The 1,113,292-nt window shown below is 46.7% G+C and overlaps 1 protein-coding gene and 2 pseudogenes across 2 annotated transcripts; all 3 read left to right on the top strand.

Annotated features, from left to right (window-relative positions):
* Positions 1-167,346: 167,346 nt before the first annotated feature.
* Positions 167,347-719,633, top strand: LOC146870162 (putative ATP-dependent RNA helicase DDX20; annotated as a pseudogene). The gene is made up of 12 exons (XR_014978117.1): positions 167,347-167,371; positions 167,614-167,708; positions 174,583-174,751; positions 239,314-239,428; positions 239,510-239,652; positions 394,799-394,937; positions 488,069-488,127; positions 573,515-573,596; positions 597,168-597,273; positions 626,273-626,374; positions 717,280-717,614; positions 718,187-719,633. The product of XR_014978117.1 is annotated as a putative ATP-dependent RNA helicase DDX20 (transcript).
* Positions 351,850-353,919, top strand: LOC146870163 (E3 SUMO-protein ligase KIAA1586-like; annotated as a pseudogene).
* Positions 719,634-787,788: 68,155 nt separating the features above from the next.
* LOC146870164 (5-hydroxytryptamine receptor 1A-like) lies at positions 787,789-935,425 on the top strand. The gene is made up of 2 exons (XM_085629305.1): positions 787,789-788,862; positions 935,258-935,425. Exons 1-2 carry the CDS (start codon positions 787,789-787,791, stop codon positions 935,423-935,425), a joined length of 1,242 nt encoding a protein of 413 aa, XP_085485431.1.
* The last annotated feature ends 177,867 nt before the right edge of the window (positions 935,426-1,113,292 follow it).

Genomic DNA, 1,113,292 nt, shown 5'->3' on the forward strand with positions numbered 1-1,113,292 from the left:
ACCTGGTTCTCTGGCTTCAGTGCGGCTCTGCTGACCTTGTTCTCTGGCTCTAAAGCAGCTCCTCTGGCCCTCAAGCAGCTTTGCTGACCTGGTTCTCTGGCTCTAAAGTGGCTCTGCTGACCTGGTTCTCTGACTCTAAAGCGGCTCTGCTGACCTGGTTCTCTCCCTCTAAAGCAGCTGTGCTGACCTGGTTCTATGGCTCTTAAGCAGCTCTGCTGACCTGGTTCTCTGGCTTTGAAGCAGCTCTGCTGACCTGGTTCTCTGGCTCTAGAGCATCTCTGCTGACCTTGTTCTCTCCCTCTAAAGCAGCTCTACTGACCTGGCTCTAAAGCAGCTCTTCTGACCTGGTTGTCTGGCTCTAAAGCTGCTCTGCTGACCTGGTGGCTCTAAAGCAGCTCTACTGACCTGGTGGCTCTAAAAAAGCTCTGCTGACCTGGTTTCTCTGGCTCTACAGCAGCTCTTCTGACCTGGTTCTCTGGCTCCAGAGCAGCTCTGCTGATCTGGTTCTCTGGCTCTAAACAGCTCTGCTGAACTGGTTCTCTCCCTCTAAAGCAGCACTGCTGACCTGGTTTCTCCGGCTCTACAGCAGCTCTGCTGACCTGATTCTCTGGCTCTAGAGCAGCTCTGCTGATCTGGTTCTCTGGCTCTAGAGCAGCTCTGCTGACCTGGTTCTTAGGCTCTAGAGCAGCTCTTCTGAACTGGTTCTATGGCTCTAAAGCGGCTCTGCTGACCTGGTTCTCTGGCTTTAGTGCGGCTCTGCTGACCTTGTTCTCTGGCTCTAAAGCAGCTCCTCTGGCCCTCAAGCAGCTTTGCTGACCTGGTTCTCTGGCTCTAAAGTGGCTCTGCTGACCTGGTTCTCTTCCTCTAAAGCAGCTCTGCTGACCTAGTTCTCTTGCTCTACAGTAGCTCTGCTGACCTTGTTCTCAGGCTCTACAACAGCTCTGCTGACCTGGTTCTATGGCTCTAAAGCAGCTCTGCTGACCTGGTTCTCTGGCTTTGAAGCATCTCTGCTGACTGGGTTCTCTCCCTCTAAAGCAGCTCCTCTGTCTCTGGCTCTACAGCAGCTCTGCTGATCTGATTCTCTGGCTCTAAAGCAGCTCTGCTGACCTAGTTCTCTGCCTCTAAAGCAGCTATGCTGACCTGGTTTCTCTGGCTCTACAGCAGCTCTGCTGACCTGGTTCTCTGGCTCTAGTGCGGCTCTGCTGACCTGGTTCTCTGGCCCTAAAGCGGCTCTGCTGACCTGGTTCTCTGGCTCTACAGTGGCTCTGCTGACCTGGTTCTCTTCCTCTAAAGCAGCTCTGCTGACATGGTTCTCTGGCTCTACAGTAGCTCTGCTAACCTTGTTCTCAGGCTCTACAACAGCTCTGCTGACCTGGTTCTATGGCTCCAAAGCAGCTCTGCTGACCTGGTTCTCTGGCTCTGAAGCAGCTCTGCTGACCTGTTTCTCTGGCTCTAGAGCATCTCTGCTGACCGGATTCCCTCCCTCTAAAGCAGCTCTGCTGTCCTGATTCTCTGGCTCTAAAGCAGCTCTGCTGACCTAGTTCTCTGCCTCTAAAGCAGCTCTGCTGACCTGGTTTCTCTTGCTCTACAGCAGCTCTGCAGACCTGGTACTTAGGCTCTAGAACAGCTCTTCTGACCTGGTTCTCTGGCTCTACAACGGCTCTGCTGACCTGGTTCTCTGGCTCTAAAGCAGCTCTGCTGACTTGGTTCTCTCGCTCTACAGCAACTCTGCTGACCTGGTTCTCTGCCTCTAGAAAAGCTCTGCTGACCTGGTTCTCTGCCTCTAAAGCAGCTCTGCTGACCTGGTTCTTAGGCTCTAGAGCAGCTCTGCTGACCTGGTTCTCTGGCTCTAAAGCGGCTCTGCTGACTTGGTGTTTCGTGCTCTACAGCAGCTCTGCGGACCTGGTTCCTAGGCTCTAGAGCAGCTCTTCTGACCTGGTTCTCTGGCTCTACAACAGCTCTGCTGACCTGGTTCTCTGGCAATACAACGGCTCTGCTGACCTGGTTCTCTGGCTCTAAGGCAGCTCTGCTGACCTGGTTCTCTGGCTCTACAGCAGCTCTGCTGACCTGGTTCTCTGGTTCCAAAGCAGCTCTGCTGACCTGGTTATATGACTCTAAAGCAGCTCTGCTGAGCTGGTTCTCTGGCTTTGAAGCAGCTCTGCTGACCTGGTTCTCTGGCTCTAGAGCATCTCTGCTGACCTGGTTCTCTTCCTCTAAAGCAGCTCTGCTGAACTGATTCTCTGGCTCTAAAGCAGCTCTGCTGACCTAATTCTCTGCTTCCTAAGCAGCTCTGCTGACCTGGTTTCTTTTGCTCTACAGCAGCTCTGCTGACCTGGTTCTTAGGCTCTAGAGCAGCTCTTCTGACCTGGCTCTCTGGCTCTACAACGGCTCTGCTGACCTGGTTCTTAGGCTCTAGAGCAGCTCTGCTGACCTGGTTCTCTGGCTCTAAAGCGGCTCTGCTGATCTGGTTCTCTCCCACTAAAGCCGCACTGCTGACCTAGTTTCTCCGGCTCTACAGCATCTCTTCTGACCTGGTTCTCTGGCTCTAGAGCATCTCTGCTGACCTTGTTCTCTCCCTCTAAAGCAGCTCTGCTGACCTGGTTCTCTGGCTCTAAAGGAGCTCTGCTTTACTGGTGGCTCTAAAGCAGCTCTGCTGACCTGGTCCTCTGGCTCTAAAGCAGCTCTGCTGACCTGGTTCTCTGGCTCTAAAGCAGCTCTGCTGACCTGGTTCTCTGGCTCTAAAGCAGCTCTGCTGACCTGGTTCTCTCCCTCTAAAGCAGCTCTGCTGACCTGGTTTCTCTGGCTCTACAGGAGCTCTTCTGACCTGGTTCTCTGCCTCTAGAGCAGTACTGCTGACCTGGTTCTTAGGTTCAAGAGCAGCTCTGCTGATCTGGTTCTCTGGCCCTAAAGCAGCTCTGCTGACCTGGTTCTCTGGCTTTGAAGCAGCTCTGCTGACCTGGTTCTCTGGCTCTAGAGCATCTCTGCTGACCGGGTTATCTCCCTCTAAAGCAGCTCTGCTGTCCTGGTTTCTCTTGCTCTACTGCAGCTCTGCGGACCTGCTTCTTAGGCTCTAGAACAGCTCTTCTGATCTGGTTCTCTGGCTCTAGAGCAACTCTGCTGACCTGGTTCTCCGGCACTAGAGCTGCTCTGCTGACCTGGTTCTCTGGCTCTAGAGCAACTCTGCTGACCTGGTTCTATGGCTTTAAAGCAGCTCTGCTGACCTGGTTCTCTGGCTTTGAAGCAGCTCTGCTGACCTGTTTCTATGGCTCTAGAGCATATCTGCTGACCGGGTTCTCTCCCTCTAAAGCAGCTCTGTTGACCTGGTTTCTCTTGCTCTACTGCAGCTCTGCGGATCCGGTTCTTATGCTCTAGAACAGCTCTTCTGATCTGGTTCTCTGGCTCTAGAGCAGCTCTGCTGACCTGGTTCTCCGGCACTAGAGCAGCTCTGCTGACCTGGTTCCATGGCTCTAAAGCAGCTCTGCTGAACTGGTTCTCTGGCTTTGAAGCAGCTCTGCTGACCTGATTCTCTGGCTCTAGAGCACCTCTGCTGACCGGGTTCTCTCCCTCTAAAGCAGTTCTGCTGGCCTGGTTCTCTGGCTCTAAAGTGGCTCTTCTGACCTGGTTCTCTTCCTCTAAAGCAGCTCTGCTGACCTGGTTCTCCGGCTCTACAGTAGCTCTTCTGACCTTGTTCTCAGGCTCTAGAACAGCTCTGCTGACCTGGTTCTATGGCTCTAAAGCAGCTCTGCTGACCTGGTTCTCTGGCTTTGAAGCAGCTCTGCTGACCTGTTTCTCTGGCTCTAGGGCATCTCTGTTGACCGGGTTCTCTCCCTCTAAAGCAGCTCTGCTGTCCTGATTCTCTGGCTCTAAAGCAGTTCCGCTGACCTACTTCTCTGCCTCTAAAGCAGCTCTGCTGACCTGGTTTCTCTTGCTCTACAGCAGCTCTGCGGACCTGGTTCTTAGGCTCTAGAGCAGCTCTTCTGACCTGGTTCTCTGGCTCTACAATGGCTCTGCTGACCTGGTTCTCTGGCTCTAAAGCAGCTCTGCTGACCTGGTTCTCTGGCTCTAGAGCATCTCTGCTGACCTTGTTCTCTCCCTCTAAAGCAGCTCTGCTGACCTGGCTCTAAAGCAGCTCTGCTGACCTGGTTCTCTGGCTCTAAAGCTGCTCTGCTGACCTGGTGGCTCTAAAGCAGCTCTGCTGACCTGGTGGCTCTAAAAAAGCTCTGCTGACTTGGTTCCTCTGGCTCTACAGCAGCTCTTCTGACCTGGTTCTCTGGCTCCAGAGCAGCTCTGCTGATCTGGTTCTCTGGCTCTAAAGCATTTCTGCTGAACTGGTTCTCTCCCTCTAAAGCAGCACTGCTGACCTGGTTTCTCCGGCTCTACAGCAGCTCTGCTGACCTGGTTCTCTGGCTCTAGAGCAGCTCTGCTGATCAGGTTCTCTGGCTCTAGAGCAGCTCTGCTGACCTGGTTCTTAGGCTCTAGAGCAGCTCTTCTGACCTGGTTCTATGGCTCTAAAGCGGCTCTGCTGAACTGGTTCTCTGGCTCTAGTGCGGCTCTGCTGACCTTGTTCTCTGGCTCTAAAGCAGCTCCTCTGGCCCTCAAGCAGCTTTGCTGACCTGGTTCTCTGGCTCTAAAGTGGCTCTGCTGACCTGGTTCTCTTCCTCTAAAGCAGCTCTGCTGACCTGGTTCTCTGGCTCTACAGCAGCTCTGCTGACCTTGTTCTCAGGCTCTACAACAGCTCTGCTGACCTGGTTCTATGGCTCTAAAGCAGCTCTGCTGACCTGGTTCTCTAGCTTTGAAGCAGCTCTGCTGACCTGGTTCTTTGGCTCTAGAGCATCTCTGCTGACTGGGTTCTCTCCCTCTAAAGCAGCTCCTCTGTCTCTGGCTCCACAGCAGCTCTGCTGATCTGATTCTCTGGCTCTAAAGCAGCTCTGCTGACCTAGTTCTCTGCCTCTAAAGCAGCTCTGCTGACCTGGTTTCTCTGGCTCTTCAGCAGCTCTGCTGATCTGGTTCTCTGCCTCTAGAGCAGCTCTGCTGACCAGGTTCTTAGGCTCTAGAGCAGCTCTTCAGACCTGGTTCTATGGCTCTAAAGCGGCTCTGCTGACCTGGTTCTCTGGCTCTTGTGCGGCTCTGCTGACCTTGTTCTCTGGCTCTAAAGCAGCTCTGGTGACCTGGTTCTCTGGCCCTAAAGCGGCTCTGCTGACTTGGTTCTCTGGCTCTACAGTGGCTCTGCTGACCTGGTTCTCTGGCTCTAGAGCATCTCTGCTGACCGGGTTATCTCCCTCTAAAGCAGCTCTGCTGTCCTGGTTTCTCTTGCTCTACTGCAACTCTGCGGACCTGGTTCTTAGGCTCTAGAACAGCTCTTCTGATCTGGTTCTCTGGCTCTAGAGCAGCTCTGCTGACCTGGTTCTCCAGCACTAGAGCAGCTCTGCTGACCTGGTTCTCTGGCTCTAGAGCAACTCTGCTGACCTGGTTCTATGGCTTTAAAGCAGCTCTGCTGACCTGGTTCTCTGGCTTTGAAGCGGCTCTGCTGACCTGTTTCTATGGCTCTAGAGCATCTCTGCTGACCGGGTTCTCTCCCTCTAAAGCAGCTCTGTTGACCTGGTTTCTCTTGCTCTGCTGCAGCTCTGCGGACTTGGTTCTTATGCTCTAGAACAGCTCTTCTGATCTGGTTCTCTGGCTCTAGATCAGCTCTGCTGACCTGGTTCTCCGGCACTAGAGCAGCTCTGCTGACCTGGTTCTATGGCTCTAAAGCAGCTCTGCTGAACTGGTTCTCTGGCTTTGAAGCAGCTCTGCTGTCCTGATTCTCTGGCTCTAGAGCATCTCTGCTGACCAGGTTCTCTCCCTCTAAAGCGGCTCTGCTGACCTGGTTCTCTGGCTCTACAGTAGCTCTGCTGACCTTGTTCTCAGGCTCTACAACAGCTCTGCTGACCTGGTTCTATGCCTCTAAAGCAGCTCTGCTGACCTGGTTCTCTAGCTTTGAAGCAGCTCTGCTGACCTGGTTCTCTGGCTCTAAAGCATCTCTGCTGACTGGGTTCTCTCCCTCTAAAGCAGCTCCTCTGTCTCTGGCTCTACAGCAGCTCTGCTGATCTGATTCTCTGGCTCTAAAGCAGCTCTGCTGACCTAGTTCTCTGCCTCTAAAGCAGCTCTGCTGACCTGGTTTCTCTGGCTCTACAGCAGCTCTGCTGATCTGGTTCTCTGGCTCTAGAGCAGCTCTGCTGACCTGGTTCTTAGGCTCTAGAGCAGCTCTTCAGACCTGGTTCTATGGCTCTAAAGCGGCTCTGCTGACCTGGTTCTCTGGCTCTAGTGCGGCTCTGCTGACCTTGTTCTCTGGCTCTAAAGCAGCTCTGCTGACCTGGTTCTCTGGCCCTAAAGCGGCTCTGCTGACCTGGTTCTCTGGCTCTACAGTGGCTCTGCTGTCCTGGTTCTCTGGCTCTAGAGCATCTCTGCTGACCGGGTTATCTCCCTCTAAAGCAGCTCTGCTGTCCTTGTTTCTCTTGCTCTACTGCAGCTCTGCGGACCTGGTTCTTAGGCTCTAGAACAGCTCTTCTAATCTGGTTCTCTGGCTCTAGAGCAGCTCTGCTGACCTGGTTCTCCGGCACTAGAGCAGCTCTGCTGACCTGGTTCTCTGGCTCTAGAGCAACTCTGCTGACCTGGTTCTAGTGCTTTAAAGCAGCTCTGCTGACCTGGTTCTGTGGCTTTGAAGCAGCTCTGCTGACCTGTTTCTATGGCTCTAGAGCATCTCTGCTGACCGGGTTCTCTCCATTGAAAGCAGCTCTATTGACCTGGTTTCTCTTGCTCTACTGCAGCTCTGCGGACCTAGTTCTTATGCTCTAGAACAGCTCTTCTGATCTGGTTCTCTGGCTCTAGAGCAGCTCTGCTGACCTGGTTCTCTGGCACTAGAGCAGCTCTGCTGAACTGGTTAACTGGCTTTGAAGCAGCTCTGCTGACCTGATTCTCTGGCTCTAGAGCATCTCTGCTGACCGGGTTCTCTCCCTCTAAAGCGGCTCTCCTGGCCTGGTTCTCTGGCTCTAAAGTGGCTCTTCTGACCTGGTTCTCTTCCTCTAAAGCAGCTCTGCTGACCTGGTTCTCCGGCTCCACAGTAGCTCTTCTGACCTTGTTCTCAGGCTCTAGAACAGCTCTGCTGACCTGGTTCTATGGCTCTAAAGCAGCTCTGCTGACCTGTTTCTCTGGCTCTAGAGCATCTCTGCTGAACTGGTTCTCTGGCTTTGAAGCAGCTCTGCTGACCTGATTCTCTGGCTCTAGAGCATCTCTGCTGACCGGGTTCTCTCCCTCTAAAGCGGCTCTGCTGGCCTGGTTCTCTGGCTCTAAAGTGGCTCTTCTGACCTTGTTCTCTTCCTCTAAAGCAGCTCTGCTGACCTGGTTCTCCGGCTCTACAGTAGCTCTTCTGACCTTGTTCTCAGGCTCTAGAACAGCTCTGCTGACCTGGTTCTATGGCTCTAAAGCAGCTCTGCTGACCTGGTTCTCTGGCTTTGAAGCAGCTCTGCTGACCTGTTTCTCTGGCTCTAGAGCATCTCTGCTGACCGGGTTCTCTCCCTCTAAAGCAGCTCTGCTGTCCTGATTCTCTGGCTCTAAAGCAGCTCCGCTGACCTACTTCTCTGCCTCTAAAGCAGCTCTGCTGACCTGGTTTCTCTTGCTCTACAGCAGCTCTGCAGACCTGGTTCTTAGGCTCTAGAGCAGCTCTTCTGACCTGGTTCTCTGGCTCTACAACGGCTCTGCTGACCTGGTTCTCTGGCTCTAAAGCAGCTCTGCTGACCTGGTTCTCTGGCTCTAGAGCATCTCTGCTGACCTTGTTCTCTCCCTCTAAAGCAGCTCTGCTGACCTGGCTCTAAAGTAGCTCTGCTGACCTGGTTCTCTGGCTCTAAAGCTGCTCTGCTGACCTGGTGGCTCTAAAGCAGCTCTGCTGACCTGGTGGCTCTAAAAAAGCTCTGCTGACTTGGTTTCTCTGGCTCTACAGCAGCTCTTCTGACCTGGTTCTCTGGCTCCAGAGCAGCTCTGCTGATCTGGTTCTCTGGCTCTAAAGCAGTTCTGCTGAACTGGTTCTCTCCCTCTAAAGCAGCACTGCTGACCTGGTTTCTCCGGCTCTACAGCAGCTCTGCTGACCTGGTTCTCTGGCTCTAGAGCAGCTCTGCTGATCAGGTTCTCTGGCTCTAGAGCAGCTCTGCTGACCTGGTTCTTAGGCTCTAGAGCAGCTCTTCTGACCTGGTTCTATGGCTCTAAAGCGGCTCTGCTGACCTGGTTCTCTGGCTCTAGTGCGGCTCTGCTGACCTTGTTCTCTGGCTCTAAAGCAGCTCCTCTGGCCCTCACACAGCTTTGCTGACCTGGTTCTCTGGCTGTAAAGTGGCTCTGCTGACCTGGTTCTCTTCCTCTAAAGCAGCTCTTCTGACCTGGTTCTCTGGCTCTACAGTAGCTCTGCTGACCTTGTTCTCAGGCTCTACAACAGCTCTGCTGACCTAGTTCTATGGCTGTAAAGCAGCTCTGGTGACCTGGTTCTCTAGCTTTGAAGCAGCTCTGCTGACCTGGTTCTTTGGCTCTAGAGCATCTCTGCTGACTGGGTTCCCTCCCTCTAAAGCAACTCCTCTGTCTCTGGCTCTACAGCAGCTCTGCTGACCTAGTTCTCTGCCTCTAAAGCAGCTCTGCTGACCTGGTTTCTCTGGCTCTACAGCAGCTCTGCTGATCTGGTTCTCTGGCTCTAGAGCAGCTCTGCTGACCTGGTTCTTAGGCTCTAGAGCAGCTCTTCAGACCTGGTTCTATGGCTCTAAAGCGGCTCTGCTGACCTGGTTCTCTGGCTCTAGTGCGGCTCTGCTGACCTTGTTCTCTGGCTCTAAAGCAGCTCTGCTGACCTGGTTCTCTGGCCCTAAAGCGGCTCTGCTGACCTGGTTCTCTGGCTCTACAGTGGCTCTGCTGTCCTGGTTCTCTGGCTCTAGAGCATCTCTGCTGACCGGGTTATCTCCCTCTAAAGCAGCTCTGCTGTCCTGGTTTCTCTTGCTCTACTGCAGCTCTGCGGACCTGGTTCTTATGCTCTAGAACAGCTCTTCTGATCTGGTTCTCTGGCTCTAGAGCAGCTCTGCTGACCTGGTTCTCCGGCACTAGAGCAGCTCTGCTGAACTGGTTCTCTGGCTTTGAAGCAGCTCTGCTGACCTGATTCTCTGGCTCTAGAGCATCTCTGCTGACCGGGTTCTCTCCCTCTAAAGCGGCTCTGCTGGCCTGGTTCTCTGGCTCTAAAGTGGCTCTTCTGACCTGGTTCTCTTCCTCTAAAGCAGCTCTGCTGACCTGGTTCTCCGGCTCCACAGTAGCTCTTCTGACCTTGTTCTCAGGCTCTAGAACAGCTCTGCTGACCTGGTTCTATGGCTCTAAAGCAGCTCTGCTGACCTGGTTCTCTGGCTTTGAAGCAGCTCTGCTGACCTGTTTCTCTGGCTCTAGAGCATCTCTGCTGACCGGGTTCTCTCCCTCTAAAGCAGCTCTGCTGTCCTGATTCTCTGCCTCTAAAGCAGCTCTTGTGACTTGGTTTCTCTTGCTCTACAGCAGCTCTGCGGACCTGGTTCTTAGGCTCTAGAGCAGCTCTTCTGACCTGGTTCTCTGGCTCTACAACGGCTCTGCTGACCTGGTTCTCTGGCTCTAAAGCAGCTCTGCTGACCTGGTTCTCAGGCTCTAGAGCATCTCTGCTGACCTTGTTCTCTCCCTCTAAAGCAGCTCTGCTGACCTGGCTCTAAAGCAGCTCTGCTGACCTGGTTCTCTGGCTCTAAAGCTGCTCTGCTGACCTGGTGGCTCTAAAGCAGCTCTGCTGACCTGGTGGCTCTAAAAAAGCTCTGCTGACTTGGTTTCTCTGGCTCTACAGCAGCTCTTCTGACCTGGTTCTCTGGCTCCAGAGCAGCTCTGCTGATCTGGTTCTCTGGCTCTACAGCAGTTCTGCTGAACTGCTTCTCTCCCTCTAAAGCAGCACTGCTGACCTGGTTTCTCCGGCTCTACATCAGCTCTGCTGACCTGGTTCTCTGGCTCTAGAGCAGCTCTGCTGATCAGGTTCTCTGGCTCTAGAGCAGCTCTGCTGACCTGGTTCTTAGGCTCTAGAGCAGCTCTTCTGACCTGGTTCTATGGCTCTAAAGCGGCTCTGCTGACCTGGTTCTCTGGCTCTAGTGCGGCTCCGCTGACCTTGTTCTCTGGCTCTAAAGCAGCTCCTCTGGCCCTCAAGCAGCTTTGCTGACCTGGTTCTCTGGCTGTAAAGTGGCTCTGCTGACCTGGTTCTCTTCCTCTAAAGCAGCTCTTCTGACCTGGTTCTCTGGCTCTACAGTAGCTCTGCTGACCTTGTTCTCAGGCTCTACAACAGCTCTGCTGACCTGGTTCTATGGCTCTAAAGCAGCTCTGGTGACCTGGTTCCCTAGCTTTGAAGCAGCTCTGCTGACCTGGTTCTTTGGCTCTAGAGCATCTCTGCTGACTGGGTTCTCTCCCTCTAAAGCAGCTCCTCTGTCTCTGGCTCTACAGCAGCTCTGGTGATCTGATTCTCTGGCTCTAATGCAGCTCTGCTGACCTAGTTCTCTGCCTCTAAAGCAGCTCTGCTGACCTGGTTTCTCTGGCTCTTCAGCAGCTCTGCTGATCTGGTTCTCTGGCTCTAGAGCAGCTCTGCTGACCAGGTTCTTAGGCTCTAGAGCAGCTCTTCAGACCTGGTTCTATGGCTCTAAAGCGGCTCTGCTGACCTGGTTCTCTGGCTCTAGTGCGGCTCTGCTGACCTTGTTCTCTGGCTCTAAAGCAGCTCTGCTGACCTGGTTCTCTGGCCCTAAAGCGGCTCTGCTGACTTGGTTCTCTGGCTCTACAGTGGCTCTGCTGACCTGGTTCTCTGGCTCTAGAGCATCTCTGCTGACCGCGTTATCTCCCTCTAAAGCAGCTCTGCTGTCCTGGTTTCTCTTGCTCTACTGCAGCTCTGGGGACCTGGTTCTTAGGCTCTAGAACAGCTCTTCTGATCTGGTTCTCTGGCTCTAGAGCAGCTCTGCTGACCTGGTTCTCCGGCACTAGAGCAGCTCTGCTGACCTGGTTCTCTGGCTCTAGAGCAACTCTGCTGACCTGGTTCTATGGCTTTAAAGCAGCTCTGCTGACCTGGTTCTCTGGCTTTGAAGCAGCTCTGCTGACCTGTTTCTATGGCTCTAGAGCATCTCTGCTGACCGGGTTCTCTCCCTCTAAAGCAGCTCTGTTGACCTGGTTTCTCTTGCTCTACTGCAGCTCTGCGGACCTGGTTCTTATGCTCTAGAACAGCTCTTCTGATCTGGTTCTCTGGCTCTAGAGCAGCTCTGCTGACCTGGTTCTCCGGCACTAGAGCAGCTCTGCTAACCTGGTTCTCTGGCTTTGAAGTAGCTCTGCTGACCTCGTTCTCTGGCTCTAAAGCAGCTCTGCTGACCTGGTTCTATGGCTCTAAATCAGCTCTGCTGACCTGGTTCTCTGGCTTTGAAGCAGCTCTGCTGACCTGGTTCTCTGGCTCTAGAGCATCTCTGCTGACCTTGTTCTCTCCCTCTAAAGCAGCTCTGCTGACCTGGTTCTCAGGCTCTACAACCGCTCTGCTGACCTGGTTCTCTGGTTCTAAAGCAGGTCTGCTGACCTGGTTCTTTGGCTCTTAAGCAGCTCTGCTAACCTGGTTCTCTGGCTTTGAAGTAGCTCTGCTGACCTCGTTCTCTGGCTCTAAAGCAGCTCTGCTGACCTGGTTCTATGGCTCTAAATTCTCTGGCTCTAGAGCATCTCTGCTGACCGGGTTCTCTCCCTCTAAAGCGGCTCTGCTGACCTGGTTCTCTGGCTCTAAAGTGGCTCTTCTGACCTGGTTCTCTTCCTCTAAAGCAGCTCTGCTGACCTGGTTCTCCGGCTCCACAGTTGCTCTTCTGACCTTGTTCTCAGGCTCTAGAACAGCTCTGCTGACCTGGTTCTATGGCTCTAAAGCAGCTCTGCTGACCTGGTTCTCTGGCTTTGAAGCAGCTCTGCTGACCTGTTTCTCTGGCTGTAGAGCATCTCTGCTGACCGGGTTCTCTCCCTCTAAAGCAGCTCTGCTGTCCTGATTCTCTGGCTCTAAAGCAGCTCCGCTGACCTACTTCTCTGCCTCTGAAGCAGCTCTGCCTACCTGGTTTCTCTTGCTCTACAGCAGCTCTGCGGACCTGGTTCTTAGGCTCTAGAGCAGCTCTTCTGACCTGGTTCTCTGGCTCTACAACGGTTCTGCTGACCTGGTTCTCTGGCTCTAAAGCAGCTCTGCTGACCTGGTTCTCTGGCTCTGGAGCATCTCTGCTGACCTTGTTCTCTCCCTCTAAAGCCGCTCTGCTGACCTGGCTGTAAAGCAGCTCTGCTGACCTGGTTCTCTGGCTCTAAAGCTGCTCTGCTGACCTGGTGGATCTAAAGCAGCTCTGCTGACCTGGTGGATCTAAAAAAGCTCTGCTGACCTGGTTTCTCTGGCTCTACAGCAGCTCTTCTGACCTGGTTCTCTGGCTCCAGAGCAGCTCTGCTGATCTGGTTCTCTGGCTCTAAAGCAGCTCTGCTGAACTGGTTCTCTCCCTGTAAAGCAGCACTGCCGACATGGTTTCTCCGGCTCTACAGCAGCTCTGCTGACCTGGTTCTCTGGCTCTAGAGCAGCTCTGCTGATCTGGTTCTCTGGCTCTAGAGCAGCTCTGCTGACCTGGTTCTTAGGCTCTAGAGCAGCTCTTCTGACCTGGTTCTATGGCTCTAAAGCGGCTCTGCTGACCTGGTTCTCTGGCTCTAGTGCGGCTCTGCTGACCTTGTTCTCTGGCTCTAAAGCAGCTCCTCTGGCCCTCAAGCAGCTTTGCTGACCTGGATCTCTGGCTCTAAAGTGGATCTGCTGACCTGGTTCACTTCCTCTAAAGCAGCTCTGCTGACCTGGTTCTCTGGCTCTACAGTAGCTCTGCTGACCTTGTTCTCAGGCTCTAGAGCATCTCTGCTGACTGGGTTCTCTCCCTCTAAAGCAGCTCCTCTGTCTCTGGCTCTACAGCAGCTCTGCTGATCTGATTCTCTGGCTCTAAAGCAGCTCTGCTGACCTAGTTCTCTGCCTCTAAAGCAGCTCTGCTGACCTGGTTTCTCTGGCTCTACAGCAGCTCTGCTGATCTGGTTCTCTGGCTCTAGAGCAGCTCTGCTGACCTGGTTCTTAGGCTCTAGAGAAGCTCTTCAGACCTGGTTCTATGGCTCTAAAGCGGCTCTGCTGACCTGGTTCTCTAGCTTTGAAGCAGCTCTGCTGACCTGGTTCTCTGGCTCTAGAGCATCTCTGCTGACTGGGTTCTCTCCCTCTAAAGCAGCTCCTCTGTCTCTGGCTCTACAGCAGCTCTGCTGATCTGATTCTCTGGCTATAAAGCAGCTCTGCTGACCTAGTTCTCTGCCTCTAAAGCAGCTCTGCTGACCTGGTTTCTCTGGCTCTACAGCAGCTCTGCTGATCTGGTTCTCTGGCTCTAGAGCAGCTCTGCTGACCTGGTTCTTAGGCTCTAGAGCAGCTCTTCAGACCTGGTTCTATGGCTCTAAAGCGGCTCTGCTGACCTGGTTCTCTGGCTCTAGTGAGGCTCTGCTGACCTTGTTCTCTGGCTCTAAAGCAGCTCTGCTGACCTGGTTCTCTGGCCCTAAAGTGGCTCTGCTGACCGGGTTCTCTGGCTCTACAGTGGCTCTGCTGACCTGGTTCTCTTCCTCTAAAGCAGCTCTGCTGACATGGTTCTCTGGCTCTACAGTAGCTCTGCTAACCTTGTTCTCAGGCTCTACAACAGCTCTGCTGACCTGGTTCTATGGCTCTAAAGCAGCTCTGCTGACCTGGTTCTCTGGCTCTGAAGCAGCTCTGCTGACCTGTTTCTCTGGCTCTAAAGGGGCTTGTCTGACCTTGTTCTCTGGCTCTAAAGCTGCTCTGCTAACCTGGTTCTCTGACTTTAAAGCGGCTCTGCTGACTTGGTTCTCTCTTTCTAAAGCGGCTCTGCTGACCTGGTTCTCTCCCTCTAAAGCAGCTGTGCTGACTTGGTTCTTTAGCTCTACAGCAGCTCTGCTGTCCTGGTTCTCAGGCTATACAACCGCTCTGCTGACCTGGTTCTCTGGTTCTAAAGCAGGTCTGCTGACCTGGTTCTATGGCTCTTAAGCAGCTCTGCTAACCTGGATCTCTGGCTTTGAATTAGCTCTGCTGACCTCGTTCTCTGGCTCTAAAGCAGCTCTGCTGACCTGGTTCTATGGCTCTAAAGCAGCTCTGCTAACCTGGCTCTCTGGATTTCAAGCAGCTCTGCTGACCTGGTTCTCTGGCTCTAGAGCAACTCTGCTGACCTTGTTCTCTCCCTATAAAGCAGCTCTGCTGATCTGGCTCTAAAGCAGCTCTGCTGACCTGGTTCTCTGGCTCTAAAGCTGCTCTGCTGACCTGGTGGCTCTAAAGCAGCTCTGCTGACCTGGTGGCTCTAAAAAAGCTCTGCTGACTTGGTTTCTCTGGCTCTACAGCAGCTCTTCTGACCTGGTTCTCTGGCTCCAGAGCAGCTCTGCTGATCTGGTTCTCTGGCTCTAAAGCATTTCTGCTGAACTGGTTCTCTCGCTCTAAAGCAGCACTGCTGACCTGGTTTCTCCGGCTCTACAGCAGCTCTGCTGACCTGGTTCTCTGGCTCTAGAGCAGCTCTGCTGATCAGGTTCTCTGGCTCTAGAGCAGCTCTGCTGACCTGGTTCTTAGGCTCTAGAGCAGCTCTTCTGACCTGGTTCTATGGCTCTAAAGCGGCTCTGCTGACCTGGTTCTCTGGCTCTAGTGCGGCTCTGCTGACCTTGTTCTCTGGCTCTAAAGCAGCTCCTCTGGCCCTCAAGCAGCTTTGCTGACCTGGTTCTCTGGCTCTAAAGTGGCTCTGCTGACCTGGTTCTCTTCCTCTAAAGCAGCTCTGCTGACCTGGTTCTCTGGCTCTACAGTAGCTCTGCTGACCTTGTTCTCAGGCTCTACAACAGCTCTGCTGACCTGGTTCTATGGCTCTAAAGCAGCTCTGCTGACCTGGTTCTCTAGCTTTGAAGCAGCTCTGCTGACCTGGTTCTTTGGCTCTAGAGCATCTCTGCTGACTGGGTTCTCTCCCTCTAAAGCAGCTCCTCTGTCTCTGGCTCTACAGCAGCTCTGCTGATCTGATTCTCTGGCTCTAAAGCAGCTCTGCTGACCTAGTTCTCTGCCTCTAAAGCAGCTCTACTGACCTGGTTTCTCTGGCTCTTCAGCAGCTCTGCTGATCTGGTTCTCTGGCTCTAGAGTAGCTCTGCTGACCAGGTTCTTAGGCTCTAGAGCAGCTCTTCAGACCTGGTTCTATGGCTCTAAAGCGGCTCTGCTGACCTGGTTCTCTGGCTCTAGTGCGGCTCTGCTGACCTTGTTCTCTGGCTCTAAAGCAGCTCTGCTGACCTGGTTCTCTGGCCCTAAAGCGGCTCTGCTGACTTGGTTCTCTGGCTCTACAGTGGCTCTGCTGACCTGGTTCTCTGGCTCTAGAGCATCTCTGCTGACCGGGTTATCTCCCTCTAAAGCAGCTCTGCTGTCCTGGTTTCTCTTGCTCTACTGCAGCTCTGCGGACCTGGTTCTTAGGCTCTGGAACAGCTCTTCTGATCTGGTTCTCTGGCTCTAGAGCAGCTCTGCTGACCTGGTTCTCCGGCACTAGAGCAGCTCTGCTGACCTGGTTCTCTGGCTCTAGAGCAACTCTGCTGACCTGGTTCTATGGCTTTAAACCAGCTCTGCTGACCTGGTTCTCTGGCTTTGAAGCAGCTCTGCTGACCTGTTTCTATGGCTCTAGAGCATCTCTGCTGACCGGGTTCTCTCCCTCTAAAGCAGCTCTGTTGACCTGGTTTCTCTTGCTCTACAGTAGCTCTGCTGACCTTGTTCTCATGCTCTACAACAGCTCTGCTGACCTGGTTCTATGCCTCTAAAGCAGCTCTGCTGACCTGGTTCTCCGGCACTAGAGCAGCTCTGCTGACCTGGTTCTATGGCTCTAAAGCAGCTCTGCTGAACTGGTTCTCTGGCTTTGAAGCAGCTCTGCTGTCCTGATTCTCTGGCTCTAGAGCATCTCTGCTGACCGGGTTCTCTCCCTCTAAAGCGGCTCTGCTGACCTGGTTCTCTGGCTCTACAGTAGCTCTGCTGACCTTGTTCTCATGCTCTACAACAGCTCTGCTGACCTGGTTCTATGCCTCTAAAGCAGCTCTGCTGACCTGGTTCTCTAGCTTTGAAGCAGCTCTGCTGACCTGGTTCTCTGGCTCTAGAGCATCTCTGCTGACTGGGTTCTCTCCCTCTAAAGCAGCTCCTCTGTCTCTGGCTCTACAGCAGCTCTGCTGATCTGATTCTCTGGCTCTAAAGCAGCTCTGCTGACCTAGTTCTCTGCCTCTAAAGCAGCTCTGCTGACCTGGTTTCTCTGGCTCTACAGCAGCTCTGCTGATCTGGTTCTCTGGCTCTAGAGCAGCTCTGCTGACCTGGTTCTTAGGCTCTAGAGCAGCTCTTCAGACCTGGTTCTATGGCTCTAAAGCGGCTCTGCTGACCTGGTTCTCTGGCTCTGGTGCGGCTCTGCTGACCTTGTTCTCTGGCTCTAAAGCAGCTCTGCTGACCTGGCTCTCTGGCCCTAAAGCGGCTCTGCTGACCTGGTTCTCTGGCTCTACAGTGGCTCTGCTGTCCTGGTTCTCTGGCTCTAGAGCATCTCTGCTGACCGGGTTATCTCCCTCTAAAGCAGCTCTGCTGTCCTTGTTTCTCTTGCTCTACTGCAGCTCTGCGGACCTGGTTCTTAGGCTCTAGAACAGCTGTTCTGATCTGGTTCTCTGGCTCTAGAGCAGCTCTGCTGACCTGGTTCTCTGGCTCTAGAGCAACTCTGCTGACCTGGTTCTATTGCTTTAAAGCAGCTCTGCTGACCTGGTTCTCTGGCTTTGAAGCAGCTCTGCTGACCTGTTTCTATGGCTCTAGAGCATCTCTGCTGACCGGGTTCTCTCCATTTAAAGCAGCTCTATTGACCTGGTTTCTCTTGCTCTACTGCAGCTCTGCGGACCTGGTTCTTATGCTCTAGAACAGCTCTTCTGATCTGGTTCTCTGGCTCTAGAGCAGCTCTGCTGACCTGGTTCTCCGGCACTAGAGCAGCTCTGCTGAACTGGTTCTCTGGCTTTGAAGCATCTCTGCTGACCTGATTCTCTGGCTCTAGAGCATCTCTGCTGACCGGGTTCTATCCCTCTAAAGCGGCTCTGCTGGCCTGGTTCTCTGGCTCTAAAGTGGCTCTTCTGACCTGGTTCTAAGGCTCTAAAGCGGCTCTGCTGACCTGGTTCTCTGGCTCTAGTGCGGCTCTGCTGACCTTGTTCTCTGGCTCTAAAGCAGCTCCTCTGGCCCTCAAGCAGCTTTGCTGACCTGGTTCTCTGGCTCTAAAGTGGCTCTGCTGACCTGGTTCTCTTCCTCTAAAGCAGCTCTGCTGACCTGGTTCTCTGGCTCTACAGTAGCTCTGCTGACCTTGTTCTCAGGCTCTACAACAGCTCTGCTGACCTGGTTCTATGGCTCTAAAGCAGCTCTGCTGACCTGGTTCTCTAGCTTTGAAGCAGCTCTGCTGACCTGGTTCTTTGGCTCTAGAGCATCTCTGCTGACTGGGTTCTCTCCCTCTAAAGCAGCTCCTCTGTCTCTGGCTCTACAGCAGCTCTGCTGATCTGATTCTCTGGCTCTAAAGCAGCTCTGCTGACCTAGTTCTCTGCCTCTAAAGCAGCTCTGCTGACCTGGTTTCTCTGGCTCTTCAGCAGCTCTGCTGATCTGGTTCTCTGGCTCTAGAGTAGCTCTGCTGACCAGGTTCTTAGGCTCTAGAGCAGCTCTTCAGACCTGGTTCTATGGCTCTAAAGCGGCTCTGCTGACCTGGTTCTCTGGCTCTAGTGCGGCTCTGCTGACCTTGTTCTCTGGCTCTAAAGCAGCTCTGCTGACCTGGTTCTCTGGCCCTAAAGCGGCTCTGCTGACTTGGTTCTCTGGCTCTACAGTGGCTCTGCTGACCTGGTTCTCTGGCTCTAGAGCATCTCTGCTGACCGGGTTATCTCCCTCTAAAGCAGCTCTGCTGTCCTGGTTTCTCTTGCTCTACTGCAGCTCTGCGGACCTGGTTCTTAGGCTCTGGAACAGCTCTTCTGATCTGGTTCTCTGGCTCTAGAGCAGCTCTGCTGACCTGGTTCTCCGGCACTAGAGCAGCTCTGCTGACCTGGTTCTCTGGCTCTAGAGCAACTCTGCTGACCTGGTTCTATGGCTTTAAAGCAGCTCTGCTGACCTGGTTCTCTGGCTTTGAAGCAGCTCTGCTGACCTGTTTCTATGGCTCTAGAGCATCTCTGCTGACCGGGTTCTCTCCCTCTAAAGCAGCTCTGTTGACCTGGTTTCTCTTGCTCTACAGTAGCTCTGCTGACCTTGTTCTCATGCTCTACAACAGCTCTGCTGACCTGGTTCTATGCCTCTAAAGCAGCTCTGCTGACCTGGTTCTCCGGCACTAGAGCAGCTCTGCTGACCTGGTTCTATGGCTCTAAAGCAGCTCTGCTGAACTGGTTCTCTGGCTTTGAAGCAGCTCTGCTGTCCTGATTCTCTGGCTCTAGAGCATCTCTGCTGACCGGGTTCTCTCCCTCTAAAGCGGCTCTGCTGACCTGGTTCTCTGGCTCTACAGTAGCTCTGCTGACCTTGTTCTCATGCTCTACAACAGCTCTGCTGACCTGGTTCTATGCCTCTAAAGCAGCTCTGCTGACCTGGTTCTCTAGCTTTGAAGCAGCTCTGCTGACCTGGTTCTCTGGCTCTAGAGCATCTCTGCTGACTGGGTTCTCTCCCTCTAAAGCAGCTCCTCTGTCTCTGGCTCTACAGCAGCTCTGCTGATCTGATTCTCTGGCTCTAAAGCAGCTCTGCTGACCTAGTTCTCTGCCTCTAAAGCAGCTCTGCTGACCTGGTTTCTCTGGCTCTACAGCAGCTCTGCTGATCTGGTTCTCTGGCTCTAGAGCAGCTCTGCTGACCTGGTTCTTAGGCTCTAGAGCAGCTCTTCAGACCTGGTTCTATGGCTCTAAAGCGGCTCTGCTGACCTGGTTCTCTGGCTCTGGTGCGGCTCTGCTGACCTTGTTCTCTGGCTCTAAAGCAGCTCTGCTGACCTGGCTCTCTGGCCCTAAAGCGGCTCTGCTGACCTGGTTCTCTGGCTCTACAGTGGCTCTGCTGTCCTGGTTCTCTGGCTCTAGAGCATCTCTGCTGACCGGGTTATCTCCCTCTAAAGCAGCTCTGCTGTCCTTGTTTCTCTTGCTCTACTGCAGCTCTGCGGACCTGGTTCTTAGGCTCTAGAACAGCTGTTCTGATCTGGTTCTCTGGCTCTAGAGCAGCTCTGCTGACCTGGTTCTCCGGCACTAGAGCAGCTCTGCTGACCTGGTTCTCTGGCTCTAGAGCAACTCTGCTGACCTGGTTCTATTGCTTTAAAGCAGCTCTGCTGACCTGGTTCTCTGGCTTTGAAGCAGCTCTGCTGACCTGTTTCTATGGCTCTAGAGCATCTCTGCTGACCGGGTTCTCTCCATTTAAAGCAGCTCTATTGACCTGGTTTCTCTTGCTCTACTGCAGCTCTGCGGACCTGGTTCTTATGCTCTAGAACAGCTCTTCTGATCTGGTTCTCTGGCTCTAGAGCAGCTCTGCTGACCTGGTTCTCCGGCACTAGAGCAGCTCTGCTGAACTGGTTCTCTGGCTTTGAAGCATCTCTGCTGACCTGATTCTCTGGCTCTAGAGCATCTCTGCTGACCGGGTTCTCTCCCTCTAAAGCGGCTCTGCTGGCCTGGTTCTCTGGCTCTAAAGTGGCTCTTCTGACCTGGTTCTCTTCCTCTAAAGCAGCTCTGCTGACCTGGTTCTCCGGCTCCACAGTAGCTCTTCTGACCTTGTTCTCAGGCTCTAGAACAGCTCTGCTGACCTGGTTCTATGGCTCTAAAGCAGCTCTGCTGACCTGGTTCTCTGGCTTTGAAGCAGCTCTGCTGACCTGTTTCTCTGGCTCTAGAGCATCTCTGCTGAACTGGTTCTCTGGCTTTGAAGCAGCTCTGCTGACCTGATTCTCTGGCTCTAGAGCATCTCTGCTGACCTGGTTCTCTCCCTCTAAAGCGGCTCTGCTGGCCTGGTTCTCTGGCTCTAAAGTGGCTCTTCTGACCTTGTTCTCTTCCTCTAAGCAGCTCTGCTGACCTGGTTCTCCGGCTCTACAGTAGCTCTTCTGACCTTGTTCTCAGGCTCTAGAACAGCTTTGCTGACCTGGTTCTATGGCTCTAAAGCAGCTCTGCTGACCTGGTTCTCTGGCTTTGAAGCAGCTCTGCTGACCTGTTTCTCTGGCTCTAGAGCATCTCTGCTGACCGGGTTCTCTCCCTCTAAAGCAGCTCTGCTGTCCTGATTCTCTGGCTCTAAAGCAGCTCCGCTGACCTACTTCTCTGCCTCTAAAGCAGCTCTTGTGACTTGGTTTCTCTTGCTCTACAGCAGCTCTGCGGACCTGGTTCTTAGGCTCTAGAGCAGCTCTTCTGACCTGGTTCTCTGGCTCTACAACGGCTCTGCTGACCTGGTTCTCTGGCTCTAAAGCAGCTCTGCTGACCTGGTTCTCTGGCTCTAGAGCATCTCTGCTGACCTTGTTCTCTCCCTCTAAAGCAGCTCTGCTGACCTGGCTCTAAAGCAGCTCTGCTGACCTGGTTCTCTGGCTCTAAAGCTGCTCTGCTGACCTGGTGGCTCTAAAGCAGCTCTGCTGACCTGGTGGCTCTAAAAAAGCTCTGCTGACTTGGTTTCTCTGGCTCTACAGCAGCTCTTCTGACCTGGTTCTCTGGCTCCAGAGCAGCTCTGCTGATCTGGTTCTCTGGCTCTACAGCAGTTCTGCTGAACTGCTTCTCTCCCTCTAAAGCAGCACTGCTGACCTGGTTTCTCCGGCTCTACAGCAGCTCTGCTGACCTGGTTCTCTGGCTCTAGAGCAGCTCTGCTGATCAGGTTCTCTGGCTCTAGAGCAGCTCTGCTGACCTGGTTCTTAGGCTCTAGAGCAGCTCTTCTGACCTGGTTCTATGGCTCTAAAGCGGCTCTGCTGACCTGGTTCTCTGGCTCTAGTGCGGCTCTGCTGACCTTGTTCTCTGGCTCTAAAGCAGCTCCTCTGGCCCTCAAGCAGCTTTGCTGACCTGGTTCTCTGGCTGTAAAGTGGCTCTGCTGACCTGGTTCTCTTCCTCTAAAGCAGCTCTTCTGACCTGGTTCTCTGGCTCTACAGTAGCTCTGCTGACCTTGTTCTCAGGCTCTACAACAGCTCTGCTGACCTGGTTCTATGGCTCTAAAGCAGCTCTGGTGACCTGGTTCCCTAGCTTTGAAGCAGCTCTGCTGACCTGGTTCTTTGGCTCTAGAGCATCTCTGCTGACTGGGTTCTCTCCCTCTAAAGCAGCTCCTCTGTCTCTGGCTCTACAGCAGCTCTGGTGATCTGATTCTCTGGCTCTAATGCAGCTCTGCTGACCTAGTTCTATGCCTCTAAAGCAGCTCTGCTGACCTGGTTTCTCTGGCTCTTCAGCATCTCTGCTGATCTGGTTCTCTGGCTCTAGAGCAGCTCTGCTGACCAGGTTCTTAGGCTCTAGAGCAGCTCTTCAGACCTGGTTCTATGGCTCTAAAGCGGCTCTGCTGACCTGGTTCTCTGGCTCTAGTGCGGCTCTGCTGACCTTGTTCTCTGGCTCTAAAGCAGCTCTGCTGACCTGGTTCTCTGGCCCTAAAGCGGCTCTGCTGACTTGGTTCTCTGGCTCTACAGTGGCTCTGCTGACCTGGTTCTCTGGCTCTAGAGCATCTCTGCTGACCGCGTTATCTCCCTCTAAAGCAGCTCTGCTGTCCTGGTTTCTCTTGCTCTACTGCAGCTCTGGGGACCTGCTTCTTAGGCTCTAGAACAGCTCTTCTGATCTGGTTCTCTGGCTCTAGAGCAGCTCTGCTGACCTGGTTTTCCGGCACTAGAGCAGCTCTGCTGACCTGGTTCTCTGGCTCTAGAGCAACTCTGCTGACCTGGTTTTATGGCTTTAAAGCAGCTCTGCTGACCTGGTTCTCTGGCTTTGAAGCAGCTCTGCTGACCTGTTTCTATGGCTCTAGAGCATCTCTGCTGACCGGGTTCTCTCCCTCTAAAGCAGCTCTGTTGACCTGGTTTCTCTTGCTCTACTGCAGCTCTGCGGACCTGGTTCTTATGCTCTAGAACAGCTCTTCTGATCTGGTTCTCTGGCTCTAGAGCAGCTCTGCTGACCTGGTTCTCCGGCACTAGAGCAGCTCTGCTGACCTGGTTCTATGGCTCTAAAGCAGCTCTGCTGAACTGGTTCTCTGTCTTTGAAGCAGCTCTGCTGTCCTGATTCTCTGGCTCTAGAGCATCTCTGCTGACCGGGTTCTCTCCCTCTAAAGTGGCTCTGCTGACCTGGTTCTCTCGCTTTACAGTAGCTCTGCTGACCTTGTTCTCAGGCTCTACAACAGCTCTGCTGACCTGGTTCTATGCCTCTAAAGCAGCTCTGCTGACCTGGTTCTCTAGCTTTGAAGCAGCTCTGCTGACCTGGTTCTTTGGCTCTAGAGCATCTCTGCTGACTGGGTTCTCTCCCTCTAAAGCAGCTCCTCTGTCTCTGGCTCTACAGCAGCTTTGCTGATCTGATTCTCTGGCTCTAAAGCAGCTCTGCTGACCTAGTTCTCTGCCTCTAAAGCAGCTCTGCTGACCTGGTTTCTCTGGCTCTACAGCAGCTCTGCTGATCTGGTTCTCTGGCTCTAGAGCAGCTCTGCTGACCTGGTTCTTAGGCTCTAGAGCAGCTCTTCAGACCTGGTTCTATGGCTCTAAAGCGGCTCTGCTGACCTGGTTCTCTGGCTCTAGTGCGGCTCTGCTGACCTTGTTCTCTGGCTCTAAAGCAGTTCTGCTGACCTGGTTCTCTGGCCCTAAAGCGGCTCTGCTGACCTGGTTCTCTGGCTCTACAGTGGCTCTGCTGTCCTGGTTCTCTGGCTCTAGAGCATCTCTGCTGACCGGGTTATCTCCCTCTAAAGCAGCTCTGCTGTCCTTGTTTCTCTTGCTCTACTGCAGCTCTGCGGACCTGGTTCTTAGGCTCTAGAACAGCTCTTCTGATCTGGTTCTCTGGCTCTAGAGCAGCTCTGCTGACCTGGTTCTCCGGCACTAGAGCAGCTCTGCTGACCTGGTTCTCTGGCTCTAGAGCAACTCTGCTGACCTGGTTCTATTGCTTTAAAGCAGCTCTGGTGACCTGGTTCTCTGGCTTTGAAGCAGCTCTGCTGACCTTTTTCTATGGCTCTAGAGCATCTCTGCTGACCGGGTTCTCTCCATTTAAAGCAGCTCTATTGACCTGGTTTCTCTTGCTCTACTGCAGCTCTGCGGACCTGGTTCTTATGCTCTAGAACAGCTCTTCTGATCTGGTTCTCTGGCTCTAGAGCAGCTCCGCTGACCTGGTTCTCCGGCACTAGAGCAGCTCTGCTGACCTGGTTCTCTGGCTCTAGAGCAACTCTGCTGACCTGGTTCTATGGCTTTAAAGCAGCTCGGCTGACCTGGTTCTCTGACTTTGAAGTAGCTCTGCTGACCTGTTTCTATGGCTCTAGAGCATCTCTGCTGACCGGGTTCTCTCCCTCTAAAGCAGCTCTGTTGACCTGGTTTCTCTTGCTCTACTGCAGCTCTGCGGACCTGGTTCTTATGCTCTAGAACAGCTCTTCTGATCTGGTTCTCTGGCTCTAAAGCAGCTCTGCTGACCTTGTTCTCAGGCTCTACAACAGCTCTGATGACCTGGTTCTATGGCTCTAAAGCATCTCTGCTGACCTGGTTCTCTGGCTTTGAAGCAGCTCTGCTGACCTGGTTCTCTGGCTCTAGATCATCTCTGCTGAGTGGGTTCTCTCCCTCTAAAGCAGCTCCTCTGTCTCTGGCTCTACAGCAGCTCTGCTGATCTGATTCTCTGGCTCTAAAGCAGCTCTGCTGACCTAGTTCTCTGCCTCTAAAGCAGCTCTGCTGACCTGGTTTCTCTGGCTCTACAGCAGCTCTGCTGATCTGGTTCTCTGGCTCTAGAGCAGCTCTGCTGACCTGGTTCTTAGGCTCTAGAGCAGCTCTTCAGACCTGGTTCTATGGCTCTAAAGCGGCTCTGCTGACCTGATTCTCTGGCTCTAGTGCGGCTCTGCTGACCTTGTTCTCTGGCTCTAAAGCAGCTCTGCTGACCTGGTTCTCTGGCCCTAAAGTGGCTCTGCTGACCTGGTTCTCTGGCTCTACAGTGGCTCTGCTGACCTGGTTCTCTTCCTCTAAGGCAGCTCTGCTGACATGGTTCTCTGGCTCTACAGTAGCTCTGCTAACCTTGTTCTCAGGCTCTACAACAGCTCTGCTGACCTGGTTCTATGGCTCTAAAGCAGCTCTGCTGACCTGGTTCTCTGGCTCTGAAGCAGCTCTGCTGAACTGTTTCTCTGGCTCTAAAGGGGCTTGTCTGACCTTGTTCTCTGGCTCTAAAGCTACTCTGCTGACCTGGTTCTCTGACTCTAAAGCAGCTCTGCTGACTTGGTTCTCTCTTTCTAAAGCGGCTCTGCTGACCCGGTTCTCTCCCTCTAAAGCAGCTGTGCTGACTTGGTTCTTTAGCTCTACAGCAGCTCTGCTGTCCTGGTTCTCAGGCTCTACAACCGCTCTGCTGACCTGGTTCTCTGGTTCTAAAGCAGGTCTGCTGACCTGGTTCTATGGCTCTTAAGCAGCTCTGCTAACCTGGTTCTCTGGCTTTGAAGTAGCTCTGCTGACCTCGTTCTCTGGCTCTAAAGCAGCTCTGCTGACCTGGTTCTATGGCTCTAAAGCAGCTCTGCTAATCTGGCTCTCTGGATTTCAAGCAGCTCTGCTGACCTGGTTCTCTGGCTCTAGAGCAACTCTGCTGACCTTGTTCTCTCCCTATAAAGCAGCTCTGCTGATCTGGCTCTAAAGCAGCTCTGCTGACCTGGTTCTCTGGCTCTAAAGCTGCTCTGCTGACCTGGTGGCTCTAAAGCAGCTCTGCTGACCTGGTGGCTCTAAAACAGCTCTGCTGACCTAGTTTCTCTGGCTCTACAGCAGCTCTTCTGACCTGGTTCTCTGGCTCATGAGCAGCACTGCTGACCTGGTTCTCTGGCTCTAGAGCAGCTCTGCTGATCTGGTTTTCTGGTTCTAAAGCAGCTCTGCTGACCTGGATCTCTCCCTCTAAAGCAGCACTGCTGACCTGGTTTCTCCGGCTCTACAGCAGCTCTGCTGACCTGGTTCTCTGGCTCTAGAGCAGCTCTGCTGATCTGGTTCTCTGTCTCTAGAGCAGCTCTGCTGACCTGGTTCTTAGGCACTAGAGCAGCTCTTCTGACCTGGTTCTATGGCTCTAAAGCGGCTCGGCTGACCTGGTTCTCTGCCTCTAAAGCTGCTCTGCTGACCTGGTTCTCTGACTCTAAAGCGGCTCTGCTGACTTGGTTCTCTCCCTCTAAAGCGGCTCTGCTGACCTGCTTCTCTCCCTCTAAAGCAACTGTGCTGACCAGGTTCTTTGGCTCTATAGCAGCTTTGCTGTCCTTCTTCTCATGCTCTACAATGGCTCTGGTGACCTGGTTCTCTGGTTCTAAATCAGCTCTGCTGACCTGGTTCTATGGCTCTTAAGCAGCTCTGCTAACCTGGTTCTCTGGCTTTGAAGTAGCTCTGCTGACCTCGTTCTCTGGCTCTAAAGCAGCTCTGCTGACCTGGTTCTATGGCTCTAAATCAGCTCTGCTGACCTGGTTCTCTGGCTTTGAAGCAGCTCTGGTGACCTGGTTCTCTGGCTCTAGAGCATCTCTGCTGACCTTGTTCATCTCCCTCTAAAGCAGCTCTGCTGACCTGGCTCTAAAGCAGCTCTGCTGACCTGGTTCTCTGGCTCTAAAGCTGCTCTGCTGACCTGGTGGCTCTAAAGCAGCTCTACTGACCTGGTGGTTCTAAAAAAGCTCTGCTGACCTGGTTTCTCTGGCTCTACAGCAGCTCTTCTGACCTGGTTCTCTGGCTCCAGAGCAGCTCTGCTGATCTGGTTCTCTGGCTCTAAAGCAGCTCTGCTGAACTGGTTCTCTCCCTCTAAAGCAGCACTGCTGACCTGGTTTCTCCGGCTCTACAGCAGCTCTGCTGACCTGGTTCTCTGGCTCTAGAGCAGCTCTGCTGACCTGGTTCTTAGGCTCTAGAGCAGCTCTTCTGACCTGGTTCTATGGTTCTAAAGCGGCTCTGCTGACCTGGTTCTCTGGCTCTAGTGCGGCTCTGCTGACCTTGTTCTCTGGCTCTAAAGCAGCTCCTCTGGCCCTCAAGAAGCTTTGCTGACCTGGTTCTCTGGCTCTAAAGTGGCTCTGCTGACCTGGTTCTCTTCCTCTAAAGCAGATCTGCTGACCTGGTTCTCTTGCTCTACAGTAGCTCTGCTGACCTTGTTCTCAGGCTCTACAACAGCTCTGCTGACCTGGTTCTATGGCTCTAAAGCAGCTCTGCTGACCTGGTTCTCTGGCTTTGAAGCAGCTCTGCTGACCTGGTTCTCTGGCTCTAGAGCATCTCTGCTGACTGGGTTCTCTCCCTCTAAAGCAGCTCCTCTGTCTCTGGCTCTACAGCAGCTCTGCTGATCTGATTCTCTCCCTCTAAAGCAGCTCCTCTGTCTCTGGCTCTACAGCAGCTCTGCTGACCTAGTTCTCTGCCTCTAAAGCAGCTCTGCTGACCTGGTTTCTCTGGCTCTACAGCAGCTCTGCTGATCTGGTTCTCTGGCTCTAGAGCAGCTCTGCTGACCTGGTTCTTAGGCTCTAGAGCAGTTCTTCAGACCTGGTTCTATGGCTCTAAAGCGGCTCTGCTGACCTGGTTCTCTGGCTCTAGTGCGGCTCTACTGACTTTGTTCTCTGGCTCTAAAGCAGCTCTGCTGACCTGGTTCTCTGGCCCTAAAGCGGCTCTGCTGACCTCGTTCTCTGGCTCTACAGTGGCTCTGCTGACCTGGTTCTCTTCCTCTAAAGCAGCTCTGCTGACATGGTTCTCTGGCTCTACAGTAGCTCTGCTAACCTTGTTCTCAGGCTCTACAACAGCTCTGCTGACCTGGTTCTATGGCTCTAAAGCAGCTCTGCTGACCTGGTTCTCTGGCTCTGAAGCAGCTCTGCTGACCTGTTTCTCTGGCTCTAGAGCATCTCTGCTGACCGGATTCCCTCCCTCTAAAGCAGCTCTGCTGTCCTGATTCTCTGGCTCTAAAGCAGCTCTGCTGACCTAGTTCTCTGCCTCTAAAGCAGCTCTGATGACCTGGTTTCTCTTGCTCTAAAGCAGCTCTGTGGACCTGGTTCTTAGGCTCTAGAAGAGCTCTTCTGACCTGGTTCTCTGGCTCTACAACAGCTCTGCTGACCTGGTTCTCTGGCTCTAAAGCAGCTCTGCTGACTTGGTTCTCTTGCTCTACAGCAACTCTGCTGACCTGGTTCTCTGCCTCTAGAGAAGCTCTGCTGACCTGGTTCTCTACCTCTAGAGCAGCTCTGCTGACCTGGTTCTATGGCTCTAAATCAGCTCTGCTGACCTGGTTCTCTGGCTTTGAAGCAGCTCTGCTGACCTGGTTCTCTGGCTCTAGAGCATCTCTGCTGACCTTGTTCTCTCCCTCTAAAGCAGCTCTGCTGACCTGGCTCTAAAGCAGCTCTGCTGACCTGGTTCTCTCCCTCTAAAGCAGCACTGCTGACCTGGTTTCTCCGGCTCTACAGCAGCTCTGCTGACCTGGTTCTCTGGCTCTAGAGCAGCTCTGCTGATCTGGTTCTCTGGCTCTAGAGCAGCTCTGCTGACCTGGTTCTTAGGCTCTAGAGCAGCTCTTCTGACCTGGTTCTATGGCTCTAAAGCGGCTCTGCTGACCTGGTTCTCTGGCTCTAGTGCGGCTCTGCTGACCTTGTGCTCTGGCTCTAAAGCAGCTCCTCTGGCCCTCAAGCAGCTTTGCTGACCTAGTTCTCTGGCTCTAAAGTGGCTCTGCTGACCTGGTTCTATGGCTCTAAAGCAGCTCTGCTGAACTGCTTCTCTAGCTTTAAAGCAGCTCTGCTGACCTGATTCTCTGGCTCTAGAGCATCTCTGCTGACCGGGTTCTCTCCCTCTAAAGCGGCTCTGCTGACCTGGTTCTCTGGCTCTACAGTAGCTCTGCTGACCTTGTTCTCAGGCTCTACAACAGCTCTGCTGACCTGGTTCTATGGCTCTAAAGCAGCTCTGCTGACCTGGTTCTCTAGCTTTGAAGCAGCTCTGCTGACCTGGTTCTCTGGCTCTAGAGCATCTCTGCTGACTGGGTTCTCTCCCTCTAAAGCAGCTCCTCTGTCTCTGGCTCTACAGCAGCTCTGCTGATCTGATTCTCTGGCTCTAAAGCAGCTCTGCTGACCTAGTTCTCTGCCTCTCAAGCAGCTCTTCTGACCTGGTTTCTCTGGCTCTACAGCAGCTCTGCTGATCTGGTTCTCTGGCTCTAGAGCAGCTCTGATGACCTGGTTCTTAGGCTCTAGAGCAGCTCTTCAGACCTGGTTCTATGGCTCTAAAGCGGCTCTGCTGACCTGGTTCTCTGGCTCTAGTGCGGCTCTGCTGACCTTGTTCTCTGGCTCTAAAGCAGTTCTGCTGACCTGGTTCTCTGGCCCTAAAGCGGCTCTGCTGACCTGGTTCTCTGGCTCTACAGTGGCTCTGCTGTCCTGGTTCTCTGGCTCTAGAGCATCTCTGCTGACCGGGTTATCTCCCTCTAAAGCAGCTCTGCTGTCCTTGTTTCTCTTGCTCTACTGCAGCTCTGCGGACCTGGTTCTTAGGCTCTAGAACAGCTCTTCTGATCTGGTTCTCTGGCTCTAGAGCAGCTCTGCTGACCTGGTTCTCCGGCACTAGAGCAGCTCTGCTGACCTGGTTCTCTGGCTCTAGAGCAACTCTGCTGACCTGGTTCTATTGCTTTAAAGCAGCTCTGGTGACCTGGTTCTCTGGCTTTGAAGCAGCTCTGCTGACCTTTTTCTATGGCTCTAGAGCATCTCTGCTGACCGGGTTCTCTCCATTTAAAGCAGCTCTATTGACCTGGTTTCTCTTGCTCTACTGCAGCTCTGCGGACCTGGTTCTTATGCTCTAGAACAGCTCTTCTGATCTGGTTCTCTGGCTCTAGAGCAGCTCCGCTGACCTGGTTCTCCGGCACTAGAGCAGCTCTGCTGACCTGGTTCTCTGGCTCTAGAGCAACTCTGCTGACCTGGTTCTATGGCTTTAAAGCAGCTCGGCTGACCTGGTTCTCTGACTTTGAAGTAGCTCTGCTGACCTGTTTCTATGGCTCTAGAGCATCTCTGCTGACCGGGTTCTCTCCCTCTAAAGCAGCTCTGTTGACCTGGTTTCTCTTGCTCTACTGCAGCTCTGCGGACCTGGTTCTTATGCTCTAGAACAGCTCTTCTGATCTGGTTCTCTGGCTCTAAAGCAGCTCTGCTGACCTTGTTCTCAGGCTCTACAACAGCTCTGATGACCTGGTTCTATGGCTCTAAAGCATCTCTGCTGACCTGGTTCTCTGGCTTTGAAGCAGCTCTGCTGACCTGGTTCTCTGGCTCTAGATCATCTCTGCTGAGTGGGTTCTCTCCCTCTAAAGCAGCTCCTCTGTCTCTGGCTCTACAGCAGCTCTGCTGATCTGATTCTCTGGCTCTAAAGCAGCTCTGCTGACCTAGTTCTCTGCCTCTAAAGCAGCTCTGCTGACCTGGTTTCTCTGGCTCTACAGCAGCTCTGCTGATCTGGTTCTCTGGCTCTAGAGCAGCTCTGCTGACCTGGTTCTTAGGCTCTAGAGCAGCTCTTCAGACCTGGTTCTATGGCTCTAAAGCGGCTCTGCTGACCTGATTCTCTGGCTCTAGTGCGGCTCTGCTGACCTTGTTCTCTGGCTCTAAAGCAGCTCTGCTGACCTGGTTCTCTGGCCCTAAAGTGGCTCTGCTGACCTGGTTCTCTGGCTCTACAGTGGCTCTGCTGACCTGGTTCTCTTCCTCTAAGGCAGCTCTGCTGACATGGTTCTCTGGCTCTACAGTAGCTCTGCTAACCTTGTTCTCAGGCTCTACAACAGCTCTGCTGACCTGGTTCTATGGCTCTAAAGCAGCTCTGCTGACCTGGTTCTCTGGCTCTGAAGCAGCTCTGCTGAACTGTTTCTCTGGCTCTAAAGGGGCTTGTCTGACCTTGTTCTCTGGCTCTAAAGCTACTCTGCTGACCTGGTTCTCTGACTCTAAAGCAGCTCTGCTGACTTGGTTCTCTCTTTCTAAAGCGGCTCTGCTGACCTGGTTCTCTCCCTCTAAAGCAGCTGTGCTGACTTGGTTCTTTAGCTCTACAGCAGCTCTGCTGTCCTGGTTCTCAGGCTCTACAACCGCTCTGCTGACCTGGTTCTCTGGTTCTAAAGCAGGTCTGCTGACCTGGTTCTATGGCTCTTAAGCAGCTCTGCTAACCTGGTTCTCTGGCTTTGAAGTAGCTCTGCTGACCTCGTTCTCTGGCTCTAAAGCAGCTCTGCTGACCTGGTTCTATGGCTCTAAAGCAGCTCTGCTAATCTGGCTCTCTGGATTTCAAGCAGCTCTGCTGACCTGGTTCTCTGGCTCTAGAGCAACTCTGCTGACCTTGTTCTCTCCCTATAAAGCAGCTCTGCTGATCTGGCTCTAAAGCAGCTCTGCTGACCTGGTTCTCTGGCTCTAAAGCTGCTCTGCTGACCTGGTGGCTCTAAAGCAGCTCTGCTGACCTGGTGGCTCTAAAACAGCTCTGCTGACCTAGTTTCTCTGGCTCTACAGCAGCTCTTCTGACCTGGTTCTCTGGCTCATGAGCAGCACTGCTGACCTGGTTCTCTGGCTCTAGAGCAGCTCTGCTGATCTGGTTTTCTGGTTCTAAAGCAGCTCTGCTGACCTGGATCTCTCCCTCTAAAGCAGCACTGCTGACCTGGTTTCTCCGGCTCTACAGCAGCTCTGCTGACCTGGTTCTCTGGCTCTAGAGCAGCTCTGCTGATCTGGTTCTCTGGCTCTAGAGCAGCTCTGCTGACCTGGTTCTTAGGCACTAGAGCAGCTCTTCTGACCTGGTTCTATGGCTCTAAAGCGGCTCGGCTGACCTGGTTCTCTGCCTCTAAAGCTGCTCTGCTGACCTGGTTCTCTGACTCTAAAGCGGCTCTGCTGACTTGGTTCTCTCCCTCTAAAGCGGCTCTGCTGACCTGCTTCTCTCCCTCTAAAGCAACTGTGCTGACCAGGTTCTTTGGCTCTATAGCAGCTTTGCTGTCCTTCTTCTCATGCTCTACAATGGCTCTGGTGACCTGGTTCTCTGGTTCTAAATCAGCTCTGCTGACCTGGTTCTATGGCTCTTAAGCAGCTCTGCTAACCTGGTTCTCTGGCTTTGAAGTAGCTCTGCTGACCTCGTTCTCTGGCTCTAAAGCAGCTCTGCTGACCTGGTTCTATGGCTCTAAATCAGCTCTGCTGACCTGGTTCTCTGGCTTTGAAGCAGCTCTGGTGACCTGGTTCTCTGGCTCTAGAGCATCTCTGCTGACCTTGTTCATCTCCCTCTAAAGCAGCTCTGCTGACCTGGCTCTAAAGCAGCTCTGCTGACCTGGTTCTCTGGCTCTAAAGCTGCTCTGCTGACCTGGTGGCTCTAAAGCAGCTCTACTGACCTGGTGGTTCTAAAAAAGCTCTGCTGACCTGGTTTCTCTGGCTCTACAGCAGCTCTTCTGACCTGGTTCTCTGGCTCCAGAGCAGCTCTGCTGATCTGGTTCTCTGGCTCTAAAGCAGCTCTGCTGAACTGGTTCTCTCCCTCTAAAGCAGCACTGCTGACCTGGTTTCTCCGGCTCTACAGCAGCTCTGCTGACCTGGTTCTCTGGCTCTAGAGCAGCTCTGCTGACCTGGTTCTTAGGCTCTAGAGCAGCTCTTCTGACCTGGTTCTATGGTTCTAAAGCGGCTCTGCTGACCTGGTTCTCTGGCTCTAGTGCGGCTCTGCTGACCTTGTTCTCTGGCTCTAAAGCAGCTCCTCTGGCCCTCAAGAAGCTTTGCTGACCTGGTTCTCTGGCTCTAAAGTGGCTCTGCTGACCTGGTTCTCTTCCTCTAAAGCAGATCTGCTGACCTGGTTCTCTTGCTCTACAGTAGCTCTGCTGACCTTGTTCTCAGGCTCTACAACAGCTCTGCTGACCTGGTTCTATGGCTCTAAAGCAGCTCTGCTGACCTGGTTCTCTGGCTTTGAAGCAGCTCTGCTGACCTGGTTCTCTGGCTCTAGAGCATCTCTGCTGACTGGGTTCTCTCCCTCTAAAGCAGCTCCTCTGTCTCTGGCTCTACAGCAGCTCTGCTGATCTGATTCTCTCCCTCTAAAGCAGCTCCTCTGTCTCTGGCTCTACAGCAGCTCTGCTGACCTAGTTCTCTGCCTCTAAAGCAGCTCTGCTGACCTGGTTTCTCTGGCTCTACAGCAGCTCTGCTGATCTGGTTCTCTGGCTCTAGAGCAGCTCTGCTGACCTGGTTCTTAGGCTCTAGAGCAGTTCTTCAGACCTGGTTCTATGGCTCTAAAGCGGCTCTGCTGACCTGGTTCTCTGGCTCTAGTGCGGCTCTACTGACTTTGTTCTCTGGCTCTAAAGCAGCTCTGCTGACCTGGTTCTCTGGCCCTAAAGCGGCTCTGCTGACCTCGTTCTCTGGCTCTACAGTGGCTCTGCTGACCTGGTTCTCTTCCTCTAAAGCAGCTCTGCTGACATGGTTCTCTGGCTCTACAGTAGCTCTGCTAACCTTGTTCTCAGGCTCTACAACAGCTCTGCTGACCTGGTTCTATGGCTCTAAAGCAGCTCTGCTGACCTGGTTCTCTGGCTCTGAAGCAGCTCTGCTGACCTGTTTCTCTGGCTCTAGAGCATCTCTGCTGACCGGATTCCCTCCCTCTAAAGCAGCTCTGCTGTCCTGATTCTCTGGCTCTAAAGCAGCTCTGCTGACCTAGTTCTCTGCCTCTAAAGCAGCTCTGATGACCTGGTTTCTCTTGCTCTAAAGCAGCTCTGTGGACCTGGTTCTTAGGCTCTAGAAGAGCTCTTCTGACCTGGTTCTCTGGCTCTACAACAGCTCTGCTGACCTGGTTCTCTGGCTCTAAAGCAGCTCTGCTGACTTGGTTCTCTTGCTCTACAGCAACTCTGCTGACCTGGTTCTCTGCCTCTAGAGAAGCTCTGCTGACCTGGTTCTCTACCTCTAGAGCAGCTCTGCTGACCTGGTTCTATGGCTCTAAATCAGCTCTGCTGACCTGGTTCTCTGGCTTTGAAGCAGCTCTGCTGACCTGGTTCTCTGGCTCTAGAGCATCTCTGCTGACCTTGTTCTCTCCCTCTAAAGCAGCTCTGCTGACCTGGCTCTAAAGCAGCTCTGCTGACCTGGTTCTCTCCCTCTAAAGCAGCACTGCTGACCTGGTTTCTCCGGCTCTACAGCAGCTCTGCTGACCTGGTTCTCTGGCTCTAGAGCAGCTCTGCTGATCTGGTTCTCTGGCTCTAGAGCAGCTCTGCTGACCTGGTTCTTAGGCTCTAGAGCAGCTCTTCTGACCTGGTTCTATGGCTCTAAAGCGGCTCTGCTGACCTGGTTCTCTGGCTCTAGTGCGGTTCTGCTGACCTTGTGCTCTGGCTCTAAAGCAGCTCCTCTGGCCCTCAAGCAGCTTTGCTGACCTAGTTCTCTGGCTCTAAAGTGGCTCTGCTGACCTGGTTCTATGGCTCTAAAGCAGCTCTGCTGAACTGGTTCTCTAGCTTTAAAGCAGCTCTGCTGACCTGATTCTCTGGCTCTAGAGCATCTCTGCTGACCGGGTTCTCTCCCTCTAAAGCGGCTCTGCTGACCTGGTTCTCTGGCTCTACAGTAGCTCTGCTGACCTTGTTCTCAGGCTCTACAACAGCTCTGCTGACCTGGTTCTATGGCTCTAAAGCAGCTCTGCTGACCTGGTTCTCTAGCTTTGAAGCAGCTCTGCTGACCTGGTTCTCTGGCTCTAGAGCATCTCTGCTGACTGGGTTCTCTCCCTCTAAAGCAGCTCCTCTGTCTCTGGCTCTACAGCAGCTCTGCTGATCTGATTCTCTGGCTCTAAAGCAGCTCTGCTGACCTAGTTCTCTGCCTCTCAAGCAGCTCTTCTGACCTGGTTTCTCTGGCTCTACAGCAGCTCTGCTGATCTGGTTCTCTGGCTCTAGAGCAGCTCTGATGACCTGGTTCTTAGGCTCTAGAGCAGCTCTTCAGACCTGGTTCTATGGCTCTAAAGCGGCTCTGCTGACCTGGTTCTCTGGCTCTAGTGCGGCTCTGCTGACCTTGTTCTCTGGCTCTAAAGCAGCTCTGCTGACCTGGTTCTCTGGCCCTAAAGCGGCTCTGCTGACCTGGTTCTCTGGCTCTACAGTGGCTCTGCTGACCTGGTTCTATGGCTCGAGAGCATCTCTGCTGACCGGGTTATCTCCCTCTAAAGCAGCTCTGCTGTCCTGGTTTCTCTTGTTCTACTGCAGCTCTGCGGACCTGGTTCTTAGGCTCTAGAACAGCTCTTCTGATCTGGTTCTCTGGCTCTAGAGCAGCTCTGCTGACCTGGTTCTCCGGCACTAGAGCAGCTCTGCTGACCTGGTTCTCTGGCTCTAGAGCAACTCTGCTGACCTGGTTCTATGGCTTTAAAGCAGCTCGGCTGACCTGGTTCTCTGACTTTGAAGTAGCTCTGCTGACCTGTTTCTATGGCTCTAGAGCATCTCTGCAGACCGGGTTCTCTCCCTCTAAAGCAGCTCTGTTGACCTGGTTTCTCTTGCTCTACTGCAGCTCTGCGGACCTGGTTCTTATGCTCTAGAACAGCTCTTCTAATCTGGTTCTCTGGCTCTAAAGCAGCTCTGCTGACCTAGTTCTCTGCCTCTAAAGCAGCTCTGCTGACCTGGTTTCTCTGGCTCTACAGCAGCTCTGCTGATCTGGTTCTCTGGCTCTAGAGCAGCTCTGCTGACCTGGTTCTTAGGCTCTAGAGCAGCTCTTCAGACCTGGTTCTATGGCTCTAAAGTGGCTCTGCTGACTTGGTTCTCTGGCTCTAGTGCGGCTCTGCTGACCTTGTTCTCTGGCTCTAAAGCAGCTCTGCTGACCTGGTTCTCTGGCCCTAAAGCGGCTCTGCTGACCTGGTTCTCTGGCTCTACAGTGGCTCTGCTGACCTGGTTCTCTTCCTCTAAAGCAGCTCTGCTGACATGGTTCTCTGGCTCTACAGTAGCTCTGCTAACCTTATTCTCAGGCTCTACAACAGCTCTGCTGACCTGGTTCTATGGCTCTAAAGCAGCTCTGCTGACCTGGTTCTCTGGCTCTGAAGCAGCTCTGCTGACCTGTTTCTCTGGCTCTAAAGGGGCTCGTCTGACCTGGTTCTCTGGCTCTAAAGCTGCTCTGCTGACCTGGTTCGCTGACTCTAAAGCGGCTCTGCTGACTTGGTTCTCTCTTTCAAAAGCGGCTCTGCTGACCTGGTTCTCTCCCTCTAAAGCAGCTGTGCTGACTTGGTTCTTTAGCTCTACAGCAGCTCTGCTGTCCTGGTTCTCAGGCTCTACAACCGCTCTGCTGACCTGGTTCTCTGGTTCTAAAGCAGCTCTGCTGACCTGGTTCTATGGCTCTTAAGCAGCTCTGCTAACCTGGTTCTCTGGCTTTGAAGTAGCTCTGCTGACCTCGTTCTCTGGCTCTAAAGCAGCTCTGCTGACCTGGTTCTATGGCTCTAAAGCAGCTCTGCTAACCTGGCTCTCTGGATTTCAAGCAGCTCTGCTGACCTAGTTCTCTGGCTCTAGAGCAACTCTGCTGACCTTGTTCTCTCCCTCTAAAGCAGCTCTGCTGACCTGGTGGCTCCAAAGCAGCTCTGCTGACCTTGTGGCTCTAAAACAGCTCTGCTGACCTGGTTTCTCTGGCTCTACAGCAGCTCTTCTGACCTGGTTCTCTGGCTCTAGAGCAGCACTGCTGACCTGGTTCTCTGGCTCTAGAGCAGCTCTGCTGATCTGGTTCTCTGGTTCTAAAGCAGCTCTGCTGACCTGGATCTCTCGCTCTAAAGCAGCACTGCTGACCTGGTTTCTCCGGCTCTACAGCAGCTCTGCTGACCTGGTTCTCTGGCTCTAGAGCAGCTCTGCTGATCTGGTTCTCTGGCTCTAGAGCAGCTCTGACTTGGTTCTTAGGCACTAGAGCAGCTCTTCTGACCTGGTTCTATGGCTCTAAAGCGGCTCGGCTGACCTGTTCTCTGGCTCTAAATCTGTTCTGCTGACCTGGTTCTCTGACTCTAAAGCGGCTCTGCTGACTTGGTTCTCTCCCTCTAAAGTGGCTCTGCTGACCTGGTTCTCTACCTCTACAGCAACTGTGCTGACCTGGTTCTTTGGCTCTACAGCAGCTTTGCTGTCCTTCTTCTCATTCTCTACAACGGCTCTGCTGACCTGGTTCTCTGGTTCTAAATCAGCTCTGCTGACCTGGTTCTATGGCTCTTAAGCAGCTCTGCTAACCTGGTTCTCTGGCTTTGAAGTAGCTCTGCTGACCTCGTTCTCTGGCTCTAAAGCAGCTCTGCTCACCTGGTTCTATGGCTCTAAATCAGCTCTGCTGACCTGGTTCTCTGGCTTTGAAGCGGCTCTGTTGACCTGGTTCTCTGGCTCTAGAGCATCTCTGCTGACCTTGTTCTCTCCCTCTAAGGCAGATCTGCTGACCTGGCTCTAAAGCAGCTCTGCTGACCTGGTTCTCTGGCTCTAAAGCTGCTCTGCTGACCTGGTGGCTCTAAAGCAGCTCTGCTGACCTGGTGGTTCTAAAAAAGATCTGATGACCTGGTTTCTCTGGCTCTACAGCAGCTCTTCTGACCTGGTTCTCTGGCTCCAGAGCAGCTCTGCTGATCTGGTTCTCTGGCTCTAAAGCAGCTCTGCTGAACTGGTTCTCTCCCTCTAAAGCAGCACTGCTGACCTGGTTTCTCCGGCTCTACAGCAGCTCTGCTGACCTGGTTTTCTGGCTCTAGAGCAGCTCTGCTGATCTGGTTCTCTGGCTCTAGAGCAGCTCTGCTGACCTGGTTCTCTGGCTCTAGAGCAGCTCTGCTGATCTGGTTCTCTGGCTCTAGAGCAGCTCTGCTGACCTGGTTCTTAGGCTCTAGAGCAGCTCTTCTGACCTGGTTCTATGGCTCTAAAGCGGCTCTGCTGACCTGGTTCTCTGGCTCTAGTGCGGCTCTGCTGACCTTGTGCTCTGGCTCTAAAGCAGCTCCTCTGGCCCTCAAGCAGCTTTGCTGACCTGGTTCTCTGGCTCTAAAGTGGCTCTGCTGACCTGGTTCTATGGCTCTACAGTAGCTCTGCTGACCTTGTTCTCAGGCTCTACAACAGCTCTGCTGACCTGGTTCTATGGCTCTAAAGCAGCTCTGCTGACCTGGTTCTCTGGCTCTAGAGCATCTCTGCTGACCTTGTTCTCTCCCTCTAAAGCAGCTCTGCTGACCTGGCTCTAAAGTAGCTCTGCTGACCTGGTTCTCTGGCTCTAAAGCTGCTCTGCTGACCTGGTGGCTCTAAAGCAGCTCTGCTGACCTGGTGGCTCTAAAAAAGCTCTGCTGACTTGGTTTCTCTGGCTCTACAGCAGCTCTTCTGACCTGGTTCTCTGGCTCCAGAGCAGCTCTGCTGATCTGGTTCTCTGGCTCTAAAGCAGTTCTGCTGAACTGGTTCTCTCCCTCTAAAGCAGCACTGCTGACCTGGTTTCTCCGGCTCTACAGCAGCTCTGCTGACCTGGTTCTCTGGCTCTAGAGCAGCTCTGCTGATCAGGTTCTCTGGCTCTAGAGCAGCTCTGCTGACCTGGTTCTTAGGCTCTAGAGCAGCTCTTCTGACCTGGTTCTATGGCTCTAAAGCGGCTCTGCTGACCTGGTTCTCTGGCTCTAGTGCGGCTCTGCTGACCTTGTTCTCTGGCTCTAAAGCAGCTCCTCTGGCCCTCACACAGCTTTGCTGACCTGGTTCTCTGGCTGTAAAGTGGCTCTGCTGACCTGGTTCTCTTCCTCTAAAGCAGCTCTTCTGACCTGGTTCTCTGGCTCTACAGTAGCTCTGCTGACCTTGTTCTCAGGCTCTACAACAGCTCTGCTGACCTAGTTCTATGGCTGTAAAGCAGCTCTGGTGACCTGGTTCTCTAGCTTTGAAGCAGCTCTGCTGACCTGGTTCTTTGGCTCTAGAGCATCTCTGCTGACTGGGTTCTCTCCCTCTAAAGCAACTCCTCTGTCTCTGGCTCTACAGCAGCTCTGCTGACCTAGTTCTCTGCCTCTAAAGCAGCTCTGCTGACCTGGTTTCTCTGGCTCTACAGCAGCTCTGCTGATCTGGTTCTCTGGCTCTAGAGCAGCTCTGCTGACCTGGTTCTTAGGCTCTAGAGCAGCTCTTCAGACCTGGTTCTATGGCTCTAAAGCGGCTCTGCTGACCTGGTTCTCTGGCTCTAGTGCGGCTCTGCTGACCTTGTTCTCTGGCTCTAAAGCAGCTCTGCTGACCTGGTTCTCTGGCCCTAAAGCGGCTCTGCTGACCTGGTTCTCTGGCTCTACAGTGGCTCTGCTGTCCTGGTTCTCTGGCTCTAGAGCATCTCTGCTGACCGGGTTATCTCCCTCTAAAGCAGCTCTGCTCTCCTTGTTTCTCTTGCTCTACTGCAGCTCTGCGGACCTGGTTCTTAGGCTCTAGAACAGCTCTTCTGATCTGGTTCTCTGGCTCTAAAGCAGCTCTGCTGACCTGGTTCTCCGGCACTAGAGCAGCTCTGCTGACCTGGTTCTCTGGCTCTAGAGCAACTCTGCTGACCTGGTTCTATTGCTTTAAAGCAGCTCTGGTGACCTGGTTCTCTGGCTTTGAAGCAGCTCTGCTGACCTTTTTCTATGGCTCTAGAGCATCTCTGCTGACCGGGTTCTCTCCATTTAAAGCAGCTCTATTGACCTGGTTTCTCTTGCTCTACTGCAGCTCTGCGGACCTGGTTCTTATGCTCTAGAACAGCTCTTCTGATCTGGTTCTCTGGCTCTAGAGCAGCTCTGCTGACCTGGTTCTCCGGCACTAGAGCAGCTCTGCTGAACTGGTTCTCTGGCTTTGAAGCAGCTCTGCTGACCTGATTCTCTGGCTCTAGAGCATCTCTGCTGACCGGGTTCTCTCCCTCTAAAGCGGCTCTGCTGGCCTGGTTCTCTGGCTCTAAAGTGGCTCTTCTGACCTGGTTCTCTTCCTCTAAAGCAGCTCTGCTGACCTGGTTCTCCGGCTCCACAGTAGCTCTTCTGACCTTGTTCTCAGGCTCTAGAACAGCTCTGCTGACCTGGTTCTATGGCTCTAAAGCAGCTTTGCTGACCTGGTTCTCTGGCTTTGAAGCAGCTCTGCTGACCTGTTTCTCTGGCTCTAGAGCATCTCTGCTGACCGGGTTCTCTCCCTCTAAAGCAGCTCTGCTGTCCTGATTCTCTGCCTCTAAAGCAGCTCTTGTGACTTGGTTTCTCTTGCTCTACAGCAGCTCTGCGGACCTGGTTCTTAGGCTCTAGAGCAGCTCTTCTGACCTGGTTCTCTGGCTCTACAACGGCTCTGCTGACCTGGTTCTCTGGCTCTAAAGCAGCTCTGCTGACCTGGTTCTCAGGCTCTAGAGCATCTCTGCTGACCTTGTTCTCTCCCTCTAAAGCAGCTCTGCTGACCTGGCTCTAAAGCAGCTCTGCTGACCTGGTTCTCTGGCTCTAAAGCTGCTCTGCTGACCTGGTGGCTCTAAAGCAGCTCTGCTGACCTGGTGGCTCTAAAAAAGCTCTGCTGACTTGGTTTCTCTGGCTCTACAGCAGCTCTTCTGACCTGGTTCTCTGGCTCCAGAGCAGCTCTGCTGATCTGGTTCTCTGGCTCTACAGCAGTTCTGCTGAACTGCTTCTCTCCCTCTAAAGCAGCACTGCTGACCTGGTTTCTCCGGCTCTACATCAGCTCTGCTGACCTGGTTCTCTGGCTCTAGAGCAGCTCTGCTGATCAGGTTCTCTGGCTCTAGAGCAGCTCTGCTGACCTGGTTCTTAGGCTCTAGAGCAGCTCTTCTGACCTGGTTCTATGGCTCTAAAGCGGCTCTGCTGACCTGGTTCTCTGGCTCTAGTGCGGCTCCGCTGACCTTGTTCTCTGGCTCTAAAGCAGCTCCTCTGGCCCTCAAGCAGCTTTGCTGACCTGGTTCTCTGGCTGTAAAGTGGCTCTGCTGACCTGGTTCTCTTCCTCTAAAGCAGCTCTTCTGACCTGGTTCTCTGGCTCTACAGTAGCTCTGCTGACCTTGTTCTCAGGCTCTACAACAGCTCTGCTGACCTGGTTCTATGGCTCTAAAGCAGCTCTGGTGACCTGGTTCCCTAGCTTTGAAGCAGCTCTGCTGACCTGGTTCTTTGGCTCTAGAGCATCTCTGCTGACTGGGTTCTCTCCCTCTAAAGCAGCTCCTCTGTCTCTGGCTCTACAGCAGCTCTGGTGATCTGATTCTCTGGCTCTAATGCAGCTCTGCTGACCTAGTTCTCTGCCTCTAAAGCAGCTCTGCTGACCTGGTTTCTCTGGCTCTTCAGCAGCTCTGCTGATCTGGTTCTCTGGCTCTAGAGCAGCTCTGCTGACCAGGTTCTTAGGCTCTAGAGCAGCTCTTCAGACCTGGTTCTATGGCTCTAAAGCGGCTCTGCTGACCTGGTTCTCTGGCTCTAGTGCGGCTCTGCTGACCTTGTTCTCTGGCTCTAAAGCAGCTCTGCTGACCTGGTTCTCTGGCCCTAAAGCGGCTCTGCTGACTTGGTTCTCTGGCTCTACAGTGGCTCTGCTGACCTGGTTCTCTGGCTCTAGAGCATCTCTGCTGACCGCGTTATCTCCCTCTAAAGCAGCTCTGCTGTCCTGGTTTCTCTTGCTCTACTGCAGCTCTGGGGACCTGGTTCTTAGGCTCTAGAACAGCTCTTCTGATCTGGTTCTCTGGATCTAGAGCAGCTCTGCTGACCTGGTTCTCCGGCACTAGAGCAGCTCTGCTGACCTGGTTCTCTGGCTCTAGAGCAACTCTGCTGACCTGGTTCTATGGCTTTAAAGCAGCTCTGCTGACCTGGTTCTCTGGCTTTGAAGCAGCTCTGCTGACCTGTTTCTATGGCTCTAGAGCATCTCTGCTGACCGGGTTCTCTCCCTCTAAAGCAGCTCTGTTGACCTGGTTTCTCTTGCTCTACTGCAGCTCTGCGGACCTGGTTCTTATGCTCTAGAACAGCTCTTCTGATCTGGTTCTCTGGCTCTAGAGCAGCTCTGCTGACCTGGTTCTCCGGCACTAGAGCAGCTCTGCTAACCTGGTTCTCTGGCTTTGAAGTAGCTCTGCTGACCTCGTTCTCTGGCTCTAAAGCAGCTCTGCTGACCTGGTTCTATGGCTCTAAATCAGCTCTGCTGACCTGGTTCTCTGGCTTTGAAGCAGCTCTGCTGACCTGGTTCTCTGGCTCTAGAGCATCTCTGCTGACCTTGTTCTCTCCCTCTAAAGCAGCTCTGCTGACCTGGTTCTCAGGCTCTACAACCGCTCTGCTGACCTGGTTCTCTGGTTCTAAAGCAGGTCTGCTGACCTGGTTCTTTGGCTCTTAAGCAGCTCTGCTAACCTGGTTCTCTGGCTTTGAAGTAGCTCTGCTGACCTCGTTCTCTGGCTCTAAAGCAGCTCTGCTGACCTGGTTCTATGGCTCTAAATTCTCTGGCTCTAGAGCATCTCTGCTGACCGGGTTCTCTCCCTCTAAAGCGGCTCTGCTGACCTGGTTCTCTGGCTCTAAAGTGGCTCTTCTGACCTGGTTCTCTTCCTCTAAAGCAGCTCTGCTGACCTGGTTCTCCGGCTCTACAGTTGCTCTTCTGACCTTGTTCTCAGGCTCTAGAACAGCTCTGCTGACCTGGTTCTATGGCTCTAAAGCAGCTCTGCTGACCTGGTTCTCTGGCTTTGAAGCAGCTCTGCTGACCTGTTTCTCTGGCTGTAGAGCATCTCTGCTGACCGGGTTCTCTCCCTCTAAAGCAGCTCTGCTGTCCTGATTCTCTGGCTCTAAAGCAGCTCCGCTGACCTACTTCTCTGCCTCTGAAGCAGCTCTGCCTACCTGGTTTCTCTTGCTCTACAGCAGCTCTGCGGACCTGGTTCTTAGGCTCTAGAGCAGCTCTTCTGACCTGGTTCTCTGGCTCTACAACGGTTCTGCTGACCTGGTTCTCTGGCTCTAAAGCAGCTCTGCTGACCTGGTTCTCTGGCTCTGGAGCATCTCTGCTGACCTTGTTCTCTCCCTCTAAAGCCGCTCTGCTGACCTGGCTGTAAAGCAGCTCTGCTGACCTGGTTCTCTGGCTCTAAAGCTGCTCTGCTGACCTGGTGGATCTAAAGCAGCTCTGCTGACCTGGTGGATCTAAAAAAGCTCTGCTGACCTGGTTTCTCTGGCTCTACAGCAGCTCTTCTGACCTGGTTCTCTGGCTCCAGAGCAGCTCTGCTGATCTGGTTCTCTGGCTCTAAAGCAGCTCTGCTGAACTGGTTCTCTCCCTGTAAAGCAGCACTGCCGACATGGTTTCTCCGGCTCTACAGCAGCTCTGCTGACCTGGTTCTCTGGCTCTAGAGCAGCTCTGCTGATCTGGTTCTCTGGCTCTAGAGCAGCTCTGCTGACCTGGTTCTTAGGCTCTAGAGCAGCTCTTCTGACCTGGTTCTATGGCTCTAAAGCGGCTCTGCTGACCTGGTTCTCTGGCTCTAGTGCGGCTCTGCTGACCTTGTTCTCTGGCTCTAAAGCAGCTCCTCTGGCCCTCAAGCAGCTTTGCTGACCTGGATCTCTGGCTCTAAAGTGGATCTGCTGACCTGGTTCACTTCCTCTAAAGCAGCTCTGCTGACCTGGTTCTCTGGCTCTACAGTAGCTCTGCTGACCTTGTTCTCAGGCTCTAGAGCATCTCTGCTGACTGGGTTCTCTCCCTCTAAAGCAGCTCCTCTGTCTCTGGCTCTACAGCAGCTCTGCTGATCTGATTCTCTGGCTCTAAAGCAGCTCTGCTGACCTAGTTCTCTGCCTCTAAAGCAGCTCTGCTGACCTGGTTTCTCTGGCTCTACAGCAGCTCTGCTGATCTGGTTCTCTGGCTCTAGAGCAGCTCTGCTGACCTGGTTCTTAGGCTCTAGAGAAGCTCTTCAGACCTGGTTCTATGGCTCTAAAGCGGCTCTGCTGACCTGGTTCTCTAGCTTTGAAGCAGCTCTGCTGACCTGGTTCTCTGGCTCTAGAGCATCTCTGCTGACTGGGTTCTCTCCCTCTAAAGCAGCTCCTCTGTCTCTGGCTCTACAGCAGCTCTGCTGATCTGATTCTCTGGCTATAAAGCAGCTCTGCTGACCTAGTTCTCTGCCTCTAAAGCAGCTCTGCTGACCTGGTTTCTCTGGCTCTACAGCAGCTCTGCTGATCTGGTTCTCTGGCTCTAGAGCAGCTCTGCTGACCTGGTTCTTAGGCTCTAGAGCAGCTCTTCAGACCTGGTTCTATGGCTCTAAAGCGGCTCTGCTGACCTGGTTCTCTGGCTCTAGTGAGGCTCTGCTGACCTTGTTCTCTGGCTCTAAAGCAGCTCTGCTGACCTGGTTCTCTGGCCCTAAAGTGGCTCTGCTGACTGGGTTCTCTGGCTCTACAGTGGCTCTGCTGACCTGGTTCTCTTCCTCTAAAGCAGCTCTGCTGACATGGTTCTCTGGCTCTACAGTAGCTCTGCTAACCTTGTTCTCAGGCTCTACAACAGCTCTGCTGACCTGGTTCTATGGCTCTAAAGCAGCTCTGCTGACCTGGTTCTCTGGCTCTGAAGCAGCTCTGCTGACCTGTTTCTCTGGCTCTAAAGGGGCTTGTCTGACCTTGTTCTCTGGCTCTAAAGCTGCTCTGCTAACCTGGTTCTCTGACTTTAAAGCGGCTCTGCTGACTTGGTTCTCTCTTTCTAAAGCGGCTCTGCTGACCTGGTTCTCTCCCTCTAAAGCAGCTGTGCTGACTTGGTTCTTTAGCTCTACAGCAGCTCTGCTGTCCTGGTTCTCAGGCTATACAACCGCTCTGCTGACCTGGTTCTCTGGTTCTAAAGCAGGTCTGCTGACCTGGTTCTATGGCTCTTAAGCAGCTCTGCTAACCTGGATCTCTGGCTTTGAATTAGCTCTGCTGACCTCGTTCTCTGGCTCTAAAGCAGCTCTGCTGACCTGGTTCTATGGCTCTAAAGCAGCTCTGCTAACCTGGCTCTCTGGATTTCAAGCAGCTCTGCTGACCTGGTTCTCTGGCTCTAGAGCAACTCTGCTGACCTTGTTCTCTCCCTATAAAGCAGCTCTGCTGATCTGGCTCTAAAGCAGCTCTGCTGACCTGGTTCTCTGGCTCTAAAGCTGCTCTGCTGACCTGGTGGCTCTAAAGCAGCTCTGCTGACCTGGTGGCTCTAAAAAAGCTCTGCTGACTTGGTTTCTCTGGCTCTACAGCAGCTCTTCTGACCTGGTTCTCTGGCTCCAGAGCAGCTCTGCTGATCTGGTTCTCTGGCTCTAAAGCATTTCTGCTGAACTGGTTCTCTCGCTCTAAAGCAGCACTGCTGACCTGGTTTCTCCGGCTCTACAGCAGCTCTGCTGACCTGGTTCTCTGGCTCTAGAGCAGCTCTGCTGATCAGGTTCTCTGGCTCTAGAGCAGCTCTGCTGACCTGGTTCTTAGGCTCTAGAGCAGCTCTTCTGACCTGGTTCTATGGCTCTAAAGCGGCTCTGCTGACCTGGTTCTCTGGCTCTAGTGCGGCTCTGCTGACCTTGTTCTCTGGCTCTAAAGCAGCTCCTCTGGCCCTCAAGCAGCTTTGCTGACCTGGTTCTCTGGCTCTAAAGTGGCTCTGCTGACCTGGTTCTCTTCCTCTAAAGCAGCTCTGCTGACCTGGTTCTCTGGCTCTACAGTAGCTCTGCTGACCTTGTTCTCAGGCTCTACAACAGCTCTGCTGACCTGGTTCTATGGCTCTAAAGCAGCTCTGCTGACCTGGTTCTCTAGCTTTGAAGCAGCTCTGCTGACCTGGTTCTTTGGCTCTAGAGCATCTCTGCTGACTGGGTTCTCTCCCTCTAAAGCAGCTCCTCTGTCTCTGGCTCTACAGCAGCTCTGCTGATCTGATTCTCTGGCTCTAAAGCAGCTCTGCTGACCTAGTTCTCTGCCTCTAAAGCAGCTCTACTGACCTGGTTTCTCTGGCTCTTCAGCAGCTCTGCTGATCTGGTTCTCTGGCTCTAGAGTAGCTCTGCTGACCAGGTTCTTAGGCTCTAGAGCAGCTCTTCAGACCTGGTTCTATGGCTCTAAAGCGGCTCTGCTGACCTGGTTCTCTGGCTCTAGTGCGGCTCTGCTGACCTTGTTCTCTGGCTCTAAAGCAGCTCTGCTGACCTGGTTCTCTGGCCCTAAAGCGGCTCTGCTGACTTGGTTCTCTGGCTCTACAGTGGCTCTGCTGACCTGGTTCTCTGGCTCTAGAGCATCTCTGCTGACCGGGTTATCTCCCTCTAAAGCAGCTCTGCTGTCCTGGTTTCTCTTGCTCTACTGCAGCTCTGCGGACCTGGTTCTTAGGCTCTGGAACAGCTCTTCTGATCTGGTTCTCTGGCTCTAGAGCAGCTCTGCTGACCTGGTTCTCCGGCACTAGAGCAGCTCTGCTGACCTGGTTCTCTGGCTCTAGAGCAACTCTGCTGACCTGGTTCTATGGCTTTAAACCAGCTCTGCTGACCTGGTTCTCTGGCTTTGAAGCAGCTCTGCTGACCTGTTTCTATGGCTCTAGAGCATCTCTGCTGACCGGGTTCTCTCCCTCTAAAGCAGCTCTGTTGACCTGGTTTCTCTTGCTCTACAGTAGCTCTGCTGACCTTGTTCTCATGCTCTACAACAGCTCTGCTGACCTGGTTCTATGCCTCTAAAGCAGCTCTGCTGACCTGGTTCTCCGGCACTAGAGCAGCTCTGCTGACCTGGTTCTATGGCTCTAAAGCAGCTCTGCTGAACTGGTTCTCTGGCTTTGAAGCAGCTCTGCTGTCCTGATTCTCTGGCTCTAGAGCATCTCTGCTGACCGGGTTCTCTCCCTCTAAAGCGGCTCTGCTGACCTGGTTCTCTGGCTCTACAGTAGCTCTGCTGACCTTGTTCTCATGCTCTACAACAGCTCTGCTGACCTGGTTCTATGCCTCTAAAGCAGCTCTGCTGACCTGGTTCTCTAGCTTTGAAGCAGCTCTGCTGACCTGGTTCTCTGGCTCTAGAGCATCTCTGCTGACTGGGTTCTCTCCCTCTAAAGCAGCTCCTCTGTCTCTGGCTCTACAGCAGCTCTGCTGATCTGATTCTCTGGCTCTAAAGCAGCTCTGCTGACCTAGTTCTCTGCCTCTAAAGCAGCTCTGCTGACCTGGTTTCTCTGGCTCTACAGCAGCTCTGCTGATCTGGTTCTCTGGCTCTAGAGCAGCTCTGCTGACCTGGTTCTTAGGCTCTAGAGCAGCTCTTCAGACCTGGTTCTATGGCTCTAAAGCGGCTCTGCTGACCTGGTTCTCTGGCTCTGGTGCGGCTCTGCTGACCTTGTTCTCTGGCTCTAAAGCAGCTCTGCTGACCTGGCTCTCTGGCCCTAAAGCGGCTCTGCTGACCTGGTTCTCTGGCTCTACAGTGGCTCTGCTGTCCTGGTTCTCTGGCTCTAGAGCATCTCTGCTGACCGGGTTATCTCCCTCTAAAGCAGCTCTGCTGTCCTTGTTTCTCTTGCTCTACTGCAGCTCTGCGGACCTGGTTCTTAGGCTCTAGAACAGCTGTTCTGATCTGGTTCTCTGGCTCTAGAGCAGCTCTGCTGACCTGGTTCTCCGGCACTAGAGCAGCTCTGCTGACCTGGTTCTCTGGCTCTAGAGCAACTCTGCTGACCTGGTTCTATTGCTTTAAAGCAGCTCTGCTGACCTGGTTCTCTGGCTTTGAAGCAGCTCTGCTGACCTGTTTCTATGGCTCTAGAGCATCTCTGCTGACCGGGTTCTCTCCATTTAAAGCAGCTCTATTGACCTGGTTTCTCTTGCTCTACTGCAGCTCTGCGGACCTGGTTCTTATGCTCTAGAACAGCTCTTCTGATCTGGTTCTCTGGCTCTAGAGCAGCTCTGCTGACCTGGTTCTCCGGCACTAGAGCAGCTCTGCTGAACTGGTTCTCTGGCTTTGAAGCATCTCTGCTGACCTGATTCTCTGGCTCTAGAGCATCTCTGCTGACCGGGTTCTATCCCTCTAAAGCGGCTCTGCTGGCCTGGTTCTCTGGCTCTAAAGTGGCTCTTCTGACCTGGTTCTAAGGCTCTAAAGCGGCTCTGCTGACCTGGTTCTCTGGCTCTAGTGCGGCTCTGCTGACCTTGTTCTCTGGCTCTAAAGCAGCTCCTCTGGCCCTCAAGCAGCTTTGCTGACCTGGTTCTCTGGCTCTAAAGTGGCTCTGCTGACCTGGTTCTCTTCCTCTAAAGCAGCTCTGCTGACCTGGTTCTCTGGCTCTACAGTAGCTCTGCTGACCTTGTTCTCAGGCTCTACAACAGCTCTGCTGACCTGGTTCTATGGCTCTAAAGCAGCTCTGCTGACCTGGTTCTCTAGCTTTGAAGCAGCTCTGCTGACCTGGTTCTTTGGCTCTAGAGCATCTCTGCTGACTGGGTTCTCTCCCTCTAAAGCAGCTCCTCTGTCTCTGGCTCTACAGCAGCTCTGCTGATCTGATTCTCTGGCTCTAAAGCAGCTCTGCTGACCTAGTTCTCTGCCTCTAAAGCAGCTCTGCTGACCTGGTTTCTCTGGCTCTTCAGCAGCTCTGCTGATCTGGTTCTCTGGCTCTAGAGTAGCTCTGCTGGATTGTATGACATAATTTCGAAAGACAAAAATTCGACCTACAAAAATATCGCAACAAAAATATCGTGGTCAAGAATATCGACATCCTATCTACAACATGGTAAGTACAAAAATATCGATAATTTAATATCGATGTCAAAAATATCGTAATTCAAAAATATCGTTTTTTTTTTAGTTTAAAAATATATGTAAAATAAACCAAATAATACTTATAAATCAAAGAAACATAATTAAATATATTGTATAATATGTAAAATTTATAACAAATATATATAATTAAATGAAACTTTAATTAAACATATATATAATATATAATATATACACTTACTTAATAATTACTTTTAATAATAATTTCTGTAACATATAAATTATTAAATATTTATTTAAATTACCAATACATCTATACACATAAAACAATAACATTAATAAATATTAAATAATTACATATAGCAAATAATAATCATTAATTTTAATTTGAATTTTTTTTATTATTAATTATATATTACAATAGCTAAAATATTACAAAACATATTTAATATCAGACACAATAAAACTACTAGTCCAACTTCAACAAAAACAACAGTAAGGAAAATGTTGGATAGCGTAGGGGTAAAAATATCTATTCCAACTCCCGAGAGTGCAACAGTAGGGAAAACATTGGATAGCGTAAGAGTAAAAATTACTATTCCAACTCCAAAGAGTGCAACAGTAGGGAAAGCGTTGGATAGCGTAGGGGTAAAAATTACTATTCCAACTCCAGAGAGTGCAATAGTAGGGAAAGTGTTGGATAGCGTAATGGTAAAAATTACTATTCCCACTCCAGAGAGTGCAATAGTAGGGAAAGTGTTGGATAGCGTAAGGGTAAAAATTACTATTCCCACTCCAGACAGTGCAACAGTAGGGAAAACGTTGGATAGCGTAGGGGTACAAATAACTATTCCAACTCCAAAGAGTGCAACAGTAGGGAAAACGTTGGATAGCGTAGGGGTAAAAATTACTATTCCAACTCCAGAGAGTGCAATAGTAGGGAAACTGTTGGATAGCGTAAGCATAAAATTTACTATTCCCACTCCAGAGAGTGCAATAGTAGGGAAAGTGTTGGATAGCGTAAGGGTAAAATTTACTATTCCCACTCCAGAGAGTGCAACAGTATAGAAAACGTTGGATAGCGTAGGGGTAAAAATAACTATTCCAACTCCAAAGAGTGCAACAGTAGGGAAAACATTGGATAGCGTAGGGGTAAAAATTACTATTCCAACTCCAGAGAGTGCAATAGTAGGGAAAGTGTTGGATAGCGTAAGGGTAAAAATTACTATTCCAACTCCAGAGAGTGCAATAGTAGGGAAAGTGTTGGATAGCGTAAGGGTAAAAATTACTATTCCAACTCCAGACAGTGCAACAGTAGGGAAAACGTTGGATAGCGTAGGGGTACAAATAACTATTCCAACTCCAAAGAGTGCAACAGTAGGGAAAACGTTGGATAGCGTAGGGGTAAAAATTACTATTCCAACTCCAGAGAGTGCAATAGTAGGGAAAGTGTTGGATAGCGTAAGCATAAAATTTACTATTCCCACTCCAGAGAGTGCAATAGTAGGGAAAGTGTTGGATAGCGTAAGGGTAAAATTTACTATTCCCACTCCAGAGAGTGCAACAGTATAGAAAACGTTGGATAGCGTAGGGGTAAAAATAACTATTCCAACTCCAAAGAGTGCAACAGTAGGGAAAACATTGGATAGCGTAGGGGTAAAAATTACTATTCCAACTCCAGAGAGTGCAATAGTAGGGAAAGTGTTGGATAGCGTAAGGGTAAAATTTACTATTCCCACTCCAGAGAATGCAATAGTAGGGAAAGTGTTGGATAGCGTAAGGGTAAAAATTACTATTCCAACTCCAGAGAGTGCAATAGTAGGGAAAGTGTTGGATAGCGTAAGGGTAAAATGCACTATTCCCACTCCAGACAGTGCAACAGTAGAGAAAAGGTTGGATAGCGTAGGGGTAAAAATTACTATTCCCACTCCAGATAGTAAAACAGTTGGGAAACCACTAGATAGCATAGTGATTCTATTAACATGATAACCAATTCAATAATTTCTTATAAAAAAATTGCATGTTAACAATGTTTTTAAAAAAAAAATATTATTAAATACCAATTATGTAAAATAAATATTTAAATAAATAAATTTAAATTACATCCCACACTATTCCCCCTTTAACACACAACACACTACACATAAAAATTCACATAATTAATTTAATTATCAATTAATCACTTAATAAAATTAAATCACCAATTAATTACTAATTAACAATTAATTAACTATAACAATAAAGAAATATTATTAATAAACTAATTATAATTTATATAATTAACCAAATAATAAAGTAATTTTACAATTAATAATTAATTAAAAATTAATTATTCTATTAATCAAATTAATTACCAATTATTAATTGATTACCAATTAATTAATCATAAATACCAATGAAACAATACATATTAATTCATTAATTATAATTACATTACTTCCCACCCTATTCCCCTATAAACCCACAACCCACTACACATAAAAATTCACATAATTAATTTAATTATCAATTAATCACTTAATAAAATTAAATCACCAATTAATTACTAATTAACAATTAAGTAATTAACAATAACAATAAATAAATATTAATAATAAACTAATTATTATGTATATAATTAACCAATTAATAAAATAATTGTACAATTAATAATTAATTAACAATTAATTAATCAATTAATTACCAATTATTAATTAATTACCAATTAATTATTCATAAATACCAATTAAACAATACATATTAATTCATTAATTATAATTAAATTACTTCCCACCCTATTCCCCTATAAACCCACAACCCGCTCTGATACTAAAACGCTAAATTAAATGTAAAATAATTATAAATCTCTAAACATTTATTTTTAAATGTATTAAAATACATTACAATAATCTTTAACATACAAATAAAATACATATTAAATGACATTACACTAAATAAATATCGATATTATTGACATCGAAATTTTTACTTACGATATTACTTACATCGATATTAATTACTTCGATATTATTAACTTCGATATTACTTACCTTGGGATCGATATTCTGTCCATCGATATTCTTGACTTCGATATTCTGTACCTACGATATTAAAAACACGATATTATTGTAGGTCGAAATTTAAAACTCGATATTTTGGCTAAACACCGCTCTGCTGACCAGGTTCTTAGGCTCTAGAGCAGCTCTTCAGACCTGGTTCTATGGCTCTAAAGCGGCTCTGCTGACCTGGTTCTCTGGCTCTAGTGCGGCTCTGCTGACCTTGTTCTCTGGCTCTAAAGCAGCTCTGCTGACCTGGTTCTCTGGCCCTAAAGCGGCTCTGCTGACTTGGTTCTCTGGCTCTACAGTGGCTCTGCTGACCTGGTTCTCTGGCTCTAGAGCATCTCTGCTGACCGGGTTATCTCCCTCTAAAGCAGCTCTGCTGTCCTGGTTTCTCTTGCTCTACTGCAGCTCTGCGGACCTGGTTCTTAGGCTCTGGAACAGCTCTTCTGATCTGGTTCTCTGGCTCTAGAGCAGCTCTGCTGACCTGGTTCTCCGGCACTAGAGCAGCTCTGCTGACCTGGTTCTCTGGCTCTAGAGCAACTCTGCTGACCTGGTTCTATGGCTTTAAAGCAGCTCTGCTGACCTGGTTCTCTGGCTTTGAAGCAGCTCTGCTGACCTGTTTCTATGGCTCTAGAGCATCTCTGCTGACCGGGTTCTCTCCCTCTAAAGCAGCTCTGTTGACCTGGTTTCTCTTGCTCTACAGTAGCTCTGCTGACCTTGTTCTCATGCTCTACAACAGCTCTGCTGACCTGGTTCTATGCCTCTAAAGCAGCTCTGCTGACCTGGTTCTCCGGCACTAGAGCAGCTCTGCTGACCTGGTTCTATGGCTCTAAAGCAGCTCTGCTGAACTGGTTCTCTGGCTTTGAAGCAGCTCTGCTGTCCTGATTCTCTGGCTCTAGAGCATCTCTGCTGACCGGGTTCTCTCCCTCTAAAGCGGCTCTGCTGACCTGGTTCTCTGGCTCTACAGTAGCTCTGCTGACCTTGTTCTCATGCTCTACAACAGCTCTGCTGACCTGGTTCTATGCCTCTAAAGCAGCTCTGCTGACCTGGTTCTCTAGCTTTGAAGCAGCTCTGCTGACCTGGTTCTCTGGCTCTAGAGCATCTCTGCTGACTGGGTTCTCTCCCTCTAAAGCAGCTCCTCTGTCTCTGGCTCTACAGCAGCTCTGCTGATCTGATTCTCTGGCTCTAAAGCAGCTCTGCTGACCTAGTTCTCTGCCTCTAAAGCAGCTCTGCTGACCTGGTTTCTCTGGCTCTACAGCAGCTCTGCTGATCTGGTTCTCTGGCTCTAGAGCAGCTCTGCTGACCTGGTTCTTAGGCTCTAGAGCAGCTCTTCAGACCTGGTTCTATGGCTCTAAAGCGGCTCTGCTGACCTGGTTCTCTGGCTCTGGTGCGGCTCTGCTGACCTTGTTCTCTGGCTCTAAAGCAGCTCTGCTGACCTGGCTCTCTGGCCCTAAAGCGGCTCTGCTGACCTGGTTCTCTGGCTCTACAGTGGCTCTGCTGTCCTGGTTCTCTGGCTCTAGAGCATCTCTGCTGACCGGGTTATCTCCCTCTAAAGCAGCTCTGCTGTCCTTGTTTCTCTTGCTCTACTGCAGCTCTGCGGACCTGGTTCTTAGGCTCTAGAACAGCTGTTCTGATCTGGTTCTCTGGCTCTAGAGCAGCTCTGCTGACCTGGTTCTCCGGCACTAGAGCAGCTCTGCTGACCTGGTTCTCTGGCTCTAGAGCAACTCTGCTGACCTGGTTCTATTGCTTTAAAGCAGCTCTGCTGACCTGGTTCTCTGGCTTTGAAGCAGCTCTGCTGACCTGTTTCTATGGCTCTAGAGCATCTCTGCTGACCGGGTTCTCTCCATTTAAAGCAGCTCTATTGACCTGGTTTCTCTTGCTCTACTGCAGCTCTGCGGACCTGGTTCTTATGCTCTAGAACAGCTCTTCTGATCTGGTTCTCTGGCTCTAGAGCAGCTCTGCTGACCTGGTTCTCCGGCACTAGAGCAGCTCTGCTGAACTGGTTCTCTGGCTTTGAAGCATCTCTGCTGACCTGATTCTCTGGCTCTAGAGCATCTCTGCTGACCGGGTTCTCTCCCTCTAAAGCGGCTCTGCTGGCCTGGTTCTCTGGCTCTAAAGTGGCTCTTCTGACCTGGTTCTCTTCCTCTAAAGCAGCTCTGCTGACCTGGTTCTCCGGCTCCACAGTAGCTCTTCTGACCTTGTTCTCAGGCTCTAGAACAGCTCTGCTGACCTGGTTCTATGGCTCTAAAGCAGCTCTGCTGACCTGGTTCTCTGGCTTTGAAGCAGCTCTGCTGACCTGTTTCTCTGGCTCTAGAGCATCTCTGCTGAACTGGTTCTCTGGCTTTGAAGCAGCTCTGCTGACCTGATTCTCTGGCTCTAGAGCATCTCTGCTGACCTGGTTCTCTCCCTCTAAAGCGGCTCTGCTGGCCTGGTTCTCTGGCTCTAAAGTGGCTCTTCTGACCTTGTTCTCTTCCTCTAAGCAGCTCTGCTGACCTGGTTCTCCGGCTCTACAGTAGCTCTTCTGACCTTGTTCTCAGGCTCTAGAACAGCTTTGCTGACCTGGTTCTATGGCTCTAAAGCAGCTCTGCTGACCTGGTTCTCTGGCTTTGAAGCAGCTCTGCTGACCTGTTTCTCTGGCTCTAGAGCATCTCTGCTGACCGGGTTCTCTCCCTCTAAAGCAGCTCTGCTGTCCTGATTCTCTGGCTCTAAAGCAGCTCCGCTGACCTACTTCTCTGCCTCTAAAGCAGCTCTTGTGACTTGGTTTCTCTTGCTCTACAGCAGCTCTGCGGACCTGGTTCTTAGGCTCTAGAGCAGCTCTTCTGACCTGGTTCTCTGGCTCTACAACGGCTCTGCTGACCTGGTTCTCTGGCTCTAAAGCAGCTCTGCTGACCTGGTTCTCTGGCTCTAGAGCATCTCTGCTGACCTTGTTCTCTCCCTCTAAAGCAGCTCTGCTGACCTGGCTCTAAAGCAGCTCTGCTGACCTGGTTCTCTGGCTCTAAAGCTGCTCTGCTGACCTGGTGGCTCTAAAGCAGCTCTGCTGACCTGGTGGCTCTAAAAAAGCTCTGCTGACTTGGTTTCTCTGGCTCTACAGCAGCTCTTCTGACCTGGTTCTCTGGCTCCAGAGCAGCTCTGCTGATCTGGTTCTCTGGCTCTACAGCAGTTCTGCTGAACTGCTTCTCTCCCTCTAAAGCAGCACTGCTGACCTGGTTTCTCCGGCTCTACAGCAGCTCTGCTGACCTGGTTCTCTGGCTCTAGAGCAGCTCTGCTGATCAGGTTCTCTGGCTCTAGAGCAGCTCTGCTGACCTGGTTCTTAGGCTCTAGAGCAGCTCTTCTGACCTGGTTCTATGGCTCTAAAGCGGCTCTGCTGACCTGGTTCTCTGGCTCTAGTGCGGCTCTGCTGACCTTGTTCTCTGGCTCTAAAGCAGCTCCTCTGGCCCTCAAGCAGCTTTGCTGACCTGGTTCTCTGGCTGTAAAGTGGCTCTGCTGACCTGGTTCTCTTCCTCTAAAGCAGCTCTTCTGACCTGGTTCTCTGGCTCTACAGTAGCTCTGCTGACCTTGTTCTCAGGCTCTACAACAGCTCTGCTGACCTGGTTCTATGGCTCTAAAGCAGCTCTGGTGACCTGGTTCCCTAGCTTTGAAGCAGCTCTGCTGACCTGGTTCTTTGGCTCTAGAGCATCTCTGCTGACTGGGTTCTCTCCCTCTAAAGCAGCTCCTCTGTCTCTGGCTCTACAGCAGCTCTGGTGATCTGATTCTCTGGCTCTAATGCAGCTCTGCTGACCTAGTTCTATGCCTCTAAAGCAGCTCTGCTGACCTGGTTTCTCTGGCTCTTCAGCATCTCTGCTGATCTGGTTCTCTGGCTCTAGAGCAGCTCTGCTGACCAGGTTCTTAGGCTCTAGAGCAGCTCTTCAGACCTGGTTCTATGGCTCTAAAGCGGCTCTGCTGACCTGGTTCTCTGGCTCTAGTGCGGCTCTGCTGACCTTGTTCTCTGGCTCTAAAGCAGCTCTGCTGACCTGGTTCTCTGGCCCTAAAGCGGCTCTGCTGACTTGGTTCTCTGGCTCTACAGTGGCTCTGCTGACCTGGTTCTCTGGCTCTAGAGCATCTCTGCTGACCGCGTTATCTCCCTCTAAAGCAGCTCTGCTGTCCTGGTTTCTCTTGCTCTACTGCAGCTCTGGGGACCTGCTTCTTAGGCTCTAGAACAGCTCTTCTGATCTGGTTCTCTGGCTCTAGAGCAGCTCTGCTGACCTGGTTCTCCGGCACTAGAGCAGCTCTGCTGACCTGGTTCTCTGGCTCTAGAGCAACTCTGCTGACCTGGTTTTATGGCTTTAAAGCAGCTCTGCTGACCTGGTTCTCTGGCTTTGAAGCAGCTCTGCTGACCTGTTTCTATGGCTCTAGAGCATCTCTGCTGACCGGGTTCTCTCCCTCTAAAGCAGCTCTGTTGACCTGGTTTCTCTTGCTCTACTGCAGCTCTGCGGACCTGGTTCTTATGCTCTAGAACAGCTCTTCTGATCTGGTTCTCTGGCTCTAGAGCAGCTCTGCTGACCTGGTTCTCCGGCACTAGAGCAGCTCTGCTGACCTGGTTCTATGGCTCTAAAGCAGCTCTGCTGAACTGGTTCTCTGTCTTTGAAGCAGCTCTGCTGTCCTGATTCTCTGGCTCTAGAGCATCTCTGCTGACCGGGTTCTCTCCCTCTAAAGTGGCTCTGCTGACCTGGTTCTCTCGCTCTACAGTAGCTCTGCTGACCTTGTTCTCAGGCTCTACAACAGCTCTGCTGACCTGGTTCTATGCCTCTAAAGCAGCTCTGCTGACCTGGTTCTCTAGCTTTGAAGCAGCTCTGCTGACCTGGTTCTTTGGCTCTAGAGCATCTCTGCTGACTGGGTTCTCTCCCTCTAAAGCAGCTCCTCTGTCTCTGGCTCTACAGCAGCTTTGCTGATCTGATTCTCTGGCTCTAAAGCAGCTCTGCTGACCTAGTTCTCTGCCTCTAAAGCAGCTCTGCTGACCTGGTTTCTCTGGCTCTACAGCAGCTCTGCTGATCTGGTTCTCTGGCTCTAGAGCAGCTCTGCTGACCTGGTTCTTAGGCTCTAGAGCAGCTCTTCAGACCTGGTTCTATGGCTCTAAAGCGGCTCTGCTGACCTGGTTCTCTGGCTCTAGTGCGGCTCTGCTGACCTTGTTCTCTGGCTCTAAAGCAGTTCTGCTGACCTGGTTCTCTGGCCCTAAAGCGGCTCTGCTGACCTGGTTCTCTGGCTCTACAGTGGCTCTGCTGTCCTGGTTCTCTGGCTCTAGAGCATCTCTGCTGACCGGGTTATCTCCCTCTAAAGCAGCTCTGCTGTCCTTGTTTCTCTTGCTCTACTGCAGCTCTGCGGACCTGGTTCTTAGGCTCTAGAACAGCTCTTCTGATCTGGTTCTCTGGCTCTAGAGCAGCTCTGCTGACCTGGTTCTCCGGCACTAGAGCAGCTCTGCTGACCTGGTTCTCTGGCTCTAGAGCAACTCTGCTGACCTGGTTCTATTGCTTTAAAGCAGCTCTGGTGACCTGGTTCTCTGGCTTTGAAGCAGCTCTGCTGACCTTTTTCTATGGCTCTAGAGCATCTCTGCTGACCGGGTTCTCTCCATTTAAAGCAGCTCTATTGACCTGGTTTCTCTTGCTCTACTGCAGCTCTGCGGACCTGGTTCTTATGCTCTAGAACAGCTCTTCTGATCTGGTTCTCTGGCTCTAGAGCAGCTCCGCTGACCTGGTTCTCCGGCACTAGAGCAGCTCTGCTGACCTGGTTCTCTGGCTCTAGAGCAACTCTGCTGACCTGGTTCTATGGCTTTAAAGCAGCTCGGCTGACCTGGTTCTCTGACTTTGAAGTAGCTCTGCTGACCTGTTTCTATGGCTCTAGAGCATCTCTGCTGACCGGGTTCTCTCCCTCTAAAGCAGCTCTGTTGACCTGGTTTCTCTTGCTCTACTGCAGCTCTGCGGACCTGGTTCTTATGCTCTAGAACAGCTCTTCTGATCTGGTTCTCTGGCTCTAAAGCAGCTCTGCTGACCTTGTTCTCAGGCTCTACAACAGCTCTGATGACCTGGTTCTATGGCTCTAAAGCATCTCTGCTGACCTGGTTCTCTGGCTTTGAAGCAGCTCTGCTGACCTGGTTCTCTGGCTCTAGATCATCTCTGCTGAGTGGGTTCTCTCCCTCTAAAGCAGCTCCTCTGTCTCTGGCTCTACAGCAGCTCTGCTGATCTGATTCTCTGGCTCTAAAGCAGCTCTGCTGACCTAGTTCTCTGCCTCTAAAGCAGCTCTGCTGACCTGGTTTCTCTGGCTCTACAGCAGCTCTGCTGATCTGGTTCTCTGGCTCTAGAGCAGCTCTGCTGACCTGGTTCTTAGGCTCTAGAGCAGCTCTTCAGACCTGGTTCTATGGCTCTAAAGCGGCTCTGCTGACCTGATTCTCTGGCTCTAGTGCGGCTCTGCTGACCTTGTTCTCTGGCTCTAAAGCAGCTCTGCTGACCTGGTTCTCTGGCCCTAAAGTGGCTCTGCTGACCTGGTTCTCTGGCTCTACAGTGGCTCTGCTGACCTGGTTCTCTTCCTCTAAGGCAGCTCTGCTGACATGGTTCTCTGGCTCTACAGTAGCTCTGCTAACCTTGTTCTCAGGCTCTACAACAGCTCTGCTGACCTGGTTCTATGGCTCTAAAGCAGCTCTGCTGACCTGGTTCTCTGGCTCTGAAGCAGCTCTGCTGAACTGTTTCTCTGGCTCTAAAGGGGCTTGTCTGACCTTGTTCTCTGGCTCTAAAGCTACTCTGCTGACCTGGTTCTCTGACTCTAAAGCAGCTCTGCTGACTTGGTTCTCTCTTTCTAAAGCGGCTCTGCTGACCTGGTTCTCTCCCTCTAAAGCAGCTGTGCTGACTTGGTTCTTTAGCTCTACAGCAGCTCTGCTGTCCTGGTTCTCAGGCTCTACAACCGCTCTGCTGACCTGGTTCTCTGGTTCTAAAGCAGGTCTGCTGACCTGGTTCTATGGCTCTTAAGCAGCTCTGCTAACCTGGTTCTCTGGCTTTGAAGTAGCTCTGCTGACCTCGTTCTCTGGCTCTAAAGCAGCTCTGCTGACCTGGTTCTATGGCTCTAAAGCAGCTCTGCTAATCTGGCTCTCTGGATTTCAAGCAGCTCTGCTGACCTGGTTCTCTGGCTCTAGAGCAACTCTGCTGACCTTGTTCTCTCCCTATAAAGCAGCTCTGCTGATCTGGCTCTAAAGCAGCTCTGCTGACCTGGTTCTCTGGCTCTAAAGCTGCTCTGCTGACCTGGTGGCTCTAAAGCAGCTCTGCTGACCTGGTGGCTCTAAAACAGCTCTGCTGACCTAGTTTCTCTGGCTCTACAGCAGCTCTTCTGACCTGGTTCTCTGGCTCATGAGCAGCACTGCTGACCTGGTTCTCTGGCTCTAGAGCAGCTCTGCTGATCTGGTTTTCTGGTTCTAAAGCAGCTCTGCTGACCTGGATCTCTCCCTCTAAAGCAGCACTGCTGACCTGGTTTCTCCGGCTCTACAGCAGCTCTGCTGACCTGGTTCTCTGGCTCTAGAGCAGCTCTGCTGATCTGGTTCTCTGGCTCTAGAGCAGCTCTGCTGACCTGGTTCTTAGGCACTAGAGCAGCTCTTCTGACCTGGTTCTATGGCTCTAAAGCGGCTCGGCTGACCTGGTTCTCTGCCTCTAAAGCTGCTCTGCTGACCTGGTTCTCTGACTCTAAAGCGGCTCTGCTGACTTGGTTCTCTCCCTCTAAAGCGGCTCTGCTGACCTGCTTCTCTCCCTCTAAAGCAACTGTGCTGACCAGGTTCTTTGGCTCTATAGCAGCTTTGCTGTCCTTCTTCTCATGCTCTACAATGGCTCTGGTGACCTGGTTCTCTGGTTCTAAATCAGCTCTGCTGACCTGGTTCTATGGCTCTTAAGCAGCTCTGCTAACCTGGTTCTCTGGCTTTGAAGTAGCTCTGCTGACCTCGTTCTCTGGCTCTAAAGCAGCTCTGCTGACCTGGTTCTATGGCTCTAAATCAGCTCTGCTGACCTGGTTCTCTGGCTTTGAAGCAGCTCTGGTGACCTGGTTCTCTGGCTCTAGAGCATCTCTGCTGACCTTGTTCATCTCCCTCTAAAGCAGCTCTGCTGACCTGGCTCTAAAGCAGCTCTGCTGACCTGGTTCTCTGGCTCTAAAGCTGCTCTGCTGACCTGGTGGCTCTAAAGCAGCTCTACTGACCTGGTGGTTCTAAAAAAGCTCTGCTGACCTGGTTTCTCTGGCTCTACAGCAGCTCTTCTGACCTGGTTCTCTGGCTCCAGAGCAGCTCTGCTGATCTGGTTCTCTGGCTCTAAAGCAGCTCTGCTGAACTGGTTCTCTCCCTCTAAAGCAGCACTGCTGACCTGGTTTCTCCGGCTCTACAGCAGCTCTGCTGACCTGGTTCTCTGGCTCTAGAGCAGCTCTGCTGACCTGGTTCTTAGGCTCTAGAGCAGCTCTTCTGACCTGGTTCTATGGTTCTAAAGCGGCTCTGCTGACCTGGTTCTCTGGCTCTAGTGCGGCTCTGCTGACCTTGTTCTCTGGCTCTAAAGCAGCTCCTCTGGCCCTCAAGAAGCTTTGCTGACCTGGTTCTCTGGCTCTAAAGTGGCTCTGCTGACCTGGTTCTCTTCCTCTAAAGCAGATCTGCTGACCTGGTTCTCTTGCTCTACAGTAGCTCTGCTGACCTTGTTCTCAGGCTCTACAACAGCTCTGCTGACCTGGTTCTATGGCTCTAAAGCAGCTCTGCTGACCTGGTTCTCTGGCTTTGAAGCAGCTCTGCTGACCTGGTTCTCTGGCTCTAGAGCATCTCTGCTGACTGGGTTCTCTCCCTCTAAAGCAGCTCCTCTGTCTCTGGCTCTACAGCAGCTCTGCTGATCTGATTCTCTCCCTCTAAAGCAGCTCCTCTGTCTCTGGCTCTACAGCAGCTCTGCTGACCTAGTTCTCTGCCTCTAAAGCAGCTCTGCTGACCTGGTTTCTCTGGCTCTACAGCAGCTCTGCTGATCTGGTTCTCTGGCTCTAGAGCAGCTCTGCTGACCTGGTTCTTAGGCTCTAGAGCAGTTCTTCAGACCTGGTTCTATAGCTCTAAAGCGGCTCTGCTGACCTGGTTCTCTGGCTCTAGTGCGGCTCTACTGACTTTGTTCTCTGGCTCTAAAGCAGCTCTGCTGACCTGGTTCTCTGGCCCTAAAGCGGCTCTGCTGACCTCGTTCTCTGGCTCTACAGTGGCTCTGCTGACCTGGTTCTCTTCCTCTAAAGCAGCTCTGCTGACATGGTTCTCTGGCTCTACAGTAGCTCTGCTAACCTTGTTCTCAGGCTCTACAACAGCTCTGCTGACCTGGTTCTATGGCTCTAAAGCAGCTCTGCTGACCTGGTTCTCTGGCTCTGAAGCAGCTCTGCTGACCTGTTTCTCTGGCTCTAGAGCATCTCTGCTGACCGGATTCCCTCCCTCTAAAGCAGCTCTGCTGTCCTGATTCTCTGGCTCTAAAGCAGCTCTGCTGACCTAGTTCTCTGCCTCTAAAGCAGCTCTGATGACCTGGTTTCTCTTGCTCTAAAGCAGCTCTGTGGACCTGGTTCTTAGGCTCTAGAAGAGCTCTTCTGACCTGGTTCTCTGGCTCTACAACAGCTCTGCTGACCTGGTTCTCTGGCTCTAAAGCAGCTCTGCTGACTTGGTTCTCTTGCTCTACAGCAACTCTGCTGACCTGGTTCTCTGCCTCTAGAGAAGCTCTGCTGACCTGGTTCTCTACCTCTAGAGCAGCTCTGCTGACCTGGTTCTATGGCTCTAAATCAGCTCTGCTGACCTGGTTCTCTGGCTTTGAAGCAGCTCTGCTGACCTGGTTCTCTGGCTCTAGAGCATCTCTGCTGACCTTGTTCTCTCCCTCTAAAGCAGCTCTGCTGACCTGGCTCTAAAGCAGCTCTGCTGACCTGGTTCTCTCCCTCTAAAGCAGCACTGCTGACCTGGTTTCTCCGGCTCTACAGCAGCTCTGCTGACCTGGTTCTCTGGCTCTAGAGCAGCTCTGCTGATCTGGTTCTCTGGCTCTAGAGCAGCTCTGCTGACCTGGTTCTTAGGCTCTAGAGCAGCTCTTCTGACCTGGTTCTATGGCTCTAAAGCGGCTCTGCTGACCTGGTTCTCTGGCTCTAGTGCGGCTCTGCTGACCTTGTGCTCTGGCTCTAAAGCAGCTCCTCTGGCCCTCAAGCAGCTTTGCTGACCTAGTTCTCTGGCTCTAAAGTGGCTCTGCTGACCTGGTTCTATGGCTCTAAAGCAGCTCTGCTGAACTGGTTCTCTAGCTTTAAAGCAGCTCTGCTGACCTGATTCTCTGGCTCTAGAGCATCTCTGCTGACCGGGTTCTCTCCCTCTAAAGCGGCTCTGCTGACCTGGTTCTCTGGCTCTACAGTAGCTCTGCTGACCTTGTTCTCAGGCTCTACAACAGCTCTGCTGACCTGGTTCTATGGCTCTAAAGCAGCTCTGCTGACCTGGTTCTCTAGCTTTGAAGCAGCTCTGCTGACCTGGTTCTCTGGCTCTAGAGCATCTCTGCTGACTGGGTTCTCTCCCTCTAAAGCAGCTCCTCTGTCTCTGGCTCTACAGCAGCTCTGCTGATCTGATTCTCTGGCTCTAAAGCAGCTCTGCTGACCTAGTTCTCTGCCTCTCAAGCAGCTCTGCTGACCTGGTTTCTCTGGCTCTACAGCAGCTCTGCTGATCTGGTTCTCTGGCTCTAGAGCAGCTCTGATGACCTGGTTCTTAGGCTCTAGAGCAGCTCTTCAGACCTGGTTCTATGGCTCTAAAGCGGCTCTGCTGACCTGGTTCTCTGGCTCTAGTGCGGCTCTGCTGACCTTGTTCTCTGGCTCTAAAGCAGCTCTGCTGACCTGGTTCTCTGGCCCTAAAGCGGCTCTGCTGACCTGGTTCTCTGGCTCTACAGTGGCTCTGCTGACCTGGTTCTATGGCTCGAGAGCATCTCTGCTGACCGGGTTATCTCCCTCTAAAGCAGCTCTGCTGTCCTGGTTTCTCTTGTTCTACTGCAGCTCTGCGGACCTGGTTCTTAGGCTCTAGAACAGCTCTTCTGATCTGGTTCTCTGGCTCTAGAGCAGCTCTGCTGACCTGGTTCTCCGGCACTAGAGCAGCTCTGCTGACCTGGTTCTCTGGCTCTAGAGCAACTCTGCTGACCTGGTTCTATGGCTTTAAAGCAGCTCGGCTGACCTGGTTCTCTGACTTTGAAGTAGCTCTGCTGACCTGTTTCTATGGCTCTAGAGCATCTCTGCAGACCGGGTTCTCTCCCTCTAAAGCAGCTCTGTTGACCTGGTTTCTCTTGCTCTACTGCAGCTCTGCGGACCTGGTTCTTATGCTCTAGAACAGCTCTTCTAATCTGGTTCTCTGGCTCTAAAGCAGCTCTGCTGACCTAGTTCTCTGCCTCTAAAGCAGCTCTGCTGACCTGGTTTCTCTGGCTCTACAGCAGCTCTGCTGATCTGGTTCTCTGGCTCTAGAGCAGCTCTGCTGACCTGGTTCTTAGGCTCTAGAGCAGCTCTTCAGACCTGGTTCTATGGCTCTAAAGTGGCTCTGCTGACTTGGTTCTCTGGCTCTAGTGCGGCTCTGCTGACCTTGTTCTCTGGCTCTAAAGCAGCTCTGCTGACCTGGTTCTCTGGCCCTAAAGCGGCTCTGCTGACCTGGTTCTCTGGCTCTACAGTGGCTCTGCTGACCTGGTTCTCTTCCTCTAAAGCAGCTCTGCTGACATGGTTCTCTGGCTCTACAGTAGCTCTGCTAACCTTATTCTCAGGCTCTACAACAGCTCTGCTGACCTGGTTCTATGGCTCTAAAGCAGCTCTGCTGACCTGGTTCTCTGGCTCTGAAGCAGCTCTGCTGACCTGTTTCTCTGGCTCTAAAGGGGCTCGTCTGACCTGGTTCTCTGGCTCTAAAGCTGCTCTGCTGACCTGGTTCGCTGACTCTAAAGCGGCTCTGCTGACTTGGTTCTCTCTTTCAAAAGCGGCTCTGCTGACCTGGTTCTCTCCCTCTAAAGCAGCTGTGCTGACTTGGTTCTTTAGCTCTACAGCAGCTCTGCTGTCCTGGTTCTCAGGCTCTACAACCGCTCTGCTGACCTGGTTCTCTGGTTCTAAAGCAGCTCTGCTGACCTGGTTCTATGGCTCTTAAGCAGCTCTGCTAACCTGGTTCTCTGGCTTTGAAGTAGCTCTGCTGACCTCGTTCTCTGGCTCTAAAGCAGCTCTGCTGACCTGGTTCTATGGCTCTAAAGCAGCTCTGCTAACCTGGCTCTCTGGATTTCAAGCAGCTCTGCTGACCTAGTTCTCTGGCTCTAGAGCAACTCTGCTGACCTTGTTCTCTCCCTCTAAAGCAGCTCTGCTGACCTGGTGGCTCCAAAGCAGCTCTGCTGACCTTGTGGCTCTAAAACAGCTCTGCTGACCTGGTTTCTCTGGCTCTACAGCAGCTCTTCTGACCTGGTTCTCTGGCTCTAGAGCAGCACTGCTGACCTGGTTCTCTGGCTCTAGAGCAGCTCTGCTGATCTGGTTCTCTGGTTCTAAAGCAGCTCTGCTGACCTGGATCTCTCCCTCTAAAGCAGCACTGCTGACCTGGTTTCTCCGGCTCTACAGCAGCTCTGCTGACCTGGTTCTCTGGCTCTAGAGCAGCTCTGCTGATCTGGTTCTCTGGCTCTAGAGCAGCTCTGACTTGGTTCTTAGGCACTAGAGCAGCTCTTCTGACCTGGTTCTATGGCTCTAAAGCGGCTCGGCTGACCTGTTCTCTGGCTCTAAATCTGTTCTGCTGACCTGGTTCTCTGACTCTAAAGCGGCTCTGCTGACTTGGTTCTCTCCCTCTAAAGTGGCTCTGCTGACCTGGTTCTCTACCTCTACAGCAACTGTGCTGACCTGGTTCTTTGGCTCTACAGCAGCTTTGCTGTCCTTCTTCTCATTCTCTACAACGGCTCTGCTGACCTGGTTCTCTGGTTCTAAATCAGCTCTGCTGACCTGGTTCTATGGCTCTTAAGCAGCTCTGCTAACCTGGTTCTCTGGCTTTGAAGTAGCTCTGCTGACCTCGTTCTCTGGCTCTAAAGCAGCTCTGCTCACCTGGTTCTATGGCTCTAAATCAGCTCTGCTGACCTGGTTCTCTGGCTTTGAAGCGGCTCTGTTGACCTGGTTCTCTGGCTCTAGAGCATCTCTGCTGACCTTGTTCTCTCCCTCTAAGGCAGATCTGCTGACCTGGCTCTAAAGCAGCTCTGCTGACCTGGTTCTCTGGCTCTAAAGCTGCTCTGCTGACCTGGTGGCTCTAAAGCAGCTCTGCTGACCTGGTGGTTCTAAAAAAGATCTGATGACCTGGTTTCTCTGGCTCTACAGCAGCTCTTCTGACCTGGTTCTCTGGCTCCAGAGCAGCTCTGCTGATCTGGTTCTCTGGCTCTAAAGCAGCTCTGCTGAACTGGTTCTCTCCCTCTAAAGCAGCACTGCTGACCTGGTTTCTCCGGCTCTACAGCAGCTCTGCTGACCTGGTTTTCTGGCTCTAGAGCAGCTCTGCTGATCTGGTTCTCTGGCTCTAGAGCAGCTCTGCTGACCTGGTTCTCTGGCTCTAGAGCAGCTCTGCTGATCTGGTTCTCTGGCTCTAGAGCAGCTCTGCTGACCTGGTTCTTAGGCTCTAGAGCAGCTCTTCTGACCTGGTTCTATGGCTCTAAAGCGGCTCTGCTGACCTGGTTCTCTGGCTCTAGTGCGGCTCTGCTGACCTTGTGCTCTGGCTCTAAAGCAGCTCCTCTGGCCCTCAAGCAGCTTTGCTGACCTGGTTCTCTGGCTCTAAAGTGGCTCTGCTGACCTGGTTCTATGGCTCTACAGTAGCTCTGCTGACCTTGTTCTCAGGCTCTACAACAGCTCTGCTGACCTGGTTCTATGGCTCTAAAGCAGCTCTGCTGACCTGGTTCTCTAGCTTTGAAGCAGCTCTGCTGACCTGGTTCTCTGGCTCTAGAGCATCTCTGCTGACTGGGTTCTCTCCCTCTAAAGCAGCTCCTCTGTCTCCGGCTCTACAGCAGCTCTGCTGATCTGATTCTCTGGCTCTAAAGCAGCTCTGCTGACCTAGTTCTCTGCCTCTCAACCAGCTCTGCTGACCTGGTTTCTCTGGCTCTACAGCAGCTCTGCTGATATGGTTCTCTGGCTCTAGAGCAGCTCTGATGACCTGGTTCTTAGGCTCTAGAGCAGCTCTTCAGACCTGGTTCTATGGCTCTAAAGCGGCTCTGCTGACCTGGTTCTCTGGCTCTAGTGCGGCTCTGCTGACCTTGTTCTCTGGCTCTAAAGCAGCTCTGCTGACCTGGTTCTCTGGCCCTAAAGCGGCTCCGCTGACCTGGTTCTCTGGCTCTACAGTGGCTCTGCTGACCTGGTTCTCTGGCTCTAGAGCATCTCTGCTGACCGGGTTATCTCCCTCTAAAGCAGCTCTGCTGTCCTGGTTTCTCTTGTTCTAATGCAGCTCTGCGGACCTGGTTCTTAGGCTCTAGAACAGCTCTTCTGATCTGGTTCTCTGGCTCTAGAGCAGCTCTGCTGACCTGGTTCTCCGGCACTAGAGCAGCTCTGCTGACCTGGTTCTCTGGCTTTGAAGCAGCTCTGCTGACCTGTTTCTATGGCTCTAGAGCATCTCTGCTGACCGGGTTCTCTCCCTCTAAAGCAGCTCTGCTGACCTGGTTCTCTAGCTTTGAAGCAGCTCTGCTGACCTGGATCTCTGGCTCTAGAGCATCTCTGCTGACTGGGTTCTCTCCCTCTAAAGCAGCTCCTCTGTCTCTGGCTCTACAGCAGCTCTGCTGATCTGATTCTCTGGCTCTAAAGCAGCTCTGCTGACCTAGTTCTCTGCCTCTTAAGCAGCTCTGCTGACCTGGTTTCTCTGGCTCTACAGCAGCTCTGCTGATCTGGTTCGCTGGCTCTAGAGCAGATCTGATGACCTGGTTCTTAGGCTCTAGAGCAGCTCTTCAGACCTGGTTCTATGGCTCTAAAGCGGCTCTGCTGACCTGGTTCTCTGGCTCCAGTGCGGCTCTGCTGACCTTGTTCTCTGGCTCTAAAGCAGCTCTGCTGACCTGGTTCTCTGGCCCCAAAGCGGCTCTGCTGACCTGGTTCTCTGGCTCTACAGTGGCTCTGCTGACCTGGTTCTCTGGCTCTAGAGCATCTCTGCTGACCGGGTTATCTCCCTCTAAAGCAGCTCTGCTGTCCTGGTTTCTCTTGCTCTACTGCAGCTCTGTGGACCTGGTTCTTAGGCTCTAGAACAGCTCTTCTGATCTGGTTCTCTGGCTCTAGAGCAGCTCTGCTGACCTGGTTCTCCGGCACTAGAGCAGCTCTGCTGACCTGGTTCTCTGGCTCTAGAGCAACTCTGCTGACCTGGTTCTATGGCTTTAAAGCAGCTCTGCTGACCTGGTTCTCTGGCTTTGAAGCAGCTCTGCTGACCTGTTTCTATGGCTCTAGAGCATCTCTGCTGACCGGGTTCTCTCCCTCTAAAGCAGCTCTGTTGACCTGGTTTCTCTTGCTCTATTGCAGCTCTGCGGACCTGGTTCTTATGCTCTAGAACAGCTCTTCTGATCTGGTTCTCTGGCTCTAGAGCAGCTCTGCTGACCTGGTTCTCCGGCACTAGAGCAGCTCTGCTGAACTGGTTCTCTGGCTTTGAAGCAGCTCTGCTGACCTGATTCTCTGGCTCTAGAGTATCTCTGCTGACCGGGTTCTCTCCCTCTAAAGCATCTCTGCTGTCCTGATTCTCTGGCTCTAAAGTGTCTCTTTTGACCTGGTTCTCTTCCTCTAAAGCAGCTCTGCTGACCTGGTTCTCCGGCTCTACAGTAGCTCTTCTGACCTTGTTCTCAGGCTCTAGAACAGCTCTGCTGACCTGGTTCTATGGCTCTAAAGCAGCTCTGCTGACCTGGTTCTCTGGCTTTGAAGCAGCTCTGCTGACCTGTTTCTCTGGCTCTAGAGCATCTCTGCTGACCGGGTTCTCTCCCTCTAAAGCAGCTCTGCTGTCCTGATTCTCTGGCTCTAAAGCAGCTCCGCTGACCTACTTCTCTGCCTCTAAAGCAGCTCTGCTGACCTGGTTTCTCTTGCTCTACAGCAGCTCTGCGGACCTGGTTCTTAGGCTCTAGAGCAGCTCTTCTGACCTGGTTCTCTGGCTCTACAACGGGTCTGCTGACCTGGTTCTCTGGCTCTAAAGCAGCTCTGCTGACCTGGCTCTAAAGCAGCTCTGCTGACCTGGTTCTCTGGCTCTAAAGCTGCTCTGCTGACCTGGTGGCTCTAAAGCAGCTCTGCTGACCTGGTGGCTCTAAAAGAGCTCTGCTGACCTGGTTTCTCTGGCTCTACAGCAGCTCTTCTGACCTGGTTCTCTGGCTCCGGAGCAGCTCTGCTGATCTGGTTCTCTGGCTCTAAAGCAGCTCTGCTGAACTGGTTCTCTCCCTCTAAAGCAGCACTGCTGACCTGGTTTCTCCGGCTCTACAGCAGATCTGCTGACCTGGTTCTCTGGCTCTAGAGCAGCTCTGCTGATCTGGTTCTCTGGCTCTAGAGAAGCTCTGCTGACCTGGTTCTTAGGCTCTAGAGCAGCTCTTCTGACCTGGTTCTATGGCTCTAAAGCGGGTCTGCTGACCTGGTTCTCTGGCTCTAGTGCGGCTCTGCTGACCTTGTTCTCTGGCTCTAAAGCAGCTCCTCTGGCCCTCAAGCAGCTTTGCTGACCTGGTTCTCTGGCTCTAAAGTGGCTCTGCTGACCTGGTTCTCTTCCTCTAAAGCAGCTCTGCTGACCTGGTTCTCCGGCTCTACAGTAGCTCTTCTGACCTTGTTCTCAGGCTCTACAACAGCTCTGATGACCTGGTTCTATGGCTCTAAAGCAGCTCTGCTGACCTGGTTCTCTAGCTTTGAAGCAGCTCTGCTGACCTGGTTCTCTGGCTCTAGAGCATCTCTGCTGACTGGGTTCTCTCCCTCTAAAGCAGCTCCTCTGTCTCTGGCTCTACAGCAGCTCTGCTGATCTGATTCTCTGGCTCTAAAGCAGCTCTGCTGACCTAGTTCTCTGCCTCTAAAGCAGCTTTGCTGACCTGGTTTCTCTGGCTCTACAGCAGCTCTGCTGATCTAGTTCTCTGGCTCTAGAGCAGCTCTGCTGACCTGGTTCTTAGGCTCTAGAGCAGCTCTTCAGACCTGGTTCTTTGGCTCTAAAGCGGCTCTGCTGACTTGGTTCTCTGGCTCTAGTGCGGCTCTGCTGACCTTGTTCTCTGGCTCTAAAGCAGCTCTGCTGACCTGGTTCTCTGGACCTAAAGCGGCTCTGCTGACCTGGTTCTCTGGCTCTACAGTGGCTCTGCTGACCTGGTTCTCTTCCTCTAAAGCAGCTCTGCTGACATGGTTCTCTGGCTCTACAGTAGCTCTGCTAACCTTATTCTCAGGCTCTACAACAGCTCTGCTGACCTGGTTCTATGGCTCTAAAGCAGCTCTGCTGACCTGGTTCTCTGGCTCTGAAGCAGCTCTGCTGACCTGTTTCTCTGGCTCTAAAGGGGCTCGTCTGACCTGGTTCTCTGGCTCTAAAGCTGCTCTGCTGACCTGGTTCTCTGACTCTAAAGCGGCTCTGCTGACTTGGTTCTCTCTTTCAAAAGCGGCTCTGCTGACCTGGTTCTCTCCCTCTAAAGCAGCTGTGTTGACTTGGTTCTTTAGCTCTACAGCAGCTCTGCTGTCCTGGTTCTCAGGCTCTACAACCGCTCTGCTGACCTGGTTCTCTGGTTCTAAAGCAGCTCTGCTGACCTGGTTCTATGGCTCTTAAGCAGCTCTGCTAACCTGGTTCTCTGGCTTTGAAGTAGCTCTGCTGACCTCGTTCTCTGGCTCTAAAGCCGCTCTGCTGACCTGGCTCTAAAGCAGCTCTGCTGACCTGGTTCTCTGGCTTTGAAGTAGCTCTGCTGACCTGGTTCTATGGCTCTAAAGCAGCTCTGCTGACCTGGCTCTAAAGCAGCTCTGCTGACCTGGTTCTCTGGCTCTGAAGCTGCTCTACTGACCTGGTGGCTCTAAAGCAGCTCTGCTGACCTGGTGGCTCTAAAAGAGCTCTGCTGACCTGGTTTCTCTGGCTCTACAGCAGCTCTTCTGACCTGGTTCTCTGGCTCCAGAGCAGCTCTGCTGATCTGGTTCTCTGGCTCTAAAGCAGCTCTGCTGAACTGGTTCTCTCCCTCTAAAGCAGCACTGCTGACCTGGTTTCTCCGGCTCTACAGCAGCTCTGCTGACCTGGTTCTCTGGCTCTAGAGCAGCTCTGCTGATCTGGTTCTCTGGCTCTAGAGCAGCTCTGCTGACCTGGTTCTTAGGCTCTAGAGCAGCTCTTCTGACCTGGTTCTATGGCTCTAAAGCGGGTCTGCTGACCTGGTTCTCTGGCTCTAGTGCGGCTCTGCTGACCTTGTTCTCTGGCTCTAAAGCAGCTCCTCTGGCCCTCAAGCAGCTTTGCTGACCTGGTTCTCTGGCTCTAAAGTGGCTCTGCTGACCTGGTTCTCTTCCTCTAAAGCAGCTCTGCTGACCTGGTTCTCCGGCTCTACAGTAGCTCTTCTGACCTTGTTCTCAGGCTCTACAACAGCTCTGATGACCTGGTTCTATGGCTCTAAAGCAGCTCTGCTGACCTGGTTCTCTAGCTTTGAAGCAGCTCTGCTGACCTGGTTCTCTGGCTCTAGAGCATCTCTGCTGACTGGGTTCTCTCCCTCTAAAGCAGCTCCTCTGTCTCTGGCTCTACAGCAGCTCTGCTGATCTGATTCTCTGGCTCTAAAGCAGCTCTGCTGACCTAGTTCTCTGCCTATAAAGCAGCTCTGCTGACCTGGTTTCTCTGGCTCTACAGCAGCTCTGCTGATCTGGTTCTCTGGCTCTAGAGCAGCTCTGCTGACCTGGTTCTTAGGCTCTAGAGCAGCTCTTCAGACCTGGTTCTATGGCTCTAAAGCGGCTCTGCTGACTTGGTACTCTGGCTCTAGTGCGACTCTGCTGACCTTGTTCTCTGGCTCTAAAGCAGCTCTGCTGACCTGGTTCTCTGGCCCTAAAGCGGCTCTGCTGACCTGGTTCTCTGGCTCTACAGTGGCTCTGCTGACCTGGTTCTCTTCCTCTAAAGCAGCTCTGCTGACATGGTTCTCTGGCTCTACAGTAGCTCTGCTAACCTTATTCTCAGGCTCTACAACAGCTCTGCTGACCTGGTTCTATGGCTCTAAAGCAGCTCTGCTGACCTGGTTCACTGGCTCTGAAGCAGCTCTGCTGACCTGTTTCTCTGGCTCTAAAGGGGCTCGTCTGACCTGGTTCTCTGGCTCTAAAGCTGCTCTGCTGACCTGGTTCTCTGACTCTAAAGCGGCTCTGCCGACTTGGTTCTCTCTTTCAAAAGCGGCTCTGCTGACCTGGTTCTCTCCCTCTAAAGCAACTGTGTTGACTTGGTTCTTTAGCTCTACAGCAGCTCTGCTGTCCTGGTTCTCAGGCTCTACAACCGCTCTGCTGACCTGGTTCTCTGGTTCTAAAGCAGCTCTGCTGACCTTGTTCTATGGCTCTTAAGCAGCTCTGCTAACCTGGTTCTCTGGCATTGAAGTAGCTCTGCTGACCTCGTTCTCTGGCTCTAAAGCAGCTCTGCTGACCTGGTTCTATGGCTCTAAAGCAGCTCTGCTAACCTGGCTCTCTGGATTTCAAGCAGCTCTGCTGACCTGGTTCTCTGGCTCTAGAGCAACTCTGCTGACCTTGTTCTCTCCCTCTAAAGCAGCTCTGCTGACCTGGTGGCTCTAAAGCAGCTCTGCTGACCTGGTGGCTCTAAAACAGCTCTGCTGACCTGGTTTCTCTGGCTCTACAGCAGCTCTTCTGACCTGGTTCTCTGGCTCTAGAGCAGCACTGCTGACCTGGTTCTCTGGCTCTAGAGCAGCTCTGCTGATCTGGTTCTCTGGTTCTAAAGCAGCTCTGCTGACCTGGATCTCTCCCTCTAAAGCAGCACTGCTGACCTGGTTTCTCCGGCTCTACAGCAGCTCTGCTGACCTGGTTCTCTGGCTCTAGAGCAGCTCTGCTGATCTGGTTCTCTGGCTCTAGAGCAGCTCTGCTGACTTGGTTCTTAGGCACTAGAGCAGCTCTTCTGACCTGGTTCTATGGCTCTAAAGCGGCTCGGCTGACCTGTTCTCTGACTCTAAAGCTGCTCTGCTGACCTGGTTCTCTGACTCTAAAGCGGCTCTGCTGACTTGGTTCTCTCCCTCTAAAGCGGCTCTGCTGACCTGGTTCTCTCCCTCTACAGCAACTGTGCTGACCTGGTTCTTTGGCTCTACAGCAGCTTTGCTGTCCTTCTTCTCATGCTCTACAACGGCTCTGCTGACCTGGTTCTATGGTTCTAAATCAGCTCTGCTGACCTGGTTCTATGGCTCTTAAGCAGCTCTGCTAACCTGGTTCTCTGGCTTTGAAGTAGCTCTGCTGACCTCGTTCTCTGGCTCTAAAGCAGCTCTGCTCACCTGGTTCTATGGCTCTAAATCAGCTCTGCTGACCTGGTTCTCTGGCTTTGAAGCGGCTCTGTTGACCTGGTTCTCTGGCTCTAGAGCATCTCTGCTGACCTTGTTCTCTCCCTCTAAAGCAGCTCTGCTGACCTGGCTCTAAAGCAGCTCTGCTGACCTGGTTCTCTGGCTCTAAAGCTGCTCTGCTGACCTGGTGGCTCTAAAGCAGCTCTGCTGACCTGGTGGCTCTAAAAAAGCTCTGCTGACCTGGTTTCTCTGGCTCTACAGCAGCTCTTCTGACCTGGTTCTCTGGCTCCAGAGCAGCTCTGCTGATCTGGTTCTCTGGCTCTAAAGCAGCTCTGCTGAACTGGTTCTCTCCCTCTAAAGCAGCACTGCTGACCTGGTTTCTCCGGCTCTACAGCAGCTCTGCTGACCTGGTTCTCTGGCTCTAGAGCAGCTCTGCTGATCCGGTTCTCTGGCTCTAGAGCAGCTCTGCTGACCTGGTTCTTAGGCTCTAGAGCAGCTCTTCTGACCTGGTTCTAAGGCTCTAAAGCGACTCTGCTGACCTGGTTCTCTGGCTCTAGTGCGGCTCTGCTGACCTTGTTCTCTGGCTCTAATGCAGCTCCTCTGGCCCTCAAGCGTCTTTGCTGACCTGGTTCTCTGGCTCTAAAGTGGCTCTGCTGACCTGGTTCTCTTCCTCTAAAGCAGCTCTGCTGACCTGGTTCTCTTGCTCTACAGTAGCTCTGCTGAACTTGTTCTCAGGCTCTACAACAGCTCTGCTGACCTGGTTCTATGGCTCTAAAGCAGCTCTGCTGACCTGGTTCTCTGGCTTTGAAGCAGCTCTGCTGACCTGGTTCTCTGGCTCTAGAGCATCTCTGCTGACTGGGTTCTCTCCCTCTAAAGCAGCTCCTCAGTCCCTGGCTCTACAGCAGCTCTGCTGATCTGATTCTCTGGCTCTAAAGCAGCTCTGCTGACCTAGTTCTCTGCCTCTAAAGCAGCTCTGCTGACCTGGTTTCTCTGACTCTACAGCAGCTCTGCTGATCTGGTTCTCTGGCTCTAGAGCAGCTCTGCTGACCTGGTTCTTAGGCTCTAGAGCAGCTCTTCAGAACTGGTTCTATGGCTCTAAATCGGCTCTGCTGACCTGGTTCTCTGGCTCTATTGCGGCTCTACTGACCTTGTTCTCTGGCTCTAAAGAAGCTCTGCTGACCTGGTTCTCTGGCCCTAAAGCGGCTCTGCTGACCTGGTTCTCTGGCTCTACAGTGGCTCTGCTGACCTGGTTCTCTTCCTCTAAAGCAGATCTGCTGACCTGGTTCTCTTGCTCTACAGTAGCTCTGCTGACCTTGTTCTCAGGCTCTACAACAGCTCTGCTGACCTGGTTCTATGGCTCTAAAGCAGCTCTGCTGACCTGGTTCTCTGGCTCTGAAGCAGCTCTGCTGACCTGTTTCTCTGGCTCTAGAGCATCTCTGCTGACCGGATTCCCTCCCTCTAAAGCAGCTCTGCTGTCCTGATTCTCTGGCTCTAAAGCAGCTCTGCTGACCTAGTTCTCTGCCTCTAAAGCAGCTCTGCTGACCTGGTTTCTCTTCCTCTAAAGCAGCTCTGCGGACCTGGTTCTTTGGCTCTAGAACAGCTCTTCTGACCTGGTTCTCTGGCTCTACAACAGCACTGCTGACCTGGTTCTCTGGCTCTAAAGCAGCTCTGCTGACTTGGTTCTCTTGCTCTACAGCAACTCTGCTTACCTGGTTCTCTGCCTCTAGAGAAGCTCTGCTGACCTGGTTCTCTGCCTCTAGAGCAGCTCTGCTGACCTGGTTCTATGTCTCTAAATCAGCTCTGCTGACCTGGTTCTCTGGCTTTGAAGCAGCTCTGCTGACCTGGTTCTCTGGCTCTAGAGCATCTCTGCTGACCTTTTTCTCTCCCTCTAAAGCAGCTCTGCTGACCTGGCTCTAAAGCAGCTCTACTGACCTGGTTCTCTCCCTCTAAAGCAGCACTGCTGACCTGGTTTCTCCGGCTCTACAGCAGCTCTGCTGACCTGGTTCTCTGGCTCTAGAGCAGCTCTGCTGATCTGGTTCTCTGGCTCTAGAGCAGCTCTGCTGACCTGGTTTTTAGGCTCTAGAGCAGCTCTTCTGACCTGATTCTATGGCTCTAAAGCGGCTCTGCTGACCTGGTTCTCTGGCTCTAGTGCGGCTCTGCTGACCTTGTTCTCTAGCTCTAAAGCAGCTCCTCTGGCCCTCAAGCAGCTTTGCTGACCTGGTTCTCTGGCTCTAAAGTGGCTCTGCTGACCTGGTTCTCTTCCTCTAAAACAGCTCTGCTGACCTGGTTCTCTTGCTTTACAGTAGCTCTGCTGACCTGGTTCTCTGGCTTTGAAGCAGCTCTGCTGACCTGGTTCTCTGGCTCTAGAGCATCTCTGCTGACTGGGTTCTCTCCCTCTAAAGCAGCTCCTCTGTCTCTGGCTCTACAGCAGCTCTGCTGATCTGATTCTCTGGCTCGAAAGCAGCTCTGCTGACCTAGTTCTCTGCCTCTAAAGCAGCTCTGCTGACCTGGTTTTTCTGGCTCTACAGCAGCTTTGCTGATCTGGTTCTCTGGCTCTAGAGCAGCTCTGCTGACCTGGTTCTTAGGCTCTAGAGCAGCTCTTCAGACCTGGTTCTATGGCTCTAAAGTGGCTCTGCTGACCTGGTTCTCTGGCTCTAGAGCATCTCTGCTGACCGGGTTCTCTCCCTCTAAAGCGGATCTGCTGACCTGGTTCTCTGGCTCTACAGTAGCTCTGCTGACCTTGTTCTCAGGCTCTACAACAGCTCTGCTGACCTGGTTCTATGGCTCTAAAGCAGCTCTGCTGACCTGGTTCTCTAGCTTTGAAGCAGCTCTGCTGACCTGGTTCTCTGGCTCTAGAGCATCTCTGCTGACTGGGTTCTCTCCCTCTAAAGCAGCTCCTCTGTCTCTGGCTCTACAGCAGCTCTGCTGATCTGATTCTCTGGCTCTAAAGCAGCTCTGCTGACCTAGTTCTCTGCCTCTCAAGCAGCTCTGCTGACCTGGTTTCTCTGGCTCTACAGCAGCTCTGCTGATCTGGTTCTCTGGCTCTAGAGCAGCTCTGATGACCTGGTTCTTAGGCTCTAGAGCAGCTCTTCAGACCTGGTTCTATGGCTCTAAAGCGGCTCTGCTGACCTGGTTCTCTGGCTCTAGTGCGGCTCTGCTGACCTTGTTCTCTGGCTCTAAAGCAGCTCTGCTGACCTGGTTCTCTGGCCCTAAAGCGGCTCTGCTGACCTGGTTCTCTGGCTCTACAGTGGCTCTGCTGACCTGGTTCTCTGGCTCTAGAGCATCTCTGCTGACCGGGTTATCTCCCTCTAAAGCAGCTCTGCTGTCCTGGTTTCTCTTGCTCTACTGCAGCTCTGCGGACCTGGTTCTTAGGCCCTAGAACAGCTCTTCTGATCTGGTTCTCTGGCTCTAGAGCAGCTCTGCTGACCTGGTTCTCCGGCACTAGAGCAGCTCTGCTGACCTGGTTCTCTGGCTCTAGAGCAACTCTGCTGACCTGGTTCTATGGCTTTAAAGCAGATCTGCTGACCTGGTTCTCTGGCTTTGAAGCAGCTCTGCTGACCTGTTTCTATGGCTCTAGAGCATCTCTGCTGACCGGGTTCTCTCCCTCTAAAGCAGCTCTGCTGACCTGGTTCTCTAGCTTTGAAGCAGCTCTGCTGACCTGGTTCTCTGGCTCTAGAGCATCTCTGCTGACTGGGTTCTCTCCCTCTAAAGCAGCTCCTCTGTCTCTGGCTCTACAGCAGCTCTGCTGATCTGATTCTCTGGCTCTAAAGCAGCTCTGCTGACCTAGTTCTCTGCCTCTCAAGCAGCTCTGCTGACCTGGTTTCTCTGGCTCTACAGCAGCTCTGCTGATCTGGTTCTCTGGCTCTAGAGCAGCTCTGATGACCTGGTTCTTAGGCTCTAGAGCAGCTCTTCAGACCTGGTTCTATGGCTCTAAAGCGGCTCTGCTGACCTGGTTCTCTGGCTCTAGTGCGGCTCTGCTGACCTTGTTCTCTGGCTCTAAAGCAGCTCTGCTGACCTGGTTCTCTGGCCCTAAAGCGGCTCTGATGACCTGGTTCTCTGGCTCTACAGTGGCTCTGCTGACCTGGTTCTCTGGCTCTAGAGCATCTCTGCTGACCGGGTTATCTCCCTCTAAAGCAGCTCTGCTGTCCTGGTTTCTCTTGTTCTACTGCAGCTCTGCAGACCTGGTTCTTAGGCTCTAGAACAGCTCTTCTGATCTGGTTCTCTGGCTCTAGAGCAGCTCTGCTGACCTGGTTCTCCGGCACTAGAGCAGCTCTGCTGACCTGCTTCTCTGGCTCTAGAGCAGCTCTGCTGACCTGGTTCTCTGGCTTTGAAGCAGCTCTGCTGACCTGTTTCTATGGCTCTAGAGCATCTCTGCTGACCGGGTTCTCTCCCTCTACAGCAGCTCTGTTGACCTGGTTTCTCTTGCTCTACTGCAGCTCTGCGGACCTGGTTCTTATGCTCTAGAACAGCTCTTCTGATCTGGTTCTCTGGCTCTAGAGCAGCTCTGCTGACCTGGTTCTCCGGCACTAGAGCAGCTCTGCTGAACTGGTTCTCTGGCTTTGAAGCAGCTCTGCTGACCTGATTCTCTGGCTCTAGAGCATCTCTGCTGACCGGGTTCTCTCCCTCTAAAGCAGCTCTGCTGTCCTGATTCTCTGGCTCTAAAGTGGCTCTTCTGACCTGGTTCTCTTCCTCTAAAGCAGCTCTGCTGACCGGGTTTTCCGGCTCTACAGTAGCTCTTCTGACCTTGTTCTCAGGCTCTAGAACAGCTCTGCTGACCTGGTTCTATGGCTCTAAAGCAGCTCTGCTGACCTGGTTCTCTGGCTTTGAAGCAGCTCTGCTAACCTTTTTCTCTGGCTCTAGAGCATCTCTGCTGACCGGGTTCTCTCCCTCTAAAGCAGCTCTGCTGTCCTGATTCTCTGGCTCTAAAGCAGCTCCGCTGACCTACTTCTCTGCCTCTAAAGCAGCTCTGCTGACCTGGTTTCTCTTGCTCTACAGCAGCTCTGCGGACCTGGTTCTTAGGCTCTAGAGCAGCTCTTCTAACCTGGTTCTCTGGCTCTACAACGGCTCTGCTGACCTGGTTCTCTGGCTCTAAAGCAGCTCTGCTGACCTGGCTCTAAAGCAGCTCTGCTGACCTGGTTCTCTGGCTCTAAAGCTGCTCTGCTGACCTGCTGGCTCTAAAGCAGCTCTGCTGACCTGGTGGCTCTAAAAGAGCTCTGCTGACCTGGTTTCTCTGGCTCTACAGCAGCTCTTATGACCTGGTTCTCTGGCTCCAGAGCAGCTCTGCTGATTTGGTTCTCTGGCTCTAAAGCAGCTCTGCTGAACTGGTTCTCTCCCTCTAAAGCAGCACTGCTGACCTGGTTTCTCCGGCTCTACAGCAGCTCTGCTGACCTGGTTCTCTGGCTCTAGAGCAGCTCTGCTGATCTGGTTCTCTGGCTCTAGAGCAGCTCTGCTGACCTGGTTCTTAGGCTCTAGAGCAGCTCTTCTGACCTGGTTCTATGGCTCTGAAGCGGGTCTGCTGACCTGGTTCTCTGGCTCTAGTGCGGCTCTGCTGACATTGTTCTCTGGCTCTAAAGCAGCTCCTCTGGCCCTCAAGCAGCTTTGCTGACCTGGTTCTCTGGCTCTAAAGTGGCTCTGCTGACCTGGTTCTCTTCCTCTAAAGCAGCTCTGCTGACCTGGTTCTCCGGCTCTACAGTAGCTCTTCTGACCTTGTTCTCAGGCTCTACAACAGCTCTGATGACCTGGTTATATGGCTCTAAAGCAGCTCTGCTGACCTGGTTCTCTAGCTTTGAAGCAGCTCTGCTGACCTGGTTCTCTGGCTCTAGAGCATCTCTGCTGACTGGGTTCTCTCCCTCTAAAGCAGCTCCTCTGTCTCTGGCTCTACAGCAGCTCTGCTGATCTGATTCTCTGGCTCTAAAGCAGCTCTGCTGACCTAGTTCTCTGCCTCTAAAGCAGCTCTGCTGACCTGGTTTCTCTGGCTCTACAGCAGCTCTGCTGATCTGGTTCTCTGGCTCTAGAGCAGCTCTGCTGACCTGGTTCTTAGGCTCTAGAGCAGCTTTTCAGACCTGGTTCTATGGCTCTAAAGCAGCTCTGCTGACTTGGTTCTCTGGCTCTAGTGCGGCTCTGCTGACCTTGTTCTCTGGCTCTAAAGCAGCTCTGCTGACCTGGTTCTCTGGCCCTAAAGCGGCTCTGCTGACCTGGTTCTCTGGCTCTACAGTGGCTCTGCTGACCTGGTTCTCTTCCTCTAAAGCAGCTCTGCTGACATGGTTCTCTGGCTCTACAGTAGCTCTGCTAACCTTATTCTCAGGCTCTACAACAGCTCTGCTGACCTGGTTCTATGGCTCTAAAGCAGCTCTGCTGACCTGATTCTCTGGCTCTGAAGCAGCTCTGCTGACCTGTTTCTCTGGCTCTAGAGCATCTCTGCTGACCGGATTCCCTCCCTCTAAAGCAGCTCTGCTGTCCTGATTCTCTGGATCTAAAGCAGCTCTGCTGACCTAGTTCTCTGCCTCTAAAGCAGCTCTGATGACCTGGTTTCTCTTGCTCTAAAGCAGCTCAGCTGACCTGGTTCTATGGCTCTTAAGCAGCTCTGCTAACCTGGTTCTCTGGCTTTGAAGTAGCTCTGCTGACCTCGTTCTCTGGCTCTAAAGCAGCTCTGCTGACCTGGCTCTATGGCTCTAAAGCAGCTCTGCTGACCTGGCTCTAAACAGCTCTGCTGACCTGGTTCTCTGGCTCTAAAGCTGCTCTGCTGACCTGCTGGCTCTAAAGCAGCTCTGCTGACCTGGTGGCTCTAAAAGAGCTCTGCTGACCTGGTTTCTCTGGCTCTACAGCAGCTCTTCTGACCTGGTTCTCTGGCTCCAGAGCAGCTCTGCTGAACTGGTTCTCTCCCTCTAAAGCAGCACTGCTGACCTGGTTTCTCCAGCTCTAGAGCAGCTCTGCTGATCTGGTTCTCTGGCTCTAGAGCAGCTCTGCTGACCTGGTTCTCTGCCTCTAAAGCAGCTCTGATGACCTGGTTTCTCTGGCTCTAGAGCAGCTCTGCTGATCTGGTTCTCTGGCTCTAGAGCAGCTCTGCTGACCTGGTTCTTAGGCTCTAGAGCAGCTCTTCTGACCTGGTTCTATGGCTCTAAAGCGGGTCTGCTGACCTGGTTCTCTGGCTCTAGTGCGGCTCTGCTGACCTTGTTCTCTGGCTCTAAAGCAGCTCCTCTGGCCCTCAAGCAGCTTTGCTGACCTGGTTCTCTGGCTCTAAAGTGGCTCTGCTGACCTGGTTCTCTTCCTCTAAAGCAGCTCTGCTGACCTGGTTCTCCGGCTCTACAGTAGCTCTTCTGACCTTGTTCTCAGGCTCTACAACAGCTCTGATGACCTGGTTCTATGGCTCTAAAGCAGCTCTGCTGACCTGGTTCTCTAGCTTTGAAGCAGCTCTGCTGACCTGGTTCTCTGGCTCTAGAGCATCTCTGCTGACTGGGTTCTCTCCCTCTAAAGCAGCTCCTCTGTCTCAGGCTCTACAGCAGCTCTGCTGATCTGATTCTCTGGCTCTAAACCAGCTCTGCTGACCTAGCTCTCTGCCTCTAAAGCAGCTCTGCTGACCTGGTTTCTCTGGCTCTACAGCAGCTCTGCTGATCTGGTTCTCTGGCTCTAGAGCAGCTCTGCTGACCTGGTTCTTAGGCTCTAGAGCAGCCCTTCAGACCTGGTTCTATGGCTCTAGTGCGGCTCTGCTGACCTTGTTCTCTGGCTCTAAAGCAGCTCTGCTGACCTGGTTCTCTGGCCCTAAAGCGGCTCTGCTGACCTGGTTCTCTGGCTCTACAGTGGCTCTGCTGACCTGGTTCTCTTCCTCTAAAGCAGCTCTGCTGACATGGTTCTCTGGCTCTACAGTAGCTCTGCTAACCTTATTCTCAGGCTCTACAACAGCTCTGCTGACCTGGTTCTATGGCTCTAAAGCAGCTCTGCTGACCTGGTTCTCTGGCTCTGAAGCAGCTCTGCTGACCTGTTTCTCTGGCTCTAAAGGGGCTCGTCTGACCTGGTTCTCTGGCTCTAAAGCTGCTCTGCTGACCTGGTTCTCTGACTCTAAAGCGGCTCTGCTGACTTGGTTCTCTCTTTCAAAAGCGGCTCTGCTGACCTGGTTCTCTCCCTCTAAAGCAGCTGTGTTGACTTGGTTCTTTAGCTCTACAGCAGCTCTGCTGTCCTGGTTCTCAGGCTCTACAACCGCTCTGCTGACCTGGTTCTCTGGTTCTAAAGCAGCTCTGCTGACCTGGTTCTATGGCTCTTAAGCAGCTTTGCTAACCTGGTTCTCTGGCTTTGAAGTAGCTCTGCTGACCTCGTTCTCTGGCTCTAAAGCAGCTCTGCTGACCTGGTTCTATGGCTCTAAAGCAGCTCTGCTAACCTGGCTCTCTGGATTTCAAGCAGCTCTGCTGACCTGGTTCTCTGGCTCTAGAGCAACTCTGCTGACATTGTTCTCTCCCTCTAAAGCAGCTCTGCTGACCTGGTGGCTCTAAAGCAGCTCTGCTGACCTGGTGGCTCTAAAACAGCTCTGCTGACCTGGTTTCTCTGGCTCTACAGCAGCTCTTCTGACCTGGTTCTCTGGCTCTAGAGCAGCACTGCTGACCTGGTTCTCTGGCTCTAGAGCAGCTCTGCTGATCTGGTTCTCTGGTTCTAAAGCAGCTCTGCTGACCTGGATCTCTCCCTCTAAAGCAGCACTGCTGACCTGGTTTCTCCGGCTCTACAGCAGCTCTGCTGACCTGGTTCTCTGGCTCTAGAGCAGCTCTGCTGATCTGGTTCTCTGGCTCTAGAGCAGCTCTGCTGACTTGGTTCTTAGGCACTAGAGCAGCTCTTCTGACCTGGTTCTATGACTCTAAAGCGGCTCGGCTGACCTGTTCTCTGACTCTAAAGCTGCTCTGCTGACCTGGTTCTCTGACTCTAAAGCGGCTCTGCTGACTTGGTTCTCTCCCTCTAAAGCGGCTCTGCTGACCTGGTTCTCTCCCTCTACAGCAACTGTGCTGACCTGGTTCTTTGGCTCTACAGCTGCTTTGCTGTCCTTCTTCTCATGCTCTACAACGGCTCTGCTGACCTGGTTCTCTGGTTCTAAATCAGCTCTGCTGACCTGGTTCTATGGCTCTTAAGCAGCTCTGCTAACCTGGTTCTCTGGCTTTGAAGTAGCTCTGCTGACCTCGTTCTCTGGCTCTAAAGCAGCTCTGCTCACCTGGTTCTATGGCTCTAAATCAGCTCTGCTGACCTGGTCCTCTGGCTTTGAAGCGGCTCTGTTGACCTGGTTCTCTGGCTCTAGAGCATCTCTGCTGACCTTGTTCTCTCCCTCTAAAGCAGCTCTGCTGACCTGGCTCTAAAGCAGCTCTGCTGACCTGGTTCTCTGGCTCTAAAGCTGCTCTGCTGACCTGGTGGCTCCAAAGCAGCTCTGATGACCTGGTGGCTCTAAAAAAGCTCTGCTGACCTGGTTTCTCTGGCTCTACAGCAGCTCTTATGACCTGGTTCTCTGGCTCCAGAGCAGCTCTGCTGATCTGGTTCTCTGGCTCTAAAGCAGCTCTGCTGAACTGGTTCTCTCCCTCTAAAGCAGCACTGCTGACCTGGTTTCTCCGGCTCTACAGCAGCTCTGCTGACCTGGTTCTCTGGCTCTAGAGCAGCTCTGCTGATCTGGTTCTCTGGCTCTAGAGCAGCTCTGCTGACCTGGTTCTTAGGCTCTAGAGCAGCTCTTCTGACCTGGTTCTAAGGCTCTAAAGCGACTCTGCTGACCTGGTTCTCTGGCTCTAGTGCGGCTCTGCTGACCTTGTTCTCTGGCTCTAAAGCAGCTCCTCTGGCCCTCAAGCATCTTTGCTGACCTGGTTCTCTGGCTCTAAAGTGGCTCTGCTGACCTGGTTCTCTTCCTCTAAAGCAGCTCTGCTGACCTGGTTCTCTTGCTCTACAGTAGCTCTGCTGACCTTGTTCTCAGGCTCTACAACAGCTCTGCTGACCTGGTTCTATGGCTCTAAAGCAGCTCTGCTGACCTGGTTCTCTGGCTTTGAAGCAGCTCTGCTGACCTGGTTCTCTGGCTCTAGAGCATCTCTGCTGACTGGGTTCTCTCCCTCTAAAGCAGCTCCTCTGTCCCTGGCTCTACAGCAGCTCTGCTGATCTGATTCTCTGGCTCTAAAGCAGCTCTGCTGACCTAGTTCTCTGCCTCTAAAGCAGCTCTGCTGACCTGGTTTCTCTGGCTCTACAGCAGCTCTGCTGATCTGGTTCTCTGGCTCTAGAGCAGCTCTGCTGACCTGGTTCTTAGGCTCTAGAGCAGCTCTTCAGAACTGGTTCTATGGCTCTAAAGCGGCTCTGCTGACCTGGTTCTCTGGCTCTATTGCGGCTCTGCTGACCTTGTTCTCTGGCTCTAAAGAAGCTCTGCTGACCTGGCTCTCTGGCCCTAAAGCGGCTCTGCTGACCTGGTTCTCTGGCTCTACAGTGGCTCTGCTGACCTGGTTCTCTTCCTCTAAAGCAGATCTGCTGACCTGGTTCTCTTGCTCTACAGTAGCTCTGCTGACCTTGTTCTCAGGCTCTACAACAGCTCTGCTGACCTAGTTCTATGGCTCTAAAGCAGCTCTTCTGACCTGGTTCTCTGGCTCTGAAGCAGCTCTGCTGACCTGTTTCTCTGGCTCTAAAGTGGCTCTGCTGACTTGGTTCTCTTCCTCTAAAGCAGCTCTGCTGACCTGGTTCTCCGGCTCTACAGTAGCTCTTCTGACCTTGTTCTCAGGCTCTACAACAGCTCTGATGACCTGGTTCTATGGCTCTAAAGCAGCTCTGCTGAACTGGTTCTCTAGCTTTGAAGCAGCTCTGCTGACCTGGTTATCTGGCTCTAGAGCATCTCTGCTGACTGGGTTCTCTCCCTCTAAAGCAGCTCCTCTGTCTCTGGCTCTACAGCAGCTCTGCTGATCTGATTCTCTGGCTCTAAAGCAGCTCTGCTGACCTAGTTCTCTGCCTCTAAAGCAGCTCTGCTGACCTGGTTTCTCTGGCTCTACAGCAGCTCTGCTGATCTGGTTCTCTGGCTCTAGAGCAGCTCTGCTGACCTGGTTTCTCTGGCTCTACAGCAGCTCTTCAGACCTGGTTCTATGGCTCTAAAGCGGCTCTGCTGACTTGGTTCTCTGGCTCTAGTGCGGCTCTGCTGACCTGGTTCTCTGGCTCTACAGTGGCTCTGCTGACCTGGTTCTCTTCCTCTAAAGCAGATCTGCTGACCTGGTTCTCTTGCTCTACAGTAGCTCTGCTGACCTTGTTCTCAGGCTCTACAACAGCTCTGCTGACCTGGTTCTATGGCTCTAAAGCAGCTCTGCTGACCTGGTTCTCTGGCTCTGAAGCAGCTCTGCTGACCTGTTTCTCTGGCTCTAGAGCATCTCTGCTGACCGGATTCCCTCCCTCTAAAGCAGCTCTGCTGTCCTGATTCTCTGGCTCTAAAGCAGCTCTGCTGACCTAGTTCTCTGGCTCTACAGTGGCTCTGCTGACCTGGTTCTCTTCCTCTAAAGCAGCTCTGCTGACATGGTTCTCTGGCTCTACAGTAGCTCTGCTAACCTTATTCTCAGGCTCTACAACAGCTCTGCTGACCTGGTTCTATGGCTCTAAAGCAGCTCTGCTGACCTGGTTCTCTGGCTCTGAAGCAGCTCTGCTGACCTGGTTCTCTGGCCCTAAAGCGGCTCTGCTGACCTGGTTCTCTGGCTCTACAGTGGCTCTGCTGACCTGGTTCTCTTCCTCTAAAGCAGCTCTGCTGACATGGTTCTCTGGCTCTACAGTAGCTCTGCTAACCTTATTCTCAGGCTCTACAACAGCTCTGCTGACCTGGTTCTATGGCTCTAAAGCAGCTCTGCTGACCTGGTTCTCTGGCTCTGAAGCAGCTCTGCTGACCTGTTTCTCTGGCTCTAAATGGGCTCGTCTGACCTGGTTCTCTGGCTCTAAAGCTGCTCTGCTGACCTGGTTCTCTGACTCTAAAGCGGCTCTGCTGACTTGGTTCTCTCTTTCAAAAGCGGCTCTGCTGACCTGGTTCTCTCCCTCTAAAGCAGCTGTGTTGACTCGGTTCTTTAGCTCTACAGCAGCTCTGCTGTCCTGGTTCTCAGGCTCTACAACCGCTCTGCTGACCTGGTTCTCTGGTTCTAAAGCAGCTCTGCTGACCTGGTTCTATGGCTCTTAAGCAGCTCTGCTAACCTGGTTCTCTGGCTTTGAAGTAGCTCTGCTGACCTCGTTCTCTGGCTCTAAAGCACCTCTGCTGACCTGGCTCTATGGCTCTAAAGCAGCTCTGCTGACCTGGCTCTAAAGCAGCTCTGCTGACCTGGTTCTCTGGCTCTAAAGCTGCTCTGCTGACCTGGTTCTCTAGCTTTGAAGCAGCTCTGCTGACCTGGTTCTCTGGCTCTAGAGCATCTCTGCTGACTGGGTTCTCTCCCTCTAAAGCAGCTCCTCTGTCTCTGGCTCTACAGCAGCTCTGCTGATCTGATTCTCTGGCTCTAAAGCAGCTCTGCTGACCTAGTTCTCTGCCTCTCAAGCAGCTCTGCTGACCTGGTTTCTCTGGCTCTACAGCAGCTCTGCTGATCTGGTTCTCTGGCTCTAGAGCAGCTCTGATGACCTGGTTCTTAGGCTCTAGAGAAGCTCTTCAGACCTGGTTCTATGGCTCTAAAGCGGCTCTGCTGACCTGGTTCTCTGGCTCTAGTGCGGCTCTGCTGACCTTGTTCTCTGGCTCTAAAGCAGCTCTGCTGACCTGGTTCTCTGGCCCTAAAGTGGCTCTGCTGACCTGGTTCTCTGGCTCTACAGTGGCTCTGCTGACCTGGTTCTCTGGCTCTAGAGCATCTCTGCTGACCGGGTTATCTCCCTCTAAAGCAGCTCTGCTGTCCTGGTTTCTCTTGCTCTACTGCAGCTCTGCGGACCTGGTTCTTAGGCCCTAGAACAGCTCTTCTGATCTGGTTCTCTGGCTCTAGAGCAGCTCTGCTGACCTGGTTCTCCGGCACTAGAGCAGCTCTGCTGACCTGGTTCTCTGGCTCTAGAGCAACTCTGCTGACCTGGTTCTATGGCTTTAAAGCAGATCTGCTGACCTGGTTCTCTGGCTTTGAAGCAGCTCTGCTGACCTGTTTCTATGGCTCTAGAGCATCTCTGCTGACCGGGTTCTCTCCCTCTAAAGCAGCTCTGCTGACCTGGTTCTCTAGCTTTGAAGCAGCTCTGCTGACCTGGTTCTCTGGCTCTAGAGCATCTCTGCTGACTGGGTTCTCTCCCTCTAAAGCAGCTCCTCTGTCTCTGGCTCTACAGCAGCTCTGCTGATCTGATTCTCTGGCTCTAAAGCAGCTCTGCTGACCTAGTTCTCTGCCTCTCAAGCAGCTCTGCTGACCTGGTTTCTCTGGCTCTACAGCAGCTCTGCTGATCTGGTTCTCTGGCTCTAGAGCAGCTCTGATGACCTGGTTCTTAGGCTCTAGAGCAGCTCTTCAGACCTGGTTCTATGTCTCTAAAGCGGCTCTGCTGACCTGGTTCTCTGGCTCTAGTGCGGCTCTGCTGACCTTGTTCTCTGGCTCTAAAGCAGCTCTGCTGACCTGGTTCTCTGGCCCTAAAGCGGCTCTGATGACCTGGTTCTCTGGCTCTACAGTGGCTCTGCTGACCTGGTTCTCTGGCTCTAGAGCATCTCTGCTGACCGGGTTATCTCCCTCTAAAGCAGCTCTGCTGTCCTGGTTTCTCTTGTTCTACTGCAGCTCTGCAGACCTGGTTCTTAGGCTCTAGAACAGCTCTTCTGATCTGGTTCTCTGGCTCTAGAGCAGCTCTGCTGACCTGGTTCTCCGGCACTAGAGCAGCTCTGCTGACCTGCTTCTCTGGCTCTAGAGCAGCTCTGCTGACCTGGTTCTCTGGCTTTGAAGCAGCTCTGCTGACCTGTTTCTATGGCTCTAGAGCATCTCTGCTGACCGGGTTCTCTCCCTCTAAAGCAGCTCTGTTGACCTGGTTTCTCTTGCTCTACTGCAGCTCTGCGGACCTGGTTCTTATGCTCTAGAACAGCTCTTCTGATCTGGTTCTCTGGCTCTAGAGCAGCTCTGCTGACCTGGTTCTCCGGCACTAGAGCAGCTCTGCTGAACTGGTTCTCTGGCTTTGAAGCAGCTCTGCTGACCTGATTCTCTGGCTCTAGAGCATCTCTGCTGACCGGGTTCTCTCCCTCTAAAGCAGCTCTGCTGTCCTGATTCTCTGGCTCTAAAGTGGCTCTTCTGACCTGGTTCTCTTCCTCTAAAGCAGCTCTGCTGACCGGGTTTTCCGGCTCTACAGTAGCTCTTCTGACCTTGTTCTCAGGCTCTAGAACAGCTCTGCTGACCTGGTTCTATGGCTCTAAAGCAGCTCTGCTGACCTGGTTCTCTGGCTTTGAAGCAGCTCTGCTAACCTTTTTCTCTGGCTCTAGAGCATCTCTGCTGACCGGGTTCTCTCCCTCTAAAGCAGCTCTGCTGTCCTGATTCTCTGGCTCTAAAGCAGCTCCGCTGACCTACTTCTCTGCCTCTAAAGCAGCTCTGCTGACCTGGTTTCTCTTGCTCTACAGCAGCTCTGCGGACCTGGTTCTTAGGCTCTAGAGCAGCTCTTCTAACCTGGTTCTCTGGCTCTACAACGGCTCTGCTGACCTGGTTCTCTGGCTCTAAAGCAGCTCTGCTGACCTGGCTCTAAAGCAGCTCTGCTGACCTGGTTCTCTGGCTCTAAAGCTGCTCTGCTGACCTGCTGGCTCTAAAGCAGCTCTGCTGACCTGGTGGCTCTAAAAGAGCTCTGCTGACCTGGTTTCTCTGGCTCTACAGCAGCTCTTATGACCTGGTTCTCTGGCTCCAGAGCAGCTCTGCTGATTTGGTTCTCTGGCTCTAAAGCAGCTCTGCTGAACTGGTTCTCTCCCTCTAAAGCAGCACTGCTGACCTGGTTTCTCCGGCTCTACAGCAGCTCTGCTGACCTGGTTCTCTGGCTCTAGAGCAGCTCTGCTGATCTGGTTCTCTGGCTCTAGAGCAGCTCTGCTGACCTGGTTCTTAGGCTCTAGAGCAGCTCTTCTGACCTGGTTCTATGGCTCTGAAGCGGGTCTGCTGACCTGGTTCTCTGGCTCTAGTGCGGCTCTGCTGACATTGTTCTCTGGCTCTAAAGCAGCTCCTCTGGCCCTCAAGCAGCTTTGCTGACCTGGTTCTCTGGCTCTAAAGTGGCTCTGCTGACCTGGTTCTCTTCCTCTAAAGCAGCTCTGCTGACCTGGTTCTCCGGCTCTACAGTAGCTCTTCTGACCTTGTTCTCAGGCTCTACAACAGCTCTGATGACCTGGTTATATGGCTCTAAAGCAGCTCTGCTGACCTGGTTCTCTAGCTTTGAAGCAGCTCTGCTGACCTGGTTCTCTGGCTCTAGAGCATCTCTGCTGACTGGGTTCTCTCCCTCTAAAGCAGCTCCTCTGTCTCTGGCTCTACAGCAGCTCTGCTGATCTGATTCTCTGGCTCTAAAGCAGCTCTGCTGACCTAGTTCTCTGCCTCTAAAGCAGCTCTGCTGACCTGGTTTCTCTGGCTCTACAGCAGCTCTGCTGATCTGGTTCTCTGGCTCTAGAGCAGCTCTGCTGACCTGGTTCTTAGGCTCTAGAGCAGCTCTTCAGACCTGGTTCTATGGCTCTAAAGCAGCTCTGCTGACTTGGTTCTCTGGCTCTAGTGCGGCTCTGCTGACCTTGTTCTCTGGCTCTAAAGCAGCTCTGCTGACCTGGTTCTCTGGCCCTAAAGCGGCTCTGCTGACCTGGTTCTCTGGCTCTACAGTGGCTCTGCTGACCTGGTTCTCTTCCTCTAAAGCAGCTCTGCTGACATGGTTCTCTGGCTCTACAGTAGCTCTGCTAACCTTATTCTCAGGCTCTACAACAGCTCTGCTGACCTGGTTCTATGGCTCTAAAGCAGCTCTGCTGACCTGATTCTCTGGCTCTGAAGCAGCTCTGCTGACCTGTTTCTCTGGCTCTAGAGCATCTCTGCTGACCGGATTCCCTCCCTCTAAAGCAGCTCTGCTGTCCTGATTCTCTGGATCTAAAGCAGCTCTGCTGACCTAGTTCTCTGCCTCTAAAGGAGCTCTGATGACCTGGTTTCTCTTGCTCTAAAGCAGCTCAGCTGACCTGGTTCTATGGCTCTTAAGCAGCTCTGCTAACCTGGTTCTCTGGCTTTGAAGTAGCTCTGCTGACCTTGTTCTCTGGCTCTAAAGCAGCTCTGCTGACCTGGCTCTATGGCTCTAAAGCAGCTCTGCTGACCTGGCTCTAAACAGCTCTGCTGACCTGGTTCTCTGGCTCTAAAGCTGCTCTGCTGACCTGCTGGCTCTAAAGCAGCTCTGCTGACCTGGTGGCTCTAAAAGAGCTCTGCTGACCTGGTTTCTCTGGCTCTACAGCAGCTCTTCTGACCTGGTTCTCTGGCTCCAGAGCAGCTCTGCTGAACTGGTTCTCTCCCTCTAAAGCAGCACTGCTGACCTGGTTTCTCCAGCTCTAGAGCAGCTCTGCTGATCTGGTTCTCTGGCTCTAGAGCAGCTCTGCTGACCTGGTTCTCTGCCTCTAAAGCAGCTCTGATGACCTGGTTTCTCTGGCTCTAGAGCAGCTCTGCTGATCTGGTTCTCTGGCTCTAGAGCAGCTCTGCTGACCTGGTTCTTAGGCTCTAGAGCAGCTCTTCTGACCTGGTTCTATGGCTCTAAAGCGGGTCTGCTGACCTGGTTCTCTGGCTCTAGTGCGGCTCTGCTGACCTTGTTCTCTGGCTCTAAAGCAGCTCCTCTGGCCCTCAAGCAGCTTTGCTGACCTGGTTCTCTGGCTCTAAAGTGGCTCTGCTGACCTGGTTCTCTTCCTCTAAAGCAGCTCTGCTGACCTGGTTCTCCGGCTCTACAGTAGCTCTTCTGACCTTGTTCTCAGGCTCTACAACAGCTCTGATGACCTGGTTCTATGGCTCTAAAGCAGCTCTGCTGACCTGGTTCTCTAGCTTTGAAGCAGCTCTGCTGACCTGGTTCTCTGGCTCTAGAGCATCTCTGCTGACTGGGTTCTCTCCCTCTAAAGCAGCTCCTCTGTCTCAGGCTCTACAGCAGCTCTGCTGATCTGATTCTCTGGCTCTAAACCAGCTCTGCTGACCTAGCTCTCTGCCTCTAAAGCAGCTCTGCTGACCTGGTTTCTCTGGCTCTACAGCAGCTCTGCTGATCTGGTTCTCTGGCTCTAGAGCAGCTCTGCTGACCTGGTTCTTAGGCTCTAGAGCAGCCCTTCAGACCTGGTTCTATGGCTCTAGTGCGGCTCTGCTGACCTTGTTCTCTGGCTCTAAAGCAGCTCTGCTGACCTGGTTCTCTGGCCCTAAAGCGGCTCTGCTGACCTGGTTCTCTGGCTCTACAGTGGCTCTGCTGACCTGGTTCTCTTCCTCTAAAGCAGCTCTGCTGACATGGTTCTCTGGCTCTACAGTAGCTCTGCTAACCTTATTCTCAGGCTCTACAACAGCTCTGCTGACCTGGTTCTATGGCTCTAAAGCAGCTCTGCTGACCTGGTTCTATGGCTCTAAAGCAGCTCTGCTGACCTGGTTCTCTTGCTCTGAAGCAGCTCTGCTGACCTGTTTCTCTGTCTCTAAAGGGGCTCGTCTGACCTGGTTCTCTGGCTCTAAAGCTGCTCTGCTGACCTGGTTCTCTGACTCTAAAGCGGCTCTGCTGACTTGGTTCTCTCTTTCAAAAGCGGCTCTGCTGACCTGGTTCTCTCCCTCTAAAGCAGCTGTGTTGACTTGGTTCTTTAGCTCTACAGCAGCTCTGCTGTCCTGGTTCTCAGGCTCTACAACTGCTCTGCTGACCTGGTTCTCTGGTTCTAAAGCAGCTCTGCTGACCTGGTTCTATGGCTCTTAAGCAGCTCTGCAAACCTGGTTCTCTGGCTTTGAAGTAGCTCTGCTGACCTCGTTCTCTGGCTCTAAAGCAGCTCTGCTGACCTGGTTCTATGGCTCTAAAGCAGCTCTGCTAACCTGGCTCTCTGGATTTCAAGCAGCTCTGCTGACCTGGTTCTCTGGCTCTAGAGCAACTCTGCTGACCTTGTTCTCTCCCTCTAAAGCAGCTCTGCTGACCTGGTGGCTCTAAAGCAGCTCTGCTGACCTGGTGGCTCTAAAACAGCTCTGCTGACCTGGTTTCTCTGGCTCTACAGCAGCTCTTCTGACCTGGTTCTCTGGCTCTAGAGCAGCACTGCTGACCTGGTTCTCTGGCTCTAGAGCAGCTCTGCTGATCTGGTTCTCTGGTTCTAAAGCAGCTCTGCTGACCTGGATCTCTCCCTCTAAAGCAGCACTGCTGACCTGGTTTCTCCGGCTCTACAGCAGCTCTGCTGACCTGGTTCTCTGGCTCTAGAGCAGCTCTGCTGATCTGGTTCTCTGGCTCTAGAGCAGCTCTGCTGACTTGGTTCTTAGGCACTAGAGCAGCTCTTCTGACCTGGTTCTATGGCTCTAAAGCGTCTCGGCTGACCTGTTCTCTGACTCTAAAGCTGCTCTGCTGACCTGGTTCTCTGACTCTAAAGCGGCTCTGCTGACTTGGTTCTCTCCCTCTAAAGCGGCTCTGCTGACCTGGTTCTGTCCCTCTACAGCAACTGTGCTGACCTGGTTCTTTGGCTCAACAGCTGCTTTGCTGTCCTTCTTCTCATGCTCTACAACGGCTCTGCTGACCTGGTTCTCTGGTTCTAAATCAGCTCTGCTGACCTGGTTCTATGGCTCTTAAGCAGCTCTGCTAACCTGGTTCTCTGGCTTTGAAGTAGCTCTGCTGACCTCGTTCTCTGGCTCTAAAGCAGCTCTGCTCACCTGGTTCTATGGCTCTAAATCAGCTCTGCTGACCTGGTTCTCTGGCTTTGAAGCGGCTCTGTTGACCTGGTTCTCTGGCTCTAGAGCATCTCTGCTGACCTTCTTCTCTCCCTCTAAAGCAGCTCTGCTGACCTGGCTCTAAAGCAGCTCTGCTGACCTGGTTCTCTGGCTCTAAAGCTGCTCTGCTGACCTGGTGGCTCTAAAGCAGCTCTGCTGACCTGGTGGCTCTAAAAAAGCTCTGCTGACCTGGTTTCTCTGGCTCTACAGCAGCTCTTCTGACCTGGTTCTCTGGCTCCAGAGCAGCTCTGCTGATCTGGTTCTCTGGCTCTAAAGTAGCTCTGCTGAACTGGTTCTCTCCCTCTAAAGCAGCACTGCTGACCTGGTTTCTCCGGCTCTACAGCAGCTCTGCTGACCTGGTTCTCTGGCTCTAGAGCAGCTCTGCTGATCTGGTTCTCTGGCTCTAGAGCAGCTCTGCTGACCTGGTTCTTAGGCTCTAGAGCAGCTCTTCTGACCTGGTTCTAAGGCTCTAAAGCGACTCTGCTGACCTGGTTCTCTGGCTCTAGTGCGGCTCTGCTGACCTTGTTCTCTGGCTCTAAAGCAGCTCCTCTGGCCCTCAAGCATCTTTGCTGACCTGGTTCTCTGGCTCTAACGTGGCTCTGCTGACCTGGTTCTCTTCCTCTAAAGCAGCTCTGCTGACCTGGTTCTCTTGCTCAACAGTAGCTCTGCTGACCTTGTTCTCAGGCTCTACAACAGCTCTGCTGACCTGGTTCTATGGCTCTAAAGCAGCTCTGCTGACCTGGTTCTCTGGCTTTGAAGCAGCTCTGCTGACCTGGTTCTCTGGCTCTAGAGCATCTCTGCTGACTGGGTTCTCTCCCTCTAAAGCAGCTCCTCTGTCCCTGGCTCTACAGCAGCTCTGCTGATCTGATTCTCTGGCTCTAAAGCAGCTCTGCTGACCTAGTTCTCTGCCTCTAAAGCAGCTCTGCTGACCTGGTTTCTATGGCTCTACAGCAGCTCTGCTGATCTGGTTCTCTGGCTCTAGAGCAGCTCTGCTGACCTGGTTCTTAGGCTCTAGAGCAGCTCTTCAGAACTGGTTCTATGGCTCTAAAGCGGCTCTGCTGACCTGGTTCTCTGGCTCTATTGCGGCTCTGCTGACCTTGTTCTCTGGCTCTAAAGAAGCTCTGCTGACCTGGCTCTCTGGCCCTAAAGCGGCTCTGCTGACCTGGTTCTCTGGCTCTACAGTGGCTCTGCTGACCTGGTTCTCTTCCTCTAAAGCAGATCTGCTGACCTGGTTCTCTTGCTCTACAGTAGCTCTGCTGACCTTGTTCTCAGGCTCTACAACAGCTCTGCTGACCTGGTTCCATGGCTCTAAAGCAGCTCTGCTGACCTGGTTCTCTGGCTCTGAAGCAGCTCTGCTGACCTGTTTCTCTGGCTCTAGAGCATCTCTGCTGACCGGATTCCCTCCCTCTAAAGCAGCTCTGCTGTCCTGATTCTCTGGCTCTAAAGCAGCTCTGCTGACCTAGTTCTCTGCCTCTAAAGCAGCTCTGCTGACCTAATTTCTCTTGCTCTAAAGCAGCTCTGCGGACCTGGTTCTTAGGCTCTAGAACAGCTCTTCTGACCTGGTTCTCTGGCTCTACAACAGCTCTGCTGACCTGGTTCTCTCTCTCTAAAGCAGCTCTGCTGACTTGGTTCTCTCGCTCTACAGCAACTCTGCTGACCTGGTTCTCTGCCTCTAGAGAAGCTCTGCTGACCTGGTTCTCTGCCTCTAGAGCAGCTCTGCTGACCTGGTTCTATGGCTCTAAATCAGCTCTGCTGACCTGGTTCTCTGGCTTTGAAGCAGCTCTGCTGACCTGGTTCTCTGGCTCTAGAGCATCTCTGCTGACCTTTTTCTCTCCCTCTAAAGCAGCTCTGCTGACCTGGCTCTAAAGCAGCTCTACTGACCTGGTTCTCTCCCTCTAAAGCAGCACTGCTGACCTGGTTTCTCCGGCTCTACAGCAGCTCTGCTGACCTGGTTCTCTGACTCTAGAGCAGCTCTGCTGATCTGGTTCTCTGGCTCTAGAGCAGCTCTGCTGACCTGGTTTTTAGGCTTTAGAGCAGCTCTTCTGACCTGGTTCTATGGCTCTAAAGCGGCTCTGCTGACCTGGTTCTCTGGCTCTAGTGCGGCTCTGCTGACCTTGTTCTCTGGCTCTAAAGCAGCTCCTCTGGCCCTCAAGCAGCTTTGCTGACCTGGTTCTCTGGCTCTAAAGTGGCTCTGCTGACCTGGTTCTCTTCCTCTAAAACAGCTCTGCTGACCTGGTTCTCTTGCTTTACAGTAGCTCTGCTGACCTTGTTCTCTGGCTCTACCGCAGCGCTGCTGATCTGATTCTCTGGCTCTAAAGCAGCTCTGCTGACCTCGTTCTCTGCCTCTAAAGCAGCTCTGCTGACCTGGTTTCTCTGGCTCTACAGCAGCTTTGCTGATCTGGTTCTCTGGCTCTAGAGCAGCTCTGCTGACCTGGTTCTTAGGCTCTAGAGCAGCTCTTCAGACCTGGTTCTATGGCTCTAAAGCGGCTCTGCTGACCTGGTTCTCTGGCTCTACTGCGGCTCTGCTGACCTTGTTCTCTGGCTCTAAAGCAGCTCTGCTGACCTGGTTCTCTGGCCCTAAAGCGGCTCTGCTGACCTGGTTCTCTGGCTCCACAGTGGCTCTGCTGACCTGGTTCTCTTCCTCTAAAGCAGCTCTGCTGACATGGTTCTCTGGCTCTACAGTAGCTCTGCTAACCTTGTTCTCAGGCTCTACAACAGCTCTGCTGACCTGGTTCTATGGCTCTAAAGCAGCTCTGCTGACCTGGTTCTCTGGCTCTGAAGCAGCTCTGCTGACCTGTTTCTCTGGCTCTAGAGCATCTCTGCTGACCGGATTCCCTCCCTCTAAAGCAGCTCTCCTGTCCTGATTCTCTGGGTCTAAAGCAGCTCTGCTGACCTAGTTCTCTGCCTCTAAAGCAGCTCTGCTGACCTGGTTTCTCTTGCTCTAAAGCAGCTCTGCGGACCTGGTTCTTAGGCTCTAGAACAGCTCTTTTGACCTGGTTCTCTGGCTCTACAACAGCTCTGCTGACCTGGTTCTCTGGCTCTAAAGCAGCTCTGCTGACTTGGTTCTCTCGCTCTACAGCAAATCTGCTGACCTGGTTCTCTGCCTCTAGAGAAGCTCTGCTGACCTGGTTCTCTGCCTCTAGAGCAGCTCTGCTGACCTGGTTCTCTGGCTTTGAAGCAGCTCTGCTGACCTGGTTCTCTGGCTCTAGAGCATCTCTGCTGACCTTGTTCTCTCCCTCTAAAGCAGCTCTGCTGACCTGGCTCTAAAGCAGCTCTGCTGACCTGGTTCTCTGGCTCTAAAGCTGCTCTGCTGACCTGGTGGCTCTAAAGCACCTCTGCTGACCTGGTGGCTCTAAAAAAGCTCTGCTGACCTGGTTTCTCTGGCTCTACAGCAGCACTTCTGACCTGGTTCTCTGGCTCCAGAGCAGCTCTGCTGATCTGGTTCTCTGGCTCTAAAGCAGCTCTGCTGAACTGGTGCTCTCCCTCTAAAGCAGTACTGCTGACCTGGTTTCTCCGGCTCTACAGCAGCTCTGCTGACCTGGTTCTCTGGTTCTAGAGCAGCTCTGCTGATCTGGTTCTCTGGCTCTAAAGCAGCTCTGCTGACCTGGTTCTTAGGCTTTAGAGCAGCTCTTCTGACCTGGTTCTATGGCTCTAAAGCGGCTCTGCTGACCTGGTTCTCTGGCTCTAGTGCGGCTCTGCTGACCTTGTTCTCTGGCTCTAAAGCAGCTCCTCTGGCCCTCAAGCAGCTTTACTGACCTGGTTCTCTGGTTCTAAAGTGGCTCTGCTGACCTGGTTCTCTTCCTCTCAAGCAGCTCTGCTGACCTTGTTCTCAGGCTCTACAACAGCTCTGCTGACCTGGTTCTATGGCTCTAAATCAGCTCTGCTGACCTTTTTCCTTGTTTTTCAAGCAGCTCTGCTGACCTGGTTCTCTGGCTCTAGAGCATCTCTGCTGACTGGGTTCTCTCCCTCTAAAGCAGCTCCTCTGTCTCTGGCTCTACAGCAGCTCTGCTGATCTGATTCTCTGGCTCTAAAGCAGCTCTGCTGACCTAGTTCTCTGTCTCTAAAGCAGCTCTGCTGACCTGGTTTCTCTGGCTCTACAGCAGCTCTGCTGACCTGGTTCTTAGGCTCTAGAGCAGCTCTTCGGACCTGGTTCTATGGCTCTAAAGCGGCTCTGCTGACCTGGTTCTCTGGCTCTACTGCAGCTCTGCTGACCTTGTTCTCTGGCTCTAAAGCAGCTCTGCTGACCTGGTTCTCTGGCACTAAAGTGGCTCTGCTGACCTGGTTCTCTGGCTCTACAGTGGCTCTGCTGACCTGGTTCTCTTTCTCTAAAGCAGCTCTGCTGACCTGGTTCTCTGCCTCGAAAGCAGCTCTGCTGGCTTGGTTCTCTCGCTCTACAGCAACTCTGCTGACCTGGTTCTCTGCCTCTAGAGAAGCTCTGCTGGCCTGGTTCTCTGCCTCTAGAGCAGCTCTGCTGACCTGGTTCTTAGGCTCTAGAGCAGCTCTGCTGACCTGGTTCTCTGACTCTAAAGCGGCTCTGCTGACTTGGATTCTCTTGCTCTACAGCAGCTCTGCGGACCTGGTTCCTAGGCTCTAGAGCAGCTCTTCTGACCTGGTTCTCTGGCTCTACAACAGCTCTGCTGACCTGGTTCTCTGGATCTACAACGGCTCTGCTGACCTGGTTCTCTGGCTCTAAAGCAGCTCTGATGACCTGGTTCTCAGGTTCTACAACAGCTCTGCTGACCTGGTTCTATGGCTCTAAAGCAGCTCTACTGACCTGGTTCTCTGGCTGTAAAGCAGCTCTGCTGACCTGGTTCTCTGGCCCTAAAGCGGCTCTGCTGACCTGGTTCTCAGGCTCTACAGTGGCTCTGCTGACCTGGTTCTCTTCCTCTAAAGCAGCTCTGCTGACATGGTTCTCTGGCTCTACAGTAGCTCTGCTAACCTTGTTCTCAGGCTCTACAACAGCTCTGCTGACCTGGTTCTATGGCTCTAAAGCAGCTCTGCTGACCTGGTTCTCTGGCTCTGAAGCAGCTCTGCTGACCTGTTTCTCTGGCTCTAGAGCATCTCTGCTGACCAGATTCCCACCCTCTAAAGCAGCTCTGCTGTCCTGATTCTCTGGCTCTAAAGCAGCTCTGCTGACCTAGTTCTCTGCCTCTAAAGCAGCTCTGCTGACCTGGTTTCTCTTGCTCTAAAGCAGCTCTGCGGACCTGGTTCTTATGCTCTAAAACAGCTCTTCAGACCTGGTTCTCTGGCTCTACAACAGCTCTGCTGACCTGGTTCTCTGGCTCTAAAGCAGCTCTGCTGACTTGGTTCTCTCGCTCTACAGCAACTCTGCTGACCTGGTTCTCTGCCTCTAGAGAAGCTCTGCTGACCTGGTTCTCTGCCTCTAGAGCAGCTCTGCTGACCTGGTTCTTAGGCTCTAGAGCAGCTCTGCTGACCTGGTTCTCTGGCTCTAAAGCGGCTCTGCTGACTTGGATTCTCTTGCTCTACAGCAGCTCTGCGGACCTGGTTCCTAGGCTCTAGAGCAGCTCTTCTGACCTGGTTCTCTGGCTCTACAACAGCTCTGCTGACCTGGTTCTCTGGATCTACAACGGCTCTGCTGACCTGGTTCTCTGGCTCTAAAGCAGCTCTGATGACCTGGTTCTCTGGCTCTACAGCAGCTCGGCTGACCTGGTTCTCTGCCTCTAGAGCAGCTCTGCTAACCTGGTTCTTAGGCTCTAGAGCAGCTCTGCTGACCTGGTTCTCTGGCTCTAAAGCGGCTCTGCTGATCTGGTTCTCTCCCTCTAAAGCAGCACTGCTGACCTGGTTTCTCCGGCTCTACAGCAGCTCTGCTGACCTGGTTCTCTGCCTCTAGAGCAGCACTGCTGACCTGGTTTCTCCGGCTCTACAGCAGCTCTGCTGACCTGGTTCTCTGGCTCTAGAGCAGCTCTGCTGATCTGGTTCTCTGGCTCTAGAGCAGCTCTGCTGACCTGGTTCTTAGACTCTAGAGCAGCTCTGCTGACCTGGTTCTCTGGCCCTAAAGCGGCTCTGCTGACCTGGTTCTCTGGCTCTACAGTGGCTCTGCTGACCTGGTTCTCTTCCTCTAAAGCAGCTCTGCTGACATGGTTCTCTGGCTCTAAAGTAGCTCTGCTAACCTTGTTCTCAGGCTCTACAACAGCTCTGCTGACCTGGTTCTATGGCTCTAAAGCAGCTCTGCTGACCTGGTTCTCTGGCTCTGAAGCAGCTCTGCTGACCTGTTTCTCTGGCTCTAGAGCATCTCTGCTGACCGGATTCCCTCCCTCTAAAGCAGCTCTGCTGTCCTCATTCTCTGGGTCTAAAGCAGCTCTGCTGACCTAGTTCTCTGCCTCTAAAGCAGCTCCTCTGTCTCTGGCTCCACAGCAGCTCTGCTGATCTGATTCTCTGGCTCTAAAGCAGCTCTGCTGACCTAGTTCTCTGCCTCTAAAGCAGCTCTGCTGACCTGGTTTCTCTTGCTCTAAAGCAGCTCTGCGGACCTGGTTCTTAGGCTCTAGAACAGCTCTTTTGACCTGGTTCTCTGGCTCTACAACAGCTCTGCTGACCTGGTTCTCTGGCTCTAAAGCAGCTCTGCTGACTTGGTTCTCTCGCTCTACAGCAAATCTGCTGACCTGGTTCTCTGCCTCTAGAGAAGCTCTGCTGACCTGGTTCTCTGCCTCTAGAGCAGCTCTGCTGACCTGGTTCTCTGGCTCTAGAGCATCTCTGCTGACCTTGTTCTCTCCCTCTAAAGCAGCTCTGCTGACCTGGCTCTAAAGCAGCTCTGCTGACCTGGATCTCTGGCTCTAAAGCTGCTCTGCTGACCTGGTGGCTCTAAAGCACCTCTGCTGACCTGGTGACTCTAAAAAAGCTCTGCTGACCTGGTTTCTCTGGCTCTACAGCAGCTCTTCTGACCTGGTTCTCTGGCTCCAGAGCAGCTCTGCTGATCTGGTTCTCTGGCTCTAAAGCAGCTCTGCTGAACTGGTTCTCTCCCTCTAAAGCAGCACTGCTGACCTGGTTTCTCCGGCTCTACAGCAGCTCTGCTGACCTGGTTCTCTGTTTCTAGAGCAGCTCTGCTGATCTGGTTCTCTGGCTCTAGAGCAGCTCTGCTGATCTGGTTCTCTGGTTCTAAAGCAGCTCTGCTGACCTGGATCTCTCCCTCTAAAGCAGCACTGCTGACCTGGTTTCTCCGGCTCTACAGCAGCTCTGCTGACCTGGTTCTCTGGCTCTAGAGCAGCTCTGCTGATCTGGTTCTCTGGCTCTAGAGCAGCTCTGCTGACTTGGTTCTTAGGCACTAGAGCAGCTCTTCTGACCTGGTTCTATGGCTCTAAAGCGTCTCGGCTGACCTGTTCTCTGACTCTAAAGCTGCTCTGCTGACCTGGTTCTCTGACTCTAAAGCGGCTCTGCTGACTTGGTTCTCTCCCTCTAAAGCGGCTCTGCTGACCTGGTTCTGTCCCTCTACAGCAACTGTGCTGACCTGGTTCTTTGGCTCAACAGCTGCTTTGCTGTCCTTCTTCTCATGCTCTACAACGGCTCTGCTGACCTGGTTCTCTGGTTCTAAATCAGCTCTGCTGACCTGGTTCTATGGCTCTTAAGCAGCTCTGCTAACCTGGTTCTCTGGCTTTGAAGTAGCTCTGCTGACCTCGTTCTCTGGCTCTAAAGCAGCTCTGCTCACCTGGTTCTATGGCTCTAAATCAGCTCTGCTGACCTGGTTCTCTGGCTTTGAAGCGGCTCTGTTGACCTGGTTCTCTGGCTCTAGAGCATCTCTGCTGACCTTCTTCTCTCCCTCTAAAGCAGCTCTGCTGACCTGGCTCTAAAGCAGCTCTGCTGACCTGGTTCTCTGGCTCTAAAGCTGCTCTGCTGACCTGGTGGCTCTAAAGCAGCTCTGCTGACCTGGTGGCTCTAAAAAAGCTCTGCTGACCTGGTTTCTCTGGCTCTACAGCAGCTCTTCTGACCTGGTTCTCTGGCTCCAGAGCAGCTCTGCTGATCTGGTTCTCTGGCTCTAAAGTAGCTCTGCTGAACTGGTTCTCTCCCTCTAAAGCAGCACTGCTGACCTGGTTTCTCCGGCTCTACAGCAGCTCTGCTGACCTGGTTCTCTGGCTCTAGAGCAGCTCTGCTGATCTGGTTCTCTGGCTCTAGAGCAGCTCTGCTGACCTGGTTCTTAGGCTCTAGAGCAGCTCTTCTGACCTGGTTCTAAGGCTCTAAAGCGACTCTGCTGACCTGGTTCTCTGGCTCTAGTGCGGCTCTGCTGACCTTGTTCTCTGGCTCTAAAGCAGCTCCTCTGGCCCTCAAGCATCTTTGCTGACCTGGTTCTCTGGCTCTAACGTGGCTCTGCTGACCTGGTTCTCTTCCTCTAAAGCAGCTCTGCTGACCTGGTTCTCTTGCTCAACAGTAGCTCTGCTGACCTTGTTCTCAGGCTCTACAACAGCTCTGCTGACCTGGTTCTATGGCTCTAAAGCAGCTCTGCTGACCTGGTTCTCTGGCTTTGAAGCAGCTCTGCTGACCTGGTTCTCTGGCTCTAGAGCATCTCTGCTGACTGGGTTCTCTCCCTCTAAAGCAGCTCCTCTGTCCCTGGCTCTACAGCAGCTCTGCTGATCTGATTCTCTGGCTCTAAAGCAGCTCTGCTGACCTAGTTCTCTGCCTCTAAAGCAGCTCTGCTGACCTGGTTTCTATGGCTCTACAGCAGCTCTGCTGATCTGGTTCTCTGGCTCTAGAGCAGCTCTGCTGACCTGGTTCTTAGGCTCTAGAGCAGCTCTTCAGAACTGGTTCTATGGCTCTAAAGCGGCTCTGCTGACCTGGTTCTCTGGCTCTATTGCGGCTCTGCTGACCTTGTTCTCTGGCTCTAAAGAAGCTCTGCTGACCTGGCTCTCTGGCCCTAAAGCGGCTCTGCTGACCTGGTTCTCTGGCTCTACAGTGGCTCTGCTGACCTGGTTCTCTTCCTCTAAAGCAGATCTGCTGACCTGGTTCTCTTGCTCTACAGTAGCTCTGCTGACCTTGTTCTCAGGCTCTACAACAGCTCTGCTGACCTGGTTCCATGGCTCTAAAGCAGCTCTGCTGACCTGGTTCTCTGGCTCTGAAGCAGCTCTGCTGACCTGTTTCTCTGGCTCTAGAGCATCTCTGCTGACCGGATTCCCTCCCTCTAAAGCAGCTCTGCTGTCCTGATTCTCTGGCTCTAAAGCAGCTCTGCTGACCTAGTTCTCTGCCTCTAAAGCAGCTCTGCTGACCTAATTTCTCTTGCTCTAAAGCAGCTCTGCGGACCTGGTTCTTAGGCTCTAGAACAGCTCTTCTGACCTGGTTCTCTGGCTCTACAACAGCTCTGCTGACCTGGTTCTCTCTCTCTAAAGCAGCTCTGCTGACTTGGTTCTCTCGCTCTACAGCAACTCTGCTGACCTGGTTCTCTGCCTCTAGAGAAGCTCTGCTGACCTGGTTCTCTGCCTCTAGAGCAGCTCTGCTGACCTGGTTCTATGGCTCTAAATCAGCTCTGCTGACCTGGTTCTCTGGCTTTGAAGCAGCTCTGCTGACCTGGTTCTCTGGCTCTAGAGCATCTCTGCTGACCTTTTTCTCTCCCTCTAAAGCAGCTCTGCTGACCTGGCTCTAAAGCAGCTCTACTGACCTGGTTCTCTCCCTCTAAAGCAGCACTGCTGACCTGGTTTCTCCGGCTCTACAGCAGCTCTGCTGACCTGGTTCTCTGACTCTAGAGCAGCTCTGCTGATCTGGTTCTCTGGCTCTAGAGCAGCTCTGCTGACCTGGTTTTTAGGCTTTAGAGCAGCTCTTCTGACCTGGTTCTATGGCTCTAAAGCGGCTCTGCTGACCTGGTTCTCTGGCTCTAGTGCGGCTCTGCTGACCTTGTTCTCTGGCTCTAAAGCAGCTCCTCTGGCCCTCAAGCAGCTTTGCTGACCTGGTTCTCTGGCTCTAAAGTGGCTCTGCTGACCTGGTTCTCTTCCTCTAAAACAGCTCTGCTGACCTGGTTCTCTTGCTTTACAGTAGCTCTGCTGACCTTGTTCTCTGGCTCTACCGCAGCGCTGCTGATCTGATTCTCTGGCTCTAAAGCAGCTCTGCTGACCTCGTTCTCTGCCTCTAAAGCAGCTCTGCTGACCTGGTTTCTCTGGCTCTACAGCAGCTTTGCTGATCTGGTTCTCTGGCTCTAGAGCAGCTCTGCTGACCTGGTTCTTAGGCTCTAGAGCAGCTCTTCAGACCTGGTTCTATGGCTCTAAAGCGGCTCTGCTGACCTGGTTCTCTGGCTCTACTGCGGCTCTGCTGACCTTGTTCTCTGGCTCTAAAGCAGCTCTGCTGACCTGGTTCTCTGGCCCTAAAGCGGCTCTGCTGACCTGGTTCTCTGGCTCCACAGTGGCTCTGCTGACCTGGTTCTCTTCCTCTAAAGCAGCTCTGCTGACATGGTTCTCTGGCTCTACAGTAGCTCTGCTAACCTTGTTCTCAGGCTCTACAACAGCTCTGCTGACCTGGTTCTATGGCTCTAAAGCAGCTCTGCTGACCTGGTTCTCTGGCTCTGAAGCAGCTCTGCTGACCTGTTTCTCTGGCTCTAGAGCATCTCTGCTGACCGGATTCCCTCCCTCTAAAGCAGCTCTCCTGTCCTGATTCTCTGGGTCTAAAGCAGCTCTGCTGACCTAGTTCTCTGCCTCTAAAGCAGCTCTGCTGACCTGGTTTCTCTTGCTCTAAAGCAGCTCTGCGGACCTGGTTCTTAGGCTCTAGAACAGCTCTTTTGACCTGGTTCTCTGGCTCTACAACAGCTCTGCTGACCTGGTTCTCTGGCTCTAAAGCAGCTCTGCTGACTTGGTTCTCTCGCTCTACAGCAAATCTGCTGACCTGGTTCTCTGCCTCTAGAGAAGCTCTGCTGACCTGGTTCTCTGCCTCTAGAGCAGCTCTGCTGACCTGGTTCTCTGGCTTTGAAGCAGCTCTGCTGACCTGGTTCTCTGGCTCTAGAGCATCTCTGCTGACCTTGTTCTCTCCCTCTAAAGCAGCTCTGCTGACCTGGCTCTAAAGCAGCTCTGCTGACCTGGTTCTCTGGCTCTAAAGCTGCTCTGCTGACCTGGTGGCTCTAAAGCACCTCTGCTGACCTGGTGGCTCTAAAAAAGCTCTGCTGACCTGGTTTCTCTGGCTCTACAGCAGCACTTCTGACCTGGTTCTCTGGCTCCAGAGCAGCTCTGCTGATCTGGTTCTCTGGCTCTAAAGCAGCTCTGCTGAACTGGTGCTCTCCCTCTAAAGCAGTACTGCTGACCTGGTTTCTCCGGCTCTACAGCAGCTCTGCTGACCTGGTTCTCTGGTTCTAGAGCAGCTCTGCTGATCTGGTTCTCTGGCTCTAAAGCAGCTCTGCTGACCTGGTTCTTAGGCTTTAGAGCAGCTCTTCTGACCTGGTTCTATGGCTCTAAAGCGGCTCTGCTGACCTGGTTCTCTGGCTCTAGTGCGGCTCTGCTGACCTTGTTCTCTGGCTCTAAAGCAGCTCCTCTGGCCCTCAAGCAGCTTTACTGACCTGGTTCTCTGGTTCTAAAGTGGCTCTGCTGACCTGGTTCTCTTCCTCTCAAGCAGCTCTGCTGACCTTGTTCTCAGGCTCTACAACAGCTCTGCTGACCTGGTTCTATGGCTCTAAATCAGCTCTGCTGACCTTTTTCCTTGTTTTTCAAGCAGCTCTGCTGACCTGGTTCTCTGGCTCTAGAGCATCTCTGCTGACTGGGTTCTCTCCCTCTAAAGCAGCTCCTCTGTCTCTGGCTCTACAGCAGCTCTGCTGATCTGATTCTCTGGCTCTAAAGCAGCTCTGCTGACCTAGTTCTCTGTCTCTAAAGCAGCTCTGCTGACCTGGTTTCTCTGGCTCTACAGCAGCTCTGCTGACCTGGTTCTTAGGCTCTAGAGCAGCTCTTCGGACCTGGTTCTATGGCTCTAAAGCGGCTCTGCTGACCTGGTTCTCTGGCTCTACTGCAGCTCTGCTGACCTTGTTCTCTGGCTCTAAAGCAGCTCTGCTGACCTGGTTCTCTGGCACTAAAGTGGCTCTGCTGACCTGGTTCTCTGGCTCTACAGTGGCTCTGCTGACCTGGTTCTCTTTCTCTAAAGCAGCTCTGCTGACCTGGTTCTCTGCCTCGAAAGCAGCTCTGCTGGCTTGGTTCTCTCGCTCTACAGCAACTCTGCTGACCTGGTTCTCTGCCTCTAGAGAAGCTCTGCTGGCCTGGTTCTCTGCCTCTAGAGCAGCTCTGCTGACCTGGTTCTTAGGCTCTAGAGCAGCTCTGCTGACCTGGTTCTCTGACTCTAAAGCGGCTCTGCTGACTTGGATTCTCTTGCTCTACAGCAGCTCTGCGGACCTGGTTCCTAGGCTCTAGAGCAGCTCTTCTGACCTGGTTCTCTGGCTCTACAACAGCTCTGCTGACCTGGTTCTCTGGATCTACAACGGCTCTGTTGACCTGGTTCTCTGGCTCTAAAGCAGCTCTGATGACCTGGTTCTCAGGTTCTACAACAGCTCTGCTGACCTGGTTCTATGGCTCTAAAGCAGCTCTACTGACCTGGTTCTCTGGCTGTAAAGCAGCTCTGCTGACCTGGTTCTCTGGCCCTAAAGCGGCTCTGCTGACCTGGTTCTCAGGCTCTACAGTGGCTCTGCTGACCTGGTTCTCTTCCTCTAAAGCAGCTCTGCTGACATGGTTCTCTGGCTCTACAGTAGCTCTGCTAACCTTGTTCTCAGGCTCTACAACAGCTCTGCTGACCTGGTTCTATGGCTCTAAAGCAGCTCTGCTGACCTGGTTCTCTGGCTCTGAAGCAGCTCTGCTGACCTGTTTCTCTGGCTCTAGAGCATCTCTGCTGACCAGATTCCCACCCTCTAAAGCAGCTCTGCTGTCCTGATTCTCTGGCTCTAAAGCAGCTCTGCTGACCTAGTTCTCTGCCTCTAAAGCAGCTCTGCTGACCTGGTTTCTCTTGCTCTAAAGCAGCTCTGCGGACCTGGTTCTTATGCTCTAAAACAGCTCTTCAGACCTGGTTCTCTGGCTCTACAACAGCTCTGCTGACCTGGTTCTCTGGCTCTAAAGCAGCTCTGCTGACTTGGTTCTCTCGCTCTACAGCAACTCTGCTGACCTGGTTCTCTGCCTCTAGAGAAGCTCTGCTGACCTGGTTCTCTGCCTCTAGAGCAGCTCTGCTGACCTGGTTCTTAGGCTCTAGAGCAGCTCTGCTGACCTGGTTCTCTGGCTCTAAAGCGGCTCTGCTGACTTGGATTCTCTTGCTCTACAGCAGCTCTGCGGACCTGGTTCCTAGGCTCTAGAGCAGCTCTTCTGACCTGGTTCTCTGGCTCTACAACAGCTCTGCTGACCTGGTTCTCTGGATCTACAACGGCTCTGCTGACCTGGTTCTCTGGCTCTAAAGCAGCTCTGATGACCTGGTTCTCTGGCTCTACAGCAGCTCGGCTGACCTGGTTCTCTGCCTCTAGAGCAGCTCTGCTAACCTGGTTCTTAGGCTCTAGAGCAGCTCTGCTGACCTGGTTCTCTGGCTCTAAAGCGGCTCTGCTGATCTGGTTCTCTCCCTCTAAAGCAGCACTGCTGACCTGGTTTCTCCGGCTCTACAGCAGCTCTGCTGACCTGGTTCTCTGCCTCTAGAGCAGCACTGCTGACCTGGTTTCTCCGGCTCTACAGCAGCTCTGCTGACCTGGTTCTCTGGCTCTAGAGCAGCTCTGCTGATCTGGTTCTCTGGCTCTAGAGCAGCTCTGCTGACCTGGTTCTTAGACTCTAGAGCAGCTCTGCTGACCTGGTTCTCTGGCCCTAAAGCGGCTCTGCTGACCTGGTTCTCTGGCTCTACAGTGGCTCTGCTGACCTGGTTCTCTTCCTCTAAAGCAGCTCTGCTGACATGGTTCTCTGGCTCTAAAGTAGCTCTGCTAACCTTGTTCTCAGGCTCTACAACAGCTCTGCTGACCTGGTTCTATGGCTCTAAAGCAGCTCTGCTGACCTGGTTCTCTGGCTCTGAAGCAGCTCTGCTGACCTGTTTCTCTGGCTCTAGAGCATCTCTGCTGACCGGATTCCCTCCCTCTAAAGCAGCTCTGCTGTCCTCATTCTCTGGGTCTAAAGCAGCTCTGCTGACCTAGTTCTCTGCCTCTAAAGCAGCTCCTCTGTCTCTGGCTCCACAGCAGCTCTGCTGATCTGATTCTCTGGCTCTAAAGCAGCTCTGCTGACCTAGTTCTCTGCCTCTAAAGCAGCTCTGCTGACCTGGTTTCTCTTGCTCTAAAGCAGCTCTGCGGACCTGGTTCTTAGGCTCTAGAACAGCTCTTTTGACCTGGTTCTCTGGCTCTACAACAGCTCTGCTGACCTGGTTCTCTGGCTCTAAAGCAGCTCTGCTGACTTGGTTCTCTCGCTCTACAGCAAATCTGCTGACCTGGTTCTCTGCCTCTAGAGAAGCTCTGCTGACCTGGTTCTCTGCCTCTAGAGCAGCTCTGCTGACCTGGTTCTCTGGCTCTAGAGCATCTCTGCTGACCTTGTTCTCTCCCTCTAAAGCAGCTCTGCTGACCTGGCTCTAAAGCAGCTCTGCTGACCTGGATCTCTGGCTCTAAAGCTGCTCTGCTGACCTGGTGGCTCTAAAGCACCTCTGCTGACCTGGTGACTCTAAAAAAGCTCTGCTGACCTGGTTTCTCTGGCTCTACAGCAGCTCTTCTGACCTGGTTCTCTGGCTCCAGAGCAGCTCTGCTGATCTGGTTCTCTGGCTCTAAAGCAGCTCTGCTGAACTGGTTCTCTCCCTCTAAAGCAGCACTGCTGACCTGGTTTCTCCGGCTCTACAGCAGCTCTGCTGACCTGGTTCTCTGTTTCTAGAGCAGCTCTGCTGATCTGGTTCTCTGGCTCTAAAGCAGCTCTGCTGACCTGGTTCTTAGGCTCTAGAGCAGCTCTTCTGACCTGGTTCTATGGCTCTAAAGCGGCTCTGCTGACCTGGTTCTCTGGCTCTAGTGCGGCTCTGCTGACCTTGTTCTCTGGCTCTAAAGCAGCTCCTCTGGCCCTCAAGCAGCTTTACTGACCTGGTTCTCTGGTTCTAAAGTGGCTCTGCTGACCTGGTTCTCTTCCTCTAAAGCAGCTCTGCTGACCTGGTTCTCTTGCTCTACAGTAGCTCTGCTGACCTTGTTCTCAGGCTCTACAACAGCTCTGCTGACCAGGTTCTATGACTCTAAATCAGCTCTGCTGACATGGTTCTCTGGCTTTGAAGCAGCTCTGCTGACCTGGTTCTCTGGCTCTAGAGCATCTCTGCTGACTGGGTTGTCTCCCTCTAAAGCAGCTCCTCTGTCTCTGGCTCTACAGCAGCTCTGCTGATCTGATTCTCTGGCTCTAAAGCAGCTCTGCTGACCTAGTTCTCTGTCTCTAAAGCAGCTCTGCTGACCTGGTTTCTCTGGCTCTACAGCAGCTCTGCTGATCTGGTTCTCTGGCTCTAGAGCAGCTCTGCTGACCTGGTTCTTAGGCTCTAGAGCAGCTCTTCGGACCTGGTTCTATGGCTCTAAAGCGGCTCTGCTGACCTGGTTCTCTGGCTCTACTGCAGCTCTGCTGACCTTGTTCTCTGGCTCTAAAGCAGCTCTGCTGACCTGGTTCTCTGGCCCTAAAGCGGCTCTGCTGACCTGGTTCTCTGGCTCTACAGTGGCTCTGCTGACCTGGTTCTCTTTCTCTAAAGCAGCTCTGCTGACATGGTTCTCTGGCTCTACAGTAGCTCTGCTAACCTTGTTCTCAGGCTCTACAACAGCTCTGCTGACCTGGTTCTATGGCTCTAAAGCAGCTCTGCTGACCTGGTTCTCTGGCTCTGAAGCAGCTCTACTGACCTGTTTCTCTGGCTCTAGAGCATCTCTGCTCACCGGATTCCCTCCCTCTAAAGCAGCTCTGCTGTCCTGATTCTCTGGCTCTAAAGCAGCTCTGCTGACCTAGTTCTCTGCCTCTAAAGCAGCTCTGCTGACCTGGTTTCTCTTGCTCTAAAGCAGCTCTGCGGACCTGGTTCTTATGCTCTAGAACAGCTCTTCAGACCTGGTTCTGTGGCTCTACAACAGCTCTGCTGACCTGGTTCTCTGGCTCTAAAGCAGCTCTGCTAGCTTGGTTCTCTCGCTCTACAGCAACTCTGCTGACCTGGTTCTCTGCCTCTAGAGAAGCTCTGCTGACCTGGTTCTCTGCCTCTAGAGCAGCTCTGCTGACCTGGTTCTTTGGCTCTAGAGCAGCTCTGCTGACCTGGTTCTCTGGCTCTAAAGCGGCTCTGCTGACTTTGATTCTCTTGCTCTACAGCAGCTCTGCGGACCTGGTTCCTAGGCTCTAGAGCAGCTCTTCTGACCTGGTTCTCTGCCTCTACAACAGCTCTGCTGACCTGGTTCTCTGGATCTACAACGGCTCTGTTGACCTGGTTCTCTGGCTCTAAAGCAGCTCTGATGACCTGGTTCTCAGGCTCTACAACAGCTCTGATGACCTGGTTCTATGGCTCTAAAGCAGCTCTGCTGACCTGGTTCTCTGGCTTTGAAGCAGCTCTGCTGACCTGGTTCTCTGGCTCTAGAGCATCTCTGCTGACTGGGTTCTCTCCCTCTAAAGCAGCTCCTCTGTCTCTGGCTCCACAGCAGCTCTGCTGATCTGATTCTCTGGCTCTAAAGCAGCTCTGCTGACCTAGTTCTCTGCCTCTAAAGCAGCTCTGCTGACCTGGTTTCTCTGGCTCTACAGCAGCTCTGCTGATCTGGTTCTCTGGCTCTGGAGCAGCTCTGCTGACCTGGTTCTTAGGCTCTAGTGCAGCTCTTCAGGCCTGGTTCTATGGCTCTAAAGCGGCTCTGCTGACCTGGTTCTCTGGCTCTACTGCGGCTCTGCTGACCTTGTTCTCTGGCTGTAAAGCAGCTCTGCTGACCTGGTTCTCTGGCCCTAAAGCGGCTCTGCTGACCTGGATCTCTGGCTCTACAGTGGCTCTGCTGACCTGGTTCTCTTCCTCTAAAGCAGCTCTGCTGACATGGTTCTCTGGCTCTACAGTAGCTCTGCTAACCTTGTTCTCAGGCTCTACAACAGCTCTGCTGACCTGGTTCTATGGCTCTAAAGCAGCTCTGCTGACCTGGTTCTCTGGCTCTGAAGCAGCTCTGCTGACCTGTTTCTCTGGCTCTAGAGCATCTCTGCTGACCAGATTCCCTCCCTCTAAAGCAGCTCTGCTGTCCTGATTCTCTGGCTCTAAAGCAGCTCTGCTGACCTAGTTCTCTGCCTCTAAAGCAGCTCTGCTGACCTGGTTTTTCTTGCTCTAAAGCAGCTCTGCGGACCTGGTTCTTATGCTCTAAAACAGCTCTTCAGACCTGGTTCTCTGGCTTACAACAGCTCTGCTGACCTGGTTCTCTGGCTCTAAAGCAGCTCTGCTGGCTTCGCTCTCTCGCTCTACAGCAACTCTGCTGACCTGGTTCTCTGCCTCTAGAGAAGCTCTGCTGACCTGGTTCTCTGCCTCTAGAGCAGCTCTGCTGACCTGGTTCTTAGGCTCTAGAGCAGCTCTGCTGACCTGGTTCTCTGCCTCTAGAGCAGCTCTGCTAACCTGGTTCTTAGGCTCTAGAGCAGCTCTGCTGACCTGGTTCTCTGGCTCTAAAGCAGCTCTGCTGATCTGTTTCTCTGCCTCTAGAGCAGCACTGCTGACCTGGTTTCTCAGGCTCTACAGCAGCTCTACTGACCTGGTTCTCTGGCTCTAGAGCAGCTCTGCTGATCTGGTTCTCTGGCTCTAGAGCAGCTCTGCTGACCTGGTTCTCTGGCTCTAGAGCAGCTCTGCTGACCTGGTTCTCTGGCTCTAAAGCGGCTCTGCTGACTGGGTTCTCTCCCTCTAAAGCAGCTCCTCTGTCTCTTGCTCTACAGCAGCTCTGCTGATCTGATTCTCTGGCTCTAAAGCAGCTCTACTGACCTAGTTCGCTGCCTCTAAAGCAGCTCTACTGACCTGGTTTCTCTGGCTCTACAGCAGCTCTGCTTATCTGGTTCTCTGGCTCTAGAGCAGCTCTGATGACCTGGTTCTTAGGCTCTAGAGCAGCTCTTCAGACCTGGTTCTATGGCTCTAAAGCGGCTCTGCTGACCTGGTTCTCTGGCTCTAGTGCGGCTCTGCTGACCTTGTTCTCTGGTTCTAAAGCAGCTCTGCTGACCTGGTTCTCTGTCCCTAAAGTGGCTCTGCTGACCTGGTTCTCTGGCTCTACAGTGGCTCTGCTGACCTGGTTCTCTGGCTCTAGAGCATCTCTGCTGACCGGATTATCTCCCTCTAAAGCAGCTCTGCTGTCCTGGTTTCTCTTGCTCTACTGCAGCTCTGCGGACCTGGTTCTTAGGCTCTAGAACAGCTCTTCTGATCTGGTTCTCTGGCTCTAGAGCAGCTCTGCTGACCTGGTTCTCCGGCACTAGAGCAGCTCTGCTGACCTGGTTCTCTGGCTCTAGAGCAACTCTGCTGACCTGGTTCTATGGCTTTAAAGCAGCTCTGCTTACCTGGTTCTCTGGCTTTGAAGCAGCTCTGCTGACCTGTTTCTATGGCTCTAGAGCATCTCTGCTGACCGGGTTCTCTCCCTCTAAAGCAGCTCTGTTGACCTGGTTTCTCTTGTTCTACTGCAGCTCTGCGGACCTGGTTCTTATGCTCTAGAACAGCTCTTCTGATCTGATTCTCTGGCTCTAGAGCAGCTCTGCTGACCTGGTTCTCCGGCACTAGAGCAGCTCTGCTGAACTGGTTCTCTGGCTTTGAAGCAGCTCTGCTGACCTGATTCTCTGGCTCTGGAGCATCTCTGCTGACCGGGTTCCCTCCCTCTAAAGCGGCTCTGCTGACCTGTTTCTCTGGCTCTAAAGTGGCTCTTCTGACCTGGTTCTCTTCCTCTAAAGCAGCTCTGCTGACCTGGTTCTCCGGCTCTACAGTAGCTCTTCTGACCATGTTCTCAGGCTCTAGAACAGCTCTGCTGACCTGGTTCTATGGCTCTAAAGCAGCTCTGCTGACCTGGTTCTCTGGCTTTGAAGCAGCTCTGCTGACCTCTTTCTCTAGCTCTAAAGCAGCTCTGCTGTCCTGATTCTCTGGCTCTAAAGAAGCTCCGCTGACCTACTTCTCTGCCTCTAAAGCAGCTCTGCTGACCTGGTTTCTCTTGCTCTACAGCAGCTCTGCGGACCTGGTTCTTAGGCTCTAGAGCAGCTCTTCTGACCTGGTTCTCTGGCTCTACAACGGCTCTGCTGACTTGGTTCTCTGGCTCTAAAGCAGCTCTGCTGACCTGGCTCTAAAGCAGCTCTGCTGACCTGGTTCTCTGGCTCTAAAGCTGCTCTGCTGACCTGGTGGCTCTAAAGCAGCTCTGCTGACCTGGTGGCTCTAAAAGAGCTCTGCTGACCTGGTTTCTCTGGCTCTACAGCAGCTCTTCTGACCTGGTTCTCTGGCTCCAGAGCAGCTCTGCTGATCTGGTTCTCTGGCTCTAGAGCAGCTCTGCTGACCTGGTTCTTAGGCTCTAGAGCAGCTCTTCTGACCTGGTTCTATGGCTCTAAAGCGGCTCTGCTGACCTGGTTCTCTGGCTCTAGTGCGGCTCTGCTGACCTTGTGCTCTGGCTCTAAAGCAGCTCCTCTGGCCCTCAAGCAGCTTTGCTGACCTGGTTCTCTGGCTCTAAAGTGGCTCTGCTGACCTGGTTCTATGGCTCTAAAGCAGCTCTGCTGAACTGGTTCTCTAGCTTTGAAGCAGCTCTGCTGACCTGATTCTCTGGCTCTAGAGCATCTCTGCTGACAGGGTTCTCTCCCTCTAAAGCGGCTCTGCTGACCTGGTTCTCTGGCTCTACAGTAGCTCTGCTGACCTTGTTCTCAGGATCTACAACAGCTCTGCTGACCTGGTTCTATGGCTCTAAAGCAGCTCTGCTGACCTGGTTCTCTAGCTTTGAAGCAGCTCTGCTGACCTGGTTCTCTGGCTCTAGAGCATCTCTGCTGATCTGGTTCTCTGGCTCTACAGCAGCTCTGCTGATCTGATTCTCTGGCTCTAAAGCAGCTCTGCTGACCTAGTTCTCTGCCTCTCAAGCAGCGCTGCTGACCTGGTTTCTCTGGCTCTACAGCAGCTCTGCTGATCTGGTTCTCTGGCTCTAGAGCAGCTCTGATGACCTGGTTCTTAGGCTCTAGAGCAGCTCTTCAGACCTGGTTCTATGGCTCTAAAGCGGCTCTGCTGACCTGGTTCTCTGGCTCTAGTGCGGCTCTGCTGACCTTGTTCTCTGGCTCTAAAGCAGCTCTGCTGTCCTGGTTCTCTGGCCCTAAAGCGGCTCTGCTGACCTGGTTCTCTGGCTCTACAGTGGCTCTGCTGACCTGTTCTCTGGCTCTGGAGCATCTCTGCTGACCGGTTTATGTCCCTCTAAAGCAGCTCTGCTGTCCTGGTTTCTCTTGCTCTACTGCACCTTTGCGGACCTGGTTCTTAGGCTCTAGAACAGCTCTTCTGATCTGGTTCTCTGGCTCTAGAGCAGCTCTGCTGACCTGGTTCTCCGGCACTAGAGCAGCTCTGCTGACCTGGTTCTCTGGCTCTAGAGCAACTCTGCTGACCTGGTTCAATGGCTTTAAAGCAGCTCTGCTGACCTGGTTCTCTGGCTTTGAAGCAGCTCAGCTGACCTATTTCTATGGCTCTAGAGCATCTCTGCTGACCGGGTTCTCTCCCTCTAAAGCAGCTCTGCTGACCTGGTTCTCTAGCTTTGAAGAAGCTCTGCTGACCTGGTTCTCTGGCTCTAGAGCATCTCTGCTGACTGGGTTCTCTCCCTCTAAAGCAGCTCCTCTGTCTCTGGCTCTAGAGCAGCTCTGCTGATCTGATTCTCTGGCACTAAAGCAGCTCTGCTGACCTAGTTCTCTGCCACTCAAGCAGCTCTGCTGACCTGGTTTCTCTGGCTCTACAGCAGCTCTGCTGATCTGGTTCTCTGGCTCTAGAGCAGCTCTGCTGACCTGGTTCTCTGGCCCTAAAGCGGCTCTGCTGACCTGGTTCTCTGGCTCTACAGTGGCTCTGCAGACCTGTTCTCTGGCTCTAGAGCATCTCTGCTGACCGGGTTATCTCCCTCTAAAGCAGCTCTGCTGTCCTGGTTTCTCTTGCTCTACTGCACCTCTGCGGACCTGGTTCTTAGGCTCTAGAACAGCTCTTCTGATCTGGTTCTCTGGCTCTAGAGCAGCTCTGCTGACCTGGTTCTCCGGCACTAGAGCAGCTCTGCTGACCTGGTTCTCTGGCTCTAGAGCAACTCTGCTGACCTGGTTCTATGGCTTTAAAGCAGCTCTGCTGACCTGGTTCTCTGGCTTTGAAGCAGCTCTGCTGACCTGTTTCTATGGCTCTAGAGCATCTCTGCTGACCGGGTTCTCTCCCTCTAAAGCAGCTCTGCTGACCTGGTTCTCTAGCTTTGAAGAAGCTCTGCTGACCTGGTTCTCTGGCTCTAGAGCATCTCTGCTGACTGGGTTCTCTCCCTCTAAAGCAGCTCCTCTGTCTCTGGCTCTACAGCAGCTCTGCTGATCTGATTCTCTGGCACTAAAGCAGCTCTGCTGACCTAGTTCTCTGCCTCTCAAGCAGCTCTGCTGACCTGGTTTCTCTGGCTCTACAGCAGCTCTGCTGATCTGGTTCTCTGGCTCTAGAGCAGCTCTTCAGACATGGTTCTATGGCTCTAAAGTGGCTCTGCTGACCTGGTTCTCTGGCTCTAGTGCGGCTCTGCTGACCTTGTTCTCTGGCTCTAAAGCAGCTCTGCTGACCTGGTTCTCTGGCCCTAAAGCGGCTCTGCTGACCTGGTTCTCTGGCTCTACAGTGGCTCTGCTGACCTGGTTCTCTGGCTCTAGAGCATCTCTGCTGACCGGGTTATCTCCCTCTAAAGCAGCTCTGCTGTCCTGGTTTCTCTTGCTCTACTGCAGCTCTGCGGACCTGGTTCTTAGGCTCTAGAACAGCTCTTCTGATCTGGTTCTCTGGCTCTAGAGCAGCTCTGCTGACCTGGTTCTCCGGCACTAGAGCAGCTCTGCTGACCTGGTTCTCTGGCTCTAGAGCAACTCTGCTGACATGGTTCTATGGCTTTAAAGCAGCTTTGCTGACCTGGTTTTCTGGCTTTGAAGTAGCTCTGCTGACCTGTTTCTATGGCTCTAGAGCATCTCTGCTCACCGGGTTCTCTCCCTCTAAAGCAGCTCTGTTGACCTGGTTTCTCTTGCTCTACTGCAGCTCTGCGGACCTGGTTCTTATGCTCTAGAACAGCTCTTCTGATCTGGTTCTCTGGCTCTAGAGCAGCTCTGCTGACCTGGTTCTCCGGCACTAGAGCAGCTCTGCTGAACTGGTTCTCTGGCTTTGAAGCAGCTCTGCTGACCTGATTCTCTGGCTCTAGAGCAGCTCTGCTGACCGGGTTCTCTCCCTCTAAAGCAGCTCTGCTGTCCTGATTCTCTGGCTCTAAAGTGGCTCTTCTGACCTGGTTCTCTTCCTCTAAAGCAGCTCTGCTGACCTGGTTCTCTGGCTCTACAGTAGCTCTTCTGATCTTGTTCTCAGGCTCTAGAACAGCTCTGCTGACCTGGTTCTATGGCTCTAAAGCAGCTCTGCTGACCTGGTTCTCTGTCTTTGAAGCAGCTCTGATGACCTGTTTCTCTGGCTCTAGAGCATCTCTGCTGACCGGGTTCTCTCCCTCTAAAGCAGCTCTGCTGTCCTGATTCTCTGGCTCTAAAGCAGCTCCGCTGACCTACTTCTCTGCCTCTAAAGCAGCTCTGCTGACCTGGTTTCTCTTGCTCTACAGCAGCTCTGCGGACCTGGTTCTTAGGCTCTAGAGCAGCTCTTCTGACCTGGTTCTCTGGCTCTAAAGCAGCTCTGCTGACCTGGTTCTCTGGCTCTAAAGCAGCTCTGCTGACCTGGTTCTCTGGCTCTAAAGCAGCTCTTCTGACCTGGTTCTATGGCTCTAAAGCGGCTCTGCTGACCTGGTTCTCTGGCTCCAGTGCGGCTCTGCTGACCTTGTTCTCTGGCTCTAAAGCAGCTCCTCTGGCCCTCAAGCAGCTTTGCTGACCTGGTTCTCTGGCTCTAAAGTGGCTCTGCTGACCTGCTTCTCTTCCTCTAAAGCAGCTCTGCTGACCTGGTTCTCTGGCTCTACAGTAGCTCTTCTGACCTTGTTCTCAGGCTCCACAACAGCTCTGATGACCTGGTTCTATGGCTCTAAAGCAGCTCTGCTGACCTGGTTCTCTAGCTTTGAAGTAGCTCTGCTGACCTGGTTCTCTGGCTCTAGAGCATCTCTGCTGACTGGGTTCTCTCCCTCTAAAGCAGCTCCTCTGTCTCTGGCTCTACAGCAGCTCTGCTGATCTGATTCACTGGCTCTAAAGCAGCTCTGCTGACCTAGTTCTCTGCCTCTAAAGCAGCTCTGCTGACCTGGTTTCTCTCGCTCTACAGCAACTCTGCTGACCTGGTTTCTCTGGCTCTACAGCAGCTTTGCTGATCTGGTTCTCTGTCTCTAGAGCAGCTCTGCTGACCTGGTTCTTAGGCTCTAGATCAGCTCTTCAGACCTGGTTCTATGGCTCTAAAGCGGCTCTGCTGACTTGGTTCTCTGGCTCTAGTGCGGCTCTGCTGACCTTGTTCTCTGGCTCTAAAGCAGCTCTGCTGACCTGGTTCTCTGGCCCTAAAGCGGCTCTGCTGACCTGATTCTCTGGCTCTACAGTGGCTCTGCTGACCTGGTTCTCTTCCTCTAAAGCAGCTCTGCTGACATGGTTCTCTGGCTCTACAGTAGCTCTGCTAACCTTATTCTCAGGCTCTACAACAGCTCTGCTGACCTGGTTCTATGGCTCTAAAGCAGCTCTGCTGACCTGGTTCTCTGGCTCTGAAGCAGCTATGCTGACCTGTTTCTCTGGCTCTAAAGGGACTCGTCTGACCTGGTTCTCTGGCTCTAAAGCTGCTCTGCTGACCTGGTTCTCTGTCTCTAAAGCGGCTCTGCTGACTTGGTTCTCTCTTTCAAAAGCGGCTCTGCTGACCTGGTTCTCTCCCTCTAAAGCAGCTGTGCTGACTTGGTTCTTTAGCTCTACAGCAGCTCTGCTGTCCTGGTTCTCAGGCTCTACAACCGCTCTGCTGACCTGGTTCTCTGGTTCTAAAGCAGCTCTGCTGACCTGGTTCTATGGCTCTTAAGCAGATCTGCTAACCTGGTTCTCTGGCTTTGAAGTAGCTCTGCTGACCTCGTTCTCTGGCTCTAAAGCAGCTCTGCTGACCTGGTTCTATGGCTCTAAAGCAGCTCTGCTAACCTGGCTCTCTGGATTTCAAGCAGCTCTGCTGACCTGGTTCTCCCCCTCAAAAGCAGCTCTGCTGACCTGGTGGCTCTAAAGCAGCTCTGCTGACCTGGTGGCTCTAAAACAGCTCTGCTGACCTGGTTTCTCTGGCTCTACAGCAGCTCTTCTGACCTGGTTCTCTGGCTCTAGAGCAGCACTGCTGACCTGGTTCTCTGGCTCTAGAGCAGCTCTTCTGATCTGGTTTTCTGGTTCTAAAGCAGCTCTGCTGACCTGGATCTCTCCCTCTAAAGCAGCACTGCTGACCTGGTTTCTCCGGCTCTACAGCAGCTCTGCTGACCTGGTTCTCTGGCTCTAGAGCAGCTCTGCTGATCTGGTTCTCTGGCTCTAGAGCAGCTCTGCTGACTTGGTTCTTAGGCACTAGAGCAGCTCTTCTGACCTGGTTCTATGGCTCTAAAGCGGCTCGGCTGACCTGTTCTCTGGCTCTAAAGCTGCTCTGCTGACCCGGTTCTCTGACTCTAAAGCAGCTCTGCTGACTTGGTTCTCTCCCTCTAAAGCGGCTCTGCTGACCTGGTTCTCTCCCTCTACAGCAACTGTGCTCACCTGGTTCTTTGGCTCTACAGCAGCTTTGCTGTCCTTCTTCTCATGCTCTACAACGGCTCTGCTGACCTGGTTCTCTGGTTCTAAATCAGCTCTGCTGACCTGGTTCTATGGCTCTTAAGCAGCTCTGCTAACCTGGTTCTCTGGCTTTGAAGTAGCTCTGCTGACCTCGTTCTCTGGCTCTAAAGCAGCTCTGCTCACCTGGTTCTACGGCTCTAAATCAGATCTGCTGACCTGGTTCTCTGGCTTTGAAGCAGCTCTGTTGACCTGGTTCTCTGGCTCTAGAGCATCTCTGCTGACCTTGTTCTCTCCCTCTAAAGCAGCTCTGCTGACCTGGCTCTAAAGCAGCTCTGCTGACCTGGTTCTCTGGCTCTAAAGCTGCTCTGCTGACCTGGTGGCTCTAAAGCAGCTCTGCGGACCTGGTGGCTCTAAAAAAGCTCTACTGACCTGGTTTCTCTGGCTCTACAGCAGCTCTTCTGACCTGGTTCTCTGGCTCCAGAGCAGCTCTGCTGATCTGGTTCTCTGGCTCTAAAGCAGCTCTGCTGAACTGGTTCTCTCCCTCTGAAGCAGCACTGCTGACCTGGTTTCTCCGGCTCTACAGCAGCTCTGCTGACCTGGTTCTCTGGCTCTAGAGCAGCTCTGCTGATCTGGTTCTCTGGCTCTAGAGCAGCTCTGCTAACCTGGTTCTTAGGCTCTAGAGCAGCTCTTCTGACCTGGTTCTAAGGCTCTAAAGCGACTCTGCTGACCTGGTTCTCTGGCTCTAGTGCGGCTCTGCTGACCTTGTTCTCTGGCTCTAAAGCAGCTCCTCTGGCCCTCAAGCAGCTTTGCTGACCTGGTTCTCTGGCTCTAAAGTGGCTCTGCTGACCTGGTTCACTTCCTCTAAAGCAGCTCTGCTGACCTGGTTCTCTTGCTCTACAGTAGCTCTGCTGACCTTGTTCTCAGGCTCTACAACAGCTCTGCTGACCTGGTTCTATGGCTCTAAAGCAGCTCTGCTGACATGGTTCTCTGGCTTTGAAGCAGCTCTGCTGACCTGGTTCTCTGGCTCTAGAGCATCTCTTCTGACTGGGTTCTCTCCCTCTAAAGCAGCTCCTCTGTCTCTGGCTCTACAGCAGCTCTGCTGATCTGATACTCTGGCTCTAAAGCAGCTCTGCTGACCTAGTTCTCTTCCTCTAAAGCAGCTCTGCTGACCTGGTTTCTCTGGCTCTACAGCAGCTCTGCTGATCTGGTTCTCTGGCTCTAGAGCAGCTCTGCTGACCTGGTTCTTAGGCTCTAGAGCAGCTCTTCAGAACTGGTTCTATGGCTCTAAAGCGGCTCTGCTGACCTGGTTCTCTGGCTCTACTGCGGCTCTGCTGACCATGTTCTCTGGCTCTAAAGCAGCTCTGCTGACCTGGTTCTCTGGCCCTAAAACGGCTCTGCTGACCTGGTTCTCTGGCTCTACAGTGGCTCTGCTGACCTGGTTCTCTTCCTCTAAAGCAGCTCTGCTGACATGGTTCTCTGGCTCTACAGTAGCTCTGCTAACCTTGTTCTCAGGCTCTACAACAGCTCTGCTGACCTGGTTCTATGGCTCTAAAGCAGCTCTGCTGACCTGGTTCTCTGGCTCTGAAGCAGCTCTGCTGACCTGTTTCTCTGGCTCTAGGGCATCTCTGCTGACCAGATTCCCTCCCTCTAAAGCAGCTCTGCTGTCCTGATTCTCTGGCTCTAAAGCAGCTCTGCTGACCTAGTTCTCTGCCTCTAAAGCAGCTCTACTGACCTGGTTTCTCTTGCTCTAAAGCAGCTCTGCGGACCTGGTTCTTAGGCTCCAGAACAGATCTTCTGACCTGGTTCTCTGGCTCTACAACAGCTCTGCTGACCTGGTTCTCTGGCTCTAAAGCAGCTCTGCTGACTTGGTTCTCTCGATCTACAGCATCTCTGCTGACCTGGCTCTCCGCCTCTAGAGAAGCTCTGCTGACCTGGTTCTCTGCCTCTAGAGCAGCTCTGCTGACCTGGTTCTTAGGCTCTAGAGCAGCTCTGCTGACCTGGTTCTCTGGCTCTAAAGCGGCTCTGCTGACTTGGATTCTCTTGCTTTACAGCAGCTCTGCGGACCTGGTTCCTAGGCTCTAGATCAGCTCTTCTGACCTGGTTCTCTGGCTCTACAGCAGCTCTTCTGACCTGGTTCTCTGCCTCTAGAGCAGTACTGCTGACCTGGTTCTTAGGCTCTAGAGCATCTCTGCTAACCTTCTTTTCTCCCTCTAAAGCAGCTCTGCTGACCTGGTTCTCTGGCTCTAAAGCAGCTCTGCTGACCTGGTGGCTCTAAAGCAGCTCTGCTGACCTGGTCCCCTGGCACTAAAGCAGCTCTGTTGACCTGGTTTCTCTTTCTCTACTGCAGCTCTGCGGACCTGGTTCTTAGGCTCTAGAACAGCTCTTCTGATCTGGTTCTCTGGCTCTAGAGCAGCTATGCTGACCTGGTTCTCCGGCTCTAGAGCAGCTCTGCTGACCTGGTTCTATGGCTCTAAAGCAGCTCTGCTGACATGGTTCTCTGGCTTTGAAGCAGCTCTGCTGACCTGGTTTCTCTGGCTCTACAGCAGCTCTTCTGACCTGGTTCTCTGCCTCTAGAGCAGTACTGCTGACCTGGTTCTTAGGTTCTAGAGCAGCTCTGTTGATCTGGTTCTCTGGCTCTAGAGCAGCTCTGCTGACCTGGTTCTATGGCTCTACAGTGGCTCTGCTGACCTGGTTCTCTTCCTCTAAAGCAGCTCTGCTGACATGGTTCTCTGGCTCTACAGTAGCTCTGCTAACCTTATTCTCAGGCTCTACAACAGCTCTGCTGACCTGGTTCTATGGCTCTAAAGCAGCTCTGCTGACCTGGTTCTCTGGCTCTGAAGCAGCTATGCTGACCTGTTTCTCTGGCTCTAAAGGGACTCGTCTGACCTGGTTCTCTGGCTCTAAAGCTGCTCTGCTGACCTGGTTCTCTGTCTCTAAAGCGGCTCTGCTGACTTGGTTCTCTCTTTCAAAAGCAGCTCTGCTGTCCTGGTTCTCAGGCTCTACAACCGCTCTGCTGACCTGGTTCTCTGGTTCTAAAGCAGCTCTGCTGACCTGGTTCTATGGCTCTTAAGCAGATCTGCTAACCTGGTTCTCTGGCTTTGAAGTAGCTCTGCTGACCTCGTTCTCTGGCTCTAAAGCAGCTCTGCTGACCTGGTTCTATGGCTCTAAAGCAGCTCTGCTAACCTGGCTCTCTGGATTTCAAGCAGCTCTGCTGACCTGGTTCTCTCCCTCAAAAGCAGCTCTGCTGACCTGGTGGCTCTAAAGCAGCTCTGCTGACCTGGTGGCTCTAAAACAGCTCTGCTGACCTGGTTTCTCTGGCTCTACAGCAGCTCTTCTGACCTGGTTCTCTGGCTCTAGAGCAGCACTGCTGACCTGGTTCTCTGGCTCTAGAGCAGCTCTTCTGATCTGGTTTTCTGGTTCTAAAGCAGCTCTGCTGACCTGGATCTCTCCCTCTAAAGCAGCACTGCTGACCTGGTTTCTCCGGCTCTACAGCAGCTCTGCTGACCTGGTTCTCTGGCTCTAGAGCAGCTCTGCTGATCTGGTTCTCTGGCTCTAGAGCAGCTCTGCTGACTTGGTTCTTAGGCACTAGAGCAGCTCTTCTGACCTGGTTCTATGGCTCTAAAGCGGCTCGGCTGACCTGTTCTCTGGCTCTAAAGCTGCTCTGCTGACCCGGTTCTCTGACTCTAAAGCAGCTCTGCTGACTTGGTTCTCTCCCTCTAAAGCGGCTCTGCTGACCTGGTTCTCTCCCTCTACAGCAACTGTGCTCACCTGGTTCTTTGGCTCTACAGCAGCTTTGCTGTCCTTCTTCTCATGCTCTACAACGGCTCTGCTGACCTGGTTCTCTGGTTCTAAATCAGCTCTGCTGACCTGGTTCTATGGCTCTTAAGCAGCTCTGCTAACCTGGTTCTCTGGCTTTGAAGTAGCTCTGCTGACCTCGTTCTCTGGCTCTAAAGCAGCTCTGCTCACCTGGTTCTACGGCTCTAAATCAGATCTGCTGACCTGGTTCTCTGGCTTTGAAGCAGCTCTGTTGACCTGGTTCTCTGGCTCTAGAGCATCTCTGCTGACCTTGTTCTCTCCCTCTAAAGCAGCTCTGCTGACCTGGCTCTAAAGCAGCTCTGCTGACCTGGTTCTCTGGCTCTAAAGCTGCTCTGCTGACCTGGTGGCTCTAAAGCAGCTCTGCGGACCTGGTGGCTCTAAAAAAGCTCTACTGACCTGGTTTCTCTGGCTCTACAGCAGCTCTTCTGACCTGGTTCTCTGGCTCCAGAGCAGCTCTGCTGATCTGGTTCTCTGGCTCTAAAGCAGCTCTGCTGAACTGGTTCTCTCCCTCTGAAGCAGCACTGCTGACCTGGTTTCTCCGGCTCTACAGCAGCTCTGCTGACCTGGTTCTCTGGCTCTAGAGCAGCTCTGCTGATCTGGTTCTCTGGCTCTAGAGCAGCTCTGCTAACCTGGTTCTTAGGCTCTAGAGCAGCTCTTCTGACCTGGTTCTAAGGCTCTAAAGCGACTCTGCTGACCTGGTTCTCTGGCTCTAGTGCGGCTCTGCTGACCTTGTTCTCTGGCTCTAAAGCAGCTCCTCTGGCCCTCAAGCAGCTTTGCTGACCTGGTTCTCTGGCTCTAAAGTGGCTCTGCTGACCTGGTTCACTTCCTCTAAAGCAGCTCTGCTGACCTGGTTCTCTTGCTCTACAGTAGCTCTGCTGACCTTGTTCTCAGGCTCTACAACAGCTCTGCTGACCTGGTTCTATGGCTCTAAAGCAGCTCTGCTGACATGGTTCTCTGGCTTTGAAGCAGCTCTGCTGACCTGGTTCTCTGGCTCTAGAGCATCTCTTCTGACTGGGTTCTCTCCCTCTAAAGCAGCTCCTCTGTCTCTGGCTCTACAGCAGCTCTGCTGATCTGATACTCTGGCTCTAAAGCAGCTCTGCTGACCTAGTTCTCTTCCTCTAAAGCAGCTCTGCTGACCTGGTTTCTCTGGCTCTACAGCAGCTCTGCTGATCTGGTTCTCTGGCTCTAGAGCAGCTCTGCTGACCTGGTTCTTAGGCTCTAGAGCAGCTCTTCAGAACTGGTTCTATGGCTCTAAAGCGGCTCTGCTGACCTGGTTCTCTGGCTCTACTGCGGCTCTGCTGACCATGTTCTCTGGCTCTAAAGCAGCTCTGCTGACCTGGTTCTCTGGCCCTAAAACGGCTCTGCTGACCTGGTTCTCTGGCTCTACAGTGGCTCTGCTGACCTGGTTCTCTTCCTCTAAAGCAGCTCTGCTGACATGGTTCTCTGGCTCTACAGTAGCTCTGCTAACCTTGTTCTCAGGCTCTACAACAGCTCTGCTGACCTGGTTCTATGGCTCTAAAGCAGCTCTGCTGACCTGGTTCTCTGGCTCTGAAGCAGCTCTGCTGACCTGTTTCTCTGGCTCTAGGGCATCTCTGCTGACCAGATTCCCTCCCTCTAAAGCAGCTCTGCTGTCCTGATTCTCTGGCTCTAAAGCAGCTCTGCTGACCTAGTTCTCTGCCTCTAAAGCAGCTCTACTGACCTGGTTTCTCTTGCTCTAAAGCAGCTCTGCGGACCTGGTTCTTAGGCTCCAGAACAGATCTTCTGACCTGGTTCTCTGGCTCTACAACAGCTCTGCTGACCTGGTTCTCTGGCTCTAAAGCAGCTCTGCTGACTTGGTTCTCTCGATCTACAGCATCTCTGCTGACCTGGCTCTCCGCCTCTAGAGAAGCTCTGCTGACCTGGTTGTCTGCCTCTAGAGCAGCTCTGCTGACCTGGTTCTTAGGCTCTAGAGCAGCTCTGCTGACCTGGTTCTCTGGCTCTAAAGCGGCTCTGCTGACTTGGATTCTCTTGCTTTACAGCAGCTCTGCGGACCTGGTTCCTAGGCTCTAGATCAGCTCTTCTGACCTGGTTCTCTGGCTCTACAGCAGCTCTTCTGACCTGGTTCTCTGCCTCTAGAGCAGTACTGCTGACCTGGTTCTTAGGCTCTAGAGCATCTCTGCTAACCTTCTTTTCTCCCTCTAAAGCAGCTCTGCTGACCTGGTTCTCTGGCTCTAAAGCAGCTCTGCTGACCTGGTGGCTCTAAAGCAGCTCTGCTGACCTGGTCCTCTGGCACTAAAGCAGCTCTGTTGACCTGGTTTCTCTTTCTCTACTGCAGCTCTGCGGACCTGGTTCTTAGGCTCTAGAACAGCTCTTCTGATCTGGTTCTCTGGCTCTAGAGCAGCTATGCTGACCTGGTTCTCCGGCTCTAGAGCAGCTCTGCTGACCTGGTTCTATGGCTCTAAAGCAGCTCTGCTGACATGGTTCTCTGGCTTTGAAGCAGCTCTGCTGACCTGGTTTCTCTGGCTCTACAGCAGCTCTTCTGACCTGGTTCTCTGCCTCTAGAGCAGTACTGCTGACCTGGTTCTTAGGTTCTAGAGCAGCTCTGTTGATCTGGTTCTCTGGCTCTAGAGCAGCTCTGCTGACCTGGTTCTATGGCTCTAAAGCAGCTCTGCTGACCTGGTTCTCTGGCTTTGAAGCAGCTCTGCTGACCTGGTTCTCTGGCTCTAGAGCATCTCTGCTGACGGGGTACTCTCCCTCTAAACAGCTCTGCTGTCCTGGTTTCTCTTGCTCTACTGCAGCTATGTGGACCTGGTTCTTAGGCTCTAGAACAGCTCTTCTGATCTGGTTCTCTGGCTCTAGAGCAGCTCTGCTGACCTGGTTCTCTGGCTCTAGAGCAGCTCTGCTGACCAGGTTCTATGGCTTTAAAGCAGCTATGCTGACCTGGTTCTCTGGCTTTGAACCAGCTCTGCTGACCTGGTTCTATGGCTCTAGAGCATCTCTGCTGACCGGGTTCTCTCCCTATAAAGCAGATCTGTTGACCTGGTTTCTCTTTCTCTACTGCAGCTCTGCGGACCTAGTTCTTAGGCTCTAGAACAGCTCTTCTGATCTGGTTCTCTGGCTCTAGAGCAGCTATGCTGACCTGGTTCTCTGGCTCTAGAGCAGCTCTGCTGACCTGGTTCTATGGCTCTAAAGCAGCTCTGTTGACCTGGTTCTCTGGCTTTGAAGCAGCTCTGCTGACCTGGTTCTCTGGCTCTAGAGCATCTCTGCTGACCGGGTTCTCTACCTCTAAAGCGGATCTGCTGACCTGGTTCTCTGGCTCTAAAGCGGCTCTGCTGACCTGGCTCTAAAGCAGCTCTGCTGACCTGGTTCTCTGGCTCTAAAGCTGCTCTGCTGACTTGGTGGCTCTAAAGCAGCTCTGCTGACCTGGTGGCTCTAAAAAAGCTCTGCTGACCTGGTTTCTCTGGCTCTACAGCAGCTCTTCTGACCTGGTTCTCTGGCTCCTGAGCAGCTCTGCTGATCTGGTTCTCTGGCTCTAAAGCAGCTCTGCTGAACTGGTTCTCTCCCTCTAAAGCAGCACTGCTGACCTGGTTTCTCCGGCTCTACAGCAGCTCTGCTGACCTGGTTCTCTGGCTCTAGAGCAGCTCTGCTGATCTGGTTCTCTGGCTCTAGAGCAGCTCTGCTGACCTGGTTCTTAGGCTCTAGAGCAGCTCTTCTGACCTGGTTCTATGGCTCTAAAGCGGCTCTGCTGATCTGGTTATCTGGCTCTAGTGCGGCTCTGCTGACCTTGTTCTCTGGCTCTAAAGCAGCTCCTCTGGCCCTCAAGCAGCTTTGCTGACCTGGTTCTCTGGCTCTAAAGTGGCTCTGCTGACCTGGTTCTCTTTCTCTAAAGCAGCTCTGCTGACCTGGTTCTCTTGCTCTACAGTAGCTCTGCTAACCTTGTTCTCAGGCTCTACAACAGCTCTGCTGACCTGGTTCTATGGCTCTAAAGCAGCTCTGCTGACCTGGTTCTCTGGCTTTGAAGCAGCTCTGCTGACCTGGTTCTCTGGCTCTAGAGCATCTCTGCTGACCGGGTTCTCTACCTCTAAAGCGGATCTGCTGACCTGGTTCTCTGGCTCTAAAGCGGCTCTGCTGACCTGGCTCTAAAGCAGCTCTGCTGACCTGGTTCTCTGGCTCTAAAGCTGCTCTGCTGACTTGGTGGCTCTAAAGCAGCTCTGCTGACCTGGTGGCCCTAAAAAAGCTCTGCTGACCTGGTTTCTCTGGCTCTACAGCAGCTCTTCTGACCTGGTTCTCTGGCTCCTGAGCAGCTCTGCTGATCTGGTTCTCTGGCTCTAAAGCAGCTCTGCTGAACTGGTTCTCTCCCTCTAAAGCAGCACTGCTGACCTGGTTTCTCCGGCTCTACAGCAGCTCTGCTGACCTGGTTCTCTGGCTCTAGAGCAGCTCTGCTGATCTGGTTCTCTGGCTCTAGAGCAGCTCTGATGACCTGGTTCTTAGGCTCTAGAGCAGCTCTTCAGACCTGGTTCTATGGCTCTAAAGCGGCTCTGCTGACCTGGTTCTCTGGCTCTAGTGCGGCTCTGCTGACCTTGTTCTCTGGTTCTAAAGCAGCTCTGCTGACCTGGTTCTCTGTCCCTAAAGTGGCTCTGCTGACCTGGTTCTCTGGCTCTACAGTGGCTCTGCTGACCTGGTTCTCTGGCTCTAGAGCATCTCTGCTGATCTGGTTCTCTGGCTCTAAAGCAGCTCTGCTGAACTGGTTCTCTCCCTCTAAAGCAGCACTGCTGACCTGGTTTCTCCGGCTCTAAAGCAGCTCTACTGACCTGGTTTCTCTGGCTCTACAGCAGCTCTGCTTATCTGGTTCTCTGGCTCTAGAGCAGCTCTGCTGACCTGGTTCTTAGGCTCTAGAGCAGCTCTTCTGACCTGGTTCTATGGCTCTAAAGCGGCTCTGCTGATCTGGTTCTCTGGCTCTAGTGCGGCTCTGCTGACCTTGTTCTCTGGCTCTAAAGCAGCTCCTCTGGCCCTCAAGCAGCTTTGCTGACCTGGTTCTCTGGCTCTAAAGTGGCTCTGCTGACCTGGTTCTCTTTCTCTAAAGCAGCTCTGCTGACCTGGTTCTCTTGCTCTACAGTAGCTCTGCTTACCTTGTTCTCAGGCTCTACAACAGCTCTGCTGACCTGGTTCTATGGCTCTAAAGCAGCTCTGCTGACCTGGTTCTCTGGCTTTGAAGCAGATCTGCTGACCTGGTTCTCTGGCTCTAGAGCATCTCTGCTGACTGGGTTCTCTCCCTCTAAAGCAGCTCCTCTGTTTCTGTCTCTACAGCAGCTCTGCTGATCTGATTCTCTGGCTCTAAAGCAGCTCAGCTTACCTAGTTCTCTGCCTCTAAAGCAGCTCTACTGACCTGGTTTCTCTGGCTCTACAGCAGCTCTGCTGATCTGGTTCTCTGGCTCTAGAGCAGCTCTGCTGACCTGGTTGTTAGGCTCGAGAGCAGCTCTTCAGACGTGGTTCTATGGCTCTAAAGCGGCTCTGCTGACCTGGTTCTCTGGCTCTAGTGCGGCTCTGCTGATCTTTTTCTCTGGCTCTAAAGCAGCTCTGCTGACCTGGTTCTCTGGCCCTAAAGCGGCTCTGCTGACCTGGTTCTCTGGCTCTACAGTGGCTCTGCTGACCTGGTTCTCTTCCTCTAAAGCAGCTCTGCTGACATGGTTCTCTGGCTCTACAGTAGCTCTGCTAACCTTGTTCTCAGGCTCTACAACAGCTCTGCTGACCTGGTTCTATGGCTCTAAAGCAGCTCTGCTGACCTGGTTCTCTGGCTCTGAAGCAGCTCTGCTGACCTGTTTCTCTGGCTGTAGAGCATCTCTGCTGACCGGATTCCCTCCCTCTAAAGCAGCTCTGCTGTCCTGATTCTCTGGCTCTAAAGCAGCTCTGCTGACCTAGTTCTCTGCCTCTAAAGCAGCTCTGCTGACCTGGTTTCTCTTGCTCTACAGCAACTCCGCTGACCTAGTTCTCTGCCTCTAAAGCAGCTCTGCTGACCTGGTTCTCTGCCTCTAGAGCAGCTCTGCTGACCTGGTTCTTAGGCTCTAGAGCAGCTCTGCTGACCTGGTTCTCTGGCTCTAAAGCGGCTCTGCTGACTTGGTTTCTCTTGCTCTACAGCAGCTCTGCGGACCTGGTTCCTAGGCTCTAGAGCAGCTCTTCTGACCTGGTTCTCTGGCTCTACAACAGCTCTGCTGACCTGGTTCTCTGGCTCTACAACGGCTCTGCTGACCTGGTTCTCTGGCTCTGAAGCAGCTCTGCTGACCTAGTTCTCTGGCTCTACAGCAGCTCTGCTGACCTGGTTCTCCACCTCTAGAGCAGCTCTGCTGACCTGGTTCTTAGGCTCTAGAGCAGCTCTGCTGACCTTGTTCTCTGGCTCTAAAGCGGCTCTGCTGATCTGGTTCTCTCCCTCTAAAGCAGCACTGCTGACCTGGTTTCTCCGGCTCTTCAGCAGCTCTGCTGACCTGGTTCTCTGGCTCTAGAGCATCTCTGCTGACCTTGTTCTCTCCCTCTAAAGCAGCTCTGCTGACCTGGTTCTATGGCTCTAAAGCAGCTCTGCTGAACTGGTGGCTCTAAAGCAGCTCTGCTGACCTGGTCCTCTGGCTCTAAAGCAGCTCTGCTGACCTGGTTCTCTGGCTCTAAAGCAGCTCTGCTGACCTGGTTCTCTGGCTCTAAAGCAGCTCTGCTGACCTGGTTCTCTCCCTCTACAGCAGCTCTTCTGACCTGGCTCTCTGCCTCTAGAGCAGTACTGCTGACCTGGTTCTTAGGTTCTAGAGCAGCTCTGCTGATCTGGTTCTCTGGCTCTAAAGCAGCTCTGCTGACCTGGTTCTCTGGCTTTGAAGCAGCTCTGATGACCTGGTTCTCTGGCTCTAGAGCATCTCTGCTGACCGGGTTATCTCCCTCTAAAACAGCTCTGCTGTCCTGGTTTCTCTTGCTCTACTGCAGCTCTGCGGACCTGGTTCTTAGGCTCTAGAACAGCTCTTCTGATCTGGTTCTCTGGCTCTAGAGCAGCTCAGCTGACCTGGTTCTCCGGCACTAGAGCAGCTCTGCTGACCTGGTTCTCTGGCTCTGGAGCAACTCTGCTGACCTGGTTCTATGGCTTTAAAGCAGCTCTGCTGACCTGGTTCTCTGGCTTTGAAGCAGCTCTGCTGACCTGTTTCTATGGCTCTAGAGCATCTCTGCTGAACGGGTTCTCTCCCTCTAAAGCAGCTCTGTTGACCTGGTTTCTCTTGCTCTACTGCAGCTCTGCGGACCTGGTTCTTATGCTCTAGAACAGCTCTTCTGATCCGGTTCTCTGGCTCTAGAGCAGATCTGCTGACCTGGTTCTCCGGCACTAGAGCAGCTCTGCTGACCTGGTTCTATGGCTCTAAAGCAGGTCTGCTGAACTGGTTCTCTGGCTTTGAAGCAGCTCTGCTGACCTGATTCTCTGGCTCTAGAGCATCTCTGCTGACCGGGTTCTCTCCCTCTAAAGCGGCTCTGCTGACCTGGTTCTCTGGCTCTAAAGTGGCTCTTCTGACCTGGTTCTCTTCCTCTAAAGCAGCTCTGCTGACCGGGTTCTCCGGCTCTACAGTAGCTCTTCTGACCTTGTTCTCAGGCTCTAGAACAGCTCTGCTGACCTGTTCTATGGCTCTAAAGCAGCTCTGCTGACCTGGTTCTCTGGCTTTGAAGCAGCTCTGCTGACCTGGTTCTCTGGCCCTAAAGCGGCTCTGCTGACCTGGTTCTCTGGCTCTACAGTGGCTCTGCTGACCTGGTTCTCTTCCTCTAAAGCAGCTCTGCTGACCTGTTTCTCTGGCTCTACAGCATCTCTGCTGACCGGTTTCTCTCCCTCTAAAGCAGCTCTGCTGTCCTGATTCTCTGGCTCTAAAGCAGCTCCGCTGACCTACTTCTCTGCCTCTAAAGCAGCTCTGCTGACCTGGTTTCTCTTGCTCTACAGCAGCTTTGCTGACCTGGTTCTTAGGCTCTAGAGCAGCTCTTCTGACCTGGTTCTCTGGCTCTACAATGGCTCTGCTGACCTGGTTCTCTGGCTCTAAAGCAGCTCTGCTGACCTGGTTCTCTGGCTCTAAAGCAGCTCTGCTGACCTTGTTCTCTCCCTCTAAAGCAGCTCTGCTGACCTGGCTCTAAAGCAGCTCTGCTGACCTGGTGGCTCTAAAGCAGCTCTGCTGACCTGGTGGCTCTAAAAAAGCTCTGCTGGCCTGGTTCCTCTGGCTCTACAGCAGCTCTTCTGACCTGGTTCTCTGGCTCCAGAGCAGCTCTGCTGATCTGGTTCTCTGGCTCTAAAGCAGCTCTGCTGAACTGGTTCTCTCCCTCTAAATCAGCACTGCTGACCTGGTTTCTCTTGCTCTACAGCAGCTCTGCTGACCTGGTTCTCTGGCTCTAGAGCAGCTCTGCTGATCTGGTTCTCTGGCTCTAGAGCAGCTCTGCTGACCTGGTTCTTAGGCTCTAGAGCAGCTCTTCTGACCTGGTTCTATGGCTTTAAAGCGGCTCTGCTGACCTGGTTCTCTGGCTCTGGTGCGGCTCTGCTGACCTTGTTCTCTGGCTCTAAAGCAGCTCCTCTGGCCCTCAAGCAGCTTTGCTGACCTGGTTCTCTGGCTCTAAAGTGGCTCTGCTGACCTGGTTCTCTTCCTCTAAAGCAGCTCCTCTGGCCCTCAAGCAGCTTTGCTGACCTGGTTCTCTGGCTCTACAGTAGCTCTGCTGACCTTGTTCTCAGGCTCTACAACAGCTCTGCTGACCTGGTTCTATGGCTCTAAAGCAGCTCTGCTGACCTGGTTCTCTAGCTTTGAAGCAGCTCTGCTGACCTGGTTCTCTGGCTCTAGAGCATCTCTGCTGACTGGGTTCTCTCCCTCTAAAGCAGCTCCTCTGTCTCTGGCTCTACAGCAGCTCTGCTGATCTGATTCTCTGGCTCTAAAGCAGCTCTGCTGACCTAGTTCTCTGGCTCTACAGCAGCTCTGCTGATCTGGTTCTCTGGCTCTAGAGCAGCTCTGCTGACCTGGTTCTTAGGCTCTAGAGCAGCTCTTCAGACCTGGTTCTATGGCTCTAAAGCGGCTCTGCTGACCTGGTTCTATGGCTCTAGTGCGGCACTGCTGACCTTGTTCTCTGGCTCTAAAGCAGCTCTGCTGACCTGGTTCTCTGGCCCTAAAGCGGCTCTGCTGACCTGGTTCTCTGGCTCTACAGTGGCTCTGCTGACCTGGTTCTCTTCCTCTAAAGCAGCTCTGCTGACATGGTTCTCTGGCTCTACAGTAGCTCTGCTAACCTTGTTCTCAGGCTCTACAACAGCTCTGCTGACCTGGTTCTACGGCTCTAAAGCAGCTCTGCAGACCTGGTTCTCTGGCTCTGAAGCAGCTCTGCTGACCTGTTTCTCTGGCTCTAAAGGGGCTCGTCTGACCTGGTTCTCTGGCTCTAAAGCTGCTCTGCTGACCTTGTTCTCTGACTCTAAAGCGGCTCTGCTGACTTGGTTCTCTCTTTCTAAAGCGGCTCTGCTGACCTGGTTCTCTCCCTCTAAAGCAGCTGTGCTGACCTGGTTCTTTAGCTCTACAGGAGCTCTGCTGTCCTGGTTCTTAGGCTCTACAACCGCTCTGCTGACCTGGTTCTCTGGTTCTAAAGCAGCTCTGCTGACCTGGTTCTATGGCTCTTTAGCAGCTCTGCTAACCTGGTTCTCTGGCTTTGAAGTAGCTCTGCTGACCTCGTTCTCTGGCTCTAAAGCAGCTCTGCTGACCTGGTTCTATGGCTCTAAACCAGCTCTGCCTACCTGGCTCTCTGGCTTTCAAGCAGCTCTGCTGACCTGGTTCTCTGGCTCTAGAGCAACTCTGCTGACCTTGTTCTCTCCCTCTAAAGCAGCTCTGCTGATCTGGCTCTAAAGCAGCTCTGATGACCTGGTTCTCTGGCTCTAAAGCTGCTCTGCTGACCTGGTGGCTCTAAAGCAGCTCTGCTGACCTGGTGGCTCTAAAACAGCTCTGCTGACCTGGTTTCTCTGGCTCTACAGCAGCTCTTCTGACCTGGTTCTCTGGCTCTAGAGCAGCACTGCTGACCTGGTTCTCTGGCTCTAGAGCAGCTCTGCTGATCTGGTTCTCTGGTTCTAAAGCAGCTCTGCTGACCTGGATCTCTCTCTCTAAAGCAGCACTGCTGACCTGGTTTCTCCGGCTCTACAGCAGCTCTGCTGACCTGGTTCTCTGGCTTTAGAGCAGCTCTGCTGATCTGGTTCTCTGGCTCTAGAGCAGCTCTGCTGACCTGGTTCTTAGGCCCTAGAGCAGCTTTTCTGACCTGGTTCTATGGCTCTAAAGCGGCTCGGCTGACCTGGTTCTCTGCCTCTAAAGCTGCTCTGCTGACCTGGTTCTCTGACTCTAAAGCGGCTCTGCTGACTTGGTTCTCTCCCTCTAAAGCGGCTCTGCTGACCTGGTTCTCTCCCTCTACAGCAACTGTGCTGACCTGGTTCTTTGGCTCTACAGCAGCTCTGCTGTCCTTCTTCTCATGCTCTACAACGGCTCTGTTGACCTGGTTCTCTGGTTCTAAATCAGCTCTGCTGACCTGGTTCTATGGCTCTTAAGCAGCTCTGCTAACCTGGTTCTCTGGCTTTGACGTAGCTCTGCTGACCTCGTTCTCTGGCTCTAAAGCAGCAATGCTAACCTGGTTCTATGGCTCTAAATCAGCTCTGCTGACCTGGTTCTCTGGCTTTGAAGCAGCTCTGCTGACCTGGTTCTCTGGCTCTAGAGCATCTCTGCTGACCTTGTTCTCTCCCTCTAAAGCAGCTCTGCTGACCTTGTTCTCTCCCTCTAAAGCAGCTCTGCTGACCTGGCTCTAAAACAGCTCTGCTGACCCCGGTTCTCTGGCTCTAAAGCTGCTCTGCTGACCTGGTGCCTCTAAAGCAGCTCTGCTGACCTGGTGGCTCTAAAAAAGCTCTGCTGACCTGGTTTCTCTGGCTCGACAGCAGCTCTTCTGACCTGGTTCTCTGGCTCCAGAGCAGCTCTGCTGATCTGGTTCTCTGGCTCTAAAGCAGCTCTGTGAACTGGTTCTCTCCCTCTAAAGCAGCAGTGCTGACCTGGTTCTTTAGCTCTATAGGAGCTCTGCTGTCCTGGTTCTTAGGCTCTACAACCGCTCTGCTGACCTGGTTCTCTGGTTCTAAAGCAGCTCTGCTGACCTGGTTCTATGGCTCTTTAGCAGCTCTGCTAACCTGGTTCTCTGGCTTTGAAGTAGCTCTGCTGACCTCGTTCTCTGGCTCTAAAGCAGCTCTGCTGACCTGGTTCTATGGCTCTAAAGCAGCTCTGCCTACCTGGCTCTCTGGCTTTCAAGCAGCTCTGCTGACCTGGTTCTCTGGCTCTAGAGCAACTCTGCTGACCTTGTTCTCTCCCTCTAAAGCAGCTCTGCTGATCTGGCTCTAAAGAAGCTCTGATGACCTGGTTCTCTGGCTCTAAAGCTGCTCTGCTGACCTGGTGGCTCTAAAGCAGCTCTGCTGACCTGGTGGCTCTAAAACTGCTCTGCTGACCTGGTTTCTCTGGCTCTACAGCAGCTCTTCTGACCTGGTTCTCTGGCTCTAGAGCAGCACTGCTGACCTGGTTCTCTGGCTCTAGAGCAGCTCTGCTGATCTGGTTCTCTGGTTCTAAAGCAGCTCTGCTGACCTGGATCTCTCCCTCTAAAGCAGCACTGCTGACCTGGTTTCTCCGGCTCTACAGCAGCTCTGCTGACCTGGTTCTCTGGCTTTAGAGCAGCTCTGCTGATCTGGTTCTCTGGCTCTAGAGCAGCTCTGCTGACCTGGTTCTTAGGCCCTAGAGCAGCTTTTCTGACCTGGTTCTATGGCTCTAAAGCGGCTCGGCTGACCTGGTTCTCTGCCTCTAAAGCTGCTCTGCTGACCTGGTTCTCTGACTCTAAAGCGGCTCTGCTGACTTGGTTCTCTCCCTCTAAAGCGGCTCTGCTGACCTGGTTCTCTCCCTCTACAGCAACTGTGCTGACCTGGTTCTTTGGCTCTACAGCAGCTCTGCTGTCCTTCTTCTCATGCTCTACAACGGCTCTGTTGACCTGGTTCTCTGGTTGTAAATCAGCTCTGCTGACCTGGTTCTATGGCTCATAAGCAGCTCTGCTAACCTGGTTCTCTGGCTTTGACGTAGCTCTGCTGACCTCGTTCTCTGGCTCTAAAGCAGCAATGCTAACCTGGTTCTATGGCTCTAAATCAGCTCTGCTGACCTGGTTCTCTGGCTTTGAAGCAGCTCTGCTGACCTGGTTCTCTGGCTCTAGAGCATCTCTGCTGACCTTGTTCTCTCCCTCTAAAGCAGCTCTGCTGACCTTGTTCTCTCCCTCTAAAGCAGCTCTGCTGACCTGGCTCTAAAACAGCTCTGCTGACCCGGTTCTCTGGCTCTAAAGCTGCTCTGCTGACCTGGTGCCTCTAAAGCAGCTCTGCTGACCTGGTGGCTCTAAAAAAGCTCTGCTGACCTGGTTTCTCTGGCTCGACAGCAGCTCTTCTGACCTGGTTCTCTGGCTCCAGAGCAGCTCTGCTGATCTGGTTCTCTGGCTCTAAAGCAGCTCTGTGAACTGGTTCTCTCCCTCTAAAGCAGCACTGCTGACCTGGTTTCTCCGGCTCTACAGCAGCTCTGCTAACCTGGTTCTCTGGCTCTAGAGCAGCTCTGCTGATCTGGTTCTCTGGCTCTAGAGCAGCTCTGCTGACCTGGTTCTTAGGCTCTAGAGCAGCTCTTCTGACCTGGTTCTATGGCTTTAAAGCGGCTCTGCTGACCTGGTTCTCTGGCTCTAGTGCGGCTCTGCTGATCTTGTTCTCTGGCTCTAAAGCAGCTCCTCTGGCCCTCAAGCAGCTTTGCTGACCTGGTTCTCTGGCTCTAAAGTGGCTCTGCTGACCTGGTTCTCTTTCTCTAAAGCAGCTCTGCTGACCTGGTTCTCTTGCTCTACAGTAGCTCTGCTGACCTTGTTCTCAGGCTCTACAACAGCTCTGCTGACCTGGTTCTATGGCTCTAAAGCAGCTCTGCTGACCTGGTTCTCTGGCTTTGAAGCAGCTCTGCTGACCTGGTTCTCTGGCTCTAGCGCATCTCTGCTGACTGGGTTCTCTCCCTCTGAAGCAGCTCCTCTGTCTCTGGCTCTACAGCAGCTCTGCTGATCTGATTCTCTGGCTCTAATGCAGCTCTGCTGACCTAGTTCTCTGCCTCTAAAGCAGCTCTGCTGACCTGGTTTCTCTGGCTCTACAGCAGCTCTGCTGATCTGGTTCTCTGGCTCTAGAGCAGCTCTGCTGACCTGGTTCTTAGGCTCTAGAGCAGCTCTTCAGACCTGGTTCTATGGCTCTAAAGCGGCTCTGCTGACCTGGTCCTCTGGCTCTACTGCGGCTCTGCTGACCTGGTTCTCTGGCCCTAAAGCGGCTCTGCTGACCTGGTTCTCTGGCTCTACAGTGGCTCTGCTGACCTGGTTCTCTTCCTCTGAAGCAGCTCTGCTGACATGGTTCTCTGGCTCTACAGTAGCTCTGCTAACCTTGTTCTCAGGCTCTACAACAGCTCTGCTGACCTGGTTCTATGGCTCTAAAGCAGCTCTGCTGACCTGGTTCTCTAGCTCTGAAGCAGCTCTGCTGACCTGTTTCTCTGGCTCTAGAGCATCTCTGCTGACCGGATTCCCTCCCTCTAAAGCAGCTCTGCTGTCCTGATTCTCTGGCTCTAAAGCAGCTCTGCTGACCTAGTTCTCTGTCTCTAAAGCAGCTCTGCTGACCTGGTTTCTCTTACTCTAAAGCAGCTCTGCAGACCTGGTTCTTAGGCTCTAAAACAGCTCTTCTAACCTGGTTCTCTGGCTCTACAACGGCTCTGCTGACCTGGTTCTCTGGCTCTAAAGCAGCTCTGCTGACTTGGTTCTCTCGCTGTACAGCAACTCTGCTGACCTGGTTCTCTGCCTCTAGAGAAGCTCTGCTGACCTGGTTCTCTGCCTCTAGATCAGCTCTGCTGACCTGGTTCTTAGGCTCTAGAGCAGCTCTGCTGACCTGGTTCTCTGGCTCTAAAGCGGCTCTGCTGACTTGGTTTCTCTTGCTCTACAGCAGCTCTGCGGACCTGGTTCCTAGGCTCTAGAGCAGCTCTTCTGACCTGGTTCTCTGGCTCTACAACAGCTCTGCTGACCTGGTTCTCTGGCTCTACAACGGCTCTGCTGACCTGGTTCTCTGGCTCTAAAGCAGCTCTGCTGACCTGGTTCTCTGGCTCTACAGCAGCTCTGCTGACCTGGTTCTCTGCCTCTAGAGCAGCTCTGCTGACCTGGTTCTTAGGCTCTAGAGCAGCTCTGCTGACCTGGTTCTCTGGCTCTAAAGCGGCTCTGCCGATCTGGTTCTCTCCCTCTAAAGCAGCACTGCTGACCTGGTTTCTCCGGCTCTACAGAAGCTCTGCTGACCTGGTTCTCTGGCTCTAGAGCATCTCTGCTGACCTTGTTCTCTCCCTCTAAAGCAGCTCTGCTGACCTGGTTCTCTGGCTCTAAAGCAGCTCTGCTGACCTGGTGGCTCTAAAGCAGCTCTGCTGACCTGGTCCTCTGGCTCTAAAGCAGCTCTGCTGACCTGGTTCTCTGGCTCTAAAGCAGCTCTGCTGACCTGGTTCTCTGGCTCTAAAGCAGCTCTGCTGACCTGGTTTCTCTGGCTCTACAGCAGCTCTTCTGACCTGGTTCTCTGCCTCTAGAGCAGTACTGCTGACCTGGTTCTTAGGTTCTAGAGCAGCTCTGCTGACCTGGTTCTATGGCTTTGAAGCAGCTCTGCTGACCTGGTTCTCTGGCTCTAGAGCATCTCTGCTGACCTTGTTCTCTCCCTCTAAAGCAGCTCTGCTGACCTGGTTCTATGGCTCTAAAGCAGCTCTGCTGAACTGGTGGCTCTAAAGCAGCTCTGCTGACCTGGTCCTCTGGCTCTAAAGCAGCTCTACTGACCTGGTTCTCTGGCTCTAAAGCAGCTCTGCTGACCTATTTCTCTGGCTCTAAAGCAGCTCTGCTGACCTGGTTCTCTCCTTCTACAGCAGCTCTTCTGACCTGGTTCTCTGCCTCTAGAGCAGTACTGCTGACCTGGTTCTTAGGTTCTAGAGCAGCTCTGCTGATCTGGTTCTCTGGCTCTAAAGCAGCTCTGCTGACCTGGTTCTCTGGCTTTGAAGCAGCTCTGCTGACCTGGTTCTCTGGCTCTAGAGCATCTCTGCTGACCGGGTTATCTCCCTCTAAAGCAGCTCTGCTGTCCTGGTTTCTCTTGCTCTACTGCAGCTCTGCGGACCTGGTTCTTAGGCTCTAGAACAGCTCTTCTGATCTGGTTCTCTGGCTCTAGAGCAGCTCAGCTGACCTGGTTCTCCGGCACTAGAGCAGCTCTGCTGACCTGGTTCTCTGGCTCTGGAGCAACTCTGCTGACCTGGTTCTATGGCTTTAAAGCAGCTCTGCTGACCTGGTTCTCTGGCTTTGAAGCAGCTCTGCTGACCTGTTTCTATGGCTCTAGAGCATCTCTGCTGAACGGGTTCTCTCCCTCTAAAGCAGCTCTGTTGACCTGGTTTCTCTTGCTCTACTGCAGCTCTGCGGACCTGGTTCTTATACTCTAGAACAGCTCTTCTGATCCGGTTCTCTGGCTCTAGAGCAGATCTGCTGACCTGGTTCTCCGGCACTAGAGCAGCTCTGCTTACCTGGTTCTATGGCTCTAAAGCAGCTCTGCTGACCTGATTCTCTGGCTCTAGAGCATCTCTGCTGACCGGGTTCTCTCCCTCTAAAGCGGCTCTGCTGACCTGGTTCTCTGGCTCTAAAGTGGCTCTTCTGACCTGGTTCTCTTCCTCTAAAGCAGCTCTGCTGACCGGGTTCTCCGGCTCTACAGTAGCTCTTCTGACCTTGTTCTCAGGCTCTAGAACAGCTCTGCTGACCTGTTCTATGGCTCTAAAGCAGCTCTGCTGACCTGGTTCTCTGGCTTTGAAGCAGCTCTGCTGACCTGGTTCTCTGGCCCTAAAGCGGCTCTGCTGACCTGGTTCTCTGGCTCTACAGTGGCTCTGCTGACCTGGTTCTCTTCCTCTAAAGCAGCTCTGCTGACCTGTTTCTCTGGCTCTAGAGCATCTCTGCTGACCGGTTTCTCTCCCTCTAAACAGCTCTGCTGTCCTGATTCTCTGGCTCTAAAGCAGCTCCGCTGACCTACTTCTCTGCCTCTAAAGCAGCTCTGCTGACCTGGTTTCTCTTGCTCTACAGCAGCTCTGCTGACCTGGTTCTTAGGCTCTAGAGCAGCTCTTCTGACCTGGTTCTCTGGCTCTACAATGGCTCTGCTGACCTGGTTCTCTGGCTCTAAAGCAGCTCTGCTGACCTGGTTCTCTGGCTCCAGAGCATCTCTGCTGACCTTGTTCTCTCCCTCTAAAGCAGCTCTGCTGACCTGGCTCTAAAGCAGCTCTGCTGACCTGGTGGCTCTAACGCAGCTCTGCTGACCTGGTGGCTCTAAAAAAGCTCTGCTGGCCTGGTTCCTCTGGCTCTACAGCAGCTCTTCTGACCTGGTTCTCTGGCTCCAGAGCAGCTCTGCTGATCTGGTTCTCTGGCTCTAAAGCAGCTCTGCTGAACTAGTTCTCTCCCTCTAAATCAGCACTGCTGACCTGGTTTCTCTTGCTCTACAGCAGCTCTGCTGACCTGGTTCTCTGGCTCTAGAGCAGCTCTGCTGATCTAGTTCTCTGGCTCTAGAGCAGCTCTGCTGACCTGGTTCTTAGGCTCTAGAGCAGCTCTTCTGACCTGGTTCTATGGCTTTAAAGCGGCTCTGCTGACCTGGTCTCTGGCTCTGGTGCGGCTCTGCTGACCTTGTTCTCTGGCTCTAAAGCAGCTCCTCTGGCCCTCAAGCAGCTTTGCTGACCTGGTTCTCTGGCTCTAAAGTGGCTCTGCTGACCTGGTTCTCTTCCTCTAAAGCAGCTCCTCTGGCCCTCAAGCAGATTTGCTGACCTGGTTCTCTGGCTCTACAGTAGCTCTGCTGACCTTGTTCTCAGGCTCTACAACAGCTCTGCTGACCTGGTTCTATGGCTCTAGTGCGGCTCTGCTGATCTTGTTCTCTGGCTCTAAAGCAGCTCCTCTGGCCCTCAAGCAGCTTTGCTGACCTGGTTCTCTGGCTCTAAAGTGGCTCTGCTGACCTGGTTCTCTTTCTCTAAAGCAGCTCTGCTGACCTGGTTCTCTTGCTCTACAGTAGCTCTGCTGACCTTGTTCTCAGGCTCTACAACAGCTCTGCTGACCTGGTTCTATGGCTCTAAAGCAGCTCTGCTGACCTGGTTCTCTGGCTTTGAAGCAGCTCTGCTGACCTGGTTCTCTGGCTCTAGCGCATCTCTGCTGACTGGGTTCTCTCCCTCTGAAGCAGCTCCTCTGTCTCTGGCTCTACAGCAGCTCTGCTGATCTGATTCTCTGGCTCTAATGCAGCTCTGCTGACCTAGTTCTCTGCCTCTAAAGCAGCTCTGCTGACCTGGTTTCTCTGGCTCTACAGCAGCTCTGCTGATCTGGTTCTCTGGCTCTAGAGCAGCTCTGCTGACCTGGTTCTTAGGCTCTAGAGCAGCTCTTCAGACCTGGTTCTATGGCTCTAAAGCGGCTCTGCTGACCTGGTCCTCTGGCTCTACTGCGGCTCTGCTGACCTGGTTCTCTGGCCCTAAAGCAGCTCTGCTGACCTGGTTCTCTGGCTCTACAGTGGCTCTGCTGACCTGGTTCTCTTCCTCTGAAGCAGCTCTGCTGACATGGTTCTCTGGCTCTACAGTAGCTCTGCTAACCTTGTTCTCAGGCTCTACAACAGCTCTGCTGACCTGGTTCTATGGCTCTAAAGCAGCTCTGCTGACCTGGTTCTCTAGCTCTGAAGCAGCTCTGCTGACCTCTTTCTCTGGCTCTAGAGCATCTCTGCTGACCGGATTCCCTCCCTCTAAAGCAGCTCTGCTGTCCTGATTCTCTGGCTCTAAAGCAGCTCTGCTGACCTAGTTCTCTGTCTCTAAAGCAGCTCTGCTGACCTGGTTTCTCTTACTCTAAAGCAGCTCTGCAGACCTGGTTCTTAGGCTCTAAAACAGCTCTTCTAACCTGGTTCTCTGGCTCTACAACGGCTCTGCTGACCTGGTTCTCTGGCTCTAAAGCAGCTCTGCTGACTTGGTTCTCTCGCTGTACAGCAACTCTGCTGACCTGGTTCTCTGCCTCTAGAGAAGCTCTGCTGACCTGGTTCTCTGCCTCTAGATCAGCTCTGCTGACCTGGTTCTTAGGCTCTAGAGCAGCTCTGCTGACCTGGTTCTCTGGCTCTAAAGCGGCTCTGCTGACTTGGTTTCTCTTGCTCTACAGCAGCTCTGTGGACCTGGTTCCTAGGCTCTAGAGCAGCTCTTCTGACCTGGTTCTCTGGCTCTACAACAGCTCTGCTGACCTGGTTCTCTGGCTCTACAACAGCTCTGCTGACCTGGTTCTCTGGCTCTAAAGCAGCTCTGCTGACCTGGTTCTCTGGCTCTACAGCAGCTCTGCTGACCTGGTTCTCTGCCTCTAGAGCAGCTCTGCTGACCTGGTTCTTAGGCTCTAGAGCAGCTCTGCTGACCTGGTTCTCTGGCTCTAAAGCGGCTCTGCTGATCTGGTTCTCTCCCTCTAAAGCAGCACTGCTGACCTGGTTTCTCCGGCTCTACAGAAGCTCTGCTGACCTGGTTCTCTGGCTCTAGAGCATCTCTGCTGACCTTGTTCTCTCCCTCTAAAGCAGCTCTGCTGACCTGGTTCTCTGGCTCTAAAGCAGCTCTGCTGACCTGGTGGCTCTAAAGCAGCTCTGCTGACCTGGTCCTCTGGCTCTAAAGCAGCTCTGCTGACCTGGTTCTCTGGCTCTAAAGCAGCTCTGCTGACCTGGTTCTCTGGCTCTAAAGCAGCTCTGCTGACCTGGTTTCTCTGGCTCTACAGCAGCTCTTCTGACCTGGTTCTCTGCCTCTAGAGCAGTACTGCTGACCTGGTTCTTAGGTTCTAGAGCAGCTCTGCTGACCTGGTTCTATGGCTTTGAAGCAGCTCTGCTGACCTGGTTCTCTGGCTCTAGAGCATCTCTGCTGACCTTGTTCTCTCCCTCTAAAGCAGCTCTGCTGACCTGGTTCTATGGCTCTAAAGCAGCTCTGCTGAACTGGTGGCTCTAAAGCAGCTCTGCTGACCTGGTCCTCTGGCTCTAAAGCAGCTCTGCTGACCTGGTTCTCTGGCTCTAAAGCAGCTCTGCTGACCTATTTCTCTGGCTCTAAAGCAGCTCTGCTGACCTGGTTCTCTCCTTCTACAGCAGCTCTTCTGACCTGTTTCTCTGCCTCTAGAGCAGTACTGCTGACCTGGTTCTTAGGTTCTAGAGCAGCTCTGCTGATCTGGTTCTCTGGCTCTAAAGCAGCTCTGCTGACCTGGTTCTCTGGCTTTGAAGCAGCTCTGCTGACCTGGTTCTCTGGCTCTAGAGCATCTCTGCTGACCGGGTTATCTCCCTCTAAAGCAGCTCTGCTGTCCTGGTTTCTCTTGCTCTACTGCAGCTCTGCGGACCTGGTTCTTAGGCTCTAGAACAGCTCTTCTGATCTGGTTCTCTGGCTCTAGAGCAGCTCAGCTGACCTGGTTCTCCGGCACTAGAGCAGCTCTGCTGACCTGGTTCTCTGGCTCTGGAGCAACTCTGCTGACCTGGTTCTATGGCTTTAAAGCAGCTCTGCTGACCTGGTTCTCTGGCTTTGAAGCAGCTCTGCTGACCTGTTTCTATGGCTCTAGAGCATCTCTGCTGAACGGGTTCTCTCCCTCTAAAGCAGCTCTGTTGACCTGGTTTCTCTTGCTCTACTGCAGCTCTGCGGACCTGGTTCTTATACTCTAGAACAGCTCTTCTGATCCGGTTCTCTGGCTCTAGAGCAGATCTGCTGACCTGGTTCTCCGGCACTAGAGCAGCTCTGCTGACCTGGTTCTATGGCTCTAAAGCAGCTCTGCTGACCTGATTCTCTGGCTCTAGAGCATCTCTGCTGACCGGGTTCTCTCCCTCTAAAGCGGCTCTGCTGACCTGGTTCTCTGGCTCTAAAGTGGCTCTTCTGACCTGGTTCTCTTCCTCTAAAGCAGCTCTGCTGACCGGGTTCTCCGGCTCTACAGTAGCTCTTCTGACCTTGTTCTCAGGCTCTAGAACAGCTCTGCTGACCTGTTCTATGGCTCTAAAGCAGCTCTGCTGACCTGGTTCTCTGGCTTTGAAGCAGCTCTGCTGACCTGGTTCTCTGGCCCTAAAGCGGCTCTGCTGACCTGGTTCTCTGGCTCTACAGTGGCTCTGCTGACCTGGTTCTCTTCCTCTAAAGCAGCTCTGCTGACCTGTTTCTCTGGCTCTAGAGCATCTCTGCTGACCGGTTTCTCTCCCTCTAAACAGCTCTGCTGTCCTGATTCTCTGGCTCTAAAGCAGCTCCGCTGACCTACTTCTCTGCCTCTAAAGCAGCTCTGCTGACCTGGTTTCTCTTGCTCTACAGCAGCTCTGCTGACCTGGTTCTTAGGCTCTAGAGCAGCTCTTCTGACCTGGTTCTCTGGCTCTACAATGGCTCTGCTGACCTGGTTCTCTGGCTCTAAAGCAACTCTGCTGACCTGGTTCTCTGGCTCCAGAGCATCTCTGCTGACCTTGTTCTCTCCCTCTAAAGCAGCTCTGCTGACCTGGCTCTAAAGCAGCTCTGCTGACCTGGTGGCTCTAAAAAAGCTCTGCTGGCCTGGTTCCTCTGGCTCTACAGCAGCTCTTCCGACCTGGTTCTCTGGCTCCAGAGCAGGTCTGCTGATCTGGTTCTCTGGCTCTAAAGCAGCTCTGCTGAACTAGTTCTCTCCCTCTAAATCAGCACTGCTGACCTGGTTTCTCTTGCTCTACAGCAGCTCTGCTGACCTGGTTCTCTGGCTCTAGAGCAGCTCTGCTGATCTGGTTCTCTGGCTCTAGAGCAGCTCTGCTGACCTGGTTCTTAGGCTCTAGAGCAGCTCTTCTGACCTGGTTCTATGGCTTTAAAGCGGCTCTGCTGACCTGGTCTCTGGCTCTGGTGCGGCTCTGCTGACCTTGTTCTCTGGCTCTAAAGCAGCTCCTCTGGCCCTCAAGCAGCTTTGCTGACCTGGTTCTCTGGCTCTAAAGTGGCTCTGCTGACCTGGTTCTCTTCCTCTAAAGCAGCTCCTCTGGCCCTCAAGCAGATTTGCTGACCTGGTTCTCTGGCTCTACAGTAGCTCTGCTGACCTTGTTCTCAGGCTCTACAACAGCTCTGCTGACCTGGTTCTGTGGCTCTAAAGCAGCTCTGCTGACCTGGTTCTCTAGCTTTGAAGCAGCTCTGCTGACCTGGTTCTCTGGCTCTAGAGCATCTCTGCTGACTGGGTTCTCTCCCTCTAAAGCAGCTCCTCTGTCTCTGGCTCTACAGCAGCTCTGCTGATCTGATTCTCTGGCTCTAAAGCAGCTCTGCTGACCTAGTTCTCTGGCTCTACAGCAGCTCTGCTGATCTGGTTCTCTGGCTCTAGAGCAGCTCTGCTGACCTGGTTCTTAGGCTCTAGAGCAGCTCTTCAGACCTGGTTCTATGGCTCTAAAGCGGCTCTGCTGACCTGGTTCTCTGGCTCTAGTGCGGCTCTGCTGACCTTGTTCTCTGGCTCTAAAGCAGCTCTGCTGACCTGGTTCTCTGGCCCTAAAGCGGCTCTGCTGACCTGGTTCTCTGGCTCTACAGTGGCTCTGCTGACCTGGTTCTCTTCCTCTAAAGCAGCTCTGCTGACATGGTTCTCTGGCTCTACAGTAGCTCTGCTAACCTTGTTCTCAGGCTCTACAACAGCTCTGCTGACCTGGTTCTACGGCTCTAAAGCAGCTCTGCAGACCTGGTTCTCTGGCTCTGAAGCAGCTCTGCTGACCTGTTTCTCTGGCTCTAAAGGGGCTCGTCTGACCTGGTTCTCTGGCTCTAAAGCTGCTCTGCTGACCTTGTTCTCTGACTCTAAAGCGGCTCTGCTGACTTGGTTCTCTCTTTCTAAAGCGGCTCTGCTGACCTGGTTCTCTCCCTCTAAAGCAGCTGTGCTGACCTGGTTCTTTAGCTCTACAGGAGCTCTGCTGTCCTGGTTCTTAGGCTCTACAACCGCTCTGCTGACCTGGTTCTCTGGTTCTAAAGCAGCTCTGCTGACCTGGTTCTATGGCTCTTTAGCAGCTCTGCTAACCTGGTTCTCTGGCTTTGAAGTAGCTCTGCTGACCTCGTTCTCTGGCTCTAAAGCAGCTCTGCTGACCTGGTTCTATGGCTCTAAACCAGCTCTGCCTACCTGGCTCTCTGGCTTTCAAGCAGCTCTGCTGACCTGGTTCTCTGGCTCTAGAGCAACTCTGCTGACCTTGTTCTCTCCCTCTAAAGCAGCTCTGCTGATCTGGCTCTAAAGCAGCTCTGATGACCTGGTTCTCTGGCTCTAAAGCTGCTCTGCTGACCTGGTGGCTCTAAAGCAGCTCTGCTGACCTGGTGGCTCTAAAACAGCTCTGCTGACCTGGTTTCTCTGGCTCTAGAGCAGCACTGCTGACCTGGTTCTCTGGCTCTAGAGCAGCTCTGCTGATCTGGTTCTCTGGTTCTAAAGCAGCTCTGCTGACCTGGATCTCTCCCTCTAAAGCAGCACTGCTGACCTGGTTTCTCCGGCTCTACAGCAGCTCTGCTGACCTGGTTCTCTGGCTTTAGAGCAGCTCTGCTGATCTGGTTCTCTGGCTCTAGAGCAGCTCTGCTGACCTGGTTCTTAGGCCCTAGAGCAGCTTTTCTGACCTGGTTCTATGGCTCTAAAGCGGCTCGGCTGACCTGGTTCTCTGCCTCTAAAGCTGCTCTGCTGACCTGGTTCTCTGACTCTAAAGCGGCTCTGCTGACTTGATTCTCTCCCTCTAAAGCGGCTCTGCTGACCTGGTTCTCTCCCTCTACAGCAACTGTGCTGACCTGGTTCTTTGGCTCTACAGCAGCTCTGCTGTCCTTCTTCTCATGCTCTACAACGGCTCTGTTGACCTGGTTCTCTGGTTCTAAATCAGCTCTGCTGACCTGGTTCTATGGCTCTTAAGCAGCTCTGCTAACCTGGTTCTCTGGCTTTGACGTAGCTCTGCTGACCTCGTTCTCTGGCTCTAAAGCAGCAATGCTAACCTGGTTCTATGGCTCTAAATCAGCTCTGCTGACCTGGTTCTCTGGCTTTGAAGCAGCTCTGCTGACCTGGTTCTCTGGCTCTAGAGCATCTCTGCTGACCTTGTTCTCTCCCTCTAAAGCAGCTCTGCTGACCTTGTTCTCTCCCTCTAAAGCAGCTCTGCTGACCTGGCTCTAAAACAGCTCTGCTGACCCGGTTCTCTGGCTCTAAAGCTGCTCTGCTGACCTGGTGGCTCTAAAGCAGCTCTGCTGACCTGGTGGCTCTAAAAAAGCTCCGCTGACCTGGTTTCTCTGGCTCTACAGCAGCTCTTCTGACCTGGTTCTCTGGCTCCAGAGCAGCTCTGCTGATCTGGTTCTCTAGCTCTAAAGCAGCTCTGTGAACTGGTTCTCTCCCTCTAAAGCAGCACTGCTGACCTGGTTTCTCCGGCTCTACAGCAGCTCTGCTAACCTGGTTCTCTGGCTCTAGAGCAGCTCTGCTGATCTGGTTCTCTGGCTCTAGAGCAGCTCTGCTGACCTGGTTCTTAGGCTCTAGAGCAGCTCTTCTGACCTGGTTCTATGGCTCTAAAGCGGCTCTGCTGACCTGGTTCTCTGGCTCTAGTGCGGCTCTGCTGATCTTGTTCTCTGGCTCTAAAGCAGCTCCTCTGGCCCTCAAGCAGCTTTGCTGACCTGGTTCTCTGGCTCTAAAGTGGCTCTGCTGACCTGGTTCTCTTTCTCTAAAGCAGCTCTGCTGACCTGGTTCTCTTGCTCTACAGTAGCTCTGCTGACCTTGTTCTCAGGCTCTACAACAGCTCTGCTGACCTGGTTCTATGGCTCTAAAGCAGCTCTGCTGACCTGGTTCTCTGGCTTTGAAGCAGCTCTGCTGACCTGGTTCTCTGGCTCTAGCGCATCTCTGCTGACTGGGTTCTCTCCCTCTGAAGCAGCTCCTCTGTCTCTGGCTCTACAGCAGCTCTGCTGATCTGATTCTCTGGCTCTAATGCAGCTCTGCTGACCTAGTTCTCTGCCTCTAAAGCAGCTCTGCTGACCTGGTTTCTCTGGCTCTACAGCAGCTCTGCTGATCTAGTTCTCTGGCTCTAGAGCAGCTCTGCTGACCTGGTTCTTAGGCTCTAGAGCAGCTCTTCAGACCTGGTTCTATGGCTCTAAAGCGGCTCTGCTGACCTGGTCCTCTGGCTCTACTGCGGCTCTGCTGACCTGGTTCTCTGGCTCTACAGTGGCTCTGCTGACCTGGTTCTCTTCCTCTGAAGCAGCTCTGCTGACATGGTTCTCTGGCTCTACAGTAGCTCTGCTAACCTTGTTCTCAGGCTCTACAACAGCTCTGCTGACCTGGTTCTATGGCTCTAAAGCAGCTCTGCTGACCTGGTTCTCTAGCTCTGAAGCAGCTCTGCTGACCTGTTTCTCTGGCTCTAGAGCATCTCTGCTGACCGGATTCCCTCCCTCTAAAGCAGCTCTGCTGTTCTGATTCTCTGGCTCTAAAGCAGCTCTGCTGACCTAGTTCTCTGTCTCTAAAGCAGCTCTGCTGACCTGGTTTCTCTTACTCTAAAGCAGCTCTGCAGACCTGGTTCTTAGGCTCTAAAACAGCTCTTCTAACCTGGTTCTCTGGCTCTACAACGGCTCTGCTGACCTGGTTCTCTGGCTCTAAAGCAGCTCTGCTGACTTGGTTCTCTCGCTGTACAGCAACTCTGCTGACCTGGTTCTCTGCCTCTAGAGAAGCTCTGCTGACCTGGTTCTCTGCCTCTAGATCAGCTCTGCTGACCTGGTTCTTAGGCTCTAGAGCAGCTCTGCTGACCTGGTTCTCTGGCTCTAAAGTGGCTCTGCTGACTTGGTTTCTCTTGCTCTACAGCAGCTCTGCGGACCTGGTTCCTAGGCTCTAGAGCAGCTCTTCTGACCTGGTTCTCTGGCTCTACAACAGCTCTGCTGACCTGGTTCTCTGGCTCTACAACGGCTCTGCTGACCTGGTTCTCTGGCTCTAAAGCAGCTCTGCTGACCTGGTTCTCTGGCTCTACAGCAGCTCTGCTGACCTGGTTCTCTGCCTCTAGAGCAGCTCTGCTGACCTGGTTCTTAGGCTCTAGAGCAGCTCTGCTGACCTGGTTCTCTGGCTCTAAAGCGGCTCTGCTGATCTGGTTCTCTCCCTCTAAAGCAGCACTGCTGACCTGGTTTCTCCGGCTCTACAGAAGCTCTGCTGACCTGGTTCTCTGGCTCTAGAGCATCTCTGCTGACCTTGTTCTCTCCCTCTAAAGCAGCTCTGCTGACCTGGTTCTCTGGCTCTAAAGCAGCTCTGCTGACCTGGTGGCTCTAAAGCAGCTCTGCTGACCTGGTCCTCTGGCTCTAAAGCAGCTCTGCTGACCTGGTTCTCTGGCTCTAAAGCAGCTCTGCTGACCTGGTTCTCTGGCTCTAAAGCAGCTCTGCTGACCTGGTTTCTCTGGCTCTACAGCAGCTCTTCTGACCTGGTTCTCTGCCTCTAGAGCAGTACTGCTGACCTGGTTCTTAGGTTCTAGAGCAGCTCTGCTGACCTGGTTCTATGGCTTTGAAGCAGCTCTGCTGACCTGGTTCTCTGGCTCTAGAGCATCTCTGCTGACCTTGTTCTCTCCCTCTAAAGCAGCTCTGCTGACCTGGTTCTATGGCTCTAAAGCAGCTCTGCTGAACTGGTGGCTCTAAAGCAGCTCTGCTGACCTGGTCCTCTGGCTCTAAAGCAGCTCTGCTGACCTGGTTCTCTGGCTCTAAAGCAGCTCTGCTGACCTATTTCTCTGGCTCTAAAGCAGCTCTGCTGACCTGGTTCTCTCCCTCTACAGCAGCTCTTCTGACCTGGTTCTCTGCCTCTAGAGCAGTACTGCTGACCTGGTTCTTAGGTTCTAGAGCAGCTCTGCTGATCTGGTTTGCTGGCTCTAAAGCAGCTCTGCTGACCTGGTTCTCTGGCTTTGAAGCAGCTCTGCTGACCTGGTTCTCTGGCTCTAGAGCATCTCTGCTGACCGGGTTATCTCCCTCTAAAGCAGCTCTGCTGTCCTGGTTTCTCTTGCTCTACTGCAGCTCTGCGGACCTGGTTCTTAGGCTCTAGAACAGCTCTTCTGATCTGGTTCTCTGGCTCTAGAGCAGCTCAGCTGACCTGGTTCTCCGGCACTAGAGCAGCTCTGCTGACCTGGTTCTCTGGCTCTGGAGCAACTCTGCTGACCTGGTTCTATGGCTTTAAAGCAGCTCTGCTGACCTGGTTCTCTGGCTTTGAAGCAGCTCTGCTGACCTGTTTCTATGGCTCTAGAGCATCTCTGCTGAACGGGTTCTCTCCCTCTAAAGCAGCTCTGTTGACCTGGTTTCTCTTGCTCTACTGCAGCTCTGCGGACCTGGTTCTTATACTCTAGAACAGCTCTTCTGATCCGGTTCTCTGGCTCTAGAGCAGATCTGCTGACCTGGTTCTCCGGCACTAGAGCAGCTCTGCTGACCTGGTTCTATGGCTCTAAAGCAGCTCTGCTGACCTGATTCTCTGGCTCTAGAGCATCTCTGCTGACCGGGTTCTCTCCCTCTAAAGCGGCTCTGCTGACCTGGTTCTCTGGCTCTAAAGTGGCTCTTCTGACCTGGTTCTCTTCCTCTAAAGCAGCTCTGCTGACCGGGTTCTCCGGCTCTACAGTAGCTCTTCTGACCTTGTTCTCAGGCTCTAGAACAGCTCTGCTGACCTGTTCTATGGCTCTAAAGCAGCTCTGCTGACCTGGTTCTCTGGCTTTGAAGCAGCTCTGCTGACCTGGTTCTCTGGCCCTAAAGCGGCTCTGCTGACCTGGTTCTCTGGCTCTACAGTGGCTCTGCTGACCTGGTTCTCTTCCTCTAAAGCAGCTCTGCTGACCTGTTTCTCTGGCTCTAGAGCATCTCTGCTGACCGGTTTCTCTCCCTCTAAACAGCTCTGCTGTCCTGATTCTCTGGCTCTAAAGCAGCTCCGCTGACCTACTTCTCTGCCTCTAAAGCAGCTCTGCTGACCTGGTTTCTCTTGCTCTACAGCAGCTCTGCTGACCTGGTTCTTAGGCTCTAGAGCAGCTCTTCTGACCTGGTTCTCTGGCTCTACAATGGCTCTGCTGACCTGGTTCTCTGGCTCTAAAGCAGCTCTGCTGACCTGGTTCTCTGGCTCCAGAGCATCTCTGCTGACCTTGTTCTCTCCCTCTAAAGCAGCTCTGCTGACCTGGCTCTAAAGCAGCTCTGCTGACCTGGTGGCTCTAAAGCAGCTCTGCTGACCTGGTGGCTCTAAAAAAGCTCTGCTGGCCTGGTTCCTCTGGCTCTACAGCAGCTCTTCTGACCTGGTTCTCTGGCTCCAGAGCAGCTCTGCTGATCTGGTTCTCTGGCTCTAAAGCAGCTCTGCTGAACTTGTTCTCTCCCTCTAAATCAGCACTGCTGACCTGGTTTCTCTTGCTCTACAGCAGCTCTGCTGACCTGGTTCTCTGGCTCTAGAGCAGCTCTGCTGATCTGGTTCTCTGGCTCTAGAGCAGCTCTGCTGACCTGGTTCTTAGGCTCTAGAGCAGCTCTTCTGACCTGGTTCTATGGCTTTAAAGCGGCTCTGCTGACCTGGTCTCTGGCTCTGGTGCGGCTCTGCTGACCTTGTTCTCTGGCTCTAAAGCAGCTCCTCTGGCCCTCAAGCAGCTTTGCTGACCTGGTTCTCTGGCTCTAAAGTGGCTCTGCTGACCTGGTTCTCTTCCTCTAAAGCAGCTCCTCTGGCCCTCAAGCAGATTTGCTGACCTGGTTCTCTGGCTCTACAGTAGCTCTGCTGACCTTGTTCTCAGGCTCTACAACAGCTCTGCTGACCTGGTTCTATGGCTCTAAAGCAGCTCTGCTGACCTGGTTCTCTAGCTTTGAAGCAGCTCTGCTGACCTGGTTCTCTGGCTCTAGAGCATCTCTGCTGACTGGGTTCTCTCCCTCTAAAGCAGCTCCTCTGTCTCTGGCTCTACAGCAGCTCTGCTGATCTGATTCTCTGGCTCTAAAGCAGCTCTGCTGACCTAGTTCTCTGGCTCTACAGCAGCTCTGCTGATCTGGTTCTCTGGCTCTAGAGCAGCTCTGCTGACCTGGTTCTTAGGCTCTAGAGCAGGTCTTCAGACCTGGTTCTATGGCTCTAAAGCGGCTCTGCTGACCTGGTTCTCTGGCTCTAGTGCGGCTCTGCTGACCTTGTTCTCTGGCTCTAAAGCAGCTCTGCTGACCTGGTTCTCTGGCCCTAAAGCGGCTCTGCTGACCTGGTTCTCTGGCTCTACAGTGGCTCTGCTGACCTGGTTCTCTTCCTCTAAAGCAGCTCTGCTGACATGGTTCTCTGGCTCTACAGTAGCTCTGCTAACCTTGTTCTCAGGCTCTACAACAGCTCTGCTGACCTGGTTCTACGGCTCTAAAGCAGCTCTGCAGACCTGGTTCTTTGGCTCTGTAGCAGCTCTGCTGACCTGTTTCTCTGGCTCTAAAGGGGCTCGTCTGACCTGGTTCTCTGGCTCTAAAGCGGCTCTGCTGACCTGGTCCTCTGGCTCTACTGCGGCTCTGCTGACCTGGTTCTCTGGCTCTACAGTGGCTCTGCTGACCTGGTTCTCTTCCTCTGAAGCAGCTCTGCTGACATGGTTCTCTGGCTCTACAGTAGCTCTGCTAACCTTGTTCTCAGGCTCTACAACAGCTCTGCTGACCTGGTTCTATGGTTCTAAAGCAGCTCTGCTGACCTGGTTCTCTAGCTCTGAAGCAGCTCTGCTGACCTGTTTCTCTGGCTCTAGAGCATCTCTGCTGACCGGATTCCCTCCCTCTAAAGCAGCTCTGCTGTCCTGATTCTCTGGCTCTAAAGCAGCTCTGCTGACCTAGTTCTCTGTCTCTAAAGCAGCTCTGCTGACCTGGTTTCTCTTACTCTAAAGCAGCTCTGCAGACCTGGTTCTTAGGCTCTAAAACAGCTCTTCTAACCTGGTTCTCTGGCTCTACAACGGCTCTGCTGACCTGGTTCTCTGGCTCTAAAGCAGCTCTGCTGACTTGGTTCTCTCGCTGTACAGCAACTCTGCTGACCTGGTTCTCTGCCTCTAGAGAAGCTCTGCTGACCTGGTTCTCTGCCTCTAGATCAGCTCTGCTGACCTGGTTCTTAGGCTCTAGAGCAGCTCTGCTGACCTGGTTCTCTGGCTCTAAAGTGGCTCTGCTGACTTGGTTTCTCTTGCTCTACAGCAGCTCTGCGGACCTGGTTCCTAGGCTCTAGAGCAGCTCTTCTGACCTGGTTCTCTGGCTCTACAACAGCTCTGCTGACCTGGTTCTCTGGCTCTACAACGGCTCTGCTGACCTGGTTCTCTGGCTCTAAAGCAGCTCTGCTGCCCTGGTTCTCTGGCTCTACAGCAGCTCTGCTGACCTGGTTCTCTGCCTCTAGAGCAGCTCTGCTGACCTGGTTCTTAGGCTCTAGAGCAGCTCTGCTGACCTGGTTCTCTGGCTCTAAAGCGGCTCTGCTGATCTGGTTCTCTCCCTCTAAAGCAGCACTGCTGACCTGGTTTCTCCGGCTCTACAGAAGCTCTGCTGACCTGGTTCTCTGGCTCTAGAGCATCTCTGCTGACCTTGTTCTCTCCCTCTAAAGCAGCTCTGCTGACCTGGTTCTCTGGCTCTAAAGCAGCTCTGCTGACCTGGTGGCTCTAAAGCAGCTCTGCTGACCTGGTCCTCTGGCTCTAAAGCAGCTCTGCTGACCTGGTTCTCTGGCTCTAAAGCAGCTCTGCTGACCTGGTTCTCTGGCTCTAAAGCAGCTCTGCTGACCTGGTTTCTCTGGCTCTACAGCAGCTCTTCTGACCTGGTTCTCTGCCTCTAGAGCAGTACTGCTGACCTGGTTCTTAGGTTCTAGAGCAGCTCTGCTGACCTGGTTCTATGGCTTTGAAGCAGCTTTGCTGACCTGGTTCTCTGGCTCTAGAGCATCTCTGCTGACCTTGTTCTCTCCCTCTAAAGCAGCTCTGCTGACCTGGTTCTATGGCTCTAAAGCAGCTCTGCTGAACTGGTGGCTCTAAAGCAGCTCTGCTGACCTGGTCCTCTGGCTCTAAAGCAGCTCTGCTGACCTGGTTCTCTGGCTCTAAAGCAGCTCTGCTGACCTATTTCTCTGGCTCTAAAGCAGCTCTGCTGACCTGGTTCTCTCCCTCTACAGCAGCTCTTCTGACCTGGTTCTCTGCCTCTAGAGCAGTACTGCTGACCTGGTTCTTAGGTTCTAGAGCAGCTCTGCTGATCTGGTTCGCTGGCTCTAAAGCAGCTCTGCTGACCTGGTTCTCTGGCTTTGAAGCAGCTCTGCTGACCTGGTTCTCTGGCTCTAGAGCATCTCTGCTGACCGGGTTATCTCCCTCTAAAGCAGCTCTGCTGTCCTGGTTTCTCTTGCTCTACTGCAGCTCTGCGGACCTGGTTCTTAGGCTCTAGAACAGCTCTTCTGATCTGGTTCTCTGGCTCTAGAGCAGCTCAGCTGACCTGGTTCTCCGGCACTAGAGCAGCTCTGCTGACCTGGTTCTCTGGCTCTGGAGCAACTCTGCTGACCTGGTTCTATGGCTTTAAAGCAGCTCTGCTGACCTGGTTCTCTGACTTTGAAGCAGCTCTGCTGACCTGTTTCTATGGCTCTAGAGCATCTCTGCTGAACGGGTTCTCTCCCTCTAAAGCAGCTCTGTTGACCTGGTTTCTCTTGCTCTACTGCAGCTCTGCGGACCTGGTTCTTATACTCTAGAACAGCTCTTCTGATCCGGTTCTCTGGCTCTAGAGCAGATCTGCTGACCTGGTTCTCCGGCACTAGAGCAGCTCTGCTGACCTGGTTCTATGGCTCTAAAGCAGCTCTGCTGACCTGATTCTCTGGCTCTAGAGCATCTCTGCTGACCGGGTTCTCTCCCTCTAAAGCGGCTCTGCTGACCTGGTTCTCTGGCTCTAAAGTGGCTCTTCTGACCTGGTTCTCTTCCTCTAAAGCAGCTCTGCTGACCGGGTTCTCCGGCTCTACAGTAGCTCTTCTGACCTTGTTCTCAGGCTCTAGAACAGCTCTGCTGACCTGTTCTATGGCTCTAAAGCAGCTCTGCTGACCTGGTTCTCTGGCTTTGAAGCAGCTCTGCTGACCTGGTTCTCTGGCCCTAAAGCGGCTCTGCTGACCTGGTTCTCTGGCTCTACAGTGGCTCTGCTGACCTGGTTCTCTTCCTCTAAAGCAGCTCTGCTGACCTGTTTCTCTGGCTCTAGAGCATCTCTGCTGACCGGTTTCTCTCCCTCTAAACAGCTCTGCTGTCCTGATTCTCTGGCTCTAAAGCAGCTCCGCTGACCTACTTCTCTGCCTCTAAAGCAGCTCTGCTGACCTGGTTTCTCTTGCTCTACAGCAGCTCTGCTGACCTGTTTCTTAGGCTCTAGAGCAGCTCTTCTGACCTGGTTCTCTGGCTCTACAATGGCTCTGCTGACCTGGTTCTCTGGCTCTAAAGCAGCTCTGCTGACCTGGTTCTCTGGCTCCAGAGCATCTCTGCTGACCTTGTTCTCTCCCTCTAAAGCAGCTCTGCTGACCTGGCTCTAAAGCAGCTCTGCTGACCTGGTGGCTCTAAAGCAGCTCTGCTGACCTGGTGGCTCTAAAAAAGCTCTGCTGGCCTGGTTCCTCTGGCTCTACAGCAGCTCTTCTGACCTGGTTCTCTGGCTCCAGAGCAGCTCTGCTGATCTGGTTCTCTGGCTCTAAAGCAGCTCTGCTGAACTAGTTCTCTCCCTCTAAATCAGCACTGCTGACCTGGTTTCTCTTGCTCTACAGCAGCTCTGCTGACCTGGTTCTCTGGCTCTAGAGCAGCTCTGCTGATCTGGTTCTCTGGCTCTAGAGCAGCTCTGCTGACCTGGTTCTTAGGCTCTAGAGCAGCTCTTCTGACCTGGTTCTATGGCTTTAAAGCGGCTCTGCTGACCTGGTCTCTGGCTCTGGTGCGGCTCTGCTGACCTTGTTCTCTGGCTCTAAAGCAGCTCCTCTGGCCCTCAAGCAGCTTTGCTGACCTGGTTCTCTGGCTCTAAAGTGGCTCTGCTGACCTGGTTCTCTTCCTCTAAAGCAGCTCCTCTGGCCCTCAAGCAGATTTGCTGACCTGGTTCTCTGGCTCTACAGTAGCTCTGCTGACCTTGTTCTCAGGCTCTACAACAGCTCTGCTGACCTGGTTCTATGGCTCTAAAGCAGCTCTGCTGACCTGGTTCTCTAGCTTTGAAGCAGCTCTGCTGACCTGGTTCTCTGGCTCTAGAGCATCTCTGCTGACTGGGTTCTCTCCCTCTAAATCAGCTCCTCTGTCTCTGGCTCTACAGCAGCTCTGCTGATCTGATTCTCTGGCTCTAAAGCAGCTCTGCTGACCTAGTTCTCTGGCTCTACAGCAGCTCTGCTGATCTGGTTCTCTGGCTCTAGAGCAGCTCTGCTGACCTGGTTCTTAGGCTCTAGAGCAGCTCTTCAGACCTGGTTCTATGGCTCTAAAGCGGCTCTGCTGACCTGGTTCTCTGGCTCTAGTGCGGCTCTGCTGACCTTGTTCTCTGGCTCTAAAGCAGCTCTGCTGACCTGGTTCTCTGGCCCTAAAGCGGCTCTGCTGACCTGGTTCTCTGGCTCTACAGTGGCTCTGCTGACCTGGTTCTCTTCCTCTAAAGCAGCTCTGCTGACATGGTTCTCTGGCTCTACAGTAGCTCTGCTAACCTTGTTCTCAGGCTCTACAACAGCTCTGCTGACCTGGTTCTACGGCTCTAAAGCAGCTCTGCAGACCTGGTTCTCTGGCTCTGTAGCAGCTCTGCTGACCTGTTTCTCTGGCTCTAAAGGGGCTCATCTGACCTGGTTCTCTGGCTCTAAAGCTGCTCTGCTGACCTTGTTCTCTGACTCTAAAAGCGGCTCTGCTGACTTGGTTCTCTCTTTCTAAAGCGGCTCTGCTGACCTGGTTCTCTCCCTCTAAAGCAGCTGTGCTGACCTGGTTCTTTAGCTCTACAGGAGCTCTGCTGTCCTGGTTCTTAGGCTCTACAACCGCTCTGCTGACCTGGTTCTCTGGTTCTAAAGCAGCTCTGCTGACCTGGTTCTATGGCTCTTTAGCAGCTCTGCTAACCTGGTTCTCTGGCTTTGAAGTAGCTCTGCTGACCTCGTTCTCTGGCTCTAAAGCAGCTCTGCTGACCTGGTTCTATGGCTCTAAAGCAGCTCTGCCTACCTGGCTCTCTGGCTTTCAAGCAGCTCTGCTGACCTGGTTCTCTGGCTCTAGAGCAACTCTGCTGACCTTGTTCTCTCCCTCTAAAGCAGCTCTGCTGATCTGGCTCTAAAGCAGCTCTGATGACCTGGTTCTCTGGCTCTAAAGCTGCTCTGCTGACCTGGTGGCTCTAAAGCAGCTCTGCTGACCTGGTGGCTCTAAAACAGCTCTGCTGACCTGGTTTCTCTGGCTCTACAGCAGCTCTTCTGACCTGGTTCTCTGGCTCTAGAGCAGCACTGCTGACCTGGTTCTCTGGCTCTAGAGCAGCTCTGCTGATCTGGTTCTCTGGTTCTAAAGCAGCTCTGCTGACCTGGATCTCTCCCTCTAAAGCAGCACTGCTGACCTGGTTTCTCCGGCTCTACAGCAGCTCTGCTGACCTGGTTCTCTGGCTTTAGAGCAGCTCTGCTGATCTGGTTCTCTGGCTCTAGAGCAGCTCTGCTGACCTGGTTCTTAGGCCCTAGAGCAGCTTTTCTGACCTGGTTCTATGGCTCTAAAGCGGCTCGGCTGACCTGGTTCTCTGCCTCTAAAGCTGCTCTGCTGACCTGGTTCTCTGACTCTAAAGCGGCTCTGCTGACTTGATTCTCTCCCTCTAAAGCGGCTCTGCTGACCTGGTTCTCTCCCTCTACAGCAACTGTGCTGACCTGGTTCTTTGGCTCTACAGCAGCTCTGCTGTCCTTCTTCTCATGCTCTACAACGGCTCTGTTGACCTGGTTCTCTGGTTCTAAATCAGCTCTGCTGACCTGGTTCTATGGCTCTTAAGCAGCTCTGCTAACCTGGTTCTCTGGCTTTGACGTAGATCTGCTGACCTCGTTCTCTGGCTCTAAAGCAGCAATGCTAACCTGGTTCTATGGCTCTAAATCAGCTCTGCTGACCTGGTTCTCTGGCTTAGAAGCAGCTCTGCTGACCTGGTTCTCTGGCTCTAGAGCATCTCTGCTGACCTTGTTCTCTCCCTCTAAAGCAGCTCTGCTGACCTTGTTCTCTCCCTCTAAAGCAGCTCTGCTGACCTGGCTCTAAAACAGGTCTGCTGACCCGGTTCTCTGGCTCTAAAGCTGCTCTGCTGACCTGGTGGCTCTAAAGCAGCTCTGCTGACCTGGTGGCTCTAAAAAAGCTCCGCTGACCTGGTTTCTCTGGCTCTACAGCAGCTCTTCTGACCTGGTTCTCTGGCTCCAGAGCAGCTCTGCTGATCTGGTTCTCTGGCTCTAAAGCAGCTCTGTGAACTGGTTCTCTCCCTCTAAAGCAGCACTGCTGACCTGGTTTCTCCGGCTCTACAGCAGCTCTGCTAACCTGGTTCTCTGGCTCTAGAGCAGCTCTGCTGATCTGGTTCTCTGGCTCTAGAGCAGCTCTGCTGACCTGGTTCTTAGGCTCTAGAGCAGCTCTTCTGACCTGGTTCTATGGCTCTAAAGCGGCTCTGCTGACCTGGTTCTCTGGCTCTAGTGCGGCTCTGCTGATCTTGTTCTCTGGCTCTAAAGCAGCTCCTCTGGCCCTCAAGCAGCTTTGCTGACCTGGTTCTCTGGCTCTAAAGTGGCTCTGCTGACCTGGTTCTCTTTCTCTAAAGCAGCTCTGCTGACCTGGTTCTCTTGCTCTACAGTAGCTCTGCTGACCTTGTTCTCAGGCTCTACAACAGCTCTGCTGACCTGGTTCTATGGCTCTAAAGCAGCTCTGCTGACCTGGTTCTCTGGCTTTGAAGCAGCTCTGCTGACCTGGTTCTCTGGCTCTAGCGCATCTCTGCTGACTGGGTTCTCTCCCTCTGAAGCAGCTCCTCTGTCTCTGGCTCTACAGCAGCTCTGCTGATCTGATTCTCTGGCTCTAATGCAGCTCTGCTGACCTAGTTCTCTGCCTCTAAAGCAGCTCTGCTGACCTGGTTTCTCTGGCTCTACAGCAGCTCTGCTGATCTAGTTCTCTGGCTCTAGAGCAGCTCTGCTGACCTGGTTCTTAGGCTCTAGAGCAGCTCTTCAGACCTGGTTCTATGGCTCTAAAGCGGCTCTGCTGACCTGGTCCTCTGGCTCTACTGCGGCTCTGCTGACCTGGTTCTCTGGCCCTAAAGTGGCTCTGCTGACCTGGTTCTCTGGCTCTACAGTGGCTCTGCTGACCTGGTTCTCTTCCTCTGAAGCAGCTCTGCTGACATGGTTCTCTGGCTCTACAGTAGCTCTGCTAACCTTGTTCTCAGGCTCTACAACAGCTCTGCTGACCTGGTTCTATGGCTCTAAAGCAGCTCTGCTGACCTGGTTCTCTAGCTCTGAAGCAGCTCTGCTGACCTGTTTCTCTGGCTCTAGAGCATCTCTGCTGACCGGATTCCCTTCCTCTAAAGCAGCTCTGCTGTCCTGATTCTCTGGCTCTAAAGCAGCTCTGCTGACCTAGTTCTCTGTCTCTAAAGCAGCTCTGCTGACCTGGTTTCTCTTACTCTAAAGCAGCTCTGCAGACCTGGTTCTTAGGCTCTAAAACAGCTCTTCTGACCTGGTTCTCTGGCTCTACAACGGCTCTGCTGACCTGGTTCTCTGGCTCTAAAGCAGCTCTGCTGACCTGGTTCTCTGGCTCTACAGCAGCTCTGCTGACCTGGTTCTCTGCCTCTAGAGCAGCTCTGCTGACCTGGTTCTTAGGCTCTAGAGCAGCTCTGCTGACCTGGTTCTCTGGCTCTAAAGTGGCTCTGCTGATCTGGTTCTCTCCCTCTAAAGCAGCACTGCTGACCTGGTTTCTCCGGCTCTACAGAAGCTCTGCTGACCTGGTTCTCTGGCTCTAGAGCATCTCTGCTGACCTTGTTCTCTCACTCTAAAGCAGCTCTGCTGACCTGGTTCTCTGGCTCTAAAGCAGCTCTGCTGACCTGGTGGCTCTAAAGCAGCTCTGCTGACCTGGTCCTCTGGCTCTAAAGCAGCTCTGCTGACCTGGTTCTCTGGCTCTAAAGCAGCTCTGCTGACCTGGTTCTCTGGCTCTAAAGCAGCTCTGCTGACCTGGTTCTCTCCCTCTAAAGCAGCTCTGCTGACCTGGTTTCTCTGGCTCTACAGCAGCTCTTCTGACCTGGTTCTCTGCCTCTAGAGCAGTACTGCTGACCTGGTTCTTAGGTTCTAGAGCAGCTCTGCTGACCTGGTTCTATGGCTTTAAAGCAGCTCTGCTGACCTGGTTCTCTGGCTTTGAAGCAGCTCTGCTGACCTGTTTCTATGGCTCTAGAGCATCTCTGCTGACCGGGTTCTCTCCCTCTAAAGCAGCTCTGTTGACCTGGTTTCTCTTGCTCTACTGCAGCTCTGCGGACCTGGTTCTTATGCTCTAGAGCAGCTCTGCTGACCTGGTTCTCCGGCACTAGAGCAGCTCTGCTGACCTGGTTCAATGGCTCTAAAGCAGCTCTGCTGAACTGGTTCTCTGGCTTTGAAGCAGCTCTGCTGACCTGGTTCTCTGGCTCTAGAGCATCTCTGCTGACCGGGTTCTCTCCGTCTAAAGCGGCTCTGCTGACCTGGTTCTCTGGCTCTAAAGTGGCTCTTCTGACCTGGTTCTCTTCCTCTAAAGCAGCTCTGCTGACCTGGTTCTCTGGCTCTAAAGTGGCTCTTCTGACCTGGTTCTCTTCCTCTAAAGCAGCTCTGCTGACCTGGTTCTCCGGCTCTACAGTAGCTCTTCTGACCTTTTTCTCAGGCTCTAGAACAGCTCTGCTGACCTGGTTCTATGGCTCTAAAGCAGCTCTGCTGACCTGGTTTTCTGGCTTTGAAGAAGCTCTGCTGACCTGTTTCTCTGGCTCCAGAGCATCTCTGCTGACCGGGTTCTCTCCCTCTAAAGCAGCTCTGCTGTCCTGATTCTCTGGCTCTAAAGAAGCTCCGCTGACCTACTTCTCTGCCTCTAAAGCAGCTCTGCTGACCTGGTTTCTCTTGCTCTACAGCAGCTCTGCAGACCTGGTTCTTAGGCTCTAGAGCAGCTCTTCTGACCTGGTTCTCTGGCTCTACAACGGCTCTGCTGACCTGGTTCTCTGGCTCTAAAGCAGCTCTGCTGACCTGGTTCTTTCGCTCTACGGCAACTCTGCTTACCTGGTTCTCTGCCTCTAGAGTAGCTTTGCTGACCTAGTTCTCTGCCGCTAGAGCAGCTCTGCTGACCTGGTTCTTAGGCTCTAGAGCAGGTCTGCTGACCTGGTTCCCTGGCTCTAAAGCGGCTGTGCTGACCTGGTTTCTCTTGCTCTACAGCAGCTCTGCGGACCTGGTTCCTAGCCTCTAGAGCAGCTCTTCTGACCTGGTTCTCTGGCTCTACAACAGCTCTGCTGACCTGGTTCTCTGGCTCTACAACAGATCTGCTGACCTGGTTCTCTGGCTCTAAAGCAGCTCTGCTGACCTGGTTCTCTGCCTCTAGAGCAGCTCTGCTGACCTTGTTCTTAGGCTATAGAGCAGCTCTGCCGACCTGGTTCTCTGACTCTAATGCGACTCTGGTGACATCGTTCTCAGGCTCTACAATGGCTCTGCTGACCTGGTTCTCTGGCTATAAAGCAGCTCTGCTGACCTGGTTCTCTGGCTCTACAGCGGCTCTGCTGACCTGGTTCTCTGCCCCTAGAGCAGCTCTGCTGACCTGGCTCTTAGGCTCTAGAGCAGCTCTGCTGACCTTTTTCTCTGGCTCTAAAGCGGCTCTGCTGACCTGGTTCTCTGGCTCTAAAGCTGCTCTGCTGACCTGGTTCTCTCACTCTAAAGCAGCTCTGCTGACTTGGTTCTCTCACTCTAAAGCGGCTCTGTTGACCTGGTTCTCTCCCTCTAAAGCAGCTGTGCGGACCTGGTTCTTTGGCTCTACAGCAGCTCTGCTGTCCTGGTTCTCAGGCTCTACAACAGCTCTGCTGACCTGGTTTCTGGTTCTAAAGCAGCTCTGCTGACCTGGTTCTCTCCCTCTAAAGCAGCACTGCTGACCTGGTTTCTCCAGCTCTACAGCAGCTCTGCTGACCTGGTTCTCTGGCTCTAGAGCATCTCTTCTGACCTTGTTCTCTCCCTCTAAAGCAGCTCTGCTGACCTGGTTCTCTGGCTCTAAAGCAGCTCTGCTGACCTGGTGGCTCTAAAGCAGCTCTGCTGGCCTGGTTCTCTGGCTCTAAAGCAGCTCTGCTGACCTGGTTCTCTGGCTCTAAAGCAGCTCTGCTGACCTGCTTCTCTCCCTCTAAAGCAGCTCTGCTGACCTGGTTTCTCTGGCTCTACAGCAGCTCTTCTGACCTGGTTCTCTGCCTCTAGAGCAGTACTGCTGACCTGGTTCTTAGGTTCTAGAGCAGCTCTGCTGATCTGGTTCTCTGGCTCATGAGCAGCTCTGCTGACCTGGTTCTATGGCTCTAAAGCAGCTCTGCTGACCTGGTTCTCTGGCTTTGAAGCAGCTCTGCTGACCTGGTTCTCTGGCTCTAGAGCATCTCTGCTGACCGGGTACTCTCCCTCTAAACAGCTTTGCTGTCCTGGTTTCTCTTGCTCTACTGCAGCTCTGCGGACCTGGTTCTTAGGCTCTAGAACAGCTCTTCTGATCTGGTTCTCTGGCTCTAGAGCAGCTCTGCTGACCTGATTCTCTGGCTCTAGAGCAGGTCTGCTGACCAGGTTCTATGGCTTTAAAGCAGCTATGCTGACCTGGTTCTCTGGCTTTGAAGCAGCTCTGCTGACCTGGTTCTATGGCTCTAGAGCATCTCTGCTGACCGGGTTCTCTCCCTCTAAAGCAGCTCTGTTGACCTGGTTTCTCTTGCTCTACTGCAGCTCTGCGGACCTGGTTCTTAGGCTCTAGAACAGCTCTTCTGATCTGGTTCTCTGGCTCTAGAGCAGCTATGCTGACCTGGTTCTCTGGCTCTAGAGCAGCTCTGCTGACCTGGTTCTATGGCTCTAAAGCAGCTCTGCTGACCTGGTTCTCTGGCTTTGAAGCAGCTCTGCTGACCTGGTTCTCTGGCTCTAGAGCATCTCTGCTGACCGGGTTCTCTCCCTCTAAAGCGGCTCTGCTGACCCAGTTCTCTGGCTCGAAAGTGGCTCTGCTGACCTGGTTCTCTTCCTCTAAAGCAGCTCTGCTGACCTGGTTCTCTGGCTCTACTGTAGCTCTGCTGACCTTGTTCTCAGGCTCTAGAACAGCTCTGCTGACCTAGTTCTATGGCTCTAAAGCAGCTCTGCTGACCTGGTTCTCTGGCTTTGAAGCAGCTCTGCTGACCTGTTTCTCTGGCTCTTAAGCATCTCTGCTGACCAGGTTCTCTCCCTCTAAAGCAGCTCTGCTGTCCTGATTCTCTGGCTCTAAAGCAGCTCTGCTGACCTAGATCTCTTCCTCTAAAGCAGCTCTGCTGACCTGGTTTCTCTTGCTCTACAGCAGCTCTGCGTACCTGGTCCTTAGGCTCTAGAGCAGCTCTTCTGACCTGGTTCTCTGGCTCTACAACAGCTCTGCTGACCTGGTTCTCTGGCTCCAAAGCAGCTCTGCTGACCTGGTTCTTTCGCTCTACAGCAACTCTGCTGTCCTGGTTCTCTGCCTCTAGAGTAGCTCTGCTGACCTGGTTCTCTGCCTCTAGAGCAGCTCTGCTGACCTGGATCTTAGGCTCTAGAGCAGCTCTGCTGAACTGGTTCTCTGGCTCTAAATCAGCTCTGCTGACCTGGTTTCTCTTGCTCTACAGCAGCTCTGCGGACCTGGTTCCTAGGCTCTAGAGCAGCTCTTCTGAACTGGTTCTCTGGCTCTACAACGGCTCTGCTGACCTGGTTCACTGGCTCTACAACAGCTCTGCTGACCTGGTTCTCTGGCTCTAAAGCAGCTCTGCTGACCTGGTTCTCTGGCTCTACAGCAGCTCTGCTGACCTGGTTCTCTGCCTCTAGAGCAGCTCTGCTGACCTGGTTCTTAGGCTCTAGAGCAGCTCTGCTGACCTGGTTCTATGGCTCTAAAGCGGCTCTGCTGATCTGGTTCTCTGGCTTTAAAGAAGCTCTGCTGACCTGGTTCTCTGGCTCTAAAGCAGCTCTGCTGACCTGGTTCTCTCCCTCTAAAGCAGCACTGCTGTCCTGGTTTCTCCGGCCCTACAGCAGCTCTGCTGACCTGGTTCTCTGGCTCTAGAGCAGCTCTGCTGATCTGGTTCTCTGGCTCTAAAGCAGCTCTGCTGACCTGGTTCTTAGGCACTAGAGCAGCTCTTGTGACCTGGTTCTATGGCTCTAAAGTGGCTCTGCTGACCTGGTTCTCTCTCTCTAGTGCTGCTCTGCTGACCTTGTTCTCTGGCTCTAAAGCAGCTCCTCTGGCCCTAAAGCAGCTTTGCTGACCTGGTTCTCTGGCTCTAAAGTGGCTCTGCTGACCTGGTTCTCTTACTCTAAAGCAGCTCTGCTGACCTGGTTCTCTGGCTCTACAGTAGCTCTGCTGACCTTGTTCTCAGGCTCTACAACAGCTCTGCTGACCTGGTTCTTTAGCTCTAAAGCAGCTCTGCTGACCTGGTTCTCTGGCTTTGAAGCAGCACTGCTGACCTGGTTCTCTGGCTCTAGAGCATCTCTGCTGACCGGGTTCTCTCCCTCTAAAGCAGCTCTGCTGTCCTGATTCTCTGGCTCTAAAGCAACTCTGCTGACCTAGTTCTCTGCCTCTAAAGCAGATCAGCTGACCTGGTTTCTCTTGCTCTACAGCAGCTCTGCGGACCTGGTTCTTAGGCTCTAGAGCAGCTCTTCTGACCTGGTTCTCTGGCTCTACAACGGCTCTGCTGACCTGGTTCTCTGTCTCTAAAGCAGCCCTGGTGACCTGGTTCTCTCGCTCTACAGCAGCTCTGCTGACCTGGGTCTCTGCCTCTAGAACAGCTCTTCTGATCTCTATGGCTCTAGAGCAGCTATGCTGACCTGGTTCTCTGGCTCTAGAGCAGCTCTGCTGACCTGGTTCTATGGCTCTAAAGCAGCTCTGCTGACCTGGTTCTCTGGCTTTGAAGCAGCTCTGCTGACCTGGTTCTCTGGCTCTAGAGCATCTCTGCTGACCGGGTTCTCTCCCTCTAAAGTGGCTCTGTTGACCTGGTTCTCTGGCTCGAAAGTGGCTCTGCTGACCTGGTTCTCTTCCTCTAAAGCAGCTCTGCTGACCTGGTTCTCTGGCTCTACTGTAGCTCTGCTGACCTTGTTCTCAGGCTCTAGAACAGCTCTGCTGACCTAGTTCTATGGCTCTAAAGCAGCTCTGCTGACCTGGTTCTCTGGCTTTGAAGCAGCTCTGCTGACCTGTTTCTCTGGCTCTAAAGCATCTCTGCTGACCGGGTTCTCTCCCTCTAAAGCAGCTCTGCTGTCCTGATTCTCTGGCTCTAAAGCAGCTCTGCTGACCTAGATCTCTGCCTCTAATGCAGCTCTGCTGACCTGGTTTCTCTTGCTCTACAGCAGCTCTGCGTACCTGGTCCTTAGGCTCTAGAGCAGCTCTTCTGACCTGGTTCTCTGGCTCTACAATGGCTCTGCTGACCCAGTTCTCTGGCTCTAAAGCAGCTCTACTGACCTGGTTCTTTCGCTCTACAGCAACTCTGCTGACCTGGTTCTCTGCCTCTAGAGTAGCTCTGCTGACCTGGTTCTCTGCCTCTAGAGCAGCTCTGCTGACCTGGATCTTAGGCTCTAGAGCAGCTCTGCTGAACTGGTTCTCTGGCTCTAAATCAGCTCTGCTGACCTGGTTTCTCTTGCTCTACAGCAGCTCTGCAGACCTGGTTCCTAGGCTCTAGAGCAGCTCTTCTGACCTGGTTCTCTGGCTCCTGGCAAACAACAGGGTTATACCCAATTGACCCTCTAAATACCTGGGTAAGGAACAATAATAAGCAAGCAAAATGTGGTACGAGAGGGAAAGATAAAGCAATTACTTTTATATAGAGCACACTAATTTACTCTATCTCTAGTTTATTAATCTAGACGGATTATATCAAAATATTTGGACATTCCTGCATCAAAAATAACAACGGATCATGAAGGGAGCAACAAAACAAAATTACAAATATGCACATAAATTGTACATATGCAAAACCTCACATACAAAAAAACTTATACAAACAAATTAACCCTTAGAAAAGCACACTGAATTTCTACTCGTGTCCTCCTAATAATTTCAGGACGGACCCTCTCGTTTCACATTTTCCTTGCTTATTACTGGTTCTCTGGCTCTACAACGGCTCTGCTGACCTGGTTCACTGGCTCTACAACAGCTTTGCTGACCTGGTTCTCTGGCTCTAAAGCAGCTCTGCTGACCTGGTTCTCTGGCTCTACAGCAGCTCTGCTGACCTGGTTCTCTGCCTCTAGAGCAGCTCTGCTGACCTGGTTCTTAGGCTCTAGAGCAGCTCTGCTGACCTGGTTCTATGGCTCTAAAGCGGCTCTGCTGATCTGGTTCTCTGGCTTTAAAGAAGCTCTGTTGACCTGGTTCTCTGGCTCTAAAGCAGCTCTGCTGACCTGGTTCTCTCCCTCTAAGGCAGCACTGCTGACCTGGTTTCTCCGGCTCTACAGCAGCTCTGCTGACCTGGTTATCTGGCTCTACAGCAGCTCTGCTGATCTGATTCTCTGGCTCTAAAGCAGCTCTGCTGACCTGGTTCTTAGGCACTAGAGCAGCTCTTCTGACCTAGTTCTCTGCCTCAAAAGCATCTCCGCTGACCTGGTTTCTTTGGCTCTACAGCAGCTCTGCGGACCTGGTTCTTAGGCTGTAGAGCAGCTCTTCTGACCTGGTTCTCTGGCTCTACAACGGCTCTGCTGACCTGGTTCTCTGTCTCTAAAGCAGCCCTGCTGACCTGGTTCTCTCGCTCTACAGCAGCTCTGCTGACCTGGGTCTCTGCCTCTAGAGCAGCTCTGCTGACCTGGTTCACTGCCTTTAGAGCAGCTCTGCTGACCTGGTTCTTAGGCCCTACAGCAGCTCTGCTGACGTGGTTCTCTGCCTCTAAAGCGGCTCTGCTGATCTGGTTTCTCTTGCTCTACAGCAGCTCTGCGGACCTGGTTTCTAGGCTCTAGAGCAGCTCTTCTAACCTGGTTCTCTGGCTCTACAACGGCTCTGCTGACCTGGTTCTCTGGCTCTACAGCAGCTCTGCTGACCTGGTTCTCTGCCTCTAGAGCGGCTCTGCTGACCTGGTTCTCTCCCTCTAAAGCAGCTGTGTTGACCTGGTTCTTTGGCTCTACAGCAGCTCTGCTGGCCTGGTTCTCAGGCTCTACTACCGCTCTGCTGACCTGGTTCTCTGGCTCTAAAGCAGCTCTGCTGACCTGGTTCTATGGCTCTTTAGCAGCTCTGCTGACCTGGTTCTCTGGCTTTGCAGTAGCTCTGCTGACCTCGTTCTCTGGCTCTAAAGCAGCTCTGCTGACCTGGTTCTATGGCTGTAAAGCAGCTCTGCTGACCGGGTTCTCTGGCTTTGAAGCAGCTCTGCTGATCTGGTTCTCTGGCTCTAGAGCATCTATGCTGACCTTGTTCTCTCCCTCTAAAGCAGCTCTGCTGACCTGGCTCTAATGCAGCTCTGTTGACCTGGTTCTCTGGCTCTATAACAGCTTTGCTGACCTGGTTCTCTGGCTCTAAAGCAGCTCTGCTGACCTGGTTCTCTGGCTCTACAGCAGCTCTGCTGACCTGGTTCTCTGCCTCTAGAGCAGCTCTGCTGACCTGGTTCTTAGGCTCTAGAGCAGCTCTGCTGACCTGGTTCTATGGCTCTAAAGCGGCTCTGCTGATCTGGTTCTCTGGCTTTAAAGAAGCTCTGTTGACCTGGTTCTCTGGCTCTAAAGCAGCTCTGCTGACCTGGTTCTCTCCCTCTAAGGCAGCACTGCTGACCTGGTTTCTCCGGCTCTACAGCAGCTCTGCTGACCTGGTTATCTGGCTCTACAGCAGCTCTGCTGATCTGGTTCTCTGGCTCTAAAGCAGCTCTGCTGACCTGGTTCTTAGGCACTAGAGCAGCTCTTCTTACCTGGTTTTATGGCTCTAAAGTGGCTCTGCTGACCTGGTTCTCTGTCTCTAGTGCTGCTCTGCTGACCTTGTTCTCTGGCTCTAAAGCAGCTCCTCTGGCCCTAAAGCAGCTTTGCTGACCTGGTTCTCTGGCTCTAAAGTGGCTCTGCTGACCTGGTTCTCTTACTCTAAAGCAGCTCTGCTGACCTGGTTCTCTGGCTCTACAGTAGCTCTGCTGACCTTGTTCTCAGGCTCTACAACAGCTCTGCTGACCTGGTTCTTTGTCTCTAAAGCAGCTCTGCTGACCTGGTTCTCTGGCTTTGAAGCAGCTCTGCTGACCTGGTTCTCTGGCTCTAGAGCATCTCTGCTGACCGGGTTCTCTCCCTCTAAAGCAGCTCTGCTGTCCTGATTCTCTGGCTCTAAAGCAGCTCTGCTGACCTAGTTCTCTGCCTCAAAAACATCTCCGCTGACCTGGTTTCTCTTGCTCTACAGCAGCTCTGCGGACCTGGTTCTTAGGCTGTAGAGCAGCTCTTCTGACCTGGTTCTCTGGCTCTACAACGGCTCTGCTGACCTGGTTCTCTGTCTCTAAAGCAGCCCTGCTGACCTGGTTCTCTCGCTCTACAGCAGCTCTGCTGACCTGGGTCTCTGCCTCTAGAGCAGCTCTGCTGACCTGGTTCACTGCCTTTAGAGCAGCTCTGCTGACCTGGTTCTTAGGCCCTACAGCAGCTCTGCTGACGTGGTTCTCTGCCTCTAAAGCGGCTCTGCTGATCTGGTTTCTCTTGCTCTACAGCAGCTTTGCGGACCTGGTTTCTAGGCTCTAGAGCAGCTCTTCTAACCTGGTTCTCTGGCTCTACAACGGCTCTGCTGACCTGGTTCTCTGGCTCTACAGCAGCTCTGCTGACCTGGTTCTCTGCCTCTAGAGCGGCTCTGCTGACCTGGTTCTCTCCCTCTAAAGCAGCTGTGTTGACCTGGTTCTTTGGCTCTACAGCAGCTCTGCTGGCCTGGTTCTCAGGCTCTACTACCGCTCTGCTGACCTGGTTCTCTGGCTCTAAAGCAGCTCTGCTGACCTGGTTCTATGGCTCTTTAGCAGCTCTGCTGACCTGGTTCTCTGGCTTTGCAGTAGCTCTGCTGACCTCGTTCTCTGGCTCTAAAGCAGCTCTGCTGACCTGGTTCTATGGCTGTAAAGCAGCTCTGCTGACCGGGTTCTCTGGCTTTGAAGCAGCTCTGCTGATCTGGTTCTCTGGCTCTAGAGCATCTATGCTGACCTTGTTCTCTCCCTCTAAAGCAGCTCTGCTGACCTGGCTCTAATGCAGCTCTGCTGACCTGGTTCTCTGTCTCTAAAGCAGCTCTGCTGACCTGGTGGCTCTAAAGCAGCTCTGCTGACCTGGTGGCTCTAAAGCTGCTCTGCTGACCTGGTTTCTCTGGCTCTATAGCAGCTCTTCTGACTTGGTTCTCTGGCTCTAGAGCAGCACTGCTGACCTGGTTCTCTGGCTCTAGAGCAGCTCTGCTGATCTGGTTCTCTGGCTCTAAAGCAGCTTTACTGACCTGGTTCTCTCCCTCTAAAACAGCACTGCTGACCTTGTTCTCTCCCTCTAAAGCAGCTCTGCTGATCTGGCTCTAAAGCAGATCTGCCGACCTTGTTCTCTGCCTCTAAAGCAGCACTGCTGACCAGGTTTCTCCGGCTCTACAGCAGCTCTGCTGACCTGGTTCTCTGGCTCTAGAGCAGCTCTGCTGATCTGGTTCTCTGGCTCTAAAGCAGCTCTGCTGACCTGGTTCTTGGGCACTAGATCAGCTCTTCTGACCTGGTTCTATGGCTCTAAAGTGGCTCTGCTGACCTGGTTCTCTATCTCTAGTGCTGCTCTGCTGACCTTGTTCTCTGGCTCTAAAGCAGCTCCTCTGGCCGTAAAGCAGCTTTGCTGACCTGGTTCTCTGGCTCTAAAGTGGCTCTGCTGACCTGGTTCTCTTACTCTAAAGCAGCTCTGCTGACCTGGTTCTCTGGCTCTACAGTAGCTCTGCTGACCTTGTTCTCAGGCTCTACAACAGCTCTGCTGACCTGGTTCTTTGGCTCTAAAGCAGCTCTGCTGACCTGGTTCTCTGGCTTTGAAGCAGCTCTGCTGACCTGGTTCTCTGGCTCTAGAGCATCTCTGCTGACCGGGTTCTCTCCCTCTAAAGCAGCTCTGCTGTCCTGATTCTCTGGCTCTAAAGCAGCTCTGCTGACCTAGTTCTCTGCCTCTAAAGCAGCTCCGCTGACCTGGTTTCTCTTGCTCTACAGCAGCTCTGCGGACCTGGTTTCTAGGCTCTAGAGCAGCTCTTCTAACCTGGTTCTCTGGCTCTACAATGGCTCTGCTGACCTGGTTCTCTGTCTCTAAAGCAGCTCTGCTGACCTGGTTCTCTCACTCTACAGCAGCTCTGCTGACCTGGGTCTCTGCCTCTAGAGCAGCTCTGCTGACCTGGTTCACTGCCTCTAGAGCAGCTCTGCTGACCTGGTTCTTAGGCCCTACAGCAGCTCTGCTGACGTGGTTCTCTGCCTCTAAAGCGGCTCTGCTGAACTGGTTTCTTTTGCTCTACAGCAGCTCTGCGGACCTGGTTTCTAGGCTCTAGAGCAGCTCTTCTGACCTGGTTCTCTGGCTCTACAACGGCTCTGCTGACCTGGTTCTCTGGCTCTACAGCAGCTCTGCTGACCTGGTTCTCTGCCTCTAGAGCAGCTCTGCTGACCTGGTTCTCTGGCTCTAAAGCGGCTCTTCTGACCTGGTTCTCTGGCTGTAAAGCTGCTCTGCTGACCTGGTTCTCTGACTCTAAAGCGGCTCTGCTTACCTGGTTCTCTCCCTCTAAAGCAGCTGTGCTGACCTAGTTCTTTGGCTCTACAGCAGCTCTGCTGGCCTGGTTCTCAGGCTCTACTACCGCTCTGCTGACCTGGTTCTCTGGCTCTAAAGCAGCTCTGCTGACCTGGTTCTATGGCTCTTAAGCAGCTCTGCTGACCTGGTTCTCTGGCTTTGAAGTAGCTCTGCTGACCTCGTTCTCTGGCTCTAAAGCAGCTCTGCTGACCTGGTTCTATGGCTCTAAAGCAGCTCTGCTGACCGGGTTCTCTGGCTTTGAAGCAGCTCTGCTGACCTGGTTCTCTGGCTCTAGAGCATCTCTGCTGACCTTGTTCTCTCCCTCTAAAGCAGCTCTGCTGACCTGGCTCTAAAGCAGCTCTGCTGACCTGGTTCTCTGTCTCTAAAGCATCTCTGCTGACCTGGTGGCTCTAAAGCAGCTCTGCTGACCTGGTGGCTCTAAAGCTGCTCTGCTGACCTGGTTTCTCTGACTCTACAGCAGCTCTTCTGACTTGGTTCTCTGGCTCTAGAGCAGCACTGCTGACCTGGTTCTCTTGCTCTAGAGCAGCTCTGCTGATCTGGTTCTCTGGCTCTAAAGCAGCTTTACTGACCTGTAAAAAGTACTGCTGACCTGGTTTCTCCGGCTCTACAGCAGCTCTGCTGACCTGGTTCTCTGGCTCTAGAGCAGCTCTGCTGATCTGGTTCTCTGGCTCTAGAGCAGCTCTGCTGACCTGGTTCTTAGGCTCTAGAGCAGCTCTTCTGACCTGGTTCTATGGCTCTAAAGTGGCGCTGCTGACCTGGTTCTCTGGCTCTAGTGCGGCTCTGCTGACCTTGTTCTCTGGCTCTAAAGCAGCTCTGCTGACCTGGTTCTCTGGACCTAAAGCGGCTCTGCTGACCTGGTTCTCTTCCTCTAAAGCAGCTCTGCTGACCTGGTTCTCTGGCTGTACAGTAGCTTTGCTGACCTTGTTCTCGGGCTGTACAACAGCTCTGCTGACCTGGTTCTATGGCTCTAAAGCAGCTCTGCTGACCTGGTTCTCTGGCTATGAAGCAGCTCTGCTGACCTGGTTCTCTGGCTCTAGAATATCTCTGCTGACCGGGTTCTCTCCCTCTAAAGCAGCTCTGCTGTCCTGATTCTCTGGCTCTAAAGCAGCTCTGCTGACCTAGTTCTCTGACTCTAAAGCAGCTCTGCTGACCTGGTTTCTCTTGCTCTACAGCAGCACTGCGGTCCTGGTTGTTATGCTCTAGAGCAGCTCTGCTGACCTGGTTTTCTGGCTCTACAACGGCTCTGCTGACCTGGTTCTCTGGCTCTAAAGCAGCTCTGCTGACCTGGTTCTCTGGCTCTACAATGTCTCTGCTGACCTGGTTCTCTGTCTCTAAAGCAGCTCTGCTGACCTGGTTCTATGGCTCTAAAGCAGCTCTGCTGATCTGTTTCTCTGGCTCTACAGCAGCTCTGCTGACCTGGTTCTCTGCCTCTAGAGCAGCTCTGCTGACTTGGTTCGCACAGCGAGTTAAAAACCTAAGGATAAGTGGCAGGATCGAGCACGGCCAGGCAAAAACAATACTGTTGTGCATTGAGGCAACAAAAGTGAAAAAAAGCAAAGTAAATACCATTGGGCACAAAATTCTTGATATATTGAAGCACTGAAATGTATGTGTTTGCCTTGTATAGTTGCATCGCGCAGTGAAGCGCTGAAATTTATGTGTCTGCCTTATATAGTTGCATCATGCAGTGAAACTGAAACCTAAATCAAGGTGGGAGCGTGTGAAAGCTTACATCGCTAGAGAGGAGACGCCGTGGCGTGCACATCACCTGCCCAGGCGCGCACATGTGTTTGTCTCCCTTTGCGCACCAAACCGACAACAATAGTCTTGCCAAGGTGGACAGCGCATGCGCTGCGTTCGCTAGGCGAGACTTAAAAAGGGATCCATTAACCACATTAGTGTAGGAAGACCCAGGTGGTGCCCCATTACTAGCACTGTCTCGCGATCAAGCGATGCATAAATGCTTCATTCAGAGGTTCAAGTCACTCTATCTTATTCATGCCCATTAACAAGCGACTATATGATGTTTTTTTACCTGTCTTCATTGAGAGGCACTTTACTGAAACCTCTGCTTAGAAGAAATGCAGCATAGAAGAAAATTGTGATGCATTAAGAATCTGCTATTTATTTTACCGCCACGCAACAAACAATATTTTGTTTTACACCCCTTAAATACATCCTGAGCTGTAGCTTTAATATAGTCCTCGTTTTACAATTCTGGTTGATTAGAATCTCAGGCGTTGTTAAAATACTGTTACTGTTCCCCCATCGTCAACTTGAAAGGTTTAAAACTTTCTTTGGAATTCATGGCAACTCTTCTGTCCATGCTAAGTAAATTCCCCTCCACTTCCAACCTCCAACCTCCAAAACCGGTCTCCAGATTGACCACTAATAATTGTCACAGTGGTCCACACCCATGTAGTTTCCTGGCGCTGCTGGCTTCAGATCGCTTGTACTGCTCCCTGCGTACTCCAATATTGCAAAAGTCGCACCTTTGCAAGGACAATTCTTCAGAGACCCTATTTGTGACTTTCAACATAATGTTAATTTGATATTTCTTTTTTTTCTTACAGATTTAATAGTGCAGGTCAAGTCTGGCATTGGGAAGACCTGCGTCTTTTCAACTATTGCTTTGGACTCGCTAATATTAAAAAATGTAGAAACGCAGGTAAGTTTTGTACGGAGTTGGTGGCAAGCCGCAGTTTTTAATGGGCCAAGAATTTAAGAAATGGGGATTTCCTTACATTGTTTGTGGTTGCATTGTACTTGTTTCCTGCACCATTTTGTTTAACAGATATTACCCTTGGCGTGGGGTCACTGTTGGTTGTCTCAGAAAAAGCAGATGTTCCCCTTCTGTTATTACGCCCATTGATGTGCTCAGTGAGGAACCTATTTTAACTTTTACACATTTACTCTACTGTTTATCAAAAGTTGCACGCTTTCTTGAGCATGCTTAATTTGATTTCTTAGTAGGTGGTAGTTCTAGGGTCGCGCGTAATACCATTCTAGTAACTTCTGGCTTTCAAATCTGTAGAGCAGCACTGATGCCCAGCGCCCCACTAATTTGTGGAATTTCTTTACGAAGAGGTCTTTGCTCCGTTCTCTCACCTGAAGCCACTGGCTGTTTGGGCGCATCCTTCCATCTCCATTTGAGTGGTGCATTGCAGAACACTAAGGACTACTTACTTTATATTTTGAAAGTAAACTCAGTAAATCACATTGTTTGTCACACTGAATACCTGTTCCCATACCTGCATTCTATTCCGATATCGTTTTTATTATTTTATTTAGTGTAGCTGGCTTTTTTTTATTACTTGTCAGCATGACCCTATCATGGCCGCTGTTTTGGCCTTTGTTTCTTGACATAGGGATACCTGACCCCAGCATGTTGATCTAGATAGTGCCAGACTTGGGTGCAATCCTGAGTTCACGCTGTCCCAATATGTAACAAGCATTTGCAATGCAATAGGTCTCGCATTTATAAGAGTTTGAGCTATTGGCATTGTAAAATTACAATGCCTTTTATTTATGTTTTGGTTTTAAAACAAATAAAAGGCATTGTCATTTACAATGTCAGTAGCATAAACTCGCATAAAAGCAGTGTGTGGAGTGCAGCAGTGTGCGGCGTGCAGCAGTGTGCGGCGTGCAGCAGTGTGAGGCGTGCAGCAGTGTGCGACATGCAGCAGTGTGCGGCGTGCAGCAGTGTGCGGCGTGCAGCAGTGTGCGGCGTGCAGCAGTGTTTCGTGTAGCAGTGTGAGGCCTGCAGCACTGTGACGTGCAGCGGCGTGCAGCAGTGTGCGGCGTGCAGCAGTGTACGGCATGCAGCAGTGTGAGGCGTGCAGCAGTGTGCGACATGCAGCAGTGTGCGGCGTGCAGCAGTGTGCGGCGTGCAGCAGTGTTTCGTGTAGCAGTGTGAGGCCTGCAGCACTGTGACGTGCAGCGGCATGCAGCAGTGTGCTGTGTGCAGCAGTGTGCGGCGTGCAGCAGTGTTTCGTGTAGCAGTGTGAGGCATGCAGCACTGTGGCGTGCAGTGGCGTGCAGCAGTGTGCGGCGTGCAGCAGTGTGCTGTGTGCAGCAGTGTCATGCAGCATGCAGCAGTGAGTAATGCAGCAGTGTGCAGCAGTGTGTGGCATGCAGCAGTGTGCTGGTTGCATCAGTGTGTGCCGTGCAGCAGTGTGTGGCATGCAGCAATGTTTCGTGTAGCAGTGTGTGGCGTGCAGCAGTGTGTGGCAGTGTGTGGCGTGCAGACGTGTGAGGCGTGCAGCAGTGTGTGGCGTGCAGCTGCATGCAGCAGTGTGTGGCGTGCAGCAGTGTGAGGCGTGCAGCAGTGTGAGGCGTGCAGCAGTGTGAGGCATGCAGCTGCATGCAGCAGTGTGTGGCGTGCAGCAGTGTGAGGCGTGCAGCAGTGTGAGGCGTGCAGCAGTGTGAGGCGTGCAGCAGTGTGAGGCGTGCAGACGTGTGAGGCGTGCAGCAGTGTGTGGCGTGCAGCTGCATGCAGCAGTGTGTGGCGTGCAGCAGTGTGAGGCATGCAGCAGTGTGAGGCGTGCAGCAGTGTGAGGCGTGCAGCAGTGTGAGGCGTGCAGCAGTGTGAGGCGTGCAGCAGAGACACGTGGAGGGTGAGGAGAGACACGTGGAGGGTGAGGAGAGACACGTGTAGGGTGAGGAGAGACACGTGTGGAGGGTGAGGAGAGGCACGTGTGGAGGGTGAGGAGAGACACATGTGGAGCGTGAGGAGGAAACACCTGTGGAGGGTGAGGAGGAGACACATGTGGAGGGTGAGGAGGAGACACATGTGGAGGGTGAGGCAGAGGGTGAGGAGACACGTGTGGAGGGTGAGGAGAGACACGTGTGAAGGGTGAGGAGAGACACGTGTGGAGGGTGAGGAGAGACGTGGAGGGTGAGGAGAGACACATGTGGAGGGTGAGGAGAGACACGCGTGGAGGGTGAGGAGAGACGTGTGGAGGGTGAGGAGAGACACGTGGAGGGTGAGGAGAGACACATGGAGGGTGAGGAGAGACATGGAGGGTGAGGAGAGACATGGAGGGTGAGGAGAGACACTTGGAGGGTGGGGAGAGACACGTGGAGGGTGAGGAGAGACACGTGGAGGGTGAGGAGAGACACGTGGAGGGTGAGGAGAGACATGGAGGGTGAGGAGAGACATGGAGGGTGAGGAGAGACGTGTGGAGGGTGAGGAGAGATGTGTGGAGGGTGAGGAGAGACGTGTGGAGGGTGAGGAGAGACACGTGGAGGGTGAGCAGAGACACGTGGAGGGTGAGCAGAGACACGTGTGGAGGGTGAGCAGAGACACGTGTGGAGGGTGAGGAGAGACACGTGTGGAGGGTGAGGAGAGACACGTGTGGAGGGTGAGGAGAGACACGTGTGGAGGGTGAGGAGAGACAAGTGTGGAGGGTGAGGAGAGACAAGTGTGGAGGGTGAGGAGAGACACATGTGGAGGGTGAGGAGAGACACGTGGAGGGTGAGGAGAGACATGAAGGGTGAGAGACACATGGAGGGTGAGGAGGGTGAGGTGGAGGGTGAGGAGAGACACGTGGAGGGTGAGGTGGAGGGTGAGGAGAAACAGAGTTCGAGGGTGAGGAGAGACGGAGGTGGAGGGTGAGGAGAGACCGAGGTGGAGGGTGAGGAGAGACCGAGGTGGAGGGTGAGGAGAGACGGTGGTGGAGGGTGAGGAGAGATGGAGGTGGAGGGTGAGGAGAGACCGAGGTGGAGAGTGAGGAGAGACCGAGGTGGAGGGTGAGGAGAGACCGAGGTGGACGGTAAGGAGAGACCGAGTTGGAGGGTAAGGAGAGACCGAGTTGGAAGGGAATTAGAAGTGGAGGAGAGAGAGAGGTGGAGGGTGAGGAGAGACAGTGGTGGAGTGGGGGGGAAGGGAGGATATCACTTTTACTTCCTCTCCTAGTGTAAGGTAACGCCCCCACCCCACAGGCCCTGCCGGGGCCGAGAGCAGATCACTGTTCGCATCAGCCGTCACCCGAGACCGCTCCGTACTTGTTGGTAAATAGAGGTTCACTATCTGTTGATAATGGGATTCACTTGGGGGGCTGACTTACCTCCTCCACCCCCAGGGCCAACACTGAGAAGGCATCAGAGACCTGGTGCTGCCTATGCTGCAGTACTGCGAGAGAGAGGGATGGGGGGGCGGGCAGAGGAAGAGGAGTGGGGTTAGAGAAGGGACAGGTGGGAAGAGAAAGAGGAGAGAAGGGACAGAGACAGAAAAGGAGCAAAAAAAGAATTAGAGAGAGTAAAGAGGAGAGTTGGGGAAAATGAAAACATTACGAGAGAACAAGTAGCAAAGAGGTGGAGAGAGAAGATGGGAGAGAGTAAGGACGCAGCCAAGAGATAGGGCAGAGACAAAAAGAATCGGAACAATACAAAAGTATTTTCCAAACTCGTAAATAACCACGGGCCAAACAACTGATCTGCAATGAAGCAGCCAAATCCGGTATATCATGACGTTAACCATGCAATAAAAAATAAATTATAAAAAAATAAAAAAACACCCAAAAACACGTATACACCATGTTGACCCTTTTCCATGCAACGTGTTCTAAAACGCCATTCTCATTCATACATTCACAGCAAACCTGTTCACAAGAGTGACAAAAAATGTGGTATTAGTGTTACATTTTTGTTTACATCCATACCCGCTCACTTATTCAATTAAAGGATTCATGACCACACGGTTAAACAAAACGTACTGATTGGCCTTGCCGTGAAGGAGAAACACGTGTTGACACACACTCCCGATCTGTGAAACGTTCACCCCACTTTCTCGAAATTGAAACTAGTGCATGTGTCCGACGAACTTCCTGACGCTTATCTGAATACACCAGTGGCAGAAGATAGTCACCATCTTGCAACAACACAATTAAAGGGAGGCATGTCTGTCTCTCCCCACCGCCACATGTCTCTGAGTCTTACTGTCTCATGCGAAATCTCCCTCTAGGAGACAGCTGACACCGACTCTTCCCCTGAGACAGTACGGGAGATGCGTGTGTGTGCATAGTGTGTGTGTCTATATGTATATATGTGTGTGTATGCATGTGTGTGTGTTTGTATGTGTATATGTTTGTGTATGCATGTGTGTGTTGGTGTGCAAGTATGGGTGTGTCATTGTGTTCATTTGTCTTCATGGAGGTGTACACATTTGTTTGTGTGTATACCTATGTCTGTGTATGCATGTTTGTGTGTATGTATATGTGTTTGAGTATGTTGGTGTGCGTGCTTGTTTATATGTGTATGTGGGGTTGGTGTGTTGGTGTGCATGTATATGCATATGTTTATGCATGTCTGGGTGTGTTTGTATATGTTCATATGTGTGTGTAAATGCATGTGTGTGTTTGTATGTGTGCATAGTTGTGTATGCATGTGATCAGAGGGAAGAGTGCACTTGAGGGCAAAGAGGAAAACATACAGGGAAGAGTATGTGAGGGCAGAGAGAAAAATAGAGAGGGAAAAGCACATGAGGGCAGAGTGAAAAATACAGAGGGAAGAGTCCATGTGAGGGAGGAGAGAAAAATCGAGAGGGAAGAGCTCATGTGAGAGCAAAGCGAAAAATACAGAGGGTAGGGCGCATGTTAGACCGGAGATAAAAACATATAGGGAAGAGAGCATGTGAGAGCAGAGAGAAAAATATAGAGAGAAGAACACATGCGAGGGCAGAGAAAAAAATACAGAGCGAAGAGCACATGTGAGAGCATAGAGAAAAAATGCAGAGGGAAGAGTACATGTGAGGGAAGAGAGACAAATACAGAGGGAATAGCATGTGTGTGGAAAGAGAGAAAAATGGAGAGGGAATAGCACATGTGAGACCAGAGAGAAAAACCTAGAGGGAAGAGCATATGTGAGGACAAAGAGAACAAGTACAGGCTATGCCAAGCGGAAGTGATCGCGTTTGCGATCAAACATCAAAGCGGCGAAAGTAAAAGTAATCGAGCAGAGCATCAAAGGGCTGGGTGAGAAGGGAGGGGGGAATGCAAGGGTCAAAGCGGCTAAAGTGAAAGTAATCGAGCAGAGCATCAAAGGGCTGGGTGAGAAGGGAGGGGGGAATGCAAGGAGCAGAGGAGCAGCTGTGCACGTGCACGCCATCGTGCACTCAAGCCCTAGGCCAGAAAAACCATGTGGGTAGCACTTTTGAAAGCCCACTTACAAAATGTCTCAAAGAGACAGCTTTCGCTGTCTCAGCGAGACCTAAAAAGGAAAAACCAACATTTCCTCTCCTTTCGTCTGTTGCTCCTTATTCCTCTTTTCGTCTGTTGCTACTTATACCCCCTGTTCACACCACCCTGTCTCTGTCAAATAAAGGTCAGATGGTAAAGGAGTCTTCATTATACACCGCCTTTCATTTTGTACATTGTCTGTCTGGTTTTAAATGTGTAATGCTGCTTTTTTGTGTGCGATCACAATAGACCCAGGGCTTTTAGCTTTTCCATTTCTTTGTTCGCCCTAAGTGGGACTGGTATGCCCAGACGTGGGTCCCTTGCTCACTGTGCCACTGGATTCAAGCTAGCCTGGCGGATGAAGGGTAATACCCCGAAACTGGTCCCAGGTTGCTTGTTTCTGGTCCAGGGAGGACCTGGCTTGGCAGTTCGGATGGACTGTTCCCATGAGGCACAGGGTCAAGACTGATTTGCAAATGGCTGGGTCCAAACTGAGGTGGTGTAGTAGGCAAAAGAATGTTGGATTTAACCCATATCTCTTGACTGGGGAGGGTGTTTGAATCATTCAGCATTCCGTCCATCATTTGTTGCAGTTACAGAAGTCCATATTACAGCACACAATATTTGTGTGTTGTCTAAAAGATTTCCTTTCAAGTAAAGGAATAGGGGGGCATATCAACAACAACCGGCGATAATTATCGCTGAGCGCACTTAACGCTCGGATAATTATCGCCGGCTAGCGCCGATTTTTATCGCTGAGATAGCGTGCTATTAGCAACGCTTATATCATCAGCGATAAAAATCCTAGCGCTAACTGGCTAACGTGAGATTATCGCTGGAAACCCAGCGATAATCTCACGTTAGCTAGTTGATAGGGACTCACAAACTTAGCCATGATATCCACCTTCCATAGGATATCATGGCTAAGTCAGTCCTGAAGCAGGCGTAAGGAAAGTAGCGATAACAGGGGTTATCGCTACTTTTCCTGACGCTATGCTTCATAGCGTGGGGCTTGATGATAGGAGAAATGTCGCTTAGCGACATTTCTCCTGTCATGCCAGGTCAGGAACGCCCACTTTGCATCTCATTAGAGATGCAAAGCTGGGTGTTAGGAATCCTGACGCTAAAGCAAGGTTTCACGCGCTAGCTTGAGCTTGCTGATTAGGCGATAAAATTGATATGCCCCGTAGTTAGTAAATACGTAATCTCAACTTCCACCCCAAATACATTTAATTAGTAGGACACTCATTTTAATGGGATTTAGGCCTGTATATGATTGTGCGATGTGAAATTATGGGATGTGATTAATGTTTTACCAAAAACAATTTTACGATCCTTTGCCTAGGTGTTTTTTTTCCTTTTCAGATTCTTGTGTTGGCACCCACACGAGAAATCGCTGTGCAGATTAATTCGGTCATCATAGCGAACGGGATGAAGATGGAGGGGTTGGATTGCCACGTCTTCATCGGAGGAACCCCTTTGCAGCTGGATAAGGCCAGGCTCAAGAAATGCCACATAGCTGTTGGTTCTCCAGGTCAGTGTTTATGCTTCCTCTCGGGCGCTTCGCTGCGTTTTTTTATTTATAAGCTGTAGTTTTGTTATACCACCACAAGGTGGTGCAATGCTTTTGCAGGTTGGAGATTCAATACAGCCAGCGGAACAACTGAAGCAGCATTACAAGACTGCTTACTTTGAATCTCTGACAATCAGGGTTGTCACCGGCAGGGCCGGTTCTAGGATTTGCAGGGCCCTGGGCCCCTCTAATTTAGATAAGTGGCCCCTTGCAAGGAGACCATTGAGAGACACTGTGGGACGCCCATTGTGCAGCATTTTTGCGCCCCACAGTTTTAACTTTTAGCCCACACGCAATTGTCACACCTTCAGTCCCAAAGGTGTGAGAATTGCTTGTGGGATAAAAGTTAAAACGGTGGGGGCGCAAAAATGCTGGACAAATGGCCTCCAGCAGTGTCTGTGAATGGGTCTCCTTGCAATTGGGACAAGAGGAAGCGTCTCCCTCCCCTATGCCCCCTCCCATGGACCTAATTGCAAGGAGACACCTTTCTTTCAAATGGATCGCCAGGGAAACAGGACACACCACCAGTGGGGGGGGGTGGGGGGGCATGATGCTCGTGGGCTGAGTGGCTAAAATAAAGCCATTTTTGGCTTGAAAAATCGGTAATTTCCCGCCCGAATCGGGTCTATTGGCATGTATGCACTCTTCTTAACTATGTATACAGCAGTTTATTTTCCTTTGGGACTTTCAATATTGAAACTGCTGTGGAAGGTGGTAATTACAATCGGCACATATGAGCATCGCTCTGTGTGCTCAGCCCAGAGGATATCCCTGGGACCCGATGAGCATCTGCACACCCTTCTGATCCACAGTCAGGCCTGTGATAATCTTAAACTGACTTCAGACTCGATTCTAGAGATCTCAAATGTGTCCCATCATGAACACCTTGCCACAGCCTGTACTCACCCAGGCACCAGTAGAGGCAGCTCAGTCTACAGTAGGCCCTATACAAGTGTCATATGCTGCATGAAGAAACCTACAGAATCACAACATTTTGAAACAAGCATTGGCATAGCCAATAGATCTTGCCTTTGGGACCTTATAAGTGTTTAGTTAGCCAGCACAATATCTTTGGTGCAACAACATCAACTGTTGCATGGCTAAACACATATAAGGTCCCAAAGGCGAGACCTATTGGCTATACCAATGCTTGTTTTAGGAATTGTGCCCTGCCCACAACATGCACTCCCACTATCCCGGGGCTGAATGGAGTATGGAAAACTGGCAATGGGTTTTCCCAAACCGGAGGGCCTTGCTCTGGATAAAGGTGTCCCGACTCTCAACGTTATCTTTGTGTGTCCTTACCCTCAGTTCATTGTGCTATGACTCACTCCTAGAAGCACCTCTGCAATTCTGATTCTGGTCGGTCGCTTTTTTTTCTCTTGGTGACCCTCAGCAGAGAGCCGAGGGTCAGAAAAAAGGAACAGAGGGCGGCAGGGCCAAGGGGTTCAAAGAAAAACAGTGGAGAGGCGGAGGGTTAGAAGAATGCAGAAGGCCGGGGAGTTAGAGGAAAAAGAAGCAGAGAGTTGAGGTGTGAGAGGAAAGGAAACCGAGAGGAGAAGAGGGGGAAGAATGGAAGCAAATGAGGGAGTGGACGAAAGGAAGCAGGCGAGGGAGTAGAAGAAAGGAAGGAGAGAGTCGAGGAGTGAGAAGAAAAGAAGCAGAGAGGTGAAAGAGTAGAAGAAAGGAAGCAGCGAGGGAGTAGAAGAAAGGAAGCAGGGGGCCAAAGAGTGAGAGGAGAAAGAAGCAGAGAGCCATGGAGTGAGAGCAAAGGAATCAGGCGAGGAGTGAGAGGAAAGGAAGCAGAGAGACGAGTAGTGATAGGAAAGGAAGCAGAGAGGCAAGGAGTGAGAGGAAAAGAAGCAGAGAGATGAGTGTGAGAAGTTGGCCTGGCATATGCTGGTCACTAGTTAAAGTGGCCACCTTGCACCAGTCCAATTCAACTCTTATGGTAGGTCTAAGACAACATTTTAAAGCTATCCTAGTGGTAGCTGTGGAGAGCAGCCTTCAGGCTAAGTCTCAGAGAAATGTAAAGCAGCTTGTTTTACCTTATAATCTCTTGAATTACCAAATTAAAAGACACCACACAGGTATATATATAAAATATGTATGTATTTATTTCTAGACACACTCTACTAATCTCTTTATGAGATTAGAAGTCAGGAACATATGCACAAATCTATGTTTTACAACAAATTAAGCACTTATATGGCTGGGGCCCCAGGGGCGTACCAGACCATATACTAAAAAAGAGGTTTTGGAATGTCAACTTGCAAGGGGACAAGGCCTAGGGCCTTTAGAATCGCTGGGGCCTCACTAATCCACCCAAGGCAGGTAAGTAAAGGACCCACGGGAGACGCGTGCAGTGTGAGAACACAGCCGCGGGTTCCCTATTGATTTCAATGGAGCAAGTCGCAGTTGGATTTTTAAAGTTTTAGGGAACTTCAAAAGAGTCTACAAGCAAGCCACTTACAAGGTAAATACTTCGAGGGCCAACACCCACAGGAGCACCGGAGTGCACGAGTTACCTCACCCAGGGAAGCCGGGTGCATAGGTGTCTTTTGGTGTCGGGTCGCGGCATGGTTTTCAATGGAAGCCGAAGAAGATTTGCTGCTTGTGAAGACTGGAGAAGTGTCCGGTGGAATCCAAGGCTGGATTCAAAAGAAGGAAGACCTGAAAGTAGAAGGGACAGTGTTCACAGTCACTTGCCAGTGACCCGGGGCCAGGAAGATGGATGCCCACGGTAGTCGGGTGATTTTAGGTGATTCACGGGTGTCTTGACTCTTCAGCCATGAGGTCCAGGAGGTGACGACGATGACCAGGAGCTGGATTCGGAGTGACCCATGAAGTCTGCAGCTTACTGAGGTGTTGGCAACCTGATTGGAGCCAAGAAGCCTTGGCAACAGCAAGTCTCATGGACTATGAAGAAAGTCAGCGGTGCAGACTAGCAAGGTCTGAGTGACTCACCCAGCAAGGGTAACTCAGGGCAGGCCTGGAGCAACCATGGGAGCCCTTTGGTTTGATGAGAAAGTCTTTAGGGGACCCACAAGCCAGAAAGCAAGGGATCGCAAAGACACCTCGTGAGGATTCTCTTCACAGGAGCCCACGGTCACTCGGGACGAGGTAGGCCTCTGATTTTCAAGGGGAATTCTGCAGAAAGCTTTGACCATACGTGGTTCAATGCACAAGTTCGTAGAACGTCGTGAAGGGGGTGCACTCGACAATAGTGCACGGTACCTGGGTATTGCTGTTCCTCGTCACTTGTGGGGTCCACTCGCCTCAGGTTTGCTGGGGACTTACAGTGGCTGTCGAGAAGTCAGAAAATCCACTTCCGGTGCAGCAGGGACTTCGGACTCCGGTGGGAGCGGGAAAGTTTGTGACCGTTGAGTCAAAGTTTTGGTGCCTGCCAAGCAGGAGAGTAACTCCTTGACTCCAAGGGAGATTCTTCAGTCTTCCAAAGGTAGTGGAACGTCGAAGGTCCAGGATTCTTCTGGTAGAGCGTCGTCCAGGGATATCTAGTTTGCAATGGCAAGGTTTCCCTATCTTATACTAAAGGAAAGGGAGGGACTAGCTCTATGACCACTACTAGGGTTACACCCACTTCCCTTTGTCCAGTTTCGTGCCAGATCAGGGGCTGGTAGCCCCTGAACCGGTTTGGGCTGGCATATGCACAGAGGAGCCTTCTGCTCCCCCAGTGCAGGACTTCAAAGCACTCTAGGAGTGCACCCACCCAGCCCCAATACACTAAATCTTGTCTGGAACGTGGTGACACCTCCCTGTGACAGGATGCCTATTGTTGGACCTCCTCCACTGCGAGTTTCAGTCAGCAGCAGGAGGGCAGCCCAGTGTCTGTGCTGGTGGCATCCATTTTGTGATGCCAGGCTCTTTCAGATTTCTACCGTGTTTCCACAGTAGGTACATGTCTAATCCTCTAGAAGGGTGGGATCATACTCCCACACCAGTTACTGGTGTGGGGGTATGATTCCAAGGCGTTTGACACCAAACACGACATGTTTTGATGCAGCCATCCCAAAGTTAGCATTTACCGCTAGGTTATAATGCACTTAAGTGTATATGGATTAACCGCATCAACAAACAGCCACAGAGAATAGACTCTGAGGGCTGCAGGTGGGCCCTGCTCAGGCAGAGGCACCCCCTCACATGGAAAACCAAGCAGCCTGCCTTAGGGGTGACTGATAGGTTTATATGTGTGTGTAAGGTGAGATATAGGGAACCTATACCTCAGTGAGGAGTGCTAACACTACCTCACCCAGGCTGCAGTAGCAGGCCTGTGGTGTCAGATTTAGTCTGCTTCCCAGGGGTGACATAATACATGCTTCAGCCCCTGGTATGCCTGTGAAGTACCTATGCCCTTGGTACCTAAGGTACCATATACTAGGGGCTCATAAGGTACCACAGTATCCAATCACTAGTGCATCTAATATGCACTCCAAGTTGTTTAGAGAGAACAGAGAGACTGGGGCCCTGATTAGCAGGGACCCAGCCAGACTATAGCCAGAAACCAGTGTAAACATCAGGAAAAAGTGGGGGCAACATAAGTGCAGATCCTACTCTCCTACACAACCCCCCCCCCAAATGCAGGGACACTAAACTAACCTTGACCAGTTGAGTCTTCGTGTTCTAAGTGGAAATACCTTGAGAGTCTATCTGCATTGGCATGTTGGGTCCCAGGTCTATGTTCCACTGTATAGTCTATCCCCTGTAGGGAAATGGACCACCGTAGCAGTTTTGGGTTTTCACCTTTCATCTGTTTAAGCCATAGGAGGGGCTTGTGGTCAGTCTGAACTATGAAGTGAGTGCCAAATAAGTATGGCCTCAGCTTCTTCAGGGCCCACACCACAGCAAAGGCCTCCCTCTCTATAGGTGACTAACGTTTCTCTCTAGGGGTCAGCCTTCTGCTTATAAAAGCTACTGGCTGGTCTTGACCTTCATCATTCAGTTGAGACAGTACAGCTCCCACACCCAGCTCACAAGCATCTGTTTGGACAGTGAACTTTTTGGTGTAGTCTGGACTCTGTAAGATGGGGGCAGTGCACATGGCCTGCTTTAGGTCTTCAAATGCCTTTTGACAGATAGCTGTCCACTGAACCTTTTTTGGCATTTTCTTGGAGGTAAGATCATTTAAGGGGGTCACTATAGATCCATATCCCTTAACAAACCTCCTATAGTACCCGGTCAGGCCCAAAAAGGCTCTCACCTGTGTCTGGGTGGTTGGAGCTACCCATTCCATTATGGTCTGGATTTTGCTCTGCAATGGTTGAACCTGGCCTCCACCTACAAGGTGGCCCAGGTACACAACCTGACTCTGCCCTATCTGGCACATAGTGGCCTTGATGGTGAGGCCTGCTTTTTGCAGGGCCTCCAAAACATTTCTGAGGTGGACCAGGTGATCCTGCCAGGTGGAACTAAAGACAGCAATATCATCTAGATAAGCTGAGCAATAAGTTTCCATACCTGTCAGAACTTTGTTCACCAACCTCTGAAAAGTGGCAGGTGCATTTTTCAAACCAAAGGGCATCACCACAAAGTGGTAGTGCCCACCAGGGGTTGAGAATGCAGTTTTGGCCTTGGCATCCTCAGCTAACCTGATCTGCCAGTAGCCAGCTGTTAGGTCAAATGTACTCAGATACTTGGCTGAGGCCAAAGTATCAATCAGTTCATCTGCCCTGGGAATTGGATAGGCATCAGTCCTGGTGTCTGCATTGAGGCCTCTGTAGTCTACACAAAACCTAATTTCTTTCTTACCACCCTGGGTATGAGGTTTAGGCACAAGGACTACTGGAATAGCCCAAGGGCTATCTGAAGGCTCAATTACACCTAGTTCCAACATTTTCTGGACTTCAGTCCTGATACAGTACCTGACATGGTCAGGTTGCCTGTAGATTTTACTCTTGACAGGCAGACTGTCTCCAGTGTCCACCTCATGGGTGCACCAGGAAATCTGACTAGGGGTCAGGCTAAACATATGTCTAAACTGTTGCAGAACTTGACTGCATTCAGTTTGCTGATGATCAGTGAGGCTGCTTACCAAAGCAACACCATCTACTGACCCATCATCAGGGTTTTGTGAGACCAGGTCAGGGAGAGGGTCACTCTCCTCCTCCTGTTCCTCATCAGTTGCCACGAGCAAGCCCATGTCAGCCCTGTCCACAGGTGGTTTCAATCTGTTGACATGGAGCACCCTAAGGGAGCTCCAAGATTCACCAAGTTGAGGAAATTTGATTTTTGATCTTGCTTGTATTCAGCCACCATTTATTTGTGTTCCACCGCCATTTTGTGTTGCCCTCACTCAGGCAGCACAATGAACGAAGTTTTTCTGCTGATCTTACTGCGACGTGTCAAATAACCTTCGGCCTCTGTATACGAGACTGATGTCAGGGACTGGCTGAGTCCACTAATCCTCGTCTGGTTTGACTAAACCCTGTCTCAACTGTCTGTCGGTTCACACCATTCTTTCCTGACTTTATCTTATCTTCTGGCCTTCGCTATTCTCTACTTGTATTCTCTCATTTCACAACTGTCCTCCAAAGCATACAAATATGTCCTGCCATCTGCAAGTTGAGTTGTAGACACTACCACTGATTAACTTGTGGAGAGGGGTGACAAAAACAGTTGGAAGAGAGGTTTATTTGGGTTACTTGATATCTTGTTTTCAAACTTTTCTCATTGGTTATATCTTGTTTTCAAACTCTTCTCATTGGATAACCATGGTTGCATTGGGAGTGTTCTTGGTGAATCTATGTGCTATAAAAGATTGTGCGCCACGGAGTAAAGTGGCAGTCTCCTAAGAACATACTGAGTGTACTTCTGGGACAACTGTACTTAGCTGCAGCTAATAAATCTGATCTTCTACGCTCAACAGAATGTCCTGTGTCTCTGTTCAACAAAGCAGGAGAACTCAGGAGATTAAGGCGTGCCCTGCGCCGCCAGGCCCATAAGGCCCTGGTTCTTCAATTGGTGCCCTCTGTGAGGCGGCTTCAGAGGTAGCGATTTTGCCTGAGGGTCGTGAGGAACCCCGCAAGAAAATTCTGGAGGAATCGCAAACCACGTCAAGCGACCCCTGTATGTCGAAGTGGTCCGAAGGTCTTTTTCAGCGTGGTTTCTCCTTCCTGACGGCTGCTGACGACTGCTGCCCTGAATGCCGCCTTGCTTTGTCCCCTTTTGGTGATGTATGGTATCGCGAGACGTTAGACGGGCCTCTGTTGGCGTAAGAAGACACTTAGTTAAGTGTTGGTGGGTAGCTCCCACTATTTTTTTTGTTTTTTTGTTTTGGGCCTTTGATTCGGCTATTGCAAAAGCCGAAGCCGAGGGGTGAGTACAGATTGTGCTGTGATATTTGATTTAACCCCTTGATGTTTGTGAACAGTCCAGTGAAATAACGATGCCTGGTCTGAGTAAGTTTAGAAAGTTTTGTTGTTTTGGTTGTGATAGGGATTCCCGGTCTTGTCCAATTCCTTCGGTTGGAACTCCCACTTATGAGCTTTATTCTAAACATGGTGTTGGCCCCATTGCCTTTAATGAGGCATGGATCCGATACACGAAGAACGATGGTGTTCTACAGTGGCCACAGAATGGTAGCTTTGAGCCTGACATATTAGATAATTTGGAAGCAATTTTGTTTAAAAGAAAAGCCCGGCCGGCAATGTTTGACTCTTTCCGCCTCTGGCGTAAGGAAGCCAAACAGAGAGAAATTAAACAGGCAAAACGAGATAAGAAAACACAAAGTATGACAATTATACAGGCTGCCCAGCAGTTTAAAGATAATGAGATTAATCATGAAATGGAAATTTCAGAGAGACAGCATCGTATGGCGATAGATAAATGCTATCCGGTGTTGCCTATTTTCCCTTCTGATAAAAGTAAGGATCCGGAGGAAGACCCTTTGATGTCTCACTTATTGAGATTGCCTCCTCCCTATGTACAAGGTGCTAATGCACCCCCATTGTTACAACCAGTTCAGCCATTAGTTGCGCCTCCGCCTGCTCGGGCTCTTCCGCATTTTCCCCTTCCGGTAGTGCCACCCCCACCTCTTCCGCCACCGACTTCTTTGTCTCAGTTTCCTGAACATCAATCTCCTTTGCCTTCGGCTCCCCTTATAACTGTTAATTCTTCTGTTAGTTCACCTAATACCTTGTCCCCTGTTCTTATGTCTAATTCTCCTACTGTGCGCAAACAAATCACAGATACTGTCTCTGGGTTTCTGTCTCCTTTCTTTGAGACTTTGAATATGTCTCTGGCTTTTTCTCGAAGACAGTCTCGTAGTCAACTCCCAGGTTCCGACGAACGGGTGGTATTGGACTCTCTCTCTCGCAAATGGATCGAGAAGGGTCCCCAGTATAGTGTGAAAGATATCATGACCACCTTTCATCAGTGGGAGGCGCCCACGCAGAGATATGTATTTAATGTTATGTGTGACACTCTCGCTAAAGAATGGGAGGATATGGATTTGGGTTTACTTCCTCAGGGTTTGTTAGATGTTCAGGCTAATTTCGATAAGGGACTCATTGTGGGTTCTAAGGTTGAGGATGCCGTAAGGACACTTGTCATTTTTAGGTCCTTATTTTCCTCACAGACTTTTTTTGATTCCGATCCTGCTGTTAGGCTGACATCCAAACATGATCCCATGAGAGAGGTTCCTCCAGTGTGGAGAGAAGCGGTTGCACAAGCAGGTGCTAATCCAGCTGTTCCCGCGCACTTCCAGCGTATATGGGTACATGTCCCCTGGAAGAGATCTGAAGTTTTGGCTCTTAACCAGTCTCTACCGGATCCCCGTAAAAACCCTGCTGGCAATTATAAGGAGTTGTCTCAGACTGCTGATGCCTGTATTATGAATTTAGCCGTTATTGATATGTTGATGGGAAATGTAGTCCCACAAGCATTATGGGCTCGGATTCGTAGAGAGGATCACGCCCAAGCATTGGGTGGCGATTGGGCTGCTATAACTGCCGCGGATGCAGCCCAAGTGGGTGGTGCTAAGCCTGATGTTTTGATTTCAGAACTCCCTGGTAGGATTATTACTTTAATGAAAACGATCATGCCCGCCTTGCGAGTTAATTGGGATAAATTAGCTGCGTGTAAGCAGAAGAAAGATGAGAGTGTCTCCAATTTCTTCACTCGTTTTGAGGAGACGTTTATTGATCACAGTGGTCAGGATATGACTACGGAGGGTGGACAGCGATTATTTGTAGATAAATTCGTATTTAATTTGCTTCCCGAACTGTCACATAAGTTGAAAGACTCCGAGAGTTCATGGGCTGTTTCTTCTTCTGCCCAGTTAATGGCTACTGCTCAATATTATGAGAATAGGGATAAAGAGGAGAAAGATAAACAAGAGAAGAAGACAAAAGAATTAAAAACGAAGGTTCTTCTGCAACAAGCTTATCCTCCTTGTTATACTCAGCGCCAGTTTCAACAGCCTCCACAGTTTCAGAGGGTGTATCAAAAGCCTGAGCCTTTTATTCCGCGACCTTTATTAGGTCCTAACCAATGTGCCTATTGTAGAGAGGAAGGTCATTTTAAGAATAGCTGCCCGGTTTTATTGCAACGTAAGGGAGAACGATCTGCTCCACGAGGCCGTGGTGGTTTCCAGATAATATACAGGGGTAGAAGTTGAGGTGTGATGCCTCAAGAACAGCGTTCCTTACCCCCTCCAAATTCTACGAACTACTTCGATCAGCAGAATACTCAGTCTACACAGTATTACAATGATGATTATCATGTTGAAGGTGAAAATGAAAGCCTTCACGCTAACTAGGACAGCCATAGACAAAGTGAGGGAGTTGTATCGATTCCAGTAAATCAGGATGGGCCTTATGTCAATGTCACTACAATGGGTATTTCAGAGCCATTTTATTTTAGATACTGGTGCGATGAGAAGTTCTATCATTCACTCTAAACTCCCTGGGGCACCTTTGTCTGGCTTAAAAAATTTATCGGTAGGATTTTCTGGCGCCCCAGTTCGTAACCCGGTCTCCTGTCCTTTGCCTATTTCAATTGGCCCTTATGATATGGAAGCTCCTCTTCTTTTAACGACTGGTTGCGGCGAGAATCTGTTGGGTTTGGATCTATTGAAAAGAACGCATGCAACGATATATTGTTCTCCTTCTGGTGTGCACCTTACTTTAGGGCAGAAATTGACTTCTTCAATGTATTTGTCTAAAGATCAATTCCCACCTGAATTGCTCTCTCTTCCTGCAACGCTCTGGGCTACGGGTCCAAATGATGTTGGTTGTCTCGAGATCCCGCCTTATGTTGTTACTCTCAAGCCCAAGGCTAAATTGCCACGCATTCCTCAATACAGAATTTCCAATGAAGGTGAGAGAGCGCTTTTGGATATCATTTATGATTTGGTTCAGAAGGGTGTGATTGAGGAAACGAGAGGAAATGTATGTAATAGTCCTATTCTTCCTGTTCTTAACCCCTTCAGTGCCCATGACGAGCTGGACTCGTCATGGGCCGCGGTGGCGCTGTGCCCATGACGAGTCCAGCTCGTCATAGACCCCGCCCGCTAATGCAACGGCCGGCACTGGGCGGGGAAAGGGGCGGGCACTGAAGGGGTTAAACGCACTGATCCTTCTAAGCCTCCTGTTTATCGTTTTGTGATTGATCTTCGGGAGGTCAATAAAATTGTTGTACCACAGTTTCCTGTTGTTCCAGATATCACTGCCCTGTTAACTATGATACCTGCCTCAGCGGCTTGGTTTTCTGTTATTGATCTGAAAAATGCTTTCTTCAGCATTCCCATTGCCAAAGAGAGTAGGGATATTTTTGGTTTCTCTTTAGGAGGCCGAAGTTTCCGGTTCAAGCACGCACCCAAAGAAAAAGCTTTTGTTCCCATACATACATCTACACGTCTCAGAATTCACCGCCGTTAGTGCCATCCCAGGGCACATATTTTGTCTGCCACGATAGAGCTTACACTTGGCTACCAACGGGAACATGCTATATAGCTTTTCTTCTCCCTCCTACATACACTGCTCCTTCAGGCCATCATAGAAACAGATATGGCAGAGGGATTATTGATTCTAAAGACACGGCAGGACAAGAGGGAAGTGATTTCCTCAAAGGATTTCTTCCTTTTTGGGGCCCAATGGCCAACAGCAGAAACATGAGACAGCTGGTTCGTGTTGTTGAGACTACCATAGATGTCACTGTGGGAGCCTTGAGTAATCTCACAGCTGAACTTCAGGCGGATCGTCTCATGACTTTGCAGAACCGGATTGCACTAGATGTTATTCTTACAGATCGTGGTGGAGTCTGTAAATTGATTGGATCTAGCTATTGTATTTATATACCTGACGACGCCCCTACGGTATACCAAGCCATCTCCAAATTACACATGATCTCCGAATCGATTCATCAAGACGAAGGAGATTGGTCTTTATTAGGATGGTTTTGGGGATTACTATCTAAATGGGGATGGAAGGTACTAACCTTCCTTGGAGTGGTTTTGGCCATCATTTTTTCCTGTTGTCTCTGTATGCAGTGTGGCCCCGCCATCTGCGGTCTTTGTGCCGCTCTGTGTGTCCCAAGACCTGAGTCACAGAAAACAGAGAACATTAAAAAGATGTTGCAGCAACAGTTTGACGACCTCATGGCCATTGACATTGATTCAGACTAACGTGAATCTGTGTGTTTTGCCTGAGTTATGGCAAAAGGAGGGTCTGAGGAAATTCGATTTTCGATCTCGCTTGTATTCAGCCTCCATTTTTTTGTGTTCCACCGCCATTTTGTGTTGCAGCACAATGAGCGAAGTTTTTCTGCTGATCTTACTGCGATGTGTCAAATAACCTTCTGCCACTACCACTGATTAACTTGTGGGGAGGGGTGACAAAAAACAGTTGGAAGAGAGGTTTATTTGGGTTACTTGATATCTTGTTTTCAAACTTTTCTCATTGGTTATATCTTGTTATATCTTGTTTTCAAACTCTTCTCATTGGATAACCATGTATGCATTGGGAGTGTTCTTGGTGAATCTATGTGCTATAAAAGATTGTGCGCCATGGAGTAAAGTGGCAGTCTCCTAAGAACATACTGAGTGTACTTCTGGGACAACTGTACTTAGCTGCACCTATTAAATCTGATCTTATATGCTCAACAGAATGTCCTGTGTCTCTGTTCAACAAAGCAGGTGAACTCAGGAGATTAAGGCGTGCACTGCGCCGCCAGGCCCATAAGGCCCTGGTTCTTCAAAGTAGGTGACTTCTCCCTTTTGCTCAACAATTGTATGGGGGCCACTCCACTTGACTTGGAGAGCTGCTGGGGCCACAGGCTCCAACACCCACACTTTCTGTCCTGGCTGGTATACAGTCAGCACAGCCTTTTTGTCATGCCAAGTTTTTTGTAGTTCTTGGCTGGCCTCCAGGTTTTTAGTTGCCTTCTTCATGTATTCAGCCATCCTGGAGCGGAGACCAAGTACATAGTCCATCACATCCTGTTTGAGAGGTTTGAGAGGTAACTCCCAGCCCTCCTTCACCAAACATAATGGACCTCTTACAGGATGCCCAAACAGAAGTTCAAAAGGGCTATAGCCAACCCCCTTCTGTGGAACCTTCCTGTATGCAAACAGAAGGCAGGGAAGTAAAAGGTCCCATTTTCGCCTAAGCTTTTCTGATAGGCCTTTAATCATTCCCTTTAGGGTTTTGTTGAACCTTTCCACTAACCCATTGCATTGTGGGTGATAGGGAGAAGTGAATTTGTAGTTCACACCACACTCCTTCCACATTGCTTTTAGATACCCTGACATGAAGTTGGTACCTCTGTCAGATATGACCTCCTTAGGGAAACCCACTCTCCAGAAAGGGGCTGTGGTGGTCCTGAGGGGAATTGCTTCTGGGTACCTGGTGGCATGATCCACTACCACCAGGATAAACCTGTGCCCAGATGCTGTTGGAGGGTCAAGGGGACCAACAATGTCAATCCCTACCCTTTCAAAGGGTACTTCCACCACAGGTAGTGGTATCAGGGGGGCCTTTGTTGTGCCACCTGACTTGCCACTGGCTTGGCAAGTGACACAGGAGCCAAAAAACTCCTTGGTGTCCTCTGACATATGTGGCCAATGAAAATGTGGAACAAGCCTGTCCCAGGTCTTGTTTTGGCCCAAGTGTCCTGCTAGAGGGATGTCATGTGCTAGGGTCAAGAGGAACCCCCTAACCTTCTGAGGTATTACCAACCTCCTGGTGGCTCCAGGGGTAGGATTTCTAGCCTCAGAATATAGGAGTCCCTCATCCCAATAAACCTTATGGGACCCACTAGCACTCCCAGCAGCCTGCTGTCTGAGGGGTTCCAGAGAGGGGCAGCACTGTTGCTCTTTGCTCAGATCTTCCATGGAAGGCCCCCCTGCCCCCAAGTACTCATCCTGATCAGGCTCAAGTCCCTCTGGGGCAGTTCCTTCTTCAAGATCTGCTTCTTCCCTCTCAGGAGGGGGATCTGTGATCTGGGACAGAGTGGAAGGCACTGCCTTAACCCTACTGCTCCTCCTCTTGGGTAGCATCAGGTCCATAGTTTCAGGATCCAGAGCTGGTTCAGCTTTATGCATTTTGGCCTGTGACCTGGTCACAGCAAATACCTCTGCAGGTATGCCCAACATCTCAGCATGAGTTCATAACTCTACTTCAGACCTCTCTAGATCATTGCCCAATAGACATTTGACAGGGAGGTCTGCACTGACTACTACCTTCTTGAGGCCAGTTACCCCTCCCCAGGAGAAATTCACAACTGCCAGACTATGGTTGGTCCTGACATTGCTTGCATTGGTAACCTGGTACATTTCACCCAGGATGATCTGCCCAGGGTCCACAAGATGCTCTGCCACCATGGTGACACTAGCACCTGTGTCCCTGAATGCCAAAGCCTGTTTGCCATTTATTAAAGGCTGCTGTTTGTATTTGCCCAGATTACTGGGGCTCACTAGGAAGGACATATCAATGTCTCCATCACAAATCAGCAATGCCTTAGTGGGTACTCTGACTAGGCCGGAGTCCACTTCAGAACCCAGGGTCAACCCTACTACGCCCTTATTCTGATTTCCACCTCCACCAGTAGCTGTACTAGGGGGAACAGTTGCCTTAGGGGCAGGAGTGGTGGTGGTTTGGTGTTTGGACTTTTTACAGTCAGAAGTCCAGTGCCCTTTCTGTTTACAGAATTTGCACCAGGGCTTCTTTTGGCCTTTCCCTTTGTTAGACTGTGAATCCCCACCAGATGCAGATTTCTGTGGCCCTTGTGAAGACTTCTGGTCTTTTGACTTATCCCCACCTTTCTCAGAGCCTTTAAGATCCTGCTTCTTAATGTCACTCCCTTGGTTCTGGGTTTTCTGCCTCACCCTGGTTCTGACCCATTTGTCTGCCTTCTTTCCCAATTCTTGGGGAGAGGTCAGATCAGAGTCCACCAAGTATTGATGCAACAACTGGTGTTGGCAATTATTAAGGATCTGTTCTCTCATCATAAGATTATACAATCCCTTAAACCAACCAGCCAACGCTCCAGAGCCTTGGTTGCATAATCAACAAAGTCAGTCCAGTCCTGAGTCTGTGCTGGGTATCCCTGAACTTCAACCTGTACTGTTCAGTGGTTAATCCAAACCCATCTATCAGTGCACTCTTCATGACTTCATAATCATCAGCATCCTCTTTTCTAACAGTGAGGAGCTTGTCTCTACCTTTATCAGAAAAGGAGAGCCACAAGATTGCTGCCCACTGTTTCTGGGGAACCTGTTGTACTTTACAGGCCCCCTCCATAGCAGTTATCCCCTTGTGGATATCATCCCCACTCTGGTAGGGAGGAACAACCTTGGACAGGTTCCTATGGTCTGGAATGTAATCTCTGACTCTAGGGACACTGTTGCTGCCACCAGGGGTTTCTAAATCCTCTCTCTTAGAAGCTCTCTGGAGCTCAAAGGCTTCTTTGTCTAATGCCAACTGCTTGGCCTTAAGGCCAACTCTTGCTTCCTCATACTGTAGCAGTTTGTACATTCTTTCAGAGGAGGTCTCTCTTCTATTAAGGTATGAGTTCCTCTGCTGGACAGATTCCCTGCCAGAGTGATATGAGTGCTCAGATTCCCTAGAAAGGGATCTAAGCATCTCCTCCACTCTGTCAGTTCTCTTAGGGAGAATTCCTCTGTCCTTTTCAGACCCATGTGGGTCTGGCCCTTCAATTACAGAGTCCAGGTCATCTTGCTTTTCATCATCTGACCCAGAGACTATAGCTGACCCACCCCCTGATCCAGATCCATTAGCTCCTAGAGCTAATCTAAGATCATCTGCTGTCAGCAGATCTATCAGGTGTAGTGTGGAGGGACTCTGTCCTAGCTTCAGGTGCCTTGCAACACACATGGCCTTCAAGTCAAAGAAGGTCATGTCCTTATACTGAAGCTGGGTGGACCCATTGGCTCCATCCCTTGAGGACATTCTAGTGTTGTGCAGTGTTGTACTACCTACACAAGTTTGTGGCCTCCTGATCGTAGCATGAGCTGTAGCAAGGGTGTGCTATCCCTTCACCAACAGCTCTAAGTTCAGTAGAACTTGTTGATACTAAGCTTGACTTTTATATGTATCTTGAGTACCTTTAGTGGTTTTCAGTTAGTAATTCAAATAGAGATTTTCTGGTAAAACAATGGCAAGCTGGAATCCCACACGCTGCCCACCAATGTGAGAAGTTGGCCTGGCATATGCTGGTCACTAGTTAAAGTGGCCACCTTGCACCAGTCCAATTGGACTCTTATGGTAGATGGGTTGAAGACAACCTTTTAAAGAAAGCTATCCTAGTGGTAGCTGTGGAGAGCAGCCTTCAGGCTAAGTCTCAGAGGAATGTAAAGCAGCTTGTTTTACCTTATAATCTCTTGAATTACCAAATTAAAAGACACCACACAGGAATATATATAAAATATATATGTATTTATTTCTAGACACACTCTACTAATCTCTTTATGAGATTAGAAGTCAGGAACATATGCACAAATCAATGTTTCACAACAAATTAAGCACTTATATGTCTGGGGCCCTAGGGGCGTACCAGACCATATACTAAAAAAGAGGTTTTGGAACGTCAACTTGCAAGGGGACAAGGCCTAGGGCCTTTAGAATCACTGGGGCCTCACTAATCCACCCAAGGCAGGTAAGTAAAGGACCCACGGGAGACACGTGCAGTGTGAGAACACAGCAGCGGGTTCCCTATTGATTTCAATGGAGCAAGTCGTGGTTGGATTTTTAAAATTTTAGGGTACTTCGGAAGAGTCTACAAGCAAGCCACTTACAAGGTAAGTACTTCGAGGGCCAACACCCACAGGAGCACCGGCGTGCACAAGTTACCTCACCCAGGGAAGCCGGGTGCATAGGTGTCTTTTGGTGTCGGGTCGTGGAGTCGTTTTCAATGGAAGCCGAAGAAGATTTGCTGCTTGTGAAGACTGGAGAAGTGTCCGGTGGAATCCATGGCTGGATTCAGAAGAAGGAAGACCTGAAAGCAGAAGGGACAGTGTTCACAGTCACTTGCCAGTGACCCGGGGCCAGGAAGATGGATGCCCATGGTAGTCGGGTGATTTCAGGTGATTCATGGGTGTATTGACTCTTCAGCCACGAGGTCCAGGAGGTGTCGACGACAACCAGAAGCTGGATTCCGAGAGTCCCACAAAGTTTTCAGCTTACTGAGGTGTCGGCAACCGGATTGGAGCCAACAAGCCTTGGCAACAGCAAGTCTTGTGGAATGAGAAGAAAGTCAGCGGTGTAGACCAGCAAGGTCTGAGGGACTCACCCAGCAAGGGTAAGTCAGGGCAGGCCTGGAGCAACCAGGGGAGCCCTTTGGTTTGATGAGAAAGTCTTCAGGGGACCCACAAGCTAGCCTGCAAGGGATCGCAAAGACGCCTCATAAGGATTCGCTTCACAGGAGCCCACGGTCACTCGGGATGAGGTAGGCCTCTGATTTTCAAGGGAAATCCTGCTGGAGGCTTGGACCACACGTGGTCCAATGTACAAGTTCAAAGAACAGCGTGAAGGGGTTGCACTTGACAATAGTACATGGTACCTGGGTATTGCTGTTTCTCGTCACTCGTGGGCTCCACTCGCCTCAGGTTTGCTGGGGACTCACAATGGCCGTCGAGAAGTTAGGAAATCTACTTCCGGGGCTGCAGGGACTTCGGACTTTGGCGGGAGCGAGAACGTTTGCGACTGTTGATTCAGAGTTTTGGTGCCTGCCATGCAGGGGAGTCACTCCTTGACTCCAAGGGAGATTCTTCAGTCTTCCAAAGGTAGTGGAACGTCGAAGGTCCAGGATTCTTCTGGTAGAGCGTCGTCCAGGGATATCTAGTTTGCAATGGCAAGGTTTCCCTATCTTATACTAAAGGAAAGGGAGGGACTAGCTCTATGACCGCTCCTATGGGAGGGTCAGGGGAGTGGGTGGTTACACCCACTTCCCTTTGTCCAGTTGTGTGCCAGAGCAGGGGCTGGTAGTCCCTGAACTGGTTTGAGCTGGCATATGCACAGAGGATCCTATTGCTCCCCCAGTGCAGGACTTCAAAGCACTCTAGGAGTGCACCCACCCAGCCCCAATACACTAAATCCTGTCTGGAAGGTGGTGACACCTCCCTGTGACAGGATGCCTATTGTTGGGCCTCCTCCACTGCGAGTTTCAGTCAGCAGCAGGAGGGCAGCCCAGTGTCTGAGCTGGTGGCATCCATTTTGTGATGCCAGGCTCTTTCAGATTTCTACCGTGTTTCCACAGTAGGTACATGTCTATCCCTCTAGAAGGGTGGGATCATACTCCCACACCAGTTACTGGTGTGGGGGTATGATTCCAAGGCATTTGACACCAAACACGACATGTTTTGATGCAGCCATCCTAAAGTTAGCATTTACCGCTAGGTTATAATGCACTTAAGTGTATATGGTTTAACTGCATCCACAAGCAGCCACAGAGAATAAACGCTGAGGGCTGCAGGGGGGCCCTGCTCAGGCAGGGGCACCCCCTCACATGGAAAACCAAGCACCCTGCCCTCAGGATTGATAAGGCCTGCTTTAGGGGTGACTGATAGGTTTATATGTGTGTGTAAGGTGAGATATAGGGAACCTATACCTCAGTGAGGAGTGCTAACACTACCTCACCCAGGCTGCAGTAGCAGGCCTGTGGTGTCAGATTTAGTCTGCTTCCCAGGGGTGGCATAATACATGCTTCAGCCTCTGGTAGGCCTGTGAAGTACCTATGCCCTTGGTACCTAAGGTATCATATACTAGGGGGCTCAAAAGGTACCACAGTATCCAATCACTAGTACATCTAATATGCACTCCAAGTTGTTTAGAGAGAACAGAGAGACTGGGGCCCTGATTAGCAGGGACCCAGCCAGACTATAGCCAGAAACCAGTGTAAACATCAGAAAAAAAGTGGGGGCAACATAAGTGCAGATCCTACTCTCCTACAATGAGTGATAGGAAAGGAAGCAGAGAGGCGAGGAGTGAGAGGAAAGGAAGCACCGAGGTGATCAAGTGAAAGAAAGGAAGCAGGAGGCCAAGGAGTCAGAGGAAAAAGAAGCAGAGAGCAAAGGAGTGGGAGGAAAGGACTCAGAAGCAAGGCGTGAGAGGAAAGGATGTAGAGAGGTAAGGTAATAGAAGAAAGGAAGTAGCGAGGGAGTAGAAGAAAGAAGCAGAGAGGCAAGGGTGTTGAAGAAAAGAAGCAAAGAGGCAAGGAGTGAGGAAAGAAAGCAGAGAGGCGAGAGGAAAGAAAGCAGAGAGGCGAGGGTGAAGAATAAAAGAAGCAGAGTGGCGAGGAGTGGGAGGAAACGAAGCAGAGAGGCGAGGGAGTAGAAGAAAGGAAGCAGAGAGGCGAGGGAGTATAAGAAAGGAAGGAGAGAGTAGAGGAGTGAGAAGAAACGAAGCAGGGATGTGAGGTAGTAGAAAAAAGGAAGCAGGTAGTCAAGGGAGTAGAGGAAAGAAAGCAGAGGAGGGAGTAGAAGAAAGTAAGCAGAGAGGCGAGGGAGTAAAAGGATGGAAGCCGAGAGGCGAGGAGTGAAAGGAAAGGAAGCAATGAGTCAAGGGAGTAGAAGAAGAAAGGAAGCAGAGAGGCGAGAGAGTAGAAGAAAGGCAGTTGCGAGGGTTTAGAACAAAGGAAGCAGAGAGGCAGGGAGTGAGAGGAAAGGAAGCAGACACTCAATTTAGTAGAAGAGAGGAAGCAGAGATGGAGAGAGTAGAAGAAAGGAAGCAGGCGAGGGAGTATAAGGAATGAAGCAGAGGCAAAGAGTGAGAGGAAAGGAAGCAGAGCGGCCAGGGAGTAAAAGGATGGAAGCAGAAAGGCGAGATGTGAGAGGAAAGGAAGCAGAGAAGCGAGGAAGTAGAAGAAAGGAAGTAGAGAGGCGAAGAGTGAGGGGAAAGGAAGCAGAGAGTCGAGAAAGTAGAAGAAAGGAAGCAGAGATGGAGTAGAGAAAAGGATCCGAGGGACCACCATCTCATAGGTAGCCCAACATTTTCCATATAAGGAAAGAGTTGTTTTGGCTGCCAGGCAGGTATTTAATCCCTCCATTTGGAAACCCTAAGAGAATAAAGCAAACCTATGGGAGAGGAACAGGGTGGCATCTAGATGACTCGCTGGACAAAGGTTGGAGAAAAGGATGTATAAATGAAGCAACACAGAAGACTCACAGTAATATCACAGAAGTCTACTGCTGACTATTGGAAAACAGTGAAAGGAACTAGTCCAAATACAGCAGCTGGCCATAGGAGACCAGTGAAAGGAACTGGTCCAAATACTGCCACTGAGAGACCAATGAAAGAAACTGGGCAAATACTGCCACTGATCATAGGGTACCAGTGAAAGTAACTGGTCCAAATACTGCATCTGACCATTGGATACCAGCGAAGGGAGCTAGTCAAACAAGCATTGGCAAAACCAGTAGGTGTCGCCTAAAATATGCTTATGTTTGTCTTTTGTTTAACTTATTGATTTGATTATATGTTATTGAGACCATTTGTGGGGCTTTACTTAGTAAATATAAATGTGTTCAAATTGTTACCCTGGATGTCAACAGAATCTGTGATAACAGAGAAGCATGGTTTAAGAATTGAAAAAGTAGGATAGAAGCAGGGTTTGAAATTGAAATATAAAGAATATATGTGTGAATGTTGAAAATAGAGCAGAAATCCACAGCATTTTGCAAACAAATGAAATCTACATGGTAGTGCTGGGGGGAATAATGTCTACTGAAAAGCAGTAACATTGCAAAGGTTTTTTGTCAGAAAAAGTTGCTTTTCCTGTATTTAACGTCATGGCTTTGTAAATGTGAAAGTCTTGGTGCCATCTTTTTGTTATGGATGACATGCCAGACTTCACAGAAATGTAGCAAGTCGCTACAGCATTAAGGTTAAGCTACTATGGCTCCAGGAACTTTTGGAAACAAGGTAAACCACGGTTCAGCTTCACACCTTTGAGGTGCCGCGTAGGTGAAGGCTGTACATCAAATGACAGCTACATAACTGAAAGAGGAAAAAAATGCAAAGCTTAACAGAAATGAATGTAAAGTTTGTTAGCAAAACATTAGGTACAGAATCGGTGGTGGGCAGAACCATAGAAAACTGTAGTGGTGAACGTCAGAACAATGTCGCATTTCACATACAAAGTGTACATTCCTGAATGATATGTAGGTGATGAGAAATAACTAGTGGACACAAATGTAAAACAAAATGTAGACGTATCGTACTAAAAATGCGAAAAAAACACGTTAAAAATGCGGGTGGAAAACATGTGAAAGGCTGTATGGATGAGTAAGCATGGAAAACAATACGTGTAAGTGGATCTTTACAGCTGTAGTGACACTTATCAAAATATTTTTAAAAAACTGTAGGAGGAACATGGCGGCCGCTGTTTGAACGGCCGCGGGCGCTCCTCACCGGGCTCCGTGCTACCGGTTCTAATGGCTGATCCTGAGAAGAAAGCGATGTGCTAATACTACCCTGTTTGTCCGTGAATCATGGTGTGTTTCCAGAATCCCTCTTTGTACTCACTGAAGTCCTTCTCAACGACGACGCTATCGGCGGTTGCGGCGGCAGTCCCAGCGCGGACAGATTCTCTCCGATTTCCTGATTCCTGCGGTCGGATCAGCTGTTGTGGAGGCTGGGTCCTGCACGGAATTCCGGCGGGGAGGGGCGAACTCAGAGCTGCTGAACGCCCAAGCTGGAGGTGGGGGAATGCCGCGGAGGTTCTGAGACGAAACAGGCGGCTTCTTGGTGAATCGTGCTCCTCTTCTGATGCTTCTATCCTGGATTTTCTCCCTCTCTCCCAGGAACTGGCAGTAAGGGCTGGGACTGAGTATCAGAGGGGTTGGCGAGGATCACAGGTAGGAGTGAGAGCGGTGCCCCCTGTGGAAATACCTAGGTTGATTTTCCCGCTGGTGGGAGGAATATCCCTGAGTACGGGGGAGACTGTTTTGGACACAGTCAGGGGTGAACCATTACTCTCTAATACTAACGCCTATAAGAATCATACGTTGAGGAATACAGAGGGGGTAATATTGGTTCAACTTCCCCCCGAATGTATGAAGAATAGGATCCCTGTGCTGGAGGGTGCTTCCCCCCCTAAACTAACCAGATATTCATTAAGGGCCAGGGCGGCACACCTGGATTCCAACAAATTAATTACTCACTCAATTTTTTCGCAGCAGATACCCCCCCCAGTGGCCGAGATAAGTATTTCGGATAGGAAAGGGAAGCAGTTTAAGCAGGAAAGATCCTCAGAGGCCTCAGAGATATCCGCTTATTTTCCAAAACCCCAAAGGGGCAAGTTGAAATTAAAAGAAAAGAAGCCTGCGGGTATCAAGATAAGAACTACCCCCTCATTAAAATCTTACTACCAGGTCATGTCTCAAGCCTCTACAAAAGCGAATCCCCAACCTCAAACACAAACTTGTAGTGGCTCTAAAAAAGTATCCTTATTAGAGTCCACTATGCCACATCCACCTACTAGCGCTCCTTCCCCCCTTCCCACGAAAGAGAAGAAAGGGAAAATATTGGAGGCTATCGACTCTGAGCAGAACAGTATGAATAGAGAAAATACTTTATCGGAGTCAGGAGATTCAGTAAACTCAGATGGACATTTAGAAGTACATCCTGCTATTACCTTGGTCAACAAATACTCCATTCTGAATTCGCAGAAAGAGGAAGAGCAGGTACAGGGAACGCAGCTAGCTAAAGGTCGGGAAGGAGAGCATGGAATGGTTAATCAAGAACTATTAGAGGCATCAACGGAGAGTCAAAATAAGGAAAAGGCAAAATGGCAATCTGAGGATACGGGCTGTTCCACCAGCCAGTCTCCTAAAGGGTCTCCACCCCTCCATATGGATATCAAGACCGGTCCAGTTACAAGCACGCATTCGTTGGCCGACATCCTCTTAGCATTGAAGGATGAAATGGCAAATAGGTTCACAGTCTCTGAGGCTAATCAAGCGGATTTGGCGAATAGATTCTTGATCTCTGAGGCGAATCAGGCTGCTATCCAATCATCTTGTGAGTTGCTGGCTCAGAAATTGGAACTTGCAACCGCAAGGATAGATGTAATTGCGGAGGAGATCCCAAAGATTAAGAACACAATGGAGGCCACGGCAGCAAAACTGGAAAAAATATCTATCCAGAATAAAGATCTCAAAGACGATCTGGAGAGGTTAGAGAACGACTCAAGAAGAAATAATTTGAAAATTTTGAATGTTCCTGAAGCAATGGAAGGGGACGATATCAAGAACTTTTTGATCTCCCTATTGAAGCGCACCGTTTTGAAAGACCATACTGGTATAGATTTAAGTTATGAAATCCAGAGAGTGCACAGGGATCCATTCAAAAGAAATCCCGGTCGGTTGAAACCCCGGGAAATTTTGGTTAACTTCTTATCTTATTCTGTGAAAGAACTGATCCTATCCGCCGCTTTAAAAGAAGGTGCCATCCCCTCGCCATTTTCAGAACAAGCCCCCTTCTCCTTTTTTATAAGATCTGACATTTCCCATATAACAGCGGAAAGACAATGGGAATTGGGGAAAAGACTCCCAGAACTGAATGGATTGGGGGCAAAGGCCCAATTGAGGTTTCCAGCCACACTGAGGGTGATGTGGAACAACCATATGCACATGATACGCTCATCGCAAGAAGTTGACACCTTAATTGCAAAAATTCAGCAGGACAAACAGCGAGGTTTGTGAGGCCCGTGAGGTGCCTCAGTTAAGTCAAGCTGCTAAGTTAATCAAATAGGTAGCCCGGAGAGGAAATTAGCCCGAATAGGCATTCACCTTTTGGAAGGTAGGGTTCCTCAGGGAGTAAGGAAGGTAGGGGGTCACGAAGGGTGGAAGGGGAGGGTCCTGGGAGGTGGTGGGAAGAGGGGAGCACCGGGTGGCAGGAAAAACAGGAAAAAGGAAAAAAAGGAAAAAAATGAAAAATCCTCAATTCACCGATTATATAGAATAAATTGTAAGTGCTGTCTGTTAAGTAATGAATCAACTTCGGAATGATAAAAGAAAAGGGAGGTAGTAAGATTCAAGTCATTTCATGGAATATAAATGGTTTAAGATGTCCGAGGAGGCAAAGATTGATTTTTAAGTATTTAGAGATGCTACCAGTCCAAGTCTGTTTATTGCAGGAAACTCATCTCAATCAAGAAGAGTCTAAGAGTATTTTCTCCAAACTCCCATGGATACAATCTTTCTGCCACTCCCAACAATCAGTGAACTGCCGCGGGGTCGCAATCTTGGTTAAGAGGGGAATGTCCTGTGAAATAAAATCAGTCTTAACAGATCAAACAGGAAGATGGATTATAGCCCAGTTGGACTTCGGAGGGGAAAAATTGACTTGTTCTTCTTTTTATGGTCCCAATGTGGATGATCCCTCTTTTCTGGTTAAACTACAGGATAATCTTATTTCAGTACCCCCCCCCTTGATCGTGGGAGGTGACTTTAATGTGCGGTTGGACCCGGTTAAGGTCAGGTCTAATCAGAGTCATACTATCGGCTCTCCAAGATCTCGAAGGGTCATGAAAAGCCTCCTATTAAATATCAATATGGTGGATGTTTGGAGATCCAAGATGGGTGGTGTTCAGGGTTTCACCTTTTATAGTAAAAAGTATCGTCATTCGGCCAGGATAGATTATGTACTGATAAATAAGGAGGCTCTGGACAGGATCCTCAATATCTCCATCCTTCCGAGTCATCTTTCAGACCACGCACCCTTACTTCTGCAATATTCCATGAGTAACACACACCCGCAATCAAGGTGGACCCTGAATAGAGTATTTCTCTCAGATCCAGGGATCATCCAGGCAGCTAAAGAGGCTACAACTGAATTTTTTGTTTTTAATATCGATTCTGCCCCAATTGACCAGGTTTGGGAGGCATATAAAGCTAATCTGAGAGGGGTGCTGGGTAGTCAAATTGGAATAAAAAATAAAAAAAAGATCCGGGAATTACAGTCATTAGAGCTAAGAATATCTGCCCTTGAAAAAGAAAGGAACTGTATTAACCCTGAGAGGACTAGGGATATGGATAAGTTAGAGAAAGAACTTGGGGATGCTCGACAGAATCTCAGGATTTTTTTAGACGAGAAATATAAGGCCCAGTGGCGTGTACGGAATATGGAGAATTTTGAATATGGGGAAAGAGCCGGAGCACTACTGGCCTGGAAAGCTAGATGAGATCGGGCAAAAAACGATATAAATGAACTCATTATAGACAGTAGTGGTACTAAATCCAGCATACAAGTAGAAATGCAGGAATGCCTTTGGTCTCTTTTCTCAAAGTTGTACAGTGAAGACATTACTCCCTCCGCTGAATCAATTAGCTCATGGTTAAAGGATAGGTCCTTACCTATGTTAACAGAAGCCACCAAAGGTCGGTTAGAAGCACCTATCTCTATTGAGGAGATAAGAGCCCAAATCAAGAGGGCAAAAAATAAGAAAGCGGCAGGTCTTGATTCTCTCCCTAACGAGGTCTATAAATTGTTAGTAGAAGAACTCCTCCCAATTCTTCATACACTCTTTAATGCAGTTTACAGTACCTCCGGGGTGGTCCCTAGATCATGGAAAGATGCCATAATAGTTTTAATATTGAAACCAGGAAAGAATCCTCTGGTGGCAGATTTTTATCGTCCAATCTCTCTGCTGAATGCCGACTATAAAATCTTTGTGGGCATTTTAGCAGAGAGATTGGCAAAACTGGCACCAAATCTAATAAATATAGATCAGAAGGGTTTTATGGTCGGGAGATCTATCCAGGAACAAACCCAAATCCTGATTGGGAATATTGACTTGGCAGAGATCAGAGGTGACCCCTTGGCGGTAGTGGCCTTAGATGCCGCTAAGGCCTTTGATCGAGTATGTTGGAGCTTCCTATGGGGAGCGTTAGAGACAGCAGGTATAGGCCCGATATTTATTCAGACTCTAAAAAATTGTTATGCTGGGGCATCGGCGAAAATTCTACGAAATGGTTCCCTGATCCCCAGCTTTGAAATAAGGAGAGGAACAAGGCAGGGATGTCCTTTGTCCCCTCTCTTGTTCAATATATATATTGAACCTTTGGCGCAAATGATTAGGCTCGATAAAGATATAAGTCCATTTGTATCACAGGATTATGAAAGTAAAATTGCACTTTACGCCGATGATATTATTATCTACACCAGTGACCCCAATATAGCGATTCCCCGGATTGAGATATTGCTGCAAGAGTTCGGTGCATTGTCAGGATACCTAGCAAATCCGGATAAAACTGAAAATATGTGTTGGAACACTACATATAGCTTAGGTTCTGAGAGTGGGGAGTTTAAATATCTCGGAATAAAAATAGTGAAAGACCTGAAGAAAATACCTCTCCTAAATATAGCCAAAATTGAAAAGGACATAGATTATCTCTTTGCTAGGTGGAAGAACCTTCCTATGACGATATATGGAAGAGTAAACCTAGTAAAGATGTCAGTTCTTCCAAAATTGACATATCTCTTCAATACGATCCCCCTCACTTTTCCACCAAAAATTATCAGTAAAATTCAGGGCAAAATAGGAAGTTTCATATGGGCACAGAAGAGTGCAAGACTTTCGTGGAAAAAACTAAGAAGAAAGCTTCTGAAGGGCGGCCTGGCCCTACCAGATATTAGTTGGTATCTAATCGCATTCCAGTTGAAGGGCACTAGGATGCTATTAACAACTCTGGTAGAATCTAGATGGGGCAGGCTGTTGGGTGAAATGATTTCAGCAGAGGGGGATTTTGGACAAAGTGGGTTTCTGTATAAATTCGGGGCCCCCAGATTCTTTAAACGTGTACGCCTTAAAGTTCTAAAAACTGCTTTATTAAACTGGTACAAAATAAGGCGAACTCTGGGTATAGGCTATTACTCCCACTTTGCACCAATTTGGGATTCACCAGGGACCCCAGAGTGTCTGAAGGACGGCCTTGCTATCCCTATAAGAAAGGCGGGTTTGGGGAGATGGTCCGACCTGGTGGACTCAGAGGGGGTACTCCCATGGGAGCTGTTAGAGGCCAAGATTGGCTCCACCCTTTCGAGGTTCAAATACCTTCAGTTAAGATCATGGCATGAGGCAGAAGTGAGTGAAATCAAAGGGAATTGGGACATGGAGCATCTATTTCAGGATCCTCACGTAAGGAAAAAAGAAATATCCCAATGGTATATAAATCTGATCGAGGCGGAGGATAGAGAGATCCCGCCCCAAGCATCGGTGTGGAGCCCTCTCCCTCAAGTCCACCCCATCGAAGCACGTTATGAATCCTCCTTTAAGTTACTCTATAGATATATAAGGCCTGCTAGGCTGAAAAAAAAACATTTCTTTGTGCTGAATAGGCTTTATTATACTCCCGCCAGAATTGCTAGGTTTGCCCCGGTCCCGACTCCACATTGCCCCAGATGTAAATATGACAAAGCGGATGATATACATATGTTTTTTGAATGTATAGAATTGTGTTCATTTTGGAGGAATGTGGGGGATATTTTGACTCTTATTTTTGATATAGAATTGGAAGTTGATGTCAACCTTGTATTCTTTGGTTCAAACGACTCTATAAAGGAAGCACTGTCCCAATTAGAAAAGGGATTACTATTATATCTAATTATTTTGGCTAGGAGAGAGATATGTCTAAGGTGGAAGGATCCGACTCCTCCCAATAGAGAAGACTGGGTAAAAGCCGCGCTGAATATGGCTTGTTTGAATCAGGAAGACAAGACAGAAGTAGACGGAAACATCTGGTCCCCCCTATTAGTGTGGGGAGGTCGCTTGCAACTGATTAATCGCTAGTGCCATGAAGGCTGAATCCTGGTCCAATGATTACACCTATCCTCAACAGCGTGGGGAAGCCCAAGGGGGCAGCGCCTAAGGCAGTGAGTCGAAGGGCGCCCAGTTTCTTAATTCTCAGCTTGTAAAATCTGCCTAGGTTTAAAGGTGAGATGAGGACAATAAAAAAAAGAACAAAAAAAAAAAACTGTATGGAGGGGTAATCCTGTGATACCACAAGGAGAAGGCTCCACTTTCTAATTTAAAATATTTATTGAGCAGGAGTAAAAAAATAAAAAGGGTGTGGAGAACACGAGGAAACATACCGCCAAATTGTGTGTATGGTTTGGAGGAGAAAAAGTGAAACCGGACGGCAAGGGCTGTGATTTATAATGTGTGATGTTTAGGAGTAAACGGGCATATGACATAGCGGGTATGCCCATCTGTAATGAATATATAGGGCACGTATGACGTGATAAACAGAAGAGGTGCACACTGATAGGTGAAGACCCCAGAGGGCAGTGAAAACAATAACAAAAGACGCAGCAAAGGCTTTAAAGTTAAGAAAAGATGCAGACTGTGCTTTGGTATTGTGTGAAGGAGGACAAGTAACCGGAAATCCAATGTTTATAATGTAAAAGTTTAAATCAACAGGAAACATGGCAAATTACATGGATAGTCAGTGAACCAAGAAGTGCAGTGGAAATTAAGGAGAAACACGCTGGCAAAGGTTCTATGTCGGACGACACAAATGAACCAGGACGGGGAAAGCAAATATATATGATGTAAAACTGTATATTAACAACAAACATGCGAAACCACGTGGGGAAGGTGGATATTTAATAAACAGAGAGCTAGGTGAAAGCACTAAAGAAACAGGAAGGCAAATCTTTCAGAATGTATGGAGGTTGAAACGCATGGGGGAAGCTATCATTTGTGATTTAAAAGGTTAATGTAGCAGGACTTTAGAAGTGCAGATAATTTAAAAGATTAAATAAACAGGAGTACACAAGCGCGCGCGCCTCGTGCTGAAAGTAAAAAAGAAAAAAAAAAGCGTGCAGGCTGCAGCGGGAGAGAGAGGCGAAGGGGTGCACCAGCGAGTGGTGCACGCGCGCTGGGGAGAGCAGTCTGCTCTTTTTCAAAGCACATACTCGTGCATGTGGCGCGCCGCTGCGCACTCCCGCAAGGCGTATGCTGCCACAAGCATGAGTATGTGCTTTGAAAAAGAGCTGCACGACGGCTAAAGGTCTGGCGAGACCTAAAAACAAACATTTTCTCTGAGCATCCTGGGCCGTAGTTTCACTTTCCTATCAGTGGTCTAGGGCTGAAATTGACTGCCACAACACAGGATTAGCTGACGACTGTGTATGAGCAATAAATAGGCATGTGGGTTAACATTTCGGGAGGGCTGACCCTGGGGTTCGTTCCTCTAAGATTCATATGAGTAATTCGGGTAAATATTGTGTCCTGATGCGAAGGCACACACATTGGGGCATATTATCAACGACCAGCGATAATTATCGCTGGCCATTCATAGCGATAGAAAAATTATCGGCTGCTATCGCTGAATATTATCGCCATGATAACGCTATATTTACAACGCATAGCGCTATGGCGATAATATTTCAGCGATAGCAGTGTTTTCAATGGAACATCGCTGGTTTTCCAGCGATGTTCCATTGAAAACAGCGATAACATTGCTGATAGGACCATGTGGTCCTATCAGCATAATCCATATCCCATTAAAAGTATGCATTAGTCAGGAATTTAACAGGTGTTAAATTCCTGAGTTAAGGCTGAGGTAGCTCGATTTTTTTTATCGCTGCACCTCCTTGTTAATATCGCGAAGCTGCCTTCACGATATTAACATGTGTTGTTTTCACAGCCACGCCTCTTTTGTATCTCATTAGAGATGCGAGGCGAGGCCGTGAAAAAACGGGCTCTACATCAAGGAAACACGCGCTAGCGTGTCCTTGATGATATTGCGATATAATTATCGCCGCTTTTCGCCCAAAAACGGACGCTAAAGCGGTGATAATTATATCGCCAGCCCTTGCTAATATGCCCCAAAGTTCAGTAGAACTAGGGAAATCAGTTCAATAATACGTTTATTTAGACAGTGCTGTCTTTCAGACTATTCCAACCAAATCCTTTATAAAACCAGCACAGTCCATTGTGCATTAAAAAGCTGTAACTTTTCAGAGAATCTTAAAAGCAATCAAGACCATCCACCACATCTGTAAAACATTATCTATATGATTCATTGTTGATCAAGAATGGGACATGACTTCGGTGATGGCTGCCGATTTCGGGAGCTCCGCTGTGCCGTGACACAGTGCACCCTCTCCAGGACATTTTCGCTCGTTTTCGGAGCGCGGAGATCACATTTATCAGCGTCGGAAGTGTATCCAGATGCAACGCAATATCTTTCCCACCGTTTGGTGAGCTTCAAACAGTTTTTTCTCCTCAAAACGGCCGAAATGCATTCACGGCCGCCATTTTGTTTTCATTTTTCAGGCGTGTTTCACATTCCCTGCAGTTCTACCTAAGAAATTGCGTATTTTTTCCTGAAATGACTGCCTAACCAGAATTTTTCTATTTTTCTATGTTTTCATTGATTTCCTTTGTTATGATGCGCTTGGCTCTTCATATTTGAACATTACAGCTGTGCTATTTAATTTACTTCATGTGTTTTGGCTTGCTGTTTTCACGCTTGGACCTGGATTTGTGGGACATAAAACCGATTTGACAAGGCTCCATATTTCTGCCAGCTTGCTTTGCGTAACAATACTCTCTGGGTCAGAATTTTTTGGAGCCGTCACCAGCATTTCTTTTTCTATAGTGGTATTGTGTCTGTTCCCGCTTTTGGAAGCTTTCTACAGTTATTTTGTTCTCTGGAATTGTGCTGAGAATCTCCTTCTTTCAATTTTGAACTATGGCGACATCTCGTACCATTCGTAAAGAAGTGCCGCAACCCACTGGTGCCTCTTTAGAGGACTTCAACCCTTTTACTATTTTACAAGAAAATACAGATGAAGCTCTCAGTGACTCTATGGCCATAAAAAGCTCCTCTTCTTCTACGACTCGATTAGGCTCCAAACAGGGGTCCAAAATTCCATCTTCAGCTCCCTTTACGCCTAGAAAACGATGGAAAACGAATCCTCCATCTCCCACTAACTCCTCTAAGCCTCTTTCGTTGGAACTTCTTCTTGAGGAGATCCGTGCCCTCAAACCCTATATGGAGGAAACCAACACCCATTTGCTAAGCTTAGAAGATAACTGGTCCCACACTGAGCAGCGGGTTGATGTTCTAGAGAAACGTGTTGACTCTGTTCAGGAGTTCGCTGACAAGGTTCCTCTTATTCATAAAGATGTTGAACGTCTTCAACAACAGGTTGAGCAGTTGGAAAATCGTAATAGGCGTAATAACTTACGCATTTATGGTCTGGCTGAAGGTCTTGAAGGTTCTAACGCCATATCCTATTTTCAGACATTTCTTCCGACTCTTCTTGGTCTTCCGGAATCTCCACCATTGAATATCCAGCGTGCACACCGTTTGGGCCAGAGTCCCCGTTCTCCATCTTCCTCAGCAAAACCCAGATTAGTAATTTTGTACTTTCTAGAATATATGGATTTACTTAAAGTCTTACAAGCAGCCAAACAAAAAGGAAGACTTTCCTGGAATGGTTCCAATCTCTTCTTCGCTCAGGATTATGCCAAAATAACTGCTGACCGTCGGAAGAGGTTTTTAGATATGAGACCAGCTCTGCGCAGTTTGAACGCACGTTATGGCTTATTCCACCCCTGCCTTTTTAAAGTGACTTACAACAACAGAACAACCAACTATGAAGACCCAGCTGTCCTACAACGATTTTTGGACTCTTGTAAAGGAATTTCTATGGATATCTCTAAACCATGATATGTCGTGTAATGTCTGTTGCGTATTTACCCGCAAATGTACACTTCGTTTGTATCGGTCATATTGGTAAGTTTTTGGTGTCATTATCATTTCTCACATTAATTGTTATTTATTTTATTTCCTTTTTACCAGGTTGTGGTTTCCGTGCTCCCCTACTTAATGTTCTTCGTTTCGCCTGGATGGTGTTTCTCTGTGTACTTCGCGTCCTGCGACCTCCCTTCTGACGTGTGGCCTTCCCCATGTGGCTCCACCTACCCCGTTATTCTTGTTCTTTTGTGGTACGTTTTTCTGTTATAGTACTGTTTTATCAATTGATAACTTGGCTTTGTCCTTTTGTTCCCTATTTCTTTCTCTCTTTCCGTCTTTTTTCTCCTCATTCCTCTATTCATCTTTATCTCTGGTTTTTCCTTTATATTTCTCATTTATCTAAACTCCTCTCTTATCCTCATTTTCATTTTTCTCTGCTGTTTCATGATCTTCTATGTTTCTCACTGCTATTTTTTCACAATAAGGAGTCGTTTTCATATTTTGCTGTGTCCTTTGATTGTCTTTGCCTTTATGCACGATATATTCTTTTACGAACAGTTTTGACTATGTTTAAATAAGATCTAAATGTCGTTAAACATTATATCTTGGAATGTTAAAGGTTTGGGTTCTCCTATCAAACGTCAACGAGTTTTGTCTCATATTGCAAACTTAAAAGGAGATATTGCTCTTCTACAAGAAATTCATATACCAGACACTGAAATAACTAAATTGAGACGATGTTGGGTGGGCCATGTCTTCGCATCACCAGGTTCTGGAAAACGCAATGGCGTTGCTATTCTCTGTCACAAACGCTTGGATGTCCAACTCATAGGACAAGATAATGACTCTGAGGGCAGATGGGTTGTGATCTCCTTATTAATTAACAAGATTCCTCTTACTATTTTTAATGTTTATGCCCCCACTTCGCAGGCTAAATTGTTTTGGCCACAAATTCTCTCCCGTTTAATGCAATGTACTGATGACTATTTAATTTTTGGGGGGGATTGCAATATGATTGTGGATCCCTTTATTGACAGGAATTCCAGCTCCAGATTTGTCCCGTCTTTTATGCATTCTCAATTCATATCCACTATTTCTCAAAGAGCTCTTGTAGACTCTTGGAGGCTTTGCCATCCCACACTACAAGAGTATACTTATTATTCACCTGCTCACTCCTCACAATCCCGAATAGATTACCTTTTTATTTCCAAGGCTCTTCTTCAGCACATTTCTCACTCGGACATAGGTTCTATTCTAATCTCTGATCATGCCCCGGTTTCCTTGAGTTTAGATTTACTTCCTCCCATTAAAGGAAATAGACGCTGGAGATTCAATAACTCTCTTCTTTTAGACCCTAAGTTCTCGCCAGCCTTTCTCAAATTCGCTTCCTTATTCTTTGAAGAAAATGAATCCCCTCAATTATCTCCTCAACTTGTATGGGATTCCTTTAAAGCTGCTTCTAGAGATTTTGTTATATCCTTTGTTGCCCGAAAACGACGTGCAGCTTTTCTTTCTTCTCAAGCACTTACTTTACAAATTAAAAAACTGGAACACCTTTATTATCAATCGAAAAGCCAATCTACCTTGAAAGAATTAATTAGTGCTAAACTCTCTTTTAATAAGCTTTCTACTGACTCTGCAAATCTATATTTACTCAAGTCTAGTGCTAAATTCTATATTGCGCAGAACAAATCTGGTAATCTTCTTGCTAAATATCTCAAGATCAAAAAGGAACGTACTAAAATTGATTCTATCATATCTTCTGCTAATGCCGTGCTTCATAAAGATGAAGACATTCTTTTGGAGTTTTCTAATTTTTATAAATCCCTATATACTCCTGAATCTCCTCCCCTCTTATCTGACATTGATCAGTATTTGGCTTCCATCCCTCCACCTTCTTCTTTAGATGTAAACTTCTCCTCTTATGGTCTGATATACATACTAAAGATATTCTTAATGCTATTCAGTCACTTAAAAAGGGGAAAGCTCCAGGTCCTGATGGTTTTACCATAGAATTTTATACCCACTTTTCCAAATTACTTATCCCCAAATTACTTAATTTATTCTTGTTTTTTATATCTTCCCGAAAATCTGAAGGTTCTTTTCAAGAGGCTTTGATTTGTCTTCTTCCAAAAGAGGGTAAAGATCATACACTATGTAAAAACTACAGACCTATTTCTTTAATCAATTTGGACTATAACATTTTTGCAAAGATTCTTGCGCTTCGTTTGGATAATATTTTACCTCAATTAATTGGTAAAGAACAATGTGGTTTCATTAAAGGTCGTCATCTCTCGGATAACACTCGTCTCTTTTTCAATGTCCTTTGTAAATCTCATTCTCATAAGTCTTCGTTAGCAGCCGTAGCTTTGGATGCTGAAAAAGCTTTTGACAGGGTTAATTGGCAGTTTATATTTTCGACTCTTACTTGGTTTGGTTTTGGTCCTCGATTTCTTTCCTATATTTCTCTGCTCTACTCTTTTCCGAGGTCGTTTATTTTAGCTAATGGCCTAGTTTCTTCTTCTTTCCCACTTCTCCGCGGGGTCAGACAAGGTTGTCCTCTTTCTCCCCTTTTATTTATTTGGACTTTAGAACCTTTTTTATCTAAAATCCGGATGAACGAAAATATTACTGGTTTCCCTTATGGCGATAAACACTTAAAAATCTCGGCGTATGCTGATGATATTCTTTTATTTCTATCTAATCCTCAGACCTCTCTACCGGCTTTTCTTTCAGAAGTTTCTTCTTTTTCTTCTGTTTCAGGATACAAACTTAATGTAGATAAATGTGAAATTCTTCTGTTAAATAAATATTGTTTCCATGCTGATTTTGTATCTTCTTCTTTCCACTGGAACCCTACTAAAATTAAATACTTAGGTTTATGGTTCACTCCTTCTATTAAGGAAACTGTATCACTCAATCTTAAGAACCTCCAGTCAACTTTAATTAACTCCACAACACGATGGCATCCCTTGTTTTTATCTTGGTGGGGTAGACTGGATTCTGTAAAAATGATGCTGGTTCCTATAATCTTATTTTTCTTATCTAATCTTCCTGTTAACATTCCTAAATCCTGTTACAAAAAAATATATTCTATTTTATCAAAATTTTTGTGGCAGAACAAAAAATCTAGGATGTCTTTTTCCAAACTTAAACAACCTAAAAATTTGGGCGGGGTTAATTTCCCCGATTTTGCATCATACCATACTTCCTTCTTTCTTAAGAATTCCTCTTCACTATTATCTCAAAATATGACTGATTTGTTATCATTACCTTTGTGGGTAGATATTGAATCTTACCCTCTCTCATTTGATGACTTTTTATCTATATCGAATACTCCTCAGAAATTCTCCCTTCCCATTCTTAAACATACTCATAAAACTCTTCATCCTCTTATGCAAGATGGTTTAGATGATGGTACTCGTTTCTTACAATCACCGATTTGGTATAATACTCGTATTAAGATCAAAAATCGGACTCTTTTTTGGAAAGAATGGTTCAATCTTGGTCTTAAATGGACTCATCAACTTTTCATAGGCGATACTTGCATACCCTTCCCTATATTGCAACAGCGTTTTTCCCTTCCCTCTTCATTCCATTCTAAGTATAAATTATTGACCTTAGCTGCCCAAAGTTCCTATGATGAACTCATGACTTCCTCCACACAGATCATTTCTTCTCCTATTCCGATTTCGTTCTTAAAATCGAACCCTTCAGCTTCTCAAATTTACAATAAATTGAGACACATTGGTCAAACTCGGGACAAATCTGCAGTTGAAACTAATTGGGAATCCGATTTAAGCACTTCCTTTTCCATGTCAGTATGGGATAACATTTGGACTAAGATAAGGAAGTCTTCTAGGGCAGCAAATACTACGCAAAATATAATAGACTTTTAATTACTCCAGCCAAATTGCATCAGATTAATCCTCTCTCTCCCTCTACTTGTTGGTCATGTCCGGCCCCTGTTGCAGACCTTAACCATATGTTTTTTACTTGCCCGGTTATTCATCAATTTTGGACTAAGGCTTGGCAACAAATCAACAAAATATTTCATACGCATATCCCCTTTTCTTTCTCTCATATTTTTCTAGGTAGTGTTGCGGAAGTTTGGTCCTCATCCACTTCCCTTAATACCCTCATTATTGACTTACTTATAGCTGTTGCTTTTCAACAGATCACTAAATCGTGGAAAAATGCTTCTAATGTTTCTTTTCAGGCCTGGTGGTATGGCGTTTGTTATAATGATAGGTTAGATAGAGCTTATGTTCACCCAATTACTCTGGCTATTAAACATGACCTCTTGTGGATTCCTGTTACCAATTTTCTAGATTTATCTGCTCAATCATTACCGTCTCATGTTCCAGCCATAGAAGAAGTTTCCAAACCTCCTTAAATTAAGGTTATTTAAATGTTATTATATTTTATATTTACTCTCAATATATAAGTGAATTTGTAGTAGTGAGTTCATTATGATATACCTGTTCTATTTTGTGCACAATACTTCTCTGTTATATTAATATAGGATATACATATCTTTTTCTTTTTCTCTCCCTCCCCCCTTTCTTCTCCCCTCCCCTCTCTTTCTTCATTCTTTATTATATATAGCCTATTTTCTATTTGTATTGCTTCTATATGCTATGTTGTATTATTGATGTATCTTCTACTTATATTCAATAAACTTTCTTTAAACTCAAAAAAAGAATGGGACATGACATTAAATCTAACAAATGCAGGAAGTCTAATCACGGCGTCCACATATGACCAGACTGTGCGATTCTAGTCAGACCCCCTTATCTCTTGTGGTTTTGGAATGTTTAGAGACCGACTGAATAACACTATTAAAACCTCTTAAGAATTATAACTGTCCCATTCAAGGACAAATGTATACGGAGCCTGGAGGGAGGGGAAGCCCTCTGGTACCGCCTTACAATTGAAGAAGATGCTGGTGACGGGACCCGGCTTGTACAGCCCTCTGAAACTAAGCCCATGGCAGAGCACTCTTTGGAGCCGCAGGCATTGGGCAAAAAGAAGGCTTGTCAGTGGCATACACTTGCATTGGCAATCTATATCTACTTTGCTGATGTGGGTGGACGTGCTAGTGACTTGGATTCGCCGTAACTAATTCAGTGTGTCTCACTGACCAAGGTGTGCCATTGACTGTAGATGCTTGCGAATTTTGGTTGTGTCAGTGCTGCATGAGACAGCAATGAAGCAGGTAGCAAAATAAACTACACATCCATGTCCTTGTGAAATCAGCTACTCAGTTTGTAGCCCTCACAACCCAGGCTCAGCATGAGGCTGCTCAAGTGGGCAGTCCTTGACCCACTGTCCCTTTAGACTGGGAACTCACCTTTGAGGTGCTAAAACTGAGGTTCGGAGAGATCAACTCTCCCCTTTCCTTCCTGTGTTCCGTCCGGTCAGGTCTGGAACGTGTGAACTGTGTGCCCTGAAAGACAGGCTGTAATTTTCTCTTTGAACCACCTGGTTTCCTCCCCCAGGCTCCAGTCCACCTATCAATAAGCAACAACAGCAGTTGCTGGGATGCATGAAGAAAGCAAAGCAGAGGTCACTGACACCACACTCACTCTAATACTCTACCCCTCGACCAGCTTCACTCCCAGCCCTTATGTTTAATGCAGTCGTGCAATCCCGCCCTCGGCCATTGATATTAACGCCCGAAATTAAACCCCATACTTGACAATGAAACCCATCACATCCACCACTGTGACACAGTTGTTGTAGCTTATTATTACTAGTCGAGGAAGATCTCGTCCAGTCAATGGCAGTGAATGTAAAGGAGGCCATCCTTTCACCCCATTCTCACCTCCCTATGACTACAGATTCAGCCCACTTTGCATACGAGCAGCAACTGCAATTTATTTGTTTCCAGCTGCTCATCAATGCCAGCCACCCATGAGTGCAGCCATCCTGTGGATGAGGCTGACATGTGTAACTTGAAAATCTGCTACAGTTTTGAGTCTGTGATGTTCTGGGCTTAAGTGTGAAACAGAGAAATGCAAGTGCAAGACCTTTAGAGTTGTAGAAATATATGAACTGCCATGAGACGAATGCGGAAGGGTATTCTGGGAAATGGGATATCAATTAACCAAAGCTTTTCCTTCAATATTTCTTTGTGGTAGAGCTTTTCTCCTGTAGCAAATGAAATATGCATAATTAATTTACAGATTAAAAAATTATCAAAATGTGTTACATTAGTATGCTGGAGAAATGCTAGGTTTCGTTTTTTGCACTTTAAATTCAGTTTTTGTGATGTTAAATTGTACTTGTGTTTTATTCTTTTTTTCTGTCTCTTTGTGCTCATGAGTGAGCAGCTGAAATCATGGTTCACACTATTTGTAGACTGATATGATGGTGAAGGATTTCAGTCTAAAATGCTTCATTGACCAATTGTAATGATGAACAATTAAGGATTGCTAAGCATGACCATGTTTGTGATGTAATAAATTGAGATTATGTAGAGCACAAAAGGAGAATACACCACTTTGTAAGGTTAAATAAAATTGGTGATGGAAAAAAAGGATTCCAATTGAAAATAAATCACAGAATACGAGTTAGAATTTGATGCAGGATTGCACATATGGAAGGATTGCATTTATGAGATTTTGTCTGTGGACAATTAGCATATATAAAACCTTAGACCTAGTGCTCTAGAGGAGAGGGTGTGCAACACAGCACATTGATTAGACTGATATGTTGTTGACAATTAGCAGGTATGCAATTTCGGAACCAGGCGCTCCAGTGTTTACTGCAAAGCCCCCTCGCCCTCCCACCCCCACAGTTTAAATAATTTGAGATGTGTTTAATTTTTCCTTAGTGCATGTGCTGCTTCTGCTGAAATAAAGCATGGAATGATAAAGCCACTCTTGAAGAAGCATAGCCTGGACCCCACTGTCCTGCCTAATTATAGACCAATAATTCTGCCGGCTGTTGCCAAATTGTTGGTAAGCCTTGCATGGAACCCAGGGTCCCCTATTTAGAAGAAAACCTCGAATTCTTCATGATGCCCAAACCGATTTATGCTGCAACAGAAGAATGGAATGGGCTATTTATCTATATATTTTTGAGGATTTATAAACTGCACTGTCGCTTATAAACATTCTCCTGGTGCTACTGAAATAATCCTGAATTTGTGCTACTTCAAATAAAGGGCCAATTTATTGAGTGAAAGGCCTGGTTTTAAGACATGTCCTTAATTTTAAACAGTCTGGTTCCTCTCTCATGCTTAAAGGAAGGGAGCAACACAAGTAAACTCCCTCTACCTGGAAAGAAAGCCATGATTGCTGCGTTGACCACCTCATAGCAGTAGATGAAGGTAATCTCAGTGCTCTACCTCTGCTCCATCACTCGGCAGAATTGAACACTGTTGACTGGCACATCCTGATTGCTAATTTCAACCTCTGTGGGCTGTACAGACAAGAAACCTAGTGGCTTACTTCCTTTCTGAAAACTAGGGCTCAGAGAGTGATTGTTGCTCATTATACATCATTCCTTGTTTTCATAACCACAGGTATTCAGCAAAGGTCTGCCCTCTCTCTGCACTTATTTAATCTCTTCATAAAACCGTAATCTAGAGAAGTTGGGAGCTACGGCAGTCGGTTCTATACGCAAATGACACTCAGTTGATCTGTCATCTGAATGGCAATCGTTCCAAATCAATGGGTATGAGAGAATGTCTGTGGAGTTAAGGAACATATGCACAAAAACTGACCCTTTTCCAGCAGTAATACTCTGAAATTCTTGGCAGTCAGAATCGGCTATAAATTAAAGATGGATACCAATGTTTCTGCAGTAACATCTTCGTATCCCTTCACATGCACAAACTAATCCCATCATCCCTCTTCTTACACTAGAAGATGGTCCCCTAAGGCAGAATAGTGGCTCAATCAATTATTGAGACCCCCTGTATCTGATCACAAATAAAGCCCTCATGGGGCACCTTCATTCTTTACAAAGTCTAGCAGCCAGACAGTTGTGTTAGTCTCTCGTTCTGCTAAAATCCAAATCTATACTGGATCTCTAGCTATGTGCACAAGTGACCGATCCCTCTATTCATCATACCTTGCTCTTCTTAGCATGCCGCTTTAATATATTCTCTCTTGCACATCCTGTTCTTTCACCTCCACTTTGGAATCCACTGTATTTCAGGAAAAAATAACAAGACTATTTTATTCACGGTATAATTGCTCTCTGCCTGATAAGATTTCCTTTGCTGTGACTACAAGAGGCCTAAGCGTGTACAAGTGTTTAAAAAAAAAAATCATAATAAAAAATACATTTTTCCTGAAATTGGTGAGAAAAAAATCAATGTATTTTGCATCTCAAGGCGTTCATGAATTCTGAAGTCAGCGATGCTGATGTCTAGTCAGGTGGAGCAGTGTAGTTAGTGTTTGTCCTGTTTTAAGTTATTCTTATTTTGCATTGTTTGCACTTTGCATATGAGGTTGGCCTGCTTGTTATTTCTAAACCACAAAAAGCTTCAAGGCGCTGACAGACGAACACAAACAATTCAGATATTATACAATGGATAGAAAAATACACAGTGCACATGCGTAAGACATATAAACTGTAGGGACATAGGTCCCGGGAGAGTGGCTGTGTGGCATCCTGTTTCTTTTTCTGGCAGATCCAGATTTTATTCTTGTAGAGGAGACTCATGGCCTGAGTCCCATGACAGCTGCTCCGCGTGACTTGTCTTCTGCTCACTACTTGTGTCCTCCTGTTTGACTTTCGTCCCCATTATTAGCCCATAATGTGACTATTGGTCAGTGTCGGCTCATTTAGAGCCATGGATTCTGCAGCTTTTACCTGCACCCTAGCGGAGAAACTACCTGCCGATTTAGATTATGTACATTTTAGTAATCTGTCATGGTTGACCCTTTGGTGCCACAAGCTGTATGTAGTGTGTATACGTAGTGTTTAGGTGTATGAGAGGTGGGGTACTCCTGGTTGGGGGTGTCCCCGGTATGTACGTAGCGCCAATGGTTGTAGAATGCTCCAAGGGTTCTAGTGGTAGTTAGAGCCACTCTCTCCTCACTTCCTGATGTTCCTTTCCTTTCACCCGTTCTGTAGAAACTGTTTAAAAAAACAAGTGTATCTGTGAAACCTCGTTCACCTTCCCAGTACCGGGAATGGTTAAGATGGTCAGCTTGTGGCCTGGGAGAGGCAAGAGTTTGACAGGTGGCAAAGCGCATGGGCAGGGCTGCCCACCTACACAGAACATGGGCTTCCTGCCCACCCTCCTGCATTCTGTGGGTTGGGACTGCAGAAAGGTCAGCAACAGGCGTCTAGGTGTCACCTGGGACCCCAGCCATAAACTAGGCAAAATGATTGCCTCGGTTACTTTGGAGCAGTGACACACTTAAAGGAAATAGATTTGATTGAGTCTCCCTCCAATAGTGTGGGACCAACTTTGAACCTGAGTGGCCAGTTGAAATTAGCCCAGCTACCGCTATTTTGCAGATAATCTGACCCCTTTGTTGTATTCAAACGTCACCTTCTGGTTGGAAGACTCCACATCTCTGCAGAGGTAAACTGGGCCTAAAAGCCTTGGCTGCCTCCACTGGAGGAATAGAGCGCTGAGGGGAATTCTTTACTTACTGCAGGTCAGACAAACGCACTAGAGAAAACAGAGACTTGTGTCAGCCTCACACAATGCAATGTGTGATGAACGAGCAAGTCCGATTACAGTGTGAAGGCCCTTGTGACTGCACTTCATCACTACACTTCTGCGGTGTGCAGTTCTACCTAAACTGCTCCCTCCGCCCGATCAAAGCTTACACCAGCATGGGGGACTTGGTGCCTCTAACCTTTGTTTCTGTGCATGTATCTCTCGTGCTTAATTGGGGTAAAAACATATTGGTGCCGAAACTCTTTCTTGGGAGGCCAATCCGCTCTTCAAACTTTAGGATTGCTTACTTCCAGTGCTTTAAATGAGCAGATACTGATCAAACGAAAAGCCAGGGACGAACACCTCACAATTAAATGAAAAATCCAATGGGCCCATATGCACAATCACATTTTCCTGCCCGTTTCACGGGGGTCAAGTTTTATAATTTCACTTCAATCTTGATTAGTTAATTCACTTAAAGACTCAAAACTTCATGTGAGAGATTTACTTTGTCTAACTAATCTTCACAGATCAACACTCTTCCTTTGGTGGATGGACCATTAGTTGAATAGTTGATGGTGATATGAACAATTAATTAACTAACTTACTGTTCTTAGTGGAAAAAAAACACAGACTCTGGGTAAGATTCAATGAATTTGATCTAAATCTCAGTCATAAATGAACACTCATTAATACAAATTCACAGTGCAAACACCATAAACTTTTCATGGGAGAGAAACAATTCATTTAGCAATATACATTCGATTCACAGACTCATTCAACAAATCGATTCATTAAGAGTGGATAGATGAAGAGACAAAAGGCATAATAAATCATACCTTTGAAAAGGTATGCAAATTTGAGACAGAATAATAATTACCCAATGGTGATAACGGAAAACCAACTCTCTGGCCAAAAAGGGCTGGTTGAGGTCTCCTGATTAACAATCAGGAGACAAAGGCTAAAGGACAGGCTCAGAGCACAAAACAATATTCACAAGGAACTCATTTGAAAACAATGATTCATAATTTGTGACTTCATTTGTCACTCTGAATTAATCACAACCTAGTTTCTGAAATATGACTTTTCTTCATAAAAAACCATACCAAATCAATTGTAAATCAACATTCATAGTAAGCCCACACAAAAAAACCTATTTCCTTTTTAATTATACCTAACCTCAGCCGAGGTAGGTGTTGTTTAATCTAAGGTTGATTTATATCACAGACTTTTTATCAAAAATGCATATATACACAATTTAAATTGCTCTTAACATTTATAGTGATGTGTGACCCCAAGTAAAAAACCATAACCTATTACAATGCTTATGTGTGACAAGGTGAAAAGAAGAATTAAAAGGTTATTGGGAAATTATACAAGGACAGACTTGTTACAATTACAAATGATTTAGTCAGAACTGTCTCTTTTATATGTTGTCGACGGCGTTTCGACCCACTCTAGATACCGGGTCTCTTCAGGACTGTATTTCTGGGGACTGAACAAATAAGGAAATATAACCATACAATAGTAAACCTTAGTGACATAATATTCATTAAAAAAAATTGGGCTTCAGGGGCAAGGATGGTAGCTTACCAATAAGAGGCACACCTATGTCCATGTAGGATCCAGTATGTGGCGATAAGTGGAAGAGATGAATATCTCCCAACCTATAATCAAAGGGTAAAATATTTGAGTTCACACGCTAACTAGATTCATGACAGTGCTCACCCAAGTGATAAAAGGAGTTGCACTTACTCCAATCCACTGTCTCAGATCGTATCTGACGAATAATATGTCGGAATGTTCTAGTACAAATTCACTGAGAATAGTTTATCTCTTAACACGGTGATTTCTCCAATCAATTTGGTAGCAATTAGCGCATTCACTTTGTACTTAATTAAATACACTTTCTGAAAAGTTTACTGGGAATGGACTTACTTAGTCTCGTTCGCCCGTCCTCTCGAATAACTTGGAGGAGATATTTTATATATGTTCGGTTACTACCGTGAATAGTAACTCAAGACGTCTCCCACTGAAAAGTTAAATGAATTCAATGAGGGGAAAAGTACGCCACTTTCTTCGGCTCTGATAAACTCGTTAATTGATCTAAATAGTCCTAACGTGGCGGCAAACTTACTTTAATGCAGACGCCCGTCTCACAATCGAGATGTCACTGCAACGGATACAGAAACCAGGATACCGATCGGTTACCCGGAAGTAGGAAGTCCCATTATATTGAGACCTTGTTAAACTCAAGAAATAAAGGACGGCGGCTACGGCGGCCATCTTAGAATGGGAAAGATCGCGTAGCTTACTCATAGGGAAGGATATTATTTTCTTTTCCGATCCATCAATTTTATGGATTGCACACTCTTTCTCAATGTGTGAGAGAGATAGTTGAGAAACAGAGCCAATATAGTTCCATTTATGAACCTATTCAATCAATATGGTGATTCTGTGGGAGAATTTTTCCAGTTGTACCCATCTATAGGTCATGGCCAGGTTTCTTTTTATAAACATGTGTAGGATAGAACACAAGTTAACTAGAGGGGGATTTTTTCTTTCTTTCTTTACGTTATTCGTATACGCATTAATTATAGACAATTATACATCCTAACAAATCAATGTATTGATAATTTACAGAGTCACATATCCACGTAACGCCCCAAATAATAAAACAATTATTAAGAATACACTATCTCCATCAGCACACATATTCACAATAAATTCTACAGTGTCCTAATATATACAGTGAAATTAAAAATCTTTCATTGTTTTTCAATCCACCATCATTAGTATTTTACAAAGGGTTATGATGATGAATAGTCTAGCATGGAAATCCTGTATAATATTCTCCATTCTGCATATAAGCCTAATTGTACCATGACAGGGCCCTGTCTATTCATGGAAAAAAGGATTAGAGACACTTAATTGTAGTCAATGTAAGCTTATAAATCTGCGCCACTCTTCAAGACTGTTCAGTCCAGCGCGGATGGATCCACATTTGTCGATCCATTTACATTCCAGTGTTTGAAGAATAAGTGACATGTCTCCCCCTCTTGAAGGTATTTTGGCTTTTTCCACTACTTGCCACCATTGCACATCATCTGCAGAGTGGCCTTTCTCTACATAATGATCCACTAGAGGTGCATTTGTTACCTGGCAGCGAATACGGCTCCTGTGTTGGCCAATCCGCGCCCTCACTGGTTGAGTAGTCTGGCCAATATAGATCAATTTACAGGGGCACCAAATGCAGTAGATAACATTCATTGTAGCACAATTAGTCAGGTCATGTAGTTTGGTATTCACATTCCCATGCGTGAAAAATTTGGTTTCCTTAGTGAGATTGCAGGCTATACAGTTTCCGCATTTGTAATGACCGGTGAGGGCCGGTAATGACCATAGATCTTGTATAGTTCTTTTGTTTTGATGTATACTGGTATCTGAATGAACCAGATGATCTCTTATGTTTTTTCCTTTTTTTAAAGAAAACATAGGTGGTTCACGACAGCAATCAAGAGTGTTTAATGTAGACCAGTGTCTTTTAATGGTCTTCTGTATTTGCGTGCTTAATGGACAAAAAGTGGTGACATATATACTTCTTTTCATACTTTCTCTCGTGATTTTGTCTAGTAACACCTCACGGGGGCTAAACCAGGCTCTCTTCATCAAGGTTTTCACCAATCTCTTAGAGTAGCCTCGCTCACGTAACCTGGAGCTCAATATGTTAGCTTCCATGAAAAAATCCTCCTTTTCTGTACAGTTACGCCTTAGTCTCAAAAATTGACCATAGGGAAGGCCATCTTTAAGGGACCTTGGATGAAAGCTAGTATATTGAAGTAAGGTGTTTCTATCTGTGGGCTTCCGATACAGTGTCACATTCAAATGATTCCCACGACATCTTATTTTCAGGTCCAAGAATGGTACCATCTATTTATTTTTATGGTATGTGAAGGTTAATGCTGTAGATAAGTGATGAATGAATCTAGATCTTCCTCAATTCCAACCCAGATAAAGAAAATATCATCAATGTATCTCTTCCAACATCGTATGTTTGTGTGGAAGGGGTTGTTGACATTATTGATGTGTTTATCCTCCAGGTCTCCTACATAGAGATTTGCCAAATTTGGAGCAAAAATTGCCCCCATAGATGTTCCTGAACACTGTTGATAATAGTCTGAATTGAATTTAAAATAGTTTTCAGTCAATGTGGTTCTCAATAGATCAGTAATGAATTCAGTCGGAGCCTCAACTGGTGCTGGTCGATTATTTAAAATATTTTGTATGACCTCTATACTCTGCTCTTGGGGAATATTTGTATATAAAGAATTTATATCCATGGTCACCAAGGTCTCTTTTGTGGGGTTATATTCCATACCCTCCACCAGATTGATCATGTAGGTACTGTCCCTCACATAGGTAGATAAAGTAGGAACATATTCTTTAATGAAGCTATTGATATAATAACCCAATGGTTCCATAACTGACCCACATCCTGAAAGGATCGGTCTCCCTGGGGGATTGTCACTATCTTTATGTATTTTCGGTAAAGTGTATAGGACAGGAGTCCTTGGACAGCTTTTATTCAAAAATTCAAATTCCAATTTAGTTAAAAAGCCATCATCTAGTCCTTTCTTTGTGACTAGCTGTATTGACTTTTGGACATCTTTAAGGGGGTCATGTAGCAGTAACTTGTAGTGGTCTGTGTTGTTTATTTGTCTCATTATTTCTGCCTCATATTTCCTTCTCTCTTGAATTACAATGCCACCACCCTTATCAGCTGGTTTCAAAATGATCTTTTCATTGTTCTTCAATGAAAGCAAAGCCTCACGTTCCGATTTGGTGATGTTAAAAGGAGTGAATTTTTTTTGTTCTTTCATTTTCAAGATGTCTTCTAATACCCCTTTCTCAAATGCCAAGATTTCAGGTGGCATCATGCTGTTAGTGGGTATGAAAGTAGATTTGGGACACATCAGTGATCTCGAGGTCGTTGGAAGTTCTTCATGATCACTAAAGAAAACCATCAATCGTAAAGTTCTGAAATATTTGTGCAGTTCTGTTTGTAACTTAAAAAAATCTGTTGCTTCTGTTGGTACAAACGATAGACCTTTACTTAAAAGTGATAGTTCATGATTGTTCATCAATTAATTCAATTAAAACTTTATTCGGATACAAATTTTGTGTCCATAAAAGTATACAAAAGTTTAAAACAGATTTTTAAAAAGTTAAAAAGAATTAATATAGATCACAGAAATTCTTATACGTGAATAATAGAAAAAAACACATTTTTACAGATTATTACTTTCAGTTTGAATCCCAATCACGATCTGACATTTTATAGTTAATCATAGTTTGCACGGTATTTAACACAAACCTTTAAAAAACGGGCTATTAGCAAAATGCTACACTCAGTGTCCAAACATTGTAAAGCAAGAAGGGCCGGGCGACACTGGCGTAAGCCTATGAATTTTAATAAGGGGATGATCCACTTCTTACGTGGGAATTCATAATAGCTACAGAAAAAGACTACGTGCAATGGGGATTGTTCTGATTGTCCATTACAAGGACAAGGGGTTAGGTTACTAGACCAATCTTTTGTTTTTGGGAATGTTATCAGCTGATGGAAAGTATTAAACCGAAATCGTGTTAAAAGATATTTTTCATAAGGGTTAACACTAGATAGTAGGTACGTCTGGATCCCAATTGAGACTTGTACCGATACAAGATGGAGGTTTGTGGGTTTTTGAATCTCAGTTGTTAAACGAAGCTCACGTAAATGGGATAAACACGCATTTTTCAGCTTTTCGTGTGACATTTCGATTATAGTCTCAGGGAACTTGAAAAAAGACTCCAAATTTACGTCTCTCAAGAGGTTATGGACATAAAGCAACCATGGAATGTGTTTCCACTTTTCCAGAGTAAGACAATCAGAGATAAGCAAACGGGTCATTTTACACTCTTTAGTTTCCCAAATGCGATGCCACAAGAGAATTGGTTGGATAGCAATAAGATCGGAAATGTAATCCTCCCCCAACTCCATATGGCAACCATAGGTTGGCGAACTTTTGGGAGTAGCCAAAAGATACCGGAAGAAGCCATTTTCTACTTTTTGGATAGTTTCCGTATTGACGTAGCCCCAAACCCCGGCACCATACATTCCCACTGAACGGCACTTAGCCCTATAAATCTGAAGCAACTCCCGCGAGGGACGCTGGCCTAGTTTTTGCGCAAATGTGACCAAGGCTGTTGTGGTTCTAAGAAACCCCATCTTTCTGGCCAGAAGGGCTGGACCCCAACTAAATAAGGATAGGAAGTTGCGGTCTCCAGGATGGTATTATTTATCTGGATGCTGCCGGAATATTTGAGACGTTTCCGCAAATGCATGACAAACGTTTTCTTTATATTTACTTTTAGATCTAGGCTTGCCATGAAGTCACAGTATCTATCAAAAAGTAGTTGGAGTTGACGTGGGGTCCTGGCCATGATCACCGCGTCATCTGCATAGAGCAGCGCGGGTATTGGACGATGATCAATCATGGGCAGATCCTGGCTTCCTACCAACATCGCAGCCTCCAAACCGTTCGTATATAGGTTAAAAAGAAAGGGTGCCAGTACGCATCCCTGTCTGACACCCTTAGCTACTGGAAATGATGTTGTGACTTCCCCCCCCAAACCGTACCGTACTTTTGCTGAGGCCCCTGTATAAAGACTCTGAATGAAACTCACCAAAGCGGCATCAACCCCCATAGTTAAAAGGAGTTTCCAGAGTTTGCTGTGGGAGACGCAGTCAAAGGCCGCCGAAAGATCAACGTAGGCTAAATGCAACCTCCCCTTTTTTGCCCGTACATATTTACCTATCAATAATGAGAGGTTTAATGCCTGATCCACTGTCCCTAGTCCTTCTCGAAAGCCATACTGGAGGTCAGAGACCACTTGATTGCTTTCAGCCCAGTCTTGGAGTCTTTTAAGAAGTAACCGACCCATCACCTTTCCTGTAGAGTCCAAAAGGGAAATTGGACGGTAACAGGCGGGGCTATTACGGTCGTATACGCATTAATTATAGACAATTATACATCCTAACAAATCAATGTATTGATAATGTACAGAGTCACATATCCACGTAACGCCCCAAATAATAAAACTATTATTAAGAATACACTATCTCCATCAGAACACATATTCACAATAAATTCTACAGTGTCCTAATATATACAGTGAAATTGAAAATCTTTCATTGTTTTTCAACCTTAGATTAAACAACACCTACCTCGGCTGAGGTTAGGTATAATTAAAAAGGAAATAGGTTTTTTGTGTGGGCTTACTATGAATGTTGATTTACAATTGATTTGGTATGGTTTTTGTGAAGAAAAGTCATATTTCAGAAACTAGGTTGTGATTAATTCAGAGTGACAAATGAAGTCACAAATTATGAATCACTGTTTTCAAATGAGTTCCTTGTGAATATTGTTTTGTGCTTTGTACCTACCCGGTTCACAAGGACATAAGGTTTGCTCTTGTTATTTAGAATATAGGACAGGCTCAGGGCAGGGCAATATTTACTAAAACTTCTCTACAAACCCGATGCACCGGGGCGCATCCCTCACTTACACTCTCTCCTTCCTCGATATTCTTCCTGATTCTTCAATCTAATCAGGTTGTCATTCAGGTATAAATCTTCCCAGTCTGTTTTCTCCTTTCCTCATCAGCAACAGCTCTCGCCTGGCTCTCTCAGCAAAATCGATCTCTAATTCACAGCCCTTAAGTCACCCGTTATAGTCTTTATTTCTGCATGTCCCACCCTCAAAAGTTACAAATATTGATAAAATACGAACTCTGATTGGGCAGGGTCAGGGGAGTTGTCATTCACCTCATGCTGTTATATTCAATGTAATAATCATCTTTTGTCTAACAAACCCTTCCCCATTAGCTCATTCATTAATCAATTTTATTTCCTTTCCCATACATCTAATGTTGCATATCAAAATAACATATGAATACAGCTCCACAGTCGAGAAGAGGTTTCAAGCGTTTCTTCGTCCTTGGGTCTTGGCAGCCTGTCAGCGACATGGTCAGCTGGTCACATCATGAGTTTTCTACGCATGCGTAGCCTGCTTCTATTTTGCCGCCATCTTTTTCCCTTGCATGTAATAACAGGCACAAAAGTACACTATCAATAAAGAAATCATTAACAGATGTTAATTTCTCAAATATGTGATTTCCCCCGTTCCCCACCCACTTCTACTCTATCCCATGTTATTATCTCTTTCGTTAAGCGATAGCTCTCTTTAAATTCAGGCAAGCATATGCCGGGCATGCAGTGCCTCAAGACCTACTGTTAGTAATTCTTGCGCATACATGAGAGTTTACCCTCTTAAAACGGGTTAGTCACGTTACTATCTACGTAATTGTAATTCGCACATGCGCAAAAGCGTTTTCCATTATAAAGTGGGTTTTAGTCGCGTTGCATTCTATTTTCATTAATTAAGCATGCGTAAAGCTCTTTTCCCCATATGTAAATGTTGTGTCTGTATATTAATTTAGTTTTCTCGACTATTTCCTACAATTCATACTGTTAATGAGGGATTTCTCCGAGCAAGTTTCGTTTTCTTGAATCCTTGCTCCATCAGTACTGTCCGGTAAGTAGGACCTACACTTCTTTAATTTGAAAGGGAGAGTACCCGCACTTGTCAGGAGCAAACTGGTACTCTAAATAGCGGGTACCTTCTTTTCTGTGTTTCCATTTAAAGCAATGCTCCCTTCTATATCTGGCATGGCCCAACAATTCATAAGAACCAGGGCCATAATGGGCATCGCACATTTCCCCAGGAGGGTAGAAGTGTGGGGGCGGGTTTTGTTACTGAGGGCTAGTTTTGTATCTGGGGGCCCGTTTTTGGCTGAGCTGGAGGGGGGGAGCACTGTACTTTGCAATTTGCTATGGGTTTAAAAGCACCTGCTGCAGAGTCTCTTTTTCTAGCCAGCCACTTTCAGGCAACATTAAAAATGTCAAGATAACTCTTGTGATTACTGTTCCTGCTGGAGAGGGATTGTCTAGTGGCAGTTTTGACTCATTTAAAGAAGCTGCCTGCTGCAAAACATGTGCATCACGCAGCTCACAGAACTGTATTTTATGTGGATAGCTCAGTGGGATACTGCTTTTGTCATAGAGGTTCTTTTGTTAGTTGCATTTCACAAGTTACAATTTTAATATAGCACAGGTTTTCTTGCTTTTTTGCACTTTTTCACTTTTTTTGTCTTTCCTGCCTTGCCGCTATAAACTGTTATCAAAGAGCTGCATGCCAACTGCATCACACAGGTTAGAAAGTTATGTTTTTGTCAGTCTCTCATTATCCTTAATGGGTTTGTTTGGGTAGAAATAAATTATTATTAGTAAAGCCAACCCTAACCACTGTGTTACGTTTTGAATCCTGATTTTGTGCTGCTCCAGACAAAGCACTCTTAAAAAATGCCTACCAGTTCTGCATGACATTTAAATCCCATACCGTGTAGTCACCTTTCTCATTATGTTCTATACACTGATTTACACATGTATGATTCATTGTCTCTGTATGTGTGTGATGTAAGGTGCTCCGACACCTAACACTGGTATGAAAGGCGTTATAAAACAAATTAAATACATGTGAGAGAGGGGATATGGAGAGATGAGGGGCGATAGTGCGTGAATCTGTGAAGGAAGAGTTCATTGGGCCGTGCCCAAAGATATTGTTGCACCAGGCGCCCTACCTTGCCGCTTATTGGGGTAGAGGATGCTAACATCCCTGGAAATGTTTTTTCATTGTTTTCTCAGCTTCTTAGTTGGGGTTAACACAGAATGTGTGCACTTACATTATATTTAAATTCATGTTTCATGCTTGACATCTTATTTTTTGTGTTCTCCTTAAGAATGTCTGTGATTGTGACTGGGGTAGCCTGGTCCACTGTAACGTCGTCATTTGCTATGCTTTAAAAGCTAATACAATTGAACAAATATCAAAAAATGTGTTGTAGAATGCACCATGTGTGCCATTTCCCCTAAATTTTCTTTTGGGGCGGGGGCTGAGGGGGTCGGCAATCTCCTCTTGTATTAGCCAGTCTTCCGGCTGCGCTCGATTGCTGGGCACCATACAGGTGCTGGTCTGACAAGATTTGCCAAGCTTGGGTTCCCAGTCCGGCCCTGATTAGAACCTTCATCAGTCCTGCCAAGTATCACGCAAAAAGGCGTTAGACTAAAGCATTTCAGTGTGGTGTTCCGCGTCACCGCACTGAAATGCATTGTCACGCATTTGATGCCACTCTCTGTACTGTCACACAAAGCGCTGGCCTGCGCTGGGGCTGCTCCTGCAGACGTCACTTGCCGGCCCGGGTGCACTCTGCCAGTAGCACAGAGGACAGCAGTCAGGCTGCTACAATGTACTCTTTTTTAAAAGCTGTAGTGCATTCCCGCCTGGCGCCACTGTCACAGCCTGACATCATGGCCCGGCCGACTAGGGCAGTAGGTACGCCACGTTCTGCTGCCACCTATGGCGCAAGCGGGGGTGGCTGCGTAGGCAGATGAGTGAAACTGCTGCAAATGGCAGTGCTGCTTGCACCGCTGCGGTGAAATTTTAAAAATGTACATGATTGTCTCGCATGAAAGATTGTCTTGGGGTTAAATTTTTTAAATTCACATGATTGTCTCGCGCAAATGGGAGCCAACCCACGAACCACGGCGGCTGCTAAAGTCCAAAGCTGCAGTCACCGCACTGACTGTGTGCAGCTGTTGCTGTGTGGTGAGCCTGACTCTAGAATCAAGCCTGAGCACCGTGTTTGCCGCGGGAGGATTCGTTGCGGTCACTCCACTCTGCCAGGGCTGTAGGTGGCCCAAAAACCGAATTGTCCGGGCTGGAGCACCCTCCGCCTTGCTGCAAATATAAGTAGGTGAGACTGTGAGTGTGAGAGCGCACTAATCATGTCACTGATTGTTATTAAAATCTGCTTTATAAATTTATCACACTGTCTGCATCAGCTGCCTGCCCTGATACACAGCTGAAGTTCTCTGCAGTCACACACAGTGAGACAGCGAGAGTCTCATTCTGTCTGGACTCAGGTCACACACTGTGTAGTTCAGGGACGAGCCGTGCAAAGACTTACATTTTGATATTACAGCACTTGCTGCACTGTAGTGCCTTAGCGCGAGGCTTGCCTAATCAATGCAGCCCGGTGGTGCTGCTGTCAAGTCAGTCAGCGAGTAGTATTGACTCTGTGTGCTGACAGCTAGACTCTTAAAACTAACTTTACTTAGGCATCTGAGCTGAGAGCTCCTCTGTGCTGCTGACTGCGGGGCTGGAGTCAGTAGTGGCACACCGACCGATGTAACCACTTCAAGTTAATAATTTGGTTGAGAGCACTACATCGCTCTGGCTGCCGGCTGTGAGCTATGTGACTTGACTGTGTGCCTTAGCCTGAGGCTTGCCCAATGGTCATTGCACCCCACGACTAATCAGCTGACTGTGTTGACTAACTTGTAATTTTAATTAGGCAGTGCAGCTGAGAAGACCGAGAGATCTGTGTTGTTGAGGGCTCACATCCTGAGCTGCGTCCAACTTGGCACAGAGAGGGGCCTGGAGTCCACTGAGTGATGCTCTGCAGCATCTGATTTGGTTGCCACTAAGAGGATCCAGGTGCCCAGTAGTCAAAGGCTTGCTAAGGTAGTAATCAATGTGTAGTATCCTGGTCTGGTATGGTTAAGATGTGCCAGTGGAATGCTGACAGTGTGATGCTGGATGGAATGTTGGGAGTGGGAATGGACAGTTGGAGAAGGGCTGAGCACCTGGAAGGCTGCTCCTGGTGGGGTTTAACTGGCTAAATACTGGCTTAACTCTGGCTAATGATTGCTGTATTTCTGATCCTGTAACCAACCTCAATAAATCTACTTGAAACCACCTCTTGGATCATGGCTTCATTACCACAATTTTATGGCGACGATTTGAACTAAAGAGTCTGCGTCTGCTACCTCTGAGATCTACAACTTCAAGTCTGGAGTACCTACTCTCAAGCTAAAGCAACTCATGTAACTACAGCTGCGATTATTCAACCAACTGGCACACCATAGCCCCACCAGTGACCTCTACAACGGTCGCCCTCTACGCTTCGGTGCTAGTTCCTGTTTCAACTGCAGCTCAAGTCTCTGTTTGCTGTCCCTACAGCATCTGTTCGGTTGCTGCTCAAGTCTGACGCTCTGCTGTGCCCTCAAGAGAGGGTAAGCCTCTGCTGTCTGCTGTGCCCTCAAGAGAGGGTAAGTCTCTGCTCTGCTGTGCCCTCAAGAGAGGGTAAGCCTCTGCTCTGCTGTGCCCTCAAGACAGGGTAAGCTCAACGCCTTCGTCAAGTGTTGTTCCAGTTTACAGCACAGAGTGTCTTCAAATCAAAGCACCAGTTCCTGTCTGCTTTCTGTTCTCAGAGCATCACAAGTACCGTTTCCAGTCTCTAAAGCTCTGTTCAACCTCAATTCAAGCTGTGTCTACTCTAACTGTATTTCAAAAGCTGCTCAAAGAAATACTTGTTGTTTCAACAGCATCGCAAGTGTTGTTTCCAGTTTTAAAAGCTCTGTTTCGATTACCAAGGCAAGTGGACTGTTTTGATGTATTCCTGTCTTCAGTGTTACACCATGGGAAAATTTTCAATCCCCTCAGAGTGTGTGTCACATCTACCTGCTACCTGCCAGGCAACCTCGTTTCAGCTTTTTATCCATTGTGATCGAGAGAAAACTTTCTTTTTGGGGCAAAACAACGTGGTTGAGAACATTTTTCCTGCTTAGCAACACTCGAGAGAACTACATACATGTGTTAAGCGTTCCTGTGTTACTGCCTGACATGCAGAGGAGCAATTTTCAAGCACTATGGGGTGTGTCATCACTTTTGTTTTCCCCGTGTTTTACCCGGCGCTATCTATGGTGGGAATGCTTCAGTTTGGGAGGTGAGCCATTGCTTTATTTGAGCCATTGCTTTATTTTTTTATTATCGATGGGCCTTTGGTAAGCCATTGCTTCGTCTGGCAGTTTGACATTATTTTTGTTTAAAAGATATGAAGAGCGTGCGTTCGTTTTGTGCACGCGATCTCACCTGTTTGTTGTCAGCTTCGGAATTCTTCCTACGTCGTTATTGATAGCTGATGATGGACGCTCTGCAGTAAGGACGTGCGGTGAGCCACCCGGCTTTACGTCAATTTACGTGCCGCCATATTGTGCTTCCACCGGAACTCTGTATTATCCCCATTTTTCTGCCAACCATGCCAACCACGTTTTAAATAGAGTTTATTGAAGCTTTACTCTGTCAGTGGAGCGCCGTCGAGGGATTGAGCTCGCTGTTACTTTGGACTCACTGGTACTTTTCTTTGCCCTTGTCACATTATAGACGCTCTCCAGCTTTTGAAATCTCGCTTGTATCTACTAATACTCGTTTGCATGAGATAATTTTTCAAAGTTCCTCATGTGCATAAAATATAGGCAGTGACTAATTTTTTTGGGCATTCTTTACTCGAGTGCAGCGTTGTAGTGTTAAACATTGTGAAATCTTGCATTCAAATATTTGTTTTTCACTGTTCTGTGTTACACTGCCATCTAGTGACATTTTTTCACATTGTGAGTTTGAGGCTCCATGGGCAATATTTTTACCATTCCGTTTTTGGATGCAATTTTGAAGTTCTAGTCTACAAGTTACAGTTATTAACTTTATACAAAGTTGTATTGTAGTTAACTTAAAGTTTTCTAAAACTGCTCAGGACCTTTTAATTGTGTGACGAGTCAATCTCCAGAACCAGTTATGTTGCGTTTTCGTTACATGTGAGCAGTAGTCACACAGTGCACATTTGGGTTGCCAGTAGGTTTTTAACTTGCCACACAGTGCACAATCGTGCACAATGTATGTACCTCTCCGCGAGGTGTGTTTTGGGGTCTTGTCCCACATTTATGTGCACATCAGTTGACCTCTAGTTGAGGTGCATCGCACGTGGATCATGGCTTCATTACCACACAATGTTATTGTTTTTCTACAAGTCTGCCCTGCAACACTACTAGGAGGCTGACAAAAGAATGTTGTTGGGGCCTCAAATACTGTTTGGGCTGGGTCCCACGTGGGACCGAGAGGCCCTGGAGTCCACACTTTCGCTGAACGTCTAAGAGTTTCTTGTTTCTTGATATTTGTATGTTTCCCTCGTCTTCAGTGCTTGATTTTGCTTGTGAGAAAGTGTCACTCATTGTCGTGGAAATGTCACTCATAATTACACTGAAGTTATGAAAATGTCACACATAGCAATCTGAAACCTTGGCAGCTATGCTTCACATTTTGTGCCCGAAGTGGTGTTTTGGTTGCTTCCTGTCAGGCGCTTCGCAGCATTTTTATTTATTATTAATAAGCTGTAGTTTTGTTATTCCACCACAAGGTGGTGCAATACTCTCGCATGTTGGAAATTCAGTACAGCCAGCGGAACAACAGAAGCAGCTTTTACAAGACTGCTTAGTTTGAATCTTTGACAATGAGGGGTTGTCACCCGTTCAGATAAAAGTACCACGGCCCACTAAAGAAGTACTGTATGTCTGGTCTTAGCAAGCGGCGTTGATTCCTGTGTGAAGCGGGGTTGTATGTCTCTGCCCTGTTTGAGTAGAGCTGACATGGAAAAGACCCATGTGCCTCCATCTTCACTGCTTCATATTTAACTACTCGAAATGCAAATCTTACTCTCCATACACAGACCTTGAAAGACAGAAGAGCAGGTTACAGGTTAAAGGGAGTAATAAAATAAGAGCAATTATTTATGCCATAAGAATTCTATAAATTATTTAACGTATTTTTTTAACCTAGGCAAATCTTATTTCTTTTTCAAAAACAGTTAGTCTGTCCGAAGTTTTTTTTATTATTATGAGTGATACATGTGCTAATTAAACTAGGTTTTCTAAGACCTAGGGCCATATTATCAAGGACGGAGTTAAAATTATCGCCGCTTTAGCGGCAGGAAACTGCCGCTAAAGCTGCGATAATGGGCTTGATAATATGCCCCAGAGAATTCCAATAGAAGCCCATGTTGACACCAGAACATGGGCTTCTATGGGAATTTTCTGCGGCATATTATCAAGCACTTAGGGGCATATCAACAAGGGCTTAATCTCTGCTTTTTTGGCTTTAAAAGCCAAAAAAGGAGAGATAAAACCAGCGCCCTATCAACAACAGGGTGCTAACATGCAAATTTGCATGTTAGCACCCTTTTACTCTACGCTTCCCCTTGCATCTCTAATGAGATGCAAAGGGGACGTTCCAGAGTAAAATAATAGGAGAAATGTCGCTAAGCGACATTTCTCTTATTATCAAGAATGTCGCTAACCCTGTTAGAGACAAAAAAAGCAGCGCTAACCGCGGTTAACGCTGCTTTTTTACGTCTGGTATTTTTCTGACTTAGCCATGATATCCTATGGAAGGAGGATATCATGGCTAAATTTGCCTGTCCCTATCAACAAGGTAACGTGAGATTATCGCTGGGTTTCCAGCGATAATCTCACGGTAGCCTATTAGCGTGAGGATTTTTATCGCTATTGAGATAAGCGTTGCTAATAGCACGCTATCTCAGCGATAAAAATTTCACGCTAGCCGGCGATAATTATCCTAGCGCTAAGTGCGCTTAGAGATAATTATCGCCGGTTGTTGTTGATATGCCCCATAGTTTCCCGCCGCTAAAGCGGCGATAATTTTAACCCCGTCCTTGATAATATGGCCCCAAGTCTTGACTTTTTAACCTTGTTACCTCACCCCTCCACAAGTTTGCAGTAGTACCCGCTTCTGTGTTTCCATGGATAATAGCAATTCATCGCACTAGGATTACCAAATTGTCTTCTGGTTCTATATGCCCCAGCGCACTGGTCCGACATAGATGTACGAAAAGAGAGTCGGCACACATTCAGTTCTTAAAGCCGGCAAAATCACGCAGTTCGTTGGAAAAGTCGATAATCTGATGAAAAAGATGGACTGTTTCTGCTGTGAGCTACCTTCACGGTGCTCACCCTTAAGATTCCTTTGATGCTATTGTTTTGCTGCTTGCCTTGTTGTCATATTTAATTTATGCATTTATGACTTCAACACTGCATCTTGCTTGCAATGCACTTACTAGAGACATTGTTAACAAAAAAACGTAAACCTTCATAATCAATTTCAGAAGATATGTTGTAGAATCTAAATAATATCCTGTTATTGAGTGGATTACTAATGTACATAGTCTATTTGAAAATAAATCTGACAAAATCTCTTTCCTTCACCAATTTTATCGTACCATTTTCTCCTTGTTGCAAGCGAACTGCGCACATTTTAACAGATCCTGCTGCTCAGAATTGATTGGCTATGAACACAGTCAGACTCCAGACCACACTATTAAAACCGGTCACTGTATTAAAAGCTGTTTCAGTATTCTTTTATGCAAGGCTGATTATAATGTATATGCTAGAAATGGTATGATTCTAATCCTGCTGGACATTCAATACAATTGGGCAGCCATGTATTCTGACCGGGGAATATGACAACGAGTGCCAAAAACAACAGAGGTTCATTCGAAAACACTTCAGTAGCATGGGTTCTCTGGTCAGTAGTCCATCACGCTATCTGTACATAAATGTGTCAGAGAAATAATCATAATTCCACAACATTGAATACGTGTAATAAATTATAAGATAATGCTCCAGAATCATGCACGAATATATCCAAAAAGCAAATTAAAGGGTGCTACATTATACCATGGTTGACTGCTCACTGCTTATAAGGCTCAAACATGCAAAGAATACATATGCTGTTTGCACAACAAGAATTCGATGTAGCAATGCCTGTCTCCTTAGGTTAACCGTAATAAACTGTCAGCCTAGTTAACATGTCCCAAGATGATTATCAGTACAAGGCAACAGCCTAAAACTTATATTGTTAATGTTTCAACCCAGTTGAACCGGTACTTTCTGGTGTCTTCATTAGGTCACAATGACATTCTGGGAAGCAGTCCTGGAAATACTGAACTGTAATTATGAAACTCGGACCAGTGAGTACTATGAATGGATGGCATTCCCAGTACGGAAAGGCTTATGTTTCCTACTGGTGCAGGACGAATTAATGTACTGTAGCAGTGCCAGGGACAAAAGAGCAACTGTTGTTAAGCAAAGGGTAAAAGTGGGAGACGCATCCTATTTGTTGTATAAAAAATGCATTGGTTTACCAGTCAATTTAGTTGTTACTGCTGTCTGGATACGGAATAAAACAAGCATTGGCATAGCCAATAGGTCTCGCCTTTGGGACCTTAAAAGTGTTTAGCCATGCAACAGTTGATGTTGTTGCACCAAAGATATTGTGCTGGGTAACTAAACACTTAAGTTCCCAAAGGTGAGACCAATTGGCTATGCCTAAACCCTCTACTATAGCAGCTAGAGGTGTGGTAGGTGTCGACATGAGTCACTTGGCTGATAAGACACTAAAATGTTGACTCTTTTGAGGGCTTCGTCTGTCTTCAGGTTTGTAGAACAGAAAGAGCTGAGGCGTGTAGGCCTACGGCTGACAACTGAGCCAAGTGCGTGAAGGAGACAGAGGATTGAATTAATAAAATGTGAAAAACCAGAAAAGTAGAGGCATTAAACAGATAGAGGTACATAGAAAGATAATAAAGCAAAAAATCAAAGAGGAAAGAAAAGAAATAGATTGCTAAATATAAATGGTGAAATAAGGAAGGGAAAAAAGGAAGGAACGAGGAAGGATACAAGTATGAATGGAAGGATAAAACAAAGAAATGTGAAGGGAAGAGTGGAAGGAAGTGTGAAACAAAAGAAGGGTGCAAAGAAGGAAGTGTGGAAGGAAGAATTAAAATAGGGATAGAAGGAAAGGGGGTTGGAGGAAAAGAGGAAAACAAAGAAGGGTGAAAGAAGGTTTGGAAAGATGAAAGGACGAGTGAAAGGATGGATGAATGAAAAGAGGACTGGAAGACTGCTGGAACAAAAGGATGAATGGAAGGGTGGAAAGATGGAAGAGTGCATGGAAGGGAGTTGGGTGGCTGGATGAGTTGAGAATGGAAGAAAGAAAGGTTGAGTGAATGGATGAACAGTGAAAAGATGACTGGGATGATCAATAGAGAACAGGAAGTGAATAGATGGATATTAGGTGAAAGGATAATAGAAGAGAAAGTGATTGATAGAAAAATGTGTGGGTGGATGGAAAGGTGAAATAGTGGATAAATGGGTCGTGGATTGATGAAAAGGTATTGGCTTTGTCATTGTCTTTTACCCATGTTGTACAGCAGCACGGCTGCCGTGTAGCATGACTGAAAGAAAAAACAAAAGTGGTATAATGCAGGCAGTGCTGGCTCTGTAATAACTTTTGTCAAAGCACTACAAAGCAGCACTGAGCTATTTTTTAAATAATTTTCAGCCATGCAACATGGCTAATAGTTATGAGAAAAGTGCTAGGATGGCGAGCACGGTTTATTATGTTATTAGAGCAAAGGTTTGAAACACGTGTACATGTATATAGGATTTCCATATCGTGACAGTGAAATGTGTTCCTTAAGACACCGGGGGCCGCCATTTTGGGCTGTTGGCGCACTAGTGTTTCTTCGGCCTCAGATATTTATTGAGACAGATGCAAGCGCTCGCCCTGACAGAAGGTTGTTTCCTGTTCTAGACCACGATTTTTGCTGCTAAGTTCTGTTCCTGCTGCTGCTGCATTTTATTAGGCACACTTGCACTTTAAAAACGATTTAACAAAGGGTACATTTGGTCACTTATTTTACATTAGTTTAGTCTGGCTGCTTTCATTCGGTTTTTAAAGTTTTATTTAGCATTTTCTTACTGACCTGGTGTCCTTCTTCTGTGTTCCTTAAGACACTGGGGGCCGCCATTTTGGGCTGTTGGCGCACTAGTGTTTCTTCGGCCTCAGATATTTATTGAGACAGATGCAAGCGCGCAGCACGTGCGCGCAGCGGGCGTGCCAGAGGCGCGCCCGAGGCGTGCCAGAGGCAAGCCCGTCTGCGCCCGTCCGCGCCAGACCGCTGCCAGGTGCCAGAGATGCTGTAGAAGCTACTACGGTAAGGAAAGGTTTGGGGCGCGAATCTATTTTAGCACTAAGAGATATCGGTGACACGTGCACTCACTCTGGGCAAGAGGCTCATGAGGGTCCTTTTAGTTGCAGGGCCTGTCGGTATACTTCACTAAACAGACATTCTACTGCCATTTTTTGTCCTACTAATATCAGACGTGCTGAAAAGATGAGGAAGATAGCGATTCTTTCCCTTAATTGTCGTTCGCTGGTTAAGCACCACGAGGACATTTTTGTCCTTTTGGAGAACTACTCACCCGATATTTGCTTTCTTACAGAAACATGGCTTACCGATAGTACCATGCCTGAAACTCTCTTAGCGCTCCCCGCTGGTTACAGTATTAGGACCGTGAATAGGGAGATCAGTGGTGGGGGTATAGCGGTTGTTTTTAAATCTTACCTTACTTGTAATTTGGAGAAACAAATTCTGGCGGGTAGTGAATGTGCAAGTTTCAAAATCACTATCTCGCAAAATTATACGGTAGCGGGGCTCTTGATCTATAGACCACCAGGGAGCTCGAGCGTATTTAGAGCAGCCTGTGTAGAGCTCGTGAACAGATTGGCACTTGGATGGGCCAATTTTACTATTGTGGGTGACTTAAATCTCCACCTAGATAATATAGAAGATCCCGATATAGCTAATTTTATAGCAGACCTTTGGGCCTGTCAATTGGTTCAGTTGGTGCAAGGTTCTACTCACACGGCGGGTCATCTTCTAGACCCAGTGTTTACCAACTTGAACTTATTGTCTGTAGCGGCCCCATTAAAATTGCTTTGGACTGATCATTATTTGATCATGATTTATCTGTCAATCAAAGGGGCTAGAATTAAGGATTGCTGCCACCTCACATGCAAAAGAGCATGGCATAAGCTCGACTGGGCTAATTACGCTGAAAAATTGAGGACCTCCTGCCCCATGTCTAATGCGGACCCTAACATGGCATATACTGCCTTTTCTACCTGGATCAGACAGCCCTTGGACGAGCTAGTTCCGAAAAAATGGCAACCATCCCGCAAATCTAGCTACAGCCCCTGGTATAACGAAGAACTTGCCGTATTGCGAAAGGACTGCAAAAAACTTGAACGCACTTGGAGAAGGGACTATGACTTGATGGCTAAAGAAAAATATCGTTTGGCCATTAAGAACTACCAAAAAAGGATCCAGGTGGTCCGAGCCACTTTCTATGCGTCACAACTTGCAGGCAGTGGGAATAAGGCTAAATGTATATTCTCCTTAGTTGCCTCATTAACAACAGCTCCTACGGAGCCTTTTATTTCATCCAACACGCAATGCTATGATCTAGCGGCATATTTCATTTCCAAAGTGGAAAGGATTTATAAACAATTTCCCGCATCAATACAATCTACTGATTCGGTAGAGGCAACGGCCTGCTTATTGGATAAGTTCCCGCTGATCGTGCCTGCCCAGCTGGAGGCACTCTGTTTTAAAATAAAATCTGGTTCCCCTTGATCCGCTTAGGCCAGGTCATTTTCTTAAGCTTCTTCCTACAATTCAGGGCCCTCTGTGTGACATCTTAAATGCTTCATTGACCACAGGAATCGTGCCCACTGCTTGGAAGATAGCCAAAGTCCTGCCTTTAATAAAGAAACCCAACTTAGATCCAGATCGTCCTGAGACCTATAGGCCTATCTCCCGCCTACCTTGGGCATCGAAGATTCTGGAGACATATGTCAATGCCACACTCTCCAACTTCCTGTCCTCTAATAACATCTTGGATCCCTCGCAAAACGGCTTTCGCCCCGGTCACAGCACTGAGTCAGCACTGTTGGCCGTGACAGAACATCTTTGGGCATCTTTGGATAATGGGCACACTGCGGCATTAATCCTGCTAGACTTGAGTGCCGCATTTGACACCGTGTCCCATGCCATTTTGCTGAGACGATTAGAGGAGGTTGGGATCAATGGCTTGGCCTTACGCTGGCTGGCATCCTTCCTAGAGGATAGGACTTTCGAGGTTTCTGTGCCCCCGTTTTCCTCAGGGACTTTCAAGGTGACACAAGGTGTACCTCAGGGCTCATCTTTGAGCCCTTTGCTTTTTAATATCTACGTGCTGCCACTGGCTCTTCTCGCAAAGAGCTGTGGTTTGACCCTTGTCTCTTATGCTGACGATACAAAGTTGGTGGTAGCCCTGTCTAGCAATACCGTTAGGGGTAATAGCCTAGACGCCGCCCGCTTCTGCACCAATTTGGCAGCAGTGGCGGACTGGCTCACCATCAACTGTTTGCAGCTAAACGCTGAGAAAACGGAAATTCTGCTGATGGGGAAATACCAGGGTCTTTGGAGTAATGATTGGTGGCCCCAGAGCCTTGGACAAGCACCCCCTCCAAAGACGGTGGTGAAAAACCTCGGTGTTTGGGTAGATAGTAATCTTAACTACCAAACCCAGACTAAGAAGGTGGCTGGCACATGTTTTGGGCTGCTCAGGAGCTTTAAGTCTATTTTTAAGTTCTTTGATGCCCCTACTAGACAGCTGATTATTCAAGCCACAATCCTGTCACGGCTGGACTATGCTTCGACTCTCTATTTGGGGGCCAATAAGGTTGAGGTCCACAGGTTACAGAGAGTCCAGACCGCTGCGGCTAGAATGTTGCTAGGTCTACGTAGATCTAGCTCTGCCTCGGATGCAATTCGAAGACTACACTGGTTGCCTATGGAAAGACGTATAGAGTTCAAGGCACTTTGTGTGGTCTTCAAGACATAGAAGCTGGCTTCTCCACAGATATTAACAGACCTGATCCAGCCTTATGAGCCCACGCGCCAACTTCGATCCTCTAGCCAAAACCTGTTGAAGGTGCCACGGGTTAAGAAAACCAGGGCAGGCGGTAGATCTTTTAGGTATAAGGCAGCCAGGCTGTGGAATTCTCTCCCAGCATTTATTCGTCTAAGGGATTATCTGCCTTTCAGGAAGGCCCTTAAGACCCATCTCTTCCCCAAAGTCTAATCTGTGTTGGAAGGTGTCTTGAGGGCTTAGTCCTTGTCAGGAGCGCTGGGACGCCCCTTTCTTGGGGCAGCTGTTGCGCTATATAAATTGTTATAACATAACATAACATGTGCGTGCCTTGCTTTGCCTGCTGGTGCACACAATCTCTACACATGCACTCAGTGGACAGAAGAGAATGTGTATATATATATATGAGCACTTGCCATGCTTTGCAATATGAGCTACTCATAGAACCTGGGGGTCAGCTGATGAGTGGTAAAGTCCCTGCGCTGGCCTCTGCTTTCTGTTTGGAATTATTAGTACGGGCCTCATTTAATGGACGTGTGGGCTCTGTTTTTCTAAGCTCCATCCATAAATCATCAACTATTCCCTTTCAGACCAACCCCCTCCACAAACAGTCACCCGGGAATGTGGATCATTTCACATAGCAGTATAGTCTACTACTATTGATACATTGAATACAAGCCATGTTTTACAAGGCTCCTCAGCTGGGCTACAACCTGGAGTATCTTGTGCTTGACATAATGCAAACATACCTTATAGCACTAATGAGCTCTGTGCTCGGGCCCAGCCTGGTGCAGCCAAAGATGTGTTTGTTGTGGCTCCGTTCATTCCAGCTAACACGTTATAGTGCTTTTTTCATAGCGCTCGAATGCACCTCAGCGCTATTTCATCATAACTTTTAGCCATGCAACACAGCTAAAAATTATGGGAAAAGCGCTATGACGGCAGGGTTGCGAAGTTAAGAATAACAAGCTAACGAGGAGGGAGGGGGATAAGGGAGGGGGTGTAGTGAGAGCAGACAGCAAGGGGGTGGAGGAGGCTTAATGAGCCATGACAGAAAGGCAGATGGCGACTGCCGGCGTGCACGCTCACGTGCACTCAAGCTTTAGGCCACCAAAAGCCTCTGGTGGCACTTTTAAAAGCCAACTTACTAAATGTCTCGAAGAGACAGCATGTGCTGTCTCAGGCGCAGACCTAACAATGTGCAAAAATAGTGATGAGAGTATCGGCAATGTTGTACACTTATGAGCCAACTCTTATTTACTTAGGTTGTGGACAGCGATGGTGTCAATGGTGAATAGGAAGTTGATTTAGTTAAGATTAATGTTTATAGGAGTGTGTGATGATGTAACAAGAACGTTTGGGATAGAAGTTCTATAACGGAAGGTAGAGTTGGGTTTTTGAAAAAGGGATCTTATAAGTCGGTTGGGGCATGAACAGGAGAGTGACTGAAGAGTGCTCTAATAAAGAAAGTCGGTTGGGGCATGAACAGGAGAGTGACTGAAGAGTGCTCTAATAAAGAAGCTGTGAATCCATGCTCTCATCTGTGCTATAACGAGGATCCACATGAGTGAGATTTATGTTTTGAAGATGAATGGTGTAGGCTTTCTACCTACAACTACTGATTGTCGCCTATTGACTCTGGGTGCAAATCTGAAAAGATCCGCAAACAGATAGAAATCGTGTCCTTTCTGAGAAGGGATGAGTTCAGCAAGCCTCAATGAGCAGGGGAAGGGGCTTAAGTTCCTCCCAACTCCAATGCTTTTTACATGTGAAGGACGGTTCAATCGAATCATCTTAATAAGTTGTTGATGACTAACATTTTCCTGTAATTTGTTTCACATTTGTCAGAGTTTAATAGAACTTCTCTCTGCTCCCCACAGGCCGAATCAAGCAATTGATAGAACTTGGCTGCATGAACACAGCCAGAATTCGTCTTTTTATTCTCGATGAAGCTGACAAACTCCTGGAGGAAGGCAGCTTCCAAGAACAAATCAAGTAAGACGCAGGCCAAGAACCCGCTTATCCAACAGTGTAGCTGAAACATTTTTAACATTTGCTTTTTCCTATTTCAATCAGCTGGATCTATTCTTCGCTGCCTGCCAACAAGCAAATGCTGGCCGCCTCTGCTACTTACCCAGAATCAATGGCCAGTGCTCTGGCCAGGTACATGAGGGAGCCAACGTTCGTCAGGTTGAACGCCACGGATCCCGGTCTCATTGGTGCGTATAAGTGTTTATGAGCTAAGTGTTGGCAAATACTAAGAATGATGGTTTTAATGTGCCCAACCTTGTTCTAAAACTCAACTACAGGGCTCTTTTTCAAAACTTTGGTAATCCATGTAATACAGATAATTGCATTTTAAAACAGTCTACACAGATCTACTGATCAGTTATTTTCGTTCTAGATCAAATTCTTCCCTCTCTTCTTGTCATTTAATAGTTTTTTTTGTTCTTGCAGTTTATTTTAGGAATTTGTCATTTTGATGTACAAGTTTTAATTTTTTTTCATTAAACCTTATCAGACTTTGGGGAAAGTTCCACTTAAAAATGTTGCTCTTCATTTGGTGTTAACAAGCCAGCAAAAGACGGATGTTTTGAATGGAATGGCTGCTTCTTCTTACTATGTAACTAACTATCTTCCTTAAAAGGCATCTGGCTCGGTCTTTGTCTTTCCACCTAACATCTCAGAAACAATAGTGGACTTGTGTTTAGTGCTTGGTTGCTGTGCTGAGTGTCTGGCACGTAGCTGCTCAGTAAAGATGGGTTGTTTGAGTTATTCCAACATCCCTGACATGCCTTGCAGCACTGGTTGAACTTGTATCTTAAAGTTTAGAGGTCTACGCCTCTCCTTCAAATACAGATATTGGTTGTGTCCTGCTGGACTCTATTGTGACTCTTTCCTAAGTCATCTACCTGTATTGTATCCAGGATGAGGTACTGGCACTTTCTAGGTTAGAACTTGCCTGTATCTACCTATGCACATGTTGTCTCTATGCTGAACTCCCCATCTAGGGAGACATTGTTCAGTCTGCTGGATTGTGCTGGATTCCAGACTGGACCGTCGTTCAAGCCAATTCTCCTTGCAAGCGTACATCTATTTGAGTTATGGGGCTTCACCACATATGATTGCAGCCTGGTCAGTGTCTGCTTTCTCCACTGACATTATACGTGGTCATTTAGGCCGCGCTATGCCACTCTGTCCTTTCTGGGTCCATGAATTCTTCTCAACTAATAAAGACTTTTGCAAAAAACTATGCTAGTCCTTTTTGGGCTGAGGTTTAACCAGATTTAGAATTCTTTACAATATAATTTGCTTTCCGGTGTTTTTAGGTGGTTGTGCTGGGATGAGGGCAAGTCCTATCCGGCTTTAAGGCCTTCATTTCCTGCATGTCATGCTTGGCTAAGCCTGATGTGTGTGGTGGGCAAAAAAAGTTCTCCCCTTCCCCTTTTAAATGCTGTATGGAACCACCTCCACTTGGTGACCAGTCATGTAGTGGCCCAGGAGAACTGTGTGGCCCGTGTGTTATCAGTCTCTTTTTTCATTTCTAGCTCCTGGAACACAGCTGGTCTCTACCCTCCAGTGCAGAGGTTGGGAATCTGTCATGCAGGACCTGTTCAAGTTTACTCAATTTACACCTCAGCAAGACCTTTACATTTCTATTTGTTAATAATATTTATGCACTGAGCTAAATATTCAGCCAACCTCTGTTCTCAGAAGTGAAAGTGTAGATGCATAGGAGAGTGAAAGTTAATGAGTAAAATAAATTGCAGAAGATCAAGAAAGAAAAACACAACACATTCAGATCCTTTTCCCAGACCTTACATGAGGGCCAGGACATAACTTAGTATATCTTGAGGGTCGGCCTAGATACCACAGATTGTGTCACCAGAGCAATGGGCACCAGTGTTGTTATTCAGTGGCATGCTAGGATGCACTACTGGGTTTCTCGGAGCCTTCCAAGCCTCCATAATGGGCAATCCTTTTGAGGAGCCAGGCTCTATGGTTCAAAAGCAGATTCGGCAATGGAACATTTTATTGATAATAGTTTTGTCTCACTCCTTGTGGCTGTATCTCAGGGAGTTTGCCCACTGTCTGAGACTGCCCTCACAACTTGTCTAGCAAACTGTCCAACCTTATAATGGTTCCAAAGAGAGAGGTGGTGCAGAGGGCATAGACGCCAGTAGTCTTCCTCCTCCTCTTCATCAGCCTTGCCAAACATCATGCATCAGGCAGTAGACTAACCCATTTCAGTGTGGTGGTCCATATCACTGCACTGAAATGCTAAGTCACGCATCATAGCACCTCCTTAGCTGTCAAGCGGAGTGCTGCTATAATGCAAGATACTGTCTGAAAGCTGTGGCAGTGCGGGGGCAGGCTCAGCTGCTCGTAACTCCAGCTGTCTGCTACTCTGCTACAATGTAACACAACACCCCATGAACGGCATTATGACTGTCTCATTATAAAAACAATGAGTGTAGAAAATCACTGAACACATAATCGTGGTAGCACAGCAAAACCACAGCACGTTATGTTCATCTGGCTGCGGTATACAGTTCGTTCCGTGACTGACAAACCCGGGGTCATTCGACAGACAAGTCCTGCCCGCTCCGAACTGCGGAGCATTTAACGGATCAGTGACTTAATATCGAGAGACAAAATATCGACTACACACAATATCGACGACAAAATATCGTATACCACAATATCGACCACCAATACTTAATTAATAATGCACTCAAATATCGAACCCACTATATCGACTAAACAAAATATCGTTTCTAACATTATCGAAATACAAAAAATCGATTATACAAATATCGATATCCATACAATTAACTAAGAAAGAACCATAATATTCGAAAATCAAAATATAGACAGCCTACAATATCGAACCTACAATAATATTGACTAATTATAAAACATATTACAACATATAAATGCATATAAAACTGACTTTTTCCCAACATAAACATACACAATACAATTAATTTATATAAACACATTTTACAAACACATGAAAACCAAATAAAATACCTTTTACTAAAACCACTCATAAAATTATAAATAGATATACTAAACAAAACAAACACCAACATATAAAACATCAAATTACTTATAAACAACATTAAAACAATGAAATATACTTAAAATACATTACTACTACTTAATTAGCATCTTCCATATATGGAAACACCAAGAAAAAAAAATTCCAACTGAACACAACAACAAATCAGAATCGAAGACTAACTAAACCAACCAATGAGACAAAGTAACCAATTAAGACAACAGTATAAAAAAAAATTATTTACTCTTTTCCACTTCAAAACTACAAGAAAACAGAAGAAAAATGCTACCAGATTCTTTCCTAACAACAAGATATACTGTAGAAACAAAACCTCTAACAGAAACAAGTAAGTAAATAATGTTTGGTAAAACTTTAATTGTACTAACTATTTGTAAGAAATGCATACAATTTATATGTAAGTAAAATACACTTTCATTTACTTATATCTCCACTACAGATACTTGCAAGCACAAGAAAATTCCTCTACAAATAAAGAAAGACAGCTAATCAAAAAGTAATAATTTTTAGTTTATAAAACATTAATAATGGAAAAGAAGTAGTAAGAAATACTATGAAATTAAAATAAACTACAAAATGCTTTCATTTATTTATATCTCCACTACAGACACTTCCAGCAATCTCCAAATTTATCTACAACAACAGAAAAAATAAAGCTAATCAAAAAGTAAGTATTTAAAATAATGACTTTAAAATAAATAGATATTATAGCTAATTAAAACAAACACTTTCCCAATTCCCCTATCACCTACAACAAATAATTGAAAATGTATTAACATTAGTTTTTATATATCAACAGATATACCAACTCTATACGAAAAATAACAGCCAACAACCACCAAAAGAAAAATCTTTTCCACATCTACATCAAAATTGTAAGTATATATCAACAAATATATATCTTTCTAACACATTATTTCATCACATGATATTAACTTAATTATATCTACATTTTCTTTAGAAATAAAGACATCACCATGACTGAAGGCGCAGAATTCATCCTATCACAAAAAGGAAAAATGCTCCTATGTTACATGGGTTATGTCTATACGCCAGAAAAACAGAAAAACAGAAAGATTTAAAAGTCTTCTGGAAATGTAGCAAGTACTATGCTAACAAATGCTACGGAAGAGCCACAACTCAAGAAACTACTGGATTATCTGTCAATGAGCACAACCACCCCCCAAATATTACTGAAATTGAAATTAGAGGAGCAATAGAAAATATCAAAGAAGCAAGCACTAGCACAGAAAAACTCACTAGTGAAATATTAAAAGAACAGCTACTACAAATACCCCAACATGCATCTGGACAATTACCATCCATTGATGCATTAACCTATCCCTAAAACTTTCCAAGAAGTAAACATCCCACAAGAACTAAGCATTTCCCATAATAAAGAGCCATTTATTTTCTTTGACAATAAAAACAGTGAAAAACGTATAATAATGTTTGCCACTGCAAATAACTTAACAAAACTCCAACAATGCAACACCTGGATGATAGATGTCACATTTAAAATATGTCCCAAGCCATTTTATCAACTGTTTCACAGTACATGCTATGTACCAAAACAATAACATTCCCTTCATCTACTGCTTACTCCCAAATAAAACTCAAAGTACCTATCTAGAAATTCTCAACAAAATAAAATCAGAAATTCCAAATTACTTCCCACATAAAATAATAATGGATTTTGAAATAGCCATGATTCATGCTATTTTAAAAACATACCCCCATACATCTATACAAGGATCCTACTATCATTTTAATCAATGCCTCTGGAGATTTCTCCAAAAGTCAACACTGAGGTGCCGATTACGATCCAGTAAAAAAATAGCCCGCACCAAACACCCATAGCAACCATGGAGACATGTGCCCGCATACGCGCCGAACACCCCCCCAGCCCCCGTACGTTCGAGTCGTACCCCCCGTGTATATACACCCGTGTACGTTTGAGTCGTACCCCCACCCGTGTATGTACACCCGTGTACGAGTCGCACCCCCCGTGTATGTACACCCGTGTACGTTCGAGTCGTACTCCCACCCGTGTATGTACACCCGTGTACGTTCGAGTCGTACCCCCACCCGCGTATGTACACCCGTGTACGAGTCGTACCCCCCGTGCATGTACACCCATGTACGTTCGAGTCGTACCCCCACCCGTGTATGTACACCCGTGTACGAGTCGCACCCCCGTGTATGTACACCCGTGTACGTTCGAGTCGTACCCCCACCCGTGTATGTACACCCGTGTACGTTCGAGTCGTACCCCCACCCGTGTATGTACACCCGTGTATGAGTCGTACCCCCCCGTGCATGTACACCCGTGTACGTTCGAGTCGTACCCCCACCCGTGTATGTACACCCGTGTACGAGTCGCACCCCCATGTATGTACACCCGTGTATGTTCGAGTCGTACCCCCACCCGTGTATGTACACCCGTGTATGTGCGAGTCGTACCCCCCATGCATGTACACCCGTGTACGTTCGAGTCGTACCCCCACCCGTGTATGTACACCCGTGTACGTGTCGTACCCCCGTGTATGTACACCCGTGTACGTTCGAGTCGTACCCCCACCCGTGTATGTACACCCGTGTACGAGTCGTACCCCCGTGCATGTACACCCGTGTACGTTCGAGTCGTACCCCCACCCGTGTATGTACACCCATGTACATGTCGTACCCCCGTGTATGTACACCCGTGTACGTTCGAGTCGTACCCCCACCCGTGTATGTACACCCGTGTACGAGTCGTACCCCCCATGCATGTACACCCGTGTACGTTCAAGTCGTACCCCCACCCGTGTATGTACACCCGTGTACGTGTCGTACCCCCCGTGTATGTACACCCGTGTACGTTCGAGTCGTACCCCCACCCGTGTATGTACGCCCGTGTACGAGTTGTACCCCCGTGCATGTACACCCGTGTACGTTCGAGTCGTACCCCCACCCGTGTATGTACACCCGTGTACGTTCGAGTCGTACCCCCACCCGTGTATGTACACCGGTGTACGAGTCGCACCCCCGTGTATGTACACGCATGTACGTTCGAGTCGTACCCCCACCCATGTATGTACACCCGAGTACGTTCGAGTCGTACCCCCACCCGTGTATGTACACCCGTGTACGAGTCGTACCCCCCTGTGCATGTACACCCGTGTACGTTCGAGTCGTACCCCCACCCGTGTATGTACACCCGTGTACGAGTCGCACCCCCGTGTATGTACACCCGTGTACGTTCGAGTCGTACCCCCACCCGTGTATGTACACCCGTGTACGTTCGAGTCGTACCCCCACCCGTGTATGTACACCCGTGTACGTGTCGTACCCCCCGTGTATGTACACCCGTGTACGTGTCGCACCCCCCGTGTATGTACACCTGTGTACGTGTCGTACCCCCCCGTGTATGTACACCCGTGTACGTTCGAGTCGTACTCCCACCCGTGTATGTACGACCCGTACCCTCACCCGCGTACGTATGGAGCGTACCCCAGGCCCCAACATCACCACCTTCACACAACATCGCGCATGTACGAGTTGTACCAAGCCAGACACAAGGACAGCACTGTACAACAAAATGGCCCATGTACACACCGTACACACGCTAAAAACGCACGTACACAACCAGGACAAAGCAAAACAACACAAGAATACACCATTCGAATGGCACAAAGCCACAAAACATGTCCAACAAGCACAAAAACAACACATTCACTGACCTGCAACTGCCAAAATCCCAAACAGAGGCCCAAAACACAACCACTCCTTATAACACACCCACCCAAAGTTCAAACACAGCCACACCCACCAATGGACCAATAAAAAGGGCCCACACACACAAACCATGAGCCTTTGCAACAGACTTACTGCTGCCAGACCCCACAGACAACCTACAGCACCATACTAGAAGCTTTACCACACCTTACACTTGCACACCTTCACACACACACCTTCACAAACACCCCCACATCACATTCACACACACACCTGCACAACCACACCCACACACCCACAACCATCCACACCCCCCCCACCATCCACACCCACACCCCTCACCATGCCCACTAACAAGAATCCAAAGTTCACTAGCCGAGAGTTGGAGGTCCTTGTCGATGAAATCCTCAGAGTTGAGCCACACCTCTTTGGAACATTGGTCAGACAGACCAGCATTTCAGAAAAAACATCCATGTGGCAGACCATCGTCGATGCTGTGAATGCTGTTGCGGACACCAGAAGGACCAGGCATGAATGCCAAGCCAGGTGGTACGATCTGCGGAGGAGGGGCCGAGCCAAAATGACGGACGAACACAAACAGGCCAACGTCACTGGAGGAGGGCCGCCCCGCAGACGCGTACAATACCATCCCTGGGAGGAGAGGGTGATGGCCATACTGCTGGTGGTGGCAGTGGATGGATTAGACGGACTCCGAGACCCGGGTGAGTACACAAACAACTCACCTCACATGGGGGGAACGTCATCCACAACCAAACTCACAAACAGGCACGCAACCACCCCAAGCTATCGCATGACTCAACCACACTCCATGAACACGCACATGCCACTGGCGCCACCATGCCCCATGCACCCACCTGGACAATGTCAAGTCACAGGCCACAGAAAACACCAACACATGACACGGTAAGCCAGATGGCGGGAGTGTGGGCCCCAAAAATCACATAGTGCAAATCAGAAGCAGACAACAATGCCCCCTGCCCATATGGCCTAGGTCACAGCCAGACAAACAGTGTGTCCCCACACAGGAAAGACTCGCCAGCAAATGGCGGACGCCTTGCATCAACACATGGGGGTGACGGCACGTTCTTGCACATGACAGCAGCTAATGAACAGCCAACACTGTGAAAGAGTGGCAGCACACACCACCACAGCAGCAGTGCAGACACAGACACTACACCCAATGGGTGCCTGGAGATCAGAAACAAACTCACATCAACAATCCAAGGGCCATTCAAAGATCTGCTAACAGTGTGTGCCCAGGAAGCTGGGCTGAGGTGACAGAGGGTGACACACAGAGGGAGGGAGAGGGGGACAGAGAGGGAGGGAGACACAGGGAGACGGACAGAGGGAGGAGGCTGACACACAGAGGAGGGAGAGGGGGACAGAGAGGGAGGGAGACACAGGGAGACGGACAGAGGGAGGAGGCTGACACACAGAGGGAGGGAGAGGGGGACAGAGAGGGAGGGAGACACAGGGAGACGGACAGAGGGAGGAGGCTGACACACAGAGGGAGGGAGAGGGGGACAGAGAGGGAGGGAGACACAGGGAGACGGACAGAGGGAGGAGGCTGACACACAGAGGGAGGGAGAGGGGGACAGAGAGGGAGCGAGAAAGGGACACACAGGGAGAGCAAATCAGCCTTGTGGGGTGTGGGAATGTCTGCTCATCAGCAGGTGGACTGCGTGCATGTAGACAAGGGTGGCCAGTGCCAGAACCCCCCCTCTTCTCCATGGCAAAACACAGGGCCATGTCACAACCTGTGCACGAGCACAACGACAGCTACCTGCATCATATAAGTGTGTGGAACCACTCCATGTGCACACGTACAGTGCTACACGGAAGGCGCCAATGCATGGCTCGCCACACCTGCCCACTCCACTGCTGACTGCAGTCACAATTGACGCAGCAAGTAAGACTGTGCCACACATAGGTAAAGTCGCAAAAGCTGTGGCCAAGGGACATACCCATGCACAAGTGCACTGTGAGTGAAATGCAAGACATATCCAAAATCCCAGAGGAAATGTGCCAACTTTGAAAACAATGAAACATGGATGTTGCATGGAACAAAATTAACATTGTCTCTCTCACACACAGGTCAACGTCGTGGATCACCCCCCAACACTGGGGGGGAAGACTCACAGGACCCGGCTCGGCGGGATGACGGAGCCACCGGCAGCGACGACTCTCACCACTCTGTGGACAAACCCGACCCCGACCAACCTGGCCCCTCTGGTGTCCAACGACCTGCAGCACCTGCGTCAGGTACAACTGGGCCAACCACCACCCCCACTCCTGCCACATCCCAGGAGACACCCAGGATCCCTGCCCCACCACCACAATGCAGCCAGGCTGGCCAGGAGGGACACGGTGTCCCGGGCACCCAGGAGGAGGCAGGCGACAACGCCAATGCCACCCCTCAGGGGTCCCGGAGACCTGATGTGCCCACAAGGGCAGGCCAGGTGCAAGTGGGCAGGGGTGGTGGGAGTGGAGGACGGTGGAGGCGCGAGCCTGACTGGTTGGCTGGGGAACCGGTATATTCCCATGTCCGAGACATCCTGGACACATACCGGCAGGACACCACGGGCATGGCCCAGGTTGTGTCCATCCTCGAGGGGATCAAGACCCAGCAGGCCCAGCAACATGCGGAGCAACATGCCTGTCTACTGCGACACCAACGGCGGATGGAGGACAGACAGGCTGAGCTCGTGACGGTGTTCACGGGAATTCACAGTACACTCCGTCGGATGGCCGACAACATGGGCAACCCTCCCTGTGCCATCAGGCGTAGAACATCACCACCCACAGGGAGGGATCAGGAGGAGGAGGAGGAGACAGCCGACGGAGCATCCCAAACATCGTCACGGCCTGCTTCTGAGGGTCCCCGCAGGAGGGCGGGTCATCCACGGAAAAGACCGTGAGGGTCGGCGCAACAGCACCATCTCCCAGGACACCTGGCCTGGCACCTGGCCCACTGGACCAACAGCAGCACAGCAGCAAAAGACATTCTCTGCCACATGGACTTGCTGGTCACTGTCTGACCAATGTTGACAAAGACTGTGGCATGGACTCTGAATATTTCAAATGGCAAGGACACCAACTCCCCTAGTGAACTTTGGATTCCACACACCCGGAAAGCCCCTCATGTCAAACCCCCCCCCCCACCCCAACCAAAATAAAAAGTCACACCATAAAGAGAAGATGCCTACTGATTGCATTATTACCTTACATGTGTCTTGTAAAGTCTAACTATGCCTGAGTTCTCATTTGATTTCAACCATCCACACCCTGGGGCCTGAGTCTGGCACAGGACACACATGGGTCACATTGTATTAGGCAAGACAGACATGGAGCACCATACACACCCGTGATGGGCCCAACCAGCTGAGGGGGTGGCCACACAACCGTGCCGACAGACATATTGAGTACAGCGACAGCCATGCGCAGAGGTCAGGGATCATGTGGAGTGTCCTGGGGGGCACCCAGGTATGTGTGGACAGGTGGCAGAACCATGTCCTGCAAGCTTGAGTCAGGTGGATGCAGAGAATGGTGGCCTGGCCAACGTTGGATGCATGGGGATGGCACATGTCACAATACCCACACAGTCATGGACATCATGCACAATACACAGTCTAATCCCACACAAACAGCTTGCATCTTGCTACTCTACACATAGACACATAGCCACAATCACTGAAAACCATGCCAGACATGCCGGATGCACCGTGGCAACACACCAGCATTGACTGAGAAGAGGCACCTTGGAGGCATAGGGACACCTTTATTAGTCATGTATTCGGGATTGCAGAGGCAACTCGGAGTACACATGAACGGGTCATGTGGAGTAACATGTGGGTCCAACACTGGCACCCCCCTTCTGCAGCACAAATGCGTGATAGCCATGGAACTGGCACACAAGTGTCGGCTAACAGCTAAACACCCCCTGCTGCTCACGGAGAGACTGCCATACACCATTGATCCGCTGATGTGGAAGTCCCACACCATGTCAAGCCAATGCAAACCGTATGTGTCCGAGGGCAGTGTAACACACATTGATGCCATCATCACATTCCACAATCCCATCACTGATGACTGTCAACAAGTCTGACCATCTATTCAGGTGTACCCAGTTGCATGTAATGTGTACCATGGTGATGCAACATGTCTGCAGAGGAACCAAACATCGACAGGGGCAGTGTGCATACATCGTAAACAACTGCCACACCCAATACACCCCTGATGCATCCCTTACCCTAAGGAGACTTCCAAACTTGTCCGTGCGTGTAACGCTGAGTCAGCACACGATGACGTGTCCATGAGGAATAGCAGTGCCACAACAATGCAACCAGCAGACGGCATGCGCAAGTACCTGGGGATGAGAGACACACAAGAAGTCAGCCACAAAAAGCACAGCCACTTGCATGTGCATGTACTCGACACATGTAAGGATGACAACATGCCAGGTCACAATTATGACTGGGGAAATACACATCACTGCCACCATCACTCCAGTGACACATCCACACACACCTCTGACTCACGTGGCATACATGCAGATGGACACACACATCGCAACACATGCCACACGGGGACCAATGCGTGAACACACAGACACTGGTACTCACCACTAAGCAAAGAAGTCGCGTATGAGCTGAGTCCGGATGTCCTCTTGCGGAACCACATCCTTCACATCACTAGCCCCATTGCCAAGCCCTTCGTCCTCCACGGGTGGATGGTCCTGATCATCTTGATCCAGGATGAGTGGCACAGCTTTCTCAACTGCCATGTTGTGCAGCATGCAGCAGACCATGAAGATTTTGCAGACCTTCGCCGGGGCATATGGGAGGGCGCCGCCGGTCTTGTGGAGGCATCGGAATCGGCTCTTCAGGAGGCCAAATGTCCTCTCTATCACTCGCCTTGTCCGGCCATGGGCGGTGTTGTAGCGGAGCTGGGCCGGCGTGATGGGGTTGCGGAGAGGTGTGATCAGCCATGGCATGTTGGGATAGCCAGCGTCCCCTACATGGAAAGCACATGGACATAAGTAGGACAGGAGAAGCGGTCGTGCTGGAAGTCTACGCAAAATACAGGACAGACAGAGTGTACCCACCAACAACACATGCTCGTTCGTTGCGCAGCTGCGTCATCATTTCAGGCACCCTGCTACGCCTCATGATGTAGGCATCGTGTGCTGATCCTGGAAAACGAGCACAGACATGTGAAATCACCATGTTGGACAGACACACCACAAGGGCATTGATGGAGTGGTAGTGCTTGCGATTCCTGTACGCTACCTCCTGTGCCTGTGGTGGTACCAAAGCCACATGTGTCCCATCTATGGACCCAATGACATGGGGCATCCCTCCCAGGGCATAGAATCCACGCTTGACCCCAGTCAACATTTCAGGGGTTGGAAAATGGATGAACTCATCCAGGTGAAGCAACATGGCCTCTAAGAAATCATGCAGCACACGGCAGAACATGCTCTGGGACATGCCACCAACATGAGCTATGGTATTTTGAAAGGTACCCGTGGCAAGAAAATGTAGGGCTGCCATTACCTTCAGCTTGGGTGTCAGTGCCGTAGGATACCTGTGCAGCGGTTGCAGGTGTGGTGCTGTTAGATCTGGGGGTCTCCAGTTGGCAGGGTAGGTACCACTGTCCAAGCAGGGACCCTTGCTTCTAGTCAGGGAAAGGGGGATACACTGTTAAGATAACCCCTGCTCACCCTCTAGGTAGCTTGGCCTGAGCAGTCTAGGCTATCAAAGGCAATGTGTAAAGTATTTGTACCAACACTCACAGTAACACAGTGAAAACACCACAGATTTACTCCACACCAGTTTTAGAAAAATAAGGTATCTTTACTAAAAACTTCACAAGACCAAATATTACAGACAAACCAACAAATACTTCAAAAGGTTACTTTAAAGATAGTTCAAGAGTTTGCAGAAAGTACTCCAGGATGTCAAAATCAGTGTCCTGCACAGTGCGACTCTCAATGCACAAAATGCGACACTCTCGTGCCCAACAGTACCTGTAGTTGCGATAAGGTTCCCAAAAGCTATAACAAGGAGGCTTGCAAAGGCGATGTGATACTCCTGAGATCCTGGGGAGGCTTTGCAGCAGCCCTGCTTCACGCAGCAGAGGTGGATGCGCCGGCTCTGATCTGTAAGGGGAGGATGCGATGACTTTGGCCTTCGTTGCGTACGTTTCTTAGGGGGAAGCTTCACGCACAGGTTCGATGCGACACTCTTCGATGTGGTGCGATGCGTGGCGCAGCGTTGCCTTCCGGCGCCGCAACTCTCGATGCGCCACGGAACGGGACTCTGCGTCAACGCATGCAGCGATTGGAGACTTTTCACGCACCGGCAGTGTTGCGGCCCGCAAACTGGTTCTGCGACAACCCTCGCAATGGCAGGAAGCTTCACGCTTCGGGACGATGCTCGACGCACTCGGCGATGCGGAGACCCTGCGTGTTGCGATGGTGCCGCGATGAAATTTTCCACGCACTCTCGTCTTGCGACACGCAATCGGATGATGCGTTGGGTACCAGTCACTCTTGTTCACGCTTCTGCTTCCCAGCTCCCAAACACAGCAAAACGACCTCCTGAAGCCCCAAGACTGGGCAAGCACTCCAAGGCAGGTCAGAACTCTCTCAGCAGAGTTCCAGGGGAGCTGGTGGTGAAGTCCTTTTGTTCCTGGGACTTCTTAACAGGGAGCCAGCTCTTCTCAGGCCCTTGGAGATCAGAATCAAAAGAAGGGGACACAGCAAAGTCCTTCCCCTCTCCTTGGCAGCAAAGCAAAACAGCAAGCAGGCAGTCTTCTCCTCTTCAGTTTCTTCCAGCTTTCTCCTTGGCAGAGGTTTCTTCTTAGTTCCAAAGTGATCTAAAGTTTAGGTGTCTGGGGTCCTCTTCTTATACCCCTCCAAGCCTTTGTCTCTCTTTGTTCCAGTGGGGGGATTCCCCTGCTCAAACCGGTTCCTGGGTGTGCTCTGCTCTGGAGCACCTGGTTCCTTTCAGAGTGAGGGGCAGGGTCGTTAGACGCTCAGCAGGAGGTGGAGCCTTCTTTGTGCCAGCAGAGGCAGAGTCCTCAGCTTGGCCAGCAGGGGGTGGAGCCAGCTTTGTGTTTGTCAGGGGCAGCCCTATTCAGACCCAGGGACTACTCCTCCCACCCATCTAAAGCAGATCTCCCTATTCACCCTGCTGCTGACTCATCCAGGCTCCTCGAGCCACCTAGCACATCACCTGACACCCGTCAGCCAACCAGCACACAGGCACACAGGAAGGTTAAACAGGAGAATAGCTACTTTCTAAAAAGTGCTATTCCCACACAGTGAATTTAAAAACCATCTTGCTAAAAAGATGTATAATTAAATTCTGAACACAGAGATACCAAACTTGGATTTTCTATCTTGCCCTTATGGGAAGATAGGCATCTAAACAGCCTTCCCCATTCTATCCTATGGGCAAGATAGCCTCTCAGCAGTGAAAAACGAAAATGGCTGTAATTCACTACCAGGGCATGTTACACACCTCAGTACATGCCCTACCTTTCAGATACACTGCACCCAGCCCAGGGGGGTACCTAGGGCCACCATAGGGATGCCTGACATGTACAGAAAGGGAAGGAAAAGGCCTGGTCAGTGGGTGCACTGGCCAGGTCGACATGGCAGTCCTGGACTGCACATAGGCACTGCAAGCAGGCCTAAGACATCATTTTAGCGCTACTCCTGTGGGTGGCACACTCAGTGCTGCAGCCCACTAGTAGCATTTGAATCACCAGCCCTGGCACACGCAGTGCACTTTACTAGAGGCTAACAGGTGAAACAAATATGCCAATCATGGATAACCAATCAATATAACAATTTATACGGAGAGCATATGCACTTTAGCACTGATCAGCAGTGGTAAAGTGCCCAGAGTCCTATTGCCAACAACCACGGGTCAGAAAAAATAAAGGAGGAAGAAGCAAAAAGTTTGGGGATAACCCTGCAAAAAAGGCCGTTTCCAACACAACCCCCTTCCAGCCTAAAGCCAGGGTAGACCAAGCGATACCTCGATGGGATTCCCTGCTTAGGGCGATAGAACACGGAAACTGGCCCAAACAGCAGGGCACTATTCCTGTTCTACACCTTCCTGAACCCGGTTGGATCTCTCCATCCATACTCTCAGGGTCCACCACGCCAACCCATGTGGAACCCTTCTCCTCACCTGTGGACACCACCTGTGCAGCACCTAGCCTTAACTTGCTCACAGATGTGTCCCAACAGACAGACAGCAAGCCACAGTGACCACTGACAGTGGTCAGGGATGAGACCCAGGACTTATTCCTCTCAGGGCCCTCAAACCCCTGTGGCGTCAGAGGGTGGGGGGCGGTAGCCCCAGGTGCTTGGCACCCTTTGTCCACTCCCTTCCCTGTCAGGTCGGGTCTGACAACCTGGCACTGACTGACCAGCTCCGGGCCTGTATCCGGTGGCTGGACAGGAGGCTGGGGTAGGCTTTTCCATACCCAGTCCTCCTCTTCCTTGGGGCTTTGTACCCTCCCACCTGGAGCGGTACCCCCTTCTAGAATAGGCAGGGCACCTGTGGCAGGTGTCCTGCACCATTCACCCACCAGTTCAGGGGTTCTATCCTGCAACTGGGATCCCAGGTCAGGGGGGACACCCCGGACCTGGCCCTCCAACCTAGGGTCTACACCCTCCAGGTGAACCGGGGTCAGAGGCGAGGACTCCCTCCCTCTGCACCCCCTTCCAGAATTCTGCACCCTCCTACTCGGAGCGGTACACCTCAAAGACAAACTGGTAGAGACACTGCTTACAAATGTCCCTCCCTCCAGTTCAGGACCTCTCTCCAGCAACTGGTCTCCCAACCTAGGGTCTAAACCCTGCGGTTGCACACCTGCCTGGCATGCCAGGACTTCTGGGGACTCACACAGTATCTCCCCGAGGGTGACACATGACTCATGTGTCTCGTGACAGTCTGCCTGGCGCAGATCTCCCGGCCCCTGTCCACCTGACAGTGCGCGAAGATCCCCCAGGACAGAAGTGGTGTCACCATGGTCACTCCTAGGGGACTCAGCCCTTCTGGCTGGTCCCTGACCCACTGGTTCTCCCACTGGGGAACACATCCCCCTCTCACCCCTCAGTCTGGACTTCTGCACCCTCCCAACTGGAGCGGTACCGCCAGACACCAGAACCACTGGAGCTCTGTTTACAGAGGCTCCAGGTTCCCCTGACACTAGGAGATCCTCCTCAAATGGCCTACTAGCACGGTCTAGGCCCCCAACCTGGTGTTCCCTTAAGGAATCCTCCAGGCCCTGAGACTGGGTTTCGGGCACCTTGGGACCCACAGTCCCACACTCACCCCTTCTCCACTGAGATAGGACGTGAGCCCCTACACCCCTCCCATTACACTGGGACCTAACTGGGCTACACTGAACCTCTTCCACCTCACAGGTCTGGAAGATATCCGGGCCACTCCTTTTGGGATCACTCCCCAATGCCTCTCCAGACCATTTGACATCCAACCAAAGGTCTGCCTCCAACGCAAGCTCTCTGGAACCAGAGAACTCACACTCCACCGGGTGTTTGCATAGCTCTGGAAAACAGGGACTTAAAATATGCTCTCCAACAAATGAATCACACAGCCCCCCACAGTTGTTAACCAAGCTACCGTTTGCCTCACCCTCCAGTGCCTCACACACGTACCCCACACCACTCTCCTGAGATTGGCAAGACAGTATCTGACTGTCTCTGTCACACAACTCACACTCTTCTGGGCGGTCTCCACACTCACACACCAAGGTTTCTACCATGGGGGAACCCCTCTCCCTGTACCTCTCATCTAGGGTCAGTAGAGTGTCCCTCCCACCACTAGGAATATGGTCCCCTGTGCCAGTTCCCCAATCCACTTCAGGGACACTGCACTCCACTGGAACTACATCATAAACCTGAACCCCCTGGTGTATGTCAACCCCCTCCCTCAAGTAAGCCGCCACATCTCTGGGTGTTTGTACCTCTCCCTCAGCACTAGAAACTACAATCTTGCTGCCACCATCTGAGCTGGAATCCACCTCCAACTCAGCAAAGCTCACTTCTTGAGCTAACCATTCTTCTTCAGCTGAGACACTCATGGCCTCAAGCCTCTCGAGCTCCATATCAAGCTCCCTCATTCTTAATTCATGTGCCAAGGTCAATTTCAATTCTTCCAAGGCATACATCTTCTTGCTCTCTTCTATTTTGTTTTGGGTTTCCATTTCCATCAGCTTCAACTCAAGCCTCATGACTTCTAACTCATGATCTCTAGCCCTTTGATTCTCCTCCAACTCCTCTGGAGTGAGACTCCTACTGGAATGGGAGCTGCCAGCCCTTGAGACTGGTCCGACCACGGGCAGAGCTTGGGAAACAAAACCATCCTCTTCATCTGCATCATCCTCTTCTTGGGCCTCCCACCAGGCCTTCAAGACTCTTTGTAGCACATCCCTCCTAGATCCGCTTTTCACAGGGCAACCAAGGTCTTTGCAGAATTGCTTGAGCTCCTCAACCTTGTACGAATACAGATCCTCCATGGAAAACTCCAATTCTGCCCTCTCACTTGTTGCCACCTGAGACATGATGCTCTTGAAGAGTTACTCCAAAATAGAATCAAACATACAGCATGTGGTTGTCTATTGGTCTGCACTTAAACTAGTGATGTACACCAATTACTGTGGGTCAAGTACAAATACAAGTTCAATCCTCACCGCTGACCACCAATGTTAGATCTGGGGGTCTCTAGTTGGCAGGGTAGGTACCACTGTCCAAGCAGGGACCCTTGCTTCTAGTCAGGGAAAGGGGGATACACTGTTAAGATAACCCCTGCTCACCCTCTAGGTAGCTTGGCCTGAGCAGTCTAGGCTATCAAAGGCAATGTGTAAAGTATTTGTACCAACACTCACAGTAACACAGTGAAAACACCACAGATTTACTCCACACCAGTTTTAGAAAAATAAGGTATCTTTACTAAAAACTTCACAAGACCAAATATTACAGACAAACCAACATATACTTCAAAAGGTTACTTTAAAGATAGTTCAAGAGTTTGCAGAAAGTACTCCAGGATGTCAAAATCAGTGTCCTGCACAGTGCGACTCTCAATGCACAAAATGCGACACTCTCGTGCCCAACAGTACCTGTAGTTGCGATAAGGTTCCCAAAAGCTATAACAAGGAGGCTTGCAAAGGCGATGCGATACTCCTGAGATCCTGGGGAGGCTTTGCAGCAGCCCTGCTTCACGCAGCAGAGGTGGATGCGCCGGCTCCGATCTGTAAGGGGAGGATGCGATGACTTTGGCCTTCGTTGCGTAGGTTTCTTAGGGGGAAGCTTCACGCACAGGTTCGATGCGACACTCTTCGATGTGGTGCGATGCGTGGCGCAGCGTTGCCTTCCGGCGCCGCAACTCTCGATGCGCCACGGAACGGGACTCTGCGTCAACGCATGCAGCGATTGGAGACTTTTCACGCACCGGCAGTGGTGCGGCCCGCAAACTGGTTCTGCGACAACCCTCGCAATGGCAGGAAGCTTCACGCTTCGGGACGATGCTCGACGCACTCGGCGATGCGGAGACCCTGCGTGTTGCGATGGTGCCGCGATGAAATTTTCCACGCACTCTCGTCTTGCGACACGCAATCGGAAGATGCGTTGGGTACCAGTCACTCTTGTTCACGCTTCTGCTTCCCAGCTCCCAAACACAGCAAAACGACCTCCTGAAGCCCCAAGACTGGGCAAGCACTCCAAGGCAGGTCAGAACTCTCTCAGCAGAGTTCCAGGGGAGCTGGTGGTGAAGTCCTTTTGTTCCTGGGACTTCTTAACAGGGAGCCAGCTCTTCTCAGGCCCTTGGAGATCAGAATCAAAAGAAGGGGACACAGCAAAGTCCTTCCCCTCTCCTTGGCAGCAAAGCAAAACAGCAAGCAGGCAGTCTTCTCCTCTTCAGTTTCTTCCAGCTTTCTCCTTGGCAGAGGTTTCTTCTTAGTTCCAAAGTGATCTAAAGTTTAGGTGTCTGGGGTCCTCTTCTTATACCCCTCCAAGCCTTTGTCTCTCTTTGTTCCAGTGGGGGGATTCCCCTGCTCAAACCGGTTCCTGGGTGTGCTCTGCTCTGGAGCACCTGGTTCCTTTCAGAGTGAGGGGCAGGGTCGTTAGACGCTCAGCAGGAGGTGGAGCCTTCTTTGTGCCAGCAGAGGCAGAGTCCTCAGCCTGGCCAGCAGGGGGTGGAGCCAGCTTTGTGTTTGTCAGGGGCAGCCCTATTCAGACCCAGGGACTACTCCTCCCACCCATCTAAAGCAGATCTCCCTATTCACCCTGCTGCTGACTCATCCAGGCTCCTGGAGCCACCTAGCACATCACCTGACACCCGTCAGCCAACCAGCACACAGGCACACAGGAAGGTTAAACAGGAGAATAGCTACTTTCTAAAAAGTGCTATTCCCACACAGTGAATTTAAAAACCATCTTGCTAAAAAGATGTATAATTAAATTCTGAACACAGAGATACCAAACTTGGATTTTCTATCTTGCCCTTATGGGAAGATAGGCATGTAAACAGCCTTCCCCATTCTATCCTATGGGCAAGATAGCCTCTCAGCAGTGAAAAACTAAAATGGCTGTAATTCACTACCAGGGCATGTTACACACCTCAGTACATTCCCTACCTTTCAGATACACTGCACCAAGCCCAGGGGGGTACCTAGGGCCACCATAGGGATGCCTGACATGTACAGAAAGGGAAGGATAAGGCCTGGTCAGTGGGTGCACTGGCCAGGTCGACATGGCAGTCCTGGACTGCACATAGGCACTGCAAGCAGGCCTAAGACATCATTTTAGCGCTACTCCTGTGGGTGGCACACTCAGTGCTGCAGCCCACTAGTAGCATTTGAATCACCAGCCCTGGCACATGCAGTGCACTTTACTAGGGGCTAACAGGTGAAACAAATATGCCAATCATGGATAACCAATCAATATAACAATTTATACGGAGAGCATATGCACTTTAGCACTGATCAGCAGTGGTAAAGTGCCCAGAGTCCTATTGCCAACAACCACGGGTCAGAAAAAATAAAGGAGGAAGAAGCAAAAAGTTTGGGGATAACCCTGCAAAAAAGGCCGTTTCCAACAGGTGCCAGTCTCGCCGTCAACTCCAGAATCAACGGTTGGGGGAAGCGGTAGCACCGGATACAGTCATTCTCCCGCATGGCAGCCAAGTCCGGAATTGGTCGGGGAAGAGGCGGCGCTCTGCAGTAATTTGTAAGTGACAAGGAAGAGTGAGTGCACTACAACAACAATTTATATGTACTGAGCACATGTTAATCTGTCAATACACATATGCGACATACGGAGTCAGGTATGTGCCACATGCCCTGGACACGTATGGCTGGCAGGTGACACTCCTACCAAGACCCAGCTACACACGGAGATTGTGAACCTCCACATGCCATGGCATGGGATTAGCTGTGTCCCAGTGTAAGTGAACAGCCAGACGCAAGACAGGAGTGACATACATCCACACATCAGCAGAAGTAGGATGTCGATTGCAGAGACTGGTAGCGGAACACTAGAGCCACAGGTCACATGACATTACACTAGGACAGCCCACACACCTTGCCATGAAGGTGTACATGTGATGACTCACCACACATTCATAGAGAGGATGCAGACATGTCCTTGTTACGCTACTCTGTGTCCCATGCATACATACGCACCTCACATCCGATACCACACGTGGCCTGGTGTGCGGAACAGTGTGCCATGTCAATCTACACACAGACACATGTTGGTTGCTGCAACAGCTGATGCTTTTGAGGGAGCTCCAACATCAACCTAATGGGAACCCCCCACACATACATGACATAGTCACTTGGTGCACCGTGGGTAGTGACCTGTCTGGTGTGGTAACCCCTGTACCGGGCATCAGGGGACACTTGCGTGTGTTGTTGACCATGCCATGCCAGTGACGCTCATCCCAAGAGTGCAGTACGACATGCACACATGTCAAAGGAGTCAAGGGCATGCCTGGCACACATTGCACCGTCACACATAACATCTGTACACATCTCATCATACATCTGGTGCCTTCTCCACTCAGGAGTAATGTGCCACATCACAGCCTTTCACACCTATGCCCCACACAAGTAGTACTGCCCAGACAATGCCTTGATGTCCATCCATGGACAAGTATGTCAGCCCTATTCCTTCCTGTGTGCTGCCTGTCACCACTGTGATGTGTGAAAGGCACCGTACTTTCGCTAAGAGGGCCTGTGTACCCATAGTGATAGTGAGCGTACGCACGCGTGTACGGTCCGTCTCACTATGGGTGTTCTCGCGTATGCGTACTCATAGTGATAGTGAGCGTACAGGCGTGTGTACGGTCCGTACCACTATGAGTACGCATACGCGAGAACACCCATAGTGATAGTGAGCGTACAGGCATGTGTACGGTCCGTACCACTATGGGTGTTCTCGCGTATGCGTACTCATAGTGGTACGGACCGTACACACGCCTGTACGCTCACTATCACTATGAGTACGCATACGCGAGAACACCCATAGTGGTACGGACCGTACACACGCCTGTACGCTCACTATCACTATGGGTGTTCTCGCGTATGCGTACTCATAGTGGTACGGACCGTACACACGCCTGTACGCTCACTATCACTATGAGTACGCATACGCGATAACACCCATAGTGGTACGGACCGTACACATGCCTGTACGCTCACTATCACTATGGGTGTTCTCGCGTATGCGTACTCATAGTGGTACGGACCGTACACACGCCTGTACGGGCGGTTGCTATGCATTTGGGGTGCCCTAGGGCCCCGGAACGCACCGTACCTGTGTGTGAAGCTCCAAATTACATAGGTGACACATGAGGGACAAGTATAAAGGCCTACATGCATGCTGGTTGTCATGGAGACCAAGTTTAAAGTTTGAATTTTTTGAAGCAGGTGCACAGCAGTAGTCAGTTTGAATGAATCTACTTTGTTGCAATGTGCTTCTGGAGTTGACATCATGCTGAAGAAAAAAACCACAATGAGAACCCACTGACTGTGCTAGGTTTGAAGGGATTGGAGGAAACATAGGATGCAAATGTGAGTGACCAATCACTCTGTACTCCTGTGCATGAAACAGGCCAGCAAAGCAGATATAAGGCAGCCAGGTCCCATGAGGGAGCACTTGCCTGCACATCTTTGTATTCCACGACCCAGCTGCTGCTACTGATTCCCTGGAACCATGTCAAGGTCTGTGGAGAGGTCACAGCCCTTCACCCTGGAGGAGAACCTGGCTTTGCTGGATGTGATCCTCCCACAGTACCCCATGCTGTATGGGTGACCAGGGTATCAGGTGAGTGCAGAGTCCACCAGCACAGACTGTGTCCCTTTTTTGTGAGTGTGACTTCTGGCATTGTGTCCAGGTGTGGCACACATGCTATGTACTGTAGGGGGGGTCCCGGGGGGGGAATGCCTGATGTCTCCCAGCCAGTGCATGCTGTGGTGCATGTCTGCCGTCCTCACTTGCATTGTGTTTACTGTGACAATCACTGCATGGTGCATGCCACATTCTGCCTGTCTTGTCCTCCTGGGAATGTAGCCTCTACAGTCCTCATGTGATTATGTGGTCAGCCCAGTGTGACAGGTGACTGTACCCACAGATGTGTGTTAGTTCTGTGTACCTGTGCTGAGAGTGTCCACATGATGTGTTCGTACCCTGGACATCGGTGTGTGTGTACGTCCCCTGTCATGTGGGTGGGTGCATATGTGGAGTGTAGCACCCGGGCTGCATGAGGGATGGATATACCCTGCCCATCTGATGTGAGCAGGGAGCACTGCTGTGTGTCTGACGTGCAGAGCCAGCCCCACATCTGTGAGCCCCCCCCCGTCTAGTGGCAGATGTGCAGAGTGAGTTTTGTCGCAGCATTTGGCAATGGCAGGTGAATGTCCTGTGCCTGTGTGTGTCTGTGTACTCTGCTGCGGTAGCATCAGTGGCCTGTGGCATGTGACTGCTTAGAGGTGCTGCACATTATCCTGGTGTAGCTTGTGATGCACAGTGTGAGCCTGGATCATTGATTGTGTCATTGCCCTCATTCCACCTGTGTACTTTCAATGGCACGTACTGCTTTTGCCCTTCCCCAGAGGATCATGTCCCTATGACAAAGGTGCAATGCGTTGGATGCATACTATGCCTTGTTGTAAACAGCACATTTGTTCTAATATGTCCCTCTGTGACATGTGCCTGGTGTATTGATGTAGTGTCACTTGTTCATCCTCACAGGTAGGCGCCTCTGCCAAGAAGCAGATATGGCTGACCGCCGTCAGTGCCGTGAGGAGTGAGGATGGTCGCAAGCGGCGCCTGGCCCAGGTGAGGAAACGCTGGCAGGATATCCGGTGCTGGACGCGGAGGATCGCACGGGTCCTGCTGGGGGACTCACCTGAGACCCATAAGAACCGGGGGCGCCGCCGTCTGACCCACATCCACAAGCGTGTGCTGGCGGTGGTATTTCCAGACTTGGAGAGGCGCTTACAGGAGAAGCAGCAGCAGGAAGGGGGTAGGTACATGTGTGTTTGTTGTGTGTCACCAGCATTTGTAAGTGCACAGTTGCATGGATACACTGTCAGGGTTTAAAGGTGCTGTGCAGATCCAGTTACCCACAGTATAGCTGTGCTCTCATGCCTCCCTTCCCCTCCTTGCAATGTGTTCCCTGGTCTGTGTGTAGTCACTCCTTCACAAGGTAATGTAGGCTGGCGCTTTCTCCACGTGAACTATGCCTGTAGCATCATGTGTGGGGGTGGTGTGTAACAGGTTTGGGGACCTTGCCTGTGCCCTGTCCAGTTCAGTACATGTGGATTCCATGTCAGTTGGCACTGATGCTGAGTCCAGACATGGGAGTTAGTCTCTCAAGTGTCATGCCTTACAGCGCGCATGTCCTATGTTGTGGCCTGTGACATGATGTGCATGAGTGTGCGATACGCATAGTGCAGGGATGGTGGCGTGTGTTGCAGTCATTCCCATTCAGGACCATAGAGTTGTGTGGCCACTGCTGTCCCCTGGGGCATATGTTCTAAGGTGTCATGTGTGTCATCACAAAACGTGGACACTCTCAGTGTCTACAGCATAGGTTGTGCTCTGTGCCATTGTCCCCTGGCACCATGTATATTGACGTGAAATGTAGTACAAGTGTCCACTGTACAGCCTGACCTGATTTTCCTTGTTCATAGTCACAGTGGCCAGTGCCTGTGTGTCTTGTTACAATCATCTGATGATGACCATTTGTACATGATTATTTGGACAGGCGCACCTTGGGAATTTGGCGTCCAATCTTGCATTTATGCAGCCCCGGTGTATTTCACCCAGACTAAGAGATGTAAGTGCCACCTGTGTCTCAACAAATTGTCTCATGTAGGGGGTGGTTGGTGCGAATCAAGCCTACATGTCAAAACCAGAATTCTCCTTGCTAGGTCTGGCCAGTGTGTGATGTTTGTCTGGACATACACTCAAGGTGCAGTGAGCCAGTCATGGTGGGCATGTTTTCAGTATTACCTATGCAGCATCTGCCTCAAGTTCATGGATATGGTCCCTCCTCATCCCTATTTTCGGCAACGCTGTGTGGTGCAGATGCAGTGCTGGATTGTCCCCAGGGCCTGGCTCCTATGTCAAACTTCATTTCATGTCATTTGCTATTGTGTCATGCTCTCCATGGATTTTCTTTGGCATGGTGGGTCAACCAACTGTGTGTTGCATGCCCTACATCTGTACCTTGTTTTGTAGATGTTACTGATCTTTCTTTGCAGGCTATGCACCGTAACCATATGTAGATTGGACTCATGTGACATATGTATACAGGTGTGTGATTAATTGCTGTCTCTTCACCTTTCCCACAGCATCGTCGGGGGACACGGAGGGAGACATGAGCACAGACGGAGCGGAGGGACCGAGCACCAGTGCCAGCGTTGACATCGTGGCTGGCACATTGAGTGGTACTGAGGCGGAGGAGAGTGAGGCCGAGGACCTGTCCACTGACACGACAGAATATGAAGCTGACGGGTCCGAGGATGATCTCTCCGAGTGGGCGGAGGCTGCACCACCAGCTGACAGCGGCACAACATCGCACCCCGCCCCCTCCATTGCCATCAGCCGCCTCCCACTTGCTCGTGTCCCTTCCCAGCGTGCCCGGTCACCACATGTCTCCTTCCTGCCAGGCACCGCACCCCCTGCCCCTGTCTCCACTGCTGCCGCCAATGCCGAGTCTGTGGACATCCAGCGGCAGTTGCAGGTTGGTCAGGCTGCGATCCTTAATGTCCTCCATGGCCACAGCCAAGTGCTGCACAACATGGAGGCATACTTGGAGGGCATTTTTTCATTGCAGGCTGACCAACACCAGTTGCTGAGGTCCATAGACTCGACACTGACTGCAGCAGTGGGTCTCCTGCAACGCTACGTCCCACCCCCTACCCCTGCCCCATCCACACTTCCCACTCCCATGCCTGTCCCACGTACACCCAGATGTCAGCATGCACCCACCACAACAGACACAGGCACCACACCAGCAGGGAAGGTCATACGCACACCTCCTGGCACGCACACACAGGGTGAAGTAGGCACACCCACTGGGTCGGGGGGCAAACGTAAGTCATGCAGCCAGAGTGGGAGTCCGCATTCCACCCAATCCACTTCCTCCAAATCCCCTCCCCTCAGCTCTCCTGGCCACATATCCGGCAAGGACTCCTTCATGGCCGCTCTGTCCCTGAGCCCCACTGTGACACCACCCCGCAAGCGGTCAAGGGAGTCCCCGGTCAGGGTGGTTGAGTCCCCCCCCTGTCCGCACCCTCCCCCAGTGGCGCTGCGACCCATCCCTCCGCCCCCCCCTCCTTGGGGCCTGTGGTTCCTTCGGGTGCAGGGGAGACGCTGGAGGACCTTGCTAAGGTGTGCAGCGACATCCTGGCCTCCGCCTTTGGCCCTGCCCCACCCCCTGTGGTGGAGTTCTCCATCCCTGCACCCACGATGCCTACCCTTCGCCCTCATGTCCCTGCGGTGCCTGGTCCTTCCACCCCACATGATGCCCTCCCCGCTGTGGAAGACGAAGGAGTCTGACTGTGCAGGCAAGCTAGGGGACACGCGTCCCACTGTGTCCCCCATCCAGCTGTGACTCATGGACTGCCCTATGGGTAGGCTGTCCGGAATTCGGTTTAAACCGAATCTAAACGACAGTACCCTACCGGATGAAAATCAGCGCACTCGGTTTAAACCGAGTGTCACTGATTTTCATTGCTGTTGCACCACTTGGCCACTTGATGGAGCCAAAGCTACACCACGGCTGCAGTGAGAATCCTGGGCCTGCGTTCGTAATGGAGGGGCCGCACTGAGCATCTGCCTTGACCGCACCGGAGCTGGTGAGTCCTCTGCCCCCCTGCCGCCCCAACTACGAACATCCAGCCTGTTACTATGCCCCAGCGGCTGCCCGTGAATTCACCAGCAGTCTGTCTTACTGCGGCCCCACCCGAGTACTTCACAGGTCTACCATTTACTTAACGAGACTTTGTTGTTAATAAAGGAGTGGGCGGCGGGGAAAGAGGCTGCATGCTCAAGTTTAATCAGGCAGGAAAAAAGGAGCGTCACCTTCCTCAGCCTTTCAGACTCGGTCCGCCTTTTAAGATGCAAGCCTGGTGTTTTAAATGCATTTGTATTTTATTGAACAATACGGAGTTCTTGGCGAATTCACTTTGTAGGGTTGTGTTTCTGAGATATCAAGAGATCCCGAATGTATAGCGGAGAGGAAACAGGCGCCTGAAAGACTCAGTCATCGGGGTCACTGCCACTTCTGTCCCCGGGGGTTGGAGCCCAGATGCTTAGGCAGCCAGGACATCCGGCACGTTAGTGTTTAACTCGCTGTGTTATCCAATTTCACCCTGTCAGAGTGAGTTAAATGTAGGTGGATTCAGGAAACATTCAGCACGCACCAAACACAGAACTAAAGCGGCTCCGGGCTTTCGCCGTCGGACTTTCAACTTGATAAATCTTGAGTACGAAAAGCAGAGCAGGAGAGAAGGGATCTCTGGCGAGTGTGTTCCTTGTACTCGCTGCATCCCTTCAGAAAATGTGCGCAGAGAAGCCCCGAAGGCGCTCTAGCCTGCTCCTGTGGAAGGCCTTCCCTGTAAAGGCAGAAAGGAATTTTGGGTTCGGGACATTTTCATTTATAATAATCAACATCACTCTGTAAAAATTAATCACATTAAAAATAACTTGTATTGTGATGGAGGATTGGACTGCTTTGTCTCTGACTGCGGTCTAAGCATTTCACCTGAACTACTTTAAGGCCCCTACTGATTTTTCCAGTCCCTCCTGCCCCCTCCTTACTCGCCTGTAATGTTCAGCATTACTGCGGTACATCAGTCTAGCTGATAAATGTTGTCCCGCTGTCTCTACGAGGAGGGTTATTGCTGTTGCGGTTCTTTATGGCACAGAGGTGTGAACCAACTCACATCTTTAAAAAAAAAAACACTTATTTCCTGTGAGATCAGTGAGAGTTCCTGACTCAGCCTTGCCCACGGTATAAAACTGTCTGTAGACTCTGTTAGCGTGTTCAGAGATGTGATTTCATTATCCAAGGATCCTCTTAGCCATACATGTCAAATATATTCATAAAATAGCAAAGATATTAATTAAAAAAATTAGCACTCTTTGCCCTGCTTGGTTTGGGCCTGCATTTATCATTTGCACTATTCGCCCTTAATGGAGAATGGGGGAGTTATGTTGTGTTCTTAATATTGAGACTGCTACAGTTTTAATGACTAACATTAGCAGAGTCCTGGTCATGTATAACTTTAGGAATCTGGAAAACGTTAGTTATGACAATTGAACGTATATTTAGCTCTAGAGGGAACATCTCTGCAAGACGGAAGAATGCAACATCCTCTTCTGATATTTGGACATTGGCTAAAAATAATATTTTTATTTTATTTATAATCGTAAAAAAGCTTTAAGAAGTATGAAAATGGGTAAATCAAATTATATACAATCAACAGCATTTAAATAGCTCCATATTAAAGGAACCAATTTGGTTTATAATATTTGCGCTTTAGACCTAAGGAGTGAAATGAGTGATAATATTTTAAAAACCTGATTTTTAAGGTTCAGAATCCGTTGCATTTACTCATAAGCGTAGTGCTTTGTAAAGTGCTAGCATGTTGCCTCACATGCACTGTAAGGTTCCACCGTGTTAGTTAACAATGCTCGATTACAGCACCATTTCAATCAATTAAAACCTGTGCCAAGTGTTTTCAAAGTATAGAAAGTCCGATCTTATACGCACAACACAGTCAAGTCTCATACAAACAGCACATCCATTCCCGGGGTGGGATCTTTCTGGGGGACTAGCGCCTACGCACACTGGGCTCATGAGCGAAACTGTCTCTTCTTCAGAGGGTGTGAGTAAAGTGAACCTCTCTTCCAAGTGTCAATTCACTTTAATAACAATACAAATTGTAGCTTGTTTTATGTGGCACGTCATACCACACTTCTGCCGTTGCTAAGTGCTGTACAGAACAGGGCTTTAATTGAAGTACACTTTTTATTTCAGACACCTCGCAGTCGCAATAGACCTCACGCTCCATTCACTTCAGCAGCCACGGAAGTATTATATAGCGGGAACTCGACCCGAAGTTATTGGAGCTATATGTGAGCTGTGGGAGGGACACCATTTTTAGATATTGGCACCTATGGCACAGGAGGCCAATGGTACCCACACGTAAACAACGCAGAAAATGCAATATATGCGCAGTCAGCCATTCCTTTGAAAGACACCAAATGAAGTGCCAAACAGCGCTTCACGCACACAACACGTGTGAGGGCGCTATATCGATGATACAATGCAATGCAACACTCTCTGAGAAGGAGAGCGGTAGCGACTCCGGAACACAGACTGTCATTTCCAACTTGCAGATTGACCAATTCACGCTTTCATTTAAAACAAGCATTTGCAATGCAATAGGTCTCGCATTTACGCAAGTTTGAGGTATTGACATTGAAAATAACAATGCCTTTTATTTTTGTTTTCGTTTTTAAAACATAAATAAAAGGCTTTGTCATTTACAATGCCAATAGCTTAAACTCGCAAAAATGCGAGACCTATTGCATTGCAAATGCTTGTTAAATCTGAGCTGCAGAATCAAAGGACAATGGAAAGAATTTCATGAATGTATTAAGCTTCTGAAATGTAGAGCAGTATACAATTTCTGAAGAAAAATGGAAAAAGCAATATTAAAAGCAAAGCGTTCCATAAACACCGGTAAAACACTGTTTCAGTTGTTTTAAATGGCGCGAAAATGAGTAACCACTGAAAAGCACTGTTTTTTTGAGGTATTGAAATCACTGGAAAACACTGAAAAAACACCACCAGAATTTCCCAAAATAGAAACTGAAAACAGGAAAGCCTACCTATGGGCTTTGTAAATATTGAACTTGATCCACACACACATTATTTGGAAATGCTGAATAAAGCCTTTTTTTTTTCCTTAGAACACTACTGCTTTTGTGGTGTTGCTGTTGGTGGGGCTGCTACGTGATTTTGGGTGGTGATCATGCGTTGGGTGTGTGGGAAATGTAGTAGTGTGCTGGTCATAGGGGGGACCCTGGTATCTGTGTGCCATCACAAGGTGTTAGCTAGGTTTCTCTGTTCATGTAAGCAGTTACTGCATGGTGAAATTGTCCCAAGGTGTATGCCTTCCTCTGTGTACCCTGACATCTTCCCTGCAGGGTGTTCCCAATATTTAGCGGTGAGCTGTGTGTACATTAGCTGGGTGTGTGACGGACCCCTTCAACTTTGGCCATGCATGCAGAGCGATGTCTCCACCTGCATCATTCGTGGCATCCTTGGTGATCACTGTGCTTGTGTATGTAGTCTGTTGACATGACTTCATGTGGACATGTTCCCTTTTAGGCTGTATGCACGTGTGTACTCCCAGCCTCGCACACATGTGTTACATGTACTGCAGGGTCTTTGTGCACCTGACTGACAATTGTGGCAATTGGATCTGTGGGTACTCCACCCTTATTTTTTTCCATGGGCAATGCTGGGGGCCTCTGCACCCACCCCTCCTGTCTCTGGGCACTGCTGGGAGGACTCTGCACCCACCCCTCCTGTCTCTGGGCACTGCTGGGAGGACTCTGCACCCACCCCTCCTGTGTCTGGGCACTGCTGGGAGTGATAGGCACACACCCCTCCTGTCTCTGGGCACTGCTGGGAGGACTCTGCACCCACCCCTCCTGTCTCTGGGCACTGCTGGGAGGACTCTGCACACACCCCTCCTGTCTCTGGGCACTGCTGGGAGGACTCTGCACCCACCCCTCCTGTGTCTGGGCACTGCTGGGAGTGATAGGCACACACCCCGCCTGTCTCTGGGCGCTGCTGGGAGGACTCTGCACCCACCCCTCCTGTCTCTGGGCACTGCTGGGAGGACTCTGCACACACCCCTCCTGTCTCTGGGCACTGCTGGGAGGACTCTGCACCTACCCCTCCTGTCTCTGGGCACTGCTGGGAGGACTCTGCACACACCCCTCCTGTCTCTGGGCACTGCTGGAAGGACTCTGCACCCACCCCTCCTGTCTCTGGGCACTGCTGGGAGGACTCTGCACACACCCCTCCTGTCTCTGGGCACTGCTGGGAGGACTCTGCACCCACCCCTCCTGTCTCTGGGCACTGCTGGGAGGACTCTGCACCCACCCCTCCTGTCTCTGGGCACTGCTGGGAGGACTCTGCACACACCACTCCTGTCTCTGGGCACTGCTTGGAGGACTCTGCACACACCCCTCCTGTCTCTGGGCACTGCTGGGAGGACTCTGCACACACCCCTCCTATCTCTGGGCACTGCTGAGAGGACTCTGCACCCACCCCTCCTGTCTCTGGGCACTGCTGGGAGGACTCTGCACACACCCCTCCTGTCTCTGGGCACTGCTGGGAGGACTCTGCACCCACCCCTCCTGTCTCTGGGCACTGCTGGGAGTGATAGGCACACACCCCTCCTGTCTCTGGGCACTGCTGGGAGGACTCTGCACACACCCCGCCTGTCTCTGGGCACTGCTGGGAGGACTCTGCACACACCCCTCCTGTCTCTGGGCACTGCTGGGAGGACTCTGCACACACCCCTCCTGTGTCTGGGCACTGCTGGGAGGACTCTGCACCCACCCCTCCTGTGTCTGGGCACTGCTGGGAGTGATAGGCACACACCCCTCCTGTCTCTGGGCACTGCTGGGAGGACTCTGCACCCACCCCTCCTGTCTCTGGGCACTGCTGGGAGGACTCTGCACCCACCCCTCCTGTCTCTGGGCACTGCTGGGAGGACTCTGCACACACCCCTCCTGTGTCTGGGCACTGCTGGGAGGACTCTGCACCCACCCCTCCTATTTCACGATATGTACGCTTAGAACATACACGTGTGTGGGTTCGCTCCATGCATACGAGGTGGGGGTACGTGTCGTACATACACGGTTGGGGTGGGGGTACGCTCCATACATACGCGGGTGAGAGTACGGGTCGTACTTACACTGTTGGGGTGGGGGTACGCTCCATACGTCCGCGGGTGAGGGTACGGGTTGTACTTACACTGTTGGGGTGGGGGTACGCTCCATACGTCCGCGGGTGAGGGTACGGGTCGTACTTACACTGTTGGGGTGGGGGTACGCTCCATACGTCCACGGGTGAGGGTACGGGTCGTACTTACACTGTTGGGGTGGGGGTACGCTCCATACGTACGCGGGTGAGGGTACGGGTCGTACTTACACTGTTGGGGTGGGGGTACGCTCCATACGTATGCGGGTGAGGGTACGGGTCGTACTTACACTGTTGGGGTGGAGGGTACGCTCCATGCATACGGGGGTGGGGGTACGGTCCGTACATATGCGTCCCCACGCTATGTGATGCTTGTGCGGGCCGTACCCAGGCCTTTGCCACGTGGGTACAGCCGTCCCGCCATTGTTGGGATGACATAGGTGTGGGCGGGGTATGACTCGTACCCATGCTCCTAAGGCGTGGGTACGGGACGTACCTGTATTGTTGTGTTGCCGGTTTGCGTCGTCAAGCACTTCCGTTGTGGCAGTCGCTGGCTTGGCTGGACACGCCCCCACCCCCTCGTAGTGACCAGGGCCTGGGGGTCAGGTATGTCCAGGGCATGTGTGCTGTGTGACTTTGGTGGGGGTTTTGTGGCCTGCCCCTGGTCCTGCCCCCCCCTTTCCCCCCTCCCTTTGTTGTTCTGACCTTCTGCGGCGTCTGCATCCGAACCTGTAGAGGAGGTCGACTGCTATGAGGGCCAGGATGACACGTAGGTTCGGGTCCATGTCTGTCCGTCGCGTACAGGTACTCCTTGTTCGCGTCGTCCTGATTTCCCGGCAGTTTTTGGCAGCCGGAAAATATTCACCGTGCGGGATGACGTCGGTGCGAATCGTGATTCCTGGTTCGTTAATGGCAGGCTGCGTGCGTCCCGACGTCACGTCGGCGCTTTCCCGGATCGCATTTGTATGTTTATTTTCGTCGGTCGGGGTTTTGTACGATTCGTACGGAAATGGTGTTTCCGTGCGAATCGTAATTCCATGTTTGTATATTTTGACGACCGGGTATGCGTCGGACGGAGAATATGCTCCGTCCGACGCTTCGTACCCGGTTTTTACAGGATCGTAATCGGCACCACAGTGTAGAAAACGTAACAGATAGCACCTTAGCATACAATATAAAACAACTAATTGCCCTAGCCTATGTCCCTGTGACTGACGTACCAGAACACTATAACCTATTAATAGAGAGTCAATTCTACAAAAGAAATGAAGAAAAGTTAAGTCCACTACTGGATTACTTTGAGGACACATGGGTAGGGAGACTACACCGATCAGGCCACAGAAGATTACCAAAGTTCCACATACCATGGTGGAACGTGTACCTCAGTACCCTAAACAAAGAAGCCAAAAGTAACAACGCCGTTGAAGGATGACATAACGCCTTCCAGACAACAACAGGGAGAGGTACACCCACACTTCAAAAACTACTACAAAGTATTCAAAAGGAGCAAAGCTACCAAGTACTAAGGATACAACAATCCATTACACTAATTAAACCAAAAGTAAGTAAGCAAACAATAAAATGTATGAACTTCTCCAAAGCCTAGTTACACTCTATCCTTCAACTCGAGGCTTAGAATACTTATACCTAATTGCAAAAGCATCCTTTAATTCCAATACAAACATAAATGAAAACATTCTCATATAAATCACAACATATGCATAAATCAAATACTTCCATTTTTTCATGAAACATTATTAATTTGTCAAATATATACAATTGATAAAATATTAAAAATATATTGACAAAATAATAATATTTAACAAAATACAATACATAGCAAAACAGAAATAAATGACATTTCCCTCCCACATACCATTAAAACAATTACTTACAATTGTTGTAGCACCAAATCCAATGAAAGAGAACGTCAAAGTCCATCCAGGTGTCGATGTATCCCAAAGAACGTTAAATAAGCCCAAAAAAAAATGCAAAAATGCAAACATGTCGAAAAACAATTCCTCGAATCGATAAATCCAACTTTAAATGGCATAAAAAACCCGAAAAAATATAAAATGTAAAAAACGCTCCAAGAAAATGCCAAAAATAAAGAGTGTGTTAAATAAAGATTAGCTTACAAAACAAATACACACCTTGTCCAAAAAAAAAAAAGCAACTGATCCAAAAAAAAATCATTTGGCGATAAATCCAATTGGCAAACCCTTCAAAAACCCGAAAACGCTTACAAAGTAAAAAGAGCTCTGTGAAAACGTGAAAAATTATGACTGTGTTAAATAAACATTAGTTCACAAAACTAATACACACCTCTTAAAAAAAAAAAACGGCAACATTCTCCAAAAAGCGAAGTCGTCAAAGAAAAACCTGTAAAACAAAAAAAAACATACCCACCCACACAAACATACATAAACAAAACTTCAAAAAACGTTTAATAACATTTAATAACAATACACATAAAAATATCTACAAACACTACTACCGAAACACGAGTCCTAAAACACGGAACCTACTCGAAAATTCCCACAACGTAACACACACCTAAATTACACCAAAAACACAACCACCAAACTCTAAATACACTACAAACCAACAAGCTACATCCAAATTAACTTAAACCTAATTTAAACATTAATAAATAACTCTTACCTGCCTCCAAGCTACACAGCTCCCAACCGCGATCTCATCCCGGCGAAATAACCCAAAACGACACTAAGCGGTTACAAAAATAGTCCCCTTCAACAAAAAGGATTGGATAAATAAAAATGTTAAACTTAAATATAATAAAACATACAGTAAACTTACCGAAACTTTTACCAAAATATTTTCTGAAAGGATAAAAAAAGATGATTAATTTCACAAAATTTCGTAAAACTAGTACAACATTAATAATAAATAATATAACACATATATTAATTATTATTATTAAAAATAAATAGGATTATTAACTCTACATTTCAAACACATGAACCAAAAATATCAAAATATAAAATAAATACATTACTTTACACCAAAATATAAAACACTTAAATAATGTAAATATTAATATTATTAAAAAATATATATTAATAATATTAATTCAACATGTCTACTATATATAAAAAATATACTATTAAAGTTATATTATGTTTTGTTAAATGCAATTAAATGAAAATGCAATATTCCTTTTACAACAATAATGAAAATATAACCAATTTAGTTATTAATACTATTAATAATACACATATTAATAATATTAATACTATATTAATTATGTATATATTTAAAATGTTATGTGAAAATATGATTGTTTTCTAAAGTACAATATTAAAATGCAATATTGTATTAACCAATACTAGTATGATAAATGAAATATGTGAATGATAAAAAATAAACTGTTAATTAATATACCAATATTATTTTGCAATAAACGTATATTTCTCACAAACATACAAAATGCAAATTTATATTAGCAATTATCAACACATGTATCACTAAACATACCAATGTATGAATATATATGAAGACAAATATATAATGTAAATACAGTAATATATATCACAAAGTTAATGAAAAATAATAAATGCTATACAAATATTCCACATATGTATTCAAGATTATATGATGTACCCAATAAAAAATAACAAATCCAACTAACTATATTCTAATACAAATACAAACTTCATTAAACAAATGTCAAAGTCTGATTATTTCACAAAATTTCCATTGCAATAAACTTCATAAAAACACAACCATTTACAAAAATTACATTACACAAGAATAAAAAATACCCCACAAAACTATAATTTATGCAAAAAAACATATAAAAAAAATTATTTACTACTCCCACTCCAATTACTATGAAACCTGTGAAGCTGCTAGATTGTAAAAACATTTAGGTGCCGATTCAGATCCTGGAAAAACCGGGTACGAACCGTCGGTCGGAGCGTATTCTCCGTCCGACTCATACCCGGTCAAAAAACATTACAAGAATGCAAGTACGATTCGTATGGAAACACTATTTCCGTACGATTCGTACAAAACACCGACCGACGAAAATATACATGCAAATGTGATCCGGGAAAGCGCCGACGTGACGTCGGGACACATTCAGGCTGCGTTTCACGAACCAGGAAATACGATCCGTTCCGACGTCACCCCGCACGGATTATATTTTCCGGCTGCCAAAAACTGCCGGGAAATCAGGACGACGCGCACAAGGAGCACCTGTACGCGACGGACAGTCATGGACCTGAACCTACGTGTCATCCCAGCCCTCATAGCAGTCCACCTGCTCTACAGGAACCGACGCAGACACCACAGAAGGTCAGAACAACACCCAGGGGCAAAGGGGGGGGCAGGGGCAGGACACATAACCCCCACCCAAGTCACAAATCACACATGCCCTGGACATACCTGACCTTCAGGGCCTGGTCACTTCGAGGGGGTGGGGGCGTGTCCAGCAACGCATGCGTCCACCACAACGGAAGTGGATGATGACGCGAACCGCCAACACCACAATTCCGGTACGTACCGTACCCACGCCTTAAGAGCATGGGTACGGGTCGTACCACGCCCACCCCTACATCACCCCAACAATGGCAGTACGGCCTGTACCCAAGTTCTAAAGGCCTGGGTACGGGCCGTACCAGCATTGTTGGGGTGACGTAGGGGTACGCGTGGTACGTCCCGGACCCACGCTCTGAAGGCCTGGGTACGGTGCGTACCCCTACGGCACCCCATTGGGGGTCCCACCGTACCCTTGCCTTAAGAGCATGGGTACGGGTCGTACCACGCCCACCCCTACATCACCCCAACAATGGCAGTACGGCCTGTACCCACGTTCTAAAGGCCTGGGTACGGGCCGTACCAGCATTGTTGGGGTGACGTAGGGGTACGCGTGGTACGACCCGGACCCACGGTCTGAAGGCCTGGGTACGCACCGTACCCCTACGGCACCCGATTGGGGGTCCCACCATACCCAGGCCTTAAGAGCGTGGCTACGGGTTATACCACGCCCACCCCTACATCACTCCAACAATGGCGGTACGGCCCGTACCCACTTTCTAAAGGCCTGGGTACGGTGCGGACCCCCAATGGGGTGCCGTAGGGGTACGCACCGTACCCAGGCCTTAAGAGCGTGGGTACGGGTCGTACCACGCCCACCCCTACGTCACCCCAATAATGGCGGTACGGCCCGTACCTACGTTCCAAAGGCCTGGGTACGGGCCGTACCAGAATTGTTAGGGTGATGTAGGGGTGGGCGTGGTATGACCCGTACCCACGCTCTTAAGGCCTGGGTACGGTGGGACCCCCAATGGGGTGCCGTAGGGGTACACACCGTACCCAGGCCCTTAAGGCCCGGGTACGATGCGGACCCCTACGGCACCCCAACAATGGGGGTACCCACCGTACCCACGTTCCAAAGGCATGGGTACGGGCCGTACCCAGGCCTGCAGAGCGTGGGTACAGGTATGTACGGAGCATACCCCCACCCGTGTATGTATGGAGCGTACCCACACCACACCAGTGTATGTTCGGAGCGTACCCCCACCCGTGAATGTCCCGAGCGTACATGGCCAGACATAGGAGGGGTGGGTGCCTATCACTCCCAGCAGTGCCCAGACACAGGAGGGGTGGGTGCAGAGTCCTCCCAGCAGTGCCCAGACATAGGAGGGGTGGGTGCCTATCACTCCCAGCAGTGCCCAGACACAGGAGGGGTGGGTGCAGAGTCCTCCCAGCAGTGCCCAGACACAGGAGGGGTGGGTGCAGAGTCCTCCCAGCAGTGCCCAGACGTAGGAGGGGTGGGTGCCTATCACTCCCAGCAGTGCCCAGACACAGGAGGGGTGGGTGCAGAGTCCTCCCAGCAGTGCCCAGACACAGGAGGGGTGGGTGCAGAGTCCTCCCAGCAGTGCCCAGACACAGGAGGGGTGGGTGCAGAGTCCTCCCGGTGCAGAGTCCTCCCAGCAGTGCCCAGACACAGGAGGGGTGGGTGCAGAGTCCTCCCAGCAGTGCCCAGACACAGGAGGGGTGGGTGCAGAGTCCTCCCAGCAGTGCCCAGACACAGGAGGGGTGGGTGCAGAGTCCTCCCAGCAGTGCCCAGACATAGGAGGGGTGGGTGCCTATCACTCCCAGCAGTGCCCAGACACAGGAGGGGTGGGTGCAGAGTCCTCCCAGCATTGCCCAGACATAGGAGTGGTGGGTGCCTATCACTCCCAGCAGTGCCCAGACACAGGAGGGGTGGGTGCAGAGTCCTCCCAGCAGTGCCCAGACATAGGAGGGGTGGGTGCCTATCACTCCCAGCAGTGCCCAGACATAGGAGGGGTGGGTGCCTATCAGTCCCAGCAGTGCCCAGACACAGGAGGGGTGGGTGCAGAGTCCTCCCAGCAGTGCCCAGACATAGGAGGGGTGGGTGCCTATCACTCCCAGCAGTGCCCAGACACAGGAGGGGTGGGTGCAGAGTCCTCCCAGCAGTGCCCAGACACAGGAGGGGTGGGTGCAGAGTCCTCCCAGCAGTGCCCAGACACAGGAGGGGTGGGTGCCTATCACTCCCAGCAGTGCCCAGACACAGGAGGGGTGGGTGCAGAGTCCTCCCAGCAGTGCCCAGACATAAGAGGGGTGGGTGCAGAGTCCTCCCAGCAGTGCCCAGACATAGGAGGGGTGGGTGCCTATCACTCCCAGCAGTGCCCAGACACAGGAGGGGTGGGTGCAGAGTCCTCCCAGCAGTGCCCAGACATAGGAGGGGTGGGTGCCTATCACTCCCAGCAGTGCCCAGACACAGGAGGGGTGGGTGCAGAGTCCTCCCAGCAGTGCCCAGACATAGGAGGGGTGGGTGCAGAGTCCTCCCAGCAGTGCCCAGACACAGGAGGGGTGGGTGCAGAGTCCTCCCAGCAGTGCCCAGACACAGGAGGGGTGGGTGCAGAGTCCTCCCAGCAGTGCCCAGACATAGGAGGGGTGGGTGCCTATCACTCCCAGCAGTGCCAAGACACAGGAGGGGTGGGTGCAGAGTCCTCCCAGCAGTGCCAAGACATAGGAGGGGTGGGTGCCTATCACTCCCAGCAGTGCCCAGACACAGGAGGGGTGGGTGCAGAGTCCTCCCAGCAGTGCCCAGACATAGGAGGGGTGGGTGCCTATCACTCCCAGCAGTGCCGAGACATAGGAGGGGTGGGTGCCTATCACTCCCAGCAGTTCCCAGACACAGGAGGGGTGGGTGCAGAGTCCTCCCAGCAGTGCCAAGACATAGGAGGGGTGGGTGCCTATCACTCCCAGCAGTGCCCAGACACAGGAGGGGTGGGTGCAGAGTCCTCCCAGCAGTGCCCAGACATAGGAGGGGTGGGTGCCTATCACTCCCAGCAGTGCCGAGACATAGGAGGGGTTGGTGCCTATCACTCCCAGCAGTGCCCAGACACAGGAGGGGTGGGTGCAGAGTCCTCCTAGCAGTGCCCAGACATAGGAGGGGTGGGTGCCAATCACTCCCAGCAGTGCCCAGACACAGGAGGGGTGGGTGCAGAGTCCTCCCAGCAGTGCCCAGACATAGGAGGGGTGGGTGCAGAGTCCTCCCAGCAGTGCCCAGACATAGGAGGGGTGGGTGCCTATCACTCCCAGCAGTGCCCAGACACAGGAGGGGTGGGTGCAGAGTCCTCCCAGCAGTGCCCAGACATAGGAGGGGTGTGTACCTATCACTCCCAGCAGTGCCCAGACACAGGAGGGGTAGGTGCAGAGTCCTCCCAGCAGTGCCCAGACATAGGAGGGGTGGGTGCAGAGTCCTCCCAGCAGTGCCCAGACACAGGAGGGGTGGGTGCAGAGTCCTCCCAGCAGTGCCCAGACATAGGAGGCGTGGGTGCCTATCACTCCCAGCAGAGCCCAGACACAGGAGGGGTGGGTGCAGAGTCCTCCCAACAGTGCCCAGACATAGGAGGGGTGGGTGCAGAGTCCTCCCAACAGTGCCCAGACATAGGAGGGTGGGTGCAGAGTCCTCCCAGCAGTGCCCCAGACACAGGAGGGGTGGGTGCAGAGTCCTCCCAGCAGTGCCCAGACATAGGAGGGGTGGGTGCAGAGTCCTCCCAGCAGTGCCCAGACATAGGAGGGGTGGGTGCCTATCACTCCAAGCAGTGCCCAGACACAGGAGGGGTGGGTGCAGAGTCCTCCCAGCAGTGCCCAGACTTAGGAGGGGTGGGTGCCTATCACTCCCAGCAGTGCCAGACACAGGAGGGGTGGGTGTAGAGTCCTCCCAGCAGTGCCCAGACATAGGAGGGGTGGGTGCCTATCACTCCCAGCAGTGCCCAGACATAGGAGGGGTGGGTGCAAAGTCCTCCCAGCAGTGCCCAGACACAGGAGGGGTGGGTGCAGAGTCCTCCCAGCAGTGCCCAGACACAGGAGGGGTGGGTGCAGAGTCCTCACAGCAGTGCCCAGACACAGGAGGGGTGGGTGCAGAGTCCTTCCAGCAGTGCCCAGACATAGGAGGGGTGGGTGCAGAGTCCCCCCAGCAGTGCCCATGGAAAGAAAAGGGTGCAGTACCCACAGATACAATGCCCACAATTGTCAATCAGGTGCTCAAAGACCCTGCAGAACACGTAACATGTGTGTGAGGCTGGGAGTACACACATGCATAGTGTGTAAAAGGGAACATGTCCACATGAAGTCACGTCAATATACTCCACACACAAGTACAGTGACCACCAAGGATGCCACAAATGATGCAGGGGGAGACATTGCCCAGCATGCATGGGCAAAGTTGAACGGATCCGTCACACACCAAGGATATGTAGACACAGCTCAGCACAACATTTAGGAAACAGCCTGCAGGGAAGATGTCAGGGTCCACAGAGGAAGGAACACACCTTGGGACAATGTCACCATGCAGTAAGAGCTTGCAAGAACAAAGTTATTTCGCAAATACCTTGTGATGGCACACAGATACCAGGGTCCACCCCATGAGCAGCACACTACTAGATTTCCCAGACACATTATCCCCACCCCAAATCATGGAGCAGCACCACCAACAGCAATACCAGAAAAGCAGTAGTGTGCAAAGGGAAAAAAACATTGCTTTATTCAGCATTAAAAAACATTTGTTCTTAAAAGTTCAATATGTACAAGGCCCATAGGGCAGTCCATAGTCCAATTCCTGGTGGGGGACACATAGGGACGCGTGTCCCCTAGCTTGCCTGCACAGTTCATACCTCCTTTGCTTCCACAGGGGGGGGCATCATGTGGGGGGGAAGGACCAGGCACCGCAGGGACAGGAGGGGCAAGGGTAGGTGTTGTGGGTGCAGGGATGGAGGACTCCACCACAGGGGGTGGGGCAGCGCCAAAGGTGGAGGTGAGAATGGCACTGCACACGGTTGCAAGGTCCTCCAGCGTCTCCCCTGCACCCGAAGGAACCACAGGCCCCAAGGAGGGGGGGTGTCGGAGGGATGGGTCGCAGTGCTACTGGGGGAGGGTGTGGACAGGGGGGGGGACTCAACTACCCTGACCAGGGACTCCTTCGACCGCTTGCGGGGTGGTGTCACACTGGGGCTCAGGGACAGAGCGGCCAGGAAGGATTCTTTGGTGGAATCTTGGCCAGGAGAGCTGAGGGGAGTGGATTTGGAGGTTGTGGGTTGTGATGAATGTGGACTCCCACTGTGGCTGCGTGTCTTCCGTTTGCCCCCCGACCCAGTGGGTGTGCCTACTTCACCCTGTGTGTGCGTGACAGGAGATGTGCGCTTGGCCTTCCCTGGTGGTGTGGTGCCTGTGTCTGGTGGGGTGTGTGCATGGGTACGTCTGGGTGTGCTTTGGACAGGCATGGGAGTGAGAAGTGTGGATGGTGCAGGGGTGGGGGGGACGTAGTGCTGCAGGAGACCCACTGCTGCAGTCAGTGTCGAGTCTATGGACCTCAGCAACTGGCATTGGTCAGACTGCACAGCTGAGATGCCCTCCATGTATGCCTCCATCTGGGTGACCACTCGGGTGTGGCCATGGAGGACATTAAGCATCGCAGTCTGACCAACCTGCAACTGGCGCAGGATGTCCACAGACTCGGCATTCACGGCAGCAGTGGAGACAGGGGCAGGGGGTGCGGTGCCTGGCAAGAAGGAGACACGTGGTGACCTAGCACGGCGGGAAGGGACCAGAGCAAGTGGGAGGCCGGTGATGGGAATGGAGGGGGCGGGTAGAGATCGAGTGCTGCTTTCAGCTGTGGGAGCAGCCTCCGCCCCCTCTGGGAGCTCAGCCTCGGACCCGTCAGCGTCATAGTCGGTGGTGGTACTGGACAGGTCCTCCGCCTCACTCCCCTCGGCCTCCGTGCCACTCGATGCGCCAGACAAGACAGCACTGCTGCCACTGGTGCCTGCTCCCTCCTCACGGTCCGTGCCAGTGTCTCCCTCGGAGTCCCCCGACGATGCTGTGGGCAAGGTGAAGAGACAGGAAATAATCAGACACCTGTATACATATGTCACATGAGTTAAATCTACATAGGTCACAGTGCATAGCCTGAAAAGCAACATGAGTAACATTTACAATACAAGGTACATATGTAGGCCCTGCAACACACAGCTGGTTGACCCACCATGCCACTGAGAAACAATGGAGAGCATGACCCAACAGCACATTACTGGATATCAAATTGGACAGAGGAGCCAGGCTCTGGGGACAATCGTGCACAACATCTGTATCACACAGCGTTGCCAAAAAAGGGATGAGCAGGAACCATGTCTATTAACTTTTTGCACATGCTGCAAAGCTAATACATTAAAACATGCCCAACATGACTGGGCCACTGCACCTTGAGTGTATGTCCAGACAAACATCACACACAGGCCAGACCTAGCAGGGAGACTTCAGATTTGGACATGTAGGCCTTGCCCGCACAAACCACCCCCTACCTGAGACAATGTGATTGAGACAGAGGAACTTACTCTGGGATAAAAACACATGGCCTGCACTAAATCCTGATTGTACACAAACTACCCCTGGTGCGCCTGTCCACATATATCATTGACAATCAACCATCATCAGATTGTCGTTCCAAGACACACAGGCACTGCCCACTGTGAGTCTGCACAAGCAAAATTGGGTCACACTGTACAGTGGACACATGTAGCACAGTTTACGTCAATACAGATGAGGCCAGGGTACAATGCCACAGAGCCCAACCTATGCCGAAGACACAGAGAATGTCCACTTTGTTGGATGACACACATGATACCTAGGAAAAGGGGCCCCAGGGCACAGTAGTGGCCACACTCCTCCATGGTCCTGGATGGATATGACTGCAACTGAAGCAACCGTCCCTGCACTATGCATTACTCCCACTCATTCACATCATGTCAGAGGGCACAACATTGGACATGCATGCTGGAAGGCAGTACACTTTTAAGACACACTCCTATGTTGGGACTCAGCATCAGTGCCAACTGACATGGACCCCACAATGACTGAACTGGCCAAGGCACAGCCAAGGTCCCAAAACCTGTTACACACCACCCCCACACATGATGCTGCAAGCATTGGGCACTTGGATTAACTGCCAGCCTAGATTACCTTGTGCAAGAGTGACTACACACAGACCAGGGAACACATGGCAAGGAGGGGAAGGGAGGAAGAACAGCACCAGTTTACTTTGGGGAACTGGTTATGCACTGCACATTTAAACCCTGGCAGTGTATCCATGCAACTGCGCACTTCCAAAAGCTGGTGACACACAACAAACACACATGTACCTACCCCCTTCCTGCTGCTGCTTCTCCTGTAAGGGCCTGTCCAAGTCGGGGAAGACCACCACCAGCACACGCTTATGGATGTGGGTCAGACGCCGGCGCCCAGAGTTCTTCTGGCTCTCAGGTGAGTCCCCCAGCAGGACCCGTGCAATCCTCCTCGTCCAGCACCGGATATCCTGCCAGCGTTTCCTCACCTGGGCTAGGCGCCGCTTCCGACCCTCCGTCATCCTCATGGCACTGACGGCTTGCTTCCATATCTCCCCCTTGGCATGGACGCCTACCTGTGAGGATGCAAAAGTGAGAATTCTTTAATACACCTAAGCAATGACACAGAGACACACATATTAACAATTTGTCTTGTTTGAACAGGCCATGGTATGCAGGCAACTCATTGCAACTTTGTCATAGGGACAAAATCCTCTGTGGAAGGCAAAATGCACTACGTGGCAGTGAAAGTACACAGGTGGCATGAGGGGTGCCACACAATCAATGATCCTGGATCACACTGTGCATCACAAGCTACACAAGGATTATGGACAGCACCTCAAAGCAGTCACATGCCCCAGCCCACTGACGCAACCTCAGCAGAGTACACAGACACACACAGGCACAGGACAATCACCTGCCATTGCCAACTGCGGGTACAAACCTCACTCTGCCCATGTGCCACTAGACTGGGGGGTGTCACAGGTGTGGGGCTGGCTCAGCACGGCAGTCACACAGCACTGCTCCCTGCTCACATCACATGGGCAGGGTATATCCATCCCTCATGCAGCTGCGGTGCAACACTCCCCATATGCACTCACCCACATGACAGGGGACTTACACACACACACCAATGTCCAGGGGACGGACACATCATTTGGACACTCACAGCACAGGTACACTAAACAAACACACATCTATGGGTACTGTCACCTGTCACACTGGGGGGACCACAGAATCACATCAGGACTGTAGCAACAACATTCCCAGGAGGAGTAGCCAGGCAGAATGTGGCATGCACCATGCATTGATTGTCACAGTAAGCACTATGCAAGTGAGGAGTGCACACAGGAACTACAGCATGCTCTGCATGGGAGACATGAGGCCTTCCCCACCCTGGGACCCACTCTAAACAACATTACATGTCTGTCACACAGGGACACAATGCCAGAAGTCACAGTCACAAAAAAGGGGCACAGTTTAAGCTAGTGGAGTCAGCACTCACCTGCTCCCCTGGTCGACCATACAGCATGGTGTACTGTGGGAGGATCACATCCACCAACGCCATATTCTCCTCCATGGTGAATGGCTGGGCCCTCTCCACAGACCTGGACATGGTGCCAGAGGAATCACGAGCAGCAGCAGTGTTGTGGAATGAAAGGATGTGCAGGCAAGTGCTCTCTCATGGGACCTGGCTGCCTTATATCTGCCTTGCTGGCCGGTTTCATTTACAGGAGTACAGAGTGATTGGTCAGTCACATTAGCATCCTACGTTTCCTCCAATCCCTTTAAACCTACCCCAGCGAGTGGCTTTGCATGGTTTAAAAATTGAGCAGGATGTCAAGTCAACATCCACTTTGCAACAAAGTATATTGTTTCCAACCGAGTTCTGCTGGCCACCTGATGCAATAATTCAAACGTTAAACTTGGTCTCCATGACAACCAGCATGCATTTAGGCCCTTATACTTGTCCCTCATGTGTCCCCTATTTTATTTCAATATTTACGCACAGGTACGGTCCGTTCCACGGCCCTAGGGCACCCCAAATGCAGTGATACGGACCGTACACGCGTGTGTAGGGTCCCTATCACTATGGGAGTGCTGGCGTATGCGTACGCCATAGTGATACGGACCGTACACGCGTGTGTAGGGTCCCTATCACTATGGGAGTGCTGTCGTATGCGTTTACGCCATAGTGATACGGACCGTACGGTCCATATTACTATGGCGTACGCATACGCCAGCACTCCCATAGTGATAGGGACCCTACACACGCGTGTACGGTCCGAATCTCTATGGCGTACTCATACGCCAGCACTCCCATAGTGATAGGGGCCCTACACACGCGTGTACGGTCCGTATCAATATGGCGTACGCATACGCCAGCACTCCCATAGTGATAGGGACCCCACACACGCGTGTATGGTCCGTATCACTATGGCGTACGCATACGTCAGCACTCCCATAGTGATAGGGACCCCACACACGCGTGTACGGTCCGTATCACTATGGCGTACGCATACGCCAGCACTCCCATAGTGATAGGGACCCCACACACGCGTGTACGGTCCGTATCACTATGGCGTACGCATACGCCAGCACTCCCATAGTGATAGGGACCCTACACACGCGTGTACGGTCCATATCACTATGGCGTACACATACGCCAGCACTCCCATAGTGATAGGGACCCTACACACGCCCTCAGAGCGTATGTACGGTGCGTTTCACACCTGACAGTGGTGACAGGCGGCACACAGTCAGGAATAGAGCTGTCATACTTGGCCAAGGCTGGACATCAAGGCATTGTCTGTGCAGTACTACATGTGTCGGGCACAGGTGTGTCAGGCTGTGATGTGGCTCTTTACTCCTGAGGTGTGAAGCAAATAAAAGTATGATGAGCTGTGTACACATGTCATGTGTGATGGTGCCCTATGTGCCACACATCCCCTTCACTCCTTTGACATGTGTGCATGTAGTACAGACTTGTTGAGCCATGCGTCACTGGCATGGCACAGTCACCGACACCCGCAAATGTCCCCTGATGCCAGGTACATGGAATATTACCCCTGAACATGTGAATGCCCGCGTTGCACGCTGTAACTATGTCATGTGTGTGTCATGTGTTCCCATAGGTTTGCTGTAGGTGTTTGGTCAAATGCATCTGCAGTTGCTGCAACCAACATGTATCTGTGTGTAGATGGGCATGGCACACTGTTACGCACACCAGCCCACATGTGTAATCCGACGTAAGGTGTGTATGTATGCATCGACACGGAGTTTCAAAACAAGGACATATCTGCATACTCTCAATGTATGTGTGATCAGTCTTGACATGTACTCCTTCATGGCAAGGTGTGTGGTCTGTCCTTTTTCTATGACAAGTGACCTGTGCATCTAGTGTTCCGCAACCTGTCTGTACAATAAACATCCTTCTTCTGCATATATGTGTATGTCTGTAACTCCTGTAATGCATCTGCCTGTTCACTTACACTGGCCCACAGCTAGTTTCATGGCATGGCATATTGAGGTTGAGAATCGACGTTTGTAGCTGGCTCTTGGTAGGAGTGTCACCTGCCTGGCATACGTGTCCAGGGCATATTGCACAGACCTGACTCTGTATGTAGCATATGTGTATTGCCTGTTGAACATGTGCTCAGTACATTGACATTGGTGGTGTGCTGTACTCACTCTTCGTTGTCCCTTCAAATTCACTGCAGGGCTCTGCCTCTCCCTCGACCAATTCCGGACTTGGCTGACCTGAGGGAACATGACTGTATACGCCGCTACCGCTTCCCCCAACAGTTGATTGAGAACTTGACGACACGGCTGGCACCACACCTCCAACCGCTACACAGGTATCCTACTGCACTGACACCCAAGATGAAGGTGATGGCAGCCCTACATTTCTTTGCCACGGGTACCTTTCAATATACCATTGCTCATGTTGGTGGCATGTCCCAAACCATGTTCAGCCGTGTTCTGCATGATTTTTTAGAGGCCATGTTGGATCACCTGGATGAGTTCATTAAATTCCCAACTCCTGAGCAGTTGACAGGTGTCAAGCGTGAGTTCTATGCCCTGGGAGGGATGCCCCATGTCATTGAGTCCATAGATGGAACACATGTGGCTTTGGTACCACCACAGGCACAGGAGGTAGCGTATAGGAACCGCAAGCATTACCACTCCATTAATGCCCTTGTGGTGTGTCTTGCCAACATGGTGATTTCACATGTCTGTGCTCGTTTTCCAGGATCAGCACACGATGCCTACATCATGAGGCATAGCAGGGTGCCTGAAATTATGCTGCAGCTGCGCAACGAACGAGCATGTATTGTTGGTGGGTATACTCTGGCAGTCCTGTATTTAACATCATCTTCCTGTCTTACTGCTTCTCCTGACCCACTTTTGTCCATGATGTTTCCATGTAGGGGACGCTGGCTATCCCAACATGCCATGGCTGATCACGCCTCTCCGCAACCCCAGCACGGCTGCCGAGCACCGCTACAACAATGCCCATGGGCGGACCAGGCGAGTGATAGAGAGGACGTTTGGCCTCCTGAAGAGCCGATTCCGTTGCCTCCACAAGACCGGTGGCGCACTCCCATATGCACCGGTGAAGGTCTGCAAGATCTTCCTCGTGTGCTGCATGCTGCACAACATGGCAATGGAGAAAGCTGTGCCACTCATCCTGGATCCGGATGAGCAGGACCATCCACCCGTGGAGGATGAAGGGCTTGGTCACGAGGCAAGTGATGTGGAGGAGGAGGAGGCGGTAGAGGACATCCGGAGTCGGCTCATACGCAACTTCTTTGCTTAGTGGTGAGTTCCAGAGTCTGAGTGTGCACGCATTGGGCTGTGTGTGGCATGTGTTGCAATGTGTGTGTCCATCTGCATGTCTGCCAAGTGAGTCAGAGGTGTGTTTGGATGTGTCACTCGAGTGATGGTGCAATAGAAGAATGTTTTTCCAGAGTCATCATTGTCACCTAGCATGTTGACAACCTTATACGTGTCGAGTACATGCACATGCATGCGGATGTGCTTCTTTTGGCTGACTTCTGGTGTGTCTCTCATCCACAGGTACTTGCGCATGCTGTCTGCTGGTGGCATTGTTGTGCTCCTGCTATTCCTCATGAACACAGCAACATGTGCTGAATCAGCGTTACATGCATGGACAAGTTTGAAAATCTCCTTAGGGTAAGGGATGCAGCACGGCTTTTTGGGTGTGGTATTTGTTTTGAATGTGTGTGCACTGCTCCTGTTCATGTTTGGTTACTTTGCATACATGTAGAATCACCATGGGGCACATGACATGGAGCTGAATTCACCTGAATTGATGGTCAGACTTGGTGACAGTCATCTGTAATGGGATTGTGGATTGTGATGAAGCCATCAATGTGTGTAACACTGCCCTCGGAAACATACGGGTTGCACCGGGTTGACATGGTGTGTGAATTCCCCATTAGAGGCTCAATGGTGTATAGCAGCCTCTCCGTGAGCAGCAGGGGGTGTTTAGCTGTAACCCGTCACTTGTGTGTCAGTTCTATGGATTTCCAGCATCTGTGGTGCAAAGGGGGGTGCCAGTGTCAGTCCCACATGTTCATCCACATGACCTGTGTATGTGTTGACAGAGTTGCATTAGCATTCCGACACACATGACTAATAAAGGTGTCCCTCTGCCTCCAAGGTGCCTCATCTCTGTCAATGGTGGTCTGTTGACACTGTGCATGCGGCATGTCTGGCATAGTTATCAGAGATAGTGCATATGAGTCTATGTGTAGAGTAGCAAGATGCAAGCTGTTTGTCAGGGATTAGAATCTGTATTGTGCATGATGTCCATGGCTGTGTAGGTATTGTGGCATGTCAGTCTCCACGACGCCACTGTGCCGCTTGTGAATCCATTGTGTGTGTGTGTGCCATGTTGAACCAGACATTCCTTCCTTGACATACACCTTTTGCATAGTTCCTTCCTGAGATCCTTGTCTTTGTGTGCAACTTGTGGCATTGTTTTCTTGACATGGCGCATGCTGCTGCAGGCCCTGCAGCAAGGGCACCCAGTAACCACGCAAACGAGCTGGTGTTCATCATGGATTGCTTGCTGACATGTGCTATGCTGATCAGCAGCATCTGTGCCTCATGCTGCAGCACACTCTGCATTATGCACAAGATCCCCAGTTCCATCCACCTCAAGGCAAGAGAGACAATCCCCCAGGTCAACTACGACATCCGTGTCTAATCCTACCCTGCACTCTACGGACATGTGCGTTACAACTCCCATGATACTTGTCCACATCCAGGGTGCATCTGCCTAGCTCTGCTTCTACATCCGGCGACCAGGCCACATTAAGGTCCAACAGAGATGGGGGGAATGCATCACTGCCAGCTGCGGGATGACCTTCTCAATCCACGCACACACTCAGGATGCAGCCCACAACCACAACACAACCTTGTGGCACTGTGATCCAACACCCCATTGTGCCATCTCCATGCATCCAACCTTGGCCGGCCCACCATTCTCCACATCCACCTGACTCAAGCATGCAGGACATGGTTCTGCCACGTGTCTACACATACCTGGGAGTAGCACCCCAGGACACTCCACATGATCCCTGACCTCTGCGCATGACTGTTGCTCTTCTAAATAGGTCTGTAGGCACAGTTGTGCGGGCACCCACTCAGCTGGTTGGGCCCATCACGAGTGAGTATGGTGCTCCATGTCTGTATTGGATGATACATTGTGACCCATGTGTGTCCTGTGCCAGACTCAGACCCCAGGGTATGGATGGTTGGAGTTACTTCAGAAATCAGGCATGGTTTGACTTTACAACACACATGTAGTGGAATAATGCAAAATGACGGCATCATCTCGTGATTGTGATGATTTTTATTTGTGGTGGGGTACGTGTTTGGGGGGATGACAAAAGGTGCTTGGAGGGAGTGTAGAATCCAAAGTTCACAGGGGGAGTTGGTATCCTTGCCATTGGAAGTCATCAGAGTCTATGCCACAGTCTTTGTCAACATTGGTCAGACAGTGACCAGCAAGTCCATGTGCCAGAGAATGTCATGTGATGATGTACTGCTGTTGGGCCAGAGGGCCAGGTGCCAGGCCAGGTGACCTGGAAGATGGTGATGTTCCGCTGACTCTCACGGTCTTTTGCGTGGATGACCCACCTTCCTGCGGGGACCCTCAGAAGCAGGCCGTGACGATGCTTGTGATGCTCTGTCGGATGAATCCTCCTCCTCCTGATCCCTCCCTGTGGGTGGTGATGTTCTTCGCCTGGTGGCACAGGGAGGGTTGCCCATGTTTTCGGCAATCCGACGGAGTACACGGGTCATGTCCGTTTGCACCGCCACGAGCTCAGCCTGTCTTGCCTCCATCCGTCCTTGGTGTCGCTGTTGACAGGCATGTTGCTCGGCCTGCAGGGTCTTCATCTCCTCGAGGGTCCCCTTGATGTCTGTGAGGGTGGACGCAATCTGGACCATGCCCCTGGTGTCACGCCGGTATGTGTCCAGGATGTTGCTGACGTGTGACATTACCGGTTCCTGAGCCAACTGGTCAGGTTCGCGCCTCCGCCGTCCTCCACTCCCACCACCCCTGCCCACTTGCGCCTGGCCTGCTGTTGTGGGCACATCGGGTCTCCGGGACCCCTGAGGGATGGCATTTGCGGTGTCGCCTGCCTCCTCCTGGGTGCCCGGAGAACCTTGTCCCTCCTGGACAGACTGGCTGTGTTGTTGTGTGCGGGCAGGGCTCCTGGGTGTCTCCTGGGATGTGGCAGGAATGCGGGTGGTGGTTGGCACAGTTGTACCTGACGCAGGTGCTGCAGGTGGTTGGACACCAGAGGAGCCAGGTTGGTGTGGGTCATCCACGGAGTGGTGAGAGTCGTCGCTGCCAGTGGTGTCCTCTTCACGCAGAGCCTGGTCCTGTGAGTCTACCCCCCCCAGTATTGGGGGGGAGATCGACGACATTGACCTGTGTGTGAGAGAGACAATGTTAATTGTGTTACATGCGACATCCATGTTTCATTCATTTTTGAGTTGGCACAGTTCCTCTGGGTGGTTGGATTTGGCTTGCATTCCTCTCACAGTGCACTTGTGCATGGGTATGTCCCTTGGCCACAGCTTTCGACACTTTACCTATGTGTGACACAATCTTAGTTGATGCATCTTTTTGGAACGCAGTCAGCAGTGTAGTGAGCGGGCGTAGCAAGCCATGCAGATCCGCCTTACGTGTTGCACTGTACGTGGCCAAATGGTGTTTTTTCCATGCAATTTGAGAATACATGTAGGTAACTTAAGCATTTGTGACAGGGTTCTGACAAACACAGTGGGTGGGTATACTGGGTGTAAGGTTAGGTTTGTGCCTGCAGCACGGATGTACTCGTGCACAGATTGACACATGGCCCAGTGTTTATCAAAGGTTAAAGGGGGGGTTCACGCACTGCCAAACCTTGTCTACATGCACACAGTCCACCTGCTGATGAGCGGACATGGCCACACCACCCAAGGATGATTTGGTCTCCCTCTGTCTCCCTTTCTCCCTCCCTCTGTCAGCCTCCTCCCTCTGTCCGTCTCCCTCTGTCTCCCTTTCTCACTCCCTCTGTCAGCCTCCTCCCTCTGTCCGTCTCCCTCTGTCTTCCTTTCTCCCTCCCTCTGTCAGCCTCCTCCCTCTGTCTGTCTCCCTCTGTCTCCCTTTCTCCCTCCCTCTGTCAGCCTCCTCCCTCTGTCCGTCTCCCTCTGTCTCCCTTTCTCCCTCCCTCTGTCACGCTCCTCCCTCCCTCTGGTGTCACCCTCTGTCACCTCAGCCCAGCTTCCTGGGCACACACAGTTTGCAGGTCTTTCAAAGGCCATTGGCTTGTTCATGTGGGTTTGTTTCTTATCTCCGGGCACCCATTGGGCGGAGTGTCTGAGTTTGCAGGCAAGTACTGTGTGGGGACACACTGTTTGGATGGCTGTGCCCTAGGCCATATGAGCTGAGGGCATTGTTGTGTGCTTCAGAATTGCTCTATGTTAGTTTTGAGGCCCACCCTCCCGGCATCGGGGACATCCTGTCTTGTGTTGGTGTTTTGTGTGGCCTGTGATTTGGCATGGCCTTGCTTGGGGCATGGGGCACGGAGGCGCTAGTGGCATGTGTGTGTTTTTGGAGTGTGGTTGTGTCCGGTGCTGGCTTTGGGGGGGTTGCGTGCATGATTGGTATTTAGGTTGTGTATGGCGTTCCCCCCATGTGAGGTGAGTTGTTTGTGTACTCACCAGGCTCTCGGACTCCTTCTACTCCGTCTACTCCCACCGGCGGCAGTGTGGCCATCACCTTCTCCTCCCAGGGATGGTAGTGTACCGGTCTGCGGGGCGGCCCTCCTCCAGTGATGTTCCCCTGGTTGTGATCGTCCGTCATTTTGCTGCAGACAGTCCTCCGTAGATTGTACCACCTGGCTTGGCACTCATGCCTGGTCCTTCTGGTGGCCCCAACAGCATTCACAGAATTGACAATCCTCTGCCACATGGCTGATTTTTCGGATATGCTGGTCCGTCTGAGAGCTGTGACTCGACAAGGACCTCCAGCTCCTCCTTTGTGAACTTTGGATTCTTGTTAGTGGGCATGGTGTGGGGTGTGGGTGTGGATGGTTGTGGGGGTGTTGGTGTGGATGGTTGTGGGTGTGTGAGTGTGGTTGTGAAGGTGTGTGTGTGTGAATGTGATGAGGGGGTGTTTGTGATGGTGGTTGTGTGAAGGAGTGCAAGTGTAAGGTGTATTGATGGATGTAGTATGGTGCAGTGCGGTGTCTCTGTGGTCTGGCAGTAGTGGATCTGTTGCAAAGGATCATGGTTTGTGTGTTTTGGGCCTTTTTATTGGTCCATTTGTGGGTGTGGCTATGTTTGAACTTTGGGTGGGTGTGTTATAAGGAGTGGTTGTGTTTTGGGCCTCTGTTTAGCTGTTTGGCTGTTGCAGGTCAGTGTATAGGATGTATTTGGGCTTGTTGGACATGTTTTGTGGTGTTGTATGAATCGAATTGACTCTCCTTGTGTTGTTTTGGTTTGTCCTGGTTCAGTACGAGTGTTTTTGGCGTCTATACGGTGCGTACATGGGCCATGTTGTTGTACAGTGCTCTCCTTTGCTATGGCTTAGTACGACTCGTACATGCGCGATGTTGGGTGAGGGTGCTGGTGTAGGGGCCTGGGGTAGGGTGCGTACAGACACGGGCAGGGTGTTGGTACGCACCGGCCATCGGTGGTGGTGTTTCGCACCGTACATACAGGGGGGGCTGGGTGTATGCTCCGTATATACACGGGTGGGGGTACGCTCCGTACATACACTGGTGGGGTGTGGGTACACTCCAATCATACACGGGTGTGGGTACGCTCCGTCCATACACAGGTGGGGGTACGCTCCATTCATACACGGGTGGGGGTACGCTCTGTACATACACTGGTGGGGTGTGGGTACGCTCAAATCATACACGGGTGTGGGTACGCTCCGTCCATACATGGGTGGGGGTACGCTCCATTCATACATGGGTGGGGGTATGCTCCGTACATACACTGGTGGGGTGTTGGTACGCACCATTCTTACACGGGTGGGGGTACGCTCCGTACATACACTGGTGGGGTGGGGGTACGCTCCATTCATACACGGGTGGGGGTACGCTCCGTACATACACTGGTGGGGTGTGGGTACGCTCCAATCATACACAGGTGGGGGTACGCTCCGTACATACACTGGTGGGGTGTGGGTACGCTCCATACATACACGGGTGGGGGTTCGCGCCGTACATACACTGGTGGGGTGTGGGTACGCTCCATTCATACACGGGTGGGGGTACGCTCCGTACATACACGGGTGGGGGTACGCTCCATTCATACACGGGTGGGGGTACACTCCGTACATACACTGGTGGGGTGTGGGTACGCTCCAATCATACACGGGTGGGGGTACACTCCGTACATTCACTGGTGGGGTGTGGGTACGCTCCATACATACACGGGTGGGGGTTCATGCCGTACATACACTGGTGGGGGTTCGGCGCGTACATCCGCGGCCGGGGGGGCGTTTGGCGCGTACATGCGGGTGCTGGGGGGGGTGTTCGGCGCGTACATACGAGGGCCGGGGGGGTGTTCTGCACGTACATACGGGGTCTGGGGTGGGGTGTTCGGTGCGTATGCGGGCACATGTCTCCATGGTTGCTATAGGAGTTCGGTCCGTACGGTGTTTTTTCCATATGGTTGTGAAATCGAAAGGACGGGACGGATCGTACTTGCGCCGGCGGACTTCATTTTTCCGATTCGTACGGTAAATCGTCCGGGGATGTGTCGGACACATTTTCCGACCCGAGGACGTGTGGGGAAATTTTCCCAATGCGATTCGTATGGACTTTTTCCCATACGAATCGTACTTGGCAGTTTGTACGCTACTTGTACGATTCGTACGGTAAAAAATCCGGACACGATTCGTACGGGGAAAATTTTTCCAGGATCGGAATCGGCCCCTTAATGTACAATTCCAACTCCAGTCAGTATTACATCAGGAAAGATGCTGGATAGTAAATAAACATAATTTACTATTCCAACTCCACTCAGTATTAAATCAAGGAAGGTGCTGGATAGTAAATACATATAATTTACTATTCCAACTCCAATCAATATTAAATCATGGAAGGTACTGGATAGTAAATCAATATAATTTACTATTCCAACTCCAGTCAGTATAAATTTAGGGAAGGTGCTGCATAGTAAATAAATATAATTTACTATCCCAACTCCAATCAATATTAAATCAGGGAAGGTGCTGGATAGTAAATAAATATAATTTACTATTACAACTCCAGTCAGTATTAATTTAGGGAATGTACTGGATAGTAAATAAATATAATTTACTATTCCAACTCCAGTCAGGATTAAATCAAGGAAGGTGCTGGATAGTCAATAAATATAATTTACTATTCCAACTCCAATCAATATTAAATCAGGGAAGGTGCTGGATAGCAAATACATATTATTTACTATTCCAACTTCAGTCAGTATTAAATCAAGGAAGGTGCTGGATAGTAAATCAATATAATTTACTATTCCTACTCCAATCAATATTCAATCAGGGAAGGTGCTGGATAGTAAATAAATATAATTTACTATCCCAACTCCAATAAATATTACATCAGGGAAGGTGCTGGATAGTAAATAAATAAAATTTACTAATCCAACTCCTGTAAGTATTAAATAAGGGAAGGTGCTGGATAGTAAATAAATATAATTTACTATTCCAACTCCAGTGAATATTAAACCAGGGAAGGTGCTGGATAGTAAATAAATATAATTTACTATTCCAACTCCAGTCAGTATTAATTTAGGGAAGGTGCTGGATAGTAAATCAATACAATTTACTATTCCAAATCCAGTCAGTATTAAATCTGGGAAGGTGCCTGGATATTAAATGAATATAATTTACTATTCCAACTCCAGTCAGTATTAAAGCAGGAAAGATGCTGGATAGTAAATATTTATAATTCACTATTCCCACTCCAGTCACTTTTTAATGACAACATATTCAGTATATTTAAAAAACATATGTCTATATTATTTTGATTTAAAATATGAGTAAATATTTAATATATCAATTCCCACTACATTCTAATATAACAATTTACTATCAATTATTCAAACATATCAAAAATCAAAAGCTTTTATTAAAATAAGTTACATATAGAAACTACAAAGTAATAAATGTCCATTAATAGTTATTTTATCTAAATAGACATTTATTATATTTAAAAAAAGTTTTAAAATTTCACCAGTAAGTTATTTATTTTGTAAATGTATATTTTAATCTCAAAATTAATATTTTGTATTAAATAATGAACAAATGTTTCTATAATTTAACCATGCCCACCTTTATACCTTTACAAAACAACAAACCACTACAAACTTAGATATAACAATATTAATAATTGAACATTTATGTAAAACACCACAACACAAACAAACAATACATTTAAAAATAAAATTCCAAATTAACAATTTTTATATCAATGGTGAAAATTTTTAATATTCCAAAATATAAATATAGTTAAAATATTTATAAACATTTATGTATCTTTTATAAACTCTCAAGTAATATTACTTATTACTAACATATGAGACATTTCTAAATTTAGAAAACACTCCACACCCTTACCCACTAATAACACAACATCCCACTCCTAAAATTTCCATAACTCATAATATATTTATATATTAAAAATAAAATTATCTGATAAATATATATTTACCGAACATCCCGCTCCTAAAATTTATAAAACTATTAATTTATATATAAATTTGACTAATTATTAATATCTCATACAAAATGTACTCTCATAAATTACTTTATAATTAATATATTATTAAATTTTAATTTTTAAAAAACTCCCCACCCTTATCCCCTAATAACCCAACATCCCACTCATATAATTTATATTAGAAATAACCTTTCTAAAAAAATAATACATTAGTATTAGCTCCTAAAAATATATTTACTCTCAACAATTACCAAATATTATTTACATATTATTTATATATATTTTTAAAACACTCCCCACCCTTATCCCCTAATAACCCACCATCCCGCTCCTAAAATTTATAATACTATTATTTTATATTTAAATTTGACTAATTAGTAATATCTCATAAAAAATGTACTCTCATAAATTATTTTAAAATTAACATATTATTACATTTTTATTTTTAAAAAATCCACACCCTTATCCCCTAATACCCCAACATCCCACTCCTATTATTTATATTAGAAATACCCTTTCTAAAAAATTAATACATTATTATTATCTCCTAAAAATATATTTACTCTCAACAATTACAAATTATTATTTACATATTATTTATAGATATATTTTTAAAACACTCCCCACCCTTTTCCCCTAATAACCCAACATCCCACTCCTAAAATTTATAATACCAATACTTTTTTACATAATTTTAATATATTATTATATATACTATTTTTAATTTATTATTATAACATTCATAAAATGTTAATATTTTAAAAATTAGATTTTTGTTATAATTCGACATTATCATTTTCAATATTACTTACCTTAACAAAATAACTATATTTTGTCCTTTCGATATTTTAGACTCGATATTTTAACATCCGATATTTAAAAATAAAAAATAATAATAATATTTTGGCATTCGATATACTGACAAACGATATTTTGGTACATTCGATATTACAAACTCGATATTATGTCATCTCGATATTATGTCCATTCACCGCATTTAACTACTGAGAAACTGTTTATGCATAGCAGAGGAATGTGCAGATCCACAACCAGTAAGCATTTCAAAGTTCTTTTCATCACTCTATGACTGGCTGAGTTAACTGCAATGCTCCTATCCGGGGTCACCTTACACATTGCACACTTGTGCCCTCTGATTTCTGCCTGACCTTGGGAGCCCTTCATATCCACAGTCCCCATGCCTGTGCACTTCTAGCGACCCAAGAATGCCCTAAAGCGAGCAAACGGTGAGTGGGTGCTCTCTTCCTGCAGATCGGCCAGGTGAATTCTGGGACAGTGGACTGGAGTAAGACGCAGTGTTAGGGGCACTAGAAGCGATGCAAGGAGATATACGGACTTTGTGGTTGGGAACCAGCACCTATATGCCTCAGATTGGGCTAGTATGTTGCATGTGCGATCCTACGTGCGGACTCCACCAACTATACATCGCCTCTATAAGAGCATTCTCCTACAATGGCCATCTAGGACTGCTAGTATGGCAGAATCTTTTCTCTTCTGTCTGGCTCATGTGAGATTACATTGAAGCAGTGGGTCCTTCAGGTTATTCAGTTTCGCTACACCTTTTCTTTCTTGACTTCTCCTCCCATGTTACTCCAGCTTTTGGCCAGACCTCAGTGGGCCATGCCAATATTTGTTTCTCTCTCTCTCTCTCTCTCTCTCTCTCTCTCTCTCTCTCTCTCTCTCTCTCTCTCTCTCTCTGTCTCTCTCTCTCTCTCTCAGATAAGCATGGGTAGGAGGAAGAGAGCTGTCTAAGGTGGTTGAGTGTAGCGTTACCGAGGAGTATGGTGGTGGTCTTCAGTGACATCAGGTATCTGGGTGGCTACGTGAGTGCTGTTTGAAGAGGTGACCCATGAGGTTTATTTAGAATTTTAGCAGAGATGGTGTTTTGTTGACACCATGGGGCCGATTCCGATCCTGGAAAAATATTCCCCGTACGAATCGTATCTGGATTTTTTACCGTACGAATCGTACAAGTCCCGTACAAACTGGCAAGTACGATTCGTATGTGAAAAAGTCCATACGAATCGCATTGGGTAAATTCCCCGACACGTCCTCGGGTCGGAAAAGGTGTCCGACACGTCCCCGGACATTTTTACGTACGAATCTGAAAACTGAAGTCCGAGCGCGCAAGTACGATTCGTACCGTCCGTCCGATTGTACAACTGTATGGTAAAAAGACCGTCCGGAGCGAACTCCTATAGCAACCATGGCGACGTCCAAACAGGTGCCCAGTATGCGCTGAACACCGCCCCCAGCCCCCTGTATGTATGCGCCGTCACCCCCCAGCCCCGCGGATGTACGCGCCGTCTCCCCCAGCCCCCCGCGGATGTACGCGCTGTACCCCCAGCCCCCCGCAGATGTATGCGCTGTACCCCCAGCCCCCCCGCGGATGGTCACGCCGTACCCCCACCCCGGTGTGTACAATGCTGGAGGTCCGCACCGTACCTACGGGGGTGGGGGTCCGCGCCGTACATACACGGGTGGGGGTCCGTGCCGTACATACACGGGTGGGGGTCGGCGCTGTACATACACGGGTAGGGGTCCGCGCTGTAGATACACGGGTGGGGGTCCGCGCCGTATATACACGAGTGGGGGTCCGCGCCGTACATACACGGGTGGGGGTACGGCACGTCCATCCGCGGGGGGGCTGGGGGTATGGCACGTCCATCCGCGGGGGGGCTGGGGGTACGGCGCGTCCATCCGCTGGGGGGCTGGGGGTACGGCACGTACATCCACGGGGCTGGGGGGGACGGCGCGTACATCTGCGGGGCTGGGGGGGGCAGCACGTACATACGGGGGGCTGGGGGGGGGGCAGCGCGTACGTCCGCGGGGCTGGGGGGGGACGGCGCAAACATACGGGGGGCTGGGGGGGGGAACGGCACGTACCGGGCCCCCTATTCCGCTCGCATCGCGGCGTACTTCGCTTTTACGGCACTTTTTGGGTGCCGTAAAAATATTGCCGTCCGGACTGCTGTCGGTACGAATCGTACTTGCTGGGACGTAAAAACATGCCTAACTCCATCCGGACGTCACGTCCGCGGTGTCCCGGATCACATTCGTATGTATTTTGCTGTCGGTCGGTGTTTTTTCTGACTCGTACAGAAATGGTGTTTCCGTACGAATCGTACTTGCCAGTTTGTATGGTGTTTTTACAGGGTACGAGTCGGACGGAGAAAACGCTCCGACCGACGGTTCGTACCCGATTTTTCCAGGATCGGAATCGGCCCCTATGTGTTGGACTTGACCCTTTTGGCAGGTTCACCCCTAAACTTTTTGCATTTAGCCTAGCCTTTTTCCCTATGTAGTGTTAGTGGTTTTAGGCCTCTAGGCACTTTAGCACTGTGTCCCAGTGTAAAGTGCGTGCGCTCTGTGTTACATTTAGTGAGGCTGGCCTGCCCTCCCATAGGAATGCATGGGGGATATGTGTGTCCCTGGTAATTACTAGTGTGAGAGGAGTGCAGGGTCAAGTTTAGTATGTGCGGACTCGTATGAGTAAATGCTGCGCAATGGTATGCGCAGATTTATTGTGACTGGTGGATAAGTGCCACTTTTAGAAGTTGGCATTTCTGTGTACAGTGTGATGTGAATTGCCTGTCTGGCTTGTGAGTGACAGGGGCTGGATGGTGTGGGGAATTCCAGGAGCCAGGATGGGTCTGCCCGGTGGTGAATGGAGAGATCTGCATGTAGATGGGAGGGAGGAGTTGCACCTGGGACCTGAATAGGGCTGTGCCCTCCCTACACAATGCTGGCTCCACCTCCTGTGGTGCGTCTGATGTCCCTAGCCTGTTCTGTGAGTAAGGAGAGGGGCTGAGCAAAACAAAGTGCTACAGAACCAGTTGTAACTGGTTCTCCCCTTGCCCTACAGTTTGTGACAAAGGAAATGTGTGTATAAGAAGGGGCTGTGACCCCATGTATGTGGTGCTCTGTTGTGCTTGTGCTGACTTTAGGGGGCACACTGCAGGAGGAACTGCCACAGGACCCAGCTACTGTTTCCTGGGGGTCCCTGTGTGCTGGCCTGCCTGGATGCGCTTCGCTGGTTTCCCCCCCCAGCACCAAGGACTTCTCCTCTTGGCATTTGCAAGGACCTTGTGGCTTCTAGCACCTGGGAAGCTGTTATGTGAATTTCTCCAGAGGCGAGAGGAGCGTGGGGACCTCGCAGCACGAAGCTGCAGCCCATTTTGAGGGAATCCCGACGTAGGGATTCCCCCGCATTCTTCCCAAAACCGAGCGGGTGCCCACCCCGCTGGTGTGTCTATTTGTGGGAGCCTACCCCACATTTCTGCTGTTTCTATATTCTCCCGCGGGTGCCCACCCCGCATATGGACACTTTCTAAAACTAAGCGGGAGCCCACTCTGCCTTTTTAAAGCCCCCAGAATCACCGCCGCAGCCCGGGAAGACGGTGCGCCGCAGTGGTACAACGACCAGAAGTCAGGCCGTGTGTTGCCTGACGTGGGGCGGGACTTCCACTTTTTCGAGGGAAGCCCCGCGCCCACGGAATCCCCAGGAAGTTCCGGCCGGTAAAAGGAAAAGCCGGAAGCCAACGGGAGCCCACCCCACGCTTCGGTGCATTGAGGTAAAGCCGGAAGCCGATGGGAGCCCACCCCGCGCTCCGGTGCATTGAGGTAAAGCCAGAAGCCCACCCAGCGCTCCGGTGCAGTGAAGACGCCGGGAAGCGTGGCTGTGGGTGCAGAGGAGGACCGGTGCCCACCTCCACAAGAAACTAACAGGAGCCTCACCGGCTCCCCATTGAAGTCCCAGTCCCAGAAGAGGGACCGGGCGAAGAGGAGTCCCCGCCAGGAAGAGCCGGTAAGTGAAGCCGGCTGGGGGGAAGCAAAATCGAGGCACCTCGCCGGTGCCTCTCTCCAGAGCAGCCCCGCTTGACAGAGAGCGAGATGTGCCTGAGCGACCCCGCTGTTGCGGGCCGCTCCAACACAAGGCCCAATTGTTTATTTTTAGAGCCTGTCCGTGGCTCTATCGGGGTCAGTGCTATTTAAGTAGCTAGTGCTCTCCAACCTGGGGGAAGTCATCTGGAAGGGTCCCAGTGGGGTCCTCGAGGGTCCGTGCTACCTCAGTTTGGCGCATAATTATTTCAGGAGCCAGTGTGCTCCCTACGGCATGTTTATTTCCAGAGCCAGATGGCTCCAACGTGTTGCTGATTGTTTTTCAGAGCCCCGTGGCTCCCACGAAGGGGGCACATTTGTTTAACGGGCCACTGAGTGTCCAGCCTTTATTTTTATCCACAGCTGCCCAGCAAGTAGTGGGCAGCTGCCACGTTTAGGCTGTGCTTTTGCGCACTTTTGCTTGGTTGCTTTTCCAACCCGCCCTGACATTCTGGACAAGGGGCATTGTGAGCCCCGGTGAGAGGCCAGTTGGCCTGGGGCCCGGTTCAGTGTGTTTTTAGGCTAATCTGTTGCGTAGGGTGTTTACGCTTGTGATGCCTAATGTGATGCTATGGTGTTTTTGCATAATGTATTTATGCCCCTGAGGTTTATGCAGAATATGTTTTAGGCCTAATGTGAGTATTATTGCACAGTGTGATTTACGTGGCAGGATCTAGGCCGTAGTTCAGTATTTCACCAGTAGTTATTGGTTGTGCTCTACACTTATTATTTGTGCTACAGTTCCATTTGGTGATTTGTGATTGTTCTGGCAGTGGCCCAATTGGCCCTGTCAGGTGTATATAATTCCCTGTAGATACTGCCCAGTGCCAGTTGGCACAGTGTACATTGTGTGATTATGATCTAATGTGTTTATTATAATACAAAGGCTATTTTTATATATAACCTTGTGTGGAGTTCCTTTTGTGGTGTGCCTGGGGTGGTGTTGCTGTGTGCGTACGCAAACGCTTTACACATTGCCTCCGGGATAAGCCTGACTGCTCGTGCCAAGCTACCAAGGGGGTGAGCAGGGGTTATCTTTGGCGTGTAACTTTCTTGCCCTGACTAGAGTGGTGGTTTCTGCTTGGCTTTGGCGCAAGCCTTAGCCAACCAGAAATCCCATTTCTAACACCATGTATGAAGGGTAAAGGATATACTGCATTGTATGTTATGCAACTGGTGTTGAAGTTGAGTCTGACTCTAGGTCTAAGTTTTGTGTCTTCCAACAAGTGCACTCTAAAGATTTTAGATCCTTTTTTTCCTCTCCCTGTGTCTCCTCCTTATTTCTAGAAGACTAAAAGATTCTTGTTGAATATATTATCTTCACGTTCTAGCCCTGATATCTTCATTACTGTGGTAGAAAGCAGTATTTCAGGTGAGGTATTGACAGGAGAAACTCTTTCTGACAATTATCCTTCAGGCTTCTGAGATTACATGTCTATGCCAGTATAATTAATTTAATTGCATTTATATAGTGCTTACTACCCGAGACAAGGTGTCGAAGCACTTTATGCCGGGCAGTCCGCTGCTCCGAAACCCAAGGTTAATGGTTAGTTCAGTGTTATTGGTTACTGTTAGTTATTGGGATTTGTCTTATGTGCTCAAAGCCATTCCATGCAGTCATTTCAGTTTTTTATGGTGGACTAAAGTAATAGTGCTAGGTTGGGATCATTTGGTGATGAGGGGGGTGAGATCAAGCCCATGGTTGGTGGAATTAATACAGGAGTTAGAGGTGATTAGGTATTGTTAGGTTGCATAGGTATGACTTTCAGCGAAAAAGGAGAGATTGTGGTTTCGAAAATTAGTTATGCGAAATTCGCTGAAATAGAGAATAGTCAAACGTGCATGTGTCAGAGTAGGTTATGCTCAGAGAGTGGAGGCATGCAGAGGAGAGAAGGAAAGGGACATTTGAAAGGGAGAATAGAAAAAGGAGAGGCGACAAACTGTACTTTAGTGAATATTTTTGAGACGGTATGCAGTTTGAGGATGCAAGAATGTAGAAAGAAACATTATTCCTTGTGACGATTGTGCTATACTTGGTACTAGAGTCAGGTAAACCACCTCTTCGCTGCTAGGCTACTGCTAGACCACCAATCCAGCCAACTCAGTTGATCAGTTCAAGGGTTGAAAGTGAAAAATAATGGCTAGACTCATATGTCAAGAAAATACATGGGAAATAATGTGCACAATGAAAAAGAGATACTGGTGTTCATCCCACAGATGTGACTCAGAGCATTAATTATACTGCAGAGCGGGCTACATTTCACTGCCTCTGATTCGCATTAGCACCAGATGGAAGGTGAGGGCAGCTTCCTAGACAGTGGAAGTGTCCTACCCACACTCTAGGAGATGGAGAGCAGGAGATGCAAACACTGGGATGGTGAAAAGGCTCCCTTTACAAATTCAGTGAACACTTTTGTTAGCAAATGGCTGCCGATTAGACTTCATGAACCAATGTCCTTTTGTAGATGCTATGGGTGAGTAGGGGTGGAGCTGCAGGTTGAAAGGGGCCATTTAGGTGAGGCCAAGCCTTTTGTCTACTTCAATCACACTTCAGCACAGAGCCCTCACACCTCTTTGTGCCTCCCACCAAGAGATGCCTGCTGCACAAAATAATAACTTCGTAAACTGCCTGCCACTCTGTTCTTGTGTACAAGAGTTTGTGTACCCGATACACCCCCTCTTCTAGTCCCCGCACTCACCTTAAACCTGCTCTTAGTGACCCGTTCATCTCTCTCTCCTCACGGTCCCGCTCTCTGTGTACGGCGGCTCCCCCTCCTGTGGCCTCCTGACTTTTCCGTCTCTCTACTCCAGGGTCTGTGAGTACGGACCTCTGCCCACCTCGGGGCTCAATGTAGGTTGTCCACCCTCTTTGTTCCGCAGTCCGGGAGCGCAGCCTCCCAGTCACCAAATGTAAATCTGGGTTTCAGACACAGCTGGCACGGTGCATGGGCGCACACCTAACATGGTTCTGTCTTTCCATCCTCTATGGGGGCCTCTTGCTCTCAGACCCTCAGCATTATCCACGTGGATAGCAACAAATAATTTTCTCATAGATGCTGGCTATCTTTACACATAGAACTTGACTTATAACATTTTTTATCTAAATGTTCGCTGCTCACTCAAGATCTCGTGAGATTGACAGCTTCTTTCATCATATGATAGCTTCTGGAATAGAGAATGGGATAGGTATGTGTGGTAATATAAATAAGTCCATTGAAGCCGAGGTGTAAATGAAGAGGATGGTACTTTAATGATATAGTCCTTGGATCACAATCCGAGTCCCACCAGGAGCAGCTCCCTTGCTGCTCAGCCCATACTCTCAACTGACACTCCCCAGGCATCCCAGCACTCTATGACCTCACCATTCATACCAACATTCTATAACATCCACACTGGCTGAGCAGCAAGGACCATGAACCAGGAAAGATGCATTGCATTGAAGATAAGATACAACACATCTTCCCCCTTGTTGGACCTGGCCCTTTTGAAGGGTCATCCCTAAACTTTTTGCCTTCCTCCTGTATTTTTTCTGACCTGGTGTTGGCTGATTTATGACTCTGGGCACCTTACCACTGCTGACCACTGCTAAGGTGCATATGCTCTCCCTATGGTAAAATGTATACATTGATTGGTGTCCATGATTGGTTTATTTGGTTTACTGTCAGCCCCTAGTAAAGTGCACCAGGAGTGCCAGGGCTTGTAAATACAAATGCTGCTGGTGGGCTTGCAGCACTGGTTGTGCCACCCACAGAAGCGGCCTAGTAAAATGTGTCTAGGATCTGCCACTGCAGGACCTGCGCGCAGTCTGATACTGTCGCGCTGACTGCGCAAGTGCACCCACTTGCCAGTCCCTAAACCTTCCCTTAACTACATATTGGTCACCCCTCTTGTAGGCCCAAGGGCAGGGTGCAATGTAGGCATAAGGTAGGACATGCCCTGATGTGTGTGGCATGTCTTAATAGTGAATTACAGCCATTTTCGTTTTTCACTATTGAAGGCTACCTGCTCTCCATAGGCCAGAATGGGCTACTGGAATTACCACACCCTGTAATCCCAGTGGACTCATAGAGCATGGTAGAAAGTTATGTTTAGTATGCCTGAACTCAGAATAATAAAATACTTCTTTTAGTAAAGTTTATTTTAATATCCTGCGTTTGTAACTACTACTTTTAGAAAGTTAGTATTTACTGACCTGGCCATTTCAGTCCGCCTCTGCTGTGTGTGTGTGTTCTGCCTAGCAACAGTAATGAGCAGGGCTGGGGAATTCCAAGAGACAGGCTGGCTGCCAGGTGGTGGGTAGAGAGATTACACCAGGATGGGTGGGAGGAGTCCACCCTTGACTCTGAATAGACATGTGCCCTGCCAGCACAAAGCCGGCTCCGCCCCCTGTGGAGCGGCTGATGTCTCTGCCCTGCTGCTGAAAGGAAAGAGCAGAGTCACCATAACAAAGTGCTCCAGAACTGGACTGAGCCAGGCCCAGGCCCCCTGGTGACAAAGAACAAAGGATTTGTGCTTTAAAAGAGGGAGCCCTGCTCCTAAGAAATCAGATCCTGTTTACGCAACGACGAACCTCTGCCTGAAGGAGAAGGACCTGGAGAAGCTGAAGGAGGAGTACTGTCTCTCTGCCCGAGAGACTGGCCTGCAGTGGGTGCCTGTCTGCTGGAAGGAGAGGAAAAGACTACAGAAAAAGACTTTGATTCAACTTGCGCTTTTAAACAATCTCCAAGGGCTTGCTTGTGAACTTGCCCCCTGATCTGCGCCCCAGGAACAGTGGGCGCAACCTATCCCCCAGAAGAGAAGTAGCTGGACGTAATTCCGTGACGCTGATCCCCAGAGAACCTGTGTGCCTCTCCCCCTTTCTCTACACCGTGACATCTGCCACCTGGGACTGCCACGAGCACCGCCAGGACCTGCCTACCGGGTCCAAGCACCGCAAGTACCAGCCCCTCCGAGCCGTAGCTCGCAACGCGGAGAAAGGCACCTGAAGGCCTGCGCACCGAGCCCTGGCGACCCTGTGCCGTCAAGATCACCGCGAGGCCCTGTGCACACTTGTGATCCACTGAAAAGCCGATCGCGCTGCAACGCGCTGTGAATTGCCCCGGAGCTGCTTCCCCCTCCTCTGCCCTGGTCGTGTGGTTGAGACCTTCTTCGGGTGCCCCACGAAGCACCGCCGCCCTCTGAATGCGAGGGACGACACCGCGACGTGGGACACCGCTCTGTCGAAACCCGAGGCCGCCGTGACCATCCCCGTGCGGAACAAAAGGTATTGGTGGCTGCACGCGCTAAAGTACGGCCCGTACTGACCTTCATACGAGCCGTACCGACATTGGAAATAATTGGGATTGTTGTGCGCTGTTTGTACGGCCCGTACCTGCGTTGTACGAACCGTACCTGCCTTTGTAATATTTTGACTGATACGTACTTTGTTCGAGTCGTACTGGCATTGATAGTACTTTGTTCGAGTCGTACTGGCATTGAGCATTGATAGTACTTTGTTCGAGTCGTACTGGCATTGATAGTACTTTGTTCGAGTCATACTGGCATTGAGCATTGATAGTACTTTGTTCGAGTCGTACTGGCATTGATAGTACTTTGTTCGAGTCGTACTGGCATTGATACGTACTCTGTTCGAGTCGTACTGCCTTTAGAAATCACTGTGCCCGGGGCCGTAGTTCAAACCGTACTGATTCAGGTCTGAACCGTACCGCATTGAAAAGCATTGCCAGTGCTCACGCGGAAGCGTGAGACTCGGCAAGCGTACTCGTGCTCACGCGAGAAGCGTGAGAAACGGCAAGGCCCTTTAAAAACCTTGCCCAAAACATAACAAAGGCGCTACGAAGTGCGCAGAACACCCAAGAAGCTTATTTTAAACAGAACTGTGCCCTTTTTATTATCTGTGGACTGCCCTTAAGCATTTAAAGAGTAACTGGATTGATCTTTATCAAGAGAACTGTATTTTTGCAACCTGCCTGAAAGAAAGCCTTTTATATAAAGAATTATATTTTGGATATAAATACAGCCTTGTGTCTTTGTGTGGTGGGGAGGTGATTATTGTGTGGGACAACTTGAACGCTTAACCTTATGCCCTCTGGAAATTTAGCCTGACTGCTCGCGCCACGTTACCTAGAGGGTGAGCAAGGGTTATTTTTAAAGAGGTGATCCTTTGCCCTGACTTAGAGGAAAGGGTCCCTGCTTGTCGCAAGTGCATACCTGCGCCAACCAGAGACCCCGGATTCTAACATTGGTGGCAGCGGTGAGGATTTACGGATTTGCGTTCTTGGTGTCTGCACAGTGATTACCAACCATTGCACAGTAGACAGTCCAGTAGCTTGAGCCACAGAACTTTTTATTTTTGCTTGCCAAGAGAAGACGATCCCTTGTGTTTGGAGTCATGCCGGGCCCAAACAGCATAGAGAAAACTGCGCTGAAAGCCTGGATTGAATCAAGGGGTGCAACCAAGGAAGTTACACCATTGAAACCAGCGGGAAGCGTTCGCAGTTTTGGCAGAGGCCTGTCGCCAGAGGAGCTGGCAGACAGACAGGCCACCAGGGATCACGAAGTATTGTTGGCAAAGCTGGAAGTAAATGCCCAATTGGAGCTAGAGAGCAAGAAGCTGGCTCTGGAAGAAAAGAAAATGCAAATGGAGCATGACTTCCTAATGAAGAAATATGATATGGAGCTCGAGAGGCTTGAGGCCATGAGTGTCTCAGCCCAGCAACAAGAAAGGTGCGTAGCTCAGAGATTGAGCTTTTCTGAGTGGGAGGAGGAATCCAGCTCAGATGGTGGCAGCAGTATTGAATTCTCTAGTGCTGAAAGAGTAGTACGCACACCCAGAGATGTGGCGCCTGACTTGAAGGAGGAGGTTAACACACACCAGGAGGTTCAAGGGCATGAGGTAGCTCCAGTAGTGCGCAGTATCCCTGAAGGTAATAGGGTAACTGGCACAGGGGTTCATAGTCCTAGTGGCGGGAGGGACACTCTACTGGCTCTAGATGAGAGGCGCAGGGAGAGGGGTTCCCCCAACATTGAAGTCCTGGTAGGTGAGTGTGAAGACCGCCAAGAAGAGTGTGGGTTGTGTGACAGAGACAGTCAGATACTGTCTTGCCAGTCTCAGGAGAGTGGTGTGGAGTACGTGTGTGAGGCACTGGATGGTAAGGTGAAGGCTAGTTTGGTTAAAACTGCTAGGGGGCTGTGTGATCCAATTGTGGGAGAGCATATTTTAAGTCCCTGTTTTCCAGAGCTACGTCAACACCTGTTGGAGAGTGAGTTCTCTGACCGCAGAGAACTCACATTGGAGGCAGACCTTTTGGTGGATTCCAGAGGGTCTGGAGAGGCATTGGGGAGTGACCCTGTGGGGAGTGGCTCAGGTATCTTCCAACCCAGAGTGGTGGAAGTGGTGCAGAGTAGCCCAGCTAGGTCCCATGGTAGTGGGAGGGGTGTAGGGGCTCACGTCCTGTCTCAGTGGAGAAGGAGTGAGTGTGGGGCTGCGTGCCCCCAGGTGCCCGAAACCCAGTCTCAGAGCCTGGATGGTTCTTTAAGGGAACACCAGGCGGGGAGCCTAGGCTGTCCTGATGGGCCGCCCGTTGAGGGGGATCCCCTAGTGTCTGGTGAGCTGGGAGTGTCTGTAAGCAGGCCTCCATCAGTTCTGGTGTCTGGCAGTACCGCTCCAGTTGGGAGGGTGCAGAGGTCCAGATTGAGGGGTGAGAGGGGGAAAGAGTCCCCAGTGGAAGAACCAGTGGGTCAGGGGCCAGCCAGAAGGGCTGCGTCCCCCGTGAGTGACCATGGCGACACCACTTCTGTCCTGGGGGATCTTCAGGCACTGTCAGATGGACAGGGGTCGGGAGATCAGCGCCAGGCAGACTGTCACACGACACATGAGTTATGTGTCACCCTCAGGGGGGGCATGCGTGCTCCCCGGGAAGTCCTGGTGCGCCAGGAGAGCGTTCAACCGCATGGGTTGGACCCAGGGTTGGGAGCCAGGTTCAGGTGTTGTCTGACCTGGAGGGTGGGACCACTGTAATCAGTGTCCTGACCCATGTTGCTTCTAGGGGTACCACGCCAGTTGGGAGTGGGCAGTACTCTGGAAGGGTGTGCAGAGGGAGGGAGTCCTCGCCTCTGACCCCGGCTCAACTGAAGGGTTTAGACCCTAGGTTGAAGGGCCAGGTTCAGGGTGTCCCCCCTGACCTGGGCACCCAGTTGCAGGATAGAACCCCTGAACTGGTGGGCGAATTGCGCAGGACACCTGCCACAGGTGCCGTGGCAATTCTGGAAGGGGGTGCCACTCCAGGTGGGAGGGTACAGAGCCCCAAGGAGGAGGACCGGGTGTGGGAGAGGCCACCCCAGTCTTTGGTCGGTCCAGCCGCTGGGTACAGTCCCGGGGCTGGTGGGTCAGTGCCAGGATGTCATACCTGACCTGACAAGGGGGAGAATGGACAAAGGGTGCCAAGCACCTGGGGCTACTGCCCCCCGCTCCCTGGCGCCACAGAGGATTGAGAGCCCTGAGAGGCATACGGCCTGGGTCTCATCCCTGACTACTGTCAGTGGCCACTGTAGCATTTTGCTGTCTCTCTGGTGGGACACACCTGTGGGCCAGTTAAGGTTAGGTGCTGCACAGGTGGTGTCCACAGGCGAGGAGAAGGGTTCCCCATGGATTGGCTTGGTGGGCCCTGAGAGTATGGACAGAGGGAGTCCGATAGGTTCAGATTGGCGTAGAAAGGGAGTCTGCCCCTGCAGTTGCGGGCCAGGTCCTTGTTCTATCGCCCCAAGCAGGGAAGACCATCACGGTGGTGATTGGTCTACCCTGTGTTTTGGCTGGAAGGGGGTTGTGTTGGACCTGGCCCTTTTTGAAGGGTCATCCCTAAACTTTTTGCCTTCCTCCTGTATTTTTTCTGACCTGGTGTTGGCTGATTTATGACTCTGGGCACCTTACCACTGCTGACCAGTGCTAAGGTGCATATGCTCTCCCTATGGTAAAATGTATACATTGATTGGTGTCCATGATTGGTTTATTTGGTTTACTGTCAGCCCCTAGTAAAGTGCACCAGGAGTGCCAGGGCTTGTAAATACAAATGCTGCTGGTGGGCTTGCAGCACTGGTTGTGCCACCCACAGAAGCGGCCTAGTAAAATGTGTCTAGGATCTGCCACTGCAGAACCTGCGCGCAGTCTGATACTGTCGCGCTGACTGCGCAAGTGCACCCACTTGCCAGTCCCTAAACCTTCCCTTAACTACATATTAGTCACCCCTCTGGTAGGCCCAAGGGCAGGGTGCATTGTAGGCATAAGGTAGGACATGCCCTGATGTGTGTGGCATGTCTTAATAGTGAATTACGCCATTTTCGTTTTTCACTATTGAAGGCTACCTGCTCTCCATAGGCCAGAATGTACTACTGGAATTACTACACCCTGTAATCCCAGTGGACTCATAGAGCATGGTAGAAAGTTATGTTTAGTATGCCTGAACTCAGAATAATAAAATACTTCTTTTAGTAAAGTTTATTTTAATATCCTGCGTTTGTAACTACTACTTTTAGAAAGTTAGTATTTACTGACCTGGCCATTTCAGTCCGCCTCTGCTGTGTGTGTGTGTTCTGCCTAGCAACAGTAAGGAGCAGGGCTGGGGAATTCCAAGAGACAGGCTGGCTGTCAGGTGGTGGGTAGAGAGATTACACCAGGATGGGTGGGAGGAGTCCACCCTTGACTCTGAATAGACCTGTGCCCTGCCAGCACAAAGCCGGCTCCGCCCCCTGTGGAGCGGCTGATGTCTCTGCCCTGCTGCTGAAAGGAAAGAGCAGAGTCACCACAACAAAGTGCTCCAGAACTGGACTGAGCCAGGCCCAGGCCCCCTGGCGACAAAGAACAAAGGATTTGTGCTTTAAAAGAGGGAGCCCTGCTCCTAAGAAATCAGATCCTGTTTACGCAACGACGAACCTCTGCCTGAAGGAGAAGGACCTGGAGAAGCTGAAGGAGGAGTACTGTCTCTCTGCCCGAGAGACTGGCCTGCAGTGGGTGCCTGTCTGCTGGAAGGAGAGGAAAAGACTACAGAAAAAGACTTTGATTCAACTTGCGCTTTTAAACAATCTCCAAGGGCTTGCTTGTGAACTTGCCCCCTGATCTGCGCCCCAGGAACAGTGGGCGCAACCTATCCCCCAGAAGAGGAGAAGTAGCTGGACGTAATTCCGTGACGCTGATCCCCAGAGAACCTGTGTGCCTCTCCCCCTTTCTCTACACCGCGACATCTGCCACCTGGGACTACCACGAGCACCGCCAGGACCTGCCTACCGGGTCCAAGCACCGCAAGTACCAGCCCCTCCGAGCCGTAGCTCGCAACGCGGAGAAAAGCACCTGAAGGCCTGCGCACCGAGCCCTGGCGACCCTGTGCCGTCAAGATCACCGCGAGGCCCTGTGCACACTTGTGATCCACTGAAAAGCCGATCGCGCTGCAACGCGCTGTGAATTGCCCCGGAGCTGCTTCCCCCTCCTCTGCCCTGGTCGTGTGGTTGAGACCTTCTTCGGGTGCCCCACGAAGCACCGCCGCCCTCTGACTGCGAGGGACGACACCGCGACGTGGGACACCGCTCCGTCGAAACCCGAGGCCGCCGTGACCATCCCCGTGCGGAACAAAAGGTATTGGTGGCTCCGCGCGCTAAAGTACGGCCCGTACTGACCTTCGTACGAGCCGTACCAACATTGGAAATAATTGGGATTGTTGTGCCTGTTTGTACGGCCCGTACCTGCCTTGTACGAACCGTACCTGCCTTTGTAATATTTTGACTGATACGTACTTTGTTCGAGTCGTACTGGCATTGATAGTACTTTGTTCGAGTCGTACTGGCATTGAGCATTGATAGTACTTTGTTCGAGTCGTACTGGCATTGATAGTACTTTGTTCGAGTCGTACTGGCATTGAGCATTGATAGTACTTTGTTCGAGTCGTACTGGCATTGATAGTACTTTGTTCGAGTCGTACTGGCATTGATACGTACTCTGTTCGAGTCGTACTGCCTTTAGAAATCACTGTGCCCGGGGCCGTAGTTCGAACCGTACTGATTCAGGTCTGAACCGTACCGCATTGAAAAGCATTGCCAGTGTTCACGCGGGAAGCGTGAGACTCGGCAAGCGTACTCGTGCTCACGCGAGAAGCGTGAGAAACGGCAAGGCCCTTTAAAAACCTTGCCCAAAGCATAACAAAGGCGCTACGAAGTGCGCAGAACACCCAAGAAGCTTATTTTAAACAGAACTGTGCCCTTTTTATTATCTGTGGACTGCCCTTAAGCATTTAAAGAGTAACTGGATTGATCTTTATCAAGAGAACTGTATTTTTGCAACCTGCCTGAAAGAAAGCCTTTTATATAAAGAATTATATTTTGGATATAAATACAGCCTTGTGTCTTTGTGTGGTGGGGAGGTGATTATTGTGTGGGACAACTTGAACGCTTAACCTTATGCCCTCTGGAAATTTAGCCTGACTGCTCGCGCCACGTTACCTAGAGGGAGAGCAGGGGTTATTTTTAAAGAGGTGATCCTTTGCCCTGACTTAGAGGAAAGGGTCTCTGCTTGTCGCAAGTGCATACCTGCGCCAACCAGAGACCCCGGATTCTAACACCCCTTATAAATAACAACTGAATGAAACATCAATAAATAAGTACTAGAATCATACCAATAACAATTACGTGAATGGTAAATCAATAAATATGCATATCAATCATATCGGTAACAATTACATGAAGAAGCTAGCAAGGCAAACACAAAACATTAAATGAAGATATGCAATAAACCATATGGATGAAATACTAATGAACCCTACAGTGATAAAGGAGAATAGTAAATGAAAGTGACACAAACCTTACAGTAATAAAGGAGAAGACATTGCAGGGAAGTAGGAAATGAGAGTGACACTGTTAGACACGGGGTAGCGTGGTGCAGAGCGGGTGGGCCAAACTCCGGAGGAAATGTGTAAAGCATCCGCGCAGCATACACAGGCGACACACAAGGCACACTACAAAAAGAGACCACACCAGTTTAGGTGAAAAAAACAGCATATGTGTTTTGCAAAACACAGCAAGAGGTAATCACAGTGGTAACACTGTGCCAACTGGCACCAGGTAGCAATAAACAAGGGGACTATTTACAAGGCAGGGCCAATCGGGCCGCTGCCAGAATCATCACACGGTAGAACTAGGATAAAGGTAAGTGCGAGAAATAACTGTAGAGTCCATTCGCTTTAGCCTTAGGGGAAAACATTATAAGCATAACTGCAACATCATTAGCACCACAGCATTATCAGAGGCATAAAAGAAGTAGGCCTGACCTGTGTGCATAATCTTATGCAGTAGGCATCCGTAGCATGGATACATTCTTAGGGTAACAAGAGAACATTATACATAACTATATTAGCATCTTCTGGGCTCCACCACCCCTAGGCATAACAGCAGGCTTGGGAACACCTTACGCAGTGTATCAGCATGCGTCACATTGGGCATAAACACATTTGCATGAATCACTTTAGGCCTAGATCAAACAGGCATTAGGCAGGCAACAATTCCTAGGCCGGTATCCACTGCAGGTAACGTTATGGGCCTAAAGACATTATCAGTCGGCAGAAATCATTTGGCAGAACACCAACACTGTAGCCTTAGGGGAAAAGAACCCATTCATGTTATAAACGCATGCATTAGGCATAAGCCTCATCAGCAATGGCAAAGCCCTAAAACGTCACGGCATCAAATCAGCACTGTAACTGCCTTAGGGAACACATTATCATTAGCCTTAAGGAGGAACACCTCATTGCATGACTCTAGTATGAGGCATAAACCTAATCCAGCCATGTAGGCCTTAGGGGGGAAGCATTAGGCCTGAACCATGAGCAACACATTCATGTAAATAAAGGCACTCCCCAACACATTAGCAGTCACAGTTAGTACAGTACCGGGGACGTGGGCGCCCCTCTTCTGGGACTCCCGAATCAATAATGCCCCCAAAACGGTAGCACCAGCACTCTGTGGGGTGGAGCCCCACTCCGGGACTCCTAAGTGCAAAGGGCCTCCTCCGTCGGGGTGCAGCTGTGACGCCCAGATCAGTGCAAACACTGAGGTCCCCTCAGTGGAACCAACCGGGGAGGCAGGCACCGGCAATGTACCCCGATGCCCCCCTCCACACTCCCACTTCAATGTCGGAGCGGCCTGCCGTCCTGCGGGGCCGCTCGGTCGTACAGGCACCGGCAGGGTGTCCCCGCTTGCTTCCCCGGCCAGACCCACTCACCAGGCTCTCGGGGCAGGCTCCGGGCATCTGCTCCTAAGTCCCCCTTCTTGGCCTGGACACTGTCCGCTTCTCCTGCTGCAGGCAGCAACTCCTCTCTTCACCCGGGTCCCGCTCCTGGGGCCCGGGACTTCGACCTGGAGCCTGCGAGGCTCCGGGCGGCACGGACTTCACGCGGGGCTCTCCTCTGCTCAAGGGGAGTCCCGCCAACATCAGCACCTCGCCGGACTTCACCCGGGCCCCCTCCTGGGACCCGGGACTTCTAGGCAAGGCTCGCAGGGCTCTCCCTCCACCACGGGAGCCCAGCCGACAACCAGCAGCACTTCTGCTGCCTCTGGCTGCCTGTCGGACCCTGGGCCCGCCCCCAGCGATGACGCGGCTCAGGGAATCTCGGTTTCTGGGCAACGCCTGGCCTCCGTACGGCTTCCTCGCTGACTCGCGGCCGCGGTAGTGATTTCGGGCAATTTAGAAGTGTGGGTTGGGCTCCCGCCTTCAGTTGAGAATGTGCCCAGATGCGGAGTAGGCTCCCGCGGGATGATAAAGCTTCAAGGCGGGGTGGGCACCCGCCACAGTAAAGGCGAATGCAGGATGGGCTACCACTGGTTTGAAATCAGCCTGAAAAGTGCCACAACAACACGGGGTGGGCACCTGTGATAAAAATAAACATGAGAGTGGCGAAAATGCGGCACAAACGCGGGGTGCGCTCTCGCTTGCAGGCAACGCGGGGGAATCCCCATGCAGGGATACCTTCACAGCCCAGTTCTGCAGGCACCAGGCTACACGCTGGGGGTCCGCACCGTACCTACGGGGGTGGGGGCACGCGCCGTACATACACGGGTGGGGGTCCGCACCGTACCTACGGGGGTGGAGGTCCGCGCCGTACATAGACGGGTGAGGGTCCGCACCGTACCTACGGGGGTGGGGGTCCGCGCCATACATACACGGGTGGGGGTCCGCACCGTACATACACGGGTGGGGGTCCGTGCCATACATACACGGGTGGGGGTCCGCGCCATACATACACGGGTGGGGGTCCGCACCGTACACACCGGGGTGGGGGTACGGCGCGTCCATCCACGAGGGGGCTGGGGGTACGGCGCGTACATCCGCGGGGCTGGGGGGGGACGGCGCGTACATCCGCGGGGGGCTGGGGGGGACGGCGCGTACATACGGGGGCTGGGGGGGTGTTCGGCGCGTACCGGGCACCTGTTTGGACATCGCCATGGTTGCTATAGGATTTCGCTCCGGACGGTCTTTTTACCATACGGTTGTACAATCGGACGGACGGTACGAATCGTACTTGCGCGCTCGGACTTCAGTTTTCAGATTCGTACGTAAAAATGTCCGGGGACGTGTCGGACACCTTTTCCGACCCGAGGACGCGTCGGGAAATTAACCCAATGCGATTCGTATGGACTTTTTCACATACGAATCGTACTTGTCAGTTTGTACGGGACTTGTACGATTCGTACGGTAAAAAATCCAGATACGATTCGTACGGGGAATATTTTTCCAGGATCGGAAACGGCCCCTTAGGGTCTAAACCCTTAGGTTGAAACAGTGCCAGGGGTGAGTCCTCCCTCCCCCTGCACCCCCTCCCAGAGTTCCGCACCCTCCCAACTGGAGAAGTACCCCTGGAAGACAATTCTAGGGGGACACTGCTTACAGATGTCCCACCCGCCAGGTCAGGCAGTACCTGTCCCTGGCCTCCCAACCGAGGATCTGAGCCCTGTGGCTGAGCCGGTGCCAGAGGCGAGCCCTTCCTCCCTCTGCACCCCCTCCCACAGTTCCGCACCCTCCCACCTGGAGGAGTACCCCTGGAAGTCAACTTGGTGGGGGCACTGACTACAGGTGTCCCACCCTCCAAGTCAGGCAGTCCCTGAACCTGGCATCCCAGCCCAGGATCTAAACCTTGTGACTGAGCCGACCCCAGAACCTCTGGAGCTCTGATTACAGTCGCCCCGGGTTCTCCTGACACTAGGGGATCCCCCTCCATGGACGGCACATCAGGACAGCCTAGGCTCCGAATCTGGGGCTCCCTTATGGAACTCTACAGGCCCTGAGACTGCTGTTGGGTCACCTCGAGACACCTCCCCATCACACTCCTTCCTGTCGATAGAACATGAGGCCCTACAACCCTCCCACTAACCTGGGACCTAGCTGGGCTATTCGGCACCTCTCTGGGTTGGAAGACCCCTGAGCCACACTCTTCAGGATCACTCCCAAATGCCCGCTCAGACTCCCTGGTACTCACCCAGAGGTCTGCCTCCTGTGCAAGCTCACTTGGGTCAGAGAACCCACACTGCGACAGGTGGTGGCGCAACCTTGGGAAACAATTCCTCAGCATGTGTTCCTTGATAACTACATGGAACAGCCCTTCCCAAATCATTCACTTCGCTACTCACCACCCAATCCTCCAATGCAGTCCAACACACATCCGCAAACTCCCCCCAGGACTTATGGGACAGTTTTCCCCTGCCTCTGAACTCCAACCTGTCCCCCTCTTCCTGGGAATCAGGCACCGTCTCCCGGGCTCTGGGAGTGGGACTTCCTGCACTAGATGTACTCTTGCTGCCACCACTGGATCCCACCCTCGCTGGTGAATCCAGACTCCTGAAACCACTCTCAGGGGACAACCTACCCTCTAGAGCTAGTTTTGCAGCATGAATCTTTCTGGATTCACTATGCTGTGCATTATTCCGCCATCCAGTGGTTGGGTCCGGAATTGTAGTATTTCTTCTCTCTTTTTTTTTGTGGCCCAGGTGGGTGTCGACATACCACCATTCGGTGTCCTTCGTGACGTCGACGTGCTTCCTACGGAAGCTCCCACCTTTGGTCACCATCTTCAGATTCTTTTTTCCGCCGTTGGGTCTGGATCAACAGTGAAGGAGCTCCAAGAACTTTGGAGAGAAGAATCGTCGAAAATAGAAGAAAACTTTAGAATATATCATCGGGGAAGACAACGGAGATCAAGTAAGGAAGAAGGTCGACGACAGAAGAGAGAACATCGAAGAATTCGACGTTTCAATGGAGAATGCGCATACAGGGGGCTCCCTGGGCGCGGTGATGGACAAAACTCCATTTAAATTCTGCGCAAACTGCCACCACAAATACGCACAAAAGGACCAACACCCAGTTTGCAATCTCTGCCTGTCGCTCGACCATCGAAGCGAGGACTGCAACGCCTGTGCAGCGTTCACCCCGAAGACCCTCAGAGTAAGGGAGAGACAGAGAAGAGCAAACTATAACATGCAGGGGGAGGGGATACCCCCATCACTCCGAGATTTGGGACTCTCCAGCAGAGAAGAAGACAACATAGCAGAGGGACCAGAGGACGTCTTGGTCGTTGAGATCGAAAAGAAAACGTCGAAGGAGGTAAGAGAGTCACCGAACCCTAAACACTCCACTGATACTCGCAAAAGCGAGCCAAAGTCCTCGAAAGGAGCAGGGCCGTCGAAGCACTGGACGTCGACTACTGCATCCAGGGACAAGCAGACCGTCGGATCCTATGAGAAGGACCCCCAGACAAGGGAAAGGCGCCGAAGAGCAGCCACGAAAGAGAGGCCTCGACGTCGAAAGGCGAAGGCCCGAAAACGGTTTCGACTTCGGTGTCGACAATCGCGAAAAGGAAAGTCAAAACCCTCGAAGCCGATCACGTGGCCGAGATGGAAAAGAAAAGGAAAAGGCTTGAGGCCAAAATGGCGAACATCTTGCAACGCAAGAAAGACTTCGACGAAAAGATGAAATTCTACAGCATACCGTCGAAAGCCACGGTCAAAACAGAAGGGTGCGTCAAGGATTTCCAACCGCCGACCACCCCTGAACCTGGAGAGGAACAGGAAGCAGACCTGTACTACGGGGGTGCCGAAGGGGAGGAAGACGAGCAAACTTACCAAGACTCGACGTCCTCGGAGGCTCAGGACTTGAAGTGGCAAGATCTCGATGCCGAATCCCTGGAAGAGGGTGTAGAATCATATTCGTCGAGGCCTTCGCCGCTGGACGCCATAGGGATCTACAACCAAGTCATCAAAAGAGCTGCAGACACATATGGAGTGCAGCTAGAAGAAGAAAAACCCCAGTCTTGCTTCCTCTTGGAGACCTTGTTGCCATCCCAGACTAGAAGCCAGTTCCTGCCCATGCTCCCAAGTGTTCTAGACCAGGGGAAGGAGGCATTCAAGGAGCCTGCCATGTGTAGAGCAGTGAAGAAATATAAACATTCGTCAACAGACCCTATGTACATTAGAGGGTCAGTACCAGCAGACTCGATTATCACATCCACGGCTAGGAAAAAAGCGAATATACCCACAAACTCAGGCCCACTACCAGACAAAGAGAGCAAGAGGATGGACCTGATAGGTAGGAAGTTGGAAAGGAGTGCAGCTATACAATGGCGCATCGCCAATTCCAATACACTCATCAACAGACACGCATACCAGCACTGGGAAGAAGTGGGAGAACTCCTCAAGCACGTACCAGAGCAATACCAGAGAAGGGCAAGCCACCTGGTAGAAGAAGGGAAAAACATGGCAAACACATGTTTGAAGTCGGCCCTAGACGCAGCAGAGACATCTAGCAGGCAGATGATGCTGGGATCACAGAAAGGAGGCATGCCCGGCTAAGGATTTCAGGTTTCAAAAATGAAGTCCAAACAACATCCTCAACACACCCTTCAATGGGGAACAACTGTTCGGAGCACCAGTTGACAAATTGAACCAGCTGAAAAAAGATAACTAAACAGCAAGGTCCATGGGGGCACTGCAGTTCCGAGGTATGAGAAGAGGAGCACCTTCAAGGAGGCCAACAGACAGAGGAAATCATCAACCTGTGGCACCACACCAAACCTCCCAGCAAGGTTATCAAGGAGGTAACCAGGGACAGCAGCAGGGGCAGCAACAGCAGAACTGGCAGTACCAGCCCCGAGGACAATTCTTTCGAGGGCGCGTCCGAGGAAGGGGTAACGGCCAGAGGGGGAGTCAGCCTCCCTCAGCAAAGTGACTCACCAGCCAAACCAACGCACCCCTGGCCAAGACCTCAGGGAGTGCAGAAAGAGTCAAGCCAAGGAACAACAAAAAATCAAGACCTTCAACAGTTCCTCCAACACACAACACTAGTAGGAGGCAGATTAAGATACTTCCTCCAGGAGTGAAGGGAAATAACATCAGACAAATGGATATTAAACCTCATACAATACGGGTACTGAATAGACCTGGAAAAACCACCGCCAAACAGAAGGCCAAGGGTCAGAGTGCGCTCAACAAAGGAGCGGGCACACTTGATGCAGGAAGCAAGCGAACTGCTAAAGAAAAGAGCCATAGAAATGGTACCACACAAACAACGGAACAAGGGGGTATACTCCACCTACTACCTCATACCAAAGGTAGACGGAACATTACGTCCAATTCTAGACCTAAGATTCTTAAACAGGTTCATAAAGACTCAAAGGTTCAAGATGACCTCACTCCAAGAGGTCATACCTCAACTACAAAAGGTAGATTACACGGCAACTATCGACTTAAAGGACGCCTACTTGCACATCCCCATCAACAGCAAACACAAACACCTCCTCAGGTTTATGATCAGCAAAACTCACTACCAGTTCACAGTACTGGCTTTCGGACTAAAATCAGCACCAAGGGTCTTCACAAAATGTCTGGCAGCAGTAGCAGCACACTTGAGGAAGAGGATACATGTATACCCGTACCTCGATGACTGGCTGGTAAAAGCAAGCTCATACCACAAGTGCAAGAGGCACATAGAGATAGTGATACAGACACTTGCCCAACTGGGGTTTTCAATCCATTGGGAGAAACCATCAATAGAACCAGAACAAGTGAAGATATTCTTAGGAGCAGAGATCAACACCATACGGAGCAGAGTGATTCCATGTGCACAGAGGACTCTGGCAATATGCAAAGAGACGCGTCTTTACCGCAAGGGGCAAGCAGTGAGGACAGTGAACAAACTGATAGGAATGATGGCATCATGCATACATTTAGCACCAAATATTCGCCTACACATGAGACCATTCCAAGAATAGATCCAGCAGCAATGGTCACAAGCGACAGGGAGTTGGGAGGATCTAGTGGTTGTCACGCAGGCAGTACAGCAGGAAATAGCGTGGTGGAACAAGAAGAACTTAGCACAGGGGAGATCATTCACACAAACAACTCTAACAGTAACCATTACAACAGACGCCTCCCAGAAGGGGTGGGGAGCGCACACAAACAACCTCAAATTAAGGGGGTTATGGGGACATCAGGGTGCAATAAAGCACATCAACTACCTAGAACTCAAGACAGTGTTCCTAGCCTTAAAAGCCGTTCAGAAACTGCTGTACGGACACAGAGTACAGATACATACAACTACCATGTTCTACATCAACAAGCAAGGAGGGACACAATCTGCGACACTTTCCCTGCTAGCACAGGAAATATGGAAATGGGCAATCCCCAGGAAAATAGACCTGTTAGCAATACATCTACCAGAGAAGGACAATGTAGAAGTAGACTGTCTCAGCAGACAGACGTCAGCATCCCACAAATGGGAGATCAACCAACAAGAAATCCAGAAGGTATCCCACAAATGGGGAACTCCGCAAATAGACCTATTTGCAGCACACCAAAATGCAAAATGCCAAAACTTCGCATCCAGGGTACCGTGCAAACAGTCAATGGGGAATGCGCTATGGATAAGCTGGTCAGGGACATTTGCCTACGCTTTTCCACCGATACCGCTACTACACAGGGTACTGAACAAGTGCAGGTTCCGCAACATGACGCTCATCCTGATGGCACCCCAGTGGGCCAGACAAACATGGTTCTCACAAATCATGAAGATGTCACAAACGCACGCACACAGGTTCCCCGCCAGGAAGGACCTGCTAATGATGCAAAACGGAAGAGCATTACACCCAGAGCCAGAAAGCCTCAGCCTAGCTGCATGGCTCCTGAGGACGTAGAGTTCGTACACCTCAAACTACCGGCAAGCACGATGGCGGTACTCAGAAAGGCAAGGAGACCTACCACAAGAGCGTGCTACATAGCAAAGTGGAAAAGATTCACCGAATGGTGCATTAGGGAGAAACTGCAAGCAAGGATTACTAAAGAATCAACAGTACTAATATACTTAACGCATCTACTGCAGAATAAACTAAGCTACACATCACTAAGGGCCTTATGTAGGTAAATTACTTTTACCGATTCTTTAATACCGAATTTTACCGATTCGGTATTTATGAATCGTAAATGTAATGTAGGTAAAAAAATACCGATTCGGTATTTTAGAATCGGTATTTACCGATTCGGTAATGGTAACCTGTATCTCATTGATTCCTATGGGCCAGGAGGCCCATAGGAATCAATGGGAAGCCAGTTACCATTACCGAATCGGTAAATACCGAATCGGTAATGGGGGGAGCTCAATGAAGGGTGGCAGGGTGTCACATTGACACCCTGTTGCACCCCTGATTCCTGTATGTGTGCACATGTGGCACACATACATGCCCTGAGGGCATGTGTGTCTGCCACATTGCACACATCTAAGGGCCAAATAATGCCTTAACTGAGACATTCGTCATTTACCACCAACTTTCAGTTGGTGGTAAATAACGAATCCCCACACCCACCACACACTCCCCCTACATCTCATTTCTGTATTCGGTATTTACCGAATCGGTAAAATTACCGATTCGGTAATTTTACCGATTCGGTAAATTACCGAATACAGAAATGATCCCCCTACATATCAAAAGCCTAAATACCGGTCGGTAACGGTATATTTACCGAAAATCGGCCGTTACCGACCGGTATTGGGCTACCTACATGAGGCCCTAAAGGTCCACTTAGCGGCATTTGTGGCTTACACAAGAGGAGAAACAGGGAAAAGTTTCTTCTCCTCACAGGTGGTAAAAAGATTCCTAGAAGGAGCAAAAAGGATCGCACCTCCAAGCAGAATGCCAGCACCAGCATGGAACCTCAATGTAGTGCTAAAACAACTGATGAAGGCACCATTTGAGCCTATTCACAAAGCTACACTGCATATGCTCACACTAAAGACAGCCTTCCTAGTAGCTATCACATCACTGCGAAGAGTAAGTGAATTACAAGCGCTAATACTCCAAGAACCCTACCTGCAAATACACAGTGATAGGATTGTCATGAGAAAGGACCCGCATTTCATGCCAAAAGTGGTGTCTAAGTTCCACATCAATCAGACAATTCAAATACCGAGTTTTTTCCAAAAACTTTCCACAAGCACAGAGAGGGCCTTACACACACTGGACGTCAGGAGGGCAGTGATGCACTATATGGAAAGGACAAAAGAGTGCAGGAAAACAAAGCAATTCTTTGTATCCTTTGCCAGCAGTTTTTTGGGACGACCAGTTACCAAAAATACTATTGCACGATGGATTGCACAAACCATACTGCTCTGCCACAAACAGGCAGCTCAACCATTACAAGGACCAGCTCATGCTCACTCAACAAGGAAGAAAGGAGCAACAATTGCGTTTCTAGCCAACACTCCAATTCAAGACATTTGCCAAGCTGGTCTTCAGTGCACACGTACACTAAGCACTACTGTGTGGATATCCAAATGAACAAAGAAGCGCAAGTGGGACAGAAGTTCTTGCAACACATTTTCAGTAATAATAATAATCTTCTTTATTCGGTTATCAAGAAAAAAAAAAACCATAAAAGAATTTCATCGATAACATACAATTGATAAAAATAATCCATAAAATAGATTTGATTAAAGTATTCAAAACAAGAATTATTATTAATACAAAATTTAAAAGAATATTATACCATTTAACCTCAAATAACCGGCTATACATCCTCAAAGATTTTTCCTATGATAAAAAATGCATTTAAGAAAAGTACTAACACTTTTGCAGACAAATTCAGAGTCCAGGAATTGCAACCGTAACATAGCTGGCCGGCACCTTCTAAAACCTAACCGTCTCAACACAGGGACTAACCAGAGTTTGCGGTGTGAAGTATAATATTTGCAGAACAAAATAGTGTGCATTGTAGATTGCTCTGCTATTTCTTCACATGGGCACACCGGCAAATGTTCCTCCCAAGTGTTTTTAGAAGGGAAGGCTACTATCCTGTGGAAGATGTTTAACCTAAATCTGGTCAATAAGAACCGCTCAAACTGCGACTGGACATACGTCAAATATGGTTCGATATCCAGAGTTGTCATCACTACCATGGAGTGGCGAACCGATGGTTTCCGTACCTCTACGCACATACGTGATTCTTCGACATGGGACAGTGCCCTTATTTTTAGTTCCTTCTTGGTGTCAAATAATATTTACCCAGTCCTAGGTCAGATAAAAAATGTTTTATGTACATCAGCCACTCGATCTTCCCCACGTGGTCCAATGACATACAATCTACCAGTAACTTCTTTGTGAAGGTATTTTTGGTCGAAGTCCAAACGCGGCGCCACAGTAGGAGTGGTTCAATTTTTGCGAGGTCCTCAATATGGGGAGTCCCCAATTCAGTATGGCATGCAAAGGTGGAGACTCGTTTTGGAACCGCCAGAAGAAATCTCAAGAAGTTATTTTCTGCCACCTGGAGGGAATTAGTATTTTTGTGTCCCCAAAGGCCTGCTCCGTAGAGTGCTGTCGAAAGGCATTTCGCTTTGTAGATACGAAGAAGCTCTACAGGTGGCCTCTTACCCAATTTTTGTGAAAATTTTATTAGGGCGGCATTTGCCCTCAAAAGGTGATGTTTGCGGGCCTCAATGGCTGGCTTCCAATTTAGCTTCGCGTCCATCATTACACCAAGATATGGGTATTGGTCCGTTGATTCTAGCCTTTCCTTGTCTAGATAGATACTCTTCCCCCTTTTTCTGCCCTGCCCTGCCCCACCACCATAACAAACGTTTTTTTTATATTTATACAAAGGTCTAATTTGCCCATAAAGCTTGCGTACCGTTCCGTTGCCTTTTGTAATTCTCGTGGGGTACGTGCAAGTATCACGGCATCATCCGCGTATAAGAGCGCTGGTATCAAGCGTTCTCCAACTCGATGGAGGTCCTGGGCCCCCTGTAACATCTCCATCTCAAGACCATTTGTATATAACGAAAAGAGAAAGGGGGCCAGGACACAACCCTGCCTGACACCACGCTCTACTGCAAATTAATTTGAGAGATCTCCCCGGACTCCAGAGCGTACCCTGGCAAAGGCATTCATATATAATTCACGAAGAAGAGTTACTAGGACCGGGTCTACACCCATTTTGCTAAGAATTATCCATAGTTTCGAGTGAGAGACGCAGTCAAAAGCCGCGGACAGGTCAACATAGACCATATATAATCTGCCTCGCTTTGCAGAGACATATTTCCCCATAATTAGGGACAAATTTAGGGCCTGCTCAATTGTCCCAAAGCCCTCCCTGAAGCCAAACTGGATATCAGAGAGGACCTTGTCATCGTCCACCCACTCCTGGAGTCGCTGGAGGACCACTCTGCCCAGTACCTTCCCCAGAGAGTCCAGGAGCGAGATTGGACGATAGCAAGAAACATCCTCCCTATCTCCCTTCTTGAAAATAGGGACCATGGTTGATTGTGTCCAGGATTTAATTAGACCGCATATCATTACTGCATCGAATACCCTTTTTAGAAGGGGGCCCACAGTTCTAGATTAGATTTAAAAAAGTCCACTGGCACACCGTCCGGGCCAGGGGCTTTCCCACTTTTGCTTGATTTAACTGCATTGATGATTTCAATTAGTGTGACATCTATTGAAATTGGGAAGGAATTGGACTGGGTGCTCCTGACATTATCTTCTATTGGGTCAGTTTCTGGAGGTTTGGCAAAGATTTTTGAGAAATGGTTTACCCACGTCGTGCCATCAATTGCCACGTCTACCGATGGCTGATTGCTATTATCTAGCAGAAATGGAGCCTTGACCAGTTTCCAGAAGGCATCGCTGTTTCTAGTCAGGGAACTCTCATGGAGTTGATCCCATAATGCTTGTTTCAATTCTTGTTTCCTGCCCTTACATACTGAAGTATAAGTTCTTCTTAACCTCCTAATCTCGTCCTGGTCTCTAGGGACTTTTGACAGGGCTCGCTTTAATTTTTTATGCGCCATAGAACAATTGTGGTCAAACCACCCTCTTTTTCCCCCCTCATTTCCTTTGCACTTTTTGGTTAGCAACTCCTTTACCTTGTCGAAGATTTCCCCGAAGTTATCCCAAACCTCCTGCTCCCCCGTGGTAGTATCTAAGCATTTTACTATTGCCTCGTATGTCGTACGCACCACCCTTTTTGTTAAATCTACGGGATCTATCTTACCCCACCCTAGGGTATAGCCGTTTATTTTTTTAAGGTATATTTCGTGTTGGGCAAGGATGGAATTTATAAGCGAGGGCGGGAGCTGACCTTGGTCCAGGAATAAAACTATCGCCAGGGCAACATGGTCACTTAGGGTATTTATGAGAGTACTAAAATTTCCAACCTTGTTTCCTAATGTGGCTGTGGCCAATACGTAGTCGATTGTCGACTCACAGCCCCTTCCCAGATTAGTTGGTTCCAGATGCCCATTAAAAGGTTTTGGCGTATTTAGTATTACGAGGCCTAATTCAGACATGGTTTCGTTTAAGAAGTTTCCCACCTCTGAGTGGCTGAAATGAGTTGTTTGACCATCTGTTTCATCCACCACCCCGCAGAGGTTAGTGTTACTTCTAGTACAGGGGTGATGGTTGAAATCACCCCCCCATATGATGCTTGGGGGATCCTGAGTTTTTTTCTGTTTAGACCAGGTTACAAGTTTCTTACGGAGAGCCCCTAATATATGCAATCTATCAATTTCTATCAAATTATCGTATAAGTTTACGACAAGAATGATCTTTTTCTCCTCAAATGTCAGTTTTAGTACCTGATAGTTTGGTTCTAGTGCAAGGGGTGTAATCTCTAGGCCCAATAGAGTGTTAGCTATGTAGATCACCAACCCACCTTTGGGTCTACCATGCGGGACGGCTTTTGCTGGAGTAAAAAAGGTTTTATAACCTGTTAAATGCAGCTCAGTTGTTGCCCATGTCTCCTGTAAACATATCACATGGTATTCCTGTACATAGTTTAAAATACTCCCATCTATGATTTTTCTCTTGAGCCCTGCAATGTTCCAGTATAAAAATTGTATTTTTAAACTTTTCTGGGTTACATCAGTTCTTTCAATCGAGTCTACTTCCTCTTGAGAGGAACTCTTTACGGTCGATTGACCTTCCTCTCTTAATAAACTAGATATGCCGTTTAGTGTGTTTTCCAACATGGGGAGGTCATCTTCATTGGGTGATCTATGTACTAAGTCGTCTATGACTTCCTGCAAAAGGGGAATATCTTCCTCATTTGCAGATGGTAGGTCACCCAATGCATCTTGCTCTCTGTCTTCTAATGCTTTACCAATGGTATCCCCTTCCGCAGTTACAGAGTCCTGCGCTATGCAAGGCTCTGAAGGAGGCAGCCTTTGCGGGACTCTCCACTGCCATCTAAGTCAATCAACTTCATCTAGTCCAAAGAGCATTGAATAACGATTATAGGTGTTATGTTATGTTATGTTATTTGTTTTTGTATAGCGCACGGATGCCGCAGCCAAGAGGCGTCCCGGCGCTTTTGGAGACAAAGAGACATAACACCACTGAGATAAGCCAAAAAGACAAAGACTAAGCTGTAGAGAATAAAAATGTTTTTATAGCTTTCCTAAAAGGGAGCAAATCTGGGATAGAGCGAAAGGAGGCAGGCAAGGAGTTCCAAAGGGTGGCTGCCAACACCGAAAAAGAACGTCCACCTAATCTCCCTTTTTTAAAACGCGGAACGATGGCTAAATTAGACCCTGCAGATCGAAGGGTTCTAGAAGGAACATAGTGCTGAATGATCTGAGTAAGAATAGGAGGGGAGGCCAGCTTGAGAATTTTACATGTTAAGCAGAGAGCTTTAAACTTAATTCTCTGACCTACTGGTAGCCAATGAAGATCTTGGATGGTACGACGAACCGAGACAAACTTAGGAAGGCCAACCAGCATCCTGGCCGCTGCATTTTGAACCCTCTGGAGGCGAGCTAGTTCTGCCTGATTAACGCCTAAAAGAAGAGAGCTGGCATAGTCTAGCCTAGTGAGAACCAGAGCTTGAACTATGATCTGTCTGGTATCCGCATCAAAAAATTTGAAAATGGGCCGGAGGCAAGGCAGGGCACCAAAACAGATACCAGCTACGCGTTTGGTGTGGGGAATGAAAGAAAGTTTGTCATCGAGCCACACGCCAAGGTTTCTAACTTCGGCTACAGGAATGGGAACAGGCCCTAACTCCGAGGGCCACCAATGAGCTCCCCACAGCCCAGTTTCCCTGCCAAAGATGATAACCTCGGTTTTGGTGGCGTTAAGTTGAAGTCTGTTTGTCGCCATCCAGCCAGCCACTGCCTTAAGGGCTAGCTGAAAAGTAGAGGCATCCATATTGGAATCACCATTAAGTGCCACCGCCAGCTGCGTGTCATCGGCGTATGACACCATGGTGAGACCAAAGCTGTGGGCTACCTCCGCTAATGGCTGAACATACAAATTAAAAAGGGTAGGGTTAAGAGCTGATCCCTGCGGAACACCCTGAAGAATGGGGCGAGGAGCAGAGACATAAGGCGGTGAAGATACCTTGAAGGTTCGGTCCGTAAGAAAGGAGCGGAACCATTCAAGAGCCATCTCTCCTACTCCCGCCTCCCCAAGACGCTGTAAAAGGATATGATGGGAGACCGTGTCAAAGGCGGCACTAAGATCCAGTAGGATCAGTGCCGCCGTCTGACCCTGGTCTAACAATTTCCTTATATGCTCCACCACCACCAAGAGAGCAGTCTCGGTACTGTGGCCCGCTCGGAATCCGTTCTGGGATTTATCCAGTATGTTAGCGTCCTGCAGGTGAGAAGATAAAATATGGTTAGCGTGAGCTGCCGCTAATTTGGCCATCCAGGGGAGAAAGGAGATGGGTCGGTAGTGCTCTGGTTTTGTGGGGTCAAGGGAAGGTTTTTTAAGGATAGGTATAACAGTGGCCTGCTTCCAAGCAATGGGGACAGTGCCGGTGCTAAAAGAGAGATCAATAAGGCTATGCATGACCGGATAGCAGCATTCGGCAAGTGCCCGAAATTGAATTGGTCTCATAGGATCATTCGGTGACCCGGATTTAACTTTAATCATCAGAGCTTTAAACTCCTCTTGCGTGGGGCTAGGGATGACCTGTAGCCGTTCGGAGGTCAATGGTGCTCTGATGTTCTCACTAGTAGAGAACTGAGAGAACGACCTATAGATTGCGGCCACATTTTTGACAAAGAACGAAGCCAAATCCTCACAATGAGCCGTGGAAGCTATAGAGGTAGTAGCTGTCTTTCTGCTAGTGAGGTCCTTACACACCCTGAAGATAACCTTAGTCGGGTTCAAACTATTCTTTATCTCCAGTGAGTAAAAGGCCGCCCTGGCTGTGCATATGGCCCGGTGGTACATTCTGGTGCAGGTCCTATAGGCTGATTTAAGGTCAGCATCATAGGTTCTGCGCCATGCGCGTTCCGCTTTTTTACAAGAAGACTTCAACACCTTAAGGGAATCGTTGTACCAAGGGCTGGAAGGACTTGATCTAGTCTTACTCCACCTCATAGGTATAAGGATGTCTAATGAGTGGTCTAACCACTTACAAAAGCTGTCATAGCCACGAGAGACTTCCTTAGGAGGTTGAGGATGGTGCTTCATCAAAAGATGATGAAAGTGGTCTAGATTCAGATTTCTCCAGGGACGTTTAAAAGTGTCAGGAGTGTTGTTCCTAGGAGAAGGAATATTAGTGACAATATGCGCCTCGATCAAATAATGATCGGTCCAGGCCATGGGCTTAGGCCGGAGTACTAATATATTGGAAGAAATATTAGTCAAAAAGGGGTCAAGCAAATGTCCACCAATGTGAGTCGGTGATTCTACCATTTGGAGTAATCGAAAAGCTTCAAGATCGGCTAAGAAGCTATGGACCGAGGTGGATAATGGGGCATCCATATGCATGTTAAGATCTCCAATGATCGTAAAGTTGGCTGTTTTCATAGCTAGGGAAGAGACCACCTCCAAAAGACTAAGACGAAAAGCACACTCGGGACCTGGAGGCCTATAGATTAATAGTCCCGACAAAGTAAAGTGGGGATTTACAGTAATATTAAAATATGCGCTCTCACAACCAGCTATGGTTGTCGGGGTCCAGGCACACTGATAACATGTTTTAACTGCTACCGCGATGCCTCCGCCTCTGGCATTACGGTGAAGCGAGTGCATAATATATCCCACTGGGAGGGCTAAGTTTATAACAGCCGTGGATTGGTCCTGCAGCCAAGTTTCAGTAAAGAAAAAGATATCCGGGTTCTCATCAGTAAACATAGAAAAAACTTCTTGAGAGTGAGAAACTAGTGATCTCACATTTAGGTGGAAAATTTTGAGGGCCTGGCGGGAAACTGAGCCTGAAACAGAGTCTGGCACTAAAACCATAGGAACTTTGGGTTGGCGACTCACAATTGGCAATGGTGTCGGAAGTTTGAAAGAACAGGTGGGACACTGAAGAGGTCCGCTTAAAGAATCCAAAGAACCATGGCAGCCACTCACCACGCCGCGCAGTAGGCGCAGGCCTTCGGCAGATATCATCCTGGGACAGCCAGAGAGCCCTGCCCTAGCCCTGCCTTAGCGCTGACGGGCACAGACGGTGGGCACGTTACACCCATAATGTGGGGGAAAATTATTATTGTTACTGTGGAACCCCCTATATGACTGAGGATAAGGGCGATAATTATCCACATTTTGGCGCAGAAATCGGGGACACACTTCATTCCAATCCAGATAAGGATTTTTTACTGGGATAGATTTTGAATATGAGGTTGGGTCTCTTGGATAGAAATAACTGACGTAATGGGTGGAGATAATGTCCCCCCCTCTTGTTTCGTACCAGTCTCTGATGCACCTTTCTGCTCTATGATCTTTAAAGTTTATAATTATCACATCCCCAGTTCTATCTTTGGGTCTTGATCCCACCCAGATTGCTCGTCTCACGGTCAAAATTTCTCCACTGACATGGGCAGGTAATGGTCTATTCTGCTGCAGCCAATGGATAGTTTTATTTTTTAAGGCATGATGATCCTCTCTGACACCCTTTGCAAGCTCTGGTACCCCAGCCATAATAATCGTATAAGGGGCCGATTGTGGTGGTAAGTCTACTATTCTTTTTGTTTCTCTAGGTAACTGTGTGGGTGGTAACTTTCCCTTTTCGTTCCCAACTACTTCGTTTACTGGTTGGGAGATTTTATCTGCTGGAAGATTTTTAGTGGGTCCTTTCTTATCCCCTTCCCTTTTATTGCTAGACTGGACGGTCTCCCTGTTTTCCTGACTGTTGGCTAGAGAGGAGAATTTCTCCTTACTAATTGTTGGTTTATTTGTTTTGAACAGAGCTTTTTTCCCCTGTATGCTAACTGCTGTTACAGGCACGGCGCTTGTCGAGGGTTGTGATATTGACAAAATAGGAGGCATTATATGGTTACTACCAATGTTTTTGGCATGAGCGCTTTGCAATTCTATCAAGGCGGCAGTATTCCCTTCTAATTGACTACTCAAGCTATCTAGATGTGCACTTATCATTCGTGTTCTCTCTAACAAGGGGAGTAGGAGGGATTTCATCAAAACCTCTAATTTATTAATGAAATCTGTTTCTAAATGTAAAGTATTTAAGGATCCTGAAAAATTAGGAATAGCGGACGGATTGTTTATCTCCAAGAAGAGAGAGGGTCCTACCGACTCAAAAGATCTTGTAGAGTGGGGAGCAGAGGGACTAATTTTTTGTATTTTTGTTTGGGTTGTCACAGATGGAGATCCCCTTCTTTTCCTTTTTTTTGTTTCGCTACGATGCTGGTCTATGGTCGATGGAGAAACTGAGAATAATTTGGGGGAATTTGATAATCCAGATGTATTTGAACAAGGTGAGGAGGAATTTGTAAGAAGCACAGCGTTAGCGTTAGCGGTGGAAGGTATATCATCATCGTCCTCCACCCTTACCGCTGTTAGGGGAGTGGAACCCTGTGCTATGTCCAAGTGTGTCCTCCCTGGGGAAGCAACTTGGGCTAATAACCCCAGAGAAGAGCGTTTCCCAGTTAGTAAATCTAATGAAAGACGCTTCTCTGTATCAGCTATTTCTTTTTCAAGTACATTTGTTACCCTCTTAAAAAATTGATCAATTGTCCCAGTTGCAGTTCCATGTGATGTATTGACAGTTATGGTGCGGGATTTTCCCATTTGTGTAGACATGGTAGAGTACTAGTCAACAGGGATTGTAGTGAGGGTTTCCAGGCACGAAGAAGTATAGTTACAGAGAAAGGTAATTCCTGTAAAATCTTTGAATGGTCCAAACAATGGTCGCAACATATCCGGAGGACAGTCTTACCATATAGTAGATGTCAGGGGAGTGGCCCGTCCCGTCCCTCGTCGTCCTTTGACAGCCTTAGACGGCCTGCCCTTTGCCCGGGCTTAGCCCCGGGCGCTCCCGCGCGCGTCCTGCAATGCGGAGGAAGCCCAGCTGGTTTTAGCGCCTCCGGGCGCGGGAGTGGCTGTGTGTGTGGGCGGGACCCAGCAGGGAATTGTGGGCAATGCAGTCCTGATCCCGTTCCTCCCGCTCAGCGGCCGCTTGATGTTCTACCTGCGGCGGCGGGGAGGAACAGGGGCACTGCAGCAAGCTCCTGACGGTGGATTCAAAACGGTGGATTCAAAACAGGAACACCCCTGCTAGCAGTCCAGATGCGGCTCCTGACAGCGGCGGCGAGGAATGGACACCCAGCAACAGCCTCAGAGCCCGGGTACCAGCATTCAGGTTCAATTTCCCCCTCAAAAAGCTCTCGCACATCTTCCACCCAACCACCACTATAAGGACAAACCGCTACAAAGTCTATGCACAGAATAGTGAATCCAGAAAGATTCACGCTGCAAAACGTATAGTTTCTTACCTGTCGGTGTAGTTTTGCAGCTTGAAGACTTTCTGGATTCAGTAGCGAACCCACCCTCCTCCGCCAGAAAGATGAGACAGGAGGATAAAGAGGGCAGAAGGTGAAAAAAGACTTTACAAGGTTAGAGGAGATAAAAAGTAACACAAGAAAGAAAAAAGAATCCGAAGATGGCGACCAAAGATGGGAGCTTACGGAGGAAGCGCGTCGATGTCACGAAGGACACTGTAGGAGAGTGGCATCGACTACATAGTTGCCCCCAACTTTTTGCTGATGTTTTGACTGTTTTATGACTCTAGCCAGACTGTGGCCCTGCTATCCAGGACCCCAGCCTATCTGCTTCCTCTCTAAACTGATGTGAGTACCCTAGGTACAACTCAATTGGATACTGAGGATACCCTGTCAGCCCTTGTAGATGGTACCCTAGGTACCCAGGGCATGGGTCCCTCAGAGGCCTACCAGGGCTGCAGCACTTATTGTGCCACCCAGGGACAGCCATATCAAATGACACCGCCAGACCACTACTGTAGTCTGGGTAAGGTGGTGCTTGCACCCCCTTACAGGGATACAGGTACCCTGTATCCCACCTATGTACAACACATGTATTCTCATTGGTCACCCCTCAAGCAGGCCTTGCTAATCCTACAAGGCAGGGTGCTGAGATATGTGTGAGGGGGGACCCCTACCTGAGTAGGGCCCCTCTGCAACCCTCGTAAAACCATTGCTGGGTTGTTTGTAGTGTAGCCATACCATATACTCTTAACCGCATTATAAGTATATCGCGATAGCGTGATAACTTGAGAATGGCTACACAGAACCATATCGTGTTTGGTGTCAAACATGTAGGAATCATACCCCCAGTCCAGTCATGGGCATGAGGGCATGATTCCCCCCTGCTAGAGGGGCGATATGGGAAAAGTGGCAGAATTTAGACACCAATTTAAAAGTGCACACGTATCACAAAATGGATGCTACTCGCCACCCACACGACTCTGGCTGCCTGTTGCTGGGGAAAACCCCAGCCTCGGCAGCTGGACAATAGGGATCCTGTTGCAGGGAGGTGCCAGCACCTTCCCAGACAGGCTATGTGGATTGGAACTGGATGGGTGCACCATAGGATACCTTTCAGAGTTGCACGTAGGCTGCTACAGCGCCTACATTCTGCATACACCGCCTTGAACCGATTCAGGGGCATCCTGCCCCTTGCCCAGGTGGGAAACACACAAAGGGGAGAGGGTGTAGCCAACCTTTCCCGCCTCAACTACCTTTGGTGGACACTGATCTGGACACTCCCGTAATCTTGTGGATAAAGGTGAATAACGTGTCCCCGGAGAATCAGATTAATATTGGACTTCACAGACTTGACCTTCGACAAGCTGCTGCCCAGCTGACTGAAGAAATCTCCCTTGGGGTAAAGGAGTTACCCCCCTGCTTGGCAGGCACCTGAAACACTGCAAGTGACCCGGTTGGAACTTCGCTGATCCTTCAGACATCGACAACGCCTCTCAACCTTGAGGTGGGTTTCCTAGCATCCCAGAGGCCAGTGAACGTGCCCAGCAAGTCTGAGCACCGTGGACCACGTGGGTGCCGAGATCCCCGATACCCCAGGACACCAGCCACCTCTTGCATAGCACATGACCCTGACCAGTGGGGAAGATGTGCTTTGGCCCAATATTGAGCCAACCTCTCAGCAGCAACTGTGCCAACGATCAGCACCCTAGCTCACCCCGGTGGCCCGTGGGCACCCTTTTATGCACTCCAAATTGCTGCCTTCCACGGTCCCTTTTCTCTCGACTTGTGGGCCCTGGCAGAGGACAATCCTTACTTTTAAGAGTTCCTCTGATTGCTCCAGGCCTGCTCTACAGTCTCCTTGAAGGAGATCTCTCACAGACCTCGTGGGTCTGCACCAGTAGCTGATTTGTTCATCTTGCGTGGGTTGCGGTTGCCAAGGCTAAGTGAATCCAATCCGGACACTAGCACCGCAGCGACCCTCATCCTTTGTGGGACAATCGCCCTCCAGAAGCTGGCCTTCCTTGAAGCCTCCCGGAGCCCGTGGCTGCAGATCCAAGCTACACCTTTTCCACTTGAAGCACCCGACATTGAAGGGCTCTTTTCCTTGAGCTCCCTGGTCACTGTGCCGTGACCCTGACTCTGTCCCCTCTGCTTTCAGGTTCTTCTCTACAAGATCTACAACTTCAATCTTCACGGCATCATCGACGCTTTTGGCTAGCAGCAGTTTTATACATTTTCCCATTGAAAATCAGCCCGCGACCCGACATCGAAAACGACCTATGCACCGGCTTCCCTGGGGCAGGTAACAGTGGTACCTCGGTACTCCCGTGGTAGTGGGCTCCTCAAAAGCTTAACTTTAAGTTTTTATCTTTGAACTCCTGCTAGAAGTGTCTTTAATCTGTTTAAATCAAACCGCGACAGTCTCCATAGGCTTTAATAGAGATCCCGATAGCAACTATTTCCACTGCACGCGCCTCCCGTGGGTCCCCTTCCTCATAACCTGGGGTGGATTCTCAAGTGGCCAGCGATCCTAAATGCCCTAGGCATTGTCTGTAGAAGTGTCGTGGTTCTTATACCACTTTTTTAATATATGGTTTGGTCCCCCCCTAGGGCCCTGTGATTCCAGTGTTCAAGTTCAAGTTCAAATAACTTTATTCGATTGTAAACCTTACAATCATAAAAGCACAATTCATAAACATACAATTAAAATCAGACCATCCATTTCATTTATACAGCAGAAATTTACATAATCAATATAAGACAAAAGTAACAGGCAGAACAAAGCATGTTTAAGAATATAAATAGTTATGACAAGGTTAAAAAGAAAATTAAAAATACATAACAACAATAACAGCATAATTAACCCTCCATACTTTTCCTGAAGGTAATTGCTAATTTCAAAAAGCTGCATACAAATAAGGTGCAGTCACATTTCAGGAGTTGAAGGTAATAAAGTGCTGGTTTGATCTGTGTGAGTTTCAGTTCTTTCAGGCATGGTTTTAAAAATAGCCTCCGAGGTACTATATAATAAGGACAAATAAATAAAAAGTGTGCCAGATCTTGCGGAGACTTCCCGTCGCAGCCGCAAGCTGGCAACACTTGGCCTCGATGGGCCCCACTCGGAACCGCTAGTAAGTAATGAAACAAGTCAAAACGGAACCTTGTTAATAGGTAACGTTCGTAGCTAGACATAGGCCATGATAAATATGGTTCCATTTGTAGACAGGTTTTAAGTAAGACATGTTTCCTAACACTGTCTTTCTGGAACTCAACCTCTTCCCGGGCAAAATTCCTGGTTATCATAAATATATTTTTCACAAAAAGGGCATCTATTTTAGTAATGGAATTTGGGGTTAGAAACAGGTCAGGCCGACCTATTTCAGTAAAACAGTCTTTAATGTACTTCAACCACGGATCCTTGAGCCTACCCTCCCATGTTAAAGCTTCTTTTAATATATCAAGGGTGAGAGGTATATCATTATTTAACCAGCAGTTCAACCAGCATAATAAGGGGTTTACTGCTATTCTATCGCTAAGGTGGGGCACACCTAACTCCTCGTGTACCGAGAAGTTTCCGGTTCCCCTTGGGAGCCTCAGTATCTTCTTCAGAAAATTATTTTCTGTAACCTCCAGGTCTCGCGTCTGGCTGTAGCCCCAGAGCTCGCTTCCATAGCAAGCAACGGCAACACTTTTAGCCTGGTATAGTTTAAGTAAGGCAGCCACCGGACTATTGCCCATTTTTCTCGCGAAGCCAAGTATGGCTGCGTTAACGCGGGTTACCTCGCCCTTCTTCTTAAGAACGGCAGGGCCCCAAGATAATTGGTGATCAAGAAGAACCCCGAGGTATGAAAAGGTTTTGGTAGTTGGAATTTTTTCCCCATTTATGTTGAAGAAATTAGGTTTTCGCGACCCTAGGCCTATCTTCATAGCATAGGACTTAGAATTGTTAATACTTAGGCCTCGAGACTCCATAAAATCAAAGAAAGAATTTAAAAGTGTCTGAAGGCCGATTGCTGTCCTTGAAATAAGGACAGCATCGTCCGCGTATAGCAGAACTGGAATGCCTTTTCGGCCTACAAAGGGGTAATCCGCTCCAGTTCTTAACAAGTATTCCTCCAACTCGTTAATATACAGGTTGAAGAGGAAAGGAGCCAGGATACATCCCTGTCGAACACCCCGATTAATTCTGATATCCCCCGTCACTTTTAGGTCTTTGGTATATCGGACATTTGCTCTTGTGTCGGAGTGCAAGTCAGCCAGTAAATTAATTAAATTCTGCTCAACGCCCATCTTTAACAAAATGTCCCATAGTTTGCCTCTGTCCACACAATCGAATGCGGACGATAAGTCCATAAAAGCCATATGGATGGTTCCCTGTCGGGCCAGGGTGTATTTACCTATAATCAAATACAAGTTCAGACACTGAGTTACTGTCGAGTGACCAGGTCTGAAGCCGTATTGTATTGGGGATATAACTTTATTCTCATTTGCCCATGCTGTTAACCTATTCAGAATTACGCCCCCTACCACTTTGGCTACAGAATTAATTAAAGATATTGGCCTGTAACATAACGGGCTGCTACGATCGCCCTTTTTAAACACGGGCACAATAGTAGAGAGCCCCCACGACTTTGGACATCCATGGGCCACAGCTGCATTTATTACAGCCGTGAGCACAGGGTCCCATAATGAGGTACAAGATTTAAAAAGATCCGGGGGCAAGCCATCCGGACCTGGAGCCTTATTTCCGGTTAACCCTTGAATGCCCTTTTCTACTTCATTTACTGAAAAACACAAAGAATTCTCCTTAGAAGTTAAAAAATCATTTTCTGCCTGTTGTTCATTGCTTTTAAAAATTACGCTGAAATGAGTGACCCAATCCTCCTCAGGGATATTTGTACCAAGTGCAGTATCACTGGGAATATCAAACAGGGGTTTATTAACAATTTCCCAGAATTTACTGCTATTGCCCAGGACTGATGGGTCAAGCAGAGACTCCCAGGTACAAGCCTTAATTTCATTTTTCCTCTTAACAAGTGATTTCTTATAAATCAATCGCAGGTTTTTAATTTGACCTGGATCTCTAGGTTTAATTTTTAACGCCTTTTTCAGATCTCTACTTGCTTTAGAACATGTATGGTCAAACCATTTAGGATTATTTCTAGCATGTCCCTTCACTGGAACTAGTAGCATGGATCCTACTGAAGACACCACAACCTCAAAAATAGCTAAAATTTGCTCAGGTGACGTAAATGGTAACACACAAACCGCAAGTTCCTCACCACATGACTTATTAATTTCAGTGTATAGGTTTTCATGATTTACCAAATGCCATTTCAGTCGGCGTTTACCATTTATACATTTTAAAATTCCTCGGTCTTCACAATTCATTCGCTGTTCAAAAACCCCTCCACCCAATCTAATGGTTAGGGGATTATGATCACTGTAGATATTCATTTGAATGGTGAATCCAGAAGCCTGATTGGCAAGGTCGGCAGATAACAATAAATGGTCTATAAAAGATCCCTGACCTGATCCTTTAAATGTTGGAACATCAAAGACCTTGGACTCAGGCACCATGGACATGGCTACAGATAAATTATTTTCATTCAGCAGATCGTTAAGACAAAGTCCACGCCTAGAGTGGTCAAAATGGAAACCATTCATACTATTACACCCCAGGGATCCCATAGAGGTAACTCGTGGATTTCCACATGGGTGTACATTAAAATCACCTGCAATCAATAAGTTACGTGACAGTGTACCTGCTCCTTCTCTCAACATCTCTTTCAGAGGCAGTATAATACATTCCCCTTGACTGTTTATAGCATTATAAAAATTTATTAGTGTCAGGGCATGTTTCCCTCTCTTCAATTCGAGCACTTGGATATTCTGATTTACATGATACCGGTTACTTATTTGGCAGGAAAGTGCCAGGTTAATAAAAATAGCAAGGCCCCCCTTAGCTCTTCCACTAGTTGAGGGGGCTGCTGGACTAAAAAAGCTTTGGTAGCCCTCAATGAAAACATTATTATCTTCCATCCATGTCTCTTGGAGGCATATAACTGCATATTTCTTGACAAATGCCAACCAGGCAGAATCACATATTTTATCAACCAAACCTGCTACATTCCAGGACACTAAACTCGCATTACAAACATCACCGTGGTCTATTCCAGTGACGGCTTCTGTAGTTATAGGTTTTGGAAGCCAATTCTGTTCTACGTGTGTGTCTGCCATGTTTACTATTGTAGAGGAACTTGGTTCTATATGGACTGGTGGAAGAATAAGGGCCTCGGGCAGATCATGCAATATACTAATGTGCTCGTATGATACAGAACTATCCGTTAGAGAGTCTGCATCTGGTTCTATCTGGTTGTTAATAACTAATTCATCAGTTAAAAGGGGAACAATTGCTGCTTGTGTAGACCTAATTTCCCCATGCCCAAAGTTATTTTGTATGTAACCAGTATATGTTGGTAGGGCTGGAGCAGCATGTAGTCAGTCAACCCCCTCCAAACCATCCTGCTCATGAAAAACATCAAACCTATTTGAAGTAGGTACATTGTAGTAGGTGTTATGGTATTTTGGTTGGGGGTGATCACGATAATGATACAACCCATGTGGGGCCTCCCATCTATCATGATAGGTTACTGGGTGGTTGACCTGTCTGGCCTCCCAGGATGTATCTCTCCTATACTGTCTTTGATCTCCTACAGTATAATGACCGTAGTTCCTTGATGTTACTCCATTATGATCATAAGTTTTCTCCTGCTCTAAAGTGGGGTATAGATACACTTTGTTTAAACTGTGAGCACTTGAGGGATAGAAATAACTTAGATCCATGGTACGGATCAAGCTATTAATCAGGCCATCCTTCCATCTAGTTATGTGCCTTGCTACACGATTATCCTTGAAGTTGACAACAATACAGTCACCCTCGGTGGATTTGAATCTATGACCCACCCAATCAACCCTCCTGACATTTGTTATTTTACCACTAATGTGGGGAGGGATCGGTCTATGGGCGGTTAACCAGTGGCTCACTTTATTTTTCAGATGCCCATAACTCTCTATCTTGCCCACTTCTAATTGCGGTACACCTATCATTACTATGGTGTATAGGTGGGATTCAGGAGGGAGATTAATGTGAATGGGTTTTTTAAATTGTGTCAACTTGGGTGTTTGCACTAGACGTGTGGCAATGGCTGTATTTTCTATTAATATAGGCCTTTCAGGCTCAGCCTGGTCATCAAGTGAGGCAGGGAGTAAACCTTCTACAGCCCATTCACTCTCATCGCTACCAGTTGTGGGACTATCTGGGGTAGTGGGCAGGGTCAACGCTACTATTGGTTCATTATTTGCACATATGGGCGTGTTTAGATCGTTGTGATCTATGACGCCCAAGGGAGAAGTAGATGCCAAATTAGAACAATCAATTTCTGCGTTATTCTTGGATCGTGTTTTTTTAGTGTTAATTTGATTTCGTTTGCCATTAGCCAGTAAAAAACTGTCCTTCTGTGTAGGTGCAGTAAGAATTTTTAACATGCTCATAGTATCCTTTTTTTGAGACTTCTCAAACTTCACTAAAGTTTGCTCTAAACCAATGATTTTTTCACTAATGGGCTGTAAAAGTGATCTGACTAGCTGTGCCATTTCTGTCAAATATAATTTATCTAAGGTACTTGCACTTTCAGTCTGACATGTCTGGTCTATGTAAGTTTTGGTGTTCTCTGGCTGTGTTTCTTTGGGTAAAAATACGCCCTGATTTGTAGAAGTGGTAATCATATTAGGTGTTCTGATGAGTGGTTTAGCCAATCTAAAATTTAACCAAACATCCTTTGCTGAGGGCTTATGATTACCCAGGGGTCTGTATGTTTTCCTTCCAATAGATTTGGTTTTTTTCCCAAAACGCCGTTTCATCTTTTTTGGGGAGAGCGGTTTATCAGCTACTATTTTATTTGCAAGGGGTGAACTTTCAGCAAATACTTCCCCTGGGGAATGTGATGACATAGTTCCTGGTTGAAGCAGACACAAATTATCCCCGGAGTTAGAGACAAACAAAGGGCTTCTTTCTATACTATTTAATAAAATGGGTGAGCCTAGTGATGCATTTTTCCTACTACTTTTGCCACTAGGTAACCCTGAAAAGGATTGCAGCAAAAGTGATTCCTCCATATTAATAGAGGACTCCACAGTGTTATTATTAGCAGTGGTGTGCATTAAGAGATTGGGAAAACACATATTTGGGGTCAGTGAAAGACGCCTCTCTGTATTTTGTATTGCATCTGCAACTACACCTATGGTCTTTTGTAGCATCAGGTCTATGGCTGTCAGTGATGGTAATAGTGTAGATGGAACAGTTTTGTTTCTAGTCGACGATCTTGTGGTGACGGAGATCTTTCTTGCTTTAGTCATCATGTATAATGAGTCCGAGGAGACAACTATAACACTAAATGTTTATAGGACTGCGATTGGAATCTATGACAAACCACACATGCAATATTACAACCAACCGAGACACTGGTACTGTCGATATATGTGTTTACCCAGAATGGTGGAGATGTTAAGGGAGTGGCCCGTCCCGTCACCTTCTGTCCCCTGAGGGCCACAGAGGGCCCGCCCTTTGCCCGGGCTTAGCCCAGCGGAGACCGCGCGCGAGACCGCGACGCGGGGAGTGAGTCCAAATTTAAAGCGCCTCCTGGCGCGGGCGATGTGAACGTTGCTTCCGGGATGTTGGGGGCCGGGGAGCCTGGGAACTGTAGTTTCCTCCTCCTCCTCGCTCCTCACAGCGGCCACGCGATGGAAAACGCGGCGGCAGGAGGGAGGAAGCACCGAGGACAGCGACCACAGCACCGCGCTAATGGACCCAGGGTAAGGTTCAGCAGGGGCAAGCAAACAATCAGGCCAAGCAGAACACCCGCTCCACCGGGAGTGAGTCCAAATTTAAAGCGCCTCCTGGCGCGGGCGATGTGAACGTTGCTTCCGGGATGTTGGGGGCCGGGGAGCCTGGGAACTGTAGTTTCCTCCTCCTCCTCGCTCCTCACAGCGGCCACGCGATGGAAAACGCGGCGGCGGGAGGGAGGAAGCGCCGAGGACAGCGACCACAGCACCGCGCTAATGGACCCAGGGTAAGGTTCAGCAGGGGCAAGCAAACAATCAGGCTAAGCAGAACACCCGACATTGAAGGGCTCTTTTCCTTGAGCTCCCTGGTCACTGTGCCGTGACCCTGACTCTGTCCCCTCTGCTTTCAGGTTCTTCTCTACAAGATCTACAACTTCAATCTTCACGGCATCATCAACGCTTTTGGCTAGCAGCAGTTTTATACATTTTCCCATTGAAAATCAGCCCGCGACCCGACATCGAAAACGACCTATGCACCCGGCTTCCCTGGGGCAGGTAACAGTGGTACCTCGGTACTCCCGTGGTAGTGGGCTCCTCAAAAGCTTAACTCTAAGTTTTTAACTTTGAACTCCTGCTAGAAGTGTCTTTAATCTGTTTAAATCAAACCGCAACATTCTCCATAGGCTTTAATAGAGATCCCGATAGCAACTAATTCCACTGCACGCGCCTCCCGTGGGTCCCCTTCCTCATAACCTGGGGTGGATTCTCAAGGGGCCAGCGATCCTAAATGCCCTAGGCATTGTCTGTAGAATTGTCGTGGTTCTTATACCACTTTTTTAATATATGGTTTGGTTCCCCCCTGGGGCCCTGTGATTCCAGTGCTATTTATTGTATCTATAAATGCTTGTTTGAATTGTAACTTTACCTCTAGCCTCATAAAGAGACTTGTGGGATTCTGTTTAGAATAAATACATATATTTTATATATCTATACCTGTGTGGACTACTCTTTCATTTGGTCATTCAAGAGGTTATCTATGGTAAAACAATAAGCTTAACACTCCTTCAAGACTTAGCCTGAAGGCTGCTCTCCACAGCTACCACTAGGATAGCTTTCTTTAAAGGTTGTCTTTTAAACCTATCACCTTAAGAGTCGAATTGGACTGGTGCAAGGTGGCCACTATAACTAGTGACCAGCATATGCCAGGCCAACTTCTCACATTGGTGTGCAGCGGTTGGATTCAAGCTTGCCATTGTTGTACCAGATAACAAATTGAATTTCTAAAGTAGAAGCCACTTGGTACTGAAGGTACATATAAATTCAAGCTTAGAATATAATATGTTCTGTTGAACTTAGGAGTTGTGTGTAGAGGGTTTAGCACACCTTGACTACAACTCAAGAAAGGGTTCAGTAGGCCACACCTAGTGTAGGTAGATACACCAGTACCACTACACTAGAAATGTCTTTAAGTTCAGGTGCCCATAAGGCTCTGGAAGGACCCCATAGGGTCCCAGTCGACAAATATGATCATCTCTCCTTTGCTGAGCTTAGGAAGATGTGCACCACTAGGCAACTTAAGACAAACAAAGGTGCCAATACTCAACGTCTCAGGGAAATCCTGCTCATAGCAGACTTTAAGCAGACTTTAATGTCTGATGGGGTAGACAGGTTGGGCGGGCATCCCCCAGAAGAGGACACCCCTGGGGTGGGCTCTGATGAGGACCAGGAAGAGGAAGAGGAACTTGACCTGGATGAACAAAACCATTCACAGCATGGAGGTGATGGCCCAAGAGTCACCCTCTCCATCCCTTAAGGGAGAATGGTGGATCCAAACAGAAGGAACAGATCCCCCTCAGTGGTGTCCAACCATTCTGAGAGATCCAAAGTGACCTCTGCCTCTTCTCAGAGAGGAGAATCCTCCCAAGAGAGGAAATGCAGACTGATCCAGTTTGAGCAGGCTAAGCTACAGCTCAGGAGAGAACAGTTAGCATTGGACAGGGAATCCCTGGAGCTTCAGAAAGCTTCAAGAAAGTGGGGTCTAGAGACCCCTGGAGGCAGTAATACCCCTAGAGTTAGAGAGAAAGCTCCTGACAATAGGAACCTACATAAGATTGTGCCCCCCTATCAGTCAGGGGATGATATCCACAAATGGATCACTGCACTTTGAGAGGGCCTGTAAAGTTCAGAGGGTCCCAGTAGAGCAGTGGGCAGCAATCTTATGGCTATCCTTTGCAGACAAAGGTAGAGACAAGCTCCTCTCTGTCAGAGAAGAGGATGCAGATGATTATTATATCTTGAGAGATGCTTTGATTGATGGATTTGGCTTAACCACTGATCAGTATAGACTAAAGTTCAGAGACACCCAGAAAGCACAGAATCAAGATTGGGTAGACTTTGTGGATTGTGCTACCAAGGCACTGGAAGGTTGGTTAACTGGCAGTAAAGTAAATGATTACCAAGGAATGTATAATCTCATAATGAGGGAGCAGATCCTTAATAATTGTCAGAATCAGCTCTTACATCAGCACCTGGTGGACTCAGATCTGACCTCTCCCCAAGAATTGGGAAAAAAGGCAGAAAAATGGGTCAGAACCAGGATTAAGCAGAAGGTCCAGCCCTTGGGGGGTGCAACTAAAAAGGAAGATGCCAAGAACTCTGAGAAGGGTGGGGAAAAGGGAAAAGACCAGCAGTCTTCAACAGGCCCCCAAAAATCTGCATCTGATAATACCCAAGCTACTAAAGCTAAACAACCAAGGAAGCCATGGTCTAAAGTCTGTAAACAGAAAACCCATTGGACTTCAGATTGTAATAAGGCCAAAGACTCCACAAGTACCACACCAGCCCCTAAGGCACCTGTTCCAGCTATAGGTGGTGGTACACAGAACAAGGGCATAGTAGGGTTGACCATAGGATCTGGAGAGGATTCTGGCCTAGTCAGAACTCCTACTCAAGCTGTCTTAGTTTGTGATGGGGACTTGTCCCTATTTGTAAGCCCCAGTGGTCTGGGCAAATACAAGCAACAACCTAAATTAAATGGAAGGGAGTCATTAGCTTACAGGGACACAGGAGCCAGTGTCACCATGGTAACTAAGGACCTTGTGGACCCCAGCCAGATCATACTTGGGGAAACTTACCAAGTGACCAATGCAAGCAATGTCAGTATTAACCATGCTCTAGCAGTTGTAAACTTCTCCTGGGGAGGGGTAACTGGCCTGAAGAAGGTTGTGGTGAGTGCAGACCTACCTGTTGAATGTTTGCTAGGGAATGATTTGGAGTCCTCAGCATGGGCTGAGGTGGAGCTAAGTACCCATGCAGCAATGTTGGGTATACCAGCAGAAGTATTTGCCCTGACAAGGTCAAAAGCAAAGTTGACAGGAACTGAACAGGCCTTGGATCCTGGAAGAATGGACCAAGGACCTTCCAAGAGGAGGAGTAGCAGGGGTAAGGCAGAGCCTTCCCCCCAGGAACAGTCTGTAGAGACTCTTTTAGCAGAAGAGGATCTAGCTCCTGAAGAAGGAACTGCCCGGATGAACTGGTACCTGCTCAGGTTGAGTTCTTGGGGGCAGGGGGACCTTCTAGGGCAGACTTGAGCCTGGAGCAGCAGAGCTGCCCCACTCTTGAACCCCTCAGACAGCAAGCTGCTGCTGAGGCTGCAGGGAATGCCAGTGGGACCCATAAGATTTATTGGGATGATGGGCTCCTATACTCTGAGGGTCGAGACCCCAAGCCTGGTGCAGCCAGGAGGTTGGTCATACCTCAGAAGTTTAGGGGCTTCCTACTCACACTGGCCCATGATATTCCCTTAGCAGGACACCTAGGCCAAAACAAGACTTGGGACAGAATTGTCCCTCACTTTCATTGGCCACAGATGAGTGTGGACTGTAAGAGCTTTTGCAGCTCTTGCATTACCTGTCAAGCCAGTGGCAAGGCAGGCAAGTCCACAAAGACCCCCCTGATACCATTGCCTGTGGTGGGGGTGCCCTTTGAATGGGTGGGGATTTATATAGTTGGTCCCCTAGACCCACCAACAGCATCTGGGCACAGGTTCATTCTGGTGGTAGTGGATCATGCCACCAGATACCCAGAAGCTATTCCACTTAGGACCATCACAGCACCTGTGGTGGCAAGGGCCCTCCTGGGAATCTTTTCCAGGGTGGGTTTTCCTAAGGAGGTATTGTCTGACAGAGGTACAAACTTTATGAGTAGCTACCTCAAGGCAATGTGGAAGGAGTGTGGTGTCAACTATAGGTTCACCACCCCTTACCACCCACAATGCAATGGTCTTGTTGAGAGATTCAACAAGACCTTAAAGGGTATGATTAAAGGGCTCCCAGAAAAGCTTAGGCAAAAATGGGATGTTCTTCTGCCCTGCCTTCTCTTTGCATACAGGGAGGTGCCACAAAAGAGGGTTGGTTATAGCCCCTTTGAACTTTTGTTTGGCCATCCTGTTAGAGGGCCACTCTGTCTAGTGAAGGAGGGATGGGAGCAACCTCTCAAACCCCCTAAACAGGATATTGTGGACTATGTACTTGGTCTCCGCTCCCGGATGGCTGAGTACATGAAGAAGGCAACTAAAAACCTGGAGGCAAGTCAGGAATTACAGAAAGCCTGGCATGACGAAAAGGCTGTACTGGTGGTGTACCAGCCAGGACAGAAGGTATGGGTGCTGGAGCCAGTGGCCCCAGCAGCTCTCCAACATAAATGGAGTGGACCCCATACCATTTTGGAAAAGAAGAGAGAGGTCACCTATTTGGTGGACCTTGGCACTCCCAGAAGTCCCCACAGGGTACTTCATGTTAATAGACTGAAAGCATATGTGGACAGGGCTGACATGGGCATGCTCATGGCAACAGATGAGGGACAGGAGGAAGAGAGTGACCCTCTCCCAGACCTGCTCTCTCACAGCCCTGACGATGGGTCAGTTGATGGAGTAGCCTTGGCAGGCAGCCTCACTGGCCAGCAGCAAGCAGACTGTAGACAAGTTCTTCAGTCTTACAGACATATGTTTTCTCTGACTCCAAGTCAGACCCCCTGGTGCACTCATGAAGTGGACACTGGGGACAGTCTGCCTGTCAAGAATAAAATCTACAGGCAACCTGACCATGTCAGGGACTGCATAAGGACAGAAGTCCAAAAGATGTTGGAATTAGGAGTGATTGAGCCCTCAGAGAGCCCTTGGGCTAGCCCAGTAGTCCTTGTACCAAAACCTCACACCCAGGATGGTAAGAGAGAGATGAGGTTCTGTGTTGACTACAGGGGACCACTGTTCCCGATAATGCGCGCGCCCGCGTGCGCACTTCTCTATCCCCGAGCGTGCAGTGTCATGTGTGCAGCGCGCACAGACGGCACTTCCCGCGAGAGAATTCGCGCTGCCGCCGCTTTTAAAAGGCGCGCGGCGTGAAAACGAGCATTTCCATATTGAGGAGGACGGCGGCAGCGGAAGTGACCACTTTGCAGTGGAACACTGGGAGCGGAAGTAAGCGTGATGTGGCTTCTTAATTGCCCTGATTGCTGTATTCTTTGAGCAGTAGTGCGAGGCTGCGGGAAAGATTCTGTGCCCTTATTTAAGTATTCATGTTAATTGCAGCCCCTTCACGAGCTGCGATTGACATAAATACTTAAATAAAATCAACGCAATCTCCCCCCCGCAGCCTCGCTTTACTATCAGGACAATACAGCAAGTTTAAAACCACGGCGTGTGCTTTGTACGGTAATCGGCCTTGTTTTCAAACTTCCTGTATTGTTCTGATAGTAAAGCGAGGCTGCGGGCAGATTGAGGCTTTTATTTAAGTATCCATGTTAATCGCAGCCCCTTCGCGAGCTGCGATTAACATGGATACTTAAAAAAAAGCAGTCAATCTGCCCGCAGCCTCGCTTTACTATCAGAACAATACAGCAAGTCTGCAAACCAGGCCGATTACCCTAAAAAGCACGCACCGTGGTTTTAAACTTGCTGTATTGTTTTGAGCATATGGGTTGAAGAAGGATTCGTTAACGGACGCCATTTGTCTGTAATTTTAACCGGGCACCCCTCGCACCACCCTAAAGCCGGCACAGCTTCCACCCACCTCCCTGCTTGACTCCGATGCTGTTGAGGTCGGGTGTAACAGACTCCGATGCAGTACCAAAGGTCCGATACCCAGCAGCATTGGAGAGACACAACGGGATGGCAACCCTCACTTAAAGCCCTGCCACTACATGTTTGCATGTCTGCTTCTGTACCAGCGTGTGGAGAGTGATCTGTTCTAAAACAGACAGCTCAGAGAAGGAAGGGCTGTTCTGTTGTGACCTGCATCCACCCCAGCTATATGGGATATTAGTGGCCCCAATGAGTGTTGCGTGGTAGCAAGCTTGCCGCCAGCAGGCTCTTTATATTGTGCTAGGTTTCTGTTGCCCTTCTTTCCATACTTCCTATTAACTTTCCTCACCACGCAGAAAAAAGCAATCATTGTAAGGGCAATAGGTTTTGCCAAAGTGATTTAATGATAAGCTGCTTTGAGGTGTAAATTGTAGTTTAGTCAACAGGTGTGCAATATAAGTTACTCTGAGGAAGTGTTATGATTTGTTAATTGAAAAAGGCAATGCATTGTGCAGTTACTGGTGGTACTATAAACTGGGGAGATTAGTTAAAGGGCGAAGGGCCAGAAAATATTTCCCCAGGCAAGTACACTTTAAATGGGTGCATCTATTTTGAGATTAGGTAACGGGCAGAGGAAAAACCAAACCAGTACAGCGCAAGCGCTGTACATGTAAAACCTAAAAAATGCATGCTGACACAAGGAAATTAAATAAGACATTGGACGAACCAAAAACATGCAGCCAACAAAAGTATTCAGTTTTAAAAAAAATAAACCATAAGGTGGCTTCTCATGGAAGCCAGAAACTAGCAACAAATTTAAATCCAGTACGCGTTCTGTTATGTCTAGACATAGTGCAGCAATGCAGTTAGGTAATCACTATATTCAGAATGCAAAATGTCTGTTTGTGGTGGATGCCTGCGATAATGGTTTTGCTAACATTTGTACTTGCTCACTCGTCATTGCTTGCTACCATCCTTCGGTACAACCCATCTAGTACTTTCCAATGGCAATATCCTGTTCTAAGAGATGGGCGAGGGAAGCAACATGAATGACTTATGAATTTTGAGTGGCAGTTAAACCTAGTGGAACTGGTTTCTCATGATGCACTTAGCTCAGAGTTTTCCCTTTACTACGCCATTGCAGAGTTGTCTCATTCCTGTCCCTTTTCTATAATTCACTACACCCTTCCTGCCCGGTTATTTTTCACTTCCCATGCACCCGGATGCCAATTTGATGTTTGGGGTACTGCTTCAAACTGGATTTTACATTGGCTCGCTCCCTCCCACCCTCGCTTTCTGGCGAGGGCCTGATTGAGAGAGAAAAGAGAGCGCGCTTGTTAAATCAAGACTGAGATTGTAAAGGGGGCAGCGGTACACACACAATAATATTCTCTTAATCAGCATTTTGAGTGGGGATGGGGCGAAAACTAAAATAGCAGATCCGTGTTGATTGTGCCTGGCAAACAAAATTGTACAATTATCTTGGAAAGTGTATTTAACTGAAAACCTTGTTCTGCCACCGCAGTGCTGTTAATGAATCGGCCCAGTGTTGGCATAATTGTAGTCTCTGTTCTCATTCCTAATTCGGCAATTATAAGGTCTACTGATACTTATGAATTCCTTTTTTCATAGCCTTTAATTGAATTGCAATTTTATGCAAATTATTTTAAAGGTGCAGTCCAGAAAGTTAGAAATGAAGCAGATAATTGATAAGTTGTATGGCTGGATTTTCTTTCATTGATAATACCAACCTGTTTGGGTGTACTGCGGAAATGCTAATTTGAGGAGACTGGTAATTTGAAAATTGTATTTGGTCTGAATCTGATGTCCATGTGGACTAATGTGAAAGATGTCTTAAGTGCTTTACCTTTGTTGAGGAAATCAATGACCAGAGAGGAAAGACTGCCTCCGAGTTTCAGTTGCCACTGGGGGCATCTCATCCTGGCTCTTCCACATTTGCGTTTGCAGGCAATAAATCTGCAACATTTAATTGGATTGATAGATCGAAGTTAACCGAAGCCTTTCCTGCTTTAGCTTCTTGAAGTGTACTCTGCATTTTAGGTGCTTGTTCTGGATGGTGACACTCCGCCCTGGGTGGCTTCTGTCCCAGTCCTGGAATGGCTCCTGTAGCGAGGGTGAAGTTCTTGATGGGCCTCTTCTCAAAAAGGCTCAGCTCAAAATTAATATGAAAAGTTGGGCGCATGAGTAAGTGAAGGGATGGCTGGATGAATTAGTGAAAGGGTGAATGGATGAATGAAAGATTGAATAGATGGATAATGAGGGGATGGATGGATTGATGAGTGAGTGAAAGGATGGATAAGAGAAAAGGTAAATAGCTGAATGTATGGGTGGAAGGGTAGCTGGGTGGGTAAAAGGGTGGATGGATGAGTGAAAGGATGGCTGAGTGATGGGGTCAATGGATGGATTCATGAGTAGGTGAGTAGATGGATGGGTGGATGGACGGAAGGATGGCTAAGTGAAAGGGTTGATGGAGAGAGAAAGGGGAGATGGATGGATGACTGAAAGGGTGGATGGGTGGAAGGATGAGTGACTGGATGGATGAGTGAAATGATAGATGGAAGGAAAGGTTTGCAAATGGTTGAATATGTTTGGATATGGCTGGGCCATGCGTCTATAAAACTTACCTATTGCCCTGAAATTTTGTCCTGAATTTTGACCTCCCTATTACAGTAAATGCACTGCTCTCAGGGCAGTCATGGACTAGGGCTGTTTCAAAGTTACTGTTTCACTGTGGCGGCGGCGCCCACCAGCACTTATAAAGAAGGATTAGAGATACCTTTGCAGGAGGGTGCAGTGACTGACTGCACCCCCCTGCAAGCGGATGTCTGGGGAGTCCATGGGACCTTCTTTACCCCCTCCAGACAGCTGCCGTCAGGGGGGATACTGATAGTTCACCACTTTTTTGTGTTACACTGTGGTCTGCCTCCTGACAACGTTAGCTTTGCGCCTGCGTCCATAATACAGCGCGGCACAGAGGCTAAGAGATTCCCTAATTTCCACTGGCCTTGCCTTCATGAAAATGAGGGGATGCCCTCTTGAGATAGAGCTGGCACTACAGGCGTGCAAGCGCTATCCGTATTACAGAAGGGTTTGCCCATGCAAACCGAAGGTACATTTTAGACCAAAGACAGATTGACAAGGCAGTGGATTTATATAGAATTCATGAAGTTTTAGATAGGATGGACTGTTCCCATGAGGAGCAGAGTCAAAATAGATTTGCATATGGTTGTGTCCAAACTGGTCTTTACATCTTGGTCTTATCTTGTCACATTTGCAGTGCATTCCAATGTCAAGCTCTCGCTTCAGAAGGGGTTTGGTGTTTACTTTTCTTTCTCTAACTTCAAAGTGAGAGAATGTATGCGGCAATCCTGCTGAGCATCCATGTAAGAGGAGAGGGTGTAGGATTTGTTTTGCACTTTGTGATCTGCATGGTTCACCTGCTTTGCATCAAGCATTTTGACCTCCTCCACTACTTTATAATGAGTCAAAACTTCCACTAGACATAAAACAGATCTCTCTGCAGCTGGTCCATCAATCTCCAGAGTTATCCGGCCAAAGTGAAGCAGAGAAGCCAGTATTGATCCCAAGTTTTCTGGTACCACTTTGTTCAGCCACTAAATGTACATACTACTCCAAGTCCACCGTAACCCGTCCCAAGTCCCTGACCACTACCCTGCATGAATCTGTGCGGCCCTCTGTGGCTGGATTGTATGGGGAGGTGCAGATAAGTTTTGCCTAATGGATGCTAATAATGAAGCACAGGGGCACATGCCTATTTGCCTAAACTGGAATCCTAGGTAACTATTTGGTTGTTTTTCCTATTGGAGTATCTGGGCCAGTCCCATTCATTGTTTGTAACTCTTAGAGTCTTTGCTAACCATCTTATCTTCAATTGCAGGTTTGCAGTCTGTGAGGTATTTGCGTTTGAATGGTCAGGCGTGAGTACCCACAAAGACAAGGTAATTCTGTTTATGTTCCACATTGGATTTGGGGGTCGCTGGGTAAATAGATTCACAATCTGCACCCCTTTTCTGTTGCAGGTTTGTCAGACCGTGCTACAAATACAGTTGTACAGGCAGACGTGAGTACAGGCAGAACAAACAGGTAATTGTTTGGTAGAGTTAAACTGTGGTGCATCTTGTGTATTGTGGTATAACAACATCCCTTACCCATGTTTTCTTCTGTTGTAGGTTTCGCAGACAGTACCCCACATATTTGAATGGGCATACGTGAGTACAAGCAGAGCAGGTAATTGTTTGGTAGAGTTAAACTGTGGTGCATCTCGTGCATTGTAGTATAACAACATCCCTTACCCATGTTTTCTTCTGTTGTAGGTTTCGCAGACAGTACCCCACACATTTGAACGGGAATTCGTGAGTACAAGCAGAGCAGGTAATTGTTTGGTAGAGTTAAACTGTGATGCATCTTGTGTATTGTGGTATAACAACATCCCTTAACGATGTTTTCTTCTGTTGTAGGTTTCGCAGACAGTACCCCACACATTTGAACGGGAATTCGTGAGTACAAGCAGAGCAGGTAATTGTTTGGTAGAGTTAAACTGTGGTGCATCTCGTGCATTGTAGTATAACAACATCCCTTACCCATGTTTTCTTCTGTTGTAGGTTTTGCAGACAGTACCCCACACATTTGAACGGGAATTTGTGAGTACAAGCAGAGCAGGTAATTGTTTGGTAGAGTTAAACTGTGATGCATCTTGTGTATTGTGGTATAACAACATCCCTTACCCATGTTTTCTTCTGTTCTAGGTTTCGCCGACAGTACCCCACACATTTGAACGGGAATTCGTGAGTACAAGCAGAGCAGGTAATTGTTTGGTAGAGTTAAACTGTGATGCATCTTGTGTATTGTGGTATAACAACATCCCTTACTCATGTTTTCTTCTGTTGTAGGTTTCGCAGACAGTACCCCACACATTTGAACGGGCATACGTGAATACAGGCAGAGCAGGTAATTGTTTGGTAGAGATCCCTTATGGTGCACATAGTAAATTGCTGTATCACAAATTCACAATGTGCTGTAACAATCTTTACTTCTATTGCAGGCTCTACGGACAGTGCTACATTTAAGTTTGAAAGGGCTGGGCAGTGGACAGAAAAATCCAGGTAATTACACTCTACGTTTTGCCGGCGATGCCTCAGTACTATGTGACAGATTGCAATCATGAGCATAGGCATCAACTTTAGCCATGTTCCTTTATTTTGCAGGCTTTGTGGCATAGCAGGCTAAACCCAGTTATCACAAATATGTTCAACCGCAAAGCTGTACCTTCTGCAGAGTGTGATGCTTCACCACAAAGGAAGAAATGTTGCCTTGTATTCAAGGAAGAGTGGATGAAAGAAATTGTGGAGGCTGAGACACAGAAATCACGAAGCAAGGTTCGCGTGCAACTTGGGGAACTATTTCAATACAGTCCAGACGTGGGCTTGATTTGCAAAGCATGTGCTGAAGCCAAGATTGTTGGGGACTTTTCTACAGGGAAGAAATGGAGTGATGGCTGGAAGCTGGATTACCTGAAACGTCATCTAATTAGCAAAGTTCACGAGTCTGCCATGGTGATATTGAGAAACAGAAGTGCTGCTGCCAGGTTTGGTTTTGGAGTGCGGGCAATGCTGACGGAAACTGCCACTGACAAAGCAACAAGAATGGAAGTAGTTGAACGACAAAGATCCCTGCCTGAGGAGATAAAGATTCTCATCAACAATGTGTTGCTGGCAGTCAAGATGAATACTTCAATGTTATCTGTACAAGACATCCATGACCACCTAGCTTTGTATGTGAAGATACCAGACAGCTGGAGGAGCAAGAACTATGCCTTTGAGTTCCTTGAGGCCATCAATAGCGTGATACACTGTGAAGGTATGGCAGAACTTCGTAACGCTTTGTATCACACATTGATAATTGATGAGAGCACAGATATTTCTGTTACAAAAATGCTCATTCTCTACTTCAAGTTCCGACCTGTAACCTCAACAGAGCACAAAACACTGTTTGGGGGCATAGTGAAGCTGACAAGTTGTAATGCTGAGGCTATCACTACTGCTGTGAAGGACTTCTACACTGCCAATGAACCGGACCTCATGAAAATGGTCATGTTCACATCCGATGGTGCGTCTGTGATGTTGGGTAAAAATAATGGTGTTGCTACTCGCCTTAAACAATCTATTCCCCATCTAGTTGAGCAGCATTGTGTCGCTCATCGAGAAGATTTGGGAGTTGATGATGCCTGGAAGAGGGTTCCAATGATTAAAGAGATGGAGACATTATTGAGGACTGTCTACACTGTGTTCTCCAGATCTCCTGCAAGGAAGTCCAAGCTGGATGAAATGGCATCGGTCACTGATTGTGAAGTGGTCTCTTTTCGACCATTGAATGAAGTCCGGTGGCTTTCAAGGCATTTTGCAGTTGGTGCACTAATTCGGAATTACGAGGCTGTTCTTAAGTACTTTGAGCATGAGAAAGTTGAAGAGAATGATCCAGTTGCTAAATATTGTTACAAAAAGCTATCGGACTCAAACTACCATATTTCCCTTGCAGTACTTAATGACATTCTGAGTGAATTTGCATCTTTGTGCAAACTGTTCCAAAAAAATTCTTTGACTACTGTTGAAGCTGTACAGTATGCAAGAGCAAAGATTGGCCAAATTAAGGAGCAGTATTTGGGGGACACTGTCTTTTGGAGCAGCAATGTAAGAGATATGATGGCGTTGTACAAGGAAAGGCAAGAGTTTGACAGTGGGCCTATTTTGTCTTTTGTTTCCCTTCTTTGTGAGCACATGCAAAAAAGGTTCCCTGAGGATGAACTGAAAGAATGGGCAAGTTTTGAAATCCAGGCAATATCAACACAATCACATTTTGATTTTGGGACTGAGAATATACAAAGACTTGTTGAAAAGTATAAAAATGTCTTGGTCCTGGGTGATTGTGAAACACCAGAAGACGTTGTTCGACAATACAGAGACTATAAATATGTGGTGGCAGAACATGTAAAGGGTGGTTTATTTACAACATTTCAAGACATGGTGAATTTCACAGTACGCAATGCTGCTTAGTATAGTGTGGTGTCTCAGCTTGTTGATGTCTGCGCAACATTTCAAGCATCTAGTGCAGATTGTGAACGAGGATTCAGCCTCATGAATACTATCAAGAGTAAATTGAGGAATAGACTAGAGCAGAAGCATTTGGATATGCTGATGAGGACAAAGGCCTACCTCCAGAATGGGAAAGTTGACCTTGATAAAGTTTCTCAGCACTGGAAAAATGGCAAGGATCGCCTTGAGAAGCAACCGTGTCACCCATCTAGTGATGCCACTTAACTTGTCTGAACGTCCCTCTCCCACAGTCCATGTTTGCCTGGATGTCAGTTTTACAAACTATCTCTGGCGGGATAGCCCAACTTAACTCATTATCTTTCACATCAAATTGTAAATGTTATGTTCTTTTGTAACTTATTGTGTATATGTGATATTGTATAGGCTCTCAACATTTCCCCACCCAATGAACAGTTCTCCAGTTAAGAATATTTAGTAAAATCTTATGATGGTACCACCTTTTGGAGTCTTGTGCTTTTCTAAACCTTAAGTGTACTTGCCTGTGTAACCAATTCATGTCATGGCGTCTTTATCCAATTTGCAAACCGGCCCTTAGACCCTTAACGCGGAGCTGTATGTGTGAAAATGCACCACCTTTTCACTTTTTTTAAGTAAACGTTTGGAGTGACATTTGGCGCTGCACGCGCGCGTGGTCTGGTTCCTGGCGCACATAACCATGGTTGCAGCGCACAGAGACCCTCCTCTGCCGCACACAGAGGAAATAAATTAGAGGGAACATTGCAGGGGACTCAATGCAGTCACTAAGACTGATGCTCACCCAATTCCCAGAGCAGATGAGCTCATAGATAGATTGGCCTCAGCCAAGTATCTGAGCACATTTGATCTGACAGCTGGCTACTGGCAGATAAGGTTAGCTGAGTCTCCAAAACTGCATTTTCTACCCCTGGTGGGCATTATCAATTTATTGTGATGCCCTTTGGTTTGAAAAATGCACCCGCCATTTTTCAAAGGTTGGTGAACCAAGTCCTCTCAGACCTGGAAGACTTTAGTGCAGCATATCTAGATGATATTGCTGTCTTCAGCTCCACCGGGGAGGATCACCTGATCCACCTGAGGAAAGTTTTGGAAGCCCTGCAAAAGACTGGGCTCACTATCAAGGATACTAAGTGCCAGATAGGGCAGAGTCAGGTTGTGTACCTGGGTCACCTTGTAGGTGGAGGCCTGGTTCAACCACTTCAGAGCAAAATCCAGACCATTAATGGACTGGGTTGCTCCAACCACCCAGACTCAGGTCCAAGCTTTCTTAGGCCTGACTGGTTATTATAGAAGGTTTGTAAAGGGATATGGATCCATTGTGACCCCCTTGAATGACCTAACCTCAAAGAGGATGCCCAAAAAGTTTCAGTGGACTGTCAGCTGTCAGAAAGCTTTTGATGACCTAAAACAGGCTATGTGCTCTGCTCCAGTGCTCCAAAGCCCCAACTACCCCAAAGAACTCATAGTACAAACTGATGCTTCTGAGGTGGGGGTAGGTGCTGTATTATCACAACTGAATGAAGAGGGCCAGGATCAACCAGTAGCTTTTATTAGCAGAAGGTTGACCCCCAGAGAGAAACGTTGGTCAGCTATAGAGAGGGAGGTCTTTGCTGTGGTCTGGGCCTTGAAGAAGCTGAGATCATACTTGTTTGGTACTCACTTCCTTGTTCAAACAGACCATAAGCCCCTCCTATGGCTAAAACAGATGAAGGGTGAAAACCCCAAACTACTCAGGTGGTCCATTTCCCTACAGGGGATGGACTTTACAGTGGAACATAGACCTGGGAGCAACCATGCCAATACAGATAGCCTCTCCAGATATTTCCACTTAGAACATGAAGACTCAACTGGTCAAGGTTAGTTTAATGTCCCTGCGTTTGAGGGGGGGGGGTTATATAGGAGAGTGGCATCGACTGCATAGTTGCCCCCAACTTTTTGCTGATGTTTTGACTGTTTTATGACTCTAGCCAGACTGTGGCCCTGCTATCCAGGACCCCTGCCTATCTGCTTCCTCTCTAAACTGATGTGAGTACCCTAGGTACAACCCAATTGGATGCTGAGGATACCCTGTCAGCCCTTGTAGATGGTACCCTAGGTACCCAGGGCATTGGTCCCTCAGAGGCCTACCAGGGCTGCAGCACTTATTGTGCCACCCTGGGACAGCCATATCAAGTGACACCACCAGACCACTACTGTAGTCTGGGTAAGGTGGTACTTGCACCCCCTTACAGGGATACAGTTACCCTGTATCCCACCTATGTACAACACATGTATTCTCATTGGTCACCCCTCAAGCAGGCCTTGCTAATCCTACAAGGCAGGGTGCTGAGATATGTGTGAGGGGGGACCCCTACCTGAGTAGGGCCCCTCTGCAACCCTCGTAAAACCATTGCTGAGTTGCTTGTAGAGTAGCCATACCATATACTCTTAACCACATTATAAGTATATCGCGATAGTGTGATAACTTGAGAATGGCTACACAGAACCATATCATGTTTGTTGTCAAACATGTAGGAATCATACACCCAGTCCAGTCATGGGCATGATACCCCCCTGCTAGAGGGGCGATATGGGAAAAGCGGCAGAATTTAGACACCAATTTAAAAGTGCACACGTATCACAAAATGGATGCTACTCGCCACCCACACAACTCTGGCTGCCTGTTGCTGGGGAAAACCCCAGCCTCGGCAGCTGGACAATAGGGATCCTGTTGCAGGGAGGTGCCAGCACCTTCCCAGACAGGCTATGTGGATTGGAACTGGATGGGTGCACAATAGGATACCTTTCAGAGTTGCACGTAGACTGCTACAGCGCCTACATTCTGCATACACCGCCTGGAACCGATTCAGGGGCATCCTGCCCCTCGCCCAGGCGGGAAACACACAAAGGGGAGAGGGTGTAGCCAACCTTTCCCGCCTCAACTACCATTGGTGGACACTGATCTGGACACTCCCCTAATCTTGTGGATAAAGGTGAATAACGTGTCCCCGGAAAATCAGATTGATCTTGGACTTCACAGACGTGACCTTCGACGAGCTGCTGCCCAGCTGACTGAAGAAATCTCCCTTGGGGCAAAGGAGTTACCCCCCTGCTTGGCAGGCCCCTGAAACACTGCAAGTGACCCGGTTGGAACTTCGCTGCTCCTTCAGACATCGACGACTCCTCTCAACCTTGAGGTGGGTTTCCTAGCATCCCAGAGGCCAGTGAGCGTGCCCAGCAAGTCTGAGCACCGTGGACCGCGTGGGTGCCGAGATCCCCGATACCCCAGGATACCGGCCACCTCTTGCATAGCACATGGATCCTGGCGGAGGACAATCCTTACTTTTAAGAGTTCCCCTGGTTGTTCCAGGCCTGCTCTACCTTCCTTGAAGCCTCCCGGAGCCCGTGGTTGCAGATCCAAGCTACACCTTTTTCACTAGAAGCACCCGACATTGAAGGGCTCTTTTCCTTGAGCTCCCTGGTCACTGTGCCGTGACCCAGACTCTGTCCCCTCTGCTTTCAGGTTCTTCTCTACAAGATCTACAACTTCAATCTTCACGGCATCATCGACGCTTTTGGCTAGCAGCAGTTTTGTACATTTTCCCATTGAAAATCAGCCCGCGACCCGACATCGAAAACGACCTATGCACCCGGTTTCCCTGGGGCAGGTAACAGTGGTACCTCGGTACTCCCATGGTAGTGGGCTCCTCAAAAGCTTAACTCTAAGTTTTTAACTTTGAACTCCTGCTAGAAGTGTCTTTAATCTGTTTAAATCAAACCGCAACATTCTCCATAGGCTTTAATAGAGATCCCGAAAGCAACTATTTCCACTGCACGCGCCTCCCGTGGGTCCCCTTCCTCATAACCTGGGCTGGATTCTCAAGGGGCCAGCGATCCTAAATGCCCTAGGCATTGTCTGTAGAATTGTCGTGGTTCTTATACCACTTTTTTAATATATGGTTTGGTCCCCCCCGGGGCCCTGTGATTCCAGTGCTATTTATTGTATCTATAAATGCTTGTTTGAATTGTAACTTTACCTCTAGCCTCATAAAGAGACTTGTGGGATTCTGTTTAGAATAAATACATATATTTTATATATCTATACCTGTGTGGACTACTCTTTCATTTGGTCATTCAAGAGGTTATCTATGGTAAAACAATAAGCTTAACACTCCTTCAAGACTTAGCCTGAAGGCTGCTCTCCACAGCTACCACTAGGATAGCTTTCTTTAAAGGTTGTCTTTTAAACCTATCACCTTAAGAGTCGAATTGGACTGGTGCAAGGTGGCCACTATAACTAGTGACCAGCATATGCCAGGCCAACTTCTCACTGACACCAAATGGTGGTATGTCGACGTCCACCCACCTGGGCCACGAAAAAAGGAAAAAAAACGATAAGAAATACTACAATTCCAGACCCAACCACTAGATGGCGGAATAATGCACAGCACAGTGAATCCAGAAAGTCTTCAAGCTGCAAAACTACACCGACAGGGTAAGAAACTATACGTTTCTCCCTGGCGAAGGCCCTCTCTGCCTCCGCCATCCTTTCCTGCGCTAGGACCCTCTTGGTCTCTAGACTCTTCTCTTCAACACTCAGCTGCGCTAGCTCCACTCTGAGCCTCTTCAACGCCAGCTGGTACTCGCTTTCTTCCCTCCTACTACCCACTCTTCTGGGGACAGGGAAAGGGGTGGGGCAGTGCCCCTGGGACTGGACCCAGCACGGGACTCCCTGACTATGGTGTCCTCCCTCGCTACTGGCGTCTCCGCCCTGTCATCATCTTCCTCCCCGTCAGTATCACCACCCTCCAGGGTTATGGACTGGGCACCATCACTCTCAGAGTCCTCCTTGCACTCAAGGTCCTCCTCCTGGTCTCCCACAAATCCACCCTTTAAATATGCGGAGGGGTAATCGGAAAGGTCCCCACAGGGCTCTAAGGGTTCCCCCCTCCTGAGGGCCTCAAAGAGGTACAATTTATTGCGATTGTGCCTACCATGGGTATCCCTCTCTCTCTGCACAGGTCAATCACCTCCTGCTCAGTGTACTCCACAAGGTCATTCTCATTATTGGTTAACCCCATCCTGGCAGCATACACCCGGGATACACCACCCACAGTGCAACAGGGGAACACAATTAAAAAACAACACTTTCAGGAGGAAAGCACAATCAGGAAAAATAATAATCCCCAAAACCTGTGATTACTCTAAATGCTCAGTTTGCAGTGCAACCCGTTGTCACTGTAGTACTGCGCAAACACAAGTCCTATCCCACTGCTGAACACCAATGTTAGACACGGGGTAGCGTGGTGCAGAGCGGGTGGGCCAAACTCCGGAGGAAATGTGTAAAGCATCCGCACAGCACACACAGGCAACACACAAGGCACACTTCAAAAAGAGACCACACCAGTTTAGGTGAAAAAAACAGCATATGTATTCTGCAAAACACAGCAAGAGGTAATCACAGTGGTAACACTGTGCCAACTGGCAACAGGTAGCAATACACAAGGGGACTATTTACAAGGCAGGGCCAATTGGGCCGATGCCAGAATCATCACATGGTACAACTAGGATAAAGGTAAGTGCGAGAAATAACTGTAGAGTCCATCAGCTTTAGCCTTAGGGGAAAACATTATACACATAACTGCAACATCATTAGCACCACAGCATTATCATAAGCATAAAAGCAGTAGGCCTGACCTGTGTGCATAATCTTATGCAGTAGGCATCCGTAGCATGGATGCATTCTTAGGGTAACAAAACACATGCATTAGGCATAAGCCTCATCAGCAATGGGATAGCCCTAAAACGTCATGGCATCAAATCAGCACTGTAACTGCCTTAGGGAACACGTTATCATTAGCCTTAAGGAGGAACACCTCATTGCATGACACTAGTATTAGGCATAAACCTAACCCAGCCATGTAGGCCTTAGAGGGGAAGCATTAGGCCTGAACCATGAGCAACACATTCATGTAAATAAAGGCACTCCCCTACACGTTAGCAGTCACAGTTAGTACAGTACCGGGGACGTGGGCGCCCCTCTTCTGGGACTCCCGAATCAATAATGCCCCCAAAACGGTAGCACCAGCACTCTGTGGGGTGGAGCCCCACTCCGGGACTCCTAAATGCAAAGGGCCTCCTCCGTTGCAGCTGCCCGCCGTCGCAGTGCAGTTGTGACGCCCAGATCAGCGTGGACACTGGGGTCCCCTCAGTGGGACCAACCGGGGAGGCGGGCACCGGCAATGTACCCCGATGCCCCCCTCCACACTCCCTCTTCAATGTTGGAGCGGCCCGCCGTCCTGTGGGGCGGCTCAGTCGTACAGCCACCGGCAGGGTGTCCCCGCTCGCTTCCCCGGCCAGACCCACTCACCAGGCTCTCGGGGCAGGCTCCGGGTGTCTGCTCCTAAGCCCCCTTTTCTTCTTCTTGGCCTGGATACGGCCTGCTTCTCCTGCTGCAGGCAGCAACTCCTCTCTTCACCCGGGTCCTGGGGCCCTGGACTTCGACCTGGAACCTGCAAGGCTCCGGGCGGCGCGGGCTTCACGCAGGGCTCTCCTCTGCTCACGGGGAGCCCCGCCAACGTCAGCACCTCGCTGGACGTCACCAGGGCCCCCTCCTCGGACCCGGGACTTCTAGGCAAGGCTCGCGGGGCTCTCCCTCCACCACGGGAGCCCTGCCGACAACCAGCAGCACTTCCGCTGCCTCCGGCTTCCTGTCGGACCCTAGGCCCGACCGTGGCGATGACGCGGCTCAAGGAATCTCGGTTGCTGGGCAACGCCTGGCCTCCGTACGGCTCCCTCGCTGACTCGCGGCGGTGATTTCGGGCAATTTAGAAGTGCGGGGTGGACTCCCGCGGCATGATAAAGCATCAAGGCGGGGTGGGCACCCGCCACAGTAAAGGCGAATGCGGGGAGGGCTTCCACTGGTTTGAAATCAGTCTGAAAAGCGCCACAACATGGGGTGGGCACCCGTGATAAAAATAAACATGAGAGTGGCGAAAATGCGGCACACACGCGGGGTGGGCTCCTGCTTGCAGGCAACGCGGGGAATTCCCACGCGGGGATTCCTTCACAGCCCAGCGCTGCAGGCACCAGCTCAGTTCTTCTCCTGGGCACTTAGAGTATAGCGCTCCCAATGCGCTAGGGTGCAGGCAGGGAACAGTCACTGGAAATATAGCGCTCTTGCAGCACAGTGCTGCAGGTGTCATCTCCTCACCTCCTGGGCAGTAAGGTAAAGCGCTCTTCTTCTCCAGGCGCTAGCCAGCAGGCAGGGCACATGTAATAATGAAGGATGTCTCGTAGACAGGCCGCTTAGAACAGGTTGTAGGTTTATTTGACAGGTAACAAAGTCCATATAAAGATCATCAGTAAGGCCTCAGATCTCCAGTAGAGCCCCTGTTAAGTCCCCATGAGAGCCCCACCAGGAGCAGCCTCCCTGCTGCTCAGCCCCATCTCTCCAACTGCCAACTCCTCCAGTCCCTCACACCCAACATTCTAAGTGACATCACACACATGGCTGAGCAGCAAGGAACAGGACAGCAATGAGGAAGATGTACAACAACAACAATAGATTATAGCACATCTCCCTTCCTTAGAAAAACTAAGCAAAAGATATGCATTGAATCAAGATAGCACCAAATACTTTGCTTAAATAAAGTAGAAATAAAAAGAAAGTACATCAAATCAGCAAATAGTCGCAAGAAAATAACTATAACAAAAGAATGATGAACCCCATTCCCCTCCCTAGGGAAACTAAAAAGATGGGTACACACTACCCAAAAAAACCACCTCCCCAAGACACATAGAACATTGAAATAGGGAAACGTACCTCCCTATGAAACTCCAAAAACTGTAATAGGGGAAGACACCTCCCTATATGGGATAACACCTCCCTTAGACACAAAGAACATAGAAATAGGGAAACACACCTCCCTATGAAACTCCAAATACTGTAATAGGAGAAAAACCCTCCCTATAGGGGAAAAACACCTCCCTTAGACTCATAGAACATAGAAATAGGGAAACGCACCTCCCTATGAAACTCCAAATACTGTAATAGGGGAAAACACCTCCCTATAGGGGAAAACACCTCCCTTAGACTCATAGAACATAGAAATAGGGAAACGCACCTCCCTATGAAACTCCAAATACTGTAATAGGGGAAAACACCTCCCTATAGGGGAAAACACCTCCCTTAGATTCATAGAACATAGAAATAGGGAAACGCACCTCCCTATGAAACTCCAGATACTGTAATAGGGGAAAACACCTCCCTATAGGGGAAAACACCTCCCTAAGATTCTGCGAACACCGTAATAGGGAAAAACTTCCCCTATGATACTCCAAGATATCAAAACTTGTAATAGGGGAACACCTCCCTATAGGGGAAAAACACCTCCCTTTTGAAAAGGAACACAAGTCCCTGTGAACTAAATTAGGGCACATAGCTCCTAAAAACGTCTCAAATTGAACTAAAACACACAGCTCCACAACTCCATGAAAACCAGAAATGGAGGATTACTCACTAGTAACCTCACCATAAAATTGTACACAACACCTTTAAACTAGGACTGAGGCACACACTACCCCACAGCCTCAACATAGAGAGACACACCTCACTATGAAACAAAATCAGAACACACACACCACCCCCACAGGATAGAAGTACTCACTCACACCCCACAAAACAATATTGCAGTAATGAAAATAAAGAAATAAGAAATCTCATACTCCGGTGAGCGATCTCTCACCCGAAATTGTCACAAGCAGGAAACTCTAAATTATGAGTTCTATGCAGCTCTAATGGAGTTGTCCATGTTCCTTCAAAAACGAACAGTTCGTCACAGACCTCATATGAACCACGGTAACGCAAAGCCAGAAAAGCCACAAAAAAAACAATCCAAACTCGTTGGTTGGCTTAAAAGCATTAAAAAAAACACACTTATCTGTCACCTGGCTTGTGGGGTCCTAGAAATCCACCAGAAACCGCCAAGACTTCTGAGAGTTGCCGTGAAAGCTCGTGAAGACTCGTGGTTGGTAACTCCAGTCAACCCTTCAAAATCGCTGCGGTATGGCCAAACTCATGACGCCACACCAGATGGCTCCCAGCGCATATCTGCATCCAGGCATCACTGGGCATAACATCCAACGGTCACGACGTGATTGGCAAACGCGTAAACTCGTGGTTGGCAAACGTGTGCCGAAATTCCAAAATCCAATCCTAAAATGGCGGCACGCAGCGCACGCCGCACCGGGTGGCTCGAGGCACGCGCGTGCATCAAAATGTGGAAGCCGCAAATTGCTGCGCGAGCCGAAAGCAGGACTCGCGCTGGGAACAACGGACGAGTGGCAGTTACTGGTGAGTGACCATTTGCTTCGAAAATTTCAAAAGTCATCCAGTGAAACGGTCAGATATGTCCCAAAAACACCCAAAACTAAAAAGAAAAATGCACCAAAACCATGCAAGCCAGCTTTATGAAAAGCACACATCGGTCGGCATAAATCGCCAATGCCACGAACTCCCGGGCTACTTACAGCTGTTGCTCAAACACCCAAACACCCCGAACACATGAAGTCTTTTCCATGACTCGCATTGCAGGCTCCTCACACGACGCTCTTCTCCAAGACGTGAACAAAGAGCTCCTCAGTTGACAAACAGAGACTGAAGCTCTAACCCCAGATATCCGTCTCAATGTCTCCTCAGTCAGCAACACTGTACATCGCTTTTCACACTGTAGATTTTCTCGCTTGCTCTTTGTCTTGTGCTCAGATCAGGTCAGCAGCTTCACCAGCTTAAAAGAAATAATAACCTCTGCTATTTTTAAATGCCGGTTTTCATCATCATACATCGCTGGTGCCAATTACCAAACACTCGTTACTACTGCGAACTTTTAAAGGACAGCAGGGTATGAGAAGGTATTCACAGCCATCCTCCCTCAACATATAGGTTCTCTTAAAGATATTCTCGTACATGAAGTTCCAAAACAAACTGGCACTCACTTATTAGGGCGACCGATGGATTGGTCACTGGTGGGGCTTGAGTGTCAGCTTTCTCAAAATACACCGCAAGTTACTTTTCTTTACTCTCCGTTCCAACAGCAACACCAGGTTTCTCAAAAACCAGCTTGAAAGTGCTCTTGAAATTTTTCCTTTCCAAATCGTCGCCAGTGTAATAATGAAGGATGTCTCGTAGACAGGCCGCTTAGAACAGGTTGTAGGTTTATTTGACAGGTAACAAAGTCCATATAAAGATCATCAGTAAGGCCTCAGATCTCCAGTAGAGCCCCTGTTAAGTCCCCATGAGAGCCCCACCAGGAGCAGCCTCCCTGCTGCTCAGCCCCATCTCTCCAACTGCCAACTCCTCCAGTCCCTCACACCCAACATTCTAAGTGACATCACACACATGGCTGAGCAGCAAGGAACAGGACAGCAATGAGGAAGATGTACAACAACAACAATAGATTATAGCACAGTTGTAGTGCTCACGAGGCGCTGGGCCAGGAGAGCAGGCAGGCAATACCGGGTAAGATCCGCAGGCAGTGAGCACTCATCAATACAGGACAGCAGCTCCTAGAAGCAGTCATCTCCCATAACGTGGCACTCTTCCTGGGTCAGCGGTCTTCACTCCAGTAAGGGGGCTCTTCCTAGCCCTGTGGACAGCAGAGGGGTACAGTGGGGCACAGGGGCCAACACACAGGCCCATGCGGCGTTACCTCCTGGCAGTATGTCCCCTCACAGTCAGGTCCACACTTCGTCTGACCACATGGTGGCACAGCCCCCGTATATATACCCCCCTCCTCCCACCTACCAGAAAGGGCTAGAACCTTCCAGAAGGCCTCTGGCAGTTTCAGTCCCAACTGTCACTGTGGGGGAGGTGTAGGGCACCCTGTCACTTCAGACACTAGACCGCCAACCCACCTCAGTCAGGCGGCACATGTGCAGACAGGAATGGCATCCATTTTAAAAGTGACATTTTACACAATGGACAAAATAAACCTGCGTACACCATTGCGCAGTATTTAACATTTTCCATTCAGCCACACCTTGTCAGTAGAAAGGCTAGAGGGAAAATCAAAAAAATTCAGGGAAAAAGGGCCAAGTCCAACAGACACAATACACACACCTCTTCCCTTTTACAGGCCACAGAAAATAAGTAGAACACACATCTTCCCCCTTTCTGAGGGCACAATGAAAATAAGTAGCAAGGATGCAAAGTGCAGACACACGAAGAATGAACAGCAGAACAATGTTCAGAGTCACCACCACACCAGTTGGCCAGACTAGTATGAAGATAAGTTGAGAATAAACATATTAAAAGGTGGAAACAACAACCAGAAAAGACAAGAAATACTCCCAACAATATAAAACAAACAGGATCTCCAGAGGAGAAGGGTGAGAAGAACACCCGTTAGGAGTAAAGACAACAGAAAATTTGAGGAGAAAACCTCAAATGTCAGACACACAGAAGACCCTAAAGCAAGGGTGAAAACTGTGGCTGACGAAATTCATTTAAGAATTTCAGTAAAGATCCCACATAGAGGAATTTTGCAATTCAAATCATGTAAAGTACAAATAACGTGTAAAAATGTAGGTGACTACACGCACAAATGTATTATATAAAGTGAAGGTCACATAACCAATGGGCTATCAAATAATACAAACCTAATTTCAGATAAATGATCCCTTAACAAAATTTTAAAGCAAAGCAATGTGAAATAAAACTGAAAATGTAGGTGACAGTAAAAGTCACATAGCCAATGGGCTAGCAATTATTGCTAACCTCAAATAAGAGAAAGATTCCCTTGATGAAACTTTAAATCAAAGCACTTATATGATATGTAATGTAAAAACAGGAAATGTAGGTGACAAAGTCACATAGTTAAAAGACTATCATCAAAACCTTAAAGAGAAAAAATTCCAAAACGGAACCTTAAAATAAATTACTGAAACTTAATTATCATACAGTAAGTGACATATCCACGTACAAATATCTGCGCAGAAGGTGGAAAGTCACATAATGGCAAGGCATTATGAAAATAATAGATTGACCAATAAACGTTAAGATCAACAGTACAGTAAGGCATTGTACAGAAAAGAGAAAAATAATTGAACATAGCAAAACAGTTTTAAAGAGGTGATACTTCTCTCCGATGAGCGACTCCTCACCCGAAGTCCATCTCAACTGCAGGAACCATCTGAAATCGCACTGCAATCCCATGTACTTAAGATGTTAAAGAAAGTCAGGTGAATGCAGTTGCTGAACAAAGACCAACAACGGAAGATGGAACCAAGATGACTTTTGTGTCATAAAACAGCAAAGAGTTCAAGCAGAGAAATGGTAACCACCTTAACTGCACCCAGCTGTCAAGGTAAATTAATTTTAAAACAGTATATACATCCACATGCCTGTAAAAATAGTACAACACATCTTTGCCAAAGAAAGGCTGATCCCATTTAGGCAGGCTGTGGCATATAACAACTTGTTTCCAGGTCCGAAAGTGAAAACTTCTGTTTCCTCTTCTTCAAAATGAAATGCGCCTGAGTGTATTTTAAAGATCAAGTCACACATGAGTGACTCACCCCTCTATGCCTGATGGAAAAACAGCGCCTCAAACCGCAGCATGGCAACACGTATTCCAGAGTCAACACCAGTTCACAACGGTAAAATCAACTTTATTGTCCCGTAACATATAAAAACGTGATTGTCAAAGTGTCTTTCACGCTAAGAACTGCCCATCAGCACAGGAAGATGCCAAACGTAATATGGAGGTACGCACTGGTGACACCGCGCTGGATGGCTCCCGGCATCACCGTGCACCAAAACCACCACATGAGCGAAGATCCTTGAGGGAAAGACCACGTCACAGAGGATCCACGGGACAGAGAGCTGGAGCCAGGTAAGGAAGCACGCAGACTGTGAGAGTGCGCGCAGTGCACCACTCGTGCCAGTTTTAAAATGAAAGACATCGGCAGTTCAATTGCCATGGCGAAGACCAAAGAAGAAATGGCAAAGTAATCACTTTAAATGTACAAAAACAGTGGCAAAGAGCGCAAAACTCCATTTTCTTTGACAAGTGGTATGTCACTGCGGATAATCTTGTTCACGAAGGTAACCCGCAACATCACTGTAGTGTTGGACCACAGGCCTAGAAATAATGGGGGCCACAACACACGTGTCTCCAACTGGTGGCTAGAACACTGCTTGCCACGCCCGGTGTCCCGGGCTCTTTATTTGCTTATACCACGTGTCCTCTCCCTGGACGTCAGGCACGTCCACAGGAGGCACGCTCGCAGGGGGAACATGCTTTCACTTTGGCCAGGGACCCCCACGACAGTGGAAGGGTCCACCTGGCAACACTACATTCCTCCTTTACCCACGAATAGAAAAACTTGAGAAACAACAATAAACATAGCGACCATGGCCACACATTTCTTTAGAGTCTCTAAACACAGTCTCTGCCGGTTTCTAGACACCACATCAACACAGAACAGTCTTACTTGGTCTAGGCGCAGCTCACTTCGGCTTCGGGAGATGCCAGCGGGCCACAAAGTCTCGGTACCTCTGGGATGGCTGCGGGCATGGGCGTAGGTGGTACCTGCTTTGGCTGCGCCCATCAGGAGGGGTGAGACGCATATCCTCCGAACAGTCTGCGCCTGCTCTGTGGGGGCGGTTCTGTGTCTCTTGCGACTCCTGACCTCCTTGGGCTGAGGCGGTCGGGGCGCTCACCTCTTCTTCGGCGCTGCGGGGAGTCCTTCCTGCTGCCGCTGGTTCTTGTTCCGTGGCCTCCCTGGGGCTCGTGTGTGCCATTGGCCCGTCATCTTCCTGCTCAGGACCCTCTTCCTCTCCACCGTCCGGGACCTTCTTGAAGAACGATACGTTTCTCGTGACTTCTTCACCATTCCTGGCCGCCGTGACCAGGGTTCCACAGACTCGCGTGACAGTCCAAGGGTCCAACTCGAAAGGCAGTCGGAACTTTCCCCCGGGGTGGCGGTCTTTCACTAGCACCCGGTCCCCCACTTGGATGGGGCTGTCAGCCGCTCTCCTTCTCCGTGATGCTTCGCAATTAGTTTTTGTCCTTTGTTCCATGGACCGGTTGGGTGGGGTTGGTGCTGACGCCCACCGGGGATGGTGCGGAATAGTGTCGGTGACTGTTCGGCCAAACCAGAGGCGGCTCGGAGAAACCCCCGTGGTGCAGTGGGGCGTCACTCGGTACTCCCGTAGAAATTGATAGAGGGCTAGTTCTATGCTCTGGCCATCTGCCAGTGCGATTTGAATTGTCTTGTTTAAAGTCCTCATTAGTCTCTCGACTTCTCCATTGGCTTGCGGCCACCTTGGGGTTATGCGTCGGTGTTTGATGCTGTGTGACTGCAGGTACTCTGCCAGCTCGGTGCCATTGAACGGGGGCCCATTGTCCGTGCGCAGCTCCCCGATGAGGCCGTGGGTGGCAAGTATCTTTTCCAACTTGGGGACCACTTCCGCAGCGGCTGTTGAGGACAGGAGCTCCACCTCGGGGTATCGCAAGAAATCGTCCACTACTACCAGCATGTACTTCCCTCCGGGGAGGCTGCCGAAGTCTGCGCTGGCTCGCTCCCATGGAGCCGCTGGGCCTTCCTCAGTGATTACAGGTGCTGGAGGGTTGGGTAGGCTGGTCGCTAGGCACACGGGACACCGCTGGACGATTGTTTCCACCACCCTGTCGAGGCCGGGGAACCAGAGCTTGCTCCGGAGGCGGTTCTTCGATTTCACGATGCCTTGGTGCGCACCGTGCGCTAGAAGGGCTGCCTGTTGGGTGAGGCAGCTAGGTAGTACCAGACGGGGCCCTCTCAGGAGGCATCCTTCCGGGGATACGGACAGTTTGTTCCGGACTTGATGTAGGGCATTAAGGGTTGCTTGGGCATCCGACGTGCGGAACGACGCTGGGCTTTGGAGGTCCTTCCAGTTGCCAGACATGACGGCTTGGATGGCAATCTGGAGACAGTCATCATCTTTGGTGACTCGCGCCACTTCCTCTAGAGAGATCGGTAGTGGCCGTGACCTTTCGACGATCATCCTGACAAACTCCTCCGTGGCTGCGGCTTCAGCTGCCTCTGAGTCCGTGACAGGACGTGCGTGCCTCGACAGAAAGTCAGCAGGGTTCCGGGTGCCTGGTCGATACTCCACCGTGAACTGGAATTCCTGGAGTTGGAGCACCCATTTCTCGATGCGTGGCGGGGGGCGAGTGGAGGATCCCTGGAACAGTGGGACTAGAGGTTTGTGGTCCGTGATGACCACAAAAGGGTGCCCGTACAGGTAGATGTGGAAATGCCGGCATCCCCACAGGATGGCGATGGCCTCGCGTTCAATTTGCGAGTACCGCTGCTCCGTTGGTGTGAGGGTCCTGCTCGCGTATGCAATGGGGGCCCACTCCCCGCATGCTTGTCGTTGGGTCAGCACGGCCCCTAGGCCTGTCGGGCTGGCGTCCACCACGAGTTGTGACTCATTACGGGGGTCAAAGTAGGCCAGGGTGGTGTCGGCCGAGAGCGCCGCCTTGGTCTTCTGAAACGCCTCTTGCTGTGCCGGGCCCCACTCCCAGGTGGCAGCCGCCTTGGTGATGTCCCGGAGGGGGCCGGTGAGGTCGGACAGGTCCTTGATAAACCTCCCGCAGTAGGTGACCATCCCCAGGAAACTGCGGACCGCGGTCACCGACGTGGGGGCTGGAGCAGCGTGAATGTCCTTGACCTTTTCTGGATCCGGCCCAATTCCGTGGTCTGAGAACCGGTAGCCGCAGAAACTGATGTCCTTGCGTAGGAAGTCGCATTTTTCTCGGTGGAGGGTCAGCCCTTGCTCTTGGAGTCGGGTGAACACGGCCTGGAGGCGTTGGATGTGCTCGTCCAAAGTCGGTGCGTGGACCAAAATGTCGTCACTGACATTCAGAACTCCCTCGAGTCCCTGTAGTACGTTCTGGATGATGTTTTGGAACACCTCCGCGGCACTCGAGATTCCAAAGTTGAGCCGGGTGTAGCGCCAGAGGCCTGCATGTGTTGAGAAGGTGGTGATTGAACGCGAATCCGGGTGCAGGGGAATCTGGTGGTATCCTGACCTCAAGTCCATCTTGGAGAACCACTTTGAGCCGGACAGCTCTCCGACTATCTCATCAATAGTTGGCGTCAGGTGGCGTTCGCGCTTGATGGCGAGGTTGGGGATGCGCATGTCCACGCATATTCGCACCGCGTCCGGCTGCTTCGGTTTCTTTGCCACCACGATTGGCGACACCCACGGGGTGGGCCCGCTTACCCTCTCAATGATGCCAGCCCGCTCAAGTACTCTCAGTTCTGCTTCCACCTTGGGTCGCAGGTGGAATGCAATACGTCGGTGCCGGAGGGCCACCGGGGCGACCGACTTGTCTATGTGGAGGTGAATAGCAGGTCCTTTCAGGCAGCCTATCCCTTCGAATAGAGATGTGTGGTTCCGAACTAGGTGGTCGAGGCTGCTGGCTTGGACGGTGAGTGCGAAGTGGATCAACCCGAGGTCTTGGGCTGTTCGACAACCAAGCAGGAATCCTGATCCCTCTTGCGACACATAGATCTTGGTCTGTAGTCGAGTGGCATCATGGGACAGGTCCGTCCGGAACATCCCACACAGGCGGAGTGGGCGGCTGGTGCCGTAGGCGTACACCTGTACCCTCGTGGGATGGAGCGCCGGGGCATTCTCTAGCGTCCGGTATACGCTGGCAGCCATCAGGTTGATTGATGCGCCTGTGTCGATCAGGGCCGCCACAGCTTGGTCCCGTACGTTGACTGTGCACATGGGTTCTGTGGATGGAGAGGTCGCCAGGGTGTGTAGAACTCTCACGACATGGACAGAGGCCACGTCCGCTTCATCGTCATCCATGTCGCTGCTGGTGGATGTGCTCGGTAGCGGTTCTACCTGCCTAACCCTCCTGGGCGGGCCACTCTGTTTCTTCCGGGGTGCCGACAGACACACGCTCGCAAAGTGGTTGGCCTTTCCGCATGCGCTGCATACTTTGCCGTGTGCTGGGCACGCTCCTCTGTGGGGTGTCGCTCCTCCGCACCACGCGCACGCGCGGCCGGGGGGTGCTTGCGCCGGTCTTGGGTTCCTCCGCCGAGGCTGCTTTGAGTTGTTCTCGCCAGCGTCAGTCTTGAGGGCGCACACTGGCTCTGTCTTGATCACGACTGTCGGCTTTGGCTCCATGTGGGCGGCACGTGCTTTAGACAACTCCTTTGACCGCCCGAGCGCAAGGATGTCCCGCATGGGCATGTTGTCCGTTTCTAACACCCTCTCGCGCAACTTTGATGACGCGCACCCTTGTATGAATTGGGCGCGGATCTCGTCGTCTACGTCGGGGAGTGTGCATGTGCTGGCTAGCTTCTTTAGTCTGGCGTGAAAAACATCCACCGACTCCTCCGGGAGTTGGCGGGCTTGGCGCAGTAAGAATCGCTCATAGTCGGCACTCGCAAATGGCTCAAAGTATCCAGTGATAGCGTCGCGCAGCGTGGCATACGTCCTGGGCGGGCCAGTCTCCGTCACGTCCTTCGATATGTCGTGGATCGCCTCACCTCCTAAGTGTAACAGCATGGCGCGCTGTCGCTCTGCCGCGATTTCCGCCGCCACGAAGTAGTTCTCGAGTCGTTCCACCCACTTCCTCCACCGTGCCGCCTGCGACGGGGGTGTGCCAGTGACTGCAAACGGCTCCAGGGGGGGCACGGTGGCCATGGTTGTCGTGGGCGGGCGCAGCAGCGGGGGTAGGCTCACCTTCACCCTTTCGGGGCCGGCTCACTCGTCTTCCGGGCGTCGTGTTCTGACCCTCTGGGGCCTTCCCGGCATCCAGGGGCGTCCTGGGAGGCAGGAGGGGCAAGTCCAGGCAGCAGAACTGCCAAAAACGGGTCTCACGCGAGATGCGTGAGAAACGGCAAGGCTGGATCACCCGGTGCACGCGAGATGCGTGGGAAACGGCAGGCGGGTCCGATGTTCCGCGCGTGCAGGCTCCGCGTGCTCAGAAGCTTCTCGGGCAGCCCAGAGGCAGGCGCTGGAGGCCGAGGGGGCAGCGGAGGGCCCTGCTAGGCGGAGGATGGGTGCAGCACGGCTGGGCACAAGGTAGGTGGTGCGAGGGCAGCTGGGGGCCACGCTGGGGGCACCACTCCTCACGAGGTGAGGAAAACAAAGTCGCTCCTTGGGCAAGAGCGCAGCGAGGCGGTGCACGCGATGGGGTGGCGAGACCACCTCGTCGCCAGTGTAGTGTTGGACCACAGGCCTAGAAATAATGGGGGCCGCAACACACGTGTCTCCAACTGGTGGCTAGAACACTGCTTGCCACGCCCGGTGTCCCGGGCTCTTTATTTGCTTATACCACGTGTCCTCTCCCTGGACGTCAGGCACGTCCACAGGAGGCACGCTCGCAGGGGGAACATGCTTTCACTTTGGCCAGGGACCCCCACGACAGTGGAAGGGTCCACCTGGCAACACTACAATCACCAAATCTCTGTTTAATTTAATAACCCAAAGACCATCGCTCCAAACAGCTCCACAAAAGTGCCTCACACCGGGCTAAGTAGGACACCGGGCAAAGTAAGACACCGGGAGGGAGCGGGGTGAAACCTCCTCTTCAATGCTGCCAATGCGTGTCAGCAGTGCAACAAAAAAAAAACACTCTCCGAAAAATAAAAGTACAGGGAGCAAGAAAGGAATGAAAAGATCATGGGAGGAAGTGTCCCAAAGTCCAACAGGCATCAAAGGAGGCAGCATAACGTAGAGTATGGCATGAACTGGCACGTAAGCGTTGTGAGCAACCGGTGGAAGGTCACTGGTGAGGCTCACAGGGTGTGCCTTTAAAATGCATAGCTTGTAGTAGTAAATTAAGCAGTTCAATTAGGTTCCAAGTTTCAGAAATCATCAGGTGCACTTGTAGATTCATCCAGATCGTCTCCAAATGTGGTAATATAAATAAGTCCATTGAAGCTGAGGTGTAAATGAAGAGGATGGTACTTTAATGATATAGTCCTTGGATCACAAGCCGAGCCCCACCAGGAGCAGCTCCCTTGCTGCTCAGCCCATACTCTCAACTGACACTCCCCAGGCATCCCAGCACTCTGACCTCACCACTCATACCAACATTCTATAATATCCCCACTGGCTGAGCAGCAAGGACCATGAACCAGGAAAGATGCATTGCATTGAAGATATGATACAACAGTATGGCAGGGACATTGACACAGTGGTCTTTTATCTTACTGCCCGAAGCACCTTAGAGAGTGAGAAAAGTAGGCGAGGACATTGCAGCTCCTTGCTCACTCCTGACCATGTATCCTTGACATGTCTGAGCAGCTCACCAGCCGGAGACAGGTTCCACAGCCTGGACCTTGGTTGTGAAGGACTGAAAGCATTTTAGTCTCTGTGGACTAAGGCGAAATAGAAAAATTCCTTTGTAAAGTGAAAAATGTGCACCCTGGTGCACGTCTGGTTTTGACGTTTTTATGAAAAAAGGTTGTTTATGAATGACTAATTTGGTATGGTGACCTCAACGAACTTTATATCATTATATGCATTTCCCCCGTTTTGCTTCAGTCAGTGCTTAATTTGTGCCGGTGCTTTCCGGTGCTTAGCACCGGCACTTAATTATCAGGGCCGGGTCTACGCATCTGCTGCGCACGCCCAAATTTATGTTTTTTAAAATGTACTTTTTTGTACTCAGTGCAGCCACGCAGAGTGTTTTACACGTATCCTGCCGAGTGTGAGTCATGGTGGCGTTTTGTGATGTTGCGACTCACTCACAGTTCTTAATCACTTAGCCTGCATCGGGCTGCCCTGCCCAAGTCCAAGAAGAGAATATTCAAATTAATAATAAAATATAATATATGTCATTATCATGGCGGCTGTGGGCCCGCGCGGCACTTCTAGTGCAGCAGACGCAGTGTTGACTGTTTGCCACTTGCCAGTGGGCGGGCCGCGGAAGTTCGGAATCGGAACACACTAACTATTTGGGTGCCTTGGGTGGGCCGTGCTGGAGGTTCTGATGGGGTAAGGACTGTGCGCGCGTGAGCGCGCGCAGATTTTGTTCACTTTGCCTCCACCAGTTGCCACAGCGCAGCTCCCCACGAGTCATTGTCGATGTGAAGTCAGCCCGGCGGCCCCTGCCCGACCTGACCGACGATAACGACGTTAAGGGCAGAGCTGGGCAGCCTGTGTGCAGGTATCGATTAACTGTCTGTCTGGCAGCCTGCGGTTTGGTAGCAAGCAGGCAGCACCACCAGGCCACCGCCACCGCCTAATCAATCGTAGTACCGTACGTATATACTAAGCAAAGGCACAAGGCAATGTGCAGTGCAGCTGGCAGTGTGTGTGTCCCTGCCAACCGGCCCACCACGATTAACGGTAAGATTAGAAGTTAAGCACTTTTAAGTTAAGCAGTAATTCTGTACACTAACTAGTAGTAGATAAGTGAAGCCAGGAGCCAGCTAACTAGGGATCAGCAGCAGGCCTCGGGACGGGTGCATTTGGCTGGCTCTAATAGAGGGAGTGATCCTACAGATGGGCGGTGGGCCGCGGACGCATAGGCAAAACCTATTGGTTTTTGCCAGTGCTTGTGTTTTTTGTTTCCGTTCCCTTTGGTTTCTCTACCAATGGCTGCCCTTTCGCACCTCCTGACAGTGCGGCTGTGTGTGTGTGTGTGTGTGTGTGTGTGTATGTGTCGGCGGGCGGGCGCTGCAATTATCGCGCAGACTGACGGACATCTTGCCTGGAGACGGAAAATCTGCACAACAACAGACCTGGGGATGAGGGCCTCCCGGGGAGGGCTTGACGGTTGAGCGAATCTTTAGGGATGAAATCACATGAAAACGAGATGTGAAAGTTGTCACTTACTTGGGTTGGGCTCTTAAAGACAAGATCTGCTGGCAGATAGCAGTCACTGCTGCCAGGCGCCAGGAAGCCCTGTCTCCCTTCCGCGCAGCGCTCTAGCAGGGCCGAGTTGACGGGTAGAGCGGAGGAGTGCGGCCCCTGACCCCCTGTGTATTTCACGGATTCATAAATATTGCTGGTAATAAAGGGGCCATCTCAGCAGGTAATCAAGGGCGGCCAGGCGCGGGGGACTGTGCACAGTGCGCTCCGCTGGCCTCAGAGCTTGCGACAGCCGGCGTCGAGGTTGAAGTACTGGGTATTTTAGACCCAGCGGTGCAGGGGCACACACCCTATGACTTCGGGGTTTCACCCTGTTCCGGACCTACAGAAACACAGAGTCTTCTGGGTGAAGTCAAAGAATCGTTTATTGGCTGCAGACCAATGACAGGTATCCTAGAAGTACAACAGCGTGTATGTTCTCAGGAGACTGCTGCAAATCATAGGAACGGACTACATCTTAAATAGGCCTTTTTCGGCCTCAAGCATACATTCCTGAGTTTTATGAAACGGCAATATAACAGTGTACATTACAAAGAAAAGGCAGAGTCATGATGACCATCCCACATTCCAGTTCGGCCAACTCACAATGATTTACACAATAAGGTTGCGATCCCACGTTAGATGTCAGTAGACCCCCCAATAAACATGAGCATCTCCTGTTTTGGGAAACAAGTCATAAAGCAGGAACAAGCAGGTGTGGAAGAGATTAGCCGGGGGTTTGTGTAGGATGAGAAGGGTTTTATGATGGGTCGAGCCCTGATGCTAATCACAGGTGGACGGAGGAAGGGGAGCTCGTGAGACCGGTTTGACCCGGGGCAGCAGAGCCAGCTGCCCAGGTCACCGAGAAGTCACGGGAAAGCACATGTACTGAGAGGTCCGTATTTGCTCCATTATAGCCTATGTGAGGGCAATGACAAGATGGCCACTGCTTCCAAAATGGAACCCGCGTAGTGAAGCAGAATAACGTGTACACAGTGCATTCAGGGCTAGAACGACGAGTAAAGCACTCGTACATGCCGCATTTACCATTTGCGGTTCGCTAATAACACATAGACAGGGGTAGGGCCCTGTCCCCTACGCGGTCCCGAATATTAAAGTACGACAGACCCTCCTTTTGCCCTTACATAGGCAATCCCTATACTCATCTTAATCCGAGTCCAGGTCAATGTTCGCAAAGTCATGGAGATGTTGCTGTAGCATCATCCTATTACTTAGCTCGTCTCTCGATACAGGTTTCCTTACACATAAGGTAGCACAGAGACCACATATCGCAGGAGCACACTGTATACACAGGCAGAGCAGGAAAAGAATGGCTAAGATCATTCCAATGACCATCAGAACTTTCCAACCCCAGGCAGATATCAGTTCCCAGAACCATCCCATCAATGACCAATCTCCCTTATCCACGTGTATGGCTTCAGATATTTTATGGAGTTTGGAGATGGCTTGATACACCGTTGGAGCATTGTCTGGAATGAAAATGCAGCAACTGGATTGGATGACCTTGCATACCCCACCGCGGTCTGCAAGAATAACGTCTAGGACCATGCGGTTCTGTAGAGTCATAAGGCGGTCCGCTTGGAGCTCAGCTGTCAGATTACTAAGGGCACCAGCCGTTACATTGATAGTGGATTCAACCACACGCGTCAGCTGTCTTAGGTTCCTACTATTGACCATAGGTCCCCAAAACGGCAGGAAACCCAAGAAGAAGTCTCCTGCTTCCTGACCGGCAGTGTCCTCCTTACTAATTACACCTCTCACAACTCTGGTCTTGTGATAATCAGAGGCAGCAGTGAAGGTAGGCGGTAGCAGATTCGCAATATAACATGTGCCCGAGAAATCAGGGGGCAACCATGTATATGCTCGGTTATTACAGATGAAATAGGTACTCTGGGCAGCTAGAAACGCTGGGGAAAACTGTGACGGGAAAGTGTACGTTTCGGTACAGTCACTTCTACCCAGTTGAGCCCTAGGGTTCTGACCATTACCCTGTAAGCAGAACCAACCCATGTGGGGTACGACCCAGATTGGGGATGAGATTTGTCGCTGTCTTTCACCCAGACTAATACTATACCCTGTCGCGTTCCATCCTACATAAGGTCTCAACTCTTCTTTGGGAATGGACGAGTATGCATTGATATCCCTACTCATATCGGCAACTCCTTTCATCAAAGCCTTATTATTGGTGATGGGTCTGATGGAACGCGGTTGGCGAGGGGAGTACGTCTCCAGAGCATAGAGAAACATGGTCTGGAATGCCCATGATGATCCATTTGAACTATACGGCAACACCAGGTAGGGAATACCCTTGTTAATGGTATGTGGCATTAACCCACAGAACCAGCAATTGGTCGTATTCACTACTAGCTGGTGCTGGTGCAAGAGCTGGATAAACGAGTTATTTACGAATTCCGATCGTCTGGTCTGTTCGTGCTCAGGCAGGGGGTGAAAAGAGTGAGAGGAGGCAGTAGAAAGGAATATAGGCTGTTGAGTGGGTGCAATAGGCTTTTGAGCGGAGAGGAACACAAGTCCTACAATAAACATCATAATACTACCCAGTATAAAAAGGCACAAAAAGACAAAACATTTACTTTTTACAATTCCACACATCCTGGTTTTAGAGCTCATTTCCTCGATCGGTCTCTCCATCTTAAAAAACTCCATCCTCTACTCGGGCCGCTCGCGGCGGGTGAGTTTCTTCTGCTGAGGAGTACGCCTGCCAGTCCAGGGAAACGCCCTAGACCAACCAGAACCGTCGACCTAACGTCTTCGGCCTGTACCCCAAAGTCTTGACACCGCGACCCTGCGGCAGAACCCGGATGGTGGTTCGAAAAACAAAAAATCAAGAAAGTCTTTCAGATAGGAGAGTAAAAAATGTCAAAAAGGAAATAGTGAGGAAATCTTTATTTGTCCATGGGCCTAGGTCTCAAATTATAACGTAGACGGCCAGGTGCCGTTTGGTCTCGAAACAAAAGTTCAGGCTCAGTGGTGTCCAATCGATTCGATGGTGGCACAGCTTCCTGCAGAATATCGTCACTCTCTTGGTCTGAAACTGTGCCTCTTAGGTGTGCATCACTGAATGGTGTGAAACGGAGTACAGTGTCTGTCTCAGAGTCGGTGATACCCTCTTTGACCCACCGGTCATATGGCAAAGGCAAGGGGACTACCTTGCAGTGGGTACCATGAACCCAGTGCTTCTTCCCTTTCACTCGCACCGCTGACCTTGTCGATAGTAGAACAAGATGAGGGCCAAGCCAGCGGGGCTCGTCGTTGCTCTTGCGCTGGAAGTTCCGCACTAGCACCCACGTACCAGGGTTGATAGGGTGTCCAGGAGGTTCAGAGGCTTGGGGAAGAGTATCATGTACCTGTTGGTGCAAAACACGCAGTTTAACAGTCAAATCATACAGGTAATCAAGCAGCACTGGATGCTCTATCTCACTGAATTTCGTGGGCCTTGGCACACCCCATACATTAGCCGGGCGGCCAAAGACCACCTCGTAGGGGCTAAGTCCCACTCGTGAGTGTATTGTCATTCTGGTGGACAGGAGTGCTAGAGGCAGGGCATCAGGCCATTTAAGACCAGTGCTAGCCTGAATTTTAGCCAACTTGAGCTTTAAGGCTCCATTGTAGCGCTCTACCAATCCAGCTGATTGGGGGTGATTTGCAGCGTGGAACTTCTGCTGGATGCCTAAACCTTCACATACATTCTTCATCACTTTACCCACGAACTCACTCCCATTATCACACCAGACCACTCTCGGCATTCCAAACCTGGGGAAAAACTCCTTCACAAGGGCTTTGGCTGTGGATAGGGCAGTGTTATCTTTTAGAGGATAAGCCTCAATCCATTTTGAGAAAGCACAAACAACCACTAGTACATATTTCAGGTTGTTGCATCTTTCCATGTGAATAAAGTCCAGCTGCAAAACTTCGAATGGACATGATGGGGGCGCAAAGTGACCGGCCGGAGTTGGGGTTCCCCTACCAGGGTTGTACTTCAAGCATACCATACAATTCTTGACCACGTTCTCTGCACACTTGGGAATCCCAGCATTCTGCCATACTGGAGCCAACAACTTGCATATACCTTTCGTACTGATGTGTGCCATTCCATGCGCCATAGTAACTACTGGAAGCACATACGCGTCAGGCAACAACCATCGCCTATGTTCTGTCAGATCAGTCCAGCAACCATTCTCATCCAACTTACCCATACTCTCTCTCCACTTGCTTAACTCTTCCTCTGTGGCTTCAGCTTGAAGCGACTTCACACTCTCTATTGTGTTCTCACACATTCCTACATCATTAACCCATCTTGCGGGGCCTGCAACATACATTCTAGTCTTCACATTCTGTGCGGTTTCTCTCGCGGTCTCATCAGCAAACGCATTCCCACGACCAACATCGTCTGTGACTTTCCTGTGCGCACTGCATTTCATGATCGCAACTTGCAACGGTAGGGTCAGTGACTCAAGGAGATCATTCACCAACTTGCCATTCTGAATTTTAGCTCCATGTGACGTCAGGAACCCACGCTCCTTCCACAAACGTCCAAAATTATGAGCCACGCCAAAGGCGTACTGGCTATCTGTATATATATTCACTCTCATTCCTTCAGATAACACACATGCTCTCGTGAGGGCGATTAATTCTGCTGCTTGGGCCGAATTATGTGGCACTCGTGCAGTTTCCACAACCGTATGTAAAGTCGTGATAGCATATGCAGCAGTCGTGTCACCATTAGGGAGCTTAAAACATGAACCATCTACCCACAAAGTACCATCACACTCAGTCAGGGGAGTATCTTTCAGATCCACTCTTCCTTTCGTCTCTTCTTCCGTTCTAAACAGACAGTCATGTCGCTCAATCTCATCTGAGTCTGCTGGAATCGGCAACAACGTAGCTGGATTCAGCGTATTGCATCGTTTTATGTGTATGTGATTCGCTAACAGTGTAAGTTCGTAACCCGATAGGCGTGCACTAGTCAAGTGTTGTGTCTTGGTTCTATTCAATAATGTGTCTACAGCATGTGGAACCATAACGATCAATGTGTTGTCCATTACCAGACCAGCAGATTGTCGGATAGACATCGCTGCAGCAGCTGTCGCTCTCAGACAGCTTGGCAATGCCCTCGCTACAGGGTCCAAAGTGGATGAAAAATACGCGCATGGGCGCGGTCTGTCGCCAAAAGGCTGTGTTAACACTGACAACGCACATCCATCTTTCTCGTGCACATACAATGTAAAAGGTTTACTGTAGTCGGGAGTACCCAACACAGGTGCTGAACATAATGCATTACGCAATTCCACAAAACTTTTCTGGCACTCTTCAGACCATGGGATAGGATTCGGTGTGTCTTTGCATGTTAAGGCTAACAAAGGTTTTGCCAGCAAGGAGAAACTAGGGATCCAATGCCTACAGTATGAGGTAATGCCCAAGAAAGCACGTACTTCTCTCTGTGTCTTTGGCACACTCAACTGTGCAATGGCTTGAATTCTCTCTGGGGTCAGTCTCCTTCCCTCCTTCGATAAGAGATGACCTAAGTAGGTCACTTCTTGTCGACAATATTGCAGCTTAGATAAGGACACCTTGTGATGAAAAACGGATAAATGGTGCAACAATGACAATGTGGCTTCTTTGCAGATCTTTTCAGTATCCGCAGCGATCAGTAAATCGTCTACGTACTGAATCAGGATAGCGCCACTAGGTAAAACAAGTGCATTAAGCTGTGCTTTCAAAGCTTGACTGTATATAGATGGACTCTCACAGTAGCCCTGGGGAGCGCGTTTGAAGCGGAAGCTTCGGCCTCCCAGACTGAACCCGAAAATGTCTCTACTCTCTTCTGCAATTGGAATGCTAAAGAAAGCATTCTTTAAATCGATCACTGAAAACCATTCAGCAGAGGCTGGAATCATCGTTAACAAAGCAGTTATATCAGGGACAACTGGAAACTGTGGCACAACAATCTTATTAACCTCTCTAAGATCAATCACAAATCTGTAAACAGGTGGCTGTGAAGGATCCGTTCGTTTTAAGACAGGTAAAATCGGGCTATTGCAAACGTTGCCTCTTGTTTCTTCAATCACACCCTTATCAATAAAGTCGTGGACAATGTCTAACAATGCTTTCTGACCTTCATTAGAGATCTTGTACTGGGGAATACGTGGCAGTCTGACATTAGCCTTTAAAGTCACCACGTATGGCGGTATCTCCAAGAGGCCCACATCATTGGGACCAGTAGCCCAAAGGGCATCCGGAAGGGATGACAGTTCAGGCGGCATTGTACTTTTGGACAAGTACATTGGGGAAATTACTTTCTTGCCTAATGTAAGTTGTACTCCCGAAGGAGAACAATACAACGTGGCATGCAATCTTTTCAACAAATCCAGTCCCAGCAAATTCTCACCACAACCTGTCGTCAGAATCAGAGGTGCTTTCAGCTCACAAGGTCCAACAGAAAGTGACACGGGACTAGAAATCGGGTTCCTAACTGGGGCGCCAGAAAAATCTACCGAAACATTTATATCGCCAGACAAAGGTGCGCCAGGGAGTTTGGAATGCATAATTGAACTCTTTGCAGCACCAGTGTCTAGCAGAAAAGGCTCCGTTACATTTGCTGTAGTCACCTCAACATACGGTCCACTCTGATCCACTGGCACTGAAACAACTCCCTCTCTCTGTCTACGGCTGTCCTAGTAATCATTATTTTCTGCATCGCCATCTTCTGCATAATAATCATTATTATAATACTGTGCCGTATTACCAATTGCGTTAGCTTGCTGATCAAAGCTATTAATGGTATTCTGAGGCTGCAGAGGACGCGCATTTTGGGGAACACTTCCACGCCCTCTACCTCTAGGAGCTTGCTGACCACCTCTACCTCTTGTGCCATACATATTACCATTCCGCTGCATTAATTTAGGGCAACTATATTTAAAATGACCTTCCTCTTTGCAGTATGAACATTGGTTGGGACCTACAGGGACACGTGGTTGATAATACCCATTCATTTGCTGATTGTTCTGAAATTGTTGGGGTTGGTGATAGACACCTTGGGGTTGCCTATAATTATTTTGACCTCCACGTGGCGGATAGGCCTGCTGCAAAAGGACCTTTGTCTTTAATTCCTTCGTTTTCTTCTCTGTTCTATCTTTCTCGTCTTTATCTCTATTTTCATAATACTGTGCGGTAGCCAGTATTTGCGCTGAAGAGGAAACGGCCCAAGAACTCTCTGAATCTTTCAACTTTTTACACAGGTCAGGGAGTAAATTCTGCACAAACTTATCCACAAACAGCCGTTGGCCACCCTCAGTACTCATATCTTGCCCACTGTGGTCAATGAACGTTTCCTCAAACCTAGTAAAGAAGTCTGACACTGTCTCATCCTTTTTCTGCTTGCATGCAGATAACTTGTCCCAATTTACGCGCATTGCTGGCATTAGTGTCTTCATATACGTGATGATTCTACCAGGGAGTTCAGCCACTAAAGGCTCAGGTTTCGCGCCACCAGTTTGTCTTGCATCGGCAGCAATAATGTTAGCCCATGTATCCCCTAGCTCTTGGTCATGATCCGCATTACGGATTGACCCCCATAGGGGCTGTGGAACAACATTACCAAACAACATGTCTATGTCGGCCAGATTCATAATACATGATCCTGCCGTTTGTGACAATTCTTTATAATAACCTGCCGGATTTTTACGGGGATCAGGTAAGGACTGTTTAAGCGCTAACACCTCAGAGCGCTTCCATGGAACATGCACCCAAACACGCTGGAAATGCGCTGCCACAGCGGGGTTAGCACCGACAGCTGCAACCGCTTCCTTCCATACCGGGGGAACTTCTCTCATGGGGTATTGTCGCACTTTCTCCTTTCTCCCCACAGGGACATCCTGTTCGAACAATGACTGTTGACATTCATCATTCCTGAAGGACAGTACAACCGCAACTGCTTTATCTATATCGCGGTCCACAATCATACCAGCTCCAAAATCGGACCTTACTCTACACAATTCTCGTGGCCTCGGATTTCTACCATTATCCTCCAATTCCTCACAGAGAATTTCGCACATCTTCTCAAACACATATCTCTGCTTCGGGGCATCCCACTGATGGAAGACATTAACAATTGATTCCACATTATACAATGAAGGGAAAACAATCCATCTGCGCGCCATGCTGTCTATTACGTTCTTCTCGTCAGAGGTAGGCAACTGACTACGCAATTGCTTACGCTGCAAACCAGGAGTCGCACCAGACAACTCAAAGAGAGGCGACATTAATGAAGTAACCACATTAGCTAAACGCTGTCGCGCTGAAGGAGAAGCTGAGGCAGAAACGGGAGGGAAAACAGAGGGAAGAAAAGAGGACGTAGAAACAGGTACCGAAGTGGTACAAGGAAAAGTGTTGGGAGAGGCCGCTGGTGAATTAGGCAAGGTTACAGGAAGCGCGGGGGCAGTTGGAAGCACAACTGGCGGCCCTTGAGGGGGCTGCGTTACATTAATAAGAGCCGGTTGTGCGGCAGCTGGTGGTTGCGGCAAAGCCTGCAATACATTAACTGGAGGTGGCATATTCACAAGCTGAGGAGGCGCCGTAGCATTTTGCGCATATGGGGGTGGCGAACTCAACAAGTGTGACATTAGGGGATCTTTCTCCTTGTCTTCGGACTCATTTTGCTTAGAGTGCGGTAAAGCCGGGTAACATTTGTCAATCCCTAACTTACGCTGCCTGTGCAATTGCTCGCTCATCTGCTGCTCCTCATTGTCTCTAAATTGTACAGCTGCTTGCATTACTGACATACCTTTCTCTCTTTTATTCTTTTTCGCTAGCTTAATTTCCTTCTGTTTGGCTTCCTTCCGCCATAAGCGGAAAGAGTCAAACATCGCCGGCCGGGCTTTCTTCTTAAACAATTTAATTTCCAAATTATCTAGAATATCGGTATCGAAACTACCATTTTGGGGCCATTTTAAAACACCGTCCTTCCTGGTGTAGTGGATCCACACTTCGTTATATGCAATGGGGCCTACGCCATGTTTTACATAGAGCTCATAAGTTGGAGTTCCAACCGGAGGAACCGGACATGATTCTTCCAGCTGGAAATCTTTTCCACAACCCAAACAGAATAGTCTACCAAATATTCTAGAACCAGGCATCTTCGCTCACTAGTCTAGATCCAAACGTCAAAGGATTATCGATTACGATAGTCTCGTGAATACACAAATCCTCTGGCTTTGGGGTTTGCAAACACCAAATCACCAATTACCAAATCAAACCAAACGATCCCGAGGGATACCAAAACAAATGGGAGACGCTCCACTTATACTTAACTGAATATTGCTGATCGATGACGTCACCAGAAGACTCTCTCGATTGTTTCGCTTTCTCAAACTCGTCAAGGGTCCAAAACAGGTCGATTAATCAGGGCAGCAGTCCTTCGTAGCCGTCGGGACGCGGAGAACCTCGCAGAAAAGACTTTCGGACCACGTCGACATGCAGGGGTCGATGAAGTGGCGGCCTTCCTCCGGAATTTCCACACGAAGCTCCTCACGAACCTCTGGCTTGGACTGGTACCGCTGAAATCGGCCCGAGTTGGGCGCCAAACTGAAGTACTGGGTATTTTAGACCCAGCGGTGCAGGGGCACACACCCTATGACTTCGGGGTTTCACCCTGTTCCGGACCTACAGAAACACAGAGTCTTCTGGGTGAAGTCAAAGAATTGTTTATTGGCTGCAGACCAATGACAGGTATCCTAGAAGTACAACAGCGTGTATGTTCTCAGGAGACTGCTGCAAATCATAGGAACGGACTACATCTTAAATAGGCCTTTTTCGGCCTCAAGCATACATTCCTGAGTTTTATGAAACGGCAATATAACAGTGTACATTACAAAGAAAAGGCAGAGTCATGATGACCATCCCACATTCCAGTTCGGCCAACTCACAATGATTTACACAATAAGGTTGCGATCCCACGTTAGATGTCAGTAGACCCCCCAATAAACATGAGCATCTCCTGTTTTGGGAAACAAGTCATAAAGCAGGAACAAGCAGGTGTGGAAGAGATTAGCCGGGGGTTTGTGTAGGATGAGAAGGGTTTTATGATGGGTCGAGCCCTGATGCTAATCACAGGTGGACGGAGGAAGGGGAGCTCGTGAGACCGGTTTGACCCGGGGCAGCAGAGCCAGCTGCCCAGGTCACCGAGAAGTCACGGGAAAGCACATGTACTGAGAGGTCCGTATTTGCTCCATTATAGCCTATGTGAGGGCAATGACAAGATGGCCACTGCTTCCAAAATGGAACCCGCGTAGTGAAGCAGAATAACGTGTACACAGTGCATTCAGGGCTAGAACGACGAGTAAAGCACTCGTACATGCCGCATTTACCATTTGCGGTTCGCTAATACCACATAGACAGGGGTAGGGCCCTGTCCCCTACGCGGTCCCGAATATTAAAGTACGACAAGGTGAGGCTGGGCACGAGGGCCAGGGTGCAGAGTGTGTGTGTGCTGTTGAGCGAGTCTGAGCACGCCAGGCTCCGGACCCCTTTCTATAGGGCACAGGGGGCATCAGCTGCGGAACTGGGAGTTGTCACTGAAGGGAAAGGGGAGCTACGGCGGGAGGGGAGGCTCATAGAGGAGGGAGATGAGGGCTGGCAGCGAGGAGGGGTATGGAAATGGTGAGGACAGGTGGAGAGATGAGAGAGTTCAGAAAAGAGTTGTGGACGGAGAGTAAAGGGGAAAATGTGAATGGATGGTTCTTAGGTGTTTTGACACCAATTTTTCCATGCAGTTTTTAGCTGGAGTTTAAACACGTGTGTTTACAATTCCAAGTATATAGTGAAACCCTTTTGGGTTTTGGGGGAGGTGCTGCATTATAAAACAGAACCCGTTTTACATCACCCCAAATCAAGAAAATCGTGAAAATGGTCCAGGAGAATGCCAGATCACTGGTTTCAACAGTGCCTGCCTGGCAGGACCCGCGCAAAGACACAGGACAGTTCTTTGTGTTACAAATGTGTACTATAAGCATCAAGTCAACCAGACGTGAAAGCAAAACGTTTTCTCTCGTTGCTCAACCGTCCCAAATAATCGCGATAACAATGACCGAGCAACACCACCGACGATAAACACCAGGCAGCCATTGCTTTACTGGGTAAAGGAGGTTGCAGGGCCTGCTAGCGGTCATTATTATCAATTTAATTGCCTTTGGGTATTTTTGTGTAGCGCTTGCACTGCCTTGCACCTGCTCCAGAGCTCCTAGCAGGGAAAGTGGAGGGTGTGAATAACATCACTGCATTATGAATTAAGAGATCACAGGTCAGTGCTTTGTGGAGAGTGCAAGCTGTATACTTAGAGAAGAAAGAAAAACATCAGGCCTTTCGGCATTCCAGCATGTTACTGGTTGGGAGATGAAGTCCCCTAGGATGCTGAGGGTCGTTGGTACTGGAATATTTCATGTGTCCCCATACGTGCATTAGTCATTTTAGCCAATTTATTCCAAAATTGTGCTTTAAATACACTTTTTGATTTCCTTTTTTGCAAAATTTTCTTGGGGGAGGGCAGAACCTCCTATTAATACCTTAGTTGAGGAAGGCTCCCTGGCTGAAATTCAGGTTGAGTATTACATCTGGCGTTCAGCGGTAACAGTTGAGGACGGATGTGAGGCCAATATAGTAAGTGGGTGGAGCCAGTGTAAGAAGTGGGTGGGGCTGGGGAAGTGGGTGTGGCCTCCTACAAAAAGTTTAGCACCTGCACCTAATATTTTACAAATTAAGCCCTGTTTTGCCATTAATGAATATCTCTCTCAGCGTAACCAGTTTTCTGGGACCCATTCTCTCCTAAAAGCAGCTTGTGTTCATGCAGAATCTGAAACTGTTGACCTCTTTCCCTGGCTCCCCTGTCACTGATAGTTGTGGGGCTTCTAATCCACAGGCCTGGATCAGAATTCTCTGCTGTAGTTTTGTGGAAGCTTATATTGATAGGAATGTGCGTTTTGTCCTGGCTGTTAGTGACATTCCCATAATCAGTTACATTTTTAAAACTCGTTGTGACATGAAATTTCAAAGAAAACACGTGATGTGTCTTTACTGTTTAAAATAGTGTCTATAGATATGGTTGGGTATAATTTTTGTGTGTGCAATTTATGCGTTTTTTTCCCTATGCCCGTCAGCAGACCAATAAGAAATACTTAAGTGTGCTCAGTAGCTGAGATCCCGGGTGAATCCTTGACTCTTGGGGCACCTTTTTAGGTCTCGCCTAGAGATGCAGCGCGAATGCGCTGCCATCGCTTTGCGAGGCATGCAGTATACACTATAGTGTGGAAGCTTCATGGAAGCTCCGCCCACTCTCCGGCCTATCTTCTTCATTGGCTTAGGTTATAACTGCTGCCTTCTGCTTGGTTTTAAGGTTGTTAGTCCCTCCCCAAGACAGCCATGTCAGTCATTTGTATCCTTCCACGGCTATTGCCCCCTTTACTTCTGTGTTGCAGGGTAACTATTTTCTTCTGTGCCGAACCCCTCCCGTAGTCCGTGCGTTCTTGCCCTCTTCCTCCTCCCCCCCCTCTCTCGTTAGTGCTTTCTTGCTCCCTGCCCTCCGCCCGCACAAATGCTTGTTTCCAACACTGTCAAAAGAGTCGACCAGGCTTTCATGTGTTAAACCACGTAATTCGTACATCTGGGCACTTGCATAACAGGATTTGTACGTGTTTCACTCCAAATTGATGAAGATAAGAATTCAGCCAATCTGAGATAGTCATTCATTTTCCATGATGATGCGGTTTCCTCCTGCCCAATAAAGTAACGAGTTGCACAGGCGTCTTTCAGGGGAAGGTTACGATGCAGGAAAAATAGTTGAGGAGCAGAAAATGGAGCGAGCGTGCTCAAAATAAAAACCTTTTAAAAGCATTTTATGTTATTTACTCAAACACAATAAAATAAATGAGTTAGAAAATCAACGCAATATTCACTGTGACTTATTTGGTCATATACTTAAAAAACACTGCATATTTTCCAGCTTGTATTTGACAACTCTATTCAAAGCATTGATTAAAAAAATTATATCGATATTTTACATGAATACTCCGTTGATACGTTAAATTGAGGTTGCTTTGGCATAACTGACTCCATTCCAAGATGGTAGACGCATTCACGTCGGTCGGAAAGTCGTCTGGGTAGTAAGAACTTTGTTACACTTCCTGTTGAGGTCCTAGCGCTGCCGGCTGCAGCAAGATTGGGGTTACATTTGAGGTTTTCCGGGTGAGTTCGACACAGGAATGTAGGCGAGTAGTACTGCAAACCCCAAAGATTTACAGGACAGCTGTAGTGCCAGCTTTTAATACCCATTAGGGCAGCAGCAGAGTTGTGCGTGCGTATGGCGTATATGAGCTGTAGATATTTTATAGGACACAGCAGAAGCGGATGTGCACACATCGCGAATTTGAGCTGAAACGTAAATGAGAAATGGTCGCTAGCTTGGACAAGATTGACTGATACTTTGCACTGATGACAGTGATATTTTTAAAGGGATTTCAACCTAATGCATCTGTAACGTGGTCTTTAAGGGTGGCCATGAGTCTCGCATTTTTCAGGCAAGGGAATCCACGGGTTTTGGGGGCGGGGGTGGGCTCGCTTAATGATTATGCCGCTGCCCAGGGCTTTAAGTGGGTCGGGTTCTGCCGAGACTGGTCCCTATCGGGCTCTCCATTTTTGCCCTCACTCTCAGGGAGGAAAAAAATCCTAATTCTGCAGCACCTGATAGCGTAGCGTCGTCTCCATGAGTCCTACTCTAAGCAAGTAACATGGGCGCAATTGCTGCTATTTGTGGATTAAAGTGCAGTAGTAGCCAGAGTTCAGTGTTTTGGGAGTGAGTGAGTAAACTTGCATAAGTGTGCGCGTGACACTTGCAGACTGAGACTTACTGCTACAGTTTAGATCTGTTACTAATCCGTGCGCTTTCCAGGCGCACTGCCCATGGGGCTCACAGGGCTTCAGCAGCATCCCATATCCTCTCACCCCCGTCGTGTGTGTCAGCCCGGGCCGAGACAGCCTCCCGGGCACACACAGACCGGTCTTAAGCTGCCCTGGTCTGGCGTCCGTCTCGAGGCAGCCGCACTTCACAGGTCTTTAAAAGACCATTTACGCGTTAACGAGGCTTTTTTGTTTTACACCCCTTCTTGGAGAACCTGCATCTCCACTCCGCATATTGCTGGAAGAGTTAGCCCCCCCCCCCCCCGAAATTTTTAGTAGTCCCGATCCCCCACCCCCCGAAATTTGGCTCTAGTTGCACTTCTGGCGCTTTCCCCATGCGGCCACTGGTATGTTGCACTCTCACTCAGTCCGCACAATCCCTCTACCACAGTCTCTTGATTGGGTGAATGCTTAGCAGTCTCTAACTGTTATGTGCATCCCAGCATGCCCTCTCATTGAACTGTTTTTGAACTGTCGCTCTTGAGCCATTGTGTTGTTCGTTTCACACTCCCTAGCTTGGACTCTTTCGATATTTTGCTCATATCCACTTCTCTTCCCCATTTCAATTAGAAGTGTGATCGATAATGTGGTCTGTTAACTTAACCTTTCGCCTCTGGTTCACAAGATGTAATGGTCTTCAGCCAGCAGTAGTCATACGCATTTTTTGTTACTGGCTCTTTTCAAGTTTAGCCCTCGCCATCAATGCAATAAGAGAAGCTAGAGGTCCCAGAATACAAGGTTTCACCAGAGGAAAGAGACAAGGTGGGATATAAGTGTCCGTCAGACATGACCTGAGCTCTCTAGTCAGCAACCTGACCTATGGTCGGTCAACTGTACACGAGGCACAGGTGTGTGTTCCCTATTCCGGACCCTTCTAAAGTGTATCTTATTCAAACCTCATTCACGCGCGCAAACACACATTGGACAGTAAAGGAGATATTAAACGTATTAAAACCATGCCGATAGCACAGATCAAAGTATGGCAAAAAGTTTCGCCTATTATTTCTTGCCTTTTCTACGCTGTGATAAGTAATTTTCACTTGTTTATCTTTTAATCAGCAGTATTGATATAATGCTTCTATAACTTAGGTGTGATGGAGATGGGGGAAGCAGGCAGCACCACAGTGATCATCTGTGTTTTGGACAGTCTTTCTGCTTTTATTGGGAGCTGAAGTAGAGAGCAGGACAAAAGTACAAAATCAAGATCCGTATATTTTTAGAATATGTCCGTTTTTGTGCTCCTTGCGCTATGATTGCAATTATAACTGGGGAAATGTTTATCTCTCCCCGTATATACGGGGTGCAATAAAGTTTGCACACTAGTTTAATTTTGGCAGGTCAAACCTGTCTGCATTTATCTGGGGAAAATGCGCAGCATTTACTGGAACATTTAGCTTTTAGTGCGATAAGCACAAACATGCACGTGTGTTTCTCCCAAATGTCGGATTAGGCATACATCGCATCATATGGGTTCCAAAAACACTAGTGTTGGGTTTTATTGAATTTGATTATTACTTCTGACACGAAACACTTGTATCCGGCCCTTTGCTTCAGGTATTGCTCACTTAAGAAATGCATATAGAGATATGCGCAATTATTTGATTTCTACGTGATACAACCTTTCGGATAGAGACCAAGAGTGGCGACTGAGCTGGCACATTCTTTGCTAACAGCTTTACCGATCTTACACTCCATCACAGCTGTGAGGTGTTCACTTTATTCCTTCTGCACTTTGACCCATTAGTAAGATTCTGGCTGGGAGAGGTGTGGCGCAGCGGCCAGAGAGACTGACTCCGGCGGCAGCTCAGCCTCACGTGACTCTGGAGAACAGCTCACTTAATCTTCCCGATGGCTCTCGGCGCCTTGAGACCCGTAGGGGTGATAAATTCGCCCTTAACAAATGTGTAATCTAATGGTATTGAATGGCGCTGCAGTCATTAATTTGAGTAGTGTACTGTTTTACAGTGTGACTCATGATTGTATTAATGTTACTGACAATGTTATGTACTTTTCATCCTTCTTCCCACTAGCTCCCATAACTCCAGCCATATCTTGTTCTCCCCCGCCAACTATGATTCCCCTCCCACTTTTCGTCGTACCATCTTTGTTTAGATGATTACTTTGCGGTAATTGTTGAGGGCTCATACAGCCTCACCCTCTAGTCTCACTGACTGAGCTAAGCATCAGCTTTTCATTAAATAAATAAACGTGTTCTCTTTTTAGAAGTTCCAACAAAGGGTCCAACAATCCAATGGGCGGGCGTTTTATATAACATTTGTCTTTCTCTTTCACGCATAATTTACTTTTGTTTTGTGTTAGGCACCAGATGTATTCTGCACCACTTTCTCCCGTGCAGGTTTCTTGAATGGCTCTCTTCTTTAAAACTGAATCAAACTCATGTAAAAATAGAAATCGGACACCCTTTGTATCTTCTGCCGCAAATACCGATATGCCTGGGTAACTCTAATGCAAACTCCATGGGTTCTTCAAAACACCTGGATTATTAATTTTACTCATTGAAACTGAGCACTGCAATGTTCTTGCGGTTTACATTAAATAGTATCCCATATCTCTTACAGGTACTCTTCATTACTCTTGGTGCTAGAATCTTTGTATCAGTTATTACTTTGAGGTAATCCACCTGAACGACAGGAAATGCTGCCACTCAAACCCTTTGGTTCCCCATTATGGGTACCACCCTATCCAGCATACTCCTGTCTGACCAAAAGTAGAGCAAACAAAGGCCGGAAGTCATGTGAATGATGGGTGGGTGGTAATGACTGGTATTAATATTTCAAGACTAATGGTAGTAACGATTATATGTTTTGGTACGCATTGCTTCTGTGACGTAATGAAACTTGAGGGGGACCCCTGAAAAGTACAAGGAGAGCTTCCCCCCTCTGGAGTCAGTCACGAGCTCTGAGGCCAGGGTACTCTGTTGAGGGGGCCCCCTGGAGCTCGGAACCCCCACACCGCGGAGGCCATGGGGTCCTATTTTACACCACTGCATTGCTTTAGTTAAGGTCACACATATGTCATAGCAACACACATCAAATCACCTCATCTGGCATTCTAGAAGATTTTTTGTAAAACAAAGGTTGGAAACAAAAAGGTAGTAGAATCAGTAGAATTTGAAGTCAGCTACAGTTGAAAGTTGTAAGGTACTGCTATTTTCGGGTATATCTTTTCATGTTCTGTTGACAGCTTTCAGAAGGTGGGAAAGGATTGTAGGCCTAAACTTCTTGGCTGATACAGAGGTGGTTGTGTTTACAGGGAAAGTTACCATGATAGAGTTGGGATGTGGAACCTGAGTCTGTAAAAAGCACAGAGATTGTATAAGTCATGGTTGAGGTGGAGATGTTCTTGGTGCACTGTCCATTCGGCTGTTGCTAAGGAGATAATTGTACCTTACACAGTCCTTCATTTTACACAAGTCTCCTCCACATATGGCAGAACAGGAACAAGATCATTCCTATCATCTGGAGAGGCTCTCAGGTTATACTTTAGAACACACTATCTGTGAGGAGAGCATCCAAATGTAAGCCTTATCTTTGGTGGCCCTAAGTTCATGTTCGTTCCACTGCTCACCCTCGATTTATAATAAGCTGCAAATGGTGTTAACTTCAAAAGAATTACAAATCTAAGAAGCCATCCACAGCCAAATAGAATTTTTATTGGTATTGCTGTGAAATGGAATGTTTTAGATATTTTCCCTCCTGGTCAGATGAGGCTTTCTGGTATATACAGCAGAGTGTTTACAATTTAGACTGTTCAAGCTGTCACCTAATTGTAGAATAATGGGCCCACACTGTGTATCGATTAAACATTGTATCTTTGCTCTCTGCGGGAACAAAATTAATGACCTTTTTAGGATCATCAGCAACCAGTGGGAAGGCTGGTTTCTGTGTCTGAGACAAACTGTACATGAACATGTCTTATAAGACCTCAAGCAATTCGTTTCAAATTATAGCCTTCGTCACACTGGCTTTCACCCAACCCGGTTTACTATAACATTAAGAATTGTCTTTGACTGCACATGATCAATCAGTCTTCAGGATTTACTGACCGTAGCATCATGTTTTCAGCAGTGTACCCTTTTTCTACAACTGACCGCATCACTCTTGGGTTCATCTTACCACAGGGTGCAATGATTTTGTCATTTTGTTTGGATGTCACAAAATGCTTACCTTGTGGTTTCATTCTACCCGCGGGGTTGAAGATATCCTTAAAGTTCAGTGGAGGGATGGTATGCAGCATCCTAGTGGATATAGCAAGACACCAAAGACCCTTCAGTTACTGGTTGGGTCACATTAACATAATTAAGACAAATGTGCTCCTCCAATACCTGTATCTGTTCCAGTTTCTTCAACTCCTTTTCTAAATAATGAACTTAGGGACTCATAACAAGGCATATTGAGATTCGTGTGAACGTTTTAGTAGGCACGGGGAGATTAAATGATTTGCCCAGAATCACAGGATGTATTTCTCTCTACGCTCTACCACACAATTATCTCTCCAACTTTAACAACGTACCTTTTAAACACTCTCTGTCTCTCTCCTCCTCTCTATGTCTCTCTCTCTCTAACTCTACCTTTCTCTCTTTTTCACTCTGTATCTCATTCTCTCTATCTTCACTCTACCTCTCATTTATATGTGCAAATAACTCTAACTATCTCTATACCATCTCTCTCTTGCTTTCTATCACTTTTGCGCACTCTCTCACATAAGTAAAACACATTTCCATTACAACTCCAATAGCTTTGACGCTAAAAGATGTGAGACCTATTGCATTGCTGCTTCCTGCTTTAATATGAAAAGTACAGCCCTATGCTGGTCCCGCACAGTCAGCTTATCTTCAAAAATCAATTGCATTTTGTGGATTTTTGTGCTGGCACATTCTGAGGAACATCTTCAAGGCCTTGACATAGTATGGGTATTCTTATCTATTCTAACTAGTAAGAGCCTGCTTAGTCTCCTTTTGGTGACAGTTTATTCATTTGTCCCCATCATTACAAAATATAGGGATAAATGTATAGCTTTGCAGCATGACACAGACTCAATCGTGACAGACTAAACGTTTTAAACCTCTGCTATGCTATTTGCTTCTCAATTGCACAAGAGCCCTGGATCTGTCCTGTCTGTTTGTTGCAGAGATACATTTCCCCAGAAAACTTTTCACCCTTCAACTATACCAACCATAGACAAGAAAAGTAATAAACACAAACTATTCCGTGACCTTTGCCAATTGAGAGCCAGTCAGAGGAAACTAGGTCAGCATTCTGGGATGCTCCGCAGGCCAGTTATGAGTCCTAGCAAAGACATCAGATTCAGAATAAAATCCCAACAGGACTTGGATTGGGAATTCTCACCTCCTTTTTGTACTCCTTCACTTCCCACATCAGCTTATGTACTAGGCGTTTTTTTTCCCTTTATGATCTACATGTATGTATATGGTATTTCTTTATTGCAGACCTAGCCAAAAGTCAGCAGAGCGCTGCACATGGTCATCTACGATATTGAGCCTCTAAGTCTATACATCTCCAGGCTTCGCAATCCTTTTGCTCTGCACTTAAGAAACTCAGTGATGCAGATTTTTCAGTTAATGGTCATTCATATCCAACAAGCCATTTTCACTCCACTTGCTATAGGGCTACTTTGATTTGTGTGCTTGCCATCAATTTACCCCATAGTTTGTCACTCTATTTGCAGTTTTTTCAAAAATATTTAGTTTATCTCAAATGGATAAAATTAATTCTGTCAGAGAACTTGCTGCATAATTTCCATAACCGTGTCAGATTAATTAGATACGTGTGCCACATAATTCTAGTAGCCCTTGCAATGGGAAGTCTGTACAGAGTGGTTTGTGGGCTGTCGTTAAATTAAGTACATTTTAATAACATGACTTAAACACATTGGCAGAGCCAATAGCTCTGGCTAAACAATCACAAGGTCCCAATGGCGAGACCGATTGCATTGCAAATGCTTGTTTAGACTTTGGCATTTATTTGATTAGTTAATAATTATTAGACTTTTTGGTAAGTTAACATTTACTACGAGTTGCAATCTTGCTTGACTTTAGCTATCAGTAAATGATCCAAATGGAATCACGTTCAAGATGGCAATGGCTTAATTAGTGAAACCCCTGGATGGGAAACATTGGTTCTTTGGTGACCTGGTAACCTAGAGCCTGGTTACTATAAAGATGACATTTCGAGATACATAAAGAAAATGAAGTATGAATCAGTTATTGGGTTTTAAAAAACAAATTCTCTCTAGGGTTGAAGCAGTATTACAAAGTGGTAAATTCGTACCCGTTGCCACACAAAATATTTGATGAGAAGGTTCAACATTTGCAGGAGCTGTTCAGCAAAATCCCCTTTAATCAAGCACTGGTCTTCTCCAACCTCCACAGCAGGTAATACTTGTTTATGTACTTTTTTGGACTCGTGTAGATGATTTGTGTTCTGTTCAATAGTTCTTTTTGCTTTTCTAATCTTTATGCGTTGTAATTGTGTTCATAATCTGTGCATCTTGTAGACCAGCAGTTCTTAAACTTTTACGCCTGTCAACCCCCACTGAATCATTGCCTGAATACAGGGACCTCAATGGAATCATTTCTGGGACCCCTCACTGAGTCATTACTGCAATCCGGGGACCACCACGAGGTCATACTGGAAGCCGGGGACCCTGGCCTAAGCAATGTCCACAATTTGAACTTCAAAACAATACACAAAAATACAACAAGCATTGGCATAGCCAATAGGTCTCGCCTTTGGGGCCTTATAAATGTTTAGCCATGCAACAGTTGCATAACTAAATACTTATAAGGTCCCAAAAGCGAGACCTATTGGCTATGCCAAGCGGCCATGCGGCCGCGAAAGTGAAAGTAATCGCGGTAAAGCGCGGCGCGCGCGCCCGCGCACATGCACAGTAGCTCTAGGCTGGCCTGGTAGCACTTTTTGGAGCCCTCTCAATAAGTCTCGTCAGACCAGCGCATGCGCTGGGTCAAGCGAGACCTAAAAACAAGTGTACATCAAACAAATACACAAATAGTAAATTGTTTTATTTAATTCACATACAAATACGGAGCAATCCAAATTTTAATGGTAAGATTGGAGCTTTTCTAAATTCGTTTTATAATTCTGAAAGACATTGCTCTTTTTTTTGTTTGTGCACCTCAGCGCTTCAATTCAGGCCATCTGTTGTCCATGCTAGATTCTGTTTGCAGTAATTGCACTGCTGCCACGAATAAGGATACCAACTTAATTTCAAATTGCTTCACCTTCCTACCTTACCAATTAAAGGCCCAATGTACTATGGTTGTGATCTCAAAGCAGTCACTTTGTGTGCCCATTTCTGCTATGACCCCATACTTTTCATGCACAGCAATTATTTTTTAAAACAACTTTTTTTTTATATTTCCTCTTTTTGAATCATACAGTAAGTACTGCTGCGTTGTGAGATTCTTCATATATCATTGTTGCAATCGCATGAGTTTGTCACGATTAAGTAATTGCGATACTGAAATACACTCGGTAGCTCACTTATTAAAACACAAACAGATTATCAAACAGTTTCGTCAACAGTGTAACAACTTCCCTCCCCTGCCTTACCATCTAACCTCCCCACGAGAGTAACGTTCTAATTGTAGAAGCATAATTGAGAAAGAAAAAAACCTGTTGGTACAGGTTATTCCCTTGCTCTACAATCCTACTATGATGGGTAGCTATTTCTTCTTAACTCTACAACCAGTACATGGGTTGTTTTGCCATGTGCTTTGTCCATCGTTAGATTGCGGGTCGTTCTTTCAATGCAACACGTTGTGTGCCTGTATAATGCTATTGGAGCATTTTTTTTATTCACCTACTTCCTAGGCAGTATGACGCTTCCCAAATGATTAGCTGTATGGTTGCTTTAAGGGGGTGTATTCTCGGTGCCCATGCCCTCTTTGTATGCTGAGGCTATTTTATCCCACAGTCCTGCACTCGTCTTTTGTACACAGTCCTCTCCTTTCTTCCCTTCGCAGTACTCTGCTTTCTATGTCTGTCCAGTATAGCAAATCCCACTTCCAACTGTGTAGCGTTGGCGGCTAGATGCCTTCCATTTTATCATAACGGCTTGTTTAGCCAATAAAAACGCCAGGACTGGAAATTTCAATGCCACTTTGTTTTTCTAGGGCCTTGTTTGTATCCCCAGTAAGCTACTGTCTATATTCCTCATATCTTTTCTCCCAGAGATGTATTCTAATTGTCTACTACTGTCGTCCAATAATTCTTTAATACCGGGCGATCCTATAGCTTGTATTGAAAGTTAACTTCATCAAGCCTGCACCAAGCGCTGGTTTAAGAGGTTCCTGGGTATCTCTGTCCTAGCTTCTGCGGGGTAATGCATGGCGGTAATATACTTATCAGCCACAGAACGACACTGCCCTTTAGTAGTATTTGCCGAAACTCTGCCTCATGCACATTGAGTCAGAGTTCCCTTTCTAAATCCGACTACGAAAGGGATTCTGCTACAAAGACAACAAAATATTGGTACATGGATGGATGGATGATGAACCTTCAGTGGAATATCAAATAAATTAGTGGGTGGTATTTTCTATCCTCCAAGTCCGTACAAGAAAATTGTGATATTTATATTATTTTCAAAACTTCCAGCCAATACTTGCAGTTGTCATATATCCTGTTTGGATTTTGCAGACAGCTCCTACATAAGGGATAATGAATAACCTGCTGATAACACGTCGCCTTCTTTGAAGTGCAGCAGTGGTTACGTTGGCTAACATCAAATGGAATATCTTCACAACAGGTGCCCTTCACTGTCTCCCTTCTGAGGACACATTTACTTCAAAGTGCTTTATAATTTCCAGAAGGCCGTATATAGCAAAGACCTATTTTCTGAGACCGTGCTTTGAGAAATACCAGTCCACAAGGAATCTTGGATCAGCTGATAAAGCAATGCTCTGGGTAGGGAGGTCAAAAGAAATTTGGCTTGGGGGAGACGTGCCTTCTCTGTGCTTGCTGCAAAAAGAACAATTGATGGATGAAATGCTGAAACAGGGTCAAACATTCACCCCCAGTACAGAGATCTGGGCCTAAATCCATAGTTTTTTTGCTTACCATGCCATTCCAGGTCTGACCTAGTCATATGCAAATCATTCTTGGCCCTGCTCCACATCAGAACACTCCAGCCCAAACCTCTAGGCCAGGTTCTCCGTGGACCAGAAACAAGTATCCTGGGATTGGTTTCAGGGCAGGGCCGGCTTTAGGGCGGCGCGACCGGTGCCACCGCACCGAGTGCTTGCTTGACAAGGGGGCGCCGGTTTACTTGAAAGCACCTGCTGCCTCGTTCCTGGCCTCCAGCACTTTTCAGTGGACAATTAAAATGTCAAGGAAACTCCAGTGATTAATGTTCTTCCTGGCAAGATCGGAGTTTTGTCTATTAGAAGTTTTCACTCGTGGAAGTTTTGAAGGTAGCCCAGAGGGTTTAATATGCCTGCTGCAAGAACATGTACGATGCAGATCACAAAGTGAATGTAATGTAAACAGGTCAGTGGGTTACTGCTTTTGTCAGAGACTTCCTTTTGTTAGTTGCAATTTACAGTGAGCTCTTAACTGTCATGAAAGAACTGCGTGCAGACTTTAAGGTATAGATTAGAGCGTATGGATTTTTTGCCTAGACTTTCATCATTGTAATGTTGCACAAAAGGTTCATTTGGGTACAAATCAGTTCTTGTTATTAAAGAGAGCCCCAATCCATTGTGTTATATTTTAAATTCAGAGTTTGTGCTTCTCCAGACCAAGTACTCGTCAACTGTACTGCCTACCTGTATGGATAACATGTGAATGCACCCCTTGTTGTCCTTTGTCATATGTAAAATTTACTATACACTGATTTTCACACCTATGGTTGAATGTCTCTGTGTAATGCGTGTGAGTGAGGCTATAAAATTAATTAAATGCATCTGAGAGAGAGGTTATGGAGAGTGTTAAAGGGTGGTAGTGAGGGTATCCGTGACTGAGGTGGTCTTTGGGGGCGCCAAAAAACATTGTCTCACTGGGCGCCGCAAGTGCTAAAGCCGGCCCTGTTTCAGGGCATCACCCCTCATCAGCTAGGCTAGCTTAAATCCAGGAGCATTGTGAGCAAAATTCCCTCTGTGAGCCTAGCGCTGAAAATGCTGTCAAATATCTGCTTTCATGTGCTATATTCTGGCAGAAAACTCCATTTGAGATATCTAGTGTTGTTTTGTATTTCCCTTGCACAAAGTTATTCATTAGTGTGGCACTGTGTGCATTTTGTGCTGAGAATGTGCTATAATGCCATGAGTGCATTATACACTGCTTTGGTCTACCTCGGCTTCGAGAACTGAATGAGCACTAGTGCTTGTCGTTCAGGCCTGTTTGGCTTCACTGCATACAACCTGTGTTCAGCTGCCTGCTTTGCAGCCATAAATAAGTATTGGATTGACGCCTCGGGTCATAATTGGTTGCGCCATTGGACATGGATATAGTATTGGACCCTTTAAAAGCCCATGGGTATAGTTGTCCCCAGTGTATTCCATTGCTGATGAATTCATTCTTTGATCCACCCTGGGATGTTTTGGCTCCTAGTGAACTGGATACTGTCTCTGCCGAATGCTTACAGAGTGTTGTCCATCCCTCGACTCCTGCTGTGGGAACTGGATGGAACCACTTTTTCTCCATAAACCTGCTTCAAGGTGCGCCTCTGGGAACGTCGTCTGCGGTTGCCAGCAACTGCAATGTTGCGAGTACCAATCAGAACACATAAACAATTGGCTTTTCCGTTTGGTGGAAACTATTTGGCCTGTTTTTCAGCTTTTTCTAGGCACAATCCATGAATGTTTTGGATCTCAAGCAGTATAATGACTTTCAATTGCGTCATTGAATATTTTAAAGGAAAGCTTGCTTTTAGATGATTTTAAAAGTGATACTAGACCTTTTTAGTTTGGATTTTATTACGGCTTGCTGCCTTTTAGATCGTTTTTATATCGACCCTTAGTATGAGAAGTGGGTGTTATGTGCCCGGGTTAGGCCCATTTAACATTTTCTTACATTGTCCTGTTTTGCACAGTAAAATTATTGCTGGGACATTTTGCACATATTCGGGTGTGTGACAATGTTGGACTAGTTTCTCTGAAACTACTTCTGTTTACACATCTGGCATTGTATAACCTTATCAAGATGCCTCTAACACCAAGTGCAAGGCCTTTACACACATTTTACAAAAGTCATTCTATCTTCATCCATGGGGCGATTAGGGCTATCAGCATACCCATAACATTGCTAATCTATACGTACTTCGCAGGCATCTCAGAGGATTAGCAGAAGAGGCACTTGAGCTGACACAGAGGGTCCCTGCATGCTGAGACTTCACCATGTAGCGGTCTGAAATCTCTGTGAGGGGTGTTCAGTTCATGACCAGGACAGGGTCCTACACATGCTCCTGCCAAGCAATAGGGGTGGATCATTCCGTGGGGAGGATTCTTGGCTCTACACCCACACACACTCTAGACACTCGCAGATTATGGTTTGCATAATAGGGGTATGGCTGATTACTACCTTGTTTTATATGCCTGCATATATATACTGTCTTAGCACCATGATGGAATGATATCTGCTGTTTACTCTTTTGGTGCTTGTAATCAGTTTCATCTGCTTCTGTCTACTGATTAGCGCAGCACATGTATACAAGATTAACATTGGTTCAATAAATCTATTGAAAATGTCCCATTGTGTATTCTCTGTATATTTCCCTGAGATAAAAGGGCACGTGTGACTGAGCAGAGGTGTCCTAATCTGTTACCACGATCCATGAGGGGTCAGGGTTGTCATGTTCAGTGGTTGCCAGAAACCATTCGTTCTTTGTCTAGGTTAGGGGGGCTTATGGTGGCACTGTGAGCTAGCTTGTCTCTAGGCCAACATATCCTGCAGGGGTGCTTGGAATCTGACTAGGCACCTCACTTAAAGTTTGTTATCCACAATCATGCAGATCCTACGTGTTAGTGGGAACTACACAACAATACATATATATATGCTCTATGTAAAGCCCTTTTATGCTCACGGGCCTTGTACACAAAATGCAAACATTCCAAATGTATACATTGGTCACCCCAGCCCACCTTTAACTGATGTAATAAACAGAGATTTGGATTTGTAGCCCTTGTAGGAGGCTTGCTTAGTATATGGTGCACACTTATTTAAGTGAATTACTTTGCACTAATCCAGGCAACCTTTATGATGAATTTAGTGGTCTTGGATAACCTTTTGAAAGCTCTCAAAGTGGTTGATGTGGCAAGTAGCCTTCAGACTTATCTTGAAGGAGTGTTAAGTGGCTTTTTTTTACCAATTCTAATCATGTAGTGAAGGTTAAATGAAAAAGAAGCACACAGTGTATATATAGAAATATGTCTATTTATTACACAACACTCAGTAACACATTGGTATATCTTCTACCCGGGATATAAAACACAAATACACAACAATACTTCAATTGCAATATGGTTAGTAAGCACAAAATACTGTCTTCTCCAGGGGGAGACCAGACCATATACTAATAAAATGGAATGCGACCAAAGTGAGGACTTGGACCATGAGACTCAGAGGAGTGGGGGACACATTGAACCACCCAAGTTAAGTACCCAGGAACCCCACTGAGGCAGTATGTAGAGTGGAAACACAGCCACGTGTCCTATAGAAGTCAACGAGGAAGTCGCGGTTGCAGTTTTGAAGAAGGACTCTTCCCAGAGGACCCTGAGGAAACCCAGTGGAAGACATAAGGTTGGAGAGTCACCCCAGCCTCGGATACCCCAGGAACCAGGATACCTACACCAGGGAAGACGGGTGCATACTAGCAAGGCTATGTCCAAAACCGCTGTAGAACACGATGGAGGACTTCAGGAAAGATGCCACTAGAGAAGACTGTGCAAGAGTACAGTGGAATCCAAAGGTGGATTCTCAAAGTGAAGAACCTGTAAGCAGAGCAGGCGGTATCTATGCCACTCAAAGGTGACCAGGAGGCACGGAAGAGCAATGCCGATGACTGACGGTTCAGAAGAGTTGACAGTGAGGAAGACCAGGAGCCACGCACAAGCTGTTCCACGGCGGAAGTCGAGAATCAGGGGGTCCGTGTCCGGCGGGAGCACCAACAAGCATTGGCAGCTGCAACAGGCGTGGAAAGCGAAAAAGGAGCAACGTTGGGACCAGCAAGGTCCAAGGGATTTACTAAAAGCAGGGGACTCAGAGGAGGCCGGAGCAGGCAGGGGAGTCCACAGGAGCAGGAGGAGACTCTCAAGAGGACTCACAGGGTCACCAAGAAGGAAGGCCCACTGCGTAGAGGATGCAGTGAGGACGCTGTACTTGCCAGGAAGAGATGCTGGAGGCTGGAGCTTCTGGTAGCTCGAAGATCTCTGGAGTGCCGACCCAACCATCCTTGGCAAATACAAGTCGATGTGGTGCAAAGGGGTTTGGTCCCAGCAGTTCCGACAAGGGATACTGGCCTCAAAGTTGCAGAGAGGACCGGCAGGCCTCGAATGAGTTGCAGAACCACCACCACCTGTGTTGCTGTGCCTTTTGAAGTCTGTGGAACTTCAGGAGCAGCAGACCGGTCAGCTTTGTTGCGGTGCCTGCAGATGCAGAGGTGTGACCCCTTCACTCCAAGGGAGATTACTTTGGGTATCTACAGGTCTGGTGAAAATCCTGGAAGAAGCACAAACACAGACGACAAAGAAGACTTGCAGAACAGCGAGACCAGGAGCAGCAAGAGACTTCCTTGATGCAGTCTTGGTTCCAGGTGAAGTCCAGCAAAGTCCAAGTGTCCAGACGGTCAGGGAGTGATGTGATTTCAGGCTTGATTCTTGTCCCATGACGAATCTGAAGAGCCATCCACAGGTAAGCCCTTAAGTACCCTAGGAAAAGGGTTTGAACGACTCAGGGGTCCCTCCCAGAGGAAGGGCTGGACAGAGGAGAAGATACTCCCATGTTCTTTGTCCAGTTTCACGCTATAGCGGGAGCCAAGTGCTCCCAGAACTGGTTCCAACTGGAGTATGCAAGGAGTGCACCAAATGTGCCACTTCAAAACAGTCTGGTAGTGCCGGCAAGCGCCCCCAACCAGCCCAATACACCAAGTCCTGTCTGGGAGGTGGTCACATTAAATATATTGTTCTACCTTCCCGTCCTCAAGCTTGGCTCAGAAGCAGGAGGGCAAATAAAGTCTGTGGTCTGCAGCAGCACTAGCTTGCTGTCAGACCCTGAAAGACTGTAACCGGGATTACAGGGGGGTACCCCAGGGAGTCCCCGATTACATGGTATCATAATTCCAACACTGGAATCTGTGTTGGGTTATGATATCCTATGCACTTACCAAGCCTGGAGAATCGACTCCGGGGTTTGTCGAGGTGTCCAGCTCATGCACTCATAACCAAGCAACCTCCCTTCAGGACTGAAAGGCCTGCCAGAGGGTTGACTTGTAGGTTTTAAGTGTAGTGACCTCAGCTATAAGGAAACTCACACAGGCTGCAGTGGCAGGCCTGCAGTCACAGTTTGTGTGGTCTCTGATGGGTGGCACAATCAATATATGCTTTAGACCCATGCCCTCTGTACCTTAGTACCATATACTAGGAACTTATAAGGGCACACCAGTAGCCAATTGTGGATATACACCAGTACTTAACATGGTAATCAATTTAAGCAGGAAGCAGTGTCTGGGGTTCTGATTTGCAGGATCCCTGTCAAGCTAGTCAAAAAAACATACTGATCGACCAGAAATTGGGGTTCACCATAAAAGCTGACCTCACTTTCCTACAGGCCTGATGTAGAGCTTGGTGAATGTTATAGGCCTTCCAGGGGGGCAGAGGATTTTACCTCTTTTACCTTGCCTTTGCTTCGCCTGTCAAATTTAAAGTTTACTGCAGGGCCTGCAGTGAACTGTATGGGTTTGTGTGAACCGCTTTTACGCATTTCATACAAACTAATTCAATCGTTTTGTTTGCGCCAGACAGAGGTGATGGATGTCTACTCCAATTTATATTTTTGAATATAAACTCCCAAGCAGAAGTTTGCGCTAGGAAAAAAAAAAGCAAAGACTCCAACACCATTGGAGTTTTCTACTATGGTGTAGGGGGACTTATTTTTTTTTTACTGTACCTCACTGTCAGGATATTTCTGGTGGGGACGGACAGTAAAAATAAAAAAGCCATCAAACAGTCTTTTCTGAATAGGGTGGATGGTTGGACTGCCTACATCCAATGGCCCTTATTCGTTCGAGCCATCGGAGAAATGTTTGTGCGTCTGTGTATACCTGGTGTTTGGCCGGATTCAAAATAGGTCGAGTGGACCGAGTACTCCATCACTACAGTGTCTGCAAACTCTCTAAATTTACCCCTAAGTTTGAAGTTGCCCGCTCTTTAAGAGAAGGAATCTGTACATGTGGTTAGGATGAGGAGGAAGTCCAGGTGACTGCTATTAAGTACTCAAGAAATTGAGAAAAAGCAGCGAGCCTTTTTAGGTCTCGCCTGCGAATGCAGCGCATGCGCTGCTTCGCCTCAGCAAGATCTATTGTCGTTGCTTCTGTGTCTGTGGAAACGGGGTTGGAGTCCGCCCTGTCGGCATTAGGCCCCGACCACCCGACTGGTCTTGCCTGCGAATGCTGCGCATGCGCTGCTTCGCCTCAGCGAGATCTATTGTTGTTGCTTGTGTGTCTGGGTTCTGTGGAAGCTGGGTTGGTGTCCGCCCTGTTGGCATTAGGCCCCGCCCACCCGACTGGAGATTTGGATCACGCACGCTCACCAACGGCGTCTCTTCAGACACGCGTGTTTATATAAGTGCCAGACACGCGCGATGATGTGCACGCACACGGCATCAGACGCCGGGGGAGGAGCACGCTCAGTTAAAAGGTTCAAATCAGTTGACTTTGCCAGTGTTTGCATTTTTCAGCAGCCTCTTCCTTGATGTACAGGGTGTGCCTGTCTCCTGGATACAGTGCTGCGGCTGCTCTCCTGCTCACCAGCTCATATCGGGTGGCTGCTCAAAGGCCTCAGTCCATGGAGACGGTTGAGTGTGCGTATGACTCAGATGTCACACGTCCTCTCTATGTATTTAATTAATTTAGAATGCGGTCCGCTGACTTTAGCGGCCACGCTTGGTTTATTTATTTAATAAACTTGGAGCACGGGCCGCTGACTTTAGCGCCTGCGCTTCATTTATTTATTGGGGGTGAGTGAAGCTTTATTACACGAGGTTGGATAATTTTTGTTATTTTACTTTAATTGGGTGTTATTTCCAGCGCGGTCTCTACGTAATATTTTCAGCAGCACGTGATGGGTCACAGCAGACCTTCCACCAATCTGAGTCTACACTGCTCCCATCCTCAGGGCGCAAATCGCACCAATGGTCGTGGCACTTAAAGTCTCTTTTCTGTTTTCCTGGCACTCAGCTGAAATAAGGGCAATTTACTGCCAGGTCGACGGAAGCCGCGAGGATCCAAGTGTACCCGGCGCACAGTATGGACCTGTGCCGCGCGTCTTCCGTGACTGGCACTGTTGCTCTCGCAGGACCTTGGCTCCTTGCCTCTGAGCTCGGCTGGACTCGTGACAGTGAAACCAGAGCGGGCTCTCTTCTGTCATTGCTTGCCAGATCCGGGGTATTCCTCACGCACCCGAGCATGCAAGGATGTGTGACAAAACCAACAGGAACCAGAAAACCGAGTGTGACATAACTCCCAGCTAGCACAATTGCCAGGGCCCACCTGACACTCACCCAGAGGAGGACAGAGCCTCAGGGCCCTCACAGACCAACCAGAGGCCTCGGGTACTTCATGGCCCCCAAATACCAGCCACAGATGAGCCACTATAGATCCCCAAGGGCTCCGACAGACTAACCCAAGGCCCACGGAGCCTCTGGGCACCCCATACGAACTCTTGGGGCTTACACAGACCCTCCACATGGCTACTGAGCCCAGGGTCTCTATAGCCAAGCCAGACGCCCCCACAGACTAACCAGAGGCCTATGGTGCTTTGAGACGCACATAGACCATTAACAGGCGTGTTGAACCTTGACCCATCACAGGCAGACCAGATACTGACAAAGCCTCTCATTGTCCAATCTGTGGTTTAGGATTCAGTCCCGTGTTCCCTCTTTCCCTCTCATGCTGGACCAGGCCACTCGACAACTCCTGTGGCAAAGCTTGCAACGGTGCCCAGACATACTGTTCTACCAGCTCCCGATGATGCCAGAACTGCTATTACAGCTCAACAGGTGAGCCCCATTTCCTACTGGCTAGATCATTGTTTCTTGCTTAAAAGTTGCTCTTTAGCCCCCTCTTTTCTAGGGCTTTGGTCCCCATCGCATAAGAGCGTATCTATTTTATTTGTTTCCCCTTCTCGTTCTTACCTTCAGTGGAGCTAAATCCAGCATTGTGTTTAATTTGATTGAATTGTTGTGTGTGCTGGCGGCTTTCATGTTAACCACAAATATGAATGTGGCTGCAAGGCTGGCTTTAACGCTAGTGGTGCCCAGTGCGACAATGTAAGCCCTGTGTGGCAGTGTTGTGAGATGCTAGTTTGCGTAAACACCGACTTCATGTATTTAGCCCATATGGTTTTGTTAGTGTTACAATCACAATTCCAGCTGCTCCAGTGATTCCTTCTTTGTGCAAAGTTTGTGTCTGACTCAGGTTTGCAATAGCTTGTGGTGATGCATTTCGACCTGTTACGCGCCTGAACAAACAGACAATTGTTTCTTTTCACCTTGGGCTTTTAATCGCAAATTGTAGAAGCTTGTCCTACGCGTAATTATTCGCTGTTCAATTCTATCTCTATATCCAATACCAATAGGACAATAGCAGTAACTCTTAGGTATTGCTGTGAGTCATTCTCTGGTTCTTGGAAGGTGTGCAGAGAGGTTGTAGTTGTGTTTCAGCTGATGTGGCATTAAAACATGTTCTATGTGGAGTACTTACTACATGGATTTTGTATTTGGATTCCTGACAATATAAACTGGTATTCATCGTTTACAGTTGTTGCAGAGTTTCCAAACTGTTCATAAAAAGGGCCTTATTTACTTTTATTAAACGAAGTTCGACGGTGTTGTGACTTACCCCTATTTCCACAGTGCTATGCAAAATATGACTTATTTATTGACAGGACGTGACCACGTTAACTCGTCACAGCTTTCTGTCAACCGTATTATGCTCCTGACCCACATGATTGAGAAACCACGCTGTAAGGCATCACATGCTCCTGCTTATTTGTTTTGGCTATGTACATATTCCAAACCTAGTCGCACAAGGCAGCAAAATACAATAGAAGCTTAAGAACAATTTTAAGAAACTTGATGAAAAACCGCTCTTGATGAATGCATAAGGATCATGTCGCTGCACTAGCTTGTAATGTATATGTGTGTTCATGTGCATGCTGACCAGGTTTCATGTTTGTGCAAAATTGCGTGGTTTGATGTTCCTGAAAGCACTCCAAGTGGTGCCATAGCTAGTGTGGCAAGTCGGAGTGTTTGCACATAGGCTTGGGCTGAATGTGGTGCGAGTGACCGCGCTTGCAGGAGGTTTATTGGTTGTGTACCTATAAGGACATTGCAGCATTTGCTAATCTATCATATTCAGCAATGTGAGCTAAAGTTAGTTGCTTGGATTGATATGAGAGCTTATGATCTGAAGCAGTTCTGTACTACAGGTGTGTGTTGACATTATGCACTTTAGAACTTTGTTTGTGTCTCTTGGATCATTAGTTTTTGGTGCTAGATGCACCAGTGTTTGCAGGAATAAAGCTTGGCATCATTTGCTGCTGAATGTGCCCAGTCATTTCTGACGCGTGCACATACTTGATCATTCACACTGCTGGCTATCCTATTGTGCTTCCCACATTGAATTAGGGAAGTTTCTGCACAGCAATTGGGTACCATATAAGTGACCAATAAAACTAAAATGAATTTCAAGATACTGGCCAACAGAAGAGTGAGGGAAGTACACTCCCCATCTATAAACATCACGCTCTTATATGAATTTCAGGAGCGTGAAATCAGCGCACATGGTGTTGGAGCAGAGGGGAACAACCCAGAACCAAATATTTACTCTTACTTGTGTGGTAAAAGCCCTTGCGTACGATACAGTGGAAAATTTGAAGCACACAAACTGCTGTCTAAATCTGTGATGCAGGATCCCTCAACAAGGGAAATTGTGATACGTGAATGGCAGTAACATAGCAATACTCGCGGTTGCTTGCATCATTGGGTGGAACATGCATACAGATTGTGTCCGATTGTGCACTAGGTGTCAGTGACATGGGAGCCAGCTGGGAAGGATAAAGTTTGATGGTGATTTCCAGGATGTCCTAGGCTACACCAGTAAGAAATGGGAGGGGGTGCCAGAGACTGAATAAAATCACTGTAACAGCATTATTGGGGAACATACAGGAAACCGCTACATCAGCAAATAGGTTTGCCATTGTCTAAAAGACGCCGCATGTCAAATATTACAGTATTTGCATCTTGTCCTCTTTACATTCATGCCGTTTGCTATCTTCATGCTTAAAAAGGGAGTACGAGGGACTGAATCCAAGGCACCCTTATCCCGCTAATATGTCACACAAAAAGCCATATTAGTCCGAAAATATTGTAAATTCGGCCCTCCTGTAGTGAAATGTCCAGCTAACTGTAACATGTGTGAAACCTATGGTTTTTTCAGTGAATTTGCAAGGTTTTTTAAATGCAAATTCCTAACTATAACGTGTTTTGAAACCTATGGTTTTTTCAGTGAATATGCAAGGTTTTTTAAATGCTAATTCCTAACTATAACGTGTGTGAAACCTATGGTTTTTTAAGTGAATTTGCAAGGTTTTTTAAATGCTAATTTCTAACTATAACGTGTGTGAAACCGTGCGAGCACCGGCAATTTTTTTTATTAAAGGAAATGTTTTTTTTTTATTTAGGAGGTCCTTTAGGGACCCCCTGAGAAGGTCTAGGGGGTCAGGGAGTGTCTTCCCTGCCTCCTTTTCATGTTTTAGAAATCGGGTTAAAAGTAATTAATTTCTGATGCATGCTGCACCGTGCGCGCATGCGTGCAAGCACCGTGCGCGCACAGTGCACGCATACGTGCGAGCACCGTGCGCGCATGGCAAGTCATGTGATTACGAAACAACACTTTTCATTGGTTCATAGTAGTTTCTGTTCCAGAATCTTCAAACACCACACCCACTCCCCTCACTATTTCTTCTTACTTCCTGAACAGCAGTCAACTTCAGGGAGTGAGGAGGAGACCTTTGTGGAACCACCAAGGAAGAGCAAACAAAAACACTCTTTCATCTGGAATTACTTCACCTTTCCAGAGGGCCAAAAGAAGGTGAATGCGCCGAAGGTGACATGCACTATTTGTGGAAGTGTCTTATCTAGAGGAGATCCCAGCAAGAAATACTCCTTTAGTATTTATTCAATGCTGAGACACTTTAAGACAGTGCATCCTGTACGTTATGCTCGAGAAACAACTAGAGCCCTAAGGGACAACCCTCCACCTGCTCAGCCGAGCACATCATCTGCGGCCGCAGATTCACCGTGTACCAGGCCACTGGACATCCGCCCCCTTTTCCAGAAGGTGCACATACATTGCAATGTGTGCAATGCTGTTCTTTGCTACGGTGAGAGCAGTATAAACTTGATTGAAAACAGAATACAGCAGCACACATGCTCCAGCCCATAATTTTTTTCATTTTTTTTTTGTTCCTGTTGAACAGTTTTTCATTACCAGTTTTTTTTTTTGGTGCTCTAAAAAAATAAAAAAAATATACAAAATTGTTAAAAAACTAAAAATAAAATACAAAACAAAAAAGACAAAAAAAACAGTTCTTTTCAGAACTCACTTCACTTCTCCAAGAAGAGCTATATTCCTAATATACTGTGTTGTAATTTTATTGAATGAATGTGTAGTGTATACATGAATGACTGAAATAATTGAAATGACTGAGTGAAGAGGAGGAAAGGACAGACAGAATGAGTGAGAAAAGGAAAGTATGATCAGTCATGAAAGGGAAGTGAAAGACTGACTGCAACAAAAGGACTAAGGGTAGAGGATACAGGTAAGAAGAGTGAATGAGTAAGGGAATGGCAGTGAGTAATGGAGAGTGATGGAGGGGGAGTGAGAAAAGGGGAGTAAGGGACGGAGATAGGAAAAGGGAGTAATAGATGAAGCGGATGAAGTACAGCAGGGTAAAAGGATTGAAAGTAAGAGAAGTGGAGTGATGGTGAGATAAGGGGTATGAGGATTAGAAAAGGGGGTAAGGGAAAGTGAGAGAAGGGGAGTGAGGGGATGGAGGGATTTAGGAAACTGGAGTGAGAGAAAGGGAGTCAGGATTTCAATGAGCAAAGGAGAGTGAGGGAGAGTGAAGGAAAGAATGCGAAAAGATGAAGGGGTGTGAGATACAGACAGGAGGAAGTGAAGTAGGAGAATAGGAGTGACTATGAGTAAAGGATAGTGACAGTTAGGGAAGGTGAGGGAAGGAGAATGACGCAGAAGGTTAAAAAATTAACATAGATGGAAAATGAGTGATGGAGAGAGGAGGAGTGGTAGGAACAGAGATGTTAAGGAAATTAAGGGTAAGACAGACAAAGGGAGAGAGACAGAAACAGAGACAGAGAGCAAGGAACTGAGAAGGAGTAAGGCAGTTAGAATGACTGAGACATATGGAGACAGGGAGAGAAATGGTTGAAAAAATAGTGATGGAGTGATGGAGGTAGTAAACCTAGGGGAGTAGTAGAGAAGGAGTGAGGGAGTTACGAAAGAGCAGTAAAGGAAGAAGAGAGAGGGAAGGGGAATGAGAAAAGCAGAGTGAGGAGAGGTGAAGAAAAGGGAGCATGAAAGTGAAGGGGTGAGAAATACAGATATTTTAAACTTACCTGACCAACAAAATAACTTAATTAGAAATAAATGGGTTTTTTTAATTACAAGAAAAATGGATTCGATTTCCTAAATTTTCTTTCAAGATCTGAAAAAAAAGAAAAAAAGTAGTAATATTTAACAATACATTTTAGTATACAGTACACATATTTTCATATTTAACAAAGTAATTTTTTGCCCTTTTTTTGCTGTTTTCAGAATATATTGAATTTCACTGAAAATAGTGATATCAATTGCATTCATCACTTAACAGCGGGCAAAAAAATAAACAATCTGAAAGATTAAAAAAACCCTGAATCTATCCTCAGTAAAACATACCTTGATAGAAATGTAACATATACATTAAAAATATCTTCTAAGAACAATAACTATTTGCAATAAATAACGTCTGTAAATCTTGTTGCTTAAGCACATACACCAAAATAATATCTGTCAAAGAAGTCTACAATAGAAACATTTACCTTTCCATGAGGCCAAATGGTAATTTTTAAATCCTTTTTAGGTGAAATATCCAATGGTAATCCTATAAAATCAAAATAATGGTTTCTTCAGATGCTGCAATTTGTATCTAAAATTTTGGTTTTAGAAAAATTAAGTAGAAATTTGGTAATTCTGCAGGCAAACGTTGCTTGAAAATCAATTGAGAATCATTACACAGTGTCCAGCCTTTTTCACATTTTAGATAAACTGTGTAATGACCAGAAGTTATAGAAGGTCCGTCATGGAAAATTATTGCAACTGCAACAAAAGTCTTTCCTGATATTGATAATTGATTTCCTACAAACTTCTTTATTAAAGTTTCCAAATTTGTTCCATCAGCTCTACAACGTTGCATCATTAAAATTATATACTGTCCATATTTCTTTAAAAATAACGTTGATAACATTTCTGATTTACATTGAGAACATTCCATGTTGTGATTTGCATCTTTAACTAATTTACTAAAAGTCACTGATTTACTCTCTGGTAATGTTAAATGTATGAACCTTTCAGAATCAACATTAGTGCTGCATGTGTTCATACAGTTTTCATAACAATGTTCCCATTTATAAGAGAGACCAAACATATTTTCTATTTCTACCCCTTCATCTTCCAGTACCATAAGCATATACATTAAGAATTCCTGTGCATCTTGCTGGACATTTTGTGTAAACTGTGTACATCCAGAACATACATCTAAAAGATTTCTAACATCAGAAGCACTTTCTATTTGAGTTTTATAATTATTCAACTTCTCATAAAGGAAACTCAGCAGAGAACAAAATCTTTTTTCATGATTTAGTATTATCTGCTCTTGCAAACTTTCAAGATAAAATACAACATTCAGCACTACATTAGCGTAGTAGTTGACACCAGAGCTATTTTCAAAATGACAACCAACAACCTCTTCAACATTGTCCTTTTTTCTTTTTGCTTGCAATCACATCACTCTCCTTTTGTTTTCTCTTCTGTACATCCTCATTACAGATATTCTCAATTCTCCTTTTCCGACAAACAACACGTTTTTCAAACACAGGATACTGACCTAAATGAGGAGCTTCTTCTTAATCTATTATACTCCTTTACACAATTTGCATCAGCACTAACTTTTGAGTCATCAAAGTCTATCATGAATAAACCAGATAATTTTTCACTCGTGACAAAGCAACATATGCCATACCTTCTTTAAACACACTAGATCCAATGTTTACAAAAGCACTATCTACAGTTAATCCTTGAGATTTGTGAATAGTTACAGCATATGCTAGTGTTGCAGGGATTCTGCTTATACACAGAACTATGCGTAGAACCCCAGGACCTCAGTGAGTTGTGGTGTACCAGAAACTCACCTCAGAACCCAGAACCCAGTATCCGGCTAGCATAAGTGTCCCATTCGTTATCTGAGATTTAGCTCGGCGGTCCCAATGTAAAGACAACCCAGAACAAGCGACTCAGTATACTCTCAGTAATGGTGGGAATCGGAAATACCTGTTCGTATATTATTCTCACATCAGTCCACAACAAGAATCAACAGAGACACGGTGAAAATAAAAAGAGTTTATTTTTATAGACCACGTGTCCTAAGATGCAGTACTTTGGCTAATACAAGCAGACAAATGATTAAAATCAAAACCATCAACATAGTTACAATTCCATAGAATATAAAAGGGGTGATCATGTTATAATGACAGTGGATACTACCACCTTCCCTTTACTAAGAAGCTAATATTAATATTAGACTAACAGAAGGTCTCTTAGGCTTGAATAGGGGACCCCATACCTCAAAGATCAGCTTAGTGAAATCACATCACAGGAGCATCAGGAGTCTTCTCGCAGGAAGGCTCGTCTTCGGTCTGAATAATAAACATGATGTCTGTGATATTAAAAGCACCAACTTTCAGGTATGTGCAGCTGCTCGTGTGTTATGACTAAATAGTGGGTCGATCAACCTAGAGTGGAAAACATGCATTGTCTAACAACTCAGACTGTTTGTCACATCGTGTGCAGACCAAGGTCGCTGCGCAGAGCTCGGGATGGTAACAACAGATTGCTCTCGTGTGAGGCAAAACTCGAGTCAGCAGTTTGTTTAAGCAATAACATGTGAACGCAGTGTCGTGTGCAAAAGCAGCAAGATGGCTTTCTAACCTCTAACGTGGTTATGCTAACTTAACAATGTATGTACGTATTAAGGGAGTCCTTACTACATGCCCCCTTGATCGAAGCACTACTTAGTATGCAAGAAAAGAGAGAACGCAGAGTTCAAGCGCGACAGAGCAGAACAAGGCGTATCCAATTTAAAAAACACTGGTCAGTTCAGGCAAAGTCCGAATAGGAAAAAACCAAAAGTGGAAAGAAAAAACAAAAAACCTCAAACGTGCCGTGGGGGGTGAAAAAACGAAAAAACGCCTCACCGGGCAGAAGTGCAGACGTACAGGGACAGTTCAAGACACGTGAGGAAAACACAGTGGACGATAGTTCACTCAATCCATGAAAGTATATGCAGCATATGTGGCCACTGCTTCCAGCAGAAAATCATTGGCACGGCCACTGAAGGTTTCAGCCATCCAGTTAATCAAAGAAAAGGAACATACATGTTCTTCAATTAGCGGAGCCTCTAGCACCATCAGAGGGCAACCAGCGTGTACTTCCAAATAACTCATATCCAAGAAGTCATATGCCGCTCTCGCGATGTCCCAATTACCCAGGATACCATGCGCCGCACCGCAGGCCATAATCCGAACACCAGAACAGGCGGACTCGTGAGACACTAAGGGCCTCATCAGTCGATCATAATCCGGGTCCGGAGACACAATGTTGGTTAAGCACAAATCCATAGGCCATTCAAAGGGACAATCTAGGCAGTGGAAGACAGGTTGCACGCAGGTGAAGTAGGAATACCGGAAGGATAATCCATATGCCAGGCTCAAAGTCGCCAACGGCAGGACACCATAGTAATCAAGCATCCTGTCACGAAGAAGCTGCAGACGGGACAGGCTGTCGTGTGGCACAGAAAGAGCAGCCATTCCGCAAGATGAAAAGTAAAAGTAGCACACCTGCCACTAGCGCCAGAATTAAAGGGACACCTCCAAAGACGCTCGAGAAAATAGAATGAAAAAATGCCGGAATCACACCAAAAATAGTTTGGAAAGAGGTCACGAGGCCCGAGCCCACAAGTTTAAAAAAATGAGCCAGGCCAGTCGTGGACGAGGCATTGAAAATTGTTTGGATCAAAGCTCCAAAATGCAGGGGGAGGTCAGTATTCAAAAGCGCCTGTACCTCAGTGCGCGTATTTGCTACGTGAAGGACAAATGTTTCCCGGGAGGAGGTCAATGGCACCTCCTTTTGGGACAATAGCGCTCTTATTCTGCTCATCTTGTTGAACTCTGCTTTCAAGGTTGGAATCGAAGGCCAGATGGAAGCATCCAGCCTCCCATGCGGGGGTGGAAACAGAACGTTATTGCAGCAGACAACCCTCTGCGATACAGTTACTATATATGGGATCCCCACTAACATCCCGCAGCAAGCTTCATTGTTTAAAATTAAATAACTACCGTTTGCAAGCAGCGTGAAAGATGGCGTAATCACTGGTACCGGGACACCTTTGAGGACGCAGGCCAAATTCGGGGCGTGTACATTGCAAGCTCCGTGCAACTGAATGTGCCTACATACAACAGAATGATCAGGTGACGTTGTACATTCTTCACCCTTCAGATAAACCTCAGTACCGTCCCTTGTACATCTATACGTAAAGGGGAGGGACCAAACTTCATGTATGAAAGCGGTACCCAGCTGTTCATATCTACCCAGAGCATAGTGTTTCATACAAGAGGTAAACTTAAAAAGTGCAAACGGGAGAGTTATCAATCCGTGTAAGAGCCACACTGCGGAATCTACTTCCGCTACAGAGAAAGGTAACGGCTCCAATTTTTCAATATGTAGCAAGGAATATGAAGCATCCTTCATGGACATGAACTGCTGTTTGTCAGTAAGGTTAAAGGGAAGAAATAACGATGTTGTATTCAGATAGTCCCAAGGGACCTTCCCTGCCTTCAATGTTTGTAATGTCCATGCAAACTGCATAACAGAACGCAACTGGTTTTGACCATGATACAACACAGACATATCATCCTGCACAATATCCACAATTGAAGAAACAATATTATCTAATGTATAAATGCGAGAAGAAAGAGTGTTAATGCTGTTATCAATAACTGCTAATACTTTTTCCATATTTGCCTGATCAATAGCTCTCAATCTTGAAGCTGCCTCAATTTGCGACAGTTTCCATACTTCGTTGTAAATAGCATACGCCCATCTCCTGGATCTGCCACCCACAGGACCTTTAACAAAATCATTCAAATCTATTTTGTCATGTAATTTTGATAAATGAACTTTGACAGATGCCAAGGTAGAATGTCGCAGCCAGGACTGACATAATTTCCCTACAGAGTATGTAGTTACTGTATGTGACGACTCAAACCGGGGGTCTACGCGATCTTGAGTATACCCCGGTTTCAGCCCTAGAAAACGACGTTGACAGGTATCAGAACTGCTTTGCCAAATTAACCATCCCTCATTATTAAATTTCGAAATATTGAAAGATGAATTAGAAACTAATAACTGCAAAGCAGGAAGGGACAGATCTGTGTGGTTATTCCAATTTGGGTAAGCACCCAGATCCGGCACAGAAGGCGAATTTAGTTTTTTAGAAGTGGCCAATCCGAAACAGGTGGTTTGGAAGATGGTTGCATTTAAAAACAACATATGATTTGGTACTAGACAGGCACGGTGTAAAGCTTCAGTTCCCTGAACCTGCCACGGTTTGGAACCCCAAACCGACTTAAGATCAATAGTAGCCTTCCATAGATCATAACCTTTGATTGACAACTCATCCATAAAGGACTTAGAATATAGCAATTTGGTGTGTGTCAGTCTAACCTTGGAGGCAGACTCAGGCTTAACTTTAAAATAAAAGGATGCCGGGGCTGAAACACTGAAATCAGTAAAATAAGTAAACTTATCAACTAATGTATGTGAACTGCCAAACGAGGGGGTGGGACAGTGTTCCCACTGGGTAAAATTTACAAAATTTCTAAACGTATTCGCTTTATGCAGGAAGTGATTGCCATAATGTTGAAAACAATACTGTTCTGCATAATTAGCCGCATTTTCATACAAATCCTCAGCATCAAAGGCGGCATAATATTTCAAATCTGAAAACAGTGCTTCAATGGCGTGTACATCCCAATCATCAGAACGTATGTTCTGTTTAACTACATCACCCATAGAAACACGAAATACATTAGGTACATTAATGACCTCTGTAGGCCCATGAATTTGAAATTTAACTGCATCCCATGCGATTCCATCCATGACGGGCCAGGCAGTAATATTCACAAAAGTCTGGTCCCTTTTCATGATGTGGGATGAGGAGTGGGGGGCCAAAGTTCCATTGATAAGTCTAATTGTCGATCTCTCTTTGAGATAATGGCCATCCACCAAACGGAAAAAAACTACAACAAATCCAATGGACATGAACAAAAAAATACTGAAAAGCAGCAACCAGATGTATGTCCAAGGGGCTATCAAAAAATGTCTCTTAAACCAACTTACAAAAACAGCAATGTTCGATGGGGGAGTTGAGGGCAAAGAGTTAGTGTCAAAGGAAAAACGGGACTGGCCAAGCGCTGTAGATTGTAAAACAGGCGAGGGTCCACGTGTAGGATAAGCATACTCAGTCTCTTCGGGCAAACCACCAGCCGGTGGTATCAGCAAGGGATCAGTAACTGAATGCATCTCGATGGCAACATCAGACAAGGTGTTAGAAGCAGGAACCAACATTGAATTTCTTTGCATCGTCTGGCATGAAACTGCCGGAGTCATACTAAGAAGTATTGGCCACTCGCTGAAGTTTGACATTGTCAATAGAGATGTACCTGTTTTCTTTGCGACCAGGAAGTGGAGGTAAAATGACTGTTCTTGTACCCTGCACTCCAAGCACTGGAACCGGTGCACGATAAGAGGGGCCGAACTCCTTCTTGTTCTCCACCTTCTCACGGACCAGATCTCCAACTCGGGGTAGCCAGCCGACTACCGGAATCTGAACCTCAGCTTCAGATGTGGAGGGCAAATGTTCTTTCGAAAGAGAGTCTCTGGCTTCTTGTAGAGTCTGCAAAACAGCACAGTGATCATCTACGTCAAAGGGTGCGGTCGACGCCGCAATGTCTAGACCATCAAGGTCTGGAACAAACATTCTGATTCCGAAGAGCATCATGTACGGGGTCCGCCCACCCAGAGACCTTCTAGGGAGATTATTAAGTGTACGTTGGACGTTATACAAATGGGCTAGCCAGTTCCGGCCTGTGCCTAAAACACGTGCTGTCAATGATTGCTTTAAGTCACGGTTCATTCGCTCCACCACACTATTACCCTCAGGTCGGTAGGGGGACGAAAATTTGACTAGGACCCCCAAATTTCTCATAGCCTCCTTGTAAGCCTTAGAGGCGAACGCAGGGCCCTGATCAGACTGGAAGGTACCACACGCAAAAGTTCCCACAAAGACACGCAAATCCCTGATGACAGTCCGCGAGTCAGCACTCCTTTGTGGCCATACCCATAGAAAACGTGTGCACGAATCCACTGCAACCAAGATGTACTTGTACGCAGTATCAGAAGAAAAAGGACCGCAGTGATCTAAATAAACACAACCAAATGGCTTATTAGAGATATACAGCTGTGTCTGTGGTGGGCGCGCAACAGTAGAAGGTTTAATCTGTTGGCAAATGTCACAATCAAGAACATATGCGCGCGCTTGTTTATATAAACCAAACCACCAGTAACGTTGTTGTAGCAGAGATATTGTAGCTGACACACCGGCGTGGGCTGACGCCAACCCCTCGTGCGCAGCTAGGATCAGTGCTGGTCTGCAGTCCGCGTTGGGAATAATTCTGTCACCAACGTCGTTAATCCTCACTAATGGGACGTTATCAGGACTTAAATGATAAATATAACGAGAGGGAAAACCCTTCGGGTAATCACCTCCCTTCTCTGTAGCAGCAATAGCTGCCAAGATGTCATCATCAATCTTACTTTTGGATCTTGTAACTGCTGCCACTAAGTATGTAGCCACTGCTGTTTTCGCTGCCTCGTCAGCTAAGCTGTTGCCGACAGCATGGACACCAAGCCGCTGGTGACCAAGAGTGTGAATAACACTCACGAGAGGGAGACGTTCTTTAAAGTCTGCCACTCGAACCCAAAGCGTTTTATGCTTAATTGTGCTACCTTTAGTGTCTCGATAATCATTCTGAGACCAGAAGTGTAAATTGTCATTGTAGGACTGGACACAGTAGAAGGAGTCACTCACTATAAGAGTAGTGACTCGGGGATCAGCAAACTCCAGTGCAAGCACCAGAGCCCGGAGCTCCGCTAATTGCGCGGTACAATCACCCAATGACTGCGTATGCACTGCATCAGATTGGAATTCACCATTTACGAATGTACCTACGACAATTGCGCAAGCCGCTGAATAAGCGTGCTTCGATCCAATTGCGGGTTGCGCAGACCCGTCAGTGTATATGACACAATGGTATTCTTCGAGCGGGCGCAAAGACAGATGTGCCGGATGAACGAATTCATACTGCAAGTACTCTTGAGTCTGTAATGAGGCATCAAAGATGTAAGTGACATCTGGCGACGTCAGTGTTGTGGCCCATTGTATCCACCGTGGATGCAAAGCTTTAGAATTTGGTACACTTGCTTTAGACACTGCCTCTAAAGCAGGATATGGTGTTACAACCAGAATCTGTTTCCCATGCGACAGTGCGCGTTCCTTGAGGATCGCCATCTGCACAGCAGTCAGAACTTTTTCGACCGTGGAAAAACGTAATTCAGCAGAGGTGTACAAGTGGGATTTGTACGCAATGGGGACTGTGTCGCCCTCATTAAACGTCAAATACGTGAACCCCACGGCGCCTGGTACTATTCTTATTACCAGGTTAGTGCGGTTATCACGTGTCAGCAAGTATTGTGAAGCAAGAAGGTCAGCCTGTAAAGACTGTAAAATTGCAGAGTGTTCTAGCTGCCAGCTAGACTTCGAAAACGAAGGTTGTACCAAGGCGTAAAGCGGCTTGATACGCTGGGCATAATCAGGAATGTACGTACGGCCGAAATTCAGAAAACCCAGCAGAGATTGTAATTTCTTCAGTGTCGTAGGAGCACTTAAGCGTGCACACTTCTCCAGAAAGTGGGGGGCTAACCCCTTACCTTCATTGTTGAGCTCATAGCCCAAAAACAACACCGTATATTCTGCGATGTGTGACTTCGCAAAATTGAATTTGTAGCCATAGTCAGCAAAACTCACGATAATATTGTCGACTCGAGACAGATGTGGCATCAGCTCATCATCCGTAAGATAGATATCGTCAACATAGGAGTATGCGTCGGGGTCTATTCTTTCTAAGAGAGAAACCACGCGAGCAGAAAAGACGCCAGGGCTATTTTTGTAACCCATGGCCAATCTTGTAAACTGTTTTTGTTTGCCGCCCGAAGTAAACGCCGTCCACTGGCTACTCAGTGTGGACAGGTTGTGGCTAAAAAAGCCATTGGAAATGTCAAGTGTCGTTTTAAACCTTTTACGCACGAGACTGTCGACCAAAGCCGAGCTATGTGTATTTTGTACCGCGCAGGTCCGGCAATGGGAGTTTAGGTGCCGGTAATCCAAAACTAAACGGTACGAGCCGTCAGGCTTCGTTACAGTGAATAAAGGGTTATTCATAGGGGACACACATGTTTCAATAACACCCTGATATTCCAATTGTTCAAGGATTGCCGCGACGTGGGGTCTCGCTTCACGACGCATAGGATATTGAGGTTGAGGCTGGGGCATAGACCGCAATGGAATCTCATGGCAGGGGGACAATCTGTCCCATCCCACCTGAGTACGATACACCGCCGGCGCAAGCGCAAGCGCCCGCTCCCCAGCATACACTTCAGCTTGGTCCTTAGGCACTGTGTGCGCAAAGGACGGGAGGATGACTTCCTCCCCTCTAGGAGCCTCTAAAATGAAAGCTGGGGGCCAATCTGCCTCCGCTAGGAGGATATCATAGGTGGTGGTCAGATTATCCCAAAAAATCCCTTTTATTGTACGTTGTATGTCACCCTCAATTAATAAGACTATTTCATAAAGTCTGTCAGGGGGAGCCACTCTGGTGTCAGCTGTTTCAACAGTAACCGATATATCAGTTGCTGTCACCGCCAGAAATGGACGCAGAGCTTGACGGACTATGGTAATTTCCGCTGCGCTGTCCAGGAGCGTCAGCGCCCATGTCCGGTTCCGAAGCTGTGTCCGCACTATCTGAGGCATACCTTGCCGTCAGAGCCGCCACTTTCTTCTTCTGAAACGGGGGTCTTTGTCGAGCAAATTCGTCCTGCTTGCCTTTACCCTCAGTCTGTCGGGGTTGGTCACGCTGTTGTGGAGCACCCCGACCTTTGCCACCGCTTCCGCCACCGGACTGTGTAGCCGATGTTTCCTGTGAAGAACGAGGAGAGCGCTGTTCAGAAACCTGAAATCTATCAGGAGACTTTATAGTAGCACGATCGCGCAGATCATAAGTGCGTTCACTACTTGACTGTACGGGAGAGGCAGGCCGAGAGCCCTGTTTCTGCTGCTGCTGCTTTCCCTGTTGTTTAAACCGCCAATTTTGTTTTGGAAAACTTGGTCGGTCGTCCTTACCAGAGGTTTCTGCCTTACCCTGATGTTTTAGATCGGGATTCTTTATTACAGGTTTAACTCCTAAAGAGCTACGACCTAAATCCCGATATGCCTCTGCGATTATTTTCGCAAATTCCTGCGGTTTGTCCTCCTCAGCAACTCGCTTCAGTTCATTACGAACCTGGAAATGCAAAGCATCACCCTTAAGGTTTCCCATTATCATGGTAGCCACCAGGTCAAATTGACCGAGGAGCCGCATCCCTAATTCTATCGCAGATTCCGCACCATGGTTCTCTTGAACTCGTTTGATAACGGAGGGCAGCTGCAACATAGACGGAGTGCCAAAGCACTGCGCGTACGTCGCTGCAAAGACCTTGCCCCAATTTACACAATCATCTATGTGGGGGACCAAGTCTTTAGGCAAACTAATGGTGAGGATCCTGTGTTTCTCCACAGGAGAAGTATTCGGGTATACCGCTTCTATTTGGTCAAATTTTTCAGCAAGCCAAAAGGGGAAATCATCCCTAGTTTGGGGGCGCTTGCCCATAACAGAATTAACCATAACAGGACAAATGACCACCGCGTGATGATCAGTAGGCTGCCCCGCAACAGCAGGTGCCCCCGCCTGCACATTGCGCGACACGTACTGAACCAACGCCCTATATACCGTAATTAGGGCAGTGTGCAGTACACGCAACTCAGCCACCGTCACCGCGAGGTAACGGGGATGAGGCGTAAATCCGGCTAGTACCGGCCAAGTGGCCCCTGCAATTGATAAAGGGCCCATTCTTGGCGGTATAACCACATGGGGAAGGGCGCCATTAAACCAAATAAGATGCTGCCAAGCAGATATTGGTATTTCTTGTGTCCTATACGGCGTATAGTTCGCTGGCACGGCAGCGGCAGTGTAAGAATGAAAGGTATTATCATCCTCACTTACCGCCGGAATCGTCACCCAAGAGTAGAACAACTCATAGGGATGAGCCGCATCGGCTCCCACCACAAAGATGACGTTCATACCAGTGTCCGGCACCCCATACTGCGTCAAATGACGTTTCAGAGCTGCACGGCTATGCGCCGCAATATCCACCGACATTAGGACAACACACACTTGAAACTATCAGTAGCACAAGGGTTCAATAACCTTTTTAATGATCAAGCTTGAAGGAACCTATATCAATAGACCTAGGTAGGTTTAAATCCGTCAGACTTGTTATCCAGAAACAAGAATGAGGGTGTCGTGGACAAATGCGAGCACTACTAAGGCGTTTCAACTCATAGACCAAACGTTAGGTGCGCCATGTTGCAGGGATTCTGCTTATACACAGAACTATGCGTAGAACCCCAGGACCTCAGTGAGTTGTGGTGTACCAGAAACTCACCTCAGAACCCAGAACCCAGTATCCGGCTAGCATAAGTGTCCCATTCGTTATCCGAGATTTAGCTCGGCGGTCCCAATGAAAAGACAACCCAGAACAAGCGACTCAGTATACTCTCAGTAATGGTGGGAATCGGAAATACCTGTTCGTATATTATTCTCACATCAGTCCACAACAAGAATCAACAGAGACACAGTGAAAATAAAAAGAGTTTATTTTTATAGACCACGTGTCCTAAGATGCAGTACTTTGGCTAATACAAGCAGACAAATGATTAAAATCAAAACCATCAACATAGTTACAATTCCATAGAATATAAAAGGGGTGATCATGTTATAATGACAGTGGATACTACCACCTTCCCTTTACTAAGAAGCTAATATTATTATTAGACTAACAGAAGGTCTCTTAGGCTTGAATAGGGGACCCCATACCTCAAAGATCAGCTTAGTGAAATCACATCACAGGAGCATCAGGAGTCTTCTCGCAGGAAGGCTCGTCTTCGGTCTGAATAATAAACATGATGTCTGTGATATTAAAAGCACCAACTTTCAGGTATGTGCAGCTGCTCGTGTGTTATGACTAAATAGTGGGTCGATCAACCTAGAGTGGAAAACATGCATTGTCTAACAACTCAGACTGTTTGTCACATCGTGTGCAGACCAAGGTCGCTGCGCAGAGCTCGGGATGGTAACAACAGATTGCTCTCGTGTGAGGCAAAACTCGAGTCAGCAGTTTGTTTAAGCAATAACATGTGAACGCAGTGTCGTGTGCAAAAGCAGCAAGATGGCTTTCTAACCTCTAACGTGGTTATGCTAACTTAACAATGTATGTACGTATTAAGGGAGTCCTTACTACACTAGAGAAAACGGAAACTGCTTCCTACGTACATATAAGTCTTTCACAAGCAAAAAACGAACTGAACAACGACTAATGTCTTTAACCTCTTCAATCTGATCAAATTTAATTTTTAAAAATTCAATTCCATATTTTTTCTGGTAATTAACAAAACCCACAACTTTACCCATAGCTCCATTCACTAAACCTTTTTCTACATTCAAATTACGTCTTAAAATTACTCGACAGTTCATACATACATAAAGATTATTTTCTAAACCAGCTGTTTTCGATATGTTTTTCTCTAGAGAATCCAATTTAGTTTTCAATTTGCCTGTCAATATAATAGTTATTCCTTCATGCTGTATTTGATCCATGGCTTCCATTTTCATAATCTCTTCATTTTCCAATTTCAAAAGTTCTTCATTGAATATAGAGCATTCATGTAGTGTTGGCATTAAGCAGATTACAGTATTTTTTTCTGCAATTTCCTTGTATATTTTCTCTGGAACTATTTGTTCTATTGGAAACAAATTACATAGCAATCGACTCTGTAAAGCTTTTCTGCCACGTTCTGTGAGTAGTCCAATTCTGATATCTTTGAGAATACTTGCATAATCATCATCATTTGCTTGCCGCATATTGGTAATGAGTTCTTTGTACTCAAAGTATGACGAAATATTCACATTACCTATACTTCCTAATGACTTTTTCGTGTCTTCATGTGCAAGAGTATTAAATACTGGTTGTCCTTTAACTGGAGTGAGCTGCAGTAGATCCCCAAAAACTATAACATGTTTTCCTCCAAATAACACGTCATAGTCTGTCTTTTGAATTTGCTGCATTCTTAAATGCACAAAGGCAAGCATTAAGTTTGATACCATGCTTACCTCATCAATAATGAGAACTTTCATTTTCTTCAACACTCTTAAAACTTCAAAACATGCTTCTCCTGTTAGCTTGTGGTATTCTATTTTGTTCTCATGCTCTACTGGTAACATTAGCAAACGATGTAAGGTAATTCCTTTTATGTTATATGCTGCTAACCCAGTTGGAGCAGTAACAACACAAGACAAAGTTGAATCAGTTTTTTTCTGTAGGTAGCTTCTAATTACTTTAATTAAGAAACTTTTTCCAGTTCCAGCTTGTCCACTCACATACATTCTGATTGGTTCAAATGATGTGCATGAGCACTCTTTATTTTCATGTAGTAATCCATGATCAATTTGTTTTGTGACTTCTTCATGAATTTGTTGTTGATCATCATTCAGTTTTTGTTCCACATTTGGTAAGTCTATTAAATCTTCCTGAGCTTTATTCATAGCTGTTTCCACTTCAGTCATGGCTATTGCAGCTTCATTTTCTACGATTGGTTGTCCTAGGGGATCTTGACTGAGCGTACCAGAACTTTGACTGTCTTGAGAACTGTCTCTAGCTACTTCAGCTGCAATTGTAGCTTCTTGTTCAATTTCTTCATTTAACATTTGTACATAATTTGTGAAAGTACTGCATTCTATGCTATCTTTACATGCATTAAAGGAATCTTCATAGCTTTGAAAATTTCCAAGTAATTCATCCTCTGAACGCCATGGTTTAAACAGCTGTAAAAGTGCTAAGTAGTAAAATTCCTTTTTGTCAGTAGTGTCGCAACTCAGCTTCCTGTGATTAATCAAACTTCGTTTTGTTTGTTTCACCAAACATCCTTCCTCACCAATGACTTTATATTTTCCATTGTTGATGTCTTCTGTGGCATTCCGTGTAAAAATGTAGTTCTGCAGCACTTCATAGAGACACATGTTCTCAAGATGATGACTTCTGTTTGGGTAATATGTGTCCAACATATTTGTTTTCAAAATGTCTGTACTTTCTGTTTCGTTCTCTGCTAAATATTAAATTTCTCGAATAGATTTCAGTACCCGATTTCGCATTCCTGCAAGGCCTAAACTTACCCAAATTATTCTTCTGGATTTGGAGTACAGACTTGCAGATGATAACCTATCTGAGCATTCGTATGACCCAATTTCTCGATGCGATAACATCTTTAAACTGAAACTGTATAGCTTTTTACTGACAGTCTTCTCGTGAGAAATCTGTTCCCACATTTCTTTCAATTCCGTTTTCTCAGATTTAGTGATGTAAGATGTGACATACCGAGCAACAGAAATAGAATTGTCAGCTACATACTGAATATCCATGTTAGCATTCCACATGGATAAAATGACTGGGTTGTAGTCATTTATATATTTTGACTCTTCTTTTCTTCTTAGGTTGAAGGTATTTTTCGGAGATTTTCTTGTAATGGTATGTCGCACAGCTGACATAAAACTGTTTACTCTACCTTTTGAAAGAACAGGTCGTGGAAATCCAAATCGACATTTTGGTGGCGATTCCAATCCGGTAAAAAAAAATACCGTACGACTCGCATCCGTATTTTTTTACGTACGAGTCGCACAAGTACCGTCCTAACTGCCAAGTACGATTCGCATGGGAAAAACTCCATACGAATCACATCTGGAAAACTCCCCCACACGCCCTCGGGTCGGAAATTGTGTCCGACACATCCCCGGACGATTTACCGTACGAATCGGAAAAATGAAGTCCGACCGCGCAAGTACGATCACGCCCGTCCTTTCGATTTCACAACTGTATGCAAAAAACACCGTGCGGACCGAACACCCATAACAAGCATGGAGACACGTGCCCGCATACGCGCCGAACACCCCACCACAGAGCCCGCATGTACGCGCAAAATGCCCCCCGGCCGCGGATGTACGCGCCGAACCCCCACCCGTGTATGTACGGACCGTACCCCCACCCGTGTATGAATGGAGCGTACCCCCACCCCACCCGTGTATGTACGGACCGTACCCCCACCGCACCAGTGTATGTACGGACCTACCCCCACCCGTGCATGAATGGAGCGTACCCCCACCCCACCCGTGTATGTACGGACCGTACCCCCACCCGTGCATGAATGGAGCGTACCCCCACCACACCAGTGTATGTACGGACCGTACCCCCACCCCACCCATGTATGTACGGACCGTACCCCCACCCGTGCATGAATGGAGCGTACCCCCACCACACCAGTGTATGTACGGACCGTACCCCCACCCCACCCGTGTATATACGGACCGTAGCCCCACCCCACCCGTGTATGTACGGACCGTACCCCCACCCCATCTGTGTATGTACGGACCGTACCCCCACCCGTGCATGAATGGAGCGTACCCCCACCACACCAGTGTATGTACGGACCGTACCCCCACCCCACCCATGTATGTACGGACCGTACCCCCACCCGTGCATGAATGGAGCATACCCCCACCCCACCAGTGTATGTACGGACCGTACCCCCACCCCACCAGTGTATGTACGGACCGTACCCCCACCCGTGCATGAATGGAGCATAACCCCACCACACCAGTGTATGTACGGACCGTAGCCCCACCCCACCCATGTATGTACGGACCGTACCCCCACCCGTGTATGAATGGAGCGTACCCCCACCCCACCCGTGTATGTACGGACCGTACCCCCACCCCACCCATGTATGTACGGACCGTACCCCCACCCGTGTATGAATGGAGCGTACCAACACCCCACCCGTGTATGTACGGACCGTACCCCCACCCTTGCATGAATGGAGCGTACACCCACCCCACCTGTGTATGTACGGACCGTACCCCACCCGTGTATGAATGGAGCGTACCAACACCCCACCCGTGTATGTACGGACCGTACCCCCACCCGTGTATAAATGGAGCGTACCCACACCCCACCAGTGTATGTACGGGCCGTACCCCCACCCGTGTATGTACGGACCCTACACCCAGCCCCCCTTGTATGTACCGTGCGAAACACCACCACCGATGGACGGTGCGGACCAACACCCTGCCCGTGTTCGTATGCACCCTACCCCAGGCCCACACACCAGCACCCTCACCCAACATCGGGCATGTACGAGTCGTACTAAGCCATAGCAAAGGACAGCACTGTACAACAACATGGCCCATGTACGCACCGTACAGAGGCTAAAAACACTCCTACTGAACCAGAACTAACCAAAAAAACACAAGGACAGTCAATCCGAGGCACACAACACCACAAAACATATCCAACAAGGACAAATACATCCTATACACTGACCTGCAACTGACAAACAGAGGCCCAAACCACTACCACTCCTTATAACACACCCACCCAAAGTTCAAACACAGCCACACCCACAAATGGACCAATAAAAAGGCCCAACACACACAAACCATGATCCTTTGCAACAGATCCACAGCTGCCAGACCCCAGACACAACGCACTGCACCATACTTCAACCATCAATACACCTTACACTTGCACTCCTTCACACAACCACCATCACAAACACACCCTCATCACATTCACACACACACACCTGCACACCCACAACCATCCACACCCACACCCATCCACACCCTCACCCCCACAACCATCCACACCCCCACCCCACACCATGCCCACCAACAAGAATCCAAAGATCACAAAGGACGAGCTGGAGTCCCTTGTCGACGAAATCATCAGAGTCGAGCCACAGCTCTTCGGAATATTGATCAGACGGACCAGCATATCAGAAAAAACTGCCATGTGGGAGAGGATAGTCAATTCCGTGAATGCTGTTGGGTCCACCAGAAGGACCAGGCATGAGTGCCAAGCCAGGTGGTACGATCTGCGGAGGACGGTCCGTCGCAAAATGACGGACGAGCACAACCAGGCCAACATCACTGGAGGAGGGCCGGCCCGCAGACCGGTACACTACCATCCCTGGGAGGAGAAGGTGATGGCCACGCTGCCGCCGTTGATAGTAGACGGACTAAGGGGAGTCCGAGAGCCTGGTGAGTACACAAACAACTCACCTCACATGGGGGGAACACCATATACAACCCAAATACCAATCATGCACGCAACCCCCCCAAAGCCAGCACCGGACACAACCACACTCCAAAAACACACACATGCCACTAGCGCCTCCATGCCCCATGCCCCAAGCAAGGCCATGCCAAGTCACAGGCCACACAAAACACCAACACAAGACAGGATGTCCCTGATGCCGGGAGGGTGGGCCTCAAAACTAACATAGAGCAACTCGAAGCACACAACAATGCCTTCAGCCCATATGGCTAAGGGCACAGCCATACAAACAGTGTGTCCCCACACAGTACTGTTTTGCCTACTAATGGTGGCCGCGTTGCAGGACAACATGGGTATGAAGGCACAATTTGCACATAACCGCAGCCAATCAAGACGCAGCACACTGAAAGAGTGTCAGCACACACCGCCACAGCAGCAGCGCAGACTCAGGCACTACGCCCAATGGGTGCCCACAGAGAAGAAACAAACCCACATGAACAAGCCAATGGCCTTTGCAAGACCTGCAAACTGTGTGTGCCCAGGAAGCTGGGCTGAGGTGACAGAGGGTGACACACAGAGGGAGGAAGAGTGGCAGAGAGAGGGACAGAGACATAGGTGGACACAGGGAGACAGACAGAGGGAGGGAGGAGGCTGACAGAGGGAGGGAGAAGGGGAGACAGGGAGACGCACAAAGGGAGGAGGCTGACAGAGGGAGGGAGAAAGGGAGACGGACAGAGGGAGGAGGCTGACAGAGGGAGGGAGAAAGGGAGACGGACGGAGGGAGGAGGCTGATAGAGGGAGGGAGAAAGGGAGACAGAGGGAGACGGACAGAGGGAGGAGGCTGATAGAGGGAGGGAGCAAGGGAGACAGAGGGAGACAGAGGGAGGAGGCTGACAGAGGGAGGGAGAAAGGGAGACGGACAGAGGGAGGAGGCTGACAGAGGGAGGGAGAAGGGGAGACAGAGGGAGACGCACAGAGGGAGGAGGCTGACAGAGGGAGGGAGAAAGGGAGACGGACAGAGGGAGGAGGCTGACAGAGGGAGGGAGAAAGGGAGACAGACAGAGGGAGGAGGCTGACAGAGGGAGGGAGAAGGGGAGACAGAGGGAGACGCACAGAGGGAGGAGGCTGACGGAGGGAGAAAGGGAGACGGACAGAGGGAGGAGGCTGGCAGAGGGAGGGAGAAAGGGAGACGGACAGAGGGAGGAGGCTGACAGAGGGAGGGAGAAAGGGAGACGGACAGAGGGAGGAGGCTGACAGAGGGAGGGAGAAAGGGAGACGGACAGAGGGAGGGAGAAAGGGAGACAGAGGGAGACCAAATCACCCTTGGGTGGTGTGGCCATGTCCGCTCGTCACCAGGTGGACTGTGTGCATGTAGACAAGGTTTGGCAGTGCCTTAACCCCCCCTTCAACCTTTGATAAACACTAGGCCATGTGTCAATCTGTGCACGAGTACATCCGTGCTGCAGGCACAAACAGAACCTTACACCCAGTGTACCTACCCACTGTGTTTGTCAGAACCCTGTCACAAATTGTTAAGTTACCTACCTGCATTCTCAAATAGCATGGAAAAAACACCATTTGGCCACGTACAGTGCAACACGTAAGGCGGCTCTGCATGGCTTGCTATGCCCGCTCACTACACTGCTGACTGCGTTCCCAAAATATGCATCTACTAAGATTGTGTCACACATAGGTAAAGTGTCGACAGCTGTGGCGAAGGGACATACCCATGCACAAGTGCACTGTGTGAGGAATGCTAGCCAAATCCAACCACCCAGAGGAACTGTGCCAAATCAAAAAAGAATGAAACATGGATGTCGCATGTGACACAATTAACACTGTCTCTCTCACACACAGGTCAACGTCATCGATCTCCCCCCAACACTGGGGGGGAAGACTCACAGGACCAGGCTCTGCGTGAAGAGGACCCCACCGCCAGTGACGACTCTCACCACTCCGTGGATGACCCAGACCAACCTGGCCCCTCTGGTGTCCATCCACCTGCAGCACCTGCGTCAGGTACAACTGTGCCAACCACCCCCCCCATTCCTGCCACATCCCAGGAGACACCCAGGAGCCCTGTCCGCACACAACAACGCAGCCAGTCTGTCCAGGAGGGACAAGGCTCTCCGGGCACCCAGGAGGAGGCAGGCGACACCGCAAATGCCATCCCTCAGGGGTCCCGGAGACCCGATGTGCCCACAACGGCAGGCCAGGCGCAAGTGGGCAGGGGTGGTGGGAGTGGAGGACGGCGGAGGCCCGAACCTGCCCAGTTGGCTCAGGACCCGCCTATGGCACACGTCAGAACCATCCTGGACGCATACCGGCGTGACTCCAGAGGCATCGCCCAGGTAGTGGAGACCCTCAATGAGATGAAAGCCCTGCAGGTTGAGCATCATGCCAGGATGGAGGCAAGACATGCAGAGCACTTGGCGGTGCACAGGGACCTGAGCCAATCCCTCCGTCAGATCGCCCAAAGCCTGGCAAACCCTCCCTGTGCCACCAGGCGTAGAGCAGCACCACACACAGGGAGGGAGGAGGAGGAGGATTCATCTGACGGAGTGTCCCTTGCACAGTCAAGCCAGGCGTCTGAGGGTCCCCACAGGAAGGTGGGTCGTCCACGCAAAAGACCGTGAGAGTCAGCGGAACATCACCATCTCCCAGGTCACCTGGCCTGGCACCTGACCCTATGGCCCAACAGCAGCACAGCAGCAAAGGACATTCTCTGCCACATTGCCTTGCTGGTCACTGTCTGACCAAGGTTGACAAAGACTGTGGCACAGACTCTGATGACTGTCAATGACGAGGACACCAACTTCCCCTGTGAACTTTGGATTCTACACTCCCGCCAAGCACCTCTTGTCACCCCCCCAAACACGTACCCCAGCACTAATAAAATTAATCACAATCACAAGATGATGCCGTCATTTTGCATTATTCCACTACATGTGTGTGTTGTAAAGTCAAACCATGCCTGATTTCTGAATTAACTCCGAACCACCATACCCTGGGGACTGAGTCTGGCACAGGACACACATGGGTCACAACGTACCATCCAAGACAGACATGGAGCACCATACTCACCCGTGATGGCCACAACCAGCTGAGGGGGTGCCCACACAACTGTGCCCACAGACCTATTTAGAAGAGCAACAGTCATGCGCAGAGGTCAGGGATCATGTGAGTGTCCTGGGGTGGGAGTCCCAGGTATGTGTAGACACGTGGCAGAACCATGTCCTGCATGCTTGAGTCAGGTGGATGTGGAGAATGGTGGGCCAGCCAAGGTTGGATGCATGGAGATGGCACAATTGGGTGTTGGATCACAGTGCCACAAGGTTGTGTTGTGGGTGTGGGCTGCATCCTGAGGGTGTGCGTGGATTGAGAAGGTCATCCTGCAGCTGGCAGTGATCCACTCCCCCCATCTCTGTTGGACGTTGATGTGGCCTGGTCGCCGGATGTAGTAGCAGAGCTGTGCAGATGCACCCTGGATGTGGACAAATATCATGGGATTTCTAACGCACATGTCCGTAGAGTGCAGGGTAGGAGTAGACACGGATGCCATAGTTGACCTGGGGGATGGTCTCCCTCTTGCCTTGAGGTGGGTGGAACTGGGGATCTTGTGCATAATGCTGAGTGTGCTGCCGCATGAGGCACAGATGCTGCTGATCAGCATAGCACATGTCAGCAAGCAATCCATGATGAACACCAGCTCGTTTGCGTGGACACTGGGTGCCCTTGCAGCAGGGCCTGCAGCAGCATGTGCCATGTCAAGGAAACAATGCCACAAGTAGCACACAAAGACAAGGATCTCAGGAAGGAACCATGCAAAAGGTGTATGTCAAGGAAGGAATGTCTAGTTCAACATGGCACACACACACACAATGGATTCACATGCGACACAGTGGCCGTCGTGGAGACTGACATGCCACAAAACCTACACAGCCATGGACATCATGCACAATACAGAATCTAATCCCTGACAAGCAGCTTGCATCTTGCTACTCTACACATAGACTCATATGCACCATCTCTGAGAACAATGCCAGACATGCCGCATGCACAGTGGCAACAGACCACCATTGACAGAGATAAGGCACCTTGGAGGCAGAGGGACACCTTTATTACTCATGTGTGTCGGAATGCTAATGCAACTCTGTAAACACATACACAGGTCATGTGGATGAACACGTGGGACCAACACTGGCACCCCCCTTACCACCACAGATGCTGGAAATCCATGGCACTGGCACACAAGTGACGGGTTACAGCTAAACACCCCCTGCTGCTCACGGAGAGCCTGCTATACACCATTGAGCCCCTAATGGGGAATTCACACACCATGTCAACCCGGTGCAACCCGTATGTTTCCGAGGCCAGTGTTACACACATTGATGGCTCCATCACAATCCCATTACAGATGACTGTCACCAAGTCTGACCATCAATTCAGGTGAATTCTGCTCCAGGTCATGTGTCCCATGGTGATTCTACATGTATGCTAAGTAACCAAACATGAACAGGAGCAGTGCACACACATGCAAAATAAATACCACTCCCAAAAAGCCGTGCTGCATCCCTTACCCGAAGGAGATTTTCAAACTTGTCCGTGCATGTAACGCTGATTCAGCACATGTTGCTGTGTTCATGAGGAATAGCAGGAGCACAACGATGCCACCAGCAGACAGCATGCGCAAGTACCTGTGGATGGGAGACACACCAGAAGTCAGCCAAAAGAAGTACATCCGCATGCATGTGCATGTACTCGACACGTATTAGGTTGTCAACATGCTAGGTGACAATGATGACTCTGGAAAAACATTCTTCTATTGCACCATCACTCGAGTGACACATCCAAACACACCTCAGACTCACTTGGAAGACATACAGATGGACACACACATTGCAACACATGCCACACTAAGCCCAATGCGTGCACACTCAGACACTGGAACTCGCCACTAAGCAAAGAAGTCGCGTATGAGCCGACTCCGCATGTCCTCTGCCGCATCCTCCTCCTCCACATCACTTGCCTCGTGCCCAAGCCCTTCATCCTCCACGGGTGGATGGTCCTGCTCATCTGGATCCAGGATGAGTGGCACAGCTTTCTCCACTGCCATGTTGTGCAGCATGCAGCACACGAGGAATATCTTGCAGACCTTCACCGGTGCATATGGGAGTGCGCCACCGGTCTTGTGGAGGCAACGGAATCGGCTCTTCAGGAGGCCAAACGTCCTCTCTATCACTCGCCTGGTCCGCCCATGGGCGTTGTTGTAGCGGTGATCGCCAGCCGTGCGGGGGTTGCGGAGAGGCGTGATCAGCCATGGTATGTTGGGATAGCCAGCGTCCCCTACATGGAAACATCATGGACAAGAGTGGGTCAGGAGAAGCAGTAAGACAGGAAGATTACGTTAAATACAGGACTGCCAGAGTATACCCACCAACAATCCATGCTCGTTCGTTGCGCAGCTGCAGCATCATTTCAGGCACCCTGCTACGCCTCATGATGTATGCATCGTGTGCTGATCCTGGAAAACGAGCACAGACATGTGAAATCACCATGTTGGCAAGACACACCGCAAGGGCATTAATGGAGTGGTAATGCTTGTGATTACGGAAGGCTACCTCCTGTGCCTGTGGTGGTACCAAAGCCACATGTGTTCCATCAATGACATGGGGCATCCCTCCCAGGGCATAGAACTCACGCTTGACAGCTGTCAACTGCTCAGGAGTTGGGAATTTTATGAACTCATCAAGGTGCTCCAACATGGCCTCTAAAAAATCATGCAGAACACGGCTTGACATGGTTTGGGACATCCCACCGACATGGGCAATGGTAAGTTGAAAGGTACCCGTGGCCAAGAAATGTAGGGCTGCCATCACCTTCACCTTGGGTGTCAGTGCACCAGGATACCTGTGTAGCGGTTGGAGGTGTGCTGCCAGCCGTGTCGTCGAGTCCTCAATCAAACGTTGGGGGAAGCGGTAGCGACGTATACAGTCATTTTCCCGCATGTCAGCCAAGTCCGGAATTGCTTGAGGGAGAGGCGGAGCCCTGCAGTGAATTAGAAGGGACAACGAAGAGTGAGTACAGTACACCACCAATGTCAATGTACTGAGCACATGGTCAACAGCCAATACACATATGCTACATACAGAGTCAGGTCTGTGCAATATGCCCTGGACACGTATGGCAGCCATGTGACACTCCTACCAAGAGACAGCTCCAAACGTTTATTCTCAATCTCATAATGCCATGCCATGAAACTAGCTGTGGGCCAGTGTAAGTGAGCAGGCAGACGCATTGCAGGAGTTACAGACAACCAAATATGTGCAGAGGAAGGATGTTTATTGTACAGACAGGTTGTGGAACACTAGAGGCACAGGTCACATGTAATGGAAAAAGGACAGACCACACACCTTGCCATGAAGGATTACATTTCAAGAATGATCCCACATACATTGAGAGGATGCAGATATGTCCTTGTTTTGAAACTCCGTGTCGATGCATACACACACAACTTACATCGGATTCCACATGTGGCCTGGTATGCGTAACACTGTGCCATGGCCATCTACACACAGACACATGTTGGTTGCAGCAACTGCAGATGCATTTGACCAAACACCTACAGCAAGCTAATGGGAACACACGACACATACATGACATAGTCACATCGTGCAACGCGGGTAGTCACATGTCAGGTGTGAAAACCCCTGTAGCTGGCATCAGGGGACAGTTGCGTGTGTTGTTGACTGTGCCATGGCAGTGACGCTTATCACAAGTGTTCTGTACTACATGCACACATGTCAAAGGAGTGAAGGGGATGTCTGGCACATAGTCCACCATCACATATGACATCTGTACACATCTCATCATACATCTATTGCCTTCACAACTCAGGAGTAATGTGCCACATTACAGCCTGACACACCTGTGCCCCACACATGTAGTACTGCACAGACAATGCCTTGATGTCCAGCCTTGGACAAGTATGTCAGCTCTATTCATTTCTGTGTGCTGCCTGTCACCACTGTCAGGTGTGAAATGCACCGTACATGCGCTCTGAGGGCGTGTGTACGTTCCCCATCACTATGGGAGTGCTACCGTAGTCCTACCCATAGTGAAACAGCCTGTACACGCGTGTGTACGGGGCGTATCACTATGGGTACGCATACGCGAGCAAAGCCATTGTGAAACGGCCCGTACACGCGTGTGTACGGGGCGTATCACTATGGGTACGCATACGCGAGCAAAGCCATAGTGAAACGGCTCGTACATGCGCGTGTACGGGCCGTTTCACTATGGCTTTGCTCGCGTATGCGTACCCATAGTGATACGCCCCATACACGCGCGTGTACGGGCCGTTTCACTATGGCTTTGCTCGCGTATGCGTACCCATAGTGATACGCCCCGTACACACGCGTGTACGGGCCGTTTCTATGCATTTGGGGTGCTCTAGGTGCCTGGAACTCACCGTACCTGTGTGTGAATGTCCAAATTACATAGGGAACACATGTGGGACAAGTATAAAGCCCTACATGCATGCTGGTTGTCATGGAGACCGAGTTTAAAGTTTGAATTTTTTTCATCAGGTGCCCAGCTAAAGTCGGTTTGAAAGAATCTACATTGTTGCAAAGTGGTTGTTGAGTTGACATCATGCTCAATAAAAAAAAGAAAGCAAAGCCACTGACTGTGGTAGGTTTAAAGGGATTGGAGGAAACATAGGATGCAAATGTGAGTGACCAATCACTCTGTACTCCTGTGAATGAAACAGGGCAGCAAGGTAGATATAAGGCAGCCAGGTCCCATGAGAGAGCACTTGCCTGCACATCCTTTGATTCAACTACACTGCTGCTGCTCGTGATTCCTCTGGCACCATGTCCAGGTCTGTGGAGAGGGCCCAGCCTTTCACCCAGGAGGAGAACCAAGCCCTGCTGGATGTGATCCTCCCACAGTACCCCATGCTGTATGGTCGACCAGGGGTTCAGGTGAGTGCTGAGTCCACTAGCAAAGACTGTGCCCCTTTTTTGTGACTGTGACTTCTGCCATTGTGTCCAGGTGTAACACACATGCAATGTACAGTAGGGTGGGTCCCGGGTGGGGGGATGCCTAATGTCTCCCAGCCAGAGCATGCTGTGGTGCATGTCTGCTCTCCTCACTTGCATTGTGTGTACTGTGACAATCACTGCATGTGGCATTGCACATTCTGCCTGTCTAATCCTCCTGGGAATGTTGTTACTACAGTCCTTATGTGAATCTGTGGTCCCCCCAGTGTGATAGGTGGCAGTACCCACAGATGTGTGTTTGTTTTGTGTACATGTGCTGAGAGTGTACAAATGATGTGTTTGTCCCCTGGACATTGGTGTGTGTGTGTAAGTCCCCTGTCATGTGGGTGAGTGCATATGTTGAGTGTAGCACCCCAGCTGCATGAGGGATGGATATACCCTGCCCATCTGATGTGAGCAGGGAGCAGTGCTGTGTGTCTGTGGTGATGGGCCAGCCCCACACCTGTGACACCCCCCAGTCTAGTGGCACATTTGCAGAGTGAGGTGTGTAGCTGCAGTTGGCAATGGCAGGTGATTGTCCTGTGGCTGTGTGTGTCTGTGTACTCTGCTGAGGGCGCCTCAGTGGCCTGTGGCATGTGACTGCTTTGAGGTGCTGCACATAATCCTGGTGTCGCTTGTGATGCACAGTGTGAGCCTGGATGATTGATTGTGTCGGACCCCTCATGCCACCTGTGTACTCTACAATGCCACCTAGTGATTGTTGCCTTCCACAGAGGAAAGTGTCCCTATGACACAGATGTAATGAGTTTGATGCATTCTATGCCCTGTTAAAACCAGCCAAATTGTGCTAATGTGTGTCTCTGTGACATGTCGCAGGTGTATTGATGTTGTCTCACTTTTTCATCCTCACAGGTAGGCGCTTGTGCCAAGGAGCAGATCTGGAAGGACGCCGTCAGTGCCGTGAGACAGACGGATGGTCGGAAGCGGCGCCTAGCCCAGGTGAGGAAACGCTGGCAGGATATCCGGTGCTGGATGCGGAGGATCGCACGGGTCCTGCTGGGGTACTCACCTGTGAGCCAAAAGAACCATGGGCGCCGCCGTCTGACCCACATCCACAAGCGTGTGCTGGCGGTCGTCTTCCCTGACATGGACAGGCGCTTACGGGAAAAGCAGCATCAGGAAGGGGGTAGGTACATGTGTGTTTGTTGTCTGTCACCAGCATTTGTAAGTGCACAGTTGCATGGATACACTGCCAGGGTTTATATGTGCAGTGCAGTTCCAGGTCCCCAAAGTGTAGCGGTGCTGTCCTTCCTCCCTTCCCCTCCTTGGCATGTGTACCCTGGTCTGTGTGTAGTCACATTGCACAAGGTTATCTAGGCTGGCAGTTTAACGATGTGCCCAATGCTTGCAGCTTCATGTGTGGGGGTGGTGTGTAACAGGTTTTGGGACCTTGCCTGTGCCCTGTCCAGTTCAGTACTTGTGGGGTCCATGTCAGTTGTCACTGATGCTGAGTCCAGACATAGGAGTGTGTCTCTGAAGTGTATTGCTTTACAGCATGCATGTCCTATTTTGTGGCCTGTGACATGATGTGCATGAGTGTGAGATATGCAGAGTGCAGGGATGGTGGCTTGTGTTGCAGTCAGTACCATTCAGGACCATGGAGTAGTGTGGCCACTACTGTCCCCTGGGGCATCTTTTCCTAGGTATCATGTGTGTAATCCAAAAATCTCGACAATCTCTGTGTCTACAGCATAGGTTGTGCTCTGTGCCATTGTACCCTGGCACCATTTGTGTCTACGTAAACTCTGCTACGTGTGTCCACTGTACAGGCTGACCAAATGTCCCTTGTTCATACTCACGGGGGCCAGTTCCTGTGTGTCTTGGTAAAATGATCTGATGATGGCCATTTGTAGATGATGTATTTGTACCGGCGCACCAGGGATATTTTGTGTCCAATCAGGATTTCTTGCAGGCCATGTGTTTTTATTCCAGACTAAGAGATGTAAGTGCTTCCTGTGTCTCAAAAAATTGTCTCATGTAGGGGGTGGCTGGTGCGGGCAAGGCCTACATGTCTAGACCTGAAGTCTCCTTGCTAGGTCTGGCCAGTGTGTGATGTTTGTCTGGACATACACTCAAGGTGCAGTGACCCAATAATGTTGGGCATGTTTTTAAGTATTGCCTTTGCAGCATGTGCCTACAGTTAATAGACATGGTTCCTGCTCATCCCTTTTTACGCCAACGCTGTGTGCTGCAGATGCTGTGCTGGATTGTCCCCAGTGCCTGGCTCCTCTGTCCAAATCCATATCATGTTATTTGCTATTGTGTCATGCTCTCCATAGTTGGTCAGTGGCATGGTGGGTCAACCAACTGTGTGTTGCAGGGCCTACATATGTGCCTTATATTGTAGATGTTACTCATGTTGCTTTTCAGGCTATGCACTGTGACCTATTTGGATTTGACTCATGTGACATATGTATACAGGTGTCTGATTATTTCCTGTCTCTTCACCTTGCTCACAGCATCGTCGGGGGACACCGAGGGAGACACTGGCACGGACCGTGAGGAGGGAGCGAGCACCAGTGCCATCAGTGCAGAGTTGTCTGGCACATCGAGTGGCACGGAGGCCGACGGGAGTGCAGAGGAGGACCTGTCCAGTCAACCCACCACCGACTATGACGCAGACGGTTTCGAGGCTGAGCACTCCGAGGGGGCGGTGGCTGGTCCCACAGCTGACACCAGCACTCCATCACTACCTGCCCCCTCCATTCCGATCACCGGCCTCCCACTTGCTCGTGTCCCTTCCCGCCATGCTCGGTCAGCACGTGTCTCCTTCTTGCCAGGCACCGCACCCCCTGCCCCTGTCTCCACTGCTACCACCAATGCCGAGTCTGTGGACATCCTGCGGCAGTTGCGGGTTGGTCAGACTGCGACGCTTAATGTCCTCCATGGCCACAGCCAAGTGCTGAACCAGATGGAGGCATACTTGGAGGGCATTTCAGCCGCGCAGTCTGACCAACGCAACTTGCTGAGGTCCATAGACTCGACACTGACTGCGATAGGGGGTGGAGGGTCAGGGGGTGTTTCTGCCAAGTGAGCCCGGAGTCACAGTCACAAACGTCCTCTTCTTCCTGAATAAAAGTGAGATTATGCTGCATACTTGTTCATATTTTAAGTAGTTCGCACAGACACACATTTTAACTTGGTAAGAGGGAGATTTTGAAAAAAAACTGGGGTATTGATTTTCCCCTTTGACTTACATTGAGAAAGAGGAGATTGTAGACAGGAGACAGATCAAATAAAGCCCATTTGAGCTTAAAAACACTGAAACATGCACTTTGAATACCAGCAGCAGACTTCCCTGGTGAGCAGTAGTTTTACTACAGTGATCTAATGAGCAACTAGAGTGCTAACATTCAGAATTTATGGCAAATGTGTGACACATCTGAATGCCTTCTTGATGGAACCAAAATAAAAAACTGAAAGTATTCCCACTGAGGAGACTGCAGTAAATGAGGAAATTAGGAAACTTCATAACAAATAAATCTCCCAAGATGGCCACCAGAGACAAAAGAGCCCAAATGTAGCCCAAATATCACCCAGATGTAGCTCAAGTATAGCCTAATGACAGAATGTCCCAGAGTGTTCTTATGAACAACTAGAGCGCTTACTGTCTTACTTATGACAAAAGTATGGCACACCTGAAGCCATCTTGATTGGAATAAACTGGTAACACTTAAAACATTTATTTTAAAAAGGAACACAATGCGGGGGTTCATTTTGCCATAGAAATTATGATTAGTGCTGAAGAAAGAAAAATTAGGGCACATTTTGAGTGACTTCTCAAATCCTCTTCTATTTCATTAAAAAATTCTGATATGCAGACTGAAACATGCACTTTTAATACCAGCAGCAGACTTCCGTGGTGAGCAGTAGCTTTACTACAGTGATCTAATGAGCAACTAGAGTGCTAACATTCAGAATTTATGGCAAATGTGTGACATATCTGAATACCTTCTTGATGGAATCAAAGTAAAAAACTGAAAGCATTTCCTACTGAGGAGACTGCAGTAAATGAGGAAATTAGGAAACTTCATAACAAATAAATCTCCCAAGATGGCCACCAGAGACAAAAGAGCCCAAATGTAGCCCAAATATCACCCAGATGCAGCCCACATGTAGCCCAATGACAGAAGTGTGCAAAACACTTATTTTTTGTGTATTTGCAGTTTTATATAGTGCAGACTTGTCAGGTATTGGAATGGTTTACATGAGCATTGGTTACATCACACAAGATCAAATTCATTTTGGTTGTAGACATGGGGAGATTAAGTGATTTGACCACAATCACAGAATGTTGAGCTGAAGCAGAAACTCCAACCTTGTTCCCCAGTTGCAAAGTCTGCCGCTCTGGAAGTAACACCACATCCTCTCGCCAAGGTGCAACATTTAATCAAATGGTCAACTGGATAAAAAAACATAAAGATTACAAATAATTTAAAAGTTCTTTGTCACTATTTGAAAACTCAGAAAATATGTCCTCATTTTAGTTTTTTAGAGCACTAACCATAATTTTGATGCAAATAAAACCCTCTCATATAGGTAATTTCTAAAGGAAATGCTCTAGGTATTACAGTTTTGATTACATCAAGATGACGTCAGGCGTTCCACACTTTTGTAATAAATATAGAATGTTAGCAATCTACTTGTTCATTAGGATACTGATGAGAGGCAGAGGCCAGGGGCACGGACTCTGAAAATTGAAGGCAGGTAGGAGAGTGCAGAGGCAACCATTTGACCACACTGGGCAGGCACGAAGGGCAGTGGCAGCACAACAGACTATGGGGGGCAGTGGAAAGGGGGGCAGGGGCAACAAACCAACAATACAGGACTGGCAAGAGAGGCTGTGGCAATATAATAGACCATTTTGGGCAGAAGGAAGAGACAGTGGTAGTACAACCATACATGCCAACAGACCCGTTTCAGCCAGGAAACGTCCAATGTTTTTAAGCTCAAATGGGCTTTATTTGATCTGTCTCCTGTCTACAATCTCCGCTTTTTCAATGTAACTCAAAGGGGAAAATCAATACCCCAGTTTTTTTTCAAAATCTCCCTCTTACCAAGTTCAAAATGTTCGCAAGTATGGTACATTGGATCATGGAAGGAAATGGGGTAGGGACATGGACTTGGATAACAGAGGACAGGAGGGACTAAACTGACCCTGCAGGGCAGGCATCAGGGTTTGCAGCAGCGCAATACACCACACAGGGCATGCGGGACGGGAGTGCAGCACAACAATCCATAGAAAGCAAGAGGGAGGGGACAGGACCATGCACATGGACAACAGAGAACAGAGGGGCAAGAGGCAGGACCATAAATGGACAGACAGGAAAGAAAGCTGCAGCATAACAGACCATAAAGGGCAGGAGGGATGGATCAGGGGCATTACAATGGAACAGACAAGCCAGGAGGGAGGGAGTAGGGGTCTGCACATGTAAACAGAGGGCTGGGGGCAAGGGGGCAGGGCAGGAGCAGCAAGATAGCCATGGAGGTCAGGCAGGATGGGCACTAGAAGCAAGACACACCATGAAGAGCAACAGTGAGACTGTGATGGAGGGAAGGTGGGAGGGGTTCAGGGGCAGCTAACTGACCACACAGGGAAAGTAGGAGAGGCCATGGCAGCACAGAAGACCATGCATGGCAAGTGGGAGGGTTAGTGGTAGCACAATGGCTATGATGGGCAAGAAGGAGGGTGCAGGGGCATGCACAAAGGATGATGGAGGATAGAAGAGAGGGTCAGGACCTGTGCACAGACAAGAAAGTTCAGGGGAAGGGGCCTCACAACAGACTGCACGGGGCAGGCAGGAGGAGCAGTTGCAGCACAACAGACCAGGGAGGGCAGAAGGGTGTGGCAGTACAATGGACCATGTAGGACAGGAGGAAGAGGATAGGGGCATGGCATGTGGACAGGCAGGGTGGAGGTGGCAGGGACAGGTTTCAGTCATCTGACAATGCTAGGCAGGTGGGAGGGGAGTGGCAGCTCAACAGAACACTCAGAGTAGATAGGAGTGGCAGGTCCATGGAACATGGTGGGGGGCAAAAAGGATGGAGCAGGGGCATACACAAAGACATCGGAGGGCAGGGGGAAGGAGAATAGGGGCAGCAAGCTAAGCACAGAGTTTAAGCAGGAGGTCAATGATGGGGCATAGAATTGGGCAATGGAGGGCAGGAGGAGTGGACTGGTACATCATACTAAATTGAGGGCAGTGGCAGCACATCAGACCATGCATGGCAGGAGGGAGGAGGCTAGTCCATGGATTCACACAACAGAGGATAGGGAGGAGGGGGATGGGGCAGCAAGCTAACTGTTCAGAGAAGGCGGATATTAGGAACTTTATTGTTTTTAAAACATGTGTCTGTGCGAACTGCTTAAAATATGAACAAGTATGCAGCATAATCTCACTTTTATTCAGGAAGAAGTGGACGTTTGTGACTGTGACTCCGGGCTCACTTGGCAGAAACACCCCCTGACCCTCCACCCCCTATCGCAAAATGTAATGCCCTTGAAAAGGGTAGGTGAACACAGTGTTATATTGAACATAGTCCTGAGAGCACGGTTGAAAATGAAAACTAGATATAGTGTATGGTATAAACTATGCACCAAAAAGTGTGATATAAGATGAACCGGGCATGAAATATAATATGCAATACATTGTGCGCAATGACAGATTCATTGGAGTGCGCGAGATAGCACAGGCACTAGCGCGTGCTATGCGATATGCGCCTTGGAGTGTAATATGCACAGGGCAGTGTTGTGTAACCTAACTAGTCTCTAAAGTTGTAATATAAAATATGTGCTGGGGAGTGTAACGTTGCATATGCACTGTGACAAAGATATGGATCCCAGATTGTAATATGTATGGCATAGCACTGTGCGTTATAACATAGGCATCGAGGAAGGCACGTTAGATGGGGCAATATAACCCGTGCGAAGACAAGTGTGGCATGACATATTCACAGGGTGGTGTTACAGTGCACATGGGCTAGAGCGTGTCATAGCATATGCACTAGCTAGTGGAATACAACACAGAGGTGTGTGGCACTCAGCAGGCAATGGTGGGTGTAACACAGCATTGGGCTCTGCCAGGAGCGCGCTGTGACTCTCAAGTGATGTTCGTCCCCTTTCCAGAGAGTAAAATAAAAAGTATTACACATCCGACAGTGGATGTGTGTTTTATTAACCGTGAGGGGGGTTTCTTGCATAGTTTTGGTCGAATTTTTGTCGAATCCCCTTTGAATGGCTTGGTGTGCATGTGAATTAAATGTGCCCGTCAATAGCTACCCATGTTTGTATAAATAAACGACAAGGGTGTCTACCGGGATTAGGCACGGTAGGGCATCAGACATGTCAGAGCTTCACTAGTGGTGTAAATACATTCCACGTGCTCTGTGGCGCTTACTGGAGGTACCTAGTGGTCTAGTTTGACCCTAGGGACCCTTAAGATTCAAGGGGACTTAATCTGTCAACTTAGAACAGCCACAGGGCGCGTTTACACAGTGGTGAAGGGAGGGGACGGGGCCTGAGGTGACGTGTGCAAACACGCACTATGGCACGTTTTAAATTGGGGATATAATTTTCCTTCAATACTGAGGGCCCCTGGGGGCTAACTAGCCCACCAAGTGCTTCCAGTAAGCGCCACTGAGCTGCATTGCAGAGAGGTGGTCCAGGCCCTGCCACTTTTTACACCTCTCTGCAACGCAGCTCTGTGGCACTTACTGGAGGTACCTAGTGGGCTAGTTGGACCCTAGGGACCCTCAGGATTCAAATGAACTTAATCTCCCAACTAAAAACGGACACAGGGGTGTTTACACAGTGGTGAAGGGAGGGGACGGGGCCCGATTTAACGTGTGCAAAAACGCCCTGTGGCCTATTTTAAGAGGTAGTTTTAATCCCCCTGCCCTATTGTATACTAGGGGCTTACAGAGGAGGTCATGCTAATCACAGGGGGACCCCAACGCATAATGTTCCCTAGTGTATGTAGGTGTTTTGACTGTATTCTAAGTGTCTTTTAACATAGCACTGGCTCTAGGACTGGTTAGTCAGACTCAGTTACCACCAGTATCCGTCTGAAAAAGTTGAGGGTACAGGATGATTTTGCAACAAGGCTTCTTTCTGCTCTTCTTTTTGTTCTTTCTGCACGTTATCCTTCTTCCTGCACTTTTCTTCGTCTTTGAGGACTTATGTTGCTTCTTTCTGCACTCCTTTTTTTTCTTTCTGTGCATTTTTTCTTCTTTCTTCACATGTCCTATCTCTGTAGGCATAGTTAGAAATTAGCATTTAAAAAGCCTTTGAAATTCACAGAAAAAACCATAGGTTTCAGGCACGTTATAGTTAGGAATTAGCATTTAAAAAACCTCAGAAATTCACTGAAAAAACCATAGGTTTCAGGGGTGTTATAGTTAGCTGGACTGTTCAAAACCATTGAAATTCCCCCGTTATAGTTAGTTCAGCTAACTATAACTCGCGCGCCCGCAATGCACTGCTGATGACGTCACATATTACATCACTCATGACATGGTCAGTGACATCACTCATGACATCACTGATGACATCTCAAATAACATCACTGATGACATCACTGATGACATCATCCTTGTGATAGAGTGGCAGACCTCCTCTCACCCTAATATAACCTTTGATACACACATTCAAAAATAGAGACTAAACTTTTCAAAACAATGGACATACCAATACCAGTTACAACAACCTCTTCAGTAATTCTAAGATCCACATACACATCCACTCATTCACCAACAGTCCTATACAGTCACTCATACATGTATTCACTCATCATATGTACTCATACACCTATACATCCTGTTACACAATGCCACTCATCCATAGAGTTACTCACACACATAGTCACTCATGCTAATAAAGAATCAAACATACAATTATATGCATATACAGTTATACACACACCACCACACTTACTTCTACGGAAACTTACACATACTTAGTCTTTTAAACAATCACTTATAGAAACACATACTTATTCATACAGGAACTCTTTCAATCTCTCACTCTCTCATATACTCACTTGTATACACCAATAGTCACATATACTAGTTTAAAACATATGTAGTTACTCATAAAGACACTATTGAGACAGTCATTCACTCACTAACACACCCATACACACACTCATCCACCCATACAGTCCTGCACACATGCTGTCTTCAACTTTATTCAGAAATTAACTACTTTTTTCAGATTTCTTTTTATCTTACTTCAACGTCTTTCATCCAGTCAAGTAAGGTGTTTGCTTTTTCTGACTAAATTTGGCATTTTTTACCACTCAAAATGCCATCCCTTTTTGATCCCTGCCCATCTTGTGGAAAAAAGAAGGCCAGGTCAGACTCTCACTCGGTCTGTATTCTTTGCCTGCCTAAAGATCATGTCCCTAAGACTTGCCCTCATTGCCAGTCTCTCTCTTAAAGAACTTTAAAGGACAGAGAGAGGATACGACTGTATGGATTGGCAGAAAAGGCTTCCAGAGACAGGTCTCCGGTAAGAAAAGGCTCCAAGAGGCCCAGATCCTCTTCTAGACCCTCAGTGTCGGGCTTGGCCCTGAGAAAACAGCCACCGGAGGGGCATACATCGAAGAAAAGACCGTCGACGGCGGGCTCGCCATCGAGAGAACGCAGGCATGAAGGTACGTCATCGACGTCGAGAATCTGACAGCCTCCGCCGTCGTCAACCCGGCGACGATCGGCATCGAGGAGTTCCAGTCCACCGCCCGCATCAATGCGTCGAATGGCTTCGAAGAGCCAAAGCCCTCCGCCGCCGTCAACCCGGCGACGATCCGCGTCGAGAGCCAGCAGACCTCTGTCGACTTCGGTTAGACGTTTGATGTCGAGAGCTGATAATCCTCCGTCGCCGTCACATAGACGACGTTCGACGTCGAGGGGAGCAAATTCTCCGCCTTCGCAGACCAGGCAGAGATCGGCGTCGAGAACGAGAAGTCCTCTGCTGTCATCCCGGCGACGTTCGATGTCGAAGACCACAAGCCCTCCGCCGACGTCTTTTCAACGTCGCTCGGCGTCGAGAGCTAGCAGCCCTCCGCCATCGTCATCCCACCGACGATCGGCATCGAGGAGAGGAAGTCCTTCTTCGCCATCGAGTCCACATCGCTCGACGTCGAGACGAGGAAGTATTCTACCATCGTCAAGGTGCCATTGGCCGTTGACACATTCGACGCCGAAGAAACTACAGTCAACACCGAGACCGCTCCCAGAACCTGGTCGAGCCTCGAAGACTAGAAGAAGATCTCGATCGACATCGAGGAGGGCTCCGTCGCAGCAGGATATACGCTCGACGTCAAGACCACCATCGCATAGATCTGATGAAGGTTCAGTAGTCTTAGTGAGGGAATCAGCATCGAGACACTCTTCTTCTAACTCCTCGAGACGTCCACATTCTCCATCTGCGTCTCCAGAACATCAGAAGAGATCACGACAGAGATCCCTGTCGCATCAGAGACCCTCTCCTTCTATACATCTGTCTCCAAGATGGCTTTTACCAGTACATCACTGGAGTAAGACTCCGGCGGGAGCATCGAGAAGGGAGGAGGAATACACAAGCCCTGTCCACAGATCCCCTCTCCAAAGGTTAGTACAGGAGGTGGATAGATCGCCTTCGCCGGTACGCCACCACCGTGCAGGAAGATCTAAGGAACGCAGACCTTCTACGTCACATCACCACATAAGGAGGTCTCCCTCATGGTCATCTTCCTCCACTCACTCTTCGAAGAGGGACTATTTTCCTACTCTATCGGACAGCCCTCAGTCGAGAGTGTCCCCGATAGATGACATTAACACCTATCATGATGTGCTGCAGAGAGGGGCTCAGAAGCTGAACATCGCTATGTCCACCCCCCAGGTCGCAACGACAGTGATCTTCGAGATGCTGCACCAAAGATCTGCTTCGCGTCCATTGCTGCCTCTGGTTCCTGGGCTTCTGGAACCAGTAATGGACATTTTTCTGACCCCCTCATCGATTAAAGCTACACCGGCCAGAATTCAGAAAAAGTACAAACCTGCTGATGTAGACCCGGTGTTCTTGAAAACGGATCCACCTGCGGATTCCGTGATAGTCGCAGCGGCACGTAAGACGCATGCTGTCTCTGCTTATGCGTTGGTCCCTCCGGACAAGGAGAGTAAGTCCCAGGACTCTTGGGGGCGAAAGGTTTGTGGCTCGGCAGCTTCTTCACTCAAAGTCTCTAGTGCAGCAGCCTTATTAGGTCTGTACGACCGATCCTTTTGGGCCTCTTTGGATCGGTTCACAGAGAAGTTACCAAAGGAGAATCAGAAAGACTTTGAAGAAATTATTACGGAGGGTTTCTTGGTAGCTAATCATGTGATTAGCAATGCAGCGGATGGTGCCACACTATCGGCGCATTCATATGCGCATGGAATTTGCGCAAGAAGGTCTGCCTGGCTAAGGCTTACAGCTCTTAAACCGGATGCTCAGCAGAGAATCCTTAACCTACCTTTTTCGGGTTCTTCATTGTTTGGCTCCCACACAGATGAAGAGATGGCTCGAATGAAAGCCGAGTTGGACACTTTGAAGGCGGTGGGGCTAGAAAAGAAAAAGGAGTTCTGACGAAGGTACAGGCCCAGCCAGTGCAAGGGATACCAACAGAGGGTTCAAACCCCTCAGTGGTCCCAAAGCAAGAACCAAGGGCGATCGCAATTTCAGGGTCGAAAGTCCACCAGAGGTAGAGGGGGTAACCAACAACAATCCTCCTCCACCACTCGACCAGCAGGAAAACAATGAGCCAGAGCTTCCTCTGACGCCGTTGCCCACTCCAGTGGGAGGAAGTGTTTCACAACATCTGAGAGAGTGGTGCAACATAACAAAGGATCGTTGGGTGCTCAGTATACTGTGCAATGGATATGCACTACGTTTCCGTGTGTCTCCAAAGGACATTCCTCCGAAAAGATCTCGTCCTCAACAGCTAAAATTACTACGTCAGGAAGTGGTGGCGCTGCTACAAAAAAAGGCCATAGAGAAGGTTCCCATCTCGCAGCGAGGAAAGGGAGTGCACTCCAGGTACTTCCTTGTGCCAAAAAGAGATCAGGAGCACAAGTTCAGACCAATCCTGGACCTGAGGTCTCTGAACAAGCTGATCTTGAAAGAAAAATTTGGCATGCTGGCGCCTCATCAAATATGTCCGCATCTACAAGCAGGAGACTGAATGTGTTCAGTGGATCTCCAGGATGCGTATTTCCACATTCCTGTAACTCCCCGTCATCGCAAATTCCTGCGATTCATGGTCGGCAACAGTCACTACCAGTTCAGGGTGTTGCCCTTTGGACTAAAATCTGCCCCACGAGTCTTTACCAAGTGCATGGCGGTGGTAGCGGCGGCTCTACACAGAAGAGGACTGTTTGTATATCCATACTTGGACGATTAGCTCTTGAAATGGCCATCTCCTCAGCAAGTAAAGATAGACTTCAAAGTGTGCCTAACTCTACTCCGCAGGCTAGGCCTGCATGTGAATATGGAAAAGTCAGTTCGCCAGACTACACAGGTGATCCATTACCTAGGCTCCGTCCTAGATACAAACCTAGGAAAAGCGTTTCCTTCGGAGCAGAGACTTTTATCAATTCGGCAGAAGTGCGAAGTTCTTCTCCAGACCAATCGCCCGACGGTTCGGCAAGTAGCGTCCCTATTGGGATCAATGGCATCTTGCATATTCCTCATTCCCAACGCCAGGCTGAGGATGAGACCTCTGCAGCAGGATCTGGAGGACAAGTGGGACCAGGCAATCGGTTTCTGGGAAGACCGGATTGTACTTTCACAAGCAGCAAAAGCGTCTGTTCTGTGGTGGACTCGTCCACGGAACCTCCTGCTGGGAGTCCCCTTCCATCAACCTGTTCCCACCCAGTCCTTGGTAACGGCTGCATCGCTTCAAGGATGGGGGGTGCACATGGATTGCCTACAATTGCAGAGGCGGTGGTCCGTCAAGGAGCAATCCTACCACATAAACATATTAGAACTGCGGGCAGTCCATCTAGCCCTGAAAGCTTTTCGACCTTCGATCATGTCCAATTCAGTCCTCATCCAAACAGACAACACGACCACCATGTATTACCTCAACAAACAGGGTGGTACACGTTCTTGCCCTCTCTCCCTGGAAGCTCAAAAGATATGGCATTGGCTTCTAGCCCGAGACGTCTCCGTCACAGCGGCGCACCTTCCAGGAGAGCGAAATGTGCAAGCGGACGCACTCAGCCAGCACTTCGAAGATCAGCCAGACTGGGTGCTAAACCACGAAGTAGTGGCAGAAATTTTCCATCAGTGGGGTCAGCCTTCCATAGATCTGTTCGCAGACGATCTAAATAAAAAATGCCACGCCTTCGCCTCCAGGTTCCACCGTCCAGGGACGAAGGGGAATGCTCTTTTGATGGATTTGTCCAGAATATTTGCATACGCCTTTCCTCCCCTGCCTCTGATTCCGAAGGTGGTGTCCAAGCTCATCCGGTCCAACATGTCAATTATCCTGATAGCCCCGGACTGGCCTCGACAATGGTGGTACCCGGACCTATTACAGCTGTCGGTGCACCCCCACAAGAGGCTTCCTTGCAGGTCGGATCTGCTGACCAAGATGGACTAGAAGATCCTACATCCCAACCTTCCCTCACTGAACTTGGCAGCATGGCACCTGAGGTCCTGCAATATGGACATTTGAACTTGCCGCAGGACTGTATGCATATACTAAAGGAAGTTAAGAGACCTTCCACAAGGGCTTCGTATTCCTTTAAGTGGAAGCGGTTCTACCTGTGGTGCTCTCTTAATAACTTTAATCCAACCACAGGACAGGAGGAGGTTATTCTTCCTTACCTCCTGTACTTGGCTAAATCAGGGTTGAAGTATTCGTCGATCAGAGTGCATTTAGCGGCTATTACGGCCTATAGAAAGTCTCCAAGCCAACCTTCCTTTTTTCAACTGCAGGTGGTCGAGGATTTCCTACAGGGGTTGAAGAAAGTGTATCTCCCTGTTCGGCCTCCTTCTCCTCCTTGGGAGTTGAATCTGGTCCTCTCTAAGTTGATGGGTCCTCCTTTTGAGCCCATCCATAAAGCCACGCTGCAGCATTTGACATGGAAGACTGCTTTCTTAGTCGCGATTACCTCAGCGCGAAGAGTAAGCGAGATCCAAGCACTTTCTTCCAAAGAGTCATATACTATCTTTCACCACAGAAGAGTAGTATTAAGGACTCACCCTGCTTTTCTGCTGAAAGTTGTATCTGATTTTCATATTAATCAGACAATTTCTTTGCCGTCCTTTTTTCCCAATCCCGCAACTCCTGCGGAAAGGTCACTCCATTCCTTAGACCTTAAGAGAGTGCTTTCCAGATGGATAGTGTCTTGTATAAAATTGGCCTACCAGCTGGCAAATAAGCCCCTATTGTTGTCGCCTAAAGCACACTCCACTTGGGGAAAAGCAGCTACAGTAGCTTTCTTGCATGATGTTCCGATGGCAGAAATCTGCAAGGCAGCAACCTGGAGATCTGTGCATACGTTCACAAGGCATTATTGTCTTGAATCCGACTCCAGGGCGGATACTCAAGTAGGCCAGGCCTCCTTGAGAAATCTGTTCAGATAAGAGAAATGTCTGAATTGTCAAGTTTAGTTGTCTGAGCTTGATTGTTAATTATTATTTTTCCTTTGCCCGCAGCGGATGAGGTGAGTCTCGCTATTCTATTCTAGTAATTATGACTATTGATGAGGATCCCCTGGAAGAGAAGGATTAGTTACTTACCTGTAATCCTAGTTCTCTTCCAGGGGTATCCTCATCAAAGTCATGAGCAACCCTCCCGCCTCCCCGGGCAAAGGATCCTTATTTTTAAAGGAATCGTCAACTCTTTGTGTTATGGCTTAGTGTCACCGCAAAGAACAACTGACCTAACTGTCACCCCTGAGGCATGATGGGAAGCTAGGGGTCATGGCTGCCTTAAAGGCACTGTGCCAGTTTTTCTATGTTGCTATGAGTTAGCTTTCTAGCCTTTCTAGGCTGTGGTTTTCTGCAATGCAGCCTGTGAGCTGACAATGCTTTCAGTCCTATCTGAGGTGTTTGTGCTAATGCAAAGCATTAAAACAGTGTTCAAACATGTTTTGCTTTTGTTTCTTCCCTGTTTTATTATGATATATTATTTATATTGGTTATATTACTGATTATATACAGGGGAGTCCTTCCAGCATTATTCAGCTCTCTTTTATTATATATATATATAAATATATATATATTATCTACTGGCGGTCGCCAGTAGATAGTTATAGTTAGGACCGTGTTTCCATAGGAAATCCGCAACATTCTATTTGGAATAACTTTGGCGCCGATTGACGAATCCTCGCGAAATTCTCAAAATAGGTGGGGCGCTCTGCTCCGCTCCTTCCCTGAAAGTCTCGGGGGATTCGTCAAGCGGGGGCTGAGAAAAAGGGGGGGTCCCAAAACGCGTTTTCCCCATGCATTTTTCCATAGAACCTTTAGTCCGAGCTACAGCCCGAACGGCTAAACAGAATTACTTGAAATTTGGCAGAGAGGTAGCCCTCAGGTCAGGGATGTGCCTTTTGAAGGTCTCGTGTAAATCTGTTCAGTATTTCCTGAGAAAATAGCATTTAAATCAATATATATATCTATAGGCGCGCTCCGAGCGCGTACCGTAAGCTTACCGTACGCGCATGCCGCCGTGCACGAGCGCGATTCTGATTGGTTGTTAGATCTTAGTAAACATTCGAATCAGTCGAAACCAGGAAGTGTCGCCATTTTGTCTCTCGCAGTCTGAGGGGGTGAAAAACAAAGGTGGAGAACGTGAAAAGGGGGCAGGGTGGACAGTTCCTGACCCCCTAGCCTTTGTCCAGGTGTCCCAGAAGGACCCCAAGGGCAAAAATTAATTTAATTTTTTTTCGAAAAATCGCGGAATACACGCACGGCCTAAACGGAAAAATTCCGCGAGAAAAATTTCCCGAACTTCGCGTAACTATTCCGCGATTACGCGTACCGTACGCGCACGGCAACATTTTTTTTTCAAAAAGGAAAGCTTAAAAAAAACAAAAAAAAAATTGTGAGGTAAGGTTGGCTCTTAAAAGAGCCGTTGGGTTAATACAGGGATAGAGGAAAGAAAGAATGGGAATATTATGAACGTCTACAAACGTGCTGGTCTATCTTATTGTAAATAAGGGAAACACTGGTCTCCCCAAAAACAATAAGACCACAACACGTTGTACACCTCATTGAAACCCTCCGAAATCGAGGGTTAATGTCCAGAGGAGCTGAAGAAGGTGATGCTCCCACCTCAGAGGAAGGGCTCAGCTGAGCTGCCGATGATGTACTCGGCTGAGCTTCTGAGGTTGGGCTCCGGTGACTTACTGAAGAGTTTTCTTCAGTATGTCGAGCAAAGGTCCTGGGATGTTTATCCCTAAGGTGTCTCATCATAGAGTGATTTCCAAAGGAATACTTCTTCCTTGGATCTCCTCTAGATAAAACACGCTCACAAAGTCTGCAAGTGACCAATGGAGCATTGACCTTTTTCTGCCCCTCTGGAAAAGTAAAATACTCCCACACAAAAGAATCCTTTTGTTTCCTCCTTCTCTGTCTAATGATGGTGCTGCTAGGCTCACTCTCAGAAGAGGACTGCTGCTCTGCCATTGTATCTCAATGTCAATTCAGCTCCTTCTCCTAGGGGATCTCAAGCAGTAATGAGGGGGAATGGGTGTGGTGTGGGAAGTTTCTGGAACTGAAAGTAGTTTCAACCAATGAAAAGTGTTCTTTGTGGATCACATGACCTAACGTGCGCGCTCCGTAAGCTTACGGTACGCGCTGGTAAACAAGTACGCATGCGCAAACGTGACGTAAATATGCGCTTACGGAGCGTTTACGGATGCGCATTACACGCACCCGCGTAACCGCGACGTTGGTTCCGCGCAACGCGCATGCGTGTACGCGTACGTCACGTACGTATCACATAAGCGCACCGTACTTATGACGTACGGAGCGCGTAGCGTCAGCTTACCGTACGCGCATCGTATCACGTAAGCGCACCGTACTTATGACGTACGGAGCGCGTAGCGTCAGCTTACCATACGCGCACGGCAATAAATGCATAAAAAAAATAAAAATACAAGTTTCAAGAGTTGTAGAAGATAATAACTGTGATGTACAACTGTATGTAAACATTAATTTTTTAAAAAATTAACCATTCCATAATGCAGGATATAGTACATATATTATTTTATACATAGGTTGGATATTATTTTTTACCAAAATCTCAAAAAAAAATTTGCATTTAAAAAACCGTACAAATTCACTGAAAAAACCATAGGTTTCACACACGTTATAATTAGGAATTAGCATTTAAAAAACCTTACAAATTCACTGAAAAAACCATAGGTTTCACACATGTTATAGTTAGCAGGACATTTCACTCGTGAAAAACCAATGAAATACCCCTGTTATAGTTAGTGCAGGCAACTATAACTCATGCGACCGCAATCCTCTGCTGATGATGTCAGATATTACATCACTGATGACATAAGTGTCTTTATGAAAAATAAATATTTGTAATATATGTATAGCTAAAGATTAATGGAAGAAGACACGGGTAAATAAGTGTCTAAATACAGTGATGTAATATCTGACGTCATCAGCAGAGGATTGCGGTCGCGTGAGTTATAGTTGCCTGCACTAACTATAACGGGGGAATTTCATTGGTTTTTCACAAGTGAAATGTCCTGCTAACTATAACATGTGTGAAACCTATGGTTTTTTCAGTGAATAAATATATATATATTATCTACTGGCGGTCGCCAGTAGATAGTTATAGTTAGGACCGTGCTTCCATAGGAAATCTCAAAATTCTATTTTGAATAACTTTGGCGCCGGTTGACGAATCCTCGCGAAATTTTCAAAACTAATGGGGCGCTCCGCTCATCTCCTAACCTGAAAGTCTCGTCGTGATTCGTCAAGCGGGGGCCGAGAAAAAAGGGGGGTCCCAAAACACGTTTTCCCCATGCAATTTCCCGTAGGACCTTTAGTCGAGGGTACAGCCCGAACGGCTGAACAGAATTACTTGAAATTTGGCAAAGAGGTAGTCCTCAGGTCAGGGATGTGCCTTTTGCATATATGGTGTCAATCTGTAGTAGTTCCTGAGAAAATTGCAGTTAAAAGCACATACATATCAATAGCCGCGCACCGTGCGCGCACCGTGCGCGCACGGTACGCGCATGGTGCCGTGCGCGAGCCTAATTCTGATTGGTGGATTCATGAAAGTCAACATTCGAATCGGTCGAAATCAGGAAGTTTAGACCGCCATTTTGTGTGTTGTGTGTGTGATAGGGAAAAAGAAAGGTGGAGAACGTGAAAAGGGGGCAGGGTAGAGAGTTCCTGACCCTCTAGCCTTTGTCAGGGGGTCCCTGAAGGACCCCGAAGGGTGAAAAAAAAAATTTTTTAATCAAAAAATCGCGGGGTGCGCGCACGGTGCGCGCACCCCCAGCCGCCATTTTGAGTTTTAGAGGCAGAAGAGAGATAAAAACACAAGTGAAGAACGTGAAAAGGGGGCAGGGTAGAGAGTCCCTGAACCCCTAGGCCTTCTCAGGGGGACCATGAAAGACCCCTTAGGTCACAAAAAAAAAAATGTTTTTAAATATCGCGGGGTGCGCGCACGGTACGCGTACGGTGCGCGTACAGCGGCAAAAAAAACATAGAAAAATAGAATTAAAAATCAAGTTTAAGTGTTTAGATGTTGGTTGGCTCTAAAAAGAGCCGTTGTGTTCACTGAGGGGTTTTTTGTACCTACAAGTAAGTGCTGATGCAAAGTCTGAAGTTCAAGAGGAAGACACTGTTGCCTTCATCTGTGAAATGAACACCGTCTCCTCTATAAATGCCTTGCATGTTGTAACGCAAGTTTTTGTGGTATATAGAACCCATACCATAGTCTCTGAGGAAAGCAGAAACAGACTTATTGACGTGCTTTCTTGCTTTGTCAATCTGCGGACAATATTGGTTGGACCAGTTCCACTTTTGCCTTTGGCATATATTAGAATATACAAAGGTAGTTTGTAGAAAAAGTGACATCAATTGCACAAAGGTGTCCTTAACAAGCATTTCCAGACCTACCCCAGTTAAAGTGCCTAGGTCATTTCCACCACAGTGCACAATTATAAGGTCAGGCTGTGGGAGATGTAGAAAGGATTTCACCAAAGGCATTAATTGGTGCCACTTTAACCCTCTCTAACCAATCCATTTAATGTCTACATTTGGCAAAGCAAGGTCTTTCAAAATACCTCTCTTTTCTGCATACTTTTCACTCCAGAAGACATAGCTATGACCTACAATCCACACTGTGAACATCTTTCAAGGAGATCTGGATGCACTCAGAAGGTGTCTTTCAGTAGAATGGCAATATGAAAAGAAAGATAGTTGTAAAATGGAGGCTTACATACTTTTTTTTTTAAATAAAAAGAGCTCATTGGCTGTTTCAGACCATTCTACACTAAAAACTAGGCTGTATGTTTAAATTTTTTAAAGCATGTGTTTTTATTGGTTCAGAAAAATGTGTTCCCACAGAACATTACTAAGGATTTGCTGTTAGGTTTGAAAAGTCAAGCACTCTTGCTCTTTGGATTAGAAACATTGTGTGCTGAACTTCTGACCTCTCTGCTCACACCAGTGTTCCATGACCTGTTGCTATGGTAGCAGGCAGAAGTCATGTTGGGGGTAGGGATCATTTGGAAAAGGGTTGAAATGTGCAACCAATAGAAATGTGTGTTTCCATTTGAAAAAATGTGGGAAGCACTGTGATTTGAAGTTAACATGTATATGCGTGAAAAAAGAGAGGGAAAGATTGCCATTTACTGATTCTGCTGAGAGGTGTACAGTTCAGAGATTCTGGCTCTGATAATTTGCTGTGTGAGGGCCACATTTCTTTCTCAACTAACTACTTTTAAAGGTGAGTTATGAATTTGAGAGGGGATGTATGTGGTGCATTTTGATATGAAAAATATAAATGTGATTCTTGTTTTAAAGTTGTGTTTTACATTTTATGTTTTGGAAGATATTTAACTGCCTTGAACTTGTAAGATATTATGGAGTATGACTTCACCATAAGTTAAGGTGTACTGGTATCACCCAGGAATACTGTTTTCTGCCTAGAATCACACCATGAGTCTGTGTGCACAAAGGACTTGTTGTCAGAGATTTAATTTGTGGTGGTCTGGTTCTGTAAGACTTGCATTCGTAGGAAAGGGGCAGCTTGTTTTCTTGAAGTGTGATGGCTAGCATTCAGCACTAATCAATATCTCACAAATGAGAGGCAAATGCTAACACATTTGAAAACAACAGGGTAGATTTTCCTTACACTCCTGCAATGGGTGAGGTAGATCCTACATGTTCAAAACTCCAATTAACCCTTACCCCACATGTACTCTTACATTCATCTGTGCAGTCTTCATGTAGTTGTGCAAGCGTCCATGCAGATCTCTCTTGCACCTGACAATACACAGTCTCCAGAAGCACGCTCTTAGCAAACAGGCAGGTGCTTCTCCTGCACTCCCATGCTAAGTATTCAGCACTGTGTGGTATTTCAGATAGCAGTGAGTAACGCTAACACCATCAATATCACTAAGGCTCATTTCCTTTGCTCTAGTCTAATCACTCACCCAGGTTCCACATGCTCATGCTCTCAAGTAGCTGTTAGGACATGTGCTCTTTTCTGCCTCTCTAAACTATAAGGAAAAGGTGTCAGGCTGTTACAGTAATTATCACTTGCAAAACCACAGCAGTAAATGTGCTTTGAAATTGACAATAAAATATCGTTTTCTGCCTAGAATCACACCATGAGTCTGTGTGAACAAAGGAATTGTTGTCAGAGATTTAATTCGTGGTGGTCTGGTTCTGTAAGACTTTCACTCGTAGGAAAGGGGCAGCTTGTTTTCTTGAACTATGATGGCTAGCATTCAGCACAAATCAATATGTCACAAATGAGAGGCAAATGCTAACACATTTGAAAACAACAGGGTAGATTTTCCTTACACTCCTGCAATGGGTGAGGTAGATCCTACATGTTCAAAACTCCAATTAACCCTTACCCCACATGTACTCTTACATACATCTGTGCAGTCCTCATGCAGTTGTGCAAGTATCCATGCAGATCTCTCTAGCACCTGACAATACACAGTCTCCAGAAGTATGCTCTTAGCACACAGGCAGCTGCTTCTCCTGCACTCCCATGCTAAATATTCAGCACTGTGTGGTATTTTAGATAGTAGTGTGTAACGCTACCACATTCAACATCACCAAGGCTCATTTCCTTTGCTCTAGTCTAATCACTCACCCAGGTTCCACATGCTCATGCTCTCAAGTAGCTGTTAGGACATGTGCTCTTTTTTGCCTCTCTAAACTATAAGGAAAATGTGTCAGGCTGTTACAGTAATTATCACTTGCAAAACCACAGTAGTAAATGTGCTTTGAAATTGCCAATCAAATATTGTTTTCTGCCTAGAATCACACCATGAGTCTGTGTGCACAAAGGAATTGTTGTCAGAGATTTAATTCGTGTTGGTCTGGTTCTGTAAAACTTGCATTCGTAGGAAAGGGGCAGCTTGTTTTCTTGAACTGTGATGGCTAGCATTCAGCACAAATCAATATCTCACAAATGAGAGGCAAATGCTAACACATTTGAAAACAACAGGGTAGATTTTCCTTACACTCCTGCAATGGGTGAGGTAGATCCTACATGTTCAAAACTCCAATTAACCCTTACCCCACATGTACTCTTACATACATCTGTGTACTCTTCATGCAGTTGTGCAAGCGTCCATGCAGATATCTCTTGTACCTGACAATACACAGTCTCCAGAAGCACGCTCTTAGCACACAGGCAGGTGCTTCTCCTGCACTTGAAAAACCAACTGTGAACTGGTGGTCACACAAGAAAAATTAAAATGAGGAAACAAGAACTAATGAACAGCAACCAACAATGAGTTTCTGAGATCTATAAGCAAAGGTAAGTGTATAGAAAACAGGAACAGAGACAGTTCAATTGGATTTCCATCAACTGCCAAGAGAGGCCAGTGTCATCACTTGGTCATCCTTAGGTCTTGTTACTACTCCTCTAAGCCTAGAGGCAGACGTAGTAGCCAAGATTAGAGAGAAGATAGTAAAATACAAGTCAGAGAGAGAGATTGACCAAGATCGTCCATCTGTATTTCATGTGATGGAATACAACTGTGTAAGAAATTGCAGTGCAAGTGTGAGTTAAAAAGGGAGTTGGGAGGGAGAATTTTTTTTTAATGTGTATCTCTCTGCCAGTCCGGTTAAAAAAGCGTGTAGCAGCAACTTTTAACAAATAGGTTGCATTACATTAGGGTCGACTAGTTTCAGCCAGAAGGGATTGTGTCCCCGGCTTTCTTCAGGACCAAATTATAATAGCTACTGCAATATTAGTGATGAAATAATAGTGATAAAAAGTATAACAAGTTGTCAAACAATACAACCTGATACAATTAGACCTCTGGACAAGTAGGGTGTATTTCACTCCTGTTGGAAAAAGTAAGAAAATACATACATGTAATTTGATGTATAGGTTGCACTAAGTTCAAGTATTCCTCAACATTATAATTGTCTCTCAATGTGCACAATAACAGTACCATTAAGTGTATCCTATATGTGGAGAGCAGCAAACTCACCTTACTTGTGTGAGTGTCTGACCTCACCTCACCCGGTATCCAACTCAGGTAAAGGAGACCCCGCCCTGAAAGCATTAATCATACAAGGCAAATCAATCTACAGACATATAGATCAACAAGGTATATATGAATTATTATATATCTTGTCATGTTAAAAAGAGCGATTTATGATAAAGTTCTAGTCATGAGTAGTCCATAGGGTTTCAGATAGACAGCAACTGTTAAGGTCTGGGATTAAGGGCGACTGAGTTTAGAAAAGCCCTTGTTGACTCGTTTAGCATTGCTCTAACACAATGATCTATACCTGCCTGCGATGTACCTCAAAGGGAGGTCCAAAGTTAATGGGGGCAAATGGTGTGTAACTTCGTATGCACGTAGCAAATAAATACCGTGCTCGTATGCAATACACCAATTATACCAAACGTATATTGCAGGTCAATGAATGTCCGGTCACTGCTCTAGAAGAGAGACATATATTAGGACACGCGATGATAGCGACCAGCAAAATAGCCACCGTAAGGTTTCAAGGTAACAATTGGGTCTACCTAATATTCTTGAAAAAGGGGGGCAACGTTTTTTCACACATTCGTAATTACGAACATACTGAGACACGTAAATCACATAAGGAAGATTTGGACAGGTAAACGCTCAAAACGCTATCTAATTCCAAGCTACATAGTGTGACTGGGTTAGAAAAGGAAGCCATACAAAAGTCAGCTATTAACAACGCTCACCTCTCCGTCGGTGCCTCGGTCCCTCCTGAGTTTGTGGGAGGTACCGAGAAGGCAACCGGCGAGAGTTTAAGCGCTAGCGTGTCTCATGACACGGCATGCTGCGTGTCTCCAATGCGCACGGTGATGACGAAAGAAGACTACAAAGTTACATCACCACAGCAGGAAATGGTAGTTCCCAAGTAGTCTAGTGGTATACCGGCTCAATAAAGAGTTACAAGTCGAACAATATGGATAATATAATTTATCACTAGTGTCCCTCAACCAATACACATAAGAGTCAATATGAGAAGGAATATGTTTAAAATATGTATACTCATTTTGCGGAGGTGGGAAAAGCACAGTCTAGGCGAAATCAGTAAATACTCTCATATCAGGCAAGTAAATGGCACATCGGATGAGAGTAACGCCTTTCTCTATACGTGTTTCTTAATTCATGTGGTCACAAGTGAACTCATTATGCGAAGATGGAAATGCAGAGTCTAGCCGAATTCAGTAAATACTCTCATATCCGGCAAGTGAATGGCACATCGGATGAAAGTAATGCCTTTCTCTATATATGTATCTTCATTCATGTGGTCACAAGTCGTTTTCAGGCTAATTATAAGAGGGTCCAAGGAATTGAATCATTCAGACCCTTTGTATCGCTTTGAAGTCTGAAAACCCAGCGTTGTTCTTTGATGAATAGAAATCTAGCTTTGTCACTGTTGTGGGAGGGTATGAAGGGCTTTTCCAAAACAGTCCAGGAGAAATCATCTGCCTGGTGATTGAGCTCCACAAAATGCCTGGTGAGTCTTGTATTAGCCTTTCTGCATCTAAAGGTGCTCTTGTGTTCGAGCATCCTTATTTTGACCTTACGTGTCGTCATGCCAACGTAATATAAGTGGCATGGACATTGTAGCAAATAGATGAGGTTGTCACTATTGCAATTTGTAAGGGTCTTCTGGGTCCAAAGTCTGGTCATGCCCAAATCTAGAGTTTTCGATTGTTTTGTTTGTGGGCAGATTGCACAATTGCCACACGGGAAATGCCCCTAAACTGATGGAAGGTCCCATAGGGTGCCTACTCTCCTAGGTTCTTGTTCCCTGGTTCGTGTGTGTACTAATCTGTCTCTCAAGTTGGGTCCTCGTTTGAAGGCAAACAAAGGCAATGGGATCCTGAGTGTACAAGTATTCAAAAAGCGCCAGTTCTTACGGATGCACTTCTGAATACCATTCGTGAGAGTGCTAAAGGTATTGACAAAGGTTAGACGGCCTGATGGTGGTTTGTCTAGCCTTTTCTCTAGTAGAGCATCTCTATGATTGTTGAGGGCACGTTTACGTGCATTCTTAACAAGCCTCTTGGGATAAAGCCTGGCCGAAAGTTGGTCAGTTAAGGCATTAGCATGATGTTCATAGAGATCCGTTGTTGAACAATTACGTCTCAGACGTAAAAATTGGCCATACGGCAGATTATCGTGTAATGCCTTCGGATGTTGGCTGTCGTACCTAAGCAATGAATTGCGGGCCATGGGTTTGCGGTACAATTCACTACCCAGTCCCATTTCTGTTGCAAAGATTGAAAGGTCCAAAAAGGCTATCCTAGACTTATGCGTCTCCAAAGTGAATTTTAAATACGTGTTCCGTGCGTTGAGCCACACTTGAAAATGCTTGACAGATTCTAGGTCACCACGCCATACCACAAAGATGTCATCAATGTATCTCTTCCAGAGTCTGATAGACTCATGGAAGGGATTCTCTTCATTCAGGACGTGATTCTGTTCAAACTTGTGAACATAGAGGTTCGCTAGGGACGGTGCAAAAACGCTTCCCATGCTGGTACCTGAGACTTGTAAAAAGATCTTGTCTTCAAATCTGAAGGAGTTCTCTTTCATGGCTATACATGCCAAGGCCATGATGAAGTTCACAGGAGTGATAGAATTAAGTTCTGTCTCGTATGACGGCACGGCTTCTCCTGCACTCCCATGCTAAGTATTCAGCACTGTGTGGTATTTCAGATAGCAGTGAGTAACGCTAACACAATCAATATCACTAAGGCTCATTTCCTTTGCTATAGTCTAATCACTCACCCAGGTTACACATGCTCATGCTCTCAAGTAGCTGTTAGGACATGTGCTCTTTTCTGCCTCTCTAAACTATAAGGAAAATGTGTCAGGCTGTTACAGTAATTATCACTTGCAAAACCACAGTAGTAAATGTGCTTTGAAATTACCAATCAAATATCGTTTTCTGCCTAGAATCACACCATGAGTCTGTGTGCACAAAGGAATTGTTGTCAGAGATTTAATTCGTGGAGGTCTGGTTCTGTAAGACTTGCATTAGTAGGAAAGGGGCAGCTTGTTTTCTTGAACTGTGATGGCTAGCATTCAGCACAAATCAATATCTCACAAAGAGAGGCAAATGCTAACACATTTGAAAACAACAGGGTAGATTTTCCTTACACTCCTGCAATGGGTGAGGTAGTTCCTACATGTTCAAAACTCCAATTAACACTTTCCACAGGTGATCTTACATACATCTCTGCAGTCTTCATGCAGTTGTGCAAGCGTCCATGCAGATCTCTCTTGCACCCGACAATACTCAGTCTCCAGAAGCACGCTCTTAGCACACAGGCAGGTGCTTCTCCTGCACTCCCATGCTAAGTATTCAGCACTGTGTAGTATTTCAGATAGCAGTGAGTAACGCTAACACAATCAATATCACTAAGGCTCATTTCCTTTGCTGTAGTCTAATCACTAACCCAGGTTACACATGCTCATGTTCTCAAGTAGCTGTTAGGACATGTGCTTTTTTCTGCCTCTCTGAACTATAAGGAAAATGTGTCAGGCTGTTACAGTAATTATCACTTGCAAAACCACAGTAGTAAATGTGCTTTGAAATTGCCAATCAAATATCGTTTTCTGCCTAGAATCACACCATGAGTCTGTGTGCACAAAGGAATTGTTGTCAGAGATTTAATTCGTGGTGGTCTGGTTCTGTAAGACTTGCATTCGTAGGAAAGGGGCAGCTTGTTTTCTTGAACTGTGATGGCTAGCATTCAGCACAAATCAATATCTCACAAATGAGAGGCAAATGCTAACATATTTGAAATCAACATGGTAGATTTTCCTTCCACTCCTGCCATGGGTGAGGTAGATCCTATATGTTCAAAACTCCAATTAACCCTTACCACACATGTACTCTTACATACATCTGTGCAGTCTTCATGCAGTTGTGCAAGCGTCCATGCAGATCTCTCTTGCACCTGACAATACACAGTCTCCAGAAGTACGCTCTTAGCACACAGCCAGCTGCTTCTCCTGCACTCTCATGCTTACTATTCAGCACTGTGTGGTATTTCAGATAGCAGTGAGTAATGCTAACACAATCAATATCACTAAGGCTCATTTCCTTTGCTGTAGTCGAATCACTCACCCAGGTTACACATGCGCATAGTCTCAAGTAGCTGGTAGGACATGTGTTCTTTTCTGCTTCTCTAAACTATAAGGAAAATGTGTCAGGCTGTTACAGTAATTATCACTTGCTCTACCACAGTAGTAAATGCGCTTTGAAATTGCCAATCAAATATCGTTTTCTGCCTAGAATCACACCATGAGTCTGTGTGCACACAGGAATTGTTGTCAGAGATTTAATTTGTGTTGCTATGCTTCTGTAAGACTAGCACTCTTAGGAAAGGGGCAGCTTGTTTTCTTGAACTGTGATGGTTAGCATTCAGCACAAATCACTATCTCACAGATGAGAGGCAAATGCAAACACATTTGAAAACAACAGGGTAGATTTTCCTTCCACTCCTGCCATGGGTGAGGTAGTTCATACATGTTCCAAACTCCAATTAACCCTTACCATACATGTACTCTTACATACATCTGTGCAGTCTTCAGGCAGTTGTGCAAGCGTCCATGCAGATCTCTCTTGCACCTGACAATACACAGTCTCCAGAAGCACGCTCTTAGCACACAGGCAGGTGCTTCTCCTGCACTCCTATGCTTACTATTCAGCACTGTGTGGTATTTTAGATAGTAGTGTGTAACGCTACCACATTCAACATCACCAAGGCTCATTTCCTTTGCTCAAGTCTAATCACTCACCCAGGTTCCACATGCTCATGCTCTCAAGTAGCTGTTAGGACATGTGCTCTTTTCTGCCTCTCTAAACTATAAGGAAAATGTGTCAGGCTGTTACAGTAATTATCACTTGCAAAACCACAGTAGTAAATGTGCTTTGAAATTGCCAATCAAATAACGTTTTCTGACTTGAATCACACCATGAGTCTGTGTGCACACAGGAATTTTTGTCAGAGATTTAATTTGTGTAGCTTTTATTGTGTAAGATTTGCAGTCGTAGGAAAGGGACAGCTCATATGATAGGTTTTGAAAAGCTCATAAAAAGTATAGTAATATATTTAAATTACATAAAGGTATTTTTTTTTTAGTTTCTTTCAGGTATTGCTGAACAACACTGAAATAAATTAAAGATGCCTATAAAATCAAGAAAGAGAAAAGAACAGCAACAACATCTATATTTGAAGACAACTGGACAACAAAAATTAGTTGAAGAACCTCATGTTGGAAAAAAGAAAAAGCCTTCTGGTAAGCAGACTAAGGAGTTTATAAAAACTATCCTCAAGCAAAGAAAAAATGTAAAAAATATATCCACTGGAAATAGTGTTTCAAGTAGAAAACAACAAGACAATTGACAGAATATACTAAATGCTAATGTACAATCAAAAGTAAGAAAGAATGACTTAAAAAGAAAAATACATTTTAAAAACATTCGTAGAAAAATGTTTCAGAGAAGAGTGATGTTCAATTTGCTAAAGGATGTGAAAAAATATAGGAAGAAAGCCAAATGTTATAAGAAAAAGAAACATATTGAATCAATTGTTGCAAAGGCTTTGGAATTAAAAAGAAAACGATTCATTTTAATTTTGAACAGGATCCGTACATTAGATAAATTAGTGAATGTAATGAAGTCAAAAAGCAAAAGAAAAAGAGAAGTGAAAAAAAAACTTTTGTAAAGTGTTCTTAGGAGAATGGAAGCATAGTTCAAGTACTGAACCATTTTTTAATGAAGAGAGTTATCTTCAAAGTAATAGTTTGGTGCATGCAGTTGACACCAGTGGTCGAGCATATGAAGTTAAGGATGGTTGTGTAATGGAAAAGGAGAAAATGGTTCCAAGAAATGAGGAAGAAGTGTTAGCTGATGAGGTTATGGGGAGACGTCCTAAAGCCCCAGTGTACACTTGGAACTGTAGTAGTAGTTGTACTGTACGACAGGAATCTATTGATAAATTTCGTGACTTTCTAAGAGAATATAGTAAAAAAAGTGTTAAACAGAAGATTAAGGTGCTTCAAAGACTAGATCCATGCAGAGTGAGAGAGAATACTGGTTTGCAAGGACATTCTCTGGCTTGTCTTTCTAGGAAAGTTTGTCAAAGTGTTTTTCACCATTTTAGGATGCTGGCAGTTCATCATACTGAAATGATAAAGTTTGCGAGAAGATTGTATTTTGCTAAAAGTCCAGCACTAAATTTACATGAGTTGAATAGTGCTCTGTTCCGTGGATCTGTATCAGATGTGAAGAAGGTTTGTGAGGATATTGAGTTTTGTTACTTTGGTCCAGAGCAAGAAAGTGCAGGAAATGACACAGTTATTGAAGAAAATGTGGAAGAGAATGTAGAACCCACTGTTAGTAAAACAATTGAAGATCAAATGACAAAATTTACTATCATCTCTAATGAAAGACCAAATATTTCAGGGAGTGAGGAGGAGACCTGGATGCACTCTGAAGGTGTCTTTCAGTAGAATGACAAAATGAAAAGAAAGGTAGTTGTAAAATGGAGGCTTATATACATTTTTTTTTTAAAAGAACTCATTGGCTGTTTCAGACCATTTTACAATAAAAACTAGGCTGTATGTTTAAATTTTTAAAAGCATGTTTTGTATTGGTCCAGAAAAATGTGTTGCCACAGAACATTACTTTGGATTTGCTGTTAGGTTTGAAAAGTTAAGCAATCTTGCTCTTTGGATTAGAAACATTATGTGCTGAACTTCTGACGTCTCTGCACACACCAGTGTTCCATGATCTAATGCTATGCTAGCAGGCAGAAGTCATGTTGGGGGTAGAAATCATTTGGAAAGGGTTAAAATATTCAAAAAAAAGAAATGTGTTTTTCCATTTAAAAGAAAGGTGGAGAACGTGAAAAGGGGGCAGGGTACAGAGTTCCTGACCCCCTAGCTTTTGTCAGGAGGTCCCTGAAGGACCATGAAGGGTGAAAAAAACATTTTATTTTTTTATAAAAAAAATCGCGGGGTGCGCGCACGGGGGAAAACCATTAAAAAAATAGAATAAAAAAAAAATTAAGTGTTTAGATGTTAGGTGGCTCTAGAAAGAGCCGTTGTGTTAATTGAGGGACAGAGGAAAAAAAAGACATGGCAAAAATTATAGGGTGTCGCACGTGTGCTGCTGTATCTTCCTCTCTATTAGCGGAATGCTGGTGTCCGCATAAGAGATAAGAGCATTACACGAGTTGCACCGTATATGCACCCTCTCAAACAGAGGGTGTATATCCAGAGGAATCGAAGAAGGTGAAGCTGCCGCCGCAGATGAAGTGCTCTGCTGAGCTGCCGATGATGTGCTCGGCTGAGCTGCTGCGGATGTGCTCGGCTGAGCTGCTGGAGGGTTTTCTCTAGCAGCTCTAGCATAAGCCACAGGATGTACATCTCTAACGTGCCTGATCATAGTGAAGATACTAAAAGAGTATTTCTTTTTAGGATCTCCTCTTGATAAGACACGATCACAAAGAGTTCAGGTGACTTTGGGAGCATTCACTTTCTTCTGCCCCAGTGGAAATGTAAAAAATTGCCATATAAAAGAGTCTTTCTGTTTCCTCTGTCTCTGTCTCACAAGGGTCTCCTGCTCACTCCCAGAAGATGACTGCTGCTCTGCCATTCTGAAGTACTGAAGTACTAGAAAAGCTGCCCAGCTCCTTCTCCCAGGGAATCAGAAGTAATAATGAGGGGAGTGGGTGTGGTGTTGGAAGTTTCTGGAACTGAAACTACTATAAACCAATGAAAAGTGTTGTTTCTTGATCACATGACTTAACGTGCGCGCACCGAGTGCGTACGGTGCGCGCACGGAGCACGCACGGTACAAGCACGCATGCACGTACGGAGCACGTGCGTACGGAGCGCGTACGAAGCACGTGCGCATGTGCGTACGGAGCACGCGCGCATGCGCGAAAGGAGCATGCGCGCATGCGCGTAAGGAGCGCGCGCATACACATCACGCACGAAGTACGCATGCGCACGTGGATCACCTACGCATGCACACACGGAGCACGTACGCATGCAAGCAACGTGCGCGCACCGTACACGTACCGTACGCGTACTGTACGCGTACGGTGCGCGCACGGTCAAAAACCCTTCAAAAAAAAAATGTTTAGAGGTTTATAGAAGATATGAAGATATTAACTATGCTGTTCAACTATATCCAAAAGAAAAAAAGAAAAAGCTGAGCCATTCCATATTGCAGGATACAGTAAATCTATAATTAATACATAGGTAGCATATTGTAAAATAAATAAATAAAAAATATAATAAAACATTCATAAATTAGCATTTAAAAAACCTTACAAATTCACTGAAAATACCATAGGTTTCACACACGTTATAGTTAGGAATTTGCATTTAAAAAACCTTGCAAATTCACTGAAAAAACCATAGGTTTCACACACGTTATAGTTAGGAATTAGCATTTAAAAAACCTTGCAAATTCACTGAAAAAACCATAGGTTTCCCACATGTTATAGTTAGCTGGACATTTCACTCGTAAAAAAACAATCAAATTCCCCCGTTATAGTTAGTTCAGCTAACTATAACTCGCGCGCCCGAAATCCACTGCTGATGACGTCACATATTACATGACTCATGACATGGTCAGTGACATCACTCATGACATCACTAGCTATTAAGGATACAATTGATAGCTCCCAGGAGCAAGTGATTGCTGATTTAAAAAATCTTAACAAATCAACTTACAAGGTAACTAAGGCCAGAAAGAATATCAAAGAACTGCAGTACCACCAACTAATGACAAAAATTAAAAAGACCAAAGAAATAGTAGTCCGCAATGCAGATGAAGGCGGAAATGTAGTCTTACTAAAAAGAGAAAACTACTTGAAAGAAGCCATGAACCACTTGGATGATAAATCATGTTATGGGACATGTAACAGAGTAATTTGGAACTCAATAAATTCAACATACCGAGTAAAAAACTAATGGCCTGGCGAGAGATGAGCTTGTTAACAACAGAAGAATATAAATATTTGTGGACCCAAAAGCCTGTAAATCCCATCATGTACTTTATACCAAAGATCCACAAAGATAAAATCAATCCGCCTGGGAGGCCGATCATATCAGCACGTAACAGCATATTTGAAAAAACGTCCAAATACGTAGATTTCTTTTTACAAGACTTTGTTCAGAATCTGGCTTCATATATTAAGGACACGGATGATTTTTTAATGAAAATAAGAAATCTTGAGTGGCATGAGAACTTTCTTTTGATTGCGTTGGATGTAACCTCGCTATACACATCAATCAAACATAGTGACGGATTACGAGCACTGAAATATTACCTAGCAAGAAGAGGAACCACCTATGCGGAGCATAATAAAATGTTGATGATCATGGTTGAGCTGTGTTTAACAAACAATATATTTATGTTTCAGGACGTGTTGTACCAACAATCACGTGGGGTGGCAATGGGTGCAAGCTTCTCTCCCAGCTACGCATGTTTACACATGGGCTGGTGGGAGGAGCTTGTACTCATGACCAAATATAATGAGATTTTTTAAAATAACATTCAATGTTGGTTTAGGTTCATTGATGACCTTTTTTTGGTTTGGAAAGGAACAGAACAAGGAGCTAGGGATTTTATCGATCAGCTCAACATTAATGACCTAAACCTCAAATTTACTTCCAATATCAGTAAAACGAGGGTAATATTTCTTGATGGTGTACATAGAACATGGGAGAGTGGAAACAAAATTACATAGAAAACCGACGGCAGGGAACTCAATTCTGCATGCTAGCAGCTCCCATCCCAAGCACCTCATTCAAAGCATTCCTTATGGGGAACTACTACGAATCAAACGTATTTGCAGTGATAGTGGATCCCTGAAAATAGCCCATCAGGAATGCATTAACCGTTTTAAGGTACGAGGTTACAGCAACAAATGCTTACAAAAAGCCCTAACCAAATGCAATCAGGTTGACAGAGGGACTCTGATTTGTCAAACCCCAAAACAGGAAGCCCCTGGCGACAGGTCAACCAATAACTTCAGATTTATTTTTGAATATAACCATCAGGAGGGAGAAGTAAGGAAGATTATCTATAGAAATTGGTACCTTATAAGACAGGACCCCATAATCGGTAAAATGATCCCCAAACGCCCAGCTATTACATATAGAAGAGGAGTATCTATGAAGGACATGTTGGTGGATAATGACCCTTGTGGGATGGAAACCAAGGGATCTTGGCTGTCACAAAGACGGGGATTCTTCAAATGTAAGGTGTGTAAGGCCTGCCAATATGGGGTCTCGACAACAAACTACACTACACCATTTGGGGGCCCCAACAATGAAATTACCAAATCATTGAGCTGTAAGACGGATCATGTGATATATGTGTTAGAGTGCCCATGCAAATTAAGGTATATTGGGAGCACCATTCTTCCAGGGCACAAAAGAATACTCCAACACATTTGTGCAATCAAAAACCATGACCAGGCGTATCCAGTGGCGCGTCATTTCCAGGCGAAACATGAGGGTAACCCAAAAGATTTAAGTTACTTCCTCATTGATTCTGTTCCTAAAAACAAAAGAGGGGGGGACAGAGAAAAAACACTCAGAATATTGGAAATGTACTATATTTTAAATCTAGATAGTAAGCACCCAAATGGACTAAATAGCTCGGAGGAGCTCCACGCCAGTCTGTAACAGTCACACTTATGCAAAGGTATCAAACCATAATATATACATACATGTATATAAAAAATCTGTTCCTTGCTGTAACCCTGTTCCAATCTTTGACATGGAGCCAGATTAACATGAACTATTTGCTTGTACTAATTTTAAGCTCCAGCAGTATTTTACTATTTATATATCGGCCGATATTATAGTAACTACTGGGCTACTATGACATCTAGACTTGCTTCCTTTTTTTATACATATATATATATTTATTTTTTAATATATATATATTCTCTCTTTTTTTACCAGCACTTATCACTTTTTTATCTAGTAGTTTTAAATTGAAGCACATTTTGCACATCTATATATTTAGATCTATATAGGTATCAATAAATACAAAAATAAATTAAAATTAAAATAAACTATAAAAATGTATTGGGCAAGGTTTGCCTGGAATCATCTTCTAGTAGGCAACCTGATTTGTCTTTTCCCTGTTTTTCCTTTCAAGATACGGAACCTCAGTGAACTATTGCTCCAAGTATGCTAACTCCAACTAATCAACGGAGGTAACTTTAGTCCCAACCACGTAGTTATTAGGGAATAAACCAACTGTTTAGGAGCAAACACTTAAACAGAGTAGGATTATCTCAATACACACATAAAATAAATCTATAACAATAAATCATTGCGCAATACCCTAGTAAGGATTTATCCTTTTATTCCTTGTTGGGAGCAGTTGGGTGGGCGACTTGTGATTTTACCATTGCATACCAAATGATGATTTTATTACATTCTGGTATTGAGGACTGTTTTTATGTTTATATTTATGAAAATTGTGTATTATTACTAAACTTTTTACACAGAATTTTATACATATGTGGTTTCTTTTATGTATTTATATATTTATATATTTATACATGATTTTATCTTGGGTATTTTGACGCCAGGAATGTTTTTATAAATTTATGGATTAATCTATTTATTTATGTATTTATTTCTGATTGGTGAAATACAATCTGTTCATTTGAACCGGGCTCAATATACATAATTACAATCATTTATGAGACATTATATTTCAATGATTGTATTGCCTTAGTGTGAGGTTCTGTATAGATATTTATATCTGTTTAAATGAGGCATAAGGATGTCTAAATTGTTAGGAGAAGCATACAGTGAAAGGACAATCTGTAAAGAAGAAATAAACATGTTGAAATTAAAGTTTTTAAAAAAAGCTGTTGAAACAAACCGTGCGCAACCCCTTTAAAAGTGTAACACTATTGGTGGTTCAGCGTCATGTGATCAAGTCCCCATGCAGGGATGATATGCGTAATGGCTGCTGTGTTGTCGATGTAACCTACAGGACAATAAACCTATTGGTATTTGAAGGATTGTGGTCCGTGCTCTTTTTGCCGTGTCTGGTGGAAGAATCGCGGAGTGGAAGAGTGCTTGACGATATATATATATATATATATATATATCTATATATATATATATATTCCAACCGCTTTTCTCCGTCATAAGCCAAACCACTTTCCGGGCAGTCTCGGCGCATGGGGACGGAGTTCCTCATTAACATCCAAACAATCTTTCATTCCTGCAGAGCTCCACAGAAACAGAAGAGCGCCGTACACCGGATTCCTGAAACTCAAGCACTTTATTTCAGAACACCCAGGCGAAACACAGGGTTATTATTCAAAGTCCTTTCCTTACGCGTTTCAGCTATCGTGTAGCCTTGATCACAGGTGAGACTTCTTGAATGGACTGCGTGACGCTCTCTATTTAAAGCGCTTGACTAAACTACAACTTGTTACGTAGTATGCTGGTCAACTGAATAATAACCCTGTGTTTCGCCTGGGTGAAATAAAGTGCTTGAGTTTCAGGAATCCGGTGTACGGCGCTCTTCTGTTTCTGTGGAGCTCTGCAGGAATGAAAGATTGTTTGGATATATATATATATATATATATATATATATATTATCTACAGGCGGTTGCCAGTAGATAGTTATAGTTACAACCTAGTTTCCATAGGAAATCTCAAAATTCTATTTTGAATAACTTTGGCGCCGGTTGACGAATCCTCGCGAAATTTTCAAAACTAATGGGGCGCTCCGTTCAGCTCCTACCCTGAAAGTCTCAGGGTGATTCGTCAAGCGGGGGCTGAGAAAAAAGTGGGGTCCCAAAACGCGTTTTCCCCATGCATTTTTCCATAGGACCTTTAGACACAGCTACAGCCAGAACGGCTGAAGAGAATTACTTGAAATTTGGCAAAGAGGTAGTCCTCAGGTCAGGCATGTGCCTTTTGCATATATGATGTAAATCCGTTCAGTAGTTCCTGAGAAAATCAAAAGTAAAATCATATACATATCTGGGCGGAGCCTAACCACACATCTCATTGTGAGATCTGATTGGCTGTCAGCACTTCATCCAAGAAGTTTTGGCAGCCATCTTGGGACCAATATACATGATAGCACCTCATTAAAAAGCATTGCAGTTAATAGAAGGTTTTAAGACTTTAGTTACATTATAAATCATTTGTTGATGGTACCATACTCATTTTAGGAATTGTAGTATGTTCTAAGGTGATTTTACCATGTGAAAACGCCTTCTGCTGGGATATCATGAATCATGTTTGAGAGAAAACTATTTTCTCATGCTTTTCCCACAGAGGTTTGGAAGGTGATCTATAAGCTAAACTGAGAGCATATTTTCTGTAAATTCACATTATCTTTCTCAGTCATGTGAGAATGAAGTCTGACATTCTCAGTAAAACATGTACATCCAACAAGGGCAGAGACTGTCAGTTGATTCCTTTGTGTTCTACTGCAGCTTCCCAGAGTGTTTTAAAGAACAACTAGAGCGCTAACAGTCTTACTTATGACAAAGGTATGGCACACCTGAAGCCATCTTGATTGGAATAAAGTGGTAACATTTAAAACATTTAATTTAAAAAGGAACAAAATGAGAGGGTTCATTTTGCCATAGAATTTATGATTAGTGCTGCAGAAAGAAAAATTAGGGCACATTTTGAGTGACTTCTCAAATCCTCTTCTATTTCATTAAAGAATTCTGACATGCAGACTGAAACATGCACTTTCAATACCAGCAGCAGACTTCCCTGGTGAGCAGTAGCTTTACTACAGTGATCTAATGAGCAACTAGAGTGCTAACATTCTGAATTTATGGCAAATGTGTGACACATCTGAATGCCTTCTTCATTGAATCAAAGTAAAAAAACTGACAGTATGCCTACTGAGGAGACTGCAGTAAATGAGGAAATTAGGAAACTTCATAACAAGTCTCCCAAGATGGCCACCAGAGACAAAAGAGCCCAAATGTAGCACAAATATCACCGAGATGTAGCCCAAGTATAGCCCAATGACAGAAATCCCAGAGTGTTTTAAAGAACAACTAGAGCGCTAACAGTCTTACTTATGACAAAGGTATGGCACACCTGCAGCCATCTTGATTGGAATAAAGTGGTAACATTTAAAACATTTAATTTGCAAAGGAACAAAATGAGGGGGTTCATTTTGCCATAGAAATTATGACTAGTGCTGCAGAAAGAAAACTTAGGGCACATTTTGACTTCTCAAATCCTCTTCTATTTCATTAAAAAGTTCTGACATGCAGACTGAAACATGCACTTTAAATACCAGCAGCAGACTTCCCTGGTGAGCAGTAGCTTTACTACAGTGATCTAATGAGGAACTAGAGTGCTACCATTCATAATTTGTGGCAAATGTGTCACATCTGAATGCCTTCTTGATGGAACCAAAGTAAACAAGCATTGAAAATGCAATAGGTCTCGCCCTCATTTAAGTTAAAGCAATTCTGTTTGTAATTAGGTGGCTTTTTAGCTTTGCTTTTATTAGTGTTTTTCAAAATTTCATGTAAATAACATGCATATCTGTATATGTATGCATGCATTTATATTTGTATTTATATAGATATGCAGATTAGTTATATGTTTATATATGTATGTATATACATATATATACACGTACATTTATATAAATGCATATATGTGCATATGTGTGCGTGTAGATGTGTGCGTGTAGAGAGAGGTAGAGAGGTAGAGATGTAGAGGTAGAGACGTAGAGGTAGAGACGTAGAGGTAGAGAGGTAGAGGTAGAGAGGTAGAGAGGTAGAGGTAGAGAGGTAGAGAGTAGTAGAGAGAGAGGTAGAGAAAGGTAGAGAGGTAGAGAGTAGAGGATGAGTAATAGAGAGTAGAGAGAGAGTAGTAGAGAGAGTAGTAGAGTAGTAGAGAGAGTAGCAGAGAGTGAGTAGGAGAGAGTAGTAGTGAGTAGTAGAGAGTGAGTAGTAGAGGGTAGTAGCGAGTGAGAAGTAGAGAGTAGTAGAGAGTAGGAGAGAGTGAGTAGTAGAGGGTGTAGTAGAGAGTAGTAGAGAGTGAGTAGTAGAGAGTGAGTAGTAGAGAGTAGTAGAGAGTGAGTAGCAGGGAGACTGAGTAGCAGAGAGAGAGTAGTAGAGAATGAGTAGTAGAGAATGAGTAGTAGAGTGAGTAGTAGAGAGTAGTAGAGAGTGAGTAGTAGAGAGTGAGTAGTAGAGAGTAGTAGAGAGTGAGTAGTAGAGAGTGAGTAGTAGAGAGAGAGTAGTAGAGAGAGTGAGTAGTAGAGAGTAGTAGAGAGAGTAGTAGAGAGTAGTACAGAGTGAGTAGTAGAGAGTGATTAGTAGAGAGTAGTGGAGAAGTAGAGAGTAAGTAGTAGAGAGTGATTAGTAGAGAGTAGTGGAGAAGTAGAGAGTGAGTAGTAGAGTGAGTAGTAGGGAGTAGTAGGGAGTAGTAGAGAGTGAGTAGTAGAGTGAGTAGTAGAGTGAGTAGTAGAGTGAGTAGTAGAGAGCAAGTAGTAGAGAGTGTGTAGTAGAGAGAGAAGTAGAGAGTAGTAGAGGGTGAGTGGTAGAGAGTGAGTAGTAGAGAGAGTAGTAGAGAGTAGTAGAGTAGTAGAGAGTGAGTAGTAGAGAGTAGTAGAAAGTGAGTAGCAGAGAGAGTAGTAGAGAGTAGTAGAGAGTAGTAGAGTGAGTAGTAGAGAGTGAGTAGTAGAGAGAGAGAGTAGTAGAGAGTGAGTGGTAGAGATTAGTAGAGTGAGTAGTAGAGTGAGTAGTAGAGAGAGTAGTAGAGTGAGTAGTTGAGAGAGTAGTAGAGAGGGAGTAGTAGAGAGAGAGACTAGTAGAGAGAGAGTAGTAGAGAGTAGTAGAGAGTGAGTAGTAGAGAGTAGTAGAGTAGTAGAGAGTAGTAGAAAGTGAGTAGTAGAGAGTGAGTAGTAGAAAGTAGTAGCGAGTGAGTAGTAGAGAGTGAGTAGTTTAATTTAAAAGGAACACAATGAGGAGGTTCATTTTGCCATAGAAATTATGATTAGTGAGGAAAAAAGAAAAATTAGGGCACATTTTGAGGGACTTATCAAATCCTCTTCTATTTCATAAAAAAATTCTGACATGCAGACTGAAACATGCATTTTCAATACCAGCAGCAGACTTCCCTGGTGAGCAGTAGCTTTACTACAGTGATCTAATGAGCAACTAGAGTGCTACCATTCAGAATTTATGGAAAATGTGGGACACATCTGAATGCCTTCTTGATGGAATCAAAGTAAACAAGCATTGAAAATGCAATAGGTCTCGCCCTCGTTTAAGTTAAAGCAATTCTGTTTGTAATTAGGTGGCTTTTTAGCTTTGCTTGTATTAGAGTTTTTCAAACTTTCATGTACATACCATGCATATGTATGCATATATGTATATGTTTGCATGAATTTATATTTATATAGATATGCAGATTATATTTATATGTTTATATATTCACTGAAAAAACCATAGGTTTCACACACGTTATAGTTACGAATTAGCATTTAAAAAACCTTGCAAATTCACTTAAAAACCATAGGTTTCACACATGTTATAGTTAGCTGGACATTTCACTCGTAAAAAACCAATGAAATTCCCCCGTTATAGTTAGTGCAGGCAACTATAACTCATGCGACCGCAATCCTCTGCTGATGACGTCAGATATTACATCACTGTATTTAGACACTTATTTACCCATGTCTTCTTCCATTAATCTTTAGCTATACATATATTACAAATATTTATTTTTCATAAAGACACATATGTCATCAGTGATGTAATATCTGACGTCATCAGCAGAGGATTGCGGTCGCGTGAGTTATAGTTGCCTGCACTAACTATAACGGGGGAATTTCATTGGATTTTTACGAGTGAAATGTCCAGCTAACTATAACATGTGTGAAACCTATGGTTTTTTAAGTGAATATATATATATATATATATATATATATATAGAGATGCATAAATGTTTATCACATATATGATTGTGTTTCCGTGGCCCTGCACAAAGGTGGGAATATTCTAGTGCTTATGACTTTGATGAGGATACCCCTGGAAGAGAACTAGGATTACAGGTAAGTAACTAATCCTTTCTCCACATTGTTGCAAAGGAATTTGGAATTTTTGAGTCTTGGCAGAGGCTGGATCTGAGTGCTGCGTGGTGAGCCAAATAAGATAGTCTGTGGCGTAGGACTACTTCCTTGAGGTCATTGCCATGTAAATGATTCAATACTTGCTGAATTTAGTGCATGCTTGTAGAGATCCTCACTTCAGGTCTCTCTGGGTGGGGGGGAATGTGACTTAACTTCATTTTACTATATAGTAGATTTAGAAAACGTCAGTATATGAGAGTGGGAAAAAGTGGGAAGTACTAAAACATAGATACAATGGGAATACCATAGCAGAACCCGTCAAGATGAAGCCTGTGTGTCTTTAAAGTCGTGTCTCTTTGTATTTGTAGCTAGGATTTTATCGTGGGAGAGGCAATACGTGGAAGAGGCAATCTCATGTCCAGACAAAGCTAAGATTATCTTTAAAGTTGAGAGACCCTCACTGCCCATGTCACCAAACATTCTGTGCAGCTGCGTGTCAACTACAGTCCACTAATATTTGAATTTCAGAATCCTGTTTCGCAAAATCTGGATTTGCTGATATTTCAGAGTGCAAATTGCGTTTAGTACTTGATTAAATCCTCTGAAATGTGTGATATTCACAAACATGTAGAAAGGAAATTGTCACCCTTGGAATGAATTTCTGTGTAATCCTATAAAGAGGAGGAGAAACTATGTTTCAAGATATATACATTTCAAGGTAAGTAAATAGGGTTCCCTCCTGGAAAATGTTTCCAAATAGATTAAGAAAGTGAAAGTTATACATGCTAAATGCAATAGGTCTTGCATTTGTTAAAGTTAGAGCGGTTGCTGTTGAAAAGGTTTTTTACCTTTGTTTTTTTTTATTTGCAAGGGAGTTCTTATATCTGCATAGCACTATTGCCAATGGTATAAAAAAGCTAAAGTAAAAAAACATTGTCATTTTCAACACCAACAACTCTAACTTAACAAATGCGAGACCTATTGCATTGCAAATGCTTGTTTACTTTTGGTACTTCTCTTACTTGAACAGTTGAACTGGAAGAGCTACGGTAATGTGTTGTCTGTTTTTGATCTGAATATTTGGCTACCCAACCTCTCATTTTAAATTAAAAGCACACACCAGCTCCTGGGCCTTTCAAAAATGACCCATTTCCATCTGCTTCAAAATTAGTCCCTGGATCCTGTGAGCTGCCTTCTGGCTGCTTCTCCTGTCACGGCTCTTGTTACTCAGAGGGCAAAGGATTACGGATTCTCACAATGCAGCAATGGTTGCCCGGTTGGCAGAGGTAAAGCATCAGCTGTGATCTGAAATCAAATTAGCACCTCATCCTCTAGGGATGCAGCCAAGCCCCAGTGACTCATATATGTGCAAAGCTGAAATGTACCAGCATTGAATAAAAATGAGTCAAGATACAGTATTGAGGTATCGAAAAGCCATGTTTGATAACAGATAGTTACTCTTCACATTCCATGTGCATTTTATCTGTCTCAGTTTAATACCATGGATGCCTTGTTTCTAGCTTTTGCCATAAGTGTGTTTCTTTTTCTTCTCAAGGAAACATAGTGTGCTCTTTCTGCAAACGTCTATAGTTTAGCCTTATTAACGTTTGCAACTCTAAAACTACACAGACCTGTTGGAACACTTGCAATGTGAGCAGCTGTAGGACTTAACATATCAATCTGTCATAAACATATGGCCAAATGCTGGGATCATTTGCATAGCAGTGAGGAGAATTCAGAAAAAGTCTGCTTACAGCGAAAGGGAAGCCCAAACCATGTAAGCAGAGGGAATGTGGAGATGGGATGACACTGATGTCTTTCTTGCATATTGTATGCAGTGTTTATATAAGAAGTTAAGATGCATCCTGTAAAGGAGGGCAGCAGTTTAGGTGTGCCTACGCTTCCCCAGATTCGGACTCTCTGCCCATAACAGACTTTATGTTGATGTTAGTCTGGCCCGGACCAGTATTATGATACCTAATGAAAGAAAGTAGAAGTGCATTATCCCGATATAAAATGTTGTACAGGCAGGAACAAACATGGGCGTCTCTTGTGGAAGTGATAGGTTTTTTACTCTAAGATTATACAGTCAGTGCTTAATTTGTAAAAGAATGCGTGCTGGTGCCCAAAGCTCTGATCAGAAGCACGTGGCCGATGCTCTTAAATGTTGACACACTGAATACCAAGGCTGTGTAGTTTAGGATTCACCTCATTCCTCTTTAATCCACTACCAGGCACTCCCTGCGCCTTTATCTTACTCCCGCAGATTCTTGCTTGCCCCCTTTGAGACCGTTTTCTGTCTTTCGCTCATCTTTCCAGTTGTGGTTTTTCCCAATCTTGCTCGCAGTGAATCCCTGATGCGGAAAAATAACTGCTGGTCCCCAAAAATGAGTGCCGGTGGGCCCCGCTGCAACCACTGGCTCGAATTAAGGACTGCATACTGTGCACGCTTGCTTCATTAGCTGATGGAGTGGCCACACATCCTAGTTTTCGTTTTGCATCCACAGATAGGGCAGTGAGGAGACTTGGGATTCCATTCTGTTCAATACCGTGGGCAGAAGCTCTGTGGCTTGGCACCACACAGCCTTCTCTGTCTTTGCAAAAACGTATCACTTTTCTTCCAGTTTGTGCTAGCTATCTACATCCGGTTGGCTTGGTGCAGGCGAACATTCTTTCTAATATGCTTTAAATGTAGTGTGTGTGAAATATACGGAGGCCGCCATAATCTTCACTGCTTTGTTCAACCCCATGTGATATGAGTATATGATTGGAGAAGAATTACTGCTCAAACCATAAGACTGGATCCTTCTCAGCAATTGAGTAGAAAATACAGATATTTGAATGGATCCACTGTGGTTAGGTTCACACCATCAATTCAAAATGTGTCTGTCCAGTTTTGTCTTCTGATATATATAAATATAAACAGGATCTACCAACATAAAAATTATTTAAAAGACACTAGAAATCACTAGAATTGGGCATCCACTTAATTGGGAAGTCACTATAAATTGTAACTTAGACTCTGACTAAATGTCAATGAAACTATTTAAACCTCAAAACATGGATGTACAGCTATACTGTCATTTATTTTACGGTTTAAATCTACTTTATTGTAGTTTTCTTGGTTCACACATACACTGTGATCTGTTTTAGATCACTATTTTTTATTCCAAGTATATTGCTTTAGTTATTCGAAACCTAACGCCTCAATCATTCAAATAAAGGGTGCGAGGACACCTGGGGATCTGGGTCTACTGATGTCTGATAAAACATTGTGAATCTTGTACCTGGGGATTGTTACCCCTTATGTTTTCTATCAATTTTGTGTACTCCCAGAAATGTACGTTTGGTTATGAAGATGCAATTTCGACTTTGTGCATTCAGCCTACTGAACAGTTATTATTTACCTAATGTGTACCCTGATAGTACAGTTTTTCAGGAAATAAGAATGAGTTTAATGCTGGTGTATTTTTTAGGTAAAAACAAGCTTGACCGATGAAACAATTTGTTAATTTGAGTACACACAAGTGGGTGTGGTTTAGATATGGTTTTTAAGCGAATATGATTTTCTATTGATTTTGTAAAAAAAAAAATTATGCAAAGAAAAAAAAAAGAAACAGACTGCATTGTAAGCCATGGGGCATTCCCACAGCAGGTGCATGGTATTTTGGAATGAGACTCTGTATTATTTATATCAGTGAAGAAATAGATAATGATTAAATGGCTACTTGAGTTAATGGATTTGCTGCAGAAACTCTTCGTCAACTGTTCGGATCCAAAGAGAGGTTCTTCTTCCTTTCTGAGGCTGATAGAATGAGCATCTTTGTGGTGGGTAATAGCTCGTGCAATCTTTTAGGTTCCCAGGATCGCTATATATAGTATATGCCCCTTTTCATAAGCATGCTATTCAATGCATTAAGTGGAATCCGGCAGAAGAAGTCGAAATAAAAACAGAAATGATGTTCAAAATTGTCTGACACCAGCATAAGGGAGAACTTGTATTGAGGAAGCAAAAGAAAAAGTTCAAAACCTATCTATGCATCTTCCCAGTCAGCGATGATTCGGCACACAAATACTGTCACCCTGTGAAGCCCACGCAAAATAGAAGGAAATCTGCCAGGGCCACTGCCAAGCCTTTCTGAATGCAAAGTGCCCTGGCACCCTCAGAGCTCAACTGAAGGGCTTATTCATAGCCTTGTTTTTCAAGTTGAACATCAATGCGCAAAAACATATAAGATAGTAATTCATGATTCATAGAATCTGTACTTGTGCCATGATGGTTAAAATGTGCTATATTGGTTGATTATTCTCTCTCTCTCTCTCTCTCTATTTCACTCATAAGAAGCCGTTCATTCAGCAGTTATAGCTAACTCAGCTAACTATAACTCACCCCCGCAATGCACTGCTTATGACCTCACATATTACATCTCTCATTACATGGTCACTGACCTCACTCATGACATCTCAAATCACATCACTGATGACCTTCCTGATTACATCATCCACTTAGATTCCTAATAAAAGATCTCATACAACCATTCATTTACACATTCACAGACCCTTTCAAACAATTGCACACCTACTCACTGATCCATAGAAGCACTCATTCATTAACCCATCGATACAGCCACTAACGCAACCAGTAAGTCGCATATAACAACTGAAGCACCAATACAGGCACTCCGACATCTAGTTATGCACACATACAGACACAACCACTCACACACTGATTAACTTACTCATACATGCACAGACACACCTATTTATTCACCTATAACCTCACTCACACATCTGCTGACTCACAGTTACTCACACACCAACTATCCTGCTCATACATATACAAACACATGTACTCACTGACCTTTACAGTCACCGACACAAGCACATACTGTCACATACAATCTCTCACTCACTCACCTATAAAGCCACTTACATAGCCATTCACTCATCATAGAGCCACTCATACAGCCACTCATACAGCCACTCAGTCACCCATATATCCACTTACACACCCATTAACATACCCATGCAGCCACTCTATTTCCTCTCACCCACCCATAGAGATACTTACATAATTGTTCACTCACCCATACAGTCTATTATGTACCTGCTCATTCAACATTTACAGCCACTGACACACTGGAACAATCACACATGCACCCACGCAATCACCCACTCATTCTCCATTGCAGCCACTTGCAGAGACAATCACTAAGCCATACACATTCTCTCACACCTACTCACTCACTCATACACCCACTAAGGCACCAGTCGCTCAACCATACAAGCATGACCTTCAAAGACCTCTTAGCATTCCCGTTGTGTTGGTGGTAACAGGAGGAGTTGTTCGCCCCCAAGGACTTTCAGCAACCAAAGGACTTCATCCCAACTAGTAGTGCGCCAGGAGGTACGTTTGGAGAGTAGTGGAGAAAGGGGGCGTGGCTTCCAAAGACCTCTAAGCAAAGCTGCTGCCTGGGACATACTTTACGTAACAGGAGGGGTTTCTGGCCCTCATAGACCCTAAGCATCAATGGGACTTCATCCCACAACTACCAGTGGGCCAGGAGGCATGTTTGTATAGTAATTGAGAAAGAGGCGGGGCTTCTGGCGACTTGCCGGTTCTGCATTTTTAAATTTATGTACGCATGCCCCCCCCTTCCCTAGGCTGAATCGGGCAATGGGGACCCCATTCCCTGGGGCCAGGATTTTTTTTTATGGGGGAGAGGCTTCGTGCGCTCCCCCCCCCCCCCTTTCCTGGGCCGATATCAGCCACGGGCACCCTGTCCCCTGGGGGGCCCTTCCTTTTCTTTGTAATTTTTTTAAAGTAAAAGGGAGGAGGGCTGCATGGCCCCCCTTCCGGGCAAAATTTACCCCGGGGACCCCATCCCCCAGCCTATACTGTGGGTTCCTGTTCCTACCCAGGGCATCCACTTTGTTACGTTGAGCACCACGGGCGGAACCTCAAGCACACCGCGGTCCCTGACGGCTCCCCGCCTCCTGAGGATGCCAGCATTTCGTTGACACGGTGAGAGCTGCTAACATGCAGCTCCCTCTCTGTCAAAGCAATTGTGCTTCGGTTTGAGCAAATGAGAGCAAAATGCTCTTGCTTGCTCAAAGCAGAGCACTGTATGCTGTGGCTTGGCAGGAGTGGTAAAGCTCCAGCCACGCCATAGCAAACATCTATATATCCTGGGAGTGGGCACTCCGGGACTTAGCAGAATCCGGCCCTGGGGGTTGGCGGTCTCCAGGACCATCTTTGGCTCCAGGAGGGGGACCAGGAGAGGTAGCGTTCTCCGGGGGTATGGGCGGCTCCTTCACATTTCTATTTTAATTGCCCCGGGGAGTAGTGGTCCCCTGCACGGGCCTCTGCTTTGTTATAGTTTATAGCCCCCCATACCATTAAATATGCCCCTGTGAGCTGGCCCAACTGAAGGCTTTTTTAAACCCAAGCGCAGGAGCCAGTGTTTTATTTATTTTTTATTTTTTTTATTTTAACTGCAAATTTGCTTTTTTTGTGTGGTGGGGTCAAAACAATGGCTTTGGGGTCAGATTATTTGTACTGCTAGCACTTTCTTGTTGAAGTGTTGGCAGACAATCAGAGCTGCGCATTTCCCTGCATGAGCTTGTCTTTTTTCGCAAAGGCTTTATGACCACAGATGGCACTATAATTTTCAACTCAAAATTCTCAAAAACTGCTGAATGGATTTGCGCCAAACAACAATAAAATACAATCTGCATTATAACACCTACCTTTCTGCCATATTTGGTGTAATTCTTTTTAGTGGTTCAGGCTGTAGGTTCGACAATGCGTCCAATGAGAAAAATGGGAAAACACACTTTTTTTAGCCCTCTTTTTCTTGGCTCCGGCTCAACGGATCACCCCAAAACTTCTCATACACAACAAGACTTACTATGACATTTGTTTTCGAAAACACTGTGAAGATTTGTCAAACGGTGCCAAAAATATAGGCAAGTATAAAAACTTATATTCTATATCCCCTACTGGCGGCCACCAGTTGGTAGTTCTAGTTAGGATCTAGTTTCCATAGGAAAACCATTTTTTGACCTCGCTATAACTTTGGCATCGTTTGACCAATTTACATGAAATTTTCCTAAAAAGGTGTGTCAGGGGGTACTATTGTTATGGAAAGTTTGGGGGTGATCCTTGCAGGGGGGACCAAATATTTGGGGTGCGAAATAATGTTGCTTTAATAATGTTAATTCCCGTAGGAACCTTTAGCCACACCTACAGCCTGACTCACTGAACTGACTTACACCAAATTTGGCAGGGAGGTAGATGTCGGTTCAATGAAGTGCCTTTTGCTTTTTTGGTGCAAATCCATTCAGTAGTTGTTGTGCAACGGAGAAAGATGAACAGTTTGAGTATGATCTGCAAACAAAGAGATATTCCACGCTAGTGATTTCTTGCAGATCCCACTGTTAAAGATATGAGAGATTTAGAAAGCTATGGATAGGTCAAGGAGGATCAGTGCCTCCCTCGTCCAAAAACGGGTGAGCGATTGTAAGATGCACAGTTTCTGTACCATGGCTGCAGCAAAGAAACAGACTACAAGCCATGAAGAAGGTTATTGTCTTCGAGAAAGGTATAAAGCTGTGTATTGTCTGCTTTTTCAAGAAGTTTGGCAGGAAAACTAAGGAGAGAAATGCGCTGGTAATTAAGTTGGACAGAATTGTCAGCTGAAGGGGTTTCAAAGTTGAGGAGTATCTAACTGAAGCTAGTCTCCTTATTTATTTACCACAATAATTTGTAGCCTGAGGTACTTGACACCAGAAGAGGATATGCCATCCGCTCTGTGCTTTTTAGGTCTCGCTGAACCCAGCGCATGCGCTGGCTCGAAGAGACATTTTGTATGTGGGCTCCAAAAAGTGTACCAGGCCAGCCTAGAGCTACAGTGCATGTGCGCGGGCGAGCGCGCCGCGCTTACTTTCACTTTCGCGGCCGCACGGCCGCTTTGATCGCGATCACTTTCACTTTCGCTGCCCAGACCCAGCCTCCTCTGCCGGCACACCCACAACTAGAGAGGAGAGGACAGATGATAGTAATGGTGCAGATGTTGACTACCAAGTGACCACAGGCCAGTGTCTGACCTTTGTACTTCGCCTTGTGTGACTCTCTTTGGCATTGCGAGCGCTGCATTGAATGACAAACTTGAATAAAATAAGTCAAAAATAGTTCGGAGGGTTTTCGGCATGCTTTCCTGATCCCTTTATTAGACAGTGGGCGGAGAGGTCTCAGTTTGTTTTAATACGACCAACTGATACAATAGTAAAAAAACAGAATAATATTCAGTTCACATTTAAAAGTTCTATATATATAAACAATGAAAAATATATAATGTAGCTATTTCAGTTCATTCAAAATAACCTCATACGTTTTTCTACCAACTTTAGGAAGAGCAAGTAAACGCGCATCTGACTCGATTCAGAAAGGTGTAGCACGAGCTGGAGGAAGCCGAAGAAAGGGCCGACATTGCTGAATCCCAAGTGAATAAACTCAGGACCAAGAGCCGTGACGAATGCTCGTGGTTTCCATCTGTGATCGAATATAATCTGCATGTCCACATATGTGTCTCTTCTCCTCATTACCATTGAATCCAGAGCAAGATTTTCACAATAAAACGAGTGGCACGAAATAACCGAGTGATAATGAGTGGCACACACAAGTTTCACCAGGTATAGGGGTGGCCACCCCAGCAATTGTTCCTGTTTAATAAGTTGGGCCACTTGGGCCACTTGTGTAAAAAGCCTGGAGATGTTCCCAGAAGGGGGGGGGGGGGGGGGTCAAACCTACGAATCCTCCTCACAATCTAGGGATGTGCACATTGCACGCCAACTAGTTTCTGTATGCAAACGCACTGTGGGTGGCGACCTAGGCACTGTTAGGTCGCATAGCCAGTTGTCTGTTCGCTGGGGTGTTGGGGAATGAAATGTTATCGCTTCAAGAGTACGCTTCAAGAGTACGCTCCAGGGAGGACTCCGAAATATGCAAAATGTGAATGAAAAACTTCCCTGTAATTTTGTGTTTACCTCTGTAACCATAAACCTATTTTTACTACATTATTGTCTCATTGACTGTTAGTCGCTTTTCTCTGTATGTAATCTGCACATCAAGTACTTTTTGGGGGGCAAGTCATGACAAGGCGGTCCCAACTGAAATGCTACCTACAAATCAGTTTGTTGTTATCCGAATCAGTTATACTCCCTGGAAAAGAAAAATCAAATAATCGAGCAGAAAATAAGTCACATAAAAGTGGACTGAGTAGGGGCAAAGCTCCCACGCGTCAACCAACCCTTAAATGTCTTAGTAACATATCCTCATGACCTGTCCACAAGAATACCTGCAGGAGTCCTGCGCAGACCCAGCCTCCTCTGCCGGCACACCCACAACTGGCAACATTACTTTTCTACAGCGCTTCGAAGCCTGAACTGGTCTAGCGCTTGAAATCACCTCACCTGCCACCTGTTACTCTCGTCACTCAGCAATGTTTACTTTCACCCACCCAGCCCAAACTAACATTTCTCCCCATCCCTTCCCATCATATCCTTTTAAAATATTGTCCCTATTTTCGGGGTCCAGCAACTGCAATTTGCTGCTAGGTCACTCATTTATGAAAAGGAATATTTGCGCATATTTAACCAATTTTTTCATTCACCCCTTTCAAGATTGGCAAAAAAGCATCTTGGAACTGCAAAGAAAACATTAATGGCGGCTTTGTCATTCCTTAAGTTGTGTAGCCAGTGTGCCATGGGTCTTATTGCAAGGAAGAAAATAACCCCCCCCCGACCATTGCTTGAGCTGTGAAATACAGCAATAATCACAGTTCAGTGGGCCCTTGGGGCCCAGTGCCACTTCACCTGCTTTAACAGTGATAGCAACAACCCTACATAACTTAAGTGCACACATGCATGTCGATGCATGAAAGCATAAACACACTCATGGTGGGTCGCTGTAGCGTCATGCCACCTATGTGTATATGTGTGATGACATGTGAGCTTACATACTGTTGGACTTTTTTTTCACCAATGCTATTCAGCATTGGCAATAATCATTTTTCTCTTTTTGTTGATGCAGCATCAGTAAAAATAATTGGCAGAGCCTAAAATTCTGCATTGGCAAAGCATGCTGCCAGGGTTCTTGGCCCTCCCACATCTTACCACATCCCCCCCGGATCCCCTTGCATGCACATCAGCGCTAGAGCCTGGGTGCTCAAGATGCCACCATTGAAATGCATGGGAGAAAGCCCCGAGTGTAAGGGGAGACCCTCCGCTGGGAGACTGAGCGCCGCAAACTGGGCTGTTTCTCCTCAAGATTGAATCCTCAGGTAACGACCCCTGAGGTTAGCCTGCAACTCAACTTTGCTGCTGCACAACAAATGCCTCAATCGCTACAAGTAGTTTTCCTAGCATATGATAATAGCTGAAGCCCGCCCTCCCTGTTTCACTATTTTCTCATGTCTTTCTGATTCTGGGTGCTCTATTTGCCTGCAAGTGCAGGTCTAGAAACACATCTGAAAATAGTTTCCAAAATATTCAGAATATGCGAGCAGTTTCCAAAATGTACAAGGAATTTGTAAAATCTGCACTCATTAAGTAATCAGAATTCTCTGCATATAAAACCATTTCCACGGATTTGGGCAGTGCCTACCTGTCGATGTTGGTCAATAAATGTTTTAAAACTGATGTTCAGTACTGATGGTACAATCTGTTTCATTATTGTTCAATATTCGAGTACATTACTCTGAGTTAAGACTCGCTTTTGTGACTTTGGTTCAACGCTGGGTTCGATATTCGTCTTTGCCCCTCCACATTTATTACTCAAGACAAGAAGGATGCATATTAAGTTGGTGCTTTGATTTATAAGCCATACCTTGAAAATCACACGGGACAGAGGCTGAAGCTAAGAGTGCCCCCCCCCCCAAACCCCGCCTTTAAACTTCTTAGGTAGTACAACACAGCAAAAAAAAGAGTGACAATGCATGCCCTGACAAACTGGTCATTCACATTTTAATATACCATTAGTATGCTATGACGATTTTTTTTTTGACTTATGATTGTCAGAATGGCTCGGCTTGCAACCGCCACCTAGAATTCCTCCCCTGCTCCCAGATGTATCCCATGTCAGCCTTCACCGTGGAGCCCTTGGGTAAGTAGTCCACTGCTTTTGGAAGAGCACGGGCCACTCTAGTGCGTCTTTTACATAGGCAGTGTGTGACTACAGCAGTTCGTCAGAGAAGTAGTCTAGTTCACACGGAAGTTGAGTGTGTCACTGTCAGGGAGCACTCTCCGCAGCAAAGCTTCCCGAGCGTCACCCCAGTGCCGCTTGGTTGCCAAACGCAGCCGGTCATCAGCACATAGCCGCCAAGATTTCAGTCTGCTTATGTGTGATTTTTCCTTTTTTTACAACACTTTTGTGTGTGACAGTTCAGAGCTTTATGTGTCACTTGATTAGGGTGACCAGATGTTGAGAAGCAAGTACTGGGACAGGTCAGTTATATAAACAGGACTAAAGCCTCTAGTCTCACTGTTACATCTCGTTTCTGAGAAGTGCAGTACTTTCTAATTAACAGTATTATGTTTTTCTTGAGAAGTGCAGATACTCTCCCTCTCAAAATAAACAAGCATTTGCAATGCAATAGGTCTCGCATTTATACGAGTTTGAGCTATTAACATTGCAAATAACAATGCCTTTTATTTTTGTTTTCGTTATTAAAACATAAATATGAAAACAAAACTAAAAGCCATTGTCATTGGCAATTCCAATACCTCAAACTCACGTAAATGCGAGACCTATTGCATTGCAAATGCTTGTTTTCTCTGCTGTAGGAGCAAACATGAAGCCTAGTCAAATGGGTGCCTAACCAACAAGGTTTACTTGGGGATGCAGATGCCTGCCCTGTGTGTAGTGAGGGAATGAAAAATGGACAGATAACGTGAACCATAAAAGTCCCTAATTATCAGTTTGTGTATTTGTATTGCAATACGCTGCTTTCCTGTTACAAACAGGTCAAGATAACACTGACGTCAAGAGGATGTGTTTTATAAGCCTCCGGATATGTTGATGCCCCACAACAGTGTTTTACTTTTCCCTCTTTTAACCAGTCATATTAAACAAGTAGCTAGAATTGTTACTAGGGCTGAGACTGCAGACAGAACAGGAAAGAATAAAATTAAGCCGGGATCATATGTGACATTCGTGCCTTCTATTGACGCACAAGCAAAAGGAGAACATGTGCCCTGTGCATATGACAAGGTCTGTGACTGAAGTAATATATACTGCTTGAGTCATATCACTTGTGAAACCAGATAGTATTCATAGAGGTTGCTATCTGCACTGTTTCAACACAAAGCTTCATGTAACACAAACTGTCATCCTAGGGTAGAATTTGAGCCCTCTTTAAAAATGTTCATTTTATTTCCTCCTTTTAGGGCTCAGCATCTGGCTGATATCCTTACCTCGAAAGGATTTCCTGCTGTGTGTATATCTGGTAAGGAGGTTTTCAAGCCATTTGGGTAGTTTCATTTGTCAGTAGCGGTATTTGAAAAGATGTTTCGTATTCAAATTCTGTAATGTATAAAAATGCTGTAATTCTTGTGTTTAGGTCTCGCTACAGTTTTGTGTGTCTATTCCAGGTGCCTGCAACCAGTCGATCGCGAGATACGAGTAGCTCACAGACACCTTTAGAGTAGCTCATAGCTGTGAGTTCATTTTTAAATAAGCACTGGGTCATATTTACTTCTTAATTTAAGGGGAGGCTTTGTTTACATTTACATTGTGATATTCAGGCTGCAAATAGCAGGACCTGATAATAAGCTGTGTTGGAGTCAGATTTATGGCCCAGGACACAGAGGTGAAGCACTGAGTTATTTAAATCTTAAATAAAAGTCTGTGTTAATTGGAGATTGGAGCAAGAGAACAAAGTGATGTTTCTGAATGCTTTAAAATGAGAGAAAATGAAAAGATAACTTAATGATTAAAGTGGAAAAGTATATTTCTATGAAACACTGACTCAGTGTTTTCCTCCACTTTCTATTGAGCCAATTACTTTGTTAATATTTTATGAAGCATGTTTCTTCACTTTAAATTCCTCCTATAATCCACATGACTGTATTTTTTTATTATAAATATGGCACAGTGTCTACCGGCTGCTGGGATCAAGATGCCTGCTGCTTGATGCGACATGTTGAAAGGGTAGAACATTTAAATGATGAGTTTTATGGAATACATTTAAAGTTAACTTTAACTCTTCAGTTTAGTTTTCCCCCATTCCAATGTGTGGCATTAACACACAGCAGGCATCTTGCTCACAGTGACTGGTAGACTTCCAAAGACAACGCTCTCACTGACACATGTGGTAGCCCTGTCATCGTGCCACTTGTCAAATTATCTTGTTCAAACCCTAGTCTTTTGGCTCTATGGACATTAGGCTTAGATTTGATGAAAACGGTCCTTTTTACCGCAAGTGGCTTGGCCTTCAGTAGCTCACGATGATTTCCACTGGAGTAGCTCACACTACTGAAAAGGTTTGAGGCCCCTGGTTTATTCTGAAGGTTTTCGTCTTCAAAACATAAAAAAGTATGCAGAAGTTTACAGAGAAAATGGGTTTTGGGTCAACCCTCTGCAGCCAGTGGTTTGTTGTTGCCTGTAAGTTGAGGATGGTTGTATCTTCCCTTTTGTAAGAAGGATGGTAATGTGTGTTCTCGTTAAAATTTGTGATGGGCTCAAGTAGTTATTTTGCTTAACTGCAGACGCAACATGACTTTTAGCTTTAAAATGAGACTGCAGTTTGTGTTTCTATGATGTATTTACTTTGCTGGCACAACATTTTAATTGCTTGTTTATGGCTTTACTGTTTGGATGCCTAAGCCATTCATAAACGAGCATATGCAAAGTCAATAGGTTTCAGCAATTTTAGTGCTTTTATCGTTGTCAATTTTAATGTCTTTTAGCCATACTTTATGGAGTGGAGTGGATGTATGTGGTGTGGAGTGGAGTTCTGTGTAGTGGAATTATGTGGCATGGTGTGCGGTGGAATTATGTGGCTAGTAATTATGTGGTATTGAATGTAGTAGAATTATGTGGAGTGGGATTGTATGTCATGGAGTGTAACTTTGTTGAGTGAGATTGTGTGTCGTGAAGTGGTGTGTAGTGGAGTGTAATTATGGGGCGTGCTGTTGAATTTTGTAGCATGTTTCGGAATTCTGTGGTATGGATTGGATGCATGTGGTGTGCAATGGAATTCTGTGGAGTGAAGTGGAATTGTGGTTGTGGACTGAAATTATGTGTTGTAGAATCATGTGGTGTGGAATTGAATTGTGTGGCATTGAGTTGTGTGGCAGCGAATGAAAGTATGTTGAGTGGAATTATGTGGCATGGTGTGGAATGTATTTATGTTGAGTGTTGCTATGTGGCATAGAGTGGATTTATGCGGAGTGGATTTATGCGGTATGGATTGGAGTATAATGTTGTGGAGTTGAATTATGTGGTGTTGAGAGGTATTATGTGGAGTGTAATTATGTTGCATTGTGTGGAATTGAATTGTCTAGTGTGGAATTGTGTACCATTGTGTGGAATTATGTGGCAAGATGTGGAGTGGAAATATCTGGCATGTTGCTGAGTTGAATTTTGTGGAATGTAATTATGTGTTTTTGAGTTGTGGAGATATATGAAGTTTAATTATGTGGCGTGAAGTGTAATTGGGTAGGTTGCAGTGGAATTATTTGGAGTTGCGTGGAGTGGTATAATGTAAATTGGTTTCTTAGTAAGTAAGAAATGTGAAGTGGTATTATGTGGCATGGAGCACAGTGGAAATATGTGCAGTTTCATTTTTTGGGATTATAATTATGTAGCATGAAGTGGAATAAGGTGGAGTAGATTTGTGTGTAGTTGGAATTATGAGAGATTTAAAAGTGTTGTGTATAGTTGAATTATGCAGTGTAGATTTGTGTGTTGTGGAATTATGTCACACATAATTGTGTGGTTGTGTGTTAAATCATGTTGAGTTGAATGGTTGTTGTCTTCACCGGCCAACTTGTTCAGTGATCTCTGCTGGACATAGATTGCTGCAGGCAGCATATCTACTGCAATGCTGGGGGAGGAGCCTTCATGGGGAGTGAGATGACATTGGTGTTTTAAACGTGCATTGGCATGAGTGGCAGAACAAAGTTATTGTATTCCTCCTGATAAACCATGGCAGCAGCTTCTGTGCAGTGATGCTCTATAAATTACGAGCATCTGCAGCCATTCAAGAAGAAATTAACTTCATTTTGGTTTCCTGTCTAGAAACGGTGCGTGGGGTGAATAAAGAAATACAAGGGAGGGTGGTGGGTGAGGAGGAGGGATAAAGAGAAAAAGAGGCAACAGTTGAAATGTAACTCTAATCAAATCCATAAACAAAAGCAAAATTGTTTCGATTTAAGACCCCCAAACATATTGCGTTAAGGGGACCCCAACCAAAGTGTGTGATTCAAAACGAATAAAAATGCAAACTAGATCTACGCCCAAAAAATATCATTTGAACTGGAAATAGTAATCCTAAAATGATAGCAGAATGCAAAATATGCATTATGAACCCCGCTTGCACCGGGGCAGATTCAGCTACCATGTAGTATAAGTAGGGCTATGTGTAGAATTATGTGGCAATGGAGTACCAAATTATGCAGCAGGGTTAAATTATGTGACAAGCAACTGTAAATTACGTGGCATATTCTGTGGCAGTATTGTCTGTTTTTAAGACCCGTACTTATTGGTATCAGTCTAACACCCGAATATATCAATCAGCAACTAAAACCGAGGCCACAGCATGCCATCTCATTTGGCGATTCTTTAAGTACGTTGTGAGCCATTTGAGCTAGATTACCCCCCCTGAAATCCGCAAATTGTGCACCTCATGAGGATTATGTGGCAAATCCGTAATTATGCAAAACACCATAGAAACACATAATTCCAGTGACCCTAAGTATAAGTAATAAAGTGCTTCACAAAGCTCGATTTTAGCTTTGTTTCTTTATGTGGGTATAAAAATCAGTGAGATCAAACGACTGGGGAATGGCACCTGTTACAAGAATGTTCACAATAATGTAAGTGTGTATAACTTAAGTTTAAAATGTAAAAAAAAATGTTCAGGCTACTCTTTTATATTGTCCTAATTATATCTTCCGGCCCTCTTCCTCCGGACCTCATCACATCTGGTTTGTGTGATCTGCGCTCTACCATACTGTTATAAGTACATATGGTCTGGTACTTACCCATGTCCCCTACTCTAACTACCGACCCTGGGGTTATGGATGACATTTCCCTCCCCTCCAGTATAACACTTGTGAGACCACACAGATAGTTTTACTTTTTGGATTAGGGGGGAGTAATCCCCCCCCACCCGTATTTATTCACATTTAACAAAACAAATTAAAACATTATATACAGAAACTTTACGCAGAAAGTACAGATACATTTTGATTCCACGGCTAACCTTAACACAGTCTAATACACAAGACACTCCTACCGTAAATCTATCAATGCATGTATTGACTTTCTGCGTGTCCCATCTAGAGCCTATGGCAAAGTCAATGACTGGCAGCTTCCCCGGTCCCCGTGTACTAATAAGGTTGCGCAGGGGGTTACAGCTTATCGGAGAGATACTTTCCCCCGGGCCCCCCCTACGCCCTCTGCCTTACACTCCATTACGTGGGGGGTGCAGACTTCTGCATAGTGGCGCCTTAATGCGCATGCACGTGCGGGGGTGGCCCCAGGCCCACTGGGAAGGATGACTCCCCCGGCCCCTGCACCCTGACAGCCTACCTACCGGCTGTCACTACCCCCTGGAGTTATATGGTGCTGACCGTTGAGGACCGAAGACTATGCTTACCAATCATGACCTTACCGCCACAGGCCAGCGTAGTTGCCCGACTACCTGGTCTCCCCCTCACCCCCTAGGAAGGTCATGTACTGCGCCTTACGCTCTCCATCCAAGCTAGGATGTCCTCTATGAAAGCCTGATTCCCTTTATGTGAGAGGTGCACCCCGTCTTGCAAAAAAAATTGTTCCCCCTTGATGTATCTGTGTCCTATGCACCCTAGTCTAGGGGGCCTAAATAGTTTAGCAAATTTGTTGTTGATCCGCTTTAACGCATAATTCAACGCTCTAACTGACTCACCCCCCCTTCAGTGCGACCTGGGAATCATGTGTGACCACGCTATTATCGACTGGGGACACTGCCTTGCTAGCCACCCAACTTCTGTGAGGAGATCCTCGACCAGAACTCTCCTGTCTAATCGGGCCAAGTCGTTATCCCCCAAGTGCAGGATCCAGATTGCCGGTGGTCCCGTACTTGCTTTCAAAGCTTGGTTCACCATCTCCCTGAATTGACCTACGCACAAGCCACCCTGACCGAAAAAGGATAAGTTTATCCCTAGCTGAGTGGCCCTAGTCTTGGTAGCTCCTGAAAAGAAATTCTTCAAATGTCGAACATATGAGTGCCCTATCATCCACACATGTTGATCCTCCTGGTGCGAAGAGTGAACTTGCGCCACCATGTTTGCTGGTTGTCCGTAACTCGGCGCCCGCCGTACTACTGCTTGCTCTTGCGTTCTGTGAGTGTGAAAGAGTCCAGTCTCCTCTCCTGAGTCACAGGATGAAAAAACTGCAACTGTCGATGAAACAAAAGAGGGGGGGGTAAGTGCCTTGCCATGCTGGCATAAAACACACAAAATTCCATGAAATGGCGTCTAGCACCTATCCGCTAGTGACACTGAAACCCCCCTTTCCCTGAATAACGGGGAGAAAGGGGCAAAACCCCTTGCGCACCTAACAGTTGGACAGTCACACCGTATTAGAGCATGTGCACCCGCACATATCTCTTGAAACAATTAGAGAACCACCTACCGATCCTTCTGAGACGCTCCTCCCCCAGCCCTCTTGCTGCTGCCTCGGTGGCTGCTCCTATCCTAAACGAATGAGTCACGAAATCGGCAGGGTCTAGCCCGGCACTCTTCAACGCTAGGAGCATGACTTTCCTGAACTGAAATACCGTGAGTGGTGTCCCGTCCCCATGTATCAGGAGAGGCCCTCCCTGAGTGCGTGCCAATTGGGCCATAAAAACCTCGAGTCTGTAAACCAGGCAGCATTGTGTGTTCCCTGCTCTCTGTAATACTATGCTCTCACCCTTCCCCTCTTGATCGGTTTTTGATTTCCGGATGGAAATCAGCACTGAATCCTTTATGCTAACGTGTCCCATTTGCAGGCCCCCCAGCCAATCTTCCTTATTCCTGGTGACTAGCTCGCCTACCCTACAAGCACCGTAAATTGCAATGCAGAATGCAGCTTGAAACAAGATGACTTTGTCTGAGGAAGTGCAAACCCGCCGCAGAGCCCCCAATAGCTTCCCTAGTGTTTCGAAACCTATGGGCCGTCTGACATCTGGCTGCCCTCCCTGCAAGCATTGCCACCCTTTCATCGCCTGGCGTACTATGAAATTCTTTGTGGGATCCCCCTTTCCTTTCATTTTTGCAAAAAATGATATGGCTGAGATATGCCTTCATGCCCCTGCAACCGTGCGCCCCTGCTCCCTCATGTACACCAGGTATTCACCTACTAATGCATGGTCCTGCCATTTGTGCTCCCACTGTTCCCCCAAGAACAAGCAAAAAGACCCAAACGCCCCTTCGTAGGCACTCCTGGTTGTGGGTGCTAGGCTCGCTGCCACGAGGTTTGATACTCGGGGGCACCAAGCTGCCAGAGATGTTCTGGGAAAGGTGATGGGTGCACCGCTGCCTCTGGAATATGTGACCTGAAAGCCTGCATTTTAAAACGAGACAATGCGTCAGCCACGTGTTTCAGAATACCTGGCACGTGTTTAGCTTTAACAATTACATTCAATTTCATGCACTGCAACACAATCTCCTTCAACAACCGCAGCATCATGCTACATTTGGCTGTTTGGCTATTCACGCAGTCTACTACTGCCATGTTGTCGGACCAGAATATCACAGACTGATTTTTTAAAACTTCCGCCCACACAATCAGTGCCACTAGAATTGGAAAAAGCTCTAAGAAACTTATGTTGGTGGTGATTCCAGATTCCCTCCACCAGTCTGGCCAACGCTGAGCTACCCATTCGCGCCCCAGGATGGCCCCGAAACCTTCGCTACCTGCAGCGTCAGTCATGAGGCCCAACTCCGGGCTGGACTTAGATGGGCTGGGCCACACCACTTTCCCATTGAAATCGCGCAAAAATGTATTCCAAATCAACATGTCCTGCCTGACTTCGCCAGACAGCCTGGTGTGGTGATGCTTCTCCCTGAGGCCTGACATTGCATGCGCGATATAGCGAGAGAAAGGGCGTGCCATTGGGATTATGCGTAGTGCAAAATTCAATTGCCCCACCACCTGCTGTAGCTGGTGCAATGTAACCTTCTCTTTCCTGAGGCAGTGCTGCAAAGCCGTTCCAAAATCCTTAACTTTGTCAGCGGGTAACCTCGAGACCCCTTGGACAGAATTTAATTCAATCCCCAAGAATTCGATTGTTGTGCTTGGGCCCACTGTTTTGCCAGGCGCCAAAGGCACACCGAACTCTTACATTAATGCACAGAATTTTGACAATGCTGACCTGCACTCCCCAGATTGTGGCACCCCCAGAAACAGAAAATTGTCCAGGTAGTGCAGCACCCAGCGATGCCCTGACACCGCTCTGAATGCCCATTCCAAAAACGAGCTAAATTTCTCAAAATAGGCGCAGGACACTGAGCAACCCATTGGCATGCATTTGTCGACATAATACTTCCCCTGGAACTGGAAACCCAGTAAGTGAAAATCCGCGGGGTGCACCGGTAGCAATCTAAATGCCGACTCAATGTCAGCTTTTGCCAGCAAAGCCCCCTGTCCCAAAGACCTAAGCATGTCTACAGTTTGTTCAAAAGATGCATATTTCACACTACAAAGTGTGTCAGAGCAGGCATCGTTCACTGAACTCCCCCTTGGCGCAGAAAGATTGTGAATCAGCCTGTATTCGCCTGGCACTTTCTTAGGTACTACCCCTAGAGTGAAACACACAAAATCCTTCATTGAAACGTCATCAAAAGGCCCGACCACCCTACCCAGGCTCACTTCCTTAATGATTTTTGCTGTCGCTATGCCTACATTGGACCTCACTGACAGCTGGTTCCGGCAGTGCGCCACCCCGTTGTAACCCAGGGCTGGTATCCTGAAACCTTCTACAAACCCCTCCCTGATCGTCCAGGCTGCCTCGGGGCAATTGTAAGACTCCAACCAAGGTATCATAGTGCTAATGTTAATAGGAGAAATAGCCTTCCTTAGTAGTAGGCTACTATTCTTGCTTCTTTCCCCCTCTGCCTCTAGACTTTTTGTGACACCTGGACTCTGGGTGGGATGCATTACCACAGTAACCACAGGAGTGTTTGAACCTACATGTGCCTGGTGCTCTACTGCAGGTCCGTTTGTTAAAGTCAAAACAGACGCCTTCTTTCAATTGCTCCCTGCCTTTCCTGTGAACCCCCCGTGTTGCCGGCGGGGCCTGTCTTAAAGGGCTGAGACCGCACTGCGTCAGGTACCTGCCCCTGCCCATTCTCACCTGTGCTCTGCACCAAATGTCTCAGATGAATAAACATGTCTGTCTGGCTCCATCTTAGGGTTGGATCCTGCGCTTTTGCCCTTCTAAATTCCTTGTCATACTCTTTCCACCCATCCCCACCTTGTGTAGCATGGGCAACTGTGATCCTATTCTGATAACACGCCATTTCAGATCCAACCTCTGGGAAACGCTCTAACATGACAGCCATGAATATAGTGAAACCCTGTATCCAATTGGCCAAGTTCTCCTCAACTCTGTATTTCAGGACTATATTGGACCACTCCTTGTAGTGTGTCCATTCCTTGTTCCTTTTTGCCTCTTCCCTGTCTGCCTCATCAATCAGGAGGGAAAACATGCTAATGTACTCCCCTCTCCAGATCCTTTCCTTAGTCTCCTTTGACAGATCACGCCCCAACTGCTCCCTCTTGGAGCGCAGCTCCCCCAAACCTAGTGGAGGTAGTGTTGCCCTCGTACCTGCTGGTGCTGCTGCATCAGCCGTCTTGCCCACGTCTGTATTCTTTGCGTCGCTGTTTATCTCCCGGACACCTTTGCCACCGGGGGCTGGTGCTGCTCCCCCTGCCGGTACTGCCGGCACCTCGCCACCGGGGATTGGTGCTGGGGCAACGGGTACTACGCCCCCTGCCGGTACTGCCAGCACCTCGCCTGGCCTCCCCTTTCCTAGTTCAGCCATCAATTTCTTTGCCCTTTCAATGGCATCCACCCCGCCCGTTGTCGCCCCTGCGGCATGAGTCCAGTTCCCTACCATCTCCAGCCAGGGGAGGACTACCGCTAAGTTGGCGGCTATGTCTGGTTCAGCTGGATTTGCTCCGCCCGCCCCCTCCACCGGGGGAATAGTGGGTTCAACAACGGGTCCCGCTGGCACAGCATCCCTTGGGCCCCCTTTGCCCCCGGGGCCCGGCGTGTCTGCCGGTGGGACTGTGCCACCTGTGCCCCCCTCACCCTGGGGGCTTGTCACGGGTGCAGGTTCACTTCTTGGTGGGTCTGCTGCCCCTTTCCCACCTGGCTTGCACCTGTACCTCTTTGGCGGTGGAGTAGTGTCTGTACAATAGGCCGCCTACCCCTCCCTTCTGGCACCTCAGGCCCCTCCACCTTATCATGCAACCTGTTAAGAGTCTGCCCCATTACCTGGACTTGCTGCATTGACGCCTCCAGCAGGACGTCCATGTGCGATCGCTTCTCGTGCCGCCGGACCGGAGGGGCCATGGCTAACAGAGGTATATGGGACCTGCCTGCTCGCGTAACTGTTGCCCTAGATAGGTGACTGGGTCACCCCTTACCTGTGGAAGCAGCAGCCACCAGCCAACCTTTGCACCCACGCAACCAGAGCCACGACCTACTGGCTAACCCAGTAGGCTCAGGTGAGCCGCCCGCTCAAACCCTCTATGGCTTCCAGAAGCGATGAGATGCTGGCTAGCTGGTGCCGCTCCAACGTGTCCCTTCAATTACCACCAGCGGATTTGTTGGAACTTTGCCCCGTCTTGTCCTTCCCGTACTGGTGAAGCTGTGAAAACACAAATAAAAACCATTGGCGCTGCGTGACGTCGCGCTAGTTTATAAACCTCCCACTAGTGTTCGCGCTCCATGACTCTAGCAGACAATCCTACCGCCGCCGTGCCTTGAAACTTAAGGGTGGGACTTTGAAGGAAGAGACCCGCTGCACATAGGAAGCTTAAACAGTTTATAAATGGAATAATAAAGAAATTCCCACTTGGGAAAACAGACGCCTTTTAGATATCCCCTAAACTTACAGGGGGAAATACCATTGCCTACACTTTACAACTGAGCCCACAGTAATCGTGCCAGACTCACTTTTCTTTCTGTTAAACTCTAACTGAACAGAATCAATGGAATTGAACCTGTAACCTTGAGAGTAGTAATCTCAGACCTTAATCATTAGGTCACAGTGACTCTCCCACTACAAGAGATCTACCTGAACCGAATCAATGGGAATTGAACCTGTAAGCTTGAGAGTAAAAAATCTCAGACCTTAACCATTAGGCCACAGTGACTCCGTTGGATTACAAGCCTCAAATGCACTCCCCCGATACAAGCCCCGTGCGCTGCGCGTCCTTAAATACGGCGCTTAAATACGGCACTTAAACAGCTGCTCAAAAGCCCTGACACCAACAGAGAACTCGCCAAACAGAAACAATGGGAATCGAACCCTGAGAGTAAGCGCCTGAGACCTTAACCATTAGTCCACAGCGACTCTCCGATGCCCGACACCCCCGTGAACCGCCGCGCTTACCGTCTTTCACCGCGATCCTAGCGACCATCGACGACCGCTCAGACCACGGACCCGCCTGCAACACCGTGCTCTAGGACAGCACCGCACCAAAACCGCACCGAAACCTTCCTCGGATGCACCGTCGGTGCAGATAAGACCTTCCTCCTTCGCCGAACGCAGTAACCATCGACGACCACTCAGACCACGGACCGAACGCAGTAACCTGAAACACAAAAGAAAGACACGTTACGGGCCTGCAACCGGCCCGGTGACCCTATCTGTGGGGAGCAAGAACAAGAGACTGTTCTGCTCCCCACCATCTCTTTTTAAAGAGGGTGCCGAAGCCGACTGCCTGAGACCGGTCAGCCTGGACGCAAGCTGGACGTTTCTGCGCCGGAAGCACTGGAGTGCTTCCGGCGCACAAACAACTACTTTACCTATTGGTTGTTGCGGGCGAGGGGAGTGCAGCGTCACTCGCTGACGCGACCTCCCTCCCTCTTCCGGGTGGCCGGCGACTGGTGCGACCGCCATAATGGCGGCGCGCCTTTTCCAGTTCCTCGTGTTTGAACTACTTCTGCTGCAATAAAAATGTTCTCTTCCGCACAACGATCTGCTGCTACTTAGAGCTACTAACGTGCTACTTCAGATTGGTGAATACTATACCGTCGGGTCTTGGACAACAGAGACGCAGCAGCGTGCAAGAGAGCTGATCATATACGTAGAGGACACCAAAATGGTGCAAGGGAGTAGTTGAGGGGGTCAATCATACACAAAAATAGACCGGAAGAGGAGGGGAAGGGGGTAGCAGTGAACAGGGAGCTGCTGCAGTTTACAGAGAGGGGGAGAAGCGTACCATGAGATGAGGGAAAGGAAGTGTATCACGATAGAGCACTGCTCCAAAATGACACTGAGGAGGATAAGAACTAGGAGTGGAACTGTGTATTTATTTTAAATGAGGGAATCCACAATTGGAACACAGAAAATGACCCATTTCTATATGTGAATTTTTTAGATTCAAATGAAAGCTGTTGTGAAAGTGAAAGCATGCAAGTTGCGATGTGGGCGTCTGGGGCGGTGGGGGCACTGCCCATGAATGAATACTACTGCTGAGAGATGAAAGCAGGGAAAAGAGACGATTGAAAATGGGGAAAGGGGGAGAAGAGGGACGCAGCAGCGGAAGACAGAACTCCAGGGTCAGCAGCTATCTGCTATAAAATAACAATGTGGCGCCAGGGCAGCTGCATCTATAGGGAAATTACCCAAGAGATAAAGACACATAGCGCCAGAGCACCTGCGTCAAGGAAGTGCGCAATATTCCAGCAGTTGCACTGAAGGGAGAGAACCCGGCCCAAGAGCCGCTCCGGGGTAAAGGATGTGGCGCCCGAGCAGCCGCTCTGGAAGAGAGAATGCGGCGCCTAAGCAGACACTTTGACTAAATCAATGTGGCACTGAAAAAGTGCTAGGAAAGAAGAATTCCTGTGCACAAACAGCTGCTTCCGAGAAAGAACGTGACGCCAAAGTAGCCGCACTCATCCAGGGAACGCGGTATTGGAGATACCGCCATGAAGAAAGGGAGAGGATGTGGTCTGTCGGCTTAAACTGCCGACTTTGGTGCAGGAAACCAGGGTTCGAGCCTCGAGGTCGTGTCCACATCCTGTGATTCTGGGCAAATCACTTAATCTCCCCGTACCTGAATATGTAATGTAAATACAGTGCTCATGTACAGCGCTCCAATACCTTCGGGTCGAGTTTTCGCTATATAAAAGATGCAAAAATAAGTAAAAGAAAAGAAATAGGCGGCTCCCGAAGTAAACAGTACCGTGAACGAGAAAGCAGCTACGATTCCAAAAAGGCAATTAATAGGTTCCCTGATTAAATATCGATGTAAAAAATATAGCTAACAAAAATATGTAACAATATTGAATACAAAAATATCGACTCCCTATACTTAAATAGGTAAGTAGAATAAAATCAAAAATATTGAATTAAAAAATATATATAACTTAAATAAAATATATTAAATAATATCTGTAACAAAATAAATTACATTTGCTATATATTTTAACTAAATATAACAAACTTAATTAAAAAATATAAGCACACAGAAATGTGTACTTTTACATATATTTACTTACATTTTATTAACTATTATCTTTATTTAATTTATAAACTTTTTAAATTATATAAAAATAAAACATATACATATGTCAATCGTTTAAAATAAAAGATTCTATAATTATTTAACACCTTAAACTATTAAAATAAAAATAAAACCTACATTTCGCAACACAATAAATACAACAGTAGGGAAAATGTTGGATAGCGGAGGGGTAAAAATTACTATTCCCACTCCAGTGAGTGCAAAAGCAGGGAAAGTGCTGGATAGCAAAGGGGTAAAAATTACTATTCCCACTCCTGTTAGTGGAACAGTAGGGAAAGTGTTGGATAGCGGAGGGGTAAAAATTACTATTCCCACTCCAGTGAGTGCAACAAGCTTGGCCGATGCTCAGTGGAGCAGTCATATGCAGGTATAGAGGAGTCTGTCCTTGGTTTCACCCCCTCGGTCGTCACCTACCCAGCCGGTCATCTGACATTGTTTTACTAGTTTCCCTGTTGTGTTTCCTTCCCTCCCCCCCTCCTCCCTCTGTGAATCTTTGATTTAATTGATGTAACTATGTAACCTGTAACTCGCTGATCCTCATGTAAAGCGCTCTGATACCCCTGGGTCTAGCCGGCGCTATATAAAACTTTTCAAATAAACAGTAGGGAAATTGCTGGATACCACACCAATAAAAAAAAATCAACATTTTTATTACAGTTTATTTCCATTAATATAATTAATATTGAAATGTAAATATATTATTATTAAAAAAGATAATAAACATTCTTTAATTGCACATTGTGTAACACTATAATATCCACAACACACACCTAAAATTAATTACACTATTACAATTAATAATTAATAATTAATTAATGCAAATTAATTAACAAATAATTAATAATTCATCAATAAAAAATTCATTACTTCCCACACTTCCCACCATTTACACCTATAAACACCACAACACACACCTAAAATTAATGAAACAATTACCATAATTAATAATTAATTTACATTAATTAACTAATTAGCAAACAATTATTAAAAAATTAACTTACACATTTAACTCTATAACATCACAATTATACAATTATGAATAAATATAAATTATTGAATACATTTCATATAATTAAATTATTTCCTACCCTATTCCCCTATAAACCCACAACCCGCTACGGAACTAAAAACACAAAATTCAATTTAAAAATAAAATATTAACTACTATAAATAATAAATAAAATCTATATAATTAAATTACTTCCCACTCTATTCCCCTATAAACCCGCAACCCGCTACGGAACTAAAAACACAAAATTCAATTAAAATAAATAAATTAACTACTCCATTTTTAACACATATAATTAAAAAAAAAACAATTCTCATACAAAATATACTTAACATTAATAATCGATATTTTTAACAACTATATTTTTGTAAACGATATTTAAGACTTCGATATTTTTACAATCAATATATCTTACCTAACAATCGATATTCTTGACCACGATATTTTTTCTATCGATATTTCTGACCCACGATATTTTTACCTATTTATGTATATCGATATTTATACATCGATATTCTAGCTCTGTATCAATTAATAGTAGTAAAATAAAAAAATGCAGCTACCTAGGAATCCAAGAAGGTGCCTAAGCAACCCCTTCCAGCCTGACAGTAGACAGGGCACACATAATAAAGTACCCCGTGATTGCACAGGAAGAATCAGTTAATTGTTGAGCATGCTAATGCTGCATTACATACGTCCAGTGCTCCTAACGTGTGGCAGAACCTGTCACCCATTTCCAGAAATTTAAAAAGTAGTTCTAAAATAATGCCCTACAATGCCCACTGTGTATGTTGAAAAGTAGTTGTGTGGTGCGCTTGGGAGGGTTAAACCCCAAAGGAGGCATGATATATGCATGCCCCTGGCAAATGGGGAGGGCAAAATGGGGAGCGACCATGGTGCCAGTAAATCGACAGCCTATGGGCTGACTTTAAGCCCAGAAGAAGATGCAGAATGTCTCGGTTTGAGCTCCCCACTTAAATGATACTGGTCCTCAGACCAGTCTAAGGCCTTTTAGGACCTGGCCCCGCTGCCACTGCTCTACATGCCTCTGTGCCACCTTCTCCCTTTCTCCCACACTCCTTTTCCTCTTTCTCTCACTTTTCGCCTTTACTTTGTGCGTCTTTCTTTCACGCTTAGCCTTTGCTTTATAACTCTCTCTTACTCCTATCCTTTGCTTTGTGCCTCTTTCTACACTCGTTTCCATTACGAGTGCTTTCTTCTCTTGCACTTTGCATTTGCTTTTGTCTCTTCTTTCCCTAATTTCCATCACTTGTGAATCTTTCTCTCATGCTTTCTTTGCCTCTGCCTCTTTTTCTCACTCGCTTCATCACTTGTGCCTCTTTTCTTTCTGCCTCTTTACTTTGAGCCTACATCTTAACCCAAGACCCATAACCCCTTCCCGTGCTTTTCCTCTGCCTGCCTCCCCACACTCCTTACCTGCCCTCCTGTGTCTCTCTCGCATTACCTTAGCCTCCCCCGCCTCCCATGTACCTACTTAATAGTGGCTGCTACACAAGTGTGCAGCTGGTGCTCCCCTGGTGCACCAAAGGCAAGCCCGTCTGCTCCATGACCCGTGGTCGGATCAACTACTACTCCGCAGGATCCCGTGACGCACTCTCGACCTGGATGCCCCTCCACCCGCAGTTGCCACACCACACCTCACAGTGCGGTAGGACCTTTCTCTTGCTCCTGTTGTCACTTCACCTGTAGCAACTCAGCACCACACACTCCTCCTTACTCAGGCTCCCACGTCACGGTCTCACAATCTCACCTCACCCAACCGCACCAATGACCTTCAGCATACCCTTGCATGCATACTCCTAAACACCTTGCTCTCAAAAAAACACATTATTGAAATTTGGGATATCTTCAATAACGGAACACTGGATCTCCTCTTACGAACAGAAACCTGGATGACCCTCGCCTTCGCTCCCAACATTGCTGTGGCTGTCCAAGCAGGAAACAAAATTACACACCAGGACAGCCTACACAACCCAGTGGAGTTCTTGCCATCATCTACAAAGACACCCTCTGTTACATTCCCGAGTTAGGCCCATGTAGCGAGGCAGTTTATTCCCTACATTGTCCTAGAAAATAACATTTCAGCAGTGATCTTTTGCACACATTTCCATGCACAACGATGTTTAATTAGTTTCTCTGAAACTACTTTGTTTTCACATCTAGTTTCGCGCAACATTATCACGATGACTTGAAAATCATGTATTAGGCCTCTCTACGCACTAGGTACAAAAGTCGAACTATCTTCATCCACGGGGCGACAGCGCTATCCACATATCCATAACATCACTAATCTAGCGCACACATCGCGAAGGCTGATTTTTATTAGAAATAATAGGCATCTTCATAGATTGGTAGAGGAGGCACTTCTGCTGACACTGAAGGTCCCTGCATGCTGAGAAATCACCATGCACCGGTCTTACATTCTGTGAGGGCTGTCCAACTTCTGACCAAGATGGGGTCCTTCACTCTCTCCCATCAGGAAATGGGGTTGAATCGTTCCTAAGTGGGATTCTTGGCTCTACACCTACAGACAGGGTCTGCATCGTAGGAGTACGTCACATTACCAATTTGCATATATGCCTGCATATATTCATTGCTTCAGCACCATGGTAGAAATTTATCTACGGTTTACTCTCTTCGTGCTTGTAATCTCCTTTATTTGCTTCTGTCGCCAAATCATTGCAGCACACGTATTTTATGCAAGAATAACGTTGGTTCAATAAATATTATTGAAAACGTCCCATGGGTGTATTCTCTGTATATTTCTCTGAGAACAAGTGAGCACGAGTGACCTAGCAAAAGATTCTGTACTGTTTCCATTCCATGATTCCTGAGGAATCAGGGTTGTCTTGTTCAGTGGTTGTCAGAAACTGTTCACTCCCTGGTAGGTTAGGGTGGCTTATAGTGTCACTGTATGCTAGCTGGTCTATAGGCCAACATATCCTGCGGGGGTGTCCGGAACCAGTCTAGGCACCAATCCCTTAGTTTATGTTGTCCAAACAATGCACTGATACTACAGATTAGTAGGAACTACACAACACCTCAAATGCACAACCACCACAGACGCAGATGCCTCTGTCTTGGAATGCATGCACTTCACCATGCAAGCAAACAGCACCATCTCATCTCAGACGTTATTGCCCTGCTTCACCATCAACTCCAAAAACTTCCTTCTCAGCGCCTTCAGCTTCCATCTATAAGAACCCTCAGACCACTGCTGCTCTGACCTCCTCGAGAGTCTATAGAGTATAGAACATTCCCAGCTCAGCATGGACCCTACACACAATGTAACATGCACTTTAGACACAATATTTGCCTCCTGCAACTGCATCAGCTACCACTCTGTCTCACCGCACACATTGACTGACCACTACATTATCCATTCCAATATCTCCACGACACAAGCCAAAGCTCCCATCAATACCACCCAACCCAGCCAGAACTGGAGCAGAATGACGGACATGGGCTACACTCTCCAAACAAACCAGCCCAACACCGCCAACAACCAACCGAGGGCATCACTAACTTCAACCAATGGATCTCTAGCTGCGCCGACGCTCTTCAACACATCCAAACTCATAAAATTGTAGAACCAACAACAGGGCCTCTTGGAACACGGAAGAACTGTGGACCCCTAAAGATACTGCACACAGCTGGAAAGGAAGGGGTGAACCAACTATAATGCTGACTCCAACCTATAAGGCCACCCTTAGGCACTACCACCCCCTGAGAGTTACCAAGAAACGAGCCCTCACAGATAGTATCAAAGCCAGTTCCAACAACAACAAAGATATTTGCCATCATGAAACAATTTGCCTTTCCAGTTGCTTCAACTAACTCCATCACCCCCTGCTAGGCACTCTGCAACAGCTTTGAAATTACTTCAACAACAAAACTGAGAAGATCTACAATAACTTTGAAAAGCAACCAAACCCTGAAGACATCTTTTTTTATTTTTTTAGTATTATTATTTTTTGTTTTTTATTGAGCAGAGCAGAGAACCAAACAAAATAACAAAACATTGGTCGTCAAGGAGCAACAGCACTCATATTTCCAAATTTAACGCACATATATCATATATACAATTAAACATACGTCCAACACCTATATCATATATACAAATAAAACCTGGAATCCTTCAGACAAAGATACACAAAAAAAAAAAGAGTCCGGAATACCCTATGGTCATAAACATCCAGAAAGCAATTAATTACACCCTCCACATCTAAAACTACCCTAAAGTGACTAGTGCCAAGTAATCGTCAAGAATACAAGTAAATCATTTGGTTCATCAGTAGCTTTCCCCTTTTTCCTTTTTTTTCCCCCTCTCTTCTTTCCCCCTTTCCTTTTTCCCTTCATTTACAAAATCTTGGCATTATAACTTCTAAATTGCAAACGTGCTAAAGTGCTAAAATTCCTAAAATACAGCCAAATTGTCAAAGAACTTCCAAACCACTGCAAACCTTTTTATTGCACCAACCCGTTTAGCATATGCTTCCTCAAATCTCCTTATTCTTGCCATTTTGTTTACCCATTTTTGGTAAGATGGAATCTCTTCCGACCTCCAATTTTGCAGGATTAGTGAGCGTGCTACTGTAGAACAGATTGATATATAGGTCTCTTCAGCTTTTATCAAATCTGACTTAGCTTTGGAGAGTCCAAAGAGAGCCACTTCTGTCTCAGGGTTGATCTTTTTTTTAATTGACTGGCTCATTGCAAAAAAATGTCTTTCCAAAAGGTCTCAAGCTTCGGGCATGTATAAAATATGTGAAGCCAATCTCCCTCACCTTGGGAGAGACATCGAAAGCATTTATTATCTACTTCCGGATGACATTTATTTAGTTTTTTAGGAGTATAATAGGCCAGCCATCGTGACAAGAAGGCCATCCTTTTAAAATTAGCCGCTCTCAGGGCCTTGCTTCCTAATTGGGCTATAGCCTGCCATTCCTGATGAGAGAGGGAACAATTCATCTCGCGAGTTATTTTCCCCAGCAGTTCATCAACCAAGGGGAGTGCCTTGTGCTTCATGAGTAAGGAATACCAATTTCCCACTCCCTTCAATATTACGTTGAATAAAGCATTAGCCAGTTGAGTTGGAGCCCCGCTTAACGGGAATATATATTTTTTAATAAAGTTTGTAATCTGCATATATTCCAAGAACCCTGGCTTAATTCGGTTTCCTGCCCTACATAGTACTCCTTCCCAAGAAATCACTGTATTACCAATAAGAAACTGGCCCAGATTTTCAAAGCCAATATCTTTCCATCTCTTAACATGGCTTGAATGAATATGTAGGCCGAATCCCCTGCATTCATCTAATTTCAAAAAGGCAAACCCGGAGACGTTTGCCTGTTTAAGCAGTAACTGGAGTCGGATAGAATAGTCACGAACTGTCTTATAGCGAGACTTTTTCGGTAGTTTAGATGTTTTTAAGAATACTGGGATTTGTGTACCGGCCTCGACAATCATTTAAAAAAAAAAATATGTGTCCATCTGGTCATTAGGTTCCACTAGGCATGTCGTCAGATCTAATAACGCAGCCTCATAATATGTGCGAATATTTGGTAGGGCTAAGCCCCCCTGATTTGTCTCTAATTGTAGAATGGGCAATTTAACCATGGACGCCTTCTTGTTCCAAACAAATTCCCTAAACATAGAATCGATTTCCTTAAAATATTTAGCATCAATTTTTAAGGGTACATTGACAAACAGAAATATTAATAATGGAAGGATTGACATTTTTAGGAGTGCTACACGGCCAATCAATGTCAAAGGCAAGAGGGACCATTTGTCTAATAAAGTTTTAATTTTGATTCGCCCAGTTATATAATTAAAATTAAATAATTGATCTACATGAGATGAGACGCTGATACCCAAGTATCTAATTGGCTCGTCTTTTAGGGCCTGAGTTCTTAAAATCATGGGTAAGCAGTCACCATTTGAGTTAAATAATAACATCTCCGTTTTCTTTTGATTTATTTTATAGCCTCCTATTTGTTCAAATTTGCTAAATTCTAAAAGGGCTTCTTCAACGATCTGTTTTTCCGGGCGAAGGTACATAATAATGTCGTCTGCAAATAATTTTAATTTTGGCATACCTTCGCATGGAGCTCTAATAAGGGAATTACCACGAATTCTTACAGCCAGGGGTTCAATGAAAAAAGTAAACAAAAGAGGAGACAACGGACACCCTTGTCTAGTACCGCGGTTTATTTCCACGGTCCCTACTACCTCTCCATTGACTATCACCTGGGCTTGAGCGCCTTGATAGATATTTTTAGCATGTTTAGAACTTGAACCGGAAAACCGAATTTACCTAGACCAAAAAAAAGTGCATCCCAATTTACCAGGTCGAATGCTTTTTCCGCATCGACCATGGTTATGAGGGTGGGTATTTTATTATTTGTCACGCAATCAAGGGCTTGAATTAAAAAACGAGTGTTTGTAGACATGTACCTCCCCGCTACGAACCCAGTTTGGTCACAGTGAATAAGCTCCTGGGCGATAGGGTAGAAGCGTTGTGCCCAGATTTTCATTAGTATTTTAAAATCCACATTGAGGAGACTAATCGGCCTATATGAGTTAATGTCTTTCCCGTTTTTACCCTTTTTAACAAAGCTGACCACTATAGATTCCTTAAAACTAGGAGGAACATCGCCTCCTGAAGTGATGTTGTTAAAAAGATTTACCAAAAACGGGGTAAGCTCTCTTGAAAAAGTTTTGAAGAACTCTATTGGAAAGCCGTCCGCACCGCAAGCTCTTGCTCCCGGAGTGGACTTGATAACATCTATAATCTCTTCTTTAGAGATGTCTAGCAGGAGCTGTTCCGCCCTAGCCCCTGAAAGGGTAGGAAGCTCATTACCATCATAATAGTTACTAATTTGAGTTACTCCAGCTTTATATCTAGTTGTATATAATGGGAGTAATGATCTAAAAAGACTTGAGCTATCTCCTTTTTGCCCGTTACAGACAAACTAGTTTTAGGGTCTATAATTTCTGTAATGGTGGATGCCTCCTGTTTGGTTTTAACGCTGCCAGCGAGCAGCTTGCCTACCATCTGACTCTAATCATTTACGCGCTGTAGATAGGTTTTAGAGATAGCAATCTCTTCCAGAGTAAAGAACTCTTTTAACTCATATTTGGCCCTATCTAGCTTTGCTTTAGCGTCCCCTATACTTGCAGATGGTGCATAACTGATTTTTGTTGCTTCTACTACGGCCTGCTGGAGCTTAAGAATTTTCTCTTTCCTTGATTTAACTAAAGAGGCGGATAGTGCTATCATTTGCCCACGAAGGGCAGCCTTAAATGCCCCCCAAACAGAGAATATTTCTGCCGTATCAATATTAATCTTAAAAAATTCAACGATCCAATCTTTTGTATTAGCCACCCATTGATGGTCCTGCAAAAGGAGCCGATCCATCTGCCACCTGGATCTTGGCCTCTTATTTACGCCGATTTCTATACTGGAGTTTAATGAGAGAATGGTCGGAAAATGGATTAATATCGATATCAGAGGTTGTACAGCCCAGGGAATTTGATATTTAAAAAAAATTAATTTGCGAGGCCGTATGAAATTGATTTGAATAGCATGAGAATTCCAATTTGGATGAATTGGCAGCACGCCAAGGATCCATCAAAATATGTTCCTGTTTTAAAGCGTCAATCACCTTTTTCGTTTTTGGTTTGAGATCTTTTTTATTTTTATTCGAAGTGTCTTTCTTTAAATCCTGAATAAAATTAAACCCCCCCCCATAATTAATTTCCCGGGTACCCCCCTCAGTAATTCACTAATTTTACACAGGGCAGAAGTGTCATCCACAATGGGGCCATAGTAGTTGATGAAATGTAATATCTAGTATTTAATTTGGCCTCCACCCATATCCATCTCCCCTGAAGATATCTCTTCATTTGACCAAACTCCCATGGGAGACCCCTGCAAAAATAGATCGCTACTCCTCGCTTAGCCAATCCTGCAGAAGCAAAAAAGGCATGTGAGTACATTCTTGGGAGAAATATTCTAGGAGAATTTGTTTTTAAATGTGTCTCCTGTAAAAAATGTACCTGGGGTACAAAGGAAGCCAACCATCTAATTAGAGCTCCATATTTTTGTTTGCTCAAGATTCCATTTACGTTTAGCGAAAGAATACTACATTTACACATCATTAATAAGCCTATTTCTATAGACCATACCAATTACATCAAAACTTTGCATACTCCTGCCCCTTATTGCCATCAAAGCCCTGCTACTGCTCATTTTACAACTGCTTTCACCCCCCCTCAATCGCTTCCCTCTTCCCAAATGTGGTCTCTTCTGGTCCCACAAACCACATTTCCCCCTTTCCACTAATGGGGTGCCCTGGTCCTGCACCCTAGGTGAGCACCCCCACCCCCCAAAGCAAGAAAAATACCTGTGGATAAGAGCTATACCATTATACATATTCATAGAGTCAGTCAAAACTGTTTCATCTCACAGTAGAAATATCTCTCAGCAATTCCTGAGCCTCTTCTACCCGTGTGCGCATATGAAATTTGCCTTTAGCCAACACCCTTAACTTGGATTGTTGCGCAATGGATGCCTGAGCCCCTTGAGCTTTAAATAAAAACAAGAGCTTGACAAATTCCTTGCGCCTACGGGCTGCCGTTGGTGACATGTCCGAAAGAAAACGACATTTGGAGCCCTCATCAATAACAAATTGTTTCTGCTGAATTGCTTTAGTTAACACATCTTCTTTAATCCTGTAATCTGCGAAATTAATTAAAATTGTATGAGGGTATTTGGAATTTGGAATCGGATGTGCCGGAACCCGATGTGCCCTAGTTATTGTAAGATCCCCCAAAAAGTCAGGAAGTACTTTCTGCTTGATAAATGTTTCAACCCAGCGAAGGGTGTTGGTACCATCTTTCCCTTCGGGGACTCCCACGATGCGCAGATTTGAACGGTGTGAGTAATTTTCCAACTCCTCTACTTTAGACTCTAGGGCGGTCTTTTCTGCTGTCACCTCATTGAACTTCTGTATGGTAGAGCTCATCTGATCTTCCAATTGAGCTATTCTTGATTCCGCCTCTTCAAGCCTCGCAGGAGTGCCAGAGATTGATTCCTCGATTTTTTCGAGTCTAAGATGGAGAGCAGCTATCTCGTGTGTCTGGGACTTTTTCATTTCCCTGATCTCCTCCAATATCAGATTAAGCAAGTCTTTCATTTCCATCTGCTGTGGGTCTACCATCGGGGATGGCAAATCCAGATTTTCTTGTGGTTTCTCTTGTGGGTTTTTGCGCCCATTCTTGCTCGACTGGTTTGGAGGTACCCGGCCTTTCTCCTGGAATAGACCTCGGTGATCCTGTATTCACTGTGAGCTCTCTTGATGTTGTTCTGGGCTATTTATTGCCGCGAAAAATTGAAGTGGCAAATCTGCCCCGGCAAGCTTGTTTGCTGGGAGGGATGGTGTATTCTCTTTTCCTTGAGCGACTGTGGCAGACGGTATCGGGGCTGGAGGCGAAACCTCTGCGGGTGGAGAAATATGTAGCCTTATAAGGGAATCAATTGTTGCAGCCTCATCTGGTGTAGCAGGAGAAATTGCCGCTGCCAGTGAAGGGGATGGAATTACAGGGGACTTTAGAAGTTGAGAGCTCTTTTTAGTGAAAAGTGGAAAGTCTTTACTAGCTGGTATGGAAGATTCGCTAGGTCCCTCTAGAACTCCATCATGTAATCCATTGGTTCCTAGGCTCACGTCCCCCTCCCTTTGTGCTCCTTGTGGCTCCATCAGCATTTCCGTGGAGCTCTCTAAGCTTGAGATTGATATTGATCTGGAGCGATTCAAGGCACTTGAGGCTTTCGCCGGGGCTAATATCCCTTTAGCCTGTGTTTTAAGTTTCTTCTCTTTCAATCCTTTCGCAGCTGCCACCGCATTTACTTGTCTTAGATGTCTTCCCATCCTGCTTTTAACTTTTTAACTTTCCCCCAGCTGCTCACCCGTACACCAATGGCAACGTCAGCTATCCCAGGGAAATGGAAGAAAAAAAAAAGTTCAAAGCGCCACCCTACTGCTGTCGCTCGATAATGCTATGGGTGCGCAGATACTGTATGGTCACCTTAAAAACAAAACAAAAAAAACACCAGGCAGGGACTAATATAGCTCTATTTATGACCTTTTATGGTTCAGCTGTTTCCTCTAGCCTCCCAAAGCCTCTCACAGCATTATATTCAGAGCTTCAGGCAGACAGGGTGACACATTTAAGAGCACATTTTTAAAATGTCCCAAATCAGCAAGAAATACGCTGGAGTCTCTTAAGTTATTCCTCCTTTCCTTTTTCCTACCTGCTTTCCCCCCGATACCTGGCTGAGCAGGGCGCTGTTCAGCGCATAAAGGCCATCTGTATCCAGTCGGCTCTGATCTCGCCGATCAGTCGGAAGCAGCGTGAATTCCTTGCCGGGTTTCTCCTTGAACTAAAGTGCTCTTTACCTCTCTCTGCCACACTCCAGATCACTCCTGGAAGCAAGCGCAAGAGGCTGACTGGCCTCGCAGAAACTAACGAGCATTCTCAGATCAGTTATCCTGCTGCTGCTGCTTTTTTGGGCATTCTCAGATCTCCGCCATTACCGGTTCATCTCTGCAACGGTCTTTCCCAGTGGGGGGCGGGGTCTCGCACACCTGAGCTACGGAGAGGCGGGAGTCTCCATAGCCACTGCTCGACTGATCAAACCCGACCAAACCCTGAAGACATCATCAGCAAACTGCACGCTTACCACTCTGATAGACACCTAAGCAACTGGAGAACACTCACCCAGGAAGAAACCACCTCAAGCATGAAGACTGTGCACTCCTGGGTCCCATGTCCACACCATATCTACAACCTAGCAGGACTCGTGATCAGCAAATTCCTCACCCACATCATAAACATAGAATCCTCAACCTTCCCAGAACAGTGGAAATATGCTGCAGTCACAGTCCTACTTTAAAAAAATTGTCTGGCCCCAATTAACTAAGCAACTTCCAACCCATCTCCTTACTACCTTACTCAGCAAAGGTGAAAGAGAATGCTATCAACCAGCAACTCATCAACCACCTGGAGCTCTTCAATGTTCTCGACCACTCCCAATCCGAATTTTGTAGCCATCACAGTGTGGAGACAGCACTTATCGCCACCACAGATGAGATCTGCCGCTTTCTTGATCGAGCAGAAAACTGCCCTCATACTGCTGGACCTCTCTGCAGCATTCACTCCAGCCTCATCAAAAGATTACACGATACAAACATCTTAAGGCCCAGCCCTCAAATGGTTATGCTCCTTCCTCAAAAGGAGAATACAGCGAGTCAGACTTCCCAACCCCCCCACACATCAGAGGCCCAAGGGCCTGAGCTGCAGAGTCCCTCAAGGATCATCCTTTCGCCACACCCTGTTCAACATTTACTTGACACCACTCGCTGATCCAATCCCACGGCATCTCCATCATCACCTATGACGATGACGCCCAGCTCATCTCTTTCATATCAGACAAGGTCTCCACGACCAGATCCAACTTCATCGAATGCATGATCCATGAGCGGATGAGAACCAAGTGCCTGAAACTCATCACGGATAGGAAATAAGTGTTGAACTTCGGTAACAAGAACTCCACTCAGCAGCGGCCGGCTCAGGTAAGCGCGATGCGGCGGGCCAGATCGCGGCTGGGGAGAAGCCGACTGACGACGAAATAGGTATTATTTATTTAATTATACTCATTCCATTGCCTGACGGCTTACCCCCTCCCACCCAGCCCTGCCCTACCGCGCTTTCCTGAGCCAGCCGCTACTGGTCTAACTCCAACAGCGCACGCAACCTGGGGATCATACTAGATGAACTCAATATGGGCTCACATGTGAACACAGTACACTCCTCCTACTTCCACTTGCTACACATCCGTCACTCAAGCCCTAATCACCAGCAGACTTGAGTACAGGAACGCACTGTATGCCGGAATCCCCAACCACCACTGTCTTCAGACCATCCAGAACGTCACTGCCAGACCCGTCTTGGACCTCCCTCTGCTATATATATATATATATATATATTATCTACTGTCGGTCGCCAGTGGATAGTTATAGTTAGGACAGTGTTTCCATAGGAAATCCGCAACATTCTATTTGGAATAACTTTGGCGCCGGTTGACGAATCCTCGCGAAATTTTCAAAATAGGTGGGGCGCTCCACTCCGCTCCTACCCTGCAAGTCTCGGGGGGATTCGTCAAGCGGGGGCTGAGAAAAAAGGGGGGTCCCAAAACGCGTTTTCCCCATGCAATTTTCCATAGGGACCTTTAGTCCAAGGTACAGCCCGAACGGCTGAACAGAATTACTTGAAATTTGGCAGAGAGGTAGTCCTCAGCTCAGGGAAGTGCCTTTTGCAGGTCTGGTGTCAATCTGTTCAGTAGTTCCTGAGAAAATCAAAAGTAAAATCATATATATATGTGGGCGGAGCCTAACCACACATCTCATCCTGAGATCTGATTGGCTGTCAGCACTTCATCCAAGAAGTGTTGGCAGCCATCTTGGGACCAATATACCTGATAGCACCTCATTAAAAAGCATTGCAGTTAATAGAAGGTTTTAAGACTTTAGTTACATTATAAATCATCTGTTGATGGTACCATACTCATTTTAGGAATTGTGGTATGTTCTAAGGTGATTTCACCATGTGAAAAAGCCTTCTGCTGGGATATCATGATTGAGAGAAAAATATTTTCTCATGCTTTTCCCACAGAGGTTTGGATGGTGATCTATAAGCTAAACTGAGAGCTTATTTTCTGTAAATTCACATTATCTTTCTCAGTCATGTGAGAATGAAGTCTGACATTCTCAGTAAAACATGTACATCCAACAAGGGCAGAGACTGTCAGTTAATTCCTTTGTGTTCTACTGCAGCTTCCCAGAGTTTTCCAAAGAACAACTAGAGCGCTAACAGTCCTACTTATGATAAACGTATGGCACACCTGAAGCCACCATGCTTGGATTAATGTGGTAACTCTTAAAACATTTAATTTAAAAAGGAACAAAATGAGGGGGTTTATTTTTCCATAACAAGTATGATTAGTGCTGCAGAAAGAAAAACTAGGGCACATTTTGACTTCTGAAATCCTCTTTTATTTAATTAAAAAATTCTGACATGCAGACTGAAACATGCACTTTCAATACCAGCAGCAGTTTTCCCTGGTGAGCAGTAGCTTTACTACAGTGATCTAATGAGCAAAAAGAGTGCTAACATTCTGAATTTATGGCAAATGTGTGACACATCTGAATGCCTTCTTGATGGAATCAAAGTAAAAAGCTGAAAGTATTTCCTACTGAGGAGACTGCAGTAAATGAGGAAATTAGGAAACTTCATAACAAATAAGTCTCCCAAGATGGCCACCAGAGACAAAAGAGCCCAAATGTAGCCCAAATATCACCCAGATGTAGCCCAAGTATAGCCCAATGACAGAAGGTCCCAGAGTGTTCTTAAAAACAACTAGAGCGCTTACTGTCTTCATTATGACAAAAGTATGGCACACCTGAAGCCATCTTGATTGGAATAAACTGGTAACACTTAAAACATTTAATTTAAAAAGGAACACAATGAGGGGGTTCATTTTGCCATAGAAATTATGATTAATGCTGAAGAAAGAAAATGAGGGCACATTTTGAGTGACTTCTCAAATCCTCTTCTATTTCATTAAAAAATTCTGACATGCAGACTGAAACATGCACTTTTAATACCAGTAGCAGACTTCCATGGTGAACAGTAGTTTTACTACAGTGATCTAATGAGCAACTAGAGTGCTAACTTTCAGAATTTATGGGAAATGTGTGACATATCTGAATACCTTCATGATGGAATCAAAGTAAAAAACTGAAAGCATTTCCTACTGAGGAGACTGCAGTACATGAGGAAATTAGGAAACTTCATAACAAATAAATCTCCCAAGATGGTCACCGGAGACAAAAGAGCCCAAATGTAGCCCAAAATCACCCAGATGTAGCCCAAATATAGCCCAATGACAGAAGTGTGCAAAACACTTCTTATTTTGTGTTTTTGCAGTGTTATATAGTGCAGACTTGTCAGGTATTGGAGTGCTTTACATGAGCATTGGTTACATCACACAAGAACAAATTCATTTTGGTTGTAGACATGGGGAGACTAAGTGATTTGACCAGAATCACAGAATGTCGAGCTGAAACAGAAACTCCAACCTGGTTCCCCAGTTGCAAAGTCTGCAGTTCTGGAAGTAACACCACATCCTCTCCCCTAAGCGCAACATTTAATCAAGTGGTCAACTGGATAAAAAACACATAAAGATAACAAATAATTTAAAAGTGCTTTGTCGCTATTTGAAAACTCAGAAAATATGTCCTTATTTTAGTCTTTTAGAGCACTAACCATAATTTTGATGCCAATAAGACCCTCTCATATATGTAATTTCTAAAGGAAATGCTCTAGGTATTACAGTTTTGATTACATCAAGATGACGTCAGGCGTTCCACACTTTTGTAATAAATATAGAATGTTAGCAATCTAGTTGTTCATTAGGATACTGTTGAGAGGCAGAGGCCAGGGGCACGGACTCTGAAAATTGAAGGCAGGTAGGAGGGTGCAAAGGCAAGAATTTAACCACACTGAGCAGGCAGGAAGGGCCGTGGCAGCACAACAGACTATGGAGGGCAGTGGAAAGGGGGGCAGGGGCAACAAACCAACAATACAGGACTTGCAAGAGAGGCTGTGGCAATGTAATAGACCATTGTGGGCAGAAGGAAGAGGCAATGGTAGTACAACCATACATGCCAACAGACCCGATTCAGCCAGGAAACGTCCAATGTTTTTAAGCTCAAATTGGCTTTATTTGATCTGTCTCCTGTCTACAATCTCCTCTTTTTCAATGTAACTCAAAGGGGAAAATCAATACCCCAGTGTTTTTTTCAAAATCTCCCTCTTACCAAGTTCAAAATGTTCACAAGTATGGTACATTGGATCATGGAAGGAAATGGGGTAGGGACATGGACTTGGATAACAGAGGACAGGAGGGACATGGAGAGGTGCACCAAACTGACCCTGCAGGGCAGGCATCAGGGTTTGCAGCAGCACAATACACCACACAGGGCATGCGGGACGGGAGTGCAGCACAACAATCCATAGAAAGCAAGAGGGAGGGTCAGGACCATTTATTTATTTATTTCTGGTATTTATAAAGCACGACACTCATCCCATAGGATATCACGGCGCTATAAGAAAAAGGGGGACTATTGAGATTTATGCAGAGGGAGTTAGTTTTTTGGAAAGAGGTGGGTTTTTAGTTTTTGCCGGAACTGTAGAAGGTTTGTAGTGTGTCTAAGATCCATGGGTAGCTCGTTCCATCTTTTGGCCGCCAGATGTGAAAAGGCTCGTCCACCTGTCCTTGCCCTGAAAATGCGCTTAGGTTTTGCCAGGGCTGAGTTATTGGACCTTAGGTTCCTGTTTGGAATATAGAATTCGATTTTACCTTGCAGGATTGTAGGGCCTGTTTTGTGGAGGGCTTTATGCGTGTGACAAAGTATTTTGAAGGTGGCTCGTTGACGCATTGGTAGCCAGTGGAGTTTTCTTAGGCATGCGGATGCCGAATCTCGTTTGCCTTTGTTGCATACCAATTTGGCTGCCTGGTTTTGTAAGACCTGTAGGCGGGAGAACAGTTGCTCATTCATCCCTTCGAATAAGGCATTGCCATAATCCAGGCGGCTGACCAGAAGGGCCTGGGTGATTGTGCGCCGGCAGTCCAATGGGATCCAAGAGAAGATTTTGGCCAGGAGTTTCAAGATTGCAAAGCCTTTGCCCCAGAGTATGCGTACGTGGTCTTTCATGGACAGTGCGTCGTCCATCATGATGCCAAGGTTTCTGGCGTACTGTTTTGGGGTGGGGGCTGTTCCCAGTGACGATGGCCACCACGTATCGTTCCATGATAGTTTGGCTCCTCCGAACAGTAATATTTCAGATTTTCCGGCATTGAGTTTAAGGCAATGGTTGCTCATCCATTCTGCCATTTCGGAGAGACAACTATGTAGTTTTTTCTTAGTTGTTTCCAACCCTTCGTCCATAGTCACTATCAGCTGTGTGTCGTCGGCATATGAACATATGCCGATGCCCCACTTTCTTCCAATGTCGGCTAGAGATGAGACATAGACATTAACGAGAGTGGGGCTTAGTGAGGACCCTTGTGGGACCCCACAGCCAATGGGACGGGGTTGTGAATGGAATTGACCCATATGCACTGCTTGGGTGCGGTTACTTAAAAAAGATTTGATCCATTTTAACGCTGTGGCTTGTATTCCTTTACTCTGGAGGGTTTTTAGTAGGCATTCGTGCGATACCGTGTCAAACGCCGCTGACAGGTCTAGCAGTATCAGAGCCACAGATCCTCCTTGGTCTGTGATGCATCTGACACTGTCCGACACTGCCAGCAACGTTGCTTCGGTGCTGTTGTTTGCTCTAAAGCCAGTTTGGGTGGGGTCCAGGAGTGAGTTGTCCTCCAAGTATTTGGACAGTTGTGAGTTGACCATTTTCTCCAAAGCCTTGGAGAGGTAGGGGAGCTGGGAAATTGGCCTGTAGTTCTCTGGGTTAAGGATGTCGGATCCGGCTTTCTTCAAGAGGGGGGTTACAGATGCGTGTTTCCATGATTCTGGAAAGGACGCAGAGGTGAGGGACTGATTAAAAAGTTTGGTGATGAGGGGGCAGAGTGTTGGTACGATTTCTGAAAATACAAAATGTGGGCAGGGGTCTGCAGGAGAACCGGATTTAATTGTTTTGAGAACCGCTAACACCTCCTCTTCGGAGAGTGGTTGGAAGTTGGTTAGGCATGGGGAGTTGCCTGCGTCTAGATAGACGTTATCTTTGTCGGATGTAGGCGAGTTTTCGTCAGGGCTGTCGGATGGGGTAATGATATGGGAGGAGGTAAAGGTAGAATACATTTTGTTGATCTTTTCAGAAAAGAAGGTGCTAATCCGTTCGCATGCCTCAGTTGAGGGGGTGAGGGTTTGTGAGGTACTGAATGGATTGCTAAGCTCTTTTACGATTTTGAACAGCTCTTTAGCGGAGTTGTGATTATCGTAAATTCGTTGTGTGAAGAATGCTTTTTTTGCATCTCGAATGGCAGAGATGTATTGTCTCCGCTTAGTGATGTAGTTAGCTCTGGTTTCGGAGTCTTTAGTTTGTCTCCATTGGTGTTCTATTTTTTGACATTCCCTTTTAAGGCTTTTGAGGATGGGGGTGTACCATTTTTCATTGGTGGATGTTTTTGTCCTTATTTCCCGCGGAGGTGCTAGTTTGTCCAGCGTTTGGCGGATGCCGGTTTCTAGCAAAACGACGTTGTTACAAATAGGTGAATCGTCTGGTAGGGAGACTTCTATTTCACGGAAGTGATTTTGGAAGTTGGAGTCGTTGATCAGTCTCCAGGCTCTGTTGGTGGTGATGGGGGTAAGTCTAGTCTTTGCGGGTTTACCGGGGAGTTTAAAAGAGAATGAAAGCATGGAGTGATCGGACCAGGACAGGGGGAGGATTTCTTTAATGCAGGTCGACTCAATGTTAGTAAAAAGGAGATCCAGGGTATGCCCTGCTATGTGCGTAGGGCCCTCGACCAGCTGTTTAAGTTGCAGGATTTCCATGTCGTACTTTAGCTGTGTTGATCCAGGGGCATCGGTGTTTTCGTAATGGACGTTGAAGTCCCCAATGACCATGTAATTTTTGTGTTTCAAGCACGATGGGAGCAGCTGGTTCAGTAGTTTGGTGTTAACGCTGGTTTGTTGTCCTGGCGGATTATAGACGACTGCACCTGCTAATATGATAAAATTCTCTGTGAGAATTTTAAATGATAGTAGCTCATGTTCGGGATAGACAGTAATTGTATCCGTGAGACATGTTAGGTGGTCCCTGAAAATCACGGCGACTCCACCTCCTTTCTTTTTGCCTTGTCTGTTTTGTGTGATTATTTTATATTCAGGGGGGAGGGCATTGGCCAGGTCTGGAGCACTGGCGTCGGTTAGCCATGTTTCAGTGACAAAAACCAGATCCGGGCTCTTAGATGTTAATATGTCCCAGATGTCTAAAGCATGTTTGGGTAGAGATCTGGCATTGAAATATAGGCATTTTAGTTCCCGCTGGTAACTGGTGGAGAGTGTGTGATGATCCGTTGGGAGTTGGCCCATGCTAGCCCATCGGCATGAGCGGCATGAGATAGGTCCATAGGATAGACCAGGGCCAGTTTGAATGCATGGGAGCGGTTTGACCGCTATGGTTGTTTTGTTAAGAGCTAGCAGTTCGTTGCGGTTATAGCGAATGGTATCAGCCATGGCTGGGCTGGAACCTGTAGGGGGTATAGCCCCTAGTCCCGTCCGGTCGCGGACGGGCGCAGACGGGCTTGCCTTAAGCGCGCCTTCGGCGCGCAATCGTCGCGCCCGCTGCGCGACCGGGGGTTGCACATACTTTATAGTGCCCTGGAGTTGTGGGATAGAGGGCGTGGCCTGAAAAAGGGGCGTGGCCTCCGCTCGTGGCGGGAGGTCGCGAGGGGGAGAACGCGTGTGACGTCAGCGCTGGCTCCGCTGAGTGCACGGCAGTTCTGTCCGGTAAGTGGTTTGGACACACAAGTAATCAGTGACAGTAATTTTAAAATAAACAAGTTATTCAGTGACACACAAGTTTTAAAAATGCAAATGATCTTTCTCCCGGCTTCCGCCTCAGGAGTCGACCCTTAGTCTTTGCGAGAGCTCAAATCACGGCGCTTTTATGTGCGCGAGTGTTTGTTTGTTGGGGGCGTGAGCTGAGAGAGGGGCGTGGACTCCGCTCGTGACGGGAGGTCGCGAGGGGGAGAACGTGTGTGACGTCAGCGCTGGCTCCGCTGAGTGCACGGCAGTTCTGTCCGGTAAGTGGTTTGGACACACAAGTAATCAGTGACAGTAATTTTAAAATAAAGAAGTTATTCAGTGACACACAAGTTTTAAAAATGCAAATGATCTTTCTCCCGGCTTCCGCCTCAGGAGTCGACCCTTAGTCTTTGCGAGAGCTCTAATCACGGCGCTTTTATGTGCGCGAGTGTTTGTTTGTTGGGGGCGTGGCCTGAGAAAGGGGCGTGGCCTCCGCTCGTGGCGGGAGGTCGCGAGGGGGAGAACGCGTGTGACGTCAGCGCTGGCTCCGCTGAGTGCACGGCAGTTCTGTCCGGTAAGTGGTTTGGACACACAAGTAATCAGTGACAGTAATTTTAAAATAAACAAGTTATTCACTGACACACAAGTTTTAAAAATGCAAATGATCTTTCTCCCGGCTTCCGCCTCAGGAGTCGACCCTTAGTCTTTGCGAGAGCGTGGCGGGAGGTCGCGAGGGGGAGAACGCGTGTGACATCAGCGCTGGCTCCGCTGAGTGCACGGCAGTTCTGTCCGGTAAGTGGTTTGGACACACAAGTAATCAGTGACAGTAATTTTAAAATAAACAAGTTATTCAGTGACACACAAGTTTTAAAAATGCAAATGATCTTTCTCCCGGCTTCCGCCTCAGGAGTCGACCCATGCACATGTACAACAGAGAACAGAGGGGCAAGAGGCAATGGTAGCTAGCTGACCATAATGGACAGACAGGAGAGAAAGCTGCAGCATAACAGACCATAAAGGGCAGGAGGGACGGATCAGGGGCATTACAATGGAACAGACAAGCCAGGAGGGAGAGAGTAGGGGTCTGCACATGTAAACAGAGGGCTGGGGGCAAAGGGGCAGGGCAGGAGCAGCAAGATAGCCATGGAGGTCAGGCAGGATGGGCACTAGAAGCAAGACACACCATGAAGAGCAACAGTGAGACTGTGATGGCATACACACAGACCATGGAGAGAAGGTGGGAGGGGGTCAGGGGCAGCTAACTGACCACGCAGGGAAGGTGGGAGGGGCCATGGAAGCACAGAAGATCATGCATGGCAAGTGGGAGGGTTAGTGGCAGTACAACGGCTATGATGGGCAAGAAGGAGGGTGCAGGGGCATGCACAAAGGACGATGGAGGATAGAAGGGAGGGTCAGGACCTGTGCACAGACAAGAAAGTTCAGGGGAAGGGGCCTCACAACAGACCGCACGGGGCAGGCAGGAGGAGCAGTTGCAGCACAACAGACCAGGGAGGGCAGAAGGGTGCAGGGGCATGCACAAAGACATCGGAGGGCAGGGGGGAGGAGAATAGGGGCAGCAAGCTAAGCACAGAGTTTAAGCAGGAGGTCAATGATGGGGCATAGAATTGGGCAATGGAGGGCAGGAGGAGGGGACTGGTACATCATACTAAATTGAGGGAAGTGGCAGCACATCAGACCATGCATGGCAGGAGGGAGGAGGCTAGTCCATGGATTCACACAACAGAGGATAGGGAGGAGGGGGATGGGGCAGCAAGCTAACTGTTCAGAGAAGGCGGGTATTAGGAACTTTATTGTTTTTAAAACGTGTGTCTGTGCGAACTACTTAAAATATGAACAAGTATGCAGCATAATCTCACTTTTATTCAGGAAGAAGAGGACGTTTGTGACTGTGACTCCGGGCTCACTTGGCAGAAACACCCCCTGACCCTCCACCCCCTATCGCAAAATGTAATGCCCGTGAAAAGGGTAGGTGAACACAGTGTTATATAGAACATAGTCCTGAGAGCACGATTGAAAATGAAAACTAGATATAGTGTATGGTATAAACTATGCACCAAAAAGTGTGATATAAGATGAACCGGGCGTGAAATATAATATGCAATAAATTGTGCGCAGTGACAGATTCATTGGAGAGCGCGAGATAGCACAGGCACTAGCGCGTGCTATGTGATGTGCGCCTTGGAGTGTAATATGCACAGGGCAGTGTTGTGTAACCTAACTAGTCTCTAAAGTTGTAATATAAAATATGTGCTGGGGAGTGTAACGTTGCATATGCACTGTGACAAAGATATGGATCCCAGATTGTAATATGTATGGCATAGCACTGTGCGTTATAACATAGGCATCGAGGAAGGCACGTTAGATGGGGCAATATAACCCGTGCGAGGACAAGTGTGGCATGACATATTCACGGGGTGGTGTTACAGTGCACATGGGCTAGAGAGTGTCATAGCATATGCACTAGCTGGTGGAATACAACACAGAGGTGTGTGGCGCTCGGCAGGCAATGGTGAGTGTAACACAGCATTGGGCTCTGCCAGGAGCGCGCTGTGACTCTCAAGTGATGTTCGTCCCCTTTCCAGAGAGAACCACACAGCCCCCCCCTTCTTAAACAATTAAAATAAATATAAGACTGGCATCGTGCCGGAGGCCACACCCCCTCCTTGCAGCACTCTGCAAACGCGCCCCCTGGCGAGTTGTAAGTTGGGGAAATAATTCCTCTTCAATACTGAGGGTCCCTGAGGGCCAACTAGCCCAACAGGCATCTCCAGTATGTGCCAGGGAGCTGCGCTGCAGACAGGTGTTCTGAGGCCAAGCCCCTTTTTACACCTCTCTGCAACTTAGAACAGCCACAGGGCGCGTTTACACAGTGGTGAAGGGAGGGGACGGGGCCTGAGGTGACGTGTGCACACACGCACTATGGCACATTTTAAATTGGGGATATAATTTTCCTTCAATACTGAGGGCCCCTGGGGGCTAACTAGCCCACCAAGTGCTTCCAGTAAGCGCCACTGAGCTGCATTGCAGAGAGGTGGTCCAGGCTGTGCCACTTTTTACACCTCTCTGCAACGCAGCTCTGTGGCACTTACTGGAGGTACCTAGTGGGCTAGTTGGACCCTAGGGACCCTCAGGATTCAAATGAACTTAATCTCCCAACTAAAAACGGACACACGGCGTGTTTACACAGTGGTGAAGGGAGGGGACGGGGCCTGAGTCAACGTGTGCAAAAACGCCCAGTGGCCTGTTTTAAGAGGTAGTTTTAATCCCCCTGCCCTATTATATACTAGGGGCCTACAGAGGAGGTCATGCTAATCACAGGGGGACCCCAACGCATAATGTTCCCTAATGTATGTAGGTGTTTTCACTGTATTCTAAGTGTCTTTTAACATAGCACAGGCTCTAGGACTGGTTAGTTAGACTCAGTTACCACCAGTATCCGTCTGAAAAAGTTGAGGGTACAGGATGATTTTGCAACAAGGATTCTTTCTGCTCTTCTTTTTGTTCTTTCTGCACGTTATCCTTCTTCCTGCACTTTTCTTCGTCTTTGAGGACTTCTGTTGCTTCTTTCTGCACTTCTTTTTTTCTTTCTGTGCATTTTTTCTTCTTTCTTCACATGTCCTATCTCTGTAGGCATAGTTAGAAATTAGCATTTAAAATACTTTTGAAATTCACAGAAAAAACCATAGGTTTCAGGCACGTTATAGTTAGGGATTAGCATTTAAGAAACCTCAGAAATTCACTGAAAAAACCATAGGTTTCAGGGGTGTTATAGTTAGCTGGACTTTTCACTTGTACAAAACTATTGAAATTCCCCCGTTATAGTTAGTTCAGCTAACTATAACTCGCGCGCCCGCAATGCACTGCTTATGACGTCACATATTACATCACTCATGACATGGTCAGTGACATCACTCATGACATCACTGATGACATCTCAAATGACAACCCATTGTTTGTTTCTATAATTTATACTCATGCCCACTTGTAGCCTGTCATGAGGCATTGTGGGTATGGTAGTTTTATAAATTATTTTGATTGAACCAAAAAGTTTAATATTTACATATGACAAGTCTTCAAATTCAACTTTGATAACTCTCTGTTTGCGGTATAGTGCCTCTCTAGGGGTGTTTGTTCCGATGCTCACTCAGTCCATTACCTTTAATGAGCAATGCGTTTATTGCATATGGTACATGTATACCTCTACGCTTTTAGTAACGCAAATTAGTACGGCCGATGACCTGGCATTCCTTGTCATAGGACTATAACAAACCATTAGACTCGTAGAGGACTAAGGTGCCGATTCCGATCCTGGAAAAATTTTCCCCGTACGAATCGTATCCGGATTTTTTTCCGTACGAATCGTACAAGTACCGTACAAACTGGCAAGTATGTTTCGTATGGGAAAAAGTCCATACGAATCGCATTGGGAAAATTCCCCCACACGTCCTCGGGTCAGAAAAAGTGTCCGTACGAATCGGAAAAATGAAGTCCGGGCGCGCAAGTACGATCTGTCCCGTCCGTCCGAATGTACACCCGTATGGAAAAAAGACCGTCCGTAGCAAACTTCAATACCAACCATGGAGACATGTGCCCGCATACGTACGAGATGTACCCCCACCTGTGTAGTGTATGTACAAGTCGTACCCCCACCAGTGTATGTACGAGACGTACCCCCACCCGTGTATGTACGAGACGTACCCCCACCCGTGTATGTACGAGACTTACCCCCACCCGTGTATGTACGAGACGTACCCCCACCCGTGTATGTATGAGATGTACCCCCACCCGTGTATGTACGAGACGTACCCCCACCCGTGTATGTACGAGACATACCCCCACCCGTGTATGTACGAGACGTACCCCCACCCGTGTATGTACGAGACGTACCCCCACCCGTGTATGTACGAGTCGTACCCCCACGCGTGTATGTACGAGACGTACCCCCACCCGTGTATGTACGAGTCGTACCCCCACCCGTGTATGTACGAGACGTACCCCCACCCGTGTATGTATGGTGCGGACCCCCAGCGCTATGGATATATGCGCTGGAGGTCCGCACAGTACATACACGGGTGGGGGTACGTCTTGTACATACACGGGTGGGGGTACACGGGTGGGGGTACGACTCGTACATACACAGGTGGGGGTACGACTCGTACATACACGGGTGGGGGTATGTCTCGTACATAAACGGGTGGGGGTACATGGGTGGGGGTATGTCTTGTACATACACGGGTGGGGGTACGACTCGTACATACATGGGTGGGGGTATGTCTCATACATACACGGGTGGGGGTACACGGGTGGGGGTACGACTCATACATACACGGGTGGAGGTACATGGGTGAGGGTACGACTCGTACATACACGGGTGGGGGTACATGTCGTACATACACGGGTGGGGGTATGTCTCGTACATACACGGGTGGGGGTACGTCTCGTACATACACGGGTGGGGGTACACGGGTGGGGGTACGACTCGTACATACACGGGTGGGGGTACGTCTTGTACATACACGGGTGGGGGTACATCTCGTACATATACGGGTGGGGGTACGGCACGTACATCCACGGGGTCTGGGGGGGGTTCGGCGCGTACCGGGCCCCCAATTCCGCTCGCATCGCGCCGTACTTCGCTTTTCCGGCACTTTTTGGGTGCCGTAAAAATATTGCCGTCCGGACTGGTGTTGGTACAATTCGTACTTCCTGGTTCGTGAAATGCAGCCTGCATGCGTCCCGACGTCACGTCGGCGCTGTCCCGGATCACATTGGTATGTGTTTTTACAGTCGGTCGGCGTTTTTTCCGACTCGTACGGAAATGGTGTTTCCGTACGAATCTTACTTGCAAGTTTGTAGTGTTATTTTACCGGGTACGAGTCGGACGGAGAAAACCCTCCGACCGACGGTTCGTATCCGGTTTTTCCAGGATCGGAATCGGCACCATAATGTCCAAACTTTATAAGGCTAAGTGCCTATCTTTAATGGACTGATTATAACACCAGAGCCCACAACCCAACAATGAGGCTTAAATACAGCAAAAATTAATAGATAAATATGCAAAAGAATCTAAGAGAAAAGGACACTATTGGAGTTTCTGTTTTCACTGTTCAACTTCCTCACATAGTTGACGTTCAACACAATGATCTGAATACAATGATACCCGACATAGACAGAAGCATTAAGAGAAGATGAAGACAAATAAAGAAGGGGGAGAGAGAATAGGGAGATACAAGGGCATAGAAGGGCATCTGATTTAAAAGACTGATCTATTATGACGTATTTTTCTACATAATTCATTCCTTTTGCAATCCTCTTATATATCCATATATCAACCAGGTATTGCAGTACCTCCAGGTTTGGCGCACTTCCCCACCAGGGGAAAACAGCGCTTCACTGGCAAACTCAGTAAAGTGACGCTAATGTTTTTGGGGTTTGAATAAAACCAATCTGGCCACTTTAAGAACACTCCGTCTTGTTTTTTTTTAATTGATTTTTCATATTAGGAACCTTTTATTTCTGAGGCTGCACTTTGGAATAGAAAAATGTACAAACGGCATTTCCAGCAAAAGTTTTCTTTTTTGCATCCATTTCACAGGCGAATAAATGAACGACAGGAAGATAGAGAGGGTGAGAACCATTTCTGGAGTCATGGTTTTCGGTAAGTGAGGAGGAGTTAGACAGACAGACAGAGAGGGAATAGGAGTAATAAAAAAGAGAGTGGGGGGGGGAGGCTTTTTTTTCATTTCGAATACTTCTCTTTTTGGCTGCTGGGCGGACTATGGAGACTCCCACACCTCCGTAGCCATAGTGACCCAGGCCCCGCCCTCAGGAGCGACTCAGTGCCGGCGTTGGCGTGCTGCGAGGAATGGCGGCAGTGTGCAGAGCTTCGTTCAGCTCCGTGATTCTTTTCTGAGCCCTGAGATGGAGAGATTATAGCGATTAACGCGCGATCCTGCAGGAGCATTTTCAACGACGAATTCTGTGAGAATACATGGCTGGAATCGGAGGAGTGAAGCGCGAGGCGGTGAGGTGGCTGGGCTGTGAAGCTGTGAGGCTTCCCAAGGGATAAAGGTACTCGGGGGCGCTGAGAGGGTACTGAGAGATGTAAGAAAAGCTCTGAGATAAGACCGGAGAGTGAAATTTGAATAAGGAGAGGGGTGACAGCATTTCGAGTCCTTTTTTTTTTTTTTTTTTGGCAGTGGAACAAAAATAGCAGGTTCAGTGCACTGTATTACAATATAACCGGGAATTAGTGTATTACATCCGGAAATGGCCACTATTTGGCAAACCTCTCTATTGATCAGACTGTGACTAAAGAGTGAACAGAACAAGAAGCTCTGAAATTGTGTTTAATTAACAAACAGAGGAAGCTGCCAAGCCTGTTTTATCCCTGTTTTTTCCAAGGAAGGGGCCTCAATATGAGGAAACATTGGAAGCTCCCCACTGGGTCAAATCATGCAGAAATAAATGGTGGACAAAAAGCAAAGACCCGGTCCACCCAAAGTAAAACAACTCTTACAACATTAAGGGCGGAACGTCTACTGAGAGCACGTCAGGGCTCAGGCAGAAGATCGAGCTCTGAGGATGAGATGGGCGAGCCTGAGAGTGGCATCAATAAGGATATCCCTTTGGTATCAGATGAAACTACGAGTACATGCAAAATAAAAGAAAATGCCACAGTTGTTGGAGTAGACCTGGTGCAGGGAAGCCCTCCCTCCTTTACAGGGGCTACTAATCAGGCAGACGATCAGGTGGCCGAGGTAGAGTTAGGTCAAAAGCAAGATTCTGCAAGGGATGAAATGACTAATATCAATTTAATGACAACAAAAAAATATCCCCTTTTTTCAAAAACTAAAATACCTCTCATACCTCTCGTGCCCGCACTGACTCTTCATGATTAATTATTTCAAGATCCAGTAACAGAGCTAATACATCAGCAAGCACCACAGCCCCAGCCAGTGGCAGGATTGCAAAATGAAAGCACATTGGATACTCAAATAGTGATTAGCCCATTACCCGTCTCACCACCTAACCAGCGAAATCAGTCAAAAAAAAAGAATCCAAGGAGTGGTCAGTGTCCTCCTTCGACTCTATTGCTGGAAAAATTCATCACTGTAGAAGATCAAGATCCTACAGAGGTAGAGGCAGCCGGTACGGGACCTTCTGAGACCTTGCATTTGGACAAGGGGGATAGTTTCCAATGTGACATAAAATCTATGCTAAATCTCATCTTAGATGAGATTCGCGATATGAAAACGACCCAAGCAAATGAGATTGCAGCCCTGCACCATCGGCTGACAAAAATTGAAGAAGCTGTAGCTAGTCTCCCGGGCAGGTTGCAGGAGGCTGAGTCTAGAATATCCCAGCTTGAGGATCAGATGATGACGATTCAGCAACAAGCGGACGTGGCAAAAGAACAAAAACTTAGTCTAGATACCAAAATCAAGGAATTGGAGAATCACTCCCGGCGCTCCAACCTGCTCCTAGTGGGGGTGCCAGAAGGCCGCGCGGGGACACAAATGCTTCAGTGGGTGGAGTAATTCATTAAAAACAGTGTTCTTTCAGGCTTCTCCGGTGACTTAACTATTACAAGAGCACACAGAATTCCAGCTCAGCCATTCCCGAACTCGACATTACCCAGAACTATTCTTGTCAAGTTTGCAGAGTTTAGAATTAAGGAGTGGGTACTGTCCCAGGCTATACAAATGCGACAGATTTCAACTTCAGAAGTTCCTAGCTGCCGTATTTTTTCCGATATGTCTGCCACTGCAGCTCGCCGCCAAAAGGAATTTGTGAAACTTCTTTATTTGTTTAAAGCACAAGGAGCTCAGGCGTCTATAGCTCAACAGTCTAAATTACGTGTACTTGTGCAAGGCAAATTTCATATGTTCGCAAATTTAGATGAAGCTCAGGAACTTCTACAAAAAATTACTGTGAACAAATAGTGAGCAAAATTGTGATTATAGGAGACTGTTAGATAAGTTCATCCCTTATATATATAGATATATATATATATATTTTTTTCTCTTTTCTTTTTTTTTCTTTTCAAGGCACGTTTCTAGTATGAGTGGTGTTGGGCCTGGGATCACGCAGGGTGCAACAACATGGCACCCAGATTGGATGCTAGCTCCTGGGAGCAGGCAGGGTGTATGGTGGGCAATTCCCCCTTTGCTGCGAGTCTTGGGGTGGGAGTTCAGGGTGGGGTGTCACAAGGGTTTGTTGAGGGTAAAAATGAACAAGAAAGCACTATAGTCATTAGGACTAGGCTGTCGTCGTACCAGAATTATTTAGGAGATAGCCGTATAAAGGATGTAATAATTGGCAGGATGGATTCTGTGCTAGTGTGTTACGAAGATATCTAGGAGGGAATCAAAAATGGAATCAAAATTGCAGAATATAAAAATTGTCACATGTAATGTTAATGGATTATTGAATCCACACAAAAGTTCAGCCTGTTTAAATTGGATTAATTCTCTTTCACTGGAAATTGTATTTCTTCAGGAAACCCATTTCAGGTCTGACACTCCGAAAATATCCCTTCCTAAGAAATACACACACGCTTATTTTTCATCTGCCAATTTAGCAGTAAGAGGAGTAGGGATTTTGTTCTCTGATTCACGGGATTGGCAGGTTAAAGAGGTGCGACGGGATGGTAAATGAAGATGGATCTGGGTAAAAGTAAAGTTGGATGAAATAGTCCTGAATTTGATTAATTTCTATGGCCCAATAGATGACGATATGGCGGCCAAATGTATCTGTTGATAGCACAAATGGAAGGTATATTAATTATCGGCGGGGATTTTAATTTTATTCAGAATTTGGGACTGGACACATCCAATAAGGCGAAACGTCAGTTAAAGCCCAAAACCACAAAGTTAATAAATAGGCTAACAGAAGATTTTTCTTTATCAGACCCCTGGAGGCTGGGGAATCCCGGACTTCAGCAGTATACCCGCTATTCAGCTAGATTTAGATCAGCATCCCGTTTGAATTTCTTTTTAGTAGATCAATTGGTCGCTAATGGGCTTACAGAAATACTTTCTAACTCTTTCTCAGACCAATCCTTAGTTTCATTTATATTAAGCCTAAGAATTACTCCGAAAAACAGGCCCAATGCGGAACGATAAATCTTTATTGCAAGACTCTACCTGGATAACAGAAACCAAAGTATTTATAAAGGAGTTTTTTCAGTTTAATGAAAATTCTGCATCTATGTTCATGATATGGGAAGCATTTAAGGGGACCTTTAGAGGTCACACAATATCATATAAGGCCAGAATAAATAAACAAAGAAAAGAAAAGATTCAAGCATTACAGAAAGAAGTAGAAAAAGCAAGACAAAATCTCGATTTACATACTACGGAGTCCACTTTTAGAGTTCATCAGCATGAATTAGCTAAAGTAAAGGAACAGCTGAAGGATTTTTTCTTATTGGAAGAGATATCTGGGAGTAGGGCTTATCAACAGAAACTTTATGAAGAAAGTCAACAGATTGGGAGATTCTTAGCTTGGTCCACAAAAAGTCAGAAAGCAACCCACATAATTCCCCAGGTAAAGAATCCCTCAACTGGGATACTAACTGATGATAAACAAGCTATTTCAGAGGTGTTTCTATCAAATTTTAATCAAATTTATGCGGAAACGCAGGGGGTAGATGCAGCAGATTTGTCGGGTTATTTTGAATTTTTGGATTTACCTCAGATACCCTCACATGGCTCTGAGATATTGAATAGCGTAATCGGGATTACGGAAATTCTAGCAGTATTAAAAAGTATGCCCAATGCTAAGGCGAGTGGTGCAGATGGAATCCCTGTTGAGGTTTTTAAGGCATTTCAGGAAGAAATCCTTCCTTTTCTGGCAAAATTGTTTGACCCGATAAAGGAGGGTTTGGATATCCCAAAAAGCTTTAAGGAATCTGTCCCAGTAATTTTTCTTAAAAAAGATAAAGATCCCAGCGATCCCAATTCTTATCGCCCAATAAGCCTATTAAATACGGATTATAAAATATTTATGAAAATCTGGGCAAAAAGAATTGCCCCATCTGTACAACAGGTGGTACATGAGGAACAAAATGGTTTTATTCCGGGGCGATTGATGGCAGCTAATACATATTTCTTAACATAAGCCATTGATTACTTTTCCACCAATAAGTTGGAGGCGGTGGTCATGATGATGGATGCCGAAAAGGCTTATGATTTGGTAAATTGGAGTCCTTTATTTTTTATTTTGGATAAATTTGGGTTTCCGTTATTTTTTTAAAGAATGTTTAAGGAACTCTATAGCTGTGCGGAAGCCAAGGTTGTTATAAATGGAGAAGAGGCCGGCAGGGTACAAATTAAGCGTGGCACACGTCAAGGCTGTCCTTTATCCCCCCTTTTGTTTTCCCTGTTTATTGAACCTTTGGCTGTCAGGCTGCGGAAGAGTTTGTTGATTTTGCCTCCAATTGAGGGGATGGCAAAAGTCAAACTCTATGCAGATGACATCTGAAGGCCGGAGGATCTAATGTTCAAAACGCACTGGATGAAATACAAAAATTCACGCAGGTGGGGGGTTACAAAGTAAACCAAGCAAAAACTGAAATCCTTCTTTTTAACTCCACTCTAGCGGATATTCCCGCTTCTATTGTCATAAGACCACCGCATCCAATTAGATATTTGGGGATGTACGTTACACAGGATTTTAGTCAGTTGTTCCCTCTCAATTATAATAGAATGCTTATGAAAGTGGAAAATGTATTGGACAAATGGACTCTGCTTAATTTATCATTAATAGGACGAATTTCGATGATTAAGATATCGATACTTCCATTGCTTATGTTTCTTTTCAGCAATCTTCCGCTGAAAGATTGTGCAGCAGGTGGTCTCATACTATCTAGAGGCCTTCTTTGACAGTGGCAAGAATTGGGTTTTAATCGGCTTGGAAATTTCTTTAATCATGAGACATTAATAACTTGGGAAACAGTTCGGTTACAAGCTAATTCTTTAACAACAGGCCTCTCTTTGAGCTTTTACCAGTTAGTTCATTTTTTAAAACTTAATTATGGAGCATTGAATAAAATGTCAGAGCAAATTGTTAGGCAAAAGGCGAATAAAATGTTGGGGATAGGAGGCTGGTATCGGCTACTGCATCAAAAAGCTCTTTCGGAAGAGATTCTGATAACAGAACTTAAAAAAATGTATTTAGAGACCGGCTGTAAGTTTAATATAAGGGGATGGCAACAACTTAATGAGTTAGCAAAACAAAGCACTTAGAGGGGCTAATTATAAAAGGATGAATTTTTTATCTAGATGGCGCGCCTATTATACACCTCTGAAACTGCATAAGATGTTCCCAACAAACCCAAACCAATGTTTTAGATGTAATATTCAGGATGAGGGTGGATGGGTACATATTTTTTATGAATGTACTAAGCTACGATTTTTTGGGGGTGAGATCTTTGATAAGATCTCATCATCCTTGTCTTTGAATATTCAACCATCGGTTATGCTGGTCTTATTTGGTACTTCGGGGAGGTGAAAGGACTTACTAAATATCAGCAGTATTTTATATTCATTGCCATAGATGTGGCAAGATCATTAGTCCTACAAAATTGGAAAACAGATAAACAACTCAAGATCGACCATTGGCTTAATAAAATGAACAGAACTTTTAGGTTTGAGGAGGCCTATGCGAGAAGGGTAGGAGCAACCAATAGATTTAGAGCTATCTGGCATGAATACTCTGTACAGGTTGAGAGGGAAGGAAAAAGATTTTAGAAAATAAGGTACTTTAGAGTCTCTAACCTTCGCACAACCAAATAAGCCAGGTCAGAATAACTATATTAGTATCATGCTGGTGATAGTAGAGGGGCAAGGTGACCAAAATCCAGTTTTAATATTATGCACTTTATTTGATAACTGCTACTATGTTCCACCCTGCACGTTAAAAAGCTTCTATTTATTAGCTTTTTTATGATATCTTGTTTAAGAGCTGCTCTTATTAGCATTTTTGCACTTTGGATTATTGTATGCCCCTTTATCTTTCAAATATAAGAGCCATGATACTTCTTGGCTGTTTTACTTAAGCTTTTAGTACTTGTACATTATTTAAGAACTTCCATTAATTATATGAAGGTCTTTTATGGCATGAATGCTAGCTCGATATGATATTTTTATTATGAATTGTTGCTTTAAAGTAGCCTTTGTTTGTATCTAATTAACTCCTGCCATGCTAGTCTAAATCCTTTTGGTTCAGAAATTGCACTCTCAATATCTATTTTCTCTGCTTTTATTTTTGGTTATAATATAGTATAATAATTAGATAAAAGCTATTTCTGATTAATTATGCATAATCTTGATGATGTCATGTGTTTTGAATCCATAATTGATGTTTTACTACTTTCATGTTCAAATAAAAAATATATAAAAATAAAAAAATAAAAGAAAGAGGGTTGGTGACGGGGCAGCTGCCAGCAGCAGAGCAGAAGCGCACACCTTCCTTGTCTCGTCTGGGCAGGAAGCAAGAGACGGAGACCTTTTCCTTCTCTGCTCCCCGCCCGTCCCAGAACAGCCACTAATGCCAGCCTTCTCTGCAGGCCTTGGACATTTCTTACGTCCCGGGACGCACGTTCAAAATAAAAAAGTAGGGGAACGGAAGCTATAGAATTAAAGAAGTAGGGGCACGCAGTGCCCTGCCGTTCCCGCCCACTTCGACCACTGGAGATGAGGAGACCGGCACTGCGCCCCTCTGTGATTCTTCTTCCACCAGGCTGCGGTGCTCAACCGGCTCACGGTGAGGTCGGACTGCTGCGCCTCCCTGATGCCTGGTGCACTGCCAGGGGACAACCGGGAAGGTTGTGCCCCCTGGGGCACGTTGAGTACAGCCTTGCTTACTCCCCCTTATGTAGTGCAAACGTGGGGACAGGACTAGCGGCTGTGGCCCTTGCATATTATTTTTACTTATCTTCGATATAACCAACCAGCCAAGAACTTAATGTTATGCTTAATGTTATGCTATATAATAGCTTTATAGTATGTCTATATTCTTTGCACCCACTTCCTGCCAATACTGGCAGATTATATCTACACTCTTAGCACATTTATTGTAAACACCATTGTAGCGTTTTCCTTTTATGTTTAGACTCGTGTATCTTGCATGTAATCCATGTACTCTGAAGTCCTTACGTAATGTAACTGGTACTATTGTAAAGAGCTCTGACACCTTCAGGTAAAGTTTGCACTATATAAAAATGCATAAATAAATCCTGTACTTCCTCCAGTGTTCTGTAGACAGCTGCAGTCTTCCCATTTCTCTTTAATCGATAAGTCAGGCTTACATGGTCCTTATTTCCTCCCATGACTTCCAACTATGCACCTGTGCAAACAGTATACAAATTATCTTTTGACACCACAGCTGTTAAGATAGTGGTAAGTGTGAGGAACCAGGGATTTTAGCAGTGCCCCCCTACTTTTTTGCCCCCATTTTGACTACTAGATGCTGGTTTCCTGACTCTGATTGTGCCCTGGGCTCTGCTAACCAGACCCAGGGCCTGTGCTCTGAAGAGTACTTGGGAATTGGGTACAATTACTATTGGTACTGACACCCTAGCTGTTAATCCTTAGTATACGGGAGGGCAAGTAGGTTTAAAGGCCCAGTAGATTTCATGCACTTAAGTGTGCACTGCTGTGTTGCCTGCTGTCATTTTAAAGACAGTCCTACTTTGCAGGCTGCTTTTAAAATAACATTATATGCAAATTTGTCTTTGGAAATAAAGGTAGTCCCAAAGTCTTAAACTAACTTATTGTTTTACATACAAGTCACCTCTAAGGTCTGCCCTAGGTTCCCCCAGGGTAGGGTGCCATGTACAAATAAGCAGGGACATTTTAAAAGATGTTTTATATGACCTGGTGAGGAGGAAAGTGCCAATTTGGTGTTTTCCCATTGTAGCACATTGACTACATAGGTTAACATGGGAATACTTCAATAAAGTCTAACTATTGACATGATTGAGCGCAAAATATATTTTTAAAGTATTAAAATGATAGAATACATCCAACAACTTGCAAAGGTTAGATTTATTGTAACTATCCCAGAAAATAAGTTATAGAACTTGCTTTTGTCAAGGCAAAAATCCTGCCTTACAGCATTCTCACCTGATTCGATAGCCTTTAGACAGGCTGAGCCAAACTGCTCTGAGATGTGAAGTGGCCTGCATACAGACAAAGGGCATCTGGTGGGTGGAGATCTGCAGCTGCAGAGCAAACGGCAGGATGGGGTGGAGTAGCCAAACTGTTCTTCAAAGAGGAAATGGCAGTTAGTACAGAATACAGGCTTACCCTCACTTCTCCACCCCAGCCAGAGAGGAGCCCCAGTAATTGAATTAGCAGAGGGTCTAGAAGGGGAGTGTTAGGGAAAGTTAGCCATGCCAGTGGTTTGGCTTAGCCGGATCTTAACCTCCAGGAGAGAGTTTCTCCCTTTTGGATTTTACAGAATTGTGCTTTCTGGGGCAAGAATATGCCACACTTTGGCAGATGTTGTCATACCTGAGGGTGGCACATTGCAGCCCAGTGGTCAGGAGTACCCCCCTCCTTGTCACCCCAGAAGCACGGATAAATATGGGAGAGCTGCCCAGCAACTGAGATTCCTGCCTTGAATCTACAAGAAGGAGGACTGGGTGGCTGTAGCCTTGAACTGCACAAGAGAGGGCTGCACTTATAAGGACTGCATCTGCTGCACTTTGGTCTTCAGTCCAAAAAGGACTTTGTCTTGCTCTGAAAATTAAAGGAGTGGACTCCCTGAAAGCAACAGGTTAAAAGAGCTCCACCTGTATCATCTCCACCAAGAAGATCCCAGCTGGACAGCGTTCGGTAGACTCTAGAGGATTTTGCCAGGTACATTGCGAGTCTTGTGCTCCCAACTTCCCAAGCAGCAACTCAGATTCTGGAAACTTCGATTGGTGTTGTGGACCCTCAAAGACCCAAAAGAAACATCTGGAGAAGGAATGCCCTGCTGGACCCTTGGACTGCACACGGGAGGATTGCACTAATAAGGACATCATGGACTCCCTTATCATCAACAGGTAGAAAAGTGTTGGAAGTGCTACCTGCAACATCAACAATGAGGACAACTCCAGCTGACAAGCTTCACCTGGATTTTACTGGATTGACCAGGTGCATTGTGGGAGTTGAAGTCCCAGACCCCGAGAGGCAAACCAGAGCTTCTGAGCCCTTGCTGGTGATGTGGACTAATTTACCTGCAGCAAGAAACACTTCTGGAAGTAAATGTCGAAGTGTTACATCACGGGCGGTCTGGACTCTTGACTTTGTCCTGGTCCAGTACAACCTTTTTTAACCCGTGCCTAACAAAACAAGCATTTGCAATGCAATAGGTCTCGCATTTATGCAAGTTTAAGCTATTGGCATTGTAAATGACAATGCGTTTTATTTATGTTTCAAAAATCAAAATATAAATAAAAGGAATTATCATTTACAATGCCAATAGCTCAAACTCGCATAAATGTGAGACCTGTTGCATTGCAAATGCTTGTTGTTCATGCTGGTGCGGAGCTATCTGCAGTCTCACACCTAAATGCCAGTATGATGGTGGGAAACAAAGGCACTCCGCTTGTTATGACTTCACAGGTGCTAAGAAGAAGAAACCATGGTTTGGAGGGAGGGGCTTTCCGTTTCTACCTCCTCTCTGTTAGAGGTGCTCTTGCCCTGTAAGAATGTCATATGTACCTGTCTGCATGAGCAATTACAACCATAAAGATTTATATGGCACTTACTCAGTTTTCTCCCATTTATTTTTAAACGCTTCTCGGCCCGAGGCAGGGTCTCAGAGCGCCTTACTTGCACAGATATTGTATGGGTGCAATGACTCATACAAGTTGTAATTCAATGTGCAGGGAATGCTAAATAGGACAGTCCCAGGTGTAGCAGTCCCATAGCTTTAGGGCCATTGGATTTATGAGAGTTTGCAGCAGTGACGTTTCCCTTCATAATTAAGAATTTGCCACTTTTGCCTCATAATACAGCATCTACTGCATATCCTGCAGGTTTTACAAAAAAAAATGTGCTTCTAGCTCATACAGTTCAAAAGTACTAAAAATGCAGTAACACGTGCTGCTGGGCAGTGGAAGGAGCTTTGCAAAGGTTAACTGGTTCCCTTTCTGTTGCTTATTACTGTATTTTGGTGTTAAACTGGTACTTATGATGTGAAACCTTTATTCAGGCAGTGTTAACCTGTGTAAACATGGCAAAATAAGGAAGTAATGTGCATTTTGGGCCGCATAATTAGCCTTTTTCTTGCGCATATTTTGGATATTCCCTGCCGCATAATTCTAGAGGGCCTGTAAATCATCTATACTAGTAGAAATTACATGGTAAGAGCACTTGTTCTGGAGAAACGCAAAGTCAGGATTTAAAACGTGTGTGGGGGTCCACAAACACAGGGTTTGGGATTATCTTTACTAGTATGCATTTATCACTACCTAAAGAAGCCTTATAAAAAAGTAAGGATTGAAGAAAACAACAGTGCGTTTCTTGCAGTTTGCGTGCAGCTGTTTGGGGCTGGTTTATAACTCACTGTGCCCCTGTACAAGGATTGTACATTATGACCTTCGCGTAACACAAGGACCTCTGCGACAAAAGCCGTAACCCACTGAGCTACCTGAAAAAAGCAGAAATCAGTGACGTGCGCTTTACGTTATGCTTTACAGCAGGGACATGTGCCCTCTCTGTTGTTTTATGATGACGCAGACCCGTGACTGGCCTGCACACAGATCTCTGCAGCAAGTGCACTAACCACCGGCAGGGATTTAAGTGGAATGAAAAAACTGGAGGGTCTCTCACGGGGGGTGGAGGGGTGGCCACGATAATTAAGGGCGTGGCTTTAAAAATCTAAACTAAAACACAGTGCTTAGCAGTGACGGCCCGTGTAGGGCGTTTTACCGGGGCGGTGACGTAGCGCAGAGGAGGGGCACGGTGGGGGGTTGCAAAATGCGGCAAACGGCCGATTTCAGGTAAGTTACGAAAAAAATTAATAAAACGAATATCGTTGCGCGCGCTGCATCGCCAAATGCGATGCAGCGCGCGCAACGAAATTCGTTTTATTAATTTTTTACGTCACTTACCTGAAATCGGCTGTTTGCCGCATTTTGCAACCCCCCACCCTGCCCCTCCTCTGCGCCACGTCACCGCCCTGGTAAAATGCCCTACACGGCCGTCACTGGTGCTTAGCATAGTGTGCCACAAACTGGTATTTTGCTGCTTGTGTCGTTACATCCGTCATTACAACAGAAAAAAAGCATTGAAAATGCAATAGGTCTCGCCTTTGATTAAGTTAAAGCCATTTGCTTTCCTAATGGTATTGTATAGCAAAGCAAATGGCTTTAACTTAATAAAAGGCGAGACCTATTGCATTTTCAATGCTTGTTTTTTCTAGACATGTATATCATTTGCACCCTCCTACTCAATTCTCTTGGTGACAGTGGGAGCAATTTGCTACATTCAGTTGGTTGTTCCTTAAACAGATACTTTTACTATGCTCTGTGACCTGACCTGCCCTTCCCTTGTTTCTGGCCGCAGGTAATGTGATGTCGGAACTCAACTGTAAAAAGTTGTATCAGTTGAGATTTGGTGTTGTTTCTTTATAGCAGGTGACTGGGTGCATCATAAGTCACCTATTATAAAGAAATCGGAGGGAGGTGTTTATACAGGGATTGCAGAATCTTCTGTATTCTAGCAGACCTGGGGAAGTGGGCCACTCCCCACCCAGGAGGGGAATCAGAAGCCACTGGGGAGTGGCGATAATCTGCCAGACAGCGAGGGAGATGCAGCACACCTGGGGAAGGGAACCCTTTACCAGCAGGTGAGGGGGATCAGAGCAACCCGGGACGGGCTTGAAGGTCACAGTATTCCCTTACGGGGATCACAGAACACCCAAAGAGGGGGAATCACAGCACACTAGAGAAAGTAGCCCGGGAAATTGAGATCAGACTCCAGAAACGCAGGTAAGCTGTCACAACAGACAGTTCCCCTGACCACAGTGTTACATCAGGAGACACTGGAGCCCTTGGGGCTGGCTGTCAAATCAAGGACTCCTGGGACATAGGGTGTGGCTCTCACCTCAAGGACTCCTGGGACATAGAGTGTGGCTGTCACCTCAAGGACTCCTGGGACATAGGGTGTGGCTGTCACCTCAAGGACTCCTGGGACATAGGGTGTGGCTGTCAAATCAAAGACTCCTGGGACATAGAGTGTGGCTGTCACACAGAGCTAACGCTCCCCAGGGAGCACTGTCACATCAATGATAATGGGCCCAGACCGTGGCAATCACCTTGGAGAGAATAGCATCTGTTACCACGCATGCTTAAACAACGCGTGGCTTAACAACGCAGTCAATACCACGACTGTGTTTTTACTACGAGTTCCATTACAACGCAAGTCATTATAACGACTTGCTTTAGGGAAGCGCTGGACATTGGAATAGTTTAAATTATTTCCAACTCCAGTCAGTGTATCAGTAGGGAAGGTGTTGGACTTAAAATCCAACACCAGTCCAACAATGCCACCCCAAAGCAGACAAACCTTCTATAATACAACCCCTAACTGAAGCCTAAGCCCTAAAAAGCCTCCTTTTAACTTGCTTAAGGAGTAACAGGTGCGAGCTCTGGCTCCTGAAATGGTTAGGAAGGGAGTTCCACAGCCTAGCAGCTGCCACTGTGAGAGCACATCCCGCCCACTCGGCTTTCTTACGTCGTGGAGCCGCCACCTTATAATGCCCAGCTTTACATTAGAGATGAAAGGTCCTTGGGAGGGGGAGGCATGTCACATTAGGGGCTCCGGGATGAAGGCACCTAACACATCGGGGTTACTAGGATCCAGGGTTGGGCTGTCACATCATGCAGAGGAAGGGGGTGTCATATCAGAGGCAGTGGTGACCCAGTGGATGGCTGTCACACTAGCGACACAGAGGGCATTGAGACGGTCACATCAGAAATGCTCAGTCAAGGAAGGGGTTGTTGCATCAAAGTCATAGGAATCCGGGGAGGGGCTGTCACATCTGAGATAATATGCTCTATGCATGTATAGACGTTTGTTATTATTTTGCAATTGTGGCAAGCTTACTGACGTCGTCAATCAAGGACGTCTGTGGTACGTAAAACCTCAAATAAGTACATACAACAAAGAGAATGGCCCCAGAGACGGGTTGTTACATTTGAGAAACTGTGGTCCAGAGACTGGCTAACCCCTCACAACCATTGGGATCATAAGGGGGGGCTCTGAGATCAGTGCCAGGGGGGATCCAGGGAGGATGGGTCTCATCAAAGACATTGGATCTGGGGACAGCTGTCACATCGGAGACACTGTTGTCGCAAGGAGGGTCTGTCACACCAGAGGGTCAAGACCTCTAGAGAAGGGGTTGTCACACCAGAGCCAGTATGGACCCACACATCAGAGACTCTGCTGTCCCATCGGGAGGGCCTGTCACATCAGAGACACTGTGGGTCCAAATGGCATTTCGCGTCAGAGACACACACGGGCGCCCCAATTGTGCACTGTTGTATCAGAGGCACTTAGGACCAATGTTCCCTCTAATTTATTTCCTCTGTGTGCGGCAGAGGAGGGTCTCTGTGCGCTGCAACCATGGTTATGTGCGTCAGGAACCAGACCACTAGCGAGTGCAGCGCCAAATGTCACTCCAAACGTTTACTTAAAAAAAGTGAAAAGGTGGTGCATTTTCACACATACAGCTCCACGTTAAGGGTCTAAGGGCCGGTTTGCAAATTGGATAAAGACGCCATGACATGAATTGGTAACTATATACACATGTGCATGCCTCTGAGCCCATAAATCACAATGTTACTTTAGCTTTCAGTCCTTTTTTATTGACTGAAAGTATCAATATTATTTTTCTATTTTACACTTAATTTGAAAAGAGTAAACACTTCATCAATAGACTTTTTTCTTATCTCTTACATAAAACACACAATTATCTTGTACACTTATGTACACATTTTGACAAAAACATAAACATAAAACAAATGGTGTGACGATTGTGCAAATCAAATCTCCAACACGGTTTGTATTTTCTTTACAATACAGTACATAAATGTCCAACTGTTTTCACCTTTGGGACCTTAACTTGATTGGTCCTCAAATTTCTCAGTCTTTTTGGTCCTAAGCAGGGTCAGAAGCAATTATTTAGATATTTTTGTGAGGGAACCTTAGATTTATTATGTTTCCTGTTCAAGGGGAACATGGACACTTTAGTACTTTTCCCGGTATGTTCTGTGTCTCTGCTTGTATATTGCCGACGCGTTTCGACCTGTAGTGTGTGGACCTGCGACTTCTTGGTGAGGTCTTCTTCAGGGCTTATTATATTTCTGAAAGGACATCTTTCTCCTGTATGGGTAACAATGTGCCTAATTTTAGTGTGCACTCTTTTGGATGCCTCTTAGTGGTGAATCACATCTAGTAAACTTACGTACCGTATTTTCTATTGTGCTGGTTTTCTCAGACTGGCAGCTTCCTTTGTCCTATAAGGATATATATATATATATCTTTGTTAGGATAGGGTTGCCCATGTGGACATAGAACTTCTCCACCTATTTTTAGACTTGTTGAGTTTTTTTTGGTGTGTACCTACCCAGCCTTATTCGAAAAGAGATGGAACGCTTGTCCAATTTCGTACTGGCTTCCGCTCTGTACGTTCATGTGGTTGCTTGTAGCTGTAAGGGTTTTAAGAACGTATTTTAGTGGTGGCGCGGGGAACAACTAGTTTCTACATTGTTATCATGCAACTAACCCGTGCTTAAGTCCCTCACCCTGCTGTGAAAGACGAAGGGTTGGCTGGTTATCGTTAATACAGGTTGTGGTATGGGAGCGCTTGTTGAGGTTCTGTTCTTGTACCTATCGGTAAGCCTTTGTGCCCCACCCGTTTGTGGTGTTAGTCATCAAACTTGGTTCCGTTATCCTCTTTAGGACTTACTTTCTGAAAGAAGGGGGATCTTCAACTTTCCTTTTCTTTGCACTCGTTCTCTCCGCGTCCTCGCCGTTTTCGGAGCTTCTTACTATTCTGTTCCCGACTATTTTGATTGGTTTGTCATGTGCGTAGCGCTCCTACGTCCCGCATCATGCCGTTACTGTTGCCAAGGCGATGTTTCGTTTAAGCCCTTCTCTATTTCTTATTTCGTGTCGTAGCATCGGTGTTGCCATGGTGATGTTTTTTTATTATTTTGTTGTGAATAAAGTTTTGGTAGCGATCTCTCAATTACATCGAGGTGACCTTTTTCCTCTGGTTTTTTTGGGGATGTTTCTGTCCTTATGCTTTGAAGTTTTCTGAACTTCTTAGAAAGATGATTCATGTGCTTGGTTAAAGAAATGTGGTAGTGTACCGTGGTGCATTATTCAGCTTCTGAGGTTCACATTATTCTTCAACAGAATGATCTGAGGTTTCAGTAATTTCGGGTGGTGGAATACAGAAGTAGCCTTACTTTATATGATGTTTAAGAGTTCTGTCATCTCGTTTAGTCCATTTTCGATTGTGCCCAAGAGCATTATAATTTTTGCTTCTGTCTTGGATAGAAGAGACTCTATATTTTTTCCTTTTATATGTCGCAGTACTGTCCATTTTATTTCTTTGGGACCATGATTTCTTTCAATGCAATGTGCAACCATTGGTGCATTAGTCGTCCTGCATTTGATTCGTGACCTGTGCTGTGAAATCCTATTTTTTATGGGTTGAGTCGTTTTTCCGATGTATGCTAGTGAGCAGGGGTAGACCACACAGTATATGACATTGTGGGTGTTACAGTTCGTAAAGTTTTTCATGATTGATGAACTTGGTGCCATATGTAAATTTTGTTCCTTCGAGTGTACTTTCGCAAGAAGTACAATTCCCACATTTTCTGTGTCCTTTAATAGGTGGCAATGACCACAAAGTCCTTAATGTGGTTTCTGATTTTGTCATGGTTGTGTTTGCACGTACTAGTTTTTCTTTTATACTCTTGTTTTTTTTCAAAGCAAATATTGGTATTTGTTTGAATGGTGGCAGATCCTTGACTGTATTCCAGTTTTTTCTGATAATTTTTTGTATTCCATTTGTGCATCCTGAGAATGTTGTTACACAGACCAGTGACATGTCTTCCTTCTTGTTTTTTGGAGTAAGGAGAGACTCACGAGGGGTGTACCAGGCTCTTTTCATTGCTTTCTTCAAAAGTTTTTTGGGATAGTTTCGCATTTTCAATTTTTCCAGGAGTTCTGTCGCATTTTTGAAGTAGTCTTCCTTTTTTGAGCAATTGCGCCTTATCCTGAGGAATTGGCTGAATGGTAAATTTTCTCGCAGATTGCGTTGGTGGAAGCTTGAAAAGTGTAGAATTGTATTTCTGTCAGTTTTTTTGTGTGAATAGTGTGGTATATAAATGACCGTCTTCATGTTTCACCAGGATATCAAGGAAATTCATCTCTGTTTTATTGGAGTTTATAGTAAATTGGATATTTTGATTTCTGTTGTTAAGCCACGACACAAATGTTTCAAGTTGTTCTTTATTGCCTCTCCAGAGCATAAACACATCGTCGATATATCGACACCAGATTTTAATGTGTCCGTCATGGGGGTTATTATAAATCCACCTCTCTTCGAATAGAGCCATAAACATTATAGCCATTTCCGGCGCGAAGGGACAACCCATCGCTGTACCCATGATTTGTATAAATTGTGTGTCATTGAATGTAAAAAAGTTGTATTTTAGGCACATTTCTGCTAGCTGTAGTATCGAGGAGGTGGGTACAATGTGTGGTCTGGCTTGTTTGTCTAGAAAAACTTCTAAAGCTTCAAGACCGGCTTCTTGTGGAATGTTTGAGTACAGACTCACGATATCCAGGGTCACTAGTATTTCGTTATCTTCATCAAATGGTTGATTTTCCAGCATGTTGATTGCTTGCATGGTGTCCTTTATGTAACTTGGGGTATCCCATATAAGGGGTTTTAGGAAAGTATCCACATATTTTGCGGGTCGTTCTAAAATAGAGTTGACCCCCGAGATTATGGGTCTTCCCGGTGGATTCCTCAAGTCCTTATGAATTTTGGGGAGGACGTACATAATTGGGGTCCTCGGGTTCTCGTTGATAAGGAATTGTGACTCTTTTTTAGATAGCCAACCTTCTGCAATTCCAGTTTCTATAATGGACATTAGTTTCACTTTTATTTTTTGGTTCCAGTCTTCGTCAGTTCTTCGGTAGTATTTTTCGTCGGATAGTTGGCGTTGTACTTCCAGTTCGTAGTTCTCTCTGGGCCAGATCACTATCCCTCCTCCCTTGTCAGCAGGCTTGATTATCAAGTTTTTATTTTGTGATAGATGGTCTAGGGCCTGTTTTTCATCTTTCGTGAGATTCCATTTCGTGAACACCTTTTTCTTGTCGAGGTTGTCTATGTCTCTTAGTACATTTTTTTCAAATGAGAGTAGTTCGACCGGCATGTTTGTGGCATTGGGAAAGAAGGTTGAAGGATTTTTTAGACCGGAGAAATTACGTGGAGGCGTCTCCATCCTTTCTTGAAAGAAGATTTTCAGTCGCATTTTTCGGAACAGTTGTATTATTTCCAGTTTTGTTTGGTTCAAATCTGGTCTCACCGTAGGAATAAAGGAGAGACCCTTCTGTAGTACATTGATTTCATTTGTGGATAGCTCATAGTTAGACAAATTGTAGATGCAATCTTTTTCCTTTTCTTTGTCTTTGTCTTTTATTACCAGCGGTAGACATTCCTCCTGGTGGTGATTTCCCCTTGGTATTGGTTGGAGGATGGAGACGCCTCCACGTAATTTCTCCGGTCTAAAAAATCCTTCAACCTTCTTTCCCAATGCCACAAACATGCCGGTCGAACTACTCTCATTTGAAAAAAATGAACTAACAGACATAGACAACCTCGACAAGAAAAAGGTGTTCACGAAATGGAATCTCACGAAAGATGAAAAACAGGCCCTAGACCATCTATCACAAAATAAAAACTTGATAATCAAGCCTGCTGACAAGGGAGGAGGGATAGTGATCTGGCCCAGAGAGAACTATGAACTGGAAGTACAACGCCAACTATCCGACGAAAAATACTACCGAAGAACTGACGAAGACTGGAACCAAAAAATAAAAGTGAAACTAATGTCCATTATAGAAACTGGAATTGCAGAAGGTTGGCTATCTAAAAAAGAGTCACAATTCCTTATCAACGAGAACCCGAGGACCCCAATTATGTACGTCCTCCCCAAAATTCATAAGGACTTGAGGAATCCACCGGGAAGACCCATAATCTCGGGGGTCAACTCTATTTTAGAACGACCCGCAAAATATGTGGATACTTTCCTAAAACCCCTTATATGGGATACCCCAAGTTACATAAAGGACACCATGCAAGCAATCAACATGCTGGAAAATCAACCATTTGATGAAGATAACGAAATACTAGTGACCCTGGATATCGTGAGTCTGTACTCAAATATTCCACAAGAAGCCGGTCTTAAAGCTTTAGAAGTTTTTCTAGACAAACGAGCCAGACCACACATTGTACCCACCTCCTCGATACTACAGCTAGCAGAAATGTGCCTAAAATACAACTTTTTTACATTCAATGACACACAATTTCTACAAATCATGGGTACAGCGATGGGTTGTCCCTTCGCGCCGGAAATGGCTATAATGTTTATGGCTCTATTCGAAGAGAGGTGGATTTATAATAACAACCCCCATGACGGACACATTAAAATCTGGCGTCGATATATCGACGATGTGTTTATGCTCTGGAGAGGCAATAAAGAACAACTTGAAACATTTGTGTCGTGGCTTAACAACAGAAATCAAAATATCCAATTTACTGTAAACTCCAATAAAACAGAGATGAATTTCCTTGATATCCTGGTGAAACATGAAGACGGTCATTTATATACCACACTATTCACAAAAAAAACTGACAGAAATACAATTCTACACTTTTCAAGCTTCCACCAACGCAATCTGCGAGAAAATTTACCATTCAGCCAATTCCTCAGGATAAGGCGCAATTGCTCAAAAAAGGAAGACTACTTCAAAAATGCGACAGAACTCCTGGAAAAATTGAAAATGCGAAACTATCCAAAAAAACTTTTGAAGAAAGCAATGAAAAGAGCCTGGTACACCCCTCGTGAGTCTCTCCTTACTCCAAAAAACAAGAAGGAAGACATGTCACTGGTCTGTGTAACAACATTCTCAGGATGCACAAATGGAATACAAAAAATTATCAGAAAAAACTGGAATACAGTCAAGGATCTGCCACCATTCAAACAAATACCAATATTTGCTTTGAAAAAAAACAAGAGTATAAAAGAAAAACTAGTACGTGCAAACACAACCATGACAAAATCAGAAACCACATTAAGGACTTTGTGGTCATTGCCACCTATTAAAGGACACAGAAAATGTGGGAATTGTACTTCTTGCGAAAGTACACTCGAAGGAACAAAATTTACATATGGCACCAAGTTCATCAATCATGAAAACTTTACGAACTGTAACACCCACAATGTCATATACTGTGTGGTCTACCCCTGCTCACTAGCATACATCGGAAAAACGACTCAACCCATAAAAAACAGGATTTCACAGCACAGGTCACGAATCAAATGCAGGACGCCTAATGCACCAATGGTTGCACATTGCATTGAAAGAAATCATGGTCCCAAAGAAATAAAATGGACAGTACTGCGACATATAAAAGGAAAAAATATAGACTCTCTTCTATCCAAGACAGAAGCAAAAATTATAATGCTCTTGGGCACAATCGAAAATGGACTAAACGAGATGACAGAACTCTTAAACATCATATAAAGTAAGGGTACTTCTGTATTCCACCACCCGAAATTACTGAAACCTCAGATAAATCTGTTGAAGAATAATGTGAACCTCAGAAGCTGAATAATGCACCACGGTACACTACCACATTTCTTTAACCAAGCACATGAATCATCTTTCTAAGAAGTTCAGAAAACTTCAAAGCATAAGGACAGAAACATCCCCAAAAAAAACAGAGGAAAAAGGTCACCTCGATGTAATTGAGAGATCGCTACCAAAACTTTATTCACAACAAAATAATAAAAAAACATCACCATGGCAACATCGATGCTACGACACGAAATGAGAAATAGAGAAGGGCTTAAACGAAACATCGCCTTGGCAACAGTAACGGCATGACGCGGGACGTAGGAGCGCTACGCACATGACAAACCAATCAAAATAGTCGGGAACAGAATAGTAAGAAGCTCCGAAAACAGCGAGGACGCGGAGAGAACGAGTGCAAAGAAAAGGAAAGTTGAAGATCCCCCTTCTTTCAGAAAGTAAGTCCTAAAGAGGATAACGGAACCAAGTTTGATGACTAACACCACAAACGGGTGGGGCACGAAGGCTTACCGATAGGTACAAGAACAGAACCTCAACAAGCGCTCCCATACAACAACCTGTATTAACGATAACCAGCCAACCCTTCGTCTTTCACAGCAGGGCGAGGGACTTAAGCACGGGTTAGTTGCATGATAACAATGTAGAAACTAGTTGTTCCCCGCGCCACCACTAAAATACGTTCTTAAAACCCTTACAGCTACAAGCAACCACATGAACGTACAGAGCGGAAGCCAGTACGAAATTGGACAAGCGTTCCATCTCTTTTCGAATAAGGCTGGGTAGGTACACACCAAAAAAAACTCAACAAGTCTAAAAATAGGTGGAGAAGTTCTATGTCCACATGGGCAACCCTATCCTAACAAAGATATATATATATATCCTTATAGGACAAAGGAAGCTGCCAGTCTGAGATATCCAGCACAATAGAAAATACGGTACGTAAGTTTACTAGATGTGATTCACCACTAAGAGGCATCCAAAAGAATGCACACTAAAATTAGGCACATTGTTACCCATACAGGAGAAAGATGTCCTTTGAGAAATATAATAAGCCCTGAAGAAGACCTCACCAAGAAGTCGCAGGTCCACACACTACAGGTCGAAACGCGTCGGCAATATACAAGCAGAGACACAGAACATACCGGGAAAAGCACTAAAGTGTCCATGTTCCCCTTGAACAGGAAACATAATAAATCTAAGGTTCCCTCACAAAAATATCTAAATAATTGCTTCTGACCCTGCTTAGGACCAAAAAGACTGAGAAATTTGAGGACCAATCAAGGTGAAAACAGTTGGACATTTATGTACTGTATTGTAAAGAAAATACAAACCGTGTTGGAGATTTGATTTGCACAATCGTCACACCATTTGTTTTATATTTATGTTTTTGTCAAAATGTGTAAATAAGTGTACAAGATAATTGTGTGTTTTATGTAAGAGATAATAAAAAAGTCTATTGATGAAGTGTTTACTCTTTTCAAATTAAGTGTAAAATAGAAAAATAATATTGATACTTTCAGTCAATAAAAAAGGACTGAAAGCTAAAGTAACATTGTGATTTATGGGCTCTAAGGCATGCACATGTGTATATAGTTATAATACTGATTCTGGCTTCTGTAGTCCTTACTTAATCAATCCCCAATTTTTTACACAATGACATGAATTGGTTACACAGGCAAGTACACTTAAGGTTTAGAAAAGCACAAGACTCCAAAAGGTGGTACCATCATAAGATTTTACTAAATATTCTTAACTGGAGAACTGTTAATTGGGTGGGGAAATGTTGAGAGCCTATACAATATCACATATACACAATAAGTTACAAAATTGCATAACATTTACAATTTGATGTGAAAGATAATGAGTTAAGTTGGGCTATCCCGCCAGAGATAGTTTGTAAAACTGACATCCAGGCAAACATGGACTGTGGGAGAGGGACGTTCAGACAAGTCAAGTGGCATCACAAGATGGGTGACACGGTTGCTTCTCACGGCGATCCTTGCCATTTTTCCAGTGCTGATAAACTTTATCAAGGTCAACTTTCCCATTCTGGAGGTAGGCCTTTGTCCTCATCAGCATATCCAAATGCGTCTGCTCTAGTCTATTCCTCAATTTACTCTTGATAGTATTCATGAGGCTGAATCCTCGTTCACAATCTGCACTAGATGCTTGAAATGTTGCGCAGACATCAACAAGCTGAGACACCACACTATACTGAGCAGCATTGCGTACTGTGAAATTCACCATGTCTTGAAATGTTGTAAATAAACCACCCTTTACATGTTCTGCCACCACATATTTATAGTCTCTGTATTGTCGAATAACGTCTTCTGGTGTTTCACAATCACCCAGGACCAAGACATTTTTATACTTTTCAACAAGTCTTTGTATATTCTCAGTCCCAAAATCAAAATGTGATTGTGTTGATATTGCCTGGATTTCAAAACTTGCCCATTCTTTCAGTTCATCCTCAGGGAACCTTTTTTGCATGTGCTCACAAAGAAGGGAAACAAAAGACAAAATAGGCCCGCTGTCAAACTCTTGCCTTTCCTTGTACAACGCCATCATATCTCTTACATTGCTGCTCCAAAAGACAGTGTCCCCCACATACTGCTCCTTAATTTGTCCAATCTTTGCTCTTGCATACTGTACAGCTTCAACAGTAATCAAGGAACTTTTTTGGAACAGTTTGCACAAAGATGCAAATTCACTCAGAATGTCATTAAGTACTGCAAGGGAAATATGGTAGTTTGTTGTAACAATATTTAGCAACTGGATCATTCTCTTCAACTTTCTCATGCTCAAAGTACTTAAGAACAGCCTCGTAATTCCGAATTAGTGCACCAACTGCAAAATGCCTTGAAAGCCACTGGACTGATGAGCGACACAATGCTGCTCAACTAGATGGGGAATAGATTGGTTAACCCCTTGTGTGCCCATGACGAGCTGGACTCGTCATGGGCCGCGGTTGCGCTGTGCCCATGACGAGTCCAGCTCGTCATGAACCCCGCCCGCCAATGCAACGCCCGGCACAGGGCGGGGAAAGGGCGTGGCACACAAGGGGTTAAGGCGAGTAGCAACACCATTATTTTTACCCAACATCACAGACGCACCATAGGATGTGAACATGACCATTTTCGTGAGGTCCAGTTCATTGGCAGTGTAGAATTCCTTCAAAGCAGTAGTGATAGCCTCAGCATTACAACTTGTCAGCTTCACTATGCCCCCAAACAGTGTTTTGTGCTCTGGTGAGGTTACAGGTCGGAACTTGAAGTAGAGAATGAGCATTTTTGTAACAGAAATATCTGTGCTCTCATCAATTATCAATGTGTGATACAAAGCGTTACGAAGTTCTGCCATACCTTCACAGTGTATCACGCTATTGATGGCCTCAAGGAACTCAAAGGCATAGTTCTTGCTCCTCCAGCTGTCTGGTATCTTCACATACAAAGCTAGGTGGTCATGGATGTCTTGTACAGATAACATTGAAGTATTCATCTTGACTGCCAGCAACACATTGTTGATGAGAATCTTTATCTCCTCAGGCAGGGATCTTTGTCGTTCAACTACTTCCATTCTTGTTGCTTTGTCAGTGGCAGTTTCCATCAGCATTGCCCGCACTCCAAAACCAAACCTGGCAGCAGCACTTCTGATTCTCAATATCACCATGGCAGACTCGTGAACTTTGCTAATTAGATGGCGTTTCAGGTAATCCAGCTTCCAAGCCATCACTCCATTTCTTCCCTGTAGAAAAGTCCCCAACAATCTTGGCTTCAGCACATGCTTTGCAAATCAAGCCCACGTCTGGACTGTATTGAAATAGTTCCCCAAGTTGCACGCGAACCTTGCTTCGTGATTTCTGTGTCTCAGCCTCCACAATTTCTTTCATCCACTCTTCCTTGAATACAAGGCAACATTTCTTCCTTTGTGGTGAAGCATCACACTCTGCAGAAGGTACAGCTTTGCGCTTGAACATATTTGTGATAACTGGGTTTAGCCTGCTATGCCACAAAGCCTGCAAAATAAAGGAACATGGCTAAAGTTCATGATTGCAATCTGTCACATAGTACTGAGGCATCGCCGGCAAAACGTAGAGTGTAATTACCTGGATTTTTCTGTCCACTGCCCTGCCCTTTCAAACTTAAATGTAGCACTGTCCGTAGAGCCTGCAATAGAAGTAAAGATTGTTACAGCACATTGTGAATTTGTGATACAGCAATTTACTATGTGCACCATAAGGGATCTCTACCAAACAATTACCTGCTCTGCCTGTATTCACGTATGCCCGTTCAAATGTGTGGGGTACTGTCTGCGAAACCTACAACAGAAGAAAACATGGGTAAGGGATGTTGTTATACCACAATACACAAGATGCATCACAGTTTAACTCTACCAAACAATTACCTGCTCTGCTTTTACTCACAAATTCCCATTCAAATGTGTGGGGTACTGTCTGCGAAACCTACAACAGAAGAAAACATCGTTAAGGGATGTTGTTATACTACAATACACAAGATGCATCACAGTTTAACTCTACCAAACAATTACCTGCTCTGCTTGTACTCACGAATTCCCGTTCAAATGTGTGGGGTACTGTCTGCGAAACCTACAACAGAAGAAAACATGGGTAAGGGATGTTGTTATACCACAATACACAAGATGCATCACAGTTTAACTCTACCAAACAATTACCTGCTCTGCTTGTACTCACGAATTCCCGTTCAAATGTGTGGGGTACTGTCTGCGAAACCTACAACAGAAGAAAACATGGGTAAGGGATGTTGTTATACTACAATGCACGAGATGCACCACAGTTTAACTCTACCAAACAATTACCTGCTCTGCTTGTACTCACGTATGCCGTTCAAATATGTGGGGTACTGTCTGCGAAACCTACAACAGAAGAAAACATGGGTAAGGGATGTTGTTATACCACAATACACAAGATGCACCACAGTTTAACTCTACCAAATAATTACCTGTTTGTTCTGCCTGTACTCACGTCTGCCTGTACAACTGTATTTGTAGCACGGTCTGACAAACCTGCAACAGAAAAGGGGTACAGATTGTGAATCTATTTACCCAGCAACCCCCAAATCCAATGTGGAACATAAACAGAATTACCTTGTCTTTGTGGGTACTCATGCCTGACCATTCAAACTCAAATACCTCACAGGCTGCAAACCTGCAATTGAAGATAAGATGGTTAGCAAAGGCTCTAAGAGTTACAAACAATGAATGGGACTGGCCCAGATACTCCAATAGGAAAAACGACCAAATAGTTACCTGGGATTCCAGTTTAGGCAAATAGGCATGTGCCCCTGTGCTTCATTATTAGCATCCATTAGGCAAAACTTATCTGCACCTCCCCATACAATCCAGCCACAGAGGGCCGCACAGATTCATGCAGGGTAGTGGTCAGGGACTTGGGACGGGTTACGGTGGACTTGGAGTAGTATGTACATTTAGTGGCTGAACAATGTGGTACCAGAAAACTTGGGATCAATACTGGCTTCTCCGCTTCACTTTGGCCGGATAACTCTGGAGATTGATGGACCAGCTTCAGAGAGATCTGTTTTATGTCTAGTGGAAGTTTTGACTCATTATAAAGTAGTGGAGGAGGTCAAAATGCTTGATGCAAAGCAGGTGAACCATGCCGATCACAAAGTGCAAAACAAATCCTACACCCTCTCCTCTTACATGGATGCTCAGCAGGATTGCCGCATACATTCTCTCACTTTGAAGTTAGAGAAAGAAAAGTAAACACCAAACCCCCTCTGAAGCGAGAGCTTGACATTGGAATGCACTGCAAATGTGACAAGATAAGACCAAGATGTAAAGACCAGTTTGGACACAACCATATGCAAATCTATTTTGACTCTGCTCCTCATGGGAACAGTCCATCCTATCTAAAACTTCAGGAATTCGATATAAATCCACTGCCTTGTCAATCTGTCTTTGGTCTGAAATGTACCTTCGGTTTGCATGGGCAAACCCTTCTGTAATACGGATAGCGCTTGCGCGCATGTAGTGCCAGCTCTATCTCAAGAGGGCATCCCCTCATTTTCATGAAGGCAAGGCCAGTGGAAATTAGGGAATCTCTTAGCCTCTGTGCCGCGCTGTATTATGGACGCAGGCGCAAAGCTAACGTTGTCAGGAGGCAGACTAAAGTGTAACACAAAAAAGTGGTGAACTATCAGTATCCCCCCTGACGGCAGCTGTCTGGAGGGGGTAAAGAAGGTGCCATGGACTCCCCAGACATCCGCTTGCAGGGGGGTGCAGTCAGTCACTGCACCCTCCTGCAAAGGTATCTCTAATCATTCTTTATAAGTGCTGGTGGGCGCCGCCGCCACAGTGAAACAGTAACTTTGAAACAGCCCTAGTCCATGACTGCCCTGAGAGCAGTGCATTTACTGTAATAGGGAGGTCAAAATTCAGGACAAAATTTCAGGACAATAGGTAAGTTTTACAGACGCATGGCCCAGCCATATCCAAACATATTCAACCATTTGCAAACCTATCATGTATCCTTCCATCTATCATTTCACTCATCCATCCAGTCACTCATCCTTCCACCCATCCACCCTTTCAGTCATCCATCCATCCCCCCTTTCTCTCTCCATCAACCCTTTCACTTAGCCATCCTTCCGTCCATCCACCCATCCATCTACTCACCTACTCATGAATCCATCCATTGACCCCATCACTCAGCCATCCTTTTACTCATCCATCCACCCTTTTACCCACCCAGCTACCCTTCCACCCATACATTCAGCTATTTACCTTTTCTCTTATCCATCCTTTCACTCACTCATCAATCCATCCATCCCCTCATTATCCATCTATTCAATCTTTCATTCATCCATTCACCCTTTCACTAATTCATCCAGCCATCCCTTCACTTACTCACGCGCCCAACTTTTCATATTAATTTTGAGCGTAGCCTTTTTGAGAAGAGGCCCATCAAGAACTTCACCCTCGCTGCAGGAGCCATTCCAGGACTGGTACAGACGCCACCCAGGGCGGAGTGTCACCATCCAGAACAAGCACCTAAAATGCAGAGTACACTTCAAGAAGCTAAAGCAGGAAAGGCTTCGGTTAACTTCGATCTATCAATCCAATTAAATGTTGCAGATTTATTGCCTGCAAACGCAAATGTAGAAGAGCCAGGATGAGATGCCCCCAGTGGCAACTGAAACTCGGAGGCAGTCTTTCCTCTCTGGTCATTGATTTCCCCAACAAAGGTAAAGCACTTAAGCCATCTTTAACATTAGTCCACATGGACATCAGATTCAGACCAAATACAATTTTCAAATTACCAGTCTCCTCAAATTAGCATTTCCGCAGTACACCCAAACAGGTTGGTATTATCAATGAAAGAAAATCCAGCCATACAACTTATCAATTATCTGCTTCATTTCTAACTTTCTGGACTGCACCTTTAAAATAATTTGCATAAAATTGCAATTCAATTAAAGGCTATGAAAAAGGGAATTCATAAGTACCAGTAGACCTTATAATTGCCGAATTAGGAATGAGAACAGAGACTACAATTATGCCAACACTGGGCCGATTCATTAACAGCACTGCGGTGGCAGAACAAGGTTTTCAGTTAAACACACTTTCCAAGATAATTGTACAATTTTGTTTGCCAGGCACAATCAACAAGGATCTGCTATTTTTGTTTTCGCCCCATCCCCACTCAAAATGCTGATTAAGAGAATATTATTGTGTGTGTACCACTGCCCCCTTTACAATCTCAGTCTTGATTTAACAAGCGCGCTCTCTTTTCTCTCTCAATCAGGCCCTCGCCAGAAAGCGAGGGTGGGAGGGAGCGAGCCAATGTAAAATCCAGTTTGAAGCAGTACCCCAAACATCAAATTGGCATCCAGGTGCATGGGAAGTGAAAAATAACTGGGCAGGAAGGGTGTAGTGAATTATAGAAAAGGGACAGGAATGAGACAACTCTGCAATGGCGTAGTAAAAGGAAAACTCTGAGCTAAGTGCGTCATGAGAAACCAGTTCCACTAGGTTTAACTGCCACTCAAAATTCATAAGTCATTCATGTTGCTTCCCTCGCCCATCTCTTAGAACAGGATATTGCCATTGGAGAGTGCTAGATGGGTTGTACCGAAGGATGGTAGCAAGCAATGACGAGTGAGCAAGTACAAATGTTAGCAAAACCATTATCGCAGGCATCCACCACAAACACACATTTTGCATTCTGAATATAGTGAATACCTAACTGCATTGCTGCACTATGTCTAGACATAACAGAACGCGTACTGGATTTAAATTTGTTGCTAGTTTCTGGCTTCCATGAGAAGCCACCTTATGGTTTATTTTTTTTAAAACTGAATACTTTTGTTGGCTGCATGTTTTTGGTTCGTCCAATGTCTTATTTAATTTCCTTGTGTCAGCATGAATTTTTTAGGTTTTGCATGTACAGCGCTTGCGCTGTACTGGTTTGGTTTTTCCTCTGCCCGTTACCTAATCTCAAAATAGCTGCACCCATTTAAAGTGTGCTTGCCTGGGGAAATATTTTCTGGCCCTTCGCCCTTTAACTAATCTCCCCAGTTTATAGTACCACCAGTAACTGCACAATGCATTGCCTTTTTCAATTAACAAATCATAACACTTCCTCAGAGTAATTTATATTGCACACCTGTTGACTAAACTACAATTTACACCTCAAAGCAGCTTATCATTAAATCACATTGGCAAAACCTATTGCCCTTACAATGATTGCTTTTTTCTGCGTGGTGAGGAAAGTTAATAGGAAGTATGGAAAGAAGGGCAACAGAAACCTAGCACAATATAAAGAGCCTGCTGGCGGCAAGCTTGCTACCACGCAACACTCCTTGGGGCCACTAATATCCCATATAGCTGGGGTGGATGCAGGTCACAACAGAACAGCCCTTCCTTCTCTGAGCTGCCTGTTTTAGAAAAGATCACTCTCCACACACTGGTACAGAAGCAGACATGCAAACATGTAGTGGCAGGGCTTTAAGTGAGGGTTGCCATCCCGTTGTGTCTCTCCAATGCTGCCGGGTATCGGACCTTTGGTACTGCATCGGAGTCTGTTACACCCGACCTCAACAGCATCGGAGTCAAGCAGGGAGGTGGGTGGAAGCTGTGCCGGCTTTAGGGTGGTGCGAGGGGTGCCCGGTTAAAATTACGGACAAATGGCGTCCGTTAACGAATCCTTCTTCAACCCATATGCTCAAAACAATACAGCAAGTTTAAAACCACGGCGCGTGCTTTTTAGGGTAATCGGCCTGGTTTGCAGACTTGCTGTATTGTTCTGATAGTAAAGCGAGGCTGCGGGCAGATTGAGTGCTTTTGTTTAAGTATCCATGTTAATCGCAGCTCAGGAAGGGGCTGCGATTAACATGGATACTTAAATAAAAGCCTCAATCTGCCCGCAGCCTCGCTTTACTATCAGAACAATACAGGAAGTTTGAAAACAAGGCCGATTACCGTACAAAGCACACACCGTGGTTTTAAACTTGCTGTATTGTCCTGATAGTAAAGCGAGGCTGCGGGGGGGGAGATTGCGTTGATTTTATTTAAGTATTCATGTCAATCGCAGCTCGTGAAGGGGCTGCAATTAACATGAATACTTAAATAAGGGCACAGAATCTTCCCCGCAGCCTCGCGCTACTGCTCAAATAATACAGCAATCAGGGCAATTAAGAAGCCACATCACGCTTACCTCCGCTCCCAGTGTTCCACTGCAAAGTGGTCACTTCCGCTGCCGCCGTCCTCCTCAATATGGAAATGCTCATTTTCGTGCCGCGCGCGCCATTTAAAAGCGGCAGCGGCGCGAATTCTCTCGCGGGAAGTGCCGTCTGTGCGCGCTGCACACATGGCACTGCGCGCTCGTGGATAGAGAAGTACGCGCGCGCGCGCGCGGGCGCGCGCATTATCGGGAACAGTGCTTAGGACCCATAGACGCTAATCTCCTTGGATCCGCGGATATCTCTGGAAAGGGAGTGGGCATATTAGTGACAGCTCAGGCGTCTGAAGAAAGGATCACATGGTGAGAGGTAGTGGGAGCTGGAAGAGAGCATTGAACTCGCACCAGGGTGAGGTGCGGGCCGAGGAAGAATCCCATGACCCCTGACCCCAGGGGTCAGGAGGAGGAAGCACATTCCCTAGTAGAGTAGTCTGCAGAGGAGACACTCAGGCGAGACACCCGCAACCATGGGGAAGGGGTGGAAAGATGCATCACACCATCCGCAGGTGAGCGTGGATACAGGGGGCACTGCTAAGGAGGGCAGGCAGGGACAATTACGGGGGATACTGAGCAGGGACATTCCAGCACATCAGAAAGTCCGATTTTGAACAATAGTGTGGAGTAGGAATCAGGTCACTTGGGTCCCTCGGCGCATGCACTCTGTAGGGGAGGGACACACTGAGAGCCGGAGAACTCCGAGCCCCTAAGAGGGTGCGCGTGTCTGGGGGAGTGGCAGGGTATCACAGTTTGCCATAAATAAAAACACACATTCTCACAAGCAAAAAAGCACCGACCCCAATATCTGCACTCGGATGAGATGCTACGTTACACTCACCGCTAGTCATCTCGTAGCCCAAGGACGGGAAGAGCGCCCCCTCCAGGGCGGAGGGGTCCACGGGACTGTCGGCCATCGAGCAGTTCCACCTGCACTCCTGCAGCCCCAGCCTGGACCCCTCCCTGATGCTGGGCAGCAGGTAGGGCTTCTTCTTGCAAAGCTCCTTCTGCCTCGGGCTCGGGCCAGGCTGGTGCAGCCAAGCTACTCTGGCACCCTGATGGAGGCAATGCCCAGCCACCTGCAAGACAAAGCAGTCTACTATTTGCATCAGCCCAGGGACATGCGGGGAATGGAGGGAGAGAACGGGGCCATATGGCGCATGACCAGAGCAGAGCAGTACTCACATCCAGTGACCCTGGGAGCAGCAGGGGAAGATGGCCAGCACCACTGCCAGCAGGACGCCGAGGCAAACCCAAGTGTGCACTCCCGTCCAGGGCCGGGCTGGGGCACTGGAAGCATCTGAGCCGCGTGCGCCTCCCCATGGCCACCGCGTGCTCCCACGTGCGCAGACGTCTCCGTTTATAGCACAGAGGAGCGGGCAGGGGGTGATGGTGTGGATCCAAGCACCGTGCGCCCTGCCATGTAGTTTGGAATAATAAAAAAGAGAGGGCACGAGATTAGTTAGCAAGATGGCATCGTGCGCCCTGGCAGGTTGTTTCTATCAATGATAAGAAGACAGGAGATGGCACTAAAGATCATTGTACCCTGCAAGTCCGTTTATACCAAAGATGCCATGGCAGGCAATGACACTTAGCAGGTGGCACAGTGCACCCTGGTAGGCTGTTTATATCAACAATGAAAGGGTAGGAAACGACGCTATGGGTCCTGGCACCCTGCGCCCTGTCAAGACGTTTATATCAAAGATGAGACGGCCCCAGGCGACACACTGAAGGCTGGCGACTTCACCCTGGCAGGCCAGTCTATGTCAAAGATGAGGCTACAGCAGGAACACATCTGAAGCAGGCATCTTCTTCAGAACAGGCTACTGAGCACAGAGGAGGCCACTGGTGCCGTAACCAGAAAAAGCCAAGCGGCAGTGAAAGCGATCGCGAAAGTGAACACGATCGCTATTGCGAAACAAACAATCCCGCAAGTGGTGCGCGCACGGCACAGCGAAACATGTGGTTTCAATTATCGCGCCCGTGGCTGGGCATGATTATTGAAAACATATGCTGCTGCTGCACGTAACAGACACCAATAGGCCATGGGCGGAGCAATGCGACCGCCTTTGACCTATTGCATGCTGTCTTTGTGAAAAACACGCACGCAAAGGCCAATAGCATGGCACAAAAGGAAAAGCACACGCTTGTGCGTGTGCTTTTACTAGGTCTGTTTCCAAACCCCTACAAGAGGTCTCTTGCTGCACGAGCAGTGCTGCGCACTGCAACGCTAGGCGCGAGACCTAAAAATGAATGAGTCCTCATGTAACGTAACTGGTGCTATGTAAAGCGCTCTGATACCTGAAACCGAATCAAGTTTGCGCTATATAAAACTCCATAAAAAAAAAAATTTAAAAACCCTTTGAGCTCTATTTGCTTCTAAGATCTAGTTTTACTTTTAATCTTCAAAAATTCAAATCTTTTGTTTCCCTACAATAGATTTTTGTAGTTTTGGTGTCATTTTAATAATAAAAATATTTCTTATTTTTATAAATTGGTGTTGGGTTTTTATTGTGTTCTGTCCAATTTATTTAAAAAAAATTTTTTAATGCTTTACACACCTGTCTCCCAAGTTAAGCCTGCCTGCTTGCAGCCAGCTACCAAGGGTTGAGCAAAGGGAATCATTTATGGAGACCTTGACTGGAACTTATATTTTGTTGCGGCCTTCTTTCTAGAAGGTATCTACCTACACTTACTAATAAACCACCTTCAAACAGTAAGCCACTGTGGAGAGTGTAGATTTGGGGTCACAGAGTGGAAAAGGAAAGTCATGTGTAAATCAAAGACCGATAAGATAGAGGCAGTGATGGCAGCCTTCTCTTCAAATGTCAGCTCAGGCCTCAGCAACTGTTTCCTCCTGCTCCTTTCAATAAAAAAGAAAGCTTAACTTCCTGCCTTTTCTTATTGCTGGTCTCTTTCTACAATATTCGCTCTCATAATCTTGCTTCTTGACTATAGCAGTGTTGCTTGTTTGGCCATTAAGTCGTCCCTTTTTTACAGTTTTAATTGATTTAGGTCAGAGAGCATTTGTTGTCACTTTGGCTGTAGGCTTTTTAAGTGCTACATCTATCCTGAAGTAACTGAAGTGGCTTCCTCTTCATGACAGAATGTCATTTCAATTATTAGGCTATGAGTGAGATTACTGCAGATTATTTTTAATGTTCCTTTAGAATTAACATCAGGTGCATTGAAGACTTCATAATTTACCAAAAGAGTGATCGTAACAACTCTTTACGCCTCTCCAGCTTTAAATCATTTTCCATTTACATTTAAGAATTAACCACGTTTTTAATCGAGCAGTACTGTTATATGGGAGAAATGAAGAGGCGTGGATGAATATTGATCGGGGTTATCTCTGCATTATACTGGAGCAAAAGAGCTACTAAAGTTGTTCTCCAGCCATGACCAATTTAAGAAAAAGCTAAAAATGATTTCTGAATGACCTATTTTGCTTTCTGTATGTCACAGCGACCAGCAGTCAAAAGTGTGTCATTGGAAAATTTAATATTAAACACAAGGACGAGCTTATTAAATTGTTTCCTATATTTCTTTTAGTTTCATGTTAAAAAAATCATTGAATATTAGAGCATTGATCTTGGCTTCTGCATCCACACTGAAATAACTGTAACAACAATTCTAGGATTAGGGAAGAGGTGTGGCGCCGCGCCCAAGGCGACTGACTACGGAATCTGGGGATCACGGTTCGATCCCCAGCGCTAGATTAGCCCAGCACCATGTGCCTCCAGGCAATAGCTTGCTTAATCTTCCCGACGGCCACCAGTGCCTAGAGACCCTTACGGGTGATTGTTCGTGCTTTACAAATGTGGATTATTATTATTATTCCCATTGTGGGCTGCACCACTCTTAGACAGTGGCCTACTTTCTGAGTTGAATATTGTGCATTTGGGGTGTCAGTTCTGTGTTGACCCTTCTTACTGTAATCTGTACTCTACCATGATGGTCCAGCCAGGTCTTCTAGTTAGTGGGTGCAGTTCCTCATGGGAAGATGGCCCAGCTTAATGGCGTAGGATGGCCGAGTTGGTGGCGAGAATACTTTAGATAGTTTCCTGGGTGGCTGCAGTTCTCCTGGAGCATGTCTAATGACTTGGAAAGCTTGTTTAGACATGTGTCACACAGGCTCTCAAAGACCAGGACCATTTTAAACAAAGGGATCATGTGAAAATCTGCAAAAATCATCATATTTACTTATGAACTCCCGTCCCTCTTTCTTCAGATGAATGCTAAAACACAAATTCAATGGACCAGACAGCCACACTGGGCAGATAGAATATTTGCTCCTCTATGTGAAGTGACATTTTGCTGTTCTTTTACTTTGGCATTGGGTCTTATGGGTACCTGGCATTGGGTCACATTTGAGACTTCAGGTTTTGTTTGGTTCCGGTTTCCTGAAGCAGCTGCCTAGCTGAGGTGGCCCTCGAGAGACTCCATCCGTGCAGGACAGTGGCAGTGAGATGAAGAAAAGGCACTGACTTACCTTCAGTGATTCCAATGTAGCTAAGACTTGGGACTTGAAGAGCTATGGCCTAAATACACGAGTTGGCAGTAACTCCTGTCGACTGGCTTTCTGATTCTGAAATGAACATTTTACCTAGAGAAAGATTTGTTTTTATTTTAAACTAATATTTTGAAATTAAATCCAATAAGGCTGCATTCGTTGATGTTATTTTCTTTCCTACCTTTTTCAGTCCAGGACTATTGCAGGAAATTGGCTTCCCAATCAAATATGCAGTGTGTGTACATTATATTACAGCATACTGTGTGTTGAAAGTGTACAAACACTACTAGCTTAACCCAAGTGTTCTCAGATTATCTGCATTTTGCTCAGTTCAGTAGAAGTAGAATAGTAGGACACTGGAAAATGTCTTCAATTGGGTGATTATGGAGCTGAATGTAACTGCTAAACGTGTAAAGGCCGATCGAAGACAATGAAACAATTGCAGTTTCCAAGAAGTAATTCACACTTACTTTATATCCATGCTGAGGTGATATCCTATTTCCCCTGTGAACAATTTGTAAAATAAATTGAAATGAACCAGTTCTAGCGATGGTGGTTCCCAGAAAGAAATGCATTTTCCTTTATCATTGACCAAAGGTGTGAGCCAACTTCTTTTCTCCTTTTTCACCTCCAAAATCCCCATCAATTAGCGTTGTTCCCTGAATTACAGTTGAAAGAGAGCAACTTAATAAATCATTGTCATTTTTCTCTTGCTTCCAAGGCTACGGCACTGCATAATATTATTTCTTTTGGTTTAGAGCTACAATATCCAACCTTAGGCACAGCGTGAAACCAAATTTAACCGCCATCGTTTTGGATTTATTTATTCCTGTTTCAATTTCCTTATTTAAGTGTTGTTCTAACAATCATTAATTTACGTGTACAATGTTTAAAGAAGTGTATGTTTCAATTGTTTTCATTAAAAGCTATCATGTCCTTCAGAAGGCACTAAGTACATAAACTAAATTCCACCAGCTTGAGTGCCACCACTTCTATGCTTTTCCACCCGATCCCCAAGCAGTAGTCCCCGATTGCTGACAAATCAGCCTCCTCGCCTAAGGCTAATTTTAACAGGCATCTCTTTTCTATCCATTTCAAGTATTTTTCATCCTATCTGATATTTTTCACAGTGTTTGTTCACAGTGTGTGTGAAGCCACTGATAAAATATCTCTACGATTACAATAAGTGGTTTTCCACACACGTCTTTACCACAAAAGTGTAACAGCTTGCATAAAAATTGGCACATTATTATTGTAACGCGACATAGAAAACCCCTTATCTTTTCACCTTTAAAAATATAAAATTAAAATAAAAAGATACTCTTTACACTAATTTGAGAATTAACATTTGAATGGCTTGATGAGCTCTTTATGAAGTGTGAGCAGTGCCCTTGTAAGGTATCCTGGCTCTGAGGATAGACTGCAAATCATCAGCTACACTGATTAAATTAGATGAAGCTGTAAACAGCCTGGTCTTCAGCTGCTAAAGTAGGATAAGAGAGGAGGCGCCTCCTACATCCATGGTCATGGGCAGGTTGTCCAGCGCTACAAATAGCACACTATCTGCGCTGTGGCCGTAAATCAGACTGCAAAAACTGTGAGTTCAGTGCTCTTGGGCAAAAGAGGAAGCAGATGAGTATTTATATAGGTACTGGTATTTATATAGCACAAACCTAGCTATGAAGTAACGGAGTGCTGTACATTATGGGAGACATTGGTAAATGCTCTACAAGACATGCGTACATCAAGTGGGGATAACCCAAATAGATTTTTGTCACATTTCGGCACAGGGAAAATGAATGATTTGCCAATAATCAGACGATGTTGAGTCTAGCACCAAGACCATTAGAACCTGGGTCTCCAGATTCCAAACGCGACAGCTCAAACATCTAGGCCACATCTCCTCCTGTGGTTTGTATGAGGGTCAGGAGTCATGAGCGTCGACGGGACTGTAGTAGGCTTCTGTAGCAGGGGAAGAAGGATAACCTGGATACTGGAAGGGATTGAGGAATACACCAAGGGAGGGTGCCCTGGAGGAGCTGGGGGCAAGGAGGACGACAGGGGGCAAGCAGGACAACAGGGGGCAGGCAGAAGGAAGTGGGGGAAGCAAACGGACAATTGAGGGTTTGAAGGGAGAGGCTGCGGCAAGCACATGAAGGAGGAAGGGTGGGCAGGGAGGAACACTGAGGGGGTGAAGTCCACAAGGGATGTAGCTGAAAAATAAGTGCACTTTTGTAGAGTGCTTAAATAAAAAGAAAAAAGTAGGGCCTAAAAAAGCAAGGAACAAAGTAATCCATCCATGATCCAGGGGAGGAACAAACACACGAATGGAAAGAAGCCTATGTAAGCTTATGAATTAGAAGCAATGAAGCCAACCAGTGGTAAGCAATGAGCATGCACTGTCTTAGACGAAACCAAAAAACGTATATCTTTATTTAAAAAAATAAATATATATATATATATAAATATATATTAAAAATGACTGTACAACAGTCAGTGACATTTACAACTGGTTGGTCACTCAGTGGACTAATGCATCCTCTCCAGGAATCCTGGCGGGTCTACTCATCCTTTCACCCTTCCAAGTGGAATATATGATTACCCTTGAGTTGGAAAATAAAAAATCTAATATTTCAGCACCTAGAGACCCACAGGTAAATGTGCGCATTTTTGGCTTCACCTGCCGTGGGAACTGACTAGTCCTAATTCTGTGTAGCATGAGCTCTTGAAACCTAGAAGCTGTTTGGCGAACTGGATTTATCAGATTAGAAGGCTCTTTAACTAAACAGACTCCATGCTCTGAGAATAGCTCACTGAATACATGGGCAATTGCCCTGAGACAGCCACAGTTGTTCATAACTTGTATCTCTTGATTGAAAATAGTCTGACATTGACTGCCCAGATCCATGCTGTTTTACACATCTGTTTTAATCCAATCAGGCTATGCAGAGACACTTTCTTCTCCTCCTTTTTACATTTGGCCTCCACCGCAGATGTGTTCATATCTTCCAGACCAGTCTATGCAGTTTTGTGCCATCTATAGATGGGTTTTCCAGTGTAGGTACAGGACGGTCTAATTCATGCCAAATATTCATAACCACCTACTACATAAACAAGTTTTTAATTTTTGTATTTGCTTTATGTAAATCTATGGTATGTGTATTTACAGAAAATCTGTCTTGGAAACAACCATCCTGGACCTACGTTGGATACCCCTAATGTACCTCCATTCTTCATATTCACTTGTACTGGAACTCTGCAGCTTGCCTTCTATTCAGCCCCCAATTAATGGATGGATGGATGAAGTGAGTGAGTGAGTGAGTGAGTGTATGCTAGGACACTGTTGAGTCCTTCTAGAGGCAGATAATGTTTTATTGAGTGAGAGATAAAATACAGAGGGAAGAGCTACTGTGCTATCAGGATTTGCTCACCTGGGGGTACCCTACTCTGAAACAGTAGGATTCCCCTACTCTCCAGTTTGAGATAGGCTCCAGATTACCCTGTTGGGTGACCCTAGGAGAGTCTGCTACTATTATATTCCATGGAACAGTTAATGGCCAACCAGATAGAGCCAGAAATGGGGCATCATATGTCTGCTGCCACCTTTCTTTAGTTCATGGCCAGTGCAGGCTATTGACACTGGTCACATATCAGGCTGGGGTTCCTAAGTCTGCCTAGCATTTGGCCTTTGGTAATCTGTTTATTTAGATCACCCACTGTTAGGGGTGTGATGTTTAGTCCCTTGAGAGTCCTACAGCCTCAAACATCGTAATCCAGTTTGTTCCAGCCTGATGATCTATTGGTTGAGAACTAGAGGGTCACCCATTAGTCTACTACTTTGGGATTTATGCACGATGATGGCTTGAAGAGGACCACTTAGGATTTGCCTCAAGGCCTTGTGAGAGGTCACTAGATCTGATGTCGTAGGTATTATGAATTTTTTTCCCTTTATGACACTTTATATTGTGTGATGCCAATTTTTATAGGTACACCACAAGGAACTCCCCCTCCCCCCCTTCACCGGCTGCCCAATTAACTCTGCTTGATGCAAAGATAGATGCCCCTCATCTACATAGTAAGCAGTGGTAATAAGCTATTGGTATATCAGATGTGTAAAAGCCAACTGGTTGAGTGCGTAGGAAGTTTCTTTGAGGAGGCACTGTACTCTTCATATGGATTTCCATGGGAAGCCATGATAGTGCAACATTTATCACCTGCGTATAAGAGACACTACAGGAGGTAACAACTTTGTCTCACAAGAAGTCTCTCTTGTCAGCAGTATAACTTGCATCATTTCTAGAGCTGTATTACATATGATGTCCTCGGTGCGCAAGAGGTGTTTACACTTGCTGTTAGCACCCCAGAACGCTTTGGTATTGCAGAAGGGGCCAAAGATGCTTCTGTGACTTAGCAAAATGTGTGCCTGTGCGATCCCCAGTGGTTGTACCCTTAATTGTGTGGGGTTGTGGCACCATGCAAATGAGGAAGTCCCTTTGCTTTGATGCCCAGATACCTTTACAGATGAGGGTGCAAGGGCAAAGAAGCTGTCTGGGGGACGGGGGCACTGATTTGTCAGACACTATGATGTGCACAACGCAAGATAGCTCCTTTGGAGACAGGACATGAATCCCATGGACCCCACAGCCATCACCACACAGGTGGAAGCAGTCATAAACTGCACCCTTTTACGGAGGGATCCCTGGAAATCTTAAAAATTATGCTTGATGCGTTTCTATTGAAAGCAGGAGCAACAGTTCAAACTGCAGGTCTGTTGTATTGATGTGCTGTACCTTGTGCAGGCGCTAACTCTGTGACAATTTTTTTCGGTACTTTCACTCAGCTGTAATGCCCTGTGGCACAAACCCGAACAGTGTGCCCTATATGTGTGATTTGGATCCTGTTTTTGTGTTAAGTTATGTGTATTTGTAAAGTGCACCTGGGAGCGTACCCTTCACTGGGCAGGTAAGAGTCTAGTCTTGCCTAGGGCGCGGGGATGGGCTACTCAAAGAGCCAGGTCTTCAGCTTCTTGCGGAACTCGAGGAGGGGCCTCTGATGTGTAGCTGTAAGTCACTCCACACTTTAGGAGTGATGAAGGAGAATGCCCGACCTCTGTATCTAGTTCCGCTTATGCGTGGGATGTGTGCAAGTACGACTACAGACAAGCAGAGGTCCCTGGATGGTTTGTGAAATGTATGTGAGTATTGGAGTAGGCTGGGCCAAAGTTGTGTAGTGCTTTGAAGATATGAGTGAGGAGTTTGAATTGTGGATATTTGTGAATAGAAAGCCAGTGGAGCTACATGAGCTGTCGTTATAGGTGTGCTACATGGGAGTTTTGTGATTCTGGCTACCGAGTTCTGGAATGTTTGTACTCGCTTTGTGAGATGATTTTTGACCCCAGAGCAAAGGGAGTTCCCGTAGTCCAGCTTGCTAGGGATGACGGCACGCATGACGTTTTTGCTGATGCTGCTCGGGAGCCATTTGAAGTATTTTCTCAACATCTTCAGTGTGTGGAAGCAGGCGGCTGAGATGCTGTAGACTTGGGCGGTCATGTCAAGTTTGCTGTTGACGATCCCGAGGTTCTTACGTAAGTATTGAGTTCACAAACAAGTTTGAATAGGTTATTCTTCTTTATTGAAGACAGCACGGCAGTACATCCATCCAGCTGCAGGGTGACTTACAACTGACACCACCACTGGCCAGATCCGTCCCTTGTTCCATACTGGAACTTAAAACACATGTAAAACATAACACAGCGCAAGCCACTGCCAACTCTGTACGATAATTAAAGAAACATGCACATTAAAATACAACATATCCCCCTCCTTCAAACAAAACAAAACAAGAAAATAAACTAAAATAAAATAAATAAATAAAACAACAATAAAACAATAAAAGAAAAATTAAACATAATCATACAACCTCTTGGGAAAAAACTTTACCCTGTCAGAGGATCTGTTCTTAGAACAACCAGGATCATTTCCCTTCACACCTCCTGATTCTGCCATAGGACCAACCTCACATTCATTGATACGTATTGATTCAACAGGCACATCATTAAAAGTACCATGCCTAACATTGAGAGGACACTTTGCAACTCTTCTAGTGTTCCAGACTTTCCCATCCTGAGTAGCAACTGAGTTCCTAAATACTCTTTTGACTTGAATTGCTTTACCATATCTACTGGAACCTTTACAGATGATTCCTGGTTTCCGAATTCTCACCCAATCCCCAACTCTAAAACTAGGAACACGAGTCCTCCACTTCTTATCAAACCACAAACAAGTTTTCATCTGTTTATTCTTCACCCTTGAAGCAACATCCTCAACACACTCACTGCTCTTAATTTGCTTCACACACTTATCTCGAAACCACCAAGGACATATTTTAGAAGCTGGCTCTCTTCCTTTCAACAATCTGAACGGACTCACTTCAGTGGTAGTGTGAGGGGTTATTCTGTATAACCATAATTTTTCTCTTACTGTATTCAACCAATTCTCCCCTTCTTTCATGGACTCAACAATAAAATCCTTCAATACTCTGTTAAACCTTTCTACCTGTCCATTTTCATGCGGTCCATACAAAGAAGTAAGAATATGTTTAATCCCACACTCTTTCACAAAATCTTTCATTTCCATTGAGGTAAATTGCACTCCGTTATCAGTGACTAAACAAGAAGGACAACCTTCTCGTGCAAAAACTTCTTTTAAAAAATTCAAAACCACATCTGTGGTAACTTTGTTCACAAATTTCACTTCCGGCCATTTCGAATGATAGTCTACCAGCACTAAAGCAAATTTACATCTTTCCGGGAGCATGTTGAAAGGACCTGAAATATCAAAAGCCAACCTTTGCCATGGTTCCTTTGGCCACTCTACCATCCTTAAAGGAGGAGTTTTAACACTGAGCATCCTTTCACTTGAAACACATTGTTCACATTCCCTTACTTCTCGATCAACCAATCTATCAACCCCAGGCCACCAAAAAAAATTCCTAATCAGGCGTTTCATGGATGAAATCCCTGGATGTGTTCTGTGAGCAATCTTAAGTATAACCTCTTGCATATCTTTTGGGGGAATGCACTTACCATTCTTAAACATAAAATTTCCTTCTACTTCTAATTCACCTGCAACCTTGAACCAAGGTAATAACTCCAGTCTGATTAAATGTTTATTAGGCCAACCTTCCAACACAAAACTCTTGATGTTTAACCAATCCTCATCCTTATTGACGCTTTCTTCCCAAAAGGCTTCACTAATATCCTGAAACTGTGCAGGAATGATGTCATTAATGTTTAAAACAAAATCAATCTCCCTCACTACATTCACAACACTAGAAGTACATGGTAGCCTTGAAAGAAAATCGGCTGTAACATTACTCTTTCCTGGAACATATTCTGTCCTAAAATTATACTCCTGAAGCCTAGAAGAAAGCCTCGCAATTCTTGCAGTGGAATTCCACCCACCACCCGAAGACAAAATGTTGACTAACGGCTTGTGATCTGTTCTTAACACAAATTTTCCTCCCCAAACATACAACTTGTAATGCTCTATTGCCCAAACACACGCCAGTAGCTCTTTCTCAATCACAGCGTACTTTCTCTCTGACTCATTGAGAGTACGCGAAGCAAACGCCACATTCCATTCGTCTCTCCCATACCTCTGCGAAAGTACACCACCGATGCCATATAAACTGGCATCTACTGTGATGATACACTCTTTATTAACACAAAATGGCCTCAAAGTGGGTGCACGCACTATATCGTGCTTAATATTTTCAAACGCTTTCTCCTGGTCACTACCCCAAATGTACTCAGTGTTCTTCCGTAGTAAAACTCTCAGAGGTTCCATTTTGCTTGCAAAATTGCTCACAAATTTGCTATAATATTCACACATCCCTGCAAAACTCAACAATTGTTCTTTGTTTTTAGGAGATGGGGCATTTGTGATGGCATCCACATTAGATTTCTTTGGTACAACCCCATCACCTGAAAGAGTGTGGCCAAGCTACTCAACTGATTTTCTGTACAATTTACACTTACTTTCCTTCAGCGTAAGACCATTTCTCTCCAATCTACTACAGACCTCTCTAAGATGAGCTCCATGTTCCTCCTCATTTTTTGAGAAAACTAAAATGTCGTCCTGAAAACATTTCACAAAAAGATCTACATCTCTGAATATTCTAAACATAATCCTCTGAAAAACCGATGCAGCTGAAGCCAAACCAAACGGCATTTTGGTGTAACGATACAGGCCTTGTGGAGTGATAAACGCTGTAAGATTCTTTGACTCTTCAGACAGACAAATTTGATGATACGCAGACCTTAGATCTAATGTAGAGAAAACCTTTGCTCCCTCTAGCATTGACACCACTTCATTTATATTCGGAAGAGGATGACAGTCAATCACAATGTTTGAATTTAAAGACCTCAAATCAACACACACTCTCAAATTTTTGTCTGCTTTGCGTACCAAAACGATGGGAGAAACCCACTCTGAAGACTCAATCTCCTCAATAATGCCCTCCTCCGTAAGCTGTCTCAACATTTCTCTCAGCTCCTCTCTAACGTTGATCGGTACACCTCTCAACCTTTGCACTACAGGGCATGCCTGAGGTTTCAAAACTATTTTGTGTTCAAAATCTTTCAGCTTACCCAATTTCTCACAGAAAACTTTTTTATACTTGTCTACCAACCTTTTCACTTTCTCATTATTGTCCAACACTGCCACCTTCCCGTTTGAATATTGATCCCCAAGTATAACTGGTTCATCTGCTCGTGGATTTAGCATTATGCCTAGTTTCCACTGGTCTCCCCATCCTAGCACATTTACTCCTTTTATGGCAATTTACAATTTAATCTCTACACATCTACCCTTAAACCACAACTTGACGGTAAAATACCCTTCCATATCAATCCTAGTACCATCAAAACTCTCTGCAATGACATCACTAGCATGCAACTTTTCCCCCACACTTGCTTTCTTCAGCCTCTCTTCAAAATATTCTTTGGATATTATAGTCCACGGCAATCCAGAATCAGCCATGAGTTCAAGATCCACACCCCACACCTTGACCAAACATTTAGGAGACTCCAAAATAATCTCACTACCCGCACCCTTATTTACAATAGAAACTACAAAACCTCTCTCGCAAACTGCATTGACTTCATTTTCTTGCCTTCCTGACTCACAGTTATTAACTTCATTTCTACAAATAGTTGAAATTGACCGGGAAGTAGGGGTAAAATTAGAAGGACCACTCCTTCTATTGTCTCTGCACACCATGCTGAAATGACCCCATCTTCCACACTTCCTACACTCCCTGCTTATGGCAGGACACCCTCTGAAAGATGCTAAATGTGTCTTGCTCCCGCATCTATAACACATGTTTTGACCCCCCTGGTGCACATTACTCCTGAAAGTATTCCCACTGTTGAACTTGTTACTTAAATATTTTTTTTCTGAACCCTCCGGCATGGTGCTTCCACCATGCGCGCTGCTTTTCACGTTATTTTTTATAACACATACTTCCTCTACACTTTCACTCTTTGTAATATTCTGCCTGACTGTCTGCATCCAACTCTCTGACTGTTCCACTGCTTTTGCATTAGCAATAGCCTCTGTCAGGCTAGGATCCCCCATTACCCACAAGTTCTCTTGAACTTTCTTGTTCCTCACATGCATGATGATCTGATCCCTTATCATCTCATCTGCCATCATTCTAAATTTGCAATGTACACACAGAGCTCTTAACGCCGTTAAAAAGTCATCGAACGATTCTTCTTCCTTTTGCTTTCTTGTATAAAACTTAAATCTGTTCAGTGCGATACTTGTAGCAGGTTTGAATCTTTTTTCTAGTCTCTGTAACGCTTCACTATACACATTAAGGTTCTCTTCCCCTACTTGAGGTGTCACTTGTGGTAATGCTCTGAAAACGTCTTGTCCTTCCGAACCCAAACAATGCAGTAGAATACTTTTTTCCTTTCCGCACCCATTCTCTCTCCGTCAATCGCTTTCATGTACGTCAGAAACTCTTCTTTCCACCTTGTCCATGGTAGAGGTGGATCTCCCTTATTCTGTAAAAACTTTCCTGGAGGATCAAATTGCATCTTTATTTTACTGTTTTCCCTTTGAACACTAGTCCTTCCTTTTTCTTTACCTTTTCTGTTCTTGACTCTCTTCCTACATGTGACTTTACTGAATACTTCACAGACTGTGCGAAAGTATTACTTCCTCCAATAATCCCTCTGTCTTTGCTTGAACAACGCACACCTTCTTTTATATTCTCCTCATGTGGAATAAGCCTTTGCGCATTTCATTTTTTTTTTCCTTTATATATACATCTAGCTCTCCTCAAATGATCCTCCTCTTTTTTTTATATGCTGCTTATCTTGAGCCACGAAAATATATGCACTGCTTATCCTCCTAATTTTCCTTCTCTTTTGCCAAAAAAACCTCTTCACCATGCGAAAAAACGAACAAAATGAATAAATGAAAGTACTTCCCACCTTTTAATCCGAACAAGCTCTTCACTCCATATTTTCCCCACTCAAAACGCAGATCGCCGTTGCTTCTTTGTGACACAGAACTCGTACCGCTTCTCTTCCGCGTCGCGTACTGCGTCCTGCTTTGCCCTTGTTATACTCCGTTGCTAGGCAACACTACTTCTTCCTCATGCTCCGCACGTCTCTGCGCGTTCTGCGTGATGACGAGCACTGTTCGTCAGTGCCTTCCTCCTTCTTGCTGCAAGATGCGATCGAAGAACGCTTCCTCCGTCCACGTTCTCTTCCTCGTTCCAACCGCACCGAGATGACGGTAACTTTATTTTTTTTTAAAGATTTCCCCGTATACTTCTTGTGCTTCACTTCAAATGTCCAAATTGCTTCTCCAACGCCGCCTTACTTCCTCTGTACACCGCTTCCAATACTCTGACCTTGTAACTTTCCTTTCGCTTCTTTCTTTTTTTTTTCCCCGATCCGCTTTCTTCTCATTTAGCGTGGATCCAATTACTCTCAGTTCCCGTGCTTCCCTGACATGAGAGATTTTCCGCTCGTCGCCAATATTAAGTTCACAAACAAGTTTGAATAGGTTATTCTTCTTTATTGAAGAGAGCAAGGCAGTACATCCATCCAGCTGCAGGGTGACTTACAACTGACACCACCACTGGCCAGATCCGTCTCTTGTTCCATACTGGAACTTAGAACACATGTAAAACATAACACAGCGCAAGCCACTACCAACTCTGTACGATACTTAAAGAAACATGCACATTAAAATACAACAGTAAGTGCTGGTGGTCAGTGTAGGTCTTAGTTTGGCTGGCCACGAGGTAGAGTCCTCCGGTGAAGTTTTATTCCGGAAGATCACAAATTCTGTCTTTTTCTGTGTTAATGCTTGAGACAGTTGCTCTTTATCCAGTCAGTGACTTCGGTCATGTAGGCTCTAAATTTGTTCTGTGTGATGGGAATCTTGTCTGAGAGTGAGAGTATGAGTTGAATGTTGTTGGTGTAGAAGAGGACGTCTATCTCTTGGAGCGGACATTGTTGACCAGAGGGGTCGTGTAGACTTTGAAGTGGGTCAGGTTGAAAGAAGATCCTTGCAGTACTCCACAGACGAGTTTTCCAAGGGTTTCTACTTATTGGAATAGGAAATGACATCCTTCTCTGTGGTTGTCATGCTGCTCCCACTGGGGCCTAGCATGGGCTCTCCTGATATTATGAAAGCCTAATCACATCTCTCTGGTGCTGGAGTCTCTACACGAGTCACTAGAGTAGAACAGATGCCATTTTAATTCTGCCTCCCCAGCCTCATGATTTCTCGCTTGCAATACCTTATTATGCATCAGATACCTACATTTTACCAGCAAATATGTTGGATTTATAAAGTTTAAAATTAACTGTTTGTTACATGTTGTCTTAAAGTAGGTTTTAGCATCATTTACAAGAACATTTATTTTCTACACTAATACTGCCAGTTTACAAAGCAAAAAGGTTTTTAAAATCTGATTCCTGTAACCCGTGCCAAGAGAGTGATTCTTCACTGCGGTCATTACTGCTGGTTACTTTCAACAGGGAGCATGAGCCAGGACACAGGCTGAATGCGATGGCAAAACTAAAACAGTTTCATTGTCGGGTTCTGACCTCAACTGAGTTGGTAAGTAAAAAAAAACTCTGAGCAAACACAGTTATGAAGTCTGAGCCTATAAAATTACCTTTCTTATGCTTGGATAGTGAATTCGTTTTTTCCAACCTCAGGCTTTTAGCAGTCATTTCCAGAATTCCTCTGCAAATCGCTTTTTAAGGCACCTGCACAAAATCATCTCAATTAGGAATCTTATTTTATTCCGGAAAACACAGTGTGCAGGTTATATTGTACTTTCCATGTTGTATATTTCCCCCCACCTTGCCCCATCGCTCGGGATGAAAGATGCCACTCCATGCTGTTCCAGGCAGGCCAGCCAGGTGGTGAAGGAGTTTCTTCTTGCCTGACTGTGAGCCTGTCTGTGAGCACATCCGAAACACTCCAAGACGTGGCCACGGATGGGGCAGGAGGCGAACCTCGAGAACAATACGATTACAGGGCGCAAGTCTCTGCCACCACCCTCTTCAGTTTGAATCTCCTCTTTAGGACCTCTGAAACGTGTGTACATTCTCCTGTGGGCAGGAAAAAGATGACAATAACATTTTAAGATACATTTCACATTTTAATACCACAGCGGATGTCAGATGTCTGTCTACATTGGGCAGTTGATCGTGGTTAAACAACCCAACTCGGGAGCAACAAAGGCCCTCCAACCAGTTCAGACCTTAAGTATCGGGTATAGTCTGTGTCCCCGAAGATGGATAATCCGCTAGAATCAACCACCTACATGCCCTGATTGCACCACCTGGTTTTCATCTTGGAGATCCTTGGAAACTGTTAGGGAGCATGCATCAGCTGTGACATAATAACTTCTGGGGCAGTATTACAGAAAGTGCCTCACGGGCCCAACAGGCATGTGCGCCCACTTTGAGCACACCCCCAGGGCATTTTGGTATTACTGAAGAGGCCCCAGATGCTTGTTCGGTCCCTTCTGTAATACTGATAGCACTGGAGCTACATGTGTGCCAACTCTATCTCAAGAGGGCATGCCTTTATTTGGATGGGCCTTATAAACGCAAGTATGCCTCTGACACCATTAATCACACTTTTTCTTTTCTCAGCAATCCTATTTATTGACTGTGAGTTTCAATTCAATTTCTACTTTTTACAATTACTTTGGACAGAGAAAACACTTCTTCATTTTGACAAACACATGTCCTTTACATAGAACGTGTAGAATTTTTGTACACTTTTTCAAAATTGTTACAAATAACTTTATAACGTATCATACATACATAAATTGAGTACTTTAAACAAATGAGGGAATTCTTGCAATGCAGTACATAAATATCTGATTGGTTAAGCTGTAGGGACCCTGACTCATCTGGTCCTCAACGTGAACTGCTTTTTGTGGTCCCAAGCAGGGTCAGAGAATATTTTTCTAAATATTTTTCGGGGAGAGCGATAGATGGATTATTATTTCTGCTCTATGGGAAACACGAGTGCCTTGAGTTTGTTCCAAAAATGATCTGAATCGCTGCTTGCTTATTGCCAACGCGTTTCGACCTTTGATGTGTTGGACCTGTATCTTAACAGTAAGGTCTTCGTCAGGGCTTATCAAAAATTCTGGTGGGGCATCTTTCGCCTGTAAGAATAACAGTATACCTAGTTTTAGTGTGCGCTCATTTTGTTTCTTCGTGAAAAATAAAATAAAGATTTAAAATAAACGTACGTACCGCGTTTCTAATGGTTTACGGGACTGTCATCTTCTTTTTATCTATGAAGGATAATGAGTTTATTAAAGCAAAGGTTCCCTGGTGTTTTTATGGCTTATGCGCTCGTACTGGACTTAATGCACCTGAATTTTGTCTACCTACCCGCTCTGTGGTTAGAGAGGTGGAGATGTTTGCGCGTGTTCGGTTCAGGTCCTGTTTGTGACTACTTATTTCTCTGTGAATTTAAACAAAAACATGAAATGTTTCTAAGGGATAGCAAGTTTTGTACTTATTTACTTTTTTGTTGTGTGTCTTCCGTGCTGGTCTTTGTGTGTGTTCGCAGATAGAGACCGCCACCTGATTGTTCTTAGAACCACTTGTGTTCGAATTTTGGTAAATCAGTGTATCACTTTGTTAGTAGGACTTTGTGAAGGTATCAGACATTTCTTGCTCGTTATAGTGTTAGCGGGTGTGAATTTCCCTCTATTTATGACACCAATATATGTTTGTTAAATGAAAGTCATTGCGTATTAATTCTTCATACCTTGCTGATTCTGAAGCTGTTTATTCAAGCTTTCTTCCTCTCGGTGTTCGCTCTGTCTGCGTCCACGGTGTTTGGAAATTTCCTCCGTTTGTGTGTGGCGTTCGATTGGTGCATTTGTTTTTTGGCGTGGCTGCGTCCAACGTCATTTCCGGAACGTTACCATGGGAGCGTTTGTTGTTAGTAGGGCTGATATCTTCCATTGGCGTATAACGTTCTTTTCTATTGCCGTGCTTTGTTTATGTTACATCGTGATTTGCGTTCATCTGTAGGTCCAATTTGCGGTTATTGTAATCGATACTGTTTTACATTCTTTTACGAGTTTAGCTTAATTCATTTGCATTGGTTGAGGCGTTACATCATTAGTGTCCCGTTCTGTTCGCGTTGCCATGGAGATGGTTTTTTGTTTGTGTCTTTGAGGGAACATCTTTCATAGCTTGTGATGGATACTGACTCGGTCCCTGTGTTGCATGTAGCGTGCAGGCGTCTGCACGTTTTTGCGTGAACCTTGCCTAACCTGTGGCTCGCAGTAATGTTACAGGTTTGTCTGCAGATTCACACTATTGTCGTGTTGGTGAACAGTAACGTTTTTTTGGCTTATTGAAGAAACTTGACATGTCACGTTATCCTGAATAATCAGTATCAGTGGGAGAGGACTCTTGTGGAGCCCTTTATCTATATAATGTGTGATAATTCTGTCATTTCATTTAACCCATTTTCAATAGTCCCCAGGAACATTATGGTCTTTGCTTCTATTTTAGATAGAAGGGCGTTGATATTTTTTCCTTTGATATGTCGTAGTACTGTCCATTTTAATTAATTTGGTCCATGATTTTTTTCAACACAGTGTGTAACCATTGGTGCATTAGGCGTCTTGCACTTGATTCTGGAACGATGTTGGGAAATGCGATTTTTTATGGGTTGAGTGGTTTTCCCAATATATGCTAGTGAGCAAGGGCAAAGAACACCATATATGGCATTGTGGGTGTTGCAGTTTGTAAAGTTTTCATGATTAATGTACTTTGGACCATATACAAATTTGGTTCCTTCTAGTGTGCTATCACATGACACGCAATTTCCGCATTTTCTATGTCCTTTAATTGGTGGTAGTGACAGCATTGTCCTTAAGCTTATTTCAGGTTGTTTCATAGTTGTATTGGCACGCACAAGTTTCTCTTTTATACTTGTATTTTTTTTCAATGCGAATATTGGAATTTGTGTGAATGCTGGGATGCCTTTTATCGTGTTCCAATTTTTTCTGATGATTTTTTGCATCTCGGTGGTGCGACCTGAAAACGTTGTCACGCATACCAAGGGTATATTATCCTTTTTGTTTCTTGGAATGAGACGGGACTCGCGTGGGGTGTACCATGCTCGTTTCAACGCCTTCTTCAAGAGTTTTTGGGGATAATTCCTCGTTGCCAGTTTCTTCAAAAGTACTGTTGCGTTTTCGAAGTAATCTTCTTTTTTTGAACAGTTGCGCCTTATCCTCAGGAACTGGCTGAACGGAAAGTTGTCTCGCAAATTTCGCTGATGGAAACTTGAAAAATGCAGAAATGTGTTTCTGTCGTTTTTTTTTGTGTAGAGTGTGGTGTATAAATGGCCTTCTTCGTGTTTAATTAAAAGGTCCAGGAAATTCATTTCTATTTTATTGTGATTTACAGTGAATTGGATGTTTGGATTCCTGTTATTTAGCCAGACCGCAAATACTTCAAGCTGATCTTCATCACCTCTCCAAAGGAGGAACACATCGTCGATATATCGACGCCAGATTTTGATGTGTCCGTCGTGGGGGTTGTTGTTGTATATCCATTTCTCTTCAAATAGTGCCATAAACATAATGGCCATTTCTGGAGCGAAGGGACAACCCATCGCGGTACCCATGATTTGTAGAAATTGTATGTCATTGAAGGTGAAAAAATTGTATTTTAGGCATATTTCTGCTAGCTGAATTAAGGAAGATGTTGGTACGTTGTGTGTTGAACGCGTTTGTCTAGAAAAACTTGTAAGGCTTCGAGGCCTGCTTCTTGAGGAATATTGGAGTAAAGACTCACAATGTCGAGGGTGACTAATATTTCGTTTTCTTCGTCAAATGGAAAGTCTTCCAGCATAGTGATCGCTTGCATGGTGTCTTTTAAGTAGCTTGGTGTATCGCAGACTAATGGTTTTCTAAAAAGTGTCTACGTATTTGGCCGGTCTTTCTAGTATCGAGTTGACTCCCGAAATTATTGGTCGTCCCGGCGGGTTACTTGAATCCTTATGAACTTTGGGGAGGACATACATGATTGGTGTCCTTGGGTTATCGTTAATTAGAAATTTCGACTCTTTTTTTGTTAGCCACCCTTCTTCCTTTCCGGTTTCTATGATGGGCAATAGTTTCGCTTTTATCTTTTTGTTCCTGTCTTTGTTGGTTTTCATATAGTATTTATTGTCTGATAGTTGGCGCTGTACTTCCAACTCGTGGTTTTCTCTGGGCCAGATCACTATTCCTCCGCCTTTGTCGGCTGGCTTTATTATAAGGTTCTTGTTTTGTGATAATGTTCTAGAGCTTGTTTTTCTTCTTTTGTTAGGTTCCATTTGGTGAATACTTTCTTTTTGTCTAGGTTATCTAGACTCTTAATACATTTTTCTCAAATGTCAGAAGTTCAATAGGCATATTTAGCACTAGGAAAAAAGGTCTAAGGATTTTTTAAACCTGAAAAAATTTGTGGTGTCATCTGTGTTTTCCTGGAAAAATATTTTGAGTCGCATTTTGCGGAACAATTGTATTATTTCCATTTTGGTTTGGTTGAGGTCTGGTCTCACAGTTGGAATGAATGATAAACCCTTCTGTAGTACTTTAATTTCGTCTATGGTTAGATCATAGTTTGACAGATTGTAGATGCAATCTTTCTCTTCTATTACCAATGGTAGACGTTCCTCCTGGTGGTAATTTCCCCTTGTTGTTGGTTGGATTGGGGGTTGTACCATCTGCTTGCTCGTGATCTGCCTCTGGGTCGGCTGTTTCCTCTGTCTAAAAAAGGAGCCGGCTGGTAAAATGGTCTTGGTTGATTGTTTGTGTTACTTGAGGGGCCTTCACTCTCACTTGAGGTGCCCGAAGACGATGAAGCATCTGAAAATGTGAGGAAATGTCTCTTACTTCTTCCTCCGTATGTTCTTAAGGCTCCTGTGTTTTGCGGTTGTTTGCAGTACTCTTTATCTAAATATGGGTAAGTCTTGTTTTCTGAAAAATTTGTTATATCTTTCTGAAGTTTTAGTCTCTTAGCGTCTTCTGTGTTTTTTTTGAAGATCGTATTCTCCTTTTCCAATTTTGTCAGTAGAGCTTGGGTGTTTTCTACTGCTGTATTGTTCAGCAGGGCTTCTTCTAGTTCTTTAATTAGTTCTAACTCTTTGAGGCTCAGACGCTCAGCAGTCTTAATTGAATGGAACATCCAATGTCTTGAGCACTTGGTTCCAATATGACTGAATCCCTCCAGGTATTCTGGTTGGTCAATGAATATCACAGGGATGTTTTTCACTTGTAAGCCTACTGGGATTGTGCCAGCTCTTAGATGTTCCAAAAGTACTTCTCCATGTAGGGCTGTTCGTATTTGTTTTTTCTTTAGCCTTGTTATTTTTTACAAGTCCGATTGTTGTGCAAAACTGGTCCAATTATTGCCTGGATTAAGTGTAGATGGGCGTCTTAGGAGTTCTTCAATGTCCTCTTCTCTGATACTGAGAGTTTTGGGTTCTGTCATTTGTGTAATGAATTGGGTCTATAGTATATTGGTCTATCTCTTATTTTGCCCTAGTTTTTTGGTACGTAAGTTTTTTTATACTAAAACTTATAGAATCAACTGTGATTGGGCAGTGTTATGTCTGAGTGAAGGAATGCTCAATGTTGGTTCCGTACACCTATATTACTTGTATGTAGGTGACTGAAGCTCTTAATTCTCTGTGGCAAATGATTCTACCTTAGCCCTCGTAGGCCTGGTGCCCACTCTACAACGGGGTATAAAAGACGGGGATAGATTCTATAAGGATTTCAGAGGCCGGAATCTGTTCATAGACCTTATAAACGCAAGTATGCATCTGACACCATTAATCGCACTTTTTCTTTTCTCAGAAATCCTATTTATTGACTGCGAGTTTCAATTCAATTTCTACTTTTTACAATTACTTTGGACAGGGAAAACACTTCTTCATTTTGACAAACACATGTCCTTTACATAAAACGTGTAGAATTTTTGTACACTTTTGCAAAATTGTTACACATAACTTTATAACGTATCATACATACATAAATTGAGTACTTTAAACAAATGAGGGAATTCTTACAATACAGTACATAAATATCTGATTGGTTAAGCTGTAGGGACCGTGACTCATCTGGTCCTCAACGTTAACTGCTTTTTGTGGTCCTAAGCAGGGTCAGAGAATATTTTTCTAAATATTTTTCGGGGAGAGCGATAGATGGATTATTAATTCTGCTCTATGGGAAACCCAAGTGCCTTGAGTTTGTTCCAAAAATGATCTGAATCGCTGCTTGCTTATTACCAACGCGTTTCGACCTTTGATGTGTTGGACCTGTATCTTAACAGTAAGGTCTTCGTCAGGGCTTATCAAAAATTCTGGTGGGGCACCTTTCGCCTGTAAGAATAACAGTATACCTAGTTTTAGTGTGCGTTCATTTTGTTTCTTCGTGAAAAATAAAATAAAGATTTAAAATAAACGTACGTACCGCGTTTCTAATGGTTTACGGGACTGTCATCTTCTTTTTATCTATGAAGGATAATGAGTTTATTAAAGCAAAGGTTCCCTGGTGTTTTTATGGCTTATGCGCTCGTACTGGACTTAATGCACCTGAATTTTGTCTACCTACCCGCTCTGTGGTTCGAGAGGTGGAGATGTTTGCGCGTGTTCGGTTCAGGTCCTGTTTGTGACTGCTTATTTCTCTGTGAATTTAAACAAAAACATGTAATGTTTCTAAGGGATAGCAAGTTTTGTACTTCTTTACTTTTTTGTTGTGTGTCTTCCGTGCTGGTCTTTGTGTGTCTTCGCAGATAGAGACCGCCACCTGATTGTTCTTAGAACCACTTGTGTTCGAATTTTGGTAAATCAGTGTATCACTTTGTTAGTAGGACTTTGTGAAGGTATCAGACATTTCTTGCTCGTTATAGTGTTAGCGGGTGTGAATTTCCCTCTATTTATGACACCAATATATGTTTGTTAAATGAAAGTCATTGCGTATTAATTCTTCATACCTTGCTGATTCTGAAGCTGTTTATTCAAGCTTTCTTCCTCTCGGTGTTCGCTCTGTCTGCGTCCACGGTGTTTGGAAATTTCCTCCGTTTGTGTGTGGCGTTCGATTGGTGCATTTGTTTTTTGGCGTGGCTGCGTCCAACGTCATTTCCGGAACGTTACCATGGGAGCGTTTGTTGTTAGTAGGGCTGATATCTTCCATTGGCGTATAACGTTCTTTTCTATTGCTGTGCTTTGTTTATGTTACATCGTGATTTGCGTTCATCTGTAGGTCCAATTTGCGGTTATTGTAATCGATACTGTTTTACATTCTTTTACGAGTTTAGCTTAATTCATTTGCATTGGTTGAGGCGTTACATCATTAGTGTCCCGTTCTGTTCGCGTTGCCATGGAGATGGTTTTTTGTTTGTGTCTTTGAGGGAACATCTTTCATAGCTTGTGATGGATACTGACTCGGTCCCTGTGTTGCATGTAGCGTGCAGGCGTCTGCACGTTTTTGCGTGAACCTTGCCTAACCTGTGGCTCGCAGTAATGTTACAGGTCTGTCTGCAGATTCACACTATTGTCGTGTTGGTGAACAGTAAAGTTTTTTTGGCTTATTGAAGAAACTTGACGTGTCATGTTATCCTGAATAATCAGTATCAGTGGGAGAGGACTCTTGTGGAGCCCTTTATCTATATAATGTGTGATAATTCTGTCATTTCAGTTAACCCATTTTCAATAGTCCCCAGGAACATTATGGTCTTTGCTTCTATTTTAGATAGAAGGGCGTTGATATTTTTTCCTTTGATATGTCGTAGTACTGTCCATTTTAATTCATTTGGTCCATGATTTTTTTCAACACAGTGTGTAACCATTGGTGCATTAGGCGTCTTGCACTTGATTCTGGAACGATGTTGGGAAATGCGATTTTTTATGGGTTGAGTGGTTTTCCCAATATATGCTAGTGAGCAAGGGCAAAGAACACCATATATGGCATTGTGGGTGTTGCAGTTTGTAAAGTTTTCATGATTAATGTACTTTGGACCATATACAAATTTGGTTCCTTCTAGTGTGCTATCACATGACACGCAATTTCCGCATTTTCTATGTCCTTTAATTGGTGGTAGTGACAGCATTGTCCTTAAGCTTATTTCAGGTTGTTTCATAGTTGTATTGGCACGCACAAGTTTCTCTTTTATACTTGTATTTTTTTTCAATGCGAATATTGGAATTTGTGTGAATGCTGGGATGCCTTTTATCGTGTTCCAATTTTTTCTGATGATTTTTTGCATCTCGGTGGTGCGACCTGAAAACGTTGTCACGCATACCAAAGGTATATTATCCTTTTTGTTTCTTGGAATGAGACGGGACTCGCGTGGGGTGTACCATGCTCGTTTCAACGCCTTCTTCAAGAGTTTTTGGGGATAATTCCTCGTTGCCAGTTTCTTCAAAAGTACTGTTGCGTTTTCGAAGTAATCTTCTTTTTTTGAACAGTTGCGCCTTATCCTCAGGAACTGGCTGAACGGAAAGTTGTCTCGCAAATTTCGCTGATGGAAACTTGAAAAATGCAGAAATGTGTTTCTGTCGTTTTTTTTTGTGTAGAGTGTGGTGTATAAATGGCCTTCTTCGTGTTTAATTAAAAGGTCCAGGAAATTCATTTCTATTTTATTGTGATTTACAGTGAATTGGATGTTTGGATTCCTGTTATTTAGCCAGACCGCAAATGCTTCAAGCTGATCTTCATCACCTCTCCAAAGGAGGAACACATCGTCGATATATCGACGCCAGATTTTGATGTGTCCGTCGTGGGGGTTGTTGTTGTATATCCATTTCTCTTCAAATAGTGCCATAAACATAATGGCCATTTCTGGAGCGAAGGGACAACCCATCGCGGTACCCATGATTTGTAGAAATTGTATGTCATTGAAGGTGAAAAAATTGTATTTTAGGCATATTTCTGCTAGCTGAATTAAGGAAGATGTTGGTACGTTGTGTGTTGAACGCGTTTGTCTAGAAAAACTTGTAAGGCTTCGAGGCCTGCTTCTTGAGGAATATTGGAGTAAAGACTCACAATGTCGAGGGTGACTAATATTTCGTTTTCTTCGTCAAATGGAAAGTCTTCCAGCATAGTGATCGCTTGCATGGTGTCTTTTAAGTAGCTTGGTGTATCGCAGACTAATGGTTTTCTAAAAAGTGTCTACGTATTTGGCCGGTCTTTCTAGTATCGAGTTGACTCCCGAAATTATTGGTCGTCCCGGCGGGTTACTTGAATCCTTATGAACTTTGGGGAGGACATACATGATTGGTGTCCTTGGGTTATCGTTAATTAGAAATTTCGACTCTTTTTTTGTTAGCCACCCTTCTTCCTTTCCGGTTTCTATGATGGGCAATAGTTTCGCTTTTATCTTTTTGTTCCTGTCTTCGTTGGTTTTCATATAGTATTTATTGTCTGATAGTTGGCGCTGTACTTCCAACTCGTGGTTTTCTCTGGGCCAGATCACTATTCCTCCGCCTTTGTCGGCTGGCTTTATTATAAGGTTCTTGTTTTGTGATAATGTTCTAGAGCTTGTTTTTCTTCTTTTGTTAGGTTCCATTTGGTGAATACTTTCTTTTTGTCTAGGTTATCTAGACTCTTAATACATTTTTCTCAAATGTCAGAAGTTCAATAGGCATATTTAGCACTAGGAAAAAAGGTCTAAGGATTTTTTAAACCTGAAAAAATTTGTGGTGTGATCTGTGTTTTCCTGGAAAAATATTTTGAGTCGCATTTTGCGGAACAATTGTATTATTTCCATTTTGGTTTGGTTGAGGTCTGGTCTCACAGTTGGAATGAATGATAAACCCTTCTGTAGTACTTTAATTTCGTCTATGGTTAGATCATAGTTTGACAGATTGTAGATGCAATCTTTCTCTTCTATTACCAACGGTAGACGTTCCTCCTGGTGGTAATTTCCCCTTGTTGTTGGTTGGATTGGGGGTTGTACCATCTGCTTGCTCGTGATCTGCCTCTGGGTCGGCTGTTTCCTCTGTCTAAAAAAGGAGCCGGCTGGTAAAATGGTCTTGGTTGATTGTTTGTGTTACTTGAGGGGCCTTCACTCTCACTTGAGGTGCCCGAAGACGATGAAGCATCTGAAAATGTGAGGAAATGTCTCTTACTTCTTCCTCCGTATGTTCTTAAGGCTCCTGTGTTTTGCGGTTGTTTGCAGTACTCTTTATCTAAATATGGGTAAGTCTTGTTTTCTGAAAAATTTGTTATATCTTTCTGAAGTTTTAGTCTCTTAGCGTCTTCTGTGTTTTTTTTGAAGATCGTATTCTCCTTTTCCAATTTTGTCAGTAGAGCTTGGGCGTTTTCTACTGCTGTATTGTTCAGCAGGGCTTCTTCTAGTTCTTTAATTAGTTCTAACTCTTTGAGGCTCAGACGCTCAGCAGTCTTAATTGAATGGAACATCCAATGTCTTGAGCACTTGGTTCCAATATGACTGAATCCCTCCAGGTATTCTGGTTGGTCAATGAATATCACAGGGATGTTTTTCACTTGTAAGCCTACTGGGATTGTGCCAGCTCTTAGATGTTCCAAAAGTACTTCTCCGTGTAGGGCTGTTCGTATTTGTTTTTTCTTTAGCCTTGTTATTTTTTCCAAGTCCGATTGTTGTGCAAAACTGGTCCAATTATTGCCTGGATTAAGTGTAGATGGGCGTCTTAAGAGTTCTTCAATGTCCTCTTCTCTGATACTGAGAGTTTTGGGTTCTGTCATTTGTGTAATGAATTGGGTCTATAGTATATTGGTCTATCTCTTATTTTGACCTAGTTTTTTGGTACGTAAGTTTTTTTATACTAAAACTTATAGAATCAACTGTGATTGGGCAGTGTTATGTCTGAGTGAAGGAATGCTCAATGTTGGTTCCGTACACCTATATTACTTGTATGTAGGTGACTGAAGCTCTTAATTCTCTGTGGCAAATGATTCTACCTTAGCCCTCGTAGGCCTGGTGCCCACTCTACAACGGGGTATAAAAGACGGGGATAGATTCTATAAGGATTTCAGAGGCCGGAATCTGTTCATAGACCTTATAAACGCAAGTATGCCTCTGACACCATTAATCGCACTTTTTCTTTTCCCAGCAATCCTATTTATTGACTGCGAGTTTCAATTCAATTTCTACTTTTTACAATTACTTTGGACAGAGAAAACACTTCTTCATTTTGACAAACACATGTCCTTTACATAAAACGTGTAGAATTTTTGTACACTTTTGCAAAATTGTTACACATAACTTTATAACGTATCATACATACATAAATTGAGTACTTTAAACAAATGAGGGAATTCTTACAATACAGTACATAAATATCTGATTGGTTAAGCTGTAGGGACCGTGACTCATCTGGTCCTCAACGTTAACTGCTTTTTGTGGTCCTAAGCAGGGTCAGAGAATATTTTTCTAAATATTTTTCGGGGAGAGCGATAGATGGATTATTATTTCTGCTCTATGGGAAACCCAAGTGCCTTGAGTTTGTTCCAAAAATGATCTGAATCGCTGCTTGCTTATTACCAACGCGTTTCGACCTTTGATGTGTTGGACCTGTATCTTAACAGTAAGGTCTTCGTCAGGGCTTATCAAAAATTCTGGTGGGGCACCTTTCGCCTGTAAGAATAACAGTATACCTAGTTTTAGTGTGCGCTCATTTTGTTTCTTCGTGAAAAATAAAATAAAGATTTAAAATAAACGTACGTACCGCGTTTCTAATGGTTTACGGGACTGTCATCTTCTTTTTATCTATGAAGGATAATGAGTTTATTAAAGCAAAGGTTCCCTGGTGTTTTTATGGCTTATGCGCTCGTACTGGACTTAATGCACCTGAATTTTGTCTACCTACCCGCTCTGTGGTTCGAGAGGTGGAGATGTTTGCGCGTGTTCGGTTCAGGTCCTGTTTGTGACTACTTATTTCTCTGTGAATTTAAACAAAAACATGAAATGTTTCTAAGGGATAGCAAGTTTTGTACTTCTTTACTTTTTTGTTGTGTGTCTTCCGTGCTGGTCTTTGTGTGTGTTCGCAGATAGAGACCGCCACCTGATTGTTCTTAGAACCACTTGTGTTCGAATTTTGGTAAATCAGTGTATCACTTTGTTAGTAGGACTTTGTGAAGGTATCAGACATTTCTTGCTCGTTATAGTGTTAGCGGGTGTGAATTTCCCTCTATTTATGACACCAATATATGTTTGTTAAATGAAAGTCATTGCGTATTAATTCTTCATACCTTGCTGATTCTGAAGCTGTTTATTCAAGCTTTCTTCCTCTCGGTGTTCGCTCTGTCTGCGTCCACGGTGTTTGGAAATTTCCTCCGTTTGTGTGTGGCGTTCGATTGGTGCATTTGTTTTTTGGCGTGGCTGCGTCCAACGTCATTTCCGGAACGTTACCATGGGAGCGTTTGTTGTTAGTAGGGCTGATATCTTCCATTGGCGTATAACGTTCTTTTCTATTGCCGTGCTTTGTTTATGTTACATCGTGATTTGCGTTCATCTGTAGGGCCAATTTGCGGTTATTGTAATCGATACTGTTTTACATTCTTTTACGAGTTTAGCTTAATTCATTTGCATTGGTTGAGGCGTTACATCATTAGTGTCCCGTTCTGTTCGCGTTGCCATGGAGATGGTTTTTTGTTTGTGTCTTTGAGGGAACATCTTTCATAGCTTGTGATGGATACTGACTCGGTCCCTGTGATGCATGTAGCGTGCAGGCGTCTGCACGTTTTTGCGTGAACCTTGCCTAACCTGTGGCTCGCAGTAATGTTACAGGTTTGTCTGCAGATTCACACTATTGTCGTGTTGGTGAACAGTAACGTTTTTTTGGCTTATTGAAGAAACTTGACGTGTCACGTTATCCTGAATAATCAGTATCAGTGGGAGAGGACTCTTGTGGAGCCCTTTATCTATATAATGTGTGATAATTCTGTCATTTCATTTAACCCATTTTCAATAGTCCCCAGGAACATTATGGTCTTTGCTTCTATTTTAGATAGAAGGGCGTTGATATTTTTTCCTTTGATATGTCGTAGTACTGTCCATTTTAATTCATTTGGTCCATGATTTTTTTCAACACAGTGTGTAACCATTGGTGCATTAGGCGTCTTGCACTTGATTCTGGAACGATGTTGGGAAATGCGATTTTTTATGGGTTGAGTGGTTTTCCCAATATATGCTAGTGAGCAAGGGCAAAGAACACCATATATGGCATTGTGGGTGTTGCAGTTTGTAAAGTTTTCATGATTAATGTACTTTGGACCATATACAAATTTGGTTCCTTCTAGTGTGCTATCACATGACACGCAATTTCCGCATTTTCTATGTCCTTTAATTGGTGGTAGTGACAGCATTGTCCTTAAGCTTATTTCAGGTTGTTTCATAGTTGTATTGGCACGCACAAGTTTCTCTTTTATACTTGTATTTTTTTTCAATGCGAATATTGGAATTTGTGTGAATGCTGGGATGCCTTTTATCGTGTTCCAATTTTTTCTGATGATTTTTTGCATCTCGGTGGTGCGACCTGAAAACGTTGTCACGCATACCAAGGGTATATTATCCTTTTTGTTTCTTGGAATGAGATGAGACTCGCGTGGGGTGTACCATGCTCGTTTCAACGCCTTCTTCAAGAGTTTTTGGGGATAATTCCTCGTTGCCAGTTTCTTCAAAAGTACTGTTGCGTTTTCGAAGTAATCTTCTTTTTTTGAACAGTTGCGCCTTATCCTCAGGAACTGGCTGAACGGAAAGTTGTCTCGCAAATTTCGCTGATGGAAACTTGAAAAATGCAGAAATGTGTTTCTGTCGTTTTTTTTTGTGTAGAGTGTGGTGTATAAATGGCCTTCTTCGTGTTTAATTAAAAGGTCCAGGAAATTCATTTCTATTTTATTGTGATTTACAGTGAATTGGATGTTTGGATTCCTGTTATTTAGCCAGACCGCAAATGCTTCAAGCTGATCTTCATCACCTCTCCAAAGGAGGAACACATCGTCGATATATCGACGCCAGATTTTGATGTGTCCGTCGTGGGGGTTGTTGTTGTATATCCATTTCTCTTCAAATAGTGCCATAAACATAATGGCCATTTCTGGAGCGAAGGAACAACCCATCGCGGTACCCATGATTTGTAGAAATTGTATGTCATTGAAGGTGAAAAAATTGTATTTTAGGCATATTTCTGCTAGCTGAATTAAGGAAGATGTTGGTACGTTGTGTGTTGAACGCGTTTGTCTAGAAAAACTTTTAAGGCTTCGAGGCCTGCTTCTTGAGGAATATTGGAGTAAAGACTCACAATGTCGAGGGTGACTAATATTTCGTTTTCTTCGTCAAATGGAAAGTCTTCCAGCATAGTGATCGCTTGCATGGTGTCTTTTAAGTAGCTTGGTGTATCACAGACTAATGGTTTTCTAGAAAGTGTCTACGTATTTGGCCGGTCTTTCTAGTATCGAGTTGACTCCCGAAATTATTGGTCGTCCCGGCGGGTTACTTGAATCCTTATGAACTTTGGGGAGGACATACATGATTAGTGTCCTTGGGTTATCGTTAATTAGAAATTTCGACTCTTTTTTTGTTAGCCACCCTTCTTCCTTTCCGGTTTCTATGATGGGCAATAGTTTCGCTTTTATCTTTTTGTTCCTGTCTTCGTTGGTTTTCATATAGTATTTATTGTCTGATAGTTGGCGCTGTACTTCCAACTCGTGGTTTTCTCTGGGCCAGATCACTATTCCTCCTCCTTTGTCGGCTGGCTTTATTATAAGGTTCTTGTTTTGTGATAATGTTCTAGAGCTTGTTTTTCTTCTTTTGTTAGGTTCCATTTGGTGAATACTTTCTTTTTGTCTAGGTTATCTAGACTCTTAATACATTTTTCTCAAATGTCAGAAGTTCAATAGGCATATTTAGCACTAGGAAAAAAGGTCTAAGGATTTTTTAAACCTGAAAAAATTTGTGGTGTCATCTGTGTTTTCCTGGAAAAATATTTTGAGTCGCATTTTGCGGAACAATTGTATTATTTCCATTTTGGTTTGGTTGAGGTCTGGTCTCACAGTTGGAATGAATGATAAACCCTTCTGTAGTACTTTAATTTCGTCTATGGTTAGATCATAGTTTGACAGATTGTAGATGCAATCTTTCTCTTCTATTACCAACGGTAGACGTTCCTCCTGGTGGTAATTTCCCCTTGTTGTTGGTTGGATTGGGGGTTGTACCATCTGCTTGCTCGTGATCTGCCTCTGGGTCGGCTGTTTCCTCTGTCTAAAAAAGGAGCCGGCTGGTAAAATGGTCTTGGTTGATTGTTTGTGTTACTTGAGGGGCCTTCACTCTCACTTGAGGTGCCCGAAGACGATGAAGCATCTGAAAATGTGAGGAAATGTCTCTTACTTCTTGCTCCGTATGTTCTTAGGGTTCCTGTGTTTTGCGGTTGTTTGTAGTACTCTTTATCTAAATATGGGTAAGTCTTGTTTTCTGAAAAATGTGTTATATCTTTCTGAAGTTTTAGTCTCTTAGCGTCTTCTGTGTTTTTTTTGAAGATCGTATTCTCCTTTTCCAATTTTGTCAGTAGAGCTTGGGCGTTTTCTACTGCTGTATTGTTCAGCAGGGCTTCTTCTAGTTCTTTAATTAGTTCTAACTCTTTGAGGCTCAGACGCTCAGCAGTCTTAATTGAATGGAACATCCAATGTCTTGAGCACTTGGTTCCAATATGACTGAATCCTTCCAGGTATTCTGGTTGGTCAATGAATATCACAGGGATGTTTTTCACTTGTAAGCCTACTGGGATTGTGCCAGCTCTTAGATGTTCCAAAAGTACTTCTCCGTGTAGGGCTGTTCGTATTTGTTTTTTCTTTAGCCTTGTTATTTTTTACAAGTCCGATTGTTGTGCAAAACTGGTCCAATTATTGCCTGGATTAAGTGTAGATGGGCGTCTTAAGAGTTCTTCAATGTCCTCTTCTCTGATACTGAGAGTTTTGGGTTCTGTCATTTGTGTAATGAATTGGGTCTATAGTATATTGGTCTATCTCTTATTTTGACCTAGTTTTTTGGTACGTAAGTTTTTTTATACTAAAACTTATAGAATCAACTGTGATTGGGCAGTGTTATGTCTGAGTGAAGGAATGCTCAATGTTGGTTCCGTACACCTATATTACTTGTATGTAGGTGACTGAAGCTCTTAATTCTCTGTGGCAAATGATTCTACCTTAGCCCTCGTAGGCCTGGTGCCCACTCTACAACGGGGTATAAAAGACGGGGGATAGATTCTATAAGGATTTCAGAGGCCGGAATCTGTTCATAGACCGTATAAACGCAAGTATGCCTCTGACACCATTAATCGCACTTTTTCTTTTCTCAGCAATCCTATTTATTGACTGCGAGTTTCAATTCAATTTCTACTTTTTACAATTACTTTGGACAGAGAAAACACTTCTTCATTTTGACAAACACATGTCCTTTACATAAAACGTGTAGAATTTTTGTACACTTTTGCAAAATTGTTACACATAACTTTATAACGTATCATACATACATAAATTGAGTACTTTAAACAAATGAGGGAATTCTTACAATACAGTACATAAATATCTGATTGGTTAAGCTGTAGGGACCGTGACTCATCTGGTCCTCAACGTTAACTGCTTTTTGTGGTCCTAAGCAGGGTCAGAGAATATTTTTCTAAATATTTTTCGGGGAGAGCGATAGATGGATTATTATTTCTGCTCTATGGGAAACCCAAGTGCCTTTTGTTTGTTCCAAAAATGATCTGAATCGCTGCTTGCTTATTACCAACGTGTTTCGACCTTTGATGTGTTGGACCTGTATCTTAACAGTAAGGTCTTCGTCAGGGCTTATCAAAAATTCTGGTGGGGCACCTTTCGCCTGTAAGAATAACAGTATACCTAGTTTTAGTGTGCGCTCATTTTGTTTCTTCGTGAAAAATAAAATAAAGATTTAAAATAAACTTACGTACCGCGTTTCTAATGGTTTACGGGACTGTCATCTTCTTTTTATCTATGAAGGATAATGAGTTTATTAAAGCAAAGGTTCCCTGGTGTTTTTATGGCTTATGTGCTCGTACTGGACTTAATGCACCTGAATTTTGTCTACCTACCCGCTCTGTGGTTCGAGGGGTGGAGATGATTGTGCGTGTTCGGTTCAGGTCCTGTTTGTGACTGCTTATTTCTCTGTGAATTTAAACAAAAACATGTAATGTTTCTAAGGGATAGCAAGTTTTGTACTTCTTTACTTTTTTGTTGTGTGTCTTCCGTGCTGGTCTTTGTGTGTGTTCGCAGATAGAGACCGCCACCTGATTGTTCTTAGAACCACTTGTGTTCGAATTTTGGTAAATCAGTGAATCACTTTGTTAGTAGGACTTTGTGAAGGTATCAGACATTTCTTGCTCGTTATAGTGTTAGCCGGTGTGAATTTCCCTCTATTTATGACACCAATATATGTTTGTTAAATGAAAGTCATTGCGTATTAATTCTTCATACCTTGCTGATTCTGAAGCTGTTTATTTGAGCTTTCTTCCTCTCGGTGTTCGCTCTGTCTGCGTCCACGGTGTTTGGAAATTTCCTCCGTTTGTGTGTGGTGTTCGATTGGTGCATTTGTTTTTTGGCGTGGCTGCGTCCAACGTCATTTCCTGAACGTTACCATGGGAGCGTTTGTTGTTAATAGGGCTGATATCTTCCATTGGCGTATAACGTTCTTTTCTATTGCCGTGCTTTGTTTATGTTACATCGTGATTTGCTTTCATCTGTAGGTCCAATTTGCGGTTATTGTAATCGATACTGTTTTACATTCTTTTACGTGTTTGGCTTAATTCATTTGCATTGGTTGAGGCATTACATCATTAGTGTCCCGTTCTGTACGCGTTGCCATGGAGATGGTTTTTTGTTTGTGTCTTTGAGGGAACATCTTTCATAGCTTGTGATGGATACTGACTCGGTCCCTGTGTTGCATGTAGCGTGCAGGCGTCTGCACGCTTTTGCGTGAACCTTGCCTAACCTGTGGCTCGCAGTAATGTTACAGGTTTGTCTGCAGATTCACACTATTTGTCGTGTTGGTGAACAGTAAAGTTTTTTTGGCTTATTGAAGAAACTTGACGTGTCACGTTATCCTGAATAATCAGTATCAGTGGGAGAGGACTCTTGTGGAGCCCTTTATCTATACAATGTGTGATAATTCTGTCATTTCATTTAACCCATTTTCAATAGTCCCCAGGAACATTATGGTCTTTGCTTCTATTTTAGATAGAAGGGCGTTGATATTTTTTCCTTGGATATGTCGTAGTACTGTCCATTTTAATTCATTCATGATTTTTTTCAACACAGTGTGTAACCATTGGTGCATTAGGCGTCTTGCACTTGATTCTGGAACGATGTTGGGAAATGCGATTTTTTATGGGTTGAGTGGTTTTCCCAATATATGCTAGTGAGCAAGGGCAAAGAACACAATATATGACATTGTGGGTGTTGCAGTTTGTAAAGTTTTCATGATTAATGTACTTTGGACCATATACAAATTTTGTTCCTTCTAGTGTGCTATCACATGACACGCAATTTCCGCATTTTCTATGTCATTTAATTGGTGGTAGTGACAGCATTGTCCTCAAGGTTATTTCAGGTTGTTTCATAGTTGTATTGGCACGCACAAGTTTCTCTTTTATACTTGTATTTTTTTTCAATGCAAACATTTGAATTTGTGTGAATGCTGGGATGCCTTTTATTGTGTTCCAATTTTTTCTGATGATTTTTTGCATCTCGGTGGTGCGACCTGAAAACGTTGTCACGCATACCACGGGTATATTATCCTTTTTGTTTCTTGGAATGAGACGGGACTCGCGTGGGGTGTACCATGCTCGTTTCAACGCCTTCTTCAAGAGTTTTTTGGGATAATTCCTCGTTGCCAGTTTCTTCAAAAGTACTGTTGCGTTTTCGAAGTAATCTTTTTTTGAACAGTTGCGCCTTATCCTCAGGAACTGGCTGAACGGAAGGTTGTCTCGCAAATTTCGCTGATGGAAACTTAAAAAATGCAGAAATGTGTTTCTGTCGGTTTTTTTTGTGTAGAGTGTGGTGTATAAATGGCCTTCTTCGTGTTTAATTAAAAGGTCCAGGAAATTCATTTCTATTTTATTGTGATTTACAGTGTATTGGATGTTTGGATTCCTGTTATTTAGCCAGACCGCAAATGCTTCAAGCTGATCTTCATCACCTCTCCAAAGGAGGAACACATCGTCGATATATCAACGCCAGATTTTGATGTGTCCGTCGTGGGGGTTGTTGTTGTATATCCATTTCTCTTCAAATAGTGCCATAAACATAATGGCCATTTCTGGAGCGAAGGGACAACCCATCGCGGTACCCATGATTTGTAGAAATTGTATGTCATTGAAGGTGAAAAAATTGTATTTTAGGCATATTTCTGCTAGCTGAATTAAGGAAGATGTTGGTACGTTGTGTGGTCAAACGCGTTTGTCTAGAAAAACTTGTAAGGCTTCGAGGCCTGCTTCTTGAGGAATATTGGAGTAAAGACTCACAATGTCGAGGGTGACTAATATTTCGTTTTCTTCGCCAAATGGAAAGTCTTCCAGCATAGTGATCGCTTGCATAGTGTCTTTTAAGTAGCTTGGTGTATCGCAGACTAATGGTTTAAAAAAAGTGTCTACGTATTTGGCCGGTCTTTCTAGTATCGAGTTGACTCCCGAAATTATTGGTCGTCCCGGCGGGTTACTTGAATCCTTATGAACTTTGGGGAGGACATACATGATTGGTGTCCTTGGGTTATCGTTAATTAGAAATTTTGACTCTTTTTTTGTTAGCCACCCTTCTTCCTTTCCGGTTTCTATGATGGGCAATAGTTTCGCTTTTATCTTTTTGTTCCTGTCTTCGTTGGTTTTCCTATAGTATTTATTGTCTGATAGTTGGCGCTGTACTTCTAACTCGTACTTTTCTCTGGGCCAGATCACTATTCCTCCGCCTTTGTCGTCTGGCTTTATTATAAGGTTCTTGTTTTGTGATAGATGTTCTAGAGCTTGTTTTTCTTCTTTTGTTAGGTTCCATTTGGTGAATACTTTCTTTTTGTCTAGGTTATCTAGACTCTTAATACATTTTTCTCAAATGTCAGAATTTCAATAGGCATATTTGTAGCACTAGGAAAAAAGGTCGAAGGATTTTTTAAACCTGAAAAATGTTGTGGTGTCCTCTCTGTGTTTTCCTGTAAAAATATTTTGAGTCGCATTTTGCGGAACAATTGTATTATTTCCATTTTGGTTTGGTTGAGGTCTGGTCTCACAGTTGGAATGAATGATAAACCCTTCTGTAGTACTTTAATTTCGTCTATGGTTAGATCATAGTTTGACAGATTGTAAAAGCAATCTTACTCTTCTATTACCAACGGTAGACGTTCCTCCTGGTGGTAATTTCCCCTTGTTGTTAGTTGGATTGGGGGTTGTACCATCTGCTTGCTCGTGATCTGCCTCTGGGTCGGCTGTTTCCTCTGTCTAAAAAAGGAGCCGGCTGGTAAAGTGGTCTTGGTTGATTGTTTCTGTTACTTGAGGGGCCTTCACTCTCACTTGAGGTGCCCGAAGACGATGAGGCATCTGAAAATGTGAGGAAATGTCTCTTACTTCTTCCTCCGTATGTTCTTAGGGTTCCTGTGTTTTGCGGTTGTTTGTAGTACTCTTTATCTAAATATGGGTAAGTCTTGTTTTCTGAAAAATGTGTTATATCTTTCTGGAGTTTTAGTCTCTTAGCGTCTTCTGTGTTTTTTTTAAATATCGTATTCTCCTTTTCCAATTTTGTCAGTAGAGCTTGGGCTTTTTCTTCTGCTGTATTGTTCAGCAGGGCTTCTTCTAGTTCTTTAATTAGTTCTAACTCTTTGAGGCTCAGACGCTCAGCAGTCTTAATTGAATGGAACATCCAATCTCTTGAGCACTTGGTTCCAATATGACTGAATCCCTCCAGGTATTCTGATTGGTCAATGAATATCACAGGGATGTTTTTCACTTGTAAGCCTACTGGGATTGTGCCAGCTCTTAGATGTTCCAAAAGTACTTCTCCGTGTAGGGCTGTTCGTATTTGTTTTTTCTTTAGCCTTGTTATTTTTTACAAGTCCGATTGTTGTGCAAAACTGGTCCAATTATTGCCTGGATTAAGTGTAGATGGGCGTCTTAAGAGTTCTTCAATGTCCTCTTCTCTGATACTGAGAGTTTTGGGTTCTGTCATTTGTGTAATGAATTGGGTCTATAGTATATTGGTCTATCTCTTATTTTGACCTAGTTTTTTGGTACGTAAGTTTTTTTATACTAAAACTTATAGAATCAACTGTGATTGGGCAGTGTTATGTCTGAGTGAAGGAATGCTCAATGTTGGTTCCGTACACCTATATTACTTGTATGTAGGTGACTGAAGCTCTTAATTCTCTGTGGCAAATGATTCTACCTTAGCCCTCGTAGGCCTGGTGCCCACTCTACAACGGGGTATAAAAGACGGGGATAGATTCTATAAGGATTTCAGAGGCCGGAATCTGTTCATAGACCTTATAAACGCAAGTATGCCTCTGACACCATTAATCGCACTTTTTCTTTTCCCAGCAATCCTATTTATTGACTGCGAGTTTCAATTCAATTTCTACTTTTTACAATTACTTTGGACAGAGAAAACACTTCTTCATTTTGACAAACACATGTCCTTTACATAAAACGTGTAGAATTTTTGTACACTTTTGCAAAATTGTTACACATAACTTTATAACGTATCATACATACATAAATTGAGTACTTTAAACAAATGAGGGAATTCTTACAATACAGTACATAAATATCTGATTGGTTAAGCTGTAGGGACCGTGACTCATCTGGTCCTCAACGTGAACTGCTTTTTGTGGTCCTAAGCAGGGTCAGAGAATATTTTTCTAAATATTTTTCGGGGAGAGCGATAGATGGATTATTATTTCTGCTCTATGGGAAACACGAGTGCCTTGAGTTTGTTCCAAAAATGATCTTAATCGCTGCTTGCTTATTGCCAACGCGCTTTTTTTTGGATGGGGGCGTGGCCCCATGCAAATAAGGGAATCTTTGTTTTTGCACCTGTTCTGTATTATGGGCGGAAAGGCAAAGAAGCTGTCAGGAGGTGCACTGAAAGAGTGCGCCCTATTGGCAGACTTCTTGAAGGGGAAAAGGAGGTCCCGTGGACCCCCTCCCAGACATCCCTTTGCAGGCAAATGCAGTCATTCACTGCAGCCGCCTGCAAAGGGATCTCTAATCCCTCCTTACAGTGCAAACGAGTTGCCACCTGCACAGTGAAACATGGAGCGGCTTTAGAGCAGCCACTCCGTATTTTACTTGAAGAGGCTGCCTCCAGGGCAGCAAGTGTTCGGGCAGCACACTTTCCCTGTTTGCGCCTGGTGCACCTATTTAAAGGTGCACCATGGTGCAAACAGGAAAAGTGCCCCCTATTCGTAATGAGGCCCTTGGTGCCTTAAGGGTAGCTGAGATTCTTCACCAGGTTTTAGATGGGATAAAAACCCATCAACATAATGTAAATAATCATTAGTTGGCCAGGTTACCTCTATCTATGAGCTAGTAAAAATATTCAGAGAAGTAGCACGGTTGTACATTTTACTCTGACCTCTTAAAATCAAAGAATTAACTACTTTGGGCTTGTATGAGAAAGTTATTTGTACTTTGGTATCTTCAAGTTTACTTTCAAGTTTTTACTAAAAATGCTATTCTGATATATTTAGCTGACTAGACCAAAAGTACAGGTACAGCCTCCCTTTCCTCTGAAAGACTCTTGTGCTCTCTGATCATTTCTCAAAGGTGCTGGCTGCTCCTTTGTCCCCCCACCCCCACGCCCCCATGAAGAGCATTTTGAATACTCCCCTATTCTCCTTTCCACTCTCTGAGCACCATTATTTTTAGCAAGTCGATGTGTCATCTAAAGTTATGAAGTGAAATCCTTGAGACTGATTATATATTGCTGCTAACTTTCAATGCTCTAATCTTGTTTTTGATAATTATTTTTCCATACTACCCTATACGGATATCCTACATACATTTCTAAACACCAACATTTTGTGAATGCTTTCTTTAATTATTTGTCACCTTTCTGGAACCTTTGAAAAGTGGATGAACCACTCTTTTTATACCTTTCAGACGTCACGAGGAATCGATGCAGAGAAAGTGAACTTGGTCATTAATTTGGATGTTCCTCAGGACTGGGAAACATACATGCATCGCATAGGAAGAGCTGGACGCTATGGTAATGTGCTCTGTAATTCATAGTATTTAATCCTTAACGAAACATGTGTAGCTGTCGATGTTTTAAAATAAGACCATAGTAAGAAACTCAGACTCCATGGCATGTCTTCTGTACCTTGAAACCCTTCCTAAAATTATCAGTGATCGTTGAGTAGCTATTTCTTCTTAAAAATGGACCCTTTGACCCTGGCTTTAATTTAGGGGCAGGTCCAGAAACCGACAAAAGACTCATAATCTCAGTTTGTACGTACTGCTGACTTTAGAAGGGGGTGTATTCAGCAAGGAATGTACCAGCAGCTTTGCAACCGCGATTGCGGTCGCAAACCATTGAGTTACCGACCTCGGAGTTGGAATGGGAACTGATTTGCAAAGGAGAAGGGGTCCTATTAGGATCCTTCCCCTTTAGGAATTGTGTTGTCAGCCTGGAGGCGAGTAGACAGTTGTCCAGAGGACCACTACCTGCTCCCCCCTGAATCTTTCGAAAAAAGAATCCTTTTTTTAAAGCCCCATTGGTTCCTTTAAAGCACAAGTGCTGCTTTTTTTTTGCAAAATAAAAAAAAGGTTTTCCTTTCGGTTTCACAACCCAGTCATAGGGATGGTGGTCTGCGGTGCCTTGCCAAATATCGTCCCTGATCCCTGTGATTGCAGCCAATCGTAGAGAGTCTAATTTCGCTACATCTGAAATGAATATTAATAAATGCAAAAAGTACTATTGATGGACAGAATGCAGAACAATGTCATACATTCACCCCAGTACAGAGATCTTGGCCTAAATCCATCGTTTCTTTGCTCACCATGTCATTCCAGTTTGGACCCAGCCATATGCAAATCAGTCTTGACCCTGTACCCAATGGGAACAGTCCAGCCCGAACTGCCAGGCCAGGTCCCCCATGGACTGGAAACAAGCATTCTAGGACCTGTTTCGGGGTTTCACCCCTCTTCAGCCAGGATAGCTTGATTCCAGTGGCATGGAGAGCACGGGACTCACGTCTGAGCATACCCGTCCCACTCGGGGTGAAAAATGCAAAAAGAACTATTAATGGACAGAATGCAGAACAATGTCATACATTCAACCCAGTACAGAGATCTGGGCCTAAATCCATCGTTTTTTTGCTGACCATGCCATTCCAGTTTGGACCCCGCCATATGCAAATCAGTCTTGTCCCTGTATCCAATGGGAACAGTCCAGCCGAACTGCTAAGGCAGGCCTATCTGCAACTCTCAGCGATTCAGTATTTTGTGAAGAGACTTATTCCTACACAAGTCGGTTCTCAAAAAAGTATTCCTTCATAAGGCATGTGTGCAGTTTGCAACATTTATGAGCTAATGGTATAACAGTATATCAGGTCCACTGTTATTTAGCAGTTCACGGGCTCGCAACAATCAATACAGTATTTAAGCAGACACGTATATGCTGTCATGCACGCTGTGCAATGGCCTACAATTAGGATCTGTGTAAGTTCGGAGCTTATTCTCATACCAAATTTCTGAGACGGGAGGAGTCCTTGAATCCCTATTTAAGCGGTGCAGTGACCTGTGTTCAGGGGACGTTGCAAACTTTAACTCCCATGAGGTCCAATGCCACCGATTCCTTACATTGGAGGAATGAAGGGGCGTGTTTAGCCACGGTGCTTCGTGGATGGAACAGATCAGGAAAGACCAATGTATATTTAAGTGGTGATGAGGGCCTGCTGTGGAACTAGATAAAAGGTAACCAACTGACTCACTCTCATTTATAGTGTACATGCGGGGTGTCGCAGACACTAGTATTCTGATCCTCGGCTTATCGAGGAAGATGGCAAGATCAAAAAGTTTCCTTCTCCCTGCTGATGCTGAGAGAAAGTAAATTGTGACCTAGAAGGTAAAGTCTTTAAGTCTCAACCTAAAAGGTCGGACTTCAACTCCTTCGGTCTGTTTTAAAGGCAGAGAGTTCTCCAATCTCCCTGTTTTCATTTCGATCTTCTCCAGATTTTGATGAGAGAGTATGTCCATTAGGAGAATAGTCAAGATATGTTTTTGCGATTAACCTTGAGGTCATATTTGTGAGATAAAAAAGCCCTCATCTAACGTAATTCTTTTCACAAGAGCAAGGTTTTGGGGTATGAAGGGATATGAAATCCCCTCAGAATGTAATATTTACTCCATTGCAAGGACATAGCACTGTTAACAGTCTGATCCTTTTAATGAGAAGGGGCATTTATGCCGTTATATCGATTTTGATCTAAGCAGTCCAGAAAATGGGGGCGGGGGCTCTTGCTGTTAACAATTATAAGAAAGCAATCCCTAGTTTGGTCTGTTTAATATAGTCAAGGGTTGTTAATAACGTGAAGAAAGTGGTTGTAGCTTTTTTTGGCCATGCCATCACGAATTCACCTGAGCTGGTTTGAGGGCATACATTAAGTAAGGTTGCTCACGTTTGATACCTTGATGGAAACACTCTTAGTAATACCAGGGGTTGTGGACCAAACACATACAGTGCTATATTTGGTGCAACCTTTTAAATAAATGTTTAGGGCATTATGACATGAATAAGAGATGGAGGTGGCCGAATTTGGTTCTTCATTATCAGTACTTGACAACAGACTGCAACTTTCACACAATTTATCAGTAAGACATCGGTCCTTCTGAAGCCGATTCCTTTAGGGGAAGTAAGCAGATGGTGGTCCATATTTCAACCATCTGTTCAGACAAGTCATTCAGATTCAGGGATTCACAATGTACTGTGAAACATCGTATACCTAGTCAAGATTTTGCCTATCTCTGTTCTTCAGAAAGAGGTCCTGACAGGTGAAAGTGTTGTGATTAATATATAATATTATTGTACAAGGCCATTTAATGGTGTGTTTGAGAGGAAGCCATCCAGCAGCGATACTCTGGTAAATATCTTGCTCCAGTGGATTTCAAGATACCTTACTTAATGTCCCTGTTTTAAGAGAGTATCGTGGTACCTGAGTTTATGGTAGAAGAGTTACATTGTCGGTTTTCTTAATTGCTGTTCAGACTCTGGCACATCTCCAGAGTTTTTACAAGGGTATGACGAAGACTTGTTTAAAAAACACAACATATAAAGAACTGTTCTGGTGTCGGAAAAGTTTGAGGTTCTGGCTTTCTTAAAGTTCTGTAGCGTATCGACATCTGTGTTTAGTTAGACAGGGATATGGTATCTTTCTCATTTGAGAGGAGCATGAAGTTGGAGCAGAACCTATGTCATTGGTGTGGAAGAATGTATTGCCTGCCCCGAACTGGATCCTCCAGGCCCAAGAGGATGTACTAGGTGTTCCAGCTAGTTTTGGATACTATCTCTTTCTGAACCTTTTGAGGCAACTTGAGTGAGGCCGAATATGGTTCCTCTGTTTCAACATATTATGCACATGCATCAGTCTCTCAGTTCCTATTTTTCTTGATTTGGATATTTCAAGTTCTCAGATAGCTGCTTCAATGTAAGTTTATAGCCAAAACTCTGGAAATGGAAATATTCTTAAGTCACCTTTCTCATTTAGGCTATCAATGGAAGTGAAAAGAGTATTTTCATAACAGTCGGAGGTTTCAAGATAGTTTAGAGTCCGTGTTTTCCCAAGAACGTAGTCAGTCTCTCGAGTTAGAGACTTATAGAATGGAGACCTCTACAGAATGGACTGTCTGAATTCAGTACGTATTCCCTAAATAGTTTGGTATGAGAAAGTTTGATATAAACAGAGAAACAAGTGGTCTTTCAGAGCAAGTCATGTTCTGGGGATAGACAGTGAAGCAACAGGTTCTTCTGAACAGATTAATTACCCTCCTCATCTTGTCCAAGAGGTGGTGGGGTACAAAAAGGGTATTTTTTAAAGAAGTATACAAAGCAACTGAAAAGAAAGTAGCATTATCTCTCAGTGATGGAGCAGTGGGCTGGTAAACCAGGGGTGTTAAGCTAAGCTTCAGGTCCTTGACAAAATGTTGACAATTAGTTTCTTCTTAACATGGTGCTGGCAGAAGTAACTTTCTCATAAACACTTCTCGTTGAATCGACACAGTTCACAACTTCTCATTCTCTTCCTTTATTCCAAGGCCCATTTGCAGAAGAGGTGGAGGTTCTTAGGAGCCAGTAGACCTATGGTTGGGTAAATGTCTTTTCCTCTTTTTCCTTTGGTTCCTCGTTTATTCTCCAGATTTTAGAAAGAGGAGGTTAAAATAGTATGGATTTGCATTTATCGTCTGAAAACGCAATGGTTTTCACTTCGAAGAGGATGAGGTAACCAGCAGTTAGTTCAGTCTGCTCTTTACATCTGTATCTTCAGTCTCTGTTTTTTGCTCCTAGATCTAGGTTGGCAAGTTGGAGACTGAGCAGAGAGGGCATAGAAGTGTAGATCTTGCCTTTTCAGTAGCAATGACAGTTTGTGTTCTTGAAAGAAAACTTCAGAAAAAAAATATAATCTCCATATAAGAATTTTTTTTTACTGAATAATCTCAAAACATTTGAGATTTGACGGGCATTTTGAATTATTAATTTGACTTGTGGCAATTGAATATACATACTGCTTGCCCATTCTATGTTGACCGCCCCTTTAAAACCTGGTTTATCGCGCAGGGAAATACAATTATAGTGGTTGCCACATTAAGTATAGAGTATTTGGCCCTAAATGGGTTGCGAGCTACAATTTGACACTTGCTGATACTTATGGCTATGGGGACTACTGTGAATAAGTAGTGCGGATAGGTAAATAGGCATCTTGTTGTTTGTACACAGATTGTAGTGTAGTCCCTATATCCCTGATAGTCCCTGCGCATTGGAATAATATACACTATAGATTTGACATAGGACTGAGGTCAGTATGTCTCTATCGAGTACATTACACTGAATTTCTTGTGTGTGCCAGCTAACTCAGAGGTCACTAGAAACTTCTCGAATAAACAAGAAGGGATTAGTTTCTGACAACTGCATAAACATGACAATTTTGTTTCCTTTAGAGTCAGAACAATCTCAGAACCGTGGAAACAATAGATAACAGTTTCACTCAGTCAATCGTGCATGATTCGTTTCTACAGAGTTGCACAGAAATAGAGAGACGGGCGTTTCAATAAAAAGGGTTTATTGAACAGTCTTATTTCTCATGCAAGAGATATGAACTGCTACAATCGTAAGACAGGCTGCGAAGTACAATATGTACAGAGTTAGCAGTAAGATAAAATAATACTGCAATAGCATGGTTTGTAGCTATGACATATATTAATTAAAAACATACATAAATAACACAGGCTAAAATGTGGATACTCGCTTCTAAATAGTTCTACCCCAGTGTACCTAACCTAAGTGTAGTACGAGGTAAAAAGTAGGTGCTGTTTCCTAAAGTATAGCTAGCTATAGCTATAGTTTTAGTTTTGCCAAGAGTTGCCAAAAGTTTTTCTAAGTTCTAGTCGGCTCCATACATTAGAATGTGCAAGGTTGGAATCTCTTTTCCGGGACTGATATCTAATACCCCGCAAGGGGAGTCAGAAACAATGGAGCTGGATTCTCTGCGAAGAGGATGACAGCGTCTGGTCATTGCGTCAGGCTGGAACTCGATTTCCTTCCGAACTTGCCGTGGCGAACCGCAAGTAGGCAGTCGAGCTGGATCGTGCCGGAACCGTGGTTTGCCAGGGCAAGTGCAGGTATATTAATACCTTGAAGGTGTTTAGGAATGCCTGTATTGACGTAAAAGTCGGGCATCGGAACGTCATGAATGAACCCCTAAGGAATAGCTGTTCATGCATAATAATGAGTTCTTGGAGAAATCAATATCCAAGCATGGGAAATTCCTAAAGGCTTAAGAGTCTGTTTTTCCAAGAACTCGTTGTGACGTTGATTGTCGGATGTAGGAGACCATGCCTGTATTTGGGTAGCATGGACAATACCTAAATAAGAGCTGGATTTTCTTTGCCTAAATAAGGGAAATATGAATTGTAGCTATATAAGGGCATACATCGGGAAACCTATATACGGAATCTAAATCTACACACAACACCCACTCCAGTTTCGTATGAACGACATAACTAAATCCTAAACATGTCTAAAAGAGAATATCGCATGATAATCGGAAACATGATAAAACATATTAAAAAAACATGTGTCCTAAAAAATGCCTTACAAACCCATTGCTATGCATAAGGTGCTGTACATATTAAAAGCAATGTTTCAATCTAAGTATATATGTGCATTGAAAATGCCAACAAGAATGAACCAGAAATATATACATATGATGAAATGGCCTGTTACTCCAGAAGAAAAAGGGCCGAAACCATTTCATAACAGGTTAACACAAATCAATTGTTGATGTGACAAGGTGGCATAATGTCCCTGGAAGATTTTCAAAGAATTCTGTTCTCTATGAATTGTTCTACTATAAGCAGATTACTGTGCCAAAAAATGAAAAATACAAATTTGGAAAAAAAAAATGAATCATGGGAAAAAAGTTCCAAAGTTAGTCCCTTGTCTGAAAAGAATGAAGGCCAAATTCAGAGTCTCACCAGAACACTGTGTGCCTGAATCAAAAGTCAGTGTGTGTGCCTGGAGAAAACATGAAATCTTCTAATCCTGTAGACAAAAAGTCGTCTACCGTTGTAGGTGAAAGTTTGAATACCTCGTTTAGAAGATTAACTGCACATAGATGTGAACTATCGCCTTCAGCATTGGTTGCATCAGCAATGTTCGAATCGGAGGTTACCTGCGTGCCTGTCGTTTCCTCACGTACCTCAGCAGTAGCAATTTGCATCTGTGAGATCTCAGTGAAGGCCGTCATCAGGATTGGTAGCCGCTGGGGACAACACAGAGCATGGGCCATTACTGGGTCCAGCAGAGTATCGATATCCGTAGGCATGACTGATGGGAGTGTTAGACTGATGTCTAGCACGCATTCTTCACAGCAGAGCAGGCAGCGTAGAACAGGTAAGATGCAATCTTGCCAGATTGGTCTGAATGACAGAAACCACGTGGTACTTAATTCTCGTAGATGAGGTAAACCCAAAATTTGGACGATGCGCTTACGACACTTCATCTCCAAGAGAGCTCTCCCTATGGTGCCTGGAGTGACACTGGTGATGAGGCTTGCCATATCGTAGCAGTAGGAGCAAAAATAGGATCCCTGCAACAAGTGCTAAAAGGAGCGGCAGTCCGCCAAACACAGAGTGCACGAAGTTTGGAAAAATTCTGCGGACTGCTTGAAAAGGTGCTAACAGTCCTGCACACACGTTCTTAAATACATGTATAATACTGCTCGTATCAGACATGTTTAAGATACGACCTAACATTTCTGAGAAATGCACAGGGCAGTTTGTATACAAAAGGGTATGTATCTCTGCAGAAGTCCTTGCGACTTGGAGATCATAGGTTTCTCTGGCCGAGGTCAGTGGCTCTGTTTTTTGTAAAATAATGGCTTTCATTCTGCTTAGAGTATCAATTCGTATAGAAGAGATGTTCAGTGAAGGCCGCAAAGGCGACTCCCTGACTGATTCCATTTGTGGAAACAAGACTTGCATACAGCAAGTGACCCTGGATGTAACCGTAACTACATATGGAATACCTGGCAACATGCCACAGCAGCTGTGATCATTCAACATAATGTAACTCCCATTAGAAAGTTGGCCAAAAATTGGATTAATCACTGCAGCCGGTGAACCTTGCAGGTGACAGGATAAGTTTGTAGTGAAACCATCACAGGCTCCGTGTAAGTTAATACCCTGACAAAGAAGAGAACCGCTTAGTGTGTGTTCACAGTTTTCACCGCTAAGAAACACTTCACGTTCCCCACTCCAACATCTATGTGTGTAAGGTAAATCCCAGGATGTCTTGATGTATCCTTTACCCAACCTTTCATATTTGCCAACTGGTATATGTTTTAGGCAATATTGAGAATGGAAAGTTGTAATGGGCAGAGCAATTTTACCATGTATGATCCACTCAGTAGCTGGTTTTTCTGCCACAGTGAATGGTAATTTTTCAAGTTTTTCAATGCTCATCATAGTGTAGTCTGATCCCCTTTGCACCAGTCTGATCTGTTTATCAGTGAGACTGAATTCCGAAAACAGTGACGTAGTATTGATTAAACGCCAAGGCACATAGCCTGCACGCAGGTTTTGTAGCATCCAAACCAATAGCACGATAGAACGTAGTTGAGACAGACCATGTTGCAACATGACCAAGTCCGGTTCCATGATGTCTATGACAGAAGACACAATACTGTCCAATGAATATATTCTGGACGACAGAGTCGTTGACCCATTGTCTACTACAGAGAGAGTTTTCTCTAAATTAATACGATCAATTTCTCGTATTCGTTCTGCAGTCTCTGCTTGAGTAACCTTCCATGCTTCATTATAAGCAGCGTAGATACCGGCATATATGAAACGTTTTTGACGCGGTTTTCTTGGTCCTAGCAAGAATTTCCTAAGGTCTGCGCCTTCTTGAAGTAAAGCTAAGTGTTGTTTAACATCCTTCAGTGTAGCTTTCTGTAGCCAATCAAGGCAGAGTTTCCCTACACTGTATGTTGTTACTACCCCTGGATGCTGTCTTTGAACATAGCGTGGGTCTGGCCTATTGGATAGTGAAACCCTGTGTTTTGTTCAGGAATCGATCTTGACAGTTATTCGTGTCTGTGGGCCAGAGCAACCATTTTTTCCATTCTGGATCTGATCTGTTGTGATGCAAAATATTATGTCCGTCGACCTCCCCCCCGTGTGGTGCTATTAATTGCAGGTATAGGTATGGTCGGTGTGTTCATGTCTTTGATCCTGGCTAATCCGAGGCAAGATGTTTGCTGGACAGTGTCATTCAAAAACATAATTTGCTCAGGGATGATACAGGCCCTAAATAAAGCTTCTACCCCCTTTATTTGCCAATCTTTTGTAACCCAGACAGTCTTTGTCTCAATGTTGTCTTTCCAAAAGTCGAAACCCTGTCTAGACAGTTGGGCAATAAAGGATGCAGAATAAATCTGTTTTGTATTGGTTAACATATTTTTCGTTCCTGTCTTGTTCACATTTCTAAAGTAAAACGTTTCTGGTTTAGACAAATTGTAGCCTGAAAAATATGGAAATTTAATTGCAAAAGTTTTTGAACTACCCTTTGGAGGTGTAGGACAATGTTCCCATTGGTTATACATAAATACATTTCTAGGTGTTGCAGATTTATGCAAGAAATGATGACCATAGTGGTCATAACAATACATTTGTTCATAGTCTGATGAACCCTCTAAATATTCATGATTTGTGAATACTGTAGACCTCTCTAGATCAGACATCATGTTATTAACAGTCTCGAAGTCTTAATCATCAGAAAAGGTACTAGAGGTAATAACGTCACTTAATGAAATCTTAAATAAATGTGGAATCTTCAAAAGCTCCGATGGGCCAAAAATGTCATATTGAGTTTGGTCCCAAACTATACCATCATGTATAGGAACGGATGTGATATTCACTGCTGACAAGTCTCTGGGATGATTTGTGTGGCTGGAGAAGTACGTTTACTCTTTTACTTGCTGTGTCCATGTGAATATATCTTCCATTTATCAGCATACCCAGAGTAAATACCAGAGCTAACCAAAGTAGAAAGAAGAATATACCCAAAACAATCCATAGTTCAATCAATGGTGAAACCAGATAAGTCTTTTTCAGGAGATGAAAAAAGTCTGTTGCTTGATCTTTGGAAGTTATTTTTGCTGGCGTCATTTCAGGTTCGCTTGGATCCTCAGAAAAACGTATCAAAGTTCATGAAATAGCCAGAGGCAGTTCTGTCAATGGTTGCAATTGCATCAGCATTTGTTGAATTCACTGCAACCAGTTGATCACTTGTTACTTCGGTGTAGACGGGTGTATCCGGACAAACTGTTATTTGGGTTTCAAGTGGACAGGTTCCATAGCTTTGTTGCTTAGTCCTTTATTTCTCTCTGCAGAATCTTCAAAGGTGATGAGTCTCTCAGTTTGAACCGCTTGGATTGTAGCCAGCGGAGTGCGTCTGCTACATTGGCGGAGTCCACTTGGCCTACTGCTTAGTATCGGCCACATAGTGTGGTTTGATCAGGTCGATGGACACAAATCTTTTCTCCTTTTTACCAGCAAGGGGCGGCAAAAGTACTGTTCTTGATCCGTGGATTGCTAGCACAGGTACTGGTTGTCTGTAAGAAGGCCCACATTCCTTCTTGTCTGTGATCGTTTCTCTGGCTAGATCACCAAGCTTTGGGATCCAGACAGGCCTTGCTGGGACGGCCAGTTTTCTCTCAGTGATGGTTGGCTTCAGGAGCACGTTGCTTTGTTTTGTTCTTAGTTCATTTAAGTCCTGTAAAACAGCCAAACTATCTTTGATATCAAATGTCTTATTTTCCATCACTGTGCCTTGCATATCAAGGTCCGGTACCAACATTCTAGTTCCAAATAGAACTTCATACGGAGTGACTCCACCTAGAGAACTTCTTGGCAAGTTATTAAGTGCGCGCTGGACCCCATAAAGGTGTTTGACCCACCCATCACCCGAACCTAATACCCTAGCTATTATAGACTGCTTTATGTCCCGGTTTTTTCTTTCCACAACAGAATTTCCCTCAGGATGGAATGGCGAAGAATACCGCAATGCTACGCCCAAACTGGCCATGGCTTCTTTGTAAGCTCGAGAGCTAAACGCAGGACCCTGGTCAGAATGTAGTGTGCCAATTGCGTATGTGCCGATAAAGACTCGCAAATCTTTTATAACAGTTCGAGCATCAGCCGAGCGCTGAGGCCACATCCAAAGGAACCTGAGCGTAGATAGTCTAATGCTGTCTAATAAAGGTGTCGTGGACCAGGGCCAGCGGACTTGATAATTCTCGCTTCGGTGCCTACTCTAACCAGGGATCACACTCGGCAACTCTGGGCATTAGCTTGCCTCATCTCCACAACGGCCCCCCACATTCGCTGGGGATGCCTGGTTTCACCTTGGTGATACCCTGGAGGGACCATCTCACAGGGATAGCCAGGACGGGTTCCCCAGCGGTCTACAGCGCCACGACGCCTCAGGGCAGCAGTGCGCTTTACAAGACACATAAATTTACATTTACATTTGAACTGGGCTGGCTTTGTTGTAGTCAGGTATCTGGTGGCGTTCTGTACTGCGATCTCTTTTGCTGTCTATGCAGTGAGGTAATTAAGTTTCCGATCTTGTTCGTATTTAGCCACCATTTTGTGTCTTTCTGCCATTTTGTGTTGCCCTCACGCAGGCGGCACGGTGAACGAAGTGTTGTTTTCCCTCATCCTACTGCAACGTGTCAAATAACCTCCTGCCTCTGTTGATAGCTGGTGTCAGGGTCCGGCCGACTTCACTAATCCTCGTCTGGTCTGACTGATCCCTGTTTCAACTATCTGTTGGTTCGCACCATTCTTTCCTGACTTTATCTTATCCTCTGGCCTTCGCTATTCTTTACTCGTATTCTCTCATTTCACAACTGTCCTCTAGGCCATACAAATGTGTCCTGCCACCTGCAAGTCGACTTATAAACACTGCCACTGATTAACTTTTGGGGAAGGGTGACAAACACAGTTGGGAGAGGGGCTTATTTGAGTTACTTAATATCTTGTTTTCACATTCTTCTCATTGGTTGACCCTGTATTCATTGGGAGTGTTCTTTGTGAATATGTATGTTATAAAAGATTGTGCGCCATGAAGTAAAGTGGCAGTCTCCTAAGAACATACCGAGTGTACTTCTGGGACAACTGTACTTAGCTGCAGCTAATAAACCCTATCTTCTACGCCTAACGGAGTGTCCCGTGTCTCTGTTAGACAAAGCAGGTGAACTCAGAAGATTACGGCGTACCCTGCGCCGCCAGGCCCCTAAGGTCTTGGTTCTTCAATTGGCGCCCGAACGTGGGCCGGCTTCAGAGGTAGCAGTTCTTGCCCGAGGATCGTGAGGAGCCCCGCAGGAAAATTCTGGGGGAATCGCGAACCACGTCAAGTGACCCCTGTATGTCGAAGTGGTCCGAAGGTCTTTTGCAGCACGGTTTCTCCTTTCTGACGGCTGCTGATGACTGCTGCCCTGACTGCCGCCCTGCTTTGGTCCCTTTGATGATGTTTGGTATCGCGAGACATTAGACGGGCCTCTGTTGGCGTAAGAAGACACTTAGTTAAGTATAGGTGGGTAGCTCCCACTATTTTGTTTTAATTTGGGTCTTTGATTCGGCTATTGCAAAAGCCGAAGCCGAGGGGTGAGTACGTTTGTGCTATAGTATTTGATTTAACCCCTTGATGTTTGTGAACAGTCCAGTGAAATAACGATGCCTGGTCTGAATAAGTTTAGGAAGTTCTGTTGCTTTGGTTGTAATAGGGATTCCCGGCTGGAGGACTCTTGTCCGATTCCTCCGGTTGGAACTCCCACCTATGAGCTTTATTCAAAACATGGTGTCGGCCCCATCGCCTTTAATAAGGCATGGATCCGATACACGAAGAATGATGGCGTTCTACAGTGGCCACAAAATGGTAGTTTTGAGCCTGACATATTAGACAATTTGGAAGCGATATTGTTCAAAAGACAAGCCCGGCAGGCAATGTTTGACTCTTTTCGCCTCTGGCGTAAGGAAGCCAAACAGAAAGAAATTAAGCAGGCAAAACGAGATAAGAAAGCACAAAATATGACGATTATACAGGCTGCCCAGCAGTTTAAAGATAATGAGATTGATAATGCAGCGGAAATTTCAGAGAGACAGCATCGTGTGGCAATAGATAGATGCTATCCAGTGTTGCCTAATTCCCCTTCTGATAAAAGTAAGGATCTGGAGGAAGACCCTTTGATGTCTCACCTATTGAGATTGCCTCCACCCTATGTACAAGGTGCTAATGCACCCCCGTTGTTACAACCTGTTCAGCTACCTGTTGTCCCCCCCACCTGTCCCGGTTCTTCCACAATTGCCTCTTCCGGTATTGCCACCCCCACCTCTCGTGCCACCGATTCCTTTGTCTCCATCTCCTGAACCTCAATCTTCTTTGCCTTCGGCTCCCCTTATAACTGCCAGTTCCTCTCCTGTATCGCCTAATACCTTGTCCCCTGTCCTTATGTCTAATTCTCCTACTGTGCGCAAACGAATATCTGGTTTCTTGTCCCCTTTCTTTGAGACTCTGAACATGTCTCCGGCTTTTTCTCGAAGACAGTCTCGGAGTCAACTTCCAGGTTCCGACGAACGGGTGGTATTGGACTCTCTCGCTCGCAAATGGATCGAGAAGGGTCCCCAGTATAGTGTGAAAGATATCATGACCACCTTTCATCAGTGGGAGGCGCCCACGCAGAAATATGTATTTAATGTTATGTGTGACACTCTCGCTAAAGAATGGGTGGATATGGATTTGGGTTTACTTCCCCAGGGTTTGTTGGATGTTCAGGCTAATTTCGATAAAGGACTCATTGTGGGTTCTAAGGTTGAGGATGCCGTAAGGACACTTGTTACTTTTAGGTCGTTATTTTATTCACAAACTTTTCTTGATTCTGATCCTGCTGTTCGGCAGACATTGAAACATTACCCAATGAGAGAAGTTCCTCCGATATGGAGGGAAGAGGTTGCACAAGCAGGTAATAATCCAGCTATTCCCGCTCACTTCCAGTTTATATGGGTACATGTGCCCTGGAAGAGATCTGATGTTTTGGCCCTCAAACAATCTTTACCGGATCCCCGTGAAAACCCTGCTGGTTACTATAAAGAATTGTCTCAGACTGTTGATGCCTATATTATGAACTTAGCGGATGGTGACATGCTAATGGGAAATGTAGTCCCACAAGCGTTATGGGCTCGGATTCGTAGAGAGGATCACGTTCAAGAATTGGGTGGTACATGGGATGCTATAACTGCCTCGGATAGAGCACAAGTGGGTGGTGCTAAGCCTGATGTTTTGATCACAGAACTCCCTGGTAGGATTATTACTTTAATGAAAACAATGATGCCCGCCTTACGAGTTAATTGGGATAAATTAGCCGCATGTAAACAGAAGAAAGATGAGAGTGTCTCCGATTTCTTCACTCGTTTTGAGGAGACGTTTATTGATCACAGTGGTCAGGATATAACTACGGAGGGTGGACAGTGATTATTTGTAGATAAATTTGTATTCAATTGGGTCCCTGAGTTGTCACATAAGTTAAAAGACTCTGAAAGTTCATGGGCTGTTTCTTCTTCGGCTCAGATATTGGCTACTGCTCAATATCACGAAAACAGGGACAAAGAGGAAAAAGACAAGCAAGAGAAAAAGACTAAAGAATTAAAAATGAAGGTTCTTCTGCAACAAGCTTACCCTCCTCGCTCTGCTCAGCGCCAGTTTCAACAGCCTCCCCAGTTTCAGAGGGTGTTTCAAAAACCTGAGCCCTATATTCCGCGGCCTTTGTTAGGTCCCAACCAATGCGCCTATTGTAGGGAGGAAGGTCATTTTAAGAATAGCTGCCCGGTTTTATTACAGCGTAATGGAGGACTATCTACTCAACGAGGTCGTGGTGGTTCCCAGTTAGCGCCCAGGGGTAGAGGTCGAGGTATGTCGCCCCAGACACAGCGTTCCCCTCCACCTCCACATTCTATTAACTACTTTGATCAACAAAATACTCAGTCTACACAGTATTACAATGATGATTACTATGTTGAAGGTGAGAATGATGGTTTTCACGCTAACTAGGACAGCCATAGACAAAGTAAGGGAGTTATATCGATTCCAGTAGATCAGAATGGGCCTTATGTTAATGTCACTACAATGGGTGTTTCAGAGCCATTTCTTTTAGATACTGGTGCGATGAGAAGTTCTATCATTCACTCCAAACTCCCTGGGGCACCTTTGTCTGGCTTAACAAACGTATCCATAGGATTTTCTGGCGCCCCAGTTCATAGCCCGGTCTCTTGTCCTCTGCCTATTTCAATTGGTTCTTATGATTTGGAAGCTCAGCTTCTTCTAACGACTGGTCGCGGCGAAAATCTGTTGGGTTTGGATTTATTGAAAAGACTGCATGCAACGATATATTGTTCTCCTTCTGGTGTACATCTCGTTTTGGGGCAGAAACTGACTTCCCCAATGTATTTGTCTAAAGATCAATTTCCACCTGAATTGCTCTCTCTCCCTGCAACACTTTGGGCTACGGGTCCAAATGATGTTGGTTGTCTTGAGATCCCACCCTATGTTGTTACCCTCAAGCCCAATGCTAAATTGCCACGCATCCCTCAATACAAAATTCCCAGCGATGGTGAAAGAGCACTTTTTGCTATTATTTATGATTTGGTTCAGAAGGGTGTGGTCGAGGAGACGAGGGGAAATGTATGCAATAGTCCTGTTCTTCCGGTTCTTAAATGCACTGATCCTTCTCAGCCTCCTGTTTATCGCTTTGTTATTGATCTCCGGGAGGTTAATAAAATTGTTGTACCGCAGTTTCCTTTTGTTCCAGATATCACTGCCCTGTTAACTATGATACCTGCCTCGCCAGCTTGGTTTTCTGTTATCGATCTGAAAAATTCTTTCTTCAGCATCCCCATTGCTGAAGAGAGTAGGGATATTTTTGGCTTCTCTTTAGGAGGCCGAAGTTTCCGGTTCAAGTGCGCGTCCCAAGGCTATTGTGAAAGTCCCTCCATCTATAGCCAAGCTCTGAAGTGCCAGCTTGATGCTTTTCCTTTGCCGCCAGGTGCTACCCTTATTCAGTATGTGGATGATTTATTAATTGCTGCTGATTCAGAGGATATTTGCAAAAACATGACTATTGCACAACTGCGTCACTTGTCTGACCTTCACCATAAGGTTTCTCCTTCTAAATTACAATATGCCCACCAAGAGGTTACCTATCTAGGTCATCTCTTGTCGAAGGAGGGAAGGCGACTGACCCCAGAACATATTCAAGCAATTGCACAAATGTCTGTGCCATCCACACAAAGAGAAGTGCGTGCCTTTCTGGGCATTACCTCTTATTGTAGACAGTGGATTCCAAATTTTTCTTTGTTGGCTAAACCTTTGTTGGCACTCACTTTGAAAGACACACCCCAACCCCTTCCTTGGACTGATGAATGTCAGAAGAGTTTTTCTGATTTACGTGCTGCTCTGTGCTCTGCTCCTGTGTTGGGTACTCCGGATTACAGTAAGCCCTTCACGCTCTATGTCCATGAAAGAGAGGGTTGTGCGTTGTCAGTCTTAACACAATGATTCGGAGACAAGCAGCGGCCATGTGCCTACTTTTCGGCTACATTAGATCCAGTAGCCAAGGCATTACCTAGTTGTCTTAAAGCTACAGCAGCAGCAGCAATTTCCATTCGTCAATATGCTGGAGTGGTGCTTGATAACACTCTTATTGTCATGGTACCACATGCAGTGGATACCTTGCTAAATAGGACAAAAACGCAGCATCTTGCAAGCGCTCGCTTGTCTGGGTATGAACTGACGCTCTTGGCTAGTCACGTGCACATCAAACGATGTAACACTTTAAATCCAGCCACATTGTTACCTCTTCCAGAAGAGAAAGGTATTCAGGAACAACATGATTGTTTTCTCCGTACTGAGGAGGAGACAAAAGGTAGGATTGATTTGAAAGATACACCACTAATGGACCAGGATGGGATCCTATGGGTGGATGGCTCTTGTTTTAAACTCCCTAATGGTGAAACAACTTCAGCTTACGCTGTTACCACCTTGCATACAATTGTGGAGACAGCACGCATCAGACATAATTCAGCTCAGGCGGCTGAACTGATAGCTTTGACCAGAGCATGTGTGTTATCTGAAGGGAAGAGAGTGAATGTATATACCGACAGCCAGTATGCGTTTGGTGTGGCACATAGCTTTGGTCGTTTGTGGAAGGAAAGAGGATTCTTTACCTCCCACGGTACCAAAATACAGCATGGTCAGTTGGTAACTGATCTTCTTGAGTCACTTGCTTTGCCTACCCAGATAGCAATCATAAAGTGTAGTGCGCATAAGAGGATTACTGATGATGTTGGTCATGGGAATGCTTTTGCGGATGAGGTAGCGAAAGAAACAGCCAGAGATGCTATGAGTCGCATGTATGTTGCGGGCCCTGCAAATTGGGTCAAGGAAAAAGGAATGTGTGAGGATACAATAGAAAGTGTGAGATCGATTCAAGGAGAGGCTACAGAGAAAGAGTTGAGTAAGTGGAAAGAGAGTACAGGAATGTTAGACGCGATGGGATGTTGGATAGAATTGTCAGAACATCAGCGTTGGCTGTTACCAGATGCCTATGTACTGCCTGTAGTTGCTATGGCACATGGTCCAGCCCACATCAGTGCGAAAGGAATATGTAAGCTTCTGGCTCCAGTGTGGCTGAACAAAGGGATTCCAAAATGTGCAGATAATTTAGTGAAGCATTGTATCGTTTGCTTGATGCATAATCCAGGAAAGGGAACCCCAACTCCAGCAGGTCATTTTGCTCCCCCAACATATCCTTTTGAGGTGTTGCAAATTGATTATATTCACATGGAACGATGCAACAATCTCAAATATGTTTTGGTGGTGGTGTGTGCCTTCTCCAGATGGATAGAGGCCTACCCCCTGAAAGACAACACTGCTTTGTCCACTGCCAAAGTTCTTTTGAAAGAGTTCTTCCCTTGGTTTGGTTTGCCGCGCATTGTCTGGAGTGACAATGGAAGTGAATTTGTGGGCCAAATTATGAAAAAGGTGTGTGCCGGTCTTGGTATCGTCCAGAAATTTCATGCGGAGAACCATCCCCAATCAGCGGGTTTGGTAGAGTGCTATAACGGCACTCTCAAACTTAAGCTTGCAAAGGTACAGGCTAGCATGGGACTTGCCTGGCCCGATGCTTTACCTTTGGCTCTCCTATCCACTAGAACAGCTGTACATTCTCGTTTGGGACTCAGCCCATACGAGGTTGTTTTTGGGCGCCCGGCTAATGTTTGGGGAGTCCCTCGCCCTAAAAAGTATTCTGACATACAGTATCCAATGCTGATTGATTATTTGCATGACCTCACCACTAAATTACGTATTCTCCACCAACAGGTTCGAGACGCTTTACCAGAGGCCTCCACAGACCCAGGTCATTCTATCCAACCGGGAGACTGGGTCTGTGTGAAAATTTTTCAGAGGACAAGGAATTTGGAGCCTCGTTGGAAGGCGCCTCGACAGGTTCTTCTAGTCACACGTACAGCAGTGAAGGTCGAAGGGAAAACTGGATCCATGGCGTGCACTGCAAAAAAGGTGCCCTTGCCCTTGCCTTTTGACCAGTGGGTCCGTAAGGGTGTAGGTGATTTTGAAGGCGAAAGGGTCCCTCGGTTTGTACCTTTCAGTAGTGCACACCTAGATGGAGCTCGGTCTGAAAAAGAAGATGATGATGTTTTACAAGAAGCAGTACCGCCACATCTCCGATTGAACACTACAGATCCACAGACACTATTTCAGGACCAAACTGTACTGAACAGAACTCGATATAATTTAAGGCCTAGACTGGTCAAGTACACCTGAAATTTTCATCTCTTTCGTGACATGTATCATCTGTCCAGGTTGCAGGGTCACGATAGGAGTCTTGGTTCGTGACCTGTATAGTGGCTAGGCCCCCCAGGACTTGCAGTGTCATAGGACGGATAATAATCACAGCCAAGTGAGTAAGGAAGATTGCCGTGAGCAACAATTTTAGAGGATGGATGTCAAATTGCAGAAGAATAACAAGAAGGAAGAGATAAAAAAGAAATATTGTAAATTGGTGTACAGTCAATGTGGCATAACATTGTGTGTTCTTATGTTTTCTAGTATCTTATTGGCTTGTATAGGTTGGATTGTTCATGTTATGCAGCACAAATCTGTTCCTGCTTCTATTTCTTTGCCTTTTCATTCTACTATCTCCCCACACTAATTATATACGCTTCCCCAACATGAACTAATCAGGAGAACAGAATATTTAAACAATTCATTTGTCCAGTTATTGCACCAACACCAATTGGTAGTCAACACAACCAACTGTTGGGTGTGTGGACTTATGCCTCATACCACCGAAAAAGGGATGCCATATTTAGCCCTTCCATTTTCTTATGAAGGTTCCGCTTGGGCCTATTTTGTAATGTTTTCAAATGCATATCAGAACCGATTTAGACGTCCAGCTGGTTCATATGGTAGTGGACAAGATTCTAGTCATAGTTCTCTGATAAAAGGAATAGTGGCCATGGCTAGAATTGTGGAGAATGGTAAGATTCGTGTTGATGAGAAATGGGCATACGATGCTTGGAACGTGACTCGTTACGCCACTAGCCTTACAGATAGGATTAAACAGGGAAAATCTCCACCAATTTGGACTGTGCCTCATCGAGGTAACTTTTGTTTACAAATAAATGGCCAGACTACTGACACCGGACAAGGAAAGAGTGTTTGCTCCCATACGTACATTCACACATCTCAGAATTCACCACCGTTAGTGCCATCCCAGGGCACGTATTTTGTCTGCCACGATAGAGCCTACACGTGGCTACCGACGGATTTTTCAGAAACATGCTATATAGCCTTTCTTCTCCCACCTACATACACTGCTCCTTCGGGACACCACAGAAACAGATATGGCAGAGGGATTATTGATTCTAAAGACACGGCAGGACAAGAGGGAGGTGATTTCCTTAAAGGATTTCTTCCTTTTTGGGGCCCAATGGCCAACAGTAGAAACATGAGACAATTGGTTTGTGTTGTTGAGACTACCATAGATGTCACTGTGGGAGCCTTGAGCAATCTCACAGCTGAACTTCAGGCGGATCGTCTCATGACATTGCAGAACCGGATTGCTTTGGATGTTATTCTTGCAGATCGTGGTGGAGTTTGTTAATTGATCGGATCTAGCTGTTGCATTTATATACCTGACGACGCCCATAAGGTATACCAAGCCATCTCCAAATTACATGTGATCTCCGAGTCGATTCATCAGGACGAAGGAGATTGGTCTTTGTTTGAATGGCTTTGGGGATTACTGTCCAAATGGGGATGGAAGGTATTGACATTCCTTGGAGTGATCTTGGCCATCATTTTTTCCTGTTGTCTCTGTATGCAGTGTGGCCCCGCCATCTGTGGTCTTTGTGCCACTATGTGTGTCCCAAGGCCTGTGCCACGGAAGACGAAGAGCATTAAAATGATGTTGCAGCAACAGCTTGATGACCTTGCGGCCATTGACGTCGACTCAGATTAAAATGAGTCTGTGTGTCTTGCCTGATTAATGGCAAAAGGAGTGTCTGAGGTAATTCAGTTTCCGCTCTCGTTCGTATTTAGCCACCATTTTGTGTCTTTCTGCCATTTTGTGTTGCCCTCACTCAGGCGGCACGGTGAACGAAGTGTTGTTTTCCCTCATCCTACTGCAACGTGTCAAATAACCTCCTGCCTCTGTTTATAGCTGGTGTCAGGGTCCGGCCGACTTCACTAATCCTCGTCTGGTCTGACTGATCCCTGTTTCAACTATCTGTTGGGTCGCACCATTCTTTCCTGACTTTATCTTATCCTCTGGCCTTCGCTATTCTTTACTCGTATTCTATCATTTCACAACTGTCCTCTAGGCCATACAAATGTGTCCTGCCACCTGCAAGTCAACTTATAAACACTACCACTGATTAACTTGTGGGGAAGGGTAACAAACACAGTTGGGAGAGGGGCTTATTTGAGTTACTTAATATCTTGTTTTCACATTCTTCTCATTGGTTGACCCTGTATGCATTGGGTGTGTTCTTTGTGAATATGTATGTTATAAAAGATTGTGCGCCACGAAGTAAAGTGGCAGTCTCCTAAGAACATACCGAGTGTACTTCTGGGACAACTGTACTTAGCGGCAGCTAATAAACCCTATCTTCTACGCATAACAGAGTGTCCCGTGTCTCTGTTCGACAAAGCAGGTGAATTCAGGAGATTAAGGTGTACCCTGCGCCGCCAGGCCCCTAAGGTCTTGGTTCTTCAGCAGTTATTGATGAAGATATGAATCAGCGTATTCATTCCTGGCCACCAGTACATCTCTTTCAGTTCTAAACATTTTTAGAGATCCCCTGATGTGTCAGACCCTCTCCCAGATGTGCTAAGTAAATCAAAGCTGCTCTCCGTTCCATGTTTGGTATTACCCTATTCCCCCACTCCAGGGATTCGAGCAAACGGAACATTGTTCGCATCAATTATATATGAGTATTTGAGTGGAAATTGTTTAGGTAACGCTGCACCGCTGCCTTTGCTTGAAGCATTGACAGCCAGCATTATTTCACTGTCTATTTTAGTTTTTGAACGAGTGATTGCAGCTACGGAAGCCTTTTGCACAGCCCCTTTCGTGGCTTCATCAGCCAATGAATTCCCTTCAACGTGAACGCCATCACATTGATGACTCAGTGTGTGTATCACATCAGCGTTTTGTAGTCCATTTCGCAACTGAACTACTTGTTCCCAAAATGTTTTATGCTTGATTGTGCCACCTTTTGCATCCTTGAAACCATTTTGAAGCTAATTCCATAAATATTAATTATAAGATTGAAGACAGTAAAAAGATTCGCACACTATGAGTGTGGGGAATTCGCGATCCGTGTTTTCAAGTGCCATCTTGAATGCTTGTAGTTCAGCTCGCTGAGCTGTACAATCTCCTAGAGATTGCATTTTTGTGACCATTGGTCTGAATTTGCCATCGCGCATATGACCTTGAACGATCGCGCATGCTGCACTGTAAGCTTGTTTACTCCCCATAGCGGGTTGTGCAGATCCGTCATTATAAATTATAAATTTGTACTGATCAAGAGGGAGAATTTCAGTGGGCAGAGGACATTCGTGTTCGTATTGCAGGAATGCTTGTGTTTTCAAATAAGGATAAAAAACATATTCAACATCAGTTGCAGCAAGAGAATTAACCCATTGTATCCATCTCGGATGTAAAGCTTTTGCATTCGGAGTGATAGCTTTAGTATCTGCCTCTAAGGCTGGTACCGGAGTCACAACCATGATTCGTTTCCCCTGTGCTAGGGCTCTTTCTTTTACTACAGCGGTTTGAACTGCGAATTTCATTTCTCTTTGTGTGTACAAGTGTGATTTGTATGCAATGGGTACTTTTTCACCTTGGTTAAAAGTTAAGTAGGTGAATCCACATTGACCCGGAATGATTCTGATCACTAGGTTGCGTACATTTACGCGTGTTTGTAAGTGTTTGGTTGCTAACATGTCTGTTTGAAGTAATTGCAGAATTTCTGTGTGTTCTTGTGTCCAAGTTGTGGCTTTGAAATCAGGTTTGATTAATTCGTAGAGAGGTTTAACCCTCTCTGCGTAGTTTAGAATGTATGTTCTTCCAAAATTCAGGAAACCTAGAATCAACTACGTTTTTCAGCATTTTTGGAGGTTGGAGCAGCGCACACTTTTCTAAAAAGTTGGCTGCCAGGCTTTCGCCTTCACTTGAAAGCTCATATCCTAGGAAAAGGACGTTGAGATGGGCAATTCTGGATTTTTTTGTAAGTTGAATTTGTAACCTTCAGAGGCAAAGCCCAATACAATGGTGTTCACCCTGTTCAAGTGTCTGTCCAGGTCATCGTCTGTCAGATATATATCGTCGACATATTACAATGCCTTGTCATCATAAATTTGTAGTAACTCTGTTATTCTTGCTAAGAATAACCCCGGGCTGTTTTTGAACCCCTGTGGAAGTCGACAAAATTGACCGCGTCCCCATTATTGAGAATGCGGTCAAATATCTACTTTCAGGTGCGATATTTTAACAAAAGAAACCATTTGAAATGTCTAATGTGGTTTTGTACTTTTTACGCACAATGTTGTTCATTAATGCTGTACTGTCTGCATTTTGCACTGCAAATGTTTTACAACATGAGTTTAGGTGTCTGTAATCCAAAACTAAACGATATGTATTGTCTGGTTTAGAAACAGGAAACAAAGGATTGTTCATTGATGAGGTGCATGTTTCAATCGCCCCCTGGTATTCAAGTTGATCTAAGATCTCCCTGACCTGTTTTTTAGCTTCTTGCTTAACTGGGTACTGCCTTTGTGCAGTTGGTTAATTTTTTACTGGATTTTGTGATGAGGTGAGTCCGAATCCCATCCTACATGATTCTTGTATAATGCTGGGGCCTGGGCCACTGCCCATTTCCTGGCATAAGTATATTTTAAATGGATTAGAACATGGTTCAAAAAGGCTGGCATAATGATGTCTTCGCCATGTGGGAACTCCCTGACACATTCTGGTGGCCAGTGTCGTTCTGCTAGAAGTATACCATAACCCCTTGAAAGATGCTGCCAAAAGAGTGCTTTCACTTTTCTTGGTATGTCTCCCTCCATCCGGAGTGTTATTTCATATAACCTATGCGGAGAACTAACCCTGGTGTCTGCAGTTTCAACTTGAATGTCCTCATCCATGTCCACTGTCTCCAGAAGCCACTTCAGGTTCTGGCGAGCTACTGTAACTTCTGCTGCACTGTCCAACATTGTCTGAGCTCATTCTCCGTTCTTGAGTTGTGTTCTCAGTATCTTCGGCATGTCTGATCTTCAGACCTGCTACCTTCTTTTAGGAGAATTGAGGTTTTTGTTTGTTTTTCTGAACGTGTTGATTGTCTTTGGACTTCATGCGTTCTTCTTTGTTCTCTGACTGTCCTCTTCTTTCGGATGTCTGTGATGATATCTGAAAGGTACGAGAGGAATGTGTATCTGTCAGGTTTTCTCAAATTATCCCTATTCCTGAGGTTGTACCTCCTGTCAGAGGGCTCCTTTTGAGGAGACCTACCTCGGGATTGAGAACGCTTCTCTTTGGAATGCTGTTTGCTATTTTCCCACTTCTTTTTAGAAGAGGTAGGATTGTTTTTAGTAAAGGCCTTTTCAGGACTTTCAGACAGTTGTGGTTTAACTGTATAGTTGTATTAGTTTTTGTATGTTATTAAGTAATTCCTCATCTGAGATTGATTCAATGTCAGGGTCAGGTGTGTAGCCGGCTAAAATTGGCCATGTTGCTCCTGGTCTACCTAGTGGACCGAGCTTGGTAATGTGATTGTAATGTTTTAGGGCGCCTTTAAACCAGAGCTCATGCTGCTGGTATGTGAGTGGAATTTCAATATCCTCGAAAGGAATATATTCCTCAGGTGGATCATCTTCTTTGTAGAAGTGAAACAAGTGTGTTACTGGATTTGATTCTGGGAATACTAGCCATGAATAGAATACCTCTGTCTGGTGAGATTCATGTGCCTTTATCACAAAAACTGCTAAACCACCTCTTGGTGTTAGGCCATGTTGTATAAGTTTTAGAGTGATGGCTCTCCTTAAATTTGGATGGATGATTATAACATCCTTGTCGTTTTCTTGAAAACCTGTACAATTAAAAGCTGCTGTGACTTGGTCAGCCGCAGCTCCACCAGTATCGGTGTTTGTGCCATTTTCGGTCATTGTTTAATGAAAGTTTCAGAGCAAGTTTCAAGGGAACAAAGATAAGGTGCACAATATTTTGGAACACTGTATCCTTCAACGATGAACAAACCAAACAGTTAATACATAGGATTTTTGTCCTACTCAGCTATGGCGGATATTATCCCTACCCACTCCAGACGTCTTATGGAGTATTATGGGTCTCTGAGAAAAGCACGACTGAGTTACTTCAGTATCTAGCGTTACCAAACCGTTGGGCGCCATGTAGTGTAGTTCCTATATCCCTGAAAGGCTCTGCGCATTGGAATAATATACAGTATAGATTTGACGTAGGACTGAGGTCAGTATGTCTCTATCGAGTACATTAAACTGATTACTTGTGTGTGCCAGCTAACTCAGAGGTCACTAGAAACTTCTCGAATAAACAAGAAGGGATTAGTTACTGACAACCGCATAAACATGACAACTTTCTTTCCCTTAGAGTCGGAACAATCTCACAACCGTGGAAACAATAGATAAGTTTCAATCAGTCAATCGTGCATGCTTCGTTTCTACAGAATTGCACAGAAATAGAGATACGGGTGTTTCAATAAAAAGGGTTTATTTAACAGTCTTATTTCTCATGCCAGAGATATGAACTGCTACAATCGTAAGACAGGTTGCGAAGTACAATATGTACAGAGTTAGCAGTAAGATAAAATAATACTGCAATAGCATGGTTTGTAACTATGACATATATTCATTAAAATACATACATAAATAACACAGGCTAAAATGTGGATACTCATCTGATGCTTCTAAATAGTTCTACGCAGTGTACCTAACCTAAGTGTAGTACGAGGTAAGAAGTAGGTGCTGTTTCCTAAAGTATAGCTAGCTATAGTTTTAGTTTTAGTTTTGCCAAGAGTTGCCAAAAGTTTCTCTAAGTTCTAGTCTACTCCATACCTTAGAATGTGCGAGGTTGGAATCTCTTTTCCGGGACTCGATATCTAACACCCCGCAATGGGAGTCAGAAACACTGGAGCTGGATTCTCTGCGAAGAGGATGACAGCGTTGGGTCAGTGCGTCAGGCTGGAACTCGATTTCCTTCCGAACTTGCTGTGGCAAACCGCAAGTAGGCAGTCGAGCTGGATCGTGCCGGAACCGTGGTTTGCCAGGGCAAGTGCAGGTATATTTATACCTTGAAGGTGTTTAGGAATGCCTGTATTGACGAAAAGTCGGACATCGGAACGTCATGAATGAACCCCTAAGGAATAGATGTTCATGCATAATAATGAGTTCTTCGAGAAATCAATATCCAAGCAAGGGAATTTCCTAAAGGCTTAGAGTCTGTTTTTCCAAGAACTTGTTGTGATGTGGATTGTCGGATGGAGGAGACCATGCCTGTATTTGGGTAGCATGGACAAGGCCTAAATAAGGGCTGGATTTTCTATGCCTAAATAAGGGCAATATGAATTGTACCTATATAAGGGCATAAATCGGGAAACCTATATACGGAATCTAAATCTACACACAACAAGATGGTATATATACACCCGGCATAAGATGGCGCCTGACCAGCATGCCTATTTGCGCATACGCTAGGAGTACTCTCCTCTCAGTGAAGATCATGGAGCCAGGTACTGTGTTAACAGTTAATATTATAGGCATGTGTGTGCGGTATTCACAATGGACTACTACTCTGTGGTGGTGACTGTTAGATATTAGATTTGTTGGGGGCGTGTTACGTCTCCGTTCATATCTCGGTATCAATTAATTTCGATACCAGATTTGTGATTATCCTTTGTTGGTTTGAATGCTAATATTGTGTCTCACTTACAGAGACTTTGTAATAATTATTTATCTATGTGATGGTTGTCATCAATTTAAGATAATATTACCTCGGGAATGCAGGGTCTGCAGAATGGGCACTTGGATATATCGGTTAAACTCCATCACCATTAGGCTGTGACCCACTGTTATATATGATAAGGGACGCTATTAGCTAAAGAACTTTCTGGTAGGTAATTTCTTGTTGTTTTAGATTACAGGGTGATCTTACCTTTTACTATTGGAGCGTAAATACATATATGAAGAGGAGCATTAATACTATCTTAAGATTGGTGAGATATCGGAATTGCAAGATATTATGGTAGGAGGTGGCTACGGTGCGAACTGGGTGATAGTTATCATTCATTATTTATTTATAGCTTGGTTTACGAACATTTTTTGGAGAACTAATAAGGTTTCACAACGACAGAACGTTACAGTCTGACGAATTGATAACAGGAGAGCTAGTAATAGGACATTAAGGTACAAGAACGGCTACAAGGGATATAAGGTGGCACCAGGGTGTGACAACACAATACAGCATGTCAATTGACTCGCTATATGAGATCTGTTTTCACTTCACTTTTCTGGGATTCATTTGAATTCAAGCTATTATTGCACAAGTTATAGAACAGCATGTCTATCGACACATGGTGGGACTATACTCTGTCTCTTTTGGATTCCATCAATGTGCAATAACTTATTATGCACACATGTGACAACTCAGACGGTTACACTGTCTGATCTACTAACCAGCTTTAGGTCTGGGATCTAGTGATGTATTCCAGGATCTTATGGAATACCTATATACATGTTAGAGGTGTTGGACACTGGAACCATTGCAATGCCCAAATATCTACTACACGTAATTCTAGTTTGTGGTTTACTTTTGTAGCCCTGATGAAGTCAGTTGTTTATTAACCCTGATCTGTGACTGGGGTTGAATGTTTGATTTGTTCAGCATTCCGTCCGTCATCTGTTCTTGTAGCCACATTGAGTGCAAAGAGAAATCTAAAGTCCTCATATTTCTTTATCAGTCTTTGGAGGTTGATGACATAGATGTGAATTTCCCAATTTTTTTAATGACTTTCCGAAGGCAGAATTGTCTTAACATTAGATTTGAGTTTCATTTCTACGATAAACTCAGTTCCCTATTGAAATCAAGACTGAATTCTCTGTTTGATATCTGAATCCAGTTACAGCCTAGGATTTTCCAACTAATATTGTGAAAATAATAAATAGATAAGTTTCCATGTGGTTTCATACATCCTCCATGAGAGGATTGTCTTCCTCGTATGTAGAATTGAGGCAAGCTCTGTTTTTGAACAATTGTGCTGCTTCATTTGTGGCAACATTTGTTGTTCAGTATATGTTGGCTCTGGCTCAAAATGAAGAATTTGATTTTGGTACTTTAAAATGTTTATTCTGTTCAGTCAGGAGCAGCATTGTGGGTAAAATGTAATTATTTTGTTGGCCTGGCTCCTGTCTGGACTATATGTATGTATAATCCTGTGCAAAGAAGACAATTATGCTTTGGCATGTCTGCATTTAGTAAGGAATGGGCTGAGGAATGCTGAGTGAAGAGGTAATGTCTAGAATATATACCATAATATTCATTACTCCAATTCTGTATTCCTCATCCTAGTACTAATGTTACCATCCTCTCACTTGTAAATCTTCTTTGCGGGTAGTTATGGATGGATGTATATAGCATAAAGTGAACTAGTAATAGGAGTCATAGCTGGGTTGTGGATGGTTAATACATTGTGATGTAGTGCTCTTTAAACAGGTAAGTCTTGAACTCATTCCTGAATTGGAGCATCTTTAAGGCAATTATGATGGATATGAGAATGTTTTTACAGATCCGGGGCTGCTGTCTGTTTTTCTCTTTTTTACACTTCTTAGTCTACAGTCTGATTGTGTCCTGGTTGCAAGTGTGCAGAGAACCTTCACAGCTAGTGAGCTTGCCTGCAAGATAGGCGAGGACGCTGGTCGAGATAGCGTTGCAAATGATACTGGTGGTTTTGAAGATAGTGTGGACTAGCACGTGGAGCCAATGGAGTACCATCGGAATATGGGTGATATGATAACATTTCTTCAAGCCCTGGATGAGAGGTACTGCGGTGTGTTGTATGCCACTGAGGGGTGCCTTATGCAGCCTGGGAGGCCATGGAGTATGACCTTAACATCATCCAGATGAAGAGTACAGAGCAGCACTTCTGAAGTCGCTTTCTAGAAGAAACACTTTGACATTCTTTGGAAGAGATAGCTGTTACCTGGCCGTCTTTGTGTTTTTTGACAAAATGTTTTTTGAGGGTGAGGTTGGTGCCCTGGGAAATTCAAATGATTTGGCAGTCAGTGATTCGAAGATGTCAAGGTTCATGTCATTGAGCAAAGTTTGTACTGTAACTTTGTTTTGGTTAAGTTGAGCTTCAGGTAGGCGCTGCTGGACATCTAGGACTGGATGATGTGCAAGCTGTGTTTGAGGCATTGGATGTATGAAGCTTAGAAGACTTTCAAGTAGTATTAAGTAGTAGCAGGCATTGGGTGCTTTTTAATAGCATGAAGTTCTAATTACACCATTTTCATTTACATTGTAAAGGGTGTGTGTCTAATAAGTAGTTAAAATAAAAGAAAGAATTTTGAAAGGGTGGCCATCGGTAGAGCAGCACTTCTGTACTTCATTAAGTTAATACTGTGACAAGGAGTGAGGAATTGGAGTAATGAAAATTACCGGTATGTAATCTAGACAATATCTAGAGCCTTTTCTGAATTATCAGTAACAACTTAAAAAAAAACATTATTAGATAGCACATGTGCAATTTGGATACAAACAAAATGCCTACACCATTTGAATTTCAGCCAATTAAACTAAGTGTTTTTATATGTTGATTTGCAGGGACATATGGGCTAGCTGTAACCTACTGTTGCCGTGGAGAAGAGGAGAACATGATGATGCTAATTGCTCAGAAGTGCAACCTTCAACTGCTCTGTCTCCCTGGTATGGCTTTACTGTCCCCTCTATTCATAACCTGTTCCTTGCTCTTAATTACTAATGCTCGAGTTAAACGGCAAAGCCATTATAGGTGTACAGCATCCATTATCTTCTTAAAGGTCAGATTCGTGCTTACCAACATGGATGCAGAAGATTTTTATAAAATACAACTAACGTTCCCGCTGCCTGCTGGTCACTTCTGTGTTCCTATTTGAAACTTAAAGAATGCTTTGGTTTTTACTAATAAGCATTTCTTTTGAAATGGGAGATGAAAACCTATGTTCAACAACTAGGTCACCTATTATATAAGTACCTTTTCAGTATTTTTTCTCAGTCGCTTCTTTATTGTTTTTCTATGTTTGTAATCATTTTTTTAAATCATTTAACTAGTGTTTATTTTTCTTTTATAAATAATGCATCTTTTAAACTCTGTATGAAACCACATGTAGAGCCAGTCTGGCCTCTGGAACTCCTAGAGGGGATAAAAAGATGTTTTTATTTTTTTTATTAAGTATATGTATAGTGTTATCTACCACCAGATATAAAGTAAATAGCAGTTTTTCTTACCGCCTCCACCTTGATTGTACCACTGTTGAAGTCCTAGGAAGGATCATGGAGTGAGTACGGTATTAAAGTCGGCAGGCAAAGGCAAAATAAGGGCATTGCTGAAGAAAATTATTGTTAAATGTGTAGATCTTTTCTCTCATTCATGCCTTTCAGTCTTGATGCGTTCATCTATTGTTAATTTGTTACACTCGTTGATGAGAGAAGTGTGTATGTGTTTCCCTTTAAGGAGCTGGTTTGTATTTTTGTCCTACGATGATAACTCTTGGGTGTAGTTTACGTGAATAGCTCTGCTTATGTGACTGACTACAGATATGCTTGGCAGTTCGGGCTGGACTGTTCCCATGAGGCACAGGGTCAAGACTGATTTGCATATGGCCATGTCTAAACTGGGGTGGCGTAGTGGGCAAAAGAACGATGGATTTAACCCAGATCTCTTGACTGGGGGAGAATGTCTGCATTGTCAGCATTCCGTCCATCATTTGTTTGTTGTAACGCTTTTCGCCCTAAGTGGGATGGGTATTCCCAGACGTGGGACCCGTGCTCACTACGCCACTGGAGTCAAGCTATCCTGGCTGATGACGGCTGATAGCCAGAAACCGGTCCTAGGATGCTTGATTCCGGTCCAGGGAAGACATGGCTTGGCAGTTCGGGCTGGACTGTTCCCATGAGGCACAGGGTCAAGACTGATTTGCATATGGCCATGTCTAAACTGGGGTGGCGTAGTGGGCAAAAGAACGATGGATTTAACCCAGATCTCTTGACTGGGGGAGAATGTCTGCATTGTCAGCATTCCGTCCATCATTTGTTTGTTGTAACGCTTTTCGCCCTAAGTGGGATGGGTATTCCCAGACGTGGGACCCGTGCTCACTACGCCACTGGAGTCAAGCTATCCTGGCTGATGACGGCTGATAGCCAGAAACCGGTCCTAGGATGCTTGATTCCGGTCCAGGGAAGACATGGCTTGGCAGTTCGGGCTGGACTGTTCCCATGAGGCACAGGGTCAAGACTGATTTGCATATGGCCATGTCTAAACTGGGGTGGCGTAGTGGGCAAAAGAACGATGGATTTAACCCAGATCTCTTGACTGGGGGAGAATGTCTGCATTGTCAGCATTCCGTCCATCATTTGTTTGTTGTAACGCTTTTCGCCCTAAGTGGGATGGGTATTCCCAGACGTGGGACCCGTGCTCACTACGCCACTGGAGTCAAGCTATCCTGGCTGATGACGGCTGATAGCCAGAAACCGGTCCTAGGATGCTTGATTCCGGTCCAGGGAAGACATGGCTTGGCAGTTCGGGCTGGACTGTTCCCATGAGGCACAGGGTCAAGACTGATTTGCATATGGCCATGTCTAAACTGGGGTGGCGTAGTGGGCAAAAGAACGATGGATTTAACCCAGATCTCTTGACTGGGGGAGAATGTCTGCATTGTCAGCATTCCGTCCATCATTTGTTTGTTGTAACGCTTTTCGCCCTAAGTGGGATGGGTATTCCCAGACGTGGGACCCGTGCTCACTACGCCACTGGAGTCAAGCTATCCTGGCTGATGACGGCTGATAGCCAGAAACCGGTCCTAGGATGCTTGATTCCGGTCCAGGGAAGACATGGCTTGGCAGTTCGGGCTGGACTGTTCCCATGAGGCACAGGGTCAAGACTGATTTGCATATGGCCATGTCTAAACTGGGGTGGCGTAGTGGGCAAAAGAACGATGGATTTAACCCAGATCTCTTGACTGGGGGAGAATGTCTGCATTGTCAGCATTCCGTCCATCATTTGTTTGTTGTAACGCTTTTCGCCCTAAGTGGGATGGGTATTCCCAGACGTGGGACCCGTGCTCACTACGCCACTGGAGTCAAGCTATCCTGGCTGATGACGGCTGATAGCCAGAAACCGGTCCTAGGATGCTTGATTCCGGTCCAGGGAAGACATGGCTTGGCAGTTCGGGCTGGACTGTTCCCATGAGGCACAGGGTCAAGACTGATTTGCATATGGCCATGTCTAAACTGGGGTGGCGTAGTGGGCAAAAGAACGATGGATTTAACCCAGATCTCTTGACTGGGGGAGAATGTCTGCATTGTCAGCATTCCGTCCATCATTTGTTTGTTGTAACGCTTTTCGCCCTAAGTGGGATGGGTATTCCCAGACGTGGGACCCGTGCTCACTACGCCACTGGAGTCAAGCTATCCTGGCTGATGACGGCTGATAGCCAGAAACCGGTCCTAGGATGCTTGATTCCGGTCCAGGGAAGACATGGCTTGGCAGTTCGGGCTGGACTGTTCCCATGAGGCACAGGGTCAAGACTGATTTGCATATGGCCATGTCTAAACTGGGGTGGCGTAGTGGGCAAAAGAACGATGGATTTAACCCAGATCTCTTGACTGGGTGAGAATGTCTGCATTGTCAGCATTCCGTCCATCATTTGTTTGTTGTGACTACAGATATGGAGCATGATTGGTTAAAACAGATTGCTGGAAAAGTTTTATTTAGTTACAAATCTTACATTAAAATATTCAAAATGTGTTAGCTGCTGGCCTTTTAGCACTCGCTGGCTTAACTGATTCTCATTTCCAGGCAAATAACGATTTTCTGGGCATCACCTCGTTTTAGGTTGATCAGTAATTCTATTTTGTTTTATGTGTAATTTTGTTTATATATATTGTTCTAGGTTTTTCTGATGTTAGTGTTTTCCTGTACAGTTTTGGAGGTTTATTTGAAGTATGTCTTTAGCCACTGTTCAACTGCTTTCGGCAGGTATCCTCTTTCATCTAGCTTGCCTTTCGTTGACAACAGGTTTTAAATTATTTTTTTCCATGTGTTGTTGGTAAAAGATTGATGTGAAATTGTGTTTTTTGTAACTGTTAGGTGCCTGGTAAAAGGCATAAAACGCTGTATATTATGGTTCTAGTTGCTGTGCTGTCCATGTTGATTGAGCTCAACAAACGTCTTTATGGGAATAGCCCCTTAACTCTAGGACCCCACCGCAGTAGGTGTGAGGTCAGTTAGCGCCATCTCCTTCTCTTCTTCTATTCGAAGAAGTGCTAACCAACAGGGCGTTCACACTGGGAAAGGTTCCTCCTTCAGCGACTTGTGGCAGCCGTTCCTCTCACTACTCGCGCAAGAATTTTGGGAGCTCTATTGCCTGAGGTATCTTCGCCTGTTACGTCTCACAATGCCCGACACCTCTGCATAGGCTGGCCCGCCTCCTAGACCACTGATCCGCCTGACACGGCGCTACCTCGCTGGTATGGACCGGGAAGGGTGGGGGGTGGCTCTCTTTAGGTATTCCTTTTTCTTTCTTCTCTGTTTCTTCGGGAGGTGGGTGGGATTGTATTTGTATTTGTTTTTTCTTTCTTGTTGATTTTGGCTAAATAATGCACTGATCAGTATTGCTGTGGGGCCCGTTTGGCCCAGCTTCTGCGAATATGCCTTTTTGCAGTGTATAATAAAAGAATTAAACCATAAACAGAGCGTCAGCCTTGACTCTTTTAGGCTCCACCTCTCTCTGTAGTGTCTCTCTCATACGCCAAATCGTATAGTGCAACTATTTATGTTCCCAGTTCAGGTCACTGCACTTTTAGATTTCAAATAAGGATGCTGTTGAAAGTTACATTTTGGTACTAGTTCAAAAAACGATTATTTGTACTAATATGAGTTTTATGAAAGAATATCCACTTCAATGGATTTCATTATGTAATTGGTTTAATGACTGTGAGAAGCCAGGACTGTGTGCAGTGTCCACCTCACATTTTGCCCCTGTTTTTAGGTCTCGCCTGACCCAGCGCATGCGCTGGTCTGGCGAGACATTTTGTGAGGGGGCTAAAAAAAATGCTGCCATGGCCGGCCTAGAGCTACAGTGCATGTGCGCGGGCGCGCGCTTACGAGCAGAGGCTTTCTTCCTCATGCTCATTAAGCGTTTACGATCGCGCGGCCAATGCATGTTTTATTTGAGTTTCGTAAATTATTGATGCAGATTCCTACAGTTATGAACACCCACAAGATTTACTTCTCATGGTGCGCCTCGTAAATTATTGATGAGCAATACAATGGACCCGTGTAAATACATGGGAACAAACTCGGTGATAACAGCATTATATAGAAGATTATCAAGGTTTTGGTGCAGTAATTCTCCTCTTTAAATTCGGTTGCTTGTATTTCTGGTGCTTTAAGTATCGTTCATTACGTTGCTCAAAATTATCAAGTTGAGTTCCTAGTAAAAGACTCCATTCCAATATGGCGTTTATGTTTTAGCACCTTTAGTCCGTCATCACAACATCACCTCCGGGTTTTCAAATGAGAATGCACCGAGACATGTTTTTACACGCCAGCATAATGATCAGCGATACACGGTGACCGGGGCTATCCTTAAATTTACTAAGTGGCATCGAGGATTGTATGGCAATTACTCCTTTGAACTATGGCTGAACGAAATGTGTCATTTTCCATATGTTGTATTTAGAAAACTTGAAACATTGGGGATTTTTTTTACGTTCACTAAGATGCTGAACATTGAATGCGGTTGATTGAATGACTTTTGAAGTAAAAGTGGCGTCTCTACTACTGTTAAGTACGCAGATTCTATTATCACAGTTGCCTGTAACTCAAATTACAACACAGATGGGCAATATTCGTTGATTATTTTTACAAAGATTGAAGGAGCGACCCCCGGTTTTCTACTGCATACCCATCGGATTATGTGGCAACCCCCTTTCACTGTGTAGAGGTGTGAACAACATGAACTCTGCAGTATTAATCACCAGAGGTTAACTCAAGCAATGTTGCACAATAAGCATATCTCCCATTTTTTTAGGTCGAGCCTAGCGGCACCGCGCATGACCTGCTCGCTCTACGAGGCATGTGGTAGAGTATGCTGCGGAAGCCTCGTCCACTCTCTGCCCATATTGGTTATTGGCTTTGTCATTGTCCTTCTTAAATACTTGCTTATAATTCGTAAATAGGCTTTTGAGTCCCTTCTTGATACTGCCTTGTCTCCATTTGTTACCGCCTATAAGAACTGGGCCTTTTACTGATCATGCTGCACGGTCTGCTTTTTTCGTGGCCAAGAGCACTATTTTGTTTAATTTTCTTTTCTTTTCAGCACAGTCCACTTTCACGTTTGCGGTCGCGCTTGTTTATTTAATTAGTTTGCCGCGTGGCTCGCTCACATTAGCGGCGTGCTTGTTTAGTTAATTAATTTCCTGTTTTCTTCTGCGTGTACTTCATTTTGACTCCACTTCAAAATTGCCTATTTTATGTTTTTCTGTCTTACTGTCTCTCTGCCTCAAAAACACATACTCCTATAAAATTCTAAATACAACCCACACATAAGTGACTGTCGCTCTGTGGTCAGAAGAGAGGCCAGGGACTAGATGTGCATGCAATATGTCTCGAATTGACGCGAGTTTCCGCTATTGACATTATAAATGACAATGCCTTTTATTTAGGTTTTTAAAATAAATATAAAAAGACGCCTTTTTTTAAAAATTTTTAAAACCTAGATAAGAGGCATTGTCATTTACAATGCCAATAGCTCAAGCTCATGTAAAAGTGAGACCTATTGCATTGCAAATGCTTGTTTACTATTAGATGCTGGTTTTCTGACTGATTTTGCATTGGGCTCTGCTAACAAGACCCAGAGCCTGTGTTCTATGTAAAAGGTACATGGTAATTAGGTATAATTGCAATTGGTACTGACCTGTACGTCCTTAGCATATGGTAGGCCATATGGGATTGGATTTATTGCACTTAAGTGTGCACTGCTCTGTTGCCTGCTGTCATTTTATAAAACAGCCCTGCTTTGCAAGCTGCTTTTAAAATAAAACTGTTTCCAGATTTGACTTTGGAATTAAAGGTACTTCCATAGTCTTAAACTATCTTATTTGTTCATATAGGTCACCCCTGAGGTCTACCCTAGGTGCCGCAAGGGTCAGGTGCATTGTTAAAATAAGCAGGAACATTTTAAAAGATGTTTTATATGCCCCGATGAGGGTAAAACAGTCAATTTTGTTTTTCCCCGTTGTAGTACATTAGCTTCGTAGGCTACCATGGAAATACTTCAATAAAGTAGAACTATTGACTGGAGTGAGCTAAAATAATAATTCAAAGACTTAAAAGGATAGTTATGATAAATCCAACAACTTGCCAATGTTAGATTTATTATATCCTTTACAGAAAAGAAGTTATAGAACTTGCTTTTCTGATGTGCCAAAATCTAGCCTTTTAGCAGCCTCTCATGATTGAACCAGCCTTTGCCAGGATGAGCCAAACTGCTCTGATGAGGTTTGAAGTGGCCTGCATAGAGACAAAGGACATCTGGTGGGAGGAGATCTGCAGCTGCAGCCGGATGGGGGTGCACTAGCCAAACTGGCCTTCAAAGAGGGAATGCCAGTTAGGACAGGGCACATGCTCACTCCCACTTCCTGCACCCCCAGCCAGACAGGAGCCCCAGTAATGGAATTAGCAGAGGGGCTGAAATTGGAGTGTTAGGGAATGTTAGCCACACCAGTGGGTTGGCTTAGCCAAAGCTTAACCTCTAGGAGAGAGTTTCTCCATTTTGAATTTTGTCAAACCGTGCTTTCTGGGACAAGGTTATGCCACACTATGGAGGAAGCTGTCGTACATCTGTGGTGGCACCCTGTGCCCCCCTGCTTGTCACCCAAGAACACTGGATAAATATGGGAGAGCTGTCCAGCAACTCAGACCCTTGCCTGAAGAAACAACAAGGACTATCCTGCTGAAACCCTGTCCTGCACCAAGGGGATGGCACTCTGAATGACTGCACCTGCTGAACACTTTGGAACTACAGCAAAAGGAGGACTTTGCCTTGTTTTGAAAAGTGAACGAGTGGACTCCCTGAAAGGAACAGGTTAAAAGAGCTCCACCTGCATCATCTCCAACAAGAAGAAACCAGCTGACGACCAAGGATTTTGTCAGGTGCATTGTGGGAGATGTAGTCCCAACATCCTGTTGAGCAACTCTGAGCTTCTGAAACCTTGGATTGGTGCTGTGGACGCATTGGTACCCCAAAAAGACCTTCTGGAACTACTTGGAGACATTTGGAGAATGTTTGGTAAAAAGCTCCATAAGGTGCCTGACCTGTCGTCAAGAGTCAAGCCACCGATGTCGAATGACCCGGTCTGAAATTCAGGTTCATGCCACTGAAACCTCCGGAGATCCGAGACCTCACTGAGGCCTCACCCTGGAACAAGCTGTCGTTGTTGACCCGCAGGCCAGCCTGACAGGGTTCCTTGTGGGACGTAGAGAGAAAAAGCTCCCAAAAAAGTACTACATCCGAAGCCTTGAGCGTGACCTACTTTTCGTTGTATTTGACGCATGCTTCATTTCAGTCGGCCTCAAACTTTGTCCCAGTCAGGCGCGACCAAATGTTCCAAGTTGGCACTATAAAGTATTAAAAATTCATATCTCTATTACAACATTGGATTTTTTTATTATTGTGTCATTTTAATCATAAAAGAAAATCCTCGTAAGGGTGTACCCAAACCACACGGAAGGTGCACACAGCCTTGCAAAAGGCGTGGGACTCGCCGAACCAGATTGGGCTTGCCCGCTGACTCCGAACGGCACCCTAGAGACCGTGCACTCTTGAGCACCTCTCACTCCCTGTGGTGATCCAATTCCACAAGCCACATTGAACCGAGAAATGCCTCACCAGTAAGCCTCCACATTGCCTCTGCTGATTCCGAGCTCTTTCACAGCACAGCGCTCCTGATGTGATGGACCTAACCAGCGCTAAGATTTCGATATATCCCTATCAAACGTACCATGGCAAAGTTCTTGCTACAATTTACTGATCAATCTGACAAGACAATGAGTATCCTTATGTAAGGCGGGGTCCTCCACGCAATCCAACCTGAACGTTTTAGTTTGGTTATTTACTTTGCCTAATTGGGATGACAGATGCTTTTGTTCTCGAAGTATAGGGTGGGAGGAGGGGTTAGGGAGGGAGGATGGGACCGTTGTCCTGATGTTGTTGTTGTTGTTTTACCATGTTGTCACACCAGCCTTCTTATTGCACACTACGATGGTCCTGTATACCGCTTGCGATCTCCAGTCTCAGTTGCTGTCTTGCAGCCAGATCACACCCCTGTCACTCTCACAGCCAGCCTGGGTCTTGCAGATCTCTGACCCCACTTACACCCACCATGACATGTACGAACAGTAACAGAACCTCCCTCCGCGTACTATCTTGGAACGTCAATGGGCTCCTCGACAGGGTTAAACAAACAGCAGTTCTATGCTACGCCCAACGCCAGGCATCTGACATACTCCTACTCCAAGAGGCCCATCTCAAGGGCAACCACTGCCCCTTTCTAGAGAGATATGGCTACGATAGAGTTTGGCACTCAGGGTTTACCCAGGCTCATGAGGGGTGGCAATCCTCATGCGGCGCAATCTCCCCTTCGTGCTCACACAGGCCACTAACGACCCCCAGGGAGGTTTTGTAGCTCTGAGTGGAATGTTAGGAGGAAACCCTCTCAACCTAGTCTCCCTATACTCACTCCCATCGATGCTCACTGAGACCTTGAAGCACACCACCGACTTAATCACGTCCCTACCCCTGGGTGCGACAATAGTTGGTGATGACTTCAACGCAGTTCTGAATCCACCCCTTGACACTGCAAGGACACCTTCCGCTGTAAGAGCCATGCACACCAAACACTTGGCGAACTGGGCAGATTCCATGGGCCTGTGTGATGCTTGGAGAATTTGGCATCCCCAGAGTAGGCAATTTACTCACACGTCAGCTGAACACCGCACTAATGCACATATAGACATCATATTTGTCCCCCCCTACCAACTGCCAAACGATTAAGGATATCACTATCCTTCCTTCCCAGGGGTATCTCAGACCACTCACCTGTACTCCTGAGCATTGGGGAACCCCCTAACTTGACTCGACCGACTTGGAGGATGAACGCACGGTTCCTCCAAGACAAAGAGTTTAGAAAAGCGATTGGGGCAGAGCTTCGGCAGTACTTCCTTACCAATACTGGTTCTGTCCCATCCCCGGGACGTCAGGCTCAGACAAGCCAGATTACCCTGCAAGAGGCCCAGGCCTCCTGAAGACCGAGATGAGACTCAGGCGAGACAACTTACACACCTAAGAGATGAAATCAAACAACTGTCTTTGGATGCTGTCAAGCTCTTCTGGAGATCCTCTATAGCTAGGTTGTATGGCTGGGGGACCAAACATGGGAAGATCCTACCCAGATTAGCTACATATCCCATGACCCCATGACTAACTGCATAATTCCAGAGATTAAAGACCCGGACGGCTTTGCCCATCGCTCCCCCCTAGCAATAGCCCAGACCTTTGCCTCCTACTATCGCGAGCTATACTCAGCGCAATGCCCTGAAACCTCCCTCCCAGAACTACTCAATTCAGGTCACCTCCATTTTCCTCCCCTCAGCACAGCTGAATCCACCAATATAGACCTCCCCATTACCCGTGTACCTCACCAGCTAAAATCCCAGGCCTCGACGGTCTCCCACAGGAGTACTACGCTGCATACCGGGAGATACTCGTCCCACACCTCTCTGATCTATTTGCTGAAACCCTGAAGACGGGCTCCTTTCCCCCGGAAACAGACGTCGCCACCATTGTTGTTCTCCCTAAAACACAACCACCTTCGTCCAACTGTACCGACTACCGTCCAATCTCTCTCATAAATACAGAGGTTAAAATATTTGCTGCAGTCCTAGCCCAACGGTTAAGGCCCTACCTTACCAAACTGTTCCACCCCGACCAGTGTGAGTTCACGCCAATGCGGGGGACTAGGCACTGTCTCCGACGTCTCCACCTGGCCTTCCCTCCCTATTTGGCACTACTCCTTATTGACTTCAAGAAGCCCTTCGATTCCGTGGATTGGCAGTACATGGACGTCGTGCTGGCCGAGATGGGTTTCAGCCTATACTTACGCAACCTGGTGAAGGTTCTCTACTCTCGACCTCAAGCACGAGTGCTCGTCAATGGGGCGCTGTCAGAAGCGTTTCCCATTAGAGGAGGAACGAGGCAGGGATGCCCCCTCTCACCCCTCCTTTTCGCCTTAGCGATGGAACCCTTAGCGAGCCTCATTCGGTCTGACGACCGAATTCAGGGTTGGAAATGGCCAAACTCGGAAGAAGACTAAATCGCCTTGTACGCGGACGACGTTTCACTCTTCCTTGCGGAGCTGGCCCAATCTGGTCCCCACTGTCTCCAGGCGAGGCACTCCTTCGGACTTAACCCAAGCAAATCGGTTTTGGTCCCTCTACTGCATCGATTGGCAATCCACAATACCAATCAGTCTGCAATCCTTTAAATACTTCGGGATCTGGATCACAATGCTCCATGACCTCGCCTGGTCACTTAACATAACCCCACTGGTGAAGAGAGCTAAGGAGGACCTCTGCAAATGGCAGATGCTACCACTGAACTCCCTGGGGAGGGTCGCCCTTTTCAAAATGATGATCTTCCCTAGATTCGTCTATGTAATTCAAAACACCACCCTTTATTTCCCTCGGGCCTGGTTCAGAGAACTAGATAGCCTAACCACTAAATTCCTCTGGGGCGGTCGGAGACCCCGTATAGCCTTAGCCCGATGCCGTATCCCACCCTTTGACGGGGGCATGGGATGACTAACTTATACTTATAATAATTGGCGACCCGCCTACTCACACTGCATGACTGGTTTAATGGGGAATGGTCTGACCCGGCATACAGACTCTAATTGAGTGAATTGGGCCTACCTAGAATCCAAACGATGATGTATGGGGGCCCATACCTAGAACTCTAACTGTGGTGACACAGGCTGTTCTTCTGGCCTGGCGGGCTTCCTTGCGCCACACCCACTGGACAAACAAACTGACCCAATGTACACCACTCTGGCACAGCACTTGGGTTAGGGAGGTTAGCGCATTAAAAGGATTCCGGGCATGGGATCTCATTGGGATTTCCCAACTTGGGGGTGTGTGGACCAGCGAGCACATACGCACCTTCCAAGATCTGCAAACCAGATACTCCCTACAACCGTCACAATTCTACAGATACTTACAGCTACGCCTCGCTCTCCACTCGCATATACCGGATGGCACAACGCTACCAGAATACAGTCCTCCAGAGGCACAAACTATGATAGGGAACCTGGGAAGGGGGGAATTTCACGTATTTATCGTTCCCTAACCAATAACACTCCAACTACGCTAGATCGGCTCAGAGACCAATGGGAGAGCTGGGTGGGACCCTTTGAGGAGGAAGATTGAAGGGACACACTGATGGAGCCCAAGACGATCACTGCGTCACCTAGGCTCCGCCTGGTCCAACTGTACTACTTGCATACAGCCTATTTAACCCCCAAGCACCTCAACAGTGCTGGTTTGAACCCGACTGCATCCTGCACGTGCTGCGGCCAAGACCAGGCAGACTTCTTTCACATGGTGTGGACCTGTCCCCTCTTGGTGCAGAACTGGGGGTGTATAGAACAGGAGTTCACAGAGGTCTTCAGTTGGGAGGTCTCACATAACCCACGAAACATGCTCCTGGGGCTCACAGACGGTCTGGATGGGTTCAGGAATGACAAACTGTTCTTCAATACGGCTATGATTGTAGCCAAAAGAGACATAGCTACCAACTGGACGTTCCCAACCCACCTAGCATCACCAAGAGGCGCAAGGGAGTGGACTGGTGCGCAACACAAGAGAAGCCCCTATATGAAGCCCGGGGCTGTCTGACTAAACATCATAAGGTCTGGGGCAAATGGCTGGGTCAGATAGAGTGAATACGTTTTACTTGATTGACTGTCTGTATTACTTGGGGCCCCACGGGGTCATGCGCTACCAACGATTAACATGCAAACAAGTGTGGAACTTCTCATCATTACAGAGATGTACTGTATTGCTGGTGTTTTCTTTGTTCAAAATCAATAACATTTTCTATCAAAAACAAAAAAAAGAAAATCCTATTTTTATAAATTGGTTTTGGATTTTTGTGTGTTGTCTTACTTATTTACTGCATTTGTGTTTTTAAATGCTTTACACACCTGTCTCCTCAAATAAATAAATCGTAAATCCGGTATTTGTAAAGGGCAAACTAATCACCCTGGCGCCGGGGATCAAACCGTGAGCCCCGTGCTCCAGAGTTTCACTCTTGCTGCTGCCGCACCACACCTCTCCCTCTCCTCAGTAAAGCCCGTCTGCTCGTAGCCAAGCTAACAGGGGTTGATTAAGGATTCATTTATTGAGAACTTGACTGGTCTTTATTTGTGATTGTGGTGTGGTAGGTAGCTACCTGCACCTACTAATAAACCACCTTCCAACAATGACGTATTGGATTGTACTTAAACTTGTACATAAGGCTCGGCAGGCATTTTTGCTATATTCTGGAGTTATTAAATATTTATAATAAAGGTGAAATATAACACAAAGACACTTCCATTCTCTTCCCCTTTCCACAGAATTTTACGGCTTTTAATACAGTTTATTTGCCACTCATTTGGATATCTCTTATTCCTATAAAACTTGCTCAACATTTTTAAGTGGTGTGCTTGAAAACTGCTGCACGTTTTAGGTGTGGTTACAGATAGTTTCAACTTTTTGTCAGATATTTTGTCTTTCTTTTCCTTCATTTACCTCAAGAGTGCTTTAGAGAATTCATTTACCCTGAAAATATCAATCATTAAGCCAGGGTTTTCAGCACAGCTGTTTTTGGACCTTATTTGACAAAAAAGAGCTGCCGGTGTGATCTGATAGAGACATCTAGCTGCAGATTCCTTAACTTAGAATATCCCCAGGCGTCAGACTGGATCCAGAATATTTTTTTCAGCAGCACCTCTGCGCGTCGGGGACGTCAGCGAGGTCATATAAGTCCCTCCCGGCGCGCTGACGTCAGTTTCCTTTTTTTCCACGTGCAATGCGGATCCAGAGTGAGCGGTTCCTCTGGCCTGTTTTCAGGCCCTTTTTCGACGCTTCGTGTCTGGAACAGTGTGCGATGCCTTCGGGCTTTAAATATTGTACTGCCTGTACGCGGCAAATGTCCGCGATGGAACCACATCTTATCTGTATGCGGTGTCTGGGCGAGCACCACGACTCCATGGACTGCAACGCCTGCCAACACCTCAAGCCGAAGTCACTGCGGGAGCGCCGGATGAAGCTTCTTTTGGCATGGCTGTCCCGGTCGGAGTCTTCTTGTCCCCTGGCCTCTTCAACGCAGTTCTGCCGTCGATTGCCCTCTGGGGACTGGGGCCGTCGTTCACCACTTCTTGGTAAGTCGCGGCACAAGTCGCCAAGGTCCTCAACCTCACTTTCTTCTGTTGTCAGGGGCACTGGTTCCCGGAACATTCCGGATGTGTGCCCTCGACATTCCCCCCCTCTATCCGCCCTATCCGGGTGCGGGGTGCCTCGGGCCCAAATGGAGGCCTCTGCCATGGCTCTGCAGGCCTCCCTTGGGTCCCCTCCCGTCCCTGGTGCGTCCTCGTGGCCTTCGCTTCCTGTGGAGTCTCCGACGGACTCGCCGGTGGGTTCGCCCCCGGCGTCAAATGAGCCCTTGCCCTCCAGGGACGTCGGAGATGTGGTATCGTCAGGGCGCGGCCCGGCTGGGTCCCCCTCTACAATCCATATGGCATCATCAGGGTGCGGCCCGGCTGGGTCCCCCTCTATGACCCATTGAACCCCTGCCGCATAGTCCCGTGGTGCTCCCTGTGGCATCGCAGGTGGTTGCTGGTGCTCAAAGCCTCGCTTTGTGCACGCCTCGGCCTACTGGGCTCTGCCTCCGCTTCTTTCTTCGGAGTCGGAGCCTGTTGTGGTTGAGGCTGAGGCGGTGCCGGACGCTAGCCTCCCCAGCTCCGGCGCCTTCTCCTTCTACGGAAGGAGGGCTGGTCACCTCCCCGACTCTGCCTCCGCTTCTTCCTTCGGAGTCGGAGCCGCTTGTGATTGAGGCTGAGTCGGTGCCGGTGCGGTACCGTAGGCTTGCATCCCCGGCTCCGGCGCCTTATCCTTCTTCGGACGGGAAGCTAGTGGATTCGGTGCCGGATGGGGCCGACTCAATGCCGGATGGAGTCGAGTCAGCGCTGGACGTAGCTCGATCGGCGCCAACTAAAGCCGTTTTGGTGCCGCATCGATGCCGGGTTGTTGACTCTTCTCCAGAAGCGTCCGGAGAGAGTTTGGCGTTGGCCGGCGACGCCGGATGTATTCTTGCCTGTGCCTCCCTTAGAATATGTGGATGTGGATCTGGCAGGATCCCCACCTCCTCAAGAGCACCCGCACCCGGCAGGCTCCTCGACTCCTCAAGAGCCTCATCAGGACCCCCATTTGTCAATGGGTCTCCCCTCAGTTGGGCATTGGTCGCACCCTCACTGTCTTGGGAGGGTTAGCATACAGCCCTCACCTACTGATGAGCTACTATACCCTCCGAGGAGGGCTACCGAGGCTGGTGCGGCTTTTCTCAAAGCGGTCTCCGTGGCCACTCAGATTTTGAACATGCAACCTCCTTCGGCGCCCTTGTCTATGGACCCTTTACTTGACGTCTTTCACCGTGGGTCAGGGAAGGTGGAGCCGCTTCTGCCCTTTGAAGCTTCTCTTTATGATGCCCTTTTGAGTACCTGGGTTCAGCCAGCTTCCGGTGATCTGGTGGCTCGTTTGGTCTTGCACCGCTATCGTCCTGCTCCACATGATCCGGTCTGCTTATTTGTGCATCCAGACGTGCAGGGGTTTGTTTTGCAAACTGCCTTCCCTTTCTTGCCCCGGCTGATGCTTCTTCCCTCCCGGGAGTCCAGATGGCTTGAGTCATGGGGTCGGGACATCTTTGCCTCCACTAGTTCTGCACTACAGTCACTAAATACAATGTGTGTCCTGGCTCGGGCTACCTCTGCCCTGTGGGACTCTGCAGAGTATTTGCTCTCCACCAGCACTGAAGGCACTCGTGTTGACCTCCTTCCTCTTCTCCGGGATGGCCGTGACCTTGCTGAGTTTACAATCCGCTCCGCCTTGGACACTGCTGATTCCTTAGGCTGGGCTATGGCTGGTTCAGTCGCCTTGCGGCGCCATGCTTGGTTACGGGATAGCGTCTTCTCAGAGAATATCCGGGAGAGACTTGTTGATTTACCCTTTGATGGGGTTTCATTGTTTGATGCTCATGCCGACTCGACTGTTCAGCTCCTCCTTGTGGGCCTTTGCGCCCCCCCCCCCCTTAGGCCTGTGTTCCTCAGGCGTTTGTTCTGGGGTGGTACCTTTTCAAATAGCATCCTTTTGATGCGTTATGTGTTTTAGGCTGGTAGTAAGCCTCAGGTCTTCCTTTCGCATGGTGATTACCCTTTCATTTAGCATCCTTTGGATGCATTATGCATTTTAAACTGGCAGTTAACCTACTGTGGCAGTGTTCCACAGATAGTTCCCCTGGCTGTGGCTAGTCCTAATAGGTGTTCCCCGTTGTTGAGGTGTGCATACTCCGTGCGGGGTACTTGTTTGGTATTACATAGCTCTGTTTATGTCGACTGGGCCTAAGAGATTCCTTGGCCTTTATGCGTCCTCTGGTGCTCTGATCTGCCGTTGTACGGTGCTTAATGTTGTGCCTTGGCGTCCTCTTCTATAAGTCATGGGTCATCTTGCTTATTTGCTTCATTCTCTTCCTTGGGAGGTTTTTCGGGGTGTTCATCACGCTTGAAAGGCAGCTTCCATCTGCCATTACTGCACCAGGTGTGTTCCTCTACAACCATGTTTCATAGTCGTGGCTGGTTTACCTGTTTTTGCTATATATGTATTTATGTATATAGAAGTTTCATGGGTACTCTTCTTCCTCACTCTTCACCTCTCTTCCAGGCTGCAAGGTCTGGTCAGAAGTCTCCATGTTTTAGGGAGCTTTTCAGTGCTGCATGCGGCATTGCCAATAAGGCCCTTTGTGCGTGACACTTACGAGGGTGGTTCCCCGGTTTTACACTGCTCCCTTCTTCGTGTTCAGTTACTGAACGATTCTCACTTCTGCACAAGGGTTACTTTCCTTCCAGTCGGAGGGTGTGGTCTGGAATTCTGAGGTTCTCCCTCCGTTTCTACGCCTTAGTACTTTGGTGCCTCTGCTGCACCTTCTTTCGGGTGTGCCTCCTTCTTTAAGTTCACCCTATACTATATCAGCTGGGCATGAGGGACGGCTCTTCTGATGTCAAAAGTCCTAGGTCGACACCCTACATATCTGTATTTCGTGTGTTGGTTCTCGCCCTGGTCTTCCAGCTACCTGGTCGAGCAGCCTTATGCTTATTTTAGTTACGCCACCTTAAGGTCTCTGTGGCTGTTTGCTCTGTGCATGTTTCTGTGGTGGCTCGCATCAGAGTGCTTAAGATTGTTACTGTTCGCCCCTGTTTCCCCCTTTTGGGACTGGGTGTGCACTTGGCGTGTTTCTTGTCTCCGCCTGCAATTCTAAAAACATTACTGATTTCTACTCTTGACCTTTGGTTCTTGGTTGTAGCCTCTCCGGCCTTCCTTCCGTCGGCTAGCTTGGTAGGCTCTGGTTGCATCTCTTCATGTTTCTTCTCAACCTTTGGTCAGTGTTCACATAGTGCGCCATTAAGCTGAGAGTGGTCCTTCTTCCTCGCTCTTTCTTTTGTTCTGGTATATGGCTGGCATTTGTAGGATGTCTTGCATCCCTTTATCTTTTGCTCTTCCGAGCTACTTAGTTGCTGTCTGGCTGTTCCGCCACATCCTTCCCCATTGTCCATCACTCTGTTGCCGGCTCAAGTGCTTGGCACTTTCTGTTGTTCTGTTGCAGACCCACCTCCCCTTTTGGGTATGGCTGTGGAATCTATTCTAAGTTAAGGAATCTGCGGCTAGATGGCTCTGTCAGATGTACGAGTTACTTACATTCGGTAACAATGTATCTGGTAGAGATGTTGTCTAGCCGCAGATTCCTTAACGCCCACCCAGCCTCCCCGTTCTGCGAAGATCTTGCCAAGTGGGGTTCTCCGCTGGCCTCTTTCAGTTGCCATTGGTTTTTCTTTCACGGGTGCTCACATTCTTGCGTCCCTTTGAGAATTGCCATAATACAGCTGACTCTCAGGAGATTCATCTTAATTATCTTTTCTTCTCCTGCTGCCTTCCCTCCCTCCTGCCTTCTCTATTCGGTCAGGGTTCTGGTCTCCTCCACAGTCGTCTTCTTTGGGGATCTGTTGACCTCTGTTTCATACCTCCATTACTAATGGGGCAGTGCCAGTCTTTTCATACCTTCCTGCGGTGGACTATTGTTCTCTCTGTGCTCCGTTATTGCTAGACGACACAGTTCTACATGGTAATGACAGTCTATTTCTGTCTGTCTGAGATATTCTTCCCTTGTTACACTTGGGAAGGGCCTTTGCTTAGCTTGCGGGGTTATTTCTCCCAGTTTTTTCACTCATATATAGGCAGTGTTTAACTCTGTCTTTTACGATGGTGTCTTGCACCATCCTCCTTCTTTATTCACGGATTTTTCATCCCTCGCACTGTTCCCATACTTTTACAGTTTGTTGTTAGCGGCTCCGCGTTGTACCGCGGGAAAGTTTCTCCAAAGAAAACTGATGTCAGAAGTGCTGCTGCAAAAAAAATTCTGGATTCAGTCTGACGCCTGGGGATATTCTAAGTTAAGGAATCTGCGGCTAGACAACGTCTCTACCAGATACATCGTTACCGAAGGTAAATAACTCGTACGTTAAGGCTATTGGCTTCATTAGAGGAAACTGAGAGACCCTTCCGCCTCCTCTTTACAACGTGCGCCATGCCTGAAGGGATGCCTGGTTGTCGTTGTGAGTGAGGTAAGGGTATTGGCAATGGAGCAGGGGGCGATTTTAGGACTTTGGGGCCAGAGGTACAGTTTTGGGACTTTAGGGTATTTTTAAAAAGGGCTACGGGGTGGTCGTGCAGGGGTCCTGTTATAGGTTTCAGGATAGGGGACAGGTATTTCTAAAAAGGACTGAAGGGTTGGTAAGGTTGCGCAGGGGTACTGTTTTAGGGCTTAGGGCGGGGGACGGGTTTTATTTAGAAGGGCTGGGGCCGGGAAGTGGGGGAAGGGTTGCGCTGGGGTCCGCTTTTGGGGCCCAAGGTAGGGGACAGGTATTTGTAAAAAAGGCTGAGGGCCAGGGGATATTGTGGTGGGCACCGGTTTTAGGGCTCAGGGAAGGGATTGGGGAAAACCTTTACCACATATGCCTTTAACATTCATGCTTTTAGAATGAAATTTGTTGGGAAAGCATGCTTGGTAAATGCATATTTGTTTTTGGAATATCCGTGGTAAAGGTTATGCGTGTTAAAGGCATTCGCCTTGTAACACACGCGTGTATAAGGCATTCGCCTTGTAACACACGCGTGTATAAGGCATGTGTTACTATGGAATGCGTTGTTCTGTTATACAAATGGGAAGTAAATGATCATGGCTATAGGCCTGATCTTTTTGTTATGAAATGTTACAATAAAGGCAGTAGGCCTGATATATTAATTGTGTAAAGCATATGATAACATCAATCTAGTTAAATGTGGATGGTCATCATTACTCTGTATGAAAGAGAAGGATTTAGTTCAATGGAATCTCACAGATTAGCGTAATCAGAATGGGGGATTGGCGTTGGTTACCGCCTCTGACAAACCGTGGGCACAAAATATTTGGAATGTAAGGATCCTTGTTAGGCCCTCTTAAGAGAGATACTGTTTTGCATTGCCAACTGTAATTTAGCACACATTTGTAATTGTATGACTTTATGGTTGCCACGTGGGAAAGCCTATGCTCAGTACAGTAGGCATGAGTTGATTATGCTTACAGCTAACAAAACAGTTTAATGTTTTAAACAGTAAATGTTTCGCAGAAGTAGGTGCAGGCACATGTTGACGGTTAGTTTTAATTACATTAAATAAGAAGCCCGTTCTTTTCTAAACAATCTGAAAAGAGTATTTGGGCTAAATACAAACAATCTTTGGGGAGAAGGGAATCTTCAGACTGCCTAGGAGCAGAGAGATAGGGCTCGCTCAGAAAAGAGTTGTAAACATCTTCTCGCTGGGTCCTCTGGTTCGCCAGACAGGCCTTATCTGCTTAGTGGGACACTACCTCTCATCATAAAGAACAATGCCTCCTTTGTTCTATTAAGGTATGCGGGTGAAAGGCAAGGCTAACTACGAAAACCGTAGAGTCTCCATTTTGTGCGGTTATTGTTTCTTTAGAATCAAGAAGGGAGGGGTTGGAGGACAAATACAGGGAAATCCTAAATTTTCTGTTTATTAGCTACTGCTGCTGCCAATATTTGGTTTATATATTCACATCGTATACACATTATATGCACTAGAATTGGATTTTGATTTTAATAAGTCAGGAAAGTATTTATCTGATGTGTATACTCTTGCATTTGTCGTTTCATGGTGATATGAGGTTTGAAACCCACTAACAAGTACCCCTGTGAGTCTGACTAACTGATTGTTGCCCAGAATGCACAATCCAGATTTAATGCTCAGGTGACTTGTGGTTGCAGTGTACTGGGTTCTCAGTTTCATATTGATATGTTAACTAAGTCCACGCTGCCAGAGGGACTGGAGATCCTAAAGCTCAGGTCATACTCTGAATAAGTATAAGGAAGCATATCAACCACATGATGACAGACTATAGACTGGTATTTTGTTATATGTAACCTGATAGATTACCATAGTAGTTAAGGGTGTTGGTCATCCACTCTGAAAAATCCTGTGAGTAGATTTTCACTTTATTTATTCCTTTGTAAATCTAGACATATTTGTAATTTTATAACTGAATGCATTATGGTTGGCAGCCTCTGCTCACTTCAGTAGGCCTGTGTCAGTTACAGCGTCAGACTCAGGCCAGTGGGAAAGGATAAGGGCCTTATCTGCTCACTAGGAAGAGTTATGTCAGATTCCTTATGTGTGATCTGTTTATAATGAAAGGTTATGACAACAAGAGTAGGCCTGACTTATTTACTGATTTTAAGCTGCATGTGTCAAAGGGGATAGGCTTTTAAGGATGGATTCTTATGACACTATGCTAAAGTCCATAGGTAGGTATTTTGTTACACAGAATTTTGCAGATTACTATGGTAGACAAGAGTTTTGGTGTCGTGAATCACCCAAACAAATCATGAGAATAGATTTTCACTATGCTAGTCCATATTAGGCTCTAGTCATTTTGTAGATATGTGCATGTATTGTGGTAATAATGCATCTCGCGCGGTTAGCGCGAGATGCATTAGAACCATATACTTGTGCATCTTTGAATGTGGCTCACGTGTGGAGTGATCGCTGGTGGAGGTTCGAATGGCATCTAGTCAGTTGCCATTCGATCACTGGACTAGGAGGCTGCTCTGTGTAGTGGGTGGAGAATTGTACCAATAAACTCTACTTCTTCAGTGTATTTTTATTACAGCATAACTGGTGGATGTCTTGTGGGAAAGCTTAAGCTCCATAAAGGAGGCTTGAGTTGGTTATGGTGGGAAGCCAATGATAACAACTATAGGCCAGATTTTTTTTTACTAGGAAAAGGTATTTCAGATGCCATAGTTCTGATGTTTCTTATGAAAAGATACAACAAAGGCATTAGGCCTGGTTTGTTTATTATGTAAAACATTTGTTAAGGCCATTAGGCCTTTTGAGGTGGATTGCTTTTGCACCATTTTAAGCCTTCAGTCAGGTGTTTTGTTACATGTAGTTTATCAAATTGCCCGAATTATGACCATGTCATGAGTGATATAATATGAGGTCATAAGCACTGCAAGGTGGGGGCGTAAGTTGTAGTTAGCTGACTATAACTGCTGAATTTTACTAGTTTTGTACGAGTGAAATCTGAGCCTAACTATAATGTCCATGTAAGCTTTGTTTTTTTCAATGAATTTCTAAGGTTTGTTTAATTCTATTTTCTAACCATAATGTCCCTGTAATCTTTGGTTTGTTTAAGTGAATAGCTAAGGTTTAAAAAAAATATATATTTCCCAAGTATAACCACAAACCTTTGAGAGTGATTTTGTGAGTCTGATTGTGTGAGTGAGTGCATGAGTGTCTCTGTAAGTCTGTGAGTGGGTCCATCAGTGGGTGTGTGAATGTCTGGGTAGGTCTGTGAGTGGGTGCATGAGTGTCTCAGTGGGTCTGTGAATGGGTGTGTGAGTATCTGAGTGGGTCTGTGAGTGGATGCAAGAGTGGGTGTGTGCGTGAGGGGTCTGTAAGTGTGCATGAATCTCTGTGGGTCTGTGAGTCTGTTTTGCTCCTTTCTGCCTATTTTCTGCCCCATTCTGCTCGGTCCTGACCTTTATTTTGACTCTTGCTTCTGGTTTCTGACCTCTGTTCTGTCTCTTTGCTCCCTTCTGACTTTTATTCTGCCTCTTTCTGCTCCCTTCTGATCTTTTATTTGACCTCTTTCTGCTCTCTTGTCCTTTATTCTGCTAATTTCCCACCTTTATTTTATCCCTTTCTGCTCGTTTCTCATCTTTATTTTGCCTCTTGCTCAGGGGCGTAACACAGGCCCCCGCATCCCCCGCAGTGAGGGGGGGGCACGAGCTGCAGGGGGCCCCCTCAGCACTGTACTCACACCGGAGCGCTCCGGATTAAATCCGGAGCGGGGGCCCCTCTGTGTACCTTGCAGGGGGGCCCCTTCAACTTTCGTTACGCCACTGCTCTTGCTGCTAGTTTCTGACCTTTATTTTGCATCTTTCTGCGGTTGCTTAGCTTTATTTTGCTTCTTTCTGCTCCTTTCTCACCCTAATTTGATTCTTTCTGCTCCCTTCTGACCTTTATTCTGCCTCTTTCTGCTTGTTTCTGACCTTTATTTTGCATCTTTCTGCTCTATTCCCCAGGAACGCGGGGAGAGCCTCAATGCCCCCGTGGTCCCAGGCACCCCCTGTGGGAGCCAGCATTACTGCTTCATGGAGGGAGCTGCTGGAAAGGCAGCTCCCTCCATGCAGGATAAAACCCATGCAGGATAAAATCTCCTCTTCAAACAGGCAGAAGCACTTTGACAGCTCCTGCCCGCTAGAACCGGAATGATTGCTTTTGCTTAGTGGGAGTTATTAAAGCTCCCGCCAAGCAAAAGCAAAAAGTTATGTCCCGGAGGGGTGTGCGGGAGGGGCACCCAGGACATAGCAGGAGCCGACCTTGGTAGACCCCAGGGCCATGTATGGCTCTAGGAGGGGTGCCACGCATCTCCCCTCCTTTTGTTTGCACAGGCCGCCCTGGGGAGGTGGTGGTCACTGGAGCCGGGAACTGCCCGGGAAGGTGGTAGTCCTTGTGGTCAAGGCCCCCGCTCCATATTTAACTTAGCCCCAGGGATGTGGTGGTCCCCGTGGCTCGAGGGGGTCCGTGCTGCACCCTATGTCACTTTATTTATAACCCCAGGGATGCCAAGAAACCCCCCCTCCCCCGGGAAATGGTGGTCCCCAGGGCTTGGGTTCCTTGCAGTCCCCCATGTCAATTTATTTAGAGCCCCTGAGAACTGTGGTCCCTAGGGTTATGGCGGGACCACGAGGACCCATCATTTCTTTGTATTTAGCCCCGGGGAGGTGGTGGTCCCTGGGGCTCGTGGGGGGTGGGTGCCTGCGCGTGCCGCCAGTCAATTTATTTATTGCCCCGCGGATGTGATGGTCACCGGGGCTGGGGGCGGGGGCACCCAGTTCACCATTATCTGACATGCTGCACTGCCTGACGCAAGTGCAGAATGTCAGATATGTTTTGCATCTCTGAAAGAACGGGCTGTTACAGCCCACACCTGACACATGCGCAATACAGCCCTGGAAGCCCTCTTCTGATGCAGGGTGAAATTGCAGCTTTTACATGTAAGGAAAAGATCAGTGAGATTACATATAAAAGCTGTCAATATTTTGAGAAATAAGATACCAGTGCGACGTTATTTTGAAGGGGGAGAAAGGGGGAGTCACCACCCTTTTGGCCCCTATGGAGAAGCAGCCCCTGAACCTGATCACCTCAAATGTCTGTTTTTATAGCAAAGTTTTTTTTTTTTGATAATCAATTTTATTGAGTTTTCAATGTAACCAAACAAACAGCACCATTCAGAATTACATCGCATGAGATTAGTCCAGGGTAAGCACATTCACATTGATACGAAAAGTGACGTACATGCAAATCAAAGGTCAACATATCCAGAGGCAATCTGTAGATCCAACCGACCCACCTTAAATCTCTATCACTCCCACCCACTTCCCCCACATTCGGCGAAATTTCTCGGGGCATCCCCATGCCACATAAAGAGGCCGTTCCTGGGCGGCACACCAGTCCACCCCCTTGCGCCAACGCGTCAATGTTGGTGCGGTAGCAGTCAGCCAATGTGCAGCGATATCTCTCTTTGCTACCACCAAGGCCGTGTTAAGAAATAGCTTTTCGGCTCTGCTACCATCCAATCCATCAGTGATGCCCAAAAGAACACGTGTAGGAGCCAGAGGAACCTCCCAGCCCAAGACCTCCGTCAATTCTCTTGTTAAGGACTCCCAGTACCTCTGTATCGCAGGGCAAAGACACACCATGTGATAGAAGTCTGCGCCGGGGGGGGAGCAGCGGGGGCAAAGAGCATCCGACCGGAGCCCCACCCTGTGAAGGCGCAGCGGTGTAAGATAGGCAGCATGCAGGAAGTAGACTTGGACCAACCGAAGCCGCACCGAGACCGTGATTGTTTTAGGGCCCATCAAGGCATCTCTGCAGTCAGCATCCTCTAGAGCCCCAAGCCAGCCCTCCCACTTATCGCGGAGTTGAGAGAGGGAGTTGGGGGTATTATTGGTAAGTGATCTGTATATTCTGGAAATCACCCCTTTCCCCAAGTCACCAGTCATAATCTGGGCTTCCGGCAGACTTTATTCCGGCAAGGAAGTATCATCTGGGATGTATGAGCAGAGGGCATGGCACAGCTAAAGATTGCGGAAAATTGGAAGGGGTGGAGAGAGTGCCTGGCCTGCAGGTCTTGAAAGGAGCGCAAGTGGGTACCGCTCCAGACATCGCCCAACAGGGATATCGCAATGAGGTCCCACTGCCGGAACCCTGCCAAGGAAGCCACCTCTTCGAGCCGGGTGCCGCACCACAGGGGGGTATATTGAGTCAGCCTTCCCGACCAGCGGGTGTGGCGCAATGAGGCCCGCCAAGCCAGGAACATTCCACGGGTAACCTCAGGGAGAGCCCGAGGGACAGCCGCACCAAATAGCATCCCCTGGAGGGAGGCGAAGCACAGAGTGTGCAATTCCAGGCAATACGCTGGGTCAGACCATCCGCCGTTAAACCAATTGTGAAGTGTGAGGAGTCTGGTCACTAAGTAATACAAATAGAGGCTCGTCAGACCAAGACCACCATCAAAAGGTGGAATGCGACATTTGGCCAGGGCCAGCCTGAGCCTCTTCCCCCCCCATTAAATCTTTGTGATCAGACCATCCATCTCCCGGAACCAAGACCTGGCGAACAAGAGGTGTGTGTTTTGGAGCATGTAGAGAAAACGAGGTAAAATCATAGGGGCTATCCTTCCCAAAGGGTTTAGGGGCAGAGCACGCCATTTTGAGAGATCCGCACAGACCCGCTTGACCAGCGGGGTGAAGTTTAGCGACCATTCAAGTTCGGGGAGAAGGGCCACCCAGATCCCCAAGTACTTGAAGGACTGCTGTCGAAGGAAAATCGTCGAATGCCAATCAAAGCACTCCCGCGATACGTGCAGGGGGACCAGAACGGACTTAGCCGAGTTGAGCCATAAGCCAGAGGTACATTCAAAGAGGCCAAGCGCTCGGAGGCATCGGGGTCCCGACTGGGCTGGGTCTGCCAAAAACAGCAGGACATCATCCGCATAAAGTGCGATTTTGTCTTCTTCAAAGCTGGGCCACCGCCAGCCCGTGAGGGAGTGGTCGCTGCGAATAAGGCAGGCAAGGGGCTCCATAGCCAGGACAAAGAGGATCGAAGAGAGGGGGCATCCCTGCCGCACACCACGTCAAATGGGGAAAGGGTAGGATAGAGCTCCGTTGACTAGGACCTGCGCCCAGGGCCAATGGTACAGCGTCCTCACCAGCTTGCGGAAGGGAGCACCAAAGCCCATCTGCTCCAAGACAGCCTCCAGGTAACCCCAATCAACCGAATCAAAAGCCTTCTCGAAGTCTACAAGCAGGAGAGACAAATATGGGGACAGCAAGTACCGGTTTGCAAGAGCAAGATGAAGGCGTCTGAGACAGTGTCTAGTGCCTTGGAGAGGCATGAAGCCACATTGGTCCGGATGAACCAGGGTGGCTAGATGGGGTCGAATGCGGTGGCCAGGATGGAGGCGAAGATCTTAAGTTCGGTATTGATGAGCAAAGTTTTTAAACATAGGATTAGCACAGTAAGTCACGCTGATCTAGAAAGGAACAAAGTCTTTTGCCATTCCTACAGCAAAGTCTTTAAGCATAGTTTTAGCACAGTGCCATCCACGCTAAGCTGTAAAATGCCAAAAGCCTTTTATCACTCCAGGCACAGTATTGCAGTTTTGGTAAAGACTTTGCTGTAGAAACGGCAAAAGACTTTTTCCCTTCCTAGCTCGGCGTGGATTGCACTGTGCTAATCCTATGCTTTAAAACTTTGCTAGAAAAATAGACATTTGAGGTGAGCAGATTCAGAGTGCCGCTAGTGTTGTAGGGTGCTTTATACAGGAGCTGCTCTCCGGCTAAACTTGGGAACTACCCAGAGAGTTCTGCATCTTTTTTGCATAATTTATGCAGCACTCTAACCCTGAAATCGTATTGCCTTGAGATATATATATATATATATTCACTGAAAAAACCATAGGTTTCACACATGTTATAGTTAGCTGGACATTTCACTCGTACAAAACCATTGAAATTCCCCCGTTATAGTTAGTTCAGCTAACTATAACTCGCGCGACCGCAATCCACTGCTGTTGACGTCACATATTACATCACTCATGACATGGTCAGTGACATCACTCATGACATCACTGATGACATCTCAAATTACATCACTGATGACATCACTGATGACATCATCCAGTGAATATGTGTCTTTCTGAAAAATAAATATTTTTTATATATCTATATCTAAAGGTTAATGGAAGAATAAATGGGTAAATAGGTGTCTAAATGGATGTTTTTTTTGTAAAATTAATTGTATAACTGACTTATTAACAGTATATTAGTGAATACAGTGATGTAATATGTGACGTCATCAGCAGTGGATTGCGGTCGCGCGAGTTATAGTTAGCTGAACTAACTATAACGGGGGAATTTCAACGGTTTTGTACGAGTGAAATGTCCAGCTAACTATAACATGTGTGAAACCTATGGTTTTTTCAGTGAATTTGCAAGGTTTTTTAAATGCTAATTCCTAACTATAACATGTGTGAAACCTATGGTTTTTTCAGTGAATTTGCAAGGTTTTTTAAATGCTAATTCCTAACTATAACGTGTGTGAAACCTATGGTTTTTGCAGTGAATTTGCAAGGTTTTTTAAATGCTAATTCCTAACTATAACATGTGTGAAACCTATGGTTTTTTAAGTGAATTTGCAAGGTTTTTTAAATGCTAATCTATGTATATATTATTATATTTTTTATATATTTATTTTACAATAAACTACCTATGTATATAGTTATAGATTGACTGTATCCTGTAATATGGAATGGCTCAGCTCTTTTTTTTAAATTTGGATAAAGTTGAACAGCATATAAACTTATAAACAGTTTAAAATGTTTGTTGTTTTTTAAGGGTTTTTCACCGTGCGCGCACCCCGCGATTTTTTGAAAAAAAATAAAATGTTTTTTTCACCCTTCGGGGTCCTTCAGGGACCCCCTGACAAAGGCTAGGGGGTCAGGAACTCTCCACCCTGCCCCCTTTTCACGTTCTCCACCTTTCATTTTCACTGTCACACACAAAATGGCGTCCGACACTTCCTGATTTTGACCGATTGGAATGTTGACTGACATCTAACCACCAATCAGAATTACGCTCACGGACATTTGGTGCGCCCCTCGTGCGCACACCGTGCGCGCACGGTGCGCGCATATAGATATTTATGTACATTTAACTGCAATTTTCTCAGGAACTACTGAACAGATTGACACCATATATGCAAAAGGCACATGCCTGACCTGAGGACTACCTCTTTGCCAAATTTCAAGTAATTCTGTTCAGCCGTTCGGGCTGTACCTTTGACTAAAGGTCCTATGGGAAAATGCATGGGGAAAACGTGTTTTGGGACCCCCCTTTTTTCTCAGCCCCCGCTTGACGAATCACCCCGAGACTTTCAGGGTAGGAGCTGAGCGGAGCGCCCCATTAGTTTTGAACATTTCACGAAGATAAGTCAACCAGCGCCAAAGTTATTCAAAATAGAATTTTCAGATTTCCTATGGGAACTCGGTCCTAACTATAACGATCTACTGGCGACCGCCAGTAGATAATATATATATATATATATATATTACAACAAACAAATGATGGACGGAATGCTGACAATGCAGACATTCTCCCCCAGTCAAGAGATCTGGGTTAAATCCATCGTTATTTTGCCCACTACACCACCCCAGTTTAGACATGGCCATATGCAAATCAGTCTTGACCCTGTGCCTCATGGGAACAGTCCAGCCCGAACTGCCAAGCCATGTCTTCCCTGGACCGGAATCAAGCATCCTAGGACCGGTTTCTGGCTATCAGCCGTCATCAGCCAGGATAGCTTGACTCCAGTGGCGTAGTGAGCACGGGTCCCACGTCTGGGAATACCCATCCCACTTAGGGCGAAAAGCATTACAACAAACAAATGATGGACGGAATGCTGACAATGCAGACATTCTCCCCCAGTCAAGAGATCTGGGTTAAATCCATCGTTATTTTGCCCACTACACCACCCCAGTTTAGACATGGCCATATGCAAATCAGTCTTGACCCTGTGCCTCATGGGAACAGTCCAGCCCGAACTGCCAAGCCATGTCTTCCCTGGACCGGAATCAAGCATCCTAGGACCGGTTTCTGGCTATCAGCCGTCATCAGCCAGGATAGCTTGACTCCAGTGGCGTAGTGAGCACGGGTCCCACGTCTGGGAATACCCATCCCACTTAGGGCGAAAAGCATTACAACAAACAAATGATGGACGGAATGCTGACAATGCAGACATTCTCCCCCAGTCAAGAGATCTGGGTAAAATCTCTTGACTGGGGGAGAATGTATGCATTGTCAGCATTCCGTCCATCATTTGTTTGTTGTAACGCTTTTCGCCCTAAGTGGGATGGGTATTCCCAGACGTGGGACCCGTGCTCACTACGCCACTGGAGTCAAGCTATCCTGGCTGATGACGGCTGATAGCCAGAAACCGGTCCTAGGATGCTTGATTCCGGTCCAGGGAAGACATGGCTTGGCAGTTCGGGCTGGACTGTTCCCATGAGGCACAGGGTCAAGACTGATTTGCATATGGCCATGTCTGAACTGGGGTGGTGTAGTGGGCAAAAGAACGATGGATTTAACCCAGATCTCTTGACTGGGGGAGAATGTATGCATTGTCAGCATTCCGTCCATCATTTGTTTGTTGTAACGCTTTTCGCCCTAAGTGGGATGGGTATTCCCAGACGTGGGACCCGTGCTCACTACGCCACTGGAGTCAAGCTATCCTGGCTGATGACGGCTGATAGCCAGAAACCGGTCCTAGGATGCTTGATTCCGGTCCAGGGAAGACATGGCTTGGCAGTTCGGGCTGGACTGTTCCCATGAGGCACAGGGTCAAGACTGATTTGCATATGGCCATGTCTGAACTGGGGTGGTGTAGTGGGCAAAAGAACGATGGATTTAACCCAGATCTCTTGACTGGGGGAGAATGTATGCATTGTCAGCATTCCGTCCATCATTTGTTTGTTGTAACGCTTTTCGCCCTAAGTGGGATGGGTATTCCCAGACGTGGGACCCGTGCTCACTACGCCACTGGAGTCAAGCTATCCTGGCTGATGACGGCTGATAGCCAGAAACCGGTCCTAGGATGCTTGATTCCGGTCCAGGGAAGACATGGCTTGGCAGTTCGGGCTGGACTGTTCCCATGAGGCACAGGGTCAAGACTGATTTGCATATGGCCATGTCTGAACTGGGGTGGTGTAGTGGGCAAAAGAACGATGGATTTAACCCAGATCTCTTGACTGGGGGAGAATGTATGCATTGTCAGCATTCCGTCCATCATTTGTTTGTTGTAACGCTTTTCGCCCTAAGTGGGATGGGTATTCCCAGACGTGGGACCCGTGCTCACTACGCCACTGGAGTCAAGCTATCCTGGCTGATGACGGCTGATAGCCAGAAACCGGTCCTAGGATGCTTGATTCCGGTCCAGGGAAGACATGGCTTGGCAGTTCGGGCTGGACTGTTCCCATGAGGCACAGGGTCAAGACTGATTTGCATATGGCCATGTCTGAACTGGGGTGGTGTAGTGGGCAAAAGAACGATGGATTTAACCCAGATCTCTTGACTGGGGGAGAATGTATGCATTGTCAGCATTCCGTCCATCATTTGTTTGTTGTAACGCTTTTCGCCCTAAGTGGGATGGGTATTCCCAGACGTGGGACCCGTGCTCACTACGCCACTGGAGTCAAGCTATCCTGGCTGATGACGGCTGATAGCCAGAAACCGGTCCTAGGATGCTTGATTCCGGTCCAGGGAAGACATGGCTTGGCAGTTCGGGCTGGACTGTTCCCATGAGGCACAGGGTCAAGACTGATTTGCATATGGCCATGTCTGAACTGGGGTGGTGTAGTGGGCAAAAGAACGATGGATTTAACCCAGATCTCTTGACTGGGGGAGAATGTATGCATTGTCAGCATTCCGTCCATCATTTGTTTGTTGTAACGCTTTTCGCCCTAAGTGGGATGGGTATTCCCAGACGTGGGACCCGTGCTCACTACGCCACTGGAGTCAAGCTATCCTGGCTGATGACGGCTGATAGCCAGAAACCGGTCCTAGGATGCTTGATTCCGGTGCAGGGAAGACATGGCTTGGCAGTTCGGGCTGGACTGTTCCCATGAGGCACAGGGTCAAGACTGATTTGCATATGGCCATGTCTGAACTGGGGTGGTGTAGTGGGCAAAAGAACGATGGATTTAACCCAGATCTCTTGACTGGGGGAGAATGTATGCATTGTCAGCATTCCGTCCATCATTTGTTTGTTGTAACGCTTTTCGCCCTAAGTGGGATGGGTATTCCCAGACGTGGGACCCGTGCTCACTACGCCACTGGAGTCAAGCTATCCTGGCTGATGACGGCTGAAAGCCAGAAACCGGTCCTAGGATGCTTGATTCCGGTCCAGGGAAGACATGGCTTGGCAGTTCGGGCTGGACTGTTCCCATGAGGCACAGGGTCAAGACTGATTTGCATATGGCCATGTCTGAACTGGGGTGGTTTAGTGGGCAAAAGAACGATGGATTTAACCCAGATCTCTTGACTGGGGGAGAATGTATGCATTGTCAGCATTCCGTCCATCATTTGTTTGTTGTAATATATATATATATATATATATTATCTACTGGCCGCCAGTAGATAATATATTATCTACTGGCGGTCGCCAGTAGATAGTTATAGTTAGGACCGAGTTCCCATAGGAAATCTGAAAATTCTATTTTGAATAACTTTGGCGCCGGTTGACTTATCTTCGTGAAATTTTCAAAACTAATGGGGCGCTCCTCTCAGCTCCTACCCTGAAAGTCTCGGGGTGATTTGTCAAGCGGGGGCCGAGAAAAAAGGGGGGTCCCAAAACGCGTTTTCCCCATGCATTTTCCCATAGGACCTTTAGTCGAAGGTACAGCCCGAACGGCTGAACAGAATTACTTGAAATTTGGCAAAGAGGTAGTCCTCAGGTCAGGCATGTGCCTTTTGCATATATGGTGTAAATCCATTCAGCAGTTCCTGAGAAAATCAAAAGTAAAATCACATATATATCTGGGCGGAGCCTAACCACACATCTCATCGTGAGATCTGATTGGCTGTCAGCACTTCATCCAAGAACTGTTGGCAGCCATCTTGGGACCAATATACATGATAGCACCTCATTAAAAAGCATTGCAGTTAATAGAAGGTTTTAAGACTTTAGTTACATTATAAATCATTTGTTGATGGTACCATTCTCATTTTAGGAATTGTGGTGTGTTCTAAGGTGATTTTACCATGTGAAAAAGCCTTCTGCTGTGATATCATGAATCATATTTGAGAGAAAACTATTTTCTCATGCTTTTCCCACAGAGGTTTGGAAGGTGATCTATAAGCTAAACTGAGAGCATATTTTCTGTAAATTCACATTATCTTTCTCAGTCATGTGAGAATGAAGTCTGACATTCTCAGTAAAACATGTACATCCAACAAGGGCAGAGACTGTCAGTTGATTCATTTGTGTTCTACTGCAGCTTCCGAGAGTGTTCTAAAGAACAACTAGAGCGCTAACAGTCCTACTTATGACAAACGTATAGCACACCTGAAGCCATCGTGGTTGGCATAAAGTGGTAACTCTTAAAACATTTAATTTAAAAAGGAACAAAATGAGGGGGTTCATTTTGCCATAGAAAGTATGATTAGTGCTGCAGAAAGAAAAATTAGGGCACCTTTTCAGTGACTTCTCAAATCCTCTTCTATTTCATAAAAACATTCTGACATGCAGACTGAAACATGCACTTTCAATACCAGTAGCAGACTTCCCTGGTGAGCAGTAGCTTTACTACAGTGATCTAATGAGCAACTAGAGTGCTAACATTCAGAATTTATAGCAAATGTGTAACACATCTGAATGCCTTCTTGATGGAACCAAAGTAAAAAACTGAAAGTATTTCCTACTGAGGAGACTGCAGGAAGTTAGGAAACTTCATAACAAATAAATCTCCCAAGATGGCCATCAGAGACAAAAGAGCCCAAATGTAGCCCAAATATCACCCAGATGTAGCCCAAGTATAGCCCAATGACAGAATGTCCCAGAGTGTTCTAACGAACAACTAGAGCGCTAACAGTCTTACTTATGACAAAAGTATGGCACACCTGAAGCTATCTTGATTGGAATAAAGTGGTAACACTTAAAACATTTAATTTACAAAGGAACAAAATGAGGGGGTTCATTTTGCCATAGAAATTACGATTAGTTCTGCAGAAAGAAAAATTAGGGCACATTTTGACTTCTCAAATCCTCTTCTATTTCATAAAGAAATTCTGACATGCAGACTGAAACATGCACTTTGAATACCAGCAGCAGACTTCCCTGGTGAGCAGTAGTTTTACTACAGTGATCTAATGAGCAACTAGAGTGCTAACATTCAGAATTTATGGCAAATGTGTGACACATCTGAATGCCTTCTTGATTGAACCAAAATAAAAAACTGAAAGTATTCCCACTGAGGAGACTGCAGTAAATGAGGAAATTAGGAAACTTCATAACAAATAAATCTTCCAAGATGGCCACCAGAGACAAAAGAGCCCAAATGTAGCCCAAATATCACCCAGATGTAGCCCAAGTATAGCCCAATGACAGAATGTCCCAGAGTGTTCTTAAGAACAACTAGAGCGCTTACTGTCTTACTTATGACAAAAGTATGGCACACCTGAAGCCATCTTGATTGGAATAAACTGGTAACACTTAAAACATTTAATTTAAAAAGGAACACAATGAGGGTGTTCATTTTGCCATAGAAATTATGATTAGTGCTGAAGAAAGAAAAATTAGGGCACATTTTGAGTGACTTCTCAAATCCTCTTCTATTTCATTAAAAACTTCTGATATGCAGACTGAAACATGCACTTTTAATACCAGCAGCAGACTTCCGTGGTGAGCAGTAGCTTTACTACAGTGATCTAATGAGCAACTAGAGTGCTAACATTCAGAATTTATGGCAAATGTGTGACATATCTGAATACCTTTTTGATGGAATCAAAGTAAAAAACTGAAAGCATTTCCTACTGAGGAGACTGCAGTAAATGAGGAAATTAGGAAACTTCATAACAAATAAATCTCCCAAGATGGCCACCAGAGACAAAAGAGCCCAAATGCAGCACGAATATCACCCAGATGTAGCCCACATGTAGCCCAATGACAGAAGTGTGCAAAACACTTATTTTTTGAGTATTTGCAGTTTTATATAGTGCAGACATGTCAGGTATTGGAGTGCTTTACATGAGCATTGGTTACATCACACAAGACCAAATTCATTTTGGTTGTAGACATGGGGAGATTTGACCAGAATCACAGAATGTTGAGCTGAAGCAGAAACTCCAACCTGGTTCCCCAGTTGCAAAGTCTGCAGCTCTGGAAGTAACACCACATCCTCTCCCCTAGGTGCAACATTTAATCAAGTGGTCAACTGGATAAAAAAACATAAAGAATACATATAATGTAAAAGTTCTTTGTCACTATCTGAAAACGCAGAAAATATGTCCTCATTTTAGTTTTTTAGAGCACTAACCATAATTTTGATGCAAAAAAGACCCTCTCATATATGTAATTTCTAAAGGGAATACTCTAGGTATTACAGTTTTGATTACATCAAGATGACGTCAGGCGTTCCACACTTTTCTTTTTTTTTTTTTAATTTTTTTTTTTTACATATATTTTTTATTATACTTTCAATTGGGCACATTTTATAACAATCAGTTGGTTAATAATTCCACAATGCACTTTTTCCAACAAAACTATCATAGACATAATTAGGACTTGTTCAACATAATTAACGATCCATAATCCCATTTCCAGCACAAAATCCCTCTACCCTCTACCCAATCCCCGTCCCTCCACCTTGCTAATGGTTCCCAAATTCTTAAACCTCGAGCTCTCCCTGCTCTTTCCTTTCTAGCGTATATGGGTTTCTCCAAATTAAATGTAGCAATTAGATTCGCCAACCATATTTGCATAGACGGAGGGGTCTTATCGAGCCATGCCCTGGCTAAGGTTAGTCTATACACCGCCATAGTCATGATCAAAAATTCTTTGTCTAATTTACTGTTGTTCTCTTCATGTCCAATTCCCAGCAATATCCACAAGGGGGTTAGTGATATCTGTATCCCCAGTGCCCTAGCCAGGAAACTCTCAATGTCCTTAATTAGCGTGCATAATTGAGGGCAGGTAGCAAACATATGAATTAAATCTGCATCAGTTGAGCTACAGCGAGGGCAGCTAATCCCATTCGTGCCCCCCCATTTAGCAATTCTGGCTGGCGTATGGTACAATGAGAATAGTGTTTTATAGTGTTGGGATTGCAGTGGAGCCGAACACAGTATAGTACAGCCCAAATCCAACGACTCCTGAAAATCATCAAGTTCTCCTTGGAGTTTCTCCACCCATTTATGTTTATGCTTATCCAAATCATCCACTTTAGTTTTAACTAATAACGCATACGCAGATCTAATCGTATGTACGCCACCAGTAGTTAAAGTCTCCAGAAAGTCATTAATTTTATACCCTACTGAACCACCCTGTCTATTAACCAGAAGCTCCTAACCTGTAGGTATTTAAAGAAGTCCCTATTGCTTAAATCAAATGTATTTACAAGTGCGCTAAACTGTACTATTCCCCTTGAATCTCTTAAATCCCCAATTTGCTTAATTCCCTTTTGATCCCATGCAGCCATGACTGAATCTGAAAAAATTTCAGAGGGAAAAGACTTATTGTTATATAGTTTGATGTATCTATTGAATCTGCCCAACCCCATCTTTTTCAAAAAAGCATTCCATACTTTAATAGCCGCGGCTAAAGTCTTAGACTGTTTACTTCTGAGACGCCCAAAATCAGTATATTGTAATAGACAATTTTCTGTCTCCTGACCTAACAAAATTGCATAAACATCTGTAGATGAGGAGGTAGTTTTCTGTAGGATCCCCCCTCCTCCAATTAGACCCTGCATGTATTGAAGGGCGGTTGCCAAATAGTATAATCTAAAATCAGGGGCTCCCCATCCTCCTCTTTCTCTAGGTAGAGACATAAGTCTATAAGCTCTGCGCGTTTTTCCATGCGCCCATATGAACCTATTTAAGATACCCTCCAGTGTGTTAAACCATTTAGATTCAAAAAATAGTGGTATTGCTCTAAATAGATAGAGAAATTTTGGCAAGATCGTCATTTTCACCACGTTGGTAATGCCTACTAAAGAAAGATGTAAATTATTAACTCTATCTAAGTCTATTTTTACTTTGGCCAAAATAGGGGTCATATTAACCTCAACGATAGCATCCAGGTTAGCTACTATTACTATGCCTAAATACGTAGCTGACGTAACCACCCTGGGATCGGTACAAACGGCATGTTTGTTCTTAACTATCAAGGTCTTCAATTTATTCAAACTATAACCCGAAAACTGCCCGAACATAGTAGCTTCACGTTCGACCTCTATTATAGCCAAATCAGGGTCGGGGGTTAGTATAGCCACGTCGTCGGCATACGACAGAATTTTAACTGTTCTACCGTTCAGAACCATTGGAGGGATCCCACCATTTCTCGCCAATCGCCGTAATAGGGGTTCAAGAAATAACGCAAAAACGAGGGGGGGATGAGGGACAACCCTGTCTTGTCCCCCTGAAAATTTTAACTACATCGGAGTGCACTCTGTTCACTCTAATTCTAGCTGTTGGTCCTTTGTATAGAGCTTGGGTAGCTGTTATGTAGCCTTCCCCTATACCACACCATCTCAAAACTGCCCAGAGATATTCCCAGGCGACCCTATCGAAAGCTTTTTCGGCATCTATAAACAGTGCTGCAATAGGGTCGCCCAGGGTTCCTGCGGCATCAAACATTGTGATAACTGTCCTTATATGTTGGGTGGTTCCCTTGCCTGGAATGAAGCCATGTTGTGACGGGCTTACAAGCTGCTCTATATACCCTGCAAGCCTTGTCGCAAGGATTTTCGAGTAAATTTTAACGTCAGAGTTCATAAGGGTGATAGGTCTATATGAGGCAGGGAGTATCTGGGATTTCCCTTTTTTTGGGATAACTATAATATCTGCCCCCCCCCCCAGGACTCCGGAGGAGAGCCTCCCCGTTGCGTATGTAGCATTATATATAACATCTCGGCGAGCAAGATATTTTGAAACAATTTATAAAATTCCACCGGGATTTGGTCTGGCCCAGCAGCTTTCCCCGAGGGGAGACTCTCCAGCGCACCTCTAATCTCATCCAGCTGAAAGGGGGCGTCTAACAACTCTCTATCATCTGACAATAAGACAGGAGCCAAAATGTTGCTAAGGTACCTGCCTAGATCGATTGGGTCCCTCATATCTTCTGAAGAATAAAGCTTAGTATAAAACTTGTGGAAAACTTCTCTAATGAGATCTGAATCAGTGCTTAGATTTCCCCGATGATCTTGAATCTCCTTAATATCAGCCATTGCTGTTCGCAGTCTGGTTCTAACAGCGAGAATATGCCCGACTCTCTCGCTTAGCTCGTATGTATCCTGTTTATGTGCAAGATACTTCTCAGCGGCTTTCGAGATGATACCCTCCATAGCATCTCCTTTAAGAGTAGCTAATCTAAGTATATAAGGGTCGAGTGGGATTCCTTGCGTTGTAGCTATAGCTAGATTTTCTTCTGCTATAAGTAACTTAAGCCTTATATCTTCCAGATGCCTTCTTTCCCTTTTTCGTCTTGCTAATACAAAACTCATCGTTTCCCCCCGAACCCCAGCTTTAAAACAATCCCAAACTGCGCCGGGGGATGCCGTACCTCTATTATCTTCCCAGAAATGTATTATCCAGCCTTCCATATGTCTCCGATACGCCTTATCTTTTAACAAAATACGCTCGAAAGTCCACTGGGTTTTCCTGACATTTATCTGAGTGGTATTTAGCATTAAAACAAGCGGACTGTGGTCAGAAATAATCCTGGGTTGTTTCCCTATTTTCGAGTGAGGGATTAGAAAGTTGGAGATTAAAAAATAATCCAACCTGACCAATACTTTGTGTGGTACGGAAAAGAAGGTACTTCCGTCTATGAAGGGATGAAACGTCATCCATGGATCCCCAAGGGAATTATGTTGAGCCATAGCAGCAAGGGCTCTATGTGACTTTTTCTTTCTCCCTAAGTACCTCCCCCCAGGTTCTGCAAAGGAGCTTCTTGCGTCATGAATATTAAAATCCCCACAGCAAATAATCGGTTCCGGCCACTGCGGCAATTCCATGTCCATAAATTGCCAGACATCAGGATCATCTTCCGTGGATCCATATATAGTAACTAATGTAAACCGTGTCCCCTTGAAACATAAATCCACCATGACCCACCTACCCCAGTGATCCTCCTTCTTCCTGTACACCACTAGATCACTACATCTCCCTAATATTGCTACCCCCCTAGTTCTAGTATTTTGCTTACTTGCCGCTAATACATCGAATCCCAGTTGTTTCAAAAGGTATAACTGTAATGCTTAAATATGCGTCTCCTGGAGGCATACCAGGTCCAACTGTAAAGATCTCAGCCACCCTGCTACCTTCGCTCTTTTCCTAGGATCATTGAGACCACATACATTAATTGAGTTGATTTTGCAGGGCATTAAGGGGTATCAAAGAGTTATTACTCAAAGTCAGCCAAACAGTAGTTAACATGGTGTTACAAAAGCCTACATTTCTTTGAGATTGTCTACACCAACTAAATTGGATGTGCCATATTCCACACAAAACAAGAAATAAAGAAAAAATGTGCTTTAACAAAACCAAAAAGTACCAACGTTTTAGCCTGTGTGGTGGAACCCCCCTCCCACACCCTTCCAACACCCACCCACCCCTCCCCACCCACCCCTCCCCACTCCCCCCCCTGTACAGGCAAATAGGTCCGCAGGACCTATGTGTGGCCGGTCCGGGCTGCGACAGTCGCACCCCTCTCCCATCCCCTATCCCCTATCCCCTTACGGACCCTGTTTTTTCAAGTCATCCATATACTGCTGAGCTTTAATCTCTGAGAAAAACATCCTGGCTCTTCCTCTGGTGACCACTTTTAGTTTAGCAGGGAACAATAAGTAGGCTTCTGACCCTAGCCCCTGGAATTTTGAGATCAGCTGTCTCAGTCTCCACCTCCGTTCAACCGTCACATGGCAAAAATCTGGCCTGGCGAAAAAGGTGGTACCTTCAAATGATCTCTTACTATCAGGCCTAGCTTTCTCAATTATTTCTTGCCTTAACAAAAAATTCCCTAAATATACTAAAATGGCTCGTGGGAAAGCCGAGTTACCTCCACCGTCAGCCCCCTGCACTTTTTTAAGTGTAAAAGGAAATCTATGCACTCTCTGGACTTCCCTGTCCCACTGCCACTGAGACTCCGGGAATGCCCCTTTGAGTAAGTTAATCACGTAACATCTTATGTCCTGCCCTTCCGCTCCCTCAGCCACACCCAAAATTCTGATGTTGTTACGCCTTTGGCGATTTTCAAAATCCTCCATTTTCCATTGGAGGTCCTCTGCCATCTTTTCTTGAGCCGATTTAAAGTTTTGCCAATTGCTGTGATCATCTTCAAGCTTGCTTGTACGTTCTTCCACCTCAGTGACTCTTCCCACCAAGTCCTCGCACAGTTTATTTGTCTTTCTTAATGAGGATTGTATTTTTTTAGCATCCTGTCTTGCCTTCCGACTCACAGCTCTAGCCTCTGCTTGCATCTGTTTCAATGTATTAAACAGGATGTCAAAAGGAGCAGATTGTTTCGGTGACCCAGTGATGTCTTCAACCTGATACATCTGGGAAGTGCCCGAGTAGTCCCAGAGCAGCCCCTTTTCAGTACCTCCCAATGCCCCAATCTGTGGGTTGCTTAACTTTGGCTTTGACTGCCTCTTCCGCAGAGTCGAATCTTTACCTGTGCCTGTGCCTGTACCCCCCCCCCAGAGGAGCTGGAGTCTGAAAGCGATGCTTCAATTCTGCTTCAAGCACCATAATGGTGCCCAACATGTCTGTATCCTTATTGCCCGCATTTCCCCTCTCACCTGGGATTAGCCCTTACTGAGCCTGACCCTGCTCAGTGCATAGCGGTGGAAAACCTGTAGGGGAGGCCAAGCCCAATTCGATCTGCAGTCTCTCCCGCTCGTATTCTCCTGCGGACCGCTGTGCCTGCTGCTGTTGTTGTTGCCTAGCAGCAGGAGCGTCCGCAATTGACGTGCCTCCAGCGTCCTCGAGGACGCTTCCTGGGTCGCTGGATCTGGATCTATCGCTGCCGCCTTCATTTGGCGATCGATCGCCTGTTACTCTTTGGCGAGCGGAAAATGCTTCTGTCAAGGTAGGCTGCCTGAGAGGGGTCTCTCTGGGTTTGGGTTTAGATTGGTCTCCTTTGTCGGTTCTCTCAGCCTTTTCAGCATATCTCGGAGGTGGCTTGTTCCTTACTTCGCTGAAGCTGCCTGATTGACTGCCCGTCTCCGTAGCTCCGACAGTAGCATTCCTTTCCCCTCCTCGTGTCTCAATCGTCTTTTTGTTTAACTGCGATGCCACTTTCCGAATCGCCCCTGGCTCCTTAGCGTTCAGTACTGTTTCTTCGATTAGATCCTTTGAAGGGTGTTTGCTGAGTTCTGTTTGCTCCTTCGCCTTTTCCTTCCCTTTCGGCTTGTCATTTTTAGCGGGTCGAGGCGGCCTTCTGCACGACTGTATGTACCGTACCTTTATACAGTCAAAAGTCCTGCTAAATCTTCCCCAGCTTTCCTTAAGCCGGCCCAACACTGCCAATATATAGTGTTTAAACTCCGCAATAAGTGAAGACATCAGTGGATGACCATGTAAATCTGGTTACCACAACCATATCAGAGTCCACAGGGGAATAATAGCCAGCAAACTGTCAATTTCATCTCAGATGGGAGAGAGGTCATCAGCGACCGATCAGCACAGCTCACTCGCGGCCATCTTGCCCCCTTGTTACCCTGTTCTGCGTTCCACACTTTTGTAATAAATATAGAATGTTAGCAATCTAGTTGTTCATTGGGATACTGTTGAGAGGCAGAGGCCAGGGGCACGGACTCTGAAAATTGAAGGCAGGTAGGAGAGTGCAGATGCAACAATTTGACCACACTGGGCAGGCAGGAAGGGCAGTGGCAGCACAACAGACTATGGAGGGCAGTGGAAAGGGGGGCAGGGGCAACAAACCAACAATACAGGACTGGCAAGAGAGGCTGTGGCAATATAATACACCATTGTGGGCAGAAGTAAGAGGCAGTGGTAGTACAACCATACATGCCAACAGACCCGTTTCAGCCAGGAAACGTCCAATGTTTTTAAGCTCAAATGGGCTTTATTTGATCTCTCTCCTGTCTACAATCTCCTCTTTTTCAATGTAACACAAAGGGGAAATTCAATACCCCAGTTTTTTTTCAAAATCTCCCTCTTACCAAGTTCAAAATGTTCGCAAGTATGGTATATTGGATCATGGTAGGCAGGAGGAATTGGGGTAGGGACATGGACTCGGATAACAGAGGACAGGAGGGACATGGAGAGGTGCACCAAACTGACCCTACAGGGCAGGCATCAGGGTTTGCAGCAGCACAATGCACCACACAGCGCATGCGGGACAGGAGTGCAGCACAACAATCCATAGAAAGCAATAGGGAGGGGACAGGACCATGCACATGGACAACAGAGAACAGAGGGGAAAGAGGCAATGGTAGCTAGCTGACCATAATGGGCAGACAGGAGAGAAAGCTGCAGCATAACAGACCATAAAGGGCAGTTGGGACGGATCAGGGGCATTACAATGGAACAGACAAGCCAGGAGGGAGGGAATAGGGGTCTGCACATGGAAACAGAGGGCTGGGGGCAGGGGGGCAAGGCAGGAGCAGCAAGATGACCATGGAGGTCAGGCAGGTTGGGCACTAGAAACAAAACACCCAATGAGAGCAACAATGAGACTATGATGGCATACACACAGACCATGGAGGGAAGGTGGGAGGGGGTCAGGGGCAGCTAGCTGACCACACAGGGAAGGTGGGAGGGGCCATGGCAGCACAGAAGACCATGCATGGCAAGCGGGAGGGTTAGTGGCAGCACAATGGCTATGATGGGTAAGAAGGAGGGTGCAGGGGCATGCACAAAGGACCATGGAGGATAGAAGGGAGGGTCAGGACCTGGGCACAGACAAGAGAGTTCAGGGGAAGGGGCCTCACAACAGACCACACGGGCAGGCAGGAGGAGCAGTTGCAGCTCAACAGACCAGGGAGGGCAGAAGGGTGTGGCAGTAAAATGGACCATGAAGGACAGGAGGAAGGGGATAGGGGCATGGCATGTGGACAGGCAGGGTGGAGGTGGCAGGGACAGGATACAGTCATCTGACAATGCTAGGCAGGTGGGAGGGGAGTGGCAGCTCAACAGAACACTCAGAGTAGATAGGAGTGGCAGGTCCATGGAACATGGTGGGCAAAAAGGATGGAGCAGGGGCATGCACAAAGACATCGGAGGGCAGGGGGAAGGAGAATAGGGGCAGCAGGCTAAGCACAGAGGCTAATCAGGAGGTCAATGATGGGCCATAGAATTGGGCAATGGAGGGTTAGGAGGAGTGGACTGGTACATCATGCTAAATGGAGGGCAGTGGCAGTGCTCCAGCGCGGAGTGTAAAATCCTTCCCTACCGTTGCGGACCAAAAGATCTCACACACGCACACTATCCATACATTCGCTGGTGGAGCCCATAACACCAACACACACTCACCATCAGTCCGTACGAGAGGCGATTATCCTTCCAAGTGCTGGATAATGAGGCAGGAAGATACCACTTTACCCTAATGAGCAACAAACCTACAAACCCTTCTTATACTCATTAGGCCCTAGATTCTACATTTGGTACTCCCCTCATGACCGGGATGGATCTGTTAGTTGTAGATTTAAGTGAATTTCTAATACTCTAATTAACCTTTTCATTAACACATTTCAATGAATAAACAACCCAACTCATTTCTGTAGATGTTCAAACCCAAATTTATATTAATATTGCAGATTAAATCATTCATTTGATCAAGTTGCCATTCATATTTACCTATTCTGGCTAAAGTCGTCCTCTATGTCAAATCTAGCAATCTCGCAAATCTATGCCCATCAATTTAGCAGGTTAAGTTCATCAGGATTTTGGGCATTAATTCAGTCCGTCAAAGATTCAGGCTAACAGCTGTCCTGCAGTGTCACCGTCCTCTTCGTCAGCATATCATCAGGAAATCGAAGGAGCGACCCTCCAACCTCTCTATTCTATGGGTTTTATAATAATTTCAATAGCAAAATGTAACAATATTGAGTTTTAAACTGTTCTGATTGGCAGATCAGGGGTCAACCTCTCCGTTCCCATAAGGTTTAGTCCATGTTGTCAGCATACTTGCTGGTTCCGGTTCTTTAATAAAGCCTTTTGTCTGTAGCGCTGGCACCTTTCCCAGTGGCCTTGATAAGTACAGCTTGCCTGGGGTCAAGACAGGGTCATTGTTGCTCATCTTTTAGCGCAGGCGCACTTCACCCAAGCCTGGTTCAGCGTCGGCAGTTGGGTTAGGCACCAAAAGCAGCCATCATTTGATAGGCCAGAATAGTCAACTTAAGCAAAGAAACACAAAAACGTAATTAATACATAGAAATGACTAATTAAATGTTATTCCCTCGCTAATACCCATATGTGTGTGTATTTATCTAGCCAAAAGCAACACTCAATGCGGTTTATACTTACTAAATAAAGCACGAATCACAATTTCATCACCAAAGCGACATATATCATGCAATGTTCTAATTATCTATCCTTAATATGCGTACGAAATTTAGTTCACGTCATTAATTAGGCCATGCAGATGCAAATCCCACGTGTATTTCGGTCATTAATAAGGTTGATTAGTTATTTCCACATCACTCCAAACCATTAGTACGATTATGATTAATTAATTAATCTAATTAATAAAACGACATGCAAAATGGGATGGGTATACAAAAATTTTGCATAACCCGCTCGAGCAGCAGCACATCAGACCATGCATGGCAGGAGGGAGGAGGCTAGTCCATGGATTCAGACAACAGAGGATAGGGAGGAGGTGGATGGGGCAGCAAGCTAACTGTTCAGAGAAGGTGGGTATTAGGAACTTTATTGTTTTTAAAATGTGTGTCTGTGCAAACTACTTAAAATATGAACAAGTATGCAGCATAATCTCACTTTTATTCAGGAAGAAGAGGACGTTTGTGACTGTGACTCCGGGCTCACTTGGCAGAAACACCCCCTGACCCTCCACCCCATCGCAAAATGTAATGCCCGTGAAAAGGGTAGGTGGACGCAGTGTTATATAGAACATAGTCCTGAGAGCACGATTGAAAATGAAAACTAGATATAGTATATGGTATAAACTATGCACCAAAAAGTGTGATATAAGATAAACCGGGGCGTGAAATATAATATGCAATACATTGTGCGCAATGACAGATTCATTGGAGAGCGCGAGATAGCACAGGCACTAGCGTGTGCTATGCGATATGCGCCTTGGAGTGTAATATGCACAGGGCAGTGTTGTGTAACCTAACTAGTCTCTAAAGTTGTAATATAAAATATGTGCTGGGGAGTGTACCGTTGCATATGCACTGTGACAAAGATATGGATCCCAGATTGTAATATGTATGGCATAGCGCTGTGCGTTATAACATAGGCATCGAGGAAGGCACGTTAGATGGGGCAATATAACCCGTACGAAGGCAAGTTTGGCATGACATATTCACGGGGTGGTGTTACAGTGCACATGGGCTAGAGAGTGTCATAGCATACGCACTAGCTGGTGGAATACAACACAGAGGTGTGAGGCACTCGGCAGGCACTGGTGGGTGTAACATAGCATTGGGCTCATCCAGGAGCACGCTGTGACTATCAAGTGAGGTTCGTCTCCTTTCCAGAGAGTAAAATAAGAAGTATTACACATCCGGCGGTGGATGTGTGTTTTATTAACCGTGAGGGGGATTTCTTGCATAGTTTGGTCGAATTTTTGTCGATTCCCCTTTGAATGGCTTGGTGTGCGTGTATATTAAATGTGCCTGTCAATAGCTACCCATGTTTGTATAAATAAACGACAAGGGTGTCTACTTGGAGAGTACCCACCGTCGGGGGTGCCGAGATTAGTCACGGTAGGGCGTCAGACACGTCAGAGCTTCACTAGCGGTGTAAATACATTCCATGTGGATTCATTCTATGTATAGTCGCCTTTTAATGACTATCACGCAAATCGTCATGGTGATAGTTACATACGGTTTGTCCAGCATGTCCTAGGTGTTTCTATAAATATATATTTTTTTTAAATAATAAAAAACAAAGGCTGGCCCCGGGGGATGGGGTCCCCAGGGCCATAAGTGGCCTGAGGAGGGGGGCAACGCAGCCCCCTCCTAAAGAATAAAAAAAAAAAAAGGTCATGACCCGGGGGTTGGGGTTACAGACAGGTGTTCTGAGGCCATGCCCCTTTTTACACCTCTATGCAACGCAGCTCTGCGGCGCTTACTGGAGGTACCTAGATGGCTAGTTTGACCCTAGGGACCCTTAGGATTCAAGGGGACTTAATCTCTAAACTTAGAACGGTAACAGGGCACATTTACACAGTGGTAAAGGGAGGGGATGGGGCCTGAGGTGACGTGTGCAAACACGCCCTGTGGCGCGTTTTAAGTTGGGGAAATAATTCCCTTTCAATCCTGAGGGACCCTGGGGGCCAACTAGCCCACCAGGTGCTTCCAGTAAGCACCACTGCTCTGTGTTGCAGATAGGTGGTGCAGGCCGTGCCCCTTTTTACACCTCTCTGCAATGGCACTTACTGGACGTACCTAGTGGGCTATTTTGCCCCTAGGAATCCTCAGGATTCAAGGGGACTTAATCTCCCAACTAAAAACGGCCACAGGGCGTGTTTACACAGTGGGGAAGGGAGGGGACGGGGCCTGACACGCGTGCAAACACGCCCTATGGCGCGTTTTAAGTTGGAGAAATAATTCCCCTTCAATCCTGAGGGCCCCTGGGGGCTAATTAGCCCACCAGGTGCTTCCAGTAGGCGCCACTGAGCTGCGTTGCAGAGAGGTGGTCCAGGCCGTGCCACTTTTTACACCTCTCTGCAACGCAGCTCTTTGGCGCTTACTGGAGGTACCTAGTGGGCTAGTTGGACCCTAGGGACCCTCAGGATTCAAGGGGACTTAATCTCCCAACTTAAAACGGCCATAGGGCGTGTTTACACAGTGGGAAAGTGAGGGGACTGGGCCTGAGGTGACGTGTGCAAACACGCCCTGTGGCGTGCTTTAAGAGATAGTTTTAATCCACTGCCCTATTATATACTAGGGGCTTACAGAGGAGGTCATGCTGATCACAGGGGGACCCCGACGCATAGTGTTCCCTAGTGTATGTAGGTGTTTTCACTGTATTCTGAGTGACTTTTAACATAGCACTAGCTCTAGGACTGGTTAGTCAGACTCAGTTACCACCATTATCCGTCTGAAAAAGTTGAGGGTACAGGATGATTTTGCAACAAGGCTTCTTTCTGCTCTTCTGTTTGTTCTTTCTGCACGTTATCCTTCCTGCACTTTTCTTCGTCTTTGAGGACTTCTGTTGCTTCTTTCTGCATTTCTTTTTTTTCTTTCTGTGCGTTTTTTGTTCTTTCTTCACATGTCCTATCTCTGTAGGCATAGTTAGAAATTAGCATTTAAAAAACCTTTGAAATTCACTGAAAGAACCATAGGTTTCAGGCATGTTATAGTTAGGAATTAGCATTTAAAAAACCTTAGAAATTCACTGAAAAAACCATAGGTTTCAGGGGCGTTATAGTTAGCTGGACTTTTCACTCGTACAAAACCATTGAAATTCCCCCGTTATAGTTAGTTCAGCTAACTATAACTCGCGCGCCCGCAATGCACTGCTGATGACGTCACATATTACATCACTCATGACATGATCAGTGACATCACTCATGACATCACTGATGACATCTCAAATGACATCACTGATGACATCATCCTTGTGATAGAGTGGCAGACCTCCTCTCCCCCTAATATAGCCTTTGATACATACATTCAAGAATAGAAACTAAAATTTTCAAAACAATGGACATACCAATATCAGTTACAACAACCTATTCAGTAATTCTAAGATCCACATAAACATCCACTCATTCACCAACAGTCCTATACAGTCACTCATACATGTACTCACTCATCATATGTACTCATTCACCTATACATCCTGTTACACAACACCCCTCATCCATAGAGTTACTCACACACATAGTCACTCATGCTAATAAAGAATCAAACATCCATTTACTTGCATATACAGTTATACACACACCACCACACTTACTTCTACAGAAACTTACACATACTTAGTCTTTTAAACAATCACTTATAGAAACACATACTTATTCATAGAGGAACTCTTTCAATCACTCACTCTCACATATACTCACTTATATACACCAATAGTCACATATACTAGTTTAAAACATATGTAGTTACTCACAAAGACACTATTGAGACAGTCATTCACTCACTAACACACCCATGCACACACTCATCCACCCATACAGTCCTGCACACATGCTGTCTTCAACACATGCAAACAGTGAGTCACTCATTCATGCACCTATGCACTACGTAATACCCCCCACCGAACCATACAGACACTCAGACACTCATACTGATACTCAAAAAAACAACTAATAACCTATATAGACACTCATGTAGCTACTCACCAACCCATGCAGCCACTTATACACAAAGTGAGAGACTGATACAGATATTTACATATTTAAACATTACTCACTAAGCCATGTATTCACTAAGATACACTTAATCAGTCAGTTATACAATGAATTTTTAAAAAACATATCATACATTTAGACACTTATATACCCATTTATCCTTCCATCGACCTTGAGATATACATATATAAAACATATGTAATTTTCACAAAAACACACATTCACTGGATGATGTCATCAGTGATGCCATCAGTGATGTCATTTGAGATGTCATCAGTGATGTCATGAGTGATGTTACTGACCATGTCATGAGTGATGTAATATGTGACGTCATCAGCAGTGCATTGCGGGCGCGCGAGTTATAGTTAGCTGAACTAACTATAACAGGGGAATTTCAATGGTTTTGTACAAGTGAAAAGTCCAGCTAACTATAACGCCCCTGAAACCTATGGTTTTGTCAGTGAATTTCTAAGGTTTTTTAAATGCTAATTCCTAACTATAACATGCCTGAAACCTATGGTTTTTTCAGTGAATATATATATATATATATTATCTACTGGCGGTCGCCAGTAGATCGTTATAGTTAGGACCGAGTTCCCATAGGAAATCTGAAACTTCTATTTTGAATAACTTTGGCGCCGGTTGACTTAGCTTCGTGAAATTTTCAAAACTAATGGGGCGCTCCGCTCAGCTCCTACCCTGAAAGTCTCGGGGTGATTCGTCAAGCGGGGGCTGAGAAAAAAGGGGGGTCCCAAAACGCATTTTCCCCATGCATTTTCCCATAGGACCTTTAGTCGAAGATACAGCCCTAACGGCTGAACAGAATTACTTGAAATTTGGCACAGAGGTAGTCCTCAGGTCAGGCATGTGCCTTTTGCTTAAATGGTGTAAATCCGTTCAGTAGTCCCTGAGAAAATCAAAAGTAAAATCACATATATATCTGGGCGGAGCCTAACCACACATCTCATCGTGAGATCTGATTGGCTGTCAGCACTTCATACAAGAAGTGTTGGCAGCCATCTTGGGTCCAATATACATGATAGCACCTCATTAAAAAGCATTGCAGTTAATAGAAGGTTTTAAGACTTTTGTTATATTATAAATCATTTGTTGATGGTACCATACTCATTTTAGGAATTGTGATGTGTTCTAAGGTGATTTTACCATGTGAAAAAGCCTTCTGCTGTGATATCATGAATCATGTTTGAGAGAAAACTATTTTCTCATGCTTTTCCCACAGAGGTTTGGAAGGTGATCTATAAGCTAACTGAGAGCATATTTTCTGTAAATTCACATTATCTTTCTCAGTCATGTGAGATTGAAGTCTGACATTCTCAGTAAAACATGTACATCCGACAAGGGCAGAGACTGTCAGTTGATTCCTTTGTGTTCTACTGCAGCTTCTCAGAGTGTTCTAAAGAACAACTAGAGCGCTAACAGTCCTACTTATGACAAACGTATGGCACACCTGAAGCCATCTTGGTTGGAATAAAGTGGTAATTCTTAAAACATTTAATTTAAAAAGGAACAAAATGAGGGATTCATTTGGCCATAGTAAGTATGATTAGTGCTGCAGAAAGAAAAATTAGGGCACATTTTGAGTGACTTCTCAAATCCTCTTCTATTTCATTAAAAGATTCTGACATGCAGACTGAAACATGCACTTTCAATACCAGCAGCAGACTTCCCTGGTGAGCAGTAGCTTTACTACAGTGATCTAATAAGCAACTAGAGTGCTAACATTCTGAATTTATGGCAAATCTGTGACACATCTGAATGCTTTCTTGATGGAATCAAAGTAAAAAACTGAAAGTATTTCCTACTGAGGAGACTGTAGTAAATGAGGAAATTAGGAAACATCATAACAAATAAGTCTCCCAAAATGGCCACCAGAGACAAAAGAGCCCAAATGTAGCCCAAATATCACCCAGATGTAGCCCAAGTATAGCCCAATGACAGAATGTCCCAGAGTGTTCTAATGAACAACTAGAGCGCTAACAGTCTTACTTATGACAAAAGTATGGCACACCTGAAGCCATCTTGAATGGAATAAAGTGGTAACACTTAAAACATTTAACTTACAAAGGAACACAATGAGGGGATTCATTTTGCCATAGAAATTATGATTAGTGCTGCAGAAAGAAAAATTAGGGCACATTTTGACTTCTCAAATCCTCTTCTATGTCATAAAAAAATTCTGACATGCAGACTGAAACATGCACTTTGAATACCAGCAGCAGACTTCCCGGGTGAGCAGTAGCTTTACTACAGTGATCTAATGAGCAACTAGAGTGCTAACATTCAGAATTTATGGCAAATGTGTGACACATCTGAATGCCTTCTTGATGGAACCAAGTAAAAAACTGAAAGTATTTCCTACTGAGGAGACTGCAGTAAATGAGGAAATTAGGAAACTTCATAACAAATAAATCTCCCAAGATGGCCACCAGAGACAAAAGAGCCCAAATGTAGCCCAAATATCACCCAGATGTAGCCCAAGTATAGCCCAATGACAGAATGTCCCAGAGTGTTCTAACGAACAACTAGAGCGCTTACAGTCTTACTTATGACTAAAGTATGGCTCACCTGAAGCCATCTTGATTGGAATAAAGTGGTAACACTTAAAACATTTAATTTACAAAGGAACAAAATGAGGGGGTTCATTTTGCCATAGAAATTATGATTAGTTCTGCAGAAAGAAAAATTAGGGCACATTTTGACTTCTCAAATCCTCTTCTATTTCATAAACAAATTCTGACATGCAGACTGAAACATGCACTTTGAATACCAGCAGCAGACTTCTCTTGTGAGCAGTAGTTTTACTACAGTGATCTAATGAGCAACTAGAATGCTAACATTCAGAATTTATGGCAAATGTGTGACACATCTGAATGCCTTCTTGATGGAACCAAAATAAAAAACTGAAAGTATTCCCACTGAGGAGACTGCAGTAAATGAGGAAATTAGGAAACTTCATAACAAATAAATCTCCCAAGATGGCCACCAGACACAAAAGAGCCTAAATGCAGCACATATATCACCCAGATGTAGCCCACATGTAGCCCAATGACAGATGTGTGCAAAACACTTATTTTTTGTGTATTTGCAGATTTATATAGTGCAGACTTGTCAGGTATTGGAATGCTTTACATGAGCATTGGTTACATCACACAAGATCAAATTCATTTTGGTTGTAGACATGGGGAGATTAAGTGATTTGACCACAATCACAGAATGTTGAGCTGAAGCAGAAACTCCAACCTGGTTCCCCAGTTGCAAAGTCTGTAGCTCTGGAAAAAACACCACATCCTCTCGCCAAGGTGCAACATTTAATCAAGTGGTCAACTGGATAAAAAACATAAAGATTACAAATAATTTGAAAGTTCTTTGTCGCTATTTGAAAACTCAGAAAATATGTCCCTCTCATATATGTAATTTCTAAAGGAAATACTCTAGGTATTACAGTTTTGATTACATCAAGATGACATCAGGCGTTCCACACTTTTGTAATAAATATAGAATGTTAGCAATCTAGTTGTTCATTGGGATACTGTTGAGAGGCAGAGGCCAGGGGCACGGACTCAGAAAATTGAAGGCAGGTAGGAGAGTGCAGAGGCAACAATTTGACCACACTGGGCAGGCAGGAAGGGCAGTGGCAGCACAACAGACTATGGAGGGCAGTGTAAAAGGGGGGCAGGGGCAACAAACCAACCATACAGGACTGGCAAGAGAGGCTGTGGCAATATAATAAACCATTGTGGGCAGAAGGAAGAGGCAGTGGTAGTACAACCATACATGCCAACAGACCCGTTTCAGCCAGGAAACGTCCAATGTTTTTAAGCTCAAATGGGCTTTATTTGATCTGTCTCCTGTCTACAATCTCCTCTTTTTCAATGTAACTCAAAGGGGAAAATCAATACCCCAGTTGTTTTTTCAAAATCTCCCTCTTACCAAGTTCAAAATGTTCACAAGTATGGTACATTGAATCATGGTAGGCAGGAGGAATTGGGGTAGGGACATGGACTCGGATAACAGAGGACAGGAGGGACATGGAGAGGTGCACCAAACTGACCCTACAGGGCAGGCATCAGGGTCTGCAGCAGCACAATACACCACACAGCGCATGCGGGACGGGAGTGCAGCACAACAATCCATAGAAAGCAATAGGGAGGGGACAGGACCATGCACATGGACAACAGAGAACAGATGGGAAAGAGGCAATGGTAGCTAGCTGACCATAATGGACAGACAGGAGAGAAAGCTGCAGCATAACAGACCATAAAGGGCAGGCGGGACGGATCAGGGGCATTACAATAGAACAGACAAGCCAGGAGGGAGGGAATAGGGGGTCTGCACATGGAAACAGAGGGCTGGGGGCAAGGTGGCAGGGCAGGAGCAGCAAGATGACCATGGAGGTCAGGCAGGATGGGCACTAGAAACAAGACACACCATGGAGAGCAACAATGAGACTATGGTGGCATACCCACAGACCATGGAGGGAAGGTGGGAGGGGGTCAGGGGCAGCTAGCTGACCACACAGGGAAGGTGGGAGGGGCCATGGCAGCACAGAAGACCATGCATGGCAAGCGGGAGGGTTAGTGGCAGCACAATGGCTATGATGGGTAAGAAGGAGGGTGCAGGGGCATGCACAAAGGACCATGGAGGATAGAAGGGAGGGTCAGGACCTGGGCACATCCAAGAGAGTTCAGGGGAAGGGGCCTCACAACAGACCGCGTGGGGCAGGCAGGAGGAGCAGTTGCATCACAACAGATCAGGGAGGGCAGAAGGGTGTGGCAGTAAAATGGACCATGAGGAAGGGGATAGGGGCATGGCATGTGGACAGGCAGGGTGGAGGTGGCAGGGACAGGTTACAGTCATCTGACAATGCTAGGCAGGTGGGAGGGAAGTGGCAGCTCAACAGAACACTCAGAGTAGATAGGAGTGGCAGGTCCATGGAACATAGTGGGCAAAAAGGATGGAGCAGCGGCATGCACAAAGACATCGGAGGGCAGGGGGAAGGAGAATAGGGGCAGCAAGCTAAGCACAGAGGCTAAGCAGGAGGTCAATGATGGGCCATAGAATTGGGCAATGGAGGGCAGGAGGAGTGGACTGGTACATCATGCTAAATGGAGGGCAGTGGTAGCACATCAGACCATGCATGGCAGGAGGGAGGAGGCTAGTCCATGGATTCAGACAACAGAGGATAGGGAGGAGGTGGATGGGGCAGCAAGCTAACTGTTCAGAGAAGGTGGGTATTAGGAACTTTATTGTTTTTAAAATGTGTGTCTGTGCGAACTACTTAAAATATGATCAAGTATGCAGCATAATCTCACTTTTATTCAGGAAGAAGAGGACGTTTGTGACTGTGACTCCGGGCTCACTTGGCAGAAACACCCCCTGACCCTCCACCCCATCGCAAAATGTAATGCCCGTGAAAAGGGTAGGTGGACGCAATGTTATATAGAACATAGTCCTGAGAGCACGATTGAAAATGAAAACTAGATGTAGTATATGGTATAAACTATGCACCAAAAAGTGTGATATAAGATGAACTGGGGCGTGAAATATAATATGCAATACATTATGCGCAATGACAGATTCATTGGAGAGCGCGAGATAGCACAGGCACTAGCGTGTGCTAAGCGATATGCGCCTTGGAGTGTAATATGCACAGGGCAGTGTTGTGTAACATAACTAGTCTCTAAAGTTGTAATATAAAATATGTGCTGGGGAGTGTAACGTTGCATATGCACTGTGACAAAGAATGGATCTCAGATTGTAATATGTATGGCATAGCGCTGTGCGTTATAACATACACATCGAGGAAGGCACGTTAGATGGGGCAATATAACCCGTACGAAGGCAAGTGTGGCATGACATATTCACGGGGTGGTGTTACAGTGCACATGGGCTAGAGAGTGTCATAGCATACGCACTAGCTGGTGGAATACAACACAGAGGTGTGAGGCAATCGGCTGGCACTGGTGGGTGTAACACAGCATTGGGCTCAGCCAGGAGCACGCTGTGACTCTCAAGTGAGGTTCGTCTCCTTTTCAGAGAGTAAAATAAAAAGTATTACACATCCGGCGGTGGATGTGTTTTTTATTAACCGTGAGGGGGGTTTCTTGCATAGTTTGATCGAATTTTTGTCGAATCCCCTTTGAATGGCTTGGTGTGCGTGTATATTAAATCTGCCCATCAATAGCTACCCATGTTTGTATAAATAAATGACAAGGGTGTCTACTTGGAGAGTACCCACCGGCGGGGGCGCTGGGATTAGGCACGGTAGGGCGTCAGACACGTCAGATCTTCACTAGCGGTGTAAATACATTCCATGTGGATTCATTCTATGCATAGTCGCCTTTTAATGAATATCACGCAAATCGTCATGGTGATAGGTACATACGGTTTGTCCAGCATGTCCTAGGTGTTTCTATAAATATATATATTTTTAAAATATTTTTAAAAACAAAGGCCGGCCCCGGGGGATGGGGTCCCCGGAGCCATAAGTGGCCAGTGGAGGGGGGCAACGCAGCCCCCTCCTAAAGAATTTAAATTAAAAAAAGGCCATGACCCGGGGGTTGGGTTCCCCGGGGCCGATTAAGGCCTTGGGAGGGCCAAAATTAGAAAAAGAAGGCGGGCCACACAGCCCTCCTTCTTAAAAAAATAAAATAAATAAAAGACCGGCATCGCGCTGGAGGCCACGCCCCCTCCTTGCAGCACTCTGCAAACGCGCCCCCTGGCCAGTTGTAAGTTGGGGAATTAATTCCCCTTCAATACTGAGGGTCCCTGAGGGCCAACTAGCCCAACAGGTATCTACAGTGTGCGCCAGGGAGCTGCGTTGCAGACAGGTGTTCTGAGGCCACGCCCCTTTTTACACCTCTATGCAATGCAGCTCTGTGGCGCTTACTGGAGGTACCTAGTGTGCTAGTTTGACCCTAGGGACCCTTAGGATTCAAGGGGACTTAATCTCTCAACTTAGAACGGCCACAGGCCGCGTTTACACAGTGGTGAAGGGAGGGGACGGGGCCTGAGGTGACATGTGCAAACACGCCCTGTGGCGCATTTTAAGTTGGAAAAATAATTCCCTTTCAATCCTGAGGGACCCTGGGGGCCAACTAGCCCACCCGGTGCTTCCAGTAAGTGCCACTGCTCCGCGTTGCAGAGAGGTGGTGCAGGCCGTGCCCCTTTTTACACCTCTCTGCAATGGCGCTTACTGGACGTACCTAGTGGGCTATTTTGCCCCTAGGGATCCTCAGGATTCAAGGAGACTTAATCTTCCAACTTAAAAAACGGCCACAGGGCATGTTTACACAGTGGGGAAGGAAGGGGACGGGGCCTGAGGTGATGTGTGCAAACACACCCTATGGCGCGTTTTAAGTTGGGGAAATAATTCCCCTTCTATCCTGAGGGCCCCTGGGGGCTAACTAGCCCACCAGGTACTTCCAGTAAGCGCCACTGAGCTGCGTTGCAGAGAGGTGGTCCAGGCCGTGCCACTTTTTACACCTCTCTGCAACGCAGCTCTGTGGCGCATACTGGAGGTACCTAGTGGGCTAGTTCGACCCTAGGGACCCTCAGGATTCAAATGAACTTAATCTCCCAACTAAAAACGGCCACAGGGCGTGTTTACACAGTGGTGAAGGGAGGGGACGGGGCCTGAGTTAACATGTGCAAACAAGCCCTGTGGCGCGTTTTAAGTTGGGGAAATAATTCCCCTTCAATCCTGAGGGACCCTGGGGGCCAACTAGCCCACCAGGTGCTTCCAGTAAGCACCACTCTGCTGCATTGAAGAGAGGTGGTCTAGGCTGTGCCCCTTTTTACATCTCTCTGCAACGCAGCTCTGTGGAGCTTACTGGAGGTACCTAGTGGGCTATTTTGCCCCTAGGGATCCTCAGGATTCAAGGGGACTTGATCTCCCAACTTAAAAAACGGCCACAGGGCATGTTTACACAGTGGGGAAGGAAGGGGACAGGGCCTGAGGTGACGTGTGCAAACACGCCCTATGGCGCGTTTTAAGTTGGGGAAATAATTCCCCTTCAATCCTGAGGGCCCCTGGGCGCTAACTAGCCCACCAGGTGCTTCCAGTAAGTGCCACTGAGCTGCGTTGCAGAGAGGTGGTCCAGGCTGTGCCACTTTTTACACCTCTCTGCAACGCAGCTCTGTGGCGCATACTGGAGGTACCTAGTGGGCTAGTTGGACCCTAGGGACCCTCAGGATTCAAATTAACTTAATCTCCCAACTAAAAATGGCCACAGGGCGTGTTTACACAGTGGTGAAGGGAGGGGACGGGGCCTGAGTTATCGTGTGCAAACAAGCCCTGTGGCGTGTTTTAAGTTGGGGAAATAATTCCCCTTCAATCCTGAGGGCCCCTGGGGGCAAACTAGCCCACCAGGTGCTTCCTGTAAGCGCCACTGAGCTGCGTTGCAGAGAAGTGGTCCAGGCCGTGCCACTTTTTACACGTCTCTGCAACGCAGCTCTGTGGCGCATACTGGAGGTACCTAGTGGGCTAGTTGGACCCTAGGGACCCTCAGGATTCAAATGAACTTAGTCTCCCAACTAAAAACGGCCACAGGGCGTGTTTACACAGTGGTGAAGGGAGGGGACGGGGCCTGAGTTAACGTGTGCAAACAAGCCCTGTGGCGCGTTTTAAGTTGGGGAAATAATTCCCCTTCAATCCTGAGGGACCCTGGGGGCCAACTAGCCCACCAGGTGCTTCCAGTAAGCACCACTCTGCTGCGTTGCAGAGAGGTGGTCTAGGCCGTGCCCCTTTTTACATCTCTCTGCAACGCAGCTCTGTGCCACTTACTGGAGGTACCTAGTGGTCTAGTTGGACCCTAGGGACCCTCAGGATTCAAGGGGACCTAATCTCCCAACTTAAAACGGCCACAGGGCGTGTTTACACAGTGGGGAAGTGAGGGGACGGGGCCTGAGGTGACGTGTGCAAACAAGCCCTGTGGCGCGTTTTAAGAGGTAGTTTTAATCCTCTGCCCTATTATATACTAGGGGCTTACAGAGGAGGTCATGCTGATCACAGGGGGACCCCAACGCATAGTGTTCCCTAGTGTATGTAGGTGTTTTCACTGTATTCTGAGTGTCTTTTAACATAGCACTAGCTCTAGGACTGGTTAGTCAGACTCAGTTACCACCAGTATCCGTCTGAAAAAGTTGAGGGTACAGGATGATTTTGCAACAAGGCTTCTTTCTGCTCTTCTGTTTGTTCTTTCTGCACGTTATCCTTCTTCCTGCACTTTTCTTCGTCTTTGAGGACTTCTGTTGCTTCTTTCTGCATTTCTTTTTTTTCTTTCTGTGCGTTTTTTCTTCTTTCTTCACATGTCCTATCTCTGTAGGCATAGTTAGAAATTAGCATTTAAAAAACCTTTGAAATTCACAGAAAAAACCATAGGTTTCAGGCACGTTATAGTTAGGAATTAGCATTTAAAAAACCTTAGAAATACACTGAAAAAACCATAGGTTTCAGGGGCGTTATAGTTAGCTGGACTTTTCACTCGTACAAAACCATTTAAATTCCCTCGTTATAGTTAGTTCAGCTAACTATATCTCGCGCGCCAGCAATGCACTGCTGATGACGTCACATATTACATCACTCATGACATGGTCAGTGACATCACTCATGACATCACTTATGACATCTCAAATGACATCACTAATGACATCACTGATGACATCATCGTTGTGCTAGAGTGGCAGACCTCCTCTTCCCCTAATATAACCTTTGATACACATATTCAAAAGTAGAAACTACAATGTTCAAAACAATGGACATACCAATACCAGTTACAACAACCTATTCAGTAATTCTAAGATCCACATACACATCCACTCATTCACCAACAGTCCTATACAGTCACTCATACATGTACTCACTCATCATATGTACTCACACACCTATACATCCTGTTACCCAACGCCACTCATCCATAGTTACTCACACACATAGTAACTCATGCTAATAAAGAATCAAACATCCATTTACTTGCAGATACAGTTATACACACACCACCACACTTACTTCTACAGAAACTTACACATACTTAGTCTTTTAAACAATCACTTATAGAAACACATACTTATTCATACAGGAACTCTTTCAATCTCTCACTTTCACATATACTCACTTATATACACCAATAGTCACATATACTAGTTAAAAACATATGTAGTTACTCATAAAGACACTATTGAGACAGTCTATCACTCACTAACACACCCATGCACACACTCATCCACCCATACAGTCCTGCACACATGCTCTCTTCAACACATACAAACAGTGAGTCACTCATTCATGCACCTATGCACTACGTAATACCCCCCACCGAACCATACAGACTCTCAGACACTCATACTGATACTCACAAAACCAACTAATAACCTATATAGACACTCCTGTAGCTACTCACCAACCCATGCAGCCACTTATACACAAAGTGAGAGACTGATACACACATTTAAACATTACTCACTAAGCCATGTATTCACTAAGAGACACTTAATCAGTCAGTTATACAATCAATTTTTCAAACACAAATCATCCATTTAGACACTTATATATCCATTTATTCTTCCATCGACCTTGAGATATACATATATAAAACATATGTAATTTTCAGAAAAACACACATTCACAGGATGATTTCATCAGTGATGTCATTTGAGATGTCATCAGTGATGTCATGAGTGATGTCACTGACCATGTCATGAGTGATGTAATATGTGACGTCATCAGCAGTGCATTGCAGGCGCGCAAGTTATAGTTAGCTGAACTAACTATAATGGGGGAATTTCAATGGTTTTGTACGAGTGAAAAGTCCAGCTAACTATAACGCCCCTGAAACCTATGGTTTTTTCAGTGAATTTCTAAGGTTTTTTAAATGCTAATTCCTAACTAAAACGTGCCTGAAACCTATGGTTTTTTCAGTGAATATATATATATATTTATCTACTGGCGGTCGCCAGTAGATAGTTATCGTTAGGACCTATTTTCCATAGGAAATCCGCAACATTCTATTGGGAATATCTTTGACGCCGATTGACGAATCTTCGCGAAATTCTCCAAACTTTTGGCCAACTCCGCTCCGCTCCTACCCTGAAAGTTTTGCGGTGATCCGTGAAGCGGGGGACGAGAAAAAAGGGGGGTCCCAAAACGGGTTTTCCCCATGCAATTTCCCATAGGATCTGTTGTCGCAGCTACAGCCCGAACCGCTGAACGGAATGACACCAAATTTGGCAAGGAGGTAGTCCTCAGTTTGGACTCATGCCTTTTGCATATTTGGTGTGAATCTGTTCAGTAGTTCCTGAGGAAATTAGGGTAAAAAGGTTAGTGATATCTATGGCCGGGGAGGATCCGCGGACCATACCCGCACCGTAAGCGCACCCTGCCCGAACGGAGCGCGCACCCTCCTGATCGCGCGCTGAATGCTAGTTGGCTGTCGAGCGTCTCTCTACATTCGAAACCAGGAACTGTTGGCGGCCATTTTCTGCCTCGGTAGAAGCGAGGCTGAAGATGGAAGGGGAATAAGTGTGTAAAAGATATAAAGGGGGCAGAGTGGAAATACTCTGACCCTCTAGATCTGCTTTGGAGGTCCCAGAAGGACCTCCTGTGGCCCCACTTTTAAAAAAAAAAAAGCGGTGAAATGCGCGCACGGTGCGCGCATCCTATCACGTTGGATGCACGGATTCTCTCGCGGTGGGTGCGCGGATCCACGGCAACGTTTTCTTAAAAACGACAAGAAATCATTGGTTGTATAACAACTTTCTACACTGAAAGGTAGGGTGTATATTTTTGTTTTTTAAAGGTATGATTGTTATTGGTTAACAAAAACAGATTGTAAGGAACATTATATATGATAAGCTGATATGTTGAAAAGTCAAGCACACTTCATGCCCTGTGTAGGAACATTGTGTGCTGAACTTGTGACCTGTGCGCTCAGTGCAGTGTTCCATGAGCTGTTTCTATGGTAACAGGCAGAAGGCAGATTGGGGGAAGGGTTGAAATGTATTTCAGTTGGAAAGGGTTGAAATGTTTAACCAACAGAAATGTGTTTTTGCTTTTGAGTTTATGTGCGAAGGATTGCGATTTGATGTTTACATGAAAGGGAAACTTTTTCATTCTTTGCTTTTGCTGAGAGGTGCACAGTGCAGAGATTCTGTAAAAGAAAATATGGTGAGTGATTGATATACTCCTTAATCTACAAAAGAACTTGAAAGATGAGTTATTTAATTGTGAGGGGACGTATATAGACTATTTTGATTTTAATCAGACTAATGTATTTTTCCTGCTAAAGTGTAGGGAGTACTTTTTTTCTCTATAATGTGTGTGCATGTAGAAACCATTCTGTGATAGGCATTTGTGTTTTCATGTGTTTGTAGACAGATAACTGTGCAGTTTTTATATTTTGGTAGAATTAGAAACCAGTCATTGTTTATGAATTTGTGAAATGAGTTATGTTATGTTTCTATACTAAAATGTAGTACTACTTCTAGATGACGAAATGTGTTTTGATATAGTGCAAGGGATAGTGTTGTTTGTCTAGAATCACACAGTGAGTCTGTGTGCATTTGGGAACCACTGTGAGAGAAGCATTTGGTAACATCGTGTATTTGCTGACAGATAACTGTTTTAAAACCAGTCAGGTTGTCAAGTTTTAGTAGCATTAGAAGACAGTTATGGCTTATGCTTTCATTAAATGAGTCAGGCATTGACAGTGAATTGCAGTCGTGAAATATGTAGATTGTGTGCAGTTCCCTTACCACTTGCACTGTAGTGAATGAGTTTTGGTAAACTCATAGGGATAGTGGTGCTTGTCTAGAATCACACTGTGAGTTAGTGTGTATTTGGGATCACTGTGAGAGAAGCATTTGGTAACATCATGTATTTGCTGACAGATAACTGTTTTAAAATCTGTCATGTTGTGAAGTTTTAGTAGCATTAGAATCCAGTCTTTGCTTATATGTTGATTAAATGAGTCATGCTTTGACACTGATGTGCTGTACTTAAATATGTAGATTGTGTGCAGTCCCCTTATCCCTTCCACAGTAGTGAATGAGTTTTGGTAAACTCCTAGGATAGTGTTGCTTGTCTAAAATCACACTGTGAGTCTGTGTGCATTTGGGTAAGGATTGTGAGAGAAGCATTTGGTAACATCGTGTATTTGCTGACATATACCTGTTTTAAAACCGGTCATGTTGTGAAGTTTTAGTAGCATTAGAAGCCAGTCTTTGCTTATGCTTTGATTAAATGAGTCAGGCTTTGACACAAAAGTGCAGTCCTGAAATATGAAGATTGTGTGCAGTTCGCTTACCACTTCCACAGTAGTGAATGATTTTTGGTAAGCTCCTAGGTATAGTGGTTGTTGTCTAGAATTACACTGTGAGTCTGTGTGCATTTGAGAACCACTGTGAGAGAAGCATTTGGTAACATCGTGTATTTGCTGACAGATAACTAATTTAAAACCTCTCATGTTGTCAAGTTTTAGTAGCATTAGAAGCTAGTCTTTGCTTATGCATTGATAAAATGAGTCAGGGTTTGACACTAAGGTGAAGTACCATGTACTATTCTGTTCACTGTGGCAGAACTGAAAATTTTAAAGTTTTACCTAAGCACTGTCCTAGAAGTAGTCTGATTATTTAGTAAGTTTCTAAGTACCAAATAGACTGCTTCAAATGTCTATGCAGTATGCATGTAGTGTTCTAACATACTATAGACTTGTCTTTTACACCTTCAATTCCCTAGTCAGTATCCATACACTTCCAGGAAACATCCTGTCACTTCCTTTGCAGTCCTCTAGAGACCCATTCAACAGTATGTACTAATCCATTCACTGTGCCAAAACCCAAACACTTATAAATTCACCAAGAAACTCTCTTTCCAGTACTCTTATGATTCAGTCACTGCCTAAGTATTCATGCACTGAGCCAGGTCTTAGCACATGGACTTCTTCAAACCCCTATCCACTATGCATGCATTCCTCTAAGCACCTACACACTTGTCTTTCACACCTTCAATTCCCCAGTCAGTATCCGTTCACTTCCAGCAAACACCCTGTCACTCCATTTGCACTCCTCTAGTGACCCATTCAGCATCATGTACTAATCCATTCACTGCGCCAAACCCTAATAAATTCACCCAGGCACTCTCCTTGCAGTACTCTAATCATTCAGTCAGTACCCAAGTACTCATCCAGTGACCTAGGCCTTCGTATATGGACTGCTTCAAACCCTTATCCACTATGCATGCAGTCCTCTAACCACCTACTCAATTGTCTTTCTCACCTTCAATTCCCTAGTCAGTATCCATACACTTCCAGGAAATACCCTGTCACTCCCTTTGCAGTCCTCTAGTGACCCATTCAGCACCATGTACTAATCCATTCACTGTGCTAAAACCCAAACACTTATAAATTCACCAAGATACTATCTTTGCAGTACTCTAGTCATTCAGTCACTGCCTAAGTATTCATACACTGAGCCAGCCCTTACCACATGGACTGTTTCAAACCCCTATGCACTATGCATGCAGTCTTCTAACCACCTAGACACTTGTCTTTCACACTTTAAATTTCCTATTCAGTATCCATACAGTCCAGCACTTGTGACTGCTTTTGCACTCCTCTAGTGACCCATTCAGTACCAAGTACTAATCCATTCCCTGTGTGAAAAGCCTAGCACTTATAAATTCACCTAGGCACTCTCCTTGCTGTACTCTAATCATTCAGTCAGTACCCAAGTAGTCATGCAGTGAGCCAGGCCTTAGCACATGGACTGCTTTAAATGCCTATGCAGTATGGGTGCAGTCCTCTAATCACCTACACAGTTGTATTTCATACCTTCAATTCCCTAGTTAGTATTCATACTCTTCTAGCAAACACCCTGTCACTCACCCAGTGTGTCTCCTTATAGTACTGTAATCATTTAGTCAGTTAGCATGTAGTCTTTTAGTGAGGTAGGCTTTAGGGCATGAACTGCTTCAAAGTAGTATGCACTATGCATGTAGTGTTTTAACGATCGTCACACTTGTGGTTCAGGGCTATAGTTTCTTAGTCAGTTTTTATATAAAATGTGTTTGTACAGTAATGGAATAGTATAAATTTGAAGGTTATTAATATACATTTATTTGTGATTCTTTTTTACAGATACAGAACAGGAGTGTTTCTCATCTGTTTGCACTCTTCTCGTGCAAGATTGTTTGGATGAAGGGTCCTTAGGTGTTCCATCATACTTGCTGTGCCGCACTAGTATTTTTTGTTAGGATCCCCTCGTAACAGAACTCTTTGGCAAATCTTGCAAATGAAGAAGGTGGCATTGGTCTTTGTTTGCCCCTTGGAAAAAGTTAAAAATTTCTTCACCACTGAAGAAAAACGTTGTGGGCGTGGTTCCTCAGATTCGGTAAATATTTTAAAGCGGCAACATTTACAGTTTTTGTAAGTTAAACTTATAAAATTTTGTTAGCTGTATACATTTTATATATCTGTTATTTTTTTTCTTGTGGTATTTTGTTGAGAATACCATATTGGTTTTTTTTTAACAATCTTTCTGATTTTCCAGGTCTGTCGTCGACATCCCTGGTTCCCACAGGAGTGTTCCGCCTTGTTGTTTTGTATTATTGTTGTTAGATTTTGTTTATTAGTTTATTGTTTATATTTATGTGAATAAAAAAATAAAGTTTGAAAATAGTTTATCGTTTATATATTTATTATTATAAAAAAGAAAGTTTGAAAAAAAAATTAATAATGTTTTTGGTTGTTCTCTTAACTGCTGTGTGACTGTTTCTTGTTCTTATTACTGTTATTTGATGGAGTCCACCATGGTGTTAAATTTTGGGGCACATATTACATCACTCGTGACATGGTCAGTGACATCACTGATGACATCACTGATGACATCTTAAATGACATCACTGATGACATCACTGATGACGTCATCCATTGAGTATGTGTTTCTGAACAGTTTTAATATGTTTAATATATATAGGGAAAGGCCGGTTGAAGAATAAGTGGGTGTACAAGTGTGTGAATGGGTGATTTTCTAGGTGCGTAACTGACTCTATAAGTGAGTCATTAAATGTATCTTACTGCAGACTAGTGACTAAACTGTGTGAATGTCTGTATCTGTCTGTCTGTTGGTGTATAAGCGGCTGCATGGTTTTGTGAATAGCAATATGAGTGTCTCTATGGGTTAGTGATTGGTTGTCTGAGTATCTGTATGGGTGCCTGAGTGTATGTGTGGGTGGGGTGTGTGTGACTCTGTGCATAGATGTGTGAGTGGGTGATTCTATGGGTGCATGGTTTTAAGAGTGCAACTGTGATGGACTATGGTTGGGTGAGTGTATGTAAGGGTGTGTTAGTGATTGAATGTATATCTCAGTTGTACATGTGACAGTAACTACATATGTGAAACACAGTGTATATGTGTATAAGAGTAAATAACTATCTATATGTGAGAGTGTGTGATTGCGGGACTGGCTGTATGGATTAGTGTGTGCTTGTACTAGTAATTGAATAAGAGTGTCAAAATGTTTCAGTATTTTTATGAGTAAGTGAACTTGAGTGTGTTTAACTGTATAGGTGAGTCAATTGGACTGTGTTTAATTATTTGCATAACTGACTGGGTCTGTCAGTACCTCAATGGATGATTGGCAGTGTGTGAGTGTCTATATATGTGTATAAATGCATATGATAGTCTTGTACGGAGTGACTGTAAGTATGAGAGACTGTACAGGTGAGTGAGTGGAGGTGCATGTAGACCTAAGAGTCAATGAGTGGGTATGTAGTTATTAGAGTATCTATAGTTTTCAAAATGGCCGTCTTAAATTTTGAGTTGGTGTATCAAAAGTTATATTAGGGTGTGAGAAGGTGTACTAATTTATTACATAGATGATGTCATCAGTGATGTCATCAGTGATGTCATTTGTGATGTCATCAGTGATGTCATCAGTGAGCTATAGTTTTCAAAATGGCCGTCTGAAATTTTGAGTTGGTGTATCAAAAGTTATATTAGGGTGTGAGAAGGTGTACTAATTTATCACATAGATGATGTCATCAGTGATGTCATCAGTGATGTCATTTGTGATGTCATCAGTGATGTCATCAGTGATGTCACTGACCATGTCATGAGTGATGTAATATGTGACGTCATCCTCAGTGCATTGCGGGGGCGCGAGTTATAGTTACTGAACTAACTATAACAGGGGAACTTCTAGGGTTTTGTATGAGGGAAATGTCCAGCTAACTATAACACCCTTGAAACCTATGGTTTTTTCAGTGATTTTCGAAGGTTTTTTAAATGCCAATTCCTAACTATAACGCCCCTGAAACCTTTGATTTTTTCAGTGAATATATATATATATATATATATATATATATTATCTACTGGCGGTCGCCAGTAGATAGTTATAGTTAGGACCACGTTTCCATAGGAAATCCGCAACATTCTATTTTGAATAACTTTGGCGCCGGTCGATGAATCCTCGCGAATTTCTCAAAATAGGTGGGGCGCTACGCTCCGCTCCTACCCTGAAAGTCTCGGGGGGATTCGTCAAGCGGGGGCTGAGATAAAAGGGGGGTCCCAAAACGCGTTTTTCCCATGCATTTTTCCATAGGACCTTTAGACAGAGCTACAGCCCGAACGGCTGAACAGAATTACTAGAAATTTGGCAGAGAGGTAGTCCCTAGGTCAAGGAAGTGCCTTTTGTAGGTTTGGTGTAAATCTGTTCAGTAGATCCTGAGACAATAGCATTCAAAAGCATATATATATGTGGGCGGAGCCTAACCACACATCTCATCCTGAGATCTGATTGGCTGTCAGCACTTCATCCAAGAAGTGTTGGCAGCCATCTTGGGACCAATATACATGATAGCACCTCATTAAAAAGCATTGCAGTTAATAGAAGGTTTTAAGACTTTAGTTACATTATAAATCATTTGTTGATGGTACCATACTCATTTTAGGAATTGTGGTATGTTCTAAGGTGATTTCACCATGTGAAAAAGCCTTCTGCTGGGATATCATGATTGAGAGAAAAATATTTTCTCATGCTTTTACCACAGAGGTTTGGAAGGTGATCTATAGGCTAAACTGAGAGCTTATTTTCTGTAAATTCACATTATCTTTCTCAGTCATGTGAGAATGAAGTCTGACATTCTCAGTAAAACATGTACATCCAACAAGGGCAGAGACTGTCAGTTGATTCCTTTGTGTTCTACTGCAGCTTCCCAGAGTGTTCCAAAGAACTACTAGAGCGCTAACAGTCCTATTTATGATAAACGTATGGCACACCTGAAGCCATCTTGCTTGGATTAAAGTGGTAACTCTTAAAACATTTAATTTAAAAAGGAACAAAATGAGGGGGTTCATTTTTCAATAAAAAGTATGATTAGTGCTGCAGAAAGAAAAATTAGGGCACATTTTGAGTGACTTCTCAAATCCTCTTCTATTTCATTAAAAAATTCTGACATGCAGACTGAAACATGCACTTTCAATACCAGCAGCAGTTTTCCCTGGTGAGCAGTAGCTTTACTACAGTGATCTAATGAGCAAAAAGAATGCTAACATTCTGAATTTATGGCAAATGTGTGACACATCTGAATGCCTTCTTGATGGAATCAAAGTAAAAAACTGAAAGTATTTCCTACTGAGGAGACTGCAGTAAATGAGGAAATTAGGAAACTTCATAACAAATAAGTCTCCCAAGATGGCCACCAGAGACAAAAGAGCCCAAATGTAGCCCAAATATCACCCAGATGTAGCCCAAGTATAGCCCAATGACAGAATGTCCCAGAATGTTCTTAAAAACAACTAGAGCGCTTACTGTCTTCATTATGACAAAAGTATGGCACACCTGAAGCCATCTTGATTGGAATAAACTGGTAACACTTAAAACATTTAATTTAAAAAGGAACACAATGAGGAGGTTCATTTTGCCATAGAAATTATGATTAAAGCTGAAGAAAGAAAATGAGGGCACATTTTGAGTGACTTCTCAAATCCTCTTCTATTTCATTAAAAAAATTCTGACATGCAGACTGAAACATGCACTTTTAATACCAGGAGCAGACTTCCATGGTGCAGTAGTTTTACTACAATGATCTAATGAGCAACTAGAGTGCTAACATTCAGAATTTATGGCAAATGTGTGACATATCTGAATACCTTCATGATGGAATCAAAGTAAAAAACTGAAAGCATTTCCTACTGAGGAGACTGCAGTACATGAGGAAATTAGGAAACTTCATAACAAATAAATCTCCCAAGATGGCCACCGGAGACAAAAGAGCCCAAATGTAGCCCAAAATCACCCAGATGTGGCCCAAATATAGCCCAATGACAGAAGTGTGCAAAACACTTATTATTTTGTGTTTTTGCAGTGTTATATAGTGCAGACTTGTCAGGTATTGGAGTGCTTTACATGAGCATTGGTTACATCACACAAGAACACATTCATTTTGGTTGTAGACATGGGGAAACTAAGTGATTTGACCAGAATCACAGAATGTCGAGCTGAAGCAGAAACTTCAACCTGGTTCCCCAGTTGCAAAGTCTGCAGTTCTGGAAGTAACACCACATCATCTCCCCTAAGTGCAACATTTAATCAAGTGGTCAACTGGATAAAAAAACATAAAGATAACAAATAATTTAAAAGTGCTTTGTCGCTATTTGAAAACTCAGAAAATATGTCCTTATTTTAGCCTTTTAGAGCACTAACCATAATTTTGATGCCAATAAGACCCTCTCATATATGTAATTTCTAAAGGAAATGCTCTAGGTATTACAGTTTTGATTACATCAAGATGATGTCAGGCGTTCCACACTTTTGTGATAAATATAGAATGTTAGCAATCTAGTTGTTCATTAGGATACTGTTGAGAGGCAGAGGCCAGGGGCACGGACTCTGAAAATTGAAGGCAGGTAGGAGGGTGCAAAGGCAACAATTTAACCACACTGAGCAGGCAGGAAGGGCCGTGGAAGCACAACAGACTATGGAGGGCAGTGGAAAGGGGGGCAGGGGCAACAAAGCAACAATACAGGACTTGCAAGAGAGGCTGTTGGAGGCAAGATCTATTACGGGTCAAGGAAGCTAGGGGCGGTCCCCAGATCCCCGGGAGCCACCACAGAACTGAGCAGGAGAGTGAGTCAGGGACAAAAGGGGCACCTTAATTTGAGCCGGGGTGCCTAGGAACGCTTGCTCCAAAAATGAAGAAAACAGACATATGAGACATGGAATTGGAGGCAGAATACAATGGCAGTTTAATGAGAAGATGCAACTTCAAAGAAACCGCAGAATAGAGACATAAAGTACAAAATACAGAATCCAGATAATCATACAGCTGTCATGATATTCTCTGTATCTCAATTAATGTACTGACAGAGAGAGAGAGAAAACACATCTATAAATGCATCATGAGAAACAAGTTACACCAAGGAAAATGTTACCTAGGAACACTCACGTTTACTCTTAGAGCAAGCATTCCTGCAATTACAATACAAAATCTTTTAAATGCTAAAGTAAAGAGAACAATGGTTAAACATAACATGACATTTCATATAGGTAAAATAGAATAAGATAATTCAAGCAAAGCAGAGCAAGACATTTTAAGCAAAGGAAGACAAGAGCTCCCAGCTCTTGGGGAAAACCTGCACTGCCTGTTAACCTACATACAGACGGCGAGGTAGTCCGTCGATATCTGTGGGTGCTCCCTTTTTATATCATTTTGTGGGCTCCTTTGCACGCTACATCTACCTACGTATGCTACCCAAAAGCTTCGTCTGCAGATTTTACCAGACATTTCGTCATTTACCCACTTAATGCTGACAATGGACTGGGTGAAAAGGTCAGTCTCTCAGGCCAATCGCTTATCGTAAGTTCCATAGAGCAAGCAGAAAATAATGGGTATTGTACGGGAATTCAATATATTCATGTATAAAATCTCCTCAGTTCTCCTAACCTGACGCTCTGCGGTTGCCACTTCCTTAAAAGCGGGAAACCTGCCCAGGAAGCAAGTACCAGTCCAGGATGCAGCCTACTGTATGTCGACAGCTTCAGGGGGATGTTGAACTTTGATACCGAGCACGGAGCACTCGGGTAGGGTGGGGGCTACTGGTTTGGAGCAGAAGGCCTCGCAGACCTGCCTTCAGACTGCTATACACTAAAATTGCAGAGCTATGGTCAATTTAACAAAGAGGCCTACATATTGAACAGAAGGGCCTACACAGGGGTTTTATACTGGCTGAGTGGTAAGGATGTCTCAGGATAATTATATAGCAACACAGGACCCGCTGGTCAATTTAATACGGCCTACAAATGCAGCTGGCAGGGCAAGGACAAGGGTCTCATACTTCAGGTGTGGACAGAACGGGCCAGGGGCCCCCTGTGATACAAAATCTACCCTCCTTCAAGCCTGTGGCAATGTAATAGACCATTGTGGGCAGAAGGAAGAGGCAATGGTAGTACAACCATACATGCCAACAGACCCGATTCAGCCAGGAAACGTCCAATGTTTTTAAGCTCAAATGGGCTTTATTTGATCTGTCTCCTGTCTACAATATCCTCTTTTTCAATGTAACTCAAAGGGGAAAATCAATACCCCAGTTTTTTTTCAAAATCTCCCTCTTACCAAGTTCAAAATGTTCGCAAGTATGGTACATTGGATTATGGAAGGAAATGGGATAGGGACATGGACTTGGATAACAGAGGACAGGAGGGACATGGAGAGGTGCACCAAACTGACCCTGCAGGGCAGGCATCAGGGTTTGCAGCAGCACAATACACCACACGGGAGTGCAGCACAACAATCCATAGAAAGCAAGAGGGAGGGGACAGGACTATGCACATGGACAACAGAGAACAGAGGGGCAAGAGGCAATGGTAGCTAGCTGACCATAATGGACAGACAGGAGAGAAAGCTGCAGCATAACAGACCATAAAGGGCAGGAGGGACGGATCAGGGGCATTACAATGGAACAGACAAGCCAGGAGGGAGGGAGTAGGGCTGGGGGCAAGGGGGCAGGGCAGGAGCAGCAAGATAGCCATGGAGGTCAGGCAGGATGGGCACTAGAAGCAAGACACACCATGAAGAGCAACAGTGAGACTGTGATGGCATACACACAGACCATGGAGGGAAGGTGGGAGGGGGTCAGGGGCAGCTAACTGACCACACAGGGAAGGTGGGAGGGGCCATGGCAGCACAGACCATGCATGGCAAGTGGGAGGGTTAGTGGCAGCACAATGGCTATGATGGGCAAGAAAGAGGGTGGAGGGGCATGCACAAAGGACGATGGAGGATAGAAGGGAGGGTCAGGACCTGTGCACAGACAAGAAAGTTCAGGGGAAGGGACCTCACAACAGACCACACGGGGCAGGCAGGAGGAGCAGCTGCAGCACAACAGACCAGGGAGGGCAGAAGGATGTGGCAGTACAATGGACCATGTAGGACAGGAGGAAGAGGATAGGGGCATGGCATGTGGACAGGCAGGGTGGAGGTGACAGGGACAGGTTACAGTCATCTGACAATGCTAGGCAGGTGGGAGGGGAGTGGCAGCTCAACAGAACACTCAGAGTAGATAGGAGTGGCAGGTCCATGGGACATGGTGGGCAAAAAGGATGGAGCAGGGGCATGCACAAAGACATCGGAGGGCAGGGGGAAGGAGAATAGGGGCAGCAAGCTAAGCACAGAGTTTAAGCAGGAGGTCAATGATGGGGCATATAATTGGGCAATGGAGGGCAGGAGGAGTGGACTGGTGCATCATACTGAGGGCAGTGGCAGCACATCAGACAATGCATGGCAGGAGGGAGGAGGCTAGTCCATGGATTCACACAACAGAGGATAGGGAGGAAGGGGATGGGGCAGCAAGCTAACTGTTCAGAGAAGGCGGGTATTAGGAACTTTATTGTTTTTAAAACATTGTGTCTGTGCGAACTACTTAAAATATGAACAAGTATGCAGCATAATCTCACTTTTATTCAGGAAGAAGAGGACGTTTGTGACTGTGACTCCGGGCTCACTTGGCAGAAACACCCCCTGACCCTCCACCCCCTATCGCAAAATGTAATGCCCGTGAAAAGGGTAGGTGAACACAGTGTTATATAGAACATAGTCCTGAGAGCACGATTGAAAATGAAAACTAGATATAGTGTATGGTATAAACTATGCACCAAAAAGTGTGATATAAGATGAACCAGGCGTGAAATATAATATACAATACATTGTGCGCAATGACAGATTCATTGGAGTGCGCGAGATAGCACAGGCACTAGCGCGTGCTATGCGATATGCGCCTTGGAGTGTAATATGCACAGGGCAGTGTTGTGTAACCTAACTAGTCTCTAAAGTTGTAATATAAAATATGTGCTGGGGAGTGTAAGGTTGCATATGCACTGTGAGAAAGATATGGATCCCAGATTGTAATATGTATGGCATAGCGCTGTGCTTTATAACATAGGCTCTGTGGCGCTTACTGGAGGTCCCTAGTGGTATAGTTTGACCCTAGGGACCCTTAGGATTCAAGGGGACTTAATCTCTCAACTTAGAACAGCCACAGGGCGCGTTTACACAGTGGTGAAGGGAGGGGACGGGGCCTGAGGTGACATGTGCAAACACGCACTATGGCACGTTTTAAATTGGGGATATAATTTCCCTTCAATACTGAGGGCCCCTGGGGGCTAACTAGCCCACCAAGTGCTTCCAGTAAGCGCCACTGAGCTGCATTGCAGAGAGGTGGTCCAGGCCGTGCCACTTTTTACACCTCTCTGCAACGCAGCTCTGTGGCACTTACTGGAGGTACCTAGTGGGCTAGTTGGACCCCAGGGACCCTCAGGATTCAAATGAACTTAATCTCCCAACTAAAAACGGACACAGGGCGTGTTTACACAGTGGTGAAGGGAGGGGACGGGGCCTGAGTTAACGTGTGCAAAAACGCCCTGTGGCCTGTTTTAAGAGGTAGTTTTAATCCCCATGCCCTCTTATATACTAGGGGCTTACAGAGGAGGTCATGCTAATCACAGGGGGACCCCAACGCATAATGTTCCCTAGTGTATGTAGGTGTTTTCACTGTATTCTAAGTGTCTTTTAACATAGCACTGGCTCTAGGACTGGTTAGTCAGGCTCAGTTACCACCAGTATCCGTCTGAAAAAGTTGAGGGTACAGGATGATTTTGCAACAAGGCTTCTTTCTGCTCTTCTTTTTGTTCTTTCTGCACGTTATCCTTCTTCCTGCACTTATCTTCGTATTTGAGGACTTCTGTTGCTTCTTTCTGCACTTCTTTTGTTTCTTTCTGTGCATTTTTCTTCTTTCTTCACATGTCCTATCTCTGTAGGCATAGTTAGAAATTAGCATTTAAAAAACCTTTGAAATTCACAGAAAAAACCATAGGTTTCAGGCACGTTATAGTTAGGAATTAGCATTTAAAAAACCTCAGAAATTCACTGAAAAAACCATAGGTTTCAGGGGTGTTATAGTTAGCTGGACTTTTCACTTGTACAAAACCATTGAAATTCCCCCGTTATAGTTAGTTCAGCTAACTATAACTCGGGCGCCCACAATGCACTGCTGATGACGTCACATATTACATCACTCATGACATGGTCAGTGACATCACTCATGACATCACTGATGACATCTCAAATGACATCACTGATGACATCACTGATGACATCATCCTTGTGATAGAGTGGCAGACCTCCTCTCACCCTAATATAACCTTTGATACACACATTCAAAAATAGAGACTAAAATTTTCAAAACAATGGACATACCAATACCAGTTACAACAACCTCTTCAGTAATTCTAAGATCCACATACACATCCACTCATTCACCAACAGTCCTATACAGTCACTCATACATGTACTCACTCATCATATGTACTCATACACCTATACATCCTGTTACACAATGCCACTCATCCATAGAGTTACTCACACACATAGTCACTCATGCTAATAAAGAATCAAACATACATTTACTTGCATATACAGTTATACACACACCACCATACTTACTTCTACGGAAACTTACACATACTTAGTCTTTTAAACAATCACTTATAGAAACACATACTTATTCATACAGGAACTCTTTCAATCTCTCACTCTCACATATACTCACATATATACACCAATAGTCACATATACTAGTTTAAAACATATGTAGTTACTCATAAAGACACTACTGAGACAGTCATTCACTCACTAACACACCCATACACACACTCATCCACCCATACAGTCCTGCACACATGCTGTGTTCAACACATACAAACAGTGAGTCACTCATTCATGCACCTATGCACTACGTAATACCCCCCACCGAACCATGCAGACACTCAGACTGATACTCAAAAAACCAACTAATAACCTATATAGACACCCATGTAGCTACTCACCAACCCATGCAGCCACTTATACACAAAGTGAGAGACTGATACAGATATTTACATATTTAAACATTACTCACTAAGCCATGTATTCACTATGATACACTTAATCAGTCAGTTACACAATCAATTTTTCAAAAACAAATCATCCATTTAGACACTTATATACCCATTTATTCTTCCATCGACCTTGAGATATACATATATAAAACATATTTAATTTTCAGAAAAACACACATTCACTGGATGATGTCATCAGTGATGTCATCAGTGATGTCATTTGAGATGTCATCAGTGATGTCATGAGTGATGTCACTGACCATGTCATGAGTGATGTAATATGTGACGTCATCAGCAGTGCATTGTGGGCGCCCGAGTTATAGTTAGCTGAACTAACTATAACGGGGGAATTTCAATGGTTTTGTACAAGTGAAAAGTCCAGCTAACTATAACACCCCTGAAACCTATGGTTTTTTCAGTGAATTTCTGAGGTTTTTTAAATGCTAATTCCTAACTATAACGTGCCTGAAACCTATGGTTTTTTCTGTGAATATATATATATATATATATATATATATATATATATATATATATATATATATATATATATTCACTGAAAAAATCATAGGTTTCAGGGGTGTTATAGTTAGCTGGACTTTTCACTTGTACAAAACCATTGAAATTCCCCCGTTATAAATAGTTCAGCTAACTATAACTCGCGCGCCCGCAATGCACTGCTGATGACGTCACATATTACATCACTCATGACATGGTCAGTGTCATCACTCATGACATCACTGATGTCATCTCAAATGACATCACTGATGACATCACTGATGACATCATCCAGTGAATGTGTGTTTTTCTGAAAATTAAATATGTTTTATATATGTATATCTCAAGGTCGATGGAAGAATAAATGGGTATATAAGTGTCTAAATGGATTTGTTTTTGAAAAATTGATTGTGTAACTGACTGATTAAGTGTATCATAGTGAATACATGGCTTAGTGAGTAATGTTTAAATATGTAAATATCTGTATCAGTCTCTCACTTTGTGTATAAGTGGCTGCATGGGTTGGTGAGTAGCTACATGGGTGTCTATATAGGTTATTAGTTGGTTTTTTGAGTATCAGTCTGAGTGTCTGCATGGTTCGGTGGGGGGTATTACGTAGTGCATAGGTGCATGAATGAGTGACTCACTGTTTGTATGTGTTGAAGACAGCATGTGTGCAGGACTGTATGGGTGGATGAGTGTGTGTATGGGTGTGTTAGTGAGTGAATGACTGTCTCAATAGTGTCTTCATGAGTAACTACATATGTTTTAAACTAGTATATGTGACTATTGGTGTATATAAGTGAGTATATGTGAGAGTGAGAGATTGAAAGAGTTCCTGTATGAATAAGTATGTGTTTCTATAAGTGATTGTTTAAAAGACTAAGTATGTGTAAGTTTCCGTAGAAGTAAGTGTGGTGGTGTGTGTATAACTGTATATGCAAGTAAATGTATGTTTGATTCTTTATTAGCATGAGTGACTATGTGTGTGAGTAACTCTATGGATGAGTGGCATTGTGTAACAGGATGTATAGGTGTATGAGTACATATGATGAGTGAGTACATGTATGAGTGACTGTATAGGACTGTGGGTGAATGAGTGGATGTGGATCTTAGAATTACTGAAGAGGTTGTTGTAACTTATATTGGTATGTCCATTGTTTTGAAAATTGTAGTCTCTATTTTTGAATATGTGTATCAAAGGTTATATTAGGGTGAGAGGAGGTCTGCCACTCTATCACAAGGATGATGTCATCAGTGAGGTCATCAGTGATGTCATTTGAGATGTCATCAGTGATGTCATGAGTGATGTCACTGACCATGTCATGAGTGATGTAATATGTGACGTCATCAGCAGTGCATTGCGGGCGCGCGAGTTATAGTTAGCTGAACTAACTATAACGGGGGAATTTCAATGGTTTTGTACAAGTGAAAAGTCCAGCTAACTATAACACCCCTGAAACCTATGGTTTTTTCAGTGAATTTCTGAGGTTTTTTAAATGCTAATTTCTAACTATGCCTACAGAGATAGGACATGTGAAGAAAGAAGAAAAAATGCACAGAAAGAAAAAAAAGAAGTGCAGAAAGAAGCAACAGAAGTCCTCAAAGACAACGAAAAGTGCAGGAAGAAGGATAACGTGCAGAAAGAACAAAAAGAAGAGCTGAAAGAAGCCTTGTTGCAAAATCATCCTGTACCCTCAACTTTTTCAGACGGATACTGGTGGTAACTGAGTCTGACTAACCATTCTAGAGCCAGTGCTATGTTAAAAGACACTTAGAATACAGTGAAAACACCTACATACACTAGAGAACATTATGCGTTGGGGTCCCCCTGTGATTAGCATGACCTCCTCTGTAAGCCCCTAGTATATAATAGGGCAGGGGGATTAAAACTACCTCTTAAAACAGGCCACAGGGCGTTTTTGCACACGTTAACTCAGGCCCCGTCCCCTCCCTTCACCACTGTGTAAACACGCCCCGTGCCCGTTTTTAGTTGGGAGATTAAGTTCATTTGAATCCTGAGAGTCCCTAGGGTCCAACTAGCCCACTAGGTACCTCCAGTAAGTGCCACAGAGCTGCGTTGCAGAGAGGTGTAAAAAGTGGCACGGCCTGGACCACCTCTCTGCAATGCAGCTCAGTGGCGCTTACTGGAAGCACTTGGTGGGCTAGTTAGCCCCCAGGGGCCCTCAGTATTGAAGGGAAATTATATCCCCAATTTAAAACGTGCCATAGTGCGTGTTTGCACACGTCACCTCAGGCCCCGTACCCTCCCTTCACCACTGTGTAAACGCGCCCTGTGGCTGTTCTAAGTTGAGAGATTAAGTCCCCTTGAATCCTAAGGGTCCCTAGGGTCAAACTAGACCACTAGGTACCTCTAGTAAGCGCCACAGAGCTGCGTTGCAGAGAGGTGTAAAAAGGGGCTTGGCCTCAGAACACCTGTCTGCAGCGCAGCTCCCTGGCGCATACTGGATATGCCTGTTGGGCTAGTTGGCCCTCAGGGACCCTCAGTATTGAAGAGGAATTAATTCCCCAATTTACAACTCGCCAGGGGGCGCGTTTGCAGAGTACTGCAAGGAGGGGGCGTGGCATCCGGCACGATGCCAGTCTTTTATTTATTTTAATTTTTTAAGAAGGGGGGCTGTGTGGTTCCCCTTCTGATTCTAATTTATTGGCCCTGATGACCCCATCTCCCAGGGCCTGTCTCCTAATTATATTTTTTTGACCCCAATCCCCCAGGACCGGCCACTGCTTTTTATTATTTTTTAAAAATATATATTTATAGACACACTTAGGACATGCTGGACAAACCGTACGTACCTATCACCATGACGATTTGCGTGATATTCATTAAAAGGCGACTATGCATACAATGAATCCACGTGGAATGTATTTACACCACTAGTGAAGCTCTGACATGTCTGATGCCCTACCGTGCCTAATCCCGGTAGACACCCTTGTCGTTTATTTATACAAACATGGGTAGCTATTGATGGGCACATTTAATACACATGCACACCAAGCCATTCAAAGGGGATTCAACAAAAATTCGACCAAAACTATGCAAGAAACCCCCCTCACGGTTAATAAAACACACATCCACTGCCGGATGTGTAATACTTTTTATTTTACTCTTTGGAAAGGGGACGAACATCACTTGAGAGTCACAGCGCGCTCCTGGCTGAGCCCAATGCTGTGTTACACCCACCATTGCCTGCTGAGTGCCACACACCTCTGTGTTGTATTCCACTAGCTAGTGCATATGCTATGACACTCTCTAGCCCATGTGCACTGTAACACCACCCCGTGAATATGTCATGCCACACTTGTCTTCGCACGGGTTATATTGCCCCATCTAACGTGCCTTCCTCGATGCCTATGTTATAACGCACAGTGCTATGCCATACATATTACAATCTGGGATCCATATCTTTGTCACAGTGCATATGCAACGTTACACTCCCCAGCACATATTTTATATTACAACTTTAGAGACTAGTTAGGTTACACAACACTGCCCTGTGCATATTACACTCCAAGGCGCATATCACGCGCTAGTGCCTGTGCTATCTTGTGCTCTCCAATGAATCTGTCATTGCGCACAATGTATTGCATATTATATTTCACGCCCGGTTCATCTTATATCACACTTTTTGGTGCATAGTTTATACCATACACTATATCTAGTTTTCATTTTCAATCATGCTCTCAGGACTATGTTCTATATAACACTGTGTTCACCTACCCTTTTCACGGGCATTACATTTTGCGATAGGGGGTGGAGGGTCAGGGGGTGTTTCTGCCAAGTGAGCCCGGAGTCACAGTCACAAACGTCCTCTTCTTCCTGAATAAAAGTGAGATTATGCTGCATACTTGTTCATATTTTAAGTATTTCGCGCAGACACACGTTTTAAAAACAATAAAGTTCCTAATACCCGCCTTCTCTGAACAGTTAGCTTGCTGCCCCATCCCCCTCCTCCCTATCCTCTGTTGTGTGAATCCATGGACTAGCCCCCTCCCTCCTGCCATGCATGGTCTGATGTGCTGCCACTGCCCTCAATTTAGTATGATGTACCAGTCCACTCCTCCTGCCCTCCATTGCCCAATTCTATGCCCCATCATTGACCTCCTGCTTAAACTCTGTGCTTAGCTTGCTGCCCCTATTCTCTTTCCCCCTGCCCTCCGATGTCTTTGTGCATGCCCCTGCTCCATCCTTTTTGCCCACCATGTTCCATAGACCTGCCACTCCTATCTACTCTGAGTGTTCTGTTGAGCTGCCACTCCCCTCCCACCTGCCTAGCATTGTCAGATGACTGTAACCTGTCCCTGCCCCCTCCACCCTGCCTGTCCACATGCCATGCCCCTATCCTCTTCCTCCTGTCCTACATGGTCCATTGTACTGCCACACCCTTCTGCCCTCCCTGGTCTGTTGTGCTGCAACTGCTCCTCCTGCCTGCCCTGTGTGGTCTGTTGTGAGGCCCCTTCCCCTGAACTTTCTTGTCTGTGCACAGGTCCTGACCCTCCCTTCTATCCTCCATCGTCCTTTGTGCATGCCCCTGCACCCTCCTTCTTGCCCATCAAAGCCATTGTGCTGCCACTAACCCTCCCACTTGCCATGCATGGTCTTCTGTGCTGCCATGGCCCCTCCCACCTTCCCTGTGTGGTCAGTTAGCTGCCCCTGACCCCCTCCCACCTTCCCTCCATGGTCTGTGTGTATGCCATCACAGTCTCACTGTTGCTCTTCATGGTGTGTTTTGCTTCTAGTGCCCATCCTGCCTGACCTCCATGGCTATCTTGCTGCTCCTGCCCTGCCCCCTTGCCCCCAGCCCTCTGTTTACATGTGCAGACCCCCTACTCCCTCCCTCCTGGCTTGTCTGTTCCATTGTAATGCCCCTGATCCGTCCCTCCTGCCCTTTATGGTCTGTTATGCTGCAGCTTTCTCTCCTGTCTGTCCATTACGGTCAGCTAGCTACCATTGCCTCTTGCCCCTCTGTTCTCTGTTGTCCATGTGCATGGTCCTGTCCCCTCCGTCTTGCTTTCTATGGATTGTTGTGCTGCACTTCCGTCCTGCTTACGCTGTGTGGTGTATTGTGCTGCTGCAAACCCTGATGCCTGCCCTGTAGGGTCAGTTTGGTGCAACTCTCCATGTCCCTCCGGTGCTCTGTTATCCAAGTCCATGTCCCTACCCCATTTCCTTCCATGATCCAATGTACCATACTTGCGAACATTTTGAACTTGGTAAGAGGGAGATTCTGTCATTGGGCTATACTTGGGCTACATCTGGGTGATATTTGGGCTACATTTGGGCTCTTTTGTCTCTGGTGGCCATCTTGGGAGACTTATTTGTTATGAAGTTTCCTAATTTCCTCATTTACTGCAGTCTCCTCAGCAGGAAATACTTTCAGTTTTTTACTTTGATTCCATCAAGAAGGCATTCAGATGTGTCACACATTTGCCATAAATTCAGAATGTTAGCACTCTTTTTGCTCATTAGATCACTGTAGTAAAGCTACTGCTCACCAGGGAAAACTGCTGCTGGTATTGAAAGTGCATGTTTCAGTCTGCATGTCAGAATTTTTTAATGAAATAGAAGAGGATTTGAGAAGTCACTCAAAATGTGCCCTAATTTTTCTTTCTGCAGCACTAATCATACTTTTTATGGAAAAATGAACCCCTCATTTTGTTCCTTTTTAAATTAAATATTTTAAGAGTTACCACTTTAATCCAAGCAAGATGGCTTCAGGTGTGCCATACGTTTATCATAAGTAGGACTGTTAGCGCTCTAGTTGTTCTTTGGAACACTCTGGGAAGCTGCAGTAGAACACAAAGGAATCAACTGACAGTCTCTGCCCTTGTTGGATGTACATGTTTTACTGAGAATGTCAGACTTCATTCTCACATGACTGAGAAAGATAATGTGAATTTACAGAAAATAAGCTCTCAGTTTAGCTTATAGATCACCTTCCAAACCTCTGTGGGAAAAGCATGAGAAAATATTTTTCTCTCAATCATGATATCCCAGCAGAAGGCTTTTTCACATGGTGAAATCACCTTAGAACATACCACAATTCCTAAAATGAGTATGGTACCATCAACAAATGATTTATAATGTAACTAAAGTCTTAAAACCTTCTATTAACTGCAATGCTTTTTAATGAGGTGCTATCATGTATATTGGTCCCAAGATGGCTGCCGCCCATAATATATATATGATTTTACTTTTGATTTTCTCAGGAACTACTGAACAGATTGACACCAGACCTGCAAAAGGCACTTCCCTGACCTGAGGACTACCTCTCTGCCAAATTTCAACTAATTCTGTTCAGCCGTTCGGGCTGTACCTTCGACTAAAGGTCCTATGGAAAAATGCATGGGGAAAACGCGTTTTGGGACCCCCCTTTTTTCTCGGCCCCCGCTTGACGAAGTACCCCGAGGGTAGGAGCGGAGCGGAGCGCCCTACCTATTTTGAATTTTGTGAGGATTCGTCAACCGGCGCCAAAGTTATTCCAAATAGAATGTTGCGGATTTCCTATGGAAACACGGTCCTAACTATAACTATCTACTGGCGACCGCCAGTAGATAATATATATATATATATATATATATATATATATATATATATATAGTGTATGTATATATATATATTGTGTATGTATGTATATAGTTATATATTGTGTATGTATGTATATAGATACATTTAGGTCCTTTGGATTAGCCCTTCTCTGCCATTGGTTTGGCTGAGTGCCATTTACACTATGCTTCCACTCATGATTGCTTATCTTATTGCATGGGGGATTGGTTCACACTACATCAGTGGCTCTCTTGTGCTGTGAATAATGGCATTTTCTGATTATATATGCACATACAATGGAAAATAAGTGTGCTTCAGCTATATGACTGTTTGGTCAGTCTTTTAGTTTTCAATTTCCTCCTCTAATAGTTTATTTTAACTTCCCCAGGAAGTGGTAAATAAGGGCCTTTTGCTTGGAGCTCATTTCACCTGCAGTGTGCTGCATACTGAAAGACCACTCTGTCTAAACAAAATGATATTATGGAATGCTATTGGCCCCAGTGTATTGTTGTTTTATCATTCCGTGACAATACCACTGCAAGATAGACACCCGCTGCTATGTGTAGTTTCATTATTGCAAGCATATTTCTGCTTTGTTCAGATAGCAGTATGTTTTCTTTGTCTTGAATATGTTTTTGAGTTTGTGTTTGTTTTACTGTGGGTGTGTCAAAGCGTGAATGGAAGAACAAGTCACTGGATGGATACATTAGTGCAAACACCGGCGACAGAGCTCACATATGAGTCCCTAATCCCTTCAGTGACAAAAAAGGCACTTTAATTCATAATTATTATTATTATTATTATTATTATTATTATTTGGAGTTTTGTATCGCGCACGGTTACCCTTGGGCATCCCAGCGCTATCCATAGATCAGACCACCACCCAACGCGTGGCCCTTTAGACCGGAAACAGATGAGTTTTTAATAGTTTGCGGAAGCGCAGAGTATTGCTCTCTGCCCGCAGGCTAAGTGGTAGCGAGTTCCAGGCGGAAGCCGTATTCACTGAAAACCTTCTCCCTCCAGTGCGGGCCCGCCTTACCCTAAAAGACTGGAGGAGAAATTTGTGATCCGAGCGAAGAGCCCTTGCTGCCTTATAGGGTTGGATCATGTTCCTGAGGATCGCTGGACCCTTCCCCTGCAGACTCTTCTGTGCCATGCAGAGTGCTTTAAAGGTTACTCTTTCCCGCACCGGGAGCCAGTGCAGCGCCTTCAGTGCTGGTTTGGCAGACTGTCTTCTAGGAACATTAGTCAGCAGTCTGGCCGCCGCATTTTGCACCTGCTGCAATTTCTTAAATGTGGATTCCGGCGCGCCCAAGAAAAGTGCATTACTGTAGTCCAGCCTCGAAATGATGAGCCCCTGTATGAGCAACTTACGGGAGGTCTCAGGAAGGAGTGACAGAATCCTGCGGGCTGACCGGAGCATACCGAAACATACACCGGCGGTCCTTTTGGCATGTGTTCTGAACGTCAGGTCCTGCTCCAGCCACACCCCCAGGCTCTTAATCTCCTTCTTCGGGCTGGGAGGAGCACCCATACACTCGGGCCAACTACTGGGGGACAGGGCGAAGGAGGATTGACCCAAGATCATGAGCTCGGTCTTAGAGCCGTTCAGTTTAAGGGATGAATTACACATCCACCCAAACACTTCCTCCAGACAGGAATGAAGCGCCACTGGTTCTTTCTCTAGCTGAGAGAGCCCCACCACCATCTGTGTATCATCCGTGTAGCTAATGATGTTAAAGCCAAACGGAGACACCACATCCTCCAGGGGGGCCATATAGACGTTAAATAATGTAGGGCTCAACGACGAGCCCTGGGGAACCCCACACTGGAGGGCGAAGGGGGGAGACTTCTCATTTCCTTCCCATACTTCAAATGACCGACCTTCTAAAAAGGAGGCAAGCCATCCCAGAGCCATCCCAGTGACACCCAACCCATCCAGTCGCTGGAGTAATACCTGATGATTCACGGTATCAAAAGCCGCACTCAGGTCCAGGAGGATCACTGCCATTGACCCTCCTGAATCCAGAATGCATCTGGTTTCCTCCACCACGGCCAGAAGGGCGGTGTCTGTGCCCTGCCCAGGACGGAATCCCATCTGGGATTCCCGTAGCAGGCCGTTGGTCTCCAAAAAATCCGAAAGTTGGTAGTTGACCAATCTTTCGGCCACCTTGCTCACCCCTGGGAGCAGGGAGATCGGCCTAAAATTAGCCAGGTCCGTGGGGTCTAGGCTCGGCTTCTTCAGGAGGACCTTCACGACCGCTCCTTTCCATTCAGGTGGCACCACCCCCTGTGATAATGATAGGTTAATCAGCTCGGTCACTGGAGCCACGATGGTCGACGCAACCTGTTTTAAATATCGCATCGGGACAGGGTCCTTGGGAGAGCCACTCTTCAATTTCCCGAGCACACTCAACACCTCCATAGTAGTCACTGGGCCAAAAAGATCCAGCTCAGCTGCTCCTATCCTTTGTTGAGCAATTGGCTCTGCCACTGCAGTTGGCTGAGGGAGTGAGCGTAGGATGGTCTCAATTTTGGAGTTGAAATAAGTAGCCAACTCCAGACATTTCCCTTGGGGGTTGTCATGAATAACTGGTGGGTCGGGGGTTTTTAACAACTCTTTCATTACTTTAAAGGATTCTCTCGAGGAACTAGTGGCTTTACAAATTCTGTCATTGAAATAGTTGATTTTAGCCTGTCTTATCGCGTACTTGTATGATCTCATAGCTGAGCGATAATTGTTCTTACTAGTTATCCCCCAATCCTTCCTCCACCCCCGTTCCAACCTTTTACAGCTCTTTCTCAGTGCCCTCAGCTCCAGAGAGTACCATGGGGCCGATCCCACTCTCTTATCCCTGATGAGCATCTTTTTCTTTGGGAGAATGGCATTTAAGGAACTACTCAGCCAGGTCTGCAGGCGGGCGTCTGCATCCACCGGGTCAGAGACCCCTTGGGGGCATGTTGACTTCAACTGGGTCACCCATTTATCCAGAGGGAGCCTCGACCAAGCTCTATCCATCCTAAATGTCCTAGAAGCGGGAAGATCCCAATCTGCAGGGGCCCAACTGACTAGGACCAAAAAGTGGTCTGTCCACGGTAGGGCAAGAGGAGGTAGGGCGGTAAGATGCTCCATATTTGAGAAAATAGGGTCTAGCAGGTGACCCTTTTCATGGGTCGCACCTGAGTTAATTAGTCTCATCTGCATAGTGCTGAGGTCACCTTGCAAGTCAGTGGCCGTGCAAATCCATTGAGTCCTCAAAGTGGAGGTTCAGGTCTCCCAAAACAACAAAGTTTGTGGTGGAGGACGCTAGGCAGGTGACAGATTCCATTAATGAATCGATGAAGCCGGCCACTGGCCCAGGGGGCCGATAAACAAGGAGACCTGCGATGGCGACCGTGGGAGACAGCCGGAGGGAAAATTGACAGCTTTCGCAGTCCTTAACCCCGGCCTCCTGCGCTTTGCAACTGAGCGTATCCCTATACAGAATAGCCATACCCCCTCCCCGACCTGTGGATCTGTCGAGGTGGAAAATCACAAATCCCGGCGGGAGGGCGAGGATCATATCTGGGCCAGATGTAGGCGTGATCCATGTCTCTGTTAAAAATAAGACATCAAGATCATGGTTCAGAATTAGTGAATTAATTTCTGTAGAGTGACAAGGAAGTGACCTGCAATTCAGCAGACCAAATTCTAATTTTTTTATAGGCCGATGGACCCCACGCCCTGGGTGGCATACCTTACAATTTACAAAGGGTTGCCCATCTCTCACACTGAGCCCACATACATTCGATTTAGGGGGTCGCAATAACAGGAGATCCGTCGTGGTATACCTGAAGCAGCTACCCTGCGCAGATGTACCAATAGCGTATGGCAGGGGACTTGATTCTAACCTAGAGCGCTGAGCCCGGAAGTGACGTGGGAGCGCTTCCGACCCACACCCAAGATGGCGGTCGGGGGTAGGAGAGTGAGAAAAACACCAAAATGGTGAGTTTAGTGCAATCAATTTTTAAAGTGCAGGCAATGCGGTCGTTTTGGGGAGGCAGAGGCGGTACAAATACAATTTACACACTTATTTAAAAAAATACAATACAACAGGCAATATTCGGTTAAAAGGCTAAATGAAGATAGCCACGAACACTGTAACGTTCTAGCAGGCGCGTTAAGATAAAAGTCTCATCTACTGACCAGCCGGACACCAACTAGATCCTTAAATGTAGTTTGCCTAGGGACCTGATTCTAACCTAGAGCGCTGAGCCCGGAAGCGACGTGGGAGCGCTTCCGACCCACACCCAAGATGGCGGTCGGGGGTAGGAGAGTGAGAAAAACACCAAAATGGTGAGTTTAGTGCAATCAATTTTTAAAGTGCAGGCAATGCAGTCGTTTTGGGGAGGCAGAGGCGGTACAAATACAATTTACACACTTATTTAAAAAAATACAATACAACAGGCAATATTCGGTTAAAAGGCTAAATGAAGATAGCCACGAACACTGTAACGTTCTAGCAGGCGCGTTAAGATAAAAGTCTCATCTACTGACCAGCCGGACACCAACTAGGTCCTTAAATGTAGTTTGCCTGGGGACCTGATTCTAACCTAGAGCGCTGAGCCCGGAAGCGACGTGGGAGCGCTTCCGACCCACACCCAAGATGGCGGTCGGGGGTAGGAGAGTGAGAAAAACACCAAAATGGTGAGTTTAGTGCAATCAATTTTTAAAGTGCAGGCAATGCAGTCGTTTTGGGGAGGCAGAGGCGGTACAAATACAATTTACACACTTATTTAAAAAAATACAATACAACAGGCAATATTCGGTTAAAAGGCTAAATGAAGATAGCCACGAACACTGTAACGTTCTAGCAGGCGCGTTAAGATAAAAGTCTCATCTACTGACCAGCCGGACACCAACTAGGTCCTTAAATGTAGTTTGCCTGGGGACCTGATTCTAACCTAGAGCGCTGAGCCCGGAAGCGACGTGGGAGCGCTTCCGACCCACACCCAAGATGGCGGTCGGGGGTAGGAGAGTGAGAAAAACACCAAAATGGTGAGTTTAGTGCAATCAATTTTTAAAGTGCAGGCAATGCAGTCGTTTTGGGGAGGCAGAGGCGGTACAAATACAATTTACACACTTATTTAAAAAAATACAATACAACAGGCAATTTTCGGTTAAAAGGCTAAATGAAGATAGCCACGAACACTGTAACGTTCTAGCAGGCGCGTTAAGATAAAAGTCTCATCTACTGACCATAAGCCAAACCCATTGGCATTGCCAGTGCTTGTTTTTATACAGGCTCCGTCTTTCCATTGCTTAGACTGCTTTGCTCATGGGTGTATCTCTTGATTGATGGGTAGTTATGTGAAAGTGAGGGTAAGGTTGCCCAATTCAGTTTCACCCTACCCTGGTCCCAGACATGAAGTGAGAGTTGAGTGATGGAAGATTTGAAAGGCATATCCGTTCTAATACAATTTGGTAACCGGAGTGACAGGTTTACTATTTTGTAGTTCATTCATCACCATGTGCATTCAGTTTTATGCATATTCCTTCAATGGAGCAGCAATACAATTTGTGATTACTATTCCTATTGAAGTTTGAATAGCAACTGTGACAGTGGTAACCTATCTCATGCTTATTTGTATTTTTAGAGCTAGGACTAGAGACCGCTATGTTAAATTTTGGCTATCAAGCATCGGTAGTTTGCTACACCCATTTGTTTATACTGATGACCAAAGCAGATATGTGTCGGTATCCACTTCAACAAGTTGAAGTTGACATGGATGAAAGCTTTCTTTCTGTTTGTCAATCGATAGAATTATGGCAATATTTTTTGCCATGTAGTCTGGAACAGTTTTGTTTTCTTTCTACACCTGTATCTTCCAGATAAAGCCCGGTTAGTCAGGGATAAGCAAATGGCCTCTGTATGCGTTGCCATGGTTTTTGTGAAAATCGGTATGGCCAGAAATCCACAGTGCAATACTCCTATGCCATCATGTTCCTGAATTAATCAGTTCTGTCCCACCTGGCCTTTTTTGCTTCTTTTTTTTGTTAAGGAGACTCGTGTAACAACCCCCTGCAAGATATTTCACCGATCCGGATGCAGGCTCTGTTAGAGTTGGAAACTTCGTGTATACCTCCTTTCATGAAGGGAGGTTATCGTGCCCGGTGGGTAATGACAGTTGGTGGCACCAACTAAAGATCGAGCTAAGGAAGGGTATGACCAATTGCTCTGTTAATAGCTCTTTGTCCATCTCCTGTGTTCAGTGTGGCAGCCTGGCATCAGACAATGTGAGTCTGCTTAACCAACAGGCTTGAACGGTCTGGCACCTGTATGGAGTGAACTTGGAGTGAACTTACATCTTGTGCGAGTATTGCAACTTGTTCCCCTAACCAGATATTGTTTTTTCCCATAACCAGGTATCCTGTGAAACTACAAATATGATGTCATGATTTGCCACCATAGAACCTGACTGTATATAGTAGAAAGTGCTCTTGAAATCTGTTACCTGTGTTAAATTTTTTAATGCAGCTCATGATATGAGTAGTTGGTTGGCCTGCCACCAACTACGTCAATGTTAGGATATATGCTGGTGTATATGACCAGAATATCCGTTCACCTTTTACGTAAGAGAAACGACATGCTCCACAAAGGAAGGATGGAACAAGAGGTAGGACTGTTGTTGCTGCCCTCCTTTGGAGTCGGAAGTAAACTCTAACAAGCATTGGCATAGCCAATAGGTCTCGCTTTTGGGACCTTATTAGTATTTAGTTATGCAGCACAATATCCTTGGTGCAACAACATCAACTGTTGCATGGCTAAACACTTATAAGGTCCCAAAGGCGAGACCTATTGGTTATGCCAATGCTTGTTAATTCTTAGTTCTAATCTGGAAGAAGAGATACCATTTTTTTTCGCTTTTAGAGGTGTCCCAGCATTCGACTGCTAACACACTATCTCAAGAAAATTTGCAGTACAATTTGTCTTGCAAATCCAAAAAAAATGCTTGGAGAAACAGTGTTTGTTCATATTTGTCTGAGGCGGTGACTTCACTGGTACCGGAAAGCATTTGGCTGCAACAACTAATGGAGCAGTATCATGCTCGACATTTGCACCTTGAAATAAAATTATCCTCCGACACTCATTAATGATTATGATAGATTGCATAAGAAGATCGCTGACCCTAAAAAAAAAACAGTAATGGAAAAAATAAGGTAAGTGCAGTCTGTATTTGTGCGTGTGTGTAAAAGGATGTGTGTGAAACAATGTTTATCTGTGAATGAATTCTTTTGTTCCTGTTAGGATTGTGACATTGAGGTGCAGATCTGTAAAAACTGACCCAAATGTTATGCAGCACTTGAAATTCATTCATGACATTTAGGAAATGGAATGACTGTTTACGGGACCGGAAGTGCAATTCTTCAAAGTGTACAGAAAGCTTCCCTGGCCATTTGTATGCGCCTGCCTGAATGACTTAGGTGAATGACAGTGGATGACAGAAACTCGGCCCGTGACTGAGGCCCAGGCTGGGGCATTTGGACAGAATGAAGTGCTTCTATAGGTCCTCGCACCAAAGCGTCATGCAGGTCCAGGAAAGATATGCTAATGGTGACAAAGTGCCCCCAACAAAGGGGTCAACCTTGCCCGACTCTCCGTGTAAACGGTTTAGTTTTCTATAAATGTGCGAGATTGTCTCCAATATGAGACAAAATCACAAGCTGGGTGAGTGAGATTCAGCGCTCATTGGTGACGAGGATATTCTATTGTCGCACTAGCTTTTCTATTACAGCTACACAACATTCTTTGACACTATCACCCCGCAAAAAAGGGGCAAGCAGACACACAGCCAGCAATCCCAGCAGGGTGGGTGTTGATGCAAACAATAGATTTTGACTTGTGTGGTAAACTTTTCCCCCTCACAACCAAGTCTAGCGCGTGTTTTAAACAGACAAACAGTTCACGAGCAGCAAATAAACAATAAGAGGCGAGGGGCTATTCATCCACCAGGAGAGCTTCAACATCTGCTGAGTGATACACAATCACTGTTCTTGAACCAGGTCTACTCTTGTGGCCTTTTCAGTGCACCAGCAATCGGGGAATACTAAAATTAGCATAAGGTGTGATTAATAAGGGGTGTGCAGAATAAGAGCAAACACCCTAACAACCTAAGGGGGAGATGTCCATGCACCATTAAAGCCAACAAGAAAGGCAGGTAAGCCCTGAGAAGGGGCTGCGAGGCCAGTGCGTCTTCTCGTGCATACCAATGGCTGTGTCACTTATTGCCAGACAAGATTTATGAGTCCATGCGCGTGGGCTGTAAACAGAGCCCAGGAACAGAAAGCCTGTGCTCCTCGCGCACAGCTCGGTGGCACCTCATGAAAGGGGGACCCGGGGCTGCGTGGGAGGGATTGGGGGCAAAAATCCACCCATATGCGCTTTCCTACAAACAGACCTCTGAAGAAAAGACGTCCTGGTTAATGATAAACCGCCCTCTTTCAAATCTGCTGATCCCAGCTCCTCGGCGCTGTGCAGCCTCAAACCCCAAGATGAGAGGGAGCGCAGCAAAGAAGGAGAGCAAGCGCTATATGCATTTACAATCACTTCTAAATAAATAAATACGCCTTTCCCTATGCTCCTTTCACACCACAGGCTCTGGTTTAAAAGTGTCTGATCATGCACCAAAAAAAGGGGGCAAAGGCACCTTGCCCCAATGCTGCATGCATCCTTCTGGAGTACTCATTGCAGCAATCCGCTGAGTGAACAAGGCAGAGAGATAGATAGGTGGGGGGATGGCGCCGGTGCCGAGCTTTAAGCAGCAACGTACTTTCCCAGATGGACTCTTTAAAACGCCAGTAGTAACAGCGCGGGACCATATGGTTGCATCTGCTCCATTCAGTGGTTGCTTCCTCTGACTGTTCTGTTACAGCTTCATAAAAAATCATGTTTCAGCGGCACAAGCATTGGCAAAGCCAATAGGTTTTGTCTACAAGAGGCCTATCGGCTTTTTCAATGTTTTTATATCCAGGTTGGGCAGCGGCTGCAGCACGATTGAAAGTAAGATATTACACAATGTTCGCTTTGGGACATAAGTTGGCTAGTTTCTTTCATCGCCATGAAAGAAATAAAAACAAACATGCGCGCGCGACTCGCGCTAAAGAAGGAGGCAGCAGGGGGAGGGAAGACAGGAGGGGGCCTGCGCCTGTTTCCCTTGCGGGAACGAGCAGGGGCACCATATTTTTGCAAGTTAATTACAAACATATGGTGTCAATGCTCGCTCCCGCAAGGAAATCGCCAGATGTGCACACGTTGCCATTAAAAGCAATGCAACGCGTGCACGTTTTTGGCTTAAAAGGAGCGTGGATGGCTAAAGGTCTTTCTCCTATGCAGCGCGACCTAAAAATTAAAAAGAAGCCTATTGTTGCTGTGCCTCAAAACGGAACTAGATATAATGCTGCACGTGCTACCAACCCAACTTGAACTAGCATTGAGATGGGAGAAGGGCAGTCAGTGACTTACATGGACGATTTTAGGGCTGGCTTGACAATGCAATTCTCCTTTGACCATTTAACCTACACTACTATTATTCTACAGTTCTTTGCTTCCACAAAAATACATACCCATTGCCATGCCATCTATTTGTAATGCTTCACATTACCATAGAATATTCCTTCATAGCCAGAACTCTTGCTTGCAACTAACCTTGTCTTGTGAGCCTTGCAAGGCAAACCTCGGGCAAGCTTTCTCCTAAATGTCATGTAGCCAATTTTTCATCCCTCCTCCTGGCCTTGTGCCTTTCCCAGTGGTTTTCAGCCCTCTGTGCTGTAGATTTAATAAATGTGTGCAGTTCAGTCCACTTTGGTTCTTTTTCTCAGAAGGTGATGCTAATAATGTATTGGTGTAGCCAACTGGCTGTTCGATCTCATAAATCAAGTAAACGTTGTTGAATGTTTTCTTGGTGCTGTCGTTATTTGGGACTAGGTTATATCCAGCTGCTGTGGCCTTCTTTGTACCAACTGCTAATATTCACAAGTATCTTGCCTTCTCTCGACACCCATGTTCTGTGTCCTGTTCTGGTTCTGTGCAGTTCGGCTGGTCTTTGCATCCCCGTTGTCCGGCTCCGAGTGGCTCGTGTAGGTTTCGTCGTTGTGTAAAATGGCAGATGTGAGCAGTATTTGCCATGTACTCTTTGGGCTGCTTAGTCTGTTAGTCTTTGCTGCCGGTGACCTTTTGTCTGTGTCCAAAAGGCCGATGAGGTCATGAAACCCCTCGCACTGTTATGGCTGTTTCATGTGCTCACCGGCAGCTGTTTTTTTCGATCCATTTTCTTACGACCTATCTATTTCCTTGCAGGTAGATATGGTTTTTCTTAACTTACTTATCAGTTGTTTACCTTTTTTCCTGTTTTTCAGGGATCAAAACACGTTAACTAGATGAACAGGTCAGCGCTGGGATGCTCCTTGAGTTACTACGCGCTTTATAAAACCATTAAATAAATAAAATAAATAAATAACGTGTAACGTCAGTGCCTTTAGCAGCTATAAGGGCGCAGCGTGGGCGATGGGTGTGCTCTGATTCTATTGATCTGTGCACGATGGCCGAGATTCCTAGAAGTGAAGAGCTGCAGGCAGTAGGCGTGTCTGGAGGGAAACCCTCGCTCTCGAGTTGTAGAAATGCCCAACTTTCCGAGAACGTGGACTCTAAAATTCTCACCCTTTCACCGTAATTATTTTATACAAAAACTACTTTCCAAGTTGATTATCTTTGCAGACAGTTCAGTGGAGTTTGATAGAGGTGTTTCCTTTTCAGGAGCATGTCATGCGTTCTTGATATGAAATTGCACCGATCCTTTAGGTGACCTCTTTTATCTAGTGCTTTGGGTTTTATGCACCCATAAGCCATGACTAACCACTGAAATGCCCTTGGCTGCGAGTTTTATTAGACTACATATTTTTGTTAATCAAACAATACGTTTTTTTACATCCAAATCTTATGTTCTTCCAATATACCATACAGGAGGTAACATACTGAATTTCTAACTATCAATGTTTTCCTCAGGCGCCGGTGCTTGTAGTTACACTTTATGCATTACACGTATGGTTTTGCAAGTGTACACGAAAAGCACTGTATGCCAAGTATGCCATGTCTGGATAAATGTGCTTTGACACACGTTTTGTTAACTCTGCATGATACGGTTCTAGTGTTTCTTCAGCCCATATTTTGTTTTCCAATTCTAGTTGTCTAGAGTGTTGGCGATAACACATATGTTGACTGAGACACATGTTTGTTTTTCAGAGCCTATCACAGCTGATCTAATGGAAGATTCTCCCAAGTGGGATGTTGAAGTGACACCCTTCAAGCGAGCGAATCCATTGCCGAAGACTGATGTTTTGCCCGCTGAAGCTATGACTGTCACCAGCAAGAGGACGGATCCACAGAGGCTCTTGAAACCCAAACTGGTTTAACTTTTAAATCCATTAAATCAAATTTCAAGAAGGGTCCAAAGCAGAAATATACGCTGAAAGCGACCACAGAGGAGTCAAAACTGAACCCTGATATGAAAGGAACTATAGAGGAATTGCCTACAAAATCAGCTGCAGACGTCCTAGTAGTCTCCTCTCTTAGGAAGACTCTATGGGGCATATCAACAAGGGCTTTATCTCTGCTTTTTTGGCTTTAAAAGCCAAAAAAGCAGAGATAAAACTAGCGCCCTATCAACAACAGGGTGCTAGCACGCAAATTTGCATGTTAGCACCCTTTTACTCTACGCTTCCCCTTGCATCTCTAATGAGATGCAAAGGGGGCGTTCCAGAGTAAAATAATAGGAGAAATGTCGCTAAGCGACATTTCTCCTATTATCAAGAATGTTGCTAACCCTGTTAGAGACAAAAAAAGCAGCGCTAACCGCGGTTAACGCTGCTTTTTTACGTCTGCTAATTTTCAGACTTAGCCATGATATCCTATGGAAGAGGATATCATGGCTAAGTTTGCCTGTCCCTATCAACAAGGTAACGTGAGATTATCGCTGGGTTTCCAGCGATAATCTCACGTTAGCCTGTTAGCGTGTAGATTTTTATCGCTATTGAGATAAGCGTTGCTAATAGCACGCTATCTCAGCGATAAAAATTCACGCTAGCCGGCGATAATTATCCTCACGCTAAGAGCACTGAGCGATAATTATCGCCGGTTGTTGTTGATATGCCCCTAAGTCTTTATGTAGGGAAAGGACGACTGCTTAAGAACTCCTCTGAAGCTGGTGTGGACGAAGAGTCTTTCGATCATTCACGTCCGAAAATACTTTCCTTTGCTTTATTTAAGCACAAGAGTGACCTCACCTTGACTTTTGCTGAATTGGTGGAAGATTACGAGCAGTTCATCAAGGAGAGTTTAGATAAACACGTAGAGATCATCAGGGTTTACACAGGGCCTGGTGAACACGGATACCCTCAGCAGAGCGAGTTTCCTAACACGGAAATGATCGAGGACTATGAAAAGGAAAGAAATGACCACCCTAATCTGGAAAAGGATAACGGCTCTGAAACTGAAAGGACTGACGACCCTGAAACTGAAAGGAATGATGACAGTGAGTGGCCTGGCCACAGTGGCTCCATTGCAAATTCTAGTGTGCGTGCAACATATGGTAGTAAGAGCGAGAACGAGTCCTTCAGCTCCAGCTCCTCATCGGACTATGAGCGCCGTGAGCAGCACCTGAAGAATGAGCCCCTAAACAAAGATGCGCGTGAAACTGAAAAACCACCCATTGATTTTGCAGAGGACGGGAGAGAGTTTCTATCTTCATCAAGCACAGACCATGTCCAACCAAACGGTGCCCCAGTAGCACACGTGGAACATTTCTCCTGTGATTTGCAGGGACAAGCAGAAAACAGACCAATTACAAAATCTAAAGTGTGCCGGCAAAAGCCAGTGAAAGCAAAGGCTAAATGGTCTAAAAGCAGTCAATCTAAGCATCCTCCAAACTATTCTCAGAGAGGCATTCATAAGCATAGGGAGGAAGAGGTTTCAGCTACATTGGAGCCTAGAAACCCCGGCTTCCCGCCATATGAAAGGCAAGCTTATGAAGATTACTGGAGGTCCTATTACCAGGCGTGGCAGGATTACTATTCTGCGGCCTCCAACCCCTACTACAGAAACTTCTGTAAGCGGTCCAGCTGGATGGCTGCTTACCACATGCACTCTGTCTACTTCCAAGAACTGCTAAAGCACTGACGCATCTCTTGCCAGTGTAACATTAATCTTAGGCTACAGTAAAGTTCTGATGCAGATTATGTTTCTGCAAATTAATTTTCTAATATGTTTTTCAGAGTTTGCCTAAAATACAAAGACAAACCTTATTTGGTGAAGTAAACCTCATCAACAGTTAAGGCAATGTAGACTTGACCAATTCAACCTGATTTAGAAAATTCTTACGAATCAAAAGAGGCTAATAGATTTATAATTCGGGTAATCAATGATATATAAACACATGACGCCATTTGCTCATATAGCTTTGCTGAATGATAACAGTGCTCCAGCAGCATACCTGTTTTATACTGTGTGTAATGTTATTGGCTAACATATTACAACTACATGTGCTCAGTTTTGTTTTTTGTTTAATGAAAATACTGAATAATAAAATGAATCTGCTAAAAGGCCATTGTGAGGATTTATGTTGCATGAGATAGCTTTTGAAACCGTTAATGATATACTGTCCCAAGAGCTTATTTTGTAACTCTCAACTAATGTCATATTTTGAGCTACAAGTTATAATCGTGTTTGTAGATGTTATAGGTTATAGATATTTATGCATTTTCCAAACATCATTCAGGGGTGTGGAATTTAATCAAATATCTACTTGTCCATGGGGCAGGTTGTTTCATAAATCTACTTGTCCTGTAACAAAATCCAATTGCCCCTTTGGTGCCATGTAGTGCAGTGACAAATTATGGCAGCAATCTCATTATATAAGAGCTCTGATATAGCCTCTCTGATTATGCCAGGGCTCATATCACAGAAGTGTTTGAATGCTTGCAATCCCCTACATACTGGGGCTGAAGGTAGTGGTAAGCAATAGTTCCAGGGTTAGAATGCCCTTTTGAGTCTGTGCAAACATACTAACTTGCATGGTTTAAGGGTTTTCAACAACTCTTCTCCAATCTTTTCACATACTGAGAAATGTTGGAAATTTACTCCTGACAATGCCAGACGTAAACCTTCTTCCAGTCGCGGAAAAAAGTGGTTGGAGGGAAAGTGAACTTTCAAACACTCAGATTTTCGCATGAGCAAATCTACACATGCATATTTGATCATGCTAAAATGCACAAATATTTTCTAGGAGTACTATTTCTTGTCCTACTTCTGTAAATTTGTGGGAATTCACGAAAGCCATATAGCTGCACTTTTATACCATGGACGCACTTTTGAGACTTTCTTTAGTATTTGGGCCCCTAATGTGGTCTGGCGTTGACCGTGACCTTGTGTATTTATTAAAATTCTCTCTCTCTTTCTCTGTATCGGCTGGCTTCACTGTGAGTGACAGCATTGTGCACTTTCACAAGGAGCATATTGGCACACTAAGTAGTTTTGTTTAGTGCCAGTAACTACTGTGGCAGTGTGTGGTTTTTGAGACCAAAAAACAATTTTTGCTTTTGCCAATGCTTGTTATGATGGTAAGGGCCTGGCATCTCCCACGCCAATAAGGATTTACAAAAACCATGAAAAAACAAGTCACACATTGACAAAACTAAAAACCTGACCACCAATTTCAGATCTACTGGGTTTGCCAATGCTTGTTTATTTTTGTTTTCCATTATCCTATTGAAACTGGTTACACTGATTTTCCATTATGAATATTTTTGGGAAATACTAGCATGCCTCAACATATGTTACTAAATGATGCTGCAAAGAAATGGTACCTGAAATTCTACAGTAGTTTAGCCAAATGTATTTTTCTTGCTTTAATTTTTTTGTGAACATTTTATTTTGAAAGCAAAGAATCCTCAATCTTGCTGTCAAGCTTCTGCAAATATTTGCATCAAACCAGAGAGCATTTCGGGAGGATTATACATAGCCTCATATTGCTAAACTTTGAAAACGTGTGTACACATTTTTATACTGGAACCGCTGTCAGTAGTGCAGTCAGAGCTTACAACATTTACTTAAAGCGCTCACCCTAATAATAAAGGCTTTCAATTGATGAACCATAAATACAAGTATGAACAGCATTTTCCTTCTTGGAAAACCGCTTTCAGTCGGTTCAAAGTGCTCAGTTCACTGCTCCAAAGATTAGGACCACATGTGGAGTTCCGCAGGGCTCATCACTTTCCCCCCTCCTGTTCAATCTTTATCTTCTCCCATTGATTTGAGCCTTGAAAGAGAGGAAAGTCTGTACCCTAAATTACGCTGATGACTTCCAACTAATATTCCCCATGATGACTTCCAACTAATATTCCCCATCGGCAACTCCCCTGACTCTGTCCACAACTTTCAGACCACCATGCTATTTATCAGCGAATGGATGAACAGCAATCACTTAAAACTCAATACGGATAAAACTGAGCTAGTCCTAACTGGGCAGGCGCGTAGCTAGGGGGGGGCGGTGGGGGCGGACCGCCCCAGGCGGCACTATATTTAGGGCGGCTGCGGCGGCCTTTATAATTTATTTAGGGACACAGTGTCACTAAATAAATTATAAAGTCCGCCGCAGCCGCAACGGCGCGCGCGGCTGGGCGGCCCCGTTTGAGTGCATGCAGCGCGCTGCGCACTGTGCGCACTGACCTACTTGGTTGTAGTGCTGAGTGCGCCAGTGCGTCAGCGCCTGCTGCTGCAATTGCCACCATGATGATTGATGAAAGTTAATCTGCCCGCGCGGCGCCGCCCTCGTATACTGGTCCCATCCCAGCCTGCTCCAGGGCCGTCAATATTGGAGAGCGCGCGCCAGCGCTACCAATGACGGCCCTGGGCTACATTTTTGCCCAGCCCTCGCGATGAGAACGTAGCGGTGACGCATCACGCGCTTCACCACTACGCACTCTCGTGAGGACCTTGTGGCCTGGAGCAGTCTGCTCTGCTGCGTCCGACTCCGTGGATAATTTGTTTTAGTGCAGTAGTAGGTAAGCGAATGTGTTTCTTTTCTTTAAAAAAAAATGCGCAGGTACAGCAGGACACGTACTTCGTGTGCGCTTTATTTAAATAGTTTTTATCATTATCATGGCCGATGCAGGACAATAATAAGACAATAAAAGATGCCCCAATAACGCTGGTGATTAATGATCCGCTGGATATAGAAAAAATAATCCAGGGACAGAGTAGGCGACTTCCCTACCCTCCCTCGCAGGCAGTTCCAGGCACTATGTTTTTTAGGGTTGGACAGATCCCCTCGAGACATGAAATTCACGCGGGAAGAAATGTTCTGAAATCCAGTGAACTGCAACGCGATAGCTGATGGTTTGAAAAAGATGACACCCCGAAATGTAAGGGCGTCGTTTGCTGAGAATAAACATTTTTAATATGCCATCGGTATCAGGGAGTTTACTTCTTTGAAGAACAATTTGTTTCAAATAATCATTTGGTATAAACGGGGCCTATAAAAGAAATACACACAAAAAAAGTGGAACTTGTCAAATGGAATTCGCACCGGCGTTTAATAAGCAGCGGCAGAAAAATCCTTTGTAATCCATAAGTAACTTCCACCACGGACCTAAAATACACCATGATTCCTTTCCTGCGCGTTCCTAAAACAAACAAGGGCATCGTGTGATTTATAAGGTCTTGGGAAACACGACATCAAAGCGGTCAGAAACTATCCCTTTAGCAAGCCTATGCCTGAAAAGTTTAGCCGAGCTTCGCGTTTTAGCCAATTGCATTATGCATTATTCCATAACTTGTAGTTTTGCTGCCCCAGGCCCCGGGTGGCCTCCTAGCCTCGTGTTATCACATACAATGTTTCCTGTCCAGAGCTTCTAAAGTGCACGTCATTGCTATACGCTGCATTATACGAATTAGATCAGTCATAGCAGATCCAAGACTACAGCACCCAGAATGCACCATTGGACTGGAAACAGAGTTCATGTTAACATGCTTCCAGTGAAGTCGCACTTTATTTCATTCATGGCCACAACTAAAGAAATACATATTATTATTACACATTAAATGCAAAAACGCCATTTCAAATTAAGTTATTTATTTCAAAAGATTTTAAAATTTAAGAACACAGTAACAGTCTGTGTTTGAGAGAGGCGCGGCAAAGAGAACGCTTGGAAAACACTAAAAAAATTTTTTTTTAAAGCAAAGACTGGTTGAGTTTGTCACTCATGAATGTTAGAATCATTAGGCTAATGCCAGCTGTAGAGGTCTGTTTTAAAGGTTATCAGGTGGTTCTGTCTGTCTGGAACTTTATATTTTCAGTACTGTTCTTTTATTTAAGCGACACATGTTATCACTGTAGACTTGTATTGCTTCAATTTAACTGAATGGACTAACCTTGAATTTCTAAAGCTGAGTCCAGAATTGGACATTTGGTGCAGTTTAAGTACAAGTAGGTGGCACACCTGGTTGCCTTGCCACCCTATAAGGGAGCAATAAAGGAAATAGTGCTGTGTATCTAGCAGTGGTTCTTAGCCTGTGGTCGGGGGACCCCTGAGGGTCTACAAAGGGTACAAGACTGCTTAGAAAATTAAATACTATTGACAGATTAATAAAATTGATATAATTAAAGAATTAAATTGAACATTTTTAAATGTTCTGTAAATGTGAATGAATTTGAAATTGAAGGCTAAAAATTAAGTTAGAGTCCTCAGGTTGATTCGTGGGAGCAGTGCAGGTGCATCAAACAGAACATAGGTAGGACAATGAGGGACCTCAATTGAATTTAGAAAAGCTCCAACCTTACCATTAAAATAAAAAAAAATGTATATATTTGTGAATTAAATCAAATATGTCATTGTTTATGTATTTGTTTGATGAATGCTTGCTTCTGTATTTTTTGTGTATTGTTTAGCAGTTCAAATCATCAAAAATGTTAAGCCTGGGGTTCCCGGCTTCCAATAATGACTCAGTGGGGGGTTCCAGGTACCTATAATGATTCAGTGGTGTACAAATGTTTTGCGACCGCAAGGGCAGGCAATGGTCCCAGGGACTGTGTGTTCTCTTTTGTACTGCCAGTCACCGGTGTATTCAACTGTGTAGCCGTGGACCGTGTCATGTATGTGCATGTAACTTGCCTGATCAAGGTAACTATTAGCGGCGATACTACGTGTCTCTCGGACCTCTTTGAAGTGCATGCCCCCCCCTGGGGGGGGCCGGCAATCTGAGGGATAGCCCCGGGCGCCACAAGCTCTAGCTACGCCACTGGGGGCAACTATAATACTTGGAGCTCACACTTTTGGCCAACAGAATGGGGTCAATCCCACTCCCCATCTGCCTCAGACAAAATTATTGGAGTAACAATTAATTGTGATCTCACCCTGAAGTCCCACATAGGATCAGTAATATCAAATTGCTTCTACCAGCTGGGGAAAATAAAAAAGATCAGAAGATTTCTCACTCAGGAAGCCCTGATTCAGGTGATTCTTGCCATGGTTATGTCCCATATTGATTACACCAATTCCCTAGACTTCGGCATCCCATTTAATTAGTCCAACGTCTGCAACTGGTACAGAACCAGACAGCAAGACTGATTTTCCAGCAACCTAGGCACCAACATGTTACCCCCCTCATGAGGAAGCTGCACTGGCTCCCTATCACACAGCGATGCGCCTTTAAGGTATGCCGTGTCATCTTCAAGTCTCTGAACGGAAGGAGCCCTAAATTTGTGGACAGCCTTATCCAAAAGCATTTACCCTTGCGCAATTTACGCTCGGCCACCAATCACCTTCTGTCAACTCCCTCTTTTAAACTGAAGCGTCTGGGTGGCGCTAGGTTTGCCGCCTTAGCTCCAAGATATTGGAATTCTCTCCCCTTCAAAATTCGATCCTGCACTGACCTCCTGAGTTTCAGGAAGCTCCTCAACACCTGGCTGTTTACTCAAGCCTACGAATAAGTCCCCTGGGCTTCGGCACCTCTCAGACTAGCACCATGAAACCAATCCGGTGTACGTGCGCTTTATAAAAAATGTTAACATAACATTTTTAACATAGCATTAACATATGGACAAAAATATTACCAAAATATTACCTTACTGGAGGCAGTGCCCGTCCCTGATCCATAATATGGTACTGCAAACTGGCAGCCAAAGGGTTTGTGCTCTAGGGGGTCGGGCCTACTTGTCCCAAGTAAGGAAAAGACAAGGGAGGTCCCCTTATGATCTAATCTGGGACAGGGGGAGCATGTCAAGAACAAAATAGGTCCCTAACAACAGTGATGGTTAATCACAGGCTTAAACAATGCTGATGGTCAGAGAGCTACCAATTTGAGGAGACATTACAATTAAACAGTATCATAAAGTCAACATTACAATATTTTTTTTTTAAAGGAATTCAAAAAGATCAAAAACAAAAGGTCATATATTGGCATTGGGTATTTATTTAATACAATTATATATACAATATCATATAAAAACATTTCATTAAAAATACATCCTTAACAGGTGGCAAATCAGGGGCCAGCCCAAGCGGACGTGTATTAATTCATCCGTGATATTATTTAAAAACCCTGGCACATCAGCCTAAACTGAGCACGCCAATCAGCATACAACGGTTGGCGTTCTTTAGCTCCAATTTCTTCGTATCCCTACATTATTAACCAACGGTGGCACCAGTATACATACCTGCAACGTGAATACCTTGAATCACAAGGTTTTTAATCGAAGAGGAGATCGACATTCCTCTCTCTCTTCAAGATTTTAAATCATAATGGTCTTAATCGCCAGATGTGTTAGTCAAATTGAAGTCTAACATCATCTTCACTGTGGTTAGAAAACTGTCCTGAAGAAGGTGTTTGTTAGACCTGTCAGCCCTTTGGGTGGTCCCTCCTCATCATTATTTATTTTGTCCCACTTTTGCCTCAAACCCTGTGTGAATTTTTCCTTTTTGGGAACCACCAGACTTTTTAGTGTTGCTACAGATTCAGGGAACCATTTTAGCTACCCCTGAAACTTCTGTCTGAGGGCCTGAAGCACAAAATGGTGGCCACCTGTGACATCACCAGCATCCACTGGAACCTACCAGCACCTTCCAGAACATTCCAGGAGATTCCAGAACCCTGTGACCGTTGGAGGCGGTTTAGAATGTTGGGAGGATAAGAGAGGCAGTTGGCAGTTGGAGCTGGCAGTTGGCACCTGACTGGTGAAGAGAGAGGAGCACAACCGTGAAGGAGGAAGGAGTGAAGCAGCAGGGGTGGAAACTTGTGCCTGGAGTGGGGTCCATAAACCCACCCTTGATACTTGTCCCTACTGATGGATCCCAGCCTATAGCCCTGTGTGGGAAGAAGACAGAAGAAACTTATCCTAAGGACCTGGACAGCAGGAACAGGCCTTAGAACCAAGAAAACAGCAAGATTCTGACCTGAGAACTGGTTTCCCTGGAGTCCGGCGTCGAGTAGCCTGAAGACCTGGAGCCCGAGGTGGAGAAGCGGCGCTGACTGAAGTAGCAGACGTCGTACCCGGAGCCGCCTGAGGTCGTGAGAGGGCGCCGACGGAGGTCGTGAGGAATACCAGAGGTCGAGGAGGAAGTGAACCGAGGTCGAGCGAGCGGCGTCATCGGAGGAGTGAAGTCCGCCCTCCGGAGTCGTTGGAGACCGAGGTAGAGGAGCACCGGAGGTCGGGAGTGAGGATCGCACTCCGGAGTCGCCCGGAGCCTGTGAGGAGGAGCACCGGAGGTCGGGGGTGAGGATCGCACCCCGGAGTCGCCGGAAGTCGACATCGAGGCCAGGCCGGCCGACGTCATCGGAGCCGAGAGCGCCATCGGACCGGAGCCGCCCGAAGTCGACATCGTGAAGAGACTGCCCGACGCCGTCGAATCGGAGGTCGAGATCGAACCGAGGCCACCGACATCGGACCGGAACCGCCTGCCGGCGTCGTCAAAGAACTGACATTGTGCCGAGGCCGCCGAGACCGAACCGGAACCGCCTCACGGCGTCGACACGACTCCAGCGGCGTCGGAACATCAGAAAAAGGGCAGTAAGTGGAGTAGAGGGCGCCTAAGGCCCTGTGGAGACCTGAGAGACTGCTCTAAGGGGCTAGGGAGGTGCTGAAACCCACCTGACTGTGCCTGGGGTGAACTGGGACTAACCTAGAGAGGTTGTGTGGAGAGAGAAAGCCAGGGCACTGGTATACCCCCCTTGGATCTACCTCAGATTAGGCCTCAGCCTTGTCCCAGCCAGGGAGTAGCCCCCCTCAAGCCTTCCACAACCCTACAAGCTGTGCCTGGGCCATATCAGCCCTTAAGAATTGAAGTGTCATCTGATTATATGAGGGTTGCGGTATACTTTTAATTATTTATTGGGGATACTGTATTTATTGAGTTTTTACCTATTTATTGCTGCACTATATTTATAGGTCCACAGGACTTGTTGGTGTACAATATTTATTGGTACAGTATTTATTGCCTCAAAGTATTTAATTGTCTGTATATATTGCACTTGTATTTATGCCCTGTTATTTATGATCACCCCTATTTATTTCATCAAACAGCCAATATTTATTTGACCTGCACTAATTGAAATTTGTATATTGTGATTGACCTATTTATTTTTCCAATCAGCAACTAAGAGAAAAAGATAAAGAAAGAATATTTTCATAATTTTTACGGTGTAGAGTCGTTTTTGGAACGGATGCACGCATGGTTCTTGTATGGGTATATTGTATGCTTAGCACTGCGCCTGTTTCCTGACCACTCGAGCCAAGCTACCACAGTGTGTTCGGGGAGTCCACCACCACCCTGTCAGAGTGGGAGTGTGGTTTTCCAACATAAATTGGTGTTCAGTGGTGGGATCGAGCTGTGCCTACATATACTCAACAATAACTGTGGGTAGTCCATAGGCCTACACCGGGAGTTTTCTCAAAGCGGCCTTCCTAATTGTGGGATTTTGTTTTTTCCAAATTTACTCTGGTGGTGGGAGGAGGTATTATTAAAGGTACCCCCCTGCATTGTTACTGCACAAAACCTGTCCTCTAACCTGAGTGGGCGAGATGGAGTTTGTACTAGAAAATCTAGAAACGTACACTGTGGCCCAACTCAGGGAGTTTTGCCAGCGGGAGGGGGTGTACTGTCCCCCAGGAGCAAAGAAGGGTGCACTCCAAACCAGCTTAAGGGCTTGGGGGGAGGCACGCCAAGAAAGCAAGGCTGAGGAGGAAGACAGGGATGGAGAGCCTGACCCCGAGGGGGCTGAGATGTACCAACCTGAGGTGGGGAACCTGTCAGCAGGGCCCAGGACACTTTCTAGGAAGGGCAGCACTGTCTCTAGTGGGGGCTTATCCGAAGTGGAGTTAGCAGATCGGAGAGAGAAAAGACAGCTCACATGGGATTTAGCAAAGCTGGAGAAGGAGAAGGAGGAACAGAGGTTGGCTCATGAGACGGAGAAAGAGAGGATGGCTCATGAGATAAGACTGAAAGAGATAGAGCTTCAGATCCTAAGAATTGGGGCACCAACTGTTCCTAATGGTGGCAGCCAAATCCAAGAGTCCACCAGGGAACCCAAACCTTACCTGCCAAAGGACATAGTAGCTAGCTATGGGGTGGGTGATGACATCGCCAAGTGGCTAGCAGCCTATGAGGTCTCGTTGAGGGCCCATGGGGTTCCAGTGAAGTACTGGGGAGGGGGATTGTATAAGTACATGCCTCCAGCTGGTAGGGATGCTTTATTGGCCCTCGAAGAGGATGAGCAGACCCACTACCCCGCCATGAAACTGGCGCTCCTCAGAAAGTTTGGACTAACACCTGAAAAGTACAGACAGAAGTTCAGGGGTAGTCACAAACTGGGCACACAGAATTGGGTGGACTTCCTGGACTATGCAAAGAAGGCACTGGAAGGTTGGATTCAGGGCAGTGAAGTAAGGAACTACGAGGAGCTGTTTGACCTAGTACTGAAGGAACACCTACTCGAGAAATGTTTCCCTGAACTGCGGCAACACCTGGTGGATAGCAAGCTGACCAGCCCCCGGAAGCTTGCTGAGGAGGCGGACATTTGGGCTAGTACCCGGGTGTCCACAAGGGGGACTGGAGGGGATACTCAAAAGGCCGGACAGGGCGCCCCCCAGAAGAAAGAGGGAGGGGAAAAGAAAAAGGAGTTCTCCAAAGGCCCCCAAAATAACTTCCAAGGGAAGGGAACAGGATTCACCTCTAAGGCTAACCCACCCAGAAACCCTAATCCTGGCCAGAGTCAGCAGCCAAGGGTTGTCCATTGCTATGAGTGCGGTGGCGTTGGACACTATAAAGGAGATCCGAAGTGTCAGAAACGATCACCCCCTCCCACTGGAGGAAAGCCCCCCGGAGTAGCTAGTGTAGTGCTCGGGGAGGAGATGCCCTTAACTAAGGGAAGGGAGTGGGCGGGTGTCACTCTAGTGTCCCTGGGAGAACGGGAGATGGTTCCTAAGATCCAGGTGCCCGCAAATACCGCAAAGTATGGGCAGTGGATCACCATCAACGGCCAAAGAGGGGAGGCTCTGAGAGACACAGGAGCCAGTATGACTATGGTGCGTAGCCAGCTGGTGACTCCAGAGCAGGTAATTCCCGATGTACTCCACCCAGCCGCGATGGCTGACGGCAGAACAGGTCACTATCCCGTGGCCGAGGTTCCCTTTGAATGGGGGGGGGTTGCAGGTTCACTTCGAGTTGCCGTAAGCCCTGCCGTGCCAGTCGATTGTCTGCTGGGCAATGACATGGAGCACAACGCTTGGAAGGAGGTGGAATACCGGACTCACACCGAGATGCTGGGTACACCTGACTGGGCCTGTGTTAGCACAAGGTCCGAGACTACCCGAAGAGGGAGTTCATTCCGGCTGGAGCCTGGAACAAAGGCCCAGCCAGCTGCCAGTCAAGGGAAGAACCGAGGACAGGAGGAGCCTGCCTCGGCGTCTCCACCCCGTAGGACGGATAGGCCACCGGAGGTGGTGGACCAGGAGTCTGCGGAGGGGGACGTTACCAACCTGGAGGACCTACCCATCCCGGCCGAGTGGCACGTGGAGGGAGGCCCGTCCAGGGAGGAATTCTGCCAGGGCCAGAGGGAGTGCCCTACCCTTGAGGGGCTGAGGCGACAGGCCGAAGCCCAGGCAGCAGGGAACGTTGAAGGGAACTACAGTGTTTACTGGGAGGATGGCCTCCTCTACAGTGAACCCAAGGCACCCCTACATGGATCGTCACGAGCCTTGGTAGTTCCTCAACGTTATCGAGCCTTCCTTCTGGAGTTGGCTCACGAGATACCATTGGCAGGACACCTGGGGCAAGACAAGACCTTCGCCCGTCTTGTCCCACACTTTTATTGGCCTCAGATGAAAGTGTCGTCCGATACCTACTGCCGGACATGTGTGTCTTGCCAAGCCAGTGGGAAAACAGGGGTGAAGCTGAAAGCTCCCCTGGAACCACTTCCTGTCGTTAGCACCCCCTTTGAAAGGGTGGGCATCGACATTGTGGGTCCATTAGATCCACCGACTACAGCTGTTCACAGGTTTATCCTGGTTCTGGTGGATCATGCCACACGGTACCCAGAGGCAATACCTCTGAGGACCATAACAGCACCTGTTGTGGCTAGGGCCCTGATGGGAATCTTTACCCGAGTGGGTTTTCCCAAGGAAGTTGTGTCCGACAGGGGGACCAACTTCATGTCAGCATATATGCGGGCAATGTGGAAGGAGTGTGGAGTGACATACCGGTTCACCACTCCTTACCACCCCCAGACAAATGGTCTGGTGGAAAGGTTTAACAAAACCTTAAAAGGCATGATCAGAAGTCTGCCTGAAAGCCTGCGGAGGAAATGGGACGTCCTCCTACCCTGTTTACTCTTTTCATACAGGGAAGTGCCACAGAAGGGAGTGGGCTTCAGCCCCTTCGAGCTTCTGTATGGGCACCCTGTACGTGGACCTCTTAACCTGGTGAGAGACGGATGGGAAAGAACTCCCAGAAAGCTCCCCCAGGATGTGGTGAGCTACATGCTGGCCTTCCGGAGCCAAATGGCTAAGTTGTGGAAGCAAGCTTCTGACAACCTGGAAGCCAGCCAAGCAGTGATGAAGGCGTGGTATGACCACAACGCTCACCCGGTGGAGTTGGAGCCTGGCCAGAAGGTGTGGGTGATCGAACCCGGAGAGCTTAGTGCCCTCCAGGATCGCTGGTCAGGACCCTTTGAGGTGTTGGAGAAGAAGGGTAAGGCTACCTACTTGGTGGACCTGAAGACCCCTCGTCAGCCCCTGCGGGTGCTGCATGCCAACCGCCTCAAACCCCACCACGAGAGGCCCGAAGTCATCTTGATGATGGTGACTGACGGAGGAGAGGACGTGGAAAGCGAGCCTCTCCCTGATCTGTTTGCGTCTCAGGAAAAGGATGGGTCGGTGGAGGGAGTGATTCTCTCCCCATCTCTAACTCCTGAACAGCAGGAGGACTGTCGCCAGGTCCTGGGGCAGTACTCTTCGTTGTTCTCCCTTGTCCCGGGTAGGACTCACCTGTGCGTCCATGACGTGGACACAGGGGACAGCCCACCTGTGAAGTCCAAGATCTACCGGATGTCAGACAAGGTGAAGGCCAGCATTCATAGTGAAGTCACTAAGATGCTGGAGCTAGGAGTGATTGAACCTTCTAGCAGCCCCTGGTCTAGTCCGGTGGTGTTAGTACCGAAAGCTGCACCACCGGGTGCCCAACCAGAACTGAGGTTCTGTGTGGACTACCGGGGACTGAATTCAGTGACAAAGACTGATGCACATCCGATCCCTAGGGCGGATGAATTGATTGACCGGCTGGGAGCTGCCCAATATCTAAGTACCTTTGACCTTACTTCAGGGTACTGGCAGATCTCGTTGACTGATGGAGCAAGGGAAAGGTCAGCCTTCTCCACGCCCAATGGCCACTACCAGTTCTGTGTGATGCCCTTTGGGCTCAAGAACGCACCTGCCACGTTTCAGCGCCTGGTAAACCAGATCCTCACCGGAATGGAGAGTTTCTCTGCTGCTTATCTGGATGACATAGCCGTCTTCAGTAACAGCTGGGAGGATCACTTGCGTCACCTGCAAGCTGTTCTCCAGGCCCTGAGACAAGCTGGATTGACGATCAAGGCCAGCAAGTGCCAGATCGGGCAGGGGTCGGTAGTGTACCTTGGACACTTGGTGGGTAGGGGAGCGGTGCAACCCCTCCAGGCGAAGATCGAGGCCATCATGGCCTGGGAACCCCCCAAGACACAGACTGAGGTCCGAGCATTTTTGGGCCTCACGGGATATTATCGCCGCTTCGTGAAGGGGTACGGTACCATCGTAGCCCCTCTCACGGAGCTCACGTCCAAGAAACAACCTCGACGGGTAGTCTGGACGGAGGCTTGTCAGCAAGCCTTTGAGAGATTGAAGAAAGCCATGTGCGAGGCCCCGGTCTTAAGGGCCCCAGACTTTTCCAAGAAGTTCATTGTCCAGACAGATGCATCAGAACATGGCATTGGGGCAGTGTTATCGCAACTCAACGAAGAGGGTCTGGATCAACCCGTGGTCTTCCTATCCCGGAGACTACTTCCCAGGGAACAGAAGTGGAGTGCAATAGAGCGTGAAGCCTTTGCAGTGGTATGGGCTCTGAAGAAGTTGCGGCCATACCTGTTTGGATCGCACTTCCTGGTTCAGACCGACCACAGACCCCTTCGCTGGCTGATGCAGATGAAGGGGGAGAATCCCAAGTTGTTGAGGTGGTCTATTTCCCTACAGGGGATGGACTTTCAGGTGGAACATCGGCCTGGAGTGGACCACGCCAATGCAGACGGTCTCTCAAGGTATTTCCGCCTTAGTGATGAGAACTCCCAAGGGGTTGGGTAGCTCTCCCCACTTTCAGCTGGGGGGGACGCGTGTTAGACCTGTCAGCCCTTTGGGTGGTCCCTCCTCATCATTATTTATTTTGTCCCACTTTTGCCTCAAACCCTGTGTGAATTTTTCCTTTTTGGGAACCACCAGACTTTTTAGTGTTGCTACAGATTCAGGGAACCATTTTAGCTACCCCTGAAACTTCTGTCTGAGGGCCTGAAGCACAAAATGGTGGCCACCTGTGACATCACCAGCATCCACTGGAACCTACCAGCACCTTCCAGAACATTCCAGGAGATTCCAGAACCCTGTGACCGTTGGAGGCGGTTTAGAATGTTGGGAGGATAAGAGAGGCAGTTGGCAGTTGGAGCTGGCAGTTGGCACCTGACTGGTGAAGAGAGAGGAGCACAACCGTGAAGGAGGAAGGAGTGAAGCAGCAGGGGTGGAAACTTGTGCCTGGAGTGGGGTCCATAAACCCACCCTTGATACTTGTCCCTACTGATGGATCCCAGCCTATAGCCCTGTGTGGGAAGAAGACAGAAGAAACTTATCCTAAGGACCTGGACAGCAGGAACAGGCCTTAGAACCAAGAAAACAGCAAGATTCTGACCTGAGAACTGGTTTCCCTGGAGTCCGGCGTCGAGTAGCCTGAAGACCTGGAGCCCGAGGTGGAGAAGCGGCGCTGACTGAAGTAGCAGACGTCGTACCCGGAGCCGCCTGAGGTCGTGAGAGGGCGCCGACGGAGGTCGTGAGGAATACCAGAGGTCGAGGAGGAAGTGAACCGAGGTCGAGCGAGCGGCGTCATCGGAGGAGTGAAGTCCGCCCTCCGGAGTCGTTGGAGACCGAGGTAGAGGAGCACCGGAGGTCGGGAGTGAGGATCGCACTCCGGAGTCGCCCGGAGCCTGTGAGGAGGAGCACCGGAGGTCGGGGGTGAGGATCGCACCCCGGAGTCGCCGGAAGTCGACATCGAGGCCAGGCCGGCCGACGTCATCGGAGCCGAGAGCGCCATCGGACCGGAGCCGCCCGAAGTCGACATCGTGAAGAGACTGCCCGACGCCGTCGAATCGGAGGTCGAGATCGAACCGAGGCCACCGACATCGGACCGGAACCGCCTGCCGGCGTCGTCAAAGAACTGACATTGTGCCGAGGCCGCCGAGACCGAACCGGAACCGCCTCACGGCGTCGACACGACTCCAGCGGCGTCGGAACATCAGAAAAAGGGCAGTAAGTGGAGTAGAGGGCGCCTAAGGCCCTGTGGAGACCTGAGAGACTGCTCTAAGGGGCTAGGGAGGTGCTGAAACCCACCTGACTGTGCCTGGGGTGAACTGGGACTAACCTAGAGAGGTTGTGTGGAGAGAGAAAGCCAGGGCACTGGTATACCCCCCTTGGATCTACCTCAGATTAGGCCTCAGCCTTGTCCCAGCCAGGGAGTAGCCCCCCTCAAGCCTTCCACAACCCTACAAGCTGTGCCTGGGCCATATCAGCCCTTAAGAATTGAAGTGTCATCTGATTATATGAGGGTTGCGGTATACTTTTAATTATTTATTGGGGATACTGTATTTATTGAGTTTTTACCTATTTATTGCTGCACTATATTTATAGGTCCACAGGACTTGTTGGTGTACAATATTTATTGGTACAGTATTTATTGCCTCAAAGTATTTAATTGTCTGTATATATTGCACTTGTATTTATGCCCTGTTATTTATGATCACCCCTATTTATTTCATCAAACAGCCAATATTTATTTGACCTGCACTAATTGAAATTTGTATATTGTGATTGACCTATTTATTTTTCCAATCAGCAACTAAGAGAAAAAGATAAAGAAAGAATATTTTCATAATTTTTACGGTGTAGAGTCGTTTTTGGAACGGATGCACGCATGGTTCTTGTATGGGTATATTGTATGCTTAGCACTGCGCCTGTTTCCTGACCACTCGAGCCAAGCTACCACAGTGTGTTCGGGGAGTCCACCACCACCCTGTCAGAGTGGGAGTGTGGTTTAGTCAAATTGAAGTCTAACATCATCTTCACTGTGGTTAGAAAACTGTCCTGAAGAAGGTGTTTATTCACGTACTCACCGAAACGCTGCCTCGACAACTGTTCTCTCATAATGATTTATTTTTTAATGAAATGTTTTTATATGATATTGTATATATAATTGTATTTAATAAATACCCAATGCCAATATATGACCTTTTGTATTTGATCTTTTTGAATTCCTTTAAAAAAAAATTAATTGTAATGTTGACTTTATGATACTGTTTAATTGTAATGTCTTCTCAAATTGGTAGCTCTCTGACCATCAGCATTGTTTAAGCGTGAGATTACCCATCACTGTTGTTAGGGACCTATTTTGTTCTCTACTTGTCCCAAGGACAAAATACACATGAAAACTTGTTGCCCTTGACCCCACACAATATGTCCTGGGCGTTGGGCTATAGGAATTCCACATACCTGAATTATTTTTGGTTATATACTAATTATACTCTATGGAAATAACATACATAATTTGTTCTGTATGCTTGCTGGCATTCTTTCATTGCCCATGGTAAACTTGAGGTTGGACACATTAGAAAAAAGCGACATTTCAAAAACAAGCTGCACGCTTTAGTGCCATCTCATCCTCCCTTTTGATGCTGTGATATTAGAAGCTAGGGAGTACACACCATGAAGAAGAGTGGATACTGGCCCTCTCAACGTCACTGCAGAAGGACAAATTCAAGATGTGTATGATGGCCCAAGTCCTGTTGGCCCTAGACCCAGGAGACTGGTTTTGGCTTGGGACCTGCAGGACGCTTATTTCTATACCCCTGTCCTTCAGGCCCACAAACCCTACCTGTGGAGTGCCAGGAGCATTTTCAGATCACAGTGCTCCTTTTTGGCCTCACCACTGCCCCTCAGGTGTTCACTAAAGTGATGATGGTGGTCACAGTACGCCTTCAGAGTTTGGGAGTACCAGTCTTCCCCTACCTCAACGACTGGCTGTTGAAGGCAGGTTCACCCCAGGCAACGGCAAATCTCAAGTTGGGGTTCACTATCAACGTGCCAAAGTCCCACCCAAATCCTCACAGATGCTCTCTTTTATCGGAGCGATTTTGTATATGGTGTGGTTTTGTGCCTTTCCCACAGAGCAGAGAGTCCATGACATCCGGCTATGAAATGTGAGCAATCTTTCAGCATCTGTCCTGGATCTCAGTGTGGATGACTCTGAGGTTGCTGGGATTGTTAGCCTCTTGCATCCGGCTGGTGAAATATGACTGGTGGCATATGCGGGCTCTGCAGCGGAACCACAACACCAGGACAAGTGATTGTAGCTAGATTTAGGAGGAGACTGTAAAAGACCTACAGTGGTGGCTGCTGATCGTGATTGGGTCTGTGGCAGTGAGTACACCACTCAGATTTTACAGTGGTGGTAGACTCATGGCTTCTGGGTTTGAAAGGACATCTGGTAAAGGTGGAGATCAGAGGCCTCTGGTCTACAGCAGAAGCTCAACTCCACATCAATTGGTTGGAATTAAAGGCAATTTAATTGGCAATGAAAGCCTTCATACACATCAGAGAGAGGCTGATGCAGGTGCTCCCGGACAACACCACCGCCATGTGGTAGTACAAGGAGGGCAGGGTGGGAACATTGGTCCTGTGCCGTGAGGCCCTACAACTCTGGAAGTGGCTGGACTGTCAGGGAATTTTGCTGGTTGCGAAATCTTTGAATGCCAGGGTGGATAAACTCAGATGTCGACACCTAGCTGCCCTTCAATGGCAGTTCAAGCCAGAGGTAGTGCAGGTCACTTTCCCAAGTGGGGGGAATCCTATTTCAGTCTTTTTGCCACTGACAGTAGCGAGCAGTGGCAGGACATTTGTGCGTTGGAGTTCCGAAAGAGGCTCTGTCTATTTCAGAGATGTATTCTACTTAGAGTGGAGCTCAAGACTCCTTTATGACTTCCTGTAGCTGCTTCTACTGCCCGAGTCCTGAAGAGGATTAGGAACGACTGGGTCATAGTCATCCTGGCAGTAACAGATTTAGCCAGGAGAGTGTGGTATCAAGAACACCTAGGCATGAGCATCTGTTTTCAGGGTGCTGCACCTGGGCCTGCACTATCTGCATCTCCATGTGTGGAGATGGAGTGGTAGCAGTTGACTGTATCTGACCTTCCTCCTGAGGACATTGATGTCATCTTGGCCTTGACCTGTCTGACTACCAAATTAGTGTCCACCAGTCCTTTGGACAAATTTGTGGCTTGGTGCGGCACCTTCCAAACTGTCCCATTACAAACCAAATGACCTGAAGGTTTGTGGTTTGTTTTGTCATTGGCCAAGCAAGGACTTGCTTTGGGCATGGTTAACAGCTATTTGTCTCCCTTTTTTTTATTGTAGAGGAATCAACCTTTATTTAAATTTCCTGCTGTGATGAGATCTTTGAAAGGTTTGTAACACTGGTTTCCACCAAAACCCTTTGTAATGCCACAGTGGACTTTAGGTCTCACTGATTTGATATGCAGCCCTTTTAAGCCTTTGCACAGTTCCCCATAAACACTTGACGTTAAAAACAGTCTTTCTCATTGCCATTTATCATCTAGGCATGTGAGCTAGCTGCAGGCTTCTTCTGTCAACACACCTTATACTACATTCTTTCCAGATAAGGTGGTCTTGAGGACACAACCTTCTTTTCTGCTATAATTGGTCACTCCATTTTATGTTGAGCATGCTAGCACCCTTATGGCATTCTTTGCTCCTTCTCATCCCTCTAAGGAGGAAGAGAGACTCCATCATTTGGACCCTAAGAGAGCACTAATGTTTTATTTGGATTGCACCAAAGAACATTGTTTGGATGATCAACTCTTTGTGGGGTTCTCCACGGCAAAGCAGGTCAAGGCAGTACAAAAGTGGATGATCTCCCAATAAATTTTTCTCTGTATAAAGATATACACTGGCTCAGAAGCAGACTCATACCACCACAACCAAACCTGCTACCACTGTGCTGGTATGAGGAGTGCCTGTCCTGGATATTTGTTAGGCGGCTAAATTGGTGTTGGTACTTATGTTCATGAAGCACTATTGCCTCGGACAGTCAGGTCCGCGGAGGAGGTAATTTTTCCTGCTCAGTCCTGTAGGACTTTTTGGTCCAAATCAGTTCATATATCTACCACCTGGGGAGGTACTTCTATGGTATCTATTCACAAGGTGAGGAATCTGCGGTTAGAGTTAACCATCAGAAACACAGGTTACTTACCTTCAGTAATTATCTTTCTGGTGGATAATCTGTGTAACTGCAGATCCCTCCCAACCCCCCCCCCATCCCGTTCAGTGGACAGGTCTCCTATTTTCATCTAAAAAGATCCCAATTTGGTGATCTACTCAATGGTCTTACCAGTGTGCAATAGGCTCTGCATACGAGTACGTGGATAGCCTACAATAGGAACTGACATTAGCACCCCTGTGTGGCATGTATATACAGCTCCGCTTGTCGCTTCTGGAGCTGCACGTGAGCACAAAGCCGCACAATGCCACCTATCAGCACGCAAGAGTGCTGTTTTGAAGTTTCCAAATCCAGTCTGACCCCTAGGGAATATTCGCAAGGTGAAGAAACTGCGGTTAGATAGAATATCTACCAGAAAGATTGTTACTGAGAGTAAGTAACTCATTCTTCACAGATCATAACATTTCACTTCAACACTGTGTATGGAGACACAAGAAGGCATGCACACCATATGGAAATGATTCAGAGCCTGAAGTGAGAATGACATTGGCAGTGGGACACTGTCACCAACACCGAGGCAGAAACCTCTACATTGAATCAAGAAGATACCATTTGTGAAAGACTTCACTGCAGTGATTTGGACATTAGATAGAATGAAAGATCCCTGAAATCCGACTACTCTTGCACACCCTTTGACCTGTTCAGGGGTAGATAGTCAAATCAATATCAAGTGGCACACCAAAAATGCACGAAGGATAGGGAAATAGGTATGTGACATCAAGCGGAGCATCATAGTCCTTCATCCGCTTACAGGGGCGCAAGTGAAGTACATCCAGAATGAGAGGCACAAACTGCAGTTGAATAAAACCTGTTGCCCAGTGGTGTATTGTTGAAGTGTCTTCTCTGTTTATCGGTTTTTACAAATCTTGCCTGTAACACACCGGAAATCTGATCCTCATGTTCGAGATATACGACAATTCTCATTGGTTAGTGTACCTGCTAGTGGGATAAAGGTAAAATGCTCCTACCTGAACTAGTCACACTTAGATCATTCATGATCACCACACTAGCTCACATGTAGGCCCAATCATATGCATCTACTAACAACCTTGTCAACAATTGTTGCAGCAAAGCACAGCAAAGGTCCAGACACCCACTACCCGTACTTCCTCTCTCAAATCTATTATATGTATATAAATATTTCTGTCTCATAATCTAACTCCTCAGACATGTAACATGGCATTTCCCCTTAGAAAAGGTCATCCCTAACAGGCCAACACAGTGGAAAAGCAAACCTAGACATTGCTCAAAAAGAAACAATCAGGTTACAACACAATACTTACCCTCACCCAAACCCAACAACCCCCTGAACCTTATCCAACATAAACTCTGACACAACCAACTCTGCCACCTTCAATCTTAAGTGCTCTACCCCTACAAAAACGGCCCCATAACCCCCCAATATAATCGCTTTCATCCACCAATTATGCCTTAAGAGGGAGGAGGCACAGGCCGCATCCCACATTAAAAACAATTGTCAAAGCAATTTAAGCAACTAAGCAATTCTAAAAGTGCTTTAGTAGCAAAGAATGATAATATGAACATAAACTCTTCTGCTTCCTCCCTTAAACATTTCACTACCTCTCATCACTGACTGCTGTCTACATTTGATTATTACACTACTATAGGTACTTCCAGAAAATCCATTCACTTATACCTCCTTCAAACTGCACACCTGATTAATGACAATCATGCAATGGTACTCCCATATGCTAACAAATTCTGACTCTTGACTTACAACCCCCGATTCCCTTTTTAGCCCTGCTCCACCTCATTTTGTGCATTATCTTTTTACCAAGCCTTTCCAAAACCTATATACAGCCACAAAAGAGACACACTAACTCCACTGAGAACATTTAGTCTTCACACATGGGAATTTCCTGGAAACATCCCATAGCACCTTAGACTGCACTACAGAACCCAAAGAAGAAATTCTTTCTAGAACTCCTACTACAAAATGATAAAAGCATCCTTCTCTTTTCAGACCTACCCTCGAGCTACATCAGCTCACCACCGCTAACCCTACCACAATCCATGGGGTTAGCAAACTCTTCATCTGCTCATCACCCCAACCTTACCACAGAACCCGGGGTCACTAAACTCATGATCCTAGACAGATAACACAAAAGACAGCTTGTTAAATTTTAAAGCCTTCACAGATAACAGATATCTCTCACTAAGCAAAACATGATTGATCATCCACTGATAACCTTTTTCTAGCACCTCCATCCAAGCATCTGTAGCCCAGACCACCAAACAATAAGAACACCCTCCAATCATTTAGCTCCAAACCTTGACAAATGTAATCACAAAGATCCACTAGCGCCTGCTGACCAATGCCTGACATGTTTCCATGAAGTAAACATATAAGTGTTGGGTGGGGTGCTTGAATTAATCTCAGCCACTGGTCTTTATTTGGGCAGCATCCCACTTCATAATTTTTTTGTGCACCATTCCACCTCAGATATGACGACCCATATGTAAGTCTGCCTAATAGAAACGATATAGCCCAAACTGCCAAGCCCGGTCCTCTCTGAACGAGGATACAAGCGTCATAATCTTGTGCTATCTAGGTCTCTGGCTTAGGTCTACAAGGCTTCATTTTCCCACCCAGGGGTGCCTGGACCCAGGGGTGCCCTTCCTACTCATCTGAAGGTCGAAACGCGTCGGCAAAAAAACCCCTTCCCTCACTTAATTCTCTTTCCCAGCACATGGTCAAGAGTTCCAACATGCTATAATTGGTTGAAGATAAAATTAAGGTGCCAATTCCGATCCTGTAAAACCCGGGTACAAATGGTCGTATGGAGCGTTTTCTCCGTACGACTCGTACCCGGGAATTCCACCGTACAAATCAGCAAGTACGATTCGTACAGAAATACCATTTCCGTACGAACTGTAAAAAACACCGTACGGCTAAAAAATACATACAATTCCGATCCTGGACAGCGCGTACGTGACGTCCGCACGGAGTCAGGCAGCATTTTACGGACCAGCAAGTACGATTCGTACCTACAGCACTCCGCACGGCTATATTTTTATGGGAGCCAAAAAGTGCCGGAAAAGCTAAGTACGCTGCGATGCACGAGGAAATGGGGCCCACTACGCGACGTACACGCCATCACCCACATCGCACGTGTCATCATTTACGGTGCGTACCCCAACATGGCATATGTATGGCCCGTACCCCCCACCCCCCGTATGTACGGCGCGTACCCCCACCCGCGTATGTCCGCACCGTACCCCAGGCGTACGCCCCACCCGCGTATGTCCGCACCGTACATACGCGAGGATTGGAGTACGCCTAGGGTACGGTGCGAACATATGCGGGTGGGGGTACGCCTGGGGTACGGTGTGAACATACACGGGTGGGGGGTACGCCTTGGGTACGTTGCGAACATACGCGGGTGGGGGGTACGCCTGGGGTACGGTGCGAACATACGTGGGTGGGGGTACGCGCCATACATACGGGGGTGGGGGGTACGCGCCATACATATGGGGGTGGGGGGTACGCACCGTACATACGGTGGTTGGGGGGTACGCGCCGTACATACGGGGGTGGGGGGTACGGTGCGGACGTACGCGGGAGGGGTGGGAGGCTGGGGGGGGCCGTACGACTCGTACCCCGGGCACAAGTGTACTTGGGGTAGGGCTCATACAAAGGTCGCTCCGTACGGAGCCTTTTCCATGTGCTTGTGTTTTCGGACAGGCGGTACGGATCGTACTTGCACGCTCGGACTTCAGTTTTACGATTTGTATGTAAAACTGTCCGGGGACGTCTCATAGACTTTTACCGAGGCGATTCGTATGTAATTTTCACGTACGAATCGTACTTCACCGTTTGTACGGGACTTGTACGATTCGTACGTAAAAAAATACGGATACGAGTCGTACGGGAAAAAAAAAAACAGGATCGGAATCGACCCCCAAATGTGTAGGCAAACTTACTGACTGAGGTTCACTGTGATACACGTTATATTATTGTGGACTCTGACCCGTCTATTTTTTCATTGGACCATGTATTGAGAGATGTTTGTGGAATAATGTAATAATATTTTCCCGTCATACGCTACTGTACTTTGTAAATAATAATTAGGACCAAGAAGATGTGAGAAATTGTGTTCTATGTACAGATTTAAAGCAACTCTGATTGTATATTGACGGAGAGTTTATAAACAATGTACATAAATTGTAAGAAGATTTATTAGGATGAATTTAGGATGGATCTTTGTTAAAAAATACAAATAAAAAAAAGAGAGTGTGAATATAATGAATATATACATATTTATAATATTTGTGTATTAAAGTACATTTATTTGCTTTGAAGAGTTTCAATTTATTGTTTTTGCTTGTTTGCCCACAGAGTCACAGAATTAGAATTGTTTGAAGCACCTGGTTATTAGTTGAATTTATTGAATTCATGGTCGTAGGGGTAATCTTGCTCATGTAACTTGTTTATTGAATCCCAACCCCTGCGCTCCTCAACTGAATTAGTCCCCTTGTCAGATATAATGGACTGAGTTTAGTGCATCATCAATTAAGCGGGGAAGTCCAGGTTATTGCAGCCCCACACAACCCCACTGAACATACCTACTGGCTGCTGCCTGTGCTTTCTGGTTTAATAATGGTCCAGTAAAAGGGTCAGGGACAAAGTGGTAATTCAAACCCAATAGAATTCCTTAGGCTAGCACACTCAAGCACTGCACTAAGACAAGACACTATATATGTTTCAAAGTGTTTTATTTCAACAGTCACATCCTGTTGCCTAGTATATGAGTAATAACTGTACAAAATATAATTAGAAAAACAGCACCAATGCATGTTTATGACAGCAGCAATAATATGAACAGTGATTCAAATGTTTCTAGTAACTTAACTACCTAAAGACTAATCCTGTGCGCTACACTAGGAGAGCATGGAGTAGCCTACTTGCCTCTAGAGTTTCTTGGGGCTCAGCACTTTGCATACCTGCTCACAGCGAATCAACTATGATTATCAGACTTGAGCTGGGAGAGTGTTTTCCCTTGGAAGGGAAATAGACATCAGCTAGGCTTAGCTTTCCTCCTCTCTGTATGGACTCTCAGCATAGGAGTGGATACTGGAGCAACCTGGCAGGATGTCTCATAATAACCTGGAATTAATGCCTCTCCAATTCAGTGGTTAATACATAGGTGTGAACACTGACTAATACCCTACATTCTGGGGGATATCCATTAATCTGAGTCATAAACGGGATGAACCAGCATGATCAAAATATGTCAACATGGGCTACATGGTTATTTCACACATCCACTGTCAGACCTTGAAGTGTAGATATCATGGGGTTTGTCGCAGACTTGAGTCACCATTCATGAGTACGGCAAAAGATAATGACATGCTGAATGTGGACCAAAGGCAGACAGGCTAACTTAACTTGCTTAAAATGTAGTCTAGCTTCGGAAGTTTACGACACCGAACAATAGAACAAATCTTCTCTTAGTAAACCTGCCGCTCTTGCTCAGTAAATAGGCACCGCATCTGCACGCAAACTGCCTAAATCCTGGCTCTGAAAGTGGCAGAATTGTTCAGGCGGCTGGTGGAATTTGAAACTGGTGAGGCGTAAGCAGAATGAATCAATGTATGCGTGCGCACTTAACGAGCGAGCCAACAACAATAAGAGGGGTTCGGCCCCCCGAACCCCTCTCCACGTGAAGAATTTTTTTTAAAATTGGCATCTTTTTGGTGCGATTTTCAGCACTATTTCTGTGATAAATGGACTAGAAATTCAGTTCTTCTAGGCATTCATAAAAGAAAACTCATACATTATTGCAGAGAATTTCTAGGTTGCCAAGCAAGTCTGACATCTGAAGGGGACTAGGGTACTAAGACTGCTTTGTCTCTACCCTTTCCAATAGAAAACACTAGTTAGCGATGTGAACAAGTTCAATGGACACACCTGGGGTCTAGGGAGAGTTCCTCTCCTGAGAAAGAAATGTAAAAAAGATTGGCAAATGGTGCATTTTAAAGCAAATGAATGCAGCGATAAAGCAAGGCTTATTAAGCAGTGGGAACGTATAGTCTTGAAATATTAAACACATTAAAAACTGCCCCGTATCTTCTTGCATTAATTTGTTCAACAGTTACTGTAATATGTAAATTGTTCTGCATGACAACAACTTTGGCCCTTTAAAATGTATGCTTGCCCAGTGTCTTGCACTGCATGCAGCATTAACTTTGGAAAATATGCTCTAACCAGACTTCGGGAAGCACCCACAGCTGCTGGATGTAACAAGTAATATAGAAATAAGTGCAGACAGGCCTTTAAGTGAGATGAAAAAAGTGGGTGCTCCCTATAAAGGAACATGCCAAATACATGTCTGTGATTCCCATAGTGTGCCATCAGACTGGTATGTTGGTTTCTCTCTGAGATGTCATTTTATCCAGATAAATGGCACAGCAACTGACATACGCCTAAAGCCTGTCAGTATGATTGGCTTTGTCATTGGGTGTTAGCTCTTTAAGATAAATGAGTAACAACAATTATTTTTTATAAATAATTAACATTAAAAATGTTTAAATTCTGAAATTCTAAAATAGTGAGTCTGTGAATTAAATAGCATTGAGGCCTTGGAAGAAGTTTTGGCCTTCAATTATGTGTGCTTTATGTTAGATATGTATCCTCTTTTTCTCTGCATATCTTGTCCATCTGCACATCTTCAACCCCCTCTCTTTCCTCTTCAGCATCCTCTTTTCACTCTTCCCCGAATGCCCTTCCTCACATCTGTCACTTCACTGCCCCCAACATGCACTGCACTCCCTCAAATATAAGCACTTTCATTTCACTTACAAATATTTTTTACATCAGTGTACCTCCTTCACACACATTTCCACAGTATTTCAGTTGCAAATGGAATACACAAATATTGTTCTGTGTGCTCAGCAGAGGCCAACCCACTGACAGGCACTTTGCTTGGCCCCTCAAAGCCCTTTAAATCCCCTCATAAACACCTGGCATGGCTCAAGCCTCAAAGTATGTGCAGACAGAAAAAAATACAGATAAACAACAACATTATAAAATAGCTAACTCGTGGGGAATGCAAGATCAAGTAAACATGTAATTTAAAAGCATGCATGCACTTAGGTCACACTTTACCCTCTGTATAATTTCTATTGTCAATCTGTTTTCGGTTGCAAGTCACTTTCCACGCAGCTGTTACCGGAGCCATCATAAACAGCATGAGTGCTCTTTAAACCAGTGGCCTCTTCTCCAACAGTGTCTGCTCTGAATATTGCACACAATTAAGCCCAGCTGCATTACAGTTCAACAACTGTTTGTATTAAAAAATGTGCCATAATGCAATGAAACACAAAAACAAATCTAAACATGGGGAAGTAAACTCCCGCTGTATTGTGTCCAACAATAGGCCTAAAACTACTTCAGAATAAGGAACGGGTGTAAAACGGTGCCGTGGTATGTTTGAATTGCCTGTTTATGGTTATATCGTTCCTTTTGCTAACTGACTGCACAGAACAGATTTGGGTTAAAAGGACAAAAAAAGAATCACTTAAAATGTTCTTGTGAATTATCTCAACAAACTCACTCTAAGGAGCTATGGCAATAACATTTTAAAAAGTGGATGGAGACACGTACATGCTCCGTGAGACGCCAGTCACAAGAAAACACGCAACAAATTACCTCAGCACAGAAAGACACAGGCACAACAACCTGGACAATGTTTAATAGAATTAAAGTTAGCTATTGTGCGCCGGGGTTTACACTACTTCAGTCCTTTCACAGCATTCTTTAAATGTCCCACCCAAGCTTTGAACATCACTACATTTGTGAAGATTTAAGTAAAAGGTTTCTGAAGTTGCTATGTATAGCGGTTATGTGTCCTCCTATAAAACTGTGAGGCCGGAGTTCTAATACCTGCTTCCGCGCATGAACATGGTGTGTGATCTTGAGCAGAACTCAATTCCTTGTGACTCCGTTATTTTGAAAAGGCCAGAATATTTAGAAATTGGCATAAGTGAGACGTACAGAGCTGATTTCAGTACAAAAGCATAGAAACAACTTAACATTCCCTGTACCAAATAGTTATTGTCACCTTCCTTTTACATTTTCGTTAGTTACATACAAGCGGTAAACGTTTATATACCAGGTTCGAAATGTACTAGACTGCTTTGTAGTTTCTAGCAACTCATATTTTCAAGTCACGAGAAACAAGAACCAGTGGAATAAGGATTTGCCCAAGATCACACACATCTTATCTTCCGAGAGAGCTGGACTGTGTGTACAAGCCATGCTAGTTCTTGGTCGGTTTTGCCGTGCTTTTCCCGAAAAGTCAACACGTGCCGTGGACATATTTGATATTTAGCAAACATTCCATGTGAACTCTACTCTAGGTTATCTAAATAAGAAACGTCATTTCTGCCACTGCAGTGTAACAGCCATAGTACAACATTACAGACTTAAGCACCAAATGTTAAAATGGCTTCTAATTTTTTTAAGCTCTACCCAGCAGCCAGTAAATCATATTATAACTTCACATATAAGCTATTCATCATGCATAAACACCGCCAAAGATATTTGTTAATGCTCGGCGCAGAAAACTACACTTTCCCATGGTGCAAAATGTATCTGTGCACTGCAATACTGCAGTGCACAGATGCATTTTGCACCATGGGAAAGTGTAGTGTTTCCCCCAGTGGGTGGGCGCTGCTGCACCAGCATCACCAGGATGGCATAAAAGCTTGCTGGCACTTTACCTCAGCACAATCTCGCTCACATCTATTCTGCCCTCTGCCAATTTTAAGATACACTTGTTTCATCACTGAATTGTGAAGGGTATAGATAAAAAATAAAAATAATCTAAATTAGCAAGCATTAAGAACAGTCATAAGAGTTAGCCGCAGGAGCAAGATGTAAGGGAACAACTCGAAACCTGGCACAGATATGGCTCCTTTGTGGCAGCATGGAAGCATATACTTTGCCACATGCCTACATGCTCAAGAAACGCTCCAGGCTAGTTCCAGAGAGAGGTGGTCACGGATCTGCACTTTACTTGTAACCTCGCATATTCCCTTGTGGTATCAGGCAGACAGGGCTCAGGGTTGCCCTTCTGGCCTGTAGAGTCATATTTGAACTGCGTGAATAGTAGAGCTAAATCTGCTCCTTTGACCAAGATAGACCTTGTGGGAGCTGGCTTGCATTCCGACTTTTAACATCCATGCTGCATGTAACTGACCTACGACAGGTGACCTCGGAACTGCGACTCACACTAACGCGTGTCTGACGCTTACCTGTGGCAGGTGCTTTGTGTCAGCTGTAATGTGGGCAGTCGCTTTTAAAAACCCAGCTGTCTTCGTCATCCCTTTGTGTGCGTTCTGACAAAGGTTTTTGGCTTCCATGCCCTGTATGCAGTTAATTTTAGTGACGGCCCTGAATGCTCCGAGTAATGTGAACATTCTTGAATGTTCTGAAATTACAGATTCATAACCCTGTCGGAAACAGTGCCCTTCACAGCTTCTGCAAGTCAATAAACAACAGCTTGACGCAGAACAACAGGGGTCGCGTGGGGTGTGGGGGGGGGGGATCCGGGGGAGATAACAAAAAATAAAATAAAGAAAACTTAGCTGACCGGGTCGTGCGTTGGCGCGGCGCTTTCAACACTTTCTACAGGAACAGCAGCCGTGTCACTGGAGACTGGAGTGGCAACCCCTCTCAGCCAGCAGCGCCAGGATTCGCTTAGAGCAGGGTTACTCACCGCCCGCCTGTCCATTAGGAGACCGAGGTTTGAGCCTTTGCTCATTCCCCGCTCTCCTAATGGGCATGTGCCAGCCACAGCAGACATTAGTGCGCATGACTGGGCATGGTGGAAAATTTGCCGACCTTGCCCAGTCATGCGCACTTGTGCATTGTGCTGCTGCATGCCCCTGGTGACGTCTGACAATCATGTCAGTCAACATGACGCAGGACCGCCCACCCCCTTCAGACTCTGGAGAGGGTGGACGGTCCGACGTCATGCTGACTGACATGATCGTCAGACAGAACCCTGAGCCCAATACAGCAGCTCCCCAGTGTCCTAACCTAGAAATCAACAGCGAGGAAGAGGAATTGCCGGATGACATAAAAAGTCTGCTACTCAGTGGAGTGGGAGAAGCACCTGGCCAAGCGTACAAGCTACACAGACACTGATCACCAAGGCAAAGGGTTGGCCCTGCAGAAGCAAAATATGTTTAGAGGAAGAAAAAAAAAAATAGACTCTCACCAAACACTAACTCGTTGACTACAGGATTGAACAGAGTCTAGGGGACAGCAAACAACAGTCAAAGGAAGGAAGGAATTTAAAGCCTAAGCCTAAAAGCAGAAATAGAGACAAAGAAAAGTAGATGTTTTCTTTCTTACACTGACCTGCTTACAAAGACAATCGAGACAACTACTTGCTACATTCAGCGTGGAAAGGAAGTCTTTGCTAGTTAAAGTTGAGAATAAAAAGTGTGCCTCTTCACGATGTACAAGCAACAGCAGGGAAGGCAAGGGCATGTTTTATCTTCATGTCTCCAAAAGAGAAAAAGCATTTGCAATGCAATAGGTCTTGCATTAATCTAAATGTGAGCTATTGTCATTGCAGATCCTATTAGTTTTTTTTCACTTCAAATTATGCCAGCAGTAGCATAATGAGCAAATACATAAATTTCATGAAGAAAAGGGTGCAGTACCACAGACTGTTACTGGGTGCCCCTGGGACACCTATAACAAAAATTCTAGGAGCACCTAGTAACAGCCTGTGGTACTGCACCCTTTCCTTCATTAAAGGAATTTCTTTACTAGGTGTTTTAAGGACACCTAGTAATAGCCTGTGGTACTGCGCCCTTTCCTCCGTGAAAGAAATGTCTTTGCTTATTATGTTACTGCTGGCATAATATGAAACGGAAAAAAAACATTTGCATCTGCAACGCCAATAGCTCACATTTTGACAAATACGAGACCTATTGCATTGCAAATGCTTCTTTTCTGAGCAGCCTCCTGTGTAGCTTCAGCTGTGAATAGGTCATTGAGGCAGGAAGCAAAGAGTGAACCTTCTATTTGCAGAATCTAAGTTAAAAGGTAAGACTATGGATAAATGATGCTTTGGCCCATGGCTGTGTAATGTCACCCGGAGCAGTGTTGTTGTCTCTTGTTACAGCAAGGGAGATGCTGTAAAAGTAAAAGAAAACAAGCATTGAAAATGCAATAGGTCTCGCCCTCGTTTAAGTCAAAGCAATTCTGCTTGCAATTAGGTGGGTTTTTAGCTTTGCTTTTATTAGTGTTTTTCAAATGTTCATGTACATAACATGCATATGTATGCATATATGTATATGTATGCATGCATTTATATGTGTATTTATATAGATATGCAGATGTATATATATGTTTATATATGTATGTGTATATAAATATACACATACATATATATAAATGCATATGCATATATATATATCTATATATGTGTGCGCGTAGAGAGTAGTAGAGAGAGAGGTAGAGAGTGTGTATTAGAGAGTGAGAAGTAGAGAGTGAGTAGTAGAGAGTAGAGTGAGCAGTAGAGAGTAGGAGAGAGTGAGGAGTAGAGAGTAGTAGAGAGTGAGGAGTAGAGAGTAGTAGAGAGTGAGGAGTAGAGTAGTACAGAGTGAGTACTAGAGAGTGAGTAGTAGAGTTAGTAGAGAGAGAGTAGAAAGTAGTAGAGAGTGAGTAGTAGGTAGAGAGTAGTAGAGAGTGAGTAGTAGAGAGTTAGTAGAGAATGAGTAGTAGAGAATGAGTAGTAGAGAGTAGTAGAGAGTGAGTAGTAGCGAGTAGTATAGAGTGAGTAGTAGAGAGAGTAGTAGAGAGTAGAGAGTAGTAGAGAGTAGTAGAGTAGTAGAGAGTAGAGTAGTAGAGAGTGAGTAGTAGAGAGTGAGTAGAGTAGTAGAGAGTAGTAGAGAGAGTAGTAGAGAGAGAGTAGAGCATAGTAGAGAGAGAGTGAGTAGTAGAGAGAGAGTGAGTAGTAGAGAGTGAGTAGTAGAGAGTGAGTAGAGTAGTAGAGATTAGTAGAGAGAGAGAGTAGTAGAGAGAGAGTAGAGCATAGTAGAGAGAGAGTGAGTAGTAGAGAGAGAGTGAGTAGTAGAGAGTGAGTAGTAGAGAGTAGAGAGTGAGTAGTAGAGAGTAGAGAGTGAGTAGTGGAGAGTAGTAGAGAGTGAGTAGTAGAGAGTGAGTAGAAGAGAGTAGTAGAGAGTGAGTAGTAGAGAGTGAGTAGAAGAGAGTAGTAGAGAGTGAGTTTAAGAGAGTAGTAGTGAGTGAGTAGAAGAGAGTAGTAGAGGGTGAGTAGTAGAGAGTGAGTAGTAGAGTAGAGTAGTAGAGAGTGAGTAGTAGAGAGTAGAGAGTGGTAGAGAGTAAAGAGTAGTAGAGAGTGAGTAGAATAGTAGAGAGTGAGTAGAAAAGAGTAGTAGAGAGTGAGTAGAGAGTGAGTAGTAGAGAGTGAGTAGTAGAGAGTGAGTAGTAGTAGAGAGTATTAGTAGAGAGGTATTAGAGAGTGAGTAGTAGAGAGTATTAGTAGAGAGTAATAGAGAGTGAGTAGTAGAGAGTAGTAGTAGAGAATGAGTAGTAGATAGTAGAGTAGTAGAGAGTGAGTAGTAGAGAGTAGTAGGGAGTGAGTAGTAGAGAGTGAGTAGTAGATAGTAGAGAGTAGAGTAGTAGAGAGTGAGTCGCATCGTTCTAATTTTGTTCAGCCAGTACGTGCACTCAGCGTGTTAGAGGACTCCTGTGCCCAGGATCCTTAGCGGGACTGCTAAGCTGCCGAACCTGTGTTCCATCAAGGGCTTCAAAAGCGCCTTGCCGCTCCCGCTGAGCGGGAGCCGCATCGTTCTAATTCTGTTCAGCCAGTACCTGCACTCAGCGTGTTAGAGGACTACTGTGCCCAGGGTCGTTAGCGGGACTGCTAAGCTGCCGCACCTGTGTTCCATCAAGGGCTTCAAAAGCGCCTCGCCGCTCCCGCTGCGCGGGAGCCGCATCGTTCTAGTTTTGTTCACCCAGTACCTGCACTCAGCGTGTTAGAGGACTACTGTGCCCAGGATCCTTAGCGGGACTGCTAAGCTGCCGCACCTGTGTTCCATCAAGGGCTTCAAAAGCACCTCGCCGCTCCCGCTGTGCGGGAGCCGCACCATTCTAATTTTGTTCAGCCAGTACCTGCACTCAGAGTGTTAGAGGACTACTGTGCCCAGTATCCTTAGCGGGACTGCTAAGCTGCCGCACCTGTGTTCCATCAAGGGCTTCAAAAGCGCCTCGCCGCTCCCGCTGCGCAGGAGCCGCGTCGTTCTAATTTTGTTCAGCCAGTACCTGCACTCAGCGTGTTAGAGGACTACTGTGCCCAGGATCCTTAGCGGGACTGCTAAGCTGCCGCACCTGTGTTCCATCAAGGGATTCAAAAGCGACTCGCCGCTCCCGCGGCGCGGGACGCCCGCAGGCGTGCGGCGGGCGAAGCCCGGGCAAAGGGCGGCCCGTCTGTGGCGGCCGGGCTGACTCCCTTGATGGTTCCCAACGATTCAGAATTGGGATTTTACTTTGGTACTATCTAACTAAACTGCTATATTTTTGTTCAGTCTGAGCTAGGTGTTATAGATACGTTTTTAGATTATTGTTATTTGGTATTGAAGTTTGTAAAGGTATTACCGTAAGCTGTGAACTATGGGGTTATTAAGCTTCTAATTATTAAGTTTGCAGTTGTCACAATATGGGTAAAACAAATCATTCTACTTCTCGCCCGAGTACCAGACAAAATACAGCCTCAGTAGCGCAAATTCCAAGCTTAACTGCCATTGACAAAATGTTGCAAAAAACCATAGGGGTAGTAGCCTCAGCTATTGAGAATACTGAAAGACGTCTCTCTATCACTCCAGTTATACCCCCGGTATTGCTACCTGGAAATGTATCTTTAGGCACTTGTGTTTCTCATCTGATTCACTGCTAGTTCCCTCCTTTGCTGAGCTTCCTTGCGCTCAGACAGGACAAGTTTCTGGCCAAATTATGCCAAAATGGTTACTGAATCAGGTCCCAAAATGACTAAAAAGGGCTATAAGTCCTGCCCTAGAAATAAGAAACTTAAATTGAAAAAAAATTCAGCTAAGGTTACTACTCCAGCATAAGATACCGCCCAGGATGAGTTAGGCACCCCCTTTTCATCTTTAGCACCCCCGATCTGGGTTACTCATCTATTTATCGATTTGCAAGTACAAATGGAACAGATTATCAATTCGCAGTTTAAAACTCTATCAAGTAGAATTGATAAAATTATTTCTTTGATTAATAATAAGAGCCATGGGGGTGAACATTTGCCATCATTATGTAGGAACAATCCACAAATAGTGGCTGTAGGAAATACTGATCATCTGGCACTCGATCCGAGTCTTAGTCAAGGGTCATGTATTGTTAACCAGGCATCAGGTCCGCTATTAACGAACATGCCTGGATGTCCCCCTAATAATTTAAATCCCGGTCCTGATATCAGTTCCAGGGCACTCCCGATAAACGCCACTCTATCTATTCTGGCTCCACTTCCATCTCACAAACCTAATAGTAACCCGCAGAGGGTGGGGGGCCGGGCGCTCCAAAAAACAAACATCAACTTCCCAAAGGATGGAGAGTGCCGATCAACATTATATCCTCAGTTACTCCCCGAGGCTTCTCCGTATGTGGTGGTATTAACGGGTGTCCCCCCGCTGATGGGCGATCGAGGTGAATCACATAGTGAGTTAAAGAATAAAATAATCTTTTGGCTAAATCGTCATAGACCATTAATGAGATCGGGACAGGGGGAAATTCTCCTTGTTAGAAGAGTTACTTGGTTGGGGACCAAATCGGAGGGGAGTGCGTGATTGTTACATTTAGGGACCCTGGAGTGGTTAAGTACATTCTTGATTGGGGTGGCTGTGGTGAAACGGGCGAGATTATTCCACTTCCTTTGGGGTATTTTTATACTAGGGATACCACATCTGGGGGACTTAGACCAAATCGCCACTATAAGGACACTCTGGAGGGCGAATACCATGTACCTATAGCCAACCGATATAGTGCCCTGAGTTGTGTAGATTGACTTCACAATTATCAGGGCTTAACATATCTGCCTTTCATGCTTCGGGGGGCCTTGTGGAGGCTACAGTGGCCTTGGAAGAAGGTACGGGATTAGTCCCTTCCTTAAATACTGGTGCAAACTTAATCACAAGCTTGTCGTTGGAGGGACTCGAATTGGTTAATTCCGCAGAGTCTTTACCCATCTATATTAGGGGTGGGCGGAATTTGCGGAATTAACCTTCGCAAATTATCGCGAGAATGTTTAAAATTATCGCAAACAAGCAGAAATATCGCGAAGATGCGGAAGTTTTTTTCCGGCATGTTCGCGAGATTTTCTGCATGGTTGCGGGTCGCCAACTTACCCATGTGGTTGCTTGCGGGCGCGGCCATCTTGTTTTGAGTTGTTCTCGCGGTGCATGATCGCGAGAAGAAAGACGTGATCGCGCGACGCATGACGTCACTGCGGGCGCGAACTGTCGCGAGACAGCGCAAATGGCTAAAAACAATACAACATCTCATGGAGAACGCGACCTGATCAAGAAAACTTGTCGGCGAACGCAGGGATTCAGGTAAGGCGATCGCGCGCGCGCGAGAATGTATCATTTTACAGCGCGAGCAAGAAACAAATTATCGCCAAGCTGCGGAAACCGGAATTTTTGACATTTTCGCGCTCTCCGCGGAACGCAAAAATGTCAAATTATCGCAATTTCCGCGAACGGAACGAAATTTTTGCCCAGGCCTAATCTATATGCCCCTTTCTGTCCTGCCCAGCCCCCAACTAGTGGCCTCTCCAGGCCCATTAGTGGGTTCCTGGAATGTAGCAGGGCTGAATTCTAAGTTATGTGAACCAGATTGGGGGGAGCTGGTGGACCAATACGACTTGTGCGTGTTCCAAGAAACTTGGATGTTGCATCCGCCCAACAGGGTGGGATTCGCAACATTTTATCTACCGGCGGTTCAGGGTCCTCGAGGAAGACCCTCAGGGGGACTGTGTATTTGGGTATCTTTGTCCCTGGGGTGTTCGGTGAAAGTAGTTGATTCTCACTCCCCAGATCTTCTTTCAGTTGTTCTTAAATTTCTGGATGGCTCATCAGTGTTGGTTATTAACTTATATCTGCGTTGCTCCCTTAATGAGTTGGGGTTATCTATGTTAGAGGCTCTTGATGAGCTTCTATCATCTACTTTACCATCCTCCCATAGAATCATTGGGGGTGATTTCAATTGCCACTTTGAACCCCTGGTAGGGATCCCTTCGGTAACCTTGGATGAGGATTCCATCTGGCACATCCAGGAGTGCTTGGTGTATCCAGCCAGGGGTTTATCGCCAGTGGCTTTGCAGATTAATAAGCTTTTGGTAGCCCACTCTCTCAGGGCCTGTAATGGTAGAATCCCTCCTGACGTTCCAGGGAATATTACATTTAACAGAGTGGGGAAGAGTTCTACTATTGACTACATCATAGTCAATGTAGAACTTTGGTCCCAAATAAGGGTTTTTCATGTTATCCAGAGCGTTGACAGTGATCACAACCTTCTCTCTCTAGAACTAAAACATAAATTGGGCCACTCACATGGAAGGGGGGAGATGGAGACCTTTGCTGACACGAACCTGATCTCAGTAGCGGGTGGTAGACGCATTAGATGGGCTAGGTTCGTGTTAGCTTCTGGAAAAGTGGCCGAGCTCTATTCATGTGTAGCGTGCAAATTAGCGGAGGCTTTCGATCTCCCAATTGAGAATTACGATCCTTCCTACTTTCAAGAATTGGACCGCATCCACTCTAGTCTAACTAGTAAATTAGCAGATTACTTCTACATCCCAGCAAATATCAGGTCACGAGCAAAAAAACAGGCCCAATGGTATAATAAAGCCTGTAGACAGGCGAAAAGAGTACTGGTCAGCGAGGTTAAAACTGGCCTTGTTCAGAGCATTAGAGTGGCAAGAACTGCATATAAAGCCATAACAGTGGCGGCTAAGTTAGAGTGGGAGGAACCAAGATGGGCTAACATAAAAGAAGCCTTGGACAGGCATGATTATACAGAGTTCTGGAATCTAGTGAGATCAGGATCGCCAGAAGGGATTCCCGCTTTTACAGCGAACCTGAGTGAAGAGGTTTGGTTAGCCCATTTTAAGCCATTGTACTCCCTCTCGAATGTTGCTTCGGTGGCAGACCCAGGCCTCCCTGCTAGGAGCCTATTGTCTCTAGCATTGTTGGAGGAGGATGAGTGCCCATCCTTTTCCATCCAAGAAATTAAAGTGGCCCTTAAAAGTTTGGCTTGGGGAAAGCCCCAGGATTGGATATAATCCCGGGAGATTTATTTTCGAGCGAGCAGCAGGTCTGGGTTCCCTATATTTGGTTACTCTTCAATGCTATTCTACATGGTATGGAAATTCCCGGAACCTGGTTGGGGGCCGAGATTATTCCTATTTACAAAAAGGCCTCCCCTCTTGACCCGGCTAATTACCGTCCCATTAGCCTTATTGATGTCCTGCAGAAACTGTTTGCTCGCACTTTACTAACAAGGTTGCAGAGTTGGATTGATGACCAACACATCCTGACTTCCCTTCAAGCGGGCTTTCGTTGTAAGGTCTCTACCATCGACCAACTGTTTAGACTTCAATTGGTCTTCTGGAAAACGGTTACTTTGGGGACTGGTAGCCTGTATTTGATCTTTGTTGATCTCCGATCTGCATTCGATCTGGTCCAGAGGGATAAGCTCTGGGCCATTTTGAGGGAGATGGGAGCTCCAACATACTTGTGTCAATTATTTAAACGGTTACATCAAGGCACCTTCTCGAGGGTGAGGTATGGGAGAAACGGGGAGCTCTCTGCCTGTGTTTGCCCCCACTCTTTTATCTCTGTTCCTTAATGGATTAATTAACCATCTTCTGGGGGCGAGGGATCTGGATTCCCCCAGTTTGGCAGCTCGGAAGATCCCAGCCCTGATGATCGCTGACGATACCCTTTCGCTATCAAAAACTTCTATGGGTATACAGCGAACACTGGAGGCGTTCTGCCTATTTTGTAAGTCAAGGAACTTGGAGATCAATTTGGCCAAAACCAAATTTATGGCTTTCAACGCAAAAATATCTAGTTGTTCGCACCCCCACTTGGATGGAGTGGCGTTGGAAAGAGTCTCCACCTTTGATTATCTAGGTGTAACACTTAACAATAAGATGGGGTGGGGGCCTCAGGTAGCTAAGGCAAACACGAAGCTGGCCCAATCTTCTGGTGGCATTCTAAAAGTTCACAGTGAGTCTCCACTCAAATCCCTGGGACCGCCCTTAGAAATATATAAGTCCCAGGTGAGAGGTGGGGCGCTCTATGGGGTGGAGCTATGGGGCCATTTGAGCGCCACTTCCTTGACGATTACTGAGAACCTTTTTATTAGGCACCTATTGAGTCTTCCACAGAGTACACCATTACTCCCCTTACGATTAGACTTGGGTTTAGCCCCCATACAGGGGGTTAGCTCGAATCGTCCCGTGTTGTACTGGAGGCGGCTCTGGTCAACCCCGGAGTTGCTAAGTTATAGGGATGATCTAAGGGATCTACTGTCCTTAAGGGGGGCTGGGAAAATTCCCTGGTTAAAATATGTTAGGCATGCGTGCCAGACACTGGGTAGGGGAGACATCTGGCTCGTTCCAGAGCAGATGTGTCCCTTGTTACCTAGGAGAGAGTTGGTCATTTTACTTAACAAGTATCGATTGGATCTTGCTCTTACTAATCCGTCATTGGGCAGGCTGACTAACAGGTTTTTGGAGGCGAAGGACCACTATTGTTTCGAGAAATGTTTGGACGATATTCAACCCGCACTGGCAAAGAAGCTGTATGTTCAATTGAGACACGGGACACTTCCTCTGCGGGCTGCGATAAACAAGTGGTCAGTCGCCCCTATGGTTTCTAGCTCATGCGTAGGTTGTGAAGGTTGTGAAGAGACGGATCTGCATGTTCTGCTCTTTTGCTCCTTCTACGCTAGGGCTAGAGCTAAATGGATTATCCCGCTCTGTAAACTATTGGGTTTTAGAGATTACAGGGAAGCCTTCAGAATACTAAAATTTGACACTACACCCCTAAATGTTTACGCGACTTCTAGATACCTTTGGGCTATGTGGTGCGTTAGAGGTGCTAAAATTAAACAGCAATTATTTGCTTTATCTGTGTCACCATAGACACAGCATAACTAAGGATTGATTTTATTCTGTACATCTTATGTTTTTATTGTATAGGATTATTATTTGGTCCTATCCACTTTTAATTACCTTAGGAGTATTTTATCTTTTTATGAATTCTTTGTGCTGTGGGATGTTGGAAATGTTGTATTTTTATTTTCTTGTGTACACTGCTTTTATTGTTTTTAGCCGATAATAAAGCTTTATTGACTGATTGAGTGAGTAGTAGAGAGTGAGTAGTAGAGTAGAGTAGTAGAGAGAGAGTAGTAGAGAGTAGAGAGTAGTAGAGAGTAAAGAGTAGTAGTGAGTAGTAAAGAGTAAGAGTGAGTAGTAGAGTAGTAGAGAGTGAGTAGTAGAGAGTGAGTAGAAGAGAGTAGTAGAGAGTGAGTAGCAGAGAGTAGTAGAGAGTGAGTAGTAGAGAGAGAGTAGAAGAGAGCAGTAGAGAGTGGGTAGTAGAGAGTAGTAGAGAGTGAGTAGAGAGTGAGCAGTAGAGAGTGAGTAGAGGGTAGTAGAGAGAGAGTAGTAGTAGAGAGTAGTAGAGAGTAGAGTAGTAGAGAGTAGAGAGTAATAGAGAGTGAGTAGTAGTGAGTTTTTAGAGAGTGAGTAGTAGAGAGTGAGTAGAAGAGTAGTAGAGTGAGTAGAAGAGTAGTAGAGAGTGAGTAGAAGAGAAGTAGAGAGTTAGTAGTAGAAAGTGAGTAGTAGAGAGTAGTAGAGAGTGAGTAGTAGAGAATAGTAGAGAGTGAGTAGTAGAGAGTGAGTAGTAGAGAGTAGTAGAGAGTGAGTAGAGAGTAGTAGAGAGAGAGTAGTAGTAGAGAGTGAGTAGAGAGTAGTAGAGAGAGAGTAGTAGTAGAGATTAGTGTAGTAGAGAGTGAGTAGTAGAGAGTGAGTAGAAGAGTAGTAGAGAGTGAATAGTAGAGAGAGTAGTAGAGTGAGTAGTAGAGAGTGAGTAGTAGAGAGAGCTAGCGAGTTAGAGAGGTAGATAGAGACAGGCTCTGAAGATGAAACCATGCCTCTGTTTCTGAGGGAAATCTGTGTGTCACTGCCCCATTGCAGCAGCTCTAAAAGAAAAGAGCGGAAGTGAAAGCACAGCGAGGCCAATAAAGGGAGGGGCAGGGTTGCTTAATGGATGGGGGAGGAGATGGGGGGGCTGGCTATTCTTCCACTGAGCACAACTTTGCCTCGGCTGGGGTTTATGTCGAATGACGCGGCTCGGGAGTAAACACGAACAAGTCCCACACCGGTACCTTTATGTGCACTAGCGCTATGTACATTTGTAACCACATTATTGACACGGCAACCAACTCCCGGTCTGGTCAGCAACAGGAAATGCCTCAGAGAGCACTGAACTGTTAAATAAAAAAAAATGCATACCACACATTAATAAAATAACCGTTTGTGGGACTTATGTGGAGGGAAGGGGGATAGACGACATTACAGCGTGACAAGAACTGAAAGGAAAAGAGGCGAAATCGCAAGAAGCTGGAAACGGGGCGAGAGATTGGTATTCTGGTAGACAGCAACATTTAAGCAACGTGTCTCTGAGATAAACAGCTGGAAGGGGAAACAATTAGTGCTTCCCCAGTAATTAAAGGCAATAGTGTAACGCCGCGGGTAAAAGATCCAATCCCGGTGGGCGTGCCTAAAAGGAGACAGGGTGGCAACAAGGAAGGATTGACATGCCTTCAGTGCAATCATTGCACTGCCTTTGGCATAATTTGTGACGCCAAACGACGCGCACGAATGAAAGCTGAAGGCGGAGCTGGGACGAGGCTTCTGGAATCGTATTGATTCCAAGAAGCCTCGTATGACGAGTGCAGCGCATGCGCTGCTTACGTCAGGCCAAGACCTATAAAAGGAGACACTTTTGTGGTTTTTTTTAATGCATGGGACCACCCTGTGGCTTACATGGGCCTGAGTGACCTGAACAGTATTATCTCTTCCGGTGCAGCAGGAGAGATAAGCATTTTAACACCTGTCTGTGTTATAGAGAACAACAGAATAAAAATAAACGTACGCTCTAACAGAAGTGGTAGAGCCTGAGCAGTGTGTAATAAATATGTACAGCCAGGGTCAAGCATAATGAATGTCCGTGGCAGGATTCCCTGCAGCCGAGCCACAGGTGCTATTCTCAGACTACCCTCCCAAGCTGCAAGCACCACACTCCCGGTCTTAGAAGTTACAAACGGATGCTACTGTAGCCATGCTGTTAGGTTCTGACACTTGCCCCCTTTTAACAGAATGTTGGCGGTCATCTTTACCGGGCATGCGAGCACTGTCATGTGACCACACCTCCCACAAGATAATGGTAGCCAAGTTTAATTGCAGTCATCCTTTGTATGGGTAAATCTGTCGGCCATTTTGAAAAGGCAAACATAAAATATATTCTCACTGCACTTGAGCTTGTAAGATATATTTTCCCAATTTTATGAAGTAGTAGGCATTTAGTAAATACTAATTTGCACAATATATATATTTGCTTGTTATGCAAACATGTTCCAATAGAAACTACACAGGGGCAAATTACAATGGAGAAATGTTAATAACAACGCAAGAATGCCTTCATGTGTTTTCTAGCTTTGGTTAATAACATTTCTTCATTGTAATTGCCTGTGTGTAGTTCCTAACGGAACGTGTTTACATAACCGGCAAATATATATGATATTGTGCTGTCCCTGGAGGGAGAGGATGTGGCTCAGCGGTCAGAGCTGCAGGCTAGGGAGCAGGAGACCAGTGTTCGAGCCTCATTGTTGGTTCAACAGTCTGTGATTCTTAGAAAATCCCTTAATCTACTAATTTAAATACACAAATTACAGGATCTACTAATTTCAATAAAAAAACTCTGAGTATTGGGGGTAGGGAGAAACAAAGGAAAATAGTAAGGACGGAAGAATCAATTAAAACAAAGAGTTCTCCCAAACAGGAGATAAAGAAGGCATGCATGTGTACACTGTACTTTACCAGTGCTCCTCAGCTGAAAGGAAGTGATGTATCAGCTGCCAGAACAAAACAGGGAGCTGCAAAGAAGAATGATGCTGGAATAAACGAACAGTTAGCTGGAGGTGGGAATAGAGTGGTCTTATTGATGACAGCAGGTCTAGCAGATAGCGCATGCCGCTGATGCTCGACCTAAAAAAGTGCATAAAATAACGTAGCTATGCAAAAAACCTCTACTCTGAAATTATGATTATAGTAGAGACTGTATTGTTGCTGTGAATACAAGTCTGACTTTTCATTCCATTAACTTACATAGGACTGTATTGTATGCATGCATGGTCCCCCCCACCCCCCCTTCCATTACCCACAAGACCTGTGGTCGCAGTGAGGCTTAATTGAGGCTGAATGTTCCCTTACCCATAGGTTCACCGTGGCAGGTATTATTTGCAAAATGACAAGTCAGCATTATGGATAAGTATTGATAAGGGTCAGTGTTACACAAGATATGTCAATATATATATTTGTGGGGAAATAATATTTTTGTAAGGAGAAGGGGTTAACTCTGTGACAAAATCTGATATACGTTGAAAATCATAGCATGATAAAGGTTGTGTTTTATTTCTGTTAATGTTTTCAGATATGATCATCCCATGATAAATGGTCCTAAATGAAATTCAACAGTTAAACTGATTAGATCACAGTGCTTCTAGTATTTCGCAAAAGCATTTTTAGGGCATAGAGATATCTGTAATTGCTGTATTTTCGTAACCACGAACAAACTGGTTTGATGTTCCTGACCTTGTACAACATACTTTTTAGGTCTCGTCTCTAGATGGCATGCATGCGCTGTCTTGAAAAGAGATCTGTTGTATGTACGTTGGGGGCTTCAGCCCACCCATAGGCTTGCCATTTGCTGCCTCCCTTGTCGCTCCATTACTTGTTCTCCCCATTTGCCCCTGGCATGCATGCATCATGCCTCTTCCTGTCTTTAGCCCTCCCCGAGAGAAGCAACAAATTACTGCTACACATACGCAACGGTCATTTTAAGGCATTGTTTCAGGACTACTTTTTTTTATTACTTTAAGAGCTCTTTTCACAGTGCTACTTTCTACTCTTGCCACCTCATTATTCTTTTCGCCTGCTCGAACATTAACTCATGTTAGGGTAAGCTACAGCATGTGCAAATTAGGGGCAGGCTCTATATACACACATTAGTTAGGTACACTCCATACCTGAGCTATGGGAGGACACCAGAAGCTCATATTACAGCAGGAACTATATTCTCATGTTAAATCTAGCTAAAACACTTATCTTAAAAATGTTGGGCTCTTTAGAAGCAGACACTCACAAACTGATACTACACGCTGATGTCTGTGGCTAGGCAATACATGCTCACCTTATGGGGTCACTATATGCTCACGTCAGCAAGGGGCTGACCCTAGGGACTCAGACGTCATATAGTATGGTGATGGAGCAGGGTTTTTACTTTAAACACAAATACCTGTTTCATTTTTGCATGTTATAATTAAAAGTACTACTGATTAATTATTAATCACTAAAGATTTGTCGAGTCTGGTCTAATCAACCTTTTAACAGAAGAATTACACGTGGGAATGCTATTGCATGGTAAAATAATAAGTGAACTAAGTTGGTGAGCAAACTGACAGAAATAGATGTTGCTTATGTGATGTTATGTTGTTTTGCGCTTATAATTAATACGCATTAATGGCTTTTGATGTCGCAAATAGCTAGGTAAATGCATACACATAAGGGTATTAGCAGGGGAATAACACTGTATAATCATTTCTATGCAGTAATTATGTATGTGTTTCTTTTTACTTAAGTTGACCATTGTGACCTGCTAAAATATGGCTACCACCCGCAGCCTGCATTTGAGTAGATGAATAATTGAAAGGAGGCTTCGCGCTGACTGCGACCTTGCCCTCCTGCTGAACCGAAAGGCCAATCATCATGACGACAAATCCGGGAGAGATGCCAAATGCCCCTGAATGTGAAGATTTGATACAAATCCAAATGCCGACATGATGAACTTATAGTGGTCTCACGAAAGAGATACAATTTACCCTAAAGAGACATCCGTAGAAGTAACGAATTAGTTATGGACTCCTAATTTCTATTCATTATTTGAGACTATCAATGCGTGTGAAAATCTACCGTTGTATCTCAATGTACCAAGACGACATAATTTCCGCCATTCGACTGTTTTGTAAGATATGATTGCAACATTTGGAATGTAATTTTAGTATAAATATTAGTAGACTAGAGAGGTCTAGTGCCACTTCTTCCCGAACTGATGATCAGAGGTCCCGATGCTGATGGAGAGAACGGTGACTCTACATGACGGCTAGAAACTCTAACTATTTTGCTGAGGACCGGTTCTGACTTAGGATCTGACTTTTAGCCAGAATAGGTAAATATGAGAGAAATGAACTTGCATTTTATTGGCTTTTCTTACAATTTTAGATAAACAAAATTCTGTTTGTTTAGTGTAGTGTGTACGGCTTCTGGGACGTAGGAAGTCGGTGACAGTTCCGTAGTAGGGCAGAGGGAGTGCTTCTCTCGGAAAAAGGCAGGATTGTGAGCCCTGTATGTAGACAGGGGAAAACGTGTGACAATTGATGTTGCGCGTCGCATTGTCTGGGTTCGATGAGGTAGCATCGCCGTGTGTTACCATTAGAAACGTATTTTCTGTGTGAGCGAAGTGTATATGATAGCGAAGGTTATCTGTGAAGTTCTGGTTTTAGGTATCAGGGATCCTTATGGCATTCCGTTAACGCTTATCACTGGGAAGGTAATAGGTATTCTCTGAGCTTGTTAGAAGGACAGAGCAGAGGTAAGCGCTGCTTTGTTAACGTGTGATATAATTCTGTAGTAGGACAGACTGTTCGCTGTTCTCGGGAAAGACAGAATTCTGTGTGAATGTACTACATTTTCTGGTGTGAAAGTGCATGAATGAGAAGGCATTCTGGTTAATTGTGAAACTCTTAGGAGCATTCCGGAGAAAACAGTTAATTGGTGCTTGTTAGAAGGGTAGAGTAGAGGGATGTGCTACTTTATCAACGGAAGTAACGATTCTGTAGTAGGGCAGAGGTAAGCGCTGCTCTCGGGAAAGGCAGAATTCTCGTGGGAAAGGTCTTTTGCTGTTCTGTGGTTAGCGAAGCAGACAATGGAGATGTTTGTATGTTGTAACTAACCGACTCGTAGAAGTTGAAACAAAGTCTACCGAGTAGTTTTGTAAAGGAGGGGTAGACGAGAGAGAAAGGAGACAGGAGCAGAAGCTGCTCCAGCGACTACTGACGTCAGGAAGACCGCGCTGTGATTGGACGGAGGGTTAGAACGGTGGAAGCACTGTGATTGGTGTGCTAGTGTACGCCGCGCAACGATTGGGAGACATACAGGGTGACGTAGACGCTCCAGGATTGGTGCGTTGGTGTGAGTCGCGCTGGGATTAGTGGACTGAGTCAGTGACGTAGACGCTCCAGGATTGGTGCGTTAGTGTAAGTTGCGCTGCAATTGGACAGGAGATCGTACAGTTGTAGAAAGACAAAAGGGTTGTGGAAAATAACAAAATGTATTACCACGCTGAGGAAAAGAAAAAGAAATCCTTGTTTAGTAAGGTTAAGAAGTGGTTTGACAAGGATAAGGATATTGTGACTAGGGAAGGACAGTTACTTCCTCCGATAAGAACCCCCGCATCCTTCATGGTTGCGAAATATGGGTATCATACCTGTATTTGGTTAGACAACTGGGTAAAGTATACTAAAGATGATGGGGTTTTAGCGTTCCCAGAGCATGGCTCATTTAATCTGGCCATAATGAGGAACTTACGGGAGAGGATGATGGGCCTAGAGCCTCAGCCTAGGCCAACGCAGTTCGAGGCATTGACCGAATGGGAAGATGAAGTGCATGAGCGAGAAAAGCAGAGGAGTGGAGGAAATTACAGGTACATGTTTGGGCAAAAGTATGATCGTGAAACTCATCATGATCGGATGAGAAGATGGCGAGATGCCAGCATGACTGAGGGATTATATCCTGTGAGAACTGCAGAGGAGACAGAAGGGAGAAAGTGTACAGAAGGAGAACATCATGTAGAGACAAGGAGGTATGGGGCGAATGAGTCTGATGACGATGTCTTAGATGACATGTTCTACAAAAGACCACCCCCGTATAGACGAGAACCAGAGGTAGGAACAGCAGTTACCCCAATGAGAGACACCCTGCGGATTATAAAGACAGAGGTTATGACCCCTGAGTTAAAAAGCAGCAATTCCCTCGCAGAGAGAGAGAGAGAGAGAAAGAGAGAGAAAGAGAAAGGGAGAATGAAATTGAGGATGAGAAGACCAGAGAACTAGCAAGGACCACATTTGAATTGACAGAGAAAATCAGAGAACTGACTAAAAATCTTGAAGCAGTTACGGTGCCTGTGACAATAGGTCCGGTTATGCCGATTTTCGACAAGCAGAGGGTTGGCGAAAGTGGTTTGACAGTTCCATATGTAGCCAACAGGTTGATTGTTCCTCCAGAGCAGGCAGAAATGAGAACGGGAGAAAATCAGTGGAGAACAGGAGAAAATCAGTGGAGACATACCATATGTGGAGGAGAGTTGAATGTGCAGACTGACACAGGTTTGAATTCCGGTTGTGTGGAAGGGAACAGAATGATTGGAGGATCGATCTTAGAACCACAAAGAGTGACAGAACCAGGGGGTGCAGAAAAATCCGCAGGGATAACTGCGGAAGATTTGAATGATTGGCTGAAAGCTTTGCAGAGGAAAGAAAAGGAATCCCAGGGAATTGATGTAGCTAGAATACGTATGGAAATGGAGGAGCTGATTGTAGGAACAATCCCTACAGAAACGCTGAAAAATTATCAGGAAGGGGAGATTTTATTCCTGTGCAAGAGTATCACGTGGAGAGCAAAGAACATACATGACAGGTTGAAAGGAATAGCCAGTGAAATGGGGATCGACATGGAGAAGGTAAAAGCTTTACAAAAGCCTTACCGAGTGGATTTTACAGATAAAGACATTGAGAATCTGAACAATGCAGGCCGAACAGGACAGATTAAGGAGATGATTGCTTTGCTGAGAAAATGGGGAGATGTGGAAAGATGGAAAGATAGATGGTATAGAAAGCGAGAGGATGCAGCCGACAGAACTTACTCAACATTTCCCCTAAAAGAAAAGGAGAAAGCAGGGACAGCTTATCCCATGAGGGAGTTCCAGGAGGAGGGTACGTACATGTCCCATGGACCAGACAAGATATTTTGTCATTTACAAATGATTTCCCTCGGCTAAGGGAGAAGCCCGTCGAGTGGTATAGACAGGTTGACAGGTTTGTGAAGTTGTCCAAAGTGCTGTGGATCGACCTGAATAGTCTGTTTGATATAATTGTACCAGCAGACCTGTGGGCTGAATGTAAAATAGTCATAGACTGGCCCACTAAAGAATACCCAGGAGATCCAAAGACAGGAGCTCCAGACCCGGAGGTCATGAAAAAGTATGAACAGGTTATGGCGTTCCTGAAAAATAAGATACCCCCCAAGGAAACGGACTGGGTTAAAATAGATCGAACACATCAGGAAGTGAAATAATCAGTCCATGCTTACTATGAAAGGCTAATACTGGCTTTCAAACATTTCAGTGGAGAGGAACATCTGGGTGACAAAGATCTGAGCCATTTTGTATATAGATTTGTGTATGGCTTGCGACCTGAAATCAGTGAAATGATAAGGCAGCATACCGTAGACTGGCAGAGCAAAAAGATTGATGAGATCCTGAGACATGCAAAATACTTCAGTGATGAAATTGAGGCAAAGCAAAGGAAACTGAAGGAAAAGGCAATGTGGGCACAGGTGAAGGTTGCAGAAAGACAGGAAGCTCAGTTGGTTGATCAAGCAAATAACCCAGGAAATAAACCCAGATTTGGCCCAGGAAAAGGGAAAGGTAATATTGAGGAAGCAAAGAAAAGGTTTCCTTGCCACAACTGTGGAAAATTAGCGCACTGGAAATCCGAGTGTAAGAATCCACCGTCTACTATTGATGACAATCCATCATTGAATTCACAGGTGCAGAGTGAGGGGTGTGGTCAGCATCAGCAACAGCAGAAGGCTGTTAAGCAGCAGAATCGGGTGCCAAAACCACCCTTGCCACAAAGAAGAGGATCCCAGAAGTACAGCCAAGATTCGGGGTTCTACGATGAAGAGCAGGTAAACAAGCCAAAACGCGCAAGGGCTGTGTCACAATATTGGCTAAGGAATGAGGGAAGTGATTCTGAGGGAGAATTCTGACGGTGCCGAAGAGAGGAGGAGGAGTGCGTACTTGGCGCAACTCTAGAAATAGACCAGGCAGGACCATTTGTAGATCGAAAAATCAATGGTGAAAGTGTTACTTTTCTAGTTGACACAGGAGCCACGAGATCAACTGTTAGATCAGCTGATATAAAGAATCTTCCTCTCTCGGATGAAGCAATCCAAGTTGTTGGTGTGTCCAACACACAGATCAAAACTCATCTTACTGAACCAGTAAGAGTTAGAATAGGGAATTTTTCAGAAATGCACCGATTTGTGGTGTGTGACACTAGTCCAGTGAACTTGCTAGGCAGGGACCTACTGTGCAAGATGAATTGCACTATTTTCTGTACTCCAGATGGAATAACCTTTGAAACACCAGATGAGGATGTCTTATACAGAATGACCATGGATAACAGGGAATGTGAGGCTATGGGAACATATGCTGTGTTTAATCCAGATGCATTACCCCCAGAATTAAAGCAGACAGTAAAAGCAGCAGTTTGGGATTTAACTGGAGAGGATGTGGGTCTGATGAGAAATGTAGATCCAGTAAAAATTACCGTAAAAGAGGGAGTAGTTTACCCAAACATTCCACAATACAGACTGACACCTGAAATAATTGAAGGAATAACACCCATAATTGAGAAAATGATCCAGCAGGGGGTGTTAAGAGAAATATTGAGCAGTCCATGTAATTCACCAATAATGGGACTGAAGAAACCTAATGGAAAGTTCAGAATAGTACAGGATTTGAGAAAAATTAACAAGATTGTTGTGTCATGCTGTCCCATTGTGCCAAATCCATCAGTGATCTTGTATCAGATTCCCCATGATGCAGAATGGTATACAGTAATTGATTTGTGCCATGCTTTCTTTTCAATCCCGTTGCATCATGACAGCCAGCCAATTTTTTCATTTAGATTTGGAGAGCGAATTTTGGCATGGTGCCGAATTCCACAAGGGTATACAGAGAGCCCTTCAATATTTAATCAATTGCTGAAGAAATCTCTGGAGAGTCTAACAATGCCTGAAAATTCAGTTTTGGTCCAATACATTGATGACCTGCTTGTGGCATCAAAAACATGAGAAGCCTGTGAAGTAGACACCATTGCTCTACTGAATCACTTGGCAGATGGAGGATTAAAGTTATCTCCAGCCAAATTGCAATTCTGCAAAAAAGAAGTCCAGTATCTGGGACATAACATTGAGAAAGGCCTGAGAAAAGTGACTATTGACAGGATTAAAATCATTAGAGGGATGAGAGCCCCAATGACACAAAGAGAAGTGAGAATGTTCCTGGGAATGGTTGGTTACTGTCGTCAGTGGATAAGTAACTTTTCCCTGATTGCCAAGCCACTGATTAAATTGACAAAAAGTGAGGTGAAAGACCCATTGGAATTAAACCCAGAAGAAATGGCAGCATTTAAAGAGTTAAAGAACAGACTATGTGAAGCTCCTGCCCTAGGAATGCCAGATTACGAAAAAGAATTTGAGCTGTACTGTAGTGAGAGGAATGGATGTGCACTTTCAGTGTTAATCCAGAAACATGGACGTCTGAGAAGGCCAATTGCATACTTCTCATCAACACTTGACCCAGTAGCTGTGGGTTTACCAGGTTGCCTGAAAGCAGTAGCTGCTACATGCAGAAGTCTGGAACAAAGTGAAGGAATCATAATGGGATATCCTGTACGGGTATTCGTACCTCATGATGTGGCATTCCTTTTAACAAGGAGCCGGACACAGTTCATGTCTCATAGTCGGCTGACTAAATATGAGAAAGTCATTCTTGGTGCAACAAATGTGAGCCTTGAGAGATGTGTGAATGTGAATCCAGCGACACCGTTGCCTGATGCTGAATGTGTGGGAGTGAGGAATGAAGTTGATCATGACTGCCTGGATGTGCTTGATTACTGTACAAAACCAAGACCAGGCATAAGAGATCTGCCACTGCCTGAGAGTGATCATGTGTTGTTTGTGGATGGATCTTGCTTGAGAACGGATGAAGGAACACTGAGTGCTGCATATGCTGTGTGTACAGTTTCAGGAGTTGTGGAAGCATCACCTTTGAAAGGAGTTAAATCCGCTCAGGTGGCAGAATTGGTGGCCCTAACAAAAGCTTGCAAGATTGGAAGAAATGTGAGAGTGACTGTGATGACTGACAGCCAGTATGGCTTCGGAGTGGTCCATGATTTTGGCCAGCTATGGCTACAAAGAGGTTTCCTGACCTCAAGTGGAACTCCCATAAAGAATGCTCAAGTGGTTAGAAAACTGCTAGAGGCGATACAGCTGCCTAAAGAACTAGCAGTTGTAAAATGTGCTGCTCATGGTCAAGGTGATGATTTTGTCACTGTTGGGAACAAATTTGCCAATGACATAGCACAATACTGTGCAAGGAATAATCATTCCATTAATCGGAGTAAAGAAAGAGAAATGTCTTCTTGTTCCTTAATGTTTACTAATGCGGTGGGAACATGGGAGGAAGTGAAGCAGTTGCAGGATGAGGCAGGAGATGAGGAAATGAAAGATTGGGTGAAAGCAGGTTGTGCACCAAGGGAAAAAGACCATGTGTGGGTCTATAGGGATGGAAGACCAGTTATGCCCAATAGCATGTTGTCAACAATGGCAAGGATGTATCATGGCCAAGGACACCTGGGGAGGGATGCTATGATAAGGGCCTTTAAGCAGACCTGGTACAGTCCAAAATTCAGGCTGATAGCAGAGAGTCTCTGTCAGAGATGTCTGATATGTCAGCAATTCAATCCTGGAAAGAGAACAGTGGTGAGCCTAGGAACCATAGGCAGGGAGGGAGGACCCTTCACAAGAATGCAGATAGATTTCATCAAACTGCCCCAAGTCAACAGATTGAGGTATGTCCTGGTGGTGGTCTGTTTGTTCTCCAGGTGGGTGGAGGCATATCCAACAAGAAGAAATGATGGGATAACAGTGGCCAAGCTACTGTTAGGAGAATTCATTCCAAGGTATGGGTTCCCAGTGACCATTGAATCAGACAGAGGAGGACATTTTTATAACGAAATCATGGGTTTGATCTGTGAAGCATTGAGTGTACAGCAGAAGCTACATTGTGCTTACCGAGCAGAGGCTTCTGATGTGGTTGAACAAATGAATGGTACCATCAAAAACAGAATTGGCAAAATGTGCCTAGCCACAGGAATGAAATGGCCTAATGTCTTGCCTCTAGTCCTGATGACAATTAGGTCTACTCCAGACAGAACCACAGGTTTGAGTCCACATGAAATTATCATGGGACGTGCTATGAGACATGCCTTTGTACCAGTCAACAAGCTGATGACTATAACTGATGACATGATTTTGGATTACTGTAAGGGCCTGGCTGACGCAGTTCATTCTGTGTTTCACCAGGTTGGAGAAGACGCCACCACGCTCGAAAAGAAACCAGCCCATTATCTGAGCCCAGGGGACTGGGTAAGAATAAAAGTCCACAGAAGAAGGAATTGCCTGGTTCCAAGGTGGGGAAGGCCAAGACAAGTCATTCTGACCACAACAACTGCTGTGAAGTGTGCTGGAGTGAAAAATTGGATACATGCAAGTCACACACTGAGAGTTCCAAATCCAAGAGACGGTACTGGAAAAGAATACTTTGAAGAATCAGATTCCAGTGATGATGCAGACAGTGAGGCAGTAAAACGGAAAAAGAATCCTGAAAGTGGGGAGAGTGAGTCAAGAGAAATTTTCATCCCACCAGAGGAAGTTCTAAAAAGAACATTGCAAACTCCTGAGACGAGTCCAGATTCTGAAGAAGTGCCTGAAGTTCCAACTGACAGTGACAAACACAAAAAGAAAGAAAGAAAAGAAAAGAACATTCCAACAGAAGTGACACCTGAATCAAATGAGATAATTGGACAGGTCCCACCTGAGATAATTCTTGAAGAAGAAGGGACAGAAAAAGAAAGAGAGGGACAGATTGCGGAAAAACCCTGAGGAGGTGTAGGGAACATCAACAACAAGCTAGGTGAAGGGACAAGTAGACAGCAAGAAGATTGCGTGTCGGAGACCCGAGGAGGGACAGAAGTAGGGAAATCTCAAGTGGTGGAAAAAGAGACTGTTGGAGAAAAGGAAGCTGTTGGTGAAAAGAAAACTGTTGATGAACAAGAGGCAACTGAGACAGAATCTGATGAAAGTGAAAATGAGATACATGGAGGACGAGTTCTGAGAAAGACAACTTGGATTGGAGAAAGAAACTATAAAGAAGGAAGACAAAAGAGAAATGCTAAAGGAGAGCTTTGGCCCAACAAGATAAAGAGACTGAGGTATCGACTGACACGAGTTAACTCTTCGAAAGCTGAACAAGTGAACGAAGTGTCAAGTCAAAACCCAACAAAAGAAGAAGAAACAAAGATATCTGAAGGAACTAAAAGAATCAGAAAACCAAACCAGAAGTATAAGTCACCAGAATGGACATATGTGGCACTGCCTGAACAAGGAGAAGAGGCAGACAGTCAAGGAAGTCCAGAGGAGGCTTTACTGAAAGTGGTTGATGAAGAAGAAGCAGTGGGAATCCTGAGAGTTATCTTGTCCGACATTGGAGAAGAGACGGATGTTCAGGACCTAATACAGTTTGATGATGATGAAGAAACAGTGAAAAGTGATGAAAATCCAAATTGAATAAATCCAAAGAAATCATTTGGAGAAGAAAGGAGAAGAAGTAAAATTAAAACTAGTAGATTGTAATAATCTGTTGGGTACTTGCTGCCCTAAAAGTTCGGTAGTGGAGTAGAAGAGGCTAAGTCAAAAGACACGGTCAAATTAACAAGATGGCTAACACTGAAAATAATAAAAGTAGATGTACCTTCTTGAAAAGATGGTGCAAGATGTGCTGCTGCTGTACAGGATTATTAATGCTGCTTTGGAGCGTGCTTGCTCTACTGATCTCTTTTAGAGTAACAATAGACACTTTAGAAGGACATACAGAGAACAGGACTAACATAGGGAAGAGTTCACAGAAGATAGTTCCAACTAGAACTAGCAATGTATATATACATAAGGATAGGTCAATTAATGATTTTTCTAGTAATGTATTTTCAAAATTGCTGTATGAATACGTAAAGACAATGGATGTAAGGGATTGCTACGTCTGTATGCAATTACCTGCTTCTGTTTCGGAAGGAGTGACTTATCATCATCTTCCGGCTACGTATGGAATTTCATGTAGTGTGTTGATTAGTATATTTTATCAATTAGGGATATTAGATTATAACATGTCTAATGTAGATAATATTCTTGGGCAACTGCCTATGAATAAAGAACTGAATCCAGCAAAAGAAGCTAACACTTTAGGAGAGATTTTTTTAGAAACCAGAGAATTAACATTAGAATATGTTTTTAGAAATAATTTAACTTGCAGTTTGAAAGAAGAAGAGAAAACTTTTCTAGACATGGTGGAGATTAGAAGGTTGAACATGCACAAGAAAGCAGAAGGGCATAAAATGAGTGAAACAATGTGTGATATTGAGAAAGCAAAAGAGTTGAAAAATGGAGCCAGTCCAACTATGGCTATAGATGCACCACAGAAAGGCAAATTATGCATTACCAGGAAGAGATCCCAGTATGATTATTATTTCATAGGGACTAGTGAGTGCCATGATACATACTTTATTGCAACCGGATGGGGTTTTAGAGGAGGAGAAGATCCCGTTTTTCCGGGAGTGTATTATATTTGTGGGAACAAGGCTTATTACCGTTTGCCTGACCATTGGTTTGGCACATGTTATGTTGGCCTGGTCTTTACAAAGATTTTTCACATGGATAGAGTAGACAATCCTGAACATACTAATCCCTTAACACGCTATAGAAGAGAAACATGGACAGAAATTGTAGGAGATATTTTTGGAACTTTAATTCCAGCAGTGGGAATTTCTTTGAATGCATTTGGCATTCGGAAGCTGTCAACAGTGGTAGATCGCTTGTCAACAAGCACCGCTGGAGGCTTTCTTTTGGTAAATACTGAAATGGTTGCTTTACGCGCTATGGCGATGCAAAATCGACTTGCCCTCGACATTCTTTTGGCAAAAGAGGGTGGAGTCTGTGGAATGCTGAAAGTTCAACATTGTTGCACTTACATTCCTGACGAAAGCAAAGATCTAAAAGTCTATATCAAAAATATTACTGATTTACATGAAGAATTAGTACCACTGGAAGCTGAAAGTATCTGGACTAAAATGGCTAATAAGATGATTGCTATTAAGAATTTTGTAGCTAAAATAGGTAGTACTGTTAAACGGTAGCGGCAGTTTCAGTCGATAACCTTTCAAGTATGGCCCGGCGGTAATCGCCTCTTATACCATTCGATGTTAAACCAATAAAGAGGCAGGTGCCGGAGACTGGAAGGCAGGAAACAAAGTTTTATTCCGTCGGAGCAGAACACATCAGATCAGACAGCAAGGTATCGTCACGAGGTGCTCTAACTGCATCTCTGAGGCCTGGCCTCTTATACACAGGTTTATGACTTTATTGCAGAGTTATCATACATGGCACATTCTTGAGATTGTCTTGGAACATGAAAGAACATCCTCGGAATCCCCACTTCGAGCTCGTTCCCACACATATCTACAGTGGAAGTCCCCACCCCATCCACAGTAGGAGATGGCTATCACACAGCTGGACATTCCGCCAATTCCCGGGGGTGTGTGCGACCGGCCGGGTCTCAGGGGGTAGGGGCTTTGATCTACTGTAATCCCTTTGATGTGGGGTGTTTCCCTTACAGTAGGGGCAATAAACTGCATCCGCAGGGCTAGGTGATGGCCTGGGATCGGTTCGGACAATGGGGCGCAGAGGAAGGGGGTTATCAAAGAGATGCATGACCATGTATGGGATGTCGGTCAGGCGTGGGACGTGGTTCCATGGCAGGGTCGCGCAGAAGGAGAGGGTTTATGGCCCGTGTACGAGAGAGCGGGGGTGGCCGGCGCGCGGGGGATGCTTGCAGCGCTAAGGGGATGCGCTGGCGATCGGCAATGAGCAGGGAGAGACCAGGGTGCCTAAAATGGCTGCCGTGCGCTTTCCGGTGTGTCGCGCTGGGGAGAGACAAGATGGCGCAGATAATGTTCAGTTTGCAAGCTAAATTTCCACAGTCCTCCCTTTTAACATGTCTCGCCAGCTTGTCTAGTTCGGATCTATCCCCATAATACTACGAACTTCAATCTCATACAGAGCTTTCATTCGTTCCGCTTCAAAGTTCAAAGTCTTAGGGCAGATGCAGTTCATAAAAAGCGAACATAAAGGTGGCAGACACTGAATCCCCAAGCAACATCCACATAGTATCACAATCGGTATTAGGATAAATGAAAACAGCCTCCATCCCCAACTTTTAATAGTGTCCCAAAACCAACTCCCAAGGGACCATTCTTCTTGCTCCTGATGAACCTCTGCGGAAAGTCTGTGGAGGTGTTCAATTGCTTTGTAGACTGAGGGTGAGTTATCCGGTACGTAGGTACAACAGCTGGACCCAATGATGCAGCATGCTCCTCCACGATCAGCCAGAACCACATCTAGAAAGAGGCGGTTCTGAAGAGCCACCAGGCGGACGGCCTGAAGCTCGGCGGTGTTGTTGGCGAGGATGCCAGCCGTAATGTTCATCGCCGTCTCGACTGCCTGAGTTAAGTGGCGGATGGCACGGCTGTTTGCCATTGGACCCCAGAGTGGAACAAGTCCCTTTACTGCATCCAGGAACTGTGCCCCGGCAGAGTCGGCTTGTACAAGGTCTTTGGCACGTTTCTGTCGGTGATGGTTTGCTGGAGCCACATATGTCGGAGGAAGGACAAAAGCGATGTAGCAGGTGCCTCCCCAACCTTTCGGGAGCCAGGTGTAGGCCTTAGTACCACAGATGAAGTACATATTCGGGGAGGCAACAAAGGAGGGTGGATCAACTGAGTCCAATGTTCGGGTGATGAGGCAGGAGCTGTGGCCCACCAGCTGCGCCCCTAGGCCTTCGAGGCACACAAATCCAGTGATGTTGATGACGGATAGGGCCACTGTTAGGGTGGCGGCCGTCCGTTTCCGGAGGTAAGAGAAGGTGGGTCTGGCTGGGTTGTTGAACACTTGCATTTCAACTCGTTCTTTGGCAGGGATGTCCATGTGAAAGGAAGTGTTTGATCTCAGAGGACAGAAGGGGGCAGAAGTTCTTCCAGTTTTGTTCAGCCAGAACCCATGGTAGAAGTGTGACATAGTTCTGCCGGAAGTGGCATTGTCCTTGTAGCTTTCTTGCAGGAGGATTAGCCAGGCGAGGCAGGAACCATGGACAGAAAAAGGTGAAGGGATGAAAGGGATAGAGTGTCCAGTGGCATGTGGTAGCAATCCACAGATCCAGCAATTAGTGGCGTTGGCGGCAAGATTGTGTTGGTGGAGCAACTGCACAAAAGAGTTATTCCAGAACTCCTTACGCCTTTCTCGGAGTTGGGGTGAAAGTGAGATCAGATGGTGTTCTTTCATGGTGGTAGGTTGAACGGTGGTCAGCAATGTCTTATGAGCGGGTGTGCTCTCCTCCATGATCCAGAAGGTGACCATGAGGAGAAGGCAAAAGAGAAGGGTAATGAAAAGTGCAATAGTCTTTGAGCTGTGCATTCTGTCAGTCTTTGGGTTTTTGTAGTGGATCTTCGGACGTCCGGTTGCTTCCATCATCTTCATGTCGGGCGCTTCCATCACCTTCAAGAGACTCGGTAGCGGGCAGAACCACAGACTTTGTTTAGTTTCTCTCCTGGTGGCCTTTGAGGTGACTAGGCTACCGCTCTGAGATTTCCACTTAGTTTGTGGTCTGCTTAGCCGAAGTTCTCTCCTTTCGTCGCAAGTTATACCCTTCCTTGGATGGCACGGTGGGATCGGGATATTTCACTAGCTCAAGTGTCTCCGTCGTGTGGTGTGCTGGCTAGTTGGATATCCCTAATCGTTTCCCTAGCATCCTTCCATTTCTCAGTTTGTGACCTGATCACGTACATATGGGTCGTGGACCTATTCTCGGCTGTGGTTCGGGCAGTAATGTCAGCTAGTGCATTTCCCTGTCCTATAATGTCTGTCACCTTCTTGTGTGCCTGGCATTTGATCACAGCCAGCCGTGTGGGGAGGAGGACTGCTTCGGTCAGGGCAGAGACTAGATCTCCATGCAGGATGGGTGTGCCATGGGAAGTCAAGAATCCCCTCTCTTTCCATAAGAGCCCAAAGTGGTGAACTACCCCGAAGGCGTACTGACTGTCTGTGTAAATGTTTGCGGTTGTCCCTGCTGCCAGGATGCATGCTCGTGTGAGAGCAATTAGTTCCGCTGCCTGTGCGGATCGCTGTGTGATGCGGGCTGTCTCAACAATTGTTCGGGCTGTGGTGACTGCATAGGCAGCTGAGGTGGTGCCATCGGGGAGCTTGATACATGAGCCATCCACCCACAGTTCTCCGTCAGGGTCCGGGAAGGCAGTATCCCGGAGGTCAACCCTACTCTTGGTCTGTTCGTCGGTGAGGGTCACGCAGTCATGTATAGGGAACGCATTGGGGTCAGCGTCAGGGAGAGGTAGTAGAGTAGCTGGATTCAGAGTGGTGCATCGTTTCAATGTGATGTGGGGTGCAAGCAGAGTTAGTTCGTAACCAGTCAGTCGTGCGCTAGTCAGGTGTTGGGTCTTGGTTTGGTTCAGGAGGGTGTCAACCGCATGGGGTACCAATACTGTGAGGGGGTTCGAGAGCACGATCCCCTCACTTTGCCGGATAGAGACAGCAGCGGCGGCTACTGCTCGAAGGCAGGCGGGCAAAGCTCTGGCTACAGGGTCAAGAGTGGCAGAGAAGTAGGCACAAGGGCGTTGTTTAGGGCCTATGGACTGGGTTAGAAAAGACAACGCACATCCCTCCCTTTCGTGGGTGTAGAGGGAGAAAGGTTTAGTGTAGTCTGGGGTTCCTAGGACTGGGGCCGAGCAGAGGGCGTCTCGTAATTCTTTGAAGGAGGATTGGCATTCGGGTGTCCAGGGGAGGGGGAAGGGGACATCTTTAGCCAGCAGGGAAAGCAGAGGTTTTACAATAAGACTGAAGTTGGGCAACCATTGTCGACAAAAGGAGGTGAGGCCTACTAGAGACCGCACTTGCTTCTGAGTTTTGGGAACAGGGGTTTCTAGGATGGTCTGAATTCGGTCAGGGGTAAGTTTCCTCCCGTCTTTGGATAGTAGGTGGCCTAGATATGTCACTTGGGGTTGGCAGAATTGCAACTTCTTCCTGGAGACCTTGTGACCGTTTTCCGCGAGGAAGTGGAGGAGGTGAATGGTGGCTGTGACGGCAAGTGGAGTGGTGTCGGCCGCCAAAAGAATGTAAATGTCATCGACGTACTGTATTAACACCACTCCATCGGGTAGTTGGACTGCATCTAGTTGTCTCTTGAGGGCTTGGCTATAAATGCTGGGACTCTCAGTGTAGCCTTGGGGTGCCCTACAGAATCTGTACGAACGGGCTTTTAAAGTGAAGCCGAACAGGTAGCGGCTGTCTGGGTGGATGGGGATGGAAAAGAATGCGTTCTTGAGATCAATAACGGTAAAAGTGGTGGCAGTGGACGGAATCAGGGTGAGGATGGTGGTGATGTCTGAGACCACGGGGTACTGAGGTATGACTACTTTGTTAACTTCTCGTAAGTCAACAATAAAGCGGTATGCTTTCTCGTCTCCCTCGCCTTGCTTTTTTACAATGGGTAGGATAGGGCTGTTGCAAACATTACTGACTACTTCTTCTACCACTCCTGCATCGACTAGGGACTCGATGATTTCCACCAATGCCTTCTCGCCTTCGGGCGATATCCGATACTGTGGAAGCTTTGGGAGCACTGCGTCCGGTCGGACGGTTATGTGTACTGGGTCGATCACCATGCGCCCTACATCTGAGTCGGTTTTAGCCCATAGATGTGAAGGTAACGTGTCGAGTAGGGACAGGTCAGCATCGGTTATAGAGAGCATACGCCGTGTGTGACAAGGTCTGAACAGATCTGGGTTATCGTGCAGGATGACTCGAACTCCGTCTGGGGAGCATCTGATGGTAGCTCGAAAATGTTTTAGCAAATCAAGTCCCATAATAGCATCGGGGGTGTTGGAGGAGAGTAGAAAGGTCGTGTCAGTGACGTTATCTTCTAAGTCAAAGGAGATTGGTGCTGATAAGGGGTTAGTGGAGGGCGTTCCATCGAAGCCTATTGAGGTTACGTGTGAGCCAGACAAGGGTGCCCTAGGAATCAGTCGTTTAGATAACGCACTACGTGTCGCCCCAGTATCTACCAGGAATGGAGACTTGGTGCCCAAGACCTTAGCAGTGACGTAAGGACCTTGCTGGTCAACACGGAGTTCGACTGGATCCCTCCCTTGCCCCTGGCGGTCCTATGCGAAGTCATGGGTGCTTTCGTAGTTGGACTGCTGACACTGGTTTTGTCGGGGGCGATCAAAGGTGTTTGGTCTGCCTGGCCTGTCGTTGATGGCGTCGTTCGTGTACCCTCGTCCCTGTCCTCTATTTCTGGGGTCATATGCTGTGTCTCTGGGGTCCCTATTTTTGTTCAATTCTAGAAGGACCGGGCACTGGGATTTCCAGTGTCCGAACCCTCTACAGAACGCACATTGGTTCCCATCTAAGTCTCTCCGTCCGTTGTAGGGTGCAGGGGTATGGTCTCTAGGGGGTAGCTTTCTAGGGGCGGTTGGTTGGTAATTCCCTTTCGGGGGTTCCCTTCCTATGGTCACCCCTTGCAACTGTGCTATCATTACCCTCTCCTTCAGTTCCTTTTTCTTCCTCTCTGACGCCCTATCGGTCTCATTCTTTTGGTTTTCGTAGTATTGGGCCATCTGGAGGATTGCTGCGGGTTTGGAGGCTGCCCAACTACTCTCGCTGGTCTGTAGCTTCTGGGAGACTTCTTGTGACAGACCCTTCACATAATTCTGGACAAAGAGGTGATGTCCGGTTGCAGTGGTCATGTCCTGGCCACTATAATCGGAAAACACAGTCTCGAATCGAGAGAAGTATTCAGACACATCCTCCTGGGGTTTCTGGTGACAAGCCGTCACTATCGACCAGTCTACCTTTCTTTCTGGGATTAGAGTTTTCAATTTCTGTACAATCTTGTCTGGAAGCTCCAATATGGCTTTTGGGGGTTTCTGTCCCGGTTCTCGCTGTTTATCTATGGTATCGAGTTGTACCCAGGTATATCCGAACGGCTCAGCGTGGTCAACTTTCCGGATTTGCTTCCACACATCAGCCGGCAGACATAATCCGAAGAACAAGTCGATATCTGCTAAAGTCATTATTGTTGAGCCTAAGGCTGTACCTAGTTCGGTGTAGAAGGCAGTCGGGTTCTTTCTTAAGTCGGGTAGAGTTTTTCTAAAGGTCAAAATATCTTGTCGGTCCCATGGCTGGTAGACCCAATTATATACAACCCTTCCCTTCGCATCTTGGTGGTTGATGTCGTCATGTGTTCCCTGACCTCGTGGGGGGACCCAGTAGGGGGCGGCCTCTTTGATGGGCATCATGGTATCAGTCCTTCCTTCCTGGGGCTTAGTCGCTATGGGGGTTTCTGCTTTGGTGGCCTGTCTGTGTTCTTTAAGGTGTCGATAGACCTCGAGTGTACGAGTGAAGAGGTTCGTCACATCGCCCTCTCCTTCTTCCCCAATGTCTACCTTCCTATATAGGGCTGCTAAGCCTTCGGGACCTTTATCGTGGTACCTATCCTCATATGTATTCAGGGCGTGATAACAAAGTCGTACGACAAAGTGTCGTCTGCGGCTGTCGGCATATGAGTTATACACGTCTGTTATATACTCCTCACTTTCCTTTCGCTCCACCAGTGTCCCTACTATCTTGTCGATTCCTGCTCGTTCATCCCTTGTTAGTCCATTCATTCTGGTGGAATCTTTCTTTCTCATCTCAGGGTCATCCAACGTTATTGCCGACGTTGTGTTCAGTACAAGAGGCTCGGCCGGCGCGGAGGCCGTGAGGACCGAGGCCCCTGTACTGCTTTCGCTTGTGCTTGGGGGTTGTGGGTGTTGCACTACCGATTGGGAGGGTGCGTATGGAGGGGGCATGTAAATGATCGGGGGACCTAATAGTAATTCATCATTCGTCCGTTGCTTAGAGGACAACTCAGGGTAGAGCATAGAGGGGGTCCTAATAGCGTACTGGCCTGATGTTTCGGGCTCCTGTCTTAGTTTAGTTTCCCTTCTCTCCTTTATTTCTTCTTCTAACTTTCTAGCGGCAAGGTGAGCTGCCTTTCGTAATTCCTTTTCTGCTTTTACCTCTTCCCTCTTTTTCCGTTGTGTTGCTTCTTTGCGCCACATGCCAATACTGTCAAGCATAGTAGGCGTCGTCTTATTGCTACGCAGAGCTATTTCTAGCATTTCTATCTTATGGTCGTCGAAGGATCCCATCAGTGGCCACTGACTCTCGGGGTCCTTCCTTGTATATTTATGCCATAGCTTGCTATAAGCTACGGCGACTAGTCCATATTTAGTGAACATGTCCTTATTAGGGGTGCCTTCCAGTGGAGCCGGATGGTCCACCTCTATTAAGCGGTCCGGGCAGAACCAACTACCAATCAGTGGGGAGAAGATAGGCATGACGGGTTTCAACGGGGACAAAAGTCAGCACTACCTATCTTTTCACTGCTTGCAAAGACTAGACAGAATATCTCTATTCCTCGTTATTTGTAAGCAGAGAATACCTCCAAAGAACCAATATCGAACAACTAGTGTTCGGACAATCAATCAATCAATGGGGAGATAAAGATAGGCACGACGGGTTACAAGGGGGACAAAAGTCTGCGTTACCTACCCTTCACTATTTGCAAAGGCTAGACAGAATATTTCTATTCTACGTTATTTGCAAACAGAGAATATCTCAAAGAGCACTATTCTTCAAAACAATCAATGTTCGGACAATCAATCAGTGGGGAGATAAAGATAGGCACGACGGGTTACAACGGGGACAAAAGTCTGCATTACCTACCCTTCACTATCTGCAAAGGGAGAGAGAGAGAGTATTTCTACTCCTTCCCGTTTGTAGACAGCGAATATCTCAAAGAGAACAATCAATAAGCAATACTAGTATTTCAAACAATCAATCAATCGTTTCGCAATTTGTCGTGTTTCACGACCTTACCCGGACCGCGTGGACAGTTTCTCGTCTTCCGCCTCCAGCGCCCGATCGTCCTCTACTCTCCGTATTTGCCGCGGCACTCCTGATGGTTCCCAGTCAGGACCGTAGATCACTCGAGAGAGGTCTGCTCGGAACCAGTGAAGTTCGGATGATCGGCTGCCAGACGAGGGTCTATCGGGCAGGAGCTCTCCCGATCGTTGCAGTCGTTCACTCTGTCGTCAGGACCTCTCCCACTGGATCCATGTGTCGCTGATGGGCCCCACGCTTGGGACGCCAATTGTTAAACGGTAGCGGTAGTTTCAGTCGATAACCTTTCAAGTATTGCCCGGCGGTAATCGCCTCTTATACCATTCGATGTTAAACCAATAAAGAGGCAGGCGCCGGAGACTGGAAGGCAGGAAACAAAGTTTTATTCCGTCGGAGCAGAACACATCAGATCAGACAGCAAGGTATCGTCACGAGGTGCTCTAACTGCATCTCTGAGGCCTGGCCTCTTATACACAGGTTTATGACTTTATTGCAGAGTTATCATACATGGCACATTCTTGAGATTGTCTTGGAACATGAAAGAACATCCTCGGAATCCCCACTTCGAGCTCGTTCCCACACATATCTACAGTGGAAGTCCCCACCCCATCCACAGTAGGAGATGGCTATCACACAGCTGGACATTCCGCCAATTCCCGGGGGTGTGTGCGACCGGCCGGGTCTCAGGGGGTAGGGGCTTTGATCTACTGTAATCCCTTTGATGTGGGGTGTTTCCCTTACAGTAGGGGCAATACACTGCATCCGCAGGGCTAGGTGATGGCCTGGGTTCGGTTCGGACAATGGGGCGCAGAGGAAGGGGGTTATCAAAGAGATGCATGACCATGTATGGGATGTCGGTCAGGCGTGGGACGTGGTTCCATGGCAGGGTCGCGCAGAAGGAGAGGGTTTATGGCCCGTGTACGAGAGAGCGGGGGTGGCCGGCGCGGGGGATGCTTGCAGCGCCAGGGGGACGTGCTGGCGATCGGCAATGAGCAGGGAGAGACCAGGGTGCCTAAAATGGCTGCCGTGCGCTTTCCGGTGTGTCGCGCTGGGGAGAGACAAGATGGCACAGATAATGTTCAGTTTGCAAGCTAAATTTCCACAGTACCATTTTTGGTAAGATATTATTTCCATTAACGTGTGTAATTGTTGCTTTATTGGTTCTTAGATTAGAGTGTATGTGTTGGAGATATAGAAGAAATAAAAAGATAATAACAAGAGAAAATGTTAAAAAGAGACAAAAGAAACCAGAAAGAGATCCACAAGAAATAGAATTAGAAGAATTGAGGGAAAGCATGTATATAGAAACTAAGAGGGAAGATGATATGGAAACAAGAGTTTAAAATTAAACAAGAAGACATTTTGAATTTCTTCAAAAGGGGAAAATTAAATTGATTTTTTGGGTTTTGATTTTTGTGGTGATAAGATATCACCAAAGGGGGGATTGATGGAGCAGGGTTTTTACTTTAAACCCAAATACCTGTTTCATTTTCGCATGTTATAATTAAAAGTACTACTGATTAATTATTAATCACTAAAGATTTGTCGAGTCTGGTCTAATCAACCTTTTAACAGAAGAATTACACGTGGGAATGCTATTGCATGGCTAAAATAATAAGTGAACTAAGTTGGTGAGCAAACTGACAGAAATAGATGTTGCTTATGTGATGTTATGTTGTTTTGCGCTTATAATTAATACGCATTAATGGCTTTTGATGTCGCAAATAGCTAGGTAAATGCATACACATAAGGGTATTAGCAGGGGAATAACACTGTATAATCATTTCTATGCAGTAATTATGTTTTGTGTTTCTTTTTACTTAGGTTGACCATTGTGGCCTGCTAAAATATGGCTACCACCCGCAGCCTGCATTTGTGTAGATGAATAATTGAAAGGAGGCTTCGCACTGACTGCGACCTTGCCCTCCTGCTGAACCGAAAAGCCAATCATCATGACGACAAATCCGGGAGAGATGCCAAATGCCCCTGAATGTGAAGATTCGATACAAATCCAAATGCCGACATGATGAACTTATAGTGGTCTCACGAAGGAGATACAATTTACCCTAAAGAGACATCCGTAGAAGTAACGAATTAGTTATGGACACCTAATTTCTATTCATTATTTGAGACTATCAATGCGTGTGAAAATCTACTGTTGTATCTCAATGTACCAAGACGACATAATTTCCGCCATTCGACTGTTTTGTAAGATATGATTGCAACATTTGGAATGTAATTTTAGTATAAATATTAGTAGACTAGAGAGGTCTAACGCCACTTCTTCCCGAACTGATGATCAGAGGTCCCGATGCTGACGGAGAGGACGGTGACTCTACATGACGGCTAGAAACTCTAACTATTTTGCTGAGGACCGGTTCTGACTTAGGATCTGACTTTTAGCCAGAATAGGTAAATATGAGAGAAATGAACTTGCATTTTATTGGCTTTTCTTACAATTTTAGATAAACAAAATTCTGTTTGAATAACTGTGTCGGGTGGTTATTTTATTGTCATGATATTTGAATATTGAGTGTAATATGATGTTTTTCACCAAATCTATAGCAACTAGTTGATGCCATTGACCTCAAGGTATATGCAGATTGGAATAGGTAAAGGAAAGGTGTTTCCCCTTATACATGGCACGGATAGAGTGGTAGGATGAATGTTGGTGATATGGGCCCCACCAGCGTGTGATGTGTGTGTGCGCGTGTGACTGTGAGATCACTCCGTCCGTGGAAGTAGAGGGGATTCGGAAGCTCTGATCTGCACCAATGGTACTATATGGGCAGATCTGTGCTATTATATGCACATTCAATGAAAGGGTCATCATCCACCCCTCTCTTCTTTCTACCCTACCCCTGAGTCTCTCTAGCGCCATGTGCCGGTAGAGATGCTATACAAAGAACAAAGGATACCCACTCCTCTAAAGGAATGAGAGCTCATGTGTGACGTCACATCGGGTGCACTGATGGGACCTCGGAAGCACTGCCAATGCGAGTCTTGAAACGCAAGTGCAATAAAATCTTCAACGAGCAACACCTGGGTACACTAAAGAGAGAGGTATTCTCTGTATCATCGAAATGCTTTAATGGAGCTCACTACAACCGATTTCAACAGTCTGGTTACTACACTACCGAAATGAACCCTCAACACATTATATGTCTGCCTCAGAGCGACACTTGGAACGCAGAGCTCTGTACTAAGTTTGTGAATGGCTCACTCATTGGACTCTGATAGGGTCTGAACTCAGGCGGAGATAGATGTGAGCCAAACCTTGTCGCTACCTTCCAGGGATAGTAGTCCTGGAACAGAAATTTGTTTTGTTTTTTTACACAGTTGTATATAGCGCGAACTCGACCCAAATGTATTTGAGCGCTTTTCATGAGTGCCAGTTACATTACACAAGGAAACATTAATTGTGTGTTTCTCTACCGCTGCCAATAATGTCTCCTAAGGCTATGATTGACAGGTTCGTTGTGTTTTACTCACTGCTGATTTCTCTGCTATACAAACCTTGCAGCAGAAAGTTTAAATGCAGAATCGACATCTCCCATACCTTGGAAACATTCATAAAGGGTATGTTATGGCGGGCGGCAGCTTCCTTTTTCATTGCTGGCCCACTGCCTGTGCAGGAATATATGTTGTTACTACGCACTCCGTTGCAACGCATGCCTTTACCACGCATGCGTTACAACGGAATGTTTTTTCTTCGCATTGCCCTTACCTCGATTTCGCCTTTACGCCGCTTTTTCTTTTTTGGGGGGGAGACCCCCCCAAGCCCCCTTTCTCCTTGTTTTTCCCTTTTTCATAGGTCTTCGCCGACACTAAAGAAAGACTGACGCTTTTTTTTCCGACCAGGAAGACGTTTTTCTGTGATGACGTTGCTTGCGTGGTGAAGACGTCGTTGAAGCAATACGCGTTGTGAAGACGTTTACGAGGTAAGTGTACCGTTGTAAACGTAGCGCGTAGAAAATGCTTCGTGGTAAAGGCTGTTTCCCCCTGTGCAGTAGAGTCCCGAGGGGAAGCTGTGAAGGCTAATTTATTTTGGGTGTTTGTAGACCTGTTTGGTCTGGTGCTCTGGGTTTTACTAGTGATTTGCGTATAACACAACAAACCTTACGTGAAGTCTCCTTAAATAAACACAGTCACCCATACCGTGCTAAACGCATACAGCGTGTTAAGTGGCAGGCTGCAGCTAAGAGCTTTCTTTTTCCTTGCCTATGCCACTGCCAGTACTGTTACCGAAGGGTAGGTGTGACAGGTCAGTGAGCTGCCTGATTTTTAGGCTGTTTGTCTGCCTTGAGTCAGGTGCTGGATTTTACTGTTGATTTCCATTGTATTACTGCAAACCCTGTGCTGCAGCAAGCACAAATTCATGCAGTCTCACATTCCTTTAAAATTGACTACATAGCGTTTCTTCATAAGTTCAAAATTGCCACTATTTGCAAATGTGGGCTACTCTTTTAGCCATCTGATTTGCTAATAGGGGCCACTTTTATTTTGATGCCAGGGCTTATTTTCTGTCCCAGTCCAGGGTTGGTTGGGAGTTATTTCCTCTCAGGTCTGGCTGACAGACACAGGTGAGTTTTCTGACAGCTCAAGATTGGACCGTCCTCAGCTCTTCTACTCACATAAATCATCAATGACTGCTGCTGCAGCCTGGGGGCCCATCTGCCCAACCCAGCTAAAGAATGTGGAAGACACTCGGGGTAAGTGCTCATCCGTCTAGTCAGGCGTGTACTGCACTGAAGTTCACTCAATTCTGCAGCATGTGCATAAACCTACTAGACTGTACTTCCAGTTTCATCCATATGGTACTGATAACCAAAGGCAAGTTATTCTTAATTTCATTTTAATTTTGAAACACACTGGTCTCTACAACTTACTCTGTGTCTATTAAAGTGTTGATCCAAGATTGATGTATTGTAGTGCTAAGGATATGGCGCAACAGACCCCCTGAGAACTTCCTCATAGTGTTTCTTAATTGTGATGAATGATGATGCCAAAATTGTTTTATAGTACAGTAATCTTAGAAAGAGGCTATAAATTAAGGACCTTTCATTTCAGGAGTTTTGCATTTGTTTCAACATATTTTTAGAGCTTCTCGTTGCTCAAAAGTTTGTAATTTGCCCCTGCAGTTGATGCTGTATGGACAAGTGCCTCTTTCCTCCTCCCACTCGCCCCCACTGCTAGACGCTGTTTATTGGAGTGTTATATCTCTCAGCAATGATATATAATTATTACCTCACTACTTTTTTCCTTAGTACCAAATGTGTACTGGTTATAATCTTTGGTTGTCAATCACGTAGTTCTTTCATATGAATGGAAAATCTTTCCAAAAGCAAAAGGGGCAAATGATGGATTGAATGCTGAACAATGCAAACGTTCACCCGCAGTCACAAAGATCTGGGTTTAATCCATCGTTCTTTTGCTCACCACGCCACCCCACTTTGGACCCAGCCATATGCGAGTCAGCCTTGACCCTGTGCCTCAAGGGAACAGTCCAGCGCGAACTGCCAAGCTAGGTCCTCCCTGTACCGGAAACAAGCATCCTGGAAAATCTTTCCAGTCATAGATTGCCCCGTGCTTAATTTGAGCCCGTGGTTTCCAATGCTTGCACTTAATTGTCAACATCGGAGCTTGACAGTCTGCCACAAGGTGGTGCTGTTTGGGTAATTTAGAGATTACCACAACAACAGTTAATTATTAATTCACTATACATTAAAAAATATTATTATGGGACGCCCAAGCCATTCTTATCGTTTTGGGGACCTGAAACACCCCGAACTGTCACACTTGTAAGAGTGTGATGGTTAGTAGTTGTGCTTTTACTATCATTGGCTGCATATGTGAGGCAATGTGAGGTGCAAACTGCAGTGGCCTCCTGACGAGAGCCCTGGCACTTTTTTTTTTTTTTACAAATTACAATTTTACAAATTATGCACTACATTCAGTATTAGCTGTACACACTTTTGTCAGCTGCCTACCACATCGAAGCTTGCCTCGCAATTTTACAAGCTACTACAGAAAATTATCTAAAATATATTCACATTGACAATTCCAATAGCTTGAGCATTGTCGAGGCCTATTGGTCTTGCCAATGCTTGTTTGCCTTATGTCTAACCTTTGTTCCTTTCACCGCATTTAAGGTTGGGTAGGAGAAAGTAACGTCGCCGCCCTTGCCGTCTCCAAAGTACCTGGAAGCCACATAAGCTATGTACTGCGCTTTGGCTCAGCTGCATTTACAGTGACGTTCATGATTTTACTGGACTATACCAGAGGGTATTTAATTTCGAGGCACCCCGGCTCTCACCCCTTTCAGCCGAATTTTTTTTTTAGCCTGTGTTTTGAAGACCTGACCTCCTTTCATCCTCGACGCAACACCTCTTCATCGCGCCAAAAACTAATTTTCGACTCCAGGAGCGAAATGGAAATTAGGAAAAAAGGAAAGCGTAGGGGTCTTGATTACAAATCAGAATCCGACATCCTGCAAGCCCCGGCTGTGTTGTTATGTGTTTTTTTCTCCGTGGAAATAGTGGAACTGGAAGTCATTAGCGGGCTCATCACGGCGCCTCTCAACCGTTCCCCAGAACCGCGTCCGCCCATCGACGCGCCGCGCGCCAAAAACTGGCGCTCCCCTGACTTGAAAAGCAGTTTCGGCGCAGGAGCCTCTGTGGGTTGGTCAGAAAGACGCCGACGAAAAGAAAATCAATTCAATTCCAAGCAGAGCGCGCGGAGGATGTTCAGCGCCCAAGTGCCTGCCCCTTAATTCAAGGAGTTCTGTAATTCAATGAGCTGCCCTCAGAAGAGGCTCATGTGTCCAGGGAAACTGAAGCCTGGCGAAGCAGGTGTCTCTAAGGAAATGCTGCTGATCAGGGGGAGTAAGTCGCACCGCCTCTCTGCCTTCGGGATCTACTGCTTTATTTGCCTGTTATCAACTTACTGAGAAGGCTGCGTTCCCGTGCATCTTTCAGGCTCGGTTTGCCGGCTTTTCCAGCGAGATTTCGACAAGAATGGGAGAAATTGAAAGAGAGGCCAACGCCACTGGAAAGATGGCTTTATCTCTCCACACAATGTCCCTGGCTGCGTCCAGCTTAGTGCTGGGGTTCACCTTCATTACAGGTGTCATTGGGAACATCCTTGTCTGCTGGGTTGTGTACAGCATCAAGTCCTTGCAAACGGCTAACAACGCTCTCCTGGTCAATCTGGCGGTCATAGACCTCTTGAAGTGCTCCCTTGACATCCCTCTGCTGCTGCTGACCGTTGCCGTGAGCCGTGAGGATTTGGGGGAGACAGTGTGCACCATCCAGCAGTTTTCGTACTTGCTCAGCAGCTGCGTCCAGTTGTTGACCTTGGTCATCATTAGCGCCGAGAGGTTCCAAGCCATTGCTTTCCCATTTGAAATACAGCAAAGGACAGTCCGCATCAAGCGATGGATCTTCATGATCTGGGCCGCAGGGTTCCTGGTGCCGATTATGTCCATAACATTTGCAAAACACACTCCTGTGTACCTGACCTGCCGACACCAGCCGATAAATGTTCAGAACTACTTTGACCCCTTTGGGGTTTGCATTCTGATTCCCATCTGGATCATCAGCCTGGCTCTCATTGTACTCCACTACCTGAGGATCTTTTTTGTCGTGAAGAAGCACTCCAATAAGATCTTCGACAGTGGAATACTTCTGAAACCGGCCACACAAATGGCTGGAAAGTCTTGTGTCAAGTTCTCCAAGGCGAACAGCCTACAGTGCCAAAGCCAGCCTACTGCTCAAGTGCCCTACTGCCCGACGGCTATCGTGATGACTGAAAGTGAAGAGGAGAACGATAAGGATATCCCATTTTCTGTTTCCATATGCTCCCCTGGAAGCCTGCCAGCTATGCCGCTGATCCACCTCCCTCAAGACATCCCTGAAATAGCTGGTGCCGTATGCCTCCTCTCTGTGAAATCCAAAGAACATGCCCGAAACAGAATGGAAGAGAAAGTTGCCAAAAGATTTGGATACATTTTCATAACTTTCTTAGCATTCTGGATCCCACTGGTGGTTATCCTCTTCCTGAATTTCCTCCTGAAGAAGGACAGTTTCATGGTATGTCTCAGTCATCAAATCCCCCTGTTGTACAGAAGGCCATTCTTGTGTGCATTTACTTGATCCACTAGTTTTTAACCTAATAGGCAGTGTTTTATTGCATTTGTATTTTATATTTGGGTTGTTTGTAAAGTGGCAATCAAAATGACGCACCACTAAGCACTTTCACAGACCAAAGATACAGTTGAGACACATTTGAACCACCCCTGATCACCAGAACAGGCATTGGGCTATTGAAATAGACATTGTTTGATAGTTTCTCACCTATAAGTAGTCAATAGTGACTGGTGAATTAGTGTTGTGTGCCACAATGCAGGTCATTGGGCATTGGCTGCGACGTGAGAGGCAGGGTGCAGCGCCTGGTTTGGCTCTACTTTGTTGGACTTTGGCAAGACTAACTAGGCACTTGCGTCCAGCACTCAAACTACTGAATTCCACTTGCCTTGCACATATATTCAGCGGAAGATTTTGCATATCAGTGTCACAGTGCCAAGAATTGCCGAAAGCAAGTATTTGCATATGTATTAGATTTGGTCTTTTATAGTCTATAGCTTTAGATTTTGGTTTAGTTTTTGCCACAGTCATGCAATTATGTTGCATGGTTAGTATTGGTCTTACCACCCAACTTAGTGGCTCTCATTTTATCAGCCTTGGATGAGATAGCGGATTCAGATAACATTAGATTTAAGAACCTTGCATTAGTATGTGACAAAGCCACTCTCCCTTACTAATGGTACCATAATAATGAGATCCGCCCTCTCAAATACATGTACATAAGTGATGTTACACCTTCCCCATAGATGCCCTTCCAGAACAACCACAGTCATGGTTTATATACGTACTCTGTATAGTTAACACGTAGCTTAATAGGATAACGTAGAGCGGTTCTGTAGGATAATTGGTGACTTATATCACTAGTGTGAAACAAACTAACTTTTGCTCGAGTTCCACAATTAAGATATTAGTTGATCCGTTTTCACTAATACAGATACGCATTATTGAATCTGTGGTCTAGAAACACACGCATTATATTGTTTTTTCGATCCTGTTCACTTCCCTATGAAACCTAGTCACACATGCAGTCTTAGAAATGCTCCATGGTGGAGTAAAACCTGTGTTGTTGAAGTTCGGAAAAGGAAACTGCTGACATCACAGCGGAATAGCAGAATCTACCACACGTTCATTTGTTTTTTAACACTAGCAAAGTGATGTGGATTTTAATATGGCGAGGCCAATGAATGTTTAGATGAAGTGACACTTTGTAATTTTCACAAAAGAAATTCAGTGTGTGAAACAAATTAACAAAGTAGATTATGATGTCAGTCATCTATATCAATATTTCAACTGATCAATAAGCTCCAAAAGAACAAAGAAAACCTTTGTGTAATAAGCTGTACACATATTAAGGAATAATTATAACACCTTCATAGTCTTTGCAGTTTATACCTGCCGATAATGAAATTTATCGGAGGAAAGGCATGGGGGAAAAGGCTAAATATGCAGAATTTAGTGTGTTAACTACCAATTCTGGATCGTATGCCAGTTTTCTAAGTTGAACATTTTGAGTAAAAGGTATTTACCGCACTCAATAAATACCTCACCAGCTGCAATGGTGTTTACTGGCTGTGGGAAATACCATATCCTATAGCGAACAATTTGTAATCCGGGGATTAATAATGTCTAAATCTGTTAGTCAGTGCACTCTGCACAGAACTGCGTGAATCCAGGAAGCTTCAGCACCCACTAGTGTTTAAATACCTCACTTCTTCGAAAGGGCATTGCATGTAATCTCCATGTGATTCAATACGAGAGTTTAGTATGTTCAAGCAGTTAATACAGAAATTCAGGTGTAACCTGCAGGTCAGACATTTCTCTCTGTAAAATAGCTCAAGAGATTATACGCACCACCCCCAGCGCACGTGATGTGCAGATCATTTTTGGATCCCTTACAGACCTTACTCATTCTTTTGAAGGCCATAAAATGACTACAATTTACTCTTTTGTAATTATCAGTGGTTGCTAAGCAGTAGAAACGAATATTCTGGAGTAATGTGCTAAATACGTGGCCATCATGAGTCTAATTATGTGCCTACAATACAGTGGTGCATGCACTGTGAATTCAGAGGCTACGCTAGTACCCTTGCCGCGCGTCCTTTCAGCCCACGGGGATACCTCAGTCACACCCTGTTCATCACCCTCCTGATTGATCCCACCTTCACTCCCTCTGCACAGCACCCATTATTCTATCGAGGCCCTATGTGGAGAGGGGGGATGTCCCTGCTTAATTTGAACAGGTGGTTGCAGCTGGAGTCCACCGGCACTTATTTTTGGATATCAGCACTTCTTTTTCCTCATCAGACTTTGAGTCTAACTTTGGGCACCCGCTCTTATGCTTTTACAAATTAAGCCACACTCCTGATTCCCTTACTTGGAGGGGTGGGACTGCAGCATGGCCCGTGTCTCTCCACCTGTCCTTCTGTAACCAAGCATCACCTCTGTCTCTTATGCTCACTCCATTCGGAAGCCTCTGCTGCCCTTTGCACTACACTACCTATGACCCACGCCACGCATCCTGCACCTACACTTGTCCCCGGTTCTTCTTCCTGCTTCCAAGGGTGACTTCAGGTTCTCCTTCCAGCCGTCTTGTGCTAGGGTGCTGGAAGGTTGGACAGTATGTATTCCGCTGCCTATTCTAAGCCCGCGAGCAGGGCACAAGTCTGGGGTACACGCGGGTGGACGGCATCCACCCACTATTTTCACAGGGTGGACGCCGCCCACCCTGCCAAGAAGTTGGGCCCCACTGAAAAAGATGCTGAATTCGAATCGGTGTAATTTGCAAACACCGGGACACATTCAGCAGTGCCTGCACATTGTCTGCTTTCGATCTGCAACAAGGTGCAGGCGGGAGGGGGCTTTCTTATTTCAGACTCCTGCTGGGTCCATAACAAAGGCCGAATCTGAGGGGTCATCAGGCCTCCTTTTGTTTGAGTCTCCTGGCTGGCAGCAGTCAGGAGCCTCGCACCTAGAAGCAGGGCTTTAAGTGGGCCAGGCCTCACCGGTGCTGAGCACCGGCAGTTTTTTGAAGGGGGCCTTGAAACGGGTCTCTATCGGGCTCGGTTTTGTGCCCTGGCACAGACGGTCTGTTTTTTCCTAGACTGCAGTGACGGCAGGCACATGGAAGTTACGTCATAACGTCATGCCAGGTGAGCCTTGTAGGGTAATGGAAATCCATTAAAGAGTAATTTTCTCTCTGGATTTCCTTTCTCTTTTTGAAACTCAGGAGCAGCAACATTGTCGTGGTGTCACCAGGGCTTTACGTGGAAGCTTTTTCAATATTATATACAAGCCATAGTTGCTGCTTATTTATCTTATGCAACCAACAACCATTGACAAAGCCAATAGTCCTGACTAGTTATAGGTATGATGTTACATGTTGTCAGAGGCGCAACTAGAGCCAAATTTCAGGGGGTGGTACTAAACATTTCGGGGGGGGGGGCTAATTCATCCAGCAGTAGGCTGAGTGGAGATGAAAGGGTGAAAAAACAACAAAGCCTCGTTAACACGTAAATGTTTTTTTAAAGACTTGTGAAGTACTCTGGTGCAGCTGGGATAAGCTCAAAAACTGTCTGTGTGTGTGCCCTGGAAGATGTCTCAGCCCGGCTGACACACACGACGGTGGGGTGGCTGAAGCCCTTTGAGCCCCATGGGCGTTGCGCGCCTGCTTGTTGTATCATATATATGGATGCAATGACAGAAACGGCAAAATACAAGTCAGGCAGCACACTATGCTAAACACAGATTTTTAGCTTATGTGTTTTTAAGGCATGCCCTTAATTACATGTGCCACGTCCCTTTAAGAGACCACCCCCAGTTTTTTCATCCCAACTAAAGCCCTGCCTAGAAGCAAATGCAACAGAGGGGAAACAAAGGCTCACACCTTGTTAGCGCTTCACACATACTTAAGAGAGGCAGCTTTTCACTTTGTTCGGACTCTGTTTAGCTCCATATGCATGTGCTGTAAGAAGGTCACATGTGCTGGTCTTTCCCAGTATTTACACAAAATAAATGTAATTTATATAGTGCTTACTAACCCTGAGGAGGAGTTGAAATAATTTAAGAACCATTTTTTATTCTTTTAAAGCACTATGGGTAGAGGACGTTAACGCTGACAAAAGACAACATTGTTTTATTTATGTGTAGCTTACAAAAGTGTGAATCTTCTGCCTAAATCAGGAGGGGTTCCCTATATACTCGAAATGTGCTCCAATGTACTCATGATAAAATATATGTGAGGGCTTAAGATCTGATTTCACTTCTTATGATGCCTCTTCCTGTGATGTCTCGTGCCGTGATGTCATGCTGCGATGTCACGCGCCGTGATGCTACTTGCATTCTGATCAACAAGGTTAGTCACCCCACTTCTTTTTTTAGGACTTGTGCCCTGCCCACCAGCATTCTTCTTGCATTTATGTATATTTGTTTGCCATTTGTGTTGTGTTTTATGCACATTATAGCCGCCGTCAGGCACTACTACGGCTGAACAAACCTTCAGCAGATAACGCCACAGCCGGGTCCGAACTATTCGAACATACAGATTTTCAGTACTTAACAAAAATACCCCGACAGGTAGGGAAGAAAGGACCATGGTGTATTCTCAGAACCTGACATTAAAGGGTTCAGAACGATGTCTCTGCAAATAGGACCAGGAAACGTGAATAACAATTATTTAGAAAAAACAATGTGTGTCACTAATCATCTTTAAGAATATTTATAATTGATACTATCCAACTCCTGTGATCAGCCTTTGATCTGTAATCAATCTTTAACCACCTTTGTGAATATTCTACTTCTGTTCAACTTGCCCTCTTGTTTCTCTCATTTCCTTGTTCACCTCTGCCCGTTGTTTATCGTTGTAGACTGTTCGCAGTGATCTTCTTGCGTAGAATGGGAGCCTGGGGGGCAGCCGAGCACAGCGAGGTCTGCCCTCCGGGCAGATTGGGAGGGGGGAGGGGGGGTGTGGCCGGAGCGGCCATTTTGTAAAATTTTGGACTACATTTGGGAATAGCCCAAATGTAGCCCAATTTCAGAAAAGTAGCCCAAGGGGTATTTAGGCTGTTTTCGCGCTATCCCAGCCACGATTTTAGGCTTGGTGACCTGGTGGCTGGGAGCGCTAGTTGAAAAGAATTTTCTTTTGTAGGCGTTAGATTTGTGTGGCGGTAGCGATCGTACCTGAGGTAATGGCAGGCGGGGATTACAGGGTGCTGGAGGCGATACGACTCTTGCGTGAAGCGGGGAGGATGGATCTCCTCATCCCGGATGCGACGTGGACGGGGCGCCCCGTGAGGCGCGCGTCTGCGGGGGTGGCGGCCGCCGTCGCGGCATGTTCGCCCCCCGGGAGGACGGTGGGCGGAACGGTGAGTGGCAGGGGCTGCGCGTATGTGAGAAGCGCGGCCCCTGGGAAGGCGGCGGGTGCGGGCGCGGGAAGGGCAGGGGCAGAGCGTGGGCGGGGAAGAGCGCCTCGGCGGGGGAGAGCGTCGGGTGCCCCCCCGCCGAAGTCATGTGAAGGCCGCCCCTCAAGCAGGGGAGCGGCCGTTGGGAGGCCGACTGCGGGAGCGTGAGGACGCTCGTGGGAGGGCCGCGCTTCCGACCGGGGAGCGGCCCTGGGAGCGCTGGAGCTGTCAGAACGGCCGGGGACGGTCGGAGTCGAGGGGGGAGAGCCCGGGAAGGGATTTTTGCCGGCGGAGTTATCTCGGGGCAGCGCGGGGCAGAGGAGCGCTGCCGCGCTGTTTGGTGCGCAAGGGGAGGGTTCAGGGGACAGTGGCAAGATGGCACGAAACTCGGGGGTGTGCATACCCGAGAGGGGCACGCGGCGGGGCTCACAGATGGGGCGGAAGGCAGACAGGGGCCACGCGTGTAGCAGTGGTGCGGGCCCCAGTGGGGAATTGAGCATGAGCGGACGGGGGCGTGCATGGGAAAGGGGTGGGTGGGGGGGCGCACGGTTCGGGAGGATTTGAACTGGAGCGTGCGGGCGAGGGGTTGCTAGCCCACGTCGGGGGGGGTCAGGCGACGACGGGAAGGAAGGGGGTGCAGCAGGGGGGGAATCCCCGATGCTGTTTGAATCGGAGGGTAGCGAGAGGGACTGGGAAGGCCTGGACATCTTTGAGTCCTGGGCGGAGGGGTTGGGGGGGAGTCCGGGGCAGGGGAGGGAGGCGAAGGGCCAGGGGGCGCGGTGCCGGGGGAGAGGGCGGGGTGGGGTGGTGCGGGGAGCGGTGGGGCGACGGCGGGACAGCGGTCCGGGGGTTGGGCGGGGAACGCGGAGGGGGCTGGGCCGAGCGGGCAGGGGGTGGGGGGGGGGTTAGGTGAGGGGGAGTGGAGCGACGGAGAGGACGGGGACGGGGAGGAGGGGGAGGTCGTGGATTTGAGCGCGGTGGGCAAGGCGTGGGTAGCGGGGGCGTTGGGGGCAGGTAAGCGGGGATGGGATGGTAGTCGGAAAGGAGGTAGGCCCAGCACACCAGAGCATTCCTTTTCTTTTCAGGAGGTGGACCGACAGTTTGACCGTCGCGGGGTGCCGGACTTGGTAGGGCTGGGAGCGGCTCGATGGCACCAAGGAGAAGGCAGGGTGGAGCCTTGGGCGGCGTATCCTGTACCGGCGAGGGATCCCGGCGCGGCTGGCATAAGTAGGCCCGGTACGGGCTTGCCAGCCCCAACACCCACGGGGTCGCAGCGCCCCGGGGGGCATCGAAAGAGGAGCACCACAGCGGAGGATGTTTGTTTACCATTCAGGCAGTTGGCGCCACCAGCGGGGAGCGCTGGGGGTGTAGGACAGGAAGAAGTGGATTATGAGGAGGAGAGCATGGAAGAAGGGGAGCTGCGTGATGTAGGGGACGACAGGGACGGGGGGCCGAGTAATGTTGTGGCTAGTTTTTTGCAGGTGTCACGACGCCAGGCAAGGCCCACGGGTCGGACATCGAGGTGGGAGACCAGCTCGGCCCCAGGACAGGACGCCGGGAGGAGCGGCGGACAGAGGCACTGGCGCCAGGTAATAAACATTTGCTTGGGCGCCCAGTGATGGTTTCAAGAGGGGTGGGGGGGTCTGGGGAGGAGGGGGGGGTCGGGGGGAGGTTGCGCAAGGGAGCGTACGTGGTGGATGTGGCAGTGGGCACGGAATGGACAGGAAAGGGGGACGAAGGTAAGATCACCGAGAGTGGGACGGACAGGAACGAGACAGGTGACGCAAAGACAGGGGAGGGGGAGACTAAATTGGAAAGTAAGGAATTGAAGATCAAATGGTTACCGTATATGGGGGTAACGAAGCCCTTGGGGGCGCATTTGATGTTGGCAACAAAAGAGAGGATTTGGAAAGGGGAATATCTGGAGATGCTCAAACTCCTGCACAGGGAGGTCAGGGCAAAGGAGGGCTCCAAGGAGGAGGAATTTGAGTTGGCTAAGGGGCCTAAGGTACCTTTGATGATAGAAAACTGGTCAGCGGCTTTCCTCATTTACGCCAGTGTGTACTGTGAGAAGGTTCTGGAGAGGTCAGTGGCCATGTTTATATACATGGACGTCATTCGGAAAGCGCAAATTACAGGGGGTGGATATGCCTGGGCACAGTATGATGAAGAGTTCCGGGCGCGCATGGTGTGGGATACAGAGGCGAAGTGGGGAGAGCTGCACACGGACCTGTGGCAGCATACGATGGGGCTCGCGGGGTCGGGGAAGACTATTTTTACGGCCAGCGGGCTACCGCTCGTATATCAGCCCTTTCGAGGGGGTCCCACCCAAGGGGGGTGGGAGGTGCAGGCAGGGGGATGGCAGGAGAGAAGGGTGCATGCTGGGACTATAACAAAGGACTATGCATGCGGGAGTATTGCCGTTTCCGGCACTAATGTTCGGGCTGCGGCAAGAGACATGCGTTGGTCAAGTGTTGGGGGGCTCAGGGTCAGTCGCAGTGGCAGTCCGGAGCCTTCAAGGCTGGGGGCCAGCAGCAGTCACAGCAGATGGGAGGGGGGAGGGGGGCTAAGGGGCCTGGGCCAAAGGGCTCATACTCCGGTTAAGGTGGAGAATTTGGTGGGGGCTCTCGGGGGATATCCGGACAGGGAGGCGGCGGAGCAGCTGCGGGTGGGGTTTCTGGCTGGGTTCAAGTTGGGGTATGAGGGTCCAAGGGTCAGGAGGTGGGCGGACAATCTGAGATCGGCACGGGAGCACCCACAGGTGGTACAAGTGAAATTGGATAAGGAGGTACAGAGGGCCGCATGGCGGGACCCTTTCAGGATTGGCCGTTGCCTAATTTGATCGTGTCACCCATTGGAGTGGTGCCCAAAAAAGAGCAGGGACAGTTTCGCCTGATACAGCATTTGTCATGGCCGGAAGGTGGGTCGGTCAACGACTTTATTGCAGAAAGTGCGTCCACTGTGTCTTACTCATCTGTTGACGTGGCTATGTCACTGGTGGTGACCGCGGGCGCAACAGCGCAGATGGCAAAGTGCGACATAAAGTCAGCTTTCTGGCTGCTGCCAGTTCATCCAGATGACTGGGATCTGTTGGGCATACAATTCGGCGGTCAATGGTATGTGGACAAAGCATTGCCGATGGGCTGCTCCATGTCTTGCGCACTTTTTGAATGCTTCAGCACGTTCCTACAATGGTTGTTTACGGAACGGACGGGTCACCAAGGCGTGACGCATTACTTGGATGACTTCTTTTTTGTCGGCACCTCAGACTCCGCGGACTGCCAGAAGGCCCTGGACAGTTTCCACGAGATCATGGTGGGACATGGGCGTGCCCCTGGGCCCAGAGAAAACACAGGGGCCCAGTACGGCACTGGCCTTTCTAGGCATTGAACTGGACTTTGTGCTGATGGAGGCACGCCTCCCGGCGGATAAAAAGCAAAACATGTTGGGGCTACTGACAAGTGTGTTGGCATGACAGAAGGTGATGGTTAGGGACATCCAAGTGTTGCTGGGACATCTCAATTTTGCCTGTAGGGTGGTCAGAGTAGGGCGGACGTTCTGTAGGCGACTAGGGAGAGCATTGGAGGGGCAGAGGCCTCCACACCATCATGTTTGGCTGTCAGCCGGGGTGTGGGAAGACTTGAGTATGTGGCAGTTTTTCCTGCAACAGTTTAACAGGGTGCCTTTGATGAGAGAAGTGGACATGGTGTGGGACGTGCAGATCTTCTCGGATGCAGCGGGGAGCAAGGGGTTTGGGCTGTACTGGCAGGGGAGGTGGTGCGCAGAGCCCTGGCCCGCTGAATGGTTGGAGGGAGGCAGGAGCATTGCTTTCTTGGAATTCTTCCTCTTGGTGGTGGCGGTCACGCTGTGGGGGGTTTTGTTAGCCCACAAGAAGCCCAGCTGTCAGGATTGACAACATGTCGGTGGTGCAGGTGGTCAACAGGCAGTCGGCTCGGGACGAGCAAGTGCTCAAGTTGTTGAGGGTTTTTGTGCTGGGGTGTTTGAGACATGATATGGCATTTCGCGCGGTGCATGTGCCAGGTGTGGACAATGACATTGCGGATGCCTTGTCTCGTTCACAGTGGGGGAGATTCCGTGGGCTCGCCAAGGACGCGGACTAGAACCCGACCAGAATGCCGAACCAACTCTGGGAAGTAAGCAACACAGGATGCTACAATTGGTTCTAGGCTCTTTAGCACACTCTACGAGGTTGGCATACCGGGCGGCGTGGGAAGAGTTTGTCCGTTCAGGGGCGCGGTGGCGGGCTTCCGAGGTGGCGAGATGGGAAGATTTCGTTCAGTTCATTCTGGACTTGGTTGAAAAAGGGCTAACAAAGGTGATGATAGTGGGCAAGTTGGCGGGGGTCGCTTTCGTCGGGAAATTGTTGTGGGGCTACGCCCCCTCCGCGGGGGAACTGCGGGCTCAGATTTTGGAAGGCTGGGCGCGGGAATGTGGGAGCATCGCCCGGGTGCAGAAACCACTGTCTTGGGAGCTGTTAAGAGGGGTGATGGGGGTTTTGCCCGGGGTGTGTTTGGATGAATGGGAGGCCATTCTTTTTTCCACACTCATGTGCTGGATGTTTTTCGGGGTCTTTCGGGTGTCAGAATTGTTGGGATCAAAAGGGGAGCGGGGCCTGGCTTGGGGCGAGGTCTCTTTTGGGGAGCGGACGGTTAGTATTTGGCTCCGGAAGGCGAAAACGGATCAAAAGTGTCGGGGAAAATGGGTTGCCTTGAAGAAGGGGCGCTCGCCGTCGGTTTGTCCTTTTCGGTGGGGTTTGCGGTGGAAAGCATGTTCTGGAGGGTTGGGGGACCTGGTCTTTTCCCATCGGGCGGGGCGGGGAGTTAAGTCGTCGCAATTGCTGGCAGTGCTGCGTAAAGCGCTGAGGAGACTGGGTGTCGAGGAGAAAGGTTTTGGCACGCATTCCTTCCGGATTGGGGCAGCGTCGGAGGCGCATGCCAGGGGTTGGGACCACGGGGACATAATGAAGTTGGGGAGGTGGTCTTCGAATTGCTATCAGCGGTATGTGCGCAGCGAGACAGGGGGTGGGGTGCTGTAAGAAGCAATGACATGGGCTTTTAGTTGGGGTTTTCCTGGTTTTCATTCTTGTTTTTCTTTTCAGGTTCGGTTATGGGACACCTCGCCAGGGAGATGTCCATTTGGATTGTGGGGCATTCTTTTGTGAGACGGGCGCAGGTCCAGGCACAGGAGAGCTATTTTGGGGAAAGTTTGGGGTTCAATAAAGGTTTGTCCTCTGTGGGATGGAGGGGTAGGGGCGGTATGCGCTGGAAGGAATTAGTGCCGGTGTTGAACGGGATTTTAAGGGCGGGTCGGTGCCCGGATGTGTTGGTTTTACATTTGGGGGAAAATGACATGGTCAGGGAGACGGGTTTGGCGCTGATGCGGGCTATGAAGAAGGACTTGGTGTTGATCAAAGAGAGATGGGCTGGTTGTTCAATTGTTTGGACTGAATTTGTCCCCCGGAGGAGTTGGAGGGGGGCTGTAAACACTGGGGCAGTGGATAAGGCGAGGAGAAAGCTCAATACGGAGATGGTGAGGTTTTGCCGTCATTTGGGGATGGGGCGCTTGGCACATCGGGACATCCGTTATGATGCGCAGGAGATGTTCAGGGATGATGGGGTGCACTTGTCGCGGATGGGGATGGACCTGTATCTTTTGGAGTTTCGGGTGGTCTTGGCACGGTTGCTAGGGGTGTACAGGCGTTAAGTGTTCATGCGGTCCCGTGGGGTTTTGGGGGGGGGGGCAGAAAAAAGGGAGGAAGAGCCGTATCCGCCGACACTTCCCCCTTTTCTTCTGGGTGGCGGGGTGGTTGACAGTTGGCCGGGATTGGCTAGAGTTTGTTGTTATAGGTTTGGTAATTTGGGTCCAGGAACAGGGAAAGGGTAACCAGGTTGGATAAATTTAGATTAGAGGTTGGATAGTTACAGTTGCACAGAAGGCAGGTAGGGGTTACGGTCAGGGGAGTTTGGGAGTTGGAAAGGCTACATGGTGTAGGATTGGGTTATATGTTGGTTATGGAATGTTATGTTGTATTTTGGGGGATGGGGGAACTGATGTGGGGATCGTAGGGGTGGGGGAAGGAACAAGGGGTCAGGAAATTATTGTATAGCGAGTTGTTAGTTTTGTAAAGCAGTGGCCAAGGAGTCAAAATTGTGATATGCACCTGTTTCAATAAAGCGGCCTTTTTCACACACAATAAAAGTGGTCTAGTGTCGGCTTGCCCCCCCTCACCCCTTAATCTCCCAAGAGATGTTCTTCTCTGCCCAGTCTTGTTCTTGTGCAGTGTAATGATGCTCTCCGGTCTGCTGGCTATAAAAAATAAATACAATGAAAGACTTAAGTCCGCCTTGCCCGCACTGCATCCTACGACTGGAATCTGAGGGGGTTTTAAGCAACAGACGCATGACCCTCTGCTGCCTTAAGAGCTCAGAGGCACCAATTGGTCCGCAGCATAAAGAGCTGTAGCTGGATCCTACTGAACAATACATTTTTAGACTAATCATTACCACTCTACGCCATGAAGATGTTTAGGCCTTCACTATGAGTGCCCAGTAGTTTCAGGCGTGGCCAGTAAGAGGAGTTACCGACCCAGCAGAAACCATACGTGATGCAGAAGTAGGGGTGGGCGGAATTTGCGAAAGTGACTTTCGCAAATTATCGCGAAAATGTTTAAAATCTCCGCAAACACGCGGAAATATCGCGAAGATGTGGAAGTTTTTTTCCCGCCCGTTCGCGGTATTTTCTGCGTGGTCGCGGCTCGCCAACTTACCCATGCGGTTGCTCACGGGCGTGGCCATCTTGTTTTCACTCTTCTCGCAGTGCATGATCGCGAGAAGAAAGACGTGATCGCGCGACCAATGACATTACTGCGGGCGCGAACTGTCGCGAGACAGCGCAAATGGCTACCAACAATCCAACATCTCGTGGAGAACGCGACCGGATCGGGAAAACTTGTCGGCGAATGCGGGGATTCAGGTAAGGCGAACGTGCGCGCGCGAGAATTTATTATTTTACAGCGCAAGCAAGAAACAAATTATCGCTAAGCTGCGGAATGCGGAAATTTTGACATTTTCGCGCTCTCCGCGGAACGCGAAAATGTCAAATTATCGCAATTTCCACGAGCGGAACGGAATTTTCGCCCAGGCCTAAGAAGTACCGTACCCCTAATCTCCTGCTACCGTAAGGCTGCATGTGTTACATGGGCAAATCTTTCAGGGATTTGTCACTGGTACAAAACCATCAGTTTGGGCCTTAGATGATGCTCCCTTTTGCACTGAGATATAGGGGATCAACCTGTGATTTCCCTTTAGTAGTTAGGCCTAGTATTAACAATACCCCAATAACATCCAGTGCTGAGTTACCGGCCCCTACTAAACTCTGGGCTACTCGTAATGAGAACCTTAGATGAATCAGATATGATTTTATAATTCACTTATATGTAAATGTGAAACCGGTCCATATTTCTCCGCTGAAATAGTGCCAATTTAAGGCTGTACCATCAAGTGGATCTACACATTGTGGAGTAACAAGAAGCAGTTTTACGTGGTAGCTTCATCCTGACGTCCTGGGCATTTTGATCTAGTTTGTAATTAGCCAAATGAGGCTTGGATTTATTAGCTCAGCCTGCAACATTTTCAGACTTAAAACCAGCATTGGTCGGGGACTCAACCAAAATGGTGGCCATCAATCGAGACTTCAGGGTTTGTGTCTGCCTGGTCCAAAATAAGCTGAGTGACCTGGGGGTAGTTGTGTAGCACATTTGGCCTAAAAGAGGTGATGTCATGAGAGCATCACTTGAGGGGGCCAACGCTCCCTTTATAAAAGGAAATGTGAGCAAGGCGATTGGTTTGGCTCCAAGCATATGCCAAACCATCATAGATCTGTCGTGTAAATTACATATAATATAACATGTAAAAATGTAACAAGACTACATAATATAAGAAATATACAGTTCTTTATTTTTGGTGATTCATAATAAACTCCTGCATTGAGTGGCATTTATTAAAATTAATATTTTCTAGCCATAAATTTGGAAAGATTTAGGAAGAATTTGCTGGATGAATTTCTTTGATTGAGTCAAGTGGCCGTTCCATAATTGTGTGCCCTTAAAATGGGTCGAATACCATTAAAGATAGAGCAGCATTACAGTCTATTAAATGACATATCAATAATGTTTTTTTGTATAGATATAAGCCTTGGCTGATTTACTCATTGGCGCTCCTCATTTTTCCCTGTTAAGGACACTAAAGTACTGAGGCATAAAGTTTTTTTACCAAATATCACAGAATTTGGCCCAACGTGAAAGCTGAGAGTCAGACCCTATTTTTATTTTTGGTTCATGCGGCAAACAGGTGCTACTGTAGGGTGGGGTTGGAGTAGCGTCTTTCGGATGCCAAAGGACATAAAGTCCATCATCTTGACAATACTCCGTCCATCAAATTTAGACACGAGCCCCATCCAAGGGTAATCTCTGTACCTTGAGCGTCACCACCATCACAGTGGTTCCTTGCAAAGTACAACAGTTTTGTTGGACTGCCGCCATTGGTTTTGATGGGCTATCACTACTGTGTTTACTTTTTTTGTTTTTCAAAAACAAAGTACCAGAGAAAGAGTTTGCTTCCGAAACAAAAAACTAATGATGCTCGCACCCTAAGAGTTTTTTTCACACAGTGTGGAGGTCGTTATTAATTGTTTCTGTCCCTCACTACCAGGCTTTTCCTGGCAGTGCATGCACCAAAGTCCATCCCTCTCTAAATGAGTCAGGCGGACCAAGAGTTTAGTGCGCCAGGCACTGTGCTGCATTTGGGACAGAATGCCCTGTCCACGTAACTCTAAATCTCTTACCTGTTTATGGGTGAATCAGGGTGTGGTACGTGTTACTTGGGTTTAATATATAGTGTTCTGAATTGTTTCCTCTTTCTTTGTATTCTGGGAGCTCTATGTGGAATTGGAATGTTATGACTTGAATGACATGCTGTTAGTTCAGATCTGGGACCAGATTGAGGTTCAGAATAAAATACCTTAACTTATCTTTTTTGGTCTGGGACTTATTGAAAGATTTCCACACCTTCACATTGGTGGCGAGGATGGGATGTACCCCTGCATGATTACTTTTAACAAGAAAAGCTTCAACACTTTGATTTCATAGAAATTCTAACTGAAGGACTTTCTAATTAGTACTGATCTTTGATTGGACCAGCTTCAAAGTAGTGTATTTTGTGATCTTTCAACTTTGGATGTGTAGCGGCTCATTGCTTCAATGAAGTCTGCTGCCAAGCGCCTGCCCCCTTTGGATTTTAGTTCAATCTCTGCTTGGGCATTTTGGCTGGTCCATGCACTTAAGCCCTGTGTATGTCTGGTCAGCTCAGTATATTCTCTGCAGCTGTACTTTTACTTCATATTGCAGCGGAAGATTTGCAATTGAAAATAGTCTTCCCCCTTGCTTGACAGCCTTTGAGGGAGCTCAGGCTGTCCTGCAATGCGTGCTGCTCAGGGTTCTGCTCGTCTGCCCAGTAGTCTGGAGCATGCTCGCTCACTCCAAGGGACAGTGCCACACCGGAACGCAGTTCTTAAGTATCTTTTACCTTGGGCACTGGCAGGGCAGAACTGGTTGTAGGGGGCACCATGCGTAGTCCCAGTGGACTGGAATGATGGTGGCAGGTTTTTGTGTAGTGGGGGCCTATTTTGTCACTGGGGCCCGGTTCTGCAGCAGTGCTGCAATATTGGCCCCCTGTAACAAAAGCAGCTGCAGTGCTTCTCACTAGCAGCCCCCCGATAGGCCGGTCCAACTCAATTGCTAGGGCTGGTTTGTGTTCCCAGTCAGCCCCTGATCACTGGGCAGAACTTGACAGAACTGGGCAGAACTGGCTGTTTCTTTGATGTAGTTGCAGGAAGCAGCAGTTGTGAGATGGTGGAGTCCCACCTGGAATGGGTGGTGAGTGTTGTCCCTTGGGCCTTTCAGGATAGTAGCTCGAACCCATGAAGGTGCTGCTTTGATGATAGACAAAGCCCTCAACAGAGCCTCGCAACACTTGGCAGTAGCAGCCCTGCACAGGCTGGCGCTACCTTCAGCAGCTGGAGCCACGCATTGGTCGGTTACAGCTTCTATAGTTGGAGCTACATATTGGCTGGTCACAACTTCTATAGTTGCATCTAAGCGAGGCATTTAGTAGCTGCAGCCCGAATGAGTCAGACACGTTTAGGTAGATACAGCCTTTACATGGACCGAGTGGCAACATGCAATCACAGCCTTGTTTGAACCTCGTCAGTCTTGTCCTTGTGGAGTTGCGTTTGCTGACTGGTACCATCAGGAGATTCTTGGATGGTGGGGCTCTCTGATACTTGTGTCTTAGGTTGCTCCCCAGCAGACTGCTATTTTGGGCACCTTCCAGCCACTGGGGGCTTGCTGCAACTCACTCCATCCTAAACAGTCTGTACTCTTGCAGGGAAGGTAGGCTCCTTCCCACTGTTAGTTGGAAAACAGGCTTCTAGGCACCTCAAGACAGGTCTATAGTTTCTTCAGCTGGAGATCCAGACTTCAGGTGATGGCTCCTTATTTCTTTTAGGCTGGATATGAGACATACACTAGCCCTGGTTTCACAGAAGCCCTCTGAGTACCCTGCAGAGCACGACCTTCTTTGGTCATTGAGTACATGGAACTGGAACAATAAAGTGGGGTAGTGAGTTCCACTTTTATACACAACTGACAGACAAGAGATTTGGATCCACTGTCTGAAGCTGTAGAGTCAGTTTAGGGTGCTTCTCCTTTCAAGTGTCCTTCCCAGTCTGTGATGCTCATCAGTGCAGGGCCATCTCCATACTGCAGCACCAGCAGCAGTCACAAAGTGGTGTGACTCTGGCCATTATCAGCTTAACTAAAGGAGTAATAAGGGTAGGCAATTGGGAGGGCCTCACCTAAAGTTTTTCCACCTTTCACGAAAGAGTCGGCAGTCCCTCTCTTCTCCATTACCACCCTCCAAAGGGCAGTCAGCTAATCAGCAGTTCCTTGCTAACAGTAGGCCTCATAGAAAATCTAAAGAAGTCCTCTCTCTCCCCCCTCACTTTGGTGTCTAGGTCTCTTCCCACCACTATAGTAATGTGAGCAATACACTTCCACTGTCTAGAAGAACAGTCCTCACCTCCAAAATGGATCCCACTTGCCTCTATTACTGTGATTCTCTCACACAACTTGCATGTACCAGGCAGGCAACACACATCAACATGCTTAACATGCTCTAAGGGTGTTAGCCCAAAGGACTGAGTAAGAGCACTGAAGCGACCCCGCTGAGAGAGTCCACCGCGACAAGGAATTCACACAAAATGAAAGACTGGAAATGTTCCCTTTACCGCGGGGAGTGGTCTCCCACCCAGCCGGACTTCAGACACAGTTACTTCCTTGTCTCCTCGCTGTGTCTCCTACCCCCTCCCCCACCTCTTCCCTCCTTCATTCTTTGCTTGCCTCCCCAATTCCTTTCCTCTCTCCTCTGAATCTCTCGTCCCCTGCCTGCTTTGTTTATCCTTGTGCCTATACTCTGCTTAATCTCCCTCCCCGTCGCCCTTTTACATTACCCCCTTACCCTTCTACATGCCATGAACTCAACGGATGTAGCTTGCAATTGGTGTACCTTCTGTAACAATATGTAACTTGTAACCTATGAAACTCTCCTCATGTAAAGCGCTCTGATACCTCCGGGTCTAGCCAGCGCTATATAAAACTAAAGTAAAAAAAAGTGGATCTTTACATGAGTGGACCAGTAGGCCATCACTCCAGTGACTCATATAAAAAGGTCCGGTCACACTATTGCCCCTCAAGACTGTATTCTGCCATTGTTGCTCTACATGCTAAACTGATGAAAAGGAATCTAGTCCACTGTCAACAGATGAGGGTATGCTTGGTAGGGCCTCCAAGTCACATGGCTATACAGAACCTTCTCATAGTCCGAGATGGACCGAGGACCTTGCACACATTCAATTGTGATGCGAGGGCCAGAAATTAAGAATCATGATCCAAATGCACAGATTCAGCCGCGCAGGGTCTCACGAAAGGGCTCTTTGTTAGAAATCGTTTAATCGGCAATGGGTGACTGTGGGTGTGAGTGTATCTTCAATCAGTGAGTGAGAAGACTGGGAAAAAAATGTTCTAAAATCGACTTATCTCTCTAATAGGGATCTGAGTCTACATCTTGGTAAAAACAAAATGAGAGATTCTTGAACATAATGGTCCTAATCTCTTAAGTGTAAGTATGTTATGCGGTATGAGATCAAGTAGGTGTGTTTGGATCTCAGTTCTTGGTCGATATGTTTCACACCTTTATGGTGTCAGGATAATGATCACTAGGCATTTTGTCAGGATTGAATTAAGCCAAATATAGCTCATTTGGTCTATAAGTCAATTTTAGCAACATTTATTTACCAATCTTCTCACTCACTGACTGGAGAAACACTCCCATCCCCAGCAACCCATTGGCGAATAAAAGATCTCCGACAAAGAGCCCTCTCGTAAGGTCCATAGGGTAATGTACCTACAGCCTGACGAGGAGCAAGCCCAGTGATGAAGCATGCCACCTTCAGGTGTGTGAGGGCACTTGCTCAAAAGCGTGCATGCTCCCAATGACTACATACCGACTCCACTGAGTGGCTGCCATAGTCATAGTGGAACATTATACCCCTTGTTTGATGGCTCAAGATTAGAGGAGACTGAATGCGTGACCGAAATCCTACTCGTCCTTCCTTATATAGATGAGCATCTTGTTCTTCTGGCCACTTTAACACAGGCATTGTTCTTTGTTTGCTTCCACTGGCAAGCACTTACATCCGGAGGTGTAGGAAACTATGAGTCTGCATGGGAAATAACATCCCTCATAGCTCATCCAAACATACCATCGGCAAGGGACATACGTGTGGTGCTATGAGCTGTGTTCGTCTGAGGCCTCTAAGGCGTAATATTTCTGTGAGTGATACGCAGGAATCTAGATATTCCCTAAACTCATTCCCTTGGCACAGTGGCCCATTTATACTTTTCAATGTCTTCAGTAGGCTGAACATGACAAAGATTGCTTGTTTGAAGTTGGTACTGGTCTCTACCTCAGCAATGCAAAATTTCAAATACGCATCTTATTACAAACAGCATGTGGTGACTATCAGGCAGGGAGCCAAAATCTACACTCGCATCCAATCATGGTCGTTCAGTAGGGTCTTCAGTAATAACTGGTGTCAGTCTATCTGGTACCTTGATGGTTTGCCACCATAGGCAGCTGGTAAATAATTTGTTGATGCTCATGTGGAGAGCCGGAAACCAAACTTTCCTCCACAGCCTGGCTTACATCTTTGTCAATGCTTTATAACCAGTGTAAGCCAGATGCAGCATTAATTGATGCAGTGAAAGGAGGATGACAATTTGGCGTCCTCGCATGTTCCATTGTTCTTTCAGTTCCTGCCTACTTTCATCATCAAGTGTCCTGACATTGCAAAGGAACTCTTTCCACTACTTGGACAGGGTGGCTAAGTATGCTCTCTAGAAACCCGGGAACTGATTTAGTCATGTCGGTGATATCTTGGAGGTGGACTGTTAAGGGACAGTTGATGGCCGTAGCCCATTCAATGTATTCGTCGGCCGTTATCTTCTGGCCAAGTTTGGTGGGTTGCCATGGTCTGGGGTGTCTGGAGAGACCGCCAGCTGGAAAGGTGAAACCAGGTTTGTAGCTCTGTGTGAGTCGTTATTTTTGCAATTGGCATTTTAATATGGGGGGGGGGGCAAAAAGATGTAGCGCTGTTCCTGGGAGCAGCGATATAAGCGGTTTTTGGTCAGTGGTGACATCGAAGGATTGCCCATAAAGTAGAGATGGAAATGGGTGCAGCCCTATTTGATCGCAAGTGCTTCTTTTTTAGATGTGTCCACCTCTTCTCTGTGTATGTGAGTGCTTTAATCATGAAGGCAATTGACATCTAGTGATCCTCGCCTACTTGTTGCATTAAAACGGTGCCGAGACCTGTAGGGCTGGTGTCAACAATAAATTCAGATTCCTTGACAGGATCAAAATATGACATCATCGTATCCTGCAACAGCACCTCTTTGATGGTTTAGAATGTTTTCTCCTCTTTTAGTCCTCAGTTCCATAACGTTGATAAATTTGTGAGGTTTCGCAGTGGCCCTGCAAGTATCGCTAAGTTGGAGATAAATTGCCCATAGTATGTGGCTAGACCTGAAAAACGTTTAACTTGAGACAATGATTGGGATGGGTCTGTGGAAATATATGTTTTTAGGGGTGCACTGGTGCAGGGTCCCCCTTTTGTCCATGGGTTCAAAAACCAACAAACTAGAGATCAGCACTGAAGTAGGAATACATGACAAGTTTATTAATCACTCATGAGTAGGACCACGTCCACACAGCACTCTCAAGTGCTGGAGGATGTAGTACACTGAAGTCACAGAACACAGAGCTTTTATACAGTTTTTCTGCAGTGTAAACACGTGAACAGAAATAGGAAGAGCAAGTTTTGGAAATAGTTATCAACAAACAAGGGCAGATAAAACTACATGGTCAGAAAAGTGGGAAGGGGAGCAGAAATGCTTATGGCAGCAACAAATGATTGACAGCCAACAGATGTACTAGCAGCTCCAAACTCTCAGCATATACATTGCTTTTTGCTGAGTTAGGACATCAACTAAAATAGATAGCACAGGCAGGAAAAGACGAGCAGCAGAGGACGGGAGAATTACGAAGGAAAGGAAATGAATACCTCAGCCAAAATGGTTGCTGCTTATGCCAAATTAAATATTACACGTTTTCCACAGGTCTGTGTCTCTAATATCTGCCCATATAGCAGAGCCTACAATGATGCCTGGCTGGAGATTATGAAGCCAGACAATTGCATTTCATGTTGTAAAAACGGACATTTCTTTCTATTTAGTGTTAGTCCCATGTCACTGATTCTCTGGAGGGCAGCAACAAGTTTCTTCTGGTGGTCCAAGATTGTGGGCGCATATTTCAGAGTGTCATCGCTGACATTGATGATACACTCAAGCTCTACCAGGGCTTCCCGAAGGGCATTTTAAAAAACTTCAGCCACCGAGGAGGTGCCAAAATTACTGCAGGGTTATCTTATGAGGCCAACTCGAGTTGATAAAGTCGTTATGTCACAACAGTCTTCATGGAGCATCAGCTGGTAGTATCCTGAGTTGAGATCCAGCTTGGAAAAACAGCAAGTTCCTGTTAGATCATTGATAAGGTCATCTATTGTTGGGGTCTTCCCTTGATAGCTTTATTCAGCAAGATCATGTTGATGCAGATGGAAATATTCTCAGGCTGTCAGAACCCCTTTTAGACGGCCACCGGGCACACAGGGGCTAATGGGCTCAACTGTGGTGATTGAGTCCTTTTACTTCTTACGTACTGGGGCTCAACCTTCTTTAGATCCTGAGCAACTGGGCCAAGTTGCCCCTACTGCGCTTGATTCTTAGTGGCAGCTGTGGATGGGCAGTTAAAGGCTCCCTACTGGGGCGAAGGTGGAATTGGAAGTGTAGCTTCAGGTTAGTGAACAAGACTCGTAACTTAAAGTGCGCATAGCAATGCTAATAAATCAGTGCCCAATCAAATACTTATTTTTATATTAAAAAGAAGTATTTTATTTCTAACTCTACACATTCAAAGAAGTATTACGACATTCATAAGCAATAACAAAATCCCGGTGAGGACAGTGCTCTAGTGTCTCATTAGCAAATCCCTGTCACGCCTGCTCTTTGTAATATGACAATTGCAGAGCAGTGGTTGGGTATAGGAATAATGGCGCCTCTCAGGAGATTATTATATAAGTATGCAAATTTGTTATTATTGGTAACGGTGCTGTAGGGTGAGGAGCACCACTGATCCCCCCTAGATATCGGCCTTAGCCAACGAACACAAAGTTAAATTATCCCCAGCACACGTAAACAGTCATTTAAGCTAGTAAAATGCACGTTGTGAGCAACAATATATTGTCAAGTTCTTCCGACAGCCGACACGTGTTTCGTCGCTAAAGGGGCAATCTCCCGCGACTTTATCAAGGCTATGTCTTTCTTGAAAGGAATTTGTTTCGTGGTGATAATTCCAACCCACAAAGAGGGTACGGTTACTCGCGACGTCTCACTATGTTGGGGAAAGACTGAGGAATCCAAATACGTGCCCTGTACTCAGGTATACACGAGGAGCAACATCTAGAATAGGAACACTCATCATACCGGATGCAGCAATCCTGATATCGGGGACGTATTTGGATGACGAAACACGTGTCGGCTGTCGGAAGAACTTGACAATAAAAGAAAGAAAATCACGAGACTTTACTCAACTCTGTTTAATTGTTGCTCACAATGTGCATTTTACTAGCTTAAATGACTGTTTACGTGTGCTGGGGATAATTTATCTTTGTAATATGGTTGGCATGTTTCCCCCTTCACTGGTGGCCGAATCCAGGGAATGCTCACTAGTAGGCCTTACTCAAGAGTCCACTCTGACTCTTAAAAAACAGTCAAAAGTGTCTATAGTGCCACAGTACCTTTAGCAGCGAGTCCCCCAGGGCCCAGTAGGCCCACAACAAGACTTACAGGCTCCAGCAATGAGGAAGTGTTCAGCCTCTCAACGGGTTCCCCGACAGCAAGCACTTGCAATGCTCCATTCCTGCTCGGTAGAGTCAGTTTACACATGCAGCAGCACCTGGCTGGCTTTGGCTCTCTCCGTCAGCTGTGAGGCTGGCTCCAACAGCGATTGGAGGTGCTCCTGGGCTTTTGTCGGCACAGTAAGTTCAGTGGTTCGCCAAATGGGGGGAAGGAGGTGTTCCTGGTACTCACGATCTGGTCCTAGCTATGTGACAATGTCCTCTCAGCATCCTCCTGAGTCCGTGGGACAGGTCGAGGGCAGGTCTTGATGCTTGTTCTCGACCCGCAGGCTGCAACTTTCCAGTTTGCGGGTGGCTGCCCGAAATTCTCAGTATCTGGGAGGATTAATGGTCCGTGGTATAGTTATTTAGGAAAGATGGCGCCACACAGGAGAATAGCACTTGTATTTTTTCTCAAAGCCTTCTATTTATCTGTGACGGTGCTGCAAGGTGAGGAGAACCACTAACCTCCCCAAAGCTAGAGACCTAAGTCAACTAAATACATAAACATAGAGATCCTCAGCACGTGTCGATGGTGTCTTAAATATTTTTTAAATGCACAGTGTAAGCACAAATATTATACAAGTGAGTCTTTTTTCTTGTTTCTTTAATCTCAGGGTCTTCAAACAGCTGACACGTGTTTCGTCGCATACATGGGAAATCGTCCTGCAACTTTATCAAGGCTGCACAAAAACAAATAAAACAAGAGAATGTACCACCTTACACACAATCAGGTGTACATATACTCCAAGAAAAGAGTCTAATCATGGGTGACAGGTGATATACCTTTTGGTCAGAACCAATGTAGAGACATGCACAAGGTGGTAAAGATACGTAATCGATATAAAAAGTCCCAAAGTAAAATAAGCATAAAATTATATCCAGATCTGTTGGTGCCGAAGAGCAACAGGTTTAATAGTCTTATCAATGTGCAGAGACACCAAGGGAGTTCACAGGCAGCCTGGTTACTTGAAGAGGTGATGAAATGCATTAAGTATGGATGTGTTCCATGAATACTTCATCTGATTGCTATTGTCCACAATGGCATGCACTGTTTGATGCCTTGTGCTGCCCCTTGCTCTCGAGGTTGTCGTTGTGACCTTATTTATTTTAGAAGGTCCTAATCTGTACAAATAGTGGAAGTTCACATAATCATGCATAAAAAACACCAGTGGATTGCCCCTCTCTTTGGTGAGCCTAACGAAGCTTGTAAAACTCGAAATTAGGGTTATGTGGGGAATCAAAGTATGTGTCAAGGGAAGTGACAACCCGATCATAGTCATCATCACCACGTGTGGTGAACAAAATCTTGGAGAGTTTGAAAATGTCTTCTCCTGACTAGAGAAGCAGTAATGACCTTTTTATTTCACTATCCATTTCTTTGGTGGCTATGAATTCGTTGTTTAGGTGCACCACCGATATGCTCCTATGAGGCACCACAGTTGCTGGGTTACTGAGTTCACTAAACAGTGGCAGTGGGTTTGCAACATACATCATCTATAGAGTGCGAGAGTCTGATCCATTCTTGTGCTACAGGGGTGGGTCCCATGAGAGGGAGTGTTTGTAGAAGATTAGGGACTACTGCCGCCTCTTCTTGCGAGGCATTGTTTATGATTTAGGTGGTGTGACACTGTCACTTTTCGGTCTGCGAATTCCAGGCACTAATTAATAACTGCACATGGAGAAGTTAATAAGATGGTTTGGGCCAGCAAATGGTGCATGCACACGTCTTTTGTCAGTGAACATAGAGGCTGATACACACTTAGTGCACTGTATTGCAGTTTGTTGAATTTTGTCCCCAGAATAATTGAATCACCCGTGAAATGGAGCAGGTCTGACAATCATGGGTGTTGATTCATCAAAATGCATGGGGAAGCAGAAGTGACCTCACACATCCTTTCATCTAAATGATGTTAAAGGAAGTGATGTGATATATGACATTTGACCCTGAATATCCCCAGGAAGTGGAGTAACTTGAGATTATATCATAATCAAATAGAGGGAAAAAGAAGCTGTGGTCCATCCGGCTTCCAATGGTTAGTTATGAATCAAGTAGAAATGGACCACTTGTCCTGTGTTACCAAGGTCTTGTCGGTTGTTTCCGTCATAAAAAGACCCTCATACATCTACACAGGTCGAGGGCGGTATATTTTCATTTTCCGCCATTAGTGTACTGTTTCAGCATCATCATAGGGTCATTTTTTGTAAAATGCTGACCTCCACCTGGAGGAAGACCTTCTGGTACTGACAGTAGTGGTCAGAAATAAAGGTGAATATGTGCTCGTGATGAAGTGAGAGAATTTAAATGATAAAATCCCTAAGTCACTTTTAACCTCAATAATTTATTAGGAGGCAGTGAGTGGGAGGTTAAAATAGAGTCGTGCGTTTAGAATGAGTGACTTATCGTACGCACTTCTTGTTGGTCAACATGTTTCAGCCCTCTGTGCATTCTTGGGGCTTTCGTCAGGACCGATTGTGTGTGTAGAAACTCTTTTGTTCTACATGGAATGGTGTACTCACCACTCTGAAATTTGAGAGGTCAGATCAATTGTATCTGTGCCTAAAAGGAAAAGAAAAAATAGAAGAAAACATAGACGTTGCAGTGGTACATGAAATCTAAAAACATGTAGTGTTTCAATTTGAAGACTGCTGGAACAGTGTTACTCAGACATCCACATTGGGAATGAGTATAGCGCAACATTGTGCATTTGTATTAGTCGTCAAAGAGGTAAGTTGACATGGCAATACAGTTTAAATTTACAGAAGTGTGCATCAAGCTATATCAGAATGATTACATAGGTGGTGATGCGCGCATGTATCAAATCATACACAGTCATTTATTTTGCATCAATTGGTTTACCGATGTCACTGAAAGGCCAATATCTGAGGTTGCGTGTTTTTGGCATATATATCATATCTCATAAAGGTCGCTCGAATATCTGAGTCATCGAGGGTAATGGGCAGTTAGTAACTCATAAACACAAAAGTAAAAGGTTTCGCGCGTTGAATGCGAGAGTAAGTTTAAACAGTCATTCTTAAAAAACATCATTGTCATTGAGAATCATTTGTGGGCGCGCGTGGTTGTTAATAAAACATCTACGGTATAGCATATATACTTAGGTGGCGCGCTTTTTGTTGTGATGATGTTCAAAGAGAAGAGATTCCTTCTTAAAAAACCACCTCTTCTGAGGAGAGATGTTATTCTCTGTGTGCGTTTACGAGTGTGCGTTGTCTATGTGCATAGATTATATTAACAAAATTAAATTGAATTAAATGAAGAATTATCGACAAACAGACTCCCGAGAATTCTTGGAGACACACAGATGTACTATTTAGTCATGCAGTTTTACAGTACTCTTTACCTTATAAGCGTTCAGTCATTCATGGAGTCACCAGCAGGCTTTAGAATGTTAAGTCCATTCTAAGGGAAAGAATAGACATTATCGTATCTTGCTTGGAACTTTAGAGTCGGCAGAGGGGTCTGTTTGTTCGTGGTTCTCACCCGTTACTTCTTCGTAATCCACTTGTGCTGCCTCTTGCTACGGTGCTCCGAATGACGCGGGTGCCGGTCACGGTTCGATTATATTCCCGGTCATGGTGAAAAGTAAAAAAGGACTTCTGTGTAGTTGGTTGGCATTGACGGTTGGCGTAATGTTGGTGGTTTTAGAAAAAAGGACTCTATACTGCAGTATTGATGTTAAGAAGTAGAAATTAATATCATATGAAAAGACGGAGATCGTCAGTGGAATATATATATATATATATATATAATCATAAATGACTCCTGGATATTGAATATAGAATCACGGACCCAAGGTTTCGTGGCTGGAACTCTTTTTATTATTTAAGCCTTATGACGCGTTTCGGGTATACAACGTACCCTTGATCACATGCGGAAACGCAGTCCGCTTTCTATTTTTATACTTGAATTTGCAAATCACCTGTGTTAAACATAAAAGAAACACTTACTAACACGATCTCATACCAAAAGTTCTACATCATTGAACTTAACAACTCTTTTTCTTGTCACCTCGGTATTTAAATGGTGACCAAAAGACGAATGCACACTGCATGTGTAATGTGGTCATAAACATACATTTGCATGGATGAAACTTATTTGTATACTTAAATCACTCATAAACGTTTGAATATGAATAAAAGCTGTCTGTTAGAATTCTGGATGGTTAAAACCCAAAAATTAAATATTATAAATACATATTAATATAAATTTCAAAATATGTAAAAAAACAGATTTGTTAAGATATACTTTTGTGTTTAAAATTGTGTAAACACATAAAGTGCACATTGTGCCTATTGCTGCATAAATGCTTAAAATCTCTATGGATTTTCAATGAGTTACACACAGATCTATACCTAGTATGTTATTCAGTTGCTCATAACAAGGTTTGACCACACATAAATTGTGCTTGTATGTCGCTAGTTGACATTTGTATACTGTTTTAGTTGGTACGGTCGATAGTGCAATGTAAAGTGCTGAGTGTTCCCATAGTGCTTTTTAAAGTGCTAGTGCTTAAAATCAAGGTTTCTAGGTGCATAATTTATGAAAAAATAGAAAAGAAAATATGTTGAGAAAAAATAAAGGGAAGTTGTGGCTTCGATGAGCTGTTCATACGTATTGTGTCTTCAACGTTATAAATAACCGAAAACAGAATTTTGTAATTGTCTTCTTATCAATTGTTTAGTGAGACAAATAGAAACTATTTTACAGAATAATCAGAATAAGGGTAAGTACATTTATCATTGGACTATCTTCATTGCATAATGTCTTGAATTTAGACTTAAAAAACAGGCCAGTTGTTGTGCACACCTGTACAAGACTAGTGAAACTGAGTTGGAAAAATGAGTAAATACCTTTTTTTTATTTGTTTTGTTTTTAATTGCCCTTGCAATAGCCAGACACCTACTTACGCAATGAGTTGTAATTATAGAACATTGTGAAGATCTTCTGTGTTGTTTAGACCTTTCGGGTATTTGCTATCTAGCTCAATAATAAACCGCGATTCTAATTGGCGCAGCTGTCGTTCTCTGTTGCCGCCTCTGCGGGATTTTAATACTGAGCTGATTACAAAGTAACTTAAAAAACTCAAATTGTTGTTATGACATGCTTTGAAGTGTCTGGCGACTGGGTAAGCATCATCGTTGTTCACGATTGCTCGGATATGTTGCAGTATTCTGACGTGCACCTGTAGCTTTGTACTGCCCACATATCTTAAACCACAGGTGCACGCCAAAACATAAACGGCAAACTCAGTCTTACAATTATAGTGGCCCACAATCTGTTTGGATTTAGTGTTGAAAGGAATAACATAGCTACTGGTGTTGATTCCAAATTTACAAGCTCTACAACTTGAGCATTTAAAGAATCCCTGTTTTGGTTGTAACCACATTTTGTTATCTAAGTTGATCTCTGGGCTATTTTTGACCAACTGCGATTTCATGGAAAAACCTTTCCTAAATGTGATTGTGGGATTATCAGACAGTTGTGGTGCCAATACCGCATCTGTCAAGATTATGGGCCAATTGCGTTTGAGAATTGCCTTGATTTTTTTCTCTTGTTGATTGAAAGTCATAATCAATCTTGGTTCAGAATCATCAGTATCTGCTCCTTGGACTTTGGCAATTTGTGGTTCCAGGAGTTCCTCTCTAGTCTTCAGTTTTACTTATATATATATATTTTTTTTTTTTTATGAACTCAAGACTTCAGTATATATTATTGAAAAAAATATATATATTGTACGCATCCTGTTAGAGAAAAATTGTAAAGTTCACGTTAAGGTGTGAGGAGAATGCTACTTATTGTGAAGTAGTTAGTGATGTTCTCTCGTAAATCATGTTTGGGTTCAATTAAATTCTTGATGAGCCTGGCCAATATTACACGGTTTGTTAGTGGGTAAGACGGGTGTAGTCAGAGCCGTCTTGTAAGGTGAGAGCCAAATTGTTTTTGTCCCATATGACTCCCTTTGATGGACATTCTAAATAGCTCAAAATTAAATTAAATCCTTGGGTCACATACGTTAAATGACTACGTCAGTGAGGATAGTAACTTTTAGAATAGAGTTAATTCTGCTTTAGAAATCTGGGTTCAAGGTTTCAAGAAAGAGTGTGCCACGGGATATTATCGTTCATCCCTCCTGTATCTGTGTGGAGGCGATAAATCCAACGTTGTTCTTTTTCATAAAGAATCTTCTCTGCATTATACGATTTGGTTTTCAGAGTCTCCAGGACTACCCAACTTAGGTCATCAGGATCATAATTTTGTTCAATGTAATGTTTGCTCATTTTAGTAGTAATGCGTTTACAGGTTATGTTGCTCCTGTGTTCGCAGATTCGGACCTTCACTTTTCGGCACGTCATCCCTATATATTTGAGACCACAAGGACATACAATCATGTAAATTACATGTGTAGTGTTGCAGTTCGTATGGTGACGTAACGTCCAGGTGAAATTGGGTAAAAGTTGTAGTGTTTTCATCGTTTTTGTAAGTTTGCAGACTGAGCACGATCCGCATGGGTAGTGTCCTACTACAGGGTCGAGGTTCCAGAGGGTTGTTAAAGTTCCATCCTTTGTGGTGATTGTGGGTCTTGTGTGCACAAGGATGTCTTTAATATTCTGCGTTCGTCTATTGGCAAAACGTGGTTTGGGCCAATGTAGATTATTAGATGTTAGAATTCTCCAATTTTTGTTGATTATTTTCTTGACAGTATTTGTGGATGTGCAATAAGTGGTTACACATGTCAGCAAGTCTGCTGGATCTTCTCGTTGAGCTGATTCAAGTAAACTCTCTCTGGGCTGGTTCCTTGCCCTCTTTTGCCACTTTTTGATGATCTTCATGGGGTAGTCTCTGAGTTCTAATTTGTGTTCTAGAGTTGCTGCTTGGATCTTATAATCTGTTAGTTTACTGCAGTTCCATTTCAATCGTAAGAATTGGCTGTAGGGTAAATTTTCCCTCAGCGGTCGGGGATGGAAGCTGTTGTAAGACAGGATACTGTTTCTAGCTGTTGGTTTGTAGAAAGTTTTTGTTTGTAAGGTGTTGTTCTCAGAGAAGATCGTAACGTCCAGAAAGTCTATTCTCTTATTGTTTGAGGAGTAAGTGAACTTGAGGCACTCATCTCTCGTATTAATCCAGGTCATGAAATCCACTAGCGTTTCTTGCGTGTCTTCCCAGATTAATAGGATGTCATCAATATACCTACGCCAGAATATCATCCGGTCTATGAAAGGGTTTGAGATTAACCATGAAGATATCACAATAATTGATATTGCTACAGTTCCATAACTTCATGATTAATATAATGCAAAACAGACAAATGCCCATTTTATAAACCACATACATTAGGGGAAGTGGCAGGAAGTAATACTTACCCTGAAGGCAGACCTCTTCGAGGAGAGCTAGGGGGTAATCTCCCTGAGAAAATGTAGAAAAAGTGGTCAATTAGTGTATTTAAAAGCACAATGTTCCCTCAAATTTGCTAAAAATCCACAGGCTTTCAAGTCCTTTCATGGGGTGCCAAGCAAATTAAACCTGATGCTCCCAAGGAGTTGCCCCCATTGTTTTAACAATGTGCAATGTATTTAAAAAAATACCTCCATTGTCCATGGCCAGCATGCCAAAATTACCTACAATCTGCCAGTGTTGGTGTCAGTCCCAGTTTTGTGTCATGATTGCCCCCTCCCATATACCATTGTTTTCATCCCTTGGGTCAAGAAATATCTCAAATGACCTAGTGTCAGCTTTTTACCATAGGTGCCCCCATGTCAAACATTTCCTCAAGTATGCCAATGCCAGAATATTTCAGTCGGTGCCCTGTATGCCACAATTTGCCTCTGGTATGCCAGTACCAGTATTTTACCAAGGGTTACCATTACGCCAAGAATGAACTCCAGCATGCCACTATTGTATCACCTGTGCCTGCCATGCTGATTGTCTCCAGTAAGGCAGAAGCAATATTTTTCTATGGATGATTTTATAAGCCAAGAATTACAGCCAGTGTGCACAGGCCAATGGCTGACGCGCAAGCAAAACACCACATTCTTACCAACACTCACTTACATTTACTCACTCACACTCATTCTCACTCGCACACACTCCCTTAATCGTTCTCACTTACCACCACTCATTCACTTTTATTCATTATCTTGGACTCGCCCTTACTCACTCACTGACTCACTCATACTCACTTACAATCTCACTCACAACTTGTCAATGACTCTCACTCCCTACCTATCACTGATTCATGCTCACTTTCACATGCATATGCTGACATCTACATATACTTGCTCTCCTAAATACACACTCTCTTGCACACAAATACACTCTTACCCAGTAGCACGCACACAACATACATTTAAAAAAACTTTTTTTACTTGCATCATCTGCCACTAGAAATCTCCTTCCAGCTCCCGGTGCTTTGTTCTTTAGCTCACTTATTGTGAATAATAAGCTATTATTTACAATTAGTGTAATAAAAAATGGAGGAAGAAGAAGGGTGGAGCACCGAAGCCCATAAGAAGAGCTGCCTCAGTCTTTTTGGCACTGATTATTGCTTCCTCCTAGGCCAGGGTTGCAAAGGCAGTGCTAGAGGTCGCAAAGGGCAAGCCAGGGGTCGCAGCTGCTCCCCTGGCGACCCCTAAATCAGGTTATTTTAAACAATTATTGACACCCCATGGTGATTAACCTTACTTGTGTTTTGATGCCTTACACTTGGGGCCTTTAGCATGGATGTCATGACTCTGTGCGCTGCCCCCTGGTGGTGGATAGCAGGGTATGGCCGGCATGGTTGCGTACCAGTACGGGCCGGCGCAGTAGGTACAGCCCCTGCAGATGTATGTACAGCATCTGCGATGCAGCTAGTGCACTGGAAGGCTGGATTATGTTAACAGAGGCGATGGGGTGGGAATGCATCCCAGCAGCTCATTGCCAATGTAGTGGAGGCATTCAGGGCCCTGCTATTGTAACCAATAACAAGGCCGACACTGTAGTTTGAGCTAACAGGAAGGCAGGGCTGGCCTTTAACATTGACGAGTTAGGCTTACACCCAGGGGCGTTGACATTCGTAGGAGGCACAATGAACTGTTTAAATGAGGATTATACAGCACTCACTCTCTCAAATGACTCCAACAATTCAGCAACACTGGTTTATTTTTTTTATATCATTCTTTTTAATTAACATTCATCGACATGAAATATGCAGTACAGAGGAAGCAATACATTTACAAATAACGGAGACAATGGGCAACAGTTCTTTGCTACATTACTTTACGAAGTCAGGCTACGGGGTAGGGGAATCATCCTGGTCAACGCTACATGGGGGGTGCAGATATCTCCTCGATAGGAGTTCCACAAGCTCCAAATTGAAGACCACTTTTGGGTGCAACCGCGGGCTGTATAGATGGTCGTTTCCCTATACATACACTATTCAAGATCTGTTTCCCAGGCCTGCACCAAAGGAGGTTGCGCCGCTCCCCACAATCGTGCAATGTTCCTCTTTGCCAGCATTAATCCCAGCGTAACCCACTGCTTGTGGTAGTTATTCAAATCAGTAGGTTCCCATATATTCAAAAGGCATCTACGCGCTTCGGGCGGAGGACTAGTGTGAGTACTTCACTTAAAACATTGTGTATTTTCTGCCAATAGGATCGTACATGTTCTCATTCCCAGATTATGTGCATAAACGTACCCTCTACGCCGCATCCCCGCCTACACTCTCCTCCCCAGCTCTACCCATTTGCACCAAACGAGGCACTGTGTCATACACCCTATGGAGAATTTTGAGTTGCACTAGTCTGAGTCTCGCAGAGATCGCCACCACCCTCGGGGAGGATACCGCCTCCTGCCACTCTTCATCTTCTAGTTCGATGCCATCTCTCACCAATTTCTCCCGTAGGGAGTGGAGGGGGTCTGCATTGTTATTGATCAGTTTCTTATATGTTAATGATATGGTTTTCTCAGGTAGGTGACCATCTAGCAACTGATCTTCCAACGGGGAGGATTCAGTGGGGGATGTGCCTTTAGGGAGGTGTGATTGCAGTGCGTTGCGGACCTGTGTATATCTGTAGCGCTCTGAGTCCACTAACTCGTATTGTTACTGTAAAGAGGCAAATGCCTTCACTTCGATCTTCTTCCACAGATCTTTAATTTGTGAGATCCTGATGAGTTCCCACCTATCGAATCCCTTACACTTCCATAGATTACCCAGCTGTTCGGAGTCCCATAGTGGAATTGCCAACTTGAGTTTTTGTCCCCAACCTCAAGATTTAGTGACTGCATGCCAAATGCGGACTGAATGCCCAGTAGGGCCCGTCAAGTGATCTCGGTTAGGCTTGGAATAGAGTGCCCTGTTGTAGTTCTCTCCCGGTAGAAGCCATCTATCCATGCTATACCCTGGATCATCAGGACAGCCATAAGTACCATGATTGATGGCCGCAAGATGAGCCGCCCAGTAGTATTTCTAGATGTCTGGGAGGCTAATTCCCCCATCATACCAATGCAGCATGAGCTTATTTAAGGCGATGCAAGGCTTCCCGTCCCACATCAGGTCCCTCTGGAGGCCTTAAATTTCTTTAAAATAGGTAATTGGAACAAGGGTCTAGTGAATTTTGCAAGGCATACCAAAACTGGGGTAATTACATCATCTTAAAAAGGGTCGCTTTGCCCAATAGCAAAAGGGGAAGTGTTTTCCAACTTGCTATATCGCGTTTAAGTTTCTGTAATGGCGGGAGAAGATTGTGGTTAAAACAAAGCGTTTGGTCCAAGTCCAAGGAGATAAAGATTTCTGAAACCTGTTGAGCTCATTTGGATTGGGCAGTTTCGTGGTGGAGGGGGCGGGGATCCCTCTGGAGGACGTACAGGAGAGACTTATTCCAGTTGACGGAGAATCCAGAGTATCTGCCACATGTTGCCATGATGTCTAGGACTGCCACCAGGGATGTCCTGGGAAAGGCCAGGTACAATATGATATCATCTGCCTATAATGAAATACGGTCCTCGCATTCAGGGCACCAACGTAGACCTCATATTACTGGGTCCCTCCGAATCCATGCCGCCAACGGTTCCAGGGCTAGGGCAAACAGGCAAACAGGAGGGGGGAAAGAGGACATCCCTGTCGACTTTTTATTATTGACCCCGACTTGCGCCATGGGCTCTGAATACAGGAGGCGCACCCACTGAATGAAGCCTGGGCCAAACCCCATCTTTACAAGCACTGCTAAGAGATATGTCCATTCGATAGTATCGAATGCCATAGTTGCATCTAGCCACACAATTATAGCTGGTTCTTGAATCGTGGCTACTCTCCCTATAACCCCATGGACTCTGCGCAAATTCAGCGCCGTGTTACGGTGTGGCATAAAGCCGGATTGGTCAGGATCCAAAAGACTCCCAATCATTTTAACTATGCGATTGGCAAGGTGCTTGGCTAGAATTTTGGGTTCTGCATTCAGCTGGGAAATCGGCCTGTAGGAGGCACAGTCAGTCTTCGGTTTACCCTCCTTATGGATGGTGACTATTGTAGCTACCCTTTGGTCCTCTGGTAACATCCCCAGCTCCTTGCTTTTATCAAACATGGCTTTCAGATATGGGGCCAATTTGTCAGGCCTGAGTTTGTATAGTTCAATGGGAATACCGTTGGAGCCGAGGGCCTTCCCTGAGCGCAGTGATCTAATGGCCTGTGCTATTTCGTCTGGCGTCAAAGCTCTGTCTAAAAAGTCGTCTGTTATGGGTGTGTCACTCATTGTTCTGAGTTCCGGGACCAGCATACTTGCCCACTCTTTTTTATCGAGCCAGGCGATTAGCTTCCCTGCTTTGTCTCCCAGGTCATAAAGTCTGCGCAGTTTTTCCCTCCCCAAACTTTTGGCCCTGTCAGTCGCCAGCGCTCTGTAGTCGTGTTGTTTGAGACGGAGTAAGTGTAGTTTCTCCAGTGTGATCTCAGTTTCCAATTCCCTTTCTAGCCGGTAGTTCTCTGCCTCGGCTTCCGAGATTTCTTTCTGTCTATCTTTTTTCATCCCAGCTATTAGTGACAGGGCTTGTCCCTGTATTACCGTCTTAAAGCCCTCCCTGAGGGTCTGTGAGGAGTCCACCGTTCCCTCGTTTTCTTGAAAGTAATTTTCTATGGCAGGCCAGGTGGCATGTAGACTGACATGAGTGTTATACTATGCCCCTCCCACAGACCCGTGACACCTATATATCTGCCCATGTGGAACTCACATCGAGGGGGACGGAGTTTCTCATCATAATGCCAACACCCCGTGAGCTGGTCATGAAACCCTCATGTGCCACCATTTTGTATCCCCATCTATGTAGCACCTTACAGGAATTTCCTACCAAGTGTGTTTCCTGAAGCATGATAACGTCAGGGGCCAGCCGTTTAATATATTGTAAGACAACGCTGCGTTTGACCTTATCTCCGAGCCCGTTGACGTTCCATCTCAGTATTTTACCACTTTTGTCCCACTGTGCACTCATTGAGACTAGAATAGGTCTTCGCTACCTCTGCATCAATGTTAACTAGTCTTGTCGATGTTAAAACCAAAACGATAAACAACTGCAAACCCCGAGCCCAACCACCCCCCACCCTGCTCCCCTGCACTCTGGGCGTAGAACTACCCATTTAGAACTTGCAGAGTGCCTGTCTCCCAGCAAGTGAACTAAAAGAAGAAAAATATGGGGTGCAACAATGCACCCCCCTGTTCCCCCCCTCTCGTTCTCTGCTTTGTAGTACCCAAGAAAGTCATACCCTACTGGTCCAAGTTTTAATCGCTGGGAAAAGACTCTCGTCAGATCCAGGCAATCATTGGTCCCAGGAGTTTTCCCCACACAGGTGAGGACTCAGCACAGACGAATGTGGATCCGTCGCCCATCCAGGCCCCCCTCATCCTTTTTGCTGGGTGTCCGGCATGCCGCCATGATCGTTGTGGTCAGGGCCTTGGTCTGTCCGGTTTTCAAGCCATTCAGAAGCTGTTTCTGGTTGTTCAAAGAACCAAGCCCGTCCCCCTGACTCCACTCAAAGTCTTGCCGGGAAGAGCATCACATATTTAAACCCTCTCTCTCTGAGTTTCTTTTTGACCATCAGAAATGATGTCCTCTGCCTCTGTACAATCTGTGTGAAGTCTGAAAAAAAGGTAATTTCGGCATTGTCGTAGCGAAGAGGGGGAGCCATTCTGGCGTTTTGGAGGATCATATCTCTGTCCCTGAAATTCAGCACTCTTGCTAGCATCAGGCATGGGGGAGCCCCCGGCTTCGGCCCACCTCCCGGGGCTCTGTGCGCCCTCTCTACTACAAAGAATTTGCTGAGGCCTTTAGGCTGTAGATGATTCAGGATAAGTTCTTCTACAAAGCGGTCCGGCGCTTACCCCTCTGCTTACCCCCAGCATACGTATGTTATTTCTCCGGAAGCGCCCTTCATAATCGTCCAGTTTGTGTTCAACAAACTTACGGAAAGTTTGTAGGTCATGAATTTTCCTTGGAGTCATCCACTAGACTTGCCGTGGTGATCTACACCTGTTTAACCTTCTCATTGATTTTGATGAAGTCAGTCCGAATTAAATTCACTTCAATCGAGATTGTATACATCTTGTGCTCCAATGAGGTCTTGACCCCAGTTATCGCCTCCATAACATCTTTCAACATAAGCTACTGGCTCTCCCCTCCTGGGTCACCTATGGATTTTCCCCTGGCGTGTAAGTCTTGCAGCGTTTCTTTTGGGAATGCATAACGGTCTAATTTATTTGTTTGGACAGCTTTGGGGCCCTTCGCAACTGTTGTCTTGGTCTTCTCCATATTCGCTTCCCAGTGGGCCAAGGCCGTGGCGGCGCAATCCCTTCACCCCTTTAAACTCCTGGCGTGTGGTACGGGTTGAAGTCGAGCGGTCACCCGCAAGTGGCACGGGCGAGGACATAGTTGAGCAAGGCCGTGGAGTGAAGGAACAATAGGAGGGGAGGGCACGAGTTGCTGCCCCTCGAGTGTGCGCTCTCTAGGTTAGTGGACAGTCTCAGGCAGCAGATGGGAGCCCCACAGAGCTGATCCACGCAGTCACCCACAGCGGTGCGTTAGGATGTCTTAGCCCCACACCCCCGGAGGTTCGTTGTCAGAGCCACTTGAGTTCTGGTCACCCTCGGTCGTCTGCCAGGGTCTCTCAGCCGCTATGAGCTCAGTCTTATGCCACCGGGCGCCGCCACACGGGGGGGGGTCCTTTACCAGCTCCTCTGCTGCCCTGATGTGGATGGAGGCGGAGAAGTCAGGAAACAAGGGGGGAGGGGGAGAAGCGCCGCCTCCCAACTCCAACACCGGCCCCCAGTCCCTCCTCACCACCTTTAGAGCCGAGCTGGAGGATCAAGCACCACCGCAGTAGTTCACGGGCCTCTCTCTCTATCCACCCGGCTGTCTGGCACCGATGGGGGTTCCTCTTGTGACGCTGGCTGTGTCACTTTATATGCCACCAAGGTGTGTTGCAGGTCCGCCGAGTGCCACAAGTTGCGGTGTCGTCACTGCCGAGTGGGCCGACCGAGACCCCGGTCTCGCTGTGGATTATGGCTTCTCCTCCGCTCTTGGTCCCCGGCCCCAGCTGGCACGCCAGGTCCTGGCTCGGGCGGCGGTACAGGCCACAAATTACCGGGACTCGTAACTCCGGCTATGGATGACTGCGGGACACGGGAGTGCCGGGGTGGGGTTCCGAACACTCTCCGATCGGCATTCCTTGTCTTCGGTGTCAGATATATGGGCCGGATAGTCGTGGGGAAGACAGTGAGGACGGAGCTTTTGGCTTAAGCGGCCATCTCGCTACGTAGTGTGGCCACGCCCCCAGTCACACTGTGTTTAATCGTGCTTTTTTCTTGTACAGGCTGCTGGCGCCTCATGAAAATCCTCTTGTCCTCCATCTCTATAACAGCCTCTACCCCTCCTCATATACAATGAAGCACTGGGAGGAAGAAGCTGAGCTGAGGGTGATTCATGTGAAAATAGGGGAGCCCTGAATACAATACTCACCAGGCTCCCCTCCCTGACAAATTGTACTTAGTAGCAACAGAAAGGAAGAAAGTGCTTTACATGACAGCAGATAGCTTGTACCATGGTGCAAGGATGCCAGCGTCACTGGGATGATTGTTTATGGGCCGGAAAGGTTCCCTTCCTCCACATAAACAATCATTAGAGGTTATTTCCTCATTCTATGTGTGCTGCAGAATGCAGCACCCATAGAAGGTGGAAAACAATGAGGAGAAATAAATACATTTCTCCTGGTTGCGCCTCCCTACGCCTCCCCAAGGGGTAGCATTCAGACGCATTTCCAGATTTACGATTTCTTGCAAATCTTGAAATATGTCTGGTTCCATGGGTGTTGTGTGGGAACACCCACAGCAACACAGATGGAACGTCCCTTTCACCCAAAGTGCTGTGTGTAAAGGGTGGCTTTTCCTGTACTTGTTAATATGATGCAGAAAAATGCGCTGCCAGTGCATCACAAAAAGTGAACCAGGTTCGAGTCCCAGCAACATCTTGTGATTCTGGACAAATCATCCAAGCTTCAATGAATCTGACCTTGCCTAATGTAACCGGTGCTCATGTAAAGGGCCGACTTTGCTAACTTTTGCATGAGCGCCAGTTACATTATGCAAGGTCAGACTCATTGAAGCTTGAATGATTTGTCCAGAAAAAAATAATAATAATAATCTCTCTCTCTCTCTCTCTCTCTCTCTCTCTCTCTCTCTCTCTCTCTCTCTCTCTCTATACATATATATATCTATATATATATATATATATACAGCTCCAAGTCCTCCAAAAGACGCATGCTGCACTCTTCAGGACGGGTGCAGTTAAATGGTGGTGGGTCCATTTGACATAACAAAGCTCACGTGTTCATAAAAACACACTGCACTCCTGGGGTGTAAGTTCATTTGATTTATTACGAGGACGCGTTTCGGCGTGTCTGCCTTCTTCCAGCTCGTGTTTCAAAAGCAGTCAACACAGCGTAAGGGTGCTTTTAAATACAGAGATGGATTCTCATTGGACACTAGCGCAACAAGGGAAGAGATTGGTCAGTTCTTTTGTCGTTCATGTCAATACAAAAGTTCCACACATGCTTGGTCAGTTCATTGCAAGATGTTATAAATCTGGATGACACATTGTATCCCGCCACAGAATGGGCATTCTCACCAGTATTGGAAACATATACTGATTTTCCCCTGTCGCGAAGCAATTCAAAAGTACCTCTCACACTGATGGTGTGGCTGCTGAACACCCCTGCATCCAACCATACAGCACTGCGGTTCACGGAGCAGGGGACGGCATATATCCGTTGTCCCTTCAATCTGCATGATTAACGACGATGTCGACTCCATTACCCAGAATGCCACACTGGCGGTGCAAAGCGTCTATATTAAATACACAGCTCCAAGTCCACCAAAAGACGCATGCTGCACTCTTCAGGACGGGTGCAGTTAAATGGTGGTGGGTCCATTTGACATAACAAAGCTCATGTGTTCGTAAAAACACACTGCACTTCTGGGGTGTAAGTTCATTTGATTTATTACGAGGACGCGTTTCGGCGTGAGTGCCTTCTTCCAGCTCGTGTTTCAAAAGCAGTCAACACAGCGTAAGGGTGCTTTTAAATACAGAGATGGATTCTCATTGGACACTAGCGCAACAAGGGAAGAGATTGGTCAGTTCTTTTGTTGTTCATGTCAATACAAAAGTTCCACACATGCTCGGTCAGTTCATTGCAAGATGTTATAAATCTGTATGACACATTGTATCCCGCCACAGAATGGGCATTCTCACGAGTATTGGAAACATATACTGATTTTCCCCTGTTGCGAAGCAATTCAAAAGTACCTCTCACACTGATGGTGTGGCTGCTGAACACCCCTGCGTCCAACCATACGGCACTGCAGGTCACGGAGCAGGGGACGGCATATATCCGTTGTCCCTTCAATCTGCATTATTAACGACGATGTCGACTCCATTACCCAGAATGCCACACTGGCGGTGCAAAGCGTCTATATTAAATACACAGCTCCAAGTCCACCAAAAGACGCATGCTGCACTCTTCAGGACGGGTGCAGTTAAATGGTGGTGGGTCCATTTGACATAACAAAGCTCACGTGTTCGTAAAAACTTGGAGCTATGTATTTAATATAGACGCTTTGCACCGCCAGTGTGGCATTCTGGATATTGAGTCGACATCGTCGTTAATCATGCAGATTGAAGGGACAACGGATATATGCCGTCCCCTGCTCCGTGAACCGCAGTGCCGTATGGTTGGACGCAGGGGTGTTCAGCAGCCACACCATCAGTGTGAGAGGTACTTTTGAATTGCTTCGCAACAGGGGAAAATCAGAATATGTTTCCAATACTCGTGAGAATGCCCATTCTGTGGCGGGATACAATGTGTCATCCAGATTTATAACATCTTGCAATGAACTGACCGAGCATGTGTGGAACTTTTGTATTGAGATGAAGGACAAAAGAACTGACCAATCTCTTCCCTTTTTGCGCTAGTGTCCAATGAGAATCCATCTCTGTATTTAAAAGCACCCTTACGCTGTGTTGACTGCTTTTGAAACACGAGCTGGAAGAAGGCAGACACGCCGAAACGCGTCTTCGTAATAAATCAATTGAACTTACACCCCAGGAGTGCAGTGTGTTTTTACGAACACGTGAGCTTTGTTATGTCAAATGTACCCACCACCATTTAACTGCACCCGTCCTGAAGAGTGCAGCATGCGTCTTTTGGTGGACTTGGAGCTGTGTATTTAATATAGACGCTTTGCACCGCCAGTGTGGCATTCTGGGTAATGGAGTCGACATCGTCGTTAATCATGCAGATTGAAGGGACAACGGATATATGCCGTCCCCTGCTCCGTGAACCGCAGTGCCGTATAGTTGGACGCAGGGGTGTTCAGCATCCACACCATCAGTGTGAGAGGTACTTTTAAATTGCTTCGCAACAGGGGAAAATCCGTATATGTTTCCAATACTCGTGAGAATGCCCATTCTGTGGCGGGATACAATGTGTCATCCAGATTTATAACATCTTGCAATGAACTGACCGAGCATGTGTGGAACTTTTGTATTGACATGAACGACAAAAGAACTGACCAATCTCTTCCCTTGTTGCACTAGTGTCCAATGAGAATCCATCTCTGTATTTAAAAGCACCCTTACGCTGTGTTGACTGCTTTTGAAACACGAGCTGGAAGAAGGCAGACACGCCGAAACGCGTCCTCGTAATAAATCAAATTAACGTACACCCCAGGAGTGCAGTGTGTTTTTACGAACACGTGAGCTTTGTTATGTCAAATGGACCCACCACCATTTAACTGCACCCGTCCTGAAGAGTGCAGCATGCGTCTTTTGGTGGACTTGGAGCTGTGTATTTAATATAGACGCTTTGCACCGCCAGTGTGGCATTCTGGGTAATGGAGTCGACATCGTCGTTAATCATGCAGATTGAAGGGACAACGGATATATGCCGTCCCCTGCTCCGTGAACCGCAGTGCCGTATGGTTGGACGCAGGGGTGTTCAGCAGCCACACCATCAGTGTGAGAGGTACTTTTGAATTGCTTCGCAACAGGGGAAAATCAGTATATGTTTCCAATACTCGTGAGAATGCCCATTCTGTGGCGGGATACAATGTGCCATCCAGATTTATAACATCTTGCAATGAACTGACCGAGCATGTGTGGAACTTTTGTACTGACATGAACGACAAAAGAACTGACCAATCTCTTCCCTTGTTGCGCTAGTGTCCAATGAGAATCCATCTCTGTATTTAAAAGCACCCTTACGCTGTGTTGACTGCTTTTGAAACACGAGCTGGAAGAAGGCAGACAGGCCGAAACGCGTCCTCGTAATAAATCAAATGAACTTACACCCCAGGAGTGCAGTGTGTTTTTACGAACACGTGAGCTTTGCTATGTCAAATGGACCCACCACCATTTAACTGCACCCGTCCTGAAGAGTGCAGCATGCGTCTTTTGGTGGACTTGGAGCTGTGTATTTAATATAGACGCTTTGCACCGCCAGTGTGGCATTCTGGGTAATGGAGTCGACATCGTCGTTAATCATGCAGATTGAAGGGACAACGGATATATGCCGTCCCCTGCTCCGTGAACCGCAGTGCCGTATGGTTGGACGCAGGGGTGTTCAGCAGCCACACCATCAGTGTGAGAGGTACTTTTGAATTGCTTCGCAACAGGGGAAAATCAGTATATGTTTCCAATACTCGTGAGAATGCCCATTCTGTGGCGGGATACAATGTGTCATCCAGATTTATAACATCCTGCAATGAACTGACCGAGCATGTGTGGAACTTTTGTATTGACATGAACGACAAAAGAACTGACCAATCTCTTCCCTTGTTGCGCTAGTGTCCAATGAGAATCCATCTCTGTATTTAAAAGCACCCTTACGCTGTGTTGACTGCTTTTGAAACACGAGCTGGAAGAAGGCAGTCACGCCGAAACGCGTCTTCGTAATAAATCAAATGAACTTACACCCCAGGAGTGCAGTGTGTTTTTACAAACATGTGAGCTTTGATATATATATATATATATATATATATATATATATATATATATTATCTACTGGCGGTCGCCAGTAGATTGTTATAGTTAGGACCGAGTTCCCCTAGGAAATCTGAAAATTCTATTTTGAATAACTTTGGCGCCGGTTGACTTATCTTTGTGAAATTTTCAAAACTAATGGGGCGCTCCGCTCAGCTCCTACCCTGAAAGTCTCGGGGTGATTCTTCAAGCGGGGGCTGAGAAAAAAGGGGGGTCCTAAAACGCATTTTCCCCATGCATTTTTCCATAGGACCTTTAGTCGAAGGTACAGCCCGAACGGCTGAACAGAATTACTTGAAATTTGGCAAAGAGGTAGTCCCAGGTCAGGCATGTGCCTTTTGCATATATGGTGTCAATCTGTTCAGTAGTTCCTGAGAAAATTGCAGTTAAAAGTACATAAAGTACACTCTTTCATTTGGGGTGAAGAGATTGGTGTGTTGTATCGCCAGCAAAGCAGGCACTGGCATTGTGACCGCCCTCTCGTTCAGGAGCTACGCATTAAACCTGCATCTTTTGGTGTCTGCATGAACTGCAATTGCGTCGCCCCCCCCCGGTGCTGGATTCCCATATGGTGATGAGAGGCGCATGGGGAGAGAGGAGGCAGAATCGATCTGCCTGATAAGGAGGACAAAAGGCTGCTTTTACCTACTGCGTGACTGCGGGGACGGCCTAGAATCACTGTTGGCAGCACTGGCTGTTTTTGAGGACTCTACACTGGATGAGCACAATCAGTGAACTACAGCGCCCAGCATGCAGCTGTGCAGCAGGAGTAGTGCGAGGTGCCTTACACCTGTGAGGTGAAGGAGGGGCGAGTGGTCACGTGACAAGGAGTGGCCAATGCTTTAAAACATCGAGTAACGAACCCCCGTTAACAAGAAGGACACATCTGAGACGGGCACTGAAGAAAGACAATCTACGTCTGAAACGCGTCTGCCTAGCGTTTCAGGGACCTTCTGCTCACCTACGAAAATAAAGCTGGTTTTTGTACCTCCGGAGTTGGTCACACTCTTTCATTTGGGGTGAAGAGATTGGTGTGTTGTATCGCCAGCAAAGCAGGCACTGGCATTGTGACCGCCCTCTCGTTCAGGAGCTACGCATTAAACCTGCATCTTTTGGTGTCTGCATGAACTGCAATTGCGTCGCTCCCCCGGTGCTGGATTCCCATATGGTGATGAGAGGCGCATGGGGAGAGAGGAGGCAGAATCGATCTGTCTGATAAGGAGCACAAAAGGCTGCTTTTACCTACTGCGTGACTGCGGGGACGGCCTGGAATCACTGTTGGCAGCACTGGCTGTTTTTGAGGACTCTACACTGGATGAGCACAATCAGTGAACTACAGCGCCCAGCATGCAGCTGTGCAGCAGGAGTAGTGCGAGGTGCCTTACACCTGTGAGGCGTAGGAAGGGTGAGTGGTCACGTGACAAGGAGTGGCCAATGCTTTTAAACATCGAGTAACGGACCCCCGTTAACAAGAAGGACACATCTGAGACGGGCACTGAAGAAAGACAATCTATGTCTGAAACGCGTCTGCCTAGCGTTTCAGGGACCAACTGCTAACCTACGAAAATAAAGCTGGTTTTTGTACCTCCGGAGTTGGTCACACTCTTTCATTTGGGGTGAAGAGATTGGTGTGAAATATCTATATGCGCGCACCGTGCGCGCACGGTGCGCGCACCAAATGTCCGCGAGCGTAATTCTGATTGGTGGTTAGATGTCAGTCAACATTCGAATCGGTCGAAATCAGGAAGTGTTGGACGCCATTTTATGTGTGACAGTGAAAAAGAAAGGTGGAGAACGTGAAAAGGGGGCAGGGTAGAGAGTTCCTGACCCCCTAGCCTTTGTCAGGGGGTCTCTGAAGGACCCCAAAGGGTGAAAAAAACATTTTTTTTCCAAAAATCACGGGGTGCGCGCTCGGTGCGCGCACGGTGCAAAACCCTTAAAAAAACTAAACTTAAACTGTTTATAAGTTTATAGAAGATATTAACTATGCTGTTCAACTTTATCCAAATAAAAAAAAAAGAGCTGAGCCATTCCATATTACAGGATACAGTCAATCTATAACTATATACATAGGTAGTTTATTGTAAAATAAATATATAAAAAATATAATAATACATACATAAATTAGCATTTAAAAAACCTTACAAATTCACTAAAAATACCATAGGTTTCACACACGTTATAGTTAGAAATTAGCATTTAAAAAACCTTGCAAACTCACTTAAAAAACCATAGGTTTCACACACGTTATAGTTAGGAATTAGCATTTAAAAAACCTTGCAAATTCACTGAAAAAACCATAGGTTTCACATATGTTATAGTTAGCTGGACATTTCACTCGTAAAAAACCATTGAAATTCCCCCGTTATAGTTAGTTCAGCTAACTATAACTCGCGCGACCGCAATCCACTGGTGATGACGTCACATATTACATCACTCATGACATGGTCAGTGACATCACTCATGACATCACTGATGACATCTCAAATGACATCACTGATGACATCACTGATGACATCATCCAGTGAATATGTGTCTTTCTGAAAAATAAATGTTTTATATATGTATATCTAAAGGTTAATGGAAGAATAAATGGGTAAATAAGTGTCTAAATGGATGTTTTTTTTGTAAAATTAATTGTATAACTGACTTATTAACAGTATCTTAGTGAATACAGTGATGTAATATGTGACGTCATCAGCAGTGGATTGCGGTCGCGCGAGTTATAGTTAGCTGAACTAACTATAACGGGGGAATTTCAATGGTTTTTTACGAGTGAAATGTCCAGCTAACTATAACATGTGTGAAACCTATGTTTTTTTCACTGAATTTGCAAGGTTTTTTAAATGCTAATTCCTAACTATAACGTGTGTGAAACCTATGGTTTTGTAAGTGAAAATATATATATATTACCTACTGGCGGTCGCCAGTAGGTAGTTATAGTTAGGACCACGTTTCCATAGGAAATCCGCAACATTCTATTTTGAATAACTTTGGCGCCGGTCAACGAATCCTCACAAATTTTTCAAAATAGGTGGGGCGCTACGCTCCGCTCCTACCCTGAAAGTCTCGGGGGGATTCGTCAAGCAGGGGCTGAGATAAAAGGGGGGTCCCAAAACGCGTTTTTCCCATGCATTTTTCCATAGGACCTTTAGACACAGCTACAGCCCGAACGGCTGAACAGAATTACTAGAAATTTGGCAGAGAGGTAGTCCTCAGGTCAAGGAAGTGCCTTTTGTAGGTTTGGTGTAAATCTGTTCAGTAGATTCTGAGAAAATAGCATTTAAATCAATATATATATCTGTGACAGCTTACGGTGCGCTTACGGTGCGCTTACCGTACGCGTACGGTGGCGTGCGCGAGCGCGATTCTGATTGGCTGTTAGATCTTAGTAAACATTCGAATCGGTCGAAACCAGGAAGCGGCGGCCGCCATTTTGTGTGTTTCACACAGAAAAAAAAGGGTGATAATTTGAAAAGGGGGCAAGGAAGAGAGTTACAGACCCCCTAACATTTGAAAGGGGGTCAAAGAAGGACAGAAAAGTACAAAAAAAACATTTATTGATTTTTAAAAAAAATCGCGGGGTACGCGTACGGTAAGCTTACGGTAAGCTTACCGTACGCATACGGTAGAAAAAAAAAATAAAAATAAAATAAAATTCAGATTTAAGTGTTTAGATATTAGGGGGCTCTAAAAAGAGCCGTTGTGTTTATGAAGTGATTTTTTAGTGGTACCTACAAGTAAGTACCGATGCAGAGTCTAAGGTTCAAGAGGAAGACTCTGTTCCCTTCATCATTGAAGTGCACACCATCTCCTCTATAAATGTCTTGCATGTCGTAACGCAAGTTGTTGTGGTAAATGGATCCCATACCATAGTCTCGGAGGAAAGCAGAAACAGATTTGTTGACGTGTTTTCTTGCTTTGTCAATCTGTGGACAGAAATGATTGGACCAGTTCCATTTTTGCCTTTGGCATATGTTAGAAAACACAAAGGCAGTTTTAGGGAAAAGTGAAAACAGTTGTGCAAAGGTCTCCTTCATAAGCATTTCCAGACCTACCCCAGTCAAAGTGCCTAGGTCATTGCCACCACAGTGCTCTATTATGAGGTCAGGGTGTTGGTTTTGCATGAAGGATTTCACCAATGGCATCAATTGGTGCCACTTTAACCCTCTCTGACCAATCCATTTAATGTCTGCATTTGGCAAAGCAAGGTCTCTCACCATATCTGTTTTCTCTGCATACTTTTCACTCCAGAAGACATAGCTGTGCCCTACAATCCACACTGTGAACATCTTCAAAGGAGAACTGGATGCACTCAGGAGGTGTAATTCAGTAGAATGGAAAAAAGAAATGAAAGACAGTTTGGAAATGGAGGCAAACATATATTTTTTTTTTTTTTTAAAAACTGATTGGCTGTTTCATACCATTCTAGAATAAAAACTAGGCTGTATGTGTAAATTTATAGAAGCATGTTTTGTATTGGTACAGAAAAATGTGTTACCAAAGAACAGTACTATGGATTTGCTGTTCGGTTTGAAAAGTCAAGCACTCCTGCTCTTTGGAAATGAAACATTGTTTGGTGAACTTCTGACCTGACTCTACACAGCAGTGTTCCATGAGCTGTTGCTATGGTAGCAGGCAGAAGTCAAGTTGGGGGAAGGGTACTAGGCAGAAGTCAAGTTGGGGGAAGGGTACTTTTGGAAAAGGGTTGGTTTTTAACCAATAGAAATGTGTGATTACATTTGAAAAAAAGTGGGAAGCACTGAGATTTGAAACTTACATGTATATGTGTGGAAAAATAGAGGGAAACTTTGCCATTATCTGGTTCTGCTGAGAGGAGAGAGGTGTAGAGAACAGAGATCCTGGCTCTGATAATCTGCTGTTTGAGTGCCACATTTCTTTCACAACTAACTAATTTTAAAGGTGAGTTTAGAGTTTGAGAGGGGATGTATATGGTAAATTAAGAAATGAATAATAGAATTGGAATTCCTTTTGTTGAAGTTGTGTTTATTATTTTCTGTTTTGGGAGAAATTTAAATGTGAGGAACATGTAAAATAATATGGACTATGTTTTCACGAAAATTTAAGGTGTACTGGTAAAAATAAGGAATACTTTAGGGGTTTGAGGTTGCACTCAGTAATGCAAATACATTCAGCATCAGTGAGGCTGGTTGCCCTTGCTGGAGTGTAGTGAGTCACCCAGGTTACACATGTTGCTGGTCTAAGAAAGCTGTTTGGTATTGCTCTGGTGATTTTACATTTGCATTAGATGGAAAGGGGGAGCCATTTTTTTGTATGCAGAAGCAGACTCTTAGCACACAGCCAGCTGGTTATCCTGTGGAATCATGCACAGTATTCACAACCGAGTGGGGTTTGAGGTTTCAGTCAGTAATGCAAATATATTCAGCATTACTAAGGCTGGTTGCCCTTGGTGGAGTGTAGTCAGTCACCCAGGTTACACATGGTGCTGGTCTGAAAAAGCAGTTTGGACATGTGCTTTTATCAGAATCTGAAAAGTGGATTAATAATGTGTCAGTCTGTAAAAGTGTTTATCACTTGCCAAAAAAAAGAGTAGTAAGTGTGCTTTCAAATTGGCAAAGAAATTTCGTTTTGTGACTAATGTGGAAACATGACTCTGTGTGTAAATAGGAATTACAGGCAGAGATTTATTGCGTATTGCTCTGGTGATTTTACATTTGCATTAGATGTAAAGGGGGAGCCATTTTTTTGTATGCAGAAGCAGACTCTTAGCACACAGCCAGCTGGTTATCCTGTGGAATCATGCACAGTATTCACAACCGAGTGGGGTTTGAGGTTTCAGTCAGTAATGCAAATACATTCAGCATCACTAAGGCTGGTTGCCCTTGCTGGAGTGTAGTCAGTCACCCAGGTTACACATGGTGCTGGTCTGAAAAAGCAGTTTGGACATGTGCTTTTATCAGAATCTGAAAAGTGGATTCATAATGTGTCAGTCTGTAAAAGTGTTTATCACTTTCCAAAAAAAAGAGTAGTAAGTGTGCTTTCAAATTGGCAAAGAAATTTCGTTTTGTGGCTAATATGAAAACATGACTCTGTGTGTAACTAGGAATTACAGGCAGAGATTTATTGCGTATTGCTCTGGTGATTTTACATTTGCATTAGATGTAAAGGGGGAGCCATTTTTTTGTATGCAGAAGCAGACTCTTAGCACACAGCCAGCTGCTTATCCTGTGGAATCATGCACAGTATTCACAACCGAGTGGGGTTTGAGGTTTCAGTCAGTAATGCAAATACATTCAGCATCACTAAGGCTGGTTGCCCTTGCTGGAGTGTAGTCAGTCACCCAGGTTACACATGGTGCTGGTCTGAAAAAGCAGTTTGGACATGTGCTTTTATCAGAATCTGAAAAGTGGATTCATAATGTGTCAGTCTGTAAAAGTGTTTATCACTTGCCAAAAAAAAGAGTAGTAAGTGTGCTTTCAAATTGGCAAAGAAATTTCGTTTTGTGACTAATGTGAAAACATGACTCTGTGTGTAAATAGGAATTACAGACAGAGATTTATTGCGTATTGCTCTGGTGATTTTACATTTGCATTAGATGGAAAGGGGGAGCCATTTTTTTGTATGCAGAAGCAGACTCTTAGCACACAGCCAGCTGGTTATCCTGTGGAATCATGCACAGTATTCACAACCGAGTGGGGTTTGAGGTTTCAGTCAGTAATGCAAATACATTCAGCATTACTAACGCTGGTTGCCCTTGGTGGAGTGTAGTCAGTCACCCAGGTTACACATGGTGCTGGTCTGAAAAAGCAGTTTGGACATGTGCTTTTATCAGAATCTGAAAAGTGGATTCATAATGTGTCAGTCTGTAAAAGTGTTTATCACTTGCCAAAAAAAGAGTAGTAAGTGTGCTTTCAAATTGCCAAAGAAATTTCGTTTTGTGACTAATGTGGAAACATGACTCTGTGTGTAAATAGGAATTACAGGCAGAGATTTATTGCGTATTGCTCTGGTGATTTTACATTTGCATTAGATGTAAAGGGGGAGCCATTTTTTTGTATGCAGAAGCAGACTCTTAGCACACAGCAAGCTGGTTATCCTGTGGAATCATGCACAGTATTCACAACCGAGTGGGGTTTGAGGTTTCAGTCAGTAATGCAAATACATTCAGCATCACTAAGGCTGGTTGCCCTTGCTGGAGTGTAGTCAGTCACCCAGGTTACACATGGTGCTGGTCTGAAAAAGCAGTTTGGACATGTGCTTTTATCAGAATCTGAAAAGTGGATTCATAATGTGTCAGTCTGTAAAAGTGTTTATCACTTGACAAAAAAAAGAGTAGTAAGTGTGCTTTCAAATTGGCAAAGAAATTTCGTTTTGTGGCTAATATGAAAACATGACTCTGTGTGTAAATAGGAATTACAGGCAGAGATTTATTGCATATTGCTCTGGTGATTTTACATTTGCATTAGATGTAAAGGGGGAGCCATTTTTTTGTATGCAGAAGCAGACTCTTAGCACACAGCCAGCTGCTTATCCTGTGGAATCATGCACAGTATTCACAACCGAGTGGGGTTTGAGGTTTCAGTCAGTAATGCAAATACATTCAGCATCACTAAGGCTGGTTGCCCTTGCTGGAGTGTAGTCAGTCACCCAGGTTACACATGGTGCTGGTCTGAAAAAGCAGTTTGGACATGTGCTTTTATCAGAATCTGAAAAGTGGATTCATAATGTGTCAGTCTGTAAAAGTGTTTATCACTTGCCAAAAAAAAGAGTAGTAAGTGTGCTTTCAAATTGGCAAAGAAATTTCGTTTTGTGACTAATGTGAAAACATGACTCTGTGTGTAAATAGGAATTACAGGCAGAGATTTATTGCGTATTGCTCTGGTGATTTTACATTTGCATTGGATGGAAAGGGGGAGCCATTTTTTTGTATGCAGTAGCAGACTCTTAGCACACAGCCAGCTGGTTATCCTGTGGAATCATGCATAGTATTTACAACCGAGTGGGGTTTGAGGTTTCAGTCAGTAATGCAAATACATTCAGCATCACTAAGGCTGGTTGCCCTTGCTGGAGTGTAGTCAGTCACCCAGGTTACACATGGTGCTGGTCTGAAAAAGCAGTTTGGACATGTGCTTTTATCAGAATCTGAAAAGTGGATTCATAATGTGTCAGTCTGTAAAAGTGTTTATCACTTGCCAAAAAAAAGAGTAGTAAGTGTGCTTTCAAATTGGCAAAGAAATTTCGTTTTATGGCTAATGTGAAAACATGATTCTGTGTGTAAATAGGAATTACAGGCAGAGATTTATTGCGTATTGCTCTGGTGATTTTACATTTGCATTGGATGGAAAGGGGGAGCCATTTTATTGTATGCAGTAGCAGACTCTTAGCACACAGCCAGCTGGTTATCCTGTGGAATCATGCACAGTATTCACAACCGAGTGGGGTTTGAGGTTTCAGTCAGTAATGCAAATACATTCAGCATCACTAAGGCTGGTTGCCCTTGGTGGAGTGTAGTCAGTCACCCAGGTTACACATGTTGCTGGTCTGAAAAAGCTGTTTGGACATGTGCTGTTTTCATAATCTGAAAAGTGGATTCAAAATGTGTCAGACTGTAAAAGTACTTATCACTTGCCAAAAAAGTAGTAGAAAGTATGCTTTGCAATTGGCAAAGAAATTTCGTTTTCTGCCTAATTTCAAACCATGACTCTGTGTGCACACAGGAATTGTTTTTAGATATTTAATTTGTGATGGTGTTATTGTGATTTTCACTTGTAGGAAAGGGGTACATAGTATTTTAAGATTTGAAAAGATCATAAAAAATGTAGTAATATATTTAAATAAAATAAAGGATTTTTTTTTTTAGTTTTTTTCAGGTATTGCTGAAGAGCAGTGAACAAAATTTAAGATGCCTACAAAATCCAGACTAAGAAAAGACCACAAAAAAAATCTATATTTGAAGACAACTGGAGGACCTAAGTTAGTTGGAGATGCTCATGTTGGGAAAAAGAACAAATCTTCTGGTAAGCAGACAAAAGATTTTTTAAAGAACATCTTCAAAAAAAGGAAAAATTTACAAAATGTCTGTACTGGAAAGAATGTTTTCAATAGAAAAAAACTGGAAAAAATTGAGAATTTAGTTAATGCAAATATACCTTCTGCAATAACAAAGATTAACTTAAACAGAAAAACAGCGTTTAAAGAGATACGTAGAAAAATGTTTCAGAGAAGAGTTATGTCCAATTTGATAAAGGATGTGAAGAAATATAAGCAAAAGGCAAAATATTACAAGAGAAAAGAAGAAATTGAAGCCATTGCAGCAAAGGCATTAGAATTAAAAAGGAAACTATTCATTTTAATTTTGAATTGGATGCGTACATTAGATAAAATGGTTAATGTACTGAAATCACAAAGCAAAAGGAAAAGAGTAGTGAACAGAACAAACTTTTGTAAAGTGTTTTTAGGAAAGTGGATGCATAGTTCAAGTAGTGAACCTTTTTTTAATGAAGAGAGTTATTTTCAAAGTAATAGTTTGCTGCATGCAGTTGACACCAGAGGTCGTGCTTATGAAGTGAAAAATGGTTGCATAATGGAGAAGGAGATAATGGTTCCAAGAGATGAGGTACAAGTGATGGCGGATGAGGCTATGGGGAGACGTCCTAAAGCCCCAGTGTACACTTGGAATTGTAGTAGTATTTGCACTGTGCGTCAGGAATCTATTGATAAATTTCATGAGTTTCTAACAGAATATAGTAAAAAAAGTGTAAAACAGAAGATTAAGGTGCTTCAAAGTCTAGATCCATGCAGAGTGAGAGAGAATGCTGGTTTGCAGGGTCATTCTCTGGCTTGTCTATCTAGAAAAGTATGTAATAGTGTTTTCCATCATTTTAGGATGCTGGCTGTTCATCATACTGAAATGAGAAAGTTTGTGAGACGGTTGTATTTTGCTAAAAGTCCAGCAATAAAGTTAGATGAATTGAATAGGGCTCTGTTCCTTGGATCGGTATCAGATGTAGAGAAGGTTGTTGATGAAATTCAGTTTTGTTACTTTGGTCCTGAACAAAACAGTGCAGAAAAGGACACAGTAAATGAGGAAGAAGTGGAAGAGAATGTAGAACCCTCTGTAAGTAAGACATTTAATGATCACATAACAAAATTTGAAAAAATCTCTAATGAAAGACCAAATATTATTTGTATTTGTTGCCGCAGAACTCATTATAGAAAACAAACTAGGAATGTTGATCTCTACAGAAAGAGTGAAAATGAAGATAATTATAAGTGGAAAGATTTTGCCACATATATATTTCTAGAAAATTGTTTTGAATTGGGTGAAGATCAGCGTATTTGTAAATACTGTTACAACAAGTTAGAGGAAAATAGAATGCCGACCAGAGCTGTACATAATAATTTAGAATTGGATGCTATTCCTGCTGAACTTTCTGAGTTAAATACATACGAGTCTATACTTATTCAATGTGTTCATCCTTCCAGACCATAGTACGTATGGAGCCTAAAACTGGTAAATTACCTCCTTCAGATTTACTGAGAGGTTTAAAAGGTAGAGTGGTGTATTTGCCCTTGGATTTGAAAAAAAATATGGAAACTATTGATGCGGATACTTTGGAAACTGAACCATTAGTTATTCTGGTTAATGGTGTACCTACAAAGAATAAGAAGATTTGGCAGGAGCTGGTAGATGTACGGAAAGTACAAAGAGCAAATTTGTATTTGAAAAGGAATAACAAATGGTATGAATCAATTTATATAGAAGAAGAAGAAGAAGATTTACAAGAAGACACAGAAACACCAACTGGACAAATTGAAAAAGTGGACAAGTCAAAGGAAGAAGAAATTTATGAACATTTTAGCATACATCCTCTTCATTCAAAAGAAGTTATGGGAGACAATATTGATCTGTTTCAGATGAAGAAAGCAAAAGGAACTCCTGTGAGTGTATGGGACGAGAGCTTGGAAGCTCGATGTTTTCCCCAGCTGTTTCCTACAGGAAAAGGAGGACGATACGATGAACGTCCAGAACAGATTCCAGCTTCTGAGTATCGGACTACAAGACTATATGCTGAAGATCCCAGATTTCGACAAAGTATTCCTTATTTGTTCCATCTTTTATTTGAAAGCGACTTGTCTGCACTGTCTTATGCAGTAAATCACATTTTAAAAAGTGGAGTACATTTACAAAATGTGTCTGCTAAGGATTTTATGGAGAAAGTGCAGCACCGAGATGATCATTTGGAAACACAACTGATCAATCTGATGGCTTGTCAGCGTGGGATAAATGAATATTGGTACCGACGCCATGGTGAATTAAAATGCATGTTACGGAATTTAGGAACACCAACATGGTTCGTTACCCTAAGCTGTGCTGAGTACGCTTGGGATGATTTACTGGATTTTCTACGAGAGGCAAATTCAAACATTAAAAACATCGAATACAAGACAGCAGGAGAACTGTGCTCATTGGATCCGGTTAATGTTTGCAGATATTTCAATCATAGATTTGAGGCTATGATGTCCTTCATCTGCAATAAAAAAAATCCACCTCTTGGAGAAGTAGTGGATTTCTTTTGGAGAAAAGAGTACCAGGCAAGAGGTGCTCCTCATATTCATATGCTGTTGTGGATCAAGGATGCCCCAAAGTTTGGAACAGATACTGATGAAGCAGTGTTATCTTACATTGAAGAATATGCAACATGTGCTATACCAAAAAGCACAGAAGAGAAAAAGTTAAAGGAGCAAGTTTTACGTTTCCAAAGTCATCGGTGTGGAAAATACTGTCGACGGAAATACAAGAGCAAAGAAAAATACTACACTAAATGTCGATTTGGATTTCCTAGACCTGTTCTTTCAAATGGAAGAGTAAACAGTTTTATGTCATCTGTGAGACATACTATCACAAGAAAATCACCTAAGAATACCTACAACCTAAAAAGAAAAGAAGAATCAAAAAATATAAATGACTACAACCCAGTCATTTTATCCATGTGGAATGCTAACATGGATATACAGTATGTAGCTGACAATTCCATTGCTGTTGCTCGATATGTAACGTCTTACATTACTAAATCTGAAAAAACTGAATTGAAAGAAATGTGGGAAGAGATTTCTCACGAGAAGACTGTCAGTAAGAAGCTGTACAGTTTCAGTTTAAAGATGTTATCGCATCGAGAAATTGGATCCTCCGAATGTTCAGATAGGTTATCTTCTGCAAGTCTCTACTCGAAATCAAGAAGAATAATTTGGGCAAGTTTAGGCCTTGCAGCAATGAGAAATCGGGTACTGAAATCTGTTGGAGAAATTGAATATTTGGCCGAGAATGACCCAGAAAGTACAGATATTTTGAAATCAAACATGTTGGACACATATTATCCCAAGAGAAGTCAACATCTGGAGAACATGTGTCTCTATGAAGTGCTGCAGAACTACATTTATTCACGGAAAGCCGCAGAAGACATCAACAATGGAAAATATAAAGTCATTGGTGAGGAAGGATGTTTGGTGAAGCAAACAAAAGGAAGTTTGATAAATCACAGGAAGCTGAGTTGCGACACTACTGACAAAAAGGAATTTTACTACTTGGCTCTTTTACAGCTATTTAAACCCTGGCGTACAGAGGATGAACTACTGGGAGAATTTCAAAGCTATGAAGATTCATTTAATGCTTGCAAAGACAGCATACAATGCAATACATTCACAACTTATCTGCAAATGTTAAATGAAGAAATTGAACAGGAAACTACAATTGCAGCAGAAGTAGCTAGAGACAGTTCTCAGGACAGCCAAAGTTCAGGAACACTCAGTCAAGATCCCCTAGGACAACCAATCGTTGAAAAGGAAGCATCAATAGCCATGAATGAAGTGGAAACGGCTATGAATCAAGCTCAAGAAGAATTTATAGACTTACAAAATTTGGAAAGACAACTGAACGAAGAGCAGCAACAAATTTATGAAGAGATCAGAAACAAAATTGATCACGGATTTCTACATGAAAAAAATGAGTGTTCATGCACATCATTTCATCCAATCAGGATGTATGTAAGCGGACAAGCTGGAACTGGAAAAAGTTTCCTTATAAAAGTCATCAGAAGCTACCTACAGCAAAAAACGGATTCTACTTTGTCTTGTGTGGTTACTGCTCCAACTGGGTTAGCAGCATATAACATAAAAGGAATCACTTTACATCGTTTGCTAATGTTACCAGTGGAGCGTGAGAACAAAATACAATACAACAAGCTAACTGGAGAAGCATGCTTGGAAGTTTCAAGAATATTGAAGAAGATGCAAGTTCTCATTATTGATGAGGTGAGCATGGTATCAAACTTAATGCTTGCCTTTGTGCATTTAAGAATGCAGCAAATTCTAAGGACAGACTATGACGTGTTATTTGGTGGAAAACATGTCATAGTTTTTGGGGATCTTCTACAGCTTACTCCAGTTAAAGGACAACCAGTGTTTAATACTGTGACACATGAAGACACGAAGAAGTCATTGGGAAGCATCGGTAATGCAAATATTTGGTCCTTCTTTGAGTACAAGGAACTTACTACTAATATGAGGCAAGCAAACGATGAAGAATATGGAAGTATTCTGAAAGATATCAGGATTGGACTACTCACAGAAGTTGGCAAAAAAGCATTACAGAGTCGGCTGCTACATAATTTATTTCCAAAGGAAGAAATAGTTGCAGAGAAGATATACAAGAACATTGCAGAAAAGAAAAGTGTCATTTGCTTAATGCCAACTCTACGTGAATGCTCAATATTCAATGAGGAGCTTTTAAAATTGGAAAAGGAAGATATCAGGAAATTGGAAGCAGTGGACAAAATTGAGGATGGAAGAATTATTATCACATTAACAGGCACACTGAAAAATAAATTGGATTCACTAGAGAAGAACATTTCCAAAACAGCTGGATTAGAAAAAAATCTGTATGTTTGCATGAACTGTAGAGTATTTTTAAGGAGAAATTTGGATGTTGAAAAAGGTTTAGTTAATGGAGCTATGGGAAGAGTTGTGGGTTTTATTAATTATCAGAAAAAAGATGGAATTGAATGTTTAAAAATAAAATTTGATCAGATAGAAGAAGTTAAAGACATTTGTCGTTGTTCAGTTCGTTTCATGCTTGTGAAAGACTTATATGTACGTAGGAAGCAGTTTCCTTTTTCGCTAGCATATGCTGTAACTATTCACAAGTCTCAAGGATTGACTGTAGATTGTGCTTTTGTGAACATTGGTTCAACTGTGTTCAAAGAAGGTATGGCTTATGTAGCTTTGTCACGAGTGAAAACATTATCTGGTTTATTCATGATAGACTTTGATGACTCAAAAGTTAGTGCTGATACAAATTGTGTAAAGGAGTATAATAGATTAAGAAGAACCTATGCTCCTCATTTAGGTCAGTATCCTGTGTTGGAGAAACGTGTAGTTTCTCGTAAAAGGAGAAATGAGAATATCTGTAATGAAGATGTAGAGAGGAGGAAAAAAAAGAGGAGTGATGTAATTGCAAGCAAAAAGAAAAAGGAAAATGAAGAAGAGGTTGTAGGATGTCATTTTGAAAATAGCTCTGGTGTCAACTGCTACGCTAATGTAGTGCTGAATGTTGCATTTTATCTGGAAAGTGTGCAAGAGCAGATAATAGTAAATCAGAGAAAAAGATTCTGTTCTGAGTTGAGTCTCCTTTTTCAAAAGCTGAGTAATGATAAAACTCAAATAGAAAGTGCTACTGAAATTAGAAAACTTTTAGATGTATGTTCAGGACGAACACAGTTTTCTCAAAATGTACAGCAAGACGCACAGGAATTCTTGATGTTTTTTCTTCAGGTACTGGAAGAAGAAGGGGTTCCCATTGAAAATGTATTTGGTCTCTCTTATAAATGGGAACATAGTTGTGAAAACTGTTATAATACATGTGGCTCTTATGTTGATTCTGAAAGGTTTATTTATTTAACATTGCCAGAAAGTAAAACAGTCACTTTTGCTAAATTAGTTAAAGATGCTAATCATAACATGGAATGCAGTGAGTGTCAATCTGAAATGTTTTCAACGTTACTTTTAAAGGAATACGGACAATATGTAATTTTAATGATGCAACGATGTAAAGCTGATGGTTCAAAATTGGATACTTTAATAAAGAAGTTTACAGGACAGCAATTATCAATTTCAGGAAAAACTTTTGTAACTGTTGCAATAATTTTCCATGAAGGACCTACTGTTACTTCTGGACATTACACAGTTTATCTTAAATGTGAAAAAGGCTGGACACTGTGTAATGATTCCCAATTGATTTTCAAGCAACGTTTGCCTTTTGATTTAGCAAATTCCTATCTAATCTTCCTGAAACCTAAATTTTATAGAGACTTGGCAAGATGTGTACAAAACAATTTTACCATTTTATTGGATTACCATTGGAATTTTCAAAAAAAATGATTTTTCAAATTATCATTTGGCCTAATGGAAAGATAACCAATTGTAATGTGGACTCTTTAAATTTTTAATGAAACTTTGGAAAACCAAAAATTTAGACAAAATTGGTAACATCTGCACAATTTAAATTTTGGAATGTTATTGGATTGCCATTGGAAATTTATTCAAAAAAGATTTTTAAAATTACTATTTGGCCATGAGGAAAGGTAACCAATTGTATTGTGGACTTATTTAATTATTAATTAATCTTTCGGAAACCAAAATGTTACAGAGAATCGGTGAGATCTGTACAATTTAAACTTTAGAATTTTATTGGATTACCATTGGAAATTTAAACAAAAAAGAATTTTAAAATTACTATTTGGCCTAAAGGAAATGGAACCAGATGTATTGTTGAGTTATTTGAGATATATTTTTGTGATTATACTTCTGAAACAAAAATGTCAGACGGTATTTTAAAGAAATAAGTTTTGATATTAGTTGATATTTTTTTTAGAATATTATGCATTTCTATAATGTTGTGTTTAAGTTAAAAGAGATTCTGGGCTTTTTTTATACAATCTTTGAGATTGTTATTTTTTTTTTGCCGGCTGTTAAATGATGAATGCAATTGCTTTCACAATTTATAGTGAAATGCAATATATTCTGAAAACAGCAAAAAAAAGGCAAAAAATTTTGGGGGAAAAACATGTAAATACGTGTACTGTGTAATATATTGATTTATTAAATATTAATACTTTTTTCTTTTTTTTCAGATTGTGAAAGAAAATTTTCAAAAAAAACCAACCATTTTTTCAAGTAATTTCAATTACATTTTAATTAAAAATTAAATTGTTGGGTGGGTCAGGTAAGTGAGAAATTAGATGGTCCTTTTCTTCCTCTTTATCTCAAAAAGATTTTTAGTATTTAGTTATTAATTCCTCAAGGATCTTGAGATGTGGTAATTGATTTTTAGTGTTTTTAAAAAAAATAAAAAAAAATACGCTTACCGTACGTGTACGGTAAAAAAAAAAAAAAAAAGTTTTAAAGAAAAAATAAAAAAAAGTTGAGAGGTAAGGTTGGCTCTTAAAAGAGCCGTTGTGTTCATGCAGGGACAGAGGAAAGGAAGTATGGGAACATTAGCTGGTTGGACATTTGTGCTGATCTATTCTGTTGTTAATGAGGGAAACACTAGTCTCCCTATGAACAATTAGATCATGGCAAAATGAACACCGCATAGTAACCCTACCAAACCGAGGGTTAATTTCCAGAGGTTCAGAAAAAGGTGAATGTGCCCCCACAGATGAAGGGCTCTGCTGAGCTTCCGAAGAAGGACTCGGCTGAGCTGCTGTGGATGTGCTTGGTTGACTTACTGAAGGGTTGCCCCTAGTATGTCTAGCATGTGTCCTGGGATGTACATCCTCAAGGTGTCTCAACATAGTGTGATTCCCGAAGGAATACTTCTTGTTGGGATTACCTCGCGAAAGTGCACGCTGGCACAGCTTGCAAGTCACCAAGGCAGCATTGACTTTTTTCTCACCCTCAGGAAAAGTAAAATACTCCCATATGAAAGAGCCCTTCTGTTTCCTCCTTCTCTGCCTGATGGTGGTGCTGCTAGCCTCACTCTCAGCAGAAGAGTGCTGTTCTGCCATCGTATCACAAAGACAAGTCAGCTCCTTCTCCTAAGGGATCACAAGCAGAAATGAGGGGAATGGGTGTGGTGTAGGAGAGTTCTAGAACTGAAAGTAGTTTCAACCAATCAAAAGTTGTGTTTCATGATCACATGACCCACAGTGCGCGTACGTTACGCTTACGTTACGCTTACGGTGCGCTTACGGTGCGCTTACGGTAAAAGTGCGCATGCGCGTAAAAAAGACACGCGCTCGCGCGCATGCGCAAAACAGTCACTCTACAACACTTCCGCGTAACGTGCGCGTGTAGCGTACACGCCTACGCATCCCACGCACAGTACGCGCGGCTACGCAAATTGCGTAACTATACGCAAACAGAGTAGATAAATTACAAACATTGCGTAAACCGTACGCTTACCGTACGCTTACCGTACGCGTAAATAAAAAAAAAAAATTCTATGTTATACTAATATATCTTACCTGTTTGGTAAAAAAAAAAAGAGAAAACTTGATATATTGCATATTTTTTTTTTAAAAAAACATAGTGTTTTAAGAGAATAAAAAGTTTTAAAAAACTTGTTTTTTAAAAAAAAACACATTTAAGATAAGAATTTATAATAAAAAAATCATACAAAATCAATAAAAAAAAATATGGGAATCACATATGTTATAGGTAAGAATTAGCATTTAAAAAACTATACAAATTCACTGAAAAAACCATGGGAATCACATATGTTATAGTTAGAAATTAGCATTTAAAAAACCTTGCAAATTCACTGAAAAAACCATAGGTTTCACACATGTTATAGTTAGGGATTAGCATTAAAAAAACTTGCAAATTCACTGAAAAAACCATAGGTTTCACACATGTTATAGTTAGGAATTAGCATTTAAAAAACCTTGCAAATTCAGTGAAAAAACCATAGGTTTCACACATGTTATAGTTAGCTGGACATTTCACTCGTAAAAAACCAATGAAATTTTCCCGTTATAGTTAGTTCAGCTAACTATACCTCGCGCGCCCGCAATGCACTGCTGATCACGTCACATATTACATCACTCATGACATGGTCAGTGACATCACTCATGACATCACTGATGACATCTCAAATGACATCACTGATGACATCACTGATGACATCATCCTTGTGATAGAGTGGCAGACCACCTCTCACCCTAATATAACCTTTGATACACACATTCAAAAATAGAGACTGAAATTTTCAAAAAAATGGACATACCAATACCAATTACAACAACCTCTTCAATAATTCTAAGAACCACATACACATCCACTCATTCACCAACAGTCCTGTACAGTCACTCATTCGTGTACTCACACATCATATGTACTCATACACCAATACATCCTGTTACTCAATGCCACTCATCCACAGAGTTACTGACACATATAGTCACTCATGAAAAAAAGAAAGAAACATACATTTACTTGCATATACAGTTATACACACACCACCACACTTACTTCTACAGAAACTTACACATACTTAGTCTTTTAAACAAACACTTATAGAAACACATACTTATTCATACAGGAACTCTTTCAATCTCTCACTCTCACATATACTCACTTATATACACCAATAGTCACATATACTAGTTTAAAACATATGTAGTTACTCATAAAGACACTATTGAGACAGCCATTCACTCACTAACACACCCATACACACACTCTTCCACCCATACAGTCCTGCACATATGCTGTCTTCAACACATACAAACAGTGAGTCACTCATTCATGCACCTATGCACTACGTAATACCCCCCACCGAACCATATAGACACTGATACTCAAAAAACCAACTAATAACCTATATAGACACTCATGTAGCTACTCACCAACCCATGCAGCCACTTATACACAAAGTGAGAGACTGATACAGATATTTACATATTTAAACATTACTCACTAAGCCATGTATTCACTAAGATACACTTAATCAGTCAGTTACACAATCAATTTTTCAAAAACAAATCATCCATTTAGACACTTATATACCCATTTATTCTTCCATCGACCTTGAGATATACATATATAAAACATATTTAATTTTCAGAAAAACACACATTCACTGGATGATGTCATCAGTGATGTCATCAGTGATGTCATTTGAGATGTCATCAGTGATGTCATGAGTGATGTCACTGACCATGTCATGAGTGATGTAATATGTGACGTGATCAGCAGTGCATTGCGGGCGCGCGAGTTATAGTTAGCTGAACTAACTATAACGGGAAAATTTCATTGGTTTTTTACGAGTGAAATGTCCAGCTAACTATAACATGTGTGAAACCTATGGTTTTTTCACTGAATTTGCAAGGTTTTTTAAATGCTAATTCCTAACTATAACATGTGTGAAACCTATGGTTTTTTCAGTGAATTTGCAAGGTTTTTTTAATGCTAATCCCTAACTATAACATGTGTGAAACCTATGGTTTTTTCAGTGATATATATATATATATATATATATATATATATATATATTTAGTTCTACTGTTTCTCTTTGCATTCTAGTACTTGAAGTCTTGTTTTTCCTCACCATAAATGTAGGACTACAAGTACTAGGATGCGAAGAAAACGCATATTTGCCAAGTTGATTGAGATAATGTTTTTCTCCTTGTATATCTCAAGTTACAGGCTACCACAAGGATGAAAAGCAAGAGATTTAGGGGGGGTGGGCATCGGCATCATAGAACCGGTGGTAGCCTCTCCATGGATTTCTCTGGTGGTAATTACTCAAAAATCAGATTGTTGTTTGAGGTTTTGAGGGGATCTGAGATCATTAAACCATGACATTGTTGTTGATATGTTTCCACTCCCAAATATTAATACATTTTTATTCTCAGTCAAAGGTAGTAAGTCTTTTTCAAAGTTAGACTTGGTTACATGAAGATTCTAAGTCCTTAACAGCTTTTATAATGACAGAAGGCACATTCCAATTCACTCGCAAGCTGTTTGGCTTGCCGTCGGCTGCAAGTGTGTTTCAGCGGATGATTGTGCAAATGTTTAGGGTATGAGAAATGTTGTCTGGTTTCAAGATGATATACTGGTGTCAGAGAAACGGTGAAACAACACAATATCATTCTGAAAATGGTGTTAAAGAAGTTGGGAGAAGCTAGTTTGACTTTCAGTTAATTGCGATAGTTGAAACGCTTCAGCTGAAGTGTCATTCAAGGTGTGTCCTATGCTATGAAACTGAAGCCAGGCATTGAGCTAAACACCAGTGTGCTGCTGGCCTGAAAGAAATGCATATGTGTGCAACGAGTTAATCTGCAAATGTAAAGGAAGCTTAGGAGCCTATTGAATAACTTGAAGATTTGTGATGACAAAAATGTATTATTTTTGCGTGGTAGTGCAAAGAATTAACAACTGATCTGTGAAGTTAATTGTCATTGTATTTATATAGCGCTTACCATCCCTGAGGAGGTGTTGAAGGGACAGTTATGTAAAAAAAATTGCATTACATACGGCATACGGTCTGGGAATTACTAAAATCTATGGGCTTCATTCAGAATGAATTGACGTAGGGCAGCACCACAAGTATTTTTGGTGTGCTGCCCTAGACCAATCCGAAAGGGCAGGAATGCACTGTATTTACAAGATACGGTGCATTCCTGACCTTTCTGTCTGCGCGGGCGAGCAATTTGGTGCCTAGCGCCAATGCGGGCACCCTTGCATCATGGTGCAAGAGTGTCTGCGTTGCTGGCAGGATTGTTTATGTGCAGGAAGGAGCACCTTCCTTAACAAAAACAACCCATGGAGGCCTTTTCCTATTTCTATCTGTGCTGAAGAATGAAGCAAACATAGAACGAGGAAACAACAAGGCGGATATTTCTCCTCATTATGCCTCTCCTGGGGAGGGTCATGGTTTTGATATATTCCCAGGTTTATAGATCCTTGTAAATCTGGGAATGTGCCAAAACCCATGGGAGCTGCGAGGGAAAACCCAATGCAACGCCCACGGAACATCCCCTGATGCAGTGTAAAGCAACACATTTTCTTGTGCTGCATTGCCTTACACAATATCTATGAGGCCATGAAAAGGTACGCAAAGTGGCTTTGCGTGGACTTGTAGATATGGGTCTGCAGTTTGCTCCACCGAAGCGTCATAAAAAGTGACTCTCCGTTGATGCAAGAGGCTTGTAAATAAACCCCTATATTTTGGAAGCACCATTTTATTGTGAATTGTTTTGCACATTTTGTAGTAGTCTATCTTATACTGTGTGTAATGCAAGTAGATTATAACGACTTGCATATTCACAGTTCTTTCTGTCACAGGCAGCGACCTCATAGCACTAAAGATACACAAGTCACTAATATCCACTGCACCAAATAAAATTTAATTCTGTGGCTCTCTGGTTACACACATACCTTTGCAGTGCATTAACTAATAGAGGTTTCATAATGTACTATATTGCATTTCCCACTAGTAACAACGTTTAAAATGTATTTATTATTCATTAAAGCTACCCGTTATTAAATATAGAGACCTGACGGTGAAAGACCTAAAAAAACTAATAGAATATTTTGTTTTAGCCACACCTTAGACCCCGCCTCCATGTTCAGACGCTCAAGGCTCTCCACCCCCCAAAACATGACTGAAATCCACAACAACATCAAATTAAAATAACCAGGAGTCAGGTTTTCTACAATAGAAGCGTCTGTTTTCATAATGTTAAAAATAAAAAACTTTTTTAGAAAAACGGTATGAAAGAAGATAAAGGGACCACTTGCTCCCCTGGGTTTAAAGAAAGCTTACTACTTGGACCTTACAGTTCATCATTAATGATTGTAAATGATATGTTTTAATTATGATGAATGATGTTCAGCAACCTCCAGTACCATGCAGCTGTAAAAGCATCCCATGAAACATAGTATTGTTCTCCTTGGATGCCGTGCACTAAAATTGCAGCCCATGGATTACAATCATTATACCCAGGGCCAATGGAATTATGCGATTGTGTGGTCATGGCGATTTTAAGATAATTATAGATTTGCTGCATTTGCCACATAATCCATAATCTGCAACATAATCTGATTTTATAAAAATTATTACTCAAACGGTTCAAAAGTTATTAAAAATGAGCGACACATGTTGCTTTGCAGTAGAAGGCCCTTTTCAAAGCTGGACTGGTCACCTTTTTGTTGCTTATTGCTAAACTGGTACTAATAAGGTGCAACCACAGATTGACCGTTTCTCTGGAGAAAAACAGGCACACCTATCACATCAGTTCAGAAAGGTGTTATCATCCAAATAAGTTTTGTCAAATTATGTTTTGTCTGTGAAAAATAAAGTACCATTGTGAATTTTTGGGTAATTTGTTTTGGAGACTTTTTGTTTGAACTGTGTAGTAAGCCTCTGACACTGAACCACAGTCACTCACAAACCTTTGGTTTGGAAACACTGTTTAATTTTATTTCCCCACGTAAAAAGGATTTGCCATGAGAATTGGGGGCATTTATGGTTGTTGATGGTTGTCGATGATGAGGAGTATCAGATGCTAGAAATGTTTGTCAGGAGGGGTTCCTTATGCTTAAAAAGTTTTGACAAGGGGGTCTTGACATCAAAAGGTTGGAAGACCTCTAACTTAGGTAAGCAATTAAATTGTATCCCTTATTTAAAGACACATATTAATTGAGATCATTTTTAGGTCTTATAGAGTATTTTGCTAAATTTGTGGAGAAATTTGCAGACAAAACTGAAATTTTAAGAACTTTGTTTCGAAAGGGAAGTAAAATTTGAGTGGGAGGCTGAACAACAAAAATGTTTTAAAACGCTAAAGAGAAAATTTGTGATGTGTGTATTTTGACAGCTTACAATGCTAAATTAAAGTCTGTACTTACTGTAGATTCTAGTGAAAATTTGTTAGGAGCTATTTTGTCTCAAGTTCATGGGAAAAAGGAGAAAATGGTTGCGTTTGCATCATGCACCCGGATGCACTCCAAAATAAATTATTCTGTAATAGAACATGAGGCATTATCTGCTGCTTTGGGTGCTGAAGATATTTTAGTGTATTTGTAGGGCTCTCGATTCATTTTGCTAACTGATCACAAGCCCTTAATTAAAATTCCATTACACTTTATTACATTTTATCTGGGAAAGGTTCAGCGAGACTAGCCAGATTGGCAGCCAGACTAGAGGAATACTTGTATAAAATAGAATTTGTTGAGAGGTGGAAGAATGTGCAGGTGGATTGCCTGTCTAGGATGTCATTGCATTGGAAAAGTGCTGATGGTCCAGCAGTAATTTTGAAGCAGAGGCAACAGTAGCATCTATTCAAGATGTAGTGCACAGTGGATTAGGAGCTTTCACTATGCAGGACTGGGAAGAAGAAATGAAATCTGATGTGGTTTTGAAGGATGTATTGAAGATGATTTGTGATGGAGTGGTGTGGGAGAGTGTGGTTTGTATATCTGCCAGACAGTTTTTTAGGATTCTTGATGAACTCTTTGTGTATGGTCAAAACAACATCATGGGAGGTGATCGTTTTGTACCTCCTGGGGCTTTGAGGTTTAAGTTGTTCAACTTGGCACATGAGGGTCATTTAGGTCAATGTTTGACAAAACATAACAGACTTAAGAGTGAATTTTGGTGGCCTGGCCTGGATGATAAAGTTAGTGGGTAGGTGGAGAAGTTTGTGATTTGCAAAGAAAGTGAAAAAAGACAGAGTTGGAAACAAATATGAAGGAGGGTACACTGTATGTTTCGATTTTATAGGTCTCATGTCCGAATTGCTACTTGAGTTGAGGTTTACAGTTGTGATTGTTAACATGTACAAAATGGTTAATTTTGAAATTTATAAAAGAGGTTACCACAAAAACGACCAAAGCGATATTAAAAGAAATTTTTAATGGAGTGCCTTTTGTACTTATAATGGATCACGGCATCCAGTTAACATCCAATGAAATGGTCAGATTTCTTGAACATTGTGGGACAAACTTTCTCGCTCTTCACTGTACCTTGCCCAGGTCAATGGTATGGTGGAACAGGCCAACAGATTTGTCAAATGTACCATTCAAATGGCATTGCAGAATGTAAAAAAAAATATATGTGATATGGATTGAGTATTTCGTACAACTACTCTTAGGGGTCTATTATGATGGCGGGCGGACAGCTAAGGGTGCGGCGGTCCCGCATGGGCAATTAGGATACACCCGCCACACTGGCAGGCGCATCCCGCATTTTTTGCATTGCGGCAGGCGGTGCTGTCAGCAGCACCCGCCGCAATACAAAAAAGGCATGTGCGCATTTGCATGCACTACGTGGCAGGCACCGCGCGGTGTCTGCCGTGTCATCCATGCAAATGCAGGGGGGTACCATAGGTACCACCTATGTGCCCCCCAACATCCCCCAACATGCTGGGGGCCCCAAACGGAAACCGTTGCCACAACGGAAAGGCTGCTTCCCGCTGCCATCATAATATGGATGGCGGTGTCTAGCAGACACCGCCACCATATCAGGCCCCTTTTCCGCCTGGTCACCTGTGTGACCAGCGGAAAACCGGCGGACGGTCTTTCCGTCCGCCGAGGTCTCCCCCGCCATACTAATATGGCGGGGGAAATGGCATGCGGGCGAAGGAGAATGTCCGCCCGACATTCTAATAGACCCCTTAGTGTCACACAGAAATGTCCTTTCAGGAGATGGGAGGATGTTTGCCAGGTACCAAATTAATTCCTACCTGGTTGAAAGAATGAGTCGATTCAGGTGATAGAGGAACTGTTGGGACTCCAAAGTGGAAATTGGCGATTGGGTAAAAATAAAAGTTGGACGGGTGAAGGATAGACTTTTTAAATTCAAGGGTCCTTTCCGTGTTGAAATGGTCAATCATTTTTTTGTAATTGTCGAAGGAGGTGAAAGGTGGAATTTGAGAAATGTGGTGTTATCAAAAAGGAGGTGTGTGAGAAAAGGAGATAATGGATGTTCAGGTGTTATGTTGCTGAGGGATGAAGAAATGAGTAGTAGGGGAATTAGGGGGATCCACTACTAATGACATTTGTTATTCAAGAGTTTCTAGGGAGGCAGGAGTTTGCAGATCATCCTCTTATCTTGGGGACTGTGTGAGATCATAATTGCTGTCAGGAATCTAGTATGTAATGTTATTTATTCTCTAGTATTTCATTATATTTCATCTTATTTTCAACATATTTTCTTGTAATGGTAGGGAGATTTCAGTTTAAGTTTATTTGTTTTGCTTTTACTGTTATGTTACATTTTCCTTTGAATGCTTTGTTATATTTTGTTATTGGTTGACAGGAAGGGGATGTGTTATGATGTCAGAACTTGTAGAATGTAAGGTGGTGAGAGTTCCAAGTATGTCAATTTTTTATTTATTTGAGTTTTATATAGCGCTGGCCAGACCAGAAGGTAGTGGAGCTCTTTACAAATATCATGACGATAACAGACAAACATTAGTTCATCAAAGAGTAGTGTCGTGAGTTGAATAAAGTGAAGGCCTGGAGAGGAACATAGAAGGGGATTCAAAAGCCACATGGTGTAGAAGCCCTCCTGCGTTGGGTGATTGTTAATCATCTGTTGCAGAGACACCCTATCGCACTGGGTAGATGCTATCTGGTTGGTTAAGGTGTCGATTGAGGAGGAGATCCTTAAGCTGTCTTTTGAAGTTTATGAAGGAATGGTTAGTCCTGATATGGACTGAGATGCCAAGGATTTTTGTTTGCAAGTTTCTGGGCGGAATGCTAAGTAGCGTGTCTGTGCCTCTTAGGTTTCTAGTCTGGCTGCCTTTTTGAGTTTGGACGCAAGGTAAGCTGGTATGTCGGTGTGAAGGACTTTATGGGTGAAACATGCAGTTCTGAAGTTAGAGCGAGCTTCAATCAGGAGTATTTTAATTCTTTCAGAGAGGGTAATGTGTGTCTGTATTTTTTTACCCCAGTGACCATCCTAGCTGCTGCATTCGGAATGGTTCTGAGGGGGTCTAAGTGTGATTTTGCCGTGCCTGTGAGGTCCGCATTCCAATAGTCCAATGTGGACAGAACCAGAGATTGCATGGCATATTTAAGATCATTAGGAATGAGGAAGTGTTGGATTTTCTTGAGGAGTTTTAGGTTGTAGAAGGCGCTCTTCGCAGTGTTCTTTATGTGTTTGCTCCAGTTCAATCGTGGGTCCAGAGTGATTATCAGGGATTCTGCGGAGTCAGCCAGGCTTAGATTGCAGTTTACAGCATCAATGGTATTTAGCCATTCTTTAATCTTGGGTGGGGGGGGGGTCTGTTCATTGTTAGATATGAGAAGGATTTTAGTCTTAGCTTGGTCGAGTTTTAGGTGGTACTTCTCTGATAGTTGCATTTTGTCTGTGTATGTCATCTACTGAGGATGTTTCCAGATAGAGCTGGGTGTCGTCAGCATAGTGGTGGAAGGGGATGTTTGCTTTTTCTGAGTATGACTGTGAGGGGCTCTATGTAGATGTTGAACAGTGAGGGGTAGTGAACAGAGCCTTGTGGGACTCCTCGGGAAATAAGAAATATGTCAGAAGTTGAATTGTTTATATTTATTTGTTGTGAGCGGTTTTCTAGAAAGGATGTGAACCATTGTAGAACCCCCCCCCCGTCTGCCTTGATCCTTTCTTGGAGGGAGGTCAGAAGTTTATGGTCGACTGAGTCGAAGGCTACCGATAGGTCAAGGAGTACGAATAGGCAGCATCGGTCTACATCGAGGGATTTGTAAATGCCACCTATAACATTCAGGATAGCTGCATCCCTTTCAAAAAACAGATTGGTGAGGGTTTAGGAGGTTGTTGCTGTCATTGTGTTGATTGAGTTGTAGGAGAACACATTTTTCGAAGACTTTGGCTAAGAAGAGGAGGTTGGAAACAGGCCTGAAGTTATTGGGGTAATTCTGGTCCGTGCCCGTATTTTTGGCATGACTTGCCCGAGTTTAAAGCAGTCTGGCATAACTCTGGTCCTCAGGAAGCTGTTTACAATCTTGGTCCAGCGAGGAGCCAGGGCGTGATTCTGCTTTTTTGCCAGGTGGGCTGGAATGGGGTCCGCTAAGTGGGAAGGGGGCTTGGGCAAATTAATCATTTCAGTGATATCTGCCTCCGAGAGGGGGTTGAACAACTTCCTTGGAGTTGGTTGCATTCGGTGATTTTTGGGGTAGAGAGACTGATGTTTGCCCTTCCCATCGGGAGATCCATCCTTGTGTGTTCGAGGAGCGTGTGGGGGAGTTGTTTCCTTCATTACTGGAAGGAGGGCTTTCATTGGATGACTGGGTGTGACCGTCGAGGGAGAGCTCGATCTTGGTGATTTTATCATCTAAGAAATTAGCAAAATTGTCACAAAGTTCTTTGGAGACCTGCATTGTTTTTATACGTGGCTTGGAGGTTTGTTGTTTAATAATATTGAGAAGCTCTTTGGGGTGGTTTTCGGCATTGTCTACTGCGCTGCAGAAGAATGCAGCTTTTTCATCCCTGATGTGTTTTTTAAATTTCCTGCTTTCCTTTTTTGAGCTGGCCAAGGGGGTTTATGGATGAATATGTTCTCCAAAGTCTTTTAGCAGCTCTGAGTTGTCTTCTTTCTGAGTTGAGGTCTTTATTGAACCAGGATCTCGATGGGGTGTTTCTGACCCATTTTTGCTAGGAGGGGCTACTTGGTCTAGAATGGCTGTCGTTGTTGCATTGTAGTGTGTTGTAAGTTTGGTTATAGTGAGGTTATCTGAAGTGCAGGGTGATAGTGACACCATTCTTTTTTCAAGATTAGCTAGGGGAATATGTCTTTCTCGTCCAATGGAGGGAGTTCTGTGTATGGGTTAGGTGAAGATTCATTTGGTTAATGAGAAACAGAATGATATAGCGATGCGACCAGTCAACAGGAGGGGTGTTGTCAATAGTTACTGTTTCTTCATGAGCTATTATGGTTGTCAAGGATTAAACCTCAGTTGTGAGTTTGACTTTGCAGTGCTGGATAGGGTCATTACTAAGTAAAATTTAGTTTAAGGTTTAGATTAGAGTATTGTTCTCGTTGTTCCAATGAAGGTTGAGGTAATTTAGGATTATGTTATTGAAGCTCGAGAGTGAGCAGTGTATTATCAGGTCAGATAAGTGTTCCTTGGAGGTGTGTGTGTTGCCTTGAGGGTGGTAGAGGAGGTGACTGTTCAGCGTTTTGTTTTCCTTCATCATTGTGCTCTATTCCAGCTATCACAATACTGTTCTTGTGGATGATTGCAATGCCACCACCGCAGTGGTTCTCTCTGTCTTTTTTGATGATTGAAAACGCGGGGGGCAATAGCATGTCAATGATTTGGTAGGAGGACTCACTCAGCCATGTTTCTGCGATGAATATGATATCAATGTCGTGGTTCAGGATGGTTTCCATCAGTTCTTTTGCGTATTTGGTTGCTGATCTGCAGTTTATAAGCATGCAGTTGGTCAATCCGTTGTTGTTATGTTTCTTATGGGGCGGTGCCATGGGTATATTGATGTGGTGAGCTGGTGGCCTTGTCGTTCTAGGTGGGATGTGGTCTCTCTCAAATCCAGTAATAATCTGAATTTTGGAGGTGAGGTTGTCTCTGGTTGATGACTAGTCATATGATTTGGCAAGATCCGTCACCTCACTCAGAGACAATATGGCGCTTGTTCTTTTCAGCCTCTGAGATTAGTTCTTAAAAGGCATTGTGTTTCAGCTGTGTGGCTGTGTCTAGGAATGTCTAGGGTTTTGATTGTTGATGCAAGAGAGTGGGTGGTGTGAGTCTTGGGCACGCTCCGGATACATGTAGAATATCATTAAGATGTTACTTATACCCTATACTACTTTCTCTAATTGGCTTTCCATAAGAGAAAGTCTCTGATTAATATTCAGTGGAGGCGATAGAGATGTTTAGTTTCAAACTGTTACATGTGAAGCCATCCAGAGAGGGAGAGTGTCTGACAGAAAGTGTGTAACTCACGATGTCATTAGTTTCAATATTTTTAATGATGGGTATAGTAGGGAGTTGGTATGGGACTTGGGCACCATTTTATTGTTTCCGTCAGCAGATTGGTGAGTGCTGATGGCAGGTTGTGAGAGTCCGGTGCATTTATTGATAGGTCACCCTCACAAACGGCCTGGGCGGGAAGAGGATTGGGTGATAGGATGGATTGGGGGAAGGTCTTCGGAGGGTTGGGGAGTTGAATTAGTGAAGTTGATCTGTGCTGGTCTGGCTAACACATTCTTAATGTGGGAGTGAGGGGTAGTGGTGTGGTACAGTGGGTATGAGGTACCGTGTTCACTGAGGGGGGGAGCAGAGAGAGTGGCGGAGGAAGGGGTAGAGTTAACCTTTTTATTCTGACTCGTGAGTTTTTTGTGTGTTGTGACCTCTGGGGGAGGTTGGTTAGGGGAGGGTGAATTGTGCGAATGAGTAATGGGGTTCTGTAGTATAGGAAATATGGTTTCAAATGAATGTAGGTTGGCGTCATTGGCTTGAATCATGACTACTCTACTTTATTCTTTACTCTCTAATACCATGTCGTTGGTCCTCCTACGGATCTTTTTTGTTGAGCTGATAGGGACTAGAATACTCAGAATATATAACTGCTAACGTGACCAGTGCTTAATTTGTAAAATACGAAGTGCCGGGGCTCTCGTCAGGAGGCCACTGCAGCTTCCACCACACATTGTCCTGCTATGCTGCAAATGATCGTAACAACAAAACTACTAGCCGTTACACTCCTACAAGTGTGACAATTCGGACTATTTGATGCCCCCAAAGCTAGAAGAATGGCTTGGGTGGCAGATATTAGTACTTTTGAATGAATATAGCATTAATAATTAACTGTTGTTATGGTTATCTCTAAATTAGAGCTAGAGAGCGCCATCTTGTGGCAGGCTGTCACAAGCAGCGGTGCTGACAATTACGTGCTGGTGCCCAGCACCCTGAAAACACAGGCTCAAATTAAGCACTGCAACCCACCCAGGGCAGAACCAAGGAAGCAATCCACCCAGGGCAGAACCAAGTAAGCAACCCACCCACTCACGGCAGAACCAAGGAAGCAACCTACCCAGGGCAGAACAATGGAAGGAACCCACCCAGGGCAGCATCGAGTCAGCAACCCACCCAGGACAGACCCAAGGAAGCAACCCACCCAGGGCAGAACCAAGGCCACAATCCACTCAGGGCAGAACAAAGGAAGCAACCCACCCAGGTCGTCAGAACCAAGGAAGCAACCCACCCAGGGCAGCACCAAGGCACCCACCCACTCAGGGCAGAACAAAGGCCACAACCCACCCAGGTCAGAACCAAGGAAGCAACCCACCCAGGTCAGAACCAAGGAAGCAACCCACCTAGGGCAGAACCAAGGCCATAACCCACCCAGTGCAGAATCAAGAAAGCAACCTACCCAGGGCAGCACCATGGAAGCAACCTACCCAGGGCAGCACCATGGAAGCAACCCACCCAGGGGAGCACCAAGGAAGCAACCCACCCAGGGCAGCACCAAGGTAGCAACCCACCCACGGCAGAACCAAGGCCACAAACCACCAGGTAAAGTACCAAAGAAGCAACCCACCCAGGGCAGAACCAAGGAAGCAACACACCCAGGGTAGCACCAAGGAAGCAACCCCCCCACAGCAACACCAATAATGCAACCCTACCCAGGGCAGAACCAAGGAAGCAACCCACCCAGGGTAGAACCAAGGAAGTAATCCACACAGGGCAGCACCAATGAAGCAGCCCACCCAGGGCAGCACCAAGGCGGCAAAGAACACATGAAAACACTTTGAAGGTAACACAGGGAAACAACATCCACCGATATAGTACTAAGGACACAACCTACCCGCACAAGCACCGAAGAAGCAATCTCAAGTGTGAATTCTTTTAGCAACAGGCCACTCCCTCAAGAATCTCACCGACACCTCATTTCTAACCTGCACAAACGCTTTCTCTTCTCGACGCTGAGAGGCCCTGTCTCCCCGGACCGCACATCCAAATGATAATTAGAGGGGCCACCCTCAGCTCGGAGCGTCGATGTACTTCTGAACCCCCCTGCCTGGCGGGGGCTCAGGCATGACGCAGCTTCAAAGGTGGGCGTCTAAGGTCTGGACCAGGGGCTGGTGCACCGCCAGCACAGATGTGCAGCACTCCGGCCAGCTGCGCAAATCACGGAATTATATTGTTGAACGTTCATACCATCCCCATTTCCCCACCACAAACTGAGTGATCTCTTGGCCCTTCACATGAGGTGTTATTGTTCCGGAAGTAAGTAAAACTGACGCTGAGTTAGACACTTTTTAAACCTTTTAGTCATTGGATGAATGAAACGTACAGTGCAGCACACATGCAATGACTGAAATGTTTGGACAAATAAAAAATTCTCCAATTTTGCGCCTGCCTCACGGAGGTGTTATTTATTTGACGCAAAGCTTGACAATCTATAGCTCCAGCTTTGCAACAAAAAGCATGAGAGATGGTGTTGGTATGCCAAAGTACCATTCATGAAATGCCCCCCCCCCCCCCCGATACAGAGTAGCACAAAGCAGCGCATACATACTTTTAAGGAAAATTTCCAGTGCTAACGCTTTTCTCTTGAATATTTTGTTTTCATGGTTCAACCCAACTGGATAGCAAACCAAATTGGTGTTTGATAGGATGTATCTAATTCCTAGCCCTTCTTATCTGTCGCATCAAATATGCCAATGTTGCAGCCTGTCTACAAGAACATATCCCATCACTATTACATATCATACCACGAGGAATGTAGGGTACCATTGTAAATCATTAGGCCACCATTAAAATTGTGTAAGGGTGGGTTATACAACTTTTTGTTTTAATACCCACCATCCACAAGACTGAAAAGGGGGGGATTTCAATGCACCCTTCAACACAAGCGAACAAGTTTCTGCGTTTTAGTTTATCATCTAGGTCATACACAAATGGCCTTCAAATGTGGACACAATATCCCAGATGAGACCTACACTTTGATGTGGACACAACTCTCAAGAACATTGATTTTTAGGCTGAGCCTGGGCAGCACATGTGTTGCTCTGCGAGGCTTGCTGTATTGAGGTATGGAATAGAAACACTGCCCATTTCCAGCCCATCTTTTCAATTGACTCTTGTTACTGTCCTTTCAAAATCGTTGCTTTTCATTCGTGAATAGGCTTAGTAGTCCCTCCTTGGTACCACCTTGTCTGCATTTGTAACTTCCCTTAAGGGCTGGACATTTTACTTGTTTTGTTATACGGTCTGCTTTATGTAGTCGGTGAACACTATTTTCTTTAGTGATCTTCCCCTATTCCACCCACGACGTCGCAGGATGCCGCCCGCTTTTATATTGTTATTAGTAATGTAGTTATTTAATTTACAGGGCAGTCTGCTTAAACTACAGCGGCCGTGCTTACTTATTTATTTAATTTACAGCGCGGTCCGCTTTCACTTTAGCAGCTGCACTTATTTATTTATTTAATTTATAGCGCGGTCCGCTTTCACTTTAGCTGCTGCGCTTATGTCTATATTCAATTTACAGTGCGGTCTGCTTTCACTTGCGCTGCTGAGTTACAGATGCTTACACTTTAATGTTGGCCGCGCCCCTTTCTTTAGACGTTGCTCACTGTAACCTGAATACGTCGAGCAGCGTCTAAAAAAAGGGGCGCTGCCACCAATAAAGTGGCCTTGCATTTGAGAGAGCTTGAGCTATTGGCATTAGAATTTTATTTTTGAAATTGCTTTTAAAAACACGTAAGTAAAAGCCATTGTCATTTACAATGCCAATAGCTCAAACTCTTGCAAATGCAAGACCTATTGCTTTGAAAATGATTGTTAAGCAAAGCCCCTTAGACAACTGGGAGTCCACATTCACTACTCAGGGGATCTGAAACTGTGTAGAAAATTAAATACTATTAACAGATAAGTATACATGCATAAAAACAGCAAAATGTAAGATTAAAATGTTAAAATGCTGTATAAATATGAAGGAATTTAAAATTGAACGCTACAAATTAAGTTGTTAGCCTTGGTCTGATTGGTGGAGCAGCATAAGTACAGCAAACAGGATCTAATATAGAGACATTGTGGCCTCAGTTAAAGCACTGCCACGTGCTGACAAAACAAGGGAACTTCACTTCGTCTTTTAGAAATAAAGTCAAACTCCCCCATTAAAAATGAAATGTCGATTTATGTTTGTACATTAAATATTTCATAATTTGTGTATTTTTGAGGTATACTTATTTCCGATTTTTCATGCATTGTTTTGAGCTTCATACAGAAATTGCTTAGGCCTGGGTCCCCGGGTTCTAGAAGTTACTCACTGGGGGATCTATAGAAGTCAAAAAGTTATGAACCACTGCTCTAGGTAAATCCATCAGAAAAGAACAGAACACTTCCACCTCCAGACTTCGATACAAATACCAAATGATGCTTTCAGAACCAATACGCCAAATTAGGCCAGCAATTGGAACACTGTTTAGTGGTAAGTCAGGGTCCTTTTTACGACTCGCCTGAGACAGACATTTTGTTAACTAAAAAAGGCTTGGAGCAAGCCCATTGCTTAACATTTGTTTGCTAATTTGCTGGATACTGATTGGTCAGCGTATGCTGGTTGCACATATTCTTCTTTTTTTCCTCCTTCCGTGGAGCATATTCCAAGTATTGATTTCTTCGCTTTTGATTAGTGTCCTTACACTGCATACACTGTGATTGAGGTATTTTCTTTTTGTTTATCCTCCATCATTGTTGTTGCTTGGTCCCCCATCCACCTTCCCTTGTCGTTGCTTTCCCAATGTTGCTTCCCCCTCCTGTGTTGTTGCTTGCTCCGTCGTCGTTGCTTCCCCCTCCCCCATCTTTCTTGATCATTATTTTGAGTAAAGAAAGAATGTGTAACAGTGCTGCGAGCTTGAAGTGCTGCACAGGAATGTGGCAAACCTAGTCAAGTTCTGTGAGAGCAGCTTGTTCAGCAAATTGCCTTTGTAGACTGCAGTTCATTCATCAACAGCTCTAGGTGTGACATGACCAATGCAGAATCTTGTGCTGGGTGGTACACTAGACTTCTCTTACTAAGCGGGTGGATAAACCAGAGTGGAATCATGGCTTGAAGAAGTGACAGGTGAGTAACCTTAGTGAGACCGGTCGGCTGGGAATGAAGACAGAGATTGTACTCATTAAAACAAAAGCGAATCAGTATCCTACTAAATGATGCAATAACAGTCACCATTCTTGCATCAGAGAATGTTCAAATGTTCTGTACATCAGAATTCCACCATTATCTTCATTGATACAGTATATGCAAATTTCATATGGTCTTAATTTTCGACCAATACTAAAACTTTCCTACCAACATATTCTCTCATTCCATTAGAAGTCATGGTAGACCAGCCCTCAGGTCCTTGTGGCATCTCTTAATTCAGTTGACTTGGGCCCGGGTAATTGTTGTAGGTCCCTCAACAAATTGTCATTTACAAGTTGAAAATTACGCTCACTCAGGATAGAGAGAGCTAGGGCCAGCATAGTAGCTGGCCCCCCAAAAGAACCATGCCAGAGTAACCCAATAAAGCAATACTCTCTGGCACCTAATAAGGGAATGAGCCTGGGCAACCGGGCAATACCAGCCATCATCCCCACATACCTAGGGGCGTATAATGGAGTACCTTATAGGGTAATGGACAATCACCGTAGCAAATGTTACCAGCCCTTCACTAGTAACTGTGGCACTCCTGCCCCGGGTTAATCCAAAAAAACAATTGCATCTTGAATTCACTTGCACTTAGATCTGTGATGCCCAACATTATCAACCTGGTTTTGCTCAAACATGACTCCCTAACTGCCACGGAAATGGCTGGTTCCCCAAACAACCATTACTCCCCCTTAGGTGCCATCACCTAACGATGTAAGAAATGCTGCAAAGGCCACAAAGTTCTCCATGAACAACTCATTATCCTGAGCAGACAGATGGACCCCATGCTTGTGAAATAGTCCCTCCCCCGAAGGCAACCATAGGAAATTGTCTTTAGTCATGCTCTGTTGAGCATTTGTTTAACCTGCTGTTCAAACTCCTGACTGACTAGAGACCCTTCGACGACCACCCAAGCTTTGAGACCTTCTTCAAGATGATATGGGACCATGCAATGACTGCGCATGGACATCTGTTAGCCAACCAAGTAATTTAAACCAGCAAGGTCTCGAATAGAGTCCTTCTGCCCACTGCAGCCAAATCATTGCTGCCCATATGAAGACTGATGAGTGCTACTAGTTGGCCTGGCGTAAGCTGACTATAGTGACGGGAGGAGGTGCTTTATATTCATCGGAGATCCCTGTGGCTAATAACCCTTGGCTTCCCATTACGGAGGAAAAATTGGTGCAGTGTACGCTTGCAGCATATTCAATGACTAAGGTTGGGGATTTGTTCCGAGGGGGACATGTATTTTCTAGCACAGAGGGCGGGCAGTTTAGTGAGGCCTCATTTATGGATCAATTTGTCTTTACTCGACTACGAAGGGCACTCAGATCTAAGATTTCGGAGTACCCGTTGGAGCCTGAGTCCTTCCCTCCGCTTACTCTTCTAATTACAATTCCCGGGGGAGAACACCTAATTTCAAAGTTATATAAAGCTTGTATTGCATTAATCCCTAGCAGGGACACCAAAATAAGGGAGGCATGGGAGCGGGATCTTAGGGAATCAAATTCAGGATTCGCACTGGTCCTTCTGCTGTGAGCAAACTAAGGAGGTCTCTTTTTCTCAAATAATTTTTATTGGGTTTTCAAGAAAAAACAAGAACATATATGCAAATAAAGAAAATTACAAATTGGCATGAGTTGAAGTACAGCTACAAATGTGATTATAAATGATAATAACAATTATAATAAAAAGAAAAAAATACAAAAGATGAAGGAATTGCAAAGAGGTTACAAATTAAGTGGCAGTTGGAATTGCGGTTATGTTAATCACGGACGGTCTTCGTTTTTGACATTTTTATATAGATCGACCGTAAGGTCACATGGTAAGCATATAGTCGAAGACATAAAAATTTGTATACGATGCACTATAAGGATAACATGTTAGAACATCCTTTACCGTAATATAGTAATAAGAGTCACATATCCTGTGTACAGTCTTAATGTCAAAACAGCAGGTAACAAGTAACTTTCACATATCCTCCCACATCGTGTCTGTCGGTATCATGATAAAGGCATAATGAGGCTAGTGTGAAGTTTGTCTTATGTGAAACAGTCCCTATGTGGGGGGGGTGGGCATGTGAGAGGGTTCACGATCGTGATAGTGACCCTTAGGGAGAATGTCCTATTTCGGGTGGATGTGCAATGGTTGTCATCAAGGGGTACAATAAAATGTATGTATTAATTTTATCATGAAGTCATTTGGTTCAAGGAGGATCATACTTGAAGGAAAAGACATCAAGGGACTTCCATAGCTTCCTATTTGAAGGACGCCAGGGCGAAGAGTGTAGAGAGATATTATCCGCCCCTCCGAGAAAGGACAACCATTCTTTCCATTTTCTGAAGGAGACTTCTTTTGAGTTCTTCCACTTATTGAGTACTATTTTGCAGGCAAGTGTAAGCATTAGGTCCAACAGATAGCGGCAGTCTCAGACAACAGCGTTGTGTCTAAAAATCACAGAAGGATGTAGGAGAATTCCCTAGCGGGGTCGATGTTGAATGTTTTGTTTATACACTTGTATATTTTATCCCAGTATGTTTGTAAGATGGGGCAATGGAAGAGCATGTGAGCTGAATCACCTACATATGCTGTGCAATTCCAAAATGTAGGACTCTGACTTAGGTTAACCTTGAAGATCCTTTCAAGGGTCCAATATGTTCTATTTATTAGCATGAGTTTCTTTTGGGATAGTACGGGAGGGATTTTATTTGAAAAGGGTTTTTATGTATCTTACACCAGTCAAAGGGAATATTTCTAGTGTTAGATTCAGATTCCCATTTTATCTCATTACTCAAGTGCAATTTGCGTGGTTTTGGAATCAATAGTTTGTAGATTTTAGACACAGTGTGTCCTGATTTTAGTTGCTGGGATATCATTGGAAGGATCGACGGATTGGTGGGTAGTATTGAGTGTGACGTGAGCTGTGCCTTTAGTTTCAGAAATTTATAAAAATCTAAAGGTTCCAGGCCATACCATGATTGTAGTTCGGAAAAGAGAGAGTTTCCTTGTAAAGGGGTCTTTGACTAGGTTTATGCTATTTTTTTACCAATTTTCCTGGAATAACCTTTCTCTGTCCACCTTCAGGTAAGGGTTGCATCATTGAGAAGCTAAGTTGGATTTGTTTATTTTTACCGCTGACATTTGCTCCAGGCGCAGTAGTAGTATTTTGAATAATATATTTAGATTGAGGGATGATAGAGATATCCATGGTTAGGCGAGCAGGCTGAGGGATTTCATTGATGAGTGACCTTTCTATGTCCACCCACACTGGGATATAGCCAGGGTCGGTTAACAGCCAATTGGACCCTTGCTTGCAAAGGTATGCAGTTTGATAATTCCTAAAATTTGGAACGCCCAAGCCCCCTTTTTTTTGGATAGTTGTAGCTTTTTCAGGGAAATTCTGGGTCTCTTGCCTTGCCAGAGGAACGAGTTAAAGATCTTGATTATCTTGGTCGAGAACTCATTAGAGAGTGTCATAGGTAGCATACTGGCCATTTAATTGACTAATGGGGTGATCATAATTTTTAATGTCTCTGCTCTTCCCCACCAGGATAAAAATGTTGGCAACCAACTATCTAGTAGCGTGGATTTTTTTTTGAGGAAGCATTCTCATTGGCCTGTAGGGTGGTAATTAGGTCTCTAGTGAAGTCCAAGCCTAGGTATTTGATACTATTTGTTTGCCATGTAAGGCTCGATCTGCCAATTATTTCTTTGTCACCGAGATTGTTGAGCAGTTTTACCTCAGTCTTATCTTTATTGAGCTTGTATCCCGATACTGTGAAAAAGTCAGCAATTGAGGACATTAAGGCTGTTATAGCAGACTCAGCATTTTCGGAGATGACTAATACATCGTCTGCGTAAGCCGTTATTTTAACCGTGTTCTTGTTGTATCGTATACCTGTGATCTCTTTGTTGTTCCGTAGTTGATAGAGGAACGGTTCTATTGCTAATAGGAACAAGGAAGGTGACAATGGGCATCCCTGTCTGGTTCCCTGCTCTAGTTTAAAAGATGAGGAGAGGCTACCACCTGCTCTTACTTTGGCGGAAGGGTTAAAATACAATGCCATTACCTTTCAAAACAAATTGTCCCCAAATTGAATTTTTCGAGTGTCGTTTTAAGATAGGGCCAGTCTATTTTGTCGAAAGCCTTTTCGGCATCCAACATTATTGCCACTGTGGGGGGAGTCTGTTAGTTTGGCTTTCTTCATGGCATGACATAAAATTTGAGTGTTATCACTAGAAAGTCTGTTTTTTAGAAATCCCACTTGTGAGGGGTGGATGAGTTTGGAAATATATATTGCGAGACGCTTAGCAAGGATCGTGGCATACATTTTGCAATCTATGTTTATCAGGATATAGGCCTGTAGTTTTTAGGTGGTGATGGGTCCTTCCCATCCTTGGGTATCACCGATATGATAGCCTCTGCAGGGGTACCATTTATCTGGCCCGATTCAATAAATTGGTTGAACATGTTTAGGAGAGGGGGAATCAGAACAGTTGCGAATTTTGCACTGAACCTGTCGGGCCAGGTGCTTTCCCTATTTTTAGGTATTTAATCATGTCCTCAATTTCGTTTGCGGTTATTGGGCCATTGATTTCTTCCTTGTTCTGTTCCGAGAGAGCAGGTAGGTCACAATTGGTTAAGTAGTTTTGGGCTTTAGTGGTGCTTAGGTCATGGTTTTTACTATACAGTGTACTGTAGAAATTCTTAAATATTTCTGCTATTTTGTCAGGATCAGAGTGAGCGTCGCCCTTCAGGTCTAGTAGGGTCTTAATCGTATTTTTTTGCAGTTTGAATTTTAAGTAGGAAGTGTCGCCGAGACACTTCCTACTTCAAGTAGGAAACTAAGCTCTTCCCGGCCTTAATGGATTCGCAGAGCCTAATGCTCTTTTGTTTATTAATCCGAATCCCTGCCCTATTACTTACTAATTTATTATACTCATATTTCTTTTCCACCAATTTATTCAAGACAAAGGTATCTCTGGAGGCAATGTGTTTCCCTTCCAGTGTTGATATCTCTTTTTCTAGTTTTTAAAGGTTGCTGTTCGTTTCCCTATTCACGGTGGACCTAATTTTGATGATCTCACCGCTTAAAGTACTTTTTAGTGCTTCCCATCTCATGAGGTCCGAGGTGTCTCCAATTTTATTTTCAGTGAGGTAGTTATGGATCGCACAGTCAATGCTTTGCCTGTTTGATTCTAAGTCTAATACTTCATTGTTGAATCTCCAGAAGACTTGTTTTTTAAAAGGACTCGGGTCAGAAATGGATAAAGTGATACAAGAGTGGTCTAAGATCATTCTTGGCTCAATGGAAGTTTGATCTATCCTGTTTACAGCGTTGCCAGAGATAAGTAGATAGTCAATGCGTGAATAAGAGTTATGGGGAGATGAATAAAAGGTGTACTCTCTACCTGTGGGATTCTGTAATCTCCAAGTGTCAATCATATTAAAACACGTACATAAATTGTTAAGAGCTTTGTGTGATTTATTGGCACGAAAGGGACAGCGTAAGTTCCTATCTAAGGCTGGATCTGAGGGAAGGTTAAAATCTCCCGCAGGTATGTGCATGGCAGTGTCTGGAATTGTTTTATTTTGTTTAGTAAGATCTTCCCAGAAAGCCACATCGTCTTTGTTGGGAGCATAAATGTTTGTGATGTAGAATTCCGAGTTATGTTTCGCCAGTTTCGTTGTGACCCACCTACCCTGTGTGTCTGCTGAGCTTGATACCAGGTCAATGTTGGCTTTTTTGGCTATTAAGGTGAGGACACCGTGTTTTTTTACCTATTGCATCTGAACCCGCAACATCGCTGTATGACATATTTCTAAGTGAGTTGAATTGTTTGTAGTCGATTTTAGTTTCTTGTAACAAGATGGTGTCACTCCTCTGCTTTTGAAGATAGTCAAGACTCTTCCTTCCTTTTATTGGGTGGTTTATGCCTTTAACATTCAGTGAGACTATCTTAATGTTTTTTGGGCCATAGCTATCAGTAGGGACTGAGACATGAGGGTTTTGATAAGGTCATAGTGTGCGTTTCTCTACATAGGGGTATCCTGTTGGATCTGTTTCTCGCGCTATGGGTAAGGAGTATTCTTCCTTTTTGAATAAACAATAGGCTCATTATGAGTATTGGGGGTACCTTGAGTAGATTTGTGAACATATAGGGCATTCTTCTCATTGAGGGGCCGCCTGTGTGTACATGGGTATTACAGCAATTCCTGACGTCAGAATAAAAAACACAATAGTAATGATAATGATAATAACAGCAACAAACAGAGAAAAACAAAACAAGTACATCAGGAAAAACAAGATCAAAAACCCTCCCCCTCCCCCCCATCCCCCAAACCCTCCCTCTCCACTCCCAAAGTATTGAACTGGCATGGAGACAGGGGAAGAGAGCTCCCTTCCTATGGAGAAAAAAAAAAAGACATATTAGAGTAATCTGAACGCATAAGACCAACCTATGCCCTAAGGCATGTTCAACAGTAATAAGATAAAGATAAAAGTCTATGCTAGAGATAAACTAACTGCTTGTTTAAATGTATGAGCAAGTTGGAACAAATAAGTCGATATTACCATTTGTATAGTGTTATGAGCCTAGGTGAGTAATTACTCAGACAATGAATCGTCTGCATAGTTAAGTGGCACTGTATGAAGTATATATTAGAGCATGAGGCATGTAGTATGAGGGTCAGAACTTATTTGATTAGACCCACTACATGCGAGCTGTAGCAAATATCCAAATAATGTGTAGCTTTCATGCGGCTATTCAGTCGACTGCTGAAGAAGACTATGCAACTATTTAGACAATGAAGGTTCTAACAGTGGCCGTGAGTAATGTGTAGTGTGAAGATAGTATGAAGACCTAAAGCTGATAGTGGACAGTACATTTCATAACATTAACGAAACAATGATGTGACAAAATCAGCCTGTCAGAATGGTCAGTCATAATCATAACATTGCTACGATGTGATAGAGTCAGATCAATTTACATACATTTGGCATACATACATATGGCAGAGTAATAATGTGTGTCAGTGTATGTCAGTGTGTATGAGCTACTAACCACAGACCGACTAACTTAGCAAGTTTTTCACTTAGCAACTTTTCAAATGTTCACTTAACTGGATTACGTCGGAGATTTCCTAGTTTAGCAAATGTTTCACTTAGCAATTTAGCAAACGCTCACTTAACGAGATTACGTTGGAGATCTCTTTTTTGGGTTTTGTCGAAGGATTTCGTATGGCAAGACAACCACCAAACCTAAAATTACTAGCTTACACAAAGATCAGAAGATTCAACGTTGGACTCTTGTCAATACTGTGATAACTCAAGATCTAGCAACAGAAGAACCAGGAGCCGAGATGTCCATAAGAGCTTCTTCTTTCCCACAGAGCAATTTTTTCAGTGCTAGATGATCGGTGAAGAAGTGTGGAGTCTCCTGAACTGTGACGCGATATTTGGCTGGGCCTGCAAAGGTGAGCTGGTAGCTCATGGCCTTTAATATGGTGCGAAGTGCCAGGAAACCTTTTCTTGTGTCAACAGTTTCTTTACTAAAATCCTGCAAGATATAGATTTTATTGTTTTTCCAAGGGGTGTGGTTATTTTTTTCCGCATGAAGGCGAGGATCAGCTCAACATGTTGATAATGGAGAGGTTTGCACACTATTGGTCTCTGTGATTTCGGACTCGGGAGTATTCTTGTTGGTACCCTGTGAGCCCTGTTGAACTCCAGGGTTTTACTGAAAGTCAGATTTGTGGCTTGAGTAAACCATTTTTCCAGGAAAAAGATGCATGATCCGGACGGGTCTTCCTCTCCTTCTGTTATCCCAAATATTCGCAGATTCCCCCTTCTGTTCCTGTCTTCTAGGCCTGATAGTCGTTTAGTGAGCTAGTCAGTTGTAATAGTTAGGCTAATTCTGCTTTCTGTTTCTGTGATCCTAACATTGGTATCTCTGATGTCTTGTCAGATCGCTGAAATCTCGGTTTGCATTCTATCAGTGTTTTCATTTGTGGATTTAGCGAGTTTGTGAACATCCGCTAATGTATTTAGGATGGATTCCATAGTGGTACTTATGTCTTGCTTTCTTTTAGTGGGTGAGTCTGGGTTAGGCGGATCAGCCTTGTTCTCTTTGTCTACCTTTTTTGTGCAACGACGTACTTCTTCAGGGTACCGGTGAAACCGTTGACACCGAGGGGGTCTGGTTACCCCTTCAGTGCCCCTTCAATGTCTCCAATGCTTCTACAGTGAAAAGATCTGAGAGGATCTGGCTGTCCCCTCTAAACCTTTAATGCCTTTGCACTGAACAGCTGACTGTGCAGTGCCTTCACACTGGTTGGTTGGCACAATGATGCTGTGGAATGAGTGTACCAGTGACAATGAGTGTACCAGTGTTACCAGTGTTGACGTTTGTAGCACTGTAGCACTGTTGATATTGACGGCGTGGCACACAGAACACCAGCCATTAACAATAGGTTCGTAATAGACCTTTGCTGGAAAGGCGTTGCAATTCTTTTTTTCAGAAAGGTAGCCTGAGTAGAGGAGGCAAAACACACTTTGTGCTGTCATGGGCTATCATGCCACTGGAAAAGATCTTTCTGGAATGTTCTTAGAACATGCACAAACTCACCATATTAAAGCCAGGCAAGGAGGTCAGGCTATCGCAGGGAGACTGTATTGGCTGCATGTGGTCGCGGTTTATATACACCTTGCTGTTGACAGAGATGTGGTATTTCATAGAACAAGTACTACAGGCATCATAAATGCCGGAGTGATACATTAGCCGATTAGCAAATTGTCCAAGGCACATTGTGAGAAGTTACCATGATAGGGGCCATAGCGGGCACTATTTTCGCTGTGGCACCGTGGAAGAGTAGCCTGATCTTGTAAGAACACTGGGCTATATATGTGATTGCAGGTAGCCGGTTGTAGTGATAGCAAGTTTTGCAGGTTCAGCAGGGAATCTTGTAAGAGACCCTCATTGCGGTAGCCATTTTAAAGTCAGGCAGACCGAGTGCGTGGGATTAAGCGTGCTTGCTCTTACTTCTTTGTGGCTGAAGAGCTCACATCACCCGCATTCACAGCTTTCCTCATCCAGCACGTGTCGTTAAGATGCTGCCTGGTCGCAGAGTTGTCACAATGCTGCAATAACGATTGCCACAAGAGGCCTGCACAGGACGCGCGCCGTGGCCTCGGAGGTACAATGCGTGATGGTAGGTCTGGTAGAGAACGGGTCGCTGCGCAGCCGGTGGGTGGATCTCGAAAGTATCGATGCCGCTCGATTCCCCAGACTTTCAGCAGAGATTTTGGTGAGAGGTGAGTCCTTAAACACAGCAATAAGCATATTAAAATGCTTCGAAAGGCTCATCCATTGGAGGAGACGCAGGGATAAGCCGCCATCTTCTCCACACTCCAAACCACGCCTCTTTAAATAGCAGACATAAGGTTATACACTTTAAATATTTGTGGAGGGTCTATATGACCCCGGCTAGGCTACATGCCATTGACTCGATTTGTCTGCACTACTGTCTTAAGTGCGGTTGCCCGCAAGACAATTTTGCCCACCTGATGTGGAATTGTACCAAGATTAGAGACTTTTGGAGATCTGTCTTTAGGACAATAACACAAATGATACGTCTGGAGGTGGCTCCTATGCCTGAAATCGGCTTGTTGGGTTATGTGGGGGAGCTTCCGAAGCAGATGCGTAAATTCACTGCCATTGCTCTTCTGCTTGCTAAGAGGGAAATAGCACTCAAATGGGGTAGTAGATCCTCTCCCACGGTAAAGGACTGGCTCCATAGTCTCACATATTTCAGTACTAACTGTAATCTGTATGCTAGGACTCAACCCTTGCCTCCCGACCAAAAGATATCTGGGAGCCTCTTAAAGCTTATTTATTAGAAATCAGCGCCACCCCTGCTTCGCAACAACCCAATGGGACAGTCCCCACTGGTGTGGGGTAATTTGAAACGCATTCCACTTTTTCATATTCCACTGTTTTATTGTTGCATCTACTGGGAGGTCTGTGCTTGACTGCTGAAGTAAGCTGGCTGTTCCTGGTGGGTTAAATGCGGTCATTACAAAGTATGATGTACCTACTACCCTGAGACATTGGTCTGTTGTACACTTGTGCACAATTGATTTGCAAATGTGGTGGGTTTCCTTTATCGCTACTTCAGGATCGCAGTGAATAACCATGCTGTAATGTAATCTTTGATAAAATGAAAATAAAGTTAAAAAAAATAAAAAATGATGAGTGCTGGTGTCTGTCGCCCCTGGGATGTTACCTCCTTGATGAGCTGGCGTAGGCCATCCAAACGGAGACCGACCCTGCCAACCCAGAGAAACTGAAGATCTGTGTAGGCTGAACATCTGCATATATGACACCGGGGGAAAGTTGAGTTCACACGACACACAAAAGCAGGACCAAGGACCCAATGTAAAGATAATGGATAAATAAACATTGTCATTACTTAACTAGTCCCATGAGAACCCCTGTGTCTATATCATATTGAGATGCATATAGCGTTTATAGCAGTCCAACTTCCACCTGCCAATCCTCTTGACCACGTCTGTGTTAAGCCCTGCTCCTGCGGTGGATGTTGCTGCTCCTATCCTAAAGAAATGTGCTCTAAAAAAAGTATCCTGGATGCCTGCTGCCAGAGTTTTGAGCATAACCTAAATGAACTGGTACTTTGTAAGTGGGACCACTGTATAATGTACCAATAGTGAGGCAGATGCCACCCTAGGATGTATAGGCAAGAATGCATACACTGCCGCAACTGGACACCCCAAAAAACCACCCACTGTCTTCAAGATCACTTGATGCCCTCTCCCTAGTTTGTCTGTCTTGGAGCATTGTATGGTGACAACTAAATTGTCGCCTAGCCAACAAATTTAGCTGAGTAAAATTCCACTGTGGATGTCTTGCTTAGATCTTGCCACCGTTTCAGAGACCCTAAAGATCCCATAGAATGCGAGAGAAAAGGCAGCTGTAAACCAGGTTACCTTATAGCCAAACATGCATACCCTGCCCAACACCTTTATGATCCTTTCCAGTTTATCTAGGTCTATGGGGCACATTTGGCCCGGGTTGGACCCTTCCAACCTTTCCCATCCTTTCAAGACCTGCTTATTCAAAAAGGAATGCAAATGGTCCAAGCCTCCCCCACTTTTGCAAAGAAAACGATTGCAACTAAGTGCCCCCTAAAATAATCCATACCCCTATGTGCTCCAAAAAACACAGCCAATTATCTAAACCAAAGAGCTGCCCTTGAGGATTGCGTGCGCTGTATGCAATGTAGCAATGAATTGCCCTTTTGTAGACTCTCATGGTCCTAGTGTGGAAATATACCTTTTTAGGGGTACACTGGTGCAGGGTCACCCTTTTGTCCACGGGTTCAAAAACCAACAAAGTAGAGATCAGCGCTGGAGTAGGAATAAATAACAAGTTTATTAATCACTCATGAGTGGGACCACGTCCGCACAGCACTCTCAAGTGCTGGAGGAGCTAGTACACTGAAGTCACAGAACACAGGGCTTTTATACAGTTTTTCTGCAGTGTAAGCATGTGAACAGAAATAGGAAGGACAAGTTTTTGAAATAGTTTTCAACAAACAAGGGCAGATGAATAACCACTTGGTCAGCAAAGTGGGAGGGGGAGCAGGAGTGCTTATGGCAGCAGAAATGATTGACAGTTAACAGTTGTACTGGCAGCTGCAAACTCTCAGCACGTACGTTGCTTTTAGCTGATTCAGGATGTCAACTAAAATAGATAGCACAGGCAAGGTGAAAAGACGAAAGAATTACAAAGGAAACTTAAATGGACACCACAGCCAAAATGGCTGCAGCTTATGCCAAGTAAAATATTACACGTTTTTCACATTAGGTGTGTGGCTGGCTGCAATCAGACCAGGGATAGTTGGGTTCCAATGTTCCAAAGATATGCCGGGAAGTGTCTGGGTTCCGCCTCTGCCTATGGATGGAAGCACCAAAAAATCCTGCTTCGACATAGTTATTCAAAGCACCGGGGCACATGCTTTACTTTAAACAGAATGCTATTCTTCAGACAAATCAAGACCAACTCTTTTAACAACATGAGCACTTTTGTGCATTTTTTAATACTACAGCCATGTTATCAGACCAGAATGTCACAGATTGAATACGGAATTGGTCGATCCAGGTGTGCACCGTCACCAGGATTGGAAAAAAGTTCTAAAAAAAGTTATGTTCCTCTTCAACCCTGACACAAACCAAGCCTGGGGCCAGGCCTGTGCACACCACTTTTTGCCCAATATAGAACCGAAACCAATGCTGCCTGCTGCGTCCATGAACAACCCAAAAACATGACTTGAACGCAAAGTAGCCTGCCATACCCTGGAACCAATAAAACTTCAGAAAAATAACAACCAAATCCTCAAATCCTGTTTTAGGTCTGCCGAAAGGCTTGTTCTATAATGCTTTTCTTTCAAACCAGGCATAGTCTGTTCTATGGAACGTGAGAGAGGACTACCCATCGGTATTGTACATTGAGCAAAATTGAGCTGCTCCACAAGTACTTGTACTGATTTAAGGTGACCTTTCGTGCCCACAGACAGGACTCTAGTGAAACTCTGAAGGCATACACTTTTTCCAATGGCAGTCTAGGATCCCCCATAATCGAATACATTTCAATCCCTAGGCAAACCAAGGTTTATACTAGCCATGCAGCTTTTTCATTTGCAGGCAACCACAAAATCTGATTTAGGGGCTTAGCACAATGGTCAGAATTACCCTGTCCTAGGAAGAAGAAGTCATCCAAATAGTGAATGACAAAAGCAGATCCAGATACCTGATTAAAGACCCATTCCAAGTAGATGCTGAACTGTTCAAAAAGGCACAGGAAACTGAGCAGCCCATTGACATATGCCTGTCATAGTAGACTTCCCTGGGAACAGAAAACCCAACAAATGATAGTCATCAGCGTGGACTGGCAATAAATGAAATGCTGACTCAATATCAGCTTTTGCTAACAGGGCCCCTGGACCTAGCTGTGCTAGTAGTTCCAGGGAATATTTGACAGAGCAACGGGAAGGGTTGATGGCATCATTAACAGAAGAAAACTCAAGGAAATGATGGGCGGAGCACTGAAGCTTTTCAGACACTCACCCCCCCCATTCACAGATCTGGGTTGAATCCATCATCGTTCTTTAGCTCACTTCGCCACCCCAGCTGAGACACAACCATATGCAAATCAGTCTTGACCCTGTTCCTCATGGGAACAGTCCAGCCCGAACTGCCTAGCCAGGTCTTCCCTGGACTGGAAACAAGCATCCTGGGACTGGTTACAGGGTAACACCCCTCATCAGCCAGGCTAACTTGAATCCAGTGTCAACATGAGCAAAGGACCCATGTCTGGGCATACCCTGCCAACTTAGGGCGAACAATACAAAAACACAAGGAAATGATGGACTGAGCGCTGAAACTTTTCAGACACTCGCCACCAGTCACAGATCTGTGTTGAATCCATCATCGTTCTTTAGCTCACTTCACTCACTTCTTTAACAGAAGCCCCTCTAGGAGCTGAAAGATTGTGGATCAACCTAACTTTCCCCTGGTCTTTATTAAGTACCAATCGCAGGGGAGAGCAGAGAAAGCCTGGAAGTGGTGGACTATCAAAGGGCTCAGCCACCCTTCCTAATTTCAGTTTTTTGCCAATCTTTCTATTTGCCACCTCAATACCCAGAATCAAAGATTATTGGTTCTTGCAATATTTTGATCCCTGTAGCCCTACTGCAGGTATTCTGAAACCAAAGTGAAGAGCAGAATACAATTGATGAGCAGCTTCCAGCTGTGGGTACATCTTTACCAGGGGTTCAAAACCAGTAATTAGACCGGGAAGGGAGTACCGAACACAGGGGACAGGACACCCTCATTTCTGGACACTTTTTTCCTCTGGATTTCTTAAAACATTTAAACTCTGGGTGCCTTGCCATCCCACAAATGGAACAACTCCACTTAAATTTGCAAGTCCCTTGTGGTCTGGAACATGCTTTCTTATTATATGACCAACATGCCCCTTTCCTGGACCCTACACCCCCCAAAGTAGCCAGGCTAAAGGCTTTCTGGCCATTGCCCTCTGGCTTCTTCAACATCATACAATGTAACCATGTATTGACATCTGTTTGATCCCAAAACATCCCTGGATTTATGGCTTTCCTTTCCCTGAATTCTTTATGCTATTCCTTCCTGCAGGACCCACCAAACTCCTCATAGATGCCCATTAGTTTGTTCACATAGTAGGATGTCTGTGGGCCCCACTTGGGAAATTTCTCAAGGGGTACCGACTGATAAATAGTGAAACCCTTAATCCAATTTAATATTGTTTTCTCCACCTTTGGTTTCTTCAATTTATGTGAACAGTCTTTGAATTCCTTCATGTCCTCATGTGGCGGTTTAACCACAGTGAGTTCAAGCAACTCAATATGTGTCCTTTTCTTTATTTTAGCCTTCATGTACTCTGATAGGTGTAGGCCTAATTGATCTGTAGAAGATATCACCTGATCATGGGCACCACTAATGTTTGTCATCTCCTCACATTTAGTCCCTTCTGCAGACCCAACATTTGTGGTTGCTGCCCCGGTCGAAGGTGTGGAGGCGGAGACTGGCCTGGTCGTCCCAGTTTGAGTAATTATTGGCCCTAGTTGTTGGGTAGAAGTGCTGGATATACTCTTGGTGCCTGCCCTGCCACAGGCTTAACAGGTGAGTTTCCTTCCACTAGGCTTTTTGCTGTTGCGAATGCCGCCGCCTCCGTAGCTGGCAACACCGGGTCTTGATTGCCCAGATGTGAAAGCCGCGGTACCACCCTAGCTAAACTCATACCAGGTCACTTCCTGAACTACCTGAACTCCTCTCCTTTTGCCCCCTACCAACATGACCTCAGTTGGACCCTGACTGGGAGTGCAAGATCCCCTTGGGGGTGTCTGCTCTGCTACCGTTGCCTCCCCGCCCTTCATTGCTCCCTTCCCTGTCTGCTTTGGCACTGGTGGGAATGCTGTTTTCGGGAGGATCTCTGCCAACTGGCACTCCTCACCAACTGATACTGGAACAGTGGGTACTTCTCCACTTGGCCCCAGTCATAGACTGGCTTCTTTCTGAACAAGGGAGGTCAGTGCAGATTGGAGTAAGGCTAGTACCTGGTCTATGGCGTCCACCCACCCCATTACCACTTCCATGCTCGATTTCCCTTTCAACTCCTTCAGGGGTATTTTTAACCCAGGTGATGAGACTCCAAAATATTCAGATAACCCAAATGTCTCAATTTAAGTGAGCAAGCTCACTTTATAAAAGGATTCCCAACAGAACAGGAAGGAACAAGAATGTTACACAAGATAATTAATCCCCCCACTGATTAGAGACTGAGCGTTAGTGACATTCAATCCCTAGATGAGCAACGCCAAACAACAATTATGCTGGTAGATTAGCCCCAGCAAAACTTGAAAAAGTAAGCTGAGTACATAAAAAAAGAGCAGAGATTTCCAATTAAAACGGATTTGCAGTGCACAGTTTCACGTGCTGCCTAAATACAGGAAATACCTCCCAAAAATGCAAACGATTTCAGCAATTATCCTGAGCGCCCGACTTCCGGTGGCCGATATGCAGCAGGATAGTAAAAAATTACACCTGTAGGAGAAGTCTCCACTCTCTCCTCTCCCACCGAAACTAGCCCAATTACTGGACTGAGAGCTGCGCCTGCTTCCCCGTTCCGCCTCACCTTAACTTTCTTCCTTGCATAGCAGCCTCACACTTGAGGATTCCTACAATGGGACCTGCTGTGCACAAAGATCTCCCTGCCACTGCAGCAGGAGTCCCTAAGCGGAGGCCACCATCCTGCAAATTCACGGGTGCAGGGAAATAAATTCCAGCCAGGGCAAGAGCAGTCCCAGGGCAGAGCTGGTGACAGGGTAAGCAACAAGGCCATCAGGCAAAGAAAATTTCCTCTGGAATCAGGGGCAACGAGCATCGCCAGTCCTCAGGGGCAGGCAGGCAAAAGGTGTTTGATAGGCTAAGTTTGCCCCTTTTTAACCTGTACTGCTGCCCCTGTTGACTGTCCAGGTGACTCCGCTGCTCCTCAGGCAACTAATCGCTGCAGCCAGCGGGAAACCCACAAAAAGTAAAATGATGCAGCCACTGTTGGGCCGCTGACCTTGAACGGTCCAATCCGGTTTGCACCTGTTTTCGAGGCCCTTTGAGGGTGCGATTTGGCCCCTTGTCCAGAAGACAGACAGACTGAAGGCTCCTTCAAAACAAGGATTTACACTACATTGGGCCTACCTATTAGTAACTAAACACTGGGTGGAAATATTGTTCTGTTTGCTGCTTAATCATGAGGTTTCTACAAAATCATATGTATCATTCAGGGCTCGAAAAATCCACTCGCCCGCTCACATTTGCGAACCAGATTTAATTAGGACGAACTATTTTTGGGTCCTACTCACCCTTTTATTTCGAGTAGGAAGACAAACTGACTTTTGACCTCTGTCTCTGAAAGCAGAGCAAATGTGACAAGATAGCTAGATTTAAAAGCATCTTTCTTGCTCACAAAGTGAACGAGCAATAAAAATTCCTTTAAATCTTGTTAACTTGTCACATTTGCTCCACTTCCAGAGGCAGAGGGTAAGTGCATTACAGGTATGTCGAGTGGATTTTTTATGTTATTAGACCTATAGGTCTAGTAACAATTTTATGATTTTTCGAGCCCTCATGGTTCTTCCCCACAACTTGTGACATCCTCCCTGTACCCTCCTCATATTCTGTACCACTTATTGTATTATAATGCACTGCAACTGAAGCTTCTACAAATGCTACTACATTACACAACAATGTATACACGTACGAGCGGTCAATACAAGCTTCTCAGGAGCTGAAGTCTTGCGCACAGGAATGCACCATTGAGGCCATGATGGGGGTAGCATTCTTCACCCGTATCACCATTTTATCATCTGTCATCAGTTGGGTTAGTGGATAATGCCCTAAAAAGCTCCCAATGCTCCATTGAAGCATATGAAGAATTGATGGCATGTTTTATTGGACAGAACATAGTCTACTTTAAGTCAGCCCTTCTCTGTTTATGGCCTACATGGCCCACCTGGCCAACATCGCCAGAACCCATAGACTGAACATCCTATCCTATGCACATGATAACCAACTGATCCTCTCTCTGTCAGAAGAACCCACCACCACGAGGTCCAACTTCCGCCAGTGCATGACCAGCGTCGCCGACTGGATGCAAAGCAACAGGAGTACTCATCTTCAGGAACAACACCTCCCTGTGGACTGACTCCTGTTGGCCTACTGAACTATGATCCTCACTCACTCCTACAGACCATGCCTGGACAACACCATGAAAAACCAGACCAATGGAGCCTCCTCTGCTTGATTCCTCACCCTTTGCATGCTCTGTAAGATCTTCAAATGGCTCCCATTTAGCACCAGACGTACCATCACTCGAGCCCTCTTCACTAGCCGCTTGGACTTCGGCAACACGCTCTATGCAGGAATCATCACCAGTTTCCTAAAGGGATTGCAGACCATACAGAACTTGGCCGCCAGACTCATCCTCAACCTCCCCAGATGGTCCCACATCACCCCAGACTTCAAGAAACTCAAATGCTTCCCGTCCACAAGAGATGTCAATTTAGGATGCTGACCCATGCCTACAAAGCTCTGCACAATCAAGGACCGTCATACATCAACCACAGCCTAAGCTTCCATCAACCCACGAGACACCTGCAGAGGCCTCCCACTCCCTCGCTCACACCCCCGCATCCTCCAAAGCAACAGTGGAGGATGCTCCTTCTCCCACCTTACTGCAAAGTCCTGGAAGAGCCCCCCCTCCGGACCTTACCCACTCTACAGGAATTCAAGACCTGATTTTTCAACTGAGTCCACCTGAGCAGAACATCTCCCAGTGCCTGGATACCCTTGAGGGTGAATAGCAACGCTTTACAAATCCTGTTTGATTGACTGATTGATTGGCTGTGACCCACTTTTTGCGCAACTCCTGATGAGCTGACACATGTTTCATCTGTGTGAACTGCATTCTCTCTCCAGGCCCCAAACCTTCTATTTGAAATTCCACAAATCCCTGACACACCAACGGGCCGGCCCATGCATCCATAGCTCTTCTTTCCAGAATTCGACATCTTCAGGATGGGTTTCCTTGGCCTCACAAGCAGCATTCCTGATCAGGCAACAAGAGGTGTAAAAACAGCGCTATGATACCAGCAGGTAGACCTGCTGTTCTAGCAACTTAATTTGGACGCTTCTTACACTCCACTCACATAATTTTGTGTGCATAAGTGCAGCAGAATAAAGTAGTGCAGAACTGTTACACAGACATATGGTTGGTCAAGAATCTTAAAAAAGGAATAGTTAGAGCAGTGGTGGCTCGCCGAGGGAGTGCTGCGGGCGGTGGGGTAAGGCATGGGAGGGGCAGGGTGGGGTGGTAGTGGATTCCGGCATACGGCGAAACGGAGTTAAGTACGTAAATAAATAAATAAAACAATGTACATTGCGCGCACTGCATAGCCGAGTTGGCAATGCAGCGCGCGCAATGTAAATTGTTTTATTTACTTCACTCCGTTTCATCGTATGTCGGAGTCCATTACACCTCACCCTGCCCCTCCCCCGCCCCGCCCCACCGCCACGCAGCACTCCCTCGGTGAGCCGTCTCTGAGTTAAAGCAAATATCAGCAGGGATGTACAGCTCTATGCCTTCAACCCCAGAAGGGTCACCTATCTCCCTCACCTGCAGCTTACATGAACAGCCGCCAGCCATCGCACTTGGACCACATGCTACATCGTAGAGAAAAGTACACAATTCATCAGGTGCTCGACTCACTGTAAATTCAGTAGCACAACTAGTGGTACTCATCTTCACTTTCCACAGCAGGAAAAGGAAGGACTTCCTTCCTGCTGGTGGAACGCATCCCCAACCAATCCTGGAGCTCCTTTCATGCTGGAAAGCAGCTCCAGGATTGGTAGGCACAGGCTCACCCAGCGCTCATTTGGAGGCTGGGGGCATGTGCCATTAATCCCCAGGCTGTTTCACAGCCTTTGGATTGCTGGGTCTACAGTGCGCATGTCGGCTAGGATGGCTGTAGAACGCCGGCCAATCCGACATGCTCACTGTAGACCAGTGCTGCCACCCTGCATTTGCAGGATTCAGCCCCGCCCTCACCCTCGCGCTGTACACGGCATTAGCTGGTGTGGTGGCAAATAAATAAAGTGGCATTGACATGCCGTTTTATTTTATTGTGTTTGCCTGCTGCACCTGCAGCAGACCGGGCGACGCTCCTCCACTCCCGAGGATGAGCAACCCCTGGGTACTACTCAAAAGAACCTTGGAAACCACAGTGGACTGCATGGTGCAGGTACTGCCGTTACCTGGCTGACGTTGCCTGCACTTGGTCTATAATGTCTCTACAGAATGCTGGTAATTGCAAATCAGTTTACTAAATACACCACGGTAGACGTGTCAAGTCAAGTTTGGAGATCCAATTATTCGAGTACCACGGCTGAGTGATTAGAGAGGTAGTAGGCCATATTAGTGTAAAAAGCACTGCACACCTACACTGCTGAGTCTATAAGGGAGAGGTGTGTAGTGCATTTTCCTGAGCAGATGCGCTTTTTGTATCATTATTGACTGCCAGAAATGCAACTTGCTTCACACTTTGGTCACCACTAAGGACCAGATGGGCGGGTGCATCTGCCGGGGGTGAGCGGCAGATAAGATGTGCGCACAATTAGACACCATAGGGCTGCACAAGCACTCAGCTGTTAGTGTGCCGCTTGAACGTTTCCGTCTGTCAACCTCATCAGTAGCAGTTGAGCGCACCTACAGAACATTCCAGCTCCACTGATCCTGCTGCTCCTATGAGTACTGGCACCCTCTTCAGAAGAGAAGTTCCGCTACTCAAACGGAAAAAATTATTAAGTGCCTGTACTCAGGACCAGTGATTACTTGTCTATTTAAACCACTGACTCCCCGACCACCCAGGGCCGGTCACATGCAATGGAAACAGCTACACTCATGGTAATGGGGTTTTAGATTGGCTTTAGGCGAAAAACTAAACTGAGAGCCTTGGATGAGGGTCAACCAGCAGCAAGAACCACTGAACTTTTCAGCAGCATGACAGCAGAACGCATCCACCTACTTTAGCACGTGCTGACGTACAAGGTCATTGCTGCTTGTAGTGCGTTCTACAATTAGTGTGGTCCTGCAGCACTTGCTACCTTGTTAGCTATAAGCTGCAGGACAGAGCATGGGTTTGAGAGAGGGTGATTGAAAGGAAGTCTAGGAGGGAACTATATATGTGTAAGGCTTCTATAGGCTCAACAACCCTCTTATGAACTGTATGTTTACAAGGTATGTAATCATGTCATACACCCTCGATGTTAGTAACTGACACATGACCTGAGTGGTCCCCATTGGGGCATCTTTCTTATCAAGACTATTCACTTTGTACATGTACTGAGTGGCCCGCATTATATACAAATGACGTATGTCCTTCTAAACATATGGTGCCAGAACACCGATTACAGTCACAGTAGAACAAGACCATGGAAACTATGCCACCGTCTTACACAAGGCGCGAAGAGGAAATTCAGCATTACAAAACTTTGGCAAAGCCAGTAGGTTTCACCAATGTGAAATCTATTGGCTTTGTCAAAGTTTTTTTTAGCCATGTTGTACAGGAGATGGCTACTGTGCATGATGGCTTTAAGCACTTTAAAAAAAAATATGTATATATATACAACAATGCTGCACGGCAGCAACGCTGTTGTACAAAATGGCTACAAAAACATTGACAAAGCCGATAGATCTCGCATAGGTGGGACCTATTGTCTCTACGAGAGCTTGTTCTACTCCCTCTTCACATCAAAATTTCCCATGATTGCCCATAGTTGTGCCATATTCAATTTCCTGCTATGAGAGCACTCAAAATGATTACTCTAAAGCACTTCAGGCCAAAAGAATCTTGCACTTTTGCCATTACTGTTATGTGGGTGATAGAGCACCATAAGATTCTGAAATTTGTAGGGGTGCATCATATTCACCGTTAGCCAGCACCCGCATATTAATCAATGTATGTTTAGAAGTGCCATAGAAATGTATTGATGTAATCGTTTAACCTAGAGGTGATTAGAAATGTAATAATGCTTTGTGAGGATCAGTGTTGCAAGTTATCATGAATGTATTCAATAAAACGAATAATCATTAGTTTTCATACAATGCAATGTAATAGGCTAAACGTGTGTCATGTTAAAGTTCTACGTGTAGGTTGCTTATTCACGCATATGAAAATAATGAACTAATGCTTAGAGTGTGGTTTAATAGTGTGATGTCTTGCGGAGTTGGAGTGAGTGTTGAGTGATTGTGAGATCAGGCTGTGAGCGCGCATAGCCCGGGAAAGTCTTAGGCTCGACGAGTAGCTTAAGCGATTGTGGTGTAGAAGATACCCAAGGTAGATTTTGTTGACCACCGAAAGGGGATGGTGAGACGTCATCAATCACCTGGCCTGAGATAGGGGGAGCAAATGTGAGAGTGCATGAGAAACCGACGCTGGTCGTGGGTTGTTGAACGTGGAATTTGAGTATTTGTAACCTATCAGAGGTGATTGTATGGTCGGACGTGGACAGACATTTGCCAACCGAGTTCGACAATTTCGAGAGACTGTGGACGGACAGTCAGAGAAGTAACTTGTTTGGGACAAACGGTTATTTCAGTGTATGAATGGGACGAATACAAGGGTGAGACGTGAGTTGTGAAGGAGGGGAACTGCTGCGAGCGGAGGAAGAGTGACGTCAGAAGGTGTCGCGCTGCGATAGGTCGGTTGGTGTGAGTCGCGCTGCTATTGGTGGGGTTGACATCAGGAAGTGGACGAGAATATTGTGTGCGATCGAAAATGTTCATCATGAAATGTTTTAAAGTTTTCTGAGAATTGTGTAGAGGTGACCAACATGTGGTTACTTGTGGGGGAGAAGAGGCCCCTCCCGAGGATACTCCGGCGCATTATATGGCAAGAAATGTAGGGTTGCTTACTATAATTTGTCTTGAAAATTGGCATAAGATGACCCAGAGTGAAGTTAGCTTTCCCGCGATATGGCTCATTTAGATTGGAAGTGTTGTATCAGTTGAAATCTGTGATGGCGGCATTACGACCTTTGCCGAGACCAACTCAGTTTGAAGCATTGCATGCATGGATTAGAGCAGCACATGACAGGAAGAGAGATCGAAGTCAGGAGAGGGTGAAAAAGTCGATTAAGGCATTTCAGAATGGAAGATGGGACGCAGAAGAGAAAAGGTGGAGAGTGCAATCAATAGAGGGAGACAGGTTGTATCCCTTATTGGTAAAAACTGATGGCTCAAAAATAAAGAGTGATGATGATGATGATGACAGTGATACAGACGATAGCCTATTGGAGATGTTGTTGTCCGAGAGACCACCTCCATACAATCCCAATCTTTGCAAGGGAAAACCGGCTCAGTCAGAAGGGAATAGTGGAGTACCGACTCAGTCGGAAGTGAGAATAGAAGGGAAAATCTCGACAGGAGCTGAGGGTACTAGAAACCAGCCGGTAGCCAACACAGAGGTTGGGAGAGGTGCGCGGTTACCGGATGCGCTAAAGGTACCGGTCACCATTGGACCTATTGTTTCTGTTTATTACCCAGACCAAGAGAAGGTTGGAAGTTCAGTGCAGTCGGTTGTAGGAGCGAGGAGCGTGGCCGAGGGAAATGGATCAGTGATTGGAATGGATCAAACTCCAAAGCTATAGAATGGAGTACGCCATTGCCAGCCACAGCAGACTCCTCTAGGGGACAGACAGAGGCGAGACCAGTGAGGCCGAGGTCTTTGGCCGAGTCAAGATCAGATTTGCGGATGTGGGCACCACCGGTGAGGAATCAGAATCAGAAAGCGAACGAGGCACAATAGTGAATCGTTCAGTTCCTATGAGTATGTCAGAAGAGAGTAGATCTCAGGAACGGGAATGTGATTATGATGAAAGGGATGGTGCAGCTTGTAGGGAAGTACTGAAGGGAGCCCTGATAGGGAAAGTGTTAGATGTTGTGAGGCTAAAGGCAGAGGTAGATGAGATCATAAGTGGAAATTTGCCTCTTGAGAGGACCTATATGTACGAACAAGATAAGTTACTCTTTGTAGCGAAGGATGTGACTCGCAAGGCACGAACTGCACATGAGAAGTTGTCGGAATTGGCAAAAAGGTATGATGTGGACTTGTCCAACACGAAATCATTGCAAGGAAGTCATAGATTTCAGTACAGTGATCAGGAATTGGAAGAAAAGAGAGTCAAGGGTTTGAGAACTCATATCAAGGACTTGATCATAGCAATGCGTGTATGGATCATGCTTGATAAGTGGGAAGGAAGATGGTCCAAGAAGAAAAGTTCGAGGAGAACGATAGGAGAGACGCCACCCCCAGGTGGAGGGATGACGGAGGTAGGGAATTTCCCATTACAAGAGGTGCAGAAGGGAGGATATGTGCATGTACCTTGGAGTAGGGGTGATTTGGCTGCATTTACAAATGATTTTCCCCGATTAAGGGAAAAGCCCGTGGAATGGTACAAGCAAGTTGATCGGTTTGTCAAAATCTCGAAGGTGTTGTGGGTTGATTTGAACACATTATTTGACATTGTGGTTCCGAGTGATTTGTGGTCGGCATGTAAAATTGCTGTTGAGTGGCCAACCTTAGAGCCTGACAGGGACCCAATCTCGAATGGTCCATCGCCCATAGTAATGAAGAAGTTTGAGCAGGTGATCACATGGTTGAAGTCGAAAATTTCACCTCAGGATATTGATTGGGTGAAGATAGATCGGACAGTGCAAGAGCCAAAAGAGACGGTGCATTAGTTTTATGAGAGACTTTTGCAGGCGTTTAAACAGTACAGTGGATTAGACGTGTTAGACACGAAGGACATGGGACAGTTTGTTTCGAAGTTCGTACTGGGATTGAGGCCAGAGGTTAGTCTCATGATACAGCAGCATTTGATTTGTTGGCAGAATAAGCCAGTGGATGAGATTTTACGGTATGCTAGGTACTGTAGTGATGAGATAGAATCGAAGCACAGGAAGTTGAAAGACAAATTGATGCTTGTCTAGATGCAAACAGCTCAGGGACAGCCTAATGGAGGGACTTTAGGAAGAAAACAGGGAAATAATCAAGGGGGAAACCAGAATGCTCAAGGTCAGGGAAGACCAAAGTCAATTGATCCTAAGACAGGAATGGATGTGGCGACATTGAAAAAGAACACTGCGTGTCATCTTTGTCACCAGGTTGGACACTGGAAACGCGAGTGTCCTTTGAACCTGTTGAATCAGATACAGCAAGAAGGAGAGATAGTTCAGGTTCCTGTGGCGGACATGGTCCCTACAGTGACTCAACAGAAGATGGTCAAAAGGGGGTCTGGTGTTCCGCAGGTGCAGGTTCCTCAACCACCTAGGATACAGAATATGCAACAGGGAATCCGAACTTACCTACAGATGCCCATGTTTGAAGGGAGTGAGGAATATGGTCCAGACCCGTTGGCACGACCGTGCTCGAGAGGGGAAGAGAACTGCACGCTTGGAGCAGTCTTAGAGGTAGATCAGAGGGGACCCTTTGCGGAAGCAGACATTGATGGGCACCCTACAACCTTTTTGGTTGACACTGGCGCTACTCGGTCTACTGTACGATCTGCAGTAGTCCCTGACCTGCCCCTTTCGGAACAGTCAATCCAAGTCGTTGGTGTAGCGAACAAGAAACTGACTAGTCCATTGACGGAGCCAATTCCGGTGAAGATCGGAAATTTCAGAGATCGGCACCAGTTTGTGGTGTGCGATTCTAGTCCAGTTTGCCTGTTAGGTAGAGATCTGTTGTGCAAGCTGAATTGCACCATTTATTGTACCCCAAAGGGAGTAGAAGTGCAGACGAGAGATGATGATGCGTCCTTTAAGGTTGCGAATCAGCGTGTGTGCATAGAGATGTATCCAGCATTGACAGTGGAAGAACTTCCGCTCGATCTGAGGGATTCCGTGTCAATTGATGTGTGGGACCTTAGAGGAAAAGAAATCGGATTGATCAAGGGCGTAGACCCAATGAAAATCCAGATTAAACCGAATGTGGAATTCCCTAGGACGCCCCAATATAATTTGTCACCTGAAACGATTGCAGGAATCAAGCCTGTAATTGAGTCTATGATCAGGCAGGGGATCCTGAAGGAGATCATGGGTAGCCCATGTAATTCGCCCATCATTGGACTACAGAAACCTAGTGGGAAGTTCAGGATCGTACAAGATCTGCGAAAAATTTACGAGATAGTCTTTCCATGTTGTCCAGTGGTACCGACTCCTTCTGTGATCTTGTTTCAAATCCCATGTGAAGCTGAATGGTTCACAGTGATTGACTTGTGTCAAGCATTCTTTTCAATCCCACTCCATGAGGAGAGCCAATTTCTTTTTGCTTTTCGGCTGGAGAATCGTGTGTTAACGTGGTGTCATATCCCACAGGGGTATACAGAGAGCCCGTCTATCTTCAATCAGATCTTGAAAAAGAATCTTGAAGGTCTTGTGTTGCCGCAGAACTCTGTTCTGGTGCAATGCATCGACGATCTGCTCATTGCGTCAGAGACCGAAGACGCTTGTAGTATCGATACCATTGCCCTACTGAATTATCCTGCAGAGAATGGACACAAAGTGTCTCCGAGCAAACTGCAGTACTGCCTGAGTGAAGTGCAGTATTTGGGTAACAGAATTGAGAAGGGCAAGAGAAAGGTGTCACCAGATCGAATTGAGGCTATTATGAATATGCCTGTGCCTACCACTCAAAGAGAAGTCAGAATGTTCTTGGGGATAGTTGGCTACCGTCGCCAATGGATTACCAATTTCTCCTTTGAAGCGAATCCTTTACAACGGCTGACGCGTAAGGATGTGAGTGATCCGGTACCATGGGACGAAGACTTTGAGATCATTTTTGAGGCTGAGAGAAGCCTTGTGTTGTGCTCCAGCTTTGGGTATGCCTGATTACAATAAGGCATTCGCCCTATTCTGCTGCGAAAGGGAAGGTTGCGCTTTGGCAGTCTTGACTCAGAGCCACGGAGGTGTCCGTAGACCAGTTGCCTACTTCTCAGCTACTTTAGATCCAGTAGCTTCTGCGTTGCCCGATGTCTCAAATCCGTTGCTGCAACAGGTGTCAGTATTGAAAGGTGTGAGATCATTGTAATGGTTCATCCGCTTACAGTCTATGTGCCACATTCTGTTGAACTGTTGATGACAAGGACTAAAACACAGCACCTCACAAACAATCGATTGACTCGCTATGCGCAAGTTATACTTGCTACAGAAAATGTGACCTTGAAGAGGTGTTCTGTTTTAAATCCTGCCACATTGTTGCCTATTCCAAATATAGATGATGAAGATTGTGAGGACCATGATTGTCTCGATGTGACTGAATTGTGCACCAAACCAAGACCAGACATTGTTGATGAGCCGCTCCCAGACTCTGATGAAATTTTCTTCGTGGACGGTTCATGTTTAAGAGACAGTGCTGGTCGACTGAGAGCAGCGTTTGCTGTATGTACCATCACAGGAGTGGTTGAAGCCTCTTGTTTAGAAGGAGTATACTCCGCAAAGGTGGCTGAACTCATTGCTTTGACCCTTGCCTGTTTGACTGCTGACCAGATTCGGGTAACGATCTATACCGATAGTCAGTACGGGTTTGGTGTCGTTCATGACTTTGAACAGTTATGGTCACAGAGAGGGTTCATGACATCTTCTGGTTCACCCATCAGAAATGGGGAATATGTGAGACAATTGTTGGAAGCATTGCAATGTCCAGAGGAAATCGCGGTTGTCAAATGTTCTGCGCACAGCAGGGGGAATGATTTTGTGTCGTGGGGTAATAGCTACGCGGATGAAGTGGCCCGGTTTTGTGCAGAACATGAATGTATATTTACTGAACGGCATGTAGAAAAGAGCCAAGAAAGAACCGATCTCAGCATGATGTTGACCATGGCTGATACATGGGAGGAGCTAAAACGGGTGCAGGATGAAGTTACTGATCAGGAGCGGGACAGTTGGATACGAGGTGGATGTGAGAAGGGAGATGTGGATGTATGGATTTCGAACGATGGACGAGCTGTGTTGCCAGAATGTCTGTTGAACCCAATGGCACGATTGATACATGGTGCTGTACATCTTGGTAGAGATGCGATGATGCGAGTGTTTCGACAGACCTGGTACAATCCGAGGTTTCGTGCAGTAGCTGAAACTGTGTGTCAAAGGTGTGTTACATGCCAGCAGATGAATGCAGGAAAGAGAACTGCTGTGACTTTGAGCCACATTGGGAGATCAGAAGGGCCTTTCAATAGGATGCAGTTGGATTTCATTGAGATGCCAAAGTGCAATGGGTTGAGGTACATCTTAGTTGTGGTATGTGTCTTTTCAAGATGGGTGGAGGCTTACCCAACACGTAGATGTGACACACTCACTGTAGCTAAGTTGTTACTGAGAGAGCTAATCCCGAGGTTCGGTTTTCTGACCTCTTTGGAGTCAGACAGAGGGACACATTTCCATAGTGAGATCATGAAATTGCTCTGTGTGGCCTTAAATGTGGATCAGAGATTGCATTGCAGTTATCGACCAGAAGCTTCTGGAATTGTGGAACAAGTTAATGGGACTTTGAAAGCACAGATGGCAAAAGTGTGTTCTTCGACATCACTGAAATGGCCTGACGCACTACCCTTAGTTCTCATGAGCCTCCGTAGTGTTCCCGATAGGAGGACTGGGTTGTCACCTCATGAGATACTCATGGGGAGAACGATGCGATTACCAGCAATACCTGCTACTGCTTTGATTAACATCACTGATGACTTGATTCTCGACTACTGTAAGGGCCTGGCTGACGTAGTCCATTCTGTGTCTCAGCAGGTGCAAGCAGCAGTTGTTCCAGCCGCGAGTGACCTGTGCCATGACTTATGCCCAGGGGATTGGGTACTTGTGCGTAAACACGTGAGGAAGAGTTGCCTGGATGCTCGTTGGCGTGGTCCGTACCAGGTAATACTGGTTACGAACACAGCAGTGAAGTGTGGGGGACTGCCTCCCATACCCGCAGAGTTCCAGCACCCTTGGAAGATATAACCCCTCTCGTGAATGAAAATCCAGCTGAGGTGGCAGAGCCATCTGAGAGGGCAAGCCAAGCTGTGAGGGTTGCTGATGCAGTTGGTTGTGCACGAGATCAAGCTGAAAGGGGTTGTGCAAATTGAAGCCCCGAATTTGACTCAGACGGAGAAAGTGTTGCTGTGGGTGGAGTAGAGTCAAATTCTGCTGAAGAAGGAAGTAGTGCACAGGGTACTCGAAGGGAGAGCAGAAGTGCCACAGAAGCAGAGAGAGTTTGGCCCGGGAACCAGAGACGGGTAAACTTGAGATTGGCACCTGGAAGAGATCTTGCCCCAGTTTCCGAAACGTCTGAATCTGAGCAAAGTGACGAAGAGCAAGCTCGAGTTAACCTGAGAAGGTCAAGGAGAGCGAGAGTACCGTGTCAAAGGTACGCCTCACCAGAGTGGATATACGCTGTGACTGATCCCAGGCATACCGAGCACAGGGAGGCTGAGATCCCTGACGTTGATCAGCAATTCTCCGAACTTGAAAATAGAAGTGTTGCTGAGAGTTCCGGGATTGGAAATCGAAGGAATACTGACCCTCAATATTCCGAATCCACCGCTTCTGAGTAAAGTTTGTGAGCTGATTCTGGAGACGCTGGTTTTTCCGACTTTTGCTATTGTACCACCACACCAGGAGTTGGTGATACTTCATCTTGAAATTTTGCAAGGGGTTTTAGAGCTGTTGGGAGCGCATATCGTTCTGGACTGAAGGTAAACCCTTTGTTGTACATAAAGGTCCAAAAGAAGAAGATAACCTAGGTCAGAGTGAAAGAAGAATACATTTAGGGACTTTCCGTCAAGGTACTGAAAGAGGGCTAGGAAAGTCTTCTCGTGGACTGTGTAAATAAGGAACTGAAAATTGTTAGGGGACTTCCAGCTTCAAGGCGTTGTGTGAACTGGGTTTGACAAGCAATATTCGGATGAGAAAGAGACTTTTCACATGTTGCTGTTGAACTGAAACTCTGAGAATTTTTGCAAAGATGGCAAATGCTGGAAATACCCACCGTAGAGCTAAATTAGTGATAGGTACACTTTTAGGGGTAGTGCTAATTGCTATAGTTGCTATAGTTGTAGCCTCATATATGGTCTCACATGAGCAGGAGGGGGAGGTACAGGGGACACCTTCACCTACCACCTCTAGCCAGAAAGAGGTTACTATAGGAGCTCAAAGAGCTTTGATACTTGAAGAGAGTCGTAGGTTTCACATAGATCTGTCTAGAAGCGACTTTAAGCTTACTGCTTATGTGAAGCTGTTGTATGAGTATGTTGATGCAATGGATGTGAAAGATTGCTATGTGTGCATGCAGCTACCTTCTTCCGTAGATGAGGGTATTAGATACCATCACCTTCCACTAACCTATGGGATTTCTTGCAGCTTATTGCTTAGCATCTTTTATGAGAGAAGACAGTTTGAGTATTTCTTTTCCCATTACGATGTAGTACTTCCTGAAGTACCGGCCTATAAGCATTTGAATAAGTATGACTATTATAAGTCAGAGGACAGACTTCAGAAGTATTTCACACCGACTTTGAGTTTGGATACGGCTTATGCTCACCGACATAATTTAACATGTTTATTGTCGGAAACTGAGAAGAAGTTTATTGGTCAGATAGAGGATAGATATAGAAAACTAACACAGACACGAAATACAGGAGAGAGTCCAGTTGATTGGGCTGATGAGGAGAGAGTGCACAGATCTAAGGGGAGTTATGGACCCATAGCGCTAGACCAGACGCAGAAGGGGAAGTTGTGTGTGAGATGTCCTCAGACCTATTATGAAAAGGTCTCGGTAGGACAGAGTACGTGCGACCATACCTTTACTATGGAGGACTCTGCTAAGAACTTTTTGCAAGGTCCGGTGCAAGTGATTCCAACTGTGTATTTTGTGTGTGGAAGGAATGCCTATGTGAGGTTGCCTGCGAATTGGTATGGTACATGTTACTTGGCTATTATTTTCCCGAAGATTTATCATGCGGAAGATTTGAATCTTTTGGAGACAGGACATCATTCTAAAGTGCGGAGAGCTGCAAGTGCAGGAGCCGTGATTGGTGATATCTTTGGAGCAATGATACCAAGTTTGGGTGTGGTTTTGAATGATGTGAAGATAAGAAAGTTGGCGACTGTGGTTGATGAATTGTCAATGAATACTGCGAGGTCTTTGTTGTTGTATGATGGAGAGATGTTGTCGATAAGGACTATGGTTTTTCAAAATCGTCTTGCTTTAGACGTATTATTGGCAAAGGAGGGTGGAGTCTGTAAATTGTTGAAAGTTCAGGAATGTTGCACGTATATTCCAGATAACAGCAAGTATTTGGAGAAATATATAGACAACATTACTATGATTCATCAAGAGATTGCGGATTTGACTGAAGAGGGTGTGTGGGAGAAGATTGGTAAAGGATTCGGTCGTGTGGGAAGTTGGTTTGCAAGCTTGGGAAAAGGATTCCTTGGATTTGTGTTGAAGCCTCTTATTATTGTTATGGTTTGTGTGATCTGCTTGTGGGGTCTCATCAGAGCCGTTAAGTGGTACAGAGGAAACAGAGTTGAAAGAGCTCTTAGAGCGAGTGAGAGGCGAATGGCTAGACTGCAGGACAGTCAATACCAGAATCGGAAGAGAATGGAGAGGTTCCGACAGAGTAGAATGGCAACAAGCACTGTTTAGGTCGGTTCTTTCTCCAAGGGAATGAGGTTGTGATGGCATGATGACATTTGTCATCAAAGGGGGGAACTGAGAGCGCCATAAGATTCTGAAATTTGTTGGGGTGCATCATATTCACCTTTAGCCAGCACCCGCATATTAATCAATGTATGTTTAGAAGTGCCATAGAAATGTATTGATGTAATCGTTTAACCTAGAGGTGATTAGAAATGTAATAATGCTTTGTGAGGATCAGCGTTGCAAGTTATCGTGAATGTATTCAATAAAACGAATAATCATTAGTTTTCGTACAATGCAATGTAATAGGCTAAACATGTGTCATGTTAAAGTTCTACGTGTAGGTTGCTTATTCACGCATATGAAAATAATGAACTAATGCTTAGAGTGTAGTTTAATAGTGTGTTTAATTTTTGTAAAGGCCTGATCACATATACGTCAAAAGAGAAGGCCTGTTTATTCCTTATGTTAGCTAAGGTTGTAGGCCGAAAATGATTCCCTTGGTAAAGGCTTTGGGTTACAGGGAAATGTAAAATCTTAGTACGTGAAGTGTTCTTTTTGTTCCCATGTTTCTGTTGCAGGTGCAAGGACATTTAGCTTGTTAGTGAGAATAGATCTTTGTTTTAGGAGTTAGGATGCTGTGAGAAGCCAACAGGGGAGTGCATTGGAATGTGAGATAGTTACTTTTGCTGCGCAAGGTGCCTGGGACCCAAGGTCAAGCTAACGGACATTGGACGACAGACAACTTTGATGGAAAACTACCGAAGGGAGACCTGGCCGAAGAGGTATGCTGAGGGCGTGTTCTGCGATGTAGGGGTTTTGTATTAGGGACAGTGCCCCGTGGGTTGAGCAGATGAGACTTGGGTGGGAAGCTAGAAGGAGCATCTTAGAAAGAGCTCTGACTAAGTGAATGTACTTCTTAAGGGAGTCTTCACTTCTGACACCTTTTTCTTGATTCTTTTGCCTGGGATGGGAATGCTAAGTAGGGATGTCACCTTAGAGTTAGTGTAGGGACAGATTAACGTTTTTCCTTCCTTGACTAATGATTCCCAATTTAGATATTGGTCTAACAATTGCCTTTTTGATGATCTTGGAGTCGGTGATTCTCTTTGTTTTAAGCCGAATGAGAATTTTTGGTAGGCTCGCTTTTGTAGTATGTTGAAAAGCTTTCCTTGTCTGCTTGCTTTATTGTTATTGATGGATCATTTTAACAATAAAGCAAGCAGAAAAGGGCGGTTCAATTGTGGTATGGGGGACAGACCGCTACACGGCAGAGGTGAATAAACAACTCAACAATGAACGGTGTTATAAAAAGATATCATACGACCCGACTTTTGAACTACAAGGAAAGCTTTTCAACATACTCCAAGGATCAAGGTTTTTTAGGAAAACGCGAATATGAGTACTTGAGAAACAAACATCCACGTAATCCAGTGTTTTATGTGTTACCCAAAGTACACAAAGATTCCACGTGCCCTCCAGGCAGACCAATTGTCTCGGGCTGTGAGTCATTGCTTGAACCAATTTCAAAGTTTGTAGATTTTTTTCTCAAACCGTTTATGGAGGAAGTAAAATCATTTCTTCGAGACACCACAGACTTTCTCAAAAAATTGGAACTGATGACATTTGAAAAAGATACTAATTTCCTAGTGACGCTAGATGTAGTATCATTATACACAGAGATACCCCAAGATGAGGGTTTGGCAGTACTGGACAGTTTTCTCAACACCAGACCAAAACCAGAGAAAGTTCCCTCTCAATTCATTATGGAACTAGCAACATTCGCACTAAAAAACAACTATTTTAGCTTCAAAGAAGAGTTCTTCTTCCAAATAAAAGGCGTGGCTATGGGCTGTCCTTTTGCCCCAGAATTAGCGGTCTTATTCATGTCGAAGTATGAAGAAGCTTTCATTTACAACAACAATCCCTTTGTAGAGTACATCGGGAGCTGGGTGCGCTACATAGACGATATTTTCATGATTTGGACTGGGGAAGAAGAACAATTACAGTCCTTTTTCATGTGGCTCAACAACCGCACAGAGGATATAAAATTCAGTATGAACCATTCTAAATCAAAAATGTCATTCCTAGACGTTGAAGTTTATACCACGGACTGCTTTTTAGCCACTACATTGTTTAAGAAAAAAACTGACAGGAACAAAGCTCTACATTTCTCTAGCAACCATCCAAGAAGCCTCAAAGAAAATTTACCCTATGGGCAATTTTTGCGCATTCGCCGCAATTGCACTTTTAAGGATGAATATTTTTCCCATGCAGAGGCCCTTAAGAACAACCTTTTGGTGCGAGGTTATCCCAAAAAACTTCTAAAAAGAGCCATAAAAAGAGCTTGGTGGACCCCGCGAGAGACACTGTTAGAGAAGAAAAAGACAACAAAGACTGACAGAATTGTCTGTGTGACCACATTCGGCCACACATCAAACTGGCTGAAAAAAACAATCAACCAAAATTGGCACTTAGTTAGACAGTTGGATCCATTATTCAAAGAAGCTCCTCTGTTTGCCTTCAAAAAGGACAAAAGCATTGCCAACCAGATTGTACGGGCAGCCATGCCCAAAACGAAGAATGCCACAATCAGAAGCTTCCTGAACCTACCGCCCATCCAAGGTCATCACAAATGCGGTACTTGCACATGCTGCGAGTCAACTATAGAAGGCGACTTCTTTTCGCACAACGGGATCCACTGGAAACATGACACGTTTTCAAATTGCAAATCTAAATTTGTGGTTTATGGAATATTGTGCCCCTGCACAAAGTTGTACATTGGCAAGACCAATCAAGAAATTAGACACAGGATTCAGCAACACAAATCAAGAATTCGGAAACAAATCCAAAACGCACCCTTGGTCAACCACTGGTCCTTAAAAAACCATACAGAAAGAGATCTGAAATGGACAATTATTTCCAAAGTCGAAAAAGACGCCAGAGGTGGGGATCTGGACTCAAAACTATTGAGACGGGAAGCAATGTTGATTATTAAATTCAACACTTCAGTTGATGGGCTCAATGAAATTTTAGAAATGTTCAACTTATAAGAACAGTTAGAAGAAAGGAAGCTGACAGTCATTTGACATCACCCATGGGAGCGCCCATACAGCAATATGCCAATATAATAAAATATTCACCAAAAAACCTTCACTAGGTTAGGAGATCAAAAAGTGAACCAACACCAAAGCAGAGAATTCCAACATGGTGTTAATTGCTTCGCATCAGATCTACATTATCTGTTCAGAGAACTGAAAAATTATGGACAACAGTTGGACTAGACAAAAAGGAACTAAAAAGACCGACAGGAACATGAACCACAGTTTCACAAAGGTGCCGACTACAGCTCAGTGGAAACACGCTCACATATTTGGACAATAAAATAAAAAAGTCTTTCTCTCAGTTTAAAACGGGTTCAATAAGACAAGTGGCGTCTTCATTACATTAGAGATCAAAAGGTCACGCCAAGAACGCAGTAGCGATCTGTATAACATACATCATAACGTCTTTTACTGTTGTCCACTTGATAGACTAAATAAAGTAGTTTTGCGTGAAAAAAGAGGTCAGTGTCATCTAAGAACCACATTTCCCAGAAGCCACCACCCCAACGTCATGCCCTCACGTGACGCGACAAACACTCAAGAACGAACCTTGACGGAAGTAGAAACAGAGCATAGCAGCTACGTGAGAGAACCCCACCGAGACGCGGGAATTTAGTTTCATTGAGGTAAGGCAATAACCAACCGCGATTCTGTGCACAGAACTTCCAACTGGGTTTTAGACACATTGTTTACGTGTGTTGTTTTCATTTTTGGATACGTAGTGTAACGAATACAACTGGCAACTTTGAAGCCATTTTAACACACGGGCGGTGTCAGCATCATTTACATCGAGGAGTCGGATGTAATTGGAACCGTGACTTCAGAGACTCTGCACCTCGACGCACACCAAAAGTAAGCACCAAACAATAAAACAGACAGACTTTGACTTTAAGAGAATTGAAACCTTTGTTGTCTTGAGAGGACGGCAGTAGTTGATTGTATTTCTTGTATCCGTTTGGCTTGACAGGCAGAATTTTTTGGCTTGGCAGACAGAGGTAGACGTTTAGCACATCTCCTTCCCCTGCGAGGCACAGACTGCATGTAAATTGCAGGTGAGAATTTTAAACATAGCGCAGTCACCAGAGACATAAAGAGACAGGACATTGGTTAAACAATATTTTGTTCATTTATTTCAGTACATTGGTCCTGACGAGGATCCCAGCAAGAAAAGGGTTCCGAAACGCGTAGACCTTACGAGTTAAGGCCAACCAATTGTCAAAAAGACTTTTTTCTAAAGAAAGAAAGAGTTTATACAACGAGAGTACACATTTTTCTGGATGGCCTACACGTGTCATTGACACGTTTTCACTTAGTTTGTTTTGTATATAATGAATAATATGAATGGGTGTGAGTGGGTATGAATGCTGAAGAGTTGAATGTTTTTTTGCCAAGTTTTGTATTTTTTCGAAGGTGTCAAAAACTTATAAAACTGTTGTATATAAATTGTAAAACAAGGGTATTGTGGAAATCACGGTGCAGTTTAGGACTATGAAATATTAGATGTTGAAAAATGAAAATGTAATGTAATTGAGTTACTTCTGTTTGATTAAATCTGACCGAAAAAGCAGTCAATAATGTGATTGTTTCAGTCAATACACAGGAAAAAGGTTAGGCAAAAGCCTTGTGCAGCATTGGCATTTTGTTTGGTACTTATTAGTCGACTTGGCCTTGCTGCCATTAAGTCAAAACCCAGAACTGTTCTTTCAGTTTAGTAGCGGGTGCACACCCGCGAGGTTGTACAAGGGAGGAAAGACAACCCTACAAATAGGAATTGTTTCACAGAGTTTTTTTCACAGTTTTTTGTATTTGGGTGTTCATTAGTCTTGGGAAGACGACTAGAAGAGTTTTATGTACAGACCAATATAACTAGATCCCGCACGACCATGATGGACGGGGACACCTTCGCGTATAGCGAAGAACATATTTCAAAATTGATCAATGACCCTCCTCTTTTCGCTTCGGTGACATTAAGCGCTACAGCCAAAATCACAAATGAATCGGATCGGCTCATAAGACTAAAAAAGAAACAAATCAGAACAGACCTCCACGGCCACTTCCTTGTGGAACATCTAAAGGCAGGAACAATACCCGGAGGCTTACAGATACGCAATGTACCGGTAATCTTCACAGAGGATCCGACCTATAAAAAGGGCTACAGCCTTATTGAAACAAAATGCAGCAGGGACCTAATGGTCCTTACTGTAGAAACAGCACAAAGACTATCCAAACAACAACTAGAAGAGATAGCTGTCTTAGAATCAGAGATCAAAACAAACCAACTTATTACGGATTCAAAATCGCTCCTGGAAAAAGTAGATAAAGAAATCTTGGAATTTAAAGACTTTTCAATTAATCAAAAGGGAGTTAAGTTTGAAAAAGACAGGAACAACTTCTCAATTGAGAAAACGTACCCCTGTCTTCAATCAGAAGCACGCAAGTTCCTGCCTGAATTTCAAGGTAGATCAAGAAACAATTTTATAACTTTTTCGGACACGACGTCATCAAGTGGAAGTGAGACAGAAACCCCAAATAATCGTCCAGAGTATAACAGACGAGGAAACTACCAACAAAACTTCCAACAACAACCGTCTTTTTTAGGAAGGGGCCGCCAAAAACCACGAGGCAGGATGCGATACAGCAATCAATCGTGGGAAATGTCAACAAGGAGACACAATTACAAAAATTTGACAAATCGCTGATTTACAATCTATCAGACAAGATTTTAACACACGCGGAACTGAGTGTTCTTGAAAAAGGCTTGACTTTTGTTCCTTCAAGAGACACTAACTTTATCCAAATCAAAACCGAATTCATTGAATTCTGCAGAAAAATTCGTTTGACCACCTTTTTCAAAGACAACCCGGCCATCACCAATGTCGAATCCACAGGTCTTAAGAAAAAATCCACATTCTGCCCTCCACCAGGAAAAATTCCGAAAGAGGTCATCTTGTTTGAGAAAGTCGTATTATCTGCCATAACAGATGTTGAAAAAAAGCGGAAACGACATACAAAATCAAATATTACCAAAATCCAAAGAGAAGCCTTAACGGAACTAAAAAATGATCCATCAATAACAATAAAGCAAGCAGACAAGGGCGGTTCAATTGTGGTATGGGGGACAGACCGCTACACGGCAGAGGTGAATAAACAACTCAACAATGAACGGTGTTATAAAAAGATATCATACGACCCCACTTTTGAACTACAAGGAAAGCTTTTCAACATACTCCAAAAAGGCTTTGATCAAGGTTTTTTAGGAAAACGCGAATATGAGTACTTGAGAAACAAACATCCACGTATTCCAGTGTTTTATGTGTTACCCAAAGTACACAAAGATTCCACGTGCCCTCCAGGCAGACCAATTGTCTCGGGCTGTGAGTCATTGCTTGAACCAATTTCAAAGTTTGTAGATTTTTTTCTCAAACCGTTTATGGAGGAAGTAAAATCATTTCTTCGAGACACCACAGACTTTCTCAAAAAATTGGAACTGATGACATTTGAAAAAGATACTAATTTCCTAGTGACGCTAGATGTAGTATCATTATACACAGAGATACCCCAAGATGAGGGTTTGGCAGTACTGGACAGTTTTCTCAACACCAGACCAAAACCAGAGAAAGTTCCCTCTCAATTCATTATGGAACTAGCAACATTCGCACTAAAAAACAACTATTTTAGCTTCAAAGAAGAGTTCTTCTTCCAAATAAAAGGCGTGGCTATGGGCTGTCCTTGTGCCCCAGAATTAGCGGTCTTATTCATGTCGAAGTATGAAGAAGCTTTCATTTACAGCAACAATCCCTTTGTAGAGTACATCGGGAGCTGGGTGCGCTACATAGACGATATTTTCATGATTTGGACTGGGGAAGAAGAACAATTACAGTCCTTTTTCATGTGGCTCAACAACCGCACAGAGGATATAAAATTCAGTATGAACCATTCTAAATCAAAAATGTCATTCCTAGACGTTGAAGTTTATACCACGGACGGCTTTTTAGCCACTACATTGTTTAAGAAAAAAACTGACAGGAACAAAGCTCTACATTTCTCTAGCAACCATCCAAGAAGCCTCAAGGAAAATTTACCCTATGGGCAATTTTTGCGCATTCGCCGCAATTGCACTTTTAAGGATGAATATTTTTCCCATGCAGAGGCCCTTAAGAACAACCTTTTGGTGCGAGGTTATCCCAAAAAACTTCTAAAAAGAGCCATAAAAAGAGCTTGGTGGACCCCGTGAGAGACACTGTTAGAGAAGAAAAAGACAACAAAGACTGACAGAATTGTCTGTGTGACCACATTCGGCCCCACATCAAACTGGCTGAAAAAAACAATCAACCAAAATTGGCACTTAGTTAGACAGTTGGATCCATTATTCAAAGAAGCTCCTCTGTTTGCCTTCAAAAAGGACAAAAGCATTGCCAACCAGATTGTACGGGCAGCCATGCCCAAAACGAAGAATGCCACAATCAGAAGCTTCCTGAACCTACCGCCCATCCAAGGTCATCACAAATGCGGTACTTGCACATGCTGCGAGTCAACTATAGAAGGCGACTTCTTTTCGCACAACGGGATCCACTGGAAACATGACACGTTTTCAAATTGCAAATCTAAATTTGTGGTTTATGGAATATTGTGCCCCTGCACAAAGTTGTACATTGGCAAGACCAATCAAGAAATTAGACACAGGATTCAGCAACACAAATCAAGAATTCGGAAACAAATCCAAAACGCACCCTTGGTCAACCACTGGTCCTTAAAAAACCATACAGAAAGAGATCTGAAATGGACAATTATTTCCAAAGTCGAAAAAGACGCCAGAGGTGGGGATCTGGACTCAAAACTATTGAGACGGGAAGCAATGTTGATTATTAAATTCAACACTTCAGTTGATGGGCTCAATGAACTTTCAGAAATTTTCAACTTATAAGAACAGTTAGAAGAAAGGAAGCTGACAGTCATTTGACATCACCCATGGGAGCGCCCATACAGCAATATGCCAATATAATAAAATATTCACCAAAAAACCTTCACTAGGTTAGGAGATCAAAAAGTGAACCAACACCAAAGCAGAGAATTCCAACATGGTGTTAATTGCTTCGCATCAGATCTACATTATCTGTTCAGAGAACTGAAAAATTATGGACAACAGTTGGACTAGACAAAAAGGAACTAAAAAGACCGACAGGAACATGAACCACAGTTTCACAAAGGTGCCGACTACAGCTCAGTGGAAACACGCTCACATATTTGGACAATAAAATAAAAAAGTCTTTCTCTCAGTTTAAAATGGGTTCAATAAGACAAGTGGCGTCTTCATTACATTAGAGATCAAAAGGTCACGCCAAGAACACAGTAGCGATCTGTATAACATACATCATAACGTCTTTTACTGTTTACGAAGACCACGAGCGACCCGCCTGTCGTACTCCTCCGCCACCCTCACCGCACTCAACACCGGCCGACTCCCAGAATGCCATCAAGCCACTCCACGACGTACCCACGGACCTTTCAGCTGCCACGCCTGCAAGTTCTCCTGCATCCGGACCAGCCTCGCACCAGCACCCGCCAAGTCGAACACCAGCAGCACCCACCTCAAGTGCATCCTGCTCAACACCCGCTCCGTCCACAGACACGCCATCGAACTCTGGAACCTTCTAGACGCCACAGCCCCTGACGTTGCCTTCCTCACGGAGACCTGGATGAACGCCTCTTCAGCTCCCGACATCGCCATCGCTATCCCAGAGGGCTACAAGATCGTCCGGAGGGACCGAAACGCCAACCAAATGGGAGGAGGCATCGCCATCATCCACAGGAACACCATCCGTCTCACGACCAGCACCGACAACACCCTGACCAGCGCCGAACACCTGCATTTCCAGATCCACACCAACCCGAACACCACCCTCAGAGGCACCCTGATCTACCGACCCCCTGGACCACGCACACAATTCAGCGAGGACATCGCCGACTTTGTCAGCCCGCATGCCCTCCCCTCCGCTGACTACATCCTCCTGGGAGACCTCAACTTCCATCTAGAGAACAACAACGACCGCAACACCAGCACCCTGCTCGACAACCTCCCCAACCTGGGACTCAAGCAACTGGTGTCCACCCCCACCCACCTCGCCGGACACACACTCGACGCAGTCTTCTCTTCCAGCACAGACATCGACTTCAGCCACGCCACAGAGCTTCAATGGACGGACCACAGCTGCGTCCACTTCACCTTCAAGAGAATGACGACCCACCAACACCAGCAACAGGCCGCCCACAGAAGCTGGAACAAGATCACAGCAGACCAGCTCGCCACCTCCCTGAGCCAGCACCCTCCTGCCAGCTCAGCGAACCCCAGCCAGGCCGCCGACAACCTCACGAAGTGGATCAGCAACTGCGCGGACGAACTCGCCCCACTGAGGACCCCGCCTAGCAGACCCGGCAGCAAGAAGGCTCCATGGTTCACCGACGAACTCAAGAGCTCCAAGAAGAACTGCCGAGCCCTCGAGAAAGTCTGGAGAAAGGAACCGACACCGGACAACAGGACCTCCTTCAAACTTGCCACCCGGAAACACCACCAGCTGATCCGCGCCCCCAAGAAAACAGCATACAAGGACCGGTTGGACAACAACGCACACAACTGCAAGGAACTCTTCAACATCGTGAAAGAGCTTTCCAACCCCAGCGCAGGAAACAACGACATCACCCCATCGCAAGACCTCTGCAACTCCCTCGCTTCATACTTCCACAACAAGATCGCGGACATACACAACAGCTTCTGCAACCAACCAACGCACACCATGACCGAACAACCACCCCCCACCACCACCCTCCACGCCTGGACCCCGATCAGCACCGAAGACACCATCCGCACGATGAACTCCATCCACTCCGGATCACCGATCGACCCCTGCCCTCACCACGTCTTCAACAAGGCCGACGCTGTCATCGCACCCCACCTGCGAGACATCATCAACACATCCTTCGACACCACCATCTTCCCTGAGAGCTGGAAACACGCTGAACTCAGCGCTCTACTCAAGAAACCAACAGCGGACCCCACCGACCTCAAAAACTACCGCCCCATCTCGCTCCTCCCGTTTCCAGCCAAAGTCATCGAGAAGACCGTCAACAAGCAGATGGCCGCCTTCCTCGAGACGAACGGATCCCTCGACCCCTCACAGTCCGGCTTCCGAGCCAATCACAGCACCGAGACCGCCCTCATCGCCGCCACCGATGACATCCGAGCCCTGATGGACAATGGAGAAACAGCGGCCCTCATCCTCCTAGACCTCTCCGCGGCATTCGACACGGTCTGCCACCGCACCCTAGTACGGCGCCTCAGCAACATCGGAATCCAGGACAAGGCGCTGGAATGGATCATCTCCTTCCTCGACGGAAGAACACAGAGAGTCCGCCTACCACCGTACAAGTCAGAGGCCTCCGAAGTCATCTGCGGCGTCCCTCAAGGATCATCTCTGAGCCCCACCCTCTTCAACGTCTACATGAGCCCCCTCGCGGCCATCGTACGCAAACACAACCTCAGCATAATCTCCTACGCCGACGACACCCAGCTGATCCTCTCCCTGACCAACGACCCCACCGCCGCCAGAGCCAACCTGCACGAAGGGATGAAAGAGGTAGCCGAGTGGATGACGACCAGCCGCCTGAAACTGAACTCGGACAAGACGGAGGTCCTCATCCTGGGCCCCTCACCCTCCGCCTGGGACGACTCCTGGTGGCCTCCCGCCCTGGGCACCGCACCCAAACCGACAGACCATGCACGCAACCTGGGCTTCATCCTGGACTCCTCCCTCTCCATAACCAGGCAAGTCAACAACGTCTCCTCGGCGTGCTTCAACATCCTACGCATGCTACGGAAGATCTTCTGGTGGATCCCCACCGAGACCAGGAAAACCGTCACCCAGGCCCTCGTCACCAGCCGACTGGACTACGGCAACGCCCTCTACGCCGGTACCACCGCCAAGCTCCAGAAGAGACTCCAGCGGATCCAGAACGCCTCAGCCAGACTCATCCTCGACATCCCACGAACCAGCCACATCTCCGGACATCTGAGAGACCTTCACTGGCTCCCCGTAAACAAAAGAATCACCTTCCGCCTCCTCACCCACGCACACAAAGCCCTACACGACCAAGGCCCGAGCTACCTCAACAGCCGAGTCAACTTCTACGCTCCCAAACGCCACCTCCGATCAGCCAACCACTCCCTCGCCGCCGTCCCCCGCATCCGAAGAGCGACTACAGGAGGAAGGTCCTTCTCCTACCTGGCCGCCAAGACCTGGAACTCCCTCCCTCCCGACCTGCGCCTGACCCAAGACCACCTCTCCTTCAGAAAGAAGCTGAAGACCTGGCTGTTTGAGCAGTAGCGGCACCCCCCCCCCCCCCCCCAGCGCCTTGAGACCCTACGGGTATGTAGCGCGCTTTATAAGTGTCATTGATTGATTGTCCACTTGATAGACTAAATAAAGTAGTTTTGCGTGAAAAAAGAGGTCAGTGTCATCTAAGAACCACATTTCCCAGAAGCCACCACCCCAACGTCATGCCCTCACGTGACGCGACAAACACTCAAGAACGAACCTTGACGGAAGTAGAAACAGAGCATAGCAGCTACGTGAGAGAACCCCACCGAGACGCGGGAATTTAGTTTCATTGAGGTAAGGCAATAACCAACCGCGATTCTGTGCACAGAACTTCCAACTGGGTTTTAGACACATTGTTTACGAGTGTTGTTTTCATTTTTGGATACGTAGTGTAACGAATACAACTGGCAACTTTGAAGCCATTTTAACACACGGGCGGTGTCAGCATCATTTACATCGAGGAGTCGGATGTAATTGGAACCGTGACTTCAGAGACTCTGCACCTCGACGCACACCAAAAGTAAGCGCCAAACAATAAAACAGACAGACTTTGACTTTAAGAGAATTGAAACCTTTGTTGTCTTGAGAGGACGGCAGTAGTTGATTGTATTTCTTGTATCCGTTTGGCTTGACAGGCAGAATTTTTTGGCTTGGCAGACAGAGGTAGACGTTTAGCACATCTCCTTCCCCTGCGAGGCACAGACTGCATGTAAATTGCAGGTGAGAATTTTAAACATAGCGCAGTCACCAGAGACATAAAGAGACAGGACATTGGTTAAACAATATTTTGTTCATTTATTTCAGTACATTGGTCCTGACGAGGATCCCAGCAAGAAAAGGGTTCCGAAACGCGTAGACCTTACGAGTTAAGGCCAACCAATTGTCAAAAAGACTTTTTTCTAAAGAAAGAAAGAGTTTATACAACGAGAGTACAAATTTTTCTGGATGGCCTACACGTGTCATTGACACGTTTTCACTTAGTTTGTTTTGTATATAATGAATAATATGAATGGGTGTGAGTGGGTATGAATGCTGAAGAGTTGAATGTTTTTTTGCCAAGTTTTGTATTTTTTCGAAGGTGTCAAAAACTTATAAAACTGTTGTATATAAATTGTAAAACAAGGGTATTGTGGAAATCACGGTGCAGTTTAGGACTATGAAATATTAGATGTTGAAAAATGTAATGTAATTGAGTTACTTCTGTTTGATTAAATCTGACCGAAAAAGCAGTCAATAATGTGGTTGTTTCAGTCAATACACAGGAAAAAGGTTAGGCAAAAGCCTTGTGCAGCATTGGCATTTTGTTTGGTACTTATTAGTCGACTTGGCCTTGCTGCCATTAAGTCAAAACCCAGAACTGTTCTTTCAGTTTAGTAGCGGGTGCACACCCGCGAGGTTGTACAAGGGAGGAAAGACAACCCTACAAATAGGAATTGTTTCACAGAGTTTTTTTCACAGAGTTTTTTGTATTTGGGTGTTCATTAGTCTTGGGAAGACGACTAGAAGAGTTTTATGTACAGACCAATATAACTAGATCCCGCACGACCATGATGGACGGGGACACCTTCGCGTATAGCGAAGAACATATTGCAAAATTGATCAATGACCCTCCTCTTTTCGCTTCGGTGACATTAAGCGCTACAGCCAAAATCACAAATGAATCGGATCGGCTCATAAGACTAAAAAAGAAACAAATCAGAACAGACCTCCACGGCCACTTCCTTGTGGAACATCTAAAGGCAGGAACAATACCCGGAGGCTTACAGATACGCAATGTACCGGTAATCTTCACAGAGGATCCGACCTATAAAAAGGGCTATAGCCTTATTGAAACAAAATGCAGCAGGGACCTAATGGTCCTTACTGTAGAAACAGCACAAAGACTATCCAAACAACAACTAGAAGAGATAGCTGTCTTAGAATCAGAGATCAAAACAAACCAACTTATTACGGATTCAAAATCGCTCCTGGAAAAAGTAGATAAAGAAATCTTGGAATTTAAAGACTTTTCAATTAATCAAAAGGGAGTTAAGTTTGAAAAAGACAGGAACAACTTCTCAATTGAGAAAACTTACCCCTATCTTCAATCAGAAGCACGCAAGTTCCTGCCTGAATTTCAAGGTAGATCAAGAAACAATTTTATAACTTTTTCTGACACGACGTCATCAAGTGGAAGTGAGACAGAAACCCCAAATAATCGTCCAGAGTATAACAGACGAGGAAACTACCAACAAAACTTCCAACAACAACCGTCTTTTTTAGGAAGGGGCCGCCAAAAACCACGAGGCAGGATGCGATACAGCAATCAACCGTGGGAAATGTCAACAAGGAGACACAATTACAAAAATTAGACAAATCGCTGATTTACAATCTATCAGACAAGATTTTAACACACGCGGAACTGAGTGTTCTTGAAAAAGGCTTGACTTTTGTTCCTTCAAGAGACACTAACTTTATCCAAATCAAAACCGAATTCATTGAATTCTGCAGAAAAATTCGTTTGACCACCTTTTTCAAAGACAACCCGGCCATCACCAATGTCGAATCCACAGGTCTTAAGAAAAAATCCACATTCTGCCCTCCACCAGGAAAAATTCCGAAAGAGGTCATCTTGTTTGAGAAAGTCGTATTATCTGCCATAACAGATGTTGAAAAAAAGCGGAAACGACATACAAAATCAAATATTACCAAAATCCAAAGAGAAGCCTTAACGGAACTAAAAAATGATCCATCAATAACAATAAAGCAAGCAGACAAGGGCGGTTCAATTGTGGTATGGGGGACAGACCGCTACACGGCAGAGGTGAATAAACAACTCAACAATGAACGGTGTTATAAAAAGATATCATACGACCCGACTTTTGAACTACAAAGAAAGCTTTTCAACATACTCCAAAAAGGCTTTGATCAAGGTTTTTTAGGAAAACGCGAATATGAGTACTTGAGAAACAAACATCCACGTATTCCAGTGTTTTATGTGTTACCCAAAGTACACAAAGATTCCACGTGCCCTCCAGGCAGACCAATTGTCTCGGGCTGTGAGTCATTGCTTGAACCAATTTCAAAGTTTGTAGATTTTTTTCTCAAACCGTTTATGGAGGAAGTAAAATCATTTCTTCGAGACACCACAGACTTTCTCAAAAAATTGGAACTGATGACATTTGAAAAAGATACTAATTTCCTAGTGACGCTAGATGTAGTATCATTATACACAGAGATACCCCAAGATGAGGGTTTGGCAGTACTGGACAGTTTTCTCAACACCAGACCAAAACCAGAGAAAGTTCCCTCTCAATTCATTATGGAACTAGCAACATTCGCACTAAAAAACAACTATTTTAGCTTCAAAGAAGAGTTCTTCTTCCAAATAAAAGGCGTGGCTATGGGCTGTCCTTGTGCCCCAGAATTAGCGGTCTTATTCATGTCGAAGTATGAAGAAGCTTTCATTTACAGCAACAATCCCTTTGTAGAGTACATCGGGAGCTGGGTGCGCTACATAGACGATATTTTCATGATTTGGACTGGGGAAGAAGAACAATTACAGTCCTTTTTCATGTGGCTCAACAACCGCACAGAGGATATAAAATTCAGTATGAACCATTCTAAATCAAAAATGTCATTCCTAGACGTTGAAGTTTATACCACGGACGGCTTTTTAGCCACTACATTGTTTAAGAAAAAAACTGACAGGAACAAAGCTCTACATTTCTCTAGCAACCATCCAAGAAGCCTCAAAGAAAATGTACCCTATGGGCAATTTTTGCGCATTCGCCGCAATTGCACTTTTAAGGATGAATATTTTTCCCATGCAGAGGCCCTTAAGAACAACCTTTTGGTGCGAGGTTATCCCAAAAAACTTCTAAAAAGAGCCATAAAAAGAGCTTGGTGGACCCCGTGAGAGACACTGTTAGAGAAGAAAAAGACAACAAAGACTGACAGAATTGTCTGTGTGACCACATTCGGCCCCACATCAAACTGGCTGAAAAAAACAATCAACCAAAATTGGCACTTAGTTAGACAGTTGGATCCATTATTCAAAGAAGCTCCTCTGTTTGCCTTCAAAAAGGACAAAAGCATTGCCAACCAGATTGTACGGGCAGCCATGCCCAAAACGAAGAATGCCACAATCAGAAGCTTCCTGAACCTACCGCCCATCCAAGGTCATCACAAATGCGATACTTGCACATGCTGCGAGTCAACTATAGAAGGCGACTTCTTTTCGCACAACGGGATCCACTGGAAACATGACACGTTTTCAAATTGCAAATCTAAATTTGTGGTTTATGGAATATTGTGCCCCTGCACAAAGTTGTACATTGGCAAGACCAATCAAGAAATTAGACACAGGATTCAGCAACACAAATCAAGAATTCGGAAACAAATCCAAAACGCACCCTTGGTCAACCACTGGTCCTTAAAAAACCATACAGAAAGAGATCTGAAATGGACAATTATTTCCAAAGTCGAAAAAGACGCCAGAGGTGGGGATCTGGACTCAAAACTATTGAGACGGGAAGCAATGTTGATTATTAAATTCAACACTTCAGTTGATGGGCTCAATGAACTTTCAGAAATTTTCAACTTATAAGAACAGTTAGAAGAAAGGAAGCTGACAGTCATTTGACATCACCCATGGGAGCGCCCATACAGCAATATGCCAATATAATAAAATATTCACCAAAAAACCTTCACTAGGTTAGGAGATCAAAAAGTGAACCAACACCAAAGCAGAGAATTCCAACATGGTGTTAATTGCTTCGCATCAGATCTACATTATCTGTTCAGAGAACTGAAAAATTATGGACAACAGTTGGACTAGACAAAAAGGAACTAAAAAGACCGACAGGAACATGAACCACAGTTTCACAAAGGTGCCGACTACAGCTCAGTGGAAACACGCTCACATATTTGGACAATAAAATAAAAAAGTCTTTCTCTCAGTTTAAAACAGGTTCAATAAGACAAGTGGCGTCTTCATTACATTAGAGATCAAAAGGTCACGCCAAGAACGCAGTAGCGATCTGTATAACATACATCATAACGTCTTTTACTGTTGTCCACTTGATAGACTAAATAAAGTAGTTTTGCGTGAAAAAAGAGGTCAGTGTCATCTAAGAACCACATTTCCCAGAAGCCACCACCCCAACGTCATGCCCTCACGTGACGCGACAAACACTCAAGAACGAACCTTGACGGAAGTAGAAACAGAGCATAGCAGCTACGTGAGAGAACCCCACCGAGACGCGGGAATTTAGTTTCATTGAGGTAAGGCAATAACCAACCGCGATTCTGTGCACAGAACTTCCAACTGGGTTTTAGACACATTGTTTACGAGTGTTGTTTTCATTTTTGGATACGTAGTGTAACGAATACAACTGGCAACTTTGAAGCCATTTTAACACACGGGCGGTGTCAGCATCATTTACATCGAGGAGTCGGATGTAATTGGAACCGTGACTTCAGAGACTCTGCACCTCGACGCACACCAAAAGTAAGCGCCAAACAATAAAACAGACAGACTTTGACTTTAAGAGAATTGAAACCTTTGTTGTCTTGAGAGGACGGCAGTAGTTGATTGTATTTCTTGTATCCGTTTGGCTTGACAGGCAGAATTTTTTGGCTTGGCAGACAGAGGTAGACGTTTAGCACATCTCCTTCCCCTGCGAGGCACAGACTGCATGTAAATTGCAGGTGAGAATTTTAAACATAGCGCAGTCACCAGAGACATAAAGAGACAGGACATTGGTTAAACAATATTTTGTTCATTTATTTCAGTACATTGGTCCTGACGAGGATCCCAGCAAGAAAAGGGTTCCGAAACGCGTAGACCTTACGAGTTAAGGCCAACCAATTGTCAAAAAGACTTTTTTCTAAAGAAAGAAAGAGTTTATACAACGAGAGTACAAATTTTTCTGGATGGCCTACACGTGTCATTGACACGTTTTCACTTAGTTTGTTTTGTATATAATGAATAATATGAATGGGTGTGAGTGGGTATGAATGCTGAAGAGTTGAATGTTTTTTTGCCAAGTTTTGTATTTTTTCGAAGGTGTCAAAAACTTATAAAACTGTTGTATATAAATTGTAAAACAAGGGTATTGTGGAAATCACGGTGTAGTTTAGGACTATGAAATATTAGATGTTGAAAAATGTAATGTAATTGAGTTACTTCTGTTTGATTAAATCTGACCGAAAAAGCAGTCAATAATGTGGTTGTTTCAGTCAATACACAGGAAAAAGGTTAGGCAAAAGCCTTGTGCAGCATTGGCATTTTGTTTGGTACTTATTAGTCGACTTGGCCTTGCTGCCATTAAGTCAAAACCCAGAACTGTTCTTTCAGTTTAGTAGCGGGTGCACACCCGCGAGGTTGTACAAGGGAGGAAAGACAACCCTACAAATAGGAATTGTTTCACAGAGTTTTTTTCACAGAGTTTTTTGTATTTGGGTGTTCATTAGTCTTGGGAAGACGACTAGAAGAGTTTTATGTACAGACCAATATAACTAGATCCCGCACGACCATGATGGACGGGGACACCTTCGCGTATAGCGAAGAACATATTGCAAAATTGATCAATGACCCTCCTCTTTTCGCTTCGGTGACATTAAGCGCTACAGCCAAAATCACAAATGAATCGGATCGGCTCATAAGACTAAAAAAGAAACAAATCAGAACAGACCTCCACGGCCACTTCCTTGTGGAACATCTAAAGGCAGGAACAATACCCGGAGGCTTACAGATACGCAATGTACCGGTAATCTTCACAGAGGATCCGACCTATAAAAAGGGCTACAGCCTTATTGAAACAAAATGCAGCAGGGACCTAATGGTCCTTACTGTAGAAACAGCACAAAGACTATCCAAACAACAACTAGAAGAGATAGCTGTCTTAGAATCAGAGATCAAAACAAACCAACTTATTACGGATTCAAAATCGCTCCTGGAAAAAGTAGATAAAGAAATCTTGGAATTTAAAGTCTTTTCAATTAATCAAAAGGGAGTTAAGTTTGAAAAAGACAGGAACAACTTCTCAATTGAGAAAACTTACCCCTATCTTCAATCAGAAGCACGCAAGTTCCTGCCTGAATTTCAAGGTAGATCAAGAAACAATTTTATAACTTTTTCTGACACGACGTCATCAAGTGGAAGTGAGACAGAAACCCCAAATAATCGTCCAGAGTATAACAGACGAGGAAACTACCAACAAAACTTCCAACAACAACCGTCTTTTTTAGGAAGGGGCCGCCAAAAACCACGAGGCAGGATGCGATACAGCAATCAACCGTGGGAAATGTCAACAAGGAGACACAATTACAAAAATTAGACAAATCGCTGATTTACAATCTATCAGACAAGATTTTAACACACGCGGAACTGAGTGTTCTTGAAAAAGGCTTGACTTTTGTTCCTTCAAGAGACACTAACTTTATCCAAATCAAAACCGAATTCATTGAATTCTGCAGAAAAATTCGTTTGACCACCTTTTTCAAAGACAACCCGGCCATCACCAATGTCGAATCCACAGGTCTTAAGAAAAAATCCACATTCTGCCCTCCACCAGGAAAAATTCCGAAAGAGGTCATCTTGTTTGAGAAAGTCGTATTATCTGCCATAACAGATGCTGAAAAAAAGCGGAAACGACATACAAAATCAAATATTACCAAAATCCAAAGAGAAGCCTTAACGGAACTAAAAAATGATCCATCAATAACAATAAAGCAAGCAGACAAGGGCGGTTCAATTGTGGTATGGGGACAGACCGCTACACGGCAGAGGTGAATAAACAACTCAACAATGAACGGTGTTATAAAAAGATATCATACGACCCGACTTTTGAACTACAAGGAAAGCTTTTCAACATACTCCAAAAAGGCTTTGATCAAGGTTTTTTAGGAAAACGCGAATATGAGTACTTGAGAAACAAACATCCACGTATTCCAGTGTTTTATGTGTTACCCAAAGGACACAAAGATTCCACGTGCCCTCCAGGCAGACCAATTGTCTCGGGCTGTGAGTCATTGCTTGAACCAATTTCAAAGTTTGTAGATTTTTTTCTCAAACCGTTTATGGAGGAAGTAAAATCATTTCTTCGAGACACCACAGACTTTCTCAAAAAATTGGAACTGATGACATTTGAAAAAGATACTAATTTCCTAGTGACGCTAGATGTAGTATCATTATACACAGAGATACCCCAAGATGAGGGTTTGGCAGTACTGGACAGTTTTCTCAACACCAGACCAAAACCAGAGAAAGTTCCCTCTCAATTCATTATGGAACTAGCCACATTCGCACTAAAAAACAACTATTTTAGCTTCAAAGAAGAGTTCTTCTTCCAAATAAAAGGCGTGGCTATGGGCTGTCCTTGTGCCCCAGAATTAGCGGTCTTATTCATGTCGAAGTATGAAGAAGCTTTCATTTACAGCAACAATCCCTTTGTAGAGTACATCGGGAGCTGGGTGCGCTACATAGACGATATTTTCATGATTTGGACTGGGGAAGAAGAACAATTACAGTCCTTTTTCATGTGGCTCAACAACCGCACAGAGGATATAAAATTCAGTATGAACCATTCTAAATCAAAAATGTCATTCCTAGACGTTGAAGTTTATACCACGGACGGCTTTTTAGCCACTACATTGTTTAAGAAAAAAACTGACAGGAACAAAGCTCTACATTTCTCTAGCAACCATCCAAGAAGCCTCAAAGAAAATTTACCCTATGGGCAATTTTTGCGCATTCGCCGCAATTGCACTTTTAAGGATGAATATTTTTCCCATGCAGAGGCCCTTAAGAACAACCTTTTGGTGCGAGGTTATCCCAAAAAACTTCTAAAAAGAGCCATAAAAAGAGCTTGGTGGACCCCGTGAGAGACACTGTTAGAGAAGAAAAAGACAAAAAAGACTGACAGAATTGTCTGTGTGACCACATTCGGCCCCACATCAAACTGGCTGAAAAAAACAATCAACCAAAATTGGCACTTAGTTAGACAGTTGGATCCATTATTCAAAGAAGCTCCTCTGTTTGCCTTCAAAAAGGACAAAAGCATTGCCAACCAGATTGTACGGGCAGCCATGCCCAAAACGAAGAATGCCACAATCAGAAGCTTCCTGAACCTACCGCCCATCCAAGGTCATCACAAATGCGGTACTTGCACATGCTGCGAGTCAACTATAGAAGGCGACTTCTTTTCGCACAACGGGATCCACTGGAAACATGACACGTTTTCAAATTGCAAATCTAAATTTGTGGTTTATGGAATATTGTGCCCCTGCACAAAGTTGTACATTGGCAAGACCAATCAAGAAATTAGACACAGGATTCAGCAACACAAATCAAGAATTCGGAAACAAATCCAAAACGCACCCTTGGTCAACCACTAGTCCTTAAAAAACCATACAGAAAGAGATCTGAAATGGACAATTATTTCCAAAGTCGAAAAAGACGCCAGAGGTGGGGATCTGGACTCAAAACTATTGAGACGGGAAGCAATGTTGATTATTAAATTCAACACTTCAGTTGATGGGCTCAATGAACTTTCAGAAATGTTCAACTTATAAGAACAGTTAGAAGAAAGGAAGCTGACAGTCATTTGACATCACCCATGGGAGCGCCCATACAGCAATATGCCAATATAATAAAATATTCACCAAAAAACCTTCACTAGGTTAGGAGATCAAAAAGTGAACCAACACCAAAGCAGAGAATTCCAACATGGTGTTAATTGCTTCGCATCAGATCTACATTATCTGTTCAGAGAACTGAAAAATTATGGACAACAGTTGGACTAGACAAAAAGGAACTAAAAAGACCGACAGGAACATGAACCACAGTTTCACAAAGGTGCCGACTACAGCTCAGTGGAAACACGCTCACATATTTGGACAATAAAATAAAAAAGTCTTTCTCTCAGTTTAAAACGGGTTCAATAAGACAAGTGGCGTCTTCATTACATTAGAGATCAAAAGGTCACGCCAAGAACGCAGTAGCGATCTGTATAACATACATCATAACGTCTTTTACTGTTGTCCACTTGATAGACTAAATAAAGTAGTTTTGCGTTAAAAAAGAGGTCAGTGTCATCTAAGAACCACATTTCCCAGAAGCCACCACCCCAACGTCATGCCCTCACGTGACGCGACAAACACTCAAGAACGAACCTTGACGGAAGTAGAAACAGAGCATAGCAGCTACGTGAGAGAACCCCACCGAGACGCGGGAATTTAGTTTCATTGAGGTAAGGCAATAACCAACCGCGATTCTGTGCACAGAACTTCCAACTGGGTTTTAGACACATTGTTTACGAGTGTTGTTTTCATTTTTTGATACGTAGTGTAACGAATACAACTGGCAACTTTGAAGCCATTTTAACACACGGGCGGTGTCAGCATCATTTACATCGAGGAGTCGGATGTAATTGGAACCGTGACTTCAGAGACTCTGCACCTCGACGCACACCAAAAGTAAGCGCCAAACAATAAAACAGACAGACTTTGACTTTAAGAGAATTGAAACCTTTGTTGTCTTGAGAGGACGGCAGTAGTTGATTGTATTTCTTGTATCCGTTTGGCTTGACAGGCAGAATTTTTTGGCTTGGCAGACAGAGGTAGACGTTTAGCACATCTCCTTCCCCTGCGAGGCACAGACTGCATGTAAATTGCAGGTGAGAATTTTAAACATAGCGCAGTCACCAGAGACATAAAGAGACAGGACATTGGTTAAACAATATTTTGTTCATTTATTTCAGTACATTGGTCCTGACGAGGATCCCAGCAAGAAAAGGGTTCCGAAACGCGTAGACCTTACGAGTTAAGGCCAACCAATTGTCAAAAAGACTTTTTTCTAAAGAAAGAAAGAGTTTATACAACGAGAGTACAAATTTTTCTGGATGGCCTACACGTGTCATTGACACGTTTTCACTTAGTTTGTTTTGTATATAATGAATAATATGAATGGGTGTGAGTGGGTATGAATGCTGAAGAGTTGAATGTTTTTTTGCCAAGTTTTGTATTTTTTCGAAGGTGTCAAAAACTTATAAAACTGTTGTATATAAATTGTAAAACAAGGGTATTGTGGAAATCACGGTGCAGTTTAGGACTATGAAATATTAGATGTTGAAAAATGAAAATGTAATGTAATTGAGTTACTTCTGTTTGATTAAATCTGACCGAAAAAGCAGTCAATAATGTGATTGTTTCAGTCAATACACAGGAAAAAGGTTAGGCAAAAGCCTTGTGCAGCATTGGCATTTTGTTTGGTACTTATTAGTCGACTTGGCCTTGCTGCCATTAAGTCAAAACCCAGAACTGTTCTTTCAGTTTAGTAGCGGGTGCACACCCGCGAGGTTGTACAAGGGAGGAAAGACAACCCTACAAATAGGAATTGTTTCACAGAGTTTTTTTCACAGAGTTTTTTGTATTTGGGTGTTCATTAGTCTTGGGAAGACGACTAGAAGAGTTTTATGTACAGACCAATATAACTAGATCCCGCACGACCATGATGGACGGGGACACCTTCGCGTATAGCGAAGAACATATTGCAAAATTGATCAATGACCCTCCTCTTTTCGCTTCGGTGACATTAAGCGCTACAGCCAAAATCACAAATGAATCGGATCGGCCCATAAGACTAAAAAAGAAACAAATCAGAACACACCTCCACGGCCACTTCCTTGTGGAACATCTAAAGGCAGGAACAATACCCGGAGGCTTACAGATACGCAATGTACCGGTAATCTTCACAGAGGATCCGACCTATAAAAAGGGCTACAGCCTTATTGAAACAAAATGCAGCAGGGACCTAATGGTCCTTACTGTAGAAACAGCACAAAGACTATCCAAACAACAACTAGAAGAGATAGCTGTCTTAGAATCAGAGATCAAAACAAACCAACTTATTACGGATTCAAAATCGCTCCTGGAAAAAGTAGATAAAGAAATCTTGGAATTTAAAGACTTTTCAATTAATCAAAAGGGAGTTAAGTTTGAAAAAGACAGGAACAACTTCTCAATTGAGAAAACTTACCCCTATCTTCAATCAGAAGCACGCAAGTTCCTGCCTGAATTTCAAGGTAGATCAAGAAACAATTTTATAACTTTTTCTGACACGACGTCATCAAGTGGAAGTGAGACAGAAACCCCAAATAATCGTCCAGAGTATAACAGACGAGGAAACTACCAACAAAACTTCCAACAACAACCGTCTTTTTTAGGAAGGGGCCGCCAAAAACCACGAGGCAGGATGCGATACAGCAATCAACCGTGGGAAATGTCAACAAGGAGACACAATTACAAAAATTAGACAAATCGCTGATTTACAATCTATCAGACAAGATTTTAACACACGCGGAACTGAGTGTTCTTGAAAAAGGTTTGACTTTTGTTCCTTCAAGAGACACTAACTTTATCCAAATCAAAACCGAATTCATTGAATTCTGCAGAAAAATTCGTTTGACCACCTTTTTCAAAGACAACCCGGCCATCACCAATGTCGAATCCACAGGTCTTAAGAAAAAATCCACATTCTGCCCTCCACCAGGAAAAATTCCGAAAGAGGTCATCTTGTTTGAGAAAGTCGTATTATCTGCCATAACAGATGTTGAAAAAAAGCGGAAACGACATACAAAATCAAATATTACCAAAATCCAAAGAGAAGCCTTAACGGAACTAAAAAATGATCCATCAATAACAATAAAGCAAGCAGACAAGGGCGGTTCAATTGTGGTATGGGGGACAGACCGCTACACGGCAGAGGTGAATAAACAACTCAACAATGAACGGTGTTATAAAAAGATATCATACGACCCGACTTTTGAACTACAAGGAAAGCTTTTCAACATACTCCAAAAAGGCTTTGATCAAGGTTTTTTAGGAAAACGCGAATATGAGTACTTGAGAAACAAACATCCACGTATTCCAGTGTTTTATGTGTTACCCAAAGTACACAAAGATTCCACGTGCCCTCCAGGCAGACCAATTGTCTCGGGCTGTGAGTCATTGCTTGAACCAATTTCAAAGTTTGTAGATTTTTTTCTCAAACCGTTTATGGAGGAAGTAAAATCATTTCTTCGAGACACCACAGACTTTCTCAAAAAATTGGAACTGATGACATTTGAAAAAGATACTAATTTCCTAGTGACGCTAGATGTAGTATCATTATACACAGAGATACCCCAAGATGAGGGTTTGGCAGTACTGGACAGTTTTCTCAACACCAGACCAAAACCAGAGAAAGTTCCCTCTCAATTCATTATGGAACTAGCAACATTCGCACTAAAAAACAACTATTTTAGCTTCAAAGAAGAGTTCTTCTTCCAAATAAAAGGCGTGGCTATGGGCTGTCCTTGTGCCCCAGAATTAGCGGTCTTATTCATGTCGAAGTATGAAGAAGCTTTCATTTACAGCAACAATCCCTTTGTAGAGTACATCGGGAGCTGGGTGCGCTACAAAGACGATATTTTCATGATTTGGACTGGGGAAGAAGAACAATTACAGTCCTTTTTCATGTGGCTCAACAACCGCACAGAGGATATAAAATTCAGTATGAACCATTCTAAATCGAAAATGTCATTCCTAGACGTTGAAGTTTATACCACGGACGGCTTTTTAGCCACTACATTGTTTAAGAAAAAAACTGACAGGAACAAAGCTCTACATTTCTCTAGCAACCATCCAAGAAGCCTCAAAGAAAATTTACCCTATGGGCAATTTTTGCGCATTCGCCGCAATTGCACTTTTAAGGATGAATATTTTTCCCATGCAGAGGCCCTTAAGAACAACCTTTTGGTGCGAGGTTATCCCAAAAAACTTCTAAAAAGAGCCATAAAAAGAGCTTGGTGGACCCCGCGAGAGACACTGTTAGAGAAGAAAAAGACAACAAAGACTGACAGAATTGTCTGTGTGACCACATTCGGCCCCACATCAAACTGGCTGAAAAAAACAATCAACCAAAATTGTCACTTAGTTAGACAGTTGGATCCATTATTCAAAGAAGCTCCTCTGTTTGCCTTCAAAAAGGACAAAAGCATTGCCAACCAGATTGTACGGGCAGCCATGCCCAAAACGAAGAATGCCACAATCAGAAGCTTCCTGAACCTACCGCCCATCCAAGGTCATCACAAATGCGGTACTTGCACATGCTGCGAGTCAACTATAGAAGGCGACTTCTTTTCGCACAACGGGATCCACTGGAAACATGACACGTTTTCAAATTGCAAATCTAAATTTGTGGTTTATGGAATATTGTGCCCCTGCACAAAGTTGTACATTGGCAAGACCAATCAAGAAATTAGACACAGGATTCAGCAACACAAATCAAGAATTCGGAAACAAATCCAAAACGCACCCTTGGTCAACCACTGGTCCTTAAAAAACCATACAGAAAGAGATCTGAAATGGACAATTATTTCCAAAGTCGAAAAAGACGCCAGAGGTGGGGATCTGGTCTCAAAACTATTGAGACGGGAAGCAATGTCGATTATTAAATTCAACACTTCAGTTGATGGGCTCAATGAACTTTCAGAAATTTTCAACTTATAAGAACAGTTAGAAGAAAGGAAGCTGACAGTCATTTGACATCACCCATGGGAGCGCCCATACAGCAATATGCCAATATAATAAAATATTCACCAAAAAACCTTCACTAGGTTAGGAGATCAAAAAGTGAACCAACACCAAAGCAGAGAATTCCAACATGGTGTTAATTGCTTCGCATCAGATCTACATTATCTGTTCAGAGAACTGAAAAATTATGGACAACAGTTGGACTAGACAAAAAGGAACTAAAAAGACCGACAGGAACATGAACCACAGTTTCACAAAGGTGCCGACTACAGCTCAGTGGAAACACGCTCACATATTTGGACAATAAAATAAAAAAGTCTTTCTCTCAGTTTAAAACGGGTTCAATAAGACAAGTGGCGTCTTCATTACATTAGAGATCAAAAGGTCACGCCAAGAACGCAGTAGCGATCTGTATAACATACATCATAACGTCTTTTACTGTTGTCCACTTGATAGACTAAATAAAGTAGTTTTGCGTGAAAAAAGAGGTCAGTGTCATCTAAGAACCACATTTCCCAGAAGCCACCACCCCAACGTCATGACCTCACGTGACGCGACAAACACTCAAGAACGAACCTTGACGGAAGTAGAAACAGAGCATAGCAGCTACGTGAGAGAACCCCACCGAGACGCGGGAATTTCGTTTCATTGAGGTAAGGCAATAACCAACCGCGATTCTGTGCACAGAACTTCCAACTGGGTTTTAGACACATCGTTTACGAGTGTTGTTTTCATTTTTTGATACGTAGTGTAACGAATACAACTGGCAACTTTGAAGCCATTTAACACACGGGCGGTGTCAGCATCATTTACATCGAGGAGTCGGATGTAATTGGAACCGTGACTTCAGAGACTCTGCACCTCGACGCACACCAAAAGTAAGCGCCAAACAATAAAACAGACAGACTTTGACTTTAAGAGAATTGAAACCTTTGTTGTCTTGAGAGGACGGCAGTAGTTGATTGTATTTCTTGTATCCGTTTGGCTTGACAGGCAGAATTTTTTGGCTTGGCAGACAGAGGTAGACGTTTAGCACATCTCCTTCCCCTGCGAGGCACAGACTGCATTTAAATTGCAGGTGAGAATTTTAAACATAGCGCAGTCACCAGAGACATATAGAGACAGGACATTGGTTAAAAAATCTTTTGTTCATTTATTTCAGTACATTGGTCCTGACGAGGATCCCAGCAAGAAAAGGGTTCCGAAACGCGTAGACCTTACGAGTTAAGGCCAACCAATTGTCAAAAAGACTTTTTTCTAAAGAAAGAAAGAGTTTATACAACGAGAGTACAAATTTTTCTGGATGGCCTACACGTGTCATTGACACGTTTTCACTTAGTTTGTTTTGTATATAATGAATAATATGAATGGGTGGGAGTGCGTATGAATGCTGAAGAGTTGAATGTTTTTTTGCCAAGTTTTGTATTTTTAGAAGGTGTCAAAAACTTATAAAACTGTTATATATAAATTGAAAAACAAGGGTATTGTGGAAATCACAGTGCAGTTTAGGACTATGAAATATTAGATGTTGAAAAATGAAAATGTAATGTAATTGAGTTACTTCTGACCGAAAAAGCAGTCAATAATGTGATTGTTTCAGTCAATACACACGAAAAAGGTTAGGCAAAAGCCTTGTGCAGCATTGGCATTTTGTTTGGTACTTATTAGTCGACTTGGCCTTGCTGCCATTAAGTCAAAACCCAGAACTGTTCTTCCCCTAAGTTAGGGGCAGAGGTGTGCCCACCTTTGCCAACCCCACCCCTCAGGTGGGGGAGGTGAGGTTAAGCACACATCTCAGTCCCCTCCATCTTGAAGATGACGGGACAAAGTCAATCAAAGAGAGGCTCATGCCCCACTCCCACTGGAGGGTGGCATAATAGAGAGTGTACTCACCCCAAGGAAGGGACCCATTGGTCCCAACCTGCCCTCCCCTTTAAACACCCTTTAGTATTTAGGGGCGACCCTGAGCCTTGCCTCCTCAGATACGAGAAGAAGAAAAAAGAAGGACCGAAGAGCTGAGCTGAACAAGTGAGAAGAGGACAACAAGTGGTTTTGCCCCAGCCCTACTGGTCTGTTCCAACTTTCACCTGCACCCAGCGAAACACTGGTGTGTCCAGCAGCCATCCAGAACTCAGAAGACCTCCCTTTCCTTCACCAAAAAGACTCTGTCTCCAGTGAGACTTGGATTTGCTCAACCAAAGACTCCAACACAGATCCTGAACCCAGCTGGATCCGCGGTCTTGCACCACTCTGCACCAAACGCCCACAGCCTGAGAGATCCAACACCATGAGGAGGTCTTCCCGACGATCCGGACCTGGCTTCTGGTGATCCCTGACCTTTCTTGACCTTCTACCCGATGCCTGAACCCTCAACCTGAGGGATCCCCCCAACCATGACTTCTCACCAAGAAGACCAGACACCTCCAAACACCCCTGCACGTGACGCCCCATTGCCTTGGGTGGCCCAACTGATGGTGCCCATTCATCCCCATCAACCCAACTTACCTCTCCTGCTGATGGTCGCCGTAAGAAACCTCCTTGACCGAGCCCGCAACCTTTCTTCCGAACTGGAGATCCCCTTTGGAATCAACAGGGCTCCCGCAGCTCCTTGGCACCCTGCATTCGCTGCCCCCGTGCTGCTGGTGGTGCAGCTCCTGTGCTCATTGTTGGCCCATGCAGTGCTTATCTTAACCCCAGGAGCTTTGCTCCCACAACCAAGTGGCCTGCTCGTGAGCAGTCCATAGCCCTAGCACCATTGGCTACCATTGGGCTTTAGCTCTCTTACCCCGCCGTCCTAGTGCCACTGGTGGTGCGACTCAAGTGCTTCCTTGCACCTTGAGAAACATTGATTCTAACCCCAGACACCCAGCCTTGTAAGTCGTTTACTTACCTGCAAACCGATAACATTCTTTTTCTCCAAAGGAACCCATGTTATGGTTTTTCTCTGAAATGTTCTATGTTGACCTGTTTTCTGAATGGAACAAAAGTAACTGTACTTTGAAACGTAAATTGTCTTACTTACCTTTTGTATTGTAGGACCCACAATGTGATATCTAGGTATATCCCCCGAGTAGTCAAAGTAATGCCAAAGTAATCCAGAGTATTTTCAAATATTCCAAACTGTTTTTAAAGCAAATACAAACCTTTAACAATACCAATGTCAACAACAATTGCATTTATGTGTGTAGTTTTGCATTTGAAAGTATATTTTACCTACCTGTGCCAAGTCCTGCTTGGTTTTAGAAATAAACATAAGTATACCTTTTTTATACTTACCTAATTGGTCTGGATTTTGTCTGGGTGCGTACCATCATTTCTTGCCTGAGTGAATACAATAAATGCTTAACACACCCTCTGATAACCATAACTGCTCGACCATACTACCACCAATAGAGCTGTTAGTTATTATCTAATTTAGCCTCCGCTATACCTCTGCGGATCCACTGAACTCTGTGTACACTACACCTTACTTTCGTATAGTAGTATGTACATAGCCAGCTTCCTACAACATGCACAGGCTCCCACTGCCTGTCGGAGCTCCAAACCAGGTCACTCAGACCAATCATGACGCTGCTGTCATGCTGGTGACAGCAGCGTCATGCGTCAACAAAAGAGGATTGAATAGAGGCGGCGGTCGGCAGCCAGGTAGGTGAATTTGTTTTTCTACCCTCTGACGCCTCACCTGTACTATTCCATGGCAGCTGCCACTGATATTTTCACTCCTGTGGCAGCTCATGGTATACCTACTCTTTGTATGTGAGAAAATCTTGCTCTGGAAGTGTCGTACTGTTCATTTATCTGTGCTCTCTACCTTTTACCCAGTGTTGTACTCTTTGGATGAGGGAATATTGCATCTCTGCTCACTGTTTCCAAATTCTTCTGTTTAAAGTTCAAGAAATTCTGAGTTATATGTATGAACTTTACACGCCTTAGATGTAAAAAAAACAGTAGCTCGGTTCTATGCTGAGCCAGTGCACATGCCGAAGATAGGGTCCCTGTGTGTTGTCTGGGGACACGCCCACCCCCATTACTCACACCATGCCTTTTTGTCAAGGAGTAGTTCTGTATTCATGCCAAAAACCAGCAAATTAAACCTAATGATGCTTCCATGAGCTGTAGGAATTAATTTAACCAATCTTTTAGGATTAATGTTTGTAAACATGTAACTGCTTTTAATCAAAATTAAAAACTTTTTGAAACTATGAAAGAATGTGATAATTTCTTTGATAGAGGTTTTATATAAAGAGCATTAGGGAGAAAGTGTGTAAGACGATCATTTCTGCTTGTTTACCATGAGTTTTAGGGTGCATCTTTACTACCTCTAGACACCGTAGACGTCACCAATAATAAATGAAATGAGAGTAAACACTTACGCAAGCCATCGAATTAGTTCAATGAATATTCGGTACTTTCACATGTAATTACAATTGTGGCTTTTTGTCGCAAGCTGGTTGACGCGCAGTCACCAAAGAGACATGATGAGCATTGCGTGTCAGGTATCGTTTGTAGCGTAATTGGGTAATTGGGCTGTAGCGTAATTGGGTAATTGGGCTGCCCCGTGGGAGTATCCGCCTTTGGGTTTATTAAAATTACGTCATCCAATATTATCTACTAGGTTCACGTCGTTAATTTCCATTAGGCGGCTTGCTGGGCGTTGCTTACATTTTGTTTCTTTAACACAGTGAAATAGCACGCACCACATGCTGCTTCCTCTAATTAACGCACTTTCCCAAAAGGAAGAGAGTGTGTTCAATTTAATGATTATCAGTTGCCAGTTTCTTTCAGGAGTACTCTTCTCTCACGATCAATTATAGATGCCTGACAGAGGCAACAACACTGACAGCAAAAACACCTTTTGACAAATATACGCTGCAACACATAGGCCACTAAAATCTTGACCTTACATAAATATCTCGCTGAAAAAAAGTAAGATCTGCATGTTTCCCACTGCCAATCACATGACCCCAGATATTCCAGGATAACCTGACCCTTATATTCCAGGAATGGAATTAGGATCATCCCAGTCCTAAAATCTGCAGGGGGTAGGGTTTGGCTGTATTTGGGAATTAATTATTGATTGAACATTTTGAAGGGAAGTTTTATTTAAGGTCAAAATTCTGGCAAACTATGTATTCTGCGAAATGCGGTTTTGTCCTTTTTGTTTCCATATGGAACCAGGCGACTAGGAAGAGGCTGAATCCCAGATGTTCCTATTGAAAACTAGTTTTGGACATTACAAGTTGTAGATTTCATTGTTATAACATACAAAATATTGCGTTGTTGATTGGAACTGTATGGCATGTGCATAAACAGATAATTGGTTCAAATTGTCGATACCAGATTAGCAGTTAGGGTTAGAAAATTGTCAGCGAAACAGCCAGGGCGGAGGAAAGCAGGGTGATTGTCGGGGGTTTGGGTTCTACATTTATTGTATTTGAAAATTAAATGATAAAACCTGGCATGCATGCAAATAGTATTCCACTGCAAGAAGATTCTGAATAATAATCGTGATCTACTACGCTGTCCCATTGTTGAACAGTCTGATTATGTAGCCTAGGAGTAGGAAGTCAGCATGTTAGGATACAATTTATCAGGCCACAGTCTTCATGTGACCTGTGACAGAACTCCCACAGGCTAAAAACAGTAATCACCAGCAGTGGTAACCTGGCCTATATGAGGAATTCCTGGTATATGTAAAAGTAAAATCTTGCCAGTGGAACAAATCTGAAGACTGTGCCTGGTGAGGTATCCAAGAAGTGAATACAATGTTCAGGAAATCCCACCACAGCCTAAAACCTCACGCAGGTCATTGAAGTGTTGAACAAAACCATTGTGAATGCTATGCTTGGTTCTCATTGTGAAACCGTGCGATTCAGAGCTTCCACAGGGCACAAACAATCACAGCCAGGAAGGAAACCTGGCTTTCATAAAGAATCCAGCTTTTTTCAGAGAGTATTTGTATTTTGCCCTTGGTCTTCTGCTGTAACTTATCTTTTGTTACAAAGTGTAGAGTTTTTCTACAGGTTCTGGCAGCTCTGGTACTTAAATGAAAAATGGTCAGCTACTTAGAGCTACTTCGCTCCATTACACTCAATTGAAGTGGTCATGACAATACAATTTCTAGGTCCCCAAGAAATGTCCTTGCTGGTCAGCTGGAATTCGATCAAGTAAGTAACATCTTCCTTTGTCTTAGGACCTTCCCCTCCATTTACCTTCAGGAAGAATGTTTGACAGCTGCCAACAGCATTCACTGGAAAGACCCGGTGTCACCAGTCCCGGGGCAAAATGGAGGAAGCAGAAATTTGGCAAACCACAAGGCAAATCTCTCCAATAAAATCTGTTAGGCAGGCAGGAATGCTTCTGTGAAATAAACAGACCGAGAAATCTATTTTCCATTTCTGTTGCTGACAGATTCTCTACTTTGAGTAGGCCAAGCAGGGTGTTTTCTAAGGCGAACCAGTCAGTAATTGGTGGTGAGATTTAATACATCTTAATAGATTTCCCAGGATTCCTTTCCCAGTCTTCCACAAAGGGATTCACCTTCTCCCCTGGGTACTTGCTTTGTGGCTTCAAAGCAATCCCAGAGTTCTAAAATGCAAAATGATGAATCTTTATTCCAAAATTCAAAACAATGAATCCTCACCCAAGCTGTGGGGAGCTCTCCAGTGCCTCTTAGCTCCAGAAATGAACACCGCTAATGGTAGTCTCACTAGAGAGGGTAACAAACTCCTGAAGAGTCAGAACTAGAGTTACGTGAGCGCACAAGGGAGATTTTAATTTGTGGCCTCTGTGCTAGTGTAAGATGCCAGCCCGATTGTTCTAGAGGCAGAAGACTTTCACTGCAGTATTAGCTTCACAATGCCTAAAACCTGCAGATGTGAGTGTGAAGGTAATTTGCGCACCATGCTTGTTCAGGTATTGTTATTTGTATGTAGAAAAATCAAACAAACAGTTTTAAAACAGATTTGGCCATTCAAAGGAAATGGCACGTGCATGAGAAGTAATACCATGTTTGGGAGACATCAGGCCTCATGTCCTAAAAAAACAGAAGTGGGGGGACTCACCATGGGGAAATATGCCTAAAAGTGGGTACACTGGTCCAGGGTCACCTTCTTGTCCACGGGTCCAGAGACGAACAAAATAGAGATCGGCACCGAAGTTGGAATAAATAACAAGTTTATTAATCACTCATGAGTGGGACCACATCCACACAACACTCTCAAGTGCTGCAGGAGGTAGTACACTGAATTCACAAACTGTGTCCCTTTTATACCGGTTTTCTGCAATGTAAGCATGTGAACAGAAATAGGAAGAACAAGTTTTAGAAATAGTTATCAGCAAACAAGGGCAGATGAATAGATCAGCAAAGTGGGAGGGGGAAGCAGGAATACTTATGGCAGCAGTAAATGGTCGACAGGTAACATCTAAGACCAGGTGCACAGGCAGCTACAAACTCTCAGCACATACATTACTTTTAGCTGAGTCAGGAAGTCAACTAAAATAGATAACACGAGCAGCAGAGGACGGGAGAATTACGAAGGAAATGAAATGGACACCACAGCCAAAATGGCTGTCGCTTATGCTGAGTAAAATATTACACATTTATATTTTTTTATTTAAGAAGTTTTATATAGCGCTGGCCTGACCCGAGGGTATCGGAGCGCTTTACAACAGTTACAATGCAAAGAATCACAAAATACAGTAATAGTGTAGGTCAATTGGCGGCGACTTCAGGTATGAGGCTTGCGGACATAGAGTTGAAGCTGTGAGAGGTGTCTGCTTCCACTCTCCGGCTGCTCCTATCGGTTCTCTAGGGAGGGGTCGAGGAACAGGACTTTGAGCTGGCTTTTGAATTTTGCAAAAGAGGGAGTAGTTCTGGTGTGGGGGGGATATAGAGTTCCAGATTTTGGGCGCGCTCCCGGCAAAGGATCGAGCAGCAGTTTTTGGTTTTAGAGTTTTTAGCAGAATAAGTAGAAGAAAGTTCGAGCTCCTGAGGTTCCTGGTCTGACCGGCTTTTTTTAGTTTGGCTGCCAAATATTCGAGTTTGCCGGTGTGCAAGGCTTTGTGTGTGAGGCAGGCTGTTCTGAAGCTAGCCCGCATTTCCACTGGGAGCCACTTAAGTTCTCTAAGTGTCAGAGAAATGGGATCAAATTTCTTGATTCCGGTGACCATTCTGGCTGCAGCGTTGAGCGTTGTTTTGAGGGGAGCAAGATGTGATTTTGCTAATCCTGAGAGGACTGCATTTCCATAGTCTATTCTTGACAACACCAATGCTTGGGTGGCCTGTTTGAGATCATTGGGTGGGATGAAAGGTTTTATTTTGTTCAGTAGTTTTAGGTTAAGGAAGGCACTCTTAGCTGAGTTCTTGATGTGTGAGGTCATTTCCAGTTTCGAGTCTAGTGTGATACCTAGTGATTTGACAGAGTAAGCCAGGGTGAGGTTCCCGTTGAGCTCATCGATAGCTTTGAGCCATTCAGCAATTTGGAGGTTCTCCTCTTTGTTCGAGATGAGGGGAATTTCGGTTTTATCAGGATGTAGTTTACGGTGGTTTCTAGACAGCCAGTGTTGGACGTCTCTCAGTATGTCATTGAGTCTTTGGATGTCCTTGATGGAGGAGGTTTCCAGGTAGATCTGCGTATTGTCTGCATAAAGATGGAAGTGGATGTTGGCTTTTTTGAGTAGTTTGGTGAGGGGTTCCATGTAAATGTTGAAAAGTTGCGGGGAGGGCACTGAACCTTGCGGGACTCCCTTGTTGACTGGATGCAGGTCGGATGCAAAGTTTTTGATTTTGATTCTTTGGGTGCGGTTGTGTAGGAAGTATGAGAACCATTTGAGGACCACCTCGCCAAGTCTGGCTCTTTCTTGGAGAGCCTTAATAAGAAGTTTGTGGTCTACCGTGTCGAAAGCTGCCGATAGGTCTAGGAGAATGAGGAGGCAGCAATGGTCGAGTGGTTTGTGGATATCGTCGATGATGTTGAGGATCGCAGTTTCAATGCTGTATCCTTTTCTAAAGCCAGACTAATGGGAGTCAAGGAGGTCGATGTTGTTCAGGTGTTGGGTTAGTTGTTGGAGTACGCATCTTTCTAGGATTTTGGATAGAAGAGGAAGGTTGGAGACGGGTCTAAAGTTGTTCAAATCCTTTTTTTCCGGGCCGGTTTCTTTCAGCAGTGGCGTGACTTGCCCCACTTTACGGCAATCTGGAACAACTCCATTTTTCAAGGAGGTGTTTATGATCGTGCACCGTGCGGTGCTAGGGAGAGTTTCAGTTTTTTGGTCAGTTGGGGGGTATAGGGTCTAGGGCGTGAGAAGAGGGTTTGCAGGTGGAGATAAGTTTGACTATCTCAGCTTCTTGAATGGGGTGGAAGATTAGCCAGGATTTGTTAGTGGGTATGGGAGCATTATCAAATGCCCGCACCATGCTGCTCTTTGTGGGGGGTGCTGCTGGTGTCCAGTGAGAGTTCGATCTTGCTGATCTTGTCATTAAGGAAGTTGGCGAAGTTGTTGCAAAGTTCTTTGGACGCCTGTATTGAGGATGTAGCGGGCTTGGAGGTTTGTTGCCTGATAATGTTATAGAGCTCCTTGGGTCTATTTTTGCACTGTCCAGCGCAGAGCGAAAAAACGTGGATTTTTTGATCTTGATATGATTGTTGTACTTCCTGCGGGCTGTTCTGAGTTGTTCGCGGAGGGTAGTAGAAGGGTTATTCCACCAGTGTCTTTCTGTGGCTCTTAGTAGTCTCCTTTCGGAGTTGGTCATTTCCACAGACGACCCTTTTAGCATAAGCTAAGACATTTTCTTATGCTTTAAAAGGGGTACGATAAACATCATGTATATCAATTAGCATTATATCGCTGACTTGTCGGTCTATTGCTAAACGGGCATTTACATTTTGGACATTTGTTTTAAGATGGTAGACAAGTAGTAGAAGTGGAAATACAGAGAGAACAAAGCATTGGCCCGCATTGGATACATAAACAACAAGAGAAGAGAATTGCAATAATTATGATTAAGTTTTGCATTAAGTCCTCCTACATCAGCTAGAGTAATATTAGCAATTTCGGAGGCCCACAACAGTGCAAACCAGGCTCTACCGGAGCCATTATGCGAGAATGGCAAGGGAATTAAAGGCTTTCCTCCCGTCTTCTGATGAGCTGGCATCATTCCATATACCCAGCAGTCGGTAATGTTCGTAGCATTATGAGTATGATGCAACATTTGTATGAAAGTGTTATTGAGATACGACATTCGGTGCTTCTGTTCATGATAGGGAAGAGTAAAATAATAATGTTCGGTGGGGACAGGAGTAGTAGCAGTCAATAAGTTTCGAGCCGGAGCTACTTCCTCTACAACCCACATTATTACAGCAATGATGACAAAGTAAGTTCAATAGCGAACATCATATTTTTACTTCAGACTTTTGCAGCGTTCGATTTCTTCTCCTCCGGCATGTTCATTTCATCGGTAAACAACAAGACAGATGGTGCCCTTAAGTCCTGAGCAGGCATTGGTTTCTTCACTAACGCTGAGACGAGTAGTCACTAATAGGCTACCCCCCTTTGTAGTCAGTCTTTAACCGTCCAGGACAGTGGCTCAAACAGTCTCTTTCTGCGATGAAATGTCTTTCTTCCTAGATCGAAGCAGATATCTAATGTACCAGGGATCGTGTGGTCCAGGAAGACTTCCTTAGGTCTTTCAGGTGACACAGCTCGTCCTTTCTCGGTGACCAGGATGTCGCGGTGGTCTGTCAACACAGCTGGGCTCACGAGGGCATGCAGGACTTTTCGACAATGGGTGGCATGCACCCAATTCTTCTGGTTGGTCACTCACACTGCAGTTCTGGTAGCCAGAAGGACTTGTTACGGTCCTAGCCAACGAGGTGCCAGGGAACTGGTCCGTTGAAATGATCATCAAACAAGGGCAGATGAATAACTACATGGTCAGCAAAGTAGGAGGGGGAGCAGTAACGCTTATGGCAGCAGTAAATGGTCGACAGTTAACATCTAAGACCAGGTGCACTGGCAGATACAAACTCTCAGCACATACATTACTTTTAGCTCAGTCAGGAAGTCAACTAAAATAGATAACACAAGCAGAGTGAAAAGACGAGCAGCAGAGGACGGGAGAATAACGAAGGAAATGAAATGGACACCACAGCCAAAATGGCTGTTGCTTATGCTAAGTAAAATATTACACATTTCCACAACCAAGTTAGGCAGAATCTGTGTGACATCACCGCACGTGGCATCACCGCGCGTGACATCGCATTTGGCATCAACGCGTGTGACATTGCATGTGGCATCACAGGAAGTGACATCGTATGAGGCAACACAGTAAGTGGCATCCAAACACATGAGCTTGCAGGAAGTGACATCAGATCTTAAGACCTCACATATGATTAGCAGGTCTGTCATGACTATATTTGAGCGCATTACAATATTTGACAAATGAGATTTTGCATTGGGGTTGTGCCAAAATATTGATGCAACCTGACGCAAAATCTAAGCCTCAATTTATACATTGACACTTTCAAACCCTGCAACAAAGAAATTGGCAATAAGGGGAAATATGGCAGTAAAACTGTTTTGCTTAATTGGTTGCAATGTCTATATCTTAAAATATTTTATGGAGTTAACGCACCTACAGAAGAGATCTTTGTTTGTCATATAAATCTCAAAGAATAATAAGGATAACGTAATTGCTGGCGAGATCTCTGTTTTGCCTAGTCCTAGTTTTGAATCAAAGTACCATTGAGGGTTATTATGTCTCCTGCAAAGCACATTATGTAACACGCAGATGACAGATTTAAATTTTATATTAATAGGTAAGTGGGTTAGTGCTTGTAAAACAGAGATCATTTTGTAATTTGCAGTTCATACATTGTAATCCTTCTAATATAGCACAGTGAGTATGAAGGACATGTGGCTCCTACACCTTGTAACCCTCACTGTCTTATGTAATACATCCTACACATTGATTTACATACATATAATGTCTTGTCAATGTATAATCTGTACGTGTGATGTAAGGCACTGACAACCTGCATTAGGATGGGTAGTGCTAAAGTGCTATACAATATATAAAACAAAATAGTGGTATTTAAATTGTAATTTGTGTAAATGCAGAGGCGACCGCCACATCTTACATTCTTACAGTGTATGCATATCTCTTATATACAGGGATTAAACAAAGTCAAAAGCATTTCTCTCTTAAGTGTCTGTGAAGTGATAAGATGTCAGCCTTTGTTTCCCCTCCTTTGCATCTAGGTGTGAGGTTCCCAATAGCTCCCATTCAGGAGGTGGAAGGAGGTGGATACCTTCCATCTTGAAACATAAAGAGGCCTAATGGTCCCTTAACTCCAACTTTTCTTATGGGCTAAGCTGGGATCTGATAAGTCCCTTCCCCGCATGCACATTGCTGCTTGGAACAAAAGCAGCCAATGTGCAGGCGCTGCTGAAAGTGTCCTGGTGTCAGAAAATAACACTGGATGAGTTCAGCATATTTCTGTGAATTCCGGGAGAAGTAGGAAAGGAATCTGGCACTCTGCTAGAAAGTGGCCAGCTTTGCTGCAGAGTCGACAGTGCCTACCCTTTGACAATAGTGGGTAGAACGTGTCGACCCTCGGCTCAAGGCCTGGTTGACATCAAGGGTGTGTCTTTTGTGATCACTGAACAAGCAAGGTTGCCCAACCTTTTTGCATTGGCAGTACAGTCTTTTCAAGTGAGGTGCAACACCCCATTCAAATGAAGCCGATGTTCATTATTAGATGTAGTGCCCAGACAATATTAGAGTCATTCAATGTCCATGTGTTTTAACAGAGCATATTATAGTTAATCAATTTCCACGTGTTGGAATGGCCAGTTCTCCAGGTTTCTGCACTCAGCAGAGAATTACTTTATTTTATAAGAAATATAACATGCTTTGTAAAACTTTGTCCTGCATTGATTCTGTATTTTATAACACTATACGTGACACAAGCTAAAACATATAAATGCCTGATACAAATACTTAAACAATAACTAAATTGTTCAGGAAGTTCTTTCTGTTTTATGCTGGTGCTTTTGTTCAATATTATTACATCTCAGTTTCTGACAGGGGTGTACTCTGCTAATTTGTGATAATATTATTAATTCTGTGTTACAATGTTATTTTAATAATATGTTTTCTTAATACTATGCCCTTCAAGATTATTTACGTAAATTGTATAAAGATTTTTATGATGATGATGATTAGATTAATGGATCTAGGTGGCCCCTTTATTTCCTACCAACAAAGCGGACCCTAACATTGAGTTGTTTTTTGTCAGGTTTTATTAGGATGAGCCTCCTTACAGTTCACCTACAACCACTTGTGTCGTATTATTAGATATTTCTCATGTTTCTATTTTAAGATAATTTTAATGTATGCTGCTATTCAGATAGATTTTTAGAAGGGGAATTTTATGCTTATTTATGAATTTGTAGCCTATGGACAGCGCATGTATTTGCAAAGATTTTTAGCTCTTTTAATTATTTATACTGTGCTTTCATGACTGCTATTGCACATCGAATAAAGAAAATCTGACTGACTGACTGAAATCTTGTATTTTGTGCCCTAAAGACAGCACAGTTAGTAAGCATGGCATGCTCTAGTAGCAGCCTGGAGGAAGAGCATCACATTATCCGCATGCTCAGTCGTTTCTTTGTGTCTTTCCTGCAGAACGCGCTAATCTTGGAGCTGCAGACGTTCGCCGTGGCTCTGACCTGCGTGCCGGCCGCCCTGAACCCCTTCATTTATGCCACTGTGAACCGCCAGTTCTACTCCGAGTTCCAGAAGGTTGCCTCCCGTCTGAGAAGTCCCTGCAAAGGAAGACTCCAAGCAACCTGAGGGACATTACGCACCGAGTTTGTTCACCAGAGACCCGTTGCTGCGTACTTTCAATTGAAACATAACAAGAGACACACTTCTGTGCAGGCCCAGCATTTGAAAGTTCATTTGAAACCCTCTGCTCACCCCCATGTCGTTTCACAACTGTACTCTGAAACTGAACAGGGCCGTGTAGCTCTCTGCCTGGGTCTAATGTTTCAGTTTTTATCGCACATATAAGGTCGCTGAGGGTCAAACCCATTAAACAAGTGTTGTAGAAAGAGATCTCAAACACAAGTTGAGATAAGCATTGTCTACATGTCCAGCCACAACCTGGTTAAAGTCATACCACATACACATATAGCCTGGCAAACAAGGTGCACGGAGAAGTGTGACACAGCATCGTTGGATTCTGTATGGACTAGTTCTAACACCTAAAAGCTGGTATGTCTCTTTTGTAGGAGTGCAAATGGACGAGATTAACGTCATTGCACACGGTCATAGTAAGGTCAAATTCTTCCCAGCTCTTTAAGGCAATTTAAATAATTGACCCACAGATGTCTCATGAAGATGACATGCACATTCCAAGTCCTCACACAAGAGCCCTCTTTAATTGCCAGGTTTGGAAGCAAAATGAATGGGTTGTAACTCAGAGGAACATATTGTTGTTCTGCCAAGTCTGGGAGTGTCACTTTTACTAACCCCATTGATAGAATTCAGCAGAAGTGAGGCTGGGATAGGGGTGGAAGCACTGGATACCAACAGTCCTCCACTTCCCCACAGAATTCCCTCTTATCACCCCTTTAGGGCATTGGTGAATTTGACCCAGTACAGCGCCCCACTGCCTTTTGGCTAAGTTAGTGCTATACAGATACCACAAAATTCATAGCGTAGCACTATTTATTTGACAGCACAGCTTATATTCTTATGTGCCTACACAAACATTCTGCCTTGCTCCCTCCTGACGGTTTTTGGGATGGTAAAAGCTGATGGTCCTACTGCTCTTAACCAGCCTTGTCCGTTTCTCTCAAATCCAGCTTTTAATGCAGTCTATATTTCTAGGCTCGGGTCCCTGTTATTAAAAATAAACTTTTGGAGAGGCGTGCTTAATGCTATTTTCAGACTAGGGCAGGGAGATTAGAGCATGGGTCAAACCTGATTCACAACTAGCTCAAATATTTTATTATTTCCTTATTTAGTTTTAAACTTTTTACTCAAAGAGGCTTAGTTTCTTCCTGCGAAGACTCACAATATCATGATCTATTAGAGTGAACTGCATCCTCTTTAAGGAGGACGGCAGTACTTTACAGAAATTTCTTGGATGTATCTAAGAAAAGAAGTATGCAAAGTACGAAATGCATTGGCCATCAGAGCACTAGATGGTTGATAATTTCATATTTTGATAGATACTTCTAGCTGTAGATTCCTCACCAGACACAATCTGCAAAGTTTCAAGCAGTACACCCTGAGCACTGGTACATTGCATCATGCTGCTCCATTCCAACATCGTTGCGCTCCGGCAGTGATGTGCAGAGTTGCATATAAGCGTCAACCTTGCATGCTAATGTCAGTTCCTTTCTTTCCACACTACCAGATTCTTTCCTAACCAATTTTTTTTTAATCAGTGTTCAACGGAAAATGTCACCTCCGAAAACTACAGAGGTTAATCCTTATAGGGACTGTCAAAAACAGACGCATGTGACGTAACCCCACCAAGTATGTATGGGGCTTGGGATTGGGGCACGACGCCAGTGCCGGCAACCATGTACCTAGATGAACCCAAAAGCCATATAGGATTGTGAAGCGAAGTTGTACATCACCAAACACCAGAAAACTCCATGTTGGTCGAGGTTGAAAGGAAGGTCCTGTTTCTGCTCTCGTTCCTATGGCAGATTATTGTCACAGTTGAAGTCTTCAGGTTTATCACAAAAGAAACACAAGAAGTTCCAGCCACTCTTGAACTCCAGAGAAGCTGTGTGGGTGATGGAGCAGGTATTGCAAAATTTTGTATACCTCCTCTATTTTTGCATAAAAATACTAATTATATAATCTATTAACTATAATATTATTAAACGAGTATTGCAAGTATACTAATCAACATTATTAAAACTTGAACTACACATGGGATTTGCATGGCTAAATAACTCTTATAACTAAAATCTGTACACATATTAACAATAGCATATGTGGTAATAGAATATTGCATGATATATGTTGCTTTTGTGATGTTTGCGTTCCTGATTGGATCGAAAAGGTGAATATAATGGCTTTAAATGTCGCTATATGCTAGATAAATACAAGCACATAGAGGGATTAGCAAGGGTTAACATTAGGATGACCAATTCCATGAATTAATTATTCTTTTGTGTTTGTTTCGCTTAAGTTGGCATTGGGCCTAAATCCAAGATGGCCGCTGACACCACACGCTGAAGTGTCCACTGTCTCATGAGGCGCGAAGTGAGCTGCGCATGTGCAAGAAATCTCCTAAACCTCGTAGCGACCTTTGCACAGACTTTCCCCGGTCAAGGAGACTAAACGGGATACTCGCCAAGATACGGGAACAATCAACCTTACAGTAAACCGGAACAAGCCGATACTTTGTTAACCAATGACCTCGCCCCTCGAACTGTACTGAAAATCTTGGGATAGTGGTCGTACGATCTCAACCAGCCAATCACGACTGTTCTAAATTTGAATATTGTATCTTGTTTGACATAATCTATTATAAAAGAGGGTAGTAGAATAGGGAAGTATAGCGGCTTTTTCTTTTTCCATTCATCATTTTTCCACGTTCGTTGTGGCGCCTTTCCCGAAGATCCAGATGCTGCCCGACTGCTTGATGACTACAAACTTTTTCTAAAAATCCACGGGCTAAGATATGTGCTTGCACGACTTCTGGTCCTTTGATAAATTGGTACTGTAGCATGTTGAGTAGAGGACGTTGAGCTTTGGCCTGCCTTTTCGGACAATTTACGACAAATTTTGGTTATGCAGAGCCAATGAATTAGAGGACTTCAAATAGCCAGATTAGGTAAATATGATGTTCTGCGATTTTATTTGAATTGATCTAAAACTCTAAACTTTGACGAGACAAATGCAAAGAATAATCATTATGAAAATTTAGATAAACAAATATTGATTAACAAGAAATATGAGTTTGTGGTTTCATTAAGGGAAATAAGGATCCTGAGTCTTAAATTGTGTTTTAGCTGGTTCTAAATCACCATCAACCAATCCAACTAAAATGGTCCATTGACCAAGTGGGTGGAGTGCCTTGATGTTTGAGATTAGGGATCTATAGGCGAAGGATAATGATGTATATTTTGTAAAATAAATTTTTCTGCCTATAGGTTATATAAGGTATTCCCCCACCATGTCCAGCGCTTGAATTACTCATCCCTCCTGTGTGTGCAGACTCGTGGGAGAGACGTATGAGTGTTGGTGTTATGGGCCCCACCAATGATTGTGTGTGAATGATCTAGTGTGACGTCGGGTATGCGACGCAGGGAGGGCATCGGTAAATGTTATTCCCCATTCTTCCCGGTCTCTCTCCTAAACTCGATCTCCTTCATAGATGGCTTTGGAATGAGTCCCGGTGTTCATTTACTTTCCAGGATCATCAGCAGCCTTGTAGCTGATAAAACAGTTCATTGAAGCCATGCTGCATATATTTGTCACTACTGGCTTCCTCTGGTTTGCCTCCGGAACCCAAGGAACCATGAATACCTCCAACTGGGACTTTGCGGGCTGGCCCTCCCTTGGTGCTAGTTGGACCCGCTGCAGGTTTCACACAGGTTCCAGTGCTGACTTTGGTCCTGACGCCACCATCCTTACTGGGCCCTTAAGCATCGACACAGATGCTGAAGCCATCAATGTCACATGATGAAGCACTATACATAGTGTTGTTGGATTCTGACCCAAACTCACCTAGACCTCGGCTGACGCTGCTAGCTGGTCCCTCCAGGCTCCAGCCCTGGCAACCCATCAAAACCTGACATATTGCCTTATTCCCAATACCGAGCACAGGTTCTTTATAATTTCTTTGGCATGGACTCAGATAAGGACCAACATGATGATGGGGGATATATGGAGCCCCCATCCACTGAAGACCATTGGTATGAGAATTTGCAGGATGCCTATGGATGCCAGTATCTGGATTCAGCTCTCCTGCTGGCCCTTCCACTGAAGAAAGTGCCTCCTTCGCTGTGGTAATATGAATCACTGCAGAGGTGTTAGACCTCCAGTTACCAACCATGAGGGAAAAAAGAAATGTTTTGACTGACGTTCTTCAGCCGGGCAAGCACTTCTGCTTCCTTTTAATGGAGGCCAAATGGATACCCCACTGAGACCATGGCCGAAGCGTGCTCTGGACTCCCTGTTAGTCAGCATCTTGCCCAGCACCATCGCCTTGTTCCATTGGATCTGGCTTTTCTAACTCAGCATCCAATGCTAGAAATCTGAGTGGTGCAGGCATACACCTGTAGGGTCAACCCAGACACATTCTCCACTACTCCACCGGACCGTAAATCTATGCCCATTGAGGGGTTTGATAAAGGTATGTTCTCTTCTGCTAGCCTTGCCCTGTGCTCAGTTAATATAGGTTGCCTACTTGGCAGCTGTTCCAATGCTCTGTGGGACTCTGTGGTCCAGGTCCTACCTGCTGTCCCTGAAGACATCAGACCTTCCATCACACAGGCTATTCAGAATGGTTGTGATGCAACCAAATTCACAATACAATGTGTACTCAACACCACTGACTGCCTCACCAGAGCAGTAGGCACCAGTGTGGCACTCTGAAGATATGTCTAGATGAGGTCTACAAGCTTCTCCGGAGATGTCTAGTCTACTTTGATATATAGGACCTTTGACAGCTCTCACCTATTTGCGGGAAGGCAGACTTGCCCCTTGAGTGATTTGATGACAGTAGGGCCACAGCACACTTCATAGGTCTTTCTGCCAGTTTCACCAGCAATTTCACCCCCTCCAAGGGTTTGGAAGGAGCTTCCAATACTATCAAGAGCAGGCACAATTGCTCCACCAGGCTTCCCAGCCCTTTGAGGGTTGAGACCGCGGATCCCACAGACATCGTGGACATCTGGGGCAGCATGCAGCCTAGACCCTGCACTTCCAGCTTCTGCAGCAACAAACCCACATTAGTGTATCCTTCCAGGCATAAAACCACCCTGCTGGATGCATGATGCAGCATTTTATGTTTCTGCTTCTCGCACTGCAAAAAGCAGAAGGGGTTGGTTTGCTCGGGGCTGCTCTGAGCAGGGCTGGGAAGGAGGGGAGAAGTGGTGTGCCCACTCCTGAGGCCACAATGACTGATCGGCCCTCTGGGGCCACCCAAACCAGTGATGCGCTGTTAGATCTGGGGCTCTCTAGTTGGCAGGGTAGGTACCTCTGTCCAAGTAGGGACCCTTGCTTCTAGTCAGGGAAAGGGGGATACACTGTTAAGATAACCCCTGCTCACCCTCTAGGTAGCTTGGCCTGAGCAGTCTAGGCTATCAAAGGCAATGTGTAAAGTATTTGTACCAACACTCACAGTAACACAGTGAAAACACCACAGATTTACTCCACCCCAGTTTTAGAAAAATAAGGTATCTTTACTAAAAGCTTCACAAGACCAAATACTACAGAAAAACCAACATACAATTTAAAAGATTACTTTAAAGATAGTTCAAGAGTTTGCAGAAAGTACTCCAGGATGTAAAAGTCAGTGTCCTGCACAATGCGACTCTCAATGCACAAAATGCGACACTCTCGTGCCCAACAGTACCTGTAGTTGCGATAAGGTTCCCCAAAGCTATAACAAGGAAGATGGCAAAGGCGATGCGATACTCCTGAGATCTTGGGGAGGCTTTGCAGCAGCCCTGCTTCACGCAGCAGAGGTGGATGCGCCGGCTCCGATCTGTAGGGGGAGGATGCGATGACTTTGGCTTTCGTTGCGTAGGTTTCTTAGGGGGAAGCTTCACGCACAGGTACGATGCGACGATCTTCGGTGCGGCGCGATGCACGGCGCAGCGCGGACTTCTGGCGCTGCAACCTTCGATGCGTCGCGGTGCGCGGCGCGGCGTTGACTTCTGGCGCCGCAACCCTCGATGCGTCACGGGACGGGACTCTGCATCGACACACGCAGCGACTGGATACTTTCACGCACCGGCAGTGGTGCGGCCCGCAAACTGGTTCTGCGACGTCCCTCGCAGCATCAGGAATCTTCTCGCACCGAAACGATGCTCGACGCACTCGGCGATGCGGGGACTCCGGGTGCTGCGATGACGCCGCGATGAAATTCTCCTCGCACTCTCGTTCTTGCGACACGCAATCGGATGATGCGTTGGGTACCAGTTACTCTTTTTCACGCTTCTGCTTCCCAGCTCCCAAACACAGCAAACGACCTCCTGAGGCCCCAAGACTGGGCAAGCACTCCAAGGCAGGTCAGAACTCCCTCAGCAGAGTTCCAGGGGAGCTGGTGGTGAAGTCCTTTTGTTCCTGGGACTTCTTAACAGGGAGCCAGCTCTTCTCAGGCCCTTGGAGATCAGAATCAAAAGAAGGGGACACAGCAAAGTCCTTCTTCTCTCCTTGGCAGCAAAGCAAAACAGCAAGCAGGCAGTCTTCTCCTCTTCAGTTCTTTTCAGCTTTCTCCTTGGCAGAGGTTTCTTCTTAGTTCCAAAGTGATCTAAAGTTTAGGTGTCTGGGGTCCTCTTCTTATACCCCTCCAAGTCTTTGTCTCTTTGTTTCAGTGGGGGGATTCCCCTGCTCAAACCGGTTCCTGGGTGTGCTCTGCCCTGGAGCACCTGGTTCATTTCAGAGTGAGGGGCAGGGTTGTTAGACGCTCAGCAGGAGGTGGAGCCTTCTTTGTGCTGACAGAGGCAGAGTCCTCAGCCTGGCCAGCAGGGGGTGGAGCCAGCATTGTGCTGGCAGAGGCAGCCCTACTCAAACCCAGGGGCTACTCCTCCCACCCATCTAAAGCAGATCTCCCTATTCACCCTGCTGCTGACTCATCCAGACTCCTGGAGCCACCTAGCCCATCACATGACACCAGTCAGCCAACCAGCACACAGGAAGGTTAGACCGGAGAATAGCTGCTATCTAAAAAGTGCTATTCTCACACAGTGAATTTAAAAACCATCTTGCTAAAAAGATGTATAATTAAATTCTGAACACAAAGATACCAAACTTGGATTTTCAATCTTGCCCTTATGGGAAGATAGGCATGTAAACAGCCTCCCCCATTCTGTCCTATGGGCAAGATAGCCTCTCAGCAGTGAAAAACGAAAATGGCTGTAATTCACTACCAGGGCATGTTACACACCTCAGTACATGCCCTACCTTTCAGATACACTGCACCCAGCCGAGGGGGGGTACCTAGGGCCACCATAGGGATGCCTGACATGTACAGAAAGGGAAGGATAAGGCCTGGTCAGTGGTTGCACTGGCCAGGTCGACATGGCAGTCCTGGACTGCACATAGGCACTGCAAGCAGGCCTAAGACATCATTTTAGGGCTACTCATGTGGGTGGCACAATCAGTGCAGCAAGCCCACTAGTAGCATTTGAATCACCAGCCCTGGCACACTCAGTGCACTTTACTAGGGGCTGACAGGTGAAACAAATATGTCAATCATGGATAACCAATTACAATAACAATTTATACAGAGAGCATATGCACTTTAGCACTGATCAGCAGTGGTAAAGTGCCCAGAGTCCTATTGCCAACAACCACGGGTCAGAAAAAATAAAGGAGGAAGAAGCAAAAAGTTTGGGGATAACCCTGCAAAAAGGGCCATTTCCAACACAACCCCCTTCCAGCCTAAAGCCAGGGTAGACCAAGCGATACCTCGATGGGATTCCCTGCTTAGGGCGATAGAACCCGGAAACTGGCCCAAACAGCAGGGCACTATTCCTGTTCTACGCCTTCCTGAACCCGGTTGGATCTCTCCATCCATACTCTCAGGGTCCACCAAGCCAACCCATGTGGAACCCTTCTCCTCACCTGTGGACACCACCTGTGCAGCACCTAGCCTTAATTTGCTCACAGGTGTGTCCCAACAGACAGACAGCAAGCTGCAGTGACCACTGACAGTGGTCAGGGATGAGACCCAGGCCTTATTCCTCTCAGGGCCCTCAAACCCATGTGGCATCAGAAGGTGGGGGGCAGTAGCCCCAGGTGCTTGGCACCCTTTATCCACTTCCTTTCCTGTCAGGTCGGGTCTGACAACCTTGCACTGACCCACCAGCCCCGGGCCTGTATCCGATGGCTGGACAGGAGGCTGGGGTGGGCTGTTCCATACCCGGTCCTCCTCTTCCTTGGGGCTCTGTACCCTCCCACCTGGAGCGGTACCCCCTTCTAGAATAGTCAGGGCACCTGTGGCAGGTGTCCTGCACCATTCGCCCACCAGTTCAGGGGTTCTATCCTGCAACTGGGATTCCAGGTCAGGGGGGACACCCCGGACCTGGCCCTCCAACCTAGGGTCTAAACCCTCCAGGTGAACCGGGGTCAGAGGCGAGGACTCCCTCCCTCTGCACCCCTTTCCAGAATTCTGCACCCTCCCACTCGGAGTGGTACACCTCAAAGACAAACTGGTAGAGACACTGCTTACAGATGTCCCTCCCTCCAGGTCAGGAAACACCTGCACCTGGCTTCCCACCCCAGGGACCAACCCCTGCGGTTGAACACTTGCCCAGCGCACCAGGACTTCACTCACAGATGTGTCCACACTGGTAGACAGCACCCACCTGTCCAACACAACGGTGTGGCCCAGTCCACCCCCAGGGTGTGACTCCTGCCCCCCTTCCAGGGGCAACCCTGTCCACCAGGACAACCATCCACAGGGGCCACTGACAACTGTCAGTGATGAGAGCCAGGCCTAATGCCTGTCAGGCCTCTCTAACCTCTGTGGCGTCAGAAAGTGGGGGGCAGTAGCCCCAGGTGCCTGGCACCTTTCCTCCACTCTCCCTCCTGCCAAGTCAGGTAGGGCATCCTGACACTGGCCCGCCAGCCCAGGGTCTGTACCCTCAGGCTGACCAGAGGTCATGGGCGAGGCTCTCCTCCCCCTACCTCTCCTTCTGGGGTCCTGCCCTCTCCTCCCCGGAGAGTCACCCTCAGAACACAACTCACCCACCAGTTCAGGACCTCTCTCCAGCAACTGGTCTCCCAACCTAGGGTCTAAACCCTCAGGTTGCACCTGGGTCAGAGGCGAGGACTCTCTCCCTCTGCACCCCCTTCCAGAGTGCTGCACCCTCCCCACTGGAGTGGTACCCCTGGAGGCAAAACCGGTCAGGACACAGCTTACAGATGTCCTTCCCTCCAGGTCAGGCACATCCTGAACCTGGCCTCCCAACCCAGGGACTAAACCCTGCGGTTGCACACCCGCCTGGCATGCCAGGACTTCTGGGGACTCACACAGTATCTCCCCGAGGGTGACACATGACTCATGTGTCTCGTGACAGTCTGCCTGGCGCGGATCTCCCAGCCTCTGTCCATGTGACAGTGCGCGAAGATCCCCCAGGACAGAAGTGGTGTCACCATGGTCACTCCTAGGGGACTCAGCCCTTCTGGCTGGTCCCTGACCCACTGGTTCTCCCACTGGGGAACACATCCCCCTCTCACCCCTCAGTCTGGACTTCTGCACCCTCCCAACTGGAGCGGTACCGCCAGACACCAGAACCACTGGAGCTCTGTTTACAGAGGCTCCAGGTTCTCCTGACACTAGGAGATCCTCCTCAAATGGCCTACTAGCACTGTCTAGGCCCCCAACCTGGTGTTCCCTTAAGGAACCCACCAGGCCCTGAGACTGGGTTTCGGACACCTTGGGACCCACAGTCCCACACTCACCCCTTCTCCACTGAGACAGGACGTGAGTCCCTACACCCCTCCCACTACACTGGGACCTAACTGGGCTACACTGAACCTCTTCCACCTCACAGGTCTGGAAGATATCTGTGCCACTCCTTTTGGGATCACTCCCCAATGCCTCTTCAGACCCTCTGGCATCCAACCAGAGGTCTGCCTCCAACGCAAGCTCCCTGGAACCAGAGAACTCACTCTCCACCGGGTGTTGGCATAGCTCTGGAAAACAGGGACTTAAAATATGCTCTCCAACAAATGAATCACACAGCCCCCCACAGTTGTTAACCAAGCTAACCTTTGCTTCACCCTCCAGTGCCTCACACAAGTACCCCACACCACTCTCCTGAGATTGGCAAGACAGTACCTGACTGTCTCTGTCACACAACTCACACTCTTCTGGGCGGTCTTCACACTCACACACCAAGGTTTCTACCATGGGGGAACCCCTCTCCCTGTACCTCTCATCTAGGGTCAGTAGAGTGTCCCTCCCACCACTAGGAATTTGGTCCCCTGTGCCAGTTCCCCAATCTACTTCAGGGACACTGCACTCCACTGGAACTACATCATAAACCTGAACCCCCTGGTGTATGTCAACCCCCTCCTTCAAGTCAGGTGCCACATCTCTGGGTGTTTGTACCTTTCTCTCAGCACTAGAAGCTACAATCTTGCTGCCACCATCTGAGCTGGACTCCACCTCCAACTCAGCAAAGCTCACTTCTTGAGCTACCCATTTTTTTTCTTCAGCTGAGACACTCATGGCCTCAAGCCTCTCGAGCTCCAAATCAAGCTCCCTCATCCTTTGTTCATGTGCCAAGGTCAATTTAAATTCTTCCAAGGCATACATCTTCTTGCTCTCTTCTACTTTGTTCTGGGTTTCTATTTCCATCAGCTTCAACTCAAGCCTCATGACTTCTAACTCATGATCTCTAACCCTTTGATTTTCCTCCAACTCCTCTGGAGTGAGACTCCTACTGGAATGGGAGCTGCCAGCCCTTGAGACTGGTCCGACCACGGGCAGATCTTGGGGAATAAAACCATTCTCTTCATCTGCATCATCTTCCTCTTGGGCCTCCCACCAGGCCTTCAAGACTCTTTGTAGCACATCTTTTCTAGTTCCGCTTTTCACCGGGCAACCAAGGTCTTTGCAGAATTGCTTGAGCTCCTCAACCCTGTACGAATACAGATCCTCAATGGAAAACTCCAATCCTGCCCTCTCACTTGTTGCCACCTGAGACATGATGCTCTTGAAGAGTTACTCAAAAATAGAATCAAAAATACAGTATGTGGTTGCGTATTGGTCTGCACTTAAACTAGTGATGTACACCAATTACTGTGGGTCAAGTACAAATACAAGTTCAATCCTCACCGCTGACCGCCAATGTTAGATCTGGGGGTCTCTAGTTGGCAGGGTAGGTACCTCTGTCCAAGTAGGGACCCTTGCTTCTAGTCAGGGAAAGGGGGATACACTGTTAAGATAACCCCTGCTCACCCTCTAGGTAGCTTGGCCTGAGCAGTCTAGGCTATCAAAGGCAATGTGTAAAGTATTTGTACCAACACTCACAGTAACACAGTGAAAACACCACAGATTTACTCCACCCCAGTTTTAGAAAAATAAGGTATCTTTACTAAAAGCTTCACAAGACCAAATACTACAGAAAAACCAACATACAATTTAAAAGATTACTTTAAAGATAGTTCAAGAGTTTGCAGAAAGTACTCCAGGATGTAAAAGTCAGTGTCCTGCACAATGCGACTCTCAATGCACAAAATGTGACACTCTCGTGCCCAACAGTACCTGTAGTTGCGATAAGGTTCCCCAAAGCTATAACAAGGAAGATGGCAAAGGCGATGCGATACTCCTGAGATCTTGGGGAGGCTTTGCAACAGCCCTGCTTCACGCAGCAGAGGTGGATGCGCCGGCTCCGATCTGTAGGGGGAGGATGCGATGACTTTGGCTTTCGTTGCGTAGGTTTCTTAGGGGGAAGCTTCACGCACAGGTACGATGCGACGATCTTCGGTGCGGCGCGATGCACGGCGCAGCGCGGACTTCTGGCGCTGCAACCTTCGATGCGTCGCGGTGCGCGGCGCGGCGTTGACTTCTGGCGCCGCAACCCTCGATGCGTCACGGGACGGGACTCTGCATCGACACACGCAGCGACTGGATACTTTCACGCACCGGCAGTGGTGCGGCCCGCAAACTGGTTCTGCGACGACCCTCGCAGCATCAGGAATCTTCTCGCACCGAAACGATGCTCGACGCACTCGGCGATGCGGGGACTCCGGGTGCTGCGATGACGCCGCGATGAAATTCTCCTCGCACTCTCGTTCTTGCGACACGCAATCGGATGATGCGTTGGGTACCAGTTACTCTTTTTCACGCTTCTGCTTCCCAGCTCCCAAACACAGCAAACGACCTCCTGAGGCCCCAAGACTGGGCAAGCACTCCAAGGCAGGTCAGAACTCCCTCAGCAGAGTTCCAGGGGAGCTGGTGGTGAAGTCCTTTTGTTCCTGGGACTTCTTAACAGGGAGCCAGCTCTTCTCAGGCCCTTGGAGATCAGAATCAAAAGAAGGGGACACAGCAAAGTCCTTCTTCTCTCCTTGGCAGCAAAGCAAAACAGCAAGCAGGCAGTCTTCTCCTCTTCAGTTCTTTTCAGCTTTCTCCTTGGCAGAGGTTTCTTCTTAGTTCCAAAGTGATCTAAAGTTTAGGTGTCTGGGGTCCTCTTCTTATACCCCTCCAAGTCTTTGTCTCTTTGTTTCAGTGGGGGGATTCCCCTGCTCAAACCGGTTCCTGGGTGTGCTCTGCCCTGGAGCACCTGGTTCATTTCAGAGTGAGGGGCAGGGTTGTTAGACGCTCAGCAGGAGGTGGAGCCTTCTTTGTGCTGACAGAGGCAGAGTCCTCAGCCTGGCCAGCAGGGGGTGGAGCCAGCATTGTGCTGGCAGAGGCAGCCCTACTCAAACCCAGGGGCTACTCCTCCCACCCATCTAAAGCAGATCTCCCTATTCACCCTGCTGCTGACTCATCCAGACTCCTGGAGCCACCTAGCCCATCACATGACACCAGTCAGCCAACCAGCACACAGGAAGGTTAGACCGGAGAATAGCTGCTATCTAAAAAGTGCTATTCTCACACAGTGAATTTAAAAACCATCTTGCTAAAAAGATGTATAATTAAATTCTGAACACAAAGATACCAAACTTGGATTTTCAATCTTGCCCTTATGGGAAGATAGGCATGTAAACAGCCTCCCCCATTCTGTCCTATGGGCAAGATAGCCTCTCAGCAGTGAAAAACGAAAATGGCTGTAATTCACTACCAGGGCATGTTACACACCTCAGTACATGCCCTACCTTTCAGATACACTGCACCCAGCCGAGGGGGGGTACCTAGGGCCACCATAGGGATGCCTGACATGTACAGAAAGGGAAGGATAAGGCCTGGTCAGTGGTTGCACTGGCCAGGTCGACATGGCAGTCCTGGACTGCACATAGGCACTGCAAGCAGGCCTAAGACATCATTTTAGGGCTACTCATGTGGGTGGCACAATCAGTGCAGCAAGCCCACTAGTAGCATTTGAATCACCAGCCCTGGCACACTCAGTGCACTTTACTAGGGGCTGACAGGTGAAACAAATATGTCAATCATGGATAACCAATTACAATAACAATTTATACAGAGAGCATATGCACTTTAGCACTGATCAGCAGTGGTAAAGTGCCCAGAGTCCTATTGCCAACAACCACGGGTCAGAAAAAATAAAGGAGGAAGAAGCAAAAAGTTTGGGGATAACCCTGCAAAAAGGGCCATTTCCAACACAACCCCCTTCCAGCCTAAAGCCAGGGTAGACCAAGCGATACCTCGATGGGATTCCCTGCTTAGGGCGATAGAACCCGGAAACTGGCCCAAACAGCAGGGCACTATTCCTGTTCTACGCCTTCCTGAACCCGGTTGGATCTCTCCATCCACACTCTCAGGGTCCACCAAGCCAACCCATGTGGAACCCTTCTCCTCACCTGTGGACACCACCTGTGCAGCACCTAGCCTTAATTTGCTCACAGGTGTGTCCCAACAGACAGACAGCAAGCCGCAGTGACCACTGACAGTGGTCAGGGATGAGACCCAGGCCTTATTCCTCTCAGGGCCCTCAAACCCATGTGGCATCAGAAGGTGGGGGGCAATAGCCCCAGGTGCTTGGCACCCTTTATCCACTTCCTTTCCTGTCAGGTCGGGTCTGACAACCTTGCACTGACCCACCAGCCCCGGGCCTGTATCCGATGGCTGGACAGGAGGCTGGGGTGGGCTGTTCCATACCCGGTCCTCCTCTTCCTTGGGGCTCTGTACCCTCCCACCTGGAGCGGTACCCCCTTCTAGAATAGTCAGGGCACCTGTGGCAGGTGTCCTGCACCATTCGCCCACCAGTTCAGGGGTTCTATCCTGCAACTGGGATTCCAGGTCAGGGGGGACACCCCGGACCTGGCCCTCCAACCTAGGGTCTAAACCCTCCAGGTGAACCGGGGTCAGAGGCGAGGACTCCCTCCCTCTGCACCCCTTTCCAGAATTCTGCACCCTCCCACTCGGAGTGGTACACCTCAAAGACAAACTGGTAGAGACACTGCTTACAGATGTCCCTCCCTCCAGGTCAGGAAACACCTGCACCTGGCTTCCCACCCCAGGGACCAACCCCTGCGGTTGAACACTTGCCCAGCGCACCAGGACTTCACTCACAGATGTGTCCACACTGGTAGACAGCACCCACCTGTCCAACACAACGGTGTGGCCCAGTCCACCCCCAGGGTGTGACTCCTGCCCCCCTTCCAGGGGCAACCCTGTCCACCAGGACAACCATCCACAGGGGCCACTGACAACTGTCAGTGATGAGAGCCAGGCCTAATGCCTGTCAGGCCTCTCTAACCTCTGTGGCGTCAGAAAGTGGGGGGCAGTAGCCCCAGGTGCCTGGCACCTTTCCTCCACTCTCCCTCCTGCCAAGTCAGGTAGGGCATCCTGACACTGGCCCGCCAGCCCAGGGTCTGTACCCTCAGGCTGACCAGAGGTCATGGGCGAGGCTCTCCTCCCCCTACCTCTCCTTCTGGGGTCCTGCCCTCTCCTCCCCGGAGAGTCACCCTCAGAACACAACTCACCCACCAGTTCAGGACCTCTCTCCAGCAACTGGTCTCCCAACCTAGGGTCTAAACCCTCAGGTTGCACCTGGGTCAGAGGCGAGGACTCTCTCCCTCTGCACCCCCTTCCAGAGTGCTGCACCCTCCCCACTGGAGTGGTACCCCTGGAGGCAAAACCGGTCAGGACACAGCTTACAGATGTCCTTCCCTCCAGGTCAGGCACATCCTGAACCTGGCCTCCCAACCCAGGGACTAAACCCTGCGGTTGCACACCCGCCTGGCATGCCAGGACTTCTGGGGACTCACACAGTATCTCCCCGAGGGTGACACATGACTCATGTGTCTCGTGACAGTCTGCCTGGCGCGGATCTCCCAGCCTCTGTCCATGTGACAGTGCGCGAAGATCCCCCAGGACAGAAGTGGTGTCACCATGGTCACTCCTAGGGGACTCAGCCCTTCTGGCTGGTCCCTGACCCACTGGTTCTCCCACTGGGGAACACATCCCCCTCTCACCCCTCAGTCTGGACTTCTGCACCCTCCCAACTGGAGCGGTACCGCCAGACACCAGAACCACTGGAGCTCTGTTTACAGAGGCTCCAGGTTCTCCTGACACTAGGAGATCCTCCTCAAATGGCCTACTAGCACTGTCTAGGCCCCCAACCTGGTGTTCCCTTAAGGAACCCACCAGGCCCTGAGACTGGGTTTCGGACACCTTGGGACCCACAGTCCCACACTCACCCCTTCTCCACTGAGACAGGACGTGAGTCCCTACACCCCTCCCACTACACTGGGACCTAACTGGGCTACACTGAACCTCTTCCACCTCACAGGTCTGGAAGATATCTGTGCCACTCCTTTTGGGATCACTCCCCAATGCCTCTTCAGACCCTCTGGCATCCAACCAGAGGTCTGCCTCCAACGCAAGCTCCCTGGAACCAGAGAACTCACTCTCCACCGGGTGTTGGCATAGCTCTGGAAAACAGGGACTTAAAATATGCTCTCCAACAAATGAATCACACAGCCCCCCACAGTTGTTAACCAAGCTAACCTTTGCTTCACCCTCCAGTGCCTCACACAAGTACCCCACACCACTCTCCTGAGATTGGCAAGACAGTACCTGACTGTCTCTGTCACACAACTCACACTCTTCTGGGCGGTCTTCACACTCACACACCAAGGTTTCTACCATGGGGGAACCCCTCTCCCTGTACCTCTCATCTAGGGTCAGTAGAGTGTCCCTCCCACCACTAGGAATTTGGTCCCCTGTGCCAGTTCCCCAATCTACTTCAGGGACACTGCACTCCACTGGAACTACATCATAAACCTGAACCCCCTGGTGTATGTCAACCCCCTCCTTCAAGTCAGGTGCCACATCTCTGGGTGTTTGTACCTTTCTCTCAGCACTAGAAGCTACAATCTTGCTGCCACCATCTGAGCTGGACTCCACCTCCAACTCAGCAAAGCTCACTTCTTGAGCTACCCATTTTTTTTCTTCAGCTGAGACACTCATGGCCTCAAGCCTCTCGAGCTCCAAATCAAGCTCCCTCATCCTTTGTTCATGTGCCAAGGTCAATTTAAATTCTTCCAAGGCATACATCTTCTTGCTGCTCTCTTCTACTTTGTTCTGGGTTTCTATTTCCATCAGCTTCAACTCAAGCCTCATGACTTCTAACTCATGATCTCTAACCCTTTGATTTTCCTCCAACTCCTCTGGAGTGAGACTCCTACTGGAATGGGAGCTGCCAGCCCTTGAGACTGGTCCGACCACGGGCAGATCTTGGGGAATAAAACCATTCTCTTCATCATCTTCCTCTTGGGCCTCCCACCAGGCCTTCAAGACTCTTTGTAGCACATCTTTTCTAGTTCCGCTTTTCACCGGGCAACCAAGGTCTTTGCAGAATTGCTTGAGCTCCTCAACCCTGTACGAATACAGATCCTCAATGGAAAACTCCAATCCTGCCCTCTCACTTGTTGCCACCTGAGACATGATGCTCTTGAAGAGTTACTCAAAAATAGAATCAAAAATACAGTATGTGGTTGCGTATTGGTCTGCACTTAAACTAGTGATGTACACCAATTACTGTGGGTCAAGTACAAATACAAGTTCAATCCTCACCGCTGACCGCCAATGTTAGATCTGGGGGTCTCTAGTTGGCAGGGTAGGTACCTCTGTCCAAGTAGGGACCCTTGCTTCTAGTCAGGGAAAGGGGGATACACTGTTAAGATAACCCCTGCTCACCCTCTAGGTAGCTTGGCCTGAGCAGTCTAGGCTATCAAAGGCAATGTGTAAAGTATTTGTACCAACACTCACAGTAACACAGTGAAAACACCACAGATTTACTCCACACCAGTTTTAGAAAAATAAGGTATCTTTACTAAAAGCTTCACAAGACCAAATACTACAGAAAAACCAACATACAATTAAAAAGATTACTTTAAAGATAGTTCAAGAGTTTGCAGAAAGTACTCCAGGATGTAAAAGTCAGTGTCCTGCACAATGCGACTCTCAATGCACAAAATGCGACACTCTCGTGCCCAACAGTACCTGTAGTTGCGATAAGGTTCCCCAAAAGCTATAACAAGGAAGATGGCAAAGGCGATGCGATACTCCTGAGATCTTGGGGAGGCTTTGCAGCAGCCCTGCTTCACGCAGCAGAGGTGGATGCGCCGGCTCCGATCTGTAGGGGGAGGATGCGATGACTTTGGCTTTCGTTGCGTAGGTTTCTTAGGGGGAAGCTTCACGCACAGGTACGATGCGACGATCTTCGGTGCGGCGCGATGCGCGGTGCAGCGCGGACTTCTGGCGCTGCAACCTTCGATGCGTCACGGGACGGGACTCTGCGTCGACACACGCAGCGACTGGATACTTTCACGCACCGGCAGTGGTGCGGCCCACAAACTGGTTCTGCGACGACCCTCGCAGCGTCAGGAATCTTCTCGCACCGGAACGATGCTCGATGCACTCGGCGATGCGGGGACTCCGGGTGCTGCGATGACGCCACGATGAAATTCTCCTCGCACTCTCGTTCTTGCGACACGCAATCGGATGATGCGTTGGGTACCAGTTACTCTTTTTCACGCTTCTGCTTCCCAGCTCCCAAACACAGCAAACGACCTCCTGAGGCCCCAAGACTGGGCAAGCACTCCAAGGCAGGTCAGAACTCCCTCATCAGAGTTCCAGGGGAGCTGGTGGTGAAGTCCTTTTGTTCCTAGGACTTCTTAACAGGGAGCCAGCTCTTCTCAGGCCCTTGGAGATCAGAATCAAAAGAAGGGGACACAGCAAAGTCCTTCCCCTCTCCTTGGCAGCAAAGCAAAACAGCAAGCAGGCAGTCTTCTCCTCTTCAGTTCTTTTCAGCTTTCTCCTTGGCAGAGGTTTCTTCTTAGTTCCAAAGTGATCTAAAGTTTAGGTGTCTGGGGTCCTCTTCTTATACCCCTCCAAGTCTTTGTCTCTCTTTGTTTCAGTGGGGGGATTCCCCTGCTCAAACCGGTTCCTGGGTGTGCTCTGCCCTGGAGCACCTGGTTCCTTTCAGAGTGAGGGGCAGGGTTGCTAGACGCTCAGCAGGAGGTGGAGCCTTCTTTGTGCTGGCAGAGGCAGAGTCGTCAGCCTGGCCAGCAGGGGGTGGAGCCAGCATTGTGCTGGCAGAGGCAGCCCTACTCAAACCCAGGGGCTACTCCTCCCACCCATCTAAAGCAGATCTCCCTATTCACCCTGCTGCTGACTCATCCAGACTCCTGGAGCCACCTAGCCCATCACATGACACCAGTCAGCCAACCAGCACACAGGAAGGTTAGACAGGAGAATAGCTATTTTCTAAAAAGTGCTATTCTCACACAGTGAATTTAAAAACCATCTTGCTAAAAAGATGTATAATTAAATTCTGAACACAAAGATACCAAACTTGGATTTTCTATCTTGCCCTTATGGGAAGATAGGCATGTAAACAGCCTCCCCCATTCTGTCCTATGGGCAAGATAGCCTCTCAGCAGTGAAAAAATGAAAATGGCTGTAATTCACTACCAGGGCATGTTACACACCTCAGTACATGCCCTACCTTTCAGATACACTGCACCCAGCCCAGGGGGGTACCTAGGGCCACCATAGGGATGCCTGACATGTACAGAAAGGGAAGGATAAGGTCTGGTCAGTGGTTGCACTGGCCAGGTCGACATGGCAGTCCTGGACTGCACATAGGCACTGCAAGCAGGCCTAAGACATAATTTTAGGGCTACTCATGTGGGTGGCACAATCAGTGCTGCAAGCCCACTAGTAGCATTTGAATCACCAGCCCTGGCACACTCAGTGCACTTTACTAGGGGCTGACGGGTGAAACAAATATGTCAATCATGGATAACCAATTACAATAACAATTTATACAGAGAGCATATGCACTTTAGCACTGATCAGCAGTGGTAAAGTGCCCAGAGTCCTATTGCCAACAACCACGGGTCAGAAAAAATAAAGGAGGAAGAAGCAAAAAGTTTGGGGATAACCCTGCAAAAAGGGCCATTTCCAACATGCGCACTCTGGCCTTTCTCCATGTAGGCTGCAATTCAGCCTACATGGAGAAAATAGCCTCCCAGTAAGCCCCTGGCTGGGCGGCATCCCCACCAAATCACAACGCTGCCATTCCAGTGTTTTGATTAGCTTAGGGGAGGGGAGGGAGTCTGCCTGCTTCCTGTTCCTGCCGGAGGAAGGAGAGCATGAGCGGGTGCCGAGAAAACGCGGGACACGGCCGGGGACAGGTACGTTAAAAAAAATATATTGAATTAACCCCCCCCTACTCCCCACGCGATCCTCCCCATGCTACTCCCCTCCCCACCACCAGAGATTACTGCCGGCCGCAACTGTGTAAACCTCCTAACATTGTTGGGGTTTACTATCAATGTCCTGTAGTTACACCTGACTCCTTTGCAGATGCTTCCCTTCATAGGAGCTATTGTGGACATGGGACAGTTTACGCCTTACCCCTGAGACAGTGTCCAGTACATTTGGGATATGATCCTGATGTTACAGCCTTTGTCCTGGATCTCAGTGAGAGTGACTCTGAGGGGGCTGGGCCTTCTAGCCTCCTGCATCCTGCTGGTGAACCATGCCAAATGGCATGTGCTCGCTCTACAGTGGGATCTGAGGTCCCAGTGGGCACAGCAGCAAGGGGAATCTGTCCAATTAGATCCAGATTTCAGAGGAGACTGCAAAGGACCTGCAGTGATGGCTGGTGGACTGCGATTTAGTCAACGGCAGAACCATCTCTTTGCCACACCCGGAGCTAAGAGTGCTGACAGACACATTATGCAAGAGGTAGAGATCAGAAGCATCTGGTCTCCAGTAGAGATGTAGCTCCAGATCAGTCTGCTGATACTGTGTGCCATCAGCTGGGCGTTGGAAGCCTTCCTGCCTCCTTGAAAGGGAGGCTGGTGAAGGTCGTCACAGACCACACCAGCACCATGTAATGTGGTACTACTACATACTGGGCAGGTGGGGTCATGGACACTGTGTCAGGAGGACTACATCGCTAGAAGTGATGGGATCACTATGGGATTTTCCAGTGGGATCTTTGAATGTCATGGTGCACAAACTCAGCCGCCAACGCCTAGTGAATTACGAACGTACCCTACACCTGGATGTGGTGTAGGCTCTCTTCCACGAACAGGGAGAATCTTTTTTTGATTTTTTCGTCACCGTGGAGAATGCGCAATGTCAGCATTTTTGCACATTGGAGTTCCCAAAACGGCTCTCTCTTGGAGGAGCATTCCTTCCAGAGCTTAATTTAAGCCGTTTGTTTTCTAGTGCTCGGCACTGGTACTTAATTGTCAGTACTAACCCTGGGCAGAAGTTGCGGGTTGCTCTACACGAAGCTACGCAAAAATACTCCGCCGCACCACACGGAGCTCCGCGAGTGGCGGAGTATGTTAGAAAAATGCCGTTCGCGGTGATTGCACAGTGCCGGATGCTTGTCCGCACTGTACAATCATTGCGAACAGCACCATGCACAGCGCAAGCTTACCTTTTCTGACGCTCGAATAAATTTTTACTCGAGTGGCAGCTTTCTCAACGCGAACGAGCAGTTTCCCAATGCGAGCGGTCGCGAGCATTCGCGACCGCTCGCAATGAGAAACCTGACCCCCCAGCATTGAGAAATCTCGCCGGGAGGTTTATTTTCCATGCTCGAGCTCGCCAACTTGATGCTGGTGATCGCGAGCGAGGAAAAATCTCGCCGGGAGGTGGATTTTTCAATGCTTGCGCTTGCCAACTTGACGTTGGTAAATGCGAGCGAGGAAAAAAACTCCGCTCCGCTGTGCGAAGCGGAGTTTTTCGGAACTCTGCCAGCTCCATGTATTGCAGAGTGTGGGAAACTCCGCATACTCCGCAAGCGGAGCAGAGTTCACCGCCCAGGGTTAGTCAGCACCTGCACTTATTACAGTCTGCCACATGGTTGCGGTGTTTGGCTACTGTCAAAATGAGCACAAGAATAGATGTTTTTAGTTCAATATACATTAAAAGTGACTGATACCTACCGCCTAGGTTATTCTTATGGCCATGGGAGCTTGAATAATCTGAATTGCCACAATTTTAGAAGTGTGATGGTGAGTAGTTGTGCTACTGTCATTGGCAGCACTTGCAAGGGTAATGAGTGGTGCAAGCTGCAGTGGCCTTCTGGCGAGGTTCATAGCACTTATTCTTTTTACAGATTAAGCACTGATTACATCTACAGTGGTATTCTGGACTCCTTTACCACTTTCCATTGCTATCTCTCGTGCCCCAGGATCTGAAGATCAGGGCCGACTGGCCCCAAATCATCCTAGTAGCATCAGATTGTGCAAGGAGAGTGTGGTACATGAAACTCATGGGCATGAATATTTGTCTTCTGATCAGACTGCTGCTTTGGGAGGATGGTCTGTTGCAACAGCAGGGCACGGTCCTGCACCCGGGCCTACACAATCTTCATCTCCATGCTTTGAGAATCAGTGGTGGCAGTTGACTTCATTTAACTTCCCTTCTGAAGTCATTGTCATCAATCTGGCAGCCAGGCATCCTTTCACGAAATCGGCATATGCCTCCCGTCGGGACAAGTTTGTGGTTTGGTGCAGTACTCTGCAGATTGGCCCATTTTAGCCCAAACTATCTGAAATGTTGCTTTTTGTGTTGTCCCTAAACCATCATGGACATGCTTTAGGCACAGTTAAAGGTTATTTGTTGTCGGTCTGCTTTTTTGCTGTTGCCAGGCTAGCCCTTATTTTAATTCACTTCTTGTGATCCGTTTTTTTAAAGGTTTGTAGCATCTGTTTCTGCCCACACCTTTCTTTATGCTTCAGTGAGTCATGAGCCAAGTTCTCACATTCCTAATGTTCACTCCCTTGAATCTGCTGCATAGCTGTCTGTTGTGGCTCCTCACTCTAAAGACAGTCTTCCTCATCAACATAACATTGGCTTGGTGCGTGAGTGAGCTACATGCCCTCCCTGAACCCCCACCCATCCCATCAACAATATTCTTTTCAGACAAGCTGGTGTTGCGCACCAGAGCATCCTTTATCCCAAAAGTGGTTACTCCTTTTCATGTTGGGCAAAACGTCACCCTCCCAGCATTCTTCGTTCCACCTCACCCCTCTAAGGAGGAGAGACTTAATCAGCTGGATCCCTAAAGAGCTCTCAACATCTACATTGATCGTACCAGGGATCATCATGTGGACAATCAGCAATTTGTTGTGTTCGCTGGAGCTAAAAGGGCTAAAGCAGTACAGAAGAGGGCCATTTTTTGCTGGAATTTTTTCTGCATCAAAATCTGCTCTGCACTGACTGTGTGCTCATTCTACCAGAGTCAAGGCTGCTCCGACTGTGCTGGCATGCAGGGTGCCTATCCTGGACATTTGTCATGCTGCAACATGGGCGTCACTTCATACATTCCCAAAGCACTTCTGTCTGGACAGCCAGGTCTGACGGAAAGGGCTTTTTGGTCTGAGCCAGTTTACAGACCGAACCCCAAGGAGGAACTGCTTTAGTATTTATTCAAAAGGTGAGTAATCTGTGTTTAAAAGTATCCATCAGAGGAGCAAGTTACTTACCTTCTATAACGCTTTTTCTGGTGCATATCTAACTACAGATTCCTCACTGGCCCTCCCTCATCCCCATTTGGTGAACTGGACTCTGGTCTGGCCCAATCTGTTGTGCTCTGCGATTGTGGGCGTGGACAGTTTCGAAAGCAACTGACGTCAGGGCACATGGGTGGGGCTTATATGCTGTTCCACATGTCACTTCTGGAACAGGAGGATATTGGTGCAGAGCTACATGATGCCATCTACCGGCGCACAGTGGGTACTGCTTGAAAATATTTTGGTCCAGTCTGATGACTGGTAGTATTCAAATGGGGAGGAATCAGTGGTTAGAAAGGGTATTCACCAAAAAGAGCATTACCAAAGATTAATACTTCGTTTGTTTGGCACATGGTTATACAACTTTGTTTTATGCTAGAGGTCACCAATTTAAATACTTTCTTGACAGCATTGTATAAAAGTGTTTGTGTTTCGTGGCAATTTCTTATTGAAATTTGGCAAACTGTGAATCTCAGTCCATGTCCCAGTTTGAAGAGGTACATTTAGTTTCTGGGCGCCATTGTGATTGGAACAAATAATATTTCTCTCAGAGAGGAAACCTTCACTGTATCAGCAACACACAACTATGGTCAGACCAGTTGTAAAATAGTGTATGACACACTGCAGAAATCTTTATTTTTTTTTCTTTTACTGGTGAATGCATACTTTGTGTTTTTTATTCTTTAAGTACTGCAGGTGTCATGACAATCACATGCAAACATAAATTACAACTACAACTAATCCATGATCTCTGAGATTGAGGTAAATCATTCCTGGCTGCTACACGGTGTTATGGCAGCAGAACATGTAGTGATCACAAAATAAGCAGCATGAATACATTCACACTAAATGCAGGGCTTAGTTAAGAATCGAGCAGTGAGTCCGCAGCAAGAAGGTGGCATCTGTCGAGGCTGGAGGAGACAATGGGAGACACGAGTTCACTGCACTTATAGTTTCAGGTGAAGAACCCTACTGTGTAGCAGTGGACACATTTTCCATACTAGTCTCTCGACAGCCCGTCCACGGCACAAGAAAGTAGATTGAGAGGCCATCCCACGTTGAAAAAATGGCAGTGAATCAGCCACAAAAGATCCCAGAAGGACCCATGTAAACATCAAGACTAATAAAGCATAGGCTATACAAACACAGGCTCAAAAATATAGGTCGCCAAAATATAGACCATATAGAAATTTCTCCTTCCTGAAATGTCAACCTTATTTACATTCCAAAGTTCAGCCAAACTTAATTTCTGCCTGTTGCAGGACTGGAGTAAATCACATGTATACCTCCAGGCGTAGCATATCTGAGAGTGAGTGGGTTTAGGCATATGCCAAAATTGTAGTGGGGGTATTTTAGACATGGTCCCCATTGGTGGTAGTTGATATTGTGGAATATATATTTCTGCTTTTTATGTTTATTTAGTCTACTTTTTTACAAATTACCATTAGCTGAGTTTCTGACTAAGTAAAGCAGGGAAGATCAATTGCTTGTAGAAGCAGATGGATATTTCAGAAACAACCCTTTCACTTGTTTTCTCTTATGTGCCTCTAAAGATTAAGATCTGTTCAAGGTGAAAAAAGTATGAAAAAGGAAGTTAGCTTTGAAACGCAAATCGAAATGGATCAGAAAGTAGTCTCTTAGCTGTCTGCTGTAGCCCTTCTTTCACAGGTGTCAGAACAAGGTAAACCAGGGGTGTCCAACATAGTTCCTGAAGGGCTCTATCCATTCCAGGTTTTGAGGCAGCGCATCGACTATTTACTTAGTTCTATTAAATTCATTGTGTTTGGTGTTTATACTTATGATATGTGGCAGTTCTGACATTTTGTCACTGTTCTGGTCCACATGGGTCTACAGTGGACATATCTGTCTTAAGCCAAATGTCTAAAGATGTCTACTATTGAATGCATGAGAAGCACATCATTGACTGGAGGTAGTCATTATCTGTTAGGTGCAGCTCTTGAAAAAGCTACAAGTAAATGTAGGAACTGGATGACAAATGTAACCATCAAGACAGGAAGCGCAAAGCAAAAGCTGGTCTAGAAAAGAAGCAAAGACTATAATAAGATGCAGAGAATACCTACCAGCACATTGATTTGATGGCCCAAAATGGTTACACTAATCAGATTCATGTATGCAAAGAGTCAAGTGATCGGAAACGCTAATCCGCATTCTGTTTTTGTGGAAGCCTAGTTATGAACTGAAGATGGTGTACTAGAACATTAATTGCATAGCATTTCGTACCATATTTTAAGTGTTGTCAATGTAAGAAGGATCTGAGTGACTTTATGCAATGCATACTGTGTTGTGTGCTGTGTAAATGTTTAAATGACATTATGCCTCTGTGCAATATTAAACTCAAAAAATACTTTGCCAAAAAAACAGTTGCGCACTGACTTTGCTACTGATACACCGCTCTAGGTAAAGTTTCTGTACTTTCAGTGTGTTCACATTCATCCACCTCTCCTATCAAATCAATGTAAAGTAAACACACCTGTATATCTTGTGTTCAATAAAGATACGAAATTGGAGGGGTGTGCTGTGTTTTTTTTTAGATCATGAAACCAGCTAATCACAGACTGCAAATTCATCACTAAATCGTACCCTTCAGGTGCAGGATGTTGGGCCCTCCCTTTGCAGTGTCTCAATTTTCATCCTTTTCCTAACTTCTCCCCACGAGCCATCTCATCAGGACGTCTAGTATAGGAACGCCTCCATAATAAGTATACCCATGTACCCCTGGGCGATGTATAGGCATCTATGTAGCACAACAACAAACAAATGATGGACGGAATGCTGACAATGCATACATTCTCCCCCAGTCAAGAGATCTGGGTTAAATCCATCGTTCTTTTGCCCACTACACCACCCCAGTTTAGACATGGCCATATGCAAATCAGTCTTGACCCTGTGCCTCATGGGAACAGTAAAGCCCGAACTGCCAAGCCATGTCTTCCCTGGAACGGAATCAAGCATCCTAGGACCGGTTTCTGGCTATCAGCCGTCATCAGCCAGGATAGCTTGACTCCAGTGGCGTAGTGAGCACGGGTCCCACGTCTGAGAATACCCATCCCACTTAGGGCGAAAAGCGTTACAACAAACAAATGATGGACGGAATGCTGACAATGCAGACATTCTCCCCCAGTCAAGAGATCTGGGTTAAATCCATCGTTCTTTTGCCCACTACGCCACCCCAGTTCAAACATGGCCATATGCAAATCATTCTTGACCCTGAGCCTCATGGGAACAGTCCAGCCCGAACTGCCAAGCCATGTCTTCCCTGGACCGGAATCAAGCATCCTAGGACTGGTTTCTGGCTATCAGCCGTCATCAGCCAGGATAGCTTGACTCCAGTGGCGTAGTGAGCACGGGTACCACGTCTGGGAATACCCATCCCACTTAGGGCGAAAAGCGTTACAACAAACAAATGATGGACGGAATGCTGACAATGCATACATTCTCCCCCAGTCAAGAGATCTGGGTTAAATCCATCGTTCTTTTGCCCACTACACCACCCCAGTTTAGACATGGCCATATGCAAATCAGTCTTGACCCTGTGCCTCATGGGAACAGTCCAGCCCGAACTGCCAAGCCATGTCTTCCCTGGACCGGAATCAAGCATCCTATGACCGGTTTCTGGCTATCAGCTGTCATCAGCCAGGATAGCTTGACTCCAGTGGCGTAGTGAGCACGGGTCCCACGTCTGGGAATACCCATCCCACTTAGGGCGAAAAGCGTTACAACAAACAAATGATGGACGGAATGCTGACAATGCATACATTCTCCCCCAGTCAAGAGATCTGGGTTAAATCCATCATTCTTTTGCCCACTACACCACCCCAGATTAGACATGGCCATATGAAAATCAGTCTTGACCCTGTGCCTCATGGGAACAGTCCAGCCCGAACTGCCAAGCCATGTCTTCCCTGGACCGGAATCAAGCATCCTAGGACCGGTTTCTGGCTATCAGCCGTCATCAGCCAGGATAGCTTGACTCCAGTGGCGTAGTGAGCACGGGTCCCACGTCTGGGAATACCCATCCCACTTAGGGCGAAAAGCGTTACAACAAACAAATGATGGACGGAATGCTGACAATGCATACATTCTCCCCCAGTCAAGAGATCTGGGTTAAATCCATCGTTCTTTTGCCCACTACACCACCCCAGTTTAGACATGGCCATATGCAAATCAGTCTTGACCCTGTGCCTCATGGGAACAGTCCAGCCCGAACTGCCAAGCCATGTCTTCCCTGGACCGGAATCAAGCATCCTAGGACCGGTTTCTGGCTATCAGCCGTCATCAGCCAGGATAGCTTGACTCCAGTGGCGTAGTGAGCACGGGTCCCACGTCTGAGAATACCCATCCCACTTAGGGCAAAAAGCGTTACAACAAACAAATGATGGACGGAATGCTGACAATGCATACATTCTCCCCCAGTCAAGAGATCTGGGTTAAATCCATCGTTCTTTTGCCCACTACACCACCCCAGTTTAGACATGGCCATATGCAAATCAGTCTTGACCCTGTGCCTCATGGGAACAGTCCAGCCCGAACTGCCAAGCCATGTCTTCCCTGGACCGGAATCAAGCATCCTATGACCGGTTTCTGGCTATCAGCCGTCATCAGCCAGGATAGCTTGACTCCAGTGTCGTAGTGAGCACGGGTCCCACGTCTGGGAATACCCATCCCACTTAGGGCGAAAAGCGTTACAACAAACAAATGATGGACGGAATGCTGACAATGCATACATTCTCCCCCATTCAAGAGATCTGGGTTAAATCCATCGTTCTTTTGCCCACTACACCACCCCAGTTTAGACATGGCCATATGCAAATCAGTCTTGACCCTGTGCCTCATGGGAACAGTCCAGCCCGAACTGCCAAGCCATGTCTTCCCTGGACCGGAATCAAGCGTCCTAGGACCGGTTTCTGGCTATCAGCCGTCATCAGACAGGATAGCTTGACTCCAGTGGCGTAGTGAGCACGGGTCCCACGTCTGGGAATACCCATCCCACTTAGGGCGAAAAGCGTTACAACAAACAAATGATGGACGGAATGCTGACAATGCATACATTCTCCCCCAGTCAAGAGATCTGGGTTAAATCCATCGTTCTTTTGCCCACTACACCACCCCAGTTTAGACATGGCCATATGCAAATCAGTCTTGACCCTGTGCCTCATGGGAACAGTCCAGCCCGAACTGCCAAGCCATGTCTTCCCTGGACCGGAATCAAGCATCCTAGGACCGGTTTCTGGCTATCAGCCGTCATCAGCCAGGATAGCTTGACTCCAGTGGCGTAGTGAGCACGGGTCCCACGTCTGAGAATACCCATCCCACTTAGGGCGAAAAGCGTTACAACAAACAAATGATGGACGGAATGCTGACAATGCATACATTCTCCCCCAGTCAAGAGATCTGGGTTAAATCCATCGTTCTTTTGCCCACTACACCACCCCAGTTTAGACATGGCCATATGCAAATCAGTCTTGACCCTGTGCCTCATGGGAACAGTCCAGCCCGAACTGCCAAGCCATGTCTTCCCTGGACCGGAATCAAGCATCCTAGGACCGGTTTTTTGGCTATCAGCCGTCATCAGCCAGGATAGCTTGACTCCAGTGGCGTAGTGAGCACGGGTCCCACGTCTGGGAATACCCATCCCACTTAGGGCGAAAAGCGTTACAACAAACAAATGATGGACGGAATGCTGACAATGCATACATTCTCCCCCAGTCAAGAGATCTGGGTTAAATCCATCGTTCTTTTGCCCACTACACCACCCCAGTTTAGACATGGCCATATGCAAATCAGTCTTGACCCTGTGCCTCATGGGAACAGTCCAGCCCGAACTGCCAAGCCATGTCTTCCCTGGACCGGAATCAAGCATCCTAGGACCGGTTTCTGGCTATCAGCCGTCATCAGCCAGGATAGCTTGACTCCAGTGGCGTAGTGAGCACGAGTCCCACGTCTGGGAATACCCATCCCACTTAGGGCGAAAAGCGTTACAACAAACAAATGATGAACGGAATGCTGACAATGCATACATTCTCCCCCAGTCAAGAGATCTGGGTTAAATCCATCGTTCTTTTGCCCACTACACCACCCCAGTTTAGACATGGCCATATGCAAATCAGTCTTGACCCTGTGCCTCATGGGAACAGTCCAGCCCGAACTGCCAAGCCATGTCTTCCCTGGACCGGAATCAAGCATCCTAGGACCGGTTTCTGGCTATCAGCCGTCATCAGCCAGGATAGCTTGACTCCAGTGGCGTAGTGAGCACGGGTCCCACGTCTGGGAATACCCATCCCACTTAGGGCGAAAAGCGTTACAACAAACAAATGATGGACGGAATGCTGACAATGCATACATTCTCCCCCAGTCAAGAGATCTGGGTTAAATCCATCGTTCTTTTGCCCACTACACCACCCCAGTTTAGACATGGCCATATGCAAATGAGTCTTGACCCTGTGCCTCATGGGAACAGTCCAGCCCGAACTGCCAAGCCATGTCTTCCCTGGACCGGAATCAAGCATCCTAGGACCGGTTTCTGGCTATCAGCCGTCATCAGCCAGGATAGCTTGACTCCAGAGGCGTAGTGAGCACGGGTCCCACGTCTGAGAATACCCATCCCACTTAGGGCAAAAAGCGTTACAACAAACAAATGATGGACGGAATGCTGACAATGCATACATTCTCCCCCAGTCAAGAGATCTGGGTTAAATCCATCGTTCTTTTGCCCACTACACCACCCCAGTTTAGACATGGCCATATGCAAATCAGTCTTGACCCTGTGCCTCATGGGAACAGTCCAGCCCGAACTGCCAAGCCATGTCTTCCCTGGACCGGAATCAAGCATCCTATGACCGGTTTCTGGCTATCAGCCGTCATCAGCCAGGATAGCTTGACTCCAGTGTCGTAGTGAGCACGGGTCCCACGTCTGGGAATACCCATCCCACTTAGGGCGAAAAGCGTTACAACAAACAAATGATGGACGGAATGCTGACAATGCATACATTCTCCCCCATTCAAGAGATCTGGGTTAAATCCATCGTTCTTTTGCCCACTACACCACCCCAGTTTAGACATGGCCATATGCAAATCAGTCTTGACCCTGTGCCTCATGGGAACAGTCCAGCCCGAACTGCCAAGCCATGTCTTCCCTGGACCGGAATCAAGCGTCCTAGGACCGGTTTCTGGCTATCAGCCGTCATCAGACAGGATAGCTTGACTCCAGTGGCGTAGTGAGCACGGGTCCCACGTCTGGGAATACCCATCCCACTTAGGGCGAAAAGCGTTACAACAAACAAATGATGGACGGAATGCTGACAATGCATACATTCTCCCCCAGTCAAGAGATCTGGGTTAAATCCATCGTTCTTTTGCCCACTACACCACCCCAGTTTAGACATGGCCATATGCAAATCAGTCTTGACCCTGTGCCTCATGGGAACAGTCCAGCCCGAACTGCCAAGCCATGTCTTCCCTGGACCGGAATCAAGCATCCTAGGACCGGTTTCTGGCTATCAGCCGTCATCAGCCAGGATAGCTTGACTCCAGTGGCGTAGTGAGCACGGGTCCCACGTCTGAGAATACCCATCCCACTTAGGGCGAAAAGCGTTACAACAAACAAATGATGGACGGAATGCTGACAATGCATACATTCTCCCCCAGTCAAGAGATCTGGGTTAAATCCATCGTTCTTTTGCCCACTACACCACCCCAGTTTAGACATGGCCATATGCAAATCAGTCTTGACCCTGTGCCTCATGGGAACAGTCCAGCCCGAACTGCCAAGCCATGTCTTCCCTGGACCGGAATCAAGCATCCTAGGACCGGTTTTTTGGCTATCAGCCGTCATCAGCCAGGATAGCTTGACTCCAGTGGCGTAGTGAGCACGGGTCCCACGTCTGGGAATACCCATCCCACTTAGGGCGAAAAGCGTTACAACAAACAAATGATGGACGGAATGCTGACAATGCATACATTCTCCCCCAGTCAAGAGATCTGGGTTAAATCCATCGTTCTTTTGCCCACTACACCACCCCAGTTTAGACAATATCCATATGCAAATCAGTCTTGACCCTGTGCCTCATGGGAACAGTCCAGCCCGAACTGCCAAGCCATGTCTTCCCTGGACCGGAATCAAGCATCCTAGGACCGGTTTCTGGCTATCAGCCGTCATCAGCCAGGATAGCTTGACTCCAGTGGCGTAGTGAGCACGAGTCCCACGTCTGGGAATACCCATCCCACTTAGGGCGAAAAGCGTTACAACAAACAAATGATGAACGGAATGCTGACAATGCATACATTCTCCCCCAGTCAAGAGATCTGGGTTAAATCCATCGTTCTTTTGCCCACTACACCACCCCAGTTTAGACATGGCCATATGCAAATCAGTCTTGACCCTGTGCCTCATGGGAACAGTCCAGCCCGAACTGCCAAGCCATGTCTTCCCTGGACCGGAATCAAGCATCCTAGGACCGGTTTCTGGCTATCAGCCGTCATCAGCCAGGATAGCTTGACTCCAGTGGCGTAGTGAGCACGGGTCCCACGTCTGGGAATACCCATCCCACTTAGGGCGAAAAGCGTTACAACAAACAAATGATGGACGGAATGCTGACAATGCATACATTCTCCCCCAGTCAAGAGATCTGGGTTAAATCCATCGTTCTTTTGCCCACTACACCACCCCAGTTTAGACATGGCCATATGCAAATGAGTCTTGACCCTGTGCCTCATGGGAACAGTCCAGCCCGAACTGCCAAGCCATGTCTTCCCTGGACCGGAATCAAGCATCCTAGGACCGGTTTCTGGCTATCAGCCGTCATCAGCCAGGATAGCTTGACTCCAGAGGCGTAGTGAGCACGGGTCCCACGTCTGGGAATACCCATCCCACTTAGGGCGAAAAGCGTTACAACAAACAAATGATGGACGGAATGCTGACAATGCATACAATCTCCCCCAGTCAAGAGATCTGGGTTAAATCCATCGTTCTTTTGCCCACTACACCACCCGGGTTTAGACATGGCCATATGCAAATCAGTCTTGACCCTGTGCCTCATGGGAACAGTCCAGCCCGAACTGCCAAGCCATGTCTTCCCTGGACCGGAATCAAGCATCCTAGGACCGGTTTCTGGCTATCAGCCGTCATCAGCCAGGATAGCTTGACTCCAGTGGCGTAGTGAGCACGGGTCCCACGTCTGGGAATACCCATCCCACTCAGGGCGAAAAGCGTTACAACAAACAAATGATGGACGGAATGCTGACAATGCATACATTCTCCCCCAGTCAAGAGATCTGGGTTAAATCCATCGTTCTTTTGCCCACTACACCACCCCAGTTTAGACATGGCCATATGCAAATCAGTCTTGACCCTGTGCCTCATGGGAACAGTCCAGCCCGAACTGCCAAGCCATGTCTTCCCTGGACCGGAATCAAGCATCCTAGGACCGGTTTCTGGCTATCAGCCGTCATCAGCCAGGATAGCTTGACTCCAGTGGCGTAGTGAGCACGGGTCCCACGTCTGGGAATACCCATCCCACTTAGGGCGAAAAGCGTTACAACAAACAAATGATGGACGGAATGCTGACAATGCATACATTCTCCCCCAGTCAAGAGATCTGGGTTAAATCCATCGTTCTTTTGCCCACTACACCACCCCAGTTTAGACATGGCCATATGCAAATCAGTCTTGACCCTGTGCCTCATGGGAACAGTCCAGCCCGAACTGCCAAGCCATGTCTTCCCTGGACCGGAATCAAGCATCCTAGGACCGGTTTCTGGCTATCAGCCGTCATCAGCCAGGATAGCTTGACTCCAGTGGCGTAGTGAGCACGGGTCCCACGTCTGGGAATACCCATCCCACTTAGGGCGAAAAGCGTTACAACAAACAAATGATGGACGGAATGCTGACAATGCATACATTCTCCCCCAGTCAAGAGATCTGGGTTAAATCCATCGTTCTTTTGCCCACTACACCACCCCAGTTTAGACATGGCCATATGCAAATCAGTCTTGACCCTGTGCCTCATGGGAACAGTCCAGCCCGAACTGCCAAGCCATGTCTTCCCTGGACCGGAATCAAGCATCCTATGACCGGTTTCTGGCTATCAGCCGTCATCAGCCAGGATAGCTTGACTCCAGTGGCGTAGTGAGCACGGGTCCCACGTCTGGGAATACCCATCCCACTTAGGGCGAAAAGCGTTACAACAAACAAATGATGGACGGAATGCTGACAATGCAGACATTCTCCCCCAGTCAAGAGATCTGGGTTAAATCCATCGTTCTTTTGCCCACTACGCCACCCCAGTTCAGACATGGCCATATGCAAATCAGTCTTGACCCTGTGCCTCATGGGAACAGTCCAGCCCGAACTGCCAAGCCATGTCTTCCCTGGACCGGAATCAAGCATCCTAGGACCGGTTTCTGGCTATCAGCCGTCATCAGCCAGGATAGCTTGACTCCAGTGGCGTAGTGAGCACGGGTCCCACGTCTGGGAATACCCATCCCACTTAGGGCGAAAAGCGTTACAACAAACAAATGATGGATGGAATGCTGACAATGCATACATTCTCCCCCAGTCAAGAGATCTGGGTTAAATCCATCGTTCTTTTGCCCACTACACCACCCCAGTTTAGACATGGCCATATGCAAATCAGTCTTGACCCTGTGCCTCATGGGAACAGTCCAGCCCGAACTGCCAAGCCATGTCTTCCCTGGACCGGAATCAAGCGTCCTAGGACCGGTTTCTGGCTATCAGCCGTCATCAGCCAGGATAGCTTGACTCCAGTGGCGTAGTGAGCACGGGTCCCACGTCTGGGAATACCCATCCCACTTAGGGCGAAAAGCGTTACAACAAACAAATGATGGACGGAATGCTGACAATGCATACATTCTCCCCCAGTCAAGAGATCTTGGTTAAATCCATCGTTCTTTTGCCCACTACACCACCCCAGTTTAGACATGGCCATATGCAAATCAGTCTTGACCCTGTGCCTCATGGGAACAGTCCGGCCCGAACTGCCAAGCCATGTCTTCCCTGGACCGGAATCAAGCATCCTAGGACCGGTTTCTGGCTATCAGCCGTCATCAGCCAGGATAGCTTGACTCCAGTGGCGTAGTGAGCACGGGTCCCACGTCTGGGAATACCCATCGCACTTAGGGCGAAAAGCGTTACAACAAACAAATGATGGACGGAATGCTGACAATGCATACATTCTCCCCCAGTCAAGAGATCTGGGTTAAATCCATCGTTCTTTTGCCCACTACACCACCCCAGTTTAGACATGGCCATATGCAAATCAGTCTTGACCCTGTGCCTCATGGGAACAGTCCAGCCCGAACTGCCAAGCCATGTCTTCCCTGGACCGGAATCAAGCATCCTAGGACCGGTTTCTGGCTATCAGCCGTCATCAGCCAGGATAGCTTGACTCCAGTGGCGTAGTGAGCACGGGTCCCACGTCTGGGAATACCCATCCCACTTAGGGCGAAAAGCGTTACAACAAACAAATGATGGATGGAATGCTGACAATGCATACATTCTCCCCCAGTCAAGAGATCTTGGTTAAATCCATCGTTCTTTTGCCCACTACACCACCCCAGTTTAGACATGGCCATATGCAAATCAGTCTTGACCCTGTGCCTCATGGGAACAGTCCAGCCCGAACTGCCAAGCCATGTCTTCCCTGGACCGGAATCAAGCATCCTAGGACCGGTTTCTGGCTATCAGCCGTCATCAGCCAGGATAGCTTGACTCCAGAGGCGTAGTGAGCACGGGTCCCACGTCTGGGAATACCCATCCCACTTAGGGCGAAAAGCGTTACAACAAACAAATGATGGACGGAATGCTGACAATGCATACAATCTCCCCCAGTCAAGAGATCTGGGTTAAATCCATCGTTCTTTTGCCCACTACACCACCCCAGTTTAGACATGGCCATATGCAAATCAGTCTTGACCCTGTGCCTCATGGGAACAGTCCAGCCCGAACTGCCAAGCCATGTCTTCCCTGGACCGGAATCAAGCATCCTAGGACCGGTTTCTGGCTATCAGCCGTCATCAGCCAGGATAGCTTGACTCCAGTGGCGTAGTGAGCACGGGTCCCACGTCTGGGAATACCCATCCCACTCAGGGCGAAAAGCGTTACAACAAACAAATGATGGACGGAATGCTGACAATGCATACATTCTCCCCCAGTCAAGAGATCTGGGTTAAATCCATCGTTCTTTTGCCCACTACACCACCCCAGTTTAGACATGGCCATATGCAAATCAGTCTTGACCCTGTGCCTCATGGGAACAGTCCAGCCCGAACTGCCAAGCCATGTCTTCCCTGGACCGGAATCAAGCATCCTAGGACCGGTTTCTGGCTATCAGCCGTCATCAGCCAGGATAGCTTGACTCCAGTGGCGTAGTGAGCACGGGTCCCACGTCTGGGAATACCCATCCCACTTAGGGCGAAAAGCGTTACAACAAACAAATGATGGACGGAATGCAGACAATGCATACATTCTCCCCCAGTCAAGAGATCTGGGTTAAATCCATCGTTCTTTTGCCCACTACACCACCCCAGTTTAGACATGGCCATATGCAAATCAGTCTTGACCCTGTGCCTCATGGGAACAGTCCAGCCCGAACTGCCAAGCCATGTCTTCCCTGGACCGGAATCAAGCATCCTAGGACCGGTTTCTGGCTATCAGCCGTCATAAGCCAGGATAGCTTGACTCCAGTGGCGTAGTGAGCACGGGTCCCACGTCTGGGAATACCCATCCCACTTAGGGCGAAAAGCGTTACAACAAACAAATGATGGACGGAATGCTGACAATGCATACATTCTCCCCCAGTCAAGAGATCTGGGTTAAATCCATCGTTCTTTTGCCCACTACACCACCCCAGTTTAGACATGGCCATATGCAAATCAGTCTTGACCCTGTGCCTCATGGGAACAGTCCAGCCCGAACTGCCAAGCCATGTCTTCCCTGGACCGGAATCAAGCATCCTAGGACCGGTTTCTGGCTATCAGCCGTCATCAGCCAGGATAGCTTGACTCCAGTGGCGTAGTGAGCACGGGTCCCACGTCTGGGAATACCCATCCCACTTAGGGCGAAAAGCGTTACAACAAACAAATGATGGACGGAATGCTGACAATGCAGACATTCTCCCCCAGTCAAGAGATCTGGGTTAAATCCATCGTTCTTTTGCCCACTACGCCACCCCAGTTCAGACATGGCCATATGCAAATCAGTCTTGACCCTGTGCCTCATGGGAACAGTCCAGCCCGAACTGCCAAGCCATGTCTTCCCTGGACCGGAATCAAGCATCCTAGGACCGGTTTCTGGCTATCAGCCGTCATCAGCCAGGATAGCTTGACTCCAGTGGCGTAGTGAGCACGGGTCCCACGTCTGGGAATACCCATCCCACTTAGGGCGAAAAGCGTTACAACAAACAAATGATGGATGGAATGCTGACAATGCATACATTCTCCCCCAGTCAAGAGATCTGGGTTAAATCCATCGTTCTTTTGCCCACTACACCACCCCAGTTTAGACATGGCCATATGCAAATCAGTCTTGACCCTGTGCCTCATGGGAACAGTCCAGCCCGAACTGCCAAGCCATGTCTTCCCTGGACCGGAATCAAGCATCCTAGGACCGGTTTCTGGCTATCAGCCGTCCTCAGCCAGGATAGCTTGACTCCAGTGGCGTAGTGAGCACGGGTCCCACGTCTGGGAATACCCATCACACTTAGGGCGAAAAGCGTTACAACAAACAAATGATGGACGGAATGCTGACAATGCATACATTCTCCCCCAGTCAAGAGATCTGGGTTAAATCCATCGTTCTTTTGCCCACTACACCACCCCAGTTTAGACATGGCCATATGCAAATCAGTCTTGACCCTGTGCCTCATGGGAACAGTCCAGCCCGAACTGCCACTAAGGTGGCGTAGTGGGCAAAAGAACGATGGATTTAACCCAGATCTCTTGACTGGGGGAGAATGTCCTAGACGGTATTCCCAGACGTGGGACCCGTGCTCACTACGCCACTGGAGTCAAGCTATCCTGGCTGATGACTTCTGATAGCCAGAAACCGGTCCTAGGATGCTTGATTCCAGTCCAGGGAAGACATGGCTTGGCAGTTCGGGCTGGACTGTTCCCATGAGGCACAGGGTCAAGACTGATTTGCATATGGCCATGTCTGAACTGGGGTGGCGTAGTGGGCAAAAGATCGATGGATTTAACCCAGATCTCTTGACTGGGGGAGAATGTCTGCATTGTCAGCATTCCATCCATCATTTTTTTGTTGTAACGCTTTTCGCCCTAAGTGGGATGGGTATTCCCAGACGTGGGACCTGTGCTCACTACGCCACTGGAGTCAAGCTATCCTGGCTGATGACGGCTGATAGCCAGAAACCGGTCCTAGGATGCTTGATTCGGGTCCAGGGAAGACATGGCTTGGCAGTTCGGGCTGGACTGTTCCCATGAGGCACAGGGTCAAGACTGATTTGCATATGGCCATGTCTGAACTGGGGTGGCGTAGTGGGCAAAAGAACGATAGATTTAACCCAGATCTCTTGACTGGGGGAGAATGTCTGCATTGTCAGCATTCCGTCCATCATTTGTTTGTTGTAACGCTTTTCGCCCTAAGTGGGATGGGTATTCCCAGACGTGGAACCCGTGCTCACTACGCCACTGGAGTCAAGCTATCCTGGCTGATGACGGCTGATAGCCAGAAACCGGTCCTAGGATGCTTGATTCCGGTCCAGGGAAGACATGGCTTGGCAGTTCGGGCTGGACTGTTCCCATGAGGCACAGGGTCAAGACTGATTTGCATATGGCCATGTCTGAACTGGGGTGGCGTAGTGGGCAAAAGAACGATGGATTTAACCCAGATCTCTTGACTGGGGGAGAATGTCTGCATTGTCAGCATTCCGTCCATCATTTGTTTGTTGTAACGCTTTTCGCCCTAAGTGGGATGGGTATTCCCAGACGTGGGACCCGTGCTCACTACGCCACTGGAGTCAAGCTATCTTGGCTGATGACGGCTGATAGCCAGAAACCGGTCCTAGGATGCTTGATTCCGGTCCAGGGAAGACATGGCTTGGCAGTTCGGGCTGGACTGTTCCCATGAGGCACAGGGTCAAGACTGATTTGCATATGGTCATGTCTGAACTGGGGTGGCGTAGTGGGCAAAAGAACGATGGATTTAACCCAGATCTCTTGACTGGGGGAGAATGTCTGCATTGTCAGCATTCCGTCCATCATTTGTTTGTTGTAACGCTTTTCGCTCTAAGTGGGATGGGTATTCCCAGACGTGGGACCCGTGCTCACTACGCCACTGGAGTCAAGCTATCCTGGCTGATGACGGCTGATAGCCAGAAACCGGTCCTAGGATGCTTGATTCCGGTCCAGGGAAGACATGGCTTGGCAGTTCGGGCTGGACTGTTCCCATGAGGCACAGGGTCAAGACTGATTTGCATATGGCCATGTCTGAACTGGGGTGGCGTAGTGGGCAAAAGAACGATGGATTTAACCCAGATCTCTTGACTGGGGGAGAATGTCTGCATTGTCAGCATTCCGTCCATCATTTGTTAGTTGTAATGCTTTTCGCCCTAGGTGGGATGGGTATTCCCAGACGTGGGACCCGTGCTCACTACGCCACTGGAGTCAAGCTATCCTGGCTGATGACGGCTGATAGCCAGAAACCGGTCCTAGGATGCTTGATTCCGGTCCAGGGAAGACATGGCTTGGCAGTTAGGGCTGGACTGTTCCCATGAGGCACAGGGTCAAGACTGATTGCATATGGCCATGTCTGAACTGGGGTGGCGTAGTGGGCAAAAGAACGATGGATTTAATCCAGATCTTTTGACTGGGGGAGAATGTCTGCATTGTCAGCATTCCGTCCATCATTTGTTTGTTGTAACGCTTTTCGCCCTAAGTGGGATGGGTATTCCCAGACGTGGGACCCGTGCTCACTACGCCACTGGAGTCAAGCTATCCTGGCTGATGACGGCTGATAGCCAGAAACCGGTCCTAGGATGCTTGATTCCGGTCCAGGGAAGACATGGCTTGGCAGTTCGGGCTGGACTGTTCCCATGAGGCACAGGGTCAAGACTGATTTGCATATGGCCATGTCTGAACTGGGGTGGCGTAGTGGGCAAAAGAACGATGGATTTAACCCAGATCTCTTGACTGGGGGAGAATGTCTGCATTGTCAGCATTCCGTCCATCATTTGTTTGTTGTAACGCTTTTCGCCCTAAGTGGGATGGGTATTCCCAGACGTGGGACCCGTGCTCACTACGCCACTGGAGTCAAGCTATCCTTGCTGATGACGGCTGATAGCCAGAAACCGGTCCTAGGATGCTTGATTCCGGTCCAGGGAAGACATGGCTTGGCAGTTCGGGCTGGACTGTTCCCATGAGGCACAGGGTCAAGACTGATTTGCATATGGCCATGTCTGAACTGGGGTGGCGTAGTGGGCAAAAGATCGATGGATTTAACCCAGATCTCTTGACTGGGGGAGAATGTCTGCATTGTCAGCATTCCATCCATCATTTTTTTGTTGTAACGCTTTTCGCCCTAAGTGGGATGGGTATTCCCAGACGTGGGACCTGTGCTCACTACGCCACTGGAGTCAAGCTATCCTGGCTGATGACGGCTGATAGCCAGAAACCGGTCCTAGGATGCTTGATTCCGGTCCAGGGAAGACATGGCTTGGCAGTTCGGGCTGGACTGTTCCCATGAGGCACAGGGTCAAGACTGATTTGCATATGGCCATGTCTGAACTGGGGTGGCGTAGTGGGCAAAAGAACGATAGATTTAACCCAGATCTCTTGACTGGGGGAGAATGTCTGCATTGTCAGCATTCCGTCCATCATTTGTTTGTTGTAACGCTTTTCGCCCTAAGTGGGATGGGTATTCCCAGACGTGGGACCCGTGCTCACTACGCCACTGGAGTCAAGCTATCCTGGCTGATGACGGCTGATAGCCAGAAACCGGTCCTAGGATGCTTGATTCCGGTCCAGGGAAGACATGGCTTGGCAGTTCGGGCTAGACTGTTCCCATGAGGCACAGGGTCAAGACTGATTTGCATATGGCCATGTCTGAACTGGGGTGGCGTAGTGGGCAAAAGAACGATGGATTTAACCCAGATCTCTTGACTGGGGGAGAATGTCTGCATTGTCAGCATTCCGTCCATCATTTGTTTGTTGTAACGCTTTTCGCCCTAAGTGGGATGGGTATTCCCAGACGTGGGACCCGTGCTCACTACGCCACTGGAGTCAAGCTATCCTGGCTGATGACGGCTGATAGCCAGAAACCGGTCCTAGGATGCTTGATTCCGGTCCAGGGAAGACATGGCTTGGCAGTTCGGGCTGGACTGTTCCCATGAGTCACAGGGTCAAGACTGATTTGCATATGGCCATGTCTGAACTGGGGTGGCGTAGTGGGCAAAAGAACGATGGATTTAACCCAGATCTCTTGACTGGGGGAGAATGTCTGCATTGTCAGCATTCCGTCCATCATTTGTTTGTTGTAACGCTTTTCGCTCTAAGTGTGATGGGTATTCCCAGACGTGGGACCCGTGCTCACTACGCCACTGGAGTCAAGCTATCCTGGCTGATGACGGCTGATAGCCAGAAACCGGTCCTAGGATGCTTGATTCCGGTCCAGGGAAGACATGGCTTGGCAGTTCGGGCTGGACTGTTCCCATGAGGCACAGGGTCAAGACTGATTTGCATATGGCCATGTCTGAACTGGGGTGGCGTAGTGGGCAAAAGAACGATGGATTTAACCCAGATCTCTTGACTGGGGGAGAATGTCTGCATTGTCAGCATTCCGTCCATCATTTGTTTGTTGTAACGCTTTTCGCCCTAAGTGGGATGGGTATTCCCAGACGTGGGACCCGTGCTCACTACGCCACTGGAGTCAAGCTATCCTGGCTGATGACGGCTGATAGCCAGAAACCGGTCCTAGGATGCTTGATTCCGGTCCAGGGAAGACATGGCTTGGCAGTTAGGGCTGGACTGTTCCCATGAGGCACAGGGTCAAGACTGATTTGCATATGGCCATGTCTGAACTGGGGTGGCGTAGTGGGCAAAAGAACGATGGATTTAACCCAGATCTTTTGACTGGGGGAGAATGTCTGCATTGTCAGCATTCCGTCCATCATTTGTTTGTTGTAACGCTTTTCGCCCTAAGTGGGATGGGTATTCCCAGACGTGGGACCCGTGCTCACTACGCCACTGGAGTCAAGCTATCCTGGCTGATGACGGCTGATAGCCAGAAACCGGTCCTAGGATGCTTGATTCCGGTCCAGGGAAGACATGGCTTGGCAGTTCGGGCTGGACTGTTCCCATGAGGCACAGGGTCAAGACTGATTTGCATATGGCCATGTCTGAACTGGGGTGGCGTAGTGGGCAAAAGAACGATGGATTTAACCCAGATCTCTTGACTGGGGGAGAATGTCTGCATTGTCAGCATTCCGTCCATCATTTGTTTGTTGTAACGCTTTTCGCCCTAAGTGGGATGGGTATTCCCAGACGTGGGACCCGTGCTCACTACGCCACTGGAGTCAAGCTATCCTTGCTGATGACGGCTGATAGCCAGAAACCGGTCCTAGGATGCTTGATTCCGGTCCAGGGAAGACATGGCTTGGCAGTTCGGGCTGGACTGTTCCCATGAGGCATAGGGTCAAGACTGATTTGCATATGGCCATGTCTGAACTGGGGTTGCGTAGTGGGCAAAAGAACGATGGATTTAACCCAGATCTCTTGACTGGGGGAGAATGTCTGCATTGTCAGCATTCCGTCCATCATTTGTTTGTTGTAACGCTTTTCGCCCTAAGTGGGATGGGTATTCCCAGACGTGGGACCCGTGCTCACTACGCCACTGGAGTCAAGCTATCCTGGCTGATGACGGCTGATAGCCAGAAACCGGTCCTAGGATGCTTGATTCCTGTCCAGGGAAGACATGACTTGGCAGTTCGGGCTGGACTGTTCCCATGAGGCACAGGGTCAAGACTGATTTGCATATGGCCATGTCTGAACTGGGGTGGCGTAGTGGGCAAAAGAACGATGGATTTAACCCCGATCTCTTGACTGGGGGAGAATGTCTGCATTGTCAGCATTCCGTCCATCATTTGTTTGTTGTAACGCTTTTCGCCCTAAGTGGGATGGGTATTCCCAGACGTGGGACCCGTGCTCACTACGCCACTGGAGTCAAGCTATCCTGGCTGATGACGGCTGATAGCCAGAAACCGGTCCTAGGATGCTTGATTCCGGTCCAGGGAAGACATGGCTTGGCAGTTCGGGCTGGACTGTTCCCATGAGGCACAGGGTCAAGACTGATTTGCATATGGCCATGTCTGAACTGGGGTGGCGTAGTGGGCAAAAGAACGATGGATTTAACCCAGATCTCTTGACTGGGGGAGAATGTCTGCATTGTCAGCATTCCGTCCATCATTTGTTTGTTGTAACGCTTTTCGCCCTAAGTGGGATGGGTATTCCCAGACGTGGGACCCGTGCTCACTACGCCACTGGAGTCAAGCTATCCTGGCTGATGACGGCTGATAGCCAGAAACCGGTCCTAGGATGCTTGATTCCGGTCCAGGGAAGACATGGCTTGGCAGTTCGGGCTGGACTGTTCCCATGAGGCACAGGGTCAAGACTGATTTGCATATGGCCATGTCTGAACTGGGGTGGCGTAGTGGGCAAAAGAACGATGGATTTAACCCAGATCTCTTGACTGGGGGAGAATGTCTGCATTGTCAGCATTCCGTCCATCATTTGTTTGTTGTAACGCTTTTCGCCCTAAGTGGGATGGGTATTCCCAGACGTGGGACCCGTGCTCACTACGCCACTGGAGTCAAGCTATCCTGGCTGATGACGGCTGATAGCCAGAAACCGGTCCTAGGATGCTTGATTCCGGTCCAGGGAAGACATGGCTTGGCAGTTCTGGCTGGACTGTTCCCATGAGGCACAGGGTCAAGACTGATTTGCATATGGCCATGTCTGAACTGGGGTGGCGTAGTGGGCAAAAGAACGATGGATTTAACCCAGATCTCTTGACTGGGGGAGAATGTCTGCATTGTCAGCATTCCGTCCATCATTTGTTTGTTGTAACGCTTTTCGCCCTAAGTGGGATGGGTATTCCCAGACGTGGGACCCGTGCTCACTACGCCACTGGAGTCAAGCTATCCTGGCTGATGACGGCTGATAGCCAGAAACCGGTCCTAGGATGCTTGATTCCGGTCCAGGGAAGACATGGCTTGGCAGTTCGGGCTGGACTGTTCCCATGAGGCACAGGGTCAAGAGTGATTTGCATATGGCCATGTCTGAACTGGGGTGGCGTAGTGGGCAAAAGAACGATGGATTTAACCCAGATCTCTTGACTGGGGGAGAATGTCTGCATTGTCAGCATTCCGTCCATCATTTGTTTGTTGTAACGCTTTTCGCCCTAAGTGGGATGGGTATTCCCAGACGTGGGACCCGTGCTCACTACGCCACTGGAGTCAAGCTATCCTGGCTGATGACGGCTGATAGCCAGAAACCGGTCCTAGGATGCTTGATTCCGGTCCAGGGAAGACATGGCTTGGCAGTTCGGGCTGGACTGTTCCCATAAGGCACAGGGTCAAGACTGATTTGCATATGGCCATGTCTGAACTGGGGTGGCGTAGTGGGCAAAAGAACGATGGATTTAACCCAGATCTCTTGACTGGGGGAGAATGTCTGCATTGTCAGCATTCCGTCCATCATTTGTTTGTTGTAACGCTTTTCGCCCTAAGTGGGATGTGTATTCCCAGACGTGGGACCCGTGCTCACTACGCCACTGGAGTCAAGCTATCCTGGCTGATGACGGCTGATAGCCAGAAACCGGTCCTAGGATGCTTGATTCCGGTCCAGGGAAGACATGGCTTGGCAGTTCGGGCTGGACTGTTCCCATGAGGCACAGGGTCAAGACTGATTTGCATATGGCCATGTCTGAACTGGGGTGGCGTAGTGGGCAAAAGAACAATGGATTTAAAACAGATCTCTTGACTGGGGGAGAATGTCTGCATTGTCAGCATTCCGTCCATCATTTGTTTTTTGTAACGCTTTTCGCCCTAAGTGGGTTGGGTATTCCCAGACGTGGGACACGTGCTCACTACGCCACTGGAGTCAAGCTATCCTGGCTGATGACGGCTGATAGCCAGAAACCGGTCCTAGGATGCTTGATTCCGGTCCAGGGAAGACATGGCTTGGCAGTTCGGGCTGGACTGTTCCCATGAGGCACAGGGTCAAGACTGATTTGCATATGGCCATGTCTGAACTGGGGTGGCGTAGTGGGCAAAAGAACGATGGATTTAACCCAGATCTCTTGACTGGGGGAGAATGTCTGCATTGTCAGCATTCCGTCCATCATTTGTTTGTTGTAACGCTTTTCGCCCTAAGTGGGATGGGTATTCCCAGACGTGGGACCCGTGCTCACTACGCCACTGGAGTCAAGCTATCCTGGCTGATGACGGCTGATAGCCAGAAACCGGTCCTAGGATGCTTAATTCCGGTCCAGGGAAGACATGGCTTGGCAGTTCGGGCTGGACTGTTCCCATGAGGCACAGGGTCAAGACTGATTTGCATATGGCCATGTCTGAACTGGGGTGGCGTAGTGGGCAAAAGAACGATGGATTTAACCCAGATCTCTTGACTGGGGGAGAATGTCTGCATTGTCAGCATTCCGTCCATCATTTGTTTGTTGTAACGCTTTTCGCCCTAAGTGGGATGGGTATTCCCAGCCTTGGGACCCGTGCTCACTACTCCACTGGAGTCAAGCTATCCTGGCTGATGACGGCTGATAGCCAGAAACCGGTCCTAGGATGCTTGATTCCGGTCCAGGGAAGACATGGCTTGGCAGTTCGGGCTGGACTGTTCCCATGAGGCACAGGGTCAAGACTGATTTGCATATGGCCATGTCTGAACTGGGGTGGCGTAGTGGGCAAAAGAACGATGGATTTAACCCAGATCTCTTGACTGGGGGAGAATGTCTGCATTGTCAGCATTCCGTCCATCATTTGTTTGTTGTAACGCTTTTCGCCCTAAGTGGGATGGGTATTCCCAGACGTGGGACCCGTGCTCACTACGCCACTGGAGTCAAGCTATCCTGGCTGATGACGGCTGATAGCCAGAAACCGGTCCTAGGATGCTTGATTCCGGTCCAGGGAAGACATGGCTTGGCAGTTCGGGCTGGACTGTTCCCATGAGGCACAGGGTCAAGACTGATTTGCATATGGCCATGTCTGAACTGGGGTGGCGTAGTGGGCAAAAGAACGATGGATTTAACCCAGATCTCTTGACTGGGGGAGAATGTCTGCATTGTCAGCATTCCGTCCATCATTTGTTTGTTGTAACGCTTTTCGCTCTAAGTGGGATGGGTATTCCCAGACGTGGGACCCGTGCTCACTACGCCACTGGAGTCAAGCTATCCTGGCTGATGACGGCTGATAGCCAGAAACCGGTCCTAGGATGCTTGATTCCGGTCCAGGGAAGACATGGCTTGGCAGTTCGGGCTGGACTGTTCCCATGAGGCACAGGGTCAAGACTGATTTGCATATGGCCATGTCTGAACTGGGGTGGCGTAGTGGGCAAAAGAACGATGGATTTAACCCAGATCTCTTGACTGGGGGAGAATGTCTGCATTGTCAGCATTCCGTCCATCATTTGTTAGTTGTAATGCTTTTCGCCCTAGGTGGGATGGGTATTCCCAGACGTGGGACCCGTGCTCACTACGCCACTGGAGTCAAGCTATCCTGGCTGATGACGGCTGATAGCCAGAAACCGGTCCTAGGATGCTTGATTCCGGTCCAGGGAAGACATGGCTTGGCAGTTAGGGCTGGACTGTTCCCATGAGGCACAGGGTCAAGACTGATTGCATATGGCCATGTCTGAACTGGGGTGGCGTAGTGGGCAAAAGAACGATGGATTTAATCCAGATCTTTTGACTGGGGGAGAATGTCTGCATTGTCAGCATTCCGTCCATCATTTGTTTGTTGTAACGCTTTTCGCCCTAAGTGGGATGGGTATTCCCAGACGTGGGACCCGTGCTCACTACGCCACTGGAGTCAAGCTATCCTGGCTGATGACGGCTGATAGCCAGAAACCGGTCCTAGGATGCTTGATTCCGGTCCAGGGAAGACATGGCTTGGCAGTTCGGGCTGGACTGTTCCCATGAGGCACAGGGTCAAGACTGATTTGCATATGGCCATGTCTGAACTGGGGTGGCGTAGTGGGCAAAAGAACGATGGATTTAACCCAGATCTCTTGACTGGGGGAGAATGTCTGCATTGTCAGCATTCCGTCCATCATTTGTTTGTTGTAACGCTTTTCGCCCTAAGTGGGATGGGTATTCCCAGACGTGGGACCCGTGCTCACTACGCCACTGGAGTCAAGCTATCCTTGCTGATGACGGCTGATAGCCAGAAACCGGTCCTAGGATGCTTGATTCCGGTCCAGGGAAGACATGGCTTGGCAGTTCGGGCTGGACTGTTCCCATGAGGCACAGGGTCAAGACTGATTTGCATATGGCCATGTCTGAACTGGGGTGGCGTAGTGGGCAAAAGATCGATGGATTTAACCCAGATCTCTTGACTGGGGGAGAATGTCTGCATTGTCAGCATTCCATCCATCATTTTTTTGTTGTAACGCTTTTCGCCCTAAGTGGGATGGGTATTCCCAGACGTGGGACCCGTGCTCACTACGCCACTGGAGTCAAGCTATCCTGGCTGATGACGGCTGATAGCCAGAAACCGGTCCTAGGATGCTTGATTCCGGTCCAGGGAAGACATGGCTTGGCAGTTCGGGCTGGACTGTTCCCATAAGGCACAGGGTCAAGACTGATTTGCATATGGCCATGTCTGAACTGGGGTGGCGTAGTGGGCAAAAGAACGATGGATTTAACCCAGATCTCTTGACTGGGGGAGAATGTCTGCATTGTCAGCATTCCGTCCATCATTTGTTTGTTGTAACGCTTTTCGCCCTAAGTGGGATGTGTATTCCCAGACGTGGGACCCGTGCTCACTACGCCACTGGAGTCAAGCTATCCTGGCTGATGACGGCTGATAGCCAGAAACCGGTCCTAGGATGCTTGATTCCGGTCCAGGGAAGACATGGCTTGGCAGTTCGGGCTGGACTGTTCCCATGAGGCACAGGGTCAAGACTGATTTGCATATGGCCATGTCTGAACTGGGGTGGCGTAGTGGGCAAAAGAACAATGGATTTAAAACAGATCTCTTGACTGGGGGAGAATGTCTGCATTGTCAGCATTCCGTCCATCATTTGTTTTTTGTAACGCTTTTCGCCCTAAGTGGGTTGGGTATTCCCAGACGTGGGACACGTGCTCACTACGCCACTGGAGTCAAGCTATCCTGGCTGATGACGGCTGATAGCCAGAAACCGGTCCTAGGATGCTTGATTCCGGTCCAGGGAAGACATGGCTTGGCAGTTCGGGCTGGACTGTTCCCATGAGGCACAGGGTCAAGACTGATTTGCATATGGCCATGTCTGAACTGGGGTGGCGTAGTGGGCAAAAGAACGATGGATTTAACCCAGATCTCTTGACTGGGGGAGAATGTCTGCATTGTCAGCATTCCGTCCATCATTTGTTTGTTGTAACGCTTTTCGCCCTAAGTGGGATGGGTATTCCCAGACGTGGGACCCGTGCTCACTACGCCACTGGAGTCAAGCTATCCTGGCTGATGACGGCTGATAGCCAGAAACCGGTCCTAGGATGCTTAATTCCGGTCCAGGGAAGACATGGCTTGGCAGTTCGGGCTGGACTGTTCCCATGAGGCACAGGGTCAAGACTGATTTGCATATGGCCATGTCTGAACTGGGGTGGCGTAGTGGGCAAAAGAACGATGGATTTAACCCAGATCTCTTGACTGGGGGAGAATGTCTGCATTGTCAGCATTCCGTCCATCATTTGTTTGTTGTAACGCTTTTCGCCCTAAGTGGGATGGGTATTCCCAGCCTTGGGACCCGTGCTCACTACTCCACTGGAGTCAAGCTATCCTGGCTGATGACGGCTGATAGCCAGAAACCGGTCCTAGGATGCTTGATTCCGGTCCAGGGAAGACATGGCTTGGCAGTTCGGGCTGGACTGTTCCCATGAGGCACAGGGTCAAGACTGATTTGCATATGGCCATGTCTGAACTGGGGTGGCGTAGTGGGCAAAAGAACGATGGATTTAACCCAGATCTCTTGACTGGGGGAGAATGTCTGCATTGTCAGCATTCCGTCCATCATTTGTTTGTTGTAACGCTTTTCGCCCTAAGTGGGATGGGTATTCCCAGACGTGGGACCCGTGCTCACTACGCCACTGGAGTCAAGCTATCCTGGCTGATGACGGCTGATAGCCAGAAACCGGTCCTAGGATGCTTGATTCCGGTCCAGGGAAGACATGGCTTGGCAGTTCGGGCTGGACTGTTCCCATGAGGCACAGGGTCAAGACTGATTTGCATATGGCCATGTCTGAACTGGGGTGGCGTAGTGGGCAAAAGAACGATGGATTTAACCCAGATCTCTTGACTGGGGGAGAATGTCTGCATTGTCAGCATTCCGTCCATCATTTGTTTGTTGTAACGCTTTTCGCTCTAAGTGGGATGGGTATTCCCAGACGTGGGACCCGTGCTCACTACGCCACTGGAGTCAAGCTATCCTGGCTGATGACGGCTGATAGCCAGAAACCGGTCCTAGGATGCTTGATTCCGGTCCAGGGAAGACATGGCTTGGCAGTTCGGGCTGGACTGTTCCCATGAGGCACAGGGTCAAGACTGATTTGCATATGGCCATGTCTGAACTGGGGTGGCGTAGTGGGCAAAAGAACGATGGATTTAACCCAGATCTCTTGACTGGGGGAGAATGTCTGCATTGTCAGCATTCCGTCCATCATTTGTTAGTTGTAATGCTTTTCGCCCTAGGTGGGATGGGTATTCCCAGACGTGGGACCCGTGCTCACTACGCCACTGGAGTCAAGCTATCCTGGCTGATGACGGCTGATAGCCAGAAACCGGTCCTAGGATGCTTGATTCCGGTCCAGGGAAGACATGGCTTGGCAGTTAGGGCTGGACTGTTCCCATGAGGCACAGGGTCAAGACTGATTGCATATGGCCATGTCTGAACTGGGGTGGCGTAGTGGGCAAAAGAACGATGGATTTAATCCAGATCTTTTGACTGGGGGAGAATGTCTGCATTGTCAGCATTCCGTCCATCATTTGTTTGTTGTAACGCTTTTCGCCCTAAGTGGGATGGGTATTCCCAGACGTGGGACCCGTGCTCACTACGCCACTGGAGTCAAGCTATCCTGGCTGATGACGGCTGATAGCCAGAAACCGGTCCTAGGATGCTTGATTCCGGTCCAGGGAAGACATGGCTTGGCAGTTCGGGCTGGACTGTTCCCATGAGGCACAGGGTCAAGACTGATTTGCATATGGCCATGTCTGAACTGGGGTGGCGTAGTGGGCAAAAGAACGATGGATTTAACCCAGATCTCTTGACTGGGGGAGAATGTCTGCATTGTCAGCATTCCGTCCATCATTTGTTTGTTGTAACGCTTTTCGCCCTAAGTGGGATGGGTATTCCCAGACGTGGGACCCGTGCTCACTACGCCACTGGAGTCAAGCTATCCTTGCTGATGACGGCTGATAGCCAGAAACCGGTCCTAGGATGCTTGATTCCGGTCCAGGGAAGACATGGCTTGGCAGTTCGGGCTGGACTGTTCCCATGAGGCACAGGGTCAAGACTGATTTGCATATGGCCATGTCTGAACTGGGGTGGCGTAGTGGGCAAAAGATCGATGGATTTAACCCAGATCTCTTGACTGGGGGAGAATGTCTGCATTGTCAGCATTCCATCCATCATTTTTTTGTTGTAACGCTTTTCGCCCTAAGTGGGATGGGTATTCCCAGACGTGGGACCTGTGCTCACTACGCCACTGGAGTCAAGCTATCCTGGCTGATGACGGCTGATAGCCAGAAACCGGTCCTAGGATGCTTGATTCCGGTCCAGGGAAGACATGGCTTGGCAGTTCGGGCTGGACTGTTCCCATGAGGCACAGGGTCAAGACTGATTTGCATATGGCCATGTCTGAACTGGGGTGGCGTAGTGGGCAAAAGAACGATAGATTTAACCCAGATCTCTTGACTGGGGGAGAATGTCTGCATTGTCAGCATTCCGTCCATCATTTGTTTGTTGTAACGCTTTTCGCCCTAAGTGGGATGGGTATTCCCAGACGTGGGACCCGTGCTCACTACGCCACTGGAGTCAAGCTATCCTGGCTGATGACGGCTGATAGCCAGAAACCGGTCCTAGGATGCTTGATTCCGGTCCAGGGAAGACATGGCTTGGCAGTTCGGGCTAGACTGTTCCCATGAGGCACAGGGTCAAGACTGATTTGCATATGGCCATGTCTGAACTGGGGTGGCGTAGTGGGCAAAAGAACGATGGATTTAACCCAGATCTCTTGACTGGGGGAGAATGTCTGCATTGTCAGCATTCCGTCCATCATTTGTTTGTTGTAACGCTTTTCGCCCTAAGTGGGATGGGTATTCCCAGACGTGGGACCCGTGCTCACTACGCCACTGGAGTCAAGCTATCCTGGCTGATGACGGCTGATAGCCAGAAACCGGTCCTAGGATGCTTGATTCCGGTCCAGGGAAGACATGGCTTGGCAGTTCGGGCTGGACTGTTCCCATGAGTCACAGGGTCAAGACTGATTTGCATATGGCCATGTCTGAACTGGGGTGGCGTAGTGGGCAAAAGAACGATGGATTTAACCCAGATCTCTTGACTGGGGGAGAATGTCTGCATTGTCAGCATTCCGTCCATCATTTGTTTGTTGTAACGCTTTTCGCTCTAAGTGTGATGGGTATTCCCAGACGTGGGACCCGTGCTCACTACGCCACTGGAGTCAAGCTATCCTGGCTGATGACGGCTGATAGCCAGAAACCGGTCCTAGGATGCTTGATTCCGGTCCAGGGAAGACATGGCTTGGCAGTTCGGGCTGGACTGTTCCCATGAGGCACAGGGTCAAGACTGATTTGCATATGGCCATGTCTGAACTGGGGTGGCGTAGTGGGCAAAAGAACGATGGATTTAACCCAGATCTCTTGACTGGGGGAGAATGTCTGCATTGTCAGCATTCCGTCCATCATTTGTTTGTTGTAACGCTTTTCGCCCTAAGTGGGATGGGTATTCCCAGACGTGGGACCCGTGCTCACTACGCCACTGGAGTCAAGCTATCCTGGCTGATGACGGCTGATAGCCAGAAACCGGTCCTAGGATGCTTGATTCCGGTCCAGGGAAGACATGGCTTGGCAGTTAGGGCTGGACTGTTCCCATGAGGCACAGGGTCAAGACTGATTTGCATATGGCCATGTCTGAACTGGGGTGGCGTAGTGGGCAAAAGAACGATGGATTTAACCCAGATCTTTTGACTGGGGGAGAATGTCTGCATTGTCAGCATTCCGTCCATCATTTGTTTGTTGTAACGCTTTTCGCCCTAAGTGGGATGGGTATTCCCAGACGTGGGACCCGTGCTCACTACGCCACTGGAGTCAAGCTATCCTGGCTGATGACGGCTGATAGCCAGAAACCGGTCCTAGGATGCTTGATTCCGGTCCAGGGAAGACATGGCTTGGCAGTTCGGGCTGGACTGTTCCCATGAGGCACAGGGTCAAGACTGATTTGCATATGGCCATGTCTGAACTGGGGTGGCGTAGTGGGCAAAAGAACGATGGATTTAACCCAGATCTCTTGACTGGGGGAGAATGTCTGCATTGTCAGCATTCCGTCCATCATTTGTTTGTTGTAACGCTTTTCGCCCTAAGTGGGATGGGTATTCCCAGACGTGGGACCCGTGCTCACTACGCCACTGGAGTCAAGCTATCCTTGCTGATGACGGCTGATAGCCAGAAACCGGTCCTAGGATGCTTGATTCCGGTCCAGGGAAGACATGGCTTGGCAGTTCGGGCTGGACTGTTCCCATGAGGCATAGGGTCAAGACTGATTTGCATATGGCCATGTCTGAACTGGGGTTGCGTAGTGGGCAAAAGAACGATGGATTTAACCCAGATCTCTTGACTGGGGGAGAATGTCTGCATTGTCAGCATTCCGTCCATCATTTGTTTGTTGTAACGCTTTTCGCCCTAAGTGGGATGGGTATTCCCAGACGTGGGACCCGTGCTCACTACGCCACTGGAGTCAAGCTATCCTGGCTGATGACGGCTGATAGCCAGAAACCGGTCCTAGGATGCTTGATTCCTGTCCAGGGAAGACATGACTTGGCAGTTCGGGCTGGACTGTTCCCATGAGGCACAGGGTCAAGACTGATTTGCATATGGCCATGTCTGAACTGGGGTGGCGTAGTGGGCAAAAGAACGATGGATTTAACCCCGATCTCTTGACTGGGGGAGAATGTCTGCATTGTCAGCATTCCGTCCATCATTTGTTTGTTGTAACGCTTTTCGCCCTAAGTGGGATGGGTATTCCCAGACGTGGGACCCGTGCTCACTACGCCACTGGAGTCAAGCTATCCTGGCTGATGACGGCTGATAGCCAGAAACCGGTCCTAGGATGCTTGATTCCGGTCCAGGGAAGACATGGCTTGGCAGTTCGGGCTGGACTGTTCCCATGAGGCACAGGGTCAAGACTGATTTGCATATGGCCATGTCTGAACTGGGGTGGCGTAGTGGGCAAAAGAACGATGGATTTAACCCAGATCTCTTGACTGGGGGAGAATGTCTGCATTGTCAGCATTCCGTCCATCATTTGTTTGTTGTAACGCTTTTCGCCCTAAGTGGGATGGGTATTCCCAGACGTGGGACCCGTGCTCACTACGCCACTGGAGTCAAGCTATCCTGGCTGATGACGGCTGATAGCCAGAAACCGGTCCTAGGATGCTTGATTCCGGTCCAGGGAAGACATGGCTTGGCAGTTCGGGCTGGACTGTTCCCATGAGGCACAGGGTCAAGACTGATTTGCATATGGCCATGTCTGAACTGGGGTGGCGTAGTGGGCAAAAGAACGATGGATTTAACCCAGATCTCTTGACTGGGGGAGAATGTCTGCATTGTCAGCATTCCGTCCATCATTTGTTTGTTGTAACGCTTTTCGCCCTAAGTGGGATGGGTATTCCCAGACGTGGGACCCGTGCTCACTACGCCACTGGAGTCAAGCTATCCTGGCTGATGACGGCTGATAGCCAGAAACCGGTCCTAGGATGCTTGATTCCGGTCCAGGGAAGACATGGCTTGGCAGTTCTGGCTGGACTGTTCCCATGAGGCACAGGGTCAAGACTGATTTGCATATGGCCATGTCTGAACTGGGGTGGCGTAGTGGGCAAAAGAACGATGGATTTAACCCAGATCTCTTGACTGGGGGAGAATGTCTGCATTGTCAGCATTCCGTCCATCATTTGTTTGTTGTAACGCTTTTCGCCCTAAGTGGGATGGGTATTCCCAGACGTGGGACCCGTGCTCACTACGCCACTGGAGTCAAGCTATCCTGGCTGATGACGGCTGATAGCCAGAAACCGGTCCTAGGATGCTTGATTCCGGTCCAGGGAAGACATGGCTTGGCAGTTCGGGCTGGACTGTTCCCATGAGGCACAGGGTCAAGAGTGATTTGCATATGGCCATGTCTGAACTGGGGTGGCGTAGTGGGCAAAAGAACGATGGATTTAACCCAGATCTCTTGACTGGGGGAGAATGTCTGCATTGTCAGCATTCCGTCCATCATTTGTTTGTTGTAACGCTTTTCGCCCTAAGTGGGATGGGTATTCCCAGACGTGGGACCCGTGCTCACTACGCCACTGGAGTCAAGCTATCCTGGCTGATGACGGCTGATAGCCAGAAACCGGTCCTAGGATGCTTGATTCCGGTCCAGGGAAGAAATGGCTTGGCAGTTCGGGCTGGACTGTTCCCATAAGGCACAGGGTCAAGACTGATTTGCATATGGCCATGTCTGAACTGGGGTGGCGTAGTGGGCAAAAGAACGATGGATTTAACCCAGATCTCTTGACTGGGGGAGAATGTCTGCATTGTCAGCATTCCGTCCATCATTTGTTTGTTGTAACGCTTTTCGCCCTAAGTGGGATGTGTATTCCCAGACGTGGGACCCGTGCTCACTACGCCACTGGAGTCAAGCTATCCTGGCTGATGACGGCTGATAGCCAGAAACCGGTCCTAGGATGCTTGATTCCGGTCCAGGGAAGACATGGCTTGGCAGTTCGGGCTGGACTGTTCCCATGAGGCACAGGGTCAAGACTGATTTGCATATGGCCATGTCTGAACTGGGGTGGCGTAGTGGGCAAAAGAACAATGGATTTAACCCAGATCTCTTGACTGGGGGAGAATGTCTGCATTGTCAGCATTCCGTCCATCATTTGTTTGTTGTAACGCTTTTCGCCCTAAGTGGGTTGGGTATTCCCAGACGTGGGACACGTGCTCACTACGCCACTGGAGTCAAGCTATCCTGGCTGATGACGGCTGATAGCCAGAAACCGGTCCTAGGATGCTTGATTCCGGTCCAGGGAAGACATGGCTTGGCAGTTCGGGCTGGACTGTTCCCATGAGGCACAGGGTCAAGACTGATTTGCATATGGCCATGTCTGAACTGGGGTGGCGTAGTGGGCAAAAGAACGATGGATTTAACCCAGATCTCTTGACTGGGGGAGAATGTCTGCATTGTCAGCATTCCGTCCATCATTTGTTTGTTGTAACGCTTTTCGCCCTAAGTGGGATGGGTATTCCCAGACGTGGGACCCGTGCTCACTACGCCACTGGAGTCAAGCTATCCTGGCTGATGACGGCTGATAGCCAGAAACCGGTCCTAGGATGCTTAATTCCGGTCCAGGGAAGACATGGCTTGGCAGTTCGGGCTGGACTGTTCCCATGAGGCACAGGGTCAAGACTGATTTGCATATGGCCATGTCTGAACTGGGGTGGCGTAGTGGGCAAAAGAACGATGGATTTAACCCAGATCTCTTGACTGGGGGAGAATGTCTGCATTGTCAGCATTCCGTCCATCATTTGTTTGTTGTAACGCTTTTCGCCCTAAGTGGGATGGGTATTCCCAGCCTTGGGACCCGTGCTCACTACTCCACTGGAGTCAAGCTATCCTGGCTGATGACGGCTGATAGCCAGAAACCGGTCCTAGGATGCTTGATTCCGGTCCAGGGAAGACATGGCTTGGCAGTTCGGGCTGGACTGTTCCCATGAGGCACAGGGTCAAGACTGATTTGCATATGGCCATGTCTGAACTGGGGTGGCGTAGTGGGCAAAAGAACGATGGATTTAACCCAGATCTCTTGACTGGGGGAGAATGTCTGCATTGTCAGCATTCCGTCCATCATTTGTTTGTTGTAACGCTTTTCGCCCTAAGTGGGATGGGTATTCCCAGACGTGGGACCCGTGCTCACTACGCCACTGGAGTCAAGCTATCCTGGCTGATGACGGCTGATAGCCAGAAACCGGTCCTAGGATGCTTGATTCCGGTCCAGGGAAGACATGGCTTGGCAGTTCGGGCTGGACTGTTCCCATGAGGCACAGGGTCAAGACTGATTTGCATATGGCCATGTCTGAACTGGGGTGGCGTAGTGGGCAAAAGAACGATGGATTTAACCCAGATCTCTTGACTGGGGGAGAATGTCTGCATTGTCAGCATTCCGTCCATCATTTTTTGTTGTAACGCTTTTCGCCCTAAGTGGGATGGGTATTCCCAGACGTGGGACCCGTGCTCACTACGCCACTGGAGTCAAGCTATCCTGGCTGATGACGGCTGATAGCCAGAAACCGGTCCTAGGATGCTTGATTCCGGTCCAGGGAAGACATGGCTTGGCAGTTCGGGCTGGACTGTTCCCATGAGGCACAGGGTCAAGACTGATTTGCATATGGCCATGTCTGAACTGGGGTGGCGTAGTGGGCAAAAGAACGATGGATTTAACCCAGATCTCTTGACTGGGGGAGAATGTCTGCATTGTCAGCATTCCGTCCATCATTTGTTTGTTGTAACGCTTTTCGCCCTAAGTGGGATGTGTATTCCCAAACGTGGGACCCGTGCTCACTACGCCACTGGAGTCAAGCTATCCTGGCTGATGACGGCTGATAGCCAGAAACCGGTCCTAGGATGCTTGATTCCGGTCCAGGGAAGACATGGCTTGGCAGTTCGGGCTGGACTGTTCCCATGAGGCACAGGGTCAAGACTGATTTGCATATGGCCATGTCTGAACTGGGGTGGCGTAGTGGGCAAAAGAACGATGGATTTAAGCCAGATCTCTTGACTGGGGGAGAATGTCTGCATTGTCAGCATTCCGTCCATCATTTGTTTGTTGTAACGCTTTTCGCCCTAAGTGGGATGGGTATTCCCAGACGTGGGACCCGTGCTCACTACGCCACTGGAGTCAAGCTATCCTGGCTGATGACGGCTGATAGCCAGAAACCGGTCCTAGGATGCTTGATTCCGGTCCAGGGAAGACATGGCTTGGCAGTTCGGGCTGGACTGTTCCCATGAGGCACAGGGTCAAGACTGATTTGCATATGGCCATGTCTGAACTGGGGTGGCGTAGTGGGCAAAAGAACGATGGATTTAACCCAGATCTCTTGACTGGGGGAGAATGTCTGCATTGTCAGCATTCCGTCCATCATTTGTTTGTTGTAACGCTTTTCGCCCTAAGTGGGATGGGTATTCCCAGACGTGGGACCCGTGCTCACTACGCCACTGGAGTCAAGCTATCCTGGCTGATGACGGCTGATAGCCAGAAACCGGTCCTAGGATGCTTGATTCCGGTCCAGGGAAGACATGGCTTGGCAGTTCGGGCTGGACTGTTCCCATGAGGCACAGGGTCAAGACTGATTTGCATATGGCCATGTCTGAACTGGGGTGGCGTAGTGGGCAAAAGAATGATGGATTTAACCCAGATCTCTTCACTGGGGGAGAATGTCGGCATTGTCAGCATTCCGTCCATCATTTGTTTGTTGTAACGCTTTTCGCCCTAAGTGGGATGGGTATTCCCAGACGTGGGACCCGTGCTCACTACGCCACTGGAGTCAAGCTATCCTGGCTGATGACGGCTGATAGCCAGAAACCGGTCCTAGGATGCTTGATTCCGGTCCAGGGAAGACATGGCTTGGCAGTTCGGGCTGGACTGTTCCCATGAGGCACAGGGTGAAGACTGATTTGCATATGGCCATGTCTGAACTGGGGTGGCGTAGTGGGCAAAAGAACGATGGATTTAACCCAGATCACTTGACTGGGGGAGAATGTCTGCATTGTCAGCATTCCGTCCATCATTTGTTTGTTGTAACGCTTTTCGCCCTAAGTGGGATGGGTATTCCCAGACGTGGGACCCGTGCTCACTACGCCACTGGAGTCAAGCTATCCTGGCTGATGACAGCTGATAGCCAGAAACCGGTCCTAGGATGCTTGATTCCGGTCCAGGGAAGACATGGCTTGGCAGTTCTGGCTGGACTGTTCCCATGAGGCACAGGGTCAAGACTGATTTGCATATGGCCATGTCTGAACTGGGGTGGCGTAGTGGGCAAAAGAACGATGGATTTAACCCAGATCTCTTGACTGGGGGAGAATGTCTGCATTGTCAGCATTCCGTCCATCATTTGTTTGTTGTAACGCTTTTCGGCCTAAGTGGGATGGGTATTCCCAGACGTGGGACCCGTGCTCACTACGCCACTGGAGTCAAGCTATCCTGGCTGATGACGGCTGATAGCCAGAAACAGGTCCTAGGATGCTTGATTCCGGTCCAGGGAAGACATGGCTTGGCAGTTCGGGCTGGACTGTTCCCATGAGGCACAGGGTCAAGACTGATTTGCATATGGCCATGTCTGAACTGGGGTGGCGTAGTGGGCAAAAGAACGATGGATTTAACCCAGATCTCTTGACTGGGGGAGAATGTCTGCATTGTCAGCATTCCGTCCATCATTTGTTTGTTGTAACGCTTTTCGCCCTAAGTGGGATGGGTATTCCCAGACGTGGGACCTGTGCTCACTACGCCACTGGAGTCAAGCTATCCTGGCTGATGACGGCTGATAGCCAGAAACCGGTCCTAGGATGCTTGATTCCGGTCCAGGGAAGACATGGCTTGGCAGTTCGGACTGGACTGTTCCCATGAGGCACAGGGTCAAGACTGATTTGCATATGGCCATGTCTGAACTGGGGTGGCGTAGTGGGCAAAAGAACGATGGATTTAACCCAGATCTCTTGACTGGGGGAGAATGTCTGCATTGTCAGCATTCCGTCCATCATTTGTTTGTTGTAACGCTTTTCGCCCTAAGTGGGATGGGTATTCCCAGACGTGGGACCCGTGCTCACTACGCCACTGGAGTCAAGCTATCCTGGCTGATGACGGCTGATAGCCAGAAACCGGTCCTAGGATGCTTGATTCCGGTCCAGGGAAGACATGGCTTGGCAGTTCGGGCTGGACTGTTCCCATGAGGCACAGGGTCAAGACTGATTTGCATATGGCCATGTCTGAACTGGGGTGGCGTAGTGGGCAAAAGAACGATGGATTTAACCCAGATCTCTTGACTGGGGGAGAATGTCTGCATTGTCAGCATTCCGTCCATCATTTGTTTGTTGTAACGCTTTTCGCCCTAAGTGGGATGGGTATTCCCAGACGTGGGACCCGTGCTCACTACGCCACTGGAGTCAAGCTATCCTGGCTGATGACGGCTGATAGCTAGAAACCGGTCCTAGGATGCTTGATTCCGGTCCAGGGGAGACATGGCTTGGCAGTTCGGGCTGGACTGTTCCCATGAGGCACAGGGTCAAGACTGATTTGCATATGGCCATGTCTGAACTGGGGTGGCGTAGTGGGCAAAAGAACGATGGATTTAACCCAGATCTCTTGACTGGGGGAGAATGTCTGCATTGTCAGCATTCCGTCCATCATTTGTTTGTTGTAACGCTTTTCGCCCTAAGTGGGATGTGTATTCCCAGACGTGGGACCCGTGCTCACTACGCCACTGGAGTCAAGCTATCCTGGCTGATGACGGCTGATAGCCAGAAACCGGTCCTAGGATGCTTGATTCCGGTCCAGGGAAGACATGGCTTGGCAGTTCGGGCTGGACTGTTCCCATGAGGCACAGGGTCAAGACTGATTTGCATATGACCATGTATGAACTGGGGTGGCGTAGTGGGCAAAAGAACGATGGATTTAACCCAGATCTCTTGACTGGGGGAGAATGTCTGCATTGTCAGCATTCCGTCCATCATTTGTTTGTTGTAACGCTTTTCGCCCTAAGTGGGATGGGTATTCCCAGACGTGGGACCCGTGCTCACTACGCCACTGGAGTCAAGCTATCCTGGCTGATGACGGCTGATAGCCAGAAACCGGTCCTAGGATGCTTGATTCCGGTCCAGGGAAGACATGGCTTGGCAGTTCGGGCTGGACTGTTCCCATGAGGCACAGGGTCAAGACTGATTTGCATATGGCCATGTCTGAACTGGGGTGGCGTAGTGGGCAAAAGAACGATGGATTTAACCCAGATCTCTTGACTGGGGGAGAATGTCTGCATTGTCAGCATTCCGTCCATCATTTGTTTGTTGTAACGCTTTTCGCCCTAAGTGGGATGGGTATTCCCAGACGTGGGACCCGTGCTCACTACGCCACTGGAGTCAAGCTATCCTGGCTGATGACGGCTGATAGCCAGAAACCGGTCCTAGGATGCTTGATTCCGGTCCAGGGAAGACATGGCTTGGCAGTTCGGGCTGGACTGTTCCCATGAGGCACAGGGTCAAGACTGATTTGCATATGGCCATGTCTGAACTGGGGTGGCGTAGTGGGCAAAAGAACGATGGATTTAACCCAGATCTCTTGACTGGGGAGAATGTCTGCATTGTCAGCATTCCGTCCATCATTTGTTTGTTGTAACGCTTTTCGCCCTAAGTGGGATGGGTATTCCCAGACGTGGGACCCGTGCTCACTACGCCACTGGAGTCAAGCTATCCTGGCTGATGACGGCTGATAGCCAGAAACCGGTCCTAGGATGCTTGATTCCGGTCCAGGGAAGACATGGCTTGGCAGTTCGGGCTGGACTGTTCCCATGAGGCACAGGGTCAAGACTGATTTGCATATGGCCATGTCTGAACTGGGGTGGCGTAGTGGGCAAAAGAACGATGGATTTAACCCAGATCTCTTGACTGGGGGAGAATGTCTGCATTGTCAGCATTCCGTCCATCATTTGTTTGTTGTAACGCTTTTCGCCCTAAGTGGGATGTGTATTCCCAAACGTGGGACCCGTGCTCACTACGCCACTGGAGTCAAGCTATCCTGGCTGATGACGGCTGATAGCCAGAAACCGGTCCTAGGATGCTTGATTCCGGTCCAGGGAAGACATGGCTTGGCAGTTCGGGCTGGACTGTTCCCATGAGGCACAGGGTCAAGACTGATTTGCATATGGCCATGTCTGAACTGGGGTGGCGTAGTGGGCAAAAGAACGATGGATTTAACCCAGATCTCTTGACTGGGGGAGAATGTATGCATTGTCAGCATTCCGTCCATCATTTGTTTGTTGTAACGCTTTTCGCCCTAAGTGGGATGGGTATTCCCAGACGTGGGACCCGTGCTCACTACGCCACTGGAGTCAAGCTATCCTGGCTGATGACGGCTGATAGCCAGAAACCGGTCCTAGGATGCTTGATTCCGGTCCAGGGAAGACATGGCTTGGCAGTTCGGGCTGGACTGTTCCCATGAGGCACAGGGTCAAGACTGATTTGCATATGGCCATGTCTGAACTGGGGTGGCGTAGTGGGCAAAAGAACGATGGATTTAACCCAGATCTCTTGACTGGGGGAGAATGTCTGCATTGTCAGCATTCCGTCCATCATTTGTTTGTTGTAACGCTTTTCGCCCTAAGTGGGATGGGTATTCCCAGACGTGGGACCCGTGCTCACTACGCCACTGGAGTCAAGCTATCCTGGCTGATGACGGCTGATATCCAGAAACCGGTCCTAGGATGCTTGATTCCGGTCCAGGGAAGACATGGCTTGGCAGTTCGGGCTGGACTGTTCCCATGAGGCACAGGGTCAAGACTGATTTGCATATGGCCATGTCTGAACTGGGGTGGCGTAGTGGGCAAAAGAACGATGGATTTAACCCAGATCTCTTCACTGGGGGAGAATGTCTGCATTGTCAGCATTCCGTCCATCATTTGTTTGTTGTAACGCTTTTCGCCCTAAGTGGGATGGGTATTCCCAGACGTGGGACCCGTGCTCACTACGCCACTGGAGTCAAGCTATCCTGGCTGATGACGGCTGATAGCCAGAAACCGGTCCTAGGATGCTTGATTCCGGTCCAGGGAAGACATGGCTTGGCAGTTCGGGCTGGACTGTTCCCATGAGGCACAGGGTCAAGACTGATTTGCATATGGCCATGTCTGAACTGGGGTGGCGTAGTGGGCAAAAGAACGATGGATTTAACCCAGATCTCTTGACTGGGGCAGAATGTCTGCATTGTCAGCATTCCGTCCATCATTTGTTTGTTGTAACGCTTTTTGCCCTAAGTGGGATGGGTATTCCCAGACGTGGAACCCGTGCTCACTACGCCACTGGAGTCAAGCTATCCTGGCTGATGACGGCTGATAGCCAGAAACCGGTCCTAGGATGCTTGATTCCGGTCCAGGGAAGACATGGCTTGGCAGTTCGGGCTGGACTGTTCCCATGAGGCACAGGGTCAAGACTGATTTGCATATGGCCACGTCTGAACTGGGGTGGCGTAGTGGGCAAAAGAACGATGGATTTAACCCAGATCTCTTGACTGGGGGAGAATGTCTGCATTGTCAGCATTCTGTCCATCATTTGTTTGTTGTAACGCTTTTCACCCTAAGTGGGATGGCTATTCCCAGACGTGGGACCCGTGCTCACTACGCCACTGGAGTCAAGCTATCCTGGCTGATGACGGCTGATAGCCAGAAACCGGTCCTAGGATGCTTAATTCCGGTCCAGGGAAGACATGGCTTGGCAGTTCGGGCTGGACTGCTCCCATGAGGCACAGGGTCAAGACTGATTTGCATATGGCCATGTCTGAACTGGGGTGGCGTAGTGGGCAAAAGAACGATGGATTTAACCCAGATCTGTTGACTGGGGGAGAATGTCTGCATTGTCAGCATTCCGTCCATCATTTGTTTGTTGTAACGCTTTTCGCCCTAAGTGGGATGGGTATTCCCAGACGTGGGACCCGTGCTCACTACGCCACTGGAGTCAAGCTATCCTGGCTGATGACGGCTGATAGCCAGAAACCGGTCCTAGGATGCTTGATTCCGGTCCAGGGAAGACATGGCTTGGCAGTTCGGGCTGGACTGTTCCCATGAGGCACAGGGTCAAGACTGATTTGCATATGGCCATGTCTGAACTGGGGTGGCGTAGTGGGCAAAAGAACGATGGATTTAACCCAGATCTCTTGACTGGGGGAGAATGTCTGCATTGTCAGCATTCCGTCCATCATTTGTTTGTTGTAACGCTTTTCGCCCTAAGTGGGATCTGTATTCCCAGACGTGGGACCCGTGCTCACTACGCCACTGGAGTCAAGCTATCCTGGCTGATGACGGCTGATAGCCAGAAACCGGTCCTAGGATGCTTGATTCCGGTCCAGGGAAGACATGGCTTGGCAGTTCGGGCTGGACTGTTCCCATGAGGCACAGGGTCAAGACTGATTTGCATATGGCCATGTCTGAACTGGGGTGACGTAGTGGGCAAAAGAACGATAGATTTAACCCAGATCTCTTGACTGGGGGAGAATGTCTGCATTGTCAGCATTCCGTCCATCATTTGTTTGTTGTAACGCTTTTCGCCCTAAGTGGGATGGGTATTCCCAGACGTGGGACCCGTGCTCACTACGCCACTGGAGTCAAGCTATCCTGGCTGATGACGGCTGATAGCCAGAAACCGGTCCTAGGATGCTTGATTCCGGTCCAGGGAAGACATGGCTTGGCAGTTCGGGCTGGACTGTTCCCATGAGGCACAGGGTCAAGACTGATTTGCATATGGCCATGTCTGAACTGGGGTGGCGTAGTGGGCAAAAGAACGATGGATTTAACCCAGATCTCTTGACTGGGGGAGAATGTCTGCATTGTCAGCATTCCGTCCATCATTTGTTTGTTGTAACGCTTTTCGCCCTAAGTGGGATGGGTATTCCCAGACGTGGGACCCGTGCTCACTACGCCACTGGAGTCAAGCTATCCTGGCTGATGACGGCTGATAGCCAGAAACCGGTCCTAGGATGCTTGATTCCGGTCCAGGGAAGACATGGCTTGGCAGTTCGGGCTGGACTGTTCCCATGAGTCACAGGGTCAAGACTGATTTGCATATGGCCATGTCTGAACTGGGGTGGCGTAGTGGGCAAAAGAACGATGGATTTAACCCAGATCTCTTGACTGGGGGAGAATGTCTGCATTGTCAGCATTCCGTCCATCATTTGTTTGTTGTAACGCTTTTCGCTCTAAGTGGGATGGGTATTCCCAGACGTGGGACCCGTGCTCACTACGCCACTGGAGTCAAGCTATCCTGGCTGATGACGGCTGATAGCCAGAAACCGGTCCTAGGATGCTTGATTCCGGTCCAGGGAAGACATGGCTTGGCAGTTCGGGCTGGACTGTTCCCATGAGGCACAGGGTCAAGACTGATTTGCATATGGCCATGTCTGAACTGGGGTGGCGTAGTGGGCAAAAGAACGATGGATTTAACCCAGATCTCTTGACTGGGGGAGAATGTCTGCATTGTCAGCATTCCGTCCATCATTTGTTTGTTGTAACGCTTTTCGCCCTAAGTGGGATGGGTATTCCCAGACGTGGGACCCGTGCTCACTACGCCACTGGAGTCAAGCTATCCTGGCTGATGACGGCTGATAGCCAGAAACCGGTCCTAGGATGCTTGATTCCGGTCCAGGGAAGACATGGCTTGGCAGTTAGGGCTGGACTGTTCCCATGAGGCACAGGGTCAAGACTGATTTGCATATGGCCATGTCTGAACTGGGGTGGCGTAGTGGGCAAAAGAACGATGGATTTAACCCAGATCTTTTGACTGGGGGAGAATGTCTGCATTGTCAGCATTCCGTCCATCATTTGTTTGTTGTAACGCTTTTCGCCCTAAGTGGGATGGGTATTCCCAGATGTGGGACCCGTGCTCACTACGCCACTGGAGTCAAGCTATCCTGGCTGATGACGGCTGATAGCCAGAAACCGGTCCTAGGATGCTTGATTCCGGTCCAGGGAAGACATGGCTTGGCAGTTCGGGCTGGACTGTTCCCATGAGGCACAGGGTCAAGACTGATTTGCATATGGCCATGTCTGAACTGGGGTGGCGTAGTGGGCAAAAGAACGATGGATTTAACCCAGATCTCTTGACTGGGGGAGAATGTCTGCATTGTCAGCATTCCGTCCATCATTTGTTTGTTGTAACGCTTTTCGCCCTAAGTGGGATGGGTATTCCCAGACGTGGGACCCGTGCTCACTACGCCACTGGAGTCAAGCTATCCTTGCTGATGACGGCTGATAGCCAGAAACCGGTCCTAGGATGCTTGATTCCGGTCCAGGGAAGACATGGCTTGGCAGTTCGGGCTGGACTGTTCCCATGAGGCATAGGGTCAAGACTGATTTGCATATGGCCATGTCTGAACTGGGGTTGCGTAGTGGGCAAAAGAACGATGGATTTAACCCAGATCTCTTGACTGGGGGAGAATGTCTGCATTGTCAGCATTCCGTCCATCATTTGTTTGTTGTAACGCTTTTCGCCCTAAGTGGGATGGGTATTCCCAGACGTGGGACCCGTGCTCACTACGCCACTGGAGTCAAGCTATCCTGGCTGATGACGGCTGATAGCCAGAAACCGGTCCTAGGATGCTTGATTCCTGTCCAGGGAAGACATGACTTGGCAGTTCGGGCTGGACTGTTCCCATGAGGCACAGGGTCAAGACTGACTTGCATATGGCCATGTCTGAACTGGGGTGGCGTAGTGGGCAAAAGAACGATGGATTTAACCCCGATCTCTTGACTGGGGGAGAATGTCTGCATTGTCAGCATTCCGTCCATCATTTGTTTGTTGTAACGCTTTTCGCCCTAAGTGGGATGGGTATTCCCAGACGTGGGACCCGTGCTCACTACGCCACTGGAGTCAAGCTATCCTGGCTGATGACGGCTGATAGCCAGAAACCGGTCCTAGGATGCTTGATTCCGGTCCAGGGAAGACATGGCTTGGCAGTTCGGGCTGGACTGTTCCCATGAGGCACAGGGTCAAGACTGATTTGCATATGGCCATGTCTGAACTGGGGTGGCGTAGTGGGCAAAAGAACGATGGATTTAACCCAGATCTCTTGACTGGGGGAGAATGTCTGCATTGTCAGCATTCCGTCCATCATTTGTTTGTTGTAACGCTTTTCGCCCTAAGTGGGATGGGTATTCCCAGACGTGGGACCCGTGCTCACTACGCCACTGGAGTCAAGCTATCCTGGCTGATGACGGCTGATAGCCAGAAACCGGTCCTAGGATGCTTGATTCCGGTCCAGGGAAGACATGGCTTGGCAGTTCGGGCTGGACTGTTCCCATGAGGCACAGGGTCAAGACTGATTTGCATATGGCCATGTCTGAACTGGGGTGGCGTAGTGGGCAAAAGAACGATGGATTTAACCCAGATCTCTTGACTGGGGGAGAATGTCTGCATTGTCAGCATTCCGTCCATCATTTGTTTGTTGTAACGCTTTTCGCCCTAAGTGGGATGGGTATTCCCAGACGTGGGACCCGTGCTCACTACGCCACTGGAGTCAAGCTATCCTGGCTGATGACGGCTGATAGCCAGAAACCGGTCCTAGGATGCTTGATTCCGGTCCAGGGAAGACATGGCTTGGCAGTTCTGGCTGGACTGTTCCCATGAGGCACAGGGTCAAGACTGATTTGCATATGGCCATGTCTGAACTGGGGTGGCGTAGTGGGCAAAAGAACGATGGATTTAACCCAGATCTCTTGACTGGGGGAGAATGTCTGCATTGTCAGCATTCCGTCCATCATTTGTTTGTTGTAACGCTTTTCGCCCTAAGTGGGATGGGTATTCCCAGACGTGGGACCCGTGCTCACTACGCCACTGGAGTCAAGCTATCCTGGCTGATGACGGCTGATAGCCAGAAACCGGTCCTAGGATGCTTGATTCCGGTCCAGGGAAGACATGGCTTGGCAGTTCGGGCTGGACTGTTCCCATGAGGCACAGGGTCAAGAGTGATTTGCATATGGCCATGTCTGAACTGGGGTGGCGTAGTGGGCAAAAGAACGATGGATTTAACCCAGATCTCTTGACTGGGGGAGAATGTCTGCATTGTCAGCATTCCGTCCATCATTTGTTTGTTGTAACGCTTTTCGCCCTAAGTGGGATGGGTATTCCCAGACGTGGGACCCGTGCTCACTACGCCACTGGAGTCAAGCTATCCTGGCTGATGATGGCTGATAGCCAGAAACCGGTCCTAGGATGCTTGATTCCGGTCCAGGGAAGACATGGCTTGGCAGTTCGGGCTGGACTGTTCCCATAAGGCACAGGGTCAAGACTGATTTGCATATGGCCATGTCTGAACTGGGGTGGCGTAGTGGGCAAAAGAACGATGGATTTAACCCAGATCTCTTGACTGGGGGAGAATGTCTGCATTGTCAGCATTCCGTCCATCATTTGTTTGTTGTAACGCTTTTCGCCCTAAGTGGGATGTGTATTCCCAGACGTGGGACCCGTGCTCACTACGCCACTGGAGTCGAGCTATCCTGGCTGATGACGGCTGATAGCCAGAAACCGGTCCTAGGATGCTTGATTCCGGTCCAGGGAAGACATGGCTTGGCAGTTCGGGCTGGACTGTTCCCATGAGGCACAGGGTCAAGACTGATTTGCATATGGCCATGTCTGAACTGGGGTGGCGTAGTGGGCAAAAGAACGATGGATTTAACCCAGATCTCTTGACTGGGGGAGAATGTCTGCATTGTCAGCATTCCGTCCATCATTTGTTTGTTGTAACGCTTTTCGCCCTAAGTGGGTTGGGTATTCCCAGACGTGGGACACGTGCTCACTACGCCACTGGAGTCAAGCTATCCTGGCTGATGACGGCTGATAGCCAGAAACCGGTCCAGGGATGCTTGATTCCGGTCCAGGGAAGACATGGCTTGGCAGTTCGGGCTGGACTGTTCCCATGAGGCACAGGGTCAAGACTGATTTGCATATGGCCATGTCTGAACTGGGGTGGCGTAGTGGGCAAAAGAACGATGGATTTAACCCAGATCTCTTGACTGGGGGAGAATGTCTGCATTGTCAGCATTCCGTCCATCATTTGTTTGTTGTAACGCTTTTCGCCCTAAGTGGGATGGGTATTCCCAGACGTGGGACCCGTGCTCACTACGCCACTGGAGTCAAGCTATCCTGGCTGATGACGGCTGATAGCCAGAAACCGGTCCTAGGATGCTTAATTCCGGTCCAGGGAAGACATGGCTTGGCAGTTCGGGCTGGACTGTTCCCATGAGGCACAGGGTCAAGACTGATTTGCATATGGCCATGTCTGAACTGGGGTGGCGTAGTGGGCAAAAGAACGATGGATTTAACCCAGATCTCTTGACTGGGGGAGAATGTCTGCATTGTCAGCATTCCGTCCATCATTTGTTTGTTGTAACGCTTTTCGCCCTAAGTGGGATGGGTATTCCCAGACGTGGGACCCGTGCTCACTACTCCACTGGAGTCAAGCTATCCTGGCTGATGACGGCTGATAGCCAGAAACCGGTCCTAGGATGCTTGATTCCGGTCCAGGGAAGACATGGCTTGGCAGTTCGGGCTGGACTGTTCCCATGAGGCACAGGGTCAAGACTGATTTGCATATGGCCATGTCTGAACTGGGGTGGCGTAGTGGGCAAAAGAACGATGGATTTAACCCAGATCTCTTGACTGGGGGAGAATGTCTGCATTGTCAGCATTCCATCCATCATTTGTTTGTTGTAACGCTTTTCGCCCTAAGTGGGATGGGTATTCCCAGACGTGGGACCCGTGCTCACTACGCCACTGGAGTCAAGCTATCCTGGCTGATGACGGCTGATAGCCAGAAACCGGTCCTAGGATGCTTGATTCCGGTCCAGGGAAGACATGGCTTGGCAGTTCGGGCTGGACTGTTCCCATGAGGCACAGGGTCAAGACTGATTTGCATATGGCCATGTCTGAACTGGGGTGGCGTAGTGGGCAAAAGAACGATGGATTTAACCCAGATCTCTTGACTGGGGGAGAATGTCTGCATTGTCAGCATTCCGTCCATCATTTGTTTGTTGTAACGCTTTTCGCCCTAAGTGGGATGGGTATTCCCAGACGTGGGACCCGTGCTCACTACGCCACTGGAGTCAAGCTATCCTGGCTGATGACGGCTGATAGCCAGAAACCGGTCCTAGGATGCTTGATTCCGGTCCAGGGAAGACATGGCTTGGCAGTTCGGGCTGGACTGTTCCCATGAGGCACAGGGTCAAGACTGATTTGCATATGGCCATGTCTGAACTGGGGTGGCGTAGTGGGCAAAAGAACGATGGATTTAACCCAGATCTCTTGACTGGGGGAGAATGTCTGCATTGTCAGCATTCCGTCCATCATTTGTTTGTTGTAACGCTTTTCGCCCTAAGTGGGATGTGTATTCCCAAACGTGGGACCCGTGCTCACTACGCCACTGGAGTCAAGCTATCCTGGCTGATGACGGCTGATAGCCAGAAACCGGTCCTAGGATGCTTGATTCCGGTCCAGGGAAGACATGGCTTGGCAGTTCGGGCTGGACTGTTCCCATGAGGCACAGGGTCAAGACTGATTTGCATATGGCCATGTCTGAACTGGGGTGGCGTAGTGGGCAAAAGAACGATGGATTTAACCCAGATCTCTTGACTGGGGGAGAATGTCTGCATTGTCAGCATTCCGTCCATCATTTGTTTGTTGTAACGCTTTTCGCCCTAAGTGGGATGGGTATTCCCAGACGTGGGACCCGTGCTCACTACGCCACTGGAGTCAAGCTATCCTGGCTGATGACGGCTGATAGCCAGAAACCGGTCCTAGGATGCTTGATTCCGGTCCAGGGAAGACATGGCTTGGCAGTTCGGGCTGGACTGTTCCCATGAGGCACAGGGTCAAGACTGATTTGCATATGGCCATGTCTGAACTGGGGTGGCGTAGTGGGCAAAAGAACGATGGATTTAACCCAGATCTCTTGACTGGGGGAGAATGTCTGCATTGTCAGCATTCCGTCCATCATTTGTTTGTTGTAACGCTTTTCGCCCTAAGTGGGATGGGTATTCCCAGACGTGGGACCCGTGCTCACTACGCCACTGGAGTCAAGCTATCCTGGCTGATGACGGCTGATAGCCAGAAACCGGTCCTAGGATGCTTGATTCCGGTCCAGGGAAGACATGGCTTGGCAGTTCGGGCTGGACTATTCCCATGAGGCACAGGGTCAAGACTGATTTGCATATGGCCATGTCTGAACTGGGGTGGCGTAGTGGGCAAAAGAACGATGGATTTAACCCAGATCTCTTCACTGGGGGAGAATGTCGGCATTGTCAGCATTCCGTCCATCATTTGTTTGTTGTAACGCTTTTCGCCCTAAGTGGGATGGGTATTCCCAGACGTGGGACCCGTGCTCACTACGCCACTGGAGTCAAGCTATCCTGGCTGATGACGGCTGATAGCCAGAAACCGGTCCTAGGATGCTTGATTCCGGTCCAGGGAAGACATGGCTTGGCAGTTCGGGCTGGACTGTTCCCATGAGGCACAGGGTGAAGACTGATTTGCATATGGCCATGTCTGAACTGGGGTGGCGTAGTGGGCAAAAGAACGATGGATTTAACCCAGATCACTTGACTGGGGGAGAATGTCTGCATTGTCAGCATTCCGTCCATCATTTGTTTGTTGTAACGCTTTTTGCCCTAAGTGGGATGGGTATTCCCAGACGTGGAACCCGTGCTCACTACGCCACTGGAGTCAAGCTATCCTGGCTGATGACGGCTGATAGCCAGAAACCGGTCCTAGGATGCTTGATTCCGGTCCAGGGAAGACATGGCTTGGCAGTTCGGGCTGGACTGTTCCCATGAGGCACAGGGTCAAGACTGATTTGCATATGGCCACGTCTGAACTGGGGTGGCGTAGTGGGCAAAAGAACGATGGATTTAACCCAGATCTCTTGACTGGGGGAGAATGTCTGCATTGTCAGCATTCCGTCCATCATTTGTTTGTTGTAACGCTTTTCGCCCTAAGTGGGATGGGTATTCCCAGACGTGGGACCCGTGCTCACTACGCCACTGGAGTCAAGCTATCCTGGCTGATGACGGCTGATAGCCAGAAACCGGTCCTAGGATGCTTAATTCCGGTCCAGGGAAGACATGGCTTGGCAGTTCGGGCTGGACTGTTCCCATGAGGCACAGGGTCAAGACTGATTTGCATATGGCCATGTCTGAACTGGGGTGGCGTAGTGGGCAAAAGAACGATGGATTTAACCCAGATCTCTTGACTGGGGGAGAATGTCTGCATTGTCAGCATTCCGTCCATCATTTGTTTGTTGTAACGCTTTTCGCCCTAAGTGGGATGGGTATTCCCAGACGTGGGACCCGTGCTCACTACGCCACTGGAGTCAAGCTATCCTGGCTGATGACGGCTGATAGCCAGAAACCGGTCCTAGGATGCTTGATTCCGGTCCAGGGAAGACATGGCTTGGCAGTTCTGGCTGGACTGTTCCCATGAGGCACAGGGTCAAGACTGATTTGCATATGGCCATGTCTGAACTGGGGTGGCGTAGTGGGCAAAAGAACAATGGATTTAACCCAGATCTCTTGACTGGGGGAGAATGTCTGCATTGTCAGCATTCCGTCCATCATTTGTTTGTTGTAACGCTTTTCGGCCTAAGTGGGATGGGTATTCCCAGACGTGGGACCCGTGCTCACTACGCCACTGGAGTCAAGCTATCCTGGCTGATGACGGCTGATAGCCAGAAACAGGTCCTAGGATGCTTGATTCCGGTCCAGGGAAGACATGGCTTGGCAGTTCGGGCTGGACTGTTCCCATGAGGCACAGGGTCAAGACTGATTTGCATATGGCCATGTCTGAACTGGGGTGGCGTAGTGGGCAAAAGAACGATGGATTTAACCCAGATCTCTTGACTGGGGGAGAATGTCTGCATTGTCAGCATTCCGTCCATCATTTGTTTGTTGTAACGCTTTTCGCCCTAAGTGGGATGGGTATTCCCAGACGTGGGACCTGTGCTCACTACGCCACTGGAGTCAAGCTATCCTGGCTGATGACGGCTGATAGCCAGAAACCGGTCCTAGGATGCTTGATTCCGGTCCAGGGAAGACATGGCTTGGCAGTTCGGACTGGACTGTTCCCATGAGGCACAGGGTCAAGACTGATTTGCATATGGCCATGTCTGAACTGGGGTGGCGTAGTGGGCAAAAGAACGATGGATTTAACCCAGATCTCTTGACTGGGGGAGAATGTCTGCATTGTCAGCATTCCGTCCATCATTTGTTTGTTGTAACGCTTTTCGCCCTAAGTGGGATGGGTATTCCCAGACGTGGGACCCGTGCTCACTACGCCACTGGAGTCAAGCTATCCTGGCTGATGACGGCTGATAGCCAGAAACCGGTCCTAGGATGCTTGATTCCGGTCCAGGGAAGACATGGCTTGGCAGTTCGGGCTGGACTGTTCCCATGAGGCACAGGGTCAAGACTGATTTGCATATGGCCATGTCTGAACTGGGGTGGCGTAGTGGGCAAAAGAACGATGGATTTAACCCAGATCTCTTGACTGGGGGAGAATGTCTGCATTGTCAGCATTCCGTCCATCATTTGTTTGTTGTAACGCTTTTCGCCCTAAGTGGGATGGGTATTCCCAGACGTGGGACCCGTGCTCACTACGCCACTGGAGTCAAGCTATCCTGGCTGATGACGGCTGATAGCTAGAAACCGGTCCTAGGATGCTTGATTCCGGTCCAGGGGAGACATGGCTTGGCAGTTCGGGCTGGACTGTTCCCATGAGGCACAGGGTCAAGACTGATTTGCATATGGCCATGTCTGAACTGGGGTGGCGTAGTGGGCAAAAGAACAATGGATTTAACCCAGATCTCTTGACTGGGGGAGAATGTCTGCATTGTCAGCATTCCGTCCATCATTTGTTTGTTGTAACGCTTTTCGCCCTAAGTGGGATGTGTATTCCCAGACGTGGGACCCGTGCTCACTACGCCACTGGAGTCAAGCTATCCTGGCTGATGACGGCTGATAGCCAGAAACCGGTCCTAGGATGCTTGATTCCGGTCCAGGGAAGACATGGCTTGGCAGTTCGGGCTGGACTGTTCCCATGAGGCACAGGGTCAAGACTGATTTGCATATGGCCATGTCTGAACTGGGGTGGCGTAGTGGGCAAAAGAACGATGGATTTAACCCAGATCTCTTGACTGGGGGAGAATGTCTGCATTGTCAGCATTCCGTCCATCATTTGTTTGTTGTAACGCTTTTCGCCCTAAGTGGGATGTGTATTCCCAGACGTGGGACCCGTGCTCACTACGCCACTGGAGTCAAGCTATCCTGGCTGATGACGGCTGATAGCCAGAAACCGGTCCTAGGATGCTTGATTCCGGTCCAGGGAAGACATGGCTTGGCAGTTCGGGCTGGACTGTTCCCATGAGGCACAGGGTCAAGACTGATTTGCATATGACCATGTATGAACTGGGATGGCGTAGTGGGCAAAAGAACGATGGATTTAACCCAGATCTCTTGACTGGGGGAGAATGTCTGCATTGTCAGCATTCCGTCCATCATTTGTTTGTTGTAACGCTTTTCGCCCTAAGTGGGATGGGTATTCCCAGACGTGGGACCCGTGCTCACTACGCCACTGGAGTCAAGCTATCCTGGCTGATGACGGCTGATAGCCAGAAACCGGTCCTAGGATGCTTGATTCCGGTCCAGGGAAGACATGGCTTGGCAGTTCGGGCTGGACTGTTCCCATGAGGCACAGGGTCAAGACTGATTTGCATATGGCCATGTCTGAACTGGGGTGGCGTAGTGGGCAAAAGAACGATGGATTTAACCCAGATCTCTTGACTGGGGGAGAATGTCTGCATTGTCAGCATTCCGTCCATCATTTGTTTGTTGTAACGCTTTTCGCCCTAAGTGGGATGGGTATTCCCAGACGTGGGACCCGTGCTCACTACGCCACTGGAGTCAAGCTATCCTGGCTGATGACGGCTGATAGCCAGAAACCGGTCCTAGGATGCTTGATTCCGGTCCAGGGAAGACATGGCTTGGCAGTTCGGGCTGGACTGTTCCCATGAGGCACAGGGTCAAGACTGATTTGCATATGGCCATGTCTGAACTGGGGTGGCGTAGTGGGCAAAAGAACGATGGATTTAACCCAGATCTCTTGACTGGGGGAGAATGTCTGCATTGTCAGCATTCCGTCCATCATTTGTTTGTTGTAACGCTTTTCGCCCTAAGTGGGATGGGTATTCCCAGACGTGGGACCCGTGCTCACTACGCCACTGGAGTCAAGCTATCCTGGCTGATGACGGCTGATAGCCAGAAACCGGTCCTAGGATGCTTGATTCCGGTCCAGGGAAGACATGGCTTGGCAGTTCGGGCTGGACTGTTCCCATGAGGCACAGGGTCAAGACTGATTTGCATATGGCCATGTCTGAACTGGGTGGCGTAGTGGGCAAAAGAACGATGGATTTAACCCAGATCTCTTGACTGGGGGAGAATGTCTGCATTGTCAGCATTCCGTCCATCATTTGTTTGTTGTAACGCTTTTCGCCCTAAGTGGGATGGGTATTCCCAGACGTGGGACCCGTGCTCACTACGCCACTGGAGTCAAGCTATCCTGGCTGATGACGGCTGATAGCCAGAAACCGGTCCTAGGATGCTTGATTCCGGTCCAGGGAAGACATGGCTTGGCAGTTCGGGCTGGACTGTTCCCATGAGGCACAGGGTCAAGACTGATTTGCATATGGCCATGTCTGAACTGGGGTGGCGTAGTGGGCAAAAGAACGATGGATTTAACCCAGATCTCTTGACTGGGGGAGAATGTCTGCATTGTCAGCATTCTGTCCATCATTTGTTTGTTGTAACGCTTTTCGCCCTAAGTGGGATGTGTATTCCCAAACGTGGGACCCGTGCTCACTACGCCACTGGAGTCAAGCTATCCTGGCTGATGACGGCTGATAGCCAGAAACCGGTCCTAGGATGCTTGATTCCGGTCCAGGGAAGACATGGCTTGGCAGTTCGGGCTGGACTGTTCCCATGAGGCACAGGGTCAAGACTGATTTGCATATGGCCATGTCTGAACTGGGGTGTCGTAGTGGGCAAAAGAACGATGGATTTAACCCAGATCTCTTGACTGGGGGAGAATGTCTGCATTGTCAGCATTCCGTCCATCATTTGTTTGTTGTAACGCTTTTCGCCCTAAGTGGGATGGGTATTCCCAGACGTGGGACCCGTGCTCACTACGCCACTGGAGTCAAGCTATCCTGGCTGATGACGGCTGATAGCCAGAAACCGGTCCTAGGATGCTTGATTCCGGTCCAGGGAAGACATGGCTTGGCAGTTCGGGCTGGACTGTTCCCATGAGGCACAGGGTCAAGACTGATTTGCATATGGCCATGTCTGAACTGGGGTGGCGTAGTGGGCAAAAGAACGATGGATTTAACCCAGATCTCTTGACTGGGGGAGAATGTCTGCATTGTCAGCATTCCGTCCATCATTTGTTTGTTGTAACGCTTTTCGCCCTAAGTGGGATGGGTATTCCCAGACGTGGGACCCGTGCTCACTACGCCACTGGAGTCAAGCTATCCTGGCTGATGACGGCTGATATCCAGAAACCGGTCCTAGGATGCTTGATTCCGGTCCAGGGAAGACATGGCTTGGCAGTTCGGGCTGGTCTGTTCCCATGAGGCACAGGGTCAAGACTGATTTGCATATGGCCATGTCTGAACTGGGGTGGCGTAGTGGGCAAAAGAACGATGGATTTAACCCAGATCTCTTCACTGGGGGAGAATGTCTGCATTGTCAGCATTCCGTCCATCATTTGTTTGTTGTAACGCTTTTCGCCCTAAGTGGGATGGGTATTCCCAGACGTGGAACCCGTGCTCACTACGCCACTGGAGTCAAGCTATCCTGGCTGATGACGGCTGATAGCCAGAAACCGGTCCTACGATGCTTGATTCCGGTCCAGGGAAGACATGGCTTGGCAGTTCGGGCTGGACTGTTCCCATGAGGCACAGGGTCAAGACTGATTTGCATATGGCCATGTCTGAACTGGGGTGGCGTAGTGGGCAAAAGAACGATGGATTTAACCCAGATCTCTTGACTGGGGGAGAATGTCTGCATTGTCAGCATTCCGTCCATCATTTGTTTGTTGTAACGCTTTTCGCCCTAAGTGGGATGTGTATTCCCAGACGTGGGACCCGTGCTCACTACGCCACTGGAGTCAAGCTATCCTGGCTGATGACGGCTGATAGCCAGAAACCGGTCCTAGGATGCTTGATTCCGGTCCAGGGAAGACATGGCTTGGCAGTTCGGGCTGGACTGTTCCCATGAGGCACAGGGTCAAGACCGATTTGCATATGACCATGTATGAACTGGGGTGGCGTAGTGGGCAAAAGAACGATGGATTTAACCCAGATCTCTTGACTGGGGGAGAATGTCTGCATTGTCAGCATTCCGTCCATCATTTGTTTGTTGTAACGCTTTTCGCCCTAAGTGGGATGGGTATTCCCAGACGTGGGACCCGTGCTCACTACGCCACTGGAGTCAAGCTATCCTGGCTGATGACGGCTGATAGCCAGAAACCGGTCCTAGGATGCTTGATTCTGGTCCAGGGAAGACATGGCTTGGCAGTTCGGGCTGGACTGTTCCCATGAGGCACAGGGTCAAGACTGATTTGCATATGGCCATGTCTGAACTGGGGTGGCGTAGTGGGCAAAAGAACGATGGATTTAACCCAGATCTCTTGACTGGGGGAGAATGTCTGCATTGTCAGCATTCCGTCCATCATTTGTTTGTTGTAACGCTTTTCGCCCTAAGTGGGATGGGTATTCCCAGACGTGGGACCCGTGCTCACTACGCCACTGGAGTCAAGCTATCCTGGCTGATGACGGCTGATAGCCAGAAACCGGTCCTAGGATGCTTAATTCCGGTCCAGGGAAGACATGGCTTGGCAGTTCGGGCTGGACTGTTCCCATGAGGCACAGGGTCAAGACTGATTTGCATATGGCCATGTCTGAACTGGGGTGGCGTAGTGGGCAAAAGAACGATGGATTTAACCCAGATCTCTTGACTGGGGGAGAATGTCTGCATTGTCAGCATTCCGTCCATCATTTGTTTGTTGTAACACTTTTCGCCCTAAGTGGGATGGGTATTCCCAGACGTGGGACCCGTGCTCACTACGCCACTGGAGTCAAGCTATCCTGGCTGATGACGGCTGATAGCCAGAAACCGGTCCTAGGATGCTTGATTCCGGTCCAGGGAAGACATGGCTTGGCAGTTCGGGCTGGACTGTTCCCATGAGGCACAGGGTCAAGACTGATTTGCATATGGCCATGTCTGAACTGGGGTGGCGTAGTGGGCAAAAGAACGATGGATTTAACCCAGATCTCTTGACTGGGGGAGAATGTCTGCATTGTCAGCATTCCGTCCATCATTTGTTTGTTGTAACGCTTTTCGCCCTAAGTGGGATGGGTATTCCCAGACGTGGGACCCGTGCTCACTACGCCACTGGAGTCAAGCTATCCTGGCTGATGACGGCTGATAGCCAGAAACCGGTCCTAGGATGCTTGATTCCGGTCCAGGGAAGACATGGCTTGGCAGTTCGGGCTGGACTGTTCCCATGAGGCACAGGGTCAAGACTGATTTGCATATGGCCATGTCTGAACTGGGGTGGCGTAGTGGGCAAAAGAACGATGGATTTAACCCAGATCTCTTGACTGGGGGAGAATGTCTGCATTGTCAGCATTCCGTCCATCATTTGTTTGTTGTAACGCTTTTCGCCCTAAGTGGGATGTGTATTCCCAGACGTGGGACCCGTGCTCACTACGCCACTGGAGTCAAGCTATCCTGGCTGATGACGGCTGATAGCCAGAAACCGGTCCTAGGATGCTTGATTCCGGTCCAGGGAAGACATGGCTTGGCAGTTCGGGCTGGACTGTTCCCATGAGGCACAGGGTCAAGACTGATTTGCATATGACCATGTATGAACTGGGATGGCGTAGTGGGCAAAAGAACGATGGATTTAACCCAGATCTCTTGACTGGGGGAGAATGTCTGCATTGTCAGCATTCCGTCCATCATTTGTTTGTTGTAACGCTTTTCGCCCTAAGTGGGATGGGTATTCCCAGACGTGGGACCCGTGCTCACTACGCCACTGGAGTCAAGCTATCCTGGCTGATGACGGCTGATAGCCAGAAACCGGTCCTAGGATGCTTGATTCCGGTCCAGGGAAGACATGGCTTGGCAGTTCGGGCTGGACTGTTCCCATGAGGCACAGGGTCAAGACTGATTTGCATATGGCCATGTCTGAACTGGGGTGGCGTAGTGGGCAAAAGAACGATGGATTTAACCCAGATCTCTTGACTGGGGGAGAATGTCTGCATTGTCAGCATTCCGTCCATCATTTGTTTGTTGTAACGCTTTTCGCCCTAAGTGGGATGGGTATTCCCAGACGTGGGACCCGTGCTCACTACGCCACTGGAGTCAAGCTATCCTGGCTGATGACGGCTGATAGCCAGAAACCGGTCCTAGGATGCTTGATTCCGGTCCAGGGAAGACATGGCTTGGCAGTTCGGGCTGGACTGTTCCCATGAGGCACAGGGTCAAGACTGATTTGCATATGGCCATGTCTGAACTGGGGTGGCGTAGTGGGCAAAAGAACGATGGATTTAACCCAGATCTCTTGACTGGGGGAGAATGTCTGCATTGTCAGCATTCCGTCCATCATTTGTTTGTTGTAACGCTTTTCGCCCTAAGTGGGATGGGTATTCCCAGACGTGGGACCCGTGCTCACTACGCCACTGGAGTCAAGCTATCCTGGCTGATGACGGCTGATAGCCAGAAACCGGTCCTAGGATGCTTGATTCCGGTCCAGGGAAGACATGGCTTGGCAGTTCGGGCTGGACTGTTCCCATGAGGCACAGGGTCAAGACTGATTTGCATATGGCCATGTCTGAACTGGGGTGGCGTAGTGGGCAAAAGAACGATGGATTTAACCCAGATCTCTTGACTGGGGGAGAATGTCTGCATTGTCAGCATTCCGTCCATCATTTGTTTGTTGTAACGCTTTTCGCCCTAAGTGGGATGGGTATTCCCAGACGTGGGACCCGTGCTCACTACGCCACTGGAGTCAAGCTATCCTGGCTGATGACGGCTGATAGCCAGAAACCGGTCCTAGGATGCTTGATTCCGGTCCAGGGAAGACATGGCTTGGCAGTTCGGGCTGGACAGTTCCCATGAGGCACAGGCTCAAGACTGATTTGCATATGGCCATGTCTGAACTGGGGTGGCGTAGTGGGCAAAAGAACGATGGATTTAACCCAGATCTCTTGACTGGGGGAGAATGTCTGCATTGTCAGCATTCCTTCCATCATTTGTTTGTTGTAACGCTTTTCGCCCTAAGTGGGATGGGTATTCCCAGACGTGGGACCCGTGCTCACTATGCCACTGGAGTCAAGCTATCCTGGCTGATGACGGCTGATAGCCAGAAACCGGTCCTAGGATGCTTGATTCCGGTCCAGGGAAGACATGGCTTGGCAGTTCGGGCTGGACTGTTCCCATGAGGCACAGGGTCAAGACTGATTTGCATATGGCCATGTCTGAACTGGGGTGGCGTAGTGGGCAAAAGAACGATGGATTTAACCCAGATCTCTTGACTGGGGGAGAATGTCTGCATTGTCAGCATTCCGTCCATCATTTGTTTGTTGTAACGCTTTTCGCCCTAAGTGGGATGGGTATTCCCAGACATGGGACCCGTGCTCACTACGACACTGGAGTCAAGCTATCCTGGCTGATGACGGCTGATAGCCAGAAACCAGTCCTAGGATGCTTGATTCCGGTCCAGGGAAGACATGGCTTGGCAGTTCGGGCTGGACTGTTCCCATGAGGCACAGGGTCAAGACTGATTTGCATATGGCCATGTCTGAACTGGGGTGGCGTAGTGGGCAAAAGAACGATGGATTTAACCCAGATCTCTTGACTGGGGGAGAATGTCTGCATTGTCAGCATTCCGTCCATCATTTGTTTGTTGTAACGCTTTTCGCCCTAAGTGGGATGGGTATTCCCAGACGTGGGACCCGTGCTCACTACGCCACTGGAGTCAAGCTATCCTGGCTGATGACGGCTGATAGCCAGAAACCGGTCCTAGGATGCTTGATTCCGGTCCAGGGAAGACATGGCTTGGCAGTTCGGGCTGGACTGTTCCCATGAGGCACAGGGTCAAGACTGATTTGCATTTGGCCATGTCTGAACTGGGGTGGCGTAGTGGGCAAAAGAACGATGGATTTAACCCAGATCTCTTGACTGGGGGAGAATGTCTGCATTGTCAGCATTCCGTCCATCATTTGTTTGTTGTAACGCTTTTCGCCCTAAGTGGGATGGGTATTCCCAGACGTGGGACCCGTGCTCACTACGCCACTGGAGTCAAGCTATCCTGGCTGATGACGGCTGATAGCCAGAAACCGGTCCTAGGATGCTTGATTCCGGTCCAGGGAAGACATGGCTTGGCAGTTCGGGCTGGACTGTTCCCATGAGGCACAGGGTCAAGACTGATTTGCCTATGGCCATGTCTGAACTGGGGTGGCGTAGTGGGCAAAAGAACGATGGATTTAACCCAGATCTCTTGACTGGGGGAGAATGTCTGCATTGTCAGCATTCCGTCCATCATTTGTTTGTTGTAACGCTTTTCGCCCTAAGTGGGATGGGTATTCCCAGACGTGGGACCCGTGCTCACTACGCCACTGGAGTCAAGCTATCCTGGCTGATGACGGCTGATAGCCAGAAACCGGTCCTAGGATGCTTAATTCCGGTCCAGGGAAGACATGGCTTGGCAGTTCGGGCTGGACTGTTCCCATGAGGCACAGGGTCAAGACTGATTTGCATATGGCCATGTCTGAACTGTGGTGGCGTAGTGGGCAAAAGAACGATGGATTTAAACCAGATCTCTTGACTGGGGGAGAATGTCTGCATTGTCAGCATTCCGTCCATCATTTGTTTGTTGTAACACTTTTCGCCCTAAGTGGGATGGGTATTCCCAGACGTGGGACCCGTGCTCACTACGCCACTGGAGTCAAGCTATCCTGGCTGATGACGGCTGATAGCCAGAAACCGGTCCTAGGATGCTTGATTCCGGTCCAGGGAAGACATGGCTTGGCAGTTCGGGCTGGACTGTTCCCATGAGGCACAGGGTCAAGACTGATTTGCATATGGCCATGTCTGAACTGGGGTGGCGTAGTGGGCAAAAGAACGATGGATTTAACCCAGATCTCTTGACTGGGGGAGAATGTCTGCATTGTCAGCATTCAGTCCATCATTTGTTTGTTGTAACGCTTTTCGCCCTAAGTGGGATGGGTATTCCCAGACGTGGGACCCGTGCTCACTACGCCACTGGAGTCAAGCTATCCTGGCTGATGACGGCTGATAGCCAGAAACCGGTCCTAGGATGCTTGATTCCGGTCCAGGGAAGACATGGCTTGGCAGTTCGGGCTGGACTGTTCCCATGAGGCACAGGGTCAAGACTGATTTGCATATGGCCATGTCTGAACTGGGGTGGCGTAGTGGGCAAAAGAACGATGGATTTAACCCAGATCTCTTGACTGGGGGAGAATGTCTGCATTGTCAGCATTCCGTCCATCATTTGTTTGTTGTAACGCTTTTCGCCCTAAGTGGGATGGGTATTCCCAGACGTGGGACCCGTGCTCACTACGCCACTAGAGTCAAGCTATCCTGGCTGATGACGGCTGATAGCCAGAAACCGGTCCTAGGATGCTTGATTCCGGTCCAGGGAAGACATGGCTTGGCAGTTTGGGCTGGACTGTTCCCATGAGGCACAGGGTCAAGACTGATTTGCATATGGCCATGTCTGAACTGGGGTGGCGTAGTGGGCAAAAGAACGATGGATTTAACCCAGATCTCTTGACTGGGGGAGAATGTCTGCATTGTCAGCATTCCGTCCATCATTTGTTTGTTGTAACGCTTTTCGCCCTAAGTGGGATGTGTATTCCCAGACGTGGGACCCGTGCTCACTACGCCACTGGAGTCAAGCTATCCTGGCTGATGACGGCTGATAGCCAGAAACCGGTCCTAGGATGCTTGATTCCGGTCCAGGGAAGACATGGCTTGGCAGTTCGGGCTGGACTGTTCCCATGAGGCACAGGGTCAAGACTGATTTGCATATGACCATGTATGAACTGGGGTGGCGTAGTGGGCAAAAGAACGATGGATTTAACCCAGATCTCTTGACTGGGGGAGAATGTCTGCATTGTCAGCATTCCGTCCATCATTTGTTTGTTGTAACGCTTTTCGCCCTAAGTGGGATGGGTATTCCCAGACGTGGGACCCGTGCTCACTACGCCACTGGAGTCAAGCTATCCTGGCTGATGACGGCTGATAGCCAGAAACCGGTCCTAGGATGCTTGATTCCGGTCCAGGGAAGACATGGCTTGGCAGTTCGGGCTGGACTGTTCCCATGAGGCACAGGGTCAAGACTGATTTGCATATGGCCATGTCTGAACTGGGGTGGCGTAGTGGGCAAAAGAACGATGGATTTAACCCAGATCTCTTGACTGGGGGAGAATGTCTGCATTGTCAGCATTCCGTCCATCATTTGTTTGTTGTAACGCTTTTCGCCCTAAGTGGGATGGGTATTCCCAGACGTGGGACCCGTGCTCACTACGCCACTGGAGTCAAGCTATCCTGGCTGATGACGGCTGATAGCCAGAAACCGGTCCTAGGATGCTTAATTCCGGTCCAGGGAAGACATGGCTTGGCAGTTCGGGCTGGACTGTTCCCATGAGGCACAGGGTCAAGACTGATTTGCATATGGCCATGTCTGAACTGGGGTGGCGTAGTGGGCAAAAGAACGATGGATTTAACCCAGATCTCTTGACTGGGGGAGAATGTCTGCATTGTCAGCATTCCGTCCATCATTTGTTTGTTGTAACGCTTTTCGCCCTAAGTGGGATGGGTATTCCCAGACGTGGGACCCGTGCTCACTACGCCACTGGAGTCAAGCTATCCTGGCTGATGACGGCTGATAGCCAGAAACCGGTCCTAGGATGCTTGATTCCGGTCCAGGGAAGACATGGCTTGGCAGTTCGGGCTGGACTGTTCCCATGAGGCACAGGGTCAAGACTGATTTGCATATGGCCATGTCTGAACTGGGGTGGCGTAGTGGGCAAAAGAACGATGGATTTAACCCAGATCTCTTGACTGGGGGAGAATGTCTGCATTGTCAGCATTTCGTCCATCATTTGTTTGTTGTAACGCTTTTCGCCCTAAGTGGGATGGGTATTCCCAGACGTGGGACCCGTGCTCACTACGCCACTGGAGTCAAGCTATCCTGGCTGATGACGGCTGATAGCCAGAAACCGGTCCTAGGATGCTTGATTCCGGTCCAGGGAAGACATGGCTTGGCAGTTCGGGCTGGACTGTTCCCATGAGGCACAGGGTCAAGACTGATTTGCATATGGCCATGTCTGAACTGGGGTGGCGTAGTGGGCAAAAGAACGATGGATTTAACCCAGATCTCTTGACTGGGGGAGAATGTCTGCATTGTCAGCATTCCGTCCATCATTTGTTTGTTGTAACCTTTTTCGCCCTAAGTGGGATGGTATTCCCAGACGTGGGACCCGTGCTCACTACGCCACTGGAGTCAAGCTATCCTGGCTGATGACGGCTGATAGCCAGAAACCGGTCCTAGGATGCTTGATTCCGGTCCAGGGAAGACATGGCTTGGCAGTTCGGGCTGGACTGTTCCCATGAGGCACAGGGTCAAGACTGATTTGCATATGGCCATGTCTGAACTGGGGTGGCGTAGTGGGCAAAAGAACGATGGATTTAACCCAGATCTCTTGACTGGGGGAGAATGTCTGCATTGTCAGCATTCCGTCCATCATTTGTTTGTTGTAACGCTTTTCGCCCTAAGTGGGATGGGTATTCCCAGACGTGGGACCCGTGCTCACTACGCCACTGGAGTCAAGCTATCCTGGCTGATGACGGCTGATAGCCAGAAACCGGTCCTAGGATGCTTAATTCCGGTCCAGGGAAGACATGGCTTGGCAGTTCGGGCTGGACTGTTCCCATGAGGCACAGGGTCAAGACTGATTTGCATATGGCCATGTCTGAACTGGGGTGGCGTAGTGGGCAAAAGAACGATGGATTTAACCCAGATCTCTTGACTGGGGGAGAATGTCTGCATTGTCAGCATTCCGTCCATCATTTGTTTGTTGTAACGCTTTTCGCCCTAAGTGGGATGGGTATTCCCAGACGTGGGACCCGTGCTCACTACGCCACTGGAGTCAAGCTATCCTGGCTGATGACGGCTGATAGCCAGAAACCGGTCCTAGGATGCTTGATTCCGGTCCAGGGAAGACATGGCTTGGCAGTTCGGGCTGGACTGTTCCCATGAGGCACAGGGTCAAGACTGATTTGCATATGGCCATGTCTGAACTGGGGTGGCGTAGTGGGCAAAAGAACGATGGATTTAACCCAGATCTCTTGACTGGGGGAGAATGTCTGCATTGTCAGCATTTCGTCCATCATTTGTTTGTTGTAACGCTTTTCGCCCTAAGTGGGATGGGTATTCCCAGACGTGGGACCCGTGCTCACTACGCCACTGGAGTCAAGCTATCCTGGCTGATGACGGCTGATAGCCAGAAACCGGTCCTAGGATGCTTGATTCCGGTCCAGGGAAGACATGGCTTGGCAGTTCGGGCTGGACTGTTCCCATGAGGCACAGGGTCAAGACTGATTTGCATATGGCCATGTCTGAACTGGGGTGGCGTAGTGGGCAAAAGAACGATGGATTTAACCCAGATCTCTTGACTGGGGGAGAATGTCTGCATTGTCAGCATTCCGTCCATCATTTGTTTGTTGTAACCTTTTTCGCCCTAAGTGGGATGGTATTCCCAGACGTGGGACCCGTGCTCACTACGCCACTGGAGTCAAGCTATCCTGGCTGATGACGGCTGATAGCCAGAAACCGGTCCTAGGATGCTTGATTCCGGTCCAGGGAAGACATGGCTTGGCAGTTCGGGCTGGACTGTTCCCATGAGGCACAGGGTCAAGACTGATTTGCATATGGCCATGTCTGAACTGGGGTGGCGTAGTGGGCAAAAGAACGATGGATTTAACCCAGATCTCTTGACTGGGGGAGAATGTCTGCATTGTCAGCATTCCGTCCATCATTTGTTTGTTGTAACGCTTTTCGCCCTAAGTGGGATGTGTATTCCCAGACGTGGGACCCGTGCTCACTACGCCACTGGAGTCAAGCTATCCTGGCTGATGACGGCTGATAGCCAGAAACCGGTCCTAGGATGCTTGATTCCGGTCCAGGGAAGACATGGCTTGGCAGTTCGGGCTGGACTGTTCCCATGAGGCACAGGGTCAAGACTGATTTGCATATGACCATGTATGAACTGGGGTGGCGTAGTGGGCAAAAGAACGATGGATTTAACCCAGATCTCTTGACTGGGGGAGAATGTCTGCATTGTCAGCATTCTGTCCATCATTTGTTTGTTGTAACGCTCTATGTAGCACAAGCATCTTTATCCTGGAAATCAATCCCATTAAACAAAAGCGGAGTCACATAGATGTCCATATACCGGTGGATACTTTACATCAGTCTAAGTGGAGTGTATGCATCCAGTTCTCTATAATTCCCAAGTACTAAAACCATTCCAGTTTCCATGGTATCCCGGAGTATTGGTTACTCTGTATACTCAATGTTCTTCTGGGCACAAGGGAAATAAGATTGATTTATCCTTATTTAGTCTGAGGCTTGATACTGCCCTAAACATCTTCACTATAGCCTTGGACCCCGACCTAGCGGGCTCTACCGGCCATTAAAGGCCCGCACCAGCGTTAAAGGCTCGAACCAAAGGCCAGGGCTTTTGACAACGGAGCAGTCCCTTAATGGCCGGCTATGGCTATTAGAACACTCCACCCCTAGAGAGCAGAATGTTCTAATAAGTAAAATCAAAGGCCTCTCAGAGCCTAACGGGTTTAAATCCCCTCAGGCTCCGAGAGGCCTTTGTTCACAGCAAGAGCTGTGAAAGGAAAACAAAATTGGAGTGTTGCTCTCCGGGATTCTACCGTCCTGTAGAACCCCGGAGCACTCCATTATCTACTATGGAGCACTCAACTTTCCAATGTTCATATATATGTTCCAACCTGACTGCTCTAATTCAGGGGTTCCATGAGTAGATTAACATATTAGCGTATAACAAAACAATATGTTCTGTTTTGTACATCTTTATTTCAACCCCTTTAATTTCCTGCCTCTAAAGACACGCTAAGGGCCCTATTACCAAAGCAAAGCAGAATGTATGCTTTCATGCATTCATTTAATTCTGCCTGACTATTATAGCCTCAGAGCCCAACTTAGCGGGCTCTACCAGCCAGTAAATGCCCTCTCCAGCGTTAAATGCCCGAGCCAAAGGCGAGGGCCTGTAACAATGGACCAGGCCTCTAATGGATGGTAGAGCCCGCTAGGAGGCTCTAAAGCTATTAGAACATTCTGCCCCTAGAGGGCAGAATATTCTAATTACTAAAAACAAAGGCTTCTCGAGCGATTTAAATCCCCTCGACTTCGAGAGGCCTTTGTTCACAGCACCAGCTGTAAACTTCAGCGCACCAGTGGCACACTCACTGCGCTTGGCAGCACACCGTCCACCATTAAGTAGTGCTGCAGGTGGGATGGACAGCTGGGAGGCGGGAAATGTGGGAGAGGACACTGGAGGGGGGCAAGGATGAGGGGGATTGCAGCGGCAATGAGGAATAGAGAAAAAGGAACTGCAAAAAACCACAGGAAAAACAAAGGCAAACAAAGCAAAAAGACAAAAAGACAAAGGTAGAAAAGCAACGAAGAAGAGCAGAAAGATGAACAGGAACAGCAGAAAAGAGGGCCAGGAGGGCAGTCAAGCTGCAGAGCAGTGACGCTCTACCATTGGACCGCCAGAGAGGCACAGGCAGGAGCCTGCGGGTGGGGGAGGGACTCGAACACCTGACCGCCGGGTCAGAGGAACCAGCAGTAGCAGATGGTGAGAGCAGCAGCTTCCAGACGGCACAGTGTTGTGGGAAGAGGAAGTCCACTTAGTGTTAGTCCTCCGTACACCCAAAAGCAAACTAACAGGGGGCAAGGAAAGGCAACACCACCCGGTTGCCTCTTCCGATCTAACCGTGGCGACCAGATTCCGTGTTCCCCAGTTCCCCAGCGAGTAAAGGCAGATCAAGCTGCATACCCAAGGGCCTGGGGAACCGGCCCCCATGCACATGGCACCCACTGTCCCCAATGGCCGAACTCAGCAACTTGAGCCAGTTAGTGGAGTCCCCCACCAGTCTTGTGCTGTGCCCTCAGTGATGTAGTTCAGCCGCAGTGCAGGGATTGCTCAGGACGCGGTATGCATCACCCACAGGTGCGCTGGAAATTTGGGGCAAGTCATTGGTGCAGGCTCCCTCTGTTTAGTGTGCCAGCCCCTCACCATTGGCTGCTGGGCAGGACTGGGGGAAGGGAGGAGGCCGACGAGCACCATTCCAGTCAAAGCATCACTCTCAGAGGAACACACAATTGTGCTCTTTCTTTAGGCAAGTAATTGTGAGATACACATTTAAAATGTAAAGATCGGTTTCATAATTGGAGGTAGGGTAATACATGTTTTTTCCAGGGGATGGGAGGAGCTCGGGCTTTATACGTCTGCCTCACAGAGGCTTAGGCCATGACAGGACATTTAGCTACCATTGGCTCAGCAGATAGAGTATCACCGGGGCCCAGAGTGCTGAGAGGCCCATTGAACACAAACAATGATGTATTCTACTACCATACCTGGTTCTTTCTTTTTTGTAGATTCAAAGACGTATTATATTAGTCACCCCATTCAATCACAATAATTGTATAAAACACAGAAGTCAGAAATGTTTTCATCATATGCAGTTGATATATATTGTCATAGCACACATTTTTTGTATTGTTTTCATCATAATTGACAAGTATGATGCTCCTGTTCTGATGCCTGTCCACGTTTCGACAATCAGGTACCTCAAGTCAGGTCAATGATTCGATCCACTTTACTTCTAAGCCTAACTGGATATCAATGTGCAGCCCCAGTGCTTTTTTGTGGTTCTATATGCTATATATAATAGGTGCCGTTGTTATCCAAATAGTGACCGCAGTTTACCACCATAAAAGGAAAGCAGGCTGCTGTGGACTTTCTGGGACTGGTATTCGTGATCTTCAGGTGTCAGGCGACTTCAGCAGTGCGCGTTTAAAAAAGTGACCCACATTTTCAATGGACACTTCTCACTTTATTCTATTGGTTCATTGATTTATTGGTTGTCTCAACATAGGGCTGATTTAGAGTTTGGCAGCCAGGACACTCTGTCACAAACATAGTGGACATCCTGTCTGCCTTGTTACAAGTGCAGTACATCCTGTGGTCCTGAGATGTAGAGGACATCTGTCATGTTTGTGATGGAGTTGACCCTCCACTTAACTCTAAATCAGGCCCTTACTTATCATACAGAGTTTATGTACAATCTCTTACTTTAAAGCTCTTACAGTTTTATTTGAATTTGTGGTGTGGCAGATCATAAATTGCAATTCACAAAAATGCCTGGGGTGGGTGGAAGTGACATCATATGCCATTTAACCTTTACTTTCACTCACACATTAATGCTTACACATACAAACACTTTTAATAATGTTGTAATATTTTACATACTACAAAATGCTGTCTGTGAATCGGGACCTATAAGTTTGCATGGGCTAATACTTTTGTCATCTGTGATCGGGTCCTTTAAGTTTGCATGGACTAATATCTTTGTCATTTTGGCCTTATTTTAGGGCTTGAAGTAGAGCTTGCCTCCTGTTTTGAAGTCTCAGGGATACAACGACTTCACCCCCAGCTCCCCTGAACTCCCTTGCTGCGAGTTCCGACTTGCCAAGAGGTGCATGCTGCTGTTCTGGGCCTCTGGAGGTTGTTTCTGCTGTTGGTAGCTGGAAAAGTAATGCAACAAGGAGAAGCACGACACATCCGTACCTGTTTCTGACGCATCGCCGAGGAAACCGATGCAGCGCCTGCCCGTGGCTCGAGAAATCACCACACGCCGCATCAAGTGCACCGATCTACGAAGGTTGAGATCACTGCACCGATTCCGACTCATGCCCTGCTGTGCGGCTGCAAGAACCAATGCGTTGTGGGACGGTGGCTGAAGAAACCAACGCAAGTGGCGTTGCGGCCGCCGCATCGAGAACCGATGCATCCCGATCCTCACACATCACACTGAGGCATCAAGTCTACAAGGATGCTGGTACCGCAGTAAGAAACTGACGCATCACCTCCCCTTCAATGAGGAACCGACGCATCACCTCCCCTGCGTGGCATTAAGGAACCAACGCATCACCTCCCCTGGAGTAAGGAACCAACGCATCACTTTTCCTGTGCGTAAGGAATAGACACATCACCTTCCCAGTGTCTATTCCTGCTTTTGATTTTGATGCGTCCAAGGTACTTTGTGTTGACAGTGTTGCATCTGCAATTTGCTTTGAAGAGAACTGGTTCTACCTTTTGAAAGTCATATTTTTTTACTGTGTTCTGGAGTTTTGTTGTTTTGATCTTTTTGGTTTAGATAAAGATACTTATTTTTCTAAACTGGTGTGGTGTCCATTTGCAGTGTTTTCACTGTATTACTGTATGTGTTCACAAATGCTTTACACACTGCCACTGAGATGAGCCTGTCTGCTTGTGCAAAGCTACCAAGGGGGTGAGCAGTGGTTATTTTAGAAGTGTATCCCCCTTACCCTAATGAGGAAGAAGGGTCCCTACTTGGACAACGGTGCAAACCTTGCCAACTAGAGACCCCCATTTCTGACAGTACCACATCCTTCTTAGTTACCAGTTTATTCCTTGGTATTGTCACCTAAGTCTTCACCTTCCTCTTTCTGGATACCAGCTCACTGGGAGTGTAAGTTTTCTTTGGCACTCACTTTTCAATACCAACAAAGAATTTTCACCAAAACTAGTGCTAGACAAGTTATAACTGGCCAATTGGTCTGCTTCGCAAAATCAGTCTTTCGGGGCTGTCTTTAGGCTTTGGGAGCTACAGACCCTTTCGCAGAACAAAACACACAAGGTTTGCCCAGGGCAGCCACATTCTGTTCCGCAGTTTAGCTGTCTCTTGTCTGTTGCCTAGTCCTGCAGTATGTATGTTCGTGGGGCTGCCCGTCTTCTCATCAAGTGTTTGGGGCTGCCCGTCTTCTCATCAAACTCCCAACTGTGGTCTCTTTGGAGCCTCATATGGCCAAGCTCCTTGTCTAACAGGGCACAGACACTCTCCCATTGTTGTTTTCTATTCCTCGACTTGTCAACACTTCCTGGCTGCTGCTGGGGACCTGATCCAATAAACTTATTTTTTCATCAAAGCTGACCTGTGGACCTCATTTCCATAGGGATCTATGTTCAGCTCTTCCAGGCAACAGGCAGCAGAAGCCTGTGTGTGTAAAATCTGATGTGTCAACCGGATAGTACCTAGTACTCAATATAGCACTTAGTTGATTTGGGAGGGAACACTCCTACTTTGGTTTCCCCCACTTACAGTTTACTACAATCTTTGAGTTACTTTGAATACTCTGTTAAGTGAGTTGTCATTCTGAAACGTTCACACAGTGAAAACACCACAAAAGACTCCACACCAATTTAGAACAATAAAGAATATTTTTATGAGTAAAACGACCAAAATGAGACAATAATCAATAAGAGTGCAGTTCCGATACAAGAGACACACAGTTCCCACTGACATAAGTACCTTTCCAGAGGATGCGTAGTCTGCGAGAGCACGATGCGCCGGTTCCGAGTTGCGCAGTCAGGTAGATGCATTGTTTTCGGGTCTTGCAGATGGATCCTGAATTGTTGTTGAACTCCTTTGTGTTGAAAGAGATGCGTCTTCATTGAGCTTAACAGTCGGGTTCCCACGTCATTGTCGAGCCTCGCAGGGATGCCCTGGAAGTGACGCAGAGTCGACGTCAAAGGCGAATGCGTCAGTTGGGACTGACGCAAAGCAGATTATGCATGTTTTTTTCAAGAGAAGAGCTGCAGAACCCACTTGCAAGTCCCAGGACTGTACTAACACCTCTTGATAGGTTACAACAGTTGGCAGAGTCCAGCAGCTGAAGCAGAGTTGAAGGAAGTCTTTGATGGCCCTGAGACTCCAAAACAGAAGGCAAGCCAGCAAGCCTTTGGAATCACTTAAGTTCTTGTAAGCTGTCCCCCTAACAGGACATTTCAGAAGGAAAAACCTGTTTCCTTAGCTAAACGTTTGCATATTCCATACACTGTGTAAAATATGCTAATTTAGGAAATTAATTTTATAATACTTTTTTATCAGTTTGAGGACTCATCCTCTGCTCACTTAAGAATTGTTTTCCTCACATATTCTTTCATGTTCTATCTTCACACTATTTTTTTATTAAAACAGGGCGAATTGATGCCCCTCCCCACACTCTCTGTCCACTTGATAAAGCTATTTTCTGATTTAAATTTGATGTGCATATTAACATTAACGTAATATAAGTAAAAGAAATATGCTAGGATGTACAGAACAATGTTTTCCTGACGTATGCTAAACTAGGCCTCAACTCCGTTTTGTATTAATATGGCTGCTGCTTACTAATATTCATTGAGTTTATATCTCTCAATGACACTGTACACAGCAAAATGTGCACAATTTGTTTTGAAATGGCATGTTCTATAAGAATTCCAGAAGAAACTTTTAAGCACTTTTTAAGGCACTTCTTTCCTTACTTGCACACTGTAATTGCGATTCTCTTATTATCATGACTAGAGAATCTGTATTTCATTAAAGACACCGAGGCTGACGTTATGCATATTTCTTTTAATGCACTCCAAGCAGTCGCATACATCACAATATTAAAAGGTTCCAGAACAGAATATTAAAAACCCATAAAAGGCATGAGCCATCAACAATCTGCCTCTTTTAAATGTGGAGACGAGAATAAGTCCATGAATTTTAAAACTTCTAAACTTCTAAACGATCTTCAGGTGGTCATCTCGAAGGAGAAAGAGAAACGAAGGAGGAACCAGGGGCCAGACACCTCGCACTTATGTTGGGTTACCTGAAAAGAAAGAGAAGTAAATACCTTCTGAATTTAACACATAGTAATATGTGAGATAAGAGAAATTACTGGCACTGTTAATTAAATGAACATTTATTCACTGTAAGCACAGTCATCCAAGGGGTGGGATGGGTAGGATAATGTCAGACTCCGTTATCCTTTAATGAAATCCAGATTCTCTAGTCATGGTAATAGGAGAATCGCAATCTCATTACAAGAACGGAGGCTACATTATGCATGTTGGTAGCTTTGTAGGACTACATCAGACATGTGTTCGATAGGTTTTCGATAGTGTTGTGCAAAAGAACCAGCATTCGACCAGTCGGCCGCTTTGAGAATGTCATCCAACTTACCTCCAGACCAGAGAGATTTACTGGCCATAGCACCTCTAAGAGAGTGAGCTTGAAATTTCCTCAAGTCAATACCTCCTAGGCTCATGACAGTTTTAACCCATCTAGCAATAGATGTTGAGGTTATACCTTTATGGGGTTTAACAAAGGATATAAGTACTTGGTTCATACCCTGGGCACGAAGACCAAACATTCTGCGATCATACTCTCTGATACGGTCCACTACACAAAGTTTGGGGCATAAATTAAAACGTGGATAAAAGATTGAATCAGACATTGTCTTTGTTCTTTTATAAATCTCAAATTTGACACAGAACATGTTATAGGATCTATTTGAAACCTCCAGGGCTTTGACATCAGAGACCCTTCTGCAGGAAATTAGGAATAGCAGAGTAGCAAGCTTAATCGAAAGATTTTTCCTATTCAGGAGAGAATTATCCGGCCAGTTATTGAAAAGATCTAGAATTAGCTTAACGTCCCAGAGACTTTCGTATTTGGGTTTAGGAGGCCTTCTTAAACGAATACTTTTCATCTTTCTGCAAACAATGACGTTTTTACCTACCATTTTACCATTGACAAGGACATGGCCAGCAGAAATAGCCATTCTATAGCAATTAATAGATCTATAGCTGAGACCCCTTTCAAACTGTTCAACACAGAAGTTTACAGTGTCAACAATAGGTGCCTCCAAGGGATCCAAGTATCTTTCCATACACCAACGAACCCAGCTTTTCCAAATGTTGTTATATCTGTAGTGAGTGCCTGGGGACCACGACTCTCCAAGGAGAGTTGCAGCTGTTGACGAAAGCTCTGAGATTTCACTGGATCTCCTGACACTCTCCAAGCAAGAAGGTTCAAACTCCCTGTCTGAATTAGGGGGTGACCTCCTCCACCTACGTCTGTTAGAAGATTCTCTTGGGTAGGAATTAAGAAGGGTTGCAAGCTAGTTCCAGAGTGGTAGGGAACCAGGCCTGAGATGGCCAGAAGATAGTTATTAGAACAAGGGAGCACTGGTCCTGTCTCACTTTCTGTAAAACTCTTTGGATCATGGCAAAGGGAGTTAAGGCGTAGGCTTTGACTCCTTTCCAAGACTGGAGAAAGGCATTCACTGCCAGAGCACCTAGGTCGGCGATCCAGCTGAAATATTTTTCCGATTGAAACGTTAGTCTGCTTGCAAATAGGTCTATCTCTAGGGGACCCCAAGTTCTTTTCAGGGTCCTAAACACGGAAACATTGAGCTTCCAATTGCTGTGATCTAACAGGAATCTGGAGTTCCAGTCCGCAGAGATATTCGTTTTCCCCGGGAGGTATTTCACTTTAAGAGCGATCTTGTGCTCCAGACAGAACATCCAGAGTTTCTTGGCTAAATTCGAGAGGTCTGCAGATTTGGTACCTCCCAGGCGATTTATATAGGCTACCGCGGACATGTTGTCCATTTTTAAGATGACTGACCTGCCCTGGAGAGTGTGTTTGAAGCTCATCAAGGCGTCAAGACCAGCTGTTAGCTCCAAGTAATTTTTGTTGTGAGAGGATTTCTCTTGCGACCAGATACCACCCATGTTCTGATCGAGAAGGCAAGCTCCCCAGCCATGGAGGCTCGCATCTGACTCTAAAACAAATTCTGGTTTTGACCCAAAGATCGCTTTGCCATTCCACGCGTCTAGGTTCTCGAGCCACCAGGCTAGTTCTGATTGGAATTCCTGATCCAGCGTAAACCGATCTCCGTACCAGAGGCCAGATCTTAGGGCTCTCGCTTTTACCCTTTGGGGGGCCTGATAGTTTAGGGGGCCAGGCAAGATGGCTTGGATTGAGGAGGAGAGGAGACCCAGTAATCTGGCTAGCTCCCTCAGAGATAAATCTTGGTGTTTCAGGACATGTCTTATTTCCTTTCTGATTTTGTCAATTTTCTTGGAAGCTAGTAGAAGGAGACATCTTGATGTATCTACTGTGAAACCTAGGAACTCTAGAGTTCTTGAAGGAGTCAAGATTGATTTTTTTTGTTTATGATAAAACCTAAACTTTCTAGGAGATCCATTACAGTCTCCTAATCTTGGACTATTTGTGAAAGGTCTTGCAACATTATAAGAATGTCGTCTAGGTATATGATTAGACGAATGCCCCTTTCTCTTAGGGATAAGGCGATAACTCTCATGACCTTGGTGAAACACCAAGGGGCAGAAGAGAGTCCGAAGGGGAGTGCCTGAAATTGGTATAGGTGGTTTTTCCACACAAATTGAAGAACGAGTTGGTGGATTTCGGCCATAGGAATGGTGAAGTAAGCGTCTTTTAGGTCCAGTTTGACTAGCCAGCCTCCCTCTAATAGTAGATCCCACAGGAGGTGGATGCTGTCCATCTTGAAGTGCCTGTAGACTAAATATTTGTTTAGTTCTCTTAAGTTTATGACAGGTCTCCAACCCTTTTTTTCCACAAGAAAGAGTGTGCTTATAAATCTTAACGCTTCTAAGAGGACCTCTATTATCGTTTCTTTCTGAAGCATGGAGGAGATATCCTCCTCTACTATTTTTTGTTGATCTAGAGAGAAAGGCATGTCTCTCGGGAAAGAGGTTTGCGTAAGTGTTTGTATAAAATCTATTATAAATCCCCTGACGGTGTTTAGAACCCAAGGGTCTTGAGTGATCAGTCTCCAATTCCGATAAAAATATTTGAGTCTGCTTCCCAGCTTTTGGGGGAAAAAAGAGGGAGGGGGAGAGGAGGAGTACTCACTTGGTGGGTTGCTGCTCTTGGATGGTCCGCGAGATCTAAATCCTCTGTTACGGGGTCCTCTCCCTCTCTGGAGGTAGAATTGGGGGATGTTGTACTGCTGGTATCCCCTGCGGTAGCCACAGCATCTTGCATAGGGCCTTTGATTGAAGTGGCCGGAAGAGAGGCCCCTTCTTCCGGCCCGGCCAAAAAGGTTGGGGTTGAACACTTTTCGCCTATTGTGTTGGGCCTTGTCCAAGGCCGTAAATGTCGATACATATTTTCCCAATGATTTAATAAGATCCTCCCCGAAAAGTAACCCTTTGGGGTTTTGTGAAGGCTCTCTGTCCACCATATCGCTGAGTTTAGGATTGATTTTTGTGAATACTACTCTTCGTCTCTCGGCATTGAGGCTTGCGTTGGCATTACCTAGTAGAATTAGAGCTCTCTGACTCCAGCCCCTGATTAGCTCAGTATTAAGTGGTGTGCCATTGATGTGGCTTTCCTCAGCAGAGTCTATGATTCTTGCTAGGGGTCCCAGGACGTCGAGAAGACGGTCTTGGCACCCCTTGAGGGATCTTTCCATCCCTTTCCTCGGATCCCGTCCGAGATTGAAAAGGAATTTAATCAGCTCCAGGTCCAGGTTAGGAGTGTGGCAGGTTTTGTCCTCAATAGATGGTCTTGAGCACTCGGCTCTAAGAATGTTCCGAGTGTCCCTCTCCAGGAGGTTCCATATCCATTTTCTGATGAACTTGGCAACATAGTCTTGCGGCCACCACTCGGAGCTTCTGGGGTGTTTGAGGTTTGATGGCGAAAACATTTCTTCCCCCAATGGGTCAAGGATATTGTCCATTGAGGATGATGGGAGTTCTTCCTCATGACTGTAGGATTCTTGGTCGTCCTCGTCTAAATCAAGGACGTATTTGTCAGGTATATCTGACGAGTTATCCTCATTGAACTCGTTATCTCCCATGTTGTAGTGAGCACTGTGATATTTCGTGCCGCGAGGGACACCCAGATGTTTCGTGCCACCAGGGACACCCAAATAAGTTGTGCCGCCAGGGTCACCCAGGGAGCTCGAGGTGTGGGGACCTCCATTATTAGTTGAGGTGCTAAGACCTCCCGGATTCGATGAGGTGCTAGGACCTCCCAAAATGCTCTTAGGGGTTATTTCATTAATGTTCTTAATTTTCTTTATTCTTTTACCCCTTATTTTGATGGTATCATCATTGATGAATTCAGTGAGCTCGTCCTCCTCGGTGGGCAGTGACCTTTTGGAGGACATGACCCGACTCAAGGTCTCCATCATACAGGACCTCATTTCTCTGTGTAGGATTTTTTTAAAGGCTTCTTTGTCTGTGTTAGGGGTCGGGCGGTAGCGTCTTCTGATTCAGAGTCAGACATGGCGCAAGTAGGGACCTTAAGATGAGGAATTGGACAATGTCACACTGTATAAATAAAATTCTCAGTATTCAAGTCTGAGCGTTAGACGGAGAAAGGCAAGCCACAGAAAGGGGGCAGTGCAGGGTGTACCTGCTTAGGGGTAGAGAAGATAAGGGAGGTCCCCTTTATAACTAATAGAGATGCCGAGTTAAAATGGGCTAGAAATGAGCCTTTTTTTAATGCAACAGTAATTAGTACTCAAAAACGGACTTGCGGTAAACTCACGATGGCAGTAGCTGATTGCGTTTTGTAGATCGAGCAACTGACGCTCGTGTGCAATCGCCTGTTACTATGGAGACTTCGGGCCTCCAGCTGATCGTCTAAGCGATCAGCTGGAGGCCACTTCCGAGAGCGGGGAAGAAAGGCTCCTGGCAACGGGAGGACGCGACAGCGACACCCCCGTTGCCAAGGAGCCATCCTCTAATCCCTCACAGGATGCAGGGCCGGGCTGGAGAGGGCGGCCTGCATCGGAAGGGGAGAGGCAGCTCCCTGCATTGAAATGGAGTCAAAATGTACTCGATGGTGGGGATCGGGCGAAACTGAGGTTATGATGAAGAAAGAGGTATTCACAAAAGGAGCATTTAAACAATGTAATAAATACGATAGTACCATAAATCGATAAGACGGCGAATACTTACGTCGATATGAGGGAAAGAGAGTGACATGGTAAAAAGGGTAAAACAATATAAGTTAGCAGAAGGAAGGGTGAGGGTGCCTACATTAGGGAAAGAACACAAAGGAGATCTCCATAAATTGGAGATCGCTATTGAGGCAGGAGTGAGGGGGGTGGGGGTGAGGTTAACCCAGATGAAAGGTACCAAGAAAGGATAGCATAAGGAGCATTATATTGAAGTAAAAATAAAGTCAACTTATCTGCTCGGAGCCACATTTAAAAGAGGCAGATTGTTGATTGCTCATGCCTTTTATGTGTTTCTAATGTTCTGTTTTGGAACCTTTTAATATAGTGATGTATGCGGCTGCTTGGACTACATTAAAAAAAATATGCATAATGTAGCCTCCGTTCTTGTAATGAAATCCATTCACTTATGAATCTTTCCAATGTTTATGTGAGGGATAGTGCTAGAATGGTGGTATTATCTGATATGATGTTTTAGAATACTGAATTTTGATCCGATATTGTATTGCTACATTTGCTCACCCCATGCTGACTGTTCAATTTCTATTGCCTTCAATGGGGAAAATTATTATCAAAGTCCCTCAATATTGGGGGGGGGGGGGGTGACACAGATCTTTTGGGTCTCTTCTAAGCATTTTGTCTCTTTATCAATTGATTTTATGCACATTTTGAACACAGTCTATTTTTCAGATTTTGCCCAGTGTTGCTTCTCTTTTAACCCGTCAACCGCGGCGCAAATTCTGCCGCGGTGCGGGAGTTAATGAGTGGGCGGGGCCGCGTCAGCCAATGGACGTGTGCAGCACTAGACAGGTAGTGCTCGCGACGGCCGTTGGGCAACGCGTGCACCGAATGGGTTAAATACTAAAAGCCTTCATGGCAATTGATTCTGAGCTTCACAACTGATTATTTGAGACTGCTACATTTTTGTCTTTCTGTATTACACTTTAATACTTTGATACATCTTCATGGTTTTCCAATGTATATATCTCAAACTCCCTTTTTTGGTAGTCTTTATTATGGACTGTATTTTGAAATGTTGTTTTGAATCTTGTCTCGATGGATACGTTGCCTCATCTATTCTTGAGGACAACATCATCCCGGCCTCACAATCGATGCTTCAATCAAAAATATTATCCAAAAGATAGCAGCTTTAAAGATTAAAGATAAGGTAATTGATCTACCCTAATATACCATTTCCTCCATTCTGCATCTCTCTGCATTCCCTGATTAAGTTTGGCCAGGGCCAAATTAGATTACTTGCAGTGTTCCAGACCTGCTCCAGGGCAAAGGAGCGTGAGTATTAGTAGGACAGGGTGGCAGTGGCACTTTGGTAGTGCATTGTGGGATTTGAAGTTGAGAGTGCAAATTTGTGATGATGATGGGAAACAGCTGGTTGTACAAAACACTATAATTATATATGGTAATCCAGAACAGCAATATGTACTTTCTGAGTCCATGCTGCCAGCTATTGCCAAGTTAATTCACGGCCAAACTCTTGTAGAGAGAGATGGTAAGGTTAGGGTTTTTAGAAAATATTGGCATGACTCGTTTTGAACAGTAGTCAAGATCTATGTCAAAGATGTTTTTTTACTTTTCAGAAATTCAATCAAGGAAAGCAAACATTAGTGACCATGAGTCACATAGGAATGTCTGAGAGACCATTCACCTGGTTGACAGGCAGATTTTACTATTATTATTAAGGGAGCCGATCCATAGATGCAGTATGTCTTCTTCAGTTGAGACAGACAGAAGTAAGCATTTCAAAATCAAGATCCTAAAGCTCCTGTGCACAGCTTAACAAATTGAGCAAATGTTCTACTGCTGTTACAGACCAGGGGATGTATTATGGTAAATGTGCATTTTCATTATTTGCGCCCGGCACATCTTTAAAAAAGTGCACCGGGTGCAAACAATGAAAATGTGCCCTATTACTATGAATGCACTGCCCTCAAGGCAGTCGCGAACTCGTGCTGCCCAAAGGCAGCGCATTCCTGGGAAAAATGGAGAGGCTGCTTAACAGCCGCTCCATGTTTTCACAGTGCAGGCGGCAACCCACCTGCACTTTTGAAGGGGATTAGAAATCAAGCGACAAAAATGAGACTGAAAATCCAACTGAAAAAAGGAGCCATTTGGGCTGAATCAGTGTGAAGAAGCAAAATATTGCACTGGAAGTCAGAGTCAATCAGAGAAGAGCCAGAGACAATTGAAGTAAATTCTTAGAACAGAGAAAATTAATCACCTGTACTTAAAAGAATGACAAGAAAGACCAAACAAAAAGTATGCATCACCTGTGAGGACTTCTTTAGCCTCAGTTTCCACCCATATTATGGAGTAGATGTGGAAGTCTGTTAATTAGTAAATTGCTGCCAGTTCATTTTTGAACTCAATAAAAAAAGAAGAGTTTAAAAAGGGTTTTGATAGATTTTGAGCTGAAAATATTAGGACCTTAGGTAGCCAAACAAAGATAGCAGAGCTCCCTGAATTCTATGGAGTGAGTTAATGAACTAAACATTTGAAGTAAATGAAGCTTGATTTCTTTTTTTATACCTTTTTAGAAGTTGGGCTTCTGTCTCATTTTTCATTTTTGCTTACTGTAAGGATAGCAAACTGCAGTCAATGGTGCTGCAAAAATATTTGTAAACTCAGCATTGGTACTGATGTTACTAATTTTAGTTGGCCTATTGACATGTTTGATTTTCCAGCTAATATCTCTTACCACCACAAGTTGAATTAATATCTGTATACAGTGATATGATAAACATGTAGTTAACACATAAGTATAGATTTATAGGTAATTATAGGGAGTCCTTATACTCAAATTTATTAGAGGAGTACACCAGTATACGAATGATAAGGATTGTTTTGTTTCTACATATTTACTATCCTCAGTGGGATAGGGTGAAACATTTGCAATTGCTACTCTCATATTGGCCTTACTGCAATGTTTTTATTAGTGTTTTTCATAATAGAGAATTTCTGTCTCCATATTGTTCAAAGCATCACTGAAAGAACTTCCTGAATCTATAGCCTTTGGGAATTGTTATCCTGTTGTAAGCACTTAACATTGATTGAACAACCTAACTTAACTATTAGCCAAAAATAAGTTTGTGTGTAGCTTAAGTGAAGAAAACTGTGAGTTTATTAAGGAGTATAATGAATGAAGGGTGGAAATTCAGAGGAAACTGGAAGAAAGCTAGGATGCAAACAAAAACCGAAGAGAAATTTAGGAATTTGAATGTACATCCGAGATTAAGAATGGAGCATGTGAAATGATGGTTGTTGTGTACGATGTGACAGAATTCTCAAAGCACTGGTTAATTATAATTAGCTGGAGAAAGTGAGTGGGAAAGAAGTTATAGTGTTGTTGATGAGCTGTATTTAGAGAAATGTATTAGGTTCGTGGTAAGAGTGCCTATTTTAACCTGCCTCGTAATTGGATAGGAAACGGTTATATTGCTGTGGTATTTCCATGGGTTTACTATGGGAATGAAATGAGTAATGCTGTTGGTTAGAAGAGATTGAAGCATGAGTTTGGACCGATTGTGTTTGATGTCCTCTGTGCATTGATTCTGCTTATTGGTGTGTGTTTGAACAATGTGAAAATGAATAGGTTATTGATTCCTGTAGATCACCTTCCTTCTAACCCTGCTAGTGTATTAACTAAAAGAACGAGGAACTAATATCCTTTAAGCAAAAGAGGGTGGAGTCTTTTTTGTTTTGTTCATTATGGAGAATTACGTTTTCAAAGATTAGTTGTGGTAAGTTATTGTGTGGTATCTGTACTACTTAGACCCCATGTCTAATTCAATTAAATTTCAGTCCACACTTAAAAAAAAAAGGGTATTTTCCAGATGGTAAACTTGCCTCCCACCCCTTTTTCCAACTGCATAGAAATAAAGCAAGCCAAAATGCCTGAGTTTTTTCTCAGAAATTCCTTCATGAGATACACATTTGTTCTGAGTAGGATACAAAGAAATTGATCCAGGCTGGAGAGATAAAGAACTCCCAAAGATATTGAAAACTTACTTACTTTTATACATATTCAGGTTTACAGTAAAATACTCTGCAAATTTAGCTATGCCGTTTTCATGCCTATTTGCATGGTACCAACTATTTGTTTTCCTAATAACTGAAAAGGAGATCCATGAAGAAGTCACAGGACCAGTTGCAAAATCTACAGAAGTGCCACAGTTTTGAAAAGTTGCCCCAACAATTTAGGAAACAATAAATCTTCCCGATCAATCACAAGAGTTGCCAAAAGGAAGACATTTTCCTTTTAAGGTTGCCCCCTTTGGACCCTTGTGAGAACAGGAAGTCTAAAATCCTCAAAAGAGAACATGAAGCAATTTAAACCTCTGTTAGTCACCAAGCCAGAAATGGCACCCATGGGTGTGTGTAGTTGATGGGTGAGAGACTACTGCACCATCAAAGTTCCTTTACTAGAGATGCATAATTGTTGCCCTTCCCTCTCTCAAACTCCTAAACCATGAGCTGAAGGATACAAGAAGAAATTAAGGTGGACTAGGCACTGATGGTAGTAACCAGACAGGATCTACCACAAGACATATGGGACATCTGAATCCTTTAAAGTATCATCAGCACAATGACCATCTTTTTCCTCTGAATCTTTGCTAGATATGGAGGAGATCTGGACAAAAGTCCAGATGGTGTGCGAGCTACAAATCAACCCATCCTTCAAGACCCCACATCAAGGAACCTTGCATAAAACTAAGACATAATACACAGCTACCTAGAAATGTAATTATCAATGCAGACACCATGGGATGATAGTCTGAAAACATGATCATATATTGCTATGTATTTCAGTGTTATTCTTTTAAATATCTTTATGAAGACGTGTGTAGTGATATATTTTATAATCAAATATGGATGTTGTTTGTTATTGATTTGAAGTATTATTTAGCCTCAAAAATGCTTACTAGGTTTCATGGCTCTAGTAGGTCCAGAAACCATTTTATTCAGAGTAGTACATTTACACATTTCTGTAAAGTGTAACTTCTTTTCCAGTATTGGCAGCTGGAAGAGGGATTTTAGGAGACCAATGAGTACAGTATTGTATTCATGAATCTTCTCTTCTCTTCAGGATGTCTTACGCTTCCTCTGGGAGACGAGCCTGCCACCCATTCATTGGCTACATTTTTAGATTTCATAGACTTGCACTGAGAGAAAACGATATAAACTGTCCTAAATTATGCCCCCAATTGACCCTTTCCTAGCTTCAGGTCTGGTCAGTGTGAATAACATCTGTTTTTTAATTATTTGCTGTGCATCTTACTATTTTGCATTAAACAGAAGTTAGACTTTGAGATTCCCAGCGTGTTGTGTTTTATTTTTAACAATAGGAAGATTCAACTAAGGAGGTCCACCTCCCAGGTGATAACTTTGACATGAACAAAAACGTCCTTGGCTATCAGCATGGCCTGGACCAGGGACATCTTAACCAGTACTGATTGGTACAGGGCATGGTACTGCTATTGTCTGCAAAAACTTGAATTTCCTTGTACTTGATATTTATTTGCAATGAACAGCAGAATAATTTTGCCCTGGAAACACCAAGGCATGCTTCCGCAATACGAGGTACACACATTGAAGGTACTGCAAAAAGAGAAAAGGGGCATCAATAACAAACAAAAAAGGACCAAAAGAATACATAACAACAGTTTTTGGAGTTCATCATGAGATGAGTGTTCCTGATGTTCTTCAATAAGGAACTTCTAATAGGCATAACATCAAAACCCTAAATACATGACAAGTGTCTCTGAAAGGTGTAGCCAGTGTCTGTCCTGTCCAGTAGCACTATAGCCAGAGTCCTTGTAGCACTACTGATGTACCCATGATTACCCAGCCTCCATGATTGTTACTAGGAGGTAGTCAGCAAGGGTATATAGAAAGTCATGACATGACCACATGGGAGACATCTTTCATCCACCAGCCTCAGTGCATGACCAACAATCAAGTTACTGTTGGGAACTTGTTGTATGTTCCTGTGCGTAAATATGTGTAATGTAAATGTGCATGTTGGCATAAATCTAACTTCTGACGAATATCGCTCCAATTTAATGTTGTTATCCCTCCAGCACATTCCATTCTTTGCTTTTTTAACATTGTTTGAACCAGACTCAATATGCACAGCAGTGTTCAAAGAAGAGCACCTCAAATAAAAGGAGCTGATTAACTTTGTGTCAATTGAAGTGTCGATTGAAGTGAAAAAATACAAGCAGTATATCAAAACGTTTCTTACTGACAATTTCAGGTGCACCTGATACTTCTTCACTCTCCAGAAATGATTAGTCTAGGGGCAAGAGTTTACCTTTATATGTTACCCATCTGGTGAGGTTGGCCTAACTCCAAACCACAGCATTTATCTGTGATGTCCCATATTTCATTTTTTTTCCGATCAATTTTGTTCACCCAAAGAACCCAGTGGTGTGACTTCTACTTGGATCCAATTTTCTCTATGATCTTTCCTCATCCTTAAGATTTGCTCCTGCATTCACCCGGAATGAGGCATCTTTCAGCCCATAACTGGTATGTATATTCAGGTCTTCTTACTTTCGTTGAATCTCCTCAACTTCAACAACAGCACCTGCATGCAGTATGGAATAAACACCTATTCAGATGTGAGAGTGAAAGGCTGATTTTCACAATCGTATTCGTATTAGTGTTTTCTAACACATATAAAGCATTTGTAAGCTGATTTATGCCATGTTAGGAGATTACAATCTTAAATTTCCTCCATTGCTTGAAGAAGACCACTGGAGTAGATCCCCTCCTTCGACTGAAACGTATTTGTCAGCACCTACAGTATCACGTAAACACTTACTATACTGTCAGCAAAACTTCTGACTACAGTGTATTAAATAAATAGGTGCTAACAATCAGAGGTCCATCCACCATGCCTGTGCAGGGCTGGCTTTAGGGCGGTGCGACCGGTGCGACCGCACCGGGCGCTGACTTTAGGTGGGGACATCGTGTTTGCAAGTTAATAATAGTTTTAAAAGCACCTTCTGCCAGCATTCTGGCCTCCAGCAGTTTTTAGCCGTCAATAAAAATGTCAAGATAACTCCGTGATTAATTTTCTTCCTACAGAAAGTTCGGAGGTTTGTCTAGTGGAAGCTTTGAGGGTAGCGCAGCTGGTTAATATGCCTACTGCAAAGAACCTGTAACAGCAGATCACAAAAAAACCTGTACCAGCAGATCACAAAGTGCATATAATTCAAATAGATCAGTAGGTCACTGCTTTTGTCTGAGATCCTTTTATTACTTGCAGTTAATAAGTTAACATCCTAGCATACAACAGTGAGCTATTAACTGTCATCAAAGAGTTGCATGCAACCTGCAAGGTATAGATGAGAGCGTTATGATTTTTCCCCCGTCTTTCATTATTCTAATGTTGGAAAAAGGATTAATTTGGATATAAATCAATTCTGATTATTAAAAAGAACCACCAACTATGATGTTATGTTTTAAATTCTGTGTTTGTGCTTCTCCAGACCAAGCGCTCTTAAACTATACTGTCTACCAGTGTGGATGACATGCAACTCCTACACCTTATAGTCCTCTGTCTTATGTAACATTTCCTATACACTGATTTGCACACCTATGATTGATTGTGTTTTGTGCGTGTGATGTAAAGTGGTATGACACCCTACACTGGTATAAGTGGCGCTATACAACTAATTTAATGCATCTGAGCGATGGAGAGGTTATGGAGACTTGAGGGGCACTGTTAAAGGGTGGTAGTTAGGGAATGCATGGCAGAGGTGGTCACCAGGGGGGCGCCAACAACCTTTATCGCACTGGGTGCCACCTGCGCTAAAGCTGGGCCTGTACCTGGGACTGGCATACTCAGAGCTGTTAGTGACAACACGTGATTTATTGATGCATAATGCTGAATAAATGCATCTCTGTATCAAAAACAACAGAATTATTGTGTGGATAGCGTTTACTGATTGTTTTTCAAATCATGCCATCGTCCGTTTCTTTATTAGGCTCAATAAAAAGTTCCTGCCCGGTATCACCTATTTCCTGCAATGATTAAAAATCCTATTAATTTAGATGATTTCCCTAACATAATATCTGGGTGCGCAGATGCACCAAAAGACTGACCACAATAAATGGGCGACTGAGAGGAGAGCAGACAGTAGTTCTTGGGACCAGGCAGTAGTCGGATGTGTTCTCAAATGGGATTTGTGTTGTTTGTATTTTTTGAAGCAGCACTAAGTTGCACATTAGCTTTTTGTGGCCATACTTTAATTTTACAATTCGACCTATGCTTTAATAGGTCACCTCCAAAATTTTCATTCCAGGGTTTCGAAGGCCTGCAAACGAACAGACCACCATTCCTGTGTTTGCATTCCCAAAATGGAAGCTGTTCTTTAAAGCAAATAGGGTCTCTTGAAGGAACCAGTGCTGCTTTAAAAAAAAAAAAAAAATCCCATTTGAGAGCACATCCAGCTACTGCCTGGTCCCTCTCAGTCGCCAACACCATTCCCTAAGAGGAAGCTGTCCAAATAAAACAGCTTTCCCTTTGGTGAAACTATTATCGCCACCTTTGAGGAGTCAGAAACTTTTCATTGATTTGCAACCATTGATATATAGCATTCCGAATTGCAATTGAGAGGGTAACACCCTTTTCATGCCCTTTTCTTAATTAATTGTGAAATGTATCTGCAAACCCAAGTCAAAATTGGCTTTCTGACTCACCGATTGGTTAGTACATAATGAAAATACATTTAGCGGTTGCTATCTCTGTGAGTTTGTCATTCGTAAGGTTCCTGAACACAAAATTGCTTTGTACACTTTGCCCTTTGTTTCTTTCAAACATTTTTAGTTTCATTGAAAGCTCTAATTTCGTTTGTCTATTCATGCTTACTTTCCAGTTAACAGGCTGTGATTGACACCTTTGCTACTGGCATGAGCCACATTGTATTGTTTTTGGGGTATTTAATGCAGTTTGTGGTAAGCATGCATATATCGTGACTATGATTTGTGCTTCTCACTATGCATCAAAGCAAAAATGTCAGTATCAAACAAAGGATAACAAGGTTCAGCTAAAGCTCCTTTGCTTGCTTTTATTACCTGTGTCACGTTAGGACTAAGAGGCATGAAACCACCCCTTCAGAGGATTGGCACATGCTTATCCCAATTATGTGACTTGTTAATGAGGAAACGATTGTATATTTGTTAATCTTGTGGCTCTAATTGCCACCTCTGTATTAGAATAATCCGCCTAGGCTCATCTGCACTCTAGCTCCACAGCAGAGGAGAGAGCTTTCGTGCGATGCTGTTTATTAGCGTCCTATGTTATTGACTAACTGTGATCACCATCTGAAATATACATCTCCTACAAAAATCATAAAGGTGCAATACTTATATGACTGAAGACTAAAAAAAAGAAAACAAACTATTTGGCATTAAAACAAGTGGATATGTTGTAAATACATATCGATTTGTGACAAAACAGTTCAGAGTCTAACAGTCTGCGTATCCCTTCTCCCTCGGGAGTCTACAGCGGTTCCTAGCTCCTATATTAAGATATTTGTATTTTCCATGCAGTGGGGTCAGTACATTGCATTCACCTTACCTGCTTTCATAGATGGCGGTGTCCAGCTGACGATGGACATTCTCTTGAAGTATCTATACACTTTGTTTTGAAGAAACCTCAGTTAACTCTACTTCGCAAACGATAGTTCAATGATTAATATAATTATAGGGATTTCTTTAGCCAGGAAGATTTTACCTTTACTCTAGTTTAAGCTAGGGCTAAACCTCTTAATCAAGTTTAGTATGTCTGGATGAAATTGCATAATTCCCTTTGCAGAAATTGCACAAAATGCCCACAAAATTATGTTTTATTAAGTGAAAGCTGGCTTTGAAATTTTGTACTATTATTTTGCACAAAATAAGTCCTTACATCCATTTTGTAAGGAAGGATGCATTTTAAGTCTAAAAAATAGAGTAAGAGAGTGTGTGGCGTGAACAACAGCCTATTGCGTTTGGGTAGTTCACGCTCTTCCCATGCTCCACAACAGAAATTATTCCCATACAATGGCATAATCTCAGGCATTTTGCATTACAGTTATAATGCAAAATGTCGAAAATCATGCAAGGTTAAACTGTCAGAAATTAAGTTTTGCCAGCTTCAAGTTATCAGAGGTGTGTAGATGTAACCACAGCACAAGCCCCAGATGTTCAGTCCTAGGTCTTTAACTGTGAGGCAGTGCTGATCTACATGGAGAGTGGTTATAGCACACAGATATAGCCCCTGTGAGTGAAAACAGGCAGACAAAATAATCAGTGTGTGGAGATTGAGTGATAAACCAAACAAGCATTGGCATAGCCAATAGGTCTCGCTTTTGGAACCTTCTAAGTATTAGTTATGCAGCACAATATCCTTGGCGCAACAACATGAACTGTTGCATGGTTAAATACTTATAAGGTCCCAAAGGTGAGACCTTTTGGCTATGCCAATGCTTATTCTCAATGTATGAAGTAGTATTTCTCTCTTTGTGGGTATGCACATCTGTCTAGATGTGTCAGTATGTCTATGTATGCATGTATAGGTCCATCTACGTGTAAATGGCATGTTAATCTCTGTGTGTACATTTTTGATGTTATTCAGATTTGTATAGCACACTGTCTTGATTTGCCCAGAAACACAGGATTTTGAGTCGATGCGGAGATTAGAACGTGGTTATCCAACAACAAAGTCGGCAACTCTGGCCATACGCCACATCTTCTTCCCTCATCATGTCAGTGAATAATTCCTTATAGTTCTGCAAAACATTTTATTTTTTAACATTGCACAGTGCCATATACAATTTAAAATCACCCTTGTTTTTCATTTCAAATATCGCAGCGGAGCATTAGCAACAACTCCTGAGGTGAAGAGGTAGGGGGCTTAAGGGAATGCTGTTGCACATTATCATCCCCCAACATTAATTTGAGAGCTGTTAGGTTTGGTGTATATTTAGGGGGTTACATTTGTGTTGTTTATTAATCCCTTATCGTGTTGCATCATTGTAATTGTATTTATATGGCGCTTACAACTCCTGACAAGGCATTCAAGCGCTTCATGACAAGGAGCATGCATTCTGAAAATCGAATCAGCACAATGTTGCATCAGTGCCCGGTAGTGCTCTTGAACTGACAAATGACAAAGTGCCATCAAATGACTCTCTCGCTCTCTGCGTCACCTGTAAACGAAACACGCAAAAAATATACAGTGCTTATCGCGTTATATGCAAAGGTTCAGTGTCTTACCTTTCTTCATATAGCTCTGAAGCGACAGTGTGAAGTGACTGATGGGAGTGGGGCCAAAAGAGGGGACTGGATTAAGAATGCAGCTGTTTCAGTGAAGAGTGAAAACAGAAGTTATGGGGCTTCACCTCTAAAGCTTGACAAGAGGAGCTAAACAAGCATTGAAAGCGTGCGTCATCGCGATCGCTCGGAAAGCGAAAGTGATCGCGATGACGCACGAGTTTTCAAAGTGCTGCTGAAGGCTAGCGGTTTGTGTGTGCACGGTCGCGTGAACGCAAGCGCTAGGCCAGCCAGCAGCACTTTGAAAACTCACATACAAAATGTCTCTCCGAGCCAGCGCATGCGCTGGGCTCAGCGAGACCTAAAAAGTGCTGTTTACAGCAATTCAAGGAGACAGGAGCCTCCTATCAGATAGTTGAGATTACACCACAAGCTTGGAACACTGTGCAACCTCTTCCTTGAGCTAAACATTGTGTTCTAGTGGACCTTAGGATTCACTAGCAGATTGACCGACAGTACGTGGCCTGCATTCCAAGGCCAACCCCAAAGTGGGCTAATGGAAGGCGCCTCTTCTCAATTGGCTTAATGGAAGCTGCATGGTGACTAATCTTGTACTTCAGGTCCTGCGCTCAGTCATATTACGTGTACAAGTGCGGGTCTGCCATGGAGGAGGTCAGGGGATTATGAGATGTTCCTTCTTAAACTGCTGCAGGCACTCCCCATACATGTCTTGCAGTGTGGGTGCGCTATTAGAGAAGCATGTCATGGAGGAGGAAAAGCCAGATTGGCAATATGGTTCAGTTTGTCTCAATGCTGGTAGGAGATTGGAAATGGTTGTGAGGAATACGAGCGAGTATGTGCATGTGTTTGAGTAGACAAAAGAGAGAGAGCGAGAGAGAAAAAGCAAGAGAGTATACTGTCCAACGAAAGATAAGAGGGTTACTCAATAAGCAGACCAAAGAGTGAAGAGAAGCATTAGGTTTACTCCATACACCTCAGTGACAGGATACCAACTGCCAATTCTGATGCATGCAGGCTTCTTAGTCTATATTCTATAATTTAATGACGGCAAGGTTTCACTGTTCTGGTCTATTCACAATGTTCTGGTATTTTCAACAGTGCAAGCGACATGGGTGACAGACAAATACCACACATCTCCTTTTTTTACAAAAGATATTTTGCTCAGATTCCCATCCCAGAAAGCATGGAAACACATAACAGTGAATAATGTATTTGAAAAAGAGAAGCAGAATATAAGAGTAAGATGAGGAAGGATTTTCATTCATGGTTTAAAAGAGTTACAATTAGACACGAGTATCACATTAGACATCCAAAGATAAGAGGAAGTTAACAATGTAATAACTGTCACTGTATTACTTGACTAAGTGATCTTTTATGAAACTCAGCAGAGTCACCCATCCTCTTGATCTGACTTGTACCGTAGTGTTTTTCCCTTTTGTATCACAGGACTGTCATTCATATGTCCATTCTCTGACCTTGCGTCACTGTTGTTTTTTTTTTTTGTTTTTTTTGAAAACCTTTATTTACACATCGAATATTTACATCATGGGCCTACAACCGCATGGGCCGGCCGCTAATGTAGAGAAAAGGGAGGAAGACAATAATACAGCAGTCATAAGAGCCGGAGCGAGCCGCACGCATAACGGCTGCAGCCGCCCACAGCTGAACATAGCACTACCGCAAGGTTTCTTATTAACTATTTGTAAAGAAAAACCACAAAAAGAAACTTATACCAGGCAAAAGAACTCCATTAACAGGGACTTGCTCTCACATGGGCGGGGGACAACAGCGACAACGCAGCCAATTACACAGTTATTCGTGTGAAAAAGGGGCAGGGGGGGCCGGGAGAGGATCGGTCATCAATCCCGCTAAGCGACCAGGAACATCAAAGTCAAGGGGACATCGTTACGTCTGGTGCGACCACCAAGGGGGGGGGCGCAGATATTCCCCCGATAGGAATTCCAGGGACCCCACATCTTACTCCATGCCCTAGGTTTGCCTCTCGCCACGTAAACCGTCTTCTCTCGGAACATGCACCAATCCATGTTTTCTTTCCATTTCGTAACTGTGGGGGGCCGACCGGACCCCCAGAGCTGCGCAATGTCCCTTTTAGCGATCATGTTGCCCAAAGTCACCCAGCGTTCTTGTGCCACATCGTAGTCAGTCGGTTCCCATACATTCAACACACATCGCCGAGCCTCAGGGAGCAGCGCCACACCCGTAACCTCCTCCATCACTGCATGTACACCAGTCCAGAAACGTATCACCCTCGGGCACTCCCACAGAATATGAAGAAAAGTACCAAGCAAGCCACAACCCCGCCGACATAAACCATCATCTGTGTAACCCATGCGAAGCAAGCGGGGACCGGTGACATAGACCCTATGTAGTATCTTCAACTGCACAAATCGAAGGCGAGCCAGTATAGCAACCTCCCTCGGTGAGGCTACGGCCGCGACCCAGTCCTCATCATCCAGCTCTAGGCCATCAGCGACCCAGACCTCTCGCAAATGTGTGAGGAGGTCCGCTCGAGTATTAATCAGTTTTTTGTAGATCAGGGAGATAGTACTATCTGGCAGGTAACCATCAAGCAAACGATCTTCCAACGGGGAGGCTTCGGGGATAGCTGCAGGACTCGGGAAAGCGGAAAGTAGCGCATGGCGCATCTGCGCATAACGAAAGAACTCCCTATCGCTCAGCTTATATTCCGTCTGAAGAGCTTCAAACGATTTAAAAGCGCCCTTCGTCCAAAGATCCCCCACACGACTAATTCCGATCAAATCCCACTTCTCAAAGCCTTTCGAACGCCATAAACCTCCCAACGCATCCGACGCATACAGTGGAGTCGCACGAGACAGACGGCCCGTCCATCCCGTAGCAGCGGTGGCGCAATGGCAGGCGCGCACCGCATTTTTCGTAGGACCGGTCAATTTAGTACTTCCCTTCGTAGAATAAAGCGCCCTATTGAAATCTCTGCCCGGCAACAGCAGCTTATCCATCTCGTACGCGGGGTTCACCGCCGGGCCTTATGTCCCATGATTCACCGCCACCAACTGGGACGCCCAATAATATCGTCTAATATCAGGGAGAGCTATGCCACCGTCATACCACGGTAGGGTCAGTTTAGCGAGAGCAATGCGCGGCCTCCCATCCCAAACTAGCTGCCTCTGTAAGCTCTCTACCTCACTAAAGTATCGGGCGGGCACCACGTCCAGCGTATTCTGCAATGCATACAGAAAGCGTGGAAGAGACATCATTTTGAATAAGGCTGCCCGGCCAAGCGGCGATAGCGGGAGCCTACGCCAACGAACTACATCGGCCCGCAGCCGCTGGAGCGGGGACAACAGATTCAGAGCATAACGGACCGCCGGATCGAGGGACACGTGGATACCTAGATATTTAAATCCAGAATGTGAAATCTGAATTGGACAGCCACGCGGGAGAAGAGGGGGGTCGCCAACCAGCACATAAACACAGGATTTCACCCAATTAATGACAAGCCCTGAATTGCGACCAAAGGAGTTCAGTACATCAAATAGCACTATCAACGATTTCCGCGGGGAGGTGAGATAGAGCACAATATCGTCTGCGTAGAGTGATACGCGATCCTCAAACGTCGGTGTCCACCGAATACCCGTCATGGAGGGTTCCCACCGGAGCCACGCCGCCAGGGGCTCCAACGCAAGAGCAAAAAGAAGCGGGGACAGGGGGCAACCCAGCCGCGTGCCCCTGCCAAGCAAAAAGGGGGCAGAGACTCTACCATTCACCACCACCTGCGCCAGTGGTTCCACGTATAACAACTTCACCCATCCAATGAACCCAGGTCCAAAACCAAACCTAGCCAGCGCCGCCCAGAGATACGGCCATTCCAGCGTGTCAAACGCCATCGTGGCGTCCAGTGACGCCAAAATGGCAGGCTCCCGAATAGAGTCAACTCTCGCGAGGACTCCATGGAGGCGCCGCAGGTTCAGCGCGGTGTTGCGATGCGGAATAAAACCAGACTGATCCGGATGTACCAGGTCACCGATGACTTTAATCAGACGATTAGCGAGCACTTTAGCGAGAATCTTAGGTTCAGCGTTTAGGAGTGAGATGGGCCTATAAGACGCACAGCAATCACGCGGCTTGCCCTCTTTATGGAGCACCACAATGGTCGCTAGACGTTGATCACGCGGTAGGGCGCCGGCCTCTCGGGATGCAAGAAACATCTCGCGGAGATGTGGTGCCAACCTATCTGGACGAAGCTTGTAAAGCTCGATCGGAAGGCCGTTAGGGCCGAGAGCCTTTCCTGAACGGACCGAGCGAATCGTCGATGCTATCTCATCGTTTGTAAGCGCCGCGTCCAGCAGTTCTTTATCATCGACCGAAAGGCACGGCAATGCAATATCTCGCAGCAATTGACAAGAGTCGTCTTCTGGCCTCTCCGAGACCGGAGAGTAGACGTCCCGCAAATGGTCCGCAAAGCAGCTCACAATCTCCCTCGGATCCGTAACACTCACACCATCAGCACGCACAATCACCGGGACCACACGACTCGCTCGCTCTCTCCTCTCCAGCCATGCAATCAACCTTCCAGCCTTGTCACCAACATCATACAAGCGCCCCTGTTGCTCCCTACTAGCGAGCTTGGCAGCATCCGTAACCAATGCCCTGTAATCCGCTTGTTTCAGGCAAAGGGTATGGAGTTTGTCCCGTGTGACCCCCCGCCCGAGATCTTCTTCCAAGTCAGTTATGTCCGACTCCAGGCGGACCACCTCCTCAGTTTTACGCCTCTTAGCATGGGAGATCAAAGATAGGGCCTGCCCACGGATGACCACCTTGAAAGCCTCCCACAACGTTACAGCCGATGAGACTGAACCCTGATTTTCCTCAAAATAACGGTCCAGAGACTTAACCAAAAGGGCACGAGTTGTGGGGTCATGAAAATACCAGGGATTAATCGGGGCCACCCTCCCCTCTGCCCCCATGGCCACATCTAAGTGAAGAAGGACCGGGGAGTGGTCAGAGATGCCACGGGCCAGATGTCTGACCTCCCCGATCATTTGGGCTTGGGCGGCCGGCATCAGCACATAGTCCAATCTAGATAAGGAGCCGTGGACGCCAGAGTGAAATGTAAATTGGGCGAGCCCCGGATGCATTGACCTCCAACAGTCCATAGTGTCGATAAAGCCACCCAGCCAAGAGTGCGCCCCGGGGAGGTCTCTGGGAGGGTGCCGATCCTCTCTACCCGACACCACAGAATTGAAGTCACCACCCACCAGCAAAAGGCCATCCGGGAGCCCAAGCAGCAACCCTCCCAAGTCCGCAAAGGTAGTGGTTTGCAACCCCGGGGGGACATAAACTGAAACCAAACACAAAGTCTGTCCTTCCCACCGGCCCACCAACACCACGTAGCGCCCCAGGTCATCATGTATCACCTCATCAATTTCCAGCGGGAGAGAGGATCGAACCAAAATGCCCACCCCTCTGGAGCCGGTTGTAAAACCAGAGTGGGCCACCAGACGGTAGCCCTTTCTATTCATAGCATGGCATGAGTGTCCCACCAAATGCGTCTCCTGCAACAGAACCACATCAGGAGAGAGATGTTTCAAATATTGTAGCACCACCCCTCGTTTCAATCGGTCCCCCAAACCATTGACATTCCACGTCAAAATGCGCAATCCCCTACCCCCCATTTCCACAGCAACGGACACCCCACCCACGTTGAGAGCTAAAAACAGCGCACTGATTGCCTGGTACAAAACGAACACCACACAAAAACAACACCCCTACCGCCACCCCCCCAACTGCCACTACAAACCCCCCCCACCCTGCACCCCTGCACAAGACCATTAAGCCACCCCAACTCGCAGTGTGCCTGTCGCCCCACCATAAACCTACTCTACGGAAAGAAAGAAAGAAACCCCCCGAGGAGGAAGAGTCTCACCAGATAACCCGCGGCCTCCCAATGTTGAAGGAAGGGTAATGCAGTCCTAGAAAAGAAAAACCAGTACATCAAACCCAAGTCGGGGGTTAACACAAAATTGTCAAGGAACCACAAGTCATTCGTTCACCCTTGGTCCGCTGATCCACCACCCACATCCGCAGCTCGTTCCTCCCCGCCGTGCCGACGGTGCAAGGTGTCAAGCCAGTCCTCAACCGCCTCGGGCCGGTCAAAAAAATGAGTCCGTTCTTCCAATTCAATGCGTAACTTGGCCGGGAAAAGCATAGAGTACTTCAAGCCCATGTCCCTCAGCCGCCGCTTGACAGTCATAAAGCCCATTCGCTGTTTTTGCACCGATTGTGTAAAATCAGGATAGAAACTGATATCCGCATTGTCATATTTCGTCGGGCCATGCACACGGGAGGCCTGCGTCACGGTCCCTGAAGTTGAATATCCTGGCAATGATAGGTCGCGGTGGGGCCCCAGGCCTCGGCCGGCCCCCCGGCACTCTGTGTGCCAGCTCCACCGTAAACAATTTGCTGAGGCCTTTCGGCGCTAGTTTGGTCAGGATCAGATCTTCCACAAAGAGATCGACCGACCCATCCTCCGACCGCTCCGGCACACCGATGATGCGTACGTTATTCCGCCGGGCCCTGCTTTCAAAATCCTCCAGTCTCTTGGCAGAGAGGTCGCTGAGGGCCCGCAAACTACGGATCTCCGTCTGCAGTTCCGAGACATCCGTCTTGAGGCCAGATGATGTGAGATCGAGTGATTTGACCTTCTCACTAGTTTTCGACAGATCAGCCTTAAGTAAGTTGATATCGATCAACACGGTGTCCAGCTTGTGGGCCAGCGAGTCGAATTGCTGGCCGACCGAGGCCTTCATGGCGTCGATGGCACCCATGACGTCTTGTAGTGTCAATTCCGTCGAGGGTGACGGGCCCTCCTTGGCTGCATCTGAAAGCCCACTCGATCCGGGAGATCCCTTCTGCTGGGCATAGCGGTCCATGTTGTTTGCTTGCACGTAGCTACCCCTCCGGGAAGCTCTAGACTTGTGCTTGTCGCCGTCCAGCCGGGTCGTCATCACTCAGCAGGGAGAGCAGATCCAGTATACCTGTTAGGCGCAGCAATCACCCTGGGGAGTCCACCTGACTGAGGGACAGCCCCCTTGTCAACGCCACTCGACCGCTACAGCTCGGTCCCGAACGCCAAGCGACTGCGAGCGCCCGCCACCAGACTCGTAGAGGAAAGTCAAAAACGAAAGTGAAACTAGGGGGGACGCCCGCCCAAGACCCTAGTGCCGTTGTTGTTCGATTGGAGCTCGGGGACAGTGCCAACCCAAGTCCGGGGTGGCGCCACGGAGCAGGCCTCTTTCTGGAGTACAGGATAAGTCGGGTTCCCAAAGTCCGATTTAAGTCCCGAAAACGGGAATCACCTCCGCGTCGGTTCACCAGTAATATTCCTTCAGAATAACAGGATTATAGCCAGGATAGACGTGGGAGGCCGCGAGGGTCCCGGGAGCCCTGTGCCTACGCGTCCATCTTGGTTGCGCGCTAGGCTCCTCCGCTTCACTGTTGTTGACACGTGTCTCCCCATTGTGCCCAGGCCAGTAATGTTTCACTAACCTCCTCAGATTCCATATTGTATCATCCAGTGTCTTGACCACATTACAAAAGATCTTCATGACTTTCATGTGTTCAGTGAATTTTGACCATTGTTTGTTGCAAGTTGGAGCTTTCAGTCTTACTCAATCACCCACTTTAAACTTGATAACCTCAGTCTTAAGCAATTTGTCAAACCTCTAGTTGAGGGCTGCCTGCAAGTCTAACTCCTTTTTCCTCCACTGTTGGCCAACATCAACCCTCACCCAGCCTTTGTGCCATTACGTCACCCAGGTACCAGTCTATAATTGAGTGATAACTCCAGATTCTTATCTTATCTTACCATCTCTTACCACTCTTAAGAATCCTCGGCCGACTGGATCTTTTTATCTGCATGTGAAGTGTAAAGTGGAGAGAACCAACCCATTCAGATAGAATCAATAGCTAATCAATTCTGACGCTGAAGAATCACTTACTCTAAGTTAAGGTTTAGGGGATTTATTACAAAGACAAAAATAACTGAACATACAAGCACCTCATGATGAGGTTAAGAAAGTACATGGGCACGAATACAAAGTTTAGTCTATGCAACAACCTAATTCGATGAAGCATAAAAAGGTTGAGAAACTCTAAAAATATCAAACAAAAGATAACTGCTCCAATATCTAAATCAGTCTTCATGGATACCTACAAAGAAATTGATTAGTCTGTCCCTCCTCTACCGCTAAGGTGACATCCCTACTTAGCATCTCCCAAACGAATGAAGAAAAGGTGCCAGCGCGGGAAGACTTCCTAAGAAGTACACTCACGTTGAAAGGGTCAGAAGCCAAAGATACTACTTCATCTCTAAGTCTCCTTCCGCAGTATTGATCTCTTCCTTCTACCCTCTAACGGCTCTCTGCTCCATCTACCCTCATCTGACACTCCTCCCTCGGGACACTGTCCCTAATACAAATTGCACATCTTGGAGGACACGCCTCTGAAACACCTCCTCTGGTCAGGAGCCTCTCGTAAGTAAATTTCCACTAAACTTGTACTCCGTCCAACAACGGTTGATACGTCCTTGAGTCCCAGGCTCCCTCTGCGCAGAAAGTAGCATCTTCCAATTATCAGCATTCCTGGAGACTCTTGTAACCATTCTCCTCCATACCTAACTCCTAAAACAAAAGCGTTAGTCTTAGCTAACGAGGACGATGTCCTTGCACCTGCAACAGAAGCATGTGAACAGAAAATCCTTCCCTGCACATGAAATTCGCTGACTACCTCCAAATGAGAGCCTTCCCAAGGAAAGTATACTTCGACCTGCACAATTCAGCTAACATAAGGAAGGCGAGTAGGCCTTTCATAGCAAAACTGGGACATTCATTTAGGCCTCTAGACATAAAAAACTACACGCATTAATAAACGGTGCATCTGTAAGCACTATATTTCATTACATTCAATATATAAGTAATCATTCCTACACGTGCAGACTTTAATATTGTGCATGTTTAAAAATAATGCATTACATTACACATGAGCAATTAATTAAGCATTTGCAATGAACAACAAAGTTATATAATCACATTTAAATGCCACTTTACTTTCTCGGGTGGCATGGATTAATTTCCTACCATGACAATCACATATTTCATTACTTATGTAATTCTAATGATCAGTTTAGTACCACACTTGATTATATATGGGAGCGGACTACTCACGATTATGATGCACACCTACAATTTTCAAAACATCATGACGCTCTATCATGAGCATCCTTCTCTTTAACTATGCAAAGGGAGTCATACCTGTTCACTAATGAGGAGTTAAGCGATAAACCTCTATTACGCTCCACACCTATTTCCTGCTCAACCCATTTGCTCTTGCCAGCAGAACACCCTCTTCGAGTGTTTTGTTAAATCTTTATACTGTCCCATTGGTTTCTGGGCGATTCAGGGCACTAAGTCTGTGTGTTATTCCATTGCATTGCATGAATTCCTTCACTTCTCAGGAGCAAAACTGAAAACCATTGTCAGTTAAAAAGGTCTTGGGTAGTCCCATTCATAAGAAGTTTGTGAAGATCCTAAAGCGGCATAATATATTACAAAAAAACTTTATTGTTTGAGGCACAGTACTAGAGGACTACAGCAGGCAAATCCTCTAGGGCAATTGACCACAGGTGGAACTTAGAGAGAAACAGCTCCATGGCAATAGAACACAAGTGATCTTAAAGCAATACACATTAACAGCATTAATACAAGAAAGAACAAGGAAGAAGGAATTATAACACATCCTACCCCTTAAAACAAAACATAATTTAAACATAGTCCCCCATTTTCACAGGAGGGTTAACAGCTCTGTCTCCTATCTTAATCCTTGAAGCCACAGATTCTGTGATAGAATCATCATCAACACGACCACCTGAATACTCTTTATTGATATCACAGTTAAGGCAACCATCACAAATCCCAAACTTTTTGACCATATTACTAGTACAATTAGGGCACTTAACAACTCTCCTCACATTCCAAACTGTTCCATCCTGATTCACCACACTGCTCATGTTAACTTTCACCACTTTACTAGGATGACCGTATTTTGCAACTGCTTTAACCTTCAACCTGGTTTGGGTACTCTCACTCTCCACTTGGTGTCATATGCTTCTCCTGTTTTTGATTCACCCTCACTGATATATCCTGCAAATCATGGGCCTTAATTTCAGGTAGTTTCCTTTTTATCCACGATGGACATACCTTAGACACAGGCTCTCTTCCTTTTAACGAAATGGACTCAATTCCATAACAGAATGGGGAGTAATGCGATACATCCATAACCTCTCCCTCAACACACCTTTCCACTCTCTACCTTATTTCCTTGCCCATTCCACCCCATCTTTAAGCACACAGTTAAACCTCTCAACCTGGTCATTACCTTGTGGTTCATACAACGCAGTAGTAACATGTTTAGTAACACAAACACTCAATTGCACACCATTGTATGTATGTTACTAAAACCTCAGGGCTGCCTTCACGAGCAAAGACTTCTTAAAAAAATTCTACAACAAGTCTTGAAGTGACCTGGGCAACCAACTTAACTTCTGGCCATTTGGAATGGTAATCAATAACAACTAAAACAAAACGTGAATCCTGTGGCAAACAGAAGTTAGGACCAGAATTGTCAAATGCTACTTTCTGCCATGGAAATTGTGGCAACGGCACATGCTTCAATGGAGCAGGGAAAGGCTTCAACATATTGTCACTCCTAATGCACTCACTACACTCCCTCACAACTCTGTCCACCATCCTATCCATACCTGGCCACCAAAAATTAGCTCTCACCAGTCTTGTCATAGAGGACATGCCAGGAAGATCCTTGTGTGCAAGTCTCAAAATTTCCTCCTGCATATGCTTAGGAGGTACACACTCACCCTCCTTAAAAATCAACTCTCCTTCCATTTCTAAATCACACAAAAATCTTGCTGGAAGGGTCTCTATTAGAAGGTGCATCTTTTCCATTGGGCCAAACCTCAATGAGGTATCTCTTAAGTAACTTCAATTTCTCATCCTCATTGGTACGGTTATTCCTCTTTACTTCAGAAATGCTGCCAAACTCTTCTGACACAAAGTTACCAACTGAGGCCACTATCTCAACCCTATCACACGTTTCTGAAGTTGTTATCACTCTGACATGGAAGACGAGAAAAGCAATTGCAGTTACATTATATCTCCCTCGAACATACTCCACACAAAAACTATACTCTTGCAATTTGGAGGTGAGTCTAGATATGTGTGCTGTAGCATTCCAATCCCCTTCAGGTGACAAAATCGATACCAAAGGTTTATGATCTGTCCTGACTGTGAATCTACTTCCCCACAAATAGTTACAGAAGTGTTCTACACCCCACACACATCCTAATAGTTCTCCCTCAATCACAGACTATCTTCTCGCCTTATCCTTATCACTTCTGTGACAAAACTCCACCCACTCCATACAAGCTAGCATCCACTGTAACAATGCACATTTTGTTCACAAAAAATGGTTTCAATGTCGGAGCTTGCACAATTTCATTTTGATTTGCTAGAAAGCATTCTGTTGCCTCTCCGTCTAGCAGAAATCAGCTTAATGTCTAATGAGCTCTCTAAGTGGCTCTATTTTGGTTCTAAAATTCTTGGTGAATTTACTGTAATAGTCGCATAACCCATCAAATGACAAACGTTTATCTTGTTGTCAAGCACAGGAGCTTTAACTATGGCATCAGCAAGTAATTTTTTGGAAACCACCCCATTGCAAGAAAGGGTGTGTCCTAAGTATACAACAGATTCACAAAACATTTTACACTTGTTCTCCTTAAGTGTTAACCCAAGCGTTTGCAGACTTCAATGACATGTACCATATGTTCTTCATGTTCGTGAGAGAAGACTAGTTTGCCATCTTGAAAACATTTTATAAAAGTGTTCAGGTCCTTGAAAATATGGTACATTGTCCTTTGAAAGACCGATGTCGCAGAGGCCAAACCAAAATGCACCCTCTTGTATTGAAATAGACCCTGCTGCGTAAGAAAAGCCGTAAAGTGTTCTGAATCATCTGTCAATGCTATCTGATGATAGGCCGAACAAAAATCAAAGGTAGAAAACACCTTAGCTCCTTCCAACATGCAAACAGCTTCATTAATGTGAGGCAAAGGGTGACAATCTACGACCAAATTCACTTTCAACTCCCTCAAGTCCAAACATCTGATTTTCTCGCAAAAACTATAGGAGAAACCGACTCAGATTATTGTATCTCTTCAATAATATCTTCCTCCATAAGTTCTTTTAATACATTTTTAGGTCTTTTCCCACATTCACTGGATCCCTTCTGAGCTTCTGTTTGACAGGTATAGCTCCTTTTTGTTTTTACTTATGACTGAAACTATTAAGCTTCCCAAGTCCTTCAGAAAACACTTTGGGGAACAGATGAACAATTTCACTTTTGCTATCGCCTTCCGGAATTACCAAAACTGAATCACTCATCCTAGGATTGCGAAATATTCCTAAACTCCATTCATCGCTCCAACCCAAGACATTCACTCCTTTGACTGCCACATACAATTTAATATGAGCAATACGCCCCTTAAATTTAACGTCCACCTCTTCATACCCCACCATGTAAATCCTGGTCCCATCAAATGCTCTCGCAACAATGTCAGATTTCTTCAAATTTTTTCAACACAACAATCCTGCAAAACAATTCAGAAAATAATATTCCGTAACTATTGTCCAAGGTGACCCAGAATCTGCCATAAGTTCTATTTCCACATTCAGAATTCGTACAGTACACTTAGGTGGTTTTAAGTCACCCGATCGTTATTTATTTCCTCCACATCACTAATGGATAACACAATGCCAGTACAGTAGTCGCATAATCATCATTCTCATCACTCCTAACACAGGAAATTGTACTTTTATTGAATGTTGCCTGACTATTTCCTTTGAAATCTCTGCATATGACAGCAAAATGCTCGATACGTCCACATTTCTTACATTCTTTACCCAATGCGGGACACCTGGGAAAAGAGGCCCCATGACTTACACTCCCACACCTAAAAGAATGAAAATCCTTGTCAAACTTCTATACACTTTCTGTCCACTACGTGAATTTTCCGATTTTACACTGCATACATTCTCCATTATTCCTTTGTTGTCCTCATTTAAAGACTTCATCCACTTTTCAGATTGTTCCATAGCTTTGGCAGTACTGATGACATCCCGAAAGTTAGGATCTCCCATAATCCATAGTTGTTCATGTACTTTTTTGCTTCTGACGTGAACAATGATTTGGACTCTGATCATTTCATCTGTAATAGGCCCAAAACTGCAGTTTCAAAAAGTGCACGTAATCCATTACGAAAATCATCAAATGTTTCACCATCCTCTTGAGCCCTTGTATAAAACTTAAACCTATTCAACGCAATACTGGAAGGAGATTTGAACCTGTTCTTAATACGCACCATAGCCTCTTCTAAAACATTCCTGTCTCCACTCTCTTCAGCTTGCGGAAGAGTTTGAAACACCACTTGGCCTTCAGAACCCAAGCAGTGTAAAACAATATTTTTTTTTCCTTTCAGCTACCCATTTTTCTCCATCAATAGCCTTAAGATAGTTCTAAACTCCTCCTTCCATCTGACCCATGGTATAGGAGGCTCTCCTTTAGGTTCGAGGAACTTGGAATGAGGTTCAAACTGCATCGTAGTGTATAGTAGATTAAAAAAACTATATGCTTACTTGAATAGTATCTTCCAGTTTGTCTTTAGATCTAAGAAGAGAAACAGCTCCATGGTAATAGAACACAAGTGATTATAATGCAATACACATTAGCATCATTAATACAAGAAAGAACAAGGAAGAAGGAATTATAGTACAGACCCCCTACCAGGAAGTTTATGACTGAGGTCAAGCTGATGTCAGAGACAAATTAAATTTCTGTCAATCTTGAGTATAAGCTAGAATGTATGGGGAATTTCTCTCTCCTGTCAGTAGCCCAATGATATCCATTGCTACAACCATCCAAGGACCTTCAGGTAGGGTGCGACAATGCATGAGTGGTGTGTGCATTTTTGCTACCTTATTATTGGTGCAGGCTATGCAATTCCCTATCTTTCTTTCCATAGTACATCAATTCTAGGTCACTAAAAGTCTGACCTCAACCGTTGCTTGGTTTTTGTGATCCCCAGATGGTCTTTGTGTGCTATGTTGACCTCAGATTGCTCAAGTATTCGAGACAAATGCAATGGTTTCCTCACCTTTTCCACCCATAGCCCTTTTGAACTGGCATCTGTTGAAATTATGTTTTTTCCCCTGGAACAAACGCCTTCAAGTCTGGTGCATTGTTAAGAGCATTCCTAACATCTTTAAATTCTCCCTCACAATGTCCATCCCACTCAAAGCTCACCCTATTATTTAACAATTTGCACATACGCTGCAAAGATATTAATGAATTTACTCCAAAATGTTATCATTTCTAAGAAAAGGATCTCAGCAAGTCTTTGGTGCCACTAATTCCATTATGGTGTTCACTAGATCTGCTTTGGTTTGTACCCCTGCAGAAGTGAATTTATGCCCAAGATATTTCAGTACACTGAAGTTTATTCTTGTCTTTCCTTACAGTAAGACCATACTCTTTGAATCGGTTCAAAATGTGTCTAAGGTCCTGATTAGATGCTGGTGGATCTGGTCCAACGGTCGCTTTTCAGATGGTTTTTCCACCTGCCAGCTTGGTGGTCCACCCGCCGTATTTAGATGTCAGTGGGTCCTTGTAGGGAAGACCGTAGTGACACATAGAAAAATATTTACTTGGTGGTGACTGTAGGTGTTGTGCTTGTGGTGACTATGGGTGTACATACAATAGTGTGCATATGTTGTTGGTATGCAATTCTATAAGAAAATAAATGGCATTATACATTACCTACAGCTACAAATTGACAGATACACAACATATATGTGTAGTAAGATAATGATAAGTAGCACTTACTTGTCTCCACACCACCATGGCCTCACTCCTTCAGGACTCTGCCGCCAAGACACATCCAGCACAATTGGAACATGTGAATTCGTTTGGCGCTAAACTGCCGGCTTTACGGCAATGGAGTACTGTTAGCCAGCTGATAAGACCACAGCGGTGGCAGGAACCTGTCTGTTGATGCCACATCTAAATATGGCAGGCGGACTGCTGTCAGTTTGATGGAGTACTTGGAACGTCCCACCAAGATCTAAATCAGGCCCTAAGTCTTTCATTATGTTGTGCCTGAGAGTCCCAAATATCAGCACATCGTCCTGATAACAGAACACCCCCAGTATTCCAGACAGCATATTAGACATGGCTCGCTGAAAGACCGTCACCACCGTTACCAGACCATATGGCATGCATTTAAATTTGTATGCCTTAATGGGCGTGATGAAAGCAGTGTGCTTTTGAGAGTCAGTGTAGGAATCTGGTAAATGGCGGATGTAAGATCTAATTTTGAAATAAATTTACGAAAGATTGAGCCAATATACTACCACATCCAACCTTACCATAGGAAAATTATTAAAATGTTTTTGTCTCAGCACATATTGCTACCCAGTATACAGTCTGGAGCACTCAAACCCCAGAAATGCTAGAAAAAAAACCATCAATGAGCTTGGACAACATTGTCAGCACCAAGTTCAAATCAACCATTTTTGAACGCATGTGCACTACAGTACTCGAAAGGATAAGTCCTTTCATGAAAAATCATTAGCCACGTATGAATACTATCTTCAATAGGAATTTATTTCTGAATAGAGCTCTGAAGAAGTCCAGCAGGACGAAACACGTTGGCTACTGTGGTTATCTTTTTTTACAAAAAAGAAGAAGAATGTGAACATGAATAAAGAATTATCTTCAAACCTCAGCTATTGGAGAATATGAATTATTGAAGTTGTGCATGGAATATTATGAACTTGTGCAAAACTATTGTGCATAACATTTATTTCCATTTTGCAATGAGTGCCGAACCATTGCAATTGCCTAATTTTGAGACGAGTTTTGCACCAGCTACAGTTGTAACCATCTCTATTATGTATGACAAAGGGAACTTGTTAACAACTACCTCTTTGTTGAGGGCCCTAAGGTCAACACGCAGGCAAATCTTGCCGTCTGCTTGTCTAGCCACTGCAATGAGTGTCAACCCTTCATTTGCTTCCATAGGTTCTATTACATCCAGCTTGCACAATTTTTCTAACTCTTCTCTCACTGCGTTCTGTAAACTTCTGGTAAGACTACATACTTTAGCTGACACTGGAACTGCTTTCTCTTCAATTCTTATTGCTTGAGGCAGCCATACTTTTCTGTGAATACTTCAGCATATTCTTTCTCAAAATCAGAACCCGCCTCAACATCCTTGTTAACATTCTGAATCAGTATTTGAGGTTTAGTATTGGGATTCAGATAAACTCTTATGTCTTATTGTGCTGGACATACTAAAGTGTTATCTTCTTTACATCAAACATAAACTTTGCATAGTGTATATCTGCTTTTGTACTCCGTCTTTCCCAAAAAGTATCCTATTATCTTTATTGGCAGGCCACCATACCCTCCTGGGTGTATATCCATTTTGTGTAGCTGCATCTGTCAACAGTTTATTAAATACCGCCTTTGAGATTATTTTTAGTCTAGAGAATGAATCAAACATGAACTCAACCTCGAGATCTTCTGCCCTTACCACATCTTTGGGGTTCCAGTACAGTTTCTTCGCACACCTCAGATACACCTTGTTTCTCAGGTTTCTTGCAACGAGAGCTAATCGAGAGCATGCAATAAAATGTCCTTGTCTCCGACACTTATTACATACAGCTTTTTTTGCTGGGCATTCCTTATAGTTTGCTATGTAGCCAACCATCCCAGATCTGTTGCATTGCCATTTGAAGACACGACATTCCTCCTGCTTTTTGTCATAGGAGTGCCCTTAGCTACTTGTACCTCATTTTTCTCATCCTCAACGATTTGCACATTTTCCTTACTGTCTGTGTCTTGCTTAATTTCTTTCACACATCTCATCGTGTGCTCTACTTGCTTTGCCACAATCAACACATCCTCCAAGGGAGGATCATCTTTTTGCGAAAGTTCCTGTATCAGTTCAATTTTGCAATTTTACAAAAATTGGTCCCTGATCCATTCATCATTTGCTTCTTCAAACTTACATGAGGCTGCCAATTTACACAACTCAGACTCAAATTACTCAACTGTTTTTTGTCCCTTTTGTAAGCACTTCCCAAAATTATAATGCACCATGATTGTATTGATCCGAGGAAGGAAATTACCATCCTATTTCTTAACACTTATTTCGTATTCATTTAACTCTCTGGATTCCTCAGCACTCATATCAGGTAGATGCTCTAGGTTTTCGTGTACCTCTGCTCCTAGACAATGTTGCAATAGTGCAGTCTTCCTCTTTAGAACCAAATTGGGCCCTCAAACAATGGAATAATTCTGAAATTCTTTTTTCTATTAGTTCCACTTCATTGGTAGTTCCCCAGGGGACGTTACAAAAGAATGGGGAGAGTAACACTCCACATACTCATTTCTTATTTCTGATGACACATAAAATATTCCCCACCTCACTTTCTCCAACCCCTCTACCCTCACAACTAAGTAGGAGCTAAGGTCCCGCAGTATATGGCAAAGCACAATTTATTCACACACGAGTTACTGTTCTCTTCTAATCACTGCCAACATCAGCGTTGAGTTCCTCAACTGCCTCCAGGAGGCGCTGGCTCAGTTTAGACAGGAGAGTGTTTCTGAAGCCCAGAGGCAAGTGTTCCTTGTAGGCATTGGACAAAATGTGGCAACTGCTGGGCAGTAGGTGGCGTACACAGAAGTCTTCCCATGTCTCCTGGCAGATGCTCCTCCCTAAGGTTTCCCACAGAACCCCGCAGAAACAAGGATGCTGATTGCACCCACGAAGGCAGATTTAAAGAAGGTTAGTGGTCCTACTAGAGGGAGACCCTAATTCGGGTTCTTGGGCACTGACTTCTCCTCATTGTGCTGTGATCAAAACTGATTACCGGTGGTGTACTCCTCATGCTCACACCAGTTCATAGCTGCTTGTGTGTGACATCAATCATGCTCACATAAGTTTCAAGCCACTTGTGTGACAGATTCCAACCTCAGCTAAAATTCTTGAGAAATGCATCAATCAAAAAGTATCCCAGTTTATTGCAGACCACAATCTTTTAGACCCCTCTCAGAATGGGTTCCGGAGAGGCCACAGCACCTAATCAGCACGGATTGTGGCTGCAGACCTGATTCTTTGCCAGGTGGATCAGGGAGGCTCAGCTACCCTGGTTATGCTTGACCGGTCCGCAGCCTTTAACACTATAGCTCCCTCCTGATTGGTTCAAAGATTGCAACAGGGTTGACTGAGGGACTCTGCATTAGCTCTGTTGTCATTCTTTTTGGAAAACAGGACTCAAGCAGTCAGCTGTGGAGACTACAGTGTTATGCCATTCCAACTTCCTTATGGTGTCCAGCAGAAGTCTTCCAACAGTCCCACCTAGTTGAATGTTAATGTGGCCCCTTTTGTGAAACTGGTGTGATCTTTTGGGTTTCAGGTGCTGTCCTATGTATACAAAACCCAAATTATTGTCTCGATATCTGACAAGTGAGATTTGGTGGCTGAGAAGTTCAGGTTGTGTATGTCTGAAATCAGTACCCGGATGAAAGATAACAGGCTTAAATCTTTTTTTGAGAAGACAGATATTGTGGCTTTTGACGCGGATAACTGTGTGGTCCAAACACTGGTGGCCTGAGACATGTGACCCATTGCCAACTCCTACGGTAGCCACTAAAAATGTTGGAGTGATCTTCGCTAATATCCTCACCTTCGATGCTCAGGTTAATTGGACGGTGAGTTCATGCTTCTTCATTATTAGAATTCTGAAGAAGGTTTTTCCCTTCCTGCCTGAAGAATTAAAAGATTTAATGGTCATCACTCTTATTACATCTTGTCTTAACTACTGTAATGCTCTTTTTTCTAAATGCTAATCAATTCTCCCTCAATAAACTTCAGGGCATTCTTAGGCACCACTTGGTTGATCCTGGAAGTTCCGGAACATCAGACGGTCAGGAAGGGTTGTGTTCACTCCACTAGCTCCCGGTTAAGAAGCGGGTGACTTTTAAGGTGCTATGTATGGTCTACAAGGCTTTCCACCAGCAGGGCTCTGGGTATCTGGAGAGCCCCCTTCAATTGGTAATTGCCAAATAGACAGCTCAGATCCGTAGCAATAAGAATGGTGATCATCCCCATGTTCCAGAAGGTTAGGTGGGGTGGCCGCGTGTTTTAGGTGGCTGTGGCTGGGTTATTGAGCATGCTCCCTATACATATTGTGAGTTTCAATTCTTATCTTGTGTTCCATAAGCATCTCAAAACATGGTTATTTGCTCATTATTCCTGATGCCGCTTCCGTTTCCCGCGGTTTGTTTCTGACCAGCTTTGATGCCTGCTAGCTTTATGCGCTTTTAAAATCTAAATACAAATACAAGACCTATCTCTTCCATTGGTTAACATTGGGATTATCTTGTACTATTTTATAAGTGCAATTTCCAATTGGGAAAAAACAGACGTTTGGAGTTTGGCGTCTCTGGAGTCACAATTTAAAAACACAACTTATGGTGAAGTTGGCATTTAAGTTGCAAGTCAGAAAATGCCACTTTTAGAAAGTTGGCATTTTTTTTTTTACTTTAATCATTCTGTGCCTATGCCTGTCTCTGAATACATATCTAGGGTGACAGCTGGACTTTGCGCATTCCTTCTAGACCATAGGTAATCAAACAATCATAAACTTTATTCGGTCCATAAAAGTGCAAGTGCTTACAGTACAGTGATCCAGCATTATATTCAAATAAAGAAAAGGAATCATTAAATAGTACAAATCGATTGCCAAAAATTTTAAGTCATCACTGTTAGAATGGTAAAACAACATTAAAATATTAAAATCTATTAATTTTTTCTTTAAAAAAAAAAAAAAACATATACCACATTGTAATACAAAAAAGAACCCACCGAGCATCTGAATTTGCTCAGTTTACAAGGATAAAACGTAGAAATATTATTATAAAACCTGAACATATTAATTTAATAAAAAATATAAAATGCACACTATCGCGTCTTAGATGTGTATCTTCTGATAATCCACATTTTTCCAAAGAACTTTGCAACTCCACATGCTACAGAAGGCCTACAATCTGTTTTTAGGATGCTAAGCACTTCCTGGTGGCAGCGAGTTCCCAGCAATCTACAAACAGGGGCTTGCCACTTATGTCTCGGGAGGTTTTACAGAGGGCAAGCAAAGAAGATTTGGCCAATTGGTTCAACCACTAGAGGGCAACCCGGGCAGTGCTGTGATGTAGGCAAGGGCTGCTGCTAAGCAGCTGTAAAGGAGTTCACTGGAAGGGAATCAAATCTAAATTGGATGTAGAGTTTCCTATCCTGTGGAATGGTTATAAACACCATGTACTGTTTGAAAGTGCTAAGCAATTTAAATTCCATGAATTCTAGTGTGAGACGACCCACAAATGATTGAGCAGCAAAAGTCTGTACTACCCAGTTCCAGTATTGATTTTTAACCAATTCTTTGCTTGGAAGTTGGCTAGCGTCTTTGGTTGCCCAGGAACTCCCCAGACCTATCGCTGAAAGTAGTAACCTCACTTTGTTGAACCACCCAATCTTCTTAAAGCGGTCAAGCTTAGAAACTTCATCAAGTGCTGCGGCATAATGGGAGAGCTCGGGGTTAGTTTCAGTCGCAGTCAGAAAAGTAAGGGGCGGAGCCTAGCTTTGTCCACAATTGAACGTCTACCCATATCTAGACGCAGTGGTTGAAGTGGGGTACTCTGGGGAAGGGAACATATAGATCTTAGGAATTTATTCTCTGTAACTAAAAGGCCTTCCAAGTCTTCAAATCCCCAGAGTTCAGCCCCATACAAAGCTGAACTCACTTCCTTGTGGTCATAGATCTGGAGCGGGGCAGCTGTTGGCTTAGTTAGAGAGGTTCTGTGCTCCTTAATCAGTGCCCCAATGGTCTGCCTCTGCTGGAGATTCTGCTTTGTGATATGATCTTTCTATGCCATTTTCTCGGACAGAGATACCCCCATATAATCAAAAGTGGCTACTCTCTCAAGAGGGATCCTCCCCAGTAGCATTTTACTTTGAAATGTCCTGTGTGGGTTCATTAGCAGAAGTCTGGTTTTCGAGATGTTAACCTTGAGACCTTTTAGTTCACAAAAGGCCTCGAAGCGATCCAGGAGCTGTTGTAGACCAATAGAGTTGTTACTTTGACATCCCCCAGCACAGGGCGTCAGCTGGTACTTCCGCTAGGTATTGGACGGATCCATTGATAAATAATGAGAACAAAGTGGGGGCCAACATGCAACCCTGTCCGACCCCCCTGTTGACACTGATCTGCTATGTCAACTGGCCCTGGTCTCCTCAACGGACCCTCGCGTAGTTGTCTTCATGAAGGCGGCCAACTAACGCGAGGAACTCAGGGGGGAGACCCAGCTCCTGCAAAACACACCACAGCTTGCACCTGCGGACGAGATCAAATGCTGATTTCAAATCAATTAATGCAATGTAGAGGCTCCCCGTTTCAATGGTCACAGTTTTACAGGCTAGTAACCTAAAACGAAAGACCTGATCGATGGTGCTGATCTTCCTTCTAAATCCTGCTTGGAAGGAGGATAGGATATTTTTCTCCTCCATCAAGGTCGTAATGTTCAAGAGAAGAGCACGGGAGACTTTCTGAGCACCATCGATCAGGCTGATGGGCCTGTAGTTAGTTGGTTGGGAACGATCATCCTTTTTGAAAACTGGGATCACCTCGGGGCCCTTCCATGAGAGTGGTATGGGAGCCCCTGCAGCAATGCCATTGGCCAGAGCCCAAATGTATTTAGACCAATTGGTGTTGTCACTTAAAAAGACATTGCCTGAGATACAGTCAGGCCCTGGAGCTTTGTTCCTTACGGTAGATTTTATACTAAGTGTAATTTTGGCTAATGAGAACAGCCTAGGGGTCTGGTGGCTGCTATGATCAATAATAGGAGCTTCAGAAACCGAGTACCCTGATCCAGTATATACTGTGGTAATATGATCATACCAGGTCGCTATGGAAATGTTGTTAGTAGATGGCCTCATTCTTTCTACCTCCCTCCTCACCACTAGAAGCCAGAACTGTTGTGAGTGTTTCCTCATACAAGCGTTGCTGATTTGGAACCATCAATCTTCGTCCCAGGCCCTTTTCGCCTTAAGTAGAGCTAACTTGTAATTTCTCCTTGTCTCTCTTATTTCTAATAAATCATTTGCTCTGATGGCAGCAGCCAGTTTGGATCTTGAGATCCTGCACTCCTGGTTAAACCAGGAAGAGCATGGTTTGGCTGATTTGGGCTTGCCCTCCGGTATTTGGGGCATTCTAAAATAGGACATCAATTGTTTGAAAAAGGCTGTGTGACTTTCTGTGATCTTAGAAAACCCATCCTGCTGCTCAAGCAAACTGCCCAACTCCCTAGAGCTATCTAATAGGTTAGACTTTATATTTTCGAGTTTCGCTAATCAGTTGCGACTCGATCCCATCTGACTCGCCTATTATCATTTGAGGGGCAGATCTCCCTAGTTATAAGAGGAGTACTTGAGACAGTGGGAGTTGTGGCCCAAAGTGGAGACATGGTGAACTCAAGGGGATTATGATCGCAGTCGGTGGTAGTTCCAACCACCATATCCGTCACGCCAGACCACAATTTAACATCTAATAAATTATAGTCAATGCAACTCATGTTAGCTATTCTATTGTATGTATTCGCCCCCATCCTGTCAGACTTAGTACGTCCTTTTGCTGCCCAAAGCCCATATTCAAGTGTGATTGCATGAAGCGGCAAAGCTGTGCATGTCCATTTTCTAAATCAATTTGGTAAATCAAGGAGAGGGTCATGCCATAACTAATCAAGCTTGCTGCTGTCAGTTATGTCCTCTGCGTCTAAGGGTTCATAGGTGACGTTGAAGTCACCTGCTATTATTAATGGAGCTACGGACTCCCTCCCCTCTAGGCAGTCTTCTAGCATTTGGACGGTAAATTACCTACAACCATCCTTGGAGCCTTTGCATAAACATTGGAGAGGTCTAGTCCTGCACCATTCCTGCCCCTAATATGAATAGCTAAAATGTCTGGACCATTAATCTGAATCTCCCGTATGGTGCAATTTAGCTCAATTTTGACCCAGATAAATAGACCCGTCAGGCCGATCCTGCTTTTTAGTAAGTGCTGGGCGACAAAAGGTCACATACCCAGGAATAATAACTGGGGTAGTAGACCAGGTTTCCTGCAGAATACATACATCAAATTGTTCTATATATTGAACCCAGTTTTCAAGCGCCACCTTTGGTCTCACTCCGGCAACATTCCATGATAGGATACTAAGCTTTGATGCCGGACCTCCTATTTGGTGACATGAGTGGTAAATCACGTCCATAACACAGCTTGGCCACATGTCTGCAGTTGCCTTACGTAATAGTAGAAACCCCTCTTTGAAGATACCAGTGATGGTCTGTGTATGGGCTTGGTTCCCTTCACTTATGCATTTTGGGAGTGATAGTTTGTAGTCGATAAGAGGCTTAGCTTTTTTACATGCCAGTCAATCAACAGTGGCAAGTGATGAGTCAGACCCCATTAAAATGCCACTTTGATTAATGGTTTGTAGCTGTGGTAAGGTAGAGGGTCTATATTTTAATTGAATGCTAGTGGGAGTAGGTGAACAAGATCTTGCCTCTGGAGCTACCAGGTTATGGGCTATGTTCCCATCCTTAAAATGTAATTCGATGCAGTCCGTTTGAGAGTGGTCGAATAATCTTTTAGCCCATGAAATATCCTCCCTGATAACGAATGTAGCAGGTTACAACGCGTGCTTTTAGAACAAGGTCTTTACAACGACTGCGTTGTTACCACGTGTGTCATTACAACGCAAGTCGTTTCAACTACTTGCTCTAGGGAGCGCGCTGGACTTAGGAATAGTAGTAATTACTATTCCTACTCCAGTTTGCGCAACAGCAGGAAAGGTGTTGGATTTATAATCCAACATATTCCCTGGTGTTGCACGCCCCCAAGAGCAAGTCGTTGAAACAACTTGCATTGTAAAGACACGCGTAATAACAATGCGGTCGTTGTAACGGCCGCGTTGTAAAGTACTGTGTTGTAAAAGTTGCGTAGTAAAGGATGTTCCCCCTGATAACTGATCTGCACCCCCTCTAATTACGAATCCAGTGTACGGATTTGTTAATCAGAGAGTCTTTGGTTTCATGTTTTAATATGTGGCGGAATTTTGGGCACGTTTGTCATATATGTACTCCTGCCCGGGCTTTGGACCTGATGTTGGCTGTAGTTTAAGGATTGTCTGCTAACAGCTTGGGTTCTATCATAGCTTTGCGAGGCATTCTTTCTAATGGCAGAGACAAGGGGCCGTGTAGGTATGGACATTAAGGGAACTATGGGGTTCGTGGCAATACTAGGTTCTTGAGAGCAGCCAATTTCCGGCTTAGAATTATGTATTGTAGGGATGCTTCTTTCTTGGAGAAACTTAACCTGGTCCGTAATGGCTACAATTAGTGCCTTAAGTGAAATAACTTCGGCCCTTAAATCTAGTATGATTGCAGCCATATCCTGACTCCCTACTAATGTCCCATCTGGAATAGCCCTTCGATTAAATAATCTTTCGTCTGCTGGAGCTGGGGTAATGCCCTACAGAAGAAGTGCTCCCCAACTCAATCACTTCACCTTATTTATCACAGGCCATGTTCTGGAGGGGGAGGAACCTATTTGTTAAGACAATGTTGGTATCAGTGATGATATCGATGTTGTCTATGGCTTCATCTATAGCAGTAGTAGTAGTGGAGGAGGACCATCCCTCCAATGCGTCAGTTATGGTTAATTTCTCAATGCCATTTAGCTTGAGGATTTTTGTTACTGCGTGTGTTCCGCTTGTTGAAAATGGCGTGTACACATTTCGCAGGGGTAGGAGAAGGATTGGGATCTAGAGTAGGGTTGGAATTTGAAATTGCGTTGGTTGGACTCAATAAACTCGACTCAGGGGTACAAAGTGACTAGTGTAGCTGGAGGGGTGGTGGGAGCTAAGATCTCACATTACACTAGTAGATTATCGTTCGTTCGATAACTTTATTTCGGCCACCAAGGACCATAAAAGTTCATAAAAAACATGTAATACAAAATTTAAATTAATGAATAAAAATAGCATTTAAAATACGTTACATATACAACTTTACATATACATACAATACTATACGCCGATTAAAACAAGGATTAAACTTGAAATTCATTATCGAGCGTTATATTAATTTAGAGCAAGAAACTCGTGTACAGCACTGGGTTCAGTAATCAATTTCCTCCGTATGTGCCACATTTCATTCAAAAAGCGGGAGACATCAAAAATTATGGGGGGGGGTGGGTATCCTTTTTTAACACCCTAAGAGCATGTGCACACTGGAGAAACCCTAAATTTCTACAGATTGGAATTAGCCAGTGCTTGCGTGGACCCTGATATGCTGGGCAAAAAAAGAAAACATGAATTTTGTTTTCCAAATGAGAACCACAGGCAGGGCACTCCTTGCTCGTAGTTTTATCCCACTTGCTAGAAAACACTCTAAGCGAGAGAGTACCTAGCCTAAGTTGCATATACAATTTTCGTGCTAGTGCAGGGAATATTAGGTCTAGGGATTCTTCTCTTTTATACTCTACTTTAATCTGGAGGAACTCAGTAGTCAATCTGCCCCCATCAGAACTCGCATGCAGGGATGCTAAATTATAATTCTTATAACAGCGACTCAGGTCAGCTTTCGATATCTCCGGACAGGCAACTTCCGGAGTTGCTCAAAGCTCAGCTAGGCCTAGCCTGCAGCTAATTAACTTAATGTGGGCCAGCCACCTGATATTCCTGTTTCTCAGTGCACCCCAAATTTCCCTAAATTGGTTTCTATAACAAGCGAGCTCAGGTACGGACCACAATCTTTTCCAATATAATAGCGGGCGTAAAGGCATAACCTCCTCAATAGGTAGTAGCCCTAGGTCCATACGCAATGGTACCATTGGGGTACTTATAGGAAGACCCAATATATTCCTCACAAATGCATGTTCCACCTTGGCTAGGTTTTGCGATTTTTGGTGCCCCCAAAGTTCAGCCCCATATAGGGCTGCCGATCTGGCTATTATAAATTTCAATTACTGGAGCCGCAGGCTTAAATTCGGACTCTCTATGTAGCTTCTGGATCCCCCCCCAGCACCTTTGTTAGCTTGAGTGCAGCCTTGGCCAATTGCCAATCCCATTCCAAGTGTTCTCCCAAGGTGATACCTAGATATTCAAAGGTCTTCACTCTCTCCAGCGGGTTTCCACCTAGGACGGGATTCGGGCGTGTCTGCTTCGGCGGGTTGAAGATCATGAACTTGGTTTTATCTAGATTTATCTCTAGTCCCCTAGAAACACAAAAATCGGCAAAACCATCAAGAATGCGTTGGATGCCCGTTGATGTCTTGGACAACAACAAAGTGTCGTCTGCGAACATCAAAGCGGGCACCCGACCAGTGGCTAGCCTCGGGGCATCTATATTCATTGCTCCCAGAAGGTGATCAACCAGTCCATTTATATAAAGGCTAAAAAGGGTGGGAGCCAGGACACAGCCCTGGCGCATCCCTTGATTGACCGGGAAGCGGCCTGATAATTCCCCATTCTTCCCACACCTTACCTGGGCATAAGTGCCACTATAGAGTCTCATTAAAACATTAAGAAGATAGCGTGGTAAAGCAAATTCTTGTAGTACCCTCCACAGTTTGTTTCTAGGCACCAAGTCAAATGCTAACCGCAGGTCAACAAAGATCATGTAGAGGCTGCCACCCTCTACCTTTACAGTTTTCCAATGTAGGACCTGCAGTCTAAATAACTGATCCACCGTGGATATGCCCTGTCTAAAACCGGCCTGGAACGGAGATCCATCCAACTCTGTATTCTACTTTGAATGATTCTGCCGATCAATTTTTGCGTCACGTCTATGAGGCTAATTGGCCTATAATTAGATGGTTTAAGGGGGCAACCTTTTTTAAAGATAGGAACTATTTCAGCTCCCCGCCATGTTTCCGGGGGATCCATACCATTCAGTATGGCATTAAAAAGAACACGCAAATAAGGAGCCCATATTTTCGGTTCAGAACGGTATAGATCTCCCGGTATCTTATCTAGTCCAGGGGCCTTTTTTGGAGCTAATTTCAAAATGGCATCCTCTACCTCCACCAATGTAATCTCCCAGGCCCCCTCCAGTCGATACTCATGGTGGAGTCATGGGAGAGTGGTTTCAAATTCATCATTACTCTGTGGGGAATACAGGGCCTCAAAATGCAATTCCCAGACTGATGCAGCTATATTTGGTTCATTGGCCAATCTACCTACCCTACTCCCACAACTAACAATTGTCCAAAAGGATTTAAAATCTTTGGACTTTAGTGCAACTCTAAGATCTTCCCAGTTATCCGCCTCCCACTCTTTCTTTCCCTTCTGAATAGCCTGCTTATATAAGCACCGACAGTACTTAATCTTAGTTTTATCCTTTGACCTGACCGCAAGGACCAAGTCCTTTTTGGCTTCCCTGCAATGAGCATTGAACCAGTGATGGGCTCCAACTGGGTTTGTCTTTGACCTTCCTTCCGGGTAAAACACATCAGAGAGATTTTGAATGAGCCCTTGATGTATTTTCAAGGGCTCATCGCCAATCCCTGTGTGCTTAGCTTTATCCTGCACCTCACCCATATCACTCAGGGAAGGCAGAAACCTTCGATACACATCCGCAAGTTTATTCGGGGAGCCTAATATTTGTGGCCAAGTGACTCTCCGCCTGTTATTAGTTAATAGGAGCGGAGGTCCAATTAAGTTTTTATCTGGGATTAGATTTGACATACCCAGGCTCTCTGGTTTTAACATCATAAACAGAGGATTATGATCACTATCATTCCGATCATATATTATGAAATCCTGAACCATTCCCCAAGATCTAAATTCGACCAAGATATAATCCAGGATGGAATTGTGGCCTTCCCTATTAAAGGTCATACGGCCCGGTCTATCTGACTTTGTCCTCCCGTTACAGGCTCTAAAAGAGGACAAAAGAGTAAAAGAGTTAATTTGCAACACCAGGGGAGTCCAAGCTCTAACTACCGGAAATCTGCGTTTCCGGAATATGCCAGTGCCGGTCCTCATCATCTAGACCATCTTGGGTTGTATCGGTAAGTGGCTCATACTGGCAGTTAAAATCACCGCCCACAATTAGAATAATTGATGGGTTCAAGGTTAGAATAAACTGCCTAAGTTGGTCAATCGTTCCAGATTCCCTCCCACACACAGTTGGTCGTGAATAGATATTTATAAAAGCAGTTTGTCTATTTTCTGAAAAAGTAAGCAAGACACACTGTACATCTAACGACCCAGTGGGGATCTGGACGGCCTGGGCCCCCAGATGTGTACCAACCCAGATGCTAAGTCCCCCTGATGGTCTGTCCTTACCCTTCGTGGCTGCTGGTACACTAAATGTAGAATACCCTCTCCAATATATATCAGCCAAAGCCCAAGTTTCCTGGAATAGGCAAACATCGCTTCCCTCCACAAAAGCTCCCCAATCTGGGCACAACAATTTGTTTTTAATCCCAGCCACATTCCACGACAGGATATTTATTGTTTCCTTTGTCCCACCCGCCCCAATTTGAGGTTGCTCTGGGTCAAAATTGTCCCCTACAGCAGTGGGTTCTTCAGCAATATTTAAAATAGCAGTTTGACCCATCCCTTCTCCCTCATGGGCAGTCAACCTACCCACATCCACTGGGGATACTGTGCCTCTAGCAACCACCTGAGTTGTTAAATAAGGAGGTCCAATATCTACACCCATCCCCTGATTGCCATCCCCACTCACCCTAGCAGTATCCCCTGAATCATTCCTGGCTATCCAGCCATCCAAGGCCAGCCCCTCTTCAACACGTGGGGCAATTTGGAGAGGCAGCCCTCCTCCTTTAGCCCCACTAGTTGTTTGTTTAAACCTAACATACTTATTAATGGACATGGGAGTCAGTCAATCTACCAGATCTAGACCACTAAATCTATTACTGAGTGGCACCATAAATTGTAAGCCGTTGTATCCAGCCCTATTCTCTTCTTGTTGGTTACAGTTGGACGATTGATAAAAAGGGCAATAAAAATGATTTAAATTGAAGGCCCTGATGGTTACGCCAATGGGTCTCATCGGCCATGCACATATATGTCTTACAGCTCTCGGGTCCCTAAAATTTACAACAACACAATCACCTACTTCATTTTTAGGTTGGTTCCCTCCCCAGTTGACTCACGCACAGTATCTGGCTATAGACTCCACCCGGAAGGGGTCTATTAGAATTTAGCCAGTGAATTATTTTACATTTAAGTTGTTCGTGTGTTTCGGACTTCCCCTTATCCAATTCTGGCACCCCCGTCAGTATTACCACATACGGCACACAATCTGGTGGGAGGTCCAAATGGGACCGAATGGGTTTGGCCACCATCCTACCCGGGATTTGCTGACCAGATATTGGCTTTCTTTGAGTGCTTAAAACTCCCAGGGGGGCTCTCCTCACAGTCCCTCTCCTGTGTCCCCACGATTATCGGCTCTAGTGCAGATGAATTGTCCGAATTTACCCCTACTTTCCTTACAACACTTGGGGCCATTACTTGAGCTTTCTGAGTAGAGATAGGTCCAGCAGACCCCCCAGCATCCCCAAATCCCTCCTTCAGTGGAACGTTTGGCCTATCAAAATTTACTATAGTATTCCTAGTAATATCCACATTCGACAACATTGTTCCTACAATTTTGTCCAGCTTATTTTCAATGCATGTTAGTCGTTCTAGTAGTGGCTGCATGGACAAAGTGATGAGACCCTTGATCCTCTGCCAATTAAAGTCCTCTGTTTGGGAAGTTCTCATGTCAGCATCGCCCACCTTTGATGTACCTACCGCCACATTATTATGCTGAGCTACTTCATTGGCAGAAGAATCCAGTATAGCCCCATTATTACTTTTATCAGATTTGTACACCTTTCCATTCTTCCCCTTTCGATGAATACCTCCACATTTCCTCTTAAGGATTGCTCCAGACGAGTTTTCTGGGGCTATCAGTTTAGTCTTTGAAATATCCTTAGCCCGAGTCACAGGTCCTATAGACAAATCTGATCCAATGCCTTTATTAACAGGAATCAAATTAGCCTGTGAACCCACCGGATTAGCATCAATATTCAGCACATCCAAGTCACCACAACTTATTGTTTGTGGCGGAGTAGTGCGGGCCAGTCGAGTCTCTTTTGTGGGAGATAAAACACTCAGGAGGCCCCCCAAGGAGGAGCGCTTATTAAATACTGGATCCAACGAGAGATGCCTTTCATTTATGGCAATCTCCTGTTCAAGTACATTAGACGCTCTCGTAATAAATTGGTCCAATGTACCTGTCACATATCCAGCACCAAGAACCTTCCTCCCATTTTTTTCGTTTGCAAGCATCTTTGTCGATAGATTATGGCAGAATATATCTCTCTTTCTCCTACCTTCCGTTGCAACGAAGCCTCCTAGGTATAGTATAGTTGTTAAAAGGGGGCCCCGGCCCGGCCTCCTCCGATCTCTAACGGGCTCTAACGGGCCCGCCCTTGGCCCGGGCTTCACCGGCGCGCGTCCCGCGAAGTGGTATGCGTAGGCAATTAAGTAGAAGTAGGTGGGGGCGGGGGAAGACGCACACAGCTGCACAGAATTACGGGGCTGCTGGTCCTCGCAGTCCCGTTGTAATCACAGGGTCCAAGTCCACTGCTTTCTTTTCAATATTTCAATGTTTCTATATTTGTAGCGTGCCAGCAAATTCACCAAACACCCAACTCCAATATTGGTGCAGTGCAGTTAGGGAAGAGAGGAACGGCACCCCCTCACCTTGTACATACAGCTCCCGGCTCCCAGCTCCTCCCGGCTCCTCTCCTCTCCTGCTCCTCAGCCCTGGGACCAGGCTCAATCCCCTGCGCCGCGGCACAGGCTGCTCCAAGACCCCAGCAGCAGCCGGCAGATTTCACTCAAACCACAAGATGCCTCGAGTCGCTGCGAGTTTGCGGGAGCCAAGGCAAACAGAAAGCCTCCGCCTCCAGCGGCAAAATTAGGCTGAGCACCGCAAGTCCCTTGAGGGGTTTGGCGGTGGTAGCAGCAGTTCAAAGGCACCGGAGAGCAGCGCGGTGTTCTCCACCTCCTTCCGCTCACCGCTTGCAATCTCACATGCACCTTAGTCCATCTGCAGCATATATTTCTCATAGTCCTCGAAGACTATTTTCCACAGTGTTAGGGAGAGCAGTACCATACAAGGCCTGCACCTGATTTTAATATTATAGATGTTGTCCAGGGCGTCCCTCCACTGAGCAGGTTTCAATGGCCCCTGGGGCCCAACCGCTATTCAGCCGGCCCCCACGCCGCAGACCTGCGAGCCTTAGCAGCCAAGGGGTATGATCATAAGTACTGCCCTTCACACAACCAGCTGGAGCTCTGCGCAATCTCCGGGGCCGCACAACAGTCAGCCCGGGCTCTCTCTGCTCTGTGCCAGACTACGTCCCTCGGTGTGTCCTCTGGACCCCCCCGCACGGCCCGATATGGCCGCCGAGATGAAACAATGAAGGAGAGGGGGAGGGGAGAACGAAGAGCACTCACTGGGCTGCCACCAGAACCCTCCCAGCCACACGGACACCTTCTCTGCTGCAGCACATGCTCCGAGCCCGTCTCCAGAAGCTGGTACAACCCTCAGCCAGCCCTTCTTCACACGGAGCACTTCGGTGCTACCGCGTCCGCCGATCACTGCTCTGGCTGCCGCCCAAGAGACTCCGCCTCAGGTTCGCCCGCCAGGCCGCCAAGTCCGCAGTAGATTATCAATACGATCCAAATCACCATTGTTCGCTACTGGTTTACAAACCAATTTGCGTCTAACGGCCTTCGGGCAATGCCCTTCAGTCCCACCACCCCCCTCGCTCGTTACCAGTTTTCTTTAGCCCATTTTTTATGGAGTTTTTGATGATGTACAAGTATGAAGATAAAAATAGGGATAGAAATTTGCTTAAAAAAAGACAATACAATCAATACAGTCAGTGTTGTGGCAATGTCTACAGAGGCTCAACAAGCATCTTGCAGCTGCCGGGCTAGAAAAGGATAAATCACACTAAATGTCCAGGTCCGAGTCCAAAATCCATCCTCACTGACCGGGGTGGGAGAAAAAAAAATACCAGTAATAAAAGTTGGGGAAACTCACGATTAGTAGTATCCTGGACCACAGAGCCAAGGGAAATGGCCCTGCCCTGCCTCTTCCTGGCAGTGACGGGCAACGACGGCCTGCCTTTGGCCCGGGTGCGTCCCGCACTGCCTGGATTTCCTGCTGAAGATATGCGCCTCCAGGCGCAGGAAGGAGCACCAAGACCAGTAAAGGCTCCTGGGGCTGTGGTTTCCTTGCCCCAAGTCAGTTTTAGCACGTCCCATGCAGCGGGGCTTTCCTGCCGAAGATATTGACCTCTGGTTGCAGGAAGGAGCATCAAGACCAGCAAAGGCTCCTGGGGGCGGTGGTTTCCGTGTCCCAGGTCAGTTCAGCCCGCCCTGCGCAGCGGGGCTTTCCTGCTGAAGATATGCACCTCCGGGCGCAGGAAGGAGCGTCAAGACCAACAAAGGCTCCTGGGGACTGTAGTTTTCATGTCCCAGGTCAGTTTCAGCGCGTCCCCACAGTGGGGCTTTCCTGCCAAAGATATGCACCTGGAAGGAACGTCAGGACCAGCAAAGGCTCCTGGGGGCTGTGGTTTCCATGCCCATGGTCAGTTTCAGCGTGTTCCGCACAGAGTGGCTTTCCTGCTAAAGATATGCGCCTCCGGGCGCAGGAAGGAGCGTCAAGACCAGCAAAGGCTCCTGGGGGCTGTGGTTTCAGTGCCCCAGGTCAGTTTCAGCGCGTCCCGTGCAGCTGTGCTTTCCTGACGAAGATATGGGCCCCCGGGTGCAGGGAGGAGTGTCAAGACCAGCAAAGACTCCTGGGGGCTGCAGTTTCCATGCCCCAAGTCGGTTTCATCGCATCCCGTGCAGAGTGGCTTTCCTGCCAAAGATATGCACCTCCGGGCGCAGGAAGGCGTGTCAAGACCAGCAAAGGCTCCTGGGGGCTGTGGTTTCGGTGCCCCAGGTCAGTTTCAGCGCATCCCACGCAGCGGGGCTTTCCTGCCGAAGATATGCGCCTCCGGGCGCAGGAAGGAGCGTCAAGACCAGTAAAGGCTCCTGGGGGCTGTGGTTTCCATGCCCCAAGTCAGTTTAAGCACGTCCGGTGCAGCGGGGATTTTCTGCCGAAGATATGCGCCTCCGGGCAAAGGAAGGAGTGTCAAGATTAGCAAAGGCTCCTGGGGGTTGTGGTTTCTCTGCCCCAGGTCAGTTTCAAATGCAAAAACAACAGTTGATGGACAAAATGCAGAACAATGTCATACATTCACCCCAGTACAGAGATCTGGGCCTAAATCCATCGTTTTTTTGCTCACCATGCCATTCCAGTTTGAACCCAGCCAAATGCAAATCAGTCTTGACCCTGTGCCTCATGGGAACAGTCCAGCCCGAACTGCCAGGCCAGGTCCTCCCTGGACTGGAAACAAGCATCCTAGGACCGGTTTCAGCTCTTCCCACGCAGCGTGGTTTTCCTGATGAAGATATGCGCCTCCGGGCACAAGAAGGAGTGTCAAAACCAACAAAGGCTCATTGGGGCTGTGGTTTACGTGCCTCAGGTCAGTTTCAGCGCGTCCCGTGCAGCTGTGCTTTCCTGCCAAAGACATGCACCTCCGGGCACAGGAAGGAGCGTCAAGACCAGCAAGGGGTCCTGGGGGCTATGGTTTCCATGCCCCAGCTCAGTTTCAGTGCGTCCCGAGCAGTGGGGCTTTCCTGCCGAAGATATGCGCCGCCGGGTGCAGGGAGGAGTGTCAAGACCAGCAAAGGCTCCTGGGGGCTGTGGTCAATGTGCCCCAGGTCAGTTTCAGCGCATCCCCCCTGAAACATATTCCCTGGGGCCATAAAGGTGTGACCAAGGGCTGCACAGATGCATGGCGGTTGGGTGTTATGGGGTTTGTAAGGTGGATGTAGAGGAATCAAAGCAGGAACATATAGAGGCTGAATTGCACAAAACAAAACCAGAAAACCTGTGATCAATCCCAGCTTCCCCACTTGACCAAACTGTGTGATCCTGGGCAATTGTTATTTTTTTCACGTTGCCTCCTTTTTCTTCTCTTGTGTTTAATTTAATAAACAATTATGTTTTTCATTTATAATAGCAACCCAGCCCACCCAGAGGGTGCACATGACAACTGACTTGCCTCTTAGTTCATATTGGCATTATTGTAATGGTCGTTGGAAGCATGAATGTTTCTAAATTCATGCTTGAAAACTATCCTATAAAAAGACATATACCTCTCAATGCAGAGATATCATCAGATATACTAAGAAGAAAAGGTTCTACATGTTAATGAAATACATGTTTTTTAATGTTGAAGATACTTTAATATATCTTCACATGTTTTCTGTAAGATGTATTTAAAAAATAAAGGTCTTTCTAAAGTGCAGGACATCTAAAGGGTCCATCACCAGGCCTTCCTGAGCTATATTGGAGGGAGGAGCTCACACTTGTACCTGAATGGGGCTGTGCCTGTCCCCACACAAAGAGCTGCATAACTCCCTGTAGTAAGTCTGGTGCCAAAGCAGGAAAGGCAGGGGACTTCAACGGCCTCTCTTTGAAGTTTCCCCCACATTAAAGGACCAACTGAGTATACGCACTGGACCCCTGACACTACCAACTCAGTACACTTCTGGATCTGAGGACATCCTGCCAGGAAAGAGGACTGTTGTGCTGCCAGAAGGGACTTTCCCTCTGCTGAACTGCTTAGCTGTGTTGGCCTACTGACTCTCGCCTCGGAGTGAGAAGGACTGAACCTGCATCTCCACATCTTACAAGCAGGGCCTTTTCTACCATTAGGCAAGTCTAGGCGGCTGCCTAGGGCAGCAAAAGGGCTAGCGCGGCAAAAGGGGGATTTTTTTTTATTTGAACCTACGAAAGTAAAGAGCCGCTACTGATGTTACACGTACAAAAATCATGTTCACGCCGCCCACCTTCCACCAGATCATCACACGGAAAGAGCCTCTAGGATTCTTCAGGGCAAGTGACAGCCATCCGAGCCACGATGTTCTGCTTGAACTATTCGTCGTCATGCTCAACGCCGAAGTGAGCGATTGCAAAAGCATGCTGCGGATTCGTTCGCACATGAAAGTTCATTGTAAAGGTCAGTGACAGTTTTAGGAGTTGGAGCTAGTTCGGGTACCTCGTGCCTGCAATCCCTTTCCTATCTTCTGGGAGTACAGAGGTGTCGGAGATCGAGCAGTGTTCCCCACACGCTCTGACTGGCACTCATCTAGTTTAAGGTGGCCTGGACTTAGCTGCCAGACTGGAGGTGGCTGCTGAAATGAAGGCTTTGTGGCTCGATGCGAGAATGAGCTCTTGTTTGGAATGAATGGAAGGACGCGTGATGCAGACCCCCGATCATTTCGCTTTAGGATTTCAGAATTGGACTGCACAGGGAGAGAGATGGAATGGCGTGTGGACATGTTTAGGGACGTGTGTGTGTGTGTGTGTGTGTGTGTGGGGAAGGCCCTCTTTGTGCCTTGTGTGTGAAGATGGAAAAAGGAGGTGATAACAGCTGCAGCAACAAGAGGTACTGATGTATAATCTCAAAAAGAGTTATAATGAATCTATTGTCTCTGGACATCGGCCGCTGCCTCTTGCAAGGAAACACAAGACGCATTTTTAACGTTTCTAAACACACGATTCTGCATCAAACCGAGTGCCCATATAGAGCTGGGTGTTGATTTGTTTATGTGTCCTGTTACCTACGCTGCGAGGGAGGGATGGTGAAAGCCCTTTGAGCGCTATGGGCGTTGCGCGCCTGACCTAAGAGCTGTCCAGAAGGTCACATGTGCACCACACTGACCTGCAGGGGTCTCATGGTGCTAAAAAAACAACCCTCCACTTGCGAGCTGGGGGATGAGCTCTCCCAAGGAAGGGCTACAATAAAATAAACTAACACACCAGAGGCCAGCAGGACCCTGCCCTGCTCACCTCCCATCCTAATACTTTACACTGCCTCTGTGGGTGCTTTCTCCCACCGGAGTCTAAACATCCAGTCATAGGCTCAAGGTGGCATGACGTAGCATTGAGGGCCCCGAACAGTGGTGAGGGACCCACATTTCACCATCAGACATTCATTTCACAGGTTACCTTGAGAGGATGTGGCTAAATGACTAGGCGGCTGATTTTAAAGCTGGGGTATTGGGTTCGAGTCTTGGCAGGGATGCGCAAAACCGTGTGATTCTGGGCAAGTCACTTAATCTCCCCATGCCTAAAAATGAATGTGTCCATCTGTAATGCAACCGGTGCTTATGTAAAGCGCTCTGATGCCTTCGGGTGGAGTTCACGCTATATAAAACTGCAAAAAAATACTTGGTAGGTGGCCTCGTGCTGCTTTTGGGGAGCATTGAATCAGATGACGTAGTATAATAACAAAGAGCACGGCACAAGAGGCTTTTCTCATCACCATAAATTCATAAACAGCCTCTGAAGACATATAACCAGTAAGCGCTTTATACAGCGCTATATATGAAGCTGTGTGTGTTCCGTGGTGCGCAGTGTGCCTACATGAGATAGTGGAGACCTGTGGGAGGGATTTATGAGGCCAGGATTGAGACCCTCGCCCAGGACCATATATGTAGGAAAACGAGGCCGCACAAGGACGTCACAGGAGAACGTCCTCGGGGGAGCAGAGCAGGAACACGAAACTGAAAGACAACACACCACACTCTCCAACATGCAGCAGTCACGAGTGACGACCCCTCAACGAGGAGAGAGGAGTGAGGCAAAGACAGAGGCTGGCAGAGTGCAGCTGCATCAAGGCAGAAGTCTCGTCCTGGGCCGAGGTCTAGAAGACATAAAAAGAAGCACTTCAACAATCTGTTCAAGGTCACCTACCAAGGGTCAAAGGTCAGCTGCACATGCGATAGTTCAGGAGCACCCCCTGCAAGGAAGGCTAAGGGATCCCCAAGGGACGAGGCTCGGGTAGGATTGAGCACCCGAGCATTTTTAACGTGTGAATGAATTAATGGATGAATGAGTTGAATGAGTGCAATGTGTCTGTGGGAATGAGTATATTTGGAAGAATGAAAGTAAGCTAGAGTGCCTTTACGAGGGATCGCATAAGACCATGTTACGATAGTAATTAAATTACCGCACTAATACTGTTCTTCCTTCTACCAAATTCGCAAACATTTAATTTGCACGAGTGCATGCTTGGGAACAACGCGAAGGGCCAGAATGCGAGGAGCCGCTGTTTGCGGAATTTGTTTTTTGCACTGATTTTTAGCACACAATATAGCACTAAGTGCCGGGTTTGCAGAATTCCTCCTAATTTTGCAGTTTCCCCAAAAGTTCCCGATAATATGCAGATACAGATTCTGCAATTTTTCATAAAGTTAACCCAGTCATTCCTCAGCCGACAAAATTAACACTACTGAGTTGGGTTATATTACTAATTATCTGCAGCAAGGGACTGTTGCAAAAAGCGCTGCACAAAAAAAAATAATGTTGAAAGAAGAGGGGTTTTCTTTATAATGTCGCTCTACATCACCGAATGTTTATTTTTTCTTTGGTTAGAGACCCCCAACGCGTCTCCTCCTAGAAGTGTCAATTGGTAGGCACTTTAATAGGGAAATAAATGTTTTTTGCTTTTGATTGGGGGGATTGCTGGCAGTAGGCAAAAATAATATTGCGTTTCGTATGTGGGCATTGCATGTCTACATGCGTGCTTGGCGGAAGGTTAAGTTGTTTCTGGTTTTGAAAACGAGTTGCACTTGACGCCTCAGTGGTATTTAAACACAAAGCTCTATTGGGCATCCGTGTACATAGTTCTGTGAGTGTATGGCTACCATAACGGTCTGGCCTGTGCCTTTCATTGAGGTCATTTGCAGGATTGACTGTTGTGATCGTGTTTCCTGACAGTAAATGAGAGTAACATAGAAGGGTTCGGCAGTAGAGGATGTGCCTCGCTAGCCTGGATGACAGGGGGAGAGAGTGATGGTAGTAAAAGGGAGGGGGCGGCATTTTTCAATTCTCGCCTAGGGCGGCAAAACACCTAGAAACGGCCCTGCTCATGTCTTTGCCCGGTAAGTCTTTTATTTTAAATACGGGCCGCGTGAGAGGGGGGGGGACAGCTCCCTCTGTGCACGCTTCTGTCAATGCCACCGATTGGGCATGCAGCTTAAGATCGTGCAGCACTTCTCCTTGGTGCCGTTGTGTTGTAGTCTGCTCTCACCGGGCCACAGCAACCTTGGAGGGCCTAGGCGGCTTGTCTGGTTTGCGGCAGCCTCCGGGCGCTGAAGAGGCTGGTGCAGGGCATGTTTGGTGTTGGCGCGTGGTGCTGCTTATCTTCAGGCAGGAACGGTCGCTGATGCGGTGCTGGTGGATGCGATTCCGTCGCTGGATGCTGCGGTAGCGTTATCTACGCAGCAGGCATCCATGGAGGTGTGCGCATGGAGGGCAACTCTCGCCAGTGCCCTTTGCTCCTTCCTGGGGCAGACACGCTGCTGATCCCGGTTGCTGGGTGGCGCCGCTGGCGTTGACTCTGTCGGCCGTGGCAGTCTGTCTCGCAGCTGCGGGGCTTGGAGGAGGTCAGAGCTGTTGCCGGGTTCACACCTTCCCTTCTGGCTGGAGCAGCTAGCGGCGGGCAGGGAGATCCTTCGCACCTGAGCAGGTATGAGGGCATAGACCTTTGCTCCACGCTGCCACACCTTTTCCGCTTCTTCAGGGCTCTCCCCGGTTTGTGGGGTTGCTTAGGGTCTCCGCAGAGCGAGATAACGCTCTCCCTTCCTGAGGGCCATCCAAGGCTCATGGGGTGATGCCCTGCACAGGCGTTGGTCCGCTTCGTGGGGCAACAAGCAGTCGCGCTGGGGAGCGAGTGCCGGTGTGGGCAGCCTTCACACTCAGTCCGGGAAGAGGCGTGCGCCGGAGAGGGGGCAGCGAGGCAGGGTCGCTCCAGATTCCTCCTACCTGGGCACTCGGACAGTCAGAGGGCGGACGATGCTTGTGCGGTGTGTGGTTTTACCTCCTGCGGCGCCGATTGCATCGTAGGCGGGCACCTCAACCCTGTTGCTGGCATCAGCACTCTGCCACCTTCCACAGACCTCACGCTGCTGGGCAACTACAGTGGGCTGCGACCGCGTCAGCTGCCGTCGTACACAGGGGCAAACTGGAGGGCGCGTGCCCCGGCGAGCCACAGCCCCGGTGCTTCAGTCACTGCAGCGGCAGGTGCTGTGGGGTCAAGCTACACTTTCCCCTCCAGGACCCAGGAAGCGGCAGCTACCGCACACGTGGGATAAGACTCACTCGTCGCCTTTGTAGGGTTGGGCCTCAGGCCCACATGGTGAGGAGTAACGGACACTGACACAATGTAGTCTGGTGCAGTAACTGGGCCCGGGCACGTGCACCCGGCCCCTTTTATGAACAGGGTCACCTGACTAGTGACGCCTGTGGTGGGTGGGTGAATAGCGTGAGTTACATCAGCAGTGGATCACTAGAATGTATCCAGCCGGATACTACACCAATCAAGCTGTAATAAGTGGGAGCCGACAGAGCTCTACTCTGTATAATACCCCTTTAATAATATTTATAATTACATAAGCTCTTGAAGAAGGCCAAATGTCTTAGCTGGATTTATAAACACTCTTTGCATTTTCTATTGTTTTTTGGTGCAGGAATATAAAAATGAGCCAAAGGTGTGCGTCTTGCATTAATAACCTGCAACATTCATTTGAATTTAACTATGGTGTCCCCTTCAAACCAGGAGGAATTATATGGTGCTACAACCTTTCTCGCTTCCAGTTGAGATCATCTCCCTCTGCTAAGGCCTGTTTTCATCCCTCGCTAATCCCTTGCCCAGGTCACAGTTTACACTGTATACCCACCGTGCCCAGGTCACTATTCACTTCACTCTGCTCTCTGCTTATTCTCCCCTGCCCTAAGTATACTGAACACGTCTGTCTGCTGTTCATGCCTGCAGGTTGCCCTTCGAACTCCATCTTGTTTGTGTCACATGAACGCACTGGTGCAACACTATTACATGCTCAAGTGTCAGTGATTAACAATTAAAGGTACTTAGCAGAGTTCATCTCTTGATCGCTTAGGAAGAGTAGTGATAGGATGTTCTCGTTCTGGCATTTGGGAAAGATTCTGAATGTTGCATCCGTAGTGGGAAAAGTGCATTGTTTAACAATTATTTTCAAAGTACCAGAAAAAAGTTGTTACACATATAATAAATGCACAACTGTTTGACTTGCGCAAGAGCTGAACTGTTGAGTAAATTACCGTTGCTGGATGAGGGTATACCTACCAATGTCTAGAGTTATTTTTTATCAGACAGCTTGCTAGAACTCACGTCATTCAGCTGAATAAATCGCTTTCAAAGAACGATTGCTTATGAATTTTATTTTAGGTTCGGGGATTGACAGTTCTGGTGGAAAAACACAGGCACATCGTCAACCCTTATTGTCAGACTGAGGGTACGCAGCAGCCCTGTCACATTGAACGCAGCATACACAGAAGGCACACAAACAGAGTATATTCCTTTAATATTCTGACCTCTAGTCATGGACCCTTGGCTGCATTGGTAAGGGGAAGGTGCATCACCCTAGCAGTTATTTTAGATCAACTAGAGGCTAGAACGGGTGATGGGAAATAACGGTTTAACATTGGAACATACAGCTAGACTTCAGACAGGTCTAATGTAAGTGTAAAGACTCAACTGAATTTAATGCAGGGAATGGATGGAAGCGATACTAGATCCCAACTTCCCTCACCTACCTCCTTCTCCCAAAATAGTCATAGCAAAAGAGGGAAGGTGGGGAAGGAGGGAAACAAAACAAGGGAAGGAAGAAGGGGTAGACGTCCACTGGATCTTCAATGGGGGTGATTTTCTAGAATCCTTGAAAAGAAGATATCAAGAACGTATGAGGAAACAACTCCCATGGGCGATAGAACACTCCCAGTGTCTAGGTTAGAAGCACCATAGAAGTATACAGGATCCTTGTAAAAATAATAATTATCCGTTACTCCTGTATATTGGGAAAAACCCAAAAACGAATTTCCCAGTCAGGAGGGAACATGGAGAAAATAGGGCAATAAGGGCAGGGTCATGATAAACAAAACAAAAAAACACACAAGTGGAGTTTCTGTTATTAGTTATAGCTTTTTTCTTTCTTTTCTGCAGCAAAAAGAGTTTCACCTAAAAATAAAGAAGACCTCGAGAAGCACCTGTCAAGATCACATGACCATCAGATATGTATTTTCTCTACATTTCAAAAAATCAGCTCTAAATGCAGGAAAAAACAAAGATATGATTCTTTACAGCTCTTGCTTTGTTCTTGTCTTTCAGAGACAAGTCACCAGGAAGCGAAGAGTTAAAGAGCAGAGGTTTCCTGGATACACTGTTGTCGGTCAGAAAGGAGCAACAAGTAGACATGCCCCGGAAGAACACCAATGGACCCAGGAAGAAGAAAGATCGCACGAGAAGCCCAGCAAACACGGCAAGATACTGCCCAGAAAACAGCTGAAAACAGGATTGCAGGTAAGCTGGGAGAAAACGGTGGGAGGCCTGGCGGGGATCCGTCCAGGAACGCGAAGCGTGTTGCAAGCGCGGACCCCTCCTTTAAATACTTGCAAGCGCCGCCCTCGATAGCTAACCAAACACAGCGGGCGGGGCTCGTGTCTCCGCATTAAAGCACAGGAACAGACAGCCCTGCAACCTGCCCGACAGTACACCCGCCCCCCCAAGACCCCACCCGTGACAGGTTTGGGTTTGTTTGGATAGCGCCGATGAATAAAACGAACCAAACGGGGAGCATGCACATTAGAGACCGTTTCCCACGTCCTCTCATCAGGCCCATAACATTTCCAGGGGATCAGGTACTGCAACCGACGACGCACCCTGCGGGAGTGCACAATATATGCCATCTGATACTCGGGACTATCATCCACCAAAACAGGCAGGATTTGTGCAGGAACAACAGTGCCAGGGGCGACAGGTTTCAACAAAGGCACTTGAAATACAGGATGGATTTGCAATGAGTCAGACAAGTCAAGCTTCCGAGCGACAGGATTCACAACTTTGGAAACAACATAAGGACCAATAAAGCGGGGCTTAAATTTGTTTGTACCCTTGATCTGGATGTTCCGAGTGGATGACCATACCCTGTCTCCTACAGCATAATCAGGTTGTGGTCGATGATGACAATCAGCCCCTTACTTATACCTGCTCTTGGCCGCGTCAAAGGATTTTTTGGCAGAAATAAAAATGTCCTGGAGACGGGCAACCAAATCCAGAGCGGCCAGAGAGTCAATAGGAACCAAAAGTGATACCAACCCACAGAGACGGTGAAACCCATCTCTACCAAAAAAAAGATGATACCCTAATAGATACATGTTCACTGTTGTTATACGCAAACTCCGCAGTCCATAGAACTGAGTCCCAATCCTTATTTCCCTGTAAGAGGTGACACCATAGGTATTGCTTGATACACTGGTTGACCCTTTCTGTCTGACCGTCTGTTCGAGGGTGATGAGTAGTAGAGAGCTGTACATCTATCTCCATCAAGTTGTTTAACCCTTTCCAAAAGCGGGACACGAATTGAGGGTCCATGTCTGATAGGCCACGAAGGCGCACTACTTGTTGGAGAAAAACACAAGCTAGTTCTTTAGAAGTTGGCAGATTCTTCAAGGGTATAAAATGGGACATTTTGGATAGCATGTCAACAACTACAAATATGACAGTATGCCCTTGCTTAGTAGGTGGCAGTTCTACAATAAAGTCCATGATGTAGGAGGTGTAGGCAGAGGAGTTAGAAGTCCGGCTGGTACTTGGTGTGTACTTTTGCTTTGTGCGCAGACATAACAATTTTGAACATAGAATCGGAAATCTTGATTCATGGAAGGCCACGAAAAATACCTTTTAAGCAGGGCAAGGGATTTTTTGTGTCCAAGATGACCTTCCAAAGCTTGTGTATGGCACAAGCCCAGTGCTTGTACCTAAAGGGTTTTTGTGTATGGAGAACTAAGCCGCCTTGAACATAGACTAAGTTGTTAATCCTGACCCCATTGTATTTGGTTTCTAGGTTATTCTGATTCATGTGTATGAGCCACCTCTTTCAGAAAGGATTCTTCTGAGAAAGTGCCTCCTATCACACAATCAGGACTCAGAATGAAAGGTGGGTCTTGTGTGCCCTGTTCATCAGGAAACTCATAGCCAAAGCGAGATAGAGCATCAGCCTTGCTATGTTTAGTGCCCGACTGAAACTGAATGACGTAGTCAAAAACACTAAGGAACTGGGTCCATCCCAGCTGTCTGATGGATAAAGCCCTAGCTGCCTTCAAGAACTGCAGATTTCTGTGATCGCTGATGACTTTGCAAAGCCCTGAGTAAGTACTGCCGCCATTCTTCGAAGGCCCTTTTTATTGCCAATAACTCCCTATCCTATACAGAGTAATTCACTTCAGCAGGTGTTAGCTTATGATAATATGGTACAAAAGGGGGTGGTGATGGACGGAGCATCAGAACCAATCAAACACTCACACCCAGTCAACAGATCTGGGTTTGATCCATCACCGTTATTTAGCCCACTCTGCCACCCAAGTTCAGACATGGCCATATGCAAATCAGTCTGACCCTGTGCCTCATGGGAACAGTCCAGACCGAACTGCCAAGCCATGCCTTCCCTGGACCGGAAACAAGCTTCCTAGGACCGGTTTCTGGCATTTTAGCCGTCTTCAGCCAGGCTTGCTTGAATCCAGCGGCAAAGTGAGCAAGGGACTCACGTCTGAGCATACCCTGCCAACTTATGGCAAACAAAGCGGTACAAAAGGGGGTGGTGATGGACGGAGCATCAGAACCAATCAAACACTCACACCCAGTCAACAGATCTGGGTTTGATCCATCACCGTTCTTTAGCCCACTCTGCCACCCAAGTTCAGACATGGCCATATGCAAATCAGTCTGACCCTGTGCCTCATGGGAACAGTCCAGACCGAACTGCCAAGCCATGCCTTCCCTGGACCGGAAACAAGCTTCCTAGGACCGGTTTCTGGCATTTCAGCCGTCTTCAGCCAGGCTTGCTTGAATCCAGCGGCAAAGTGAGCAAGGGACTCACGTCTGAGCATACCCTGCCAACTTATGGCAAACAAAGCGGTACAAAAGGGGGTGGTGATGGACGGAGCATCAGAACCAATCAAACACTCACACCCAGTCAACAGATCTGGGTTTGATCCATCACCGTTCTTTAGCCCACTCTGCCACCCAAGTTCAGACATGGCCATATGCAAATCAGTCTGACCCTGTGCCTCATGGGAACAGTCCAGACCGAACTGCCAAGCCATGCCTTCCCTGGACCGGAAACAAGCTTCCTAGGACTGGTTTCTGGCATTTCAGCCGTCTTCAGCCAGGCTTGCTTGAATCCAGCGGCAAAGTGAGCAAGGGACTCACGTCTGAGCATACCCTGCCAACTTATGGCGAACAAAGTGGTTCAAAAGGGGGTGGTGATGGACGGAGCATCAGAACCAATCAAACACTCACACCCAGTCAACAGATCTGGGTTTGATCCATCACCGTTCTTTAGCCCACTCTGCCACCCAAGTTCAGACATGGCCATATGCAAATCAGTCTGACCCTGTACCTCATGGGAACAGTCCAGACCGAACTGCCAAGCTATGCCTTCCCTGGACCGGAAACAAGCTTCCTAGGACCGGTTTCTGGCATTTCAGCCGTCTTCAGCCAGGCTTGCTTGAATCCAGCGGCAAAGTGAGCAAGGGACTCACGTCTGAGCATACCCTGCCAACTTATGGCGAACAAAGCGGTACAAAAGGGGGTGGTGATGGACGGAGCATCAGAACCAATCAAACACTCACACCCAGTCAACAGATCTGGGTTTGATCCATCACCGTTCTTTAGCCCACTCTGCCACCCAAGTTCAGACATGGCCATATGCAAATCAGTCTGACCCTGTGCCTCATGGGAACAGTCCAGACCGAACTGCCAAGCCATGCCTTCCCTGGACCGGAAACAAGCTTCCTAGGACCGGTTTCTGGCATTTCAGCCGTCTTCAGCCAGGCTTGCTTGAATCCAGCGGCAAAGTGAGCAAGAGACTCACGTCTGAGCATACCCTGCCAACTTATGGCGAACTAAGCGGTACAAAAGGGGGTGGTGATGGACGGAGCATCAGAACCAATCAAACACTCACACACAGTCAACAGATCTAGGTTTGATCCATCACCGTTCTTTAGCCCACTCTGCCACCCAAGTTCACACATGGCCATATGCAAATCAGTCTGACCCTGTGACTCATGGGAACAGTCCAGACCGAACTGCCAAGCCATGCCTTCCCTAGACCGGAAACAAGCTTCCTAGGACCGGTTTCTGGCATTTCAGCCGTCTTCAGCCAGGCTTGCTTGAATCCAGCGGCAAAGTGAGCAAGGGACTCACGTCTGAGCATACCCTGCCAACTTATGGCGAACAAAGCGGTACAAAAGGGGGTGGTGATGGACGGAGCATCAGAACCAATCAAACACTCACACCCAGTCAACAGATCTGGGTTTGATCCATCACCGTTCTTTAGCCCACTCTGCCACCCAAGTTCAGACATGGCCATGTGAAAATCAGTCTGACCCTGTGCCTCATGGGAACAGTCCAGACCGAACTGCCAAGCCATGCCTTCCCTGGACCGGAAACAAGCTTCCTAGGACCGGTTTCTGGCATTTCAGCCGTCTTCAGTTGGCAGGGTATGCTCAGACAGGCTTCGGCCACCAATCTGTTAAAGCAGGAGATGTAAGTCATAAGATCCATCGAGCCTTGTTTAAGGTCTACAGACTGCATGGATGAATGCATGTTGAATAAACGTCTTAGCTTCTCTTTAAAGGCTCTATAGTCTTATAACAGGGGATCATTTCTTTCCACTAAGGGGATTGACCATGTGGCTGCTGTACCACCTAAATACAATAAGATGAACTCCACCTTGGATTGCTCAGTGGGAAAGCAGAAAGCTTTGCACAAAAGTGCAATTGGCACTGATTAATAAATGTTGTGAATTTGGCTGGGTCACCCATGAATCTTTCTGGGGGTGCTAAAGGTATAGAAGAGGGAGTCATGATGTGATACACTGGAGAAGTAGTGTTAGACGAGGAAGGAGGAAACATAAACGAGGTAGTATAAGAGCCTGAAGGCGGATCAGGGTGAAGAGTCCAAGGGGCTTGCTGTAGAGAATCTACTGTAAGGGACAGAGTGTGGGTTTCTTTCTGTAAATTCTCTATCATACTTGCCACATCTGCTAACGTTATCGGATGTTCCTCCATTACGTCCGGGCAGCAAAGTAAACGTGGGCTTCGCATTCAGTAAAGGCTCACCTGAGTTTACTGCAGGGACGAAATGGATGGAAGCGATGCTAGATCACAACTTCCCTCACCTACCTCACCCAACATAGTCAAAGCAAAAGAGGGAAGGTGGGGAAGGAGGAAAACAAAACAAGGGAAGGAAGAAGGGGTAGACGTCCACTGGTTCTTCAATGCGGGTGGTCTTCTAGAATCCTTGAAAAGAAGATATCAAGTATGTGTGAGGAAACAACTTCCACGGGCGATAGAACACACCTAGTGTCTAGGTTAGAAGAACCATAGGAGTATACAGGACCGTTGTAAAAATAATAATTATCCGTTACTCCTGTATATTGGGAGAAAACAAAAAACTCATTTCCCAGTCAGGAGGGAACACGGAAAAAATAGCGCAAAAAGGGCAGGGTCACGATAAACAAAATAAAAACCCACAAGAGGGGTTTCTGTTATTAATAATAGCTTTTTTCTTTCTTTTTTGCAGCAAAAAGAGTTTCACCCAAAAATACAGAAGACCTCGTGAGGCACCCGTCAAGATCACATGACCATCAGATACGTTTTTTCTCTACATTCCAAAAAATCAGCTCTAAATGCATGAAAAAACAAACATACTATGATTCTTTATAGCCCTTGCTTTGTTCTTGACTTTCAGAGATAAGTCACCAGGAAGCGAAGGGTTAAGGAGCAGATGTTTCCTGGACACTGTTGCCGGTCGGAAAGGAGCAATGAGTCGACAAGCCCTGAAAGAACACCAGAGGACCCAAGAAGAAGAAAGAGCACACGAGAAGCCCAACAAACACGAGCGAGAGACTGCCCAGAAAACAGCTGACAACAGGAGTGCAGGTAAGCCGGGAGAAAATGGTGGGAGACCTGGCGGGGATCCGTCCTGGAACGTGAAGCGAGTTGCCAGCATGGACCCCTCCTTTAAATACTTGTCAAGCGCCGCCCTCGTCCGCTGACCGAACACAGCGGGCGGGTCTCGTGTCTCCGCTTTCAAGCACGGGAACAAGCGCCGCTGCAACCAGCGCGTCCCGGGAAGCCCGACAGTAAGAGATAAAAGACATGCCTAGTTTATCCCCCATCATCATGGAATTAATGAAAAAGGGCAGATCGGTGAAGGAAAAGTGTGTGTGCTTCCTGTCAGGTAAGGGGTGATTCCCCTCCAGGCGTGTGAGTCTGCCAAAAGGGTAGGCCCTTCGGGGTATGAAAGTTTGCTAGAGGTCATAGGAGGGTGTGATTTAGAACACTTCCTTTTCCCAGGTAATCCTACAGATGCAGAAGACAAACAAGCTGAGGCAGGTTTCTGCTCAGGGTGTGTGTGTGGAAATTTTTTAGGAGGGTGGTTCCTCTCCAGGTGTATGAGTGATAGGTACACCTCCTGAAGTAATGGGTAACAGTAAAGTTAGTGAGACTGGGCACAGCCACCCATCACCCCCACCCAGAGTGAATGACAGCCTACAAACGTTGGTATGCATACTTGCATATGGTTGAAAGAATAGTATGAGCTCACCAAGATAGACTCTAAATTGCAATTTCTTCAGAATGATTAATTTGAAATGAAGCATGTGTAGTATTTGGGAAGAAGCATGAATGAACAAAAGAAACCACCTCGAACAGCAAAGGTTGAGGCGCTGAATGAATAGGAAGAGCATGCCACTGATAAAGCCAATGAAAGCAAGGTAAAGCGGCAGGTGTGCAAGGTGTGGCTGGTATGAAAACAGAACCAGTGGAAGAGACTGGGTTAGATCCTGCTCCTGAGGGACCGGAGGAAGATGATGGTTGTCTTGTTGAGGATTTGTTAAATGCTTGTTCATCACCATAACAATTTGTGCCAAAAAAGGTTCATGAGAAACTCCTGGAAGAGCAAAAGAAACTGGTGGAATACTGCTTTAAATGGTCGAGGAGGGGGACAGCATGGCAAGAGGGAAGAATTAAGCAGAGATCATTTAATTCATTCGGACGTACAGGCTAGTAGTCGAGCAAGAGTGGCATATCATCACCTTGTTAAGATAGCTAGACAGCTAGGAGTGGATTTTCCCAAAAAAGAATTTATCATTCACATGTTAAATTTGAGTAACTCTGCGGTGAAGTCAGAGAAATTGGTCACATTGCAGCATTGTTTGGAGTAATTGTTGGAAAAGATAAGAACGTGAGATGACGTGGAAGGTGTGAAGAAAAAATGGAGTAAGGAATCACCAAGGAAACAGATGGCAAAGGCTGATGATGACATTCCAGTAATGCATTTACTTGAATGTACAGGGGAATACTCTTTGAGAGTGGTGCCATGGGTGGATGGACAAATGGTAAACATTCACATGCCTTGGATCAGGCATGATTTGTGGTCTTTCACTAAGGACTTTGTGGGTTTGGGGGAAACCCCTGAATAATGGTTCATGGAAGTGGAGAGGATAGCAAAGTTGTCAAAATTAATGTGGACAGATTTGGATGCACTGTTTTCCATTTTAGTGCCCAAGACCGGTGGGACGTTTGCAAAGGGTCTGTTAAGTTGCCAGATACAGAAACCTAGTGAGTGAGTCCAAAGTTTGAACTTTCATCAGTATTGATGGATAGGTACAAAGAGGTGATGCAGTATTTAAAGGAAAGGGTGCTGCCTCAATTTGTTAATTGGTGAACAATTATGCAAGCTACCCAGAATAAAGATGAGAGCCTATATGATTAACATGTTTATAAGCAGCATAGTGGAATAGAGGATGCGGCTAAGCAGGGAATGCTGCTCTTTGTGTCAGATGTTGTGATAAGATGTGACGTGATATTAGCACTCCGCCACAACATTCTGTTGGTAAGATAAAAAAATAAGGAAAATGTTAGCATGTGTACTGTATTGTAGTGAATTTCTTGATTGAAAATGGGAGAAGACTAAGGATGAAGTACAAACATAGGGACATATTTACAATAGAATGGTGGAGCGCGGTATTAAGCTAAAATTGCTAACACTACGCTCCGTCATTCTGAAAACGCAGTGATGCACCGTATTCACAATGATACCGTGCACCCCTGCATTTTCCCTAGCACTGGCTCTTAATTCAGCTGCCTAGCACCAGAGCAGGTACTCTTGCACTATAGTGTAAGGGTGCCTGGTTTGAGGGAATGATTGTTTATGTGCAGGAAGGTGTGCCTTCCTGCACGGAAATAATCACTAATGGTCATTTGGAACTCCTATGTGTGCTGCATTGTGCAGCACACATACAATTTGCAAGTCGTTATTTATTTCATGATTGTTTATGTGTTATAAAAAAAAACAATCAATCATGGTGATTAGCTGTTTCTATGTGTGCTGCACATTGCAGCACGCATAGAAACAGCAAAAACTAGAAGAAATTAACAATTTCTCCTCGTTTCACCATGTTAAGAAAAGTTTATTTTTGGTCTTGATTTTGGCGCTGACCCATATTTACGCCACCCTTGTAAATAGGGCCAGCGTCAAACTCAATGGGTGTTGTGGCGGAACACCCACTGCAACACACACTAAGTGTAGCGTGAAAGGGGGCCTTATTTACAAGGCAGCGTTAAGCCAATTTAAGTGGCTTAATGCTGCCTTGTAAATATCGCCACAGGAACGTCACAGAAATGCCGTTCCTAGAACGCCACAAAAAGTGACTTTCCTGTGGCGATAAGCCCTTATAAATATGCCCCAGAATTTTTTTCTTCCAGAAAACGCCATCTGTGCTGCAGCAATGGGGGTGCATGGCCAAACACACCAGCCCAGAGGGGACAGAAGAAGAGGTCGAAGTGGCTGAGGAAGGGGAAGAGGGTGCAGGGATAGGGGAAGTCAAAATAATCTACTTTTCTGTTGCAGGAAGCCAGGGCACTGGAGGAATCAGTATCAAGAATGAAGGGGGGGGGATTAATACACCGGGAGTAGTCCCAGACAACCAATTTGGACCAACAGATAGCTACAATTGCCCTGGCTTCACCTGCTGCTCCCACTGCCACTATGACACTAACTCAATTTTATCTGACAGCTACTCCCACTCCACCCTCTGCCATGTTAACTGCAGCTCAGACAATGTATGAGGTTAATGGAACAATGCTTTCCCCCATTTTGATGTTATTTTGGGGGTTTCAACAGGCCCTGGCTATGTCCCTTTGGGCTGCCCAAGGGGGTGGGTGGGATGACGACTTGCAGTCCCCAATACTCCCAGTAGGTTATGAAACTCCCCATGTGACAGGGAGAAGGAATGGACACCTTGCAGATTTCTTGGTTGGTACTGGAGTTGCATGATCTACTATAAGTCCTACTTACCTCTCTCAGGAAAACTAGTACAAGCAGTCGGCATTTCCAATTTTGTGATCACTCATTCCATGTCAAACCTCAGTCTGATGATGATAGGTCCGGTGACAGAACAACATGAATTCTTGATCAGTATACCAGCCCAGGTAATTTGTAGGAAGAGATTTATTGTGCAAAATGAATTATATTGTGTATTGTACTCCTGAGGGGGTGTTTGTACAAACATGAGATCCCCATCCACATTTTAAAGTTATGACTTTGATGATTATGATGCAGAATGTGACCTCTTCAAATTGAATGACATACCTTAATATTTGTGCAATACAGTGCTGACTGGACTCTAGACATTGAAGTGCGGAGAAGTAGGGAGGGTGCAAGATTATCACAAATTCCACAGTACAAATTGTCCAGTGGCGGCTGGCATCTACGGGGACAGATGGCTGACGGGCTCGCTAAAATAAAATATTAAAATATAAAAATAATACTTACCGAACGACAGGATCTCCTCGCTCCGGACTCCATCACGACTGCAAAGCAGTCCCCAGCAAATTACCCCGACCAGTCCTGATGCTGCTCACAGCATGAGAGCAGCACCCTGATTGAAGGGAGTGACCTGTCTCGAGGCCTGCACTTATTCTCACCCAGCTTTCTTAAGACAGCTGGGTTGAGAAGTTTAAAGTGCACATGTCTAGCTGGCCGTCGCAAGATGGCCAGCCGCAGAGATATGCACACTTTAAACAGTGCAGAGGCAGCCCACCCTCCTCCCTGCTGCTGGTGCCATTGAGCAGGCCCTGCCCCATCCTTACGCTCAGCTTGGGGCGGGGTTATTGAAAAATAACAATGGTAATAAATCGCCATTTTTTTTTTATAATCTTGGGGGCATTTAAGTGGGGCAATGCTTCTCTGATCTTACGGAGGAGCCACCCCTGAAATTGTCACAAGAAGCTGAGATAAGAATTGAGCCCATAATATGAGATTTGTTGATCCAGGATACTATCAAATGAATAGAATGAAGCCCATGTAATACCCCTTCTTCTTTCTCTCTGGGAAATCTTGGAGAATGGTTCGAGATTTGAGAGTAATTCATGATATACTGATCCCGAGTTTCCCTATTGAATTAAACTCTGTTTTGATTATGTCCCAGATCATCGCTGGGGCAGAATGGGCCATGTGATAGATCACTTCCTTGCTTTTTTCTCGAAACCACTGTATATATGTATTAACTTTTGCATTAAGAAATGTGGTGTTTTCTGGCAAATAAGCCCACAAGGGTATACCAAGTCACCATCTATTTTCTCCCAAGCTCTGCACAAGGACCTAGAATCTTGGAATCTTATTCATGGATCTGTGTTGGTTCAGTATATTGATGACTTGTTGGTTGCCTCACCTACGAAGAAGGCATATAAATGGGACACTAATGCTTTGATAAACCGTTATGCTCATGGAGGACACAAGGTCCTCCTTTCGAATCTCCAAAATTGTCATCCTAAAGTAGTCTATTTGGGCACAAATTAGAAAATGTACAAGAAAGGTGTCTCAGGAGAGGATGTCTGCTGTGTTACAAGTGGCTCTACTCTATATATCTAGAGAGGTGAGGCGATTCCTTAGCATGGTGTGGTACTGTAGGCAGTGAATTCCAAATTTCTCCCTTAAGAGATTGACATGGGAAGATATCTGCCCTGGTCAGAGGACTGCCAAAAGTCATTCCTAGAGCTTTAACATGTTTTGTGTTCATCCCAAACCGTGGGTATGCCAGATTATGATAAAGAATTATTCTTACACTGTACTGAAAAAAAGGTGTTGTCTTTGTGAATATTGGCACAACGCCATGTGATCGACAGCACAAAGTTGCATATTTTTCAGATTCCTTAGATCCTGCAGCAGCAACTCTACCACGGTGTTTGAGAGCCATTGCTACAGTGACAGAGGCTGTGGAATTGTATGATAATATTGTGTTAGAGCATACTGTGACTGTAGGAAAGTGGATTGTTAGTAAGTGGAGGTACTTACCTTCAGCTAGTAATAATACCACAATCACTAATAGGTACAGTCAAGTCTCAGTAAATTAATCCTTGCTCAACCCGTGGTAGCTTGGCAAACGAGCAGTCAGGCTTAATTTAGGGGACAGGTCTCTGTAAAGCATTTAATAGTACCAAAACAGTAAATAAGTAAAAGACACAACAAAATAAAAATCCAACACCAATTTATAAAAATAGACAATATTTTTATCTTTAAAATTACAAGAAAACTAAAAATATCCAATGCAGGGAAACGGCGATATGAAATTTTAAAGATTAAATCAAAGTTGTGCATTCTAGCACCACTCGCGGCTATATGGTCGCGCTGGACTGGGGTAAAGTCAACGTTTTAGGCCCACCGCAATGTAGCACAGTCGGATACGAAGCTAGGTCCCGGTCAAAAGTTTGCCTTTCTGACTTTTTCTTGGAGCTTTTCTCTTCTCAACGGGCTCATCGTCAGGCCCTTGAGCTTCTCAATCTGAAGTTGTATTCAACAATGGCGGCCTGCTGTAGCGCGATGCCTTGGTGAGCCTCTCGAAGTCTTTGCCCTTGATGGCGAGGAGCTTCAGAGCTTTCAGCATGAAAAACCAGCGTGGTCAGGTCGATTTGTGATTCAATGACAGTGGCTTGATTCTCGTTTTCGAGCTGGTCCCCTCCTGGAGGTTTTCTGAATAACTTTGCAGAAATGTTCCAATTTTTTTATCTTGTTGTTTCTGAGTTCCTTTGGGGAAAATAAATGCACCTGCACAGTCCAGAAAAAATCCAGTTGTAACTGGTCAGCTGGGGTGAACCTCTCTTTGGGATTTCAGTTGACTTCTTCCAGCTCCATTGTACCTGTTGTTTCTCAGGGAGTCCATTCCTGTTCCTTTTAATCAGGCACAGTCCTTTCTTTTTGAAACCTTGTCAGTGCAGTAGGTGCAGTCCTTCTGAGTGCAAGGATTATGTGGTGCAGTCCAAGGGTCCAGCACCACCTTCTTCTTCTGATGTTCCAGGCAGTGATCAGAGGAACTCCTGCAGCTCTCCAATAATTGTCCTCCATTCTGGGCTGGCAAGAGGTGGGAACACATCAACCAATATGGGTAAAGTTACCTCCCTCTGCTATGACGACTTCCTGCGAAGTATGGCATATATTTGACCCAGAATGCACTGTTCTCCCGATAATTAAAATTAAGAAATTCTCTCCTTGTTGTGTGTGTCTGTGTAATCCACCCCAAAGTGTGGCTAACAACTCACCACAGTCCCCTTCCAGCCCCTTTCCTAATCTAATTAGGGGGGCTCCCATCTGGCTGGGGATCAAGGAAGTGGGGGCTGGCCTGGATCCTCTGACATATGTTCTCCTGCCTTATATCCCCAGCCCCCTTCCTCTCCTGGATTCTTCAGGAAGTAAATCTCTCACCACCAAATGGCTGTAATATTTCCGCCCCAAGCCTCTCCACACCTACTCAGGTGGCAGCTTGGCTGACCAATCAGAAAAGGCTGCTACAGGGCTGCTTTTGGTAACTTCAGAATAGTAAATTCTAAAACTGCTTTCCTGTAATGGTCATAATAAAACTGACCTTGGCAAGTTGTTGGATTTATTGTAAACCATTATTTTGATACTTTCAATGATATTGCTGGGGAGAGGAGTTGGCCTAACAGCTATGGCGGTCGACATCGAATCTGGGGAACCGGGTTTGAGTCTTGACAATGACACTGAACATCCTGTGATTCTGGGCAAATCACTTAATGTCTCTGTGCCTAACAAATAACAACAAAAAAATGAATGTGTCCTCATGTAACGCAACTGGTGTAAAACGCTCTGATACCCAATTCAGGTCAAGTTCGCGCTATATAAAACTCTAAGATAAAAATGAAAAAAATTGCTAGCTAGCTCCATTCAAAAGTTTAATAAAGCTTTCCCATGTTATCCTATGGGATTAGGAGAACTACAATGGAGAAAGCAGCGTTCGCTGTTTTTCCTTACCAGGGTATATTAAACATACATTATATCGTCCCTGGTTTTTATAACAATGGACCCTACCCTTCGGGCACATAGGACAGACCTTAGGGTGAATTAAAAGTAATAAAAAGGTAATTTTGGACTTTGCAAGTACTCATAATTCCAAAGTCAAATATAGCCACAGTCTTATTTTAAAACCAGCCTGCAAGGCAGGCCTGGCTTCAAAATGACACCAAACACTACAGCAGTGCACACTTAAGTGCATTAGGTCCACTGGGGTCTCTAAACCTACATGCCCTACCGAACATTTGGAAAATAAACTGTAGTCACACGGAATCCACCAGAGGATTAAAACAATTAGTTAATTAACATCATGTTCCAGCATGCATCGCAACAAAATACTCACCTGAGAGGGCGCACCGGAAGCCTAGAAATTTGAAAATGATGCAGAGAATGCTGGGAGAAAACACTACCGTGGACTCAGTGAATGGCCTATGAATAAGGAGCTTGTAGCCCCGAAACGCGTCAGGCTGATGAAATGATCGGGAGGAAACTGCCAGTTGTCAAATAAATGGTTTTGCTAACCGTCTTTCGTGGAGTGCGTCCTCATTGCAGGGCATCTAATGGAAACATAAAACACGTGGCAGGTCCAGCCGCGGAGGATCGCACCGCCTGGTGAATGATATACAGGTCTGTAGGGTCATTGAACTGTTCGGACCCGGGTCGGCACAGAAGACAAACTAATTTCAACTGCTCGTTTCATCTCCCGAGGGCCACTGGAGGTCTATTGTTTAAAGCAACCACGAACATTTGGAAAATAAACTGTAGTCACATGGAATCCACCAGAGGATTAAAACAATTAGTTAATTTACATCATGTTCCAGCATGCATCGCAACAAAATACGCACCTGAGAGGGCGCACCGGAAGCCTAGAAATTTAAAAATGATGCAGAGAATGCTGGGAGAAAACACTACCGTGGACTCAGTGAATGGCCTATGAATAAGGAGCTTGTAGCCCCGAAACGCGCCAGGCTGATGAAATGATCGGGAGGAAACTGCCAGTTGTCAAATAAATGGTTTTGCTAACCGTCTTTCGTGGAGTGCGTCCTCATTGCAGGGCATCTAATGGAAACATGCCCTACCATACACTAGGGACTTTCAGGTAGGTTGTCTTTGCCAATTAGAAATATAACAATTACCATATACCTTTGGAAGAGAGAGAGCACTGGCACTTGGTCTGGTTAGCAGAGCCCAGGGCACCTGCAGTCACTAACCAGCAGCATCGGTCAATGAACGGGGGTGATCAGGGCAAGAAGGATGACTTTCCTAGAGTGACATTATATGTATTCCATTCAGTTGAATTTTTTTTAACACAACATTTGACAGATGCCTTACTTACACGTTATGAAATAACAATGCTTGCCACTCCCACCATATCAGTAAAAAGTTCCAGAGATTTGAATGCTGCCACATTGTTGCCTTTGCCTTCCCAGCAAGATGGTAAAAAAGATCACAATTGTGTACAGATTAAAGGTTTGTGCACAAATCCTCGTCCCGACATCAATGTAGAACTTTTGGAACACTGCGCTGTTATGCTGGTGGTAGATGGGTCATGCTTAATAGACAATGTAGGAAAACTGAAGGCTGCGTGTGCTGTGTGTACCTTTTAAAGAGTAATTGAAGCCTCTTCTTTAGCAAATGTATGTTCAGCAAAATTTGCAGAACTGATGGCTCTCACAAGACACATGTTGTTGAGAAAAAAATGTAAATGTGACAACTTTTGATTTTTATTATGGGTTTGGTGTAGTGCATGATAAGTGGCAGTTTGTTAACAGAGGGGGTTTATGACATCAACTTGTACTCCAATACATAATGGTCCCTGTTAGATCTGGCATCCTTGGCGTGGTTTCCCCTGACTTTTTGCCTCTATCTCCTGTATTTTTGATGCTGTGCTGGATTTCGTTTTTGCTGGTTTAGATGCTTTGGACAATTTGCCACTGCTGATCAGTGTCAAAGTGCAAGTGCTCACTGTGTAAATAGTTATTATGATTGGTTATCTATGATTGGCATATTTGATTTACTGATAAGCCTCTAGTAAAGTGCACTGAGTGTGCCAGGGCCTGTAAATCAAATGCTGCTAGTGGGCCTTCAGCACTATTTGTGCCACCTACGTGAGTAGCCCTGAAAAGATGTCTCAGGCCTGCCACTGCAGTGCCTGTGCACAGTTTGTTAACTGCCATGTCGGCCTGGCAAGTGCACCCACTTGCCAGGCCCTAACCTTCCCTTTACTTACATGTTAGTCGCCCCTAAGGTAGGCCCAAGGTACCCCTGAGGGCAGGGTGCAGTGTATGTTAAAGGTAGAACATGCCCTGATGTGTGTGGCATGTCCTAATAGTGAAATACTGCCAATTTCGTTTTACACTATTGTAAGGCTATCTGCTCCCATAGGATAGAATGGGGAGTTTGCTTATAATATTTTATAAGCTTAACTGTCTCTGGAAACCAGATAGGAAAATAAAGTTTAGTATGTGTGACCTCAGAATGTTGAAAAGCATCTTTTAGTGATGGTGATTTTTACATTCTGTGTTTAAAAATACCACTTTTAGAAAGTATTTTCTTGCTTAGCCATCCAGTGTACCTCTGCTAGGATGTGTATTGACTGTCTGGCTTTGGAGTGACAATGGCTGGGGATGTGCAGTGGCTCCAGAGAGCCTGGATGAGTCAGCGCTAGGCTGAATAGGCCTGGTGTGCATTTGGATTGGTGGCAGGAGTAGCACCTGCACCTGAATGAGCTGTGTCTGCCTTCCACAATGATGGCTCCGTCCCCCTGTGGTGTGTCTAGAGTCAGGGCTCACACTGAAAATGGAGGTTGGTGTGCACTTCCCAAGTGCCCCCCAGAACTGGTTTAGACTGGGTTCAGAGCCCTGGGCCAGGAGAGATTAAATAGATTTACTGTAGAATGAAGAGAGGTCCAGACCCCAGACTTCTAGATCATCCCTGGAATTCAAGAGGACCCTTTGCCAAGAAGAAGAGCTGGAGAGACTGAGGAGAAGTACTGCCCCTTTGCTGTGTGCTTGGTGGGGTTGGTCTGCAGTTTCTGTTTCTGCCAAGTAAAGGAGAAGGACTTTGCTGTGTGCTGTGTCCCCTGTTTGAAGGAGATCTCCAACGGCCTCTGTGTGCTGGCCTCCTGTTCTGAAGTTTCAGGGAAACAAGGACTTCACTCCCAGCTCCTCTGAACTCAGCTGCTGTGAGTTTTGACCTCCCAGGAGGTGCCTGTGCCAGTATTGGACCTCTGGAGGTTGTTGCTGCTGTTTGGGAGCTAGAAGAGAGAAGGAACTTAAAGAACTACAAAAACGACGCATTGCTCTTCTTGCGGCTACTTTTCTGATGCATCTCCATGGCGCGAGAAGAATTTCGACGCATCGCCGTGCCGCTATGAAAACCAAAGCAGTGCCTGTCGTCGCTGCAATAATCGACACATTGAGGGGTTGCGGCTGAAGAAAACCGATGCAGCGCCTCTCGCCGCATCGATTATCGACGCATCCCGGATTTCCACGCATCGCACCTGTGTGACAAGTTTTCCCGATGCATCACCTGCGGACCGGAACCGTCACAAAGAATCTACGCATCACTTACCCCTCCAGACCGGATTCGACGCATCACTTCTCCTGCGTGCATCAGAACTGTTACGTTTTTTACGCTCCTTCACTCTGCGGTTGTTTGGCCTTGTGAATTTTAATGCAACTACAGGTACTTTGTGTAAAAGTCACGCATCCATAGTTTTCCATGGTACAAATTCTTGAAAACTTTTTTAACTGTGCATGTTGGATTTTGTCGTTTTGGTCTTGTTAAGTTTAGATAAAGACATTATATTTTTGTAAACTGGTGTGGTGTCCATTTGTGGTGTTTTCACTATGTTCCTGTGAGTGTTGGTACAAATACTTTACGCATTGCCTTTGGGATAAGTCTGTCTGCTCATGCCAAGTTACCAAGGGGGTGAGCAGGGATTATCTAAAGTGTGTATCCCCCTTACTCTGACTAGAAGCAAGGAAGGTTTTGGAAGGTACCTACCTCTGCCAACTAGAGACCCCCATTTCTAAAAGTCCCCAAATGCAATCTCAAATAGCTGTCATGAAATGTGCTGCACACTGGGGTAGGTCAAACGAGGTGTCAGGAAATAATTTTGTGGATTCAGTGGCTAGGTTTTATGCACTAAATGCCTCTGCTGAGCATGCTGCTCTATTTGCAGCACTGACTGTCCCTCCTGACACAATGGAGGAGGTCAGGAAAATTCAGGGCAGGAGGAGAAGCAAGAATATTGAAGAAGGGACATGGGTAGATCCAGGAATTAGAGCTGTGTTACCGAACTCTTTGTTATCACAGATGGTGAAGTTATTTCAGGGGTCCACCCATTCAGGTAGAGATGCATTGACAGCTAGTTAAAAAAAATATGGTGAAATGAACATTTCTGAAAATGTGACCAAACTATTGCTAACAATGTTTGGTTTGTCAGAAAAACAACGTGGGGAAAAGAAATGTGGTCACGATGAATCATTCCCCTTTTGCATATGGACCCGTTTTGAGATTGCAAATTAACTTTATGGAGATGCCACCCTGTGCAGGATACAGATGTGGCCTGCTGCTTGTTCTCAAGATGGGTGGAGGGCTATCCAACATGCAGGTGTGATGCTATGACAATGTCAACACTGTTGCTTAATGAACTGATACAACTGTATAGGGTACCTATATATATATATAGAAAGTGATCTGGGTGGACACTTCAGAAATGAAATCATGAAGCTAATGAGGAAAGCCGTGGGCATCATACAGAGACTGCATTGTGCTCATCACCCCCCATCTTCGAACATAGTTAAACGCTTGCATGGTGTCATGAAAAACAAGTTGGCGCAGCTCTGCGCATCCCCCACTTGATCTTTCTCTGGTGCTAATGAGTCTTTGTTGAGCACCTAGTAAAAAAGCAGGTTTATCCCCCGATGAGATTCTGATGCAGCAGCAAATGAGCATTCATGGCATTCCTCCAATTGAGTTGCTATCAATAATTGATGATTTGTTCATGGACTATTGCAAAAGACTGTCTGATGTGACGCGCTCTGTATTTCACCAGGTATATTTATACTTGACAAGGGGAAACCCGTGAGGTAGGAAGGACCTAGGGTACTTACTAATTTGAAAAACAATGGGTCCTTCAAAAGCAATTCAACATGGGAGAAATATAGACCAGAATCGGCTCTATATAATTATGCAATGCCCAGCCGGACATTGAAGTTTAATGATCAAGAAAAACAGATAATTTAGACATACGTGTGAATATTGAGTGGGACACAGTCCTGCGTCCTTCAACACTTAACACAATTACAAACAGTCACACATACAAGACATTTATCAGGCTGAAGAGAGAAGCTTGTGGCCGATAAGGGATTCAAGGGCAAGCTTTCAAGGCGGTACAATGTCATGCACAATTTTAACATATGCGTTTAACATGCATGTTTGTACATAGGGTCGACGACGTTTCGATCTATTTACACAATACATAGATCATCATCAGGACTAGTGAATAAACAAGCCTGAGAGTACAATTCCTGTGAAAAGATGAAGGGGGAGGGATAGAAGGAGAAAGGAGACATTCATTAAAACAACCTATAGATACTGAGAGTACTCAATAATGACAATGGTCATGCACAACACTTCCTTAGTGAATTAAGAGCCAAAGGAGGCTGTTGCAAGTGCGAAGGAACTAGTTCTACATTTCAAGTCAGGAAAAGAATATCGGAAGAGGGTGGCAAAAGTACATAACCCTCAATTACAAGGTGAGAGAGGCAGTACGTAACCAAGGTGTGAAGAACCGGTAGCAAAATGAACCCAAGGAATATGAGGGGTGAGTTAGGTCTGTAGACCGTGAGTATGCGGTACGCGATCATCAGCGTGCAATTTGACTGGTAAATTAGTAACCGCAGTTAAGATTGTGAAAATAACCGCAGTAATAAGGAGATGTGAACTATATGTGTGGTGACCTATTGCGAGAAGGAGGATGGCGACAATAACGCAACAAAATCGGTGACGTGAGGTAATCAGGTGGGGAAGGAGGCAATTAACGTGACCCGATCGGCGTCGTGAGGAAAAGGGGTTGGATAGGAGGCATAATAAGCATGGTGACTAACCCAGAATGGAGGCGAACAATTTCTTGTTACCAATAGGAAGGAACCGAATAACGGTTGTTGTTCGGAGGTCCAGCGGCCATGAGGAGGATCTCAGAATGGGGCAATCGCTGGAACTGAGGGGAGGGAACAGAGGGTGAGGGAATGGGAATCGGAGCAGCGGAGGGGGAATGATTGGATTAGAATAAGGACTCACCACTTGCTCGTAGCGGCGGCGTGCAGAAGGATGATCGGAGCTGTTATGATAATCGGCTTCCGAATAGGGCGGCTTGACAATCCAAGGTGCGCCTAAGGAAGAGCGTAATATGGGAGTTAGAGACGAGGGGGGGCCATGGATCAAGGGTGATCGGGCGGGACAAGGACTTACCAGAGAACGAGTGAGCTGCACGATCGCAGGGTGAAGATAGAGAGCTACGCACAGTTACTAAATGTTAAACGCATATGTTAAAATTGTGCATGACATTGTACCGCCTTGAAAGCTTGCCCTTGAATCCCTTATCGGCCACAAGCTTCTCTCTTCAGCCTGATAAATGTCTTATATGTGTGACTGTTTGTAATTGTGTTAAGTGTTGAAGGACGCAGGACTGTGTCCCACTCAATATTCACACGTATGTCTAAATTATCTGTTTTTCTTGATCATTAAACTTCAATGTCCGGCTGGGCATTGCATAATTATATAGAGCCGATTCTGGTCTATATTTCTCCCATGTTGAATTGCTTTTGAAGGACCCATTGTTTTTCAAATTAGTAAGTACCCTAGGTCCTTCCTACCTCACGGGTTTCCCCTTGTCAAGTATAAATATAGTAAGCACAATCGCTGGATTGTAAGGGATGTTCTCCCTAATTCCCTCAAACTGAGTGGTTTGTCCTTGTTCTTCTTAAATTTCCTTTTCCTAACACACCTGTGACTGTATACTTAATATGTCAGACCATGCACCTCTATACTCAGATGAATATATTAAGAAGATCTGCGAAGGTCCCTCCTTATTCACTGATTCAATTGATAACCCGGCCAGTCTAAATATTTCCTTGTCAGAACAATTAGAGAAATGTAAGAAAAAGCAGATCCGTCTTCAACTTATGGTCCGTATGTTGACAGAATACCTAAAAGCTGACATCATTCCAGTTGGGCTCCAAGTAAGAAATATTCCTGGTATTTTCACAGATAACCCCAAATACATCAACAACTTTAGTTACATCGGCACAACGTGCTCTAGGCATTGGTTAGTCTTGGGTATTGATATTGCAACCGAAACATTAATCACACTCAATGAGGAACTAACTGAGATTGAGAAACAGATTAAGGAATCTAGTTCAGTCACTGAGGCAAAAAAATTGATTGACTCAGTACAGAAGACTGTTGATGAATTCCAGAGAATTGAACAGAATAAAAAGTCTCTTAAAGTCAAAAAGGACATTAAAGCATATTCAGTGGAACGCACATACCCCTATCTTCAAAAAGACTTTTAAACCAACAGGACATATTCAAATCCTCAAAACAGCAGACCTTGGGGTCGTTTCAATAAACGCAATACCCTAGTTGGCTTCTCAGATACCTCAGTGGAATCCTCCAACAACTCTGATTCAGGTGAGGGTCCCAGTACCTCTTCCAGGAATCAGAATTTTTTAGGAAGAGGCCAGACAGAATTACCAAAACGGGGACGAGTCAAACGGGCGCAGAGATGGTACAACCCACCAGGCGAACGCCAGACCAGACAGAAATTTTACCAATGGTAAATTCTGCTATTATCACTACCTCGCAATTGGCAACTTTCCCTATTTTTAATCTGTCATCACATAACCTACTTGACACATAATTATCCCTGCTTAGTAAAGGGCTCTCATTTGTCCCTACCACGCATCCCAACTTCCTTGACCTTCATGCTGAACTACTCAGATTTTTTAGACACCTCCGTCTTCATGCTTATTTTTTGAATAATGCCACACCAAATCCCACTGCATACACACCATTCCGCACCCCTTCTACTTTTTTCCCCACGGCCAATATGGTACCGGTGGAAATCATCACCTTTGAAAAAATGGTGCTCAAAGACCTCAATGCCCTCAAAGATAAGAAGAAGTTTATTCCATTCAACATAACTTTTCTAGAAAAAAAGGCAATTGAATCCTTGAAGAATAACAACTCCCTTATTATTAAATCAGCAGATAAGGGTGGTGGTATTGTTCTGCAAGAACTGGTTAATTACAAAGCTGAGATATTCCGTCAACTCCATAACACAGAACACTACTGCAGACTACCTAGGGACCCTACTATGGAGTTACAGGCTCTTATACTCCAAATCACTACTGAAGCCAGAGATGAAGGTTTCCTTAGCTCTAAAGAATTCCAATTCCTCAATGCAAAGTCACCCAGATTACCGGTTATCTACACTCTTCCGAAGATACATAAACACCTCACTTCTCCTCCTGGCCGCCCTATAGTCTCTGGATGTGGTTCTATATTAGAACCATTAGGCCAGTATGTCAATTATTTCATCAAAGATTTCGTACCTAAGACTCAATGCTACATTAGGGATAGCATGGACATGATCAATTTGATTGAACATCATCCCTTTAATTCTTCTGAACACCTACTTTGCACTCTTGATGTGGAATCACTTTATACAAATATTCCACAGACCTTTGCCCTCCGAGTGATCCAACAAGTCCTTGACTCTAGACCGAGACCGCATGCAGTTCCCACATTATTTATTTTGAAATTGCTTGAAATGTGCCTTACTAGGAATTTCTTCTGTTTTGATGACTTATTTTTCCAGCAGGTGAAAGGCACTTCGATGGGCGCTATTTTTGCCCCGAACTTGGCAATCCTCTGCATGGACTTTCTAGAAACTAACATCATTCTGTCACCCACTAACCCCTTTATATCTGGGGTTAAATTATGGCGTTGATACATTGACGACGTTTTCTTGATTTGGCACAACAGTACTGACATGTTGACTAATTTTCAGCATTGGCTCAATAACAATTGTTTAGGTCTCCAGTTTACACTTTCCACTGACTCCTCATCCATCCCTTTCCTAGACCTCACCATATATCACTCAGATGGTGAACTCCTCACCAAACTCTACAGGAAACCTACCGAACGGAACACACTGTTGAGATATGAGAGTAACCACCCCAGGGCCCTGAGGGATTCTCTACCTTACTCCCAATTCTTGCGTATTCTGCGCAATTGTTTTTCAAAAGAAAACTACTTCATTGAGGCCTCAGTTCTTTCGGATAAACTGAAAGCTCGAGGTTACGCTAAGCGACTTGTTCGCAACGCCCAGAAACGGGCCTGGTATTGCCCTAGGGAAGCCTTGCTCACACCCAACCCCAAAAAAGAAACCAAAAGGATTGTATGTGTGACCACCTTTTCGGTTATTTCCAACCATGTCCGCAAATCTGTTCTTAAACATTGGCCCATACTAAATGCGGGTATGCTTAATCTAGAAAGACCATTGTTTGCCTTTCGTAAAAATCGAAATTTGAAAGACCATCTAGTGCGTGCTGCGATCCCCAGAAAAAACACCTCCAACAACATTGAATGCCCATTGGGGCCTCACGCCCTTGGTCGGTCACGCTAAGTGTGGTAATTGTAATCTGTGTGACTATACATTAGAAGGCAAAACTTTCTCTTTTGGTAACATTGTCATTAATTCTAATGGTTTCTCGAACTGCAACACATGCAACGTGATTTACCTGATTCAGTGTCCATGCAACAAGAACTACATTGGTCAGACAACCCAGAAGATCAAAACAAGAATCGGACAACACCGCAGCAGGATTCGCTGTAATGTCCCAAATGCACCATTGGTTGAACATTTCAAACTGGCCAACCACCAAGACAACGAGATCAAATGCACAGTTCTACGAACCATCAAGCTGCCACCAAGAGGCGGCGATCTGGCACAAATCCTCACTAAAGAGGAGTTGAAGCTCATTATTCTTTTGGACACAATCCGTAATGGTCTTAATAGGAATGAGGACTGGTTGTCCCTTATTTAATGAATCTTGAAATTTCATTCGCTAATTCAATGTTTTCACACTTGGCACATATTCCTTCCTGTCTGTAACTATTGTAATTCAATTTTTTATCAATTTAATTGAATTTACTTGCTTAACTGAACAATGTACTCCTCGTTGTTTCTTATTCCCTTTCCATCACTTCTTAATTACCAACACTGACCCAATATGGCCGACATAAATCCCCTCACGTTTTCCCGTGTCCACACACACTGCACGTCCTGTCACATGACATGGTTTTGGTCGGTCACGTGTCCTTCCCGGACTTGCTTTAGTAACTGTGCGTAGCTCTCTATCTTCACCCTGCGATCGTGCAGCTCACTCGTTCTCTGGTAAGTCCTTGTCCCGCCCGATCACCCTTGATCCATGGCCCCCCCTCGTCTCTAACTCCCATATTACGCTCTTCCTTAGGCGCACCTTGGATTGTCAAGCCGCCCTATTCGGAAGCCGATTATCATAACAGCTCCGATCATCCTTCTGCACACCGCTACGAGCAAGTGGTGAGTCCTTATTCTAATCCAATCATTCCCCCTCCGCTGCTCCGATTCCCATTCCCTCACCCTCTCTTCCCTCCCCTCAGTTCCAGCGATTGCCCCGTTCTGAGATCCTCCTCATGGCCGCTGGACCTCCGAACAACAACCGTTATTCGGTTCCTTCCTATTGGTAACAAGAAATTGTTCGCCTCCATTCTGGGTTAGTCACCATGCTTATTATGCCTCCTATCCCACCCCTTTTCATCACGACGCCGATCGGGTCACGTTAATTGCCTCCTTCCCCACCTGATTACCTCACGTCGCCGATTTTGTTGCGTTATTGTCGCCATCCTCCGTCTCGCAATAGGTCACCACACATATAGTTCACATCTCCTTATTACTGCGGTTATTTTCACAATCTTAACTGCGGTTAACAATTTACCAGTCAAATTGCACGCTGATGATCGCGTACCGCATACTCACGGTCTACAGACCTAACTCACCCCTCATATTCCTTGGGTTCATTTTGCTACCGGTTCTTCACACCTTGGTTACGTACTGCCTCTCTCACCTTGTAATTGAGGGTTATGTACTTTTGCAACCCTCTTCCGATATTCTTTTCCTGACTTGAAATGTAGAACTAGTTCCTTCGCACTTGCAACAGCCTCCTTTGGCTCTTAATTCACTAAGGAAGTGTCGTGCATGACCATTGTCATTATTGAGTACTCTCAGTATCTATAGGTTGTTTTAATGAATGTCTCCTTTCTCCTTCTATCCCTCCCCCTTCATCTTTTCACAGGAATTGTACTCTCAGGCTTGTTTATTCACTAGTCCTGATGATGATCTATGTATTGTGTAAATAGATCGAAACGTCGTCGACCCTATGTACAAACATGCATGTTAAACGCATATGTTAAAATTGTGCATGACATTGTACCGCCTTGAAAGCTTGCCCTTGAATCCCTTATCGGCCACAAGCTTCTCTCTTCAGCCTGATAAATGTCTTATATGTGTGACTGTTTGTAATTGTGTTAAGTGTTGAAGGACGCAGGACTGTGTCCCACTCAATATTCACACGTATTTCTAAATTATCTGTTTTTCTTGATCATTAAACTTCAATGTCCGGCTGGGCATTGCATAATTATATAGAGCCGATTCTGGTCTATATTTCTCCCATGTTGAATTGCTTTTGAAGGACCCATTGTTTTTCAAATCTGTATTTCACCAGGGTCAACAAGCAACCCCAATACCTTTGACTGTTAATTGTCTAAAGCTCGGAGACATGGTGCAAGTGAAGAGCAATGTGCAGAAGAATTTCATTCAGCCCTGCCAGACGGGGCCTGTTTTCTCACAGGCTGTTGGATTGTTCGTTGAGGGGGGTGTGAGCCCTTCACAAGCAACAGCCAAAGCCCTTGTCAGGGTGAACCACAAAAGTAACTAAATTAACCTGTGATTAACCATCTGGTAGCTTGGAAGAAAAGCAGGCTTAACTTAGAAGCGATGTATGAATTATTTAAACTGAAAACACAACACAAGAAAATATCAACCAATTTAGAAAAATTAAGTAAAATACAAATAAATTATTTGAGACCAAAAATGACACAAATCCAATAGAAGTAGAGATATGCAATTTTAAAGGTTTATTTAAAAGTAGCTCAAAAGGCGCAAAGCGCCAACTGAGGGTCTCTGATAACCCCGGGCGGAGACCTCCGCTCTGCCCGCTGAGTGAGTGGAGATTTGTCTTCTCCGCGTTCCTTGGAGAACGCGGAGAATGCAAATCTCCACACACTCCGCAGCGGAGCGGAGTTGGCCAGCCCTGCCTCCACCCCCCATTATAACAAGTAATTAAACATTGATAAAAAATACATTTAAAACCACTTACCTGTAGTGCGGCGTCCCTGGGCTGCCCTCCTCCTCTTCTTCGCTGTCTCGCTAATCCTTGTGAAAACTGTGCATGCGCGCATTCAGTTAAGCCAGAAGGATCAATCAATCAATCAAACAATTTATATAGCGCGCTACTCACCCGCTAGGGTCTCAAGGCGCTGGGGGGGAGGGGACCGTTACTGCTCGAAAAGCCAGGTCTTGAGTTGCTTCCTGAAGGAGAGATGGTCCTGGGTCAGCCGTAGGTGGATGGGGAGGGAGTTCCATGTCTTGGCCACCATGTGGGAGAAGGATCTTCCTCCGGCGGTGGCTCTGCGAATGCGTGGAACGGTGGCGAGGGCGAGGCTGGTCGAACGCAGCTGGCGGGTGGGCGTGTAGAAAGTGAGGCGGTTGTTGAGGTACTTGGGGCCCAGGTAGTGGAGAGCCTTGTGTGCATGGGTGAGGAGTCTGAACGTGATCCTCTTGCTGACAGGGAGCCAGTGCAGGTCTCTCAGGTGGGCAGAGATGTGGTTGTGGCAGGGGATGTCCAGGACGCGTCATGCGGAGGCGTTCTGTATGCGCTGGAGTCTTTTCTGTAGTTTGGCTGTGGTTCCCGCGTAGAGGGTGTTCCCGTAGTCCAGACGGCTGGTGACGAGTGCCTGGGTGACCGTCTTCCTGGTTTCGGTGGGGATCCATCGAAAGATCTTTCGGAGCATGCGCAGGGTGTTGAAACAGGATGACGAGACGGCGTTGACTTGTTTGGTCATCGAGAGGGAGGAGTCCAGGATGAAGCCCAGGTTACGTGCGTGGTCCGTTGGCTTGGAGGTGGTGCCCAGGGCAGGGGGCCACCAGGAGCTTTTTCTGATGCCAGTGAAGGGCCCAGGACCACTTGGGGTTCAAGACCTCACTTCAGCAGAGGCCAGCAGGGCAGAGGCCGGTCCTGTCGCAGGTCTAGGCAGGTCAAGTGCAGCAGGTCAGCAGGGAAAATAACAGGGAGTCCTCTGGAGCTTGTTGTGCCCTTGTAGCTCAGACAGGACCTCAGTAAGCTGACCCTTGGAGTCACTTCAGCTTGGGATAAAGGGGGCATTTCCAGTCTTCCTTCTCAGTGAGGGGCCACAGCTTTCTGAATTAGGAAAGTAATGATGTGGATAGCAGGAGGAGTAAAGAGCGATAGTGCAGGAGGGTAAAGATGGATTGAGCACGAGAGTGGAAATGGGTGGATTGTTGAAATAAGGATGAATGGATTAGGGATAGGAATTATGGACAGAGCATGGGGAGTAATCATGGGCAAGCGGGTGAAAACAGTAGAGCAAACAGAGAAACGAGGCATAGTGCAGGGGGAGTAAAGAGGGATGAAGCAGAGAAGGAATGATCAGCTCTGCCAAGTGTCACTCAACAGGGGTTAAGTTAACCCAATGTGTACTGTTTCCACATTCCTGTGATTAAATATTTTGCCACGCAAATCAGAGTTTCACTGGCAGGCCTGGACTGCCTGTTTTAACCCACTGGACATGACCCCCGTGGGCTGGAGCATTTGGACTCTGGTCTTTAGGTCATGGAGCCGCTGCTGGTGCCACTGTCACTTTATTCTGCAGCAGGAAGTTAGATCAGGATTGGGGGAGTGGGTTTCAGGAAAGAGAAAAGGAGAGTAAAAGAAGAGAGCGAGGAGAAAGGGATCAGGGCTGGTTTGAACATTTTGGGCCCTATTCACAAAGAGCCTTTGCACTCTTGGGGAGGGCTGCACTGGTGGCGGGACCTCCGTACTGCAGTTAACCATTATGGAGGTTCCTTTTATTTTATTTATTAATTTATTTTATTTAATGCAATTTTATATAGCGCGAACATTATCTCAAGGTGTCAGAGTGCTTTACAAAAGAACCAGTTGCGTTACATAAGGACTTTGGATTACATGAGTTACATAAGAGATATAAACAGGAACAAAAATTGCAAATGTACAAGTGGAGCGAAAGGAAGAGATACAAACAGATAAACTCTAAAATCACATAGGAATGGTAGTAAGTACAAAGGTCTACTACATATACTAGTGGTTAAAGATAAATATATATACAAATTACAAATTCCCTCAGGATTACATTTTAACAGCGATTAGGCTTGGACAATTATATATTACATATTTACAGAGCAGGAAATTCTTGCCATTGTTCAGCCAGGTGTTCAGGTGGTGTTGCACTCAACGGGTGGTGGTCTTGAGTGAGCGAAAGTCTTTAGTCCAGAAACGCCTACGATTCAATTAAACTGCGGGACCTCCACCACAGGTGCGGAGGCCCTTTGAGAATTAGGTCCTTGGCTAGTGCTGCTTTTGCTTCCAAGACAGACCCTGTTTGCCAGCCATTCAAATTATAGTGCCCATCCAAACCTTTATTTTCAGGAGTGCGCTTAGCGTGGAGACTGAGTCTGCCGGTATCAGTTGACAGATTAGCTTCCTCTTCCACAGCTCTCTGATCATGCTGCGGGCCGAGGAGAGGTCAGGATTGTTGGGATTACACCTCACCTCTGGTGCACGCTTTATGTGAGCCGCTCACAGGTGCCAAACTCTCCTTGCAGGCAGAAGTTAACTTCAGTCTACAGTGGGGCTACGGGTAGACTTGGGAGAACTGTGCAGTATTTAGCCCGGGCACACGTCATCTGTAAGTAAGCAGACAGTAAAAGACCTACCCAATG

The sequence above is a fragment of the Triturus cristatus genome, chromosome 1_1 (assembly GCF_964204655.1).
Source record: "Triturus cristatus chromosome 1_1, aTriCri1.1, whole genome shotgun sequence".
Lineage (NCBI taxonomy): Eukaryota > Metazoa > Chordata > Amphibia > Caudata > Salamandridae > Triturus > Triturus cristatus.

Bases quoted from the DNA above. Each gene is read 5' to 3' on its own strand.
- LOC146870164 (XM_085629305.1), top strand. From the start codon at position 787,789: ATGGGAGAAATTGAAAGAGAGGCCAACGCCACTGGAAAGATGGCTTTA. The intron at 788,863-935,257 runs GTATGTCTCAGT...TCTTTCCTGCAG, and splicing joins TGAAGAAGGACAGTTTCATG to AACGCGCTAATCTTGGAGCT.